The sequence below is a fragment of the Schistocerca gregaria genome, chromosome 8, assembly GCF_023897955.1.
Source record: "Schistocerca gregaria isolate iqSchGreg1 chromosome 8, iqSchGreg1.2, whole genome shotgun sequence".
Taxonomy (NCBI): Eukaryota; Metazoa; Arthropoda; class Insecta; order Orthoptera; family Acrididae; genus Schistocerca; species Schistocerca gregaria.
Genome location: NC_064927.1, coordinates 64,407,742 through 65,561,174, shown reverse-complemented (window position 1 = coordinate 65,561,174; position 1,153,433 = coordinate 64,407,742). Strand labels below are relative to the sequence as shown.

General features: G+C 43.6%; 1 protein-coding gene across 1 annotated transcript; it reads right to left on the bottom strand.

The window, feature by feature from the left end:
• Positions 1-299,454: 299,454 nt before the first annotated feature.
• LOC126284542 (uncharacterized) lies at positions 299,455-795,141 on the bottom strand. The gene is made up of 11 exons (XM_049983544.1): positions 794,960-795,141; positions 794,574-794,769; positions 741,134-741,439; positions 740,739-741,027; positions 620,561-620,768; positions 486,656-486,861; positions 379,542-379,832; positions 370,301-370,518; positions 331,191-331,464; positions 309,894-310,058; positions 299,455-301,737 (listed from the first exon to the last, which is right to left on the bottom strand). The coding sequence occupies exons 1-11, from the start codon at positions 795,139-795,141 to the stop codon at positions 301,691-301,693; spliced, it is 2,382 nt and encodes a 793-aa protein (XP_049839501.1). The 3' UTR covers positions 299,455-301,690.
• Positions 795,142-1,153,433: the final 358,292 nt, after the last annotated feature.

Here is a 1,153,433-nt window from a genome sequence, read left to right as displayed (position 1 = left end):
ACGGCGCAGCTGTGACATTTTTGATGCATAAAAAGATGTCTTTTTTTCACGAGGGTTGTCCAGAAAGTAAAGCACAGCTCTTTTTTCCAGCCGTAAACTGTGTTACGAATGTGAAACGTTATGTATGTATTATTTGAAGTCTCGTGAGTGAGCCCACCAAGTTTCCGTCACTTCCGACAAATAGTGTAGCTGCAGGACTGTTTCAAAATGGCGTCTGTAGGCGATGGAAATTACAAGCAACGTGTCGTCATTGAATTTCTCTCGGCAGAGAAAGAAACAGTGTGGAATATTCACAAATGTTTGGGCAAAGTCTGTAGGGCATCTGCTGTCAACAGAAGTACAGTTAGTCGCTGGCCACGGAGAGTGAGGTCATCAGAAGGCGTTTCGGCGGAGTTCCACGATTTGCAGCGGTCGGGGAGACCATTCACGGCTGTCACACCGGCAACACCTGACGTAGCCCGCTCGGGCTTCCACCTGATTGTGCCATTAAAGGCTGCCATTCGTGGAAAACGATGAGATGATTCACACAGTGAAGCACTGGCTCCGCCACCGGGACAAGGATTGGTACCGACAGGGCATCCACGCCCTTGTTTCGCCCTGGAGGAAGGCTTTAGAACGGGATTGAGATAACGTGCAAAAATAGGGCGTGGAGATAAAATACCATTCTGTAATTTGTGTAATTCTCATTATGTTCAATAAAGAAACGTTGAAGAAAAAATAATGCGGTGCATTACTTTCTGGGCAACCCTTGTATATCCTCTAAAATTTTATATACGTAATTGTTTTTACGTCCTGTCTATCTCTTGGCTAATAGAGAACAATGCTGTCATTATATTAATGTAACATTTACAGTACATACGGAATGTGATGGTCTTCTAAACCTATACAACGATGACCAGATTCTGACAAACGAAATATTCAAAGAAAAATCCCGTGCCCACTATTTCTTCGAAAATTTTGCGCCATCATATGAACTCGGCAGTTATCGCTATGTAGAACGGTAATAAAAGTAAATGGTTGGCTCTGTCACATTTTTTGCATTACATTTAAGTAGTGTACCCCGCTCTTACATCACGAAGTGAGGAGAAATACCGTAGCACAATGTTTCTCACACCAAAAGGAATAATAAATCCTTTCACGGATTCTTGGGGCTTTTTTTTCTGGAACAAAATTCTCAATAAGATTTCTACTCTATTTGCTTAATTTCTGTATTAATGGAAGGAATTAAAACGATGTCAGTGTCTCCTGAGAATGTACGATCTGGAATTTCCAGCAACCTCTCCGTGATCAACAATGCCTCTCAAGTAGAGTCTACTTACAGGGTTTATGGAGCATGCCTGTAACACTGTCGTATCGAGTAAACCACCTTGTCACGAAACGCTCCGCTCTTGGCTGGATCTTATCTAGGTGTCTCTTCCATTATTTCAACTCGGTCAGTGTCTGGCGTTGATGAAGAAGAATGGGCTGAACAAATGTTTTGTAAGCCACTTCTTTCTTGGCTGAAATAAATTTCTTCGAGATTCTCCCAATGAAGCTCAGCCGGGCATCAACTTTTGCAACAATTTGCATTATATGCTCATTCCATTTTAAGTCGCTCCCAGGTGTTTTACGGTACTTAAAGTTTCCAATGGTTTCTCGCCGATAGGACAGTCCAACAGTAGCACATCTCGTCGGGTGTTCATGCGAAATACATCAAATTTAGGCACGTTCAGGGTCTATTTCCAGTCCATATTCCAGGCGCTAGGCACCCTTCGTTGCTCCAACGAGTCTTTCACGATCTGGCACTGCTGTCCTTAGTACAAAGAAACTAGTTTCAGCTACCATATTTTACTCTCGAACAGGGACGCCATTATAGGATCAGAACATGAATACATATTGTTCCACACTGAAACTCTCTGGTACTTGTGAGGGGAAATCGGTATGTCCTCTGTAGATTTTCGAACTACTCTGCAGTTACTGGTAGACGCTGCTCCTTGTACACGACCATATCTGATCAGTAGCAAACATAAAATCTGAGTAAGAGACAGCAATTAATTTTTGACACTTTTATTGCTTACAACGTTTTGTCTAAACTATCTGTCACCGATTACCACTGTACAGTTATACCATCCATGACGTGCAGGTGGCTACAGAAAAGTTTCCCTTAGCAAATAATACTCTCTGACAGCCTCTTTATTTAAATTTTGGGCAAAGTTTTTCCTTGTGTTACTTGTGTATATGACGAACCCTCTCCGTTCAGAACAGACTGCTGTGTTACTTCTCAGAGAACCATTCCGTGCTTTTCACTGAAAATCGAGACACAAATGACATTCAACTTACCTGAATATACATGACAGGTCCAGACTAAAGCATAAAAGAGATGACGGTTGTCCAAAGTTGCAAGCTGTCGCTTGTTTGAATCATAAATATCTGCCTGACTGATGCTAAATGTTATTACTTTTACATAAAGAAAAGTATTCTCTTCTCAATAACCTCCAAATCGTGAGGAACATCCTTAATTTTTATATATGGATAAGTGAATTTACTCATGCCACTTTTGTTGCCTAGGCCTGTGGTTACTTTCAGAACGCAAATTAATAATCAAACTAATTAATTTAATGAGATTGAACCTTAAATTGCCGGTCTCCCTATGTACCACCACAGTAGAATAAAAACAGTTAATAATTGATGGAGTATGAATGAGAACAGTGGGGTATTTAAGTTTACAAAATTGTGACAAGTCAAAATGATTAGCAATCATTTTGTAGGTGCAACTAGCTGATAAATCTCACCAAAAAATGACAAACTAAATTTCAGAAAAGGAATATTTGCTTGGCAAAGCATACAGTGGGGTGGGAGCCATTAAAGTTCTCCCTTGAATTAATCCCTTTTACAACGCAATTTGTCTTTGTTCACACGAGCCCACTGTGAGGATCTAGTCTATTCAAATGGAATCGACTATGGCCAAGTATACCACAAGCTATGGTTCACCCGAGAACAGGGAGCTGTGAATATCATTTAACAACCCTACGGTCGTGTAGCAATACTTTACCCTTTCACCTTGATTGAGGCGGCAGCAGAAAACGGCGCGCTTTGGGCGAGGAGCGGTTCTTTGCGACAACTGTAGTGTTCTGATGCGTCCACGAAAAGTGACAAACTATGTGCTCTGGCGTTCTGATTATCAGAAAGCGGGAAACTTCGCTATCAGGTCCCTAAATTCCCGGCAGATATCACTGTGAAGTGCGTCCGTTCGCTGGTTTGGCCAAACCAATTTGACTCTCAGGCAAGACAGTGCATGCTGGAATTGTCAAATGTCAAACGGCCAACTCAGGACGAATAAGGTCACCTTTATGATACATGATACCTCTCAGATGATATGCAGTTCCACTGTTGGTACAATCGGAAACCTCACTGGCTTTTAGTCAACCACAAGATACAAACCACTAGGGGAAGACCTCAAGTTCTCCACCAGCGGATGACCAGAAGACGGTGAAAAATAATCACAATCACTTTCCACCAAGACTCGACACGGGAGCCAAATTAGCAAAAACGAAACCGCCCCCACATTGCACAAACCACTGAGCTATCCTCCACTTACTGAATATCCCCTCTTGGCTGTTCTGTTGGTCTGTTAGCCAATCCAGATACAGCACCAGGGGAAGCACGCTGGGGAAGCAAACCTCCACTTTGAATATCTTGAGAGGAGCGAATCAACGCAGTCAAATCTCTCGTGTCTGAAAAAAGGAGATTTTAGACTAGGGAGGCGTCGTTCTCACGGTAAACATGGCCATGTTTTGGCAAAAAAAAGAAAGAAAATAAAAAAGAAAAAAAACATTTACCTAGACAGGACCACCGTCTCTCATTTATGGACAGATCTAATCTTTCCAAGCCGACCATTCCCAGTTTCTGAAAGAAGGCTGTTAAGCTTCCCAGACAGTCGTGTTTTTGCCAGTCGCTAAAAAATCTTGGCGGCTTCCTGGCATCAAGAGGGAGGGATGGAGGCGGACTTACCGTCTCGCCTCCATTGACCACGTACACCAGCTGTTTCTCCCATATCATCCCAGCTTCTAACATGGGAATGCACAGAGTTTTATGACCTTCCTACAGCTTGAGCAAAAGCTCAGTTTACATCAGTCTCTCTTAAATGGCTTTCTCCACCCACTTCCCACCAACTGGCCGCCTTTGCAACAGACTGCTGCTTGGTCCAGGTAAAAATGTTTTGCAAACCTGCGCCCTTCCATCTGACCCTAAGCGGAAGGAGGAGAAGGCTTCGGCCAGAAGTCCCTCTGCAGGTACAATCCACTGAGCACTGCTTCCCAGAATGATTTACACAGCAAGTAGCCGCGTTCAGCATTTATGATGTCAAATTCTTCTCTCACCCTGTTCTCTGTCACCTCCACTGTGGCCCCTTGGTACAAGTCCTCTACATGTTATACATGCAGTTGTAAGAACATTCTGTCCACAATATCCCCATGTAAAAAAAGGCAAAAACAATATATACCACATATAGTACTGGGGAACACCGAGATCATGACCTAAAATATGAACGTTAATCTGACTGACAATATATTTAAAGTGAGAACGACATGCCATCTCTCAAAGCTGTATCACTCTTTTTTTTACTTTACAATTTTGTCCTACCATAATAATAATCTGTCTATATAATTACCTTTAATTTGGTGACAAAATTTCATTCACAACACATATAAAAACTGGGCACCCGTAAACTTTATAAAATATGATACTTTCTGTTAACTAAAATTGTAAAATTACATGCCGTTAGTTAGTTTATTATTAATTCCTAAATATTTTATCTTTTATGTACTGCTACCTACAAGGTGTTATGAAAGTTATGAATTATAGTTGTTACGTTTTAAATACCAGTGCTCTGAACATCCAAATAAGTATATCAACTGTTCCATTGATTTAGTTTCTGACATTGCTTCTAATTAAACAATTTTGTTCTTGCTGGACAAGATAACTCAGCTGCCCCTACCAATAGGTCTTATGCAACCCGCAATGCCTTCATAAACCACATGAGAGATTTTCATATTCTCTTTCTCGCTTTGTGTAAACTATTGGAACTACAGAAAAATAAACAGGACATTCTTGTAGGAAATTTAGCGTACTTAAATTTTTTTATTGTGATTCGTTTTCGCTAAACGCCATGGTTTTCGAGTTATTCAAGAAAAATCCGTTTGAAGGTCACTTTTGTACGCTCTTCTTGAGTAAATAAAAAACTACAGCCTTAAGTGGAAATGTATCCAACTACAGAATTTAACTACATTAAATTCTCTACAAAAAGGTCCTGTTCATTTTCCTTATAGGATTATTAGCTGGCGTGTAAGGAGCGAGAGAATATGAGAAACTTCCACGTGGATTTGCAGATGTTATGGGTTGCATAAAACCACAGGTAGGGGTAGCTGACTCACCTTTTGCTGTGTACATGTGGCTCTATTTATTTTGTTCACTTTTACTGTCCATATTTTCTGATGTCCAAATGCATATGCAAAAATATGTTTTCTACCTGAGGATGCATATAACTGGCTGCTGAGACTGCTGATTTTGGCAAGGTGTCAGGGCGCTTGTCGTGATTTTACGACAATCAACCCCAAAGTAATTATATAATTATGGACGCTTTTAGGCGACAATTGGATTGAATCTAGCAGCTTCTCGTAATTCATTAAAAGGACACTTTCTTGCTTCAGTTATGGTTCACACACAAGCGTCCCTATACTTAGAAATCGAGTACAGAATCTTTACAATTTTACACTTGGAATCACACGTTTTATATTCCACCTTTCTACTCTTTTTTCACTACACTCACCTCATTTTTGTACATTCAATGTCCAGAAACTCTCGCGCCCACCCTCTTTTTATTTCCTTCCTTCCACTTTCCTCCAGATGTGCGTTCCTTTCGTTTTACACTGATATTAATCCATCTGCTCCAAAAAACAGAAAATTCACTAGTACAACATTTACGAACGTTGAAATTTGAATTCAGAGAAGATAGAAAGTGTGAATTAGAAATAAAGAAAAAAAATGTAAATAAATGCCCAGGAAGAAATTCCATCTCAACGTCAATGATTGTTTCCAAAGAAAAGTGGGAAATCATCAGCACCCATCAGGGGTAAGCAAAATAATGAGAGGGGTGTGTTTGCTTTTGCTTCAAGGGCTGATTCGTACTCCGCGCCTGCTTTAAACTTCTCGTATGGTCACACACGCAAGGAGCAGGCGTCTTTACCCAGAGGGTTGTCTGGATGGAATGAAATCGAGGGGAGTCTTCAGTTTCTCCCAGGACTCAAATGAGAAAGCCAGCATTACAGGTCAGGATCTGCAAGAAAACTTTTATAAACGCTAGGACTGCGCCAAAAACTCTGAAATATTTTTTAAAGTGTGTTTCATAAAAGATCTTCGAGATGGTTATTTTACTGTGTACTACAATCAAAAGACACAGTGCAGAAGTACACCCTTGACTCACTTAACACAACGACAGTTTTCCTTTCGAGTCATGCGGTGGAAGTCTCTCTCATTCTGACTGTGTAGGCGCTGCTGTTCGTTTAGTGTAAGTAACGTGAGCGGCTTGCAGCTGTTCTATCGAATTTCCCACTCAAGCAGGAAATGTTGCGCGGCACGCGGCTGAAAACACGACAACGAAACACCAGCATCGCTTCCCTTGCTAAACCGCAATCGCCTGACTCTTCTTTTCGTGCTTCATTCGTAGTTTTCCTACAGTAGAAACTCCTCTTTGGTCGCATAGTGAAACAACGGCTAATTTTTGGGCATGCTTGTTGAATTTCAACTGTAAAGGTGAGTCCGTCTATCTGATAAATCTTCAAATCCCGCGTCTAAGCACCAGTATTAGTTCAACGTCTTTCCATGTGGAATGTTCGTTCTGACGAGAGCATCGCTTGTCCTATGAATAAAGTATGCATGTAGAATTTTTTTCAGAAGTGAGGAGTATGTTCTATTTGTTTTATAATTTTTTTCTTGTTATTTAAACACTATGATTACTAACTGGGTTCACTTAATTTTGTAATTTTCGGTTTCTAGTAACTGTTGTATTTCGTCTGTAACTAGCAGCGTGGGACATACAAGATGATTGTCACTGTAGACAGGTGCGTTCCATGCAACACTTACTGCAGTGCTACATGTGACACGCACTATCAGACTTCCCCCAAGCACAGCGTTGTAGCTGCGACAGAAAATTAGCAGAGCAGTACACACCTAGATGGTCCTTACTTTAACTGGACTTTTAAAATAACGCATTTCGTTCTTCGTAAATGACACGCATATTTTTGTTATAACAAACAAGTAAAAACTAAGCTGACATTCAGCACTTCATGCGAAGGCCTGGATCAAACGAATCAAACATTGTCGCCGAACATAAAATGCACCTACACCTCATCCGCTTGGTTTGAAAATCAGCAAGACATCTGACCTGTACCTTTTCATTTTATATGAGAATTACAGTCAAATAAGAGGATAATGAGGAGGCATAATATTACAATAATAGCTTAGAAGAACATTATAGACTTCAGTAACTGTTTGCACTGAACTTTAACTTCTTCTCTCATGTACAATTAATACGGAGTTGGTCTTCTTTTTCTTCACTTTCTGAGAGAGATTGGGAAAACTGCACACTCTGGATTTTGGAGGGGCAAGTCAATGTCCAGTGTAAAGAAAAAAGTAGGAAGCAGCAGCCAGCAGGGACTCTTAGCACTCGTGGAAGGCAGGGAAAGTAGGTTTACGACATGGCTCCAGTTTAGCGTCCAAGCAGCGCCGAGAGAACGGATTTTATCAGTGGGAGGCCAGCATTCTGCCATGTTCAGAAAAGTGCATTCAGCTCACAACCATATCATACTTTAGGAGAGACACATGAGATACAGCGAAATAAGAGCCTAGCCGCGAGCACTGTTTTTTGTTTCCGTAGTACCTTTGATGTGAAGCTAGCTGCGATTGGGAAAATGCTTCCGATGTCAGGAGGATGAACCGCAGGGAGAAGTTTTATGGAAAAGTGGGGTGCATAGAAGTGTCGTTGGAGTTTTAGCATGGTGCGTTATTCTTGGCAGGATTTTTGAGAAAGAAGCAACTACACCATTGAGGGGTTCACAAGACCCCGTCGTGTGCGACGACAACATTTACTGCTAACGGCAACAGGGGGCGGATCTGGAGGTGTTCAATGATGAGAACAGCTTGAGGCTACGGAGCTTTGCTGAAGTTCTTACTCGACGAGTAACTCACAACAGTGCCACAGAGCTAGTGGTGTTGATACAAAGAAGACTAATGGTAACGACAAAGCAAACATTGCATTATATCTACAAAAGTTGCCAAAGTTTCCATTTCATAGGAAAGTAACCCACGAAATTTCGCACAACGAGAAAGAAGTGGTAGATGACTCAGTGGAATTTGTGGTGGCGTATACACTCGACTGTGTGGAAAATGTACATGAGGAGTACAATGACGATGATATGTGCTTAGCAAATGAAGCTGATACTGAAAGAAGTGTTGAGCCATGAAGCTCATCATCCTCGTCGGATAGGGAGCCACAATTCCCGCCTCCAGTGAGGCGTAGTATAAAGGACACTCGTTCATGAAGCGGGTACTAAAGATAATTACGTGCAAGAAAGATCATCCGCTGCATAGTGAAAAAACAATTATGAACAGATTTAGAATACGTCAGCAGCAATATGACCGCATGGAGCACAAGAAAAAACTATTGATACTCAAGGGAGGACAAGGCGCACAGGTTACAAAAGCTGGTGACTGAGTCTTGGGCTCGATACAGTTCACAGTATGTACATGGCAGTGACCTACTCGTATGTAGTGCACGTCCGACTGAGTGCGGCACTGATTACAGTGATTTCGAGGGAAGCAGTGGGTGGCTGCATGACTTCAAACGGCGCTACAGAACTGGAAAACGTAAGACGAAATTTCAAACAAAGCGTCTCCTTGACGAAGCACAGAAAACTGCGGAATCGGCCCGACAATTTTTGGATGAGATAAACAAAACTTACCCCATCATTCAGTAAGGAATTGTCTTTCAGCTCCGACTAATAGAGATTTTAAGAGGAAATGCATATGAAAGGAACCCTGTAAATTACAGGTACCTGGAGAGTAGTATCAAGCTCAACTAACAAAGCCTTAGTGCATTCGTAATTCATTATATCGACTGTTAATTTGGATGGTAAATTGGCTGGAAAGTTATTTGTTGTGCTGCGAGAAGCTGGAGGTGCTCTTCCCTCTTCGATTCTTTCTCGTATGCGTGATCTTGAAAGGGCAATAGGGAATACTTATGCCACAGCAAGCAAGAGTGGGAAACTGGGCGTAAGAGAACTAAAATAATGGTATATCACTGCTTTTGGCCACCAGTTGTTCAAAATAAGTTTCTTTGTTTGATTCCTGCTCTGAGTATAAAAATTATCCAACTTAAGACCACACTACATTGCAGTTTGTACCACCTCGAATCAGCCTCTGGATGTTGGATTTTCCGTGGATATAAAACATACTATCGCACTATATGCAGTTACGCCTTAAAGGATAGCCAGTTTCACGATAAGCTCCACGACACCCATGTGATTCTGTATGCATTCTTTAACAGTGAGTACCTAGGTGAAAGCATTGCACGGTTTGTAGCTCCCAAGGAATTTGCCTTCGATCTTGACAGTGCGAAACTTTGCCATTTTTCATTCGGTGTACATAGTGCATAGTTTGTTTTGAACAACTGTTGAACGTCAACTATGTCTATTTTGTGATGTGTAACATACATCCCGTAGAAGTCTGATGTCTGTATCTCCCGTAATCTCATTTCTCTCACCCTCCTGATGCACACGGTGAGTCATTATAAGCTAATATTTTTCGTGTCATATTTGTTGACGCAACGCTTTCAAATGAGCCTTGCTAAAGATTGAACTTGGGAAGTCGCACTCGAGGGGTTCATTTTCAGAGTTCTTCAAAAATGGTTGGCAGTTATATCTTGTTTTGGTGGAAAGGAAAGAGCAGGTTGTATGACGCAGTAAGAAAATTGGGAATTCATCCGGGACGCTAAGGTGCGACAATCAGGAGAGTTCAGTGTAGATTTTGGTGATGAATGGATCGCTGTGGGTAGTCGTCTCCACTCAAGCAGCCCGCCAGGGATCCATATTTTGTGGTGTCGACAGCAAGACCCTCCTCCTGTACTTCGGTCAGACTGTCGTTACGGCAACACTCGCTACGTCCCATGCGCATAATTTACCGTGAATATTAATAGCAGTGCCACCATTTTAGAGAAACTCTTGGCCAGAATTTAGTCAGATCATTGTAGCTATCTGTCCCACATCCACCAGCGCATTAGTGATGTATGCTTTTCTCAGTCTAACACTCAGGCAGAAAGTCACTGTGTGCCATTTTAGAAAGTTATTTGCTTGTATAGGGCACGTCCGACAACCTTACAAGTAACTCAGGGAACTAGCAAGTTCATTTAGTGTAAACCATACAGCGCAGTTTTGTAATGTTAACTTAGTTTCGTCATACTTATCATGTCTGTGTTTTTAATAGAATAAATTACATTTTCATTTAAAACTTGTTTCTGTTGACACCTTTATTTAACCTTATTTTTTAATTTTATTCAATTTTTCATTTCAGGACACACAGTTAGGTCTTTAATATTTCATTGCTTTAGTTATCCGTTGGTGCACAGTAACTACGTTTCCGTGTTAAATGTGCGTCTGTCTCCTAATTAACCTACTGAATCACATTAACTATTTCAAACACACGCACGGATTGGTAGGTTCATCGAATTTTGTTTCTTTCTGGGTAGCTAGCGGCTCCAGCTCACATCTGGTTTATTGCAATCCTCTATTTACGTCTGTCAGCCTCTCCGTTCCTCTCTTGATCCTTCTAGGTCCTCAGGAATCTGAGAAAGACAAGCTGTGCCCTCTGCTATTCCCTCTGTTTCAGAAAATAGCTTGAATATCCATTCTGGTAAACCCTCTCTCACTTAATCATTCGCCTGTTTTAGTTTATGTTTCTTGATTTCAGACTTTGCCTCTAAGCGTCAAGAATTACAAAGTACATCTACGTCTGCATCTACATCTACATGGTTACTCTGCAATTCACACTTAAGTGCCTGGCAGAGGGTTCATAGAACCAGTTTCATACTACCTCCCTGCCATTCCACTCTCGAATGGCGCGTGGGAAAAAGGAACACCTAAATCTTTCCGTTCGAGCTCTTATTTCCCTTATTTTATTATGATGATCATTTCTCCCTACGTAGGTGAGTGTCAACAAAATATTTTCGCATTCGGAAGACAAATTAGATGATTTAAATTTCGTAAATAGATCTCGCCGCAAAGAACACCGCCTTTGTTTCAGTGACTGCCACCCCAACTCACGTATCATATCAGTAACACACTCACCCCTATTGCGCGAGAACACGAAACGAGCTGCCCTTCTTTGCACTTTTTCCATGTCCTCCGTCAATCCTACCTTGTAAGGATCCCACACCGCGCAGCAGTATTCCAGCACAGGACGGACTACTATAATGTAGGCTGTCTCTTTAGTGGGTTTGTCGCATCTTCTAAGTGTTCTGCCAACAAAGCGCTGTCTTTCTTTCGCCTTCCCCACAATATTATCTGTGTGGTCTTTCCAAATTAAGTGGCTCGTAATTGTAATTCCTAGGTATTTAGTCGAATTGACAGCCCTTAGATTTATGCGATTTCTCGTATACCCAAAATTTATTGGATTTCATTTAGTACCCATGTGGAAGACCTCGCAGTTTTCTTTGTTTAGTGACAATTGCCACTTTTCACACCATACAGAAATTCTCTCTAAATCATTTTGTAATTTGAACTGATCGTATGATGATTTTACTAGACTGTAAATTACAGCAATATCTACAAACATTCTAAAGGGCTGAGAGATCATTACCTAGATCATTTATGTAAATCAGAAACAGCAGAGGGCCTATGACACTACCTTGCGCAATGCCAGACATCACTTCTGTTCTACTCGATGATTTACCGTCTATCACTAAGAGCTGTGACCTCTCTGAGAGGAAATCACGAATCCAGTCACACAACTGAGACGATACTCCATATGCACTTAATTTGATAACTGTGTTTAGTAACTCCGCTTTAGAGGCACCATCATAGGTAACATTTCCATCGCTAACGCGCAGTGCGTTATTGACGGTTTTTTTTTTTTTTTTTTTTTTTTTTTTTTTTTTTTTTTTTTTTTTTTGCCACTGCTGAACTTTACATACGACCGGAATCTCTTTCCGTTTTCTAGCGTATTTTGAGACAATGTTTCATTGTGAAAACTGTTAAGAGCACCTCGCATTTAGGCCCGCACTAAATTTCGAGCTTCCGTGAAACTTAGCCAGTCCTGGGGATTTTGAGTTCTTCTGAATTTGGCATGCTTTTTGCGTTGCTCCTGCAACAGTGTTCTGGCGTGTTTTGTGTACCATGGTGGATCAGTCCCGTCTCTTATTAACTTATGCCGTATGAGTCTGCTTATTGCTGTCGATACTGTATCTCTGAATTTAAGCCATATCTGGTCTGCTGTTTTAAATAGATGTATCTTGCTTTTATTTTTAGTGGTTTTTGTTGATATGGTTTTGAGCCCCACTACAATAACCTTCTGTTCACTAATCCCTGTATCCATCATCATGCTCTCTATTTGATCAGGATTATTTGTAGCTAAGAGGTCAAGTGTGTATTCGCAACCATTTACAATTCGTTTAGGCTCATGGACTAATTGTTCAAAGTAATTCTCAGAGAAAGCATTTAGTACAATTTCGGAAGATGTTTTCTGTCTACCACCTTCATTGAACACGTATTTTCGCCAACAAATCGAGGGTAGATTAAAGTCTCCACCAATTATAACTGTATGAGTGTGGTACTTATTCAAGTTTCCTTTGAACCGTTCAGCTATTATATCATCTGAGCCGGGTGGTCGGTAGAAGGAGCCAATTATTATTTTGGTACGGTTGTTGAGTATAACGTCTACCCATAGTAATTCGCACTAACTATCTATTTCAAGTTCACTACACAATAAACTACTGCCAACACACACAAACACACCAACACCTGCTTTATTTAAGGTATCCTTTCTGAACACGGTTTTCGTCTCTGTAAAAATTTTAGCAGAATTTTTTTCCGGCTTTAGCCAGATTTCTGTTCATTTAACGATTTCAGCTTCAGTGTTTTCTATCAGCTCTTGAAGCTCTGGTACTTTTCCAACATTGCTACAAAAGTTTACCACTGCAATACCGTCAGTTGCTTGGTTGATTCTTGTCGTTTCTTTGCCCTGTACCCTTTGAGACTGGAGCCCTTTCTGATCTTTCCCGAGACTGTCTAACCTAAAATACCACCCAGTCCACGCCACACAGCCCCTGCTACCCGCAATCGGTCTTGTCGACGATGCTGCAGATGGTGAGCTCTGCCTTCACCTCGCTAGCAAGACTGGCAGTCTTCACTAACACAGACAGAGAATCTCTTCCGATCCATAGCGGCACTCGTCATTAGTGCCGCCATGAGCCACCACCTGCAGTTGACTGCACCCTGTGTACCCTTCATGGCATCCGGAAGGACCCTTTCCACATATTGGATGACTCCCCCCAGTATGCAGACGGAGTGCACATTGGCTTTCTTCCCTTTCCTTAACTGCCATATCCCTAAGGGGCTCCATCACCCGCCTAACATTGGAGGTCCCAGTGACAAGCAATCCCACCCTCTGCTCTTGTCCGGACCTCTTAGGAAGACCGGCCACTGCCGCAACAGACGAGGCCGCCCTTGCTGGCTCAGAAGAATTTTCAGCAGTGGGCAGTACCTCAAACCTGTTACGGAGGCGTAAGGGTACCGCCTTGCTGCCAGCACCAACTTTCGCCTTCCGCTCAGCGATTCGCGACCCCGCCACGGTTCGCCAATCACCGTCAGGCAAGTGACGACCGGCAGGGACTTCCGAATCCGAGAGCGCAGTGGCATCAGGGATCCCAGGCGATGCTACAGGTTCCAGAGGCACCGAAGCGCTCACCTCGGGTGTCCCAACGTCACCGCGGCCCAGGGCAACAGCCTGGAGCCTATCGACCACGCCCAACACGGCTTCCAGCTGTTTACGGACGGTGGCCAATTCACCCTTAATCCGTACACAACAGGCGCAGTCCCTATCCATCCCTAACAATTTTTTCCTCTCTTTTGTCTCACAAGCCGTTCAAAACAAACAGATGACAAACAGATGCTACAACTGTCAAATACTATAATACGCCCTAAATTTGTGAATTAAACTATGCAAGTACCCAAAAACACGGGTACTAAAACACTGCAACTCTGAAATACTATAATACGCCCGAAATTTTGTGAATTAAACTATGCAAGTACCCAAAAGCACGCAAATAAATTAAGAATTGAACTATGAAACCAATAAGTGAGCTAAGAGTATGACTTGTTGCTGGCTGATGCTTATCCAACGGCGGTAGTGAGCTCACATTCTTTCAGCAGTGCTGGACAGCTTCAATGTATTTAAAGGGCAGCATCATGAAGCCACCAAAAGCTACTTTTCAAACGGTATGCTCAGTCCCGTTTGATAAGAGCTGTCATTTCAAGGGAATTCGTAACATTTACGTCACATCGGATGTTAATCTGTCTCTCTGGTGACGAAGGATGAGTAGGAAAAGATGTCTGTTCATTATGTAATTATACTCATTTGGTCCATATCCTTTCCTGTGTACCCTTCAGAAAGATTGGGCGACTAAAATAATCTACTTTTAAAGGTCTCCGAAGAACCAGAATGGTAACCACTCCATGTCTAAGTTCTGCACACATAACAGTACAGCGGCAGTCAGGCTCTAGCATTCTGCGTGGTGTCTGTTTGTTCTACACTCCTGGAAATGGAAAAAAGAACACATTGACACCGGTGTGTCAGACCCACCATACTTGCTCCGGACACTGCGAGGGGCTGTACAAGCAATGATCACACGCACGGCACAGCGGACACACCAGGAACCGCGGTGTTGGCCGTCGAATGGCGATAGCTGTGCAGCATTTGTGCACCGCCGCCGTCAGTGTCAGCCAGTTTGCCGTGGCATACGGAGCTCCATCGCAGTCTTTAACACTGGTAGCATGCCGCGACAGCGTGGACGTGAACCGAATGTGCAGTTGACGGACTTTGAAGGAGGGCGTATAGTGGGCATGCGGGAGGCCGGGTGGACGTGCCGCCGAATTGCTCTACACGTGGGGCGTGATGTCTCCACAGTACATCGATGTTGTCGCCAGTGGTCGGCGGAAGGTGCACGTGCCCGTCGACCTGGGACCGGACCGCAGCGACGCACGGATGCACGCCAAGACCGTAGGATCCTACGCAGTGCCGTAGGGGACCGCACCGCCACTTCCCAGCAAATTAGGGACACTGTTGCTCCTGGGGTATCGGCGAGGACCGTTCGCAACCGTCTCCATGAAGCTGGGCTACGGTCCCGCACACCGTTAGGCCGTCTTCCGCTCACGCCCCAACATCGTGCAGCCCGCCTCCAGTGGTGTCGCGACAGGCGTGAATGGAGGGACGAATGGAGACGTGTCGTCTTCAGCGATGAGAGTCGCTTCTGCCTTGGTGCCAATGATGGTCGTATGCGTGTTTGGCGCCGTGCAGGTGAGCTTCACAATCAGGACTGCATACGACCGAGGCACATAGGGCCAACACCCGGCATCATGGTGTGGGGAGCGATCTCCTATACTGTCCGTACACCTCTGGTGATCGTCGAGGGGACACTGAATAGTGCACAGTACATCCAAACCGTCATCGAACCCATCGTTCTACCATTCCTAGACCGGCAAGGGAACTTGCTGTTCCAACAGGACAATGCACGTCCGCATGTATCCCGTGCCACCCAACGTGCTCTAGACGGTGTAAGTCAACTACCCTGGCCAGCAAGATCTCCGGATCTGTCCCCCATTGAGCATGTTTGGGACTGGATGAAGCGTCGTCTCACGCGGTCTGCACGTCCAGCACGAACGCTGGTCCAACTGAGGCACCAGGTGGAAATGGCATGGCAAGCCGTTCCACAGGACTACATCCAGCATCTCTACGATCGTCTCCATGGGAGAATAGCAGCCTGCATTGCTGCGAAAGGTGGATATACACTGTACTAGTGCCGACATTGTGCATGCTCTGTTGCCTGTGTCTATGTGCCTGTGGTTCTGTCAGTGTGATCATGTGATGTATCTGACCCCAGGAATGTGTCAATAAAGTTTCCCCTTCCTGGGACAATGAATTCACGGTGTTCTTATTTCAATTTCCAGGAGTGTATATTGTGTCTCCCTACCACTTTCGCGCAACTACGCTCTGAGCGTGTTTTTTAGGGAATTGATTAGTTTGAACCTGGGACCTGTTGCTGGTAAGGAGACGCCAGACCACACATGGCGTGTAGAATTCAAAAGAGTTCAGTGAGACTAGCGATGATATAACTAAATACTTAATGATTTCAGCGTCAGCTCCACTGCACTCCCTGTAAAAGAATCTTAATACTAACTACATTTTAGTGGAATGGGTTCAAGGCTTTCCTATTTTTAGTTAGCTGGTAAAATAACGTCAGAAAAGCAGTTAAGTTTACCATTGGAAATTTTATTCTACTCACAAAACATTGTTTATAAATTGCACTATTGATAAAAGGAGATGTTTTAATCCAAGATGGTAAAAACCAACCGCGTTCAACAAAAATGTGAACGAATATTCCCGGAATGGGTTTCCAAGTTCTACAATGGATCGAAGGATGACCTATGCCATATCACATTATGAAGTGATTAAGTTTCACAAGAGAGAAAACTATCAAAATGGTCTACAGTGACCCTCAATTATCTTTAATTACTTATCTAACTTGTCGTGGCTGATGTGGCTTCTCAATAACTATATAACAGAAAAATCATCGCGTTTCAGATTTTTACTTCAAGTGGCAAATGTGAACACCATGAGATTTAATTGACGATCGACACTAGTATTACGCAAAAGAGGGGGTGTAACAGATGAGACTTCTGCAGTTCTGAGTGAAGCTATATACGCTGTTATGCGGCATCCCGTGCGTTCATTACCTTGTCGGTGTTCGTCAGGGGGCGCCGGGCAGCACAGTTCCGCTCACGTCGCCGACTCGCAAGCAACTCTTCCAACTTCTCCTTACTACAGTTTACCGAAGTTGGTTCTTTAAAAAAAACTATCTGGCTGTGTTTTCATCTGACCAATCAGGGTCTCAATGTTAACCTTAAGCTCCGCCTACAAAAATTATGTCTATCCAATGAGAAACGTTATGCTTTTCGTGGTGGGGCAATGTTTTTTCTTTTTTTCAATCCATTGTATCTCAATTTAACCTGTACATCTGCAAAAAACTGAAAATCCCAATTAGTTATTTGTATCAAATTACTGTCTGGTAAAAGAATTTTAAACTCGTTATTAAGTCCCATATGAATGTTTTCTCCATATCAAGTATTCAAATATTTGCTTCCAGCAGTATTACATAAAACATATACCTCTAGTTTACTTATTTTTTAATAAATTAGAATTGCTTGCATTAACAAGCTTTTTGAATAGAGGCTCCATTTATATAGAGAAAAATTTTATTAAAATTAAAAAATTAAAAAATGGAGAACAGTGATGGCAAAAATAATATTATTCAAGCTATAGAGTTGTGTTATTAAATGAAAAAGATAAAATACTTGCAACTATACATAGTTTTAAAGAAGTAAACTGATAGAAAGAATACATTCAGAAAAAAATTTCTCATATGGAATGGGAAAACCCTTAAAAGAATTAATAGAAAACTTAATAATAATCAAAAAAGTATGCAAATATGAATATTGATGTAATAATTGTAACTTCATTCTAAAAATATTAGTTAAGAGGAAAGGGAGTATTATTTATATTTAATGAAGCCCATTTATGAAAAAAATATATTTCACTTTTCTTACTTTCTGATTCTGATTTTGGTATTTTTCATGATTCCCAAAATTATGAATTAAAGAAGAAAACTAGAGAGGAAACTGATTAAGAAAACAGAAAATACATTAAAAATAATTACTCCATTTATATAATTTTTTTAAAGAAATATCTGATACAAATTTAATTGTTACATTCAAAGATATAGTGAAAACTTTTTTTATCTCAGTATCCATATAGCGCAGTGTACACTACAGTATTTTCACCATCATCAGTGTATAATACACTTTATGTATCAAAATATATAACTGACTCTTCTAGCTTGTCTAACTTACCACACAACCTAAGCCTTGCATTTGAAACAGAGAGTACTCCTATAAAAATATTTGCACATGTGTTATTTTCTATGTAATAAATTTTATTTCATCTGAACCATAATCTCTTTAATAAAGTTGATATATATATCACCCAGCTGATCATCCAAAAGTATCTCATAAAACTGTTGTAACTGTAAAATATACTCTGTTTTACTCATATTTTGTCAATGTCGAAATTTTTCCTATAATGAATTCAGACATAACGTAGCAACAGCTCATTTCCCTGGATTTCCATTATCTTAATGTAATGCAATTCAGTACTTATTTTTTGTCTCACTGTTTTGATATATAGGTCCTTGATTCGAAATCATGAGGACTGATTTCTACTTATATTATCATAAAGTCGTTTACACAAATGTAGCTTTTATTTCTAAAATCCCTACATTCATAGATATATAAAACATTCTATTCTTTTCCCATAACTTTCCTTACTATAGAGGTTGTTCAAGTTCCCATAAAACATCTTTCATCATCATTGTGATTACATTTATTTATTTCTTCATGAACATTTGACACACAAGAGAAACAACATTTTTTCGTCTTTATCAGTCATTATGCCTCCTGGTATTACTTGATCTGCTATGATCTGATGCTTTACATTTTTTTCACCTGTACCATGTTTTAGAATGATATGTTGATCTATATATTTTTGTTGGTTGGGTAAAGACTGTTTGCACCAGTATATTTCATTTTTGTGATAACACCATCTGCTTTAGCTTTTAATTTTATTGTGATAGTTCGACCACAGTAAAAGACCCATATTGGATCCAAAAGTTCAATAATTTCATATAACAGTTCCAGTTTCATAAATGCTATCCATAGTAAATCTTTCTTCATTGTATGCTTATAACTGATTAAACACTATGTCAGTCAATGCTCTTCTCTAATTTTCTTAATCTCTCCTGCAGCTAGTTCACTGCCCCAGAAATCGTTTCTGTATTATGTTAAAGCAATTATTATTTTTGTTGACAACAAAGATTATCATTATTATTAATTCTTGTAATACATGTTTTAGTCTTTTTTCATTACATATTATTATTTTTTATCTCAACTGGCCCTAGGAACTGTTATCATCTGAATATTAACTATTATATCAGTAGACCCATCAGATGCTAATATACCTCTGATTTTATTGTACTATTGAACCGATTGTTGAGTATTATGCTTTAAATGCTGCAAAAATATTTAGTATTTTTAAATTATATCCTTTTCTGGAGTTAGTTCTCTTTTTTAGTTACTCTGACAACAGAATTGAATGCTTTCAGTGCATAATCTGTTTTTTTATTAATGGTGTATACTACTAATATTAATAGCGTTAAAGACAATTTTGTTTTCAATATTTCATGCCTTAAGCTTTTTTCAAATCTTGTTCGTCTTTCTTTAATCTCAAATAATTCTCTTTTTCCTACTGAAATAGTTTAATGCTGATTACAAATATTTGATCTAGTGTCACTATTTTTCCTGTTTTTTTTGTAGTCGAGTTTTTTTAAATATCATTACCAAATTTGTAAACATATTTTATGTTATTTACTTGGTATAGTTTTGATTACTTTTGGAATAATTAAATATGATTTTTAACTATAGCTTTTAGCTTGATTACTTTCATTGTATTCAAACTTAATGCATTATTAGTAGGGATATATAAATTATGTGAACTAATTAAATTAATTAAATAATACTTTCTCAAACTGCTGGAATTACATAAATTATTTCTTTTCTTCAAACATTACAAAGTTGAGTGACTGTAAAATATCTCAGTTTACTTCCCATTTAAAAGAGGGAAATTATTATTAGATTTGTGAAAAAGGAAAAAGTATAGGATAAATATAAGAAATACTGTACAATAATCTAATAAAATAGCAAATGTAGTGATTAATTATATTTCACTGCCAGTTAATTTTATGTGTTTGGCTGACAGAAGTTTCTTGAGGTCTTTTTCAGTTATTTGTTTTCTACATTTACACATCAGTTTTCTACATATTATATCTTTTCATTGACAAATCTTGCATCTACTTGAGACCTTTGATGTATGATGTAAGATATCTTTGATTTCTTGACAATACGACATTGTTACACACAGTTAGTTGATGGCATCATAATTTTTTATTGATGATAGTATCTTAAAACAGTCATCATCTGAAATCCGCTTTAAATGTTTCTTATGCTATTTAATTGTAATATATTTACCACTTACATAAAGCACCTTATTGTCCCTATTTTTTTATATTTGCTAACACATTCTTCACGTATATGTGAATATATATCATTTATACTTATGTGAGTGACAATTATCAATTAACATCTACAATTCATGATTTTTAATCGTTTTGACATAATCGTTACCTTAAATGTACCATAAACCATGTTAAAACTGCTGATGAAAGATCCTAAGATCAATAAAAAGTGTAAACCATGTCTTTTTACTATTGAAGGACTTAGAGTCAAAAACCGTTTAGAGAAAGAATTTAGAAAAACTGAATTTGTATTTATATTAATTAATTTTCAATACAACATTAAACAATATAAAAACATTTTAAATTTTGGAAAAAAAATATAATTACCTTTGTTGTGATAAAGGTGTTTGTGATTTAGTTGGATATTTCCTAACTGGAGAAAAATTGCACGAATCAAATAATTTACTATGTTGTTAACCAATAAATACTGAAATTTAAAAATTATATGTAAATGGACTATATCACTTTACATGAGCTTCATGTAATTGAGAGTCATGTAATTTTGTTAACAGTATAATACATTCATTTAACTGATTTTCTTCATTGTCATACATATTGGTATAGATATGAAATTAGTAGATAATGAATAGTAGTGATACAGATACATCAACAATAGAAATTTTTTATTAGTGCATGATTTGACTAAGCAACAGCAACTCATTTGTAATTTCAAAAATTCAATTAAACTAAAACATATTCTAAATAAAAAGTGTTATATTATATGGTGTCAATCCCAGATCTGGCACAGCCTAAAGACTGCAGCATTTGCTACCTCTTCAACAGCAATCTTACAAACAATGATCAGCTAGTTTTAATGATAACTGACAAAAATAATAATCTGTGGTTTAAAGATGTAGCTGAAATATTCCAAGATAAAGATAGTGACAAAGTGACTATGCAATAAGAAACCATTTTGATCGAGAAATTGAAAAAATTGCAAATATAATCCCTGACAATTCCTCAGTACTGAAGGGTCATCAATATTTAGCCATAAACAAGGTTCGTATACTTTAATTTTAGAATCACAGTAGCAACAAGCGAAAAAATTCAGAAAATGTGTTACAGAGAAAGTTTTGCCTTCAATTCGAACACACAGTGATTATAAAATAAAGGATGAGGCAAAGCAACACTATGAAGATCTAATAGATCATATAGAAAAAAAAGAATAAATTCAAATAAGTCATTTAAAAATCTGAATAAAAGATAAGGACAATTACATACAAAAATCAGATGAAAAATTTGATTTAGCTATTAAATTCTTGACACTAAAAATATAACTGAATAAATGGCTTAATATGTTGTTCCTTGAACAATTAATGAAAATTTAAGACCAATATTCTATCTTCCCCTTCAGCAATTACTTCATCAGGTTGCGGTAGTATAAAAATATGATTGAAAAGAACAAAGATTCATAATGTGCAAATTTTTATACGTAATTTCATTATGGACTAACTACTAATGCAGGTTTTCAGAAAGCCAGACCATGAAAAGATTTAAAAGAGTGTATAGATAACTAATGTAACGAAAAATTTGATGCCTACAAATTCTATGGTATTGCAAGTTATATGAGAGTTTACCCTCAAAAATTATGCTAATAAAGCAGAGTTGAGCTTCCAAAACAATTAATTAGAAAAATTTCTTAAATCAAATGGATATAAAATTAAGGGAAAGAAAATGATATGGTATGACTCAGTGAACATTTTAAATGAGGTTAACTCAAATATAAAAATTTAGTATCACACTAATTTCCTTACATCAATTCTTTTCAATAAAATTGAAACACAATTACCTCTTCATAATTAAATTTTATACAACATTCAAAACGATTTTTATATACACATGATAAACTAAACATATTAAATCCATTTGAGTCAATCATTCCAAATTTAAAATTCTCAAATGATTCTCACCTTATAAAATTCTTATTAATTTTTATATTGATAATAAAATCGAGTTTGAGTCTTATTTTGGCACACAGTTTTAATCTGCCAGGAAGTTTCATATCAGCACACATTGTGCTGCAGAGTGAAAATCTCATTCTGGATACTTTGGCTTCTTTAATAACACAGTCATCAGAATCAATACTAAAATCAGTTCTGAAATTTTTTAATTTTCGGTGACAAACTCCATTTACATATACAAAAATGTTATAGAATAGTTTTCCTTTATTTACCAAACTATTGAGTGTTTCATTAAAACCCAACAATTTCACATATACTTTATCCCGTTTCTTAATCAAAACTTTCTCAGCAGGAGAAAATTATTTTCTGGCAAGTCTTGCTCAAAAATTTCGTTTCAATTCTTCTCCATCCTCTGCTTTGAGCTTGTATGTCATTGTGTTAGAAAGAAACTAACGACTTTTCTTGACTATTTAGCAGTGAAACATTTTTCAAAACATGCTTTAAAAGTACTAATTGAAACTACTTCTCCTATTTTAGATTTTAGTTTATCATTAGATACAACTCAAGATGACTTATAATTTTTGTCATCATCTTCTACTGGATTAATTTTTATTGTTGAATTTTATTGCACTTATGAAATAGTTTTATAATTAAGCCAACACACTGATAATTTCCTTGAAGGGTGTGTCACTTCCACAGTTTTTCTTTCAGTGTTCTATTAAGTCTTCCAACAACAGATGCATTTCATTCAGTAAAAGTTGAATAATGATTACTGTTATACTACTTTGTAAGTTCATTAAATTCTTTTTCCTTGAATTCTTTACCATTATCTGTCTGTAGATTTCTTGGATTTCTTTTTCTAAACATTCTTTTTCAAATGCATCAGCTACGTTTTTACCCAATTTCCCTTTGACTGGAAAAGTCCAAGCAAATTCTGAAAAAAACATCGATTACAGTGACTACATATTTCATGACCAAGAATATTTAGTTCAATCGAAATTTTTATCTTACTTCATTTGGAGAGAAATGATATTTTATGCTTTTTTATTATTAAGAAATAAAAATAATTCAATTAAGTTACACCTAAAATAATTCATTTGTCAGCCCACAAAAAGTACGCTTATGAAATCGTTCCAGTGTGCGCTCACTTACTATTGCATTTTATGAGGTAAATGACGCTAAAAGCGTCTTTACGTAAATAGGGTCGGCTACAAATGACACTTGAATCGCAACACTACGGTTATGGTCTGATTTGTACATTACACCTTCTGTACTGTTCAATGTGCATGAATATATATGGTCGGCAGTCAATAGTTGTGGCACTGTTAGTAAGCCCACTCATCAGGGCAAAGTTGTACAGCTTCGGATGGGAAAATCAGTTTCAATTGTCCTGAGACAAAAAACACTGCATAAGAAGCAAAATGACATCGGTTTCTAATTTTCCTGCGGCCAAAAACCGCATAAAAAGTAAAATTACATTGGTTTCTAATTGTCATGCTCAGTACACTGTCAGCGTTTTCTACCACAAGTTGAAATGGAGAAACAGCACGATCTAAAACAGATTGGACGTCCCCGGGATCACGTACAGAATGCGCTGCCCAATACGTGCTTTCGGTTCTGCTACGTTCGTATTTGGACCACCGAACACAACGTATTTCAGAGAGCCTCAGAGTCAGCAGTCACATGGGTTAAGATCAGGTGATGTGGACGGGAAGTGATGGCTCATAATTCCAGTACTTCCGAAATGCTTCTGCAGCAGCTACTACACTAGCTGTGCAACGTTCAGGAGAGCCCCATATTGCATAAAAATGGTCCCAACGCATCCACGCTGTTGAAAAGGTGGGATGACGTTTGTGCTCAAAAGATTCTCACAGCGTTTCTCAGTGACTGTATAATTAATAGGACTCGCAGAACCCATGTCCTCGGAAAAATACGGACCTACGATAAACGTTGCGCGTCAACCCGCACACACAGACATCTTTGCAGAATGAAGTCGTACCGGTTGATGTGCTGGCGGATTTTCTGTTGTCCATATTCTGTTTATGGACATGTCCTTGGAGTCGAAAATGGCCTTCGACAGTCCACAAAATGTTCCATCTCCGTTCGTTGTCCACATCTATGCGAGCACGAAATTCCAGAACGAACGTTTGTCTTATTGGTAGGTCAGTATGACGCATCTCCTAAACACGGGTGATTTTGTTTGGATAGAAATGCGGGTAGTTTCATAGTATTTTATGCACCGGGCTTGCAGCCATGTGAAATGTTCGCGGTTCGCTGTTACGACACTTTTGCACACCATTGCACGACCCCCCTGCAGTCTTGTCGCCACATCGACAGATATCGAATCAACTACTTTCCTTTCTCTGACACACTGCACTTCAAACGAATCAGTCTTTTCGATTGTTGTGACTATTTTCTCCAAGCCCTTATCAGACATTGAACCAATGCCTTTTTAGCACCATTGTGTTTTTGGAACTTCTACAGAGTTGCTGGTGCTCAATCTCCATTTTTGTAAAAGAGCTTTACTAGCAGCATTCGATCCTTCGTGGAGACTCTCATGTTAAACGTCTCAGACGCAAACTGAGAAACACCCAAGTGCCGCGCGTCTATTGGTGTAAGCTTGAAGCACCATTTCTACATCAAAGTTTTGTTAGCTTTCATGATTTTTAACCCTGAGTCAACAAATGCTTTTCAAGTTTTATGTCATTCTGAGCAGTGGTCCTCTTTCTACAGCGCTGTGAAACTGTAACTTCCATTGTGGACACCACGTCCTGAAATATTTTTATGCATTACAGGAGCATCCTTCTGACGAATACAACTCTGGAATAAAACGAGAAGAACTATCTGTAGACGAGCATGATAGCACAGAACCAGTAACGCCATTAATACATTACTGGACATTAAAATTGATATACCAAGAAGAAATGCAGATGACAAACGGGTATTCATTGGACAAATATATTATACTAGACATGTGATTATATTTTCACGCAATTTGGGTGCACAGATCCTGAGACGTCAGTACCCAGAACAACCAGCTCTGGCCGTAATAAAGGCCTTGATACACCTGGGCATTGAGTCAAACAGAGCTTGGATGACGTGTTCAGGTACAGCTGCCCATGCAGCTTCAACACGATACCACAGTGCATCAAGAGTAGTGACTGGCGTATTGTGACGAGCCAGTTGCTCGGTCACCATTGATCAGATGTTTTCAATTGGTGAGAGATCTGGAGAATGTGCTGGCCAGGGGAGCAGTCGAACATTTTCTGTATCCAGAAAGGCCCGTACAGGACTTGCAACATGCAGTCGTGCATTATCCTTCTGAAATGTAGGGTTTCGCAAGGATCGAATGAAGGGTAGAGCCACGGGTCGTAACAAATCTGAAATGTAACGTCCACTGTTCAAAGTGCCGTCAATGCGAACAAGGGGTGACCGATACGTGTAACCAATGACATACCATACCATCACGCCGGGTGATACGCCAGTAGGGCGATGATAAATACACCCTTCCAATGTGAGTTCACCGCGATGTCGCCAAACACGGATGCCACCATCATGATGCTGTAAACAACTGGATTCATCCGAAAAAATGACGTTCTGCCATTCGTGCACCCAGGTTCGTCGTTGAGTACACCATCGCAGGCGCCGTCAAGTGTAACCGCAGCCATGGTCTCCGATCTGATAGTCCATCCTCCTGCAAACGTCGTCGAACTGTTCGTGCAGATGGTTGTTGTCTTTCAAACGTTCCCATCTGTTGACTCAGGAGTCGAGACGTGACTGTACGACCCGTTACAGCCGTGCGGATAAGATGCCTTTCATCTTCACTGCTAGTTATACGAGGCTGTTGGGATCCAGCACGGCGTTCCGCATTACCCTCCTGAACCCACCGATTCCATATTGTGCTAACAGTCATTGGATCTCGACCAACGCGATCAGCAATGTCGCGATAAGATAAACCGCAATCGCGATAGGCTACAATCTGACCTTTATCAAAGTCGGAAACGTGTTGGTACGCATTTCTCCTCCTTAAACGAGGCATCACAACAACGTTTCACCAGGCAACGCCGGTCAACTGCTATTTGTGTATGAGAAATCGGTTGGAAACTTTCTTCATGTCAGCACGACCTAGGTGTCGCCACCGGTGCCAACCTTGTGTGACTGCTCTAAAAAGCTTATCATTTGCATAACACAGCATCTTCTCCCTGTCGGTTAAATTTCGCGTCTGTAGCATTTCATCATCGTGGTGTAGCAATTTTAATGGCTAGTAGTGTATAAAGCTCTCTGAAAGTGTCACAGCCGTGATTGTGTTCCTCATAAACAATCCTTAACGGCTGCGGAATTCAACAAGATTCAGCATTCATAAAATGACGTTTCTCTTCTTCTTCCTCTTCTTCTTGCGTTATCGCATCTGTAGGACCGCAGGTAGCCCCTTTATTTCTTGTTATTTATTCCGACCCTCTTCTACCTCTCTCTTCTGCCCTATCACTCCTCTTCCGAAAACTTCAGTATTCTGTTGTCTTGTCTGTTACACTGGTTACTCTGTATCGTTCTAGCGTATCGGTCTCTGCCGTCGATCTGTGACATAATGGTAGATGTGTAACCTGTTTACATCTCCAGTTTTCCTTTCCTTCCACCTTGATCCCCTATCCTGACCACACCTTGGCGTGTGCAACAACGCACTTGGGTCCTGTTGTTTCCTATAATCATTTCGTAATATATTAGTGTTCATCCTGATTACATATCCGGCAAAGCCTGCCCTTTTAAGTCGGACTTCTCTCGATATTGTCCTCATTCTGGCGCAGATCTTTCCTAGGTCTCCACATCCATCGTTCAACACCTGTTTTAGTGCATAGAATTTTTCTTAGCATTTTTCTCTTTTCTTTCACTTGTTGTTCTCCACAGTTTTTTTCTTAGTGTTATCGTCTCATCCAAATTTAATGTTTAAACGCACGTGAGTGGCGTTCAAACCGTAAGGAAAGAAATTTTATTCTGAAAGCAGATTGGTTTTATACAGTATTTCAATGCACCATTTATTCCCCAAGAGAGACACAAATTTTCAAATTGTTTATGGAGCCATCGTGAACCATCCCATACTAGGAAGGGTACAACAAAAGCTGAGGCAAGAAATCCTGAAACTGGTTCAAAAATCTGTCGGAAATAATACTTTCAAAAATGGCTCTGAGCACTATGGGACTTAACTTCTGAGGTCATCAGTCCCCTAAAATCTAGAACTACTTAAACCTAACTAACCTAAGGACATCACACACATCAATGCCAGAGGCAGGATGCGAACCAACGACCGTAGCGGTAGCGCGGTGCCAGACTGCAGTGCGTAGAAACGCTCGGCCACCGTGGCAGGCTATTTTCATTGTTGCAGGTGTTTCGTGTAACAGCTGTTGGACATAACAATCGTCACTATATTTTTGTAAACATTATATTCAAAGAACAAGCAAACGATTTAAAATGAGTTCGTTATGACTGCGGTTGTATTCTGTGTGTAAATCAAGACTAAATTGTTGTATGTTGTAAACATAATAATGAACAAAACCGAGTTTTTCAACATAACCTGCTTTCAGTGCGACATCCTTATACCATTTTCCTGAGATTACGTGTCTGCCCGCATGGAACAACTCTACTGGTCGACGTCGGAGTCAGGGTCTTGCTGCATCAGTAACTCTCCCATCGGCCACGTAGTGCTTCGCGTGGAGTGCATCCTTCATTGGGTCAAACAGGTGTAAGTCGGAAGGTGCGAGAGCTAGGCTGTAGCGAGGACGAGCGGTTTTAGGTGCTTCAGTCTGGAACCGCGCGACCGCTACGGTCGCAGGTTCGAATCCTGCCCCGGGCATGGATATGTGACATGTCCATAGGTTAGTTAGGTTTAAGTAGTTCTAAGTTCTAGGAGACTGATGACCTCAGATGTTAAGTGCTCAGAGCTAATTGAACCATGTTTTGCGTGGACGAGGAACAACAAACAAATGAAGTTTTGTGAGCTCCTGTCTGGTGCACAGACTTGCTCGTAGGTGCGGACCTGCGTTTTTACGGACAAGGAGTAGTTCGTTACCTTTATTGTGGCATCGAATAGGCTGAAGTCGTTTCTTCCGTTTCGTGAGGGTACCACAATACGCGTCTGAGTTAATCGTTGCACCATATGGGAGGACAACACACAAAGTAACCCCTTTATAGCCCAGAAGACCGTCGCCATGACCTTAGTGGCTCAGAGTGCGAATTGAACTTTTTCTCTCAAGGAAAGGGAATGTAGTGCCGCGCCATGGATTGCCGTTTTTTTCTAGTTCCAAGCGATGAACCCATGTTTCATCATCACGATCAGCTTACTAAACTGAAAGCCACTCCGCACACATGACTCTTCGTTGCTCTTTATGGTCTTGTGTTAGGCGACTAGGAACCCAGCAGCCAAACACCTTTGTGTACTCCAACTGGCCCACGAGTGTGTCAGCACTACCAACACAGACGCCTAGTTGAGCAGCGAGGTATTTGGTTGTCCAGAATGAGATTTTCACTCTGCAGCGGAGTGAGCGCTCATATGAAACTTCCTGGCAGATTAAAACTGTGTGCCGGACAGAGACTCGAACTCGAGACCATTGTCTTTCGCGGGCAAGTGCTCTACCATCTGAGCTACCCAAGCACGACTCACGCCCCGTCCTAACAGCTTTACTTCCGCCAGTACCTCGTCTCCTACCTTCCAAACTATACAGAAGCTCTCCTGCGAATCTTGAAGAACTAGCACTCCTGAAAGAAAGGATATAGCGGAGACATGGCTTAGACACAGCCTGGGGGATGCTTCCAGAATAATATTTTCACTCTGCAGCGGAGTGTGCGCTGATATGAAACTTCCTGGAAGATTAAAATTTGCCTCCGAAAGGCAAAGGTCCCGAGTTCGAGTGTCGGTACGGCACACAGTTTTAATCTGCCACGAAATTTCGTACTTGGTTGTCATGCGTCGATCTTGTCCAAAGAGAGTGCCCGCACGTTCCAACATTGCGAGAGTCACAACTGTGTGCGGCCGGCTGTCACGCTGGAGATGCGACCGTGTTGCCATGATGACAGGCGTTTTACCCAACTACCGTTTTTTGTTTTGTTTTTTTTTCTGATAGGTCTCAGAAGACATTCTGCGAGTAACTATGTATATCTGCGTTGCTCTGGTCTTCCATCAAAAGAAACTCAATGACAGTTCTCTGCCTGAAATGCACCTCTGTTAGAGACGCTGTCGCAACTTCATGAAACTATAGGCGCTGAAGCAGGAATATTCCACGATGTTCCACAACAAATTACGCATTTTGTCAGCTGGCCGAGGAAAACATGCAATGCATTACTTATTGGTCGTCCCACGTATGTTTCCTGTTGTAATAAATTTCACACTCCTGTCTTTTCATTAGAGTGTAGGATGAAGTCTAGAATTCTAAAAGAGAGTGTATGGACGGTCCCGGTTTCGGCTCTGGCGGCAGCAGGCGCCTCGCGGGACCTCTCCCGCAGCCTCCAGGTTCCAGCCGGGACGCCCGCGGCCCGGTATCCTGGTAGCGCACACGGTAGCCGCCCCCGCCCCGCCCCCGCCGCCGCCGCCTCCTCCGCCCCCGCCGCCGGCGCCGCCTCCGCCGCCGCCGCCGCAGCAGCAGCAGCAGCAGCGGCAGCAGCCTCCACCGGCGGGGCCGGTCCCGGATAATTGCGGGTCCCCCACACGGTAATAACAGCGCGCGCGGGTTATTTATCCGCGCCGCCAGCGCCAGCCTGTAATTTGGCCGCTGTTTACGGGACCGCCTCCGCACGACGCTGCAGCGAAGCGCGGCGCGCGGTCCGAGCCGCTACCCGCTGCCTGCTGCCTGCTGCCTGCTGCCCGCGCGCAGTTTCGTAAGCAGGACGCCCGGGGCAGTCGCTGCCCGCGCAAAACTGAACACTGCGGCGCCGGCTGATACATGCTGTAGCGTAGGTCTTCCCCTACTTGACAAGACATCCTTTTTTTGGAAATTTTTCTTGTAAGTTCCTAAGCAACCAAACTGCTGAGGTCATCGGCCCCCAGGCTCATACCACACTAGTTAATCAAACTAACTTCCCGAAGGAGAACACACACACCGATGCCCGAAGGAGGATGCAAACCTCCGGCGGGGGGAGGGGGGGGGGGAGTCTGCGCGAACCTTGACAAGACACCTTTCCTATCTCAGTCCCAGGCAAAGCAACTGGCGAAGACTCAGCTTACTTTGTAGGTGAGGCTGGGCAGGTACCTCTGATCCCCACCAATCCTCGTGCAAAACTTCGTCAGCTTCACTCCAAACACAATGCTTAGACTCCTACCGCAACTCATACTACACCGATTACTGAAAACGTTAATACAATTTTCCACCCGTAAACTGAGTACTGTCTGGTATTGTTGCGGCTACGTGCGGTGCACAGCCGGCCAACTCGCTTCAAAACGTAGACTGAATAGAATTAAGGAACGTGTGTTCAAATGGCTCTGAGCACTATGAGACTTAACTTCTAAGGTCATCAGTCCCCTAGAACTTAGAACTACTTAAACCCAACCAACCTAAGGGCATCACACACATCCATGCCCGAGGCAGGATTCGAACCTGCGACCGTAGCGGTCTCACGGTTCCAGACTGTAGCACCTAGAACCGCACGGCCACCCCGGCCGGCAAGGAACGTGTGTATTCCGGCTTTAGACCTAAAAAATCTTGTTGAGACTGGACTGGTGCATAGTTTCCCCATGCTGCGGTGTCATTCCAGTTTCGAGTCGATATGATACGTGCTGTGACGGTTGAAGTTAAACTGTGAATTTAACAATAAGACATTTTTCGAGTGTGGATTGTGTCACCTGTTTAGCATATGACAGCTATCCTGTCTAGTTGTCAGAATAAAATACAACTTGTAACACTCCAGAGAGTATGTTCAAGACATTTTTAACCCTCACAAAGACGTTTATCGACTTAGAACTAAACTAGTGCCGATATTATCCAAACTTGTTGGCTACTATGTCTCCTCTGCGTGGCTCCATTTTTGTAAATAGCTCCCCTACTACCTCAATAGCATAGTTAACGAGTTAAAGTGTATTTGATTGCACATGTTTAGTGTAGAGTCATTTTTTTTATTCTGCAACAGTACCGCACACTGAAAACAAAAAAATGTCATTCCGGGTTTCCGTACAGAGCTTGGGGAGGTATTCGGAATTCTGATCATATTTGTTTCAGCAAACTGGCCAATAATGTTTTTGAAAAATTTAAAATTTCCCGACTAACATTGTTCCTTTCCCGAAATGTTGAACTTTGTTCAGAGAACTATAAAGTATGTGTCCCTTTGGAAGTCAGATTTTGAAGCTGGAGAAATTGAATAAGAGACTCTGACCGTTCTTTCCACCAGTCTGTCGTCATCTGCAGTGGTGTCTCCAGCGCAGAAGACGGCTCGTCGGTCGTGGGGTCTTCTTCGGTGGAGACTGCTACGCTGTCAGTTTAATCTGTGATTGCGCTTTTTGCAGGGTGCCACTTCCCTATGTTATCTCGGGGCAAGATCTGTAGCACTGACAATGATGGTAGGCGACACTGCTCCTTAGCATATCCTGTTTGATTATTATTAAGATATTCACACATTTAAGTTGTCTTTTACAGCACTCGACATAGCTTTCTTTATTCTACTCCGAAATATGATACACATGTCTAGCTCTCCTATACGCACTAGACAGAGTGGGTATTACATATTCACACCTAAGTTATGCCCGATACAGAGTAAAACATGTCCGGCTCTGAAGAACGCCCGAAACAGAGTAGCGCAGCCGAAGTACTTCGTCTCCCAGGAGCGCCAAAGCACTTCTGTTGCAATATCGTTTCGATGTTAACCCAAACAGCTCCATCAATTTATTACGATTCCACTTAGAAAGACCTAGCACGTGAATGGATGGATGGAGATGTGTCTCCTGGTCAGATGGATCATGTTTCTCCTTGGACCAGGCAAGGTGAGCGGACACAAGGTCATAGAGGCGAACGGCCGCTCGAAACGCAACGCGTCGTTGACGAAGGCCGTTGGGGGCACTACTTTGCTACGGTAGACATTCATCTCTGTGTCCATGGGGCGTGTGGTGATAATCGACAGGTGTGGACTAGGTCAACAATATCAAGAATCACCTGCACTCCTTAGCGCTCGACGCATTCCCCGAAGGGCGATGGCATCTCCCAGCACGATAACTGTCGGTGTCACAAAGCCAGAATCGTGCTACACTGCTTTGACAAGTATGATAGTAAACTGACGTTGATGTACAGGAAATGTACTCGCAGTTGCGAATATGAACTGCCCTCAGCTGTATATTAGAATGACGACAATGAAAAATCGTGCTGGATGAGCCGTGCTGGCCCCGGCTTATGCGTTGGTTTAAACCTTGACTGTAAATCTGCGTTTGGTTTCCCACAGTTATTGCGGTAATGCCGTGGTTCTTCCTCTTTCTACATGTGGCAGCAGCGGTGTGTATCGATATTCGCATCTTGTACTATCTTTGTTCTGGTGCTTATAGTTTTCGGCTAGCCAGTGGGCGGCAGTCGGTCGGTTGGCGTGGATCAGCCAGGAAATCTCCACATGGTGCAGTGGGCCGGGCCCGCTGGCGGTCTCTAAGCAGTGTCGGAGTGTGTGGAAGCTGTTCCGGTTGCTTCGAGGTTCGTGGCTCACCGACCCAGGACATCAAAGTTGAGTGGTGATTTAATTACCGAAGCCAGTCTGTTCACATTGTGCCGTTGGTTTTCATGGTTGACTGTTGGGGGTATTCCTGTGAGTAACAGCGAGTGTTCGAAGCGGCGAAAGTTTGGCCTCCATCCGGTGGAGTTTAGCTGCACTCGAACTTGTATTTCCCGCTTTATGGGAGTAGTCACCTTAAGTGCTTCGGCTATCCGTGCACGAATCACGGCTAGACCCAGACTTCCATATGTCGTCTTCCATGTGTCACACCTTAAATTACCGTGCATATCTGGTGCCACATACTTCGAAAAACATACGAAGGAATTGTCAGATCTGTGCCACACACGTTAACTGAAGTATTTGTTTTACAAAGATGGACCAACACGACATTAAGAAAGTAGTCGTAGTGTTTTGGCTCATCCGTGTATATTAACAGTCTGAGTGATGTTAAGCTCCTCCAGCAAAATTGGTCACCACGCTCATTCTGTGCACAGTTTGCGTTATTCTTTTGGCCGCCTGTGCGTTATAGGTAAAGAATAAACCTGTATTCTGTGTGCAAATTCATTAGACCGAAGGTGTTTGTAATCCTCAACAGGACAACAATGAAGATCTGCCTCGTGACGTCGCTTGCAGTCAACACGCCTAAATGATGAACGCTACCTGCAAGTTGCGACAGAACTGGACGCTGCCTTTTTGGCAGCAATTGGGAGGGCTGTGTCGACGTTGATGGTGCGTAACCGCTTCGACGCCGCTTACGGAGCATTAGGAACAATTAGAATTGTAAAACTCTACCGTACTCTATCACAACCAAGTGTAGACTATGATAGTTTTCCCAGTAGCTCTGCTCAGTCAAGGTCGTACCATGTTACCTGTACGTTAGGTGCGTTGCATAACTATCCGGCGTCACTTCATAATGAGTGCTTTCCTTACATGTGTGATAAGTGTCTTACAAGGCTCCTCTACAAACCGGAAGCGGTGAAGCGTGTAGAAACTAAGTGGAGATATAAAAACATGTATCCTATGAAACATTTCTGTACCACATGATTATCGTCGTGACTTAAAAAAGAACAATATTCATAGCAAAATTGAAATTATCAATGTTTAATTTAGGTTATATTGGAAAATTGTTGCTCTGTAACTTGAAAGAGAGTGATGCTTTAGCAAAAATAAAGATAACAATACACATTTATCGCACAGCGCTAGAAAAAGCAATTTCCTAAGAAAAAAGTAAAGTAAAAGGAAGGAAATGCAAAACAAAAGAATATCAGACATCGCTTCAGTTCTTCGTCGAACTTATATACAATATGTTTCTGCTTTTCATTAACAGCTTTCGCAAATTTATCAGTAATAATAAGGAACTATTGTCTTTGATCCTGATGAAAATCATTCTATTGAGTATAAAATAACAACAATAACTATAAGCATTTTTTAAATTTGTGCAATCTTACACATTTATTTATGTTTGTTTCAAAATGGTTCAAATGGCTCTGAGCATTTTGGGACTTAACATCTGAGGTAATCAGTCCCGTAGAACTTACAACTACTTAAACCTAACTAACCTAAGGACATCACACACATCCATGCCCGAGGCAGGATTCCAACCTGCGACCGTAGCTGTCTCGCGGTTCCAGACTGAAGCGGCTAGAACCGCTCGGCCACCCTGGCCGGCTATGTTTCTTTCCTTCCCAATGCTACCAATATTACCAAGTGTTGTTGTTTTTGTGGTCTTCATTTCAAAGACTGGATTGATGCAGCTTTCAATGCTATTATATCCTGTGCAAGCCTCTTCATCTCCAAGTAACTACTGCAACCTACGTTTTTCCGAATCTCCTTACTGTATTCATCTCATGGTCTCCCGCTGCCATTTTTGCCCTCCACGCTTCCCTCAGTATTAAACTGGTGATCCCTTGATGCCTCAGAATGTGTCCTAAAAACCGATCTCTTCTTCTAGTCAAATTGTGCCGCAAATTCCCCTTCTCCCCACTTATATTCAGTATCTCCTCATTAGTTACGTGATGTACCCATCTAATCTTCAACATTCTGTAGCACCAGATTTCAAAAGCTTCCATTTTTTTCTGATCTTGAACGGTTTGTCGTCCATGTTTCACTTCCACACATGGCTACACTCCATACAAATACTTTCAGAAAAGACTTCCTGTCACTTGAATCTATACTCTTTGTTATCAAATTTCTGTTTTTCACAAACGTTTTTCTTGCCATTGTCAGTCTACATTTTGTATTCTCTCTACTTCTACCATCATCAGTTATTCTGCTGCCTAAACTGCAAAACTCATCTACTACTTTCATTCATTTTCTGACATATTTCCTTCAGCATTTCCTGATTTAATTCGACTACATTCCATTATTCTCGTATTGTTTTTGTTGTTGTTCATTTTATATCCTCCTTTCAAGTCACTCCATTCAACTACTCTTCCAAGTCCTTTGCAGTCTGTGACAGAATTACAATGTCATCGGCAAACCTGACAATTTTTATTTCTTCTCCCTGGACTTTAATTCCTATCCCAATTCTTTCTTTTCTTTCCTTTCCCGATTGTTCAGTAAACAGGTCAAGTAACGTAGGGGACAGGCTACAACCCTACCTCACTCTTTTCTCAACCACTGCTTTCTTTTTATGCCCCTCTATTCTTTAACTGCCATCTGGTTTCCGTACAAATTGTAAATAGTCTTTCACTGCCTGTATCTTAAATTTGCCACCTTTAGAGTTTGAAAGAGAGTATTCCAGCAAACATTGTCAAAAGCTTTCTCTAAGTATACAACTGCTATAAACGTAGATTTGTCTTTCTTTAACCTAGCTTCTGTGAGGAGTCGTAGGGTTAGTATTGCCTCGCGTGTTCGTACATTTCTACGGAATACAAATTGATCTCCTCCGACTTATACCAGTTTTTCCATTCGTCAGTAAAGAAGTCATGTTAGTGTTTTGCAACTGTGATTTATTAAACTGGTAGTCTGGTAATTTTCACACCTGTCAGCACCTCCTTTCTTTGGAATTGGTATTATTATATTCTTCCTTAAATATGAGGGTATATCGCCTTTCTCATACATCTTGCTCACCAGATGGCTCTCCCAAGGGTATCAGTAGCTCTAATGGAATACTGGCTACTCTCGAGGCCTTGTTTCGAGTTAAGTCTTCCAGTGATTTGTCAAATTCTTTGCACAGTATCATATCTTCCTTCTCATCTTCATCTGCGTCCTCTTCAATTACCATAATATTGCCCTCAAGTACATCTCCCTCTACATACTCTTTCTACCTTCCTTGTATCCCTTCTTAGCTTAGGACAGGTTTCCCATCTGAATTCTTGATGTTCATACACGTGGTTCTGGTTTCTGCAAAGGTCTCTTTAATTTTCCCGTAGGCAACATCTGCCTGACCACTAGTGATAATTGGTTCTACATTTTGGTTTGTTCTCTAGCCATTCCTGCTTAGCGATTTTGCACTTCCTTTCGATCTCATTTTTGAGATATTTGTATTCCCTTTCGACTGCTTCATGTACTGCATTTTTATATTTTCTCCTTTAGTCAGTTAAATTCAGTATCTCTTGTGGTTACCAAGGATTTCAACTACCCCTCGTCTTTGTGCCTACTTTCTCCTCTGCTGCCTTCACCATTTCATCTCTCAATTCTACCCTTTCTTCTTCTAATGTATTCTTCTTTCCTGTTCTTCTCAATCATTCCCTAATGCTCCTTCTGACAGTCTGTACAATCTCTGATTCTTTCAGTATATCCATTCACATCTCTTTAAATTCCTACCTTTTTGTAAATTCTTCAGTTTCAATCTACAGTTCATAACCAATAATTTGTGGTCAGAGTCTACATCTGCCACTGGAAATATCTTACAATTTAAAACGAGGTTCCTAAATCTCTGTCTAACAATTACATAGTCAATCTGAAACCTTCTAATGTCTGTCAGACGTCCCACATTCCTTCACGATTCTTAAGCAATGTGTTAGCTATGATTAAACTGTACTCTTTGGAAAATTCTACCAGGCGGTTTCCTCTTTCATTCCTTTCCCTCAGTCCATTTTCACCTACGACTTTTTCTTCTCTTCTTTTTCCTACTATCGAATTACAGTCCCCCATGAGAATTAAATTTTCGTCTCCGTAAACTGTCTAAATAATTTCTTTTATCTCATCATACATTGCTTCAATAACTTAATCAGCTGCAGAGCTAGTTGGCATATAAACTTGTATTACTGTGGTGGGCGTGGGCTTCGTGTTTATCCTGGCTACAATAATGAGTTCACTATGCTGCCCGTAGAAGGTTATTCGCGTTTCTATTTTTTTATTCGTTATTAAACCTATGCCTGCATTACCCCTATTTAGCTTTGTATTTATAGCCATGTATTCACGTGAGCAGTGGTTCTGCTCCTCCTGCCAACGAACACTAATGGTAATCCTACCATTTACTACGTCATTAATGTACTGTACCAAAACTACCGAACTTTGTGCTGTTGGAGCGCAACTCTACGAACACTACGGTCCTTCCCCTACCGTGAGAAATACGGCCAATGGAACACTGCGCCAACAGCGTCACCTTCTCTCCACGGACGAGGGTGGGAACTCTCTGACGCCTGATGATCGTCGCCCGAGAGCCGAATACAGTTCCAAGCGCTCAATTGCAGTTCACCGGATTAGTCATGTTTCGGGCCAGTATCACGTGCGGATGTCAGGTGCCCCTCGTCGCTGTCGAGGGTCATTTGAGGAGAGTGCAGATTTGTAGCAGGATCTTCCGATCTATTCGCAATCCCTAAAGTCAACGTGCTGAGGACGGATTTGCCTTTCGAGACGATGATGCAGGAGCACCTCGCACCAACCATCCTCCAGGAAGCAGGAATAACCCGAGAGGAATGACTGGTTTCTGCTGACATGAACCCGAGTGAAAGTCACTGTGAAAACTAGAAATATTGTTTCTCGTCGCAGGAACCCTTCTCATGCACAGTATGACGTCAGGATGTCAGCAGCCGAAGAGCAGGGTGGAGCAGCACCATCTCTATCACCACGTGGAGCAGTATGCCAAGGGGGATCGCAGCATGTAGCAATGTACGGAATGAAACGACGAGATACTGAATGGAGCAGCAGGTTGACTGGGTGGGTAAGCAAAGCTGTGCATGTCCATCTCCTTTACAATTTTTTAAATGTTGTTTTACAGTACAGATACCACTTTTTTATTGCCACCTGACTAATTTAACATTTTCTGGTTCCCTTGAATGTAAGCCCACAGACAATCCCTGTTTATAAATCAGTTACACAAAAAAAAGTTTTAATTGTGAAAAGGGTAAGTAATTTACAGAAATGTTTGATAAAGCACTGAATGCAACATATTTTCAAGTTTCATTCCCGCCTAACACTATCAGTTTCCGAAATTCCCCCAAGGTAGCATGCGCGAATGAGTTATCCCAACAGTCATCATGAAGTCGCATAACGGTGCAGAGCGTCGTTAGTGTTGTTTATGGTTCCATGAACTTAAATCCGCCATTAAAGTGCAGAGACAATTCAGAACTAAATATCGCATGCCTCCACCTCAGAGACAAACTGTTATTAATTGGTGCAATCGATTCACAGAAACTTGATGTGTATCAGATAGGACGCCAGATCAGGCTCGACCATCAAACTCTGACGCAGGAATTGAACAACTTTGCAACGTCGGCAGTCTTACATTCGTTCAAAATGGTTCAAATGGCTCTGAGCACTATGGGACTCAACTGTTGTGGTCATTAGTCCCCTAGAACGTAGAACTACTTAAACCTAACTAACCTAAGGACATCACACACATCCATGCCCGAGGCAGGATTCGAACCTGCGACCGTAGCAGTCGCACCTTACATTCGTTGCCCGGATTAATGAACGAGAATTGCCAGCTTAGAATTAAATATGCCTAATGCCATATTGTGAATGGTATTACGAAAACGTCTGTCATTCAGAGCAGATTATCATTGTGAAGTTACCGCGTGTCTCTGTAGGAACGTGCCGACTCGGACTGGACGAGGTACAACAATATCCCAGCCGCCACGATCACGCGATTTAACTCTAATGGACTTCTGCACATGGGGTTACATTAAAGAGAAAGTGTTTGTTCTTCCGCTTCTGACAAACATAGATGAGCTGAGACAACGGATAACACAAGCAGCTGCCACCATATGTCAAAAGTTGCTTCAAAAGATCTGTCAGGAAACTGATTACAGGGCATTTGTCGTGTTACGAAAGGCAGCCAATTTCAACATTTATAAATAAAACTTGAAGATTTACTGCATTCAGTGCTGTGTCAAACATTTCTTTAGGTTATTTACTTTTTCCACGATTAAAGGTAACATTTACATAACTCTTTTTTGTAGAAATTCAGCGAAGATAAAATTTTTCCTATCCTGTTAGAAATGTGATCAACTGACTATATTTATTTTTTGGTCAATTTTATTTTTGTGATTTAAGAACAAAAGCTATGGTTGTACATATATCATCACGGCACCTTTGTGAGATATTAAAACTGGTGGTAAATGAATTTCCCACATCCTTTTGTGTGCTGTTATGTGTTGGCATCACACGTAAAGAAATAATGAACAGTGTGGTGTCACCGCCAGACACCACACTTGCTAGGTGGTAGCCTTTAAATCGGCCGCGGTCCGTTAGTATACGTCGGACCCGCGTGTCGCCACTATCAGTGATTGCAGACCGAGCGCCGCCACAAGGCAGGTCTAGAGAGACTTCCTAGCACTTCCCCCAGTTGTACAGCCGACTTTGCTACCGATGGTTCAATGCCTACTTACGTTCTCAATTGTCGAGACGATAGTTTAGCATAGCCTTCAGCTACGTCATTTCTTACGACCTAGCAAGGCGCCATTATAAGTTACTATTGATACTGTGAATCATGTACCGTCAAGACCGACGTTCATCATTAATGGATTAAAGTCAAGTATTCCACCACCTACGTTCGTTTTTCTAAATTCTAATTTCCTTGTCATGTTCCAGACCTCACGCCAGCCTGCGTGAGCTAAAACGCGTGCATTTCGGCCTCCTTGAGTAAATCGGTGTTGGCTCTCTTGCCAAGCACAACAAACTGTTTGTCTGTTCCTATTTTATGTTTTCTTTTACTTTTTTTAAAAGGTATTTGTTACCAATATTAAAGTTTAGTTGCCACAATGTGAAAACAATCGTTGAAATTTTATCACGCAATAAATGTATGAGCTGATACAGGTCACAAGAATGTATATTACAGAAGCGAAGCAGTGTGTTCCGGCAACAGCAGTGATCCTACGACAAACAGAAACCGATTGTTGTAGAAGTTTTCTTCACCTGGTGCAGTGTATTACCACATGATGTCTTACACAAAGGTTGAAAAACGAATTCCCAGAAGCTTTGGAATTCTCCTAAAATTGGTGTAAGTATACTTCTCAAGGACCACAAACGAGAGTTTAATTTTGTGGTAAGAATACATCCCAAGACTACTTTGGTGGTAATCATACTTCGCAAGGACCTTTAAAACACCGTTGTTTGGTGGGGCATATACTTTCCACAGTCCTGAAGGCTATATTTCACAGTAAACAGAAACTACAGCTGGTGCTGCAGAGTATCACTAGGTGCCAGGAGCGTACTGATATGGTAACACATATTCCCTTAAACGCTCCAAAGAAATACGTTTAGTGGGAAAGATATCCGCCATGGTCCGCAAAAGGGATAACTGCGGGTGGTGAAAAACTATTTGAGAGCAGTTGATAGTAACTGGCAGTTGTAATGTAGTGTCACAAAGAGTACCCATTGTGTTGTATTAGAAAATTGTGTAGCTCCTCGAAGAATGTGCCTCATCTTTTTGATGCCAATAGATTTAACGTATTTCCCTCATGAATGGTCTTTGTGAGTGGACCAGGTCGTGTCTTGATACGGAGGCATTTAAACTGGCTCTGTGACCTTAGGCAGTAAGACACCTTCCGGAATAACGAATTAGGAATTCAGTGGCTGCTAAATGAAATATGAATTACAATTAATTCTGTTTGTTCCGTTAAACTAACTGGTACAATGTTTGGCAAGAAATAATGTTGAAGTAAAACCTTGGCACATCTGATAAAAGAGTCTGTGGTAAGATTCTGTGCCGGATGCCCGTCGGTCCAACGATTTTAAATAGCGCATCTGTTTGGAGGCTGCCGCATTTGGAGTCGCTGATCTTCAGCCAGTTTCTAGGCTACCGACGGAGCACCGTCTCTGACGAAGTGTTACTGGTGGTACCCGTGGCCACATCGTTGATCTGTAGTTCTAGCACCTTTGGTTTCTGCGAGATTTGTTTCAATTATCAGTTCGATAGGAGGGTGAAACTTCCTGACAGGTTAAAACTGTGTGCCCGGCCGAGACTCGAACTCGGGACCTTTGCCTTTCGCACTTGTCCGTGAAACGCAAAGCTCCCGAGTTCAAGTCTCAGCCCGACACACAGTTTTAAGCTGCCAGGAAGTTTCATATCAGCGCACACTCCACTGCACAGTGAAAGTCTCAATCTCAACAGGAGTGTATTAAAATAGTGAGCGGCGTCGTTGACGATAAAGGCAGATACACAGTTTTTGAATGGAAACTATGGATTTATGTTGAGTTGATTGATTTCGTGTCGTGCTTCGGGTGTGCTACTGTTTTATTCAGCATCGTCGCCGTAGTTGGTGGTAGTTTTCTGTACATAAGTCGTGTTAAATTGTTTGTCCTGCCTTCCTGTTACTACAAGCTCCTTGGCTTCGTAGTTTTTGGCTAGTTTTCACTAGTAGTAGGAGTAAAATGTCTTATAGGTGAAAAGAGATGCTGTTGCGTGTTTGTCTACCAGGACTGGAATTCTATGGAAGCTCCTGGACAGCACGCGCTGTATCTTAACTACGGACTTCGTGTGGTGGCTTATGTTCACCAACAGGCGCAGAACAAAATCAGTGCTGTCTGTGTCCGCTGCCACGTGCTAGCACGGAAGTGCGGTCCACGTCAGTTGTTCCAGCAATGTCGCATGGTATTCGTGTTATTGTTTCTGTCTGACTTGAGGCTAATAGCGAACCGTGGGTCGTTAATTCTCTTTCTCTCTCTCTCTCTCTCTCTCTCTCTCTCTCTCTCTCTCTGTGCTCATTGCTATAAATGTCCTACAGATGACGTTGTACAGTCCTGTGAAGGGGTGTGATTACAGGTTTAAGCACGTGCGCTGGTCTTGCAATAGTGTATTTGCGATTCTTGCTCAGACTTGTTTTTCCGGCGCTACACGTGAGATAGAAGCGGAGGAATGCACCGTTAGTGGCAGTGACTGTGAAACTATACCTTAGCTCGTGAAATATGCCAAGAAGTGTATTGGCAGTTTGCCAATTTCCGTGTTAGCAAAGAACTGATGATTCGTAATTGGTCGTAAGGCACAATCAGTGTGGCCTTTTGACATCGGTTGTCGCTGTGAGTTTAATTAAGTACGAGTATAAGACATTTTCTTGCACCCAGTATGGGGTTGCCCCCAAATTCCGTTCGACTCCTCCCTCGGGAATGGGTGTGTATTGTCCTTACCTTAAGTTACTTTAAGTACGATTAAATGGTGTGTAAAGCTAAGGACTGATCAACTCAGCAGTTTAGTCCCATATGAACTTACCACCACCAAATTCTGAGTTATACATGGTGCACTCCCTTAGACTAGTTTACTGATTATTTGTCTGCGTAAGTGGTATCTATGCAAAACCAGCGCTGTTAAGCTGGTCTGTTTCAAAATATATCTGTCTCAAGGCTCGATAAGATATTTAAGTTATGCTGTGTGAGAAATAACTAGTTGGGCTGGCATCTAGTGCGTACTGCTGTACCACAAAGGTTGTGCATCGGGTACTCGTAGTTCTGTGTTGTGTTTTCCTATGGTGATTTCTGACCAGAAGTTCATTAGATGTTAAACGTGGTATAAATTGTTATGGTCGGTTACATCTAGTGTAATTTCTTGTGTTGGGGCAGTTCTTCCTGACGACAATAAATTGGATGCAGTTCGAAATTATTGTGTGACTGTGAAATCTTATGGGATGTAACTGCTAAGGTCATCAGTTCCTAAGCTTACACCCTGCGTAACCTAAATTATCCTAAGGACAAAGACACCCATGCCCGAGGGAGGACTCGAACCTCCGTCGGGACCAGCCGCACAGTATATGACTGCAGCGCTTAAGCTGCTCAGCTAATCCAAAGCGGCGGAGATTATTGATTTTTGACTGCTGTAAGGAGTAAACGTATTAAAGAACAGCCAAGATTTGATACTGATCATTTAACGTAAGCTTTTATTGTTAAATGATTGCAATAAACTTTTCGAGTAACGGTAAAATTTGCAGTCAGTTGTTGTGATCGCTTCTCAGTTTTGGTTATTGATAACTTGATACCAGTGTCTAAGTTTAATTTGTATTCCACAGCACTGAAGATGATCACTATGTAACCGAAAATCGATTCTGACATCAATAAAACATCAATATTACGGCCAACGCTGACCTTCCTTTTAATTTACTGAACTTCTATAAAAAAATAATTTACTGGGCCGCGCATCATCTCATGGTCGCAGCTCGATCTCACGATATCAGACTGTACGTGGAGGCTGAAGGGGCGGTACACAATGACTCTAGTCAGCGGCTGTCATATCAGCGCGAAAGCTTTCTAAGTCCCTCAGCTCATGTGCTCTGACTGTGTTGTAGGCGGTGGCAGTTGGGGTTCCTGGAGATCATGCAATTAAGGCTCTCCACCATCAATATTTGAAGACGAAGTAATTTTGAACAAAATGCTTATGGGAAGGAGAACGCGTATTTCTGCATTATGTTCTTTTCACTCTGTTCTGATTGGCTGGTTTACGGATCTTGCGAGTACCAACATGTAAAAATGTTCCTTAGAAAATGCTTGTACGCTTCCTTCAGTTTTTCTTCAGGGGGTTGATTAGTAAAATGTGTCCGACCATTGAGTGCTGAAAAACGACATCTCTTTCTCTTCCATTCTTTGTCTGTGGTCAATGAAGTGGGTTCTATGGAGCACAGTCGACTTTCTCTCTCTAACCTCCAGTTTATTTACATTAGCCAATTCTTATGTAGCGTAAACATTTACTTTTTGTGAATTCAACATTCAGTGGCATCTCACGATTTTAGAGGTGCCCCAAACTGCAGCTGTTCACACCATTTCCTAGATGTTATTTATAGCACCCCATGCATTCCAAAGAAACACAACTTTCTATGTTTTGTGTGCAATAGTGCCTTCATGTACGTTGTTAAAAACAGAGCAGCTTCCCTTTTCGCTTCTGGGCCATGGGATGGTGGCTGTTGGGCCTTATGCCGTAGGATATCGTATCTGTTGCCTGCTGTGCATCTGGCACTGATGCTTGCTTGGTACACAGAAAGAGAGTCCAGTGGGCTGCATGGCTTTGACCTGTGCCCCTCCCACCGCATGCTTCTGACAACTGCTCCGAGGGTACTTACTAACTTCGCTGCTCGCCAGAGCATTGTCACCTCACCCCAGTATCCTTTATTTCCCAGTGTCAATCTAACGGGTCTTTATGTTCTGATCTTACATGTGTTTGAGGACAGTTTTGGAGAAAAACGGTCATACAACAACGGGCGTCCCCAGACACGTCTTCGGCCTAGACTCTTTCACTGGAGTAAAATTGTCCCACTACGAATGGAGCCCTATACCAGCCAAGATGCTTCTGGAGACGTCCTTGACAGCACTGGGATATCAATGTGACTGTCGACAACTATACATCCCGACAAATAGGAGGGACAGTCTATGGTGCCATTTGTTTTCACAGTTGGACCCCGTTTTCATCCTCGACGCCCTTATAGCACAGCGATGTGTCGAAGATATTATATGTCTCGTTTTGTTTCCCTAAATGGCGACCCATCCTGGGCTTACATTTCAGCAAGATAATGCCTGCCTGCACAAGGTGAGCGTTTCTGCTGTTACTTTTCATGCTTGCCAAACCCTACCCTGACCAGCAGGGTCACTGGATCTCTTTCCAACTGAGAGCGTTTGAAGCATTATGGGCATGTCCCTCGAACCAGCACAGAATTTTGAAGGTCAAGTGCACCAATTGGACAGAACTGGGCACGATATCCCTCAGAATGACATCCAACCACTCTGCCAATCAGTGCCAAGCAGAGTAACTGCTTGCATGAGGGACAGAGGTGGACCAACGTGTTATTGACTTGCTCAGTTTGTGAAGCTCCGTATCTTGAATAACTCATACAATTTCTCTTAAATTATAATCATTTGTTTCCGTGTACATTTAAATTGCATCTATTAGTTTCCGTCCCGTTCGGATAATGCCTTCGTGTAACGTAGTTTTCTATTTTTTCTTCTTTTTTTGCCTTAGAGTGTGCTTTTTGACCGCTTACAGTCGTCATTATCTGGACTGAAAGAACGATCATGCGCGCACCCCATGCGTGATAAGGCAGCTGAATAACTCTTTCTGATGTGTTGTCCACTCCTGAGCTACTAAGGGGACCCTGCAGTTCTTATCCATACGTCATAAGTGTAGGAAGTCGTAGCCTAATGTGTCACAGTAACTTCGATTTCTCTCGCTCAGGCTTTCCACTTGAATCTGAACCACAGGCAATAATCAGTTCTGCAAACAACACTGCAGCTTGTCAGCTTTTCTGCCAGTCGCTGGAACTATCCACGTGTGGCTTCGGAGCCCACATGAGGATATCAAAATGATACCATTACCGCAGTTTATTGTGTATTCTGTAGCACTGCCCCGCTTGTTCTGCTGTCGATTGTCAACCGATGTTGAGCACACAAAAAATATAGCATGAAATTTCGAAAGTGAAAATTGGCTGTGTACCTCCAAAGGACATAATGCTTTGCCCTAATTCTTCAACTAACATCGCACAGCCCCTTTCACTGTCTCCGTAATCTACTAAAATCCAGTTCTTCTAAATGGTACCATATCAGTAACCTATTGCGTTAAGCACTCATATCCGAATCTGCTAGAAACCAGTTCTGGGTCGGGGGCCGGCCGCGGTGGTCGAGCGGTTCTGGGCGCTTCAGTCCGGAACCGCGCGACTGCTACGGTCGCAGGACCGAATCCTGCCTCGGGCAGGCATGTGTGTGATGTCCTTAGGTTAGTTAGGTTTAAGTAGTTGTAGGGGACTGGTGACCTCAGATGTTAAGTCCCATAGTGCTTAGAGCCATTTGAGCCTTGCTCGGGAGCATGAACGTAGCTTGAGGAAACAGCATGCCTACAGCGTCTGTGTAACGGAAATAACAGAGGGGAGGGCTAGGGCAAGATGTTATCGACTCAGCCATCCCTGGCGTGTACGACTCGAGCCCATCCACCGTCCCCTGCACACTGTGCCCCAGGCCTCATAAATTATAGCACAGCCTATTATTCAAGTATGAAGATATTCCGGTCCTAGCAATACCGGGAATCGTTCAACCTCTGTGACTCGTTCATATCGAAATTATTCGTCAGTGTCTTCCATTGCGTGAAGTTCAACTCACAGCTTGTTTTCAGTTCAATGCTCGCCTTAATTAAACAGTACCGAATCAATTTCTGCAGTAACAATATCCGTATCTCCGTATCTCTCGTGTGAAGTTATCAGCGTTGTAGATATCAAAATTAAATATGTAATCTCTCTCGGTACTATTTAATACGACTCTTGCAGCTTTCTGTAACAAAGTACGAGGGGATATCACATTATTATGGCAAACCAAGAAACTTTTACTGACTTCTGCACTAGAGCTGAAAGTGTCTCATATACGGGACACTATTTTCCAACATAGCCACCAAATCTGTGTAAGCAAGAGTCGGAACTTTCCAGCAAATGTTCATTTCCTCGAAGATAGGAATCCTCTCCCTGCTGACGGAGACATTTGAGAACTGCTATGTGAACACTTCCACCCTTGGAAAATCTCCTTCCCCCAGACGTTCTTTTAGCTTGCCAAAAAGATGGAAAAAACATGGTGTAAGATCTGGACTATAAGGCGGATCACCATCACACATGGCTGGACACGACACTGAATTTGGTCCATATAGTGGCGGAATTTCGCGGTGAATGTGTTTGCAAAGTATACTTTTTGTGCAGAAGAATTGTACTGTTTTGCGCACTTCAGCTTTGTAGTACTTACGAGTTCCAGCCCATTTCAGTCCCATTCCGTGATGCACTTCTTAACCGTACCGCGGCAGAATAACCCGGGATATGTGCTGTCTTCTGACAATGTGCCACTTTCGTTGTAGAATGGCCTTAGCATTGGACGACATGCATAACTTGCTTTTTGAAGTCCCTACGTATTTACTTCCATCCAGACGCTCTCGGAGAAACAATTATACTTGATACCGTTACCGATCGCATTAGTATTAATTTCAAATTCCAAAAGTTCAAATATACGCCCCAAACATCCACAACACACACAGGCGCTATCGACAGCAATACATCGAGCGAGGTGGCGCAGTGAGTAGCACACAGACTCGCATGCGGGAGAACAAAGGTTCTAATCCGTGTCCGACCATTGACATTTACGTTTTCTGTGATTTCCGTGAATCGCTCAAGGCAAATTCCTGGATGTTTCGATTGAAAGGCCATGGTCGATTTCCTTAGCCATCCTTGAAACAATCATTATTTGTGGTCAATCTCTAATGGCCTCGATTTCGACGGGACGTTAAACTTTAATTTTCTTCCCTTTCTTTGACAGCAGTAGGACACTGCCCCCATATGAAAAAGAAGCGAAGAGGGAAAGAAATATCTGGAGATCCAAAAATGATGATTCAAGACCACTGTTGACATCAGAACCTTTGAAAGAAGTCTAATTTATCTCCTATGCTCCATTATCTCTCCAGCAATTCATCAGGCACATTAATTGTAATAAATTTCAGACTGATATCGTTTCCTCTCTGAGCTAGGGACAAATACTCTGCCAGCAGCGAAAACGGCAACGCTATGAAGTCCGGTGGCTGCGTGCTATATTCGAGGTCTCCGCGACCTTACCTTTGATAAAGGTAATCCAAGATCGTTTGTTGTCGGTGCTGCCTAACGTATCTCGATTCAAATAACCACGATGTTCTCTAAATTTTAGCACTGTCAGCACCAAAACAACACGAACGGAGCTCCAGATATTGGGAATTTCATGACAAGCTGAAATTCCAAAACCACATATCAATAATGCAAATGCCCGCAGTGTCGAAGCCTTAAAACCTGGACTACGAAGTAATGGAAGATAGTAATTTGGTCTCATGCAACTTGTTTCACTCTGTTTCCAACTTCTGGCCTAGTTTATATCAAAAGAGTGTAAGATGGCAGGAGTACAATAACGATTTGGGTAGTCACACCGTGATATTCCATGGGCCGTTCGGGTACCATGCAAGGTCGCATTATTGCCATTACATGGTGCAATGTTTGATCGGAAATGATGATTCTGCGTTTCAAGGCAACAGCGCCCCTTGACATAGCTATCAATGTCTTGGGCTGCTTTTGTGGGTACGAGGATGACCTGTTGGATCTTCCCTGGCAGCCAGAGTCACCGTACCGCAGATGTCACTGAGCCTCTGTAGTCTGCTTTGGAGAGAAGGGTACATGATCGCTGTCCATCTCCAACATTTTTACTTGAGCTTGCCGTGGTATGAATGCCAACGATTCTCCATACTATATTAGGTATGGTATTATGTTGTATTTTTGGTATTTCCGTATTTCTGTCCACCCCCTGTATATAGTTTAAAACAGTGTGGCACAAAGAGAACTAACAGTAACACCTGAAAAGTCCACCAGAATGAACGCATACGTATTTCCCGATTACTTTCCGTTATGAGTCTTTTGACTGGAAACGTCGTTCAAAGACACCACCGAACTAGTCCCGTCTCAGATTTTATCTCACCACTCTGTTCACGGGAGGCAGGTCGATGACTTGGTACTTCACCGTACGTGGCGACGTCTTGCTGATGCTAGTAGCAGAATACGTGAATAAGAAGTCGCATGCAATATCGAGGGGAAGCTGAAGGCACAACTAAGACAAGTGCTGAGGAAAGGCAGTAGTGTCAAGTGGAGCAGCATCCCACCCCTCCACCCTACTCCTCCCCCACACTGGATGGCTACTCAAATGCAATAAATGAGAAAGGCAAACTCAGCCGACGTAGAAGCACGTTCGGAGACGTGTTTTGAACAGTGGAGTATCTGCGTGGAAGAGCAAGTACACACATCAAAAAAACGTTCTGTATCACCTCGGTTCCGAGAGTTCCTGTACAGAAAATTGGAACAGAAATCAACATAAACATCATTTACTCCCTTTTTATTGCTCATAAAAACCACACATTGCATGTTGTACCACCACACAGCGAGAACTTCAGAGTTAGTCGTCCAGATTGCTGACCACACCAGTATCTCTAATGCCCAGTTGCACGTCCTCTTGCATTGATACATGTCTACATTCGTCGTGGCATACTATCCACAAGTTCATCAAGGCACTGTGGGCCAGATTGTCCCACTCCTCAACGACGATTCGCCGTAGCTCCCTCACGGTGGTTGGTGGGTCACGTCGTTCATAAACAGCACTATTCAGTCTATTTCAGACACGTTCGATAGGGTTCATGTCTCGAGAACATGCTGGCCATTCTAGTCGAGCGATGTCGTTATTCTAAAGGAAGTCATTCACAAGATGTGCACGATGGGGGCGCGAACTGTCGTCCATGAGGACGAATGCCTCGTCAACAAGCTGCAGATATGGTTGCGAAACCGGTCGCAGGATGGCATACACGTATCGTACAGCAGTTATGGCGCCTTCGATGACCACCAACGGCGTGCTTCGGCCGTACATAATGCCACCCCAACCCAAAACAGCCAGGAACCTCCACCTTGCTGCACTCTTAGGGAGATACACACGATCAACAAAGAAAAACAACATCGATGGCGACTAATGAATTAATATTCTAGCAGAAGGACTAATTCTTCGTCTAAGGCGAGCACTCTGATTAAATAAACAATGACGTAGAATTCAAAAATGTAATTAATCGGAATTGTAAATTATATTACAGGCAAATTTCACGCACAACTGAATTTGTCCGCATTCAAGCCGGTTAATACAGTCCGTAAAAAAAATCCTGAGGAGTCCATTCGGCATGTTGTTGGGCCCATCTGTACCGCGCTGTATGGTCTCGTGGTTGTGAAGATGGACCTCGCCATGAACGTCGGGATTGAAATTGTGCATCATGCAGCCTACTGCGCGCAGTTTGAGTCGTAACACGACCTCCTGTGGCCGTACGAAAAGCATTATTCAACATGGTGGCGTTGCTGTCAGGACTCCTCCGAACCATAATCCGTAGGTAGCGGTCATCCACTGCAGTAGTAGCCATTGAGTGGCCTGAGATAGACATGTCATCGACAGGTCCTGTCTCTCTGTATCTCCTTCATGTCCTAACAACATCGCTTTGGTTCAATCCTAGTCGCCTGTTCCCTTGTTGAGAGCCCTTCCTGGCACATTGTAACAATGCGGACGCTATCAAACCGCGGTATTGACCGTTTAGGCTTCGTTGAACTACAGACAACACGAGCCGTGTACCTCCTTCTTGGTGGGATGACTGGAACTGATCGGCCTTCGTACCCCCTCCGTCTAATAGGCGCTGCTCATGCGTGGTTGTTTACATCTTTGGGCGGGTTTAATGATATCTCTGAACAGTCAAAGCGACTGTGTCTCTGATACAATATCCACAGTCAACGTTTGTCTTCAGGAATTCTAGAAACCGGGGTGATGCAAGACTTTTTTGATGTGTGTAGAACATCATTACGTTCGTTGGCAATAAGCGAAATTCATCTTAGAAAACCCTTAACTTCCTCCTTGAACTGGTGTGAAACATGAAAAGTCGAAGAAATGGTTAGGTACGAGAATGTGGGAAAAAATTCCGTGATCCATATCCACTCAGATGCAAAAAAAGCTCTTCTGCAGCACAATTTTCCTCTCTCCACCACAAATACTTTTTACTGAATCACTTATCCTCTCGAATTTCAGCGACTGGCCACTGGCTGCTACGCAGGTAAACCATATTAACATCCACACCTACAAAGTTACCATGAACTCAAATCGATACAGACTATCTCTACACATTTACCGCTGTTGAACGGAAAGGTAATCGATAATTGAAAGAACAGAGCAGGCAGTATCCAACAAGGCAAAAAGCTTGTTAGTAGAATGTGATTTATCTTGGTCTCTCATGTGTATCTACATCTACATCGGCATAGACATTACCCGTAAGCCATCGTACGGTGCGTGGCGAAAGGTACGTTCTACAATTATTAGTCATTTCCCTTTTTGTTCCACTTGCAAATAGAGCGAGGACAAAGTCACTGTCTATTTGCCTTCATAAGAGTCCTAATTCTCTTATGTTAGTGATCTTTATGCGAAATATGCGTTGTGGCAATAGGCTCGTTCTCCAGTCACCTTCAAATGTCTGTTAGAAAATTTTCTCAACAGTGTTTCTCCACAAGACTGTTGCCTTACCACCAGGGACCCCCATTTGTATTCACGAAGCGTATTCGCAACCCGTGCAAGTTGACCGAACGTACCGGGAATAAATGTAGCAGCTCGCCTCTGAATTGTTTCGACGTGTTCCTTTAATCCGATCTCGTGAGAACCCCATCACTTGAACCGTACTAACGAATTGACCACACTAGTGTTCTATGTGCGGTTTGCTTTACAGATGAACCACACTTTCGTAAAACTCTACCAGTATACCGAAGTCGACCATTCGCCTTCCCCACTCCAATCCTTATTTGCTCCTTGCATTCATACCGCTTTGCAACATTGCACCTACATATTTAATCGACCGGAGCGTGTCATGTAACAAATTACTAATGCCTTTATCGAACATTACGGGATCGTTTTTCCTACTCATCTGCATTAACTTTCAGTTTTCTGCATTTAGAGCTGCCATTCATTACACCAACTAGAAATTTTTTCTATCTTGTATCTTTTTTACAGTCATTCAACAATGACACCTTCCTCCACACCACACCGTTATCAGCAAATAACCACAGATTGCCGCTCACCCTGTCTGTCACAATAACAGCGGTCCCATCAGACTTCCCTGGGACACCCATCACTAAACTCCCGTCTCTGATGGACACTCGCCATCGAGGAAAACTTACTGGGAAACTATGATGTATGTTCGTACCTTCATTAATAGCCTGCAGTGGGGCACCGTACGAAACGTTTTTCGGAAATCTGGGAATGTCGAATCTGCCTTTTTTCCATCATCCATTGCCCGTTGGATTTGATGTGAGAAAAGGATAAGCTGAGTTTCACGCGAGAGCTGCTTATTAAGGTGGTGCTAATTTGTGGACTCGACCTTTTTCGTTTCATGGAAATTTACTGTACTGAAACTGAGAATATGTTAAATTATGCCGTAAACCACCGTTAGGGACACTCATGTGTTATTTTGCGGGTCTATTCTTTTAGCCGTCTTATATATAGGACTCACCTCGGATTTATCCAGTCGCTTGGGACTTTGAGCAGGTTGGAGATTCGTGGTAAATGTAAGAAGCAAATGCCGTGGAGTACTCCTTGTAAAGCCGATTGAGATTTTACATCTGGACCTGGCGATCTAGTTGTTTTCAACACTTTTAGCTGTTTCTCCACGCCAGAGGTGCCTACTACTATGCCCGTCGTACGGCAGTGTGCGCGCTAATAAAACGAGGTTATATTTATAAAATCCTTGTGTGGAAACAGTTTCTTAAACGTGGAAATTAAAACTTCGTCTTTTCTTTTACTATCTTCTACCGCCACATCAGACTGGCCAACGAGTGACTAGATAGAAGCCCAAGATCTGCTTAGCGATTTTACGTAGGACCAGAATTTTCTCGGATTCTCGGCACGACATTTTGCTAAGGTATCGCGGTGGCGGTCGTATGTTTCGCGCATCGATCTTTTTACAGAGGGACGGATCTCTAACAACTTTTGCCTGTCGTCATCTGCACGCTCTCTTTTCAACCGAAAGTGCAACAGTCATCGCTTCTTCAACATTTTTGGAATTTCATTATTAAATCAAGGTGTTTCTTTTTTTCGTTTTAAGGTGCAAAAACAACTGAGGTCGTAAGCGCCCATGTCATAGCCTTCGATAAGTAATAAGTAAAACAAGTTAAAAGCGACTATATGTTAAGCCCATTCGATGGAAGGAAAGAGAACTAAAAACGAGGACTTCTCCTTGGAGAAAGGTCCAGAAAATACGCGGTGGAGGTAGCGAAGGTCCCTAACCAAAGATTAAATGTCCTTTCGTTAAGGAAGACAGATAACTCAGGCTGCAAACATAAGCTGGAACTTAAGCAGTTAAAAAAAAGAGCATTGGGTCAGGAGACGTCCGTGGAGAACTGCAAAAGATAGCAAAGCCGTCGACTAAAAACGAGCCAGGGACACCTGTCGGTTTAATGGCTATAGCAAAGAGAACGTGTATAGAGTATATAGGATATCAGTTCTCAGGCAGGTGTCACACGCTTTCTGCAAATCAGAAAACACGGCCACAGTCTGCTATTTCATTGCATTCGTTGACAAAGTGACGAGGTGGTCAGCTACAGGACGGAGCACGCGAAATCCACATTGTGCAGTGGTTAGTACATTGCGAGACTCCAACCACGACATCAGCTGGTCATGAATCACACGTTCCATCAACTTTCAAACACATCAGGTGAAAGACATAGGACGGTACACAGAAGGAAGTTATTTGTCATTACCGGGCTTGCGTACGTGTATGCGAGACTCCAACCACGACATCAGCTGGCCATGAATCACACGTTCCATCAACTTTCAAACACATCAGGTGAAAGACATAGGACGGTACACAGAAGTAAGTTATTTGTCCTTACCGGGCTTGCGTACGTGTATGACAGTGGTTTCGCTCCAGTGACTGGCAAGGATTGCCATCTGCGCAAATGCGATTGTATCTACGAAGGAAAAAGTGCTCGCCAGCAAGAGAAAGGTGCTGAATGTGAACGCTGTCTGGTCCTGGGCTGTTAATCTGGATGGGGTGAGAGCATGGTCAAACTCCCTCACAATAAAGGCGGTATTGTGGCGTTCATTATTCTGAGAGGAGAAGGATAGCACTCGAGCCTCCTCCACTCGTTTCCGAGAAGGAGGGAGGGGTGATAGTGGATGGAGCTCGAAATCTCCCCGAACTAGTGACCCAAGATGTTGCAGATAGCTGTAGGATTCAAAAAGACATCATCTGCTGCGGTCTGGCTGCAAATCGGGGTATGAACCTTGGTCCCACAGAGCCGTCGTAGGTTGCCCCACGCGATGGAAGACAGCGTGATTCTGTAAAAAGAAACAATAAAAGAAATCAAACCAGCTATTTTGCTATCCGAAAAAATGTGACGACACTGTGCACGCAACTCTTTACAGTGAACACAGTTCGCCATTGTAGGATGACGGTTAAAAACATGAAGAGCGCGTCTCCAAGCGCGAATCGCGTCGCGGCACGTCTCGCTTCACCAAGGGACTCATGGGCAACGGCTTCGGGAATATCCGATGTCAGAATACAATGCTGATGCAGGCAGAAGTGTTTCGGAACACACCGTTCGGTTCACACCGCTTAACATCGGACTTAGCAGCAGACGACCCCTACGTGTTCCCAGCGACAATTCGTACTGTAAATAGGATCACTGAGATGGGATTGCGTGCAGGGAAAAATTAAGTTTCTTGTTACACCATGTTGTTGGTCAAGATCGGAGAGTCCGTCATCCAGGCGAATGGCTGGAGACCTGTCGTAGCTGTGGACTATGTCAACGTTCTTTCAGTTGCAGCCAGGAACACCTCCATGGTTCATACCTCGGCGAAGCTTCGTCTGGACCGATCCCAAGGCCCAAAACACTCAATTCCTGTTGAGGCCATCCACCACCAATTTTCCTCTTAACCTTCACGGGTTCCAGGACTCAGAAAGAGTGTACACTGATGGTTCGATGGTCGATGGTCACGTTGGCTTCGATTATGCTCACGCCGCACATATCGAACAGTGCTCCTTGTCGGATGGCTGTAATTTTTTCACCGTAGAGTTGGTAGCCATCTCTCGCACTCTTGAGCAAATCTACTCCGTCACAGGTGAGTCCTTCCTCATCCGTGGGGTGTCTCCTTAAGCAGAGACAAGCTCTCGACTAGGGCTTCCTTCCCCGTCATTTGGTAATGACTACCCAGGAGTCTTTTTATGCTCCCGAAAACCGAGGACATTCAGTGGCCTTTATCTGGACTCAAGAACATTACGGAATCCTGGGAAATGAACTTGCTCACAGGCTGGCCAAACAGGCTTCTGGTAAACCGTCTGTGAAGACTGGCACACCGGAGACTGATCTCCGATCGGTCTTGGGCCGTAAAATATTAGGGATCTGGAATACCGAATGGTAAACCCGAAGCACGCCAAATAAATTACGTGCTACAGAGGAGACAACGAATGTGTGGTAGTCAACCATGTGAACCACTCGCAGGGACTCCGTTACCCTTTCCCGGCCATCCTCTGCTGATTCGCGGCCATCTCCTCCGTCGCGAGAACCGACCCCAGTGTCGCTGACACTGACAGTAGTCGACATCTTGTTGGACTGCCCAATCTAGCAGCCCTGTGGCGGTCTTTCAACCTTTCTGACGCACTACCTACGATGCAGGTCGCAGTGTCTCAACTCCTGATTTAAATTTAAATTGTATTTCAGAGTGTTTTTTTTATTTTCTTGTTTTTGAGTCAATGTAGGGGTGGGAATGTGGCCTTCCCCCCCAGGCGTTCGCCCTATCTGTGTGTGTATCATAAAGTTGTTCTTAATTGAAAATGTCAGTTTACGAGCCTAATTATCGTCATTTGCGGGAGGTGTTACTGTTTTGTTCCAGTATGAAGAAAACAGCGGCTAAGTCTCCTCGAATGCTCTCAAGTACGTATGATAAGAATCCTATTAGTAGAAGAACGTGTCGTGAGTGGTTTCAACGCTTCAAGAACGATGATTTTAACGTCGTACACCGGCATAGTGGTGGAAGAGAGAATGTTTTCGAAGATAGAGAATTTGAGACATTGTTAAGTGAAGACTTGCGTCAAACTCAAGAAGAATTGGCACTATTAGTGGGAGTTACACAGCAAGCCATTTCAAAACGTCTGAAAGCTATGGGCATGATTCAGAAAGAAGGAACTTTGGTCCCCTGTGAGCTGAAACCAAGACGCGTTGAACGGCTTTTGTGCGTTTGTGAACAGTTGCTTCAGAGGGGGAAACAGAAGGAGTTCTTGCATCGCACTGTGACCGGGGACGAAAAATGGGTTCATTACGATAACCCTAAACGAAAAAAATTATGGGTATATACCACTATGCTTCCACGTCGACGGCCAAACCGAATATTCACGGCTCCAAGATCTTGCTCAGCATTTGGTGGGACCAGGGTGTACTGTGAAACAATCACAGGTGTTCGTTATCGAACGCAATTAATGCTTCAGAGCAGAGCATTGAAAGCCAAACGGCCGCAATACAGCGAGAGGCACGATAAAGCGATTTTGCAGCACGACAACGCTCAAACCCACGTTGAAAAAGAGGTCAAAACGTGCTTGGAAACGTTAAAAATGGGGAGTCCTACCCCACCCGACGTATTCTCCATTCACTGCTCCCTCTGACTCTCACCTGTTTAGACCAATGGCGCATGGCCTGGCTGACCAACACTTTCCCTCTCATGAAGAATTCACAAATTAGATCGATTCGTGGATCGCTTCAAAAGGTGAACAATTTTTTCGACACGGGATTTGTACACTGCCCAAAAGATGAGAGAAATTTGCGGGCCAGCGATGGAAAATACTTCGAATGACACATGTGTAAACAATTTGTTTCATTAAAACCTCAATGTTAGGGAAAAAACGGCGGAAGCAAAGTTATACACCTTGTAAATTCAGTGGTCTATGTGGATGCTGTATGTAAAATATGTTTGAATAGAGTTAGTAGTAAGGGAGTAATAAACTAAAACGTCATGCCTGATGTTGAAGTTTTCCTAAATGAACAGCGAAAATGTAGCAAGAACCTTCATTACTTTGTGGGAGGGGGGGGGAGGGGGGCGGCAGCGAGAAAAGGTTTTCAAATGATTGAAATTATGCGTAAAGTTCTCTCACTGTCAAATACCGGTTTGCGTAATTTGCGCACGCTAAGTTACGCTGCCTCAAAACATATACACAGTTCTTAACTTTTAATACTTGGCTTAATACGTTAAACGTGTAACGTAAGATTATACGTCTTAATCAGTAGACCATGGTAACACTTTAAAATTTTAAATTCGATCAATAATACAAATATGAATTACTGGTAATCAAATTTTTGTGGGCCCTGGCAGCTGTCAGAAGGTCAATCTGAACAAGGAACTGCGTGATCGTTTTAGTTGATTATTAATACAGACAAATGACACGTAGTAACCAGAGCACAATACCTTAGTTTTCTATCACTTATCGGACATCTTGTTTCAATATCTCCATCCGTTTTCTGCTTCCGTAACATTATTCCAGTAAAATCAATGTTGTTGTTGTTGTTGTTGTTGTTGTTGTTGTCTTCAGTCCTCATACTGGTTTGATGCCGCTCTCTATGCTACTCTATCCTGTGCAAGCTGCTTCATCTCCCAGTACCTACTGCAACCTACATCCTTCTGAATCTGCTTAGTGTATTCATCTCTTGGTCTCCCTCTACGATTTTTACCCTCCACGTTGCCCTCTAATGCTAAATTTGTGATCCCTTGGTGCCTCAAAACATGTCCTACCAAACGATCCCTTCTTCTAGTCAAGTTGTGCCACAAATTTCTCTTCTCCCCAATCCTATTCAGTACCTCCTCATTAGTTACGTGATCTACCCATCTAATCTTCAGCATTCTTCTGTAGCACCACATTTCGAAAGTTTCTATTCTCTTCTTGTCCTAACTAGTTATCGTCCATGTTTCACTTCCATACATTGCTACACTCCAAACAAATACTTTCAGAAACGACTTCCTGATACATAAATCTATATTCGATGTTAACAAATTTCTCTTCTTCAGAAACGCTTTCCTTGCCATTGCCAGTCTACATTTTATATCCTCTCTACTTCGACCATCATCAATTATTTTACTTCCTAAATAGCAAAACTCCTTTACTACTTTAAGTGTCTCATTTCCTAATTCCCTCAGCATCAACCGCTTTTATTTGACTACATTCCATTATCCTCGTTTTGCTTTTGTTTATGTTCATCTTATATCCTCTTTTCAAGACACTGTCCATTCCGTTCAACTGCTCTTCCAAGTCCTTTGCCGTCTCTCACAGAATTACAATGTCACCGGCGAACCTCAAAGTTTTTACTTCTTCTCTATGAGTTTTAATACCTAATCCAAATTTTTCTTTTGTTTCCTTTACTGCTTGCTCAATGCACAGATTGAATAACATCGGGGAGAGGCTACAACCCTGTCTCACTCCTTTCCCAACCATTGCTTCCCTTTCATGCCCCTCGACTCTAATAACTGTCATCTGGTTTCTGTACAAATTGTAAATAGCCTTTGGCTCCCTGTATTTTACCCCTGCCACCTTCAGAATTTGAAAGAGAGTATTCCAGTCAACATTGTCAAAAGCTTTCTCTAAGTCTACAAATGCTAGAAACGTAGCTTTGCCTTTACTTAATCTTTCTTCTAAGATAAGTCGTAAGGTCGGTATTACCTCACGTGTTCCAACATTTCTACGGAATCCAAACTGATCCTCCCCGAGGTCCGCATCTACCAGTTTTTCCATTCGTGTGTAAAGAATTCGCGTTAGTATTTTGCAGCTGTGACTTATTAAACTGATAGTTCGGTAATTTTCACATCTGTCAGCACCTGCTTTCTTTGGGATTGGAATTATTATATTCTTCTTGAAGTCTGAGGGTATTTCACCTGTCCCATACATCTTTCTCACCAGCTGGTAGAGTTTTGTCATGACTGGCTCTCCCAAGGCCGTCAGTAGTTCCAATGGAATGTTGTCTACTCCGGGGGCCTTGTTTCGACTCAGGCCTTTCAGTGATCTGTCAAACTCTTCACGCAGTATCTTACCTCCCATTCCGTCTTCATCTACATCCTCTTCCATTTCCATAATATTGTCCTCAAGCACATCGCCCTTGTATAAACCTTCTATATACTCCTTCCACCTTTCTGCCTTCCCTTCTTTGCTTAGAACTGGGTTGCCATCTGAGCTCTTGATATTCAAACACGTGGTTCTCTTCTCTCCAAAGGTCTCTTAATTTTCCTGTAGGCAGTATCTATCTTACCCCTAGTGAGATAAGCTTCTACATCCTGACATTTGTCCTCTAGCCATGCCTGCTTAGCCATTTTGCACATCGTGTCGATCTCATTTTTGAGACGTTTGTATTCCTTTTTGCCTGCTTCATTTACTGCATTTTTATATTTTCTCCTTTCATCAATTAAATTCAATATTTCTTCTGTTACCCAAGGATTTCTAGCAGCCTTCGTCTTTTTACCTACTTTATCATCTTCTGCCTTCACTACTTCATCCCTCAGAGCTACCCATTATTCTTCTACTGTGTTTCTTTCCCCCATTGCTGTCAATTGTTCCCTTATGCTCTCCTTGAAACTCTGTTCAACCTCTGGTTCTTTCAGCTTATCCAGATCCCATGTCCTTAAATTCCCACCTTTTTGCAGTTTCTTCAGTTTTAACCTACAGGTCATAGCCAATAGATTGTGGTCAGAGTCCACATCTGCCCCTGGAAACGTCCTACAATTTAAAACCTGATTCCTAAATCTCTGTGTTACCATTATATAATCTATCTGACATCTTTTAGTATCTCCAGGATTCTTCCATGTATACAACCTTCTTTTATGATTCTTGAACCAAGTGTGCTCTGTGCAAAAATCAATTGCAAGAGTAAAATCAAAACGGGTTCCATTATGACACTATATTCACGACCCAAAAGTACTTCATTGTTTTTTTAATGATTTGCAAGTAGTAGTATTAAAATTCGTAAAAAATACATGCTAAATAACAGCACTCAGTTTCTGGAAAGACATGACAATTTATTTATCTTAAGATAATTACTAGTTTTTCGAATAAAAGCATATAAGTTACGCACTCAGCGCAATCCGGTACCGATAAACACAAAACCATTAGATCTGTGCAAGGACCAAAAACATTCTCTCGAAAATTCAGTATTAGGCTGACAAGTTCAGAGGTTCAAAATAATAAGGCTGCACATAGTCAGTATTCAAAAATCGTATCATACTGGCAGCTCTTGCAATAATGCAAGTCCCGCCAAGGGCAGCCAAGGAGTCATACAGTCGGCGTAGAAAGGCGCGCCTCCATTGACCGAACAGTTTCTATTGGTGTTCAGACTACAGGGCCCCTCATCACGCAAGATACTTCCAGTCAGCGTTAGGTGCCGAAAAATGATTGAAAGTTCGTATACGTCATCGTAACACTCCATGTTGAAAACTATGTTGAGAACATATTGTTTTCATCATTCTTTCTAAAAGAAAGATAATGTTAACATCACTGTAAGATATAGTTTTCGCACTGAACTGAAGAAAGGTATTGAAAGAAAAGTGAGTTGGCAGTATTTAGACCATGTCTGGCCAAACTCCGCTCTGGATGTGTTCCTGCCTAGCACTCCGAACGCTACAGTGAGTGGGGCTGAGGGGCGACGAGGAACAGGAAAAGAAAAATAAGGCTGCAGCCGGACGAGACTATAGAATGGCATTCGGTTTGTCAACAGTACGATCTGTGTTAAGTTAGATTTACATTCTGAATTGGGAACATCATTGTGTCTACGCACTTGCTCAAAACAAGGAAAAGTGGAGAAATCACATGAACGGGAGCTGCATTTTGAACGCCATACAATGTGCTTAATTCACCATCGCACTATTATGAACTGGTAAATCGTTATAAATACGATATAATTAGGGAATAAACTGAGTTAAGGGAAAACACAGCAGTGACAATTTCTGTTTTGGTACACATGACCCATTATTTGTTTTCATCAAGCGTTTTAATGCAAGAGGCCTGATTTCCTAACAGATATGGCGGAGAAAATTGATACTGTAAGACAAAAGACAATGTTATGCAAAAATAAGGTTAATTTCATGACATGGAACATTTCTCTCACCTCAAGGCAAACATATTTTTTTGTTTGTAACAGGGAAATCAAATACAAATTTTCTAAGATTTAGCTCTGAAAACGCTTTCATAATTTCATAACACTTTTTATTCCCTATTTCACTCGTTGAGGGGGCTGAATTTATAAAAATTCTAAACACTTGTTTTTTATTTCTAACCAAGAAGCCAAATGTCAATTTTCTTAGATGCAGCTTCAAAGATGCTTGAATAATGCATCATTTCCATCAACATTTCATCCCCCTACGGGGCGAATTTCCAAAAACAGTATGTCGAGCCGATAAGCCAAATGCAAATTTTTCATAGATTTAATTTCTAAAAAGCGCTCGTAATGAAATGTGCCATAAGATGTTTAATCTCCTATTTGATCAGCTTAAGGGTTGAATTTCCAAAAACATCTTTTTTCACTGTGTAACCGAGATGTCAAATATGAGTTTTTTTAGATGTAGCTTTAAAATACTTAGTTATTTCTTCAACAATATTTTAGTTTCAGAAAAACTGTACCCACCCTTTCACACCCATAAGGGTTAAATTTCCAAAAATACTGAGTTTCTTTATTTGTGACGACAGCACATAACAGTTTCCCTGCTTCAGAATTGTCCTAACGGCGACGTATTAACAAAAAAAAAAAAAAAGGAAAAAAAACTATTCTATTCCAGCCCCTTAGGGATGGAATTTCGTAGAATCCCTTCTTAAACGACGCCTACAGTATCAGATCAATCAGATCAACACCTGATCCAAGCTTTCAGTTTCTAACCTTAGCGGTTGCGGCTAGTCGATGCTGAGTCAGTGAGTGAGTTAAACAGTCGGTATACTGCCTCTTACACATATCGAAGCGCCAAAGAAACTGGTATAGGCATGAGTATTCAAATACAGAGATATTTAAACAGGCAGAATACGGCGCTGCTTTCGGCAGTGTCTATATAAGACAACAAGTCTTTGACGCAGTTGTTAGAAAAATGGTTCAAATGGCTCTGAGCACTATGGGACTTAACATCTGAGGTCATCAGAGGTCAACTTAGAACTACTTAAACCTAACTAACATCACACACATCCATGCCCGAGGCAGTATTCGAACCTGCGATCATAGCGCTCGCGAGGTTCCAGACTGAAGCGCCTAGAACCGCTCGGCCACTCCGGCCGGCTGCAGTTGTTAGACCAGCTACTTCTGCTGCAATAGCAGGTTACCAAAATTTAAACGAGTTTGTACGTGGTGTTATAGTCGGCGCACGAGCGATGGGACACAGAGCATCTCCGAGGCAGCGATGAAATGAGGATTTTCCCGTACGACCGTTTTATGAGTGTACCGTGAATATCAGGAATCCGGTAAAACATCAAAAATCCGACCTCGCTGTGGCCCGAAAAAGATTCTGCAGGAACGTGACCAACGACGACTAAAAAGGATGGTCCAAGGTGACAAAAGTGCAACCCCTCCACAAATTGCTCAAGATTTCAATGCTGGGTAGCCGCGTGGTCTGGGGCGCCATGCCACAGGTTCGAGTCCTCCCTCGGGCATGGGTGTATGCGTTGTTCTTAGGGTAAGTTAGTTTAAATTAGATTAAGTAGTGTATAAGAATGGGGATCGACGACCTCAGCAGTTTGGTCCCACAGGATCTTACCGCCACCAATGATGACCCATCAACAACTGTTTGCGTGCTAATCATTGCACCCGAAGGCCCACTCGTATGCCCTTTGTGACTGCACAACACAAAGCTTTTCGCCGGGCTTGGGCCCGTCAACACCGTCATCGGACTGTTGATGACTAGGAACATGTTGCCTGGTAGGACGTTTCAAATTTTATCGAGCGGATGAACGTGTACACGTATGTGGACAACCTGATGAATCCATGGACCCTGCATGTAAGCAGGGGACTGCTGAAGGAGATTGAGGCTCTGTAACACTGTGGGGCGTATGGTATGGGATCCCAGACACGTCTAGATACGAGTATGACAGGTCACACGTATGTAAGCAACCTGTCTGATCGCCTGCATTAAATTCATGTCCATTGTGCATTGCGCAGGACATAGGCAATCCAGAATTGCTACAGAGTGGGTCCAGGAACACTGCGTTTAAACACTTCCGATGGCAACCAAACTCCCATACATGAACATTATTGAGCATAACTGGGATTTCTTGCAAAGTGCTATTCAGAAGAGATCGTCACCCCGTCCTACTCTCACGGATTCGTGGTGTCAATTCCCTCCAGAACTACTTCAGATATTCATCATCTGGATTTGCTGCTGCTGCAGTTATGCACTGTGCGGCTGGTCCCGGCGGAGGTTCGGGTCCTCCCTCGGGCATGGGCGTGTGCGTTTGTCCTTACGATAATTTAGGTTAAGTAGTGTGTAAGCTTAGGGACTGATGACCTTAGAAGTCCCATAAGATTTCACATACATTTGAATATTTTTGATTTGCTGCTCCTTGTGTTTACCGTGTTTGCAGCTGTTAAGATTGTTGGATGTAAGATCCTCCAGTTATGCATAACACCGTTCTTTTCCAAGTTCCCAAACATGTTTCAACAACTATGTGCATCATCAATGGATTTCTATTTTATTTATTTGTTGTAGAGCTTGCTGGGGAATGCTGGGGAATAGCAGGTCTTACATCCAACAATTTTAACTGCAGACACAGGAAACACAAGGAGCTGCAAATCCAAATGATGAATATCTCGTCGCCCTGCAAGACATTATGAGGCAAGCTCTACAACAAATAAATAAAAGAGAAACTCACTGATGATGGCACAGATGTGCTGAATCATGTTTGGGAACTTGGAAAAAAAAGGTGTTTTGCGTAACTGTCGGACTTTACATCCAACAACTTCAGATATTATTGAAGTCCACGCCTCGTCGTGTTGAGGCACTTCTGCGTTTTCGGGTGGGGACGGGGGGGGGGGGGGGGGGGGGGGATTCCCCGATCTTATGAATTCTTTGGATCTTCGGTGTATAACCATCAGCTATAAATGTTGCACTACGTTCCAGTCCATTCTGTTTTTCGAATGTTAGCTAACCTTACAGTTTTATATATGGACGTTCTGAAAGGTACATAGCCAAACGTAGGCTTACACTCTCATACGAAATCCATAAACAGAACGAATTATCAGAATGAAATTTTCAAAAAAATGGTTAAAATGGCTGTGAGCACTATGGAACTTAACATCAGTCCCTTAGAATTTAGAACTACTTAAACCTAACTACAATAAGGACATCACAAAGATCCGAGGCAAGATTAGAACCTGCGACCGTATCAGTCGCGCGGTGCCGGACTGAAGGGCCTAGAATCGCTCAGCCACCGTGGCCGGCTGAAATTTTCACTTTGTAGTTGAGTGTGCACCGGTATGAAATTTCTTGGTGGTTTAAAACTGTGTTCTGAACCGACACTAGAGCTCGAGACCTTTTCCTTTCGCGAGCACGTGCCCCACCAATTGAGCCACCCGATCGCGACACAAGACTCCTCCTAACGGCTCTACTGCTGCTAATTTCCAGATTAAAGTTGTGAGAACAGCCCATGAGATCGCGCTTGGGTAGCTCAGTCGTTGGAGCACCTACCCGAGAAAGGCAAAGGTCTCGAGTTAGAGTCTGGATCCGGCACACTGTTTTAAACTGCCAGGAAGTTTTAAAACGAATAATGTTTTACAGAAACATGATATTTCCTATCCTGTCACTGTTTACAATGACGCACCAGTAGTCATCACTGTGAATAATCGAAATGGCGCTAGCGTACGCCTTTGAGAGTCTGTGGCTAGAAGAGCGCTACGGCGCTGCTTCCTCTGCTGTTTCGTTCCGCGTCATTACCGTCCCGATGTAAAATCGCCGATTTGTTCAGCAGCGCCGACTGGAGGCGGTGAACGCGCGGCCCGCAAGGTGAGCCGGCCCTCAGCTGCGTGCCTGCCGCGCGTTACCAGACCGCCGCTTCGCGTCAGCCCCGCCTCGTAATCGCGGCTCGGGTCCTCGGGAAGCCGTGGTTTCGCTCGGCGACGTTGTCGTCTGCTGCTTCAAACGGGCTGAATTTCTCTCACTTACCAATTTACGTTTTCCCCGCCTATCTACATTCGATTCTGTGGAATTCATAGAACAGCACACTGTGACAGCGGGAGGAAGGTAAAACCTTTAAACCGTGGATACTACGGCTATTCCTTAGTCTCGGGAAAGAGAGCCAGAGAGAAATGTATTTTTTGTATCCCGCCTGGAAGGCGGAGCGTGGGTCTGCTCCTGTGATCTGCAAAATAGGCCGAATGAAGGAAGCGAGCAGGAGAGGTAAAGCACTTCGGCACTACATGTACATCTACATCTACATCTACATTTATACTCCGCAAGCCACCCAACGGTGTGTGGCAGAGGGCACTTTACGTGCCACTGTCATTACCTCTCTTTTCTGTTCCAGTCGCGTATGATTAGGAGGAAGAACGACTGTATGAAAACCTCCGTGCGTGCTCGAATCTCTCTAATTTTACATTCGTGATATCCTCGGGAGGTATAAGTAGGGGGAAGCAATATATTCGATACCTCATCCAGAAACGCACCCCTCGAAACCTGGACAGCAAGCTACACCGCGATGCAGAGCGCCTCTCTTGCAGAGTCTGCCAACTGAGTTTGCTAAACATCTCCGTAACGCTATCACGGTTACCAAATAACCCTGTGACGAAACGCGCCGCTCTTCTTTAGATCTTCTCTATCTGCTCCGTCAACCCGATCTGGTACGGATCGCAAACTGATGAGCAATACTCAAGTGTAGGTCGTACGATTGTTTTGTAAGCCACCTCCTTTGTTGATGGACTACATTTTACAAGGACTCTCCCAATTAATCTCAACTTGGTACCCGCCTTACCAACAAAAAATTTTATATGATCATTCCATTTCAAATCGTTCCGCACGCATACTCCCAGATATTTAACAGAAGTAACTGCTACCAGTGTTTGTTCCGCTATCATATAATCATACAATAAAGGATCCTTCTTTCTATGTATTCGCAATACATTAGATTATGCCTATGTTAAGGGTCAGTTGCCACTCCCTACACCAAGTGCCTATCCGCTGCAGATCTTCCTGCATTTCGCTACAGTTTTCTAATGCTGTATACTACAGCATCATCCGTGAGAAGCCGCATGGAACTTCGGACACTATCTACTAGGTCATTTATATACAGGGTGATTCAAAAATGCATGTAAATATTTTAAGGGTGTATTTGTGAGGTAAATATAAGACAAAAATGTTCTATACAATTTTTGCTATACTTGGCTTATTACAGAGTTATGAACAAAACATGATAATACATTCAATACAACGTAAAGTATTTACTTCCCAGAGTTCACAGTTTAATTACAGTGCATTTGGACTAAAAACGCAAACTGGTAAATAAACGTGACGTAACAAACTGAAACAATTCCTCGCGAATACTGTATTATTTAGTTCCTGTTGATTGAACTAAATCAATGCAAAATAACTAAGGAAAATACGTGAAGAATTTACAGACTGTACTGTACTGTATTTGCACAAATCTTAATGCAATGCATGTTCAAAATGCTGTCCCTGAACTTGCAGACAGACCCGTGCTCGTCGCCGCAGTGATCTCTGCACATTACACAGTCCGTTCAACTCTCCACGAATAATTTCACAACCACCTTCAATTCTTTGTTGTAGCACTTCTCTGTTCGGTACTGCAGAAGAATACACCAATGTCTTTAGTCGGCCCCATAAATAAAAGTCTAAAGGGTTCAGGTCAGGTGATCTGGCTGGCCAAGCAATTGGTCCTCCGCGACCTACCCAACGATGTGGATACGCATCATTGAGGTACGCCCTTACGTTGCGGCTGTAATGGGCAGGAGCACCATCGTGCATAAACCACAAGGTGGCTCGTGTTGCAAGAGGGACATCCTGTAACAATCCAGGCAATTCCCCCTCCAAAAATTCGCGGTAAGCGTGCCCAGTCAGCCTTGGAGGTAGAACATGAGGTCCAGGTAAGTCATTCCCCACAATACCACACCAAATGTTTATGGAGAATTGATGTTGATATCCACGCACAATTCTCGCGCCAGGATTCTCGACAGCCCACTGGTGCATATTATGCGAATTGATTACACCCGCACGAGTAAACATGGCCTCATCTGTGAATAATATCCGCCGAATGAACATTGGATCATTCAAATGACGCTCTTGTAACCACTGGCAGAATTGCTGACGGCGAGGATAGTCTGCAGGTGTCAATTCGTGCACTTTGTGCAGGTGAAATGGATGCAACTGTTGTCTCCGAAGCAGCCGCCATACAGTAGATGTGGAAGTCGTATAGCTGCACTAATTTGTCTCGTACTGATGGCTGGATCTTGGTCTACCAGGTCCAAAACATGTTCCTCGACGTTCACTGCATGCTCAAGTGGTCAACCTGAATGTGGCCCAGGACGAATGCCATACTCCCGCATACGTCTGTCCACAGATACAAACGTCTGATGACTTGGTAACCGTCGTCTTGGAAACAGCTCACTGTACCTTCGTCTTGCTGCAAGTGCGTTTCCATCTGCTGCACCATACACAAGGTGCATATCAGCATACTCACTGTTTGAGTACATCATGTGCACGAAACCTGTAGCCTTCCGACGATGAATGAACGACAGGAAGTACGTTTCCGTTACCAACAACATCAGCGCCATCTTCTGTACAGTAGGAGTAAACAGCAATTGCAAACACAAACAAACACTATTCATGCAGTTTCGAATCAACTGTTGGGAGATACGTAAGTGCATTACATACCAGAATATGGCATCCTGCTGCTTGCACTGACGTCATTTTGATACGGACATGACTTTCGTATTTTAACGATAACTCTGGAATTAAACGTTTATGGAAAAACATTTATAGAACATTTTTGTCTTATATTTACCTCACAAATACACCCTTAAAATATTTACATGCATTTCTGAATCACCCTGTATATTGTGAAAAGCAATGGTCCCATAACACTCCCCTGTGGCAAGCCAGAGGTGACTTTAACGTCTGTAGACGTCTCTCAATCGATAACAACAAGCTGTGTTCTGTTTGCTAAAAACTCTTCAATCCAGCCACACAGCTGGTCTGATATTCCGTAGGCTCTTACTTTGTTTATCAGGCGACAGTGTGGAACTGTATCGAACGCCTTGCTGAAGTCAAGGAAAATAGCATCTGCCTGGGAGCCTTTATCTAAAGTAGAAGCACATGTGTTAGACAATATTAGTAAATGACATCTTCTTAACTTAGGCTTGATGAGCACGTAGGTGCGAAGCTGTTTATGAATCAAAGCTAACAGTTACTATTAGTTAAACTATCATTGAAGTAACAAAGTCTATAATGGCTGACCCTCTATGAAGTACAAGCTATGTTGCTAGGTCGTCTGCTCTTGATCACCTGAGCAGAAAGCAGAAAGCAGAGCGGCGGTCGTTGAGCTCCACAGCGTCGGCTAGAGGGCAGTGTGGTCGGCGTAGTTCGTCCGCTCTCGTATTCTAACCTACGGTGTGGCAACGGAACTATCGACGCCACAGTATTCAGTTGTTTTCCTAAATCACCTCAGGTGTGCTTCCTGTCTGTGTGTCACGATTCCTGACAAATTGTAAGTAATGTACGACTGAACGTTACATACCATCAACAATACCATGAATTTTATGCGGTGTTGCTAGGTCGTAATGCGAAGAGAATATTTTTAAAAACTGGCATAAACTAGAATGCAGGATGGTTATAATTGAACTGTTGCTATCGGAAAAGGCTCCCATGACAATAGAGTGATCGTCGGATGATGAAGCGTTGTGGAAACATTTGTGAGAACATGCAGAAGAGAAGTAACGAGTAAATTATTCAGAGAAACATATTTTAATTTATGTTTGCGGCGGTATTATTCCTTAATTGCATACCATGTTTACTTTCCTGGTTCAAACTTTACTCAATGCAACGCAATATTGAACCAGGACAGCCTGGAAGCGCTCTAGAGATTCCGTTTCACAATCGCACGCAGCACTTTCCGAACGGTGCATCATGTAATGTCAAGATGTCCAGTAATAGCTCTTGCACAGCTAGAAGATCGCACATTGCATCCTGCATTCTTAACCAGTAACTTCTTCAAAAAATTTTAGCGCAATTCGCAGTAGGCCTCTACCAGGAGCAACTGCCAAATCATCAGTTAATTCGAACTTCAGAATCGTGTTGTTCAATCCCAGGGCGGAAAGAGGACCTCTCTGTATTCCTTTAATGCGTCGATATTCGGGAAGAGCAGCAGCACTATTACTGCTGTTTTGATAAAACAGATTTATGAGTAAACCCGTGCTCACCTTGTCCAGACCCACGTCGAGTGTCTGCATCACTTCTACGTAGTTGTGTAGCAACACGGTAAATAGTTTTCCGCCTAAAGATGCTAAAATAGCAAAAGTTTAGTTATAGCCACTCTGTATTCGGTGAAACTGTGCGTAGAAATTTCCCGAGGTATACGTTTCGATTGTTAACGACGGTAAAATGTGGTTCATTTTACCCTTATAAGAGCATGAAACAACTGCCAGAAAATCTATGAAATAACAGAAATCCAATATTTTCTATCGGCCCCAGCGACACAACATCCACGGTAGGAAAGTAAAATGAGACGGACGGAACCAAAGTAGTAACCTCTCCTTACCCCTACTTTTTTGTGCCCTTGGTCACTTTTGGAATGTTCATACTATCCACTGAAAAAGTCCTTGCATTTTATTGACGGCCATTGTGTGCTCAGCAACAACGTCAATGTCCTCCAGGATACTGAAAATGACTGGTGGAACATCTTAGCACCTCCCACGTCTACTTGGCCGATGATGTTCCACCTGATACGTTCACACACTCCTCTCGCTGGATAACTCGACTATAAAATATAGTTCACGGTTCCGAAACTTTACTGTAACGCCCCTATTGGACGAATACAGTCTACGGCCACTGACAGCAGTGTATGTCTCCACACTTTACTTCACAGCTGCAATAGACACTCCACTGGTCCCACAGCGCGACGTGATATACTATGGTAACTACATCACAGATCAGTCGTCTAGGATTTCTTGATCTAGCCGACTTATGCTTCAGCGGCGCTGCTTTTCCGGTATCGTAGGGGAACGTATTGGTACAAATAATGATGAGCCTTCCACGATTTTTTACAACACTGAGTGAGCAATGTTGTCGACCATCTGCTAAGCTGCCTCGTGGTGAAGGACTTCTCTGACATCTGCTACTCAACGCTGAGTCAGCTGTCACTGGTGAGCAATAGCCACGTCCGCATACACTTCCCAGCCAGTCTGCTCGGAAGTGCCTTCTTTCCACAGGCACATTCGTTTATTACCTTCCTTTCGACTAGGTGCAAATAAGTGGCATACTTACCGTGTACCATCACAAAATTCGTCAGCCATCTTGAGTGGAACAGGTGTTGAATTCCAAGATTATTTCTGGGAAGAAATTGTAGGTTCATGTTCCTTTATCACCGTTATCCCAGCGTTCCTGCCGTCGAAAGAATATTTGGTGTCTTACTTGTTTTCGCTTTGTGGCACTCTTATGAAGTTCAGATATTGATGGTAGCAACTGCACTTCAACCAGTACAAAGCTGTCTTCCTGCACAAAAACGCACAATAGCAGTTAAAAATAGCCTGGTTATATCCATCGTATTGTTTAAGCTGGCAGATTTCAAGGCTGGTATGGGAAGTTCTCGGCGTTGTCCAGTACTAGCTGCGTGATTTTTTTTTTTTTTTTTTTTCTCCGGGGCGTAGATAAACTTCCACCAGGCCCGTCGAAGTTGGAAGTCCTTCCGTCTTCTAGTTGGTGTTGTTACTAATCGGTACACGATGGTAAGGAGAGGTAATTACAGAGTGGTTCAGCAGCTGTTGTCAGTTACAATCAACTCAGGCAATCCCTTGAGGTGAAAACACACTGTTTATAACTTAGATTTGTTGTGAAATAGTAGCAGAAGGGCGTTCCCTACGTTTCTGTTAGCACACAGACTGTACATTTTCTCGTTTCTCGTAAAAAAAAAGAAGCAAGTCGCCTCTCGCAATGGGCAATATCGGCGATCATGTGCCGTATTACAGCGATGGCAACACTTCGTACCTTGTGTTCGACACGACAAGACTTTAAGTGAATGCAGTGGCTTTACCTGGCCGGGCTGCTGTTGGTGAGCCGGCTGAAAGATCTGTTTGTCTTTTCAGACCACAGAAGAAACAGGCACTACTTCAAAACTCTATTGCGTTTTCGCGCTTTCGCAGAAATCTCGATAGCCAAGAATCCGCAGATCCTGTTGCAAGGAAGGATCTGGGTTTTTCAGACATGTTCCTGAATTGGAGAGTCAGCTACATTGTGCATGCTGGCATCGCAAATCATTGCATCACTGCAGGATTTTCCAGAGTCACTTCTGAATCTACACTGTCTAGTAAGGCCCTGCATAGCAGTCACCAATTGACAGGATGCCTGTCCTTGTTTGTGCAACCTAAGAAATTTCTAATGGGCAGCAGCCACTTGAACCCTGTTCTTATAATACTTTGTAAGCGCATGTAATAGTTCCTCAAATTCAATATGTTCTGGGTATGATATGGGAGTTTGTCTCACGGTCTTTAATCCGTCACTCCTCACGAGACCAACAAATAAGAATGTTCCTCATTACCTCGTAAATGATGAGCTGCAATATGTGCATTGTACTGGGCTAGGTATTCATTCCTGTCTTCTCTTGTCTCGTCAGACTCAAGAGATGGCACATACATGTAGGCGGTGGGGGTGCCGGCGCTTACGCTGGTTCCGGAGTCATTTTCGTAGCCATCTGCACTTTCATGAAGTGATTCACCACTTCAAGCAGTTGGGACGTTTCTTGACTCTGAAACAGAATAAACTGAGATCAACTGCACGCTGCGAAGCAGGCAATTGTGGTATTGTAGTCAATGAAGAGATGCGAAAATCAATATAAAAAAACACACAGAAAAAAGGAGGTGCAGAAGCAGCAACTTCAGGACCGAGATCATAAACAGCACAAGCGAAGCACACAGAAAAAACAACGAGACCTGAAAACTGCTACATTTGGAAACGAAAACATCTCATCACCAGGTTTGTTCTGTACTATTTCATACACAACGGTACGGAGGTGTGGGCTACAGAGTAGTGCCGGAGCTGTCATCACAGGGAAGCTGAACAGGAGCAGAAATGATTAGCGAACATGCAAATACAGTGAACAGAACTTTTAATTAACTTGTTGCTTTCTTAAAGTATTGGAAAAAATGGTCCAGCCACTGTGACGTGCAGATGAGGCTCCCACTACTAATCCAGGAACGAACTGCTGAAGGCTGTGACTGAGACGGGGCTGCGTAGCTGCCGCCGGCTGTCCTATTACGTGCTTCCTGGACTTCAGCAAAGCTTTCGACACTGTCGACTTTGACACTCTGATTGCTAAAATAACAGGTCAAAATTTTTCTTCAAGCGCTGTGCAGTGGTTCCACTCATACCTTACATCCCGCCCGCAGTGTGTAAGGGTAGGTACTAAAAGTTCGCAGTGGAAGGATGTTGTATCAGGGATACCACTAGGATCAGTATTGGGGCCATTACTTTTCTCATTATATGTTAATGATATGTCAACTATTCTCTCCCACTGCAGATACCACCTATACGCTGATGACCTTCAATTATATCTCAGTGCAAGTCCAGCAAACCTGCACACTGCCATCGATCATGTAAATGCTGACTTACTTTCTTTATCACAATGGTCGCAGAACTTAGGTCTGAAACTAAACTCTTCCAAAACGCAAGCAGTCTTAGTCGCCCATAAAAGACTTATTACAACACAGCACAGAGAATCTCTTCCATGCTGAATATTAAATGGCACAGAAATAACCTTTTCGCCTTGTGCAAAGAACTTGGGGATAATCCTGGACCATCACTTAGACTGCACTGCACACAATACTGCAGTCTCCAAGAAAGTTTCTGCATCCCTTCATTGTCTACAGAAATATAAAAAAGTATTTCCATTCGAGCTTATTGCCCAAGGAGGAGGAAACGGCCCTTAATAGGCGGACGAACTAACAGTGATTAACGGCGTAAAGATTCAGAAGCAAGGAAAGCTGTTGCATTAAAGACATATATATTCACAGAATATGTGGCCTGTGGCTGAACAAGTGTTATGATAATATCTCTATTGGCAAAAGTTTCTGGATTAGTCTCCCATTCAGATCTCCATGAGGACACTGCAAAAGGGGAGGTGGCTACGAGAAAAAGAATGAATAATCAATGAAAGGATAACGTTCTACTAATTGGAGCATGAAATGACTAAAGCCCAGATGTGGTAAGGGAGCTATAAAATTTTCAATAGCGAAGTGTGAAGCCTCAACCTAGACAAAGTGAGTGTCAGTGAAATGAAATGAAAAGGAGTTAAGAATTATTGATCAGACAAATATAGACTAATATTAACGAAACTAAAATATAATAATGGTGATAGGTTTCCCCATGAATAGAAAGGTAGAGTTAATGTAAACCCCCCTGTGGGTCTGGGGGGTGAGAATAGGCCTGCGGCATTCCTTCCCGTCGTAAGAGGCGACTAAAAGGAGTCTCCAACATTTCGGCTTTTCTCTGGTTTGACCTTCATATTTTCCAAATTTCTGTTGATAGCGCGTGCCAATTGGGGAAGGACGCCTTACGTGGTGTCTTCGTTTGTCCATCGCCCACCAAGATCTTGCATGCTACTTATTGTCGTGTAGCGGGCTTTGCTCCCATTGTTTCTGGATTGCCTACTTCTCATCTCCTGTGTCGTCCCATCCTTTGTGCCCAGGACATTTCTGGACGAATTCGCCACCCGAAATCTAGCACAGTAGCCAGTCCATCGTGGTGGAGTTGGTGGTAGCCCCCTGACCAAACAGGGATGACACTGCTGATGACAGAAATGAGACATACCCACGTATGCCAAGGAGTAGGTGGCCATCCTCTGGGGTACCAGGACTCCTGGCCAGGTGGCCCTTGCTGAGGCTGGGTGACGCCAATGGGGAGAGCCCCTGGTCAGAGTGGGTGGCATCAGGGCGGATGACCCACAGTGAAACAGGTTAAATTGAATCAAGCTGGTGGTCGCTCGGTCCCAGCAGTCTCAAAGCGTGTCAGGAATGAGTTTGATGCTGCGACCTATGGTTTCCGATCGTTCCCTCCCTTGGGAGAAACGTAGGACGACCAGGTCTTGTGAGTCGTATTCGCCTCAATACCTAGTTTGCAGCAGTGCTAATGAAGCGACCGTTCAGGCAATGAAGCCCCAGTTTTTTGTCGACCATCTTGACGATAGTGAAGTGGCGGCGTTGTCCAAAATACGTAACGGGTCGATTTTGATCCAAACGTTCCCCAGCCCAGTCGCGGGCGTTGCCCTCCTGTGACAAGCTGGGTGATATACCTGTCTCGATTACGCCCCATAAAAGCCTTAACATGGTCCAGGGTATTATTTTTCATCGAGATCTCCGTTTGCAGCCAAATGAGGAGCTATGCGCCAACTTAGAGCAACTGGGCGTCCACTTGGTTCGGTGCTTGCATAGGGGACCCCAAGAAAAACAGGGTTGCTACTGGTGCCTCTCCTTGGCTTTTGAGGGTGTCTTGTTACCTGAAAAGGTCAAGATCATGGTTCACCATTGTGACGTGAAACCACACGTCCATCATCCTACGCGGTGATTCAAGTGCTGGAAGTTTAGCCCCATGTCATCTCGCTGTACCTCCAGTGGCACATGCAGAGATTGCGAGCGTCCTCTGCACCTGGGCGCTTCATGCGTCCCTCCTCCCACTTGTGGCAACTGTGGGAAGTACCAGTCCCCCTGCTCACCTGACTGTCCTGTTCTCCATAAGGAGCGGCGAAAAATGGAGGTAAAAACCCTGGACAGGCTCACCTATCAATATGCAAAGAGGAAATACGAACGACTTCATCCTGTTACAATGACTACATCATATGCTGTGACTGCAACTTTGTTGTCCCCATTATCGACGGTTGTCCCTTGGTTTGTTAAAACTCCAGTGGGCCCTCAGGGCTGCCCCAACTCTTCTGCTGTGTCTGTAATGGAAAACACTGCTTCTTCTGGTGCTCCCAAGGTACTTCCTTTGGGAGACCAACCCCCCACATTAACAGGGATATCAGAGCCCACCCCCCACCTTAGGTATGCCAGCCTCCTCCAGCTTTACACACGCAGAAAGGAGCCCTTGGAAAGACTACCTACTACGACATCCTCCTGCACAACAGCTGGCATTAGTCACTGGCTCAAAGTACCATGAGCGGCGGATCGAAGAGCTTCCGGCCCTTTGTCTGTCCCTGGCCCTCCTTCTGTGACTCCCTCCCAGGTTGCTCCTAAGGAGCAGCAGGTGGAAGGGCAGACGAAGAAGAAGAAGACGAAAAAGCTGGGTAGGAAGGAAGAGGTTCAGGTTGCCTCTGTGCCACCTGTTACTACCAGCTGTGTGTCTGACGACGATTTGCATATTTTGGCGTCCCCCGACGACCTCGATATAGCCTCTACCTCAGACGCAATGGTTCTCGATTCTGGCTCTCGTTCGGTGGCGGTAGAGGAACCGGCGGCATAATCTGCCTCCTCAGTCCCTTCACGTCTTGTTCAGCTGAGGTCAATGTCAGCTGTCTTTTTTGACATGCGAAAGGCGTATGATACAACATGGCGATATCACATTCTCACCGCTCTTCATGGGTGGGGTCTTAGGGGCCCACTACCGATTTTTATTCAAAATTTTCTGTCTCTTCCTTCCTTCGGCGTGCAAGTTAGTCCCTCCCATAGTCCATGCCGAGTCCAGGAGAATGGGGTCCCGCAAGGCTCTGTCTTGAGTGTCTGCTTCTTTTTAGTTGCTACCTATGGGCTAGCTGCAGCTGTGGGAAAGTCTGTATCATCTTCTTTGTATGCTGATGATTTTTGCCTGTACTACAGTTCCACTCGAACAGTTGCTGAACATCAGCTGCGCGGCACTATCTGTAAGGCACAGTCTTGGGGCGTAATGCGCGGCTTCCAGTTTTCAACCACCAAGACTTGCGTCATGCATTTCTGCTGGCGTCGCACTGTTCACCCTGAGCCACAGCTTTATCCTGATGGTGAACCTCTTGCTGTAGTGGAGGCTCAACCTTTTTTTGGGATTGGTTTTTGATGTCTGGTTGACTTGTCTCTATCATATTCAGCATCTTAAACAAATGTGCTGGCGGCATCTTAATGCTCTTCGTTGCTTGGGTCACATCAGCTGGGGCGCTGATCAGTCTACCCTTCTATGACTGTATCAGGGTTGATTCCCGTCTCGATTATGGGAGCCTGGCTTACGGTTCAGCATTGCCTTCTGCGTTTGCAGTTGCTCGACCCCATACTTCACTGTGGCATCCAACTCACAACTAGAGCTTTCCACACAAGTCTTGTAAAGAGCCTACTTGTGGAGTCTAGTGTCTCTCCACTGCAGATCCGGCGCCACCGACTACTGCCCGGTTACGCTGCACATGTTTGTAGCTTGCCGGGGCATCCAAATTATCCTCTCCTGTTCCCCAACCCAGTCGTGCATCTTGTAGAACAACAGCTCTGGTCAGGGTGCCAAATTGCGGTTCAAGTCCGGTCCTTTCTTTCTGGGCTCGAGCTTTTCCCTCTCCCACATTTCCTGCCCCATACACATATACCCTGTGGAGTGTGTTCCGCCCATGCCTTCAGCTGGATTTGGCACAAAGCCCCAAAGACTCAGTCCATCCTGCGGCCCTCCATCGACGCTTTCTTTCCATCCTTGCCGCTTTTCCCGGCTCTGCCGTCGTGCATACCGTCGGTTCGATGGTTGTTGGTCGAGTCACTGAACAACGCTCGTTGCTGGATGACTGCAGTGCTTTCACTGCAGAGCTGGTAGCTACCTCTCACGCCTTAGAGTGTATTCGCTCCTGCTCAGATGAGTCCTTCATCATCTGTAGTGACTCCCTGAGCAGTTTGCAAGTTATCGATCAGTGTTTTCCTCGCTTTCGTCTGGTGATGGTTATCCAAGAGTCGGTCCATACTCTTGCTCATTGCGGCTGCTGATTTTTGTGTGGACCCTGGGTCATGTCACCATCCTGGTTAATGAACATATTGACAGGCTGCCCAAACAGGCTATCAGTGAACTGGCCCTAGAGATTGGCCTCTCGGAATGTGATTTCCAGTCAGCATTGCGGCAGAAAGTCTTTGGTACCTGGAAAGATGAATGGCGCACCCTGCCTTCACCCAACAAAATCAGGTCATCAAGGAGACTACTGGTGTTTAGTGCTCCTCCATGCGACCCTCTCGCAAGGACTCAGTTGTTGTCTGCCGGCTACGCATTGGCCACGCCTGGCTGACGCACAGTCATTTATTGCCCTGCGAGAACTCACCTCTCTGTCGCTGTGGTTCAGCGTTGACAGTGGTCCACGTATTGTTGGACTGTCCGCTTTTAACTGCGCTCAGACAGATGTTTGCGCTGCCCGATACGCTCCCTACACTTTTAACGGATGACGCTACCATGGCAGGGATAGTTTTTAGTTTTATTAGCGCAGGGGGCTTTTACCGCTCAATCTGTGGGCTTGTGTCTTTTTTTGTGTTGACTCTGGCCTTTGGCCCACGGTTTTAGATTGAGCTTTTTAGTGTGTCTTTTGAGGTTGGCTTCTCTTTTTTCGTTTCCATGCTTGGCCAACCACTGTAAAACTGTGTGCTTTTAATTCCTCTTTTCTGGTCTTTGTCTATGTCTTTCTTGTTCTGTGTCGATTCTTGTTATCTCCGTTGCTTGTTTTCCTTCCTTATGCTTGTTTCATGGTCGTGGAAAAAGGGATCGATAGCCTTAAGACAAATTGCATTCACAGCTGAAGGTCTTATTGACAATTATCACAATCTGACCAAATCAAAAGAGATGGGCCTCAGACAGTGCTCCAAGGATCGACCTGTGAAAGTCGCTCAACTTCGAAAACGATGAGAGAAGCAGCCAAGAGTTGTATTCAGGTAACTGGATGGAAATTCAAACTAGTGACAGTGTAAACGCAGGCCAACACTCTTGCAACATCTATCTAACGTCTGATAACCAACACAACGATGGAATAACCCAGGCAAGGTGGTACCAGTGGGCAGCACTGCGTCTTCAGAATCTGGTGTTTAGAACATCCAGAAGTAGAAGGACCCACTATGACCAAATTAGTCCAAAAGAAACAAACACCCAAACCACAATTAAAGAGGCTGTCCAACTTCACGCCTTACGGACAGCAGTGCCAAGGTGAGGAAAGGCACACTGCCACGAAAATACGATAACCGCCAGGGCAGGTAACTGGGGCGTTAGCAGCCACTAGGCATAAAAATACCGATGTTTGAACTTCATCAATAAACACAAGGAATTCAATGATTAATAATAAAAGGTGGAGGATGGCTAATTATTTTCGCCAACTTTAAATACTCCTCTCATTCCTCTTCGTTTCAGCAACCCTGTGAGTAGCAATGCGTGAACTAATGACATGATCTCAAAATAGTGGAGGTTTCACTACTGGGTTAATGTTCATTTAACTCAAACGTCCTGGGTCCAGTGGAGAGCGAGGTTGTTGCCCTTGTAACTACAGCCCCTCGATCTGGCAGATCCTGCATGCCACCAGGTGTCCTGGCATGACCTCACACTGCCGGACCTTACTGCTGCTCCATCCCAACCGAACTCCCAACACACCGCGATCCGGAAAACACTTGACGCCCTTCCAAAGACAGTAACAGCGAACTAGATATCGATAACCACTGCTGTTGCCACTGGCAAATGTAGTGGCGCCAGTGAACACGAAAAGAAAACGAGACGCCACTATCCCTATCACACGATGCCAACCTGCCAACGGCACCAACGCAAGCCGCAACACAGCTGAGATATTTTATTATTTAAGGCTTATAATATTTTATGAGTGACTATATACTTAGTGCTCTCAGTATAGCAGACCTTCTGAAATTCAAACTGTGATGTGGTATGTAAATTGTTTCTACTTCATTGTGAGAGTACTCTTGAGTACATTACTTTTTCGAATATTTTGGAAAGTAAGGAAATTGGATGATAAATATTTAAGTTTTTTCCTCTCATCTTTCTTCCGTTCTCGAAAACTGACAATAGCCAGTGAACATCTGTGACTGAGGATGAAACGGCACCGTTGGACCTTCAAGGCCTGTTCGGAAAGAGTTTAGTTTTAGTTTGCACCTTTATTATGAAGAGATTTAACAGTAGCATATTTTAAGCTGTCTATAAAAATTCCCTGTGACAGTGATGCATTACAGATGTCACCAAAGACATTACTTATTAAGTAGGAACAACATTTTTGAAATTTCAACTACACCATTCGAGCTTTTGTTCTTTTTAGAATTTTTATAATCCTATTAATTTCAGCGAAGTATGCTGGTTAAAGTTTTAGTTGCTTAAAGTTTTATGAAATAACATTTTTAATACTTTTCTTGTTTATTCAACCGAACCGTTTAATCCTATTTTGATGCTACATTTAGAAAGTGATTGTTAATAGTACAAGCAGCCTTTGAATTATCAGTCGCAATAATGTAGTTTAGTTTAACTGTTACAGTATCTGGAACACCAACTGGCTGTCCTGTCTCCTGGTTCATATTATCTCATACAGTTTTACTATTATTAGCTGCATTATTAATTTCAGTCAGGACATACGTACAACTTTGGCATTTTTTTGACTTTCATTAAAATAAAAAGTATTTTTGTATTAAGAAAATAATGTGTATATTTCCGAAATAAATAGTACACAGCGCGAACAGAACACTGATTATAACTGATGGGAAAACCAGATACAAGGCAAATAACTTGGTCTCTTCAAAAGCAAGTCAGGTGCATACAAAAAATCTACAAAACTCCAGAGCTGCAACAGCTAACTAATAAAGTTTATTATGCAATATGAGATCGACATTGCTTTCATACAAGAACCATATTGTTATTAACAAAACGTAAGTGGAATTATTAGAGACTACAAGATATTTAGCGCAGGTGACTCTATGGAAAGGGCAGTAATACTGATAACCAACAAAAATATTGATTCCGTAACGATCAGCTACTTGTCGAACGAAAATGCAGTATCTGTAGAAATGGTAAAAGAAAATTTGCGATTTTTCATATTCAGCATGTGCTTAGATAGCACAAAACCCATCAAGGATGACCTGAGAAAAACTGACGAACATGATCACCTTCAATAAAGAAGTTGGTTTAGTAATTGCTATGGATAGCAATTCAAGATCTAGCATGTGGCGTGATAGAGTAATAAACTACAAAGGATAGGAGATGAAAGAATTTCTGGCTTTCTCTAATCTGCATCTACTGAACGAGGAGAATCACGGGCCAGCTTCCTAAAACAGTAACGGAAACAGCAGTATTGGTTTAACTACGGCCACCTCTCGTCTACCGCCATTGCTAAGCCACTGGACGTGTGGCGGAGAAGAGAGTTGCTCCGACCATAAGGTTATTCCCTCTAGCATAGGAGTGTGCCCAACGGCATACGCTGGATGCGTAATTCAAATTCAGAAATTTATTGTTAAGAGATGAAACCCTGAGAGACTTTGGTGGGCACCTGTTGGAAGAAGCTACGTACAAATATTTGCCAAATACGGACTTACACAATTTAAAAGAAATAGACGAGAATTTGGCAGCAAAAGTTCAAGCAGAAATAAATTCTGAAACTCTTATAATAGAATCTGAAGAAGTTCTAGATACCTCATGCAATAAAGGGTTCAAGAGAGTAAACCAGATGAAGTACAGAACTGGCACAAAATCTGTTCTCTGGTGGACACCTGAGTGAACTGAAATGCGAAAAAGAAACCAATACTTTAAGGCGAATGTATCAAAGAACAAAGGACAGAGAACACCGAAGGGAGCTAAGAAGGCAACAATATTGTAAACGGAATACAGCAAAAAAAAAAATAATCCTGGAAACAATACGGCAGCTTGATCCCAACAAATAGCCCTTGGAACATAGTCTATCGAATCGTATAGTGGAAAATCAGAAATAATACTCCCATGACAACGCTAAGGAAAAGTGATAACAAGACAGCAATGGATTTAACGGAAACTGCCACCTATATGCTCGTGCCTGAGGATGATCAAGCTCAAGACACGGAAGACCATAAACTAATAAAATCTCAAACACTATGAAAAAACGGAACGTTTGATGATGTAGCTGTGACACAGAAAAAATTTAAGGAACTAACGACGAACGTGACTGAAAACAAGACTCATGGTGAAAATGGTGTTAATAGTAACGTCCTTCATCGATTATATAGTGTTTCGCCTAACTATCTTACCGCTTTATACAACAGTTGCCTAAAGGACGGTTCCTTTCCGATATTGTGGAAAGGAATTAAAATAGTACTCATTCTCAAACCTGGTAAAGAAATAGCATGGACGTGTCCATTTTTCGTCCCATCTGCCGTCTGTATACGGAGGGAAAAGTAGTGGAAAAGGAATTAATTACCAGAATTATGCACTATGTCTTCTCTAAGTGTCTCCTAAGCAACAATCAGTATGGATTTACCCCACAGAAAGGGACAGTCGATGCATTGTTGGCTATTAAGAACTTCGCAGAGGAAATCATATCACAAGGACAGTATTATAAGGCCTGCCAGGGTGGCCGAGCGGTTCTAGGCGCTACAGTCTGGAACCGCATGACTGCTACGGCCGCAGGTTCGAATCCTGCCTTTGGCATGGCTGTGTGTGATGTCCTTAGCTTAGTTAGGTTTAAGTAGTTCTAAGTTCTAAGGGACTGATGACCTTAGCAGGTAAGTCCCATAGTGCTCAGAGCCATTTAAACCAGTATTATAAGGTCAGTATTGATGTTCAGAGAGCTTTTGACTCGACTTGGTAGCCAGTATCCTTACAGCGCTACTACAATTTGAATGTCCTAGGACCTTATGTAAGGTAGACCCAGGTTTTTGGAATATACAGTACCTGCTTAATTTCGATTGCACAGCAAACACAAAAACGACAGCGTTTGCAGAGAACTTATCGTGTTGACCAAAGCAGATACTGTCATTATTGCTGAGGAGCTCCGCAGTGGAGAAATGGAAAAAAATCGCAGCTTTGACCCAAAATGACAAAATTCGTTTTAATGAGCAGAAGTCGAAAGTAGTGCTAATAACAAGGAGAAGGCTTAAAGACGAAGCAATAGATAATATCGTTCTAAACAACAATGTTTTACAATAATTTCAACGATTAAGTTATAATTATTGATTCCAAATTTACGTTTAGTGAACATATACAATACATGACTGAAAAATGCACCAAACTTATTCGTTCTTTGTCTAAATCTGGGACTTGGCTCAGGAGCAATGAAAATAATTTAGAAAGGTTCTGTACTACCAAGATTGACATATGCAGCTCATGTTAGAAGTCACGCATTAAGAAGAAAATATAACTGTGTGAAGATTCGTGGAAGCCCGCGTTTGATCAACAAAAAAAACTGCTAAGGCTTACAGAACGATGTCTACTGATGTGTTGTGCATTCGGACCTTAATAACTGTGAATTAGGTCCTGGAACTGAGTCCCGTTACGTGCGTTTTATTACCCAACAGTGATTCGGATATTCCGCTCCACCAGAGTATCGAAAAAGGAATGCGGAGAACCGGTCGATTAAAACAGATACCGGTATTTCAGTTCTGAATAACCGGTATTTTTCGGTATTTGTTTGGTGTCCGGTAAAACTATTTTTCTACTTCTTACTAATTACCGAGTAAAGGAACAGAAATATTAATTAGCCATAGCAACAATGCTAAATTTTTCAGTTTGAAATAAACCTTTTCTTTTAAAAAAAAGGTGTATTTTTTATTTGTAGAATTTGCAGCAGTCAGGTTAACCTGGCCTGGAAAAGAACGATGTAATCGAAAACCGGTTGTTTCAGGGATAACAACCATCCTTACTATCGATATGGAAGACAGGTCAGGGATTCTGGAAATTCAGCCTCCAGCTGTATCTTGCTAGCGCAAGGGGTTCCTCCACAACGACAAACGCATTACGTGGGCACATCAGCTGACGGGTGTGTGGAGGTCGAGCTATATTGGCCGTCCAGTACGCACTTCTCGCGGAATCGGCACATTGGAATAAGAAATTACAAGGGCAGCTCTAAGAAGCCGCAACCCCTGTTTGAAACCGGGGCGTGGGGATTGTTCTTGCGTTGACGCGAAAGGTAAACTAGTACAGGGAGATTAGTATACGTTACGGGGCGACGCTGTAATTCAACGATCACTGAAGTGAGCGTAGATGTCCGGGTAGGGATGCGCGGCCACCAGGGAACCCAGGCGCAGTAAGTTATTAAATAAGATGCGTTAAGTGAAACTGCTGTTCTGTAATGGTATATTTGTGCGTTAATATTGGTGTATTCTGTACCGAATAGTCTAGATAGGTTTTTGTGACTGCACTGAATCATTGTGAATGCTCGTTAGCGACTTGAAATGGCCGTTGTCTGTGCAAGTTATGGCAAAGTACTGTGTCGTGCATTTTAAAAGTTGTTGCAAGTGGTTTAGTATTTTGGTTTTATTTGGTTTGTATTGTGAAACGATAGTGACAACCAGTCATTTAACTTTAGTATAGGACTGATTACAGTTATTTCTGGACGCAGAATAAGGGCCGTAGTTTTGTAAATAACAATTCGTTTATCCGTCGCAAATGAGTTATTCTGAGGAAGCGGTGATTTTAGACCGGATTTGTAACACTGAAGTTCACCCTTGGCAGTCTCTGTGTTGTCAGATATAGTAAAGCAAGGCATAGATACTGGCGTGAGACAGTGGATAATCATGGGGATACTTACCATTCCCCGGATTCGTGTGGATTTCTCTAAGTCGATGACGCGAAGTACGGGGGTGTAGGTTACATACGTGCCAATTGGATGAGAAAACAACTTATCCGAGTAAAATTAGTACACTGAGGAAAAGTGCTTTTTCCAGTCATTCTCATTAGTTAACTGAATGCTTCGACGCACATGGTTGATTATTATAGCGATATGTAATTATTTTTCCGCTCATTTCATCGCCATTTTTGAGGAGAGTAAAAAGACGTCAACTCAGGAAGGACACTTCAGATTATCTTGTTAGAAAAGAGAGGACCCAGGTGTTCAGCCGGCGGTCTGGGTTTACCGCAGGAGGTCTGTCGCAGCAGCTTTAGAGAAGGAACATGGCTCCCCAGCGCACTGCAGTTCGCGGAAGTGAGGTGCGGAACAAACTCTCCGCACTTTGTCCGAACATGCCAGCGGTTCTCCCCTCTGAAGACAGTCTCTCATTAAGCCACTAAAAGTCCCTAGTGTGTCACTGAGTTACAAATTCACCTCCCTGTACTCAGATCTAAGAAAGGGCCACTACCTTTCGCTCCATATTTTGCTATGCAGTCGAATGGATCTTTTCTGCCACCGTGCATCGTCCCAAAGGGATCGACCAATGAGTGTGACATCGCTACGAGCCGATACCCGATAGCCCGATACCAGCATGTTGAGATGTGTTTCGTAACCCAAGAAGAGGAATTTCTGTACGGTTCTCACAAATAAAGCGAAATTCTTGCTGGTCTCTTTGGCAACGCATGGGACTCCTCATCTCCACGTAGAGGTTTTAAAAAGTTTAAGTAGTGTTTGATAAAGTCCAGCTGGCGCTCGTGGCCCCCAGACGGTCGGAGTCAACCGTGTTCTGCCGTCACCCGGTGCTTACTGGCGGTGCCTGGCGTATGCTCGCCGAGTTCGGAGAGTTGTAAGTGACGCTCTTTTTCGCGAAAGCGTAATCCATTCTCTGAGAATCTCACAGTTTGTCAGATTTTACTATGCTACTTGTTTTGCTTGGTTGGTTGCATTTTTGTGTGAGTCCTGTACTCGTTAACTTCGCATTTCCGATCTGCACAGGTTAGGAGAGCTTCTCGGGTGTTCCCAGTGCTCATTCAAGTAATTTGGTGTCGCATAACAGTTTTAAGGAGACTTAGTAATTTCATATGAGTTTCTAGAGAGCTTTGCGCTCCGATGTTTTACTTGTTATTGTACTCATTTATGTAGGAGCGAATTCTCCACCATTTAGTGTAATTTGTGTTCAGTCATTTGCCGAATAAATATCTGTTGTATTAAGATTTCATTATAATTTCAGAACCTATCACTGCTGCACACTGTTCCCTGGTTGAGCGATCTCCACTTCCAATTTCCCTCTCCGTTATCATGGTGTTCCGTTGCAGTATGGTGCAAAACCTTCTAATCATTCAGTTTATTCGTAGATATTGTGATCAGTTGTCTAACTGATGCACAAAAAACATTATGTTCGCTACTGATAATGTTGTAAGTAAAATCGGACAGTTACCACTTTGTGCAAAGAAAGAAAAATAATGCGTTCATGTCGCCACGCCTGTATTATGTTCTTGGTTCTTGCTCCGAGAAGTTTGTATACGCTTGAGAGGACTTTGCTATGCTTTGTTTCTCTTTGTACCACAGGTCTCAGCGTCACTGACAATGCCAGTGGTCACATACTGTGTTCTACGTGAGCAGAGTAGGATAGAAAATGACTGTCCTGTAATTATGCGCAACCAATAGGGTATTTCACCTGTTTCATACATCTTGCTCACCAGATGGTAGAGTTTTGTCAGGACTGGCTCTCCCAAGGCCCTCAGTAGTTCCAATGGAATGTTGTCTACTACGGGGGTCTTGTTTCGACTCAGGTCTTTCAGTGCTCTGTCAAATTCTTCACGCAGTATCGTATCTCCCATTTCATCTTCATCTACATCCTCTTCCATTTCCATAATACTGTTCTCAAGTACATCGCCCTTGTATTGACCCTCTATATACTCCTTCCACCTTTCTGCTTCCCCTTCTTTGCTTAGAACTGGGTTTCCATCTGAGCTCTTGATATTCATACAAGTGGTTCTCTTTTCTCCAAAGGTCTCTTTCATTTTCCTGTAGCCAGTATCTATTTTACCCCTAGTGCGATAAGCCTCTACATCCTTACATTTGTCCTCTAGCCATCCCTGCTTAGCCATTTTGCATTTCCAGTCGATTTCATTTTTGAGACGTTTGTATTCCTTTTTGCCTGCTTCATTTACTGCATTTTTATATTTTCTCCTTTCATCAACTAAATTCTATATTTCTTCTGTTACCCAAGGATTTCTACTAGCCCTCGTCTTTTTACCTACTTGACCCTCTACTGCCTTCACTACTTCATCCCTCAAAACTATACATTCTTCTTCTACTGTATTTCTTTCCCCCATTCCGGTCAAATTTTCCCTTACGCTCTCCCTGAAACTCTGTACAACCTCTGGTTCTTTCAGTTTGTCCAGGCCCCATCTCCTTAATTTCCCACTTTTTTGCAGTTTCTTTTGTTCTAATCTACAGGTCATAACCAATAGATTGTGGTCAGAGTCCACATCTGCCCCTGGAAATGTCTTACAACTTAAAACGTGGTTCCTAAATCTCTGTCTTACCATTATATAATCTATTTGATACCTTTTAGTATCTCCATGGTTCTTACATGTATACAACCTTCTTTCATGATTCTTAAACCAAGTGTTAGCTATGATTAAGTAGTGCTCTGTGCAAAATTCTGCCAGGAGGCTCCCTCTTTCATTTCTTACCCCCAATCCGTATTCACTTACTACGTTTCCTTCTCTCCCTTTTCCTACACTCGAATTCCAATCACCCATGATTATTAAATTTTCGTCTCCCTTCACTATCTGAATAATTTCTTTTATTTCATCATACATTTCTTGCATTTCTTCGTCATCTGCAGAGCTAGTTAGCATATAAACTTGTACTGCTGTAGTAGGTGTGAGCTTCGCATCAGTCTTGGTCACAATAATGCGTTCACTATGCTGTTTGTAGTAGCTTACCCGGATTCCTATTTTCCTATTCATTATTAAACCTACTCCCGCATTACCACTATTTGATTTTGTATTTATAACCCTGTATTCCCATGACCAAAAGTGTTGTTCATCCTGCCACCGAACTTCACTAAATCTCACTATATCTAATTTTAACCTATCCATTTCCCTTTTTAAATTTTCTAACCTACCTGCCCGATTAAGGGATCTGACATTCCACACTCCGATCCGTAGAACGCCAGTTTTCTTTCTCGTGATAACGACGTCCTCTAGAGTAGTCCCCGCTCGGAGATCCGAATGGGGGACTATTTTACCTCCGGAATATTTTACCCAAGAGGACGCCATCATCATTTAATAATACAGTAAAGCTGCATGCCGTCGGGAAAAATTACGGCCGTAGTTTCCCCTTGCTTTTAGCCGTTCGCAGTACCAGCACAGCAAGGCCGTTTTGGTTTCATCCAGACTGTTGCCCCTGCAACTACTGAAAAGGCTGCTGGCCCTCTTCAGGAACCACAGGTTTGTCTGGCCTCTCAACAGATACCCCTCCGTTGTGGTTGTACCTACGGTACGGCGATCTGTATCGCTGAGGCACGCAAGCCTCCCCACCAACGGCAAGGTCCATGGTTCATGGAAATGGAAAGGAAAGATTTTGCGCTAAGAGATATGAAGGTGAACGAGTGCTCGTAGCTCTTAAGGCATGCATTTTCGAGTTCATGTTTACTAGATTTTTTGTTTGGAATGATCGTTCCTGTCACATCTCTGAATACTCACACTGCTAGGGGAACACCTTACATGCAGTTAGTTACCAAAATTATGTAGAAAAATAAAATAGCCATTTTCTCTCAGAGCCCGAGCACTTTTAGGACTACCCTCATTCACTAACGGTCAAAGCATCAAACCGCGTCGGTCCGTCTTTTTAACAAAATAAACCAGTGGTTTTGCATGGCATGCAACCGACAAGTCATCGATAGATTTTCAACCGTATGTGGCTACGAGTCTGGCAAAAGTCACGCACTCACAGTAAATTACCGGACGGTAGTTTGTGGGCTTGGATATGTGTGACATGGTGTTTAGCTCAAGCGAATTTGGGTCCCAAGACATCAGCACAAGTTCACTATCATCCCTCCGGGCATTGTACACGATTCGAGCTTTGCGACTCAGACATTTACGCTGCTAGAAGAGCCATTGCAGTAGGGTAAGACGTCAAGCATGAAGTGGTTCAGATGGTCCGCAGTAATATTCAGGTAGTGCACAGCAGCCGTGGTAGCTTCGATTACTACTGCAATTCCAAGCCCTTAGCCTGGGGGGTATCGGGAAACGACCATTGACCTGGTGTAAAGAGAAACGTGGTTCATCCGACCAGGCTACACGTTTCCATTGACCTATTGCCCAGTCTCGATGACCGACTGCCCACTGTGACGATGTTGTTGGGCCATCATGGAAGTATTAAGCAGTCGCCTGCGAATTTCAGCAGTTATCCCCGAACATTTGTGCTGGACCAGCATTTAACTCTATCGTCAAATCTACCACAGCACGCCACCTAGTCTACTTCACAGAGCGGGCAAGCTACCGACCTCTACGTTCTGTCCTGACGCGTCGAACATCGTCATTTCTCTGTCCCTCAACCACTTTTCATAGGTGCTAACGGCAGTAACTCTCGAACAACCAATCAGCTTGGTCGTTTCCAAGAAACTCGTTCCCAAGCACATGACCGCAGAAATATGCCCTCATCAGAGACGCTTATGTCAGTGGATTTCGGCATTTACGTCCAGTAGCGTCACTAGAATGATACAGAATTTTTCTCTGCTCTGTTCATATACAACGAATTTCCAACTGAAAAGAAGATATCCGCTGTAGTGGCGTTACATATACTTCTAGTGAGAGAGTGTGTTTGCCGAGAGTTGGTATAGTGGTGAAACGTCTCCTCTGAATGTAAAGAATGACAGTGACGTTATTTGATTTTCAAACAGCTGCGCAAAACTCAACGTACTCAGACAGTTTTATCTTTACTTATTCTGATCATCACTAAACTAACACACAATATTTTACTGTAACACGATCTGACTTTCAATAATCCCTACAAAAGAATGGCCCTGTCTAACAATAACTTATACCTTTCATGAATCACTTACCTCACAAAAATCTTCGTGACTCGAACAACTGCAATTCAGAGAGCGCCTATACCGCCAGCTAAATAAAAGTTTCTAACTACTGAAGCGACTAACTACTGATAGGCAGAGTTAGAAAATGAAACATTTTGATAGAGAACAATCCAACGTCCCAACGCTACATGCTATTCACATCCAACTGCCTAGCGCTAGACTAGCGAATATTCCAACAATGAGTCCAACCAGCCACAGACTGCACACAGCACAGTCAGTGTTCATACTGAACGCTACGTGACTTCACCAATATAAAAACCTAAACTGCCTACTTACATAAAACAGAGTACTTACAGTGGTATTCTCACAAGGGGAGGCCACTGCTCTGGAACTACTGATTTAATTCAATTTATGTATGCCTTTAGTAGCCCATTAAAACAACATAATGTGCAGTTAGTGACGTGCACTACCCTGGAAATTCCTAGAAAATTGCAAGAGAAGTTTTACTCGTCTATTATGTAAGTGATCAATCTTGACGAAGAAGCTTAGTCAAATAAATCACTGTGCTAATCTAGTTAGCGTTCGCGCATTGCAGCAGGGTCGTAGATGATGTGACAGTTCGAATCATGCTGTATTTTTTTTCATCACTAGTCACATTTAGTTTATATGCCATTTGAGAGGTAATATAATGGGTAAAGACCACAAGTGTTTTCATGCAGTTGTAGTAAATTTCATATGTTACTTGACTATATACTATTCTAATTAAATTTTAAAGATTAAGGGACAGCGCTGAAAATCTCAAGTCTAACCTCGACATTATTCATTAATATTGTAAGTCACAATGTGTCAGACCACAAGAGTGATGTACAATTACTGGTCGGATGTGCTCACGAGATCTGACGTTGCAGGATGGTATTTGTTATACAAATATGGAAAACATAAATTGAAACGCCATCTGCTACATCGAATGAACGCAGTTTTCCCGCATTTACAGGGAATGTTCAAAGTTTGTAAGGAAAAACACACCTCGCTGATATTTTGAAAAAAAATTCTTTTTTCCGATAGTATAGTTTAAAAATTGACTCTGAGCGGGAGACGAACCGTCGCGTCATACACGTTCCTCCTACTCAACTCGAACGCTAAGCAGTGGACCATCATGAACTCCAACGTGCGGTTTCTACTTGTCAGCACGAAGCCACACAATAGAAGCCACATAATAGAGGCCTACTAAACGTGTACAAAGTTTGAAGTGATCCCAATGTCGTGACCTCCCCCTGTCAGCTGTGCTTCCAGTGTTAACGGCTTCGTAACTTCTGAAGCCTTGTTTCAGCAACTCTGTTACTTTATGAATTCCTCCCGACCAGGACAAACAGCGCTTATCCAGTTTGTTCACCCAGAAGGGAATCATCCTTCAGAAATTTATCTCAGGGTGAAAAGGTGTACGGAGAGCAGTGTGTTGCACGCTGCAGAATATTCTGGTGCTGTCTGCGTTAACAGGCGGCAGGACGTGCCAAGCTGTAAGCTGACGTACGCTGTCATCACCGGCGCCCCTATTTCGACTGTGGAGGAGTTCATATGGACGAACCGTCGGATCACCACTCATTACAGTGCTGTTGTACTGTCGATAAACAAAGGTACTGCGCATCTCACAATCCAGAAGAACCTTCATTATGTTGAAGTCTGGGCACAGTGGGTGTCCAAGCGTCCTTCAGAGAAACAGAAGACGGCGAGAATGGGTGTTTGTGTGAACCGTCTGTTGAAATACACAGCTTAAGAAACTCTTTTGTTGCTCAGGCTGTGGCGTAGAATGAAACGACGTATCCCAGCTTCGACCCTGCCTCCAAACAGATGAGGACTGAGTGTCAACATCCCAGCTCCTCTCGTCCAAACAAATCCCGCTCTTCCCCAAAGGCCGAAAACATGATTCTCAATTTCTTTTTCAACGAAGAAGGACGTCTGCTCATCGACAGGCTGCCACAGAGTGCAACACTTAGCCTGACCAGTATAGTACCAGGATTCTGTGGCTCAGTCAGGGCGCAGGGGCCATTTCTCAACTGACAACGCTAGCCTAAACGAGCCCAAGAACAGCCTTGAGCTCTTACAAGCATTCTGATAGAAGGCCCTGGAAGATCCTCCAAACTGGCCGGAAATGCGCCAATTAAATAAAAAAAATGGTTCAAATCACGCTGAGAACTATGGGACTTGACTTCTGAAGTCATCAGTTCCCTATAACTGAGAACTACTTAAACCTAACTAACCTAAGGACATCACACACGTCCATGTCTGAGGCAGGATTCGAACCTGATACCGTAGCGGTCGCGCGGTTCCAGATTGAAGCACCTAGAACCTCTCGGCCACACCGGCCGGCCGCCCAATAAAACTAACATATCTTCGGCACCTTAAGACACTCTCTAAAAGTGCGGAAGACCGTGGCAAATCGATCCGTCAGCAACACAACGTATTGACACACGGAAACCATCAATCTCTGTCTACATGTTGGAATCGGTGTGCCAGTGTCAACAGCAATTATTGTGTATAGTTGTACTGGTCCACATGAATATCAATTATAAACTTCCTTTGCATATAAACGTGGCCTTTTTCATTTGCACACACGTTGTGCTTTCCTTGCTGCGACATGTGCTTGCATCTCCAAGAACTGGGAATCAAACTCGAGTTGGCAGCGAGTTATAATGTTAAAGTCCTTACATTTCCTCGATGTGCTTGTTTTTACAAACGAAAATGGTAGTTTGGGCTAAGCTTGTTACTTTCTGCGTTGCTTTTCGTGAGAAAGACGGACAGAGATTCCGCCTGGGAGCCGCCGGTGAGCGCAGCCCGGCACGCAGCCTCGTCGCCCCACGGCAACAGCAGCAGCAGCAGTAACAGCAGACGCCGGGCGGGAGCGGGCGACGGTCGGCAGTGGCTCGCGAACAGCGCTGCCCGCTGAGCCGGTAGTTAGCGGCGGCTGCGCGTACGTGGCTAATCTGAAATTACGGCGCGGCTCCGCCGGGGCCACAGCAGCAGTTGCGGAGCGGCTGCGGCAGTGGCGGGGCGCCGGCACGGCAGCGGCCGGCGGTTCTCACGCGACCGGCTGAGCCGCGCCGGCGCCCCTGCGCTTCCCGTCTCCTAGGCTGCACACGCCTCAAGCTGCGTGTGCGGGCTACCTGCACTCCACTCCCTGCTGCTTCTCTTGGTGACAAGTTGACATGGATCCTGAAGCATTCAAACGTGATGCAATTTCTGTGACGCATCGTCAACGTGAGGGTGCCAGGTTTAGAGTAAACGGGCAGTGGTACATCAGATACAAGATACTGGACTCCCAGGTGAGATTCCATGCAGTGACTGTGGTCGCGTAAGTCTCTTCGAGAGAAGTCGCCATGGAGCCTGTAGTTTTCAAACGCGATGCAATTTCTGTGACGCATCGTCAATTTGAGGGTGCCAGGGTTACAGTAAAGGGCAGTGGTGCATCGGATACAAGCTACTGGACTTCCAGGAGTGGTTCCGTGCGGTAACCGTAGCTGCGTTTCGCATATTCAAAGTGAGGGTGTGAGGGTTACAGTAAATGGGCCGTGGTGGATCAGATACATACTACTGCACTCGCAGCAGAGGTTCCATGAAAAGACAATAGACGTGTTAGCCTCTTGCACAGTAGGCGGCACGTAGTGTATAGTTTTCAGTCGATAAGCAATTTCTTTGTGACATCGGTAATGTGAAGGTGCGAGGGTTACAGTAAACAGGCAGTGGTGCATCAGATACAAATTACTGGACCTCCAAGAGAGGTTCCATGCGTTGACCACAGCCACGTTAGTCTCTTGGAGAGATGTCATCATGGAGCCTGTAGTTTCAAATTGCGATGCAATTTCTGTGTCGAATCGTCAATGTTACAACCGAGGGCTACAGTAAATGGGCAGTGATGACTCGGAGAGGACGATTTGCAGATTTTGACGTCCCCCGACGACCTCAAACTCGCCCCTACCTCAGACATAAAGTTTCTCGCCTCAGGATCTCCTTTAGTGCTGATAGGTGACCCAGCAGCGTAATTTGCCTCCTCAGTCCCTTCACACCTTTTTCCGGACAATGTCGTTCTCCAATGGGATTGCAGTGGTTTTTTCCATTACCTTGCAGAGCTCCGACAACTTAATCAGCATTCACCCTTTCTTCTGCATTACTCTCCAGAAATCTTGATTTCCGGTGATTCTAACCCCCTCCCACCATGGCTATTGGGGTTATTTATAAAAATCGCGCAGCTTATGCCAGAATATCTGTTAGAGTCTGCGTCTACAACCTTAACACTCTTTACAGCGAATGTGTACCTCTTCAAACACCTTTAGAGGCTGTCACTGTTCGGGTGTGGACGCCTTAGGCCGTTACTGTTTCCAGTCTCTATCTTCCACCAGATGATGATGTCCCACAGAATATGTTGTCTGCGCTGATAGCCCAACTGCCGCCACCTTTCCTGTTTCTGGGCGATTTTAACGCTTATAACCCTTTATGGGGTGGATTGGTGGCAACAGGCCGAGGCACTGTCGTTGAGCAAGTGTTGGCACAGCTCGACCTTTCTCGCTTAAATAATGCTGCCTCTACATGTTTCAGTGTGGCGCATGGCACGTACTCAGCCATCGACGTTTTGGTCTACAGCCCTGGCCTTCTACCCTCTGTGCAATGGAGTGTGCATGACTTGTGGGGTAGTGAACACTTTCCCATCTTTCTGTCACTTTTCTGGGCACCTCCCCAAATGGGCCTTGAATAAGGCTGACTGCGACTCGTTACCTCCATTGCTACTATTGAGCCTCTTTCTCACGACGCCATTGACGTGGTGGTTCACATGATAACCGCCGGCATAGTTTCTGCAGTGGAATCTGCAGGTCCCTGTTCCACCAGGTCCCCTCAGTGGAGGACTGTGCCTTGGTGGTCACCCGAGATCGCTGAGGCAATTAGAGATCGCAGGCGGGCCCTCCAACGTCATAAGTGGCACCCATGACCGGAACACCTCATCGCCTTTAAACAGCTCCGTGCCCTAGCCCACCGCCTTATTCACTGACGGAAGCAGGCATCCGCATCTCTCCATCGGATGTTTGGACCAAAATTAGGCGGGTCTATGGATATCAGACCACCGCCAGCGACCCTGGGCTTTCCCTGAATGGAGCAGTCTGTACTGAATCAGACATGATTGCAGAACTCTTAGCAGAACGTTTTGCTCAGAGTTACACTTCTACGAATTATCCCAGAAAGAGCAGTAGGAATGTTGGAGCATTTCATTCCATACGCACCACCCCGAATTTTACAATGCCGCATTCAATGAGTCTGAATTCCAAAGTGCCCTAACCACTTGCCACGATATGGCTCCCAGGCCGGATGACATCCACTGTCAGATGGTCAACCACCTCTCGAAGAACTGTTAGCGTCACCCCTTATAACTTTTCAACGGTATCTGGGTTGAGGGTGAGTTCCCGTCTCAGTGGCGCGAAAGCATTGTCATACCAGCGTTGATGCCTGGAAAGAACCCACTGAAGGGGGACAGCTACCGCCCTATTAGCCTCACCAATGTTCTATACAAATTGCTCGAATGCATGGTGAGCTAGAGGTTGATTTGGTTATTTGAGTCTCGGGGCCCTCTGGCTCCGTCTCAGGGTTGGTTCTGTAAGGGCCACTCAGCCACTGATAATCTTGTCTGCCTGGAGTCTGACAACTGTATGGCATTTGCCCACCGGCAGCATCTGGTTACATGCAGAAGGCATACTATACAACATGGAGACATCACATCCTCACACCACTTCATGGATGTGGTCTTAGGGTCCAGCTCCCGATTTTAATTCAAAATTTTCTGTCTGTTCCTTCCCTCCCATAGTTCCTCTCGAGTCCAAGAGAATGGGGTCCCGCAAGGTTCTGTCTTTAGTGTCTATCTCTTTTTAGTTGCTATCAATGAGCACGCTTCAGCTGTGGGAACGTCTATCTCAAGTTCCTTGTATGCTGATGACTTTTGCATGTACTATATCTCCGCTGGTATTTCAGTTACTGAAGGGCGGCTGCAGGGCGCTATGCTCAAGGTGCAGTATTGTGCCATAGTGCACAGCTTCCAGTTTTCGGCCGCCAAGACTTGTTTCATGCATTTCTGCCGACGTCGCACTGTTCACCCTGAGCCACGGCTTTATCTTGACGGCGAACCTCTTACTGTGGCGGAGACGCATCGGTTTCTGGGATTGCTTTTGGATACCCGGTTGACTTGGCTTCCACATACTCTGCAGCTTAAACAAACGTGCTGCCGGCATCTTAACGCTCTTCGTTGCTTGAGTCACACCAGCTGGGGTGCCGATCGGTCTACCCTTCTACAACTGTATCAGGCGTTGATTCAGTCCCGTCTCGATTATGGGAGCCTGGCTTACAGTTCGGCATCGCCTTCCGCATTGCGGTTGCTTGACCCCATACTTCACTATGGGGTCCGACTAGCAACTGGAGCTTTCCGCAGAAGCCCTGTAAACAGCATATTTGTGGAGGCTGGTGTCCCTCCATTGTGGATCCGGCGCCAAGAAATACCGACCGCTTATCCTGTACATGTTTGTAGCTTGTCCAGGCATCCAAATTACCGTCTCCTGTTCTCCAACTCGGTCGTCCATCTTCCCGAACGGCGGCCCCGATCAGGGTGTCCGATTGCGGTCGGCGTCCGGTCTCTTCTCTCTGTGCTTGAGTTTTTCTCTCTCCCACCCTTTTTCCAGGCCCATATACGTATAACCCCGTGGTGTGTGCCCCATCCATGCCTTCAGCTGGATTTGGCACAAGGTTCGAAAGACTCAGTCCTTCCTGAGGCCCTCCGCCGACGCTTTCTTTCCATCCTTGCCTCGTTTCCCGACTTTGCTGTAGTCTATACCGACTGATAATTGCTGGTCGAGTTGGGTATGCTTTTATTCTTGGGGAACAATCTAAACAACCTTCATTGCTGGATGGCTGCAGTGTTTTCACTGCAGAGCTTGTCGCCATCGCTCACCCCCTAGAATATATCTGTTCTTCCTCATGTTGGTCCGTTATCTGTAGTGACTCCTTGAGCGGTTTACGAGCTATCTACCAGTATTTTCCTTGTTCACGTCTGGTGATGGTTATCCAGGAGTCCATCCATAGTCTTTTCCGTTGCGGCCTCTCCATGGTTCCACTTTTCTGGTCTTTGTCTATGTCTTTCTTATCCTGTGTCGTCCCTTGTCATCTCCGATCCTTGTTTTCTTTTTCCCTTGTGGGTGCTTCATTGTCGTGAAATAAGGGACTGATGGCCTTTGTAGTCTGGTCCTTTCAGCTCCCACAAACCAACCAATAAGTTTTCAATTGCGATGGAATTTCTGTGTCGCATCGTCAGTGTTAGGATGCGAGGGTTACAGTAAACGTGCAGTGGTGCATCGGATACAAGCTACTGGATTCCCTGGAGAGGTTGCATTCGGTGACTATAGCAGCGTTAGTAGCCTGGAGAGAAGTCAGTATGGAGCCTGTTGTTTTCAACAGCGATGCAATTTCTGTGTTGCATCGTCAATGTGGGGGTGCGACGGTTACACTAAACACGTATCGGTGGATACAAGCCACTGGACTCCAAGGAGAGGTTCCATGTAGTGACTGTAGCTGTGCCAGTATGGAAGATGTACACTAGCAGAATGACTCCGACTATGTGATAGACGCCTGATCAATAGCCCAACACCCTACAAATGAGGAGACAACTCCTGTGAGCGGCATTAGCCTGTTGGAGAGAAATCGGCCTGGAGACGAGTTTTCAATCGCAATGCAATTTCTGTGTCGCATCATTAATAGGGTTTTGCCAGGGTTACAGTAAAAGTGCAGTGGGTATTGGATACAAGCTACTGGACTCCCGGGACAGGTCGCATGTGGTCACTGTAGTCCCTCCAGTACTGTAGATCGACATTAGCAGAATGACGTTGACAATATCCAAGCACCCGCTTTGAGACACAACACCTGACGGCGGCATTAGTCTCTTGGAACGAGGTCTATATTCAGCCTGTATTTTTCAATCGCTATGCAAACTCTGTGTCGCATCGACAATGTGAGTCTGTGAGGGTTACAGAAAACAGGCAGTGGTGCATCAGATACAAGCTACTGGACTCTGAGGAGAGGTTCAATGCGGTCACCGTAGCAGCCTTAGTGCCATGGAAACAAGTCATTATAGAGTCTGTAGTTCTCGATCGTAATGTAATTTCTATGATGCAACGTCGACGTAAGGGTGCGCGCGTTACAGTAAACGGGAATTAGTGGATCGGATAAAAGCTACTAGTCTCCCAGGAGAGGTTAAATGTAGTGACCGTAGCTGCTTTAGTCTCATGGAGTGAAGTCGCCCTGGAGCCTGTAGAATCCAATCGCGATGCAATTTCTCTGTGGCTTCGTCAATGTGAGGGTGCGAGGGTTACAGTAAACGGGCAGTGGTGAATTGGACAGCAGCTACTGGACTCCCAGGAAAGGCTCGAAGCGGTGATCGTAGCACCGTTCCTCTCTTGGAGAGGAGTCGGCATGTAGACTGTAGTTTTCAATCGCGATGCATTTTCTGTGTCGCATCGTTTGTGTGAGGATGCTGGGGTTACAGTAAACGGGCAGTGGCGCATCAGATACAAGCTACAGGACTCGAAGGAGTTGTTGCATACTGTGACCTTAGCGACATTAGTCACTTGAAGAGAAGTCGGCATGGAGACTGTGATTATCAAACGGCGTTGAGTGAATTTGTTAACATACGTGCAGATTGCTGGAGTCACATACGCCATGACTTCGTGGTTATTGACAAAACGCGGAAATGAATGACAGTCGACATAAAATAAACTTCCAGGAGTTAGTGCTTAAAAGGTAGTGCACGAATACGCAACTGTATCAGTAGACTGTAATTATGGACAAATTTGCACCTGTGTCATACACTCGTTCCGGTGGTATGAGATATATGCATCTATACGTTAGCAGAAAGATCAGGATAAGCAACGCAAAAATAAAACTGGACAGTCTTATGAAGACAGTTGCTGGAAAATGTGAGGTAGAGAATGATAGAGTTGAAGATATCAGCGTACTAGCAATGGTAGCAAAGGGTGCACTTAGTTTTATCCGGGTTTAACTCACCTTGTCCCGCTCTGGAAATTTACATACGATATACTATCTTAGCCGACTGTGCACTGTCACGATAATCTTTCCATGTACACACAGCACTAATGGAATGTGTAACTTTGATATTTGTATTAACTCTTCTGCGTCATTGTAATTTTATTAGATATATTATCATGACTAATACGAAATGATTCACGCTTGTTCTTCTGCTGTTTATGGAAGGTACGATGTATTCTTACGTTGTAATCAACATCGTATTGTACATTTACTGTTTTCATCCAAGAGAATAATACAAACCTTCTTGGATTTGATTATAATTAATGAGCTACCTGTAAATGTGGGATATCTCAAACTTTAGCTTTATTAATAAAATACTTAAGTAAACAATTATCTGTGAAACGTAGTTATTAAAGTAGATATTGCTTATGATCTTATCTCGTGCGAACTGCTTACTAACGAATTGTTACACCTGGATTAATTATTCGTGACATACATAAAATTTGCACTCGTTTGCTTGAAACTTGGTCCTATAGCCCATGATTATCTCTATTATTGAATATAGAGATTCGTAATAAATAAAGCTCTGATTCTAAGAGCAATAAGATTAGTAAAATAAGCAGGAAAAATTGTGAAAATAAGCAGCAAATAAGCACATATAAATACACACAAATATGACAGCTTCACATAACTTATCCTTTACTAAAGACTGTTACAGTACATAAGGAACGTCAGTTTGATCCACTCCTGGAAATGGAAAAAAGAACACATTGACACCGGTGTGTCAGACCCACCATACTTGCTCCGGACACTGCGAGAGGGCTGTACAAGCAATGATCACACGCACGGCACAGCGGACACACCAGGAACCGCGGTGTTGGCCGTCGAATGGCGCTAGCTGCGCAGCATTTGCGCACCGCCGCCGTCAGTGTCAGCCAGTTTGCCGTGGCATACGGAGCCCATCGCAGTCTTTAACACTGGTAGCATGCCGCGACAGCGTGGACGTGAACCGTATGTGTAGTTGACGGACTTTGAGCGAGGGCGTATAGTGGGCATGCGGGAGGCCGGGTGGACGTACCGCCGAATTGTTCAACACGTGGGGCGTGAGGTCTCCACAGTACATCGATGTTGTCGCCAGTGGTCGGCGGAAGGTGCACGTGCCCGTCGACCTGGGACCGGACCGCAGCGACGCACGGATGCACGCCAAGACCGTAGGATCCTACGCAGTGCCGTAGGGGCTGCACCGCCACTTCCCAGCAAATTAGGGACACTGATGCTCCTGGGGTATCGGCGAGGACCATTCGCAACCGTCTCCATGAAGCTGGGCTACGGTCCCGCACACCGTTAGGCCGTCTTCCGCTCACGCCCCAACATCGTGCAGCCCGCCTCCAGTGGTGTCGCGACAGGCGTGAATGGAGGGACGAATGGAGACGTGTCGTCTTCAACGATTATGAGTCGCTTCTGCCTTGGTGCCAATGATGGTCGTATGTGCGTTTGGCGCCGTGCAGGTGAGCGCCACAATCAGGACTGCATACGACCGAGGCACACAGGGCCAACACCCGGCATCATGGTGTGGGGAGCGATCTCCTACACTGGGTGTACACCTCTGGTGATCGTCGAGGGGACACTGAATAGTGCACGGTACATCCAAACCGTCATCGAACCCATCGTTCTATCATTCCTAGACCGGCAAGGGAACTTGCTGTTCCAACAGGACAATGCACGTCCGCATGTATCCCGTGCCACCCAACGTGCTCTAGAAGGTGTAAGTCAACTACCCTGGCCAGCAAGATCTCCGGATCTGTCCCCCATTGAGCATGTTTGGGACTGGATGAAGCGTCGTCTCACGCGGTCTGCACGTCCAGCACGAACGCTGGTCCAACTGAGGCGCCAAGTGGAAATGGCATGGCAAGCCGTTCCACAGGACTACATCCAGAATCTCTACGATCGTCTCCATGGGGGAATAGCAGCCTGCATTGCTGCGAAAGGTGGATATACACTGTACTAGTGCCGACATTGTGCATGCTCTATTGCCTGTGTCTATGTGCTTGTGGTTCTGTCAGTGTGATCATGTGATGTATCTGACCCCAGGAATGTGTCAATAAAGTTTCCCCTTCCTGGGACAATGAATTCACGGTGTCCTTATTTCAATTTCCAGGAGTGTATTTTCGTGTGTAAAACTGCTGTGTCTGTCAACGAAGAATGATTTGTACACTGAAAATTTTCTTTCTACGTCACATGACGACATTGTTGTATGTGAAAAGCACTATAGTTCCTCTTCGGTGAATTCGTCTTCAGTGTTTATTCCTTCATCAAAAAACACAGTGTTTGGTAGCCAGAATTTTTCTCTAGCAGCTGATTCAGTTCATCGAACGCAAGTATTCCAAGGAATTATTTCGAGCTTCCATCTCTTTTAAAATGCGAGATATTTTGTAGAAACAGTTATGGATATACTTTATCTTTTCGTGGGTGTCGTTTTTAGATGGTTCAAATGGCCCTAAGCACTATGGGACTTAACAACTGAGGTCATCTGTCCCCTGACTTAGAACTACTTAAACTTAACTAACCAAAGGACATCACACACATCCATGCCCGAGGCAGGAGTCAAACCTGCGACCGTAGCAGAAGCGTGGTTCCGGACTGAAGTGCCTAGAACCGCTCGGCCACAGAGGTAGGCACGTTTTCAGAAAAACATTCTTTCGCAGTAGCAACACTGACTGCATCCTCTGCATTTAGGGAATACAACAGGTTTTTCACTTCAATTAAATGTTCCACGAAGTGTGACACTGCCTTAACTACGTTTCCCATTGCGTTAAAACTGGGTGAGAATCTACGGTCAACTTTAGAACGGGTTCACATAATTTTTTAGTTGTCATTGGTGACCTGACAAACACTTTCCTCACACTAGAAACAAGACGATCCGCGTCGTTATACTGACTTCTGACAATTTCAACGATACGATGCAAACTGTGAGTAAAGAGCGTCGGATGAACTAATTTAGGGTAAAGAATTTCAGTGCAGTTCCTACTTCAACGATATGTGGGACAGAACATGGAGAAATAAGAATACACTGTCGTACTGTATTCACTGAAAAATATGGCAACAGTGGAGTGATTTATCAGTCATCATAGCCTTTACAGTTCTGTAAACCATCATCCTCTTCAATGGCTACTATTGTAACCTGTGGTCAACCTGCAAAGTCCTACTTTCCTCAAGGCAAACAAACCCCCCTCCTTTCGCTGATACCTCCTCATACTCCCCCACCTGCCCCACATCAGTGTGTAGCAAGGTCTTTGAATCCATCATCTTTCGATTCTTCCACCGCAATCTGCACCAACACTATCTGCTTCTGTTACCCAATGTGGCTCCCGACCCTCCTTCTCTGCCGATGACAAGTGCTTTAAAATCTTTTATGAGTATGCGTGTAAGGGCATACTGAAAATGAATCCTAGGGCACCGCAGCTATATGGTTTACCGAAGCTCCACAAATGAGAAGCGGCAGTTCGTCCTGTGGTATCTACAATACAAGCTCCAGTACACAAGATTGCCAAGAAAATCGACATTATCTTGAAGAAGAAACTGAACTTTAAAGGGAAATTTAGCATTAAGAACAGTTTAGATTTAGTTAACAAGTTAACAGATGTTAAGATTCCAACAAATGCAAAATTAGTCTCTTTTGATGTCCATAGTTTGTTCAAGAAGAAGAGATCGATTGGTAGGACATGTTCTGAGGCATCAAGGGATCACCAATTTAGTAATGGAGGGCAGCGTAGAGGGTAAAACTCGTAGAGAGAGACCAAGAGATGAATACACTAAACAGATTCAGAAGGTTGTAGGCTGCAGTACGTATTGGGAGATGAAGAAGCTTGCACAGGATAGAGTAGTATGGAGAGCTCCATCAAACCAGTCTCAGGACTGAAGACCACAACAACAACAGTTTGTTCACATGTATTCCAGTGAAAGACTGTGTAGATATTGTGACACAATCATTGTATTCAAAAAATGGTTCAACTGGCTCTGAGCACTATTGAGACTTAACATCTGTGGTCATCAGTCCCGTAGAACTTAGAACTACTTAAACCTAACTAACCTAAGGACATCACACACATCCATGCCCGAGGCAGGATTCGAACCTTCGACCGTAGCAGTCGTGTGGTTCCGGAATGAGCGCCTGAACCGCTAGACCATCGCAATCATTGTATTCACTAGATGTAAATCCAGAAGAGCAGATGAGCATTGTTAGTACAGTGGAATGTTATTTAAAACAAAATTGTTTCTGCTTTCAAGGGAGCTACTATCAGCAAGCAGATTGTTGGGCAATGGGCTCACCTCTATCCATCTTACTAGCTGAAATGTTCATGGACAAGTGCGAGACTGATTTTCTTAGGAGAGGACCATTGGCAAAGCATGCTGTTTATTGATACAGATATGTAGATGCTATTGTTTGTATATGGTAAGGTTCCTATAGACAACTCCATAAATCTGAGGAAAATATGAACAAGTGGCACACTAACATAAAGGTCAGCATGGAGTTGGGGGCCCATCATAAATTTCCTAGACATTAACTTAAAGATAGAGGACAGTAAACATAAATTTAAAACTTACCAAACAGATTCCTTCACTGACACTTTCATCCCGGCTTCCTCTCAAACATCCTACAACCTACAAACATGCAGTATTCCATCACATTATCCACCGTGTCCTTTCTGTCCCAAGAAGACTTTGACCAGGAACTTAACACAATTAGAACATGAACTACAAATAATGAATGTGACTCCAACACCATTGATAAAATTGTAGGTAAAAAGATGAAGAAGCAAGCTAGGTCCCTATTGTCCCCAATAACACAGACAAGGGGAAACATGAAATAACGTAGGTAACATCTTGAAGGCAGAGGGTTTCTCTGTATTTTTCTATGTCCTTCAGATATTAGGTAGTTTCTTGTTCAATGCAACAGACAAGCAACCAGCAACTACAAAAAATGGGGTTTATAAAATCGCATGCCGTGAGTGTGAGGCTTACTACATTGGACAGACAGGGAGGTCAATCTGTATTAGGCTTAAAGAACACCACAGAAGCTGGAGATTGAAGAAGCCTGATTCAGCCTTTGCAAAACATTGCTGAACAATAACAACAAATACACAATAGATGTACAAGTCCTACACACAGAAGAAAAGGGCGCCAAACTCAACCAATTAGAAATTTTAGAAATTGAAGGACAGATATGTATATCCCCACACATATTATTAAACGAGAAAACACAATTCAATCATTCACCTCTTTTAGATGAGATCAAAACCCCAGGAGAGAACCAAAACTTTGGGCCCCAGTCCATTGGAGTAAAAAAGTTCTTGCCTGATCCATAGCTTTAGTCCAGTGATTGTAATGTAACTACTGAATGTGTAATAATGTATGTAATTTGTTAAAAATGCTCCTTGATGTAACTGTACATTAAGCTATGGATTGATACCTTAAGAAGTTGAGTTGATTATCTCTGCCTTGTCATCATGTTCATCTGTACATTTTCATCTTTGGGAATCAGTAATGTACTTGAAAATGGGCTTATAACCCAAAATATAGATTGTGCAATAACATTAACAATAAAATTGTGAAACAAGGCCAAAAACAGTGTTAGTTTAGTCATTATTCTATATTGGGTACTTAAACTATATACTTCAATATTACATGAATATTATTAATTATATATTACTGCAGTCTTAATGAGTTCTGTACAATTTACTAGGTCACATACCTGCATATTCGTTTTTACAGATAATAAAATATGGGACCCACCAAAGATTATTAGGATTTATTAAAATTCTAAAATTACTATAAGTGGATGAAAACTTATAAGTTATATGAGACATATATGGTGTACACTAAGACTAACTTAAGCTTTGTGGCTCAACTAAAAGACTATCACAGTTCAGTGGTGTCACTAGCAGCCAATACTATCCTTAAATTACAACTAAATGGTAAATATAAGCCAGCTGAATAGGGAAGAATGTTGGGGTTTGGAGTGGAAAAACTGGAGTTGTAGGAGAAGTCAGTGTAAGCAGGCATGGGCAGGGGAGATGGTACATTGGTATAATTTACCATACATTATAGTATTATGGTAACAACCATTAATTTTCGTAGTGAAAAAGTCTTAAAACTTTCATCATGAGGAGATCTGACACACACACAATTTGTTATGTAAAGAAGATGGACATAGTTGTACTACATGATCATATATTGCTGTAATAAATAACTAACCGTTATTATCCAGTTTTATGTTGATGTTGTCTTAAAATTGCTGATGTGTGGAAATATGAGGCATACAGAATTTGTTATACAAAAATTTTGAATTCTTAGAATTACATGTGAATACAGTCACTTTAAAAATGGCGAATTTTTTTTTTTTTTTTTTTTTTTTTTGGTCATCAGTCTACTGACTGGTTTGATGCAGCCCGCCACGAATTCCTTTCCTGTGCTAACCTCTTCATCTCAGAGTAGCACTTGCAACCTACGTCCACAATTATTTGCTTGACGTATTCCAATCTCTGTCTTCCTCTACAGTTTTTGCCCTTTACAGCTCCCTCTAGTACCATGGAAGTCATTCCCTCATGTCTTAGCAGGTGTCCTATCATCCTGTCCCTTCTCCTTATCAGTGTTTACCACATATTCCTTTCCTCTCCGATTCCGCGTAGAACCTCCTCATTCCTTACCTTATCAGTCCACCTAATTTTCAACATTCGTCTATAGCACCACATCTCAAATGCTTCGATTCTCATCTGTTCCGGTTTTCCCACAGTCCATGCTTCACCACCATACAATGCTGTACTCCAGACGTACATCCTCAGAAATTTCTTCCTCAAAATAAGGCCGGTATTTGATATTAGTAGACTTCTCTTGTCCAGAAATGCCTTTTTTGCCATAGCGAGTGTGCTTTTGATGTCCTCCTTGCTCCGTCCGTCATTGGTTATTTTACTGCCTAGCTAGCAGAATTCCTTAACTTCATTGACGTCGTGACCATCAATCCTGATGTTAAGTTTCTCACTGTTCTCATTTCTACTACTCCTCATTACCTTCGTCTTTCTTCGATTTAGCAATGTCATCAGCGAATCGTATCATTGATATCCTTTCATCTTGTATTTTAATTCCACTCCTGAACCTTTCTTTTATTTCCATCATTGCTTCCTCGATATACAGATTGAAGAGTAGGGGCGAAAGGCTACAGCCTTGTCTTACTCCCTTCTTAATACGAGAACTTCGTTCTTGATCGTCCACTCTTATTATTCCATCTTGGTTGGTTTACATATTGTATATGACCCGTCTCTCCCTATAGCTTACCCCTACCTTTTTCAGAATCTCGAACAGCTTGCACCATTTTATATTGTCGAACGCTTTCCCCAGGTCAACAAATCCTATGAACGTGTCTTGATTTTTCTTTAGCCTTGTTTCCTTTATTAGCCGTAACGTCAGAATTGCCTCTCTCGTGCCTTTACTTTCCCTAAAGCCAAACTGATCGTCACCTAGCGCATTCTCAATTTTCTTTTCCATTCTTCTGTATATTATTCTTGTAAGCAGCTTCGTTGCATGAGCTGTTAAGCTGATTGTGCGATACTTCTCGCACTTGTCAGCTCTTGCCGACTTCGGAATTGTGTGGATGATGCTTTTCCGAAAGTCAGATGGTATGTCGCCAGACTCATATATTCTACACACCAACGTGAATAGTGGTTTTGTTGCCACTTTCCCTAATGATTTTAGAAATTCTGATGGAATGTTATCTATCCCTTCTGCCTTATTTGACCGTAAGTCCTCCAAAGCTCTTTTAAATTCCGATTCTAATACTGTATCCCCTATCTCTTGTAAATTGACTCCTGTTTCTTCTTCTATCACATCAGACAAATCTTCACCTTCATAGAGGCTTTCAATGTATTCTTTCCACCTATCTGCTCTCTCCTCTGCATTTAACAGTGGAATTCCTGTTGCACTCTTAATGTTACCACCGTTGCTTTTAATGTCACCAAAGGTTGTTTTGACTTTCCTGTATGCTGAGTCTGTCCTTCCGACAATCATATCTTTTTCGATGTCTTCACATTTTTCCTGCAGCCATTTCGTCTTAGCTTCCCTGCACTTCCTATTTATTTCATTCCTCAGCGACTTGTATTTCTGTATTCCTGATTTTCCCGGAACATGTTTGCACTTCCTCCTTTCATCAATCATCTGAAGTATTTCTTCTGTTACCCATGGTTTCTTCGCAGCTACCTTCTTTGTACCTATGTTTTCCTTCCCAACTTCTGCGATGGCCCTTATTAGAGACGTCCATTCCTCTTCAACTGTGTTGCCTTCTTCGCTATTCCTTATTGATGTATCTATAGCTCTAGAGAACTTCAAACGTATCTCGTCATTCCTTAAAACTTCCATATCCCACTTCTTAGCGTATTGATTATTCCTGACTAATGTCTTGAACTTCAGCCTACTCTTCATCACTACTATATTGTGATCTGAGTCTATGTCTGCTCCTGGGTACGCCTTACAATACAGTATCTGATTTCGGAATCTCTGTCTGACCATGATGTAATCTAATTGAAATCTTCCCGTATCTCGTGGCCTTTTCCAAGTATACCTCCTCCTCTTGTGATTCTTGAACAGGGTGTTCGCTAACACTAGTTGAAACTTGTTACAGAACTCAATTAGTCTTTCTCCTCATTCATTCCTTGTCCCAAGCCCATATTCTCCTGTAACCTTTTCTTCTACTCCTTCCCCTACAACTGCATTCCAATCGCCTATGACTAGTAGATTTTCGTCCCCCTTTACATACTGCATTACCCTTTCAATATCCTCATACACTTTCTCTATCTGTTCATCTTCAGCTTGCGACATTGGCATGTATACCTGAACTATCGTTGTCTGTGATGGTCTGCTGTTGATTCTGATTTGTACAACCCGGTCACTGAACTGTTCACAGTAACAGACCCTCTGCCCTACCTTCCTATTCATTACGAATCCTACACCTGTTGTACCATTTTCTGCTGCTGTTGATATTACCCGATACTCATCTGACCAGAAATTCTTGTCTTCCTCCCACTTCACTTCACTGACCCCTACTATATCTATATTGAGCCTTTGCATTTCCCTTTTCAGATTTTCTAGTTTCCCTACCACGTTCAAGCTTCTGACATTCCACGCCCCGACTCGTAGAAGATTATCCTTTCGTTGATTATTCAATCTTTTCTCATGGTAACCTCCCCCTTGGCAGTCCCCTGCCGGAGATCCGAATGGGGGACTATTCCGGAATCTTTTGCCAATGGAGTGATCATCATGACACTTCTTCAACTACAGGCCACATGTCCTGTGGATACACGTTACGTGTCTTTAATGCAGTGGTTTCCATTGCCTTCTGCATCCTCATGTCGTTGATCATTGCTGATTCTTCGGCCTTTAGGGGCAATTTCCCACCCCTAGGACAAGAGAGTGCCCTGAACCTCTATCCGCTCGTCCACCCTGTATGACAAGGCCGTTGGCAGACTGAGGCTGACTTCTTATGCCGGAAGTCTTCGGCCACCAATGCTGATTATTTCTCAAAATTTATGCAGTGGCGGGGATCGAACCCGGGACCGAAGACGTTTTGATAATGTATCAAAGACGCTACCCCTAGACCACAGGTTATACCTAAATGGTGAATAAGAAAGGTATTAAAATTATTAGCGCTTAATGAAGCATTAATGAAAATATTATGTGGGACATATACATACATTACAGAGATGGTACAGTATAACTAACTTTTGTGAGTATGGGTAGAGTAAGAAGGGAGGATACAGTGATTAACTTTTTAATGTACTTAACCAGATTCTGTGACATCTACACTTAAACAAATTATTAAACTACATTTTACTGTAGACATAACATAGCTACAAAAAAGCCCAGAAAGGGGAGTTATACACTCTCTTAAAAATGGAAAATATTATACTGATGAGCTCTAGATGATATCTGGAGCATACATAAGTTGTTCCATAAACGTTATTATAAATTCCAAAATAAGTATGAAAATCATCAGGGAAAGTTAAAGGAGTCTGAATCCATAAGAAAAATAATGACAGTATTAAAAGGTCCTGTAGTTCAGATGTCAGCATTTTGATGATAGGTTAGTTTAACTTTACCATGTGTCTCTGCTAGATTCCAGCATACAGTCACAAGTTCAGTATTGATATCGTTTAGATAGTATGGATCTTAAACTAGAATATATAGACTTTTTAGCCCAGTGATAAAAAAAGATGTGAAAAGGGGGATTCCAGCATACAGTCACAAGTTCAGTATTGATATCGTTTAGATAGTATGGATATTAAACTAGAATATAAAGACTTTTTAGCCCAGTGATAAAAAAAGATGTGAAAAGGAGGACCTTACAAGGGGAAGGTGAAAGGGAGGGCAAAGGGGGCACAGTGTTTAATCGTATAATATACTTAATCGCAAACAGTGACATCCCTACTTATACATATCTGTTAAATTACTTATTACTGTATACCCAGTATAGCTACAAAATATATAACACTGTAGTATATAATGTAAAAAGGGGACAATGTGTGTACACTATAAAATACCATACAGATAGCCTCACTCATAAAATCTTATGATTGATGGAAAATCATTGTAGTGACCTACAGATGCATGTTGATAGGACATACGCTGCATTAATTTCTGCATGATACATGTTGCTCAAGTACACTGAAGAAGAATAGTCATCAGTTGATTGACATCTTTACTTAACAATTTAAAATGTTTATGGGACAGATTAGACGTGCCTCAGATTTCTGCATCACTGTAAACCTGGATAATTAGGTTAGTTGTGTAATACTGAAATATATTATCATGGACATAGTGTAGTACACCAATGTGGTATCTTCTTTATGGAACAAATTGTGTGTGTTCCAGATCTTCTCTTGATGGACGTTTGAAGACGACATCAGTTTGAAAATGAATGGCTGTTCATGTAACACAGCAATGTACAGTCACGTACCTAGAGTACTATGCAAATGTACACCTCCCCCACCCCCTGTCTAATCTGCCTTCTTCTGCAACTCTGATTACCACTCTGCAAACCCCAATGTTATGTCTTAGGCAGCTGGACTACATATACCATTTAGTTGTAATTTCAGGACAGTATTACCTGATAGTGACACCAGTGAACTGTCTTTCAGCTGAACCACATAGCTTAAGTTAGTCTTAATGTACTACTTCCACAATGTGTTTTATATGACCTTTCAACAATTGATGGTAAGTTTACAGATTTAATAATACCAAGCGATCTTTGATGGACCCCATATTTCATTATATGTAAATAAAGTATACAGATATGTCATCTTGAAAATGTGTATAGAACCCATTCAGGTCTTCACATGCTTTAAGTTGTAAGACTACTTTAATATATAATTAGTAATAGTCATATAATATAGCAGAATATGATTTCGGTACATAATATATCATACTGATGACCATGTTGCAAATGTATATAGAAACTATTGTGTGTGGTTCAGTTCTTCATATCCTTTTAGAAGCAGAAGTACATTAATATGAATTTAATTGACACTCATGTAATATTGACATATGTGGTGAGGTGTATGCTATGTCTCACAGATGCACCCACTCTCAGCTACCCTCTTTCCCACTTCCCCACAAATCCTCATACTTTGCCACCAAGGGGTGGGGAGGACCCTTGCCACCTCTCACCCCTTTCACTATACCTCTGCAGAAGAGTCGTGTACTACTGTGGCGACTGAAGTGTTTTAGAAATCCGTAGAGAATATGCTTAACCATTTTTGGCTCAGGATATTTCATTTTCTGCTTTTGTTGCAGTCCTAGCATATCACCGGAGTTCGCACAGGTGTAACCTCCTTTATGTACGTCTCCATGAAGCACTGAAATACGATTTTATAATATTGCATCCACGCGATCGTTTTGGTATCAAAATTTTGTTGTTCATCTAAAAAAATTATATTACAATTTATCCAGTAATAGGCTGTTTTGAACATGTATTACATGTTAAGCATTTAGCTAAGTAAATATCCGCCTCCCCTTTCCTGGTAATACTCTGATTATGGAACGATCATGAGGCTCACAAAGTGCTGCTGCTTTGTTACTATCTCTGCCACAGTTTTGACATTTGTCAACGTCAATTGATGAACAGAAGTGATGAATGTATGTCATAGGTGTATTTCAACTGTTAAATATGCCGTACTGTGTATTAATGGTTTTCCACAGTGCACCGTGTCAGCCTTATTGTGTATCCTCGATATTTACTCATGTCTTGTAATACGGAAATGGGTCTATAAAAACAGAAATATGTTTTTTCGACAGCGACATCTCACAGACAGGTCAGATATGTTATAACATGTCAGGAATGTTTTCAAATCCGTAATAACTTCTTGTTGCTATGCCCTGCCCAGCATGACATATACTCTTTATTAATTTCAGTTCAACAGGCACTTGAGAATGACTATAAAGCTGAACTCATGATTATGTTAAATAAGTCAACAGTTAATACTCAGATGACGGAAATTTCTTTAAGAACATAATGGCGTATTTGTTTTCTGAGGAGTTACCCGTGTCGCTACATACGGACGTAACACAGAACTGCGAAACAAAGACACTGTACAATAAGCCTGAGATTTTTGTAACATATTTTACTCACATAAAAGCGGAACGTTGTGCGCTTAGAAGTTAAAACGATGCAGCATGCGCGTTAATTCCGAAGTTACATTTTAGGGCGAGACGAGAACGCGCTGTCGCCAGGAAAGAATGAAGTATTGTGCCAACAAGTGCAGTCCTGGAGAGCCCTAGAGAGGTGTCAACTGCTCTCGAACATATGAGCGAACGGCGGGGCCTTGCTGGAGCCCCGCTGAGCTTGCGCTGAAGTGGCTCGGCGCTGCTGGAAGTCTCCCCTTCTCCAGCGTCCATCCCCTGGACTGGAGCCAGCTGCCTCACTCCACTGGCTATCAACGGCTTCATATACTACAACCACTTGTTTACGTTGACATTCGTTTGGATAATAGAGGCGGCATCCAAATTTTCTCGAAATTTGAATTTTGGGGCAAATCGTTTCCTTAACACATTTCTCATACTCGTTGAAAGCTGCTTTCCATTAGAACACTCTAAACAGGGTACTAGCTGTAAAAGGCATACAGGGTGGCTGACTAGAGGGATAAGGATGTCATGTAAAACAAAACGGGAATTATATCAAAACGTTAGAAGTAGTCACCATCGAGCTACAATCCACATTACAAACAGTAATGTAAGGTGCTTAAAACTGTTATTAGGAGGGCAAAGAGTATGTGGCAAGCAAATGGAATAGTTAATTCACAGGATAAAATTGAAACCATATGGGCAGCCATTAAGGAAGTGTCTGGTGAGCAGCACAAGGTCGACGACACAAGACAGATCGGATAAGACAGATATACGAACGGTATTTAACAATCGTTTTCTGAACATTGTTGGTGAATTAAATAAAAATACTCCTCTGCGATACAGACAAGGAGGAGACTGAGTCAATAATTAAATTAGTTAAATAACTGAAGACTAAGGACTCTCATGGACATCATGAAGTATCTAGTAGAATATTAAAGTACTGTGCTGCACATGTTAGCCCTGTACGTAGTGATCATCACAAAATATTGCTTCAGAAGTTGGCCAATCATGGAGTATGGGACGTAGCTCATAACTGGTTCACCTCTTCCTCGAATAACAGAGAGCAAAAGGTGCTGAGAATCACAGTGCAAGGACCGAGTGGGGCATGGTTAAATGGAGGGGGGAGGGGGGGGGGGTTGTGGGCGGGGGTGCCCCAGCGATCAGTGTTGTGGCCACTATTACTTCTTATTTATATAAAAGATACGCTCTCTACTATTACAGGTGTTTCTAAAATATTTATATTTGCTGATTACAACGTTGGCACTGTTTCAAAGAGTACAGTGCAAGATGTAAGTTCGTGGCTTTTAGAAAATAAACTAACGCTAAATCCCAGTAAGCTTCCAACACACAAGTCCACAAAATCTGACGTTTTAATTTCACAGAATGGGCATATGATTAGTGAAACTCAACAGTTCACATTTCTAGGTGTTCAGATAGATAGTTAACTGCCGTGGAAAGCCTATGTTCAGGATATTGTTCAAAGACTTAATGCTGCCATTTTTACTAACTGAACAGTATCTTAAATGATAGTTCGATGCGAAAAGCAGTCTTATTTGTTCATTTTCATTCGCTTATGATATATGGCATTATATTTTGGGGTAGTTCTTCCCATTCTCAAAGGGCATTTTTCGCTCGGAAACCGGCGGTTCTGGACATAAGTGGTGTAATGTCATGAACCTCCTGTCGACCCCTGCTCATTAGTTTGGGTATTCTGACACTGGAGTCTCAATATATGTATATTTTCTGTCGTTTCTTGTTAACGATATCAGCTTATTCCCAAGAATTAACAGCTTTCACTCAGTTAATACTAGGCAGAAATCCAGCCTGCATTTGCATCGCACTTACTTGACTCTTATGCAGAAAGGCGTGCAGTATACTGCTGCATCCGTTTTCAAAAAGCTACCATAAGAATTCAAAAATCTTAGCAGTAATCCACGCGCTTTCAAATCCAAACTGAACAGTTGACTCACGGGTTACTCCTTATATTCTGTTGAGGAGTTCCTTGAAAAATTAAACTGATTCCTATCGTGTTTCCATGATTTTGTGGTTTTGCGAAGACACGAGTGGTAATAGGTATTGTTGACCTACAGGAAGGCATCATGGAGACGCTGAAAAACCTTGCAGACGAAACGAGACAGACGCCAACTGTCCCGAGAAAGCCTACTTTCGAAGTTTCGAAAAACAGTTTTAAGTAAAGAATTTAGGACTATACTTCATTCACTTATGTAGTAGTCCCTTAGGGACCGCGAGAACAACAAGACTAGACCAATGATGCATTTACGCCATCATTCGTGAAGAGGACGGAAAATATCCCTAAAACGTGGTAAAACCGGAGGTTCCCTCTGCCGTCCTCTCCATAGTGGTTTGCAGAGTAGGTCCGTAGATGCAGATTGAGAAGTCAACCACTCGTCAGCAGGGAGTCGTTCCACCCAGTCGGGTAGGACGTTTCAAAACGATTTACTTCCATATATTTGTATCTTGTCAGATTTTCTCCGTCGCCACAATACGCCAAGTCTCTCCCCCATTTTTGATGGTCTATCCTCCTCCTTCTGGGACCTCCACCTGGTCGTCGACTTGCACATTCCTTTCCAAATACTGGCGGTGAATTCAGTCCGGATGAATCAGTTTCAAAACACAAAAAAGTCTCGCCGTATAGTCCCCTTCTCCAAGCCAACCAACCAACCAACACGCTGCTGTTCGGAGCCCTCTAACGGTAGAGGATTGTACCTTGTGTCGACGAAGCAGGAAAGTAGGCCGAATAATATGGATGACATGCAACACATCAGCCGATATTCAGAACAGAATAAAAAAAACAGGAGGAATTACCTTTCAGCACGCCCTCGTATTTTTTTTGTTATGTACCTTGCCCTAGCACGTTTCGACACCTATGCGCCACCTTTAATGCTTTTGCTTGTATTTCTGTCACAAATATTATACAAAATTCGTGTTCAATTTGCTATTTTAGGCCTAAAACATATGCACTTTTAACCATCCGCCAGAAACTGCGTACCGCTAAATGTTAAGCTGGAATTGTACAGGTTGGGTTGCTTTTATTCGTTTTTCAGGATTTAGAGCGGGTCATCTGCAAATTAGTCAGACGAATTTGCTTAAAGAGTTATTGTTTTTTAATACTTGAATACAAACGGATCCTCACCCAAGTCGCCTTGAAGTTTGTTTTGTACTCTTAAGCCATATTCACACAGGAGGTGTTTCACATCGTGTTTGGTGCGCTCTCAGCAACGAGCTGTCACTTTACACAGGGTGAAACGTGTTCCTCATCGTGATCTGCTACAGCAGCAACCCTCTGGCTGCATTTACCGCCTGTAGGATCCGTCCTAAATCGAACATTTCCTTGATTGTCCGTATACTACCTACGTCGTTATTCCTGTATTATCCAGAAGTTAAAACTTAGGAGGTGTTTCACATCGTGATATGTGCGGCATCATCTTAACTTCCATTACAAATTCTAAGTCTGTTCAAAAATTTCCGGAACATTCGCAATTTCGAGCCAGTGGTGTGTTCGAGCGAAACGTAGTTGGCATCCCTGCACACTGCTGTGTTTAATATGTAGCTGTAGGAAGTTTCATTGTTGTATGTCTGTTAGTTATTGTTCAGTGCTGTACTGAGTAGAACGTTGTCTCGCACATTTTGCGAATTTCGAGATTGCAGAGTTAGAGGAGCAACGCGTCTGAATTAAATTTTGCGTGAAACTCAGGAAAACCTTTAAAGAGGCACGCCGAATGATATAGAAAACATACGGTATGAGTGCTTAAGTCGGACTCGGTGTTACGAATGGTTGACGTGGTTTAAAAATGGCCAAACAGAAGTTAAATTTAACTCTCGTTCACGACGACGTCCACCGACGACGCTCATGTCAGCAACATCAACGAGGTTGTGCGTACGAATCAAGGCTGACTGATCCAGAGACAGAGAAAAGTATGACACTTCTGGTGGATCATGTCATGAAATTCTGACACAGCATCTTGGAATGCATCCTGTTGGCGCCAAGTTCGTTCCACGTTTCATGTATCAAGTCGCGACGCAATCTGTGAAGAGTTTTTGGATCGCGCAAATGAGAACGAGATGTTCCTTAACAGATTCATAATTGATCATGAGACATGGGTCTATGGTTATGATGTTGAGACCAGGGTTTAGTCTTCACAATCGTTCACAAACGTTACTCAAAACCAGAAAAAAGCTCGTCAGTTTCGGTCAAATGTCAAAGGTTGTTGTTAGTTTTCTTTGATTTTGAAGCATCAGTTCGTCATGAATTCGTGTCACAGGGACAAACTGTTAAACGATGGTACTATCGGGACGTGTTGCGACGCCTGCGAAAAAATGTGAGACATCACGATAACGCACCGGCACATTCACGCCTGAAGGTGTGTGACCATTGCACAAAAAGCGAAATCACTGCGCTGCCTCATCCTCCATACTCTCCAGTCCTGGCCGCTGCGGACCTTTTTTTTATTTACAAAGTTGAAAATATCGTTGAAATGACGAAGATTTCCAGCGATGGACGAGATAAAAGAAAATTAGCAGACGGCGCTTCTAGCGATCCAGCAATAGGCCTGTTTCCGGAAGTCGAAATGGCGTTGGGAGCGGTGTATCGATTGTGGAGGAGTGTATTTCGAAGGACATCATACACAATAAGCAAAAGGTAAGCATAGGGAAATTTGGAAAAAGTTCCGGGATTTTCTGAACAGACCTCGTAGTACGATATAAATTTACAGCAGTGTTAAAGGGGGGACGTATGCGACGTTGCAATACTTTTTAGAAAAAATCTGATAAAGTCAAACGTTTTCGAGGCAATGTAACAAAATTTGGCACAGGCGTTAAGAAATGTTATATGGATATATGTGTATATTTTCATGCTTATTGAAGATACACATTTTACTGCAAGTAATGCATGCTCTCTTGTATATATCGCGAATAAAATCATTTATTTACTGCAATTATGTACGCAGTTTCGCAGACAGTAATCTTCCAGTTCTGTGGACCATAGTCCCCGATACGTTCGCAAAATTGAACAAAGCCACTCCTGAACGGAGAGCCTTCTTATAACTAATCCCTATAACATCGAATATTACAGAATATGTTTCTGTGAAATTGGTAAGAACATCCCAGAATGTTTTAGAAAACGTAAATATGACCAGAAAGTTTACGTGGAAAGCAGGACACGAATCGGCGAACTTTCACATAAAATTCCAAGCCTCCATCCAAAACACTAAATTCGAAAGTCTTTAACCAGACGACGAGCTGAATTAACCACGAATTTGTCGTTAACTGGCTGTAATTGCAACACAGCCTATATTTTCCGTAAATATTCAGTGCAACAATGCCTTGAACAGCACCCTTTCATAGTGCACAAGACATATTTTTATATGACTATTTATTTATGATAATCCACTTACTTGATAACAATAATTGGAAATTACATATAGAATTACATTATGTGGCTTTTGATGATAATATGTTTAGTTTTCTTCCTTTCTTCTATTCTGAATATTGGATTACGTTTATAAGTTCTGCCACACTATTTCTCCTTAATATTATTTCTTTCTATTACCGTATTTCTGACAGTTGGATGGCAGTGGCAGACTATATATAACTCCACATTCAGTTTTCCTACAGTTTTTTTTCTTCAGGCGTTCCGTTACTGTGACAGAGAAATAGCCTAAATTATCTTCACTAGTTCTATAGTTCTCTTTATACTTATTGCTATCAGTAAGCAAGTATACTACTACGACAATAACAGACATTACAACTGGAGGAAGTATAAAAAGTTTCTATTACTACTGCAATCATCCTGATTTTTCTGTGGTTACTGCTACTGGAAACTATGTTACTAACAGTATCAGTAACACTGACACTTGTACTACGATCACTTATGATAACGTTAGGGTCACTGACCCTTGGAGAAAAGTTAGTATAGTGGCTTGTGTGGCTTCAGCATTTCTGTTTACAGTAGTCCGAGATAGACACAGATACAGATGCATACACGATTTACTACACGCAAGCTGTAGTACAGAAAGCACCAAATAAGAAAGGCCTTTAAGCACCATCATTTAATTGTGGCAAGTTGTACCAAATCCGGCTCGTTTTCGAGAGCTCCACAGTACGCCTGCGCTTTGACTCAAGATATATTGATTGCTCGTAAAACAGACGACGGACGTTAGTAAACAATACAGCACTTTTTTCTGAAAGCAAGTTCGTTGTATTCACGATTCAAACAGACCACATTATTCACCACTCTTTTGGCTAAGAAACCCTGTTTTTCACATAATCTCCGTTCAATTCCACGGCTTAACGCGCACTTACTGGGAGGGGCTGTATACCCGCATCGTACCACTGTAATGATCAACGTCGGAGCCAGTGTCTTGCAGCATCATTAACATCTCCGTCATCCAATTACTGCTTCCCGCGGAGTGCATTCTTCGATGTGCCAAACAGATGGAAGTCAGAAGGTGCGAGATCCGGGCTGTTGGGTGCATGAGGAACAGCAGTGTAGTCAAGTGTTGTGAGACCCTCTCGTATGCTGAGATTTGTGTGAACCCTTGCATTGTCAGGGAGACAGAGAAGTTGGATTGCATGTCTGCAGCGAAGAACTCTTTTTCCTTTTTTTTTTTTCAATTTCTTGAGGGTAGCACACTTCAGAGTTGATCGTTGAACAACATGGGATAACATCAAATAGAATAACCCCTTCATAGTCGCAGAAGACCATTGCCATGTCTTTGAGCAGTTGACGGTGCAGCTTTGAATTTTTTCTTTGGAGGAGACGTAGTTTGACGCCACTCCATGGATTGCCGTTTTGTTTGCGCTTCGAAGTGATGAACCCATGTTTCACCATCTGTGACGATATTCCAAAAAATTGTCACGATCAGCCTCGTAAGGCATATCCGCACAAATGGCCCTTCTATGTTCTTTGTGGTCTTCCGTTAAGAGGCGAGGAGAGGAAACCAATAAGCACACACTTTTGAGCACCCCAACTGGTGGACGATCGTGTCTGCACTACCAACAGAGACGTCCATTTGAGCAGCGAGCTGTTTGGTTGTGATAGGTCAATCACCTCCAACAATGCAGGAGTCACAGCGGGAGGTGGGACAGGCGCCTCGAACGACAACTCACCGAGCTTTCTTTTTACTGCCAGATCTTTTCAGACATTCTATAAACACCTGCACCTGCAATACTCTGGTTTTCCGCCAAAAGAAACTCAATGATAACTCTGTGCTTGAACGCACGTCCATTGCAGACGATAGTTTAAAGACTATATATAGTGCCGCCACCAAGAACTTCAAGGAACTATAAGGAGAGAAGCGGAAATTCCCACGAGAAGTTACTGATTCTTTCAACCGAAATTGGTTCAGAATGAAATGGGATGCCTTAATTATTGACTGCGTCTGTTAGAAGCCACCAAATACGGTCTTCAGGTACAAAAGATATAATACAGTATGGCGTCTCCTGAGCTCTACTTGTGACATAGAAAGTGACGTTGCATCTCACTACCAAGAGAGAGAACCTCCCCATCGCATCCCCCTCAGATTTAGTTATATGTTGGCACAGTGGATAGGCCTGGAAAAACTGAACACAGATCAATCGAGAAAACAGGAAGAGGTTGTGTGCAACTATGAAAAAAATAAGCAAAATATACAAACTGAGTAGTCCATGCGCAAGATAGACAACATGAAGGAGAGGGTGAGCTCAGGAGCGCCGTGGTCCCGTGGTTAGCGTGAGCAGTTGCGGAACGAGACGTCCTTGGTTCAAGTCTTCCCTCGAGTGAGAAGTTTAATCATTTATTTCCAGACAATTATCAAAGTTCAGGCACACACACATAATCAACTTCGCTCTCCAAAATTCCAGGACATGTTCAGATTTGCGTGGACATGTGCAGGATTTGACGGTCTACACACGGAAAAATTTGAAAACTTTAAAAACGTACGTTTTGACAGAGCACAGGGAAAACTGTGCGACTGTGAAACTGTTGCGTTCATTTGTTGCAGTTTATGTGACAAACTCTTATGTTTTCATCACCGAAATCGGGCAAAGTAGAAGAATCTTTTTACCCATTCGCCAATTCGCCAAGTGTACAAGTTAGGTGGGTCGACAACATATTCCTGTCATGTGACGCACATGCCGTCACCAGTGTCGTATAGAATATATCAGACGTGTTTTCCTGTGGACGAATCGGTTGACCTATGACCTTGCGATCAAATGTTTTCGGTTCCCATTGGAGAGGCACATCATTTCGTCTACTAATAGCACGGTTTTGCGGTACGGTCACAAAACAGACACTATACTTATTACAGTGAACAGAGACGTCAAGGAAAGAACGGACATAACATAACTTTGCGAAAATAAAGTAAACTTTTGACTCGAGGGAAGAATTGAACCAAGGACCTCTCGTTCCGCAGCTGCTCACACTAACCATGGGACAGCGGCGCTCCTGAGCTCCCAGTATCCTTGATTTTGCCTATCTTGCGCATGGAGTACTCCGTTTGTATATTTTGCTTATTTTTTTCATAGTTCCACACAACTTCTTCCTGTTTTCTCGCTTGATCTGTGTTCAGTTTTTCTAGGCCTATCTTATAACTAAATCTGAGGGGGTTGCGATGGGGAGGCTCCCTTGTGAACACTTTCTTCACCACGAAACAAACATGTAAGGCGTCTGCTTCTGCCTTTCAAGTTTGGGAAAACTGCGCACCGGGGACTTCCACATTGTGATCTCAGAAAACTCGACCAGCGCCACGTCCTCCCCCGCTTTCACGTCGCGACACGAGACAGCCGCGTGTTTCGTGAAGCTGGCAGCGGGTCCGGCCGGCATTGAGCGGTCCCGCACTGAGGCGTGAGACCGGCGCGCCGGCAGCGGTGCCGACGGAGGCCCCCCACGGCCGCCCGGCCGTCAAAACACTTGTCGTCGCAGTAGGGCACCGGGCGCCACGCAGCGGCGTGCGTGCCGGCGAGAGCGGGCGCGAGCCCGGGCTCGTCCGCCGGCGGCGCGTAAAACAAAAGAGGACCGCAGAGCGGCCGGCGCGCCAGGAAAACAAAAATAGTCGCGGCTCGGCGGGGGGCGGCGTCCGAGGAGCCATCCATCAGCGCCGGCCGACGATAATATTATTACAGCTGGGGAACAACTGTTAATGAGTGCGGCGGCCGCGCCGGAACTTAATATGCTAATGCGGCCGAGCGGCAAGAACGGGGCCGTGAAGGGACCGGCGCGGAGAAAAAATATAAATAAATAAATAGGAGGAACTCGCGACGGGGGGAGGCGGCTTAGGAGGCTGGGCGTATCTCGGCCACAAATCAAAAGCCCCTCCCCCTCCCCTTCCGGCGCCCTCGCAGGCGGGACCCGCCCACGCAGCGCGGCGGCCGCGAATGGCTCCCATGCGACGCACAGTGGAAACAATCGCCGCTATCGCCGCCGCGTCTCCATCTGGGCGGCCAGAAAGCGCGGACGCTATCTGGCCCGCAGCGACAACAAAGCGCTCGCGTCCGGGACGGACCTCTCCCACCGCCCGGGCCGCGGCTCGTCGAGGGCGATGCGCATTGTGATGCAAATGCAAACCGGCCTCGGTACCCGGTAAAAGAAAATCTCACCCTGGGTGGGCCATGGGTGGCGAGTCGGGTGCGGCCGTACGGAAGCGCACGTTGACACACAGTCTCTCGCTGCACAGACGCGCTTTTCGATACGTCAGCCCATGACACCGACCGTAGTTTCTTCTGCAGCTTATTCCAAAACAGCGGGAAAAAAAATAGAAATGTGGTGAAATATACTGTACGTTTTGTATTGTGCGGTGTGCAAGTCTACATCTACATCTACATTTATACTCCACAAACCACCCAACGGTGTATGGCGGAGGTCACTATCATTACCTCCCTTTCTTGTTCCAGTCGCGTATGGTTCGCGGGAAGAACGACTGCTGGAAAGCCTCCATGTGCCGTCGAATCTCTCTAATTTTACATTCGTGATCTCCTTGGGAGGTATAAGTAGGGGGAAGCAATATATTCGATACCTCATCCAGAAACGCACCCTCTCGAAACCTGGACAGCAAGCTACACCGCGATGCAGAGCGCCTCTCTTGCTGAGTCTGACACTTCATTTTGCTAAACATCTCCGTAACTCTATCACGTTTACCAATAACCGTGTGACGAAACGCGCCGCTCTTCTTTGGATCTTCTGTATCTCCTCTGTCAACCCGACCTGGTACGGGGTTCCGCAGTCACTCGGGAAAGCTGCCTGCCACACTCACGAACTCTACACACAAATGATGAAACAAGCATTCTGTGCTTTGGTAAAATACGGCACAATTCTACAACATTTACGCGCTACTAAGTGATAATGCAGCTGAAGTTCCACTGACAACAAAATAAAATTCAATTAAACTCCTATAACAGAAGAGCGCCCAGCTAACTTTTCGGATTAAAAGACAAGAACATGTTTCGCGTAATGACGCCTGCATTACATTGTAAACACTTTCACAATGAGACTGCTGTTCACTGAGCTAGACTCCTCTGACGTTTTTTATTATGATGCAATCAGACCATTGTGGGAGAAAATGCTGGAGTGAGGAAAAGGTGTTTTCAAAATACCTGTTTATTCGCCCTCCGTAAATATTGGCTAGTTGAGGTTCTATTAATTTACAGTTACTTTCTTCACAAAGGTAAATATCAGCATGCTTGCAATACCAAGATTTCCTTTAATCGCCAGAGACACTGTGCCTGTGGGAAAGCGACCTGAATGCTCTCTTGAAGGCTGTAAATGTATATGTAAATCACTTTACAAAGCCTGGGCAACTCAGAAAATGCAGATGTACTGGATATCATCAAATTTTGACTTGAGCGTAGTGGAGAATTATCGGTACAGAGCAACCACAAGTTGCCAAACAGACTGAGAAATAGTGAGTCAAGCAGTGGGAAAACATCGCATATGCTGTACGTGACACTCTAATACAGCTAAAGAAGCCCTGCCGCGCAGAGTGGCCACGCTGTTAGAGGCGTCATGTCACTGATTGCGCGGCCCCTCCCGCCAGAGGTTCGACTCCTCCCTCGGGCATGGGTGGGTGTGTTGTTATTATTAGCATAGGTTAGATTAAGTAGTGTGTAAGTCTAGGGACTGATAAACTCTAAGCTGGAGAGCCGAACAGCCACCGCGTACCCGCCCAGAAGAAACTACTGACAGTCTCTCTACTCTCGCACTTACCGCAAAATCACTGTAGGAGTTGATAAAATTGTGAGGTTCGCCACAGTGACAAGTGAAAATTGCCCTCACTGTTCCTGCATGGAGGAAAAGCGTGCAGAATTTACTCCTCCAGCGCTTGTTGTGTAAGGTTGGCTGTGTCCTGGTCCGCCGGCCGCGGTGGTCTCGCGGTTCTAGGCGCGCAGTCCGGAACCGTGCGGGTGCTACGGTCGCAGGTTCGAATCCTGCCTCGGGCATGGATGTGCGTGATGTCCTTAGGTTAGTTAGGTTTAAGTAGTTCTAAGTTCTAGGGGACTAATGACCACAGCAGTTGAGTCCAATAGTGCTCAGAGCCATTTGAACCATTTGTCCTGGTTCTCGCCTTATGGTACACCTGGGCGTCAAAATGGAGCTCGATTCCCATGCTGTTTATGGAAACATAGCGATAGCTCTTTCTCTCCATTCACATCCAGGCAAACCTGTGGGTTTTTGTCCAGTTCTCATAGGTTCAAATGGTTCAAATTGCTCTGAGCACTATGGGACGTAACATCTTAGGTCATCAGTCTCCTAGAACTTAGAACTACTTAAACCTAACTATCCTAAGGACATCACAAAACACCCAGCCATCACGAGGCAGAGAAAATCCCTGACCCCGCCCGGAACCGAACCCGGGAACCCGGGCGTGGGAAGCGAGAACGCTACCGCACGACCACGAAATGCGGGCAGTTCTCATAGGAACTCACATGGCACACACGGGAAATCACTTCGCTCACTGTGCTTCGAAAGGCGCTTTTGAAGTAGTCTGGGTTAGGGGATACCCAAAGTGGCTTTCTTGCCGGCCCAGTGCCCGTATGAATGCCGAGTGGGAAGTCTCCAAGATATCCGCTGTTGTCTAACCAACGCCTAAAGTTTGCAGCTGGCACTTCTCGGCACATTCCAACAAGTGTTAAAAATACGAGCTAAAACGCCAGAATTCACAGCCCCTTGTCTTCCATTCAGAAAGTTTACGAAAATAAGACGTAAAATAATTGTATGTATTGTTGCTTAGCGATATGTGACAAACCAGTGTCATCTCAGAATTATGAACGAGAGACAAAGAACAACCATGAAAACTGGAGCAAGAATGCCCCAAGAAGATTTGGTGAGTTGCCTAACTTTTTCACCTTAACTTTCTTTCGACCCATTAAAGATACCTGTAGTCTGTTTGCACCCAGGCGAACAGTAATCAGGGTCCCATCATATGCTCATCAAGCAAACTGTAATGCATTTCATAATTTAACTGAGACACACCTATCAACACTGTTTTTTAAGAAAACCATGCAGTTTTTCCACCAGAATAGCAGCCCTCGGTGAGAGAAATTTAAAAAAAAAATGTTTCAAATGGCTCTGAGCACTATGGGACTTAACATCTGAGGGCATCAGTCCCCTAGAACTACTTAAACCTAATGAACATAAGAACATCACACACATCCATGCCCGACCGTAGCGGTCGCGCGGTTCCAGACTAAAGTGCCTAGGACCACTCGGCCACACCGGCTGGCGAGAAATTCAGTGATGTACCTTTTTGTATAACTAACTAAATACCTGATTACTGTTATTAGGAAATACGCTTAATGTGATCTCCTCAAATGGTGCGATTCCAAAATGAGGGATGTCCCGCTCACTACCCCTTAGTAGCAAGAAATTAAATTGTTTATTTTCAAATCGGTGCGTGTGAAGAGGCACTTCTATTTAGCAGTATCCAGCACAAATGCCTTACCTGACGCCGCTAGTCTTCTCCATCTGGGGGCATGCGGACTACAAGGAGGTTCCAACGATTGGGGACGACTTCAGAGAGCAATTAAGTGGTGATTGTAATGGTATTAGTGCAGATATGTCGACAGCAATGAGTTCATCAGCGTGTAGGAAGATGTTGTGAAACAATTCATTAACACTTTGATCATGGCTTTTAACAAGTTCACCAACAGAAGAAGTCTGGGGCTACTTAAAAACTTCTTCATTGACGTTTTTCACAATGACTGATTTCAGTTATTTCGTGTATTACTTCAATGTGCAATTTTTACCTGTACATAAATGATACAGCACGTGAATTGATTAGATTTTCATTTCAAATAATATATTTTATTTTCTAATTCTAACAATTTTGTCACTAGTAAACATTGCTTTAGAAGTATCACATATTCTGGTGGGTACCTGACTACTTGTTGAACGTGTACGGGGAGTCACAAATGGTATGCTGCAACTTCAATGTGTTATAGCTCGCGAACTATGAAGGGTAGTCAAATGAAACCCGAATATACACCGCAACGGGACCATGGAATTGTTTCGTTCAAAAGTAACCACTACAGGTCTTCAGACATTTATTCCACAGGGAGACCAGACGAACAATTCATGTTTCATAGGCCACAAACGGGTCCACAATTGCACTCACTGCTGCACTTCCGCGTCCGACTGAAACTGACGTCCACGCGTGTCTTTGTTCAGGTCGCCAAAGATAACACGGTGAAAGATGTTGCAATGTTTCCAAACAAATTGCTTAAGTGCAGGTTTCGTGCGATTGGCAGAGTCTGGGCGAGCATTAACGTGCAACAGGATGATTCTGTCCGACAACGTTCCTAGGTGCTTTGACTTTATGTTGCGTCGCAGTTCCTGCGAAGTGCCTTCATAGCCCTGAGCTTTGATTTGGTTCCACGCTCAATAAACTCGACGAGCAGATGGCCCCATAAGTCGAAGAAGAAGGTCGTTGCGACCTTACGTGATGCCACTAATTCGAGCCCGAGCGCAAACGGCAAAGCCAATAGTGGAAACATCCCACATCTCCCTCGCCAAAGAAAGCTGTTCACACGAGTGCTGGTAAGTTTCACTATAATGCCGACCCCCACACTGCCAATGGGATGGAGGCTAATCTGCAGCGATTTGGTTGGGAATCACTGCAACAGCCTCCGTATGATTTTAACATCTTTCGCGACCTGAAGTAAGACATGTGTGGAAGTCGGTTTCAGTCGGACGAGGAAGAGCAAGAGTGGGTGCCGATGTGGATCGATTAGCAGTCGATCACGTTCTACGAAACATGAATTGATCGACTCGTCTCCCAGTGGGATGAATAATAAAACTTTTGAATGGAACTATGATTTACTGTGACGGGTGTCCGGTTTCTATTTGACCGCCATTTATATTTAATATTTTCGCACCATGTTTGACTTATGTGACAGACAAACTCACAAAGGTTTTTTTTTGTTTTTTGTTTTTGGATGTGTTCCAATACGCATATTGTGACGCAGGAGGTGCATGACAGCCTGAAAGTGAATGTGTGGTGTTGCTCGAGTACTGACTGCACTGTAGGACCATTTTTTCCTCAGAAAAAAACAAGGAATTGATACCTGGGTAATCCGGAGCTATTTCCGTTACGGCAACTTTTTGACCACCAAGACACTGTCGTTTTCCAAGAAATTTCCCACAATGGTCTCAGATTGTGCTAGATGTTCTAGATCAGGTGTTTCCAGATAACTATATTAGGAGGTATGTTTAGTTCCGTGGCGTCCTAGGTTGCATGACATTCCACCCCTGAACCTATTTCTATGAGGGTATGTGAAGGACAGAATTTACCAAAACATGTCACCCGTACCAACAATTTAAAGAATCGAATCTTTGCTGCTACTGCGACAGATGTTGCGAATATGTCGAGCCGAGTGTGGATAGATATTGAATACAGACGGTAAGTCGTGTGTGCAGACAGAGGCACATGTTGAAACCGACTGAATGCTATAAAAATTTTGGAACATACTGTGAATATCTTAATAAGCTTAGATGTTGTAACACATCATAATTGAACCTTACCTTATGAGACGCTCTGTATATACAAATGTGTGTGACATCTTATGGGACTTAACTAAGGTCATCAGTCCCTAAGCTTACACACTATTTAGGCTAAGTTATCCTAAGGACGAACACGCACACCCATGCCCGAGGGAGGACTCGAACCTCCGCCGGGACCAGCCACACAGTCCATGACTGTAGCGCCCTAGACTGCTCGGCTAATCCCGCGCGGCACACTTTATATACAGGGTGCTTTGTAAAGTCAATACCTATTTTTAATTTGATTCCCTAGAAAGTATCATCAGCTCATGCTGGCGTGTAATTGATTAATATGAGGTTTACAATTTATGATTTTAGAGGTTATTGGAGTGGAAACCAGGAAATTGCTGGTATACTCGCAGTAGAAAACAGAGCTGAAATTAGCGCAGGGTATGAAGTTTGGCGGCCGTGGTACTAGTTCAGAGACGGTGGAGGCAAAAGCGTGGTACGAATACAAATACTTAACCCGAAAACAATAAAAAACTGTCACAAAGAATTAATGAGAGCTGCTAGTACGAAAGACGCAAGTCGATCCGGAAGACCTTCAATGTGAATGTTGTTCAGCACATCTTTCAACAGAGGTACAAATGGCTCTGAGCACTGTGGGACTTAACAGCTGAGGTCATCAGTCCCCTAGAACTTAGAACTACTTAAACGTAACTAACCTGAGGACATCACATCCATGCCCAAGGCAGGATTCGAACCTGCGACCGTTGCGTTGCGCCTAGAACCGCTCGGACACAGAGGCCGGCTTTGAACAGAGCCCTCCAAACTAGTCAACACAAGCTGCTAGGAAAAGAGGATTGTCGTCTCGCACGGTAATGACCATTTTAAAAAGTAAGCTATTCTCGGTCATTGGAAGCCACATAATGTGCAACAACCGTCCGATGAGAAATGCAATAAGAAAATAGAATTTTCAGAGAATATATTTAGTCCGTGGCATGATTATCCTGACCTGTACAACAATAACCTGTGATTTCAAGAAGCGGCATTCACCTTGGAAGTATTGTGAACCGTCAGAATTACCATTATTGCTCAAATTTGGATCCAAATGTATTCGTTCAAAAAATGCAATCAAAACCAAAGTTAACCGTCTTCACCCCAAATTACTTTTGACCTGTTAAAGACACTTGTAATCTGTTTTGAGCCAGACAAACTGCGAACAGGGTCCCACCAAGCAAACAGCACTACATTAATAACGGAGATACAGTTATCAACATTGTCTTTTAATAAAACTGTACTGCTTTTTACCGCCAGAATAACAGACCGCGTGCGGGGGGTGGCCGTGCGGTTCTAGGCGCTGCAGTCTGAAACCGCGCAACCGCTACGGTCGCAGGTTCGAATTCTGTCTCGGGCGTGGATGTGTGTGATGTCCTTAGGTTAGTTAGGTTCAAGTAGTTCTAAGATCTAGGGGACTGTTGACTTTAGAAGTTAAGTCCTATAGTGCTCAGAGCCATTTGAACCAATAACAGACCTCAATGAGACAAATTCAGTTCTATTACCCTTTTACAGAACTATTAAGTACTCTACCCTTTGTGTTAGAAATTACTGTCAGATGATATGATTCAAGCATAATGGATGTCCTTTCAATAACGTTTCAGAAGGGAGAGATTAAACCACTCCTTTCCAACCACTGTCACCTAGACTGCCCTTCTTCCTTTACGCTTACGTAATACATGAGACCTATTATGAGGTTCCAGCCTGCGTGAAGTTCATGACAGAGCGTAATACTGCTTCTTGTAAGGCCGTTACTCCAGATATCTGGACCGCAGTTCCTTACCTAATCATTTTCTGTAGCTGTGTTACCGTTCATAACGATTTAAAATAAGAAGTATTCGGTAATCGCTTCCTTTGTTCCACAAATAAGATTTTCCATTCCTTCTTTCCAGCTCATCCATCCCACAGCCCAGAAATCAAAATTCCTCTGCAGCAGCTCAGCTCAAAGTCTGACCTAATTATTTCAGATGCATTGCATCTTGTTCGGCGCGTCAATAATTAACACAGTTAAAAAGCATCGATCAGTGCATCTCAGGCGTACTGCAGACGGCCAAGTGGACACGGGTAAACTTCTCATTTTCTCATGCTACTGTTATTTCAGCACTGGTGGCTCGTCCATATCGATTCATTACCTGAGTATGTTAAGAAACGAGACAGTTTATGATGAGAAATTTCATACGAGAAGACAAATTCCATTTTAGAAACTGAGTTAAAATGGTAATTAAAGGAAAGCTTACGGAAAATTGCTTGAACATTTCCTTTTTCCCAGAACGTATAGAATATATAGCAAGCATGCGACGAAGTACATTGAAACAAAAAGCATTGTGTATAAAACAGATGCATGATCTTGCGGAACAAAAATATGGAATTAAAAAGGAATTGATAAAGAACGCGAACATAAACAGCGTGATAAACGCAATTTATGCAGAATGAAAATACTTATTCGAGTAACGCTCTGAGGAGATACAGGATTTTCTGAATTAATTTCTTCTATAGCTTCAAATCGCAGTGCGCAGAGACGGGGTTGCCCATGAGTGGTCGACCGCTTGGCGAATAGCCATAACGTCAAAGGGAAACGCATCTTCCGGTGCATTTTGCTTGTAACTATCAGCAGAAGTTTCTTAACAGTAACAGTCTGGAGTTGTGAAATGGTGACTGATTGGGTTACTCTGGAGAAACGAAATCACACGGTACTCAGTAACCGACGCCGCACAGCGAGCTCATCAGCTGTACGTCTCGAGTAGGGACCGGAGCACCGTAGGGATGGTAAAACCGACCAGTTGAAACCCGACACTGGTATTTTGGTTCTGAATAACCGGTATTTTTCGCCATTTGTTTGTTCTCGGCTATAACAGGTGTTGGTATTTATTTTTTCTTTATTAGTATTTAGTAATAACCGAATTAAAGAACAGAAAAATCAATTAGTCATAGCAGCAGTGCTAAAATTTTTCTTTTTTAATAAAACATATTTAAGAAAAGAGTTGCTTTTACAAGTAAAATTTGCATTTAAATATTCCGTTATTACAGAAAACGGGAAAATGGTCAATGCTATGTTAATTACAATGCCGACAGAAACGAGCAACAGACACGTGGCATAAGAATTGGTAGACAACAACGTCCATGTAGCCGTTTGTGGTGTAAGTGCAGTGTGCAACACTTGCTCCCACCTGGTCCGTACGGCAGTTTCTCACTGTTGTTGCCGGCATTTGTTGTATTGCAGAACGGCACCAACCACAGCCTGGAAATATTTTTACAAAGTAACATAGCAGTGAAGTAGAATGCTCCATTTACTCTCAGAAATGGCTGTGTGACGTTTTCACGAAACAGTGCAAGAGGAAGGAAATTATGGTACCACTAGTAAATTAAAAGCTTAACATCAGTTCACTCACAGTATACAGTAAAAACAGAAAACAATTGATCCGCTGCCTGTGTTCATGATAATATTGATTGTAGACACTTAAAACGAACAAATTAACGCGAAACATAGAATTCTTCAACCTGAGTTTTCACCCTTTAGCACTGACTATTCGTAGTGCCCAAATAGTGGTACTATTCCCGATTATGAGATGATTTTTGAACATAATTACCTAAAAATTAGGATCTGTAGGAAAAAACTGGAGATTTTTTCTATTATTCAACCATAAATCAATTTTGGTAAAAAGCAGCTAACGGTGGATGGCCTAACATTTCTTTTCCCTTTACTTCCAGCTTTTCAAGGGTAGTTTCGGGACTTGCTACGGGCTGTCAAATCAAACAGCTCCCAGCCGTCTAATTTCCAAACTTATTTTATTTGGCTACCAGTTTCGGCGATTTACTACGCCATCTTCAGGCCCTGACCGACGTTGAGAATGATTCCGCCTCGGCTCTGGTCAAAACACGAGCCAGTAGTCGACTCCTGGTATCTGTAGATTTCTGCTTGTTGTAGTCATCACTCCAACCATTAACTATCGGTTTCTTTTATTTCCCGATTTAACATTTTGATTCTGTGCAACTTGAAAACTGAGTGGTCAATATCCTTTTCAATTTTTGTTCGATTTGTGCGCTTATTACAGAAAATAATAGGAATAAAAACACGAAAATTGGTTATTTCAAAAATCGGTTAATTTGAGAGGTTTTAACAATCAGGTTAAACTGGGGTAAAAAAAGAAAAAAAACATATTATCGAAAACTGGTTGCCTAAGGCACCAGAGCAGAAGACCACTCAGTGTCGAACAAAGCACTGGGGTGCGACTGGCGCTGTACTCGCCACGGCACGTTTACGGAGACGAAGGCTGTCAACACGGTCCAGAGCGACGAGATTCTGCGCAAATCCCAATCAACAAGCCGCCAACTCTTGGGAAAAATTCCTCGTGCGCAGCCTTGGGCAGCTCTCTGTCGTTTGAACGATTCAGTTCCTCTTCATTGTCTGTCAAAAGTTTTAAAACTCTTCCATTCATAATTATGCCAGTGTCCGGGGGCTAGATCCTGCCACAAATTCCTCTCCTGTGCCTGTTGATGTTAACATAGCGCTTGCTCCCAGGGTCCTTGACAATTGACATGAAATGTATTAGTAATTGCGAATATGGACTACCATCAGCGGTATAATGAAACCACGACAGTGAAAATTTCTGCCGAACCGGGACTGAAACCCAGACTTCCAGTTTATAGCTCCAGACTGGTTCCAGCTGCCAGGCACTGAGGCCGAGTTGCGTTTGCGTGTGTGTATCGACAGTCTTTTTGTTGTGCCTTTCTGCGACTCATCTCCTCTACACGGTGAGTAACAACTATACTTTTCATTACATTGTTGCATTTTATTTTAGAAAATTGAGATCCATACCTGATGCTAGTACACTTCTTTTTGCGACGAATCTCTTTCATCTGTGCTGGTGTGCTTCTCATATCCTCCCTTGCTTCATAGAGTATGGTAGTTTGCCTAGTAGCTTTGCTCAGTTAAGATCGTAAACGCTGTACCTGTACGTTAGGGTTGTTGCAGAAATGTCGGGCGCAACCTCATTTCCATCGCTTTGTATGAGATCAGTGTCTTACTAGATTCCTCTGAAACTGAGTGAGGATATATGTTAAGGTTCGCTTAAGCTACGAAACATTTTTGTTATCCTGCTACCTGTTACTTAAAAATAAACCGTCTATATAGCAAAATGGAATCTGTCAATGTTTAATTCAGGTTTTATTTGAAAATAGATGATTTGTAACGTGAAACAGAGGGATGTCGTAGTAAAAATTAAAAAAAGTACAGATTTATCGTACAGCTCTAGAAAACGCAATTTCCTCGAAAGAAAAAAGACTGAAATTAAAAAAAAATACGAAAACATACCAAACATCTGCTCTTCGTCGGGCATATATGAAATATGCTTCTGATATCCGTAAACAGCTTTCACACTTATCAGTACCAACAGGAAAGTCTTGCCCCCGATCATGTTGAAGAACGTTCTATTATGTACAAATTACAAAGATAAGTATACAGATTTTTTTATGTCTCTGCATGTAAACTGTACTTGCGTCAAAGTAATTGCTTTGGTTACATAAAAGAGCAGAAGCTACGCGATCAACTAATTTTTATTACCTTCAAAACGCAATTCACATTTTATAAGGATGTAAAATACGCAATCGGGTGATACTGAATTATGAGCGTTTCTAATTATGTGCAGATGAAATAAACAAAGACGAGCTGTCGGCTCCCAGTTTCTCTCTCACCAGCCAGCGCCTAACAGCACGTCATGACACTAACATTACTAAAAACGCAAATCCTGCAGCGCCCAGTCTGAGCATCATTCATATCAAGTTGAGTACCCATGCAATAAATAGTTTTCCGTCTAGATTCGCTCAAGTAGCAAAAGTTTCATTATAACTACCTTGCAGTTTCCCACAGTTCTTACATCTGGGCCAAGAGTTGCAGTTCGTCTTTACTACTGAATAAAATTTTTGATATACTGTTGATATTACAAAATACAGGTCTGTAGTCTGTCATCCCATGTACTGACAAAATTTTGGATAACCTCGGCAAAAAGTTAAAGTCTTGCAACTTCAGTGCCATGAAAGCTTTCGAAAACTTTTCAGAAAAAAGTAATTGCTTTACTCACCACAGTGTCCTACGTTTCTAATTTCTGCCGCACAAGATCAAACACGAGTCGATAATCATTTTCATCCTCAATTAATTTGGAAACCAATATTCAGCTTCCAAAATTTACTTTCGAAGAAATGTGTAGCTTCTCCTCCATTCCCGTAAGCCCATTCATTTTTTTCACTCACAGTCATCTTTCTCCAGTTTTCGTGATGTTGACTGCCACAGCAAGCAATGCAGTTGCCACAGAGAAAGAAGCACTGTGTCAGTAACTAAACCTGTTTACAAGCCTTCGGTAGCTGCGCAGTGTCGTTGGATCACCACTTGCAAATGCTGACGCAGGATCTGCCCTTAAAATGAATAGCCAGCAACTTCTGTTTTTTAAGTTCAAAATTGGAAGTTCAGCGATCTTTAATGACGTTCTGAGTATCCTACCGTTGATGACCAGGACTCTTACAGTCTTTAACAATTTTTATATACAGGTAGTTAGTACGAACGTATCCGCAGCTTTATAGTTCTTATTTCTTCAAAAACTGAAATTTCATACAATTCAGGTTAAGTGATCATAAACTGCTTCACCCGCAGTCTTGTAGAAGAAGGCATAGAGAGGTTACAGTAGGCACAAGTGTTATTCAACTGCCAGCCGGAGTGGCCGAGCGGTTCTAAGGCGCTACAGTCTGGAGCCGCGCGACCCCTACGGTCGCAGGTTCGAATCCTGCCTCGGGCATGGATGTATGTGATGTCCTCGGGTTAGTTAGGTTTAAGTAGTTCTAAGTTCTAGGGGACTGATGACCTCAGACGTTAAGTCCCATAGAGCTCAGAGCCATTTGAACCATTTGTTATTCAACTGAACCAAAACAAACATTTTGATGCTTGTTGCTTATAACTATGAAATATGTTCTCGGCCTGAATTAAACGAACAGAGAGGTAACGCAAATGGTTCCCGGGGCTGGACTTACATACAGACCATCTGGCTTGAGGGTATAACAGACATGGCGCGAGTGTTGACCTTAGTTCATGTTTCTGTGGCTGCTGATTTTCCCGTTATATTTTGTTTATATATTACTTCTCATGAGCAGCATTTATTAAAATAAGCAGAACTGTCATACACAGTTGGGAATCACATTTCATGACAATAGGATCCATCGCGTATACTAAAATTTAGTTACTGAAATTTTTTTTATTATTTATTACGGATTCTTGCTCAGCGATATGAGTGTCACTGGTTTCAGAAAACATAAGGCAATCGAAAGTATATCGACATATCCCGGAAAATAACTGAAATTTGGCTGCAATTGGCGCTGGAAGTTTTAATTAGGTGAAATCTTTAATCATCCAAATCTTTTAAACCAGCTAAATTTAGGCTAACGAGATTGTCACTGAAAAGGGAAAAAATAGCTCTTTAATTTGAAAGTGGTCTTTCCTTCCGAATTTACCTACTAACTCGTAACATTTTTCATATGGCAAGATGTATGAATTTTAATAATTACAATAATTTTTGGTTGCCATTATTTCTGACGATACAGGTTATCTCATTGCCACCAAAACAACAAACTTAATGATCTGCGCAATAAAGCTTGGGAGGGGGGGGGGGGGTGGTGGTATTTGTTTCAACAGTCTTCATAATTGGAATAATATGTGCTTTATTTAGGACCTTTAAGATCGGAATTTTGAAAAAGTTTATACAAAATTTTGGAAATAGGAGTGCATTCAAAGTAGGATGTTGTGAGTAAACTTGTTGTGTTAGAATAGGTGACTTTCTTCTGGCACTTGATCCCTTGATGGTTTGCCCTGTGTGCGTGCATTACTGAGGTGCGCTTCTTGGTCCATCTGACCTCAGCCGAAATTTCCGTCCGCTTTAGCAGTACGTAAACGGATACGAAGCGGCACCGCCGCGACCGGGTATCGAACAGCCACCCTCGCCCCATCCCTCCACCGTTCACGACCCCGCACCCGCTGCAGCCCGCCAGGGGCCGCGACTACTGTGCGTGGGGGCGTGATGGACGGCCTCCCGAATGTCGCGCTCATTAACATGTGGCAGCCAGATTTAGGGCCCGCATCTGCTTCCATATTCATTGCGCCGGAGCGGACTGGCGCTGATTTACAGCAGCCACTGGCGCCAGCGAAAGTTGCCGCCGGCCCGTCCGCCACTAATTTTACAGCGTATCTGTATCAGCGGCGCTTTCCGGGCGCTGACTGCCGCCGCCGCCGCCGCCGCCGCTACCTGTCAGCGTATATCAGCGGTCCGCCGGCGACAGGAACCGAACCCGGAATAAAGCTAGAAGCGGCTGGGGACGGCTGGCGCAGCAGCGCCGCTGCAGTCCAAATGCTGACCAAACAGCAGCGCCATGTTTCCAGAATGAGATTTTCACTCTGCAGCAGAGTGTGCGCTGATATGAAACTTCCTGGCAGATTAAAACTGTGTGCCGGACCGAGACTCGAACTCGGAAAGTTTGGAAAGTAGGAGACGGGGTACTGGCAGAAGTAAAGCTGTGAGGACGGGGCGTGAGTCGTGCTTGGATAGCTCAGTTGGTAGAGCACATGCCCGCCAAAGGCAAAGGTCCCGAGTTTGAGTCTCGGTCCGGCACACAGTTTTAATCTGCCAGGAAGTTTCATATCAGCGCTATGTGTTGTTGGTGGCGTAAGTCCGTAGTTCTTTTCTTTTTCACATTGATACTCCGGTTGTTATGTATTTATTTATCGATTGTCAGTTTTTATTTGTAGTTCACTGTTGCTGTCCGAGTTTATATACTGCCATTTTGTCATTTGGAGATGGTGAGACGAGCTGTGGATGCTAGGATATGGAGTGCCAAGTGAGGAATCGGAACATATTGGTTGGTTGGTTGATTCGGGGAGGAGACCAAACAGCGAGGTCATCATCTGTTTCATAGGATTAGGGAAGGATGGGGAATGAAGTCGGCCGCGGCCTTTCAAACGAACCATTCCGGCATTTGCCGGAAGCGATTTAGTGAGATCAAGGAAAACCTAAGGATGCTTGGACGCGGGTATATTCTTCTGTTGGAGTTTAGTAGGAAGGTAACAGCAGCAGAGGCAGCGAGAAACATTTGTGCCGAGTATGGGGACAACGCCATTGGACAGAGCACTACAAGAAAATTGTTTAGATTTAGATAAGATATCTGTATGGTGCGAAAAGTGGCAATTGCCCCTGAATAAAGAAAAGTTCGAAGTTGTTCACATGAGTACTAAAAGAAATCAGCTAAATTTCGATTACGCGGTAAGTCGCACAAATCTGAGGGTTGTAAGTTCAACTAAATACTTAGGGATTACAATTACAAATAGCCTAAATTGGAAGGATCACATAGATAATATTGTGGGTACAGGAAACCAAAGACTGCGATTCATTGGCAGAACACTTAGAAGGCGCAACAGGTCTACAAAGGAGACTGCTTACACTGGAGTACTGCTGTGCGGTGTGGGTTCCGCATCAGGTGAGACTGACGGATGACATCGAAAAGGTACAATGAAGGGCAGCTCGTTTTGTATTATCGCGAAATAGGGGAGATAGTGTCAAGCACATGATACGTGAATTGGAGTGGCAATCATTGAAACAAAGGCGTTCTTCGTTGCGACGGGATCTACTCATGAAATTTCAATCACCAGTTTTCTTCTTCGATTGCGAAAACATTCTGTTGGCCCCCACCTACATATGTAGAAATGATCATCACGATAAAATAAGAGAAATCAGGGTTCGCACAGAAAAATTTAAGTGCTCGTTTTTCCCGCGTGCCGTTCCAGAGTCGAACGGTAGAGAGACAGCATCAAGGTGGTTTATTGAACCCTCTGTCAGGCACTTTATTGTGAATCACGTAGATGTATATGTACATGTAGATATCCTCGTTTTAAGAAGGATCTTTTTGACTTTAATGACACTCCACGTTTAATAAAATCTTCAAGGTTTCACGAATATAGTTCAAACACATTAATGCACAATGATCCGCGTCATTGTACTCGAGAACTGGCAACTGTGATAAATCATTCCACCATCGAGCGATATTTGCATGCAATGGGAAGGTTCAAAAATCGGCGCCTGGGTACCGCATGCTCTAAGCTAAAATCAGAACTGTTTGTGATAGTGTTTCCAAGCTACTGCTACGTTAGTGACAATTTGTGAACAGTGACCAAGAGAGCCACTGAAATTGAAACACTGTAACGCATCACAACGAGACTGCCACTCCAGAAGAACAAAGATGGCCACAGCATTTACGAAAAGACTATGTAACATTGAAATGTCTCTGTTGGATTCCTTTCATGTTACTTTCTTGAATATGTTGTCATTTACGGCATAAATTCCTCTTCTACATTTACTGTAATGTTTCTGACTAAGACTGAGAAGTGAAACGTGTTACTTTTACACATAAACAAGAACGATCTGTCACACTACTACACTTTAAAACACAGTTTATATGTATTTCATGTCATACAGTCTCATACGGAACCTACATCCGCTTTCGTTTATATACTGTATATGATAAGATACTGTCATCCTACTTCCCTTCTGTGTGAGAGGATGAATGAGCAAAAGTATTTCTAGTTGCATGCTTGATGGTAGCTGACTAGCCTGTCTGCTAGAGGACAGTAGGACGAACGTCGGAACAGGTAGCTACACTTTCTAAAAGCAGAGAGGTTTCTATTCTTAGTATGGTCCTGTCTGTCCCTTGTCATGTTGGTATAGGAAGCCTACCTCTCTGGTCACTTCCGTTTGTATTTGTGAGGCACCCTCAGGAAGGGACCACGGCAGTCTGTCCGCGGCGAGCGTCTGAAGTGGTAAGATCTCCAGCTAAGCGCGTGTCTGCTAAGTCCGTAGGACAATGGATTTCTTAAGTTCAACCTAACTGAAAATTTAATCACCTTTATTTCAGGTTTAGCTCTAAAATATCTAATGTTATCTTAAATTGCAACGCAGTGTATTTCGAGTGTGAAGTTCAGAATAGCTCCCAGTAGTTGCTTTGTCAATGCTTTATGAGTAAAGTGGAAGCACGTGTTGATAATCCGTAACTCTAACTAAGATCATCAATCTTAAATGCGAATGTGTGTGAGATTATAGCGTCTCGTCTTGACAATATTTTTCAATATAGCAACTTTTCTTTATGTTCAACCCACGTGGGGTGTACTATGTGAGACCAGTACCACGTGCTTATACAATTGTTTGACCTATCATGTTAATAGTAGGATGATAGTAACCAGTTCGAGGTTTTTCTTTTGTAAATTGCGTTTCGATGTAATTTATTTAATTATCAACATTGTTGTGGAGTTACACTCTTTGTGTAAACCAAGTTGACCACGTGAAGCATGTGGCGCAATGATCAAAGTAGCTCTCAGCTATTCTTTTCGGGAAGATTTTACAGAGAGTTAGTATGAATTTAGTATACCAGTGTGTGGTAATTACATGACGGCAGGATTGCGCTACGAACGTAACATCTTTGGGTGAAGATTGAATCGGTTGGTAGTGGTTAATTTCCTCTTGCATATGTTTCAACGTTCTTCGTGTGTTATTTTATGAATGCAGTGTTGTATGTAGTCTCCCAATCTTGGCTCCCTATTTGATGTGTTCCGTAAGATTACAAACTCACATTTTCACAATCCTAAATAAGGCACCAGTTTAGTTATGAATCAATATGCTCAAATTTCAATTTTGGTAAGCTAGACTGGATACCTAGTGAAACAGTTGCTCAGTAATGCAAGGTTAACTTCCGCAGACAGCTCACAGCTTTTAACCCGCTTTGTCTATCAGCACCGCTTTTATATCAAATTAAAGCAGCAACATTACAACATCAGTACGACCTTATTGTAAAGTTGTTTTTGTATTGCCATTTAGCCTGAATATGAGATTTAACCCTCGACAGATGTAGCTAAATAAATAAGCATTACAATAGTTGACAAAGTTTTTTCACTGGTAGCGGTAATTTTAAAAAACCTTTACATATTTCTTGAGACAGTCAGGGTCCAAAAATAGCCAAATAGCTTCAAATTCTAAAATCACAATAGTGCCATATGTGCATCTCTGCTTACTCGTCTCAATTGCCTCGTGAGCAACACCGACCATTCCTATCCTGTATCGTTATTGAGCAACACCGACCATTCCTATCCTGTATCGTTATTGGTGACGATAAACGATGGCTTCATGTTAACATAAGGAAAACAAAGGAGTGGTTGAGCCCAAACACACCATCAACTCTCCGTGGCAAGGCCTGCGCGGATCCACATAACATATTTCTAATGTTATGCATCTCTCGGATCGTCAACGATGTGATGTGCTATGAATTGCTTCCCCAAGGACATCGCCATCACTGCTGACATTTTTTGTAACCAACTGGTAAGTGTTGCAGACGCAGTCCAAGAACGGCGAACAGGAAGACTGCGTAAAGTGATGCTGTTCCACGATAATTCCCACTCTCATTCTGTTACATTGACGTCAGTTGGGAAGTCATTCTGCACGCACCTTATTCATCTCACATTGCGCCCTAAGATTTTTACTCTCTGTTGAACAACGTTCAAGGAAGTTTCTTTCCGGATGAAAATAGGCTCCAAACATTACTCGACGAGTTCTTGGTCTCAAAACTGCGTGATTAATACAGTCGCGGAATCAAAAACTACCCCAACATGGGCAGACTGTTATAAATAGTGAAGGAGAATATGTCATTATGACTAAAGTCCCTCTTATGGGTATTCATTAAACTTGTGGAAAAACGCTACGAACTTATGTACAAACCCATATCACCCAGTGCGTGGATTTGAGGTAGCTGTTACGTGGACAGTTTCTCTGAAACTGTCACGCAACATATTTCAGAATATTTTTGTGCTCTTTTGTAATCCCCAAATCCTCCAAAATAAATGAAAAATATACCTATTCAACGAAGCAGATAGAAATTCATTTGATGCCTTCCTGAGAGACATTCTCCATCCCTTCCAAATTAACAATGTATGTGTAGACCAGATGTGGTTTGAATTAAAAGAAATATAACCGCCGATCGGGAGGTTTATAGGAAATAAATTAACAAACGACGGTGCTGATCCTCCTTGGTACAGAAAACGGGTCAGAACATTGTTAAAGAAGCAACGAAAAAATACACGCAAAATTTAAACGGACGCAAAATCTCCAACAATGGCGATCTTTTACAGAAGATCGAAATTTAGCGCCCACTTCAATGTGAGATGCTTATAATAGTTTCCACAACGAAGTCTTGGCTCGAAACCTGACAGAAAATCCAAAGAGACTCTGGTCGTATGTGAAACATGCTAGCTGCAAGACACAATCAATGCCATCTCTGCGCAATAGCAATGGAGGTGCTATCGAAAACAGTGCTGCCAAAGCAGAGTTACTAAACACAGCCCTCCGAAAATCCTTCAACCAAAGAAGACGAAGTACATAAGTACATCTTCCAGAATTCGATTCAAGAATAGCTACCAATATGAGTAACGTAGAAGCAGATATCCTGAGAGTAGCGAAGCAACTTAAATCACTTAACACAAGCAAGTCTTCCGGTCCAGATTGTGTACCAGTTAGATTCCTTTTGGAGTATGCTGACACAGTAGCTCCATACTTAACAGTCATATACAGGGTGTTACAAAAAGGTACGGCCACACTTTCAGTAAACATTCCTCACACACAGATAAAGAAAAGATGTTATGTGGATATGTGTCCGGAAACGCTTAATTTCCATGTTAGAGCTCATTTTCCATGTTCTTCCACCTTCGCTCAATGGAGCACGTTATCATGATTTCATACGGGATACTCTACCTGTGCTGTTAGAACATGTGCCTTTACAAGTACGACACAACATGTGGTTCAGGCACGATGGAGGTCCTGCACATTTCAGTCGAAGTGTTCGTACGCTTCTCAACAACAGATTCGGTGAACGATGGATTGGTAGAGGCGGACAAATTCCATGACTTCCACGCTCTGCTGACCTCAACCCTCTTGACTTTCATTTATGGGGGGCATTTGAAAGCTCTTGTCTACGCAACCCCGGTACCAAATGTAGAGACTCTTCGTGCTCGTATTGTGGACGGCTGTGATACAATACGCCATTCTCCAAGGCTGCATCAGCGCATCAGGGATTCCATGCGACGGAGGGTGGATGCATGTATCCTCGCTGTCAGAGGACATTTTGAACATTTCCTGTAACAAAGTGTTTGAAGTAACGCTGGTACGTTCTGTTGCTGTGTGCTTCCATTCCATGATTAATATGATTTGAAGAGAAGTAATAAAATGAGCTCTAACATGGAAAGTAAGCGTTTCCGGACACATGTCCACATAACATATTTTCTTTGTTTGCATGTGAGGAATGTTTCTGAAAGTTTGGCCTTACCTTTTTGTAACACCCTGTATAACCGTTTGCTCGACGAAAGATCCAAACCCTAAGACAGGGAATTTGCACAGGTCACACTAATATACAAGAAAGGTAGTAGGAGTAACCCGCTAAATTACGAGCCCATATCATTAACTGCGATATGCAACAGGAGTTTGGAACATATATTGTGTTCGAACATTATGAATTACCTATTGACACACAGTCAACACGGATTTTAAAAAGCATCGTTTTTGTGAAACACAACTATCTCTTTACTCGTACGAAGCGTTGAGTGCAGATGACAAAGGATTTCAAATTGATTCTGTATTTCTGTATTTCCGGAGGGCTTTTGACACAGTAGCATTCAAGCGGCTTGTAGCGAAATTTCATGCTTATGACGGACCCTCTGCCAGGCACTTAAATGTGAGTTGCAGAGCATCCATGTACATGTAGACGTAGCTTAAAAATGGCTTCTGTAATGGGGGTGCGTTCCTAGGAGTGTGCTACCATTGAGTTCCTTATGGCGGAAAATCAGACCATCACACGTATTCATACGCACTTGCTGAATGTCTGTGGAGATCTGGCAGTGAACAAAAGCACGGTGAGTAGATGGCTGAGGCGTTTGTCACCATCACAACTAAGTCGCACAAACCTGTCAGACCCACGGCGAGGTGGCCGGCGACACACACCTGTAACTCCCGCAGTTTTGAAACATGCAGACACTCTCATTCGACATGATCGACGTTTCACAATTAACACCTCGCTGATCAAATTGACGTATCTGTTAGTAGTGCTGACACACGTGTACAGCCTTTGTACTCAATAGGAGTGTGCCCGCTGGGTTCCTCACAGAGTAACGAAGGACCTTCTGCGCGGAGTCGCTTGCGCTGATCGTGACAATTTTTTGTCGGACATTGTCACAGGAGATGAAACATGGGTTCATTACTTCGATACGGCAACAAAACGGCCAACCATGGAGTGGCGTCACCCGACCTCTCCTCCAAACAAAAAGTTCAAAGTTGCACCCTCAGTCGTTGCGACGGCCTTCTGGGACTTTGAAGGAGTTATTGTTTTTTATGTCCTCCCTCATGGTGGCACGATCAGCTCTGAAGTGTGCTATGCTGCCGTCAGGAATTTGAATCGCCATAAAAATACTAACGAACTTTTCCATCTCCATGACAACGCAAAGCCTCACACAAGCCTGCGAACGCGAGAGGAGCCCACAAAACTTCTTTGCACTGTTCTCCCTCATCCACCCTACAGCCGGGATCTCGCACCGTCCGACTTACATCTGTTCGGTCCAATGAGGGATGCACTTGGCGGTAAGCAGCACCTGGGTAATGGGGAAGTTACTGATGCTGTACGATGTTGGCTCCGACGTCGATCAGTAGAAGCTTACCATGCGTACATACAGCCCCTCTCAGTAAGTTGTCGTAAGGCAGTCGCATTGAACGGAAATTACGTTGAAAAATAGAGTATTGTAGCCAAAACAATGAGAAATAACATGGTGCATTGGAATGCTGAAAAAAACTAGCCTGCTTTCAGAAAAAAATGCGTTGCACTACTTATTGAACGTCCCTTGTACTTCTCAATCAGCTAGTTTGATTTCAGTATATCCTTTAGCGATCTCACTGGTGTTCAATACTATTTTCGTCTCTTCTCCCTGTAATTTAATAACTTTCCTTAGTCGCAGGTCATGTTCTTGTATTATCCATATAACTTTGTATTTATCGTGCCCATCCATTCGACATTAGAGCCCCGTACCCAAGTGTTTCATGTTACATTGTTTATCTCACCTGGTAACTCACGAATTTTACTTAGCGATAATGACTGACCTTTATAATGACTACTTGTTTCCACTGCACATTAGACGGTCCCTTCCGCATTAGTATTCATATGTGCGTGGTGTGGTAACCATATTGTCACGTTTCATTGGACCACCTCTTAATTATCATTCACGTTTCCGTGTTGTGATATTATTATTTCCTTTAATTAACTCGCATGATCAAAAAAATGGTTCAAATGGCTCTGAGCACTATGAGACTTAACTTCTAAGGTCATCAGTCCCCTATAACTCAGAACTACTTAAACCTAACTAACCTAAGGACAGCACACACATCCATGCCCGAGACAGGATGCGAATCTGCGACCGTAGCGGTCACGCGGTTCCAGACAGTAGCGCCTAGAACCGCTCGGTCACCCAGTCCGGCTTGCATGATCATATGGGGTGCCTTCCTTCTCTCTATGTCACCAGAGAGCGGACGTAAGTACTATAGGGAAGTGCAAAACAACTCATCCGACACACCATATAGCGACTGTTATATTTTAGCACCACTTGACTTTCAATATACAGGATGATTCAAAAGGTTACACACAAACTGAAGCAGCCGTCATAGAAGTTGAGAAACAACAACTTTGGAAAAGGTAGTTACGCTCCTGGAAACTATTCTGAGTCAGCAAAAGTGTTGCATTGTCAAGAACAACAAAGCGATCAATGCAGAAGCGCCTTAAGCTGAGCAAAGATAGTGTACCGTTTATCCAACAGTTGCAGAAGGCGTTAAAAGTGGCGACCACATCAAATAGTTTACGCTTGAACGACCGGATGTGAGTGGCCAACGGGCAAAATGTTTCGGCAAGCGGCCAGGTGCGCTCATGATGGTCGCTTGCCGAACTGATATACGAGTAGCTGCTGGAAGTTTGGCTCTTCACCCGTGAACTACTTCGTCATGAAGAACGTCTGGAAACGCGAAAAAAACTGGCGTAGAAATTTTTAGTGCACTCTATCAAGTACACCAGGCATCGTACGAACTTCATCAAACACTGCAAGTATCATAGTGACAAGTGATACTTCGACGGGAACTGGTGTAATGTTCTGGATGCTTTTGACATGCCCACGGACAAAAAATTAATAGGCGAGGTCGCTATGCAACTGTACCCCGCCTTCCGACCCAACGTCTGCGTCATGTGGCATGGAGTACAAGTACTGCACAGAAAAGGGTGCAGATCCAGTTGCACCCAGTCTTACGTACACAGAAGCAGTGGGTTTTCTCTGCTGTGAGCGTGTGCACTGATTGTCCTTAAGTCGTGGCATTCCAAGCTTTCACTGGGTACAAGACGATGAATACCTGTTAGAGACTTCTGGATTTTGACTCTTCTTTCATTCTTTCTATTCGTGTGAAACCTTTTGGATACTACGAAGTACTCTTTCCTTGCTGTGTGTTTTACATCTAAGTTGTCGCTCCATAACCTGGAGAAGAAGAGGCAATCCGTTCACTTTTCCTTTTACCAGGCATTTCAGTGGGAACAGAGAGAAAACAATATGTACATGAAAGTTTATTAGCAGTTTAAATGGAGTAAAAATCAGAATAAAGAACAAACCACCTTCAGTCACAAATCGTGATTACATTTCAATGCACGATTCAGTTTGAGATGTGGGAGTTCGCTCAGTCCACGTCACTTTTCAAATTTCTTGCATGCCCTAGTGTATGAATTATGTAGACTGATCAAGCATCTGCAATGAACTCCCACGGCTTGAAATGTATCGTGTGTTGAAGTAAAATCATGATTACTTACTGAAGACTTTTTTTCCTGTACGAAAGTAATACAATCGTGGAAGCAACACTGAGAGCATTCGATAAAATTAAGTGAAGAAAATAAGAATCAATTATAGATCAGATGAAATACAATTGATGATGAGAGAACTGGGTTGAGCAAAACCACTATCTTAACGAACGTTATTATCCGTTATGGAAGAAGGTTGTCTGCATGGAAGAACCCTGGAGATACGAAATGGTTTCAGATAGATTATATAATGGTAAGACAGAGATTTAGGAACCCGGGAATTAAATTGTAAGACATTTCCAGGGGCAGATGTTACTGGTTATGAACTGTAGATTAAAAGAGAAGTAACTGCAAAAAGGTGGGATTTTAATGAGATGGGACCTGGATGAACTGTGCAGAATTTCAAGGAGAGCATAAGAGAACAATTGATAGGAATGGGGGAAAGAAATACAGTAGAAGAAGAATGAGTAGCTTTGAGGGATGAAATAGTGAAGGCAGCAGAGGTTCAGGTAGGTAAAAAGACAAGGGCTAGTAGAAATCCAGGGAGCGAAAGGCTATTTACAATTTATACAGAAACCAGATGGCAGTTATAAGAGTCGAGGGACATGAAAGAGAAGCAATCTGTATATTGAACAAGCACTAAAGGAAACAAAAGAAAAGTTCGGAGTAGGTATCAAAATCCATGGAGAAGAAATAAAAACTTTGAGCTTCGCCGATGACATTGTAATTCTGTCAGAGACAGCAAAGGACTTGGAAGAGCAGTTGAACGGAATGGACAGTGTTTTGAAAGGAGGGTAAAAGATGAACATCAACAGAAGCAGAACGAGGATAATGGAATGGAATCGAATTAAGTCGAGTGCTGCTGAGGGAGTTAGATTAGGAAATGAGACACTTAAAGTGGTAAAGAAATGTTGCTATTTCGGGAGCAAAATAACTGATGATAGTCGAAGTAGAGAGGATATAAAATGTAGACTGGCAATGGAAAGAAAAGCGTTTCTGAAGAAGAAATATTTGTTAACATCGAGTATAGACATGAATGTCAAGAAGTCGTTTCTGAAAGTATTTGTATGGAGTGTAGCCATGTATGGAAATGAAACATGGACGAGAAATAGTTTAGACAAGAAGAGAATAGAAGCTTTCGAAATGTGGTGCCATAGAAGAATGCTGAAGATTACATGGGTAGATAATGTAACTAATGAGGAGGTATTGAATAGAATTGGGGAAAAGAGGATTTTGTGGCACAACGCGACGAGAAGAAGGGATCGGTTGGTAGGGATCACCAATTTAGTATTGGGTGGCAGCGTGGAGGGTAAAAATCGTAGAGGAAGACCAAGAGATGAATACATTAAGCAGATTCAGAATGATGTAGGTTGCAGTAGGTACTGGGATATGAAGAAGCTTGCACAGGATAGAGTAGCATGGAGAGCTGCATCAAACCAGTCTCAGGACTGAAGACCACAACAACAACATTATCCGTTCAGCAAAAAGTGGAAGGGACAAACTTTTTTCGTAGTTTCGTTGTGTCCAGAAGATATTTCTGAATTTCGTAGAATGTTTGTCATTTTACCCTGTATGAATGTCATACTTAAAATGTTTTGGTTGTTTTCTAACTCGTTTTTATTATGTCGCTTTCTTGTCTGCTCGTTTGGTACAAATTTTGGCAACTGCTTTTAAATTAACAGCGCGATGAGCTAGAGGCTTGAAGCTTCCAACAAAGCTCAGAACCGTATGACAATGCTGTATTAAGTCGCTTTCTTGCCTGGTGTGTGTTGGAGGGTGCTTTGTGCTCCATTGCCATTTACCCACGCCCCTATTCCAGTCGATTGTGTCTGTTGTTATGTCATCAACGTGTTTGAAATGGACTGGAAAATTCCTCACCTACATGACGAGAAAGAAGAAAATAATTATTTAAAGAAAAAGCTTTTTTAAAATAACACTTTTTTAAAACGAACTAAAAAGTATAAAATAATTTCTCCCAGCCCCATCCAGATTCCAAACCCCAGACATTTTTGGAAATCTGTGCTGGTAAATTTTTAATAGCTTTGATAATACTTGTAATATTTAAAAACAAGTAGATAATTGTATGGAGTGTAAAGAGCAACTGTCGTTGAGAAAATCACACAAGAGTTCATATAATTTCTGGAGTGAAATTGTTAGTGATTCTGCTGAACTACTTTCATTCTTCAATTGTCTGCCTCTCGCACCACACGTTTTCCGTTTTAAATTTTAGAAGTATAACTGTTGCTATTAAAAATTTACAAGCACAAATTTTCAGGAGTATCTACATGGGGTTTAGGAATCTATATGCGGCTAGGAAAAATTGCTTTATTAAGCTTATTTATTACGGATGTTTTAGAACCCACGACTATGTGCATACATATTGTGTAAAAGTGTGTGAAGCGGTGACAAGTGGCAATCACAATGGAAGCAGACGGATGGATATTAACAAAAAAAAACACCAATACTGTCGCAGTAAGTACAAATCTAACTTTTGGATCCAAATCGACAGATAAACAATATTCACGGCTATGCATTAAAATATGTGCCACCTTCTTGACACAGATCCAGCACTCAGCATTACGATTGAAACAGATATGTAACACCCAGAAAACTATCTGAAGATGAACCTGAAAACGTTCGAAAAACGTTTCATCGAATAATAAATAACTACTCAAAAAAAGTGACTGGTTGCAGTTTTACGTATTTACATAGAAATTATTTTATACTTTTTAGTCACTTTCAAATATGTGTGTGAATTCTGAAGGGACCAAGCTGCAGAGGTCATCGGTCCCTAGACTTACACACTAACTAAACTAACTTAAACTAACCTTATGCTAAGAACAGCACACACTCCCAAGCCCGAGGGAGGACTCGAACCTCCGGCGGGAGGGGCCGCGCAGTCCGTGACATGGCGCCTCTAACCACGCGGCCTCTCCTCACGACTTAGTCAGTTTAAAAAATATGTTACATAAAAAAGTTTTTCTTTAAATAATTTATTAGTTTCATTTAATTTCTATTGTTTGGGAACATGCTCTTCGGCTTATTGTAACAATGAAACCTAATTTCAGTTTCAATTGGGTGTAGCATTATAGTCAGCACTCCTTGATGTGTGAAATAAATGTTTCCAAGCGATCATTATTAGCATCAAAGGCCTGCTTCTTTTGGACACTTTCAATCTGGCCGTGGTGTCAATAAGAATGAAAAATGGAGTTGTGATATTTCTCTCTACTGTCTATTACTTTCTGTAACACAGTGACTGAAACATGAAAAGATAACAAACACTACATTTCACGGCCCTTTTCCGCGAAAAGATGTAGTCTAAATTTAATTAGCATTAATGATCAATGTTGCAATTTACAGCGTTATGTCATCTCACGTAATTGTGATCCAAAGCTGATTTAACTTTAGACTTACAAAATGATGTATATTCTTCAACTGCAAAAATTCTGCGAGTGCTGAATTTCTCTCATAACTTTTGAAAATTTGGTGGTTTTATTTTTCGATTGCAAACCACAATGAGAAAAATGGAAAAAGCTTTGTTTTAATAACATCTCAGAGGATTAAAAAATAAAGCGTCTTTTGCTGCAGACAGTTAATAGATCTTAGTGCAATTCTAGAGATTTCCGTATAAACTCGCCACTTCTTATCGAAGTGTCCGCCAGTGACAAGCATAAAGATAGCAGTGTTCCAGGTAAGGGGACTCTGGGCAGAATGGGGCAGAGAGTCACAGCGGACCTCCGCTGCTTTCTAGACTGAAGAATGCTGCAGGCCATTGTAGTCACATGCAACTATGTCTCTGAACGGAAGGGAAGGTGCGACAGGCATTTTGACTTCTTTTTCAGTGTCACCCGTAATTAAAGGTTTGTCCTCCACGTTTCCAGTACTGTTTTTATAACTTTTGGCGAATTTAAATGCAGGATAAGCCCTTAATACTTAATCGTGTGATCTTAAATCTCATGTTATTTTAAAGTGTTAGCCATTCGCTACACAATGGCTACATATTACGATCATATCCATCAGTTATTACATTCCGTAAAAGTAGAATGAGATTTTCAGTCTGCAGCGGTAACTCGGGACCTTTGCCTTTCGGGGGCACGTGCTCTACCAACCCTTTTTTTTTCTTTTTTTTCAGAAGCTCTCCTGCGGGTCCGCACAGGAGAGAGCTTCTGTAAAGTTTGGAAGGTAGGAGATGTACTGGTAGGAGTAAAGCTGTGAGGACGAGTCGTGAGTCTTGCTTGGGTAGATCAGTTGGTAGAGCATTTGTCCGCGAAAGACAAAGGTCCAGAGTTCGAGTCTCGGTCCGACACACAGTTTTAATCTGCCAGGAAGTTCCGTAAAAGTAGTTAAGCTGAAAAGCGCTCTTGGCGCAGCATGGACGGGGCATAATGGGACAGTACTCCTTTTTGATGCAATTGGATTTCAAACTATGTAATTTCTTTTTTGTTTTACATTTCTTTTCCAGATGGTGCGAATTTACGTCAGAAAGACTAATAATACTATTTGGATATTAAAAGAATCGAAATGGCAGTTTCAGCAGGTTTATCTTCTAAAATGGGAGTTGTAAAAGCATATTAGGAGTCTGACGTATCCAAATCAACGTTGGAAAGATACGTTCGCGCAGGCGAGGATAATCCTAACTACACAGCTAACAAATTAGGTTAGAAATTTAAAAATGTGTTCACTGCAGAACAGTTTTCATCGAAGCACTTTATGTGTTGGTTTCAAGGTGATGTTCTAAATAATTTCAACTTTTATGCAATGATATTACGAAAAAAAAAATGTCTTATCCAATTCTGCCACGGGGTTTGTCAGAACAGGAAATATGTCAGCGCCGTCCGGCGTGGCCGAGCGGTTCTAGGCGCTTCAGTCGCAGGTTCGAATCCTGCCTTGGGCATGCATGTGTGTGATGTCCTTAGGTTAGTTAAGTTTAAGTAGTTCTAAGTTCTAAGAGACTGATGACCTCCGCTGTTAAGTCCCATAGTGCTCAGAGACAATTGAACCATTTGAAATATGTCAGCACTTCTTTGAAAAATGTAAAAAATACACAATATGTAGTTTTAAGTGATTTTGAAGTAACGTGTTTTAGGTGATACTGCAAACTAATTTATTGTACCTTAAAGAAGCGTTTGCTGGCGCTCATTTGTTTCCCAGAAATTGTTAAACACTAAGTGCCCCGTTCCACCGTAAGTTCCCATACGCAGTGTGTTTCTATCAAATAATTAATACTTCAACAATCAGTTTGACATTTGCATCTTTTCTTTTTGTTGAAAGGTTCCTCATTTTAAAAACTTTCCTCATTTTCGCTAAAAAAATTTCTGCCTTAAAAGGATTATACCTAGCAACCTTAAACATGACACGTTTAGTGAATAAAATTGGAGATTTCACAATAAAACTCTTACTCGATTTGCATAGAGACAATCTCCACACAAGAACCTGACGGATTAAAGCCAAGTTCCTCAAACAGCAGTTCCAGCTACCGAGAAGCCATTTTGCGACATCCGACCCGGAAATCTTCACATCAGTTCTTCTGAGTTCCTAAATTGCCGGTAATATCAAGAATGGTGTTAGACGTGGCCTTCGCAGAAATATATCGCACTATTATAGACGTAATTTCCTGTACATCAGGAAGAGACGTTCTGACGTCAGTCTGTTCTCGTCCGTAGCGCGGTACGTGGAAAGCTGCCTTCTGTACAGAAGCTTCGCTATCACTGTGCGTGGCAGGCCCACATCTTTGCTAGCTGTACTGGTCCCACACAAAGTAACAAGCTCATATCACTAGAAATTACGGAGGAAGTTGAAATTACACTCGATAACTCTATTCGATAGTCTCCAGCCATCCTGATTTAGGTTTTCCGTGATTTCCCTAAATCGCTTCAGGCAAACACCGGGATGGTTCCTTTGAAAGAGCACGGCCCATTTCCTTTCCCATCCTTCCCTAACCCGAGCTTGTGCTCCATTTCTAATGACCTCGTTGTCGACGGGACGTAAAAAGACACTAACCAACCAACCTAGTCGATATTTTCGTAATGAGGTATCTGCAGGTAATAGATCACTGTGATTCGAAAGGTGTATAGGTTTATAGTTCATCAACGTGTATGCTGCTGTTTATTAATGAAGATATATCCACAACAGTAAAAAAGTTCAGTCACTTCTCTGAGGTACCTATAGAACTGGTGTAATAAGTTACTAGCCCCAGATTAGTTAACAATTCTGAACAGCAAAGAAATTTTCAGAAACTGTATCCTTGCGCTGCATGGCCAAATGGCTGAATTGATTTTTATATAGTTTTTGGGATAAAGTTCATTTTCAATGGGTTTGTGTAGTACATTTTTACATAACACCCAGAATCTCGGTTTTGGGAACGTAACTTGAAGTGAGTAGAATTCGTAGTTATGATTTTAACTTACATTAGATCACTATTAAATATCTCATACTAATGAATAATATTAGTAGGTGTAGGGAAATGTAAAGTATGGACACTTATTTATTTTATAGAGGTCATACTGAGATGATATTTCTGTGAAGAATAACACAGACTGAAACATTTAGCTTACGACCAAGCTGAAAATCAATTTTCGAGTTTTTAATACTTCTGGGAGTACTACAGGTAAATCGAAAAACAATGAAACATTTTGTTTCCGAGTACTTCGTTTACTTTCAATTTGGGACCTCCAAAATATCAAACACAAACTGCTGGGCTACCTTGATTGCACAGTGAAAGGACCGTTATCAGTCAGTTATGATGTGATGTAGCAGTGTTATTCCCACAGAAATTACGTTATAAAAAATTCAGTGATCTGAATTTTTCTTCTGAACGAAGAATTTTGAGTTTTTAACATGTGTCACATGTTTCCTTTTTTTGTTGTTGTTGTTGCTTGTGACAGAAATCTAATTTCTGAGTTGCCATGAAATTGCCCTTGACAAGTCGTTTCCTATCTCATGTTTTTTTTTTTTTTTTTTTTTAATCGAAATAATAATCTTGGAAGCCTGTTTCGTCTGTGAAACGCGAGAAAGAAACATTATACTAGCCAGTGATAGTCACGTTTGCCGACTTTTTCGCATCATTATTAAATGAACGTTGGAATGGCGTAAAAACGTGTGTTACCAGTAGTACATAGTTATGATATTTGAGGATAAATATATTCACATATACAGTTATTGCACAAGACATTAAACTGGTTAAAAGTATAATTTTTGTCTCTAAGATGATCAGATTTTGTCTCTAAGATGATCAGACCGCGAATCACACCCTGGAAAGTCAGTCGCCCCTCGCACGGGTGAACACGGTGCAGATGACAACAAAAAAGACAGGAGTAATCTTTTAGACAAACCTTGTTAAAATATTCTTCTTGGACTACATAAAATGCACTAAAATTCATAATGATTTGGTTCTTGAGTCGTTAACAGTTAATGGGAAATGAAACTTAGGGTTTAGCGTGCCGTTGACGGTAGGAGCATTAAACACGCAGCACAAGCTCGGATTAGGGAAGACAGAGGAGGGAATTCACCCTGTCCTTTTGAAGGAACTTTCCCAGAGCGCACTTGAAGTCATTTAGGCAAACCACTGAACACCTGAGTGTAGACTGCGCGAGTGATGCAGTTCTGTAGAGAGTATTTGTAACGAAGTGCAGGAAGACCTGCGTAGGATCGAAGTTTTGTGCATTGATTGGCAGTTGATGTTGAGTATAAACAAATGTAACGTATTGCGAATAAATAGATAGACGGATTATTGAATGATTACACGATTGCAGACACATCACTGAAAGCGGTCGGACACATTAAATATGTAGTTGTAAGCGTAAGGAGTTATATAAAATTGGAGGGCCGCACAAAAGTACACTAAAGAGCCAAAGAAACTGGTACACCTGCCTAATATCGTGTAGATCTTCCGCGAGCACGCAGAAGTGCCTCAGCATGACGTGGCATGGACTCGACTAATGTCTGAAGTAGTGCTGGAAGGAATTGACACCATGAATCTTGAAGGGCTGTCCATAAATCCGTAAGAGTTCGAAGGGGTGAAGATCTCTTCTAAATACCACGTTACAAGGCATCCCAGATATGCTCAATAATGTTAATGTTCGGGGAGTTTGGTGGCCGGCGGAAGTGTTTAAACTCAGAAGAGTGTTCCTGGAGCCACTCTGTAGCAATTCTGGACGTGTGGGCTGTCGCATTGTCCTGCTGGAATTGCCCAAGTCCGTTGGAATGCACAAGGGACGTGAATGAATGCAGGAGATGACATAGGATGATTACGTGTCACACGTCAGAATAGACCTATCAGGGGTCCGATATCACCCCAACTGCACACGCCCCAAACCATTACAGAGTTCCACCACCTTGAGCAGCCCCTGCTGACATGCGGGGTTCATGGATTCATGCGGTTGTCTCCTTACCCGTTCATGTCCATCCGCTTGATACAATTTGAAACGAGACTCGTCCGACTAGGCAACATGTGTCCAGTTATCAACAGTCCAATATCGGTGTTGATGGACCCAGGCGAGGCATAAAGCTCTGTGCCGTGCAGTCATCAATGGCACACGAGTGGGCCTTCCGCTCTACCACTCCGAAAGCCCATATCCATGATGTTTCGTTGAACCGTTGGCTCGCTGACACTTGTTGATGGCCCAGTATTCAAATCTGTGGCAATTTACGGAAGGGTTGGACTTCTGTCACGTTGAAGGGTTCTCTTCAGTCGTCGTTGGTCCCGTTCTAGCAGGATCGTTCTCCGGCCGTAGCTATGTCAGAGTTTTGACGTTTCACCAGATTTCTGATATGCACGGTCATGTTGGAAAATCCCCCTTTCATGGCTACATCGGAGATGTTGCGTTCCATTGTCCTTGCGTCGACTATAGCACCAAGTTCAAACTAACTTAAATCTCGCTAAGTTGCCATTGTAGCAGCAGTAGCCGATCTAAGAACCGCCCCAGGTACTTGTTGTATTATACAGGCGTTGTCGACCGTTGCGCCGTATTCTGCTTGTTTCCACATCTCTATATTTGAATACGCATGCCCTTACCAGTTCCCTTCAAATTCAAATGGCTCTGAGCACTGTGGGACTTAACATATGAGGTCATCAGTCCCCTAGAACTTAGAACTACTTAAACCTAACTAACCTAAGGATATCACACACATCCATGCCCGAGGCAGGATTCGAACCTGCGACCGTAGCGGTCTCGCGGTTCCATACTGAAGCGCCTAGAACCTCTGGGCCACAGCGGCCGACACCAGTTTCTTTGGCTTTTCAGTGTATATGCAGCAGAGATTCACTGGAAGACTCCTTAGGAAGTGTAGCCACCTTACGAAGTATGTAACTTCAGAACCCTAGTTCATCCACTACTCTAGTGTTGCTCTTGAGTCTGTGATTCGCGCCAGGTGCAACTGATAGAGTAAGTTGAGAAATCAGCACTGAAATATTATGCACCAGTCGCTGAAAATGAACGAGCGAGGTGGGGCAGTTGTTAGCACATTGGACTCGCATTCAGGAGGACGACGGTTCAATCCCGTGTCCGTGCATCCTGATTTGATTTCCCTAAATCGCTTCAGGCAAATTCGGGGATGATTCCTTTAAACGAGCACGGCTGACTTCCTTCCCCATTCTTCCTGAAACCGATGACCTCGCTGTTTGGGGTCTCTTCCACCAAATCAACCTAAGTTCTGCAAACCTTCTTCTACAGATCAGAAAAAGATGGTCGAAAATGTTTGATTTATTTACTGCGCAATATTTCGCCACTAAATCATCCCATTATTAAGTGTTTACAGCGAATACGCCATTTTTTGGCTTTTTGCGAGTGTAATGCGGCAACATGAAATGTACGAGGAAAAGATTTAATGTGTTTGACAAAGTATGTACGCTACTTGCTTTTTACTTTTGACGTTGCCTGATGGGATGTCAACTTTAAGAACTTGATACTACGACACTGCCCTTCAGGTACATGTTGTGGTAAATAAACCATTAACTGTGGTCAGCTGATGGGTAATATTCTCAGCATGTTTCGTGATATAGTTATATGACTGCTTCACAACGGATAACCTGAAGTAGAGAAAATCAAAGGAAGACGGATACGTTTCATCAGAAAGTGATTTAGTAAGAGAGGAACGGCCACGAATATGGTCATGATACTCCACTGATAGACACCACAAGGGAAGCGTTTTGCATCATAGTGTCGTTTTGCCATTAAAGCTCCGAGAGTGCACCTTTTGTAAAAGACCCAACCGATAAGCGAGGGCGCGCTGAAAAGTGATCTCAGAGAATTTTTTAATGTGATATCACTCAGAACAGCATACGTTATTAACGTTCTACATCCTTAGTACTTTACGTCTACATATTTATTTCTGAGCAGTGTTACCCTGTCAACGAACACATGTCTCTCAACGAGGGACAAGTTCGTTGATACCGTCACTGCGGAATGTCTGACTTTGCTGACGGAGTCACAATCTCGTCTCTGCTAGCACCGCTTCATTAGTATGAAAATAAAATCGTCGAATGTGTTCTTTAAGCTTTGGGAACAGAAGAAAATCGGCTGGGACCATGTCGGGACTGTTTGGAGGATGATCGGTGACCGTGAACCAAAGGCTCGGACAGTTGTAGATCTGTCAGCGCTCGTGTGTGGTGTGATACTATCACGCTGTAGAAGTGGGTGCTCCAAGTGAGGAGAAACATTCAGACTTGTACCACTGGTTCCCATAAGCAGTCGCCCGTTTCAGCTTTACCACAGACGTTGAGGTTAACACCACTGTTTCGTTTATTCCCAGCATGAACTGCCCAATGTTGCACATTACTGATCTAGATACAACCATCACCCTACATAGGCTTCACTCTTCTACGGATTTCAATTGGAGGTACGTCTTCTGCTGTTAGAAACTCGATTACAGCAAGCTATTTCTCACGTACTGACATACAGTAGTTGCGTTACAGACCATGCTATATGCTACAATTCAGAGCCCTCTAGTGAGAAACGGATGCAACTTGCTTCGGCGAAGTGGGAAAGTCGACCAAGTAATATGCACGAAATGCAGAACCACAACCTATATTGAGAACAGAATTTTTAAAAAAAATGGGAGATATTACTTTTCTGCACGCCCACGAGTTGCTTTTTCCTACGCATATTACGTGAAAATTACTTGAAGATTCGAGCTCATGCTGAACAGACCAACAACTGTTCTTCCGCGGACAGTTAGTGACAGGAACAAGTGGCTTGCGTAGTGCAGGTGGAGATGTAGATGGCTGCATGATGATTTGAACCCTAATCCCCTGGTATCCTGTCCTCCATAATCTCCCTGTCAGTAAGTTGAGAAAAGATATTAAATGAATCATTACGTAAGAGATTTCATGTGAGGTAACTTGTGTAGGTAGGTGGTGCTGCAGTGTCTCTCGACGGTGAGTCCTACGACACAACCAGTCTTATGGTCTGACTGAAAAGAGTTGTCACTTGAAACTTCAAGCATTGGAGCTGGTTTCCTCTAATCACAGCGATCAACCTCACTCGTGAACTGTTCACCTTTGCCAGACTGCCGCAACGAATCGTCACTTCACATCCAATTCCTTGTCCAGATTTCCTGGATCCGGTCCTTTTATTTCGCACTTGGTCAGATATGACAACCACACCAAAACGACGCACGCACATGGATGGTAATGAAATACGTTGTTGGCAGCAAATCCTCGTTGCTAATGAATGTATAGAGAAATGAATATAAATATGTAATGGAACGTGGTGCTGTAGTGCAGTGGGTGAATTACAGCGATAACATGCAGCAGGTCTTCTGTTCAAATCTCGACGGGTGATAATTTTTATGTTTAAATCCTTAGCGAAACGAGATTGAATATTATTTTTATTGAGTTAATTAGTGTAAATGTGATTTTTTTCTGTTACATCATAACGATAATCGTATTGACTATTTATTTACTCTTATTTTTACTGGCTATAGATCTTTTTTCGGTTGGAATGTAATTGTGCTGCTACACGCTGTAAACGAATGCCAGCCGAGAATGCTCATCAATTGGTGTCGCTTCAGTTCGTGTAGCCAATGTGAGGATAGTTTCAGATAACCAATAATAGCAAGAAATTGCCATTCACTTTTAGTGCTGGAAAGAAATTTTTCTGCCTTGCGTTTGCTCGTAGAGGTCAGCTTTAATCACCGTAAACAAGGAGAGAGTGATTAATAGTGCTGCCGCACATTGTTCACTGACACTTTCACGGATTCATGTCACATCACGAGGCTGCGTTTAGGTTAGAACGAGACTGTAAATTCTGAGGTACACTACTGGCCATTAAAATTGCTACACGAGGAAGATGACGTACTACAGGCGCGAAATTTAACCGACAGGAATAAGATGCTGTGATATGCATGTGATTAGATTTTCAGAGCATTCACACAAGGTTGGCGTCGGTGGCGACACCTACAACATGCTGCCATGATGAAAGTTTCCAACCGATTTCTCATACACAAATAGCAGTTGACCGGCGTTGCCTGGTGAAACGTTGTTGTGATGCCTCATGTAAGGAGGAGAAATGCGTACCATCACGTTTCCCACTTTGATAAAGGTCGGATTGTAGCCTATCGCGATTGTGGTATATCGTATCGCGACATTGCTGTTCGCGTTGGTCGAGATCCAATGACCGTTAGCAGAATATGGAATCGGTGGGTTGGTCTCGATCCCTGAGTCAACAGATGGGGACGTTTGCAAGACAATAATCATCTGCACGAACAGTTCGACGACGTTTGCAGCAGCATGGACTATCAGCTCAGAGACCATGGCTGACCCTTGACGCTGCATCACAGACAGGAGCGCCTGGGATGGTGTACTCGATGACGAACCTGCGTGCACGAATGGCAAAATGTCATTTTTTTTCGGATGAATGTAGGTTCTGTTTACAGCATCGTGATGGTCGCAGTATTTGGCGACATCGCAGTGAACGCACATTGGAAGCGTGTATTCGGCATCGCCATACTGGCTTATCACCAGGCGTGGTGGTATGGGGTACCATTGGTTACACGTATCGCTCACCTCTTGTTCACACTGGCGGCACTTTGAACAGTGGACGTTACATTTCAGACCCGTGTCAGTACCCTTCATTCGATCCCTGCGAAACCCTACATTTCAGCAGGATAATGCACTACCAAATGTTGCAGGTCCTGTACGGGCCTTACTGGATACAGAAAATCTTCGACTGCTGCCCTGGCCAGCACATTCTCCAGATCTCTCACCAATTGAAAACGTGTGGTCAATGGTGGTCGAGCAACTGGCTCTTCACAATACGGCAGTCATTACTCTTGATGAACTGTGGTATCGTGTTGAAGCTGCATCGGCAGCTGTACCTGTACACGCCATCCAAACTCTGTTTGACTCAATGCCCAGGTGTATCAAGGTCCTTATTACGGCTAGAGGTGGTTGTTCGTTGTACTGATTTCTCAGGATCTATGCACCCAAATTACGTGAAAATGTAATCACATGTCAGTTCTTGTATAATATATTTGTCCAATGAATACCCGTTTATCATCTGCATTTCTTCTTGGCGTAGCTGTTTTAATGGCCAGTAGTGTACTAAACATGTCGTCAGTTCAGCTGATTTTCGACACTCGTCCGTAGCACCACATCTGAAACGATACGATTCTCTTCTGTTTCGGTTTTCCCACAATCCATGTTTCACTACCATATAACGCTGTGCTACAAACGTGCGTTCTCAGAACTCTCTACCTCAAATTGATGCTTAAGTCCTTATGCTAGTGCATAATATATATCGAGAATTCTCATCCTTTTCTTTTGTCAGTCCCATTCATTTGTAAACGCTTGTAACGCTGGATCCCTAGACTGCCTCTTTTTGTGCAAACAAAGACGGGACGATTCAAAATCCTTGACATCACGGACAAATACCGAGGGGTCAACAGCGCTGACATCCCGCTTCTGCCGAACTGAAGAGAGCTGTGCAAACCAAAAGTGCCACACCGCAATACTGAATGATATGTGGTGCTGTACCGGAGACTACCGGGAAGCCACGAGCAAACTCGACACAGGCCGTGCCTCCTCCCATCCGCGGCCCTCACATTCAGCACGTGTGTGTTTGGCACGCCGTGGCCGGCCCTTTGCCGAACGATCCCCGGTACTTCAAAACAACATTAATCAAACGGTGGTTTCAGGCAGAAAGGACCGGTACTCAGAGGGTTAACCGAGCGTCAGCCGATCTGTCAAAAATGTGCAGGAGAGTGCAAGATGTAAGCCCCCGTATAATTTTAGGCGGACTAAACAAGCTATTTATACGGGGTACATAACTTTCCTCAATAAGCACGTTAGCTTCTCTTCTGTTTCCGGGTTTTATTTCGGCGCTCCCATTCAGAAATACCTGCCGAAGGGAGGTTTGTATACAAAAGAGGGCTTTTGTTTTCCTTTTTTCAGGCCGATCGCTCCATTCAGTTGGCAGAAACAATGAGCGAGATGCGCTGTTTACGGTCCGGCTGGGGACACGCCGGAATATCCCGCGGCCTGCCGCCGCCGGCCGTTGTCCGAGACGCACGCAGGCCATTCGGCGCGCCCTAATTGCCACGAGCGCGGCGGCGGGGCAGTGCCTCTGGCCGCGATTAATACGGAGCGCGTTTGGCGGCCGGCGCGTTTTTCAACGCGGAATTAGCGCGGCCCACGCGGGCGGTGCGGCAGGTGGCGTGTGACCGGCGCCGGTCACGCGGCCCAGCGCCGTGGGCGGCGGCGGCGTCGCACTGGCTGCGCCGCCGCTAACTTTATTTGCACTTCATTTTCTGCTGAAATGGGAACTGTCCCCCTGCCGGCGACAGCACAAAGGGGTGGCCGCCGACGGAGTTTCTATTATTACCCCGGCCCGCCGCTGGTCCGTTCTCCCCCGTCCTTAGCGCTCTCCCTCTGCCCTCTGTCCTCGCCGTTCGCCAACGCTTCGCCCCGCCTCACCCCACTCTGTGACGTACGTCACGCCGCTCGGGCCTGAACTCCATCAAGTGCAATCGTTTAAAAGGGAGTAAAACGTGTTTGTGGGCTAGCGCGCCGAACGGCGCCGAAAACAGCGCTGCCAGGCCGCCGTCCCAGTTCTGGTCTTCAGTACTTTCATCATTCCCTGAAGTGCAACAACACAAAATAATATTAATTCAATTTTATCCATATTTTGCAGCTTCAAAAGTGACTGTACTCAATACACTCGAGGTAGGAGTTAAAATAAGCCTTCAGTCACCATTTTTCGTGTTTTTTTCAATACACGATGCATTTCGGTCCCTGTGGGTCCATCTTCAGGTGTAATTCGTCTTAATGCACGATTTATTTATTCTCTTGAATGAGATGAAATGCATATTCCTGTCACGAAAAGGTCTGATGTTAGGTTACGAACTTCGTAAGTCACACGCGGAAAATATGTGTGAAATAGTGGAAAAGATTGAAACCTCCCCATAGAAAAATTAATGAATTACTCTGCTGGTAAACCTCTTACGTTATTTGATTTTCAAACAGCTGAGCAGAACTGAACGTACTCTGGCATTTCTCGCTGTACTTATTCTGATCAAACCTAACTGACACACAATATTGTTAGCGGAAGGCATTCTGACTTTCAATAATCGCTACAAAAGAATGGCACTGACTAACAATAACATATACCTTTCATGAATCACTTACCTCACAAAAATCTTCATTACTCGAAATACAGCAATACAGCGAGCGCCAATACTGCCAGCTATATAAAAGATTCTAACTACTGAAGGCACTAACTACTGAAAGGCATTGTCAGCAACTGAAACGTTTTGATAGGGAACAAACAATGTATTTACCTTAATAGTCTTCAAAAGTCATCATCCAGTCTTACAAATCTATTCTTTCAGATGGACACACGTCGAAATCCTCCGCTCTCAAAATTCTACCATCTCTCTCCCCACATACACCACTGCTGGCGGCTTACCGCCAACTGCGCCACGCTACGCGCTGTTCACATCCAGCTGCCCAACACTACAATAGCGAATATTCCAACAATGCCAGCCAGCCACAGTCTGCACACAGCACAGTCAGTGATTTTCATACAGAGCACTACGCGGCGTTGCCAACATAAAAACCTAAACAGCTTACTTAACAGATGAATTTTGGAAACTTACCAAATAATCAATATTCATTTTTTAAACTATTTCACATATATTTTCGCGTGTCACTTACGAAGTTCGTAACATAACATCAAACCTTTCCGTGACAGGAATTAATGAGAATTCACGAGAATAAATAAATCATGTATTAAGACGAATGACACCTGAAGATAAACCCACAGGGTCCGAAATGCATCGTGTACTGAATAAAACACGAAAACTGGTGATTGAAGGCGTTTTTTCAAATGGTTCAAATGGCTCTGACCACTATGGGACTTAACATCTACGGTCATCAGTCCCCTAGAACTTAGAACTACTTAAACCTAACTAACCTAAGGACATCACACAACACCCAGTCATCACGAGGCAGAGAAAATCCCTGAACCCGCTGGGAATCGAACACGGAAACCCAGGCGTTTTTTAATTCATACCTTGAACACAAAGCAATGTCAAACTTCAAACTACTGCAAACCTGCTCACTATTTACTTTTGCCCGATTATGTATTGATCAGTAGAGGAAGTATGGTAAAACTGGGTACCTTAACTTCTGACTCACATACAATGATCAGCGAAAACATTATGACTACTGCCGACCCAGACTTTGGATGGCGCCTAGTAGCGCTGCGGGCTGGTGACGCGGTAGCCAAAGTATGTAAGCGGAGGAGAGACGGACAATGAAAATTGTACTGAAATGCGAGAGGATGTGCAACGAATTGACGCATGGTGCAGGGAATGGCAATTCAGTCTCAATGTAGACAAGTGTAATGTGCTGCGAATACACAGAAATAAAAATACTTTACCATTTAGCTACGATATAGCTGGTCAGCACCTGGAAGCAGTAAATTCCATAAATTAGCTGGGAGTAGCCATTAGGAGTGATCTAAAATGGAATGACCATATAAAATTAATCGTCCGTAAAGCAGATGCCAGACTGAGATTCATTGGAAGAATCCTAGGGATATTCAGTCCGAAAACAAAGGAAGATGGTTACAGTACACTTGTTCGCCCACTCCTTGAATACTGCTCACCGGTGTGGGATCCTTGCCAGATAGGGTTGATAGAAGAGATAGAGGAGATCCAACGGAGAGCAGAACGCTTCGTTACAGGATCATTTAGTAACCGCGAAAGCGTTACGGGGATGATAGATAAACTCCAGTGGAAGACTTTGCGAGAGAGACGCTCAGTAGCTCGGAACGGGCTTTTGTTGAAGTTTCGGGAACATACCTTCACCGAACATACCTAGGTCAGGTGAATACAGGGTTATAAATACAAAATAAAAAAGGGGTAATGCAGGAGTAGGTTTAATAATGAATAAAACAAATAGGAATGCGGGTAAGCTACTACAAACAGCATAGTGAACGCATTATTGTGACCAAGATAGATACGAAGCCCATGCCTACTACAGCAGCACTAGTTTATATGCCAACTAGCTCTGCAGGTGATGAAGAAATTGATGAAATGTATGATGACATAAAAGAAATTATTCAGGTAGCAAAGGGAGACAAAAAGTTAATAGTCATGGGTGACTGGAATTCGAGAGTAGGAAAAGGGAGAGAAGGAAACTTAATAGGTGAATATGGATTGGGGGTAAGAAATGAAAGAGGAAACCGTCTGGTAGAATTTTGCACAGAGCATAATTTAATCATAGCTAACACTTGGTTCAAGAATCATAAAAGAAGGTTGTATACATGGAAGAATCCCGGAGATACCAAAAGGTATCAGATAGATTAAGACAGAGATTTAGGAACCAGGTTTTAAGTTGTAAGACATTTCCAGGGGCAGATGTTATTGGTTATGAACTGTAAATTAAAACTGAAGAAACTGCAAAAAGGTGAGAATTTAAGGAGATGGGACATGGACAAACTGACTAAACCAGAGGTTGTACAGAGTTTCAGGGAGAGCATAAGGGAACAATTGACAGGAATGGGGGAAAGAAATACAGTAGAAGAAGAATGGGTAGCTTTGAGGAATGCAATAGTGAAGGCAGCAGAGGATCAAGTAGGTAAAAAGACAAGGGCTAGTAGAAATCCTTGGGTAACAGAAGAGAAAAGTAGTAAGTGAAGTAGTAAAAGTAGTAAGTGAAGCAGGCAAAATGGAATATAAACGTCTCAAAAATGAGATCGACAGGAAGTGCAAAATGGCTAAGCAGGGATGGCTAGAGGACAAATGTAAGGATGTAGAGGCTTATCTCACGAGTGGTAAGATAGATACTGCCTACAGGAATATTAAAGAGGCCTTTGAAGAAAAGAGAACCACTTGCATGAATATCAAGAGCTCAGATGGAAACCCAGTTCTAAGCAAAGAAGGGAAAGCAGAAAGGTGGAGGGAGTATATAGAGGGTCCATACAGGGAAGTTGTTTTTGAGGACAATATTATGGAAATGGAAGAGGGTGTAGATGAAGATGAAATGGGAGATACGACACTGCGTAAAGAGTTTGACAGAGCACTGAAAGACCTAAATCGAAACAAGGCCCCGGGAGTAGACAACATTCCATTAGAACTACTGACAGCCTAACAAAACTCTACCATCTGGTGAGCAAGATGTATGAGACAGGCAACATTGCCTCAGACTTCAAGAAGAATATAGTAATTCCAATCCCAAAGAAAGCAGGTGTTGACAGATGTGAAAATTACCGAATTATCAGTTTAATAAGTCACATCTGCAAAATACTAACGAGAATTCTTTACAGACGAATCGAAAAACTGGTAGAAGCTGACCTCGGGGAAGATCAGTTTGGATTCCGTAGAAATGTTGGAACACGTGAGGCAATACTGACCCTACGACTTATCTTAGAAGAAAGATTAAGGAAAGGCAATCATACGTTTCTAGCATTTGTAGACTGAAAGAAAGCTTTTGACAAAGTTGACTGGAATACACTCTTTCAAATTCTGAAGGTGGCAGGGGTAAAATACAGGGAGCGAAAGGCTATTTACAATTTGTACAGAAACCAGATGGCAGTTATAAGAGTCGAGGGGCATGAAAGGGAAGCAGTGGTTGGAAAGGGAGTGAGACAGGCTTGTAGCCTCTCCCCGATGCTGTTCAATATGTATATTGAGTAAGCAGTAAGGAAAACAAAAGAAAAGTTCGGAGTAGGTTTTAAAATCTATGGGGAAGAAAATAAAACTTTGAGGTTTCGCCGATGACATTGTAATTCTGTCAGAGACAGTAAAGGACTTCGAAGAGTAGTTGAACGGAATGGACAGTGTCTTGAAAGGAGGGTATAAGATGAACATCAACAAAAGCAAAACGAGGATAATGGAATGTAGTCGAATTAAGTCGGGTGATGCTGAGGGAATTAGATTAGGAAATGAGACACTTAAAGTAGTAAACGAGTTTTGCTACATGGGAGCAAAATAACTGATGATGGTCGAAGTAGATATAAAATGTAGACTGGCAATGGCAAGGTAAGCGTTTCTGAAGAAGAGAAAATTGTTAACATCGAGTATTGATTTAAGTGTCGGGAAGTCGTTTCTGAAAGTATTTATATGGAGTGTAGCCATGTATTGAAATGAAACATGGACGATAAATAGTTTAGACAAGAAGAGAATAGAAGCTTTCGAAATGTGGTGCTACAGAATAATACTGAAGATTAGGTGGGTAGATCACATAACTAGTGAGGACGTATTGAATAGAATTGGGGAGGAGTTTGTGGCACAACTTGACTAGAAGAAGGGATCGGTTGGTAGGACATGCTCTGAGGCATCAAGGATCACCAGTTTGTACTGGAGGGTAAAAATCGTAGAGGGAGACCAAGAGATGAATACACTAAGCAGATTCAGAAGGATGTAGGCTGCAGTATGTACTGGGAGATGAAGAAGCTAGCACAGGATAGAGTAGCATGGAGAGCTGCATCAAACCAGTCACAGGACTGAAGACCACAACAACAACAACAACCTTCACCGAGGAGTATAGCAGTATATTGCTCCCTCCTATGTATATCTCACGGAGAGGCCATGAGGATACAATCAGAGAGATTAGACTCCGCAGAGACGCATACCGACAATCTTTCTTTCCACGGACAATACGAGACTGGAATAGAAGGGAGAACCGATAGAGGTACTCAAGGTGTCCTCCGCCACCCACCGTCAGCTGGCTTGCGGAGTATAGATGTAGATGTAGGTATGGGCTGCAAACAGGGAAATAAATTGAGATAAGCGAGTATGAAAAATAAGGTGTTTCAGGTGGCACATCACGGAAGAGAGGTGAACGTTGACGAGTGACACTCGATGCAGCATATCCATCGACCGTAGGGCGTTTAGTCGTGCGAACTCTGAACAACAGCTGTCGGTAGTAGTCCGCCGCCATTCCTGCATTCTCCCAAACACCGGAGGGTTTGCACCACAAGTAATCCTTCCGTTCCTGGTTCTAGTCCACGCTCCACATGCATGAACTGTGATTTTCGGAAGTTGACCTCGCTGCCAGCTGCCATCTCACGTCTGTAGCAAGCCCAGTGCAGATCGAGTCACGCCCTCATTCCAGAAGAAGAACACAGTGCTCTACATTACGGCGGCGGCCTGAGAGGCAAGGTTCTAAGGCGATTACATATAGGAGGACCGACAAGGGGCAACCTTGTCTGACAGACCTTAAGATCTTAAAATACTCTGTTCTCCCTCTGTTGCTCACCATCGCTGATATGGTGCCGTACTACAGCCGTATCACTGCGGTGTTCAGTAATGGTTGTAACGTCCCCTTCAGAAAAATTTTTAAATGGCACTGCTAGACAACCTCTACGTTATTTGATTTTCAAACAGTTGAGCAAAACTGAACGTACTCAGACATTTCTCTATTTACTTATTCTGATCAACAGTAAATTGGTACACAATAGTTTTAGCGTAACGCAATCTGACTTTCAATAATCCCTACAAAATAATGGCCCTGACTAACAATAATCTTTATTTTTCTTGAATCACTTACCTCACAAAAATCTTCGTTACTCGAACTACTACAATACAGCGAGCGCCAATACTGTGAGTTAAATAAAAGATTCTAACTACTGAAGGCACTAGCTATATATATATATATATATATATATATATATATATATATATATATATATATATATATATACTATTTCTGTCGGACACACGTCCATATCGTCCCCCCCCCCCCTCCCCTAATCCACCACTGCTGGCGACTCACCACCAACTGCACCACGCTACGTGCTGTTCACATCCAACTGCCCAACACTACAATAGTGAATATTCCAACAATGCCAACCAGCCACAGACTGCACACTGCACAGTCAGTGATTTTCATACAGAGCGCTAGCTGGCGTTACCAACATAAAAACCTAAACAGTCTACTTACATGGTGAGTCATCCATCCTGTTCATCACCGCCGCGAGGTATACATGATACATCCGACCAAAGGCTTGACCGAAATCTGTAGCAGCCAGAGACCCCCGGTGGCGGCATGCAACCGTGAGGCGACAACGTCACGACAGCCCCCCAAGGCCGTTGGGATATTACTGATGCCGCCAAGACCATGCATGTATTCGATCCGCCAGCGACGTTTTGATATGGCTTGGTTATCGGGATCATGAGCCCTTTCGTTAATTCTACAGGAACCGGGACATCTTACCGCAGGAGCTCATTAAACATGCATAACCACATCGGTGTTATAATGGCCACAAAGGCATGGTATTATTCCAACGGGAATCCGTCAGGGCCTGGTAACTTGTTGGAGGCACCCCGTGTGATCGCTTCCTCCAGCTCCTCGCATGTAATTTCAGATAAAACGTCCGTTACTACATCCCTGTGCCTGGAATGGTCCTGTCAATAATATACGATGCTAAAGGAGAGATGCTAAAGGAGAAAAAGACGAATTTAGACATAAAATTCTTACTCCTATTCACTTAGCACAAAACTCCACACCAGTACCACATGGTATCTATGACTCGTTAACATTGTGGGAAGGACTAACCAGAGTGGAGTCGTAATGAGGCACAAAGACTCTCGTCCTCGTGGACGGTGATGTGAAACCAGGCACAGTCAACCAGATTTGGTCTTTTTGTAGTTTCCCTAAATTCCTTGAAGCTTATGCTGGAATGATGAGGGACACGGCGAGTGCAATTCCTGCACTTGATCTGTCTGTAATGGCCTCGTTATCAGTGGGTCGTTAAGACCTAATCCTCCTTCGGAATATTTTGTGTAGGCGGTGCTGAACAGCTCTAAAAAAAAGTTATACGCAGCTGTACTCATTTTTATCTCGATCACCCATTTCGTCACAATGGGACCATTCGCTGGCCATCTGTACCAAAATAGAACACCTATACGACCAGAGCCTTCAGTAACTGTACTGTACATAATCTGGCATCCCGGCCCGGCGCGGTTGAATACCGGCCGGACGGTATGGACACCGACGAGGCCGGTAGGTGGCGCTGCTGCAGTTGCGGGCGTTGCGATCGCTGATGTAAGCGCCGCCTTATCCCACTGCAGCACGACCGCTCCGTCTGTTAGTTGCGATTGCTCTGCATTACCGTGTACATCTCACTACGACTTAGTATTCCATCTCGGTTTGCCCTTTGGACTTAACATTCTGCTGTGATGTCTCCGTTGTTTGTCGTTCTCTCGCGTTGTCCACCTGTTGTTCTCTGGCGACTCGCTGTTGACACTCTCTGCCACTTGGCCAGCCTCGTTGGTTCTTATTTTTTGGTAGGTTGAGATACAGCGTCACCGTTGGACGACTGTCTTACTGTCTTGGTGTAAGGATAAATTTGTTCTATCCTACATTAATGTCATTGCAATGACATCACTGGAGTGCAAGTTGGATGTTCAAGGTAGCAGGCAATATGTATCACAGCTACAAAGGTGCTGATCGAATGATGGTCGACACATATCGAGTCGTTGTATCAAGACTGACACTTAATTAGTGGCAGTAACTGCGCTATCGTTAGCTACGTTCAGAACCTGAATCCTCAATTACGGCGTGAGGAACAGAGTGGCGGTGCCACTGCCGCGTTGTCGTGGTGCCAATGTCTTGTAAGCCAGCTACAGTATTGCGCAGAGCATCCACTTTGTCGTAGAGTCGCCTTGCCTTCTCCCGAATGGACGTATTCAGAGTCACTATGTTTCTTTCAGCGTGGAAGATAACTATTCTTGTGTGGGGAGGGGCCTGCAGGCTCCACCGAAGCAACTTATTCTGCAGGCACTGGAGGGTCTCCATCTGAGAGACACTAATCGTGGTCCACGCAGTGGAGCCATAAATGAGGGAAGAGTAGACGACCATCTTGTGCCGGCCGCTGTCGCCGAGCGGTTCTAGGCGCTTCAGACCGGAACAGCGCGGTTGCTACGGTCGCAGTTTCGAATCCTGCCTCAGGCATAGATGTGTGTGATGTCCTTAGGTTGGTTAGGTTTAAGTAGTTCTAAGTTCTAGGGGACTGTTGACCTCAGATGTTAAGTCCCATAGTGCTCAGAGCCATTTTTGACCATCTGGTACAATCGGAGCTTGGGTTCTAGGTTCGGTTCGCTGCTGTTGAGCATTGGGTACAACGCTTTTATCAACTTCTTTTTTGGGTGACGTATTCTGCATGTCGATGAAGGATCAGTTTTTTATCCATCCGGACAGCTATATATTTGGTGTCTGGGAATCATGGGACCCGGACACCTGCAGTAGTGATGTTGTGGCGGAAGATTGGATGCCGTTTGGTGAAGTAGCCTGTCGTAGCTATGGCGGCATTGATGGTAATCTTGTTTGAACGATACCATGTCAATGAGCTGGTCCGTGTTGCGGGCAATCGTATAGAGCGCCATATAATCGGTATATTCCACCAGGAGGCAGTGTGGGATGACTGGAACATCACTAAAATAAATGTTAAAGAGGATGGAAGACAACACAGAGCCTTGAGGGGTACACATCGACATGTGACGCAGGCTTGAGCGTTTTCCTTGCTCTTTCGCGTTTTGAAGGTCCAAGAAAACCTCTGGCGTCCACGTGGTGGAGTTAAAGCCCTTGCTGGCATGTTCTGTGATCCTAAGAACTTGGAGTTCGGCCGACAGGTGTCAAGCGAATCCGAACTGTTCGGAATGGATTTTACCAGCCGCCGCCAAAGGCAGAGAAGCGAGGTAGAGAATTAAAGATTCTAGAACCTTTGTTACGGTATTCAGAAGGCTAATGGGTCTGTGGTTAGTAGGGACCGTAGGAGCCTTTGAGGGGTTGAGGGTGCCAAACAGTTTGGCCTGCTTCCGCTGTTGGGGAGAGGGGGAAAGGGGGGGGGGGGGAGGCCGGTTGTGAGGACAGCGGTTCAGATACTGGTAAATAAGACCAGCGGCTTGTACGGCAGCGGCCGAACTTTTCCAATTCCAGTCATTACACATACTGCCTCATAAAAGAGTTTTCATCGACTATGCATGCATTTTTTATAGTGTGAATACCACGGATACACATACAAAAGCTTTTCTAACTGTGGATTCCACAGTTCCACTAATTAACGATAATCTTTAAATGCTCCATTGTTACATAACCTACAAAAAACTAGTCACGTACTTACGTCTTCCAGTATAAACTATCAAGACGATTGCAACATGTGTTTCGTCTACTGCTGCAACTGCCCAAAGATTCTGTGTACAGGCTCCAGATATTCCAGACCTTTGACTATCGATATATTCAGACCAACAACATAACTGCAACTTCATATTGCTCTAAAATCCGATAAACCATTGCATGACATGGACTTTGCACTAACTATCCCTTCTTTACATGGTAATAATTAAATAAAATGTGCAGCCAACGTAATTATAGTACTTAAAGTTTGCAACATGTCACTTGATTAAAAAAACGAGTATGAAGTTAAAGCTATATTAACTTGCCAAAATCGGATTTATATACCACCTGAAATATTTATTCTAACGCTTGTAATCAACACCTCAAATCAGAGATCTCGAAAATCCTTTAACATTTGTTCTGCAATAATGTTGTTACGATGTATATTTTTTGTACTTTCTGATAATGTTTCTCTTCTGCGATATGATCCTTGCAGTTAATAGTTTCCAGGCACCACATTTATTTACAAAATATGACAGTATACATGTGATGCGTTACGACAGTGAAAGGAACCAGTGACCACTGCAAGTACACTACTTTGCTTATTTTATTTTTACCTTTAGATACACGTTTATTTTTTGTCAAAAGAAACCCAAATCCACGTTCTGAAACAGGGCTTTGTTTCTCCACTAGACAGTGCCACAAATTCCTCCAAAAATCGTAACACAACACACACATGCACAAACACACAAACATGTCATGCTAAGAAATATAAATTCACCTTCGAAAGTCGTCGTGGAGATAAGTAAACAGTGACTGTTAACAATAAATTTGTTGTTTGATTTAGTGTCAGTAACATTCTAACCTAAAATGTTCACATTAATAGTAATATTATCCGAATTGGCTTGTTATAATGCCGTTATACGAAAAGAATTGCAACATACAAATGCGAAAAAATCAGGTAAATGCAACATAACCATATTAAACTACATTTAATCATACATCCTCTTCAGAAGACGTCAAGGACGACCGAGAAAGCGATGGGTACCGTAACAGACAAAAAAATAAATCGTAATGCTTGAAATGAAGGTGATGATGATGAATCATACATAACTTAACTACAATCAGACTTTGAACTTGGAGAGAGCTGACAATGTCCTTATATGAGTTGAACAGTTGAAAGGTTACAAACTACACGCTTAAGTCTGTGATATTTACTATGTTTGTTGCCAGGGTTGTTTGAGGTCGCTCTAAACTGGCTTTATTTAATTTGATCTGTTTTATTGTTAAAAAACTTCACATTGTGAGAGCTTACATTCTGTCAATTTCTTCTCAATGCACAAAAAATATTTATGACGAAGTGATTCTTTTAGCTGAGTTCAGACAGACACTTAACCTTGCAGTGTGGTGATGAGGAAGCGATCATTGTACATGTGTCCCAAAAGCGATCGTTCATTTACTCAATCATCAACCGGTAAATTTCCACTAAATTATTGAACAAGAGAATGTACCATATGATGGGACGCAGGAATTAATGTTGGGATCGCATAGAGTTTATAAACAAGCCAAGTCTCATTAGCGACCATCAAAATGAGCATAACGTTAAAGGAAGTAAAATTACCATTGATGTCCTGCTGAAAGAAAATCCTAGCAATTACGAGTATTCGTTCAGGCACCAAAATAACAATCTACATAGTAACTAACACGTGATATTCGACTCAAGGTTCTATTCACGAGAAAACTGTTCACAAATACAAGATTTCACACGCCAGTTGTATATCATTGTGGTTATTATAACACTAGCAATAATTTTGTTATGGTCCTACTGCAGTTAGAGACAGTGAAGACTTAGTGCTTGGCTGAAGACCACAATAACAAAGTGCGGTTCACGAAGAAACTAGTTAAAATTACGAGGCTTCGCACGCATATCCACAGAAAATATATTAAAATCTACTCAGTCGTCGAAAAGCTAACATGACCTACAGCTTGGAGCTTTAAACTGAAGAAGGCTACTTAATAGGCGCAGTGATTTGTCCGAAAATCAAGGGAGTGGTTACCAAAGTCCTCAGCAACTTTCTTATCAAGCCGTGCGAAAATGAATGCCCTATGCAGTTGTCTCTGGCCTAACGTTTCGGCCCAGCGTGGGAGGGAGGGAAGGGAGTGTAGGGGTGCAGGTACCAACTGCCCTCCACTATGGACGCGAAAACAGTGATTCGACGACGTCATCACTTCACCCTGTTTGGTCCCAGCTTTTGAGTTGGCAGTACTGCATCAAATTATACCAGACTACCAAAGACCCTGTCACTGTTAGAGAAAAACTCTGAACTGCTCTCTTTTGCTTGTTTCCTCTTTCATACAAGATGGATGAAAAGAGGTGGGGCTGTGTAAGGACAGAACACCAATGCATAAATATAGAAAGGGGCTCATTCCTCCTCTGGAGGCTCTGTGTCGGACTGGCAGTGTACCAAATCGAGAAACACACAGAGCCAGCCCTCTAAGACGAGAGTCACGCTTATCATTAATGAAATAGTTTTAGCACAACTCTTTCACAGTGATCTCCAATGGAGAAATAATACTGAAGATTTTACACTTCATTATGCGTATTATCAGTGTGTCCTACAAAACTGCAGTTTCTTATACACACTGTTATAATTAGACATTGAAACCAGTGTCATCAAACCGCACATTTAAAAAATTTTTATATGGCAGTACTGCGACAAGTTCTTTTGAATAAAATTTAGTATATAACGAAGCAATACAGATGGCCCAAAGATGGTTAGCATAATCGATTTCCAAAATAAAAATAAGTGCAGTTGTGTATTGCATGATGCAATTGCTAATGTTGCTTTGGTTGTAGGGAATGATACAGCTAAAATATTCTGTAGGTATTTAGATCATAAGACACTAAACTGAAGCTTTTTTGGATAGGTTTTGTGTAAAGATCAACCAGGGAGTTGTAGAAGCAGCTATCACAGAATTCATGTGAAGGAATCTAGGGAAAACATGGAAAAATCTGATAGGGTTAAATAAATGAAAAGACAAATAAAAGTAAACAGCATCTGATCATCCCGTTTGTTATACAGCAGACGAGTGTTCGCTGGTCTGCTGCATGTGTAGACTTTACGCCTTTGAAAACGACTGCCAGTGTCTTTACAAAGTTCACAGTACCTGCAGATTTTCAGAACATCAGATGTTATAGGGTGGAAATGGTTCCCTTCGTGTGACGTGTCGTCAGGGAATCTCTGTCACCAGCAGACGGGCCTACTCGATCGTAGCTGTCGGCGTGCCTAGAGGCCAGAAAGCATGCGTGCCGTTAGCTTGTGGAAGTGCTTCGTACTGGAAATCCATATCTGTTTATTCGGAATATTGTAATACTGGTACAAGGAGGTCAACGTATTAACACTACTCGCCATTAAAATTGCTACACCAAGAAGAAATGCTGATGATAAACGGGTATTCATTGGACAACTATATTATACTAGAACTGACATGTGATTACATTTTCACGCAATTTGGGTGCAGAGATCCTGAGAAATCAATACAACGAACAACCACTTCTAGCCGTAATAACGGCCTTGACACGCCTGGGCATTGAGTCAAACAGAGCTTGGGCGGCGTGCACAGGTACAGCTGCCTATCCAGCTTCAACACGATACCACAGTTCATCAAGAGTAGTGACTGGCGTATTGTGACGAGCCAGTTTCTCGGCCACCATTGACCAGACGTTTTCGATTGGTGAGAGATCTGGAGAATGTGCTGGCCAGGGCAACAGTCGAACATTTTCTGTATCCAAAAAGACCCGTACAGAAACTGCAACATGCGGTCGTGCATTATTCTGCTGAAATGTAGGGTTTCGCAAGGGTCGAATGAAGTGTAGAACCACGGGTCGTAACACATCTGAAATGTAACGTCCACTTTTCAATGTACAGTCAATGCGAACAAGAGGTGACCTAAACGTGTAACCAATGGCACCCCATACCATCACGCCGGGTGATCAGCCAGTATGGCGGTGACGAATACACGCTTCCAATGTGAGTTCACCGCGATGTCCCCAAACATGGATCCGACCATCATGATACTGTAAAAAGAACTTGGATTCATTCGAAAAAAATGACGTTTTGCCATTCGTGCACCCTGGTTCGTCGTTGAGTACACCATCGCACGCGCTCCTGACTATGATGCAGTGTCAAGGGTAACCGCAGCGTTGGTCTCCGAGCTGATAGTCCATGTTGCTGCAAACGTCGTCGAACCGTTCGTGCAGATGGTTGTTGTCTTGCAAACGTCCCCATCTGTTGACTCAGGGATCGAGACGTGGCTGTACGAATCGTTGCAGCCATGCGGATAAGATGCCTGTCATCTCAACTGCTAGTGATAAGAGGCCATTGGGATCCAGCACGGCGTTCCGTATTATCCTCCTGAACCCATCGATTCCATATTCTGCTAACAGTCATTTGATCTCGACCAACGTGATCAGCAATGTCCCGATACTATAAACCGCAATCGCGATAGGCTACAATCCGATCTTTATCAAAGTCCTCCTTACACGAGGCATCACAACAACGTTTCACCAGGCAACGCAGGTCAACTACTGTTTGTGTATGAGAAATCGGTTGGAAACTTTCCTCATGTCAGCACGTTGTAGGTGTCGCCACCGGCGCCTGCATTGTGTGAATGCTTTGAAAAGCTAATCAATTGTATATAATAGCATCTTCTTCCTGTAGGTTAAATTTCGCGTCTGTAGCATGTCATCGTCGTGGTGTAGCAATTTTAATGGCTAGTAGTGTGTAATCAAGCTAACGCGAGCTCATGTTATTGTGATCTGAGGCTAGTTTACTTTGTTTTCTTTTCAAATTCACAGCACTTCATGGTAGGTGAATTCCCTTCACGTTAGTTTCGGTAAGTATCGATTAGTATCGTGCTTGCATATGGGCGTTGATAACAACTTTAGCTGGTCTCATAATTAGTTTTTTACAATGTAGAGCATTCAGTCCTTGAGCCTTCAGCTTACCTGGTCCCCCACTTAATCTGATAACCGAACCTCAGCGCCTAATTATTACGCCTTTGGATATTTCTGTGATGCCAATGCGACACAATAGACAGTATAAATGAGGTGGCAAAATTTTTCACGCTACCTTCGCTACAGAATGTTGTATACGATTTCGTACACAATGGTAAGGAGAGGTGGGCTACAGAGTGGTACGGTAACTGTTATTGTAGGAAAGCTGAACAGGGGTAGAACACAATAAGCAGAAGATTTACTTAACTTGCATTTCTCCAAGCTAAGGCAAATAATGCAGCAAGAAAGAGAGTAAAACTATCAGAATGCCGACAAGGATGAAGCTCGATATACTAAGCACGAACAACAGAGTCGTAGGGAGGAGGCTCCAAGTGCGAGTGGGTCGAGCGCCTGCTGTCGGCGACAGAGGGCGCTAGTAGTCCTGAGCCGTCGGAGTCGTGGCTCAGCAGGCACGCACCACTGGGTCCGCCAGATCCCGTACGACCGCTGTCGGCGTCAGACGGAAGCGTGCACTTCCGTTAACAACTTCGCGACACCCGTGAGGTGATATTGATACACAGTACCACATACGGCACCATTATGCAAGTTTCTAAAGTGCTTGTGAGAATTATTCCGCAATATTTCTTGCTTTTATAGCATACACACGATTCCCTTCCCATACAAATTTCGGGTGGATAGGCCGTGGTCGATGTATGAAACTCTCCCCTGACGTTCCATCTCCGACTGCGGGAGCCTTTCTACGAGGTAAAGCAGCGAACTGCAAAGAGAACTCAAGAAAGAGTTGATTATATAGTCACAGCAGGGGGAACCACTGTCTATCACGTGGCGTCAGCTATGAGACTGTCCCCGGTGATAACAGCATTCTCGATTCAAAGTAATCGATCGTCACGCTTCCGGTGCAGTGCTGACATTCAAATTTTATCCAGTTTATCATCTCCTGTTTCCTGTTAAAATTATTACGATGTTTATCAATTCCGATAGACTCTCCATACACGCACGTTTAATAATGCTCGCCCAGCTGAATTTTATTTCATGGTTACCTTCCTGGTAAACATGTTCCGATAAGGCCGATTTATCCGTGCGATTCCTCTTATGTTCAACAAGCCGTGTGTTCACACTTTTCTTCGTGGTACCGATGTAAACCTGTCCACAACTACAAGGAATTTTGTACACCCCAGGCTAGCCTAAGGATGTCGCGCATCTTTTGCCGATCTTAAATATTCTTTTATTTTCCTGGTGGGTCTTAAAATAGTTTCCAGCCCACACTTGCTTAAAACTTTACCAATGTTATCTTTGACCCTACTAATGAACGGAAGAAAAACGTTTGGCGGCTGTTGCTCGTCGTAGCTCCTGATTCTCTGCGTAGAGCGAAGTGCTCGATCTATATCCTTGCTAGAATAGCCGTTCTTCACGAAAGTTGACCTTAGGTGTTCAATCTCATCTTTTAAATAAACAGCTTCACAATTTTTGTACGCCCTGTCTACCAAGTTTTTGTTACACCTATTTTTTGTCTAGGTTGATCGTTTCAATCTTCATGCAGGTAACAAACAGTATGTGTGGTCTTTATATACACCTTATAGCCCAACTTTCCGTCACGTCATTTAATCACAAACACATCCAGAAAATTCAATTGCCCGTTACTCTCTGTCTACATAGTAAATTGGATTTTCGGATTAATGCCATTTAGATATCTCAGGAAGGCATTCAACTCCTCTGCTATGTGTGTCCATATTGCGAAAGTGTCATCGACATAGCGATCCCATCTGATTGGTCTCTTAATGTTAATCTACAGCGCGTTGTTCAAAAGTCTCCATTAACAATTTAGCCATAGCAGGACTAAAAGTCACTATTGTACTGATAGTAGTTTGAGGTGAGGCAGAGTCGAAATAATGACAAATATCACAAGGAAAAATATCCGCTATGCATGAGATGGCTTCGTTTAGCGAAATCAAGGTAAATAACGACACAATGTCAAAACCGACGAGGATATCATCCGGAACCCCGCTCATTTCTTTTAATGTGTCAGTGAAATGAGCTCAATTTTTAATATGACTGTCAGTACCACGAACATAAGGTTGCAGCAAGGAGGCAAGATGTCTAGCTACCTCGTACGTGGGACAGCCTAGAGCACTGACAAGAGGCCTCAACGGAACCTCAGGTTTATGCACTTTGGATAATCCATAGAGTATAGGTGGGTACGCTTCTGTTTTACAGTGCAGCTTCTTATGGCCGGAGGAGAATGAAGACGCTTTCACCTGTACATTGCTCATTTTTAAATTCTTCATAGTGGGATACTTTTTTTAACAGGTAAGAGGAAGGTGTTAAAATGGATAAAATTTGAATGTGAGCGTTACACCGGAAGCATGACGATCGATTACTTTCAATAGAGAATGTTGGCATTACCGGAGCCGATGCAACGTGGTGGACAGTGGCGCCCTCTGCACTGCCTATATAATCATTGCCTCCTCGAATTCTCTTTGCAGTTTGCCGCTATACCTCGGAGGATGTCTCCCGCAGTCAGAGACGAAACATCAGGGGAGAGTTTTATGCATCGACCATGGCCCATCAGCCCGCAACGTTTAAGTGAATCCTCGCTGTGAAAGGCTACACTGCATGATCATACACATGATTTTCTTCTCCACCCGTATTCCAGGAAATGTGTAAATGATTTTCAGTATGAAACAGCCATTGCAGTTGAAACTGTTGCTCAAAATTTTATGCTCTGAATTTGTAAGGCAGTTACGTTTTTTTTTTTGTTTTTTGTTTTTGTTTTTTTTTTCCTCGGTTCATTCTCCTATGGGCCTGTCCTGCAGACACGATTATCTGCTCATGGTAACAGCTTCTGCTGAGGGGCCTACAGTAGATGCACGCGCTGTTTTACAAGAAGCAGACAGCTTTCACGGCGGCGCCCTTCGCTTTAAAAGGGCCAGTGGACAGCTGGCAGGTGGAATGTGGGTTGCCCTGCGCTGCAGCGGCCCGGCCACCTGCAGGTGCGGCCGCTCTCAGCCGCCCCCGCCGCCCATGCACACGGGCGCCCGGCGCCTCCGTTGCTAATTGTCCCCGCAGCTACGCATTGCGCCCCGTGTTTGTGTTCGATCCGGAGCGCCAGATGGAAGGTAAACACGGGCTCATCACCGTTGCCCGGCAACGGCGCACCCGCGCTACGCACCACCGCGCGCCTCGGTTCGCTTCGCATCGCTTCGCGGGTCCGCATCGCCGCTGCCACCACAGACGGCAGCGGTTATGTCAGCCGCTCCTCAAGGCGGAGCTTACGTCGGAGGCACTAGTCCTACAGATACTCCATAGCAACCGACTGGTTCCCAAGCGCACTGATAAACGCGACCATTTGTTTGAAAGGGTTTCTTTGCCACGAATTCCGCTGTCTTAGGAACTATTGCCACAGATAAAACTATGCCACCTTCTAGCTAGGCTGCTTTCTTCTCACGTAATTTCGACAGGACTAGCTAGTTTAGGACTGTTGACCACGGTATTACCATCATTTTGGTTTCAAGAAAGGTAAATGCGCCAGAGACGCAGTCCTGATGTTGCGCCTGATAATGGAAGCGAGATTAAATAAGATTACAGACACGTTCATAGGAGTTGTCGATCTATAAAATGCGCTCGACAATGTAAAATGTTACAAGATGTTCGAAATTCTAAGAAAAATGGTATAAGCAATAGGGGAAGACAATATGATTAACAACCAAAATGGAATAATTAGAACAAAGTTCTGACAACGACAAGATCGTATTAAAAACGGTGTGAGACGGGAATGCTACCTATGACCTAGGAAGCAATGATTGAAATTAAACATTACATCCTCAGAAAAAGCGAGGAAGAATTGCAGGAGATACCGAATGGAAGGAACAGTCTACTGCACATACAATTTGGACTGAGAATAAACCAAAGCAAAATTAAAGTAATGAGGAATAAAGTAATGAGGAATAGCAGAACTGAAATTATTGGGGAACTTACCTTCAGAATTATGGGCTACGAAGCAGACGGGACTTCTGCTACCTTCGAGCAAAATAACTCAAGCCTGACGATGCAAGTAGGATTCAACAAGCAGAGCAACATAGGGAAGGAGAGAATTCGTGAGCAAATGAAATTTATTTACTTTCAGGACAGGTACTGAAATACAACCCCGAGGTTATCCACTGCCGGCACATGTTTAAATTATACCAAATTCGTAACACAGTCTCATAGAAAATAGTCTACACTAGCGGTTTTGTTGTCTACCAGAAGGTTCCCTTCTTCTGATCCGCTATTCACGAAAAGTTGCACATACATGGTTTCGAACGACTAAATGAATCTGCGCTGCACCGTAGTTGAGTCACCTTCCTTCATAGATATCAACTCAGGAGCCTCAGCCAATAGTACTAGGCGAAGCTGTTTAAAAGTTAGGCCAGCCGCGTTCGTTTTTCTTGGGACGAAGTTAGGGACAAACAGATAGCTGTTCCTATGAACTCCCGCCGATCCACAAGCAAACGATCTGACAGGGAAAGCTGCCGATAAAATGTGGCTATCACGATTACTATAACTTACCTCTTTCCACAAGTACGACTGATCACCAGATATGTACAGTTAAAATGTAATATCATGTCGCCCGTGACACAGATTCAGTAATCATTAAACAAGTCATTTTCTGAGAGGGGAATATTTTAGCTGAGAGTGGTGGGATATCAATGTTCAAGTGAGCCTCATCCTGCAAATTCCTAGCATTATTTCCGGCAATATATAAGGTGATGAGCCAAACCATCGTGGCCATTGCATCGTGCGACAGGGAATGCCGCGCGGTGGCTTTAGGAAAAGTTAGAAGGAAGGTCAGCGTTGGCCGTAATTTTGATCATTTATTGAGAGCAAAATCGATTTTCGATCACATATTCAGTGCTTTATCGTACAAATTACAGCTCGTAGGCACTGGTGTCAAGTTATTATCAGTAACAAAAGCTATGAAACGATCACAATATTATTGTTAGACCCCGGCGTTTAGGTGTTATTTTGGACTCCTGATCTGCTGCTTCCGGCATTTTAAGTCATCATTTGCCCAGGGCACCCTGGCGTCACTGCCCATTTGATAAACTTTTAACATCTCTCATGTATTTAAAAATAAAAAAAATTAAATTTGCTTGTCAGGTGCTGCATGTTACTCGACCTCAATATTGTTGCACATGGGAGTGAGGGTGCTTTGGTCGGCTTATCATAAGTATTTATTGTTATGTTTCATGAGGACACGCTGAAACGCTTAACTCTATATTCATAACTATTTTCAGATCATTCAGAGTGGTATGCGTTTTCCTTAGTCACCAGGTGTTTCCAGCAACGACCACGCGGGGGCCAGTGCAATAATATCGTGGTCAGATAGTACCTGCGGAAACCTAACAAGGATATGTCAGATCCATGGCTCACAGAATCTCTGTTGTACTGCGTTCCTAAGACTAGCCAACACGCCGTTTTGCAGATGATAATAATAATGTGTTTGGTTATCACAGTATGTGAATGGCTAATTCAAGAGCCAGGTCAGATTGCGATTTTGATACTCACAACTTCGCGAATTCCCTCTTCCGTCTCTGCAGAGACTAAAATCGACGACCAATCACTCATCACGAGAACAACATTCCCTATCTGATGAAACAAATTCTAAATCAAAATCTAGTAAATCGTCAGTCGAGCAAAGAGGACGTTCATAGACAATGTACGTATGTATGTGTGTTTGTGTGTGTGTGTGTTTTGTTGTTGTTGTTGTTGTTGCTGCTGCTGTGGTACAAAAGGACTACAGGAAATTTCCTTTCTGGTGCGAAATGGCGCCGGAAAACGAACTCCATATTCTCTATCAACTGTACGAATCATACATGGTAAGCATCCCATACTAACTAGCAACATCAAGGATGGATCAGACGACAGTTACATAAGATACCTTTCTTTCTGAGCGGACGACATTTCGTTCCCACTCTTCCAACGATTCCCTATCTGGAATCTACTTTTACTAATGCTGCTTTTGCAAAATAATTTCGCCTTGCTGTTAGAGCTCTCAGGACGAGTGCTGCAACGTACTTTACTGTTGCTACTATTCCAGCTGATTTATTAGGACTCGTTTTATTGAACAACAGTGAGTCTTTCCACCAATTTATCGAGCAATACTTTACAATTTTTATATTGTGATAAATAGCTAGGAGCAGTACCACATACGGTCGCAGGTTCGAATCCTGCCTCGGGCATGGATGTGTCTGATGTCCTTGGGTTAGTTAGGTTTAAGTAGTTCTAAGTTCTAGGGGACTAATGACCACAGCAGTTGAGTCCCATAGTGCTCAAAGCCACTTCAACCATTTTTGAGCACTACCACATCACTGCTACGGTCGCAGGTTCGAATCCTGCCTCGGGCATGGATGTGTGTGATGTCCTTAGGTTAGTTAGGTTTAAGTAGTTCTAAGTTCTAGGGGACTGATGACCACAGCAGTTGAGTCCCATAGTGCTCAGAGCCATTTGAACTACCACATCTCAACGCCCCACCCGTTTTACTACAGTTCGCTGTCATTTCCTGGAATTGAGAATTTGCTACTCATAACAGTATCCTCCGGTGGCAGCATCGCGGACTTGCTTCATTGCGCAACGAGGTTATTTGTGTGTATCGTGAACTGCACCTATCCTCTAGCGATGTGCTAGGGTACATTCTCCGTTAAACAGACTATTTATTCTTGTTAAGAGTTACGTGTTACGTGAAGTGCCTTCGGGAAATCTAGCAGCGCATTGTCAACATGAGTGCAGTCACTGATTTTATCACTTAGAATAAAGAGCTACTTATTGTCTCCTGAATCTCATAAACTAAAAGTATGAGCTGAATAACCGAATGATCATAAGACATAGCATACATTACGAACAAATAAATAGAAGATATACTTTCATATTCAGAATAGAGCACGCTAATATGCGTCAATTACAATTTTGTACCTCATGAACACTTTCTTACAACATACCAGCTCAGAAATAGGCGCACTTGCCGTACGTAGTGATATCTGTTACAAAGGTGTGATCGGCATAAACAGCCTACAGCGTTTTGAAGCAGTGTAGCATTATTAACGTAAAAAGTATGGTCTTAGTTGCTGAATTGCATTACCAAGTGCTATCCTAGCAGAACCAGTACTATCAAGCGGTTCCTAGACATATTCCATAGTATTCTTGCACAGAAAACACACTGACCATGGCATTCGATTGGTACGTGTGGCATAGTTTTCTAGCACAGAAAAAGTACGAAACTGACATTCAATTGATATTTCAAATTACGTATCGGCAACCAGATGAGTTTTAAGAAAATTACTACTGATGACCACAAAAAGAAAATTGTTACGAATGTCCTGTACGTACAAGAGATCAAAAGTTCGGTGTATTTCGTCCCGGGGTTCAAAGAATTATAGCACATCCACCAATATTTAAATTTTCTATAGTCTTACGAGATCCGTTGAAAAACAGAGCTTTTTATAATATTTTAATTCGGTTTACAGATGTTTAGTGGTTGTCTCTTTTATTGATCACCCCAATCTAAAGCCTAGGAAAGACAACAAAACATTCCAGTTGCCGATATTTTATTATTTAAGGCTTGTAATATTTTATGGGTGAATGTACAGATAACTTTTTCAGTCGAGTAAGCATTCTGGGTCAGGAAGTCTTTTCTGAAAGTATTTGCATGGAGTGTAGGGCATGTATGGAAGTAAACCATGGACGATAAACAGTTTAGACAAGAAGAGAGTAGAAGCTTTCGAAATGCGGTGCTCTAGAAGAATGCTGAAGATTAGGTGGGTAGAATACGTTACTAATGAGGAGGTACTGAATAGAATTGGCGAGAAGAGGAATTTGTGGCCCAACTTGACTATAAGAAGGGATCGGTTGGTAGGACATATTTTGAGGAATCAAGGGATCAACATTTAGTACTGGAAGACAGCGTGGAGGGTAAAAATTGTAGAGGGAGACAAAGAGATGAATATACTGAACAGATTCAGAAGGATGTAGGTTGCAGTAGGTACGTGCAGATGAAGGAGCTTGCACAGGATAGAACAGCATAGAGAGTTACATCAGACCAGTCTCTGGACTGAAGACCACAACAACAACAACAACAACAACCATTCTGGCATCCAAACACTGACACGTTAAATAAGGTGTTCCTACTTGAATTAAGATGTCAACAGGAGGTAGTTTAGGGGATGATTTTGGTTTTGGAAACGATAACAAACCTAAAGCGAGGTCTGGGAGATAATGATGTTTCGCAGAGGAGAGTCATAAAAATTGTGAGCGGTGAATGCTGAATTGTTGAGGCTTTCGTGGTCACTTGTTGACTTATTGCCTTTTGGTTATCGTCTCGGGATCTTCGGCCGACGTTTGTTTAATGACATTTCTGACGTTTCTGCAGCACTAGTGGCCTGTTTTGTCAATTACCACCAGAAATGGAGGTTGATTTTAGTAACTCACGTTGCACAAAATTCATTAAAACCATCAAGCAAACGTTGCCCGAAAACCCCGAGACAACAGGCAATTCACTGAAAACGCAGAGCTGAACTATGTTCGTAACAAACATGTTCTGCTTTTCCCAACACGTTTGCTCCATTAAACAACTATCAAGGTCACTTCGTGTAGTTGGAGTGAATATTGACTGTGTGAGATCAAATACGGCAGCCCAACTCACAGTTCATGACTCTACCTTGGACCGTTTACTTGCTGATTGGAAACGGCGTGGGGAAAGTGAATTACCAAATACTGCATTTGGGAACCAGTGTAGGTGGGACCCGGGCAAAGAGGCAAGTCTAAAGTGTTCCTATTTTTAAGCTGAGTAGCAGCTGATGGAGCCAACGGCCTTGCCGCAGTGGTAACACCGGTTCCCGTCAGATCACCGACGTTGAGCACTGTCGGGCTGGCCTAACACTTGGATGGGTGGCCATCCGATCTGCCTAGCCCTTGTGAGGCAAACAGAGCTACTTGACTGAGAAGTAGCGGTTCCGGTCTCGTAAACAGACATACGTCCACGAGAGCGATGTGCTGACCACATGCTCCTCCATATCGGCATCCACTGACGCTTCTGGGCTAAGGATGACAAGGCGGCCGGTCGCTACCGTTTGGTCTTCATGGCTTGTTCGGGCAGAGTTTAGTTTTAGCTGTGGACGGAAATGCATAGAAATTAGTGATTACAATCAGCAACTGCCGAATAATTTAATTACTTTTGGATCAAATCAGGTACGGTACAGAATTCAGCTTTCACAAAGTGGCAAAAATATTCACTTTACCTGAAATGAGCGGGCAAAATAGACACTTAGCTTGAAACTCATAAATGAGGGTTTAAAAACGTTTTAAGAAAGAATATTTTATGGTAAAACATAATTCGAATTAAATTCTTTACACTTTTCACAAATAAAAGCTAAAACTGTGTATCTCCCGTATAGAGTTCATAGGCCCAAAGAGAGCGTAATTGACAGTAAATCCACTGTTCTAATGTCCTTGAATTAGAAAATTTTTGTTTGCGGTACATGCATTCTCTGTACTGCTCATTGTCGTCTGCAAGAGTCCTACCAGGGTTTGTTTCTCTGCTTTTCGCAGTTTTAATTTTACAGGTGCTTACTGCTTTTCACTATGTTCTCTATCTTTATTTGCCAGTTTTAGGTTATATTTATGAGTTGCCGCTACAGTCTGGAGCCGAGCGACCGCTCCAGTCGCAGGTTCGAATCCTGCCTCGATCAAGGATGTGTGTGATGTCCTTAGGTTAGTTAGGTTTAATTAGTTCTAAGTCCTAGGCAACTGATGACCTCAGAAGTTAAGTCGTATGGTGCTCAGAGCCATTTGAACCATTTAGAGCTTCCTTCGGCCGCTGCTTCTACTTTCTCCCCCTACATAATGTGACCAGAAGACACCGCCGAGATGGCCCCTTTACATCTACATCTATATCTACATCCATACTCCGTAAGCCACCTGAAGGTGTGTTGTGGAATGTACCTTGAGTACCTCTTTCGGTTCTCCCTTCTATTCCAGTCTCTTATTGTCGGTATGCCTCTGTGTGGGCTCTAATCTCTCTGATTTTATCCTCATGGTCTCTTCGCGAGATATACGTAGGAGGGAGAAATATACTGCTTGATTCCTCGGTGAAGGTATGTTCTCGAAACTTCAACAAAAGCCCGTACCGAGGTACTGAGCGTCTCTCCTGCAGAGTCCTGCACTGGAGTTTAGCTATCATCTCCGTAACGCTTTCGCGATTACTAAATGATCCTGTAACGAAGCGCGCTGCTTTCCGTTGTATCTTCTCTATCTCTTCTATCAACCCTATCTGGTACGGAACCCACACTGCTGAGCAGTATTCAAGCAGTGGGCGAACAAGCGTACTGTAACCTACTTCCTTTGTCTTCGGATTGCATTTTATTAGGATTCTTCCAATGAATCTCAGTCTGGCATCTGCTTTACCGACGATCAACTTTATAAGATCATTCCATTTTAAATCACTCCTAATGCATACTCCCAGATAATTTGTGGAATTAACTGCTTCCAGTTGCTGACCTGCTATATTGTAGCTAAATGATAAGGGATCTTTCTTCCTATGTATTCGTAGCACATTACACTTGTCTACATTGACATTCAATTGCCATTCCCTGCACCATGCGCCAATTCGCTGCAGATCATCATGCACTTCGGTACAATTTTCCATTGTTAGAACCTCTCGATGTACCACAGCATCATCCGCATAAAGCCTCAGTGAACTTTCGATGTCATCCACAAGGTCATTTATGTATATTGTGAATATATTATCCTCACTGATGCCACTACACAAAGATGTATGCCCTCTACTGGCATTTCAGTAACCAAAGAACGATTACAGCGTCAAGATATGTCACTCTATAGAAAAGTTATATTAAAAAGACATTCGGCATGTTACATTTCCTTTTCACGATAAATCCATGCGTCAGGATAAGTAAAATCCACAAATATTATAATAACTCCGATGAATGGCACACCAAACAGGTTAGATTTCATTGGATGACTGCACGCCCAAGAGTGAACACGTTGAAACACTTCCCACGCAGTGCAAGCGAGTTACAGCCCGCAGAAGCTCTACGGCCACTTTGCCTGGATCGCCCCTAAACATGCTAAGTGTGCGTTGGAAAGAGCACCTTCCCAATTTGGCGCCCCAGTCTGGTTCGTTCTAGGCCAAAGTATGTGTTGACTCAGAGGCGGCAGGTGACTACTTTTTACCTGCGCTTAGGAACCGCGTGATGCGCCCCGGCTGCTGTCGGCGGCAGGTGGTGCGCTGTCGTGTGTGGGTGGCTCCCCTCGGCTTCTGGTTTATTGACGGGGCGGTGGGCGGCGGTCGTCGGTGACCAGCCGTGGCCGCGCGGCACGCAAATGTTAAACCGCGGGCGCGCAGACCGCAGCACGCGCCGCCATCGACCGCCGGACAGCTCGTCAAAGGTCCGACCACACCACCCCACTCCAACCCACTGCCACTTCCAAAACTGCGGCCGCGCCGCGCACGAGAACCAAGCAGCCAGCAACGAGCCGCGCCGCTCACTGGCGGACCATCACGGAGCACCGCTGGCGTTTCCTCTGCGCCTTGTACACAGCAACACGAAACTGCTCACAGCTGGGGAGCGTCTCACCCATTACTTCTTTATTACTTCCAAAACTCTCATCGGATCTCGAGACGGATGCCGTACAGTTAGCGGCATCAAACACCATCACAGCAACTTTTAAGTCGCTGGCAGGTACAACCATCACATCTGACTGGGATCAATATCCTCCGCAGTTCAGTAGACAAGGCACGGGCTACCTCTGGTGACACATAGGCCTGTTTCACCTACCTACTTAAGCTCCCGGCACACATCGTCACGTGATGTGACAGCAGCGCTCGCAGCGCATGAAGTCAAATTTACACCGTCCGTAAAGTTAATGTTTTTGGGATAACGCACTGGTTTGAACGGCACCAATCCCCCTTGACACGTCACGCCTAAAAACTGTTAATCCAAAAAAATGGCTCTGAGCACTATTGGACTTAACTTCTGAGGTCATCAGTCCCGTAGAACTTAGAACTGCTTAATCCTAACGAACCTAAGTACATCACACACATCCATGCCCGAGGTAGGATTCAAACCTGCGACCGTAGCGGTAGTGCGGTTCCAGACTGAAGCCTCTAGAACCGCTCGGCCACTCCGGCCGGCTGTTCTTCCAAATACGTGTTTTTGACAGTACTTTCCTTTTGTGTTCCCACATCTTCAGATGTCTACACTTATTTATGCAGCGTAAATATTCCTTCTTTACGTAAGACGTTTTACAACATAGATCTCAGAATCTTCCGCTGCAAAACACTGCAAAACCGTTAGTTGGTTCAAATGGCTTTGAGCACTGTGGGACTCAACTTCTCAGGTCATTAGTCCCCTAGAGCTTAGAACTACTTAAACCTAACTAACCTAAGGACATCACACAATCCATGCCCGAGGCAGGATTCGAACCTGCGACCGTAGTGGTCTCGCGGTTCCAGACGGTAGCGCGTAGAACCGCACGGCCACTCCGGCCGGCAACCCTTAGTAAAGAAACAATGTTCACGCCACGCAAATAAACGTAAACATCTGAAGTGGGATGCCAGGCATCTTGGAAGGTCACCTTCTACAAATAAACGCTTTAAAAGCAAATGGTTGGGGCTAAATTATTATGAATTACCGACAGTTGCAACAATTGAAGTATTCTGTTTTGTCCAGACGTTTGATATGTTTATTAATTCTAGTACGAGAAAGAATATAAAAACGAAATATGGCACTAAGATAGACAGTCCCAGTCTACAAGCAGTTAGATGTAACTTTGCGAATTTTGGCCAGTAGCCAGTCATTCGAGTGTTTGAAATTTACAGTATTAATGATCGCAAACGCTACTAGCAAATATTTTTTTGAAATATTTGTCCAAAAATACTTTTGATGACTCATCCATAGGTACAGGTTGTTTTTATAACATCAATTAAATTAAGCCAATGTTTCTTTGTTCATTTTAAATAGTTTAAAAGTTTAAATCGTTTGAGTTTGGCATGCACCGCATGTATTGTACAGAAGTCAAAGGGAAAAATGCAAATTTTGACTGGTCCGAGCCACGAGATGCAAACCGTAGGCAAACCGAGCGTCGGCTGAAATATCTGAAAATGCGTGCCGTGTGGACTACAGCACGAGCCCGCTCTGTCTGCGAAGAATTTCTTTCGTACGCCGGACTGGAATCAACGGCGGCCTGCCGGTTTCGAATCTGACGGTAGACTTGAGTGAATTTCAAAGTGCTTCATTAACAGGGTACTTACTATCAGTTAGATCCAAACGCCAGGAACTAAATAAAGAAAAGAGCATATTCATAAAAATCCCTATCTTTTCTTTACCGTGCCGACCGGTGGGGCCGAGCGGTTCTAGGGGCTTCAGTGTGGAAACGCGCGACCGCTACGGTCGCAGGTGCGAATCCTGCCTCGGGCATGGATGTGTGTGAGGTCCTTAGGTTAGATAGGTATAAGTAAGTCTAAGTTCTAGGGGACTGATGGCCTCGGATGTTAAGTCCCATAGTGCTCAGAGCCATTTGAGCCATTCGTTTACCTTCTTGGCAATAACGAGGTCAAGATAGCCACAATCCTCTAAAATTTATAATAAAGTGGTTTCCCGCCCACCATTTGACACTGCAGACCACCTGGGCTCAGTGAAGGACAATTTGTTGTTGCCTAAGGTGTAATTTACCTTACCAATGTCGTACAGCTTACACAATTGTACCATAAGAGTGTCTAAAAAGTTCCGACTCTGATTCTATTCCCGGCGTAAAAGTGACGTCAGTGCCACTGTGGCGCTAGCTTGAGCTAACACCCTTAAACAGTAGTGTGCATTCGACAAGTCAGTTTTGAGATAGCAGTGTGTGGCAATGGTAGTAGTGGCGTATGTCAACGTTGCTCTGTTATAAATCACAATGGAGCATTAGTCGAAGGAGGAAATTGCAATTGTTGTAATTATTGTTCGCCGTCTTTTCCGAAAGCCTGGCAACTATTTATGTGATCAGCCAGAAAGCGATGGAGAATATACTGACCATAGTTTCCAGTCTGCAAATTCACATTCTTGTCCAACCCATTCCAAGAAATGTTTCTGTTCTCTAATTGCTCAGCGGGATCAGGACTATGATTATAAATGAAGATTTCGGTTTCTTCGTCAGTATGTACTGTACTTCCTCGACTCACCGCCAGTTGGCCCAATTGAAGGAAGGTAATGTTGACTTCGGTGCTTGTGTTGACATGCGACTCATTGCTCTACTGTACTAGCATCAAGCGCATCAGTACGTAGTATCAACAGATTAGTGTTCATCACGAACGTGGTTTTGCAGTCAGTGCAATGTTTACAAATGCGGAGTTGCCCATTAGATGTATGGATTAGCACGGGGCAATAGCCATGGCGCGGTATGTTTGTATCGAGACAGAATTCCAGAACGAAGGTTTCCCGACAGGAAGACGTTCGAAGCAATTGATCGCCGTCTTAAGGAGCACGGAACATTCCAGCCTATGACTCGCGACTCGGGGAAGACCTAGAACGACGAGGACACCTGCAAAGGACGAGGCAATTCTTTGTGCAGTTGACGATAACCCTAATATCCGCGTCAGAGAAGTTGCTGCTGTACAAGGTAACGTTGACCACGTCACTGTAAGGAGAGTGCTACGGGAGAACCAGTTGTTTCCGTACCATGTACAGCGTGATTGGCCTCCACGGGTACACTTCTGCGAATGTTCATCAAAGAATGTGTCAATCCTCATTTCACCTACATCTACATCTACATGAATACTCTGCAATTCACATTTAAGTGCTTGGCAGAGGGTTCATCGAACCACAATCATACTATCTCTTTACCATTCCACTCCCGAACAGCGCGCGGGAAAAACGAACATCTAAACCTTTCTGTTCGAGCTCTGATTTCTCTTCTTTTATTTTGATGATCATTCCTACCTGTGTAGGTTGGGCTCAACAAAATATTTTCGCATTCGGAAGAGAAAGTTGGTGACTGAAATTTCGTAAATAGATCTCGCCGCGACGAAAAACGTCTTTGCTGTAATGACTTCCAGCCCAACTCGCGTATCATATCTGCCACGCTCTCTCCCCTATTACGTGATAATACAAAACGAGCTGCCCTTTTTTGCACCCTTTCTATGTCCTCCGTCAATCCCACCTGGTAAGGATCCCACACCGCGCAGCAATATTCTAACAGAGGACGAACGAGTGTAGTGTAACCTGTCTCTTTAGTGGACTTGTTGCATCTTCTAAGTGTCCTGCCAATGAAACACAACCTTTGGCTCGCGTTCTCCACAATTTTGTCTACGTGGTCTTTCCAACTGAAGTTGTTCGTATTTTTACACCCAGGTACTTAGTTGAATTGACAGCCTTGAGAATTGTACTATTTATCGAGTAATCGAATTCCAACGGATTTCTTTTGGAATTCATGTGGGACACCTCACACTTTTCGTTATTTAGCGTCAAATGCCACCTGCCACACCATACAGCAATCTTTTCTAAATCGCTTTGCAACTGATACTGGTCTTCGGATGACCTTACTAGACGGTAAATTACAGCATCATCTGCGAACAACCTAAGAGAACTGCTCAGATTGTCACCCAGGTCATTTATATAGATCAGGAACAGCAGAGGTCCCAGGACGCTTCCCTGGAGAACACCTGATATCACTTCAGTTTTACTCGGTGTTTTGCCGTCTATTTCTACGAACTGCGACCTTCCTGACAGGAAATCACGAATCCAGTCGCACAACTGAGACGATACCCCATAGGCCAGCAGCTTGATTAGAAGTCGCTTGTGAAGAACGGTGTCAAAAGCTTTCCGGAAATCTAGAAATACGGAATTAACTTGAGATCCCCTGTCGATAGCGGCCATTACTTCGTGTGAATAAAGAGCTAGCTGCGTTGCACAAGAACGATGTTTTCTGAAACCATGCTGATTACGTATCAATAGATCGGGACCTTCGAGGTGATTCATAATGTTTGAATACAGTGTATGCTCCAAAACCCTACTGCAAACCGACGTCAATGATGTAGGTCTGTAGTTCGATGGATTACTCCTACTACCCTTCTTAAACAATGGTGCGACCTGCGCAATTTTCCAATCTGTAGGTACAGATCTATCGGTGAGCGAGCGGTTGTATATGATTGCTAAGTAGGGAGCTATTGTATGAGCGTAATCTGAAAGGAACCTGATTGGTATACTATCAGGACCTGAAGACTTGCCCGTATCAAGCGATTTCAGTTGTTTCGCAACCCTTAAGGTGTCTACTTCTAAGGAACTCATGCTAGCAGCTCTTCGTGTTTCAAATTCTGGAATATTCCATTCGTCTTCCCTGGTGAAGCAATTTCGGAAAACTGCGTTCAAAAACTCCGCTTTAGCGGCACAGTCGTCGGTAACAGTACCATCGGCACTGCGCAGCGAAGGTATTGACTGCGTCTTGCCGCTTGTGTACTTTACGTACGACCAGAATTTCTTCGGATTTTCTACCAAATTTCGAGACAATGTTTCGTTGTGGAACCTATTAAAGGCATCTCGCATTGCAGTCCGCACCAAATTTCGCGCGTCTGTAAATTTTAGCCAGTCTTCAGGATTTCGCGTTCTTCTGAACTTCGCATGCTTTTTACGTGGCCTCTGCAACAGCGGTCGGGCCTGTTTTGTGTACCACGGGGATCAGTTCCATCTCTTACCAATTTATGAGGTATGAATCTTTTAATTGCTGTTGCTACTATATTTTTGAATTTGAGCCACATCTCGTCTACATTTGCATAGTCAGTTCGGAAGGAATGGAGATTGTCTCTTAGGAAGGCTTCTAGTGACACTTTATCCGCTTTTTTAAATAAAATTATTTTTCGTTTGTTTCTGGTGGACTTGGAAGAAACGGTATTGAGCCTAGCTACAATGACCTTGTGATCACTAGTCCCTGTATCAGTCATGATGCTTTCTATCAGCTCTGGATTGTTTGTGGTTAAGAGGTCAAGTGTGTTTTCGCAACCATTTACAATTCGCGTGGGGTCGTGGACTAACTGCTCGAAATAATTTTCGGAGAAAGCATTTAGGACAATCTCGGAAGACGTTTTCTGCCTACGACCGGTTTTGAACAAGTATTTTTGCCAACATATCGAGGGAAGGTTGAAGTCTCCACCAACTATAACCGTATGAATGGGGTATTTATTTGTTACGAGACTCAAACTTCCTCTTAACTGTTCAGCAACTATATCTTCGGAGTCTGGGGGTCGGTAGAAGGAGCCAATTATTAACTTAGTTCGGCTGTTAAGTATAACCTCCACCCTTACCAATTCGCACGGAGTATCTACTTCGACTTAACTACATGATAAACCACTACTGACAGACACAAACACTCCACCACTAATTCTGCCTAATCTGTCTTTCCTGAACACCGTCTGAGACTTCGTAAAAATTTCTGCAGAACTTATTTCAGGATTTAGCCAGTTTTCTGTACCTATAAAGGTTTCAGCTTCTGTGCTTTCTATTAGCGCTTGAAGCTCAGGGACTTTTCCAGCGCAACTGCAACAATTTACAACTATAATTCCGACTGTTCCTTGATCCAAGCACGTCCTGTAATTGCCAAGCACCCTTTGACATTGCAGCCCATCCCGCACTTTCCCGAGGCCTTCGAACCTAAAAAACCGCCCAGTGCAAATGGTCTCTTTACAGATGAGGCTTCATTCCACCGTGATCAAGTTGTGAATTTTCTCAATCAACATGTGTGGGCTGACGAGAATCCGCACGCAATTGTGCAATCACGTCATCAACACCGATATTCTGTGAACGTTTGGGCAGGCATTGTTGGTGATGTCTTGATTGGGCCCCATATTCTTCCACCTACGCTCAATGGAGCACGTATCATGATTTCATACGGTATAATCTACCTGTGCTGCTAGAACATGTGCCGTTACGACACAACATGTGATTCATGCACGATGGAGCTCCTGCACATATCAGTAGAAGTGTTCTTACGCTTCTCAACAACAGATTCGGTGACCGATGGATTGGTAGAGGCGGACCAATTCCATGACCTCTACGCTTTCTTGACCTCAACCCTCTTGACTTTCATTTGAAAGCTCTTGTCTACGCAACCCCGGTACCAAATGTAGAGACACTTTGTGCTCGTATTGTGGACGGCTGTGATACAATACGCCATTCTCCAGGGCTGCATCAGCGCATAAGGGATTCCATGCGACGGAGGGTGGATGCATGTATCCTCGCTAACGGAGGACATTTTGAACATTTCCTGTAACAAAGTGTTTGAAGTCACGCTGGTACGTTCTGTTGCTGTGTGTTTCCATTCCATGATTAATGTGATTTGGAGATAAATAATAAAATGAGCTCTAACATGGAAAGTAAGCGTTTCCGGACACATGTCCACGTAACATATTTTCATTCTTTGTGTGTGAGGAATGTTTCCTGAAAGTTTGGCCGTACCTTTTTGTAACACCCGGTATATAGCGCCTTCAGTTGTTCTTAAATCCGTGGATTCTGACGAGAATATCGCCTTAATCACATTGAGACTTGTACCAGTTAATTTTGACATACACTCCTGGAAACTGAAATCAGAACACCGTGAATTCATTGTCCCAGGAAGGGGAAAGTTTATTGACACATTCCTGGGGTCAGATACATCACATGATCACACTGACAGAACCACAGGCACATAGACACAGGCAACAGAGCATGCACAATGTCGGCACTAGTACAGTGTATATCCACCTTTCGCAGCAATGCAGGCTGCTATTCTCCCATGGAGACGATCGTAGAGATGCTGGATGAAGTTCTGTGGAACGGCTTGCCATGCCATTTCCATCTGGCGCCTCAGTTGGACCAGCGTTCGTGCTGGACGTGCAGACCGCGTGAGACGACGCTTCATCCAGTCCCAAACATGCTCAATGGGGGACAGATCCGGAGATCTTGCTGGCCAGGGTAGTTGACTTACACCTTCTAGAGCACGTTGGGTGGCACGGGATACATGCAGACGTGCATTGTCCTGTTGGAACAGCAAGTTCCCTTGCCGGTCTAGGAATGGTAGAACGATGGGTTCGATGACGGTTTGGATGTACCGTGCACTATTCAGTGTCCCATCGACGATCACCAGAGGTGTACGGCCAGTGTAGGAGATCGCTCCCCACACCATGATGCCGGGTGTTGGCCCTGTGTGCCTCGTTCGTATGCAGTCCTGATTGTGGCGCTCACCTGCACGGCGCCAAACACGCATACGACCATCATTGGCACCAAGGCAAAAGCGACTCTCATCGCTGAAGACGACACGTCTCCATTCGTCCCTCCATTCACGGCTGTAGCGACACCACTGGAGGCGGGCTGCACGATGTTGGGGCGTGAGCGGAAGACGGCCTAACGGTGTGCGGGACCGTAGCCCAGCTTCATGGAGACGGTTGCGAATGGTCCTCGCCGATACCCCAGGAGCAACAGTGTCCCTAATTTGCTGGGAAGTGGCGTGCGGTCCCCTACGGCACTGCGTAGGATCCTACGGTCTTGGCGTGCATCCGTGCGTCGCTGCGGTCCGGTCCCAGGTCGACGGGCACGTGTACCTTCCGCCGACCACTGGCGACAACATCGATGTACTGTGGAGACCTCACGCCCCACGTGTTGAGCAATTCGGCGGTACGTCCACCCGGCCTCCCGCATGCCCACTATACGCCCTCCCTCAAAGTCTGTCAACTGCACACACGGTTCACGTCCACGCTGTCGCGGCATGCTACCAGTGTTAAAGACTGCGATGGAGCTCCGTATGCCACGGCAAACTGGCTGACACTGACGGCGGCGGTGCACAAATGCTGCGCAGCTAGCGCCATTCGACGGCCAACACCGCGGTTCCTGGTGTGTCCGCTGTGCCGTGCGTGTGATCACTGCTTGTACAGCCCTCTCGCAGTGTCCGGAGCAAGTATGGTGGGCATGACACACCGGTGTCAATGTGTTCTTTTTTCCATTTCCAGGAGTGTATGTCTGCACATTATGGGCAGTTTCTAGCTTCCTTGCTCTATAATTTAGCGCCACTAATTTTTTTCTTAAAACGATTTATTTAGGTAAAATATTGACCAAATCGCAGGCCGGTGTGGCCGTGCGGTTCTAGACGCTACAGTCTGGAGCCGAGCGACCGCTACGGTCGCAGGTTCGTATCTTGCATCGGGCATGGGTGTGTGTGATGTTCTTAGGTTAGTTAGGTTTAATGAGTTCTAAGTTCGGAGCGTTGATGACCTCAGAAGTTAAGTCGCATAGTGTTCAGAGCCATTTGAACCTTTTCAACCCAATTTCAGCCGATGGAATAAGCGATTTAACGGATGTTCAAAATCATCGTCATCTAACTGTCTCTTTTAGTAGCGCCAGACACAGTGGAAGACGTTTGCGTTGTAAAGATCATCTCCCGCGGACGCGACGTCGGCTGTGAGTTTGCTGGCTGGCGCCGTGCGTGTTGACGTCAGTGCGTGAGGGGTGCGTGTCGGCGCTGCGTGGGAGTGTCAGTGCAAGCGCGGTCTAATGACGCGCGGAGACGGATGTGCGAACGGCCGGCTGGCGGCTGAGCCGCGCCGGGGTGTACTGCGCGGTGATTTGTGACGCCCACGCACACACACACACATATATAGCAGGAGCCGGACACAAAAACAAGCTCGAGCGCTGGGAGGCGCCAGCTGCGGCCGCCTCTCGCCTAGCCCACTCTAGTCTAGCATAGCCAAGGTGGTGGGCGTCTGCTGCTGGCGGCCAGCGGCCAAGGCGCTTGTTATTTTAAACACCGCCAGGCAGCACCTGCTGCCTCTCGCCCTAAAAGCGTGCAGGTATCATCAAGAACTAGTGCGGATGATTCCGTCCCTCAAGAAGCAACAGTAGGTACTCTGTCGTACTTCAACTCATGTCCGCTAGGCAAGAAGTAGGTACGCAACGTACTCCAATGCGTAAAGGGACCGGTATCCTGCTATACCAGCCATGTTAAGGTAATATCTTCTCTTATGTCACTGTTTACTTATTTCGTCAGTCTTCTGACTGGTCTGATGTGGCCCTCCACGAATTGCTCTCTTTTGCCAAAACTGTTCATCTCATATTACCACTTTCAACCTAGATCCTCAATTATTTGTTGTGTATATTCCATTATCTGTCTTCCGCTACAGTTTTCAGCTTCTACAGTTCCATCTAATACCATCACACTTATGCACAGATGTGTGGACACACGTACTGGCAACCTGTCCCTTCTTCTTGTCAGTGTTTACCACAGATCTCTTTCTTCCCCGATTCTGCGGAGTACCACCTCATTCCGTACCTTGTTAGTCCACCAAATTTTCAGTATTCTTCTGTAGCACCACATCTCAAATGAGTCGATACTCTTCTGGTCCGGTTTCCCCATAGTCCGTGATTCACTACCACACAATTATGTGCTCCAAACGTACATCCTCAGAAATGTTTTCCTCAAATTAAGATCTAAGTCTAATACTTGTAGACTCCTCTTGCCGAGTAATGCCAGTAATGCTGTGTTTGCCCCTTGATAGTCTACTTTTTGTGTTCTTTTTGCTTCCATTACGAAGTTTTTCTTTCTAACTTCAGTTGATACTGGTGTTTTAATTTTTTTATATATTACAAAAAAATTTTGATTCGATGTGTAAATTAATATTCCACACAAGCACTGAAAACTGTAATTCTTTATCTGTAATAGGTACTCAGAAATGTTCCGTATGTAAGTCAAACAACCACAATTCGAGGAAAATACGTCAGAAGTTGCGATGATGATGAGAAGCATTTCCTCAGTGATTGGACGGCCGTTTTTGCGTCTTTCGCCCTTTGTCTACCTGCCTCTACAAATCCTTCTCTTTCCTCTCATTATTCCTCTTCTTGTCACTGACTATGATTGACACAGAACGTATTTTCCAGAGCATGAAACATACACCGGTAATAACATTTCCTTTGTTGTGTTATAGCATCATATATTCCAAAGTGTAGGACATTAAAAAAATTCCTTCTACAGTCCTTGAAGCTTTAATGGATTATGTCCGAAGGGACCAGGCACTTGATGCAAATATGATAGGCATCGAGGGAGAGTGCATGTTTGTAATCACAGCCTACCAAAGGCCGTACTGGAAGTTATAAGGCCAGTTTTCAGGGATCTTGCAGCATGATTTAAAGAATGTCTCCACGGTCTCACACATTATCATAATTAACGTGTGACAAAGTGATAAATCCGATCCTCAGATTCATGAAGCTTTGCTGGATGTTGCCTCACACACCACTGATATGTCGCACCACACACAAGTTCACTATCGTTAGAAGCAACGTCCGCACTGTTACAAAAATGGCACTAAGCACTATGGGACTTAGTCATCGGTCCCCTAGAACTTAGAACTACTTAAACCTAACTCATCTAAGAACATCTCACACATCCATGCCCGAGACAGGATTCGAACCTGCGACAGTAGTAGCAACGCGGTTCCGGGTTGAAGCTCCTAGATCCGCTCGGCAACAGCGGCCGGCGCAATGCTACAAGAAACTATCATTATTGTGGAATGAAACTTCCTGGCAGATTAAAACTGTGTGCCGGATCGAGACTCGAAGTCGGGACATTTGCCTTTCGCGGGCAAGTGCTCTACCAATGAGCTACTCACACCCAGTGCTCACAGCATTACTTCCACCAGTACCTCGTCTCCTACTTTCCACTGACAGGCAAATTTTTTCACAGAACATTATGTGCCAAATCTGTGTCAGCATGAATTTTAGAAAAGAAACTAAAAGATATTTAGGATTAAGCTCAATATAAGATACATCATTTTAAAAAGTAAAGTGAACACTATTTCAGTACACAGAAATGGAAGTCTCTCTTTCTCTGGAGGACTTAAGGATTCAAACAATAGGGATGGTAGACCATCCTAAACAGATAAGCAATAGGCAGTCGAGCTCTTGAGAGAGGAATGTGTGCTACGCACGTGTTTATAAACTGGATATGTTTCAGGGCGTTGGTTTCGATATATTAAGACAAAGTACATAATACCAATGTTTATAGCTCACGACTGGTTATCATAGGTGCATTGTTCGTTATAGGAAGTTGTACAGATGCATTATGTAAAAAAGAAAGGAACGTTAGGATTTAATGAACCAGCCACGCATCTGCCTTGAGTGATTTCAAGAGAATAAGGAAATTCTAAGTCGGTGATGAGAGTCAGATTGTAACAGCATTCCTATCGAGAGAGAGAACAATGTTTCACCGCTGCCTTAGCCGCCTCTCATCTAGGATGTAGTGCCAGAAAAGTCGAACGGATGTTCAAGCGCTAAACGAAGCAAAACTTTCCAGCATTTAGTTCCTGTATAGATGCACGTTATTGACCTCGCTATAAGTGAAGTTCCGCCAAATAATGGCCAACAGACAAGATGAATAATACGTTTTCCGCCTATGCAGTAACGAATACTTAGACAGCGTTGTAATATGAGCGTATTGAGACTAACTTAGGCACGTTCTAAAAGATGGATATTTGGCACATTTTGCAGCGAAAGTATAGCTGTGTCCAGACATCAAAAATGTAATAACATTAATACATGCCTTTGTAACTTAATATTGAGGCAGTTATGTGTGACTCATCCGAAACTGCAATGCTGTAACAAATCTTAAGACCACTATCAAATATGGTCCCTATATAGATCGAAACCAATAGCAGCTTAATAAAGCTTTGACAGCAGCGTTTGGTGTAACTATGTAACAATGTCTTTCACGAAGTTAGAAAATCTAGAATGTTAACGAAATTGTAGAATGTTAACGAAATTTTCATTTATTGTTTTGGCGTCACAGAAACGAAACACTGTTTGGCGAGGTATTACCTTAGTTTCATGGAATATGTGCAATATAGCGTGGTTTGTGGTTTGTGGTTCTTGGTGCTATTCGCAATTCCAGTGTCGTTGATTTTAGTCAGAGTTGTGTACTTGGGCATGTGTTAAAAGAACCAACATAAATGTGAAGTGATGCTGCATCATTCTTGTATCGTATGGAAGTAGCAAGTCGAAACTGCAAGGCTGCAGCTTGCAAGAACCCGCCACTTGTATTGAACCTCCGGAAATGTCTCAGTTTAGCCAGTGGGTCCGCAGAAGAGGGTATAAGAGGCGTAAAAGTGTAACTAGACCTGTTTTTTCATTCAAGTTTTGCAAAGATTAAGACAATCCTTCCTTGTACTGTCTTGGAGAGTCGTCATGTAAGATTCTTTCTATTTGTTCTGTCGAGCAGCTATCGAAGTTTATGTCCCTCGGAGAAGCAGTAGCACCGCCGTCGAGTTCTCTGTGAAGTGCAATTCTGCTTCCTATGAATCTAAGCCATGAAGTGGGAAGCTATATACTTCGGAATGACCTTCAAAACGGATGTCAATATGATGTGTTTATTTACTTAACACCATAAACTGAAAATACCGACACAGTAATTATTAACTGAAAATTAACAACTGCCTGAGAGCAAGGTCTTACGACAGAATTAGATCGGGAGACATTCCATTGGCTACTGGTGACTATGGCACTCATGATATTTCGTAACCATTCAAACATTTTCGTTAGTTTAAACATTATTCATTTATTTATTAAGATGATCAGTTTCAAAGCATTGTAGTATTGTTCTAAGGAAATAATTATCACCTGTAGGTTTCCACTGATATCTCTACCGGAAAAAGCAACGTTTATTCACAGATATCTATTAAAAAGCTAAATTAAACTTCTCCCGATCAGGCCTTGAAGGCCTAACGGTACAGACCGGCCGCCGTGTCATCCTTAGCCCACGGGCTTCACTGGATGCGGATACGGAGGAGCATGTGGTCAGCACACAGCTCTTCCAGCCATATGTCAGTTGACGAGACCGGAAGCAAGATTACTTGCTTCGTGACAGAGTAATTATGCTTTCCGTACCCACCTCGCTACCGACGTAATAGGCGTTTTTGTCCATCCACAGCGCCTCACACAACGGTCCACTGGCAACGTCATATGGCCCACCGACTCTTAACCGGCGCGGGAACTGAAATTTCACTCCCAACGGTATGTGTTCTACAGCACCGCCTTGCTCAGTAAATACTGCTTTATACCTGCAGACATGATATGAAGTTGTGAAACTCGAAAATAATGAAATAAAATGTGGTTTAAACAGAAGGAGACCTTACAAGCTCAACACAGAACGAAATCGAAGCATTACAAGCAGTACGTTGGTTGTTCAGAGAAAAATTCTGACAAAACTGCTTCCTAATGCTTCCTAAAAAGCTGAAGACATTATTGATGTTTAAATATCTAAGATTTATATGGTTGTCACAATTTCATCCTCTTTCTTTTGGTCCTACCGCTTACAAAAACGCATTTGTAATTTTTAATGACAAAGAAACTTAACATCACAGTCACAGTTCGTTGAGTGCATCATTATGTCAAACATAGTTTACAGAAAAGGAATCTCGCACACAGAGACACACACAGAGGCACACGCTCGCAAACGTCTGAAAACTTCTCGCATTTTCCCATCAAGAGTTCAGCATTACCACATACTAAGTAAACGTGTGAAGGAATTTATTGGCTGCTTGTGCACCCGCTCCAGTTATCTTAAATGAGATCACTAGAATTTGGCAGTGGAGGCGGTCGCAATTTATAAGCACTATATATATATGCCACGGTGTCGTTCACGGCTGAGTTAATATTTATATTGCGATTCAGCTCAAATCTCGTGAAACGGTGAGATTTAATCAGGTGGTCCAATTTGCCACTGACTTCTGACCTCCGTACGGTCTCTCTTATTTATGTTAATACAGTATATTACAATGTCTGTCAACTAAGGAAACACCAGAACTGATACTCTCACACTCAATATATTTTCTTACTCCACCTAAACTTGGTAAGTGAATTATTGTTTTTATACGTTTCCTAGACGGCTGGAAGTAGCTCACTGTGTCAGTTTCGATGTTTCTCAATCTACATTTCTTAAGAGTTAGCATTAAACAGTACACAACATTTTTCTCTGAAAACTACATTGCTATTGACGGAATTATATACTGTAAGAGTTGTTCTAACACGATAACTGACAGGCGAAACGAAGGCAAGCACTGACATGTCTGTACTTCACGTCACTGCACACAAACCTGTAAATGATATTTCCCTTAAGCACTGAATGCGGAAGCAAATTAAAAATTGGTGGCTGATCAGATGACTCTAGATTCCTTCCGGCGGGAGAATCCTTTGTGTCAAACAGCTGAAAAGCTGGAAACATTCTTTCGTGTTTCATGAGTCTGCAGACTGATATCAGCAATGATGATGACATAAACATCATGGGCAGCAAAAATAGAAACACTTGTCATGAATACACAGCAAATTTGCACAATTACTTTTAGAGTGGGTGTCTGTAATGAAGTTTACCAATAATTTGCGGCATTTATATAGGAACATTCTTAAATGGGAGAATATTTGCATATCACTCCCATAATTCAATGAATTACTGTCAAAAATGTGCTAGAAATGTATACTATTTTTTTTAAACAACCTTATGTGTGCTACGAAATACACCTTCCGTTCAGATACACTCCTGTGCAACCTCACACTCCACAAAAGATAAATAGCTTCCTTTCCAAAACCATGATTTTATAAACTAACACGAAGAAGAAAAAACGTTCATTCCATTGCTACCGGCACCTACCCGTTAGCTGATCGAATGATGGTTTTTCACATCACGAGGTCAAGTAGTGACTCTGAGTATACGTTATGGGTGTTCGAAAATTTCCATTACAGACTTCTAGGACTTGTAGAGGGAAGTGAGTACATGATATTTTGAACAGGAACCCATATACAGAAACGTACCGTTTCCACTCTGCGACCATTTCAATTCAGATGTTTAAGTCATCCAGTTCTGCTTGAGGAACTGTATTAGGTGTGATGCAATAAAGCTACTAGATAAGAGTTCAGAAGGAAACATAACTAAACATCCATTTATCACTTAAGCACATTTGTTTGCATTAACACTGAAACATTACGTGGGCGGCCGGTGTGGCCGTGAGGTTCTAGGCGCTTCAGTCTGGAACCGCGTAACCGCTACGGTCGCAGGTTCGAATCCTTCCTCGGGCATCGATGTGTGTGATGTCCTTAGGTTAGTTAGGTTTAAGTAGTTCTAAGTTCTAGGGGACTGATGACCACAGATGTTAAGTCCCACAGTGTCAGAGCCATTTGCACCAAACATTACGTGTTTACATTATTCCAAAACAAAAAAGAACCTAGCATACTGTACGTACAGAACGTAATGTTTAAGTATTAATAAAAAATGTGCTTAAGGATAAATGGCTATTTCATTACGTTTTCTATCGAATTGTTACTTAACACATGTACTGCGTCACGCCTAATTCAATTCCTCAATCAGAAATGGACGAGTTAATCATCTGAACTGACGACGTCGTACAATGGAGACTGTACGTTTCCGGATACGGGCTTCTATTCAAAACATTATGTACTCACTCCCCTCTACAAGTGCTAAAAGCATTTAGTGGGAATTTCCGAACACCCTGTATATTACAAGATATAAGTAATTATACTTATTCGTATTCTGAAACACTCCGTGTAATTTGTTTCACTTGGAACGTGGGGTCATTCGTTACGTATGTTATTATAAAAGGCGATTTACAAGAAAAGATATGTCACGGTAATTACGTATTACGCGTACTAAAAACAGGTCTTCCCTAAAGTTAACGTTGATAAAAGTTCTGTTTCGTACTTGGTAACAGGTTCACGGGAAACATTAATTAGCACTCAGTGTGGCGCTGTGTTTTCTTAGGCGCGTGGCTGTCGCAGCGCGACCGGACTCAAGTTGTGTTGACACTGGCGGGCAGGTGGCGAGAGGCGGAAGCGGCCGCAGCCAGAAAGCAGCAGCCAGCAGGTGCCGGAAGTCCTGGCTGCCCGCCTGTGTGGCCGCCCGCAACTGCCACCTCCCAACGCGACCTACACATCTTCTCTGCGCCGAGCCTCCACACTTGCTATTGTGCAGTAAGAGTCTGTACCACAACCCAAGCCTCCAACAACAGATAGCCAGCGTGACGTCATGGCTGAACCTCTGTGGAACATTTGATACTAAGTTCCTTAGAGATGTATGATATTTACTTTCAGTGTCCAGAAGAAAGACACACCACTTTTCGTCTCCAGAATTACACGCTTTATGCCATTTATAAGCCGTTTACACTGAAGTGAAAAACTCGTCAGCTACCTCCTAATATCGTGTCGGATCTTCTTTTTCCCGGCTCAGTGCAGCAACTCGACGTCATATGGACTCAATAAGCGGTTGGAAATCCAGTGCAGAAATAATGAGCCATCCATAACTGCCGGTGCATCATTTTGTGTACGAACTGACCTCTCGATTATGTTCCATAAATGAGCCATGAGATTCGTGCAGAGTGACGTGGGCAGCCATATCAATCGCTCAAGCTGTCGAGAATGTTCTGCAAACCAACCGTGAGTAATTATAGTCCGGTGACATGGCGCATTTTCGTACATAAGGATTCCATTTACACTCCTGGAAATTGAAATAAGAACACCGTGAATTCATTGTCCCAGGAAGGGGAAACTTTATTGACACATTCCTGGGCTCAGATACATCACATATCACACTGACAGAACCACAGGCACATAGACACAGGCAACAGAGCATGCACAATGTCGGCACTAGTACAGTGTATATCCACCTTTCGCAGCAATGCAGGCTGCTATTCTCCCATGGAGACGATCGTAGAGATACTGGATGTAGTCCTGTGGAACGGCTTGCCATGTCATTTCCACCTGGCGCCTCACTTGGACCAGCGTTCGTGCTGGACGTGCAGACCGCGTGAGACGACGCTTCATCCAGTCCCAAACATGCTCAATGGGGGACAGATCCGGAGATCTTGCTTGCCAGGGTAGTTGACTTACACCTTCTAGAGCACGTTGGGTGGCACGGGATACATGCGGACGTGCATTGTCCTGTTGGAACAGCAAGTTCCCTTGCCGGTCTAGGAATGGTAGAACGATGGGTTCGATGACGGTTTGGATGTACCGTGCACTATTCAGTGTCCCCTCGACGATCACCAGAGGTATACGGCCAGTGTAGGAGATCGCTCCCCACACCATGATGCCGGGTGTTGGCCCTGTGTGCCTCGGTCGAACGCAGTCCTGATTGTGGCGCTCACCTGCACGGCGCCAAACACGCATACGAGCATCATTGGCACCAAGGCTGAAGCGACTCTCATCGCTGAAGACGACACGTCTCCATTCGTCCCTCCATTCACGCCTGTCGCGACACCACTGGAGGCGGGCTGCACGATGTTGGGGCGTGAGCGGAAGACGGCCTAACGGTGTGCGGGACCGTAGCCCAGCTTCATGGAGACGGTTGCGAATGGTCCTCGCCGATACTCCAGGAGCAACAGTGTCCCTAATTTGCTGGGAAGTGGCGGTGCGGTCCCCTACGGCACTGCGTAGGATCCTACGGTCTTGGCGTGCATCCGTGCGTCGCTGCGGTCCGGTCCCAGGTCGACGGGCACGTGCACCTTCCGCCGACCACTGGCGACAACATCGATGTACTGTGGAGACCTCACGCCCCACGTGTTGAGCAATTCGGCGGTACGTCCACCCGGCCTCCCGCATGCCCACTATACGTCCTCGCTCAAAGTCCGTCAACTGCACATACGGTTCACATCCTCGCTGTCGCGGCATGCTACCAGTGTTAAAGACTGCGATGGAGCGCCGTATGCCACGGCAAACTGGCTGACACTGACGGCGGCGGTGCACAAATGCTGCGCAGCTAGCGCCATTCGACGGTCAACACCGCGGTTCCTGGTGTGTCCGCTGTGCCGTGCGTGTGATCATTTGTTGTACAGCCCTCTCGCAGTGTCCGGAGCAAGTATGGTGGGTCTGACACACCGGTGTCAATGTGTTCTCTTTTCCATTTCCAGGAGTGTATGTTTGGGAACATGAAGTCCATGAATAGCTGCAAATCGTTTAAAGTAGCCGAACATAACCATTTACAGTCAGTAATCGGTTCAGAGTGAGGAGACCCAGTCCATTCCATGTAAACACAGCCCACACCATTACGGAGCCACCACCAGCTAGCACAGTCCTTGTTGACAATTTGCGTCGATGGCTTCTTCGGATCTCCGACACAGTCGAACCCTACCACCAGTTCTTGTCAATTGAAATTATCACTCATCTAGCCAGCCTACTGTTTTCTAGTCCTCTAGGGTCCAACCGATACGGTCACGAGCCCAGAAGAAGCACTCCACGCGAAGTGATGTTAGCAATGGCACTCGGGTCGGTCGTTTGCTGGCACAGCTCATTAACGACAAATTTCGATGATTTTCCTGATACGTTGTCATAAGTCCTACATGTGCTTCTGCGGTTAATTCATGTGGTGTTGGTTGTCTGTTGGCATTGACAACGCTGCGAAAAATACCGCAGGTCTCGGTTGTCAAGAGAAATCCGTCGTCCACAGCCTTATCCGTGTGGGAAGTAATGTCTGAAATTCGCCTGAGACTCTGTTTCGGAATATTGAAGTCAGTAGCGATTTCAGAAGTGAAAAGTCCCGTGCGTCTAGTTTCCAAGACCATTCCGCGATCAGAGTCTATTAACTCCCGTTGTGCGCCGGCCGAAGTGGCCGAGCGGTTCTAGGCGCTACGGTCTGGAACCGCGCGACCGCTAAGGTCGCAGGTTCGAATCCTGCCTCCGAAATGGATGTGTGTGGTGTCCTTAGGTTAGTTAGGTTTAAGTAGTTCTAAGTTCTAGTGGACTTACGACTTCAGAAGTTGAGTCCCATAGTGCTCAGAGCCATTTGAGCCAATTCCCGTTGTGCTACAATAATCACATCGGAAAGCTCTTCACATGAATCACCAGCTCCGCCAATGCACTGTCCTTTTATATCTTATGCACGCGGTACTTGTCAACGCAGACTTAACCAGCCGCCCATCGCTGGTCAGGCCCAGTTCGGTCACAGACTTCGAGAGTATCAGTTCTGAGTAACAGAAAGATGATACCTAGCCTGTGTGCTGCGACTAGTAATAGTGTGTCAAAGTAATTGTAAATAGGAGGCAAAGGAAGTACATCAAGCCACTTCATAACGAACGGTTAAGTTATGTTTCTTTTCTTTCTACAAATAAAGTGTTCTGTTAATTTGAAAGTGGCATGTACAGATTATTTTGGAATCCTGCCACTGGTCATCACAACTTCCCTCCATCCTTGTTTGTGTCAGTGCTGACACTCACAATAACTGAAACATTAACCTGGTAAGGGTTCTCCAAGTAGTGGTAGGATGGATGGTAGCCACAGCTGATTTCTTCCCTTAGAGTCAATCCCCCTTGTTTAGAAGCACTTTCACACCATAGGGAGACATGTCCGACCTCTGGCTTGACGTTCAATGGCGATGTTTAAAGGAAAAATCTTTTTCTGGATGTGTACAACTCTACATCAAGTGTTTTGGGTTTTCATTCTGCTTCTTCAGTAGTAGAAATAATATAGGGATCCTGTGAACAAAAAGCAAATATTCTATGTTGTTTTGAGCACAAAAAATTATAGTTTCTTGTCTACAGGTTTTTGAAACCCAGTCAGGTAAAATTCAATATTTAAGAAAATAAACTTACTTGGTAAAAATTAAAACTTTTCAGTTAATATTTTGTGTTGCAAATCATATGTCAAAGTCCTTTCACCACACTTGATTACATATGCAAGTGTATCATTTGGAATTTTATCATTAAAATGGCACATAATTTCATCTTTGTCTTTTGTGGACTTAAAACATTCATTCTTTGAGTCATATTTTTAACACAGATGAGATAATTTTCAATAAAATTGAATGCATTTACATGTATATCATTATTTAATTGTGTTACTCTTTTAAAAATCTTGAAAAGTGTAATAAGCTTTTAAAAATTTATTTGTTGGATCTGGGTCCTATAATTCTTCATTTCTTCCATACAGATATTTTGTAATTTAACAAGGTCAAATAAAGAAGAATCGATTAACTGATTATTTTTTCAGTTCATTTGGAAAACAACAAAAATATAGGATGGCATATCAGATTCTGCAGAATTATAATAATCAGTGATATTTAGTTCAAAATTTCTCTTCCATTTAATCATGGAATCTCTTTGGTTTGTGGTTCAAAGACAGATATGGCATTTTCGCATTTTTTAGTCTTTCGTATCCTAGATCATGCATCTATTCCTGTTCATATTTAACAACAGGATCAGAGGCTTACATTGATTCCACACAATTTTATCTTATTTTTGAAATGTATCTTTTATTTGAGCAATAGCATCATTTTTATGAGATCATCTAAGAATGAAATCTCCAGAACATGAACTCCAAGTAAAAATTCTGTTGATTGTCCTTCCCAAATTATTTCCTTAAAATCATTAAATATTCACCAAATAATTCTAATAGCTAAAGTACTTCCTTTTTACATTTTATTTTGCCATTATTAATAATATAACCTACCATAGTTAATTTGTTGGCTAGAGACAAAGATAACAGAGTAAGATTTGAGGAGGAAATAATTGGATGTTCTATTCTACATAAAACATTGTTTCCTTTTTTTAATTGTGATAACAATTTTGCTACATAACTATCAATTAATGTGTCTATAAGTCTCTGATCTTTATATTAATCTCTGTTTCTTTGTTAGAAAGTCTCAAATTATTTTCAGTTTTCTAATTCACAGGAAATGAGTAAAACTGATAATCTTCAATCACATTCATTTATAAAGGATAAAACTTATTAAGACATTTTTAAAATAACTGTTGTAGTTGCACTGTTACAGTCAATCAAATTATCGTTTTCATCCATTATAGTAATGTTTAAACTATCTTTTGCTACATTATATTCAATGTTCAATAATTTATCTGAGTAGATGTGGAAAAATGATGGTAATGTCGATAATTATATGCAGACTCACAATGGCAACGAAAGCATTTCTGAAGAACTAGTCAACATCGAGTATAGATTGTAGTGCCCGGAAGTCTTTTCTGAAAGTATTTGTATGTAGAGTAGCAATGTATGTAAGTTGAACATGGACTATCAACAGTTTAGACATGAGGAGAATAGAAGCTTTCGAAATGTGATGTTATGGAAGAATACTGAAGATTATATGGGTAGTTCGTGTAAATAATGAGGAGGTGCTGAATATATTTGGGGAGAAGAGGAATTTGTGGCACAACCTGACTAAAAGAAGGGATCAGTTGGTAGGACACATTCTGGGGCATCAAGGGATCACCAGTTTAGTATTGGAGGGAAGCGTGAAGCGTAATAATCATAGAGAGAAACCAAGGCACGAATATGCTAAACAGATTCAGAAAGATGTTGGTTGCAGTAGTTACTTAGAAATGAAGGAGTTTGCACAGAATAGAGTAGCATGGAGAGCGGCATCAAACCAGTCTCAGGTCTGAAGACCACAGCAACAACATCAGTGTAATAAATAATTTTACTTCATTTGGTTCTTAGTTAATATTTTATTCAATAAATACATCAAGAAATAGAATATTTTCATAAGCTCAAACATATTAAAAATATTGTAACAATTGGTAAATGGTAATCTTAGTTTTTAAAATATTTTTAGACAATACAACACAACTTACAATCATATTTATCATGAGTTTCTTGGAGATGATCTGTAAAATATCTTAATTTTAAAGAAATGTGTAGGATATGTTGGAGTGAAGATGAATTTGGCATTATTATGTTACACAGGACTACAAAACGTAATAAAGATAAGTTCAGAGAAAAGATTAAAAATTTCTTGAAAAAATTAGGATTGGGCAGAACATTGAACATTGAACATAAGTTATGAATAAGAATGTTGAACCTAAATGTTCATTCAATATGGACATTGAACATAAACTATATATATATATATATATATATATATATATATATATGTTTATTGTTTTTTATCTTTAATAAATGTTTACAAAATATGACTGAGATGTTAAAGAAAGAACATCGAAATAACAGCATAAAGGAACTATAAACAAAAGAGTTTAAAAAATGGGAAAATAACCAAGAACATAATATGAAAAAGATAAAAAAGAAGACCAGTCCATTATTGATGTAGTAGAACAAATCAAAAAAGGATTTGAAGAATTAGGTAATAATTTGTTAATGGCGATTGAGAAAATGGAGAAGTTCCTTATTGTCAATGACACTTAGAAGAATTTAAGATATCCCACAATCTGATAGAGAAATAAATGATTTGTTAGGGAATTATGTAGAAGAAATTAAAGATAGCAACAAAGTTAAAGACAAAGATGATAAAAAAATTTAAGTGAAAGAATGCTAGGGAAGTTACAGTTCATGGATCAAGACCTGTCAGTACTTTTACATATATTGGTAAATAGCTAGTTGATATCAGTGGAGAAAAATTAAAAGCTAGTGGAAAAGAATACAAAAGTAAGTATGGATTAATGAACCTTCTAACTGGAAAACATATTACTAAGGATAAATTAGGTGACAAATTTTATTCTGAAGATTTAAAAACTATGTTAGTATTTCATTTGACTTAAAAGGAATGTGTAATCAAAGAAATCCACAGTAAATAAAATCAAATTAATTTGATAAAAGTAATTGTTGAAGAATATTTTTCTAATTTTGATGAATGAAATCTTAATGGTTAGATACTATACCTGAAAAAAAATTGGTGAAAGTTTGGATGAATGATGACCATCAATTAGTTGACACATTATTAGTACAACAAAATAAATCTCGGGTGAACAGCCTGGTGTGATTGTAAAAAGGACACAATATTTCAGCACACCTGATGATGGCAACAATGTCGATTGCCAAAGTATTGTGTTCTTCATACAGTCACACCAGGCTGTTCACCTGAGATTTATTTCATTATGAAATATGCCTGGAGAAACTGAAGAATTGCATACTAGTAGTAATTCGTGGTGTAAAGTTAGCAGGTAATAAAAATTATTGCAATGGAAAAAATGGAATAACAAAATTATTAACAAATAAATTTAAGGATTCTATTATTAATAGTCCAAGAAGAATTTGGTATTTGATTAGATTTTTGAATAATTTTGCTTACACATTTTAGAAATCAGAACAATATGAAAAGGGATCAGTTAATACTTTAACTAATAAATTGAGTTTTGAAATATATCTTCCCAGTCACAATTATTGTAGCCTGGAACAAAACTAGAAGAAAGATTGTCTAGAGATGATCAAGGCATAAATCCTTTAGATGAAGATTGTTAAAAAATCGCGATATTGCCTATAGAGATGATAAGAATTTGGAAAAATGATGTGAAGTACATAAAGAATTTCAACTAATTGGAAAAGAAAAAATGTATGCTAAGGATTCTTCATTTCGCAAAAAATTGGTGTCAACCATAGTTAGCAGAATAGTGTACGGAAAACGCAAATTAGGAATAGGTTTTGAATTCGATGAAAATTGGTAGGTTTATAAAATTTTTATTACTTTTTTACTCTATATAAAAGAATAATTTTAGCATTGGTTGTGATTTGCTACCTAGTGACAAGACTAAACCACAAGCAATTAAAATCAAACTAAACAAAAAACTATTAAATACTATCGACAATTTTTAACTGATACTAAAAAAAGAGTGAGTTTAATTAAATGGAAAGAAGTTTCTAGATTTTAAAAAAAACATAAAAGAGGATTGTTTTCGAATTACACTAGCAACATTAGGAGTGATCGATTCATTACCTCATGGTATATTGTCCATTGTATCATCTGTTCACAGTAAGCGAAAAATTGATAAAGAATTAGAAGAAAAGTAAATGTCACATCCGATTTTATTCCGTGAATTCCATTCATCATAGTTCATAGTTACAGTCACGTTTCTACAATCGATTTCTGACTGTTGCTACTTACAGTAATAATATCAGTAATCGTAAGGAACAAACCACCTTTTCCTCTATGTCAAAATTCTCTGTTCTGACTGGGAAACTCTGCATGCCGAGTAGTTAACTTTGAGTACCAGTCTTGTTCTGGGGAGACGGTGGAGGCCATAGCAGCAGCGAAATCCCTACTTAAATATTCTCTGAAGGACGAGGGCTGATTTTTCGTTGACCTTGCCAACAGGAGGAGGGGTGGTGCCTCTGGTCATTTGGTGCGCAGGTTATTAGCCGACCAACAGTGTTCTGATGGGCGCTATTCCCGCGTCTCTAACGTTTTCCCTGAGTCAGTTAGTCAGTACGGATCTGGCTAGAACGTTAAGAATAACGAGTCATGTAGAGACTTTCTAAGAGCAAATAAAGGGCTGTTTTAGAACCAGGTCCAGGTCGAAATACTCATTGCACAGGGCTTTGTACTCAGCCCAGTGTCATCTTGGAAGGTCTGTGGAGTGGGAAGCAATGTGAACAGATACGTATCTCCTGTCATCCCAGAGGAAGCGACGCTGGTTAAATTCGTTTACTAAGTTTTTTGTCTCTCTGTGAAAGCAAGTTATGTCAAACATGTGAAGAATTCTTTTAAAAAAAGAAAATCAGTGATATCTTTTCATTGGACGTTCCTTACAAAATAGTAGATAGTATGAGGGTAGGAGTTGACATTCTGAAAATTTTCTTCACGAAGAAGCATGGGGTGGCAGACTAAAGAAGAAATTGATGAAATAGGAAAGTGACGTTCAAGGTTCCAGGAACAGCTTCGGTGGGAAACCTGATGATTCTGTGATAGGAGAATATGCATCGCATTAACAATCTCCTCATCAGTCAGTGTTTAGAGGATCATGTCTGTGATGCAAACTCTGTTCAGAACAGGGATAGGAGACACGAAGGAAAGAGAGAGACTCAGAGGAGGCGCAAGGAAGTACACACATCAGAGTTGAGCGTTTGGAGCAGCGAGAGTGGACTGAGCGCTGTCTCATGAACAGCAGTGCCAGCCACCTCCTCTGTACCCAGTCTGCAGTCCTTCACAACGGTTGTGGTGAGATTATCTGGCGCCATTGTCTGGTTACGATCGACAGAAGTTAGGTGTTTTGTGCCACTTATTTAAAATCAAGCGGTGTTCATCCATGATCAGGAGAGCAGGGGTAGTTGCCTGCTATTTTCTCTTCCCTGATCGTTACGATCCTACAATCACATTGTGTTCACCAATATCTATTTCTCATGTGGTTAATTTGTTAGGATGATAATCAGCTCTCAACCCTGATTCCTATACCAAAAATACACTCCTGGAAATGGAAAAAAGAACACATTGACACCGGTGTGTCAGACCCACCATACTTGCTCCGGACACTGCGAGAGGGCTGTACAACAAATGATCACACGCACGGCACAGCGGACACACCAGGAACCGCGGTGTTGGCCGTCGAATGGCGCTAGCTGCGCAGCATTTGTGCACCGCCGCCGTCAGTGTCAGCCAGTTTGCCGTGGCATACGGAGCTCCATCGCAGTCTTTAACACTGGTAGCATGCCGCGACAGCATGGACGTGAACCGTATGTGCACTTGACGGACTTTGAGCGAGGGTGTATAGTGGGCATGCGGGAGGCCGGGTGGACGTACCGCCGAATTGCTCAACACGTGGGGCGTGAGGTCTCCACAGTACATCGATGTTGTCGCCAGTGGTCGGCGGAAGGTGCACGTGCCCGTCGACCTGGGACCGGACCGCAGCGACGCACGGATGCACGCCAAGACCGTAGGATCCTACGCAGTGCCGTAGGGGACCGCACCGCCACTTCCCAGCAAATTAGGGACACTGTTGCTCCTGGAGTATCGGCGAGGACCATTCGCAACCGTCTTCATGAAGCTGGGCTACGGTCCCGCACACCGTTAGGCCGTCTTCCGCTCACACCCCAACATCGTGCAGCCCGCCTCCAGTGGTGTCGCGACAGGCGTGAATGGAGGGACGAATGGAGACGTGTCGTCTTCAGCGATGAGAGTCGCTTCTGCCTTGGTGCCAATGATGGTCGTATGCGTGTTTGGCGCCGTGCAGGTGAGCGCCACAATCAGGACTGCATACGACCGAGGCACACAGGGCCAACACCCGGCATCATGGTGTGGGGAGCGATCTCCTACACTGGCCGTATACCTCTGGTGATCGTCGAGGGGACACTGAATAGTGCACGGTACATCCAAACCGTCATCGAACCCATCGTTCTACCATTCCTAGACCGGCAAGGGAACTTGCTGTTCCAACAGGACAATGCACGTCCGCATGTATCCCGTGCCACCCAACGTGCTCTAGAAGGTGTAAGTCAACTACCCTGGCCAGCAAGATCTCCGGATCTGTCCCCCATTGAGCATCTTTGGGACTGGATGAAGCGTCGTCTCACGCGGTCTGCACGTCCAGCACGAACGCTGGTCCAACTGAGGCGCCAGGTGGAAATGGCATGGCAAGCCGTTCCACAGGACTACATCCAGCATCTCTACGATCGTCTCCATGGGAGAATAGCAGCCTGCATTGCTGCGAAAGGTGGATATACACTGTACTAGTGCCGACATTGTGCATGCTCTGTTGCCTGTGTCTATGTGCCTGTGGTTCTGTCAGTGTGATCATGTGATGTATCTGACCCGAGGAATGTGTCAATAAACTTTCCCCTTCCTGGGACAATGAATTCACGGTGTTCTTATTTCAATTTCCAGGAGTGTATTGCCAAGTTGATCAGTGCTAGTTCTATCGCATTTATACCACCAGAAAAAATTTTACTCTTGGAAAGACGAAGTCGATTTTGATCTGATGACGGCTTATGCCACATGGAGGATAGTAGATGCACTGATAATAGTTTCAGTGTTGTGGGCCAACAGATAACGTAGGATCATAGCAACCAGAGCGCCATCTATGTCTACCCATTAACAGAGAATGCTCACAGCCAGAAGGCTAAGTGCGGTGCTGACGTGTAAGGCAAGCAGCGAACTTGGCGCGATGATGCAGTGCTTCCTACAGCCAACTGAGCAGTTTGAAAGGGATTAAACTGTGGCCTTCCGAGTCCTTTCGGAGAACTGCCACAAAAGTTGGACGCACAGCTCCAGTTGTGCAATGATGGTGTTATCCGTGGTCACGAGTACATTCTCACAATCTTAGATGAGATTCTAGATGTCAACGGAGCACAGACGCCCCACCATGATCGTCGTATTGTAAGGGTGGCAGTGGCAGATCGTACAGCCACCACAGCGCAGATAAGAAGGATTGTGATCCCAGACGTTTCAACACGAGCAGTTGCGAACTGGTTATTGGTAGTGGGACTACGAGCACACACACCTCTATCTTTCTTCCACTCACACCACAGCATTAACGTCAATGGATCACTTGGAAGATGGAATGGCGTGCCGTGGCCTTCGGTGATGAAAGCACAAGTGGGCAACACGTAGACCTGGTGAGCGCATTTGTCTAAAATCACTGGGCCCGCACAAGGCCTTAAGGTCTGGGGTGGGATAAGCTGCAGCCCTCTTTCATTCTTGGTGTTTCTGGAGGGTGCAGCTGAATGTTGTTAGACTCATTCTTCTGCCGTTCTTGCAACAGCAGAGTGATATGTTGTTCCAAAGCGATAATGATTGCCCACACACTGCACGTGAAACTCAATGTGCTCTGCAAGACGTCACCAAGTTTCTTGGCCAGCACGATCTTCACATTTGTATTCAATCGGGCACGTGTGGGATACGATGAGGCGTGAGGTGGCTCGTGCGACTCGCCTATCAACAACTCTTACAGAACTACGTGAACAGGTCGAGTAGACGTGGAACAACGCATTCCAGGACAGTGTTTGCCATCTGTATGATCGACTGGACGCCATTCAGTGCCTGCATTGACATATGTGGAGACAACACTACGTACTTATATGGATGTTTCAGCACGGTCGATACCTGGCACCTCAGAAACACTTGTGCAGTTGATCTGTAAAACTAATCATTTTATGGGTTCCATACGCATCTTGCAACAATAAATCTTGAGCGAATTGCAAACCTCGAAAGAGATGTACTAACTTTTACCAGCACTGTATTTGCTCGATTCAAATGGTTTTTTTGCTATTTGTTTAATTAAGACCAATATCAACTCTATTATTTGACTTTCGCACACTCAGAATGATTACAGTAAACTTAGTTTCACATGGGCCAAGATTTTAAGTCTGTAGTCGGAGAATTTCTTTTCCATGCAGTATCCAATTAAAGCTCACACCCAAGACTCATTTACTAGGACCACTCCTTTAATACCAATAAACCCATTGTGCACAGTTGTTAATTCAGTATTGGGGAGCGATCTGCTCCTCAGTATTCCAGTTGATGCAGATCCTTATAGCAGCTCAAGTACTCACGTTCATAGTTCGGTTGGAGCTTCGCAACTGAATATCGGGAATACCGATATTTTGTAACACTAATAACGATATTGATACCTCTTTATTATAATGTCCATACAGCGACGATATCGAGTCATTACCTTGCAATATCGTGCTTTTATAATTCTACTTACAATGTACTTTTAGGATACACTGGATGTATGTAATGACTGTTTTTCACACATCTTGACAAACGTTATTTTCGTTTGAGTTTGTAGACTGGTATGAAGCAGCTTTACACACCAGTAGAACCTGTGCAAACGTCTTTCAGTGACCAAGTTAACTGTTGCCTGATGTGTAGAAATATACATCATCAGCGAGTTCATTTATTCGAATTCTGGGAATTATTTTCCCTCTATTACCTATACTTTAATCGGTTTAGTGTAAATAACCAGCCATAAAAAATTTCTTTGCATTAAAGTAAATGAAAATCTTGTCCCGATTCCACAGAAAACAATCAAATTTCTGTAAAAAAAATTGAGTATAAAATACCAATGAAAATGCTCAACATTGCAAGGAGTCTCACAGAACAACTTAATTGCTAATAGTTTCCCGTTTCTAAGTAATACTTTTTTTTTTCAAGTAAAAATCACTGTTATTTGATATTTCTAAAATACCAAAATTTTAAATCCGATTATCGGCAGCTTGATCTATATTACTACACGTCTGAAATGAGCCCTAGGTAATGTCTTGCAAGGGCAACAAAAATTTGCTTTTCTATATTTCATACAATTATTGACAGATTTAAAAAATTAAAAAGTAGTTGTATGTAGTAATTACGAGTTATAAACTTCTGTTGGTGGTTTGGCACAATAAGTCAGGTATTAAACTTAGAAACTGTGAAAGCTGTATGTCTAGATGTGGTGTAACACCTGGAGCACAAATTACCCAGTGTATCATTCGTACTTAACACACGAGGGGGACTTATCGACTTGCAAATTTCATTTATAATTTCAAACCTTTTCTAAACTTTTATGTTTTTGTTTTGACGTTTTAATTAGCTTGTACGTGAGTAAACCGAAACTGATAGAAGTTCAAATGGTTCAAATGGCTCTGAGCAGTATGGCACAGCAACGGAGGTAATCAGTCCCCTAGTTTAGAACTACTTAAACCTAAGTAACCTAAGGACATCACACAGATCCATGCCCGAAGCAGGATTCGAACCTGACAGAAGTACATAAATAGGACTTGCGTCTTAAGTTATAAAGTTTTTACATGCTTAACTGCAAATGTTTAACACTAACATAAGGACATCACACATATCCATGCCCGAGGCAGGATTCGAACCTGATAATGGCATCCGTCCATCCTTGAGGGATGATGGTGTAGCATGCTTGGTTCAGAGTCTGCAGCGTCTGCTGTGGCTAAAAGGTCCCACTCTAGAGTGGCAGTCCCCACTGCAGTCTGGACATGTGAAATTTGAGAGACTTCGAACGGAAGCCGCTCTGTCTCTCCGCTTTGTCCTCTTCCTGATTTGTTCCTGTGTGCGTTCGTCCTCTGGGAGCTTGACGCCGTTGCGCACAGTTACTCGCCACTTGACACGGTCATCTGCAATGCTTTCCGAGCGACTTGGATTGATTCTGGTCTCGGTCAGATCTCTCTTGCAGACATTCTGGCCTCACACCCTCCTGAAGTTCTCCGTGCAGCAGCTGTTTCGGTATCCGTTCAGGATCCATGCTCGCCTGACATGTCGATGACTCAGGAGTGCAAAGATGCTGGTTGTGCCTGCACGATGAAAGACTTCGGTGTTGGGTACTCTATCTCTCCAAGAGATCTGAAGGATCTTCCGGAGAAAGCTGAGATGGAAGCTGTTGAGCCTCTATTCATGCCTAGAAAGAGTTGTCCGTGTCTCGCAGCTATATAGAAGGATGCTTATAACACAAGCGTTGTAGACTTTTAATTTAGTTTTTGTGGTAAGCTGTCCGTTTTTCCATACTCTGTTTTTCAATCTAACCATGACAGCTGGTGCCTTTGCGATTCTGTTGGTAATTTCAGTGTCCATGGACAAGTTGCTACATATTGTGGACCCCAAGTAGGTAAAGTCATCAACTACCTGCAGAGGATTGCCATCAATGCTGTTGGATGGAAGGTTGGTAGTGCTCTGTGCCATGATCTTAGTCTTTTGAAGGCTGATGAGTGGACCAAATTTTTATGGAACAACATCGGAGGTAATCAGTCCCCTAGAACTTAGAACTACTTAAACCTAACTAACCTAAGGACATCACACATATCCGTGCCCGAGGCAGGATTCGAACCTGATAGAAGTAACATAAATAGGGCTTTGCGTCTTCAGTTATAAAAATTTTACATGCTTAACTGCAAATGTTTAACACTAACCTAAGAACACCACACATATCAATGCCCGACTCAGGATTCGAACCTGATACAATTAACATAAATGGAGTTTTGCGTCTTCAGTTATAAAGTCTTTACATGCTTAACTGAAAATGTTTAACACATTAACACATTTGTAAAGTAACTGTAGGTTAATGCTGTTTTATACGTGGGAGTTCGTTTCTTGAAGAATTGGATGTTGGGTGTTCCTAGTTATTACTAATTCAGTTTCTCGAAAAGCCGATACACTGATGCTTTAGAAACTTCGTTTCGCCTCTAAACACACGGTCGTGTGCCGTCCAATACACAGGACTGAGGTCAAGCACATCATTCGATATTGTCCGCGATTTCGCCTCACGGTATCGAGCAATGATTTGTATAAAAGAGAGGGTTAATCCGTGTTCCGGACTGGCTACAGTGTTTGCGAGGGGAGCGGCCCCTGGCCCGCCTGGGGGCTCCGTTGTGTAAGAAACAAGGCGCCGGCGGGGTGAGGCGGGCTCCGGCTGTTAACACAGGGCGGGCGCCGCGGGGGCTCGCAGGCCTGCTTTGTCCCGCTGGTCGGACCGCGGGCCGCGCAGCGGCAGTTGTGGCGCCGTCCCCGCGCTGCGGCCCACAACAGTTGGCCAGTTACTCGACAACTTCCCGTGTCGTGACGCGTGCCTCGCCGAGTCGCGGCGTGTCGCGACGTAGCGTGTGCACTCCGGGCCAGTTTTAGGCCAGGCGCACAGGCGCCTCCAAACACGTCTTCGGCCTGGAATCACTTACGAAAAGCAAGTCATCTGGTGAGCAAGATGTATGAGACAGGCGAAATTTCCTCAGACTTCAAGAAGAATATAATCATTCTAATCCCAAAGAAAGCAGGTGTCGACAGCTGTGAAAATTACCGAACTATCAGTTTAATAAGTCACAGCAGCAAAATATTAAGCCGCATTCTTGACAGACGAATGGAAAAACTGGTAGTAGCAAGCCTCGGGGAAGATCAGTTTGGACTCCGTAGAAATGTTGGAACACGGGAGGCAATACTGACCCTACGACTTATCTTAGAAGAAAGATTAAGGGGAATGCAAACCTACATTTCTAGCATTTGTAGACTTAGAGAAAGCTTTTGACAATTTTGATTGTAATCCTCTCGTTCACATTCTGAAGGTGGCAGGGGTAAAATACAGGGAGCGAAAGGCTATTTACAATTTGTACAGAAACCAGATGGCAGTTATAACGGTCGAGCAGCAAGAAAGGGAAGCAGTGGTTGGGCAGGGAGTGAGACAGGGTTTTAGCCTCTCCACGATGCTACGCAGCCTGTATATTGAGCAAGCAGTTAAGGAAACAAAAGAAAAGGTCGGGGTAGGTATTAAAATCCATGGAGAAGTAATAAAAACTTTGAGGTTCGCCGATGACATTGTAATTCTCTCAGAGACGGCAAAGGATTTGGAAGAGCGGTTGAATGGAATGGGCTGTGTCTTGAAAGAAGGGTATAAGATGAACATCAACAAAAGCAAAACGAGGATAATGGAATGTAGTCGAATTAAGTCGGGTAATGCTGAGGGAATTAGATTAGGAAATGATACACTTAAAGTAGTAAAGGAGTACTCCTATTTGGAAAGCAAAATAACTGATGATGGTCGAAGTAGAGAGGATATAAAATGTAGACTGGCAATAGCAATGTAAGCGTTTCTGAAGAAGAAAAAAATATTAAATTGAGTATAGATTTAAATGTCAGGAAGTCGTTTCTGAAAGTATTTGTATGGAGTGTAGCCATGTACGGAAGTGAAACGTGGACGAGAAATAGTTTAGACAAGAAGAGAATAGAAGCTTTCGAAATGTGAATGCTCAAGATTAGATGGGTAGATTACATAACTAATGAGGAGGTATTGAATAGAATTGGGGAGAAGAGGAGTTTGTGGCAAAACTTGACTAGAAGTAGGAATCGGTTGGTAGGACATGTTCTGAGGCAACATGGGATCGCCAATTTAATACTGGAGGGCAGCGTGGAGGGTAAAAATCGTAGAGGGAGACCAAGAGATGAATTCACTAAGCAGATTCAGAAGTATGTAGGCTGCAGTAGGTACTGGGACATGAAAAAGCTTGCACAGGATAGAGTAGCATGGAGAGCTGCATCAAACCAGTCTCAGGACTGAAGACCACCACAACAACAACAACATCTGGTCCAGACTGTATACCAATTAGGTTCCTTTTGGAGTATGCTGATGCATTATCTCCATTCTTAAAAATCATATACAACCGTTCGCTCGACGAGAGATCCGTACCCAAAGGCTGGAAAGTTGCATAGGTCACACCAATATTCAAGAAAAGTAGTATGAGTAATCCACTAAACTACTGGCCCATATCGTTAACGTCGATATGTAACAGGATTTTAGAAGATTTATTGTGTTCGAACATCGTGAATTACCTCGAAGAAAACCGTCTGTTGACACACAAACAACATGGGTTTGGAAAACATCATTCTTGTGAAACACAACTAGCTCTTTATTCACATGAAGTGTTGAGTGCTATTGACAAGGGATTTCATTTCGATTCCGTATTTCTGGATTTCCGAAAGGCTTTTGACACTGTACCACAAAAGCGGTTCGTGTTGAAATTGCGTGCTTATAGAATATGGTCTCAGTTATGTTACCGGATCTGTGATTTCCTGTCAGAGAGGTCACAGTTCGTAGTAACTGACGGAAAGTGATCTAGTAAAGTAGAAGTGGTTTCTGGCGTTCCCCTAGGTAGTGTTACAGGCCCTTTGCTGTTCCTTATCTATATAAACGATTTGGGAGACAATCCGAGCAGCCGTCTTCGGTTGTTTGCAGATATCGCTGTCATTTATCGACTAATAAAGACATCAGAAGATCAAAACAAACTGCAAAACGATTTAGGAAAAAATATCTGAATGGTACTAAAGTGGCAGTTGACCCTGAATAACGAAAAATGTGAGGTCATCCACATGAGTGCTAAAAGGGACTCGTTAAACTTCGGTTACACGGTAAATCAGTCTAATCTAAGAGGCGTAAATTCAACTAAATACCTAGGTATTACAATTACAAACAACTTAAATTGGAAGGAACACATAGAATATGTTGTGGCGAAGGCTAACCAAAGACTGTGTTTTATTGGTAGAACATTTAGAAAATGTAACAGACCTACTAAGGAGACTTCCTACACTACGCTTGTCTGTCCTGTTTTAGAATACTGCTGCGCGGTGTGGGATCCTTACCAGATAGGACTGACGCAGTACATCGAAAAAGTTCAAAGAAAGCAGTACGTTTTGTATTATCGCGAAATATGGGAGAGAGTGTTACAGAAATGATACAGGATCTGGGCTGGAAATCGTTAAAAGTATGGCGTTTTACGTTGCGACGGAATCTTCTCACGAAATTCCAATCACCAACATTCTCCTCCGAATGCGAAAAAATTTTTTTGATATCGACCTAAATTGGGAGGAACGATCATCACGCTAAAATAAGGGAAATCAGAGCTCGTACGGAAAGATATAGATGTTCATTCGTTCTGCGCGATATACGAGATTGGAATAATACAGAATTGTGAAGGTGGTTCGATTAACCCTCTGCCAGGCACTTAAATGTGATTTGCAGAGTGTCCATGTAGATGTAGAATCTCACTAACCGAAGCAGAACGGTCTTCAGTGACGAGTTCCGCTTCGAACGGAGTACCGATGACCAGCGAATAGTTCTGGAGAGTCCCCGACGGCAGGCGGGTACCAATGACACTTTCGCCCACCATACGACTACACGACCAGGAGTGACGGTCTGGGGTGCAATTTCTTTTCACAGCAGCACCCCTTAGGCTGTCATCCGTGCAACACTCATATCACAGCGGTACTCTGACGATATTCTACACCCCTTTTTGTTTGCTTCATGTCAACTCTTCCTGGGCTGACATCTGTGCAAGATAATGCCCGCCTGCACGCGTCGGAAGTTTCTATTGCTTGTGTTCGTTCTTGTTAGATCATACCTGCCCAGCAAGGTCACCAGATCTCTCCACAACTGAGAAAGTTTGTAGCATTGTGGGTAGAGCCATACGACCAGCCCGGGATTATGGCGATCTAACCCGCTAATTGCACAGAATTTGGCACAATATCCCTCACGAGGACCTCCAAAAACTCTATAATTCAATGATAATCCGAATAACTGCTTGCATAAGGGCCAGAAGTGTACCAACGCGTTATAGACTCTCTCTATTTGTGAAGCACTTTCTCTTGAACAAATCATCCAATTTTTCTGAAATTGTAAACATCTGTTTTTGTGGACTTGTACATCACATCTACCAATTTCCGTCCCATAGCGATAGTTACTTCTTGGCGCAGTTTTCTGTCTTAGAGTGTGTCATAATAACGCAACAAGTTGCTCAACTGTAAAAAATCAACCCTTGATTTCAGCTATAGTCCATAATGACAGAAACTCGGTTCTTTCTCCTTCATCGCTTGACGCAGATGTTGGTTTCAAACCTTAACACAGCAGAAATAGGGTGCCCCACGGTCTCTACATATATATGGTCTAATATTAAGACAATTCATATGGTTTCCTCATAGGTTAATTAGCGGGTCAGTGCTGAGCGCTTCACTTTCAGGTCGAGACAAAGCAGCAAACCAACAGGACAAACATGCGGATTCATCCCTTCCGGAGAAGGTAAAGACTCGACCATCATCGGGTCTAGTGTTTTTTTTGGGGGGGGGGGGGGGGATTTTCATGGTGTCGTGCTAACGGACTAAGCGGCTAACCGCCACAGGAGAATATTGTGCCGATATTTCCTGACAAGCTTACTGGAGGCGCTCAACATGAACAGTCTAGGAATGCTATCCATGAGGGTGATTTTGCTACGAGACAGCGTCGCAGTTCATTCTCCGCAAGACACAGCCTCACATGCTGCTCCTTTTCGAGGATAAAATTTTGACCACATACTGATGACGTAATACCCACGGACTCGTTCCTCTTTCGTCGGATGAAAAGGCCATTCCGTGGTAGGCATTTCTAGAGTGACGAGAAACTGGTTGTCGATGTGGAACTTGTCCGGAACACCTAAAACGCTGACTTCTACAACCAAGATTTCGCGAAGTCAACCACTTTGGAAAAAACGTCAGACTGAAGAGAAGGACGGCCACCATTACGACATTCCTTCAGTTTGGAACCGCGCGACCGTTACGGTCGCAGGTTCAAATCCTGCCTCGGATGTGTGTGATGTCCTTAGGTTAGTTAGGTTTAAGTAGTTCTAAGTTCTAGGGGACAGATGACCTCAGATGTTAAGTCCCATAGTGCTCAGGGCCATTTGAACCATTACGAAATTCCATGGTGGCAGCTTGATTTTCTTAGATGTAATAATAACAGCTTTATGATATCCCCCATATTTGTTTTACCAGGGATCTTTCGGTTGTTGACGCTACACGCGTTCTTTCTGTTGCTGGGGTCGTTTATGACCTAACAACAAGGCCTTATAAGGCACTGTGGTGTTGAAAATCACATTCAGTTTACAGTCGTGATTACTGTCTACAATAATGTCCTGCAAGCAGACTATAAATGATGAGATTGTTTAGTCGCCATAGATATGACAAAACTATCTTGCAGACATAATGCTTTTATCAAGTTTGCTAACCAGCTGTGTGTAAACACATAAACGAGTCCACTTTCATGACGAATTTTTGTGATCGTAAAATTCTTGCGATGCGTAATGCAGCGACGGTGTACAAACTTCAAGAGTATTTATCAAACGAGTTTCTGGAGAAATCAAACCAAGTTTCAGAACAGTTCTGAATGCGATTCACAGCTCGGAACTATATAAGGTTTCTCATTTTTCTACTGTCTTATTTTGTTATGGGTTGTAGAGGGTCCGTTAATAGATAAAGTTCTGATAAAGTAGACTGAAATGTACCATTTAGATATAAAATAATTTTGAAGACTGGATCATTTTCAGAGCTCCCGTCTCACGTTATGGTACGTACTGGTAGAGCTCCACAATGCATGCATCGAGACGGTCTTCCGGATCAGTGACCTACCACTTTCGTCAGACTAGAACAACAGCTGCGAGAAACTGGTACGTTGGTAACTAGGAGGGTTGGCTGTGGAGCTCCACGGACGCACACCAGGGTGTGTGGTTCGTCTGTATGGAAGCAGGCGTCGCAGATCCACCTTGTGCTCTAATCACATGGAAGGAGTTTTCCGTAGAACACACAGGACAAGGCTCATCGTCTCTTCTAAGCATGTACTGTGAAGCGAGGGATTTGAAAGTGATCCTACCGAGTTTCCTCTACAAGCCTGTATTAAGAATCGTGAAACTCCATGAACATTAAAACTGCGAGTGCTATCACAACCTGTAAGATGAAGTTCACATACATCAGCCAGCAACGAACCGGACACGATGTATTTTATTACAGTATTTTAGAAAGTACCGGTAGATTTTCTGGCAATATTTGCTACAGCTGCATATATTTCTCAGATATGTTTCACGTGAGCTAGTGCCTGTCTCGTGGACTCGACTCAGAAACGGAAAACGCTGGCGACGGCTACAGCCAAATGGATGCCATTACTGTTTTAATATGTTGTCATTTTAACTCTAGTCTGCGCGCAACCCCTCGGTACTGCGAAGAAAATGAAATTTTTCGCCGAAATTTGAAATTTATTAAGGTAACACAAAAATTAACAAGTTCCTAAGAATGCTCTTCTAGTGGGTATTCAAAAAAAAGTTGTATGACGTTTTGTGGAAATCCACTGTTCAGAAATGGGAAAGGTTGCACTGCTAAAGCATCGATCAAAGATATACTTATTGCACGTTTTATTCTTAGATTTGAGGTCGCCGTTAATGACGTGCATATAGCAATGAATAACATTTGCCGAAGCGTGTACAGATGGTCATCAGAAGTAAAATATTTGGCGTTTTGCCGATAGTGGATTTCCAAACATAATAATTGAAAAAAGAAAGTGCTTCTGTGTAGCTACATCATAGGGATTAGCACCAACGGCACAGACTTAGCCACACGCAGGGGTAAAATACGGTTATTACTGATAGCCTACCAAACATATTAAGAGTAAAACGAAATTAATCATTATAATAAAAGACTTGATTATCCTATTTGTCCCTGTGCAAAGAGGATCTCAATTTATAGTAATCCTACAGGTGGATGATATCTACCTGTTGCTGTTGTTGTTGTTGTTGTTGTTGTGGTCTTCAGTCCTGAGACTGGTTTGATGCAACTCTCCATGCTACTCTATCCTGTGCAAGCTTTTTCATCTCCCAGTACCTACTGCAGCCTACATTCTTCTGAATCTGCTTAGTGTATTCATCTCTTGGTCTCCCTCTACGATTTTTACCCTCCACGCTGCCCTCCAGTATTAAATTGGCGATCCCATGTTGCCTCAGAACATGTCCTACCAACCGATCCCTTCTTCTGGTCAAGTTATGCCACAAACTTCTCTTCTCCCCAATCCTGTGCAACACTTCCTCATTAGTTATGTGATCTACCCATCTAATCTTGAGCATTCTTCTGTAGTACCACATTTCGAAAGCTTCTATTCTCTTCTTGTCCAAACTATTTATAGTCCATGTTTCACTTCCATACATGCCTACACTCCATACAAATACCTTCAGAAATGACTTCCTAACACTTAAATCTATACTCGATGTTAACAAATTTCTCTTCTTCAGAAACGATTTCCTTGCCTTTGCCAGTCTACATTTTTATCGTCTCTACTTTGACCATAATCAGTTATTTTGCTTTCCAAATAGCAAAACTCCTTTACTACTTTAAGTGTCTCGTTTCCTAATCTAAATCCCTCAGCATTATCCGACTTAATTCGACTACATTCCATTATCCTCGTTTTGCTTTTGTTGATGTTCATCTTATATCCTCCTTTCAAGACACTATCCATTCCGTTCAACTGCTCTTCCAAGTCCTTAGCTGTCTCTGACAGAATTGCGATGTCATCGGCGAACCTCAACATTTTTATTTCTTCTCCATGGATTCTAATACCTACTCCGAATTTTTCTTTTGTTTCCTACACTGCTTGCTCAATATACAGATTGAATAACATCGGGGAGAGACTACAACCCTGTCTCGCTCCCTTCCCAACAACTGCTTCCCTTTCACGTCCCTCGACTCTTATAACCGCCATCTGGTTTCTGTACAAATTGTAAATAGCCTTTCGCTCCCTGTATTTTACCCCTGCTACCTTCAGAATTTGAAAGAGAGTATTCCAATCAACATTGTCAAAAGCTTTCTCTAAGTCTACAAATGCTAGAAACGTATGTTTGTCTTTCCTTACTCTAGCTTCTAAGCCAAGTCGTAGGGACAGTATTGCCTCACGTGTTCCAACATTTCTACGGAATCCAAACTGATCTTCCCCGAGGTCGGCTTCTACTAGTTTTTCCATTCGTCTGTTGAGAATTCGCGTTAGTATTTTGCAGCTGTGACTTATTAAACTGATAGTTCGGTAATTTTCACATCTGTCAATACCTGCTTTCTTTGGGATTGGAATTATTATATTCTTCTTGAAGTCTGAGGGTATTTCGCCTGTCTCATACATCTTGCTCACCAGATGGTAGAGTTTTGTCAGGACTGGCTCTCCCAAGGCCCTCAGTAGTTCCAATGGAATGTTGTCTACTCCGGGAGCCTTGTTTCGACTCAGGTCTTTCAGTGCTCTGTCAAACTCTTCACGCAGTATCGTATCTCCCATTTCATCTTCATCCACATCCTCTTCCATTTCCATAATATTGTCCTCAAGTACATCACCCTTGTGTAGACCCTCTATATACTCCTTCCACCTTTCTGCTTTCCCTTCTTTGCTTAGAACTGGGTTTCCACCTGAGCTCTTGATGTTCATACAAATGGTTCTCTTATCTCCAAAGATCTATTTAATTTTCCTGTTGGCAGTATCTATCTTACCCCTAGTGAGATAAGCCTCTACATCCTTACATTTGTCCTCTAGCCATCACTGCTTTGCCATTTTGCACTTCCTGTCGATCTCATTTTTGAAACGTTTGTATTCCTTTTTGCCTGCTTCATTTACTGCATTTTTATATTTTCTCCTTTCATCAATTAAATTCAATATATCTTCTGTTACCCAAGGATTTCTACTAGCCCTCGTCTTTTTACCTACTTGATTCTCGGCTGCCTTCACTACTTCATCCCTCAAAGCTACCCATTCTTCTTCTACCGTATTTCTTTCCCCCATTCCTGTCAATTGCTCCCTTATGCTGTCCCTGAAACTCTGTACAACCTCTGGTTCTTTTATTTCATCCAGGTCTTATCTCCTTAAATTCCCACCTTTTTGCAGTTTCTTTAGTTTTAATCTACAGGTCATAACCAATAGATTGTGGTCAGAGTCCACATCTGCCCCTGGAAATGTCTTACAGTTTAAAACCTTGTTCCTAAATCTCTGTCTTACCATTATATAATCTATCTGAAACCTGTCAGTATCTCCAGGCTTCTTCCATGTATACAGCCTTCTTTTATGATTCTTGAACCAAGTGTTAGCTATGATTAAGTTGTGCTCTGTGCAAAATTCTACCAGGCGGCTTCCTCTTTCATTTCTTTGCCCTAGTCCATATTCACATACTACGTTTCCTTCTCTCCCTTTTCCTACTACCGAATTCCAAATCTACCTACAAAATAAATTCACAGACCTTCCTTTAGTCAGCAGTTACCAATATTTCGACTAACGGTGGATATAAGTTAGCTTTTTCAGTTTCGGAGCAAAATGCGTTGGTGTGTACATGGTATTTGCTATAGCAGTGCGGGCCCTTGGACAGGATGCTATATATGACATTTACAGATATCTAGGCTTTCCTCGTAGACACAGAACCACATACTAGTACCAGCAAATCAATTACTAATGCAGCTCTCCAAAAGTTTGATAGTAAGTTCGATTTCAGCAATTGCTACCGAGAAATGTAATATCGCGTCAGTTGATCTGAGTACGCGATACTCGACCACAACTGACTGACCTGTAAAATCTTCTGCCTTACCCTGCTGATTACTGTCATCGGTTTTCTTCAAAGACACATTCCTGGACTATTATGATGTACCAGTAGTGCCTGCACTCACGATTCTCTGAACCATGGAACTAAGTTTTGAGAAAAGATAGGTGTCATGTATCTCAGTGTTTATGAAGTTGGATCTCTTGAACAACACTTAGGAGACAATGGTCATGGGATACCTCCCAATATCTTGTCCGACCTATTTATTTATATATTGCCAAATTATGGACCTGTCACCTGATGTTTAAAACACACACACACACACACAAATGGTTATTAGTAGAGAAATAATGTTGCTTATCCTATTTATTACTAATCCTATGTATTAGATACTTTAGGTGCCCATCCATGTACAGCATTTGTTGTTTTATTGGCTAGATTGCCAGCACCTTATGCTTACTTACTGTCACGTCTCAGCTTCCTCCTCCTGTTCCTCCTCATTGTAATTATTTTCGCTTTCACATAGGCATGTCCGTAATGTCGTGTCGGCATGTAACCTTCATGTGCTGTTTTTGAAATAATGTTTGTCACTGCTTTAAATTGTGCCCATTGTCCTTCGTCTCTTATTGTGTGTATATATCTATGTCTGTTCAAAAATGTTCAAATGTGTGTGAAATCTTATGGGATTTAACTACTAAGGTCATCAGTCCATAAGCGTACACACTACTTAACCTAAATTATCCTAAGGACAAACACACACACCCATGCCCGAGGGACGACTCGAACCTCCGCCGGAACCAGCCGCACAGTCCATGACGGGAGCCCCTTTAGACCGCTCGGCTAATCTCGCGCGGCATCTAAGTCTGTTCCTGTGTAGTGTATGTCTATTGTTCTCGTATTGCCCGCAGAAAAAGACAGTGTGTTCCGGGGAACCTTCTTCCCCGCATGTGCAGGTAGGTGTCTGCCTCAGACTCACGCGGTTTAAGTGCGTGGGATAAGGTCCGTGTCCGGTTAAGAAATGTACCATACCGCGGCTGGGATCGATATGTCTCATTCTCAACCGCTCCCTTATGTCAGGGAGAAAGTCGTGCAGTGTACGTCCCTTATCACTTGCATCCCACTCACCTTGCCACGTATCCAAACACCAACTTTTAAGGTGCTGCATCGTCTCTATCGGCACACCGGTTATTGTGTGTACCTTATCTAGTCTCCCCACCTTCAACCAGTACGTTGCAACTCTGTATTTGATCGTGATACCTATGGGGCATAATCCGAGCACCACACACAGTGCATCCGTTGAGGTGGTACCGAAGGCTGCAGATAGCCTAAGTAGGACACTTCTCTGCACTCGTCTGACGGATGCTTTGTTGGTGATCACGTTCAGTCTATGTGTCCACGTGCTAGCTGCGAAGCTGAGTACTGATTCGAAGAGCGCACAGTGCTATGTACGTATGACTGGTAGAGGTAGTGTGTACTGTTTTGAATTAAGCCTCACCAGTTTGTGTAGTATTTTTTTCTGCTTTGTCTGTTGTTAGCCTTATGTGTTCGTGGAAGTTCAATTTTTTATCTATGTGTACCCTTTTTGCCCGGCGTAGTGCACTAATTCGATTTGGCAAGGGCCCAACAAATCATTGGAAGTCCCCTGCAGAAATATTGAACAATTCCGCCTCTATAGCCTTCCACAACTGCGGAAGTCTTGTTGGTGCAGGATTATGTGCACGAACTGACCTCTCGATTTGACCCATAAATGTTCAATAGGATTCGTGTTGGGCGATCTGGGTGGCCAAACCATTCGCTCCAATTTTTCAGAATTCTCTTCAAACCAATCACGAACAGTTGTGGCCCAGTGACATGAAGCATTGTCATCCATGAAAATTCGACCTTTGCTTCAAAACATGAAGTTCATGAGTGGCTGCAAATGGTCTCCAAATAGTCGAACATCGCTATTTCCAGTGAATGATTCGTTTAGTTGGACCAGAGGACACAGTCCATTTTATGTAAACACAGCCCACACCATTATGGAGCCACGACCAACTTACACAGTGCTTTGTTGACAACTTGGGTCCATAGTTTCGTGGGGTTAGCGACACACTCGAACCTTACCATGAGCTCTAAGGTAATTAAAACCGGTACTGATGTAGCCAGATCAAGGTTTCGAGTTGTCTAGGATACATATGATATGGTCAAGAGCCCAGGAGAAGAACTGCAGACGATATCGCGCTGTTAGTGAAGGCACTCGTGTCGGTCGTCTGCTGCCATAGCCCATTAACGCCAGATTTCGCAGCACTGTCGTAACGGATACGATCGTCGTACGTCCCACATTGTCGTCTGTGGTTGTTCCACGCAGTACTGCTTGTCTGTTAGCACTGTCAACTACAGGTAAACAACGCTGCTGCAGTAGTTAAGTGAAGGCCGTCGGTCACTGCGAAGTACATCGTGAGAGCTAATATTTGAAATTTGGTATTCTTGTCACACTCTTCTCATTGTGGATCTCGGAATATTGAACCCTCTAACGATTTCCGAAATGAAATGTTCCATGCGTCCAGCTTCAACTATCATTCCGATTTCAGAATGCGTTAATACCCGGCATACATGCATAATCATGTCGGAAACCTTTTCACACGACTCACCTGAGCGCAAATCATAGCTCCGCCAACGGACTGCCCTTTTATACCTTGGGTACGTGATACTATTACTATCTGTATATTTGCGTATCGCTACTCCATGACTTTGTTACCTCAGTGAGTAAGTCGTACAACGGTGTAATTTTGCATTTACATACAGTAGTGTATTTGGATGCCAAAGAAACTGGTATAGACAGGCGTATTCAAATACAGAGGTGTGTAAACAGGCACAATACGGCCCTGTGGTCGGCAGAGACTATATAAGACAACGAGTGTCTGGCGCAGTTGTTAGATCGGTTACTGCTGCTACAATGGCAGGTTATCAAAATTTAAGTAAATTCGAATGCGGTGTTATAGTCAACACTCGAGCGGTGGGATCCAACATATCCGAGGTAGCGATGAAAAGGGGATTTACCTGTGGAACTATTCCACCAGTGTACCGTGAATATCAGGAATCCGGTAAAACATCAAATCTCCGACATCGCTGCGGCCGGAAAAAAGATTCAGCATGAACGGGACCAATGACGGCTGAAGAAAATTTCAGCGTGATAGAAGTGCTACCCTTCCACAAATTGCTGCAGATTTCAATGCTGGGCTATCAGCAAGTGGCAGTGTGTGAAGCACTCAACGAAACATCATCGGTATGGGCTTCCGGGGCCTATGGCCCACTCGTGTACCCTTGATAACTGCACGACACAAAGCTTTCACCTCGACTGGGCCTGTCAGCACCGACATAGTACTATTGATGACTGGAAACATGTTGCCTGGTCGGATGAGTCTCGTTTTAAATTGTACGAGTATGGAGACAACCTCATGAATACATGGACCCTTATGTCTGCATGGGACTGTTCAAGCTGATGGTGATTCTGTAATAATGTGGGACGTGTGCAGCTGAAGAGATATGGGACCCCTGATACGTCTAGATACGACTCTGACAGGTGACAAGTACGTAAGCATCCTGTCTGATCACCTGCATCCATTCATGTCCATTGTGCATCCCGACGGACATGGGCAATTCCAACAGGACAATGCGACATCCAAAACGTTCAGAGTTGCTACAGAGTGGCTCCAGGAACACTGTTCGGAGTTTAAACACTTCCGCTGGACACCAAACTTCCCGGACATGAACATTATTGAGTATATCTGGGATGCATTGCAACGTGCCTTTCAGAAGAAATCTCCATCTCCTCGTACTCTTACGGATATACGGACAGCCCTGCAGGATTCATCGTGTCAGTTCTCTCCAGCACTAGTTCAGACATTAATCCGAGTCCACGCCACGTCGTGTCGCGGCAGTTCTGTTTGCTCTCGGGGCCCTACACAATAATAGGCAGGTATACCAGTTACTTTGGCTCTTCAGTGTATGTTGCGAATAGAGTTAACAAAGAAGTAATAAATTAAAGCATTATCCCTGGTGATGAAGTTTTTCTTAGTGAACAGTGGAGATGTACTACATGATAAACTTTTTTGTTTCATTATTTTGTGGGGAGGAAGGGGAATGGTGTCAGCGCGAAAAAGTTTTACAAAGGACTGACTTTAAGTGTACAGTGTGTTGGAAGTAGAGAAGGCTGTCACGTTGAAGTGTTGTTGTTGTTGTGGTCTTCAGTCCTGAGACTGGTTTGATAAAGCTTTCCATGCTATTCTATCCTGTGCAGGCTTCTTCATCTCCCAGTACCTACTGCAACCTACATTCTTGTGAATCTGCTTAGTGTATTCATCTCTTGGTCTCCCTCTACGATTTTTACCCTCCACGCTGCCCTCTAATGCTAAATTTGTGATTCCTTGATGCCTCAAAACATCCCTTCTTCTAGTCAAGATGTGCCACAAACTTCTCTTCTCCCCTATCCTATTCATTAGTCACGTGATCTCTCCCTCCCCTCCCCCCCCCCCCCCCCATTTCTTCAGCATTCTTCTGTAGCACCACATTTCGAAAGCTTCTATTCTCTTCTTGTCCAAACTAGTTGTCGTCCATGTTTTACTTCCGTACATGGCTACACTCCATACAAATACTTTCAGAAATGACTTCCTGACTGTTAAATCTATACTCGATGTTAACAAATTTCTCTTCTCCAGAAACGATTTCCTTGCCATTGCCAGTCTACATTTTATATCCTCTCTACTTCAACAATCATGTTATTTTACTCCCTAAATAGCAAAACTCGTTTACTACTTTAAGTGTCTCATTTCCTAATCTAATTCCCTCAGCATCAACCGATTTAATTTGACTACATTCCATTAGCCTCGTTTTGCTTTTGTTGATGTTCATCTTATACCCTCCTTTCAAGACACTGTCCATTCCGTTTAACTGCTCTTCCAAGTCCTTTGCTGTCTCTGACGTTGAAGCTATGGATGAATATATTTTGAGTAATTTACGAACCGTGAGTAACGCTGCCTTAAAACGTATGCATTTTCTAACTTTGATACCTGACTTTATTAACTTAAGCCTTCAACGTAAGACTACACATTTTACTGAGTAGATTATGACAGCAAAAATGTGACAGACAAATTTTACTAGCCCCTGGAAGCTGTTAGATAGTCAATCAGCAACAATTTTATGGGTTTCTTCTTCTCGACATATATATAAAATATATATATATAAACTGACGTCGAGTCCTCGCGTCCATCTGTATGTCCAGGCTGGCTCAGGAACTGATGTATAGATTTTGGTTCCGTTTTGACTAAGTGGTTCACTGATTCATGAGGAGGGTTTTTATATATAATTTGTAAATCTTTTGCCGTACGTTCTCATCATTAAATACAAAAACTGCATACACAAGCTGAACATGTACATCATGCATGTTTTCACTATTTTTTTTAATTTGTGCCTCCTTCACCTACCAGCCTCCATGCATATTGAATCACACACGCGCATACACCTATGATTCATATACAATATTTACATTGCATGTGAACATGTTTACACTATGAGGTCCCATCGCTGCTATGAGATGTCAAATGGTTCAAATGGCTCTGAGCACTGTGGGACTTAACAGCTGAGGTCATCAGTCCCCTAGGACTTAGAACTACTTAAGCCTAACTAACCTAAGGACATCACACACATCCATGCCCTACGCAGGATTCGAACCTGCGACTGTAGCGGTCGCGCGGTTCCAGACTGAAGCGCCTAGAACCGCTTGGCCACTCCGGCTGGCATGAGATCTCACCAAAAACGCCAATTCATGCCTCCAGACTACTTTCCGGCCGTCAGCAGATTACATGGCGTAAGTTATATGGAGGTAATCATAGCTTGTTACTTGACGTTGTTCTCTGAAATTTATTTGTAATTCTACTCAGTGACCCGTAAACAAAACGCAAAGTGCTCTATACCATGCAAGTCCTCTGGCCGGGGATACTTAATGGTACCCATGGAAAGCCAGCCGAGTTCGCTAGTACTGCATAAAATCGTGTCTTATGAGCATGTGCAAAGTTTAACTGAGGTACAAACGTGGTAGTAATCTTTGCTTCTGGTCACAGGAGTCCGCATCGGCGGTGGGGCGTTTGGGTATAGGGATGGGGAGGGGGAGGGTAAAGAGGGGTACGTCTCCCTCTCCACCCTCACCCCCTCCTGGAACGTGAAGTATGGAGCTTCCACTCATTACAGTATTCCCATACACTTCTAAAAATGAGTGGATAACTTTCTGTTCTCCGAGATATAGTAAGTCCATTGTGTCATCTATAAAATGAAGTTCTTACAGCATGAAACGTCTTGAAACTTACCATCTCGTTCCTACTAAAACTGAGAATTTTGGAATGTTATGATATCCCTGTGGGACGGCGGGCAAAATAAAATATGCGCAGTTTACATAAGACTGAAAACTATTTTTCGATCAGCCACAGAGCGACGGAGAACATACTGACCAGTCTGCAAGTCCACATCACTCTTCGTAATTACTAAAAGAAAATGTTCGTACTTGCTATTTACTCAGTGGGCTCAAGGCCTATGACAATAAATAAAAGACTGAGAGGTAATAGAATAATATTTTCAGTTAGGAATTCACACACACAAAATATAATAATATTCCTGATAATAATAATCATGTCGCTATCAGAAACAGCACTTCTAACGGTTCAGAGGTGACTTCTACAAGACGTTCCTGACTTATCACCAAATTGAAATTTGGTACAGCTGTATTATTTCATCAATGTAATCGAGTGTTGCAGTTAGAACTTCCTATAAAAAATAGAAAGTATTATGAAGATGGACGTTTTCATTCAAAATTTGGTTTTTGAAAACTATTAGAGGTAGCTTAATAGAGTCACATAGTCAATGTTTTTATATCAAACTGAGACTACATACGAATTTTCGCCTTTCTGGATCTAATATTTAGCTCCTTCAATTTTTCGTAAAAACTCCAATTTTGACCAAAATATTGCCCAGGTCAGGTTGAGACTCGTAACTTTTGATTGTGAGATAGATTTGCACTGTCTGAACAATTTTTCGGTTTCTAGCTTCATTATTTAGTGCCATTCGTTTTTTTTCTTAAAATAATGTATATAGGAAAACATATTCATCAGATCGTTCTGAGACTTCACAATATTAAGATTAACTTACTGAAGCATGCACTGACAAAGTTTGGAAAAGTCAATTTAAATTTTAATTCCACACTTATGTTCTGATTCAATCCTTTGTATGCTAAGTATAGGCATGTTATAACGAGGTGGCGCTGTTAGTAGTGAACTGGGGTAAATCCCAGCACACTTACTCACCTCTGCACCTCTGACAGTGATGTAGCTCTAGTTCGCCACATCTCCCTCCCCCTACCCCTTTGGACAAAATTCTGTGGACAGCCATGTTCCCAGTTGGTAATATGACAGTTAGTATACAATACAGCTTTAAATCGTTACTCATCAACGATGGATCTCTCTACAAGTAGATACCTGCCTTAATTCGAACGTTTTAGGTAACTGTATCTCCAATGGTTTAAAATCGCAACTTAGGTTTCATTAAATGTAATGCAAAGTGGAATTCAAAGCTACCGTGTCGTAACTGTCTGGGTAAAGCTTAAAACTCCATTGTCTTTGCATAGGGTTGCCATACGTCGCGGATTTCGCGGTAAGTCCGCGATTTTATGCTCGAAGACGGATGTCCTGGACGAAGAGGAAAATGTCCGTGAAAGAAGTGGCTAGTAAGGAAAAAAAAAAAATTCTTTTACGCAAGTTTTTCCACTGGCCACCGATCAAGTGTTTCATAACTCCTGCAAACTTGACGATAGCCGTTGAAACCTGTGCTGATATTCCGTGTCACTTTAGAATCGCTCGGCTATTTTCAGAACAGACTGTGGAAGCAGTGCAATAATCAACTCTTTGCGATTGTTTCAGTTTTCCGATGTGGGTTTACATCGTCTCTGCTGTCGGTATCTGATATTCCTTGGTCGTGTAAAGTTAACATTCAGCTGTGCGAAGTGTACTTCTGGTGTTGTTATTGCACAGAATTTGAAATTTAAAGTGTCGAAACGGAAAGTACATTTTCGAGGAGAATATATTGATGCGTTGTCAAGTATTAAACGTGGAAGAAACGAACATGAAGCTATTTGCAAAGTTTGTGGGTAATTATAATGCATTGTAGGTAGTAACATCAAACAATGCCTATCATCTGTAGAAAGCATACAAATGAGCATTATAATTGATCAGATTACTCAATTGTACCCGTTTAAAAACCAAGTCTTCCGCAATATTGGAAAAAATATTTCACCGTGCCATCAAATTTAGTTTTCAGGGTGACCATAGAATAAAAGAGCTGTCAAAAACGTGTGTTTTGAGGCGTAAAAATATAGTAGTTGTGATACTTCTAAACACAACGCAATAGATTCTGCACGTTTACGCAATACCGTACATAATTACTGTTTGAATTATGGTAATTATGAAGATTTGGCTGATGTGCAGAAAGGTGAAAGGACATTGTGTGATTCCAGGTTTCAACCACATCTTCATAATTACTACTGTAAACTAATGATGAAGATTTAACTGAAATGCAAACCAATGGTCACTTGCACAACATATCGGTCCGTGTTTGAACCACATCTTTATAATCACCGAATTTTGTCCTTGATTTTCGTCCTTGCATTATGGTAACCCTATCTTTGTAAGTGACATAGACCGCAGAATTAATACGAAATGCTCAATTCTGAAGTTTCCAGATCTTGACCGAATGCCAGATGCGGCCTTATTACTGCTCGCATAACAATATTACTCACGTATTTGGAATTCACGGACAGGCAATATATTTAGTAAAGCAGGCAGACGCTGGAGTGATTCGTAGCCTCATAACATCATTTCTGTTGTCTGTTTGTCACCACAGCTGCCAAAGCTCGTTACCGGCGATCGAAAATATGGAAATTCCGCGGAAGGTCAGATTATGCGTGCTCAGATGGAGGACGATTTTGTTGGGGGTGGAGGGCGGGTTGTTCTCTCGCGACCGTTGCCAATAATGGCCACTTTGGCGTTAGGAAATTTCTTTTGTCCGGTAATGGTTTTTATCGAAGGAGGAAGGGCGCTCTGTGGGGGCGTGGCCTTTTTGCGACGCACATGCGCGGCCGTAACTCAATCAACGCTGCAGGCAGCGAGCCAGCCTGTTACGCCCCGAGCGAGGTACCAACTGCTCCCCGACTGTCCCCAGTCGGACCTCCCTCAAAATTGTTCACTGAAGCTGACGTGTAGTGACGAAACCACTGAGGGCGCACCGAAAACATTTCATAGACTGCTAAGTGTGAGATGTCTACATCTGCATCCCGCACCACTGTCACTTCCTCCCGTCCCCGTTTCAGTCACGAATGGTTTGCTAGGAGAACGATTCTTCGTAAACGTTCGTGTGAATTTGAATCTGTTCAGTTCTGCCTTCGTGGTCTCTCCGCGAGATGAGGAAGCAATACTTACTAGGGACATATATTGCAAAAATTTTAACAGGATACCATACCGTGATACGAATGGCCTCTCTTGAAACGTCTGCCACTGCAGATGCACTGAGCAACTCTTTGATGCTCTGCAAAAACAGACATAATGTCTTATGGGATAACAGCAATCAGTGGTTTTATAATGTTACTTAAAAACCGTCTTGATTGCAAATTTTTTATTCATATGACCGGTTTCGGTTCATTCAGAACCATCTTTAGATCTGCTATTTCAGTTACAGGAGTAACCCGTCCATATCCAGCAATTTTCACATGCTACGTCACATAAAATTGGTTGATGGTTCTGAATGAACCGAAATCGGTCAAATGAATAAAAATTTGCAATCTTTGATGCTGTCACGTACACTGAATGAATCCCTGACGAAGCGTGCTGTTCTTCTTCGGATCCTTTGTATTTCTAGTATCAGACTATCCAATATGAATACCACAATGCCGAGTAATATTCAAGTACCGTTCACCGAAGTACAAGCGAACATTTAGCCAACATATTATCAATTGCGTTACTGTACGGGTATCAGAGGATGTTTCAGTTACAGTGAATACTTTCGTTAGAAGTATCCCTTTTGTTTCTATTTTTTCCATTAGAGTTTTCAATTTCTCTTAGTTTCTTACATGATACACTTATTTCAATTTTTGTTTAAATTTCACTACTCATACTGACTTTTTTAGAAAGTTCTCTGTGAATAAATTGTCACACATTTCAATTGTTTTGATTTAATTCTGTTTCTTTAAAGCATTTCGATTATGTAAAATATTGACCTGCCATTCACAATTACATCTTTCTGTTCCTGTATTGTTGTAACGATGTTATATTCATAAATATATAAATAAATTTAGAAAAAGTACCGACTGAACAAGCATTTTTTAGCCTATCTGCTACGTCAGTGGACTACATTACTTAAAAGTTTTATTTGTCTGACTTGTACTGATTGTACTTTGATGTGTTCTCATTTTAAACTTAAACAAATAAAAGTGATTTCCTGAAACTTCTATCTGGTACAGAGCATAAAAGCCACTACCCTGTGTTATATTAAAATTAATTTCACTCTCACAGGAAAATTATGTATAATTTATATCCGAGTATGACCTTAACTTAGCAATATTCGAATGCACTTAACTTATTCTTCCAAAATATTTGGTTTTAACAAAAACGTTTTCAAATGTGTGTGAATTCCTAAGGGACAAATCTGCTGAGGTCATCGGTTTCTAGACTTACACACTACTTGAACTAACTTAAGCGAAGAACAACACACACACACACACACACACACACACACACACACACACACATACATACACACACACACACACACACACACACACACACACACACATGCCCGAGGGAAGACTCGAACCTCCGACAGGAAGGGGCCGCGCAATCCGTGACATGGCGCCTCAAACCGGGTGGCCACTCCGCGCGGCTGATTTTATCATTAAAGCGCCGATGGTGATATGCCCCAGAAGTAAAAAGCTTATTTATTAGACAGGTTAGTATGGACAACGGAAGTACTCCTTGCTCCGTCTGTCTAGCATCACGGACTCGTACAGCCACAAACGTTCGAATGGCTCTGAGCACTATGCGACATAACTTTTGAGGTCATCAGTCGCCTAGAACTTAGAACTACTTAAACCTAATTCATCTAAGGACATCACACACATCCATGCCCGAGGCAGGATTCGAACCTGCGACCGTAGCTGTCGCTCGGTTCCAGACTGTAGCGCCTAGAACCGCACGGCCACTCCGGCCGGCCACAAACGTTCCACAGGCTCTGAAGGAACAGAGTTTGTGTATGCATTGTGCACAGTTGAGTGTGACATCAGAAAGATACAACGAGAAAGGTTCGAAAAATTACACTAAGATGACAATCGTCATGAGAGAGCGATGTGCATAATACAGAAGGCATGCTACACTAATACCACGCACAGGGTACAACGTGCAGTGCATTGGCGGAGCTACCATTTGTTTTCAGGTGAGTCGTGTGAAAGGTTTTCCGACGTGATTGTGGCCGCACGACGTGTATTAACAGATTCTGAGAGCGGAATGGTTGTTGGAGCTAGACGCGTGGGACGTTCCATTTCTGAAATGGTTAGGCAATTCAATAATCCGAGAACCACAGTGTCAAGAGTGTGCCGAGAGCACCAAATTTCAGATATATTTCTTACCACCACAGACAACGCAGTGGCCGACGGCCTTCACTTAACGACCGAGAACAGCGGCGTTTGCGTAGAGTTGTCAGTGCTATCAGACAAACTACATTTCGTGTAATAACCATTTGTTAATCTCAGGACACCTTAAGTTTACCTCAAAATCCCCAGCCGGTCCTAAATGATAAATTACAGCTGAGCACGTTCCGACTTTTAACCTTCCCGCTATGCTATCAACCAGCCGCAAACCCACAAACCGCCATAACGACACATACTGATCCACAAAACATAACAGAATTTTCTATTCCTTACCAGGCAAACTTCTACAATATGATTTGTAGTACTTTTATATTGTATATTTCAACAGAGCACCATAATCAACACTGTCAATTGCATATCAAAGTTATTTACAATGCAAAACATGTTTCTTTCTCAACACAAGTAACTAGTGCTCAGTTACATAGTTCCAAACCAGTGCCACAAACCCTGCCTCACAAACTGTGACATCGTAACCAAATAACTTGTAATAAAGTAAAATTATGTATTCTAAGTATAGTGTATAATACTGTCCATTACCTACAATATTAAAAAATATGTGTCTAAAACAAAATTTGATATAATCTGCAACATTGTGTACCTTAATCATTTATTGTGATTAACGTTAGCCATTGTGTAAAGTATAATTTCAACGTTAAGCAACAAGTGAACAACACGCTGTGCAAGCGATTCTACCTTCGCCTATAATGATTCAAATGGCTATGAGAGCTATAGGACATAACTTCTGAGGTCATCAGTCCCCTAGAACTTAGAACTACTTAAACATAACTAACCTAAGGACATCACACACATCCATGCCCGAGGCAGGATTCGAACCTGCGACTGTACCGCGCCTATAATGCTTGGTTACGTAAGAAACAAAGTTCCTTCCAGGCGATAGTCAGTTGTTTCCTGAAGATGGCCTAATGAGCCGAGAACTAGTTCTAAACAAACAGAAATCAGTAGAACAAAAACAGTGCACTTGTTGTTCAACCGTAAATATGGAATTGTTCTACCTAGAAATAACGGAAGAAACGGTGAGTAAATAAAATATGGGTTTAATTTCGATTATAACAAAACGAAACGATAGAGGTGACCAATGAAGATGCTGTACCTGCGAATCACGAAGTAGTTTTTATGAGATGTGGACTGAATGCCTTTCGATACTCGTACAAGAACAAACAAGCTTTTTCTTAGCAGCTCCACAGACCGCAGCGCATTCCAGATCTTCTCTGTCATGCGACAAGTATCTGCTCATGCTCAGCTTTAGTTATATCGACAGTCTCAAGGTACCTTTGCTTCAAGAAATAGTCCATCTGCTTACACTAGCCCCTCTCCTCACGTTCGGTCTGTGGAATCGATTCGTCAGTATTTGATGTGGTTTACGAAATATATCCAGCGGTAATGTTAGGTGACTCACCATATATATATATATATATATATATATATATATATATATATATATATATATATATATATATATATGACCCCCATCTTTACAAATTTCCTTCTGACGGACACACGTCCAGATCGTCCGCTTATAGTAACCTCTCAAAACTCTGGAATCTCTTCACATCCACCACTGCTGGCGGCTCACCTCCAACTGGCCAACGATACGCGCTGTTCTCATCCAACTGCCCAACACTACACAATATTTCAATAATGCGCCCAACCAGCCACAGACTGCACACAGCACAGTCAGTGATTTTCATACAGAGCGCTACGTGGCGTTACCAACATAAAAACCTCAACAGCCCACTTACAACGCTGCGACTGATCAGCGGTCCAATCGCGATGATCCTGTGCGTACTGCAGTAGTTGGGTCAACATGGCGTCGATCGTTTGTAAAAGCATTTTTACTGCATCTTCATATTAGCCCCAAACCGACATCTACCGTGCTCTTCAGAGTAGGTGAGCCCTCGACTTCCCACTTCTGTGATCAGTCATGAACGTCCAGCATCTTGTCACCTACTCGTGCTTTCACTGTCCTTCAAGCACTTTGCACGGATGCTCACCATAGCAAGACACGAACAGTCGACCAGTTTCTCCTTGTCTAAGATGATTGTTTCCAGGTGTTGGGCCATAACGGTCTGCCGTTAGTCGAAGTCGCTGCTGTCAGTGACTTTCGCCACTCGTTGTTCTACCGTCGCTGAAACGAGTCCACATTCGTCTCTGCTCGGTTCATATACTTTCCTTGCCATGTCACATGCTCGTATTGCCACTAAATGACAGTAGCATACAAGTATAAACCATTTATCCGGCCCATTTTACACTGCCTGGCCCCCTGTAATTGACCTCAAAATGCAAGATGGCGGCAGCAACTGCTCCTCTTATATATCACGTGACAAGCCACATTCACTCTTAACCCTCTTCTCTCCCTATATCCAACCAATCACAGCGAAATATGCTCCTCTTATATATCACGTGACAAGCCACATTCACTCTTAACCCTCTTCTCGACCCTCACACTCTCCCTATATAGAACCAATCACAGCAAAATATGGAAAAAAGATGGTGGAATGAGCGCTAAATTCGCCGCTAGACAATTTAAACACCCGCCCTCCCCCTATCACCACCCAATCAAGAATTTAATATGAAGGAAATAGTCCAATTGTAATAGTGGGAAATTTAAAACACGCTGTCCCCTATCTCCTCCCAATCAAAACTTGACGGTGGTGGGGCTAGCTCAACTGTGCATTATGCCCCACATCCCCTCTCAATGTTCTATACCAAGTCATGAAGAAATATTAAAATGATCCGTCAAAATAGCGTCAAATTTAATTACTTCGCTAGAAAGTGAAAGATATGTTTTAATACGTTGGACTTCGTACACATACATACCTCTGGTATATAAAACGACCCAAAGGTCAAAGATGTGTATTATATATGGAAAATGGTGTGAACGCACACAAACACACACACACACACGTCTCTGTTTTTGGCTCTGATCACTGTGGGACTTAACATCTGAGGTCATCAGTCCCCTAGAACTTAGAACTACTTAAACCTAAGTAACCTAAGAACATCACACACATCCATGCCCGAGGCAGCATTCGAACCTGCGACAGTAGCGGTCGCCCGGTTCCAGACTGAAGCGCCTAGAACCGCTCGGCCACACCGGCCGGCTCTGTTTTCCAAACGTAAAATAATGTAGTTCTTACACATATGTGATCTCTCCTATGAAGTAGTCAAATCTTTGTGTATTTCAGATAGGTATGTAGGAAATGAGGGTTGATATGATTTCCGCTACGTAGTTGCAGCCACTTACTACTTATCAAGGTCGTCCAACTACCCACTTTTGAACAATGACACATGAACGTATTTAAAAAACTTGAGGACCTTGTGCTCCCACCAGACAACATCATCAGCACTAGTGATTCTGTTACGGGTTCAGAGTAATACGGGTTCAAAGTTATAAAAATTTTAACGGTGTTCAACCACCTTGACGTAAGATGGGCTGGCTACTCCACGATTAGCGCCGGACCAGGTAACACTGTGACTCAAGACAGACGGGCAGCACAGTCTGCAACTCTCTCTATGACAGAGGGCACACGCAGCAGGAAACAGGAAAGGACGGCCAGTGAGCAAACTAACGTGCACGCCCGTTGACCGGCGGGATGCCGCAAGGAGCAATAGACACGGATAAGGAAAACACTTATAGACCAATTTAACTAGCTCCTAAGAGAGAATTAAAGCAAGGGTGGCAGAATAACGAGGCCACAAGCGGTCAACGCTAGTAAACCGCACGACACAGAGCTACGGAGAGCTCTTTAATTACCGGTGCCTCAGGTCCAAGTAGGGGAGAATGGTTCAGGTCAATGGTAACTCCAGTCCGTGTCAACGACTATGTTGTTTTAGTAAGTCTTGTCTCAGATGAACCAGCCAGCCCGGATTGCCGCAGAGCTGAACTCCACTCCCGAACTTCACGATCGTTGAAACTGACTCTCAGACCAATTCTACTCTTAAGGGAAGTCAGTAATCCCGTCCACGTTGTATTTTTTTTGTCCCCATAACTGTAGACACTTGCAGGGCAAACACCCGATGTGATTATCGATCTTCAAAAATTTGTTTTTTTTTTTTTGTAAGTAATTCCCGTTCAGTGGCAATCAGAAACTGTTTTTCTTTTCTGTGACTGATGAACAAGTGGAAGCTTTCGAATTGAGCCCCAATCTATGATCCGAACACGTTTCGTCAGTTGGATACTAGAAACATCAGTCTGCATCCGTGGAAGACATTCCTCCCAGGAACTTGGTGCAGTATGAGCACACGTGCAGGATCCAGTATCCTGTTCCGGCCGTAAAGGTGAATTACCTGTTCTGTTTTTCAATGGATGTTTTAAATGTAGATAAAACATGTTCACTCTAATGAAATATAAGTTAGCAGCGATTATATTTCAATTGCATTTAAATCAGTCCGCAGAAAGCAAAGCGGGATATTGAATACATCAAAACCGGTTAGCAGCGATTACTTTGCAATTACATTTAAATCATTACAGTGCTACATGATTCGAGTTTAAAGTAGACATGGCGTGTGGCACAAGTGATATTCCCTTTCCAGCCACGAGTACTATGCGAGAAAAAGCACCAGTCAACTAGGTACTAATTGTTCCAATAAAGGAGGAGCGCTTTTCACTGACGTTTAAACGTAAATCATGTTCGGACCACGAAATGGTATTGTAACTGGGCCAGCACAGAGTTCATTAAAAGTATATAATAAATTCAAACACCAATAAGATATCAAGAGCGTCTTCCCTCAATGATCTATCTCACCACTAATATGAATTGTCGGCGGAAATTTTAAAAAGGCTAAATCGACATAATCAGAATGTTATTTCCTAACAGATGTTCCACAATAGGAGCATATGATGTTGAAAACGGCCCAAACGTAGTCGGCAGTGACCTTTTTGATCGCACTTTCGAGTCGAGATATTACGTAGTAGCGATCTATAGTGATAGTATGCACTTCCTAAATTCCAGTACAGCACTGAAAGTCTTCGCATAGTTAGTGTCGAAGTTAAAGGTGTGTCACGCCCAAAGAAGTTAGAATAAAACGGCAGAGTGATATGTAGCACCGTACGCTAATCCTATCATGATTAAAATATATACGTCGATGATAAACATTAAAAACTGGCAAAAAAATTGGTATTTGTTCTCGGTTTTGGTTCGAAGACTTGTTTGATGCATCCCTCCATTACATTCATTCTCGCCAACGTCTCGCTCTGAAATCTTTATCCTCAACACTTCCCAGTGCAAGGCGATCTTTGTTTAAATGAATTGTAAGCCTGGCAGGCGTCGTAGAAATTATGGTGCCCCCCAAAATAAGGAATAAAAGAATGTATGACTAAAAAGTGAGACATGAATAACAATTACTTTGATTAATTCTGAGAAAATTATTGAAAAAAAAATTACAAACAGTGACAACATTAATATAATATGGGCTTGGTATATCTGACATACGGGTTGGGGAAAATATACTGATAATCACGTAAATTAATTAATTGTAAATGTGAGGTATCCAGTGACTGTCCTAATGTTAACTGATAACAAATAGTATTACAGAAGGGATTACGTCAAACCTGTGGTTGGAGTTGAAAGCAGACTGTTCACTCAATGAGACTTCAATATAAAGCTTGAGCGATCGAAATGTTTCCCTACACATCACTTCATGGTTGCAGCTCGATCTCACCGTAGTACAGGAGGTGGAGGCTAAACTGGGTGCAAAATCACTCACTGGTGGCACTAAGGACCTCGCCAACTGCAAAATGCAAATCAGTCCAAAATATCTCTAAGTCTCTCCATACACCAGCAGTGGCAGTGACACTTGACGTTGACATCGTCAAAGACAGAGGCTCGCACGAAGCTGATGATGAAGGAGAATATAAAGCCCAGGCTGAAGTGACTTCTGATCCACTGTATACTACAAGCAGACCTCACATTGCCGCATTTTACATCTTTCACTGAATTCAGATTGGCTGACCAAAAAAATGCTCTTTAGAACACGCAATCCTCTCTCGTGCACTCACCTCTATCTGGTTAACCGGTAACTTCCGCCGTACGATTTGAAACGTCCCCTTTGAACAATTTATACATGACTGTGTTAAAACTGACATACAATATTTTTAGCGCAACGTAATCTGACTTTCAAAACTCCCTACAAAAGAATGGCCCTGACTAACATTAACCTATACGTTTCGCAAATCACTTACCTCACAAAAATCGTGGTTACTCCAACTACTGCAATACAGCGAGCGCCACTACTGCCAGCTAAATAAAAGATTCAAACTACGGAAGACACTAACTACTGATAGGGATAGTTAGCAAATGAAAGATTTTAATAGAGAACAAACAATGTATTTACCTTACTATCATAAAAAGTTATATAGCAGTTCATGACATTAAGTCTTACAAATTTCAAAACTCCGCCATTTCTCTCGCCACATCCACCACTGCTGGCGGCTCACCTCCAACTGCGCAACGCTACGCGCTGTTAACATCCAGCTGCCCAACACTACAATGGCAGACAACAATGCAAACTAGCCACAGACTGCACACAGCACAGCAAGTGATTTCTCATACTGAGCGCTACGTGGCGTTACCAATAAGAAAACCTAAACAGCCTACTTACAGATTTAACACAGAAAAACATCGCTTAACTCTCTCTCTCTCTCTCTCTCTCTCTCTCTCTCTCTGTCTTTCTGTATCTGTCTGTCTGTGTGTGTTTGTGTGTGTTTGTGTATGTGTGTATGTGTGTGTGTGTGTGTGTGTGGCCAATGAATCAGTGCTCGTTGGCACAGTTGAACTTCTTCGTCTAACCTGTAGTGTATATAAGTAAGCCAATCACTGCAATCCTTATCTCATGTAAACATTTGCTTTTTTCGAAGTCGACACATCCAGTAAGATTTCACGTCTTCGAAGGCCCAAAACTGTGGGTTCCCATTTCATTTTCGAGACGTTTCTCTGTGGTGTCCAGCACGAGCCTGAGGAAAACTCTGCTTTCTATCTTTGTGCTCTATAGTTATTTCTTTTACAACATTTCTCTCTCTCTTTCTGCGTTGTAAAATGTTGGCCGTGGGAACTCGCACCCCAGGCGGTCCATATCTGCCAGTCTGCGAAACTTTAGGAGCCCTATGGCGGCGTCACCAAGAGCTGCTGGGGTGTGCCGACTCTTATTGTCCCTTGTGGTTCATGTGCTTTTTGGACCGTTCTGAATTCTTTCCATGTTGCCTCACTTTTAAAAGGCATGCGTTTCCGAATCAAGAGTAAACGAAGAGTAAGGTTATATTAGTCAGTTATCGAAAATCACTAGTACTCCCGTTTATCATATTCCTGGGTTTCAATAGAATATTCCACTTAAATGGGTCTTTCATTACGAATTTCCATGTGTTAGATGAGTTGTTTCGTCCGCCCCCCGGTAGCTGAGTCGTTACCTCGTGATGTCTGGGTGTTGTGTGATGTCCTTAGGTTAGTTAGGTTTAAGTAGTTCTAAGTTCTGGGGACTGGTGACCATAGATGTTAAGACCCATAGTGTTCAGAGTTATTTTTGATGGCGCTTCTGGATACCTGGGAACTTCAGCATGGCGACAGACCGGGTTATACGTTTGTAACGGGACACTCGGCGAGTAAACTTGATAGAGTGTATGTGACACGAGCTCTACGGACGGCGATACTGGATGCCGAAATCTGGGCAGCGGCTTTTACGGATCATATGGCGTACGTCTGTACGGATTCACTAATGCCTCAGAAGATATGGCGGATCACTGGAAAATGAATTGTGCACGTTTACGTGACACTGAATGTCGCCGGTCGGTAGAGGCAGCCTGGGAGACCTGCGTTCGCCGCCAACGGGCATACACCTCAGTTCTCCAGTGATGGATCATATGCGCAAAACCAACGTTACGGAGAACGTTGATACGGTACGGGCAGGACAAATCGCTGTGCAACCGCACGACGGCTGATTTTTATTTTACAGCCCTGAGGGAGCTGATGACCCAACAACCATCGCCGGAAAGGCACACGGCCATGCGCAGGATAAAAGCCAAGTTATTACAGCTGACGAGACTAAGAATGGAAGGTATAAGGGTCCGGGCGAGATTGGCGGACACAGTTGCTGCCGAAACCCTCTCCATGCCCCCCGTAGTACGTGAACTCCAACGACGACGCAGGACATTGATCAGGGAACTAATCTCTGAAACTGGCCAGCAAGTTGTGAACCAGCGAGATATTGCTCATATGTTTACTGACTATTTCTGCCAGTTATATGGACCTGTACAAGTGAACCACAAGACCCTACATGATGTCATCTCGGAAATGCCAGATAGAGGACCACCATTGGATGCAGAGACTTTGATCACAGCGATAACAGAGGACGAGCTGACAGATGAAATTGCCAGGGGGGCTCCGAACAAGTCCCCAGGACAGGACGGCTTCCCAATTGAATTTTACTGCGCCTTTGCATACCTCATGGGACGGACCTGGATTCAGATGTACAGCGAACTTCTGTTACCGCAGACTGAGATACCTGCCGAATTCACGGAGGGTATCGTCATCCCAATACCCAAACCACGCGATGGCAGAAGGCCAGGAGATTATAGACCACTCACCCTCTTGAACTGCGACTAAAAGATTTTCGCGCGCATCCTTGGGGCTCGCCTGCGGTCTTCAATTTCTGATAGACTCCTCATAGATCAAACTTGCCTCGGCGGTAAGAGTAACGTACATACTGCGCTCGGTGACTATCGAGATATCATCGCATTAGCAGCGGCATTCCGAGTGCGTGGGGCACTCGTCGCTATTGACTTCGATCATGCTTTCGACAGAGTGGATCATACCTTTTTGCATGCGGTGATGGGCAGATTGGGAATCCGACAGGCCTTCATTCTAGTAATCATGCGACTGTTACACAGCGTGCGATCAAAGGTACCGGTGATGGGCGGGGTACTGACTACATTGTTATTTCAAGGTCAGTTCGTCAAGGTTGTCCCCTTTCGATATTTTTGTATGCAATGGCTTTGGAACCCTGTCTATATGGTCTCCGAAAACGGTTGGAGGGAGTGCCGTTGCACAGCTGACCTTTTATTGCCGCGCATATGCTGACGATTTGAAGCTGGTGGCAAGGACAGGCGACGAAGTACGTACGGCGTTGGCATGGATACGGCGATACGGGATGGCGGCAGGAAGCGTGCCTAATCTACAGAAATCACGCTGCATGAATGTCAGTCTAGGATTACAACCGGGGGAGGAAGGCCCGCTCATGTTAGTTGTTGTTGTTGTTGTTATTGTTGTTGTGGTCTTCAGTCCTCGACTCTTATAACCGCCATCTGATTTCTGTACAAATTGTAAATAGCCTTTCGCTCCCTGTATTTTACCCCCGTCACCTATAGAATTTGAAAGAGAGTATTCCAGTCAACTTTGTCAAAAGCTTTCTCTAAATCTACAAATGCTAGAAACGTAGGTTTGAACTTCCTTAATCTAGCTTCTAAGGTAAGTCGTAGGGTCAGTATTGCCTCACGTGTTCCAACATTTTTACGGAATCCAAACTGATCTTCCCCGAGGTCGGCTTCTACTAGTTTTTCCATTCATCTGTAAAGAATTCGCGTTAGCATTTTGTAGCTGTGACTTATTAAACTGATTGTTCGGTAATTTTCACATCTGTCAACACCTGCTTTCTTTGGGATTTGACTTATCATATTCTTCTTGAAGTCTGAGGGTATTTCGCCTGTCTCGTACATCTTGCTCACCTGATCTGGCTCTCCCAAGGCCGTCAGTAGTTCTAATGGAATGTTGTCTACTTCCGGGGCCTTGTTTCGACTCAGGTCTTTCAGTGCTCTGTCAAACTCTTCACGCAGTATCGTATCTCCCATTTCATCTTCATCTACATCCTCTTCCATTTCCATAATATTGTCCTCAAGTACATCGCCCTTGTATAGGCCCTCTATATACTCCTTCCACCTTTCTGTTTTCCCCTCTTTGCTGAGAACTGGGTTTCCATCTGAGCTCTTGATATTCGTACAAGTGGCTCTCTTTTCTCCAAAGGTCTCTTTAATTTTCCTGTAGGCTGTATTTATCTTACCCCTAGTGAGATAAGCCTCTACATGCTTACATTTGTCCTCTAGCCATCCCTGCTTAGCCATTTTGCACTTCCTGTCGATCTCATTTTTGAGACGTTTGTATTCCTTTTTGCCTGCTTCATTTACTGCATTTTTATATTTTCTCCTTTCATCAATTAAATTCAATATTTCTTCTGTTACCCAAGGATTTCTACTAGCCTTCGTCTTTTTATCTACTTGATCCTCTGCTGCCTTCACTACTTCATCCCTCAGTGCTACCCATTCTTCTTCTACTGTATTTCTTTCCCCTATTTCAGTCAATTGTTCCCTTATGCTCTCCCTGAAACTCTGTACAACCTATGGTTTAGTCAGTTTATCCAGGTCCCATCTCCTTAAATTCCCACTTTTTTGCAATTTCTTCAGTTTTACTCTACAGTTCATAGCCAATAGATTGTGGTCAGAGTCCACATCTGCCCCTGGAAATCTGATACCTTTTATTATCTCCAGGATTCTTCCATGTATACCCCTTTTGGGACTCTTGAACAGAGTTTTAGCAATGATTAAGTTATGCTCTGTGCAAAATTGTAACACATGGCTTCATCTTTGATTTCTTAGCCCCAATCCATATTCACCTACTATGTTTCCCTCTCTCCCTTTTACTACTGTCGAATTCTAGTCACCCATAATTATTAAATTTTTGTCTCCCTTCACTACCTGAATTATTTCTTTTATCTCATCATACATTTCTTCAATTTCTTCGTCAGCTGCAGAGTTAGTTGGCATATAAACTTGTACTACTGTATTAGGCATGGGCTTCGTGTCTATCTTGGCCATTATAATACGTGAAACGTCCCGTTTGAAAAATTATACAAGACTGTGCTTAAAGTGACACACAATAGTTTTTAGCGCAACGCAATCTGACTTTCAATAATCCCTACAAGAGAATGGCCCTGACTAACATTAACCTCTAGCCATCCCTGCTTTCACAAATCACTTACCTCACAAAAATCTTCGTTACTCGAACTACTGCAATACAGCGAGCGCCACTACTGCCAGCTAACTTTATAGTCATAATATATATATATATATATATATCTGTTCATGACACCAATTCTTACAAATTTCAAAACTCCGCCATCTCTCTCCCCACGTCCACCACTGCTGGCGGCTCACCTCCAACGCTACGCGCTGTTAGCATCCAGCTGCCGCTGCTCAACACTACAGTGGCAGACAACAATGCAAACCAGCCACAGACTGCACACGGCACAGCCAGTGATTTTCATACAGAGCGCTACGTGGCGGCGGCGTTACCAATAAAAAAACCTAAACAGCCTACTTACATACGTTCACTATGCTGTTTGTAGTAGCTTACCCATATTCCTATTTTCCTATTCATTATTAAACCTACTTCTGCATTACCCCTATTTGATTTTGTATTTATAACCCTGTATTCACCTGACCAGAAATCTTGTTCCTCCTGCCACCGAACTTCACTAATTCCCACTATATCTAACTTTAACCTATCCATTTCCCTTTTTAAATTTTCTAACCTACCTGCCTGATTAAGGGATCTGACATTCCACTCTCCGATCCGTAGAATGCCAGTTTTCTTTCTCCTGATAACGACGTCCTCTTGAGTAGTCCCCGCCCGGAGATCCGAATGGGGGACTATTTTACCTCCGAAATATTTTACCCAAAAGGGCACCATCATCATTTAACCATAGAGTAAATTGCATGCCCTCGGGAAAAATTACGGCTGTAGTTTCCCCTTGCTTTCAGCCGTTCGCAGTACCACAACAGCAAGGCCGTTTTGGTTAATGTTACTAGGCCAGATCAGTCAATCATCCAGACTGTTGCCCCTGCAACTACTGAAAAGGCTGCTGCCCCTCTTCAGGAACCACATGTTTGTCTAGCCTCTCAGCAGATACCCCTCCGTTGTGGTTGCACCTACGGTACGGCGATCTGTATCGTTGAGGCACGCAAGCCTCCCCACCAACGGCAAGGCCCATGGTTCATGGGGGGTCATGTTAGTTAAGACCATAAAATGTCTAGGTGTTACGTTCCACACGGATGTGCAGCGGACAGCAGCGAATAACTACCGACGCATATTGAAGCTGATGTGGACAATGGTGCTGTTACAGAAATTAAGAGCGTTGGATATGATTCAGAGGGTGACGTATGTTAACGTATACCTAGCACCGAGACTCACTCACGTAGCGCATGTCCTGCCTTTAACGCGCACAATGGCATTACGGATACAAGCAACTTATGGAACCTACGTGAGTGTGGGACACCTGTTTAAGATCCAACACACAACGCCTAAGCTACCACCTGGAGAGGGCGGACTTGGTCTAGTAAACGTCCATGAAAAGGCACGGGCGTTATTCGTCAGTACGATTTTCCGACGGTGGCGCGGTCAATATCGCAATATCTCGGGTGCGTTGGCCGATGTACTAGCGCCCACTTCAATGCTGCCCCCAGTCAATGTGGGCCATATCTCACCGAAGCTGTCACATTTGAAGTTTCTTTTTTTTTTTTTTTTTTTTTTTTTTTTTTGAGCTTAGCTATGCCAGAGATTCCTTCCGAACAACACGACTACCGACTACGCGAGATATATACCAACTCTTACTGCGCCGGTGCCCCAGGAATACCCTGGAAAAGAAGTACCCAGACAAGAGCTGGCGACAGATATGGCGCGGTATACGGAACGTTTACCTCCCAATGTCGGTACGCTCAACATGGTATGTGGTGGTATATAAGAAGTTCGCAACGAATCAACGGCGGCATGCGAATCATTTGGCAGACACTCCACTATGTTTAGGCTGCGCAACAGTGGACACTGATGAACATCGTTTAGCATGTAGTGGGACGGCTCCAGTGTGGCACTTGGCACAACAGATATTGGCGTACCTGTTACGCTCCGCCCCTCACATAGTTTCGTCAGACACCTCTTTTTCCCCCAAGATTCTTATTTCCGGTCCCAAAACCAATGCAGTGACATGGGTACGGGGAATGGTGGTGGGCTACATGTTTAACGGATCAGAAAAAGGACAAAATTGATTTTTGGCATTTTCTCCTGGATGGACACACGAAGCTGCAAGAGCATAAGAAATACTGGCAAGACTTCGCTAATTACTTGCGACTTACATTTACCGACCCGCCGGCCAGATGGGGTGGGACGGGTGAGAGATGAGATAGACGAAGAAGCCCGGATAGACATCGATCAGACTTACGGACCCTTAGTTAATTTCGAGAAGACGACCCAGTCTTACACCAACGTCTGGAGAATGAGTCGATAGATGGCTCTCTTGCTCTATCGAACGTCGGGTCGTGAGCAGGTGTCGCCCCCGACAGGAATTTCATTTCATTGCTACAGAAGCATTTTTTTTTTGTATTTGTGCTATCCGCAATGTCTTCATGTCTTTCATTTGGGCATTTTCAGTTTTATTCGTTTCCTTAATTAATTAATTTTCTAATTAGCCACTATTTGTCAACACATGGACATTGTAGACACTATTTATGTGGTAGTATAACAAAATGTATGTCAGTAAAGGTGGTAAGCCTGACATTGAAAAAAATACAAATAAAAAAAATTTTAAAAATGAAAAAAAGATGGATAGAGCGTCTGTCAAAAAAAAAGAAAGAAAAAAAGTGGTCAGCGCGACAGACTCTTAATCCTCAAGGCCCGAGTTCGATTCCCGCCTGGGTCGGAGATTTTCTCCGATCAGGGACTGGGTGTTGTGTTGTCCTAATCATCATCATTTCATCCCCACCGACGCGCAAGTCGCCGAAATGGGGTCAAATCGAAAGACCTGCACCAGACGAGCGGTCTACCCAACGGGAAGCCCTCGTCACACGACATTATTATTATTATTATTATTATGAATTATTTCTAAAAAAACCTCCGTATAACACCATCATTACCAAAGTTATGATACTTTCATGTCTCAGGATGTGTCCTACCAAACGATTCCCTCTTTCAGGAAAGCTGTGACATAAATTTGTAGTTTCTCCAGTTTGATTCAGTACCTCTTCATTTGTTGCCCCATCGACCATCTAACCTTCAACATCCTTCTATAGTTCAACATTTCAAAACTTCTTCTCTGAACCGTTTCTGCTTGTTCGACATACTAGCTGAGTAACATAAAGGATAGCCTACAACCACATCTCGCTCCCTTCCCTACTACTGGTTCCTTTACATGTCATTCGACACCTGTGACTCCTGTCTGGTTTCTACGCAAGTCAAAAATACTCTTTCTCTCCCCATATATTTTTTTCCGTGCTGCCTACAAAATATCAAATAGTGAATTCCAGTCAACATAATCCGAAGCTTTCTCTAAATCTACAGATGCTACAGATGTAAGTTTGGCTTTCGACGACCTATCTTCTAAGTTAAGATTGCACCAGTACTGCCTCGTGTCTTCCTACATTTCTGCAGAACCCAAACTGATCTTCCCCAGGGTCGACTTCCACCAGTTTTTCCATAATGGATACATCCTCTTGAGTAGCCCCCCCCCCCCCCCCCCAAACATCCGAATGTGGGACTATTTTATGATCGGAATATTTCTTGGAGGAGGATGCCATCATCATTAAGCCATATAGTAGGACTGCAGGCCATCGTCGAACAGAATAGTAGCTGCAGTTTACCCTTACTTTTAATCATTTGGAGTACCAACGCAGCAAGTTGACATTGGCTAACATTAAAAGTCCAAAGAGTCAGTCATCCAGACTTTACCCCTACAGGCACTGTAAAGTTTGCTGTTCCTCTTCAGGAATAATGGGTTAGTATGGTCCCTTCACATTTACCCATATGTTGTAGCTACACCTACGGAAAGCCTATTTGAATCGTTGAGGCTGCAAACCACCCATTTTGGCAATGTCCATGGTTCATGGGAAGGGACGGCGGAAGGCGGGGAGGGGGGAGATGGGGAGTGAAGAACACATGCGACACGGTGGTGAAACAATATTCCAATATTCACTGACATACGGAAAACTAAATTCAAAATCCGGTGCCCATTACTTTTTGGCAAGCAGGCAGAATGTTGAAGAGGTGACAATTACTTGCGTCACACACACACATACACACACACACAAATAGCGAGGACATCATTACAATTGAAAGTACAACAATATTTGTGACAGCCAAACAGTCGTAACTTATGATTACTGTAGCGGATCTCGATTTCGGTCACTGAGTGACCACCTTCCGTGCTAGAGGTAGTATGGGAAGCAATTCGAATACAGTCTCATACATTTCAACACAAAAGTACTTTTGTATACATTTTTCATACAAGTGGATAGTGCATACTAGCAGATAAAGTTGACATATTTCGAGCGTTATTAGTTATCTCACAGCTCGCCTCAGTGTCATACATGATTATGGCGCCTTCTATACAGGAATTGTGTATGTAGCTGGTTGTTTATATTATCACAAAAATCCGTTTAAGAAAATACAATTTTTTGCGTTACACAATAGAAGCAACAACAGTCAGTGATAATAAAGCAGGAAAAATTTCTTACAGTCAAAGTGATAATAATATGAACTACTTCATTTAGGTAGTTACTGATATGTACCAAAGTGTTCGGCGCCCACTGTCAATTCGGGACCCGCAACGAGCTTGTGACCTCGAACTTGTCTGCCACGCTTCGCGAACGTTCGGCTACGTCCGGGGCCAGGTGGTAAATCAGCCTGTCAAAGAAAAGACACCCAATAAAGTCCTCATTTTCGTCAAATGACATCGAGCGTGTCAGTCTATTTAAACGCGCAGCTGCGAAGTATTAACGTGGTCTCGCATATTAACTCGCTTGCTGCCGGAGAAGACCGCTGCAGTTCCTAAGACCTACAGTGTCACGTGCTGTGACGTACGGCCCGTGTTTCTCGTCTTCCTCGGAAACTGCTATTGGTATAGTATCAAAGAAGTACATCGTATATAAATGTATCTAGAAACATTGCACATTCACTGGTTTCTACAAAATTTAACAAGAGCTGTTAAAACCGCAATTTTAGATACGCCATTAAGAGCACCTAGTGGTGTTTATGTGAAATAATCAACCACTTATTGTCGTTGCATCGTTACGTGTACTACTACAGACGTAGGGTAAAAATAGATCTTGACTTAAAGTTCATTATTTCCAGTTTAATAAATAACGAACAAAATTCGGTTTGAGCTGATTAGTGAGCGTAGTGACACCTAGATGCTAAGTAGTGCAGGAGCTTATAAGGATTAAGGCTCTGAGCACTATGGGACTCAACTGCTGTGGTCATCAGTCCCCTAGAACTTAGAACTACTTAAACCTAACTAACCTAAGGACATCGCACACATCCATGCCCGAGGCAGGATTCGAACCTTCGACCGTAGCAGTCGCACGGTTCCGGACTGCGCGCCTAGAACCGCGAGAAGGATTAAGGGTCTTCACATCCAAAGTAATATTAGGGTGCATATTGTTATGGTAGTAGTTGACATTATCGATAGTAAACTATTAGGTAAATCGCTTAAATGCGTATAAATTGAATCATACAAGCACGAAAAGCACGCGTAATCACAAATAGCGTTGAAAGCGTATAGCAATAAATATGTTTCACGGTAAATCCGTGCGTCTTTGTCACTCATCTATTTTGATCGACCACTACAGATCTTCCAGTCTCTCCTAAAAATGGGAAGTTCTGGTGGATCATTGTTTATTGAGTAGCTGTTCACCGGGAGACGCTCTATGGTGAAAAATCTCGACATTCTCCATCAAATCCAAATGCACAGCATTCTCACACGGATGCGACTTACTCACGTGTAAGGACATCACGGGCACACCGTCGCCAATTAAAATGAGACGGGCGCGCAAATTTGACAAAACTGCGCTCTACAGCAGTTCTTTCCAACCTGTGGGTGAAATGAAATTTTATGATGGGCAAAAACAAAAATGTTCGATTGTGTTCCAGTCATAGAACCAAGTTTTATAAGCCGGGTTGGGGATTTTCTCTGGCCGGGGACTGGGTGTTTGTGTCGTTCGCTTCATTTCATCATCATCATCATTCGTGACATTGGCTGCATTGCAGTGTGTAAAAAAAATGGACTTGGTAAAAATTGGGACTTTGTAAAAGTGATGATGACCGCGCAGTTGAGCGCCCCACAGACCAAACATCATCATCATCACTTTCCACAAGGCTGTAATACCAATTACACAAGTCACAAATAATTATATATTAACACCTGACATCTTCACATAGTCCACCTGAGCCGTGGTAAAAATGGCTGTTTTGAAAAGCGCGCCGCAGCGCGGTGAGTGAAGCAGTCGCCCTCCGTTTCTGGCGGTGGCTCCATTGTGGCAATAGCAGCTTTGGTGTCTCCCTCTGGTGGAAAAGGGGAAAGGTAGCCTGTTCACGTGCGTTTAAGGGGCGCTATGAGCTCGCCAGTTGCTCAGTCTGGGTGAGTCTGGAGTCAGTCTGGGTGTCTCTCGTCCCCATCTGTCTGTCTCTCGTCCGAATTCGTGGCGCAGGGAGAGAACTCAACGAGTGGTCGCTGGTCGGGGGCTGAGTTCCTACATCTGAGTCTGCGCGTTAGGCCGCCAGTCTGCTCGAGTTGCTCAGGCTACGGTCATTGGCGGCTGGATCGATCGGTTGGTCGGTCACACACTGGGACACAAGATGACTTGTCCGCCGCCTTGAGCGTCGGCGCATGTGAGGTCGCCACGTGAGTCGAGTGGGCCGCGCCGTTTAGCGAGGGGTAGTGGCTTCACGGTCGACGCGAGAGCAACAGGAGTCGACCCACGACTTCGGTCTGCGAGCTGCGACGCCGTGAGACGGAAGATCGGCGCGCCTTCCTGCGTCCGTTGAAGCGGCTGGCAGCGGACGGTTCGGGACAGCGTCTTTTTTTTTTTTGGGGGGGGGGGGGGGAGGGGGGGAACGGGGTGCTGTGCCTGGTCTTCGCCAGAAAATGCAGTTTATTAGAATATAAGTGATTGGTGATATGTTGTGTGATTTTCTCGTGTTAAATTTTACTTGTTCTCTTGGTCAGTCTCTCGGCCCCAGCTTAATTGTCTGTCTCTCGTCCACATTTGTCAGGCAGTTAGTGTCTGTCTGCGGTTCGGAGCTGTCTCTGTTATGTTTGTCGGATTCGGCGTGTTAAAGAATTTATTGCTTTAGGTATAACAGCCTAATTCCTGAAATATGTTTTGATCTTGCCTATCATCTTGAAGGCGGTATCTGTGTACTGTAGAGCAAGTTCACTGGTTTGGCCTACCTGATTGCATTTCATGGGCTTTTATTTAAATGGTCATTTTAGTATATAAAGTTCCCACCCTTCCACCGTAAGACTTTTTTTAGTTGCACCTTCGGTGGCAAGGTTAATTTTTTTAATTGTTAGTGTTTTGTACCATTTCCATCACTCATACGGGATTCATAGTTTGTGTGCTTGTGTGAATTGTAAAAAATTTTAGTTTACAGTAATCTGGTTTGTTGCAGATGTGCACCAGTGTAGTCTTTCAGAGGTTGTTGTGAGCGATCGTGACTACGACCGTGTCAAAAGGGAGTGCCAAGGTTCTCAGCCCGAAAGCTCATACACTCAAAAATGTGTTTCTGCCACTGAATAAATTGTAACTTGATATTTAGTGTGTGCTTACTGCTTATAATTTTAAATCTGTTTATTAAAAAAAAGCTTTTAGGAATAAAATTCCCATTTTTTAAAAGCAATTTGACTTTGATTTCATCAGTTACTCCCTGGCAACAACTTCCACGCTCACATAGTGTGATTAAATGTGTTAATGTTCTTGATGAATCGCTAGTAAATAAAGTAAATTCTTAAGAGAAAGTTTTGAAAGTAAATTCGCGGTTCACCACCCACTACACACACACGTGTACCATCCATTGTATATGCTTAAATAGCTCATGAAAGTGCCTTCTCCGAGTTGTAGGTAATACCCGCAGTGGATCAGAAGTCGCTTCATTATTTTCTTCGCAACATTTAAACGAAGTAATTGGCAGCACAGCAACTATGTATCAGTAATGAGGTGTAGACAATATTATTATTATTACCATTGATTGTGGCAATGCTTATTCACACAGAACTGCCTGCCACTTTAGAAGTAAGGAGACCATCAGTCAAGTGATTTAGAAACAATATGTGCAGCCTTAGGGAGAGTAGTGCTGCAGAGGAAGCATGTTTTGTAACAAGTGTTTACCCTTAATGGGTTTAGCCCCCTCGGAAGATGTTGCAGGGAGCACGGTAGCACTCGCGATGCATTGAGAACTACATCATTTTGTTAAAAGAAAAAAAAAAAAAGGCGCAGCAACAAACAGCATTCAGCTTTCGACGTCAACAACGATGAGGCACTCTGAACTAAGCACAAACGACGGTGTCGCAGCAGCATCTAGGCGGCGCCTGCGCAGCCTCAAGTAGCGTAGTGGCTCCAAGTGCAAGTGGCCGTCTGGCTCTCCCATACAACGGCGACAGAGAGCGCTGGTGGTCCAGAGACGCTGGAGGGTGGCTCAGAGAGCACCTAGAAACACGTTCTACCTTACTTTTATTAAGTATGTTATTGTAAAGTCTCACTGGGTACCGCGTAGCATCGCTCTAATGGGTACCATCGACGATAACGAATTGCCAATTGCAGCACGCAGCTGAATAGCCAGGAACACCGCTTGCGCTCTATAACTGGATGCACTGCGAGGGAATCGAGTGTTTGCTTTCGGGAGTCGAGGAGATTCGAATACGATAATACCGAGGGTGTAGCACGCAGGCGGCTTGTGCGCGCAGCCGGCGACAGAAACAATTGCGCGGGATCGCGGGTCGCGTCGCCACCTGCATCCAGATGGGCCCGCCTGTCAGCCAGCCGCCTGCCGGGGTGGGACTCGGCGGAGCATGCATAATTCAGGCGCCGCGGCGTAGCGCTGCGCCCGGGCAAATCCACCGCAATTCGGCCAGGATTTGGTGCGCCCGGCCGCCCGGCCGCTCGGCGTCGGCGACAAAAACACAGGCCGGGGGAGGGTGCGCCGCCGAGGCGTGCGCGGGGAGAACTGGCCATTGTAATAGATTGTAGGGGGCGGGGAAGCGCGATAGCATCGCGCAGGTGGGCGGCCGCCTCACGTCACGAGCTCGGCCGGCCTCAGCTCTCGGGTCTGCGTCGCGGTCGCGAGGGCAGCGCCGCTGGGCAATTCGTCCTGATACGCTGCCAAAAATATCCCGAGCACCAGCAGTATGCGACCACTAGTCAGGAAGTTTTAATAATTACACTACACGCCATTAAAATTGCTACACCAAGAAGTAATGCAGATGATAAACGGGTATTCATTGGGCAAATATGTTATACTAGAACTTGGCATGTGATTACATTATCACGCAATTTGGGTCCATAGATCCTGAGAAATCAGTATCCAGAACAACCACCTCTGGCCGTAATAACGGCCTTGGTACGCCAGCATTGAGACAAACAGGGCTTGGATGGCTTGCACATGTACAGCTGCCCATGCAGCTTCAACACGATACCACAGTTCATCAAGAGTAGTGACTGGCGTATTGTGACGAGACAGTTGATCGGCCACCATTGACCACACGTTTTCAATTGGTGGGAGATCTGTAGAATGTGCTGGCCAGGGCAACAGTCGAACATTTTCTGTATCCAGAAAGGCCCGTATAGGACCTGCATCATCCTGCTGAAATGTAGGGTTTCGCAGGGCCTGAATGAAGGGTAGACCATGGGTCGTAACACATCTGAAATGTAACGTCCACGCTCAAAGTGCCGTCAACGCAAACAAGAGGTGACCGAGAAGTGTAACCAATGGCAGCCCATACCATCACGCAGGGTGATACGCCACCATGGCGATGACGAATATACGCTTCCAATGTGCGATGTCGCCAAACCACGGATGCGACCATCATGATGCTGTAAAGAGAAACTGGATTCATCCGAAAAAATAAGGTTGCCCATTCGTGCACTCAGGTTCGTCGTTGAGTACACCATCGCAGGCACTCCTGTCCCTGATGCTGCGTCAAGGGTAACCGCAGCCGTAGTCTCCGAGCTGATAATCCATGCTGCTGCAAACGTCGTCGAAGTGTTCGTGCAGATGGTTGTTGTCTTGCAAACGTCCGCATCTCTTGACTCAGGGATCGAGACGTGGCTGCACGATCCGTTACAGCTATGCGGGTAAGATGCCTGTCATGTCGACTGCTAGCGATACGAGGCCGTTGGGATCCAGCACGGCGTTCCGTATTACCCTCTTGAACCCATTGATTCCATATTCTGCTAACAGTCATTGGATCTTGACCACGGTGAGCAGCAATGTCGCGATACGATAAACCGCAATCGCGATAGGCTACAATCCGACCTTTATCAAAGTCGGAAAGTGAGGGCACGCATTTCTCCTCCTTTCACGAGGCATCACAACAACGTTTCAACAGGCAACGCAGATCAACAGCTGTTTGTGTATGAGAAATCGGTTGGAAATGTTCCTCGTGTCAGAGCATTGTAGACGTCGCCACCGGCGCCAACCTTCTGTGAATGCTCTGAAAAGCTAATCATTTGCATATCACAGCATCTTCTTCTTGTCGGTTAAATTTCGCGTCTGTAGCACATCTTCGTGGTGTGGCAATTTTAATGGCCAGTAGTGTACCTCCAAAAAATCGGCCTCGAGTCACAATACGATTATTTGCTGACTGGGTTAGAGCAGTCCTACATATCCACCCTTCTCATCGAAAAAATCAGGGTCGAACGGTAGTACTTTCTGATTGGATTGGTGATGCCTGACATATCCACCTTTCAATGCGAAATACTTTTTCCAGTGATACACTGTCTGCTAAAAAACTGGGGTAGCCCGAAAATACGGCCGGGTGTCAATGTAGCTTTGTGGACGTACTCACCATCGGCGGATGTGTAGATGAGTAAAGCTCTAATTATCTGTGACAAACAGAACGCAGAACGGTCACCACAGTACATTACTGTTTCCAGAATGAAATTTTCACTCTGCATCGGAGTGTGTGCAGATGTGTCTCATGACGTTAGAGCAAGTGGCGCAGTTGGTGGTGATACGCCAGTTGGATGGGGACGTTAAGTCCGGTGGCACTGTTGGTGCTAAAGAGAGTAATAATCTGTGTGGCGGCGTTGGGCTTCTCCTCATCATACGACACATATACATCGACGTCTACACACGTACTGCTCAAACCTCCGTATGGCGCGTGGCCCAGGATACATGTACTACCACTAGTCGTTTTCTTTCCAGTTCCACTCGCTACAGCGAGGGAAAAACAACGGTCTGTATGACTCCGTACGAGGCCTAATCTGTCTGACCTCATCTTCGTGGTCCATAGGTGAAATGTACGTTAACTATAGTATAATCGTTCTGCAGTAAGCCTCAAATGTCGATTTTCTACATTTTCTCTATAGTGCTCCTGGAAAAGAACATCGCTTTTCCTCTGGTGATTCCCATTTGAGATCCCCAAGCATCTCCGTAAGTCTTGCTTGTCGTTTGAACCTACAGGTAATAAATATAGCAGACCTCCTCTGAATTTCTGTGATGTTTTCCTTTAACGCGACCTCGTGCGAATGCGATAATGGATAGTACTGGCGTCCTAAATGCGGTCTCCTTTACAGGTAAACCAAACTTTCCTAAAATTCTCCCAATAAATCGAAGGCTACCATTCGCCTTCTCTACTAGAATCCTGACATACTCACACCATTTTATAATGTTTGCAACGTTACTCCCAGCTATTTAATTTAGGTGGCTGTGTCAAGTAGCACATTACTAATGCTCTGTTCGAACATTACGGACTTATTTTTCCTACTCATTCACAATAACCTACGTTTATCTACATCTGGAGCTAGCTGCCTACAAATTTTGTCTAAGTAATCTTGTATTTCCCTACGTCGTCCCTTACACCACAGCATCATTAGCAGACTACCACAGAGAGATTGTTGTTCAACCTATCGACCATATCGTTTATGAAACTTCCTGGTAGATTAAAACTGTATGCCGGACCGAGACTCGGACTCGGGACCTTTGCCTTTCGCGGGCAAGTGCTCTACCAACTGACCTACCCAAGCACGACTCACGAACCCCACACCTCCACAGCTTCAATTCTGCCAGTGCCTCGTTTCATATCAGCGCACACTCCGCTGCAGAGTGAAAATCTCATTCTGGAAACATCCCCCACGCTGTGGCTAAGCCATGTCTCGGCAATATCCTTTCTTTCAGTAGTGCTACTTCTACAAGGTTGGATGGAGAGCTTCTATCAAGTTTGAAAGGTAGAAGTCGAGGTACTGGCAGAACTGAAGCTGTGAAGAGGGGTCGTGAGTCGTGCTTGGGTAGCTCAGTAGGCAGAGCACTTGCCCGCGAAAGGCGAAGGTCCCGAGTTCGAGTCTCGGTGCGGCACACAGTTTTAATCTGCCGGGAAGTTTCATATCAGCGCACACTCTGCTGCAGAGTGAAAATCTCATTCCAGATCATTTATGTATACAGAAAATAACAGCGCTTCTGGCGATAGGCCGACCCTTGTTTCTGATTAAAAGTCGGGATCGAGGACAACATACTGGGATCTGTTAATGAAGGATTTCTCGAGCCAGTCGCGTAACTGAGAAAGTATTCCATATGCCTGTACGTTCGTTAATACGAATATAACGCTAGGCTCTACATGCATGCATTAGACTAATCTACAGTCCACAAATACCCATACGACGTATCACTCACTTATAGTTCAAATGGTTCAAATGGCTCTGAGCAGTATGGGACTCAATATCTGAGGTCACCAGTCCCCTAGAACTAGGAACTACGTAACCTAACTAACCTACAGACATCACACATATCCATGACTGAGGCAGGATTCGAACCTCCAACCCTGCTATCCACTTGATCTGCTGTAATCTTCTTTGCCAATACATTTCAAAAGCAAATAATCTTTTATTGTGTGACCTGTTCATTGTCAGTTTCCTCTTCCATAAAAGGTTGTACTCCAGAAAAGACTTCCGAAGACCTAAATTTGTATTCGATTTAACAAATTTCTCTTTTTAAGGAATGCTTCTCTTGCAGTTGCAAGACCGCACTTCATATACGCCTTAGTTGTGCCACCGTCAGTTACTCAGGTGAACAAATAGAAAAACACGTGCACAACTTCTAATGTCTCATTTCCTAATCTAATTCCCTCAGCATGACTTGATTTAATTCGGCTATGTTCCGTTACCTTTGTTTCCCTGTTGCTGATCTTCATCTTGCAATCACTTCCCGGGACGCTGTCCATTCTATCCAAACACTCTTCAAAGCCGTTTACCATCTGTGACAGAATTACGAAGTGCTCAGCAAACGGCTTAGTTTTAATCTGTTTTCCCTGAAGTTGAATTCCCTCTCCAAATTTCCTTCGCAGATTGCTCATTGTACAAATTGTATAAGAACAGGGACTATCTACAGCCCCATCTCGCTCCCTTGTCAACCAATGCTTCTCTTTCATGTCCTTCGCCTCTTGTAACTGTTGTCTGATTCTTGATCAAGTTATAAATAACCTTTAGCTCCCTTTATTTTTTCCTCGCCCTCTTGAGAATTTCCGTTATTATCATCTGGAAACGCTTGCAACTCACTTTTTTTTAAATAATCGCTATGATTTTTTTCAGTGAGAGTATTTGTGAATAGATCAAATGTGATACATTATTCTTGTATAACGTCGATTTCTTCCTTGTTTCTAGAATATCGCAATATAATGAAGCAAATAGCTTCGTAATGTCTTGTGACACGGAACAGTTAATAATGGAAACTTGACGTCAAAAATTTAAATTCATCTTTTCGGTATCAGTATTTCATCTTGTAGAAATAATCAGGCAAAACCGGAATTAAATTGTGCTTACACGAATTCTTATCATACAATGTGTTTTGTGTTGTAACCCAACTAACGCAACACCGTTTCGAATTCAAAATGGTTCAAATGGCTCTGAGCACTATGAGACTTAACTTATGAGCTCATCAGTCCCCTAGAACTACTTAAACCTAACTAACCTAAGGACATCACACACATCCATACTCGAGGCAGGATTCGAACCTGCGACCGTAGCGGTCGAGCGGTTCCAGACTGTAGCGCCTAGAACCGTTCGGCCACCAATGCCGGCGTTTCGAATTCAAGAACAGTATTAATTTCGCAATATTTTAAAATATCAACAAAAATGCGCTGCGGTATTTCTTTTAGTGACTAATAACATTTACAACAAATATGCATTATTGCTGCAAATTCTACAGAAATTTTTCGTGATTAAGGAATTTTCATCTCGACATAAAATCAGTCGTGTAAAGTTGTCTACTGTGGGAAACTTCCTGACAGATAAAAACTGTGTGCCGGACCGACACTCGAACTCCTGACTTTTGCCTTTTACAGGCACGTTCTCTAACAACTTTTTTTTTTTTTTTTTTAAGTGATAGATCAGGGGACAGAATGGGCAGGGGTCGTGCTTTGTAGCCTCGCCACTGTGTCTCCGTCTCCTCACAGGATAAGGGAGAGGTAGAGTACATTTATGTAATTCTTTTTTTTATTTATTTTATTTAAATGACCCAGAAAAAATCGCGTATGAAAAAGAAAGGAAAGTGACATCCTCGACACTTCACTGGGAGTAACATCCCATCCTGCGAATCTACGTAAACCTGGGACTCCTGTTCACTTCGGGGACTCAAGAAACGCGCTGCCTAGTGGCATCGGATGCTCTCGTGTGGTCCTACTGGATACAACCAATAGTCCATGCCCGATATCACGGTCGCGAGGGCACGTAGTGTCCTCCAGTCCAGCGGATTGCCCATGTTTTCTGTGAGGGGAAAAGACTGCGTCTGGGAAAAATAAAGCGTCCGTGTATCTCGGAGCCATTTCGCTTTGTCCTTGCCATCGTTATGAGAGCTCTTCGTATCGCCGGTTTTGCACATTGCAGCCACCATGAAAGAACTGTACAGTGCATCGGCAGACGGCGAGTGCAAGTCTGCCATGTTTCTTCGATCCACTGGCGACGTTCGGGATCCACCAATAAGGAATAATTAAAACTACGGCTCCGCCAGACCCGCTGCCGTGGGAGGGTTAACTTGCATAAACATGCAAGGTGGTCCGTAAAAGCTGTGTGCCAACGTTCAGCAGCCAGCACGTGATCCCTTAATCCACCAGAAACATAAATCCGATCCAGCCTCTCGCCGAGTGGCTAGTAAAAATCGTGTAGCCCTCTCGCTGCCTATGGATCTTTTCCCAAGAGTCCATTAGTCCAATGTCCCCGCAGATTGTGTGCAATGCGTAGCAGGAATTTAAATAAGAGGTTTCATTCTTCGGTGTGAGAACACAGTTAAAATCCCATCCTATCAATATACGAGCATGTCTCCCATGGAATAGGGGCGCGATCTCCTCCGAGTAGGATTGGGCGTATGCCCGTCGAGTGTCAGATCCGGAGGCTATATAGGTCTTGACAATGCGAGTGGCGTTCACGGTCATCGCCAAAGCCCGCGCCTAAGGGAGGTAATCGAGGTCACACACCTGAATCCCTCCCCGGAATAATCTCGCTGTGCCACGTCCTCCTTCTGGATTCGGCACTAGATAAGTGTTGTAACCATGCACGTCGGGAAAGGCAGCATTGCAAGTTTCTGCACCAGCAGGATTCCAAGTCATGTCCCGAAAAGTTGCATCTTTACAAGCTATCGTAAGGTTTTCCCACTTTATATGCTTGGTCCGTTGTCGTTGTCATGATCGTGTCATGTCATTGTGAACTCCGAGGGCTTTAGTCCACTATTCGTGCTCAAAGGGGAGCCCGCCAAAGGGCCGCCCTCCGTTGTGTTCGTTCTGTGGTGTGCATCCTACAAGTGAGAAGTGAGTCGTCATCAAGTGGGGGTGCCAATTCCTGTATCCCTTTGACTGATTCTGCCCAGTCGCATCGATCATCAATCCCAGAAACGCCCTCTGCTGCATTTCGATGTGGCTGTCAGGACATTGTCCCTGACACCTCCGTCGGTAGTTCCTGATCAGTCGGTGTCTGAAAGGCAGGACATCTGGTCACCATCTGAAGCGTCCTCTAAAGGCACGTGTTTCGTGTCATACATTTCTTCGACTCGAGTAACTTCCGTGTCCCCTAGGCTAGGGGAGGACGTATCACCCGATCTGTGTCGACGCTTTTTGCGACGCTTCGGCGATCGTTGTTTGCACGCCCTGCCTTCTGAAGCCGTGGGCGACGCCTCACTGTGTTCGCCGAGCGTTTGTTGGTCCGTTGCTGCCGCTACTGTCTAGACCTCCACTTCCACGCCGCGTGCTACATGTGAGGGTGCGGAAGGTTTCTCCCTTATCTGACGTGAGGTGGGTGTAGGGGCATTCTCCGTGTCATTCCTTGCTCCCGTAACTCGGTCTGCTCTTCCATCAACACGTCCGTGTCACTCTCCGAACTCGGTAACATCTCCCGGCGGGCCACCGACACGTACGTCATCGACAGTTGTGTGGGAACCTCTCGCTTTGACGCTTCTCCAAGTGGCAGTTGCATGACACGGCGTTGTATGCACTCCGAGCGGATATGTCCTTCTCCAACATAGCCAGAACATGTGCGTGGCTGGCCATCGTAAATCATAATAGTTCGCCATCCTCCAATATGTAAATACACTATTGGCCACTAAATTTGCTACACCACGACGATGACGTGCTACAGACGCGAAATTTAACCGACATGAAGAAGATGCTGTGATATGCAAATGATTAGCTTTTCAGAGCATTCACACAAGGTTGGCGCCGGTGGCGACACCTACAACGTGCTGACTTGAGGAAGGTTTCCAACCGATTTCTCATTTACAAACAGCAGTTGCCCAGCGTTGCCTGGTGAAATGTTGTTGTGATGCGTCGTGTAAGGAGGAGAAATGCGTACCATCACGTTTCCGACTTTGATAAAGGTCGGATTGTAGCCTATCGCGATTGCAGTTTATCGTATCGCGACGTTGCTGCTCGCGTTGGTGGCGATCCAATGACTGTTGGCTGCGGTTACCCTTGACGATGCATCACAGATAGGAGCGCCTGCGATGGTGTACTCAACGACGAACCTGGGTGCACGAATGGCAAAACGTCATTTTTTCGGATGAATCCAGGTTCTGTTTATAGCATCATGATGGTCGCATCCGTGTTTGGCGACATCGCGGTGAACGCACATTGGAAGAGTGTATTCGTCATCGCCATACTGGCGTATCATCCGGCGTGGCGGTATGGGGTACCATTGGTTACACGTCTCGGTCACCTTTTGTTCGCATTGACGGCACTTTGAGCCGTGGGCGTTACATTTCAGATGTGGTAAGATCTGTGGCTCTACCCATCGTTCGATCCCTGCGAAACCCTACATTTCAGCAGGATAATGCACGACCGCATGTTCCAGGTCCTGTACGGGCATTTCTGGATACAGAAAATGTTCGACTGCTGCCCTGGCTAGCACATTCTCCAGATCTCTCACCAATTGAAAACGTCTGGTCAATGGTGGCCGAGCTACTGTCTCGTCACAATGCGCCAGTCACTACTCTTGATGAACTGTGGTATCGTGTTGAAGCTGCATGGGCAGCTGCACCTGTACACGATATCCAAGCTGTGTTTGACTCTATACCCAGGCGTATCAAGGCCGTTATTACGGCCAGAGGTGGTTGTTCTCGGTACTGATTTCTCAGGATCTATGCACCCAAACTGCGTGAAAATATAATCACATGTCAGCTCTAGTATAATATATTTGTCCAATGAATATCCGTTTATCATCTGCATTACTTCTTGATGTAGCAATTTTAATGGCCAGTAGTGTACGAAGGGGTATGTTGGTTAAGGACGATCCGCATCCATCGGACGCCGTTAGCACGGGATAGGTGCTAAAACTCGCCCATCGTTCAGACGTATGACTGAGTACCATTTCATATGGGCGCAGCGATTCAATAACCAGCGATTCCGGTACCTCAAACGGCAAGTCAAAGATCCGAATGCCCCTCACACCCAAGCCTGAAGGAGCTACTGTTACGTCGCTGATATGGCCATCAAAGTGTCGAAATTTAAATCCTCTTTCAGCAGCGGCGATAGTTTTGTCATCATCGGTCATCTTGGCGTACATTGTACTGCTTACAATGGATAGGTGTATTCCAATTAGGTCTGTAGCAGGTAAATGAACTTCCCTCAAAAAACGCTCTATTTCGAAAGCCTTAGGGTCTGGCGCATTCGTTGTCAAACGTAAACTGGAGCGTAGTCTTTCTAAAATTGTGTGCCAAGGCGATCTAGTCAGACAACAAAACGCTGGAGTACCAGCGGCGTAAACAGTTCCTCTTCCACGCACGCCCGCGGCCGGGACAACAGGTCCGTGGGCTAACCAAGCACGACTCAGGCCCCGCCCTCACAGGTTTACTTCCGCCAGTACCTCGTCTCCTACCTTCCAAACTTCACAGAAGCTTTCCTGCGAAAGTTGCAGAAGTAGGCTCCTAGAAGAAACGATATTACTGAGACATGGTTTTGCCACAGCCTATGGGATGTTGAAAAGATGCAGATTTATGGACTTACCGAAAAGTAAAAGCGTAATATCCTTTAACTACAGGATTAATGAGTCACAACTAGAGCCAATCATGTAATATAAATATTTGTAATAATGTGAGACGACCAGTTCAGCCAAAGTAAACGGCACGTTACGATGGCACATAAAACACTTGTACGGGACGTACTTGAATTCTACTGAAGTGTGTGGGGGATATGTCTGGTCGACTGTAAGAGGATATCGATCCTACACAGCCGATGTGTAAATGGTCGCAGAAATACTGAAAAGTCGTAATTGTCATTTGACCAAAGACGGAGAACATATCGTGGGGGCCTATTTACAAAAATTCAAGAACCGTCTTTCAGGAGAGAACTTACGGATATTTCTCATTCTGTAGATATCTTTCAGATATTAATAGCTCACACAAAGGCGTGCATATGTGGGACAGAATGAAAACTGAGTATGCGGTCCAGTAAGATGTACCCCCTAAAGCATCTTCACAGTGATTCGCAGATTATAAGTGTAGATGAAAAAAATACTATTATTCCAACCAAGATACAGTATAGTATAATGAGTAAGGAAACATTGTCGAGAAATTATTGCTCACTATTATTTCACATGAGAGATGATACTGGATCAAGAACATTATCGAGGAAATATGGGCAGATTCGTTTCATGTCGCATCGGGAATAATTTGTTGCACGCGAATTTCGATTCGACGCGTGTTTGGCTGAACGTTTCATCTCAGAAAACTAGCGCTTAACAAAGCCTCAGGTAATCGTCTAAACATCGCTGTGCGTTCTCATGTAAGATGCATACTTTTGTATTAAATGGTTAGAAGTGTACAGCCTATCTATTGCTTCGTAGAAATACTGCTGTTTCATCATATAATCTATGGCGATGCTGTTGTAAGTTCTGTGACAGCTGGAATTACGTTCTTTGGCTGTTGTCGTATGAGAAATGAGTATTCGTTTGTTGCGTAAATACAGTTCCGAGTTGCCAGTGTCATGTAACGTCATGTGTTTGCCTTTACCGGGGTATTTTTACGAAGATAACGTGTGCAGCACGCCCAGCTGGGAACGACAGATGCTCTTTCCGTGATCTGCGAGACTGATGTGAAAAGGTAATCTCAGCTGAATTTTCTAGAACATTGCAGCACCTCTTGCAAAAATCTACATACGTTCATAAGAAATTAGTGGTCAGTTCAAATGAAAGTCACGTAACAGAGAGCTTCTTCTTTGCTAGATGTTACACTTGTGACTCTTTTTGCCTTCACCAATTGCCCGTAAAATACCCATTATTGTGGACATTAGGTCGTTTTCAACGTGCTTTGTTGTTTTTCTTAAACTTTGCAGTTGAGTTAGGCTACCATTACCGCCAAAGTTGTGTTCAACCTGAATTAAATATATAATTTGGAAAATGTTAGTAATTTAAAAAACTTCAATTTTAGCTGCATGTTGCTAAGCGTGCAGTTATATAAACTTTAACGTTTTGACTATGCGCTACAGAGTAGTTTCGCAGACGGAACGTTGAGTTGACATTTACGAGACTCTTCAAGAGTTAAACATAATTTCTTGTAGAATAGTGAAGTCACGGCACTCGATTGACATACGGAACAAACTGCACGCATTACTGGATTAGAGTCTATCCTTTATACGAGAGAAAATATTTTTCACTTTTCCTTAGTTGGACACTTCTGCAATGCTTGAACATGAGTTGTTGTGCTAAGTATATTATTACTAGTCTAATAATAGTAAACATACTTTACAGAAGCGCTAACTTTTCAAGTTTTGTGTGAAAAATATTACAGTCTAATGAAGTACGCTTGTGTATAGCAGGATTTAACACAGATGATTTTTTCGTTCGGGGTATAGCTTTAGACAAAAACTATATCTAACATGTTTCTTGTACGTCGTATATAAATCAGACTGCTATTTTTCGTTCGAAGATTACGATCGAAAGATGTTACAATCTCAGAGTTCTGTGTAAATTGCTGTTAATGGGCGACGAAAATTTTTTTTTGTTATTTTCACGTTTGGATGTAATCAGTTTAGAGCATATTCTTTCGGTTGTCAGTTGAGGTATGACCCGGTGCAACCACATTTCCGTTATATTACCATTACCTGTTACCCAATATTTGTCAAATAGTGGTCTGAAACACAATTTCTTCTTGTAGGTTCCATGAGAGCGAGTACGTATTTTGTGTACAATTTAGCAGAATTGCTTAATGTGTACATGACATTGAATGTAGTCAGATCAAAACATATCGAGATAAGCAGTTGTTTAATTGTTATATTAATTTTTACTGGCGCTGTTCTCCACTGCAGACTCTGCTCATCTGATCAGCTTTTGCGTGTCACTAACGTTAAATTTGTGGCTTTCCAGGTGTTGTGCCACCTTAATCTGAGCGGGGCAATCTATCTTGGAGTAGTATAAGGTCCGATTTTTGTGAATTTGTATTTGACAGTTCATGTGTTGTGTTTTTGAGGTAGAGACGGGAATTCAACCCATACCTGGACAGCGTGTTTGTATAGGAAATTCGTCATCTAAGTGGTGTGCTGAATGTTTTAATCTGTAATGTTAGTAATTAAGTTTCAATATGTTTCGCAAACGCGTCCGACATAATCGCAGAAACCAGATCCGTATCGTAGGGTAGTATTCAACAGAGTTCCATGAAAAATTATAAGTCAGTAGTCCAAGATCTTGGTTATTCACGTTCACTTCCACGATATTTCTACAGTATGAAAAAATGTAAAATCTGAGTCGTAACATTAAAATACTGTCAGTATTTTCCAGCCTTCGAGTAAAGTGTTCTATCAATGTAGGGCAATATCGCGCAATTGTACCTCAGGTGTCTTTCTTTTTTTTTTTCAAGTTTACCATTTTAGGATCATATAAAGTACCTGAATGGATCAATTCCCGACAAAATTCTGTAAATTTGTTTGGTATTTTTCTCCACTTCTCTGTACAGAATTTTTCTCTTTGAAAGCTCAAAATTTTGTATATAGTTTTTAAACACACTTTTGTTGTGCATATTGTCTCAGGGTGGCGATTCTTCTGGAAAACCTAGAATTCTCAGGGAATTTCAGGAATTTTATAAAATCTCAGGGAATTCTGCTTTTAACCGAGCATTGGAATTGAATTTCATTGAGTTTTATAAAACACAAATTTCAAAATCCTTAAGTGTATGAATATTATTCCATGTAAATTATCGATGTTTAAAACTGCGTTTAAACTGCTGCTTATGGCTGGTATATAGCTCAGCTGAGAGGAAAGAAAAATCGTTAATCGGCCCCTGCACCTCACTATTAATTTATCGGGAGCTTCTTGACACTTATCTTCCTCCTCACACCTGGAATTCAAGGTTTTTTTTCCAAGTTTGAGTAGCCACCCTGTTTCTTCATTTAATTCATAGCCCCATTGGTTGCTTGCTTTTAGCCGGATCTGCATTTACCTGATTTTTTGTCAAATACTTCCCTGTTGTAGAACTACTCATTTCTTCTTTATGTAAATTCGTCTGCCTCTTTTACTGCATGCCAAGTCTGTTGTGCAAATAACTTGAGCTGTGTAAAACTGGTTTGGATCGGTACCCGTACCTCTATGCATGTGCTACTCACCACACCATGACGGATCTCGAGGGACTGAGTTAGTATTTACGTCAGTAGATACCCTACTCTCGGCGCCATTACACACGGACCAGGTATTCGAGTACCTCTGTGGGCAGCCGTATAGATCGTAATGTGTACTTCATTTCTCTGTACAATTTCTTTTGTTAGGTATGTTTAAAGGTTACCACGTAGCCAGTTGACCAAGAAATAGAGGTCGGTAGAATTTTGCCTTTCCTTAATAGATTCAGCTATTGTCGTACCTTAGCATGTACTTGACATCCGCTTGTAATTAGTTAGTACCTGCAGAAAAATAATGTGGAATTTGTGGGTCCTCCCTGATGAAAACGTTGTTTGTTTTCCCCAGCCTACTTCCGCTGATAATTTCAACATCGCCAACGGACGTTTATTTAAAAAAAAAAGAGATGAACCATAAATCGATGTACAACGAAATTAGTTTTATTTTAGATATTGTTGTATGCTAACGTGCTTCATTACGGTTCGCTTTCCTCTGTCTTTCTCTTAAATTTAACATTATTACATGGTGTGTTTATCCACATAGTATGTCGTTTGTTGGCTTAGATATACTTGCCGACGTCTTTGAAAGCATAATTGTTTGTAAAATCATAATTAGTCATTCATTTATAATTGTATGTTTGCATCATTGACGTTCTAGCGCTCGCCTGCAGTGGGAACAAGTCTGATTCAGTAACGTTCAGTGGAACTGAAATTCGACTTGCAGACAGTGAGTGCCAGGACAGAACAGTTCCAGTCGACACATTGGCTGTAGAGTGATGTTATTTTTAATGTACAATTTGAAGTGGGTAAATTAAGACCAAAGCATGACGTGCTGTACAAGTCATCATTACGTCTAATAGGCCGGCCGGTGTGGCCGTGCGGTTCTAGGCGCTTCAATCTGGTACCGCGTGACCGCTACGGTCGCAGGTTCAAATCCTGCCTCGGGCATGGATTGGTGTGATGTCCTTAGGTTAGTTAGGTTTAAGTAGTTTTGCGTTCTAGGGAACTGATGACCACAGATGTTAAGTCCCATAGTGCTCAGAGCCATTTGAACGTCTAATAGTGGCACGTTACGAAACACACGGCGAGATAAAAAAGTAAGTAGTTACCGGTACAAAAACTGGAAATGACTTTAATCTCACTCCGTAACCATCCGTATTTCACGTGTTTTAGAAGAAAATCCCACTAATAAGGGTATAAACATTATTGTCATCGCTTTGGTAGTGCCATTGTTGACAGATCGTTCGTGGAAGTCACCGTCAGTGATTTAGCACGTATCAGTACACGACTTCAGCATCGATTGTTACGTAACATTTCAGATTATCAATGGCTGTGCCTCGTTACTAAACAGACGCTCGGCGTATTGCTTACGGGGAACACAATGATCCTCTTGTCAAAGATATTTTTTTAAATTAACATTTCTAACCTCAGGTCACATATGATTCCGTTTTTTAGCAAGTCAGATGATTTTTAAAAAAGGAAAGAAAAACAAGGGATTCATCGAAACTACGCTACCGAATAAAACTAACCTCTGTAGAAGACTATACGCACAGTAACGTGCAAAGCAAAATTCAAGAGACAGTGAGGCGCTATAGCAGTGTAATTGTATCTTCGTTCTGATTGTAGGAACTAAAGACTACAGTTAACTGCGTAATAATGTAAATTAGGTAACTTCAAATCGAAAACGTAAGATTGATACATTCGTAACATGATACCTAAGATAGACGTGCACTAGTGGCGCAACCTGTGAGAAATTCGGCGCCGTAATTATTAGTACCCTCTTTTTCTACATATATACTCCACTAGCTACCTGAGAGTATAAAGCAGAGGGTTCTTCTGGTACCACTCTCTTCCCTCTCCCACCCCCTTTTTTCCTGGTCCGTTCACGAATAGCTCGTGAAAAGGCTGATGGTCGGTAAGTCTCCGTATTAGTTCTTAATTTCGTCTGACTTTCTAGTTGTGGTCATTTTAAACGGATCATCTGGTGATGAGTTAGGAAGGAGTCTAAATGGATAGGGTAGTGATAACCTCTGTGACACATGAGGCTGAATTATATAAGAAAAATTACAAAATAATTGAAAAATAGAAGTTCTTTCGTTTGAGGGTCTATGCCTCTTCTCATAATTTGTATCCGTTTTTAATTTTTCTCTTATTCGTGCGATAAGCTGATGATTTATTGCCCTAATGTAAGCTGAAATTGGGTTTAATGGTACGTCGATGACAGAGGAAATAAGAAAAAATGTGATCATCTAGTTTAGTCTCATGTGGGAGAGCACCCACTTTAAGTTGCAGTAGAATCGTGTCGGCTACTTTACACTTAATAAAATTGTTCATAGCCAGTTTTTCAGGTTGCTTTAATCAATGGCAAAATGAAGATGCTGAATTTATACACTATATACGTATTCGTAAAATGTGCAGGAGGACAGAGATGGAGGACGCTACGATAGCAGAATAATTATCAGAGTCGGTGAGATGGCTCAGCAGTCGTGGTATGGGAAATGTAATCAGCTGTGTCGTTGTAGAAATTTTTCTAGCTATCACTTAAAACAAAAATCTCCATATCAGAATGGCTGGTCCTTCTCCGTCCACGACCGTCCCTGAGCTCAACAGGGCGGCAGTGATCTCATTTTGATGCTCATTTCGTTTCTTAGGAGTTGTCCATAACAAGACACTCTTTCTTACTAAGACAAACACTTGAATACCGACTATGAGCCTATTAAAAGCTGTAAGTAGGCATACTGCCAATGACAGTGGCGTCTAAATTTCTTTATTTTTCTGCACCGGACCATACAAACAGTACAATGCTGGTTTTGACTTTTTAGCAAATATTCATGATAACAGTGACAGCAAACTCATCGCTGGTGGCCGCATGTGTGCATAAATCATTTCATCACTAGACGTACACATTCCTGCCCGAAGGAAGTGTGCCTAGTCTATGTAAGTTACTACGAAGTTTACTCGTATATAACAAAAAAAACGTGTAATCTCATACATCTTTTTCAGAAAGGAATAACACTAAGGTGAACCTTCTAGACTGCATAGGGGTTTTCAACTTCAAATGTATTTGATTTGATTACGTGTCTAACGTAATATTGCGACAAATAAGGAACCAAGCAGTGACGGATAATCGGCCGTTATGTAAGTGAAATGACGTCATTTTGTACAAGTAGTTGTGTCTGATGACAGCGCAAGACCTGAGAATCTGTGTCAATAGCGGGAAGGTTCCTTACAAAATATATTTGGCCACATAAGATGTTTATTTACAATGTTTTCGTACTCCAGTTTGTTATCAATAATCTAAAATGAAAACCAAGCAAATTAGAGAACCTACACCTTGGGCTACCCGTGAATCAGATGCTCGCAATAAGCAGGTATTTTACACCATTATAGTCTGATTTTTGCTACCGCTCGTATGTTTTCCCGTTTAAGCAAGATAACCTTCCTCAGCAGCAATCGTTTCACCGGATCATGACGAAAAACCTCAAGTGAATCTTGGGAACTCCGATGAGTGAGGTTTAGCTTAGAGATACGTATATGAAGCAAAAACATAAAAAACTGAATACTTACAGTCGACTGACTTTTATTAATAAAATATTATCGTATAACATTTTGTCTGTGAACCAAGTGAAATTACAGATTTGATTTCAAAAAAGAATGTAAACTTTTCTACGGTGCCAAAAGAACAAAAAGAATTGCTCTCTTCTGGCCAGTTTCTACGTGACTATTTGTGATTCGTCCGCTAATTTCTGCATCTCATACTTTTTACCTTCACTAGCCTTTTGTATACTTCACATATTTTGTGAAGTAAAGCATAGATATACGCCTGAAAAATTAAAATATACCGAAATCATTCGTTCCCCCTTCGTACACGGTCAAGTCAATACACGCACCAATACTTCAAAGATGTATAACAATAGCTCTTTGTTTCGTGAATACATGTCGGAGCACCATTTCTCTTTAATAAACTCACTTCGAATGACGCGCAGTTACTTTTACCATACGTGGTACCTTTGGTTGAAGTGTTTTCAGGTTTTCATACTGTTATCGTATAATAAGAAACAAGGTAGAGGCACTCCCACAGTTATTTACTTCTGCGGATGATCTGTTGTTATCGCATTCACACCTGTTTATGAAACTAAACAACTATCAATGTCTATCGTAATTTGTTGGGTACTAAATTTTTATTGCTTAAGTAGTGACGTGATTTTCTTAAATATGTCTGTGATTATTAGACAACGTAGTAAAATTGATGTGACGTCAAAGGTCATGGATCTACATCTATTTTAAACAGGTATTCATTTGAAATGGGAAGTGCATTTCTGAAACCAGTGATTAAATAAGTCTGTTTGAATATGGCGTTCTTATCAAGTTTTCTCAATAATGTGAAGTTCTGAAGTGGAAGTGGAATGAAAGTCGTCGGTACAGACGTAAACGATAATGGCTGTTGGCGCTGGAATATATCTAATGCAACAGTCTTTAAGCTATTTCCGGAACATTTTTTACTACATCTTTAAAACGTTCATGTTACACTAAGGAACAGTTCTCCGTACAATATTTTGTAATTAACCATTTGACATTGAATTTCCGTCTTCTGTGTTACTTCGAGGAAATTATCACGCTGCAGTTTTCTGATTGTTTTTATCATTATTGCGCTACTTACAGCAGCACTTTTATTTCGCTGGTAGAGGTGGTAATTGAGGCGAACGAAATACTATGACGAACTGAAAGTATAATGTATCATTTCATCTGAATTAATGTAGTTACGACGAAAGATGTTAAGAGCTGTTTTAATTTCTCCACAAGGAGAAATATGTTAAAATTCGGGAGAATACAAGGCGAGTAATCGATCGTTATGATTCGAAAAGACGTAACCGTGCTTGTGTTCTATAGATCCTTTTACTACTTTATGTGATCCAGGAAATCATCCCCATAAATAATGAAAAACAAATTGTCTCATTTATAGCTTTGTTCTTTGCCGCTTCATATCGCTTCTTACTACTGCCTATAGGCATAACACTGCACGAAACGTAACGTTTTGAACGCTGCTTGAAGATCTACAAAAGTGTACGTCCTGCAGTACATTTACACTAATTTCCTATAGATATCGAGGAACCAGAGAATATTGCACCGGCAGCTAATTTGTGGTGTGAGCTGTTGAATTCTAATAATCAGAACTTCCCAATAAAAACTTTTAAAATACTGCTAGTCATCATGCAAGCGAACCGGCTTTCAATGTCTAGTTCGCCAATATTTCCCAGCTGTCGCAAGCGGCAAGTTGAGGAAGACAGAAGTTAAAAATGTCAAAATGTGTAGCAGTGGATACTTAAGCAGCTCGATTTTGTTCTACCTTGCCTGTGGGCTAGTACATACTTTTATCGCAAATTCTGCGACATTTGTGCTGTTAATAAGAGCCTCACAACTGTTTGGAAACGTAACGGTGATATACTTCAGCAAATCCCACTTCGACATTTTATTAACATTTTATTTGTGGCCTTCAGACGCGATCCACTCATCGAAACATGTTAATGTGTCTGTGAAATCCGTAATAATGTCAGCGTGCACATAGGTGACAGTAGTTCAAAAAAGTAAGTACCAAAGACGTATTGTCTCTATCATCGGCCTTTTACAACACGCAAACGACCATAATGCGCTTCCTATCTAGCCATGGCAGTCCTGAAAATTTTATCGTTACGCAAGCAATTGAGTGCGTGTTCAGACCATAGTGGTGGAGTAAGATCTCTTGAAGTGTAATCCTGAGATTTCCTAAGAATCTGTTGACGCCGGCGGAATGTCGTAGCTGTTAGCACATGCCAGCAGATTGACACGGATCCCGTAGGCAGAGATTCTGGTGTATAGATGAGTTGTGTGACGCAACGATTATGGGGGCTCTAAAGACACGACGATACTGACCGGTCAGATCATATAAAAAGTTGAACAGTGTTCGAGCTCCTACTTACACGACTTAGTATCTTGTGAATTCCGGATAAGATATTTGCATACCCTTTTCAAAATGATGGTAAGTGGTACTCTGTCAATAAACAATTAAAGCGATGAATTTAAAGATTGTAGCAGACGAACAGTTTATGACCTTATTATGTCAGCTATTGTATCGCTTTGAATGACCGAGTACTTGAGTATCCACCTCACAGTTCCTGTCGCTTCACTCAGAGGGTACCAGATTAAGTCCTGGTGGTGGAAGAACTTCCGATCACTGTATTTGTTCGACAGCTGCAGGCAATGGTGTTCTTCTGTCTGTGTAATGTTTTTCTGAGTTCCTAACTACTTAAACCTAACTAACCTAAGGAAATCACACACGTCCTTCCCAGAGGCACCGAGTACTTGAGTATCCACCTCACAGTTCCTGTCGCTTCACTCAGAGGGTACCAGATTAAGTCCTGGTGGTGGAAGAACTTCCGATCACTGTATTTGTTCGACAGCTGCAGGCAATGGTGTTCTTCTGTCTGTGTAATGTTTTTCTGAGTTCCTAACTACTTAAACCTAACTAACCTAAGGAAATCACACACGTCCTTCCCAGAGGCAGGATTCAAACCTGCGACCGTAGCAATCACGAGTTCCAGACTGAAGCGCCTAGAATCGCTCGGCCACATCGGCCGGCGATCCATCAGTCAAGTCTACGACTCTCTTTGCATCATCACGCTTCTGATTTTCGAAGTTTCAATGATCCATTTGAACGTGTTTTGCTAGTATCTACTTGCCTCCTTCCTTGACCTAGCAGAGCTGCGAAACACAGAACTTTCACGAATGGCTCCAGTTTTATGATGTGCTGTGCGTGGCCCATGAATTTAGTGACAAATTTTTTCCTGGCTAAAGACCGTAATGTACAACCAAGGGTTCCTCCCCTAAAACACTGCTTAAGTCTGCACAATTCCATATTTTGCCCTTTTGTCTTGTAATTAACAACATATTTTGTGAAAGTGGTGGCTCGCGCGCGTAGACATTTAAAAACCTTTGTATTTCAACAGGTAATAACTTCTTTATTAGCTGTTCTTGGGGATGTTCTGTGACTTTCCTACGTTATAAGAAACGTCCAGCGAGCCCTCTCCCTTCATTTATTTTCGTTTTGTTTTATAGAAAATACATACCACAGCTATACCAATATATTGCGTGGTTGGGGATCTGCTAAATATTATAGCAGTTGGTGCATCGGCAACGGCTGACTTACATCAATCTATCCAACCTGTTCCTGACATATTCATTAATTCAGCAAGAAGTGGACGCTTAAGTACATTCGTTTTGTGCATGCAAATTCCTGTTTTCTGTTGTATTTTTCATTTTGATGGCCCTTGATACTGCAAGTTCATTTAGTGACACGGATCCTTCATATCAGTTTATCTATTTAATTAACTCCATTTCCTACCATTACGCCACTTAACAGGAAAATTCGGGACCTCGTCTTCATACACACCCAAGGCAGGAGTGATGTAGTGGGGTACATTGTATTATTAAAACTTACTGAATGTGCAAATATGCTCACCGTCTCAGTCGACTTACTGGAAAACAATTAGTTGAAAATGTAATTTATCATTTCATCTGGCTTAATATAGTTACGACAAAATATGTTAAGAAGTGATTTAAAAATTTCTTCGTAAGGCGATATATGTTAAAATTTGGCCGAGTATAAAGCTAGTAATTAGTCATCGTGACCCGAAAAAAAACACAATTTCTATTACACCGTGCTTATATTCTATGCATCCTGCTTGTAACCTATTGCCACTTTATATGATGGGCAAAATCATCCCCGTAAAGAAGAAGGAAAAATAAATTGAGTCAGTTGTAGCTTTGTTCTTTACAGCTTCGTGTTGCTTCTTACTCCTACCTATAGGCAATTACAGGAGTCTAATTTGAACCACATACGTTAGCGTCATTTTCCACTGAATGGAAATACCACTCGCAGTTGTTAGACGCAGATCAACGATAGAAATACACAGGGCACTTCCAATTCCTGTTTCCCGTATTCAGAATCTATGTTCAAAACTAGCAATTCGGTCGTGAATACATTGGACGTCTGGTTTCAGCAGGTCCAGTTCGGGAGCTTATCCCACACAAGCTACAGACAATACCATTTGCACCACCCCCACACCCCCTTTATCTCAGTCATTAGTAGCTTTCCTTGCTCTCTTGGAAAGACCTTTAAAATTAATGTTAATCGAGTGATCGTGGAATGGGTCGCTTTTTCTTTAAAAATAAATACTAATTGCCGCTCCTCCGTGACAGAAATAAACTTATGAATCAATAAGTTTATGAATCTTATTCCAGTGCTAAATATCAAAAGAAGCAACAATCCATTTCTTCTTAAGATAATTGGTTCGACCTTAAAACATTTGTACTTATGGCAGAAAAAACTAGACGTATTCTGTTGTCCTAGCATCAATAAAAATGTGTTATATAAAACGTATGTTACTTTTTAGTTCAATGACAAAACTTCTTTATTGTATAATTTACAAATTATTTCACTCTCCATTTGAAAAAGTCAAAGAAAAACAAAAACTACCATACAATTTTACACTGGCGTGTTAAACACAAGACACTGTTTAAATGAGTAATTTGTATGTGACATGTGAAGAAAACTCATTAGTAATGAGCTAAATTTTAGAAAATTTGTCTTAGATGTGGTTGAAAACTTTTAAAAATGGTTACAATTTTTATGTCTGTATCTGAATAGAAAAGCACAAATCGTGTGTTGTTAATAAAGTCAAGTATATTTTCTGCATACGTTCATATGTATACTGACGTATATACTGAAATTTTTGTTGCGTTCCTTTTAGCGAAGTCTTTCGAAATAGAGTCTGACTCTACTGGCTTCGACGTATTGCAATGTCTAAAACTGACAACGCATGCAGTCATTCTCGAGACAGTGTTGACTCAGTTTCTCAATTTGAGTTTCGACAAACTGGTTTCGCCACTGTCTACAGACATAGGTACAGCCAGGAAGATTGGTCAGCTTATTAAACTCTTGGGAAAAATGTCAAAAACTGGTTTATGTAATATAAGACAATACTCTTTGTAGGGAATACCCAGCACGAAGAATAGGTGCTAAGGACAAGGAACTATAATTCATCTTTTACTTCCTTGCCATTGATGACCACAACTCCTGTCTGCATATCATGAATGTCGTTTAGAAAGCTGAAGCTCTTACTATGACTGTATAAGCTCAACTACATCTTTCACTGAGCAGATATCTGTATCGAAAATAGTGGAGAAAACATTTGTCTTAAACGATCAAGCACTTTTGCATCCGTTGTCACATAACTGCCTCTTCTGATCACATCTTCTGCAAAAACCTTCTAACACTTCATTTACATCCACAATATTCTGTAGGTATAGAGTAACTTTCAGGAACGATTTGCTGACCGCGTTGATCTTAAACACAGTATCATATCAGACCGCAGTACGATCCAGAAATGTGAATTTTGTAGCTTTCATGCGCTACCAACGGTACTGTTCATTCCAATTGCGTCTACTTTAGATTCTTCGCTAGCTTAATAAATAGCTTCATGCGCTTATTCAGAGTTCATCCATCTAGATATCTATTACGCTTTCCCAACGGGTAACTGTACTGGAAAAGGTGATATCAAGAGCCCTGCATTGTTGACCACAAAGTTTAATGAATTATCCTAACATGGAACAAAAAATGCTCTAGAGTGAAAGGTCTTTAATTCGATTCTGAAGTTGCATATTTTACGTTTTCATATCCAAACTTTACCGTATCCTTGGCCTCGCATGTTTTTCAGAGAAATTTGTCAACTTATCAACTCATTTAAGAGAATTTCGGTTAGACGTTAACCAATAGTCCTGTAACGTAATAAAGTGAAGGAAATGTTATTTGATAATTATTTCTTCATCAGGATCTGTCTGATCAAAATAAGTGAACATGACATTTGTTCTGTATGACTCACAGAAGGAGCAAAGTCTAAAATAACAGAGTATTATGCTGCTTTTCTAAGTTCATTCAAAAAATATTCTTCAATACGTGTTAATAACAGAGTTATGATTCATTTTATATTGCCTAGCAGAGATAGTGGCTACTGGTTTCATAAGAATTTACTTTTCTCATGTCCTTTTTCGACACAACATCAAACATGGCGATGTACTCTAAAAGTTTCAAGAAATTCCAGTTATTTTCTTTAAAGTGAATATCGGCTGTTCCCTGAAACACCAAATCCTGTGTCCCATGAAACTGTGTTACGAATGATAAGGCTTTTGTACGTCATACCAATATTCAACCTCAGATTTTCTTCATCAAGCGTTTTGCGTAGAGGCAATCACAATTGTAGCTATGTCCATCTTTGGTGCCGCAAAAATGGGCTACAGTGAGAAGCTTTTTGCAGTTTTCGTAACATAACTGATATACATATGTACTATGATAAATAATTTCATTTATATAGAATTTTATAATGTGTACCTTCAATTTTGATAGTAATAAAGTTTTTGTGTGCAACGTGGTGTCCCTCAGCTCAGGGCATAATTGTAATGTGAAGTCTAGGAAAGGGAAGGAAGAATTAAATTCATGAGTCAAAAATATTGCTTAACCTAGTGTCTCTATATAGCACAGACCCACATGTAAAATTTTGTTATAAACTTGGACAGTTTTATGAGTTTTGTTTTATTAACACACAATTCGGTGAGATTTATTTTTATAATTTTTTTAAAATTTTAAAACACGAAAATATTACATAATTATCTACACATCTGTTGAGCGGAATCGTGTGGAAGAAATTAAGGTCACAACACTTAAATTCAACAGAGTATCCACTAAGCAGGATAAATAGATCAAACCGTTAGACAGTTGCTAGAGGTACGAGAAAAAACAAGTAATGTACATACATACTCAGCAAGTCAACGTACGGTGCGTGGCGAAGGGTACCCCGTTCCACAACTTGTCATATCCTTTCCTGTTCCACTCGCATGTAGAGTGAGGGAATATCGACTATCTACTTGCCTCCGTATGGGCCCAAACTTTTTGAATCTTGTCTTCGTGGTCCCCATGCAAAATGTATGTTGACGGTAATAGGGTAGTTCTGCACTCAGCTTCAAATGCCGGTTCTCTAAATTTCTCCGTCTGGTCTTCGAAATGAATGTCTTCTTCCCACTAGGGGTTCCCATTTGAGCTCCCGAAGCATATCTGTAACACTTACATGCTGACGACACGACACATTTAATACAAAATTCTGAACTACTGTATACTATATTTAGAAATGTTAGTTATAATGTGAAATAAGAGTTTGCCTTTTTCAGTAAGCCATGTCCCTAATTTTTTTAATAAGAGTTGCTTTCTACAATCGTAATTGTCACACTTGTCTTTGCGGATATATGTTCTGTCGCAAATCTACCCCAAACATTAACAAGAATAACTTGTTTTCCTTTCTAATCTCTGAAGAAAACTTATGCAAAATTTAAATCTTGTACGGAGTAGTCTGCACATATCATTTATATCAACTGCAGCCCCAGCTATTTTCAAAGAAATCCACAAATACTGTTTCCCATGTGCAAACAAAGTGGCTTTGTGACTAACTCAGGTGTAATGCATATAATTGTAGTATCCACCTGCAACATTTAAGAATAAAAAGTTGCTACAAACTAATATCTGAATCACAAATTTCTCCGCTTTACGGTATACGTCTTATATGGTTTGGCGATTTTTCGTGTGGGGCTAGAAATCCTGGCATACTTTTCCAGTCTGCAGACCTTGACGTATCGGCAAGTATGTTGCGGCACTGAAGAGTTTGTGACAAAATCAAAAAAAAGCTGATTTTTTGAAACAGTATAAATGTGCCTTAGGTTAAAATTAAACCCAGTTTGTCGGAGGCTAAATCGGGAAGTATACAGTTCGAGCATATCTGTACTAAATAGGATAATACTTTATACTGAACTCAGTGCTGACTCGTAACCACACGTTGGTAATTACCTCAGAAACGACTGTTTTGCGAAACCACTTTTACCTGAACAATCGTGTTTGCTTCTATTACCGTATACTCTGAGACTGTCGGTTTTCGCTGCTAGTTCAATGCAGCCTGCATACAAATTTTGCAATTTGGCATCCCTCTGTATGGCGCCCCAAGCGGCTGCTCTGGAGTCGGGAGTCGCACTGGCCCCAAAAGTTCTATCTTCTTAATAAGGGCTTCACACACTGGAGACCACTCCGTAAAAAGTTCGCATTAGCGTGTTGTATGCAGTTTCCTTTACAGGTGGAAACGTGACTGCAATTCTCGTTGCATCGGTGATATATAGTGTTTATACAGCTCCGAGAGTATGCTCGGTAAATGTGTTCTTCGTAAAAAACATAGAACCTCATTTTAGCAAAAGGACATGTTTATCCCTGTATGTATGAAAAACCATCCTGCTGGTGCCCTTGCAAACAGTGCGGCACAATAGGCTTTTGTTTACCCTCTCCTGTACTAGTTCCTTTCCCGCAGCCTGAGAGACAGCGACTCTCTAGGATTCTAAAACGAACAAGACTGGTCACCATTGTGTGGTCCCCAGAAACCATATTTTTCCCTGATTCAGCGTAAGTCATCTCAGCTGTCACCCTACAGTCACCTGTCTCGCGCGTCATACACTCGACACTCTAGGGGCACCTTTACCTTCATTAGTCTTAAGCAACAGACTCGGCAAAGTTTACTCTGATTTACAGTGAGTTGTAACCATTTTCATTTCATCATTATTTTTCCCTCTTTCTTTGTTACGTTACATTAGTAAAGCTTCGCTTAAGATTACGAAACTAATCAGCAAGAGTCATACTTGGTTAAAGTTCGGCTTTTCAAGATTTGTAATGAATCGAGTTCCAGCGTGTCTTGGTGACCTTCCATGCAGACCAGGATCCTTCAGGTTATGCGCACCCGTTTAATTTAGTACATTGCGTACTGTTGAAGTACTGGTAATGAGAAAAGACATGTAAGCAGATTACAGCCATGTGAAAGGAAGTCCTTCAGAAGTAGTATAGGAGCAACAAGGAGAGAGAGAATGAGGAATGAAACAGCATGAGAAATATGATAGAGGAACCTTTGCAGAACAGGATAGAAACCTCAACAATAAGAGGATTCATACGAAGATATATGAAACGGAAATGGGAAGCAAACGACCAAGAAGAACAACGGACAGATCCTGAAAGGTGTAGACGAATGTATTGAAAAAAGAGGCGAGGACTGGATCAGAGTGAACACAAAAAGATGGTGGGAAAACTGCACTAGATGTCGAGACGTATCTTCTAAACAGACCCAGCATGGGACTGGAAAGAGTTCAAGATCATGATAATGAAGTACAGTTGGTCAATGAAGATTACTCCATCAGTTATTTCCTTTTTCGTGAATTCCGCCTCAAATAAAGTACCTTCGTTGTATTGATTTTGAATCTACTTGCAGTTGGCACGATTCACTAGCCTCTATTCTTGTGCGTCATAGAAATTCATATCCCCTTTTTCCGTGTGTAGTAGTGATGGCAGTGATATTTGCGGGACCGTGTTTGCTATGGAAGATGAAAACCAAGCCGTGCACGTGCGCTCGGGTCGCAAAACGTGTTCGTTGCTCGTCGATTACGGAAAGAAATTAGCTTAACATGTTCCATAACACTGTTTCTCACTTAATGATTACCTGTTGTTATATTCTTTCTGCTAATTTGATGGAATTAACAGATATGGTAATAATATTATTACGCCATTTTCTTTTCATTCTTCCCCACGTCGTCGGGATGTTACCAGCCATCAGCCAAGACAGGGTCATTGCTGTGAGCAGTTACGTTAATGAAGAGCGTTCCGGGTTCTCAAGATAGAATGCCTCGCCAATGGTTTGATTGTAGGTGTGATCGGTGTGTATGAATCATTTCTCATCTGGATGCGTCTGACCTTAACCGTGTGTTCACTCGCCCATTCTTTTAGGTTATATCCATTACGTAGATTATGCTCTGTGTATGCACACAACAGTGACATGTGTCGATATTGTGTAATACATGCTAAGTGCTTACCGGGTCGACGAGAGAGCCACCATGTGCAGCGTACACGTCACTTAAGTGACAATAAAGCTTTGTTAGTTTGAATTATTGAATCAAAATTGTTGTAATTCCGTCGATGATCATATTCTCAAGTCAATACTAATTCTAGGTCCTGCCAGTCTTTTACATTTCAATTACGTCAAGAGAAAACTGATTGAACTCAGATATTTGGCCTAGATTGGTAACAATGGGCCACAGCTCAGATATTTGGCCTAGATTGGTAACAATGGGCCACAGATCGACTCCAATTAATTCATTGTTACCTCCGCCTTCCTTTGCACGATCCTTATTCTGATATTCGGGCCTGACTGCGTTATACCACTATCCAATAGAAGGCACATGGCGTCATGCTAATGATTTTTGTGAGCTTGAACAAATTGGTCAGCCATGAATCGTGTGGAAGAAGTGATAGGTCCCCCAAGAGGTCAGAGATTAAAATTCTAATGTAGGCAGTACGATACATAGGCATCAACACAAACAAATATAAAGCAGACGCTCTTCATAATGCAGATCATTCACTTGCCTTCCTGTTACTGATTTCTCGTCTACATTTATTTCATATTGCTAGCCGATATTATTCATAAATACTTACCATATATATAATGTAGGGCGCCCAAGATTTTCTCCACTGATCTTGTAATCATGTATTATCGACGATCTTTTTCTTTGTTTGGGCATTATTCCGTGTTTATGCAGCCTTAAAAAAAGGAATATTAAAAAAGCCTGTCAAACATCTTCAACTTTTGTAGTCCTGTCTTCCTCAGTTGCGTGTAACATTACGGTAAATTGATAATTTTTACGTTTTGGACCGTCTTACTGCAACTGAAAATTGTGTTTCACTCAGTTCTAGTCAGACGTTGCAAAAACTAAAAATTATCCATTTACCGTAATAAGCCTGTCAGACTTTTGTGAAATGACTTGTCTAAAAGTATGGATTAAATCTAATAGCCAAACATTCAACACGTTTTCGAATGGTGCTGGAAATCATATACAGCAAGTGAGGTTGCAGGGACTACGCGCTCAACCAGACAACTATTCTCTAGCACTCTGTGAAGTTCCAAGATTCTAAGTGAAATATTGAACTTTAAAGTCTTAGTCGGCGCCTCATTTGCTTCTCATGATTTCGAGCGTCATTCGAAAGAGGTCCAAATATTTCATTCATGTATGTGACTTTGTACCTTAGAGAAAAATTACTTGATAAAATATTTAACAGTTTCGTTTCCATTCTATTTTTTAGAAGTTCTTTTTATTTCAATTTTTATGAATAGTTAAAATCACACCCAGTAACTTTTTAAGCGCAAAATAACTAGTCCTTGAACAGTTGAACTTTTGGCATTTTATTTACATTAGCAGGAGCCGTTCATAAAATATCACAATTTTCTCTCAAATGATCAATCAGGTTATTCTCATTAACCCAGTTTGGATGCAAGCAACTAAATACACTTTAGTGATACTAGGTCTCACGCTGGTCAGTTTGACATCCAATTTGTCCACTTCCCACTGTTTATTGGACTATGGAAATTCCTGAAGCTTGACATAAAATGACAATTTGGAAAGCGATCATATGACATAAAATGACAATCTGAAATGCGATCATATGGTGAACGTATTTTTTATTTATTCGTCTTGATCGCAAAGTTTTTTGAATATAATTACCACTTTTGACTTTGCAATAGCCATTCTCAGTATTTGTAATACAAGCAAAAGAAAATACATTACTAACTATTACATTAATGAATCAAAATCAAAGGAAAGAAATTGTAATAGAATCACGATATAATTCTCATTCTGCTGTGTGGCACTGAGTCAGAAATTGTAAAAATAATACTAACGTAAGTGCCATGCATGGTTCAACCGCTTATATATAGATGTACTTGATATATGCATAATGTACAGAAAATTATACAACATAATTAAAAAGAGTTTCACTTAAAAGTACAGTTCTCTAAGATAGGTTCATTTTCATGTAAGTAAGCAATAGAAGTTTTTATTTAACCATATCAAATATCTGTCTTTTCGCAGTTTAAAGCAGATCAAAATTTAATAAAAGTCCAATCAATAAAAATATTAGAACATATTTTGAAGAGCAGTACTTTTAAGTGAACCTCCTTTCATTTACTTTGTAGAATTTTCTGTACGTTATGTATAGGTAAACGATCTCAAGGATAGCTTTGCAACCTATGTAATTGTACCCATTTGAAGCGTGCGTAGCAATTCTGGTCCCTGTTATGTTACTTTTACATGATTAGGATTCGTCGCAGCGCACTAGGTTGAGAGATGTGTCGAGTATATATTATAATTCCTCTCCTTTGTTTTTAATCTATTAAGTTAATAGCTAGTAATATATCTTCTCTCACTTCCATTGTAGATTCTGAAGATGGCTATTGCACAGTAAAAACTGGTAAGTCTGTTCAAAAAACTTTATGATCAAAACAATTAAATAAAAATGTATGTATGAAAATGCCAACAAACTGATGACCTATTTGTCTATTTCCCACTATTCGTTTTGCAACCAAAATTCGGAGGAAGATATCCGATGTGTAATTTTTAGGGTTACATTGTAACTTTGATAAGTACCAGCATCAGTCTCACTTATGCATGTACATGCCAAAGTTATGTTGTATTATACGTCGTTATAACTATGCTGTGTGTGGATGAGTGCCTGTAAAGCACTGATGGTAGCTGCGCTGTTAGCTGAAATCCATATCTGCAATAAAATATAGATGACATTACGACCGATGCCAACCGTCTTTCTGTCGTCGATCTCACAATGCTGATGACCCTGTTTTATAAAACGTTTAAGCGTATTGAAAACATTAGAGGTCGCTTCCCATCGTTCTTTCGTTTCTCTTGTACAGTCTCCGTCCACTACAAGTTACTGGGTTCTATTTGTCAAAAATTCTTCTAATTTGTCTAGATACACGTCATGATCATGTTCTGATTATTAATTGACATGATGATACAAATTGTAAAGCCTTTCGTAAATCTAAGAGGGCGACCTCTTGCTGTTGACCAGAATACGGTGTTTGGAAGGTAGAGCGTATGGCGGGAGCCAGTCGTCTTCACGGCAGCCATTTGTCTTGATAACGTCATAATTTTGTAGTGTAAAATATGTCCCAAGATCCTGCTACGGACGGGCGTTTGGGATATTGTTTTGTAATAATGTGCTTTTGTTCTTTTGCCATTTTTATAACCTATGGACCAGCTCTCTTCCAATCACGCAGGACTGTTCACTGCACTTTGAATTTCCGATAATTTTGACCTTAGAAGCCAACTTGTAAAAATTTCTGTGTGTAACCTCCACAAAGCTGCTAAAATTTTTATTATTATACTTATTTGTTTCATAAACACAATTGCTACACGGCTGTGTTCTGAGCTAGCTGATTGTACTGCCTTACTACATGCCTGATCAGGTGACCACATACTGTCACAACAAACTGCAGAACAATGCAGACGTTAGTAGCTTCGTATCACGTTGACGACTGTAAAAGCTGTGGAGGGCAATGTGAAAAAGATCAGCTTGAGTATGTTATGGACGGACTTACCACAGAGGCTGCCTCTTGACCAGTGCCTGAGGAAGTGCACATAATGCACCAATATCGTGTTGCATTCTTCAGAGACATTTCGCGGATGCCGCGCAGTGTTAATTGCACTCGAAGAGAATAAAGTGTTTATTATCTCGTCCGTAAATGGTTGCTATCAGTTTTAAGAGCACTTCTGCGAAGTGTAGAATGCTTTTCTTGGGTCCCCGAGCAGAGAAATTTTTGAACATTCATTTGACGCTCTGGCGCTGACCAAACACATCAGTGACGAATCGCTCAACTCTTCGGAACTTCGTGAGCACTTCGGGGCCTGAAGTGTCTAGGTGCAAGGTGAACTGGAGTCAGTCTGAATATGTCACAGGGGACATCATCTAATTAGGTAAATGTTGCACCAATGCTGCTGGATCGACGATGTGGGAAAATTCAATGATCTACCCAGCAAGCGTTAACTATAAAATATTGTTTTCTAATACCCTTAACTACCATCACAACTGGACACATCCAGCGTCTATTGGAGGCTCCCGATTCAACGGGGGGAAGCAACGGTCTACGCAGTCGGTGCAAAACATTCCTTTCGTATAAGTGACGTCATCGCAGAAACTACGGTAACGCTTGAACTAATAATGTAAAAAACAGATGTGTATTCGACCAGTTCATTGTAAGCAAGCAGTGCTAGGTAGTGAAGCTGCGACTGTAGCGTGTAAACGTTGTTGTGTCACAAATCATAATGGAGCAACATCTGTGAATCTAAAGTTCAAGATATTCACCTAAATATTTTAGAAGATGGTAAATGTGTGTGCGGAGTTTATCCTGCCCCGTTGACTCCCGAACAAAAGTAACTACGTGTGGACGCACACTCCGGCGTGACTGAAATGCAAAACACGGACCATTCTCTTCGGGAAGAAATATTCATGGGTGTCGGCACTCGGTGTTATCAATACGAACCTACCACAAAAGAAGAAAGTGTAAAAATCCTCATGAAGGGTCGACGATTTGAAGACGTAGCCGACATTAAAGCCAATGTGACGCCCGTGTTGAACGACTTCCCGAAGAGGACTTTTCGGACAGTTTTTGTGAACAGTTTGTGTGAACATTTTGTGAGTAGTACTTTTGTGTTTGTGTGTGTGTCGGGGGGGGGGGAGTGTGTGTGTGTGTCTGGGAGGGAAGGGGGGGAGGAGACACTATGTTTAATACCTGTAGCATTAAAACCACCGTCTTAACGTTTTGGACTGACGGAGTTTATGGATCTGTGCGAGATGTGTTCAAAAAGAAAATGGAATTTGTTATTTCGCGTGTTGTGTTAGTCTGATTCGCGCCGTTTTTTGTTATTATATTAGTAAACACGCCTGAAAAATATGTGTACAGTGTTGACAATACCGCATATTTAGTCTGGTGTCAGCTGTCAAAAAAGTTACAAGTGTTTTGCTATAACCGGCGATTATGTATTTTATACACATATCAAAAATAGTTTTGCATCAGGCGAGTTCCCAGAACTCCTGAAGATAGACATTGACTGTGGATGTTGTATCACAGACACGGTCCCCTGAACCCGGCCAAACATGTCAACAACCATGCATGAGCAGCGCCTCTTAGACGGAGGGGGTCCGACAGCCGATCAGTTCCAGTCATTCCACCAGGAAGGAGGTACACGGCTCGTGTTGGCTGTAGTTCAACGATGCGTAGACGGTCAATATCGCGGCTCAGTCGCGTCCCCATTGTTACTTTGTGACAGGAAGGGCTCTCAACAAGGGAAGCGTCCAGGTGTCTTGGAGTGAACCAAAGCGATTTTGTTCGGACTTTGAGGAGATACAGAGAGACAGGACCTGTCGATGACACGCCTCGCTCAGGCCGCCCCAGGGCTTCTACTGCAGTGGGTGACCGCTTACTACGGATTACGGCTCGGAGGAACCCTGACAGCAACGCCACCATGTTGAATAATGCTTTTCGTGCAACCACAGGAAGTCGTGTTACGATTCAAACTGTACGCAATAGGCTGCACGAAGTGCAACTTCACTCCCGACGTCCATGCCGAGGTCCATCTGTGCAACCACGAAACCACGCAGCGCGGTAAAAATGGGCCCAGTAACATGCCGAATGAACCGCTCAGGATTGGCATCACGTTCTCCTCAAATGCCATCCTCTGACCGATAGTGCAACGATATCGGCAGCATATTGGCGACCTATTAGTCTTCATGGACGACAGTTCACGCCCCCATAGTGCACATATTGTGAATGACTTCCTTGAGCATATCGACATCACTGATTAGAGTGGCCACCATGTTTTCCAGACATGAACCCTATCGAACATACCTAGGATAGATTGAATGCTGTTTATGGACGACGTGACCCACAAACCACTCTGAGGGATCTACGCCGAATCGCCGTTGAGGAGTGGGACAATCTGGACCAACAGTGCCTTGATGAACTTGTGGATAGTATGCCGCGACGAATACAGGCAAGCGTCAATGCAAGAGGACGTGCTACTGGGTATTAGAGGTACCGGAGTGTACAACAATCTGGATCACCACCTCTGAAGGTCTCACTATATGGTAGTAAAACATGCAATGTGTGGTTTTCATGAGCCATAAAAAGGGCGGAAATGATGTTTATGTTGATCTCTATTCCAATTTTCTGTACAGGTTCCCGAGGTCTCGGAACCGAGGTGACGCAAAACCTTTTTTTGATGTATGTATAAAACGGATCAGAGACTTTGCATTAAATTTTGTTGCAAAAACGGATAAAGTGCAGCAAATTTTTAGGAATGTTAAATATTGCTTCTAGTGCATACCATGGGTTTAGGTGTGGTATAAAACGTTTCGAAGGAGTCCGTAAAGACACTGATGATGACAAGCGCTGTGGACGCCTTATCACACCATCACCGATAAAACCGTGGCAAAAGTGAAGGAAATCATTATGAACGGTCGCTGGAGGTGTTGGCATATCAGCTGGCTCATGCCGTGGAATGTTTTCTGGTATTTTGAATATGAAGCATGCGACAGCAAAATTTGTTGCAAAACTGACGAATTTCGAAGAAAAGCAACGATGAATGCAAGTTGCTGAAGAACGATGGAGAACTACTGAAACGTGTCATAGTTTGGGTTTACGGATGTGACATCAAAACCATGGCTTCATCTTTCCATTGGGACCATTCTGGATAGCCGAGACCGAAAAAAGCTCGATAAGTGCTATGAAGGCTCTATACTCGTAATGGTCATTGATTTTAACGAAATAAACCACCGTGGGCCCATGTAGCTTATTTCTGTTCCGAAAAATGAAGAAAATCTTAAGTTTTAGAAGCATATATAAGACTAAAAACGCATTACTGAGAAAGGAAAATTCAATTGGAGAGGCAGAGTTCCAGAAGTGATTCAGGTGTTGGAAAAAGCGGTGAGTGAGTGTGTAATGTCTAATGGTGACCGTTTTGAAAGGGACAACAGTCATGTAGACGAGTCAATAAAATTATTTTCAAAAGCAAAAACTACCGTTATTTGTTGAACAAATTTAGCGTGCGCGCTAACCTTCCTTATCTTGTTTCCATATTCCCTACTCGGAATATATAGTAGTAGCAGTAGGTGGTCGTGTATTCCTCGAATAGTGCCAACAACTTAGCTTGCCTTACAAAGATTCGCATTTAAATTCAGCCAACATGTGTGTAATAATGCAGGCCGTACTGTGCTGTTACATGAGCAGTATCGCGCCTCGAAATTCGCTAGATTTCTGGTATGTCAACCTCATAAGATCTCCAGGCACTGGAGTAGTACTAAAGAATTGGTCACACTAACGCCTTGTGCCCGACTTCCTTTATAGATGCATAAACGTGGCTCTTTCCTTCAAGGCTCCCAACAACTACAAATCTTTCATTGGCGTTCCCTGTTATAGATGTACGCCGTCCTTCCATTTCACATCTCTACTTAATGATGTGACTTGGGGTTCAGACATACACCAGAAATCTATTAATCGTAAGCTGTCGGGTTGTTTCTCGAGCTCCTCATTTTATAGAGGACAGTTGCCCTTCAAGTCATCCATATGGGCCCTCTCAGAAGACAGTTGGGGCACTGAGTCGTTAGCCGCCTTAGGCAGAGTATTAGGAACACCTTGACGTCATCTCTCCGTGCTACAGCGGGGGCGGCCGTCGCCCACTGTGTGTGGCGCCCCAGACTCGAGCTGAGCTGAAGCCAGCCAGCACAGGCCGCTCCCCATCTCCTGGCGGTGGCCATAAATCCCGCCTTATATCGGGAGCCATAAATAATAAGGCACTTGGTATCATTTGAAGGGGCTCGCCGTGTCCCCTCGCCCGGCTAAACACGAAACAAAACTTGGACGGCCGAATTTATTGCGGTGAATGCGTGATTTAGGGCTTAATCAACCGCACCCGGGAGCCACGTCCGTCGTATTTGTGGCCCGCGTGATTCATCGCTCGGCCGATGATGCTGACTTCAGCCTTCCGGGTGCAGCTCTCCGGCCCGGGATGTATATTTAGCCCTGCGGCGTGCATCTGTGGCCGAATTCCACCTGTACTTGCGCCACTACGTGCAGACCGGAGTGAAACGTGTGGTCGAAAATACAATCCTATCAAGGACAGTTCCCGTTCAATTCGTGGGTGAAGCGCATAGTTGCTGTCTATATACGAATCAGTTATTCTTGCGGTTTTCTACCGTCGATCGTTAAAGGGCTTTGTAAGTAGTCTCTAGCGTAAACAAGCTCCAGTTTTTTAACATCTTGCTGAAAAAACTAGTCTACTGTCGCCAACGTTAATGTCATGTAAGGACGCGAAGATAACGTAACATAAATTAGAGCTCGTACAGTGGCAGATTGACAGTCGGTTTCCCATCGCTCCATTTACGAGTGGAACGGGAAATAGAATGAAAAGAGAATGACTGCTATCAGTACAATGTACCCCCCGCCATGCATCGTACCGCGGTCTGCGGTGTATGTATGTAGGTTAAGATGTAGACTCCACCAGTTAACTTCAGCCTACGATGTACTTCATCCATGATCGTTTAATTTCACGTCGGAACACGTCGCTGTTACGCAGTTTTTGCATTATTCGAGTAGTAACTCTGGAATCCTAATGTTACAAAGTGCCTTCTGTATCTCTGTAATTATCGGATATTGTTGTGTTTATTTATTCACTTAAACCAGCTGCCAGATGTTGTCCCCCAAAAACTAGAGGTGACATGAGAATTTAGCGTCTTTTCAAGGTGGAACTCGTAAGAGATTATACTTTATAACAGGCTGATAGCTTAATGTTTTAGTTTTCTGCTATCTACATTTCGTAACAAAGTTCAGTTTTATGTGTCACCTGACAAAAAAAAATATTAATAAGAATAAATCATCAGTTGAAACTCAGGTTAAAATGTGTGGAGTCAGATTTCAAATCGTTTTATGTTTACAAAAAAATATTCAAATGTGTGTGAAATCTTATGGCACTTGACTGCTAACGTTATCAGTCCCTAAGCTTACACACTACTTAACCTAAATTATCCTAAGAACAAATACACACACACATGCCCGAGGGAGGGCTCGAACCTCCGCCGGGACCAGCCGCACAGCCCATGACTGCAGCACCCCAGACCGCTCGGCTAATCCCGAGCGGCTTATGTTTACATTTGTAGCCAACAAAACTTAAAAAATAAAAATAAAATGAATTTTGAAATGGTCCGTTTTCTTACTCATCGGTGACAGCATTTCACAAGCTTCGCATTCTTGCCAGGTTAAGTTGGACGTCCTGTATAATAATAGTAACTCCATCTTGCAGTTTGGAGTGTGGGACTGCGGCTGGTTGATCAATTTCAAAATAATATTCCAACAGCCGTTACTTTTATAACTTTACATTTAGGCTACGAGTTTGATTCCTCAGTAGAGTCATTTTCACCATGTAGCGACAGAGCAGGGTGATGCAGTGGTTAACAGATTGGACTCGCATTCGGGAGGACGACGGTTCAATCCTGCGTCCGGCCATTCTGATTTAGCTTTCCGTGATTTTCCTAAATCGCTTCAAGGGAATGCCGGGATGGTTCCTTTGAAAGGGCACAGTCTACTTTGTTCCCTATACTTCCCAAATCCGACGAGATAGATGACCTCGCTGTTTGGTCTCTAACACAAAATGATCCCTGTAACATGAATGACAAAAAGCATCCGGTGGTCCATGTACATACAGGGAACCTATATTTGCGCCTTTTTTCCGTAGATTCTTCACAAGCAGTGTGTGCTCTTCACAACAACGAATGACAATACATGTTTGTTGTTATGTTATTTTTCAAACCTGTGTACTGTCTGAAAGGCTCATTGATATGCGTTAAATCTTTATTGTGGTTTTGCACCAGAGGTTGTAACATTAGTTCGCTTACAACAATGTTATATCGAAGCACGCCTTATTTCCGATAATTTGTCAGAACGTCTTGGTAATACACTTACCTTATTTTTTTTATTTTTCAGACAGCAGTCAGTCGATAGGCTTGATACTATTCCTATCTCCCTTTATTACGTTCTAACTATTCCATTCATGTTAATTCCTTCATCTAACTTCCTTAACTATTTATTTTACGTTCTAGAAATTGTTAACATGAAAAATATGCTTTTCCCACCGGAGTTACAAAAAGTTTGAAAAGGAATACCGGAATGCACTGTCTAAAAGAAAATAATAATGGTATAATGTTTAAGGTTGTAGGGTGTAAGCTCATTAGTCTATTACAATCTGTACTTACGTTGTTGAGTAGAACTATTGGGTTGTCATCCAATATTTCTATACCTTACGGTCTGCACATAGCCGTATGCATGTATGATTCCGATGCAAATAACTCCTGGAAAATGAATTGTTGTGCATCATGCCAGAATGTTCACGTGATCTATTGAATATGGAAATAAAGTTCAGAAGACAAAGACCTCTTGCACTTGGATCCTACGCTTGTCCTCTGTGGTAACCCGTCATTCATTCACTTTTGCTCATAGATATGTAGGATGTCTGACAGCGTTCGTACGCCAGACGTATTCAAGGGATAAGTGTTACAAGCTGCGACAACAAACGTTGGCGATGTCGAGTAATACAGGTAAGCGAAAAATGCTATACTGTTTGACATACTACGTGTTCTTCGCAATCTATGACATACCCAGTGCTGGAATTACTGCACTAAAATCCTGCATCTCATGATTTTCGTCTCTGAGGAAGTGAACTAGTGTCTCGATGGGAAACCTTATGTTGATAACGATAATCTCCAGAACGCTATCATCGACTGCAGGAATAATGAGGGGCCTTGTGATACGAGGAAGCACAACTTAGGCTTGTAGTTCCGAAACAGATGTCTGTGTGGAGAAGTAGATAAAAAGATGTGTATACTGCAATGTATTACCTCTTTTTTACCTGAATTGTTTTTACTTGTTGCTGCACTGTCCTTTGTGTATTGGCTGCCCATCCAGCGCTGGCGAGTGTTTAGATACTTCATCGTGTACCTATCATCGTCAGCCGCATTATAGTTTTTGTCTCTCGTAACTGATAATACCGAAAGAGAACTGAAACGCAGAAGTTATATACAATATGTAAATAAAAGATAGCTTCAGTAGCAGAATTAATATAGCGAATGAAAGGAAATGTATAGGAAGGGTCACTGATATGTCTCAGTGAAAGAGAAGTACAGGACCAGTTAAATGGAATGAAAAGTCTAGTGAGTACATAATATAACTACACCGACAGTAAATCGAAGAAAGGCGAAAGTATTGATGAGTCACAGAAACAAAATTAGCTACAGCCGTAACAGCGGAGTTGCGAACCACAAATTAGAAGCAAAATAACATAGGGCGGATGAAGGAAGGGCGGGTTATGAAACTCACTAGCATCGGCATTTCCGGCCAGAAGCAGTGTACGAAACGTCGGTATTCAGCTAAGGCAGAAATTTCTCGTAATTTACAGGATGGTTATAATTAAACTTCCGCTACTTGAATTAGCGTAGACGAAAAGGTATTTACCCTATGGATACCCAACTTCATAGGAATGATGTTCAGACTGCAAGATTAGCTTTGTTAGTGTTGGAACGGTGACTTTGCCTTTAGGCGCCGATACTGGTACAGTGACATAGGTTGAAACACAAGCATCAGTATGTATTATATTTTCAGGCAGTCGCCTTGTATTTGGACGAGTTAATCAGGGTTTTTCTCATAAAGGTGTTTCATCAAAACAACAGCGACGGTTCTGCTGCTTACCGCGTGTATCGACGCGTTAAAGGAATGCGGGGAGGTCCACTTTCTGTATCAGGGTCGAAGAACATGATTCAGAATCATTGGCCGATCGTCCTAAAGTGCGTGACGAACACCATCACCAGATTTGATCCCCTGTGATTTGCGACTGTGGTGTTACCTTAAGGACAGAGTTTATCAGAGAGACACTAACACACGTTCGAGGTTGAAGATGAGCATAACGAAGAAGGTAGTCAACATCCGTTCTGGGATGTTTCGGGCAGCAATACTACAATCTCTAGTGCGGTTCAAGTTTGTCGTGGATGCAAACGGGTTATACGCTATGCAACGTTTGTAATCCGAAACCTAAATATGGTACGAACAATTAATGTTAGCCTCTCATGTGGAAATTAAAATGTGTTTCTTTCAATGGTTTATTCATTATTTCTCTTCCGCATGTCCCTACAATCTTTTTCCACAAAGTTTAATTGGCCTACGATCATTCGTTTTTCATTGTGGTCTCTCAAGTAATAGAGGTTTAATTAACCTCCCCCTCCCCCGGTACGTCTGGAGAACAGCATTGCACACTGCATGGAAGCGAGTCATGGACTTGGGAAAACTGGAAAAGAAGAGAAACGAAGCACTTGAGATGTGGTGATACACAGTTATGCTGAAAATGACGTGGATTGGTAGGATAAGAAATTAAGAAGTTCCCAGTAGAATCGGCGAGGAAGGAAATGTATGGAAAAGAGTGAGAGGGAGGGACAGGACGATATGACATCTGTTGACACATTAGAGAATGGCTTCCAAGGTATTAGAGACAGCTGTAGAGGGTAAAAACTGAAGGGGAAAAGAGAGATTGGATTACTTGTAACAAAATTTGAGGATGTTGTTGGGTGTTAAGTACTACTCTGAGATGAAGAAGTTAGCGTAGAAGAGGGCGGAGTGACGGGCCACACCAAACCAGTGAAAAAAAAGCACCTGTAGCAACCAGCGAAATTATTAACTACGCACAAGAGCAGGTTGGGCAGCCAGTACATGAGTGTCCAGTCCAATTTAGTGTGCACATCCACCTTTTCACTTGCAGAATACATAGTCAGAGGTGCGAGTCGTGTTCGCCTTTTGTCATTTTGTAACACATACAAGACAATCTTAATAACACTTGAGACCTAAGATTTTTCTGCTGTTGTTTGAAAACGGTCTCTGCTAGTTAAAAAAGGAAAAGGTTATTTGTGTTTCTATATACTGCAAGTGAAGTAAGAAAGTAATGTATGTAAAAACGTAAAATATTATTTGTGTTTGTATTAACTGCAAAAATAATTTATAAAGTTTCAAAAGAATTATATTTTGCTAGTGACATATGCACCTAGTCCTAACTATTGTATTGATACTGTTTTCTGTTAACAAGTAAAATCGATAACCATTTATGTAGCGTTTAAAATAACATCTGATGCTTAAAAAACGGCAGTTGGTGGGGTCACGTTCTTTGGAGAAACTAGCAGCGCACGATGAATGAGTCGAGCACTGCAAAATATCAGGATCCCGACCATATAGGGCGTGTACTGCACTGCAACTTCAACTGATCCGCTGCGCCCCATAGCTGTAGTTTGTGCGAAGGAACAAGTGGACTCCAGTGCCTGTTATAATTTATGATTTATTGCAGCTAATCGTCGTCTTAAAGTGAAGTAGTAGCTTCCAGTACCACTGTGTCAGTGCAGTTGTAAAATGTGAAATAAGACGCAGTTTTGAAAATCTCTTCAGGTTTGCTATCGGATACTAAAATCAACTAGATTGAATATTTCGGCGATCCAACTGTTCGCCATCTTCAGGTGAACGCTGCTTCTGCTGCTGATTCGCGCTGAGAACAGTTGAATCGCCGAAATATTGGATCGAGCTCATTTTTGTTACCGATAGCAAACCCGAAGAGACTTTCAAGACTTATTAGGCCGGAAAAGCACATGATGCAGTTTTACCCCAACACGCTGACTTCTGGAGGACCCTGTTCCTGGTACATAAGTGAACCACTTGTACCTGTTGAAGATAGTTTGCTTGCAAAAATGTGGTTTTTCAGTTCATGTAGGAACACCTAATATCCCAAAGAAATTGCAGTCTATTTTTTTTTTTAATTTCCAAATACAAACTTTAGTTTTCACATAATTTTTTTTACAGTAATTAGTTGTATGTGTAAATCTATCAGCTGTTTCCTGACGTGAGTGGATGGATATGCTGTTTCACCTTCATTGCTTTGTCTGTTTCTAAGTAAAAACAGTTAGTCTTGAAATAATGTTAGACAATGTTTCTGATGAAGATTCGAAAGTCAGGAATTCAATGAATTGTTGGTGACAATAATTAAATATTCTGACGGCAAATTCCTCGCCACAAATCAAAGTTCCGTGAAGTTCGAAATTAACAGAAGATCTCTGTTTCTCTAAAGTTAAAAGCGGAGATGTAGAATAACTGAGAAGTTATAGCAGCTGCTGCATAACAGAGCTTCCCGTTACCATCTTTTCGCTAGAGAAGAACAACTTACAGTTCTCACCAACTGCACTGAAATACCGTGCATTCTACAGGACTGATAATCGTGTGAATTTCAAGTAATCAAAATAACCACACAGGAAATCAGTATTACAGATATATCACCTAAACTTTCATGTCCCGTTCATATCGTTCTGTGGTGCAGTAAGCAAGCATAATTCAATATATGTCCACTGTTAGTTACATACAAAATAGAGACGCTCCAACCACTGCTGCTTGACAGAAATGCCTCACGTATGTTGATGTTCGATACTAGGGACGTTACTGTTGATGACGCGTAATGAGGCTAGTTAAATACGTATCAAAGAAGGAAGGAACATAGCAACTTGTCTGACGAAAAGTTTGTACTATCAATTTTGTTCTTGGCTGTTAGCTATCAAAATTAAGACGTTCGTAATTCGTATGTGTGTTTTCTCCAAAAATATTATGCTATCCAGTCCACTAAACGTATTATAAACCAAAGAAATAGTTCAAAACGTTCCAAAACAGATTTCTCATTTTATCAGATGGTCGCAATGGAATTTTCATCAATTTACTGTAGACAGGTTTTCTTGAGTTCTCCATTCCAAGTTGTGCAGTCGCGTTCTCCAGAAATAAAGAAAAAAATCAGATGATTGTGATAAGGAAATAATATTTTATTTTTAACATTCAACATTCGGCATGACGTTGAAATAAGTTTTAGAACATATCGAAGCTGTTGAGAGAATTTTACAAAATTAAGTGAACCAATTAGCTGCTATCTTGACGCAGTTACTTTACGGGAGGAAATGTGCACACATGCGATCATTCCGTTTTAATTGCTCTACCTCATACTTTTAAAACGTTCGAAAGTTGTGACTAAATTCTTCACAAGGATGAAGCAGACGCACTGAGTGCGCTCTTTAAGCTTCTTTTTACATCAAGTGCAGGATTGTCGTTCCAAGGGAACAGTTACGATTTGTGATTACAAAATAAAATGCAAATTGCAAACCCGATGTTGCCCATGGGTTTTGTGGTGATTTTCTGAACACGATCTCTGCATTTCGAAGGCAGACAGAATAATTTTCTGTATTATACTTTGAGTTTTCATTTCTTGACACCATGTGACAGCATCGAGTGAACAAGAGCAATCAAACGTCCAGAAAAGAAACAGTGCGGGTGGTTCATCCATACATTTATTCCCTCAACAAAACAACACGTACGCGACGCTATCTGAGGCCAGCTACATTCAAAACCTACAGAAGTAGTGATTTCTTAATTTTTTCTTCAGGTTTTAACATATTTTCTGGTATATATATATTTATATAGCGAAGTACACAGCTGTTTTATCTACAGAGGAGGACAATGCGGATTTACTTATTGTTATTTACACTGACTGTACATTAGGAAATGTGACACATATTGGGTCAAGTTAAGCATCATCGTAACACTGGCTTTGCTCTACACTTTTCGCAGAAAGCTTCCACAGTAGCGCATTGGCGCGAAACGAAACGATGCGACACGGAGAGATTATCGCATTCAACAACTTTTTTCCTCTGCTGAAGTGCGAAAAAGTCCGCAGCCTAAATATCTCAAAGCGTTAAACTCTTAACATCCGTTTATTTTTAAACACAAATCTAGTCACTTTTCCTTCCAGCATGTGCTTCATTCCACAAAGTTATTCCATTCATAGACATTAGGCAGCTTACGACAGATGCGAGTATTCGCATGAAACGCCGTCTGTTAACTGCTCGGACCCTTTACAATCGCTACATATTTAAAGTTAGCACCGTAGCGGAGCACGCTGCGCACACAGAGTTTGTATCTATCGTTTCGTCTTCGACTTTTCTCACTATTTGCCAGTCGGAAGGTGTGTGATGTCGGCTAATTGGTATGATGTGAGAATAGCTCACATCCTCACGCACAGCAACTTGCCCGACAGCGGATGCATACTGGGAAAGCTTTCGCCGGCTGTCTCTTAAATAATTATTATATTAATGAAAACAAAGTATAAACGTATTATCACTCGCTTTCTGATAAGGTTCTGGGGGGAAAAGCTCACACCGGTATATAACGGACTGCCGTTACCTTGAAAATGTCAGCACAGTGTTCATTATGTACATATACTGGAGTAACACGCAATATTAAATTTGTCGGTTACATTGTTGCAGAGATTCACCGTCATTCACAATTGAGTTCAGCACAGAAGAACTGAGAACAGCACACTTTCCCTCGGTTAGGACATCAGTCGGCGTCGAAAACTGGACAGTACCCGTCGTATCTGAAACAGGACATTTCTGCACTTGGAGTCTTCTTTGACAATCACAACATTGCAGCCATCGGATTGTTATTCACTATCTTCACCCTCCAAAATGTCACCAGCCAAAAGACAGTCTCTTTATGAGGACCACTTATGATATTTCGTAACACGGAAATTAGGATGGATTCTTCTCGGCCGGGCAGTATGTCCAACCAGTTTACACTGGCACCTGAACACATCTGGAGCACACACCGATAACTTCCTCTCTTGCACTGTCACACCAAAACTTTCCGCAGTCGCGCACTGTTAAGGGTTGCGGTTCTGGTTAAATGGCACAAATCTTGGGAAGGTCCCGTCCGTGGGGAGGGCTCAGAACAACCGCCGTCGTTCTCGCAGTGTCCCGCTGAGAATTCCCGGTGACCACTGGGTGGCGCGAGTCGGCAGTGGTGGCTGCGTAGCGCTGACCTTTCCGTCGCCGTCCTAGCTGAAGGGTGGTTGATAGGCGGGCAGGTGATGCAGGGGAGCGGAGGTGATGGCGTCCGTCTTCACGCGTGACCAGGCGTCGTCGCTGTCGTCCTTATCCTCGTTACTGACTCGTCGACGAGCGGGTATATCTGCAGGTGGCGCTATCACCACACCACCTCACTCTGCATCTGCTGCGTCTCCGAGAAACCTCCTGCAACAAAAAGAAACCAAACGTGCTGTTTCAGTCGAAACTTTTTGCGCAGACATAGAACAAATGCAATCTCCGTTACTCGCATACATCTTCAGCAAGCAATCATTCCCATGTACTCGTAACGCTGTAGTTCATTGACCATATAGCAGCGCTGTTATCTGTCGTGTAAGCTATAACTGAGCTGTCTGATCCATGGTTTATTCAGGCAAGTAGCTTCAGTAAACCCCCCCCCCCCCCATACCGTCGTCACCAGCCCTCTCCACCATCCTATCCTGTTCACCTCATGCGTGAATACTATCAGCGTTCCTCATCGCCACATCGTAGCTAATTCTCTATGGAATTTCCGCTGTTGCATCCTATTAAATACGACAAGATCTATTCGTAGAATGTATGTATTGTCTACTCTATTTAATCAAATGTTGTCCCCTTTACCAACAAGGAGCGTATTTTTACCGTACGCGTTTCACTTTGTTTCACATCATTTCAGTGACACTGAGATGTAAAAGGCTTCAAATGAGAAAGTGCAAGGGAAATAGGTGCCGAAAGGTCAATGTAGTATTCCAGCGGATAGAACTACGAAGATTTTCACAAAACGAAATTTCCCAAAAATCCCCTCCCCCATCCTCCATTCCCCTGCTAGATTCTCAGTTACTTTGATAAGATGGATAAGATTGCTGAAGGATCATCATCGTGTAATCGGAAATACTCATTTAAATCTCTTGGCTACCATGACCAAATAAAAGATTTTGTTTTATATTAATTGAGTTTCCACTACTCTGCCGTACAACCAGCTCACAAGTTACACAGAAATCTCAGTCATTTTCTCAAAAATTACAATACACATTAATCTCAACTGTAGAAATGTCTTTTCAACGTCATTACGCATACTATTATCATATACACTCTTAAGATTTGTAATACTAAGCATCAAAACCTTGTGCTCCTCAAGAAGGGACTCGATGAAAGTGAAAAAAATTTCATTGCTTCGTGTCGATAAATTCTGTTATCTGAATAAATTTAATGTATTCAGTAGTAATTTAACACCATTTAGGGAGCACTGTACCCACTAAGTCGTTTTTTCACTAACGGTGCATCTCATAAATCACAGCACATTTCAAAATTACGATTTTTGAATTCGAAAAATCATCAAAATGTGAGTACTCTATAAATGAACAAGTTTAGCTGAAACCCGAAACCATACGAACATTCTGCTGTAGAAAATACGGAGTGGTTGTCAAGAATCGAATATTTAGCGGGTCGGTATTTTTACAAGATAGTTTTCAAGCCTTGAAGCACATATAACAGAACAGCACTTCTAAAGGAAAAACTATAATACGTTGCTGAAATTACTGTTGTATTTAGCTACCAACTGAGGTGGCGCTGTGTTTGAAACACTGGGCTCGCAGTGGGGATTATGAGGCTTAGTTCCCAACTGGAGCATCAAGATTAATTTTTGCCTTGGTTTCCCGAAATCAAATACTCCGAAGCTGAGTTTTGTCACTATAAAAGGGTGCGGCCAATTTCTTTTCCCATTCAGAGTTTGTGCTTCGTCCCTAATTAATTCGCCGTCTACGGTACGTGTAACCCTAATCATTGTTTTTCCTTCGAATTAGTTACAGCAAATAAGCTAGTGATACATCTAAAAGGAAAACTATATACATTTGAATAACGATGGCCTCATTTCTTTCAGTATTCGAAAATTATATGTAGGGGAAATGATAATTAACGAAAAAAGAATACAAGAAGGGTTTCCCTTAAATAGACATTAATGAAAGGCAATCTAATGACCAGGTTAGTTCCTGAGGAGCAGCAACTTTTTTTTTATAGCTATGTGGAAATACTGCACGTTACATTTTGGAAACACAATATTTTATTAACTTAATTCTTGTTCCTGTGTTGCGTACGAAGCAACGGTGATAACATACAAGAAATCCGTGGAGTATGTCTGCTCGGCCAGTTTTAGTCGGAAGAGAAAAGTGTAATCGTAAGTTCTGTACACAACAAGAAAGGTCTGTAAGACAGTTAGTCTGATATTGACCTATCACAAGGAGGCAAAAATTTGGCATTGTTGGGTGAAAGTCACACCGTAATCGCTTCCGCAACTGAGTGAGTTTGTAACAGAATAAGTGCACTGTAGCTGTACTGAATGACATTAAGAAACGTTTTCGTTACTCATTTGCTAGAGGAGGTCATCGAAGCTTGCCATGCGTAGCATGACTTTCGACGATAGTGGTTATGTGGACGGCGAGATATGTGTCTTTGGCTAGAGACATATCAATATACAAAGAACGAACGAGAGAGTATTTCCAGACCAACTGAATAAAAAGGATGAGGCGTGAAGCACTTCGTCGACACTTGCCTCAATTAGCCAAGGATAAGGGTGGGAATATGCGGAGGCGTTGTTGGAAGAGTCATTCCGGCATCAGCGTAATGTCAGCGTAGTGTAATCTTTGGATGTGTCATTTAACCCCGATCTTCTCGGAAAGTTGTTTAACCACTGAGTCACGTAACTACTACATAATTGTTACTGATAACCCTTTAACCCTCTTCCTGTTAATGGTAGAAATGAGATAAACACCAACGATCAGACACCGCATGTTACATTTATTTCATTGTGAAGAATTAAATAACGGCTATGGTTACTTAGTAGTACGTGTGCTTTACTATCAAAAAAATAATCGTAAATTTCAAATTAACGACTTGCTTTTCTGCAAACTTTTGCTCAAATTCTTCAGATTACGTCATTTCAGGGTTTGTGTGCAAACCAATGCGCACATCACAGTATTAATAGGAGGAATCTTTTTACCGTTAATTCATTGTATTCAATTCTCGTGTGGGACTACACCTTGAACCAGGTCAAACATGCAGACCACAGAACTAAACCAAAAAAAGAATATAAAATCAGTTGTTCTTCAGTTTTTCTTAATTTTGTGATTTTCCCGTATTGTGATTTTATATAAGCAACAGAAACATACCCAAAAATTTTCAACTAGTATTTTATGTGATTTTTTTTTATATACGAAGTATTTCGCATCGTTGAATATACGAATCAATATGGTTAAGATAAACCATATAACGCTATATGTTTTCAGGAGTGGTGTTGAATTTACATAACCATAAAACCTTTTCAGACAGAAGATACTAAACGACAAGCTTTTTCGCAGGTGCCATTTTGTGTTACACTTATACGCCAGCCGGAACGTGAACCGCAAGAAATTAGGAGTGGAGTAGGTCATGTAGTGTGGCGCTACATAGTGAACAACAAGAAACACAAATGGAATGGACGAAGGGAGAAAGTGTCACACCAACGAAGGGACCATTCTGATTGGTGTCAAAATACTCCAATCTGTCCTTTGACGTTAATAATTCTTGTGGCTTTTTATATCAGTGAGAGGACTATGACGTTGATTTTTTTCAGATTACAGTGCCATTTCACAGTCCAGAACGTTTGATGAGTGCACAAACCTTAAACGTTACACGTAGAAGACAGCGCGTGCTACATAACAGGAGTGTCACATCGACTAAAATGCCAGCCGTCTCCACGAAGGTACTTGAAGCGCTGCGCCTTCATTCCTGTACAACTTCTGTCTTCGGACACAGCTAACCAGCCACCAGGAAGATAATAACTGCCTGATAAATTAAACCTGAGTTCCATTCCATGATTGCATAAAAAAATTTGCTTCCACTCCAGAATTACGCTGTTTACTATACAGGGAGTCAAAGGATAACTCCCTAGGTACAAACTCAGTCCTATTTATTAGGTAGCTAGGGAGGTATTTCGAATGCAGGGAAAGCTATAGTTGCAGACTTTGTCATCAATCGATAAACCAATATGTGTAATAAAATAAATGTTGTTATCACACATTATTGAGCAATATGATCGTACTCTATTTTCACTAACAATCGACATAAATACGAGGTATCATCACTATCTCACAGCCGAACAGCTGAAGTTTTCACATCGTTATCTAATTGCCCACGTGTAATTGTTACGGTTGGACAATATGGTGATGCGTGGCCGAATGTGTGCGCAGTAGAGGTTCCCTCGATTATAGATATTTAGTGGTAATGCGATCGTCGTGATGCTGAGAAGTCATTTCCACGTTACGAGTCTGCGTAGAAGTTAGGACACAGGCGACCTGCAAACTCCCATTAACAGCTGGAGAGAACCTTGCAGCAGTTGCAGTTGCCAGCATCAACAAAGAGGAGAATATCACAAGAAATGTACTGGTCCGTGAACTGATGTATAATGGAACCACAAATGGGCTAAAGTATTGTGAGGGTCATGATGCAGTTAATCGATCAGAACAGTGCTGTGTCGGAACGCATCAGTGTGAACGACGAAGCAACAATCCTTCCGTCTGTACAAATCAGTATATTTTATGTGGATAAATATGAATCTGAGAAACTTGGCCTTTCACTGAGGTAGTACACGACTGCCCAAATGTGAATGTCTGGTACCAGCTTTAAGCGATATGTGTGTAGAGCATTATATCTGCAAGAATATTACCATGTGCTATGCGTTGGGAGACTCCAATGTTGTTACTCGTGGCTGGATGTGGTCTAGCCACAGTGGCGTACAGACGTTCGAGAATTTTTAAGCAAGATCGACATTTACACTAATAGAGGCAATAATGTCGTTTGAACATCTCGTGTATCACTACGAAGCGATATAAATGTAGCAAATACTCAAAATCCGAAGATGAAAAATTAATATCAGAGAAATTTTGTTGGAGAGTGCTAAGAAAATGCATCAAGAATGTTAAGAAAATGGCAGGCAACACTGTAGGCTGTGCTGTTTCATTTTTAAGGTTTTTATCAACTCAACTTAACGGCTGACGTTGAAGATGAGCTGCCGCTATCATACTAGGAACTACTAGGAACGAATGATGGAATGTATTTCATGCCCGAGTTCGAACGTAGTTACAGACATACATCACGGAATGTCGGATGTAATGGATGATGATATGAGGGAATCAGTGGGAAATAGGCAAAGCGTGTAAAGGTGTCTTATACACTGCTGTGCTTTTTTTTTCAGCGAGACTAATCCACGTGTTCTACATACTGCACGCGTTTCGCTAATTGTAGTTTGAATACAACCTATTGAGTCTGCAACTACGTGAGGAACACATACGGCAGGCTGCCTGAACTTTACTGAACATTTCTAACATTTCTAGCTACCTGCCTACTCACTAGGACTGTTGACATTTTTAAAACCTTCGGGAAGCCGATACATCGATATTTTATAAAGATGTAATTACCGCATCTCGATATAATGAAGAAAGGTATCGGTGTGTCGACGAAAGAAATATCGACGTACATGCCTATATAAATATCGGCTGCACATTGTAAATATAGTGACGGTTTTAGAGCTGTGTATTCAAGAATTGACTTAATATCAGGTATTCTGTACATCAATATGCTAGCAGCTCGCCTATACCCCTTAGAGCAATAACTGAAAGGAAAAAGATGCACTTTCACGCTTGGCGATAACCACTTTGCTAAGAAAGGTAACTGCATGTTAGTGGTACAATAAAAGGTGTCCAATGGGCCCGTCGATCGGTTTCGTCACGTATCAGATTTGTCCAGAACACTTCATGTCGACTTCCCTGCTTTTACGTTTCCGCCAACACCAAGCTACCTGGCACTTGCAGTATCAAAATTTGGCGGTGAAGCTAAACGTTGCAGTTTCTGTTGGTAGCGCCGTGCGCCGATTACGTCAGCATTTCCCGTCACGCGTCTCCACCAAACACAAATACCAACATTGTCGTTTAGAATTTTGTTCATAATTTGCAGCAACAGTTACTGAAGAATGCCGATGTGAATAAGTAGATCACTAGTTGTGTTAAAAACTTTCTTTGACCCAACTAGGGTGCTATTTCTTCACACTGGAAGCCCTGTTATTCCATTCACAACGTCACCCGCACTGCAATCCAACTTCTTTTATGCCACCTATTCTTGGCTTCACACGGTCAAAGAGAAAGACTGTTGGTGATGAAAGCTCAAAAACTACTGAAACTCCTTAACACACTGAAAGTAAAACTGTGCTCTACTAGTGTTTAAAAAGAACAGCTTCAAATATTTACCGAAAATTGTGAAAAAATATAGTATAAACAGACGTGCCAACTCTCCCGATTTAAGCGGGAGACTCCCGATTTTTGCTTCTTCCTCCCGACCTCCCGACAGTGAAGACCGATCTCCCGATTTTCGGAGTAGTTTCAATACTTTCCTTACTATTTGAAAATCCTGCGCCTTCGATATATTGGCGGATGACAATGTATGGCTGCTGCTTGTCTGTGTTAACTTGCTAGATTGGTGCCGTGGCTGTCAGGAGCGGCAGCAGGCGTAGCTCGCGCTGCGTATCTACAAGGAAGTACGGAAAGCGATCGGAGACAAATGAATATCTTTCAACTAGTGCCAATTTCCTCCGTTTCTGGTAGCACCAGCGCAATCGCAAAGTTATCGTGGACAAGGAGTAGTCGATAGTTGTTCCAAGCGAAGCGATTCGCATTGTTGTGTCTAAAAGGCAGTGTTTCCAGTCAAAGATAAAGTTTTAATGTATGCAGAAGTTGCAAATTTTTCTATAATTGGCAAAGCATCTTTTTCCAGCCTTAGATTTTTCTTAAACAGATTTTCTAATATTCTGACTAGCGAAAGTGAACACTTAGATACAGAACTTGATATTCTTCACTCTCAGTTGTGTAACTTTCAGCTAGAAGAAACCAACTTGGCAGCAGAGATAATTGATGTTCAGTGGGCGTTGGTAGCTTAGAAGAAATCGGCTAATGGGGTTCTTCAATAGGATGGTGGTGGTGGTGGTTAGTGTTTAACGTCCCATCCACAACGAGGTCATTAGAGACGGAGCGCAAGCTCGGGTTAGGGAAGGATTGGGAAGGAAATCGGCCGTGCCCTTTCAAAGGAACCATCCCGGCATTTGCCTGAAACGATTTAGGGAAATCACGGAAAACCGAAATCAGGATGGCCGGAGACGGGATTGAACCGTCGTCCTCCCGAATGCGAGTCCAGTATGCTAACCACTGCGCCACCTCGCTCGGTCTCTTCAATAGGATAAACTTGCAAAGGTGGTGCTGGCTATTTTGCCAATTCCACATAGTAATGCGGAATGTGAGAGAATTTTTAGCACAGTTACAAAGACCAAAACTCATTTCAGGTCCATGCTTTCAGAAACGTCTTTGGAGAAATTTATGATAAATCAGTCCAAAAAAGGAAGTGCTTTGAGCAGAAATTTAGTTCAGAGTTTATGAAGAAGGCTAAGTCAGCTACGGGTGTGGTGAATAAGTAACTACCGTAATCAGACAAATTCAGACTGATAAACTATTCAGATTATTTGCTAAGCCTAACATGTACATCCTGTATAAAATTGATTTAAATTTGGGAAAGATGTCTTACGGATATAAGATGCCATGCAAATATGGATTGCGTTATGAAATGAAAACGTGTGATCGTTTAACAGTGATTTATTCATGCAAAACTGTGCTAATGTTAAAACAGAAATCTAATATACGTTAATATGTTTCCTCGGATCGTAATTTCGAACTGTAGTTCTCTCGAGAGTGCTTCATTTGAATGTGTGTGAGTCCAAAGAAACCTGCAGAGCTCATTATTCATATTGTTCAGCATGTTGAATGATAAATTATGCAGTCTGAAGGCTCAGGTATGTCCATTATTTAAGTGAATTGTTACAGTTACTGAATTATTGCAACTTTAATCTTGAGGGATGTGTTGTAATTCACAATAGTACACCGCTAAAATTCTACTGATTTTTCACTTTTGTAAGTTGTCATGTCTGTATGAAATAAAAATATTGGCACTCGATATTGCCATTTTGATATCGATATATCGGGATAAAATATATACGTTGATGGGAACGTCGATATATGGATGTTTGGCACTCAATATTGCCATTTTGATATCGATATGTCGGGGTAAAATATGTACAGTAATTTGAACGTCGATATATGGAGGTTTTGCATGCGATATTGCCATTTTGATATCGATGTATGGGGGTAAAATATATACACTGATGGGAACGTCGGTATATGGATGTTTGGCTCTCGATATTGACATTTTGCTATCGATATGCCAGGGTAAAACATATACATTAAGGGGAACGTCGAGACAGCCGTGGTGCTCACCCTGCGAGCTGATGAACTCGGGGCTGGCACGCTGCTGGGCGAGGATCTGGTCGGCGGGCGGCGGCGGCTGCGGCAGGAAGCCGGGCGGCGGCTCTGCGCTGAGCCCCGCGAACTCCGCGGCGAGCGGCAGGCCGGGCCCCGGGCCGCCCTGCTCCATGGGGCCGCCTGCAACACACCCGCACACGCCTGCTGAGCAACAGCCGCCTAGAACACACGGCGCGCCGCCCCGCGCTACCAACACACTGCTCACCAGCTGAACCCGAGGAACAGCTGCGGAAGCAACCGTCCGCTGTGAGACGAGAAAATATTTGCGGTTCCCTACCGAACTACAGGTGTGCGTGCAGCTCTCCTTCACAAGCACCCGACAACCACAAATGTCCTCTCGAAAAACATGGAAATCGCTTGGCGGGAGATCGGGATTACACGGAAGATGTGTAGCGCCTCCCCAGCGAAACTTGTGCGGTGTACTTAAAACGACCGTTGCTACATGTGAGCGGGCATTATCCCGTAACAGAATGATGCCGTCCGTCAACATTCCTCGGCGTTTCGACTCTGACGGCTGTCTTTCTTTCTTTTGCTACTGCCTTGATCCCTCAGGTTTAAATACGGATTTGGCATGGTGAATGTTAAGGGGTGGTCGGATGCCATTCCTGCCGCCGCCCCATACCCCCTGGGACGGAATTAGTGTACCTCAGCGGTCTGCCGGCCGTTGTGGCCGAGCGGTTCTAGGCGCTTCAGTCTGGAACCGCTTGACCACTACGGTTGCAGGTTCACCCCAGCGGTCTGCCGGCCGGTGTGGCCGAGCGGTTCTAGGCGCTTCAGTCTGGAACCGCTTGACCACTACGGTTGCAGGTTCACCCCAGCGGTCTGCCGGCCGGTGTGGCCGAGCGGTTCTAGGCGCTTCAGTCTGGAACCGCTTGACCACTACGGTTGCAGGTTCACCCCAGCGGTCTGCCGGCCGGTGTGGCCGAGCGGTTCTAGGCGCTTCAGTCTGGAACCGCTTGACCACTACGGTTGCAGGTTCACCCCAGCGGTCTGCCGGCCGGTGTGGCCGAGCGGTTCTAGGCGCTTCAGTCTGGAACCGCTTGACCACTACGGTTGCAGGTTCACCCCAGCGGTCTGCCGGCCGGTGTGGCCGAGCGGTTCTAGGCGCTTCAGTCTGGAACCGCTTGACCACTACAGTTGCAGGTTCGAATCCTGCCTCGGGCATGGGTGTGTGTGATGTCCTTAGGTTAGTTAGGTTTAAGTAGTTCTAAGTTCTAGGGGACTGATGACCTCAGAAGTTATGTCCCATACTACTCAGAGCCATCTGAACGATTTAGCCCAGCGGTCTGTGTCTAGTGTAAATCGTGAAATAGTGTGATTCTGTTTCAAACGTCTGCGAGTCGTGTAACTTAGGGCGGGACGTGGGGACCAGTGCGGTATTCACCTAGTAGGATGTGGAAAACCGTCTAAAAACCACATCGAGGCTAACCGGCACACCGGCCGACGTCGTTAATCAGTCGGGCGGTTTCGATACGGGGCCGGCGCGCGTACCCGAGCCCAGGAAGCAGCGCCCTAGCGCTCTCGGCTATCCTGGCGGATCTTTTCGACTCTGACGGCGCGCTTCAAATTTTCTGCAGTGTCGACGCGCACACATCCTCCGTAGTCACTATCTCTCTCCGTGCAATTTCTATATTATTGATGCCTTGAAGAAAGACGTTCGTGGCCATCGACTTGCTTTGGAAGAACAGGTACACACTTCGGTACAGTCGTGGTTCCGTGCTTTAAGGGACATCTTCCTTTAGCATTACTTTCCCTCAACAGTAGTTGTCGATACCAGAATTTTTTTCGAGTTTTGGACAGGTCAGTATTATCTCAGGTGTTTTTTCTGAAAAATTTTATATAATTTTATAGGCAGTATCTTATATTTCAAGCTAAAATTTATGAAAAGGAATTAATTTATTTTCGTTGTTACAATCGATATATACTAGCACTGAATGTAAAGTTAAATTTTTTTAGAAACATTTGAGTTACGAAATATTTGGCACCCTCAAAATTTTTATTGTTAATTACACAATCTAGTACTGTTTATCATGTTTATTTCTGGATTCATTTATGAAATAGTAATCGAACTTAATACAAAATTATTTGTCAAGAAAAACTGAAAAACCCTCGGAATATTGTTACCGCAGAGTGAAGTAGTAGTAAGCATGCTTCTCATGTGGTCGGTCCTATTTTTGATATTTTGGGCGAACAATGTAATTTTGGCTTTGTTAATCTGAAATTCAAAAGACTGTGTGATACAGTAAAATCTGACAAAATAAACTGACGTAAAAACAAAAATTCTGCAGTGACATTCTTAAAAATTATGTAGATCATTTCAGCCATAAGGACCTAAAATGTGGGAATCCCGGCTTCAAGAATCAGGCCCCTAGACATGAGGAACTGTGTAAGACAAGATAAGTGAACTAAAAAGTTTATTGTAAATCTTACACCTCTCGAATTTTCAGAAAATACTTTACCATAGTGGACAGTAGCGGCAACAAAAAAGTAGGGGGATTGATTATAGTACCCAATCTCAAATATTTGTCCACGAAGACATTAACCGTCATGTCCTACTGTGGCATAAATATATTAACAGTTATGGCGATTACTTTTGAAATAACAAACAGTTTGCTTCCTTTTTCTCTATCCGTCCTGTTTTCGTTTCACCGCCTTATACATTTTCGGAGCCACCCTTTATATGCAAATATAAGTGCAGATCACTGTAAGGATTATAGGTGACTATCCGTTGTCCCTTGTGTACTGCCGATGTGCTGCTTGGCAGTTGCCCACTCGCTTGTCCGTCGTGGGCTTCGGACGACGTGAACGATTGTCAAGTCAGCATCTGCGTTTAAACCAGTGAAGGGTCTGCTGAGATTTCTAAGATTACGCCTGGCTAACAGCCCATCTAAAAGTCATGTTATCAAATCTAGATGCTGTTTAGTGCACAATCAGTCATTCGTAAAGCCAAATTCGTAAGGGAAACAAACTAATGCGTGATAGCAAGTGCACCGCTTCAGTCGGTGGCCTGGAAGAGAAAAGGGTTGAAAGCAGAGACACAGAGATAAATGTGTGTGTCCAGACCAGCTTCTACGCAAGGTGTACTGCTCGTAAGAAATCTATACTGTCCTTCGTCATGCAGCACATCCTAAAGCCCTCATTGAACAACAAACGAATGAGTGAATGATCGTCTGTTAATGTGGCCTTAGTGATATACCAGGTAAGAAGCGAACACTACATTCTAACGTATATATTTCGCATTTATTTACTTCTTTGCATTCTATATTAGCATTTCTCAGTAAACTTCTCTTCAGCAACAGGCAAATGTGAATATAACGGTCGAAAGTGCGAAATTACAAGCAACTGACGACAGTCAAACATTGTCAGGAGCTATAAATTATATTACCTTCTTTTATTTTTATTTGATCATTAATTATTAGCTTGTGTCAACAAGGGGATGGTATAAGTACTACTGTCATAAACAGTAAATGGCAAGCTTAAAACGCGAAGGAAAATAACATTAGAAACCCTCAGTAAGAAGCGTCGACCCAAAATGTTGGCTGCAACTCAAACACCTGCCCAGAGAGAAAATCGATATTCCCACAGATACCTTTATCCCAAGGACTGCATTTATTCCAAAAACAGTTATTATTTAAAGCTACAAAAGGGCGAACGTTTCGCTCTTGACTCGTGGTCACCAATACTGTAGTTGTTATTTCACTACTGACGACACGAACGAGAACAACTTTTGTAAACTCGAGTGTAAATTCGTAAAGTACACGACTTGATCACAGAAAACGCTTTACACTTGGCCTAATAAGGGGATGCTTAAAAGCCTCTATTAAGACTCTGCAACAGGACGCATGTATGTGTTGAGTACCTTACACATGAATTAACCATATTCTATCCATCTGTTCGACAAGCAGGGCTGAAGGCTTTAAATGTGCTGTGTGTCCATTGTGGCGATGAAATTGAAAATGGTAGTATTCCAGACGATGAAGAGAATAGCTACGGTGAGTCACTGATATTAGGATATCAACATTTATCGGAATCACCTTGCAACAGATAGTTCAGTAATATCGGTAAGAATTACAATAATAATAATAATAATAATAATATACAAACTGCTATTGAACTGCTTTCTTTCCTAGCTCTGAATACTTAATAGGTGCTTCAGAACCTACAGAATTGCTATTTTAAGATAGAATAATTAAGAACACAAGAAATGTTCTATAATACGAAATAAATGCAACCATTGAGTTAAAAAATCATACCTTCTTTAGCGTGAATATTACACACTAAAGACTTTCTAAACATATCTCTGTTATGAACAACACAGCCCTTTAAACTCTTCGGTGCAAATGGCGACCGATCACTAACAAACTACTGTAGGCCACCGTAGATTATACTGTAGATAATAAGGGAAGACTACGCTGATTTTCGTAGTAGTCTTGGTCAGTTAAGATCGTAATCGCGTTACCTGTACCTCATGTGTGTTGTATACGTATCTGGCGGTACCTCATTTCGATCCTTTATTCCAGTATGCGATCGGTATCCTACTAGAGTCGTCTAGAAACAGGAAAAGTGAACGGTCTAGAATCTGAGTGAGAATACATAAAGGTCTGCGTAACCTAAGGAACATTTTTGTACATAGTTATCCTCCTGTCTGTTGCTAAAAAATAAACAGTATTTATTCAGCTTTTAGACGAAAATTGTCTTAGTAAGGATAAAAAACAATAGTGTCATCATATAGCGATAGAAAACGCAATTTCCTCAAACAGTGAACTCCTGCGTTTGATCACGATGAAGAACGTTCTGTTTAGTACAAAATAACAATAATAATTACACAGATTTGTTTATGTTAGTGCGTGTAAACCGTACTTGCATCAAAATTAATTGCTTTGGTTACATAAAAACGCAGAACACTATCAACTAGTTTTTGTTACTTATAAAAGGCAGTGTATATTTTTAAGGATATAAAATACACAACGGGCTAACTGCACGATGTGCGTTTCTAATTATACGCAAAACAAGCAAACAAAGAAACAAAACACAAAGAGAAGTCGTTGGTCCCTAGTTTCTCACTCACAGAGTGATACGTGTTTCTTTTGGTAACTATGTTTCTAATACTACCAGTAACCCTGCCGAACCATAGTTTTGCTAAAGAGCAGCCAACTCCAATACAATGCATTTCTACTCGCTCATAAGCTGTGCTAGCTTGTTTAGTCACAGAGAGGAACATCGAGAAAAAAAAATAACACAGTTCTGTTCATTTCTTCTAGACACAATCACGGATCATTTCTGCATTTTTTTATTTTTATTTTTTTATTTTATTTTATTTTATTTTTTTTGTTTTGTTTCACCCATACACTGTTGTAGCGACACAGAAGTATTTTTATGAGACTTTTGGCCGTTACTGAACAAGTGTTCGAGGGCTATCGCGCTCAAAGAGTTGTTCGAGATTCCGAAGTAGATTTATTCTGAGCGGATTTTTTTTCTTCTTTTTTCTCAGTTCGTCGATGGTCGAGACTTCTGTCCAGTAAAATCTGTATAAGGCAGGAACTACTGAATAAATTTGTCTGATTTCATGAAATTCTCTTCTAGTAAGTAGTGTGAACTAAATAACTGCCACGTTTCTTCTCGACAAAGATGTGTATGGATATTTGACGTGAGCGGGTGCAAAGGTAGAATGTCGTAATGACGTTGGACGCAGTCGAATAAATTACAAAAATATAAAAAAAGAAAGGAAAAATTAACAACGATGCACAGGAAGTTACCGTCCTGTCTAAATGAAATTCCCGATACAAACTTCTAGGACTTGTAGAGGGGAGTGTGTACAGAATATTTTGAACACAGAAACGTACCGTTTTCGTCCTCCGACGGTTTCAATTCAGATGTTTAAGCCATCCTCTTTTGCTTGAGAAATTGAATTACGCTTGAAGCAGTACAGTTGGTTTCTATTAACACTTAAACATTACTGTCTGTAGTACGATACGCTGGGTCCTTTTTTGTTTTGGAGTAATGTAAACAAGTAATATTTCAGTATTAAAACAAACAAATGTTATTAAGTGATAAATGGATGTTTTGATATGCTTCCTTTCGAATTGTTACCTAATAACTGTACGGCGTCACCCCTGATTGAGTTTGTCAAGCAGAAGTGGATGAGTCAAACTTCTACATTGTAACCGTCGTAGAAAAGAAATCGTACGTTTCCTGTTCTGAATATTGTGTATCCATTTCCCTCAACATGTCCTACAAGTTTGCAACTGGAATTTCCGAACCCCCTGTGTACACTTATAGAAGTGTGTTAGTGACGTATCTCTGCAGAGATTCTTTTTTCCCAATTACACTGTACGTAGCAGACATATGGAGAAATTAGCTGCATACGGAGAATATAAGTAGTTCAGAAATACAAAGGCGTGTATATACCACATCAGTCACGTTTCTAATTACAACGAAGACCACATGTCATTCTGATTTTTGTATTTTTTTTAATATTTATGATACGTGAAACCCAAAGCTCAAATGTCAGTCATCAAAACAGTTTGATGCATCTCTCAAAAATTCTCGAGAAATTTGAAGTTTTCTGTGCTCTTTATTATTTCGACAGCCGATGTGGCACTGTGGTAGAACGGTCGACTGGCGTGTGGGTGGTCTGGGTTCAGTCCTCGATCATGTACATTTTTAAACAGATTCGCTTGTTCTACGAGCATTTCCGTGAAGAGTAAAATACTTGGAAGATAAAAAACAACGTTAATTTGTATTGCTTCTTTTTTATTTAGATAATATTTATTGACAATCTTTTTTAAAAGATGGGTGATAAGAATTATATTTGCAATGAAAACTGCATTTTTATTTATGATATGTAGTTAGAAATAAGAAGACGTGCATTTTCATAAAAATTACAGTTACATGTGTGTTTAGTAGCAAATATTTGATGCATTTTATATTCAAATTACGTGGGTAATTCGAACTGAAAAGAAAAAATAAACGAAAAAAATACTGATTGAATCTTGAGCACTATCGATTTTTTTGCTATCTTTATGTATTTTACGTTTTACGGAAATGGTCGTAGAACTTACCTATTTAATTAGAAATTAGTCTAGACCAGAGCCACGCAACCTGTCGAAATGTTGTCCATCTATATGGTACTCTAAACCTCGCAGAAGTGCGAAGTCGATTTTGTCGAGAATTTTTGGGACTTGTACCTAATGTTCGGGGGCGCAGTCCCCCACTTCTTAACTTCACGTGCCGTAAATATAAGAGAATTACAAAAATCCACGTCTACTAGTTGCGCATGAGGTCTTTTTCCGGAACAGTTGACAGTAAATATGTCGAAAGTGGCCTGTTAGTACAGCGTATTGGGCAGCGCGGTAGCTTGCCTGGCGAGAGAGGGTGGACCTGATCCGAATCGAATGCGCTTGACCTCAGGAAACTGAAGCCGGCCTGAGTGTGGGGATTGCCCGTTCTCGTTGAGGCAAATTCTAGGCTGCCCCCAAATTTCTGTCTCAGAAAGTACGATACGCGAAAAGTTGAAATATGACAACATACAAAAGAAAATTATCGCGATTCGCAGAGACAACGCACACAAGACGTTCCTGTATCGGTGAGCTGAAGACTACGGTGACGGGAAGGCCATTCGGCCACAAAATTACAACAAAATAAATTTGCAAAATCTCGAGTACTGCGGACAACGTACTAGACGGGGCTAACGCCTGCAACCACACCACTCTGCAGTCGGATTTTTGTAATTTCTTACATTTATGGTATGCGAAGCTGACGACACAAAATCGATATCCCAAAACAGTTCGATGCAACTCAATAATTTTAGTGAAAATCGACTTCGAAGCTGTATATTTTGCTAGTTCAAATGCCTATATAACTTGAATCAAATGTGCTAACATGTTACTAATCACAATTTTGATGAGAAATACCCGTCTTCGAGTTTATAATTAATTATGACATGCGCAATTCCAGTTTTCATACCAAACATAACTTTTTAACTTTCGGTCATTTATAAAACACGTTTAAAAAGTTTGTAATATTTTAATTTAAAAGATGTTTATCAACAATCTTTTCTAAAATATCGATAATTACGAATTTATGGTTAGGTGTTTGTCAGTGAGCATATATTCATAAATTTTATATTTAAATGATGTAGGTATTGGAATTGAACAAAAAAAGGAAAAAGAAAAAAGCGAAAAAAAGAGCACAGCAAAATCCGAACTAGCAATCCATTGATCGGCTTATCTGATTTGGTTCCTCCAACGCTACCAGTGCTCCACGCGGGCCTCGTTTAAAACAAAAAAGAAACCATAGACGTCAGCGTGGGACCGCTGCAATCGACAATTACGAATTTATGGTAGACGCTCCCGGAGACACGCCTCCCCTACCCGCACCGCAGCCCTGATACCAGCCTAGTGTCGAACACGCGAGCGTTCAGCCCAGCTCGTGATCTCGCCTATATCAGTCAACATCATCGTCTAGGACAAACGAAGAGTTAAAGTTTTAGATGAATTTGTCCTGTTGTAAATTTCGAACGTTCTACGTCAACAATCAGTTTGTTACTTACAACGAGAGTTTCCTAGCGATGAGATAAACTTTTTAAAACAATCTAGATTAAACTCCCAGGTATCACACATGCAACATTCACCCTGGTGGGCCCTCGTTTGCGAGTAATCAATGAAAGAAAAATTCGGAGTTTTTTGTGACACTTACCAGCATTAAAAAAGACTGCAATGCGCAGGAGGTTGTGAGTTCGAAACTGATCAGAGGTAGAAGTTTTTGTTTTTTATACATCGTCATCGAAATTTCTTCAATCATTACTTTTATTAAAGTAATTGGTTTAAATTTAATTCTTTAATTCCATTCCTTTGTCACATAATTTTAATCATATCATCAAATTCTTCATTTGCTCTCATTTTTCTTCCTATCCTTCTCTCTCTGCTTGAAATCTTATTTCATGTGTTTTTAATTAATTTTATGTATTAATATTGATTTAATTTGTTTTGTTTTATTACCGATTTTTGGTCCACATTATTGCGTTTACTATATCTAGTTCTCGTTTCGCTTCAGTTTCGTTTTACTCATAAACTCGTCTTTAATTTAAATTTTAATCTACGTTATTTTCTCCATAGCGCAACGGGTAATTAGGTTACGTTTTAAATGTTTGTACAACGATTATCTTGCAGAAACGTTGCACATCTAGTAACAAAAATACATTTTTGACATAATTGCACAAATATAAAAAGACTCTTTCGTTTTTTGTTTTTTAACTGATGGACTGAAATTTTCAAACCATTGAATATTGTAATAGACAAATATAGCCACATTCGTATTCATAAATATTGCTATTGGAAAAAGAATGATACAAAGAAAAAGTGAAACAAATAAAAGAGTTTAGTCGGTGAGTAAAATGATGTGACAAAGGAATAGAGACAAAAAATGCATTTGGACCACCTAACTGACTAAAAATAATGAACCATCTAATTTCGATAACAATTTAAAAATAAAAGTTGTGCATCTGACGAGATGCCACTGATAGTGTCTTGCATGTGAAGTTTTTACATTATCCATTGCACCACACAACCAGGCTTCACAATAGCGACCTTTGTTACGGCTACTGAATATTACACAAAGTTCGGAATTGTTCTTTCGTCGCTTACTCGCAAATGACGGCCCACCAGGGTGAAAGCTGCATGTGTGATACCTGGGAACTTGACCTGTACCACCGTACAGATAGTTTCAAAATGTCGATCGCGCCGCTGGCGACCTCTCCTTGTTAGCACATCAAGTGGTGCTTCCACAGTCAGTGACAGTTGTGAGTTATACAGTGGGCACTCTACTCCTGTAGTGAAGGCAAATTTACTTAAATTAAATAAATAAATAAAATAAATATTTTCTTAAATCTTTTATTCATTTGTATCACAAAATTAACTAATATGTCATGTGTCGTAGTTTGACGAGCCCTCTGCCAGAACAATGAAGAAAACCCACAGCTATGGCCGGATGAAAGTAGTTTCATATAGTCATAACATTCCTCAAGTTGCTCGGAAATCTTCAAAGTCGGTTTTCTCGAGAATCTTTGTGAGTTGCATCGACATGCCTCGGTATATATGTGAACTTTACGTATAATAAATATAAAAAATTACAAAAGTTAGATTGACTGGTGGGCTCCTTGTAAGAAGAAAAGTGAGTTGTGCCAAAACTAGATGCCACTGTCGTCTACATACGGAACGGACAGAAAGTCAGTTTCTGTTTCTTCTGGTCTATCAGCAATTTATAAGGTAATCAGAGGCGCCCCACAAATATGTACCCCTGTCCCTTGATGAGACGTGCGCCCGCGCTGAAGTATTGAGAGCCCCCATTCCGTTAGCTGTGCACATCAAACAGGGGCAGCTCCCCGCGGCAGAGCCGGTTTGTTTACGTCGGCCGCTGACGAAATGCCCCCGAGGGGCGGGGCCGTTCCCGAGCGGCCGGCGTCCCGGCGGGCGGACGAGTCGGCCGAGTCATTGGCCGGTGCCGAGAAAGGAGACGCCACAAAAGGGAACAAAGCGAGCGCGGCAAAAACCCCGCCGGCCAAACAAGAATGAGCCGCGCGAGCAAAAAGGCGCGCGCGCATCGCTCGTTGTCAGGCAGCGGCCGGCGCCGGCTGCCATTGTCTTTTTAATAATGGGCGCCGGCGGCGTCCCGAATCGGGCGTCCCGGTCGCCGGCGACGCCGCGGCGCGCCGATACGCGGCGGCCAATAGCGCGGCGAGGGCGCCGGCCGGCGCCTGCGCCGCGCAAAAACGACGGCGCGACGTATGTCGCGGCGAGCTGCGCCGACAGACACGCGACGCGTCGCAGAAAAACACCTGCCGACGTGGCAGAGGCGTGAGGGCTGGCTGGTTGGGGACGGGACCGAGCAGCGAGGTGATCGGATTATGGAAGGTTGGGCAAGGAAGCCGCCTGTGCGAAGTTACCATCCCGGCAAGCGCGAGGGCCTCGCGGTGACAGGCGCGCAGTCCATCACTTCGGGCGGATACGAAATGAGCATCAGTGCTTCCCAAGCTTCTTGACGGCGTGTGGCCGAGAGCACTTCCCTGTTTCACTTGCGAATGGTGCGTGGGAAGAATGATTGTCAGTAAGCCTCCTTATTGACTCTAATCTCTCGAATTTTTCGCGAGAGGTAAGAGGGAGGAAGTAACATGTTATCCGACTTCTTCCGGAAAGTGCTCTCTCGAAATTTCAATACTAAACCTCGCCGTGATGCACAACGCCTCTCATGTAACGCCTGCCGCCGCAGTTTGTTGAGCATCTCTGTAACTCTCTCGCGCCAACTAAACGATCTCGTGACGAAACGCGCCGCTCTTCATTGGATCTTTTCTCTCTCTCTTTCACCAGTCCTAAGCGGTAACGACTCCAGACTGATGAACAGTACTCAAGGATTGGTCGAATAAGCTAGTTATCAGCTCCTTCGTTCGCAGACGAGTTACATTTCCTTAAGATTCTTCCTATAACTCTCACGTTAGCATCTGCTTCTCCTACTATTCACTATACGTTCTCAGTCATCTCCAGGTCCCTCTGGATAGCTTCTTTTGTATATTTGATTGTAGATATTGTTCCCATCAATATGTCATCGGTTCTGTTGTTTTAGGCTAGTGAATTTTTTTTCCTGTGTACCCACCATTCATCGACCCTGGTTCGATAATCGGTAGCCTCGTATTTTTTCACTGAACGGTAGCCGGGAACGGTGTCAGATGCCTTCTTGAAGTCTAGAAACGCGGCATCAACCTGAGTGCCGAACAGAGCCATCTGAGACTCTCACGATCTCTTTTTGCAGAATCCATATTGATTTTCACAGAGCGGATTTTCGTTCTCCAAAGACCTCTTAACTCTTGAGTGTAAAAACGGTTCTATAACTAAGCGAATAGTTTAAAGAAATCTTGAATCTAATTTCAAATAGGTACCCCAAAAATTATAATTGGTGGTGACTTAAATCTACCCTCGATATATTGGCGAAAATACGTGTTTAAAGTCAGCATTAGGCATAAAACGACGTCCGAAAAAGTACTGAATGCCTTCTCGGAACACTACTTTGAACAACTGGTTCAGGAGCCTACATATAGTGTATGTAAATAGTTGCGAAAAACCTCTTAGCAACAAATAATTCTGACCAAATAGGGAGCAAAAATGGTTCAAATGGCTCTGAGTACTATGGGACTTAACATCTGAGGTCATCAGTCCCCTAGAACTTAGAACTACTTGAACCTAACTAACCTAAGGACATCTCAAACATCCATGCCCGAGGCAGGATTCGAACCTGCGACTGTAGCAGTCGCGCGATTCCAGACTAAGCGCATAGAACCGCTCGGCCATGGAGTATAGTTTTTTTCCATCTCTCAACGATGTGAAGAGTCGCCAGAAAGAAAAGTGATTCGGATTCCACATTAAACTGTAGGTTTCCTTTCCCGTTGGATAACAGGGGTAGGTTTGGGACACGCAAGTCACCGAAGAGGCGTTCAATAGAAAGACTTGCACCAGGCCGTTGAGAAATCACTATTATCTACGTGCATAATTAAGATTGTACTGAACCCCCAGAGCCCAGATCCGGCACTTGTCCAGACCGAGAGAGGCGCCGCAGTGGTTAGACACTGGACCCGCATTCGGGAGGACGACGGTTCAATCCTGCGTCCGGCCATCCTGATTTAGGTTTCCTGTGATTTCCTTAAACCGCTCCAGGCAAATGCTGGGATAGTTCCTTTGTAAGGGCACGGCCGACTTCCTTCCATGTCCTTCCCTGATCCGATAAGACCGATGGCCTCGCTGTCTGGTCTCCTTCCCCAAACAACCCAACCCACTTATGCAGTACTTAAACAGACTTGGTATCCATCAGATCTACAGCTTTCATATATGAAGTGATTGTCGTAAACAGCAACTCGCATTGCCTGTAAGACGGTCGGCAGGCAGTAACGACGGCGACTCAGTGGTGCGTCCCCATATAAAGGCATAGGATCCCGTCCCGGACGTAGGGACCGGGCGGCCAGCGCCGGCAACAATTCTCGGCTGCAGCTGCCGACTTTCGCGGCCTGCGATGGTATCGCGCCCTGCTGACCCGTGGAGAATCGAAAGCGCCCGCTCGCTGACATCTCGGGCCACTGCGTCCTTCCTACGACCGCTGTGTGGGCGGCTAACGCACGGCGCACACCGTGAACCTAAATTGCCCTGTCAAGAGCCTCGCCGTCGAACCTTACAAATTCTCGCCGCTTCCTACGGTGGCAGTCAATTCACTGCCAGACAAACACGAGGGAAGTTAGTGTGCTGTTGTTATCAGCGAGATCGTCAGCAATAGTTTTCCCTCGCCAACTCACAGTGGAATGCCGCCCTCGCATGGACGAAGTTTGTAAGTAGGCTGTTTAGGTTTTTATGTTGGTAACGCCACGTAGCGCTCTATATGAAAATCAGTGACTGTGCTGTGTGAAGGCTGTGGTTGGTTTGCATTGTTGGAGTATACACTATTGTAGTGTTGGGCAATTGGCTGTTCACAGCGCGTAGCGTTGCGCAGTGGTGGTTGTGGGGAGAGAGATGCGGAGTTTTGAGAGCGGATGATTTGGACGTGTGTCCATCAGAGACAGTAAATTTGTAAGACTGGATTTCATGAATTGATATATATATATATATATATATATATATATATATATATATATATATATATATATATATATATATATATGCCTATCAGTAGTTAGTGCCTTCAGTAGTTTGAATCTTTTATTTAGCTGGCAGAAGTGGCGCTCGCTGTATTGCAGTAGTTCGAGTAACGAAGATTTTTGTGAGGTAAGTGATTTGTGAAAGGTATAGGTTATTGTGAGTCAGGGCCATTCTTTTGTAGGGATTATTGAAAGTCATATTGCGCTGCGCTAAAAATATTGTGTGTCAGTTTAGCGTGGATCACAATAGGTAAAGAGCGAAATGTCTGAGTACGTTCAGTTCTGCTCAGCTGTTTGAAAATCAAATAATGTAAAAGGTTTATCAGCACAGTAATTCATTAACTTTTCTAAGGGGACGTTGATGAGCCTCGTGTCAACTGATCAGAATATATTAGCGAGACAGATGACTTAATACCGTGCGAAATACAGCAGATAGTACCCACTAACGGAAGGAACACGCGCTAACTAAAACGGTCACCCGGTCCCAATGGCAGGTTTCCTGTCTGACGGCTTCCAGGGAGACAACATTTCAATTTTCAGGATCTCCTGTAATTATTCACCGAATTTAAAATTTTAAAATTCCGTCACAATTTACTCGTTAAGATCCACACCTCAAGTTAAAGGTGCCGGTCGGGGTGGTCGAGCGGTTCTAGGCGCTACAGTTTGGAACCGCGCGATCGCTACGGTCGCAGGTTCGAATCCTGCCTTGGGCATGGATGTGTGTGATGTCCTTAGGTTAGTTAGGTTTAAGTAGTTCTAAGTTCAAGGGACTGGTGACCTCAGCAGTTAAGTCCCATAGTGCTCAGAGCCATTTGATCCATTTTTTAAGTTAAAGGTAAGACAATAAGTCAGTATTAAAGGTAGAAACTGTGTATGTCTTGTGGCAAGGTAACTAGCAACGCGCATGTCATTCAGAACACATTCGTCCGTTATTATTGAAGGAAAGGTCTTAAATAACCGACTTCCAACAAATTGTTCAAAACTTATAATAAAAAATAAATACATAAAATCGCTTACTACAGCCTTTACGTGCAGGAACACTTCAGCATCAGGCATGATTTATATCTAGCTCAAGACGTGGGGTCATAAACATCGAAATGCGTCAAACACTAGCTTTTCTTAAAACGGAGCTGTTTTGTAAAAGATCATTCACTTCTTTAAACAATCGGGACTTGGAGGGCGCAGAGGCATTGTTACTGTTCTGCGTATATTACCACACAGTTAATTGCGCTGTTACAGTGAATAATGATTCTTAGCCATCCTGTATGGCTCTTGTGGTGTTCTTTCCGAAAAGACCGCTTCAGTTTGCAAACAGTCTGTACTGTCTACAAGTTATTTTTCTTGTCATATCAGAGCAGATTGTGTTGTCTTTCTCCATTTCCGTAACATCTGACACAAAACTGGGGTCTCTTCTTATGAAAAATCGTCGAACAGTGTTTGCTGCTGCTTTAGAAAGTCCTTGACGTAAGGTAACGGGAGTACATGTTCCAGTATCCTAGAGAGCTGCGTTGTCGCGATAATTTGAAACAGATTAGGGCGTAAGAGAGCCGTGGTTACTCTGCCGCTTAAAGTTGCTGTGGCGTAGAGAGATGAGGAATAAAAACACCTCACCTGTCAGATATATCTCGTTTCTGCTTGCCATTGAAATACGCACGCGTTTTGTTGTTTGTAGAGATGAGATGTTCTCATCAGGTTTTAATTACGCGCACTTGTTCGCTTTGTTTGACGTGACAAATACCGTTGAGAGCTGTAACACCTGCATCTAGTATCTGGCCTTTAATCTTAATGAGGATCGTGTCATTGCTACGAAGATGACAATTAGAACGGCTGCTCGAAGTGGTTTGCGTGAGGAGCAGTTAGCAACTCCTGCGCATCAGTACCACCAGTCAGCGGAGTCGTTTGCGTATATCCAGATCATGAGCGATCCTGTTACTAACCTCGAGTGCACCCGTCCATGCTTGTGTTTCTGTTAAGCGGACACCGTCCAATATAGCGTAACGCTTTCTGCAGAAGTGAACTAATTCTTGTTCTTCTCAAAATGAAACGCCTTTAATAATGATACGTAATTATCATCGGGAAATCAACTTAGAAGTGAAGTAAACAAACGGTTCTGCTACCAAAACTACAGTAGTTTCCGTGTTAAACATCTTAATTTACTGCCAGATCATCAGTGAATCGTACACATCACGCAGTTACGCGATTAATTTCCGTATGTGAAATGCTACCTAGGAAGGAAAAAATACAACAGTCACCGAATATACCTTTCACATGCAAGGTGAATCGAATGTGGGAAATTAAATATCTTTATTTCCAAGTGATAAACGAGTTTTGTTCATAAAAGAATGATTATATAGTTAATGCCAGTAATTACCACACCAACAAACTTGTTAAACTGATTATTTTCCACCGTAGCTATTAACTACTTTATTCCACTACAGATTCCAATCACATTATTATATACAAGTGATCAGCGTACGTCGTAATATCGTATGACATTAAATGTACGTCAGTACTTTTATAGCATGTCTCAGGTTCTACATTTGCGTATACCGTCCGTCCAAAAAGTTCCGAGATCGATTTTATTACTAGTGTGCAGGCGACGTCACAGCAGTAGCTATAGTAGTAACAACAGATATACATTGGACCAGTCAGTTGTGAACAGGCAGTGTTAAGCAGTGGACGTGCGGTCGTACTGTGTCACAGATCGCAGTAGAGCAACATCTCTAAATTAAGTGTTCAAGACATTTTCCAGAATGTGGACGCTTGCCACTACTTGACTAAAATGCAAAAAGCGGACCATTTTTTCCTGGAAAAAGTCAGCGCGGACGGTGAGACTAATCATACAGACCTACACGAAGCTACAAAGTGCTGAAATTCGTATGAAGGGACACCTCTTTTTGGAAATCTGTGGTAAGGTCTTATGGGACCAAACTGCTGAGGTCATCGGTCCCTAAGCCCACACGCTAGTTAATCTAACTTAAACTAACTTACGCCAAGGACGACACACATACCCATGACCGAGGGAAGACTCGAACCTGCGACGGGGGGGGGGGGGGGGGGGGGTGCGCGCTGATCAGAGGGTAGAGGAAGTGGTGGTAATATGGAACACTTCCTTGTTTAAATCAGAATACTGAATTTAAAATGTGGCTATCCCGTAAAAAATGTCTCCTGTTAGTTTATACGAGGGTCATTCAATAATTAAAGAGACACATGGTCAGGGGAAAAGACAGCAGGGTAAGCTTGGTACTTTTATGGCTTTAAGTTAGCATCGTTGTGATGAGCCCAGATCAGCTGATGTATCAACATTGTTTCGTTTATAACCTCAGAAATACATTTGAAGATTGTGAGTCCGCTTGAAACGTGAAACGTTCACATTAGTTGTACAACGTTCTGTTATTCGTTTTTTACTTGCTGAAGGCGAGAAACCAGTGAATATATACAGTAGAATCTCTAAAGTTTATGGTGAAGGTTTTATGAATCTTGCAAATTTTTACAAGTGGGTAGAGCAGTTCAAAAATGGTCGTGACTCAGTGATTGTCGAACACAGTTCTGGCCGACCAGTTGCCGTTTCAACTCCCTCACTTGAAAGTCGAATTGATGACATTTTTCGTGCAGACCGCCGTGTGACTGTGGAAATAATAGTTGTTAAAATTCAAGTTAGTGCCGGTACAGTTCGTAACATTATCTGTAACAAGCAGAAGTAGCGCAAAACATGTACAAGATGGGTCCCAAAGGAGTTGACGCGGCTACACAAGGAAACAAGGATGAGACTGTGCACAGAGCTAAAGGAACGTTATGAAAGAGAAGGTGAGCACTTCTTCAACAAAATTTTAACTTTTCATGCAACTTGAGTTCAGTATTATGACCCATAATCAAAAAGGCAAAGCATGGAGTGGAAGCACACAAAGTCACCCGTTAAGAGAAAGTGCTACCCCATCCTCCTAGAGATATCCATTTATTTGCTGCACTGAAGGAGGCATTACGTGGGAAGAGGTTCCAGCACAACGAGGACGTGAACAAGTATGTGAGAAATTGGTTCAAACATCAAGATAAGGAGTTCTTTGCAGCCTGAATAAAACTGCTTGTAGCTCGTTGGAACAAGTGCACATATGTTCAAGGGGATTGTGTTGAAAAGTAGAACAAGTATTGTTTTGTAAAAATAAACGCCTTTTTCTCCAGACCAATTCGTCTCTTTAATTATTGAGTGACCCTCGTATATCTATTATATAGAATCAGTAATGATGTTGCTGAAAAATGAACACGTTAAATAATTACAATAGATTTTTTAACTTGCTGTAAGTTATGAGCATTTTGAAAATAATAAAGTAACACTGCCAGTTTGGATCTTTATTAATGCAATTATCAAGTTGTATTTTGACCTCACACGGAAAAAATTCACAAATAACAGTTTTATGCGCTACGAGTAATAATTACGATTGACAATTTGAAATTCTTCACGAACCGTGTACGTCTACTCACGATAATAAACAATGAGATACTGATCTTTGCTGCCTCTTGTAGCGGAAAGAAAACATTGCGACTGTGGTAACTGAAACTGCCGCCAGATGGCATCATTAGTCTTCCAATCTACGGTGTTGCATATTACAACCCAGTTTTATGTTGCGACCACCACTGCTACCCTGTACGACTGTTGGTAATTTACCTTTCCTGCTCCATTCGCAAATGGATTAAAAGAAAAACAACTATCTGTGTCCTTCCGTATGAGCTCTAATTTCTCTTACTTTGTCTTCGCGATCCTTACCCAAAATGTACGTTGCCGACAGTGTAATCATTCTGCAGTCAGTCGGGAACATGGTCTTCCCTCCAGGGATTTCTATTTCAGTTCAACAATACACGCTTGTTGGTAGAATCTACCGGTACTATATCTAGCAGCATAATTCTGGATTGGTTCGATGTCTTGCTTTAGTCTGACCTGGTGGGGATTCCAAACACTCGATCACTATAATAGCGTAGGCTTCCGCGGCCAGAGTCAATTGCCATAAAAGTTTCCTGGGTGTGGTACCGCGTCATAATGTATAAAACTACTGCTGCTGGAGAAAAACCAACGGCCAGAAGAAGGCCGCTGAACCGTGGCCGGAACGTTGGTTTTTCTCCAGCAGCAGTAGCTGTATACACTATGACGCGGTACCACACCCAGATAACTTTTATGCCGACTCGATCAGTAATCAAGAACGTGTCGCACTAACTCATGAATGTATCACACTAGTGCACTACACGTGGATTCCTGAGTAGATGGGCTACACTTCCCTAGAATTCTCCAGATAAACCAAAGTCGAACGTCCACATCCCCTGCTACCAACTCATCAACTGCTCTTTCAATTTCATACTGCTTTGCAACGTTACGTCTAGATATTTAACCCACGTGACACTGTCAAGCAGTACACAACTTATAGTGCATTATTTGTCTAGTCTACGTTTATAAATGTAGACACGTGAACTATGGCTCCATTATTGCACAGATGTGATCAAACAAGACCAACGTGCTGTTATTCTTTTCGTGACTGTTGAAGAACATCACGACCAGACGGCCATCGGACAGTGAAGAATGTGTCTGGGGCAGCATGTCCGTCGAAAATCAGCGTTGTTGATTGGTATACCAAGTTGTGTGGTGCAATTTCATGACACTGCTTGCAAATGTCGTAACTCAGACGTTCCGAGAACTGAAGTGGGAGACGCTTGAGCACCCGCGCTATAGACCTAGTCCTTATCTCTTCCCATGCGATTATCATGCTTTCGGTCCCTTAAAAAAGGGCTTCAAGGGTCGACGACTCGAATCGGACGAGGATGTGCAACAGGTAGTTAACGGTCTTCTTCACCCAGTAGCACACGGTTTTACCAAAACCTGGTACGTCAGTGGTATGATTGCCTCAGCGTGCATCGCGATTTTTCCAGATTGGCACACAGATTCTGGACTGTAACGCCTTTGAACGGAAACTTTTTGACCGCCCCTCATCTGAGTGACGAAGCATGAAGTAGAATACCATCTTTCTGTGAAGAGCAAGGAATCGCAGTGGATGTGGAAACCTTGGAGGTCGAAGACGGACGTGCCACAATCGAGATGATAGTCGAAAATGTGAATATCAGACATGTTTCAGTTTCAAACTACTGGCATGACATTTTAAACTTGAGAAAGGTCGCAGTTTCTCACACCCCTTCAATAAGTCCGCGGAATAGAGGCATCAGCAGAAATATTACAGCAGTGTCAGGTGACTTGTTTAACCGCCTAGTCACCGTGGACTGCTTTTTGGTGCATCATTATGACCTCGAGATGAACCAACAAAACAAGCAGTAGAACATATGCACTGATCACCGCCGAATAATAGGAACACCCAACTATTATCGGTCAAGGTTATGCTGAGTGATTTTTGGAACTGCTGTGAAGGGGTACCAAGGGACCACGCTGGTAGGGGGGAAATCGTCACAGGAACATGATAAAAAAAATCTCCTGATAGGGTTATGGGAGGCTTTCAAGATGAAGCGTCGTGGGATGCAACACAAAGGTGCGGTTTTGCTCAACGCACAACGCACACATGTAGCTTCTCTGGACTGTCAGCTTGCAATATCTCTTTGTATTCGATGAATTATTCTGATACAATTCTACTCTTGAACGACGTTTACTAATTTTATATCTTCATACTCGCAGAATCCATGCGCAAAGTAGTTTCATACAATAGCTATGCCATGAGCACATAATTATTCTTTGTAGTACTCTCTCTGGTGGTTGTTAGAAAAAAGCTTCCGAGATTGTCTTCGTGCCGATTAGCCTGAGCATTGTTTGAAGAATTGTAATCTGAATATTGAGATTTATGACAAAAGATAACGGATACGAAATTGTACGATTAACTCCTTCATACAAAACGTGTGTTTTTGACACTTGAGAATTAATGATATTCATCGATATATTACATAGTTGTTAATCAGAAGGGAACTTCCGAAAGACTGGATACGAACCTGCATTTAATAATCCAAGAGCTCCTTTAATTCTTCGGGAAGTGAAACTTCATCACAGCCAAATATCCGCTTGATCTGAGGTTTCCCGACTGATTATACAACGCTCCCAAAAATTACGAGGCATTTTATTTGTACAGATTAGCAGACTGCCGCAAAGCACGAGCCTGCAGAGAAGAAGAATCATCGCCTGATTTCATTCTAACAAGTAAAATTTCTGAATCATTTTGAGTGACTGAGTTATGATTGTGTTTCCTATTATGAATGATTGATTGCTCGAACGAATTGAGAACTACATAATTACATAGATAGAAGGAAAAACACAAGCTTTTGCCCCCAGCCCCGAATTCTCTTGACATCACACCCCGTGACGTCCTCCACTTTACTCGGGTGATGATAACATTGCGGGGCAGGCATTTTCAGAGAGATGAGGAGATGTTTCCGAACGGAACGTGTCCCGAATAGCTAAAATGCTGACCTATACAAGCAAAGTTTCTGGGGAGCCACTTGTAATTGCGGGAAATGTGGCTCATTTTTGAGGAAGGACTAACTCCATCAGGAAGTTTGATAGTGACAGCCTAGAGCCTAGGTTTACTACTAGGGCTGGTGCTGACCTGGTCCGGCGAAGGGCAGCGGCTGCGCCTGGTGCGGGTGGTGGCCGGGGAAGAACTCGTGGTGGAAGCCGGCGGGCCCGCCGTAGCCGAACTCGAACTTGCCGTCGGCGGCGAAGTAGGGGAAGCCGGGCGGCGGGTCGTCGAGGCCGGCGCCCGGGCTCAGGTTCATGGGGAAGCCGCGCATCTTGCGCGAGCTGCCGAAGAACGGGCCGCGGCCCATCGACGTCAGCTGCTTCAGCCGCCGCTCCTTGCTGCGCTTGTTCTGGAACCACACCTGTCGGAACAGCCACACTCAGTGCCGGCCAGAGACGAACTCGCGGCGGGGTAGGCAGCTAACGTCAGTTTGTATAGCGCTAGCGAGGTTTCACAGTCGTCCATATATTAACATTGTTTCTGCTTTAGTAATCTACTGTCCCAAATAAAATCTTGTATAGAGGAACTGATCGTGTATAACCTTCAGCTATCTGAATATTTTTGTATTTTCATTTGTGTTAAAATGGTTCAAATGGCTCTGACCACTCCTGTGGTCATCAGTCCTCTAAAACTTAGAACTACTTAAACCTAACTAACCTAATGACATCACACAACACCCAGCCATCACGAGGCGGAGAAAATTCCTGACCCAGCCGGGAATCGAACCCGGGCGCGGGAAGCGAGAACGCTACCACACGACCACGAAATGCGGGCCCATTTGTATTAGAGATAACTTTGGTATCAATCATGATAAATAGCATGAAAGGTATAAGTGTATTGCTATATGTTAATATTCATATTGTTTTATTATTCACGTGAAATTTGAAACCTTGTCATATAGAGGAATCCAGTTATGTTCAAGCTACAGGCACATACATAGCCTCCACACTCAGTAATTGCATGTGTGAGAATCAGGTTCTAGGAGACACCATATTAAAAAAAAAAAAAAACTCGCTATTCATACTCACTTTCTTTTATTCTAGGTATAATTATATTCTTTTTATTAATTACATTAACTTTGGTAACCACTTATCTATAACAATTGATGATTTGCATGTTATCTCATACTTAAATTTAATTTTTAAATTTTGAATTTTGAATAGAGGAATCCTATTGTGTTTAAACACAGCTACCTCAATACTTCCTGAATCTAAGATTGTTTATGCAAGAATTTACCAATTCCATTATATCTTAATAATCATTATGCTCGTATATTTCATGTGAAATTCTAACATCATTTATAATCTCACATAGAGAAATCTAGCTCAGTTCAGTTTTTGGAGCACATATATAGCCTTGCACTCTCAAATTACATCAGGGACAACTCGGTTCTTGGTGGATACCATATAGTTTAGATTTCTTTTTCTTTGTTTTCTTTTGTGTATATATTTTTATATCTATTTTGTTTTACTTTATACTTAATTAATATTAGTTTTATTAATTATTTTGCATATAAACTTCACTCACTGTATCAAAGAGTGTACCAACACACAAAGCAACAGCCAGGGCAGAAACGTCACAAAAAGGTCCGCCTCCACGTGGCAGGGACGGTAACGGAATGCGGGCTTGTCAAGATAACCTAACTTGCAAGCAGCCATTATGACTAAGAGACCTAACGCTGCCTAGCTTGTCACTTGTCATAAGTAGCACACGTCTCACAATGTCGTTTACTATTCAGGGATCGAGACTAATTGTCACGATCGCCAGCAGAAGGGATGGAGATAATTGCTGCACAGACAGGCCTTGGCTGCTACAAATTCGATGCTCCGTTGCCTTGATGGATGACGGTTTCGGACATGGGTTTCCATCTGCAGTTTATTTTTCTTCAGTATACGGAAAAAGAGTGATTATTTTAGAGAATTCCAGGGGGAAAGTAAACTGTGAATGGAAACCTGTGTCCAAAACCATCATTCAACGGCACAACAATGCATTGCATTCGTAGGAGACAAGACCTGTATGCGCAGCAGCTACCTCCATCTTCTCCAGTGGTGATCGTGGCAATCAGTCGCGATCACTTAATAACAAAGAAAGTTGTGAGACGTCCGCCAGCATACAAAGTCACGTTTGCTGCTGAAGGGTGGCCTAGTGGCAGGCGCTGGCACATATAGCTTCGACGCTCTCTAGCGTCGTTGGATAATATTTCTGGCCAAATGTTCCTATATTTAATTTGTCTCTCAAGACACTCTCTACAATCGCTCGAAGTTTGTTGCAACATTTCTGGGGAACCATGTATATGAAGCTGTGTCTGTGTCCTACAGAGATATGGAACACAGGCTACATAGAAGAGTGTGAACTGCCTACGACTCAGGTGTAACATAGTTATGGTCAGACTTCACAGAGACTGTAGAAGATAGTGACTGCGTCATGCATCCGTCTGGCGTCACACAAACACTTTCCAAGTGGACATATATCCACCTAACGCTAATTTAGTTGACACATAGCTCCACATTGCTAGTCACAGATTACCTCAAGACACCACTGCTTAAAGACAGATCAATGAAAGTACACACTGATCTACAATATCTGACAAAAAAAGTGGACATCCAGAACACATGGTCGGCCATTAGGAAGGACGACGGTTCAAATCGGCGTCCGGTCACCCTGATTCAGGTTTGCCGTGACTTACCTAAATCGCTTCAGGAAAATGCCGGGTTGGTTCCATTGGAAGGGCGCGGCCGAGTTCCTTCCCCATCATCCCCTAATCCTACGGGACCGATGATGTCGCTCTTTGGCCCCTCCCCCAAACCAACCTACCAAGAGATGGTGGGGTATCAACGTAATTTCTACACTTAACACCACTGGCCTGTTTCTAAGTGATTAAAAGTGGAAACTTTTGACAGGTAGAAAGCCCACCGAAGTGGAGAAGTGTTATTCGTGTTTAGTGTTGGTACCAGGCCTCGTAGGTCCATGTCGGGCTTCAACAGTGTCAGATGCTTAGTGGTTACTGTGAAGGCCATATATGCCACGTATTCGTGTGAGATAGTGTCACCAGCACATCATCGTCAATTTGGCCAGCTGGTTGCATCGTGCAGTATCCAGATGTGGGACTTTTGGATGTGACTGTGGCCCCATCTTGCGCTGGATCGGAACATGAAGGCAAGCCTATTCGTCGCCAAGGTTCTCATCGACCACTTATGACCACAAGAAGGAAAGATTGCAGAATTGTACACCAAGCACATGCAACTCTTTCGCATCTCCGCCTGTTATGCGATAACATGCCATGGACTCTCTGCAACCTATTCGTTATGCTGCTGATTCAAGTCTAGCAGCAGCTAGACTAGGGAATTACCGTCTCATAGCTAATAGTACAAAATAGATGCCTGTGCTTTTCGTGGTGGCGTGATGTGGAATCATGGACTGTTGATACATGGTGTTGCATTGTGTTCCGCGATAAATCGCGGTTCTGCAGTACCCCTTGTGACCATCATTGGCGGATATGGCGGCGAGGTCCTCCTTCCAGTGTTTCGGAGAGGCACGGCGATGATACACTGGTGTCACTGTCTGGGGACCAAATCATGGCTGGTACTGATTGAGGAAATTATCTTCCATGCGACTTAGCAAGGTACGATTTTTTAACAGAGCGACGCTCTTCCACACATGGCATGAACTGTCTGCTTGATACTGAGGTAGACTGGTGGTCAGCAAGATCCCCAGATTAGGTAGAAGATGTGTAGGATCAGTGCACATACAAAGTATATATGGAATCAGTTACAAGATTTGTGGGCCAGCTTGTCTCAGGGGAAAATAAGACAGCTTTACAACGTCCTTCCCATCCGAATCAGTGCATAGATCCAGGTTAGAGAATGTATACATCATACAGATGGATGGCTCAAATTCCCAAGTTCTTTGTCAGTTCGACCGAATGGTGCGAGTCTTCCTATCTGACGCCTCTTCGGCGATTTGTTCGTCGATGGTGAATAACCCCACTGCACCGTGTAACAAAGCTGCGCGGCAAAGATGCCACCTTGTGACAGCAACTACTCGGTGGTAACAGGTTGTCTTCCAACCACATTTAATGTTTATCACCAAGCGTATTTGGTCAATGGAACATTATAACACACTAAATACGTGGTAACTCGAGTTCTGTGTTCGAAAGGGAACGACGCTCCGACAATCCGTGATGACTAGGCGGATGTCTCTTAGCGGTCTATACAACTGCATTCTTTGCCGTTGCCGTGTGATACCTTCCGCTTCTCGTCAACAAATTAATTTTTTGTACATACCTGTGGTCACCCAGAAGGCAAATTTCATCTTTTCCACCCACTCTTTTTATCCACTCCTAGTGTTTATATTTGTTACACATCTTTTGTATTATTCAAATTTTTCCACCTTTTGCGAGACGACTTTAGGTCTTTCCATTCCCCAGTGGTATTCACTGTCTATTTTGTAGTCTCCTTTCAGTCCCAACTTTCTGGTTAGAAACAAACAATCTCTTCTGCTCGCTGTTACAAGACACACAAAATAATGACTTAGTCCCTGCGAGATGTTTTATTTGTCTGTTCACTTAAGAGCATAGAGGCCCCTCGTGTGAAGGCTCCTTCGCTTTGTGATCTTTTGCTCGCCTTGCAGCGAATTCCCAGTGGTTTACACAGGGCAAGGGACCTGTGCCCCCTTTACTCGCGCCAGCAAAACATGCGGCAACGCGCAAATGGCGCCGCCGAATCGTCGGGACTCACAAAAGAAGCGCGCTGGCTTTTTCGCCGGGTCGCCGGCCTTGAGGTGGGGGTGGGACGGTGAGGGGGGGGGGGGGGGCGTGCCTGCGAGACGCGCCTTTGAGATGCAAAGGCGGCGGCAGTCGGCTGTTCCCACCGCAAGATTGATCGCGCCAACTTCGCGCCCTCCGCCCACGCAGGCCTTTGAGATTCGGCCCAAGGTGGTGGCGCCGGCCGCGTCCTCAAAGGGCACCCGCTCAGCGACGGCTGGAGGGCACCAAGTTTCCCTCTCGGTGGCAGTAGCTGGCAAGAAGGGAGTACGGTAAAACTCGCCGGAGAGAAAATATGCTCTTACTTAACTGATCTTCACACACATCCCTCTCCAGAAGGGAAGTTCGTATCGAACAAGAAAGGCAACGGATGTATATCGTGCATTTCAAGCTGAAACTTCGCTATTTTAATGCAATACTGACTTTGGCTTAGCCTTCATGAAGTAAATCTCTTTCGAGGATTGCGGAACCTCTATAGGGGAATTGCAGAATAAACAATATCATAAGCGTAAATTTTGGAGCACTAATATATTTCATTTACTCTTAGCCAGTCAAACACAGTAATGAGGTTCTCATGATATTCTACTGATATTTTTCCGTTAAAGAGATGCACAGTACTTTCGATATCCATTATGGTAGGCGGATCTAAAGCTGTAACGAACAATTTTTTGTTCCTCACGTCTGAGGCACGAAAGTACCAGTTGTGTTACAGTTGGAGTCTGCTGTTATTACATTATCTATCTTTATCATAACATTTTATGTTTCAACGAAATAAACTTTGATAAATGTTGACATGCATTTCCTATGTGGAGAAGTCGTTTAGAACTCCGGATCGTGATACAAAGCGAATTGGTGTTAAAAGCGGTAATTGCGGCTTCTGATGTTCTGAAGAGAGAAATACATTCTTAAATATGTTATCGTGTGGTATCTGAAATCGTGAGAGACAGCAATATATTTTTTACGCAATACTGTACATGTCATAACTCTCACATAGGAGGTAGATGAATGTGCCGTGCCTAACAGAAATATTACATAAAATCAGAACGACTCCTTGGAGCCAAAAGCAAAATGGCAGTGAGATTGAAGCGTAGTGATCTATTGAGCAGAAACAAAAAAGGAGGGAAGAGGACAGATAGACAAGATCCTTGGATTATTGTTTCACTTATTTGTTTGAGCGCGGCAGTGATCCGGGGATCTTTGGGTTAGGACGGATGTCTTCCCGTAAGATTGTGGCACATCTTGCTCCGTACAGTGAGCGCAGACCATTTGGCGTAACGTCGGCTGCTCCTTATCGATGTCACTATCGATCTAAAGACCTCATTATCAACGGGATGTCAAGTGCACGGGAAAAGTTCTGAGGAGCACTGAAGCAACATCAGCCGGTAGGGAAATTATCTCCAGTCTCTACAGCGGGTGTTGCTATGTAGTTGGAGGAAATACGTAAACAACAGTTGTCCACGGTGTGTGACGTGATTACAAAAGCTTTCTTTTCGAGTGCAGGAAATTACGTTCTTCTTTATGCAGTAGGGATGACATATTCGGCAGTATTTGTAGGTCTTATTTTATTTGCAATTAATTTCAGTGTCACAATACATCACTTTCTCGCCCCTTTAATATACCAGGTGACGTATAACAACGACTAGTCAGTATCCACAACATCACAGAGAGGGTAGAAATAATCGATTTCCCTGTGATGAATACCAGGTATCCACATAATCAACTTGTATCATAGCCTGAAGATGTACATGCCACAATTTTAGCTGTATTAATATTAATATCCTGTAGTTGTTTCTGTTTTCAATTACTTCATGACCCAGCATATTTCAAGTGATTAACTGTGTTTTCTCTCTGAATGCTGGATGCTGAGAATTACGTATCATAACTGCAGGAAGTGGGTTAGGTACCTACTCATTTAGGTGAAATGTTGTGCGTATATCTCAAGACATTTGAGGCAGAAATTTGAGCTCCCTTTCTTTGCGACTGTAAATCCAGTTTTTTTAACATCTGCTCCACGTTCCACGGTCTTGGGAACGGCGATAAGATCCCATCTAGACTAGACACGTCTGTGGGCAACTTCCGTGATATATTGCCAATGCTTGCTGTCACATTATGAAACTTCGTCGAGCTAATTTATAGATTATTTCCGGAATGGGACTTAGGTTCGTAAATGCCAATATGATTGTCTCCGTGGCACGGGTAGTAAAAGCACGTGAGGTGTGGTTATGCGCAACCGTAAGGTACAGGGTTCGAGACCCGACGGTATAACAACTGTTAACAGTTGCACTTTAATTTGTGAACAGAGGAGGGTTGTGGCGTCCAGTTAATAATCACCAACTTATGTATGTGTTTTAAGTTACATTCAGTACCTCTGAATGTTTTCACGGGGTGATGCTGTTGCTGGTAATACACGCACCACAATTAGACAATGAAAATAGGCAAGAGGCTAATACCACGTTTTCAACTCTCCATTGGTTTCATTCTACACTCACACAACCACTAACACGAAATTTCACAGCAAAAGCTCTCATTAGAGCCATATATACCGTACACTTACAGAATGGATGAGGAAGGTTAGAGTTTAACATCCTACTTACGACGATGGTATAAGTACGAATCACGATTGGAGGAGGAAATCAGTAACTTTATTTCCCCCAAAGGAACCATTCCGCCGTTTCCTTAAACGATTTAGAGAATATCCTGAAAACCTAAATCTAAATTTGGATGACCGATCAGCAGTTTGAACAATTGTCCTTCCAATTGCGACTGCGGCTGTCTTAGCGCTCCATTTAACTCGATACAGCTAGAGATACGAGACTTACATCCATATGTTAGGGGAAGTCAACAGCAAACAGCCTTTAGTACGTCCGATGAAACATTACGTGAAATTTTAAATAAACTAAAAAGGTTACTCAACTATTACAATCGAACAGGCACTGAGAGCGTGAGAGCTCTCAGAAGCACCTTTTATGGAAAAGCGAAAGGACGTCAATGCTTTAGAGATAGAAGGAACTCTGACGAGTTACATGACCGCCATTACAAATTTTAAGTCATTTATAACACAAATTGCGTGATATTCTTCTGTACTCTACAACAACGCTTGCAGTGATAACACAGAGTGACTTCAGACTAAACACACGTTGTAGTTACAAGCCGAGCACAGACACGAATTTCCTCCTCTCCAAACCAACCTACGTCGATATTGACCTCTCCAGGGCGGGCAACCCTGATGCATAGATTGCATTAAGGGAAACATTAGCATAAACAGGGTCAGTTGTGTGATCACGATACCTGCTCCTTGCAATAATACTGAGAATGTAAGCACACTTACAGACGCGTCGTCGCTGTGGAGGCTGTATCTCATATATGGTGGTGGAGGTGCCATTTGCGCCGTTGTTTGGCTTGCTTCCATCAACAACAACACCACGCGAAACCAGTAATTAGTTCCCGGGCATCGGTATGGGCAACAGTAGTCAGGTTCGTGTTGTAGCTGTTGCGCAGACTGAAACAGCAGCTTTACTAAATTTATTCTAGCGCATTCGAGAAATAGTAGACACAACACAATAAAAACCTACAACATTAAAATAGCTGAACTGAACCATGTGAGGCTACTTCTGTCTACATTTGCATCTCAACTTTCACGTGCTACTTAACCACATCTATTTCAAAATTTAGGGAATGACACAGTGCTCCTGGGAACTTTTCGTCTTCCCTGTTCTCTACATATGAGCATACGTCCAGCATTGTCTAACAATTGTCGCTAAGATGGTCCAGGTGTTATTGTGTGGTACGTATTGAAATGTCTCGCTTTTCGCTATGTACAAGGGTCCAACATGACTCCCCATGATTTGAGTGTAATTTTTGGCCTTGAATAAAAGTGTCGTTCCCGTTCGTCCCATCGCACATTTCTTTCAGCTCCCTATTGTTCTATACTGTAACAGTTCTTTCTAAGTACGGTCCAAGTTTCATCGAGCTGTGTGACACATCATGCGAAACACACTTTTTTCCTTAAGTTTCGTACATCAGTGTAGGTTGCCTCCTTACGCTTCTCACACTTACGTATATTTCTCAAAATAAATCATTGGTGTTGTACTATCCCTGTACGATTAAAATTTGCTATAGGTGTATTTTATTACGCCATTCATGTTTCCCGGGTCGTTACTAAAGTGCCTTAGAGGCCTGAATTTACACTCTAATTGGAGATAGCTAACTGCAATTATTGTTCACAGTTTGTTCAATAACGACGCCAAATTTTATGATTAAAAAGAGTTCATTTGGTTTGGTTTGTTTGGTACTCGCAGTTTTCGCCAGGTTGTTGCATTTTCGCTATTACCAACTCGTGTGCTCTTCTGTAAGGAAAATTATACCTGCTTTTTCCGGTTCATTATGTTCATATTTGCAACACGAGACACTGCAAGTGAGACCGAATGTTTATCCCTAACCCACTTCATAGTTCTCATATACATCAATATAGCTTCTTGATTTATGTACACTGTTTGTTGCAGTCAGTGCTCACATAAATTCTTTATTGGCTTTACCAGTTTCGATTGACTAGCCATTATCAACAGACAATAAAAATTTATTGGTCGATGGCTGTGCCACAGAAAGCTAGTAGTTGAACATTTCCATGAGACTGCACGTCTCTAAGAGGAAAGGACAGAAGAGAGAAGGTCCTTTCACTCCTTGCACGTTCTGAAGCAGCCATGAGCCGAGAAGTACTGCTGAGTTACAGATAATGTCTAGTTGTCTACTCAGCCGCTATCACTGTAGGTATCGAACAGTTTATGTGACTGTTGACGGCAATAAACTATATTAACAACTCGCTCGATACTGCTCTGTTCCATCAACATGACAAATAGTCGTACGAAGCAGCTTGGCGTATGAGTCGAAGCTGTTGGAAACTTGTGTTCTGTTAGAATATGTTAAGTATCTGCTCTTTGTGCCGGAAGTCGTGTCAATAAGTATGGCGGTTGTTCATATATATTAATCCTGTTTGTTTTGTTTACACTCCGTAATATAGAGAGGGTGAAGCAGAACTCTACCGACAAACATTCAGAAGTGGGCTGTGTTACGCATACGCTATGAGCTATGGCCACTTGTCCATCTTCGCTACTGTGAGAAATATCTCTTTCTCTGATCGCCCTTTGTTTTCCATTTTTTCAAAAGTGGTAGTATTACCAAAACAAGAAAAAAGTGTGCAGAAAATATGGGCTATAATGTGTATACTTGTTCGTCTTTACTACTGTGAAACACATCCTTTCTGTTGAACGAGTGCTCTTATATCTTAAGTTATGCGTTTCAGAGCCCATGTTTACTGGATATTTTTCTGTTATTTGGATTCATTACAGAGACTATAGTTACTAGAAAAAGCTTCAGCTGACGAAGCAAAAACAGAACCCTTATCTTGAGACATGCAGGGTGGTCAGAAAGAGTCTGAAAAGCTTGCAAGTGTATTCCAGGGTAGGTTGTGCTGAGAAATGATTGTCAAGAAAAAATTCGGTACGTTGCGCCGTTTACGAATTAATTAGAATTGAAGTTAGCCAATCAGGCAGTTGCACACGCATATTCAAGTGGTCTGCCCGATACGGTGTCGCCCAAGGTGTTTTTCGTTGGATTCGTCAAACCGAAGAAGAGAGCGATGGGACGGTAGTAAGGATCGAACGCGAACCGTGCAGTCTCGTGCAATATCATTTACGCGATGAAAACAACTGACACTAGTTGTATCTGGTGGACGGCTTGACTTTGCTTGCACAACGACGTGATGGGCTAACGTCAACGCTAATTTTTCTTCGCTGTTATTTCTCAGCATAACCTATCCTGCAACAAGCTTACTAGTGTTACAGACTGTTTCTGATTATGTAATGTCATTTGTGGGATTAAAAGGAAAGACAGCGTTGACCGTAATATTGATGGTTTATTGATAGCGAAATCGATTTTCAATCACGTAGTGATCATCTTCAGTGCTGTGGTGTACAAATTAAACTCATAGGCACTGGTATGAAGTTATTATCAGTAACCAAAGCTGAGAAACGATCACAGTGAGTTATTGTGATCGTTTCTCAGCTTTGGTTACTGATAATAACTTCATACCAGTGCCTATGAGTTTAATTTGTACACCACAGCACTGAAGATGATCACTATGTCATTGAAAATCGATTTCGCTGTCAATAAACCATCAATATTACGGCCAACGCTGTCCTTCCTTTTAATTTAACATGTGTGGTCGTTGTGCACACAGCACTCCATGGAGTCGCCAATGAATACAATTTGTGGGATTGCTCCACACTTAGGAATGTTCCGCCATGTTCTTTACCACGAGACATGAGTTGTAACAACATTGTTCATAAATACCTCTGGGGTTTCAAAAGACAACAGTACGGAAAGTGCAGAAAATACACACGTGTCAGAGGACACAGCATCTCTCCATGTTTGTAACTCATAGCACAGATGGTGAATATACGCACCGTTTGTGATGTAGCTAACATCAATACGTGCGTGCAATTTACTAAGGTCGCTGACTCGAAATGCTCAGGAAGGAGCGACGGCAGTCTATTTCGGAAATTCGTTTACTGGTTTGCTGATCTGCAAGCACTATCGAATTGGATGCGACAGTAGGGAACGGATAAATTGTCTAGATGTTCTGACAACCCCACCCTCTAGTGCAACTATTCCACGGCGCATATAAGGAATCGAAACTTGGAGATGTGGTCTATACACTGATATATGGCAGTTTTCTATATGTCTTGTGGTTTCCGTCTTGTGAACCCTGCAGGTAGTTCTGAATAAAGCTGTACGTCCCCATCCTGAAAACATCGAGAGGCAGCCCTCGCTTCCTCGCTGTCCCGCCAGCAGTGAGTTCTCCAGATCGCAGGCGGCTGCGTCACGCCCCGCCGCCCAGCCCGGCTTGCGGCAGCTTTCGACAATGGCGTGAAGACTCGGCTTGCGAGGCCAGCGCCAGAGGGAAACATCTCCAGATGCTATCCGCGCCTGTTTTTCACGCGCTCCGGTAATTACAATTCCGCCTGCAACCTGCTCCCCAAAGCAGTGCTTCCGCGGAGCCGCGCTCCTGTGTTTATCTGATGCGTTTCCGCGCACAGCACGTGTTACCGCCGCTTCTGGACACGTAACCTCGAACGAGGGTTCCAGATAATTCTAATGTCTTCATAGGTCCCCAGGAAGCTGCTCTGTAATCTGCAACAATTAAGCAGTAATAAGCAGGACTGCTGACGGAGGCACGACTTATCCAAGGTCATTGAGTGACTGCTGATATCAGTAAATGATGTCGAATAAACGTATGATATCCGGTAATAGTGTCGAGCATACGAATCGTTAGCACCTTAAAATTCAGTTTGTCTATAAGAAGCTGTGGTGTCGACTATCGACTGACCGCTGACTTGGTACATACCCGACTGCAAATGGCTGCTACGTGCAGTTACCTTCGTTCTGATCAACAGGAAACTTGTTGCGACGGACGTGCATTCACTGACGGCAGCAATTCCTAGCGGTTTCGAAACCGATTGTGATTGGCTAGGCATGTGTCGTATCGGCCGCCACACAGCAGCCGTCAACTCGGCGCAGCGTGCTACAACACGCGCGGCACGCAGCGAGTACCGCTGGCGCCGCTCACGATGTCAACAAACTGGCGCAAGTGAACGCGTCGTCGCGGGGTTAGCGGTAGCGCACACACCACAATCGATACGGATTACCCTGGCGGCGGTGCCCTCGCCACCAAAGTGAGCAACCGTATACGGGCGCCATCTACCAACACTCTGATTGGCCGGACCTGCGGACTTAAAGCGAGCTCCCTGAGCCCATTTAACGTTCAATCTTCGCCGATGACTGTGTTACTACCCGGCTGATGGATTCACGACGACCGAACCGTACTGTGGCCTCCCGGGCTGGAAACTTGCGACGCATCGATATCGACTGGTTGGAAGTGGTTTGGACTTGTATTCTCTACTAGTGACTCTGATTTCTCCTTGGTGCTACAGCCAGCGAAGTGTTGTGTTGTCGAACTTAAGTTTTGTTTTGAGTGACAGAAGGTCAAATAAATTTGGTTATCACGGAATATTTGTTGTGTTATAATGCGGACATAACAGCGTGACACTCACCTCCAGTCTCCGTTGTTTATGATCTTTTTACGAACACTGTTCTGACGCCGTGTCACTTGGCTGCGAATTGCGCATCGTACCTTGTAGACTCGTTGGATAGTCCACGGTGGTACACCAGCAAACTGGGCAGTTTCATTCACGCTGTTGTCTCAGGTACGTGGAAAGTAGGTAACTCATGTCTGCCATCCTTTCACGTCTCACAGTCGACCCGTCTTACCACGCTGATTACATACTACAGGCTGACACCTACACACCACTTAAGGTGAGTGGCAGAGGGTCACGTGACTGCCTGGTGCCAGTATTGTACCGCCCACAGCACTGAGTCGTTGGCTGATGTGTGACATTATGACAGGAAGATACTCAGTGGCAGGTGTGAGTTCTTTTTCATTCCTGCTGTTTTGCGGCCTGAGCAGTGGCGTGGACACGGTTCTGGTAGTTGGGCAAAACTGGAAGTCATCACCGCACAGTAACGTAATTCAGTAATATGGTGTCCCTTTCAGACCTCTCATATTTCAAACGCCGAGGGGAAACAAAATAAATAAACTACAGTAGATACAATAATGAAATTGCACTATATTCTAGAGCATCTCAAAGAATTTATTTAATAATCATAAGTACACATCTACTTGTTGTAACGACACAGGTTTGACACAGGTCGCTAAGCAACTACAGATATAATCGTTTCATATTGTATTCCCGTCAACTTTCTGAATGGCAAAGCAGGGCCTATGGATGCTATCATATTATCTCGTGTTTTCCTTAGTTCGTGGGATATGGAGAGGTGTGACACCTGCATGTCTTCGACAGTGGGTTGACAACAGCATAATTCTGATACATTCCCCAACAGAAGTTCTCGAGGCTACCAGTTGCGTGAGTAAGGCGCTTTGAGTGTCTGTTAAGCCAGAGTGCTAAAAGCGCCCTTCAAAAGCGTTCTAGCCATGAGAGGTCCTGAGAGGTTTGAGCAAAGCCCGTAGGTGGCCCAGAAGGCGGAAGCAGGAAAGCCGGGCCACAGCTGTGTTCCCATTAACAGAATGGGAAGGGAGCAGCATTTATGCGCCCAGATATCTTTCTGCCAATCATAAGGCGATGGACAGTATTCTGCCAACTTCAGTTTGTTAACAGAGTATACAACAGATGATGGATGAGAAAATTCTGCACGATTGCCCTGTTCATAGGAAGAAAGACGAAGATTTTTAGTTGCCACGGTGGCAAACCTTGCAATTTCTTCCCCTCCTCCAGTAATTTTGAGACGTGTGAGCGAGTCTAGTCTTGGTTCTCTTAGAGTGTAGAGGTGTCCATTTATGGGTGAGCACATGGCGGCTGACTGTTTGCCGTGCGTTGTAGAACTGCTGTTTGGTGCATGGCTGCAGCTTGCGCCTTGAGCGATTTTCGAGTAAACGCCACGTTTAGCATTTGCGCATATCTTTGCATTGCATAGCTCAAAATTTGTGAGGCTGTTTAGAAACTTCATCTTTTTTTATCATACTAGGGTCTAGAGTTCATGCTATCCAGTATGTACGCGTTTTATGAACTGCCTAGACTCAGGAAAGTGATTTGCGTACTAAACTGCAGTCTTCCAGAGAGCATTCATATGCCCTATGCTCAGATACAGTTTCACATTAGTTTTTGTACTAATCCCTTAATGATCCAGAGAAACCTAGAAATTGCTGGTATATTGCGATTTACGCTTTTGATGAAAGTAATTGCGGATCAATACAACCTCAGTTTGAATCATAGTGATTAATAAATAAATTAGTATTTTTCGGTACAACGTTTTTCAGTCCACTATTTCCTCCCACAACATTCTGATGAGGTGACCATTGTTTAAAAAAAAAGGTATCGTCGGTGAATTCTTGCTCATTGTATTTCAGTCTCACTGTTTCGTTTGTTGATGCCATGAAGAGAAACATATAGTTTTCTTTTAATCTTGAAAGTTTCAAATGGTTCAAATGGCTCTGAGCACTATGGGACTCAACTGCTATGGTCATCAATCCCCTAGAACTTAAAACTACTTAAACCTAACTAACCTAAGGACATTACACACATCCATGCCCGAGGCAGGATTCGTACCTGCGACCGTAGCAGCCGCACGGTTCCGGACTGCGCGCCTAGAACCGCGAGACCACCGCGGCCGGCTCTTGAAAGTAAGCTGGCTCGTTTTTAATTATATGAAGTTAGTTAAATTTTTATTTAGTCGGTAATGAAACCTCAGCTGCAGTAGTAAATAGCAACATGGATAATTAGCGACTTAACAGTTGTACGATGTGTTGGATTGTTTCTGAGTATAGAATCGCTTCCTGAGTGTATTTTCGTTCCGTCGCTACAAGAACTTTTTTTTTTTTTTCAGGCGTGTTTCGCTTTGTTGAGGTAAAGCATGATCAGTGGTCTGTAATTATTTTTTGTTAACGAAGAGGAAATCCATAGAGGCAATGTCAGGGGAAAGTGGCGTCTAGGAAATTTCGCATGTAGAAAGCTGCGAACAGTCGTTCGTTGTATCTGAGGGTATACGATCAGCTCCAATATGTGGACGTACACTGACCCATTCACTGTGTTTTGTCCAAAGAAGAATGCTGCAACATTCCAGTCGTGTTATTAGCCTACACTGGACGTTCAGTTAAAGGCATCACGAACATGTTCAGTGATGGCGGACGGACGTTGCGATTCCCAAATCCTAAGATTTAGCCACTTAAACGTTCCTGATACACGAAAGGTTGCCTCATAATAAACGCATTTCTAGGAAGCTACCATTCAGCTAAATACGCTGCAGCATATCTATAGCAAATTGTTGTCGGCTCTTTTGTCGTTCTGTATCAGATGTTGCAGAATTTGCACTGTCTAAGCATACAAACGAAGACGCATTCTACAGGAGGCAGCGTTGCTAGGGGCTCGTTACGTTGCCTAGATGCCTGCCGAATTGTCTTACGTGGGGTTCTGAGGAACGCCCGACTGATGTTCTCCATTGTCTGTTTCGATACACTACGGCGTGCACCGCCAGAGTGTTTCAGAATAGATGAATCACATTCATACAACCTACGATAATTCCTTCGCACAATTTGCTTCTAAAAACCACACTACTACTTGCGCGAGCTGCTGCAAAGTAGCTATTTTCATTTCCTGCGACCGTGTTCCGATCCGATGACAGTAACTGGCGCGTCTGACGTAGGAATTCTTTGAGATGCTTTAGCATATGGTGGATTCTGTAGTTATTTTTCCTGGGCCAATTGAAAGGTGGGAGATTTAAAAGAGTCTCCCTGTACTGTTGTCGTTACACTTGTGCTGTAAGCAGTTCCCATCATCTGTATATTTGTTGTGTCGGAACGAAGCGCCAAATCACATCAGACGGTCAAAGTGGAAATAGTATTGCCCGCAACTGGGTAAACACGGGTAATGACGCGTCCACGCAGATGCTCAGCGCGCGCCGCGCCGGCCGATAGCAAACAAACGGCGCCTGGCGACGTGAGCGGCGCCGTGCGGTGCGGGAGGGGCTTTTGTGCGGCCCTCGGCTGTGGACCGGCCGGCTGACAGAAGGTCGCCGCGGGGGGCCCCGGGGGCGTGAACGGCAGACCCCCGCTGCGGCGGCGGCCGCGGGGCGCCGCTTTGATGTGCCGGCCGGCTGCACCGAGCCTGGAGGTCAGCGATAGCCCCGGGCACACACGCCGCAGCCTGCGTCTTACCCTCAAAACTGTACGCTGCCCAAGCTGGCGGGCTGGTCTAGCACACCACTGTTGCCTCACACTGTATTGCCACCTCCAGTGCACAAAGCATTCTGTCTGCCAGTTGTCAAGTAGTAAACTTCCATGTGAGCGAAAATTTCACAAAATTCAAGAAAACAACCGTAACTGGCTCTCAGCACTGTTGGAATTAACTGCTGAGGTCATCAGTCCTCTAGAACTTAAAACTAGTTAAACCGAACTAACCTAAGGACATCACACACATCCATGCCCGAGGCAGGATTCGAACCTGCGAACGTAGCGGTCGCGCGGTTCCAGACTGCTTGGCCACACCGGCCGGCTAACAGTAACTCCAGTGTTTCTCAAATTACGAACAGATTTTCAATATGCTCAGAGAAAGCACAGATATGTATACCATATGTGAATTCCAGAATTTTAATGTGATTTTTGCAGCACATTGAGTCCCTCAGCTTCGTAGTTCTTCCAAGTTAAATTTTTTTGAAACTGCCATAAAAACGCAGTTTTCCGGCTCTTATACACTATGTGATCAAAAGTATTCGGACACCTGGCAGAAAATGACTTAAAACTTCGTGGCGCCTTCCATCGGTAATGCTGGAATTCAGTATGATGTTAGCCCACCCTTAGCCAGCTTTGGGGGAATTGTAGCCCATTCTTCAAGGAATGCTGCAGTGAGGAGAGGTATCGATATCGGTCGGTGAGGCCTGGCACGAAGTCGGCGTTCCAAAACATACCAAAGGTGTTCTATAGGATGCAGGTCAGGACTCTGTGCAGGCCAGTCCATTACAGGGATGTTATTGTCGTGTGACCACTCCGCCACATGCCGTGCTTCGTGTTGAAAGATGCAATCGCCATCCAGAATTGCTCTTCAACTGTGGGAAGCAAGAAGGTGCTTAAAATATCAATGTAGGCCTGTGCTGTGATAATTCCACGCAAAACTACAAGTGGTGCAAGCCCGCTCCATGAAAAACACGACGACACCATAACATCACCGCCTCCGAATTTTACTGTTGGCACTACACAAGTTGGCAGATGACGTTCACCGGGCATTCCCCATACCCACTCCCTGCCATCGGATCACCACATAGTGTAACGTGATTCGTCTCTCCACAAAATGTTTTTCCACTGTCCAATAGTCCAATGTTTACGCTCCTTACACCAAGCGACGCGTTGTCTGGCATTTGCCGGCGTGATGTATGGCTTATGAGCAGCCGCTCGACCATGAAATCCAAGTTTTTTCGCCTCCCACCTAACTGTCAGAGTACTTGCGGTGGATCCTGATGCAGTCTGGAATTCCTGTGTGATGGTCTGGGTAGATGTCTACCTATTACACTGTACGAGCCTCTTTAACTGTCGGCGGTTTCCATCAGTCAACAGACGAGGTCGGCCTGTATGCTTTTGTGCTGTGCGTGTCCCTCCACATTTTCACTTCACTATCACATCGTAAACAGTGAAAATCTCGTGCACAGACATATGACACAAGTGACACCCTAGCACCTGACCACGTTCCAAGTCCGTGAGTTCCGCGGACCGCCCCATTCCGTTCTCTCACGATGTCTAATGACTTCTGAGACCGCTGATATGGAGTACCTGGCAGTGAGTGGCAGCACGATGGACCTAATATGATCACACAGTGTACATCACTCAGCAACAGTGAAAATAGTGCATCGAGAGGGAAGAATAGTGCAAACGCTAAAGTATACAAACAAGTACAGTGAGACCCGATAAGCAAATCATCCACGTTTGGAGCCATTGCGCAGTCTGGAACCGTGCGACTGCCACGGTCGCAGGTTCGAATCCTGCCTCGGGCATGGACGTGTGTGATGTCCTTAGGTTGGTTAGGTTTAAGTAGTTCTTAGTTCTAGGGGACTCATGACCACAGCAGTTAAGTCCCATAGTGCTGAGAGCCATTTGTGGTTGTAAGAAAGTAACATCGTCAGAAGATGGTATCGATTTGCAAAATGATCTATATAAGATTGATGAATGGTGCAGGATCTGGTAACTAACGCTGAATGAAAATAGATGTAAGATACGGCATGTACATAAAAAAAGAAATCCACTACTGCACAGCTACAATATTGGTGGCAAACTGCTGGAAATATTGTCCACCGTAAAGTATCTAGTAGTAATATCCAGAGCGACCTTACGTGGAATGAGCATGTAAAGTAAATAATAGGAAAAGCATATTTCCTAGAAAGAATCTTACGGATATGTAAACAAGTGGCTTACGAGAAGCATATCCGACTGACCCTTGAGTATTAATTATCAGTATGGGATTCTTACGAGATTGGACTGACAGGAGAGATAGAGAAGATCCAAAATCCAGTGACGCGTTTAGTCGGAGTCGTTTAGCCGGGAATATGTTAACTTCAAACATTCTAATCTATCCAAAAACTCTAATGGTCCTCTCGAATATGTGATGCTAATTCTCGAGCCACTCATAAGTGATCGAAGGTGTCTAAAGCCCTGCAGTACCAACGAGAGTGCTATTCCCCTGCCGTGCCTAAGTTGGCAATGTTGACGAGGAAGGAGATGGTCTTTCTAGTGCTAAAATTGAGATTATTCCATATTCTTCACAGTTTATTTTTAGTTATATTGGCTCCTGAAAGTTGCCTCAAAACTGCCGTCACCAGGGGCTCTATTGCCTTATACTTCCAATGAAAATTGTAGTGGCAGATTAACCTGTGTAAGTCTTTATTTTTGTGGCGACAATGAACTTAATTACTTTACAATTACAAAAGTCAGTGAAATCCGTAAAAACAACTAAAAATAATCGACAAGTGTTTTCCTACGAGTGTGCAGTCCAAACCCGCTGTGAAGGTGGAATTTGTGCCTTGGTATGGAGCTCACGTTGAACTCGATAAGTCACTTCCAAGAACGGAAAGAGGGAACAGGGCAGCGGCATTCCGTTACCGGCATTACAGTGATCTCCACATATGCTTTCGTACTCTTCAAACCACTGTAGACATGGAGTGTGGAAACCTCATTGTACTACGTATTAGTAGTTCTTCCCGTTTCATTGGCGTATGGACCGCGGGAGAAACTACTTGCATCTGCAGTAAGTAGCTTAGTCGCCTCTTCGCTGAAAGTACATTTTAAATTCCTCCATTACTATTGGTTCTTCAAACTTTGTAAGTAGGCTTTTGTTGGGTTCCTTCTTCAAGCGTCTCCTGTTTCACATTTTTCATTTTGGTGACGTTCGTCCAACTGAAACAAATCTGTGACCATGCGTGATACCGTTCCTTGTAAACGTTTTTAAATAGTTTTGGAGCACGCTGCCTTACAAATCTAGAATTAGTTTCATTTCTGATTTGAGTCTTCGTATTTGGAACGTTGCACTCTCTAATCCCAAAATCTCTCTTCCATAGAATTCAGATGGTACTGAAAATGTGGCCCCTCTCTCTCTCTCTCTCTCTCTCTCTCTCTCTCTCTCTCTCTCTCTCTCTCTCTCTCTCTCTCTCTCTTTACTGAAACTGTTTACTGACGTCGACAACAATTTATTTTTTTCACAGGCTTTAGCATTCTCGTGCACCGAAAACATAGGCCGCTTAAAATCAGCCTATATCACAAACGGTGCTCTGGTGACGAAGAGAATTTTCTTGGATCCTTTTCTTAACCGACCCGTGTGCTTGAAAACTTTCAAAACTCTTTCAACACCTATCACACTCACTTACAAAATCCATAGTTGAACGTTAAAGCTACGAAGTATTACAGCGCCATGAGCACAGTGCGAAGATATACAGGACGTCCCAGAAACGTTGCAACAAACTTCGAAGGGGGGGGGGGGGGGGGGCTTCATTGAGGAGCAAATCGAAAATAGAAACCCGCGTCCGGAAAGGTCATCCAACGACGCTACTGAACGTCGAAGTTAAATCGCCGACGGTTGCCTCTAGGCCACCCCTTTGGCAGCAAACGTGACTTTTTACGCTGAGGGATCGCAAGCGGAACGTCTCGCAATGTTGCTTGTTATTCATTGATCGCCAGTGAAGAAGACGGAGCTAGCTGCTGCATAGAAATGCCTTGTCTTCTATAATGCGATGCTCTGTTGCCTTGGTGGAAGACGATTTCGGTGACGGGTTTCCATCCGAAGCTATTTTTCTCCTGGAACTCACTAAAACCTCCGATGATTTTCGGAATACAGGAGAAAAATTAACTGCAGATGGAAACCCGTCTCCGCAACCGTCATCCACCGAGGCAACAGAGCATCACATTTGTACGAGGGTAATCCTCAAAGTAAGGTCTGCTGTTTTTTTTATAAGTACATAGACCTGTTTATTTCTACAATGGTTTACATCAGTTTACAGCTATTTTTCGACGTAATGAGCATTTCTGTCGATGCATTTTTGTAGACGTTGCGGCAGTTTTTGTATGTCAGTGTCATACCAGCTCGTCGTCATGATGTTCAGAAAGTTATAAACCTCTTCTTTCACCTCGTCGACGGAGCTGAATCGCTTTCCGGCCAAATTTTCTTTTAACCTAGTGAACAGGGCGCCAAGTCAGGACTGTAGTGTGGGGGAGTGATCATGCTCCACTGAAACTATTGCAGGATAGCAACAGTTTGCCTAGCGATGTGTGGGCGAGCGTTGTCATGGAGAATGTGTACGCTCTTGCTCAGCATTCCTCTTCTACAGTTCTGAAATGCAGGTTTGAGTTTTTCCAGAGTCTCACAGTACCTGTTAGCTGTAATTGTGGTCCCAGCGATTCAGCTCCGACGATGAGGTGAAAGAAGAGGTTCATAACTTTCTGATAAGCATGGCGGCGAGCAGGTATGACATAGGCATACAAAAACTGCCACAACGTCTACAAAAATGCATCGACAGAAATGGTGATTCTGTCGAGAAATAGCTAAATGTTCAAGCTGTAAACTGATGTAAACCATTGTAGAAATAAACAGGACTATGTACTTATAAAATAAATAGGAGACCTTGCTTTTGGGATTACCCTCGTAGAAGACAAGGCCTGTCTACGCAGCAGCTAGCTCCGTCTTCCACTGGCGATTGTGGCTATTAGTCGCGATCACTGAATATGAAACAACAGGGCGAGACGTTCTGCCTACGGTCCGTCAGTGTAAAACGTCGCGTTTGCTGCCAAAGGGGTGACCTGGCAGGTACTGGCACCCACAACTTCGACGCTATGTTGCGTCGTTGGATGACTTTTCCGGATAGGGATTCCTGTCCTTGATTCGTTCCTCAACACATCCTCTACTACCCCTGGAAGCTTGTCGCAAAATTTGCGGGACACCCTGTGCACGCCTGACCGCAGCAGAACACGGATCGGTTCGCCCGGTTGTCCAGAGTTTGCTCATCTGCTGCGGCTGGACGGCTGTCCACTTTCGGAGTTGGTCCAGAAGTTCTCTCATCTGCGGAAAAGGCAAAGCTGAGCGGAGAGAGGTGAGAGTGACAGGACGGCGGGGTGAGCGTGTCGTGGCCGGGCCCCTCGGGAGCATTGTTTGCGGTGTCGCTGAGGGCTACCTGCGGCGGTCAGTCGGCGAGCTACCTGCGCTGATTCCCCTCTTGTTCCCAGAGGGGCGCACAAAAGGAAAGGGGCCGCGCTATCTCCACTCTGCGAGTCGAGTTTTTGTGTAGCCGCAGTCGTATTGTTGTCAGCGAACAGAACGCACAGAGGGCGCATACTTTAAAGTCCGCGATGGAAGGGGTGGGCGGGCAGAAAACACGGCGCTTGTGCACTTTCTGACCTCTGGTCTCGGCAGCTCATCATATCCCAAGTCGAAATCCTCGTTTACTTGTGCCGCCTTATAGTGCTGCGTCCCGATGACAGGGATAACGCAAGCTTTTCGAAACCTTATGCAGACACAAGACAAGAGATTTTACACGTCTCGTGTAGGCTGTGTATGACTACATTCTGGCCATTTACATTTTGTGTGACAACAGTGGCTTCGACTCTATCAAAATGAATAGTCGTGACATTATTCACATACCTATTGAAACATATTCAGTACGAAAGCTCACATATTTGGCAGTTACACAAAAATTCTACCAGATTTAAGTATGAAATAAAGAGGATTGGTCCATAAGGAACGATTTCGGTTTATATTCGACATTAACTTTGGTAACTGCATGAGATTTTATATTAGTGGACCAGCGACCAAAGATTGTGGCTGCATGTTTGAACATCTTTCTCAGCCACTGGAAGAAAGGTGTGAAGTGAAGGAAAATAACACCTGACGAACGAAGCAAGGAGGATGTAAAAAGCAGACTAGTAAGGTCAAAGAGTCTACTAGTACCAACTGCGGGCCTTAATTTGAGGAAGAAGTTTCTTGAGAATGTACGTTTCGAGCACACCATTGTGTGGAAGTGAATCATAGACTGTGGAAAAACCAGAAAAGAAGTGATCGAAACTGTTAGAGATTAGATGCTATTAAATGATATTTAAAATTACGAGAAGTCATTAGATAAGAAATTAGAATGTTGTCCGCAGAACCAGCGAGGAAATTAACTTGTGAAAAATATTGACAGGAAGGAGGAACAGGGTGATATGTTAAGATATCCGCGCATAGCTTACATGATGATACTTGAAGGAACGTTCCGAGAGAAAATTCATTACCTAATAATTCTCGTACACTTCTAGATGCGAGTGTCTTATCAACAATTCTTTCCAATATAATAAGTTTTTTGTCATCTCCAAAACTTAGTTTTTGCGGCATGGCCAGTCTCGAAACTAACCAACCAGTGTATATAAAAGTGGCAGTTTTAGAGTCTTGCCTTCTTCCCTTTCCGCTCCCGGGTAAATTTGTGCGAAGAACCGCAAGGAATACAAATACTGGAATATGTCGGACAAATAATTGAGATGAAGTTGGAAGTAAGTGCCCTGGGATGATGACGTCGGCACAGGAAAAGGATTCGTGGTAAGCTGCTTCAAACCAATCACAAGATAGATAAGAAAGAAGAAAAAAGAAAATATAGGCGTGTCTTTTTTTCGTCTAGTGTTGCAGTTGTAGGCAATACTGTTGCCTTAAAACTGTGCTCGATTATTTCTAAGAATATCTCCAGCAGGTAAGTATATTACGAAGCTGGTGTTGAATCGTTTCTTGAACGTCTAACTATTTGAAGTGGCACTTTCATCAATAGATAAACATTAATTAGCTCTCGTGGCCGGAAACAGTAAAGTTATTAATATTTACTGTCAAATTTACTACTTACCTAAAAGTGTCAGTAACAAGCTAATTCGTATCAGCAGCGGAGTATTTGATTTGGCTTTTCGACCAATCAGTCATTATAATACTAATAACCATCATCGGCCATTTTCTATCCTCTGCAGGATGGAAGTCACTTCCATGTTTGTACATGCAATACGGCCTTCCGCCTTACGCATCCTCGTTGATCCGGCATATTTTCAAATATGTGCAATCGGTCCGTCTTTTAGTAACTGAGGAAATGCCACGGAAAATTACGCCGTAAGCCATCAACGAATGGAGATGTGTCAAACATGTTTAGTCGTATTTATTTGTTTCTGAAGCTAGCAGTTATGTGGAGAGACAAGTTGCTAACCTCGCTTTCCGACAATCTCAATAATATGTGCGTTGTTGTTCATATTTTGATCAATATATACAATTAACAGCTTGGAATGTACTGCCTTATAGGGTAACTTATGTTCTACATTAATTATTTGTTCTATTTGTTACAGAACTGGGTATATCTTATTTTTTTCGTAACACCATTCCATTGGAATCATCATCCTTGCTACACAGATAGGTAGACCAGCGATTACGTTATTTACACTTGTCTAAGGGATCTAACTTTCATTGTAGGGTAACAGACCTATGTGTAGCAATACAATAATGAAAAAAGAGTCCTATCGGCTATTGGTGGATCGTTTCTACTGACGATCTGGGCAATAGCGACTGCCGTCTGCAATAACTGACCCATGCATCCGACGATAATTTTCAACATAATGGCCGCTGTCAACTCGTTTCTTAAGCGTGACAGACCATTGACTGGAATTTATGCTTGCCGACACGTCCGCCTCTCAACGTCGTAGCTTTCATTGGACGCTGTCACGTAAACTAGAGAAAAATTGTCTGATCCAACTGTTGGGTCCCCACAATAACATCACGTCGACATTCGCTCAGTTCTATCCGTTTGACCCATTCGAACAAAAGACACGTCTGTGGCATGGACGCATACTTTTTGCACCAGTTCATTCATCTTTGCATAGCATAGTGTTTTGTGGGGTATAGCTGCTTCCGGTAGCATTCCGTTGACTCATTCGAACAGAAAACAAGTCTGTGGCATGGACGCACAGTTTCTGCTCTGCTACATTCATTTCTGCGTAGGTTAAGGTCACTCAGAGTGTTTGATGGGGGAAGGTACGTCCTTTCACATTCTCAAGGTGAGGGCAAACCACCATCTGGGTAAGCAATACATTAATACTTACGTACCACAACATTTATAAATCTGGATGGAGTGCTACACTCCACCTCGGATATTCACAATCTTCTTCGTTGGTGAAACTCTCTAAATAACCTATAACTCTATGGCGCAGGTGTTGATCTTCTATTCGAGAGTATGGATTCAACTTTCCATTATGCCATTCTGATTGCAGTGTCCCATTAAGGGTAGAAATGACTAGCGGGATAAATCCGTTGAAGTACCAGGCCCTTTCCTCTTTCATTCTTTTTAATCTCCTCTAGCGCTTCGTATCTGAAGCCTCCATTGTACTTCGGCCTGTACTTATCAGCCTCTACTGCAATTTTAAGGATACATGTAAACATTGACAGCCTTGATTGCGTAAAACTGTACTATCATTTAAGAGATTGTGGGAATTTTAAATAGCTATTGGTTTAGATAGTATGACTGTACTGTTTTTCATGATTCGCTGCGTGTCTTTCAGAGGACGAGTTATTTCCATGACACTGAGTCCTGAACTACCGCCACACACCGTCAGGTGGCTTGCGGGGTATGGATGTAGATGTAGATGATTATCGTTCCATGACGACAGAGGTCCTGCTAATGCGTGCCAGTCTCAATAAACCAATCACCCCCTCGAATTAAATACTGTATTAAGCTAGGTGTGGTTATCTATTAAGAGCCACTCAGATGTGAACGATGTTAATACAGAAATATTTAAATTTGGCCAGGCTAATCGTTAAACCTGCCAATCGATTTTGTTAGCATCGTATCCTGAGAGAAAAGGATACCGTACATGTAGGCTCTCAACATTGGTGTATTTATAATCTAAGGTCTGGAAGCACTGCACTAAATATACGCTCAAGCACAGTGGCCGGACTGCAGAGGTTCTCCTGAGCTGCACAGTGCCTTACTAGGAGTTGTCCTGGGCACTCCCTCCACCTTATTTGATCCACAAAACGACTGCTCTAGCTAGCAGCTTAATTCCAAGCTCCATACTTACTTTTCACTTCTCACGAAAGTTATGATAAATGCCAGGACAGCTTTTTCACCTTACCAGAAACACCACACCAAATATTTCCATAAGTAATCTTATGCTTAGTGATATATCGGTAAAGCGTTAAAGTTTGTAGCGTTTGTATCACAAAAAAATGGCTCTGAGCACTATGGGACTTAACTTCTGAGGTCATCAGTGCCTTAGAACTTAGGTGTCCTTAGGTTAGTTAGGTTTAAGTGGTTCTGCGTTCTAGGGAACTGATGACCTTAGATGTTAAGTCCCATAGTGCTCAGATCCATTTTTGAACACTCGCCATAATTATGGTCCAGACTCACTGCCCGAACGCGTCTGTGCTCGCTGTAACGGCACATAATAGGTGCTGAAACACTTTTGGGCGAACAAGAAACAAAGGAAACATTGTGTTTCGCAGAGTGGTTAATTTTTAAAATCCAGACTATAGATAAATGTCGCACTTGCGGAAGGTTGATAGAAAACACACAAATGGCGACCATGACAGGATCACAGGAAATCGTCGAGAGATTCGTATGAAACTGACTTGGTCATAATCCGAGGTGAAAGATTTTACGCTTGTATTAAGTGATTTGTCTTGGAAATGGATACGTAATAGCTCGACCTGATGTAATCGCTGGGGAGGCGCGGGAGGGAAAAAGATGGCCTGGGCCCCTGCGGTTGAGCTCCAGGAGCCCAGAAGGCACGATAATGCCTGACCGATAGGCGGAGGGAGAGATGCGGCGTGCAGTTGGCAGGCGTCGAGGGGAGCGCCGCGCCGCCCGTGAAATAAATTGGTCATTGTGCGCCGGCCGCCTTGCCGGGACGCGACGGCTCCATCCGGATGCGGCGCGGCTGTCATTTGTCAGCGCGCTGCCCCCGCGCCCGCCCCCGCCCGCGGCTAATAACGTCATCCCTCGCCGTCAGCCCCGCCGCTGCGCCGAGCAACAGATAACGCCCCCGCGCGCCACACATGCGCTGCTGGTTCTGCCTGATAGCTTGCCCGGACCGTCAGCGACGCCCCAAACGTCCCACGTTCGACGTAATGCCCACTACGCTGACGGAAATACGAAGCGTTACTCCGTGAAAACCGTGACCGAACGCTACGTAACTGATATTACAATATTTCCATGACTGTCTGGTTGTGTTGATTAAAACTTCAAACTTGTGCGAGCTTATTTTCAGTATTTTCCGTACAGAAAAAGAGCCATTCTTACAGATGAAAACTGGTGTGTGTACGTGGTGGCTATTAGGTGTGTTGCCCGAAACTTACAGGCGGAGACCGCTACACAGCGTGTCTATAGGATTGTACGTACAGCTTGTCGCCGTCGTTTGGACTTTGGGTAGTGTCCACTGATTGACATGGGAAATAAAGTGACATGACACAGTTGACTGTGTCCAGTGACTGTTGACGACATGGTCTCAGGCAACTTTGTGGCAATTAGAGAAGCTGCAGATCCATCGTTTTTGTTTTAGTCATCAGTGTTCAGACTGATCTGATGCGATCCGCCACGAAATCTTTTCCTGTGCCAGCCGTTTTACCTCAGAGTAACACTTGCACCCCACGTCCTCAGTTATGTGCTGGATGTACTCCAGGTCTTACTCTACAGTTTTTACCCTCTACAGCTTCCTCTAGTATCATGGAAGTTATTCCCTGATGTCGTAAGAGATGTCCTACCATCCTGCCCCTTTTTCTTGGTAGTGTGTTCCAAATATTCCCTTCCGCGACGATTCCATGGAGAACCTCCTCATTCCTTACCTTGATCAGTCCACCTAATTTTCAATATTCTTCTGTAGCACCATATCTCAGATGCCTCGACTGTCTTCTTTTCTGCTTTCCCCAAAGTCAATGTTTTACTACCAAACGTACAATCTCAGAAATTTCTTCCTGGGCCTATGATAGTAATAGATTTCTCTTGATCACGAATACCCTTTTCGGCAGTGCAGGCGTGCTTATTACTCCCTCCTTGCTCCGTCCATTATGGATTATGTTGCTATCTAGGTAGGAGAATTAATTAACTTCGTCTACTTCGTGATCCCCAATCCTAATGTTCAGTTTATCACTGTTTTCATTCTCGTTCCTTTCACCTTTCTTCGATTTACTGTCAATACATGTTTTGCACTTAATTAGCCTGTTCACTCCATCCCACTTTATTAGACTGTCACTCCATTGCAACATTATGCAGTTCTTCTTCACTTTCACTGAGGATAGCATTGTTATCAGTGAATCTTATCACTGATACCCTGTCACGGTAAATTTTAATCTCACTTCTGAACGTTTCTTTTATTTGCGTCATTGCTTCCTCGATGTATAGATCGAACAGTAGGGGCGAAAGATTATATCCTTGTCTTACAAACTTTATAATCCGATCACTTCGTTTCTGATCTTTCTCTCTTATTGTTCCCTCTCGGTTCTCGTACATATTGTATATTCCCCGTCTCTCCCTAAAGCTAGCGCCATTTTTATCAGAATTTAGAACATCTTGCAGCGTTTGACGTTGTCGAACGTTTTTCCCCCGTTGACACATTCGATGGACATGTCTTGATGTTTCTTCAGGCAGAACTACCTCTCTGGTACCTTTTACCATACCCGAAGCCAAACTTATCGTCGTCTAACAAATCCTCTGTTTTATTTTGCGTTATTTTATACATTATTGATCAACTACTTCTGACGAATAAACCAACGACAACAGGTGAGCCGACCAGAGTGGCCGTGCGGTTCTAGGCGCTACAGTCTGGAACCGAGCGACCGCTACGGTCACAGGTTCGAATCCTGCCTCGGGCATGGATGTGCGTCATGTCCTTAGGTTAGTTACGGTTTAATTAGTTCTAAGTTCTAGGCGACTGATGACCTCAGAAGTTAAGTCGCATAGTGCTCAGAGCCATTTGAACCATTTGAACAACAGGTGAAACCCAAGCCGGTTTACAGGCAGTGTATCAACACGAATCGTCGAGATTTGTTGCTTGAATCTGGGTTTAGATCTCAACTGGGCATACGTCGTTTTCCACTTACGCTACACTACAGGCAATCTGGGCACTGAGTGACATCTTACGGCCCTCTTTTCTGTTTATGGTGGTCACATGTATACCAGCATGTATGACCTGATGTAAGATCGTAGCAAATAGCATTGTAGTTCCTTGAAGACTGCCGTGGAAGATTATTGGCTATGACAGCTGGTCTCATTGCTAATTGTTGAAGACAGACTGATCGCTGGCCAATGTGTGGCAAGAATAGTTCTTACTGCCATACCGTTGGCTTTCTCCAGCGTGACTCCACAGTGCAGTTCACACCAGAGATTGCTCGAGGATCGTATGGAGTCTTTACTGGCCTGCCAGACCGCTTATTCGTAGCTATAGAGCGTGCCTGTGGTAACGTTGGACAGAATGTTGGTATGAAAGTAAACATATGTTTCCGGCACATCAAGGAACTACCCAAGATGAAATACATAGCCTGTTTATTCCATGCACAACGAGTGCAGCAGCATATTCACGTTCGTAGTGATTACACTTCGTACTGCTGTTGGTGATGTGCGGAAGATCAATTACCCGATGCTGAAATGACAGATGGCCACGCCGTGATGGCGTTAGCTTGGTTGTATGAGATGTAAAAGTGGAATTTCAGCGAGCCGTGACCTGACTTTTCCTAGCAACCTGGAGCTAATGGTTTGATTTTCCCTTAATCCACATAAAATGAGCTGTAGGGGTGACTGAATATTGTGATCTGCGTTTGCTCCACTTCATCAAGAGATTTTCCCAATATCACTTCCTAGTCCTCGCTGGGGACAGGGAAGTGCTACCAGCGGAAGAAGGGGGGTACGAAATGAGACTGACCGCATTTGAGTCAAAAGCCAGCCATTCTGGTGTTCGAGTCTGACCGTATGAAAGATCTGAACATTTAAACAGTTTCTAGAATTGCTAAAAAAGATTTAGGAGCTGGGCACCACCAGTGTTGAGTGTCGGAGGTAGGCGTCTGGCGCGGAGTTTCTGTTTGACAGAATTAATGTAGAGTAAGGAATGAGGAGGTTCCCGAAGAATCGGCGAGGAAAGGAGAATACGGAAAACACTCACAAGAAGAAGAGACAGGATGATAGGGCAGGATCGGGAAAGAACCTTATAGTGCTAGAGGAAGCTGTAGATGGGAAAAACTGTAGAGAAAGAAAAGAGATTGGATACACATGGAGCAAATAATCGAGGAATTAGGTTTTAGTTGCTTCTCTGATAAAAAGATTGCTACAGGAGAGGAATTCATGGCCGGCCGCATGAAACAAATCAGAAGCCTGCGAGTGTGTTTCCGTGCACACATTTCGAACTCTAATTAGACATTTACCACTTTATACAGGAATGGTGCGTCCATGTCAGAAGCAGCAGACTCCGTGTTAAACAGTGCTGCTACCAGCTACTTTAAAACCACGGAATGGTGAGGTTTAATTAAGTTTATAATCTAGATTTGTTTCCACAGAAACTCTGAACTGTTCTGCTGTTTGCTGGCCAGTGTGGCCGAGCGGTTCTATGTGCTTCAGTCTGTAACCGCGCGACCGCTACTGTCGCAGGTTCGAATCCGGCCTCGGGTACAGATGTGTGAGACGTCCTTAGGTGAGTTAGCTTTACGTAGTACTAAGTTCTAGGGGACTGATGACCTCAAATGTTAAGTCCAATAGTGCTCAGAGCCATTTGAACCATTTTTTTATGATGTTTGTCCTTTGTGGAAATTTATGAGGCAATTGCGAAGTAGCAGATGGAGCAGAGTATTATCTGTAGCGTTTTACACTGGCCAGTTAATCAGGTGAATATCAGAATATTTCTGAATGCAGTTTGCTGCTACAAGGCATCTATCACTAAGGCTGGAGCAGTGACAACAACTTTGCGACTTCTCTTCAAGGAAACCTTGGATGCTGACTCATCTTAAGACGGTCCTGTAAGTGTAGCTGTGCCGGTTTCGATTAGTGTCCTCCGATTAACTTTTGCCATGATAATCGTTGGAGCAATATTACACGCACACCACTAGCAATACGCGGATTGCAGCTGCAGCAGCGTGTGAGACTTCACACGACACTATGTTGTCGTGGGGGATGAGCTGAAAGCGTGACGATCACTTAACTTTTTTGCGTATGGTACTGTTACAGTGCAGAATTATAGGGGTGGAGTGAGAACCATGTACTGGACTTGGGAAATTTTCGGTATGAATTAACTGAATGCTTAATTCCGTTTCGGTCATTGTAGAGTGTAAATATCAATAATATTTAGTTTTAGCTACGTTTCTGCGTGTTACACAAAATTACGGGCGAAATTTGGATTTGATCTGTTCAATTGCTTAGCTATTACGGCTTTCTTGAGAAGTATGAGTATTCCGATAATGTGGACATAGAGGACTTGCGTGAGATAACAAAATTGGACATTATACGTCAAATGGGAATCCATGCAAAGTTGATACTGATTTATGGAGTCTGTCCTTTCATTTTTATCAGTTAAGAAATGACCAGTTGAATTCAGGTTACCGTAGGCGTAATCCTCTTGTAAACTCCAAAAGACGTATCAAAACATTTGAGAAATGGACAACATGGTATATCATGAGCAGCTATCGAGGTTGTATGAACTAGCTGGTGACGTAAGCATCACAAAATAAAGTATAAAATACAGTTCAAGTAAAAAGTGTCAGAACACTTTCCGCAAAATAAGTGCTTCATTTGCCGAATGTTGACGAAAAAAAAACCGCTTCTCCGATGTTGGAGCGTTTATTAGTTGGGTCTGAGTGCGCTGCTGTTGAAATGATTTACTTATCTAGTAATGAAATCACGATTGTTCTTCAGCTACTGAACCACGTAGAGAACAGCAGTGAACTTCTGACAGGAGAATGGAGCGTAGCGACGTTCGTAGAAGCGACAGCGACAGTATCAGGAGCATGGCAAATTATTCTTGTAGTGGAAATAGCAGCATTAAACTTCTGCGCAATATCTCGAACTTCCAAGAATCCTAATAATTTAAAACGGTCGTCTTGTTCGGGTCAGTAGAATTTCGTTTTTACAAGAGTAAAAAGTGTACGCGTTATGTTTTGCTTTAGTTACGTGTTAATCTGTTCTCAGAAATCCACGTGCTCATTTTATTGACCACCCTTATTGGCCAAATCATTTACAATGCCTTACACGTCATTTGCAAGATCACTGAACGCACCAAGAAAAGCAGCGGGCCTAGAACAGTCCCCAGTTTAGACGAACCCGGTCTGACCCACACCCTCGGTTAGACGCTCCCACATCAGCTGTTGGGCGAAGCATTTCTAGCAATTTTTAGAGCAGACGGGGAGAGGCAGCAGGGTCGCGGCATTCCTGGCGCGCTGACAAACTGCTTCCTTCTTAATTTGGTCGCCGGCTGCGGCGGTTCCATTTCCTGGAGGAGCGCGCCGGCAGATTTAGTGTTATGACAGCGCCCGGGCCGGCTGATAATTACAACATTCCCGCCAGAGATTGCCGCATAGCTGTGCCCTTCCCTTCCGCGTTTCCTTTTACTCGTGCCCCGAGCCTTACGCGCCTTCTCGCCCTTCCGCTGAAGCGAGTTGGCAAAGCGCTCCGTTCGGCGGTCGACTGCTGCGGAAGCGGTTGTGCGAAGCGACAGGTAGACAGTCATCTAACCACTCCGCAATTGCCGTCTTGTACTCCGATAAGCACCTAGAGGAAGCGAGCAAAGTTTAGCGTTTAACGTCCAGTCGACGACATCGCCATTAGAGGCGAAGCCTTACTTCGGACTGGGCGAAGCTTTGAATGGAAGTCCACCTCACCTAGAGGGGACATGCCAGTATTGGTTTTGTTAATTAATGCAGATGAATAGGAAAAAGAATCCCGTAATGTTTGAATATTCCATTAGTAGTGCAGCGCTTGACACAGACACGTCGATTAAATATCTGGGCGCAACACTGCAGAGCGATATGAAATGGAACAAGCATCTAATTGCAGTTGTGGGGAAGGCGGATAGTCGTCTTTGGTTCATTGGTAGAATTTTGGGAAGATGTGGTTCACCTGTAAAGGAGACCGCTTATAAAACACTAATACGACCTTTTCTTGAGTACTGCTCGAGCGTTTGGGATCCCTATCAGGCCGGATTGAGGGAGGACATAGAAGCAATTCAGAGGCGGGCTGCTAGATTTGTTACTGTTAGGTTTGATCATCACGCGAGTGTTACGGAAATGCTTCAGGAACTCGGGTGGGAGTCTCTGGAGGAAAGGAGGCGTTCTTTTCGTGAATCGCTACTGAGGAAATTTAGAGAATCATCATTTGAGGCTGACTGCAGTACAATTTTACTGCCGCCAACTTATATTTCGCGGAAAGACCACAAGAATATGAGAGTTTAGGGCTCGTACAGCGGTATATAGGCAGTTATTTTTCTCTCGTTCTGTTTGGGAGCGGAAAAGGGAGAGAAGATGCTAGTTGTGGTACGAGGTACCATCCGCCACGCATCGTATGGTGGATTGCGGAGTATGTAGATGTAGATGTAGATGAGCTTTATTGGGAAACCAGTGAAAAATAAATCTCGATGGCTGCACAAGGAATCGTATCGCTATCTGCCATAACTGTGTCAACATCTGCAGCTCCCCGCTCGATCCGACAGCAATTGTTTCCAAAATTCATCTTTAGGTAAATGTCGACTGTTCTGTATATATTTAAATTACCTTATATCTATACACATTATAAAGTTTCTCGCTGCTTTTTTCTGTCTGAGGTAGAAGCTAATCTCAAGAACTATTATAGAGATTTTCACACGGGTTTCACTATGACATTGCTCCGAAAAACTGAAAGTGGAAGTACATAATAGTAACATAACATATTAACTACTCCGTGGAAGCGAATGAATGCGGAGGCATGTTGCCCGAGGTCTCGCAGACGGGCACAGAAAACTGTACGTCACATGGCGTGCCACCGTAATCATAGTGCCAAAAGGGGCTGGCCGCGCAACACAAGGCAGTTGAAGGAACGGGAAATGGCAGTGCCAATCAGGGAAGAGTTACCGTACATCCTAAAGCTGTTCTTCATAACAACCTGCCAGGCGACAACGTTTGGATGAGTTCAGAAAGAGAAGAATCGTCGGGAAACTGGGAGAGGGATGAAGTGCGAAGAGTGTAGCCAAGCAGTTTGTTCTTACTCACAATGCTGTTTCACGGCCCGCATCTCGTGGTCGTGCGGTAGCGTTCTCGCTTCCCACGCCCGGGTTCGATTCCCGGCGGGGTCAGGGATTTTCTCTGCCTCGTGATGGCTGGGTGTTGTGTGTTGTCCTTAGGTTAGTTAGGTTTAAGTAGTTCTAAGTTCTAGGGGACTGATGACCATAGATGTTAAGTCCCATAGTGCTCAGAGCCATCTGAACTTTTTTTTTCTCACGTGCGTGGAGAGTATTCCGAACCACAGGTGCTGCTGCCCGAATGAGAGGCGCACCAGGGACAGTTACATTGTGCGGCAGGCAAGGCGGGACCCACGTCAAAGTCAAACAGCAAGTGAAATTGCGACAACGTTTAACAGGACTGCAAGGCACGCGATCTCATGTTCCACAGTGGCCAGGCAACTGCATACAGGTGGCCTCTTTGCCCGACGACCAGAATGCAGTTTTCCGTTGCTACCCTCACGTGGGCTGCACGGTTTGCGATGACACCAAGAGCGTAGAGACGGGACCAACGAGGAGTGGGATACCTCACTCTTCTAGGATATTGATAGATTCAGTCTGAATAGTCATTACGCGGTACCCTCACGGGATCATTGTGGATCATGATCACTTTGGTGGTCCAGTGTTGTGGTGCAGAGAAGCATAATCTTGCATGGGCGTACTGACCTCCAAATCTTTGAACACGACCCACTCACCGTTATTCGTTATTGTGCCACCGTAATTCTCTCCCAAGTCCGACTTTTCAGGAGTGCATTCGGCCCTGATTTCATTTTTATGGATGACAATGCGCGTCCTCAACAAGCAGTGCAGGTGAAGCAGCTCTTGGAAGGTGAGGATATATGGTGGATGGCCACCTCACTTAAACTCCATGAAGCACGTGTGGGATACGTTGGGAAGGCGTCCACATGAACCAACGGCCGTCCAGCACTTGTCACCAGCGTTGGTGGAGGACTCGAACTCTACAATCCATACCAACCCTTTGGCCAGCGTGGGAGCACATTGCAGAGCATGCATTGCTGTCCACGGTGATCACACACCCTATTAAGAACCACACCCGCCCTTCCTGATGTCTGGGGTACTCTCATAAATACCAGTGACTTCAGTGTAATTTTTGTGTTTGAACAATAAAAGCGTCATTTCTGTTCTTCCAATTGCGTATTTCTTTCCGTTACCTTCTGTACTATAGGGTAACAGGTCTTTCTATGCAACGTCCAAAATTCATAGAGCTCTGTTACGTGGCGGTGACACATTATACTGAAGTTATTTTCGTCGTTATGGATTGCACTCCAGTGTAAATACACTAATTCACGAGGAACGTTTGTGTATATAGTCTGTCACTACTACACCAGAAATGTCGTCCGGCCATGGAAACGAAGTGCTACAAGTCAGAAATGGAGCGAGCGAGTCGCATAGTATATATATATATATATATATATAATTCACAAACATTTTAGTAAACATTTCACTCTGAAATGCATTCCTTTGTTTGCATATCCCGTTAACACAGATAATATAATTATACAACATTTTATATAAACAATACAATCCGTAACTTAGGATCCAAACCACATCGCCACGTCCAAACTTTTATACTGTTTACCACTGTCGTATCATATGAATGTTGTTGTCAAACGGGTTTAGCTTATGCTAAGAAACCAGTATATATAAGGCACGTTAAATTATATGAAGCAAATAGTAGATACACACACAATACCTTTGTTGTAGCTTCGTTTTTTACAAAAAATATGAACACGGTAAGACTTTTTTAAACGGCACACTGTATTTTTTATTCGGTAATTCATTTCCTCTCCTAAAGACCTATTCAAAAATGTATCAAGGTGTACCATTCACTGAAACACAACGTTACTAACTAATTACACAACACAACACTGACGTTGATGCTCCCAGCGCTTAGTGCAGGTACTCGGCGTAATGGAAACATGCACGTGCTGACGTTGACAGAGGACAAATGTAAACCTAAGTAGAATGCACACCCGTCATTCGTCAACCATCGTCAGTTGAAGAGTTGCGTGAGTAGAGTGTACACCAACGAAGAGAGGGTAGAAATACTACTCATTTGCGGGGAATGTAAGCAGAACAGTAATTGCAATACTGTTTTCTTATGTATGGGGACATTTTGTACAGTAGTTTAGTTCTTTTAAATACTATTGTGTAGAGTAGGCATACAGTAAAGGCTGTCCTACCTACAAACTGCATCGACATAACGTTTCTTTTATTGTTGTTATTGAAGGTAGGCGAAATGCTACGCAGGCAGCGGAACTGTACAGAGAGTGATATCCTAACAAGGACCAACCACCCGACGGATGTTTCCTCGCTTGTTGTGACACTTTCAAGAAACGGGAAGTTTCAACCCACGACAACGCAAGCGTCGTAGCACTTGCACAGACGGAGCTGCCGAAGTTACTGTTCTCGCTTCCGTTGCTATGAATCCACATGTGAGCAGAGGGCAGCTTGAATACAAGATTGGTACTCCTAAAACCAGTGTACATCGTATTCTTACACGTGACAGGTTCCAACCTAACCATGCACACCTACATCAAGAATTGTATGGGAATGATTTCCATAATCGTGTACAGTTCTGTGCACAGCAGCAAATCCTCGCCAACCAGAACTTCTTCTCCAATATATTTACCGATGAATGTTCCTTCTAAAATAAAGGACAGGACAGTGTCTGGACACTGGACCACCAAACGATCATGATCCACAATATGCGGTACCAATTCTCACCATTTGAGAGTACCGACAGAGTGACTATTCAGATTGAAGGGACATGCATTTTTGGTCCAGCGACAACCCACAATGGCTTAGACAGGTGGAACATCAGCGTCAGGGGAAGTTAACGTGTGGTATGGGATGCTTGGTACTACAATTATTGCCCCTTATTTCATCAATGGTGGTCTAAACGGCACAGCGTGTGTCAACTTCCTCAGACGAATTCTTCCTCCTCTTCTGGATTAAGTGCCGCTAACAACCAGAATGCTTATGTGGTATCAACACGATGGATGTGTAGCATATAATGCCTTGCGTGCACGTCTTGTTCTGAACCGAAGGTGTCCTGCCAGATGGATTGGTCGAGGAGGACCAGTTATCCTCTGGCAATTTTTCTTTGGAAATGCATTAAATACGTTGTCTATCGCGATATTCCAACAACTCCAGAGGACATGCAGGAACGCAACGTGCTTGCTTGTAATTCTCTTCAGCAGGCAGCACTGGAAGCAGTAAATAATTCTTTTATTCAACTAGTGCACCAGTGTTTCGGTGTCTAGGCTCACCACTTTGAGCAAAAAAACGTTCAGATGGCTCTCAGCACTATGCGACTTAACATCTGAAGTCGTCAGTCTCCCAGAACTTAGAACTACTTAAACTTAACTAACCTAAGACAATCAAACACATCCATGCCCGAGGCAGGATTCGAACCTGCGACCGTAGCGGTCACGTGGTTCAGGAGAGTCAAAGTCAATTTTGTGTTATGTTTTTACTTGATTTTCATTTTGTTTTCTGACAACTCCAGCAAGTGGGCGAGTTTGTGATCCCGGGCACAAAGAGAGTGTTGTGTTATGTAATTAATAACGTTGTCTTTCAGTGAATGATACCCTGTGATATATTTTTGAATAGGTCTTAGGAGTGGAAATGAATTACCGAATAAAAAATACAGTGTGCTGTTCATGTCTTTGTAAAAAACAAAGCTACAATGAAGGCAGTCATGCTGATCGATGACCCCCTGACAGCTAAAGAACATTTGCTTGAAACATTTTGTAATTTGCATCTGGACAAACAGTTATCACCAGTGGTCAAGACAAATGGTGCATTTCAGGACCGCTGGGTTGGAGGCCCCATACCTTGGCTTCCTCATTTCCTAGAATTTTGGTTACGGGGATATGTGATGATGTTAGTCTGCGCCACTCTAGTCAAAGATAACTAAACATTACAGAACCACGTCTGCTATGCATGCCAAAATTTGCAACAACAAACAGGATATTTCGAAGTTTATACCGAAGGGAAGAGGGAAGCATTGCCATAGACGGATCTTACGTAGAGCACTTCCCGTAACCAGTGTCATGAATGGACGTCAAGTTAAACATTTCCTATGAACAAGTGTACAGAGCTCAGAAAGTGTGCATTTACGGACCATGTTTTTTGGATATTTTTTTCTTTTGGCGGTTACTACCACCTCATAAAATAGGCGACGCTATTTTTTAACCTTCTGTGTATTGATTTGCTAGCACATGCCGAAGACGTTTGCGGATAACATTCATGTAATTATATGATGGTAATAATGAAAACACAAATTTTGGTATTGTGTAATTGTTAGTGGTGATGTTTCCATCCAAAGATAATGACTGAACTGGTTATATCAAAGGTTATATAATTTCATTTCTTAATTGTATTATATGTATTAACGGATTACCTAAACAAAGGAATTATTTTAACATTACAGCTTTAGAAGAACATTCATAAAGCTACCTATGAATTTTTGTTGAATTTTTTAGTTTAAAATGTTTAAAGAGGAGAGACAATCAATTTAAAAGCAAAGTAGATCTAATGCTCCAGTTACTGCTCTTACGGAAGGAAACATAAACACTGCTGCTGTCATTGTGAGAGAGGATCGACGAATTACCTTAAGATCACTTTCTGAAATACTGAACATTTCATTGGGTGCCACCAATACATTGGTGACAGAAAAATTACACATGACACGTGTCTGCGCGCGAAAAATCATTCGTATGTGTTTCGCTTAACAGTTTTCTTATTGCGCAACTTCACCGGGCGACATTTAGTGTCGTGATGCGCAATGGTCATAACGTTTTGGCTCATGAATGGGTATCTTTATACTAATACCGTGTTATTCTGCGATACGCTGAATGAATACAGGACGGACAAAATAAAACGGTCCCACTTAAGTTCATGCACCTTATCGTAGGCAATGCAACTTACATCATTCGCATCTGAGTCGGATAATGTAAGTTTGGTTGGCTGTGTTGAGATGCATGCGTGAATCGTTTTATTTTGACTTCCCTGCAAATTACTTGTCACACGTTTCGAGCTTACATGTGACGTCAAAGACACAGGCGACAGATAAACAAAGGGAGGCGGCGGGGTGCTTACCTGAATGACGCGCATGGGCAGGCCGGTCTCCTTGGCGAGCTGCTCGCGGATGTGCCGCGTGGGCTTGGGCGTCTGCGAGAAGGCCGTCTTCAGGATCTCGAGCTGCTTGGCCTTGATGGTGGTGCGCGGCCCGCGTCGCTTCGAGCCCGAGTTGCCGTCGTCGGGGCTTTTGTTCTCCGTCTGCGAGTCGCGCGTCTCCGGGTCGCCGTCCAGAGAGCCTGACCAACACACGCCTGCCGCTCAGACATGGCGGGTCTCTGTCCCGCAACCTGCTGTCGGGGGCCACGGCCCGGCACGGCGGGCGTGGGGCGCTACACGCTACACACTACACTAGGACAGCCAGCTCGCGCGGGGCAGCGCTCAAACGTACACTCACCAGCTGCACTGTTGTTGTTGTGGACTTCAGTCAGCTGCGCACTCGACTCTACCCTGTGCAAGCCTCTTCACCCCTTAACTGCGGCAACATACATCCGCTACTGAGTCAAGCCGTGGCTTCCAATCACTCCCAAACCGCCTATTCTGTGGGTGTCTCCTATCAATCAGTGATTTATTCTAGTCAAAGTATTTTTATTTGATTGTGTTGTACAACTATGATGAACTTTGGGAAAGACGTTTCATAACATTTTAATCCTATGTTTAAATTATTCTCCCAGGGGACTGGGTATTTATGTTGTCTTCACCATCATCATTCGTGACAGTGAGTAGGTTGGGCTGTGAAAAAGAGTTGGGACTTGGTACGGGCACTGGTAACCGCGCAGTAGAGCGCCCTACAAACCAATCATCATCATCATCTTAAATTATTCTCTGTGGGCAAGCTGTTTTGGTCAAAGACCATTATCGAGAAGGTGAACGCACAAAACTTTCACACAGAAAGGATGTTTCATAATTTTAGTAACACACTAGCAATACCAAGAGTTGGCATTAACAACATGATATGGATATATAAATAAAAAATAATAATATTTCTAAATGACGTTTGCTCATTCACTCCATGCATCTACCATTGCACGACTAAACAACAGATACAAATATTATATTTTAGATTTGCTGCTCATTTTCTAGGTATATATGCTTGCTGTTAATTCAAATTTTAAGTACTGCTTGTATTTTACTGCAGTTTTGAACATACTTTTTACGTGTCTTTTCTCTGTATACAAGACGTTTGCACTTACGGAAATCGATCGCACAGTAAAGAATAATTTAAGCAGAGGCTTATGGCGGCTCATGAAACACCGGCTCCGCGTACAGACTGATCGCCAATTACCAACAAATTGTTGCCCGCAAGGGCAGATACAACTAAGAATAAACGTATAATAATGACATAGTAAAGAAATACGAATGGTCTAATGCAAAGGTCGCTACAGCTTCGAAACAATGGATGCACCTTCCTTTACAAAGTCATTTCTAAAATCTTTTAGCGAAATTGTGCCATAAATTTCTTTTCCCTCCATTTCTATTCAGCACTTCCTCATTAGTTACCCAATCTACCCGACTATTCTTCAGCATTATCCTTTAACATCACACTTCAAAAGTGTCTATTCTCTTCTTGCCCGTACGGTTTATCGTCCGTGTTTCACTTCAGTACAAGATTCTAATCGAGCGAAACATCATCAATAAAACACATCCTAACATTCAAACGTATATTCGATGTCGATACACCTTTGTAGTCTCTGAAACTCTTTCTTATTATTGCTACTCAGTATGTTACGTCACTACTTTACCCATCTTTAGTGATATTGCTGCACAAATAGCAAAACCAAACTTGTACTTTTACTCTCTCATTTCCTAATGTAATTGCCCTTCGACTGCCTTATTTAATTCGACTACATTTCATCATTTTTGTTACAGTTTAGTAGGTATTTATTTTATAGCGTCTTTCAGTTCAACTTATCTTCAAAGTCCTTTTGCATCTGTGACATAATTGCTATGTCACCAGCAAACTTCATCCTTTTTGATTCTTCTCCCTTTTCCAATTTCTCTTTCATTTCTTCTACAGTTGGCTCGGTGTAGATGTAGAGTAACAACTAATACAGGCTGCAGCCCAGTCACATTCCCAGCTCCCGCTTCCCTTTTATAAGACCAGTCTGCTTACTGAAGATCACAACAACAACAACAACAACAACAACATAAATGCTACTTTGCAGCATTACAGACATCAAAAAACAGTTTTGTCGCCAACAAACGGTGTCGTGATTAGTATGTGGCACACTTCTTTTTAATCCTCTGACCGCCAGCTAATATTCTGGTACAAGGCATATAAGAAGATTACAGCCTGTGATCTGTGACGTTGTTGGCACGAGTTGCGTCCTGTGAAGTGACGAAACATAAGAAACACAAAAGTAAAAAAGCAGAGTCGCGCTCAGTCCGGCCGGCAGCCCTCGCCACGTCGACGTCGGAGTCTCCTGCGACGGCGTCCGACACTGGCTGCGACGTGCCTGAAACCTGCTAACACAAAAGGCGGGCGTCAGAGTTGTGAAGAAGAGGCAGACACGCAGCGAGATTCCTGCCGCGATAGCGCCGGCCAGCGGCTGCACACAGTCCGGACCCCACCCGCCGCGCCGCAGGTCGCGTGTGAGCCGCTGCGCGCCTAATCCGCTGTCACGATCCCCATTGTGCGGGGGAGGGCCCGCCGGCTGACGACTGCGCGGCGAACCGCTCTCGCACGGAAAACGCCTCGCCAGTACGTCGTGCCTTCAGCAACGCCGCCACAGCTGCAAGGGTACAGAGCGTCGCGTGCTGTACTTGGTTTTGAACTGCTGATGGGTTTACTAGACGGTTAATGGAGGCATCCTCTGCAAACAATCTGTGAGGACTGTTCAGATTGCGTCCTAAATCGTTCATATAGACCAGGAACAGCAGAGAGCCTGTAACAAATTTTACCGTGTCGTAGGCGATCAACGCAGAGCTTACCCTATCGGAAGTGACAGGAGTTCACCCTCTCCCACTTTCTTTTGCAATATGCGCCTGTTCTCCGCTCAACTGCAGCTGCAGGGCCTTTCTCCACGTCCTAGCGGCGAGCCTTCACGAACAGCAGGCAATGGTCAGTGGCTGTTGTGAGTGGCAGCGAGGGGAGCCCCCGGCAGCCGCTGCAGCCCGCGGCCGCGCCACGCGCCTTCAGCGACGCGGCGCCTGCAGCTGGCTGGGTTCAGAGGGCCGCCGGCCGCCCCCTCAGCTGACGCTCCGCTGGGAGACACAGCCACGTGTGCTTTCCCTCCCTCCTCGCCTGCGCGTCATCCAAGTGTGTTTTGGTCAACCAACTACAGTTATACATCGCTCATGTTGTCCCTAGCTGGCCCACAGTCTTTTTCTACATCAGCTTGGAGTTTAACATACTTGCAATTCCCCTCCACCCCCCCCCCCCTCCCTCCGTCAAACAGACACACTGGTGTGCAAAACTTAAGGAAGAAAATAAGTGTCTCATGATTCGCCATTGCCAAGTAACACAATTCGGTGTATACATGTAAATAACTGCTACAGTATACACTGAAGAGCCAAAGAAACTGGTACACCGGCCTAATACCGTGTAGGGCCACCGCGAGCACACAGAGGTGCCGCAACACGACGTGGCATGGACTCGACTAATGTCTGAAGTAGTGCTGGAGGGAACTGACGCCATGAATCCTGCAGGACTGTCCATAAATTCATAAGAGTGATAGGGATGGAGGTCCATTCTGAAGAGCACGTTGCAAGGCTAGATATGGACAATAACCTAGATATGGTCAATAACGTTCATGTCTGGAGAATTTGGTGCTCAATGGAAGTGTTTAAACTTAGAAGAGTGTTCCTGGAGCCACTCTGTAGCAGTTCTGGACGTGTGGGGTGCCACATTGTCCTGCTGGAATTACTCAAGTCCAACCGGATTGCACAGTGGACATGAATTAATGCAGGTGATCAGACTGGATGCTTACGCACGTGTCTTCTGTCAGAGTCGTATGTGGACGTATCAGTGGTCCCATGTCACTCCAACTGCAGAAGCCCCATATCACAGAGCGTTCACCAGCTTGAACTGTCTCCTGCTGACATGCAGTGTCCACGGAATCATGAGGTTGTATCCATACCCGTACACCTCCAGGCGCTCGATACAATTTAAAACGAGACTCGTACGACCAGGCAACATGTCTCCGGTCATCAACGTCTAGTATCGGTGTTGACGGGCCCAAGCGAAGTGCAAAGCTTTGTGTCGTGCAGTCATCAAGGGTACAAGAGTGGGCCTTGGCACAACATCTTCATTCCACAATTTTCCTCAGAGCAACTGTCCAACATCTTCAGGTGGATGAACTTTGCTGGTAGCTAAGTATTACTGACCGTAGCCACTAGCAAGATTCGACCACCTGAAAAGTCAGACAGTTGCTCCGAGAAAATATTGTGGAATTTGTACAACGTCACTCGGCAGCAAACCTTGGAGACTATTTACAACATATCTGCCGAGAAAGCTTGAAGAGTCACATGTTCAGCACTTTTCCAAACCCCGCCTGATACATGAGGGGGTGTTCTCAGCTGCGACCAGCCTCACGAATGCCGGCAAAGGAAAAGTTTCCCTCAGAGGGAGAGATTGAAGAGCGGACTCGATTGTGGCGAGTGTAATCCCGGGAAAGGGGTCAGCCGGCAATACAGTTGTCTGTGGCCCCTGTGGCGTCGCGTCGGGCCATTTGCGGCGGCGAGCTTCAAAGACGGCGGCGTACAGGCGCCCGTTGTGCGCCGGCGGGACACACGGGAGCCCGGACAGAGAGAACGGGCCCTCCCCCGCGTCTCAAAAACTCTGTGAGTTTATTCCCCGTCCGGCAGACGGGCAGGCTCGGTAAACGCTGTGGCGTGCCATTGTGAAACCGCCAACGCGTTGGACCAGTCAAAGATGGATCGGTACAAATCCACGCTTAACTCGTGGCACAACAGGTAAAGGTAGGACGATTTAAAATTTGTCTTCATTGCTTTAATTGCGAGCAGCTCCAAGGTGATGATTTGGACGTCAAGTGCTTCTACCCACACTTCAGTCTACTATCGCTCAGTGTTTCTCTGGCTTGATTGTGGACCCAACGAAATTTATTTCCCGGAATTGCTCATCTACGGTCAACGATCATGAACGTAATCATATACATCTCTTGCTCTGTCTATAGATGCATCGCGTACGAGATATACGCATGTTGCATGGCGAACATCGTTCCTTTTTGGATTACTCTCTCGGAAATGTTCCAGCGTGCTCGACAGTGTGAATGTAATAAGAATTTGCTTGCTAGATTTCATGTATAACAAATCGCTGTCATTAGGTCGATTAAAAGAAGGTGGGAAAACATAAGTCTACTTCCTTCTATCAGGTCGGCTTGCATTTACTTTGATCATTATTTAGCAAGGAAGGCTTCACATGTTGCAAGCATGTTCCTTGTTAATAATCTTAATAGTTCTAGCCAGCACATATCACAGAGCACATTGTAAATATCATATAAGGAAATAAAAATGCAACTACGTCAACAGTTAGAAAGTTGGCTGTAGCTACGTGTTATTTACGTGAGATGGCTCTTTAAAAATGCCGGACATTGAAATTGTGTGCTAAACAGGGACACGGAACACAGCACATCGTAAATTACGGTAAATGTCCTCATCTTCCTTTCCCTCCGGAACTAAAAAGGGGACCAAAATGTTTGTTGAGACATTGACAAGTTACAAATTAAAAGACAAAAATATTCTTGGAAACTTCAAAATTATCTTGAAAAATTAAAAATTACGTAACCTCGAAGTATGCGGACTAACAAACAAATGATCCACTATCCATCTTACTGTTGATAATCGATATAATGTGGACAGCAGCAACGTAAAATTAATTAAACTGTCCTACATACAGTTATAGCCTAAATATTAAAATTTGTTGCAGTGTGTGGTTTGAATCACTAAACTGTTTTTTTTTTCCTTTTTTTTCCTTGCATACAAGGACTCTTGCCTTTGCTGTGGTCTGTCAAAGTTCTGAAGCAGATTGCTGTATCTCTGGGATCTGACAGCAGGTGGCCGTGTTACCCTCATGGGAGTGAAGTGGTAGGTGTGCACTCTACAACTGTATGGAGGAGACGTAGACAGAATGGCAAAAACTAGCTGTCGTGTCTGGACTTCATCGTCAATGAAGTTTTGTCACGGTTACTATCCACAGAGTGCACATCGTGCCAACAAAGAATTGTGTTACAAGAGACGGCGTAAAACTGGTGGATCCTAAACAGCACTGATCGCAGACGAGAATCACACCTTGTCAGTGACAGTCAGGTCAAACTCAGGGAAAATGTTTGTCAAAAAATGCAGACCCACTTCAAACAGAGAACGCTACGAAGGGAGCTGCACGTAGCGCCGTTTCGTGTCTTGTACCTCGAAAAAATAGCGATTTTGCTTGTTACCCAGTGACGCAAGGCATCGAGTACAACGAAGGCACAAACAGGCATTTAACCCACAGTGTATGGTGGGTGTAGTCAACACCGACTCAAAGGAAGGCCTCGGCGCTTGTTCGTGACGTCACGTCAGCTAGGCACGGCGGACGCCAGGTCTGTTGCAGGCATACTCATAACGGTGGTGTCTCCCTGTCTGACACAGGAAAATGTGAAACTATTGGCGGTAGTTGACCAACACACATTCTTCTGAGAGATTTCTGCAATCAATTAATTGTGAAATACATTACACTTCTTAGCAATAGTGTTCTCCTGAACTTAAATTTCCACCTGTTTTAAGGATTGACATACAAAAACAACTTCATGGTCCAGCAGCAACAGAATTCGTGCTTCTTTACCTGACTTGTAAATCTGAAGAAGGACGTTTGTACTGTGTTGCTTTTACAAGAAACTGTGAACATATTGGTGCTCTTCTTTAGGTATCTTGGTTGCCTATGGGGTGAGGAGCACTGAATGTTAATGAAATATCCTGCGATTGTACACGTTGGGGGTGGGGGACAGAAGAAGAGGCAAAAGAGAGAGACTTGTTTTCTCAAATAATATTTTTTTATCTTATAAAGTTTCTCCTTTCAGTTGCAAGAGAGGAATATTTATCTTTTCTGATCTGCATGTTTAAAAAAGTTTAAGCTCAGATATATTTTCGATGTATGAAGCTATTTTGTTTCCTGTTTAGAATTCCTTTCGTTGAAAACGACTGCAATCTAATGACTGGCAATAGTTGGACATTTACACATGTAAATTAGTTCACATTTCCAGTGACGATGTCAAACGAAAATAAATAAAATACGAGTTAATTGTAAGGGGGTTGCGGTAAGTTTCGATAGCAAAATGGATCGAGTAAATATAGTTACTTGAATGTAAAATTTCCGAAGCTTGCAATGGGGCAAAGCATCTTCTCATATTGATCTACGTTTGTTTGGACAGGATTCAGTAATACAGAACTATGATCTTCATTTGTAGCTTTACGATAGTAACAAAATCTTTCATCTAAATAAAACTGCAGAATCCAAAACAATACCAAACATTTTGTCCAAAAATAAGAGATTTATAGTGATAAGCACGCCCAGGCACTTCTGCCTGCAACGGACGTGGCGTTCGCCGTGCCTAGCTGACGTGACGTCACCAAACGCGCCGAGGCCTTCCTTTGAGTCGGTGTTGGTGTAGTGCAGGCCGGAGGTGGTTCTGTGATGTTTCGTGAGGGTTTTTGTTTAGTTGGGTCCACCCGTTGAGATTACCGTCGACATAAAACAGCTTGCTTTGTTTCTTCTTTGTTTTCAGTATCCTTATCAAGCGAGTGCTGCTCTGCATCCTACAAGATGCGGACACGTGTGTCCTCATGTCAACAGTTGTGGCCATAGTACTGTACACGTACGTTCCTGGTTTGGCGAACACTCAAGCACCCTACCTCCTACCTAATGGCCCTCTTAACGACTCTATCTTAACCAGTAGAAAACGATTGGGAATATTTTGAATTGGAGGTTGTAATGTCCCCACAGAAAATACGCTCTACGACGCACCAATTAATCATATTAAATCAAACCATCCACATTCATTCACTTTGGAAAAGTTATCTGATCTGATTTTCTCGTAATATATACGGCGACAGCTCGACGACGCCAAAGTATTTTCTAGTACGTTTATTCTTTGAAATAACAGAGATGCATATATGCATTCTCCATGGTTGTTAGAGTGGTAACGAGGAGAGCTTCTGGAGTATCTGTTGAGGGATTGACGTGTTTCTGAGAGATACATATTCTGCTTTTCTTCTCGGTAAAGCGAGCCAATTAACGTTTGTGCCGCCAGGGGTTTGTTTGAAGAGAAAGAGACTGTAAAAGAAAAATAATTAAGGCGTGGAATCACCGGAGATCTGGACATGTAATGGAGATGGATTTAATACACAATTTCTTTCATAAATAAGGTTTGTGACTTTTTTGTTCTGGAGTGAATGAACGAATGAGTCTTTTCTGAATCATGTGATGATCACGTTAGCCCTGTAATTAGTGGGGAAGTTTCAGCTATGTCGAAGAGAGCCTGCAATCACTGAGTCTGTGATAAATCGTCCAAAAAGGCTTAGTACACATCTGGAATTCGCAATCTTTCGTAAAAGGAACAAATTGTCCAAACGATTGATTCTCCCGAGTGATTGCAGTGTTTAACAGTAATAATAAATGTAAAGATCTCTCACAGCAAGCCAGCCGCTGATTACCAAGACGAAGGACTCCACCAAAGATCCTATTTGGCTGATTTCACGTAATGAAATATTATATTAAAAACTATACGTAGATAAAGGAGGGAAAGAGAGAGAGCGAATGAAAATAGAGATAATATTAATAATCCTCCATTAGTCTAATTTTTCGCCTATCAGGGATCAGCCAAGAACTGGGAGGTCCTTACTTTACTGTATAGATTTATGTGTAGAGGTGAAGGGATCTTAAAGGCAACAGATACACGTCTATACAGACAAGACATTACACAGAGATAGCGGCTAGCTGCATTCATCGTCTATTCTTAGATAAAGAGACGGCAACTTATTATCCGAACATTGAAATGTTAAAAGGTGAAACGTAGCCGTATAAATGCTCCCAATTTGGTACCTCTGCGGCATCTAATTACCAGAGATGTGAAAGCATCATACCTGGAGAAATCTCTCCGAACTGAGGCTATTAATAACAAACAGTTGGGGAGCGGTGTTGCACGATACCGGCGTGATGTCGGCTAGTGTGCTCATTTGTAGCGTCGCGGGAGTCCTTAGTTTACTTCGTAAGAGGCCCGGGGCTGGGACTGCGGTCAGGCGCGCTGTCGCGGCTGCGCGGGCTCACCTTGGTCCTCGGAGTCGTCCTGGCCCGGCTTGACGTCGGCGGGCGCCACGAGCGGGCCCGGCGGCGCGCCGCCCACCAGCGGGCCCACCATGTCGTTGTTGTTGGCCTCGGGCGGCGGCTGTAGCGGCGTGTGGGGCGGCGGCTGGCCCGGGCCCCCGTGAGCGCCCGCCGCGCCGCCGCCGCCGGCTCCCGCCCCCGCCGCCCCCGCGCCCGCCTTGAGCGCCGCCGCGCCGCCCACGCCCGGCTCGCACTCCTCGTCCTCGTCCTCCGAGCCCGACCCCAGCAGCGAGTCTGCAACGCCGCAGAGGCACGTCACCTGGCTGCGTGGTTTGTACACCTTAGCAGGCGAGATTACAGTTTGCATGCTACATGACCAGTACACAATGATGACGATAATAATAGTAGTTGAATTTTCCTGGCAGATTAAAACTGTGTTTCGGACCGAGACTCGAGCTCGGGTCCTTTGCCTTTCGCGGGCAAGTGGTAGAGCACTTGCCTGCTCTCGGTCCGGCACACAGTTTTAATCTGCCAGGAAGCTTCATATCAGCGCACACTCCGCTGCAGAGTGAAAATCTCATTGTGGAATAATAGTAGTTGTCAAACTTCCTGGCAAATGAAAACCGTTTGACGGACCAGTATTCGAAACTGGAACTTTCGTCTTTCGATCCGCGATGTTGGACTCCTGGTCTGCCACACCGTTTTAATCTGCAGGAAGTTTCGTATCAGCGCACACTCAACAGAAGAATGAAAAATTCATTCTGAACTAATAACAATAATAGTAATAATAATTGCCATAGTTCATAGGTTCTACGCAGAATCGGAGAGGAAAGGAATATGTGGAAAACACTGATAAGGAAAAGGGACAGGATGATAGGACATCTGCTAAGACATGAGGGAATGACTTCCATGGTACTAGAGGGAGCTGTAGAGGGCAAAAACTGTAGAGGAAAACAGAGATTGGAATACGTCAAGCAAATAATTGAGGACGTAGGTTGCAATTGCTACTCTGAGATGAAGAGGTTAGCACAGGAAAGGAATTCGTGGCGGGCCGCATCAAACCAGTCAGTAGACTGGAAAAAAAAAAAAAAAAAAAAAAAAAAAAAAAAAAAAAAAAAAAGTTCATAACTGCATCTGGATCCTTTATCCCAATGGCATCTTCCATCGTCCAGCAACGAATCGATATCTACGACCAACAAAAACCATCCGATCGTATTAATACTCCATGTAACTCCCAGCCAACTGCACTATTGATGAAGGACAGGATACAAGACGACAGGACGAGAAACACATCAGTACCCACAGACTGTGAGTTGCCTTCAGCAATACATGGTGACCTATGTCACAACATACACTCTCCACTTCAATATGTACTGTGAGAGTGACATTTCGTCTGTCCTGTTGCCCAACAGATAAGAACAGACTACACCGCCACCGGTTTCAAATCGACTGGTATTAAGTTGAGGAGTTAGTCCTTCATAGGCATACTATGAGCTACAAGTACGTAGGTCTACGAAAGCCGAGCCGTTCATTTGTCCGATATCACAGAAATAATTGTATTATTATTATTTCATTTCCCTAGCCTCATTTTTCATTCAAGAGACTATCCGCCCCCGGTAGCTGAGTGGTCAGCGCGACAGACTGTCAATCCTACGGGCCCGGGTTCGATTCCCGGCTGGGTCGGAGATTTTCTCTGCTCAGGGACTGAGTGTTGTGTTGTCCTAACTATCATCATTTCATCCCCATCGACGATCAAGTCGCCGAAGTGGCGTCAAATCGAAGGACTAGCACCAGGCGAGCGGTCTACCCGACGGGAGGCCCTTGTCACACGCCATTCAAGAGACTCAAATGGCTCTGAGCACTATGGGACTCAACATCTGTGGTCATCAGTACCCTAGAACTTAGAACTACTTATACCTAACTAACCTAAGGACATCACACACATCCATGCCCGAGGCAGGATTCGAACCTGCGACCATAGCGGTTCCGCGGTTTCAGACTGTAGCGCCTAGAACCGCACTGCCACTCCGGCCGGCAAAATGATGGGAATGTGGACTTGGAACAACGGAGGTGTAACGAGAACCATGGCATGGAGTGGAACAGAAACATTGTTGAGAACACTGTTGTTGTTTTCGTAAATAGCACTGAAGTAAAATGCTGAGACCTTCTTTCATAAATAAGAGAATCATGAAGATGCTGTTAGGCTGTATTATAGGAGAAAAGTAGCAACTGTGTACAACAAATCCTCGCTGCCGTTTGACGATGACTGGATGACTGGCCTCAAGTTTTCGGTAATAGTAAGAAAGACAGTGCTCCGTGGAGAAGGAGAGACGAGAAGATATTAATTAAGATGAGGCGAAGGGTGTGGCAAGTGAGGATTTTGGGGAAGTGATAGAATTCGATGGATCGGAAACACAGGCGGTAGTGGCACTGACGATAAAGGTCGGAGTAATGCTTAGTAAGTTCGGAGTGTGGTAGAGTCGTGCGACCCCCATGTTCAGCCAATTAGTCGTTTCAGTTTATTCTAGGCTATTCGTCCTTTGGTTAATGGGTGCATTTTTCCATGTTTTTTCGCGAGGGATAGTCCAAGCACACTGTCAATAGTACGATTATGAACTATGAGGTAGTAGTCATGGAGGCGGAGACAACGGATGGTGTGCTCTAAAACTATTGGTTGTGTCTTAGAAGGGTTGCATCTGGTAAGATTAACGGTGGGGTTTCCGAGAGACAGATAAAGCAGATGTGGAACCAAAATGCGCGATGACGAGGGCAGTGAAGACGTTTCCGTGTTCTAAGATAGCCTGGTGTCGCTATCGTATTTCTCGCGCTCTAGGAAGAGAGGCGGCTCGCAGATAGGCTGAGGTGCCTGAAGTAGGCGCGACTGTCGGGGCGAAAGACGCGGCCTTTGTGAAGGCGAGGCGAGCGGCTGGCGGGCCATGAATATTTCATGCGGGCTGTGTGCTGCCCGCGTCTCCGCGGCTGACAGCACTCGCGGGTCGAGCGCCTGCCACGGAGCTGGAGCTGGAAGCTGCGCGATTAACATCCAGCCAGCCGCCGTCTCCGCTCCTGACAGCGGAGCGCGCGGGGTTCTTCTGAGACGAGGAGGTCTACTCTTCATCTACGTATGGACTCCGCAAGCCACGGACAGTATGTGGCGGAGCGTACAGAGGTGCCAAAATTCTCCAGGAGTGGAGTGTTGTAGCCGCATCAGCGGCGGTAGTTTCCCGACGTTATAGACCGTACGTGTCCCGTATCAAACTGTTCGTCTCAACTTGCTGCCTCACATTGGCCTACAAAAACTACAGACCATTTGTTCTAGAGAAAAAATGAATTGGACTTTTTTTGTAGGAAATTTAATACAGTGTAATTTTGTACTGCGACACGTTTTCGCTCGAGCATGCGGTTTTCGAGTTATTCGAGAAAAACGTACACAAGTGATATTTAATGTGTTCTATCTCGGAAACCATTCGGAATAGGGCATACTTCCATATGAAGTTTTTTGTTCGGAATCACTATCACCCTTCAAAGCATGTACATTTCCTCCTGACACACACACACACACACACACACACACACACACACACATACAGGGTGTTTCAAAAATGACCGGTATATTTGAAACGGCAATAAAAACTAAACGAGCAGCGATAGAAATATACCGTTTGTTGCACTATGCTTGAGACAACAGTACATTTTCAGGCGGACAAACTTTCGAAATTACAGTAGTTACAATTTTCAACAGCAGATGGCGCTGCAAGTGATGTGAAAGATATAGAAGACAACGCAGTCTGTGGGTGTGCCATTCTGTACGTCGTCTTTCCGCTGTAAGCGTGTGCTGTTCACAGCGTGCAAGTGTGCTGTGGACAACATGGTTTATTCCTTAGAACCGAGGATTTTTCTGGTGTTGGAATTCCACCGCCTAGAACACAGTGTTGTTGCACCAAGACGAAGTTTTCAACGGAGGTTTAATGTAACCAAAGTACCGAAAAGCGAAACAATAAAGGATGTGTTTGAAAAATTTTAACGGACTGGGAACGTGACGGATGAACGTGCTGGAAAGGTAGGGCGACCGCGTACAGCAACCACAGAGGGCAATGCGCAGCTAGTGCAGCAGGTGATCCAACAGCGGCCTAGGGTTTCCGTTCGCCGTGATGCAGCTGCGGTCCAAATGACGCCAACGTCCACGTATCGTCTCATGCGCCAGAGTTTACACCTCTATCCATACAAAATTCAAACGCGGCAACCCCTCAGCGCCGCTACCATTGCTTCACGAGAGACATTCGCTAACGATATAATGCACAGGATTGATGACGGCGATATGCATGTGGGCAGCATTTGGTTTACTGACGAAGCTTATTTTTACCTGGACGGCTTCGTCAATAAACAGAAATGGCGCATATGGGGAACCGAAAAGCCCCATGTTGCAGTCCCATCGTCCCTGCATCCTCAAAAAGTACTGGTCTGGGCCGCCATTTCTTCCAAAGGAATCATTGGCCCATTTTTCAGATCCGAAACGATTACTGCATCACGCTATCTGGACATTCTTCGTGAATTTGTGGCGGTACAAACTGCCTTAGACGACACTGCGAACACCTCGTGGTTTATGCAAGATGGTGCCCGGCCACATCGCACGGCCGACGTCTTTAATTTCCTGAATGAATATTTCGATGATCGTGTGATTGCTTTGGGCTATCCGAAACATACAGGAGGCGGCGTGGTTTGGCCTGCCTATTCGCCAGACATGAGCCCCTGTGATTTCTTTCTGTGGGGACACTTGAAAGACCAGGTGTACCGCCAGAATCCAGAAACAATTGAACAGCTGAAGCAGTACATCTCATCTGCATGTGAAGCCATTCCGCCAGACACGTTGTCAAAGGTTTCGGGTAATTTCATTCAGAGACTACGCCATATTATTGGTACGCATGGTGGATATGTGGAAAATATCGTACTATAGAGCTTCCCAGACCCCAGCGTCATCTGTTGTTGACAATTGTAACTACCGTAATTTCGAAAGTTTGTCTGCCTGAAAATGTACTGTTGTCCCAAGCATATTGCAACAAACGGTGTATTTCTATCGCTGCTCGTTTAGTTTGTATTGCCGTTTCAAATATACCGGTCATTTTTTAAACACAATATATATATATATATATATATATATATATATATATATATATATATATGGCTTGCTGCTAATATCAACGATTTTCTGTCCCATTCTACTGGCGTAGGGGCTGTACTCGTCCTAAGCACTCTTACGTTATTCCTTCGCAAATCGCACGATGGTGACGCCAAATACCGAGGGCCGCTTCTCTAAAATTTATCCAACTGGGTTTCACGATTACAGAATCGACTTCCATTCAATGATTTCTTTTCAGTTTGCCCAGTATCTGTACCGACCAGTTACGATGCTTACAGAGCGTCTCTGAATTTGGTGCCTGCTTCCACGCCTATTTCGTAAACACTGCAAATGCTGCAACGAAAACTACACTCTAGTATCAAGTCTGGGTCTTCACCTGATCAGTCCAATTCATACCCTTTCTTAATAATAATAATTTTGATTTTTCCATTTTCCCCGTTTTCAGGAGTGTACTTAGACTGCATATTCCTAACTTCCACGCTGTGTTCATAGACTGTGCCTTTCAGTCTATGTTGTACTGGGTTCTCTCACTTATACCCTTGCCAGTTCCATGTACAGTAATGTCGAAATTATTCTCCATTCTCTCCGTAGTTGCTGTACTTAGGGGTACTATGATGGTATTGCGGTTTTACCGGCATTCAGATTATCCTGGCCTTTCTAGCATATAGTCATTCGCAATCCATATTGGCAGCCCATGTCTCTCGCTTAGAGCTGATACTAACTGAGTAACTGCTTAGTATTATCCCGTGATCTAGGGGTAGCCGGCACGGTAGCTCACCGTGTTCGGTCAGAGGGTTACGTGCCCTCTGTAATAAAAAAACTGAATCAATCGATCAACAACGAACATAAATGGATGTCGTACGACGTCCGCCCCGAGCAGATGCAACGAAGAAAAGCGACCCAAATGAGATTAAAAAAAAAAAAGTAGCGCATTTGATTCATAATCAAAACGTCTTCGGTCCCATGTTCGATCCCCGCCACTGCCTAAATTTCGATAAATAATCAGCCTCATTCTGCCAACGGCCTTGTCAAAGAGGGCGGAGGAGCGGATAGAGGTTCAGGGCACTCTCTTGTCCTAGGGGTGGGAAATTGCCGCTAAAAGGCGAAAGAATCAGCAATGATCAACGACATGAGGATGCAGAAGGCAATGGAAACCACTGCATTAAAGACACGTAACGTGTATCCACAGGACATGTGGCCTGTAGTTGAAGAAGTGTCATGATAATCTCTCCATTGGAAAAAGATTCCGGAATAGTCCCCCATATGGATCTCCGGGAGGGGACTGCCAAGGGGGAGGTTACCATGAGAAAAAGATTGAATAATCAACGAAAGGATAATGTTCTACGAGTCGGGCGTGGAATGTCAGAAGCTTGAACGTGGTAGGAGAAGGAGGTATACTTGGAAAAGGCCGAGAGGTACGGGAAGATTTCAATTAGATTACATCATGGTCAGACAGATTCCGAAATCAGATACTGGATTGTAAGGCGTAACCAGGAGCAGATATAGACTCAGATCGCAATATAGTAGTGATGAAGAGTAGGCTGAAGTTCAAGACATTAGTCAGGAAGAATCAATACGCTAAGAAGTGGGATACGGAAGTTCTAAGGAATGACGAGATACGTTTGAAGTTCTCTAACGCTATAGATACAGCAATAAGGTATAGCGCAGTAGGCAACACAGTTGAAGAGGAATGGACGTCTCTAAAAAGGGCCATCACAGAAGTTGGGAAGGAAAACGTAGGTACAAAGAAGGTAGCTGCGAAGAAACCATGGGTAACAGAAGAAATGCTTCAGTTGATTGATGAAAGGAGGAAGTACAAACATGTTCCGGGAAAATCAGGAATACAGAAATACAAGTCGCTGAGAAATGAAATAAATAGGAAGTGCAGGGAAGCTAAGACGAAATGGCTGCAGGAAAAATGTGAAGACATCGAAAAAGATATGATTGTCGGAAGGACAGACTCAGCATACAGGAAAGTCAAAACAACCTTTGGTGACATTAAAAGCAACGGTGGTAACATTAAGAGTGCAACGGGAATTCCACTGTTAAATGCAGAGGAGAGATCGGACAGGTGGAAAGAATACATTGAAAGCCTCTATGAGGGTGAAGATTTGTCTGATGTTATAGAAGAAGAAACAGGAGTCGATTTAGAAGAGATAGGGGATCCAGTATTAGAATCGGAATTTAAAGAGCTTTAGAGGGCTTACGGTCAAATAAGGCAGAAGGGATAGATAACATTCCAGCAGATTTTCTAAAATCATTAGGGGAAGTGGCAACAAAACGACTATTCACGTTGGTGTGTAGAATATATGAGTCTGGCGACATACCATCTGACTTTCGGAAAAGCATCATCCACACAATTCCGAAGACGGCAAGAGCTGACAAGTGCGAGAATTATCGCACAATCAGCTTAATAGCTCATGCATCGAAGCTGCTTACAAGAATAATATACAGAAGAATGGAAAAGAAAATTGAAAATGCACTAGGGTACGATCAGTTTGGCTTTAGGAAAAGTAAAGGTACGAGAGAGGCAATTCTGACGTTACGGCTAATAATGGAAGCAAGGCTAAAGAAAAATCAAGACACGTTGTGGCGTCGCAACTAGTGCGAGCGCACAGTTTTCTATCAAATATTTACTGTGAAATGTAGACAGACTGTAAAGTAGCCATCAGATTAGCATATGTGCTGTAGCGGGCAGATTACCGGTGTCCGTTCGTCTGACGTCACGACCATATGGCATGTCTGTACCGTGAGAATGTAAGACCTGTGCGCTAACTAGCCGCGTGTATAACGTGGAACTTTCATCTTTAATAACTTCTAACTGAGGAACCTGAGGAAATTAAAAGTTAATATACTAGTTTCTGTTATGAATAAAAATAAGTCATACAAATTTGAGCTTTGAAACCTGCATATTTTGGAAATTAGAAAAATCTTACAGAAAACGCAAATTTCTACAATTTTCGAGTCTAAATAAATACCATTATGTATAGATCACCTTCAGTGACCATCCAACTATGAAACAAAATCACCTTCCGTGCTTTTGTATTTATTTTGAGAATTTTACTTTTAGAAATTCACCTATAACTTTGTTAAAACCATAAATGTTTTGAATTTTTGTGAACAGTTATTTTATATGAGTAGGTGAGAGTGAATGAGTGTGCCTGAGTGAATGAAAGAGGGACATTCGCCATTCTTTGCAAGTGTATAAAATCTAGGTTGGAACTCGCAAGTGTTCAGACGATGTAACCGTGGGAACAGAGTCGCCAGTGGTTCCCCATCTTAGTGAATGTCGGATGTCCAAGAGTGTATGGTATTGTACAAGCAGCCAGAACGTTCGCGAGTATTTAAATAATTTCTGGAAATAAAGTAAAGTCTAGTTTTCCTTTCGGTTTGTTAAATTATACAGTAAATTTTGTGTAACAAGAAATCATGACGTAAATGATTCAGAAGTCATGACTGGTGCGTGCTAGATTTTGGCGCGAGGCGCACCCAAAGAGTTAATTCTGATTGGCTGTGTGGTGTGTGAGCCAATGAGATGCGAGGACGGTTAGCAGACTAGGAGAGTGAGTCGCGAGTGGATGAGGAGTCGCGAAGGAACTGTGATCAAGAAGAGACATGCTTGATGTGTCCTCGCGAATAATGTGTAAAATGAAGTCATAAAACGGCTTCATCGGTTCGGTACTGTGCGATTTGAGACTGGAAGAGTCCAGTAACGCGTAGTGAGAGTTTGAGCGAGTTGTGACTTTTCGTTCCGCGAAAGACGCGAGTAACTTTAATAATTAAAAGCGTGGCGGTACTTCGTAAACTTTTACTAAGTGCTTATGGCGAGCATTAACGTTAAAAAACGAACTATTATTGAACATCGACTGCAAACGTGTATGTTAGAAAATCGTCTGTGTTGCAGTTAAGTAAATTCCGTAACTTTGAAAGCTAATTCTGGCGGGGTTTGAGTGTGGATAGAATTGTGAACTGAACTTTCTTCAAACGTAGATTAGCGGGCTGATGATCAGGCTTAAAGACAATAAAGAGCTTAAATAGAATTACCAACTTCGCGTTCTCGTTTGAGTAAACAATTACTACCATTCCAATAACTCAATTTATTTAGGAAGATTGCTCATAGATTGTATTTCAGCAAACATGTATCGCGGCCTCCGGTGAGCGGCTATTAAATTGCAGTTTCTTCAACACTGCTTTTCTGCAATTTTTCCAGTAGCTGCTATCAGGAGAGGCGAGTGCAGTAACTACCTAAGAAACGAGGTAGGTGGATTTTCTTTCAGGGAAAGGAAACTGCGCGATAAGAGCCTGACCCGTCGTTCAGTGGTGCAATCGGCCGGGAAATAAAAATAGTAAATTCCAGTGAATTTCAAAAAAAAGCAGTAGTGACAATTACCGGACAATACAGAAGTGCTCGCTATGTGTAGGAACTGTGTAGCGTACAAATTGATATCGCCACGTGAATAGGAAGGACAGTGAAAGTGTCCGTGAACTGTAATGTGTTGTACGGAACGGAAGAATTTTTCGGTGACTACGCGCCGATTGGAATAGCAGTCTACGACGGCGTCTGGCAGACGACGAGCTACGGAGACTACGCAGAGGCGACGACAGCAGTGGCAGTTGGCAGCGCTGATTCGAGCGGGGGCCCGGAAACTGGTACAGCATTGCAGTGTATGGTGAACGGACCCGCAGTTTCATCTAGCAGCAACGCAGCACGCCGAAGCACAAAGTTAAGTACAGTGCTTTTGAAAACTTTGTGTGTTTGTGGAGTCAAACTGAGAAAAATGGCTGAGTTTCAACCAAGTGACAAAAAGGCGGAACTAAGTTGTGATAGTGGGATGGAGACAGGGGAAAATGACCCCATGAATTTTAGTTTAGACGTGTCTCAACCCAATTTCAGTAGTAGTTTGACTGATTCATCCTATGTTAATTATAGTTTGGAGTCAGATCCAAATATGTCAGTGCCCAGTGAGTTACAGTTACCCATGCCGGTAGTTAATGTTAATAGGGAGATTGTATCAGCAAATGAGGGGGCGAAGGATAATGTCGCCAGTATGCTGATGAATCTATTAACTAAGATGAACGTGTTGGATTCCAATATGTCAAGTAAGATGGATTCCAGTATGTCAAAAATGGAAACTAATATGTCACAAATGGAAACTAATATGTCAAGTAAAATGGATTCAAAAATGTCTAAATTAGGATCTGATTTAAGTAATGAGATGACTAAAATGGGCGCTGATTTAGATTCCAAAATATCCGATCTCAGAGACTGTTGGAAGCAAGATTTAGCAGTGCTCAGTAGTAAAGTAAATGTTGAAATACAGCAGGTTAAACTAGAATGTACAGAAAATATTGTTCAAGTGCAAAGTGAATTGACGACACGAATCGAACAGGTTACTGAGGATCAACAGCAATTTAAATCCCATGTTGATGCAGAATTAGATAAAGTATGTGAGCACATAAAAGTGGTAGAGAATTCCAATGAAATTAATCATGCCGCCTTAGAATGTAAAGTAAATGATACCAAAATTCGGTGTGAGAAACTTGGAGAGCAAGTTGTAAATAAGGTCAATAATTTAGAGACTCACATAAGCCATTTCAGTGAAAGTGTGAATGAGCAACTTTGTGGGCATGAATGCAGACTAACCAAAGTAGAACAGTGTGTTTCTAACCATAGTGGTAGTATAATTTCCAGTGGAATAATTGAATCTACCGAGGTTGCGTATGTTACCCACAGACAGTTTTTAAAATTTGACCCAAGTAAGAACATGCACCCCAGAGAATTTTGGAACGATTTTGAAGACGTTTTGCCGAAAGTATGGAGCGATAAACAAAAGATAGGCTTTATCACTTCAAATTTGATGGGAGAGGCCAGAGTATGGGGGAATTTAGCCTCTGAAAAATACGCGAAATTGTCAGAATTTAAATTAGCGTTCTTTGAGGAATACTGGGGAAAGAGAAAGCAGATGGATGTTCTTAATCGGTTCTGGTCGGGAGAGAAGTATGACCCCAAGAGAGAGGGCATCAAACGATTTGTTCAAAGATGGGTAACAACTCTGTCCTACCTTAGTAATAAGTTAGAAACAGAACAGATCATATTAGGGGTAGAAAATAAGCTACCGTGGAACTGGAAAACTAAGATCATATCTGCGCCCCGAGATAACATTGACAAGTTCGTACAGTATTTAGAAAGGGTTGAATCCGTCCAAAAAGAAGAAGAAAACATGAGGAGGGAGCATCGCCCGCCTGCTAGGCAGAATGACAATCGCGCGGATGTAAACATTAATAGGATGGGTGTTCAGAGAGGCGGCGGATACCGTGGCAGTTCACGTGGTAGAGGAAGAACATATGTTAACAGGTTCAATGAACGCGAGCAGTATGACAGCGGCCGACAGATGTCAGGAGGTGAGGCGGTCAGCTGGAGGCATAGTGATGACGCACCGCGCTCGGAAAACCATTAATTGTCTACGAGTGTGCTGGCGATCGTAGGCAACAGCGTTTAAAGTTAAATCCGCTGGCAAAACCATTCATAAGAAAGCAGCCTGAACGACCACCTAACATAAATGTTGTTGCTACAAAATTTAGGGAGGATAACGTAAAACAGACAGAGATAGTAGCTTTAAGTCAAGTGGAGGTTAATGAACCAATTAACTGTAAGAATAATCATAAGAAGCCACTTATTGAAGAACTAAGTACTAGTTATAAGGGTAATAATCAGAAAGACATTATGCACAGTAAAACTAATGAAGAGCTGTCGGATAGGGGTGAGAACAGTAATAATGGCAGGGTTGTGACTGTGCTTGATAAGATAATTGATGTTGTAGATAGTTACGAAGAAGAGGATAGATTAGAGGAGGAGGTAGAGGTTAATGACGACGCCTTGGATAGGGTCGTAGAAAAGGAGGTTAATGAGAAAGAGGGGGAAACATTGGAAAAATGTTTTGACTTAGCAATAGTGGATAGGCTAATAGGAGCTGCCACTAGAATTGAGGGTGATAATAAGCATGAAATAAACCCTGTAAGTGTGAATGTGATTGCCACCCAAAAGACAGGCTTCGAAAGGAGAGAAATTGTGCAAGATTTATTGGAGGAAGCAGAACCCAAAATAAATAAAGAGTACTTAGGGCAACCGATAGTAGAGCTAAGAGTATTAAATGAACCAGTTAAATGTTTGATAGATACTGGATCGGAAGTCTGTGCAGTATCCCAGAACTTGGTAAATGAACTCCCTAACAGTAAACAGATTGTTAAGATGCCAGTAAGTGGCTTGAACATTGTAGTAGCAACCGGTAAGACTAAGAAGACAGTAAAACAGGAAGTGTTTCTACCCATAGCATTTAAGGAAGTAGAAATAAGACAGAACTTCTTAGTTATAAATGGACTGAGTGTAGACATATTGGTGGGGGCTGACTTTTTGAATAAATATGAAGGATGGGTGAATTTTTCTACCAATGATGTTATGGTAAAAATTAAGGGTAAACTAATTACTATACCTTTCATCGGTAAGCAGCTATGTGAGGATCCTGAGCAGAATGATTTTCCTATATATATTTGTAAAACAGAGAAATTCTTGGAGGGCTATAATGAGTACGGTGGCAAAAAAGTAGAGGATCCGTCTGAGCTTGTGAGTGTCAGAAATAGGATCGAGGAGAAATTACTAGAATTAATTGAGAGAGACGTGGCCAGGAGTGAGTAGATACCTCAGAGAGCTTTGCACTCTTTGCAGAGCTAAGTGCGTGACGAGCACTAGGTCTCGAGTCGTTTGACAATATTTCTTCCACTTTCTTTTCCGTATTGTCAACCTACCTCTTCTTTCATTCAGAACTAAAATTCTATCGTCTTTCCTTCTTCTCTATCGTAGTTTTTAAGTGATAAAGTGTTTAAGTAATGAGTAGGAAAGAACCTCAGTGCAGTATAGGTTAAGCGTAAGGAATGAGTGTAAGAGAAAATCAAAAAGGATTAAGATACCTCAGATAAGTAATAAGTCTCAGTAAAGTAAATGTTTGGCCTAAGGTGTGAGTAATGCCCTTAGAAAGGTAAAATAACTAAGAAATGTAAGAGCCTCAGAAAATATGGTGACGAACATTGAAGCTGTTTGTTAAGTAACAGAACGATATGTTAAGACGTAGCATTAAGCTAATGTTTAGGAAAGGAAATGGAGCAGTACAGCAAAACTGTCTGTTCAATGAAGTCAGAGCCTCAGGAGGTGATTTAGTGGTAAAATGAGTAAAGGTACAGTGCAACAAGGTTGACTGTCAAAGGGGTAAAGGAAGTTAAGTTAAAGGGACAGTGCAGCAGGACTGACTGTCAAATGAAGAGAAATATGTGAGAAAAGGAGAAAGAATGAGCGTAGTGTTTGGCTAGCTCGATATTAGGAAAAAGTGAGGCTACGAAGGTGAGTAAATAAAAAGCTTAATGTTGGTAACCAGAGGTGGCGTTTGTTGGTAAACAGAGGAGATGTTTGTAAACAAAAGGAAGTGAGGCTACGAATGTAAACAGAGCTGAGGCGACGTTGGTAACTCAGGAGGTGGATGTATGTTAGAAAGTATGGGTAACGAGGTTTCGCAGATTAGTAGGAAACGCTTTAACAAATACTAACCTGAGTGTGTGAAGTATGAGTATGAGAGTTGTAAATTAAACCCGAATGTGACTAGAGAAAACCTGATGTTGACAAGAAATTGAAGTAACTCCAGATATGTGAGATGAGGAAAGTACCCATGACATCGATTCCAATTTTGACCAGAGACACACAAAGCTCCCCAAGTTTGTCGTAGAGATTAGTATAAGGATTGTAGTGTTGATAAATGAATAAGTAAATATGTATTTTTCAGTGTTTAATTTATGATACAGGACTACAGGAGATTGCCTGGAGACAGAATTGTAATATTGATAATTTTGTGTATATTTTATATTGTTGTGTATTGTACAGGAACTGGAGAGTCACCAGTGCTGGCGGAGATTTATTATGTATTTGTGAACTATTTGTAGGAATTGTTTTTCTTAGTATTTCTTATGTAACCATAACTTGTTTGATTATGAGATGAAGAAGTAATTAAAGAGTAAATGTGCCACTTCGGTACTGCATTAGGAAAGTCAATTCACTTTTCACTTAAAAAAAAAAAAAAAAAAAAAAATTTTTGAAAATTGTACATACTGTAAAGTAAATTTTATCAAAAATATGAGACTTTAGAGTCAAGCAGATAGCGCCATTTATCGCTGCTGTAGGTTAAGACGTAGCAGTTAGAAAGGGAACTGAGGCCAGCTGATGTTTCAGGTGCGCCGAAGTAAACAGGTGGTAGCACGAGACTTGAAATGGACCTCCCAAGCAGGACCCGGTCGAACTACGAGTGCTATCAAAATCTTAAGTGTAAGTGGTAAAAAAGTGACGCTCACCATAGCGATAGTAGTGTTAGTGTGCGTGTGACGTACATCAAGATAGTATTTAGGTTTGTTTTCTCTTTCAGGAATTTGTAAATAGAATTTTGTAATCTGAAAAATTTTTTTTTTTGAATGATGATAAAAGTGCATGTTTAGATATAAGATGTTTTGTAGGTCGTCAGCCCTAGGTATAAGTGGATGATTGATGTACAGGAACTATAAATGTTAAATAGCTGTTTGAGTAAATCTTTAATAGAAATTTTTTTAGAAAACTAAAAGTTTGTCATGAATGAAAAAATTTAGTTTCCTTAGGAGGTGTGTGGCGTCGCAACTAGTGCGAGCGCACAGTTTTCTATCAAATATTTACTGTGAAATGTAGACAGACTGTAAAGTAGCCATCAGATTAGCATATGTGCTGTAGCGGGCAGATTACCGGTGTCCGTTCGTCTGACGTCACGACCATATGGCATGTCTGTACCGTGAGAATGTAAGACCTGTGCGCTAACTAGCCGCGTGTATAACGTGGAACTTTCATCTTTAATAACTTCTAACTGAGGAACCTGAGGAAATTAAAAGTTAATATACTAGTTTCTGTTATGAATAAAAATAAGTCATACAAATTTGAGCTTTGAAACCTGCATATTTTGGAAATTAGAAAAATCTTACAGAAAACGCAAATTTCTACAATTTTCGAGTCTAAATAAATACCATTATGTATAGATCACCTTCAGTGACCATCCAACTATGAAACAAAATCACCTTCCGTGCTTTTGTATTTATTTTGAGAATTTTACTTTTAGAAATTCACCTATAACTTTGTTAAAACCATAAATGTTTTGAATTTTTGTGAACAGTTATTTTATATGAGTAGGTGAGAGTGAATGAGTGTGCCTGAGTGAATGAAAGAGGGACATTCGCCATTCTTTGCAAGTGTATAAAATCTAGGTTGGAACTCGCAAGTGTTCAGACGATGTAACCGTGGGAACAGAGTCGCCAGTGGTTCCCCATCTTAGTGAATGTCGGATGTCCAAGAGTGTATGGTATTGTACAAGCAGCCAGAACGTTCGCGAGTATTTAAATAATTTCTGGAAATAAAGTAAAGTCTAGTTTTCCTTTCGGTTTGTTAAATTATACAGTAAATTTTGTGTAACAAGAAATCATGACGTAAATGATTCAGAAGTCATGACTGGTGCGTGCTAGATTTTGGCGCGAGGCGCACCCAAAGAGTTAATTCTGATTGGCTGTGTGGTGTGTGAGCCAATGAGATGCGAGGACGGTTAGCAGACTAGGAGAGTGAGTCGCGAGTGGATGAGGAGTCGCGAAGGAACTGTGATCAAGAAGAGACATGCTTGATGTGTCCTCGCGAATAATGTGTAAAATGAAGTCATAAAACGGCTTCATCGGTTCGGTACTGTGCGATTTGAGACTGGAAGAGTCCAGTAACGCGTAGTGAGAGTTTGAGCGAGTTGTGACTTTTCGTTCCGCGAAAGACGCGAGTAACTTTAATAATTAAAAGCGTGGCGGTACTTCGTAAACTTTTACTAAGTGCTTATGGCGAGCATTAACGTTAAAAAACGAACTATTATTGAACATCGACTGCAAACGTGTATGTTAGAAAATCGTCTGTGTTGCAGTTAAGTAAATTCCGTAACTTTGAAAGCTAATTCTGGCGGGGTTTGAGTGTGGATAGAATTGTGAACTGAACTTTCTTCAAACGTAGATTAGCGGGCTGATGATCAGGCTTAAAGACAATAAAGAGCTTAAATAGAATTACCAACTTCGCGTTCTCGTTTGAGTAAACAATTACTACCATTCCAATAACTCAATTTATTTAGGAAGATTGCTCATAGATTGTATTTCAGCAAACATGTATCGCGGCCTCCGGTGAGCGGCTATTAAATTGCAGTTTCTTCAACACTGCTTTTCTGCAATTTTTCCAGTAGCTGCTATCAGGAGAGGCGAGTGCAGTAACTACCTAAGAAACGAGGTAGGTGGATTTTCTTTCAGGGAAAGGAAACTGCGCGATAAGAGCCTGACCCGTCGCAACGTTCATAGGATTTGTCGACCTGGAAAAAGCGTTCGACAATATAAAATGGTGCAAGCTGTTCAAGATTCTGAAAAAAGTAGGGGTAAGCTATAGGGAGAGACGGGTCATATACAATATGTACAACAACAAAGAGGGAATAATAAGAGTGGACAATCAAGAACGAAGTGCTCGTATTAAGAAGAGAGTAAGACAAGGCTGTAGCCTTTCGCCCCTACTCTTCAATCTGTACATCGAGGAAGCAATGATGGTAATAAAAGAAAGGTTCAGGAGTGGAATTAAAATACAAGGTGAAAGGATATCAATGATACGATTCGCTGATGACATTGCTATCCTGAGTGAAAGTGAAGAAGAATTAAATGATCTGCTGAACGGAATGAACAGTCTAATGAGTACACAGTATGGTTTGAGAGTAAATCGGAGAAAGACGAAGGTAATGAGAAGTAGTAGAAATGAGAACAGCGAGAAACTTAACATCAGGATTGATGGTCACGAAGTCAATCACCAAAAGCTGTCTACTATCTGACAACGAGTCGCTTGGCGAGTTGAAACCAGTCATGTTAAAGAAGAAAGAACACTGAAACATCATTAAAAGCGACAGGTTGCAGACGTTTATGAAACGTCGCAGTGTTCCTCATCCGTAATGGGAAAGCTTTTATCCGTATATATTTAAACAATATCGCGTGCTGCTTAAGTTTACCACTAACCATGTTGTCGTTTACTGTTGAATTTTTTCCGTTAGTTGTGAGGATTATTTTGGGGCTCCTCAACAAGAATCTTCATTTCCTCCTCTGCGGCAAATCTTACTCAAGCACTCTTAAACACTATTTTCTCCATCTCTGTCTACACTTTTTAGAAGCTAGTCTGTCGACTGTGCACAATAGACGGAACTTGTTGATTCGTAAAGATACTGCTGAAGCTATCTGGTAGTGCACGTTCATTGATGTATGATCCAAATCACTATAACTCAATATATATCTATATTTTTTCAACGTAGCTAGAAGCACCGTGAGTTAGTATTACCACCTAAGAGCGCTGTGTATCTTATTTTTAGCAAAAATGAACCACGATTCCTACATCAGAATGCCTGCGTCTGGTGCGTTTTACTGGTTTTTCGCTTCATCTGAAGATACAAGAGATATATCACGGCTTCGAGCCGTACTTTTTTTGTGTCGTTTGTCCTCTGACGGGGTTTGATGCTAGCCTCCACGAATTCCTTTCTTATGTCAACTTCTTCATCTCAGAGCCGCAGATGCGACCTACATCCTCATTTATTTGCGAGGTGTATTCCAATTTCTGTCTTCCTCTGCAGTTTTCTCTCTATACAGCTGTCTCTAGTGCCATAGAGGTTATTACGTGATGTCGTAACAGATGTCCTTAAAATGTTCAAATGTGCGTGAAATCTTATGGGACTTAACTGCTAAGGTCATCAGTCCCATTCTTACACACTACTTGTGGTGTTGGCAGAAGAGCCAACACCGTGTTACTAGAGGAGGTCGAAATGCACGCGTTTTAGCTCACGAAGGCTGGCGTGAGGAGGGAAGAACTATGCTGACGTGAGGTCTGGAACATGACAAGGAATTAGAATTCAGAAAGCCGACGTAATTAGTTTGATACTTAACTATAATCCATTAATGATGAACGTCGCTCTTGACGGTACATGATTCACAATATCAGTATCAATAGTAACTGAATATGGCGCCTTGCTAGGTCGTAGCAAATGACGTAGCTGAAGGCTATGCTAAACTGTCGTCTCTGCAAATGAGAGCCTATGTAGTCAGTGAACCATAACTAGCAAGTCGGCTGTATAACTGGGCGAGTGCTGGGGAGTCTCCCTAGACTAACCTGCCGTGTGGCGACGCTCGGTCTGCAATCACTGATAGTGGCGACACGCGGGTCCGACGTTTACTAACGGACCGCGGCCGATTTAAAGGCTACCACCAAGCAAGTGTTGTGTCTGGCGGTGACACCACACTACTTAACCTAAATTATCCTAAGGACAAACACACATGCCCCAGGGAGGACTCGAACCTCCGCCGGGACCAGTCGCACAGTCCATGACTGCAGCGCCCAAAACCGCTTGGCTAATCCCGCGCGCTAACAGATGTCCTATCATCCTGTCCCTTCTTCTCGACAGTACTTTCCATGTATTCCTTTTCTCGCCGAATCCACGGAGAACCTCCTCATTTCTTACCTTGTCAGTTCACCTAATTTTCAACATTCATATATAGCACAACATCTCAAATGCTTTGATCCTCTCATCCTACGTTTCGCAAATGTAGGTGCGTCGGCTTGAGAGCAATTCTGATGTAGGTCTTCGGTGGTTTAGTTAAACTGATCAGTCTGATACCAGGAAGGACACGGCCGATTTCCTGCGCCATCTTTGCGGCGCTGCGCCCCTGATCGTGACGCGCCCGCGGTCGCTTAGCGCCATCCCTCTGGAGACACCAGGCCCGCTCTCTTTGCCCCCCGACCCACGGGCGCAGCAGGCGACAGGCCGTCTGTGCAAACACGCCCGCACAGTAGCCGAGAGCCGCCGGGCGGGGCGTGTAGCGAATCGCTCAGTCAACACAAGAGCCTTCCGGATCGAGAGCACTCGGCGCACAAACGCACTCGACGCCCCGGCGTCCGGCCCGAGTTAAGTCTCATTCACCAGTTTCCCTGCCCCATCCACTGCGCCCCTCGGCGCTATGAATTTTTCATTCGTTCCCTTCCTGCCCCGACAGCTGTCGGCCTCCGCCGGTCATTCGAGCGCCATGAATGGGTCAAGTCTGCACGACGCATCTGTCCCGGACCATTTCCGATATTTGTTAAACAAGGAGTTTGTGTAGAGACAGAACTGTAAAACACGCTATCCTCTCCCGTAGCAGAAAAGTCAACGCTGCTGAATGCTATGCTGAGGATCTTGCTTCGATCCCGGTTCAGCCAGGGGTTTTTCCTTTGGTGGAAGGACTGTGACAGGGTGTACTCAGTCTCATGAGGCCAAGTGAGGAACTACTTGATCAATAAGCAGCGGCTCCATGGTCAAGAGCAGTGTGCTGAGCAGATGTCATCCAAATGACACCGTTGGCTGAAGTGACACAGAGGTTGGTCGAGACTGGTTGGCCCATCTGAGCAAGAATGCGGAGCTTTGCTTGTGAAACACTTTACTGTCATAATGATGGAAGCTGAAGAAATGGATTAAAATTTATGACATGGCATTGAAATTTGTGTTAGGGAAGTCACTAGACTTGGGTAGTTCGTGCAACAATGTTAGCTGTAGTGCTGTGGTGGTGTAATGGATGGCATTCATTCCTTCATTGTAGTAGATAAAGATTAGAGTCAAATGTCTCGAAGAGAATTTAATTGTAAGATGCTATTCTCAGTTTGCAATTTCTCTTTGCGGAGACACGATCAGGTTCTCTTCATTATCGCAAATAAATTAATAGCAATCTTTTGAATTTGACAGCAGTTCGGAGACTTCTCTGTTATGACAACTAGTTTATTAAACCGGCTTATAATTTAGCTTCACCGGCGTTAGTGGACTCTCACTTCACAGCTACCCATAGCAAAACCACCCGTGATGTAAGTGGGCCCTTCGACGACAGCAACTACTAGACCGCACAGGTCCCACAGGCACGGCACTTGGAAGTACGAGTAGAACGTACAGATAACGTTGTTCCTTTGGTCACTACAGGAGCCAGAAGACTTCTATACGTAGCAGGATCAACGTGACGTATTGAGATCAGCGGTATGCTATGAAAGAGAGGTACCTATGTACAAAATTTGACTACAGGGATTACCTATGGTATACCATGAAAGACAGGCATGATCAAAGATTTGTTCGACTCACGTAAGTGTGTCTTAGAGACAATGAAGTATCTGAGCTGTCACATGATTGAAAAAAGATAGCAATATTTGATGAAGGTCTTGCCACACAAAATCTGAGGAAGGAATTGTAACTCAGTGGTCTAGACCTTTGGATAGGTGCGTCATAGGCACCGTAAGGGTGCGAGTGGACTCAAGTCGTTACTGTTCTGCATCATCGTGACCCTTATACTGTACGTCACAAGCAATGTACTAACTCCCATGCCCTTCATAACAGTTGTTACCCTTATTCGCTTGCCTGTAAGCCTTAGAATGTAGCACCGATGTTGCATTAAGTACCTCGATCCTTGGCAAATGATTCTACAGCTGCTTCCGTTGTGTAAATGGAATAGAATTCTTGACTAGTAAAAATAGAGGCGTCGGGGGCGAAATAGGACTCAAAACGAAATCCTTGGAAGTAATTAGAAACTATTTTTTATTCATGACGTGTTAACACATTGAACCAAAGAAAATTTTGAATTCTATTCTGATACGCACTACTGTAACACATAAAAAAGAGATGAGTAGACTCTCCGAAAAATCGGCGAAGAAAAGAAAACACGCGAAACATTTGCAGGTAGAAGGGACAGGATAACAGGATATCTGTCAATCATCAGGGAATAACTTTCATGCTATCAGAGGGTGCTGTAGAGGGTGAAATCTATTGGGGAAGACAGAGACTGGAATATGTCGAGCAAATAATTTTGGACGTAGGTTGTAAATGCTACTCTGAGATGAACGGATTGGCACAGGACAGCAGTTTGTGACAGGTCGCTTAAAACCTGTAAGAACATTAATGACTTTAAACATTAAAAGTCTAGAAAAAACTTTAAATAATGCTCGGAAGAGACAGAAATGTAACGTTGTGAATCCATGTTCATGACCGAGGCAGGACTCGAACCTGGCACCACCGTTTAACTGGTCTGTGGCTCTATCCAGAGACCACTGGGACCAGTGTACAACAATATTTATTCATTTTACGTCTCGTATATGGATGAACTCTGCGAAAAATTTACTGCCTGTATCCCTCCATACCGGTTTTTTCCTTTCGAATCTTATTCTTGTGGTGAATACGCGATATATACTAGTTCGGCAATGGAATTCTTTTGAATTCTGCCTGAATAACTGAACTACAAGACGTGCCCATTACAGTTTCGAAAAAAATAAATAAATTAGTATCTTGGTACTGCGGTCAAAGTGACTGAACCGACAGGTTGCAACGTGAGAGGATAGTCGGTTAGTGGAGTGTTAGCACACCTGGAGCGCGGTGTGACACCGCCGAGAGCCTGCTCCGGCGCTGATGACGCGGCCGTTGCCGGTGGCCGTCGTTAGCGCCTCGCTTCCGGGAAGGCTGACGCTGCAGGCGCGGCTCTCACATTCCGCCGGCTGCTTCTGATGCCCGAATAATGAGCACCGCCGTTCCAGCTGTCCGTGAACCGCGGTGCGAAGCTTCGCTCAGTACGGGACACAGCTGGCCGTCGCACAGTACAAAAGCACTTCATTTTGAGCACTTGCTGTGTGCGACTGTTGTAGCCCGTACCTCACGATCGTCTCTTGGGTGCTGGTAAACCGCGTCAAATGTCCCACATCCTTAACGTCGAAGTGGTACACACGGTAGAAGTTGCTAAGCCCTTCAAAGTGAAGACTGCCTGTCTCACTAACTGAAACTTACAGTGTTCCCGTTATAAGCGCCAGTCATAGCGGTCCCGTTATAAGGGCCAGTCAAATGAAAAAGAAGTGAACTGTTTGTTATTTCAAGATTAACTGGAAACACACTACTGGCCATTAAAATTGCTACACCACGAAGATGACGTGCTACAGCCTCGAAATTTAACCGACATGAAGAAGATGCTGTGATATGCAAATTGCGACATTGGTGCTCGCTTTGGTCGAGATCCAATGACTGTTAGCAGAATATGGAATCGGTGGGTTCAGGAGGGTAATACGGAACGCCGTGCTGGATCCCAACGGCCTCGTATCACTAGCAATGGAGATGACAGGCATCTTATCGGCATGGTTATAACGGATCGTTCAAGAATATCGTACAACAACGTCGATTTTTTTTCATTTGACCCAAAAGAGACAGCAGCAATTCTGTTGACGACCAAGTTATTTTGGCTACGAATTTAAACACACACAGCTCCACAATAACTGGGGATACTTATATATTGACCTTCCGTCTCAATCGTACCGCATTCCATGTGGTTCACAAATAGTGTTGGTTTTTGTCATTACTGATCATCAGATTCTGTTTAGGAGAACGAAAAGAAAAAGAGAAATGTGTCAAGAATCGAAGTACACATGTACCAGTAATATTGTGAACTATTTGTGAAATGATGCTAACAGATCGAAAGTTACAAATAATGTGATCAGTGCATTCATTACAACATAAACTACTGACAGAATGGAACACCCAGTTCAAGACCAAATGGGCGCCACTGTTTGCATCCTCTCAAAAAATGGTTCAAATGGCTCTAAGCACAATGGGACTTAACATAGAAGGTCATCAGTCCGCTAGACTTAGAACTACTTAAACCTAACCAACCTAAGGAGGTCACACACATTCATGCGAGGCAGGACTCGAACCTGTGACCGTAGTAGCAGCGCGGTTCCGGACTGAAGCGCCTAGAACCGCTCGGCCACAGCGGCCGGCTTGCATCCTGTGTTAATTTCACCAGTGCTCTCCACGTAGTTCTCTTCGAAGTGCACGTTTAGGTGCTTATTGATATGTCTTTTCCGACAGAATCCAAAACCATCTTGTCAAATTCTACTGCGCGGACAATTCTTTGCCGAGAACGACGCAGTCTCTAGTACTTTCTGTACACCGTGATAAATTTCTTCCAGTTAGAGAGGTACTTCTTGCGAGACGCTTCTCTTCCGTTCGTTATACTTGCTGGCGACTGCAAACTTCTCTTCGAAATGCATGTCTGCAAGTTCGTGTAACGAATATCGTTCGCTACTCGAGAACACCTCACGAACTGTAAGCAATGGTAAGTTTAGCCGTTGACGCATCACAGACGACTGCGTATTAATTTTCAAGGTAGTGGCATCACTGTAGGCAGTTGATTTTCAGACTAAAGAACTCACTCCGTATAGAGTCAAAGATTCATTCTGGAAACAATTCCCTTGGCTGTAGTTAAGCCATGTCTCCGCAGTATCCTTTCTTCCAGGAGTGCTAGTCCAGCAAAGGTATGCAGCAGCAAGTCTGTGGTGTTGGGAAGACGGGAGAGAGGACTGGGCGCTTGAACGAAGCGACACTTCTGCGGACGGACCATTCTGTGGAGCCTGGGGCGTTTCGCAGGTAGCCATACAGCAACACTAAGAATTTGCGTATGCGATGGTAGCACAGCGTGCTATAACTTACGACACGTGTTACTGGGAATTAATCTTAAGAGAAATGGATGTGACTAGTCACTTTGTTACGATAATTTATTCTCTGTACAAGTGTCACAGACTGGTTGGAGAAGTGCAGAGCCAGAAGTTAGGCTGTTAGGACGGGTATAGATAGATCATTCGGTGAGATAATAGCAGGCTAGAGTCCTGGACTGACACACGGTTGTGATCGGGTAGGATATTTCTAACGAGGTTGCTTGTTTATGAATGATAAGTAATATATTAAAAATATAAATTCAGCTTCAACGTTACTAAAGTATACGTAGTTGTTTTAGTTTATTTTAGTGAATTGTGAATGTGAGTATCCAAATAAATGCACAAGTCACAGCTGAAGCATTCTCAAATCGTCTTTAGCCACAGCCTGGGGGATGTTTCCAGAATGAGATTTTCACTCTGCAGTGGAGTGTGCTCTGATATGAAACTTCCTGGCAGATTAAAACTGTGTGCCGGAACGAGACTCAAGCTCGAGACCTTTGCCTTTCGCAGGGAAGTGCGAGATTCTCAGGAGAGCTTCTGTGAAGTTTGGAAGGTAGGAAACGTGGTACTGGCAGAAGTAAAGCTGTGAGGACGGGGCGTGAGTCGTGCTTGGGTAGCTCAGATAATAGAGCACTTGCTCGCAGAAGCACAGGTCCCGATTCGAGTCTCGGTCCGGCACACAGTTGTAATCTGCCAGGAAGTTTCATATCAGCGCACACTCCGCTGCAGAGTGAAAATCTCATTCTGAAGAAGAATTGGTTGAGTGTAAAATTGTTGTCGAGGACGACAGTCAACATATTCTTGCTAATAGTTGACAGTATAGCGAATAGGAAATATAGTGGACATTGCTTTGAGATCTCATTTGGAGGAAGGTTGCTGGCGGTTGTGGGCGCAGCACCGTGAACTTCGTCTCTCACTTTCGTCGGACGTTGAGCACTACCGAGAAAAGATAAACTGTAAGCCCAGAGCCGCTCGGCCGCACTTAATCCGATTGCGCCCTCCTCTCTACGTGTCTGTGCTGTCCCAGCCTCTCACGTAATGCCAAGCCGAGTGTTACATACGCGAAAACGATGACCAGAAACACGTTCTCGTGGTGCGCTGTAGAGGGCCGGTGGTTATTCTCCCACTATCCTCGAAAATCCGACCCTTAAAAGTGCATCTCCGAAGTCTAGGAGACAGGAAAAAGCGCCAGACGCTCTCACGTTTCTGAGAAGCGCCACAAAGGCGGGGATCGCCTCGCGCTGGACACACGGCACGCCACCCAGTCACCCACGCCCAGCGTGTTCTCGCCGAGCTAAAAAGGCGAAAAACGCCGGGCGCCGCGCCGCGCCGGGCCGTGTAATCACGCTGCACACCCGACTAGAGAACGGCAGGAGTGAGTGCATCTTTTCCAACGAGCGGAGGCTCTCAGCTGCGGTCTGACAGGAGTGCCCCGTGTTCGCTGCCAGCGAGTTTCCGACTGCAAACCGCCGATCGAACTCGGTAAACTTGAGCTCTGGCACTGCAACCCACGCGCCCAGTTGAACAAACTGTCCTCTTTTTCTCTCGTCCTGTAAATTCTTTGTTTCCCTCTGGAGATAAATTATGCCAGTATAGTCACGGCCTTTGGAAGAAACAGAATATATCATTTTAACCCGCCAGGTTAGCCGAGAGCGCTAATGCGTTTCTTCCTAGAATCGGGTAGGCGCGTCGGCCCCGGATCGAATCCTCCCGCCGGGTTAACGAAGCAGGTCGGTGTGCCGGCCAGCCTGGATGTGGCATTTAGGCGGTTTTCCACATCCTTCTAGGTGAATACCGGGCTGGTACCCACGTCTCACCTCAGTTACACGACTCACAGACATTTGAAACACACTCGCACTTTTCCATGATTTACACGGGACGCAGACATATGGGGTGCTCTGATTCCGTCCCGGGGGGTACGGGCTGGCGGCAGTAAGGGCATCCGGCCACCCCTTCTCATTAACATGCCAAATCCGATTTAACCACGCTAACCCCGCGCAAAACGCGGTACAGAGGCGCAAGCGATAGAAATAGAATATATCATTAAAAAAAACCAACTAAAAAGCGACTACCGGGGCAGATACTCACCCTTGCCTGGTAGGAACTACGACTAAAACGTTAAAGCATTTAAAACACGCAGAATTAAGTTTACACGATTCGCAACAGATGGTCTACGTTAGTCTTCTGCATTTATAAATGCCATTCATTTTCTATTTTTTTTAATTTGGAACTGTCTCTCGACTATGCACTCATGTTGACGGCTTGATTTGTTCTTTGAAAACCATTAGGTACGCATTCTTGCGCATAAACAGAGACGCAAGCATGCGCGCACGCACGCACGCACACACACACACACACACACACACACACACACACACACACACACACACACAAGGTAGAAAAGACCTGCTCCTTTGGCGGTATGTGCTCTAGCGTTGTCCTGAATGGAAAACTGTGGTCTTTTCATTGGTGGTTACTTCTCTTGAAAAACAGATTGCAGCTCTTTGTTTACACGCACGTCGCAAGCTATGTTTTGGTGGAAATGGTGGGATCAGAGATTCGTGAAGTAGTTATTGCACACCACTCTTCTTTTGTCGCGTCATCGATGTGCTGGCGTAAGCTGGCTCTAGTACACCATGGAGCGAACAGTTTGCAAGACAATAGATAGAGGCCAACAACAAACTTGTTGGAAACGGGCCGCCAACGCCCCCTGGGCCGCCGCTGACAGGAGGGCGAGTCTGTCCGAGTCTATTCGAGTCTGTCGCACAGAGAAGTTAGTGTCATCAGTCGCAGCCCAGCGGAAATCGCAGTAGCATGAGATTGCTGTCTTCATGTTCGGCTACAAGATACGAGCTATAGTGCAACGCGTTAAGGTTTGTAACGACCCATTACGGGTGGTAGGATTTAACACTCTTTGTTCTGTGAGATACTCAGTCTCGATTCGTGTGGCCAACTGCCCGTTTTTGTCGCAAACGCTGCTGACTGCGGGCCAGCATTCCAGTGCTTCGATGTTGAGGTTGTGGATATCTTGTAGCGCACTCCCGAAGAACGTATTGGAGCAAAGCAGGGCCATGTGGACGGCAGTTTGCTCTCAGCTCCACACCGGTCACATCGGGGACATTTCTGAAGTTCTTGTTGCAGATACGATGATTTGTACGAATTCTGTTGCTGTTGCAGCATTGTCATATGAGAAGAGAGAATCCTGGTACCTTCTGAGTTGGACCTACCACGTGTTGGTAATTCGTGAGATTTTGCTCTTACCAAAATAATGTCCAGTAATCAATAGTGTTGAACTCGTTGAGATGGTTAGCAGCTGCTATATGTGGATGTCTTGGCTTCAGTCTCAGTTGCTGACTTTTAAGGAAATACGCGGTGACACGGATGGGTTGGCATTACATTTTACCAAGTGTGACTTTATGAATGCCAAACTTCTAGTTTAGGAAGGTGCGATATCAACGCTGGCGCTGAGTTGTTCTAATAGTTCCAGTTATGGTTTACAATGCTTTGTTTAGGTGTATGTCGACAGGGTCGGTATGGCAGCTACTGATCAAGACAGGAGCACAATATACTGCAGTTGATCGTACGAGGGCTATTGTGCTGATTCTTAAAGTTTTAGCGGTAGTACCCCCACGACGTACTGGCTGGCTTCTGAATCAAGTTAGTCGTAGTTTTGATTTTTGCTGACATTTTTCCAAAATTCTGATTCACCCTCTATAGCTTATATTTATAGATATTATAAAGTCGCCGCAGCGTTTTTGTTTTTGTGTGTGAAGGAACTTGGTAAGGTTTTCACCAATATACAAAATTTATTCACGAGGAAGGTCTGTGCATATAATTTATTAACAATACACTAGACAGGACGTCCTACTGTAGATACGAGGGCATATCGAACATGAACTGGAATTCTTCTTTGTAAATTTTATTGAATCAACTAAAAGAAAAATACACGCACTTCATTTGTAAAATGACACGAACTATGCCCCTTACATGAAGTCATTAAAGATCACCTAACTCACGTTGAGCGAACAGTAGGGCTCAACAAAATGACTGACAAGGCACAATGCATCTTGTAGAGGGTATAGTATGGACGTATTGGAATAATTAATGTCGGGTGATGGTTTTAAAGTAATTCACACGACATGAGAACTTTGTGAAAATGAGCCGATTTCAAATAGCTCTGAGCACTATGGGACTTAACTTTTAAGGTCATCAGTCCCCTAGAAATTAGAACTACTTAAACCTAACTAACCTAAGGACATCACACACATCCATGCCTGAGGCAGGATTCGAACCTGCGACCGTAGCGGTCGCGCGGTTCCAAACTGTAGCGCCTTTAACCGCTTGGCCAGAGTCGATTTTCTGGACGCTAGTTTACCCCAGGGAAGTATTTAGAGTTGACCTTGGCTGGCTGGGGAACGGCGAAGGGAAGCAACAATAGGCATTTTAGTGTGGCTCAAGATCTGAGAAAGCGGTAACGTGTCGTGGCCTCCAGACGCCTTACTCGTAAGATGAGTGACAGCATGGGTGGTTGGCCCCGACTCCATGCTGGTGTACCGGTAAGCAGACGGAGAACTTGTACGCCTGTTGATAAATGTCCGTCGTCCCGTTTTCAGGGAAACATGCGAGAAAGCCACGCAAAGCTACAGTGGAACGGTCAACAGAGGCCAAAATATGCGTGTTCGTGACTATAGCAACTTGACGCTGAATTCACGGTCCGCAGAGTCCAAAGCAAGTCAGGCGAAGAGCGATAAAATGAAATACTCCGGTTTCTGATGGGAACGTAGGACCGAGGAATTTGAAGTACTCTCCTGGGAGTCGGAATTCCGGAAAAATTGTGTTTGTGCAGACGCTAAGCTTGATGGATGGCCTGGGAAGAACTAAATAGAAGAAGTTGAGAGGAAGGGAAATTTTGTGGGAATTTGTTCACTTACCAGAGCAGGCATTGGTCAGTGCTGGGAAGCGACGCATAATTAACGCGACTTGCGCTACAATTTTGCGTAAGTGATTTTTCTGGAGGGGAAACCGAGGCGAAGAGTGGACTGGGAGAAGTCCCCGTAGAGGTCTTCCGTTCCCAGCTTGCCTAGTGCGCGGACGTGGTGTTCTTGACTCAGCTTTCTTGAGAAAGAGTGAGCATCTCTGCAGTTTAGGACTTAGAAAATGAACGATTGAGCTTGGAGATAGGAAGTTTTGGTTCAACTATGTACTGAGCAAGATAGCTAGGAGTGAATAGACGAGCACAGCCTTGCAGCACCATGAGGTCGGCCGACTTCCACACAACAACGCCTCTCCACCACACTGAATTCGGTGATATTGCGCCCGCTCCGGCCAATGATTAATTTGTTGGATCACGTCGGCAAAGTTTCCACGAGGTTTTCATGGGCCGCGTATTGTAGAATTCTTCTCTCACTTCGCATTACGCCTGGATCAGTCGATAGGAATTACTTTGAGTTATCGCGCTTTACTCCACGCAAACGCAATTTATTACCACTGCCTGATAGGAGAGTCTTGTAATGTGATAATCGAAGGTCGGGAGATAAAATAAATTTGTGCTAATCGACTGCATCCGTTTTCAATCAAGTAGTTGAAATCCCTAGTAACTTTCTTAATTAATTTTAGGTTCAACATTTGCATCTGGTGCTCAATAGCTGAATATAACATCAATGTGCACCCCTTTTTAGTTAAAAGTGATCAATTCTGGATCAATTAATGTCAACACTGCCACCGCAGTTCAATCAGGAGTCACAGGGCCATATTACTTTTTATGCGTTATCCGATATTGCACTCTCTGTTGATCTGTTAGTCAATTAGTTGGGGTGAAAACTCGCCAAAACGAGCTAAGTGACGGGTGGGGTGTTACACATTTTTCTTCATAGACTCCTGACTCTGCTGTACTTTTTCTCTTTGAATAGACAACTTTTCAATGCTATCCTCGAAGAAAGAGGGGAGATGTGTGCGCAGCCACTGGCGCACGAACTCCTCTGCTACTGTGTTGGCAATAAAACTGTGTCTCCCAGCGCCCCAACGATGTGGTAGAGGCAGGTCGATGAATCTGGACTGCGAAGAGGATGTTCCAGTATTCTGCAGTGAATTTCTTCCAGTTTTTCCCTCGTTAAAGCAGCAGAATGCATTGAACAAAATCTCCGGTAGTTCGGTTCTTAAAACACTATGGTTTGAACACTTTCATGGCTTATTTCTATCGCCGAAGCAATTGCGGAAAGGTTTATTCTCCGATCTCCTGCAAGAAGATCCTGCACGGCACACAAATGTTATCTGGTACGATGCTAGTCCGTGGTCGTCTTTGGCGTACTTTTTCGCAGCTATACGTCCTGCGAAAAATGCTTTACGCCATTCGTACACTTGCATCTTCGAGAGTGTTTCTTTGCCAAACTGTGAAAGGGGCCTCCTCAAAATTTCCGCAGGTTTCGTGCCTTCTTTCGCGAGAAGACGTTTATGCGCGGGTCAACAGACTTGTGTACCTCTCGCTCGCACGTGGTCGCCTTACACGAGCGCTCGCGTCGCGCTAACAGCGGCATCACAATGCTACTCCAGCCGGGACGGCTCGCTAGTGTCCAAACTATTATGCCGAATAAATCTGGAGATCGTGACTTTCCAAAAGACTGTCCGCGAAAAACTGTAGGAGGGTCGTAGCGCAGAACGACTGGCGAGCCCAGCTCTGAAAGTCATTAATCGTGCCGGGGCCCGCAGCGCGGACAGCGGGTACGTGTTCTGTTTCGGAGACGAAGGCGAAATAATTTACGACGAGTCGGCCGGCGAGCTGCCGTTAAAGGAAGAGCGAGTCGCGCCCGCGGCCATCCCGGCCGTGATATGGCAGGCGGGCAGGGCAGCGCAGGGCCTCGCCTCGCCCGTATTTATTTGTTTTCGTTTTCGCCGGCCTTCTGCGCCGGACAGAGGTGCTCACCTGGCCGCGGCAGGAATTTTAAAAAGAACGTGTCGCCCGCCAACGGGGCGATAACATCTCTTCGTTTAGTCGCCCGGCGAGCCCCACCCGCAGAAAGCGTGCACGCACACACACACACACACACACACACACACACACACACACATGTCCGCTGTACGCTCGAAGCAGAATTAGTGTGCGCGTGACGGAGGGTGGAGGGGGTGGGGGGGGGGGGGGGGCGCTTCAGCAAGTAGCGGACGATAGGCAGCATTTGTTTATCTGCTCGGTGCGACGCTCGCGAGATTGGACGGCCGGTGGGCGTGCACTCGCGAGCAGAAGTGGTGGCCGTAGAAAACGGCCGTAATTATAACGGGGGAAGGACCCGACGCGGGTTCGCCTCGCGATGGGATCTCTGCGCGGCGCCATCAGTTTTAGCGGCTCATCTCCCTGCGGCACTAAAGCGGGGTATAAACTATTTTAAGGGCTATCCTCGCGATTTGAGCTCCCGTAAATATACGCCGAGGGCAGAAATGCCCTCCGTAGAGGCATCTGATGGCCGAGTGATGCTATTTCCGAGCATGGGCGCCGCCAACGTAAAAATAACCTGCGTGCGAGTTATTCACTCAACCTGAATACCGAATGGCTGCCATGTGGTATACGTGTAATACCAGACCCCAAGGTGTTTTTTGGAAAATTGGTACGTATGCGAGAGAAACGTTGGAGTCACCAACTGTTACAAGTGGCTGCTAGTATCATGTCAAATACACCTACTCTTCCCGCATTAGGACGTTCTGGAAGACACATATTACTTTCAAAACTTTTCTCTTTTCTTTCGGACCCTCTTATTTGTTTATTACTTTTAAATCGACTGCCTGCAGTCAATGACCAGTATAATGACTGCAATATTCAGAAAAAATGAGATTAAATCAAACTAAAATTATAAAACTTGAGCATAATGACAATTTTTCATTTAATATTAATTCTCTTCTTTATTTTGAATGTGATGGTATTGAATACCGTAATTGAGAGTTAAGCTTTCCCATTAACGAATCAGATTAAGGAATCAAAAGAGGCAACTAGTTAAAATTACTAAGTGTATTCGCCTTATAAGTATATTTACGGACTTGGCTGTTGATATAACTCATCAGACTTAAAAGTTATAAATCGTTTTGAGGTTTTCTGCAGTGTTTATTCCTGTGTTACGGTTTGACGTCCTGAGTTGTGTAGCAATCGCAATTCTAAGCGGTTATTGACTTTAGCAAGTGTTTAGTTTTCTGAACAAGTGTTTACTTTTGCTGATAATCATTCGACCTGCTGTTAAACTTGTAGTGGTGGCTGTCTCTTTCGCAGGCCGCTGTGGCCGAGCGGTTCTAGGCGCTGCTGCTACGGTCGCAGCTTCGAATCCTGCCTCGGGCATGGTTGTGTGTATGTCCTTAGGTAGTAGTTCTAAGTCTAGGGGACTGATGACCTCAGATGTTAAGTCCAATAGTGCTTAGAGCCATTTGAACCATGTTGAGCAGTCTCTCTCCTCTTGAACAGAACGAGGTGTTGTAATTTTAAGCCACTGTATCTCTAGTCGGATGGACGGTGGCTCAAATTCTCTTCTGACCATCCGGAGCTATCTCTTCGGACAGTTCATCATCTCTGCTCAGACTCTAATGACGAGTCGATGACGGGATATTAAGTCTGGTATTCAGCGGATGGGCGGAAGATTAGGGATACAAAGCATTAGTTGCGGGGTAAACAAGCGTGTTCATCTCATATAGAAGCCCTTCATAACATTCACAATATGGAAGTAATATTAAAGGGAGCTGTGATGAGGCTCTACCGGCCGTGATGCGCGGGCGGTTCTAGGCGCTACAGTCTGGAACCGGACGACAGCTGCGGTCGCAGGTTCGAATCCTGCCTCGGGCATGGATGTGTGTGATGTCCTTAGGTTAGTTAGGTTTAAGTAGTTCTAAGTCTAGAGGGACTGATGACCTCAGATGTTAAGTCCCATAGTGCTCAGAGCCATTTGAACCATTGGATATGGCTCTGGGCAACTGCTCGGCGAGTTCGCTGTCACTTAATGCCGATGTGCTTCACTATCGATTGAAACGGTGCCGACATATTTCGGTCCCTAGATAATAACGACAGATCGCTTCCTGAATTTAAAAAATTACAGTTACGTTGATAACCTACTCCATGCGGACGCACATCTGACAGCAGTGTATGTGGCCTATCTGATGTATCTTACACCTCTGTGCGTTGCTGATGCAGTTATGGCTTCCATTTTAGTGTACTTAATGTTTCATGGGAGCGTCTTTTCTGTAAGTTTATCTCAATGCTTTCAATGTGCCAAACGTGGTGGCTTCACGTATCCGATGATCTGAAGATGGCATTATAACTTGGCTGAAACAAGTAACCAGAATATGTATTAATTGCGATCTGGGCAATGAAATTTCGATTTTGGAAGCTTTTTAACATTGATGTAGAGATGGCACTCTTTCTGACAAAGGAATTAAATAAAATTGTGCTCCCTGCAGCCCATTCAGGACTGAAGCAAGGCAAAAGGGGAAAGTGGGACTGGTACAGAAAGTACACTCACCTAAAGTATGGTAGCTTCTGGAGTATAGATGTAAATGTAGATGCAGTTCACATAATTTTTCTGTTAAGTTGGAAGTGTGTTCCTCTTGTAACAAATACAGACAAATGTGATGATGGTTCATGTGCAAATAAAATGAGTCACTTTAAAAAATTAAAGCAGTGTAGATGGACGACAAACTCTGTTTTACAATATATGGCAGCGTATTTCAGTTTTTGCACGTTTTGTAGTTGCCACTCTCTTGAAGTAATAGTCCAAACAGTCTCTTAGAAAGCGTCTCGGAAATGATGGTGTTGGGCTGGAATCGTGAAATTCAAATCATCTTCGATAAAAACGGTTCAAATGGCTCTGAGCACTATGGGACTTAACTTCTGAGGTCATCAGTCCCCTAGAACTTAGAACTACTTAAACCTAACTAACCTAAGGACATCACTCACATCCATGCCCGAGGCAGGATTCGAACCTGCGACCGTTGCAGTCGCGCAGTTCCGGACTGAGCGCCTAGAACCGCGGCCGGCCCCGCAGTACAAGTCTCTTCTTTACCCCCTGCTGCACGGAGTAGCAATTGAAGGAACGGAGTAGCTGGGAGTGCGGACCGCTGAGATGCGGTGGGTGGCGCCGCCTGCCCACTTTAATTACTAATTGGCCGTCTGGCAGGGAGTAGGGGCGCGGGGGGAGGGGCCTGCTCCACTACGCTACGCATGTACGCGCGTGTGTCTACGTCTGCGTTTGCGATTGCGTTCGTGAGCCATCAGCAGGTTTTGGCGAGCGAGTTGACTGTTGACGCTGCCACTGTAGCAGCTACAGTAATACAACTACCCACTCCAGTCCCCAGTTTGGGGAAACAGCCAGTGCCGGATATCTGACGTACGGAAAACATCGCCACCGCATTCCCTACTAAATTCTCAGATTTAGCATCGGTTCGACGACGCGAGTAGCTGTTCAGACTGTCACTTAAAACAACAAGGAAAAACTCGTCTGCCACGATGTTCAGTCCCATCAGCTTGTCCGCAGTTAGGGCCATCATCTTCTCTTTTCATGACCATCTACTTATTTCGTTGTTACTTTACGACTGAGTGCCTACTTCAAACGGTTTTCAGCCAGGACTTTCCAACGAGGAGCCCTCTAGAATATGTCCCACGGCCGAGCAACAGTGTGCTATGTTCCGCGCACTAAGAACACCTGCTCTGGAGCAAAGATTACATTTAATTCTTGTTCAGGCATACTCGGCGAGAAAAAAAATATACCTTGTGTCAGGGATACTGAAGTTAAAGAGTTTCAGGAGCTAAGAAGATACACTTCTCATACAGGAGAAACATTTCCCATTCAAACTGCTTCTAGCGTGATGCAGAATAAATATTTGTGTGAGAAGGTGTGACTGTCACGTATCATGTATGGCAGCTGAGCATAATACACTAGTTTCTCCATGCAAACTACACCTACTTCCGACCACACGTTTCTTTTACTCCTTCTGCTGAGACGTGAGGTAGTACTCCTCCCAATGCCCACAAGAAAAGTAAGAACTCATTGTTTGAGGCGTACGAAACAGGTCCTTTTTTTCATCTTCCGCACCACTGCTGATCGCCCAGAAAAGACAACCGTAATAAAGGACAGTATAGATAGTTTACAACCTTTACAGCTGATAACGCTTCCAGGAATTAAAAATGTGACCGCATTTCGACAGCAATCCGTTTTAATTAGACAAGGATTTTAAAGATTTAAGGATTATACAGGGTGACTGTTATTGAACGCCGGCCGGAGGGGCCCTGCGGTTCTAGACGCTACAGTCTGGAGCCGAGCGACCGCTACGGTCTGAGGTTCGAATCCTGCCTCGGGCATGGATGTGTGTGATTTCCTTAGGTTAGTTAGGTTGAGTTAGTTCTAAGTTCCAGGCGATGATGACCTCAGAAGTTAAGTCGCATAGTGGTCAGAGCCATTTGAGCCAGTTTTTGAACTGTATGAAAACAATCGTAAATTACAAACTACGGCGTGCACACACTTTATGCAACATGTAAAGGTCACTACATATATTTGAATTTAGGTTATGACATGTTTGATATGCCTGCCATCAATGGCGATGATGTGGGGCAGACGAATAGCGAAATTCTGCATGACCCGCTGAAGTGTCGGAACATCGATGCTGAATGGTTGTTTTCAGCTCAGCGATGGTTTTGGGATTATTGCTGTACACCTTGTCTTTAATAGAGCCCCACAAAAAGGAGTCGCATGTGTTCAGATCCGGAGAATATGCTGGTCAATCGGGGCCCACGCCAGTGACATTTGGGTACCGCGGAGCCAGAGTATGGTCCCCAAAGTGCTCCTCCAGGACATCAAATACTCCCCTGCTTCAATGGGTTGAGCTCCGTCTTGCATGAACCATATCTTCTCGAAATCAGGGTCACTTTGGATAATGGGTATGAAATCATATTCCATGACCTTCACGTATCGTTCGGTAGTCAATGTGCCATCAAGGAATATTGCACACATTATTCCTTGACTGGACATCGTACCACAGTCACCCGTTGAGAATGAAGAGACTTCTCGATCGCGAAACGTAGATTCTCAGTCCCCCAATGCGCCAATTTGCTTATCGACGAACCCGTCCAAATGAAAGTGGGCTTCTTCGCTAAACCAAATAAACATGCGCATATTAACTCCCCTCATGCCCTTCGGCCAACAGAACAGTTTGAAAGTCCTAACGCAAACCGTTCAGAAGTTATGACGATTTTATTTCATACAAGTCAATAATTGTCAGTCTGTATGTATATACGTCAACCAGCTATAACGTTTATAGATTATTGAAATTATAATATCAGTTTATTTGCCACATTTTGAGAGTGCTCATCTTCAGATATTAAGGCATACTAAGCACTAAGGTACTGTTTTCGTTACTAAGAAAATCTGCTAGGTTATCGCTAGTTTTCTTGTGTCATCGGGCCCCGATCGTACGTCTCTCTGCATGGAGATGGACAATTTGTATCATTGCAAATTTTTACAAAAAAATGGTGCTCGTACATAAATATTATTCAGCGAGTTACTTCATTGTCCTCGTTATTCTACACTGCTTTCAGTATAGTTTCAGGTTTCACTGGGCTCTAAACGTGAAACTAAGTTTCACTCTATCTGCTATATGACGCGCCCAGTTTTCTTTCGCATCCATGGCCAGACCGGACTTGTGTTCTGTCTGTAAGGATCTCATCATCGACGATACGTTACCTCCGCAATCGTCTCTGATCTTATTGCTTAACATATCAAAGTCGCGGGTAGAGTTCGAAAGGCAACTTTTCAGTTGAGGGCGGCAGTTTTTAAATACGACACCAACAACAGCATGCTTGTCGCTGACACTGGATTCGGACGCTCGCTACATTCATCAGAGCACGTAATTCCCGAGGAATGGAGGATGTAGTAGAAAGAGAGAGAGAGAAATTGTTAATGTATACTTTATGGGTACTGAGGCCATTCTAATATTTAGCTTTTCTGCACAGAACTTGACGACTAAGCTAGCATTTTATACTGTTTGGTATTCTTGTGGATCACGTGACTAACTGTTTGTGATTTAAATTAAATGCGAACTTAATCGAATTTACAGAAGTTAGTTGCAAATCGTAACCACACATTCGTGCTTATCTCAATAACGGCTCATTTACTAACCGATACTTACTGACACCATTTTGCTTCTATTATCGTTTACTTTCAGCCGTATCAGTTTTAGCTATTGATTATGATGTTGTCAGTGCTGCTTTCAGTCCGAAGACTGATTGATGCAGCTCTCCACGTTAATCAGTCCTCTTCGAGTCTCTTCATCCCCACATAACTGTTTCAACCTACTCCCCTTTCAACGTGCTTATCATATTCGAGCCTCCTTGCCCACCCACGCTTTCCTCCACTACCAGATTGACGATTTCTTGTTGCCTCGCGATTTGTCTTATCAACTGATCCCTTCTTTTAGTCAGGCTGTGTCATAAATTTCTGTCTTCCCAATTCGATCGAGTGCCTCCATCTATCCACCTAATATTTATTCTGTATTCTTCTGTTGTACCGCATTTCAGAATCTTGTATTGTCTTCTTGTCTGAAATGCTTATTGTCTACGTTTCACTTACTTACATGGCTACACTCCAAAGACCTTCCGAAAAACTTCCTAACATTTCAATACATATTCGTTGTTAACACAACTTTTTTTTTCAGAAATAATTTTCTTCTTGTTGCCATCGTGCATTTTTTATCCTCCGACTTCCACCACCATCCGCTGTTTTGTTGCCAAAATATCAAGAGCGCCTACTACTAGTGGTATGTCATTTTCGTCAGCATGGCCTGATTTAATTCAACTGTACTCCATTATCATTCTTTTACTTCTGTCGACGTTCACCTTACACCTCTTATTTAAAAAAACTGTTAATTCCGCTCAAGTGATCTTCCAGTTCCTTTGCCGTCGATGATAGAATCACACTGTTATCACCAAATCTCAAAGTTTTTATCTTTTTTCCCCTGAACTGTAATTGTCTGTCCAGGTATCGAATGGGTTTCCTTGACAGCTAAGGGGTAAGCCACAACCATTTATCACTCCCTTCTTAACTACTGCATCCTATTCTCTTTGTAACTGCAGCCTGGTTTCTGTTCAAGCCGTAGATACCGTTTCGTTCCATGTACTTCGTCTCTGACACTTCAGACTTCAAGGGTATACTCGAATCAACTCTGTCAAAACTTCGTATGTATCTGCATAAACTGTAAACGTAGTTACCTTTGTTTAGTCTATCTACTAACGTAAGTGGTAAGGTCCATATGGCCTCACGTTTTCCTGCATTTTTCTGGGAGGCGAACAGTTAAAAAAAAAATGTGAAATCTTGAAATCTTATGGGACCTAACTGCTAAGGTCATCAGTCCCTAAGCTTACACACTAGTTAACCTAAATTATCCTAAGGACAAACACACACACCCATGCCCTAGGGAGGACTGGAACCTCCGCAGGGACCAGCCGCACAGTCCATGATTGCAGCGCCCAAGACCGCGCGGCGAAGGCGAACTGATCTTTCCCGAGGTGAGCCAGCCTCCACCAGTTTTTCCATTCTTCTGCAAGTAACTCATGTCAGTATTTTGCAGTAACGCCTGGTGAAACTGATAGTATGATACGTCCTTCATATATTGGAAAGACATTATATCCTTAACGTTGCTTCTATAATCGGCGATTTGAGCCTTAGACGGTCCTCTAGCACACGTGGACGCGGGATGGCGATCTCACAGCTTGGAATACTACTTTCCACTGCACTATCGAGCGTGAAGTTAAGAATCTGGCATGTCGGATTTTTGCCTAGTGCAAGGGAACGTGGCGAATGAGATGCGACATCGGTTTTACGTCACAATCAGAAACTAGGAGCTGCCGTGTTGTATGGAATTAAACATTGTATTTGGTATGTTTTCTTTATCATAGAGTAGGTGGTATGAAAATAAGCTATTTTAAAGCATCAGCAAATTGCGGACCTCTGTAAGAAAGATCGCAAATGCACGTTCTTGGTGTCGTGGGGCTTTAACCATGTAGTAGTCGGCAGTCGATCACCACAAGACGTTATGGATAATACTGGATTGCAACCCGATCAAAATGGCGACACTTAACTGGTGAGAGGCTATAAATCAGGTTCAGGGAGATATTCTTGAACACTAACGCCGTTCCCTTGGCCTTCTTCACCAAGTGTGGGGCTTAGACATCTATATTTTCAGTGAAGTGTAACAGTTCGCAGAGATACTCCCGCTTTTCTCCATGATGGCCCACAGACTCAGACAATTGTGGTGAAGACACATCTACATCTACATGACTACTCTGCAATTCACATTTAAGTGCTTGGCAGAGGGTTCATCGAACCACAATCATACTATCTCTCTACTATTCCACTCCCGAACAGCGAGCGGGAAAAACGAACACCTAAACCTTTCTGTTCGAGCTCTGATTTCTCTTATTTTATTCTGATGATCATTCCTACCTATGTAGGTTGGGCTCAACAAAATATTTTCGCATTCGGAAGAGAAAGTTGGTGACAGAAATTTCGTAGAAAGGTCTCGCCGCGACGAAAAACGTCTATGCTGTAATTACTTCCATCCCAACTCGTGTATCATATCTGCCACACTCTCTCACCTATAACGTGATAATACAAATCTTTCGAGTACGGTAGAAAGTGGCGGCGTCTTCCCGATATTAAAGTGATGGTGTCCGCCTTGTTTGTACGACGCAAGGTCTTAACACATACACAGGCGCCGTATTCCGTTCTTCCATTTATTTTCCTGTCTCCAGCCAGTCAGCCTAGCTTCTTCTGTCGATTTTGGATGGATTAACCCTAACTTAATACGAGTATTATCTGCAACAGCCGCTGTTGTTTATTATAAATAATGTGTTTGCTGCAATTCTTGTTGCAAGGTCCAACGATTGGAATGTTTCCCTAGTGGCCAAAAGTGGCTGCTGGTTTGTGTGAGAAAGTAAACTCGAGTTACACACTGCAGGTTTTTAGTGTTATGGAACTTCGTTTAGAATATGTATTGACCTACGTATCTATTGGTTTCATTGACTTATGTTCGTATCTTGCCGGTAAATGATGGTGGGAAGCTTCGAAAAAATTTCCTTTCCAATTGAAACGAAATTACGAAAATAATCTCGAATGTATGTGATGAAGTAGGTGCTACTGCGGAGTGATAGAAGTCAATGCAACATCGAGAATATGGAAGTTGTACACTCGCAAATTGATATTAGACGCTATAATGTAACTATATTTAATTAAAGATTGAATTAGGTCTTCGAATAACTGTTGTTAGTATGTGTCTCAGATAGCTGTTCAAAATCTCCTTCGCGTTTTTCCCCGCGCTTCTTCGACAGGTAACGCAGTCATTTTACGCACGTGTTATTTACGCGTGAGATGCAGTCGGGAATTGTCGCTGGAGAGCGCTGAGGTAGCCAATCACGATAAGGAGCACATTATGCTTCCTGAGATGTGGCAGATCGTTTCAGGGCGTGCACCAGCCGGCGGGCTTCTCGGGGAGAAACACGTCCCGTGTGAGGACGGCTTCACTGAGTGAGGAGAGTGGACGCGATACCCCCGGGCTGTCAGCTCCAGCGGCGCGCTGACAATCGCCTGCGACGGATCTCCGTCCTGCTGGGAGGTCCGCCTTTTGACGAGCGGCCGCAGCTACCTGCGGTTGGCCGCACAATGCTGCTGACCCGCTGCCCAAACACCGCCACCTATCGCGCCTTTCACGCGCTTCCTGCGCAGCGCCCATTTTCCGCCACAACTGCCGACGTTATCTCCGAACGCGGCACTGCGAATCTAAAACGATTTGCCGCCAACTGGCCGCCTCTTTGCACCTCGGACAAAGCGGGCGATTCAGTAGCGATCACGGCAGATCCTCTGGATGAGATGTGTCAACCGCTGTTTTCTTTTCTTTTTTTGCCTTGTACAAAACGCGACACACGTACCCACACTCACATCTACTACTGAATAAAGGTCTGAGATTGCAAACAGAACTGTTGCGTAGCGGAAGGATACGCCTATCAGAAACGAAGTTCGTACCCACAAGAAAGCTGTTACTAATCTGCCCACAATAGTTTGTTACTCGTAGGTAGAGCTAAATTCCCGCCTTTGTACGAGTTCAGTTGTTGTTTCGTCTTTACTGCAGCTTGCTAATACAAAAACGTGAATTTAGAAATCTCACCCATCTTTTCTCGTAACTGTTGTTCATAAGGTCGACGGAGGGTTCATGCGTGTAGTTATAGGACACAAGTGTCTTAGCTTTTCAGGCGGTTTACTCCCTAAACATCCAGACGTCACCCTCGAACTGTCACCTTGATTTTAGCAGTTCTCCACAAACGTATCATGGAATCTTTGCTCGAGAGTAAACGCACTCAACAAAATAGGGAGAAACAATTGGGGAGGAAATGTACACACGCTACGCAATGCTGAAATTTCAACATTCCGCTTCCACCATCAGATCCAACGCGTACGGATGACAAAAATGACAGGCATCCTGCCAATGAAAAGATACGCTAAAGACATTCCTATGCTCAGAGAAAGTGAAGACGAATTACAGGATCTGTTGCATGGAATGAACAGACTGATGAGTACTCGATTACGTACTGAGGGTAAACCGAAGAAAGACAAAAGTAAATTGTGGTAGGTACGAATTTAGCGACGAACGTACCATGAAAATTGGGGACCACAAACTAGATCAGTTAAAGAACTCCCTGGGCTGGAAGGAAAATAATACACGACTGAGGAAGCAAGGAGGACACGAAAAGCAGACTAGCTCTGGCGAAGAGGGCATTCACAGCCAAAAGAGGTCTACTAAACATGCGCTTTACTTTATGAATGACAGTATACTGTAGGAGAGCATTGTATGAAAGTGAATCATGACTCGAAACTTTTGAGACGACGTGATCAGAACAATTTAGAAGTTAACCAAGGATTGCGACAGGTGATGTGCTCTCCACTATTTTGTTTAATGTTGCCTGGGAGAGGCTAATGTGAAAAACACAAGTGGCAATCCTGGGGAAACATTGTTTAATATAGTGATGCAGGCTCTTGTGTATGCAGATGATACTGATTTGTTATCCAGGAAGAAACAACACCTGCAAGAGAAGCTTGAAATATTAGAAAGATATGGAGCGGAGATGGGGCTGACAATTAATCAGTCAAAAACAAAAGGTATAGTGAAGGAGACAGAAGCGTGACATCGAACGGGAAAGAATTTGAATGTTGTGAGAACTTTGAATATCTTGAGTCACTGGTAACTGAGAAAAATGATATGAGAGAAGAAATACCTGCACGGATTACTGCTGGTAACAGGAGCTACTTCGCACTGATTGAACTACTTAAAGCGAGAAGCCTTAGTAGGAATCTGAAGCTGACAGTGTGTCGTACAGTACTGAGACCTGTGGGGATGTGTGGTTCGGAGACGTGGACAATGGCGCAAAATGATGAGGAGTTGTTACAGAGATGGGAAAGGAAGATACTTAGGTAAAACTTCCGGGCAATGAATGATAGAGGGTTTTGACGTATCAGAAATAATGAGCTCATAGAGTTGTACAACAAACCACATGTCGTGACAGAAATAAAGAGTAATAGGATAGGTTGGTTGTGACATGTAGAAAGAATGGCGGAGAGAAAGTTTTCAAAGGTAAACCAGTTGGACGCCGTATAAGGGGCACACGAAGGACCAGATGGCCAGACAAAGTGGAGGACGACTTGAGAAGGATAGGAGAGCCAAGGCAACCATCAGAGAAGAGTGAGAAGAGATTTTCCAGGAGGCCAAGGCCCTACAAGGGCTATGGCCCCAAGAAGTAAGTTAGATGCAGAACAATGTTAAAAATTAGGTGGACTAAGAAGACATGAAATGATGTTCTCCGCTGTTGTTGTTGTCTTCAGTCCTGAGACTGGTTTGATGCAGCTCTCCATGCTACTCTATCCTGTGCAAGCTGCTTCATCTCCCAGTACCTACTGCAACCTACATCCTTCTGAATGTGCTTAGTGTACTCATCTCTCGGTCTCCCTCTACGATTTTTACCCTCCACGCTGCCCTCCAATGCTAAATTTGTGATCCCTTGATGCCTCAAAACATGTCCTACCAACCGATCCCTTCTTCTAGTCAAGTTGTGCCACAAACTTCTCTTCTCCCCAATCCTATTCAATACCTCCTCATTAGTTACGTGATCTATCCACCTTATCTTCAGTATTCTTCTGTAGCACCACATTTCGAAAGCTTCTATTCTCTTCTTGTCCAAACTAGTTATCGTCCATGTTTCACTTCCATACATGGCTACACTCCAAACAAATACTTTCAGAAACGACTTCCTGATACATAAATCTATATTCGATGTTAACAAATTTCTCTTCTTCAGAAACGCTTTCCTTGCCATTGCCAGTCTACATTTTATATCCTCTCTACTTCGACCATCATCAGTTATTTTACTTCCTAAATAGCAAAACTCCTTTACTACTTTAAGTGTCTCATTTCCTAATCTAATTCCCTCAGCATCACCCGATTTAATTTGACTACATTCCATTATCCTCGTTTTGCTTTTGTTAATGTTCATCTTATATCCTCCTTTCAAGACACTGTCCATTCCGTTCAACTGCTCTTCCAAGTCCTTTGCCGTCTCTGACAGAATTACAATGTCATCGGCGAACCTCAAAGTTTTTACTTCGTCTCCATGAATTTTAATACCTACTCCAAATTTTTCTTTTGTTTCCTTTACTGCTTGCTCAATATACAGATTGAATAACATCGGGGAGAGGCTACAACCCTGTCTCACTCCTTTCCCAACCACTGCTTCCCTTTCATGCCCCTCGACTCTTATTACTGCCATCTGGTTTCTGTACAAATTATAAATAGCCTTTCGCTCCCTGTATTTTACCCCTGCCACCTTTAGAATTTGAAAAAGAGTATTCCAGTCAACATTGTCAAAAGCTTTCTCTAAGTCTACAAATGCTAGAAACGTAGGTTTGCCTTTTCTTAATCTTTCTTCTAAGATAAGTCGTAAGGTCAGTATTGCCTCACGTGTTCCAACATTTCTACGGAATCCAAACTGATCCTCCCCGAGGTCTGCATCTACCAGTTTTTCCATTCGTCTGTAAAGAATTCGCGTTAGTATTTTGCAGCCATGGCTTATTAAACTGATAGTTCGGTAATTTTCACATCTGTCAGCACCTGCTTTCTTTGGGATTGGAATTATTATATTCTTCTTGAAGTCTGAGGGTATTTCGCCTGTCTCATACATCTTGCTCACCAGCTGGTAGAGTTTTGTCATGATTGGCTCTCCCAAGGCCGTCAGTAGTTCTAATGGAATGTTGTCTACTCCGGGGGCCTTGCTTCGACTCAGGTCTTTCAGTGCTCTGTCAAACTCTTCACGCAGTATCATATCTCCCATTTCGTCTTCATCTACATCCTCTTCTATTTCCATAATATTGTCCTCAAGTACATCGCCCTTGTATAAACCTTCTATATACTCCTTCCACCTTTCTGCCTTCCCTTCTTTGCTTAGAACTGGGCTGCCATCTGAGCTCTTGATATTCATACACGTGGTTCTCTTCTCTCCAAAGGTCTCTTTAATTTTCCTGTAGGCAGTATCTATCTTACCCCTAGTGAGATAAGCTTCTACATCCCTACATTTGTCCTCTAGCCATCCCTGTTTAGCCATTTTGCACTTCCTGTCGATCTCATTTTTGAGACGTTTGTATTCCTTTTGCCTGCTTCATTTACTGCATTTTTATATTTTCTCCTTTCATCAATTAAATTCAATATTTCTTCTGTTACCCAAGGATTTCTAGCAGCCCTCGTCTTTGTACCTACTTTATCCTCTGCTGCCTTCACTACTACATCCCTCAGAGCTACCCATTCTTCTTCTACTGTATTTCTTTCCCCTATTCCTGTCAATTGTTCCCTTATGCTCTCTCTGAAACTCTGTACAACCTCTGGTTCTTTCAGTTTATCCAGGTCCCATCTCCTTAATTTCCCACATTTTTGCAGTTTCTTCAGTTTTAATCTACAGGTCATAACCAATAGATTGTGGTCAGAGTCCACATCTGCCCCTGGAAATGTCTTACAACTTAAAACCTGGTTCCTAAATCTCTGTTTTACCATTATATAATCTATCTGATACCTTTTAGTATCTCCAGGGTTCTTCCACGTATACAACCTTCTTTCATGATTCTTAAACCAAGTGTTAGCTATGATTAAGTTGTGCTCTGTGCAAAATTCTACTAGGCGGCTTCCTCTTTCATTTCTTAGCCCCAATCCATATTCACCTACTATGTTTCCTTCTCTCCCTTTTCCTACACTCGAATTCCAGTCACCCATTACTATTAAATTTTCGTCTCCCTTCACTATCTGAATAATTTCTTTTATTTCATCGGTGCGTTGTTGTTGTTGTTGTGGTCTTCAGTCCTGAGACTGGTTTGATGCAGCTCTCCATGCTACTCTATCCTGTGCAAGCTTCTTCATCTCCCAGTACCTACTGCAACCTACATCCTTCTGAATCTGCTTAGTGTACTCATCTCTCGGTCTCCCTCTACGATTTTTACCCTCCACACTGCCCTCCAATGCTAAATTTGTGATCCCTTGATGCCTCAAAACATGTCCTACCAACCGATCCCTTCTTCTAGTCAAGTTGTGCCACAAACTTCTCTTCTCCCCAATCCTATTCAATACCTCCTCATTAGTTACGTGATCTATCCACCTTATCTTCAGTATTCTTCTGTAGCACCACATTTCGAAAGCTTCTATTCTCTTCTTGTCCAAACTAGTTATCGTCCATGTTTCACTTCCATACATGGCTACACTCCAAACAAATATTTTCAGAAATGACTTCCTGACACTTAAATCTATATTCGATGTTAACAAATTTCTCTTCTTCAGAAACGCTTTCCTTGCCATTGCCAGTCTACATTTTATATCCTCTCTACTTCGACCATCATCAGTTTTTTGCTCCCCAAATAGCAAAACTCCTTTACTACTTTAAGTGTCTCATTTCCTAATCTAATTCCCTCAGCATCACCCGATTTAATTGGACTACATTCCATTATCCTCGTTTTGCTTTTGTTAATGTTCATCTTATATCCTCCTTTCAAGACACTGTCCATTCCGTTCAACTGCTCTTCCAAGTCCTTTGCCGTCTGTGACAGAATTAGAATGTCATCGGCGAACCTCAAAGTTTTTACTTCGTCTCCATGAATTTTAATACCTACTCCAAATTTTTCTTTTGTTTCCTTTACTGCTTGCTCAATATACAGATTGAATAACATCGGGGAGAGGCTACAACCCTGTCTCACTCCTTTCCCAACCACTGCTTCCCTTTCATGCCCCTCGACTCTTATGACTGCCATCTGGTTTCTGTACAAATTGTAAATAGCCTTTCGCTCCCTGTATTTTACCCCTGCCACCTTTAGAATTTGAAAAAGAGTATTCCAGTCAACATTGTCAAAAGCTTTCTCTAAGTCTACAAATGCTAGAAACGTAGGTTTGCCTTTTCTTAATCTTTCTTCTAAGATAAGTCGTAAGGTCAGTATTGCCTCACGTGTTCCAACATTTCGACGGAATCCAAACTGATCCTCCCCGAGGTCCGCATCTATCAGTTTTTCCATTCGTCTGTAAAGAATTCGCGTTAGTATTTTGCAGCTGTGACTTATTAAACTGATAGTTCGGTAATTTTCACATCTGTCAGCACCTGCTTTCTTTGGGATTGGAATTATTATATTCTTCTTGAAGTCTGAGGGTATTTGGCCTGTCTCATACATCTTGCTCACCAGCTGGTAGAGTTTTGTCATGACTGGCTCTCCCAAGGCCGTCAGTAGTTCTAATGGAATGTTGTCTACTCCGGGGGCCTTGTTCCGACTCAGGTCTTTCAGTGCTCTGTCAAACTCTTCACGCAATATCGTATCACCCATTTCGTCTTCATCTACATCCTCTTCCATTTCCATAATATTGTCCTCAAGTACATCACCCTTGTATAAACCTTCTATATACTCCTTCCACCTTTCTGCCTTCCCTTCTTTGCTTAGAACTGGGTTGCCATCTGAGCTCTTGATATTCATACACGTGGTTCTCTTCTCTCCAAAGGTCTCTTTAATTTTCCTGTAGGCAGTATCTATCTTACCCCTAGTGAGATAAGCCTCTACATCCTTACATTTATCCTCTAGCCATCCCTGTTTAGCCATTTTGCACTTCCTCTCGATCTCATTTTTGAGACGTTTGTATTCCTTTTTGCCTGCTTCATTTACTGCATTTTTATATTTTCTCCTTTCATCAATTAAATTCAATATTTCTTCTGTTACCCAAGGATTTCTAGCAGCCCTCGTCTTTTTACCTACTTTATCCTCTGCTGCCTTCACTACTTCATCCCTCAGAGCTACCCATTCTTCTTCTACTGTATTTCTTTCCCCTATTCCTGTCAATTGTTCCCTTATGCTCTCCCTGAAACTCTGTACAACCTCTGGTTCTTTCAGTTTATCCAGGTCCCATCTCCTTAATTTCCCACATTTTTGCAGTTTCTTCAGTTTTAATCTACAGGTCATAACCAATAGATTGTGGTCAGAGTCCACATCTGCCCCTGGAAATGTCTTACAATTTAAAACCTGGTTTCTAAATCTCTGTCTTACCATTATATAATCTATCTGATACCTTTTAGTATCTCCAGGGTTCTTCCACGTATACAACCTTCTTTCATGATTCTTAAACCAAGTGTTACCTATGACTAAGTTGTGCTCTGTACAAAATTCTACTAGGCGGCTTCCTCTTTCATTTCTTAGCCCCAATCCATATTCACCTACTATGTTTCCTTCTCTCCCTTTTCCTACACTCGAATTCCAGTCACCCATTACTATTAAATTTTCGTCTCCCTTCACTATCTGAATAATTTCTTTTATTTCATCGTACATTTCTTCAATTTCTTCGGCATCTGCAGAGCTAGTTGGCATATAAACTTGTACTACTGTAGTAGGTGTGGGCTTCGTGGAAAACACCGACAAGGTGAAGGGGCAGTATGATAAAATTTCTGTTAAGAAGTCAAGGAATAACTTGCATGTTAGTACAGGGAACTGTAGAGGGTACGAACTGTAGGGAAAGCCTGAGATTGAAATACATCTAGCAAATAATTGAAGACGTTGTGTACCAGTGATATTTGAGATGTAGTGAATGACGCAGGAGAGCAATTAGTGGCGGCCGCCATGAACCAGTCACACGACTAATGACTCAAATCGAAAGCACAGGTACACAATCATTTCTCCCTCGCTCAGTATATGGATGCTATGGGACAGAAATTCGCTAGTATTGTTAGGAAGTACCTTCTCCACGCAATATACAGTGGCTTTTCCAGTGTGTGTGTGGGTGTGTGTGTGTGACTGTGTTAACATGTAAACGCAGATGGAAGTTCCTGTACTGAGTGGGAGGAAGACTGACAACTGAAACGTTCCTTCACAGTTGGGAGGCTATCAGGGTTGGGGAGTGCGTAACGCACAGTATGTCGGCTCTAGTGACAGTGACAGGGACAGAGACAGCTGACAGGGCAGAGGCAGGTCGGTGGCCTGTACGAGAGGCGCTTTGCGCAGGCGAAGTGCAATCGTGGGTGCTAGGCCGGTTGCGTAGCGGTATCCGCTTGTCGCTGCCGGCGACGGCGTGAAGTTTGGTTACCACACAGGAACACGTGGGGCAGCTAGCCGCCCAGGTATCTATGCGTCTGTGGCCTGCAAACTAGGGCGAAGTCAATGGGAGAGAACACTCGCCAATGTTTCAGTTGCTAGAGCTTTTGCCATTCCATTCACGAACGGATTATGGGATGAATGATTGCTTACACGAATCTGTGATCTGTGCGCACAGCAGTTAGTCTGATCTTGTCTTTGTGACCTCTACAGCAACAATACGCAGGGGATTCTAATACATGTCTGCATTCCTCACCTACAACTGTTTCTTGAAACTTTTTAGACAGGCTTTCACGGAATTGTGCGTCAATCTTCCAGTTTGTGCCAACTCAATGTTTCCATCATACTCGTGACACTCTTCCGTGGACCAGACGAAGCAGTGAACATTCCTCCTACTCTTATTTGTATACGCCCAGTATTATCTGTTACTCCTATTTGCTATGGGTCACAAATAGTTGAGCAATAGCCCTATTCTAAAATGGGATGCGTAATTGATTTGTGGTCCGTCTGCTTTGTAGACTAGCTCCATTTTGCCATGTCGATGAATCGATATCTGCCCTACTTGCCTGTAAATGGAGCTATTTAATCTTTCCATTTCACATACAGACAAATTGTTAGATACAGGTATTTATGTGACTTCATCGATTACAGTTGTTGTGACTCGTTGATATTGTGGGATATTACTTTTTCGTTTTGTGAAATATAAATCCCACATTTATGAACATTTAAAGCAAGTTACCAAAATTTGCGTGACTTTCAAATCCTATCTAGATCTAACTGAACGTTTGTGCAGTCTAACCGACACGATATAGCGCATGCGTCTTACTGCTTCGAATGCTTTTCGGAAGTTAATAAATACTGCATTATCTGTCTGCCTTGATCCACCACATTCAGAATATCATCTGAGAAAAGAGGTAATTGGGTTTCACGCGACAGATATTGTCGAAATTCATGCTGGTTGCCATGAAGGTGGTAATTCTGTTCGAAATACCTAAGCAAATTTATGAAGCAAACTGCTCACAGAAAACTCGTTACTTCAGTATTATTGATGTAGTTAGACCACCTTAGACAAAACGCGGAAGGTAGAACATAAGACACAAAAAAGTTATGTTCTTTCTTAATGTTCGGTAACGATAGGAAATGTCCATTAATTTATAGGAAAAAAGTGAAACATTCCGGAGCAAGTCTTTATGTCTTCTGGTTCAATAGCTATAAAAAGATATTGTAGTTTTAATAGGCAGTGGTTAACAATTGTTAAATATTTTTGAATCACATGATTGTATCTACCAGCTGTTGTGACAGACCATTCTGTAGTACACGAGCGGTTTCAATTTGACGTAAACCAGGTTACGTAATGATCCGGCATACTTAACTGAGCTGTACAGGTTTAATCGTACTTGTACATTGAAAATATCCAGTGAATTGATCGTGTTATATTTACGAACTCTTCCTCCAATTCTTCGAAGAACAATTAAATATTTAAGGATGAAAGATAAAAAAAACTGTCTTTAGTTCTCATAATATTTCTTTCGAACTGGTTTCAACTTACTGGCTCATCGTCAAGAAACAACAGACTAGCGTCCACAAGAGATTTCGATTATGACATTGGACGAATAACGCTTTCACAACTCATATCACCTATCAAATTTGTTGAATTACGCTGTTAAACTACAGTGTTTTCCAAGACGACTTTTTGAAGAACAGGGGTGTGGGGATACCGTAAATTTCGCCTCAGGCAGACCTTAAATTGGAGTACGTGACAAACACAGGAGCTTAGGAGCTTGTGCGAATTTTCTGTTGACCTTCGCTGACCAAATGGTGGCACGAGTTGATCCTCGGGAAGGGAGAGAGACTTGGACAGACAATTCCGAAGCTGTGTAGCTGTTAAGAAAACGTGCCCAGTAATGACTGCGTACCTTTTCTTCTGTTCATATTTTTACTCGCGCATATAGGGAAAGTATACAAGTCCTCATGAAGCTTACACAGTGTGTCCGGAAACAAAGCAAACAATACTGTTAAGGTAAAGAAAACACAGAAGCCACTACTGTCACGTGTGAGTGTGGCGACAATAGGCTAACTTACAGCGCCACTGAGCTGCGCACTAACACCCTCGTCAAAACTTTCCTGGCGAGAATCCTTACATTGACGGGATGTGTGAGCGTCGCCACTAAAATGCGTTGTGGAGTTTTGAAATTCCACCGTCCATTGTGAAGTGACCTTAAGAAATACGAGTCGGTGGCAGTCTCGTAACAAAAGGTTTCGTCTACCAAGAGAGCCTGCAAGCTGACAATAAATACGACATTGGCAACTGCGATACACCTGTTCTCGCCCGAACACCGAGGTAGGTTAGTACGAAGATGGGTAACCGCCAGGGAATAATCAAGTGCCGCTGGCTCAGGGAAGCACAGGTTGCCGGAGTGATATCCAATCCAAAGACTTGCGTTAGGCCGTTGATCCGTACGACATTGTTATTATTATTGTCAGTAACTGGAAATAACCAGATGACAGGCGTCACAGCAAAAGAATGTGTTTGGGGCACGTGACACATTTAATGAAAATAATGTCAGCCTATGATCCCCGCCGCTGCAGCGGAGCTGGCCGTAGGCTGCTTGGCACTCCGCGACGATGGTGCAGGTAAGCATACCTGGCTGGCGGCAGGCGCTCTGCATGCCGCCAGGCAGACAGGTACCATGTTACTTAAAATCCGCCTTGATTGCACATTTTTTTATTCATATGACCGGTTTCGGTTCATTCAGAACCATCTTCAGATCTGATATTTCAGTTACAGGAGTAACCCGACCAAATCCAGTACCTTTCACATGCTACGTAGCATGTTATGTCACACAAAGCTGCAATTGCGAAAAATCGTAAATTCACCAACTGTTCAGTGTTTCTTGTTCAACTCTAAACTCCCTGAAATGACGCCGAGAAGCATCAACAGCTTCTACGGTGATGGCAGCACATGTTTAGAAGCGAGAAGGAATGGACTTCAGAAATTTGCTTGGGAGGCAATGCTGATGCCGCCACGCCACTCATTTCTTTCCTACTCTCTACCTTCACCATTTTTCGAGACATGACGAAAGGCATCCATTTGCTAATATACTAATATGTAACGAGTGACGCATGCGCAGCTAGGTACCATTGCTGTTCCTCCAGTGGCGGAAAGAATTCTGTGAGAGAGAACCGATAAACCAATATCTCCCGTCACAAACTAGTTGCCGGTTGTAGAAATTGCTTTCGAAATGCTAGGATGACTCAGATTAAGAGTAACGGGCTCTCTCACTGACTTCCTTAGCAGATTCCTAGCCGACACATCACTAAGTCGTAAGTACAATGCGACTAAATGGAATACATCTCTGTCTGGTGCCTTCATTTTGACTTTGATAATACGCCGGATATTTTGGTGACTTCCCGCTGGGTGAACTTCCGGTATTCGGAGGAGAAAGTAGTTGGCTGATATTTCGTGAAAAGATTTCACTCTACAGGGAAACGATTTCGTTTCAATTATTGCCGCCGATTTACTGGCGATACCTGCGACACTCTCTCCGCTATTTCGTAATTGAAATTTCTCTTCCAGTACAATCCGGTAAGGATTGCATGTTGTACAGCACCTCCTACGTAATTTACGTAATCCACCTGAAATATGTGAAATACAGTTTGCGTTTAACCTTTCTTACAAGGTGTTCCAATCGTCCCTACTGCAAGCACTATATATGTTTCCAGAATGAGATTTTCACTCTGCAGCAGAGTGTACGCTGATGTGAAACTTCCTGGCAGATTAAAACTGTGTGCCCGACCGAGACTCGAACTCGGGACCTTTGCCTTTCGCGTGCAAATGCTCTACCATCTGTGCTTCGGTAGCTCAGATGGTAGAGCACTTGCCCGCGAAAGGCAAAGGTCCCGAGTTCGAGTCTCGGTCGGGCACACAGTTTCAATCTGCCAGGAAGTTTCTATATATGTGTTGTTAAATCGATGATTTCAAAATTTGTGTACTTTTACTATTTAGCAGAAATCCAACGTATTTCTCTCTTTTTTTAACTACTTCATTTACCGGGCGAGACTCATATGTTCACTCTTTCAATTATTGGTTTAAGCTGTGTCCTGCAACCATTTTCAGATCCTTAATTTGTAAATCAGCCAGCTGTCACACATGTTTTGTGGAAATGACATAATTGTCGTTTTGGAGAAGGCTGTGATTAAAAGCAATCCTTCTTCTAGTTACCGGACGACAATCACTGGTTTGCTATTACAACTATTGGTTTCTGCTGTGACGTGCAACCACGGTCAGAAGATCTCCTCAGGATGGCTCTAGATCACAGCACAAACTGATAATTGCAACAAAAAACGTGCGGTCATTGTTTAATAAGAAAAAAGAATAAAAGAAGGACTGTTTTTAATTTCGGCATTCTCAGGCCCGAAAATTATGTCGTATTTCAAAAGGAATTGTTTTAGAGCTTACGTGGAGGTTCTCGCACTTTTTATTGTTCAGGTTTAGTTGGCAACTTCCACACTATTTTGTTATCTTATCTCAATCATTTTGTAATTTGTTTTGATCACACTAGACGGGATGAGCGGGTGTTGTGTGATGTCCTTAGGTTAGTTAGGTTTAAGTAGTTTTAAGTTCTAGGGGGACTGATGACCATAGATGTTAAGTCTCATAGTGCTCAGAGCCATTTGAACCATTTGAACCACTAGACGGGAGATTTCCGCATCATCTTCAAAAGGTAAAAGAGTGCTGCTAACAGCAGTTTTATTAAAGGGGCTAACCCAGCGTGCGGTCCCAAGTGTAGGTTGCCTACCTATGGTTTGTTGGTTTGGGGTATAAAGGGAAACTACGGGTCATCAGTCCCTGCCAATCTAAGGCTTCCCCGGCCTACGAAAAATTGACTTTCAGTTTTTCAAAATTTTAACTGATATCATAATCTGTTCATTGACAGGTATACTCTTACGTTAAAAGTTCAACGTAATAAGAGAAGTAAAGTTAAAAAAATGTGTATATGTCTTGAGGTATCGTAGCTCACTGCACGCCAATTACCCGGACTATATTCATCCCTTATTTTCTCGCTTACATGCTAAGTGTCAAATACTGAGCACATTAACTCATCTGTAAAGTAATCATACGTTTGAGGCTGTCTTCTTAATCAGAGTTCGATTCTTTAAAGAATCGAGGGTGGGGTTTAATAGTGCCTTCTAAATCATGTACGTAGATCCAAAAAGGCCTAAGAGAAATATTTGGTGAATAAATCCATTTTCACTAGATGTATACCATCATTTACTGCGTCCTGTGACCGTCAGGACATCACATATCTAGGAATGCAGTTTCGAATGAGTGCGTGAGCTCCTCGTCCGGCCGCCGTGTCATAGCAATTTCTAGAACGTGCAGCAGCTAGTTGTCATTGAAGTGGCTCCTCAGTCATCAAGTACTCCGCATACCAGTACTCCCACCATCGAAAGCCGTGGTAGTATCGGGAATCGAACCCGGGTCCTCTCCACGGGCGTCATCTACGCTACTTTTAACTTTTCTGTTTCTTCGTCATTTGTCGTCATCAGTTTTCTGCGAATGTCGCATGACACCTCTCAAACCCCCCTGGTGAAAACTTCAGTCAGTGTTTTTATCACAGACTGTTACGATTCGCATGACCGAAACGCAGATCTACCGTGCCTGTAGCACTCAGCTGCAGAGGCGGACTTACATACAAAGTTTGCAGAGTGTACGCTTCCGAAGCGCAGCACAGCAGGAAAATGGAAATTGCCGCTGCCAGGGACGCGTGCTGCCCGAGGCATTGCGGTCGCCTCTCTCCCGCCTCCCCCCACCCTTCTCTAGCAACTACAGAATCCCCTCCCCCCTGGCCGGTGTATGCGCGTCGTGTCGGAAACGGAGCGCAGGGCTCATGGCGCGCTAAGCCGGCGGCGAAAGCTGAACAAACACCGGGGTGTCAGCGATCCGCAGCCGCATTGTGGGCCCGGCCTGTAACAATATTTGTGACAACAGATCGGATCCTCTTAGAGGACTGGCTCGCGAGGACACGGAGGCCCGAGTGCGTTCTGGGGGAGCGAGGGTCCGGGTAGGGACGGAGAACCGCGGGAGCGGATCGCACCCTACACCGTCGCCTCCTGCGTACCGCACCGAGCCGTGCCAAGTGGCCCGCAGCCGAGGAGGTCGCGTAACTATCCACCGTCGCAGACACAATGGTTCTCCACAGGGTGGGAGAAAACTACCTGATAATACGGTCGGGACATGCTAGGAAGCGTCGGATAGAGCAAAATTTTCCACATAAACGTGGGTCGAAACTGCACCGTTGTGGAGCTCAGAGCATAAAACAACAGCCACTCACCGATGTGCGTACGGAAGTTGGTCCGGCAAACCAGTGTATCTGGGTGTGTTTAGCAGTGCGGCTTTTTCCGACTAATCTGTTCTTCAAGGATGTCAACTTTGTAGCGGAGTTGGACGAGGCAATTTAGAGCTACTGATGTAAAAATGGGATACGAAAACAAAGAATTTTTTAAATGCAATACATATGATCAGATGTACATTAAGACTGCTGTCTGTACATTCGTAAAAACTGAAACGTTTGAATATTTGCCCGAGGCGTGCTAAAAAGTAGTGCCTTTTTAAATCTTTTTAAATACGTTATTAACATTCTTCATCTCTACATATTTATTTCTCGACGTAGCCACGGTGGCGACGAACACTTTTCTCCCATCGAGAAACCTGTTTGTTGATACCATCATTTTGTTTACGGATCCACATCACCACCTCTACTTACACCGCTTCATCACCATCAAAATGAAGTCCTTTAAGGCGTTCTTTATGTTTTTGAAAAAGATGAAAATCGAATTGGGCCAAATCGGGACTATATGGAGAACGAGCGAGAACAGCGAACCCAAGGCGTCGGATTGTTGCAGATGTAACGTCCGTGTGTGGCCTGGCATTGTCACATAGAGGATGCTCCATGTGTGGACGAACTCTTCGAATTCTAAACTCGATTACAGCTCGCTGTTTCGCAGGCTCCACGTCACACATCGCTATATTACACACTATAATTCTGGGCCCTGTAGCGGCAGAGTGCTGCAAACATGTAGACATGAGGAATAAAGATGTAAATGTTAAAAACTCTTGTTTTATGTACCAGACACCTTACTGTAGTGATTTTTCTGCAGGGTATCTTACTATCTCAGTAGATTATCGACATTTCAATAGTGTTTGCGCAGTTGATTTACTAGTCAAGATTTACACATTAAACATCACAGGAAATCCCTGTTCAACGTAGCTAGAGGTGGGTAGGCATTTAAAAATTGTCTAGTTTTGACAGTTCATCAGAAACCATTGTCTCCGTGTACTTTAAATCAGTAACAGTGGCTTTGGCCGGCCAGGGTGGCCGAGCGGTTCTAGGCGCTTCAGTCTGGAACTGCGCGACCGCTACTGTCGCAAGTATCTAACCGTGCGTCGGGCATGGATGTGTGTGATGTCCTTAGGTTAGTTATGTTTAAATAGTTCTAAGTTCTAGGTGACTGATGACCTCAGATGTTAAGTCCCATAGTGCTCAGAGACCATTTGAACCACCAGTGGCTTTTCGTGTAACAGGTGTTAGCTGTGATAAGTCAGTTTAAATGCACACCTCGCGGCATGTTATCCTGTATGATTGTGTCGTCACCTACGGTCATCGGGAAAAAGTTGCTCGATTCAACGTCCGCGAACAATCGAGATGTTTTCTCCACCCTGTGTGCTAAGAAGGAACGAGTACATATTAACGAAAGGCAATTTCGACTTCATTCTGTAGTCTTAGATTTCAGGATCGTTTTTGACACCGTTCACTGCAAGTGGCTTCTGATCATATCGAGTGATTATGAAATATCGGTTCAACTATCCGACTGGATTCGATATTTCCTACCACGTGGGTCACAGTACATAATAACGAAAGCGTAGTCATCTAGTTGACATAGTTACATCTGACGTTCCTCCAAGAGTGTGTGAGGGCCTATTTGTTGTTCTTTATCTATATGTATATGGTGTAATGAAAAATCTGAGTGGCCCTCTTAGATTGTAGATGATTCCATCACCTACGTCGACGAAAGTGAACAGAAAATCAAAAGGAATAACTAAATGATTTAGCAAGATACCCGAATGGAGTGAAAAATGGGAATTGGCACTGAACAACACCCCCACAGAGTTGGAAGGTAATTGCGTTGAATTTGTATTACAAAATAAGTCACATACATTGAGAGGTTGTCGATTGAACCCAACGTCAACAGGTTACAGCAGGGCTTCTTCGAACGATCATGTAGAAAATGTTTTAGGGACGGTGCATTAAACTCCGCGTTCCACTGGAAGGTCACTTGGAAGGTGCGATGAATCCAGTAAAGAAGCATCGTACACTATACTTGTCCATCCTTTCTTGCAGTATTCGAAACTTCATAACCATTCAGCACAGGGCACGTTGCAGAAACAAAGTTTGGTGCGCCGTGAAACGCTTCAGGCTGGACTGTTGGAAACTGTGCAACTGTGCAAAAGAAAGGAAAGGAAATGCCTTTGCCTTTAGTAAGACATAAGGCCCCGCCACACGCTTGTCATTAAGAATCAAGGGCTATATAATTTTATTTTCGATTCTATGTTTTATTACTGTTAAGTATACGATGCACAACAAGGTCATTAGACAACGAGCGTAATCCTATCCTTGTTGACTGATCAAGTGTAGCATTCGCATGAGGCTAAAAAAAAAAAAAAGGACATGGAGACAAGCTTACGGTCTGCACACCATTTGTAAGTGTATAGCATCGGGTTGCATAGAAGGTTGTGGAACGCAATCGTAATAAAAGAAGTGTATTTGTGAAATAGAGAGTTGAGTTACATTAAGAAACGTGGTTCAAGTTTAATTTACGAAATTTAGCAACGATAGATGCTTCATCCAATTGTTAATGGTGCTCCAGATGTAACATACAACATGGTAATGAAGTGTGGTCACCGCAGGAGGATTAAATCTGCGTTTCGGAACCAGTCGATGTGAAAGCATCTCTGCACGTACCTCCTGGTTACGTATCACTGGCCTTTTCTCTCTACTTTCAACAGCGGTGCAGGCTAATTCATCGATTGCAGGTACAGTGCAGGATTTACTAACAGATCAGTGAATCCATGCACTCTCCCTGTAAATTCATTTAGAAGAATAACACGAGGCTTGCTGTACACAGCTGTCTTAACGAGCATCGTTTGGACGCAACCTTTGTACTAGTTTCAGGCTAACACAATTCAGATTGTACGTATGAGTGGGTCTCTCGTAGTGAGAGATTCAACTTTCAAATTTTTCCCCTAATATGTACCTAAACCTAATATGTGCTGGTAGCATGTAAACAATCAAGAATACGTAAGTGCTATTGCCATAGGTTTTCGCAGAAAGAGTATACAATTACCATTTTTTTAAAAATAAATGATTAGGACAATTTCGAGACGTGGCAGACACAAAAAAAAACTTACGTCCCAGAGAATTTATGGTTATCCATCGTGTATGAGAATTCTGTAATAAATAGAGGCTTGTTTCTCCAGATTTTGAGGAGGGGAGGGGGGAGGAAAGCCCCGTCTCTTTCCGTCCCCCATCTCCCCGTTGCGGATCCATAACGTTCATGTTGTCCCTACATTTCAGGCAATAAAAGCGGAATGATGATAGTAAAACATTGCCGAAACAATTTTCGGCGAGAGAGGAAGATAGGAACGAATCAGATCGGGGCGGACACAGAGGCTTTATATCTTCAGGCGAAGAAGACATCGATCTGCACTGTTTTCCCCAATGTTCAACAGTATTGATCGCAATACGATTCGACAGTAATTAGATACCTGGTTTCGGTTGACCAACATCCGTCTTCAGACATGGCTTGATTTCTTGCAGGAGATTTGGGGAGGCTTGGTTAGATATAAACTACTTCCATGTCCCGCCATAAGTCATATTTTTTCTCCTCAAGCAGTAAGCAGATCGTTTCGTCAATAAAATGTTGTATTATTTCAGTATCTGTGCTGTTGTTAGTTGTGCTTAATGGAAAACTTTCAAGATGCATGTGAGGAAGACAAGCGTGAAGTGAGAGAAAATCATAATCAAGGTATTGGAACTGCCTCATATTTCATGGAGGCAGTTTATACTTCATCAAGCTTCCTCAGATTTTTGACAAGAAATGCTGAAGATGGTTGTTGGTCAATTAAAAACGGTTATTAAGTTACTGAAAGTGCGATTAACACTTCTAAAATTGTCCCGGACATTTTTTTCTGAAAGCATGGAGAAAACAGTTGTGTCTGTAAAGGTCGATATCCGTTTACAGCACGATATACGTTGAGTACTGTTCGAAATACCATTCTTCCGAAGAGAAGTGTATTTATGAGCGTTTATTGACAAAACATCCAACGACGTAAATTATCCGTTGCAATTTCAAACCTCTCTTTAATTTCTGTGCTGAGTTGTGTTCATAGTATTTCATTTGGTCCGTAGACAAGGTCCACACAATCGGCGGACCTCGAAGTCTTAATTCTACAGCGCAATATTTCGTAGTCTCTAAGATGGTGCCGCCGATAAGAGTATTCCTCTCCTCCGAGAACATTCGAAATAACTTCTACGCTCAAAGGTTGGAGTTGGAGAGTATGGTTTGGGGGGTGGAGAGGGGGGGGGGGTCTTGAGACAGGTGTTCCCAAAGAGAAAGCGTGCGGCGAGATTATCTGGGTTCGGTGGGCCATTTAAACCTCTGCCAGCCATTGGCGTGATTCATTTGGCCCGAACGACCTTTGTGAACCGCGCGCCTCGCCCTGGAGGTGCCAGCCAGCTATCTTCACCCGCATCTGGCGGTCGGCGGTGTCGCGTCGCGCCGTTATTTAGTGCGGGCCTGAAATTAGTGTCACAGCCGGAGCGGAACTAGCCGGTTAGGGGGTCTGCCAAGGCGCGGACACGGCCGGTTTCAGAACCGCCATCGTGACGCTCCTGTCCTCGCCTGCTTAAATACTGCCGCCGCCGTCCCGCCTTAAAATAACAACTTACGTTTTTAGTTTTTTCAAGAGATGGCACCCGCATTATACTGGCTCGGTCTGCGTCCGTTTCCTTTTGTATAGCACAGACGACATTTGTCGCATCAGTAATTTACGGGCTTTACTGCTCCTTCAGTTGCCAAACCTACCGATTGTGGTATATGACGGCCCACTTCAGTAACACTGTGCACGGTCTGGATCCTTTTGGGAACAAACTTCATGACATTCGCTGCTGACGGAAGCACGACGCTGACAAAAATCGGCAGACAAGTCGTAAATAGTCTTTCCTGGAGGTGAATGATTATCAAAAGTTGAACAAACAGATTCGCGGCATTACTGTTTAAGTTGGACCTCACGAAAATCGTAAAAATACCATGCAACGACGTCACTGGAGTGAAATTTACATACATTTACAACACTATTTTTTTGGAAGGTTACTCCAAAGTAACTACCCAGCCCATTTCTGATGTTACGTTATGGCAAATTTCAAAACAACAGCAAAGTCAGATCTCAGTACCGCCATCTAATTATCGTCAGCAAAAAGGCGAGCTCGTTATTAGAGCACGGTACACTCCCTATACGTCTTGCGACTGGCTTACGAAACGTAAATACAGATCTGAATCAGACGCCGCCAACTTTTGAAGTCGTCTGTCGCGTCTCTCTTTTACGTTCTCTGACATAATTTTCCTGGTGTGTTTATTTATATATTTTTCTTTCTTTTTCTTTGATTAATATTATCTCTGTTGCCTCAAATATGTAAATTTGTATGTGTGCAAGTGTTATACATGTATATTTTGTATTGTACGGTTGCTATGTCAAGACCGCCCTGTGCCAAATAAGAGGAAGAGGCAGTAAAAGCAAAGTGAAGTTGGAAGAAAAGAGGGTTGCCATGATATTTTATTGACGTAGAATGTATGAAAGGAGGAGAACGATTCGAGGACTAACAGTTACTGAGCAACATGTATAAAAGTGATGATTCCAAGCGATTAAAATTGTTCAGATTCTGCAAGCGATTTCGGAGCAGGTGTTAACTGAAGCGTGACCCATTAATGACTGAAGATTGTGGCGTCTACTGAATTTCGATGAAGAACGATGAATTACTAAACAATAATTTTCAAAATAATTTTCTGTTTAATAAAGGATCGCGCCCCCACAATTACACAAGATGTTTCACTATTCCTATTACAGGAACTATCCACGTAATAAATATTCCCACAACAGTACAGTTTGAATAATTATTCGTCTCTGGAGATAAATAAATAATCTTGAATTCCAGATAATCAGCTAGCGGCTCAGCAAGAAGCACGAAGGACAGGGTTGGAGTGGGGCAAAGTGCCAGGTGTGTGTGTGTGTGGGGGGGGGGGGGGGGGGGGGGGGAGACGCTAAGGCCTGGCGCGTCTCCTCAAGCAAATACCATCTTCATTCACAGTAGTGTCTATTTTTTTTCAAAATCTGTTCCACTCCGTCCGCTCTAGAAACCCTGAAGCCTGTGATAGGAATTATGGAACACCGTTTATATTGGTCATATCCACGAAATAACAAAATCGGCGATTGAGAGTAAAGTAAAGATATAATCCCACTGTGGAATATTGTTACACGGTGAATGTGACTGCGGTGAAAAGCAGCAAACAGTACATCAAATGTTGAAATGTGTGTGAAATCATATGGGACTTAACTGCTAAGGTCATCAGTACCTAAACTTACACACTACTTAACCTAAATTATCCTAAGGACAATACATACACCAATGCCCGAGGGAGGACTCGAACCTCCGCCGAGACCAGCAGCACAGTCCATGACTGCAGCGCCTCATACCTCTCGGCTAATCCTGCGCGGCAAACAGTACATGGACGTGCAGGAGCCGTCTTCCAGAGGCAGCCCGGAGGGAAAAAGCGCTTCCGACGCGTGTCCCAGCTACGCCAGCAATACATATTAATGAGTCGCCGGCGGCGGCGGCGGCGGCCGCGGAGGGGACACGGCGTTTATAAATTTGTAAACATTATTAGATTATAATGGAGCCGTGTTTTATTAGCATATTAGTATTATTAACGTGCCGCTAAGGGCTCCCCCGGCGGAATTACACACGCTGTTCCCGGCGCGCTAATGGTCTCTGCGGTCCGACGTCTGCCCCCGCTTCGCTCAGCGATTGGTTCCGATAGCGGGTCACGTGACCGCCGTGCACGTCACCCGAGCCTGCAGGCGCCACCGCCGAAACTATTTGACGAGTCAATATAAAACCAATGAATTCATTATGTAAATACACACAGAGGAAACAGCGTAAAGATGATCCGAACGAGCAGAACATCTAACATGATGCGATGTTTAATTTCACAGACCGACGAGAAAAATATTTTATTAGTTTTTGCTAGTGAAAATTTTAATCTCTTGGTTTTTTTCTGCACTGAATCCCTATCTGACCTTATTTTTATCCTATCACTTACAGGTTTGCCACAGTGTGTAATGTGTAATGTCCTGCAATGTTCGGATTCTGTATTACTAGTGTCCTAATTGACATAATCAAGTCGTTTGAGTATCTGGGCGCAACGCTGCGAAGCGATAGGAGGTGCAACGAACATGTGAGAACTGTGATAGGTAAGGCGAATGGTAGACTTGTCATTATTGGGAAAAATTTAGGAAAGACTTGTTCACCTGTAAAGAAGACCGCATATAGGGCGCTGGTACGACCTATTCTTGGAGTACTGCTCTAATGTTTGGGATCCGTTCCAGGGCGGGGTGAAGGAGGACATCGAAGCAATTCAGATCCGGGCTGCTAGATTTGTTACTGGTATGTTCGAACAACACGTAAGTCTCATGCAAATGCTCCAGGAACTCAAATGGAGGGAAGGCGGTGTTCTTTTCGAGAAACAGCACTGAGAAAATTTAGAGAACTGGCATTTGAAGCTGACTGCCGAACGATTCTACTGCTGCCCACATACATAGCGCACAAAGGCCACGAGAATAAAGATACGAGAAATTAGGGCTCATGCGGAGACATGCAGACAGTCGTTTTTCCCTCGCTCTGTTTGCGAGTGGAACAGGAAAGGAAATGACAAGCACTAGTATAGGGGCCGGCCGGTGTGGCTGCGCGGTTCTAGGCGCTTCAGTCTGGAACCGCGTGACCGCTACGGTCACAGGTTCCAATCCTGCCTCGGGCATCGAACTGTGTGATGTCCTTATGCTAGTTAGGTTTAAGTAGTTTCAAGTTCTAGGGCACTGATGACCACAGATGTTAAGTCCCATAGTGCTCAGAGCCATTTTTTGAACTGGTACAGTGTTCCCTCCGCCACGCACCGTACGGTGGGTTGCGGAATATCGTGTTATAAACTAGAACATTAAAAAAACATGTAATCTAAAGGAAAGGAAATTTCATTTTTCGATGAGAACAAATGTTTTATTGTGGTATAAACATGAAAACACCTCTTTATCACATGGGAATTATTCGTCCGATGGCTTATATTTCCTTGCTGCCTTACACCTGAAGCTTCTATGTAGCTTTCTCTCATAGGAACTGTCTGGCGTAGGTCTCGGAGAAGTGAGCGGCAGTAGTACCTCATCGCTTCGGTATTCCAGCAGTCCAGATACCGTCTTTCCATAAGTTCGAGTGGTTAGACACTGGACTCGCACTCGGGAGGAGGCCGGTTCAATCCCGCGTCCGGCCTTCTTGATTTAGGTTTTCCGTAATCTCCCTAAATCACTCCAGGCAAATGCCGGGATGGTTCCTCCGAAAGGGCACGGCCGTTTTCCTTCCCTAATTCTATGAGACCGATGACCTCGCTGTCTGGTCTCCTTCCCCAAACAACCCAACCCCCCCCCCCCCCCATAAGTTCGATGTCTCCATGAAAGCGTTCACCTCCTTCCTCAACGATACCACTCAAATTTAAAGAGAAAAATCAATGAGACTCTTCAAAAAGTGAATTCTGAGGCTAACGAAACAGCCTGACTTTTTTAACTTCTGCAGAATGTTGGCTAGAGAAAAAGTATACTGCGGTTTCTTTTTGAAACCTATGAACTTAGAAAGAACCTGTTTGAATGACGTGAAAACCTTTGTCTCTCACACAGCTGCCTTTTTTTCCTTTCTTCAGCACTCCAGACCATGGGAATCCCACTGAGGGATATAGGGAGTGCGTGCAGGATGTGGACCAGCCCAAATGTGGATAAGGTTGGTTCGACTACGATTTAGAAGTTTCTCTTGAAAGACCTTTACATCCTCCATACAGTCCTCATCTCTCCTCATGCGATTTCCACATTTTTGGAGACCTGAAGAAAGACATTTGTGGCCGGCGATTTGCTTGCACGAAGAGGTGCACACCTGTATACAATGATGGTTCCGTAACTAACCCCAAACATTTGCTATAAGGCAATAACCGTCTTGCAACAATTTGGCGAGTCGTATACTTTGTCAGCAGCTTCACCAAAAGAAATTTCCAGTCATCGTCCCAGTCGAGGCAAATTTGATGTTGTCTTACGATCACTGTACCGTTCCGTTTGGCCAGCGATAGATTCTTATAATCTGATGCTGCAATGTCCTTCAACACAGTTTATACTTCGGTCTAGATTTTCTTTCATTTTCCTTGTTATCACTGAGAGCAGTGATTATCACACAGGACTCGCATTCGGGAGGACAACTGTTCAAATCAGCGTCCGGCCATCTTGGTTTAAGTTTTGTGTGGCTTCCCTAAATTGTTGCCGCGCGGGGTAGCTGCGGGGTCTAGGGCGGCATGCCACGGTTCGATCGGAGGTATGGGTCCTCCCTCGGGCATGGGTGTATGTGTGTGTTTTGTCCTTAGCGTAAGTTAGTTTAAGTTACGTTAAGTAGTTTGTAAGCCTAGGGACCGATGACCTGAGCAGTTTGGTCCCATAGGAACTTACCACCACCACCTTAAATCGCTTCAGACAAATGCTGTGTTGGCTCCCTTGAAGAGAGCTCGACCGAATCCCTTTCCCATCGTAATCCGAGCTTTTCTAATGATCTCATTGTCGACGAGGTGTTTAACTCCCATCCTTCTTCGTTCGCTTTTCGTATCTGCGTACGTGTGCGACGCGTGTGATGAATTGCTGCTAGCAAAGAAATATGCATCGCGTCTGAAAAAATCCTTTACGAGATGGCTCCTATCGTCAGTCATGTCGTGTAACCAAATTTTGCTCCCCTTCGTAGAGATTTACCATCGTTATCGTTCACTTTCTTCACGTCGTGTAACCAAATTTTGTGCCACCTCGTAAAATTTACCATAGTTATTCCTGGAAAAGCCAAGTACAGGGTAAAAATCGATGTCTCTGACGCGCTGACGACATTCCGCCCTTACAGCCGGTGCGCCCGAGGAGAGTGGCGGCCTTCGTCCGTGCTGGCTGTCGATACACGGGCCTGGGTCGATGCCCCACGCTCTGTGGGAGGCGGCGTCCGCCTCGGCCATGGCGGCGCCTGCGCAGCGTCGCGACGCCGCCGTCGTCAGCCCTGGCGGCGGGCATGCGCACTGCGCAGGCGCCGCCATCTGCACGCGGCAGGCGCCGCCGGCTGCGAGGAACGCTCTACACGGTTGGCCCAAATTCTGGCTGTCTGCCACCGGGTACCGTCGTAAGATCAGCGGACAAAATTATAGTCATACTTGTAAAAGTGCACGTTGGTCGCTTTGGAGCGTAGAAAGGAGATGACATGGTCCTCCAAGTAACAGAGGGCAAACAATTACGACACACATGCCACTGAAGCAAAAGGAAAGATATATGGAATGAAAATCAGTACGGAGGGAAAAATGGTAATGGCTTTAGAAGGAAATACAAGGGTGAAGACAATGCGCAAGGCTTTAAATACCTCGGAAATATGACAGCAACTGAATGTAATGGCTGCACGGGAATTTAAACCACATGGCAATGACTAAAGAGCCATTTTGTTTGAAAAGGAGAATTTTCTGCAGCAATATTGATGAAGATTTGAGGAAAAGAGTAATAAAATGTTATGCATGGGGTGTCGTGCTGTATGGTGTTCCCGTGCGGTTCAAGGCGCTACAGTCTGGAGCCGAGCTACCGCTGCGATCGCACGTTCGAATCCTGCCTCGGGCATGAATGTGTGTGATGTCCTTAGGTTAGTTAGGTTTAATTAGTTCTAAGTTCAAGGCGGCTGATGACCTCAGACGTTAAGTCGCATAGTGCTTATAGCCATTTAAACCACTTGTATGGTGTTCAAACGTGGACAGTGAGGAAGAAAGATGGAGCAAGGCTGGACGTTTTAGAGACGTGGATATGGTGAACGATAGAATGAATAAGTTGGATGGATAGAGTGAAAAATGAAGAGGGGGAGAGGATAGACAATTAGTGAATGTAATAAAAAGAAGTAAACAGTACTGAACTGAACATGAGAAAGAAAAGGGTGAGTGTAATAAAAAAGAAGTAAACAATACTGGACTGAACATAAGAAAGAAAATGGGTACGTGCACGGGGAGGTGAGGGAGGAATAGATTTCAAATGCTGGATGATGTGATGCATGGTGTCATCAACAGCAGCATGAAGAAGAAAGCAATGGACAGCAGGAAATGGAGGTTAAAGGAGCTGCTAATATAGCAGAAAACTGACTCTCAGTAACTGGAACCAGACGGTCACATGGCTCTCCCATCGCTGGCGTAAGCTACGGCAGTGGCGTAGCGTGAATGTGGGAGTCAGTTGAGTGCAAACAGCGCACTGAGATGGCTCGACGTAGAGAAGTAACACACTGGCAGAGAGTAACTGTTGGGGTAACGCATGTTGCCTCCCGGCTCGGGACCTTCGACCGACGTTTGTTGAATAATTTTTCAGATGTTTCGCCAATACGAGTGGCTAGCGTCCTGTAAGATTCATCCTCCGTTGCTGGTTGGAGGACATTTCTATTCCCCATCCTGGCTGTATGCAACCACTGACATTTATCTCACTACCCGCGGATTCCGACTGTTTTCCATTTTCAAGAAGTACTGCTATACTCGCCAATTTACACCGTCAACAGTTGTGTGTGTTTTCAAATGTATATCTATCATTTTAATACTAACCCGTGTTATAGTAAACGCGAGCGCGAACGACGTTACATATTCACTATCGCTTTAAAATAACATTACTGTTCGCTCGTGTTGACTACTGCAACGGTTACGTATTAAAATGAAGATATAATTGGTATATATTCACAGCGACTGACACTGATAATTTACTAAGGAAGGAAGGAAGATAAGAATTTGTCTCGTCGACAGCTTGGTTATTAGAGACGGAGCACAAGCTCGGATTACGAAAGGATGTGAAAGGAAATCGGTCGTGCCCTTCTCGAAGGAACCATCCCGGCGTTTGCCTGGAGTGATTTAGGGAATTCGAGAAAAACCTAACTCAGGATGCCCGGAAGCGAATTTGAACCGCCGTCCTCCCGAAAATTCAGGAGTACAGTATTGGAATATGCACTTGAAAATGGCAAGTCGAAATAAACTAATAGCGCTATAAATGGCAGTGTAACAACTACGTTGGCAAATGGAAATGTCCAAGAATTTTTGGGTGTAGCACACGACGTGACAAATCTTATTCCTTTCCTGGTGAGGGACTTACCGTAAGAAGAAATTATGTGTACATCCCACGATGTATCTCGCGAAAACGCCATCGTGTAAATGTAACTAAGAGTGCGAAGTCCCAAAGAGAGCGCAGCTTGTGTTTCTGACAGTTGACCCAACTGATCAGCTCGTCACTGATGTAGTTGTGTTCAGAGCGGTGTCAGAAACCTAAGGTAGGAGTTGTGTGAAACAGGTAACAATCACTTTGCAGCTTCATTGATGTAGTACTGGTACTGTTGCAAAAATTATACACGGAAAACACGAGCAATAGCCTTTAATACTTAACTGTTTTGTGAAAGGCTGACTTACAACCTACCATACTCCATCCACATGTTTTGCAAACGTGACGTGTGTTGCATCTGTTGACTTCGCTTGAAATCATTGTTTCTGTACAAAAGAGGGCGCTTATAACCTCCACAAAGAGTATGTGTATTCTCTGTATGGTTGGTTAGCTGATTTGGGGGAGGGGACAAACAGCGTGGTCATCGGTCCCATCGGATTAGGGGAAGATGAGGAAGGAAGTTGGCGGTGCCATTTCATAGGAACCATTCCAGCGTTTGCCTGGAGCGATTTAGGGAAATCATGGAAAACGTAAACCAGGAAGGCCGGACACGGGTTTGAACAGCCGTCCTCCAGAATGCGAGTCAAGTGTGCTAACCACAGTGCTCGGTCTCTCAAATTTGCAAATTTGTACCTCTCGAGCGCGTTGTGGAGTCCGAAGGGTAAGTTTTGTTTTGGATGACTTCAAATTAAAGTACGAAAATAGGACAGGAAGCTCATGTAAACTGAAGAACTGCTCAATGAGGGCAGACAACGAATTGAAAATGGAGAAAACAAACAAACGTAGCCGCTGCTCTTGGTACGAAGGGGTCTACCTTAAGGAAAATAGTGAAAGCTGTGAGTAGAGGACATAGATTGTGACGTTTTTTTCTTTTTTTAGGGGACCGGACCCAGTGTATAAAGTGAGAGCGATGGTGGCACGAACAGTACTCTTCATTTGAGGGTAATATTGCGTTCGTTTGTGACGTTTGCTAAATGAGTACTCTTTAGGTATGTTTCTCGTACTCTTAGGCGCATATGAACGTTTTCCATATTTGTGGAAAATTCAATGAAAGTATTATCTCTCTGATGCTGTAGTTTTCTAAACATGCAGATTTGGTGTTAATAATATAAACCAAAAATGATTTTGTTTTCCTGTTGATAATAAGCCAGACATTACGGTTATTCCTTAACTGCACACACTTACGTAGGATTCCCCTTTTAGGTATGGTGACTAGGCAGATTAGAGCGCACATGGAGACATACAAAAAATACCGCTTCCCGCCCGCCATTCGCGAGTGGAACTGCACAAGGCACCCTCCGCCAATCAGCATAAGCTTGCTTGCGGTATGATAAAACAGGTGGTAGGGACAGAGCATCGAGTGACATTATACTGAGTGCACTATTCGAAAATTACCTCGAGCAATTAAACAGAGAACCGACTCGTGGAGGTAACATCTTGGCCCTACTGATAACAAACAGACCCGAACTTTTCGACTCTGTATGTGCAGAACAGGGAATCTGATCATAAGGCCGTTCAGCATCCCTGAATATGGAAGTAAATAGGAATATAAAAAAAAGGGAGGAAGGTTTATCTGTTTAGCAAGAGTAATAGGAGGCAGATTTCAGACTACCTAACAGATCAAAACGAAAATTTCTGTTCCGACACTGACAATGTTGTGTGTTTATGGAAAAAATTCAAGGGAATCGTAAAATGCGTTTTAGACAGGTACGTGCCGAGTAAAACTGTGAGGGGCGGGAAAAACCCACCGTGGTTCAACAATAAAGTTAGGTTCAAATGGCTCTGAGCAGTATGGGACTTAACATCTATGGTCATCAGTCCCCTAGAACTTAGAACTACTTAAACCTAACTAACCTAAGGACATCACACAACACCCAGTCATCACGAGGCAGAGAAAATCCCTGACCCCGCTGGGAATCGAACCCGGGAACCGGGATGCGGGAAGAGAGAACGCTACAATAAAGTTAGGAAACTACTGCGAAAGCAAAGAGAGCTTCACTGCAAATTTAAACGCAGGCAAATCTCTCAGACGAACATAAGCTAAACGATGTCCAAGATGGTGCAAGGAGGGCTATGAGGGAAGCGTTCAGTGAATTCGAAAGTAAAATTCTATGTACCGACTTGACAGAAAATCCTAGGAAGTTCTTGTCTTACGTTAAATCAGTAAGCGAATCGAAATAGCATATCCAGACACTCTGGAATAATAATGGGATTGAAACAGACGATGACACGCGTAAGGCTGAAATACTAAACACCTTTTTCCAAAGCTGTTTTACAGAGGAAGACCGCACTGCAGATCCTACTCTAAATCCTCGCACGAACGAAAAAATGGCTGACATCGAAATAACTGTCCAAGGAATAGAAAAGCAACTGAAATCACTCAAAAGAGGAAAGTCCACTGGACCTGACGGGATACCAGTTCGATTCTACACAAAGTACGCGAAAGAACTTGCCCCCTTCTAACAGCCATGTACCGCAAGTCTCTAGAGGAACGGAAGGTTCCAAATGAATGGAAAAGAGCAGAGGTAGTTCCAGTTTTCAAGAAGGGTCGTCGAGCAGATGCGCAAAACTATATCTCTGACGTCAATCTGTTGTAGAATTTTAGAACATGTTTTTTGCTCGCGTATCATGTCATTTCTGGAAACCTATCATATCATTTCTGGAAACCCAGAATCTACTCTGTAGGAATCAACATGGATTCCGGAAACAGCGATCGTGTGAGACCGAACTCACTTTATTTGTTTATGGGACCCAGAAAAAATTAGATATAGGCTCCCAGGTAGATGCTATTTTCCTTGACTTACGGAAGGCGTTCGATACAGTTCCGCACTGCCGCCTGATAAACAAAGTAAGAGCATACGGAATATCAGACCAGCTGTGTGGCTGGATTGAAGAGTTTTTAGTAAACAGGACACAGCATGTTGTTCTCAATGGAGAGACGCCTCCAGACGTTGAAGTAACCTCTGGCGTGCAACAGGGGAGTATTATGGGGCCATTGCTTTTCACAGTATATATATTGACATAGTAGATAGTGTCGGAAGTTCCATGCGGCTTTTCGCGCATGATGCTATAGTATACAGAGCAGTTGCAGCATCAGAAAATTACAGCGAAATGCAGGAAGATCTGCAGCGGATAGGCACTTGGTGCAGGGAGTGCCAACTGACCCTTAACGTAGGCAAATGTAATGTATTGCGAATAAATAAAAAGTAGAATCCTTTATTGTACGATTATATGATAACGGAACAAACACTGGTAGCAGTTACTTCTGTAAAATATCTGGGAGTATGCGTGCGGAACGATTTGAAGTGGAATGACCATACAAAAAGGTTGAGATTCATTGGGAGAGTCCCCAGAAAATGTAATCCATCAACAAAGGAGATGGCTTACAAAACACTCGTTCGACGTGTACTTGAGTATTGCTCATGAGTGTGGGATCCGTACCAGGTCTGGTTCACGGAGGAGATAGGGAAGATCCAAAGAAGAGCGGAGCGTTTCATCACAAGGTTATTTGGTAAGCGTGATAGCGTTAAGGAGATGTTTAGCAAACTCAAGTGGCAGACTCTGCAAGAGAGGCGCTCTGCATCGCGGTGTAGCTTGCTATCCAGGTTTCGAGAGGGCACGTTTCTGGATAAGGTATCGAATATATTGCTTCCCCCTACTTATACTTCCCGAGGAGATCACGAATGTAAAATTAGAGAGATTCGAGCGCGCACGGAGGCTTTTCAGCAGTCGTTCTTCCTGCGAACCATACGCGACTGGAACAGGAAAGGGAGGTAAAGTGCCCTCCGCCACACACCGTTGGGTGGCTTGTGGAGTATAAATGTAGATGTAGACTTAAACCTGAGGCAGTAACCAGGAGTCGAAGCCCTCCGCGGCAGCCAGCGATGACACTGACCGTTAGGCTACAGAAAGATTGTGTGTTGCATCAGAAGGGAGGAGGGTTGTCAGAAGCAGGCCGTCGCTACAGATGTGATCCAGGGGCAGCGCCAGCAAGTAGCGGGTAGCGCGCCAGACAGTACCGGGGCGGGCAGCGGCCGTGTTGACACGGTCGGCGGAGCGGCGCGGCCGGCCATCCGTGACACGCGGCGACGCCCCCGCCGCTGTGCGCTGTGTGCTTGTAGTGTGTCGTTGTGCACCGTGTGGTCGGCTCCCTCACTCTCCTCTCCTCCGCTGCGCTCGCTCTACCAGGTGGGCGCCACACCGCCTCCTGTCTTCTTCGACATCACAACCAGCCTGCCGCTCGCGTCTGACGTATTAGATTACGGCACGATCTAGCCAGTAAAGACTACTTTAGTTCATTAAAAATTATTAAGCCTATACAATCCAGATTTCCACCTTCACAGAAATCCATTTTTCCTCCCTTCTTCACTTTGACGTCTTTACAGTACGCTTCATTGGTTTCTTCCTCGTTAGCCTGAAAAGGGTAGTTGTAGACCGTCGCAGAAGTAACTTCGGGCAAATCCCAGGAAAGCGTACTGCCACCCGTGCTGTTCACGGCGTGCATTAATGACCTGTCTTATAGTATAACTAGGAATGGCAGACTTGTTGCAGATGAATGTAATGAAATAGTATACGGTCCAGCCACTCACCTGAACCGCGTGAGTCTCATTCAGACAGTAGATACACCAACAAGCGACAAACGTCGGCAAGCCCCTGCATTTCAGCAACACTGACTGGTAACTACCAGCTGCTACTAGAGCCGACCAACAGGCCGCAGCAGGGACACCGACGAGCTCGCCCACTGACGCACAAACAATCCGCCAACATTACCTCACACTGTGCAACAGACATATGACCTATCGGACACAAAAACGATAATAAACCTAACTGTTGCAGGTTGCTGACGCTGAACGAGGACTCTACACCGGCACCCAGCGCCAGCCTCCGAGCAACACAACCGCACTACGTCAAAGGTATCGACATTCATGATACCCACTACTGACAAAGCCTACCCTTGCACGACCTGTCGCAGACAGCAAGACATCCGTTGCTACTCTTACTGCCCGACCTAACTTTCGCAGAGGCTTCTTTCCCTTGGCTCTTGCCTTGGCACTTTTTTTCCTCTGCCCTTCAAACCGCTACCCTTCGTTCAACTTCGACCCAATCTATCTCCAGATAAGCGCGTATTAATAGTTAACCTTAACCAGACGTACGCAAACATCGCAGTACGCACATCCTGCGACACCTCACCTTAGTGAAAGCTAACATCTATGCAGAGATGGCAGTAGACCTATTGAGATGGCCATCATGCCGGTGTGAGCGTGGAGGGGCTCCACCTCTATTTAAAAAAAATCAGACAGCTACCTCTATATGTGCGGAGACGGGATCTCCTGAAAATACAGTCCTATTCTTAAGGAATGTCAGACAAATCAGGGAGACAGTACAAGCAGACAGCGTTTATATAGAGCGCCAACAATACGATGCGCTATGAAACGAAACAGAATGGACACCAGACTATTAAATACACTAACAGACAAGATTTCAAAGGCAGCGCACGAAGAACAGCTACGCTCACAAACCTACAGAAGACAAAATACGAGGGTTGGAACTTAAATAGTGGCAACTATTTATTCACAACCGATACAAAAGAGTTACTTGTTTGCACCTGTTACTGTTCTTCAAAGTAGACACCAGCGTTGTGTAGAACCCGTTGCCAGCGATGTGGAAGGCGTAGTATACCTTTAGCAGAGCCTGTTATGTTGATGGTGCGAATGGAGAGCTCTACTACCTGTCGAACTTGTGGAACAGTTCTGAAGCGAAAGCCATCGTACAGTATTACTGTTCGTTTCTGAAGCATCGCCTGCGACCAGCTTTGCGAAAGAAGCGGCCACACTTTCTGCGCAACCCACCCATCATTTTGCACGCCAATGCTTGGGCGCATACAGCGCAAGTTGTGGCTGCTCCGTTCGGTCAGTGGGACTGGGAAATACTCTGCCATCCACCATAGTCCCCGAACTTAAGTCCTTGTGATTTAGAAGTGTTGCAAGTGTTGGCGACTCGCTTTCTATGTTCAGAAATCTAAAATTGCGCACTTCACAAAAAGAAAAACGTAGCACCCTGTAACTACAGTAACACTGAGTCATAATTTATTCATTTCATATAAATACCTGGATCCAACAGTTTGTAGCGAAGTGAAATGGAATGATCGCACAATTTCAGATGCAGATAAAGGAGACTCGTTGGTAGGATGCTAGTAAAACGCAGTCAGTATTCTAAATAATGTATCCTAGAAAATTGCTCAACAATGTGGGACCAGTTTGCACGTAGAACTATCGGAAGGTACTGAATGTGTAAAAGCACAACGGTGATGCTGAAGGTCGTATACTGAAAGCCGCTTGAAGATTCCACCATGTCTAATAAAGAAATTTCAAGGACGAGCATTAAACAGGAATTTACTGTGAAGATGAGGCTAGGCTAATTACGGTGCGCACAGAGGCGTTTAAGCATTCTTTCGAGAATGGAACAGAAAAAACCCTAATATTTGCTGACATTACAAGTACCCTCTGGCATCTATTTCAGATATAGATGTAGATGTAAGCCACGCGAATTACAGGGTGAACCAAAACTCTATCTACTAAATTTCGAACGCTCTTCGAGGATATTTTCTGAGTTATTTTGCTACTAGGGAACCGTGGCATCCGGTGACTTATTACACACTAACCGAATCTCGTTTGATTTCTTAGTACATTTATCTTCGTATCTGCATTGAATTGAAAACATCCACACTCCAGTGAAAATGTCGACTGCATGTGCTGTGTGTCCCGTTTGGAAGCAAACTTCTTCAGTTAACCAGTTCACTCATGTCTCACTCTTAGCCCTAAAGCTGACATTGAGTACTGCTCTATTCCGTCTCGAGTTTACTTTTTTAGCAGTATTAGTTGCACGCCAACACTAATATACAGGAGGCATGGTTAGATTTACCGGTCAAGAGTTAGATTTGTGTATGGATTCACTGAATGCAACGGAAGACCTCCACAGCGACTCTTTGCTGAGCTGATGAACGGAACTAGACTGTTTTCGCGTCAGCTGTGGCCCATACACTGAGGTAAAAAAACTAATGGGATAGCGATATGCACATATATATGTGGCTGTAGTGTCGCGTAGACACTGAAGGGCAGTGCAATGGAGGAGCTGTCACTTGCACTCAGGTTACGCGTGTGAAACCGTGTCCGACGCGACTACGGCCACACGACGGGAATTATCAGACTTTGAACACCGAATGGTAGTTGGAGCTAGACGCATGAGATATTCCATTTCGACAATCGTAAGGGGACTCAATATTCCGAGATCCACTGTGTCAGTGATAAGTATATCAAATTTCACGGCCACCACTTAACGATCACGAAGAGCGGCGTTTCGTAGAGTTGTCATCGGTAACCGACAAGCAACACTGAGTGAAATAACCGTAGAAATCAATGTGGGACGTGCAATGAACGTATCCGTTTGGACAGTGCAGCGTAATTTGACGACCGACGTTACTCAGCAGCACGTCGGCGAGCATCATTTCTCCTGGGCTCATGACCGTGTCGCTAGAATTATAGACGACTGAAAAACTGTTGCCAGTCAGTTTGTAAGAGATAATGACAGGATTCGAGTTTGACGCTGAACCCACGAAACTATGGACCCAAGTTGTCAACAAGGCATTGTGGAAGATAGTGGTGGGTCAATAATTGTGTGGGCTGTGTTTGCATGGAATGCATTGGGCCTGCTGGTCGTACTGAACAGATCATTCACTGGAAAAGGTTACGTTCAGCTATTTGGAGCCATTCATGGGCTTCATATTCCCAAACAAGGTCGCAACGCCACAATTGTTTGGAACTCGTTTGAAGAACATTCTGGACAATTCGAGCGAATGATTTGGCCACCCAGATCGGTCGACACGAACCCCATCGAACATTTATATTATATGATCGAGAGATCAGTTCGTTCACGAAATTCAGCGCCGGCGGCTCTTTCGCAATTATGGGCGATTATAGAGGCAGCACGGCTTAATATCTATGCAGGGCACTTACAACGACTTGGTGATTCGTTGCCACGGCGTGTTGCTGCACTGTAGGAAAATTTGAACGGGTCTGCTCGAGATAGCACGTCTAGGTCGCTCCAATCTGTTTACGATCATTGCTCACACTGGTTAGCGGATGTGTCAGTGTCACGAAATACTAAAATAAGATTGAAGGTAGAATTTAATGTTGCCTCGGCGACGTCATGGGTGAGGAAGAAAATGGGTATGGCCATTTCGTAGCAACCGAGCCGACATTCACCGTAAAGTATTAACGGGCTCTGAGAAACTCGCAAAGCCAGACGGGTCGAGGGGATGAGAACCCCATTCCTGCCGACTGCAGTGGAGAGGCTCGGCGAGCGCGCAGCCGGTGTTCCCGGAGGGCGGCACGCCGGCCAGTCACAACAGCGCGCGCCATTGTCCGCCCACACAGGGACTGCTTTCACAGCCTGCAACGAGTGAAAAACTCACAAAATCAGCTGTGGCGCCAGAGAAGACACTCCTGCTACGGTGCGTTGTGCGTACGTAGTACTAAGAGCAGTACGGGTTGAGGACACCGGGCACTTTCGTGTTTCTCATTCTTCGGAGATTCTGTATCAGCTACATTCGTAGTTAGGAATAGAATGTACAGTAAACGGGAGATATTTTTTTCAGTATTCAAAAATGGCTCTGAGCACTATGGGACTGTACATCTGAGGTCATCAGTCCCCTAGAACTTAGAACTACTTAAACGTAACTAACCTAAGGACATCACACACACCCATGCCCGAGGCAGGATTCGAACCTGCGACCGTGGTGGTCGCGCGGTTCGAGACTGAAACGCTTAGAACCGCTCGGCCACACTGGCCGGCTCTTCAGTATTATGTTTCTTCATCGACTGTTTGAATTCCGATATTCGCCTACTGATGTATCTGTCATCGTGTCGTTACTTTTCTTATGCGAAACATACGCTGGGATTGTTAGTAGCTCATAGTCTATAAGCAGATACGTAGCCTAACATATTTTCGGTTTCATCCATCTTTGTAAAAGAGATCATTAAAATTTAAATATCGTTTCTTATCCAGAATGAGATTTTCACTTTGCAGCGGAGTGTGCGCTGATATGAAACTTCCTGGCAGATTAAAACTGTGTGCCGGACCGAGACTCGAACTCCGGACCTTTGCATTTCGCGGGCAAGTGCTCTACCAACTTTTTTTATTTTTGTCTAAAATCTCATTTTTTTCGTTTTCGTCCTTTGTATCTGGTCGGACGTCGCAAGACACCCATTTCAGTTCATCGTTGATCCATTAACTCAGTTTTTTTTTTATTATAGAGGGCAGCTAACCCTCTGACCGTACACGCTGAGTTACCGTGACGGCTAAAGCAGCGTGCAGCTGACACGGAAGCACGTTACCTAGGAGCTAGCAAATAGGTGGTTTTTTTCCTGTGTGTGCAAAATTTGTGCTGCGGGCGGGGTGTCGGACTCGGGTCTCCTTGCTTGCTCGGTAGAAATGCTGACCATTACACTACCGATTGTCACTCCAACTGAGCTACCCAAGCACGACTCACGCCCCGTCCTCACGGCTTCACTTCTGCCAGTACCTCGTCACCTACCTTCCAAACTTTACAGAAGCTCTCCTTCGCAGGAGTAGTGTACCGTGCGCCGTGCGCCGCACGGTGGCTTGCGACATACGCGTGTAAGAGTACATGTAGAAGTGGCGTCAAGTACACAGACGCGGCGCTGTTTACAAGGAAGTCAAGATTTATTTGCGGCAGCCTATGAAACGGGGAGAGCTCTGCTGGGGTCCAGCCCGGGTGGCCGGCCACAGTAGCGGCGGAAGTGGGTGGGCGGCGCCGCCCAAGGCCGCGGCCGCTGCCTCACTGCATAGCCGGCGCCGCCCATGCCCAGCTCTGTATCGGCCACATGTCATTTAGTGTGCCGGTAATGTTGAACAAGGACAGGAATCACAGAACGGTAGCGCATGTAAATTGTTGACTAAGATATTGTTTTGGAAACTCTGTCGGTGTGGAAGGGTAGCTACTCCTGCGCTACTAACCAGACGCTACTGATTTAACACTGTCGAATCAGCAGAAACAGTTCGTAAGCTTAGCTCTTAGGTGTAGGGCATCCGGATAGTGTCCACATTGCAGGAAGAGGGAAGAAATTTTTGAAGCTTCTGCGAGTTTAGGGACAGTTCCGAACTGAAGCTTCGCTGGTGTTTTGCGGATGGATGCACACGTCATACGAAGGAAGGTAGGGAAGGTCTCCCATGGATGTAAGAGATTGAAGGGTGGTTGATCAAGCTGGTACAGGACTCAGTGAAAACCGGGGCTCAGGCTCTCGGCAGAGAGAAAGTAAGCAACGCAGTCACAGGACTTGAGAGCTGTCACTCGGAGACGAGCAACAGCACTGAGGGATGTCGAGACAGGATGATTGGGCGTCGACCGAGTGTTCCAGTTATGTACTACACGTGCTTGGTTAGGGAAGTGACACTTTATTTTGCTGCCTAGCTGTAGCTGCAAGAAACTACCAACTAGTAGCACTTTTCTCCCATTCCCAAGCAAGTACAGGTTTGCCTATCCCTTGTACCTTAAACAAAATTCTCGCACGTCGTTAGGAGAGGTTAATATTATGCACGGAGGAAGAAAATCTTTTCCAATTTGGTGCACGCCTTCTATCAGACAATACGATTATGCAATGGCTACGATGTACTATTATATTCTACGTTCGGATAGCACGTAAACTCTATTAAAATTCAGTCAGTACGTCTAAGTTGAATGAGTTGCTGAAATAAAATCAGTTATTAGAATAAGAATCTAGCTCTGATAAGAACACACCATTCTCTTTTGCAATTCATCGCAAAGAAAATTAAAATAAGATTGGCAGGTAATATTATACTAATTTTGATATTATTTATAACCCATGCCGAATCGCACGTTTAAAGACCTCGATTGCCTTCGCGATATACTAACGAAACGTAAATCATCTCAAACGAGTTATCCCGCAAGCCATCCGTTAAAGCAATTTCCGCAGCTAGTAATTACGCACACTACTATGGCTGCTTTGGCTCCAGGAGAAAAGTAGGTCTTTCCACAACGCGGAAGAAAGTTTCCACGAACAGCTGTCCCTCCTCCCGCCGTAGGAAGCAGCCGGTGGTTAAGAGAACAGTACGTACCTGTCCGAAAGCCGCAGCCGCAGCCGCCGCCTCTAATGAAGTGTCTAGATAGAACATACAAATTAGCGTTTTTAATTAATGCGGCTAATTAGCGGCGTGCCGTGTCAGTAAGAGTGACAGATAGAAATCGCGCGCCTGCCCTAACGAACTGCGCCGCTGAGAGCCTTATAATCGCCAGCATCGTGGCAGTCGCTCGCCTTCTCCAGCTGGCCTCTCTGTGCAGTTACATAACGAAGAGCTGATACGCGTACACACATTCCACGGCGGTAGTCATCAGACCGCTCTGGTGGGAGCGGAGGAAAGGAAGGAAGATTGGGTTTAACGTCGCGTCAACATCGATGCCGTCAGAGACGGAGCACAAGCTCGGATTGTGTCAAGGATGGGGACGAAAATCGGCCGTGCTCTGCCAAAGGAACCATACCGGCATTTGTCTGGAGTGGCTTGGGGAAATCACGGGGAACCTAAATGAGGATCGCCGAAGGCGGGTTTGAATCGTGGTCCTCCTGAATGCAAGTCCAGCGTGCTAAGAGCTGCGCCACCTCGCTCCGTGTGCTGAGAGCGGCTGGTGGCAGTCGCATGCACTAGCTGGACATTAACGAAGGCACTCTCTCGTGAAACAAAGGTGCGCTCTGCAACTGTCTCCTGCGCTGACTGGCCTTTATTGGAATTTTATTGCCCGTATGATGATATTGTCCATAAACACGCGCCGACACCCGTTATTGTGCGATTACACTATTGGAGAGCAATCACTCAAAGCAGTCACGTCTTTTATATATCTGGGACAATGTGTGCGGAGCGATTAACAGCAAAAAGACCAATTAAAATTCAGCGAGAATTCCAGGCGTGAGAAGGAAGATGGTGTCGAGAAGCTCCTGATAAATTAAGGAAAATTAATGGCGAGCGGGAAGGGACAGCATACCACAACAGTGACTTCTTTCTTCTCAGCTGAGCTGTAGAAACCGTCAGCAGTAATTTAACCGCAGTTTTTAAACATAGATAATTTATACGGAATAATATTCATATAACTGCCACACTTGCAAATATGAAGTATTTTAATATTACTGATTTACAAAACTCAATAAAATTCAAGTAGAATGCTAGGTCAAAAACGCAGAATTCCCCGAAATTCCTGAAATTCCCTAAGAAATCCAGATTGTCCTCGTTTTCCGGAAGAATCGCGACCCTCACTGAGAGTGATTCGAAGAATCCTCAGGACGTGTACTCCATCCACGAAGGGGGCAGTGCGCAAAACCCTAATTCGACCGATACTTCAGTACCGCTCATTACTCTGGGATCCGTGCCAGATCGGATTGACAGAGAAAATAAAGAAGTTCCAAAGAAGAGCAGCGCGGTTCGTCAGAGTTTCGTTTAGTAAATGCGAAAATGTCACACATGTCAAATTAGGGGTCCTAATTCCATACCTCTCCCTAATTTCGTACCCCTAGGAATTTCCGGATTCCACAGTTGGTAACTAATAATTCGCTGTGTGCGCATTATCGTGTTGAGAGATGCTGTTGTGTGCAGCACGTTTAACTTATGTATGCGAGGGAATACATTTTTTTTGTAACTCTGAGGTCAATTGATGCAGCACTCAAATTAACAGCCGGCTATTCCTAGTGTGAGCACCGATTTGTGCTCAACTATTGGGTTGTATTTCAGTTGTGTTTCATAGCTTCGGACGTGTACTGGCTACTGTATAGAGTTCGGCGTATAGTCCTGTTAGTGTAGCACCTGTTGCAATAAATCTTGGGAGGTTAGTACTTTCATCACTCCCGCACTTTTTAATCTCTTCCAGGAGACGAAATTTGGCCTTTTTATTAATATTTGATTGCATTTGCTACCTGTAAAGATACTTTCTTCAGTGAGAAACCGCAATCGGAGATTAATGCATTGGTTGTACGAATAGCTTCTTTTGATGTCAGGAAACGTGCTCTTCATCTACACAGACATCCATTCATGATACTCATTTGTGGCCTTCGCGCACGACTGCTACGGTCGCAGGTTCGAAACCTGTCTCGGGCATGGATGTGTGTGATGTCCTTAGGTTAGTTAGGTTTAATTAGTTCTGAGCTCTTGGGGACTGATGACCTCAGATGTTAAGTTCCATAGTGCTCAGAGCCATTGAACCATTTTTTGGCCTTCAAGTGGTTTCGAATAATGAAAATGTTCGATAATATTACACCACAAAAGTACATGTACATTAACTGGGAGTGTTGAGAATTTTTAGGGGGGACGAAATTACGAACACTTTCTTTTATATTTCTGGTTTTTCAGCGTTAATGTGTATATCAAATACTAACAATTTAATGGGTGAATAAATTCGGAAATATAAATACCTATAGTCTGTCTTTTCCATGATATATGTTTTCCACAATATACATGTCGTAACCTACTAAGGTGACGAATTTTGGACTCCCTATCTTACTCGTGCAACTCCAGCGGGAGATACTACAAGAGTGAAAATCGCCAGAGTGTACATTGTGAGAAGAGTGACCAGTGTACTACTTCCTCCTATGTACCCTGCCGGAAATATATCCAAAAATCAAGAAATAACTAATAATGTAGAGTAGCAAAATTGTCTAGGCAACATTTTCAAGTTATTAACGTTGTAAGGTTGCAGGTTAACGTAAGCGCGAGAAACGCCATTGAAAATGTGAAATTCTCGTACATTAACGACTGATGTAGCCGGCCGCGGTGGCCGAGCGGTTCTAGGCGCTACAGTCTGCAACCGCGCGACCTCTACGGTCGCAGGGTCGAATCCTGCCTCGGGCATGGATGTGTGTGATATCCTTAGGTTAGTTAGGTTTGAAGAAGTTCTAAGTTCTGATGACTTTAGAAGTTACGTCTCATAGTGCTCAGAACCATTTGAACAATTTTTTGAATGACTGATGTAACCGCCAGAATACAAGAATGCAAATGTGCAAACATAGTGTTGTACAGTAGCCAGATGTCTATTTGTGGGATGGAGGTCCGTGCCTCTTGCACTCGGTCTGTCAGTACAGGTACGGTAACATTGCTCGTGGATGACGCTGGAGTTGGTGTCCGATGATGTCCAACACGTGCTCGATTGGAGACAGATCTGACGATCGGGCAGGCCAAAGCAACATGTCGACACTCTGTAGAGCTGTTGGGTTACAACAGTGGTAAGGGGACGAGCGTTATCCTGCTGGAAAACACCTACTTGAATGCTGTTCATGAGTGGCAGCGCAACAGGTCGGATAACCAGATTGACGAACAAATTTGCAATCAGGGTGTGTGGGATAACGGTGTGAGTTATCCAGCTCACGTACGAAACCGCACCCCAGACCATTACTTCAGGCGTGGGGCCGAGCGGGATGGCTCAGTGGTTAGCACACTGGATTCGCATTCGGGAGGACGACAATTCAAACCCGTGTCCAACCATCCAGATTCAGGTTTTCCGTGGTCCACGCAAATGCAGAGAGGACTCCTTTGAGAGGGCACGGCCGATGTCCTTCCCTATCCTTGACACAATCCGATGACTTCGGTATCAACGGGACGTTAAACCCAATCTTCCTTCCTTTTACCAGGTGCGGTGTATCTGGGCCGCAGATAGGTTGACTGCAGCCGCTAACCTCGCCTCTTTCTAACCAAGACACGGCAATTACTGGCACTGAGGCAGAACCAGCTTTCATCAGAAAAGACAACAGACCTCCAGCCTGCCCTCCAATGAGCTCTCGCTTGACGTCACTGAAGTCGCAGACGGCGGTGGTTTGGGAGGAGTGGAATGCACAGAACGTCTATCTCGCAGCTGACCTTGAAGTAATCGATTTGTAACAGTTCGCCATACACGGAACACGATCCCTCCGCCGCGCTGAGTGGCCGCGCTGTTTGAGGCGCCATGTCACGGATTGCGATGCCGCTCCTGCCGGAGGTGTGTGTGTTGTTCTTAGCGTAAGTTAAAGTACTGTGTAAGTGTAGGGACCGATGTCCTCAGCAGTTTGGTCCCTTAGCAATTACACACAGTTGAACAGCCTTCCTCTCGGTAGTGCTACGTAGCCGTCCGGAGCCCGGTCTTCTTCTAAACGAACAATCTCTTGATCACTGCTGTCAGCAAAATCACAGAAGGAACATCCGGATTCACGTAGTCCTATTACACGATTTACACGACCTGGTAGGGTGTTTTGTCACCTTAAAGGCATTCTTGACTAATATCAACTCACTGCTCAAAGGTAACTAACGCTCACAACCGGTACAGAGTGAATTTGAAGCAAATCTGATTCCCGTAGTGACGGTTCTAGGACCACTCTTATGAGAAAGGTGTGGAATTTGAGCAGACGTCACCTTCCAGATATACCGGGTGATCAAAGAGTTAGTATAAATTTGAAAACTCAATAAATCATGGAATACAGAGGTACAAATTGACACACATGCTTGGCATGACATGGGGTTTTATTAGAACCAAAAAAATACAAAAGTTCAAAAAATGTCCGACAGGTGGCGCTTCATCAGATCAGAATAGTAATAATTAGCAAAACAAAGTAAGATAAAGCAAAGATGATCTTCTTTACAGTAAATGCTCAATATGTCCACCTTCATTCCTCAACAATAGCTGTAGTCGAGGAATAATGTTGTGAACAGCACTGTCAAGCAGGTCCAGAGTTATGGTGAGGCATTGGCGTCGGATGTCGTCTTTCAGCATCACTAGACATGTCAGTCGATCACGATACACTTGCGACTTCAGGTAACCCCAAAGGCAATAATCGCACGGACTGAGGTCTAGGGACCTGGGAGGCCAAGCATGATGAAAGTGGCGGCTGAGCACACGATCATCACCAAACGACGCGCGCAAGAGATCTTTCACGCGTCTAGCAAATGGGTGGAGCGCCATCCTGCATAAACATCTTACGTTCCAGCAGGTGTTTATCAGCCAGGCTGGGGATGATGCGATTCTGTAACATATCGGCGTACCTCTCACCCGTCACGGTACCAGTTACAAAACCAGAATCACACATTTCCTCGAAAATACAAGGCTCGATACCGGTAGATGTGGTAAATCCAACCAATACCGTGATTTTCTCGTCGTGCAGTGGAGTTTCCACGACAGTTCTAAGATTTTCGGTAGCTCCAATTCTGCAGTTGTGGGCGTTGACAGACCCTCGGAGGGTGAAATGAGCTTCGTCGATCACAACACGTTACTCAACCAATCGCCATATTTTTTTTTGTTCTAATAAAACCCCATGTCATTCCAAGCATGTGTGTCAATTTTTACCTCTCTATCTACATTATTCCGTAGTTTATTAAGTGTTCAAATTTGTACTGACTTTTTGATCACCCTGTAGAATCACGCCTGCCAACTTTCGTTTCTGTCGCACAACTCCTTCTTGCTGGTAGGATTTTTTTTTCCCGTTAGTGTATATTTCTCGAAAAGACCGTGAAGGTAAAATTACAGAGAGTTGACCCCACACCGAGGCTTTCTAGTAGTTCTTCCCGCAGACCATTCGCGAGTTTCACGGGAAAAGGAGAGTGAGAGTGGTACATGAAGTGCCCTCCGCCACACACTATAATGCCCGTTGCGGGTGTAGATTGTCGTCCTTCAAGCATTCCTGCTTTCAGCTGTGTGGTCAGCCCCGTCTGCGAGCAGTCGCGTCGTGTTGCTAGGAGCTGAGCCAGATCGGACAGTGTATTATTCGCTGTGCCAACCAGTCGCTCTGTGGTCGGCAAAACGCAACATGCTTTAACAGCGAGCTGTCACGTCCGCACACACTAGCACTCCGTGCAAGAGCGGTGGAACGCGCCGGTATTCACGTGTGACAAGTAGGATGTAAAATTGGTGTCACGCTTTCTCTCTGCATACACATCCCTCTCTGGTCTCGTTTTGCCCTTTTTTCGGCGGGTGGACAGCGGCTAGGTACGGCTGTGTATTTGTTGCGGCAACCGAATTAACGCGAAAGTTGACTGGCATTTTCGTTTGGGGCGACGCTGGCGACGCCCCTCGGCGGACAGGTGGCACTACCGGCGCGTCACGTAATTAGCGCCGCTGACAGCGGGCGCCCTAATAGTTAATTAAATCAAAACACGCCAGGCGCGCTCTTTCAAACTTTGATTCGCCGTCGCGCGCACCGACCGCAGCATTATATTCCGCGCAATTGTCATCGCCGAGTTATGTTATAAAGGTAAATAAATAATGAGGTAATTACGGTTAGCGAGACGCGCTAAAGAATCGTAACATGAAGATAATTTAAAATAATAAAGCTTTGTATTGCGTATTGCTTTGAAATTTGCGCAAATAATTGTTATTACAGTGGCAAGTTTTACGGCAGTTCTGCGGTTTTGTGTTTCGCCGTTAATGAGCGAATGTGCGGCGAGGTGGAGCTTGTGTTATTGTTTGATGTTTTCCGATCTGTATTTCATCAAATTATGAAACCGTATCGACGTTCATAGAAATCACTGCCGTTACACGTTTTGGGGGGGAGGACGCTTGTGCCCCACACCCCTTCTGCCAAAAATCAAATTGCATATTTGCCGTTTCTGTATGTTTGATGAACTGCAATCTTTTAAAGAATTTCAGATCTAAATTTATAGCATTTGAAAATAAGAAAATTAACATTATCGACCTTCACAGACTTCTTCAAAATTTCGATGTTGCCAAGGATAAAATACAGGCAGTGAAAGGTTATTCACCACTTGTACGAAAACCAGACAGCAATTGTAGGAGTCGAAGGGCATGATAGGGAAACAGTAATTGAGAAGGGAGTAAGTCAGTGTCATTGACTATCCCTGATGCTATTCAAACAGCACAGAGAACGCAGTAATGAAAAGCAAGCGGAAATTTTTAATTAACGTTCGGGAAGACGAAATAAAAACTTTAAAATTTTCGATGACGTAATTCTGATAGAGCGGGCAAACGACTAGGACAATCAGCTGAAAGCAATGTCATGGGAATTACACCAGGTGACGCTGAGAGTAGCAGCTATGTGGGCAGCAAAGTAACTGACGATGGCAATGCAGATTAGCGTCTTATTCTAATTCAGTGCGAATGCTACATGACGAGTAATCTCATTCTATAGGTCATCTGCTTTTCGAAAGCATTTGTCTGGAGTGAAGTGATAGGCGGTACAGAGAAGAAGAGAGCAGCAGCTTTTGTATTCTGGCCGGCCGAAGTGGCCGAGCGATTCTAGGCGATTCAGTCTGGAACCGCGTGACCGCTACGGTCGCAGGTTCGAATCCTGCTTGGGGCATGGATGTGTGTGATGTCCTTAGGTTAGTTAGGTTTAAGTACTTCTAAGTTTTAGGGGACCAATGACCTCAGACGTTAAGTCCCATAGTGCTCAGAGCCATTTGAACCAATCTTTTTTTATTATTATTTTTAATTTTTTTTTAAATTGTGAAGCTACAGGCGAGGCGCGAGAAGTGTATACCCAATGAACAGGTACTGACTTGCACGCGGAGAAAACAAATTTATGCCAGAACTAAAAAAAAAAGGCAGCTTCATCCAATATATCTGGAGACATCAACGAATAGTTAATTTGATAATGAAGGGTAACTGGGCAGAGTGTGGCAGAGTAAATGTCGTAGGGAGACCACGCCTTGAAAACAGTCATGAGGCTCAAATGGATGTATGTTGCAGTAGCTACGCAGAGATCTCCATCAGAACAGCCTTTGGACCGAGAAGTGCAGGAAATTTGCAGATAAGAGTGGCATTGTTTCATTCGCGTTGGCAGATTGATGGGCGGAAGACTCTGGTTCGATTACCAGTGCTGCCAGGAATTTTACCATGCTGGGAGGACTGAAATGTTGTGCATTCCTCGCGATACGAAATGAGTAGCTATTTGCGCGAGAAGTAGCGTTTCCAAGGTCTGGAAAGCCGAAAGCAAAAATGGTTGGGAATGTGTTGTGCTGATCTCATGCTCCTTCACTGTTGATAAAACATCTATACTTCGATTCTTTTCCCGAAAAGTTTTGACATGTATCGTCGATATTCCTTTTCCCGATATATCGATATCGATATGGCAATAACGAGTGCCTATATTTTTCGATTGTATAATATTTTTTAGCAATTTTCAGTGCATATTTGAAATTGTACTAGAACATAATTTCACTTTCACTGTGTGAAGAAGTCTTACTAGTTTTTGAGCTTTCACCACGTCCTGTCTTTCTCTTTGATTGAGTGAAGCAAGTACAAAGAAGAATCCCGAGTGCGCTGTGGGGTGACGGTGTGAATGAAAAAGCAAGATTTCATATGTGTAGAAATAGCACACCAGTTGAGTTAAAAAACAACTTTTAACACAACTAGTGTGCTGTTTCTTCACATCGAAATTCTTCAAAAACAGATAAGATTGATCTTTGTCGTTTGTGGAGACGTGTGAGGGGAAATGCTGACGTAGTCGGTGCTCGGGGCTAGTGGCAGAACTTGCAACGTTTCGCTTCACCACACCGTTTTGACACTACAACTGCTAGGTCGCTGGCGATGGCAGAAACTAAAAAACAGGAAAGTCGACGTGAAGTGTTCCGGACAAATTCGATATGTGACGAAACCGAGTGACGGACCCATTGGGCACCTTTTATTGTGCCACGGACATGCAGTTACCTTTGTTGGCAAAGTGGTTTTCACCAAGTGTGAACATGCATAGTTTTCCTAGCAGTGTGCTAGATCGTTGATGTACAGAATATCTAATAATAAATCAATATTTAAATATACAGCTCCGAAACCGGCAGTATATTTACAATGTGAAGTCGCTATTTTTATAGGCTCGTAATTCGATATTTTTCCATCGATGTATCTATATATCGATACATTCTTGTGATACAATGTGTGCCGATAATGATACTTTTTAAATATGGACATATCGGATTTCCGATATTTTTAAAAATATCAACCTACTCTACACTGCAGCCGAATCACGCCATAGAACAGAAGATGAGGGCCGGTCGGTTCTGAATAACCCGTCAGAGGTCGAGCTCAGAGTTAGCCTTTTTCCAGTTGCACTCACTCGGCTGGACTACCGCGGGTCTGTGCGTTCGGAACACTGTCCTATAAGCGAGATGAACAGCGATGATATGGTGTTTGGGTCAACCAGTGGCAGGCTAGAGACAGCCATATGCATCAGGAGGTGGGCTGGAGTTGATGAATGTTGCCCGTAGCAGTGGAGGAGATTTCGCGAAGAGGAAAATATTCGTTAACACCGGCATGCTCTAGATCGGTGCCTTGCTTCAGCAGCCCAAAGGCGGTGAACCTGCTCCGGCGAAAGACCTCGCTGCAGTCACGCGACCCCCTTGTTCGCAACGTGCCGTGCGACCGGTGCATGTGGTGTGCCGGCCACTGTGCGAACAATGTGTCATTGCCCTCCCACAGGGAGGGGTCACGGGTCAGACTGGAGACTGACCGTCTGTCAGACACGAGTGGTATGGAAGGGGTTGCGCCAGCGTTCTCATCTTCGACATCTTTTTAGAAACAGATAGGTCTCTCTATTTTGCCTTTTATGGGTACAGTGGAGAAAATTCCTTTTTATGGTCACTGAAAAAATTTGTTATGTCTCATCAACTAAGAACTTCCGAGCCATCATGCACGTTCAAATATCGGGGAATGCAGTGCCACGAAGACTGGGCCAGGCGTGGAAGAAGGGGCCACCAACTCTTAACCTACAACTTGCTGTTGTTGTGCCGAAACAAGAAAAACCTTCTACAAGGACGTATATTTTTTAAAAATGGGACCGAGCTGAAAATATTCTCATTTTGATTCCAGCACTTACGTGCAGTGTGCATTTTTTATTAACTGCGGCGTTAAAATGAGACAGTTGGTTAATCTTAGTTTTGGTATTTAATATACTTTAGAGCTGAGGTACGCCCGGAATGGCGGAAGATATCATCAGCGTCAGAAACGTATTCTAGGGCCCAGTCACGACTTTTATGCTGGTAAATTAATATTTCAAGGGCATTTTTATTTCAGTTCCCTAATACCTACGGCTCACTTTCTTCAAACTATATAAAAACTTAAACTTACATGTCGGGTTGCATTCCTTATTCAAACTTTTTTTCGAAAATGGAGGCGCCACACCATCAGGGATACAGAACGTTAAGAGCTGACGTCACCAATATGACACTATTAGTTTCATCTTCATAAAAGTTACGTTTGTGTTTTAATCAGAATAACACAACAAGGCTACTACCTCTCCATCATAAAACGCGATGTAAATGATGAATAAAGACAAAAGTATCACACATGTACAGAGACTATCTCGTTGTGCGGAATTACTAGTAAATAGTCACCACAGATCGTTAACGATGTCCATATGGCGCGTGAACACCAGAAGGACGCGTTACCGTAGGCCATGTTGAATGAACTGCTAAACAGAAGCGGAGAGCCTTGTACCTCCCGTACTGCCACGCAGTTGCATCACACCCAATACTGAGATTTTGTATGCCACCGGTAGAGAAACACCTTACACGATAAGCGCTTGTCGTGGTAAATTACATGTTTTCCTATTTAGCATGTAATCGTATAACAGCGTTACGTACTGTGACACATTTTAAAGCTCACATTATCGCCGTGCCAAAAGTTGTCACGTGGCTGATTCTCTAACTCAAAGATTTAGTGAAGAGTGTTAGCACGAAACTATTGTGAGGGTTTTTAAGCACCAGGTGAAATTAGAGTGGTACTGACATAATCAGACAGCCATTATCTCCGCTCGCCATTCTGAAGCAAAATGCGTACGTAGACTGTCTACAAACTGCCTCAATGAAACGTTGTGCTTGTTTAGAAATTTTTCTCATCATTTTTTGTAAGAAGGAACGGAGGAAGAATAGAGTTCAAGGTACCGTCGACAGCGTGGAACTCAGAGACGGGGCACAGGAAGCGAAACGAAGAGGATCGGTCGTACCGTTTGGAAGGACCTTTCCCAATATTTGACGTAACCAATTCCGGGAAACCGCAAAAAGTTCAAGTGTGGATGGTGAGATGGTGATTTGAAGTGGTGTCCTCTCGAACACGAGTCCATTGTACTTTCACTGGGCCATCTACCTCGGGCTTGTAGACATAGATACAACGCTGCATTCTTTCTGGTGGTCGAGGGTGATGTATTGGGTTAACTTTACATTGCTGTATAACGTGTAATCACGTAGTTTATTGAGTAAATTATTGTCTTTTGAGAGATGATCTGGGGTATTTGCCCAGGGAAATTGATGTTCTCGGACAGTTTAAGGTATTACGTGAGTACCAAATGGTATTTGCCACCTAAGAGGGCGTCTCCGCCACACCATCACTATTGCAGGCGTCCAGGTGCCACGGTCTCCTACTACCAAATACCTAGGTGTCCAGATGGATAAGAAACTGCTCTTCCATCGCCGTGCACAATATGTAACCCAAAGAGGATTCAAGCTGCTAAAAGTGTGGTACCCAGCATTCAACAGCAGGGAACTGAACGTCGACAGCAAGCTCCGGCTGCACCAGATGGTTGTCCACCATTCCCTCACCCATGACTCCACTACGTGGGCTACGATTAGTGCCTCCGGAGTGCAAACCCTCCAGTGCCTGCAGAATAAGGTGCTGCATGCCCCTCCCCTCACGAGGATAGTTACCCTCCACGAGGAAACGGGCATGGCCACTCTCAAATGGTTCAAATGGCTCTGAGCACTATGGGACTTGACATCTATGGTCATCAGTCCCCTAGAACTTAGAACTACTTAAACCTAACTAACCTAAGGACATCACACAACACCCAGTCATCACGAGGCAGAGAAAATCCCTGACCCCGCCGGGAATCGAACACGGGAACCCGGCCGCGGGTCGCGAGAACGCTACCGCACGACCACGAGCTGCGGACGCCACTTTCAAGACGTCCATGCGAGAGAAGGTAAGGCGTCTCTATGCCAAAGTAGAAGCTCTACACGACACGGTCGCTGGCCTACAAAACCTTGGCACCACAAGTCCCCGGTACTGGCACCGACTCCCTGTTCCGCTCACTGTTGTTGAGCACTCCGATTTCGACCTTGGCTAACGATAGCCCTGTTACGGCCACTCAAACCGTTACTGTAGACTTGACCACACGATGTGTGATGACCATCGTTAACCATTAATGTTGGTACGTATTATAGTAGTTGTTACCTCCTGCCTGCAATCTGAACTTCAACTGTCGGAGGGTGGTATGGAACTTAACGTCCCACCGCTACACCTTCAACGTGCACTCCAGTGATATCTTTGGAATGACTCATTATCGAATGGAACAGGAACGCGATGAGTTTGGATAAGTCTTTCACACCGAGGCAGGGCAATTTTGCAGCTCCTGAAAGTGTTAGCAGTACTGACTACACAGACGTGAAAAGAGGGAGAGACGGGAGAGGTGGAGGTGGAGGGGGCGTGTGGGGGTGGATACGTACTGGAGCGAAATGGCAGCGTGGCGCGGTGTCAGAGCCAGGAGCATCGGACAACCCCGCGTCGCGTCAGCGGCAGAGGATTTTGCGGATGCGGTGGATACGGCCGGATATTTTCAGGGGCTGGGTATCTATGCAGGCCCTTCACGCGCGAAGCCCTTCTCTCCAAAGGGAACAACGCGACGCAGCGGCGAGGTGTGACGGCAAAAGCGATCCCATCGCCCGGTCCGCACCTCCTTTCCGGGCCGAAACGAAATCTGAACGCAAAACAAAAACCGTGTGAGCCAGGGCAAAAAAAAAAAAAGAACTCACGCTGGTCTGTGTACACACGATCACACCATGCGCACACCTCGCGTTTCTCTTCTTTTTTTCCCATTGTGAAAGCGTGGAACACCTGCTAGGCTGCGCCGCCGCTGGCGTCAGCTGGAGACCGAATTGCGACCCAGAGGAGGAGCACAACCCGACAGGGTCCTGTGTTTTTTCCGCCGCCTTCATCCTTTCCTGTCCGAGCCGTGCCAATTTTTATTTTACACAGTTTTTATTTATTAGGCGATATATATATTTTTTGTTTTCTGTTTTTTTTTTTTTTTGGTAGCTCTACTCCCGCTGTGGCGGCACAGCAGCAGCAGGTTTCAGGGGCGGTCGTCCGATCCTCTCTATTCGCCAGCCGGGGTGTAAAGAGGGAGAGAGAGAGAGAGAGAGAGAGAGAGAGAGAGCAATGTGTGGTGTGTAGGTGAGTGGGTGGTTAGACGAGTGTGTTGGTGGCCGTTTTTGTCGGGCGGTGCTGCTGCTGCTGCTAGGTGTGTGTGTGCGCGCCTGCGTCTGTGTGAATGTGGTGGCTGGAATGAGGTTTGGGCTGGGATGGAGTTCCGGCCGGGAGGGAAGCGCCGTGCGCCGTGGGCTGGGGTGGGCCGCGCTGATATAGCGCGGGATGGCGCTGGCAGCGGGGGATGGAGCGAAGCTTCCAAACTCAATTTTCGAGCAACAAAGGGAGAGAGGGGCCCCGCGCGGTGGAAGGGGAGGCGGGATAGCCGCGCCGCTTTTGTTTTCGCGTGATCGGCTGCGCGGGGGCGGGGGCGGGGGCGGCTGGAAAATGGGGAATAAAACCGCAGGCCGCGGGGACAGCGCCTGCGTCCTGATGAGGGCGGCGCGGTGCGCTGCCGAAACGCCACCCACCAACTTCTGCCGCCACCGGCCTGCGCCTACTGAGAGCAACACTTTGGAATCTAGCCCACATCTATACACTGAAAATCACCGTGGACTGCGTGGCGGTGTGTACTTTCCATTCTACTACTTATTTTCGCACCTTTCAGTTCCATTCACATATGGATTACTGGCAGACGATTGCTTAAATGCCTCTGTGCGTGCAGTAATTGCTCTACGCTCGTAAGGATGCAGAGTTTCGTGACTGTAACGCTCAATAAAATGTTATCGGGCAACCATTCGCGCCAAGTTTGGACCAAGTACTCCTTGGCCATTGCCGAGCTTATGCGCTGCTGGTTCACATCTGTATAGTCAAGTTGCCGGCTCTGACGTCACTGATGACCGCAGTATCGCCATAGAGGATACTTGAAAAGTAACTCATATTCCTGCAGGACGTAGTACTCGTGAAAACTAAATAAAAAAATTCCCATAGTGATTTGCCCAGAAACCATTAGCTTTTCGCATACAGGCCAATCTGTCTTCACATTTCCATCTGTCTATTACGTAGAGGTAGACAATATAGGCAGTGCTCCATCCTGACGCATCCTTCAGTCTTTCTTTGGAGTTAATCTCACAGTCTTTCAAATAAACCAGGCTCAATTCGGATTCCGTTTCATGCACTGGTCCTACGCCCCTATAGAGTTTGCACTTTGGTGCTGCGCCCCTATAGCGTCTGCACGTTGTGGATGGGTCCTCGTATGTCCACATAGCGGAAAATCCAACGGATTCAGGTCAGGTGAAGGGGTAAGCCGTGTTACCGGACCTCCTCGACCAAGCAATCGTCCATGAAACGTTGCGGGTGTGACGCTGTCGCACGATCCGTGGAAAATTGGTGGTCCTTTGTGCATAAATAAAGGTCTTCCTGTAAGGGTAAGGTTTTCCCAGTACCGCTGTTAATTCACTAGGCAGAAATCGGTGATACATAGCACATGTTAATCTGTAGGTAAAGCGTTTGATGCTAAAAGAGTCTGTAGCCAACAGTCCTTAATCACACATTGACACTGAACCGATCCTCTGATGACTCACTTCCATGACTGCTCGAGGTTTTGCATCTGCGCTGATTTGCTTTCAACATGGTTCAAATGGCTCTGAGCACTATGGGACTTAACATCTGTGGTCATCAGTCCCCTAGAACTTAGAACTACTTAAACCTAACTAACCTAAGGACATCACACACATCAATGCCCGAGGCAGGATTCGATCGTGCGACCGTAGCAGTCCCGCGGTTCCGGACTGAGCGCCTAGAACCGCGAGACCACCGCGGCCGGCGCTGATTTGCGTATTGCGGTAATTTGCTATACCAGAATCGTGTGTCCATCACCGAATACTACATATTACTCGTTGCAAAACAGCCAGTAGCTCAACAGGTATTGATTTCCAGACTTACAATTATGGGAAGTTTTCTTCTCGTTTTGACCAGTACTAACTCCGGCCGGAATATATGAGACTTTTTTAAAACACCCTGTATGTGGCCATAAGTTGCTTTGTCGTGTTGTTAATGACTGTGCTTAAAACGTTTTCATTGGGCTATCGCAGCTGAAGTGGCATCTAACTTTGATTTTCCGCCAGTCAACATTTTGCAGTATCTCCGTGGCAATATGGCAATACGCATTCGGTAAAACGAAATCCTGACTACACTTGCTTCCTTTCTGTGCCCACGTTCAGCATGGCCTGTTTATCCTATTTAGCAGAACAGATGACCAGTTTCGTAGGGACGCAAACGTAAGTTGCATGTATGCAGCCTCCTTTGTAGACTGACTACATTCATCTAGGATCGTACAGGCACCACAAGTCTAACACCAGCTTTACCGACAATTGAGCCTGTGTTACTGTTCCACTTCATACCCTTAAAATTGTTGTATTTGTATGAGTTGTCAATTCCAGTTATGACCGATGAATGTAGTCTGTTTTTCGTTTTGAGAAGAGGTTTTACACTATTAAACTTTTAAAGCGATTTTTCCGCTTCCGATGTCTTATCGTGAACATAAAGGATCCCACCACGCTTCCCTGGAGCACGCCCGAAGCTACTTGTGCATCTGTTGATGACACTGCATCCTGGATAACGTGCTACTTCCTCAGTTCTGTAGCCTCTGGAAGAGTTTGGATGATAGCTAAGGGAGCGACCAGTATCTACATTCAGCAGTATGACATGCTTACAGCGAAAGTGCATCCACTGGAAAGATTGGTATCATTAATTAATCGATGTTCATAGTTCGTTGTGAATTGAATTATTAGAAATAAATACACGAACCAGTCTGTTTTGTACATCAAAGTCGAGTTGGGACTTTCACTTATCGTCAGTCGGTTTAATACATCCATGAAGACATATGTGTATTGCACTTAGTTGTAGTATAAATAAAGCTTAGGTGATGTATTTCTTGAAGTAAAGGCTCCTACCTATTTTGCTATTTCAAAGAAGATACACGGTCAGAGTTAGCCTCTGTGCACTGTACGGAACCTAACTTTACCATCGCGATCTATATATGAACGATTATAGTGGCTAACGAGTACTTTTGGATCCCAGACTGTAAACTAGATCTACAGATTTCCATTTCAGTCTTGCTGAAGGGATAACTGGCTGAAACTTGCCAGAAACATCGCAGCGGGAATTTGTAAGATCGTTCCGCACAGTATGCGTCCAACTCTCTCATGGGCTCATTCTGCGGTGTATGTGTTGTTCTCGGGAAGAATACCAAAAGTCACGGTGTACCAGGCCATAGTTAGCTGCCTGGACTAAATGCCATAACGTTATCTTTTTATCAGCCGAAAGTTTTCCGAACATTACGACGTAATTAATAGCAATAGAGAACCAACTAGGACGCAGCACTAACCGCAATGTGCAAGTGGTAGAAGATCTTTTTTTCTGTACTTTTTTTGGTTTTTGGGGAGGAAGTGAGGGGGGTGTGAGCGCTGTGCACAGATGGATAGTCCCACAGGGTGCAATAGAACGGAGACTGCCGTTTCGGCAATTCTAGTTTCCTAAAACCGAGTGTTGTGATACTTCGGTATGTTTCTTAAAGTGGAAATAAACTACTGTTGCAAACTAATGTATTTGTTTTTGTAGGGCTGTTTCAACTCTGGTACTTTTTCAGAACGCTATATTCACTTTTTTTATTGCGAGATCCGAGGGGGTTCCAAAGTAAAGTGGGTACCACTAACTGTTCATAGTTTCAAGTCCAGTGGTGGGGGCCTGAAGTACTTCTGAATGCTGCCAGAAGTCATCATACTACACTGAAATTGTGTAAGAGTCGTGGAATTGCTTTAATGACGATCACTAACTTCGTTTTGACCAGTGAAAAATGCATCCCAGCCACAGAGGTTTAGAATATTCACGCAGGTGTTTTCTTTATCGACGTCTATTAGACCTTTCGGACGACAGAGGATAATCTTTTAACTTACCAAGCGAAAGAGGAGAAACAGGATTCGAAGTTGTGACGAAGTGCCGCATACTCCGTGGCAACACTATGAAAGATCGCTCCTAAAATGCCGCATCTGAGTCCTTCAGTTTTATTTCAGCGTTCTTAAATTCGTACTGCGCCTCTGAGTGTTTACATCTTATGGCCTGAATTGGAACTGTGGCAATATTTCTAATATATGTTTAGTTTAAAACACTATAAAGCAAATTTCAAGACACAATACAAGATTAGAGTCGAAGCTTCTGGTGGACCATTCGAACATACGGCCGTGGACGAAAGTGTGTCGGCACTGACGACATTGGCCCACTTTCCCTTGCTTAGGGACATTTCGATTTTGGGATTCAGGTCGCGGTCTTACGCATACTGTATGGGCTAACGTTCCGTCTCCTGTTGCCAACAGTTTGGAAGCACATTCGAATCGAACCGAATGCTTTGAACACTTTGCTGCATCAGACGGTACAATAAACGGCGGAGAACCTATACCTATAACCTCAGAATATCTGTCGTAACACTATACGAAGCGTTAGGCAGAAAGATATGACTAAGATCGCAGCCTGGAAACCAAAAACCAGAAATCAACAATGGTGTATCAGTATTGGAACACGTCATTGAACGACGACATTTACTTGAGAGGATGAGCCTGTGTCACAGTGAGAGTAAACGAAATGGAGATGAGTCTTGTACACCAGCCCTGGATGACGTGCAAGTATCAGGAGCCACGGCATGACATTTGAAAGCAGCGTCTAGCCCTCCTCAGTATTACAATAACAGAGTAGCTCGCTGAATACGTGTTAACAATGCAAGAAACGAATGTATGTAAATGTTAATAAAAGACAGAATGACACAGCACTCAAGGTTCACTATTTCTCATGATGCACTCCGCTGCGCAGGACAGTCGCCCACTGTTCATGAAAGGGCAAAATATGTGGAACCACAACTGTCTCGCATGTGGTAATAGACACTGAACTGCAGCTAGGAAGAATTAAAGAAGGTGATTAAGTATAGTTGGGGAATGATTGTTCATATAAGAGGGAAAACGAAATACATGCTGGTTTCGTAAAAGATAATAATGTTTGAGAAATGAATTAGGAAGAACGTAAAATGTAAGCTGAAATTCATGCATTTCACCCATTGAAATACTTGCATCTTGCAACTGTATATACACTACATATCCAACACAATACTAACAAGTATAAGACTCGTGTACAAGGCTGGCAGAGCACATCTATTTCAGAAAGTGGTCGTCAAAACGGTAAGAAATGTCGTTATACTCCCGTATGTTAATCTCTGCACGATCACACTAGTAAGGAAGATAGTCCAAACATAACCACAGTAAATTTTTTGCGAGTATATGAGACTATCCTATACAGAGGTTACGCGCGTCACAGACGTTATAAAATGTTTCTAGATTTCTCTGTACCATTTTTCTTCATTGCCAGCATATTGCTGACGAAAGAGATGCACGGCGGCGAATTGTGCGGAAAAAAGTTGAGTGTTAGGAAACGATGTGAATACTGATTGTTTCAGTTATTAAGTTGTAAGGGCATTGCGCCTTTGTTTATGACTATCGTTCAGCTACAGTGACCACGAACGATGAAAAACAGAATGGCTGTGTGGTGTGCGTACTGTAAGACCTTCAGTACACACACCATCAGATTATTTGATTTTTCGCTCTAACGAAGTAGGCGAGTGTCAGCAATATGTTTCGTGGTCTTATCGTGGCGTGTTTATCTTCTGCCGTTAGGTCAGACGACAGAAATGCCACTTGCACGCTTACAGTAGCACATTGATGGTGACCAACTTTAAACAGAACTTGATTAATTTTTACACACATTTATTTAAATAATAACAAGCATAAAAATAACTTAACTTGGTTCTGAATGCTATTTACAATTGACGATCTGAAGTTCCTTTGGTATTGGTACGTTAATCTTATTCTCACATATATCTCTGATACTTGATAAAAGTGTCTTATTGGGCGCAGACTAAAACTTGATTATAGACTGGTACAGACACATGTAGACTGACTAATCGGAGGTCTGTACACTCGTTATAATACATCGCGCGTTCATGTATCACTACGCGAGTGTGATCCGCGAGGAGAAAAGGTTCTACGTAAGCAGCAACCTCATTGGCTGCGTTACATATTGACACGTGGATGGGCGGAAGCAGAATTCGGTCCGTCTCTATGGCAGCGCGATCTCGTAGTGCGGACACGGACGAGCGCTGCGCCTGCGCTGTTGTGCTTAGCGGGGCGCGCTCTAGTGGGAAAGTTTTGTACACGCTGACTACGCGGAACTACACTCCTGGAAATTGAAATAAGAACACCGTGAATTCATTGTCCCAGGAAGGGGAAACTTTATTGACACATTCCTGGGGTCAGATACATCACACGATCACACTGACAGAACCACAGGCACATAGACACAGGCAACAGAGCATGCACAATGTCGGCACTAGTACAGTGTATATCCACCTTTTGCAGCAATGCAGGCTGCTATTCTCCCATGGAGACGATCGTAGAGATGCTGGATGTAGTCCTGTGGAACGGCTTGCCATGCCATTTCCACCTGGCGCCTCAGTTGGACCAGCGTTCGTGCTGGACGTGCAGACCGCGTGAGACGACGCTTCATCCAGTCCCAAACATGCTCAATGGGGGACAGATCCGGAGATCTTGCTGGCCAGGGTAGTTGACTTACACCTTCTAGAGCACGTTGGGTGGCACGGGATACATGCGGACGTGCATTGTCCTGTTGGAACAGCAAGTTCCCTTGCCGGTCTAGGAATGGTAGAACGATGGGTTCGATGACGGTTTGGATGTACCGTGCACTATTCAGTGTCCCCTCGACGATCACCAGAGGTGTACGGCCAATGTAGGAGATCGCTCCCCACACCATGATGCCGGGTGTTGGCCCTGTGTGCCTCGGTCGTATGCAGTCCTGATTGTGGCGCTCACCTGCACGGCGCCAAACACGCATACGACCATCATTGGCACCAAGGCAGAAGCGACTCTCATCGCTGAAGACGACACGTCTCCATTCGTCCCTCCATTCACGCCTGTCGCGACACCACTGGAGGCGGGCTGCACGATGTTGGGGCGTGAGCGGAAGACGGCCTAACGGTGTGCGGGACCGTAGCCCAGCTTCATGGAGACGGTTGCGAATGGTCCTCGCCGATACCCCAGGAGCAACAGTGTCCCTAATTTGCTGGGAAGTGGCGGTGCGGTCCCCTACGACACTGCGTAAGATCCTACGGTCTTGGCGTGCATCCGTGCGTCGCTGCGGTCCGGTCCCAGGTCGACCGGCACGTGCACCTTCCGTTGACCACTGGCGACAACATCGATGTACTGTGGAGACCTCACGCCCCACGTGTTGAGCAATTCGGCGGTACGTCCACCCGGCCTCCCGCATGCCCACTATACGCCCTCGCTCAAAGTCCGTCAACTGCACATACGGTTCACGTCCACGCTGTCGCGGCATGCTACCAGTGTTAAAGACTGCGACATTGTCAATAAACTTGATACGGGGAGAAACGAAATCAAGACTTGGTGAAAAAGAATGCCTGAAGTGATAAGAACGACAGCCGTCCCCTATCTTCGAGGGCTCCGTGATGTCATATTTGCCGGTGTGAACGATACGGTCGCAGGTTCGAATGCCGCCTCGGTCATGGATGTGTGTAATGTCCTTAGGTTAGTTAGGTTTAAGTAGTTCTAAGTTCTAGGGGACTGATGACCTCAGATGTTAAGTCCCATAGTGCTCAGAGCTATTGGAACCAATTATTTTATGTCATCTTTCAACAGGATAACGCAAGACTACATGTAGCCTATGCTGTCAGATGTGGCAGCTCTGTCAGCTAAATTTCGCACCCTGCACAGCCCCACATCATGATCGTGATCTTCCTACCATACTGCGTACAGAAACTAAATAAAATTTCGTTATCCGCTCGCTATACTTTCTGGTGTTGCAATCCTAATGACCGAGAGAGTAGCTACAGAGGTAGCTTCTCGTGTGCACACGCGCCCCAGCGTCGTGTCTATAGCACGCGAAACTTGTCCCCAGCGCCGAGGGCGGCGAGTTTCGCCACTTGCGCCCCTGCGGCTAGGGGCCGGCCAATGGCAGCGCGGCGCGGCGCCGCCCCACCCCTAATTGACACGCAAATTAACCGCTCCGCGTTTTCTAAACGGCCCGAAGCCTCCCCTTATAAGCGACGCGCAGAGCCCGGGGCGCGCGGCGCCGCCGGCGACCTTTCAGAAGTTGTCGCGCCTCCCCTTTAACCCCTGCCTTGCCGCCCTTTTTCTATCTCAGACCCGTTTTATTTTTTTCCACCCCGCCGGCGTAACAGCTGTAACGTGATTTCCTATGATGAATTTCAAATCGAATAACAGCGTCAGGGAGGCGCGTTTCTGCGCCGGCGCGGAGACACGCGGGGACGGCGCCGCCGGCTTTTATTCCATTTCCCGCCGGGACGGCGCGCGATTCAATCAGAGGATGAGACCCGCGCGATACGCCGACTCATTCCCTACTCCTCTCTCTCTCTCTCTCTCTCTCTCTTACTCTTCCATTTACTGCTGCTCAATTCTGCAAGAGGTACTCCTAAACCTTCGCTATCACCGTACTGGACGCTGCACAGCAATGTATGACGCTCTTGTCGTGTAAAAGGACTTCCGTATACTTACAAGTCCGAACGTACTGCAAGGAAATTTCTCTTTAGGTGGTGTGGTTCACATTGTCATTTTCGCCGGCCGGGGTGGCCGCGCAGTTCTAGGCGCTACAGTCTGCAACTGTGCGATCGCTACGGTCGCAGGTTCGAATCCTGCCTCGGCCATGGATGTGTGTGATGTCCTTATGTTAGTTAGGTTTAAGTAGTTCTAAGTTCTAGGTCACTGATGGCCGCAGCAGTTAAGTCCCATAGTGCCCAGAGCCATTTGGACCATTTTTGTCATTTTCAGCCAGGTGTACGGATACGTTTGATCACATAGTGTAGCTAAATGTGTCGACTGCTTTTACTGTCACATTACATATTGCATTACCTTGCCAGGTTTTTCTCTCAAACGACAGGTGGCAATAGTAACAGTGGAGAGTTTATAAACCGTGTTGAGAAATACAGTGCACCCGTTGTCGTAATGCGGAAGCGAAGCGACGTTCGAAAGGGCGTGATCATTTGCTTTCGGGAGAAATGCGGAATCATGCTGACTGATGTTCATTGGTGCCGAAGGCTGGAATTTGCGCGCCAATAGCGGTTCTAGACATAGCTAATGAGGAAGTATTGAATAGGACTCGGGAGAAGAGAAGTTTGTGGCACAACTTGACTAGAAGAAGGGATCGATTGGTAGGACATGTTCTGAGGCATCAAGGGATCACCAGTTTAGCATTGGAGGGCAGCGTGGAGGGTAAAAATCGTATAGGGAGACCAAGAGATGAATACACTAAGCAGATTCAGAAGGATGTAGGTTGCAGTAGGTACTGGGAGATGAAGAAGCTTGCACAGGATAGAGTAGCATGGAGAGCTGCATCAAACCAGTCTCAGGACTGAAGACCACAACAAAAACAACAGCGGTTTCAGACGTCCACTGAACGGTGACAGGTTGCTATTTCAGATGAATCACGTTTTATGCTCTATCTGACACATGGCCGCTGGCGTCTATAGCATGGAACGTCTGAAAGCAACTATGGAGGGAGCGTTGTGGTCTGGGGAAATGTTCTCGTGACATTCCACGGGTGATATCGTCATTTAGGAGGGCATAGTGGATCAGCACAAGTATGCATCCATCCTTGGAGAACATGCCCAGCTCTACATAAAGTTGGCTATTCCTCGGTACGATGGCAAGTGTAAGCAAGACAATACAATGTGCCACATAGCTCATAGTGTGAGTTCGTGGTTCGAAGAGGACCCTGGCAATCAAATTCTCCGGATTTAAACCCCGTCGAAAATCTATGAATCCACCTCAGTTGGGCTGTTCACGCCATAGATACTCAAGCGAGAAACCCTGCACTAGCTGCACATCCCAGTCGGTACGTTCCAGACTCTCACTGACTCACTTCCTGCACGTGTTGCAGAGGTCCGCGCTGCAAAAGGTGAGTATTCAGGCTTTTGACAGGTGGTCGCATTAATATGATTGGACTGTACGTATTGTTATGTCTTCTAAATGTACCAGGCTGAAGTTCGGAGTGACACATCTCGTGGCAGTGAAGAGAACTACCAGCTGGACTTCTACAGAGTCTGGCGGAAAAGCAGTAAGTAAACAGGTGCTGCAATACCGACTCATGATCGGAATACATTTCGTCCCAGGACTATTGGACAGTACTCAGCGATAAGTCAGGAATGATCATTCAAGCGAAAAGGACTAGTAAACGTGGGTTGTAGAATACCTACCTTAATAGCTATAAGCTCTTGTTCATCTTCGCTATGGTGAAACACAAACACATCTCTTCTACTGAACAAATGCACATAGCTCTTAATGTATGCATTTTAAAGCCCATGTTTACTAGTCTTCCATGCTTGGAATGATTGTTCCTATCATATCCCTGACCATTCCTCCTGGGAAACGCTTTGTATACGTGCCTATATATGTACTATGAAATACAGTCACCCTTCCCATTTTTGTGTTTGTATGTCAAGGCTAATCTCAGCAGCTACTGTAGAGATTTTTTTTATGTGCTTCACTGTTAGATAGAATGATCCACTAAGAAGATTTGTGTACATAACTTATTACGGCTACGCCAGACAAACCTGGCTGTAGATAATGCTGCCTGTGCGAAGCCACTTCGCTGGTTTCCTTGTTCATTAGCTTAAGTATTTCCTGCTTGCCTGAGCATCACCTGATTTAACTGGCTTGTGTTACACATATGATTAACTCACAGTGAAGTGCATAGGCTGCTACAACAAATGAAGAATATGCAATAACTTTATGGTTCTACTTAACTAAGACAAGACATAAACTGGTTTGCACTTGTCTTGCTGCTGTGAGTAATCGCCTGTGCTCCGCCCTACGTAATTCTTTACCATCGAGACTCTTAGTGACACAATAAAAATCTACGAGGCAGAAAACAGATTTTTTTAATAATTAATTACTATTGGTCATAATTCTCACGATCCCATATGTTGTCGACAAAAACAGTTATTTGAGTGAAACATGTTTGGATGGATGAGGTAGCGCAAGAAGAATGATGGGTGCAGTTACATTTGAATGAGCCCGCTGGACGTTTCGGCTGCAGCTGCGGCGGCCCCATCAGGAGCGTGACCCCGGCGGGCCATAAAGCGCGGCCCCGGGCCCGGCCCCGCCCACCGCCCCGCCCACAACGCCCCCGCACCCGCATATTCGGCAGGCCGCGCCGGCTTTTATAGCCACGGAACTCTGACTCACATTCTTCACGCTTCGCTCGGAATTTCCTCTCCTCCTGACCGCAGCGCCGCGGACGGCTCCTTGAAAACAAAAGCAGTAAACTAGCCCTCCCCACACCCCCACCTGCAGCGATGACTGAACGCGCGCGTAATGGTCTTCTCCCCTTTATTTTCTTTCTTTTCTGTTCTCTACTTTCGTTGAGCTCTTGTGATGAGGGGTAGTCAACAAACAGTACGCGGCCTGAGTACTTAGATCCGAGGGTGCACAAGGATTCAAGGATTTAATTACTTCCGGACATTAGAGTTAATTACTGGTTTACCCACTTTGCAGACCATCTTTCCTGCTCTCGTTGTCCGTCTAGTGTCTTGGACTTCTGGCGCAGTCGTGGTGAAGATTTCAAACCTTCATTCATTGACTGTGTGTGTGCGTGTGAATGTAACTGCAGAGAGCCTCAGCGTGTGTTCGCGCAATGGCAGAACTGTTCACATACACTTGCGAAAATTGTAAATACTTCAAAGGAAATTAAATCAGTTTAAACAACTAGATGTATCGTTGTCTTGTGGAAAATGCACGCAACGGTCTTCTGTCGTCAAGAGTATATGGCCTAGCTGCCACAGGAAAATATATTAGTTTTTTTTACTTTGATCTAAATATGATTTTGCTTTGTGATAGCTCTCTTTTTGCATTAGACTTTACTTTAAGAGTTAATAAGTTATGTTTTGAGAACTTTTGTCTTGTAAAAAACGCAGTTTGTTTCATCACCGTTACATGTTTCGGTGATATCTCACCGTCTTCAGTGGGTTTAATTTATTTTTTCTATCGAACTATGAATGTAACTCTGGTCATTAAATTAAAAGAGTCATTATATCACAAAGTATCAAAAATGTATACCTTAGTACAATTAGTACAGATAATTACATAAACGAAGTACAAAATAATCCAAACACTAATAGTTTCATTAAAGGTCTAAAAAGACACAGTAGTTTAGAGAAATGTCTGAGGACATTTTGTGTTCAGAACTCAATTATACTCCAGATGACTGTGAGTAGGCTGTGTAGGTTTTTATGTTGGTAACGCCATGTAGCGCTCTATATGACTGTGCTGTGTGCAGTCTGTGGCTGGTTTGTATTGTTGGAATTTGCTATTGTAGGGCAGTTGGCTGTTAACAACGCGTAGCAGTTGAGCCCCCAAGCAGTGGTGGATGTGGTGAGAGAAATGGCAGAATTTTGAGAGCGGACGATCTGGACGTGTGTCCATCAGAAAGAGTAAATTTGTAATATTGGATATCAAGAACACACACACACACACACACACACACACACACACACACACACATATATATATATATATATATATATATATATATATATATATATATATATATATATGACTTATATATATATATGACTTTGGAACATTATTAATGTAAATACATTGCTTGTTCTCTATCAAAATCTTTCATTTGCTGATTATGCCTATCAGTAGTTAGTGCCTTCAGTACTTGGAATCTTTTATTTAGCTGGCAGTAGTTGGAGTAACGAAGGTTTTTGTGAGGTAAGTGATTCATGAAAGGTATAAGTTATTGTTAGTTAGGGACATGCTTTTGTAGGGACTTTTGAAAGTCAGATTGTGTTGCGCTAAAAATATTGTGTGTTAGTTTTGCGTTGATCAGAATAGGTAAAGAGCGAAATGTCTGAGTACGTTCAGTTCTGCTCAGCTGCTTGAAAATCATTTAATGTAGGAGGTTTACCAGCACAGTAATTCATTAATTTTTCTAAGGGGACGTTTCAAGATTAGTAAAGCATGTGCTAATAAAGCGTATACTTTTGTTAACGCTTTTAACATATTGTCCACAGTTCCAAAAATACATATATTCTCATGTAACATTTACCTACTGAAGCCAGGAAACAACATCAAAACATGTAAGTATGAGGAAAAGATAATAATGTTTAAAAAATAATTTTTGGTGTGGTTCTTTGCGTGCATGTAATTTATCACTTGTTGCTGTACGACCATCACGGAAGATCGGTTGCTCTAGTCGGGAAGATTCTGTTATATCCTATGCAATAGTTATTTACTGCAGTAGGTTTTTACTGAACGCAACGCAGTTGGCAATAGGCAAAAAACAGGTAGTGTCCATGTGTATTTGCTCCGATTTTACAACAGGAAAACAGATAGAATGTTGGTACATAGTTACTCGGCTGCTTTTATATCGAGTGTCTATGAAGTCAAATATCCTGGAAGATGGTTCTTCAATAATACATTTTATTTTACCTATACCGTCATAAAACTTTTTTGACTACTCTCATAGCTGTTTGATTAGAACTTTTGAGTCTCCTAAAATAGATACAGTTCTTGCCTGGAATGGAGGAAGGTCAATTCAGTTGTTTTACATTGATAAAATACTACCGATTTCCTGGAAAGAGACCAAGGAAATAGGATGACTGAAAGTATGTACGGCAACTATAATCCATTGACTTCATTCAGAGCAGGATAATCCCACTGCTTAGACAAAAGTAATATGAGTATCCAGTCCGGGATCGGTCGTGGAAGTTAACGACAACTGTTAACTTACAGGAACAGATGTTTTTCTGTAGGAACATTTTGTGTACGAACGAGCTGGTCAGCAAGTTGAATGTTATGACTGCCCACGTTCTGTCAAAAGCATGAACATGTGCAGGAGCATTATAACTATATTTTTTCGAGACTGCGTCATTAGAGACGGAAGGCAGATATATTAGATTCCAAGAGAAGGCTGGAAACAAACTAAGCAGTGTCTCTTGGTGGAGTTATGTTCCGAAACACTGGAAACTTTTCCAGACTGCTGAAAGGTCATATTATTCTGAAGATCCACACTATATAATAAAAACTTGTTACGCTGTGTCTGACGTTGCACGGTGAATAACACAGTGGAGCCTAGCTCTGAGTGTCCGCACACATACACACCGGATGACTCGTCGTACTCAGGTTGGTAATGTATGGTTTTTAGCTCTAGTAGACAAGTTCTACATCTACGTGATTACTCTGACACTAAAAATTAAGTGTCTGGCAGAGAACACAGTCGACTAAGGTATGCAGTGCACGTTAGAACTGCTAAATAAGTTATAAAGTGGAGGAAGGCATAGTCCGTCAGTGAACTGAAGAGGGAGCGGACGATTGCTCACTCTCTCTTCACAGCTACGTCACAATAAGCACACACTGGCTTCTTCCGAATGTTTTCTGGGGCTTAAGCTGCACGGTTTTAAATGAGTGGCAGACACGCCTGCGAGAGATTATTTTCCATTAAAAATGTACTAACAATTTTATGAAATACAGAATAAGCACATCTGCAGAATCTACACAAATCACAGCCGCTCTGCACTGTTGGACGGGAAACTGATTCTTATCCATCCTGTGCGGCAGTTAAGGCATTCTTCCAGAAAAGGCCACTACCCTGTCGCAACCGCTATTCATTCTTCTGTTTAACGCCGCGCGGAATGGCCGCGCTGTTTGAAGCGCGATGTCACGGATTGCTCGGCCCCTCCCGCCGGAGGTTCGAGTCTACCCTCGGGTGAGTGTGTTGTTCTTAGCGTAAGTTAGTTTAAGTAGTGTGTAAGTCTAGGGACCGATGACCTCTGCAGTTTGGTCCCTTAGGAAGTCGCACACTTTTGAACGTTTTTTCTGTTTATCGAAAGACTATAACAGCATTCCAGTGGCAGCAGGGCCATGGTTATGAAGTATGCGCCGTTCAAAATAACCCTCATAATGTGGCCACCATAACGTATCTTTATGTGAAAACTAGCATCAGAAGTGTAGCAATAGTGTTAGTGATAATTATTAATGAGTCATTTATAGATAGAACATTCCCGTCACTTTAATATCAAAAGTGATTTTCAGAATTTTGTAAAAGTACCACCCGCTTGATTTCGTAATTGATGAGATGACGTTTCAGGGTACCCTGATCACTTGCAGGTGTAACACCCTAGGACCCTTGTTACACGTCATTCTCTGTCCATCCACCTAATTAAACAAGTTGAAGGGGTAGGGTAGTACAATACTGGTCGCATAAAAAATACTAACAGTGGCAGTACACAAATAAAAAACGAAAAAATATTCATATTTACTACGAAGTGCAACTGCTGAGCAGGGTGAAGGTTCAGTTGAAGAAACGGAGGTTGTGCAAATGGAGCTGTAGGGCAAATTATGCAGATACTGTTGCAGGGTTGCAGCACTGTTGTACTTTTTATCTTGAATTATGATCATCTTTGTACTATAGCACTCTCTTCCGCTTCTTTTATTACACCTATAGATTTAAAGATGACTTCAACAAAGGTCCAAACCGATTGCGTAACTTACATCCTGCTAAACACGAAACCAGTGTTATACATCGTTCAGTATAATGGATTTGAACTTTTTATTTCCGTGCCTTCAAAAGATAGCAATATATGTAAAATAAAAGTTCTTTTTCTCTTCATAGCTAGCTCTGAAGCACACGAAAACGCAACATCTGAAGAATTTTATATCCAAATGTGCCAAACATTTCTGGAGAAAGCGGAAGGCAGTCAGTTCGATCCAGCTATTTGAACTTGTGGCGGTTTCTGCCAGACCGGAGTAAGCTAGAGTGTCCTCCGCTGAGCAGTGCTACGACCAGAGTAGGGGACGGTGACTCACCCTGGTGCGTCTTGCCCGACATGTAGTCGTCCTTGCAGATGAACTTGTTGTCATCGAGCACGTAGAGCTCCTCGCCGGTGGACAGCTGCTTGCGGCACACCATGCAGGTGAAGCAGTTGAGGTGGAAGACCTTGTCGCGCGCCTTGCGCACCAGGTCCTGCGGCGAGATGCCCTGCGCGCAGCCGCCGCACTTGGTGCCGTAGCGCCTGCAACACACACGCCGCGCTGCCGACACTCACAACAGAAAAGGTGCTTGCACTAGACTCCGGCTTAGCCTCGGTTTCGTGCTCGCACCGACACAAGTTTAACATTGTCGCAGGTGGAAGCCCGGAGCTGTGAATGCAGACGCAAACAGTAAGCCTCGAGCCACGCAGTCACCATAACCTAAGGAGAAATCTGATATAGCGACGTTCCAAACACAATAAGAACCAATCAGCGAGGTCATAGGTCCCATCGAATTAGCGAAGGACAGGGAAGGAAGTCGGTCCTACCCTTTTAAAGGAACCATCTTGGCATTTGCCTGAAGCGATTTAGAGAAATCACAGAAAACATAAATCAGGATGGCCCGACACTGCGTTGAACGGCAGTCCTCCCGAATGCGAGTCCAATATGCTAACCACTGCGCCACCTCGCTCGGTTTTATATATTTTATTTTCCTCTCAGTTCTCACTACTTTTTTCACTGTACAGCATTTTGCAAGCATGTCGCTACCCTTACAGCCTATGTTACTTTTCGCTCTCATGGCTGAGTCTTTACACTGTAGCTACTGATAACAGTTAACAGATAATTTGCATGGACCACGGAAAAACTAAATCGGGATGGCCTGACCCAGATTTGAACCGTCGTCCTCGCGAATGCGAGTCCAGCGTGCTAACCACTGCGCCACCTCACTCGGTAATGCTTACGTTGCATTCGGTAGTGGATCAGATGTTGAAGTGTAGAATGTGCACCCAAAATGGTCAGCCTAAACTGGCAGGAGTAATACACTTAGCGGTGCAGTTACGTCCGTGCAGTAAACTTCAGGTAATAATTTACGTGACGTGTCTGGGGGAAGACTGTCAGACGCTGAGAAAAAACAACACACTTGAGTCGGTACGTATTAAGAAACCAAAGCACTTATACCCCTAGCACTCTGTAGATCTCTCACTAACTGCAAGCCAGCTCAAAGGTTTGAGAAAAGCAGTTGATAGGACAGCTCCAACAGGAGTTATGCCAAATAGTCCACTGTGCTGTTCAGTTCAATTTTCCCATTGATGGTAACTACATTTTGCTTTTCAGTCTTTAGTAGGGAGTTTTCAGCCAATTACCAGTAGATCTGTTAATGGAGCAGAGGGGAGTCCCAACAGGATACATTTGAGACATGGTTTCAATCCTGTCTTTCAGCCATGGGAAACCTCCCGAATACTTTGGTCAGAGTTGCAGTATGACAACTATTTCTAATTTAATTCTCGGAAACTATGCTTAACACGAATATTTCGAATCTTAGTGCCGCCATCGGTTGTAGGCGATACTACACTCGTCGACGGCTGTGGAGTCCAGGAGTGGCCCTTCTATCCACAGGCAACTACCGGAGGTGGAGGCTGCGACACGCTCTGATAGTGGAGCTTACGGCAGTGTCAGCAGTCTCTCACTGGATGTTCAGCACTCTGGCAACCTTCATACAGCCTATTTCAGAGTGGTCGGACGATCACTTCTGATACAAGTCTGGTTCCTCAACATCCGCGATATCTTCTCACTTGGTGAGAGTTCGCGTTTTCAGTCTGGAGCAACAAGAGCTCTTTGCTTGCGGTGCCTCTGTCACCAGTAGATAGAATGGGTAGACGGCGACACATTATGGAGGTCATACGAGATGGAGAGCCAGCTCAGGAGGACAGGGTTGACCTCTAGATAAATGGCATATTTCACACTAAAACAAATGCAATGTCTCGAAAACTTTATTACTATTGCTGGGTCCATGCGCGACCGTATAAATACCCATTATGTCCTTTGTACTCGATACGAATCCTACCAGGTAAATATTGGCCGTTACCGTTACACCGGAGGCAGCCCTGAGAACACAAATTCGTCGAGATCTAAACACTTCCTGTTTATAGAGGGAGGTGGTTAGATATTCTAAGACCGTTCTCTGGTGAGGTGGTTCAAGTTTCCTCGGGATAGGATGTGGAGAACGGTTAGGTGTAAGGTTGAGAGAGTGTACTGGTAGTCACGGATGAAGCGGCCGGGTGGTCGGTGCTAGATTTATGGGAAGTGATGGAAATCGGGAGGTTAGTGTGGATGGAGCAGTAAGCGTTCTCCAGCAGGCCGGCCTCTGGACACACCTCAGCTGACTCCGCCCACTTTGGCTGGCCACAGGCGGTTATGGGTGTCGCAGTCTCGTAAAACCCGGTGGTACTTTCCGCATTGGGAAGCCGTGTGCAGAATCTGACCGCCTGCCGTTAGCCGCCGACCGCGTTCACACTCGTACGTCTAGATCAGCGCCTTGCGGCCAGGGTTCGACCATAGGCCTCTTGCGGGGCATCCGTATCATGTAGCACGCGAACCATGAATTTACCACCAGGAGAATAACTGCTGCGAGAGGTGTATCGGCTGCAAGATTCATTTATTCCTCATCTTACCGTGCCCTTCTCCTTGTAACTCGTTATGCAGATGAAAGTTGATTCATTTAATTGTGGATTCCTAGCATGTATATGCAACTTCACCTTAGAAACTTCGGCGATTGGTGTAGTCAGTGGCATCTCTAGATCAATCCTACTAAAACCAACGCGATAGTTATAGGAGAAAGCCCCACAGTTCGTCGACACATAGATGACTATCTAACTGTTCACTTGTGTCCCAGCCACCCCAAAAAATCAGTAGAATAAGCAGGACGAACATTAAGATTTCGCACCCACTAAATAATCAAAACAGAACTGGCAACTTTAAACACTCAAAATAGTTCCGTGTTACTATTCCACAGCCAAAATTCATCTGTGGCATCTATCCCTCTTGTTAACCGTATCATTCATCTCCCATCCCTTCTAAGATGAAGGTAGCTAACCACTTTCTTCCTCCCTATTGACAACCTTATTCACCTTCGGATACCCACGTCCCACGTACTAGATCTTTAACCCATACATCACCACATTCATTTCATGTGATATTCCTTCAATACTATCCAAATTCTTCACCCACGGCTACAGAAGCCCTCTCCATAATTATACTCAACAGTTATAGAACAGTGCATATCATCATCATAATTACCTACATGTCAACATCAGTCTTTCACAGCATATATATTTACGAACGTATGTAAATTATCTTTTAAAATACCTGAAGATCAGCACCTACAGAACCGCTATCCTCTACTTAAAAGAAGAAATGTAAAACCATTAATGAAGAGAGAATTTATATACATTATACTGCAATAATTAGACGAGAACAATATTTATGAGTATTTAATACGATATGAACAATCAGTTTTGAAGTACAGATACAAGCAGCCGAAAAAATGAGACTTCATGTTCAACATCTCAAATTGTGTTAACGGAGAACCTGCAGAACCAGAAAGAGCAGATCAGTGAATAAGGTTTCTTGTATATTGTGTTGCCTTTAACGAGGCAATAAACGTAAATACACGTACAACGTAACAGTGACTCGATACTCATCGTCGAAATACAAGTGGGCAAGCTTCTGTTGCCTGCCAGATACAAATCAATAATTTTTTTAGAGAAATTGTTAAAAATGATATGTACTTCAATCAACGAGAGTCATATGAACACGGTAAACAGTCTCAGTTAAGGTAGGTTACGATTACTTCAATTCCTTTAATATTACAAGTGGTTTTACGTGAATATGGCTCTGAGCACTATGGGACTTAACTTCTGAGGTCATCAGTCCCCTAGAACTTAGAACTACGTCAACCTAACTAACCTAAGGACATCACACACATTCATGCCCGAGGCAGCATTAAACCTGCGACCGTAGCAGTCGCCCGGTTCCAGACTGTAGCGCCTAGAACCGCTCGGCCACCCCGGCCGGCATGTGAATATGATTTTCCAGATTATTTCTTTGTTTTTCTCTCGTTCGTATAATTGTAATAATTGCGTCTCACAACCATCTTGCGTTACTGACAATAAAAGGAAACTCAAAGTTCATTGTATCCGTGTTAGACGCATTTCTTTCGAGCAGTGAATGAAAGCGGCCGAAAACCCCAACCAAAGTGCGTTTGTTTACATAGCCAAGAGACAAAAGTGTGCACAAATACTCGAGGCCTTTCACAGGACATGGATTGCGTTAAATTGAATGACGGCTGTAAAGCTGAAAGAGCTTAAAAAAAAAAAAGGAAAAACGAGAGTATAAAAAGTTGTGTGTGGGGAGGGGGAGGGGTGCTGGGGGATGTGGAATTCACGAGGGTACGTATTTATAAACGTGGAAACTAATATAAAAACGACGCGGCTCCAATAGCGGGACCCTCCTTCCCATAAATGTCGGCGTTTGATGGATGCGGCTGAAAGGCTGCCGGCCAGATAAGTTGGCTGTTGGCTCTTTGAGGGGCCGATCAGCCGGCGCTTCTGTTCCGCCGGCAGCTCCACTGCTAAACGCTGCCCCATGGCATCACACGGCTAGCGCATCCGGTGCTCTGCACCAGCAACGTTTCAACGTTTCTGCTTTTCGTGCCTCCTCCGCTTGCGTTCGTGAAGCAATACACATCTACATCTATACTCAGCGAACCATGTTACGGTGAGTGGTGGAGGGTACTTCGAGTACCACTGGCACTTCTCTATTTTCCTGTTCCAGTCGCTAATGGTCTGTTGGATGAAAGATTCTGGTTAAACCTTCGTGTGAGCTCGAATCTTATGCTGCGCGAAGGAGAGAGTAATCTATTGATTGATTTTTCTAGAAAAGTACACGCTCGGGACTTTAAGAGCAAACCGCATCGCGATGTGGTAACGTCTATTACTGGAGTTGAACGAGCATATCCGTGACAAAACGCGCTGCTCTGCTTTTGGCCATGTCTATTTTCTCTACGAATCCTTTCTGGTACGGAACCCTGACTGACGAGCAATATTCAAGTACTGGTCAAACTAGGGTTTCGTAAATTGCCTTCTTCCTGAGGATTTCTTGCAGTCAGTCTCGGTCTGACCGGAAAAGGGATTATAAAGAGTTGGCTGGAGGAGCGGGGGACAAACTCCAATTGGAGTTGAGGCGGTAGAAATATCTCAGGGCGAGATACAGCTTTCAGTATGGAATTATGAGAAATGTATGCTAATAAACGATGTACCAAAGAACGCAACAGCTACTACTACATGAATCTGATAGACGTAAACGCAAGACAAGTGCCAGATACAAGAATAGCTGTCGCATGAAAAACACGAGTGGCAGCTGCCATTAAATACGCCATTAGTTGCGCGGTCTCAGTGTGGGCGCAGTGGAAAATGTACAGACTTTTTTTTTAACGTTGGTGAGGCATACTGTCCACAGTGTAATCGATTTTATAAATTCAAATTCCTTTTGCCTTCTGCAGTATAATATTCGTTTATATATAAAAACAGAAGCCGTCTTAAGCATCACCATTAAACTTCAGTCTGAGGAAGCAGTATACATAATAGAATTAACAAGGGTCATTAACAGTGTAACCAGCCTCAATCTAAGGTAAGATTATCGTAGTTTCTTCTGTCAAATTTAGTGATTCCTCTCATCTGGTCATAGTCCAGATCGTGCACTTTTACTTTAGTTATGAAAAATCGGCGCATATCAACGTTAAAATTGTTTATTTTTCATACTTGATTTTTCGGAAGCTAAACGCTGTTGAAACTTCACCGTTGATCTGGCAGGAACATGAGTCTTGCCTTATAATAACAGGACAAACGAGCAGCTAAAAAACGAGATGCCTTTAACTTGAAAACGAACATCTGGAATGTAAATAAATATAGTGAAGCAAGAAAAAGGCGTCTGAATTTATAAAAAGAATATTTATATAATTACTATCGAAAACCGGCGGCATCAACAAATTTGTATGAGTAAATATTCTTTAATAAACCCATAAATTTGCTGTTGTTATGATGATGAAGTGAACTTTTGGTAACGATGAGTCGCAAAAACGTTGAATGACCACCTAGAAGTAAATTATAAATAAATTATGATCCACGAAATGTTATGAGAGTTTTATCAATCATCTGTGTAAGCTGGACATGAGAGTACTAAGTGTAACTCCCCTTAACTCCTTTACCTACAAGAGTAACTAGCTGTATACATCAGCTGTGTATGTTGATATAACAGAATAAAAACACACCAACAAAATGCCCGACCGCATGTTGCCAGTGTCGTTTCGAATACGCTGCAGAGGTTCCGCTAGGAAGTCCTGACATCCTCCATACAGACCCAACATATCCACAATGGATTTCCATACATTTGGAACACTGATGATAGACACACAGGGCGCTTAGGACGATGAGGCTCGTGTCCAGATACAATCATGGCTCCACAAACAACCCCAAACACGTTTCCGTGAATGCACTGCTAAATGTGTTAACAGGCGATTACTTTATCTCCATCTCGTTTTCATTTGACTATTTGAATGGCCCTTACACAGGCAAATACATTAAAAGGAAAAAGCACTAACAGGGCGGCTGAAGTGCGCCCGTAATGTTACCGGCATCAACAACGGGTAACATATCCGACATAGTGTTAAACTATTTAGCGACAGTATTTCATCAGCTGTAGGGGCCAGATCGGGAAAGTGTGTTAGTGAGGAGGCCGAGTTTCGAGTGGTCACAACGCAACGAGCCGCGCTGTGGCGTGGCTCCGTCCCGCTGCCGCCGCCGCCGCCACCCACGCAGCCACCTGGAGACACGGGTCGGCGCTTATCTACGCGCCTAGCCCCCGCCCAGTAGGCAGTCGCCAGCCTCATTTGTCTGCCGCTGACTGAGCTGCCGGGCTGCATCGCGCAGAAAGAGTACGTCACGAGCTCTCCGAAAAAAGAAAAAACAAACAAAGCGCGCACGCGCCAACGGAGACACCGTACTTCATTTATTCGATTATTTACACTGCTTGACAAAAAAAGTGAAGCAGGTGGAAGACACAGTCGGATGTCAGCGCAACTTCGTGCCCGTACGCGTCATTGGCGGATACGTACATGATTGGAGCAGCAGTTCTCTGTCATATGTAGAATGGCTACGAGCGACCGTTAAGAGATTTCCGTGTTCAGTTTTGTTACCAGGCCTGGTAGTCTTTATAACGGACGTGAACAGTTTCAGTTGTTGAGTGATCAGTGTGAAGGCCGCGTACTCGTATGAGAGAGCGTCATCAGCACGTGATAGGGACTGAAAGGGTCCTCACTGTGGGTCTGTACTTTGCCAGCTGGTCGATTAGTGCTGTATCCTGATTTGTGGGACAGTCGAATGTGGCACTAGCCGGCTGTTGGACTGTACATTAGGGCTGTTGGTAAAATAGCGATGTATTCATACTATTGCAAATATATCGGTGTGCAACGACGTAATTTTCTTTCCCGGTATATCGATATTCATGCAGCAATTCCGAGTTCCGATTCTTTTATTTTGCATTTTTTTTCGCGATTTTGGGTAAATATTTGAAACTGTTGTAGAACATAATTTCCCTGTCACTGTGTGAAGGTCTTACTACTTTCTGAGCGTTCATCACGTCCAGTTTTTCTCTTTGACTGTGTAAAGCACGCATAGGTGGCACAGAGAAGTCCGATTGCACTGGGGAGGCGATGTCAAAGAATAGTACACCAGTTGCGTTAAAAAATTTTTTTTAAGGCAAATAGTGCGCTGTTTCTTCACATAACCACTCTTCAAAAAAAGTGGCTGAAAATTATGAACAATGATCTAAATGACAAGACTGGTCTTTGCAGTGGGCGGAAACGTGTGATGGGAAATGCTGACGCTGCTAACACAAACTGCACTGTTTAACTTCACCACGCAATTTTGACACCACAGCTGCTACGTTGCTGGCGTTTACTGAAACGCTGCAAGAGGGAAGTCGACATGAAGTGTTATCGCTAAGCGTGAACTTGTGTCGTCTTTCTTTCAATTGTTGGTGTAAGGGGGACAAGAAGGCTGCTACCTTCTTGATATACAGAATATATAATAATAAATCAATACTGAAATACGAGGTATACAGCCCTAAAATTGGCAGTATATTTACAACGCCAGCTGATATTTTTACAGGCCGCTATGTCGATAATTTTGCAGTCGATGTATCTATACGATTTTACAATGTACCACAGCCTATAATGATGTTCTTCTAAATATCGATATATATTGGATTCCCAATATTTTTAAAAATATCTGCCTTCGTACTGCATGGCAACGTGAGGCGAGGCATATTCGTCTTTCAAGTTTCGGTCGAACACGTCACCTGAGAACAGATAATGGAAATACGGTAACATTCTGGGTCATCACACACATCACCGGTCGGAGACTAGCAGCAGCCGGACAGGGGAGTAACTGTCCAGTGAGTAGGCTGCCGTCAACACCGCAACACAAAAGGGCTGCATTTGGTGTGGTGCCGCGGCCGGGAAGCATGGGCGCTGACGAATGCCATCGCGTCGTGTTGAGTAGCGAATCAGGCTCCTGCACTACTCCACACGAACATCGTCAGCGAGTATGGCGCCGACATTATGAGAGCTGCCATTCTTTCATTATTTTGGAGAGACACAGCCGTGCTCTTGGAAGCCATCGGGTATGGTACCAGGTCACGCCTTACAGTAACTGACGAAATACTGACGCCAAAACCTGCGTCCAAATGTTTTACCTCTCGGAATAACATCACTTAGTCTTTCAACCTGAAAAGTTTATTTTCGTTTCCGTCTCCTGTCCTGGATGCTACACCTTCTTTTGTCAGGCGGTGTATTTGTGCATCTGTTTGTCTTCTAAAATGCCATAAGGCCGTCATTTGCGTAAAAAAACAGGCATTATTCATAGTTTATCAACTATGGATAATAGTGGAACGAGCAGTAGAGGTAGCAACTTGTAGCAGCAGACCAAGACAACAATATCCAAAGGCTTCTACAGAGTGAACGAAGATCGCACCCACGAACTTTCACGTTTGGTAGTATGGCACAAAACAAGAAAAAAAAGTCGAGTAAACATGGGATCTACAATGCGTACCTTAAGAGCTATGAGAACTTGCTCATCTTCGATAGAGTCAAACAAATTTCTTCCATTGAAAAAGTGCTTGCTCAGTAGTAGAAATTTGTTTCACTGTATGGAAAATGAACAAGTGCAATTTTTGCGATGGAGTTCTGGTTCACCCTTTAGAGGATGTTGGGTCTAGCGGTTACATGGAGGTGAGAAAATAAGCACAAAGAAGGAAACCAGTGGAAAAATTGATGAAGATAGAAACCATGGCGCATGTCGTGTAATCTATATGTATCACAATAAGTCTAATTTTTGTATAGAATCAGTCATGTAGAAAGAGTAACGATAGTAATACCTGTAGACAATATAATTATAATTTATGATTGCTTGTAAGCTGGAGAATAGTTGAGGCAAGTATTTTAGACTGTGCTGTGCCGGTGCAATGCGTCAGACGGAAGAGATTGTGGAGGAGGAAGATGGAAAAGAAGAAAAGAAATGTTGGATTATTGATAAAGATAGAGAAAAAAAGATAAATAAAAACGCAAGGAAAGATGAAAAGTTTTGGATGAAAATAAAATGAGGATTTGTCTTGCTACTGGGAAAAGAGAACAGACCATTGTGTTAACTTCTACATAGAGAAACTATTGGATATGACAGTCAGAAGTGCATAAACCCTTTCATTAAAATGGTCTGTAGGGGTTTCTTGTTCCAGAGGTGAAATGCACGAACAGTGTCAGGTTTCGAGTTGTTTCTTGCGAACTATCTTCGTCATCTGTGACAACAATATGAGACTCAAACATATCCTGAAAACATTAAATGTATTCACAATTGAGAATAATGTCAACCATCCGCTGTATAATGGAATGACGACATCGAAAATTTGTGCCGGACTATGACTCGAACCCGGATTTCTCGCTTATCGCGAGCGGTCGCCTTATCATTCGGCTATCAGTGCACGCCCCAAGGCCAGACCTAAACATCCGTATGTCGCCAACCATGCGTCTACGACCTGACTCGTACATCCATTACATATATTCCCGTACTGGTCAGACATCTGTTTCAAGAACTGATAGATGAGCGTCAACGTAAGTAAATGCAAGATGTTTCCCATAAGTGGGAGAAAATATCTATAACTGTCCAATTAAACAGTTGGTTACAAGTCCTGTAAGCAGTATCTAGAGCAAAGTACATGACTGCCCACCCTGAGTGATCTGAAGTTCAAGAACCGCCTCGGAGCGGTTGTAGGAACGACAGATTTCAGAGACTTACGGGAAGACTTGGAAGGAAACTGTAATTTTCACAAGAATCAGGTAGTTCACAAAGTAAGTGTTGTTCTGATTCTTGTGTATTACCCATCCGCGGCCCGCATCTCGTGGTCGTGCGGTTGCGTTCTCGCTTCCCACGCCCGGGTTCCCGGGTTCGATTCCCGGTGGGGTCAGGGATTTTCTCTGCCTCGTGATGGCTGGGTGTTGCGTGATGTCCTTAGGTTAGTTAGGATTAAGTAGTTCTATGTTCTAGGGGCTGATGACCATAGATGTTAAGTCCCATAGTGCTCAGAGTCATTTGAACCTTTTTTTTTTTTAACATCCTCGTGAAGTTGCCGCAGTGGCAGAGCGATCCATGCTCTGACGAATCTCGATACTTTCTTCATCATGCCGATGGGAGGACGCGAATCCATCGTCTTCCAGGGTAACAGCCCCTTGACACCTATACTGCATGACGAAGACAAGCTGGCGGCGGCTCCATTGCGCTCTGGGGATCATTTACGTGGGAATCCGTGGGTCCAGTGGAACTCGTCCAAGGCACCACGACGGCCAAGGAGTATCGTACACTGGTTGTAGACCACGTACATCCCTTCATGACGACCATGTGTCCCGAAGGCAGTTGCATTTTTCAACAAGATAATGCGCCATGTCACAAGGCTAGGAGTGTGGCGGAGTGGTTCGAGGAACACAGTGGTGAGTTCCAGCTGATGTGCTGGCCCCAGATCGCCAGATAGGAGCCCGACTGAACAAGTCTGCGATGTGATTGAAAGTGGCGTCGTAGTTCATCGCTCCCTTCCCGTAATTTGCAGGAATTAGGTGACCTGTGTATGTAGATGTTGTGTCAACTCCTTCCAACGGCCTGCAAAGGCGTCGTTGCTTCCGTGCCACGATGCGTCGCCGCTGCTATTCCGTGCCCAAGGTGAACATACCGGCTATTAGGTGAGTCGTCATTATGTTGTGGCTGATCAGTGTGTATCGCTCATAGCGTGTAACACCGCAAATTTCCCTGTTCTTGAGTGCGAGGAAGGCGTCTTGCACGACGCTTAGTAGGTGACTGGTTATCGACTGTTGCTGGCAGCATCCGAGTTGTTGCCGTGGTAGTATTTTGCTTTGCCCGTCTCTAGCAGCTGGATGTGTCGTGTAAGACGGGTCGTCTCGAAGCCCTGCTTGTGCACAGGTGTGTGCGTGTTTGGTGGGGACCTCTACGGAGACGCGACTCCTCAGCACACTGCCCCCCCCTTCCCCTCTCCCTCCTCGGCTGCCGGTGCATAACCAAAGAGGCCTTTGTGTGCGCCGCCTCGACCGCAGCGTCCAGCATCCACGCCGCGCTTTTACGACTGTCGGCGCCGAGGAACGCGGGCCGAGCAGACGCATCGCGGACGAGACGCGTCCGTCCCGACAAGGTAACAAATAAAGCGCCGCGCTTGTCTCACCTCTCCATTATCCTCCCACAACGTTTGTCTAACACCGCGTGCGCTTCCTAACGCGTCACGGGCTACGACAGAATTCGTGACTCGGAGAAAGCTTAAGATTCCTGAGCCGACTTTACGAGCAGATATTCCTTCTTGTTCCCTCGCGGGGAGATTTATCTTCCACGAGGAATCGTACGACGCTAGGACTGTGAAACCGCGCCGATGTCGCAGCCTCTAAAGCAGAACGTAGTTGGTTCGAGTGGGACAGTTGAAAAAACTCTGTCGTCAAAGTTTAGCTGACACCGGAGTTGCCGCTCACTCGATTTTACGACGATAAATTTCACCGAATGTTGCGCCGGTTTCTTCTGACTTGCCCGCGAGATTCATTCCTACTCTCATTTGTACTGCGAAGGGTACTGGCAAATGGTATGCGCAAAGAAATAGGTAAAGCCCGAAGTCCTCTAAATTTTCTGTCTAGTTCATTGTACCAGATGTCTGTTGTACGAATTAATATGGTTGTTAACTCATATAGGAACAGGAAATTTCTGATGGATTACCGCATCGGCTGTTTGTCTAAATCTACATTTACACTGTGAAAACCACTTTGAAGTGCATGGCAGAGAGCCTATTTTACCACTAAAATACGTCTAGCACACGACTCGCATATAAGACCTCATGCGAGCCAGTGGAACACCATAGATGAGTGATTGTAGGCTACTCAACGCAACGAGTGGCTCTCTCCGGCTGGATGGTCACCCATCCAAGTGCCGGCCACCCCCGACAGTGCTTAACTTCGGTGATCTCACGGGAACCGCCGTATCCACTGCGGCAAGGCCGTTGCCTATGCTTAAAGATGGATAATAAGTAATTACGTTTTGGCTGGCCGTGTCAACTAACACGGGCTAAGCCTAAACGAAATAACTGAAAATTGTCCTGTGGCGAAGATAGGTAGCATTTAGAAACCTATTGCAAACGCTTGTAGTGGGATGTCGTTTGGGGAGGTTGCGACGGCTTCTCCTCTGGGGAGGACAGGATACGGAGCGCGTGCCTGGCTGTCGCCGCAGCTAGCCTGAGTAATGCGGCCGGACGGTATCGCGTCGCGTCTCCGACGTTATTAGCAGGTCTGGCGTCAGAAGAAGGCGCTACTGTGGCGGCGGAGCGCCGCTTTTTCCGAGCCGGCGCGGCCCTGCCCTTCCCAGAAGGTCGGCCGTCTTTGTCGCCGCCGCATCGGCGCGCTGCCTGACGGATGGCGCGCAATTAAGCACGGCCACGGTGGCGAGCCGGCCTAATCTCGCGGACACGGGCCGTCCGTCACTCGGCGCAAGAAGCGCGCGATACCCATCCGAATACCACGCCTTATTAATACGCCGCGGCCACAAGAACTGCCGCGCAGGGCCGGCTGCCGATGCAGCTCGATTGGGCGCCCTTCCAGGAGCGGCCGGGCCGACGCTGGAGCGCTGGACGGCGCCGATAAGGCGCCGCCTCCTCGAAATAGGCGCGATTCCTGGAAAGGGACACACGCCCGCCTCTCTTTGTGCGCTCGCTCTGTTCGTCGCCTCCGCTGGTCGCCACACTGCAGCACGATGGAAAGAGTAAAAAGAAGACTTTAGTCGCAGAGATAAGTAACAAGTGTGCAGGGCGGAGGGGAAGCATAAAGTGTTTCCCGTTTACAACTGCGGCCGCAGGGGGGGGGGGGGGGGGGCAAGATGTGTGTGTGTAGAGGGAGGAGGGGGGGGGGGCGAGCGGGAAGAGGTGGAGCGACCGAGAAAACAGGACTGCGAGAAGCTGGACAGGCGGGAGTCAGGTGAATGTCGTGGCCGGCGGGTAGCCAGAACTGCCCAGACCACCCACCGTGGCGGGCATTAGCGACCGATTTCCTGGAATACAAAGCGAGGAGCTACCACCGCAGACAAGTGAGGCGTGGGTAATGGTGGCGCAAGGCGAGCAGCTGCCGGAGATATTAATTGTTCTTTCGTGCTTTTTGCTAACAGGGGCATTCCATTCAGATGCATGGAAAGAGCTCCACAAATCTCTCGTTTTTCGTCACGGGTCCGAGTCCACAAACACACCCACACACACGCGAAATGACTTCAACGTGAAGCATAAACCACGCGAATGCCAAAAAGAGGGCAACAGAACGTGATGCGACCATTGGCAGTTGACCCTCAATAGTGAACAAACAATTGTAACGTATTGCACTGAGCAGACCCGTTGTTATTTGAGTACACGGTTGCCGAAAAACTCGCGGAAACGATTTTTCCACAAGTATACTAAGAGAACAAGTAATGAAACTTAGAAAAGGGCTTTTAAACAATTTTGGGGGACTTAAACTTTTAAATATGGCCAGGAAAGTGGGGAAATGACAGTGGTACACGAATATCATTTCTCTCTGTCACACGTTGTAAGGCGGCTTGCAGAGTATACTGTAGATTTACAGTGTACAACACACACACACACATGGATTTCAATCAATAATATCTCGACATATCATTTGAACTGGTTGAAGTTTTTCTTGTCGCTATCTATGCTCCACACCTCTGAGAGTATTGCGTACCGAACGATTTGAAGTGGAACGTACACTTCAAACAAATCGTATGAATGTTAGGTGCCAGACTGAGAAGATTCATTGGAAGAATGCTCAGGAAGCGTAATTCGCATACGACGAGGTAGCTTACGAAGCCCTCATTCGGCTGATACTTGACCATTGTTTCTCAGGCAGAAACCTTTGACTGCCGGACCTGACTGAAGAAATAGACAGGATGTCTGGCCGTGAGTCGTTTATTAAGTGTCTAAGCGTCACGAAGACTCTCATCGAAATTCATTGGCAGACGGTACAAGAGAGATCTTGTGCATCGCAGTGACGTTTACTGGCAAAACTCCGACGCCGTACGTTTCTACAGTTGTGAACCAAACTATTGCTTCATCCTATATACAACCCGGAAAAAATAATCAAGATAGTACTAGAGAGATTCGGGCTCACGCAATAGCTTACAAACAGCAATTCCTCCTGCGAACCATTCTCCGCTGGAACAGGAAAGTGGGGAATTGAAAGTGATACACGAATATCATTGCTCTCCGTCACACGCCGCAAGGCGGATTGCAGAGTATACTGTAGATTTACAGACGACAACACACAGACATGGATTTCAATCAATAATATCTAAAAAATAATCCCACACTTTGTTGGCTCACGGCAGCCTGGACAGAAGCGTACCGCACAATAATTATTTCAAATCTTTTGAAACTTCCTAAGAGTGGGATAAACACCTTAGATGACAAGGTGGAGATCTTAAAATGAAGCACTCCATGTTCACTAGGAGTTTAAGGGCGTACGCTGCGATTGGTTAGCCGGGGAGAGGGATATTATGCATTCCTTACGGTCGTAGTTTGTGGTTATGAACAAAGGAGATCAGGGGATATAGCTCTGGAGACGGGGTTAGGTGCTGGGGTGGATGGTAGGAAGCGGAAAGGCAGTTGGAGATTGGAGTCTGGTTTCTGGAATGCACACAGAATAACGTGACTGGTAGACAAGTCGGCAAGTTAGGCTATCAGGAGAGTGGGCCAACACCATATTGAATTTCAGCATTACCGATGGAGGAGGCCACGAACTTGTAAGTGATTTTGAGCCAGGTGTCCGGATACTTTCGATCACACAGAGTACCAGGCAGCTTCGCACTGTACGTAGCAGCTGATAGCAGGTGGTAGTAGCCGCGCATGTGGTGTAACCTTCTCGGGGAGAATCTCCAATATATCTCAAGGGCTTTCTTCAGAATGGGAACATACATGGCCCTCTTTCCACCGTTAAAAATAATTTCAAGATGTTAGCTACAATTTGTACGCAGCAAACTATGTCCTAAAACTGGCCAGTGACTACATTTTTCAATGCTAACTATTCTGGCCGCTGGTCGCGGTGTTGTACTTTACTTCGAAGTATCACAATAGCTGTGAACCATAACGAAAAGAAAACAGGTTCACTATAATGCTGCAATGTGTGGCTATACGATGCGTGAAAATAATATATTTTTTACAGACTAGTTTCTTCAAAATCGTATGGGGAAACACTGCATAGCGGAGAACATGCGCGAATCCCAAAACAGTGGTTTTTATTTTTTTTGCGCGAAAAGTTAAAGTTGTACTAAGAAACTAATTACAGAAATGGATGTAGCTTTGCTTCATCTACGTAAAACAATTTTTAAAGGCAACGAAATTTCGTTCCCCTGACATCGTGCATTACGTTTTGCGTGAAGCGACCTGCACCTCTCTGGTTGCGGGTACCCAGATGGAGGGAGAAGCTTGACACACCTGGTCATAGAAGAATGATAAATGCTCCATTAATGCTGAAGCTCCATCTTGAAGGGATAAATTTGATCATGTTGTAATTAAAATTTTTCTTATCTTTGGATATGGTGTCTTTAGGGATGGCAGAATCAGAGTTGCTTCCGTTGATAAATATGGGGACAGATTTCTTTGTTGGGAAGAAAGAATTCGTAGAACTATCGTTACGAGAGGCTTGGAGTGCGCTTAGGTGTAGTGTTGGTGGGATGTGCGGTGAGAGCACACCAGAATTGGAAGCTACAGCGGAAACAATGGGGTTGTCGGAGTGAAGGTCCTGATAGTGTAGTATCCTACTAATTAACAAACTCTGTCGAACCAACCGTACCGACCGACCGGCGTGTCATCCTCAGTCCACAGGCGTCACTGGACGGGGATATGCAGGGACATGTCGTCCCGTACACCGCTCTCCTCACCGGCGTCCGCTTTCGTGAGCGGGCGAAGGGCTGAGAATTTCGTTAGATGATGAAGGGTCCAGTTAGGAGGAAAGGGGAAGGTAAACGAACGTGGAAGGCAAGGTAGAGTGCACGGCGTTCAAGGGCTTCGAGGGACTGACCGAAAATCGATGGAGCGGATACACAAGCGATAGAGGTTAGGTCGGAACAAGGCTTTTGCAGGTAAGGATGAAGAGAGGCACTGTCCTGTCGTATTATAGGCGGCTAACGACGAGAAGGAGCGGCTCGATATGGAAAAACGGGGCTATATTCTGCTGGCACCGTCCCGTTGCCGTAAAATGCTTTAACGTCTCAGCTGGCCCGCTGCACGCCGTATACTGCGTGTTTAACGAGAGCACGGACCTCTGGCGGGAATGGTCGCTGCTGCCCAGACTGGTCGCGTCCGGAGGCTGCGGTAATAGCACGCGACGTTTACCAGCTATTAGGCCTGCTGAACACGCACACCGCAGACTCGCTATTCAGCAGATATGCAAATCTGACGTAGAGCACGAAGGAATGTACCGCGTCGACTGTCAGGTTCGTGAAGTTATGTTACACTTTTGACATGTCTTGCCTGTACAGAGGGCACATTGCTTTTACGGTTTTGCCTCGTGTAATCCTGTATGTATAAAGACGATCAAAAAGTTTCCGTTTGAGAGCGATGCTGCAACGGGTAGGCTACTCAGCGTGACTCCGATGCGGGTATATCAGCACCGACGTATAGGCATGAGACTAGTGTGGCCTTAGACCGGAAACATTGTGATCACCTATTACACTACATCACGCTCACCCAGTAACGACACTTTCATCGTCTGCAGCCAAACGTACCGCGAGTAAATGGAAAACAACACACACCGTTCATATTACGTCGCCTGCAGGGGTGTGCAGTTATTTGCAGCGCAATACAGGAACAAAGTTAACTAGGTATATGACGCCAAAGGTTCCTCATACGTACATCTACAGCTGTCTCCTGCAAGCCATGTTATGGTGGTTGGCGGAGGGTATCTCTGCTACCAGTAAGATTTCCCTTCCCTTCCTTGTCCCGTTCGTGAATGACTGGTGGGAAGACCGACAGCAGGAAAGCCTCCGTTTGAGATCTGATTTCCCTGAGTTTTCTGTGGTCGTAATATGTGGAAGAAAGTAATAAGTTAACCAAAGCTTCTCGGAACGCACAGTCTCGGCATTTGAGTGGTAAACCTCTCCTTGTTGCACGGTAGCTCCCTTGCTGTTCGTTCAACATCTACATAACGCTCCCTTGACACGACTATTAAATTTTGGTCTCCCTGCACTATGTGAATAATTTCTTTTATCTCATCGTACATTTCTTCAATCTCTTCGTCATCTGCGGAGCTAGTTGGCCTATAAACTTCCACTGCTGTGGTAGGCGTGGGCTTCGTGTCTATCTTGGCCAGTTTGTAGTAGTTTTTATTACATTCACGTAATTTTCTTTTTTTTTTGCAAATTCTATTTTTCTTCAGTTATTTGCTTCAAATGTATTACTTTTATTTTTTTTTAAATCCTTTGCCAAGTCATTTTAACCACTATATTAACTTTCTTACTTGTTGTCATATTGTCTTACTGTCATTCTGTTTTCATTTGGTATCTTTGTCCATATGGTTATAACTCTTTTTATTTATATATTGGGATATTTAATCATTTAAAAATATTGATCAAATGACTAAAAAACCAAATAGTTACTAGTATTTATACTGAGTGTACAACAGTCAAAAATATTTATTTTTGGTTGCGGGATGAACATCTTTTTGCGCCACGCAACCATTTGAACACAAAGTTGCTTTCGCAGTACGCACAAATTATGAAAGCTATCTTTCTACATTCACTTAGTTTCATCAGCAAATTCCTCCATTCTTTCATCATGTCCTTTCTTTGTTGATGAATTTGCGTTGTCGGACATTTTAATTTCTGCACACTCACAAAACAAATGTAAGACGAAAACGCAAAAAATAAACAAAATAGAACTGATTTATGATCGGTAACTACAAATCCACCAATGTTTTTGAGCCCAGTGGAGAAATTTGAACAAATAAGAAAGTTAATGCAATGATTAGAATGACTTGGCAAAGTATCAGAAAATTTAGAGTAATCAGATTCGAATCCGCCATCTTCAGTTTCGCAGGCTGTTACGCTATCTCTCTGTCTCTCTCTCTTTTATAAATCTCATTTTGTTCGTTATTGTTTGTTGGATTTGTTTGGGGGCGGACGTCCCATAACAACCGTTCGAGTTCATCATTGATCCATTCACTTAGTTTTTGTTGTTGTTGTTGTTGTTGTTGTTACAGAAGGCGGCTAGCCCTCCGACCGAACACGCTGAACTACCGTGCCGGCTATTATACAATGATTGCTATTCATTACGCTACGGTGGCAGTAGAAAAATCTGGTGTTATTTTGATGCTCTAGCGGAACAAGCTAAATTCTTGTCGTCTTTTAGTCGTAATCGACAGCCCACCAGGATGAACGGTTTCAGGGTGTGATTCCTGTGTTCTTAATCTATACCACTGTATAAATGGTTGCAGGAAGTCGATTGTACCACTGGGGATGTCTCCTTGTTAGTAAGGGAGCTGGGATGTAACAGATGCCAACCACAGAAGCAGGCACTTCATTAGTGTTGTGCGTGTTCTCACCAAGACTTGTTCAGCAGCTTAATTCGAACGGATTTCAGCCTACAAAATCTAACGATTTTTTGGTGTTTTTTAGAGGCGCCTAATTAATACATTAGGAATTAATCGTGTATGGGTATAGCGAAATTTGCTGTCGGGATATGGGCACCGAGTTCCGTATAATCACACGACGGAACGATCACCTCCACGAGCGTCTGTGACATCGATCTAGGCGATATGGTAGCAGAATACACTGGGAAAGAGCGTGCTCTTTGGGTAGCTCCTATTATATTATCATATCAACTGAGCGTTCCCCGGTGCACACTTTGTTGATGCTGCGAATTTCTTTGCCTGCCGGGACTCAGACCTGCCTACTTCCGACTAGCCGAGCCATCAGGTACAGCTTTGTGGGTGCAGCGGGAAGCAGAGCTCTGTCCGGCGTGCCTCGTACAGCTGCCTAGCTTCTCGGAGTCACCAGGAATAGATCGCGGCAGCGCGACGCTGCCACGCCAATTGAATTTCCCAGAACCTGGCAAGCTGTCGCGAACCGGAGGAAACCGTGTCAAACTGATGTCCACGTTTCCGTTGACAAACCCCCAACAACATTGGAAAACCACGCTCACCAATGAGAATGATTTGTAATGGGTCAACATGATTCGTTTGTTGGTATAGATACGTATACGTAGGCCGGCCGCGGTGGCCGTGCGGTTCTGGCGCTGCAGTCCGGAACCGCGGGCCTTCTACGGTCGCAGGTTCGCATCCTGCCTCGGGCATGGGTGTGTGTGATGTCCTTAGCTTAGTTAGGTTTAAGTAGTTCTAAGTTCTAGGAGACTTATGACCTAAGATGTTGAGTCCCATAGTGCTCAGAGCCATTTGAACCATTTTTTTTTTTTTTTACGTATACGTAGCGGGGGAATCGTCGTCATCACCACCACCATTTTGCTGTCTCTGGATCACGGGCTCCAGGGTTCGATTCCCGAACGGGTTGTTAATTTTCTTCTGCCCGGAGACTGGGTCCTCTTCATTTCATCATCACCATCATCATCATCATCATCATTTGTGATTGTGACTACATTGGACTGTGTAAAAAACGGACTGTGTAAAAATTGGGACTTCGTACGGACGCTGAGGGCCGCGCAGTTGAGCACCTCACAAACCAAACATCGTCACCACGATTAGCAGCAGCATCAGTAGCACTGTCAGCTGTTAGCAGCACTGAGCATTTTCCTGTTTTGCGACTCCTTTACTCAGTAGCTAATAACAACAGTTCACCCGTTGATAAAACTTATTTGTGTAAGCGTTTGCGGCATAGTACACCATCTGAATCATGGTTTAAGACGTGGTATCGCGTCACACCATTTCAGTCTTAACATTGGTTCTCGATAATGAATTCATGTGACACAGAGCAATGTGTTAAGTCCTTTTACTTGATGTCCTGATCTTTTCTATGCCAGAAACACGTAAATAAATAAATTTTAACAACAGGTGAATTGCTTTTTATTAATGATTAAGTAAAGCGGTGAGAAATACGTGGTCAGTATTTCTAATAGGGGTTCACGGCTTCACTTAGACCCGCGACGCAGTGTTGAAATCGTCAATACTCCTTTCCCACTAATCAAAGAGCCGACTGGACTGGATAGCGAGCACCGCGAGGTCCCTGTGCCCGGTCCAACTGGTTTGTAGGATCTCCTGAATAAACAAAACAGGATAACAGTCTGATGTGAAAAGGAAGGGGGATACACACAGAAAGTCCACAAATTTCTATCGGAACATGTGGATTTTATTGCCCTTCATAAGACCTCGCCTAGTATGGCTCGTAGTTAACAAACACTTCCTGTGGCTGGATGATGTCTCAGCGTTGTGACTACAGACCGCTGTCCACTGAGCAAGAGTTTGCTTACTCAGTCGCTGCCGGATCACAGCTGAGTCCTTACCACCCACGCACAGGAAACGCGATTACCAACTGTTTCAGTCTTCCGTAGCAAAATAACAACTTTGTTGGCCACTGAGAAGCACTCACTCCCGGCTTCATACACGCACTGCTTTCAAACCCTGCGCTCCGCCCCACGGTACCCGCAACTCCGTCCTATCCTCGTCAGGGTTGGCAGGTGAATCTCGATTTGGCGAGTTCCAGAACCGCTCCACGAAATTATTTTAATATGATGACCTTTCGTCCAATCAACCTTCAGAACAGAATGTAGACCATTTCCTTCTAATCTTGTTAGTACTTGTTGTAAGCTGCAGCTTCCCGTCGCCACTTTCGGAACTTCTTTCCCAGAGCGTGTTAGGGAACGCCGACCATCTTCTGAACTTCCTTGTCTTCGGAAATAGCACGCTGGCCCAGATCGGACACTGGTTGATGGCCCAGCATTGAAATCTGCAGAAAGGTTGCACTTCTGTCACGTTGAACGACTCTCTTCAGTCGTCGTTGCTCCCGTTCCTGCAAGAATCTTTTTCCGGCGGCAGGGATGTCGGAGATTTGACGTTTTATCGGATTCCTGATATTCACGGTACACTTGTGAAATGGTCGTACGGGAATATCCCCACGTCATCAGTACGTCGGAGATGCAGTATTCCATCGCTCGTGCGCCGACTATAACACCACGTTCAAATCACCTGAATCTTGTTAACCTGTCAGTGTAGCAGCAGCAACCGATCCAACAACTGCGCCTGTCCCTTGTTGTCTTATGTAGGCGTTGCCGACCGCAGCGCCGTATTCTGTCTCAACACATCTCTGTATTTGAATACGCATGCCTGTACCAGTTTCTTTCGCGCTTCAGTGTACATGCTTTATTACAGTATTTGTATTACTACAAGTACTAACAAATTTTAACACAAAGAATATGTATACACTTCGTTATTACATCTTGGTGTAGCTGTAGCTGTGCTGCGAATACCAAACAGACGAGTGAACACCAGAATGAACACCACTTGATAATAAGGTATATATGTATTCTTCGTGTTAATATTTCTGTCAATAATTATACACTCTTGGAAATGGAAAAAAGAACACATTGACACCGGTGTGTCAGACCCACCATACTTGCTCCGGACACTGCGAGAGGGCTGTACAAGCAATGATCACACGCACGGCACAGCGGACACACCAGGAACCGCGGTGTTGGCCGTCGAATGGCGCTAGCTGCGCAGCATTTGTGCTCCGCCGCCGTCAGTATCAGCCAGTTTGCCGTGGCATACGGAGCTCCATCGCAGTCTTTAACACTGGTAGCATGCCGCGACAGCGTGGACGTGAACCGTATGTGCAGTTGACGGACTTTGAGCGAGGGCGTATAGTGGGCATGCGGGAGGCCGGGTGGACGTACCGCCGAATTGCTCAACACGTGGGGCGTGAGGTCTCCACAGTACATCGATGTTGTCGCCAGTGGTCGGCGGAAGGTGCACGTGCCCGTCGACCTGGGACCGGACCGCAGCGACGCACGGATGCACGCCAAGACCGTAGGATCCTACGCAGTGCCGTAGGGGACCGCACCGCCACTTCCCAACAAATTAGGGACACTGTTGCTCCTGGGGTATCGGCGAGGACCATTCGCAACCGTCTCCTTGAAGCTCGGCTAGCCGCACACCGTTAGGCCGTCTTCCGCTCACGCCCCAACATCGTGCAGCCCACCTCCAGTGGTGTCGCGACAGGCGTGAATGGAGGGACGAATGGAGACGTGTCGTCTTCAGCGATGAGAGTCGCTTCTGCCTTGGTGCCAATGATGGTCGTATGCGTGTTTGGCGCCGTGCAGGTGAGCGCCACAATCAGGACTGCATACGACCGAGGCACACAGGGCCAACACCCGGCATCATGGTGTGGGGAGCGATCTCCTACACTGGCCGAACACCTCTGGTGATCGTCGAGGGGACACTGAATAGTGCACGGTACATCCAAACCGTCATCGAACCCATCGTTCTACCATTCCTAGACCGGCAAGGGAACTTGCTGTTCCAACAGGACAATGCACGTCCGCATGTATCCCGAGCCACCCAACGTGCTCTAGAAGGTGTAAGTCAACTACCCTGGCCAGCAAGATCTCCGGATCTGTCCCCCATTGAGCATGTTTGGGACTGGATGAAGCGTCGTCTCACGCGGTCTGCACGTCCAGCACGAACGCTGGTCCAACTGAGGCGCCAGGTGCAAATGGCATGGCAAGCCGTTCCACAGGACTACATCCAGCATCGCTACGATCGTCTCCATGGGAGAATAGCAGCCTGCATTGCTTCGAAGGGTGGATATATACTGTACTAGTGCCGACATTGTGCATGCTCTGTTGCCTGTGTCTATGTGCCTGTGGTTCTGTCAGTGTGATCATGTGATGTATCTGACCCCAGGAATGTGTCAATAAAGTTTCCCCTTCCTGGGACAATGAATTCACGGTGTTCTTATTTCAATTTCCAGGAGTGTAGTAATGTTAATACTATAATCTAAAAAAAGCTGATAAATATCGTAATGCATAAATTCTTTGCATGCAGTTCAACAAATAATGAATAAAACCTGCTGAAGATGGAGAACCATCTTCAAAACATGTGTGGGTGATCAAACAAGAAAAATTGTGTTTCCTCAAGCAGAACCGTGTTTTCTCATTACGTGTATGTAATAGATCACTTTGCGTGCTTGCGTGAGTGAGTGAGTGTGTGTGTGTGTGTGTGTGTGTGTGTGTGTGTGTGTGTTTGTTTATTTATTTAAAAGATGGTTTGTTAACTGCCAAGGGCATCATTGCTCACAGGACGGCTCTAGATATGTGAATTTACCTGTGTCACTTTCGGTTTGACTAGCTGCAGTGCGTGGTGCTAACTGGAGGTACTCATTAGTCTCATAAGAGAGTGAGCGGACAGGGTGCAGTGGGAGGTCAGCAGCGCCAGTGGCGTCGCCGGAGGCCACCGCAGCGTGTGCGTGGCGGAGCGCCGCACCGACTGCCATGACGTGGCGCCGCGCCGGCAGACGGCGGATTTTTGCGTGGGCAGGCGGCATGAAGCGCCGCGCGCTAATTAGGCCCCTCAATTAGGCGACGTTGTCGCACCTGACGCTCGGTTTCAATTAGCGGTCGCCTCTCGCCGTGCTCCGACCTCTGTGCGAAGCCGGCCTTCCTGCTCTGCGTCGTTCCCGCCAGTCTGTAAATACTTCCTTTCGCGCATGTTGTACGGTGACCCATCTCACTTTTCAGGTTACCGTCCTTTGTGAAAGTATTGGTTTGGAACGGTGCCGTGTATGGAGTTTATATGTGAACTTTCAACAGCGCTCACGAGAGAAGACTGTAAGCTTTCGAAATGTGGTGTTACATAGGAGTATTGACGATTAGGTAAGACATCGAATAAGTAATGACGAAGGGACAAGAGAGTATCGTCACAATACTTGACTAAATGAAGGGAGAAGTGTGATATGACACACCCTGAGGCGTCGAGGAATAGTAAATTTGGTAAAGGAGGGAGGCGTTTGTATGTTTGAGGGGGGAGGGGTAAAGGTTGTAGAGACAGTCCGAAGGTCGAGTGCAATAAACAGGATGAGTTGGAGGCAGGCTGCAGTTCCGATCTGAAGAGGACGGCACAGGGTGGCGAGCTGTGCAACACCAGTCTTGAGACTGCAGACTACACTAACAGGCATGTTCTTCTAGCAGGCAGGTACCCACCGATCTAGGTTAACGCACTACACTCGTGTTCGGCGGCATCGACATTCCATTCCTCGTTTAACCATTCACATTAAGGTATTCCGTGGTATCCTTAATTGTCTTCAGACAAATGTGAATACAGCGGTTCATTTGGTATCATTGTGCTAATCAAAGCGAAGAACGACGCGTACTGATTACGGTCGGTCGACGGCACGGTCATTAGTGTCTGTATTACGTCACCAATGACCCCTCTTCCGCCTCTCCGTCTTCTGTGCGTACCCAAGACATGGAACAGTAACACAACGGATCCCGTCTAAAACTCTGAGGTATCATCGTCGCGAACATCGAGGATTAAACCATCGTATTGGTAAAGCAGAGACTGAACAAGGCCTGGAGACTTTTAACAGTCGAGAAATTATTGCTTATCAGACATTTCAGATTTGTGAGGTGTACAACAGAGATACGGGTAAATTTTATTTTATGCTCGCAGTGCCTTTGGTTCTTAGTCCGAGGAATCATCACTAAATAAATTAGTCAGGGTCTGTGTCTGAATAGGTTATAGGAGCTCTTAATTGCAGGAAGATTAAAGTTTTTGGTGATGTCGCACAATATGTTACTCGGTTTCTCTTTTAGTGGCCACCGGCCGATGTGGCCATGCTAGGTGCTACAGTCTAGAACCGCGCTACAGTCTAGAACCTCGCTGGTTCGAATCCTGCCTCGGGCATGGATGTGTGTGATGTCCTTAGGTTAGTTAGGTTTAAGTAGTTCGAAGTTGTACCGGACTGATGACCTCAGAAGTTAAGTCCCATAGCGCTCAGAGCCATTTGAACCATTTTTTTTTAGTGGCCAACCAATCTTCTTTGTTTTGGTTTATAGTTCAGCACTGAGCATTGTATTGACTTCCTTGCATTCTTGTTACACACTCTTCCCATGTTTCCTTGAATTTCCCTATTTCTACATTCAGATTTAATATGCTCCTTTCCCGACATCTTGATTCCTCTTCCTATCAAGCAAAATACAACCACCTATTGTAAATGTCCAAAATTCACATCCATACGTTGGTGCTGACATTACTTTATATAGTTAAATCATGTGTCTCTTCGCTACTTTTAAACTGACACTTGTTTGCCCACAGGGATAGTGGAATGGCTGATGCTTTCAACTGACATCTTCCTGTGATATGCAGCTATAGGGTGGTTATAACTAAATTCTCGCTATTTGCGCCAGTATAGAGGGAAAATTATTAAGTTGCTACATAAGTTCGTACATTTTTGTTTTGCATTTTGGAATTCCGGTTGATATTGGTCTAATTATCCTTTGTCACGTTTATTTGTAGCTTACTGTTCCTATATACATTATCAGTTTGTCATTTGGAGATAGTGAGTGGAGCAGTGTACGCAATAAAATGGAGTGCTAGGTGGAGAAATCCGAATATTTCCACATATTTTTGTTTGAGTTCAGTGGAGGGTTGACAGCATCGGAGATTGCCAGAAGCAATTGCGTCGTGTATGACGATAATCCTGTTGAACAGAACACGACAAGACAATGCCTCCTTCGTTTTAAGAAGGATCGTTTTCACATTATTTACTCTCCACGTCCAAGGATCCCTTACAGGTCTGATGAAGATCGTTTAAACGCACTAATCCACAATTATCCTCGTCAGTGTACTCGAGAACTGGGAAATGTGATGGATTGTCATCGTTCTACCATCATGCGACATTTTCATGCCATGGTAAAGATTTTAAAAAATGGTTCAGTTGGCTTTGAGCACTATGGGACTTAACTGCTGAAGTCATCAGTCCCCTAGAACTTTACGTAAACCTAACTAACCTAAGGACATCACACACATCCCTGCCCAAGGCAGGATTCGAACCTGCGACCGTAGCGGTTGCGCGATTCCAGACTGTAGCGCCTAGAACCGCTCGGCCGGTAAAGATTCAAATATCGTATGTGTGGGTACCGCATGCTCTGGCCCAAAACCACAAAAATCAGCGGGTGGCCATATTTGCATCTCTGTTTGCTCGTCATCAATTGGCTCGTGAACGAGACTGACAATTGCTTTCCTGAGCCGTTACTGGTGACGAAAAATTGTGTCTTTAGGCTAACATAAGGAAAAGAAAGGAATTGTTAAGACCAAACAAAGCACCAACTCCCTGTAGACAGACCTGCGCGTATCCACAGAAGATAATGTTAAACAACTGGTGGAACAGAGACGGTGTGGCGTACTACGAAGCACCTTCCCAAGATATACCGTCACTGCTGACATTTATTGTCAACAACTGAGACACTTTGGAGGCGCAGTCCAAGAACAACGATCAGAAAGACCGCGTGAAGTAATGCTGCTCCACGATAACACCCGCCCAGATTCTGCTAGACAGAGAAACAACACTGTTCAGAAGTTTGTTTGGGAAGTCATTCCACAGTCACCTTGTTCACACAACCTTGCGTCCTTAAGATTTTCACCTTTCCCGCTCTCTATCGAACAACGTTCAAGGAACTTCCTTTCCGGATGAAAATGTGCTCCGAACATGGCTCGACGAGTTGTTGGTCTAAAAACCACGTGATTTCTATAGTCACGGAATCTAGAAGTTACCACAGATTTGGCAGACCGTTGCATAAAGTGAAGGAGAGAATATATTGTATCGTGCATCTGTTGCGTAAGTTAAACTGATGGAAAAACGTTACAAGCTTAGGCATCAACCTAATATTTACCACATGGGTACCCAACTTTATAGGAATGATGCTGCTTTTCGCGAGTATCGATGCATTAAGCGATGACGGAGAGGTCCTCTTTTCGCAGCGGGGCTTAAGAACATGATTCGAAAGTTCGAATTAATTGACAATTCGATAGAGGTCAGCTGTAAATTGCGCCACAAATTGTTAAAGAAGTTACTGCTGCCGTATCTGAGAATACTGGACGCAGTTTGCGACTTTCAGGGACTGCACGAGCTGTGTCACGACAGCTCAACACTTTATGGTCCATCATTGTTTCGCGCAGCAGTAGAAACAATCTGCTGCCGTTCCAGGCTGATGTGGATGCAGATGGTCGTCACATAGAGCAACGTTGGTAACCTGGAACGTAAACACGGTACGCAGTTATCAAATGTTACTCTGTCGTGTGTAAATTTAAATGTATTTCTTTGAATGGTTTCTTCGTTATTTCTCTTCCGCTTGTGGTGACAAATGTTACCACAAAGTTTCATTGGCCTACGATCACGAGTTTCTAATGGGCTCAAGTAGCGAAAGTACTAACTTGCTCTACTCTTTCTTTATTAATAACTATTTTGACGTTAACAGATTTACATCCTGTAAATACCGTCACCTTTCCTCTGAACTATAATATCCTCAGTTACATTTATCTGTCGACAAAAGATCGTAAGAACATAGTTCTCACTACCAAAATGTTAACGTCTAACGCTGTCGATAGCCCAAGATGTTACCACGTAAACGGCTGTTGGACAGTGGTGTGTAATAATATACACACCTCAAAAAAAGTTTTGCATCACCTCGGTTCTGACAGTTCCGGAAACTATACAGAAAAATGGAGTAGAGATCACCATAAACATTATTTTCGCCTTTTTTATTGGTCATGAAAACCAAACATTGCTTGTTGTAACGCCTTACAGCGAAGCCTTCAGATATGGTGGTTCATATCTAATACCCACGTCCTCTTGCATTGGTACATGGCTGTATGCGTCGTGGCATACTATTCACAAGTTCATCAAGACACTGTTTGTCCGGATTGACCCACTGCTCAACGGCGATTCGATAGGGTTCATGTCTCGAGAACATGCTGGCCACTCTAGTAGAGCGATGTCGTTATCCTGAAGGTAACCATTCATAAGATGTGCACGATGGGGCTGCGAATTGTCGTCCGTGAAGAAAAATGCCTCGCCCATATCCTGCCGATATGGGTGCAGTATCGGTCGGAGGATGGCGTTCGGGTATTGTACAGCCGCTACGGCGCCTTCCATGACCACCAGCGGCGTACGTCGCCGCAAATAATGCCACCCTAAAACAGCAGGGAACCTGCACCTTGCTGCACTCGCTGGACAGTATGTCTAGGGCGTTCAGCCTGACCTGGTTGCTTCGAAACACGTTTCCGACGATTGTCTGGTTGAAAACATACGCGACACTCATCGGTGAAGAGAACGTGATGCCAATCCTGAGCGGTCCATCCGGCATGCATGGTGTCGTGATTGCAAAGATGGACCTCGCCATGGACGTCGATAGTGAAGTTGCACATCATGCAGTCTACTGCGCACAGTTTGAGTCGTAACACGACGTCCTGTGGCTGCACGAAATGCATTATTCAACATGATGGCGTTGCTCTTAGGGGTCCTCCGAGACATAATCCGTAGGTAGCGGTCATCCACTGCAGTAGTAGCCCTAGGGCGTCCTGAGCGAGGCATGTCATCGACAGTTCCTGTGTCTCTGTACCTCCTCCATGTCCGAATAACGTCACTTTGCTTCACTACGCGACGCCAGGACACTTCCCTTGCTGAGAGCCCTTCCTGGCACCAAGTAACAATGCGGACTCGGTCGAACCGCGGTATTGACCGCCTAGGCATGGTTCACATACAACACGAGCCGTGTACCTCCTTCCTGGTGGAATGACTGCAATGGATCGGCTATCGTACCCCCTCCGTCCAATAGGCGCTACTCATGCATGGTTGTTTACATCTTTGGTTGGTTTTAGTGGCATCTCTGAACAGTTAAAGAGACTGTGTCTGTGATACGTTTGTCTTCAGTTCTGGGAACCGGCCTGATCCAAGACTTTTTTTGATGTGTGTAGATCGGTGAAGTTTCTGAGGCCATGGCAGTACAGAGAGAGCATTAGACGAATTGGTTATTCGGTCCAGTTGTTGTTCGATGTAGGTCTTCTGTTTGTTGAGCATGGCGTTGCCGCGGAGCGCCGCCGTCAGAGAGACTTTTTGCGTCATCTCCGGCCTCCAGCGCCGATGAACACGTTTGGCGGTGGGCGTTTGTTGCTTCACGCGGGAATCGAAGGCCCCCGCCGTTATTGAGTAGCCTGACAAGGCGCGCCGTAAAGCACCAGCCAGTTCCGCATTGCGGGCGCCGCGCTATCTGAACGCAAAAAAGCCAGACCGCCGGCGCACCGCCGCACCGCGCCGCGCCGTCGTAAAATGCAGGTTGCTGCCAGCGGTAATAGTCATCTTTATATCCGCCGCGAGAGGAGACAGAGAAAGACTGGGGAAGGGGGGAGGAAGACTGGATAGTGCGGTAGAGTGGAGTAGCAGAGGAGAGGAGACAGAGTGAGATGAGATGAGCCGAGAGTAGGGTAAAGTAAAGTAGAGTGTAGCAACTACAGTAGGAGAGAAATTAGAGAGTACAGTACAGTATAGGACTTGAGATCAGAGTGGAGTAGAGCAGAGCAAAGCAGAGTAGAATAAATCAACTAGACTGAATAGAACAGAGTGAGTAGAGTAGAGTAGACTGGACTAGACTAGACTAGACGGCAGAAGAGCATAGGAGATATGAAGTGCCGGTCTCTGTGGCCGAGCGGTTCTAAGCGCTTCAGTCCGGAACCGCACTGTTGCTACTGTGGCAGTTTCGAATCCTGCCTCAGGCATGGATGTGTGTGATGTTCTTAGGGCCATTTTGAAATTAGCGATAAAGTTAAATTGGAGACCAAGAAGTTGATGGAATGGAAGAATTCTTCTGCCTTAGGGGAAATATAAGACAAGACGTACTGAACAAGGAGGACAAAAAGCAGAGTAGCTTTGGCAAAGAGGGCATACCCGGCCAAAGAAAAGCCTGCTAATATCAAACGTAGCCCTTCATTTGATGACGAAATGTCTGAGAATGTACATATAGAGGACATCATTGTAAGGTACTGAATCATGGATGGTGGGAAAACCGGAAAATAAGAAACTCCGAGCGTTTGATGTGAGGTGTTAAAGGAATATGTCGACATTTAGGTGAAAAATAAGATAACAAATGAGTTGGTTCCCTGCAGAATCAGGAAGGAAAGGAACATGTGAATAACATTGAACAACTGTAGAAGGTAAAAACAGGAGGGGAAGTCAAAGGATGGAATGTATCCAACAAATAAATATGACCCGATATCGTGTAGGGACTCAGAGAGCACGCAGAAGTGCCACAACACGACGTGGCATGGACTCGTCTAATGTCTGAAGTAGTGGTGGAGGAAACAGACACTATGAACCCTGCAGGGCTGTCCATAAATCCTTAAGAGTACGAGGGAGTGGAGATCTCTTTCTGAACAGCACGTTGCGAGGCATCCCAGATTTACTCAGTAATGTTCATGTCTTGGGAGTTTGGTGACTAGCGGTGTTTAAACTCAGAAGAGTGTTCCTGGAGCCTCACTGTAGCAATTCTGGATGTGTGGGGTGTTGCATTCTCCTGCTGGAATTGCCCAAGTCTGTCGGAATGCACAATGGACATGAATGGATGCAGGTGATCAGACAGGATGCTTGCGTACGTGCTCCCTGTCAGAGTGGTATCTGGACGTATCAGGCGTCCCATATCACTCCATTTGCAGACGCTCCACATCATTACAGAGCCTTCACCAGCTGGAACAGTCTCCTGCTGAGATGCAGAATCCATGGATTCTTGAGGTTGTCTCTGTAGCAGTACACGTCCGTCCGCTTGATACAATTTGAGACGAGACTCGACCGACCAAGTAACGTGTTTCCAGTCATCAACAGGCCAGTGTCGATGTTGACAGGCCCAGGAGCAGCGTAAAGCTTTATGTCGTGCAGTCATCAAGGGTACACGAGTGGGCCTTCAGCTCCGAAAGCCTTTATCGATGATGTTTCATTGAATAGTACGCACGCTGACACATGCTGATGGCCCATCATTGAAATCTGCAGCAATTTACGGAAAGGTTCCATTTCTGTCACCTTGAAAAATGTCTCTAAGCACTATGGGACTTAACTGCTGACGTCATCAGTCCCCTAGAACTTAGAACTACTTAAACCTGGAACCGCTCTGCCACTCCGGCCGGCTGTCACCTTGAAGGATTCTTTTCAGTCGACGTGGGTCCCGTTCTTGCAGGATCTTCTTCCGGCTGCAGCGATATCGGAGATATGATGTGTTTTAACGGATTCGTTATATCCGCGGCACACTCGTGAAATGGTCGTAAGGGAAAATCTCCACTTCAGCGGGACCTCGACGACACCGTATCTCATCGCTCTTGCGCCGACTATAACACCACGTTCAAACTCACTTAAATCTCGGTAACCTGCCATTGTAGCAGCAGTAATCGATCTAACAACTGCACCAGACAGTTGTCTTATGTAGGCGTTGCCGACTGCAGCGCCGTATTCTGCCCGTTTACATATCTCTGAATACACATGCTGTGGTGTCACCGCCACACACCACACTTGCTAGGTGGTAGCCTTTAAATCGGCCGCGGTCCGATAGTATATGTCGGACCCGCGTGTCGCCGCTATCAGTAATTGCAGACCGAGCGCCGCCACACGGCAGGTCTGGTTTAGAGAGACTCCCAGCGCTCGCCCCAGTTGTACAGGCGACTTTGCTAACGATGGTTCACTGTCTACATACGTCCTCATTTGCAGAGACGACAGTTTAGCATAGCCTTCAGCTACGTCATTTGCTACGACCTAGCAAGGCGCCATATTCAGTTACTATAATCTGAACAGATAATATTGTGAATCATGTACCATCAAGAGCGACGTTCATCATTAATGGATTAAGGATAAGTATCAAACTAATTACGTCCGCTTTCTGAATTGTAATTCCTTGTCATGTTCCAGACTTCAACGTCAGTATAGTTCTTCCCTCCTCACGCAAGCCTGCCGGAGCTAAAACACGTGCATTTTGGCCTCCACTAGTAACACTGTGTTGGCTCCTCAGACAACACAACACATACCTTCACCAGTTAGTTTGGCGATTCAGTGTGCTACCTTCGCAAGAAGAGGTAGGCACAGAGAGGAATTCGTAGCAGGCCGCATCAAACCAGTGAGACAGAGGTGTGTACAATGTCTTAGAACGGCAGATATCAACGAGTGGTGTCGTCGAGACTACGAAATTTGGAAACGTATGTGCCTACGGGCTGGAATTTGGCTGACTTGCGTGTCTAACTAGTCAGAAAACTGAAACTTTCTGGCGGATTAAAACTGTGTGCCGGACGGAGACTCGAACTCGGGACCTTTGCCTTTCGCGGGCGAGTGCTCTACCAACTGAGCTACCCAAGCACGACTCATGCCACGTCCTCACAGCTTTACTTCTGTCAGTATCTCGTCTCCTACCTTCCAAACTTTACAGAAGCTCTCCTGCGAACCCTGCAGAACTAGCACTCGTGAAAGAAAGGGTATTGGGGAGATATGGCTTAGCCACAGCCTGGGAAATGTTTCCAGAATGAGATTTTCACTCTGCAGCGGAGCGTGCAGTGATATGAAATTTCCTGGCAGATTAAAACTGTGGCAAAGGTCACGAGTTCGAGACTCGGTCCTGCACACGGTTTTAATCTGCCAGGAAGTTTCACGTCAGCGCACACTCTGCTGCAGAGTGGAAATCTCATTCTGGAAATAGAAGACATGGTGGTGCTGTGGCAACTGTCCACCTTCGGACACGCGAGGCGAGAAGGCTGGTTGGCTGTGGCGGCGACAGCGCCAGGGCGAGATAAGCAGGCCGCGCAGCCAGAGCGGCCAGGAAGCGGAGACGCGCTCAATTTGAAGGGTAGGGTCGGGCTGCCGCGACCTCGACGAATCCTTGGCGACGCTCCGCTGGCTACGGCGCGTCGCCCGCCGCTTGCCGCTGCCTCTGCTGCCCCTGCTGCTGCTGCTGATGCCACCGGCCGCCGTCTCACACTAAACCACTCTGCCATCTCAACTCCTCCACCAGAAAGCATCACCATTCGACACGTTTCAGTACGTCTGTTGTTTGTTGTTCTTGTCTTGCCGCCGTTACCAGATTACCTACTCCTCCATGTCTCAGACTACGCCGTTTAAACATAGCCCTCGTTTTAGCCACATTGTACCATAAATTTGCTTCCTCTTAGATCTGATTCAAACCCTCATAATTAGTTACTGGAGCTTTTTTTGGAAACAGTTTAGAAATAACTTTCCCAACACTTCCACTGATATCAGTGTGAATAACAACCAGTGATAATTTTTTCGCTTTTGCCCGCCTGCATTTTACATCTACATCTACATGTGCAGTCATAGACTGTGCGGCTGATCCCGGCAGAGGTTCGAGTCCTCCCTCGGGCAAATATTCCAACAATGCAAACCAGCCACAGACTGCACACAGCACACCAGTGATTTTCATACAGAGCGCTACGTGGCGTTACTAACATAAAAACCTAAACAGCCTACTTACGCTACTAGTCCTTTTCTTTTCCAGTTCCACTCGCTACAGCGAGGGAAAAACAACGGTCTGTATGACTCCGTACGAGGCCTAATCTGTCTAACCTTATCTTCGTGGTCCACACGTGAAATGTACGTTGGCTGCAGTAGAATCGTTCTCCAGTAAGCCTCAAATGTGGATTTTCTAAATTTTCTCAATAGTGCTCCTCGCAAAGAACATCGCTTTTCCTCCAGTGATTCCCATTTGAGATCCACAAACATCTCCGTAACTCTCTCTTGTTGTTTGAACCTACCGGCAACAAATATAGCAGACCGCCTATTAATCTCTGCGATGTTTTCCTGGTGCGGATGCAATAATGGATGGCACTGGCGTCCTATATGGGGTCTCCTTTACAGGTTAACCAAACTTTCCTAAAATTCTCCCAATAAACCAAAGTCGACCATTCGCCTTCTCTACTAGAATCCTGACATACTCATACACCTACATCTACATGGATACTCTGCAAATCACATTTAAGTGCGTGGCAGATGGTTCATCGAACAACCTTCACAATTCTCTATTATTCCAATCTCGTATAGCGCGCGGAAAGAATGAGCACCTATATCTTTCCGTACGAACTCTGATTTCCCTTATGTTATAGTGGTGTCAACAAAATATTTTCACATTCGGAGGAGAAAGTTGGTGATTGGAATTTTGTGAGAAGATTCCGTCACAACGAAAAACGCCTTTCTTTTAGTGATTTCCAGCCCAAGTCCTGTATCATTTCTGTGACACTCTCCCGTATTTCGAGATAATACAAAGCGTGCTGCCCTTCTTTCCAACTTCTTCGATTTACTCCGTCAGTCCTACCTGGTAAGGATCCCACATCGTGCAGCAGTATTCTAAAAGAGGACGTACAAGCGTAGTGTAGGCAGTCTCCTTAGTAGGTCTGTTACATTTTCTAAGTGTCCTGCCAATAAAACGCAGCCTTTGGTTAGCCTTGCCCACAACATGTGTTCCTTCCAATTTAAGTTGTTCGTAATTGTAATACATAGGTATTTAGTTGAATTTACGGCTTTTAGATTAGACTGATTTATCGTGTAACCGAAGTTTGAGTTCCTTTTAGTACTCGTGTGAATGACCTCACACTCTTCGTTGTTTACGGCCAACTGCCACTTTTCGCACCATTCAGATATTTTTTCTAAATCGTTTTGCAGTTTGTTTTGATCTTCTGATGAATTTATTAGACGATAAACGACAGCGTCATCTGCAAACATGCGAAGACGGCTGCTCAGATTGTCTCCCAAATCGTTTATACAGATAAGGAACAGCAAAGGCCCTTTAACAGTGCCTTGGGGAACGCCTGAAAACATTTCTGTTTCACTCGATGACTTTCCGTCACTTACTACGAACTGTGACCTCTCTGACAGGAAATCGCAAATCTAGTCACATAACTGAGACGATATTCCATAACCACGCAATTTTACTACGAGCCGCTTATGTGGTACAGTGTCAAAAACGTTCCGGAAATCCATGAATACGGAAGAGATATTCTCTCTACCTCAGTCATTTCATTGCCCAAACAGCAAAACTCTTCTATTACTTTTAGTGTCTCAATTCTCCTCGCATTTTAATCCCCTTTCAAATTTCTCTTTTTAGCTGCTAGCCCAGTAAACCAGATTGAAGAACATCAGGGGTAGGCTACAACGCTGTCTCGCTAACTTGTCAACTACTTCCTTCCTCTTACGCTCTTCGGTTATTGTACTGCTGTCTGATTTCTGGGCAAGCTGTAGACAAACTTTCGCTCCCTGGTATGTTCAGAACTTCTAAAAGGGTATTCCTGTACACTTTCTTTACCGGGTCTTCAAATGCTATAAAGTAGATGTGCCTTTTTCAGTCGATCATACCCACCTCAGGAGGGTGTGCCCCTCCTTCCGCCGTTCGTTCTCTCCGGACTGCAGCACGGCTGCCGCTGACGAAATGCATTGTTTGAGTGAACAGCGTTGAGTCTCTCGAGTCCTGCCAGAGTGTGGACACGAGACGCCATGTCGCGATAAAACACATTGAAGTGGGTATTACACAGTTTGTTGACAACGGAGAGACCAAGTGATGTCGAGAGTGATTTACGCAGAACGTATCTTACATTATTTCATATAACTAGATAAATTGTTTTTGGAAATAGACTGTATGAAACGTAGAACTGTGATTTTAACAGCGTGCATAATCTTAGCGACTGTTATTTCATGTAACGACAGTTCCAGAGTGTCGTGAAGCACGCTTGAACAGTTGTTTTCAATACCTTCACATCAGTAATTGTATATAACCGTAATAATGTAATTGTAATAGTATTGGTTAGGCCTAGCGCTCATATTCAAAAACGAACACGAAGAGCGGATGTAACCTCTGCTACCACTTTAGTCCGACTGTAGAAATTTAATCACCTTGTGATAACTATTTCCTAATGCAAAGATAACGACCTTCTAAACACATTTGCCAACCACGAAATCGATGACGTATTTTTATATCATATTATTGTTTTCTGCCATTACCAATTTTGAACATTGTGTAGTATCAGATGGCTGCATTCCAGCTACAGAGCGAACTATTACTCAATGTCACAGTGATCTACGGTTAGAAACGATTTTAAATTAAGACCAACTCGATATGAGAATGAATATAAATAATAAATTTAAAAAATGCACTGACAAATGCATTGTCGTAGAAAAAATTGGTATACTTTTTAAGTAAATAAGCCACAAATTTAGGAAGATATTTGTTTGTTTTGTCCTTTTATGTTAATTTCAACTTCGAGTCGTTCTAAACTTAAAATCGTTTTCCACTTTTGACAACAGTGGCACCACAAACGTTCAACAGCTGATTCACAGTTTGTCCTCTGTGTGCAGTGCAGCTGTCTGATGATGAAGAAGGCGTTCTAAACCCGTAATGGGAAGTAATTATAATAGGTTTTGAAAATTCACCCATCAATTTAGCAGTTGGTAGGTGTTGTAGACTGGTATCCTACCATACAGCGTTGTTACGTTCAGTATATTACCTACTGATAAGATAAGTTCAATGACATATTTGCGTCTTACCAGATGTCGCTTCAATGCAACATTTCGAACGCTGCTTCTCAGGATATATTGACGAGTTGGAAACTCCTCGAACTGTTCCGTCGAAATGATATTTATTGTTGCTTGTTTAAGAATCCCAGAGCTTAATGTTTCTGAAATTCACTCATAAAATTTCTATTTACATGAAAAACGGCCTGTTGGTCATTGCCCTTCTTTGATTCATCGATTGGTCCTTACGTGTTTTTGGCCACGTTACATCTGTATCACGATCGAACGCGTTATGTCTTCCTATATCTTGAAATTCTCTCCGCCCAGAGTAACATTTTCAGTGTTTATTCGCTTACGACAACTACAGCATTAAGGAAGGTGGACACAGTCAATGACCACAAACAATTGCCTAGGAAAACAATGAAAAGACTCACGTGAAGTCCTCCGCTAGTTATTCCTCTACACGGTGCGCTCATTAGATACCGTTGTCGCCCAGATTGTCTTACAAAGAAGAACAGAGCTCCAAGATCTGCAGCGAGGCCGCATTTAGCGACCAACATTGTAGCTCGTCTTACGAAAGAGATCTATTTCAGAAGCCGACAATGAGGCTAAGTATACATGCACCGGTTTCGCCCAGCGACCCTCAGAATTAGATCCACTGCTTTGGATGCCCACGACATCGTTTCTGAACAGAAACGGGGAATTCAGCTTCGCCAGTAAGCTACGACGTGTGTACTGAAGAAAAATGTCTTCAGACACGAGCTTTACTACTTGTTGCTACTAACCTCCTTGTAACGCAGTTGAGTGATTGCTAGCGACGTATCGATAAAAATCTGTAAATAAAAGATGCGTTGTAAGATAATGTCAGAATCTTCATCTGCTTCATTCAGATCCAGGTATAGACATCATTTCGCTGCAGGACCTCCCGGTTTTTCCATATTGCGCCTCAGAGACAGCGGAAGGCGGAGGTGGAAAGCCCAGAAGGCCAGAGGCTCACCTCGCGGAGATATCTAGGCTATTGGTGATCAGTGGTGAGGCATTGTTGAAGAAATCTCCACAACATTTAGGCACGCTGCAGGGAATCTATGTCTCGGTGGGCGGCGAGGATCTTGAAGTAGGAACACGAAGATCGTTTCACACTCGTTACACCAATATTGCTTTCAGTAAGCCTTTCCGGACAAGGTTAATGAGGAGCTGGGAGACAGGTTGAAAGGAATCGACGATGTTCTTAGCACAGAATATGACTGAAGCACAAACGATGCAAATATGAGAGTGAAGAAGAGCAGATGAAAGGACAATACGACTCACTCATGTATGGACGTAATAGTTGTGGAGCAGATCAAAGAATTGTATAAAATCTTCTCAAAATTGTACTGTGCAGCCTTCATAGCATCGAAGTGGCAGGGTTAAAATACAAAGTGTTGAGAATTGCATCTATATTACTACACAGCTAAAAAAAGTCACACGGTCTCAGACGCAGGGGGTCTATCTGACAGCTTCCAGGGGCATCAAAAATTTTATTTTCAGTATTTTATACAATTATTGGCCGAATTTAAAAATTTGTCTGATCTACTCATTGCGAGCAATAATCTTACGTTAAACGTTTAACACAGTAAGTCCAGTACTCAAGTTAGAAACTGGTACATGTCTCGAGGTTATGGCGCGCAAATTACCCAGACTATATTCACTTAAGTAAGCGAAAATTGGTCCACCTAGCGATTACCAACAAACTTTAAACATAATTTCGAACTTCTTAGAAACTTTTTTCCCCTGACAACCCCCACAAAATAATGAGAGGAAAGAAGCTATAGCTTACTACACTTTTGCCGTTCATGCAGTAAAACTTCAGCAGTTATAAAGTTTTAATTTATCCCGTCTTTACTGCTAATTCTACTCGCACTATATTTGCAGACAGTATCCAAATATACCACTGAATGTACCTGCGAAATTATATCATTGTACGACAAATAGTTCAGGAGATATGACGTCATAAACATTGAGGTTCGTGAAAAACTAGCGTTTTATACATGGCAATTCGATTATTTAAACTAGCACAGTGGCAGGTTTACGTGATAAGCTTGGGCTAAGTCACAGCGTTGCTTCGTTTCACAAAATTGCTGACGTGAAGTTCGTTATAATTACACACGAATGCCCACTCTAAATAAACCAACAGGAAGTTACCAGTTCGGTATGCTACACCGATCAAATGACCATTTAGCGTTCTCCTTGCAGCTACCAACATATACTTCACACAGAACTGCGATACTCATTATGTCGATACTTTGCAGATGATAATATTGGAAGACACAGACAAGTTTTAGTGGACCGAATGTTGTTTGGAACACAGAACTACGTAAGCGAGCAGGGTCCTGTTGGATTTATTGTGCAATACGCTTCCTTCACTTTCTCAACTAGACTACCCAGACAGATAAAACTAGACTTTACCAACTAATAATTCTCCCGCATGTGAATTCATTATAAGTGGAGGAGTAAAATCCCTTGTACGTTAGCTGCCTCAGAAGCCAGCAGTAAAAATGTCATTGTTTCTCAAAAATAATAGTAGATTATGGGATATCGCCGTGAATGCAGATTTTATTGATAATCATTCAAAGGTTCAATTTTAAATACCACAAAGATATACCACCAACATGTAGATCATGCGTTTCTGATTTCATACTAAGATATCGGCTGAAGAATGGAAATATAAAATTACCTGCTTGTTTTAAGGACGATCACCAGGTCGGTTTATTCAAAGGGCGCCAAAGGTAGAGACGTGAATGGCAGGCAGAAGACCCTTCTGTTCTCCCATCATTCAGAAACTCCCGATCTACCTGAGCCCATTATCATAATGACAGCCCTCGTACTGGACGTTAATACATTCTGGCGCAGCCATCTAACCCAGACAGGAGAAAAAAAGTATGATTAACTTCTGAATTAAAGACTAGATTAACGGCTACAGGTGTCGATCCCACCTAGGTTGTTTTAAAATTCTGTTCAGTTTTAACTGTGCCCCTCCTGCTTAACCAGAAAAAAACTGATAATTCCGCCAGATCCATGAAACGGCGTCTTTTATCAACGACGTGAAATCGTTCACAAAAGGCAGGCAAGACGTGAAATGTTGAGACTATAGCCGACAAGGCTGTCATCGTTTTATAGCACGGCGAATGTGCGAAATTCGCTCTTCTTAAGTGGCGCGAAAAGGCATAAGGTGTCTCTATCGTCGATCAGGTGAATTCTGTATTTGTTGATATTTAATTTTGGAACACGCTGCAGCACCATAGAAAGAATCAACAAGCGCTTACGAAACACGGTAATATGTGCACGATGAGATGCGCGACAATACTGAAAAGTTACTGTCGTAGAGACATTAAACTCGATGACATCACCAACCGCTCTGCATCTTTTGAGCTCTCGGAGATGTAACAGTAAACCACATCCTGGGGCACGATGCTTGTCTTGTAGCGTGTGACTCGGGAGTTGGGTGGCCATTTGCACGAGGCCTTTCCGCTTATCAAACGAATGCGTGACAAAATGTGCTGCTCTTCTTTGGACTTTCTGTATTTTCTCTATCAGTCCTACCTGGTGCAGGTCCCAGTCTGATGAGAAATACTCGACTATCGGCTGAATTAGGGTCTTGTTTGCGCTCATCAAACGAACCCACGACGAAACGTGCTGCTCTTCTTTGGACATTCTCTTTGTCAACTCTACCCTTACAACCAAAATATGAAATTAAATACGCAAAGAGAAGAAATCTTACTCCGTCCACTGTTCTCTGCTTCTGTCTGAAAGCGATAAGTGGCTGATTCTCCTACTGACTATAATTTTTTGAAAATTGCTTAAAAATCATGTTATAATCGAGGATAATACCAATATTTGGGCTTTACGATTAGTCAGTGCTAACGAGTGAAAAATTAGTTTGTTTTTCACGCTAATTCTTCCATTTTCAAAAGCTGCAAGCAGATAAAGACATATTATGTAGACACAGGCAAGAGATCAGCTTCTTTCTATTTTTCGTGTAAACCATGAATGAATTGTCAAGCTCTACGTTTTCTCCTTACTCGGGTTCGCAAGTCGTGCAAATCGAGCATTATACTTCATTTACAGCGCAAGTCGTAAAACGCTTCCAGACTAGGGGTGGTGCCCTTCTGTTATACACGTAATGTCCAACTGCGAGAAATTTCAACATACGAGGTGCATTCAAGTTCTAAGGCCTCCGATTTTTTTTCTCCGGACTGGAAAGAGATAGAAACATGCGCATTGTTTTAAAATGAGGCCTCGTTCATTGTCAATACGTCCCAGAGATGGCAGTACCGCACGGCAGATGGAATTTTACCGCCAGCGGCGAGAATGAGAACTGTTTTAAATACTTAAAATGGCGACGTTTTCCTTACTTGAACAGCGTGCAATCATTCGTCTTCTGAATTTGCGTGGTGTTAAACCAATTGAAATTCATCGACAGTTGAAGGAGACATGTGGTGATGGAGTTATGCATGTGTCGAAAGTGCGTTCGTGGGTGCGACAGTTTAATGAAGTCAGAACAACGTGTGACAACAAACCGAAACAACCTCGGGCTCGCACAAGCCGGTCTGATGACACGATCGAGAAAGTGGAGAGAATTGTTTTGGGGGATCGCCGAATGACTGTTGAACAGATCGCCTCCAGAGTTGGCATTTCTGTGGGTTCTGTGCACACAATCCTTCATGACGACCTGAAAATGCGAAAAGTGTCATCCAGGTGTGTGCCACGATGCTGACGGACGACCACACGGCTGCCCGTGTGGCATGTTGCCAAGCAATGTTGACGCGCAACGACAACATGAATGGAACTTTCTTTTCGTCGATTGTGAAAATGGATGAGACGTGGATGCCATTTTTCAATCCAGAAACAAAGCGCCAGTCAGTTCAATGGAAGCACACAGATTCACCGCCACCAAAAAAATTTCGGTTAACAGCCAGTGCTGAAAAAATGATGGTGTCCATGTTCCTGGGACAGCGAGGGCGTAATCCTTACCCATTGCGATCCATAGGGCACTACGGTAACAGGTGCATCCTACGAAAATGTTTTGAAGAACAAATTCCTTCCTGCCCTGCAACAAAAACGCCCGGGAAGGGCTGCGCGTGTGCTGTTTCACCAAGACAACGCACCCGCACATCGAGCAAACGCTACGCAACAGTTTCTTTGTGATAACAACTTTGAAGTGATTCCTCATGCTCCCTACACACCTGACCTGGCTTCTAGTGACTTTTGGCTTTTTCCAACAATGAAAGACACTCTCTGTAGCCGCACATTCACCAGCCGTGCTGCTATTGCCTCAGCGATTTTCCAGTGGTCAAAACAGACAGCTGCCATGGAATCATGCCGTCAGCGTTGTGAAAAATGTGTAGGCCTGCAGGGCGATTACGTCGAGAAGTAACGCCAGTTTCATCGATTTCGGGTGAGAGGTTAATTAGAAAATAAATCGGAGGCCTTAGAACTTGGATGCACCTCGTATATCAGGTGGGGCAAATCTCACACACCGCTAGTACATGTGTACCAGTAGGCCACGCCACATGGCAACAGATACATTATTGTTTCAACAAAGCTGTACCAATTTTATGCCATGTGTTTCGTGCATTACTCGCTTTTCCCATTTTCAATAATATCTCAGTATTTCAAAGCAACAGAAATTTAAGAAATAGAAAATATTGGTATTTTTTAATATGATTATTTAAAACGAAAAGTTTGAACATTGCTGCTATGGCTAATTGATACACTGGTCAATCAGAACATTATGACTGACCTACTGTCGATACAAACCCACCCAGGCGATAGCAGCCTCACCTGGCGAGGAGTGACTGCTAGTCAGACGCACGCACGGTGCATGCAGTATGGGAGAGCGTGCTCCCCGTGTGTGGAATGCGGAACGCGCGGTCTATCTGAGTTTGATCTAGGGTAGATTATGATGGCCCGGAGGCACGGCATCAGCATTTCGGAAACTGGACGACCTGATGGATGTTCGAGGAGTGCTGTGGTGAGCGTCACGTGGGGAAACGGAGGTGAAACATTACAGATGTCGCACGTCGTAGGTCGGGCAGACTGGTGAAACAGGACAGGCGGCGAACTGTGATGGGACTAATATCAGACTTCAATGTTGGGCGGAGTACAAGTCTGTCTGAACACGCAGTGCGCAGAACACTAAACATGGACCTCCGTGCCGACGATCTATGCATGTGCCAATGTTAACGACACATCGGCAACTACGACTAAAGTGCGCACGTAACCATTGCCACTGAACGTTGGGGCAGTGGCAGGAGTCTGATGAATCGTTATACCTTCTTCAACATGCGCATGGGAGGGCGCGAATCTGTCTCCTTCCAGGGGAACAGCTCCTTAACTGCTTCACTGCGGACGGAGACGAACTGGCGCCGTTTCTATTATGCTCTGGGGAATATTCCCGTAGTCATGCATGGTTCCAAAGGAGATTGTGCAAGGTATCGTGACGGCCAAGGAGTATCGACACCGTTTGGAGACCACGTACACTCCTTCATGACGATCGTGCTTCCTGACGCCTGTGGCACGTTTCAGCTCATCGCCATGTCACAAGGAAAGGAGTGGTTCGAGGAATACAGTGGCGACTCCCAGTTGGTGTGCTGCCGCCCCCCCCCCCTCCCCAATCGAACACATCTGGGATGTGATTCAACGTGGTGGCAGAGCACATCGGCACCCTCGCCGAATTAGGTGATGTGTGTGTGCAGATGTGGTGCCAGCTCCCTCCCTCCAGCGAACAACCAACGCCTTACTGCTTCCATGCCACGACAAGTCCCCACTGTTATCCGTGCCAAAGGTGAACATACCGGCTATTAGGTGGGTGGTCATAATGTTCTGGCTGACGAACGTACAAACAGCACGTAAATGCATAGGCGCTAAGATAACATCGACTGTTTGTTTTCCAGCGGAAGCGTTAGAGCGGAAAGACCACATCGCAGCGAAAAAGAGTGTTTCGGTGCGGTGTCAGGCCGTCATGGCGAGTAATCGAGAGGAGCTCCCGGAAGCGCGGGAGGCGAAGCGGCGAGGGTCGGTAATTGAATCTCGGCCCAGCTGAGCTCGCGACGCCGCCGCCGCAGGCCCATTAGCCGTGTCCCATTACTCGCCGCCGGCCGGGAATGAAAAGAGAGAGTCAAACAGGCCTTTGCGAGCGATTAGGCGGGTCGCTTGTCTGGAGAGGCAGCTGCGCTGGCAATTCGCACGAGGCTCCCAGCCTGCGGGGTGGGGCAGGGCGCCGACAAGGGAGCCGCCCCCGCCAGGGGCAGGGTCGCAAACAGCCCGGGCCAATATCGTGTGTTGTGTTCACCTCAGCGTTGGGGTAAACTACCAGTTAGAACCTATACTGGTACTTTAGTTCTCAATTACCGATTTTTTTCAGTTTTGTTTGGTCTCGGTTGCAACAGTTGATTTTTCTCCATTTTTGCTAAAAACTGGGTAAAAAAAGCTAAATACACTCATTAGTTAGAACATTTGACCACCTACATAACATGATGCATTATGGCATGGAAGCAATGAGACCTCTCGGTAGGTCGCTGGAAGGAGTTGGCGCCACATCTGCACACACAAGTCTCCTAATTCCCGAAAATGCAGCGGAGAGCGGCGATGATCTCTGACGCCACTTTCAACCACATCCCAGACGTGTTCAATGTGGTTCAAATCTGGCGAATTGGGGGGCGAGCACAACTGGAATTCGTCATTGTGTTGATCGAATCACTCCATCACGTTCCTGGCCTTGTGATATGGCGCATTATCTTGTTGAAAAACGTCACTGCCGTCAGGAAACATGATTGTCATGAAGGGGTGTACATCGTCTGCAATCAGTGTACGACACTCCCTGGCCGTCCAGGTGCCTTACACGAGCTCCACTGGTCCCACGGACGCCCACGTGAATGTTCCCCAAAACGTAATGGAGCCGGCGCGCCTGTTTTCCTCCGTCCCGCAGTACAGGCGTCAAAGAGCTGTTCCCCTGAAAGACGAGTTACTCGCGCGCTCCGACCGGCATGTTGAAGAAGGTATCGGGAATCATCAGGCCATGCAACGCTCTGCCACTGCGCCAACGTCCGGTGTCGATATTCACGTGCCGATTTCAGTGGTAGTTGGCGGTGGCGCGGTGTTAAACTGCCACAAGCATGGGTCGTCGGCTGTGGAGGACCATCGTTAGGAGTGTTCCGTGTACTGTGTGTACTGCCCAGCATTAATGTCTGATGTTAATTCCGTCATAGTTCATCTCCTGTCAGGAAGTCGTTTCTGAAAGTATTTGTATGGAGTGTAGCCATGTATGGAAGGGATGATAAATAGTTTGGACAAGAAGAGAATAGAAGCTTTCGAAATGTGGTGCTACACAAGAATGCTGAAGTTTAGATGGTAGATCACATAACTAATGAGGACGTGTTGAATTGAATTGGGGAGGAGTTTGTGGTACAACTTGACAAGAAGAAGGTAGGACATGTTCTGAGGCATGAAGAGATCACCAATTTCGCATTGTAGGGCAGCGTGGAGGATAAAAATCGTAGAGGGAGACCAAGAGCTGATTAAACTAAGCAGATTCAGAAGGATATGGGTTGCAGTAAGTACTGGGAGAAGAAGAAGCTTGCACAGGATAACATGGAGAGCTGCATTGGGCTGAAGACCACAACAACAACACAACTAGTTTGCTACCGGCCGTCTGTGTGTGGTTATTGTAGGCTGACGTAAAGCATAGGCGATGGTCAGTAGTTGGCGTCGGAGGCCTGTAATAGCAACTGGCTACGCGTTTCACGTAACTGCCGGCCGAGCGGTCCCGTTGCTCCGTCTTGCTGCGCTCCTTGCTGGCGAGCGGGCGCAGTGAACGACCCCGCGGAAGCCGGCGCCGAGTAATTGCAGCGGGTGACGGGCGCCGCCGTGGGCAGCTGCCGTGTGAGCGGCGCCTGCGAGCCCGACACCGGTGGCTCCGCGGCAGCCAGGTACGTAGCTGGGCAGCGCGCGCCGCGCAGCCACGAGAAAAAAGGCGACGCGACGCGGCGCGGGAAAAAGACGAGACGGGCCGGGGGACCGGACAGCGGCGGCCGGCGGGCCGCGGCTGCCGCTTTGTACCGGACAATACGCTGGCGGGCTGTGCCACCTGGCCCTTCTCCACAACACCACTACGCGATCGCCAACGTACAAGTAGCGAATTCTATTACTCCGCGGAAGGAACGCCGATGTTATTTGACACGGCGCGGGACACTGGTGCAGAATGGCCAATTTAACACGTTTGCTCCGTGTGTAGCATTCGATCGCTGATTTTCTGTTTTCTGTTCCCCTGGGACCTCTGCTGTTCCTGATCTATATAAATGACCTGGGTGACAATCTGAGCAGTTCTCTTAGGTTGTTCGCAGGTGATGCTGTAATTTACCGTCTAGTAAGGTCATCCGAAGACCAGTATCAGTTGCAAAGCGATTTAGAAAAGATTGATCTATGGTGTGGCAGGTGGCAGTTGACGCTAAATAACGAAAAGTGTGAGGTGATCCACATGAGTTCCAAAAGAAATCCGTTGGAATTCGATTACTCGATAAATAGTACAATTTTCAAGGTTGTCAATTCAACTAAGTAGCTGGGTGTTAAAATTACGAACAACTTCAGTTGGAAAGACCACATAGATAATATTGTGTGGTAGGCGAGCCAAAGGTTGCGTTTCATTGGCAGGACACTGCACTCGTTCGTCCTCTGTTAGAATATTGCTGCGCGGTGTGCGATCCTTACCAGGTGGGATTGACGGAGGACATCGAAAGGGTGCAAAAAAGGGCAGCTCGTTCTGTATTATCACGTATATGGGGAGAGAGTGTGGCACATATGATACGCGAGTTGGGATGGAAGTCATTAAAGCAAAGACATTTCTCGTCGCGGTGAGATCAATTTACGAAATTTCAGTAACCAACTTTCTCTTCCGAATGCAAAAATATTTTATTGAGCCCAACCTACATAGGTAGGAATGATCATCAAAATAAAATAAGAGAAATCAGAGATCGAACAGAAAGGTTTAGGTGTTCGTTTTCCCGCCCGCTGTTCGGGAGTGTAATGGTAGGGAGATAGTAAAATTGTGGTTCGATGAACCCTCTGCCAAGCACTGAAATGTGAATTGCAGAGTAATCATGTAAATGTAGATGAAGCAGTTTTGTGTAATTTTTTGTATTTCTGGTACGTAACGTTCAGAACTCGAGTGTACCTCTCCCGAAGCAGTTCGATGCAATTCTCAAAAATTGTCGAGAAAATCGTCTCTGAAGTTTTCGGACCACGTTTAATGTGCTAAAAAAGGGGCAGTTTTACCAGTATAGTGCGTGGATGGTAGAGAGCTTGCCCACTGAGTGGGAGGCTTCGGTTCGAGTTCAGTCATAATGATTTTTTTTTAAACAACGGTGCGTGTTCTGTAAGTTCAAAAGATAGAAGAAAATTTAATTTGTAGCTTCTTAACCCTACAGTTTTAATTACGATCTTTTATAAAATATCGATAATTAAGAACTTTTGTTTGCAACGAAAACGTAATTTTTCTGTGCAATATACAATAAGAAGTAAGAATACGTACGTTTTTCGTATAAATGACAGTTAGGTGTATTATTTGGTAAGTATTTGATAAGTTTTACACTTAAATGACGTAGGTATTTGAAATGAATAGCAAAACAAATGAAAGAAAGATTGAAGCGAGACTCGATTTTGAAATTGCCAGTCTCGTACGCTGGAATCGAACATAGGCCCTCCACGCAGCGTACAAGTGCTCTAACACACAGCCATATTGCTTGTAGAAAAATAATCAACCTTATTTTAATATTTCAAGCATGGTCGGAATTTTTGAGTTTCGTCGAACTGCTTTGAGAGGGGTATATTTGAGTTCTGAACTTCACGTACCATAAATATAAAAAAAAAACTACAAAAATCCTATTGGCGGGCAGTCCTCTTGTTAGCCTATGTTGTAAAAGCAACGCCAGGCACTAACCGTTTGATGCTCTAATACACTTACGGGCCAAAACATTATGACCCCTGCCTATCTCGAGGCTAAATGCCGCATGCTGGCTTTTCTCGGCACGTGTCATGCTAAGGAAAGTATATAATTTGATCAGATACGACTGAGGGATCATTCTAATCACGATACGGACCGCAAATGAGGAAATTCACTGACATGCGCGACTTTCTCAAACGGCAGATGATTACTACCATGTGCCCGGTAACGAACGTTTCGAAAACGTCGAAACTGGTAATCTGTTTGCGTGCTACTGTCGTTAGCGTCCGCAGGAAGTGGCTGAAAGACGGTAAAACCACGAGTAGGCGACAAAGGTGCTGGACGTCCACGTCTTATCACAGAACGTGGAGGTTAGAGGCTTGCCTGCTCTTTAAAGTGGGAACAATGCTGGAGGAAGGTACTTGTTTCGGAGCACTCGTTCAGCGTATATATTTTTGGACGTGGAGCTGCGTAGCGGAGGACCCTTTCGACCAAACGACGACGTCAGTTACGGCTGCAGTGGGCACAGTAGCATTGCGACCGGACCGTGGATAAATGAAAACGCGTCGCTGGTCGGATAATTGGCGACCCTTCTTAGACTATCTCGATTGTTGTGTCCGGATACAGCGTTGACCGCTCAAAACTCATACCATAGACGCAATGCAGCTCGGGGGACGTTCCATAGGATAGGCTACGTGTTGTTGTGGACCGCCTGCATCGCTTCATGCTTGATGTATTTCGTGAAGACTATGGCGTCTTCCATCACGATAAACGTCTTTGCCACGGGATCAGAATCGTGCTGCACTGATCTGAAGAGCAGGATAGTGAGCTCACGTTCATTCCTTGGTCACAAAATTCACGTGATCAAAACTCGATGGAACACATCTGGGACGCTATGGGACGCCCGGCGCCGCATCGCATACCACCGACCTGTAATTCAAGGGAACTGAATGACGTGTGTAGACACATGGTATAATATACCTTCAGAAATCTTTCAAGAGCCTCCTCCCATGCACGCAACGTAGAATAGCTTCCGTATTGCGCGCTAGATGTGGACCATCACGCAACTAAAAGTAGTCGTAATGTTTTGACTCATTACAGAATTTCCTCGATGTCGAAAGTTCAGTTTTTTGCGAAAATACGCCAAGTATTGACTAATTATCAAGGACTGTATGCCTCTACCAGTTTCCTCATGGCCGGCAAATGCGACTGCAAAAAATGTATTTCGTCTCCAGGAGTCGGACTGGCCGCCTTCGGGTCGGGCACGACCATTCAGTTGTTAATTACTTTTGTTCCATTCCTTCCGCATTAGTGACATTTTACCGTATGAACGGAGAATCTGCTTCAGTGCTATTGTGAATGGCAATTAATCGTCCCCTCGTTCGGCACTTCCAGCCCTCTTAAAATCTCAGGTCGGGCAGCAAGTTCTTTAGGTGTTTACGAGAATTTTTTCCTGGGCCCTCAGACCGCAGTCAGCATAAAACTTCCACTCGTGGCCGCTTGGTTTGATAGCGAGATGGAATTTTTCCTGTCGTGTTTAGTTGCGTACAGTTTATCTTTATTTTAATTTATATTATTTATGTTATCTAATGTACGTTAATTTGTATTTAGGTAAATGATCTACATGTGTAAAAATATTTCCATTCCATTGTGGAAGTGTGATACAGCAACTGGTTTTAAATTATTTCAGAAGAAAACAGACTTCGCTGCTAAGTTATTTAATATCAATAACGCGTTTTATCCTTTTAGGACATCAGCAGATTGTATTAGAAAGAATGGGCATGGTCGTGTCTTGTAAGACTACGCAGGTAAAATAAACTAAACGCAGTAGATACTTCCTTAAAGGTAGCTGGATATGTAACCTATCCGTTCCGTCACAAAGCCATATAAAATAGAAAACGGGTGCAAAAGTAACTTGGTATGTAAGCCAATCGCCATAAAAACGTATAAAATGGAAAATGGACCTAGTTAAAAGAAAGTAATACTGCCAGTGCATCATCTAGAAGGTACAAGAATTTCCTCGACTATCGCATATTATGTTAAGCACAACAGATTACTCCGCCGTATGACATCCAACAGCGGCTAGATCATATGGACGGTTACGTCTCTGCTGGCAGACTTAAAATCTCTGCTAGATGTGACCACATGCAAGCCAGGAAAACTGAAAATGATGCGGTGGTTCTAGGAACTATTAATAAAAATTTACATCAGAAGAGACGCTAATTCCACTGGCTGATAAGGGCAATAAATCGGTCCTCTTTTATCGGAAAGAATACATCGCTAAAACACTGCCGGTTTTTGAGGAAAACAGCATGCAGCAAACAGATTGATTCCTCTTAAACAAACGCGAAGGAGCTCAAAACTTGTATAGACGGTTGTCCCAGTATTTTTTATCCTGACCTTATACCAAACATGAAGGTGATCGATCCCGAGACACCGGCCCTTCGTACCCAAATTAAGATTCAAAAGCCTGGCTTCCCGACACGTCCGATAATGAATTGTACATGGAATGCAGGTTCAAAAATGGCTGTGAGCACTATGGGACTCAACTGTTGTGGTCATCAGTCCCCTAGAACATAGAACTACTTAAACCTAACTAACCTAAGGACATCACACACACCCATGCCCGAGGCAGGATTCGAACCTGCGACCGTAGCAGCAGCGCGGCTCCGGAATGCAGGTGAACCAGCCTCTAGAAATAAGCTACAGTTATTACGAGAAATTTTTCTATGAAGTAAATTTTTGCGATCTCCGATAGAAAAGAGTTGGTTCAAATTCTAGACTGCAAAACTTTCCCACCTGATAGTAGTTTGTTCTGCTTGGACATTAAAAATTTGTACACAAGCGTACCACTGGACGAAAGTCCTGGTAATATAAGAAAATTTCCTCATCATCGGCATCTGAGCACGGACGAGATAGAGGAAGTAATCACCTTACTTAGGCTACTTACGTCCTACAATTGCTTACCTTTCAACGATCAGTATTACATAAAAATGATGGTCCGGCCATGGGCCATGTGTATCTCGCCGATATTTTTGTCGATCATCTAGAGTGTAAATATTTCACATTATGTGCAGTAATACGTACGCGGCTAGTGAACTTCACACCCAGTTTCGAGATCGAAACCATTTTAAAGGGATCTGAAAATTTTGCTGTTGCGGAAAACTAATATACCTACGACACTTTCCCGGGAATAAAATACTTCGAATCGCCCCAGTTTCGATCAAAATATCATTGTATTGTTCAACCTGGGTATGAGAGTATAGTCTCTGAAAATGCGTCCTGGAATGAAATAAAAAGTGTGGCCGACACATATCATTGTGTTATTTTTACTTTTATCAGCTACTATTACGCTGTTGTTGTTGTTGTTGCCTTCAGTTCTGAGACTGGTTTGATGCAGCTCTCCATGCTACTGTATCCTGTGCAAGTTGCTTCATCTCCCAGTACCTACTGCAACTTACATCCTTTTGAATCTGCTTAGTGTATTCATCTCTTGATCTCCCTATACGATTTTTACCCCCCACGCTGCCCTCCAATACTAAATTGGTGATCCCTTGATCTCTCAGAACATGTCCTGCCAACTGATCCCTTATTCTTGTCAAGTTGTGCCACAAACTCCTCTTCTCCCCAATTGTATTCAGTACCTCCTCATTACTTTTGTGATCTACCCATCGAAGCTTTAGCATGGTAGATTATTTTTGAACCAGTAATAAACGAATTAACGGCATGTGATATTTGAATTTTTATTAGCAGAAACTACCATATTTCGTATGGCCTACACGTGCGCAATGCTGCATATTTCCATGAATTTTATATGTCGGTTGTCAATGCACTTTTGCAATCAGAGTAACGGTAAGTAGCGAAGAAAACGAGGTAACCTGGAGGAAACATACTCGTGCGTTACTGAATCGCTGATCTTTGAAGGATAGTGATCCCACTGTGAGTGGAGCTTTCTTAATGCACTAAATGACGTAAACCGTTGGAGGTTGGGGAGGGACGCAACACAGGCCAGTGTAATAAGTCGGCTGCCCACAGAACTTTAGGACATAAGGACTCCGCCGAACGTGTGATGGCGCCATTGAGCCTCGCGGTCTAAAAGCAAGAGTTTGAATTATTTACTTCAGCACGGTAAATAACGGAGTGAAAACTGGTGTTTCAACGTAAATCGGTCTTTTCGCAGCCTGGTGCCGGGCGGTCTACCTGCTGCGTGGCGTCAGGGCAGTATTTGGGACAGCTGCGGCTGCGGCCGCGTTAATAAACAACGCGCGCGCGGCATGTGCTGGGGGGACGGGAACCCCGCTCCCGAAAAACGAAAAAGTACTCTCGTTTAAAGGGATCCTGCGCGTCCGCGGGCTGTATAATTAATGCCAATTAACGCAGTCCGTAAAAAATGGACAAGCGGGCTGACCTCTCCAGCGGGAGGCAGGCGGCTCGTAATGGACGCCGCCGCGACCTTGCGGGCGTGGCGCCACCCCCCCCCCCCCCCCCACCTGCCCCTCCCTTTTCCCGATCTTCCTCTTCGCCATCGACAGGGTATTGGGCGAGTTTGTATGCGCTGCCACGTGCTGTGGGCGGCGAACGGCGAGCTGCCTGACAAAAAAAGAGTGAAACACACGGAAGGGGAGAAGAGCAAATGGTACTTCATGGGTTTGGAGAAAAAGTGATGTTATTTACGTGATTACAATATCGAGTGAAATTGACGACGAACTTGGCAGTACCAGCCTACTTATCATATGACGTTGCACCCCCTCTGGCGTGTAAGCACCCACTGATTCGATTGGGAAGGGTGCTGTTGCATCCTCTCCTGAAACGAAGTACCTCACAACCTGCTCTGCATATAAAGGGCATGCTTGTCAGTTCGCGTAACATGAAAATGAAAATAAAAAAATTCCGAAATATATATTTGCTTAGAAATAGGTAGAGCAAAGTTACTCTCTCTCTCTCTCTAGTCGAGACACCTGTATTGCATAAGGGCCAGAGTTGGAGCAATGAGTTACTGATTTGCTCAATTTGTGAACTTTATCTAGAATAAATCATCCAGATTTTCTGAAATTATACGCCGGCCGGAGTGGGTGAGCGGTTCTAGGCGCTACAGTCTGGAACCGCGCGACCCCCTATGGCCACAGGTTCGAATCCTGCCTCGGGCATGGCTGTGTGTGATGTTCTTAGGTTAATTAGGTTTAAGTAGTTTTAAGTTCTAGGGGACTGATGACCAAAGCAGTTAAGTCCCATAGTGTTCACAGCCATTTTTTTCTGAAATTATAATCGTTTGTTTGTATGTACATCACATTTGCTGATTTTCGTTCCATTCGGATACGTCCTCCGCGGTGCATCGTTATTTGGTGTCGGAAATGTCCGAAAGAACAGACGCCACACATTCATATAGTTTGATAGGCCTAGCTTGGCAATGGATCCACCTTCTTCAGTGCGGATGCACAAATACGTTCGACTTCCTGTGGGAATCTCGAAAGAGCGAATGTGAAGGAAATGGACGGGGCTGTGGGTGCTCGTTGGCAGTAAGGATCGCCCGTCAGGCGAGCAGAGATAGTCCGTGCAGTTGCGATAACGCTGTGTCCCGGATGGTGCAGTGGTTACTGCACCTGTCTAGTAAAATGAAATGAAATGTCGTGTGACGAGGGCCTCCCATCGGGTAGACCGTTCGCCTGGTGCAAGTCTTTCGATTTGACGCCACTTCGGCGACTTGCGCGTCGATGGGGATGAATTGATGATGATTAGGACAACACAACACCGAGTCCCTGCGTGGAAAAAATCTCCGACGCAGCCGGGAATCGAACACAGGCCCTTTGGATTGACAATCTGTCGCACTTACCACTCAACTACCGGGGCGGACACCTGCCTTGTAAGCAGGAGATGCTTTGGTTTCCGCCCCTGCCTAATAAACAGGAGATCCCGGGTTCGAATCATGGACCGGTACACATTTTCACTGGTCGCCGCCGATTCCGCGTAATGTCCCAATACAGCTGATAGCAGTGACTCCTATCCTTTCCTTTCTTCCCCTCTCCACCTTCAATTTACATATAATCTATAATAACTGCAGATTCTGCGTGGTGTCTTTTCTTTGGTACATCTCCGAAGGAAGAGCTCTTTCATAAAATAATTAATAAGGTAATGGTCAGTATAGTTGCTTTCCAAACAGTTGATCTGGATTGGATTACCGGCCACAGTAGTCGGCAGTAAGAGTATTTTAAAACTTTCCGCCCTTGTCTAATAAACAGGAGATCCCGGGTTCGAATCCTGGACCGGTACACATTTTCACTGGTCGCCGCCGATTCCGCGTAATGTCCCAATGCAGCTGATAGCAGTGACCCCTATCCTTTTCTTTCTTCCCCTCTCCACCTTCAATTTACATATAATGTATAATAACTGCAGATTCTGCGTGGTGTCTTTTCTTTCGTACATCTCCGAAGGAAGAGCTCATTCATATAATAATTAATAAGGTAATGGTCAGTATAGTTGCTTTCCAAACAGTTGATCTGGATTCGATTACCGGCCACAGTAGTCGGCAGTAAGAGTATTTTAAAACTTTGTATACTGTGTCGAAGTTATTATTTGGGGGAATCATCATTATCTATCTGGATTTTAGTGATTTCGGAGTCATACGTGAAACCTTATTGATGCTGTATTCAGAACAGGAGCGCACATATATAACTTTTTCATGTGGACGTCAATTTCTGGTGGAAACGTTGCTTGGGAGAGAGAGTATCGAATAAATTTTGTACGTTTCATGCTAACCATGCTATTTCGCAGGTCCGTCAACTGTTTTAGTTAGGGGAACCTCACAAGTCTCGGTATATGTTTTCGCTTTGTTATCATCATTTCCATTATTTATTGGGAATTACCCTAGGTGAAGAGAACCAAATGGATTACACCGCAGCAAATGTGCTCACGAGTAAGGGTCCTCTGTGTCCATCGCAACGCCACCTTTCCTGGGCCGATCTTAATATGAGGAAACCTGAAAACCTAACACTGCCACAATATTCGGTTTTGACTTCCTGCGCATATCGTCCTACCCCCATGAACCATGGACCATGCCATTGGTGGGGAGGCTTGCGTGCCTCAGCGATACAGATGGCCGTACCGTACGTTCAACCACAACGGAGGGGTATCTGTTGAGAGGCCAGACAAACATGTGGTTCCCGAAGAGGGGCAGCAGCCTTTTCAGTAGTTGCAGGGGCATCAGTCTGGATGATTGACTGATCTGGCCTTGCAACAATAACCAAAACAGCCTTGCTGTGCTGGTACTGCGAACGGCTGAAAGCAAGGGGAAACTACAGCCGTAATTTTTCCCGAGGGCATGCAGCTTTACTGTATGATTAAATGATGATGGCGTCCTCTTTGGTAAAATATTCCGGAGGTAAAATAGTCCCCCATTCGGATCTCCGGGCGGGGACTACTCAAGAGTACGTCGTTATCAGGAGAAAGAAAATTGGCGTTCTACGGATCGGAGCGTGGAATGTCAGATCCCTTAATCGGGCAGGTAGGTTAGAAAATTTAAAAAGGGAAATGGATAGGTTAAAGTTAGATATAGTGGGAATTAGTGAAGTTCGGTGGCAGGAGGAACAAGACTTTTGGTCAGGTGAATGCAGGGTTATAAATACAAAATCAAATAGGGGTAATGCAGGAATAGGTTTAATAATGAATAAAAAAAGAGGAATGCGGGTAAGCTACTACCAACAGCACAGTGAACGCATTGTTGTGGTCAAGATAGACACGAAGCCCACGCCTACTACAATAGTACAAGTTCATATGCCAACTAGCTCTGCAGAAATTGATGAAATTATTCAGGTAGTCAAGGGAGACGAAAATTTAATAGTCATGGGTGATTGGAATTCGAGAGTAGGAAAAGGGAGAGAGGGAAACATAGTGGGTGAATATGGATTGGGGGAGAGAAATGAAAGAGAAAGCCGTCTGGTTAAATTTTGCAAAGACCATAACTTAATCATAGCTAACACTTGGTTCAAGAATCATAAAAGAAGGTTGTATGCATGGAAGAATCCTGGAGATACTCGCAGGTATCAGATAGATTATATAATGGTAAGACAGAGATTTAGGTTCAAATGGTTCAAAGGGCTCTGAGCACTATGGGACTCAATTGCTGTGGTCATTAGTTCCCTAGAACTTTGAACTACTTAAACCTAACTAACCTAAGGACATCACAAACATCCATGCCCGAGGCAGGATTCGAACCTGCGACCGTAGCAGTCGCACGGTTCCGGACTGCGCGCCTAGACCCGCGAGACCACCGCGGCCGGCAGAGATTTAGGAGATTTAAATTTTAAGACATTTCCACGGGCAGATGTGGACTCTGACCACAATCTATTGGTTATGAACTGTAGATTAAAACTGAAGAAACTGAAAAAAGGTGGGAGTTTAAGGAGATGGGACCTGGATAAACTGAAAGAACCAGAGGTTGTACAGAGTTTCAGGGAGAGCATAAGGGAAAAAAATTGACAGGGATGGGGGAAAGAAATACAGTAGAAGAAGAATGGGTAGCTCTGAGGGATGAAGTAGTGAAGGCAGGAGAGGATCAAGTAGGTAAGAAGACTAGGCCTAGTAGAAATCCTTGGGTAATAAAAGAAATATTGAATTTAATTGATGAAAGGAGAAAATATAAAAACGCAGTAAATGAAGCAGGCGAAAGGGAATACAAATCTCTCAAAAATGAGGTCGACAGGAAGTGCAAAATGGCTAAGCAGGGATGGCTAGAGGACAAATGTAAAGATGCAGAGTCTTATCTCACTACGGGTAAGATAGATACTGCCTACAGGAAAATTAAAGAGACATTTGGAGAAAAGAGACCCACTTGCATGAATATCAAGAGCTCAGATGGAAACCCAGTTCTAAGCAAAGAAGGGAAAGCTGAAAGGTGGGAGGAGTATGTAAACGGTCAATACAAGGGCGGTGTACTTGAGGACAATATTATGGAAATGGAAGAAGATGTAGATGAAGATGAAATGGGAGATACGATACTGCGTGAAGAGTTTGACAGAGCACTGAAAGACCTGAGTCGAAACAAGGCCCCGGGAGTAGACAACATCCCATTGGAACTACTGACGGCCTTGGGAGAGTCAGTCCTGACAAAACTCTACCATCTGGTGAGCAAAATGTATGAGGCAGGTGAAATACCCTCATACTTCAAGAAGAATATAGTAAATCCAATCCCAAAGAAAGCAGGTGTTGACAGAAGTGAAAATTACCGAACAGTCAGTTTAATAAGTCACAGCTGCAAAATACTAACGCGAATTCTTTACAGACGAATGGAAAAACTAGTAGAAGCCGATCTCGGCGAAGATCAGTTTGGATTCCGAAGAAATGTTGGATCACGTGAGGCAATACTGACCCTACGACTTATCTTAGAAAATAGATTAAGAAAAGGCAAACCTACATTTCTAGCATTTGTAGGCAGAGAAAGCTTTTGACAATGTTGACTGGAATACTCTCTTTCAAATTCTGAAGGGGCCAAGGGTAAAATACAGGGAGCGAAAGGCTATTTACAATTTGTACAGAAACCAGATGGCAGTTATAAGAGTCGAGGGACATGAAAGGGAAGCAGTGGTTGGGAAGGGAGTGAGACAGGGTTGTAGCCTGTCCGCGATGTTATTCAATCTGTATATTGAGCAAGCAGTAAAGGAAACAAAAGACAAATTCGGAGTAGGTATTAAAGTCCATGGAGAAGAAATAAGAACGTTGAGGTTCGCCGATGACATTGTAACTCTGTCAGAGACAGCAAAGGACTTGGAAGAGCAGTTGAAAGGAAGGATATGAGATGAACATCAACGAAAGCAAAACGAGGATAATGGAATGTAGTCGAATTAAGTCGGGTGATGCTGAGGGAATTAGATTAGGAAATGAGACACTTAAAGTAGTAAAGGAGTTTTGCTATTTGGGGAGAAAAATAACTGATGATGGTCGAAGTAGAGAGGCTATAAAATGTAGACTGGCAATGGCAAAGAAAGAGTTTCTGAAGAAGAGAAATTTGTTAACATCAAGTATAGATTTAAGTGTCAGGAAGTCGTTTCTGAAAGTATTTGTGTGGATTGTAGCCATGTATGGAAGTGAAACATGGACGATAAATAGTTTAGACAAGAAGAGAATAGAAGCTTTCGAAATGTGGCGCTACAGAAGAATGCTGAAGATTAGATGGGTAGATCACATAAATAATGAGGAGGTATTGAATAGAATTGGGGTGAAGAGGAGTTTGTGGCAGAACTTGACAAGAAGAAGGGATCGGTTGGTATGACATGTTCTGAGGCTTCAAGGGATCACAAATTTAGCATGGGAGGGCAGCGTGGAGGGTAAAAATTGCAGAGGGAGACCAAGAGATGAATACATTAAGCAGTTTCAGAAGGATGTAGGTTGCAGTAAGTACTGGGAGATGAAGAAGCTTGCACAAGATAGAGCAGCATGGAGAGCTGCATCAAACCAGTCTCAGGACTGAAGACCACAACAACAACAACAACAACAACGCATATCGTGTACTGGCTCAGAACTATGCATTACAAGGTTTCATGTATTTTTTCGAGTTTTTCAAATTGACAAGTATTTATCAGTTGTGAGAATGTAGCCACTAAAACTGCGAATGTTAGTGTGCTTCTGCAACGTAAAGGCTACTTGCCGAGGTGAGAGACGGCTCCTCGGCTACTGTCCTACCCCGCTCCAGAGCTGACGTCAAATAGGAGGCGGAGCTGAACTCCACTCAGATGGAGCGCGTTCCATAATGCAGCAACGGAATGGTAAATGACTCTCCGAGTCTCTTCTGTTTAAAAGTCTGCGCTCTTTAGTTAAGCTTCAACAATAAATATATAATGGGCTTTAACAACTCCCTGTAGAAATATCGCGTACAAAGGGAGGAAAGTTCTTTTCCTTAGGGCTGGAATTAATATTTCAAGAGCGACGTAAGAAGCCATTTTCGTTCTAATTTTTACGAAACCTTCCCCCGAAACTCGCATTTACAGGTATACAGGGGTGTAATAAGCGCTACTTGGTCCCAGCGCTTCCATTAACGCTCATAAATCTTAAAACAATTTGCTCCCAACTTAATGCGTCTATCCGAATTTTCAAGTAAGAAGTACGCATTTCATTTTCTCTCTGAAAGTTTGTGCTTGTGGTCTACACTGCGACCAACCTATCTAGCAGCGCGAGACTGATGGCATAAGCTGTATAAGTTACTGATAACGTCAATAATACGTTATCGGTAACCATCTCAATTAATTCTGTCTGAAGACTGGAAAACAGCCGGTAAACGGGGAAAAATACAATGAAAAATAATAAGAATGCATTGCACACGGATGCATGCAAGGATTCGCCAGTAAAATGGAAAACAGGAGGGCCTCTTTAAGAATCTTTACTAAGCCTGGTTACAACATGAAGAATGTTATAGCACCTATAGAAGGACGTTACCCTGTATTTCATTCAGTCCTTACACTTCGTTAGTATGATTAAAAACTAAGTTGTTTTAGATTGTACGCTTGCACAGTACTGGCCAAGGTTTCATAGCACATTGCCGAAATACGACAGGACTCAACGCGTTTCTTTTTTCCCTCGTTAATGCTTCGTAAAGTGAATTGACACCATTTCAGTTTTGAAATTGACGGTACACATTTACTAAAGTACAATTCGATATAATTAAATAGTAGCCGTTGCAGCATTATTTCTCAGTCAAGAGTAATTTTTCTGTTTATGATTTTTAAGTAATTTGCAAAAATAACACATCATAAGAGATGTCTGTCATCATACTTTTTCACTTTTGAATCAGTAAGCTACAGTAAATAGAAATGGGTCATAACGACGTTAATTAAAGTTGTTCTCTTTATATTTTTTTGTTAAACGTAAAAATGAAATGTATGTAATTATTTGAAATGTTCAAAGTTTATTTGAAAGGACAAAAACTATTATTTATCTCTTCTCGTTTATACTCTGCTGAATGACATAAGTAAATTCACTGACAGAAGCATATTTAAAGCAATATATTCACAATTTAGAATGTAAGCAAAGATTTCAACAGCATTCATTCGAGAAATCTGCATAGCGATATCAAAAAGTAAAGTGGAAAGGTCACTGTGTTTTAACATTTAAATTGAAGAATCAGAAAAAAACATACGTGTACTTTAACTAAATTTTATTTTAATATTTGTTAAATATTTCAAACGTTTTTTCTGTCACGTAGACGAACTTATATGAGTTCATACAAAGCGCGCGAAAACGTCGTTTGTTTCTTTCTTTGTTTTCATGCGGTTCACTAGTATAGCTCATGGTGTGCAGATGTTTCGAAAACGTCATTTGTTTTTGGCAAATTCTTTGTAAACAGTTCTTTTGCAATTGAAGCTGGTTTAAGAACGGGTTACGGATAAAAACGTGGTAATAAATTGTGAGATTAAGAACAACAATGTTTGAGTCGGTCATTTAAAAGGACTCGGAAGTGAATCTTAGTACTTCTGAAGACAAACTCACTGCCTAGACGGTTTCTACCAATGAAAGATAAGTAATTCAAAGAGTTGAATGTGACACACTTACTGTCAATAATCTTTCTCTCATTCAACATTAGTGTTAATCTCTATGACTGCACAGAAAGGTTTAACAGTGTGGGGACCGTCACAGACACGACACAAGGGCAAGGCGCCAAGTAGAGTCACACGTTCATAAATACTACAGAATTAAATCAGTCTTCATCTTACCAGTACTTTCGTCACGGAATATGTGGAAACTGTTAATGTGAGTTCACCGGAAAGAATGCAAATTTCACACCCGCCCGAGCACCAATTTTCCGCATGTCACATTTTACCAGTGTGCCCAGGTTACGACGTCCGATATGTGTGATGAGGGGTGGCCGCCCAACCCCACCACTTCTGGACGTGATAACATTGGTTTTGCCTCATGCTGAAGACACTGACGTCACCATTACTGGAACACCCAACAAGTCGTGCAGATTCTACACACGGACAATACGTTCGCTGGCACTACAAGCACCAGGCGTGTGTTTGACTAGCAGTCCTTCCTCAGCATGTGGTGCTGCTGTCGCTGAAAGGGCTTACCTCGATAGTAGGTCGTGGTCATAATGTCTGGCTGGTCAATGTACACACACACACACACACACACACACTCACACACACTCACAAACACACACAAGTACACATATTTTTGTTTGTATGGGTTTCAGTAGCACTAGTCAATAAAATAAATAAACGAGCTCAGATTGTGGAGGAGAACAGCTGGTACAAAACGAAACTCTGAACTCTGGCCGAACAACGTCGGGAGGCCTAGCTGTACCGACCGACCACCTTGTCGTCCTAGCCGATAGGCGTAATCAGACGCAGATATGAAGGCCCCGGGAGTAGACAACGTTCCATTAGAACTAGTGACAGCCTCGGGAGAGCCAGTCCTGACAAAACTCTACCATGTGGTGATCAAGATGTATGACACAGGCGAAATACCCTCAGACTTCAAGAAGAATATAATAATTCCAATTCCAAAGAAAGCAGGTGTTGCCACACGCGAAAATTAGCGATCTATCAGTTCAATAAGTCAGAGCTGCAAAATACTACCGCGAATTCTTTACAGACGAATGGAAAAACTGATAGAAGCCGACCTCGGGGAAGATCAGTTTGGATTCCGAAGAAATGTTGGATCACGTGAGGCAATACTGACCCTACGACTTATCTTTGAAGAAAGATTAAGGAAAGGCAAACCTACGTTTCTAGCATTTGTAGACTTAGAGAAAGCTTTTGACAATGTTGACTGGAATACTCTCTTTCAAATTCTGAAGGTGGCAGGGGTAAAATACAAGGAGTGAAAGGCTATTTACAATTTGTACAGTAACCAGATGCCAGTTATAAGAGTCGAGGGACATGAAAGGGAAGCACTGGTTGGGAAGGGAGTGAGACAGGGGTGTAGCCTATCCCCGACGCTATTCAATCAGTATATTGAACAAACAGTAATGGAACACAAAAAGAAAAATACGGAATAGGTATTAAAATCCATGGAGAAGAAATAAAAACTTTAATGTTCGCCGATGACATTGTAATTCTGTCAGAGACAGCAAAGGACTTGGAAGAGCAGTTGAACGGAATGGACAGTGTCTTGAAAGGAGGATATAAGATGAACATCAACAAAAGCAAAACGAGGATAATAGTATGTAGTCGAATTAAGTCGGGTGATGCTGAGGGAATTAGATTAGGAAATGAGACACTTAAAGCAGTGAAGGCGTTTTGCTATTTGGCGAGCAAAATAACTGATGATGGTCGAAGTAGAGAGGATATAAAATGTAGACTGGCAATGGCAAGGAAAGCGTTTCTGAAGAAGAAAAAATTGTTAACATTGAGTATAGATTTAAATGTCAGGAAGTCGTTTCTGAAAGTATTTGTATGGAGTGTAGCCATGTACGGAAGTGAAACGTGGACGAGAAATAGTTTAGACAAGAAGAGAATAGAAGCTTTCGAAATGTGGTGCTACAGAAGAATGCTTAAGATTAGATGGGTAGATTACATGACTAATGAGGAGGTATTGAAGTTGCAGCAAGTGCTGGGATTTGAAAAGGCTTGCACAGGATAGAGTAGCATGGAGAGCTGCATCAAACCAGTCTCAGGACTGAAGACCGCAACAACAATATGAAGGGGCATGTTGTCAGCACACCACTCTGCGGTACGCCTTCAGCCTTCGTGGCCGTACTTTTTACAGCCACCAACGAAAAGCTCGTACAGCCGCAAAGGGTAGCTATGAACATCGCCGCAGTTTGTATCTTTGTGGGTTGTATTGATCAGTTCCTGAGGAAACTGATAGAGTGCCTTCCTCACCGAATTGCGTATGTCGTCGGGCCTGGAGTCAACGTGGGACAGCATCAATCTGATGTGTCCGGCATGATAGGTCGCCAGCACGGACTAGGCTACCAGAGGGGCGGCGCTCCTTTGAAGTATCCGAGGTGGCGTTGCGCAACCGCGGGCGCAGCCGTGCCCAGCCCGGCCCAGATGAGGGGCGCTCGTTACGTGGAGAGTTACGAGTGGCTCGGCTGCGTCTCTAATGGGCAGCGGCGCGCACAGCAGAGCGGGCACCGGCTGGCGAGCCAGGCACCCCGCTGCATCTTTACTGCCCGGGGCCCCGGCGGGCCGAGGTCACGACTCTCGCGTCTACACGGCCACGGACCGCTGACTTGCGAGTAGCGACCGGCCACTTCCCAATGCACAGGCCTACTGTACGTGCCGAGTGTTCCCCCAGCTGTAACCGGTTCGCCAACGAACAAGTGGGCCTGTACCTTTTTAATTACAAGGGGCGATCAATAAGTTTCCGTTTGAGGGCGTTACTGCAGCATATACAGGGTGTTACAAAAAGGTACGGCCAAACTTTCAGGAAACATTCCTCATACACATATAAAGAAAAGATATGTGGACATGTGTCCGGAAAAGCTTACTTTCCATGTTAGAGTTCATTTTAGTTTCGTCTGTATGTACTGTACTTCCTCGATTCACCGCCAGTTGGCCCAATTGAAGGAAGCTAATGTTGACTTCGGTGCTTGTGTTGACATGTGACTCATTGCTCTACAGTACTAGCATCGAGCACATCAGTACGTAGCATCAACAGGTTAGTGTTCATCACGAACGTGGTTTTGCAGTCAGTGCAATGTTTACAAATGCGGAGTTGGCAGATGCCCATTTGATGTATGGATTATCACGGGGCAATAGCCGTGGCGCGGTACGTTTGTATCGAGACAGATTTCCAAAACGAAGGTGTCCCGACAGGAAGGCGTTCGAAGCAATTGATCGGGTCTTAGAGAGCACGGAACATTCCAGCCTATGACTCGTGACTGGGGAAGACCTAGAAAGACGAGGGCACCTGCAATGGACGAGGCAATTCTTCGTGCAGTTTACGATAACCCTAATGTCAGCGTCAGAGAACTTGCTGCTGTACAAGGTAACGTTGACCACGTCACTGTATGGAGAGTGCTACGGGAGAACCAGTTGTTTCCGTACCATGTACAACGTGTGCAGGCACTGTCAGCAGCTGATTGGCCTCCACGGGTACACTTCTGCGAATGGTTCATCCGACAATGTGTCAATCCTAATTTCAGTGCAAATGTTCTCTTTACGGATGAGGCTTCATTCCGACGTGATCAAATTTCTAAATTTTCACAATCAAAATGTGTAGGCTGACGAGAACCCGCACGCAATTGTGCAATCACGTCATCAACACAGATTTTCTGTGAACGTTTGGGCAAGCATTGTTGGTGATGTCTTGATTGGTCCCCATGTTCTTCCACTTACGCTCAATGGAGCACGTTATCATGATTTCATACGGGATACTCTACCTGTGCTGCTAGAACATGTGCCTTTACAAGTACGACACAACATGTGGTTCATGCACGATGGAGCTCCTGCACATTTCAGTCGAAGTGTTCGCACGCTTCTCAACAACAGATTCGGTGACCGATGGATTGGTAGAGGCGGAGCAATTCCGTAACCTCCACGCTCTCCTGACCTCAGCCCTCTTGACTTTCATTTATGGGGGCATTTGAAAGCTCTTGTCTACGCAACCCCAGTACCAAATGTAGAGACTCTTCGTGCTCGTATTGTGGACGGCTGTGATACGATACGCCATTCTCCAGGGCTGCATCAGCGCATCAGGGATTCCATGCGACGTGGGTGCATGCATGTATCCTCGCTAACGGAGGACATTTTCAAAATTTCCTGTAACAAAGTGTTTGAAGTCACGCTGGTACGTTCTGTTGCTGTATGTTTCCATTCCATGATTAATGTGATTTGAAGAGAAGTAATAAAATGAGCTTCAACATGGAAAGTAAGCGTTTCCGGACACATGTCCACATAACATCTTTTCTTTATTTGTGCGTGAGAAATGTTTCCTGGAAGTTTGGCCGTACCTTTTTGTAAGATCCTGTATACAATATATCCCGAGTCCGATGACGGTATATAAGCACCGACATGCATTCGTGCATTCGGGTCTGTCTTTCCGACCTGCGTGCAGTAAATGCATAAATGCCTACTGTTGTGACATTATTACCAAATGCGTCGAAAAACCTCCAACATGCTGTTACTCTTCTCGTCGCTGCCGCGGGACGAACACCGGTAGATATCCGTCGGACTATGAAGAATATGAATGTGGCAGCGTGTCTGTCGAAAACGACCTTTGTGAAGTGATGCGGGAGTTTCGTGCTTGACACGATTTGACCCAAGACGCCAGTCGATCTGGGAGGCCAGCCTCTCCTTTACGGACAACAACAAGCGGCAAGCTGATGATGCCCTGTAGTGTAGCCATGCCCCCACGAGACGACTCGGGAGAGCGTTTTGGGGGGTGCTGCGACAGGTCTTCGCCAGAAATCGCAGTTTATAAAAAGTTAGTGATTCTAGATATGTTGTTTCATTTACTTGTTAAATTCTACCTGTTTTCTCGGTCTCTCGTCCCCAGCTTGCTCGTCTGTCAGCCGTACGTTAATAGCTGCCTCTGTCATGTTTGTCGGGTTCAGTGTGTGTGTGTGTGTGTGTGTGTGTGTGTGTGAAATCTTATGGGACTTATAAACTAAGGTCATCAGTCCCTAAGCTTGCACACTACTTAACCTAAATTATCCTAAGGACAAACACACACACACATGCCTGAGGGAGGACTCGAACCTCTGCCGGCACCAGCCGCACAGTCCATGACTGCAGCGCCTAAGACCGCTCGGCTAATCCCGCGCGGCTCGGATTCAATGTTAACGAATTTATTGCTTGAAGTGTAACGGCAGAATTCCTGAAATATGTTTTTATCTTGCCTATCATCTTGAGACACGCTATATGTGTAATGTAGACCATGTTTGGCCAAACTAGTATATTTTATGTAAGACTGCATTTCATGGGTTTTTATTTAAATTGTCATTTTAGTACATAAAGTTGCCACCCTTGCACCGTAAGACCTTTTTTTAAAAAAAATCAAGTTGCACCTTCGATGACTAGTTAATCTTTTAATGTCAGTGCTTTGTACCATTTCCATACCTCCAACGGGGCGCATAGTTTGTGTGCTTGTGTGAGTTGTTAAAATTTTTAGTTTAAAGTAATCTGTTGTGTTGCAGATTTGCACCAGTGTAGTCTTTCAGAGGTTATTGTGAGCGATCGTGACTACGGGCGTGTGAAAAGGGAGCGATAAGGTTCTTAGCCCGAAAGATCATATTGTCAATAATTTGTACTTTCTGCGGCTGAATAAATTGTAACTTGATATTTAGAGGGTGCTTTCTGATTATAATTTTAAATCTGTTTTTTAAAGGCTTTTAGGAAAATAATTTCAATTTTTTGAAAGAAATTTGACTTGTTTTCATCAGTTACCCACTGCCAACTACTTCCACGCTCACATACTGTGATTAAATGTGTTAATGTTCTTGATGATTCGCTAGTAAATTAAGTAAATTCTTACGAAAAAGTTTTGAAAGTAAATTCACGGTTCAATAGCCAACGGTTCATGTGAACAGAAACTAAACTCAGTGGGAGCCAATTACGGGTTGTATTGTTGCTAATCAAACACTTCCCATCGAAACCTTTGCCCCTGCAGAGTGTGGGCGAAAATTCTCATGAAGAAGGAAATGCATGACAGTCATCTTAAGTGGGCTGAATAGCTTCAGGCGAAATCTCTCACCAGACCCTCACACTTGGCAGGAGAGACTTTTTTCCAGGTATCCTTATGTGTCTAATGTGCGTTCAAAACTGAAAAGAGCGACATGACGCTATCGACGGGCGTACCAAAAACACTGCCTAATACATCTACAGAAAGTTTCATCGGATTTTCACTGTCGTTTCCATTTTGCGATCGATGGGACATTACTTTCCTCCGGCTGGTGTGGCCGAGCGGTTCTAGGCGCTACAGTCTGGAACCGCGCGACGACTACTGTCGCGGGTTCGAATCCTGCCTCGGGCATAGTTGTGTGTGATGTCCTTAGGTTAGTTAGGTTTATGTAGTTCTAAGTTCTAGGGGACTGATGACCTCAGAAGTTACGTCCCATAGTGCTCAGAGACATATGATCCATTTGAGCCTTACTTTCCGCATAGCCCTCGCATGTGTTTTCTTTATTTGTCATTGCATGTATTATGTTGGATTGTGATTGATGCGATCACATTTCATCCACCGACCTCTCTTCATACCAACAAGTCCAAATCACACCTGAACCAATCGTGCTTGAAGGCCAGGGATCGATGGACCATCGTTCCCTTTCAGGCAACTCGAGAACACGTTATTAACATGGGAGCAGTAGCCGCCTTTCACCCTCGAATTACGAAATTTGGAGCGCGGGGAGGAATAGTAACGGTTGTTTCGCCATCGTCGTTTAAGCTCGGGATTTGCAACTCTCCGCGGGGAATGCGGTGAGTGGGCAGTTTGCACGTGAGTAATAGAAGCAGGGGGCGCAAAGTGGCGCCCAGGGAGCGCGCTAATGCCTCGCGGACAGCGGCGCCGTCGCCATGAGTAATGCTCGTTTTAATACGGCGGGGGTCGCCTGCCCTGGTCACCGCCGCCACCTGACCCGGGGTCGGCAGCCGCCTCGCAGCTTCATTACTCACTGCGTGCTGGAACTGGACAGGGGGCGGGGACCACCCTCTGCGCTGGTAACGCCTGCGGGAAGTTACAGCTGATGTGTATAGAAAATGACATCTCGACCGCGGGAGGAATACACTGCCTGACAAGAAAAGTGAAGAGCCCGGAAGAGAAGGGGGGAACGAAATTACGAGAATACGTCACGTTATTTCAGCCAAATTTACAAAGGATTTGTCAGTACAATCTCACTTACCAACACCTTCTGTGGCCTGTTTGCGTGCTCTATTTACGTTGTGAAGCGTGTCGCAGAGCGACTGTATCCTCTGCTGTGGCAAGTTGACCCACAATTGATGTAACTGCACTTTGATATCCTCTGAACGTTGTAAGGAGCCTCTTACGTGAGGAAGACAGTTTTACCAGTTTTAATAAATTATTGTCTCTCGTTGATGTATTCACGATAGTTAGGAAGTGCTGTAGACCGTAGCCGACCATGAGTCGGAGAGCATTTCCCACGCTGGCTGGCTAGGTGACGACGCGACCATATGTCGAGCATAGTGGGGTGGGGCTCGGCGCTGGACCGTAGCAACCAGCGTCAGCCTGGGAAATATACGTGGCGGGAAGTACCGCCATCTTGGCACCAGAGTCACCGATTTTGTTCAGGCCTTGTTCCCCAATGACAGTATACGTCGATATGACTTTGCGGTCTAAATGCAATCACGTATTGAGGACGATGATGGTTATCGCAGAAGAATTGCCTTTTCCGACGAAGCAACCTTTTTTGTCAGTGGAGTAGTGAATCGCCATAATGTGCGCATTTGGGGTTCACAACCCCTTGGTGAGGTCATGGAGTGCACCAGAGGCAGTCCGAAGGTGAATGTTTGGTGCGCTCTATTGCACAATCGAATTACCGGGCCATTCTTCTTCGCTGAGGCTACCATCACATATGCAGTGTATCTGGACATGTTGCAACTCTATACTGTTCCTCAGCTGCTCCAGTATCTCCCCGATGTCTTGTTTCAGCAAGACGGTGCACCGCCTCACTGGGATTTGGACGTCCGTGCTTATCTCGATATGACCTTCCCTGGGCGATGGATTGGTCGTGATGTGTACCAGATCTTGAAACCCTGCGGCAACAGTTAACCACAGTCATTGAATCGATCCCTCCAGTGATCTCGGCTAATGTGTGGAAGGAAACTGCATATCGCCTAGATATGCTACGTTCTACCAAGGGTGCTCATGTGGAAGTTTACTGATGTGTGTGAAAAAACTTTGATAGTTTGTAAACAATTAGACACCAGTGTCATATTTGTATCTTACTTCTAGCCTGAGTTACCAGTTTATGTAGTCAGGGAAAGACTTTTCGGACACCCTGTAGTACTGCAGACCTGCAATTCAGCATTATTATTTAACGCAGCAATAACGTTAACGTAGTTGGTGCTTGATTGCAAATTCCACCGAAAGGGTCTAGCGGACTCGTCGGTACCGGCCGACTGCCGTGTCATCCTCTACCAGTGGCGTCATTGGATGGGGTACGAAGGTGCCTGGCGTCAGAACGTCACTCTCCTGGCTGTTGTTAGTTTTCGTGACCTGGAGCCACTATTTCTTGGTCAAGTAGCTCCTCAGTTAGCATCACAAGGCCGAGCGCTCGTCGTTTCACTCCTACTGCCAGGGAAAAATCCCTAACGGTACAGGGAATCGAACCCATATCCTCCGCGTGGCAGTCAGCCTAGCTGACCACTCACCTAGGCAGGCGGACTGTTAGATGTTCACATAGTCGCCTCGTTTTCAGGGCCAAATCCACAAAAACAAGAAATAAATATATTGTAACAAATAAGCCCTCGGTCACAAATATTAAGTGAAAATTGACCTGGTTTCGACGCTACTGTGAGCGTCGTCTTCAGAATGAGACATATTTGTTACAATATAATTCTGATACGGTCACTGAACCTTAGTAGCTATGTTCAAAGTTATAAATTAATAAATAATTTAGCACTTGACCTGTTAGTTGTCATATAGACCAAATGGTAAAAGGGACATTCGGATATCGAGGCAAACTTGGCAACAAGTAAGTCTGTGCCCATATAATACACGATTCTCGCACTCCTCGAAAGATTAAGAAAAAGGATGCAGATGCAGGCGACGGGTGCTCAGCCGAACTGGGATGGCAGTGGAGCGGGTGACGGCCGCCTGGTTTCGGCAGGTGCGATGGTCGCCGCAGCTGCCGCGCCGTGATGACGTCGCACCTAGACCACCGGCCACAGCTTCTACCTCTGCCCACCCAGCGCCTCCGACGCTCTCCAGCGACACAGCGTGTTGCGGATGACGCATACAGCTAGTGGATCATTGCTGGTTCTCGTTGTGGCCTACCTCAAATGATCTACGATCCGACCGCAGAGCAGAACGCCTATACCGCGCAAGCCACATTACGATGCGTGGCCGAGGGTACTTCTGGTACCTCTATATTTTCATCTTTACCTGTTCCATTCTCGAATTACGCATGGGAACATCGACTTCTAAAAACGACCGTTTGAGCTCCAGTTTGGCTGATTTTCTTGTTGCGATCACTTCGCTAGACATATGTGCGAGGAAGTAATGTTTTGCCCGACTCTTGCTGCCAGCCGGAGTGGCCTTGCGGTTCTAGGCGCTACAGTCTGGAAACGAGCGACCGCTACGGTCTCAGGTTCGAATCCTGCCTCGGGCATGGATGTGTGTGAGGACATGGATGTGTGTGATGTCCTTAGGTTAGTTAGGTTTAATTAGTTCTATGTTGTAGGAGACTGATGACCTCAGAAGTTAAGTCCCATAGTGCTCAGAGCCATTTGAACCATTTTGACTCTTGCTGGAACCCGCTCTTTCGCATTACAGTAGTATACTTCTATGTGACGCACAACGCCTCTCTTGCAGCGTCTGCTACTGTAGTTTGTTGAGCACCTCAGCAGTAATCTCACACTTATGAAACGTATCGGGGACAAAGCCGCTGATTTTCTTTTCACTGTATTTGCTAAGGGCCGCAGACTGATGAACAGTAGTCAATAATCGATCTTGTAAGTATTTTGTAAGCTGTATCTTCCTTAAAGTTCTTCCGGTACTTGTCTGCCTGGTGTTTCCTCTTGTTACAGCTAGCTATATGCGATCAGTTTGGACGTCTCTCTAGACAGTTGCTTTTAGGTATTTTACGGTCCTCTTTGTTTTCACTGATTCATCGTGACAGCATAATCAGAGAGTAATGATTCTCTTCCCCTGTTTTCGTGCAATACTTTTTTATTTATTTACATTCAGAATCAACAACCAGTCCTACACCAACAAGCTATTCTCCGCAGATCTTCCCGCGTTTAACGGCAGTCTATTGGCGCTGCAATCTTCGGATGTACTTTAGCCTTATGAGGACTCCGATGTTACACACTAGGTCGTACAATCTGACCCTTTGTTGTAGAACTCAACGAAATATGTCTCTCGATTTCGTCCCCTTATGGAAAACGTCTGAGTCTTATCTGGTAGGGAGCTCACAAAATTGGTCCGTTCCTCGGTAAGCTCGTATTCTGTTCAGCGTAAGATCACAATTCGGAGATAAGGCCTTCGATATGTGGGTTTAGCTGAACTGATATCAGCGGAATCTGATAAGCAGCTGTGGATGGCGGCAGGCGGACGAGGTCCTCAGCTCCGAATCTGTATGGAGTACGTTGTGAATGACTAGCAGCCGTGGTGCACCCAGACCCTTCCCAGTTCCCGGTGGGTGAGGGCATAAGCTGTGTCCACTCCTCGCTTTCAAAGCGCCTCAGTGTACAATGGTTCCCCTTGCTGGTCATTCTGTGGAATAAGCCTGGCGCCTGCGCTTTTAATCGATGTCAGTCAGCAGGAATGATTCTGACACTGTGCCGCCAGACACCATCGTGAGTTCTGTGATCTATTTCGAACCGACTGTTCTTAGAAAGAAACTCAGTTGCAGCTAACTAGGAATTACGTACAAAGCGATGGCAGACATTACGCTCTGAGGTTGCATCTCAGGCATTAAAGATTCTGTGTCCCTGCATATTTTTCCCACACTGTCGCCGCGCGCCGGGCTCCCCACGTCGGAGGTTCGAGTCCTCTCTCGGGCATTGGTATGTGTGTTGTCCATATCGTAAGTTAGATTAAGTAGTGTATAGGCTTAGGGACCGATGGTCTCAGCAGTTTGATCCCATAAGACTTAACCACAAATTTACCATTTCCTACGCTGTCAGCTTTGTCGGGGTATAATGCTGGAAACAAGGGTGTCGTAATTTCGAGGATCTGAAAGATTCTATACAGGTTTATAACTTAGTGTTTAGCATTTTTAATGTAGTTCCAAGCTCGTCATCAACTTCAAAGAACTGGTTTGTCTTCGACAACTGGGAACCAACGGCCCGCCGCCGATGGCACCATCAGCTTCAGTTGTCATTCTTAACAGCCTAATCTAAAGCGGTGGCATTCAAAGTTTTTCCGTGTGTTGAACATCTACATCTACATCTACATGATTGCTCTGCAATTCACATTTAAGTGCTTGGCAGAGGGTTCATCGAACCACGATCATACTATCTCTCTACCACTCCACTCCCGAACAGCGCGCGGGAAAAACGAACACCTAAACCTTTCTGTTCGAGCTCTGATTTTCTTATTTTATTTTGATTATTATTCCTACCTATGTAGGTTGGGCTCAACAAAATATTTTCACATTTGGAAGAGACAGTTGTGACTGAAATTTAGTAAATAGATCTCGCCGCGACGGAAAACGCCTTTGCTTTAATGACTTCCATCCCGACTCGCGTGTCATATTTGCCACACTCTTTCGCCTATTACGTGATAATACAAAACGAGCTGCCCTTTTTTGCACCCTTTCGTTGTCCTCCGTCAATCCCACCTGGTAAGGATCCCACACCGCGCAGCAATATTCTAACAGAGGACGGACGAGTGTAGTGTAAACTGTCTCTTTAGTGGACTTGTTGCATCTTCTAAGTGTCCTGCCAATGAAACGCAACCTTCGGCTCGCCTTCCCCACAATATTATCTATGTGGTCTTTCCAGCTGAAGTTGTTAGTAATTTTAACACCCAGGTACTTAGCTGAATTGATAGACTTCAGAATTGTACTATTTATCGAGTAATCGAATTGCAACGGATTTCTTTTGGAACTCATGTGGATCACCTCAAGATGAAGAGAGAGGATTGCTTTCCAGTTATCGAATGAACATTTTCCGAAAAGTGTTTGCGTAAGCAGTAGTGACGTGCCACACATGTCGTCACCCCGCCTCAGAATCAAAGATACGAGGATTTTGTGTGCTGTTAGTACGCGTAAGAGAAAAAGTTTTGCGCGCCGAGTGATGTGTCTGTGAGGCACTGTGGGGTCGCCTCTCCAGCTCTTCCGCGTGACACGCGCACGAAGAGGCAGAAGTGGGGACTCAGTCCAGCAGCACCGTGACAAATGACGGGCGACCGGCCGCCCCCGCGGCGCTCTGACTTCATTAATCATGCGGCGGTGACCGCGCAGACTGCAGAGCCGAAGCGGCCATCAACAAGTGGCTGAGCGTCGCGGGACGGGAGCAACGTGTCACAGCGGCCAGAGAGGCCCGCTGTTCAGGCGCCGCGCTACTGCACGGGATGGACGGATACAGTCTGGAACTCTCGGAAGGGTGTTGCAAGAGTAGGCTGTACTGAGAAATAATAGTTGAAAAGTCCGCAGCTCGCGGTCGTGGGGTAGCGTTCTCGTTTCCCGGCGGGGTCAGGGATTTTCTCTGCCTCGTGATGACTGGGTGTTGTGTGATGTCCTTAGGTTAGTTAGGTTTAAGTAGTTCTAAGTTCTAGGGGACTGATGACCGTAGATGTTAAGTCCCATAGTGCTCAGAGCCATTTGAACCAATTGTTGAAAAAATAATCTCAAACTCAAGCGATGCACCAGATACGATTAGTGTCAGCTGTTCTTACAGCGTAAGTGAGAGCGCGTTCCTTACTACCGTCCCACGTCCAATTTGTATATCGCTGCCTTGTTCGGTTTCAGAAAAAGCAAATAACACGTGTAGTGCACCTTCTCCGCCGAGCCGCTTGAATTTGGTGCGAAACGGCCTGATTTACTAATGCTAATTAATGCGGATAAGGCGCAAAGTGTCGATTTTTCCCTTAATCATCAGTTCTTAGCACAGAAGATCCTGCAACACACTTACAAGCTCTTCAGACTCCTTCTGACCACCCTGTGATTTTACATGGTTGCTCCGAAGTCATTTAAGGCGAATTCTGAGATAATCCCTCCGCTGGAGTTGAGGGAGATTATAATTCAGCGATTACAAAGTTGTCAGTTATTAACGCATTGAAATCTGCTTGCGTCGAATGGTGTAGATGATGATAGTTTTAGAACTGTATGAAACAAGTATATGCTTCAGCCTTGAATATGTGCAGTTAGTGTGTGCACTAGTAGCGCACAGGGTGTGTTGGTTCTGACCGCTCATTTCGATGTTGAAATAATTAGTTGTTAAGGGATCGTAATAGGGATATTTCCCTAGCTTTCCACTAAAGAACTGCTCGTGGATGGAACTCGGGTTGCCACCTTTATCTACAACATTTATCTTCTTGTATCTTCTTTTTAAAATGAAAATGGATTAAAATACTCTGAAACCAATTTCGTTGAGCTTCTTGTATTATTTTTTCCTCTTGGTCCAGTGTTATTGTTTTCATGACTTCAATCTGTGATAGAGGGTCTATAGATGCTGTGCGGAAAACGCTTCACTGAATACTTTATTTCAGCAACTTGCCACGTTTGATATAACTTGCGAAGGCAAAACTCTATGACCATTTGTTTAACAGCGTCGTGGTTCAGCTTTGGAAGGCAATTCAGCGGCGATTCTGCGTGGCACGGATTCTACAGGTCCTTACTAGGTTTCCAGAGGCTTGCAGGTAAACAGTACGTAGCTGTTTAGGCTTCATTAGTGACTGATTATCACTGTTTCACTATCTACAGATGAAAACACACTCATCTACTAATCTTCTGTTCTCTGGACCGTGGAGACATCAGCTTTCTTCTCCTACGGCAGGTGTTTCTATGCCTCGGGTTAATGGCTTAATTAAAGAAGGGAACAGGGGGAAAGCTGAAGACCAGTAGCAGTGAACTGACCACAAATCAAATATATTGACGAGAAAAATACGATAAATCGTAGTCGTACCACAAAGAATGGTACTTTGCCATCCCACAGTTCGGGGTTATATGACGGGTTGTCTCTTTCCTGTACGACAGGATAAATTCACGTGGAAGACATCGCAAACAAATTAGAAAGAACGATAACTTGTAGAGTCCCTACAGAGGATGGTAATGGGAAAAACTGAGGTGAATTCTGGGAGATGAGAATCAGAAGGGAAAGTTGTTAGTCATGAGATGTCACATAATACCAACAGGTAAACAGGAGCAGCACCACGAACCTTACCTTGTTAGAGTCGTAATGCTGTTTTATCGAGGCACAATTAACGTAACTGACTGAGGATGGCGATCGAAGTTAAGACCGGCGTCCTACGCTGTAACATCTTAATGCCTCCAAAGTGATGGGAGGCAGCAAATGTACAATCAAATGGCGGGAAATCCCGCAAGGTTACTAATAACGAAGTGAAACCGACCAAGAAGTGCAACGGAATAGAGCCTGGAGATCGTCTCTGTAAACACCAGTGAGCGTCCTGCAGTAGAAATAAGTCAGTGTAACTAACTCGACTAGAATCTGCCAGCAAAATGGCTCTTGGTGGTTTTCTCTTAGCCCCGTGGCGCTTATGTTGGGGAATATATGGTGGCACCAGTTCTCCTAACGCGGGCGGAGCTGGCGTCCTTATGTGTAGAGGTGGTTACGGCTTTAAAAAATATGTGTGAATTTCTAAGGGAACAAACTGCTGAGATCATCGGTCCCTAAGCTAACACACTGCTTAAAGTAACACGTTAATAACGACACACACACCCATGCCCGAGGGAGGACTCGAACCACCAGTGGGAGGGGACGTAATCCGTCACATCGCGCGTTAAACCGCGCGGTCGCTCTGGGTGGCGCTGAGGCTTTAATTTGAAAGTAATGGCCCCTTACTTCTACTGATATCCGTCATCTTGTGAACGTTATGAATTAACTGATTGGTGAACATAAAAGTTATTCCGCCGCCATTCGATGGTGGTTTTTTTTTTTTTTTTTTTTTTTTTTTTTTTTTTTTTTTTTTTTTTTTGGCGAGGACCTCCCGTCGGGTAGACCGTTCGCCTGGTGCAAGTCTTTCGATTTGACGCCACTTCGGCGACTTGCGCGTCGATGGGGATGAAATAATGAAGATTAGGACAACACAACACCCGGGCCCTTTGGATTGACAGTCTGTCGCGCTGACCACGCAGCTACCGGAGACCTTGAGTTGTCTGGGGAAAATTGCTCCAAATGCATAAATTAACTGATTTAATCGATCATTAATTAATTGAGTGGTAGGCCTGTAGGTACCACTATTGAACTTGTGATTGCTGAAGCAGTTCGATTGCACAATTGGTGGGATGATTTTTAATTAAACTTTCTTTCTTCGTAAGGGACTCAACTGGACAGGTGTTGAGGCTTCTTCTCGAGTCCTCGTACGTCTCAGAAACGTTTCCGGGTTACAAGTGGTCCTAACAAGTGTGCTGCGTCGGCCCGGCGCTGCCCACTGTTGGCAGCGACGGCGCGGAAACAAAGTCCAGGTTCTGGAGAGGGTGGGCCTGTAGCGTGAGAAAGCGCCGGCCCGGTGGGGTCCCTTTGTGGGACCAAACACGCCGGAACATCGTAAAGGAGCCGAAAACAATTCCGCCTCCGCGTCGGACGGCAAAGAATACAAAGGGAGATGCGCCCTTCCACTTTTATCTCCGCGGGCCCAGCGGGCATGGCAGCGGATTCGCAAATCCAGTAGTTAAAAAAAAGAGGGAGAGAGAGAGAGAGAGAGAAAAAAAAGAAAAGTCGATGCCCGGGCCGAGTAATTAAAATGGAGGACGCTGTTTGTGCAGAGCGGGCCGGGCCGCGTTTCCTGTGACGTTGAGTTGATGGACCCGCAGGAGGAAAAAGGACCAAGTCGCGGGGACGGATAAAGGCTGGAGCGTCGCCGCTACCAGATGGTAATGGCCCCGGCGAGCCGAGCCGTAAATTACTGTTATTCCCTATTTATTTAAGTCGGCCGGCTACCGTAATGTTTATTACTTTACTCGAACGTCGGTGCCACTGCGGCGGCCGCCTTAACGACGTTCTGGGAGGTAACACCTGCTCCCGACATTTGGAACGGACTTTGCACCCCCCCCCCCCCTCTCCTGTGACTCCCAGGACACAAGAACGCCAGCGCCACCCCTCGCCGTTGCTTCGCCAGTGTAGTATCTGAATGAAGTCTCGCTCCAAAACGTACAGTCAAGTAGCGCAAAATCCGTAAGTCCATGACACTGACACAACTGCTAATGGCTGAAACAGAAATTACACTCGTCCCATACACTGAAAAGCCAAAGAAACAGGTGCACCTCTCGCGAGCACACTGGAGGGAACTGACGCCATGAATCTTGCAGGGCTGACCATAAATCCGCAAGAGTACGAGGGGGTGGAAATCTCTGCTGAACAGCACGTTCAGATATGCTCAATAATGTTCGTGTCTGGGGAGTTTGCTGTCCGGCGGAAGTGTTTAAACTCAGAAGAGTATTCCTGGAGTCACTCTGTAGCAATTCTGGACGTGTGGGGTGTCGCATTGTCCTGCTGGAATCGTCCAAAAGCGTCCTAATGCGCAATGGGCACGAATGGATGCCGGTGATCAGACAGGATGCTTACGTACGTGTCACCTGTCGTATCTAGGCGTTTCAGGGGTCCCATATCACTCCTACTGCACACACCCCATTCCATTACAGAGATTCTAACAGCTTAAACGCCCCCTGCTGACATGGAGGGTCCATGGATTCCTGAGGTTCTCTGCATACCCGTACACGTCCATCCGCTCGTTACAATTTGAAACGGGACTCGTCCGACCAGGCAAAATATTTCAAGTCGTCAACAGTCCAATGTCGATGATGACGGTCCCAGGCGAGGCTTAAAGTTTTGTGCCGCGCAGTCATTAAGGGTATAGCATGGCTGTGACTATTAGAATGAAATGAAATGAAATAATAAACCCAAGGAACGTAGTTGAGCGTGTGTGCAACACAGCGACCCGGGATTAATTCCCGACACTGCCAGAATTTCTTCCTCGGTGTGAGGACACTGAACGTCGTCCCTCCAATTAGACGAATTAGTGAATTAAGTGATTAAATGAGTAGCAGTGACGCCAGCGACTGGCGGGAGATTGGTCCACGTCCGTACGTCACGACGCCAAGGACGGAGCGTGGCATTGTGTGGGCCTAATCCCGCGGCTTTTTTTTATTTTTTTTTTTTTTTACGCTTACAAAAATGCGAGCTCGACCTCGTCGTCGACCGAACGTTTCACCGCATCCGCCACACAGCTGTCTGTGTTGTTTATTTTGTTTCGTCCTCGAAATGGAGACCGGAGGAGGCGCAAGAGGTGTTGTTGATAGCTGGGGGGTCGTAGCGGGGACGCTAGAGGCGCCACGGGAGTGCTCCGCAGCAGGTACCCCGCGCGCTCCCGCGTGGGGCGCCTTCGGAGTAGGGCCGGCTATTAGGAGTTGGGCCGAGTGCTAATTTTTGCGGCAGTTTGCGGCAAGTTTGAGCTGCGAGGGCGACCCTCCCCGAGGCGTGCTCGCCAACTGCGGCCATCCCGGCCGGCGGCGCGGCCGGAAGACCGGCCGGGGAGCCGGCGGCCATCTGCATAATTCTCAGATCAATATTAGCCGGCGCGGCACTCATGAAATATGTATCGGGCCGGCCGGCGCCCGGTCGGACGCCCACGCGGCCCGCCGGGCGCGAGTTACGACGTCCAGCTACTTGCGACAGTCCGCTTTCTAGCGCACGGCTAGCAGTTACGCACAACTCGCTGCGCCCACTGGGGACGAAATATTAGCAACCCCCTTTAAAAGAGCACGCCGGTCACCTTGCAACGTACAACTGGTACCACGCGCTCGCGTAACCATGCACGGCTGACGTAAACGGCGGCACCGAAGTAGTGTTTACGTCACAGCCGGTAGTACGGACTCAGTACAATAACAAGGGTCCACGTGAAGACGCGACAGAACGGCAGGAAAGAGCTATCGTGTTCGGACGTGTCCCTGCTCACGCAGTGTACGAGGAAAGGCCAGCTTTATCGAATGTACAGTTGGACTACAGGAACTGAGATTAGGAGCAAAGTTTGTTTTCAACACCTCCACAGAAGAAATTTACCAGAATATCCGCAATTCAAGAAATCATGTTAACTAGTTCATAACATAGCTTAATTAACGTATACAGACAAGTCAAGGTATGTTTGAAAGTAATAGTTTTGCATCTCGGGAAATTGTCATTTACCTTCACGTAATAAAGCTGAATCCATAATTTTTGACGCGGTGTTCATTGATTGCAGTCTTACATTGGGTTTTGAAGACCGAACCTTCAGCAACTTACGGGCGATAACTTAAGTCAGTACAAGTAAGACGTTCAAATAGCGTAAATGTCAGATATCCCCTGTCTCGCCGTTTAACGTCTAAGGGTATGAAGATGAAATTGGTGTAATCTTACTTCATCGTAATTGTCACTTCACCACATATTAAAGAGGACAGATGTATCTGATGGCAGAAGTATTAGTGCCACAAGTAATGAGCGCTTAACAGTAGCCGGCCGGTGTGACCAAGCGGTTCTAGGCGCTTCAGTCTGGAACTACGAGACAGCTACGGTCGTCGGTTCGAATCCTGCCTCGGGCATGGGTGTGTGTTAGTTAGGTTTAAGTAGTTCTAAGTTCTAGGGGACTGACGACCTCAGATGTTAAGTCCCATAGCGCTCAGAGCTTAACAGTAGTGGATTTGCGCATGATAGTATCTAGATTGGCAGTTTTGTGTCCAGTTATGAAAAGCATTGCCTCCATCTCCATTGTTTGTCATTCTCGTAATACTTCGATACTGTTGTGGATTTTCCATCGCAAGCTCTACAATGAGATTCTTGCACGCTTCAAAATACATACATGACATGTCGTGTGACGAGGGCCTCCCGTCGGGAAGATCGTTCGCCTGGTGCAAGTTATTCGAGTTGACGCCACTTCGGCGACTTGCGTGTCGATGGGGATGAAATGATGGTGATGAGGACAACACAACACCCAGTACCTGAGCGGAGAAAATTTCCGACCCAGTCGGGAATCGAACCCTGGCCGGTAGGCATGACATTCCGTCGCGCTGACCACTCAGCTGCCAGGGTCGGACGCTTCAAAATCATCCCGCCATGTAACCCTCTCTCTTATCCAATACGAACACGGTCGCTTACGCTTATTCTTTGTCACAAAATGTATTAAACGTGCAGCTGCAGACCGACGCTCTTCCATGGAAATTTCTTCCTTCACGTGCAAAACTACGACTGAGAGACTGACCTCTCAGCTCTAACAGACACACTCACCCTTCTGTGCGCAAACGATTCCGACATCTGCTCTCGTAAGACTCTAAGACACTTACAGAAAGTAATCGCAAGGAAGTATCAGACTAACTATAAGCGAAAATTCGCTCCTAGTGTAAATAATACCGCGAGTACTGTCTCAGAGTACCAAACTGCATGAGAGGAAAAACTCTCATGTGAATCCCAGCCGTAAACGCCATGGACCGGAGACAAGTGTCACGGCTTGTTAATGACAGTCCGTTTCAAACCTGACAGGTATTGTTGCAGTCAATGAATGCTCGTCCATCTCAAATTTGAGCTCAATTAGTGGGGGAGAAATTGACATTTGAAATACATTTACATTACCCAGGATGACATATCGTACTGAAGTTAGTGCCGGCTCTTAATCACACATTCATATTTATCTCGCTTACGGCTTGTTTACGGAGCCATGTCTAGGTTTTGGCTAACGTTTTTGCTTCTGTCCCTGTTTTTCAGGCTCTCTTGGTCAACAGAGTGAAAATCAAATGTTCCTGGCAGATTAAAACTGTGTCCCGGCCCGAGACTCGAACTCAGGACCGTTGTCTTTCGCGGGCAAGTACTCTACCATCTGAGTCATTCTCCGGGTGAATCTTGTTTCACACTGTATGCAGTCTATAGCCATTACGTCCAATATGTGAAAAATAGCTGCGATTCGGTGATGATTTTTAGAGCCATTTCGTGATATTCCATGGGAACCATGGTTGCTCTGCCAGGTCGCAATACTGCCAAGGTGTATGTCAACATTTTGGGTGATCAGGTCCGTCGCACGGAACAACGTTCGTTCCCCAATAGTGATGTTGCGTTCCAAGAAGGCAGGGCCCCTGTTCACACAAATCGCATCGTCCAGGAATGGTTTTGTGAGGGCGATGACCAATTGCCGCGTCTCACTCGGCGACCACAGTCACCAGGTCTATTGCTCAACCTTTTTGGTCTACTTTGGAGAGAAGGGTGTGTCATTACTATCCATCTCTATCACTGTTACTTGAACTTGTCACTATATTGCATGGATAATGGTATAAGATTCCTGAAAACTATATAGGACTTGTATTTATCCATTCCGAGAAGAGTGGAAGAAGTTTTGAATGCCAACGGTTTTCCTGTACCATATAACGCATCGTAATGTGTTGTTTTTCTGGTATGTCCTTCTTTGTGCCCGCGCCCCCGTGTATCTGGAGCGAAGCACTGCATACAACTGAATCTTGGACTATTGGAGAACCGGAAGCATATGAAATGTGGTACTATAGAAGGTGGGATGGCAAGAAAAATTCTTCGCAGAATCGCCGAGGAGAAGAACGTGAGTGAAACATTGACAAAATAAGGAGCACGATAAGAGGACGTAGGGTAAAACATGAAGGATAGCTCGTATGGTACTTGATGGAGTTCTATAGCTTGAACGGAGAAGAAATCCATGAAATAGCAGAGGACGTTAAGGTGCAAATGCTAGCCTCAGATGAAGAGGTTAGAGCAGGAGAGGAATTCGTGGCGGGCCGCATGAAAGCAGTCAAAGGAATGATGGAAAAAAATGTAGAAATGTTTTCTGTTTTTGGGTAGGAGAGGTCTTGTTCGATGACCCGTTCCCCACGTCTTGGTCCACGAAGAACCCGATCTACTGCTTGTCGAGGAGGCGGCGCACCGCACAGACTGTGTGGCAACGTGTTAAGAATTCGGCGGGCCCACCCGGTGAGCCGTGCAGACACGGCCGTTGACAGCGGGCCGCGCATCCGGCAAGGAGCGCCCGCCGTGACGTCAGTGCACGGCGCGCCGCGCTGACCCCTCGCAGCGCACACTATTTCAGCCACAGACTCTTCCCAGGCATCTGACACGCGGATTCTGGCCGCGTGGGACGGAATGGTGAGCTGTGTGGAGGAGGGGGGGGGGGGGGGAGTGTAGTGCTACGGTCGGAAATACCACAGCCGCGCCGACCGGTGTGGCCGAGCGGTTCTAGGCGCTTCGGTCTGGCACCGCGCGACCGCTACGGTTCGAATCCTGCCTCTGGCAGGGATGTGTGTGATGTCCTTAGGTTATTTAGGTTTAAGTTGTTCTAATTTCTACGGGATTAATGACCTCAGATGTTACGAACCGTAGTGCTCAGAGCCATTTGAACCATTCTTGAACCACAGCCGCTTCCGTGAGGTCAAACGCAAAACTACTGCTCCAACATCGGCAGCTGACACTGTAACGCTTTATCGGACGCAAGCAAACACATTGCAACAGAAGTCGGAATGGTCCAGACCAGAGGAGAAAGCGCTACGGTGTGAGGAATCCTTTCGTGGCATATCCTGGATTATCTATGCATCTATTCTTGAGAACCATTTCGATCCCTACATGCAATTTGTTTCTCCGCGGCACAACGGCATCTACCAGCAGGGCAGAGCAACATGTCACACGGCTAGCACTGTACGCGCATGGCTGGACGAGCAACAGGTACTCCCTTTGAACTAAACTGCCCCAATTTAAAAACCAATCGTGCATCTGGGGGATCACCGCGAACGCTCTGTTCGCACCATGGATCATGATCCGAGAAACCTGGCGCAGCTATACACGTACCTGGAGTCGGCATGGCTTTACATCCTTGTCTGTACCTCCCAGAACCTCAGTGACTCTCTTTCAACACGTCTCGCAGCAATACACGAAGCAAAAGACGGTTGTTTAGGCTATCGGCAGGTGGCTACATTAATGTGACTGGACAGTGTGAAAATGAAAAGAATACGTTTTACCATGGAACTCTCCATGAAGGACGGTGCTATAGTGTCTGACCCATTTGCGACAGGATGGGTGACAAAAGGTAAAAGATACTGGAAAGGAAATGTAATAACAGAAAACGAATGGAGGAGAATAGAGAGACAGAGGCGCGGACAAGTTACGATAGAGGCTGCAAATTACGGGGCCAGTGGGAGACGCTAATGCCGTCTACCTTGAGGCGAAGTCACAATACAAGAGAGGCGAACTCGGCCTACACCCTTGTGCCATGAGGCAAAATGAAATCACAAGAGAGAGAGAGATTAACGATCGCTTCTCTGCTGGCAGCCATGTGGCGTCCATCCCTGATCACCATATCGGTTACTTCAGGAATTCGTTGCGTCTTGTTGATGGCTCTGTACTGCCCTTGGTATTTGATCCACGAGTTCGGCACTCACGTAGCGGCACGTGTACTTATCTCAAACGACTGGTTGTGGAGAGCAAAATGTTAACGAGAAACGAAATTACTGGTTTGTAGGGGTCTACGTTGGGACTGACAGGCTAGGGTTGTACATCGAAATCATTTCAGGCGAATGCCGAAATTCTTTCCTCGTCCTTGTCCAGTGCGATCTTGTCCTGGGCTATTAGTGACCACGATATTAAGGAATCGATCCCATATTCGGCACTGAGCAATTTCAGGAAACGATAGAAAGCGCAAGTGATAGTGCCTGGAGTGAGATTTTGTACCCAGCTTCTTCCGAATAGGAGTTCACAGGGCTGACCTTTGTCACAATACAGATCTACATCTCTCAGATGACCTTTGCACGGACGAAGATGGCATATTCCGACAACACTAATCGGTATGGGAAACATCTCCTCCGAGGTAGAGAGCTGCTCTTGAGGCTAATGCATTGCCTCGGTAATGTACGGACATGACCGAAGCAACATATTAAAATTCCCTTATAGTCGAGAACGTGTTTCCAAAGAAACATTTGCAATAAGGACTACTAACATTCATGAAGATACAGCTCAAGAAAATCAAGAACATAAACTGCTTGAATACAGCACACATTTTTGTTCAGTATATGCCTCAAAATAAAGCGAACACTGAAGCACCGGTGATCGTGCAACGAAGTCCTCAAAGACAGCGAAGAAGTGAACGACACCATTGCTCTGATCGGCTGGCCTCGTGATGACCAGGTAGATGTTTCATTTAGGACACAAATATCACGCCACGCTATCTTTAGGTACGGCTCATAAAACATGATCTTACGCTTGAATCATTCATAATTCTCAGAATATCTACTCTCGACAGACCCTACAGGACATGAACTGCATTCGTCTGGGCCGGTGCTATGCGGGCAGCATACGTGTTGCCTCGCAGGGGCTAGTGGCCGCACGAGGTATTAAAGCATACGCCAGCCAGGATGCTGCAAGGCGACATAAGGTACAGATGGAGAGAAGGTGACTGATGTCTGCGACCACTGAATGAAACTGTTGTCAAGTTGGTGCAAGTGATTACGGAAATGTGGGTCTTAAAACGTTACAGTTAATCGTGGAATCCTCTGTCACAATGGAAATGCTTCCCTGTGCCTAAATAATCCAACAGACAGTGGCCGTGTGACAGGGTATTTTGAAAGCGCGTAGAATAGTTGAAACAACCTTCTACAGTTTAGGATTATTCTGGTGAACGGACAAAAGGGGAAGTGCATCCTTTGTACTGATAGAATCTGTAGAACCAACGACAAGTGAATGAGACTATGTCTACAGCTGTGATGAATTGTTTAAACGATTTAATGCCGCCTGCAGCTGTCATTTTTCTTCTTCATTCGTTGTACGATTATACCATATTGGTCCCAGATCGTTATCAAGCTTTCTATCGCACCGAAAATTCACTGTATTAATGAACAGTTAAAAGTTAAACATAAGAACAAGTAACATCCTAAGATGTGGTAGGATTGATACAAACATACTTAACCAAAAAAAAAAAAAAATCATCGATGGTATATTATGCCAGATAACCCTCTGCAACTAATTATATTTATATAGCATTCACCGTTATTGTTCTTATGTGCGCATATGTCGTAGTTGTCATTAAACTAGTATCACTAACACAGTTAGTGAGGGTGCACGTCACAGTTTCTAAAATTACATTATTTCACATACCACCGCAGTCAACATACAGTTTACGGAGCCACAGTGCTTAATACGACGCTGAGGCTACGAAAAGGCTGTTGTAAATATCTTATGCTACTGCAAACCCAGACACACAAAGACTATGTACTCGAGGTGTTTTCTTTCGTGTGGAGGTAAGAGTTATAAGATAGGTTACATTATTAAAATATTCAAAGTCTATAATTTACGAATCGAGTAACTAAAATTCAAAAAATTGTTCTCTCGTAGTGTTATATTTTTTTTAAAGGAAGGTAGTGCTAATAGTTGGGTAACTGATAAGAGGCTTACAGTGGTAATGTAGTGGAATAAAATAATCATTAGGATAGTTGTAGTGTTCGAATAGAATGTTTGTAACTGCCATGTAGACTCGATTGTTGTACGCACTTCCAAATATACACAAAAACGCGAGTTGCATGGCCTGTTTTAGCTTTACAGATATGCTCTAATTGTGAAGACCGAATAAATTAAAAAAAAGTCCGAACTTGCGAAAAGTAATAATTTTCTATTTCTGTAATAGTCACTGCCCAACGTTAGGCGTTAACATGCAGGTACTGGACATTAAAATAGTGAATACGATGGCATTGGACTTTAAGCACAGCGAACACCATCTAACGCTTATTTAACACTGTGAAAGCACGTTGCGCAACCCTTGATAGCAAAATAGGCAAAGCGTGGTGGCGTATTGGCTAAAGAACGCATTCTTGGCGGGCGTGGTACAGATTTACGACCAACTATCGATATTTACGTTTTCCGTCATTTCCCTAAATATCGGGACTGATGCTGTTAAAATGACAAACTTGAGTTGCTTTACCATCCTTGACGTATCCGAGGTATGCACACCTCTAATGATCACATCGTCAACGAAACTCTGAAGCCTCAGCTGCCTCCATTTCTTCCTGCTCTTTCGTCGTTGTTATTTGGTTTTTGAAACTCTAGCTGCAGAAATGTTTGCAGAAATATTTACGTGAATTAAATTCCTTCTGTTTATGCGAACCACAAAATCTTTTTGCATTACTTTCCTTATCCAAAGATGTTGCGACGAATTTATGCCGTCATCAGTGGCATCTTATTGATGTCTCAAAATGTAACAAGTTTTCAATTTTTTTCATTCAGAAATTTTTTTGTAACACAATTTTTTTGGGACCTCTATAAAAAAAGGACACACTGATGTCGGCACAAATAGGTGAAACATGTTTGTGTAAGAAAAGTAACATAAGAAGATTTTTTAGTTGGCCGGAACCTGAGTTCTAAATTATTGCAATAACATTCTGCTGAAAACAAAAACTTTCGAAACATTCACTACACGACAGATACTTATGATTGATGACGATATGGATAAACAATAAGTGTCGAGTGAGTGACTAATAAAATGCGGCGTGTGGTCGATGAGGTCACACTTAACGAACTAGCTGTCGTGATGGAGATGCTAATGGGTTGTCACTGGCTACCTGTACCATACTAATGACGAATGTAATACACCGGCCATAATATAATTGGTCTTGTGCATGACGGATAAGATGGAAAGACTGGCCTATTTACGCCTGGGAAATCCAATAAGAAGCGACGGCCCACGGGGGAACATGTTCCAGACGAAACATGAATGATATACAAGTCGAATCCCTTCGGTACTTCAAGAAACAAGTTGAGAGATAGCAGAAATAAATTCAGTTCTCCAACTGACTGAGACAGTGATGGGCAACTAGGCGTACAATTAAGCATTTAATGCGTTTTTCGTGCGTCTTTGTTCTAACAAAAATCTATTTCTTTAGTATATACGAGTCATTGTACTACATACGTATTTCTTAAAAATTTACATATCTTTACATTAGTGAACATGGTAGAGAAGGAAGCAGTGAGACTCTTCATATGATCCAGCTTGATGGACGAGTCCACTCTTTGCACCAAATTTCGACGAATTACTTAACTATCTTCACCAGCAGTACACAACAAAGATTATGGTCGATATCACCGAGGGAATTTGGGTACAGGCAGCAGCACAGTGCAAACAACACCCCCACGGTCTGGTTGCAGTATTTACAGCGAAATCGGGTGAAAACATCACTCGCATAGCCTGACGAAGGCGACAGGAGCAGGCGCCGAAATATTGTACAGTAAAGTATCTTCCAGCGTCGCAGGTTTTTGCAGCGGAAGACTAATTTTAAATTGAGGCTCCTGTCCAACATGACAGAAAAAAAAAACATATTACATCACGCTAGCTTGTAAGTATACCGTGACGTGGACCCATCATTATTTATGTAAGTGGCGAAAGAAATCAGGCACGAAATAAACGCCACGATGAAATTACAGAGCCACTACCAGAATTGACTGGAACAGCTGTCAATAGTGAGAGAAACAGTGGTCTCTGAGATGCATATATCAGCGAATGCAGGTCCTTGTTTGCTATTTATGAACACAATCCCAAGCCTCGTAGCTGTCGGAATGGCTCGTGCCATTTCTGGTTCTGTAGTAAAACTTAGCGGTATAGTGTTTTTGCATCCAGCACTGCTACACGTCTGTTTTACGCCTCTTCTGATATTTCTGTAGTAATTCAGTGACGAGTCCTAGAGAGGCGCCACGCCTCCCCCTGTAAGTAGTGGTCCCTGCCTTTCAAACTGCAGTTATCTGCAGTCATAAGCTCATTACAGCTGTCATCAAAACTGTGTTAGCGCTGGCAGGCCCATCTAGGGGAGTCAAGTAGAGGGAGGTTATATCTGACTGTTTTCCCTGATCTCTCCGCATGCTCTTTTTATGGTCCACACTAGCATTCTTAAATTCGTCGACGGAAACCAGCCGTTGTAGCTCTGTGCAAGCCATTTCCTGCAATCCTGTAGAAGGGCCTTCAGGCAACACATTATTTTACGAAAGACCACATTGGAGAGCACAAAATCATGAACACTCGTTGATCCTAGATTACTATCAGTTACTATACTGACGACAGCATAACATTTGTTAGTATTTCTCACACGCTTTGCCGTAATTGTGGCCTGTAGGACGTCGTTTACTTCTAGCCATTCACCTTCATTAGTTTCTCTTAAGAATGGCACTACACAGCATACAGAAGTTCAGATTCAGTTTCTCTCCCATTCGCTGATAATTGCAGAACGCAGTGAGCTACATGCTGAGGATGCTATTTGAAGAATAAAACAAGTTGGGTTTAAAAATAAATAAATTAATTTATTTCTGTCCTATACGATATCAAAATGAAGTAGCCGCCACATACTGTTTATATTGCTGTTTGCATTAACTGCGTAATTTCATATAACAAGTGCACTCAACTAATGAATGTTACGTCATTGGGATGCCATATATAACACAAATCAGCAAAATTTCCACATGCGTGTTTCAGACATGCTCACTTGACAATGAAGGGTCTTGGTCAACAGCTAGAGCCGTGATGATGAAGCTGTACTTCGAAACGTAACTCAACTGAAACGACAGTAGATGGATTTTATTGTTAGTTTTCTAATTGAGTACAATTCAAACATCCGCACATAAAAAACCAAAGTTATGGCATTTAGATGATGTCCTCCGATTGGAGCGAAGTAGTCGTTTAGAGTAGAGTGTAGCAATTGAGCCTGTTAACAAATTATTTTGTCTTGCTTCTGATATTACTTATATTTCAAACTATGATGTGAAAGCTGCAGAAATGGCTTTATCTACGTGACACACTGAAATAGCGTTTCAAGAGTAGCAAAACAGACAAATCGTGTAAATTGTATCAAGTTCTGGCAGTAAAATCGTTGTTGTTTGGATGTGAACGTTGTATCTTTACTAAATGAAATATGTAAAAGATAGAAACTGCAGAGATAATATTTCTGTAAGCTGTAACTGGCTATACATTTCGTGATAGAAACGAAGATATTGCGAAAGAGTGAAACACATTTAATGTTAGTGAATAAATAGTGAAGTAAAGGGAAACATAGGAAGATCATATAACAAGAATGCAAGAAACCAGAACACCAAAGCTACTGCAGAAGCACGACTCAAGGTAAAGGTGGACAGATGCATGCAGTTGATGACAGAACAGATGAGAGACACGTTAATCGTTGGTATTGATGAAGTCGCTAAGATGTTTAAGACGACTTACGCTACTATACGTAAAAGTACTGAACACACGTATTTGGGTGCACAATTAACACGTAGTAGTGCACTCCCATTTATTTTAACATCACATGAGAAATAAATTTACGGATCACAGTTTTAGCTTTCACTGTCGAGACAGGAGCTTTGCTTTCGAATGTGAAGAATATTAAAAGCGAATTCTTTATTGTGTGTTATACATACGAAAAATTTGCCCATGCCCGTGTTGACTGCCCTAGAATTCGAATTCAGCGTAACTCGTGACTGCACTTGTTGAAAACTGTGAAACATTTCTTTGGTGAGTTCTATGCCATATAAGGAACGTTTTAACCCTTTAGTAGTTCTAAAGTGATCACGTTAGATTTCTGCTGCAAAGAGTAAAATTTACTGTGAATAATGTTGCACTATGATACACACTAAGCGTATGTTGTTAGATACGCAATAATAAGAAATGTGTTGTGTTTCCTATCATTTTCGTTCTTTTTCAACACGGGAATTAGATATGTTTGCGGCACTTGTTTTTTTCTATTACACGCAGACGTAAGTTAAAATATTTACAAAAGGAAACCCGTAAACAAACGAAAGTACGCGTATAGGATTCGACCACATTTAAACACAGTGGATTGCCAAGTGCATCGGCATACGAAAACCTGCTCTCCACGCGAACGTTGAAAAAAATAAACTTTTTTCTATTTCGGATATCAACTATTTGACGAGAACCTGACGTCGTTAGGGGAAAAGTTTTAGTGGTTCGCATGGAGCACATTATTATGTTGGCACTTACAGACGCAACTGTACAGCTATGTGAGACACAGACTAGACTAGTGGCAGCTTTAAAGCAGACACTGAGGCAGGAACGAATCCGTGACATCCGCATTACAGCCCTTAGATGCCGTGTTTCGGCGTACCAAAGACAGAGAGACGAGACCGCGTACACAACTATATAAAAAGTCATTTATACCTTTGCCACATACGGGACTAACCAGGGAAGGGAGCTACTAGGCGTCGAATAAACGACTCCCGTCATCCAGCGTACAGTCACTAACGAATTATTGCTTCGAAAAATTACAGTTACGTAACTAATATTTTTACGTTTGGACTTCTGCGGCGGGCCACCCTAGGAACCGGCACAAAAGCCGCAACGCACTGGTAAAATGCCATAATGTGTGGTAATCGCTTTTCTGCGTCTGAGAGGGAACAACGCTTTGACAGTCCTTACTGAGTGTACGGAGACAATGCACTGCCATGCGACACAATGGTTAGCACGCGCAGTCGCTTGCAATGTGGTGAAACAAGTCTGACTGAATGACAAAGAACGAAGTGTCGAATCACCTCTCTGTAGAAAATAAGAAGTGGGAAGTGAAATGAAGTAGAGGGGAGTCCCTGTCGCTGCGTAGCAGCTAGAATTTCCTATATATCACACTTCTGTGTGTGTGTTACTCCCAGAGTTCCACAGCTCTGGTGTAGATATACTGGATCTTACAAAAAGATACGGCCAAACTTTCAGGAAACATTCCTCACACACAAATAAAGAAAATATGTTATGTGGACATGTGTCCGGAAACACTTAATTTCCATGTTAGAAGTCATTTTAGTTTCGTCAGTATGTACTGTACTTCCTCGATTCACTGCCATGATTTCATACGGGATACTCTACCTGTGCTGCTAGAACATGGCCTTTACAAGTACGACGCAACATGTGGTTCATGCACAATGGAGCTCCTGCACATTTCAGTCGAAGTGTTCGTACGCATCTCAACAACAGATTCGGTGACCGATGAATTGGTAGAGGTGGACCAATTCCATGGCCTCCACGCTCCACTGACCTCAACCCTCTTGACTTTCATACATGGGGACATTTGAAAGCTCTTGTCTACCCATCCCCGGTACCAAATGTAGAGACTCTTCGTGCTCGTATTGTGGACGGCTGTGATACAATACTCCATTCTCCAGGGCTGCATCAGCGCATCAGGGATTCTATGCGACGGAGGGTGGCTGCATGTATCCTCGCTAACGGAGGACATTTTGAACATTTCCTGTAACAAAGTGTTTGAAGTCACGCTGGTACGTTCTGTTGCTGTATGTTTCCATTCCGTGATTAATGTGATTTGAAGTAATAAAATGACCTCTACCATGGAAAGTAAGCGTTTCCGCACTCATGTCCGCATAACATATTTTATTTCTTTGTGTGTGAGGAACGTTTCCTGAAAGTCTGGCCGTACCTTTTTGTCTCACCCTGTAGACATCACATTTATGAAATTGATTGTCTCGTTCGCCGTCTTTTCCTCGTTTCTGTAGCCAAGAGTGCCTCTACATGGACGCGCACATTTCGAAATGAAGTGCAATAATATTCTTTCGCCGCTTAGATTACATGGCTTGGCAGGACAGCGCTGTTTCCGTAAGGAAGAAGAAGCAAGGCCAAGAGACTAGGGGCAGAGGTAGACGTGGCGCGGTCGTACGGGATATTTCACAACTCGGTGGACAGTGCCGGCAACAGCTCGGCAATACGCCGCCAAATTCACGCAGCAGCCTGTTCCACCGAGACTATGGTCCGATCGTACCGCTATATTGCCGCATATTGCAGCAATATTACGACAAAGTTGAGGGAAACGCTGCCACAAATGACGGCCGCTGGCCGGTCGCGGGCTGCGGCGACCTCGCAGCGCGGTCACCGGCCGCCGGCGCCGCTTTGGCCGGCGACGCCAGCGGCGGACGGCCGCACCTGCACGGCCGCTGCCACGCGCGCGCGCCGTCCAGTGGCTTCGCGAAACCTTGGAAAACTGAGCAACTCGCTCTGTAACACAGTCTGTAGTAGCGATCTTCAGTGCGACCCGAGTCCAGTATTCCCGCGGCCCGCGGATCTCAGCTATATTTTGCAAGTCCACACCTCGTGGTCTAGTGGCTGCCGGCACGGTAGCTGAGCGTGCTCGGTCAGGGTTAATTGCTCTCCGTAATAAAAACCGACTGGATGGATCTACGATGTTATGGGTCCTTTCCTCCATCGACTCCTTTCCCGCCTCTCCCCCCCTTCGATTTTCCTCTCCTTCCCCCCTTTTTTTCCCATCATCTGCCCAGTTTCCTCCCACCTGCTCTCGCCTGTGGTCTGTCACATTTGCAAATTTAGTGCAGTGTTCCAGTGAATGTTGTGTTATTCGTCTTCCTCGTGTTGCGAACAGAAACCATGCTGTCGCTGGGTGTAAATTTTATGTCTTTTGCGAACAGAAACCAGACTGTCGCTGTGTTTTTTTAATTGTCTGTCTATTGTTTTACCTGTCTGCTTCGTATGTATTTTATTAGCATCATCATCCCTTTGTTCTATGTTTTAAGTTCCACGATTTTTTCGCCATGTTACCCTTTAAGTCTCCGATTTTATCGCCTGTTTTTATTATTTATTCTTTTCCTCTTTTTAACAAAGTCTGTAGGCTGAAGAGCGGCATACTAAGCTGCTGCCAGCCTGCCACCTTGGGGAGGGGGATCGAAATTCAATAAAGGGAAAAAAATCTGCGATGAACCTGAACAGGTGTCGCTGCCTCTGGATCACGGGGTCCCGGGTTTGATTCCTGGCCGGGTTGAGGATTATTCTTTGCCCGGGGACTGGGTGTTCGAGTTGTCCTCATCATTTCATCATCATTCGTGCAACTGGCGCGATTCGACGGTATGAGAACTGGGGCTTTGTACGGGGGCTGATAACCGCGCAGTTGAGCGCCCCTTAAACCAAACATCATCATCATATTTTACAACAATAGCTAGCTGACAAACCCGGCCCTGCTCGACTGTTCATTTTGCGAATTTCTTGTTCGAATCGAAAACAGAAAATTAACTGTGTTTGTAGTGCTATATAAAAAGAATTTCGTTTTGCCGTACTCCTGAAAACGCCCTCAAAATTATGAACTATTCCCACAAAGATATACGTAGAATGTAGAAAAGTGTAAGTACAGACTCTCTAACATCTCTTCATAGCTCTATAGCCACAAATGCAGCCATTAGTAAGTGAAAAAATGATGAAATTTCATACGTAAAAAAAATTATTTTGCTATGTTTTCGAACTTCCACGGCAATGAGTGTGAATCCTGAATCCTTCCTGGTGATGCTGACAAAGTTTTATGAATTTTTTTGTAAAAGTATAGACAGTGGAAATTAAAATGTCCTGTGATGCTTCTCCTGCTCCAAGTCGGCCCGTTTGACGTCCTACCCCCCTTAAGATGACTCGATTGTGAGTCTATTAAAACTTCATTCTAGAGCCGGCATTTTTTCACCTATCTAAGAGTTTATGGCCTCGTACTCTTGAACTATGTGTCGTACAATGACATGTATAGGGCACGTTCAGCGACATATGTGCGTACTGTCTACAAAATGTGATAAAGAAGTAATAAAGTCTAACGTCATGCACAATATGGCAGTTTTTTGCGTATCTTCGTGTTTATGACGTCATTCCTCCTCAACTATGATACATGGTCCTTACCCCAAAGCGATTGTTGCCTGACAGTAAAAGGTATGTGCACGAAGTTTGGTTGAAATCAGTGCAGTGGTTTAGGTGCAGATTTGGAACATAGGCCTACGTACACATACATCCATTCTTATAATATGTACGGCCATACATTTTGCAACTAACAACCGCTTCAGAAAATGCCAGTGTAAGCTAAGGGCTCTTTAGCGTTGTAATTTTCCCACTCAGTAACGTACTAAAATAGTCACAGTCACTACTATTTTAAGATGTGCTTAATTTTAATTGACGGTTGTGAATTCAGTCGTGAGATAAGTAAAGTTGGCCTCTTACCTCGGAGGCAGAGGGGTAACTAGCGTAACCATTGCGAGGTTAGATGATGTGGGAGGGAGGAAAGTTTTATTGTTTGTCTTCCAGTGCTGACATCTCACTGGGCAGCACGACTTATACCGATCAGCTGCTATGGTATACATTTTGACACGGCTGTAACATGGATTCATCAATGTGCTTTAGAGAGAGCTGGTAATTTTCAAACGCGGTTCATATTTATAGCCAGGAATATGGAACTAAATTAAGACTGTTATAATACAACGCAAACACCAGAAGAATAAAATATTCACAACATTTAGTAGACATTAATTTTATGACCGTGTCTCATAATGCACAATGATTTTAAATATGAGTAGAGTTACTGTTATTAACCAGTCAATAATTTGGTCACGCGGACAACGCAACAGTACTTCGTCAGGCAACTACAGTGTCACAACTTTCGGGTCTCTGAGAGTGGTAGCAATGTCAAACACACCACCGTCCACACGAAATGTTCCCGAATGATGACCACCTTTATCGATCAGTAGTTGAGAGCCGGCGGTCAACTTTTCGTGTCGTCGTGGTCTCACAACACACAGGTTATGCAGGTAGCCAATAAGTGCATAAGCCGTCCGAGGTGACGCTCCACAACGTCAGAAAAATGTTTTGTCGGCCACTTGTCTATAATGCAGCTTTCCGCAGTTTCATTCTTCCGATCAAAGTCGTACGTAATCCTCGGTTATCTGCCTCAAGAACACAGATCCTTGCTTGTTGAGACTTAGCATGTCACTTGCAACACCCGATATGATTTATTTGAAGATGCTTTCATCACAAATCGCATGGTAATGTGAAACTTTCCACACCATGTAGCACACAAAACTATGTTTGGAAAAATAAGAAAACCGAAAATTACACCGGCGATTGTGTGTCTAATTTTCTTAGGTGAAGTGAAAGCGTTTCTCGTAATTTATGACAACGTAAGAAGAAATGCAGAAATATTGTTGACAGGCAATACATAAGATGACATCCACTGAATATGTCTTTGATACAGAAGGTGAAATTAAAATAATAACCTTGCAGCATGAAAAAGATGTTTTATTTGCAAACTAATATTTATATAGTTCCAGCGTAAAGGGCCACACCAATATGCTTGTCAAAGATGCCCCATGTTTGTAAATTAGGGCCGCGCTGGGTGGCCGTGCGGTTTGAGGCGCCATGTCACGGACTGTGCGGCCCCTCCCGTCGGAGGGTCGAGGACTCCCCCGGGCATGGATGTGTGTGTTGTCCTTAGTGTAAGTTAGTATAAGTTTAGGTAGTGTGTAAGTCTAGGGAGCAATGAACTCATCAGTTCGATCCCTTAGGAATTTACACACCTTTGAACTTCCAGCTGTACAGGACACAAACCACATATTATGTTTTTACTGAAATTGTCTTCAGCACACAAAATATAACAACGGCGAAGTTGATCGGGTTGACGAAAATGCAATAACTATTGTTAACGTGCGTGAAAGTAAGAAATGATCAAATAAATGAACAAGCAATCGTTAACAGTCGAGACGTACTCACCATGGCTGTGAATCATTACACTGTAACAAGCCGGAGGCGTATATCGCCTTTCAGATCCCAGATAATTTCAGTGACTGAAATGTCCGTATGGCACATTCGGCCGGGAGTCTCGTCTGGACTGCCATGTGCTCGTGTTTTATATTTGACGCCACTTCGACGACTTGCGCTTCGATGGAAATGAAATGATGATGGGGACAACAAGCACATCCAGCCTTTTCAGTAAAAATATTTAGGTAAGGTCTGGACTATTTTAGCACATTTGTATGATCTTCTGTTGGAAAGAATCGACAAAGTAATCACTGTATTAAATATAATTAGGGGAGCGTGCAAAACAAATTAAAATGAAGCAGACATTGTAGGGATGAAATCAGTTGGATTCGATAGTTTATTCCTGCAATAACTATGGAAACTTGTCGACACATACCTTTAGGGACGGGTGCGTTAATAACCACTGCCTGATTTGCGAACATGAGTCATCTTTGTAAGTATATTTATGTGGCGATTTTCGTCGAAAACCAAAGGCCTTTTTCTTGCTGCAGTGTTTGCTATTTAATTTGGCAAATACGTTTCTTCTCCTGTATGAAACGCGTCCTGGGTGAATTTTTATTTTTCCCGTCAAAAATATTTCTGTGTTTCCTCTCTCGTTATCACAAGTTAATAGGAACGCTTTCACGTCACTTAAGAAAATTAGACACATATCCGTGTCTTCTTTTTCCCACATGATATGTTGTGAAGCACTTAGCCGGTAACAAATTTGATAACACGAGACGTATGACGATGTATTATTTTGCATATGTAGTCAAGACAAATAAGTAGTGAAGTGCTTCCCAGCATGTAGCACATGGAACACAAAGCCGCGAAAAACAGCAAAACAGGAATTCCAACCCGAATTTGTGTCCTCTTCTCCAAACGGAACTGAAAGTGCGTCTCTTAACATATGCTCACGTGAGACGAAAGTTAGAAATTTTCAGAACAAGCAAAAATAAATAAACAAATGAAAAGAAAATTAAATTAACATGCCTTTCACAACAAAGGTGAATCGCATCAGGAAAACTGATTAGTAATACTGAAACAAGAAAAGGAAGTTTAATTTATATACGAATAGGGATGATTGAGTATGTATTTCAAATATTTCATGTCACCAATAAAAATTTAACGTGCACTCAAACAAACGGTTTTAATTACCACGACGTGTTTCGAGTAGTTAACATTTTCAAGCGACTTTACATATATATACACTTTTTAAGTTACAGTTAGCAGGTAGATTTGCATTCGAAAAGCATTTAAGCAGAATTTGGATTTGTGTTTCATACTGAGCCTACAAATTGTTTAACAGGTATCACTATCACAGAAGTTAATGTTATACATTACAGCAGTTAACTCAGCAACTTTTCAACCTGTAGCATATTTAATATTTGAGTTAATATTCTGGTGCACAAATACCAAAATTTCCGTTTCACGCCTGTTTCTCGTCACAAATTTAGCATCGGAACCGTAGCCTCTCACATAAAGGCGAGCAATCCATTCCTACGAATAGCTTGTAACAAAATAAATACGTTCGGAAATGCATGCAGAAACGTTTATTCCTCATTTCCGAGCTAAAAGCTCGACATTATAACAGAGTAACTTAAAGTGTAAATTTTAGAGGATTTTAGTATCATTGTCTTCGTGAGGAGTGCCACAGCCGTATATGTGTTGAAAGGCATTATAAAGTTTCTACATAGGCTGTTGCTTATGCACTTTGTTAAACCTCGCACACTTGGCTAGCTCCCTCTTTTTGCCATTTGTTGCAGTATTGTCTGACTATTAAGGAGCTAACATAACAGTTCCGACAGCGCCTACTGCACCTGAAAATCGTCTGTAAGATTGAAACTCGGCTATTGTGTGGGTTTTAATAAGGTAAATAGTTGGAAATATTATAGTGTCTGTGTGCGATGCTAACAGTCAGCTACAAACAGGCCATTAATGTAGAAATCTCTTATCAGAAATGTCAGATTTGTCGGTAAATGAGTGAACCATTTGATATACTCCGTCTGTATCGAACATCTTGTATCAACAGTGCGTAGATGAATAGATAACAACGTTGTCAAAGAAAACCAGCACAATACAGCCACGTATAAATCAAAACAATAAACTATTAAATAAATGGATAGTCGTAATCAAAATAGATGATTTTAGGAATGAACTGACGTTATGTATAAAGATATTTTACGAAATACGTGCCTTGAGAGGGACAATAAGAGGCCAGAAAATATTTCTTTTTCTGTACTAAGTGACGACATATCTCAGCTCAGGCGTACAAGCTGCGTTCTTCAGCGAAGCTCGCTGCGCGCGATGACCTCGCTGGAGTTGCCATAAAGACAGCCGATGTTTGCACGGAATGGCTCCCGGCATCCTGTATCTCGTCTCGTTACCTCAGCGCATTAAATGTCAGCTTGGCGGTTAGTTTTTCACAACCTTAAGATTTGTTCTCGAATGTAATACAATGTCCATTTCTGACAATACTTTCTTGCATAAAAAATGACAAGTCATTCCGTTTCTTTTTTAAAAAAATATATAGATAGATTACTAAAAAGAATAGAGATTATATGCATGTGTGAAGGGTTCAGAACAGAATTAGATGGAGCACTACACGGTATCAGACGAAAGACTTGCAGTGGAGAAAAAAAGGTTTTCAACATAAATGGATACAACTAATTCAAATTATTCGTGTATCTTCTGCATGCTCCACATAGCAAATGTATTAGGTTGGTGCGTGGGCTTGTAGTCTTTTGTGTTTTGCATGTTGATATTCCAGTTGTTATGGATTTATTTATCGATTGTCATTTTTTATTTGTAGTTCATGATATTTGAGTTTACACATTGTCATTTCGTCATTTTGACATAGTGGGTGAAGCTGTGGGTGCTAGAAAATGGAGTGGCAAGTGGAGAAACGGGAACATTTCCGGCGTATTCTTCTGTTTGAGTTCAGAAGAGGAGTGACATTTGCGCCATGTATGGTGATAATGCCACTGGACACGGCACGTGAAGAAAATGGTTTCCTCGATTTAAGGTGGATCGTTGTGAGATTAGTGACTCTTCACTTTAAGTAAGATCTCTGGGGTTTGATGATCGTTTGAGCGCATTAATTCACCGTGATCCAAGTGAGTGTACTCGAGAACTGGCAAATGTAATGTTCTGAGACCATTCTACCATCGTGCGATATTTGCATGCTAGGGGGGAGGATCAAAAAGTCCAGTGTAGGGATACAACATGCGCTGTTCACCCTATCTTGCTCACTTCCACTGACACTATTTCCGCTCTCTGTCGGGCAACCTTCAAGAAACTTCTTTTCCTGATGAAAATGCCCTACGAATACGGCTCGGCGAGTTCTTCGAATCAAAAGCACGCGATTCCTACAGTCGCTGAATCGAAAAGTTACCTCAAAATTGACAGACCCTTGTAAATAGTTAAGGAGAATATATTATTGATGACTAAAGTCTCTTTTATGTGAGTCAGTTGCTTTTGTTTAACGTACGGGAAAACGCTACGAACTTGTGCACCAGCCCAGTGGACCACGACGTTAGAAAATAAGCCAGTGTTACAACGTAACGTGAGCGTTAGCCTGCGACATCCATGATTCTTCATCTCCGCATAACCACTGCTACACGAATCCACTTGAACCTGCTTACTGTACTCAGTTCTTCGCCTCCCTTTACAACTTTCGACCTCCACAACCACACACACAAAGTTCCGCTAACCACTAAACTGACAGTAACAGACGATTCCTTGATGACTCGTGGAGTTTCCCACCAACCGACCCTTTGTTTTAGTTAAGTTGTGCCATAAATTTCTTACTTTCCTAGTGCAATTCGATACCTCGTAGTTTATTCGATCCAGTCTTCAGCATCCTCTTGTAGCGTAACATTTCAAAAGTTTCTATTCTCTTCGTGCGTGATCTGTTTTTGGTGCACGTTTCACTTCCGTACAAGGCCACACATCAGAAAAATACTTCAGCAAAACACTTCGTAAAATTCAAATTTACGGAGTCTGCGTTTTATATCGTCTATGGATCGACCACCGGTAGCTATTTTGACGCTTAAAGAGCAAATCTCTGCTTTTTTGCGTCTCATTTCCTAATCTAACTCCGTCGCCATCGCTTGATTTAATTCGACGACGTTGGATAACCTAATTTTGCTTCTGTTGACGTTCATCTTTTCAAGACACTGTCCCTTCCGTTCGAATGCTCTTCCAAATCCCCCCTTCCCCCTCTCTCCGCTTCTGTGTGTTCTCGAAATGAATACATTTTAAAATTACATAATAATATAAAAATCTGAATTCTGCAGTGAACACATAGTGCGTAATGGGACGGTCAGTCTGTTGTAGAAATAATTCACAAGCCAAGATCGCTTAAATACTGTTTACTGGATAACCGGTTTCAACACACTGAAGGTGCCATCATTGGATCTGAATGTAGCTTAACATTTATAAATCATGTTAAATGTTAATCTACATTCGGATCCGATGATGGCACCTTTAGTGTGTTGAAACCGGTTATCCAGTAAACAGTATTTAAGTGATCTTGGCTTTTGAATTATTTCTAAAAATCTGAATGTTAATGAATTTTCTTAAATATAGACCATTATATGAAACCGTAAGCTTAAAAAGCTGTGCTTTCAATATTCTCAGAGAACCTACGTCAGTTTTCCTGCCACGAGGAATGAAGATTTACAAAATACGTCAAAGAAAATGACTGCGAGCCCATGTAATCTAGTAAGACCGGATGTGACATAGGATAGCTAGAAATAGTGAGGAAACTTGGCTTCCGCACTGATTAGAGTTCACAAGGAACCTCAAAGGCGGATGGTAATAAACCTATCACTGCGCGACTTCTTCTGCAGCAAAGAAAGCTGTTAAGCTCAAGCTTACAGCACAAAATGACGGCTCATTGCCTCTGCAGGTTGGATGTCGGCTGCGAGATGTGTAATAATTTCAGCAATTACGCGAGACAAAAGCCTCGGTTAACAGTTGCACGAACGGACTGCAATCTCCTTGGCAACGCATTCGTACTGTACAATATGGTAGGAGCGGAAGTCAGAGGACTAGGGAGAAATTTACGGATGTACCGGACAAACTAGAGTGAGCCCACAGTTACGATTTGACGTCACAGTGTGAAAACCAATCTTACTTTCAAGTAGTCTATTTATTCACGTTTCTGTGCGTAATGTGCCTATGGCGCGTCAGACTAATGCATGCTGCATTAATTACTACATCGTAGTTTGATACTACTACACACGTCTGTATTGCTGCTTAGCTTGAATACAACTAACAGGATGCACTACTGACATAAAATTGACCTCTGATAGTTATGTTGAGTATTTGTTTTTATTTTAGTTCATACCCGAAAGATAATAAACGAACATGTATTGAAAACCAATCAACTGTAATTATTGTTTACTTGCATAACAACATTATGAAATTATGTATCGTCGCATGCCCAAGTATTAGCAGCGGATAGTTGTTCAGGGGTTCTCGTAAGTTAAACGGGTTGTTTGTGAAATTTCTGTAACAATTATGTGTGGTTAGCTACTGCTGGTATAAGTCACGTAATTTACGTGTGATTTATATCCTTTTAAATTATACGAATTTTATTGGAAATTAATTATTCTCGATAGAATATTGTTTATTTAATGAGTAGTTCAGCTTCCTCTGCAGACACTTCCCGTTTTGAAAGACTAAGTTTCTTCGTACGTCTTTGTCTTGTGTTGTCCAACCGAGAGTGTTTTTCGGACCACCACTTCGTCGTGCGCGCCCTGTTGCTATGGTTCAGGTGGCTCCGAGCACTATGGGACTCAACTGCTGTGGTCATGAGTCCCCTAGAACTTAGAACTACTCAAACCTAAGGACATCACACACACAAATGCCCGAGGCAGGATTCGAACCTGCGACGGTAGCGGTCGCGCGGTTCTAGACTGTAGCGCCTAGAACCGCTCGGCCACTACGGCCGGCGCTATAGTTCACTACATCCGTCATACTCCTACTACCAGCGTGTACTTACCTAAAGACCTTAATAATTCCTCAAAGCACATAAATTTTCCTTAATTATTGTAAAAGAGTTTCAGAGTTGACGTCAAGGTTTTCCTACAGCACCCACTGAAGTCTGGTTAGGATTTGTTGAAAAGGAAAGAAGGTGGAAAAGTGGGAAATGTGTTGTAATATCGCCTAGATGTACAAACTAATGGAAAGTAAATGTGTTTGACCCTGCTTCCTCCACCGGACTGAGAGGGAACAACTTTGGCGAACAGACTCACAAAACGCAGATATATATATTTGTGTGGGTGATGCTGGCAGCGCGGACTACAGTTGCGTCAGAGAAAGTGTCGGCAGCTCTTACGTAAGCGACCTTCGGCGCTGCAGCTGGGATAAGCGCAGGAGGCCACGCGATCCGAAGCGAAGCCACCGCACTGCCGGGCAACGCTTGTCTCGTCTCGCTCCTTGCAGCCCTTCCCCTACATTTTACACGGCTGAGTTTTTGTTTAGTCAGATGTCCTAATCGTGGTACCTGCCATCAAACTTCACATACATCCATACTTTATAGAACCCATTTCAGGTTCCGCGTGCCCACATTCGGCTGTTGCTTTCTGTTTCGTATGTCCTTCTTGAGGCTAATGTGATTCCTGACACTACGGAAGTTTATTGGTAGACTAAAGCAGGGTGCGATGTTCGATTGCGCTGATGCGTCATTTTAGTTACACAAACCGCTTCTGCACCTTTTACTCACTGCTGCTGGGTGCAAATTACGCTCATTACAGAATGGAAGACGCGTTAAAAAAATGTTGCAAATTCATGCAGCAGACAGTATTGCTCAGAACTAGAAAAAATGTCTAACACTTACATGTCCAGTCTTTATCTGTACCGCGTACAGTCTCCAAGCCATTAGGCTACAAGAGCACCAATCCAGCTAAGACGGAGCGCTGCTGACCCGCAGTTGACGACAAAAATTTTGTTTAGGGATGAGGCAAGATTCGCACAAAGTGTGATAATAAATTACCGCAATAATGGCGTATGGGTACATGCAAACACTTGAGCGATCGTAGAAGCAAGTCATCAGATTTTCTTTTATGTCTGTGTGTGAGCAGGAATCGTGTGGCAGACTCGGATGGCACATTAACATGAATATGGCAATGCACACTTTCTTGGCGAAATTCACTGATGAAATCTTCTCGGGATATCAGCCGAGTTAGTCGAAGGCGAAGTCGCCTGGAGATGACGAGTAGTAAACTCTTCAAAACTTATGACACGACGCCATGATAAACCGAGATTTATTTCATAAACAAATTAATAGGTGTTGTTTATCATCAGATACTGGAGAACGATGCCTAGCAGAAAGGCAATAGACGTGGACATGCACGATGGGTCACTACCTCATTTTCCATGCCTTATACGACAGTACCTAACTCAGAGGCTTGATGAGCGATTCGATTGTCAAGGAAGCCCAGTTGCATGGCTTCCCCCTTCATGTTCTGTTTGTCTCTTGTAAATAACGAAATTTTCCGCCTGGATTGATGCTAAATGTATTTCTTCACAATCACAGTTTCTGCCAATTAATCCATTCTTAAGCGACAGCTGGCTGTGAAATGCCTCAATGCATAATTGTTACAACAGAAGACAGTCCTAGTGTCAACCATGTCTGCATCTTCCACATGCATGATATGACAGGAGTCTTCATAATTTATACAGAGTGTAACGGGTAAAGAGTAGATATTTCTATTGGTGAACGAGGGCGATGCGTAATTTCCCCCGGGCAGTAGGTCAGCTGTTTAAGTGTGACGAGTGTGGCAACGACGGTTATTCCATCCCGACAGGCGTAGTCCACTTAGTGGCGCAGTTATAAACCGCGTAGAAAACATTCGTTAGTAAATTATGTGATGTGTTTGTGGGAAGACTATACGACACAGAGAAAAACAATCAACACACTGATATGTGTACATATTAAGGTACCACATATAAACGTATCTGCGCTTATACATGTTACACCTATAAAATCTAACAATTCCTATTGATTTTACTTTATCTGAACTAGTAATTTTCGCTATGCGAGCACCAAGTGTGACTTCCGATAGCAAATATTGCACGACGTGCTACGTTATATAAATGACGAACACTCCTGATTATGTACATGGAATATGTAAACATGACTGCTACGTTGACAGTGTCCTCTAAGAACGTACGATTATTTATTGATGCAGTTCATAGCGATCTGTCACTTGAGGATGACATAACTGACCGAAATCGCAGTAGTGGTGAATTATTACATTTAATAACAGCCCAGGAGGAGAACGTAGTCAGGTTTGAAATATTGCGGGGCTATGGACGTATGTAAACTGACGTTAACTTGTTAGATTTCTGGTTATGGGGACGTTTAAAAGGACTGATATATTCCTCATTCGTCGTGGTCAGATTTCGAGAGTGGTGATCTCATCATACATACGTGCAGCATCTGACGATGGCGGGTAATTCTCCGAAATACAACGCAGAAAAGTTAAACCGTCGTTCAGATAAAGTGGTAAACGCAACTGCACCAGAGTCATTCAATTTATAATGCCCCACAATTTTTTGTCTGAACACATTTATTCTGCGGGCTTACACCAGCGTCGTGTAGGAGCAAGTGTCTCATTTGGGTAAAAGTTCTTGTCCAGTACTTGTATCCGTGTTTTCACTACATGAATAACACTCCCATCACCTTCAAAGTCATTTCTGACGATCGGCGGTAGAAAGGTATCTCCGTTGCTCTCAAACTGCCCCAAAAGTTCAGATGAAATGGCGTTTCTTTGGTATTTGTGATCTGCTGTGGGCGTTCGCAAAGCACTTTTTGAGCACACCTTCGAATATCCAGAAATCTCAAGCACAATCACTTCCTGGTAGCCGTAGGGTCAGCTGTAGAATTGTGACGCGCCGATCTGCACGAAAAATGTCATCCGCGCGATTCACCATGCCTGGAGAAGTGGCTGTGACGTGGCAGATCATGGAGCTCAGATTCTGCACTTCCTTGCGCTGTAACTACCTATACCTGCCTTTATCAACTGCATCGTTATCATATATTGCACAAAAATGCTTATGGACGTTAACTACGGCTTCTTTTCCCGAAACCAACAATTCAGTTACAGCACGTTGCTTATAACGAGTATTTGCGTAGACACCATGTTGATTGTTCACTACGACTCTACCATCAGTAGGAATTGACCGATATTTCGCACACGTGCAGAAGAAACATGAAATTTGAAGCATCTAAAAGGACTTTACAAGTTAGAAACCCTGCAAAGATAAAGTTGCTTTTAGAGTGATAATGTTATTTAACCCTCGAGGCGGTTTGAGATTGTTTGAGACATAGCGGCCCAAAATAAAATACGTTACCACAGAAACACTACTAGTTGCAACTTGAATTGTTTATTGCCTGTCACGTTCATCAACCGCGTACTAACATTTGCTGGACTGTCGTTCTAGTAATTATGTCAAAAGATGAAGTCGTTTTTTTCATCAGTTCCAACATCTGTTTCTGCTATCTGCACGAATGACATGAACATCACAAGCGCCGCGGAGTGTAGAAAGGAAGCCCGCTGTGATTGTGCACAGTGGAAATGTGCCAGTAGCAGAATATCCCAAGGATACAGCTGTCGTTCAATGTCTTAAATTAAAGCAAACTGGTTGTAAGGCACATGACAGTAGGGGAAGGGGAGGAGCGGGGGCGGCGAGGTCTGAAGCCACGCCACAAATTAGCTAATGACAACGATACAACAGGTTGCTTGAGAGTTTTTCTTCTTTTTCTTTTAGCTTAAGCTTACTCGGGTGTCGACAGCAAGCGAGACATGTACAGGGATAGCAAGGATCACATAGTAAACACTCGCACACTCACTTTTCGAGAAAGGCTGACATCCGCCACTCGAAAGGAAAAAAAGGACGAGGTCGGCAAACGGAACAGTATTCAGTACTTTGTCTTCTTTCGTAGAATAGTGGAACAGCATTCCGCGAACACACCTTCTGAAGGTGGTACATGCAAAAGCAGCGTTGTAGTTTTCCAAATAGCCAGAATAGGCATACACAAATGGTCACTACAACTGCAAATTCATGTTCTAGTCAATACAGCGGAATGCTGCGAAACGCGAGCATTCAAATTCTCGCCTGGTCATTCTGATTTTGGCTTTTCTTGGCGTCTATAAAGTAATTCCGGTGAAAGCAAAGATATATACTTAACGTTTTGTTGGCCACACTCAGAAGTACTATAAAGAAATAATATTAAGTTACTTAAATTACATTGTCATGTTAGCAATTTTACATGTATTTTTTAAATATACTGTATGTTGTCTGTAGGCGTCATTGCACGTAAAAAGCACGTAGGTCCTACCATATGAAATACTACAGTGTTGTTCCTCCAGCTGGAAGAAAGGTAGTATTTCCAAGTATTTCATATGAAATATCTTATAGCAGTTGTCTTTTTTCCAAAGCACAGAAAAATTCCACATTTTCCGAATTACAGTCTAATATCACCGAGAACAAAGCCCGCATCTTCCTTTTGACCCACACCTTTGCCACTGGACATAACTGTCATATCGCACATCATTCACTGGTACGGAAGATTCTGTTTTTCTCCTCCTTCCGGACTGGGTAATCCCAGCGATGGCCTGGCAGATTTCATCTTCTCTGAAAACGTCGGTCCATTACAATGTCCCAAGTGAGAACTTGCTAACTCGTTCGTATGTTACCTCACCTTCAAGACTTCCTACTCCCGTTTATAAGCAGATTTCGGGGCACAAGATGAAATAGCGCCGCAAAAGCGAAAGAGACTGCTGCATCGGTACTGGCGTTGCAATGGTTTATACGGTCTCGAGAAATCAATTTTTTTTTAAGTCTTAAGAATATGTGATAAAAAGGAGGATCGTTTTCGACTTCGATCGAAATCTCTTTCTCTTTAAAGCTATTGTAACATTCTTGGTCGAAGAAAATATCGCTATAGGTGTTGTTCTTGTTTACCAGATATCTCAAGTATATGATATCGATAAAAATGAGACGAAAACACTGTTATGGCGACAATTTATCACAGAAATTTGATGAATCACAATTCGCAGCATGATTACTGTTCTGAAAGTTGGTGTAAATGGAAAAAATCTGAGAAGAACGGGACACTGGTTACTTTCACCCGTAAGATATCACTGAGGCGTGAAGTCATTGAAGCTATTGCTGACATGTTCGAACATCAGACTGACGACAGTTTGATGGGGAGATGCCTTGGAGCCTGTACGCAGAACAGCAACGAGGCACTGAATCCATTAATTTGGACTTAAGCTCCAAAACACATGTTTCCGAGTGTAAAAGACATCGAAATTGCTAACAATAGAGCGTGTGTCATTTTTAACGACGGGTTTAAGGGCATCCTCCATAATACGAAAGTAATGGCAGTCGCTACCGGCACCACGGCCTGCTCATTCTCAACGAAAAGGGGCGAGAAACACCCCAAGGGCGAAATCCATCTCGAGCGTTCGTTGTGCTGATCGTTACAGAACAACGTGGTTGTTAGAATCGTGGCTAGACAGACTCGCGGTTTAGAAGATGAGAAGAAGAGGAAGCTGCACTGTATGGCCCAGGAATTGCAGATTAATGGTAAGTTGAAAAATTTTATAAAGTTTTACACACAGAACTCGAGCTAGAAAGAGTGTTTTCCAAACTGGTTCGCATGATAAAAAAGTAGTACTTGGTAAAATTGAATGCCGTTTTGGATGTAATAAAATAGACACTTGTAATTCTGGCGTGAACCTCAAAGAAATAAATTTTTCGTAAAGTTTGTTACCTATTTACCTTTAAAGATCTATCTGTATATACTCTTTCAAGCGGCCATCAATTTGCAGTATTTCAGGAAATGTGATTTGTGCGGGTCACGCCATAGAGAATTTAATTATGATGATGTACATATGGTTGATTTTGATTGCAGTCCTATACTTCACACTCAATCACACGAACCGTTTATTTGCGCAGTCCGCGCATAGGAATTTGGGCGCCATTTTGTGCTGTATAGGCTCATCGATTTACCAGCCACAAATTGTTTGCGTAGTATTTAAGATATGTACTTTTGTTTGTTGATAAAGATATGTATGAAAATATAAGGCACGTACTTTTTGTCTTAAGAAATATTTCTATGAAAATTTAATTTCTTGCAGAAAAAATGCTGAACACGTAAGGTAGGACGGTATGCAGAGTATCCAGAAACTTTGCATCAGAGAGAACAGAATACTGCTGGATAAGAGAGTTGAAACGTTGCTTGGAATCTTGATTGCCCATCCAAGGACGAATCTTGGAACGGGTCACAGGAAACAGTGAGGAATATTACGTTGCTTGAGAGCAACAGCACCCAGTAAAACGTTAAATAATGCTTTCGCCAGCATCATTCTTCATTCTGATCCAATTAACGTCGCTCTGTGACTCTACACAACGCTCAGTTACCTCTTGTTCGTCCGACTGCGTACAACTCCTACTCTCATCAGTGGTAGGACGGGTCACATGAATGTTGCGTAAGTGACTTACTTTGCAGACCGATTACATTTCGCTAGAATTTTATCAAAGTCTCGAAGCCTGCCAACTGCTTTATCTGTGAGTTAGCCTATGTGACGATTCCATTTTCATATCCCTACATATTTACTTATATAAGTTGACCTGTTCCAAATGTGACTCATCGGTATTGTTAGAGGGTACTACGTTTCCTCACTGGTGGTCACTTTAAAATCTTATCCAGATCTAACTGAACGTCCGCTCTGCTTTTTTCAGGGAGTACTTCATTACAGATTACTCCATCATCTACGAAAAGTCTGAAGTTGCTGTTAATATCTCCTGTAAGGTCATTAATAACAACAACAGCAAGGGTTGCAACGCAATTCCCTGGGGCACATTAAAAGCCCCTCTCCGACCAAGAAAACGTGCTGCGTTCTCTCTGCTGTGAAGTCCTCAACCAAGTCACATATTTCACTTCCTGTCTCTCACGATCACTCTTTCGGTAGAAACTGTAGGCGTGATTACTAAGTCCTATACTCTGGACATTCTCGGTGTAGTATCAAAAATTCGAGTTCACTTCTTTGACTACTTCAGCGAGTGTCTCCCGTAGGGATAGTTAGGTGAATATTTACATTGTTGTTTCAACAGATATTTGCAATTTAGGTTTTGTATCGTGTGACAGGAGTCATTCCAAATAAACAGTTCTCATTACATATTTCAAGAGACGCCCAATATCAACATGTAAGCGTCGGTTTGTTTTCCATTACAAACAAAATTATTTTTAAATCGAAACTTGACGTGTCCATTCGATAGAGTGGTCACAAACTCGTTTAGACCGATATTCGTTTTATCGATATACATTAAGAGGGACAGTAAAACACAAAGAATAAAGAGCAGTCCAGCAGCGCCTAAGTAGCGTTGCACGCTGGGCGGCAGCAGTCAGCGAGTTTTGCTGTTTCTGTTAATGCATGACGATAAAACGAAAGTATCGCCAGAGTAATCTGGGACCACTCTATCGACTGGGTACCTGAAATTTCGCTTTGAAAATGATTTTGTTCTGACGCTTTTAGTCGCCAATGGACGTGATGTGCAGTGTTTCTTGGGCGTACGCAGCTGCAGAATGCAAAAACGAAACTACAAATATCTGCTCTTAGGCGAGACACGCGGTATAGCGTCATCTGATTCAATAACGGCTCTACCGGGTAGTTGACCAATGTGACAGTTTCACAGTTTTCGAAGTTACTAAATTTTTTACCCATCGTGTGAAAATACTTTATGTTGCGATTACACATGTTCAAGGACAGATGCTATTGAGTTCGTAAAGTGAGAACTTAGTCCAATTTGTTGAATTCGTTCACCTATGACGATACGAGGGTTGGAACTTAAATAGTGGAAACTATTTAATCACAACCGATACAAAACAGTTACATGTTTGCACCTCCTACTATAATTCAAAGTTGTGTTCTACAGCGTTGTGTAGAATCCGTTGTCGGCGACGTGGAAGACATACTATACTGGTAGCAAAGCCTGTTCTGTTGATGGTGACAATGGAGCAGTCTACTGCGTGTCGAATCTCTGGAACAGTTCTGAAGCGAATGCCACGAAGCGGTTCCTTTATCTTCAGAATCAAATCAAAGTCACATGGACTTAAGTCCGGGGAGTATGGTGGATGGTAAAGTACTTCCCAGTCCCATCGACCGAACAGAGTAGTCACAGCTGTATGCGCCCGCGCATTGTCGTGCAAAATGATGGGTGGGTTGCTTAGAAAGTGTCGCCGCTTCTTTCGCAAAGCTGGTCGTCGGTGATGCTCCAAAAGCAACAGTAATACTGTGCATTGACGGTCTACCGTGGATGAACGTAATGCGTTAGGATAACCCCATCACAGTCGTACACGAGAATCGCCATAACCGCTCCATCCACACCATAAACAGAACAGGCTCTGTTAACGGTATACTACGCCTTCCACATAGCTGGCAATGGGTTCTACACAACGCTAGTGACAACTTTGAAGGACAGTAACAGGTGCAAACATGTAACTATTTTGTATCGGTTGTGAATAAATGGCTGCCACTGTTTAAGTTACAACCCTCGTATATATCTCTTCGAGGTTATTCTAATGACCGTATCTTGAATGTGAGAAAAAGAAGGAAAGAAAATTAGAGTTAACCGCCTCGTCGACGTATCCCCGATTGAGGAAGGATTTGGAAGGCAATTCGATGTGCCCTCTTCAGAGGAACCATCGTGGCGTTAGACTTTAACGAGTTATGGAAAATATATAAATCAGGATGGCCAGGTGGGTATGTGAGACAGTACCCAATCCAACAACTTACCGCTGCTTCAGCCATCGCCACTGGCTATGGCGTGGTCGTAGAACACGTTCCAACATTCGTCTGCACTTTTTATTATTTTCTTGTTATACTCCTTTTAAATTGTGTTCTTCCGAATCTTTGCTCTAGAGACTACGAAGGTCGTGAAACTTTACTAAGAATAGCTACAATTAGTTATTATTATGTAGCATTACAATTGCTAGGTGTTTTCCTATCGAGAATCACCAATGAACTGCCTGGAAACAGATACCCGTACAGTGCCTCACCCTTTACGTGTTCTCGGTTATTACTCCGATCCGATAGCGCATCGACGTTCGCTTCACTTCGTTTCGTGATCAGTATGAGATGAGTACTAATGAAAATGCTTCATCGAGAGCAGGGAAGTACCTCTTGCTAAAACATCGTTCACCCTTGGCTCCTAACAGCAGTGAGAGAGTTCCACTGCGCGAGTTCGGGCGTTGGAGCCAGATACGTGAACTGCCGATGGCAGAACGGACGTGAACAGCGGCAACTGATGAGGCGGCCCCTTACCGCGAGAACCCTTTTCGGCAGGTGTTTATGTGTGTGTGTCTGTGTTTTGAGGTGAAAGGCTCGGCGCGAGATAACGGTACGCGGCGGCCGGCTTTGTCGTCGCATAACAATTAGGCAGGCGTTAGCAGCGGCCAGTGGATCCGCAAGGCCAATGTCTCGGCGCGCCGTGTCAACGCTCCGCCCCAGGGAGAGGACAGAGGACGGCCCCAGGGTCGCCGGTGGCAGGCAGCGCGGCCACGCCCGCCTCTCCCCCGCAGGTGCATAGCCGTGGAGCCACGCACCTGCTGACGTCACCGAGTGCAATTCATAGCTACGTGCGCACTCAGCTGAGCCAGCTTACATTGCGTGGCAGACGATACTTCTCCAAATATTAGCGTCAGTTTTGTCGCATTCCCATCTACCTCTACCATAAATAGACAGAAACGGTCAGCCGGTCAGCCAATCGCTGTTGCTCGTTACCTAACAGCTTCCAGTGTGAACACTAGTTTGATTTTCAGTATTTCATATAACAATTTTTGGATGCAGTGTAACTCGCGGCACGCATGTTACCCAGACTATATCCATCCACTACTTGAGAATGAGATCGTTTAGCGTCTTGCAACCGATGTTAAAAAATATATCGGCTCAACTACTTGTTTATAGTGTTAAACACTAAGACTGACGCGTTTCGGAAGTCGAGCGTCCATCACCAGAATAACAAAAAGCAAAAGAGCCTGTTAAAACTGGCTAAAATGGAACATGCACCAGGCACAATAAAACTGATAATAAAATTAAAACATCGTGGCTACTTCCCTTGTTGCAGCCGTCTCTTCCAAGGTGCATCTCCACATAGTCGTCAAAATATAGAAACTCTAAAATGGTGTCGCCTATGGTGTTCAACATCTAACCACATGGCTCTCTCCTCTATCGTCGTAAACCGCCTGTGCGTCTTCGTTGATACCGCACACCATGTAGCCAAACACGACAGTGTGTTCTGATTATCCACTGAATGAACGGCTAACTGGTAATACAGATAACTTTTTCAAACATCTCACTGGTTTCTTTTAGTAACTACATTTTTAGCAATTGACAGGATACCATCATTTCATGAGGTCCTTGGAACATGTATACGTTATCTGTTTGTATAGACATCTCTGTGACTTCCTTGTTTACTTGTGCGTGAGCTCACTCGCGTTTCAGTGTCGTGTTTGGCTACGTGGTGTGTGGTATCAACGAAGACGCACAGTCGGTTTACGACGATAGAGGAGAGAGCCATGTGGTTAGATGTTGAACGCCATAGACGACACCATTTAAAGTTTTTTATATTTTGACGACTATGTGGATATGCACCATGGCTGCAACAAGGGAAATAGCCACGATGTTTTAATGTTATTATCAATTTTATTGTGCCTGGTGCATGTTCCATTTTAGTTTCAACAGGTTCTTTTACTTTTTATTATTCTGATGATGGAAGCTTGACTTCCGAAACGCGTCTATCTTAGTGTTCTACACTATAAACAAGTGCTTGAGCCGATATATTTTTTAACATTGACATTCACAACCACGACCTCTCATCCAGTATGGATAAAATCAAAGACTTGCAACCGACTTTATACAAAGTTCCAAAACCTTTTAGAAAGTTTTCTCGCTCGTATCGTCAATAAAATAAAGAAAGGAAAAAAGTTAATTGCTTACTACAGTTTCGCTGTTGAAGTAGTAAAACTTCAGCGTAAGGAAAGGCGTTTGAATGTATTATGTACTTCATTATTACTAATTCTACCGGCAATACATTTTGCATACTGTGTCCACATATACCACTGCTTTTGTTTCTGTGGTTATTAATGAGTGGGTTGTAAAAGAAGTGGCTTACTCGATCACGTCTAATAAATTACTTGTAAAAGTGGTCGCGTTGCCAGTATGTTTTCAAGTGGCTGTAGCGCGGAAACGATACGTTTCCGGACATGGGTTGCAGTTCAAAATATTATCTACTGTCCTCTACGAGATCTATAAAGCGAACTTTAGAGCACCAGAAATATATGATGATGCTGAATGATCGCTTCATTGCAGATGCACACCAACCTCGAACTCCTACGAGAACCTGTGAGATGCCGCGAGTAATGAGGCTAATGAGCAGGGTTCACTGCATCAGTAGCGTGTGGTATAAGTCGAGAACTTGCGTCTGACGGGAAGCATGCTAGGGCAGTCCGAGCAGTTGCAGTGATCACTGTGTTAGAATGGCATAGTGATCAGCACATCTGCCTAGTAACCAGAAGACTCGGGCTCGAATCCTGGTCCGGCACAAATTTGGACTTGCCCCATTCATATACTTTTGTTCACTGCCAGATAATTTATTTAATTCCTTTATGTCTTGAACTGTATATATGCCAGTGTACGGCACACGGTATGCGTGTATCTCTTCAGTAGAGAAAATACATATGGTACTACTCGCAAGGAAATAGTATGGGCTTTTAGCGCCGCAAATTGCAAAGCTCTTTCTCTCTCAGATTGACTGGACATCTTCCCTTTCTAGGAGAGAGAGAGAGAGAGAGAGAGAGAGAGGGAGAGAGAGAGAGAGAGAGAGGGAGAGAGCCGTTCTCTATGTCCCCACGTAACGATCTCATTAGCATCATCACACACTCTTTCGCTACCGGAGACACCGTGAATAGCTTGAGGATCTAAGCCACGACATACGTGCGCGGTCTAGTGTTCGGAAATATTAAGACACCACTTCCTAGCATTCGAACCTGCTATTTTCGACTCGAGCACCATCACAATCTCTGGTGTACTGTATTTGAAAAGTGGAAAAATGCGCTTTTACACAGATGGTCATAATGTTTTGGCTCCTCTGTATATATAGATAATGGAACGAGATAGGCTGTTATCATCCATAACAATGGAATAAAAATCTGTCAATCGCATGGATCGCGTGGAAATGAGGCTTGTATGTTTTTCAGGAACGACGTGTAAGGTATAGGGAAAGTGATGCTGAAAAGCGATGTGAAGGGTCGCAGGAACTTGTGACAACGTTTTCCGCGTCATCAGGATACAGAACCGCTATCCGTATTTATACTTTCTTCTGACAAAGCGAACGACGGAATGTTAGCCTCGAAACATTTACGACAGAACAAGTGCGTCATTCTTCTTGCGTGCTGATCTTGCTCGAAGTTGCTGTCATCGAGATGTTATCGAATTGAGGTTATAGATTCCCAGATGAAGTAAAAGATGTGTGAATTCGTAAGGGACTGCTGAGGTCATCAGTCCCTAGACTTACACACTACTTAAACTAACTTATGCTAAGAACAACATGTACACCCTTGCCCGAGGGATGATTCGAACCACCGGCGGGAGGGGACGCGCTATCAGTGACAAGGCGCCTCAAACCGGGCAGCCACTCTTCGTGGCCGTAGTGACTTCATACACAAGCGTAGGACGAGACCTCATTTCGTGAGATGTAGAAGAATGAACAGACAGTGAAACCCATGTCAAACAGTAGACTCTAGAGGACCGTAGGAAGAAACGTTGTTCCAAAATTTGTGTCGTGAAAGCTGACGAGGCGGTGGCATCGAGAGCTTGCAGATCATAGAAGCGAAAGCGCCTGATTGTTTATAAATACATATTTTTATTTAGAAAGCACAGTTTCCGCGATGAGAATCGCCACGGATTGATGCCCGTTAATGGCCCAGAGAATCCCATGCCGTGACCGGCACGCAGTAAAGTGATAATGACGGTGTTCAGCGACGGCGAGAATAATGTCGGTCGTCCGGCCTTATGCGGCAGTAAATCAGCAGCTTATAGTCGCCGGCGTACTCAACGGCTGCCAAGGGCACGGGTCCCTACAGCGACGCAGTCGGCGAAGGGCGACGCGGAAGATCGCTATTTGCGCTCTCACAGCAGCACGCCGCCACCACAGCGTCGCCGCCCTCGTCCGTCGCGGCTCCAGCACTGTTTAACGACCTGTCGACGTCGAGGTCATTAGAGACGGAATAAGCGTCGAAATTATAGTGCCGCGCGGGATTAGCCTAGCGGTCTTGGGCGCTGCAGTCATGGACTGTGCGGCTGGTCCCGGCGGAGGTTAGAGACCTCCTTCGGGCATGGGTGTGTGTGTTTGTCCTTAGGATAGTTTAGGTTAAGTAGTGTGTAAGCTTAGGGACTGATGACCTTAGCAGTTAAGTCCCATAAGATTTCACACACATTTTTTCTCTGCGAAGTCTTTGGCCAGTAAGGCAATATCATCATCAAATCTCAAGTTGGTAAGCCTTCTTCCATTGATTCTAATTCCCTTACCTTCCCAGCTCAGCTTTGACGTAGCCATTTCCAATACAGCAGAGAACAGTTTTGGGGAGATGGGATCGCCTTGCTTGACATCCCTCACGATGCGGAATTCTTGAGTTGATTCGGCGATGTTAACATAAGCTGAAGAATTCTCGTAGAGTTTCCTGAGCACTTTTTGAGAATTTCCACGTCGGTCAGAGCTGGAGGCGGCTAGTCGGCGGCTGCAGCAGAAAGACGCCGCCCCCGCACGGAGGCGCTCACCATCGCCTCAGCCTGCGCCTTCGCCGCCGGTCGCTGCAGAGAACTCGTGTCGGCCCCGGCCGCTGTAATTGAATCGTCGATCCCCCGGGGGGCTCGGCGCGCCTTAAAAATTCATTTCCGGCGGCGCGGGATCATCCCGCCTAAAGCGCGCCAAAATGCGCGCTACGTGACGCCGACGCTGGCGCCGGCGCCGCCTCCCGGGACCGCCCCACGAATTGAAATGAGATGCAGCCGCGGCGGCGACGGGTGGCATTACGGGCCCCCGCCGTCCCGCGAGGAATGCCGACGTCCGATTCTCCATTTCTACTCATTGCGTGGCTCATCTTCGAATTTCGCACCGCAGATGGTACTAATTTTAAGATACGTCATTACTTTGGATCAAAAAGACTTGCCACCAAGACATTTCTGCACATCACTGAGAGCCGATTTCAGTCTGCTAACAAGTTTCAGCTCAGCACGCACTCCCCTCCACAGTGGTAATGAATCAGTCACTTAATGTTTTAAGTAGCCTGTTTAGGTTTTTATGTTGGTAACGCCATGTAGCGCTCTATATGAAAATCACTGTGCTGCGTGCAGTCTGTGGTTGGTTTTGCGTTGTTGGAATTCCTTATTGTAGTGTTCGGCAGTTGACTGTTAACAGCGGGTAGCGTTGCGCAGTTGGAGGTGAGCCGCCAGCAATGGTGAATGTGGGGAGAGAGATGGCGGAGTTTTGAGAGCGGATGATCTGGACGTGTGTCCATCAGAGACAGTAAATTTGTAAGACTGGATGTCATGAACTGATATATATATATATATATGAACGCTATTAAGGTAAATAAATTGTTTGTTCTCTATCAAAATCTTTCATTTGCGAACTATGCCTATCAGTAGTTAGTGCCTTCAGTAGTTTGAATCTTTTATTCAGCTGGCAGTATTGGCACACGCTGTATTTGCAGTAGTTTGAGCAACGAAGATTTTTGTGAGGTAAGTGATTGATGAAAGGTATAGGTTATTGTTAGTCAGGGCCATTCTTTTGTAGGGATTTTTCAAAGTCAGGTTGCGTTGCGCTAAAAGTATTATGTCAGTTTAGTGTTGATCAGAATAGGTAATGAGCGAAATTTCTGAGTACGTTCAGTTCTGCTCAGCTGTTTGAAAATCAAATAATGTAAGAGATTTATCAGCATAGTAATTCATAAATTTTTCTAAAGGGACGTTTCAATGTACTTGTGTACAATCCTTCGTGTTATGGCACTGTTATCGTGAGCGGATGCTGGTTTAACATACACTGTGTGATCAAAAGAGCGTGAAGATTATTGAGGGTATAATTTATACAGTCGTCCAGGGTGTTTCAGATAAGGTGTTTTTATCGGCGAGTAACAAATTAATAAGTCAAAGGAATATTTGTTAAAATCGGTAGACATAAGGAATATCATTCCTTACAAGTTCGGAAGCCGTTTACAAAGTCTATTGAGGTGCTCATCACGAAAATGGACACTCGTTTGAACTCTTCACTTAAATGAACATTCCGCAGTCAGAATATCTATCTGAGCACAATCAGTTACGAAACCTACTGACAGATTAGAAATAGGTGCAGCACTGGAACTTCGTTTAACGGCGAACCGTCCTAAAAAAATGGCTCCAGGCATTAGGGGGGGGACTTAACATCGGAGGTCATCAGCCCCCTAGAACTACTTAAACCTAAGGACATCACACACATCCATGCTCCAGGCAGGATTCGAACCTGCGACCGTAGCAGCAGCGCGGTTCCAAACTGAAGCGCCTAGAACCGGAAACTGTCCTACCCGAGCACGACTCACGACCTGTCCACACAGCTTTACTTGCAGCAGTACCTCATCTCTTGCCTTCCCAACTTCACAAAAGTTCTGCTGCGTATCTTGCGAGACTACCGCTTTGCCCGCGGGAGACAAACGTGCCAGGTTCGAGTTCCGGTCGGGCTCGCAATTTCCGTTTGCCAGGAAGTTTGAAATCAGCGCGCACTGTGCTGAAATTGATATAAATTTGACGTAAATTGGTTTGCACAAAGTAAGTTCAATGTATTGGCTACACCATTGAGGAAAATAATGTTGTAATTAAAAGATTATAAGTATTTGCTATACAGAGTATACAAAGCGGAGGATACCCAAGATCGAAGTACCCGGAGCAACGTCTAGAAGTGATAGTGTAGAGCACTAGCGTACTATCCACTGCGATGTTCCGAGTGTATTGTTATGTTGGAGAGAAATCTCTTTATTGAAGAATGTTTCAGCGAAAACAATAGGTGCTGTAACTTTCTGGAAAATTACAGAATAATCTGTTTTGATAACTTCACAGGACTAGTACGTTTCGTGCATACACTGAAGAACCAAAACATTATGACCACCGCGAGGTTGAATGCCTGCTGGCGGTGTTGCGGGTACGTGATGCAGTAAGGAGAGAATGGTAGCGGAAGAGAGACGAATGGGCGGTCACTGTAGCGAAGCTAAGGACCATGAATGCGGAAGACCATTGACACAAGCGGCTTTGACTAAGGGCGAATTGTTACGGGAATCTCTGAAACGGCGAAGCTGGTCGCCTGTTAGCGTACAACTGTCGTGATCGCCTATGGAAAATGGGTGAAGGACGATGGATTAACGAGTAGGCCTCTGATCTGGACGTACATGTCTCATCACAAAACTTAAGAGGTCGAAGGCTCCCCCACTTTGTAATCCAGGATAGGCAGCAATCTGTGGCAGATATGACGACAGAGTGCAGTGTTATTGCAGGCTCCAGTGTTTCGCAGCACACCTTTCAAAGGCTATTGTTGAATATGGAACTCCACGTCACACTGCCACTACATGTTGTTGTGTTGGCCCAACGGCACAGCATCACTGCGTTTTCACCGTCTATCAACAGAAGCGTGTCGCCTGTCAAATGAATCGCATTTCTTGTTTTACCAGATCGATGGTTGTGTCCTTACAAGGCACTGCGACAGAGGTACAGGGTGGTGAGAACATAATTATACTATGGCTTACGTTGAGTTGGACTTCCATGGGTTCTGTGGTGCTAATCGAAGTTACCATAACAACAGTGAACTGTGTGAGCATTATTGCGGACCACCTGCATCGCAGGCTTGAAGTCTCTCCCTATGGCGGTGACATCTTCCAGCAGGATAACTGTCCGTGTTGCAAGATCAGAATCGTGCTGCAGTGGCTTGAGGGGCGTTATAGTGAACTCACATTGGTGTCTTGACCAGCAAATTGCCTGATCTTTCCCCACTTGATCACATATCGGGCCCCAGCTGTGAGCCCGCAAACCACCAACCTGTAATTTGAGGGAATTACTTGACCTGTGCATAAGACCTAGTAGATAGTGTCGCAAGTTCCATGCTGCTTTTCGCGGATGATGCTGTAGTACACAGAGAAGTTGCAGCATTAGAAAATTGCAGCGAAATGCAGGAAGATCTGCAGCGGATAGGCACTTGGTGCAGGGAGTGATAACTGACCCTTAACAGAGACAAATGTAATGTATTGCAAATACATAGAAAGAAGGATCCTTTATTGTATGATTATATGATAGCGGAACAAACACTGGTAGCAGTTACTTCTGTAAAATATCGGGGAGTATGCGTGCGGAACGATTTGAAGTAGAATGATCATATAAAATTGTTGATAAGGCGGATGCCAGGTTGAGTTTCATTGGGAGAGTCCTTAGAAAATGTAGTCCATCAATAAAGGAGGAGGCTTACAAAACACTCGTTCGACGTATACTTGAGTAGTGCTCATCAGTGTGGGATTCGTACCAGGTCGGGCTGACAGAGGAGACAGAGAAGATCCAAAGAGGAGCGGCGCGGTTCGTCACAGGGTTATTTGGTAAGCGTGATAGCGTTACGGAGATGTTTAGCAAACTCGCAGAATGTGCATGAGAGGCGCTCTGCATCGCGGTGTAGCTTGCTGTCCAGGTTTCGAGAGGGTACGTTTCTGGATGAGGTATCGAATATATTGCTTCCCCCTGCTTATACCTCCCCAGGAGATCACGAATGTAAAATTAGAGAGATTCGGGCGCACACGAAGGCTTTCCGGCAGTCGTTCTTCCCACGAACCATACGCGACTGGAACAGAAAAGGGAGGTAATGACAGTGGCACGTAAAGTGCCCTCCGCCACACACCGTTGGGTGGCTTGCGGAGTATAAATGTAGATGTAGATCTAGAAGACATCCGGTGCCACATACTTCTGGAATGCTTGTAGAACTCATGACAGGCAGAATCTTTTGTGTACTCTATTTGAAAAATGGAATAACACGCTATTAAAAACAGGTGGTCATTATGTTTTGGCTCATCGGTGTATACTGGGCTTAGTAAATTTTCCTTTCACTTGTTATTTTGTGAGTTGCAGAGGAAAACACCTCACTTGAAACGCCCCGTATATGTTCTAGTCTAATTCCATTCGCGATCTAGCAGTTTCAAATATCTCGGCCATTTTACGTTGTCGAACTCTTCCGCTAGGTCGACTAACCCCGCGGAAGTGGCCGGGAGTAACGAGACGGTAATGAGCCAGGGCGAGTGGCGCAAGGCGTAACGCCCGCGGTGGGCCCGGGCGCCTTTAGGAGGCGACACGGTGTGGAGTCGCGCCTCGAGCGCGGCAAGAAACTGAAACTGAAACTGAAGCCACTGCGGGGACCACCGCGACGCCGTGCCCTTTTTCTGGCGGAGGCGACGATGAGGGAGCGTGCGGAACGAGCACTGAGACTGCCGGGAAACCTAGGTGGCAACCGGCAGCTAGGCTAGCCGGGGTGTTTTTACCGCGGGGGCGGAAGCCCCGTGATTGGGGCATGTATCAGCTGCCACTGCTGCCAACGCGCCCGCGTAAAAATACTCCTCGCCGCAGTAAAAAGCACTCCGCGCGCCCCTCCCAGCCAAATTGGATGGGCCTGGCGCCCCGCCCGCGCCTCCCGTCCCCTCCCATTAGCTGCTCCGCTGGATCGCTACTCGACGCCTAATTTACAGATATAAATGTTTTCTAAATGTCCGCCCGTCGGCGCCCACTATTTCGTCGGCGCGGAGCGCTCTGCTAGCTTCTTCGACGCACGGCGGACGTCAATCCGAGCCGGCGTTTTCCATTCGTCGCCTCCAAGCAACCGCCACAGCACGTGTCGCAAACACTAAAGCGGCGCTTCCGGTGAGCGCCCGTCCTCGGAGGTGGGTCGTTCGCGAACGAACAGCTCCACAGGGGAGGTACACTAAAGTGAAAAGACGGTCCGAGCAACCACTTCTAAAGAATGGTCGTTCACCATTCACTCGGCCGCGGGCGATCCTCTTCCCGGGAACGGTCGTCAGCTGTTCACTTGGGCCGGTCTCGTTCCCGCCTCGGTCTCGTTCTTTTGGTGTAGTTCCTCAGTCTTGTTGCTCCGTTCCTCGTTCCAACCTTGGTGTCGTTCGGTCGGTTTCGTTCTTTTTGTGTAGTCACACTTTCTTCGTTGCATTTCAACTTCCAAAAAAGTTACGTTCTACGCAATACAAACATATTTTTCAAGCAACAAAAAGATAAATGTACTTTTATCTTCGTCGTTTTGATAAACCCTAGAACTCATAAGAAAGATCCCTTATCATTAACTACAGTATAGCAGGTCGGCAACTGGAAGCAGTTAATTCCATCTCGGAGTAGGCATTAGGAGTGATTTAAATTGGAATGATCATATAAAGTTGATCGTCGGTAAAGCAGATGCCAGACTGAGATTCATTGGAAGAATCCTAAGGAAATGCAATTCGAAAACAAAGGAAGTAGGTTACAGTACGCTTGTTCGCCCACTGCTTGAATACTGCTCAGCAGTGTGGGATCCGTACCAGATAGGGTTGATAGAAGAGATAGAGAAGGTCCAACGGAGAGCAGCCCGCTTCGTTACAGGATCATTTAGTAATCGCGAAAGCGTTACGGAGATGATAGATAACCTCCAGTGGAAGACTCTGCAGGAGAGGCGCTCAGTAGCTCGGTACGGGCTTTTGTTGAAGTTTCGAGAACATACCTTCACCAAGGAGTCAAGCAGTATATTGCTCCCACCTACGTATATCTCGCGAAGAGACCCTGAGGATGAAATCAGAGGCATACCGACAATCCTTCTTTCCACGAACAATACGAGACTGGAATAGATGGGGGAGAACTGGTAGAGGTACTCAAGGTATCCTCCACCACACACGGTCAGGTGGCTTGCGGAGTATGGATGTAGATGTAGATCACAAGGAACATTTTTTATTATCCAGAACGAGCAGTCATTGCTTCTTGTTGATTTATTAGTTTGGTTGTTTTTTTAGTTGTACTTCCTAGTGTGGTTTCTCTCCATAAAAAATGATTTCGGCGCAGTGAGTAGAGTGGAAGCGGTGCCTCTCTATCCGAATAATCGTAAAATGGCATAAAATCGTATTTACTTTTTATCTCAAAAAATGGTATTCAGAAGCAACTTCTTAACGAAATACCTTTTGCTTTCAGCCTAATTTTTAATAACTGCTTGTTGCATTAACTTCAATAATACAGCCTATAAACCTACTGTGTACTAAGCGCGTGAGCCAAATATGACGAGAAAAATCGCATTTTATTTTACGATTACTCATAGTTCCATAGTTCAACAAACTTTTTTGTGTTTTTTTTCCTCTCTTTGCAACTTTACGAGAATACTCAGACACAATCAAATATATATATAGCGCCTGCTCCTCTTTCTTTGTGTAAACTATTTATTACAGTGCTCCTTGCGCAGCTTGTCTCATCGGGATAATTTAAAACTTCTAGTGAATAACTAAGTGTAGAATGTTGATAACATCTTCATTTGCATTGGACTGTGAAGAATCTGTTTTAAGGAACTTGTCACTCAAATGAAATCTTTTAAAATATCCTCTTGTTTTATTAGAAACGAACTGTTCAACCACATCAGTTACACCTTTTCGGAATTGATTGATACCTACTTGAACCCTTATAGATTTTCGTCTGTTTGTTCTGTTTAACGATGCAGTGTAGTGACTGTTTTCATTTTTTATTTAGAGAGATAAGGTAGCGGAAAAGGGGACAGGAACCGTAAATTGTGTTTTAGTTTTTGTAAAGGCACACGTGGGATGTCACTATTGGCGACCTTATATTGTCAAATGCTTGGTCTTCTGAAGCGGCATAGAGCTATGCTTCAAAGAAAAATACTGGTAGACTAAAATACAAATAGAACTTGCGGTTTTAATTCAACTCCACCACTGTTGACTTTTCCAATACATCAATGGCTTTCACAATTCCCCCTGAATGATGGACTCCCTTGGAGTACGGAAAGGTACTCCATGAGATGGCTCTTCGCCAAGAGAATTTTCAGTTAATTAAAAAACTATCAATATACTCATATCATATATCTTACGCCTGCAAGATAAATAGAAGACATCTTTTTCCACAATTTTTTGAATGTAAAACACACGCACATCTAAAAGTGATCACATTGTGACAGAAACTAAAACTTTAATTAGAAAGCCATTCAGTGCGAGTTTCACGTATACTTTTTTCCTTCCCGTTGCCTCGGTAAGTTAAATGACCGTAAGGTGCTTGAAATTATCGGTACTGAACAAGTAGTGAAGGTTTTTTTCCTTTTATTTCCAAATGCATTTGTCTGTTAAATTTATATTTTAAGTACATTACAACGTATTCACTGAATTGCTGAATTTCATATTTCTTTCATTTTCGTTTGTTAATGACTACCCAGTTAATGATGATCCAGTAGTTTTCTTTCTAAAGTAGCTGATGCTTGATTCCATGCCTGAAGCTTGGGACCTCTTTCATCAGACTGATAAAAAAAAGAGAGGAAGAAGCTCTTGTTTCTTTTCACTTATGCAGTTACGACGATCTCCCAGCATTTGATTCGTAACAATTGTTGGTTGTTGCTTATCAGTTGGCATTTGTTCTTTAACAAGTGTCAGTTGTTCCTTAGCAACTGTCAACCAGTGCACTAACGGTTTACTTACTTTTTTCCACACATGTCGTTCTCTTTTGACTCTCCCTTATATTTTGCGGGCCAGTTTGGTTTCGGACACCTCGCGGCAGGGATTCCAGCAGGCAGTGAGCGACATGATTAAACAGGAAGGGTGGGGGTTTTCCGGCGGGGTCGGGCACTGTGGGGGAGGAGCAGCGGCTCTTTCCAGGAGGCGGCGGCGCACGCGAGGCGCGGGTCAAGGATGTGCGCTGCTGCGGGCCGGTAGCTGTTTCAAGCTGTGTCCGCGGCTGCAACGTTCTGTTGGAAAGAGCAAACTCCCGAGTTTTACGCGGTTCCCGCTAGTTAGCAGCAGTGTGTACCCACTTCTGTTCTAGTAAAAATGGTATCGGGACAACAGTAAGCGTTTTTTGCTCAAAGTTTTGCTCAGCGCGGGTCAGTAATAACTGTTCAGCGTGACTTTCGTACTAGTAATGGTGTGGATCCGCCTCCAGCACAGAGCATTAGACGATGGCACGGACAATTCCGAGGAACAGGTTGTTTGTGTAAAGGGAAACCGCCGGGCCGTCCAGAATGTCTGACACAGACGTCGAAAGCATCCGCCATAGTTTCACAAGGGGTCTGCAGAAATCCGTTCGCCGTGTAGCTCGACAGCTCAACATGCCCTTGACGTCCACATGAAACCATACCAAATACAGCTATTGCAATCTCTTCGTGAAAGTGACAAACAACAAGGTGTTTAACTTCCTGGCAGATTAAAACAGTGTGCCGGACCGAGGCTCGAGCGGGCACATGCCCGCGAAAGGCAAAGGTCCCGATTTCGAGTCTCGGTCCGGCACACTGTTTTAATCTGCCAGGAAGTTTCATATCAGCGCACACTCCGCTGTGGAGTGAAAATCTCATTCTGGGAACATCCCCCAGGTTGTGGCTAAGCCATGACTCCACAATATACTTTCTTTCAGGAGTGCTAGTTCTGCAAGGTTCGCAGGGGAGCTTCTGTAAAGTTTGGAAGGTAGGAGACGGGGTACTGGCGGAAGTAAATCTGTGAGGACGGGGCGTGAGTCGTGCTTGGGTAGCTCATATGGTAGAGCGCTTGCCTGCGAAAGGCAAAGGTCCCGAGTTCGAGTCTCGGTCCGGCACACAGTTTTAATCTGCCAGGGAGTTTCATATCAGCACACACTCCGCTGCAGAGTGAAAATCTCATTCTACTAGGTGTGGAGTTCTTCGCAAGATGGAGGATGACAGTTTTCTTCCACGCTTAGTGTTTAGTGACGAGGCAACATTCAATTTAAATGGGAAGGTGAACCGTCATAATGTGATAATATGAGGTACGGAACAACAACATTAAGTTGTTCAATATGAGACGAATTCTGGAAAATTTTGCGTGTTTTGTCCAGTTTCACGGTAAAAGGTGTATGGTACATTTTTCTTTGGCGAGAACACTGTTACAGGAAACACATATCTCGATATGTTTCCCACAGTCGGAGACTGATTCGGACGACTTCATTTACCAACAGGATGCTGCACCGCCACACTGACATCTCGAAGTACGGGACTGTTTAAATCAAAGTCCGGGCCATGTGATGGGTGATCGAACACGTTGCAGGGGCGCCTTCGTTGCACCTGCAGTGCGCGGAGAATTGTGACGATTCGTGCGGAAGGGAACGCATGACAGCCACCTAATGTGAGACGCACGAGATCATGCGAAACCTCTCAGCGGACGACCCTGTTGCTGTAGACATCTTTACGTGTTCACTGTGCAATCAGACCTGGAAAGTGCGACATGATGTGATACACGGGCACGGCAACTCATCTGCACCGTGCTTCACCGTACTTTCACTGTGGTTTTAATTACCCAGACGATCGGAGGTTGAAAAAATAGCCTTCGTTGCAATAAATACATTCTTAGTTTGCTAAGACACCATCGAAAATTGAAATAAAAGATCTTCGTACTATCCGTTAGATATATGTGGGCACAAGAAAGAAGTCGCAGGAAGTAAGGATAGCACACTGTAGGGAATAGAGAAGACGACAAAGAAGTGTAGAAATGAATGACTACTCTAGAGTGGAAGTGGTGAAGATGAACGTAATAGTTTGTCTCTCTCATTAATCGAGGAGAACACCTTCCCTTCACGCCATCAAGCCTCATTTAAGCCGCATTTCATTCATGTCCGTTCGTCGGCGGCAGGAAACACTCGACTGAACCGACTATCTCACAAAGATCAGTCTGTCGGGGGGAAAAAATTATCCTTTGTAGCGCTGCAGCTGGCGCCAACTTCTTGGCGCCGGTGCCAGACGACTGCTGTCTGTCTGACGGAATTTGTAAGGGGAGGAACGACAAAATGAAGGCCGCGAAATTCGAATTCATTGCGTGCAAGGGAGAGAGAGAGAGAGAGAGAGAGAGAGGAGAGACACGGGCAAGTACTGTGGACTCCCACGACGCCTAGGCACGCAGGCGGGAGCGAAAGGGCGGAACGCCCCCCATGCAGCACCCCGTCTGCTGTCGCCAGGTCGCGGAGGAGATGAGCGCGGAGGGGAGGGGCGGGTGGAAGGCATCCGCGGGGATTCCCGGGGGCGGCGCCGTATGCCGCGATTGTTGCGCCGCGCATGCGCGCCGCAGCCGCGGGCCTTTGTGCGGACCACCCATCGGCGCGCCGTATTGTGTGCGCACATTCCTGCGGTCGCGCGCCTGTCCGCAACAAACAAAACACCCGCCGTGGCGCCGCCGCCGGCATGCGCGCCTCACGCCCTCTGCCGTGGGAACTCGCTACTCGCCACGGCTACGTGTTACTACCTTGCGGCTGAAAGCCCACTTTGTAGCTAATATCGGGGTCTATATGTGCGGGTAACCGCGATAAAGCTTCATTTGTGGTTAAAAATTAAAAATAAAGTATCGCTATTTACATGCTATACTCCGCAACAGGGCGCAGGAGCAAGTGTTCCGTATGCAAGACCAAGCTTTCCAGCGCTCATCCCTGCCTACCAGCAGGTAGAAGCCCCAAGCCACGCAGTCCGGGTAGTAAATATTCATATTGTTTTATTTTTCAGGTGAAATTTGAAACCTTATTTACAATGTCATATACAGGAATCTAGTTATGTTCAATCTACAGGCACATACATAGTCTCCACACACAGGAATTGCATTTGTGAGAATTAGGTTTTAGGAGACACCATATTTTTTTTTTACTAAGTATTTATGCTCATTTTTTATTCTAAGTATAATTATATTCTTTTTATTAATTGTATTTGGTAACCACTTACCTCTAACAATTGATGATTTGTATGTTATCTCCTAATGCGAACATTTTTAGTTTAGGCTTTACTGTGACTGTTACTGACATTAAATGAAACAACAAGTTTACTGTTACCAGTGACCGTTTTATTTTTTCCACGACACGTTTCGAAGGTTTAAACCTCCATCATCGGGTGGATTTATATTAGTTAGTATTACATATGTGTGTGTGGCAGTGCCACAAGTTCCTCCAAAATCGTAACACAACACACACACATATGTAACACTAACTAATGTAAATTCACCCGATGATAGAGGTTTAAACCTTCGAAACGCGTCGTGGAAAAAATGAAACGGTGACTGGTAACAGTAAACTTGTTGTTTCATTTAATGTTATCTCATACTTAAAATTAGTTTTAAATTTTGTATAGAGGAATCCTATTATGTTTAAACATGGCTACCCGAATAATTCCTGTATCTAAGATTGTTTATGTAAGAATTTACCAATACCGTTATATATTAATATTCATTAAGCTCTTACGTTTCATATAAAATTCTAACATCATTTATAATCTCACATAGAGAAATCTAGCTCAGTTCATTTTTTTGAGCACATGTATAGCCTTGCACTCTCAAATTGCATCAGGGACAACTCGGTTCTTGGTGGATACCATATAGTTTAGATTTCTTGTTCTTTGTTTTCTTTTGTGTATATATTTTTATATCTATTTTGTTTTACTTTATATTTAATTAATATTAGTTTTATTAATTATTTTGCATATAAACTTCACTCACTGTATCAAAGAGTGTACCAACGCACAGAGCAACAGCCAGGGCAGAAACGTCACAAAAAGGTCCGCCTCCACGTGGCAGGGACGGTAACGGAATAGGGCTTGTCAAGATAACCTAACTTGCAAGCTGCCATTATGCCTAAGAGACCTAACGCTGCCTGGCTTGTCACTTGTCATAAGTAGCACACGGCCCACCTTAGTAACCCAGGTGGTGGGCTACTCTGTAGTTTGTGGGTTAAGGCTTCAGTCTCTACGGGAGATTGCTTCCTAGTGAACCCGTTCCCCGATGCAATTACAGTTACTATATGCACACACCTCCTCAAGGTTCCTGTTAGCACGTATTGTAGCTTAAAACCTAAGACTGCACCAAGGACAATCCTCGTGTCTCCTCAGATTATTATGTGGCTTGACGGCTACTGGAGTGCAGAATTCATAGCTCTGTGACAGAATGTGCCGCTCTGTTATGCCCACATACACTGCAACCATGTTATGTGTCGGGAATCGGTGATGGAATTTGTGCTCCAAAATATTACACTGGCTACTTTCCGCAGTTTCGCAAGGGCAGAACGAGAAGCGACAGAGAAAACACTAAAGATACATTATCGGCACGATACTGTAAAAGTTCGTATTGTGTGCGGATCAGCGCCTGAAAGCACACCCGCATCAAGGATTTGGCATTATTTGCGATGACTAGAGTGACAACTAATAAAACCAAAGACACAGATAAGTACCTGGTCAGAAGGTTCGCCGAACTATTTTAACACTATTTCTCTACAGTTCCTCTGTCGAACAGTGCACGGGAAAAACGAAGTCGTGAATCTCTCTGTGCGAGCGCTGATTTCCCTCGTTTTATTGTTATGATGATTCCTCCTTTGTAGGCGAAGAAAATATGTTCGCGTTCGGGGAAGAAAGTTGGAGATTGAAATATCATCAAAATACAGAAACTACAACACGCGTATCATACCTGTCACCCTCTCACCCTAAACAAAACGATTTGCCCTCCCCTGAACATTTTCAGTGTCATTCGACAATCAATATCTGATATGTATCCCATACCGCACAGCAAGACGCTATCAGACGACGGAAAGCGTCACTTCAATAGACCTGTTGCATTTTCTGAGTGCTCTGCCAATAAATGCTGTTTTTTATTTGGCTTCCCCACAACGTTATCAATGTGACCGTTCCACTTTAAATTGTTCGTTATTGTTATCCCGAGATATTTAGTTGACAGCCTTCAGATTTGGAAATTCGTGGTAAGGTCTTATAGGACCAAACTACTGAGGTCATCGATCCCTAAGCTTGCACACTACCTAATCTAACTTAAACTGACTTACGCGAAGGACGACACACACATCCACGCCCGAGGCACGACGCGAACCTCCGACGGGGGGAGACGTGGGGACCGTGACAGGACGCCTTGGACCGCGCGGCTACCCGCGTGGCCCTACAGATTTGTCTGATTTATTGTGTGACAGCAATTTAACGGATCCCGTTTGGCACTCGCCTGGAGGACTTCACGCTTTTCATTATTTAGGGCCAATTGCCACTTTTCGCACCATACAGATATTTTGCCTACAGCAGTTTGCAATCGGTTTGTACTTCTAATGACTTTACTAGACAGTAAGTGACAGCATCATATGCAAACCGTGTAAAATGGCTGTTCAAATTGCCTCCTATTGTTTATATAGATTAGGAACAGCAGAGTGCCTATAACACTCGGGGAACGCCAGATATCACTTCCGTTTTTCTCGACGACTTAGTACGAACTGTGTCACGTCTGACAGGAAATCACGAAGCTAGTCTCACAAATGAGGCGATACTTCACAGACACGTAGTTTCATTGGAAGTCGTTTGTGAGGAACAGTGACAAATGCCTTCTGGAAATCTAAAAGTGTGGAATGGATTTGACATCCCCTGCCGATATCACTCATTTACTTCGTGAGAATAAAGAGCTAGTTGTGTTACGCGAGGACGATGTTTTCTGAGTCCGTGCTTTGTTCCAACAGACGGCTTTCTCCGAAGTATCTGATAATCCGCGAACACAGTATACAGGGTGTTACAAAAAGGTACGGCCAAACTTTCAGGAAACATTCCTCACACACATATAAAGAAAAGATGTTATGTGGACATGTGTCCGGAAACGCTTAATTTCCATGTTAGAGCTCACTTTAGTTTCGTCAGTCTGTACTGTACTTCATCGATTCACCGCCAGTGGGCCCAATTGAAGGAAGGTAATGTTGACTTTGGCGCTTGTGTTGACATGCGACTCATTGCTCTACAGTACTAGCATCAAGCTACTGCACATTTCAGTCGAAGTGTTCGTACGCTTCTCAGTAACAGATTCGGTGACCGACAGATTGGTAGAGACGGACCAATTCCATGGCCTCCACGCTCTCCTGACCTCAACCCTCTTGACTTTCATTTATGGGGGCATTTGAAAGTTCTTGTCTACGCAACCCCGGTACCAAATGTAGAGACTCTTCGTGCTCGTATTGTGGACGGCTGTGATACAATACGCCATTCTCCAGGGCTGCATCAGCGCATCAGGGATTCCATGCGACGGAGGGTGGATGCATTTATCCTCGCTAACGGAGGAGATTTTGAACATTTCCTGTAGCAAAGTGTTTGAAGTCACGGTGGTACGTTCTGTTGCTGTGTGCTTCCATTCCATGATTAATGTGATTTGAAGAGAAGTAATAAAATGAGCTCTAACATGGAAAGTAAGCGGTTCTGGACACATGCCCACACAGCATATTTTCTTTGTTTCAGTGTGCCGGCCGCGGTGGTCTAGCGGTTCTAGGCGCTCAGTCCGGAACCGCGCGACTGCTACGGTCGCAGGTTCGAATCCTGTCTCGGGCATGGATGTGTGTGATGTCCTTAGGTTAGTAAGGTTTAAGTTGTTCTAAGTTCTAGGGGACTGATGACCACAGATGTTAAGCCCCATAGTGCTCAGAGCCATGTGAACCATTTTTTTTTCTTTGTGTGTGAGGAATGTTTCCTGAAAGTTTGGCCGTACCTTAGATGTGCGAAAATTCTACTGTAAATCGACGTCAGTGACATGGATCTGTATTTCAGCGGATAAGGTTCTGCTGGAAATTCGAGGGAATAATGTAACAGATAAAAAAGTCCAGAAGCTGACCAGCGCACACTTTTGCCACCCCCTTTTCTGGCCGCGTGTGCTCCAGACAGGTACTACGGCACATTAGGAGCTGGCGCACAGTAGCTGAGGCAGCGCAGGGTCGATAGCCGGCCAGCATCGGCCAGCCTCCCAGCGCCCAATAGCCGCGGGCCCGCAGCCTGGCGCCGCCGCGCGGCGCCACCGTCGCTGCCGCTGCCGCTGCCGCTGGCGCCACACAATTGAAGCGTCGGGCCGCGCCTGGCATTTGCAGCAGGCCAACCGTGAGCTATTGCCGCGATGCGCCGCTCCCACGGAGGCACACAATGCCTCCGGCAATTAGCCGACTCCCCAAAGCACGTCCCCCTCGTCTTCTTCGACAATATTCTCTAATAGATGCCAACTTGTCGGCTGCCGCCCTGTTCGAAGAAGGCAGCCACTTTCTGCCACCAGGTAAGAGTAGGCCGCGGCGTTCAAAATGCTGGACAAAGGTTCGATTTCATAGCCATTGCTCCGTGCTAAACTATCCGACTGACTGGCGGACCACCAATGGCGTTTATGCGGTAACATTACTCCGCGTGTAGTGGCGCTGTTGTTCCTCTATATTTTGAGTGATCTGCAGGTAAATACTGAACGTGTGTAATTATAAGCCGGCCGGTGTGGCCGTGCGGCTCTAGGCGCTTCAGTATGGAACCGCGTGACGGCTACGGTCGCAGGTTCGAATCCTGCCCCGGGCATGGATGTGTGTGATGTCATTAGGTTAGTTAGGTTTAAGTAGTCCTAAGTTCTAGGGGACTGATGACCACAGATGTTAAGTCCCATAGTGCTCAGTGCCATTTGGACCCGTTTATTTGTAATTATCACTCACACAAAAACACATACATACATAGATGGTGTAACGAGTATAAGTGCAGGTACTTCTGTATGGTATTCTGAACAATATTACGTCTGAATTTACGTAATTACCAGACTAACAATTAAAGCTACTACAAATCATATGTTTTCAGGTTAGTTAGTGCCTGTAAAGTAGAGGTAGCAAGAGCAACCCGTTAACGTCTATTTTATCCTGGACAAGAGATCAGGTGCTGAAGAGTGGGCAGGTGGACGCAGAATGTGTGGTCTATACCGACAGGTGTAGACCACTTACAATTAGTAGTGGAGTTATGACGGTGCAGGAAACATCAGGCAGTAAATTATCTGACGTGTTTGTGAGAAGACTGTTCGACCCAGAGAAGAAACAACCAAGACACTGATGGGTGTACATATTTAAGTACTACATATCAACAATTGTGCATTTGTTGTACAAATGACAGTTCCTCTGACGACGTGCCATGCGTCCTTTGTGTGTTACAGGTTGTGTGGTTGACGCAGCGTACTGCAAGCAGAAAATTTATCTGATGTTCTTGTTGGGAACAAGACGAGATGGTGTTTCTGTACGGCCAAGCACATGGAAACTGTCGAGAGGCAGCATAGCTGTACCAGAAGACGAACCCTCTCAGATACTAACCACATCACTCAACATTTTAAGCCCTTTTTGGGCTTTTATGTGATAATGGGTCCTTTCAGACAAGCGAACGTGCAGGGAGTCGGCGGACTGCGCTTACACCAGATTTGGAGGACCGCGTTCTGAGACGATACCTAGTACAGGCTCCAGGCAAGTGGCCCGCTAACACGATGCAAGCCAAATTATGATAATGTGTATCCCACATCACAACCGCCACTATCGCTATCACCTCAGTCCCATGGGGGCCACTTTGAACATCTGTTGTGACGTGAATGGGATGTAGCTCTGCACTGTTTTGTTCTCTTTGCATGTACCGCCCATATCCCGACACAAGTTCATAGGACCTTTTTTCCTCCATTTCGAGACAAGAATCGGTCCCTGTAATTAAGGGGTTTTATACATAGGATACCTAAAAGAAACGTAGCTAATTTTCTGGTAGGCACAGCTTTTGTAGTACCGTGTTTCACAGCTAAGAACACAGAGGGCGTACATTCCACAGCCAGTAAGCCTAGTTCAGTCGCTGAAGAAGGTCAGGGCTAGTTTCAACAGAGTTAATAGTGACAACTGTTTTATGCTGTTGTGGTTTTTGCAGTGGCTGATTTTCGTCAGGAGCGTGCGCTGCTGAAGTACCGGTTACTCTTCGTGTTTTACTGTCCTTGCTAATACACATCGACGAAACGAATATCGCACTAGACGAATTTGGAACCGCTCTATCGAAGGTGTACGTGAAATTCAGCTTTAAAATCACGTTCTTTTTTCGGAGAAAAAAGCGTAGCTTTCTTTCGATACGATAGACGTTGTGAGTAGTATTTGTTTGGGCTAATGCCTGCTAGACATCGCGAAAGCAAATATTTCGCGAAACACCAGAGAAAATGCGCCTGACGACTCTTAGGAGGGAAAACCGGTGTACTACAAAGGTATGTTTACGCGTAATCAGCAGAGATAAGTCTTAGATAAATACCATATGTACGAAAGAGAAATGTATCATAGAATTTCATTGTGTACTCTGCACAGAAAATAATGTATGTGACTTTCTGAACAGGTGGACTACAAGACTACCGTAACTAGAACTTTTTTCTAAGCCCGCCATTATCCCTATATAAAAATCGACCATTAGCTAAAAATTTCGCGTGTTTTTATATATTACTGTAAAAACTGCAGAATGCTTAAGCTCCTTACTGATCGAAAGCAACACGAGTAAGTGGCATAGCACACGGAGAACGCTATTGAAAATTGGAATCATTTCCCGAAACTCATCATTCAAATTATAAATAAAAATAAAAATAGTAAATGGTAGTAGAAAAGGTTTTATAAACAAATAATTTGTTCTTACAGTCGCTTTTTTAGTGACGCTTAAAATCAAAATTGGTACTCTTCTCGCGTAAACGATTAAAAATAGGTCCAGTCCCCCAGTAACCAACCAACGCTTTTGGGACGTTTCTCGTCGTCCTTAAGTGAAGCCAAAACTAGAAATTACCTGTCAGATATTCCCCCTACCCACTACTAGCCTACTTGGATGTTTTGCTGAATAGAACGAAAAACTAGATAATGTGACGTGACACAGTGCATGGACTCACACTTCTAATATCGCTCTGCGTATGCAATGCACAGTAATTAGTGGAACGTTCGAGTATAGAGTAAATGCGAGGCGTGTTTTTAACCATTTGGCCAGGTCTTAAATTACTCAGCGCCATCGGGCATGCTCTATAGAATGTCTCTCGAGCAGAAATTCCACAGCAGTAGAAACAAAACGGAGGAGTGAGACTTCCTGGCAGGTTAATACTGCGTGCCGGAATGGGACTCTAAGCCGCAGCCTTACCTTTCGCTGGTCGTGGTTGGTGGCTGCATAGCTCAGCCAATAAGACCGTTGCCCACGACAAGTTAAGGTCCCGGGTTCGAGTTCCGGCCAGGCACACAGTTTTTATTTGGCAATAACTTTCGAAGCAGCCAACAGTCCACTGCAGAATGAATGATACAGTACAAAATAGAGGGGCGTTTACATCGTCCAGTGACTGTCAGTGCAGTGAAATGTTGTCATTCGGACGATTTGTGATGATCGCGTTCCCCGTTGCAGCCGAGACAATGTAAGTATTGAGAGAATGAGAGTGGGAATGAGAAATGGTCGCTGGCTCACCTGTAGAAGTCGTTCCTGCAGAAGAGCTTGCCCTCGCGGCTGAAGCACTTGTCGGTGAGGTTGCCGTGGCAGTCGAAGCAGCGCACGCACTCGGCGTGCCACGTGCGCTCCAGCACGTTGAGCAGGAACTTGTCCAGGATGGGCTTGTCGCAGCCCGCGCACGCTACCAGCATACTGGCGGGGAGCAGCGCGGCGGGGTGCGGCCGGCCTGCCAACACACACGTCGCCACCGTCGTCAGAACATCTTCGAGACGTGGGGCTACGATTTTGTCTTTTCTGAGGTTGTTAGGGACTGCCTAGTTGTTTCATATAGGAGGAGAGTGTGGAGAAGAAATGCTTTCCCAAAATTTGTTTAGTGTATGGGAAGCGTGGTATTAGTTTCGTACATATGTGTCACAAATTCCAGATTTTATTAGGTGGGGAGCAGTGTCAGGGTGTGGATGGGCTAGTAACTCTATTGTCATCATCAACATCGTTAGCATCATCATCAACAACAATACAGCGATGTTCCCGCACTAATAACATGCGACCACAGTCGTCATCATCATCATCGTCATCACCACCACCACCACCATCATCATCATCGTTATCATCATCAAGACATCTGTCCTGGCTTTATTTGACAGTAGCCATGTGGCGCGACACTGCAGTCAGTTGTTGAATATAGCGGTTGTGCTTCACACGTCCACGATGTAAGGGCGCCGGCCAGGGTGGTCGAGCGGTTCTAGGCGCGTCAGTCTCGAACCGCGCGACCGCTACGGTCGCAGGTTCGAATCTTGTCTCGGGCATGCATGTGTGTGATGTCCTTCGGTTAGTTGTGTTTAAGTAGTTCTAAGTTCTAGGGGACTGATGACCTGAGATGTTAAGCCCCATAGTGCTCAGAGCCATTTCAACTATTTGATTTAAGGGCAACGAAGTGTGATTCGTCTTCTGCGGAGCACGCGAAGAACTCGTATCAAAATCCAGAGGGAAATATAGCTCACGAATGGGGAAAAGTGTCTCGTTTTGAGACGTGTGATGATGATGATGATGATGATGATGATGATAATGATGAGGAGGAGGTGTAAGTTCGCATGAGGTCCCGCGGAGACCTGCATGATAATGAGCGTTCGAGGTATCCGTGTTCGGTTCCCTGAGGACCCGTGAACGACCTCGCAAACACTCCCATACAGAATTCCAAGACCCCGGGAAATATCCTTGAGGTGCACACACCTATCCATTTCCACCATTGCGTTTATGTTGCCGTCTATCAGCGACGAACGCTGCCTCCTAGATCGCTTATTGCCATGCAAATGTTTTTGGGAGTCACACCTCACCTTCCTTCTCCTCCCCTCACATTCAAGCAGAGACACTATTCCCCATACGTGAACTGCATTTTCCTGTGTATTTAGTTGTTCCATAGAAAACGAATCAGACTTTGTTGCTCGTAGGCCTTGGACGTGTGCAACACATCTGCCATCTCCAGCAACTGACGGCAGATAAGACCGGGCTGGTCCAAGAAAGGTCCTGTCCTGGGAATCGATTTCTTGTTCAAAAGTGTGTGTGAAACCTTGTGGGACTTAACTGCTAAGGTTATCAGTCCCTAAGCTTACACACTACTTATCCTAAATTATCCTAAGGACAAACACATACACCCATGCCCGAGGGAGGACTCGAACCTCCGCTGGGACCAGCCTCACAGTCCATGACTGCAGCGCCTTAGACCGCACGGCTATCCCGCGCGGCTCGATTTCTTGACTTCGAATTACAGCCACAGTTTGGGTAAAAAAGTAGAGGCAAGGACTTTTTGACTCACCGTCGTACAGTGGTGCTCTGTGAGAGATACTGCCACACCTGCCCATTAACTAAGAACATCATTGTCATAATCGTCTTTTTGTTTGATAGCGTGTACTTCTTATGGTGCAACTCGTTTTTTGACAACGTTACTCAGCTCTGTTGGTGGTCAAGTAACACATGATAAAAGATCCATCCGTTACACCAGGGGCGGTAAACGTTTTTTACCTATCGCTCAATTCTCTGTCTTCGTTAATCATAAATTTTTCTAGCCGCCCAGAGGTTCTACAATAATGGTGATTTATAAAGTAGGGAACTTACTTTACTATATAAAATTTATAAAGTACAGGCACGGCAAATTAAAGCAAATAATAATATCTTACCAAATACCTTGAGTCAGAATTTTATGAAAACCTTATTAAAAGTTTATTTATTTATTTATTTTTGTTTTTTCAAAGTCGAACAACCTACTGGCCATCACGAACTTTAGAACGCCCCTAGCGGGTGGTAGGGACCAGCTTGACTACAATACCGCGGCGTTACACTAACTGCACACTGATCAAATGTCCATAAATTTTTAGATTATTAAAATTTTACTGCGTTATAAAGAACTTCCAACGTAATGTGCTAATCTAGATTGAATAGTACTTTGATCTTGTGCTGCGCAGTGTAACAAGCTGCAAGAATTCAGAGTTCGACGTTCCGTTTCTTCAATTTTTGTTTATTGTTGGGCTTCAAATAAATTAAAATTATCCTCAACATCTATGTTGATTTGAACACTATTGTACTGTACGATACATCGTAAAACTCGAAGTGGTCTGTCCTTAGATTCCTACGACTTCATCACTGGCTCACCCAGCTTTTGGACTGGAATACATATCGTTTAATCTTGAATACGAACCACTGTGCAGCTAGGCAGTTTAATATTAGAGGCAAACTACTTGAAGAGAGCACTCCGTCTTCAGGCCGCAAGGGGCCCATCGGGACCATCCGACCGCCGTGTCATCCCAAGTTGAGGATGCGGATAGGAGGGGCGTGTGGTCAGCACACCGCTCTCCCGGTCGTTATGACGGTTTTATTTGATCGGAGCCGCTACTATTCGGTCGAGTAGCTCCTCAATTGTCATCGCGAGGCTGAGTGCACAGCGAAAATTGGCAACAACGCATGGCGGCTGAATGGTAACTTAACTTCGGTGATCTCACGGGAACCGGTGTATCCACTGCGGCAAGGCCGTTGCCACTTGAAGAGAGAATGGTACGGTATTGTTGACTGGAAAACCGTCTAATCGGAAACTGTTTTCATGTTCCAGACACAGTGGCCCCTACCCTCGCGGTGTACGCTCAAGAGAAAAAACATTATGATGTTTGGAAGGTAGGAGACGAGGTACTGGCGGCATTAAGGCTGTGAGGACGGGGCGTGAGTCATGCTTGGGTAGCTCAGTTAGTAGAGCACTTGTCCGCGTAAGGCAAAGGACCCGAGTTCGAGTCTCGGCCCGACACACAGTTTTAATCTGTCAGGAAGTTTCATTATGACCACTTGCTTAATGGCTTGTTTGTCCATCTTTGGAACGAAATACAGGCTCTGATATCAGGGATCCGACAGTTTTTTTTGTAGATTTGTGGAGGTATGTGGCGTTTTCTACGCACAGGTCATGTAATTTGCGTACACTACGGACAGCTGATTTGCGTACGTGGTGATGACGCCCAGTAGCGACCCAAATGGGTTCCATAGAGTTTATGTCGAATTTGGTCGGCGAGACATCAACGTGAATCGAACAACTGTAGCATGGTTCTGGCTCCAAGACACGAACAATTAACTTATATCGCTGAAAGATGGCATCGCCGTCGTGGAAGACGTCAAACAAGAAGGGATGCAGATGGTTCGCAGTTGTCAGCATGTCTTCGATTACTACTACAGGTCCCATGCTAGTGCAGGAGAGTGTCTCCTACAGCATAGTACTGCTCCCATAGTATGTGTCAGGGCGACGTGCACGTTTTGAGAAGGTACTCACTTCGATGATGGCGTTAGTGCAGCCGGCCAGAGTCCTAGTATAGAAAAATTCCGATTGTCCCGTTTTCACTGCAGTCGTAACTGACGATGTCGTTGGGTCAACATATGAACACGTAGTGTGGCCTGCTGCGGAGCTCCATATTCAACTATGTACGACGAACGGTCTGCTCCTGAAACACTTGCGGGTGCACCAGGATTTTGCTCTTCCGGCAGAGATGCCACAGATCCACCATCTATCCTACTTTACCGAGCCTCCGAACCGCTCGTTCTGTGAAGAGTCGTGGACGACCTACCATTGAGGGCCTAATGGTAGTTTCGCTGCCCTTCTACCTCTTTGCACAGATGCTCACATTCGACCAGGTTCGCCGTTTTCGAGATACTCGTTCACATACTCTGTGTAATAGTTATCTGCCCTTCGTCACAGTCGGTTATCTCAATGTATTTCCCCATTTGCAGCCGATATCTTCGCTAGGATGATTCCATGGCTATTCCACCTACATACTTTTGCGACCGTGTCACCTGTCCGCATCGCCACCAGCCTCGCGGTGGGCAGTGGTCATAATGTTTTGGCTTATAACTGTACGAAGATTGTGTCTTGAGCGTATCTCTTCAGTGTAGGGGACTGTAATGGGCGTGTGTGTGTTGTGCGGTGTCTTATTTGCGTTGTACGATGGTGAGAGAAGGGAGAGGGTAAAACATAGTGCCAGAAAATAGCCTATTCCTCTCGAATAAGAGCAAGGGGCTGTCGGACATAACGCCCCAGTGCGACGATGGGAACACCATCAACACTGCTCTACGGCCCTCACTCCCTAAGACACTGCGCAAAGGTCCAAAATTTCATCCACTTCGTGAGCAGAAATTCTGGTTTTGATGAACTGTACGTCAACACCTGGCCTCCCCAAGCCGACCAAATACTACCACTGAATATTTTTTCCACCACCGAGATTCGAACAGGTGACCTACGAATCGAGCGTCACCGAACGAGCGTAAGTTTACCACCTTTTTTTTGCAGACAAGTGCTCTACCACTTTTTTTTTTAGCCGTGATAGTTTTGTGTGTCCATCTTGCAAGTATTTCCAGTAATCCAGGACGTTCAGTAAGTTCGTACGTGTGTCTCTATAGATGTGATGGACCGTCATACCTGTGATCCACGCCACTGCGTTCGTCGTATGACGCGGAAAATACGTTTCCTCTGGGAAAAAATACTATGTCAGAACAGACTGCTGTACAGATAGTGCGCCGCATGAACGCTATTATCTGTCTTGCGAGAGTCCAGACAGCCAGTGTCTCGCCGCAGACCAGCCGATGGTCGTCCGTATCCAGCACGCCGCATTGCTGACACAAGTGCGATTCCGCCAAGTGTATTGCGTACTTTTTATCATTCGTAGGGTATTTTCGGTTCATGACAATGTATCATGTTGATCTGACTGTTGTAGGTAGGTGGGGGTGGTGGACCGTGCGCCACACCACGTGCCAATTAACAGCTGTATGTTTCCGTTGCACCCTATTCTGGGCGATCTGTCGAAGAAGCAGATGGTACACGTCCTTCGATGTCGATTGTTGGGTCGTCGGTAAACGCTCTCGAACGTAACTGTGTTCCACGATGAACGTGCGCACATACGTTGAATGGGGCTTTATATGGCCGAAACTGAAAATTAAACTTTTCACTCGAGGGAAGACTTGAACCAAGGACCTCTCGTTCCGCAGCTGCTCATAGCAACCGCGGGACCACGGCGCTCCTGACCTCGACTACATAGGCTTCTAGAAGTGGAAGAGTGGTGATAAAATAGTCTGTCGACTGATCGGGGATTCAACGTATTATTCTCTTTTTGTGACCGACATCAGAAACATTTACCGCAGTCCAGGTTTCGAACACCGTAGCACGGGCAGCGTGCAGCGCAGTTTCGGCCGGCGAGAATCCCGTGCGTCGGTATTAGGTTGCAGCTAAGTTGGTAGCGAGCTGCCAAGGAGCTGAGTGATGGCCGCCGCGGCAGAGGTTGCTGGCAGACGCGGCGTGTGATGGATGAGGCGGCCGTGCTAGCCGCGTCACCGCCGGCTGCCGAAAATCTCGACGTAGAGGAATGACGGCTTTCCCGCTGGCCCCGTGCGCCACCTCCCGTGATTGCCGCATCACAGCCCCGGCGCCACCGCCGCCGATCCGCTGGACGATTCATTTCCATCTGGCTCCCTGTGACAGGCTGACGCTTGCTATTTGTACTCGCGCCTGACAAGCTACCACACGCTAACGAGGACATTCTCGTGAGTCGCTGGACAATACTTCGACGCGCGTTCGTACAGTGGTAGTACCAATGAGGAAATGACGATTCGTTTCGTGTCCTTCGATTTCTATACAGATAGAAAAAAACGAACGGTTTTGCTCGAAGATGACACGCACCACAAGAAAAGAAGTAAGTGCTTTTGTTATGGGCACTGAAGCTGTTTCCATACTAAGTTTACACTTAGCTGTGTTGGTTGTTTACATTGTATGCAGTTGATTTTGAAGCCGTTTACGGCTTTACCTTCAGGCAGTCAGGCTCACAAGGACAGGGTGGCATCGGCTGTTCGATAACACCTACACCGTGGTGTGAGCTAGAGTCCTATGTCTCATGGGCCCCAGTTACCACACCTTGCAGTCATTCACTCTGATGGGCCCTCGTTTGGCAGTAATCTATAAAACAGAATTTCACAATTTCTTGCGTGTGACTACAGCAATGACGTTATCAATCAATTCGAAATTGCGAGAGTCTTTCTTTTAATTCCACCACGGTGTGATACCTGGGACGCAGGGGCTTCAAAAAGTCAGTCACACATTCACACCGCTGGGGACCTTTTCGTTCTCTTGTCGAAATGAAATTCACCCACAAGTATAAATTATTGCTGCATTCTTCAAAGTAGTAGTGAAGTTCATCTTTAGATGAAATTTCATTCGACTTCACTGTCAGATAAAGTAAACAACTAATGTTAGTTTGATAATAGCGAGAAATGTGCAAGAGTAAGAGAAACTGTGGCCGTTGGTAAGGGTAACATCCAAAGCCAATGCTTTCCTCAGGCGTAGACGAAAGTTCAAATAAGTTCACACTTTTCATTATGGTTCAAATGGTTCAAGTGGCTCTGAGCACTATGGGACTTAACTGCTGAAGTCATCAGTCTCCTAGAAGTTAGAACTACTTAAACCTAACTAACCTAAGGACCTCACACACATCCATGCCCGAGGCAGGATTTGAACGTCGACCGTAGCGGTCGCGCGGTTCCAGACTGGAGCGCCTAGAACCTGCACGGCCACTGCGGCCGGCTTTTCAGTGTGATGTATTGCGAGTTTCGATTCTTCTTTCTTTGGAAAAATCCATTCTAACAATTTACTTCTCCCGCTATCATCCCGGTGACATGGATCGACGCACTCCCAACGTACCATATAGGTAGATAGTACCTACGCCAACAAAATGCTGGCACCGAGACTGGAGAAGCGGTCTTGCACTAGTGAGGAGTATCACGGAAAATGACAAAACGCATTTATTCCTGACACAGGTTGTGGGTTTCTCCCGCTGGATCCATGACAACGGCATCGCGCTGCGGCAACGTCCGCAGCCCTTGCGGAACGAGTGGGAAATGGAGAATGGTGTCGCGCCCTGCCGGCAGTTTCCGGAAGCCGAGTCTGTGGAGCGTGCTTTCGTCTGGCGATGCTATCTGGCGCGCCTACCGCCGGTCGCGCCGCTGCTCACCCGGAACCCAGATAGCCCTGCCTGTACCTCAGGGAGGGTACGCTGGCCGGGCACCTCCACCAACAGCAGCAGGCCTCACCCGGAACCCAGATAGCCCTGCCTGTACCTCAGGGAGGGTACGCTGGCCGGGCACCTCCACCAGCAGCAGCAGGCCTCACCGAGTAGCCTCACAAGTGCAGCACGCTCTCCAGCAAGACTGACAGTGGGACGACACGAGTGTTTCATCTGGAATGTGCTCCTCTTTGATTTACCACATTTAATTTTTTTTTCCTGTTCCGTTATACTATGAAGACTTCTTTTATTTAGAACTGAAATTGTTGGATAAAACCTATCTTGTTAACAAAATGAATCCTCAGTAAAGGGCTAAAAAGAATGACAACTGAGTTGATAGAATTCTACTCTTGTAATGGCGAGGACGCTGGTCCGATTCTTGATGAAAGTAATTTTTTCCAATTTTTGATTTCAGTTCATTGTCAAATATGAAACTCGAAAATTAGTTAACAAATATTTGCATGAATTACAATTTTTTTAATTTGAATAGCAGTTTATCTCTCTCTCTCTCTCTCTCTCTCTCTCTCTCTCTCTCTCTCTGTCTGTCTGTCTTGTGACGAATTCAATGGGGCTAGCCTAGGATTCCTCTCTTGTGTCAACCCCTCCATCTCAGACTGGCACTTGTTTCACACATCTTGCTCACCAGATGGTAGAGTTTCGTCAGGACTGGCTCTCCCAAGGCCGTCAGTAGTTCTACTGGAATGTTGTCTACTCCCGGGGCCTTGTTTCGACTCAGGTCTTTCAGTGCTCTGTCAAACTCTTCACGCAGTATTATATCTCCCATTTCATCTTCATCTACATCCTCTTCCATTTCCATAATATTGTCGTCAAGTACGTTGCCCTTGTATACTCCTTCCACCTTTCTGCTTTCCCTCTTTTGTCGTACAGTAAAATTCCCAATTCATCGCTACCTCGGAGGTGCTGGTTCCCATCGCTCGTGCGCCGACTATAACACCTCATTCAAACTCATTTACATCTTGATACGCTGCCATTGTAGCAGCAGTAACCGAATTAACAATTTGCGTCTGACACATATAGACGTTGCCGACCGCAGCACCCTATTACATATTTGAATGCGCAGTTGCTTTGGCGCTTCAGTGTGTATACGTAACTAAATGGCAACGAGAAGCTGTATTGAAGGTTTTCTGGAAGTCAGGAAATAGTGTTAGCGCGCACTGCGCAGGGTACTCCCTTCTTGATCTCTCGAAGCAACGTCCGTGCCTTGGTCGACTGTGATATATCGGGGCCACCTCCCTTCTCCTTCGCGTAACTGCTGAGATGTCCACGTGAAGCGGAGTGGACCCCATTCCTATCCTCCTACCGAGGATATCCTTGGCAGTGTCACGAATCGAAACCGGGTCCCTCGCGTGACAGCTCCGAAGTTGGAACAATAGCCGAGTTGCCCAACGTGATTTAGCGCTGTGAGTGGCGAGGAGGCGCGAGGGAGGTCGTTAGTAGCGAGTAAAAGGCTGAAAGCGAAGGATTCCGTCCACACGAACACGACGTAGTTCCCGCCGTCGGCTGCGCCGCGGCCGTGAGTATTTGCTGACGGGAGTATCTGCGGACGGAGGTAGCGTAACGACGCTAACGCCACTAACTCATGGCGGGCAGGCCTCAGAGCGCAGGCCTCTGGGCTTCGTTAACGGCGTGTGTCGCGACCCAGGCAGCGGCAGGGCGCGCGGTAGCGCCCTGCAGGTAGGCGCCCGTAGCGCTCTGGAAGTGGTGTGCGGGCGAGGAAGCGGCTGCCCGGGTGAGGGGTGGTGTGTACCCCACGACGGTCCAGCCGGTAGCTTACATCCTGCCGCGTCTGTGTGCAGCAAGCCCTCGGCGGTGCGCGGAGAACAGTCAGCGGTGATTCTCGCGTTAGTTACACTTGGCTGAGGTGCTGAACCACTGTACTGTTGAATGAGATTTTCACTCTGCAGCGGAGTGTGCGCTGATATGAAACTTCCTGGCAGATTAAAACTGTGTGCCAGACCGAGACTCGAACTCGGGACCTTTGCCTTTCGCGGGCAAGTGCTCTACCAAATGAGCTACCCAAGCACGCCTCACGCCCCGTCCTCACAGCTTTAACTCTGCCAGTACCCAGTCTCGTAGCTTCCAAACTTTGCAGAAGTCGCGAGTTCGAGTCTCGGTCCGGCACACAGTTTTAATCTGCCAGGAAGTTTCGCTGTAGTGTTCATTACGGGTGGCTTGAACGCTAGGGTGGAAAACTTAAGGGTGAAAGTAACCCAAAATGATGTGTGGCTGCCAAATAACATAAAAAAATGGTTCAAATGCCTCTGAGCACTATGGGACATCATCTGAGGTCATCAGTCCCCTAAAACTTAGAACTACTTAAACCTAACTAACCTAAGGACATCACACACAGCCATGCCCGAGGCAGGATTCGAACCTGCAACCGTAGCGGTCGCACGGTTCCAGAGTGAAGCGCCTAGAACCGCTCGGCCACCCCACCCGGCCCAAATAACATAACTCTATTGGACTTGTACGGTGTAATACGGAAATCAGGTGAAAGAAATACGCAGTGTGACGAACAAAAAAGACGTTTTTATTCAAAGCCAATAATTAAATGGAAGCCACCGCGATTCATGGTCCCGTGGCGGCGTGTGACCACTAAGGACAACATTGTAGCTCTGCAACTTCTCGCAAGTGGTCCACAAGTTTGTTAAGAGGGCGTTTCATATCTCCAGCAGCACGATTCACAATTGCTGGATTATCGTGGACGTGCTGCAGTATGTTTTACAAACGCTCCCGACAGCTGCTCGATGGGGGAACTGGGACTCCAATCCATTCGCCGAATATTTCTCGTTACAGGATCTCCTCCACATGCGCTCTTCGATGCCGTCACGCATTGTCGTCCATAAAAATGAAGTGAGGACTGAATGCACCCCTGAAAAGGCGCACGTGAGGAGGGAGTACGGTGTCGCAATAACTTTGACCTGATCGTACCGTGTTCGAAAATTTGAGGGCCAGTGTGCCCATGCAAGACTATGCCTCCGCACAACTTATCTACTCGACCAACAAAGCTATCATGTGACACAATACTGGACGCACCATCACATGGCGAGATATGGCGACACGTAATCCACCGAGGAACATTGGCGAATATGAACGCTTGGGAGGACAAGGTGTTACGGTGTGGTGACCGGAGTGGCCGAGCGGTTCTAGGCGCTATATTCAGGAACCGTGCGACCGCTACAGTCGCAGATTCAAATCCCACCTCGGCCATGGATGTGTGTGATGTTCTCAGGTTAGTTACGTTTAAGTAGTTCTAAGTTCTAGGGGACTGATGACCTCAGAAGTTAAGTTCCGCAGTGCTCAGAACCATTTTGCTATGGTGTGGGGATATACAATGTTGTTGTGATACTGTACGCCCTCTTGATGTGCCTCTTTTCAGTGGCCTGCTCGACCATTTCTGTGGATGACAATGCGCGACCGCATCGGAAAGCACAGGTGAGCTCTTGAAACGACAGGATATTCGGCGAAAGGCGTGCCTTGGTCGTTGCCTCGACATAAATCTCACCCAGCACATGTGGCATGCGCTGAGGAGACGTATCGCAAAACGTTCAGTGTGTCAATGAGCGACCAGCAGTTGTCAACTCATCGTAGAGGACCGAAACGCTCTACCGCAAGAACTCCTTACCAACGACTTGACCAGTGTGGGACCACCTTACTGACCATGCACTGCCTGCGTGGCGAGCAGTCGCCCCGTTAGAAACCATACCCAATGGACCACCATGAATCGCGTAGAGTTCTAATTATTGCCTTAAATAGCGGTATAATTTCAGTTCGTCAGGTGGTGTATTTCTTTCACTTACCTTCTGTACTATAGTGTAGCAGGTTTTGCTATGTACGATCAAAGTGTCACAGAGTTATGTCACTTGGCAGGGACACATCAGGGGAACCCCAGCGTAGCCAGTCAGCAGGTTAGACAACGGCTTGGGGTGAGGCGTGGGACAGAGGCAGGGGCGCCAGCTGTCCCCGTCCATCTCTGCAGATATCGCCTCCTTACTTGCACACGACCGTAGCCGCCCGTCAACACTGTGCGAACTTTTCCGCTGCTTCCGTGCCAGTATGGCACCGTCAGTTTATGGGCTGGAATCGCCTGTACGGCGGTATTTTGAGCGGATAATCTACGACAAGTACTCATAAAGTTTTAATTGTCGATTAGAAGAAAGTTATTAGTTTTTTATTTGATTGTTCTTTTGTTTTGTTTTGTCTACCGTCGAGGCACACATTAACATCCGGACGCTACGGTACCGTTAGAGGAGCCGAGATAAAATGTCACGCTCCTTTGATGAAGCAGAGTATTGCGCCGTATTCGTTTCCCGTGTATGGGCACGGATAGCACTGCAATGCGATCTGAGCTAATGGAAGTGTACGACAACAATGCACACTGCTTACGCAATAGAGTTTCAGTGACGAAGAATGAAGTGGCAGACCATCTGTCTGCGGAGGAAAAGTCGAGGCGTTAGTGCTGCAAAACCGTCGTATATCAATCGAGGTGATAGTGAAAAAATAGAAATCACTCGTGGGTCTGTTTTCAACATCTTGCAAGACATTTTGAACACGACAAAGATCGCCATCACTTGAGCTGCACAATTCCCCATGCAGATTCAAACAGCCCACCGATGTGAAGCAGGACTGTAAAATTTACAGGTATGCCGGGCCAACGTGGAGAACTTCCATAGTCGCCAAATCACTCAGGATGATTACTGCACGGGATTAGCCGAGCGGTCACGGGCGCTGCAGTCATGGACTGTGCGGCTGGTCCCGGCGGAGGTTCGAGTCCTCCCTCGGGCATGGGTGTGTGTGTTTGTCCTTAGGACGGTTTAGGTTAAGTAGTGTGTAAGCTTAGGGACTGATGATCTTAGCAGTTGAGTCCCATAAGGTTTCACACACATTTGAAATAAGGATGATTGCTCCGTGTGTCACTACGGCCCAGAAGCAAAGCAACAAAGCAAGCAGTGAAAACATGTGGATTCACTGTTGTACAAAAAGCACACAACCGTTATCCGGCAAAAGCACGCTGAGTGTTCTTTCGGACAGCCAAGGTGCTGTGCTAACAGATTAGGCTGGTCGGGGCAAACTGTCACGGGACGGCACTACAGAAATCTCCTCACTAGAGGCTGCAGTGCCGAAGCGTCGGGCGAAGCGTCCGAGGGGGTGTTTGACTTACAAGGCATCGCCCCAGTTTTGCTCCTCAGGACACAGCAAACATCCTGCCTCTTTTAAATCTGGAGTATGTGAACCTAACTCTTTAACTCTCCTACAAAGATCTACTGGGAAAGAGCATCTTTAGCACCTCATCTGCAGAATTCGCACAATACTTGACACGCGCTATCAAAGAAAACTGCTAACCTGGTGCTATGAGCAATGTAGCACCCTTGGTTCCGGTAGGAATGACATTAAAACCAGAGCACGCCCAGTTGAAACAGACTGCTGTGTCCCTTGCCTCGTCTGACCGTAGGGCGGCTGACCATCATTTGAGCACTCCACACTGGTTTCTAGTTATCGCGGAGAGAGCCGCACAAAACAGATTTCAATCTATTTTATTTATATAACTGCGCGCTTTCAAAGAGAAATGGCATTTGCAGTGTGTTGTAGTATGTTAGACACGATCACCCACCGCCAGTGGCCAAGAGCCTTAAAGCGCCCGCTCCCGGGGAGGCGCACAGGGCTTGGCTGTGGTTTCTAGGCCATTTCCCATATATGACTAGGCGAATATTGGGCTGGTACCCACTTCCCGCCTTAGTTACACTATCTGCAAGCATTTCAAACCTTCACACACTTGCACATGAGGCAACAATGTGCGCAGACAGAAGTACTACACTGTTTCCGTACTGTGGTGAGGGGTGGGGGAGGGGGGGGAGGGAGAGGGGAAGAGTGGTGATCTCAGGAAAGGTTTGTGGCCCACTCATTGCCACTAGCAATGCCGAATCCGAAAAAACCAGCCAAACCTGTGGAGACACGGTATAAGGCAAGTAAGAAGCTGAGTAAGTTATAATGAGGCGTATCTATGTTTCAGCCCCTCCAAACACAAGCATACCTTTTCTATTTCGAAGAACGAAAGCAATTGTGTTGTGGGAAAGAACAGTACGAGTTAGCTGCAGTCTAGATACATGGCGACGGAAGCGTATGTGGAGATAATGTCGAAGTTCGCGGTCGTGAGCTTTGTATGTGGCGCGAGCGCTTACCGTGATAGCAGCAGAAGCGAAACCTGTATCTGGCAAAACTGCTAAAAACCGCTGCGCGACCGATTCTGCGGCTAGTGGCGGCGGCGGCGGCTGTTTTTAGATTAAGTCGGTCGGTCGTGAGGCATTGTTCTTCGCCACTGGCGGTTTCTTTTGTTTTCTTCCCGCCGAGACGGCGCTAACAAGATCAAGACCGCCAGATTTCAAAGCCAAGCGTGGCGGTCGCCATGGGAGCTAATGACCGTTCGTATGTGTTCAGCCAACGCGGACGCCATCCGATGCGCGTTCAGACAGCTGTGAAGATCTGTTTGGAGAACAGCGAGGGGGACAGTACATTCTGTACAGAAATGTATCAAAGGTCGTCCGGGTCTTTCACTGGACGATATATGGCCGAAGAATTATGACAGGAACAGCGACCGTTGTACCCACCGGGCCGGCCGGTGTGGCCGAGCGGTTCTAGGCGCTTCAGTCTGGAACCACGCGGCCGCTACGGTCGCAGGTTCGAAACCCGCCTCGGGCATGGATGTGTGTGATGTCCTTAGGTTAGTTAGGTTTAAGTAGTTCTAAGTTCTAGGGGACTGATGACCTCATATGTTAATCTCATAGTGCTCAGAGCCAGTTGAACCATTTTTTTACCTACCGGAGACATTGGTATTGCCGTGTGGCACTCATTTTCTGCCTCTCAGACCATTTCCGCGCAACACATTTGTGCGTTTGTGCTAATTAAAAGTACAAGAATAGTCATTGTAGGGATAGGTGGTTTTTTTGAAAACAGAAATCAAGAAAGTGTTAAAGTCGTTCTCTTGTTTATGACACACACGAAAAGATATTATTTAATTAATGTCACTATAGATACACGTCGCCTGTCTCTCGCTCCCAGCATTGAAGCCCACATGCAACGTAATGGAAATTGGTAGAATATGACAGTGATGCCACGCAGAAACCCATTCAAAAATTGAGGATGATTCAAGGGATGATTGTTGGATATCACAAGAAGTGAGAGGAAGACATGCAAATGGAAACGAAGATAAGACATAATTAAAATTGCAATGAAAACGCATTAGAGACGGGCAGGACACGAAGCAAAGCGAAAGAACTGTGTTATGGATTCCAAGAGATCTGAAACTGAGAACAGAATAAGAAATGTGAGAAGACGACATTAGAGATCACGTTGAGCCTCATGAGTGCGGGTAGCTAAAGAGTATAACGCATTGAAAAGTGTATATGAGGTTTTGATCCAAAAGCATATATCAAAACACTAATGATGATGACGATGAAAACTGTTGGGTATGGTGAAAAGTTTTTTTCCTAGTTCTAGCCAATTCCATTCTGCAACTGATCTAGTGGTCCGTCCATAATATCCTTTCACACCGTATAAGTATAAGAATCTTCGTTTTAGTGTAACTGTTCAGTATGTGATAATTACGGCGAGTCGCTGTGACTGTTGACTACGGTGGTTCGACTCTGAGGTTTAACCCTTCACCATATATATCTTGACACTTTTTGCCACATTAGAATTGTGTGCTGGGTCGGGAATCGATCCCGGAACCTTATCTTTCTTTATCGACTGAGATATACGGGCAGTTTTAGTCTGCCAGAAAGTTTCAAAACAGAATAAATACTCAGTCCGGAACGGTTCCCTAGACTATCTCTAAGCCATTTGTCGTCAGTATCCTTTCTTCCGGGAGTGCTACTCCTGCAAGATATACAGAACTTCTGTGAAGTTTTGTAGGTAGAGACGAGGTACCGGCGGATGTAAAGCTGTGATAAGCGCCCTCAGTCGCGGCTAGATAACTCAATTGCTAGAGCTCTTTGCCCACGAAAGGTAAAGTCTTCAACAAAAAAATCCTAGGTTCGAGTCCCGACTAGGCGCACAGTTTTAATCTACCAGGAAGTTTCAAATCAGCGCATACTGTGCGGAAAAGTGAAACATTCATTTGGAATAAATATCGTATTCGTCCCCATGGAGATGGTACGTGGTCAATAGCGTTTACTGCCCTCGCTTCGCAAGACGTTACGGCGATGTTGCGGTTACACTTTACACATCTTACTATCAGTGAATGTATACAGCCCCCTATTGCGTCTTAATGAAAGAATTCCGGCGATGGGAATAACTTCCGTTCGCTGTATTCGTAGCAGGTACCTCGGAATGCACCACTACTATTCACTGACCTCGCACCAGCATTTGGAGAGGATAATTTTCATAGCCTGCTCCCGACATGCAAACGGAAGTAGACTACAGTCAGTGCGGTTTGGTATGTATGAAATCCATCTCATGGCAATATAACGCTTGAAAGCTTTTATTCAGTTCGTATTTCTATTTTCGGCGTTTACCAAGTTAAAAAAAACGTGTGTATTACGGAAGAAGTAGAATGCTAGGCAGTCCCACACGTTATTGTATACATGATGACTTAGCAAAAAAATAAAATTAATATCCATCTTTCTGTACTGAAAAAAAAAAACACTCCCACCCACGCACACACACAGTTTTTTAAATGAAAATCTACGGTTGGACGAAGCTGAACTGATGAAATGCTAGTGTAAACATGTCGAGCAATATTGTGGACAGTTTGCTAATATTTTCAGGTTTTATATTATTTTACGCCGACCGCGGTAGCCTCGCGGTTCTAGGCGCTGCAGTCTGGAACCGCGCGACTGCTACGATCGCAGGTGCGAATCCTGCCTCGGGCATGGATGTGTGTGCTGTCCTTAGGTTAGTTAGGTTTAAGTAGTTCTAAGTTCTAGGGGACTGATGACCTCAGATTTCAAGTCCCATAGTGCTCAGAGCCATTTGAACCATATATTCGTTTACTTCGTCTTCTAGTTACTTTGATATGAGCGCTTTGTTCACATTTATAATCGTAAGCTCGTAATTAAGTTAACCAAAAGTTGAAAATGAAACTAAACAATGTGGACTTCTTCGATTTCTTCCTTCTGTCAGACATGGGAGACGTTCCTAACACCTGGAATGTGCTAAGGGCACCGTCCACAAAGACCTCCTACGTCATCATTCTTGCAGAAGCATGACCTTCCGAAGATGGCCACACATCTGTTGCAGACGCCATACTCGAACACTACCAAACATTTGGACCCGAAGGAGATCTGACATCCACGGCCTGGATGAAACTTTATGTAGACTTTATGGATCCGCTGCGGAAACTTAACGAAGATACTTTCATTCAGACAACAGCATCTTCGTAGATGAACACGGGACGACTAATCGCTCTGGTTTAGAATGTGAACGTCCGTAACTCCCATCCGTGAGGAACGCACGGATTACTTCACTTGTGGAAACGTTGTCGTGCTGATACCCGTAACTCGAATAGTGCACATCTAAGTAATGGCCTCATCAAACATTTGGGCAAGATCTTAAGCGTGTTTTACATGGGGTACTTTAATCTCTGACATAAAAGCTTTACACACTTTAGCCTTCAATAAACCTCTGATTCGTTTGTATTACTGTTACGCAAGAGAGAAATCGGTAGGTGGAAACAGGAAGCTAACATTGAAAGAGAGGTAATATTTTTTTGTCTTGATACTTGCTTAACTTCAGCATTGGAAAAGTAATGAAAATAATCAAAGTGAAAACTGTAATTCTGAGGGATTGACGTTGCAACAAAATACCTGATGTTAAAAACGGCAGCAGAAATAAAACTTAGGCCTAAATTGTACGAAAGTTGAATTGTTCCAGTGGTATAGCCACAATGAACAACAATAATTGTAGTTCGGAGTTATAAAATGTGTGCCGATAGGAGTGCATCTTTTTATAAGGAGAAGACAACTAACTGTTATAGTAAACAAACCATTGAGTAGTAAAAAGCAAAACACATTTTAAAGATATTCTTCTATTCTACTGAAAAGTGCTCCTGCGCATAATCGACTGAGGCGTTTAGAGACGATAGCATTGTTGATTATTTAACGATCTCCAAAAGAGCAAAAAGAAATATTTTAAAACTTGAAAAGGAATCTCGCTGCCACATGGTCATAGATACAAAAAAAACCTTGTTGGCTATAGCCTTGTAACAGTCGCTTTAGGAGGAAACCAGCTGAATAAGGAAATCAGAAAGGCAAAATACCTAATGACTGCAATAGGCCAAAATTATCAAAAACATTGATGAGCACCAGAGAAACATGGGATCATCGATAACATAAAAAAAGAAGGAAAAAGTTGTGCTCCTGTTGTTACACAGCCTCGGATTTTATTACTTCGTGTTTCTTCATCAAGTATGTTCAAGATACTAACCGTAATTAAAGTTTCTCTTATGGCCGGAAGTTCAGTCTTTTGACTTCTCGTATATTGTCGCCTTTTTAATTTTCAGTAACCGTTCTCCAGGAGGTACCCAGTTTTCAACTACAATACGTGGTCTACACGTTCGGGAATTATAGTGTTTCTCTAGTTTCGTTTCGCTTTACCATTGTGAAGCGAACTGATGACTCACTCACGGAATGAGCGTTTGTGATGCGTGAACACTAGCGTTCACTCTGTACTTTAGAAGCCGACGCGAGAAATAAATCGGGGACCCACAAGGCATGCGCGCTAAATTAAATGACTCTTGTTTGCGAGCATCAGACAAACAGCGTGCAACGACCGCAATTTGATGGAACTGTTGGTCCGGCTTACGCAACAGTGAAAGCACGTAACACCGAAAGAGAACGCAATGCGCCATTCGCCAGCATTTTGACGTATGTATAAAACAAAATAAACGACACATTATACGGAACGTGAAACCGCGTAACCACTGTTTGGGGTGCAAATAAACACATTCCCGAGAAAAAGCCACATTTAACTGATATACGGATATGAGGATGGAGTACGGTGGCTATAGGATTTCAAATGCAGAACTTTCTGTTATTAACGACGAGCGTTATATATTTTATAGGCTGCGGAGGTCATAATATCTCGTCTCTTTGAACGATTATTACAGCCACTAAATATAGGTAACGGGATGTCTTGGAACTAACTTGATGTGTGTGGAGAAATGTGTTGACATATCAAGTGCATGATTTCTATAGACCAGCATGTTAGACAGTGATGTGCTGAAATTTATTGTGCTCCTTACACCTTGGTGGACACGCTGAACACGTCAGGAAAAAAAATTACTATGAACACGTCAGGAAAAAAATTACTACCTCTCTACGGAAGTAGATCGAATTCTCGACTTTCTCCATAAACTGTAGAGCGACATATCATTGGCAGTACAAACGCTGAAACATCCGAATCAACTGCGCCATTTTTTTTCAGCTGGAGTCGGAAACATGGACCAGAAATTTTGAACAGCTTTCTGTAAGGAGTCAGCTGAAATCGACATCGATCTCGTGTTCTCGTGTGTAAGCAGGTACTATAGACGAAACATTAAATCTCCGAACTGATAGAGAAAACAGTCACTCTCGCCAATCAAGTAGTCACCTTGAAGAACAATAAAACTCTTCACATTCAACCTGTATGTCAACATTCTTATTGTGGTGTCAGAAATAAAAAAAATCTGGCAAAAGTAAAATGCAGTCACACATTCAACAGTAAAATCATTAAACAACATTCGTACAGGGTCATGATCAGGTACAACTCTCGTGAGTACGACAGCGAACGAATATTATTTAACTGTATTAATTCATTTGTTGAGTGTATTGATGTACTTTACTGCTGACTGTATTTTCAGTGAAGCAGGATGGTTTTTATCTTATTTCTAACGTTGTAGTATAAGTATTTCCAAATAATTTCATGGTAACTGATGATGACTGATTGATACTGGTAGTTCAATAATGTTACTTCTCCAGCTGATCTTTTTACAAATATTTAGGATCTGTGTGGCACCAGTTGTATAAAATATGTGTAACAGAGGCCTCAGATTCGCCTTGGAAGACAGGTCAGTGATTAACGTTCCGTCGATGTGGATATCGTCAGGGACAGAGCAAGAGACAGTGGTGAACTAGTGAACCGAAAATCGGTCGCTTTGAAGGAAGTGTCCCGACAATTGTCAGAAACGGTTCACAAAAGTCGGCCGAACAAGAAGTTAATAATAATTGTCGCACAGGGACTTGCATCTGACTCTTCTGCGCCAACCACAACCACCCCACTATATAGGTCCTAAGGCTGTGGTGAATCAGGATTCAGAGATAAGTTGATAGTGTCTTTCCTTTTAAGAATCGGCCCAAAGAGCGTAAAATTGTCCTTAGAAACATAGAAAAAGGAAGGAAGATTCTGGCAAATCATCTTCGTTGCAAGAGATGTCAGTGCTACATTCGTGTAATACTACCTTTAACCCGCAATATATTTATCATTTTATAATTGACTTACATCGGTATATTCCATCCAATCTTTTGAGACAGACCTTTTAAAAATAGCCCCAAAAGTAGTTCATTCTGTAACAGTTCATTCTGTAACATGAGTGTTCATCACACAAGTGCAGACTACTTCTTCTGTACTTCAAGCATTAGACATTCGCCTGTTACGACACCCATCTTTTTTTCTCTCTTTTTTCACACTTCTTCGGCGTAGCGGATTACAATTTCTTACATCTGTAAGGCAGTCTTCCACTGTTGATTGTGTCGAGATGATCTCTCCATTTTCTTCTGCTGCCTTCAATTTTCTTTCTTACGTGCAATACTTTTAATTCGTTCTTAATGTCGCTGCTTCTTATTCTCTGGTACGACCTTTCAGAGCAGCAATACATCACGTTCCAGGTGACTGGTACTTACTTTCTTGTCCTCTGTAAACGCCTCACTTCGACAGAATAGTGCGCGGACGGTCGTAACTTTGTAAAAACTTCACTCGTCTAATTTTCTGTGTCTTGTTTGTAAAGCACCTTTTTTTTTATTCCGCATAGCTTTCCGAATTTTGCTACATTGTGACATACATGTTTCGCATAATCATTCGTGATACCACATCCTAGATAATTAAAATTGCTCACCTGGTAACTAGTATTTTTGGTGTTATGGGGTCTTTTATCGCACCGCACATCTAGTTTATATGGCATTTGCGCTTGTGCAGTAATTTAACCGTAAAAGTACCCTGTGCCTACTGATCAGTAAATTACAAACATTGCTAGCACAAGGTTACCATAAATGATTGAAGCGATTTCATAAATTCACTGTAGTTACATTTATTTACATATTGTCACATAATTCAAAACCCATACAGAAATGTTCACAAAGTTTTGTATTGTCACAGCCGCACTTCAGATTTCTGCCGCGAGAGCGCAACAGTGAGCATTAGGCTAGAGGGTGACGAGCACCGAGTAAGCGTTACAGGACACCTGTGTCTCGACATGTTGGAAAATTGGCTCGTGCCCTATCTGGAGACCGAAAATGTGGACGTCGTCAGTATGGTGCCCCACCTCACTTCCATTATGTTTTTCAGTTCTTAAACAGGAAATCGAGAAACCAATAGATCGGTCGTGGTGGGGTTGATGATCAGGAATTCATGCCATGTCCTCTGCGCTCTCCCGACCTAACTTCATGCAATTTTGTGTGTGTGTGTGGGGGGGGGGGGGCTACGTGTGTTTACCCTCTTCCTTACCAAAAAGCCTCCCAGAAGTGCGAGCTTGCGTAAACAGTGCTTTTGAACAGATTGATAGGGACATGCTGCGCCGAACGTGGGAAGTTCTTAATTGTCAAGTTGATGTCTGCAGAACCGTAAAAAAAAAAAAAAATTGTGAATTCGCTTCATTTATAATGATAACAACCATTTATAAAGCACACTTTGTCACATGTGGTGAAAGAGATAAAAATTCCTTTCCGCTACGTGTGACATAGGGTCGAAAGAATCTCGTTAGAAGTACATTTCACCGAGGACTAGAGAGCTGTATTTCCTCTTCCAGAGCGAACAGAGTGAGTGAGGCACACACATACACACACAGAGAGGGAGAAAGAGATCTACAAGAGGCCAGTGCGCCAGCTATTCTTTGCAGCGCGCTTCGTGTAATTCAGGCGATCGCAGTTCTTTCTCTCTGCGGCACTCATTTCGCCCCTCGCGAGTGAAAGCGGATAGCCCCGTATAAATCAGCTGGTCGGCGCCATACGTGATGGTGGCCCTCCTCCTTCCATCTCTTCCGGACCGGGACAGCGGTAGGGAGGGCGGGGGTGATGTTGAGAGAGAGAGAGAGAGAGAGAGAGAGAGAGAGAGAGAGAGAGAGAGAGAGAGAAATTCCGTCCTCCCCGTTCTTATGCTGGCCGCTTGGCGGGGGCATTTGTTGCCGTAACTCGACAGTGAAATAAAACTCCGAAGAACCAATTAGCGGGAAACAGTGGAGTTTTTGTAATTGGCCGCCGCTAAGACCAGTGAAATATTCGGGCGTAAATCTCGGAGAACGCAGCGGTTTTAATTAGAGGCCGGTGGGGGCAGCGAGTTTATCTTCGGGGCTCGCCGGCTGACCGGCCGACCGGGCCGTTCTGGGAGACAAACGGCGCCGGTTAAGATTTTTCGCACCTAAACGTCTCCTCCCAGGAGGTAAACGTCTCGGGCAGTCACTTCGAGAGAGCTCGTTCGCCGAAGCTTCGGAGAACCTTGTCTTCGTGACGTTCGTACCTTCGTAGTCACCACCGCGGAACACGTCAAGAATGGAAGTCGAAAACGTTCTGCCATTTTTTTCACAAAACCCATTCCCAGTTCTTTGTTTTCCTGGTAATCTGTCACCGCTCCCTAGACTTGATCCACGTGCCAACCACGGTGAAAGTCTTTTAAGGGGAGTAGAACGTCGAACGGGCCGACTTGGAGCAAGAGAGGCACCACAGGACATTTTATTTTCTACTGTCTATACTTTTACAAAGAAATTCATAAAACTTTGTCAGCATGACGAGGAAGGATTCAGGATTCACACTCATAGCAGTGGAAGTGCAAAAACATAACAAAATAAATTTTTTTTTTGGATATGAAATTTCATCATTTTTTTTCACTTTCTGTTGGCTGCATTTGTTGGTATAGGTACATTGTTCTTCACAAGTAAGAGAGATTCTTTGATGAATTTTGCACAGCATAAAAGCCATACAGGTGTATGAAACTCTAGAGTTTTCCAAATCTATTAAAAACTGTGCTAAAAATTGAGATAATTAACTACAAAATTTGATTTTTTTTTCTAAACATAAAGTTTAAAACGTAAAAGCTCATTCATTTTTTCATAAATTAAATACATTCTTGAGTTTCAGACACCTGTAAGTATGGTTTGTATGCTGTGCAAAATTCATCGAACAGTCTCTCTTACTTATGAAGAAAAGTGTACCTATAGCAACAAATGCAGCCAATAGTAAGTGAAAAAATGATGAAATTTCAGATGAAAAAAAAAATATTTTGTTATGTTTTTGAACTTCCGCTGCTACGAGTGTGAATCCTGAATCCTTCCTGGTCATGCTGACAAAGTTTTACGAATTGACTTGTAAAAGTATAGACAGTGGAAATCAAAATGTCCTGTGGTGCCTCTCCTGCTCCAAGTCTGCCCGTTTGACGTCCTACCCCCCTTAAACAAGCGTTAGTAGACGGCGCGTGATCTTTGTGTCAACCTGTCTTTCCCTTTGCAGTTAAAAAATGTAGATGATATGAGAAGTTAAGAACCTGATATGTTTCTGTCCTTGTGCTATCGCAAACAAAATGTAGTGCCTCAGTGTTAGTGGATCCCTGAATAAATACACGGTCAAGTTACATTAATGTGACCAGCGCCTATGATCGACGTCAACGTGCAATTACGACTCCCAGACGGCAGATGGCAGCAGTAGCAGTGGAGGACACACAAACCGCGTCGGAGGGACGCGGGAAACAGTGCAGCCGTAGTGGTATTGCGGAAACATACGGCCAATACAGCGTCCTCATGGGTTTTCGGGCCAAAAATGGAGGCATTTCCGAAACTGCTACGATTGTAGGCTGTTCGCGTGCCGCAGTGATTAAATTATGCCGTGCATAGCAACATGGCGCCGGCACAACTGCCGTGCATCATTGGCCGTAGATGAGAAAGGTGAACCACGGCTGAAGAGATGTGTACGGGCGAATAGACGTGCAACAGCTGAGCCACCGACCGACCAGAAGGATCAACGGGCTACCAACAGTGTCTCCTCAACAACCATGCAGCGAATGTTCCTGCGTATCGGCCTCTGCAGCACTTGCCTAGTTTATGCATCCATGCTTATAGCTCTTCATCGTCGGTGAAGGCTGGAAACTGAATGGCGACAGCTGGCATTTCGAGATGAATCACGTTTTATTCTCCATTGGACAAATGACCAGCAAATACGATCCTGCAACAGACGTTGTATGGATCCAAGCCGGAGGAGGTAGCGTTATGGTCTGGGGAATGCTTTCGTGGCATTTCCTGGGTGATCCCGTCGTTGTGGAAGGCAACGTATGCATTTTTCCTTTGGTATCCTGTTGGTACCCTGTCTATCCCTACATGCAGTTTTTTCATCTTCTTTTTTCTCGGCACAATGTCATCTACCGGCGGGACAACGCAAGTTGTCACACAACTCGCAGTACACGTGCGTGCTTCAAAGAGCAGCAGGATGTGTCTACCGCACTCCCCTGACTACCCAATCGAGAATATGTGGGGCCACCTGGATTGGGCTGTTTGCTCCATGGACCCTCAGCCGAGAAAGCTAACGGCACTGGAGTCTTCCCTGTTGGTACCTTCCAGAACTCCATTGCCTCTCTTCCTACACGTTGGAGGAGGTGGTTATTCAGGCTTTTGGGAAATGATCACATTAATATAACTGGACCGCGTACTTCCTTCACTATTTCATTTTTGGGACCGCGACTGTGCACAGAATACAAGTTGAGTCTTGCAGATAAGAAAACAACAACCAGCCACTGTCAATAGGGCTATTTTTTTTTACACACATTGCGCTGTTATCGGATTTCAGCCGACAGGTTCATCCTCAAAAGACTGTTAACGTTTACATTACATTTCTTGTTGTTTACGTTAATTGTTGAAAGAAACAGCCAACAGCTAACATAAACAACAACAAACGTAATATAAACATAAACAGCCGTCTGAAGCTGAACCTGTGGTTCGAAACCGATAACGAAGATATTTGTGTAAATAAATTGCATTATTAACAAAGGATGGTTGCTGTCTTCTGCTTTGCAAGAATCAGCCTGAGAAAACTTGTCATTTCACGCAGATTGGTTGTTTTGCCGGTAGTCCGTCGCGTCTTCGCAACTCGATATTTCGATATGGTAACTGGGCGTCCTGATCAGGGCCGAACGCTGTGGCCGAGCGGTTCTAGGCGCTTCAGTCCGGAAGCGCACTGCTGCTACGTCCGCAGGTTCGAATCTTGCCTCGGACATGGATATGTGTGATGCCCTTAGGTTGGTTAGGTTTAAGTAGTTGTAAGTCTAGGGGACTGATGACCTCAGATGTTAAGTCCCAAAGTGCTTAGAGACATTTGAACCATTTTTGATCTTCATCAGGTGTTTCCTGTGATTCTCAGGACATGCCTGAAGGAGCCGCCGAGTTGACTTTTTTTTGTGACGCTGCGAGTAGCATAATTCTGTGGTATGTGAATATCTTCAAAATTTTCTGGATGCAAATCAGTTATTTACAACCAGAGATACATTTATTTTTCATTCTCCTCACAAATGTGAGACTTACTACTTACAACGTTTTACGTGGCCCTATCACTTCAGGCCTTTTTTTTTCTCACATCGATGTTACCATATCGACCGCAGTCGTATGTATTCGTCATCCACTTCGCTGTTTTTCCTTTCGGGTTTCCTGGTACCTCTCCGTCTCCCACCCAATAGACATTTTAGTCATAGTTTCCTCATAAGTCACGTATGCTTTAATCTTTCCATATTACTATTGATTAAAAATTCGAGGAAGTTAAATAATTTGATACATTTAGAATTCTCGAAAAGAAGTATGGCTTGTAACGAAATACGAGTAAAATTCAAAATACACAAAAATCACGAGGAGCAATAATAGAAGACATATAGAGAAGTGCTCACACTAAAAGTCGTTCGAGGTAGAACCATACCATTTTTTCTCTACTGCCCAATCAGTACATCGATAAAGAAATGAGTGACATAAAAGAAACATTTTGGAGTAGGTTTAAAATTCATGGTGACAAGATATCAATGATAAGGTCCGCTGATGAGACTGTTATCCTTGCCGGAAGTGACGAGAACTGCAGGTACCCTTGTCTCAGGATGCCCTTGTCTCCTATGAACACTAGCCGTCGACGACAACGTACTGGCTTGTATTACTTAATAAATCCCCTAGCAACTCAAATATCTGGAGAATTATTCCATATGTTCTTACCTTCGTTACCCATCTGCAGTGGGGCACCGTGTCAAATTCTTTTCGGAATCTAGATATATGGAATCTACCCCATCATATCATGTGAGAACAGGGCAAGCTGAGTTTCGCACGAAGTTTTTTGGTCGCAAGGAAATTTGTTGTATTCGAACTCAGAATATGTTCAAGAATGCTGCAGCAAATCGATGTGAAGGATATTGGTCCGTAATTTTACAGGTCCGTTCTTTCGCCCTTCTCATGTTAAAGAGTCATCTGCGCCTTTTTCTAGTCGCTTGAGATTTCGTGCAGGGGAAGAGATTCGTGATAAATGCAAGCCAAGTAAGGGGCCAGTCCCGCAAAGTACTCTTTGTAAAACTGAACTAGGATTCCATCTGGACCTGGCGACCAGCATGTTTTCAACTCTTACACTTATTTCTCTACGCCAGGGATGCCTGTTACTGTGTCGTCAATACGGAACTCGGTGCGATGGTCAAATGATGGTGCATTTGTACGACTGTCGTGTGTGAACGATTCCTTAAACGTGAAATTTAAAACATCTGCTTTCGTTTTGCTGTCTTCGCATAGCGATTTTACATAGGACCAGAATTTTCTCGAGTTTTCTTTTGCAGTAACACAAATAAAAAATAAAGTATAAGCTTAATATTAGAATATGGGATCACGTAGTAGACGAAGCGAAATAATTTCTACTACCATGGGGCGAAACAACACATGACGGACGAAGCAAAGAGGATATAAGAAGCAGACCAGCACAGGCAAAAAGGGTGTTCCACTTGTATCCACTATAGGCCGTAATTTGAGAAAAAAATTTATGAGAACGCAGTTCTGGAGCGCAGTGGATAATGGACTGTGGACAAAACCAAGAAATAAAGGCAATCGAAGCGCTTGAGATGTGAAGTCACAGAAGGACGCCTAAAATTAAATGAACTGATGAAATAGGCTATGAGTTTCCCGCAGAATCATGGAGGAAAGGGATGTGTCGAAACACTGACTTGAAGAAAGGACACGATGATAAGACATGTGTTAAGGCATGAGGGAATAACTTGCTTCCTACTAGAAGGAGCTGCAGAATTCAAAACTGCAGAGGAAGGAAGGGATTAAATTGTACCCAATACATAACTGAGGATGTTCGGTGTAAATCTTACCAACTGGCATAAGAAGGTTGGCGGAAGAGAGAGAGTCGTGGCGGCCATGTAAAAGAAGTCAACCAGACACACGACTCAAAAAAATAAAATAATAAAATGAAAAATGTCAATGGAATTCAGCTTTCAGTTCTAACGGGAAGTGCTCGTTTTTTCGTACGTCTTTTCCAGTCTGTCGACTGTGCTACTGAAGTTTGCAGTTAAAATCTCGAACGACTTTTTTTTCCCAAGTGACATAACAATAAATTTTCGTGTCCATGTAGTATCATCCACGTCTTGTTCTCTCCAGTTTATCATTCAGAACTTTGCTACAACTAAGTCACCCTAAAATATTTCCCAGGTGGATGTTAGGGTCTGAGAAGTGCAGGGAAAAACAGTGTATGCCGTCAATGAATTATTTTCGTAGCCTCTCAATTACTGATGTGCGTCGACTTGAATCCGAAGAAAATGCTCCGATCTTACTGTGAAACTAACGCCGACTACTCGCTCCCTTCAGCTAAAGGCAGTAGATTTCGTTTAGGATAAATCTATGAACCACATGTATAACTAAACATGCAGTAACATGACACCTCGCTTTGATCTTAGTTTCTGCTTTTTCACGTCTTACGCTCAGAATAAAGAAGAAGGAAATGACACACGAGACACTTGTGTAACATTCAAATGGTTCAAATGGCTCTGAGCGCTATAGGACTTAACATCTTAGGTCATCAGTCCCCTAGAACTTAGAACTACTTAAACCTAACTAACCTAAGGACATCACACACATGCATGCCCGAGGCAGGATTCGAACCTGCGGTCGCGCGGTTCCAGACTGAAGCGCCTAGAACCGCTTGGCCACCAGCAGCCGGCTGTGTAACATTCTGTAATATTTATTATTTATTTTGCGTGCCAGGTGTCTGAAGATAGCGTAATATCAGAAAAGTAGCTTGTAAAATAAGTAACAAATATCGTTGAATATTTCAGCAGTGTCGCGTGTATTTTCATTCATAATGTATAAAACATTTTACCAAGAACCGACGGAACAGTCAGTTAATACAATAAGGAAATGAATTTATTGTTATATTTTCCATAATACACTTCGTTGAGCTCTGTGACTGTTATTAAGGGAGACTGCAACCGGCTGTAGATACTTTTAAAAAAATATTTATTTCATGGCCTTGACCATTTTCGTCTCATTGTGATGGTCATAATAACCCGAAACTGGATATGAAATGAACACAGGACGGTCAGAAACAATGTGAAATGCTTATAAGTGTGTTGCAGGGGAGGTTGTGCTGAGAAATAACTGTAGAAAATAGTTAGATATGTTGCTAAGTTTCCAAGTTATTTAGTATTGAAATTACCCAATCAGGTCGCTACGCGCCCAAATTCAAGTAGCCTGACAATTTGTGCCAATTGTTCTCACGGCATAATGATAGCGCACGAGACTTTGAATCGGGTTCATTCCTCACTACCGACCTATGTCAATTTTTGCACCGCTCTCTTTTTAGGTTTGAGGAAACCGATCGAAGAACGCTATTTGGGATACCGTCTGTGGCGAGCCGTTTGAATTTGTGAGCGCAAAGGCCTGATTGGCTAGCTTCAATGCTAATTAACGAGGAAATGGCTCAACGGATCTAACTTGTTCTTAACCATTATTTTTGAGCAGTATCTATCCTGCAACACCCTTGAAGCGTTTCACCCTGTTTCTGACCAACCTGTGTGTGTATATGACTTGGGAGGAATCAGTGTTGTTGCTGATGTGTAAAGAAGGAAGTCTTTAGAGTAAAAGCAAAAATTTCATTTGTTACCCAGCTGACAACCACAAAAGATTGGCTTTTCTTTTTCTTTCTTTTTTGTGTTGAATGAGATGGTCTCGTTGTCTTCATGCAACTCTTAGTCTGACTTAAAATTGAAAGTAAAATTACGTGCCGTTGCCTTATTCTGGTCCCACTTTGAAATGTTCTTATCTTCCTCGTGTTTTTGTTATGCCGTTACCTTAAGCGATGAGTATATGACTTATATGTAACTCGTGACCCGACCCGGCGTAGCACTTACTGTCTACTTGTCTAGCAGAACGGTAGAACGTTATATACAGAAACCTTCCACGTGAGTCAATTTATTAGTGAAAGCTGCGTGAGAATCCTTTCAGTAGTGTCTGAAATTAGCCTTCACATACAGACAGGAAAACTTGAATCTGACTGCTGCTATTGACAGTGAGCGAAGTGTTCGGGAGGGACTGTTCAAATCGCCGTCTAGGCGCTAGCTTTTCCTTGATTTTCCCGAGTGTAATAAGATGAATTGTAGGACGCTTTCTTTGCACACGTCACGACCGATTTCTTTGCAGACCTTTCTTCAGTCTTCTACTATGTCTCGTTGTCAACAGAACGATGAATCCCATTCTTTCTGCTTTTAATACTGTTGGCGAATCGCAACAAAATCCTGTGTTTATATTATTTGTTCAGGGGCACTTGTCAGAAATTATTCAGAGACTGGCAATGGTTCAGTACTGAAACGGAGGGTTGTAAATTTCTAGATTAATCATGTTGCAAGACGCGGAAGCTGCTGAACACAGTATGTAGTAATACTGTTCCACTATGAATGCGGACGGAGATGCTCAGGGGTAGCCGACAACGCACATGTTGGTATTACGAGTACACTCGCACTTTGCTCGAGGTTAACATTCTGTCTGCGAGGGTACTGCGTTCTGTAGAAGACAAAACGGCGTCGCCAAGACCAGGGGCGGATCTTCGGTCCCAAAACGGCGTCGGCTGCAATGTGCAAACTGACAATGGGCTCATAAAGAGCTATTTATGGAGCATTGTCTCTTTCGGAACGGAAATGCGCACAGTCTGCAGCACAAAAGAAGAAGAATGCTGCATAAAGAGAAGCGAGCCCTGAAGTTTCCGACAGACACAACTTCGGCTACTGTGCGGCGGACTGCGTTACTTTCTTTCATGTGTCCGAAATATTGCCCACTGATTAACAAATGCTTATGAACTGATCTTTGGTTATCATCAAAACATCAGAGATATCTAAACTGCATAGAACCATCATATTTGAAGAAGCGCAAAAGTCGGCGGCGTAAGAGTTTGAAGGAAATAACGTAGTAGTCATTAGAACTGCATGTCGGGTGTGTAGACTGCGTTGAGGTGGCAGGTTCTTACGGCGCTGAACTTGCACTTCTATGCCCGGGGTTCACATCCCTGTGCACTTGGAACACTACTGCGAAATAGAGGGAAATGATGCATGATTGCCCCGTAACGCCTGAAACATTTCCAAACATTTCTGAATATCGCTTACGATAATGCAGCGACTGGAGCTGTTTCTTCAACTAAACGAATATTGATATCACAGAGCCTGTGTCAGTTTTTGCTGGACAGGTACCCACTGCAAAGGGGTGGAACAGGGGGCTCTACGCATCAAAAGCTCAGGTGCTGACACTGGAAATACTCGAGTATAGCGTCCGCTTGCCTCTGGATCCGTGAGGAGAACTGGACGTGGAGCATCCTGCCCCTGACATTATTTTAGATCACCCTAAAACTGCCGTGGTACCTGTCTCTTCCTCCATATGTTAAGTGTAATAAAGGTAAATTTTTTTCTCTATTCATTTTTTCCTTATACAATATTGTTCTTTACATATCCTCTCTTCCTTAATTTTTTATTGTTATTGATAGTCTCTTACTTTATTATCACTTTCTATGAAATATTTAGGTGGAAATCAGTTTAAATGAGTAGTTTTATGGGACTGATTAGTGATGGTAGTTGTCAGGCGAAACAACGGCGCAGGTTCACTCACTGCGGGACCGGTTGTCTGCTGGCAGGGAATGACGACATCTATACTACTGTATAAACACAAGACGTTGTTCACAGCTGTTCCCAAAAATCTAGAAAAGTTCTCGACAGATTTACTTCAAATTTTTACTTGATACAGTAGTGCACAGGTTTTCTGTGAAATCGGAGACAAGAAAGAAAATGCTACGCTGTGCTGTCCTGTGCTTTCTCGCAGTAAGTTTTAATTTCGACAGCAGTTGATACAAGACATTACACAAATTTTTTCCCCAAATATTGGGTTTGTGCATAGGTTTCCAGTATTTTCCGTAAGTTTAATAAACAAAACTGATACACATAACAGAGACTTTAGTCATTAATAATTTATTCGCCTGCAACAGTCTGCCAACGCTGAGCTAGCTTTTCGATTTCGCGACTGTAGAAACCACGTGGTTTTGAGGTGAAGAACTGGTAGAGCCATGTTCAGAGGGCATTTCAATCTGAAAGGGAAGTTTCTTTGAGGGCGCAAGATCAGATGTATAAGATGGGTGCCGAATGACTTCCCAGCCTAGCTCCTGTATAGTGTCTTTTGTCAGTCTAGCAGAAGGCAGGAGGGCGTTGTCATAGAGTAACATGACTTCACGCAAACTTCCCGGTCCTTGTTCTTGGATTGCGTCTGCAAGACATCTCAGTTGTTGACAATAAATGTGAGCAGTGATGGTTACACGTCGGGGAAGCAATTCGTAGTAAACCACGCGGTCGCTGTCTCACCAGATGCACAACATTATGTTTATTGGATGCGCGTAGGTCTTTGTACAGCGAGTTGATGTTTGGTTTGGGCTCAACAAGTCCTTTCTTTTCGTTATGTTAGCATAAAGACACCATTTCTCGTCACAACACAGAATAGAAATGGTCGGTGTTGTTCGTGAGTGAATGATGAGAAGGAAGGAGAGATGCTGCTGATTTGTGTGATTTTGATTTAGAGCGTGCGGTACCCATACATCCTATTTTTGAACACATTTGTCGCTTTTCGAGTATTCTGATGTGGACTGTTGTGGATTAACGCGTTTAAACCACGAAGGTCTTCGTGAACGTGGAGAGTCAGTTAATGTCAAAACGATCTTCCTTAAAACGAGAGAAGCGTTTTCTTGCCAACATGCCAACATTCAAAACAAAAACGCTACGAACGTATGCACCAACCTAATATATCCTTTCTGCTTGTATATAGTTGTAAACAAAAATTGTGCACGCAACAATGTGCCTTTTTGATTCCCTACTCGCAGTCGATTTCAACATTTACCTTATTGCCTTATGATTAGAACGTAAGATAAATCGTCCATAACTTGCTTAACCCTACCCGTCTGCAGATTAAAACTATGTGAAATACTATCGTTGAAGCTACCATCCTCACAGATCTATCAACTGTAGAGGTCTCTCTCATAACCAGTATACCAGTGATCTCAACTGAGATAATTTTAAGCAACTTTCGTTTCCAATCAAGGTTTCGTTTGCAATAACAAAAAACAAGGCTGCAGGTCAGAATTAGACGGAAAGAAGACATGAACATTTGGGGAGGGAGGTGGGGTGGGAATGGACAGCAGGAGGAGAAAGGAGGGGATGGGCAGATAGTGGGGGGGGGGGAAGGTGATGGACAGTGAATGGAGGGGGGGGGGGAGGATGTGGAGAGAGTAGGACGGGGGATGAAAGGAGAGTAGGACGTATATTCATTTCCCAGAAATATTTAGCAATTGCGTAGCATTGCGAGGTTAGCTAGTAAGTGTATACGAGGTACTTTGAGAAATAACGACAGATGCGTATATATTTTTGAGTAACTTATTTCAAAATAGTAGTATAAAGAAACAACCCATTTAATTAATTACGTGATGTACCATTGATATTACATAAAAATTATCAAAAGCTGCTTCGGTGAATCCAATAATGGAGAGAAAAAGAAAGACGGACCGAGAGAGGTAAGTGTCATTAATGTCAGATCAGTAGTACCTGGTAAAGCACTGTGGAGTGTACGGCATTGTTCGACGTAATGAGCTTTCTTCTCGCTCCATTTACGCTTGGAAGAATGGCTGTTTGTAAGTCTCTGTAAGCGCTGTAATTGACCTAATGTTCTCTTCGTTCCCCCCTATGGGAGCTGTTTGTAAATCCTTAGATTCTTCACTTAATATTGTGTCTTGAAACTTGGTAAGCTTTCGCGGGACGGTTGACGTGTTATCTTGAAACGTCAGTCAGTTCAGTATACGCGTAACTGTTTGTTGATTTGAAAGTTTAATAGTTCGATTCCATATATGCGCCAAGACATTTTTTGCCCTCCATGAAATTCCCAGTTTATAAATAGTGCATGTGAGTAGTATAGTTTGTATGAGCCAAATTCCTCCTAAATGCTTACGCTGCCTCACGTTGGTATGACGTTATCATTTCCCGGTTCGTCCTGCTCGCTACTGTGAAACCCACAGCCAGTTTCAGATATTCAGTGAAGGGGGCTTTGTCCACCCTACAGACAGTACCCCTAATCCTCCTAAACGGATTTCAAGGGCTAGTAATCGTCCCTTCTTGTCCCGTGTTTCCCGACGTTGTGGAAACAACGGTAGTTAGGTCTTGTCAGAATGAAACGGGAGCTGAATTCTGCACCTTAAGGGTCTGAATGTAAAATAATGGCATGGATTCCTTTTGTAGAAGGCTAATTCCGAAATCGGCCTGCCGTCCACGCGTATTGTAGAAGTGGGGGGGGGGAGATCGTATTGTTGTAGTGTGTTTTTGAAGTCGCTATTAAATGGTCCTTCATGAGCAAGCTCTTGAGTAGCAAAATGCGTTCCCCTGTAGATGTAGATTTCTTCTGAAGTCGCTTTCTGTATTGAGGACGAAAGTCACTGTTTAGCGAGTGTGCACCCGTTCAGCAGTCGCGAAGCCAAATAATTAACTCGACGGCGGTGTTTGTTGAAGGAGACGGATTTGTCGAGATTTAACAGAAAGCTATAAATTTTAACAGTTTCCATCGAAGTTTGAAGGGATGCCGCTAGCAGCGAACTGGAGACTGTGTGCAATCTTCAGTCCACTGAAGGAACTTTGGAATATTTGGTTGAGAGCAGCTCTGCATCTACATGGATACTCTGCAAATCACACTTAAGTGCCTGGCAGAGGTTTCCTCAAACCGCCTTTACAACAATTCCCCATTATTCCACTCTCGAACAGCGCGCGGAAAGAACGAACACCTATACGTTTCCGTGCTTGTTCCGATTTCCCTTATTTTATTACGATGATTGTTTCTCCCTTTGTACGTCGGCGTCAATAAAATACTTCTGCATTGGGAGGAGAAAGTTGGTAATTAAAATTTCGTGAAAAGATTCCGCCGCAGCGAAGAACATAGACTCTACTATCATTGCTAGTTCCCGACTTATTCTAAGACAGACGGCTAAGACCATAGATGACGTAGTCCGCACGCGCCCCGTCTCTGCCGTGTTAAGATTTGAAGCCGCACTGTAAATTACGTGACGAAGGCAAAAAAGCCGAGGGAAGATTAGAGTTTAACGTCCCGTCGATGGCGCGGGTATTATGGACGAACGGCCAGCTCGGATTAAGAAAGGATGAGGTAGGGAAATCCGCAGTGACTTTCCAAAGGAACCATTTCGGTATTTGAGTGGAGCGATTTAGGAAAATCACGGAAAACCGGGTTTTGAACCATGACATCTAAATTTATCCATAGTGTCCGATTTTTACACGAAATAAGCGTTTGTGTTTTATGACTTTCGCTTACTACAGTAGATAGAGATATCGAAACAGTATAAGAAGCACAATATCTTCGGAGACTTAGGTTAAAGGGAAAATTCTTGTAGTGAATTAAATGTTAACATTCTGCAGTCTCAAAATCTTCCTCATTCGTCGAGGTTTAGCCATGAGGACTAAGATACTTCCTATCTTTATTGTTCGCACAATTTTTTGTGTTCTCGGATTTATCTTTTGATGAAATGTTACGAGCGCATGCAGAAAAGTAATGCAGCCGATATTTTTTTAAATAAAAACTCTTGATTCTTTTTAAATAAAACAAACATTATTAAGATTGTACACGTTTAATCTTCATGTCTCGATATTTGCAGCCCTCTCCCACTAGAAGGCACCTTATTGTAGAATGCAACATGGCGGTGTGTAACGTAACTATGTCGGTAGCTCATAAACAGCGTGTAGTAATCGTGTTTCGAATTCGAAGATTTCGTCCACTCGAGGAATTCCCTTTCCTTCAGCACGAGAATGCCAGATCACACACAGTTACATCTCCTGCTGCCGCGGTAGCAGGTTCGAATCCTGCCTCGGGCATGGCTGCGTGTGATGTCCTTATGTTACTTAGGTTTAAGTAGTTCTAAGTCTAGCGGACTGATAACCTCAGAAGTCCCATAGTGCTTAGAGCCATTCGAACCATTTTGAACAACATGTGCAACAATCCGACGCCTTGGGTTCACTGTCATCGATCATCTTCCATACAATCCCAACATGGATCCATCCAATTTTCACCTTCGAGGGTTTAAGTTTGATAGTGCTGAAGCTGCGCAAGTAGAGGTGATGTTGCGACTCCGTCAACCAATGTCGGCCATTCTACTGTCACGGTATGGATAAAATGGCCTCTCGATGGGAGACTATGGTGAGAAATAAATATATAGACATCAATGACAAAAATGTAGAATCCTACATGAAAAATTGAGGCAACGAAAAGCTGCACGCGATTTTACACTTGTAATAAAGAAACCCTTACTGAAAGTAATATAGTAATAGTAATTGAACAGAAATCGTCTGCAAATTTAAGGCGTCACAAGACTGCGGATCGAGATGTTGATTCAATAGACTTCATGGGCGTTCTATGCCACCTATGCTCTGAGAAAGATGGTCCTGCATAATCTCTGCAGCATATTTATTTATTTCATTTATTTCAGTAACAGTACAGAGTAACCCACTGCGTTGAAATGTAAGGTGGGTCGGATGCTTCTGAATCTAATGGCAAAGAGTTCTCATTGTTACAGTCTTATTCTGCAGCATAGCAGGTACAATTAATAAAATATTCCGGGCAGTTATGCCGCGGTGGAACGGATTTCACTTTAAAACCCGTTGTTTCGTCTCCATCTGCGGACATATTCAAGGGGGATCGTAGCTCTGTTGAATGTCCGATTCACACCCTGGCTCCGTACTGACTCCCGTGTGAATCGAACAGTCAACAAAGCTATGATTCCCCTTGAAAATGATGTCCTCCGCAGATGGGGAGGAAACGTCGGGTTTTAAAGTGAAATCCCTTCAATCACGGCATAATTGAACGGAATATTTTATTACTTCTGACAGTCCCGGCCTTGTAAATTTACATTTTACAGCATAGCAGGCTGTTGTTGTTGTGGTCTTCAGTCCTGAGACTGGTTTGATGCAACTCTCCATGTTACCCTATCCTGTGCAAGCTTCTTCATTTCCCAGTACTTGCTGCAATCTACATCCTTCTGAATCTGCTTAGTGTATTCATCTCTTGGTCTCCCTCTGCGATTTTTACCATCCACGCTGCCGTCCACTGCTAAATTTGTGATCCCTTGATGCCTCAGAACATGTCCTACTAACCGGTCCCTTCTTTTTGTCACGTTGTGCCACAAACTCCTCTTCTCCCCAATTCTATTCAATACCTCATCATTAGTTATGTGATCTACCCATATAACCTTCAGCATTCTTCTGTAGCACCACATTTCAGAAGCTTCTATTCTCTTCTTGTCCATACTATTTATCGTCCATGTTTCACTTCCATACATGGCTACACTCCATACAAATACTTTCAGAAATGACTTCCTGACACTTACTCGATGTTAAAAAATTTCTCTTCTTCAGAAACGTTTTCTTTGCCATTGCCAGTCTACATTTTATATCCTCTCTACTTCGACCATCACCAGTTATTTTGCTACCCAAATAGCAAAATTCCTTTACTACTTTAAGCATCTCATTTCCTAATATAATTACCTCAGCACCACCCTACTTAATTCGACTACATTCCATTATCCTCGTTTTGCTTTTGTTGATGTTCATCTTATACCCTCCTTTCAAGACACTATCCATTCCATTCAACTGCTCTTCCAAGTACTTTGCTGTCTGTGATAGAATTACAATGTCATCGGCGAACCTCAAAGTTTTTATTTCTTCGCCATGGATTTTTCTTTTGTTTCCTTTACTGCTTGCTCAATATACAGATTGAATAACATCGGGGAGAGGCTACAACCCCGTCTCACTCCCTTTCCAACCACTACTTCTCTTTCATGCCCCTCGACTCTTATAACTGCCATCTGGTTTCTGTACAAATTGAAAATAGCCTATCGCTCCCTGTATTTCACCCCTGCCACCTTTAGAATTTGAAAGAGGGTATTCCAGTCAACATTGACAAAAGCTTTCTCTAAGTCACAAATGCTAGAAATGTAAGTCTGCCTTTCCTTAATCTTTCTTCTAAGATAAGTCGTTAGGTCTGTATAGCTTCACGTGTTGCAATATTTCTACGGAATCCAAACTGATCTTCCTCGAGGTCGGCTTCTACCAGTTTTTCCATTCGTCTGTAAAGAATTCGCGTTAGTATTTTGCAGCTGTAACTTATTAAACTGATTGTTCGGTAATTTTCACATCTGTCAACACCTGCTTTCTTTGGGATTTAAATTATTATTTTCTTCCTGAAGTCTGAGGGTATATCACCTGTCTCATACATCTTGCTCACCAGATGTTAGAGTTTCGTCAGGACTGGCTTTCCCAAGGCCGTCAGTAGTTCTACTGAAATGTTGTCTACTCCCGGGGCCTTGTTCCGACTCAGGTCTTTCAGTGCTCTGTCAAACTCTTCACGCAGTATCGTATCTCCCATTTCGTCTTCATTTACATCCTCTTCCATTTCCATAATATTGTCCTCAAGTACATCGCCCTTGTATAGACCCTCTATACACTCCTTCCATCTCGCAGGTAGCACTCAGCCACCTTGGTGCCGTGGTCTAAACAGAGCACGTGACGAGGGAATCTCAGTACAGGAATAATGCGACAGGGACCCAGTAGTACACTGTGATGCCACGAGCACGCAGGCAAGTCCTTGGTATAAAAGAGGCCTAAGACTGCCTGCGGTCACCGCTGAGACTTAGGTGCGACGCCACGGAAGCGGCGAGGTACGGCCGTTTCAGTGGGAAGGAGCAAAGCAGTGGAAAAGACCCCACGCCAGGTACACGTGTGCGACGTCGGCAGACGGGGTACTCCCTGAGGAAACGACGACCGCTGTGCGTGCTGCGTGTTGCGTGCGGTTAGCGTCTGGCCAGGCCGCATCAAAGGGGGCCGACGCCGACAACGACGCCGACGCTTTTCGCAAACACTCGTCGCGACAGCGCGGGTCAGCCAGACAGCACGACAGCTTTATATCCGGCGCTGCCGCAGACCGCAGGCCTCTGACGCACCGCCCTGCTGCAGCGGCGGCAGCCTACACGGAGCGACCTGCCCTGTAAGTCCACACCCGTGGGGTGCCCAAAACAAAAACGCCCACAAAAAATATTCCGAGCACTGTGAAGGTAGGCAACCCGACTTACGTCTGGAACAGGTGGTGTATTGCGGGTTGCCTACCTGGCGCTTGAAAAGATTCATCCGATTTGGCACGTCTATATTTCTGAAACTAGTAAACATATACGAAGAATTTTGTTTTTTTGAGGAACGTGAAACGCAAACAGTTTTTTTTTTCATATCTTTTCAGAAGTGTTCAATATGCTCCCCTTGAGATGCACGACATTTGTCAGTGCTGTATCCAAATTGTATGTCCTTAGTTACAGCTTCCACAGCTGCTGTTATGCGATGTCTCAGTTGTTGGTATCGGATGCACATAATCAGAATCTTTTTGAAACCGCATAAGAAATAATCACATACAGTCAGGTCTGGTGACCTTTGGATGCCAGTAATATAAGGCTGAATCATTTGCTCCAGTGCAACAGATCCATGGCTCAGTAACACTTTGATTTAAAAATTCCCACTCTTCCAAATGCTGCTACCTAGAAGGAATCATGTAAAATTCGAGAGTTTGCTCTTTCCGACAGTACGTTTTTCACGCACATATATCAGATAACGAAATAGATATGATTTCTTTTTAAATCGGATGATTCTTTTTGGTAAACCTCGAATTTTTCGGCCGTTTTATTTTGATCACTACGCACACACATACTGTGCAGACCACTCTGCATTGCGTAGAGGAGGGACTTCCTGTTGAACCATTTGTAAGATACACTTCGTATTACCGGTCGCATACGGAACGTTGGAAGAATCTCAAAAACCTGCATGTGGACTGTGTTATCTCCTTGGTCACTGACAGGACGACAGGTAAGAGTATAAAGAATGTATCAGAATTAGCTGACCCGTGCATATAATTCACAGTCTATCCTGACTGATCAGTCATCTACAGATAATATAACGATGCAGGATAAATAAATGCAAGCGTCTTTGGCAATCATTGAAGCCTCCTCTCAAATTATGAGATCGGGATCACAGAGAAGTTGTGCATCTTCGGCGTGCGTGTAAATCGATGAAACCATGTGTTGCATATGAGTACAGGTAGTTTGAAAATCAAATATGATGGGCGTCCCCCTGGTGGGAGATTGGCAGCAGTGCTTGTCCATGCAGATGTTAAAACAACTTTATATTCATCTCGTAAAATGTGACACCAAGTGTCGTAGACAAATGTTTGCTCGAGCCTTCCAATCAGGCAACGAAGTAACGGCGTTTTCTGAAGTATTGACATCGACGTGTAAGACGGAAATAAGGGGTAAACTGCGCTTCCTTAAACAATCTAAATAACTGCCACAGCTATCGTACGTGTCAGTTAAAGCAGACTGTCAATAGGTGGCACCTTATACATTGTTTTTATAAAAAAAATTTCAAAATAGAGTTTCATAGATGTTTGTGTTTTTAGTCATTAGTATGGTGAACTTAATCTCGAAAAAGTTACCTCAACCCTTAATTTTCATTAAGTAATACGGGAGGTACGACGTACCGAAAAAAACCACGTTGACAAATAATAGACCTTTGTAAGCACATTGACATTGCATAAGTATTAGTTTTTGCCTGTTCTTGTTTTTCAGCATCTTCATGATGCTCTCCTGTCTCCTTTGAGTCACATAAAAACATGTGACCATTCGTAGCGTCCTTTTTTATACGTGTTCAATACCCCCTCCCCCCTGTAAGTCCTCTTCGGTGCTGGTTCCACACAACTGAGCAACATTCTAGGATGTGTCGCAAGAATATTTGTAACAATATCCTTTGTAGGTTGCATTTCCCTAGTATGCTAGCAATGAATCGAAGTCTGCTACTTGCTTTACTTGCAGCTGAGCCTGCACCCTCTCCAAACCGTTGTACTCGGATACTTGTGTGAGTCAACCAATCCAACTGCAACTCGTACTCACTAAAATTGTAGTCATAGTGTACTACGTGTCTTTTATTTTACATTACTGGAGGTTTCAAGAAAATGGCCTCTATTCACACAGCTTTGAAATCTTATCAAGGTGTTACTGTATTTTGTGTCGCTTTTTTCAGATAAATCCAATCTGAGGTTCCTGTTAATACTGTCTGCCAGAGCAACTGCGTACAAGATCGACAACAACGATCTTAACACACTTCGCTTGCCACGATTGCAGTTAAAATCAACATCTGTCGATGACTCTCCATCTAAGATAAGATTCTGCGTCTTCCCTAGCAAGAGATCCGTTCTAGTCACAAATTTTGATTGACAATCGTACTGTCGTCAATAAACTTTGATGCCGTATCAAATGCTTTTCAGAAGTCAAGAAGATGTCATCCACTTGAATGCCTCGAACAATAGCTTTCAGGATGTGATATTATGAAAGAAAGAAGTACAAAAATATTTCGTGAAATTCAGGAAAACAGAAATGGAAGTCACTTAGGAATGAGGTAAATAGGAAGTGCAGGGAAGCTAAGGCTAAATGGCTCCATGAAAAATGGAAAAAGAAATGACTATTGGAAGGACTCACTCTGCATATAGAAAAGTCAAAGCAATCTTCGGTGAAATTAAAAGGAAAGGAAAGAGCGGGTAGATGGAAAGAGTGCATTCAGGCCCTCTGTGACTGGGAAGACTTATCTGACGAAGTGATAGAGAAAGAAGCAGGTGTCAGTACAGTATAGGGGATCCAGTATTAGAATCAGAATTTAGAAGAGCTTTGGAAAACTTAAAATCAAATAAGGCAGAAGGGTAGATAACATTTCATCGGAATTTCTAAAATCAGTGGGGAAAGTGGCAACAAAACTCTTGTTCACATTGGTAGAGACTGGCAATAAACCTCCAGACTTTCTTAAAAACATCATCCACACAGTTCCCAAGCCTGAAAGAGCCGACAAGTGCGAGAATTGCGGCACAATCAGATTAATAGCTCATGCATCCAAGTTGCTGACAAGAATAACAAACAGAAGAATGGAAAAGAAAATTGGGGATCTGTTAGATGACGATGAGTTTGGCTTTAGGAAAGATAAAGGCACCACTGAGGCAATTTTATAATAACTTTTGATAATGGAAGCAAGTCTCAGGACACATTCATGGGATTTGTCGACCTGTGAAAAGCGCTCGACAATATAAAATTATGCAAGATATTCGAAATTCCGAGGAAAATATGTGTGAGCTATAGGGAAAGGCGGGTAATACACAACATGTACAGAAACCAAGACGGAACAATGAGCGTGGACTGCACGGATTAACGTAGATGTAACCTTTCGCCCCTACTGTTCAATATACACATCGAAGAAGCAAGGACGGAAATAAGTATTTGTCGGGAAAAACGATAGGAGTCGATGTTTTATAAAACAGTGATAATACCAAATTATCCAAACGAAAGAGAATTTTGCGTAAAACAAACGGAAGATCAACAACAAACACGTCTATAGTCTTCTGATTGTTGTGAGAGTGTACTGGAAGAAAGATAGATACGAAAACAAACATGCGTATTTTTTAACTGTAAAAATGAGATACACCAGATGTGTTCAACTTGAAGAGAAGGTAAAACAAAATAAGAGTGCAAAGAGTTGAATACCATCAATCAAAAAGCTACCAACTACCAACAAAAATGAAAAGAACGCCTTGACCTGCGCGAGGACTTGAGAGTACTTGTGATAGTGTAATCTTATAGACCCCAGGGGCACGGAAGCACTGTACGACCGACAAAGAGGTGAACAGAAATTGGAGCAGGTCAAAAGTCCGCTCTTTGAACTGAAAAGCAGTAGATAAAAGTCTGCTGTTTAGATACCGATAGGTACCCCGCTAAAGGATAATGGCCCCAGAGCACGGTTTTGCCAGAGTTACAGTTCCACACGAGATGTTTAGACGAAGGCACAAATCGTCCGACTCGACTGTATCATCGAACTAAACTACTTAAACCTAACTAACCTAAGGACATCACACACATCCATACCGGAGGCAGGATTTGAACCTGCGACCGTAGCGGTCGCGCGGTTCCAGACTGAAGCGCCTAAAACCGCTCGGTCACTCAGTCCGGCCATTACTGAAAACATCTGTGGCTCATAGGGCCGTTAGTGTCACAAGAAATGCATCTGTGGCTCTCTCTGACTGCGCTGTTGTATACAGGGACATGACAAAATGCTGAGAAACTTCCATATAATTATCACGAGATGAAAACACTGACATCTGACTCTAAATATAATTAAAGATAATGTAGTGCACAGAGATTTTTGAAAAGACTCGGTTCCATGTGACTGCACAAGTCATTGGAAACGGCATCAGCTGTCAGATATCTGTAAGAAGTGAATTAAGGCGGAATGAGGAAGCCAGATCCGGGACTGAGATTTGTCGAGTTCCCATGTGTTAAACCGATGTAGATCGCTTAGTCGTCGGTTTCGTACCTTTACGTGTTAATTAAAGAGGCAGGGAATATTCGGTACAGCGTTATCCAGTAAGCGTGAGAGTATCACTGAAATACTCAACAAACTCCAGTCAGAAACCGAAAAGAAAGGTGTGAGCACTCCGTAAGCCCAAGTGCTCATAAGGGACAATATCCCCGTACAGCTAGATATCTGATGTGTCGCTTCGTGCCGTCCAGAGACTACGTCGTGTTTAGAAATGTTGCTTTTTTTTAAATAGCTGACAGGAAAAGATTGCGATGGTCCATTTATTAATGAGCTTTTTAGACAGTACATACCAATCGTAATTGCAATATATCCCGATAAGACAAATCATTATGACCATCTCGTTAATATTAGTTCGTACACCGTTGGAAAGCTATAACAGAAACTATTTTGGATTTGAGAAATTGTTGCTATGCGTCCAGAGGTATGTGATTACATATGTCTACGCACAGGTCACCCAAGTCCCATAAATTACGGGCGGGGATTTGTGGGCACGCAGCTGGCACCCGATAGCGTCCCAGATATGCTCCATTGGGTTCACACCTCGCTCGCTTGTTGGCCAAAACATCAACGTGAATTCAGTATCATCCTCCTCAAATCAATGTAATAAGATTCTGACCTAGTTACCCTGCTGGAAGATGGCACTGGTGTGGGGGAAGAACGTGAAGCGATGAAGTGGTCCTTAGTGATATTCACGTAGTCCACACTTGTGACCGTGCCTATAATTACTACCACAGTCCTCAAGGGTGCCAGATGAATGTCCTCTATAGACTAGCACTGCCTCCACAATTGCACGATACACGTTTGGAGCGCCCTTCGCCTGTATGATAACGTATTCGGACCCAACCATCGACCTAGTGTAGCAAGAAGCGTGATTCGTCCGACAAGGCGAACCGTTTCCACTAACCGCCGGTCCAGTCCCGAAGATCCCCACGCACCCGGCAGCAACAATCTGACGTCAAAGTCGGTTATGTCAGTGGATTTCCCCATTTGTGGCTCGTATCGTTGCCCGAACGATTCTCCATTCATCTCTCTTCCGTTTCAGTACTTTCCTTACTGTGTTACATGCCTGCATCCCCACCAAATGGTATTCAGTCTGGCAGTAGTCATAATCTGTACATCTCACGCATACACTATGAGGATTAACGTTTGAAGTAATTTGGCTGCATGCAGGGTGGTGGCGGAAACACGACATTTGTGTGCCATGTACCTTTTGCCACACAGCATTCGGCGTCTTGCTGATTTCACATCTAGTGGTTTAGGAATAAAACTGGTAAGCAGTTACATATCCGGTTTTCATTTCTGATACCTCAAGTTTATACTTAAGCCATTGACTTACAGAGGGTGGTACACTTACTGACAATATATCTTCCCGGATACCATAATCAGGTACTATAGTGAGGAAGGAAAAAGGTTATGGTTCACAGTGTTACTCCACCACATTGCTCGATAGATTGCGAAGTGCCAAACGTAGACACGTTTGTTGGATTGTGGGGGAGGAGGGAAGAAGAAGATGTCATCATCTGACTGTTTTGATACAGCGCACCATAACTTCCTATTCTGAGTCAGTCTCTTCATCTCTAAGAGAAGCAGTTACATCCATTGTCCTCGACTATTTGTTGGATATATTCAAGCGTCTTCTTCTACATTTTGTAGCCTCTACAGCCTTCCACTAAAACGGCGTTTCAGTTCTCGATGGTTATTAAATGTTCATATCCCTTTACATAGTGAGTTTCCCGTTCGGTGGCCTCATACACTCACTCTCTTTTTGTGGAGTCACCACGTGTACCTCGACTTTTGTTGGTGGCCACGGTTTTTCTGTCTGTTCTGGTGAGAATGATTGTACCACTGAACTGTTCACAAAAACTCACTTTCTGGTCTATCTTCCTATTGCAGTGAATCCTACTTCTGTTATACCACTTTCTGCTGCTGTTGATGTTGCTGGTTCATTTCACCAGAAGTTCTTATCCTCTTTCTATTTCTCTTCACTGACTCCGACTGCGCCTAGATTGAGCTTTCGCATTTTCCTTTTCTGATTTTCTAGCTACATTACAACATTCAGACTTCTGCCGTTCGACGCTCGGACTGGTAAAATGTTACAACCCCGTCAATTGTTCCATGACAGTGCCGAAGTAAGGCTCCGTAGAAGGACGCAGTTACCTGTTTTCGAACTTCGTACTACGTTATCTATTAACCGTGCCTAGCACGCACTCGGCTCCAATTCCTCCCTTCTGAAGAAGAGCGTATCTGGAGTGCACCGACGAAAAGTAGTACGGTATAGCAACACGGAAGACAGGAGCCTGATAAAAGGTGTGTTGTTTTTGGTCTTGCGTATTGGATACTCTTTGGCAATAAACACTGAACACGCACGCGTACGAGACGCAGCTGTGGGATGTTTTCTGATGCGGCGAGGAAATGTTTTGTGTTGGGCGCACCGCGCCGGTGGCATACGTGCAGATTCCACGAAGCACTTCCTGCCTTATCTCGACACAGAGTTCGTTAAACTCTGAGAGGCGGAGCAAGTCATATGTACATTCGGACACGCATATGCAATTACGATTGGTACGTACTGTGAAAAATGCTTTTCTTGTCAGTTATTTAAGAAAGCAACATTTCTAAACATCGCGTGGGCTCTGGATGGCACGAAGCGACACATCAGATATCCAGCTGTAAGGGGCTATTGGATTTAGTTCCAAACTAAGAGCAAAGAATTAAACTGTCTGAGAAGTCAAAAATTCTCTTTCTGGGTCCTCCAAAGCGGGATTACACGCATACTTTTTGAAAAACAAAGCTTCCTTCCCTGTTATCCTTGTAATTCGCGGTACAAAGGCGCATTAAATACGACAACAGGGAAGAAAAAAGAAGTAATATTAACTTTTTATTCAAGAAATTGCTCACTTCTGATGTGAGAGACTCTAGTTGCGCACACATACAAAAAAGCAGATCTTATGTTGACATTCATAACAGTGGTAAAATTTCGCTATATTTACAGGCCTGTAGCGCAGTTCTTTAGGGAACACTTACGGTTAGCGACTTCCAGAACAAAAAATGCGTGTATGTAATAAAGCATGGATTATTACGTTATAAAATAGAAGCTGTCGTCACGTCCATCCAGCTTCGCGCCAACAGCAAACGTGATAGTGCCTTGCTATTTACCCTTCTGAAGTCAATTATTTCAAAATGATAATTTCATCTCTTATTGTCTCGTCCATTTTTGAATCGTGCTGAAGTCAGTTGGAATAAAATATTCTGCGCGCATTGCACTCACAGTCGTTTGGTGCAGAGGAACGAGTGCAAACAATTTGTGAGCATTAATTAATATAATCTTGACGTGTTTTGCGCCGCATTTGTTGTGCCGCGGTGGACGAGCGGTTCTAGGCTCTTCAGTCCGGAACCGCGCGACTGGTACGGTCGCAGGATCGAATCCTGCCTCGGGTGTGGATGTGTGTGATGTCCTTAGGTTAGTTAGGTTTAGGTAGTTCTAAATTCTAGGGGATTGATGACCTGAGAAGTTAAGTCCCATAGTGCTCAGAGCCATTTGAACCATTTTCGAAACAGTCAACTCTTGAAGAAGTTCTGGGAAGATGAGAAGAAAATTATTTTGCCATAGTCATAGATTAAAGCGGTCTGTAATTGGTCTTTAGTAACTAAAAGAATTTGATAATTTGTTTACATCAGCGCTTAGTACATCGCATAGGCAAACCTTAACATAAATACATCCTCTGTAAAGCCATGTCCAAATATTTGAGAATTACCTGTGTCAAGCGGTCTTTTTGGAGAATTATAATAGCAACAAATTGCGGCCGTGGTGTTCCAGGAGGTAGGGCACTTGACTCCAGCCCTCGAGGACCCGGTTTCAGTCACAGTTAGGGGTTGTGACTCTCTCTCGTCCCAGTCCCTCCTGGACGGCCTCAGACTCACTCAACCTGCCACAAAATACAGTAAGTACTGGGAGTGTTTCGTGGGGATAAAAGGCCGTTGGGCTCTGCACCATACCCCTCCTTGTGTCCCGGGGAAGAAAGGCTATACTGTACGGTGACGACCTTGTGCCACAGACTTTGACTTTACTTCACCTTCTAATAGCAACAAAGTGTCGCAGCTGCTTAATGTATACGGTACAAGTATAGTCGATGCATGCGCTCTCCATTATCAGTATTTTACTCGGATCTAAGATTGTGGACGCAGATTTGCAGATTACTGTTACACGGGGGTATAAATGGAGGGAACGCTGCATCTACGCTCCAGAAAGTCAATCCTTCTCCAATTTTTTCTCAGTGGAGCGTCCTTTCTTTTGAGACCTGCCTTCCCTAGATTTGCTGTACTTTTTGTTCCACCAGTCGAACCGGCTCTGAGTTCTCGTCAGCAGCAGCGAATGGGCGCCTTCTCCTCGCGGCAATGTTTCCCACAGCCAGTCCGGTCGCAGACCAACTCGCGTATGCTAACTCTCAGGAACGCGACTGAAAAGTATCCTCTGTCAAATGAAGCTTGGAATATTTTACACTTATTTGCCATCGTCGAGACTCTTAGTTCTCACTATACTGTAATCTCAAAACTTAGCTTAAAATTTGAAATTAATATAAATGTAAAATATAAATATTTCCAGTACAATATTGTTTGGCCCCATGATACCCCACTGGATCTGCGGTTAGGCCATATCTGAATCATTGGCTACCCACAAGAGGTCACCGCCGTTGACGCAATCGTGAAGCGCCGTGTTCGCACCGGGTAGCTGCACTGTGTGATTAAAAGTATCCGGACAGATGGCTGAAAATGACTTACAAGTTCGTGGCGCCCTCCATCCGTAATGCTGCAATTCAATATGGTGTTGGCCCAGCCTTAGTTTTGATGACAGCCTTCACTCTCGGCAGACAAACGTTCAATCAGCTGCTGGAAGGTTTCTTGGAGAATGGCAGCTCATTCTTCACGGACCGTTGCACTGAGGAGTGGTATCCACGTCGGTTGGTGAGTCCTGGCACGAAGTCGGCGTTCCAAAACATCCCATAGGTGTCTGTAGGATTCAGGCCAGGACTCTGTGCAGGCCGTCCATTACAGGGATGTTATTATTTTGTAACCACTTCGGTACAGGCCGCGTATTGTGTTGAAAGATGTAAGCGCCATCCCCGAATTGCTCTTCAACAGTGGGAAGCAAGGAGGTGCTTAAAACATCAATGTAGACCTGTGCTGTGATAATGCCACGCAAAACAACAAGGGGTGCAAGCCCCCTCCATGAAAACACCACCACACCATAACACCACCACCTCCGAATTTTACTGTTGGCACTACACACGCTGGCCGATGACATTCACCGGGTATTCGCCATACCCATACTCTGCCATCGGATCGACACTTAGTGTACCGTGATTCATCACTCCACACAACGTTTCCCACTGTTGAGTTTTCTAATGTTTACGATCCTTACACCAAGAGAGACATCGTTTGGCATTTACCGGCGTGGTGTGTGGCGTATGAGCAGCCGCTCGACCATGAAATACAAGTTTTCTCACCTCCCGCCTAACTGTCACAGTACTTGCAGTGGATCCTGATGCAGTCTGGAATTCCTGTGTGATGGTCTGGATGGATGTCTGCCTATTACACACTACGACCCTCTTCAACCGTCGGCGGTCTCTTGTCAGTCAACAGATGAGGTCTGCTTGTGCTGTACGTGTCGCTTCAAGTTTCCACTTTACTATCACATAGGAAACAGTGGACCTAGGGATGTTCAGGAGTGCGGAAATCTCGCGTGCAGACGAATGACACAAGTAACACACGATCACCTGACCACGTTCGAAGTCCGTGAGTTCCGCGGAGCTCCCCGTTCTGCTCTCTCACGATGTTTACTGACTACTCAGGTCCCCTATATGGAGTACCTGGCAGTAGGTGGCAGCACAATGCACCTAATACGAAAAACGTATGTTCTTGAGGGCGTCCGTATACTTTTGATCACATAGTGTAAGTCGGTCTTAGAACGACGCGCGTCGCGATGCGTGTCGGGCTGTGTTTAGTAGCCGGCCCGGCGTTACGGACGATACGAGACGGGGCGGGGCGCGGCCAGATTGGGTGGCTATTTCGACAGCCACCCCCGCGCCCTTTGCGAGCCCTTAACGACCCCGGCCGCCGCCGACGCCGACGCCGCCTCCGTGACGGGCGGCCGCCATAGCGGCGCCTCGCACGCCGCACTGCCGGAAGGCCGGCGACGCCAAGATGGCGGCCAGCGATCCGTCGCCCAAAGCCGGCGGCGTTTGCTCCGGCCGTATCCGCTTCCGCGTCCGTTCTCTCGCCCCTCACATACGACCAGCTTCCGACTTGGCCCTATATCTTAGCGTGCAGCGCTCTAGCGTTCGACACAGGCCACAACAGGATCGAATCTGCGCAGAGGAGAAACAGCCGTTGGACTAATTGTGTGTGCTTATTACACAGTTTTCCACGACAGTCAAACGTGTTTGCTCAAGAGCCAATATTGTCTTTGTGAAGCAGCACCTCGGGTCGTGCATGTTACTATCTTGTTATTAATTGGTAACCGACATAAATTAGTAGGGTGTGAGCGTCCAATACACTAGATACAGTAAGGGTGCGATGAGTTAACTGCCAGTCCCCAAGTACTGGTCGTTAAAAGTCGGTGACGTTTGGAATACTTCTACTCTGCCTTTTTTTGTTTCAGACCTTCAGCGACCCCACATTTGTGACCCTGTAGTCGCCTGTCGAATTTTTCTTGTGTTGGCAGTGAGAACGTATGATAAATTGATTAATAAAAGCAATTGTACTTGTATTTACATCCATTACGCAATCTGAGACACGATCACAAATGTTTAATACAAATTTTGACTGTCACTTTCTTCTACACCTTCAGTTGTGTTACACCAATCTTAATTTAATTTAATGTTATTTCCGATTAATACAGGGTAACAATCATTGAAGTATATGGGAAAAAACGTAAATTACTCGTAGTTACAAACTACGGCGCGCATTTTATTCAACATGCAAACGTCACTACAGATATTCGGATATAGATTACGACATATTCAATATGTCTGCCATCATGGACGATGATGTGGCACAGACGAAGAGCAAAATTCTTCTCGACTCTCTGAAGTGTCGTAACACTGATGCTGTCGATAACTTCCTGAATGGCTGTTTTCAGGTCAGCAATGGTTTTGGGGATATTGCCGTAACCTTGTTTTTAATATAGTTCTCCAAAAGGGAATCGCATACGTCCAGACCCGGAGAACATGGCGGCCAATCGGGGCCTATGCCAGCGGCGTCTGCGCTCCCTAGCACCCGAATGCGGTCCCCAAAGTGTTCCTGCAGGACATCAAATACTCTCCGGCTTCGATGGGTCGAGCTCCGTCTTTCATAAACCACATCTTGTCGAAATCGGGATCACTTTGGATACTGGTGATGACAAAATCTTCGCGTGTCGTCCGGTAATCACCGTGCCATTATGGAATATCGCACCGATTATTCGCTGGCGCTACATTGCACACCACTTGGTCACCTGTTGAGGGTGAACAAACATCTCGATCGCGAAATGAGGATTCTGTTTCCCAAACTCTCCAGCTTCGCTTATTGACGAACCCCTACTAATGTCCAGCATGCCCCGTGGCCAGCTGTACAGCTGGAACGTCCGAAAGCAAACCGTTTAGAAGTTATGACGATTTTATTTCATATACACTCCCGGAAATGGAAAAAGGAACACATTGACACCGGTGTGTCAGACCAACCATACCTGCTCCGGACACTGCGAGAGGGCTGTACAAGCAATGATCACACGCACGGCACAGCGGACACACCAGGAACCGCGGTGTTGGCCGTCGAATGGCGCTAGCTGCGCAGCATTTGTGCACCGCCGCCGTCAGTGTCAGCCAGTTTGCCGTGGCATACGGAGCTCCATCGCAGTCTTTAACACTGGTAGCATGCCGCGACAGCGTGGACGTGAACCGTATGTGCAGTTGACGGACTTTGAAGGGGGCGTATAGTGGGCATGCGGGAGGCCGGGTGGAAGTTCCGCCGAATTGCTCAACACGTGGGGCGTGAGGTCTCCACAGTACATCGATGTTGTCGCCAGTGGTCGGCGGAAGGTGCACGTGCCCGTCGACCTGGGACCGGACCGCAGCGACGCACGGATGCACGCCAAGACCGTAGGATCCTACGCAGTGCCGTAGGGGACCGCACCGCCACTTCCCAGCAAATTAGGGACACTGTTGCTCCTGGGGTATCGGCGAGGACCATTCGCAACCGTCTCCATGAAGCTGGGCTACGGTCCCGCACACCGTTAGGCCGTCTTCCGCTCACGCCCCAACATCGTGCAGCCCTCCTCCCGTAGTGTCGCGACAGGCGTGAATGGAGGGACGAATGGAGACGCGTCGTCTTCAGCGGTGAGAGGCGCTTCTGCCTTGGTGCCAATGATGGTCGTATGTGTGTTTGGCGCCGTGCAGGTGAGCGCCACAATCAGGATTGCATACGACCGAGGCACACAGGGCCAACACCCGGCATCATGGTGTGGGGAGCGATATCCTACACTGGCCGTACACCTCTGGTGATCGTCGAGGGGACACTGAATAGTGCACTGTACATCCAAACCGTCATCGAACCCATCGTTCTACCATTCCTAGACCGGCAAGGGAACTTGCTGTTCCAACAGGACAATGTACGTCCGCATGTATCCCGTGCCACCCAACGTGCTCTAGAAGGTGCAAGTCAACTACCCTGGCCAGCAAGATCTCCGGATCTGTCCCCCATTGAGCATGTTTGGGACTGGATGAAGCGTCGTCTCACGCGGTCTGCACGTCCAGCACGAACGCTGGTCCAACTGAGGCGCCAGGTGGAAATGGCATGGCAAGCCGTTCCACAGGACTACATCCAGCATCTCTACGATCGTCTCCATGGGAGAATAGCAGCCTGCATTGCTGCGAAAGGTGGATATACACTGTACTAATGCCGACATTGTGCATGCTCTGTTGCCTGTGTCTATGTGCCTGTGGTTCTGTCAGTGTGATCATGTGATGTATCTGACCCCAGGAATGTGTCAATAAAGTTTCCCCTTCCTGGGACAATGAATTCACGGTGTTCTTATTTCAATTTCCAGGAGTGTAGTTCAATAATTGTCACCCTGTGTGTACGGCATTTGAATATTACCGTCTCCATAGTGCACATTTGCGAATCCATGTTAATTCCGTGTCAAAATATATCCCACAGCAGCTAATCGCTACAAGACGCTCACGCCCATGCGTTGTCAGTGCTGGGAGACAAGCAATAAAGTATTCCCCCTCTCAAATCTCCTAACCACGGAGTGACAGTGGTACGTAACCCTCTGCCATAGAGGTAAGCGGTCAGTTTTACTTAGCTCACGTACGAATTCACCAGAGTCAATTAAAATCTTGAAATATTATTGTCTCTGTATGTTTTTTGCTTGTTACTGAGCGGCAAATCTGCACTCCTAAGAAACTCTTAACGCTAGTTGACGTTCTGGCATTCGGCTGTTAGTTGCTAAAGCATATTATGATAAAATGCCACTGAGAACCGCGGGTTGCACGTACGCTTGGTTCTGACCACTGGTTTACGCACATAATGGCCTGAGGCCTTACTTCCACCTAACAAAATTCGCTACACAGACATCTAGAAATACAACAGTGGAATAATTTCTGCTTTGGTGCCTTCTCTTTCTCACTGAAGAAGTGTCCAGGAACGGATCGTCAGGTACGATTTGGCAGTTTCTGGAACAGCTTATGGCACCAGAAACGTAAATCGTGAGCGTGGTTTGAGAAGCAACAAACTACTAGAAATATTGGATTATATGCAGGAAATAGCTCCCGAGAGCGACGTGACAATTGCGGAACAAAAAATTTGTTTCCGAAATTCCTACATTACCGAATTATAAAATTTTGGGGGAAAGCTGCCTCTCCAGATGATGTTTACAACAGAGACGTTGTTTCGTTTACCAAAGCAGATGGAACTCGATTCTGCGAATTTATTTCTTTTTGAACAATAGCTTCATACTAAGTAATCATACATAACCTCTCGCTCGTCGAAAGAGGTACATATATAGTTGATAGGACAGACCCTAATAAAAATTACTTACAAACTTCTGTCCACGGTGTTACTGAACAGACTGAAACCACAATTGGATACAAAGATAGGTAAATACCAAGCAGAGTTCAGAAAGGGAAGATCCTGTATTGAATAAATTTGGAGCCTGTGAACACTCTTGAAGGTGAGGCTGGCGAACAACACTGTAGTTACATTTATGAACTTTAAGAAGGCCTATGACTCCATTGACAGGCAGACTCTTTCAGACACAATAGAAGAATACGGAATAGAGAGAAAAACTAGGGCACTGATAGAAAAGACGATCGCAGACACCATTTCCAAAATAAAATTTATGGTATAAATATCAGAGCCATTCGAGATATGTGCAGGGTTCAGAGAAGGAGATGGTCTCTCACCACTTCTTTTTAACGTAGTTCTGAACAGAATTATCAATCAGTGGAAAGAAAAAGTAAAAGGAATTCATTTAGGAAGAACACGTGCACACAAGACAATCATAAAATGCTTAGCATTTGCAAATGACTTGGCAGCACTCAGCAACGACCGAGAAGAATCGCAAGAAGTCCTGGAATATTGACATGAAGTCACTGCTAAAGCGGGGTTACAGATATCATAAAGACAATACACAAGGCATGCACACAAAATACGGATTGGTTAACAGAATGGAAAAATTCAAGTATCTTGGAGAATACATGCAAATAAGGGGATCAAACAAGGCATCCAAAACAGAACGGACAGATAAACTTCAGAAAGGGTATAAACTTACATGGACGCACTGCAGTAAAAGAAACACCTTAAGACAGACGAAACTCAGGCACTACAATACAGTTGTACTACCAGAAGCCCTCTATGCATCATAAACGACCACAATCGGGGTATCAGGCATAACAGACACTAAAAAGTAGAACATAAAATCCCTTGTAAAATTTTTGGAGCAGTACATTGAGATGGTGTATGGATAAAGAGGCCAACCAAAGAACTATACAAACAGACTCACAGACATAATCAAAAACCGCCGACTAACATTCTTAGGGCCCGTGCACAGAATAAACAACACCAGACTCACAAAGAGAATCTTTTATGTAGTCAACAGCTCAAACAAAAAAGCAAGTGGTTCCGTGAAATGAAAAAAGACCTAAAACAAAAAGGAATATATAAAGAAATGATAAATGGAAGAGAAAATTTCAGAAACAAAATTATGAACACGAAATTTGAAGTAAAAGAAAGGAAGAGGCCAGGGAAAATACGGACAGAACAAAGTAAATACGAACACAGTCAAAGAATGAAGAGGTTTTGGAAAGAAAAAAAAAAGAAGAGAACGTGGAAAAAGGAAAAAATTGAATAATCATGTAACATTCAAGTTCAGTCATTGTCTCAAGAGCAAAAATGATATATATAACGTACGTGCATGTAAACAGTACTTGCGTCAAAAGTTGTTGTTATTTTGTGCTCAACAGGACATTCTTCATCATGATCAAACGAAAGAGTTTCTCGTTATTATTGATAAATGCAGAAGTTACTTGTGAGTAACAGCGATTTGTGATATAGTTTTGTTTTGCAGTTTTTTTATTTTACCTTTCCGCTGAGGATATTGTGCTTTCTAGGTATATATGATAAATCTGTATTGTTTTATTTGTATATACTACTACATCCCTCTGTTTCACGTTACACATCAACAGTTTTCGAACAAAACCTGAATAAAAGTTGATAATTTCAGTTTTGCTATACACCCTGTTTACTTTTCAGTAACAGACAGGTGGATAACAATGTAGAACAAAAATGTTCCCTAGGTTACGCAGCCCAGACCTTTATATATCCTCGCTCAGATTCTCGACGGTTCGCGGCTTCTGGTTTTTAGGGGAAACTAGTAAGACTCTGATCTCACACATTAACGAAGGTGTCGTTTTGAGGCAATGCCTGATAGCTATGCAGCACATGTAGCATACAGATAACGCAGGTACGACTTCAATTGACCAAAACTACTAGGGAAACTACACTTACTTATGATAACCTACGGTAGTTTTATAACTCTGTTCCCCATCAATTAATACTGTGACCTTTTTGGCAGGAAATCACGAGTCCAGTCGCACGACTGGGTCGTTACCCACGGACACTAATCTCATTAGAAACCACTTGTAACGAATGGTTTGAAAGTGCTTATAGAAACTGTAATTGTGGAATCAATTTGAGATAAACTGTCGAAAGCACTTGCTACTTCACACGAATAAAGAGCGGGTTGTGTTTCACAAGAACGAATATTTCTGAATCTTGCAGGCTGTGCGTCAATAGATCGTTATCTGCAATGGAAGTCGATAATCGTGAGTGCCAAGTGATGTTGGCTCCACGGCGCGCACGCTGCGTTTCTGCCGGGCATTACTTCTGTCGTTAATCTGCGGCGACGCGCAGCAACGCGTGGGAACCGACTCCGCAGGAGCGCCGGCAAACTCCGCGGACGGCTTAGCGCACTTTTGAGGCAGCGAAAACAAACTTCCGCAGCCGCGGTGCGAACTTGATAAAGGCGAGTTAATTTAAAGTTTGGACTCGGCGGCGCTGGCGGCGGTTTGTGAAGGCGGCAGGCAGGCCGCCCCGCTGCGATAAGCCATCTGCGGAGATTTCTGCAACTTGGCCCGCCGGGTAATCAGTGCGGAGTATCACTTCTCGATTAGGCGTCAGCTATGCGGAATCGCGCCCCTCGTCCTTCACTGTCGCTTTTCTGGTCGCTGGATCGCTGTGGACGTGTCGAACTTACACGTCAATTTTTCTGGCGTTGTTATCTTCCCTTACACGAGGTCAGTCGTGTAAGACGTAACGCCTATTGCATTTCTCGAGCAGTTCGAGACACAAGTTTTCGGAAAATTATAGTAGGAGAGTGTACACTATTTGTGTTGTGTGGGTGTCGGCCGGAGTGGCCGAGCGGTTCTAGGCGCTGCAGTCTGGAACCGCACGACCGCTACGTCGCAGGTTCGAATCCTGCCTCGGACATGGATGTGTGTGATGTCCTTAGGTTAGTTAGGTTTAACTAGTTACAAGTTCTAGGGGACTGTTGACCTGAGAAGTTAAGTCCCATAGTGCTCAGAGCCATTTGGTGGTGGTGGTGGTGTTTAGTGTTTAACGTCGACAACGAGGTCATTAGAGACGGAGCGCAAGCTCGGTTAGGGAAGGATTGGGAAGGAAATCGGCCGTGCCCTTTCAAAGGAACCATCCCGGCATTTGCCTGAAACGATTTAGGGAAATCACGGAAAACCTAAACCAGGATGGCCGGAGACGGGATTGAACCGTCGTCCTCCCGAATGCGAGTCCAGTGTGCTAACCACTGCGCCACCTCGCTCGGTCGGAGCCATTTGAACATTTTATTTTTTTTTTTGTGTCCGGGTAATACTCGTAACTCGTATATTAACTGCAAAATAGAAGCAAATATGTATTTTTAAATGGTACGGTGTACTTGTCGAATGGCACTACAACGATCTTAAGAGGACGATCACAGCTAATACGTTATGACCACTGCCCACTGCGACGTTGGATCCCACCTGGTGGCGTTGCGGGCTGAAAGTTGGGAAATTCTTTGAGATAAACGGCTGTGACAAAGTACAGATTATTATTACGCAGAACCTGTGAACGAGTATCTCGAAAACGGCGAAGCTAGTGGAATGTTCACGTGCTACTGTCGTGAGGATATACGGGAAGAGTTAGAAGGACAGTGGAACTACTATTAGACCATTAGTGGTTGATCGTCCACGGCTCTTCACAGGCCTGCCTTCTCGGTAAAGTGGGATAGATGGTGATCTGTGGCATCTCTGCTGAGAGAGCGCAATGCTGGTGCACCTACAAGTGTTTCGGAGCACACCGTTCATCGTACAATTTGAATATGGAGCTCCCCAGCAGACTATCCCTACCGGTTCGCATATTGACCCAACGACATCGTCAGTTGGATTAGAGTGGTCATGGGACCACCGCGATTCGACCGTCGATCAATGGAAACGTGTCGGTTCTTCGGGCGATTCACATTCTTTGTTACACTAGGTCCATGATCGTCTCCACAAACGCCGTCACCGACGTGAACTGTGATTCGAAACGTGGAGCGCGTCAAGGATGCAGGCTGGTGGGAGCAGTATTATGCTACGAGAGACAGTCTCCTGCACTTGCATGGTAGTATCGAAGACTGGAAGATGCAAACGACCTGCATCCCTTCATGCTTGATGTCTTCCCCGGCGGTGATGTCATCTTTCAGCAGTGTAATTGTCCGTGTCTCGGGACCAGAATCGTACTGCAGTGGTTTGGGGAGCATAATAGTAAACTCATGTTGACGTCTCGACGGCCAAATTCGCCTGATGTACTGCAAATCGTGAGGAACCTTCCAGTGGTCGCTATCGGGCGCCTTCAGAGCGTACGCAAATTAGCGGGCCGTTGTTTACGCGAATTACATGACATACCTCCACAAGAGTGCCAACAAACTGTCGGATCCCTTGAACAGGCAAGGTACGAATAATCGGCTGTTGTGTCAAACTTCTTCGTTGTATGCAGCAGGAAGACAAGGATGCGTTCTCGTGGTAAAACGTACTTCCTCTTGCTACGATTCTTGTAATTGAAGCTATCGGGTGGGAAAATAAAAACTGCCTGACGCGGGGAACTGACACTTGTTGAGGAGAACTGCCCATCGCAGAAAACGCTGGAAACCAGATCTCCACTGTGCAAGCACATCTCCCGCAAGTTCTGTACCGCGTACTTCGCTGCGTCATTATATCTGAACGACTGAGAGGAACAGGTGTGTTTAGTGACCAACTGGACGAAACGCAGATATGATGCTCACGTTACAGTGGCGCATGTTTACTGTCGGCTGTTAACGCGAAGCCCAACTCGTGAAACATGCGCAGAGGTATTTGCACAGCTGTTTAACGCTGGAAGTGTTTTGGGGAAACGTCCAGCCAAGTTACCTTGGTGGTAAACTGGCACAAAATGGGCGCTATAGCGAGTAAAAGCCTTAACTACGCGGAAAGACCTCGAACGCGAGAAAACAGTGATAGAATTTTATTTTATTTTCCGCGTCAGTTTCATTTTCCCACATTTTACATACTAACTTGCAGTGTATGACAGGGTGCTTACGAAAACTATTTGATGTTTGAATAGGTACTCGTGTTTGACATAACAGCTTTTGTGAAAACGAGGAAACAATGGAAAGGCTTGGCACAACGGCCGAGTCTGCCGTAAGATTTTCACCGGTCGATGTTTAACTGCAATAGTTGAAACTCGGATATTTTTGCCGAAAGTTTAACACCAACAGTAGCAAAATGTACTCGCCTTTTCAAGCGCTTTCGAATGTCTTTAAAGAAGCATATCGTTCCATCTTGCTTTATACAAAAGTTACAGGTCTCTCTTCCTAACTATCATGTGCAGGAAACCTAATACTGAACCATTCAAGAAATAAAGGCGCATTACGTGTTATGCGACTCGCCGCGAATAATAGCATAATCCACAAACAGCGTCGCCCTGTTTACGCCGATGACCATGTCATGTGTGTCTCGAAGTTGTGCAGCAGCACCCTCAAAGTACGTCCGCACATCTGATGTTTCCTGTCAGTGACAGTCGATATGTCGATTTCTGCCTTTTACCAAATCCTTAGTACAGTCATAGACGTGGTCCGTAATTCCGTAACATTACGCAAATGGGACAAAAATGTAGCTATTTATATAAAAAATCGACAAAAGCGGTCTTTATGTTAAACTCTTAATTCGTTTCTGCGATCTTCAATTATTTTGGCATATGTAACGCCATTGTTCTCTTTGCGTTCATACTGAGGAAGGAATTAAAGTCCCAAATAGTTTCCTTAAGCCCAATCTAAGAATCCTAAACACATCACGATTATCAAATGTATGTTTTAGTGGCTGATTTTGAAATTACTTTTTTTAACAACTACAATAACTCGATATTAAACACAAATAGCTGCAACCGATCTTAGAAGTCTGAAACATCATGTTTGAGCTTTATTCACCATGAAAAATGCATTTCTGCTGCAATTGGTCCATCTTCAAATGAACTCAAAACGTCGATAAAATATTTGTTGTATGGACGGAAGAACACAGGAAGACATGGCTGTAGTAACAGAAGGAAAACAAACAACGCTTACTTAAAATATTTATGGGCTACTTTCTCCGTAAACAACTCTTAAGATTTGATGAATTTGTTATAATAATCTTACGCGGAATGTGCACAAAATAAAATAGACAGGGGTCTCCATCAAGTATGGCTGCTAACCTCAGTTCTTTCTATTGTGATCTACATTAAAATGAAGGAAAAAGTGCCTATACATTTTGAAACAGATGACTAGCAAACTAATTCGGACTGGCCAGAAAATGATAGAACACAGATATAAAATTTAAAATGTCACGAGTATCTGAAATAGTTTTCAATCAGTAACACTAGTTGATAATGATTTACGTATGGGTAGTGACATTAATTCGGCTTCATGAAATGCCTACAAAAATTTCTGTGTCTGTACGGCACAGTCACGGCACAATCGGATGGAAGTTTCGTCAGAGGCAAGAGAAGAGACTTCAACTATACAACGTTACGGCAACATCAGCACAGTGTTTTGTATCAACGGAGCACAGGGCGTTCAGAAAAGCTTCCTGTGCAAAATATCTGATGATACACAACTTTAGAGAAAAAGCTGTAACTAAATAAGGATGAAATTACAAATTAATATCAATGAAATAATAAAAAATACAACAAATGGTAAAACATATGTTAAGAATGAAAAAAAAACAAAAAAACTGGTGAAGTATAGGTCTGTCCAATAAATGAGGAAGAACAGGCGGATGGATAAGAAGTGTGGGTGTGGTCTAACCACTATCGATAAAAAACGACGATATATCATGTTTTAATTAAAAGGCCTTAAAATCAGAAAGAGCTCAAAAAACATGAAGAAAGTAAATTTACAGGTCAACGCGCTGTCAACATCGTGAATATTACAGACTAAGTAAGATCCCATGTGGGTGACTGGAGAGCAGGAAAAAAGTCACTCTGCTTCTCGTCTCACGCAGACAGCTGGACTGGAAAAGTGTAAAAGGAATGTTGCCCTGTCTTTCTGTTGATGTCGTTTAGGGAAAATAAAACGGGAAAGTTACAATTGGTTTTTTTTTTTTTTTTTTTTTTTTTTTTTTTTTTTTTTTTTTTTTTTTCAGGACTGCTCTCAAGAGGAATATTTGTCAAACCATTTCAGTTGCACTTACAGTGTTGGAATTTTAAGCGATAATCATTTGTACATATTGTGGCACTCAATTTCCAGCTCAGTTTCTTGTACCACAACGAGAATTATGCTTCATGTGGTACTGAAGTAATGAAAAACAAACAAATGCTACTTTTGTGGTATCATTCAACACACGGACGTACATAAATTTGAGTACAGTAGAGAATACACTTCGCTGTACAAACACAGCAGTGGATGTATCAAAAAATATATTTGTAGTTTTTATTAAAACTAAAAATATCACTCTGCAGGGCACCATTCATTGAAAACACATAGGATACACGTCCACAAAAAACACTGTCTTGCTTGTTTTACCTGCATCCTTCTTGACTATCATTTCAGTTGGTACTTTAGTGCTTTCAGTGTCCCCTTTTAGGGCTGTGTTTGATTTTGGTTCTTGTAAATGTTGACCGTTCCTAAATTTCATATGAATCTTTGCATTTCAAAATTAATCGATCGGTTTTAATCTCAGAAGGGTGTTTGTTATTGCCATTTCTTCACGACGCAGTTCGAACCCATCTGCTGTAATGCGTCCATCATTGAGAAATATTTTGCTTAGACTATTTTGTAGCAACTCAACAACGCTTCAATGCAACTAACACGATATTGAACGTGTTGTTCGTCACGCACTGTAATGTGTCTTGTGGAACATGCCTGTGGACAGAGATGTAAAACTCCGATATTTACTTTAAGCTTACAAAATTTGGGTCAATAAACTCAAAATAGCTACTTAATATTGCTTATTATTCTAAATTCTGCTCGTGTAATTGTATTTGTTCCGTCTTTCGTTGCTCTTAACGCACCAAAACCGTCGTACCCTAACTGACATAATGATATTATTGACAAATATAATTCCATAGCTGATTCATTTGCTCACGAGACCGTATGAAAAAAAGGGACGTGAGTAGAATAACACTGATTGTCACAAAATGAATACCAAGGCTGCGTCCAGTTTAATGCAGAATAATGTTAAAGTAGATGAACAGCATCCATTGGCAATGTTAAAAAAAGGACGAGCTCCTCTTCCAGGCCCTGAAGGCCCAAGGGATGTCTACCGTCCGCCGCGGATGCAGTGTGCAGTGCCACACGGATGCAGTGTGAAAAAGCACGTGGTCACCACATCGCTCTCCCGGCTGTTTTTTCCGACTTTATCAGAGCGTGGAGCCGCTGCATCTTATTCAAGTAACTCCTCAGTTGACATCAAGAGGCTGAGCGCACCCAGTACCAGTCTTCCCACCACCGAAAAGTCCCCGGTTGTACCGGGAATCGAACCGGGCTCTTTCACATTGCAACTATCTACGCTGACCTCTCAGATCTTTGTCAGACGTATAGGTGCCGCTAAATAGGTGAACTGGTTAAATCATTTACTGGTCACTACCGTTACTGATAATCTTCAGATAGCTGTGGTGTAACTGAGATTGTCTAGAGCAGAAAAACGAACGAATCGACCTCACATCGTGTTTGAAGGAGAGCAGGTAGCATACAAGAGATCTTACAATGCAAAGACACACAACAGCGTGTCAGGCATGATGGTTAAATGACTGTACAAGATTTCCACGGCGATACGTCCTTTCACGCTAAAAGTTTTCGTTCCTTCTATGCTACGGGGTTAAATGGAGAGCATTTTTTTTAAGATGAAAACGTTTTACCACCTTATGCGACATAGTCACATCGAAAGTGTGACAACGTTTATTAAGGAAGTTTTTGTATTTCGTCATTCACTTGTGCTCTATCGACTTTAGGCTGTTACGAAGAGCCTCAACAATTAAAGCTCCATCAGGGCCGTCAAGTGTAGACGGAGGTTCGATCCTTGATGCTGACTGTGCGCAAGCGAACGACGAAATAAAGAAACATTCCCTTAAGATATTTTAGACAACCGAAGGTGGCAAAGTGCATTTAACCTTCAAAAAGAAGATCTTTGCACAGGAAAATTATCGGATAGATTGAAGAGTCACAGGGTGTGTAATGTTTACATGGGGCCTTTCATTTTTGCACTGTCTGCTCATGTTCAGATTTGGTACTTATTTGCAAATGTTGCCTCACTTCATACTTTAACTGAAAAATTGTGTGGCTATAAGTAGATAATTCAATGAAAAGCACCTCTCACAGTGTGTTCGTGTTACAGTGCAACGAGATGCGCCGAGCTTCGGAAGAAAAACCAGAACTACTTCACTGAAACCTGAGACTAGAAACGTAGAATCAGTAAAATCTCCCATAAATCAGAAAATGAATTTTATTGGAGTGTGAATGAATCCTTGAACTGTATTTATAGGCCTAACTTAATTACCCCTGCAGTGCATAAACTTCAGGTCTCGTTACGATGAAGCAGGGAAGAGGATTTGTCTCACGAACTATAAAATATTTCATCAATTTACACTCTGCTAGATGTCGCACACTCTCATTCACCGTACGACGACACTTATGCCCAACATGCTGTTTAGTGAAAAAACAGCTACTTATATCCGTGTTTACGACTGACACGATAGCACCTCCCTTCTTCCGTTCCCTCCCTTTTTCATTCGCGTCTCAACTACTGGATATTGCATTATCTGTGATTTTCCTTTTCGCGTAACATCCACGGAATTTACACACACACAAAATTTACTGTCCGAAAGAAAGTTAACAAAAACAGCCATACGACATCGCTGTTAAGTCCTCTCCGTTACGCTCATAATCCCGGTTACATTGAGACGACTCGTGACGTTTAGTCGCACGAAATGTAAAATTCCGTCAGTAAGGAAGGTGCTCTTGTACAAGGTTTCTCAAACTCGGTTTCGGGACCACTCTGAGGGTAACAATAACCTTTTTTGTTCGTCGAGTAATAACATGAAAAACAACTGTTTTTTTTGTAATTTCTAATTTTATCAGTTGCTTTCAGTATTAACATTATTTATTGTACAGCAAACGACGAAGAACCGAAAGCTCTCGCTGGTTACCGATATTTCACACATTTTATTGTAAACAGTTTCAGACATCCGTAGTTATAAACACTGAAACTCGTTTGTTGTGATGTTCGACCATTCTGTTACCTCCCGCCTTTCAACTACTGGCATATGGCGGACTCCTATGAGGTCAATAGTCGCGGACGAGCTGTGTCGAAGTGTATGGCAGCTGTATGCGATCCGTTATTAACAGCTCGTGACCTGTGGTGCTGAGTGATCTAGCAAGCAGCTCAGCTTCAATCCAGTGTTTACCACACGATATATGGAATCCTGTATAACGTAGTCCAGTGTTTCTACCGTGCTTCGGCGTGCAAAACCAGTTACTGTTGAGCATATCATAAATGATCATTTGATGCAGTTGGAAAACAAAAACGCTCACCGACATAAATATCGTTAAAATGTCAATAAGAATTTGCAGTGTCAGTCGTGCGACTTAAATCACAAACTCGATTTTCAGGGAAATATTTCAGCAGTTTTTAACTTGGTGTTCAGACAGAATTTGCCATGCTGTCGCATTAAATGACGACACTTCTTCTGTCGTAAGCTGCCACTTACGTCTTTGAGTCGTCAGTTTCAACATCGGTGGCCATTAAACCAAAAAGTCGCTCAAGTGTACAGAACATCGAGAATGCGATGAAGTCACTAGTGACGAACATACGTTGGGATATATTCTGACACAAAAGGCAGTCACATCCGTATCGCTAAGTTTATGTTTTAGTAAGATACCCTTTGATACATTAATACTGTACGTCACAAATCAGTTTTGTGCTTCGAAAATTTTATTACGTCTGTTTTTTGCTTCATTGTAGTGTTACGTGCCTCAGTCGGTGAAACCGGAACCTTACAGCAGCACTTCGTTTTTAAGAACCCATTTTTGTCAGAATTAGATAGACGTATGAAGTCCAGGTGTATGTCACATACTGAGGTCTACGGTCCGTTGAAGATGTCAAAAATTTAAGTTTCTAAGTAAACGTAATGAAACCATTGGGCCATTTATGGCGCGTATTTTGGTGTCTTGCCAGTATCGATACTGAGAACAGGCAAAAATCGTCGAAATTCTCCCCTCCCAGTATGGACCAGTTATCTGTATACTTAATTAAGTTTGTACGGAAATCTCGGTGCCCGTTTTCGGATTTTTATTGTCAGAGTTTTAACCCGCTGTTTTAATCATACTTCTTTAACGATTGATTTGTCCCATTCAAGTATTCTTAGCATGTAACAATTAACTAGGTCAGCGTTTGAAGAATTCTGGTCATTAGAATAGAATTCATGCAGAAAATTAACGCGTAGAAACTGTTATCGTGACTGCTCATGTACGCTGTTTGTACTGATAACATTTGTAACGGGGAGTGGCGGTGGCGAAGAAACATGCCCGTATTAAGGGGCCTGAGAAGCGCTGTCTGGTACGTGGGCTCTACGTCTCTCCCGCTATTGAAAGAGAGACTCCCGAAATTAAAACAGATCGCCGGCGGCAGTCGGCTACTCAAACAGCGGCCACAATGTCTGGGTGACAAACGCCGCGTTGCGCGCGCAGCCCGGCACAGCGTTCGCTTCCGCTGTTGATTGTAATTAGCGGCCCATTATCTGTTCTCCGCAATTATTTCGTGACGGCGGACGCCTCGTGACAAATTCTCCGCCTAATGGGAGCCGACGGCAGTCTCAATTACAATCGCGGCAGCCACATTAATCTCCGTTCGCTCCTCTCAGCTCAACACAATTTCTTCAAACGAGCGCCACACATTTCCCATTTCAGAACTAATCTCCAAGTACTACAAGAAGACAGCTATACCCCATGCGAACTCAGTCGTCAATTACAACGAACCAACTTGACCTTGTCCCGCTAACATAAATTCTCACGAAACTGGCCTGATTAAAAGCGTAGCAGCTATTCAAGCTCAAAGCTCAACAGCACGAGATCACCTGAATCTGAATTTTTTTTTTTTTTTTTTTTTTTTTTTTTTTTTTTTTTTTTGCAGTGAAATGAAGCCTCTGTGCATTGTAGCAGATTTATCGCCAAGGGGAAAGGCATTGCAGAAGAGAGCGTTACTGCTGCTTCAGTGTGTTGTAAAGTCCTGTGGGCAAGAACGTGTTATTCAGTAGGTGGCCGGCGAACATTTTCTGTTTGCCCGATGGACAGGAGCAGTAAGTCCGAGAAATAATTACCTCAGAAAATTACCTGCATTATATCTGACTGGAACATTGCCGAGCGTTACGTTGAAATATTCCTGATTCGCGTACATAGAAATTAGGACGATGATGTAGCGTTCAGCACGCCGAAGACCACCGTTCTCGGCGTCAATATGCGAATAACGCCACCAACTCTCATTTTGCACAAACTACCCAAGATATCGAAACCAACTCTTCCACACATCATAGTACGATCAGGAACTAATAGTTTCTGCATGACTAACATTCGCAATTTTTTATTAGCCTATTTAAGCAGTTAGACTTTAAAAAACAATGTTTACTTTTGAAACTGGAAAAAAAGGAATACAATGATAAATCTCTGTTCAGCGTCAACAGTAAAGTTATTGCTGAAGACTGTGAATCAATGTGCTGAATTCCAGCATTTCTATCACTGGCAAATTTTCGACCTCACGTATAGTACAGATCCCAGCTTTTTGCGAAACCTCTTCTGGCGAACTCTCGCTTCTGCTATGCCAGAATATTTATTTCTCATATAGCCGGCCGGTGTGACCGAGCAGTTCTAGGCACTTCAGTCTGGAACCACGAGACCGTTACGGTCGCAAGTTCGAATCCTGCCTCGGACACGGGTGTGTGTGATGTCCTTAGGTTAGTTAGGTTTAAGTAGTTCTAAGTTCTAGGGGACTGATGACCTCTGATGTCAAGTCCCATAGCGCTCAGAGCCATTTGAACCATTTGTTTCTCATAAGATGTCTAGTGCCGTTTTCAGAGTTTCCACTATATAGTTACCCCAGATGTTTACCCGAGAGCCTATAATCCGTTTTTTTTTAAAGTTAATGGTTTGTGGAACATCAGGGACCTGCACATTATTTTGCAACATAATTCGTGATTACTTTGTAGGTCAGACTACATCGATGATGATATTGCCGGTAAAATCGTCTTGCGGAGTGAATGTAAAATCTGAGCTATTTTCTCTTTGATAATATAAAGCGTGTACTCAGGACGCTACATTCAAAATTTGTGTGTGACCCATTTTTGCGTAATTGTTATGGTTCTTTATTAGTTAATTCTAAAAAAGACACCCAAGTAATTCAGACACAAACTACAGCCGTTTGGCTTAGTCCGTGTCAAACAAGTTCAATGAGATGTTTCTCAGTTGAAAACCCGTGGTAAGGGAGGAAGATTGAAGTCTCGTCGACAATGGGATCATTAGGGACGGAGCATAAGCTCGCATTAGGGAACGACGGGAACGGAAATCGGCCGTGGTCTTTCAAAGGATCCATCCCGACATTGGCCTAGTGCGTTTTAGAAAAATATGGAAAACTTAAGTGTGGACGCACGGAGGGGGATTTGAACCTTCGTCCTCCTGCTTGCTAGTTCAATGCGCTATCACTGTGCACCTTGCTCGGCAAAATCCGTGGGGTAAATTCATAATAGCAGCTTTTCAGAGCGGCTAGAAACAATTTTACTTTAACAGTCGCGAACTTCGATCAATGATCATAAACACGGTGTGAGAGAAGTTATGACTGACACCGAGTTATATCATTATCCGCTGTGTAAAATCTGAATGAAACTGAGCAATTCTATCTGTAACTAAGCGAGAGAAAAATGATTGTTGCTATACTTCCGTGTCGGTCCTAACTTCTCTTTCGCCGTCTTTGCGATCGTTGATCGAAATGCGCGACTGAAACAGTAAAATTTCTGCAGTTTCTCTGGAACACTGTTCCTGTAACTCTACCCCACGGCTCTTCAACAGAAGAACATAGATCGTTTTTACAAAAAAGTGCGATTTGGCGTCTTTAAAATCGATTAAGCAAACAGTTATGACCTCTGCAGTTCGTCTCTGAACCACACGGGTGTTCTTTAGATTTAGCTAGCAAAGAACAGGAAGCATTACTCAAAACTGGGTGGTACAATTATTTTGTGTGTAGAGTTGTGTGTGTGTGTGTGTGTGTGTGTGTGTGTGTGTGTGTGTGTGTGTGTCTACAAATTTCGGATATGCACACTAATTACTTTTTTCTGAAGTTATTTGGGGTATCGACGTGCATGTGCGTGGTTTCTTTCTTTTTTTTTTTTTTGTCATCCCAAATTGATGTGCATACTGTGTTCAAAATTACGTTACGATTGACACGGTAGCTGCGCAGGTGAAGGCGCTGAGCGCAATATAGTTGCCACATCTTGTGTAGTATTAACGTTCATTCAACTCGCTGAAATTCGCAAACTATTTAATCTACATAGATGGAACTGACGTCACTGTATTCTGCAAGTTCTGAACTATGTTTCAGTTTCAGTTTTATTTAAGTCTCCAATTTTTAATCAGATTTACACAGAGTTTACATATTTCCTGACGACATTAGCGTGGTGGTCATACGTTGTGCTTCACTACTAATAACGGATCGCTAGGGTTATCAGCCACACGGTTATATCTTCTCTCTCCATCAGTAGCTCGCGGCCTGAGGAGTGTCCACAATGAAAACCCAGTTCGTTCAGAACTATAAATAGCGAAATGCGACTGCCTTGAAGGAGGCCCGATTCCTTAAGGGCGATGATCTGTCGAACGTCGGGTGTTCCTTTCTGCAATGTAATCATAAACGTGGCGACGCACCGCATCCTCACCAAATCAATCTGTTTTCGTAGTCACCGTATGGCGTTTTCCGAAGAGATACTACCTACAAAGTATTTGTAGCTTTCTCTGCGTTCTCGACCAATTCCTTGCTGTTGTCGCAACAGTGGTTTATTTACTTTCATAGCTGGTTGTTTTCTCACCTTCTTAATGCCCATAGCGGTCCTCCATTCCCTTTTTTTTCTCTAAATTAGGCATGTAACGGGCAAAGTATTTCCTCAACTGACGTTTTGTATTAGTCTGTTGACCAAGATAGTTAAGTGGAACGTTTGCACACATAACATATGACGGACGTGCTTGTGGTATTGTCCAGTATCACATAATAAACGGCATAACAAGATAATATTAACTACCGCGATCGTAAAAAAATACACTACTGGCCATTAAAATTGCTACACCATGAAGATGACGTGCTACAGACGCGAAATTTAACCGACAGGAAGAAGATGCAGTGATACGTAAATGATTAGCTTTTCAGAGCATTCACACAAGGTTGGCGCGCGGTGAAGACACCTACAACGTGCTGACATGTGGGAAATTTCCAACAGATTTCTCACACACAGACAGCAGTTGACCAGCGTTGTCTGGTGAAACGTTGTTGCGGTGCCTCGTGTATGCAGGAGAAATGCGTATCATCACGTTTCCGACTTTGATAAAGGTCGGATAGTAGAGTATCGCGATTGTGGTTTATCGTATCGCGACATTGCTGCTCGAGTTGGTCGAGATCCAATGACTGTTAGCAGAAATGGAATCGGTGGGTTCAGGAGGGTAATACGGAACGCCGCGCTGAATACCAACGGCCTCGTATCACTCGCAGTCGAGATGACTAGCATCTTATCCGGATGGCTGTAACGGATCGTGCAGCCACGTCTCGATACCTGAGTCGACAGACGGGGACGTTTGCAAGACAACAACCATCTGCACGAACAGTTCGACAACCTTTGCAGCAGCATGGACTATCAGCTCGGAGACGATGGCTGCGGTTACCCTTGACGCTGCACCACAGACAGGTGCGCCTGCGATGGTGTACTCGACGACGAACCTGGGCGTACGAATGGCAAAACGTTATTTTTTCGGATGAATCCAGGTTCTGTTTATAGCATCATGATGGTCGCATCCGTATTTAGCGACATCGCAGTGAACACACATTGGAAGCGTGTATTCGTCTTTGCCATACCGGCGTATCAGCCATCGTGAAGGTATGAGGTGCTATTGGTTACACGTCTCGGTCACCTCTTGTTTGCATTGACGGCACTTTGAACAGTGGACGTTACGTTTCAGATGTGGCTCTACCCTTCATTCGATACCTGCGAAACGCTACATTTCAGCAGGATAATGCACGAAGCGTGTTGCAGGTCCTGTAAGGGCCTTTCTGGATACAGAAAATGTTCGACTGGTGCCCTGGCCAGCGCATTCTCCAGATCTGTCACCATTTGAAGGCGTCTGGTCAATGGAGGCCGAGCAACTGGCTCGTCACAATACGCCAATTACTACTCTTGATGAACTGTGGTATCATTTATCATCTACATTTCTTCCTGATGTAGCAATTTTAATGGCCAGTAGTGTAAAAGAAAATCACATCACGAAATGAACGATCGTCCAACTGCAGGTGGATGCTGGCAATTCTACAGCAGGGCTCTTCGGATTGGCTGGATTCGTGCCATGCCTTCCTCGACAGTCTGCCCCCACTGCTTCCTACCCACCTATCAATCGTGAAGTAGATTTGAACAGAGTATGATCAAATCGATAATTCCATTTCCTGCAGTTCTATCATCGTCATTAGTTCTTTGGCAAGTATAAATCCCTAAGTCACGACACTTGTTTAGAACAAGCAGGCCAGTCATCAACATGTAGCGCAGAAAAAGTGTTCCTTATCACGCCTCCATACTGCAGAGCAGGTCATCTCCCTCGAGCCCGTCCGTCAGTTCCCGTGCACGGTGAGCGCGCGAGAGGCGCAGTGCCGGCTTCTTCGGCCCACGCCCCTCCCCGCGCGCGCAGGTGCGGCGGCCGTGTCGCCGGATTGGACACGGGCGTCTGGCCCGCGACGCGGCGCCTCGCCGGCCTTCCAGAAATTTCACAGTGGCGCGCCGCCCCCCACCCCACCCCAGTCCCTGGCCCTGCCACGCGGCGACTGACAGGTCGGCACGATATCGCCGCTTCCCTCTCTCCACTGACACGACGCGGGCGCACCGGCGGAATGCGGTGTCGGGTGTGGCGCGGTGGGCTACCATTCTAGAAGGGCGCTACGCGGAGGAGCTAACGTAACTTTTGGTACTTTTACCATCTCTTGGAGTCCGCGTCGTAAATTCTGATTGCACCAGCAGCAAGTCTGTAGAAGCGTGCACAGACAAAGGGCACGCACATTCCAGTCACATTGACGTGACCACTGCCTGTGTTCGACGTCAGCGTACAGTAACAACTGGCAGACGGCAGGACCAGCAGTGGAGGATATATAAACCGTGTCCGGGGGGGGGGGGGGGGGAGGAGGTGAACCGAAGAAGCCATCTTAGCCTTCAACCAAAGAGAATACAGCGGCATTGTCCTGCTTGATGTCACCCGCGCATTTGATAGCGTGTGGCATCAGGGACCGCTGCACAGCATGTTTGGCTATGGCATACCAACAGCATACATTCAGCTGCTAAGAAGTTACCTCACTGGCAGGACATTCCAGTTCAGACTGGACGGTGCACTGTCTACGGAACGACCTGTTGAAGCAGGAGTACCGCAGGGTTCTGTAATGGGCCCCACCCTTTAGTCTACACTGCAGATATGCCAGAGACGCCACGCTGACGATAGAGCACCCATCACGAGGAGTCGACGACCAGACACCCTCCGCAGAAGACTGCAAGAAGCCTGCTCAGACCTAGAAAGCTGGGCAACGAAGAAGAGAATTGGTTTGAACGCCACCAAAAGCCAAGCTCTGCTGCTCACTAAAAGACGCCGTCCGGTGATACCTAATGTACAGCTCTTCGGCACCAACATTCAGTGGACTGACTCTGCAAAGTATCTGTGAGTCATACTTGATAAAGGACTCACCTGGAAGAAACACATAGACGCAGCCTGGCGGAAATCGTCTCAGAGACTGGGTCAACTACATCCACTCATCAACGACAACTCGATGCTCCCTCCAACAGACGGACTGCATCTCTTCAGAACGTGTGTACGGCCAATAATGGACGACGCATGTACAGTCTGGGGAAATGCAGCAAAACACACATTGACCGATTGTAGAAGCTGCAAAACCAGGCTCTCAGAAGGATTTATCATGTGCCACGATATTTCCCGGCCAAATATCTCCATGAAGCAGCGGAGGAACCACTAGCATCGACAGAACAGAGTTCGCGGAATCTACGACTAGACTGTCTGACAACCCACTTCTCAACCAACCCGGACAAACCAATGACGACCGGGACCGCCACAAACGGCCAGTGGCACTTCTCCACCATTAAAGAGAGGAATCCACCAGAAGAGCCAATTGTAAAGACGCATAAACACTAGAAGCACTTGACGACAAAACCCATGAATCAGTAGGCGAAACTTCTAATGGGTTAATACTACACGGCAACTGAGCAATTTATCTGACGTCCAAAAGCGCAGCAAGTGTGGAATCATTTCCGAAACGGCTAAGATTTTAAGCTGTGGTCAAAGTATACTGTGCATTGTAAAATGGCGCTATCCAAAGCCGGCGCTGAGACAACTGTGGCCCACCATGGGCCGTAGATCATAGGGACGAACAACGGCTGTGGAGATGTGTAGGGGTGAATAGACGTGCAACTGTCTAACAACTGACTGCCTAGATGAACTTGTGCTGGCCTACGCTGGCGACAGCACACCATGCGGCTTAAAGATTACGAGAGAACCGATAGGAGCCAACGGCAAGAGTCGCTGGGAACACGCCGCCAACGCCCTCTCACCGGCCAGTATTTAGGATCGCCGCCGCACAGCGGAGGGCCAGTTTAGCCAGTTAGTTCGAGCTTGTGGCGTCAGTTAGTTCGCGTCCGTACACAATGGATTTCCAGCGTGCCACCGAGATTAGCCGAAGACTTGGCCTCTAGCGCAGACACAGGCAGCACATAGAAACCTTATACTGAATATAGCGGACTTTGCACTTCACCAGCAGTGAACCTGACTATACAGGAGAGCTTATATCACAGCACATGGAAACATGAGTAGCTCTTTGTTTATTAATAAACAGCCCAGTTATTAGTTGCATGCAGTTTGTGTTCTAGAACGAGGATACCTGCCACCAACCAAAGTCCTCTCCTTGCTCCCCATGGTACAGCTACTTAGAGACAACAAGACCACATAAAAAAAAATAACCGGCCACCAACAGTGTCCCCTTTCACCGAACGTTGCTGCGTACGGACCTCTGCAGCAGGCGCCTGGTTGGTTTTTTCACCTTTTCAGACGAATCACACTTTATACTCAGTCGCACATATGGTAGTTGACGTGTACGGCGTGGAACGCCTGAAAGCAGACACCGTGCAGTCAATAGGGAACGCTATGTTCTGGGGAATGTTTTTGTTGCATTTCCGAGGTGATTCTCGTTATCTTGGAAGGCGCAACGGATCAATACAAGTGTGTACCTATCCTTAGGGACCATGTCCACCCTTAAATACTGTTTATTTTTTCTCGGCACGACAGCTTCTACCAGTGGAACGTGTTACAGCTCGCACCGCAGTTGCGTGGTTCGAAGAGCACCAGGATGAGTTCACGATGCCCTTCTCGCCAGCAGACTCCACGGATTTAAACCCACTCGAGAAACTATGGCTGGCCGGGACGGCGTTTCTAGGCGCTACAGTATGGAACCGCGCGACCGCTACGGTCGCAGGTTCGAATCCTGCCTCGGGCATGGATGTGTGTGACGTCCTTAGGTTAGTTAAGTTTAAGTAGTTCTAAGTCCCATAGTGCTCAGAGCCATTTGAACCGTTTTGAGAATCTATCGGACCACATGGATCGAGCTGTTCGTGACATGGATCGTCAACCGAGAAACCTAGTGCAGCTGACCACGGCAATGGAGTTGACATGGCTCCACATCGCTGTCGATACCTTCTAGAACTTCCCTGACTCGCACGTCTCACGCTGTAAAAGATGGTTATTCAGACTTTTGACCGGTGGTCACTTCAATGTGCTGGACAATGAAGAACGCAGGGTAACGCTACGGTGAAAGTAATATATAGAGTGGTTCTATATAAATTACAATAAAATTGATGGAGGAGGTGAAAATGAGAAAGGGGAATGGTTCTGTGGCAATAATTTGACAGAGCACTGAAAGACCTAAGTGGAAAACAGACTCCTGGAACAGACAATATTCTCTCTGAGTTACTGAGAGCCAGCCATTACAAAATTAATTCATACAGTGCGCAAGATTTATCAGGCAGACTTATCAGGAGTCGCGCAATAATTCGAATTGCAAAGAAGCTGAGTGCTGTCTGCTGTGAATACTATGGAACCATCTGTTCAATCCGTCATGGTTGCAGAATATTGACATGGTTTACTTACAGATGAGTTGAAAAACTGGTAGAAGCCGAACACGGAGAACACCAGTTTGGGTTCAGGAACACCCGAGGCAATACTGACCGTATGTCTTACTTTAGTTTGCGAGGAATGGCAAACCTACATTTAGCGCTTTTGTAGATTTAGCGAAACCTTTTGACTATTCTCTTTGGAAATGTCAAAGTAGTAAGGGTAAAACACAGAGAGCGAAAGGTTATTTACACCTTGTACTGAAACCGGACTGCAGTTACAAGAGTCGGGCCTAAGGACTTGAACAAGAAGCCGTACTTGAGAAGGAAGTGAGAGAGGGTTCTAGCCGTCCACGATGTCATCGAAATTGTAGACTGCGCGAGCTGCAAAGGAAACCAAGGAGAAATTTGGAAAGGGGATTGACGTTCATGGGAAAGAAATAAGAACATTACCATTTGCCGACATTACATTACCATCTGTCAGAGGCGACAGAAGACAGTTGAGTGGAATGCATAATATCTTCAAAAGAGGTTTATAAGGTGAACGTCAACAAAACAAGGGTAATGGAATGTAACTTGCATATCCTGAGACAGCATAGCTCACAGCGGGCCAGTTATCCAGGCTATATTCATCCGCTAACTGAGAATGAGAGGAGTTAGCGACAAAACTGTAGACATAATTTCAAACTTTCCAGAAACTTTTTCTCGCTGACTCCACAAAATAATGAAAGGAACAAAGCTTAGTGCTTACTACATTTTCTCGGTTCATGTGGTAAAACTGCAGCATCAAGCGTGAGGTTTTAACGTGTTAATGCTGTATTATATTAGCAGAATATTTTCCAGACGCAATCCTCGTGTACACTGACTGAAGTTGTAAAATTTTATCAGTGTACGGGAGATATGACGTTCTAAACATAGGAATTCGATTCTTCAAACAGGTGGGCGGAGGTGATGATTCACTGGTGAGACCAGAATCTGAACCTCGGTTCACTTTCTAACTGCAGTAGTCGTGGCAGATTTCGCGATTGCTTTTATTTTTTGGGGTGGGGGTGGAGGGGATGTCATGGAAAGAGGTGAGTGTAGCGTTGTGGCAGACGGAGGACTGAGACGTTACACCGACTCGCTGCTGCCGGGCGCTGCGGCGTGACGCAGCCGGCCGCCATCTTGGACGCCTCGGCGATGGGGACACGAGGCCTGCTCGAGCCGCGAACGGCCGATAAAGGCGACCGTCGCCGATAGCGCTGGTTTTTACGGCGGGAGGTGCCCCGCCGGTTTTTAAAAAGCTCTTCAGGCGGTCGACAATGGCAGGAAATTTGTCAACGAGCGCGCCGTTTAGTAGCTGTGTAATGAAGGGCTGGTCGCCTTCACCAGCGCCGTAAAACTCCGCGGACTGCTCGGACGACGATAAGGATGGGCATTCGTCCGCGACCGAGGTCTGCGGGCGTGCGATGCGATTCCAGATACGCCGGTTGTGCGGGAGGAGCCGTCAGCTCTCCGTCTCGCAACTCAGCGACGTGCGCGCTCCGCTCCTGCGTCCCTACTGCAGCACACCCGGGGCAGCCACTGTACCCCCGGGAACGCCCGCCCGTGTTCACTCAGGGGCGACCGATAACCACGTAACTGCGTGTCAGGTCTGCTTTTGCCACTGCCGGGTCAGCTGGAATCTCATTTTACCAAGCGGCCTCAACAGAATAATAAATCAAACAACATAACATAAAGTCGTCGGGTCCTGAACGCGTACTAGTTCGACCCCATGGGGCGATATTTCTTCTAGCGAAGACAATTTCGTCACCTGGAAATTTTATATTTTTTTCGACTCTCCGGTGAAGATAACTAGATCAGAGAAGCCGATATATTTGTTTGTAAACACCTATTAGGGAACTGCTTCTTATGATAATCTTTCTTGAGGAGGCTTTACGTGTGTTTAGAATTTGACGGGCAAAATTTTCTCCTTTCATCGGCGGCTTCACTTCGGTCGTTGTGTGGTATCACAACGACCGAAGTGAAACCTTGTGTGACATGTCAAAAAAGTAAGTATAATTTGACTTACATGAACATGAACTAGACCCCTATGTTTCGTTGAAGTATGGAATTTGAAGGAAGACAACTTCCCAACCGAGATCGTATTAAATGGCTCTGAGCACTATGGGACTTAACATCTGAGGTCACCAGTCCCCTAGAACTTAGAAATAATTTAAACTATCTAACCTAAGGACACTACAAAGATTTATGCGCGAGGCAGGATTCGAACTTGCGACCGTAGCGGTCGCGCGGTTCCTGACTAAAGCGCCTAGAACCGATCGGCCACACCGAGATCGTATTAATAAAACCTTTATTTATCATGGTCGGTCTCGATAAAACAAAAACAGTGTACCAGTTACACATTTTTTAGGCTGCACTATTAACGACATATTGTATTTTTGCACTTACCGTTTTACCTCTATATGCTTACGTCTACTCTTGCTGTTTCTAGAAAATGTTGCAACTCTAGCACGTTACAAAAATTTTATAAGTAAATATCAGTTACCACATTTCATTAAAATTACGTATTTATACGAGATGTTGACGATGACATGAATACACAAGCGATCTCTAGTGGTACAAAATGTCAACATGTTCTCTAGTAACTTTCGCCGCGTGTCAGTACAGCGGCGGTATTGCATTATCGATGTACCCTGTGACCTCTAATAAGGCATAGATGCATTTGAAGAAACATATACTAGTTTTATCTTCGATATGCCGGTGCTTCTTACATCAACTATTTGGCTTATTAAGATTTGGGACACATATATACCACTAATTTGGTAACTGCATTAACCTTTACCAGCATATGTTCATTAATAATTCGCTCTATGTATTATATTTTTGATAATAGATGCTATTTTTCGTAATTTAATATTTACACGTTATGTTCACAATTCACAGATGAGATAACGGCCGGCCGGTGCGGCCGAGCGGTTCTAGGCGTTTCAGTCTGGATCCGCGCGACCACTGTGTCGGCCATGGATGTGTGTGATGTCCTTATGTTAGTTAGGTTTAAGTAGTTTTAAGTTATAGGGGGCTGATGACCTCAGATGTTAAGTCCCATAGTGCTCAGAGTCTTCTGAAACATTTTTTGAGATAATGGAAAATTAAGGTTTTACAATTGCGATGTTGAACGAGAAGTTGTCTTCCTTCAAGTTGAATGTTCACCCCTTTCTACTCAATATTAGCAAGTTAAATACAGCATCGAACGTTTACATCTGATTTTCTTAAAATTATTTTTGCACGTGCATAGGGACAAATTCTTTGCTTGAAAAGAATCATAAGGCTGAAATTACAATCGTGGTGTCTGACGATCAAAGGGAAGGAAGGCTGTCAAGGAAAAAATAATATATATCTCTCTCTCTCTCTCGCTCTCGCTCTCGCTCTGCGTGTGTGCGCGAGTGTGTGTGTGTGTGTGTGTGTGTGTGTGTGTGTGTGTGTGTGTGTGTGTGTGTGAAAGTGTTGATCAGACAGGAACGTATTGAGATCTGACGAAAGACGTAAACCGGCTGACGTAATACAAATAATCTTTATGTGAAATGGGTGGTTCAACAGATTCCAGCGTGGCTCCTGCACAAGATGTCTAGTTCGCAAATCTGCACTCAACAACCTGTAGAAAACTTTCCACGTTACACTTTACAGTACAGCGAAATCTGAGGAAATGCCTGCGGGGTCCTGTAACCATGAAATGACGGTTCCCCATAATTGCTCTATCAAGTCATCATACATGAACATACTGATAACCATCGGAAATTTGGCTGGTCCAGTAGGGTACCTTCTATTTGATCGAGACTTCTGTTCCAAGTTCTAAAGCAAAAATTTTTATCGGGGTAACGTCTGTGTCTTATAAAACGTAGTCTTGCAGCCGGATGCATAAATAATCAAAGATGTAGTTTGCAGTTACTGCAAAAGCTATATTGTGAGTGTTCGGGAAGTAGCCACCATCAGCACGTCCTCAGTCTCCCATACATACCTAATCGCCCTTCCTAAAGCACGGGTTACTGTTATTCGCTTGCATGGAAAACTTTGTGACCTTCGTTTAAGTCTCGGATAGCCTTCCGTTAATTTCAAATATAAGATGAATGAGGAATTTGTTGAGTAGTTAGCGTCGAAGTTTTGGGAAGAGCTGCATAAATGTTTTTCGATTTGTTTGTACATTCAAGTTTAACGAGTTGAACTGTCGTAATCGCCAGGATGAAACTAAAATCGTATACGACGCATCCGCCTACTGGGATGCCGTGAATAACATCAGAATGAGCCTTTAACCGAGACAGCGATTGTACCATTAGTGGTCCACGGAACGGGCGTTCACTGGCGAAAGACTGTAGAGCTCAGCTAGGGCTGATTCACTGAACGTCAGTGGAACGACATGGAACCGAATGACAGGCAACGTACCGTCAAATGGCAGTATGTTCGTACTAGAAGCGTCATTACAGGGTCTCTTCTCTTAGCCCAGTGGAACTGCGGAAGTAAGGGTGACAGGTACCATCCATGATGCAAAAAGTACCGCGATTAAGGAGCCAGGTATGATAAAGTTCATTACTGTCCAAAGCAAACATCATAACGGATGCTCTTCACAAACTTTGTGTTATAAGCTTCCGATAAGTGAAACAGTAGGAAAAGTCATTCACACTCTTCAGAACACCGGCATGTGTTTGCTAGAGAAAATATATACATACGAAAATCATCAAAGAATATTTAGAAAACAATGAATAGTCTTTATACCTTATCAGCAGGTTTTTTCCAAGTACCGTATAATGTCAAAACTAACTATATTTTTCTCCTCCAATACAGTTGATTTTTTACCTGTTAAAAAGGCTATTTAATGAAAGTTATTTCCGCACTTTATATTCTTATTTGTACACAGTCTAAGCTTTTTCTTTGTCAAGTTATTGTAAAACATCACTTTGGGCTTTCAGAAATCTGACTTTTCCTTTGGAAGGGCCCTCGTGGAGAAGATATCCTTGTTGTTGACGCCCCTTTCCATTTGCGGACGACGTGTGCGAATACCGCCGTTTGAATCGCACTGTGGGATGTTTTGATGTGTCGTTCCGTTCCGTCAAGTGCTAATCGACTTTTATCCATCGACATTGCTTCATGCAACGCAGAACAGATATTGTCTCCGGTAGCGCACAGAATTTCCGTGGCTTCGTGACGTCTCCATGGCTTAAATCGCCCAGCTACATACGGAAGTACCACGCAGACTGTTAGGTCGACGACGATAGAGGAAGTCTCTGAAAGCTTAAGTTTACAAACAAATCCGATGCAGCAAGCCAACCGGAAGACATTCATCCAAGAATGTGACGACCACAAACTGCGTTCGCGTTCTTCGGGGAACCGGGTAGCTTACAGGTACTGTGCATTCGTTGTAATAAGAAACTGAGGAATAAAAGAATAACACTTAAGGCCAACTTGACCTTTCAGCTGAAGCCGTGAGTAGTTAAAGGGAAAGCGACTGTAACAGCAATGTACCTGCTTCTCCTGAGAGGTGCTATTCTGATTACACATCGTACTGCAGTAAGGACTCGCCGACTTAGTATGCTTTGATCTGCTGTTCCGCAAATCATGAGCACACTAGCGCTAATGGGTTCTCCTCCATATTGCCTGAATCAATAGCAGGACACCCCTTAGTAACAGCCCTCCAGATCTGTCTGTGGAGCACTGTCAGTTCTGCCACACATACCATTTGATTTCTGCTACTCGGAATCGGCGGTTAGGTACTTGCTACAATATCCCGACCGGCTACACTCACCGGCTCAAACGAGGGTGCACCATACAGCTGATCAAGTTATACATGACATAGTGAGAGGGTTTGGCCAGGAGTGGACTTCAGACGCACCAGCAGTCGAATCACCAGCCGATCACACACAGGCCGATAAAGGTCAGACTGGGCAGTACTTTTCTAAAGAATAACATCATAACCCGTCCGGTGCGCCGTCACAATAAATTTAATGCGAAGCCGTGAAGTCCCCCCTGAAGTCTACTGCATTACATCACGAGGTCCTTCACACTTCCCATACAAATCACAAACGAACTGCAAACCAAATGTTTGTTTTGAATAGTCTCTTGTACGAATGCAGAAATAATAACTGTCAAACGAGATTACTGTTGAAAACAAGTGTAGAAATGCACTGATACGCCAAAATATTATGACCAGTGCCCATAGCGACTTCAGATGCCGCATGGTGGCATTGCGGACAAGTGACGCATTAACAAAAGTATGTAAGCGGAGCAGACGCTAACTGGAGATAACCCCACCGAAGATATGGGCTGCAAATGAGAAAACCCTTTAAGCGACTTGGACAAAGAACGCATTATTATTACGTAGAGCCTGTCAACGAATATTTCGAAAACGGCGAAGATGGTCAAATGTTCACCTGCTGCTGTAGTCAGCATCTACGGAACGTGGCAGAAAGGCAATAAAACTACCACTAGACTCTGAATGGATGGACGTCCAGGACTCTTCACAGAACGTGGGGTTCGGAGGCTTGTTTGCTCTGTAAAGTAGAATAGATGGTGATCTGTGGCATCTCTGCCGAAAGAGCAGAATGCACCCATGAGTATTTCGGAGCACACCGTTCATTGTAGATTGTCGCTCGTGGAGCTCCGCAACAGACCACCCCTCCCTGTTGACATGTTGACCCGATGACATCATCAATTACGGCTGCAGTGGGCATGGGACCATCACGATTACAGCTGCGAACCACCTGCAATCCTTCACGCTTAGTGTCTCCTCCGACGGCGGTATCATCTTTCACCAGTTTAGTGGAGCCAGAACCGTGCTGCAGTGGGCTGGTGAGCATTATAGTGAACTCACGTTGACGCCTCGGCGTCCAAATTCACCTGACGCAAATACTATGGAACCCGTCTGAGGCGCTATCTGGAGCCGCAACCCCGCACGCAAATCAGCGGCGTGTTATTTACGTGAATTACATGACTTGCGCATGGACTTCCAATACCACATACCGCCACAAACCTGCAAACAAACTGTGGGATCCCTGATACGCAGAGTCAGCAATGAATTTCGTCTCAAAGACGGACTAACAAGATATTAATCAGGTGGTCATAATGTTTTGGCTCGTCAGTGAATTTTCAGCGTACTTATCAATAGCATCAAAAACAAAACATATGAGCATTAAAAAAACAACAACAACAAAGTATGTAACCTACGAGTAGAAAATTGTAATAAAGAAAGTATTCAAAAGAAATTATAAATACCAGATTAAAATGCACATATGGCGCATTTGAGGTGAATCCAGTATATGACGTAACTGCAGTTTTTATTTCCGTGTAGGACTAGCGTAAGACCAACGCAGGAAATCTACTATTTCCACACGGTTCCAAAATTACAGCCTATTTATGTAATGGCACGCGTTGTAAAACGTGTAACGAATGTCCAGAATTCCAGCTGTCCAGTCAGGAACATCAGCAATGCCGGACAACTGCATTCTCTCGGCTGACTGTCGTGTTAATCCCGAAGCAGTGTCTTTCGCATCGGTGATTCCCTCCTGCAGCAATGGCGACACTCGAATGACTTGATCGTCCATACACTCGACCTACTGAGAGGAATCACAAAGAAATACGCGTTTGTTTCATCAAAAAATCGCAGTTTAATGAAGTCGAAACGAATCCTACTGTATTTAATCGCAGTGAAAGCAAACAAATTCAGAGTGTCAGCCAATGCCACATGAAAACGGAATGGTGCTGTGATGAAAATCTGCAGGGTCTGTTTCGCAAATCACAGCAATGTCCCGTGTAGCTGGATTCACTCGCTTAAGGGAGATGGAAGGTGCCTTACAAGAAATCTGGCGACGAATAACAAGAGAATCAAATTCACGATCCTGATGTTCCTTTGGCGTAGCGAAACGATTATAAAGCGTGAAAAGAAAAAAAAGCAGCAGTCAGAGCTAAAGAACAAACAAACATTCTTCGATTAGGTATGGATGCGTTGAGTGTTATTGTAAATGCCAGTGTTGCAGATAATACCCGTTTATTATCACTAATTCAAGAGTGGAGGAAAACTTATGTAACAGTTGATGCAATCTCTGGTGCTTGCAGTGCTAAGTGCTTTAGTTCCCTGTAAGACGCAAAGGGCTAAACATTATGTTTGGAAACACTGCCAACATCTGGAACTCCCCGCAAACTTCACAAAATTTTATACGTTGCTTAGCAGAAACTAAAGTCAAAACTATTTATAATATTTTCTTTTTTCCTCAAAATTTTCGCAACGCTAACTTCAGTCGTTGCCTCTTGCAGTACAAGTCCAATCAGGAAAAAAACATTTTCCGCTGTTAAATAGTTACCTCAGCAATTACCATTTCTTTTTCTGGTAGCGTATGGCTGTTCTATCTCACCATTTTCCTAACGATCGAGATGGTGAAGTACTAAGACAATAACTTGGCATTTTACGTCATCTGACCATCCACATGTAAGTTTAGCCCGGTTTCCTTAACCCGTTTAAGGCCGACGTTGGGATGGTTCCTTCGAAAAGAACGTGGCTGATTTCCTTCCTCATTCATCCCCTATTCGAGCTTGTACTCCGTCTCTAACGACCAACTCGTCGATAGGACATTAAACTCTAATCTTTCCTCCTACTTCCATTTAAGTGGTTGAACTCGGAGAAATTAATAGCAGTTGATAAAGTGGCTCGGAATTGCGTAATAAAATATTACCCCAAGTAGTTCTGAAAATCGGCTATTAATCACTTCAGAAGTATAACATTTAAAACGTTTCCTGTCACAACGACATTTCTAACAGAGACTGTTCATACTTAAATGACCGAATTACTTTCGTGAATATGACATAGAATATAGTTTCTTCTAAGATATTTCCTTTCGTATTCTCTACGAAATATCTGAACAAGCAGGGGGATGGTACTAAGAAACTGACATGTCAATTAATTTTGACAAATAGACCTATACTGCAACTTCGTAACTGTACATGGTATTTTTGTGCTGTGTAGCTCTTATAGGTGGGACAGATCTTATGCTTACCCGTTATAAGTGCCAACGCAATATGACCGTAGCGACAATTACCGAATAAAGTTGTATTGTGCAAAGTTGTATTATGTTTATCAGTACTACTTGTCAACACAGTACGAGATGTGTACATCGCAAATTGACTGACGTCGAAAAACGTCGCGGAGACTACGACTTGGTGATGTCAGTCCAATGCAAAGCAGAGTCGGCAGCTATCACGGTCGCAGGGCACATTTAGGGGGGGGGGGGGGGGGGGGGGGAAAGGGAAGGGCTATTGAAATTCGAGGTTCCGTCGACAGCGGGTCATTGGTTCGGATTCAAGTTCAGATCTGACAAATGTAGAGAAGGAGGTCATCTCCTCGAAGGAACCAATCCGGCATTGACCTTCGAGAGAAACGATTGAAAATCAAAATGAGTAGGCAGGAATTTGAAGGCCGCGCTACCCAAATGCGAGTCCGTTGTTTTACGGATGAATCTGCGTAAACTTCAATCGATTAAAAAAAGAAGGGCTTCGCAGATGGATTCCACCAGTATCCTTTACATTGAAGGCAACGTAGGTACTCGGTGTTTTACGATACCTTTCACTGATGTTGTGACGCGCCTCGAAGCGATGAAGTGCCAAAACTAAGAAATACACGCGTCAAAGCGTTTCAAGAATTCAAACTAACTGCGTTAAATCGTGAGGCGGTTATCACACCGAGGAAAGCGAGAACCTAGGTTCCGCTTGGAATAAGACCATATCTAGCAAGGCGTTGAGGTATTCAAGGTATCTTCGGGATACTTACGCTCTCTTAAATAAATTTGCATTACCATTTGCAGTAATACGTGTGCAAGCTCGATACCGATGTATTAGCAATTGTCTGTAAGTGATGTTTTGTCCCCATAATCCAAAACGTTGCTGTGCTTTTCTGACGACATCTTGAGACTGAAGAATTTTGTGATTCAGCTCTCAATGCAAATGCGACTCTCTTGATTGGTGAATAACCATTTCAATCTACATTACCGGTCAAATATTTTGGATCAACTGTGATTAAAACATAAATTTCGTTTTGAATATTCCATCCTATCCCATTCTGACAATAAAACAAGTATAAACACATAAACACCAAGCACCTCTGTTGTGTATTCAACTAGTTCTCCTAGAGGGCCGCTGATGAGTGTTCACAGCAGCACCGACCTTTATCTAAGACGGTTCCATTCGAATAGGCCTCATTCCTTTAGCCATCTATGTAGTAAGCAGAACGTTGTACGGATTTAACAGTGATTTTGTGTACCTAACCAAGCTCATATCATATTACCTCCTAATGGGACGGGAGAAAGGGAATGGAATGGAAAAAGGAGCTGTAATTGTAGCTCTACATCAGAAAGGCTATTCTGGTACGATACCAGCAATAATTCTAGTAGGACAACGGCAACAGAAATTGGAGTAGCTCAATCTACAGTTGTGTACGTTGCAGGGCTTCAAGCAAACGGCCGGCCGGGGTTGCCGAGCGGTTCTAGGCGCTACAGCTTGGAACCGCGCGACCGCTACGGTCGCTAGTTCGTATCCTGCCTCGGGCATGGGTGTGTTTGATGTCCTTAGGTTAGTTAGGTTTTAGTAGTTCTACGTTCTAGGGGACTGATGACCTCAGAAGTTAAGTCCTATAGTGCTCAGAGCCATTTGAACCATTTTTCAAGCAAACCGATGCCAGTGCAGGTGTTTCTCGATCTGGAACACCCTAAGTAACGTCATACGGGGAAGATTGGTTTACATGTGTACAGAGTAAACGTCAGAAAACTCGTACTGCACCTGAAATTCGCGTAGAAGGTAAACGGTTTGCGACCAGCTTCAATCTCGGTCTCAACAGTGCAACATCCTCTCCGCGAGCAAGGTTTAAAGGGGTACATGGCAGCCAAAAACTCTTACTAAGCAAACAAAATAAGGCGAAACGATCTTAGTGGGTTGCAGCAATATAAAAACTGAAGTGTCCAGCGATGGTCCGACGTGTTACTCGCGGTCCACTCTAGGTTTGAAGTATTTGGAAGCCATTGTCGAATGTTTGTTCGTCGTCTTTGTCGAGAACTGTTGAAGAGGCAGTGTGTGACGCCAACGGTGAAGCATGGTGGAGACACGGTCATGGCGTGGCAAATGTTTGCTGGTGGCAATGTTAATGATCTAGTGAGAGTTACTGGAAGATTAAAGAAGGAAGGATATCCCAGGATACTGATCAACAATGCTGTTCCATCTGGCAATAAATTTATTAGTCGTGGATTTGTTCTACAGCAGGACAATGATGCTGTGCTTGTAAACTGTGCAGATGGCATGTCAATAGAAAAGAGGATAGTGGGGAACTGACGAATACGATTTGGACAAGTCATTTACCTGACAAATCCAGTCGAACTCTTATGGCATGCACTTTATAGGGTGGTTAGAAAAATGAGGTCATCTAATGCTGGAGATCTATGGAACAATTTTTAGACGTTTTGGGATGCAGTGTTTCCAAATCAGTACAAAATCTTATCTCCAGAATGCCAGGAGTTTGTGCAGCTGTTCTGGGGCCAAGGGTGGATACTTTGAAGACGATAAGACCTAAACCATATTTTATGGTACTTAATGACAGAGAGACAAAATATTTATTATGCTGGTCTATTTAGTTTATATGATGTTTTTGTAGATTCAAATAAAGTAAATAGCGTTCTCCATGGGTGGTCGAAAACTTTCGATCGATGGCGTGTATCAACTTGAAAACTGTTTACAGTAGCCAGCCACGATTCCTGTTTAAAATTATATAATGAAACAGATAAAAAATTCACCGATGGTCTGTACGGTCAGTCTGTAAATCACAGATCAGTAGGCGCAAAGAATTTTTGAAGCTGGTCTTTTGGATGAGCGTTGTTACCATGTGTGTGATAGTTGCTAATGTTATGGAATTAAACGACTTTTTGGACCATTCACAAAGCATCCGTTGACTATCTTTAGCGATTCAAGTATATTATAAAAGGATAACGAATAATATTGCATTTAGAGAGACTGCTGAATGAAAGTGGTATTACTCCTCAGAGGAGGATGATCTACATCTACATGTGATTGCTCTGCAGTTCGCACTTACGTGCTTGGCAGAGGGTTCTTCGAACTATGTTCAGACTATTTATCTATCTCACCAGTACGTATCAGCGCGTAGAAAAAATGAGCACTTAAATGATTCTCGTAGAAACGGCACCAAGCAAGCATGACCATTCTTTTTTCTTTTAGCTAGCTTTCGCGTCAGGATCATCGTCAGATGATATGTGTTCTTGCCATCAGTCTGAAAACAGATTTGATGCAGCTCGCCAAGTGTAGTCCATCCTGTGCCAATGAATAACTGCTGCAGCGTATATCGATTTCAAAGTACTTACTGTACTCTCTGTGCAGTTTTAAACCCCTGCCCCATGCTAACACCCCTTACCAAATCGACCTCCGATACCTCAGAATGTGTCCTACCAACTGAGAGTGTTCTTTTAGTCAGATTTTATCACAAATTTAATTCCTCCCCATTTCGATTCGGCTACCACATCCAGTCAATCTGATCTTCAGCATTCTTCTAAAGCTTAACATTTCAACATTTTTAAAAAAGTATTTTATTCTAAGTTGCTTCGATGTCAACGACACAGAAGGAAAACACGAGGAAAAAAGTCTTATTCTTTGAACTCGATTCGTTGTACTCTGTCTGGCAGCGGAGGCAAATAGGAGAATAACGCTGTGCTGCGTTACCTAGTGTGCAGTCTGCTGCCGCTATGAGAGCAGTAACACACGACGCAGGCAGGACTACACAGGACTACAGCGACGAGCAAAAGGACTAGAGAGCGTTGGTGCAGGCCGAATTTTCATTCCGCGATGCGCCGGTGCGGGAGTAAATGAAACAACGAGAGAGGAGAGAGAGAGAGAGAGAGAGAGAGAGAGAGAGAGAGAGAGAGAGAGAGAGAGGAAGCGGCACACACGCGCATAGACAGAAATACGATACTCGGCGGTTTAATAATAAAAAGAGAATGAGAAACAGAGAGAGACGTACGGAATATCTGCGGGGAAAATTAAAAAAAAAATGGCGAACCCGGACCGGGCCGTAGCGTAGCGTAGCGAGCACAGGGCGGTCGGCGCGCCGCGATTCGGGACAGCGACTGCAAAAATTTCGGCGTTAATCAGCGCGACGGCAGCGGCCGCCTGTCCGCCCCCGGGGGCGGCGCGGGGGCGGGGGCGGCAAAGCCTCGCCAGCTGAAAAATTGGAAAACTAATGAGCGGCGGCCGCTGCCGGCACACCGATAATTACTGCAGGCCCGCGGGCGCTCCGCCCGAAAAACTCAGACAGCGCAACAAAAAAACTAAATAAACAAACGAATAAATAAATAATATCACGAAAATGACGGCTGCGGCAGCCTTCCGACCGTGTACCCACGCGCGTACAAGTTACCCATCCGTTACTTGTCTACTGTTTACTATGTGGGGCACGCAGTAATCCGTCGAGGTTCCCCGATTACGTCGATCGCTCGATTTGCTCTTTGCAACTTCACCTGAAAACTACATACTTCATCAGGTACTGAAATCTTTGATTTTTCTGTTCGTGCGGCGAAATACGATAGCGGAACCCGTGGCAGATATACGATAGCGGAACCTATGGCACATACTCGCGGCGAAACGTGAAGGAGCAACATGAACACATATGTGTGCGAATGTGCTTACCCGCGGATATCTACTGTAAAATTAATTTCGCGGGTTAAAACATGCAACGATGAGCATATTCGCTGGTGCATATGCGGGTAACCTCCATAACAATTACTACGCGGTTAAAAGTTAAAGAGCAGTGTCAATACTCCGATTTTCGTGCGACTTTGTTTTACAAGCAATCGATAATGACCATTATTATGGATTGGCATTATTAGTTGCCGTTCAGAACGGAATGCTGCAATGTTGACCTGACCTAAACGCGCAATACGATGGGACGCCAGATGTGTTGAGAAGTTTCTTTTTTTTCTTTTTTTTTTTAACAATCGCAAACCGTGAGTGTACTTAAATCACTTGCCAACAGAGCACAGGCAGTTTGCTTGAAGATAGTTTGCCTAAAGAGATGGACCATCTAGAATCGAGAGTGAAAAGATGGGGGATCTAGTATTATAATCAGAATATAAAATAGCTCTGGGCGACTTAAGATCAAATAAGGTACTAAAGATATACAACATTTCGTCAGATTTTCTTAAGTCATTTACAGAAGTAGCAACAAAACGATTGTTCACGTTGGTGAGTAGAATGTATAAAACTGGCAGTTTACCATGAGACTTTTGCAAAAATATCATCCACACAATTCCAAAGATACCACGAGGCGACGAGTCCCAGAATTTTCGCACAATAAGCTCAACAGTTCATCCATCCAAGTTGCTGACAAGAACAGAAGAATGGAAAAGAAAATTTACGATCTGTTAGATGACGATCAGTTTGACTTTTGGAAGTGTTGGAAGCAAGGCTGATGAAAATTAAACACACGTCCACAGGATTTGCGACCTGGGAAAAGGTGTAATCTTAGGGAAACATGGCTAAGACGGAGCAATAACACTGCAAGACCACGAGCGAAGCGCTCAGATTAAAAAGGCTCTAAGCGAGGGAAGTGGTTTTCCGGCAACAATGTTCAGTCTATACATCTGAGAAGCAATGACGAAAGTAAAAGCTAGAGTCAAGAGTGGGATTAAAATACAAGTTTAAGTATATTAATGATAAGATTCGCTGATGACGTTGCTATCCTCAGAGAAAGTGAAAAAGTATTAACAAGTTCTTTTAAATGAAGTGAATAGTCCATTGAGTACAGAATATGGATTGAGAGTAAATCTATGAAAGACGAAAGTTATGAGAAGCAGCAGAAATGAGAACATCGAAAAACTTAACTTCGGAATTGGGGATCACGAAGTACACAAAGTTAAGGATTTCTGCTACCTAGGCAGCAAAATAACGCACGATGGACGGAGCAAGGAGGACATAAAGAACAGACTAACACTGGCAAAAATGGCATTTCTGGCCAAGAGAAGTCTACTAGTAACAAACACAGGCCTTAATTTGAGGCAGAAATGTCTGAAAACGTACGTCTGGACCACAGAATTGTACAGTAGTGAAACATCGTCTGTGGGAAACCCCCAACAGAAGAGAATCGAACCATCTGAGATGTATTGCCACAGGCGAATGTTGAAAATTATGTGGACTGATAATAGTTATGAGGACATTTTCCGCAGAATTGGCGAGAAAATGGGACCGGCTGATATGACGTCTGTTGAGACAACAGGGGATAAATTGCATGGTACTAGAGGGTGCTGTAGAGGATAAAAACTGTAGAAGAAAGACATTGGAATACTTGCAGTAAATAATTGAGGACTTAGATTTCAATTACTACTGTGAGATGAAATGGTTCGCACAGGAGAGGTATTCGTGGGGGATTGCATCAAGTCAGTCAAAGGGCTGATGACTCAAAAAAAAAGTCAATTACAACCAAGAATCAGGAAATAGAAAAAGAAAAGACACGCCATCAAAATCCCTAGCGGTTTTTTCTGTTGTTGGCAATATTTCGTTTAAGATAGCAAGAATCCTTTTTAAATTTCAGGTGAATGTGATTTTTCCGTCCCGAGTATGGCATGGCCTACACAGCGCAGACCACGCACACCGTTGAAGAACGCTATACCCTATGTCAACGCTGCGCTCGCATATTTTCTACCCGCCAAGTCTGCTATCGCCAAACATTTCACCTGCACCGCACATTCAGTGGAGTATGATGAAAGAAAAATTTTGACCATAGTAACATTTTTTTAGTACTTCATTGTTAAAGAATCTTTTTTTTTACTTGCATGTGTGGATGAACAGGCATTAGTGACGATCAATACTCGTCCCAAATCAATTCGAAATAACTTCACCGATTGCGAACACATAGATGTACTACCTACGACATATACAGTTGCTTTCTCTCAAAACTACTGTTCGTTAGCTTTGGTACAGTGCATACATAAATGACATAGTAAATTGTAGGATTAGCGGTACTGTTGCTTTTTCACATAATTACAGCCGAACATTGTTCAGTGTTAGTTCAAATGGCTCTGAGCACTATTGGACTTAACATCTGAGGTCATCGGTCCCCTAGAACGTAGAACTTAGAACTACTTAAACCTAACTAACCTAAGGTCATCACACACATCCGTGCCCGAGGCAGGATTCGAACCTGCGACCGCAGCAGGTGCGCGGTTGTCCGGCGCCTAGAACCCCTTGGCCACCGCGGCCGGCCGTCAGTGTTAGTCCACTGTGTGTTTTATATACTTACAAAATATAAATTGCATTTGATAAGTAATAAAAACAAGTTGATTGCGTAACTTCTGAATTGACATGAACAACCAAAAAATAATAATGTAATTACTGTGTTTATTTTGCACTCCGTAGAACGCTCTCTATCATGATCAAAGGTAAGGGATTCCTGTAAATATTGATAAGTGCGAAAGTTGTTTATGAATAACAAGAACATGTTTTATATAAACTCGACGAAGTATCGAAGCGATGTTTGATTTTTTGTTTGTTTTGCTTTTTCTAAATTTTGTCTTTTTCTGAGGAAATTGCCTTTTTCTAGCACTGTATGATAAATCTGTATGTTTTTTTTTAAATTTTTACTACAGCATCCATCTGTTGCACATCACACACTATTTTTTTCGAGTAAAACCTGATTAAAATGAGATAACTGGAGTTTCGCTACAAATACGGTTTATTTTTGAGTAACAGACAGATTGGTAGCTCCGTAGAAGAAAAATGTTTCGCATGATACGGGGCCCTTTTTTATATCTGCACTCACTTTCTTGACGGTTCAACGCTTCCATTTTCTAAGGGCGTGTGGTAATACACTGATCCTATACGCAAAAAGCGATCAAAATGAGGTAGTGCCCGACAGGTGTGCAACACACCTGACTCACAGGTAACGAGGTTACGATCCTAACTGGTCAAGGCTGCTAGCAAAACTATTCTAGTCTACAGATACTTACGATAATCTACTGTAGCCTACGTATGTTTTGCAACTGTAGTGACATATGATAATTTGTGCCTGACCAGGACACGAACATGGCCTGATGGTGACCGACAAGTGCCTAGTCGAAATGTAGTGGATTGTACTTAAAGAACACTGGCTGCAAGTCTGAAATTACTTTGAACAGTTAGAGTCGTTGTTGACAGTTTCTGCGGCTAAAGATGACGCTCTGTCCGATTTTCCGCACGGTTACACTCACTTCCTGCCTCCGTCGCACCAGCTATTTTTCCTCTATTTAATATCCACATCGAATTTCAAAATAAATAAATATATAACTCCATGTGGATGAAGCACGGCTGTGCGGGTGCCGGAACGCAAGCTTCCCGAATGTGAAAAGATTCGAGTCCTCATCCGCCATCAGAGTGGGTACTGAGACTCTAACTTCCTCAGATTGACGAATTTCTTCTGAAGGACGATTGTATCCCAGGAGTGCCACTCTTCACAGTGTTTTTTCTGGTTTAGCGGGCCAAAACAATGGATCTGTGCCCCCAGGCTGTCATCGTATTACATTGTATCCATGAGCTCTCCTGTATTACACCAAAAGAATTTTGCGATCGTTCCATCTTTCCTAAGACGATGCCTCTGTCAATATATCCTCTTCTCCTCTCCGTCCGCTCAAAAGAACCTTAGAAGTGGCGCGGAACCGAGACATACTTTCAAACAGTCTGCTGCCTTTACGAAGGTGAAAATGTGCTCACAGCCTTCTCCATGTTATGCCCCATCTCAACACGTACAAGTACCTAAACTTCACTTAGTATCTTAAACAGATTTACATGCAGTTTCCATTGACTTGCTTACTAGGACAGTATCACATTGTGACAAATTCGCTCACTAATTTCGTAATATATACGAATTGGATAACACAGATGATAAGGAGGAGACCCAACATTGGAAAAAGTCCAGACAGATTTAGGATATAGGGCTATCGTCTCTCGTAGTTTGACAGAGTATACAGCTGTAACCTATATTTATTGTTTCATCTTTAATTACCTGAGGAATCACTGTCGGATACAGCACAAAAATATACGTATTCCACCTGAACATTCGTCTATTCAGGTGCACGACAGACGAAGAAAATTACATGTGTGGTAAGTTCTGAATGCTTAGAACACTTAAGCTTTTCAGCAATGAAGTGCGGAAAGTCTAATCTCTTCAGCAAAATCTAGATGACGGCAAATACAACGTTGTTATAAGGGTATAGTTCATGTAGACATCGCCACAAAATGAGGGTATCCACAAAATGAGGGTATCGATAATGCCACAGGGGATTAGTACGCACGATCTGGCTATTTCCGAAATAAGTAAAAGAACATAAAGCAGACTGCCGTTTATTCGTCTACATCAGTGTTATCCCCCTTCAAAGAAGTCTCCATTAGATTTAACGCAATCGCGCTACCGCATTTTTCAATCCTCAAAACACTTCAGGAATTTGTCTTTGGAATTTCCCTGATCATTGTTTGTAGAAGCACAGCCATTTAAATTTTTCTTTATTTTTGGGAACAGAAAAACTCGCATTGGACTGTGTCGAGCTGGGGCATCGTTACAGTATTGTTTCCGGCTAAAAATTCACGAATGAGCAACGAAGTGCGAGGAGATGCGTAATCGTCATGCAGAAGCCATGAATTGTTTCGCCACAGTGGTCTCGCGGTTCTAGGCGCGCAGTTCGGAACCGTGCGACTGCTACGGTCGCAGGTTCGAATCCTTCCTCGGGCATGGATGTGTGTGACGTCCTTAGGTTGGTTAGGTTTAAGTAGTTCTAAGTTCTAGGGGACTGATGACCACAGATATTAAGTCCCATAGTGCTCAGAGCCAATCCGGGCGTAGTTTTTTTTCCGGGTTGTTTCACGTAAACAGCGTTGAACTTGTAAATAAGACTCCTTGTGACGATCACAGCTTGTTGCTAGCGCTCATGGTGCACTGTGGCATTAAAATCAGAGAACACAGTGAGGATAACCTTCACATCTGGCCCAACTTATCAACGTTTTTCGGTCTTGGAAACGCAGAATACTTCCACTGGGAGGATTCTTGCTTTACTCATAACAGTCTCGCCGAAAATTGATCCCTAAAAATAGACTTGGTACCCGTAAATCCATGTTTCATCAAATGTTACCACACGTTTAATAGTTCTGCACCGTGGCTGACACCAAGTAGCGACTCTGGAGGTACTTGCTATTAGCCGCTGTTGACAGTCGAAATTTAACAATTTCTGAACAATTTTTTCTGTCGCACGTTTCGCATGCAAAACATCCGAAAAATTGCAAGTTATAAGTCAGTTGATATGCCAGCAATATCAGCGGCTCCTCTGCAGTTCGGCGATTGTTCTTGATCGTTTCTTTGGCTCTGAGCACTATGCGACTTAACTTCTGAGGTCATCAGTCGCCTACAACTTAGAACTAATGAAACCTAACCAACCTAAGGACATCACACACATCCATGCCCGAGGCAGGATTCGAACCTGCGACCGTAGCGGTCACGCGGTTCAAGACTGAAGCGCCTAGAACCGCACGGCCACAACGGCCGGCCGATCGTTTCTTTCACTTATACCACGATTTCATCGGTTTATGACATATGGAACTTGTAGAAGGCAGTGAGTAGATGATATTTTGAGCTGGAACCCATGTTCAGAAACGTACTATTTGAAGACAATTTGGTTACGCGGCAATTTTTAGGAGTAATTTATTAGGCGTGACCCAGTACATCACTTGTTTTACAATGCCACTCATTAATAACCAAATAAATTGCTCTGTGCTCGTTGGCGGGTTCTTTTCAATGTGATGCATTTCAGCCTCTTCCTCTTCGCGTGTTCGGCAACTCCTTTTAGCACCTCCTACATGCCTGCCTTTCCGGAAGACGTTGCGTAACTGTGGTGAAAAGGGTATGCGATGGAGTCATGTTGTGGATAACGATCTTTATAAAGGTGACGAGCGGCTGTTCCATTACCGTGAGCTTCACCATACCAAAGGTTCGGGTCGATGTATTCTGCAAATGTACACTCAACCATGTTGCTCTAACACTCACAGACAACGTGAATGAGGATCGAACCGGGTCAGAGAGTAGGATAGACGTCGGCCAATCCGACGTAAGTACCCCCCACTGTGACTACCCTGTTGCATAGCTGTATAGCAAACACTTTTTCAAACGGCTGTACTGTACTGTATAGGTCATAAAATTAAGACAAGTTCTCTTATCCATTTTTATTCAAAATAATCGCCGATACTACGAAAATTCATGTAACCTCCTCTATAGTTGACAACAGGCTACATATCCGATACGGCCAACATTGTGCGCATACATGTTTACCCGGGCAACAACGAGGAAGTCCTGCGAATAAGGGTATTACAACACACGACATTACGAAATTCCCGTCACTGTTCGAACACAGCTTGCATGCTAGCAAAGTGATGTTCCCAGCCGCTGACACACGTCAACCACTAACCTAATTAATTGCAGGCGGTTGAGGAGACGCGGAGAGATGGAGAAGTGTAGTGAGCTAGCGAGGTAGTTCGTGCCCCATCAGTGGCGGCGAAGACAATGGTTCGTTTAGCGTCCGCTGATTTCTGGAGCACATTCGCGCCTATCTTTACTGTCGCGCAGGGGGCTATCGAGGCGCGACTTATGACGCTTTTAAAATACCATTGCCGGGACAAATGAAGAGCCCCTATCCGCACTTGACTCTGAACGCAAACGGCATCGCCATTCTACTGCTAAGGTAAAAAAAAGCAATAACAGCGCCAACGGGATTACGTCCTGCAGCTAATCTACGACGGCTAATCGGAGAAAATGGTTTCCGGTGAAAGCACGACGAATTAATCGTGACTCGTGTTCCTAGCAGGAAAACGTTTTAAGTATATCGGGTATAATATGAGATGATCACACATTGTATGTTGCGTTTCAGAAGTGTGAGACTATTTCAGTGAGCTATCGCAGCAATATTTTCTGTAGCTAATGTCTTGCGTTTACAGGTGCTTTTTGTACTGCTCGTTTTGACCGTTTGTAATATATTTCTGTAACACCAAACTGTTTGGCTCCTAAACCAACTCTTAGCATTGTTATTGTGTAAATTTTCAACTTTCTGTTTCTATAGATTCTCGTCAATCTAATATCTATCAAGATGCATAGTGTTAAGACTATTCGGAAACTTTAGCAACACACTCTGTCTTGTTGTTGTTTTATCTCAATATCATACACGATGACACTTCCAACTTGCAAATACAGTATTTCTTCCACCGTTTTCAAATTTCTTCCCTGTTTTTTTAACTTTTCGACCAAATTTATGGCCGTGTTTTGGTAGGTAGGAAATGTGCGTCTACGGCCCCTTTGATCCATTTTTTTAACAGCAAAATTTCGCTCTACCTCCCATATCTCTTCGATTTTCATTTGGATTGTTATCTAACTAAATTTTGAAATTCTACGTTTGTTTGACATTTTGACAACAGAGAGTGTGCAATAGATGATACGTTATTAGAGCAGAAAATTAACATGTGCAGCTTCAGAAACGTACCTGTTTCGCTGGTAGTCTATCTTGTAATGGCGAATTTCTTGATGGGGCACTCATACGAAAAGCGAAAAAGGTGAAAAAATCTACTTGGGTATCTTCACAGTATCTTGAGTGACGGGCAGTATGTCGAATCACACTATTCGTTTTCTATTTGCAGTCAGACGCTCTAAAAATTCGTAGAGACATCCGATGAGATATACTAAAACTCATAATTTACGAGTGGCTAGGAGAGTAGCTACTGTCTCCGAAAACCGTTTGCGTTGTCTTGGTAACTTATAACGATAAGTCACGAGCTGTTTAAGCAGACCAGCGGTGCAGTGTGATAAAGAAAGGGAACAGTTACTTAAACCACGGTGGTGTTCAGAACTTGAGAACTGTATGTGGAATATAACGTTTCCCAGTCCAGAGTAACACAAACTGTAAACTGCGAACTAAAATGAGCCATTGGCTGGCTGATCGGCACATTTATCTGGAAGCCGCGCCGCGTTTTGTAAGCAGGAAGTGGTATGGCCAGTATTACATCATTAGTTTATCTTGAGCATTGCAAAACGTACCCCGACTGATAATGCCAGTAAGTGGTGCAATAGTAACTTTTAAATTCTCTCTATTGCCTGTTGAAGCATCAAATAATTTCAGGAATAACTGTTATTTCGTACGTCTGATCATTTCTCTTGGAAAAGAGATATGTTCTACTGTTGTTAGTGATAAGCATGTTCGTTGTTTGTGACACGAAGTAAGGAATTATATACTCCGAAAGAAAAGTCGTTTGTGCAGAATATTTCTCTGCGTCCTTAATCCTTGATTTATTCCGCCACTAAGTGGTAACTATAGTTGCACGCTTCCGGTCACCACGAGTCTGTCCCTAGCACGGAGAGATTTTCCTGAGAAATTTTGTCTCCTGCTGTACTTCTTGTTTACACCTTTTCGGTGACTTATCGTCTGTTCCAACAATGTTCTATTCAATCCCGTATTCTTGTACGCCGATTGTCGTGGCTACAAGTTCCGTTTCACCATTAATGCTCCTCATAGGCCCATACATATTTAATTTTGATTGCCTTATAGGGGAGTTGGTTTAGTGTGTCATTTAAGTTAAAACATTTCATAACACGGCAGTTGTAAGCCGAAATAATATGTTCACAACTCTAAAAATACAGCCATCGAGTTTAAGTGCGCCTGGAACGATATAAAAATTGTGCGGAAACTCTGTAACGGCCAAATTTCAGGAATGGAATGGCGTGCTTGCCCATTTGCTAAACGGCTGCTCGTTAGCTCCAGTACGGAGTTTGAAAACGCCGTCAAGTTGAGCTACAAGTGAGTGTACCTCATCAGCTTTAAACTTAGCTTCCACGTAAAGTACGTTTCGCAGTTTTAAAGCGAAAATGTATGCGCCGACACCGTTGCACCCATTTACGGCTAGCAGATTGTGACTTTATAACCTCTGACGTTAAGTGTTGAAACTCTGAGCATACACTCGTAAACAAAATTGCAAATATAAACATAAAATTGCCGGCCGCGGTGGTCTCGCGGTTCTAGGCGCGCAGTCCGGAACCGTGCGACTGCTACGGTCGCAGGTTCGAATCCTGCCTCGGGCATGGATGTGTGTGATGTCCTTAGGTTAGTTAGGTTTAAGTAGTTCTAAGTTCTAGGGGACTAATGACCAAAGCAGTTGAGTCCCATAGTGCTCAGAGCCATAAACATAAAATTAAAGGGAGTAATACAATATTGAAATTTATTGCTCTCAAAACCTTCTTCCCTACAAGTACTTTTTAGTTACCATCTTCGCTTCCTAAATAATAAATCTCGAGAATTAGCCGTGTTATTGACGCAGCCTTTCACAGCTGTCGTAGCTACCTCTCGCATGCAATGTGTCTTTGTCACTTCACGAGTAGTGTGCCCGCTGTGCTACGGGCATTCATTTCTGCATCGGGGCTTTCGCCGGCACGTGAGCGTACATTTTCTTCCTTCCGTCGCTTCGGTGAACCATTTGCAGCCAGGCAGCTCTCTCGTGTGGAGAACCCGTGGAATTGCTGCCGTCGCCGCAGCCGTAACAAGTCGAGACTGCCCGAATGTTGGCGCCAGACAGTACTTACGGTGCCCGTTCGGCACTTTCGTTTCTCCTTCGAAACACGCTCATACAAAAATAAAGAAAATAACTTTTATCCTAGTTATGAATGCGCACTTTGGGTGATTTACGATCTGTCGTGTTGACTCCATTCGCCTCTTACTCCAAATGACACATAAAAATACGACCATAAAGGGGCAAGCAGGTCTGGCCAGCGCAGAGCGTTGTCTGACGTTGCTGCGTGTAGTTATCGCCTTTCCACCCCTTCACCAAGCTTAGGACACTTCAGCGTACGAAGCTCACTGGCATTTCCTGTGTTACTGTCAAAATCATTTCGATTCGCTTGCTCCTCGCAGGAAAAAAATGAAAACTTACAACAACTACTGAGAAAAGTGGACATTGTGTCACCACGAGGTCTGGATGACAGATAAATAAATTGAAGGCGGTAGTGATAAAAATTTGTACAAATCAGCCTTCCAAAAAAATCAGAAGAAATATTGATATACAAAGTCAAAGAATAGTCTTAGCCAGGAAGCAAGACTATGCAAGATGAAAGATGCGAAGTAGACGGCAGAAGCAGATCTACATCTTACATGACTGTAATTAACAATTAAGTGCCTGGCAGAAGCTTCATCTAACCACCTTCAAGGTATTTTTCTACCGTTCCACTCTTGAACAGCGCGCGCGAGAAACGACCTTTCGTGAGTGTTCTGGTTTCTCTTATTTTATTATGATGATCGTTTCTCCCTGTGTAGGTGGGTACCAACAAAATGTTTCCACACTGTAAGGAGAAAGTTGGTGACTGTAATCCCACGAGAAGATCCAGCCGCAACGAAAAACGCTTTTGTGTTAATGACTGCCACCCCAATTGGCATCTCATATCCATGGCATTCTCTCTCCTATTTCACAATACAAAATGGGCTGCTCTTCCTTCACCATTTTCGATGTTCTCCGACAGTCCTATCTGCTGCGGGTGACACACAGCATGGCAATATTCCAAAAGAGGACGGACTAGCGTAATTTAAGCACTCTATTGCGTTTTTTTAACTATTCTGCCAATAAATCGCAGTATTTGGTTTGCTTCCCCGTAATACTGTCTATGTTATCGCTCCAATTTAAGTTATTCGTATGACGGGACACTGTATGCAGAAATTTTTCAACAGTTTGCTAACATGAAATATCGATGCAGGTCCAAGGAATTTTTTTATGCAGCAAAGTATTGTATATGAACATTTCACCTAAATACCACTGGGTGCCTTTAAATTTCATTTGTGTCAGTTATACATGGAATCAGACACAACTGAGACAATCCAGAGCCTGTTTTATGCAATGCTGGCTGTCAATTAAAACTACCTTTTCGGTTGTCATTACGAACAAAGTCCTTTTGAAAGCCAGTGTTTATGTTCTAAATGAATAGAGCGCCCTGAAATTGTTCTGGAACACTTTTCGTTTCAGGTATATTTATTGACAGTGGAACGGAAACATTTCCAACAGCGACACATTCCCCTTTGTGTGTGAGAACCCTGTCGATAAATAACACCTGAAGTGAATGTTGCACATCATTACCGCGAATGCACTCAGTCGACTGCGAACATAAAATTACACTTTTTTTCTTTTGGAAGGACATCATCTTCCCGCCGTTAATTATAATGTCTTTTTTGTTCGGATTGCGATGGACATCTCTGCACTCAAGCAGTTTTGCAACATATAACCACAACTATTTAATGTCTCAATGGTAAATGTGACATTGTAGACAATACATGTCTTTCAAGATATTCACTCCGACTGTCGATTGCAAGGAGCACAAATTAATAAATTTAAACATTTTCACCGTAGCGAGAAACGAAACATGTATTGTTGTCGATACCGGAGGTCGCATGGAACAACCCATAAACCGGAGGGGAACATCCCTCCTTGTTAAAATGAATATGATATACATTACAACTTTTTCGTACTCTTAAAGGGATGTATATATGTAAAATAGTGTCAGGCACGAACTCGATGTCTTCTGAGATCTGTTGAATTCTTAACCAAAAAGAAAAATGGGAAACTAGAAAATAGGTGCGTTCTAGGTGTGACAGGCTGCGATGTCCTTCCATTATTGAAGCAAGAAAGGAACGTTCGACTCGTATTGAGGGGATTCAATAATCCAGTACGTATTGTCCACGCAGAGAAAAGCGAGTCAGGTCATTATGAATTGGGACCCATTAAATACAAGACAATAGTATTTGTCTTCTACCGGCACGTTCTCGCATTGTGGATTTGGTCTGAAGATTTGTCTTTGGTATGTCTGTGTCTGATGCAAAATGGATATGCATTTTAATCACTCCTAGTGACCTTAGAAGCATTATCACAGGTGTTTTGACAAGGAGTACATTCATCCATCGATTTCCTTCAACAATTTGCAGCGCCACGCAGCCGACATCGCTGTTTCGAGAGTAAAATATTTTGTTCCCCCGTTAGATAACGCATCAAAACTCGTACGCGCCGTAGCACTGGTCGACGTCGATAGTCGTAGAAGTCGGATGGATGGACGGTGGTTGGATGGATGGATGGATGGATGGATGGACGGAGAGGGTTGTATGGGCGCACGACGGCAAGGTCTTCAGCGCCCGCTCAGTAACAGATTGAGACGGGCGTCAAGAAAAGACTCCGAACAGTAAGATAAAACAGAACGTAAAACACAGGTAACAAGCTTGGAAAAATATGTGCCTACCCACACCGAAGCGTGAGACGAAGCGTGCCTCCAGCAGTAAAACATGGACAACACAGGAAGAAAGTGGTAGAGGGAGCTAAAACAATATAGCCGTGTCTGTTACAGTAGGGGCGGTAACGACGGCGTACCCCACCACACCGTCAAGGAAGGAGTTGCTGGGAATACGGACCTGGCATTCATAAAGCGACATTACCGATATTTGCCTGGGAACAACCACGGCGAAAATTCTAGGTTTCTAACCGGGAACAATACGGAAACCCGTGAGATGCAACGAACAAAACAATTATTATTTGCAGACAAGGCAAGCTGTATTCCTTCGTTTCTCACATCGCTGAAAAGCACACAGTCTACAAAGGAAACTCATTAGAAGCTACTAACTACTTATGCCAATTGCCTCGCTGCTGGACTGCCGAAGGATCTTACGGTGTTACAAACGAACCTACGAACTTGCTGTTCGTCACAGAAAAAGAAAAGTCGCCTAACTAAAAAAAAAGAAAAAAAAAGAGGAGAAACATTTCATTTCTTTCGCTTCCATCCTTTCGCGGTAAGCGTTCAAATGTGATGACCACAGGTGTCGCCTAGAGAGTTGCTATCAAATCCGGCTAAAGAGTAAACTTGTACAGAGGTGTGTAAACTCTTGGTGGCACTGCTACGCATAGAAGCGTAGCATTATAGAAAGTGTCTGGCAAAGCGAAGGGAACAGAACGCATGGCACTGTCTGCAGGCTGGTGTCACCGTAAACAACACTAATAAGCCCAGCGAGCTGTCGGCGATAGGAGTTGGTGAGGCTCGAGTCTGGGTAGGGACGTCTAACGTCGCATTGACTGCTCTAGGCCTCGTAATAAACGGGCTAAAGGTTAGCTCCACTGTCACTATGCCAGCTGGAGATTGGTTGAAGCGGATGTAGGTTTTTGAGTGCTAAAATGTTTCCAAGCCCATATAAAACCATGTTTCGATCCAGGGTCCCAAGAACTTACGCCATTCACGCGTACTCTCATAGTTATCCCTATCTGTGTAAATCTTCGTGTAACAAACAAACGTAGAGCTAAAGCACTTGGCGATATATAGGCATATGATATAACTGAACTATCATGAGCTTGGTAAGTCATGGGTACATTATACTAATACACATCATTTTCAGGAGAATGGATCGCCTAGTAAAAGTCAACCTTGGACAATATCAGTTTGTATTCCGGAGAAACTGATAAATACACGAAGTAATTACACCTCTACGGCACATTATAGTAAAAGGAAGGTTGAAGAAAAGCAAACCAAGATGAACGGACTGGAGGTATGAATTAAAAAACGCCTTCAGTCACAACTTTTCGCGTCTTATTAAGTACACGATATATTTCGGACCCTGTGGGACCATCATCAGGTGTAATTTGTCTTAAAACATGTATTATTTCTTCTCTTGAATAAGGTGAAATGCATATTCCTGTCACGAAATGGTTTAATGTTAGGTTAAAAATTTCGTAAACCAAACGCGGAAAATATATGCGAAATAGTGGAAAAGATGAACAGTGTAAACTTACCACATAATCCAAGAAAAGTGTCTTAAACATTTTAGCACCAGCAAACATTCTTTTCTCTGTCGTTTTTGTACATGTCACTTCATTCATGTCACGAAAACGACGGAGAAAAGAATGTTTGTTTGCTGGTGCTAAAAAGTTAAAAACTCTTTTCTTGGATTATGTGATAAGTTAACACTACATTTTTTCCACTATTTTGCGCATATTTTCCGCGTTTGACTTACGAAATTAATGACCTACCATCAAACCATTTTGTGACAGGAATATGCATTTCACCTCATTCAAAGAGAAGAAATAATGCATGTTTTAAGACAAATTACACCTGATGATGGACCCACAGGGTCCGAAATGAATCGTATATTTAATTAATAAAACACAATAAGTTGTGACTGAAGGCGTTTTTTAATTCATACCTCCAGTGTATTGAATACAGTCACGTTGGAAGCTCCGAAATATGGATAAAATTAAGATATATGGAATGTTTTTATTTATTTAAAAGGAACTTCTGGCAGTATTGTCTGGGATACACTCTTTGAAATTTTGAATTGACCCGGGGTAAAACACAGGGACAGAAAATTATCTGCGACATGTACGCTACCTTTTACGCTGTCACAAGGGAGGCAAGATTCGAGAAGAGAGTCAGGGGGGCCTTAAAACTTACCCGTCGTTTCAATCATTCTGTGCCTACAGTAAGACGAAAACTAAGGTGAATTTTTGACAAAGAATTGAAGATAACGAAGAAGGAATTAAGTTCTGCTGACGACATTGAAACTCTGCAAGAAAAACGGAGGTCTTTGAGGAGCAGTTGAACAGAACGGATGGAGTCTTGGAAGCAGATTATAAGATGCACAACAACAAAACTCAAACGAGGGAAGTGGAATACTGTAGAATTACGTCGTATGCACTGAGGGAATGACACTGCGAAGTGTAGGAGTAGTAGGTAGAGATTTTTTTTTTCAGGAAAATAACTGACGATGGCGAAAGTAAACGGGTCATAAAATGAAGATAACAACAACAACAACGTTTCTGAGAAATATATTTGTTTAAAACATAATTGAAGTATAACTGTTATAGCGTGTCTTCTGGAAACTGGTGTGTGAAGTTAAGGCTTATTGGGGATTCAAATATGGACGACGAAGAGTTCAGACAAAAGAAGCGTAAAAGTTATTTAAATGTCATGTTATAGAAAAATGTGAAGAAGAGTTACTGCATAGAAGTCGTGAGAAAATATCTTTATGACACACCTTGACCAAGAGACGAGATAGCACCAGGAGATATTTTGAGGCATGAAGCAGTTGTTAATTAGTGAATGAGGAAATTATAGAGGAACATCAATGTTTACTACAGTAAGCAGGCACAAGTGGAGATGTATCTTTCAATAGCTATGCCACAATTAGGAGACATGCACAGGATAGACAAACGTGGAAAACTGCAACTGACCTGTCTTCGGACTGAAGGCCACCACAAAAACAACAACAACAACAACAACAATATACGTCTGTGATATGAACTACAAGGACAAATACAGACATGCATTCACCCTCATGCAGAAGACGCACTGAAACTATCGGTATAATATACTTTGCCATTAGTGAGAATGATTCACAAGTCGAATCTAAAAATGGTTGCTTTTGGGGAAGGTAAACCACATCATCTCAACGTACAACGTTCTCATTTTATTCATACCTTCATTTATTAGTCCATTCACTTTCTTAGTACAACATTTCTAATTCTTTTCTAGCTCATTTTATTACGTTTTAAGCATTTATTTTGTTTTTGTCACTGTTACAGGTGGACCGTTTCTTATTACAAAACACAACTTGAAACGAGTAATATTATAGCTAGTTCGCTAACTTGCTGACAGTTAAGTTGTGTCATATACGTTTATCACAAGTATGATCACTTCTTAGACTTCAGGTGAAGCATATACCACTGTTATTCTAATGTTATATCAAGTCTCGATGTTTATAACGTTACACCTTATTTTCTATCCTACTATTAATAGAACTTTTTAAATAACTACTAAACCCTTTTTCAGTGTCTAACCTAGTACAGAACGCACACGACATATTTTTTGCAAATTTATCGAAATATTACGTGTCTGTTATCGTACTAGACGCATATCACAGTATTATATAAAAATCGCGGAATTTATGAAGACACGAACAAATCGAAAAATACGCGGACCAATGAGACTACGCAACGCAGAATTGCAACATGCAAGGACAACCAGTGCGAACTTTCAAATTAGCTGCGACAGAGACTTGATTTAACGGCGACAGGGATTTGACTTCACGGATTCACATACTCTTAGCGTAACATGACGGAACGACAAGAATGAAATAAGTTCCATCTGTCGCCCATTCAGAATCAGGACGTGTCAACGGAATGTCGAAGACAAGCATATATGTTTAAAGAGCCACAAATTGTTTTATTAAAATCGTTGGGTGCATTTAAACGTTTTGTTCCCTATCTTAAGGTCTTTCTGTCTACATTTCCTTTACATCATATGAATGATTTTGTTTTAGAATTACGGCACCGGACTCTTAGAACTTTTTGGCGCAGTGCAACATTACTGTATTTTTCAACTACCCGTTATTCAAAGCAGAATCATCTGTATGTTTATCTGTAAATTATCCGGCAAATGTGTCTGACGCCTTGCTTACAGATCTTAGTCTGAATGAATAACTAGCTTGACTGCATGGGAATGCTACATACTGATTTCTTTATTGGTCGTCTTTTATTCAGTCCCTACTTTCTTATGTTCTTTTAAACTTTCAATACATAAGTTATTTTCAAGACCTGAGCTCATAAAACACATTTTCAAGGTTCATAATGTTCAGTACAGGGTAAAACGAGAAACAGATGACATTATTACGAGTCAAACCAGATAATAGCCTAGCATAGCAGTGTCGCGGTGTTTTTGCGCTAAATGCAGTTACACTCGTTTAGTAGTTTCCAATTTGTGCATTCACTTCGTAGTTCTTCTGATGCTCGTATTCTTTTTCTGTGAGGTTTAACATATGAATAGGTCACTTTCTAGAGGACTGATCAGTAGCTTGTGACTAGAATAGGGACATTGTTTGTCTTCGTTAACGGAAGAAGACCGATGTTTAGGGATAAAGCAATTTTGAGAAAATACAGGAATTTAAATGAGTCCTTCGTGACCGAGACTTAAGTCCTACACAAGTTTAATGCGAACCCGCTTCTTTCTGACAGCGTAAACTGGCTCGATGTGACCTCTGGGGTGAAGGAAGATTATTGATTTAACGCCCGGTCGATACGGAAGAGGTCCAAATGAAGTGAAAGGCTAGGTTGGACCAAAAATTATTGCACACATGCATGCCCATCGCAGCAATAGCGTCAGGTAAAGGTGTGAAGTCCTCCATATGCGGAGAAAAAAGATGGTTAAATTTCAGTTAGACGATAAATCACACAAATTTAACGGTTCTCGGTTCAACTAATACACTACATGAATCAGCCTTCTGGAGCATTGCTACGCGGTATGGGATCGGTACCAGATAAGAGTACTTTGACAAAGTTCAAAGAGCGGAAATAGGGGAAAGAGTGTCACGGATGTGATACGCGAGACGGGGTGACAATCATTAAAACAAAGGCGTTTTCCTATATATATACATATATATGATCACTTTTGAACATTATTAAGGTAAATACATTGTTTGTTCTCTATCAAAATTTTTCGTTTGCTAACTATGCCTATCAGTAGTTATCCCTTCAGTAGTTAGAATCCTTTATTTAGCTGGCAGTATTGACGCTCGCTGTATTGCAGTAGATGGAGTAACGAAGATTTTTGTGAGGTGATTCATGAAAGGTATAGGTTATTGTTAGTGAGGGCCATTCCTTTGTAGGGATTATTAAAAGTCAGATTGCGTTGCGCTAAAAATATCGTGTGTCAGTTTAGTGTTGATCAGAATAAGTAAAGAGAGAAATGTCTAGGCGCGTTCAGTTTTGCTCAGCTGTTTGAAAATCAAATAACCTAAGAGGTTTTCCAGCACTGTAATTTTTAATTTTTTCTAAGGGGATTCAACCTCTAAGCACGGACAACGCAGTGACCGACGGCCTACGCAGCGGCGTTTGTGTAGAGTTGTCAGTGCTGACAAGCGACACTGCGTGAAACAACGGCAGAAGGCAATGTGGGGATATACGACGAACACATCCAGTGCGGCCATATTTGGCGTTAATGGGCTATGGCAGCAGGCAACCGACGCGAGTTCTTTGGCTAAAAGCACGACATCGCCCACAGCGCATCGCCCGCAACGCCTCTCCTGGGACAGTGACCATATCGGTTGGATCCTAGACGCTGCCCTGGTCAGATGAGTGTTCATTTCAGTTGATAGCTGCTGACGGAAGGGTTCGAGTGTGGCGCAGAACCCAAGGAGCCATGGGACCAAGTTGTCAACGAGGCACTCTGCAAGCTGGTGGTAGCTCCATAGAGCTCCGGGGTGGGTCGTCTGGGCCAGCTGGAAATGGTTGTGTTCGGCTGCTTGGAGACAATTCATTTACTTCATAATCTGAAACAACGATGGAATTCTTATGGATGACAATGCGCCACGTCATCGGTCCATAGATGCTCGCGATCGGTTTGAAGACAACTCTGGACAATTCTAACGAATGATTCGACCACACATATCGCTCGAATTGATCCTGTCGAGCATTTATGAGATGTAATCGAGAGGTTAATTCGGTCACAAAATCCTGCACCGGCAACACTTTCGAAATTTTGCAGGCAGCATGGTTCAATATTTCTTCAGCGGATTTCCAACGACATGTTGAGTCTCTTCCGCGTCGATTTTTCGCTCTACGCCGTGGAAAAGGAGGTCCGACACGATATAACGGCTTTTTTCACCTAAGTGTATGAGGGAGGTGCCACTCTCGTGAATAACAAACCATTGCCAGAGCTCTGAGTTCGTACAGAAGCGTCTCGGAATCCCGGTGGGGTATCTTGTGCAGTTCAAACGCTGCTCGGGCTGCCTGAACGGCACGAGCTAACAGCTGCTGCAGTGTGGAGTGCGCGGTTCTGCGCAGGCGTCGCGGCGAATGTAAACACACGGGTATTACCCGAGCAGGGTAATCGACTGTACCTCTTCCGTGGCACAGCGGCAAGTTGGAGTTCACTGCGGTCGGCCGATGCGGGCAGCGCCGTCGCGGGCGGCTTTAAAGGTCAGAAGTGGCGCTGGCGAGGCGGACACAGGGACAGGTGTGAAGTTGGAGCTCCGTGGCCGGCCCTGGGCACGGCGAGCACGCCGCTGCACGGCTTTCTCTCGGCGCGTGCGTTTGCCGCCCACGCGCAGGCGAGCTGCGACTAGGCAGTGAGACAAGGCCCAAAGACTTGGACAAAATGTAATGAACGCTCGCTCTAAGTGTGGCTAAATGCAACAATACGACCGCAAAGAAGACAGAAGCCGATGGCATCTGTTGAAACCTCGCGCTAATGGGGGAGGGGGGGATATTACATTGCTGTTAAACCATCGTAAATTTTACTACTGCAATCTTTTATTCAATGGAAGTGATAATTTATAACTTATACAATTCCCCTTTGGTGGATGGAATGGGACGGCGACTGGTCCAAGACTTGAGGAGAATAGGTACGAATAGCCGTAACTTTATTTAAAAAATTATTTAGCACTAGTTCCGGAGGATCATTGTCGTTAGAAGTGTGAATGGCCGCGTCTACCGAGAAAAAGTCCACGAAAATCAGTTGTATACAATAATCACTACAGCAATACAAACGACTTAGATGACACCTAGTTTCGTGTATAGTGGCCTGAAGATTGTGCCAATGCGACAGAATCTGATAGCTAAATAGAGTTATTAAATGAAATTACCGGTTCTAGGCACTTCAGTCTGGAAGCGCGCGACCGCTAAGATCGCAGGTTTGAATCCTGCCTGGGGCATGGATGTGTGTGATGTCCTTAGTTAAGTATTTCTAAATTCTAGGGGACTGATGACCTCAGAAGTTAAGTCCCATAGTGCTCAGACCCATTTGAACCATTGGAACCAAAATGCTCCAAGGACAAAGTGAGCGGATATTTCTCCTGTAAGGTTGTCGTAGATTCTGTTGCAACTGATCGAGTGAAGTTCTTCAAGCAAATCACCGAGTGTGTTAGTGTCAAAATCAGACTCAGTATCATCCATATGAGCTAATTTGAGTTTAAAAATTCTAAGATTAGAACTAAAGACGGCCAGTGTGATATAAACTACTCCAAAAAAGCTGCGACTGCTAGATACTCCACAATATGACAAATTCTAGTCGATAAAAGAAATGCACCTGCCATTAAAAACAGGCACGGTATTACTAAACATTCATAATATTTACAAGAGCAACAGTGTCGGCAAACCGCTGGAGCCAGGTGATAAATAATTAAATCGTTATTAATAACGTGTGTCATGGAGGTACTCCGAAGTACGTGTTCCCAAATTGTCCAGATTGGCGGGAACAGCGAAGAGATACCAAGTGGAATCGTTAAGAGGGTTTAGTAATTTATTGTGAAGCCTCACTTCACACCAAAGCAAACGCAAGCGAACGTGCAAAAAGATACGCGGGAGTGAGCAAACGCTGTTCTGTCCTGTTCGGTTCACATTCGCTTTTACCGAACCGTAAAATCAAGATGCGTTCCCTCCGTTTCAATGCTTGCAGTACAGAAAAATTTCGTCTGGTGTCTTGTCTACTTCAGATTTTTTCTCCGCTCGGCAATGGAGTCTGTGTTGTCCTTACGTTCGTATCGTCGTAACTCACAAGAAAATCGTCTCCAGTACACTGTCCTATCGTCTCTCCATTATTGAGATGGCTGAAACCCAATAAATTCAAATTAAAAGAAAAAATACTTCTGTTGTTCAGAAGAGTTGCGGGAACGGTAGAATGGTGTGATGAGATTTATTGTTGCTGTGTAGAGATGTAATGTTGCCTTATAGGTGTCTATGGGATCCAAGAGATGCACGACACATATGCCGAAGGAAAAGGAATATGGCTGGCAGAATTGCTGAAACACTCTAAGGTAAACTTTCTTTTGAAGCATAAGTTGACATATAACTTATTTTTGAGAAGGAAATAAATTTATGTCTTTTATTTTTGTGTTGGGAGAAAATTTAAAATAGAGCATTTCGGTGTAGACACCCTGTACAGTGTTGTATCCGGGGTGGTAATTACTAGCGCTAAAAAAGAAGAACGCAGCGTTAATTCGCTGTGGTCGTTCACAGATACAAACAAATGGTAGTGTAATATGGGGATTCGTCTGCGAACGCGCATTCGCTTCCGTTCGCTCCGGTGTATAGGGGCTTTTTAAGATCATTGGAGAACATATTGAGTAGACCTACGTCAAATGTTGAGGGTACTACTCGAGAAATATAGTGAAATGCAGAACGTGAATGGAATGCTTCCATTTGCTGAAAGGGTTATCAGAAAATGCATTACTTAAAAAGGACATTGTACACAAGACGCTAATGTGCGCAGTTCTAGAGCTTTATTCCAGTATTTGGATTCTCTATCCTGTAGGCATAAAACAGACATCGAACGAATTCACTGACGTGCTGATAGGATCGTAACAGGTCTGTGTAGCCATACGGAAGTGGAAAAGAAATGTTCGGGGAACTTAATTGAGAATTCTTAGAATAAAGACGATATAGTTCTCGCGGAACTACCTTGTATAAATTTAGGGATCGTGCGATCATCCTTCCGCAGCCAACGTATACCTCGTGAAGGGGCGATGGGAATGAGATGAGAGAGATCAGGGTGTGTACAGTGGGATACAGAGAGCCGTTATCCCTCCCTAGATCTGCTAATCGAAAAGGACGGGAACGGCTGATACTGCTGCGAGATCTCCTATGACACGACGTATGCACTACCTACAGAGCATATATGACGGTGTAGAGGTGATGTACCCTTGCAGATCTCCCTTGGAATTTTTTAAGTCGGGTGAATACAGTGGATGAAACAGTTTGCCTACACAGCATATATAGAGGTGAACAGGTGATGTACCCTTGCAGACTTTTTTTTGGAATTTTTTTAACTCGGGTGGATACAGTGGTTGGAACATTTACTGATGACGTCCTCACTGTATCGTCTGTTAACTCCAGATCAAAGCCGGAGCAGAGAGTGTATGACGCATTCGTGCAATCATAGGAGTGGTGCGCGAGTAACAAATTTATATATACATGAAGTCCTCATTGTAGCGTCTGTTATATTAATATATATATATATATATATATATATATATATATATATATATATATATATATTAATTTGTTACTCGCGCACCACTCCTATGATTGCACAAATGCGTCATACACTCTCTGCTCCGGCTTTGATCTGGAGCACAGAAACTACAGCTGCACAGAAACTACATACCCGCCGTTTGAGTGTAAGCTCTGCTCTGTTAACGTCCATGACAGTTCAATGAAAATAAATATTCTGTGCAATGAGACAAGGGGACGACAGTTCACATACATTATTTAAGTTCGTCTTACGTAAGTTTGGTAGGGAATGTACTGAAATTAATGCACAAAGAATTCAACTGCAGGGGTAAACATTACTAGAATTGCCGGCTCATATAGCATAGCATTAAGAAGTAGTTGTAAAGCATAATTAATCAGAATGATGAAAAATTATTACAAAACCACTGAGAAAACACGATTATGTGTGAACCAAGGAAAGACAGAATATCTGGTCATAAGTAAAACACTTCGAAGTGATTTATCTTTGACTTTCTTCAATACAGTTGGTCGCTTGAAGTACTTAGGTAATCTTTTTGGTAAATAAATGTAAATGTCGTGTGACTAGGGTCTCCCGCCGGGTAGACCGTTCACCGGGTGCGAGTCTTTCGATTTGACGCCACTTCGGCGATTTGTTCGTCGAAGAGGATGAAATGATGATGATTAGGACAACACAACATCCAGTCCCTGAGTAGAGAAAATTTCCAACCCAACCGGGAATCGAACCCGGGCCCTTAGGATTGCCATTCTGTCGCGCTGACCACCACTCAGTTACCGCGGGCAGACAGTCTTTTTAGTGAAGGCAACCGAACGGATATGCAAATAGATACCGTCTAGCAGTAGATAACAACGCACTTTTAGTTGCATAAGCATCGCACGGGAAAGATCATTTAGTACTAAATTCAAAATTTGCTCGTTTCAGTTACCTGTTATACGGATAACATTACGCAGATGTGAAGCATTAATGTTTAGAAGGAAATATGAAGGAAAACTCTTAACATTCGAAAGGAAAACTGACGAAAGCAATACGGAATGGAGGATAAGAAAACAAGTAAGAATTAAGACAGCTGTACAAACACTGAAACATCGTCGAAATTCTAATGAAGAGAAGGCAGACCTGGGCTGGTCAGATAGCAAGAATGGCGGAGAATAGACTGCCTAGAGAAGAATGCTGCGGGACAATAGTTGGAACGAGTGGAGGAAGAGGAAGACCCTTGAATTAGGAGGCGAGCTAACATGCGGGAGAACAGAACTAGGATGAATATCAACACTAAACTGACAAAAAAGATATAAAGAAGTGGAAGAGAATCGAACGACAGGCATATGGTCGATAAGACCCTTGCCACATGAAACGCGAAGCGTGTGTGTCGCGTCGTCATCGTTCAGTACAGCTGGAATTACTGTTACACGAGTCTACTGGGGCAAGTATCTCCGAAACTTTCAGCACCACACCGACTGCAGAGCTGTCTGCGACTCTTGGACTGCGCCCACACGATAAAACCGTGAGATATGTGGAAGCGTCGAGACCGCTTGAGCAGCGCCTGTGAAATTACGGGTTTCAGAGTAACGGCTAAAGGCATCCTAAAGCTAAGGGTAGCGTGAGTGGGACGAACATTCAAGAGTTCGTTTCATATTCCCTGATATCAGGTGAAGACAACGTCTGAAACACCTTAACCCGACTCAGGGCACACTGCATTCGCAATGTCTGTTTTGTTTTTCAGGATAAATTTCAGTCATCAGTTGCAAATAAATTTTATTATGCTTTACTGGCTTCGACAAATTAGTCATCTTCCGATGCCTACAACATTAGGGACATTATAAATCCCCATTTATATATTTATAATTATTTTTAATATCCATAATTATTAATATCCATAATTATATATATTAAAATTGGTCGAAACCGGTGAAGCGTGATAAAATTAATTTGCAGCTGATAACTGAAATTCATCCTGAAAAAATAGAGCTACAGTTGCTGAAAACTACTGCCATGAATAAAATAATAAATGTTTAGTTTAAAATTGAGAAACGGCTCTCGGAAATGTATTCACTTATGGCATATGTTAGCGAACAGGTCACTTCACAAGGTTTTGTACCCATAACCTTCTAAGAGTCCCACAACTATAGCCGTAATGGACACAACTGCATGCAGAGTTTCAAGAATGGAGCTTCGCTACTTTCTTGTCTGACATCTCTCCAGCCATAAATGTTGGTTTGTATGTAAATATTGTCAGTACGTTTTTGCTTTTTTTGTACAGCAGCGAGCAGAATGGAATTTTGATAACCTGCACGGACTTGACGGTGACTAGAGCTGTGCCGAGACACGAAACAGCCGGATACCGACTATATTATATAGCGTACTACTACGCTGTCGCTAAAACTCTGTTTGGGATGCACGACAAGTGGCACAACATACGAAGTCTTTCCGAGATAGTGATGAAGCCTTAAAAGAGACCGACATGACACCTTGAAAGAATGTTGCATATAAAAAAAGAGACCGTTTCACATATGCGACTCAGTTTCTTATCATTAGTCAGTGTGTTTATACGAATTAAATTTAGTTCTGTTTTATTACACCCTCAGTTTTTCGTCAGACTTTTTCTTGCCACAAACAACTTTATGCTTCCAATTTGTAAAATAATGGGTTGTAATAAATGGACACTCGGGTGTTAAACTATCTGCATTAGAGACTTGGTGAAATAGCAATAAATAATTGTGGCGGCCTGGCCAGTAATTCGCTACGCCTGTTGCAGAATCTGTACTAGTAGTTTACTTAGTAGCATATCCAGTATATGGACTAATACTTTACTGAGTAGGCAGCAACTATCATTTCGCAGTATGACAACTGCCAGCCACTACTGCTATCATTTTTGCGTGACGTGTTTCAAAGACCAACGTCAATTTGTGTAATCTATGGGATACCGATGCCAGTACAGTCTGTCACAAATCTGATATATGTAGTCGCTTCCTGTCAACAACTTAGTATCTAGGTGGTTGTTCGATTATCAATAACTGGGGCAGTGATAGTGCCACAGGTAGTTTAATTCCGAATTCTGTCATAATCTTACAGTTCTGTGGACGCGATTTTTCCGTGTACGACTCTGTTAACGTGGTATTGCCCGGCTATAGGGAACAAAAAAGAAATGAAATTATAGTGTGTTTTTTTCTTACGGGAGGGAGAAACGTTGTCAGCTTAATGCACTGCAGGTCGACATGTCAACGGATATGGCTCCGAAAAGGTGCGCGTCAACTGTGATATAACACAACCCGATTCAGCTGCCAACAGTGTTTCCAGCATAAAATCAACTATGCGGAAAACAGTGTGGCATTTGTACACGTCTGTAACACAGCTTCTCAATGGTTGCACTACAAAATAACAGCCTTCCTATCTCTTACGCAGTAGAATAAGAAAAATTGTTAGCTAGCGTTAACTGAATCACAGTTAACTGTAGCAGATCTCGAGACAAGGGGTTAACAAAGGAGGTACAGTGCCCAAATCTGAGACGAAAGTACAGATACAAATTCCAAACGTCTCGAGGCTGCGTAAACGTTCGTTATTAATAGCAAAAATTCTAAGATTGAAATCATCTACACGAACATATGTTCTGCTGCAGACACTCAGTCTGAAAACATTTGAATTATTACCTCTATACTAATATATTCCTTTATTTTGGAAATGATGTATTAGGAACAAAGACAACAAGAAATACACTTATTCGCTACAGTCTGCAAGATGTACCCAGCGTCCCGGACAATCAGACAAAAGGTGAATCCTAAAAATTTTTTGTAAAGAGAACCTCTATTGCTGAAAGATATTAGAGAGCAACCGACGGTCGAGGAAAAACTGGCGTCGTTGACGATTTCATTGATTTATAATACGGGACTAAAAGTAAGAATTTTCCTCTGAATATACAAATACAGAAATTATAATATTAATTCAGTCGAAAGTAGAATTTTTAGCCTTTTGACTTCACACAACGTAAGCAGACACAATCAATAGGACTTAGGTTTTCGAGTAGAAAAAATGGACATAATGGACATTTTTGTATTGACACGATATTGCGGAGCTAATCCATGGCATGATGTGGAGAAAGGAGGTAGTTACCAGACATGGAGTACGTATTGATAGTACACTCATTTGGTAGGTTTCGGTCGTGTAAAAGCGCACTCAGTAGCCCAAAGCAGCTTAGCAATGCTCTCTTCTGAAATAGCTTCCTTTCTTTCCGATCGCCTCTGAAACTGATCGATAAAGAATTAACTGTGGCAGTTTTACAAAAAATGTAGCTCAGAACGGCATATAGTTGGATTTGTGAGACCCTGACTCCAAAAACTTTTTGTTTTCGGAAGTATTCCCACAAGGAAAAAAACAAAACGCATGGAGAATACTGTATGAAGAGACAATGATTTTATCCCAGTAAACGTGGATCTGAAATGAACATGCGAAGTATAAAACGAAGATGCAGTGAAAGGAGTAGGCGAGGGAAGTTGTCTACAAGATACCCTTGCTAGTAAAACCGGGTGGTAAGTAGGACATGTTCTAAGGCATGCAGAGTTGCTTAACCTAGCTGTGAATTGTAGAGTAAAAGAGAATAAATTTGTAGAAAGAGCAGAGCGAAATACCTGAGGAAACGGTTGACAGCTGTTGCTGTCTGCGCGGTGCGATCTTGTCGCGACCTTCTGTTACCTCCGAGGAATATTACGTCTCATTGTTTCCTACTTTTGTTACCTGGCGAGCTTGTAATTAATGCTTAACATGTCTGTTCCTAGTCAGAATAATATTTCGGTCGAAATGATACCGAAAATGGCATTTAACTATAGCTCACCAAGCAAAAATATCAATTGTGGAGTCCACGCGCGCACTGTAAATGCATAAATAAATTGAGTCACGCCATAATATCCCCATTGCCTGTTCGAACGAGAAACTGGTGAAAATATTCCTGTACAAAGTTCAACCGGGCACAGTTGAAATGAATCTACTTACCCCATCCCTTAAAGGTAACGAGCCACTTCCTAGATGTATAGCACATCTGCAGTAACGTAATCTGTATAAATAGGCAATCGGAAAAAATCTTCATTATAAAAAAAAACCGAACAAGTGTTAGTTGGATTCGTGCTTTGAGTGTTTCGTAAAAACTTAATTATGTTTACCGATAGTTCGTTTATAACTTTTGATATGTAAGTTCGGCGAGTATCAAACTATGTTAGATAAAGGACCGTATCTTTTGACTGCATCGACTTAGAAGCTTTAATCTTTTATGTCACAAAGGGACCGTAAACCTTATTTTGACATAAATTTCAACTTGGGTCCCCTACCTGCTCCTGAGGAAAAAGTGTCTTAACAGACGGAGAGACGGGCGGACAACAAACCGAGTCTATAAAAGTTCCGTTTTCACCGATTAGAGTGATGTAGCGCCCACTCTGAGAATGGTATCCGTGACAAGGAAGGGGCGCCATTATTTGTATATTCGGTACGGCATTATTACATGCCTACTGTTTAGCTCCTTGTGCTACTGCTGAATGGTTAATCAAGTATTGTCAGAATATATGAAATTGTGACTGGCAGTTGTTTGTCAACTGCACAGAGGTCGTTAAACGGAACATTGACGGTAATGCGACACATGACCACAAAACAATTCCTCATAAATGTCTTGAAATGTTCCAATAAGGCTACTTGAATTGAAATGGTGAACCACATTGCAAACAATTGTGACACTCGTCGACTGAATTCAAAAGGTTATTGCATCCTCAAACGGTCTTCAGTATTTGAAGTTTCTTGAATATTACGTTTTTTTATTCAAAATATGAACATCATTTTTGAGTATAAATTATTTATTATTGTAATTATTTGTGTGAGTACCAGTTATATACTGACGTATATTAAAGATGCTTGTACATTTGTAAACCCAAGTGGAAAAGTCATGACAATGGCATGTCTCGATCATCGTTTAAAAATTGCTGGACTCACGCGAATGTAATGATTCAGTCATAGAATATCCGCTTCCCTTCATAATAGTGTAATTAGCTGTTACTGTTTAGGGAACTTTCACTTTTGAGTAACTAACGGAGAAAATAACATTTTGCACCTAAAGCATAGAAACGGAAGTAGAGCGATAAATTACTGTTTTTTTTTTTAAAGAAATCCTTGTAAACAAAAAGCAGTGTAGATCACAAAAAGTGTTACATACCACATGAGAAAGCAATGAGCACATATGAAATTCGTGTCAGATTGCTGCCTAGAAGCACATAAGTATTAATATAGAACCATGTTTTCCTATCACAAAAGTTTGCTTTTCGCGAATGAGCGGAGTTAAACAAGACTTGACGATTCTTAACGATGTTAATACGTGAACCGCTACACACTTTCGATTCTCTTTTTCAAAGGGAGTAGACTCTATGATGTGGCAGAGTGTTGCGATTTTCACCTAAACTGGACAGGAAAATCACTATTCTGTTAGGCTATGGCGCACAAAGGTAGCATGCGGTGTTGCGACGTATGAAGCTGTTAATACAAACTTCAAATGCTCTTTTTCTAACCAGAGTGCAGTGTGTTATTTGGTTGTGCTGCTTGATTAAAATGGAAAAACATAATTTACTTTCCAATGTTTGTCCGTATCGAGTAGGCTTACAGTCATGCCCTAGTAGATGAATTGTGTTAAAATTGCTTTGGTGTTAGACAGCGGTTTTCAGGATGATCTATGAATGAAAGCTGTCAAACTCACCAACAGTTGAATTTCTTGTGAACATGTTTAGTCGTTTTTTGCTTGCAAGTGAAGGGAACCTTTCATGTCTCTTCCGAGCAACTGCCTGTTTGTTGTCTGTTTAAACGCGTGCTTAAGTCTTGGCAAGTTTTGGTCTAAGAAGTTATTTAAACTATTTACAGTGCACTCGCATGCTAACAGGGAAGAAGAACGTGCATTAAATAAAATAATTCTGATTTAGATACATTATTTGCGTGGACAATAAACTGCGTAATGCTTCTGCTCACTAGAAACTCCTTCAGGAGCTTCATACTTGTGTATTTCAGAACGGAAATCCTAAAGGAAGAAGACTGTCGGTGCTTTGGTTCGATGGGACTTTAACCGGACAGTTTTTTTTTTTAAATAATGCGCATTTGTCTCATTACTACAGAGACATATGCTGCAGTACATTTTATTTTTCTATAACATTTAACACTCTCTCTGGACGGGCAGCTAACCAAGCCTACCTAGTATCTTTAACATTTTTTAGATAGCCTACAAAATCTGGATGTATAGCACAACATTAAAAAAATGTATTTCTAAAAGCCAGATCATATTAATGAAATATAATTTTAACTCAAAAACGCCCATTACATCGAACATAGCATACTGTAACAGATCCTACATTGCTGTTACCAAATGCTTTAAACCGAATATTATTGTCACAACATGCCCAGAAGTCCATAATGTCACTGAATGTTGTAAATATAAATGATCTGTTAGAAACTTCGTTTTACCACCGAAACTTCTGCTTATGAGTACATAGTTAAAAAGTTTCGTACTGTTCAGTGGCTTTCCAGGTTTGGTTGGAGTAAATACGGTGGATGGTACATCTCTCATGTAACACCTTTTTTGCACTTCATCGATGAAAATTCCGAATAAAAGAAAAGCGCTCATGTAAAATGAAAGCATGAGATCGTCTTTAGTTGAGTGCACAGTGTTGTTAGGAATGCTTACCTAAGATTTCTCACTGAAATGATCAGCGTGCCACAAACTGACAGTGAAAATAGAATGTAAGATAAATATTCAAGGAGAAAGCAATTCAAATAGAGGCAGTCCTCATGCAGTATAATAGCTCTACAGAACTCTGAGAAAATTGGTCAGTTAATTATTCTTTCCATGAATAAGGACAATTATAACACACTTAGTTTTTTGTTTATAGACATTTTAAAATTTCAAAACTTTGTAAGGGGATCAGAAATGTATTTATATTCTTTAAGAAATGCTTTCAGTAACGGAACATTATATCTCCGAAAAATACACAGCCGTAGTAAGTAATAGAGGCCACTTATCGTACGAAATAAATGAAACATTAAAGAATGATCGAACTTGGGAAACTTGGAACTGATCGTTGGACATATTTCTTAGTGGATCTGGGGGTAATAGCTACTCAATAACTGAAGAACTGACAGTTTGACTTTCATGGTTTGACGTCTGCATCTATTTTAATGTTGTAGTAACGCTATGAACTTTTTTTCGCGTCTGACATATAAGTTTGTGTACACCCTAGATACCCATATCTTATCTTTATTAAATTATGTGGGTGTTCCATCCATTCTCACTCAATATTTTCATAGTTGCCACTTGATAAACTACACTGTCGTACGTCTACATCTGAGAACCGATTGTAAGGCCGCTTCATGCACAAACGTTTACCGATGGTGTGTTCAGAAGTGTCTAGGTTGAAATACTGTCGACATGTTCCTGGAGTACGCCGATACTACTTGTTTTCTCAAACGGAAAAAAGTAAATAAAATGGTTCTCCTAACGGTTTGGAAACTAACCGGAAAGTTACAGACAGAGAATACCTACTAGCTGCAAGAGTCCACGCTGTTCTAAGAAGCATTAGGTTCTTAAATAACATACGTTCTTCATCAAATATATTAAAAAAGTTTTGGCTTGACTCATTATAGGAGTAAAAATAAACGTCTTTTCCCAATAAGAACTAGTTACGCAGAAAGACGACATATATTCCTCGGTAAAAATACAAGAAAGTATGTATAAATTACGGCAAAGGTAAATTTAAGCATTTTCTTAGTCTAGCTACAGCACGAAATCAAGGTGTCTCGTTAGGTCTTCTTAAATTATTACTAGATTTTTAACTCCAACGTATTAACGTTTAGCGTAAACAAAACTTGGCAACCAACTTGCTGAGGTTTCATTTATATAACTTCTTATTTGTCGGTATTATTAACGCAAAAAAAGAAATGTCTGTTTGAATCTTTTCTGAGTGCAATGTTTCGCTATATTATCGATTGTCTATACTTGCCTAGGGTAGCTAAATGCATACTATAAATGTCAGAGCCCATTTAAGCAACTTTCGCAATTTACGTATCGGCACTGTATTCATCCGATTATTTCTATATACGATTAAGTGCCTGTAAATAATTGTATTCCCTACTTCTGTAGTTTAGTCACACGCGACACACAGACCTATATGCATTTCTAGTAGTGAAACGAAAAGTTTACCACGTGCCTCCAATCTTCCACGAAAGCCAAAAGGATCGTAGGCCTTCGTAGAACTTCATCAGCTGCTCGTTTACAACATATCGAGTGAACAAATGACGGCCTAACATGTTGAAAGGATACAAGGAAACAATTTAATAATTTGTAAGCGAGCTGGGAAGTTCCTAGATAAATATCTAGCGTATTTTTTGGGGAGCATTAGCGTACAGAGCAGTGAAAAAATATATGTATTTTTTTCTGCGCCGTTCTAACGTTCACAAATTTACCCGAAGATAAATTCTACTCAATACGTCGTCAATGAAAAAACTTAGAAACTTCACTCGCATTTATAACACACGTACAAACAACGCGCCATATATAAACCAACATTTACGGAAATCGCTTAAAACTTCTTTCCTGACAAGCTGTTGTGAAATTGGTGGGCGTCACAGGGGGCGAATAATTCACTTGCGAATGTATATTTAATAGCTAGAATTTTACCTGGATATCGCACATATGCGAGTCAAAGTCACTTGCTAACGATTATCGGACGCGCGCGCACACACACACACACACACACACACACACAGAGAGAGAGAGAGAGAGAGAGAGAGAGACACACACACACACACACACACACACACACACACACACACACACACACATTTACAACTAGCATTCCCCTAAGTACATAACAGACATCAGTGCATCGGCGTTTCCAGATATTACGGTAAAAAAATTTACAAAATCGTCCCAAACTTCACGTTGTTAATAGTAGAATGTTAGACCTAAACTGAGGAAGCGGAGTTGTGCTTCGTCACTTTCGCACCTATTGATATTAACGTCTGCATGACCGTCTTCTTTTCATAAATACTAAGGCACAGTCATTCCCAGTGTGGAGAAATGTCTGGCTCCCACAATCAACATGATCTGTTAAGCGTTATCGTCGCTGCAACAATCATACGCAACGCGTAAGGTCACGAAATTTGTTACGAAATTGCTACGAGCAATTTTGATCGGCGCATTCTTAAGACAACAGTGAAGTTAGAAATGCAATCGAGAGATTAGGAGACCGAAGGCATGCGCGACCAGCTGATTTCCTAAAGACTTCTCAGAATGCTAGTCATGGCAATAATGATCAAAATGTATATACGGAAGTATAAATTCTCACCTAACGCGACACGTCACACGGAACTATTGTAATGAACATTTTAATGTACTTTCAGGATAGGAGAAGGTAGCAAATTCAGTAACCTGGTGTCTGAAATCGTTGAAACATAACACACATGTGTGTTTAGTAAGGTGTTAACAGAATTTATCAACCAAAGCAGTTGTGGAGGCCCAAGTATTGGTCCTTGTGGGTCACACTTGTGTCGTAATATCTTGTATAAGCTTACAGCACCTATGTTTGGGACAGCACATTGGAACGGGTTAGGGAATGGATGCGAAACCACTGTTCAGAGGGCACGTTTGTTTTTGACGATGCTGACAGTATTTATGTACCGTAGTGGGGAAAATAGTGGAGGGCCAATTATTAGTCCCTGCGGGGACACGCATGCCCCTGCCGTACGCAACAGTACGGGAGAAATAGCGGCAGGGGCCACGTGTTTACCTACACTGGGACGTGTCAGGGCATGCATGCGGAGCCACGTGTGTGACGTGGGGGGTGGGGCTGACGTTACGCACCTATGTTGTGGGCGGCGGTGAGGGCGCAGCAGCCGGCGGCCGGGGCCGCATGTGCCGGACCGGGGCCCGGCGCGTGGGGCGGCGTGTGGTGCTGGTGGTGGTGGTGCGCGTGGCCGTGGGCGTGGTGCGGGTGGTGGTGCGCGTGGTGCAGGCCCAGGAAGGCGGCGGCGGGGGCGGCGGCGGCTGCGGCGGCGGCGGCGGCGGCGGCGGTGGTCGCCACGACGCCAGCGGCGGCTGTGGGGGCGGGAGCGTGCCGGCGCCTCGAGGCGGCCGAGGGGCCCGGCCCGGCCTGCGCCAGCGGCAGCGGCGGCGTCGGCGTCGGCGTCGGCGTCGTCTTGGCTGCTGCGCGGCGAGCGGCTAGCAGCTGCAGCGCGCCCGCATCGGGCTGCACGCGCTTCGCCCGGCACGAGGTTCACATTCACCGCGCGCACGTGTCCGCACTGTTCACACTCGTCCCTCTCCTTGCGGTCCTGTCCCTCGCCGCTCGATCCGGAGTCGTCGGCTGCGGAAGCGGAGCTGTGTCCGTCACGACAGCGGCGCTGTCGCGTCCACGGGGCGTTCGCTCGTGGCGGGGGCGGCAGACACGCGGTCGCGCTCGGCGATCCCCGGCTGCTGCTGCTGTGGCTGCTATTGGTGGGGCTGGCGCGGTGCGTCGTGCGCGGTGCGTGTGTCGCTCGCCACGGCCTGCGCCTCGGAACTGCCTGCCGACCCGCAGACCCACGACTCACGCATTGTTGCCTCCCACCACTGCGGGGCGGGGGGACCGCAGCGGGAGGGGGGCAGAGTCACGTGACGCGCGCGCGGTTGGCGCTGCCGGCGGTCCGGGCCGCCCGCGGAGGGAGCGCTCCGCGCACGCGCCGCCCACGGTCGCCATGGCAACGGCACTGCTCGCGCGCCCATTGGTCGCAGTGGGCGGAGCTGCCGGTCGATACCGGCGGCCGCGGGTTCCCCTCTCCGGGCGGACACGAGTAGTGGGACAGTGGCCCGACGCGGTCGACACGCGGCCACTCTGCCGGCAGGAGTCCGCCGCGGGACGCCGCAGCTGCAGCTGCCAGCCCGGTGATCGCTCTGGGTCCGGCCGCCGCCTCCTCTCGGCCGCCGCCGCCGTCGTCGCCGCCGCCGCCGCCAACGCCCCACACGCCTACCCCCGGCGCCGCGACGCGTGGGCTTCTTTTTCCCTCCCTGCCTAGCCGTCCTTTTTTTCTTCTCCTCCTCGTCCGTCTTCTTTTGCCCCCGCCCGCCAGGCTGGGGGGCGGGCTCTGCGCCCCGCTGCCCCCACCTCCACCCCTCGCGACCGGCTCTCGCGCGTCAATATTTATAACTTGACGCCGGCGACGCCGCCGAGTCGCGCGCTGCACAAGTTTCCATTTACGTGACCGCCGTCCGGCTGCTCGGCGATTCCTTTTTTTGTTCGCCTCCTTTCCCTCGCTGTTTCATCTACATGCAAAACACGAGGTGTGTCTCAAAATATGTAAGGATTACTTTTTGGAAATAATTTTATTTATTCGCCTACATCGTCGGTACCTCCTTAAAAATAGTTCCCACCAGATGTTATACACTTATCACAGCGTTTTTTCCAATGCCGGAAACACTTCTGCAACTCGTAAGGTAGCTACTTTTACAGCTCCCCCGAGTATCACTGCACGGATCTAGTTTTACAAACGAGCCTAGCAAGGAATAGGTTCGGCGAATTGTGAGGATAAGTAAAACTGCATGTCTGGACCAAACACTGGCTTGTTTTGCCCTGTGTTTAGCGCCGCGGGCAAGTACGAGTAGCTGGTAGGCTGAGCCATTCGCTAGCTATCGTTGCAAACTGTCGTACTGTTCGGGCGGAGTGCACCAATCTCAGTCAGAAAGCGCGATAAGCGATGCCCTGTGATCGCGGCGCAAATTAACCGCGTTTAAAATATGTCTGCCATGCACCATCGTTATTCACCAGTCAGCAAATCGTCATCAAATTTAAATGCGAAAATTTTAGTTTAGACGCTACCGTGACTGTTATTGACATTAAGTGAAACAACAAGTTTACTGTTACCAGTCACTGTTTAGTTATCTCCACAACGCGTTTCAAAGGTTTAAACCTCCATCATCAGGTGGATTTAGATTTATAAGTATGCCATTTGTGTGTGTGTGTCTGTGTGTGTTGTGTTACGATGTGTAGACAGCGCCCCAAGTTCCTCAAAAAGATCGTAAAACACACACACACACACACACACACACACACACACACACACACACACACTCACTCCCACACACACACACACACACACACACACACGAATGTCATATCAACAAATGTAAATCGAACTAAACGTGTCGTTTAGATAAATAAAATGGATCTGAGCACTATAGGACTGAACATGTGAGGTCATCAGTCCCCTAGAACTACTTAAACCTAACTAACCTAAGGATATCACACACAGCCATGCCCGAGGCAGGATTCGAACCTGCGACCGTAACAGTCGCGCGGTTCCAAGCTGAAGCGCCTAGAACCGTTCGGCCACAGCGGCCGGCGGAGATAAACAGTGACTCGTAACAGTAAAATGTTGTTACATTTAAAATCGTGATCAGCCAAGCGTGCATCTCATCCCGGTTAACTCGTCGTGCTGTAGTAGGAGATCCCTGGAGACGCAAAGATGTTAGTAGACATGTGAATCTGCACACGGCCGCCTACATAGCTAAGTACGTAAGGTTTGTAGACAACCGCTGGTGAATTACGTTACCGTCACAAGTTCAACATGCAGAAGTGTGTTTACACTTCGCTACTAGTCCGTCCGTTTACGTTTAGCGAAATGGAAAACACAAGAAGAACAACAAATTTTACGAAGTACGAGATGGATATAGACCTTTTCGATTTGGTCAGTGTGAAAGCATCAGTACCTGAAAATGAAAGAACTAACGGATGCAATACAAAAGAAGGAATGCACGGAATATCGTTACGATCTTTTTTTTTTTCGTTCAATTCGAATCCTGCGTCATTTAAATATAAAATTAATTAGACTTATGCTAATTACTGCATCTAATGGTAATTTTTATGAAAATGCAGGTCTTCTTATTTGTAACTATAGACTTCTCACAAAAATGCAGTTTGGGTCGCAAACAAAAATTCTTAATTAGCGACCTTATATAAAAGATTATTGATCAAGATTCTGTAAGTTAAAAAACCACAAAGTAATTTCTTGTCTTTTTGTACGTTACGCTCCATACAACATGCAGCATGTACCTTTGTTTAAAAATTTGAATCCACCCAGAATCGAATTCGGACCCCTCTAGCAAGGCGCAAGCACTGCACCACAGAGCCACACTGCTTGTCGAAAAATTAATCCACGTTATTTTAGAATGTTAAATGTGGTCGGTAAACTTAGAAGTGGATTTTACGAGAATTTTGAAACCTTTGTCGAACCGGTTTGGGAGAGGTATTTCACTTACGACGTTCACGTACGATAAATACAAAAAATTACAAAAGTACCATTGTTCTGTGGCCCCCTTGTTAGAGAAAAACAGGCAGTGTGGTGACATATGGAGGCGAGACTTAATTCTACTCCTGGTAGATTTGATTCATAAATTAATATCTTGAGTCTGTCTCGGTACATCGAAACGCGCCGCTTTCTTTATATCGTACGCTTAGAAACCAAGTCATCTCGGGAAAACCAGGTCTGAGCCGTCGTTTAACGTTGGTAGAGGTCGATGCAACACAATTTTGCTTTGAACAGGCATAATTGTGGAGTTTACCGCGGTGCAATTGTAATCGAGATTGGTGCACTCGGCCGTTCGCCGTTGAAATTATTCGTCTGCGCATAATTAAAAAAAAAAAAAAAAAATCTGATAAAGTGGTTGAAATGATCCAACGTGTAACTAAATTGCTGCTCGCGTAGTTTAGCTAACGGTTGCAACAGAGCAGATTACTGATATAATAATAACCGCCCATTGTCAGTGTGAACCAGACGCCGTTGGCAGAGCACGACCGATGACATCGGCCGACAGCCTGGTCACGGTTCGTCAGTGTTTGCCGCGTCCAGGATTGGAATCTCTTCTCCCGAGGAGGATAGAGTATATTCTAACCTATATCTACCTTGGAAAGAACGTGGCGAGTACTGCACGTTTTACTAATATATGAAATGAAGAGAGAAACATTCTGTTACGTACTATACTCGACACATTCTTGGTGGCAGTGTAAAGCAACATTACAGACACTCTGCACAGTTTCAGATAGATTAAAAGAAACAGTGATAGATCATTTAACATTCAGTGCCTTTCATTCAGCATATGTGTCGAAGACGAACGTAAGTTTTAGAATAAGATGCACTGAAAAGTGGAAACTCATACGTCACATTTGCAAAACACTTCACGTGACAGAACCACCACTTTCCTGGCACAGAAACCCCAGTAAGAAGTAACAACAATTCCTGAACAACTAGTGCCCACCTTTTTAACAAAAAAAAAAAAAAATAAAAAACGAACACTAAAGTGGCACTAACCATTTAAAATCCACATACGCCACTGTTCTCACTTCAAAACATAATTTGTTGAGGTTCTAAGCTAGGTCAAAAATTTCCGATACAGATTTTGTCTGTGTTGCAGATAATATGCAGCAAACTACAGACATGAGATTGAAACGGCTAGAGAGCCACAGAACATAGAGAATGTAGTGTAAGATACCAGAGCCGGCCAGGGTGGCAGAGCGGTTCTAGGCGCTACATTCTGGAACCGCGCGACCGCTACGGGGCCACAGATTATTTACATTACTGTCGAATTTTTAAGTCGTTCGAAATTAGTGGTTGCCAGTACAAAAACAATTTCAGTCCACAGTTTTGGACACATAACTTGTTAACACACAGTGTGATCAGAAACAATCTAAAATGCTTGCAAAAGTGTTGCAAAGTAGATTGTCCACAAATAGTTGTTAAGAAAAAAAGGTCGATGGGTTGCACCGTTCCCTGGCTAATTAGCATTGAATTTAGCCAATCAGGCCGTTGCGCGACAAATCCAAGCGACCCGCCCGTAGACGGTGTCGTCAAAGCTGTTCATCGTGTGGTGTCCTAAAACAGGACAAGAGGACAGAAGAAAAAGTGGACGTGGAACGGCAGTAAGGACCGACTCCGAGCCAAAGTGTGAGCAGTCTCGTGCGCCATCAGTTACGCTGAGAGAACAGCTGACACTGTATCTCGCGGGCCGTTTGAATTGGCGCGCGCAACCGCCTGATTGTCCGTCCCCGGTACCTGCGTGGTCAGCACGACATAATGTCAATCCTAAGGGCCCGGGTTCGATTCCCGGCTGGGTCCGCTCAGGGGCTGGATGTTCTGTTGTCCTATTCCTCATCGTTTCATCCCCATCGATGAGCAAGTCGCCCAAGTGGCGTCAAATCGAAAGACTTGCACGCGGCGAAAGCTCTACCCGACGGAAGGCCCTAGTCACTCGACCGCCTGATTGGCGAAGTTCAGTGCCAATTAGCTCGGAAACGGCGCAACCTACGGAATTGTGTTCCTAACAGATATTCCTCAGCACAGCCTACCTTTTACCCTGCAATATCCTTACAAGACTTGGAAGAGCAGCTGAACGGAATGGAAAGTGTCTTGAAAGGAGAGTACAAGATGAACATCAACAAAAGCAAAACGAGGATAATGGAATATAGGCGAATTACGTCGGGTGATGCTCAGGGAATTAGATTAGGAAATGAGACACTTAAAGTAGTAAAGGAGTTTTGCTATTTGGGGAGCGTTTCTGAAGAAGAGAAATTTGTTAACATCGGGTATTGATTTAAGTGTCAGGAAGTCATTTCTGAAAGTATTTGCATGGAGCGCAGCCATGTATGGAACGTGGACAATAAATAGTTTGCACAAGATAGAATAGAAGCTTTCGAAATGTAGTGCTACAGAAGAATGCTGAAGATTAGATGGGTAGATCACATAACTAATGAGGAAGTATTGAGTAGGATTGGGGAGACGTTTGTGGCACAACTTGACTAGAAGAAGGGACAGTTTGGTACATGTTCTGAGGCATCAAGGGATCACCAATTTAGTATTGGAGATGCAGTGTGGGGGGTAAATATCGTAGAGGGAGACCAAGAGATGAATACATTAAGCAGATTCAGAAGGATGTAGGTTGCAGTAGGTACTGGGAGATGAAGAAGCCTGCACAGAATAGAGTAGCATGGAGAGCTGCATCAAACGAGCCTCAGGACTGAAGACCACAACAACAACATCCTTACAAGATTTTCAGACTATTTCTGACCACCCTGTATAGACTTAAGGGCATTTCAAATAAAACGCGACTGATTGAAAATAGCTAATTAAACGTTTTATTGTGGCAAACGTAATCTCCATAACTTTTAATACATATATCCCACCGGTCAACGTCTTCATGGAACAATGTTTGCAATTGCCTGCGGAACCATCATGGCACAGAGGTCTGCACCTCTTCGTCCGAAGCGGGACTCGCATATTGCCAAGATTGTTTTGAGTGCAATGCAGAAGTTTCGATGGAAAGCCGTTACACACCTTCCATATAGTATCGGAGCACTGAAGAAAAATGATTGTGGATGTCAATTTCCTCTCCAATGAAGAGGTGCACGCCTAGGTATAATCGTGGTTTCGGAGGAAACCGAAATCCTTTTCCCGAGAAGACATTGACTGTCTTGTCTCACAGTGGGATAAATGTATTAACTGTCATGACGATTACTTTTGCAATAATAAACACTTTTCCTTGCTTTCCCATCAGTGTCGTTTTCTTTTAACTGTCACTTATATTTCTCATTCCCAAAACGCCACAAACTCCATATTTCTTCTACTAGACTCCTCCACGTTTTGAGTGCGAGAGCGTCTGCTAATTCGACCGAAGAAAAAAAAACTAATTTGAATTCCACAGCTCGGACGTTGAGATTCGGTTGCACTTCCTGCGCACTCTGCTTTGAAAATATCGGCAGTTTTCGGCCGATGTAGGTCATCGGCGGAATACGCCGACGTCGTTGCTGCTGTGACCGGAACCTAAGACAGTTATATTTAGTTTCCCGATTCCACGTGTATTTTACTTCAGGGGAAAGAACAGGTCTACGAGACAGTTCAACGACAGGAATTTTATAAACTCGGTGTTTGGCACAACTTTCAACTCTCTCAGCGACGCATTTTTAGTCTCACCCATGCTTGTAAAACGACGACCTTTTAAGGTTTTCTATATTTTTGAGAATAGGAAGAAAGGACAATGTCTTTAATTTTTTAAGCAGGAAAATGTCACATGGCGCCATGTCTGGAGAATATGGAGGCTGCGACATCATTAAAGTGTTGTTTATTGTCAACAACTCACCAACAAGCAACGAAGTGTGAGCTGTTGTTTTGCCACAGACCCTGGCATCTTCTTCGGGTTGTTTCATGCAGACGGAATTAAACTTGTAAACAGTACTCCTTATTTATCGTGCGACCTTGTGGCTCTCCAGGTGAACTATGCCGTTAAAACTGAAGAACGCAATGAGAATAATCTTCATATTTGACCGGACTTGGCAATTTATTTTATTTTATTTTTTATTTTTTAGTTCTTGGTGATCAAGAATGCTTCCAATGGGAGAACTGAGGCTTAGTTTCTACGTCATATCCGTAAACTTATGAATCGTAAGCTGTTACTAGACCTTTCAGTAGTTGTGGATCGTCGTCGACTTCATCTAGCAACTCCTGAGAAACATGCATTCGACGCTGTTTTTATTCAAAATTCGACAACTATATGCAACAAAATGACTCCGGAGGCGCGAGGCGCGACGTAATCGACAAACCCCATCATATTTCAGCCAATTTGCCCGAAATATTTAACACAAAAACCATTCTTGTAAATCAGTCCCTCTATTAGCGGTTCTTGAGATTAGCCTTCATATACAGACAAAAAAAATAAAAAATAAATAAAATAAAAAATAAAAAAATAAAAAAAATTAAAAAAGTGCGGCGAGGGACTCGAATTTACATGTACAGACAGTACAAATACACAGGTAACTTTTCTGATTACTAACAACAGACTACCGTCGGTACGGCTAACAGTATACAGATATTTTTAACACAAATTAACTGACACAAAAGAACAAAAAATCGCCTAAATCGTACTAACATAACACGCAAAATAACAAAATTCACTTTGTTTTTTTGAACACAGCTCGTGTATATGTATTCCAGAGTTAATACAAATATGTACTCTACCGATCACTATGAAGTGCCACCGACTTACATAGGGAGAAACTATCACCACGACAAAATAAGGGAAATCAGAGCTCGTACGGAAAGATATAGGTATTCTTTCTTTCCGCGCGCTATACGAGATTGGAATAATAGTGAATTGTGAAGGTGGTTCGATGAACCTTCTGCCAGGCACTTGAATGTGACTTGCAGAGTATCCATGCAGACGTAGATGTAGATGTAGAAGTGGGCCACAGGGCTTACTTAGCTTTTAAGTTACATACTGCGCCATACGCAATACAACATTCAGCACAATTTGTATCTTACCTGCTTCGGCCACTGTTTGCACTGCCCGAGCTCCAGTGACAAAATTTCGAGGCTTGTTCAAGGATATTTTGTCGGTACAGTAAGATCCCGGTCACCTGCGTTAGTGTGGAGACGAAAACTGCTGTTCGCTGTACTTAAAAAAAAGTATACGTCACATTCTAAGTCTACTGCATTACTTTACGCGTTACTCGCCCGAGGCTGACAATTAGATGGTAGCTCGCTGACAATATCTCGCCATGGATCGGGAAAAAGGGGGGAGGGGCGGTAGGGGTGATGAGAGACAAAGTACCGTCCGCCACCAACCATAAGGCGGCTCGCGGATTGTAGATGCAGATGTTGATGTACACTGTACTCTGTTTCACTTGCTCTTGGTTCAGTTTTCGGAAAATATCGTATAATTATCTTCTATTTTTGTTCTCTGTTTACTTATTTCGTGAGGATGGTTTCCATTTTCTGGGTTATCAGACACATAGGTATAGTAAGACGAATGTTCTTCTGCATATTCGAACAACAGATCCACGCCTTTCAGTGCCTCGGTATGCGAGCCGGCGGCTTTCCCGAACGCCCACTCTTCGTTCTCTTCCTGAACACTTTCTTCATTACATCCGCCTCACTTAGCTGCTCGAATACCGGTTCATAGGCATCGAGTAGCAGCACCAAATTCCTTACTGGTGTAACCTTCAAATGCATCTTCAGTGGTGGGAGTTGCACCGTCTTGCGGCGGTGTAACGTGAGTCAAATGCATAGTAGTGCGCTTCGAATTATAACAGAATACTTCAGCCATCGTTTTTTTTTTTTTTGCTTTCTCCAAAATTGTGGAAATATGAACTGGTAATCCGCAAACAGGTCTTCGGTGACTCGTTACAGAGTAAAAGTGATACTATGATTTATTTCGTTTGTAACCCTGTTACATTTGTTTCCATGAAATATCTTCAAAAACGTCATATAGCCTGACAAATACAAGCACCGAACCGTTAAAAAAATAAAAAAATTAAAATTAAAATTAAAAAAATAAAAAGCTGTAGTGCAACAGCCATCGTGCGAAACACGTACGCTGTGACGCGTATGCCGTCGCTGTGGGACTAGCTCATCATCGCATTCAGCGAACCCATGGACGAGGTGCATATCGGCCAGCTATTCATCATTAAACTTGTTCCTAAAGCTGTGTATCACTATTAACGTACAGACCTGTTAACCATATAGGTCCTGTCCTGAATACCTGGTAGCGACTTTTCATGCGATGGCCCTTACTTTCCATGACAATCGAAGTCTTATGTGTAGTTCCAGTACCTGAAACGTTATGATTCGATGAAGCTTCACGGCTACTATAATGGTAGTCCAGGTTCAAATCCTGCCCTTGCATTTTTTTCCTATTTCATCATACACAGTATGTTTAAAAAGTATAACTCATGTAAAATTATCCAAAAATTGTCGTTTTAGCCGTTGTGGTTGGCCGGAGAGCCAACACAGGGTTACTAAAGGAGGCCGAAATGCACGCATTTTAGCTCACGCAGGGTGGCGTGAGGTCTGGAACGTGACAAGGGAATTAGAATTGAGAAAAACGGACGTAGCTGGTGGAATACTTAACTTTAATCCATTAATGACGAACGTTGCTCTTGACGATGCATGGTTTACAATATCAATAGTACTGATAATGGCGCCTTGCTAGGTACTAGCAAATCACGTAGCTGAAGGCTATGCTAACTATCGTCTCGGCAAATGAGAGCGTAGAAATCAATGAACCATCGCTAGCAAAGTCGGCTGTACAACTGGGGCGAGTGTTAGGAAGTCTCTCTAGACCTGCCATGTGGCGGCGCTCGGCCTGCAATCACTGATAGTGGCGACACGCGGGTCCGACTTATACTACCGGACCGCGGCCGATTTAAAGGCTACCACCTAGCAAGTGTGGTGTCTGGCGGTGACACCACATTAGCCACTGTAATTAAGTTAACAAATCAATCATTACAGCAAATATTCTTCCGTTTGTTACGCAAAAGATTGCGTCTATTAAATTATCCGCAGCGATTATTTGTCTTTCGACCAGCATATCTTGTATTGCGCTGGATATTGCAGCTCCAGTTGCAATGCCATTGCCGGCTGGGATGGCCGAGCGGGTCTAGGGGCTACAGTCTGGAACCACGCGACGGCTACGGTCGCAGGTTCGAATCCTGCCTCGCGCATGGATGTGTGTGATGTCCTTATGTTAGTTATGTTTAAGTAGTTCTGATGACCTCAGATGTTAAGTCCCATAGTGCTCAGAGCCATTTGAACCATTTTTCTTTCCAATGCCATTAGCGAAAACCGCACTCGGAGTTGTAAGTAGGGCCAAACCGTGAAACTATCTTTCGATGTATCTGGTAGCGTTAACGAGTGGGTCAGTCGGTTGCTGGTCACACTCCTCGGCTTCTGAAAGATCGTCTTGTGGCCATCCTCCGGTAGAGACAATTGCTTCTTCCATTCCAGTGTGCTCTTTTGACACTCACTGCCCTGACGATGCATTGCGAAAATCTGATGCTGGTGACAAATACCCACTTCTGGTTTACATGGCCTGGTAATTCCGTGAAGTCTATGAGGAAGAAGGTACAACAAGAGTCGAGGTCACATTTAGAAACAACGCAAAGCGCACATCGTCCACATAATTGGAATTTTAACCACGAACTGCAAGCGAAATTCACGTATAAAGAAAGACTGTTGTAATGATTGGATTATTAATGAAATTACTACGGTGAGAAAGACTATTTCTGAAAAGTTTTGCATGACATATGATATCCTTTTAGAAAATGAGACACTTAAAGTAGTAAAGGAGTTTTGCTATTTGGGGAGCAAATAACTGATGATGGTCGAAGTAGAGAGGATATAAAATGTAGACTGGCAATGGCAAGGAAAGCGTTTCTGAAGAAGAGAAATTTGTTAACATCGAGTATAGATTTAAGTGTCAGGAAGTCGTTTCTGAAAGTATTTGTTTGGGGTGTAGCCATGTGGAAGTGAAACGTGGACGATAAATAGTTTGGAGAACAAGAGAATAGAAGCCTTTGAAAAGTGGTGCTACAGAAGAATGCTGAAGATTAGATGGGTAGATAACGTAACTAATGAGGAAGTATTGAATAGGATTGGGGAGAAAGGGAGTTTGTGGGACAACTTGACAAGAAGAAGGGATCGGTTGGTAGGACATGTGATGAGGCATCAAGGGATGACCAATTTAGTATTGGAGGGCAGCGTGGAGGGTAAAAATCGTAGAGGGAGACCAAGAGATGAATACACTAAACAGATTCAGAAGGATCTTGGCTGCAGTACGTATTGGGAGATGAAGAAGCTTGCACAGGATAGAGTAACATGGAGAGCTGCATCAAACCAGTCTCAGGACTGAAGACCACAACAACAACAACATGATATCCTTTACGATGAAGTAAAAGAATACACGGACAGGATTTGATCGTGGACCGCCAGTGTGTCAGCCGTGTGATAGCTGCTCCAGTATGCCTGGTGACAGAGACAGCATTAACATAACAGGTACAGAAGTTAAACATAAAATTCTAATGTAGTTTTTTGCAGAAACAGTGGGCCATCGCATGAAAAGCCTCTAACCAGGTACTCAGGACAAGTCCCTCAACAGTGCACCGAGAACTCATCAAAATCCGTGATTAACAGGTCTGGTGGTGCCGTCTAAGACAAACCCGAGCGATACTGAATTCAAGACTGAGGGCCAAGGGAAGAGCGCGCATTATATCTGTCAACGGCAGGTACTCTGCGGATAAGGAGGACTTTGTTTCTGCTGGTAGTTTCAGTGAAATACAGGTACGAAGGTGAACAAAGTATCAAAACGAACGGAATGCAACTATTCTGTAACGAGCGACCGGGGACCAAGGTTTACTTACACCAAAATAATCAGAAGATATTCCCTGAACGAACTCTGATATTTTGACCGTGTTGTTAGAGTTCATTCTGTATTAAACTGTTTTTTTTTTTTTTGTTTAGTAAGGCGTAACTAGATTTGATTTTCTCAGAGAATGACATTTTCAGAAGATGTAGAAATGTTCAGTATCGCAGTTGAATTTAAGGTAACGGGAATATTGTTACATTTAACCAAAGGGACTTAAAAGTAATAGTCATTCCAGTACAAGAATAAAATACTTTTTTGCTTCTCCGTTTTTCAAAACTACAGCTAACTTAAACGTCTCATTTTCGTTTTGACTTGAAAAAAAAAAAAAAAAAAAAAAAAAAAAAAAAAAAAAAAAAAAAAGGGAAACTCCCCTGGGTGTTAGACTGACCACTACATGGCTTTTCTAGTCGTGGTTCTGTTGACTCTGGTATGCCTTTGACTTCTTCAGATCCTTTAATAGACTTGCCCAGTTGAAAGTGTATTTTGAAGCACGGAGCAGCTCGGAGCTCTACGCATGAATAAACCATTGTCAGAGGTGAAAGAAGCAATAAGAGACGGAAAAAATCCCGATATCAAACCTTGGATAGACCACTGAGAGCAACCGGGCCTCCTCCATATATTTATATACTCCCCATCGCATTTATTTTTGTATAACCACTGCTGTGGAGGTAATAAGCCCCTACTGCCCCTAATAGTCGGGGGGGGGGGGGGGGGGAGAGTGAGAAGCTCTCCCATGTAAAAACAACCAGTAACGACCGATATTAGTATCGAATCCCTTGTGTCGCGTGTCGCTAGGCTCAATGGTGGCAGTATCGATTGGGGCGGGATTTAGATAAAAAGAGGTGACATGAAAGCATTACTTAGGAACCCCTGGTGCAGTTATATTTGGTGTATAAATACTGCTGCTGTAAGATATCCCTACTAACCTTAACGGTAGTGGTGATGGTAATGCAGACCTGAAGGCAGGTGAAACATGTGTTTCCCCAGATCAACAGGAAGGCATGAAGCAGTGCTGCAATCTCAAAGAATGTTTCACGAACTCAACTAGCACATTTGTTTCTGGGGTACTGTTCGTAAGTTGAAATAAATGTTCTTCAGAATTTCGCAATTTTTCATTTAGGCACTTCAGTCTGGAACCGCGCGACCGCTACGGTCGCAGCTTCGAATGCTGCATCAAGCATGGATGTGTGTGCTGTCCTTAAGTTAGTTATGTTTAAGTAAGCGCTATCGGGTGGAGAAATGTAGGGTCCCCCTGAATAGGTCAGGCGTGCGCTACACGCCGGAAGCGGCTACGAGGGTAGCGGAGTACGTGTGGAGTGCACATGGGTTTTTTTTAGGTTAGAGAATTCCCTCCCTAGGCCCGACAAGAGGCCTCCTGAGACGCGGCTAGGCAGGAGCAGGCAAAATGCAATAGGGAATAACAATATTATCTATAGAAAGGTCCCAGAACTGCTCTCATTAATAAACGGTCACAACGCCCATATAGTACTAGGGACAGAAAGTTGGCTGAAACCACATGTAAACATTAATGAAATCCTAAACTCAGATTGGAATGTATACCGCAGAGACAGGCTGGACAGTGAAGGGGGAGGCGTGTTTATAGCGATAATAAGTGCAATAGTATCGAAGGAAATTGACGGAGATTCGAATTGTGAAATGATTTGGGCGAAGGTCACGGTTAAAGCAGGCTCAGACATGGTAATTGGATGTCCCTATAGGCCCCTGGGATCAGCAGCTGTTGTGGCTCAGCACCTGAAGAATAATTTGGAAAATATTTCGAGTAGATTTCCCCACCATGTTATAGTTCTGGGTGGAGATTTTAATTTGCCGGATATAGATTGGGAGACTCAAACGTTCATAATGGGTGGCAGGGACAAAGAATCCAATGAAATTTTTTAAGTGCTTTATCTGAAAACTACCTTGAGCAGTTAAACAGAGAACCGACTCGTGGCGATAACATATTAGACCTTCTGGTGACAAACAGACCCGAACTATTTGAATCAGTTAATGCAGAACAGGGAATCAGCGATCATAAAGCGGTTACTGCATCGATGATTTCAGCCGTAAATAGAAATATTAAAGAAGGTAGGAAGATTTTTCTGTTTAGCAAAAGTGACAAAAAGCAGATTACAGAGTACCTGACGGCTTAACACAAAAGTTTTGTCTCAAGTACAGATAGTGTTGAGGATCAGTGGACAAAGTTCAAAACCATCATACAATATGCGTTAGATGAGTATGTGCCAAGCAAGATCGTAAGAGATGGAAAAGAGCCACCGTGGTACAACAACCGAGTTAGAAAACTGCTGCGGAAGCAAAGGGAACTTCACAGCAAACATAAACATAGCCAAAGCTTTGCAGACAAACAAAAATTACGCGAAGCGAAATGTAGTGTGAGGAGGGCTATGCGAGAGGCTTTCAATGAATTTGAAACTAAAGTTATATGCACTGACTTGGCAGAAAATCCTAAGAAATTTTGGTCCTATGTCAAAGCGGTAGGTGGATCAAAACAAAATGTCCAGACACTTTGTGACCAAAATGGTACTGAAACAGAAGATGACAGACTAAAGGCCGAAATACTAAATGTCTTCTTCCAAAGCTCTTTCACAGAGGAAGACTGCACTGTGCTTCCTTCTCTAGATTGTCGCACAGTTGACAAAATGGTACATATCGAAATAGACGACAGAGGGATAGAGAAACAATTAAAATCGCTCAAAAGAGGAAAGGCCGCTGGTCCTGATGGGATACCAGTTCGATTTTACACAGAGTACGCGAAGGAACTTACCCCCCTTCTTGCAGCGGTGTACCGTAGGTCTCTAGAAGAGCGAAGCGTTCCAAAGGATTGGAAAAGGGCACAGGTCATCCCCGTTTTCAAGAAGGGACGTCGAACAGATGTGCAGAACTATAGACCTATATCTCTAACGTCGATCAGTTGTAGAATTTTGGAACACGTATTATGTTCGAGTATAATGTCTTTTCTGGAGACTAGAAATCTACTCTGTAGGAATCAGCATGGGTTTCGAAAAAGACGGTCGTGTGAAACCTAGCTCGCGCTATTCGTCCACGAAGACGCAGAGGGCCTTAGACACGGGTTCACAGGTGGATGCCGTGTTTCTTGACTTCCGAAGGCGTTTGACACAGTTCCCCACAGTCGTTTAATGAACAAAGTAAGAACATACGGACTATCAGATCAATTGTGTGATTGGATTGAGGAGTTCCTAGATAACAGAACGCAGCATGTCATTCTCAATGGAGAGGAGTCTTCCGAACTGAGAGTGATTTCAGGTGTGCCGCAGGGGAGTGCCATAGGACCGTTGCTATTCACAATATACATAAATGACCTGGTGGATGACATCGGAAGTTCACTGAGGCTTTTTGCAGATGATGCTGTGGTGTATCGAGAGGTTGCAACATTGGAAAATTGTACTGAAATGCAGGAGGATCTGCAGCGAATTGACATATGGTGCACGGAATGGCAACTGAATCTCAATGTAGACAAGTGTAATGTGATGCGAATACATAGAAAGATAGGTCCCTTATCATTTAGCTACAAAATAGCAGGTCAGCAACTGGAAGCAGTTAATTCCATAAATTATCTGGGAGTACGCATTAGGAGTGATTTAAAATGGAATGATCATATAAAGTTGATCGTCGGTAAAGCAGATGCCAAACTGAGATTCATTGGAAGAATCCTAAGGAAATGCAATCCGACAACAAAGGAAGTAGGTTACAGTACGCTTTTTCGCCCACTGCTTGAATACTGCTCAGCAGTGTGGGATCCGCACCAGATAGGGTTGATAGAAGAGATAGAGAAGATCCAACGGAAAGCAGCGCGCTTCGTTACAGGATCATTTAGTAATCGCGAAAGCGTTACGGAGATGATAGATAAACTCCAGTGGAAGACTCTGCAGGAGAGACGCTCAGTAGCTCTGTACGGGCTTTTGTTAAAGTTTCGAGAACATACCTTCACCGAAGAGTCAAGCAGTATATTGCTCCCTCCTACGTATATCTCGCGAAGAGACCATGAGGATAAAATCAGAGAGATTACAGCCCACACAGAAGCATACCGACAATCCTTCTTTCCACGTACAATACGAGAGTGGAATAGAAGGGAGAACCGGTAGAGGTACTCAGGGTACCCTCCGCCACACACCGTCAGGTGGCTTGCGGAGTATGGATGTAGATGTAGAGTAGATGTAGTTCTAAGTTCTAGGGGACTGATGACCTCAGATGTTAAGTCCCATAGTGCTCAGAGCCATTTGAACCATTTGATTCATTTACACTCACACTTTTACCATAAACAAAAAGATACTAACCAAAAGAAAGAATGTTAGGAAATGTAAAGAAATGGGATGAAATACTTTCTCTGTTATTAATTTATAAAGTGTCTGTTCTTTTGTTACACCTAAAACGTTGACCCATTCTCCACGACTTTTTGAGTGCTTCTTACCGATACAGGCTTACAAGTTTCCTCAGGATTCAGTTCAAACTGCAGGGAGAAATACGCATCAGATACAGATGCACAGTATCTGTACAAATAATATCCTCGTGGCGCCTAAAGAATCGTAGGCTGCTATACCGACCAGCCTGTGTGTGGTTTTTAGGCGGTTTCCCTAGTTCGTTTAGGCGAATGCTAGGCTAGGTCCTAAATTCCCCCTCATAATCCGGCCGGGGTGGCCGAGCAGTTCTAGGCGCTTCAGTCTTGAGCCGCGCGACCACTACGGTCGCAGGTTCGAATCCTGCCTCAGGCATGGACGTGTGTGGTGTCCTTAGGTTAGTTAGGTTTTAGTAGTTCTAAGTTCTAGGAGACTGATGACCTCAGATGTTGTCCCATAGAGCTCTGAGCCATTTGAACCCCTTCAGCAGATACGATACACAAACAGTTAAAATACGATTACATGCAGAACACAGTTTGCACGATTCACAAGACGGATGGGGGCACGACTTCGGCTGCCTTCACGACTGTGTCGTCAGGAAGAGCATCCGGCCACAAGATTAAATGATACAGGAAAATTTCCTAAATTCTGAAGAAAAAGACGCCGTACTAGATGGGATATAAGCTATGGGAAAGAAACAGAGAAACTTGAAATACGCAGTGATTGACAGAAAAAGTGAAGCGGCTACAAGTGAAGGAGGCAACGAAATGAAACTTCTCTGAGAGGATATGTGATGTTATTTCAGCGATGACGAAGTCGTGGCAAAGGTACGAAGATATGGTCACTACGAGGCCTCTTACCAGTATAGCGTTGCAGCTCCTCTGTTTTCGATTGGGAAGGGTGTCGTAAAGCAGTTGTGTGCTCACTGAGGCAAGCCGGCCCACAGCACCAGTAACTGGTCCTTGTCATCTTGGATACTGCCAATGGGACAGAGATGGCGTGCGGGATGGTCCTGGGGACAGATCTTGGGATCTTGCTGGCTACAGGAGTACTTCGACATCAAACACACAATTCAAAAGTGATTTCTGGCGTTCCGCAAGGTGGTGTTATAGGCCCTTTGCTGTCCCTTATCTATATGAACGATTTGGGAGAACATCTCAGCAGCCGTCTTAGGTTGGTTGTTTTGCAGATGACGCTGTCGTTAATCGACTAATAAAGTCATCAGAAGATCAAAACACATTGCAAAACGATTTAGGACAGATATCTGTATGGTGCGAAAATTGGAAAGTGACCCTAAATAACGAAAAGTGTGACGTCATCCACATGAGTACTAAAAGTAATCCGTTAAACTTCAGTTACACGATAAATCAGTCAAATCTAAAGACCGTAAATTCAGCTAAATACCTAGGAATTACTATTACGAACAACTTCATTGTTGTGGGGAAGGCTACCCAAAGACTGCGTTTTATTGGCAGCACACTTAGAAAATGTAACAAATCTACTAAGGAGACTGCCTACATTACGCTTGCCCGTCCTCTTTTACAAATCTGCCCACGCTTCCCAGTCGCGGCATCACTCCAGATGCATCAGTCTGTGTTGCGTTGTTAAAGGCAGCCTACGCTAAAGGGACTGTAATCCCCTATTTAGCTGCTGATAGTCTTCGACCAACAGTGTGAGGTGACAGAATGTTGCTGGGAGTCCATTACTTGTTCTCAGATTTCAGGCGCAGATGTAAATGTATTACGATGTGCTTCTTGCACACTGCACTGACCCCCTCTTGTGTTGGTCAGACCTTGTCGATCGGAACATTGTCGACAAGTATGCCTGCTCTCACAATCGGAAGGAGTCCAACATTGGGCCACTGTTACTGCTGAATGCCTCACAAAATTTCGATGCCACACTATTCGACCAGCTTGCCAAATGGAGACCCACAATGATGCCCGTTTCGAGCTTTGTCAGCTGCTGATAACGCTGTCTCACACGAATATGCGACGTCTCTGAGTCCTTCACAGTGATCACTCAACGCTTGAAGCTGTGCAGGCTCGATATACAACATTTAAGGCTCGATAAAAACACTAATTATGAAAAACATTAATGCAATGCACAGAGAATGGCAAGTCTGTTTATTTACATACCCACCGAAGGTGTCTACCTGTACAAAATAACATTGACGTCCAACCATAAACGAAGCTCGTGCCCAGGGGCAGGCGAAGTTCTCAGGCGAAGGAAGAAATAAAGTGTTGCCAGGTGTTTCTCTTTCGGTATCATGTAGGTTTTCATCTGGAATGTAACTGGAACTTTCTTATGGCTACTTACAAGTCACCATTTGTCTTGCAAAATATTAAAAACATTTCATATCTCGAGGTCTGGGCTTCTACAAACTATCACATGGGCGCCCTTGCCGACCATCTCTTCTCTTTGTTTCAGTTTTTCTTTCGGCCAATGGATGTGCTGCAGTATGCCTGATGGCACAACAGGTACTGGAGTTGAACATAAAATTTTGATGTAGATCTTTGCAGAAACCATGGGCCATCGCATGAAAAGCTTTAAACCAGGTACTCAGGACAAGTCCCTCAACAATGTACCGAGGACTCATCAAAATCCGTGAATTAAAATTTTAGGTAGTGGAGGAAGTATTACCTTCAATTCGAAAACATGACCCACAAGAACAAACTAAAATTTACACAAAGAAATTCAAGATTTAGAAAGTGACAAAGAAATGAGTGTGTGTGCTAAAGAAAAGTGGAGAAGAAATCCAAAAGTTAAAAAGAAATGAAGAATTGCTTGTAGCCCAAATGATCCATATGCAACCACACAACTGAAAATACTGATTTGAGAAATAAGGCGTAACCTGAAGGCTGCTTCAGAAGCTGCTTGTTTCTTATTATATGAGTATTTGGTAGTGGCTTTGATAGTGACATATCGTTACTAGGTGATTAGATGTCAAAGAAGAAAGCTGCAAACACCAATGCACTTTTAGACAAACATCCAAATTGTGAATAAATAATGAGAATACAATATAATACAAACTCTATTAATGAAGAATTGAATCAGAAAATTAATTTTTACAGAAGTTATATGTCATTTATTACTGGATATACTGAGCAACGACTTTTACAAGATTCAAGAAATCTTTTATAAAACTGTTTTATTTTCATTTAACGAACCATTATGCAAATTATACAAATTCTAACTATTTAACACATACTCACAAAACTTTCTCAGGAAGATATAGATAAGGATATTTTGTTTTCTCATGCAAATTTCGATTTCTTTTTTTGCCCATCAAATTCATTTAATTTGTATGTGATTAGATTAGAATGAATAAGATCTTCAATTTAAAAAAAATCTGTTGACCGATTAGCTGCGTATACTCTTTGAATAAATCCTGTAAGTTTAATAATAGTAAATTAAGCTCCTATTTTAAGCTTTGTCTCAGCTGAAGCAGACTTTAGTCTACAGTTTGCTTTATCATTAGATACAATGACAGCTGGTTTATAATTTCGTCACTAACTCCTGCTGACTTCATTTTTGTTGTTGATTGTTTTGCGTTATTGTATTTGTCAAACAATTTTTTAACTCGTTCAGTCCATTTATAATTAACATGAAGATCAAATTTTTCAAGGTCCATATAAATGACACTGATGTATGCAGCTCCCATCTGGAGATATGCAGTTCATACACACGTGCAGTGCCTGCAGGTCATACCCATCATTAGCAACGTTCCACGCTACAGTCGCACCTCGAATCTTATCAAAGAATAGCGCCTTAAAACCCTCTAAGTATTTCATAATCTTGCCGCGCGACTGTACAGAAACTCGAGACACTCTAACAATACTTTCATCCTCACTCTGGGGAACTGTGATCACGACCATAGGTGTAAGCGTATGCGACTAGACACTGCTAACTATGGCATAACTACAGGTGGCGACCTAACACACACTCGCAAGTTCAACATCAATAAGTTCCTGCATATCAGCAATACTGACTGGATATGCCAGCTGCCATCACAGCTGACCAACAGACGACAACAGGGAAGCCAATAAAATTCGCACACTACCACACAAACAAACCATCAATACTGTACTACACTGTGCATTCGGTATATGACCTTTAGACACCAACCAATGATACAAAGCCGTTTGTTACAGGTAACTGATGCTGGTCGAGAAGTCGACGCTGGTATCCACCTGCATCCTCCGAGTAACAATGCCTCAAAATCGTAAAAGGTATCTGCCTGCATTATACCCACCACTAACTTACCTAAACCTGGCATAATCTCTCACAATCAGCAAGTAATCTACTACTGCTCTTACTACCCAACACGACAGTCACGGACGTTTTTCTCCTTGGCTCTTGCCTTGACACCTTTTTTCCTCTGGCGTTCAAACTGCTACAATTCGATCAACTTTCGATGCAATCTATCTCCAGATGAGCGCATATTAGTGGTTTATCATAACCAGACGTACACAAAATCGTGGTAGCCACATCCTGTGGAGCCTTTACTTAGTGAAAACTAACCATTATGCAAACTGGCATTGTGGGCGTGGTGTGACTCCAGCCTTTTTTAAAAAAATCTTTTCTTTAAGTATTCTATTGAATCTTTGAACAACAGATGCTTATAATACAATAAAAGTTGAATAATGATTGATATTATATTCTTCCATAAATTCTTGAAAAATTTTATTGCTGAATTCTTTACCATAGTATGTTTGTAAATTTCTTGGACAACTTTGCTTTAGTTTTTTTTCAGAAGTTTCTGAAATATTTTTCTAGTTTCATCTTTAACCAGAATAGCCCAATCATATATTGGAAAAACATCAATTATAATTAACAAATATTTATAGCATTTATTTATTTTTGAAGTTTCTTTTAATTTACCAGAATCCATCAACACTAGATCAGTGAGACATAAATCATCTATACTGAATGAAAGAACATGTATTGTTTTAAAATTTTTTGTCTTTGGTTTATGTAATTCAGTAATAATTTCTTATCAAATATTCAGACAGCGACGGCTGAAGCAGTCTTAAGACTGTGTCCGATCACCTACAATGTTTACTAACAAATTTATTCTTTTTAGTTTAACATATTGCTCAAAGTCCTTCAATTCTTTGTTTTCCATTTTTTGTTGTTGTTCCATCTGGATGATGTATGTCAGTAAATTTTTTACATTTTGGGCACCAAATATGATCAGCTGAAAGGAGATTAAGGTTATTCATTTAACTAAGATTAAATTTCACCAAATAAAATTATTTTTACAGCTACTGATAGAGCAAGCTGGTCTTTTATATCCTCATCAGATAGTTTGAAGGAAATGTTTTAACTTTCTGTTACATATGGTGTACGATTTACTATCAGTGTAACTATGAAATCATCATAAGTTCGCTGCTTCTAGTTATTTTTTCCATTGAGAACGATTTTTTCAGAATAAGTGTGTAATCCAGAGTATATGATGCTCCACTATTTTTTGTCTTCAATGAAAAATCAAATACTTTTTTATCAAATACCTTTCTCCCTAACAAGTTAATCTCATATAATGTATAACTAATGTTAGTTATCGTTTTATTTACCTCTTTGTTATACCATTCTGTGATAACATCATAAGTTCCATTCCTTTTATTAAAACCTATAATAAGCTGGTATAACTATTATTTGTGATAAGACTTTTGGTTCTTCTTTCTCGACATATTTACTGAGCTATGTTAGAATTCTTGTGTATTTAGGTTTTGTAACAAGATTGTTTTGTTGCAGGCTAAGGTACTGACTAGATTAAGCATAGCCGAGGCAAAATATGCTTTAGCTGAGACATTTGTTTGGTAACTGCATCATAACCAATTACAGAAAATTTCATATCTGCAACTCTTATACCTTTAAAATCAAAGCAACTTTCAGATGCTTTAAAAATGTTACTTAATTCACATTGAAGTTACTTAATTGCATTCTCTATTTTCACTTCTACTAATGACTGAAAATTTTTAATTTTTGATTTTAATTTGGCACTCATATTATAAACATCACTTAGATAATGTTGAAGTATTTAATTAATTGGTTTATTTTTGAATTTATTTATTTTGTAATATTCAGCTGACAAATCTTCAGTTTCTATTTTTATTCTAAGTTTATTGGCTCATTGATCTTGCTACAGCAGTTGCTGCCTTTAAAACGCACCTTAGTTCCAAAAGAATCCTCTTATCAATTTCAAAGCATCATTAAACTTGAGACATCAGTGACTTGCTTTAGACTGCATCTAATAATTATTTGGTGTTAGTTTTAAAACAAATGTACACAGAAGACCACAAATTATCTCATTAAAATTTTGTATTCATTGTCTATTATAGTACAACCCACTTTAACCTATTCTTCAGGAATATTTCGTCCAGATGAACCATTTACAAAATTTTAATCTTTATTCTTATAATAAGAGGTCCAATGTATGCCAACATTATCAAATGTATCTCACTTTTCTAGTCCAGATTCATATTCTCTCGAATTATTAGGTAACTAATCAGTCATAAAGACACTGTGAAATTGTTTAATATTAAATTTTTGTTGCAAGTTTTGTATATCAAAATTAAAGTATTAGTATACATATTGATTATTCCAGTTCCTTTCTCCTCCACTGTTAAGTTATGTCTTTTTTGTTCTTCTAATTCTGCATTACATTTTTCTTGTCTAATGGCTTTTTCAATAGCACCTGCTCCACCAGCTAGTGATCCAATACTTGATAGGTATGTTAATGCTGCCAGAAGTAAAGGAAGAAAACCACCTTTGTATTTTGTTAGTCCTGAACCCACTTTCTTTTTGTTAGATATTCAATTAATTTTTCACAACAGGAATACCTAGTGTTATGAGTAAATTCCCATCAGATTTTGTACCACCCTGACAGGCTCATAAACATTGTTTCTATCTCCTTTCTTTACTGTGCATCATTTAAAAAATTATGTTTTATGTAATTGAGCATTATTGAGTTTAATTTTCATTGATTTTGGTTTAGTTTTGCCACTAGTTAGCAAAGTATAATCAATAGTAAAGTTATTACCTTATACAGATAAAATTTTTATAGAGATTAATATTTTTCTAAACCCCATTCATTATCAGCAGTTTCAATACCAATGACAGCTGAAGAAGTCATCGCTGTGCACATTCGTAATTTTCGTTTTCCATACATTATTCCTCTAACTGCTGAATTGGCTAATTTTTCTCCAATTTATGCACCAGAAGTGTGCATTCTTTCCTCTATAGAAAAATGAAGTTCTTTATTGGCTTGACGTCTAGATTATAAATCTGGTCCCTATAGGCTATATCTTGTTGCACACATGCTTCATCTAATGGATTAATAGTTCGATTTCCTCTAGCTAATCGTTCATCTAGTTTGCTCCCCAAACCTCAAAACCAAAAGGCAGGTAGATGCATTAGAAAAGCTAATGTATTAATTAATATCATAACCAAACATGGACCTTGCCGTTGGTGGGGAGACTTGCGTGCCTCAGTGATACAGATGGCCGTACAGTAGGTGCAACCACAATGGAGGGGTATCTGTTGAGAGGCCAGACAAGCATGTGGTTCCTGAAGAGGGGCAGCAGCCTTTTCAGTAGTTGCAGGTGCAACAGTCTGGATGATTGACTGATCTGGCCTTGCAACATTAACCAAAATGGCCTTGCTGTGATGGTACTGCGAACGGCTGAAAGCAAGGGGAAACTACAGCCGTAATTTTTCCCGAGGACATGCAGCTTTACTGTATGATTAAATGATGATGGCGTTTTCTTGGGTAAAATATGCTGAGGGTAAAATAGTCCCCCATTCGGATCTGCGGGCGGGGACAACTCAGGAGGACGTCGTTATCAGGAGAAATAAAACTGGCGTTCTACGGATTGGAGTGTGGAATGTCAGATCCCTTAATCGGGCAGGGAAAATGGGAAATGGATAAGTTAAAGTTAGATATAGTGGGAATTAGTGAAATTCAGTGGCAGGAATACGTGAATACAGGGTTATAAATACAAAATCAATTAGGGGTAAAGCAGGAGTAGGTTTAATAATGAATAAAAAAATAGGAGTGCGGGTAAGCTACTACAAACAGCATAGTGAACGAATTATTGTGGCCAAGATAGACACAAAGCCCAATGCCTACTACAGTAGTACAATTTTATATGCCAACTAGCTCTGCAGATGACGAAGAAATTGAAGAAATGTATGATGAGATAAAAGAAATTATTCAGGTAGTTAAGGGAGACGAAAATTTAATAGTCATCGGTGACTGGAATTCGTCAGTAGGAAAAGGGAGAGAAGGAAACATAGTAGGTGATTATGGATTGGGGCTAAGAAATGAAAGAGGAAGCGGTGATTATGGATTGGGGCTAAGAAATGAAACAGGTAGAATTTTGCACAGAGCATAACTTAATCATAGCTAACACTTGGTTTAAGAATCATAAAAGAAGGTTGTATACTTGGAAGAATCCTGGAGATACTAAAAGGTATCAGATAGATTATATAATGGTAAGACAGAGATTTAGGAACCAGGTTTTAAATTGTAAGACATTTCCAGGGGCAGATGTGGACTCTGACCACAATCTATTGGTTATGACCTTTAGATTAAAACTGAAGAAACTGCAAAAAGGTGGGAATTTAAAAGGAGATGGAATCTGGATAAGCTGAAAGAACCAGAGGTTGTACAGAGTTTCAAGGAGAGCATAAAGGAACAATTGACAGGAATGGAGGAAAGAAACACAGTAGAAGAAGAATGGCCAGCTCTGAGGGATGAAGTAGTGAAGGCAGCAGAGGATCAAGTAGGTAAAAAGACGAGGGCTGCTAGAAATTCTTGGGTAACAGAAGAAATGTTGAATTTAACTGATGAAAGGAGGAAATATGAAAATGCAGTAAATGAAGCAGGCAAAAAGGAATACGAACGTCTCGTAAATGAGATCGACAGGAAGTGCAAAATGGCTAAGCAGGGAGCGGACAAATGTAAGGATGTAGAAGCTTATCTGACTAGGGGTAAGATAGATACTGCCTACAGGAAAATTATAGAGACCTTTGAAGAGAAGAGAACCATGTGTATGAATATCAAGAGCTCAGATGGCAACCCAGTTCTAAGCAATGAAGGGAAGGCAGAAAGGTGGAAGGAGTATACAGAGCGTTTATACAAGGGCGATGTACTTGAGGTCAATATTATGGAAGTGGAAGAGGATGTAGATGAAGACGAAATGGGAGATAAGACTGCGTGAAGAGTTTGACAGAGCACTGAAAGACCTCAGTGGAAACAAGGCCCCGGGAGTAGACAACATTCCATTAGAACTACTGACGGCCTTGGAAGAGCCAGTCATAACAAAACTCTACCAGCTGGTGAGCAAGATGTACGAGACAGGCGAAATACCCTCAGACTTCAAGAAGAATATAATAATTCCAATCCCAAAGAAAGCAGGTGCTGACAGATGTAAAAATTACCGAACTATCAGCTTAATAAGTCACAGCTGCAAAATATTAACGCGAATTCTTTAAAGAAGAATGGAAAAACTGGTAGATGCGGACCTCGGGGAAGATCAGTTTGGATTCCGTAGAAACGTTGGAACACGTGAGGCAATACTGACCTTACGACTTATTTTAGAAGAAAGATTAAGAAAAGGCTAACCTACGTTTCTAGCATTTGTGTACTTTGAGAAAGCTTTTGACAGTGTTGACTGGAATACTCTCTTTCAAATTCTGAAGGTGGCAGGGGTAAAATACAGGGAGCCAAAGGCTATTTACAATTTGTACAGAAACCAGATGGCAGTCATAAGAGTCGAGGGGTATGAAAGGGATGCCGTGGTTGGGAAAGGAGTGAGACAGGGTTGTAGCCTCTCCCCGGTGTTATTCAATCTGTAAATTGAGCAAGCAGTAAAGGAAACAAAAGAAAAATTCGGAGTAGGTATTAAAATTCATGGAGAAGAAGTAAAAACTTTGAGGGTTCGCCGATGACATTGTAATTCTGTCAGAGACAGCAAAGGACTTGTAAGAGCAGTTGAACGGAATGGATAGTGTCTCGAAAAGAGGATATAAGTTGAACATCAACAAAAGCAAAACGAGGATAATGGAATGTAGTCAAATTAAATCGGGTGATGTTGAGGGAATTAGATTAGGAAATGAGACACTTAAAGTAGTAAAGGAGTTTTGCTATTTAGGAAGTAAAATAACTGATGATGGTCGAAGTAGAGAGGATATAAAATGTAGACTGGCAATGGCAAGGAAAGCGTTTCTGAAGAAGAGAAATTTGTTAACATCGAATATAGATTTATGTATCAGGAAGTCGTTTTTGAAAGTATTTGTATGGAGTGTAGCCATGTATGGAAGTGAAACATGGACTATAACTAGTTTGGACAAGAAGAGAATAGTAGCTTTCGAAATGTGGTGCTACAGAAGAATGCTGAAGATAAGGTGGAAAGATCACGTAACTAATGAGGAGGTATTGAATAGGATTGGGGGGAAGAGAAGTTTGTGGCACAACTTGACCAGAAGAAGGGATCGGTTGGTAGGACATGTTCTGAGGCATCAAGGGATCACCAATTTAGTATTGGAGGGCTGTGTGGAGGGTAAAAATTGTAGAGGGAGACCAAGAGATGAATACACTAAGCAGATTCAGAAGGATGTAGGTTGCAGTAGGTACTGGGAGATGAAGATGCTTGCACAGGATAGAGCAGTATGGAGAGCTGCATCAAACCAGTCTCAGGACTGAAGACAACAACAACAACAACAACAACAACAATATGATAACCAATCATTTCCCATATTTTTCATTTTTCCAAACTGTGTGTGGCAAGTTACTCAAAATTCTGGTCAGATATAGTTTTCCTTTTGGAATATTGATACTGCACACACTAAATTTATTCATTAAAATTTGTGTTTTTCTAACATTTTAATTATAATTCTTATTTCCACCTAATTTTTCACCATGAATTACTACTAATCTATCGATTCATTTAACGATATTCAATTGGTTTTATGAATACTTCTTTGTTTCGCCTTCATCTAGTTTTTTATCTACTTCTGAATAATCTGTGTTTGACTGTAATCATATTAATTTTTGGAAGTGATTAATAACAATATTTGTTATAAAACTGTTGTATTTAATACCTGTACTTTATTTTACTTGGATTCTTTTAAGAATGTAATAGACCTGATTGAAATAATAAATGAGCATACTTTGCTTAATCAACACCATCAATCTTTTCATCTACATCATCTGTAGTAATGTGTTTCTTAGTTAACAGATTCATTATTCCATCTGTATCCTCAAATTCCTTTCCATTGATCTTCAACATGTCTTTGCCAAATCTTACTGGTTATTGCCAATATATTTAAAGCTATCTGCAGGTCTTAACCCAGAAACTCGTTTCTTCACTTTGGTTGATACACTTTACATTATTTCACTTTTATTTATTTGTCAAATGTACCTTCTTTTATTTTCGCAACAGCATCCTGAGCTGGAGCTATCTTCATTTTTGTCTTTCACCTCTTCTTCATATTTACTCAACACATTCTGAGATTAACATTAATATTTGTGATCAGAGGGTACATCCTAACTATACTCAATTGTACGTGAGCTTTAGGATTGGTAAAGCTGATGGATCAGATTACACAACATATGAAGGGAAAATACAATAAAAATTATTGAAACCATTTGATTTTGCAACTATAAAGCAAGGAAATAATATTCTATCTAGACTTGAACATTCTTTTATTTCATCATCAATTTCCTTACGTTTAACTTCATCTTGTGCAGATAGATTAAGTGTGGAAGAGCCTATTCTTAATAAGGTTAAGAAAAATAAGGTGCCTTAGCCATACGGATACTTTTTGATTTTTTAGGGATGACAAAAAATTTTGTGGTAGGGGGATCTTACTATAATTTTTATTTGGAGTTTAAGTGCAGAAGATTGTATTCAGCAATGGGATCATTACACTGTTGCTGGAATTTAAATAAAATATTCATCACCAAATGAAGGGAAAATTATAGTACAATTTATTTAAATTCATATGCATATTATTAAATATGAACTGAATTACAATCTTGGACAATGAGAAAATATAATGAGAAATCCTAAATTTCCTGTGTCTTTTTATGAACTTCAAGCAATTGAGACAGCAGGATTAAGTGGGAAGAAAAATTTTGTGCCTGATGTTATGAATTAGTATAATTCAGTAGACTTTGATATGCCTTATTTTTGTTGAGTTTCAAGCCAATCGAAATGAATCAGTTGACTGATTCTTCATTATATGATTATGTTAAACTTCAGAATATTTATATTAAAAATGGAAGGAATGAAATATTTCCTCCAGAAATGTGGCATTTGGATCCATTAACTGATTATCTCAAGGCATATGCTGCATTTCATGATTTTAAACTAGTTACACAATTCGATGTAGATATAAGTCAATTTAATTTCATAACTGTCCTAGCTATGTGATTAATGTGACTTGTAGAAATAATATTGTTACTGTTCAGAAGACTGCTATGAAATTATATGCAATATTCAATGATAGAGTACCAATACAAAACAAAGAGTAAAAAAAGAGGTTCTTTATTCGTTTGGAATGGTTGTTCTTTTTAGGGACTATAAAGAAATTTTATAGGAAGTGGATCTTACTGTAATTGTTTATGGAAAGAAGAATCCCACATTTGATGCACCAAACAGATCATTAACTGAGAATTTTTTAAATTGAAAAAGTATCTAATGATATCAAATTTTATTCATTATTATTTTTCTGAATAGCACTCTTTATATAGGTTATGTTAGAACTTGAATTTTTAAAACCTGTTAATAATTAGCTGAGAAATAAGCAAAAATCGATCTATTGAACTGTCAGGTGGCAGCTGTTGGGTAAATTTTCTACCTCTACCAGGTCTCTTAGCTGAGTGTGCTGGGTGTGGCTGACAAGGATATCTAACCATACATTTCGCTTCACTCTGCCTCCTTATCATCATCTCGTCCACACAGTGGCCCTCTCTTTGTCAGGAGTTATATTCACCATACTGGCACACAAGGAAGTGTTTTAAATTCTGATTAGTAGTCGTCATCAGTGTAGCAAAATTTAATATGAGGTTTCTAAGCATATTTTGATATGTCTTAACCGATATTAATGGTTTAAACTTCAAGTTACTACCAGTTAAGTGGTTTACTATCGTTGTTGTAATGGTTAAAATTCAGTTTAAAATGTTAACATGTACCACATATTTCAAGCAACACAGTGTTTATAAACAATTTTTTCCTTGTTTTTTGAATCGTGGTTCACAATTTAAACGTCGAACTTATGTTATTTAAGTCGTTACTATCGTTTTGAATGTGTGCTGCTTGAGATATAAATGAAATGAAAGCAACATTTTTTGTCTTCTGCAGATTGCCCAGTGCCAAGGAGAATGGAATGAGATCATGAAATGATTCCCAGGAACATTTTTTGGTTTAAATACTGTTTGAGATATGAATGAAATTAAATCGTTTTGAATGTGTGCTGCTTGAGATATAAATGAAATGAAAGCAACATTTTTGTCTTCTGCAGATTGCCCAGTGCCAAGGAGAATGGAATGAGATCATGAAATGATTCCCAGGAACATTTTTTGGTTTAAATACTGTTTGAGATATGAATGAAATTAAAGTAACATTTTTTGTCTTCTGAAGGTAGTCCAGTGCCAAGGTGAGTGGGTTGAAATCATGAAATGAAATGATTCCTAAGGACATTTTTTGGTTCTAATCCTGCTGAAATACTAAGCATTCTTTAAGAGTCGTGGGCAATGTAACCCAAGATTTGTCCATATGAGACAGAGAATTCTGCTGAAAGAAAAACAGTGTTCCGAGTAGTAGTATTTCAACTAAAATATTTATTCATCATGTTAAACTTTTCTCTAATGATTTTAATTATTCGAAGAAGAATGTACCAGGAATGAAAAAAATTGAAAAAATTATATTGAATTTCATAGCCTGTAATATTTTAAAATTAATTCTGCTCTCAAAATTTATGTGAATTTTTATGTAGTAGTAGTAGCAGCAGCAGTAGTAGTAAGTGGGCACGCTCAGCACAGTTGGCATGTTCTCACAGCACATCTTTTTTTGATGAATCAATTAAATTAATTTTATTTATGAAAATTAAATGACAACTATAAATTTATGGAAATTAAAATAGAATTAAGTAAGAATCAAAATAAAATTAATAAATTAATTCATATTAAAATAAAATTAATTTAAATAATTCGCCTAAAAAAGGGTGTGCAATAAAAACTTGCCAACTGCTCTGGACATATCCACTTACTACTAGTTGGAAACCAGTTGACAGTTTTGATATTTTTACAACCATTGTTCCTATGTCATGTTGCATGGTTACAACTTTCCATGTTGACACATCATACAGTCCGCATTGATACACTGGAAAGTTAGACAAACTCGTTTTCTGGTTGTTGAAGAACACGTCTAAATGCGGTTGCTCCTGTCTTCCATTCTGTAATATCTCCACGTCGATTGATGTACCTGTGCTGATTCCATACAGCAGCCATCTGGCAATTACTCGTACATAGCACTTCACTGGCAGCGATGGGAAGATCACATAACTGCCAGGCAGCAGTTCTACAGTGCTCCAAAACCACCTTAGGCTCAATTCACACAGAAATGGCGTGGAGCGGACGTCTGGCGGCGGTGAGTCGGGTTTGTGGCCTGTGAGGGACGTTATCAATTCACACTGAAGTGGCGCTGTCACAGAGACGTGGGATGGTCATGCTACCAATGCATCAGAATATATCGTCTTCGTAATACGAAGATATTGTTGCACTGGATCTTTTTAACTAGTAAAAGTAGTAAGCAGTAATTTTAAATAGTAAATGTTGAGCAGTGTTCCGTTATAGTTGAAGGAAAGGTAAGAATTATGAGGCATTCGACGTAGTGAAACACCTTCACCTTACCCGAAAGGTTCCCAGAACATATCGAAAGTGTTTCTACACTCCTGGAAATTGAAATAAGAACACCGTGAATTCATTGTCCCAGGAAGGGGAAACTTTATTGACACATTCCTGGGGTCAGATACATCACATGATCACACTGACAGAACCACAGGCACATAGACACAGGCAACAGGGCATGCACAATATCGGCACTAGTACAGTGTATATCCACCTTTCGCAGCAATGCAGGCTGCTATTCTCCCATGGAGACTATCGTAGAGATGCTGAATGTAGTCCTGTGGAACGGCTTGCCATGCCATTTCCACCTGGCGCCTCAGTTGGACCAGCGTTCGTGCTGGAGGTGCAGACCGCGTGAGACGACGCTTCATCCAGTCCCAAACATGCTCAATGGGGGACAGATCCAGAGATCTTGCTGGCCAGGGTAGTTGACTTACACCTTCTAGAGCACGTTGGGTGGCACGGGATACATGCGGACGTGCATTGTCCTGTTGGAACAGCAAGTTCCCATGCCGGTCTAGGAATGGTAGAACGATGGGTTCGATGACGGTTTGGATGTACCGTGCACTATTCAGTGTCCCCTCGACGATCACCAGAGGTGTATGGCCAGTGTAGGAGATCGCTCCCCACACCATGACGCCGGGTGTTGGCCCTGTGTGCCTCGGTCGTATGCAGTCCTGATTGTGGCGCTCACCTGCACGGCGCCAAACACGCATACGACCATCATTGGCACCAAGGCAGAAGCGACTCTCATCGCTGAAGACGACACGTCTCCATTCGTCCCTCCATTCATGCCTGTCGCGACACCACTGGAGGCGGGCTGCACGATGTTGGGGCGTGAGCGGAAGACGGCCTAACGGTGTGCAGGACCGTAGCCCAGCTTCATGGAGACGGTTGAGAATGGTCCTCGCCGATACCCCAGGAGCAACAGTGTCCCTAATTTGCTGGGAAGTGGCGGTGCGGTCCCCTACGGCACTGCGTAGGATCCTACGGTCTTGGCGTGCATCCGTGCGTCGCTGCGGTCCGGCCCCAGGACGACGGGCACGTGCACCTTCCGCCGACCACTGGCGACAACATCGATGTACTGAGGAGACCTCACGCCCCACGTGTTGAGCAATTCGGCGGTACGTCCACCCGGCCTCCCGCATGCCCACTATACGCCCTCGCTCAAAGTCCGTCAACTGCACATACGTTTCACGTCCACGCTGTCGCGGCATGCTACCAGTGTTAAAGACTGCGATGGAGCCCCGTATGCCACGGCAAACTGGCTGACACTGACGGCGGCGGTGCACAAATGCTGCGCAGCTAGCGCCATTCGACGGCCAACACCGCGGTTCCTGGTGTGTCCGCTGTGCCGTGCGTGTGGTCATTGCTTGTACAGCCCTCTCGCAGTGTCCGGAGCAAGTATGGTGGGTCTGGCACACCGGTGTCAATGTGTTCTTTTTTCCATTTCCAGGAGTGTATATACCGTTAAACGAAGTGAAGGACAGCATGCAGACAAAAGCGAAGTAACAGGAATTACGATCAAAACATTCCGATCTTTCATATGATTTTCGTTTGAGTGTAAGTCAAAATATTGCTGACTTTGTAGGAGATGTTCGAAATATCAGAACACATTTTCAAAATATAATCATCCGTAAACATTTCACTCCTCTAGACCACAAATTCCTCGTGACAGGCCATCGTTTCCAACCATGTGATAGGGATTTTGTTTTTATAGAGAGGAACAAACTATCCTTTCACCCAGGCAACCGGATTCCAGTCATTGCCGACGCAAAGGACAAGGGATTCCTTCTGTGCAAAATGGAATCAGAGGGTTTCAGGGATTTTAACGCACTAGACCACGGATTGCACAGAGGATCATTCAAAATGACTGAGTATTGTCTGTCAACACATTCCACCTGAAAACGCTACTGCAGAAATGGAAAGAAAATGACATAACGTCAGGCAACAGTGGATTTCTCAAAGCATTGCAAAGAAGCCGACAGGTGCTGCAAAAATAAATCTTCCGCTAGATAAGTTAGTTTCCCGTATGTTGTGTGATAGAATTCCGCCAGTAAAAGGTGCCAAGAAGAAAGAGTTACGTGACGTGTAACAGTACCTCATAGCTCAGACACAGAAATTATGTGAACAAGTACAAAGTGAATTTTGGATTTTCACGTCTGAATGGCAAAATCCATTGATTGAGGACTTAAAAATGTGATGCTGGCTGTACATGTTTAGTGTAAATGCAATAGGATTAGTGTTAATTTCTTTCGGTACCTTCTGCTGCTTCTTGTGCAGATTTGTGTTGCAGTAAACATTGTGTGTTTTACACTGTGTTGTACTTTTCTCAAAACAAGGTTTCTGCAATAAGTAAGGAAGAGAAGCCAGAGTGTTTTATCTCGCACAGAATGCCTGCACCATGGAGCCCAAATCGGTGATCATAAAATAAGAAAGTATAAATCCGCGCGGAGTGGCCATGCGGTTTGAGGCGTCACGTCACGAATTGCGCGGCCACTCCCTCCGGAGATTCAAGTCCTCCCTCGGACATGGGTGTGTGTGTTGACCTTAGCGTAAGTTAGTTTAAGGGGAGTTGGAACGCCCTATTCCGACAATGTTAAATGTAGTGACTTGGCTTCCCTGTATTTCAGGAACCACTGTACTCATTGACTTGAACTTTCACAGGACGCTAAACTGTATGTTCTGAGTCTATTGGCCTACAATAATTGCATTTCAGCCATTACTTTCGGAGATACAATTTTTTAATTACACAATTAAATTTTTGTGTATTTTTTGTATGTTATCCCAAATAATTGTAATTATACGTAACATTAAGGTCTTTTTTTAGTACAGTAGATTCAGGATATGTATGTTATTACTCCCTGAAATTTGAATACTCTACTCGAAGTGGTTTCAGAGGTTTAGGGGAAAATGCAACAGAAAATGTAAATTTTCAGGAGCAGCTTCAAAAGTTTTAAAAGACTGTAACTCAATATAAGCTTATTTATTTACATTTTTAGTCACTCAGAAGCACCCTGCACCATACTGTATATCAGCATCTTTTTCCATGTTTTTTCCTCTTTACTTCTTTCTGGATTCCTTAGTGTCCAACTATGATACATACTCTGTTTTATCAATACAAGCCTTCTCTGATACAATTTCTTTCCAGGATTAATTCTCATATGCTGTAACACTTTCACACTACCAATGATGCCATCATTAAAAGCAATAACGGCATCACTGACCCCCCCCCCCCCCACCCCTCCAGTTTAGTGTGTTCATTCCAACACAAACATTTTTTTGTAAGCGAGTGCACATAAGATTATAGAACGACTCATTCGGATTTTGAGTCTGACCATGCAAACACTTCCTCAGTAATTCAGGATTTGCCAGTTCTCGGTAAACTGGTTTTATGATATCCGTGACTGCTGCTGGGATGGAATGTTTATCGCTGTATGTACTGTTTGAGTACTGGGCATTGCGGTAAATGCACCATGAATACGGTCCAGGAAGGCAAAGGTGGTGTACTGGTTTGTCATCAGTCGACAGTCTGTGGAAGAAGGTAGCCCATAGTGCCTGCTTCATTTTCAACAAATCCTCAGTATTATTTCTAATGGCCATCCTATTATACTGCTGTAATTCATCAATCATTTTCTCTGTCAGCCTGCCTCTTATGGTTTTACCATCAGAAAGTTCCCTGTCTCTAAAACTTTGTTTGAACTTCCTCAGCCTGGTGCCCAATCTGTTTTGGACATGACAAATGCAAACACATAATATATATATATATATATATATATATATATATATTTGAACATTTGGTAAGCGTAAAGCATGCACAATATTGATTACTTTACTTATATCAGTAGCAAAATGCCATTTCACAACCATTACTCGCTGGAACATACGTCACTGTAGCCAAGAAAAGTTGGCGTATACAATATACAGGGTGATTACAAAAAAAATATTGCTAACTGACATGGCACATCGGGTATACAACAAGGATGAGTAATCACAAGGGAATCGGGCTTCGTGAAGGTCATCCAGGATTACTAAATCGCGTTGCAGTTGTTTAGTGACATAATATAAACTGACGTCCACTACAGGAAATGCAGAAAGTTTCGTCCAGATGCAACGAGACACGCCTGAAAGCCACAGTGCACTGAACGGCGCATGCTATCAAAGATACCCGGTGTATCTCGAAGACATCCTGCTGCTGCGGCAATCCTGCCCACTAGGTCCTCTGGTGATGTAACAAGTGTTTGATGCACAAACCCATTCGGATACGCCAAGAGGAAAAAATCGACTGGCGACAGAACGAGTGATAATGGTGGCATGCGACTGGCCCACCACGACCAATCCAGCGGCCGGGAAAGGTTGGCTGCGGATGTGTCTCAACTGTCCACTGAAATTGGCACGGACTCCGTCGTGCCAAAACCGAGTTGGGTTGGGTTGTTTGGGGGACTAGACCAGAAAGCGAGGTCACCAGTCTTATCGGATTAGGGAAGGAAGGGCAAGGACGTCGGCCGTGCTCTTTCAAAGGAACCATCCCGGCATTTACCTGGAGCGATTTAGGGAAATTACTGAAAACCTAAATCAGAATGGCCGGACGCGGAATTGAACCGTTGTCCTCGCGAATGCGAGTCCAGTGTGTTAGCCACTGCGCCACCTCGCTCGGTGCCAAAATCGAATGCGGCGACGAACAGACAAGGAACATCATTCAGCATGTTCGGCAGAACCTCTCGCAGGAATACGAGATAACTGCGTCCATCAAGTTGGTCCGGGAGAATGAAAGGCCCAATTAAACAATGTCTGATGATGCCAGACCAAACGTGACCGTAACACCCTCTCGTAGCGTTTTCGACTCCCGGTTCCTGTGTTATTACTGATGCTTGCTGCATCTCCCATGAGCCATATCAGTTTGTAAACATTTTTTTTATCACCCCGTATATGGTTAAGTCCGGCGCTAGATTTGCGATTGTCGATCTGTGGTTTTAAAATGAAAATAACGGTTAATGCATTGAAACTCCCTGGTAGATTAAAACTGTGTGTCGGACCGAGATCCCGACTCGGGATCTTTGACTTTCGCGGACAAGTGCTCTCCCAACTGAGCTACCCAAGCACGACCCGTCTTCACTGCTACAATTCTGCCAGTACCTCGTCTCCCATCTTCCAAACTTCGCAGAAGCTCTTCCTGCGAACCTTGGAGAACTAGTAGTCCTGGAAGAAAGGATATTGCAGAGACATGGCTTAGCCACAGCCTGCGGGATGTTTCCAGAGTGAGATTTTCACTCTGCAGTGGAGTGTGCGCTGATATGAAACTTCGTGGCAGATTAAAACTGTGTGCCGGACTGAGACTCGAACTCGGGACCTTTGCCTTTTGAGGGCAAGCCCTCTACCAACTGAGAACAGTTCGTGAGTCATGCTTGGGTAGCTCAGTTGGTAGAGCACTTACCCGCGAAAGGTAGAGGTCCCGAGTTAGCGTCACAGTCGGGTATACAGTTTTAATCTGCCAGGAAGTTTTATATCAGCCCACACTCCGCTGCAGCATAAAAATATTATTCTGGGTTAAGTTAAAATCTGATTGTAACCGAATACATAAACCACATACGAAAGAGAATCACGAGCCACTAATCTGCATAGCGTGCGGCCATAACGTAGAGCGTAGCACGTCATAGCTCACTGTGGACAAAGGTCAAAATCTGTCATTCATTTATACCTGGTATTGGAAAGTGGTATCGGTCTCCTTCCACCGTTAAAAACAAGTTAGTTAACACACACACACACACACACACACACACACACACATACACACACACAAACGCACACGTCTTCATCTGCAAATGAAACCAGTTCACTATCAAGCTGTGACGCCAGACTATAAGAATCCGAAAAAATATTTTTTGCCGAATAGTTTCATCAAGAGCAAATGAGAGAGACTGATTGCAGAGAACATCCACGAATCCAAAACCAGACTTAATTTTTTTTATGCCAACAGTGAATGTTTTACTGAGCTACTAACTACAGAAGCGAATGTAGCTTTGCTTCGTGTGCGTAAAACGATGTTTTTTAGGCACATTGGATGACTTCAAATTTATGAAAACAACGTCTGCTCCAAGAGTCGCGCCGGTGCGCTACCGATGACTAGAAACAGACGTGGCGCGGACGAGGAAGCGACGCGTCTCCGCCACACCGCCTCTGGCACACTGCTTCATTAATATGGAGGGGACTTGAAACAACGACCCCTTCCCCTCCCCCATCCTCACCCGTCCAAACGTCCGTGCCACATCACTTTTGTGTGAAATGGCACTTATGGCAGTTATTTAGTGACATAATATAAACTGTTAGCCACTGCAAGGTAAGCAATAATATTTTCATCTCGTTCCGGTACGTAGCTAATCTATTTTGCACTGATTTCGAATAATACATATTCAAAGGTGTAAGTTTGTTTGGATCTGGATTCCTGCATTCACACAGTGTCCACCTGAAGAACCATCAGACTCAAGATTCATGATCACTTGGGACGAACTGATCCAAGTGAGCATCAGTGGCATCTTTTGACTCGCCGAAGATCAATCATTGATAACTAACGTCAGCATCTGTAAAAGTCCTGTTGCATCAATAAAGTGTTCAAATGTGTGTGAAGTCTTATGGGACTTAACTGCTAAGGTCATCAGTCCCTAAGCTTACACACTACGTAACCTAAATTATCCTAAGGGCAAACACACGCACTCGTGGCCGAGGGAGGACTCGAACCTCCGCTGGGACCAGCCGCACAGTCCATGACTGCAGCGCCTCAGCCGGCCGGAGTGGCCGAGCGGTTCTAGGCGCTACATTCTGGAACTGCGCAACCGCTACGGTTGCAGATTCGAATCCTGCTTCGGGCATGGATGTGTGTGATGTCCTTAGGTTAGTTAGATTCAAGTAGTTCTAAGTTCTAGGGGACTGATTTTTTTTGCAGCGCCTTAGACCGCTCCGCTAATCCCGCGCGGCCTCTTGCATCATTTTCGCGAAGCTGTTCTGCTGTAAAACATTATTCCCTTGTGTCTGGCATTGCAGTAAAATAAAAACCAGTGGCAAGCATTTCCGAAACGGCTAAATTTGTAAACTGTTCTCGTCCCGCTGTGGTTAAACTATACCGTGCATGGCAAATTGACGGTATCTAAAGTCGGCCCCGAGGCAACTGCGGTGCAGCACGGGCTATAAATGGCAGGAGTGCAGGGCGGTTGTGGAGATGTGTGCGGGCGATTAGACGTGCAGTTGTTTGGCAACTGACCACCCAGGTTAACCGAGCGGCTACCAACAGCGTCTCCTCGACGACTGTTCAGCGAACGTTGCTGCGTCTGGTCCTTTGCAGCAGGCGGCTGGTTCACGCACTGATGCTAACTGCTGTTCGCCGGACACGAAGGTTGGAATCCGCACACCAATAGCGCAACTGGACGCCCACTGAGCAGTGGTAAGTGGCCTCTTCAGGTCAACTGAGAGGTATGTTACATTGGACAGACGGCTGTTGTCACGTACAGCGTGAAACGTGTGAAAGCAAACACCCTGCAATAATCGTCGGTAGGGTCCAGGTCAGAAAATATAGTCTGCGGAATGTTTTCGTGGGTCTCCCTGGGTGGTTTCCTCATTGTTGAAGGCAAAATGGATCAGCACAGCAGCTATTCTGGGGGACCACGTCCACCCCCACATGCAGTTTGTTTTCTCACATAAAGATGGTATCTACCAGCAGGACAATGCAACCTCTCACACAACTCGCATTGTACGTACGTGGTTCGATGAGCACCAGTGTGAGTTTACCGTGCTCCCCTGGCCACCAAACTCTTCGGATTTGAACCTGATTGAGGGTCTGTTGGACCACCTCAATCGGGCTATACACGCTATGGAGAAATGTAGCGCAGCTGGTCACAGCACTGGAATTGGGGAGTCTCTACATCCCTGTCGGTACCTTCCACAACCTCACTGACTCTCTTGCTGCACGTCTTGCAGCAGTGTTGTTTGCGTACTGTGAGACCTTCGGTACACACACCATCAGATTATTTGACTTGTCGCTGTAGCGAAGTCGGCGAGTGTCAGCAATATGTCTCGTGGTCTTATCGTGGCGTGTTTATCTTCTGCCGTTAGGTCAGACGATAGAAATGCCACTCGCACGCTTACAGTAGCAGATTGATGGTGACCAACTTTAAACAGAACTTGATTAATTTTCACACACATTTATTAAAATAATAACAAGCATAAAAATTACTTAATTTGGTTCTGGATGCTATTTACAATTGACAATCTGAAGTTCCTTTGGTATTAGTACGTTAATCTTATTCTCACATATGTCTCTGATACTTGATAAAAGTGTCTATACATTTATCTTCATGGCTACGTACAGGAATACGGTAATCTTATTAAGCGCAGACTGAAACTTGACTATAGACTGGTACAGACAAATGTAGAACTAGTGCAGACTGGTACAGACTGGTGCAGACAAATGCAGACTGACTAATCAGAGGTCTGTACACTCGTTATAATACCTCGCGCGTTCATGTATTACTGCGAAAGTGTGATCCGCGAGGAGAAAAGGTTCTACGTTAGCAGCAATCTCATTGGCTGCGTTACATATTAATACGTTGATCGGCGGAAGCAGAATTTGGTCCGTCCCGACGGCAGCGCCATCTCGTAGTGCGGAGACGGACGAGCGCTGCGCCTGCGCTGTTGTGTTTAGCGGGGCGCGCTGTAGTGGGAAAGTTGTGTATGCGCTGACTACGCGGAACTATGTACACAACAAGCAGTCTGTCGTTAGTCAGTCTTTCGACAAGTGGTCACATTAACATAACTGGACAGTGTAAGATTAGTGCGAGATTCAACGACTCTTCACATTTACCGAGAGATAAACAAGGTGAAAATTTTAAGCTGACGAACCAGAATAACTCGAAAAATAAGCTTCACACGTAAAAATGTGTAGAATCCAAAGTTTATTATTTTCCAGGGGAACAACTGCTGATGCCTCCCCCCCCCCCCCCCCCCGAGATCCCTTGGGGGTGGGGCGGAAGTCAAGTTTAAAATTTAAAATGGGAACCCCCATTTTTTATTGCAGAATCAGATTCTACCTAAAAACTACGTTCATTTTGTCGTAAACATTTGTTTTTTTTCTGGGTAGTTGGCGCTGTAATTTAACAAAATCCATGTTCTAATTGTTGCGTGGAAAATAGTTAAGGATGAAAAAAAAATTATTTCGCTACTTCATATATTTTGATTCGCTACAACTAAAACTCTCCCCTCTCACCATAGGGTGGGGTTTCAGAGAGAGGAATTAGAGTTTAACAAAACTTATTCAAATCTGCGGAAAAAAATTAATATTTTGGTCAACATTTGTGAAACTCTAATTCCTCTCTCTCAAACCCCTCCCTATGGGGAGAGAGGGAGAGTTTTAGTTTTAGGGAATCAAAATTTACGAAGTAAATAATTATTTTTTATCTATACGTAACCATTTTCCACGCGAAAATGAGAACATGGATTCTCTTCAATTACAGCGCCAACTACCCAGAATCGTAACAAATGTTTAACACAAAAATTACGTAGTTTTTAATGAAGAATCTGATTCTGCAATAAAAAATGGGGGTTCCCATTTGAAATTTTAAACTTGACTCCCGCCCCACACCCAGGGGGCGGGTTAATTTTAGCACCAGCAGATAGGGGTAATGCAGGAGTGGGTTTAATAATGAATAAAAAAATAGGAGTGCGGGTAACCTACTACAAACAGCATAGTGAACGCATTATTGTGGTCAAGATAGACACAAACCCCACGCCTACTACAGTAGTACAAGTTTATATGCCAACTAGCTCTGCAGATGATGAAGAAATTGAGGAAATGTATGATGAGATAAAAGAAATTATTCAGGTAGTGAACGGAGACGAAAATTTAATAGTCATGGGTGACTGGAATTCGGCAGTAGGAAAAGGGAGAGAAGGCAACATAGTGGGTGAATATGATTTGGGGCTAAGAAATGAAAGAGGAAGCCGTCTGGTAGAATTTTGCGCAGAGCATAGCTTAGTCATAGCTAACACTTGGTTTAAGAATCATAAAAGAAGGTTGTATACATGGAAGAATTCTGGAGATACTAAAAGGTATCAGATAGATTATATAATGGTAAGACAGAGATTTAGGAACCAGGTTTTAAATTGTAGGACATTTCCTGGGGCAGATGTGGACTCTGACCACAATCTATTGGTTATGACCTGTAGATTAAAACTGAAGAAACTGCAAAAAGGTGGGAATTTAAGGAGACGGGATCTGGATAAGCTGAAAGAACCAGAGGTTGTACAGAGTTTCAAGGAGAGCATAAGGGAACAATTGACAGGAATGGAGGAAAGAAACACAGTAGAAGAAGAATGGGTAGCTCTGAGGGATGAAGTAGTGAAGGCAGCAGAAGACCAAGTAGGTATAAAGACGAGGACTGCTAGAAATCCTTAGGTAACAGAAGAAATATTGAATTTAACTGATGAAAGGAGGAAATATAAAAATGCAGTAAATGAAGCAGTCAAAAAGGAATACGAACGTCTCATAAATGAGATCGACAGGAAGTGCAAAATGGCCAAGCAGGGATGGCTAGAGGACAAATGTAAGGATGTAGAAGCTTATCTCACTAGGGGTAAAATAGATACTGCCTACAGGAAAGTTAAAGAGACCTTTGGAGAGAAGACAACCACTTGTATGAATATCAAGAACTCAGATGGCAACCCAGTTCTAAGCAAAGAAGGGAAGGCAGAAAGGTGGAAGGAGTATATAGAGCGTTTATACGAGGGCGATGTACTTGAGGACAATATTATGGAAATGGAAGAGGATGTAGATGAAGACGAAATGGGAGATAAGACTGCGTGAAGAGTTTGACAGAGCACTGAAAGACCTGAGTCGAAACAAGGCCCCGGGAGTAGACAACATTCCATTAGAACTACTGACGGCCTTAGGATAGCCAGTCATGACAATACTTTACCAGCTGGTGAGCAAGATGTATGAGATAGGCGAAGTACCCTCAGATTTCAAGAAGCATATAATAATTCCAATCCCAAAGAAAGCAGGTGCTGACAGATGTGAAAATTACCGAACAGCTGCAAAATACTAACGCGAATTCTTTGCAGACGAATGGAAAAACTGGTAGATGCGGACCCCGGGGAGGATCAGTTTGGATTCCGTAGAAATGTTGGAATCCGTGTGGCAATACTGACCTTACGACTTATTTTAGAAGAAAGATTAAGGAAAGGCAAACCTACGTTTCTAGCATTTGTAGACTTAGAGAAAGCTTTCGACAATATGACTGGAATACTCTGTTTCAAATTTTAAAGGTGGCAGGGGTAAAATACAGGGAGCGAAAGGCTATTTTCAATTTGTACAGAAACCAGTTGGCAGTTATAAGAGTCGAGGGACATGAAAGGGAAGCAGTGGCTGGGAAGGGAGTGAGACAGGGTTGTAGCCTCTCCCCGATGTTATTCGATCTGTATATTGAGCAAGCAGTACAGGAAACAAAAGAAAAATTCGGAGTAGGTATTAAAATTCATGGAGAAGAAGTAAAAACTTTGAGGTTCGCCGATAACATTGTAATTCTGTCAGAGACAGCAAAGGACCTGGAAGAGCAGATGAACGGAATGGACAGTGTCTTGAAAGGAGGATATAAGATGAACATCAACAAAAGCAAAACGAGGATAATGGAATGTAGTCAAATTAAATCGGGTGATACTGAGGGAATTAGCTTAGGAAATGAGACACTTAAAGTAGTAAAGGAGTTTTGTTATTTGGGGAGCAAAATAACTGATGATGGTCGAAGTAGAGAGGATATAAAATGTAGACTGGCAATGACAAGGAAAGCGTTTCTGAAGAAGAGAAATTTGTTAACATTGAATATAGATTTATGTATCAGGAAGTCGTTTTTGAAAGTATATGTATTGAGTGTAGCCTTGTATGGAAGTGAAACATGGACTATAACTAGTATGGACAAGAAGAGAATAGAAGCTTTCGAAATGTGGTGCTACAGAAGAATGCTGAAGATAAGGTGGATAGATCACGTAACTAATGAGGAGGTATTGAATAGGATTGGGGAGAAGAGAAGTTTGTGGCACAACTTGACTGGAAGAAGGGGTCAGTTGGTAGGACATGTCCTGAGGTATGAAGGGATCACAAATTTAGCATTGGAGGGCAGCGTGGAGGGTAAAAATCGTAGAGGGAGACCAAGAGAGGAATACACTAAGCAGATTCAGAAGGATGTCGCTTGCAGTAGGTACTGGGAGATGAAGAAGCTAGCACAGGACAGAGTAGCATGGAGGGCTGCATCAAACCACTCTCAGGACTGAAGACAACAACAGCAGATGTCCCCCTGGAAAATAATCAATTTTGGATACTACACATTTCTCATGTGAAGCTTATTTTTCGAGTTATTCTGGTTTGTCAACTTAAAATTAACACACCGTATATTAAAAAATAAAAAGTCCTTGCCTTCCCAGAGAACCCATCAGCATGGCGAACAATTACGGGAAGTTAAGATTTTCGTCATATCTCGGAGGAGATGCTCCAGCTCCACATCGCACGGTTTCATTCATTAAACCTTTGTTTGTGGCTGGATTGCGCTAACAGGGTGTTTCATCGAAGTGACTCTCGGAGGATAACACTGTGTGACTGAAGTAACACTTTACTGTGCAAAGCGACCTCATCGTACTCTCTCCACTGTGCATAATTCGAGACCTTAATATCGCTGTAAGTATTGTATGAGCCACGGCGCAATTCCGCGTAAACGCGCGCTCAGCACGTTTTGGTGTGTAGTGTATTGGTTTTCGACGTCGTATGGGCGGACGATTTACTCACAGTGCTACACCAAAAGTGTGGAAATTGCTGTGCAACGAGAGCAAACACCTTAAAATAATGGCAAAAAAAGTGGAACCGAGGCTAATGATACTCATTCCAATAATCTGCGTGAATAGCTGCTGTTCAAAGATGCGATAATCGAGCAGTTTCCCACCAAGCGCTCGTATTTTCCTCGCCGCCTTTAAAAAACGGTGAGCCCGTAGCAATGTTTGTTGTTGTTGTGGTTAGCGTGCAGAACTAAGGATAATGACAAAAAACCTCTAGGTAATAGAGAATAAATAAAATTTAACAAATTGGAGAGAATATTAGGCAAATTTTACCGTCACAATAATTTTTCGTTCATCTCGGCACTTAATTATACTATGCATATGCAGTTGGAGAATGTAATACTTCTGGCTTATTCAGCCATCATATTAGGCTCCAGGAAGCTATTCCCAGGGCAGTGGAGATTCAAGAAGCATAGAGATGACGCAATGTGGGATGAGGTACCGGTGACAGATTTGGTACCATTCCCGTGAGAAAGGCCGCCTGCATGATGCTGCTGCTGTGTGATTGACTGCTGTTTTCGACGGTAGGGCGCCAAAACGTTAAACTATATTTGCTATTACTAATTAAACCTGTCATCCAAATTTCTTCATTTTTTTAAATAAACGGCTCTCAACAGCCAGCTATCAATCAGTCATTTCAAAATTATTAAATTAAAATTATTAATAAAACAAAAGACTGAAGATATTACTGCCGATGCACTTCGGTGGCGTTCGGATCACGCCTTGCTGGCTTGGCGCGCGAAGTGTCTCGGGGAGTCCGGCTCTCCAGTTCTGACCGTTCCAGTAGACAGACATGTTGTCTGTTATAGCAGTATTTGTTTCATGCAGTTTTATTTACTACAGTTCCGACCGTCGCTAGGTACAGACATGTTGTCTGTAATAGTAGTATTTGATTCATATAATTTTATTCTCCAGTTCTTACGGTTCCAGCAGAAAGACATGTTGTCTGTGGCAGGATGTATTTCATGTTATTTTAGACAGATATAATCACTGTGGAAAGATATGTTCAATACGTTGTGATCAAGAATAGTTTCTCGTGTGTATATCAATAAAAACCCGAGTGGCATCCCAAATGAGTTATAATTTAGTCGTAGCAGCACTTCCTTGCGAAGTTAATGTCAGCCTCAAGAAAAAGAATCCACGACCTGCGTGCTTTCTACGCTAGGGACATCATCATCACGAAGACAGCAGGTTAGTGAAGTGTACAAGAACTTATGTATTCCACACAGGGCAGTGGAAACAACTAGGCACCTCACGTGTACTGCATGCACAGTACAAATGTGCTCAGTGACGCGTCATCTGCAGTAATGCAGAGGAGGTAAAGAAGGATTAAAGTATTAACACTACCTCACTTTTATTCCTTTTTTCTTGCCGTAAGTAGACAGTAATTTTACTGACAGTTTGGTTTTACATTAATTTACTTAAGAGCAGTGTTGACACACAAGTCGTGGTGCTCACTGCTGGCCGTCGTGATGCCATGAAGCGTTCATCCTGGACGGTTAGCAGCTTCTCTTAGAGCCTGCTGAAGAGGTATGCCAGAGATCACCTTGATTTGGTCAGTCCACTTGTTTGCTGCTCTTCTCCTCGGTCTGTTACCCTCGATCTTTCCTTCCGTAATTATTTTCTCTAGGTCTTACCCATTTTTTCTCACTATATTGCCAAGGAACTGGAGAATTTTTTGGTTGACACGAGGAGAAAGGCGCGTGGAGATAATGAGCTGCTTAATTATGCACACATTTGTTCTTCTGTCAGTCCATTTTATGCGCAGCGTCCTATGCCAACACCAAAGCTCAAATACATCGATACTCTGCTTGTCTCTGGCTTTAAGGGTCCATGTCTCATAATCAAAAAACAAGACGGGAAACACGAGTCTTTCAACAGACCGTACCTCTGTGGTGTTCGTTATTTTTTTGTTCTGCCAGATCCTGGTGAGCTGCTTCATAGCCACCCACTGTTGCCTAATCCGTCTTCTTATCTCATCTTCACAGCTTACTGTGTAAAAGATGGTTGATCCAAAATGGAAGAAAGAATGAACTACTTCCAGTTTCTTTACCCGACTGGTGAACTGAAACTGTACTCCTCGATCAGTTATTGTGAGTCTGGACTTGGTGAGATTGAGGTCCAATCCATAAGGGAGGCTAATGTCTTTTACCTTTGTTAACTGCTCAGCAAGTTCAACTTCGCTGCTGGTAAAAGCACGGTGTCAGCAGAAAATCGGAAGTTTTTCGTAGTTGTAACACCAGGTGAGGTGCCTTTAATCCAACCAACACAAAAGTGGTAACTGATCTTAAATTAAAAGAAAACAAACCATCGTTATCCAGTTCAGTCGCTGTTTTCGTTAAATTCTTATAGCGCGCGATTTTACAAAACTGTTGCCTCATGGCAAAGAGATATCAGTTCAGACTGTTCACTCAAAAGAGCAAATTTGTGTGTATTTATTTAATTAGACTTTCAGGGGTGAAAATAAACACCTTAAATCGACAAACACATATATAAAAAGGTTTTTACAAGGATAGGTGAAGCATACCTGTAAGACAATGCACAGTGAGACTTTAAAGAAGCAAGTCACTTTCTGAAAATTGTATTTTCTTTTTTAAGTTCGAAACAAGTAACAGTAGAATTTTTATTTATTTAAAGTCAAGCTGTCGCTGTTTGTAGCTTGCCAGTGAATATATTCTGTACTGCATACCAATCGTGGTTATCAAGAAGCGTCGTGTCTTAATAAAATACCGCCAAACTAAACCTAGCCATTTTCTGTTAACGCCACAGAACTCATCACAGGCTACACAGATCGCAAATAAATATTTTAAGGGATAGTGCTGCTTGAAATGAGAACCCGTAGGCGCATAGACTCAGTGAGGAAATATGTATTCGTACATAATTTTGTTACGAGATCCGTTTCAAATCTGAAAAAACACAAACACACACGCGCGCATACAAAGACGTGCGCACACACGAACATGCTCGCGCTTGTTGTTAACTGTAGTGTACAAGACTTTGAATATTGTATCGCTCCTTGCCCAGTGACAAAAGAATAAATTTTATTTTCACTTTTAACCTAACTTCTAAACATTTTACATTCTCTGCGCTAATATGGTGATCGCAAATAAGCGCTGTAAGCAAATTTCCTGTTATGATGTTTTCGCACAATAGCCAAAGAATTACACCTCTGTACCTCAGAGTATTCTACATTCGCATGTCTTGTGACAACACAGTTGCTACCTGTTGAGAAAATGTAACATGCTCTCCATCGAGACTAAGTGATAATCTGATTATCTTCTCATATTTTTCTTTATTTCTTTAAAAAAATGGTCCAAATGGCTATAAGCACTATGGGACTTAAGATCTGAGGTCATCAGTCCCCTAGACTAAGTCTAGGGGACTTCTTAAACCTAACTAAGCTAAGGACACCACACACATCCATGCCCGGGCAGGATTCGAACTTGCGACCGTAGCAGTCGCGCGGTTCTGAACTGACGCGCCTAGGACGGCTCGCCCACAGCGGCCGTCGCCTCCTCAATGACCATGCAGCAAACGTTGTTGCGTATTGTTCCACCGCAGCAGGTAAATGGTTCATGCTTCCATGCAGACGGCTGTTCATCTACGACGCAGGCTGGATTTTGCACATCAGTACCGCATCTCGACGTCCACTGAGTGGTGACAGGTGACGTTTTCAGACGAATCACAGATGGTCTCTGCCGCTCCACGGCCAAACGTAGGAGTAACCCGTTTCCCGAACCGGCATAAATATACCGAGTACGGTCCATGCTCTGTAAGGTAATTCACCAGTCTCCTACTTCATTTGCAGTACTTTGATTGCAAACGTTACCTAATGTATGGCAGCAATCGAAAGGTCCTCCTCCGAGATTCCTCTGCTTCCCAACACTCTTGCCCAAACTCTTCCCCCCGCTTCTTGAATGTTATCTTATCCCCAACTTGAACCCCCATAATTTCAGTGTCTCCTCGATTTTCCTCTTTTTGAACCAATACGGTGCACTTATTCTGTTAAGGAGACGGCAAAGCCACATTAGCACCGATGAAGCACCACTCGTAGACGTCCTACATGCCTCAGCGGTATGTATTCCGTTGCACTCTCCTCACAGCTATGTCAGGCTTAGCGTTCGTGAGCCTGTGCGCGCAGGCACCAGAACCGGAACCCACAATAGACGTCGGTATACTGTTTTGGTGTAGTTTAATTATGTTCAAAATGTTCAAATGTGTTTGAATTCCTAAGGGACCAAACTGCTAAAGTCATCGGTCCCTAGACTTATACACTACTTAAACGAACGTATGCCGAGAACAGCACACACACCCATGCGCGAGGGAGGACTCTAACCTCCGGCGGTACCAGCCGCACAATCCGTGACGTGGCGCCCCAGACCGCGCAGCTAATTAAGTCTGGAGGTAGACGAAAACTTGTAAGATGGCTATTTTTGATGATGCTATTGTATGTATTATATTGGTAGAGGAAAATGATACATTTGAAGTATTGTTGTCAGAGAAAGAGTTGTTAGGCAACAGTACATATGTCTGCGATGGCAGCACTGTGGAGTCGTAGAATCTTTGACAGTCCGTAGTGGATAGCTGCTGTGTGCAGCAGGCGAAATTTGTTCTGTGTACAGCTTTATCTATGAACGCACTTTTGGAACTGTGTGAGTTGCAGATTTATTAAGAGGAGGAATGATGATTCAGAATAATAGTTGGATAGTATACGAACATAAAAAAGTGTTTTGAAATGAAGAACACGGTATTATTTGATGAGGTAAAAGGTTTATTTTTATTTTTGTAGTTTTGTATTGTCAGTTGACTTAATTCTCATTACAGTCGAATTTTTGATAATTATTCTATTGATTGATCTTCTGAGTACCATGGGAGTTATTAGAGTAAATGAATTTTAATATTAGACTCTGTACTTGTTCTCTTTGATGAGTTCCTTCCTAACTGAAATTTCAGTATTTAAAGGTTGAGTCATGTGTGTTCATTGACATTCTGTGTCAAGATATCAGCCCAATTTCCCTGGACCAACTGTATTTAGTTTTTAGCAGTATTTTTTTAGCTTTTGCGGAGTCTTGCCATGTAGCTGTTTCTGCCAGTACTTCATCTTGCAGGTGAGATTCACAATACGTGATCCTTTCGTTTCCTTTGCACAATGTAGGTTCTGTCAGTTTCTTTATTTTACCATGGTCATATGTCAATCCAGATTTTTCGTGTGTTTCAGGTTATATTCTTATACAATTCGGCATTAAACTTCGTTTTTTTATTCAATTACGGTTTGCCGACAGCTCTGACCGAGCGGTTGTAGGCGCTTCAGTCCGGAACTGCGCTACCGCTAAGGTCCCAGATTCGAGTCCTGCCTCGGGCATGGATGTGCGTGATGTAGCTAGGTTTAAGTAGTTCTAAGTTCTAGGGGACTGGTGACCTCAGATGTTAAGTCCCATAGTGCTCACAGCCATTTGAACCAATTACTGTTTTTTACCAGTTCGTACTGACCAAGTGTACTGAGCGTGAAATTATTGGTTTACTTATTTATTTGCTTACGAATGAGATCGGATTCCACACACACAGCATTCTTTGACTCAGCAGCACATTCACGTTGTCTGTTCACATTCCCAGGTTTGTATTTGCGATAACACACGCACAAGTAAAGGTGAGTTACTTACAACATCTCATGTCCAGTACCAATCAGATTCTGTAATCCCTCCGCCCAAGCGTTGTGGAAATTGCGTACGAAGGCGTCAGCAGCTTTGACCGGACCGGAGCAGTTTGCGACTGCAGGACGCGGTGAACCCGGGCGCGGGTGGTGGAGGCGGAATGCCTGTCCGCCGGCGGCGCTCCCTTCTTATTTGTCGGCGAGGCGCTGCCGCTGTCGGGGAGGCGGCGCTTGTCGCCGCCACCTGAAGAGTGACGGAGCCAGATTCATTATCGCCGGCATCGGCGCCATAGCAGGGAAGGCTACGCCACAATGCGGCGCCAGCCTCGTGCGCCGACAATGGACGCCGGCGCCGCAATCACCGCCGGGAAAGGAAGGCGGGGGCGGCGGGCCGCGCTTTGTGGCCGGCCGGGGGCGGCGCGGCTGCTGCGTGCGGCGGCCCGATAGCGCGCGCACACACTCCGCCGGCGCTGATTAACTCCGGCGCCACGAGTGGCTGTGGGCTGTGGGCTGTGGGCCGTAGGCTGCTCTCGAGACGTAATCGACGGCGGCTGCTGCCCCCCGAGGCCCGCCCTCCTGCCTCTGCAGCCGAGGGAACGAAAACAGCGGACGGTCCTCCGCGCCCCTGCAGCAGACGCTTGCAGGCATCTCGCGTCTACTGCACAATTTCTGCTCGTCTCTGTCACAGACTGTCCACTCACTTGAAAAACTCCAGCAGCATCAGGTCCTCGTTTCCTTTGACTTGGAAGGACAGAATGTTATTATTGTTGTGTAAAGAATGGGATAGACGGAGGCAAAGGTGCGCACTTAGTACTTTCCTATTCCTCACTTCTGCTTTCCTAGTTCATGCTAATGAAAACTGTATGGGATCATGCTTTACACGATACATACACTGAAGAGCTAAAGAATCTTTTACGCCTGCCCAATATCGTGGAGAGCCCCCGCGAGCACGCCGGAGTGCCGCAACACGACGTGGCATGGACTAGACTAACGTCAAAAGAGGCGCTAAAGGGAAGTGACACCATGAATTCTGCAAGGCTATCCATAAATCCGTAAGAGTGCAAAAGGGTGGAGATCTCTTCTGAACTGCACGTTGCGAGGTATCATATATGTTCTCAACAATGTTCATGTCTGGGGAGTTTGGTGTTTAAACTCAGAAGAGTGTCCCATATCACTCCAACTGCGCGCGCCCCAAATCATTACAGAGCCTCCACCAGCTTGAACAGACCCCTGCTGGCATGTAGGGTCCATCGATTCATGAGGTAGTCTCCGTACCTGTGCTCGTCCATCCACTCATTACAATTTGAAACGAGGTTCGTCCGACCAGGCAACATGTTTCCAGTCATCAACAGTCCAATGTCGGTGTTGGCAGCCCAGGCGAGGCGTAAAGCTTCGTGTCGCGCAGTCACCAAGGATACGCGAGTGAGCCTTCGGCTCCGTAACCCCATGTCGGTGATGTTTCGTTGAATGACACTTGTTGATGGCCCAGCACTGAAATCTGCAGCAATTTGCGGAAGGGTTCCACTTCTGTCACGTTGAAAGATACTCTTCAGTCGTCATTGGTTCTGTTCTTGCAGGACCTTTCTCCGGCTGCAGCGATGTCGGAGATCTGATGTTTTACCGGATTCCTAATATTGATGGTACACTCGTGAAATGGTCGTACGGGAAAATCTCACTTCCTGGCTCTGTCCCATCGCTTGTAAACTCACTTAAATCTTGAAAACATGCCATTGTAGCAGCAATAACCGACTTAACAAATGCAGTAGACACCTGTTGTCTTATATAGGCGTTGCTGACCACAGCGCGATCTTCTGCCTGTTTACAGATCTCTCTATTTGAATACACATGCCTATACTAGTTTCCTTGGCGCTTCAGTATAAGTTCAAGCTGGTTTGTATGACGTGTTCAGGTTACAGAGCGAGGTGACAAAAGTAATGGGATACCTCTAATATCGTGTCGGACTTCCTTTTGCCCGGCGTAGTGGGGCAACGCGGCGTGGCAAGGACCCAACAAGTCGTTGCATGTCCTCTGCAGAGATATTGAGCCATGTAGCGGTCCATAATAGCAAAATTAGAGCCGGTGCAGGATTTTGTCCACGAACAGACCTCTTGATTTTATTCCATAAACCTCATTTATGTCGGACGGTCTGTTTAGCCAAATCATTCCGTGCAACTGTCCAGAATATTCTTCAAACTAATCGCGAACAATTGTGGCGCAGGGAGATGCCACATTGTCATCCATAAAAATTCCACCGTTCTATGAGAATATGAAGTCCATGAATGGCTGCAAGAGGCCTCAAAATTGCTGAACCCAACCCTTCCGGTCAATGATTGGTTATTTGATGTAGAGGACCCAGTCAATTCCATGTAAAACCCAATCCACACCTTTATGGAGCCACCAGCAGTTTGCACAGTGCATTGTTGACAACTTGGGTTCATGGCTTCGTGTCGTCTGCGCCATACTCGAACCCTACTATCAGCTCTTACCAACTGGAATCGGTACTCCTCTGACCAGGCGACGGTTATGCAGTCCTCTAGGATTAACCAACATGTCACGAGACCTCGGAGAGGAGATGCGGGCGATGTCGTGCTGTTAGCAAAGGCACTCTCGTCGGTCGTTTGGTGCTATAGCCCATTAACGCCAAATTTCTCCGCACTGCTCTAACAGATACATTCGTCGTGCGTCCACGTTGATTTCTGTGGTTATTTCATGCAGATTTGCTTGTTTGTTAGCACTGACAACTCTACGCAACGACGCTGTTCTCGGTTGTTATGCAAAGGCCGTCGACCTCTGCGTTGTTCGTGGTGAGAGGAATGCCTTCTCTGAATATTGAATTCCCTAACGATTTCCGAAATGGAATGTCCGTGCTGTTGCTCCCGCTACGATTTCACGTTCAGAATCTGTTAATTCCCGACGTGCGGTCATAATCCGTCGGAAGCCTTTTCACATGAATCACCTAAGTACAAATGACAGCTCCGCTATTGCTCTGCCCTTTCATACCTGTAAATGTGCATATAGCTATTCCATGATCTTCGTCACTTCAATGTATTTAACAAAATGTTAGAAACGAACAAACTGAATCTCTGCCCCAGACCTGGGGTAAGCATTATGGTGCAAAATTCCACACAGCAACAATTATTATAATTGAGGCGTTGAGATCAAAAAGGGGATATGTCACTTAACTGATGTTCTGAGATATAATGAAGAACTGTGTAATTCTAAATAACGTTACTCCCAAACCTTATAGTTAGTCCTACAGACTCGTGAGGAAGAATGCGATGTTATACCAACAATCTGTAATCTTAGGATGAAGACAACTAATAGAAAATGGTTACACAAAATGACTGACATATCCCAATTCGATTTAAACAACAGTCATTGTACTGAAATATTGACTTGGGACAGTGTCTCCACTTGGCGTTTTGATATGCCATGGAGTGCAATAAAAGCTTTCTTGCACGCCATAGTTTCCTTGAGGCCAACTTTAACCTGAAGATACAAGTGAATTAGTATCATAAAACAAAAATCTACATGATCTTAATACTGTACACTATTAAATACATGTCTTAACTATTTCGCCTTAAAGATTTTACAAACCGTGGATCAAAGATATTCATAATTCGGGAACGAAATGGTTAATAAAATAATATTACAGTTGTGATGCCAGTTACCTTATAGTAATAGTTTGCTGTCCTTCCACGATTGGTATTGGCATTTGGGCGTGGTCTCCTTGCTTCTGGAAAGAAGGGAAGAATGTGAGCACTCAAGTACACATCCTGTCCATCTTTGTTGGGCGTGTTGTTGAATTCTGTCCACAGTAGTCCCTTCTTAGCAAATGACAACTTCTCAAAACATTTACGCCGGCATCTGTGAACAGATATTAGCGTATACTCGGCGAATGACATATTTACAACTAAATTGTATGTTTAAACTTTGCGTCCATGAAAGGATTTTATATTCACATTTTAGTACAATGTTTCTACACAACTTGCCTCTGCTACAGAACATTACATTAAGTACAGAGAATTCGAACAATGAACATTGTATGACTATTTACCTGCAATCTGCACCTGTTTCCCTCCTAGGAACACTGATTCCTCTCCAGTTGGCACGCTCCAAACCCTTGACCCTCTTTTCTTTAATCACATTCCTCTTCCGGAATTCGGGGCGCCTTTTCTTCCTTCTAAATTCATATAAATCTTCTTCTGACTCGTCTAACACTTCCGTCACCGAAGCCATTTGGAAATCTCGCAGCTAATTACTGCAAACCGCTACAGTGCTGCCCTCATGCCTCACGTTCTTTCTTGCAATATAGGGTCTGTATGAGAAGTCCTCTTTCTGCAGGGAAAAATCACTGAACAAATCCAATTTTAGAACCAACAGTTGCGGAATCGTGTGAAAATACCAACTACAGTAATAACTCATATACCCCAAAAATGATGATCAGTTCCGTTTCTGATCTCAACGCCTCAATTATAACGGGATTAAGAAAAATGAGAGTATTTGTCAGTTACTGCCATTATTAGTAAATGGTTCAAATGGCTCTGAGAACTATGGGACTTAACAACTGATGTCATCAGTCCCCTAGAACTTAGAACTGCTTAAACCTAACTAACCTAAGGACATCACACACATCCATGCCCGAGGCATGGTAGAGCACTTGCCCGCGAAAGACAAAGGTCCCGAATTCGAGTCTCTGTGCGGCACACAGTTTTAATCTGCCAGGAAGTTTCAGACCGTAGAACAGATTTGCTACAGTGCTCCGTCAATTCAGTTTCCTCTGTTTCAGAAAATACTTCCTTGAAATGCCCCAAAGACGCCACTCCATAGCCTGCTTCAAGTGTTTTACTTAACGTGGCTTTATTACATCCTAGCCTTCTAGCTGCGTTTCTAATGGAAATCCATTTTCTATAGGTTTCTTAAACTCCTCCAACGTTTTATAAGAAAAAAGGCGTGGAGGACGTATTTCTCTTTTAGTTTTTGTAACATGAAATTGAACTATTCTTGTTAACACTGAATACGTCGACGTGCAATACTGAACTATAAATTAAGGTCCATTAAATTTGTTAAATAAGCCTACGCGTTCAGTATTAAAACCGAAGAAAGAAAAGACAAACGCTTTGGAGCAAAGGTATGCCTGTGGACAGTTTTTACAACTAGCTATTTTTCTCGTGGCGTTTAATTTGGAACTTCTGGTATCAATCACCGTATGTAATAACCTGTTAAAGTAGGAACTAATCTTACAGCATGAGTTAGGTTATGTACAACATAATTATCAATTACATAATAAATAGTTAGATCGAAAGTGGCAAAAAAAGTAACTTATATCTCTAAAGCTTCTAAGCGCAAACCACTAACCCAACACATCTGACTCTTCCTTCATAAAAGCTCTCAGCTGAAGATACAGAGCTGCTACACTACACTCACAACTAGAAAAACAGTAGATTTGGATCTCTGCCGCATGCGCATCTTTGGCCACGCCATCCCTAAGAAAAAATGATTAGTAAACATTATAAAACAGCATCTGCAGTCGAGGAAGTGTTTAGAATAAGACGGGTGTCCTGTTAAGTGGGATGCCATAAGGTTGTGCTCTAGGTTCGTGGCTTTCCTTGATACACGAGAAGCGACAAGAAAATAATGACACAGACATTCTTCCTCCATAGGGTGGCAACCTGCAGCTTTGTGTCATAGGCAGTGAGTGTCTTTGGCTTTTCCTCACTAAAACTGCAAGAGGCGTGCACCAACAACGTTTCAGTCTGGAGCAACAACTTGAAGACTGACGTTCTGTGTTTAGTCCACGACACAACAATGGACTCTAGAAATAAAGCGCAGAGGCAGGCTATCTGTTTCCGTATGAAACTCGGCGGCAATGCCGCAGTAACATATGGGAAGCTTCCGTGCGAGCTGATCAAAGATTAACCGTGAAAATGATTCCAGAAGAACTGAACGATAACCAAGAATCAGGTAAGGGGAAAAAATGCGCCAAAATGATTCCCAAAAGCGTCAGCGGAGGACTGTGGCTATTGATCTGTTGGAACAAATGGAATTCAGCCCAGTATTACGGAACCAAGCTATCACAGGAGATAAACGGTGACAATCCATTGTGATCCCTAGATGAAACGTCATAGTTTGCAATGGTGTTCGAATGAATCGCCTTTTGTGTGTTTTTACAACTTCATCCTGCATCACAACAATACACCGCTCCATACTGCACCGTCTGTCGGACTGTTTCTGACCGCAAAGTCAATAATAGTGCTACTGTAACCTCCCTATTCGCCCGACGTGGCAGCGTGTGATTTTTTTTTATCCTCAAAAGTGAAGTCAGTCATTAGAGAACATTATTTTGCAACAGTACAAGACATCCAAATAGCTGTAACGAAAGATTTTGCAGATATACCGGAAGATGAGTGCCTGAGCTGCTACCAACAATGGAAATGCCGACGGAGCAAGTGTGTGCAAGAAGGGAGTTACTTTGAAGGCGATGCCAGTGTAGGTGGTTGAAATGTAAGGTAGGGTGTTTTTTATAACTAGCGTCGTTAATTTATTTGTCGCACATCGTATGCTTTGATTGACTATTCTATGTACAAATGAAAGGGGCAATTGTAGGACAATGAAACAAGCAAATAATCGCAATTAACACAGGTCCAGAAACCGTTAGTTTTACGACATTTTATGACTGAGTACTTGAACACCTGATAACAGAGACCAGATGATCCAAATTGCAGAGTGGCTTTTGCACGGCTGCTCATCGATGCTCATACAATTTGTGGAATCCCAGGCGTGTTCTAAGGCAAATATGCATTCCCGTGGCACATCCACACTATCGGTGCGGGTGGAACACACCTGAACTTTATATATCCCCATAAACATGAACAGGTTGGTGAACCACGTCGAAGACACGTATTCCCAAACAGCCACATGAATGTACCACGTGATCATCCACATTCTTGCACCATAAGGAACATCATCCAAAAAGTCGATTAGTCTGTGTTGCAAGAAATGAAGATATGCACGACCAGCATGTCGGCCAAGTAGGAAATGTGCCCAATCGAGCTAACCATTGGTTTCCAGACCTATTTTTATTGGATTTATTTCCTTATTACATTGTCCTCTATTTAGCCCTTTTGTTTTTACCTACAATGTGTATATACCGACGACCCGCCATTACACGTCACCCTCAAAAATTTTTCTCTTTCCTGACGACACAAATGTTATTGATATGAAACTTAATATGTACGGGCGAACAGACCTGCAACTATTGAGCAGCTGACCGTCCAGATGAACCAAGGAGCTCCCAGCAGTGTCTCCTCCACTGCCGTTCAGCGAACGTTGCTACGTGTGGGCCTCAACAGCTTGCGCATGGTTCGTGCACCAATGCTGACCGCTTTACATCGGCGCCGAAGACTGGAATTCGCACGCCAGTACCGCAAACGGACGTCTACTGAGTGGGGGCAGGTGGCCTTTTCCAGATGAATTACGTTTCATGCTCCATCGGACAGAAAGCAAATACCCTGCAACAATCGTCGGAAGTGTCCAGGTCGGAAGAGGGAACGTCATGGTCTGGGACATGTTTTCGTGGCATTCTCTGTGTGATCTCATCATCCTTGGGGATCATGAAATCGTTTTCCTCAGCTCATGGCTGCACATCCCTGCCGGTATCTTCCAGAACCTCACTCACACTCCTCCTGCACGTTTTGCAACGGTCTGCACTGCAAAAAGTTGTTATTCAACATTTTGACCGGTAGTTATATTAATGGAAAAGATGATCTGAAAGCGAAATTTCGCATTCCCAGGGTGGTCAGCCAGTGAAGTCCACCATTTTCATATCTCAGTACTGAGAGTAGATAGAAGGCTGTCATTGGAATATCACGTTCAAGGTGTCGTGCAATAACTACACTCCTGGAAATGGAAAAAAGAACACATTGACACCGGTGTGTCGGACCCACCATACTTGCTCCGGACACTGCGAGAGGGCTGTACAAGCAATGATCACATGCACGGCACAGCGGACACACCAGGAACCGCGGTGTTGGCCGTCGAATGGCGCTAGCTGCGCAGCATTTGTGCACCGCCGCCGTCAGTGTCAGCCAGTTTGCCGTGTCATACGGAGCTCCATCGCAGTCTTTAACACTGGTAGCATGCCGCGACAGCGTGGACGTGAACCGTATGTGCAGTTGACGGACTTTGAGCGAGGGCGTATAGTGGGCATGCGGGAGGCCGGGTGGACGTACCGCCGAATTGCTCAACACGTGGGGCGTGAGGTCTCCACAGTACATCGATGTTGTCGCCAGTGGTCGGCGGAAGGTGCACGTGCCCGTCGACCTGGGACCGGACCGCAGCGACGCACAGATGCACGCCAAGACCGTAGGATCCTACGCAGTGCCGTAGGGAACCGCACCGCCACTTCCCAGCAAATTAGGTACACTGTTGCTCCTGGGGTATCGGCGAGGACCATTCGCAACCGTCTCCGTGAAGCTGGGCTACGGTCCCGCACACCGTTAGGCAGTCTTCCGCTCACGCCCCAACATCGTACAGCCCGCCTCCAGTGGTGTTGCGACAGGCGTGAATGGAGGGACGAAAGGAGACGTGTCGTCTTCAGCGATGAGAGTCGCTTCTGCCTTGGTGCCAATGATGGTCGTATGCGTGTTTGGCGCCGTGCAGGTGAGCGCCACAATCAGGACTGTATACGACCGAGACACACAGGGCCAACACCCGGCATCATGGTGTGGGGAGCGATCTCCTACACTGGCCGTACACCTCTGGTGATCGTCGAGGGGACACTGAATAGTGCACGGTACATCCAAACCGTAATCGAACCCATCGTTCTACCATTCCTAGACCGGCAAGGGAACTTGCTGTTCCAACAGGACAATACACGTCCGCATGTATCCCGTGCCACCCAACGTGCTCTAGAAGGTGTAAGTCAACTATCCTGGCCAGCAAGATCTCCGGATCTGTCCCACATTGAGCACGTTTGGGGCTGGAAGAAGTGTCGTCTCACGCGGTCTGCACGTCCAGCACGAACGCTGGTCCAACTGAGGCGCCAGGTGGAAATGGCATGGCAAGCCGTTCCACAGGACTACATTCAGCATCTACGATCGTCTCCATGGGAGAATAGCAGCCTGCATTGCTGCGAAAGGTGGATATACACTGTACTAGTGCCGACATTGTGCATGCTCTGTTGCCTATGTCTATGTGCCTGTGGTTCTGTCAGTGTGATCATGTGATGTATATGACCCCAGGAATGTGTCAATAAAGTTTCCCCTTCCTGGAACAATGAATTCACGGTGTTCTTATTTCAATTTCCAGGAGTGTAAAAGTCGCTGCCTTCAGTTGAAAAAGGATCTCCAGCTCTCTGAGACTGTGGAACACGAAGAAATTTTGCATTCTTTCTCGCAATTATATGTTTTTTTCTACATTGCAGCCCAGTCAGCAATCGTGATAATCTAATACATAAGAAACTGTAAGCCTCGATTGAGGTAATGAAAGCAACCTTTACCTCGCTTTCAGCACAAGTAATTGAGACTTCTTCAGAAGATGAACCTGATTCTATAATATGAGTAAGAGGGCATGGTCTAGAAATAAAACTAAAACAGCCTGAATAGGTTTAGTCACATTTTACAGCATTTTTAAAATGTCACTACGCCTATTCAGGCTGTTTTAGTTTTATTTCTACACCATGACCTCATAGACATATTATAGAATCAAGTTTATCATCTGAAGAAGGCTCAGTTAATTGGGCTGAAACCTACAGTAGGTAAAGGTTGGTTTCATTGCCGCAATCGAGGCTGATCGTTTCTTATATATTATGTGGTATGTGTATTTTGGGGAAGCTGTCCTTTTTTCTCAATCTGCATTTTGACTACCAGGCCCGGTCATCTTATTACTTTGTACAGGCCGCAGTGTTCCCGACGTCTTAGCCAGTATCCACAGCCCCCCGCCACCCCACCTCCCCCCTCACTAACTGCACAGTAAAACTGTCCTACGCAGTTGAGGCCACAGGCATTATTGCCCCGTTGCAGCAAGACGAGGAGATAGAGCTGCGTGGAGTTCTTTCGTCTGCTCTCTGATACTATCTTTATTTTCTTACAGCAATTATAATTATTTATTACGGAATAATACATGAATTTGGAAGTAGGAAATTATAATTTATGGCATGTTCTTAGAAGAGCACTAAAGTATAGGAAGGAGTAGATATAGATGTCCCACCACCATCACTTCCTTGGAAGAGGACTTGGCGTCCAGCATACCCCTCTGGCGTTACCTATGTCTGAACATCACTCCTCGACATAACTCAATTTGTTCAGTCAATGCGGATATAATCTAATATATATTGGTGTTTTTTGTTGCTGTGTGTGTTTACGTTTGTTAGCTTACAAAAAACAACTACTATTAGGTTAGTAAGTAAACAAATTTTGCTGGCCGTTGCGGCCGAGCGGTTCTAGGCGCTTCAGTCCGGAACCGCGCTGCTGCTACGATCGCAGGTTCGAATCCTGCCTCGGGCATGGATGTGTGTGATGTCCTTAGGTGAGTTAGGTTTAAATAGTTCTAAATCTAGGGGACTGATGACCTCAGATGTTAAGTCCCATAGTACACAGAGCCATTTGAACCATAGTCTCCGTGGGTTGTTTGGGGGAAGAGACCAAACAGCGAGGTCATCCGTCTTATCGGATTAGCGAAGGATGGCGAAGGAAGTTGCCAGTGCCCTTTCAAAGGAACCATCCCCGCACTTGCGTGGAGGGATTTAGGGAAACCACGGAAAACCTAAATCAGGATGGTCGGACGCGGGAAACATTATCTCCGTTTAGTGCGACGGCCTTATGCCACCTTATTGGGACGACTGATAGGCCCGCATAGTACCATTCTAGTGGTGGACGCCGGAGCCAATGTCTTGCTGCATCAATAACCTCTGCACCACCCACGTACTGCTTCCCACGCAGTGGATCCTCCGTTGGGTCAAACAGATGGAAGTCGGATGGTGTGAGATATGGGATGTGGCGTGGGTGAGCAAGAAAAGTCCAGTGACGTTTTGTGAGCTCCTCTCGGATGCGCAGACTTGTGTGAGGCCACGTGTTGTCATGGAGAAGAAGGAGTCAGTTTGCATTTTTGTGGCGACGAGCAAGCTACAGCAGTTTCCTCAGTTTCCCCGAGGGATAGTACAGCACACTTCAGGGTTGATCGTTGCGCCAAGAGCTGTTTGATGGTGATCTGTCGATCACCTGGAATGAGAGTGTCCGCACGTTCCAGCATTGCATGAGTCACAGCTGTGCGCGGCCTCCAGGATGTCCCACAACAAATTCCGCATTAATTTAACCTGAATTGGCCCAGATAAAATGCGTTGCATTACTTATTGAACGCCCCTGGTACATTCGTATTATTATATTTACAATGGTGTATTATAGAATAATATCTATCCACTGACTATTCTAATTACTTATATTTTTCGTTACATTCTCGGATAGTGAGATATTAATTGTAATATTTGACCGATGTCTGTGTTAATTGCTGTGTATGTTTTGCGTTTCGTGTGGTTTTTGCCCACGTTGTGCCAGTGTTGATGGGCTGTTGTAAATGCACTTCACACCAAAATAGTGTGTGGAAAAATCTTCCAATAATGCAGATTCCCTTGCCAACAAATGTTGAAACGTGCCCGCCCGGCTAGCCGGCGGGCTGACGCGCTGCTTCCCGAGCGGGGAGGCGTGCCGGTCCCCGGCACGAATCCGCCCGGCCGGTTAGTGACGAGGTCCGGTGTGCCGCCCGGTCTGTGGATGCTTTCCAAGGAAGTTTTCCATCTGCCTCGGTGAATGCCTCCTTATTCCGCCTCAGTTACACTATGTCGACGATTGCTGCGCAAACACTGTCTCCGCGTACGTGTTACTGTACCGCACAAACATTTGGGGTTGCACTCGTCTGGTATGAGACGTTCCCCGGGGGGAGGGAGGGGGGCGTGCACTTGGGGCCGAACCGCACAATAGCCCTGGGTTCGGTGTGGGGCGTCAGTGAGGTGGGTGGACTGGTGTGGCCTGTTGTGGGCCTGTGAACCACTGAGGGCTACGGCGGAACGAAGCCTCTCTGTCGTTTCTAGGTACCCGGTTCAATACACACACAAATATTGAAACACTAATGACTCAAGGCAACGGTGAAATTAACAGTTTAATACGACGTTATCTCTGAAAGATGTAATAAACCGCAAATTTTAAAATGTGTTGGGGAATTGAGCCGAGTGCGTCATAGAAATGCTGCGATATTTGAGCAAGCATAAAGATGCCAACAGGTCAGCTTGCTGAAGCTTTGCATCTCTTTACGATGTCATTCGGCTCTATAATCAAGAATACTTCAGTATCTTCAGGTCACACATAAATCTCTAACTAATCAAATACTGACTTTTGTGAATTTATGTATGTGTAAAACAGCTGTATATTTCAACTGTAACTGTATTGACTAACCTTAATGAGCAATTGCAATGACTGTATTGTTACCAGCAAGAAGACAATAAAATTAAATTAAGAAAAAAGTTAATGCAACGAATTAGCACTGAAGAGAATAACTTAGAAGTATACGGAAAGTAAGGAGACAACTGAAATTGTTGTAGAACACAGCGAATGCTATGCTACAAGAATGTGAAATTGAACAGTACAGTATACATCAGGAAGTTAAAATGGACGATGAGAATGTTTAGTAAATGCGCTGGTGAGCCAACACGTTAAAAACGTTTTGGTCCACCTTCGGAACGCAATATAACAGTGATTTTGAGTAGCATGGATGCAACGAGTTCTTGATAGGTTTCCGGTTGTATGTGCCACCAGACGTGTACACACAGGCCACGAAATTCCCGCAAATTACTGTCTGGCGGTTGTGGACGCTGACGCTTGATAGCGTCACAGATGCGATCCATCGGTTTCAGATTAGGCAAATCTGGTGGCTGCTGATGAAAATCAGTTCATTATTATGCTCCAGAAGCTCTGCGGTACGATTCCGGCCTTTGTGACACGTACAGCTATGCTGCTGGAAGAAGCGATCGCCGTCGGGGAAGGCCGAGATGTGAAAGGATGCAAATGACCGACAATAATTTTGACGCTATCCACAGGTGTCAGTCCTTCACTTACTGCTTCAGATCCCGTGGAAGCCTCGGTGAATGTGCCCCATAGCATAATACTGCGCCCACGAGTCCGCATCCGTGCACGTGTGAAGCTCGGTGGTCCAATGCTCAACGGATTCATAATTGTTGGTGTTCTTGGCGACATCTGAACACGTAAAGGAACGCTACTGCGGAACGGGGTACACTATGTGGTGAGCTCCGAAACACATTTGCCTGGTCCAGAATTGTGCTCTGTCGTCGTATCTGCCAAAGAGCGTGGCCTACCTTGCTGTAAAGAGCATGCTTTGGGGACGTAGATGTCCAGTATCTTGACGGCTCCTTGCGGTGTCACCATATTCCAAAGATGCTGACGACAGTAGAACACAAACGACCGACCAGGCTCCGTCAGGCCATAGGAACCCGTCCTGTGTCAAAGCCGCTTATTTCCCACTCGCAGCCCACATCGTCACTAGGCTGTCTAGCGATTCCTCTCTGTTTAGCCTATATATTTTCCTTGCCATATATCGTACCCACAACGCTACCAGGTGGCGTTCAGTCTCGCAGTTTCGGTTCGCCGGTGTAAGTTTCGTGATTAGCAGAACGAAACGTTACTAGTGGTCAGCGGCCAGTAACCTGAGAACAGCACACGGTGTAACAATGACACAAGCGATGCCCAGCAAAACTAACATGATTATTGTAGAAATCATTACGAATGTAGTAGCTACAGTACGTACATACATTACGTATTAGAACCGTAACGGAACTGTAGCAGTTGTAGCACACAATGCCCAAGAATATCCGTAGGGAGTGCCATCACTGAGTGATGCGGTTACATTCTCTACTGAGTTTCTCATCAACATGTGAAGAAGAATTAGAATGGGAGGTGGCTGTACAGAACGAGCAGGTCTGCGTCACACAGAGCGAGGTCTTCGCCTGTGGACAGCTGGGCAGCCTCAGCAGTGGAAGTCTTCTGATACTCACTCTTTCCTACGACACCGATGAGCCAAAATATTACGACCACCTGTTTAATAGTGTGCTGTTCCACTTTTCAAACACATTCCAACGGTGATTCTGCTTGGCACAGATTCTGCAAGTCCTTGGCAGGATTCCAGAAGTATGTGGCACCAGTAGTCTACGCACAGGTCAAACAATTCCCGCAAATTACGGGATGGCGGTTTACCACCTGTAGGTGATAGCCGATATGTGTTCCAATGAGAACAGATCAGACAAATTTCTTGGCAAACACGTGAATGTGAGTTCACTAAAATGGCCCTGAAATTACTGTATCAAGAGTCTAGCCTTGCAACACAGGCAGTTATCCTGTTGGAAGATGTCATCGCCATAGAAGGGTACTTCAAGCATGAAGCGTTGCAGGTGGTCCGCAGTAATGTTCACTGCTGTCATGATGCCTTTGATAACCACCACAGCATCCCATGGAAAATCATCTCGTTTTACCCCATAGCATAATTCTAACCCTCGGTGCAGCCATTCGCCTGGGTGATGGCGTGAAAGGACCTAACCATCGACCTGGTGTAACAAAAAATGCGATTCATTCGAGAAGCGACATGTTTCTGTTGATTCGCGGTGAAAATTTAGCGATGCTGTGCCCACTACAATCATAACTGACGATGCCGTTGGATCAACACAGGGACACTGGGGGTTGTGAGATGTGATTCACAAATGGCCTATGAACGGTGAGCTCCGAAACAGTTGTGCCTGCGCCAGTTTTGTACTCTGCCGTCAGATCCGCCACAGATCGCTGTCTGTCCTGAATTACATAGTGGGGGATCCTCAGTTTTATGATTAGACGTGGTCGTCTAATACCATGAGGCCTACTCGTTACTTCACCATCCTTCGACTACTTTTCATACGTGCTCACGAGAGTAGTACGCCAAGAGGCGACCAGCTTCACCGTTTCAGATATTCTCGTTTCCAGTCGCAGCACCACAACCAGCGGCCTTTATCAGACTCTCTTATATCAGTGGATTTCCCCATTTACAGCCCTATCTTCGCTATAATGGCTGTCCATTCGTCTCTCTTCCGCTTACGTTATTTCCTTACTGCGTCACGTGACCGCAACACCACCAGGAGACATTCAGCCTCGCAGTGGGCAGTGTTCATAATGCTTTGGATCATCAGTGTATATTTTTCTCTTTCTAAGTACAAACAGTGGTAATTCTAAGAAATTACACTCCTTCTTTCTTAATCTGCGTAAGTGTGAAATGCTGCTATGAGACGTAACCAGAAAGGTTGGATATCTGCTAACGGTCGACCTCGTCTCCTTGTGGCTAAACGGAAGCACACGTCTTGGGTTCGATTCTGGGGAGGTAGGGCCAAGCCACTGACACTGTCTGCCCCCTCTCCAGTCCGCGCCCCTCCCTCTAAAGCACCCACAAGTACAAATTGCCATCACACTGATTTTCAACGTACCACAAATGCGTACAGTTTTGATAGCAATAACAATGAAATACATTTGCTGGCAAACACTTTCGCTTCCCCGCAGTGCCAGAGGCGCAGGAGGTGGGGAAAGTAGGACCTCATACAACGACCACCTGGATGCAGACATCCGGACATACTGTTCGCATGCAGGGATGCAGGGGACGGGGTTGCAGATACACTCGGCTTGGCTGAGAACAGACACCTCGCGAAGAGCCTAGCGGACGAAGAGAAACGTGCCGATAATTCGTGGACACATGCAGACACTTAGGCAGAGCGTATACATAAAAGCGTCAAGAATGCACAGCCAGAGGCACGTGAAACTCTTGACTTGCTGGGCAGTTTTGGCCTGAGTTGAAAGCGAGAAACGTGCTACTAATTCATGGACCCTTGCAGGCACTGAGACGGAGCACAGACAAAAAAGCCCATAGAACGCACATAGGGAGCCGGGTGAAATTATGGAAATCTGGAATCAGAACTCAGGCAGTTTCAAAAGAAATGTTTGCCGTACGGTAACAAGATTTCCTATCAATCGCGAACGCCAGTAGATTCTTAGAACACAAACGTAAGACTGTCCAGACCTCACGCACACACGGCCGTTATAAAGAACTATTGCATGGTTGCTTTCACAGCGTCTAAGAAATGCGCAATACACTGGAACATTGTGCTGGACTAACACTGGGAACACCTTCGATAGTGAACGCATGAGAAAAGCATCAGTTCCTGAATCACACACCAGACCATATAAGCTAGAAGATTTTCTCCCTGCAATGGGAGGAGTTGTCACGAAATGGCAGTCATTAGTGGGCGGCGTTGCAAATTTAGTCCCCAATGACACGCCGAGAGGAGAAAAAATTTGAGAAGTCTGTGAGCAAAGCAGAGTCATGAGAAGGGAAGAGAAAGTTGGTGAGATAGTGCGAAAGCAGGAGGACATGGAGGCTGTTTCACCTATCGGTTACTTAGTCTGCTGAGTTTGATTCTCATCCTTAATCCTATTCGAATCTTCGTCTCACTTTGTTACTTATTCTTTTCCTGTTTCATGTTAAATGGACAAATCATTATTGTGCAGTGCTTGGGAATGCAGCACTGCTATGATCTCCTACGCAACTCACGGCGAGCAGTCAGTGTGGTGACCCTTCATGAATCTCGCCGTAAATCCGTGCAGCACGGATGACAGCCGCCGACTCGACACCGCACAGCTCCGAGGCGACGCGCCATCTCGGCCCATAGTCTTCCGCCACCATCACCACACGACACGACAAAGAGTGAGACGATTCATTCCCTCCTCCTCGTTCTTAATAACTGAGCCGTGACAATACCCAGTCAGATTGGCCCGGAGGTTTGGTAATCAAAGCAAATTTTTCATGTTTTAATCCTCTAACTGATCTGTTCCATCAGCATATCAGTCCCTTAATCTCATAACCTTTTGCTAATGGATTATGATCGTAGTAGTTAATTTCTGGCTCCCTAGGTGGGGCGATCTCATTAGTAATCTGCTTGACATTTAGAGATGAGAGTGTCTAGTTCACTACAGTATATTAAATATTATTATTATTATCATTATTATTATTATTATTATTATTATTAGAATCTGACCAATTCAGGACGACACGAAACAGCTAATTTGTGACATTATTTTCCTTTTTCGCTTCACAATACTTGTCATTCATGCTTTTATTGTTTTCTTTCTTCTGGCTATGTACTCTACTTTCTGCTTTTGCTTCTTATGAAAATCCCTAGACTTTCCTTATTTTTTCTTACTTTGAGTCCTTTTTTGGTGCACCTTTATTGTTGGTAATTTATACGGTTTATTCAAACGAAATTTGTAGGCCAGTGTTTTCTGCTACCCCTTGGTAGCTACGATGATGTACTAAACAGAGATGTTATCAAATTATTATTGTTGTTATTATTATTGTGACTGAGAGACTGAGTACTGCTAGGCTCAAGTGGTTTGGAAATGTGAAGAGACTGAAGGATAACTACTTACCAAACCGTACTAGGGTTGAAATGTGGAGCTGAAAAGACTAATAAGACGATTCAAAAAAAGATGGCTGGATCAAATTAAGAAAGCTCTGGAGATCAGAGGAGAAAGTTGGGAAACAACATGAAGACAAAATGGAGGCAAACTGTTCATAAACATCCTGCCCAGCCCCACTGGAAGGAGACAAAGACGATGATTATAATTAAATCTTTTAACATAATAATAATAATAATTTGTTTCCATCAGTATCTGGTACATCGCTGTGGCATGATGTCCAAGAAATTTTTATCAGGCAAATCTAACATCTGGAAAGTATTCTTCCCAAAAGTTTGAGAAGTACACGTAGCAAGAAATTGATTTTAAGAACTATAGTAGCAAAACCTCTTGCAACTTTCACGACGTCATACTCAACATAAACTGTGTGTACTGACCATTACCAGTATTCCACTCAAGACTGCGGCTGTTCACAAAGGTCTGTAGACCGTGGCTATTCGAGCTTGTAAGGTAGGCAGATGCTAAAATTTGGAAGATCAGTCTTTTTGATTGTTATTTTCTTAGTAGCCTCCCGTGAATCGCCGGTCCTCCTTGCGGACGTACGAACTGTGTCGGATTTGGCGTTGTTGCAGGCACAGTCAGCCCGTTATGTGCACTTTTCCTGGCTAGAATTATGCTCGTCAAGCTGCGAATCCATATACGTGGGCAGGCTTTCACGCGACCAAATGAGAAGTACCGCCGGCCGCAGTGGCCGAGCGGTTCTAGGCGCTACAGTATGGAACCGCGCGACCGCTACGGTCGCAGGTTCGAATCCTGCCTCGGGCATGGATGTGTGTGATGTCATAGGTTAGGTTTAAGTAGTTCTAAGTTCTAGGGGACTGATGACCTCAGATGTTAAGTCCCATAGTGTTCAGAGCCATTTGAACCATTTGAGAAGTACCCAGAGAACATAGCTCGTAATTTATTGCAATTATAAACACTTCGGCGAGTCCTTCGCAAGCCATCGGGCCTGGCCATTTGCAGCATTTTCGCGCCGGGTCGTTTTGCTGCCTGGTAACGATTCCACCACCGCCATTGATACAATGTTGCGTCGTTACCGTCTTGCCATGCGTTGACTTTAAGCCTATGACAATTTGCAACTCGGCTGTGGCATCAGCCACGTGCCTTATGGGCGGTAAGTGGGTCACTATACCCCGAAATTCAGAAGCGTCGCGGTATTCCGTCCGCACCGCAACATTACATTCTGTTGACACAGGCCGCACATACCTCAATCAGTTGCTCGACCTCGTTACTAAATGCCGAGATCTCTACGAGGAGCTTAGCTTCGGTGTTGCTTTTCTGCTTTACAAATGGACACTAGGCAATACTACTGAGATACGATATGACTACTTTTTTAAAATAAACATTTGTTTTTTATAAATGATGGAAGCACACAAACTGGCGTAGTAGTTAGTTTGCAGTCATCAGTTATAGAAACGTTGATGTGAGAAATGGTAAACAGGCTGTATACAATTGGCATACAGAATTCCGTACTGGTTGTGGTTATGTCAGGATGAATTTCGTGACGGTGGTGAGACAGGCACCGAAGGCATTTTTTTTTTAGGGTCCTGTACCTCTGTCGGTAAAAACTGAACCCTTATACGATCACTTTGTAGTCCATCCATCTGTCTGCTCGACAGTTAAAAACCTCTTCTCTCAGAAACAGGCGGAGAAATTTGTTTTACATACTTAATACTCGAAACTCATTTGTCAAAACCTATAGAGCACTTCCCTTGGCCTAGGATCATGACATTAAACGAGAAGCAATGTAAAAGAGAAAAATTGTAAAAGTGTAAATTGCTCATTATATAACACGAAAAACATATTTATTGTTATTAGCTGTCTGGCTGTCTGACAGTCAGACTGTTAATACCACTTCTTCTCATGATTGGGTAGACGTATCCAGTTGAAATTTGTATTGCATACTAACGTCGACAGATCCTTTGCTGTGTAATAAACGTAAGCTTCTAAGTCAATGCAGTCGAAAGATGCGGCCATTTGTGTCACATATTTTGATCCTTGCCAACCCACAAGCAAGAGCTGTAGGGTACTTGCCGTTAACATAGCAATTAGCAATTAGCTGCTATGGTATGAACTTAAAACTGGAGTACCGTGGATTCATGGCTGCGTACTGTAGAGACGATCATCTCCAGATGACAAACACATTGCGACCAACAGCAGTGCATGCACTGTAACGTCGTAATTTGCCGTCTGCTGTGATGTAAGTAACCAGTTCAGATCCACCCACCATTAGTTACTTGATTAGTGTTTACTATTTAAGGAAAGTTCTTGAAATCTCTTACGCATCGAGTTTCTGCAGTCTATAATATCTGTAGAAGTAGAAGCACTCTCCGTGCAGGAGGTCAGTTACGTACTGCCTGATTCGTTGGTATTAGTAATAAACGCCCTTTTAGTGGTAAGTATTGTACTCCATTGACGACCCTTCATTTGGATCTGAACTTGATTGTGAATTCGAACTGACAATATTTGTAGCAAACAATATGAAATAAAATTAAGACTATTATAATAAAAGCAACGAGTAGAAGAAAAATGACTTTATAAACATCTGTGAACGTGTCCTATGCTGTATAGTGCATTTAAATACAACTACAATTACTTTTATTAATCAGTTACTCACCCGCTCACACAGACACGTAAAAACACTTCCACATGCAATTAAAATGTCATAGCTTAGGGTTTGCAGAGGGTGGCAGCAATATCAAATAGGGAACAGTCGAAAAAAGTGTTCCAAAATGTGACGACTTTTAATTAACAGTAGTCGCTGCCAACTTACTATAGCTTGTCAAAAAAATGGTTCAAATGGCTCTGAGCACTATGGGACTAACAACTGAGGTCATCATTCCCCTAGAACTTAGAACAACTTAAACCTAACTAACCTAAGGACATCACACACATCCATTCCCGAGGCAGGATTCGAACCTGCGACCGTAGTGTATAGCTTGTCTATTGGGGGTCTCATAACATACTAATTTACGCAAGTTACCAGTTAATAATAAGATCGGTACATATGGGGCCCCAGGTGCTACCTGGATGTTGCGCAAAAACGTTTGGCGACCACTGCTCTAAACAATCGGACAGTTAACTACGGATAGTATACAATAATTTACTTACAAGCCTTTATCGATGGAATCACAAAAACAACCAAATCATCTCATGTTCTTCATCATGAAAATGCTAGCTGTTAACGCAGAACGTGAAAAAGTTAATTATTTGGCGGAGAGAAACCTATAAGCGACGTCCTGTACCTCGTATTCACCTGTATTTATTTTTGTTCCATTACGTGAAACAGAACTGCATGGAGAGCAGTTTTAATCACCTCAACAAGCTGTTGAATCCTTCCAAAACCATCTTTTGATGTCCCAGCATCAAAGAGGAAACAGTTTCCATAATTAGTACAAACGCACGCAATAGAGCACAAATTTGTAATGTCAATATTTTGATAAATAGTGGAACAATTTGTACCAAATGATTTTCCTTCATTGTTTTTTTTAAACTTTAAAAGCGAAAAGCGCTACTCCTACAGTTATCGCAATTACCTCATCTGTAAAGTGGCAGTTTAATTCGAATGTGGCCAGCGGCTAGCGACTCAATTGTCTGAGATCGCAATCAAAAACAACTTCGCCAACACAGTAAAAGGAAGATATCGCTTCAAACGAATCATGTATAGGGCACGGGTGTAGTGTACCGCTCCAGCCAACATGAACTGACGTCATTCCAAGAGCGTGCACAGTTCGTGACGACCCACTAGAGTGCTACAGCCATGCACTGCACCCCTTTTAAACTGCAGCTCCAAAAATGATAGGTAATAACGATATTTTACTTTCTGTATGTATTATTTATAGTAGGAAGGATATGTGGCTAAATTTGTTATGGTTCAAATGGCTCTGGGCGCTATGGGAGTTATTCTGAGGTCATCAGTCCCCTGGAACTTAGAACTACTTAAACCTAAACTTCTAAGGACATCACACACATCCATGCCCGAGGCAGGTTTCGAACCTGCGACCGTAGCGGTCGCGCGGTTCCAGACTGAAGCGCCTAGAACCGCTCTGCCACCCCGGCCGGCTAAATTTGTGATGTACAGGGTGTAACAGGTAGAAGTCTACATACTTTTATATGTAGTGCCTTAATATGTGGTTGTTTTTCCTATGTATGAAGCAGTCTTCCCACAAATCCTTCACAAGCTTTACGATCTGATGTTTTCTGCACAGCAATAACTCCACCAAAAAGTAGACTACGGCAGATGACCTGCTGCCCATTGAAAATAAACATTAATGGCTTGCTCTTGCCACGTAGACGCTGAGGTACTAACCAACCTAAAAACATGTAATAGTTACTATTAGTTCGCAAATAACATAAATATTGACGTAATGTTATTCAGTTCTCTCTGTGTACTAACCAACCTAAAAACATGTAATAGTTATTATTAATTCGCAAATAACATAAATATTGACGTAATGTTATTCAGTACACTCTTCTCTGCTATCAGTAGAAATATCTGCACTTTGCCCTTTACGGCCTGTATAGATTCCGCAATTTAGTACACAGAGCTGCCAGTTGTGACGGCAACATGAGCTCTTTCCGGCTGGGTAAGGAACCAAACTGAGCTTCGATGGCATAGAATTATGTCACTCCGAGATGCTTCAACTCAGTCCCATAATCGTAGTGGCTGTGAATGGGGACATACCTGTCTTTCAGCAAACCGTTTTTGATGAGAGAAAACATTGTGACCACTTGCTTAAGAACTCAATGGTTCACTTTTCGACCGCAATACCGCTGCATCTCTAATTGGCATGGCTGCAACATTTCCTTGATAGGTTTCTGGAGACATATGGCACAATAAATCTCCGTAGAAGTGACGCAGTTCCAGTAAATTACGGGCTGATGGCTTCTGGATGGTGAACTGCCACCCGATACTGTTCAAGATGAGTTGTATCTGGTTCAGATCAGCCGAATTTGGTGGCTAAGACATAGTTTGCTAGAACCGCTGTAGCACAATTCTGCCACTGTCACAAGGACAGTTATCCTGCTGGAAGATGCCACCACCGTCATCGGAGACATTAAGCACCAAAGGACGCATGTGGTCAGCAGCTGTCGTGGTGGCTCCAGTTACGACCACAGCTCTCGTGGGAGCCAAGGTGAATGTCCCCCATAGCGTAGTACCGACCACACCCGCCAGCCCCCGTGGTGCAGTTGCATGTTTCGAGGAACCGTTCGCCTGTTTAAGGGTAGACCAGACACTGCCACCGACATGGTCTAAAAATGAACATGGTTCATCCGACTAGGCGACACATATCCATTATCATGCGGTCCAATGTCTACGATTCCGTAACTAGGTCATTGGGGTAGTAAAGTCTGCTGCGGTTTCCCGTGATGAAAAATATACGCTGAAACACTTGTGCTTTCAGCAGCACTGTACTCTGTCATCAGACTTGCCGCGGATAGCCGCTTTTCCCGCTTCGCAGTGCGGCGAAGCTTCCACTGTTGACGCGCTTTTTACGAGGGTAATCCCAAAACTAAGGTGTCCTATTTTTTTTTATAAATACATAGACCTATTTATTTCTGGTGGTTTACATCAGTTTACAGCTTGAAAATTTAGCTATTTTTCGACAAAATCACCATGTGTGGAAGATTTGCTGTGCCCATGTCATACCAGCTCGCCACCTTGCTGTTCAGAATCTTATGAACCTCTTCTTTCACCTTGTCTTCGGAGCTGAATCGCTTTCCGGCCAAATGTTCTTTTAACCTAGGGAACAGGTGATAGTCACTGGATGCCAAGTCAGGACTATAGGGTGGGTGGGTTCAACTGAAACTGCTGCAGGAGAGTAACGGTCTGCCAAGCGATATGTGGGCTAGGGTTGTCATGTGTACGCCCTTGTTCAGCATTCCTCTTCTCCGGTTCTGAATTGCCCGTTTTAGTTTTTTCAACGTCTCACAGTATCTGTCAGTGTTAATTGTGGTCCCAGTGGGAGTAAAGTCCACCAACAATACCCCTTCCCGATCCCAAAAAACCGTTGTCGTGACTTTACCGGCAAACTATGTTTGTTTGAATTTCCGCAGCTTTGTCGTAGAAGGATGCCGCCACTGGCGTGATTGTTGCTTGGTCTCAGGTGTAAAGTGGTATGCCCAGGTTTGGTCACCCGTCACAAATGAATCATGAAAGTTGTCCTGTTCGACTGCAAGGCGGTGAAGAAATGCGCGGGAAGCATCAACTCGTTGCCGCATGTCTTCCTCAGTCAGCATACGTGGCACCCATCTTGCGCACATCTTCCGGTAGTTCAATGTTTCCGTTAAAATTCTGTGAGCGGTGCTTAGGGGGACCTCAGGAACCAACGTGCAGGGATCATCTACATCTACATCTACATCCATACTCCGCAAGCCACCTGACGGTGTGTGGCGGAGGGTACCCTGAGTACCTCTATCGGTTCTCCCTTCTATTCCAGTCTCGTATTGCACGTGGAGAGAAAGATTGTCGGTATGCTTCTGTGTGGGCTCTAATCTCTCTGATTTTATCCTCATGGTCTCTTCGCGAGATATACGTAGGAGGGAGCAATATACTGCTTGACTCTTCGGTGAAGGTATGTTCTCGAAACTTTAACAAAAGCCCGTACAGGGCTACTGAGCGTCTCTCCTGCAGAGTCTTCCACTGGAGTTTATCTATCATCTCCGTAACGCTTTCGAAATTACTAAATGATCCTGTAACGAAGCGCGCTGCTCTCCGCTGGATCTTCTCTATCTCTTCTATCAACCCTACCTGGTGCGGATCCCACACTGCTGAGCAGTATTCAAGCATTGGGCGAACAAGCGTACTGTAACCTACTTCCTTTGTTGTCGGATTGCATTTCCTTAGGATTCTTCCAATGAATCTCAGTCTGGCATCTGCTTTACCGACGATCAACTTTATATGATCATTCCATTTTAAATCACTCCTAATGAGTACTCCCAGATAATTTATGGAATTAACTGCTTCCAGTTGCTGACCTGCTATTTTGTAGCTAAATGATAAGGGACCTATCTTTCTATGTATTCGCATCACATTACACTTGTCTACATTGAGATTCAATTGCCATTCCGTGCACCATGCGTCAATTCGCTGCAGATCCTCCTGCATTTCAGTACAATTTTCCATTGTTGCAACCTCTCGATACACCACAGCATAATCTGCAAAAAGCCTCAGTGAACTTCCGATGTCATCCACCAGGTCATTTATGTATATTGTGAATAGCAACGGTCCTATCATCCAGGGTGATCTGCCGATCTTCACGCATGCTTTGCTCTACCTTCAACATTGTCTCCTCTGAAATTGACAGTCTCCCACTCCTTTGCTCGTCATGAATTTCGGTCCGACCAGCTGCAAACTCTCTACACCACTTACGAACATTTATGACATCCGTGCACGACACACCATGGACTTCGGTCAATTGGCGATGGATTTCAATCGGCGCAGTGCCCTTTGCGTTCAAAAACCGAATAACTGCGCGCAATTCGCACTTGGGGGTAACATCCAACGGGAGCTCCATTCTCAGCGACTGCCAAGCCAAGACTGAGCGCCTCACCGAGGCGTGCGCATGTTTACACACAGTGTGTGAAGCACTCTTCATGACAATGTGACCAACTGCCACATAAACAGAGTTCTGTACTTATAAAAAAAAAAGGAGGCCCTACTTTTGGGATTACCTTCATCATTTGTGTTTCAAGGGGAGCCGCAACAATGATCGCTGTGGTGACAGTGGTATTCAAGACGTCATAACATTGTCTGTATGGATACTTGGCTTGCTGCAAGTAATACCAGTTCATTAATTAGGGTATTGACGTTACTGTACTATCCTTCACCGCCGCGGGAACAATATTTCTTCCGTTTCCTATATTCTGATATGTGTAGATCACAATTGTCTTAAAAAAAGTTTTCTAGGGTTCATTGTATTTATATTGCTTATGGTGACAGCTGGCCAAAACCTGGTGTCAATCAATATAAAAAATAATAACAAAGAGAATCGCAACTATGAAACAGTTGCGATTTTGCGCAGAACGAAGTTTCATGATACGCGCAGCGTGTTGTCATACAACATTTCGTTGTTCTTCGCTTTATGTTTTAACTTCAGTTTGCAGGTGTTACACACGAGAAAATAATCACACATGTCTAGCGCTCTTACCCTGAAAGATTTTCTGCACTCAAACTTTAATCACTCTTGAGCACCTCATCTCCTAGGTAGCATTTCAGGGCAGCATCTAACAGTAAAATGAAACATTTATTCCAATGTTTCTATTGCCATATGCAGCTGATAGTATTCAATAAAAAGAGCACTAGGAGAACAGCATCTACTGGGAACGATGACAGTACAATCTAAATGTTTCGTGCTACTATTAAGCAACTTCTGTCCACATTAACAGATATAAACTCCAGTACCAACTAAAAAGCTACTTAACTACAAACAACATACTACATGAACCCCAATCCGGCTTCCACAAACATTGTGCGCATCATACGCCCAATAAAGCAAAAGACCACTTGAAGTAGCCATGTACAGACAAGACGTGACTATTGCCTGCGATAGATTACTTGTGAAGCGGTCTTGATTTCTCTCCGGCTGCAGTGCAATAGCGTCTCTCGCCCATGCCACCCAGCCAACATTCCGCCATGTCTGGTCCCAAAAAGGCGCAATGGGGACTGGTAATAGCAGCCGTCCTCCAGGATTTGGTATCATGCCAGATACTCATTTCAGTTTATATCAGTGACTTGTCATCAGTTTTTCGCTGTTGCGAATACCACATGTATGCTGATGATGATCTTCAGTTTTATTTACCTAGGTACAGAACCAATCAACTTCAAAAGACTTATTGAGAATGTCTGTACTGATCAGTGTGAGTTATCAAAACGGTTCAAGCTCAGTTCACCCAAAACCCAGGTTGGCTATTTAGGATCATTTACCGAAACCTGCCTATTATATTTTATCTTACATGGGAGAAACATAAATTTCCTTCCGTAAGTCTAGAAGTAAATATATATGAACAGTTACAGTGGGCTAACACGCAGCGAAAATATTCAGGGAGGCATTTTCAACTCTCCATGACGTACAAAAATATAAACATCCCTTCGCATTTGATCTGAGAAGGAAACTAGCACAAATACTTGTACTACCTATCGATGATTACAGCGACGATATCGTGCACGGTCTGTTTGAGGAACGTCTGGAGTTGGTGATGAACGTCCGTGTACGATATATCTGTGACGTTCGACTCTTCGATCGTGTTCCTGATCACATGCAGACATGACCAGAGGTTTCCATACACTGTCTCCTCCACTGTTTGTCAACGTACACAGTCTCTCATATCTCTCCTCGACCTTGAAAAGATAATCGGTGACTTACTTGTGAAACAGTAATGTTTACCGTTGTTCTGTTTGCACACTTTAGCGTATTACAAACTGAACTTTTTCAGAACAATTCATAAGATCGCTCATTTGTAGATCCCTAATACTGTCACTATTGTGGTAATTACCAATAACAGCAGTCAAATGAAAACAGAAGACCTGCCACAACGGGACTATGGGATGGGTCAATTGACAAGTAGTTACCACACGCGTTAAAACATTTATCCCGCTAGGAAACGAGACGAATAATTCGTTTTTCGTAGAAAGCGATCAGCCAACGACGGATCCACAACCCCTCTCACTCTTGCACTTCCTGGTCCGACTCAAACCGACGTTCACGCATGTTGTTCATCAGATCGCCGAAGATATGACAGTCACACTTTGAAAGAGCCGGGCTGTACGGAGAACGTCGCAGTGTTTCCAAAGAGGATCGCTGAAGTGGCAGTTTGGGGACGGGTGTTACCGTGCACAGAATACTTCTGTCCCTCAGCTGACAGCCCAAGGGCAAACGTCAAAGAAATTTATTACTGTTCACACGAGTTCCGGTAAGGATATTATAGCCTTCTTCTTCGACTGCAGATGTCCACTACTCGTCGAGTTCCTCGAGCGTGGAACCACAATGAATGCGCGGAGCTATGTAGACACTTTGCATAAACTGGGATGCGCCGTAAAGTCAGAACGCCCAAGAGTGCTGCCGGCCTGAATCATCTTGTAGCACGCTAATGCTCGACCCCACAGTGGCAGTCGGACGAAGGCTACACCGATTTGGTTGAGAAACACAGTAACATCCTCCGTACAGTCCGGATCATTCATCATAAAAGTTTCACGTCTTTGGCGACCTAGAAAGACATGCGTGGGCGTCGCTTTTAGTCGGACGAGGAACTGCAAGGGTGGGTGCAGTTGTGGATTCGTCAGTGAGATAAATATTGTAACCCGTGTGGCGATTACTTATGAATGGAACCATTCCGTGGTCCCACTGTGGTGGATGTTCGGTTTTCATTTGACCATCTTACTGTATCGCCATTGCAAGGATACTTCAAAAAGTAAGTTACACGTTATGTTGGGAGGTCAAGTAACTTTCGTTGGATGCTGAACTACACTTCAAAGTGACACAGATACTTGATACTATTTTTCAAAATAGTCATCAAATCTCTGTAAACAACAGTCGCAATATTCTATCACTTGTTCACTTCTTCGAGGACAGAAATCCGCTCCTTGATCATGGAGCCATTCGAGAACCGCTGAACGTCCTCGTGGTTTGGAAACCTCTTTCCCCTCAGACGTTCCTTCAGCCTGCCGAAAAGAGGGAAACCACATCGTCCAAGATCTGGACTACCTGATCAGCATCAGTCACATGTCGCCCTTGCTCGAATTGTTGGATGCATTGCGCTGCGGCTGGACGTAACATTGCGTTTGGTACACTCACTGCCACAATTTTTCGGTGAATGTAGGAACAGTTCAGACTTTTTGCCCTCAAGATTCGTGATGTTTTGCGTACCTCAGCTTTCGAGTAGGTTCCCATTTGCCGCGCCATTTCACTCGCGCACTGTCATGAAACGCTCTGCAGTAGAATCTTGTCTGCAACAAAAGCAGAACGTCAGCTCCCTTTTGAAACTGCGCTCCTCTTGTTGCGCAATTGATTTACAGTAGGACGACATGTGCAACTTACTTTCTGCTGCTGTATTCTTCATGATGGTGTGGCAAGTATAATGTTTATGAACATCCACGCATAGGGATGCCAAATGTAGCAGGTCTGCACGTGCTCATATTGCTTCCTCACGCAAGCGATGACGAGTGTCTATTGGCTGTTTCCCCAAAAGATGCAAATTGTACCCTTCTTTCGCGATGCGGTTGATTCCTGAATGTACACTACTGGCCATTAAAATTGCTACACCAAGAAGAAATGCAGACGATAAACGAGTATTCATTGGACAAATACATTATACTACACTCTGGAAATGGAAAAAGGAACACATTGACACCGATGTGTCAGACCCACCATACTTGCTCCGGACACTGCGAGAGGGCTGTACAAGCAATGATCACACGCACGGCACAGCGGACACACCAGGAACCGCGGTGTTGGCCGTCGAATGGCGCTAGCTGCGCAGCATTTGTGCACCGCCGTCGTCAGTGTCAGCCAGTTTGCCGTGGCATACGGAGCTCCATCGCAGTCTTTAACACTGGTAGCATGCCGCGACAGCGTGGACGTGAACCGTATGTGCAGTTGACGGAATTTGAGCGAGGGCGTATAGTGGACATGCGGGAGGCCGGGTGGACGTACCGCCGAATTGCTCAACACGTGGGGCGTGAGGTCTCCTCAGTACATCGATGTTGTCGCCAGTGGTCGGCGGAAGGTGCACGTGCCCGTCGACCTGGGACCGGACCGCAGCGACGCACGGATGCACGCCAAGACCGTAGGATCCTACGCAGTGCCGTAGGGGACCGCACCGCCACTTCCCAGCAAATTAGGGACACTGTTGCTCCTGGGGTATCGGCGAGGACCATTCACAACCGTCTCCATGAAGCTAGGCTACGGTCCCGCACACCGTTAGGCCGTCTTCCGCTCACGCCCCAACATCGTGCAGCCCGCCTCCAGTGGTGTCGCGACAGGCGTGAATGGAGGGACGAATGGAGACGTGTCGTCTTCAGCGATGAGAGTCGCTTCTGCCTTGGTGCCAATAATGGTCGTATGCGTGTTTGGCGTCGTGCAGGTGAGCGCCCCAATCAGGACTGCATACGACCGAGGCACACAGGGCCAACACCCGGCATCATGGTGTGGGGGGCGATCTCCTACACTGGCCGTACACCTCTGGTGATCGTCGAGGAGACACTGAATAGTGCACGGTACATCCAAACCGTCATCGAACCCATCGTTCTACCATTCCTAGACCGGCAAGGGAACTTGCTGTTCCAACAGGACAATGCACGTCCGCATGTATCCCGTGCCACCCAACGTGCTCTAGAAGGTGTAAGTCAACTACCCTGGCCAGCAAGATCTCCAGATCTGTCCCCCATTGAGCATGTTTGGGACTGGATGAAGCGTCGTCTCACGCGGTCTGCACGTCCAGCACGAACGCTGGTCCAACTGAGGCGCCAGGTGGAAATGGCATGGCAAGCCGTTCCACACGATTACATCCAGCATCTCTACAATCGTCTCCATGGAAGAATAGCAGCCTGCATTGTTGCGAAAGGTGGATATACACTGTACTAGTGCTGACATTGTGCATGCTCTGTTGCCTGTGTCTATGTGCCTGTGGTTCTGTCAGTGTGTTCATGTGATGTATCTGACCCCAGGAATGTGTCAATAAAGTTTCCCCTTCCTGGGACAATGAATTCACGGTGTTCTTATTTCAATTTCCAGGAGTGTAGATTTGACATGTGATTACATTTTCACGCAACTGGGTGCATAGATCCTGAGAAATCAGTACCCAGAACAACCACCTTTGGCCGTAATACCGGCCTTGATACACCTGGGCATTGAGTCAAACAGAGCTTGTGTGGCGTGTGCAGGTACAGCTGCCTATCCAGCTTCAAGACGATACCACAGTTCATCAAGAGTAGTGACTGGCGTATTGTGACGAGACACTTGCTTGGCCACCATTGACCAGACGTTTTCAAATGGTGAGAGATCTGGAGAATGTGCTGGCCAGGGCAGCAGTCGAACATTTTCTGTATCCAGAAAGGCCCGTACAGGACCTGCAACATGCGGTCGTGCATTATCCTGCTGAAATGTAGGGTTTCGCAGGGATCGAATAAAGTGTAGAGCCACGGGTCGTAACACATCTGAAATGTAACGTCCACTGTTCACAGAGCCGTCATTGCGAACAAGAGGTGACCGAGACGTGTAACCAATGGCACCCCACACCATCACGCCGGATGATACGCCAGTATGGCGATGACGAATACACGCTTCCAATGTGCGTCCACCGCGATGATGCGACCATCATGATGCTGTAAACAGAACCTGGATTCATCCGAAAAAATGACGTTTTGCTATTTGTGCACGCAGGTTCGTCATCGAGTACACCATTGCAGGCGCTCCTGTCTGTGATGCAGCGTCAAGGGTAACCGCAGCACTGGTCCCCGAGCTGATAGTCCAGGATGCTGCAAACGCCGTCGAACTGTTCGTGCAGATGGTTGTTGTCTTGCGAACGTCCCAGTCTGTTGACTCAGGGATCGGACGTGGCTGCACGATCCGTTACAGCCATGCGGATAAGATGCTTGTCACCTAGACTGCTAGTGATACGAGGCCGTTGAGATCCAGCACGGCGTTCCGTATTTCCCTCCTGAACCCACCGATTCCATATTCTGCTAACAGCCATTGGATCTTGACCAACGCGAGCAGCAATGTCGCGATACGATAAACCGCAATCGCGATAGGCTACAATCCGATATTTATCAAAGCCGGAAACGTGATGGTACGCATTTCTCCTCCTTACACGAGGCATCGCAACAACATTTCAGCAGGCAATGCCTGTCAACTGCTGTTTGTGTATGAGAAATCAGTTGGAAACTTTCCTCATGTCAGCTCGTTGTAGGTGTCGGCACCGGCCCCAACCTTGTGTGAATGCTCTGAAAAGCTAATCATTTGCATATCACAGCATCTTCTTCCTGTCGGTTAAATTTCGCGTCTGTAGCACGTCATCTTCGTGGTGTAGCGATTTTAATGGCCAGTAGTGTAATACTTTCCGCCAAGACGTTTTGCCTAGTGCAACATACACGGTAGATTTCTGGATATCACATTCCCTCCCATTTCTCATAGCGCTTTTTGAGGTATCTTTCTTAGCTCTTGTCTTTTAAATATGACTCGCAGTCGTCGTGTCGATTGGTTTCACCTCCTCTGGCCGCAGACCTAACGCGCATTCAATTAATAGTGCATATTAGTGTGGCAAAATCGGAAAATGTCAACACTTCTAAAAATGAGAATTGCAAAATGATGGGACGCTGCTTGATATTCTTTTATTGATAGAATCACAAAATAAAGTAAACAATTCCGACAGCCAGTCTGCTATTAATTTTCATACCAAAATTTCCGGATGCTAATAATTATTTCCCACAGATAATACTTCAGGTGATTTGAAGATCAGCAGAGCTGAGGTGAAATTCGCACCAATTCTTCCGTCTATACGTGAAATTGCGCTTCACACACCGACTCACGTGTTGTTAACATGATAGTGTAAGTCATCCGTGAAATTTTCTATAAATTGTTAGCATTCACACGAGACCACACTTCATACCTGGATTCACGTGTTGTTTCTACGGTCCCTTGTAACTACACTTCTTCTGAGCTAGGTTGGGAATTTGGCGCCTGCCAGTTCACTGCGATCGGTTGATCATTTCAACCAATAATTATCAGCAGTAACTGAAATTTGCACGACTGATCCCGTCGGGGGTTCGAGTGTGTGTGTTTGTCCTTGGAGTTATTTAGGTTAAGTAGTGTGTAAGCTTAGGGACTGATGACCTCAGCAGTTAAGTGCCATAAGATATCACACACATTTGAACATTTTTTTGATATTTGCAATTAGTTTCCGAGACTGAAGTGAGTTACTGAAGTTATTCTCAACAAGTTATCAGCGCAGGTGTCGTCAGAATCGTGGTTGGAACTGTATGTTAGCATTCGAACAATAATGGAAAATCATGAAAGGTACTCTCCCAGGCACCAAACCTCCCAGGTGAATCCACGATATCACTATGAGTTCCAGCACTACGAGGCTAGTGCCCAACGCACCGTTCTAACGCTCTTAGACCATCTGTCGCTTTGCGTTACGGGTACATCCGACCCCTGATGACGCACGCAGCTCCTGTCTGGGGATACGCTGCGCCTACACGCCTGCGCTGTCTGCAGCTCATACAAAACAAAGTACTCAAAATCATAAGCAATGCTGCACGATACACACGCATCACGGACCTTCACCGGGAATAACGAATTGAGACTCTCAAGGAGATAAGGAGATAATCCTATACAGAAACTCCAGACATTCGCAGAACCCGTTTATCCTGAATCTGGGGAACTATGACCACAACCATAGATGGAAACATAAAAGACCAAAAGACATACTTCTAAGGACATACCATCTATGGCCAAGCATACGCAAACATAACGGTACAGGCGAGCCCCTGCTAATTAGACGCCATTACTGGGACTTTTTTTTTTTTTCATCAGTCTACTGACTGCTGACTGGTTTGATGCGGCCCGCCACGAGTTCCTTTCCTGTGCTAACCTCTTCATCTCAGAGTAGCACTTGCAACCTACGTCCTCAATTATTTGCTTGACGTATTCCAATCTCTGTCTTCCTCTACAGTTTTTGCTCTCTACAGCTCCCTCTAGTACCATGGAAGTCATTCCCTTATGTCTTAGCAGATGTCCTATCATCCTGTCTCTTCTCCTTATCAGTGTTTTCCACATATTCCTTTCCTCTCCGGTTCTGCGTAGAACCTCCTCATTCTTTACCTTATCAATTCACCTAATTTTCAACATTCGTCTATAGCACCACATCTCAAATGCTTCGATTCTCTTCTGTTCCGGTTTTCCCACAGTCCATGTTTCACTACCATCCAATGCTGTACTCATTACGCACATCCTCAGAAATTTCTTCCTCAAATTAAGGCCGGTATTTGATATTAACAGACTTCTCTTGGCCAGAAATGCCTTTTTTGCCGTAGCGAGTCTGCTTTTGATGTCTTCCTTGCTCCGTCCGTCATTGGTTATTTTACTGCCTAGGTAGCAGAATTCCATAACTTCATTGACTTCGTGACCATCAATCCTGATGTTAAGTTTCTCGCTGTTCTCATTTCTACTACTTCTCATTACCTTCGTCTTTCTCCGATTTACTCTCAAACCATACTGTGTACTCATTAGACTGTTCATTCCGTTCAGCAGATCATTTAATTCTTCTTCACTTTCACTCAGGATAGCAATGTCATCAGCGAATCGTATCATTGATATCCTTTCACCTTGTATTTTAATTCCACTCCTGAACCTTTCTTTTATTTCCATCATTGCTTCCTCGATGTACAGATTGAAGAGTAGGGGCGAAAGGCTACAGCCTTGTCTTACACCCTTCTTAATACGAGCACTTCGTTCTTGATCGTCCACTCTTATTATTCCCTCTTGGTTGTTGTACATATTGTATATGACCCGTCTCTCCCTCTAGCTTACCCCTACTTTTTTCAGAAACTTGAACAGCTTGCACCATTTTATATTGTCGAATGCTTTTTGCAGGTCGACAAATCCTATGAACGTGTCTTGATTTTTCTTTAGCCTTGCTTTCATTATTAGCCGTAACGTCAGAATTGCCTCTCCCGTGCCTTTACTTTTCCTAAAGCCAAACTGATCGTCACCTAGCGCATTATAAATTTTCGTTTCCATTCTTCTGTATATTATTCTTGTAAGCAGCTTCGATGCATGAGCGGCTAAGCTGATTGTGCGATAATTCTCGCACTTGTCAGCTCTTGCCGTCTTCGGAATTGTGTGGATGATGCTTTTCCGAAAGTCGGATGGTATGTCGCCAGACTCATATATTCTACACACTAACGTGAATAGTCGTTTTGTTGCCACTTCCCCTAATGATTTTAGAAATTCTGATGGAATGTTATCTAACCCTTCTGCCTTATTTGACCGTAAGTCCTCCAAAACTCTTTTAAATTCCGATTCTTATACTGGATCCCCTATCTCTTCTAAATCGACTCCTGTTTCTTCTTCTATCACATCAGACAAATCTTCACCCTCATACAGGCTTTCAATGTGTTCTTTCCACCTATCTGCTCTCTCCTCTGCATTTAACAGTGGAATTCCCGTTGCACTCTTAATGTTGCCACCGTTGCTTTTAATGTCACCAAAGGTTGTTTTGACTTTCCTGTATGCTGAGTCTGTCCTTCTGACAGTCATATCTTTTTCGATGTCTTCACATTTTTCCTGCAGCCATTTCGTCTTAGTTTCCCTGCACTTCCTATTTATTTCATTCCTCAGTGACTTGTATTTCTGTATTCCTGATTTTCCCGGAACATGTTTTTACTTCCTCCTTTCATCAAACAACTGAAGTATTTCTTCTGTTACCCATGGTTTCTTCGCAGCTACCTTCTTTGTACCTATGTTTTGCTTCCCAACTTCTGTGATGGCCCTTTTTAGAGACGTACATTCCTCTTCAACTGTGTTGCCTACTGCGCTATTCCTTAATGCTGTATCTACAGCGTTAGAGAACTTCAGACGTATCTCGTCATTCTTTAGAACTTCCGTGTCCCACTTCTTTGCGTATTGATTCTTCCTAACTAATGTCTTGAACTTCAGCCTGCTCTTCATCACTACTATATTGTGATCTGAGTCTATATCTGCTCCTGGGTACGCCTTACAATCCAGTATCTGATTTCGGAATCTTTGTCTGACCATGATGTAATCTAATTGAAATCTTCCCGTATCTCCCGGCCTTTTCCAAGTATACCTCCTCCTCTTGTGATTCTTGAACAGGGTTTTCGTTATTACTAGGTGAAACTTGTTACAGAACTCAATTAGTCTTTCTCCTCTTTCATTCCTTGTCCCAAGCCCATATTCTCCTGTAACTTTTTCTTCTACTCCTTCCCCTACAACTGCATTCCAGTCGCCCATGACTATTAGATTTTCGTCCCCCTTTACATACTGCATTACCCTTTCAATATCCTCATACACTTTCTCTATCTGTTCATCTTCAGCTTGCGACGTCGGCATGTATACCTGAACTATCGTTGTCGTTGTTGGTCTGCTGCCGATTCTGATTGGAACAACCCGGTCACTGAACTGTTCACAGTAACACACCTACTGCCCTACCTTCCTATTCATAACGAATCCTACACCTGTTATACTATTTTCTGCTGCTGTTGATATTACCCGATACTCATCTGACCAGAAATCCTTGTATTCCTTCCACTTCACTTCACTGACCCCTACTATATCTAGCTTCCATTAGTACCATTTAAGCCAACCCCTGTTGTCTTAGCAGATGTCCTATCATCCTGTCCCTTCTCCTTATCAGTGTTTCCCACATATTCCTGTCCACTCCGATTCTGCGCAGAACCGCCTCTTTCCTTACCCTACCAGTCCTCCTAATTTTCAGCATTCGTCTGTAACACTACAACTCAAATGCTTCGATTCTCTTCTGTTCCGGTTTTCCCACAATCTTTGTTTTACTGCCATATAATGCTGTGCTACAGACATATATTCTCAGAAATTTCTTCCTCAAATTAAGCCTATGTTTGATACTAGTAGACTTCCCTTGTCCAGGAATTCCCGTTTTGCCAGAATTAGTCTGCTTTTGGTATCCTTCTTGCTCCGTCCGTCATTGCTTATTTTGCTGCCTAGGGAGCAGAATTCCTTAACTTCATCTACTTCGTTAACATCAATCCTGATGTTAAGTTTCTCGCTGTTTTCATTTCTGCTACTTCCTATTACTTTCTTCGATTTACTCTCAATCCATATTCTGTACTCGTTAGACTGTCCATTCCATTCAGCAGATCATGTAATTATTCTTCACTTTCACTCAGGATAGTAATGTCATCAGCACCTCATGTCAATGATACACTTTCAACTTGAATTTTAATTCTACTCCTGAACCCTTCTTTTATTTCATCATTGCTTCTTTCATGTACAGATTGAGCAGTAGGGACGAAAGGCTACATCTCTTTCTTACACCCTTTTTAATGGGAACATTTCGTTCTCTGTCTTTCATCCTTATTGTTCCCTCTTGGTTCTTGTCTCTTAGTATAGTTTGCCCCTAATTTTCTTAGAGTTTCGAACATCTTGCACCATTTTACACTGTCGAACGCTTTTTGTAGGTCGACAAGTCCTATGAATTTTTCTTTAGTCTTGCTTCCATTATCAACAGCAATGTCAGAATTGCCTCTCTGGTACCTTTACCTTTCCTAAAGCCAAACAGATCCTCAACTAACACATCCTCAATTTTCTTTTTCATTCCTCTGTATATTACTCTCGCGAGCAACGTAGGAAGAAATGATCATCATAATAAAGTAAGAGAAATCAGAACTGGCACGGAAAGATTTAAGTGTTCGTTTTTTTCACGCGCTCTTCGAGAGTACAAAGATAGAGAAGTGGCTTCAAGGTGGTTCGATGACCCTCTGACAAGCACCTAATTGTGAACGGCAGAGTAATTATGTAGATGTAGGCGTAGACGAAAATGTTAGTTGGAGACTTCCACGACTTCCACCCAACAACTCTCTCTCCCTGCCTCTCTCTCGTTCTGTGTGTGTGTGTGTCAGAGGCGGTGTTTTGGGGGGGGGGGGGGGCGATCTCAATGAATAACTCATTAGCATGATTACCACATTAAGGGCTGTATTGCTTACTCGACTAGACGGCGCCCCATGTGGCAGTCTCATCCACATACTTTCGTATTCACTGCAAAGACATCAGCGTCTAGGGCCCCTCATTGTTACTTTTCAGTGATTAGCCTCCGGAGTAAGCAATATTTTTGCAAACATTATCAGCGATCTTTAAAATTAAAATTTAAAGATTAAAAACAGTCTTAATCGCAACTTTTTATTTTTTATTGGAGTGACCGGTTTCGATTCTATTTAAGAAGCATCTTCAGTCTCCAGAACGGTGGGTGCACTCCTCGGAGATGGAATACAGAGAAAGCTTTCCTCTACATTCTGACACACTGAAGGCGGAATGACTTCTCGTCTGTCAGGGGGTTGGCAGGATTTTGGATTGATTCTTCTGGTGCATAACCGATGCTTTGTTCAGCGCCGTAGTCATGGATACGCCTAATTTCTCGGCAGTGATATCTAGCTGGCATGACCGATAGATTTCCTTCAAGCACGATGTAATTTTTCTGAAATTATGAGCATTGTTGTTTATTGCGAAGTGTGATTAGTTCCAACAGTTTTCAAGTCACAGTATATCTGCTTGTTACAGGGCCTGTTTATGGAATTTTTGAGTCCCCTGCGAAGTATCTTTTTGTGGAATATAATTTTGTTTCCACTTTGTATGCTTTTCGTGGAGTGTGAATGATTATTATAGATGTGTATGTGTGTGTGTGTGTGTGTGTGTGTGTGTGTGTGTATTTGCAACTGAAATGGTTTCGGTGAAATTCATTTTAAATCTATGTACAAACGGGCCACGAATTTATTAATACTAGTTTACGAACAACTTCGCATAGTAAGCCCGTGCGAAGTCACACGTAAGTTAGTACTTGTTGGTAAAAACGTAATCACTTGTTTTATATGGAGCGTAGCGTGATAACTTCGAGTTGCAAGAACACCGGGTAGCATAGATTTCACAATATCTCAGTTCATCATCTTTTTTTTGAAATGTAAACAGACGGTGCTACTGTGCCGCCTAGGTCACCAGTTGGCTTTGGCGTGTTAAATATAAACAATTGCCCATTAAAATATGCACAAAAATAGCAGAAATAAATACCAAAACAAGAAAAATGTGCACTAAAAATATACTAATATGCACTTAAAATGAACGACCCTGCACCTAAAACAAACACTAAATAAAACTGGAAAGACAGGAAGCTAAAATTTTTTTAGGTATATCTGACTTTACAGTAATATTGAACGAATTCTGAACTGAGTTTAGTTGAGTTTTTTGCAATAAATTACTAAATATTTTTCAAAATATTTCAAAAAAGTCGAAATAGTTCTCACATTCGGAAAAATCTCTCCTGCGTCACATTATGATACGAAATAGGACTTCATTGTTGCAATATCGCTTGCAAAATAATCCTCGAAAACTACGTCCAGTGTCATAACGCACGACATAATATTTTCCTTTCACTCACAGAGGTAACAGGAAGCAAGTGTATAACGATTGTGAAATGTACTAAAAAATGTTCAAATGTCTGTGAATTCCTAAGGGACCAAACTGCTTAGGTCATCGGTCCCTAGACTTACACACTACTTAAACTAACTTACACTACGAACAACACACACACACCCATGCCCGAGGGAGGACTCGAACCTCCGGCGAGAGGGGCCGTGAAATGTACTAAAAAGCTTTCTTACAGTAAGTCATATAAAGTGAGGGAATAAGAAGGTACTACAGATATTGCAGCGTGTGTAACGACTGAGCGTTTCAGCGTAATTTTTACTTTTTAAGAGGCAATAGCGCCTGGTTCAATGCTGGGTTTCCAGATTGCGTGAAACGTAGATCTGGTTTTACATTCAAAAAAAGAAGCCGGTGAGAGCTGTCACAGAAATTAACTGTATTTATAAACATTTTTAAATTTTGTTTTTGTGATCCTTTATCACTGATGACCACACCTTAGTACGTAACAGTTCACAATAGTTACCAGCGAAGCCCGGCTGATTCCTGGTAACAATAATTTTTTCATAATGCGGGGCCACAGTCATAATATATTTCTTTAAAGTCGGTACCGCCATTAGACTGTTGTTTATTTACGGTGTTACATTTACACTTACATTTACATTCACACTTGATACGCATGATTTCGGCTTCAAAGTGCCGAATGAAATCAGTCAAGATAGTGTACTCAGCAACGAAGCACAGCAGGAGGCTCTGCCAGAAATATCGACTCTTAGACAATGTGTCTAATAGTGTATTTTAATACGACAGTATGCTATCTTAGGTAATTTATAACACTTGAAACACTTTATAATGGCACTTTGAAGCCGAAATCATGATTGTGTAAGAGTAAATGTAACACTGTAAATAAGCAACTGTCTAATGGCGGTAGTGACTTTAAAGTCCTAGTAATAAGTTTTATATACACCCCGATAACCAATCAGGATTAAGCAGATAATTTAATGGATCCCGTCTAACGGTAAATAAAACGGGGAAAAGCCTACTAAACTGTAAAAACATTATTTTAAAAATTAGTTACTAAATCTTCACTGTTCTTCCTTTGTGAGCAGAGAACTGTGGTCTCATCAGTTTCTCCATGTCGAGCGAATGTGCAATCTGTCTTTCCATAGCCATTACGGCAAGACCTTTTAGCCGCTCGCTGCTCGTTGATGATCTGAGATAGTCTTTAATGATCTTTAACTTTGAAAAGCTACGTTCTGCAGAAGATACAGAAACTGGCATACTCAAAAATATTCTTATCACAGTTGTTATATTTGTGGAAACGTCTTGCAATTAATTTCGAAGATGTACTGAAGTACGTCGAAACAAGTGTTCGCAGTTTGTGGAAGCATATGGTTAAAAGTTCCATTTCGTTTGCAAGATCCTACTAATTTATGTCTCCTGAATGAGTTTCAGGGTGTGTCAAAGCTTCTGCAAGACTCTACAGGTAATGTCGCGATCACACTTCTTTGTTGCCAAGTTCTTAATGTCGAAAACGACACTTAACACGCCACAGCAGTGTCAGAGCTGCTGAAACCTTTCCTCCAAAGACATAATAGTCGTGCCTGCCACAACACATACACCTAAGCGATTCTCTTCCCCTGCAATGGATTTGTCCTTACTGTCACAAGAAAACTGCCTTTTGGTAGTAGCGGATCTGGATTCTGCTAACTCAACATCATTTCCTAAAGATGCAACAAATTCTTATGCTTTTTCCTTAGCCTTTTCGAAACCATTGGCTCTTTATTCTTCAATAACACTAAATTTTGATTTTATTAATTGTACTGTAGTCTCTAATTGTGTATGTTCTTGCTGAAATGCTGCATTGACTCTGTTGACATGGCAAAGGACATTATGTCGAACCACAGCACACAAAGGAAACTTAACTTTTGAGGTTTCTTTCAAGTGAGTAGATACTTCTCTGAAACACATTGGATCATTTTTGCATGTGTCCTTTAACTCTGTAAATGCAGGTCTCGTGTTGTTAAGCTCAGATCTTACACCCCGAACACTTTCAATCCCCGCCTCCGTTCTTGTATCACACAGTGTTTTTAGAGTCGGTGTTACGTGATTCTTGACTGCATCCCAGCGCTTCACAGAGGCAGGAAATACTGTGAACAAACTTTGTACTTCGCAGAAAAAGAAAATATAGCGCAATTATAGATAATTTAACTGGACCACTAACAATCAAGCTCCGGATGAGAACACAGCGAGGGAAATAAAGAGCTTCTTGATATTCTTCGACTATACGGGCTCGAGTAACACTCTTCATGTCCTTCATGTTGCTTCCGTTGCAAGGTTGTCCCCTACAATCTGCAAGTTATGCCAAGGTTATCTACACTGAAGCTCCAAGGACACTGGTAGAGGCGTACGTATTCAAATACAGGGATATGTAAACAGGCAGAATACGGCGCTGCGATCGGCAACGTCTATATAAGACAAGTGTCTGGCGCAGTTGCTAGATCGGTTACTGCTGCTAGAATAGTAGGTTATCAACATTTCAAGTGAGTGTTATAGTCGGCGCACGACCGATGGGACACAGCATCTCAGAGGTAGTGATGAAGTGGGGAGAACCATTTCACGAGTGTACCGTGAATATGTAAGAACGAGACCAACGACGACTGAAGAGAATCGTTCAACGTGACGGAGGTGCATCCCCTTCGCAAATTGCTGCAGATTTCAATGCTGGGCCATCAACAAGTGTCAGCGTGCGAACCATTCAACGAAACATCATCGATATGGGCTTTCGGAGGCGAAGACCCACTCGTGTCCCCTTGATGACTGCACATACAAAGCTTAACGTCCCGCCTGGGCCCGACAACACCGGCACTGAAGTGTTGATGACTGGAAACATTGTCAGGTCGGACGAGTTTCACTCCATATTGTATCGAGAGGATGGACTTGTACGGATGTGGAGACAACCTCGTGAATCCATGGACCCTGCATGTCAGTAGGGGACCGTTAAAGCTGGTAGAGGCTCTGTAATGGTTTGGGACGTGTGAAGTTGGAGTCATATGGGACCCCTGATACGTCTAGATACGACTCTGTCAGGTGTAACGTACGTAAGCATCCTGTCTGATCACCTGCATCCAGTTTTGTCCATTGCGAATTCAGGTTGTTAAGTCCATCAGGATAATGCGACACCCCACACGTCTAGAATTGCTGCAGAGTGTCTTCAGGAACACTCTTGTCAGTTTAAACACTTACGCTGGCGCTAAACTCCGCAAACATGAACATTATTGAGCATATCTGGGACGCCTTGCATCGTGCTGTTCAGAAGAGACCGCACACTCTCGGCGGATTTGTGGACAGGCCTGCAGGATTCATGGTGTCAATTCCCCCCAACATTACTTCAGACGTTAGTCGAGTCCTTGCTACGTCGTGTTATGCTACGTCGTGTTGCGACACTTCTGCGTGCTGGGGGGGGGGGGGGGGGGGAGGCTTCACGATATTAGGCAAGTGTAACAGTTTCTTTGGCTCTTCAGTGTAGTATCTGAAGTAACAATTCTCTAAGACCTTTCCCAGTAGTGTCACCCGCTTGAATACATATATCGATCGCCACTCTTAAAACAACGCTTACTTGTTCCTTGTGACTTAAATCTGGTGCATAGTCCAATATTTTAGAATAATATTTATTTCTGGGTGTGGTGTTCTTTCTGATTCATATAGTCTCATCAGTAGTTATGGTAATGATTTTATTTTTTATGTTCTTACTTAAGTAAGTAATAAACTTTCCAGGTTTAGCCACACGTTTGTTATGATCATTTAATACAAGATCAAACTTGGCTCTTAATTGTACGTGTCCTAAAAAGTTTCCATTAGCTGAATTTCCTAGTGTTACATGGTCGCCTCTTAATGGAAGATGGAAGAAGGAAATATGCTATGGAAAATAACCTAACAAAACCTATCTCCACCACTTTTCTTCCTGACAAATTTGATCTTCAGTTACCTGATCAATTAAGTCTCTGCGGAAGGTCTTTTCACTTGCACATTTCAGTAATATGTTGGCGGGCTTAAAAGGTAAGAGATTTACGTATGTGATTCGCTTTTTCTGAATTGGTTAGGGCGATTGCTGGGATGGTTCCTTTCAAAACACAACACGAATATCCGATGTTACAGAAAACCATCCAAAGAGCCATTTAAGCCTCAGATAAGCATATAAAATATTGTCAGACATTCGAATATGTCAATTTGATACAATATCTAAGTGAATGACATAGAAAGACATAGAAATTAATAAAGAAGTTCTGGTTAGAAGCCAAGTAGAAAGCTCATGAGTACATGAGATTCAAGTGTACTTAATAGCCTGACTCTTTAATTGGTAGGAATAATTTTTGTTAACATTGAAGCCACTAATTAGCTAAATTCTCTAATGACAACCAATGTTCACTAGAATTTACATGTGCCTCTTATTCTCTTCGCATTGTATGCTTTATTTCATCAAAGTTTGAGCATAATAGGTCAGCAATGTAAAATCCTTGCAACATCATTTGTGATTAAAGAGAAATTTCGCAGTCCTTTATTACAAATGTAAACATATACTGATTTTCATCCCTAACAATCATGTTGAGCTACATGGCCAATATTAAATGAAGGCATATTTCATTTGTAGCTGCAATTTATTCTAGAAAAATGACACAACTTATATTTTGCTTATAAATCAATAAAATATAATTCGCGTTGTTAATTTCCGTATGTTTTCTTGTTTCACGGTTCTAAATTGTGTATTTGACAAATTACCCATACATACGCCTCAGGAAGTAATGTAAGTAAATTACGCTGTTCATGGTTTTTCTCGGTGTATTAATTTTATTGATTGTTACTAGAAGTATAAATAGACGTGCAACAGCACTTTCGTTACGCAGATTGTAGCTTGTTTTCAGAGAGTCAAGGTGTAATCAGTTTGTAAAATTAATAGTTCATTGCTGCACACCACCCTTACGCAGTAATAAGAGACTTCATTGTAATTCCTGAACTTTTATTGATGATTTCTACGATGTGGCAATATTGCTGCAGTTTCTTACAGAAACATATTAAAGACAGCAGGACATCAGCAGCAAAGCAGATATCAAGACCTAAAAGTTGAGTGTTAAATTCTTCCGCCGAGTTTACATCGCCCAAGTACTTTATTGACATTTTTATTCTCATTAGCTTTAGTCTAAATTTTTCGGTACAAGCCCGTAGTGTCCTGTAGGCCTACGTCATTTTTATTATTCATTTTTGATGAGAATACTCAATGAGATTTGAAAGTGAACTATTTAGCCGTTGTAAATAATTATATTTATTCACATTCCCAACAGGGATGATGACGGAGCACAATTTTCTGAAGGTCTTGTAAGGTAGATGAGGTCCAAATGTAACTAGGATCAGAATTTTACTATTCACTGACATTTTACTGTCATATACGGAACTGAAATAAAACATGATCATATTCAGTCTGTTTTGTTTGTTTAAGAAACGACTCCATCTATTCGTTATTTTAACGTTCGTTTGCTGTTCTTTCTTTTGGATTTTTGGGCACAGAAAATTTGTGTTCCTTGGGAATTTTTTACTGCGAAACTTGTAATGAGCAGTTATATTTCCTCGAGTGAGTCTAGCTGACACTGCTTGACATTTGTGCTTCAGATTTATTTTTCCGTTTGCTCATTCTCCTCTGCAGAGGTTCCCCCTTCTTTGTTTCGTAAACCGTGTATAGACCTGTCTGCGTTGCGTGTCTTCCTTCGATTTACGGCGCTGTCCATTCATCTGAAAATACTTGCAGTGTCTGTGGCCTGTGTGGGCGAGGCGATCCGTACATGCGAGTCATCTTGTAAGAAAAGCCTGATGAAACTTTTGTATGTAAAGGGAGTGGCGTAATACTTCAGTTGCTGTCTTTGAGCACTCGACAAAGCACATTAAAAGCTGCATGACTTACGAGAAGCATCTTAAAAGTATATTATGATACGACCAACAACGAGGTGCAGGGACGTTCATTGGGCATGTGAATATGCACTTCTCATTAATTTTTTTATTAGTGCCGCCATTATTGACTTTCGGTCACAACGCGAAGTGCCATGACATGTTCTACAATGTCGGGTCTCTTTGACTCAACTCATTTTTTACGCGCAGTGTGTCATTTTCAACATTTTGGGAAACAATCGTTTTTGAATATGTATTTCTTCCCCTCCATCTGCCACTCATGCAGGCGCGTATTTGTCGCTCTCTGGTCATACCGACCCTTAGGTGTAGAGCGAGGGTTAAGACGGTGTATACAAAAAGCTGCCCAAGTAAAATGACACATTAAAGATTTAAAAGTAGTGCAAAGCTAGGCAACTTGCTTTGAATTTTCGTTTCAGTAAATACCGAAAAGTGGTATCACACGGCAACAAAACTGCTCATGGTCTAGGGGCGGTACCGCTGTTACTGCTCCCAACTTTCCGCCGTTTCCCTCTTAATACGGGCCTGAGATTGTTGTTGCCAAGCCGGCAGTGTCCGCAGTGCAACATAATAGACGTCGTATGCAGGATGGCTAGGAGTCGGATACGTGTATCCTCACTCAGCCCTTCCTGAAGTAAGTTTCTCGGTTGATGTATCTTGTAGTGCTGAGTCCTGCATTCCTGATGGGGTCGAAGGCCCGGAAACGATTGTTGAGGTCTTTAGTGTTTGTCCTAGTATTCCTCCCGCTGTTGAGGGAGCTCCTCCGGAACCACGTAAGGAGGAGAACGTCTTAGAGCCTTGTGGTGATCCAATGATTCAACAGCAGCAAATTAAAGCGACCCTAAATTTCACTTTCCCCCTGAGGTCACCCATCCGGGTGACGTTGGAAGGATGTACTGTTGTCTCTCCATTGCAAACGATTGATGGCCAGAAAATACCACCTGTCGATCCAGACGTTGTCAAGTCTGACCCTCTCCTGTGCGTCGATCTGAACTGCGTGGATCCCATCCTGTGGAGTGGTCCTCCGCGGCTCCGCTTTTGCCTTCTGCTTTGGTTAATGTTCAAGAACCGCCTATATCCCTGAATGCCGAGGCTATGCTGCCTGGGCGTTGTTACAAACAGCCAGTCCAGGCTGAGGGTTCGGTGGCTCTTGAAAAGGAAAAACATAAAGATGTCAGAGGCGGATGTGCCAGCTCCGCAGCGTTTGATTCGTCGGTGGACTCAGCAATGGACCCTGACACATACTGGTGAGGTCATTAAGTTGTTCAGCAGATGGAATTCTGTTTATTATTTTTAGATTATGCTTCGCTGCGTCATTTTGCCTATGATTCCTGCGCGCATGTCGTATTCCTACAAGAACTACAATTTATTCGCTTTTCTCTGTCTCATTTTGCACCGTGTTTAACGTGGCTCCCGAATATTCCAAGGGGTGCCTTTTTTTTTTTTTTTTTTTTTTTTAAAAAAAAGCTGTGGACAATAGGAAGTACTTTTCTTTACCTGGCCATGATTCTCCTTTATGCACCAATCGGTACCACCGGACGCACTTAGAATCGTTTCCGATTTTATAAGAAAGAGTTGGTTCATTTGTTACAGAAAAGTCAGCAGACTATTTTGATAGGTGGTAATTCTAACTGTGTGTTGCGTCCTGTAGATCAATCTCCCAATTTCAGTTTTTGCAGGGAATTGTAAAATGGTGGATTTGTAAATATCCGGGTATTGTCAAATTAACATTTCTACCACCACTTCTAGCGGTAGACTAGACAGATTTTATTTATCTTTTACGATAAGTGACGGGATTTTGGCTGTCGATGCCATCCCCACCAACTTCACGAGCCACTGTTTAGAGGCTGCTGCCTTCAATCACTCGTGACAATCGGTGAAATTGTTTCGATCGCTTTGGATGTAGAATGTGGTGCACTTTGGGGATATATCACTAGATGTGGTGATTCGGGGATATATTACTAGATGCGGTGATCTGGTAAGTTTGCGACTGTAGTCTCCATTCATCTGTACGAAATGCCTCCGTTTTGGAATGGTGGGTGAGATCCCTTGCTACACCCGCAGGACACGATAGGTAGTTTAATTTGTGGAAGGGGGCCAAAATGAGTGGCTGTCAGTTGCACTCGAACATACTGTTTTATTCATTTGACAAACATTACAAGAGTAAAGAAAACATTAAAAACATAGCAAGTCAAACATTAATTTTAGAACTTAATTTCCCGCTAAAAGCGCTATTCAGTCTCACGCCTTAAGGGCAAAACAACTTTAATTTAAAACCGGCTGAAGGCCAATCAATTAAGACTCAAAAACAAGAATTTGAATTATAAAAGACAGAAGCCCTTATCTTAAAACATTTCTCTAAATTAGGCTCAAAGCTCAAACAATCTCACGCCTTAAGGGCAAAACAATTTAATTTAAAATCGGCTAGAAGCCATACATAAACAAACAAGAAGGACACATAAGAAAATACAGTACATCAAACGGCGCTCAGAAATTTCCAAGGGTCGGCCTATATTCAAATACTAACGCTCGCTCAGGTGAGACAGGCAGTCGGCCGCACAATTCTCAATCCGACGGCAACCCAACCGACAGACAGTCAACGGACCAAATGACAGGATAACTACCGTCACAAAAAATAAAAACACCTACAGCCGTCCTTAGGATTTTATTTTATTTTGTCGCTACCAGTTTCAACGCTTCTTTGCGTCATCTTCAGGCTGAAGCGTCGAAACTGGTAGTGACAAAATAAAATAAAATCTTAACGACGGCTGTAGGTGTTTTTATTTTTTGTCACGATAGTAAGTGGCTGTCGTCCCAGAGACGTCCTGCTAAACGGATGGACATACAAAAGGATAACTACCGGTCCACGCGGCCAGCACACAACAGGGAGTTCAATGGAACAAGGCAGAAGGTGTCGGCGCCCACAACGAATTACACATTCAGCTGTCAAACTACACGTCGTGCTGGACAGCTACAACACGACGAGGAAAATACACTGCCTGAATTTATGTCAACGGCCAGGGCAGGTAACCGGAACGTTTACGGCCACAAGGCAGAAGATTCCGCTTGTGCACTTCAATTAAAGAAATAATCAAGTGAAGTTAAACGCCACAGGAGGGCGGCTAGAATTTCGGCAACTTGAAAACACACATTGTTGCTCGCGGGAATGTCCGAACAGCCCACAGCGAAATTCAAATGACACAATGTGAAGAGTTGGGGCTGGCTGGTAGATTAAGTAAGGACATTCGTATTCGCGACCGGTGAGCCACGGACCTCGTAGCAGTGGGAACAGCTCCTCACACTCCGACCGCCAGTGGACGCCACCAGCGGACCCAGCAAAACTACGCGCCACGGAGAAAAAATAGTTCAAATGCCTCTGAGCACTATGGGACTTAACTTCTGAGGTCATCAGTCCCCTAGAACCTAGAACTACTTAAACCTAACCAACCTAAGGACATCACATACATCCATGCCCGAGGCAGGATTCGAACCTGCGACCTTGGCGGTCGCGCGGTTCCAGACATTAGCACCTAGAACCGCTCGGCCACTTCGGCCGGCGCGCCACGGAGACTTCCTCGCTGGTACTGGCCATGCCCGGAAACGATGAAAGCATCAAATATACATCGGCCGATGGGACGACCAACTAGCGATCGTCCCGCTCCAACCTCCCTCCGTCGGCAGTTCATGTGTGTCGCCATTGGTCTGTTCCCGACTTCACTGCTGCTGCGTCCCGACTGCACTGCTGGTCCGTCTCCAACTGACTGCCAGACACACGACCACCGGGAAATACTATCGGACGCTCCAGAGATGGCACGACAGTGCACTTATCGATAGGCGCTGCTACTGCCGCTCACGGGCAAGTCATGCAGGAAGTCAGTGACGCCAGTAAATAGAATAAGAAAACGAGGTGGCAGTACCGTAATAGATGAGAAACAATAAATGGCATGAACGCGAGCCGTGCACGGCTCAGAGGGTTCAACTGGTAAAGCTGGCACGGCTGAAGCAGCGTCAAATGAAAGAGTTAAGGATGCAATCCAAACCATGTCCCTTGGTAGTGGATGAACTGACAGTTCATATCATCTGATTAGACGTCAGACCCCTCGTCAACTGCGTGTATCATGTCTTTCAAGCCGAGGAAGGCGAAGTTGTGACGTCCCAGAAAGACGTCTTACCTGCTGTACATCAATTCTGTGTTGGGCTGTGTGAAGTACTCCTTGCTGTCGATGTGGAGCCATGCCCAATCGTCTGTTATATGCTTTCTTGGGTATGTAAACACAAATTCAAGCAAATCACATTAATCGTTTTATTAGAATAAAGTAAATTGACAATACTTAACTTTGGGTCGCAGGCAAATGGCGACACGCAAATAATCAGTGTCCTTCGCCTCATACAATGTCCACACACGTAATTCGAACAGGTTCATATGTATCACTAACCGCAGCCCTTCTAGTGCCTCTCTTCTAGTGCGTGGCTTCTAGTCCGGGTCTGCTAGTGCTCGTCTTCTACTGGCAGGAGCTGCGCTTATATTCTCTTCGGATACAGGCCGCTTCTGTCATGTTGGGGTCCTAGTAGGTGTACTATTGGCTGACATCGTCTCACAGCCTTCCCTGCGGTTACGTTCTTAATCTTCGTGACGGCACTTGTCATTACTACAGAACAGTCGATATGCCATCCGATTTGTTTTTCGGTATCTGGGTCGTAGACGTACACCCGCCCAAAGTTCTGCATTTTAGATGGTTTTCAATGTGACAATGTCTGTGACTTTTTTGTCAGATCGCCTCATCCTAAGTCTCTGGAGACGGATTGTCTGCCTGAGGAGTATTACGTGCGGTTTTGGCTTTTGTTGGGTACTACTTTTACATTGTTTTGAACGAGATGTTGAGGAGAAGGGGAGGTTAGTGTCCCACTTTCTTAACGTTGGAAAAATTGTGTTAATTACTAAATTTTCTGGTCAGGCACCAACTGATAAATTTCGGCGTATTAACTTATTAAATTTTTACTATAAGATTGTAACGAGGGCCGTTAGCAGCCACCTGTCTGCGTTGCTGACCATAAAAGCTGTATCCACAAATAATCAACACCAATATGAGTACGTGCTAAAAAATAATGTCTCCGAATTTTTCATGTGAAAATTCGTAACCTCTTTATAATTTTTTTTAACATTCTACATCTTTACTGTTCATGCCCACATATCTCAACATAGTCACTCTGGTTACGAACACAAGTCTCCCAACGACAGACGTGTTTGTTGCTACCGTCATTATGTTTGATTTTGTTGACGGAGACATACCCTCACCTCTGCGTGCACCGCTTCCTCATTATCAAAGTGAAGTCGTAGAAGGTGTTCTATAACCTTTGTAAACAGATGAAAATCAGACTGTATGTAGGACTGAACCGTGGTAAAATTTTGCTGTTTTGAAAAGCGCGCCGCATCTCGTAGTGTAAAGGAGTCGCCTTCCGTTTCTGGCGGTGGCGCCGCTGTGGCAATCGCAACTTTGGTGTCTCCCTCTGGTGGGAAAGGGGAAACGTTGCCTGTTCGCGTGCATTTAAGGGGCGCTATGAGCTTCGCAGAGGGCAGTCTGTCAGTCTCGGCGAGTCGGTGAGTTGGTCGGCCGGTTCAGTGTGGGGCAGTCAGTTTCTGTCTGTCGGCTGGAGTGCTAGTTTGTGTTAGGCCGCCAGTCTGCTCGAGTTTGTTCAGGCAATGGACATTGGCGGTTGGATCGATCGGTTGGTCGGTCGCGCACTGAGACACAACATGACTTGTTCGTCTTGAGCGTCGGCGCATGTGAGGTCGCCGTGGCAGTCAGTGGGCCGCACCGTATAGCGAGGGGTGGTGGCTTCGCGGTCGACACGAGGGCAACAGGAGTCAACCCACGACATAGGTTTGGCCGGCGCGAGCTGCGACGCCGTGGGACGGAAGATCGGCGCGCCTTCCTGCGTCCGTTGCAGCGGCTGGCAGCGGGCGGTTCGGGAGAGCGTTTTGGAGGGTGCTGTGCCAGGTCTTCGCCAGACATCGTCGTTTATTAGAAGTGATTGCTGATATGTTGTTTCATTTACTTGTTAAGTTGTACTTGTTTTCTTGGCCAGTCTCTCGTCCCCAGCTTACTCGTCTGTCTCCCGCCCGCATTTGTCAGGCAGTTAGTGTCTGTCTGTCTGTCTGTCGGTCTGCCGTACGTTAATAGCTGCCACTGTCATGTTTGGCGGATTCGGTGTTAACGAAGTTATAGAATTAAGGTGTAAATGCCGTATTACTGAAATATTTTTTTATCTTGCCGATCGTCTTGCGAGGCGGTATACAGGGTGATACAAAAAGGTACGGCCAAACTTTCAGGAAACATTCCTCACACACAAAGAAAGAAAATATGTGTAAGGTGTCAGGCAAATCCAACACCTTACATGAAAACCCTGACATGATAAGCAAATCCAGTAGTATGTCACATAGCTCCGAATAAATCGTGACATTAAATTAACCAAAGTAATACGAGTAACGAGTGAGCAAATGGAATACCACAGACTAACACAAGAATGCCTAAATGCATGTCGTACCTTCCCACCGTGAGGCAGACGCCGTTCCGAGGGGAGAAACGAGGACAGAAGCCGAGAGCAGAACGGTGGGGAGGGGCTGGGCACCCACGCCGCGAGCCTACCTGTACAACTATACAACCCGCACGTTTTAGCGTCAGGCTTTTTCGCGTCTCAGGTATGTCAAGGACAACCCCCAGCCCATGTTAAAAGCTAGAGCCCTCCAGAAAAGCAGTATAGATCTTACGATAACACAAAAAGGGCCACTACCACCCGCCAGTTTTAGCGTGAGACTTTTTCGCGTGTCTGTTACATTAGGATCACTCCCCAGCCCATGTTAAAAGATAGAGCCCTCCAGAAGAGCAGTATAGATCTCACGATAACGCTAAAAGGACCACACTAGCTGCAGGTTTTAGCGTGAGACTTTTTAGCGTCTCTGTTACGTTGCAAACTTTAAAAACATTGCCCCACCACGAAAAGTATAACGTTTCCCATTGGATAGACAGAATTTTTGTAGGCGGAGCGTAAGGTTAACATTGAGACCCTGATTGGTCAGATGAAAACACAGCCAGATAGCTTTTTTAAACTAACTTCGGTAAATTGTAGTAAGGAGAAGTTCGAGAGTTGGTTCCGAGACGGCGAGCTGGACGGCTGGTGCGCCGGCCGCTGTCGCCCTGACGCTGCTTAGACACCGACAAGGTAATGAACGCACGCGATGCCGCATTTTTGAGCGCATAAGGCTTCACTCAGAACTGCAGAAGACTCATCTGTTACACCCCTTTTTTGCGTAATACTAATGTCGATTGTTAATTAAAACTCATGGTGTTCACATTTGCCACTTGAAGAAAAGATCTGAAACGCGATGATTTTTCTTTTATATAGTTATTGAGAAGCCACATAAGCCACTGTAATTTACGACAAGTTAGATAAGTTATTAAAGATAATTGAGGGTCACTGTAGACCATTTTTATAGTTTTCTCTTTTGTGAAACTTAAATTAAACCTAGATTATAGATGTGATATGGCATAGGTCATCCTTCGATCGATTGTAGAACTTGGAAACCCATTTAGGGAATATTCGTTTACATTTTTGTTGAACGCTGTTGGTTTTTACCATCCTGTATTAAAACATTTCCTTTTATCAATAGTGCAATTTATAAACGATGTTTTGTGATTAGAATAAGTTTCCAATGGTAAACTTAACTGCTTTTTCGACGTTATTTTACCAGCTAACTAAAAATAGGAAAGCCTTGAACCCTTTCCACTATATTTAGTTAGAATTAAGATTCTTTTACAGGGAGTGCAGTGGAGCTGACGCTGAGATCATTTAGTATTTGGTTATATCATCGCTAGTCTCACTGAACTCTTCTGAATTCTACATGTCATGTGTGGTCTGGCGTCTCCTTTCCAGCAGCAGGTCCCAGGTTCAAACTAGTCAATTCCCTAAAAAACACGCTCAGAGCGTCGTTGCGCGAAAGTGGTAGGGAGACACGATATAGTACAATCAGACACCACTATGAATGTTTAAATATGCGGACATGTGTCCGGAAACGCTTACTTTCCATGTTAGAGCTCATTTTATTACTTGTCTTCAAATCACATTAATCATGGAATGGAAACACACAGCAAGAGAACGTACCAGCGTGACTTCAAACACTTTGTTACAGGAAATGTTCAAAATGTCCTCCGTTAGCGAGGATACATGCATCCACCCTCCGTCGCATGGAATCCCTGATGCGCTCATGCAGCCCTGGAGAATGGCGTATTGTATCACAGCCGTCCACAATCCGAGCACGAAGAGTCTCTACATTTGGTACCGCGGTTGCGTAGACAAGAGCTTTCAAATGCCCCCATAAATGAAAGTCAAGAGGCTCGAGGTCAGGAGAGCGTGGAGGCCATGGAATTGGTCCGCCTCTACCAATCCATCGGTCACCGAACCTGTTGTTGAGAAGCGTACGAACACTTCGACTGAAATGTGCAGGAGCTCCATCGTGCATGAACCACATGTTGTGTCGTATTTGTAAACGCACATGTTCTAGCAGCACAGGTAGAGTATCCCGTATGAAATCATGATAACGTGCTCCATTGAGCGTAGGTCGAAGAACATGGGGCCTAATCAAGACATCACTAACAATGCCTGCCCAAACAACGAGTCGCATGTCAACACAAGCACTGAAGTCAACATTACCTTCCTTCAATTGGGCCAACTGGAAGGAAGTACAGTACATACTGACGACACTAAAATGAGGTCTAACACGGAAATTAAGCGTTTCCGGACTCATGTCCACATAACATATTTTTTTTAATTTGCGTGTGAGGAATGTTTCCTGAAAGTTTGGCCGTACGTTTTTGTAACACCCTGTATGTGTAATGTAGATCATGTTGTACATTTTATGTAAATCTGAATTTCATGGGTTTTATTTGAATAGTCATTTTTATAAAGTTGCCACGCTTCCACCGTAAGAGTCCTTTTAAAAAACAAATAGCACTTTCAGTGGCAAATAATTTCTTAGTGTGAGTATCTGTACCATTTCCATCCCTCTTTCGGGGTGAATAGTTGATGTGTTTGTGTGAGTTGTTAAAATTTTTAGTTTGAAGTAATTTGGTGTGTTTCAGATTTGCACCAGTTTAGTCTTTCAGAGGTTGTTGTGAGCGGTCTTCACTACGGCCGTGTTGAAAGGGAGCGGCAAGCTTTTCAGCACGAAGGCTCAATATTGTTCTTTCTGCTTCTAAATAAAATTGTAACTTGATATTTCGAGGGTGCATTTCTGTTTATAAATTTTAAATCTGTTTTTGAAAAGGCTTTCTGAATAAAATTCACATTTGTTAATGGTAATTCCATTTTCATCAGTTACTCCCTGGCAACTACTTCCACGCTCACCTAGTGTGATTAAGTGTGTTAATGTTCTGGGCGAATCGCTAGTAAAAAAAAAAAAAATCCTTAAGAAAAGATTTTGAAACTAAATTAACTGTTCAAGGACCATCAATGCCAGCCAACCCAAAGCGTAGGATTGTCGCGGATGTCGCAGGGAATGTTTGTGGTCTGGCGTTGCCATGCTAAATGAGCGAAGCCCCATATGTGGACGAGCTCTTCGAATTGGCAACTCGATTACATCACGCCGACTAAGTTACGTTACACACAGCAACGTTACACGTTACAATTCACAGCCCTCTAACGACAGAAAGTTGCAACTAGCGTCAGCAAAGCAGGAATGTCGACCGAGTAGTATTCGTGACATCTGATACCTCAAAATTTGGAGACGTTACCTTTTCAGCACGCTCTCGTACAGCCACTGATTCAGATCTCCCGGCTTCCCCTTTTATCCCGACGCCTTAGGCCTGGGCCTTCCTGGCTTTAGCGTAAATTCTTCCTGCATAGGATGCAGAGCATGTCCGTCTAAAGGCATCGACTACTTCGCTGTGTCGGAAGGAAAAGCACCTGCACAAAGTGCTTATTTTTTATTGCGAACGGCACGGGGCCGCAATTAGGAGGCTAACCGCGCTGTGTGTTCCCGTCGTGGTGCCGAGATCGGATAATAGACGATCAGGGGGCACGCAGTGAGCGGTGTTTTTAATTTGTGGGGTGTCGGGTGGCGGCTCTTAACCAGCTCTGCCCTGACGCGGGCCCTTTACGACTTCCGGTGCGTGGGCGGCGGGCTGTGGGTTGAGGCTCCTGGACGGACCGCTCCATAGTGCTGCATCCACTGCCGCACCGCGTCTCATTCCGGTCGGCCGCCTCAGTGTAGACACTCGAGCTGCTTCAGCATCGCTCCCCTCGAGCCGTTTAATGGAGCTCGGAAATTAGAAGCACTGGCTACCTGCCAAATAAGGGGTTTAGCTTCGCTCAGTACTTCCAAGTGCAGCTCGTGGCGCGCTCACCACTCCCCGTGGTAAAAAGAGGCGATGGGGTGCTACCCTTCTGCTGTCCGTAAATGCGTCATCATTCTAGTGGGCTGCCATGTGAATGGATTGGCCGATCATATTGAAAATTTGTGTATATAAGATTACCATTGTAACTGAATGAACGTGATGCAACAACACTGACGGGAAAAAGCAGCACACCTAATTACAGCATACGCCGCCTGGAGGGGATAGTAGATGTAATGATAATGTGATACGAGTAATACTCAATAATTCACTTGATGTGTGTGTCTGTGTTGAGGTGTAATGATAATGGTTTCAACGTCGTCCGCCAACAAACAGTGTAGTTGCATAGCTACCAGACTATCATCTGGATCTGCTCTTTAATAGGGAATGTTCACTACCAGAGGGCTCAGTGTGGAGCAAACGTGTGGAGCGAGCAGACAACCACGCCACAGACATGCACTCGTACTTCCTACAGTCAACTGGGCGAGTTTCAGAAGGGTCAAACTGTAACCTTCCGAGTGGCAGAATGGTCCTTTCGGAGAACTGCCACACACGTTGAACGTGCTGCATAAGTTGCGCAACCTGTAGTTTCACATCTGTAGACGGGCTTCTTGATGTCTACAAAGCATAGACGCTTTCCAGGACCGTCGCACTGTTAGGACAGCAGTGGCAGATCGTACAGCTGCCACAGCACATAAGAGGGCTTGTGAACCCGGACCTGCCAATGCGAACTGCTTATTAGCAAAGGGACTACTGTCACGCACATCTCTAACCCATCTTCCACTCACGCCACTGCGTCGACGCAGACAGCTCCACTGGTGCTGTCAGACGATCACTTGGAAGATGGAATTGAGCGCTGTGGTCTTCAGCAATGAAAGCAGATTCTGCCAGCACGAAAGGGATGATTATTTGGATGTACGCCGTAAACCTTGTGAGCGCTGTCCTGTAGAGTGCTTTCTTCCAAGATACACTTGCGCCAGCCCAGGCCTTATGGTCTGGGATGGGGTAGCTAACCAGCGCTTGGTACATGACGAATATTGTTAGACCCTTTCTTGCAATGGGAATGTAATGTATTGTTGCAACAATATAACGCTCGTTCACACACCGCCCGTGCAACTCAACGTGGTGTGCAACACGTGCAGCAACTTCCTTGACCTGCACGGTTTCCCATCTTGTCTCCAATCGAGCATCAGAGATGATGGGACGAAATGTGACTCGTGCGCTCGTCAGACAACTCTAACAGGTGGAGCAGGGAGCCTACGAAGGCTACACCACGTAGTAATATGCGTATTGCAGCATGAGCGATAAATGGTACCTCAGAACCGTCTGTGCTACTGATCTGTATATGTACCTGATGTACCCCATATGCAGTGCTGCAACAAAAATCTTGAGAGTGTTGGAAACCTCTGACAGGGTGTACTGTTTTTGTGGCAATGTAACTTTTCAATTCAGATTAAATTTGCTAATCTAGGATAGAACTGTCTACCCTCTGTGTGAACATCAACACAGGCGTGTAAATTACTTTCTGTGTGTTTGATACCAGTTACTCTAAACTGCATCTGACTATCTGTATATGAGATTGGATATAAAGAATGATTATCAATAATACTCAGAACTGCATAGTCATGGAACATTCACACACAATGGCTAACTGTTATGTATTTAAAAAAATCCTTCTCCTGAATTTATATGAAATTTGCAATGAATACTGTTTCTGGTTTCGTGTTCGTCCCCATAGTCACTGCCGAGATATAAAGAGATATAAATCATCTAGAATGTTAGTAGTATCTTTACTATGTAGCTTTAAGAATATTCACTTAAACGTACGGTGGCATTACTTGTAAGCACTCCATCATAATTTTTCGCATGAACTGACAATATAATGTGCATTGTACGAATGTGTCTTCTTCTGCATATCATTTCAGTGCACAAGAACCGCCTGTGTTTTGCGTTCGGTGAGAGTTCGGCGTCACGCGTGATTAGTCGAGCGGTCTAAGGCGCTGCAGTCATGGACTGTGCGGCTGGTCTCGGCGGAGGTTCTAGTCCTCCCTCGGGCATGGCTGTGTGTGTTTGTCCTTAGGATATCTTAGGTTAAGTAGTGTGCATGCTTAGGGACTGATAATCTTAGCAGTTGTCCCATAAGATTTGGCACACATTTTGAGAGTTCGGTCGTTAGTTGACTCTTATTGTCGCCATAGAACCAGCACAGTTCACAAATTAGTATCGTATAATCTGTAAAAATTGTTTTTCAATTCATATAAATGAATCAGATCGTAACACCTGTTCTGTCAGTGTTAATAACAAAATCCTTGTCGTAGTTTGCTATGAGGGCTCGAGTATGGATTCTGAAGTTTGCTTCTGGGTCAAGGACATTCTGCAGCGAAGTTCTCTCGCTCTCGGATACTAATCTAGTGAATTTTCTGTGACAAATCCGATGTCTTCGTTTGACGAACAGGACCACTGAGTCAGAAGCTTAAACATTCAAATCAGGAAATAAGCTAGCAGCACCAAGGGCGCGCTGCACGTTCTCATCGGCATTTGCTGATTACATTTTCGAGCTTCTATGAAACGATCATAGGTCCATTAATCAGTTGTTCGCTAGACTGACGCTGTCCACTTTCCTCTATTTCTCTTCGTTCGAAATCGTCTGATGAAGATAACCCGCCTTCTTAAGTTTCTTCAAACATACACACCTTCTTCTTCATCAAATGGTTCAAATGGCTCTCAGCGCTATGGGACTTAACATCTAAGGTCATCAGTCCCCTAGACTTAGAACTGCTTAAACCTCACTAAACTAAGGACATCACACACACCCATGCCCGAGGCAGGATTCGAACCTGCGACTGTAGCAGAAGCGCGGTTCCGGACTGAATCTTCTTCATCGATGTCTTGTTGACGAATTAGTTTGTCTTGTGCCACGAGTTATTACTCCTCTAGCATTTCGAAAATCTTGCGAAATATTTGTTCTTCAGTTCCAAGTGTTCTAGTATTATTGCTGCAGAAGCTTTCAAAGCGATGAGATTGTTTTGGAGAAGGAGCTACCGTTTTTAATAGCACTTTCGAAACTTCACTGCAAAGCGATTCGGCTTCACAATCAGGCCTACTTTCTCTTGCTGTCGAAGTACGAGGCACATCACTACGTTTAGCTCGTAAAATCAGATATCTGGAAGCTCTGACATGAAACTGCTTCTGGGCTAACATACGAATAAAGTATTCTCCAGGTTTGTGAACGCTGCTTTCTTTCTCCCCCCACTGACTGAAAGTTGTTAGTGCAAATGCAGCTGTTTATGATGGTTCATTACTAGCTGCGGGATTACGAAGAAATTACCTAGGAAATAGATAGAGATAGGATGGTGGGGGAGGGGGGGGGGAGAAGGAGGTTATGAACAGAGAGAGGGCAGGAGGAAGTGATGAACAAAGAGAGTGGTTGTAAGATACCTTTATTTGCAGATAAGAGCGCATTTTATTTTATTTTGAGTTTTGGTATTTCCCATACGTGAAGTGGAAGTATCAGCGCCGGAGTACGTACGGAGTAGTGGCGGACGTACACAATGCTTTAATGGTACGCTAACTTAGGATGATGATTTCTGTCGCATGCTGCTCACTGTTACATGCTGGTGTGTGCTGAAACCGCAGATAGTATGCTTTTCTCAGTCGATGGAGAGTACGTGCTAGAGATAGTTGAAATGTATCTTTTGCTTCCAGAGCTTTCTTGTGAATTGCGGCGGATAACGATTCATTTTGTTCGTAAGAGATGATAAAAGCTATAAAACCAAAGAGAAAGCGGATATGGACACGAAGTGGATACTTTGACGCCAGAAAGTGGGAACATCGGTTGGGCTAATTAGAGAACTGTAACTTGAGGACGCCTGTTCCTTCAAAATCAGAATTACTGCAGAAGGTCGTCCTTATCATACAAAAGCAAGACACAAACATGAGACCAGCATTACCAGCACAACTGAAGCTCGAGGTGGTGTTACGATATTTAGCTGCAGGAGAAAGTCTTAAGTCTCATGAAGCTCTATACCGGTTGCCTGTTACCACCATTAGCAGAATTCTATCTAAAGTATTTGATGCTATAAACTATGCACTGGAAGACTTCATAAAAGTAAATACACCATTTCTTTCATAAGCGACGTATTTATTTCGTATAGTTTAATATAATATTAATATAATAATACAATTTTAATATAATGAATCATTGTGACAATGTTAATAACATTTTAACGTAGAGCAAGAGACAAAGTGCACCTGCGAGGTGGTGCAGTGGTTAGCACACTGGCATTCTGGAGGACGACGGTTCAATCCCGCGTCCGCCCATCCTGATTTAGATTTTCCGTGATTTCCGTAAATCGCTCCAGGCAAATGCCAGGATGGTTCCTTTGTAAGGGCACGGCCGGCTTCCTTCCCCGTCCGTCCCTAATCCACTGAGACCGATGACCTCGCAGTCTGGTCTCTTCCCCCAAACAACCCAACCCCAACTCAACTACCGAACCGAGACAATGTGTAAGACAGGACGGATAGTGCAATTTTTTCATAAAGTGTTGCGTACCACAATAACAATATTAATGAGAACTTCATCAGTGTTTAAGTTTAGGACCATTTACTATTGGAGGGAAAAACAAAGATTATTTTAAAATTAAATTCAAAATCTGTTTAACGTCCTCTAATAACGTCGTGTTCAAACACACTTATAAATGCATATTTTAAAATGCATAAATAATCGAATGAGTATTCATTTCATCGATATTTAAATCATGTTTGACGTGGCTCTTAACAACACCTGAGCCCTTTAAAAGAAGTAGTCAAACTGGATTTCAGTTCACAAGCGTATTTCTTATCGCTTCACACAGTATGATCCCTTTGAAAAAAATGTTCCTGTGCCCCGTTCGTATTTTCATCGTGGAACGTCTGCACTGATAAACTTGGTGCACGTGAAACGGCACGTTTCCTCTTGTCGATTATATTGGTTCATAGTTGCTCCCTGTTGGCAAGGTACCAAAAGCAATTCTTCGGTCAGATGTTTCACCTGTTCGTTTCAAAGAAGACACTGTATTTCTACCGGTAACCGTATTGCACTAGAAATAGGTAAGTTTCTTAAATGAGCTACTACGCTGTTCCCAAATGACTAAAATCCAGCATCCGTAACTTACAAAAGGTCATTTATTTGTCTCATTTTACCCAGAATTTTATCGACCTTTTGCAATGATTTCACTTTCTTCTCTTTCTGGGGGTTGTCGGGAGGTGTAATGACAGACAGTTCTTTTGACTGAGAGGATGTAGATTGAAAGTGTGCAGATGACGATTCATCGAATCCAAGATGCTCTTGTTGGTGTTGGAGACAGTATTGTCTGTATTCTGTGTCTGAAAAGAAACAAACAGACAGAAGAATGTATTTCACATTCTTGTTTCAGGTGCTAGATAATCAAGAAGAACGGAAGGACACTCAACATGGATTCAAGCCCAAACGACTATTTCCTGGATGCGTCTCATGAAACCGTTTGCTAAAACTACTCAACAAGTTGAGAAAAATGTCTTTAATTACCGCCTTTCCGGAGCACGAACGATGGTGGAAAGTACATTTGGCATATTAACCATGAAGTTTAGAGTCTATAAAAAACCAATACTCACTAAACTTGGAACAGAAGAAAAAATCGTGAAGGCAACGTGTGCATTGCATAATGGTTGCGCAAAACAGATTCAGACTACATTACAACAAGGATTACAGATGGCAGTGTTGAAGTTATGGACTTGCAGTTAATCGCAGAGAAAATCGTGAGCAAGACATCATTACGTGACAGCGAGTGAATAATTATTGTGGTCGGGCTAAATGGTAAAGGGAACACCATGTAAACTACTTTAATGGTACTCCCACAAACATGGATGAGTTTTGTGTTTTGCTATAAACTCAATAGTTTCTCTGTCTTTCCACCTGAAGGACAAGGCTTTTGCAACTTGTGTAATCAAAACTTTCAAAGACGAGTGCGACTGGAGTCAGTGCGAGTTCCAATTCTGGTGTGAGCTACAAGCTCCCCCCACCCCCCACCCCCCTCACAACAACTGACACCTCCCTCCCTTCTCCGCTAACTCGTGCTGCAATATCAGATGGCTTACGAGCAGACAGCATGCCGCTTAGCACAGCAAGGAGCGTGCTGTTTCCCGTGTACATTTTAGGGCATGCTGTCTGCTCGTGCTATGCAAAAGGACAGTGTATGGCCATCTGGCGTTTTCAGAGCCAGTGGGATGAGGTGCCCCTGCAGAAATCGTTGACATCACCAAAGAGATACGTAGGAAAAGTACGTTTATTCTGTTATTAATAAATATTTCCTAGCGAAGTTACCTTTGGCCACTCAGACATTAAGAGGAATCTACGAGTCATAAATAGGTTCTTACAATGCCAAGAAACGTTGACATTAATAACTTTGGCATACCTGGAGGTATACGATGTTATTGGAACTGTACCTACTGTTCGCTCAAGTTACAGAATGTGCGCCATAGTCGGCAGCCGTCGACAGAATGCCTTTCGATCTAACCATGCGGTAGAGCATGCTCTCGTACCGTTAATAGTTAGCTTACAATCAATGTGACCAAGTTCATTTTACAGTGTTCCTTACATAAACGGACCATAATGGCATGACGTGTAAAATTATTTGCACAAATTTTCTTCCCGCTCCATTACGCGAAACGTAGGCAGTAACAGATACAAAAAATTTCTACGCCGCAGCTCACTAAGACATTTCAAGCACGGACTGCCTTCATTATTGCAAAACTCAGGTGGGAAAGCGTCGTTAGTTACACTGTACGCCCCTTATTCCACTATCTACGTACTCGCCGACTAATTTGAGACATTTCTGGAGGTTTAGCACGAGTGAGGGCTTTTTGCAAGGTGAAGAGGAGATGCACAGAGAGAGAGGGCGGAACGAGATTAGGACGTGTATCCAGTTTCCAGACATACACTATGTGATCAAAAGTATCCGGACACCACCAAAACATACAATTTTCATATTACGTGCATTGTGCTGCCACCTACTGCCAGGTACTCCATATCAGCGACTTAAGTAATCATGAGACATCGTGAGAGAGCAGAACGAGGCGCTACGCGGATCTCACGAACTAGGATCTTGGTCAAGTGACTGGGTGTCACTTCTGTCATAAGTCTGTACGCCAGTTTTCCACACTCCTAAACATCCCTAGATCCACTTTCACGATGTGATAGTGAAGCGGAAACGTGAAGGCACATGTACAGCACAAAAACGTACGGGCCGGCGTCGTCTGTTGACTGACAGAGACCGCCAACAATTGAAGAGGGTCGTAATGTGTAATAGGCAGACATATATCCAGACCATCACACAGGAATTCCAAATTGCACCAGGATCCACTGCAAGCACTACGACAGTTAGGGGGGAGGTGACAAAACTTGGATTTGACGGTCGAATGGCAGCTCATTAAGCCACACATCACGCCGGTAACTGCGAAACGACACCTCGGTTGGTGTAAGGAGCGTGAACATTGGACGATTGAAAAGTGGAAAAACGTTGTGTGGAGTGACAAATCACAGTACACATTGTGGGGATCCGATGGCAGGATGTGGGTATGGCGGATGCCCAGTGAACGTCGACTGCTAGGGTGTGTAGTGTCAACAGTAAAATTCGGAGGTGCTGTGTTATGATGTGGTCGTGTTTTTCATGGAGGGGGCTTGCATTCCCTGTTCTTTTGCGTGGCACTATCACAGCACAGGCCTACATTGATGTTTTAAGCATCTTCTTGCTTCCCACTGTTAAAGAGCAATTCGGGGATGTCGATTGCATCTTTCAATACGATTGAGCACCTGTTCATAATACACAGCCTGTGGCGGAGTGGTTACACTACAATAACATCTCTGTAATGGACTGGCCTGCACAGAGTTCTGACCTGATTCCTATGGAGAACCTTGGGATGTTTCGGAACGTTAACTTCTTGCCAGGCCTCACCGACCGACATTGATATCTCTCCTCAGTGCAGCACTCCGAGAAGAATGGACTGCCATTCCCCAAGAAACCTTCCAGCATCTGATTGAACGTATGCCTGCGAGAGTGGAAGCTGTCATCAAGGCTATGGGTGGGCCAACACCATATTGAATTCCAGCATTACCAATGGATGGCACCACCAGGTTGTAAGTCATTTTCAGCCAGGTGTCCGGATATAGTGTATGTAGCAATTGCGAAGCATTGCCGGGGTTGCTGTCATCAGACATAATAGACGCTTCTTGAACAGGATATCAGAAGGGTTGCAGGACGTGGTACAATTTAATCGCAATATGTGTAACATAAACAGTGGTCAGAATAGTTTTGAAACGTAGAATACACATTAAAAAACATGGAGGACACATATAAAAATTATCAAAATAGAAACATGTTTTCACAATGGTATTGCAGTAAGTCGGTGATATATCTAATCCTTCTGTGCTGAAAGACTTGTTTGGCGAAGATGTGGATGTCATGACTCCTTCAGATGGTTGAAGCGTTCTGTTGGCGCCAGATACCGTTCCTCGGAAATCGCTGTGGAAGGTGGGCTTCGATATGTAAGCCTAAGACATGTAGTAGAGGCCTTGATTTATGCATTACACTAACGTTCGGTGGCTGCTGATTGTTAGTTAAAGAAAAGCAGCGGCCAGCCACTTTAATTTCAGCTTTATTTGCTGTCTACATCAACACTCCGCAAGCTACTTGACGGTCGGTGTCTGAGGGTACTTTCGATACCACTAACTGATACTCTCTTCCCTGTCAAATTTGCGAATGAAGCATGGGAAGAATGATTGTCGGTAAACCTCTGTAGTGGCTTTAATTTCTTGACTTTTGGGTCATTACGCGAGACGGATGTGGGCGGAAGTAATATGTTTTCCGACTCTTCCAAGAAAGTACTCTCTCGGAATTTCAGTACTGAGCCTGTTCGTGATCCACAGTGCCTCTCTCACCTGTTGCCACTGGAGTTTGTTCAGCATCTCTTGCCGACTAATCGCGGCGCTCTTCATTGGAAGTTCTTTATCTCTTCTATTGGTCTTACCTGGTAATGGTTCCGTTACAGAGGCGCAGTAACCTAGAATCGATCTTACAATTGCTTTGTAAGCCACTTCTTTCGTGACTGAATTATATTTCCATAATTTTCTTCCTATGAATCTATCTGGCATTTGCTTTTCCCACTGTTTGTTTTGTGTAGTCATTTCACTTAAGGTAACTCGGTTGGTTACTCCTAGATGTTTCACGATATTTAGTGTGGCTGTACGGTAGTTGATTTCTTCTCCTATGTATGCGCAGTATGCTACATATATCACCGTTCAGGGTCAGCCGCCAGTCCGTGCACCTTTCATCAGTCCGCTGCAAGACATTCTCACTCTCGTCATCTGCCAACAATCTTAAAGAGCCTCCGACTCTTTCTACTAGATCAATTATGTGCTCGAACATTGTAAACGAAAAGCATCCTACCATAGTTCCTTGGGGTACACCAGAAATTAGCCTTACATCTGTCGATTTTGTTCTAAGAGCAACGTACTGAGATTTGTCTGCAAGGAAGCCATCATTACAGTCACAAATTTAGTCCGATACTCAGTAAGCTCGTATTATAAGCTGAGCGCCGTTGTTTAAGGCGCTATGAATCTCTGACTAGGGAATCCATATTGATTTTTTATACAATAGATTTTCGTTCTCCGAAGGCGTCACAGTACGTGAGTGGAGAACATGCCCACAATTCTGCAGTAGACTGACGTTCGCGATATAAGCGTGTGACTATTGGGCCGTCGAGCAGCTGTCGAGCCCAACGAGATCTGCGAGCGGCTCTCCGACCCAGAGAAAACTTGAGCAACATGTGCAACGGACGACCGGTGTGGCCGAGCGGTTTTAGGCGCTTCAGTCCGGAACCGCGCTGCTGCTGCTACGGTCGCAGGTATGAATCCTGCCTCCGGCATGGATGTGTGAGATGTCCTTAGGTTAGTTAGGTTTAAGTAGTTCTAAGTCTAGCGGACTGATGACCTCAGATGTTAAGTCCGCCGGCCGCTGGTGGCCGAGCGGTTCTGGCGCTACAGTCTGGAACCGCGCGACAGCTACGGCCGCAGGTTCGAATCCTGCCTCGGGCATGGATGTGTGTGTTGTCCTTAGGTTAGTTAGGTTTAAGTAGCTCTAAGTTCTAAGGGACTGATGACCTCAGCAGTTGAGTCCCATAGTGCTCAGAGCCACTTGAACCATTTTTTGTTAAGTCCTATAGTGCTTACAAGGGAACCTCCCCATCGCACCCCGGTCAGATTTAGTTGGCAGAGTGGATAGGCCTTGACAAACTAAACACAGATCGATCGAGAAAACAGGAAGAAGTTGTGTGGAACTATGAAAAAATAAACAAAATATACAAACTGAGTAGTACATGCGCAAGATAGGCAACATCAAGCAGATCTGTGGGCCCAGGAGCACCGTCATCCAGTGGTTAGCTTGAGCAGCTGCAGAACGAGAGGTCCTTGGTTCAAATCTGCCCTCGAATAAAAAGTTTAATTTTTATTCTTATGTTTTCATCACTTTTTTGGGAGTGATTATCACATCCACAAGAAAACCTAAATCGGACAAGGTAGAAGAATCTTTTTACCCATTCGCCAAGTGAACAAGTTATATGGGTCGACAACATATTCCTGTCATGTGAGACATATGCCGTCGCCAGTGTCGTATAGAATACATCAGACGTGTTTTCCTGTGGAGGAATCGGTTGACCTATGACCTTGCGATCAAATCTTTTCGGTTGCCATTCGAAAGCCACGTCCTTTCGTCTACTGATCGCACGGTTTTGCGGTGCGGAATCAAAACACAGACACTAAACTTCAGTGAACAGAGACGTCAATGAAGGAACGGACAGATCATAAATTTGCGAAAATAAACTTTTTACTGCAGGGAAGACTTGAACCAAGCACCTCTCGTTCCGCAGCTGCTCACGCTAACCGCGGGACCACGGCACTCCTGAGCTCAGATTATCCTAGATGTTACCTATCTTGCGCATGCACTACTCAGTTCGTATATTTTGCTTATTTTTTCATAGTTCCACACAACTTCTTCCTGTTTTCTCTGTTGATCCGTGTTCAGTTTTTCAAGGCGCATCCACTGTGCCAACTTGTAACTAAATCTGAGGGGTGTGCGATGGGGAGGTTCCCTTGTTAGAGCCATTTGAACCATTTTTGTAGGTGAAACGTGCGAGACACAGGAAGAGTGGAATTGTCTGTAGAGCAGAAAGGAAGTAGCAGAGCCGTAGCGAGAGGGGCTGGGTGGGAGTCGGTCTATCATGCCCCAAGAGCCCCTTCCTGTTCTCCAAGACAAAAAAGATTTTCCAGAAAATATTTTATTATTACAACACGTGTAGTGTCGTATCCCGGGCGTGGAGGAGGGGGGAGGGCGCCATCAATGCGTTGTGCTCGGGCGCGAGTTATGTTCGCTGCGCCATTGGGACTTAGCCGCTAAAGTGAGAGGAATCAACACGGTGCAGCGTGGAATCAAATTAGCAGCCAGTGCCCTTGGCCTGCGGAGTGCTGTCCAAATTTTTGCTCGTTGCCGCGACGCCTCTGAATCGAGGAGGGCTCACGGCTGTGGATGCGACGCGCTGCCTTCCGATGTGTGCGTTACCGAGCCTGGAAGGAAGGGGGCAGTGAAGATTACGCACGAGGGTAGCTGATGGTCAGTGGTGTACTTCGCTAGCGAGAGACCGACGTATCGGCGGCTGTCTGGAGTCTCAAACTGGTAAGGATGTTTTGTTGGAGCGGTGCACTGAGCAACAGTGGTACATGTTAGGCGATGTTGAAGTGCGTATTGAATGTGTCTAACGCACCGTGTTGAAGGGTGTTTTGCTGGAGCAAAGCGCCGAACGATGATCAAGCATGCTAGGCGGCGTTGCACTGAATAATTCAGTCTGGTTAAGCTATCGTGCTTTGTGATGTTGTGAGTCTGAAGCGCTTCTTAACAACACTTGTGCAGGTAGTTCGTTTCTTGAAGGTCGTACTGCTGAACTGCTTCTTTCTGGCGACCCTATTTAATTTCATTGCGTTTGGTTGTCATGCGTGACAAGTTTTGCTCTGTTGGATATAGTAGACTACTGTGAGATTTTTTACGTATGTGTGGTTATCTTTTGTTACAGGTCCTACCTTGTTGGACAAAGTAAATTATTGTTGAACTATTCTGAGGCACATTAACATTAAGAGAATTTCATATATTTCTTTCTGTCACGTGTAACTGTCTCCATGCTGTTGGAAGTAATGATCTACTATAACACTGTTGAGTGACGCCTTTAGAGCTAAGCCTTATTATAAGATATTTTAGTTATTTTTGAATTACGGTGACAGTTGGGTAAATAATAGCTGTACAGAACTAGCCACATATAGTAACTATATTGTAAACCCGCATCTATGGCTCACATCACTAAGGGAAAAATTTGGCTTCTGTCGATTCATTTTATTAATGTATTTGTGTAAGGATCTCTATTTGAAGGTGGGTTAAGAGTCTTCGATTTTATAAATGGAACTTAAATTCTGTTCTGGGAAAGATCAGTTATATGCCTGGTTTCTAAAACTTCGTGAAAATAAAAATATTTCCGTGGGAACGAAGCATAATTCACTACTGTTTGGTTCAGTTACTGTGTTGTCAATTCAACCTGATTAGTAGCTCAGTTGAGAAAGATCAATTGATCATAGTACTACTTGATCTTATTTAGGCTATCTATGCAGTTTTTTAAGATTCGCAAATGCTTAGTAGAGCGGAGTGTTAATTTTATCAGTTGTGAATAAATTTTGGCATCCGAAATTATTGTTCATGTCGAAAAACCCAGCATTCAACGCACCCGCGCTTTGCCACTTGCTGTCCCAATTATGTGATTCCGCCCGACGACCCAGCTAGAAAACTGGAAAGGCCAGCCTTCTCTTCTCAGTCGCCAGGAACCCTTCGCCACAACAGCAACCTACCATAAACTACTGCTAGAAGGGGAGGCAGTTGTTTCGAATGATATCTGTACAATGTTAGCAGGTGTCTCATCTGAACCAGATGCCTTTCCGCTGCCAAGCGATTGTATTTATATTCCGCAATCACTTATCTCAGTGACTGTCATTTCGGCATTTCAGATGACTCAAACGATGGACCATATTACAATTGTCCGCAGTTAATGAATTTTGGAGGAGCGGGATTCAGTATTTCAGCCTTCTGCATGTTATCTTCCGTTTTGGTGCCATTGTGGAGACTGAGTGACTGAATAGATGATTTCGAACCTCTTACTGATTCTACGGCCGGCCGCGGTGGCCGAGCGGTTCTAGGCGGGAGTCCACAGCCTGCCTTTGGCAGGGCAACAGAGCGGACGCGTACGTGTTGACTGCGTGCGGCGCGCGAGCTCGCCTTGTTTACATCCTGACGGCCGTTGCTTAAGTGCCGGCTTACCTTGTACGATCCATGGCGAACCGTTACCGTAAATCAACACTCCGATTTACTTTCTGCAACGATTATGCCCGACCCAAAACATTCGAGGTGGAGCGTTTTCTGCGAGAGGAAGATCCCGGCGACCGATATTATCGGCATACATTTGTCCATCGTGAGCAGCACGGTCTATGTGAAAATCATTAACGACGCGGCGTGCGAACGCATACTACGTGAGACCAAACAGGGGCTCCGCTTCTATCACGCTGATGGCCATGTGGGGGAGGTTACTGTCGACCACGCAGGCTTAGGTATGCGAACGATACGCAGTTTCGAATTGTCATTCGATCTTCCTGCTGAGGTCGTCGTCGCGGCACTTCGCCTATACGGCACAGTCCACGGGCACACTGCGGAGAAGTGGACACAGTTCCGGACGTATCCTGTCCTAAAAGGGGTCCGACAGGTCACCATTGATCTCCGAAGCCACGTCCCGTCCTACTTACAGATCGGCGGATGCCGTGCAATAATTATATACGACGGCCAGCCTCGGACCTGTTCCGGGTGCGGCAAAGAAGGCCACCTTAGATCCGAGTGCCTACAACGGCGTATTACGCAACTTCCAGATGCCGAAGAACTACCCACGTCGCAACCTACAGTGCTACCGGTGACCTATGCCGCTGCTCTAGCTTCTCCTACCGCTTTGCAACGTCGCCCGGTCACCACAAACGACGCCGCCAACGAGCCCACCAGACACCGACGGAGGGCGCCTCGGACGACCCGCCGCCTCGGCCGGCCATCGACGCCGCTCCGAAGATGCCGGCGAAACCAGACGCTGGCCCTGACCTCGGAAACACGATGGAGATCGACTCGCTCATCGTTCCTACAGCGGCCTTTCTGCCAGAACGACGCGACTCCCTTCCGTCGTCGGACACAGAGGGTCGCACAAGGAAACAACGTTCTCCGAAACGACGCAAGCGAAGACGTCGTACCGTTTCCGGCCAAGAGGAGACGTTAAGTCGAGGAGGACGTAACCGTCGACCAGCACGAGGCCTCAGAACCCGCTACTGCTGACGAAGCCGTAACGAGCGCGGAGACATCTATCGGTGTGCCTGCGCCCCGTGCTGAACTAAATCATGAACGTACCACAGGCGACACTACACCATGCACCATTACAACATCTTCTGCAGACAAAATGGACGATACACCAGTTTCCGCTTCCACGGCGTGGCACGAGGAGGAGGTCCAGGAGCAGGACCCGTTACGGGGCCCCGCGCCGTCACGGCCGCACCACTGATCGTACTCTCCCCGGGGTCCCCTGCGGGCCAGCGGGACGACGTTCCGCTGCGACGCCCACAGGCCTACCGGATAGCAACCATCAACACCAACAACATCCGTTCCAGGGTGAAAACCCGCCTTATGCAGGAGATGTTCTGGGCTTCGGATACTGATTTCGCCCTTCTACAGGAAGTTCACTTGGCTAGTCTCCCGGATATCAATGGCTATACCGCCCACGCCTCCGCGAGTGATCCTATGGGCCGCGGAGTGGCCATCTACGTCCGCCACGGGATTTCTGTGACCGATGTCGCCTTCCTCCCATCAGCTCGGGCCATGGCACTCACTGCCATCGGGACACGCATCATGAATGTCTACGCTCCCTCAGGCACCGACCGACGACATGAAAGAGCCCAGTTTTATTCCACGCGGATTTAAAAATTCCATCCATGCATGATATAGTGTCCGACAAACGAAGGCGTCGTCGCAGATCATCAGCACTCTGACCACGCCTTATGGAACGCAGGTGACCACTCAGAATGACATCGTCCACGCATTCTTCGAGCACTACCGTCGTACTTGTAGAAGACGCTGAAACTGCAGCATCCATTTTGCATTACGTCACGCGCACCCTCCCCCACACGGAGGCGGATACTTTGACAGTGGCGGTCACGCTAGACGAAGTCAACAACGCAATTGCCAAGCGTGCAGTCAAAAGATCGCCCGGCATTAACGGCTTACCGATTGAGTTTTACCGTACCTTTGGGGACCTCATGGCACCACGGTGGACGACTGTGTATGAAGAACTGATGACATCTGACCAAGCAATCCCACCCGCCTTTGCTGAGGGCATCATTATACCAGTCCACAAACCAGCCCGTGGTTCAATGGTCACGAATTGCAGACCGCTCACCCTACTCAATGCCGATTACAAGATTTTCGCGCGATTACTGGCAATGCGGCTCCAAACTACACTCCCTCATCCTCTCGCCAGAGCAAACGACGCCTGGCGGACAGGTTAACATACAGACTGCCACAGGGGAATGCCGCGACTTAATTGCGATAGGGGCGGTCTGCATACTCCGTCAGCGGTCATCGCTATAGACTTCGACAGCGCCTTCGATAATGTGCGTCATCGTTTCCTGTTTCCGGTGGCAGCCCGAGTGGGCATCCCCCCTCCGCTTCTCGACGTCATCCGGCGTCTTTGCGACAGTGCCAGTTCACGTGTCCAAGTCAGTGGACGATCAGCAGGGCCGGTACCTATCTGCCGTTCTATACGACAGGTGTGCCCCCTCTCTACCATCCTGTATGCCATTGCCCTTGAGCCCCTTATTGGTGGCTTGACGACCGAGCTCTCTGTTCTCACCCTACGCCAACACACTTTTCACTGCCGGGCATATGCTGATGACCTCCTCCTCCTCATTCGCTCCGGCTCTGAGATTCGGGAAGTTCTCGAATTGATTACCCGTTATGGGGCTGCTGCTGGCAGTGCCATGAATGTCGCCAAATCTTCTGTAATGCACATTGGACGAGGCCTCCAGGAGGGTGAAGTGGCACCCCTGCCGCTTGTGCGGACTTTCCGGTACCTGGGCATTACCTTTACCCCCACGGTCACATGCACAGCGACAACGAATTTCCGTCGCCTGTTACACGTCATCCACAACGACGTCCGCCAGAACCTCTTGCGCCGCCAGGACACACTTCAACGGGTTGAGTTTATTAATCTTTATGTGGCATCAAAATTGGTTCACATCGCGCAAGTTCTCCTACTGCCAACTGTAATTGGGCGCAACCTTCAGGCGGCTTTTGGGTATTATCTCACGGCTGGTTCAATGTTTAAAGTCCGTTATGAGACACTTACCCTGCCCTCACGGTATGGTGGCAGCGGGATCGTCAATGTCCGTATGCGAGCTGCAGCCTTGTACATGAGTCCCATGAGAAAACAGTGGGTGGGCCAGGGTACATCTCTAACACACAGCTTGCTTGAGGTCCTCCTACATGCTTCCACCTCACCACCGGTGTCTGTCGGCCATATCGTGGCTTATTTGTCCCATATTTCGACTTTTTTCGTCGACTACAGTTACATACATACGTCTCCCAGATACACGCCCACCTAGGACTAAGGATTTTTACAGCCCGTTGCTGCGCTGTGTTCCCCGTAATGTGATGGAGACCAAACATCCCTCCATCCAGTGGCCCATAGTGTGGACTACCGTCCACCAGCCCTTCCTCCCTACGAACGTGCGGGCACTGTGGTATCACATAGTCAACAAGAAATTTGCCACGAAGCAGCGCCTGCACAACATTGGCTTGTCTGAATCCCCTCTTTGTCTCCTTTGCCAGCAACTGGACACTGATGAACACCGTATGACATGCGCCTCATCGCAAGATGTATGGTGCTTCGTGCAGCAAATCATTGCCTGCTATCTCCGGGTGCCACCAGACACAATCGAACCACGAATGTTTCTATACCCGGAGGACCGACATTTTCCCGCCGCCAAATGTCATGCTATTACATGGGTCAAAGGGTGGGCGGTCGCTTATCTCTTTCATGACGGACGAAAATCTCGCCTCGACTTCTGGACCTATATACGAACAGCCCATGCAGCTCTCGAAAACACGCCACGTTACAGAACATTATTTGCTAACTATCTTCGAGCGGTCTTTGTTGGGGGTGCCTGGCTCAGAAGGCACCCACCCCTCCTCCCCCGGCGGTGTCTGAGTTTCAACCACCTACGATCTATTCTACTTCTACCTCCGCGGATGGGAGAGGGCGTCGCAGATTGCGCGGGTTTTATTTCTTTTTGCTTTTCCTTTTTCCCTTCTTTTTCTTTAACCAGAATTTATATTTCTTTTCTCTTACGCCTAAGTGTTCCTATAATTTCATGATATTAGTGAATCTTACAAAAACACATGCAAATAGGTCTCGCGGTTCTAGGCGCGCAGTCTGGAGCTTTGCGACTGCTACGGTCGCAGGTTCGAATCTTGCCTCGGACATGGATGTGTGTGATGTCCTTAGGTTAGTTAGGTTTAAGTAGTTCTACGTTCTAGCGGACTGATGACCACAGCAGTTGAGTCCCATAGTGCTCAGAGCCATTTGAACCACATGCAAATAAATAAATTACAACGCCTTCCACTACTGTTGAGTCCTGTCTCCCATTTCCCTAAGCACCACAGGCTCGGTGGTGAGGAGGACACTGTGGCCAGGCTTCGAGTTCCGACCCCTGCCCACTTTGCCCCCCGAGCCGAAACCGGTCCACTACAATAAAAAAATAAAAGAAAACGGTTCTAGGCGGGAGTCCGCAACCGCGCGACTGCTACGTTCGCAGGTTAGAATCCTGCTTCGGGCATGGATGTGTGTGATGTCCTTAGGTTAGTTAGGTTTAAGTAGTTCTAGTGGACCGATGACCTCAGGTGATAAGTCCCATAGTGCTCAGAGCCATTTGAACCCCTTAGGTTTTCAGGCAGATCATTTGGCGGACTTACTTTCTGAGTTACTGAATGCTTTCCTCATTCCTGTCCTTACACTCGTTTCGGTTGCTCGCCCATCCTCACTTGCCATAATACAGTTATTTTCATCATTATTATGTTTATGATGACTGCAGCTCGATTTATAACACTGGAGCTGTCCTTTATTTCGTGTTTATGAAATCATTTTTTCATGCTTAGGTCACTTTCATGTCGGAGAGCGTGTAAGCAGCTTTTCCTCTTAGGAATCACCTCTCCGATGCCTGTCAATTTTTTTTCTTACCGTCCACAACTCACGTCCATATGTCATGGGTGGTGCTGACACCATTTCGTAGAATTTAAGAAGAGTTTTCTTTGGTACCTTGAGTCTGAGGATTCTTTAGATTTTTCCATTAACGCAATTAAATCATTCTTTTGCATGTTAATTTCTATTATGAATGAGATGATATTTGCTAAGAAGTTGAACGAGTTCATAAATATACAGGGTCACTCCCTGATGATCTTACAAACATTCAGGGATGATTGAGAAGGGTAAATGCATCAGTTTGAGGGGTCCATGGTCTGGAAACGATAGAGTCGACAGTAGTAAGCGAAATTGGTTGTGATTCATATGATAGTGGATTACATGTGACAGCAACGTTATTGCCAATATTGTATGGCAACCAACTTTCAGATATGGTAGTATGGACTAAAGTAAGGAAGAAAGTCTGGTAAACGTGGGCTCTATTACGCATGCCTTGTGCTTGTTAACTAGAAGATATTTGTGTCGCAGTGGCGAAGATGAAGCTATTGAAGGTATACATTTTAGAGCCCACATCCGTTGCATTTTTTTCCTTGTTTTGGTCAATTCTTCCGAAAGTTGCCTTCCTGAGAGTCATAATTACAATGGTACCTGAAAACACGTTTCACTGTCAGAGCTGTCACAATGATTTCCAACTCTAACTTTCGACTAGCTCGTTTCCGAACCATGCCTCGTAACTTCACCTTCCTCCACTATCCCTGAAAGTTTGTGACGTCTTCACGGAATCGTCCTCTGTGTATACATCTAACCTGAAACAAAAAGAGTAATTGTAATTAATTTTTCGGCTGTTGAGCTACGCAGCAAAGACGTCAAGTTATTGCAATTATTTGCAAATGAAAATACCACGCTATTACTAATTACTAGAGTTGCGTTCTACCAACACTATGGTTCTGTAATTCTGGTTGGTTGGCTGATATGGGGGAAGGGACCAAACAGCGAGGTCATCGGTCCCATCGTATTAGGGAAGTATGGGGAAGGAAGTCGGCCGTTTCAGAGCAACCATCCCGGCATTTGCCTGAAGCGATTTAGGGAAATCACGGAAATCTTCAATCAGGATGGCAGGACGCGGATCTGAACCATCGTCTTCCCGAATGCGAGTCCAGTGTGCGAACCACTGCGCCGCCTCGTTCGGTGGTGGTTATGGTGCAGTACATAAATGGTAGGAAATGATGTAATAAATTGTAGGACTGAGAGTACTGTTGGTAACGTTGGCAGGGAAAGAAACATAAAGAGGATCTGCGAGAGACAAATTGGGAGCCGACCACTTGTCTTTGATTGTTGTTCGTTTGTTTTGAATATCGCTGAGTGTTAGCCCATTGTGTATTTTATATCATTACAAACTGTACTTTGCATTTTATAAGTAATAAAAATTAGTAACTTCTGAGGTTTTACGTAAGCAAGAAATTGCTTTTAATGCAAGTACAGTTTACAAGCATTGAAACGTCCCCTTAGAAAAATTATACAGGACTGGTCTATATGAAACGTCCCCTTTGAACAATTATACAAGGCTGTGCTTAAGCTGACACACAATATTTTTAGCGCAACGCAATCTGACTTCCAAAAATCCCTACAAAAGAATGGCCCTGACTAACATTAACCTATACGTTTCACAAATCACTTACCTCACAAAAATCTTCGTTACTCAAGCTACTGCAATACAGCGAGCGCCACTACTGACAGCTAAATAAAAGATTCAAACTACTGAAGGCACTAACTACTGATAGGCATAGTTAGCAAATGAAAGATTTTAATACAGAACAAACAATGTATTTACCTTAATAGTCATAATATATATATATCAGTTCGTGACACCAATTCTTACAAATTTAAAAACTCCGCCATCTCTCTCCCCACGTCCACCACTGCTGGCGACTCACCTCCAACTGCGCAACGTTACGCGCTGTTAGCATCCAGCCGCCCAACACTACAATGGCGAGTATTACAACAATGCCAACCAGCCACTGACTCCACACAGGACAGCCAGTCATTTTCATACAGAGCGCTACGTGGCGGCGGCGTTACCAATAAAAAAAACCTAAACAGCCTACTTACAGCATAAACATACAAAAATCTGTATAGTTACGGTTTTTGTTTAATACTCAGTAGAGACGCGATGTTTGATATGTTTGTGCTTAGCCTTTTTTTAAAAATAAATTCTCCTATTTTTGTGCAAATTGCATTTCTAGCGCTACATGATAAATCTATTTTTTTAAATATTTGCTAAGTCGTTCCTCTGTTTCACGTTACAAATCAACAATTTTCGAATAAAATCTGTATTAACCATTGACAGTTTCGATTCCGCTTTAAGAACTGTTTATTTTTGAATAAGAGACGAGAGGATAACTACGCACAACGGAAATTTCTCATAGGGTTATGCGTGCCTCTATATATCCTCACTCATTTTGTAGAAAGTTCACCATTTTCGGTTTCTGGGGTAATCTAGTAAGAGAAAAGTCTCAGATGCAAACAAAGTGATCGAAATGACGTAACGCCAGATAGATATACAACACACCTAACACTCAAGTAATGCGGTTACGATCTCAACTGGCCGAGGAAATTAGGACCACTACCATAGCCTACGCTTTCTTATGATAGTTTACAGTAGCCTACGGTAGTTTTACAATTATTTTAATGACCAATCTATTTATGTTTACTAGATTAGAATTATATATGCCCTTATTAAAGGACACCTCATAACGCTTACTGTTCACACAATGTCTTGACCATTTCCTAATCACCGGCACTACTGCCCTCCATTCACACCTCATCATCACACGTACATTCCGTCCCAGTGACGCCCTCTCTTCTGTTAATAGAACAGTGTCGCCAGCGTACTGTGGGACTTGCCCGCCTCCCACCTGCTGAGCTATGTCGTCAGTGTGAACGGGATGTCGGGCCTAGGAGCCTACGGAGCTGGAAGCTCAGGCAGTGTGTCAGACGGATCAGGCGGCCCGCGTCACGAGGCAGCGGCCGTGAGCCGTCCCGGACGCGAACACTTGTCGCTCGCCTGAGTCATAAGCCGCGGCCGCAGGTGGGCCCTAAGCCGCAGCTGGCTGCACTCGGCACACTCGCGGAGGCGACGGCCACGGCCCGGAGCACAGGTCTGCTGACACGGACACGGCGGCGCGGTGGGTCGCATCCAGAGGATTCTCATCTTGCATTCAAACATCACCTGTTGTAATATTTCTCGCTTAGTCAGCCATCATATTAGGCTCCAAGAAGCTGTTCACAGAGCAGTGGAGATGCAAAAAGTATATAGATGACGAAATGTGGTGTTAGGTACCTGTGACAGATTCAGTACCATTGTAAGTAGGCTGTTTAACGCCTGGTAGCGCTCTGTATGAAAATCACTGGCTGTGCTGTGTGCAGTCTGTGGCTAGTATGCATTGTTGTCTACCATTGTAGTGTTGGGCAGTTGGCTGTTAACAGCTCGTAGCGTTGCACAGTTGGAGGTGAGCCGGCAGCAGTGGTGGATGTGGGGAGAGAGATGGCGGAGTTTTGAAATTTGTAAGACTGCATGTCATGAACTGCTATATACATTATGACTTTTGAACACTATTGAGGTAAATACATTGTTTGTTCTCTATGAAAATCTTTCATTTGCTAACTATGCCAGTGCCTTCAGTAGTTTGAATCTTTTATTTAGCTGGGAGTAGTGGCGCTCGCTGTATAGCAGTAGTTCGAGTAACAAAGATTTTTGTGAGGTAAGCGATTTGTGAAACGTATAGGTGTATTAGCCAGGGCCATTTTTTTTGTAGAGAGTTTTGAAAGTCAGATTGCGTTGCGCAAAAAATATTGTGTGTCAGTTTAAGCACAGTCTTGTACAACTTTTCTAAGGGGACGTTTCATATGTCGACCCTCAGCCGAGGATACCTCTGGAATCTTCTGATGTTTTCTTGTAGTTTGTACAATTAGTGCAGTCTTTCTTTATTGCTAGTGCGTAATTGTAGAGAGAATTTCCTTTGTAGTTGTAGTTTTTCATTCTTGTACAGCAAAACAGTTGTGGCATGCATGTAGATTTGCACCAAATATTTCGCAGCTGCACTTGCAATTAAGGAGATATTATTTTCAGTGCTATGTTAATGTGTTTTCTTATTTTGCTCTTCAAATTGTTCTTTTCTGTGTTGTCCTGTGAAATATTGTAACAATAATGGCGTCTGAAAAACGTAATACTAGGCTCCAAAGTAAACTGGGAAATGACAGTGAAGACGAAAGCAATGTGTTAGCGCCACCGTGTAATGAATTAACTAATGTTCAAAGTAGTAATTTGGTAATTGTGCATAAGGAAATGGAGCGGGCTGCAAATAATGGTGTAGGCGGTGAAACAATTAGTGAACAGGGAAGCATTATCGATCGATCGGTCGGCAACAGCTCGCCTCAGGAATCCGAAATGACAGGACACAATCTTGTAAATATTGTAGATTCAGGTTTTGCGTCCTCGCCGTTTTCGCAAATAAGTCAAGCCACATTTTCTGCTTTTCAAAATGTGAATATTGCCGGTTAAAATGAATTGCCGAATAGCACTCAGGAACATGTTTCAGACACCAGTGCATTGTTATTACAATTAATGCAACAAATGGGACAAAAGTTAGACACAATGGAACAAAATCTTCAAAAGTTAGACACAATGGAACAACACCAGAGACAAACACAGCAACAGTTAGACACAATCAGAGACAAACACAGCAAAAGCTTCAAAAGTTAGACATAATGGAACAAAATCAGAGACAAACACAGCAAACGCTTCAAAAGTTAGACACCACAATTGAACAAACACGTGAAGATTTCACTACTGAGTTACATAACATTGAATCGAAATGTCAGAAAGTCTGTAATGATGTAAAAACACAAATTTGTGAGCATTTTCAACCTATTTTTTCCCGGCATGAAAATGCATTACAGAATCATGAAGCAGTCATAAAAGAACTGTAAACCATTGTTCATGAAAATCATGAGACGTTGCAATCTAAAATTGACTCAGTTGCATCTACCGATTCGGTTACGCATCTTGCAAAAACTCAGGAAAACTTAAAGGACACAGTAGATACGATTTCAACACAAAAGGACACTCTGAAACTTGGTTCAGAAAAACACACTGTGGAAATAAGTACACTATCGGAGAAAGTAGCCGAACTTTCTGATCAGTTCACTATATTATCTGCAAGAGTACATGATGATCTGAATGACACAAGACCTGTAGCCATCACGACACAGAAGAGTTTGAACAAATTAAGAAATTCAAACAAAATCAGAATCAAATTAATACGCAACACAAAAGAGAAATCCGGGAAGTACAAGATCAGTTGGCACAAGTAATGCAAAAATTACATATTTCAGAGGACACCCGCGCTCCAACACGGGAAGAGGGACTTAGAAATATGTAAATAGCCACAAAATAATAACACAGGGCATTTCGGAAATTATGAAAGAAATTGGCAAGGTACACCGAATTTTGAGATGGAACCGCCGAAACGACGTAACAATGACCGACATGCTGTTTATTACTACACGTAAATTCAAAACATTTAAGAATTCCAGCAACGACATTCATCCACAAGCGTGGCTTCATCAATTCTCTCATTCTTTTCCTCCCTACTGGTCATTAGAGCACAGATTATAATTTATGTGTGGCTACTTAGAGAATGAACCAGCTGAAAGAATGCGATCGGTCATTCACGATTGTCACAGTGAAGGAGAATTTTATCATGCCTTCCTCTCAGCATATTGGTCCCAAGCTACACAAGACCGAGTAAAACATAGCATCATAATGATGAAACATTTCGAACAATCTGAATTTTCCAATCTTGTGAAATATTTTGAAGACATGTTGCACAAGAATCAGTACCTGTCAAACCCTTACAGCCCCTCAGAACTCATCCGCATTTGCTTAATCAAATTACCGGAACATTTACGACATACTATTTTGGCAGGACGTTGCAAAGACGACATTGAAGCTTTTCAGGGACTCTTACAAGAATTGGAAATCGACACTGACAATCGCGGGACGCGAAAACAGGAACACAACAATTATAGGTCACATCCGTCACAATTCCGTGACGACAGAAACAATAACTGGACACGACAAGGCTATTCTCACAACACAAATCGTGACCAAAAGAGACACCACCCGTAGACAACCGTTGGCACAGTAGTAAGAGTTACAGAGAAAGATGGCCTTTCCGTAGTAATGAATATAACAGATACAATCATAGAAACAGACAATATGGCAACCAAAACTATTATTATCACGGGAGACAGAATAACTTCAGAAGCAACGGTCCACCGTGCACTGATAATTCAGGGAGAAATTCTTCACCACTTAACCGACAAGAAAGAAACTACAGGAACTACCGACATGACGACAGACGATATAATCGTAACGACAGACTTGAATTGCATCAGGACTGGCGAGATTCAAACAGAACAGGGCACTCTCGACAAGGTGAATTTGTAGAAGTTAGGTCCGCTGATCCTAATAACAAAGAGACAGACAATGACTCGCACCGCAGGCAACCACGTGCACCGGCTGGCTGGGAGAAATATAACAGAGCTAATCTTGAGAAAAATTCCAGTATTCTTTACCGATGTATACCGCATGATAATTACGTTCAACTTGAAACTCTGAGTACTGTGAAGAGTAAAGGATTGCATCACATTTCGCATGTAAAACCGTTTATTGACAGATAATCTGCTTTTTAACTTAATCTTTACCATAAAACGTTTCACTTCACGCTACTAGTACAATTTGCCACACTTAGAAACTGTTAACATGCAACTATGTTTTAAAATTAACTATCCAATCTAGAACCTAGGGAACATATTTAGACAGTAATTACGAATTCAGTGTTATAGTGAACAGACGACACAGTGTTACTGTGTGTGTACATAATTGCTTGTTAGTTGTACGATTACGTAACGACTATAAGGCTTACATACTTAGAACATATACTGGTACTGCTAATGAGATTTTAATGCAACATTTTGGTTTACTTGAAAATACATTCTTGATGTAAAGTACTTTCTGTGAGATACCAGATGACACAGTGGTTAGTTTATGTGGCAGCTACACGATTTTATCACGACGCAACTAATGAGTGACAATTTACAATGTTGCTTTTGCGGTGTTTCTGTTTTATATCTGCACAGTTTTTCTGAATTATTCTGGAAAGTAAAACGTTATAGTAGTAACTTTTGTGGTATAGCTACAATGAGACAGCCTTTTCCGTAGCACAACAATACGTTACAGTACAGAACTTTCTTCATCACCGCAATAAGCATAATAACAGCATAATAACTACGATATCTATACGCAAAGCATTTCAATTTTGTTTATCATGAGGTAAGTACATTGACGTCTGCAGAACTTAGCTTTCGGAGGACGATAACTACGACACTTCCACAGAATTATCTTACAGCAAGACGCACATTTAGCGCTACAGGACACGCATTTGAGTGATTAATTTTTCAAGTTTTTGATTACAAAGAAAGTTTTCCGAGATACATTTCTTTCCATTGCTGTAATCTGGAACACGTGAGGGTATAATTACATTACTCCTCAGGGGGGTACACGCTTACTTTGTGTATAATGTGTTTGGCAAACACAAGGAGCCCTAGAGAATATGGTATTTGCTTATACAACTTTACACATCGGTACCATATTTCTCTAACACAGAATTACACACCTATCTGATCATTTAACTGAGAGAGACAAATATTTATTTTACTACATCAGTGACAGATGTTTACGTAATTACACAGTTGGATAACTTCACACTTATGAAATTGTATTTTGTCTGTACTTTGTGAAATGTTCATATTTTTTTGGAACCATTGTGATACTATGAGAACTTTGAATGATGTATTTGGTATGGGATCATGATTTTTAACGTACGTTTGAGGTAGATGACACTTTTGACATGAGCACAGAATGTTTTTAGGTTTTGAAATTATTGGAGGAAGCTACGACGATTTTGAGAATTTGACTGAGGTGTTATGACGTTATTATTACGATGACTATGTGTATTATGCTGTTGCGGTATGTTTATGATCAATAAGCTGATGCTATATGAGCTATTTGATTATGCTACATATCTGTTATGATGAAATATTGAAGAAGTGTCGACGAATAAGGTAAAGAATAATGAGTAGTGGTTAGGGCCTCTGGTTTGTGAAAAAGGTGGTTGGAAAGCAATAATCGTACTTTAAGAGTTATGAAATGTATGTAAATGCGTGAATGTATTACAATGCTGACGGAACTTTTTTGGACACTGTCATATCAATAGGATTTTGTTTCTACAGATTTGTAACGCAAATTCTTGACCTGTGAAATTTTTTATGAGACTGCCCCTGTAGCAGAAAGTGGTGTCGTAAATATTTCGGTAAGAGGGTTAAGTGACCACCTTCACGTAATGCGTCGTGGGCACCCAGCTGTGCGACAGCCACCTGGAAACAAGCCATTAGTGTGAGCCTTTCAGAGGCACAGGTGAAAACAAAAAGAGGTCATTATCCTCGCTATTGACATTCCTTTGTAGAAAGCATCGCAAATACGGCACGCTCAAACTTGAGAACACATGATTATACTGTGGAGCTCTTAATTTATGATATTTACTAAAATTTCTAATGAAATGATGAGAAACATTTCACATCTATTGTCTTTCTAGATGAGAGAATTTTTTTGCCTTTGGAGACGCCATTTGCCTAGTGAATGATGTTTCATGTGTTGCTTTATGTATATATTTGCTCATTTTGTTTAATGTTTAGTTTCTTGCTGCACTGCAGCATTGGTTAAAATAAAATTTAATACATGTACTAATATAACTATTTTCTGTCTACAGACCCAGTAAAGAATAATTTTATGATGTACTTTCATAATAAAGGAGCAACACAAATAGACATTTCCTCTCACAGGAATTGTCTAATTAATTTTTTTCACAACTTGGTAACTTTCTTTTTGTGATGCATCACTCTAGTGTTAAGATGTGATATAGGTATTAAACATGGCCATTTTTACTGTAATATTTTTTCTGCTTGAACTTTGTCGTGTTTAGATATAAGTTATTGCATTTGCTGCTGCTTGCTTTGACAATTTCCATTTTTGTCATTGCTGTTTGTGTTAATTGTTTTGTGCTACTGCATTGCCTTGTCCTTTAGTTCAGCATCTGAGCTCAGTAGATTTAAGTTAGCTTAAGAGGGAGTAGACTATATGAGAAAACGAGTTGTGATGAAATGGAAGAAATGCATTGAGAAGTTATACGAAAAATGGACAGAAAGCAGGTATAGGTAGGATTTTCTTGGAAATAAATGATGAGGTAAGATACTGGAAAATAACTAATGAGGCAAGAAATATGTGAATATATAAATATAGAAAGCATGCTTGGATAGGATTTTCTTTGGTGGAAAAAAATGTTGAAATAAGATGAAAGATCTATGGAATGAAGTTTTGGGTTGGACTGCAGTACCAAATGTTACACTGAAAACAAACCCTGCCCTTTCCTCTTGTGTTATCCCACTATGTGTTTGCGTACCCTTGGGTATTTGTGTTCTTCCTGTCTTTATGTGTTTATTTGATGAGAGTTACATTGTAGAATTTTTCTGATAATATGTTATTTACTTTGTAAAGATGTTTAGACATTATTTATCTGTTCTGTTTTGTTGCTCATATGTGAAGTTGATGTTTCAAATGTTATTCTGATCTTTATTTATGTACTTATGTCATAATTCTTGTAACACTGATATGCATGTTAATTTCTATTCTTTTGTAAAGCCTGTTTTACTACAAAGGTTATCTGTATTATTATGTTTTAATGGTGTATTTTGTACCTTTGTTATTGCATTCTTATGTTATAAAATTGTAATTGACACCAGTTCATCAAATTATGTAACTTTTAAGTTACATTTCACTCACACGTTTCTGTTGGTCATAGTATATGGACAATATGTTAGAAGTAGGGACTGATAGTGTTTGCACGTGTGTTGATAATTCAACAAGGGACTGGTTAACAGCATTGCTGGTTCTAAGGATATTCCAAAAAGTTTTGTGAGTACACAAGTGGTGGTTTATGGACGTGTTATATTCTCTGCAAGACTCTTTGATGGTGATTGTGAACCTGCATAGTATCAACAGATGGCTGCTGGCCGTCTCTACCAGGACTACAATGGGTCTGCATCTTTGATGATCCACCAATACCACTATTTCTACAAGGACTGCACTGGGTCTGCACCTCTGGTGGCCCACCAATACCATAATCTCTACCAGGAATACAGTGGGTCTACTCTGTGATGACCTACCTACCAATACTCTTCAAAACTTCGACTGACTCTGCGGTGGGTTTCCTCTGTTGTGGCCCCTTTACCTGTCTGCATGTCAAGAGCCTTTCTATTGGAAGGACAATACTACTTCTGCAAGACTGCATGGAAATCCACTACTTCCATGTGCATTTTCTTTTACTGCTCAGACATTGAGAAAAACTCTGCTATTTTACTGTGATGAACTATCAGGACTGCCTTTATGGACTGTGAGAAAATTTTAGCTTTTGACCAACATTGTATCAATAACTGTGCGCATTTGATTTCTTTGTTATTGTAATTATAATTATGAAAAAAATTTTCAAATCTGTATTGGTCAGTGCCAAAAACAATTTGTAAAATTTTTTGTGGGGAGCATGGGAGCTATGTAAGTAGGCGTTTAACGCCTGGTAGCGCTCTGTATGAAAATCGCTGGCTGTGCTGTGTGCAGTGTGTGGCAGGTTTGCACTGTTGTCTGCCGTTGTAGTGTTGGGCAGCGGCAGCTGGCTGTTAGCGGCGCGTAGCGTTGCGCAGTTGGAGGTGAGCCGGCAGCAGTGGTGGACGTGGGGAGAGAGATGGCGGAGTTTTGAAATTTGTAAGACTGGATGTCATGAACTGCTATATACATTATGACTTTTGAACACTATTGAGGTAAATACATTGTTTGTTCTCTATGAAAATCTTTCATTTGCTAACTATGCCAGTGCCTTCAGTAGTTTGAATCTTTTATTTAGCTGGGAGTAGTGGTGCTCGCTGTATAGCAATAGTTCGAGTAACCAAGATTTTTGTGAGGTAAGCGATTTGTGAAACGTATAGGTTAATGTTAGTCAGAGCCATTTTTTTGTAGGGAGTTTTGAAAGTCAGATTGCGTTGCGCTAAAAATATTGTGTGCCAGTTTAAGCAAAGTCATGTATAATTTTTATAAGGGGACGTTTCACTATTCCCGTGAGAAAGACCGCCTGCATAATGCTACTGCCCTGTGATCGGCTGCTGTGTTCGGAGCAAGGGCGCCAAAACGTTGATGTATAGTTACTATTATTAGTTAAACTACTCACTTTTTAATATAAATATCTTTCAACAGCTGACTATCAATCAGTCATTTTATAATTATTAAAAACAATTTAATTCAAAAGCAAAAGACTGACGAAATTCCAGACGAAGCACTTCGGAAGCATTCGAGTCACGCCTTTCTTGGTATGGCGCGCGAAGTGTTTGGGGCTGTTCGTCACTCTGGATTACGCAGTCGAGAAGAACAGACATGTTGTATGCCGTAGTAAATGTTTCGAATTTTTAATTAAGTTCCTGTTCGTCACTCTGGTTTAGGCAGTCGAGAAGAACAGACATGTTGTCTGTCGTAGGATGTGTTTCCAACTTTTATTTAAGTTCCTGTTCGTCACTCTGGATTAGGCAGACGAGAAGAGCAGACATGTTGTCTGTCGCAGGATGTGTTTGCCAGTATTCAGTTTAAAAAAATGGCTCTGAGCACTATGGGACTTAACTTCTGAGGTTATCAGTCCTCTAGAACTTAGAACTTCTTAAACATAACTAACTTTAGGACATCATACACATCCATGCCCGAGGTAGGATTCGAACCTGCGACCGTAGCAGTCGCGCGGTTCCAGACTGTAGCGCCTAGAACCGCTCGGCCAGTATTCAGTATTAAAAGATTCACTTCGGTAGTCATGAGGCACAGACACGTGCCACAGATAGTGTAAATATACATTTTCGTAAACATTGTGTTTGATCATGTACTTCGCTGTATCAGAAGGTGTTGCATTAAGATCACGTAGTCTTCTCGTGTGCCTATATTAAAATACGCGAGTGGCATCCCAAATAAGTGATACATTATTTCAGAACAGAACCTCGCTAAAAGTCAGTTTCAGCCTCAAGATACAGGACCTACGGCCTGCGTGCTGCTTTCTGCGCCGGGGACATGAATTTGAAGACAGCAGGTTAGTGAACTGCAACAGAACCTTCGTATTCCACACAGTGCAGTGGAAACAACTAAGCGCCTCACGTGTACGGCACGCACAGAAAAAATATGCTCAGTAACACATCATCTGCAGTAATGTAGAGGAGGTAAAGGAGGATGATCGTTATTAATACCAATAATCAATGCATTCTTCCTTTCTTGCCGTACTGTACACAAATACTGTAGCACCATTCTTGGCGAAACCACAGTAAAGCTGAAGGGAAAGCTCCGGGTTGTGCCCCTAGATGGATGAGATGGACCAGAGATCAGTAGGGAATCATGTTGGGAAACCCACTGACAAGTCAATTTCATAAAGGGAATATTGTTATCGCCCAGTACCTGGGAACTACCACTTCGGAACGGCAAAACTGACCGACTGTTCGCGGGTTGTCGGCCAGTGTGGCCATGCAGTTCTAGGAGCTACTTGGCCGGCCGGGGTGGCCGAGCGGTTCTAGGCGCTACAGTCTGGAACCGCGTGACCGTTACGGTCGCAGGGTCGAATCCTGCCTCGGGCATGGATGTGTGTGATGTCCTTAGGTTAGTTAGGTTTAAGTAGTTCTAAGTTCTAGGAGACTGATGACCTCAGATGTTGAGTCCCATAGTGCTCAGAGACATTTGAACCATTATTGATCGCGGGTTGCCCTCGTGAGAATCTATGCAAAGTGACTGGAGGACGGTGAAACGACAAGTGGGCGACGAGGTGTTTTACGTTCACACTTTCCAACAAAACAAGGAGGTTGGGAGCTGTCCGCTTTGTAAAGCAGGATAGGCGCGATTAGTAGCACATCTGACGAGAGAGCACATTGCTGGTGCAAGCATGGGTGGTTTGGAGAACACCGTCCACTGCACATTGTTGAACACAGGATCCGTTGCAGATGACCCTTACGTGTTTCCATGTTGATCCAACGACATCGTCGATCACGATTGCAGTAGGCATGGGATCATCAAGGTTGGAATGTGGATCGATGGAAACATGTTGCTTGGTCAGATGAGTAACGTCTCTTGTTGCACCAAGTCGATATCAGTATCCAGGGAAACGGCTGTTCGAAACTTGCACTGTTCCTCGGACGCTCACAGCTGGTGACACTATTGTCTTATGTTACACATTCACCTGACCTTCCATGGACCACACTGTAATAATCGAAGCCACCGTGGCAGCTGTGGGCTGCGTGGACATTATTGTGTACCATCCGCGTTCCTTTGTGCATTATGTCTTCCTCGATGGAGGTGGTGTCTTTTATCAGGATAACTGTCCGTACCACAAGGTGAGAACAGTGCTACAGTGGTTTGAGAAGCGTGATGTCTTGACCACCAAATCGGTCTGACATGAAGCTGTTGGAACACATCTGGGGCATCATCAGACAACAGTTCTGAGCCGTGGTAAAAAAACTGCTGTTTTGAAGAGCGCTGTGGACTGCGTGGACATTATTGTGTACCATCCGCGTTCCTTCGTGCATTATGTCTTCCTCGATGGAGGTGGTGTCTTTTATCAGGATAACTCTGTACCACAAGGTGAGAACTGTGCTACAGTGCTTTGAGAAGCGTGATGTCTTGACCACCAAATCGGTCTGACGTGAAGCCGTTGGAACACATCTGGGACATCATCGGACGACAGTTCTGAGCCGAGGTGAAAAACTGCTGTTTTGAAGAGCGCGCCGCAGCACGTTGTGTGAAGCAGCCGCACTCTGTTTCTGGCGGCGGCGCCGCTGTGGTAATCGCAGCTTTGGTGTCTCCCTCTGACGGGAAAGAGGAAAGGTTGCCCGTTCACTTTCATTTAAGGGGCGCTATGAGCTAGCCAGTCATTCGACGGTTGGATTCCCTCACTTCTTCATCGAGGACTAGCACTGCCTGGGCTACTCTCAGGGTGCATCTTCGACGTGGAAGAGCCCCACCATTTCATGGTCGTGTCGTCTGCTCGCCGTTACTACTGCTCGCTGTCCGGTCCGCCTGCCGGTGCTCGCCGCCGCCGTTCGGTCGCTGGCTCCTGCCGCCGCCTGGTCGCCGCCTGCCGCCGCACCGCCGCCACCGCTCGGTCGCCGCCTGCCGGTGCTCGCCGCCGCCGCCGTCGCCGCCGTCTGCCGCCGCCGCCGCCCTTCTCGCGCGCCGCCACCATGTTCCAACCCACCACCTCTCCCTCCGCTGCTCCAACCACCATCACATGGAGCTCATCCTCCACCCCCCTTCCCATCCTTCCTTCTCTCCCTGTCTACCCAACCCCTGCGCCACTTTCGGCTGTAACCACCCTCCCCTATCACTGTCGCCCCATCGACAGCTACTGACTTTCGGCTGCTCCCTGCACCGCCTCCGATGGGCTCCAAGCCAGCACGGATTTCGGCTCGATGTCCCACTGTCTCTGAGACACCCATGCCCACTCATACTGCGTCATCCGCCGCTCAGGGTGGTCCTGCCCCCGCCATCTCCCCCTGCAACCCACCCCCCAGCCCACTCTCCACCCAGTCGTGAACATGAAACCTTCATAGTGCCCGAATGTTGACCCTTCCCCTGAAATCTCCTCCAAAAACAAACCCTATCCCCATGACCACCCCATGAAGGCGACCCCGGTCCCCACCCCCGCCACGCCTGCCGCCCACACCTTTGTCATCTCCAATCCTAACCCTCAATTCCTTGATGCCCGTTCCCACACCCTCGCCATCTGGAAATACTACCCCAATGCCCCCATCTCCCTTCTGATTCCTCGCAAGGACTTGGTCCTCATTAAATCCCCCAATGCTTCGTTCCACACCGATCTACTTTCCCACATCCCCTGTATCCAATTTGGCCAATGTGCAACCCTCACCCCCTACCACAGCCTGTTCTCTCCTTGTCAGCCTCAACCTCCCTGATGTCCGCCAACCTTCACCGCTGTGATCACAAAGCTTAGCCCCGTGACCACTGAGGCTGAGGTGTTGGCGGAACTCGACTCCCAGCCCGACATTGAACTCCGCTCAGCCCGTCGCATCTTCAATGATGCCAGGCCGACTTTTCTCATGCGGATATTCACCAAATCCTCCTCCTCCATTGACTGCTTCCTCACCGAGGGAGCCCTCATCTACAATCGCCATCATAAGGTGGACCCCTCAAGTTCCTCAGTCCAATCCTACTGCTGCCATGGCTGTCTCACATACAACGACCACGTATCTCTGCCTGCAAGAACCCTCCTACTTGTCCCAGCTTCACACTTCCTCAAGAATTGCCCCAACCTGACCTCTCCCCCCTCCTGAAACACTTGCAACGAACCACATCATACCTACTCCTCAAAGTGCAAAGCGAACCTCCTCCAGTCACTCCTGAGCTCACCATCCCTGCCCGTCCTGTTGATGACCCCATCCACCCCAACAATTGGCTCTGCCCTCCACCTACTGCCGTTTCATCACCATAGTGCTCCAAAACATCCACCCTTTCCAGCGCTCCCACACCCTTTCCAAAATCGCCCTCGCTGCCCATTCCATCTTCCATCTTACCACCTATGCCACATACTTCCACAACCAGGCCCACTTCACTTCACCCCCCTCACCACCCTCCTTTAACTCTCCCCTCCCATGGTACTACAACCCTACCGTATCCTGTACCACAACATTCGCTCCCTGCCCACCCACAAACTCCTCTTCCTCCACACCCTCCTAAATGAAACCTTCCTTCAACCAAGTATCTCCATCTCCATGGCTCCTTACACCCTTCACCGCACTGATAACCCGTACCCTCTGGCATGTGACGAAGTTGCTATAGTCCCCCTCAAGCACCTCCCTGTCTGGCCCCAACCTCTCCTTAACAATCCTGCTGGGCATCTCACCCTCAGCCTCCTCTTCCCCACCCTTACCATCACCTGTGCACCATTTATGTCCACCCTCGCACACCTATCCCATACGATTTCCTGGTCCACATTGACCACACTTTTTCCACCTATATGATTGCTGCCGACCTCAGTATCCACAGCCGTGATCCTGCCGACCTCCAGCGGTGGCATCAGTTTCTCACCACCCTCCAGGGAGACCCGGTTCCCCTGCCTCAGCACACCCGACCTGAATCCAACACCACTCCCGATGTGGTCCTTGCCTCTCCCAACCTCCTAGGGCACATCACCGCAGATGTCCTTGACCTTACTGGCAGTGATCATACTCCTGTTCTCCTCACTAATGGTCGCCATCCCCGCAACGCTCCTCGCCCTGACGTCCCTCCTAAACTTGTCGATGATTACTCCCATGCCAACTGGGATGCCCACCGGGACTCCATTCACACCCAGGTCGCCGGCCACGACCTTATCCTCCTATCTCCTGATGACATGTCCCGCACTGCTGCCTTCCTGCACCAGACCTTGTCTGACGCCGTCGCCACCCATGTCCCCACCAAAGCCATCCACCCTCACCGACCCACCCTGCCTCCACAGGCCGTCCTCCTCCTTTGAGAGTCCTTCCACCTCTACCGCTCTTTTCTCCGAACTCGTGACCGGGATACACTTACCCGCCACCGGCATTTACCGTGACACATCTGCAACCTACTTACAGCAAAGAAACGCCGTGCCTGGCGCCAGACATGTACACAACTCAACACCACACTCCCCATAAACTCTTGCAAGTATTGGTCTGTTTTCCACCGCCTTACTGGGAACCGCCCCGCCCCCCTGTACCCTCTCCTCCTTAATGACTGTCCCTTTCCTGACAACCTCAGTAAGGCCAACCACTTTGCCTCTCACCTCTCCGATGTTTTTTCCATTCCAGATGATCCCCACTTTCATTATTCCCTCTTCCCTGACGTCATGGACCGTACGAATACCTCTGTTCCTCCCCTTGCTCCTAGCTTCCAGTACTTGGGCCACACACCACCATCTGAACTTAACACTCCCATCACTACACAGGACATCAGCCTCACACTCCGCACTAAATGCAACACTGTTCCCGGCCACTGCCCTCCCTCCTTCCTTTCACTCCTTGCCACCCTCTACAACGTCATCCTTGCCACTGGCTTCTATCCCGACCTGTGGAAAACCTCCTGTATCCTGATGTTATCCAAACCCAACAAGCCTCCATCTGATGCCTCTTCCTATCGTCCTATCTCTCTCACATCGTTGTTCAGCAAGCTCTTGGAATCGGTGGATTCCTGGCGCATCCATCACCACCTCCGCCAAAAGCACCTCCTCTCCAACACCCAATATGGCTTTCGACCCTTCTCTGCTGATGACCAACTCCTCTGCCTCACTCATCTCCTCTCCCTCCAGCTTAACTCCCGTCTCTGCGAAATTTTTGTCATGCATTCCGCCTCGCCTTCCGTATACGCCTCCCGTCCCACACGCGGATCCTCGATGATCTCATTCCTTTCCCCCATCTGCTCCTATTCGTCGAACATATACATATCCTGTACACCTCCCGCTGCCTTGAACCCCCTCACCCCCTCACCTCTCCTCTCCCATCCCCGTCCCCTGCCACATCTTCACAGTTGTATCCCCCCTGCCCTCCATCTCTACACCCTACATCTCCTTTCCCAAGGTGGCTTTCATCAACTCCCCCTCCCGGATGATGCCCTCTCTCCCTCCATTTATCCCTCCTATCAACTCTGGTCCTCACTCCCCCTCCTTTTCTCTGTCCTTTTCCCATGCTCCCTCTCCCCCTTCCATCCTCTTTTTTCCCCGCCTCCCCTCCCTATGCCCCCTTTGTACTCCTCAGCTGCCTCGGAGCCGGTTTTGGATAGCGCCGTTCTGTCAAGCACAGTATACTTTAAGCACGGCAGTACACAAGCAGTTTACAAGCTTAGCCATTTCGGAAATGCTTCTACCCTTGGCCCGAAAGCAAGTGATTATGCACTTTTGAACTTCAGATAAATCGCTCCATTTCCATCTTACAACAAATACACCGTTTTCCTTATGCACCCGACATGCTTTATACGTCTTCCACTGATGGTGCTGCCACCTGCCGAGTGGTTATTGTATTTGACGTTGGACATAAGCGGCGATAACTGGGCTGTTTATCTGACATCAATTTCTGCGGATTAAAAGCAATATTATAAGACGATGACTCATAATGACCAGCTGTAATTTCCACGTCGTAGACCTAACGGCCTGATGCCTTTTAATCTGACGCCGCATGGGCGACTTATGTGTCTCTGAGCCAACGGCACCCGGTGTCCCCAGGGACTCACCCACCCTTCTACTAACCTGGCACAAAGTCGATTAACTTTGGTGTTTGGGCGAGGACCGATGTATCCAACGTAGCAAGTGATGCTGGCATAATCAAGTGAACACACAGGAGAACACTTTTGGTAAAGGTACTCGTTTACAACATTGAATAAATTAATAACCTTTGAAAGCCCTGGTGAGTACTTGCTCACTTTACTCTATCTGCGCTACATACACTAAACTGCAATACAATGAAGGTGGCAAGAAACAAACGTGAAGCTCTCACGAAGTGTTCGGTATGCCTGAAAATGCGGATGATGAGTATTTCACCATACCCGTAGGTATGAGTGACGCTGTTTAAATTCTATAAGTAAGGATAGCGGGTTTCTGATTAAAAATCGCATTCAAATTCTGTTTGTTTGTCAGAAGATCGTGTTATGCCTTGTGTAAGAAGGATAAACGCCTAACACCCCATACCGGAATCAACACCTGCCGATTGGTGGCCTATCGAAACCAGTTTGTAGTGCCTCGATATCACCGGTTGAGTTGGTATTGTTCTCACGATTGAGATGAGACTATGTAATCGGTGCGTTCAGGAGGGTCATATTCAAGACCATCTAAGCTCTCCCTGCCCCCCCTCCCTCCTTCCCGCAGCTAGCGCGCGATAGGACATTCTAGTTTTCTTGCCTGTGCAGGATTCTCCGACGAGATGGATTGAGGCGGAAAATTGACCAGTTTGCAGCAAAACAGGGGTCCACAAGGACAGTGCGACTGCACTACTGCCAGCACGGTGAACACTGGAGCAGCTTCCGTTAGTGCGGTAACAGAGAGGGCAGGGACAACAGTTTTGCGCCCATCGAGAACACTCAGCCCAAGAGTGGCCTCGTGCCGTCACCTATCTGCGTACAGCATTATGATGGATGCATCCGTCCGTGGCTGCTCTGAGGAGAAAGAAAATAGCTACATTGCTTTCGTCATCGTCACGATGGCCCAGGACCCGACGTGACGGTATGGCGAACTATTGGGTGCATAATGCTGTCAGTAGTTTGGGCGGCAGCTGTAACATTTCTGTCGTGTTAAGGCTAGTGTTTCTGCGTATCTTCCCAGTCTCCATCTAAATGACCGTGCGATCTCGTGGCCAAAGTAGTTGGCTCCCCTCAGGACGGTGGGTGGGTTGCGAGACAAAATAATAGAAATGGGAGAGCACACGCTCTGAGTAATTATTCCGTGCGCTTATAGGCGCTTCAGTCCGGAACCGCGCTGCTGTTACGGTCGCAGGTTCGAATCCTGCCTCGGGCATAGATGTGTGTGATATCCTTAGGTTAGTTAAAGTAGTTCTAAGTCTAGGGCACTGATGACCTCAGCTGTTAAATTCCATAGTGCTTAGAACCATTTGAACAATTTTTGAGAAATTATTATAATATACTTAGTATCAGAAAAATGACTCCTTGATGAATTCCAGATAAAAGACCTGGTCAATGCAGCAATTCACAGAGGAGGCATAAACAAAAGTCTCGAAGCCAAGCCTTTAGGTTTTGCCCTGGCCAGCAAGTTCTCCCTCGTTATGGATTGCTCAGAGACTGCCGCACCACGACACATCATTGTCTAACAACGGAAATTTCCCACCACTCCTCTCAGATATAGTGGTTCGATAGGCCAGTCAGTAGCGGGTCAGAAACTAAACACATCTCAAGCATAAAAATAGCAAGAAGGTGTAGTAAACTGTGAAAAAAGAAGCAAAATAGAAACAGTGAACGGTCCAAGCTCAAGATGCACGGTAATAAGTGCATTTGAATAGCAACGCCGTCGTGATTATGTGGACACGGTATTGGACTGTGAAGGAGGAGGTCTGGATGCAAATGTCTCTCATGTCCCATTTTTGTCGCCACAAAATTATGAACTGTCTGGTCGTCGACTTGCCTTTTCGTTTTATACAAATTTGTGTCTGCGTCGTGGTATAACGTCCGTTTCTAACAGCGAAGTGTAAGGTAGGGATCTCCAGACCTACTTCTCTCCTATTTGTTCTTCACAAGTGTTACATGTGACTCCTGCCCTTCGTTTTGGAAGTTGTGACTATCGGATTGCTTTGTTGTAACATAGACCACCCCGTTTATTTGTTGTTTGCATTTTTGTAAGATGTCTATGCGGCAACTCGCCTGCTCTCACTTTTCATCACATTTACTTGGGACGGTAATACATTTTTACTACATGACTGATATTCTGTAAGCTATGTATTGCCAAGACTACAGAGTGAGAACAAATGCGTCAATGAGTGGATGGACAGTTCATAAGTTGGTGAAAAAAATAAAATAAGAAAGGGGCACGACAGAGGTTTGAACAGGTATCCCGGGGTCGTAGGCTGACACCGTAATAACTGCCTTAATACGCCTGGGCATTGAGTCAAGCAGAGCTTGGATGGCGCGTACAGGTACAGCTGCCCATGCAGCTTCAACACGATACCACAGTTCATCAGAGTAGTGACTGGCGTATTGTGACGAGCCAGTTGCTCGGCCACCATTGACCAGACGTCTTCAATTGGTGAGAGATATGGAGAATGTGCTGGCCACAGCAGCAGTCGAACATTTTCTGTATTCAGAAAGGCCCATACAGCACCTGCAATATGCGGTAGTGCATTATCCTGCTGAAACGTAGGGTTTCACAGGGATCAAATGAAGGGTTGAGCCACGGGTCGTAACACATCTGAAATGTAACGTCCACTGTTCAAAGTACCATCAATTGAAACAACAGGTGACCGAGACGTGTAACCAATGGCACCCAATACCATCACGCCGGGTGATACGCCAGTATGGCGATCACGAATACACGCTTCCAATGTGCGTTCACCGCGATGTCGCCAAACAGGGGTGCGACCATGATGATGCTGAAAACACAACCTCGATTCATCCGAAAAAATGACGTTTTGCCATTCGTGCTCACAGGTTCGTCGTTGAGTACACCATCACAGGCGCTCCTGTCTGATGCACCGTCAAAGGTAACCGCAGCCATGGTGTACAAGCTGATAGTCCATGCTGCTGCAAACGTCGTCGAACTGTTGGTGCAGTTGGTTGTTGTCTTGCAAACGTCCCCATATGTTGACTCAGGGATCGAGACGTGGCTGCACGATCTGTTACAGCCATGCGGATAAGATGCCTGTCAACTCGACTGCTAGTGATAGCAGGCCGTTGGGATCCAGCTTGGCGTTTTGTATTACGCTCCTGAATCCACCGATTCCATATTCTGCTATTGGATCTCGACCAACGCGAGCAGCAATGTCGCAATACGATAAACGGAAATCGCGATAGGCTACAATCCGATCTTTATCAAAGTCGGAAACGTGGTGGTGCGCATTTCTCCTCCTTACACGAAGCATCACGAAAACGTTTCCCCAGGCAACGCCGGTCAACCGCTGTTTGTGTATGAGAAATCGGTTGGAAACTTTCCTCATGTCAGCACGTTGTAGGTGTCGCCACCGGCGCTAACCTTGTGTGACTGCTCTGAAAAGCTAATCATTTGGATATCACAGCATCTTCTTCCTGTCGGTTAAATTTCACTTCTGTAGCACGTTATCTTCGTGGTGTAGCAATTTTAATGGCCAGTAGTGTACTTTCATGTGCCATCCGAGCTGAGCTGGGCTCGCTGTCCAACCTGGTTAGAGAAACTGTTGCTGCCAGGGAGATATCGGGTGTGTGCTCCCTGTATAAATCCAAAATGACCATCAAATTGCGTGATCACCCTACCGTGCACGCACGGAAAATAAAATATTCGTTATTTGTGTCCTTCCTCGTCTTGCGGCGTATTTGTCTGTGAAAGCATCACGTGGGAGGTCAGAGACGGGGCAGTAAACGCATGGAGGAGGCCCTGAACGGCGAGGCAGAGTGACAGCCTGTGGGTTGAGGTGCGCTCGTGACTCGTAAACACGGCCGGGGCCGGCTGGACGCGCCGCAAGGAGCACGGCCGACGTTTACTGCCGGGGCGACGCTGACGGACGGCCGAGCGCCGGCTCGCAGATGTCGACTGCCGAAGACCCGCTCACTGGCAGCCGACGAGACAATCAGCGACGGCGGCGGCGGCACAAAGGCGCGCTCCAGGGGAGAGCGGCTCGCGCCATGACACGGCAGTACGCCCGCAGTCCCATGCCATTCCGTCATCAGGCCTGGACCGCTCATATTGCCTCATAATGATGGACCCATCCTGCTCTCCCACTTTCAAGCGTCCGCTGAGAACGTTTTCGGGATGACATGACTTCGCCAGCGCAAGAAGCTGTCCTTTTTCCTAACGAGTCAGCGTCACAGTAAGCTGTGGCAATATTGTAGGTGAATTATTTGCACGTACTCCTCAGTGGAACAGTTATGTGCCGTAGGGTTATAACACTGCCCACCGCGAGCATAGGACATAGCAAGGAACGTAGGCTGTGAGCCATTGAAATTGCTACACCACGAAGATGACGTGCTACAGACACGAAATTTAACCGACAGGAAGAAGATGCTGTGATATGCAAATGATTAGCTTTTCAGAGCAATTACATAAGGTTGGCGCCGGTGGCGACACCTATAACGTGCTGATGTGAGGAAAGTTTCCTACCCATTTCTCATACACAAACAGCAGTTGACCGACTTTGATAAAGGTAGCCTATCGCGGTTGGGGTGTATTGTATCACGACATTGCTGCTCGCATTCGTCGAGATCCAGTGACTGTCAGCAGAATATGGAATCGGTGGATTCAGGAGGGTAATAAACGGAACGCCGTGCTTACTCCCAACGGCCTCGTATCACTAGCAGTCGAGATGACAGGCATCTTATTCGCGTGGATGTAACGGATCGTGCAGCCACAAAAAATGTGGCCTCCGCCGGGACCAGCCGCACAGTCCATGACTGCAGCGACCAAGACCGCTCTGCTACTCCCGTGTAGCCACGTCTCGATCCCTGAGTCAACAGATGGGGACGTTTGCAAGGAAACAACCATTTGCACGAACAGTTCGTCGACGTTTGCAGCAGCATGGAGCATCACAGACAGGATCATATGTGATGGTGTACTCAACGACGAACCTGGGTGCACGAATGGCAGGCAATACGTCATTTTTTCGGATGAATCTAGGTTCTGCTTACAGCATCATGAGGGTCACATCCGTGTTTGGTGACATCAAGGTGAACGCACATTGGATGCGTGTATTCGTCATCGCCATACTGGCGTATCACCAGGAGTTATGGTTCCGGGTGCCATTGGTTACATGTGTCGGTCACCTTTTGTTCGCAATGACGGCTCTTTGAACAGTAGACGTTACATTTCAGATGTGTTAACGACCCGTGGCTCTACACTTTATTCGATCCCTGCGAAATCCTACATTTCAGCAGGATAATGCACGACCGCATGTTGCAGGTCCTGTACGGGCCTTTCTGGATACAGAAAATGTTCGACTGCTGCCCTGGCCAGCACGTCTCCAGATCTCTCACCATTTGAAAACGTTTGGTCAATGTTGGCCGAGCAAGTGGCTCGTCACAATACGCCAGTCACTACTCTTGATGAACTGTGGTATCGTGTTGAAGCTGCATGGGCAGCTGTACCTGTACACGCCATCCAAGCTCAGTTTGACTCAATGCCCAGGCGTATGAAGGCCATTATTACGGCCAGAGGTGGTTGTTCTGGACACTGATTTCTCAGGATCTATGCAGCAAAATTGCGTGAAAATGTATGTCAGTTCTAGTATAATATATTTGTCCAATGCGCACCCGTTTATCATCTGCATTTCTTCTTGGTGTAGCAATTTTAATGGCCAGTATTGTATGTAAGCGGAGAAGAGACGAATGGGAAATGATAATAGCGACGATACGGGCCCTAAATGGGGATATGCACTGATGGAAGAGACTGACAAACTGCAGGTTGTTATGCGCTGCTTCCTGGCAACTAGCTCCTCGGAGACGTCGAGGGTGGGCGACAGACTGCTTGCTGCAGTCGTCAGCGTTTGTGGGAAGTGGCCGAAGGAGTAGCAGACAAGGAGTAGGAGACACGGTGCTGGACGTCCAGCTCTAGTAATGTTTGTGGCTTTGCAGCAGTCATATTCGACTACAAGAAGCTCTTTTTAGAGCAGTTGATAAGGCATAGTCAGCAAAAGAAACATTTTTATAGAGAACTAACAATGTATTTACCTTAATAATGTTCAAAAGTCATAATATATGTGTATATATATCAGTTCATAACATCCAGATGGTTTGTCCTGCATTGCTATCGTGAGAAACACCGCCTACATTGTGGTTCTCCTCCGCGATTGGCTGCTGCGTTCGGAAGTTGCGCGCCAAAATGGTAATATTCTATTATTACTATTTGAAAAATAAAAAGCATATTTAATTCAATTTCAAATTAAAGCATTTCTCAATAGCGTGCTATCATTTGAAACGTCCCCTTTTGAAAAATATAAATGACTGTGCTGATAAAGCTCTTACGTGATTTGATTTTCCAACAGCTGAGCGAAACTCAATGTACTCAGACACTTCTCTCTTTACTTATTCTGATCAACACAAAACTGACACACAATATTTTTTTTTTAGCGCAACACAATCTGACTTTCAATAATCCCTACAAAAGAATGGCCCTGACTAACAATAACCTATACCTTACATGAATCACTTACCTCACAAAAATCTTCGTTACTCGATCTACTGCAATACAGCGAGCGCCAATACTGCCAGCTAAATAAAAGATTCTAAATACCGATAGGCATAGTCAGTAAATGAAAGATTTTTACAGAGTACTAACAATGTATTTACATTAATAATGTTCAAAAGTCATAATATATGTGTATATATATCAGTTCATGATATCCAGTAATATATGTGTAAATATATCAGTTCATGACATCCAGTCTTACAAATTTCCTTTTTCTGACGGACACACGTCCAGATCGTCCGCTGTCAAAATTCCGCCATCTCTCTCCCCACATCCACCACTGCTGGCGGCTCACCTCCAACTGCCCATCGCTACGTGCTGTTCACATCCAACTGCCCAACACTACAATAGCGAATATTCCAGAAATGCCAACCAGCCACAGACTGCACATAGCACAGTCAGTGATTTTCATACAGAGCGCGACGTGGTGTTACCAACATAAAAACGTAAACAGCCTACTTACACATTCCATTATTTCACAAGTATTAATAACCAGGAGAATAATGACCAACCGCGAAAAAGGCAGACGAAGCACTTCGGTGATATTCGAATCGAGCCTAGCTTGGATGGCGGGAGAAGTCGCTCGGCTGTAAGATCAGAGCTGGTTCTACCGTGATACAGGGTTTGTCGTTACAATACAATGAACATAATTAGCTCAAATATACACATATATGGAATACAGAAATATTATTTTACTAGGACAATCAGCGCCCAGTGTAAAGTTTCAAATAGAATAATCTGCCTGTGAGGGCTCTGGCGCACTCTTGTGCAATGGCACTCGACACAGAGGTAGGCAGCTTGATCCTGGATATGGAAGAAAGTTTCACCACTATTATTTGTCCAACAACAGAGGAGAAGTGAGGCCGCACAGTAGCTAATAGTAAGACTTTGCACCAACGTCCTAAGTTAAATCCGAACCTCTTCACAGTGCCTTATGGGATAAATATTGATTATGATTAGTTTGCCAGAAGGCGACATGAAGCTCTTCGATCCCCTTGGTGCTATCATAGACGTGCAGATTAAGAGCTGAAACTTCCTTTTTAGCCTCTACTACCTCTCATAATCATTTAAAAGAAACTCGATACTGCGCTACACAAACCCATTACAGTCGACTACACTTCATTGTCTTTCGCACATGCAGTTGATCATTTCCACAAGATCCCGGTAGGTAATATGAAATGAAAGCTCTACATGTGCATATCCTAAATGTTACTAAATGAAATACTGGTCACTCAGAATCCAATTATTTTATCGAAAACCCTTCAATTGCCATAATCACATTGCAGCAGGTGCATGCTAGCTTGAACTGAGACGAAAATTTAACTGCGTTATTAGCTCAGACTCTAAAATTTTGCCGAATGCTGTCTCCTGCATCTCACCACGCTAAAAGCTAAATATGGCTTCGACGGAAACCGTGTACCATTAACAAACACATATAGATAATTACAACAAGGAAGGTTACATTTATAATTTTTGTTTTGTGATCGACGTATGATAAAGTTGAGATATTGTAATCGGACTGTAAGGAAGACCGTGTGAACTGAGGGCCCAAATAACCAACTGAACAAATTACTAACATAATTAGCAGATCACGTAAAGCTCTTAGCAACGCGTATTAGCTGGCAGGATGGCAGTTAACTAAAACAGTCGCTAAAGGAACCCAGAGGCGATGAAGCGGCGTGAATAGGAAAAGAAACCAAAATGGGTCAAGATGAAATCTCGGTAAAACAGATCACACGGTCCGAGTAGAACTATGCTGAACGCCTTGCTGCGCCGCAAAATATGTCCTTCGCGCGGCTGAGTAAAACAAAGTCATTGCGCTGAGGTGCTGCAAGATTTATACTGACAAAAGTCATGGGATATTTCGTAGTGTCGTTTCGGACTTCTTTTTGCTCGGCGTAGTGCAGTAACTCGACGTGGCACGATCTCAAGTCATTGGATGTCCGCTACAGAAATATTGAGCCATATTGCCTCTGTAACCGCCCATAATTGCGAAAGTGTTGCCGATGTAGGATTTTCTGTACGAATTAATCCATCGATTATGATCTACAAATTGTAGATAGGATTCATGTCGGGCGATCTGGACGGCCAAATCATTCGCTCAGATGCCCAGAGTGTTCTTCAAACCAATCGCAAACAGTTGTGGCCCGGTGACATGGAGCATTGTCGAGCACAAAAAGTCCATCGTCCTTTGGGAACACGAAGACCATGAATGGCTGAAAATGCTCTTCAAGAGGCCTAACATAACCATTTCCAGTCAGCGACCAGTCCAATTAAGACCTGAGGGCCCAGTCCATTTTCTGTAAACGCAGCCCACACCATTACGGAGCCACCACCAGCATCCACAGTGGCTTCTTGACAACCTGGGTCCGTACCTTCCGCACTGAAACCCCACCATCAGCTCTTACCAATGAAATCTGACCTTGTTTGACCAAACCGCTGTTCTCCAGTCGTCTAGGGGGCAACTGATATGGTCACGAGGCCAAGGCAGGCGCTGAAGGTGATGTCGTGCTGCTAGAAAGTGCGGTAGCGACGGTCGTCTGCTGCCACAGTACACAAACGCCTACTTCCACCGCACTGTCCTAACGGATACGTTCGTCGTGCGGTTATTTCTCTCAGCGATGCTTGTCTGTTAGCACTGACAACTCTAGGCAAACGCCGCTGCTCTCGGTCATTAAGTGAAGGCCGTCGGCAGTAGCGTTTCCGGTGGTGAGAGGTAATGCCTGGAATCTTGTATTTTCAGCACTTCTTGACACTGTGGATCAGGGAATATTGTACGCTAATGACCATTAAAATGGCTACACCGCGAATATGACGGGCTACTAACGCGAAATTTAACCGACAGGAAGAAGATGCTCTGATATGCAAATGATTAGCTTTTCAGAGCATTCACACAAGGTTGGCGCCGGTGGCGTCACCTACAACATGCTGAGATGAGGAAAGTTTCCAACCGATTATTCATACTCAAACAGCAGTTGACCGCCGTTGCCAGGTGAAACGTTGTTGCGAGGCCTCGTGTAATGAGGAGAAATGCGTGTATTCGTCATCGCCATGCTAGCGTATCAACCGGCGTGATGGTATCGGGTGCCATTGGTTACACGTCTCGGTCACCTCTTGTTTGCATTGACGGCGCTTTGAACGTTACATTTCAGACATGATACGACCCGTGCCTCCACCTTTCATTCGATCCCTGAGAGACCCTCCATTTCAACAGGATAATGCACGATCGCATGTTGCAGGTCCTGTACGAGCCTTTCTGGATACAGAAAATGTTCGACTGCTGCCCTGACCAGCACATTCTCCAGATCTCTCACGAACTGAAAACGTCCAGTCAATGGTGGCCGAGCAACTGGCTAGTCACAATACGCCAGTCACTACTCTAGGTATCGTGGTATCGTATTGAAGCTGGATGGGCAGCTGTACCTGTACATGCCATCCAAGCTCTGTGACTCAATGCCCAGGCGTATCAAGACCGTTATTACGGCCAGTGGCGGTTGTTTTGGGTACTGATATCTCAGGATCTATGCACCCAAACTGCGTGAAAATGTAATCACATGTCAGTTCTAGTGGAATATATTTGTCGAATGAATACCCGTTTGTCATCTGCATTTCTTCTTGGTGTTGAAATTTTAATGGCCAGTAGTGTATTTTCTAAAGATTTCCGAAATGGAACATTCCATGTGTCTAGCTCCAACTACTACTCCTCGGCCATGATCACGTCGTAAACCTTTTCACATTGATCTCGTGAGTACAAATGACAGCTCCTCCAATGTACTGCCGTTTTACACCTTGTATGCTGTCATCTGTATATGCGCATACCGCTATCCCACAACTTTAGTTCAAATGGTTCAAACTGTTCTGAGCACTATGGGACTTAACTTTCGAGGTCATCAGTCCCCTAGAAGTTATAACTACTTAAACCTAACTAACCTAAGGACGTCACACACATCCATGTCCCAAGGAGGATTCGAACCTGGGACCGTAGAGGTCGCGTGGTTCCAGACTGAAGAGCCTAGAACCACTCGGCCACTGCGGCCAGCCCATGACTTTCGTCACCTCAGTGCAAGAGAAGCAGGTCGGGCAGCCAAGAAAGTTACGCGGTACGGCATGGTGATGAACTGCTGCTCTGCCACTGACACAGTTACTTGATGCCGTCGCCAAGCGAAGCGCTCAGAGGCTCGGAAATATCGATACAGCAGGTAGACGGACCGTCCATGGCGCTGATGGCTCGGTGACATCACCGCCAGTCCGACGTTCTGCAGTGACTTGAGTGCAAGACACTAGTGTTGTAGTAAAACGGCCTGGTGCCAGGCCCATAAAATATTCCTCACTTTTTACTAACATTCAGCTCTGAGTTGAGACATATGACGGTCAGCACCTTCGCATCTATGGATCTAAGAGATCCGTGGGTCTACGTATCTTCTCTTGTGGGCATGGGTGTTGCTAGCCGCTAGTTCGTGGTGCATCCGAAGCTGGTGACTTGGTGCTCTGCAACCGGTGGGTATCTCGGTGGCTGTGGCTCATGACAAGGGCGTGCAGCGTACGGACAAACTACTTCTCACCTGCACTGTTCGTGTGGGCAGAATATGGCATTGGGGACAGCTTCTCCTGCATGCGGTCTATGTGGTGTTCATGCTCACCGGGCCGTGTGGGTGCCGGAGCGAATCGGCTCTGTGGGGTCTGGTGCTGACGCCACTGCTTCCTCTGGTGCCGCCCCGCCTACAGCGTCGAGCCATCTGCTGGTTAGCGCTTACTTCATAAAGTGAGCACTGCAGACACTCTGAACGTGCTGGCACCTGGAGCAATGTCATGTTCACTGATGTGCTCTGAACAATACTATTACGTGGCGGTTCTTGTCCAAACTGACAGCTAACCTGTTTTTACACTGAAGTGCCAAAGAAACTGGTACACCTGCCTGCCTAATATAAAGTAGGGCCCCCACGAGCAAGCAGAAGTGCCGAAACACGACGTGGCATGCACTCGAATAATGGCTGATGTAACGCTGGAGGGCAGTGACATAATGAATCCTGAAGGGCTGTCCATAAATCCGTAAGAGTACGAGGGGGTGGAGATCTCTTCTGAACAGCACATTGCAGGGCATCCCAGATGTACTCAATAATGTTCATGTCTGGCGAGCCTGGTGGCCAGCGGAACTATTCCAACTCAGAAGAGTGTTCCTGCAGCCACTCTGTAATAATTCTGGACTTGAGGGGGGGGGGGGGGGGTGTCGCATTTTACTGCTTGAATTTCCAACGTCTGTCAGAATGTGTAATGGACATGATCAGACCGGGTGCTTATGTACGAGTCGCCTGTCAGAGTCGTATCTAGACGTATCAGGGGTCCCACATAACTCCAACTGCACCCGCCCCACACCATTACAGAGCCTCCACCAGCTTGAACAGTCGTGCCCTGCTGGCATGCATGGTCTATGGATTCATGAGATTGTCTCCATACCCGTTTACGTCCATCCGCTCGATACAATTTGAAACGAGACTCGTCCGTCCAGTCATCAACAGTCTAGTGAAGGTGTTGGTGGGCTCAGGCGAGGCGTAAACGGTCTAAGGCGCTGCAGTCATGGACTGTGCGGCTGATCCCGGCGGAGGTTCGAGTCCTCCCCCGGGCATGGGTGTGTGTGTTTGTCCTTAGGATAATTTAGGTTAAGTAGTGTGTAAGCTTAGGAACTGATGACCTTAGCAGTTAAGTCCCATAAAAATTTACGCACATTATAACATTTCGAGGCGTAAAGCTTTGCGTCGTGCAGTCATCAACGATATACGAGTGGGCCTTCGGCTCCGAAAGCCCATATCGTTGAATGGTAATTCTAAAAGAGGTCAGTTATTGAACAGAGAGCAAAGGTGAGGAAGCATTTTGTTTCTGATGTTGTTTATGAACACTATAGCAACAGCTCGCAAGAAGTAACCATTTAAAATTGTTTAGACAGAAGGCAGTTATTTTCTGGATTTTGAGCAAGCAGCTGGATTCGTCATTAACATAAATAATTACAGGCTCTGCCTCCTGGATTAAAAACAACACACCTGGGTAATCAGATAAAAGAAGACATTTGGTTAAATAGAGGGATGGCAAATTATGAGTGTTGAAAAAGAGTGGTGAAGTGAAGAATTCAAAACGATTACATTCAGTGAACTGAATAGTGCAAAAAGATTGTATTCAGGGCAGAAAAGAGACCTCAAGGGTCTTACTAGAATACCTACCAGAGATACACAAACAATTTTTCAGAGAATTGTGCCGAGACTGAACGGTAAAACGATTACTAGATGCAGAGACATCATAAAACTTATTTTTTGGGTTAGCCGGTTTAGCATTTCAGCGGGAATTTGTTCAGTAAAGTCAGTGTTTACATAGGATTTTGGATCATATCAAGTGATAACTTGCTTTGCTGAGGATGCAAGTGTTAATGTGGAAATAGAGCATATTTATGTTCACGTTATTTCAATAAAGTTTATTCTGAATAAACTAGAACGTACATTTTTCGTAGTTAGTTTGGCGCCCTACAAATTGGGGAAATGTTTAGTGGCAGTTCGGTTAGGCCAAAATTATGAAATTTATTATATAATGTCTTGAGACATTTAGTGGGCAAACCTGTTAAGCCCGTCTAAATTTTAATGTTTGTCAAACATAACGCAACAAAATTTTTTATGATGTGCATGGAGTACGAATGAAAGAAAAAAGAAATAAAAAATCACATCCATTGCTAGAACAATGATAAGCGAAGGCAGTTTACGCTTATCATAGTCCTGGAGGGGGGGATGTAACACCTACAGCGCGTCTCGGTGTTGAAAAAAGAAAAATAGCTCCCAAATTAGCTCCCATGTCCTTAAAATATCAAGTCACAAAATGACCCAAGTCCCTCGACAAGTAGTAATTACGAATAATAAATAAAAAACAAATAGAGGGAAATATCTAGTATAGAAAGCAAAAAGAAAAGAAAAGGAAAATTTAATTATAAATTTTAGAAACATGGGAAGGAGGAAAAACAGTAGAAAATATTAGTTATTCCAATAAATAAGAAAGTCAATATTATAGTCATAGAACGTAGGTTTGGGACACCAAAGATAGTGTTTATTAAAGTATAAATAGCCATACGTTGTAATTACGATACTCCAGTCTCTAGTCTGTTCTAATTCGGAAGTTTTTTAGGACGTACAGCTTTAGAGAACAACAAATGGGTCTTTATCAAACGGGGATCAAGAATAGATCGTGACGAGATTGTTTTTGAGGATTGTCAATTCAAGACTTTGATTTGGATATTTATCAGATTAATGGAATGTAGTCGAATTAAGTCGGGTGATGCTGAGAGAATGAGATTAGGAAATGAGGCACTTAAAGTAGTAAAGGAGTTTTGTTATTTGGGGAGCAAAATAACTGATGATGGTCGAAGTAGAGAGGATATAAAATGTAGACTGGCAATGGCAAGGAAAGCGTTTCTGAAGAAGAAAAATTTGTTAACATCGAGTATAGATTTAAGTGTCAGGAACTCATTTCTGAAAGTATTTGTATAGAGTGTAGCCATGTATGGAAGTGAATCATGGACGATAAATAGTTTGTAAAAGAAGAGAATAGAAGCTTTCGAAATGTGGTGCTACAGAAGAATGCTGAAGATTAGATGGGTAAATCACATAACTAATGAGGAAGTATTGAATAGGATTGGGGAGAAGAGAAGTTTGTGGCACAACTTGACCAGAAGAAGGCATCGGTTGGTAGGACATGTTCTGAGGCTTCAAGGGATCACCAATTTAGTATTGGAGGGCGGCGTGGAGGGTAAAAATCATAGAGGGAGACCAAGAGATGAATATACTAAGCAGATTCAGAAAGATGTAGGTTGCAGTAAGTACTGGGAGACGAAGAAGCTTACACAGGATAGAGTAGCATAGAGAGCTACATCAAACCAGTGTCAGGACTGAAGACCACAACAACAACAAGGTTATGTGATCTACGCGAAGAACAAACTAGCGATTCGTAACTAAAACAATTGAACGAAAGGTTAAAGTATCGTCGTCTGTAAACATTGGTAGTAAAGCTAATAAAGATTTTTTCTTTCAGAGTTGGGAAGACTATACGTGTAGTGACCCACGTTTAACATTGGGTTTTAAAAGTAATCAAAAAGATACTTAGCCGGGATAATATTAAATAAAAGTAAAACCCTATTACATGGTAACCCTTTACACTGCTGTGACTCTCTTCGGACTAGTCATGTGCTTCATGATATTCCCTCCCTCCCCCCCCCCCCCCCCTCCAAACAAAAGGCATAACGTGATGAGGTCCGGCAGACCTTGTCCTGTATTCAGTAGTACTCTTCTTTGTATATGGCTCGGGTGCAACTGTCTTGAACCTCGGCCTAGACGGGAGGAGTCTCTGCCCCTGCTGCCTGCTCCCGCGACCCTTCCGCCTCCTCCGCCCCCAGGCTGCAGGTCGCCCCTCCTGCCCCCACCTCGTCACCCCCTAGCTCCCACACCCCCGCTCCCGCCAGATGTAATGAGCGGAGCTGCGCGGAACTGGCGACTGGCTAATTGGCCCTTGATGGCGTTACCGGCCAACAGCTCGTAATTACTTGTTCTGTTCCGTTGCCACGTGGTGGGTTCTCGCCACACCCTGCAGGACGCCAGAGGAGAATGTCGTTCCGCCAGCATGGGCAATACGTGACGACATGCCACACTACAGCGTCCCAGCAACAATATACTGACAATGCCAACTGATGATTGCGATCTCTCTTTGTCATCTGCCTTGTAGTGTAACGTAAGACAGCTTATAGTACATTTAAAATATATTCGTGCTTAAGGATACTGTCGTAGCATTTCGTGGAGACTCATATGCACAGCGTCCTGTATCACTGCGAAACAAAATTGCAGGCCTGTATTGCTGATCACCGCCTGTTATAGGGACCTAGAGTGTATATATAAGGTCGGTCATTATGATGTTCCTGGCAGAAAACTGATTTTCTCAAACACTTACCACATATTCGGGAGGAACCATCCGGGTGAAACACTGGTTGCTTTATTCACCCACGTCATCGTGGAAATAGTAGATACAGGTGGGTAGGCTTCATGTTCATAGACTTACAGAAAGCGTTCTACACTGTGCCACATCATTGATTACTAATCAAGGTATGAGTGTACGGACTGTCACCGCAAATATGTTACTGGTTCGAGGAATCCATATTGTTGTTGTTGTTGTGGTCTTCAGTCCTGAGACTGGTTTGATGCAGCTGTCCATGCTACTCTATCCTGTGCAAGATTCTTCATCTCCCAGTACCTACTGCAACCTACATCTTTCTGAATCTGCCTAGTGTAGTCATCTCTTGGTCTCCCTCTGTGATTTTTACCCTCCACGCTACCCTCCAATACTAAATTGGTGATCTCTTGATGCCTCAGAACATGTCCTACCAACCGATCCCATCTTCTAGTCAAGTTGTGCCACAAACTTCTCTTCTCCCCAATCCTATTCAATACTTCCTCATTAGTTATGTGATCTACCCACCCAATCTTCAGCATTCTTTTGTAGCACCACATTTCGAAAGCTTCTATTCTCTTCTTGTCCAAACTATTAAACGTCCATGTTTCACTTCCATACATGGCTACACTTCATACAAACACTTTCAGAAAAGACTTCCTGACACTTCATCTATACTCGATGTTAACAAATTTTTCTTCTTCAGAAACGCTTTCCTTGCCATTGCCAGTCTACATTTTATATCCTCTCTACTTCGACCATCATCAGTTATTTTTCTCCCCAAATAGCAAAACTCCTTTGCCACTTTAAGTGTCTCATTTCCTAATCTAATACCCTCAACATCACCCGACTTAATTCGACTACATTCCATTATCCTCGTTTTGCTTTTGTTGATGTTCATCTTATATACTCCTCTCAAGACACTGTCCATTCCATTCAACTGCTCTTCCAAGTCCTTTGCTGTCTCTGACAGAATTACAATGTCATCGGCGAACCTCTAAGTTTTTATTTCTTCTCCATGGATTCTAATACCTACTCCGAATTTTTCTTTTGTTTCCTTCACTGCCTGCTCAATATACAGATTGAATAACATCGGAGAGAGTCTACAACCCTGTCTTACTCCCTTCCCAACCACTGCTTCCCTTTCATGTCCCTCAACTCTTATAACTGCCATCTGGTTTCTGTACAAATTGTAAATAGTCTTTCACTCCCTGTATTTTACCCCTGCCACCTTCAGAATTTGAAAGAGAGTATTCCAGTCAACATTGTCAAAAGCTTTCTCTAAGTCTACAAATGCTAGAAACGTAGGTTTGCCTTTCCTTAATCTTTCTTCTAAGATAAGTAGTAAGGTCAGTATTGCCTCACGTGTTCCAGTATTTCTACGGAATCCAAACTGATCTTCCCCGAGGTCGGCTTCTACTGGTTTTTCCATTCGTCTGTAAAGAATTCGTGTTAGTATTTTGCAACTATTGCTTATTGAACTGATTGTTCGGTAATTTTCACATCTGTCAACACCTGCTTTCTTTGGGATTGGAATTATTATATTCTTTTGAAGTCTGAGGGTATTTCGCCTGTTTCATATATCTTGCTCACCAGATGGTAGAGTTTTGTCAGGACTGGCTCTGCCAAGGCCGTCAGTAGTTCCAACGGAATGTTGTCTACTCAGGTCTTTCAGTGCTCCCGCAAACTCTTCACGCAGTATCGTACCTCCCATTTCATCTTCATCTACACCCTCTTCCATTTCCATAATATTGTCCTCAAGTACGTCGCCCTTGTATAGACCCTCTATATACTCCTTCCACCTTTCTGCTTTCTCTTCTTTGCTTAGAACTGGGTTTCTATCTGAGCTCTTGATGTTCATACGAGTGGTTCTCTTATCTCCTAAGGTCTCTTTAATTTTCCTGTAGGCAGTATCTGTCTTAACCCTAGTGAAATAAGCCTCTACATCCTTACATTTGTCCTCTAGCCATCCCTGCTTAGCCATTTTGCACTTCCTGTCGATCTCATTTTTGAGACGTTTGTATTCTTTTTTGCCTGCTTCATTTATTGCATTTTTATATTTTCTCCTTTCATTAATTAAATTCAATATTTCTTCTGTTACCCAAGGATTTCTACTAGCCCTCGTCTTTTTACCTACTTGATCCTCTGCTGCCTTCACTACTTCATCCCTCAAAGCTACCCATTCTTCTTCTACTGTGTTTCTTTCCCCCATTTCTGTCAATTGTTCCCTTATGCTCTCCCTGAAACTCTGTACAACCTCTGGTTCTTTCAGTTTATCCAGGTCCCATCTCCTTAAACTCCCACCTTTTTGGAGTTTCTTCAGTTTTAATCTACAGGTCATTACCAATAGATTGTCAGAGTCCACATCTGCCTCTGGGAATGTATTACAATTTATAACCTGGTTCCTAAAACTCTGTCTTACTATTATATAATAAATCTGATACCTTTTAGTATCTCCAGGGTTCTTCCATGTATACAACCTTCTTTCATGATTCTTAAACCAAGTGTTAGCTATGATTGAGTTGTGCTCTGTGCAAAATTCTACCAGGCGGCTTCCTCTTTCATTTGTTAGCCCCAATCCATATCCACCTACTACGTTTCCTTGCAGGTTTGTTTTTCAATTGGCCAAACGCTTCTGTAAAGCGCATCGTCTTAACGAACGAGTCTCGAGAATCAGCAGGGCGTGAGTTGTCATAGGCGTCGTATGAGAGTAAATCACCCTTACGATTGTTTATAGAAATTGCAGTCTCACATCTTCTTCCCCGCGTGACGCTATATCTACGGGTGAAATTAAAATTTTTGTTCATGTTTGTTTCTTATAACTGATATAGAGTTCTACATTTTTCATACATGTCCTGAGTGTTTTATTCATCATACTTTTTATTTTTTCTTTAATGAACACGTTTTCGGTTTGCAATCAAGTAGTTTATTTCGGAAGATAAATGGTTTTGTGCTTATAAATGTTAATTATCTGAATTGGAATAAAACTGAAAGCTCGTTATGAATGTCTAGTAACTATTCAATAGGTCAGGAAGTATTGTCCCTTCGGAAAGTGACTGATAGTGCATAACACACAAGTTAAGAGTCGGGCGCGAGACAATGAATTGTACGATTTGGTACGCTCGCGATGGAAAAGGCGTTGTCGAGACTTTTCACTGCGGAGTGATTGTGGTTGTTTATCACACCTTTTGACGGTGCCTATATTGGCCACAAGTATTTTGCTTTGTGTAATAGTTTAGAATGAGACACATAGGTGATGATGATCGTATATGTCGATTTCGGTAATAAAAGTGAAATAAAAGTTTTACGACCGAAGATTGTTTAAGATTTTACAATGTGTCGCTGCGTTGCTCTTGGTGATAATGTCACATTTCAATAAATAGTTGTTCCCTGCTGAGGAGTTGCTTCAAAATTAGCAATTACCAGTAAAGTCTACCGAATTTAATTTCGTAAAAAATAATTAAATTCGGTGACAAATAAAAGCGCTAAAGATATTTTGTGCTGCACTGCACTGAGCAGCGACTTACGAGGGAAATACGATTGCGGCGTTACGCTATTGTTGCTAAGCGGCATTGTTTAAGCAGATTAAGACACCCTGCTGAACCTCGCAGGACAGGAATGGCAGTTTAAATTGTGGAAATGGTCCAGAATAAGGGGCTGTCAGTTTCACTCGAACATACAACTTTATTATTTGATCAAACATTACAAGAGGCCAAGAAATTGTTTTTTCTTTAAACACAGCTTTAATCCTGGGACTTAATTACCACCTGAAAGCCACTATAATTTAATAATGAATTTAAAAGTCAAGCCTTATCTTACAAAAGTACTTTATTTAGGCTGGACTGCCAAAGAAACGCGGATTTTCAGAGCAAACAATTTGAATTAAAAATCGGCTGAAAGCCCAACACTTAAAATTAAACTACATTAAATTTTTTTAAATGCCTAATTCCTTACGTGAACCAGTTCTTTGAATTAGGGTGAAGGCTTTATGAGCAAAGCAACTCAAAATCAAAATCGACTGAAGGCCCAACACTTAAAATTTAACAACATTAAAATTTTTAAAATGCCAAATACCTTACGTGAACCAGTTCTATGAACTAAGGTGAACGCCTTATGAGCAAAACAACTCAAACTCAAAATCGTCTGAAGGCTTAACACTTAAAATTCAACAACATTAAAATTTTTGAAATGCCAAATTCCCTACGTGAACCAGTTATTTGAACTACGGTGAAGGCTTTACTAGCAAAACAACTTAAACTCAAAATCGGCTGGAGGCCCAACACTTCAAATTCAACAACATTAATATTTTTCAAATGCCAAAGTCCTTACGTGAACCAGTACTTTGAACTAAGGTGAATGCTTTGTGAGCAAAACAACTCAAACTCAAAATCGGCTGAAGGCACAACACTTAAAATTCAACATAATTAAAAATTGTAAAATGCCAAATTACTTACATTAACCAGTTCTTTGAACTAGGGTGAAGGCTTTATGAGCAAAACAAATCGAACTCAAAATCGGCTGAAGGCCTAACACTTAAAATTCAACAACATTAAAATTTTGAAAATGCCAAATTCCTTACGTGAACCAGGTCTATGAACTAGGGTGAAGGTTTTATGAGCAAAACAACTCAAATTCAAAATCGGCTGAAGGCCCAACACTTAAAATTCAACAACATTAAAATTTTCAAAATGCCAACTTCCTTACGTGAACCAGTTCTTTGAACTAGGGTGAAAGGTTTATGAGCAAAACAACTCAAACTCAAAATGGGCTGAAGGCTCAACAATTAAAATTCAACATCATTAAAATTTTTGAAATGCCAAATTCCTTACGTGAACCAGTTCTTTGAACTAGGGTGAAAGGTTTATGAGCAAAACAACTCAAATTCAAAATCGGCTGAAGGCCCAACACTTAAAATTCAACAACATTAAAATTTTTGAAATGACAAACTCCTTACGTGAACCAGTTCTTTGAATTAGGGTGAAGGCTTTGTGAGCAAAACAACTCGAACTCAAAATCGGCTGAAAACACAACACTTAAAATTCAACAACATTAAAATTTTTAAAATGCCAAATTCCTTACATGAACCAGTTCTTTGAACTAGGGTGAAGGCTTTATGAGCAAAACAACTCAAATTCAAAATCGGGTGAAGGCCTAACACTTCAAATTCAACAACATTAACATTTTTAAATTGCCAAATTCCTTATGTTAACCAGTTCATTGAACTAGGGTGAAGACTTTATGAGCAATACAACTCATACTCAAAATCGGCTGAAGGCCTAACACATAAATTCAACAATATTAAAATTATTAAAACGCCAAATTCCTTACGTGAACCAGTTCTTTGAACTAGGGTGAAAGGTTTATGAGCAAAACAACTCAAACATAAAATCAGCTGAAAGCCCAACACTTAAAATTCAACAACATTAAAATTTTTGAAGTGACAAATTCCTCACGTGAACCAGTTTTTTGAAAAAGGGCGATGGCTTTATGAGCGAAACATCTCAAACTCAAAATCGGCTGAAGGACCAACACTTGAAACTCAACAACATTAAAATTACTAAAATGCCAAGTACCTTACGTGAAACAGTTCTTTGAACTAGGGCGAAGGCTTTATGTGCAAATTAACTCAAGCTCAAAATCAGCTGAAGGCCCAACACTTAAAATTCAACAACATTAAAATTTGTAAAATGCCAAATTCCTTACGTGAACCAGTTCTTTGAACTAGGGTGAAGGATTTATGAGCAAAACAACTCAAACTCAAAATCGGCTGTAGGCAAAGCACTTAAAATTTAACAACATTAAAATTATTAAAATGCCAAATTCCTTATGGGAACCAGTTCTATTAACTAGGGTGAAGGCTTTATGAGCAAAACAACTCAAGCTCAAAATCGGCTTAAGGCCCAACACTTAAAATTTAACAACATTAAAATTTTTAAAATGCCAAATTCCTTAAATGAGTCAGTTATTTGAACTAGGGTGAATGCTTTATGAGCAAAACAACGTAATTCAAAATCGGCTGAAGGCCTAACACTTCAAATTCAACAACATAAAAATTTTAAATGCCAAATTCCTTATGTGAACCAGTTCTTTGAACTAGGGTGAAAGGTTTATGAGCAAAACAACTCAAACTCAAAATTGGCTGAAGGCTCAACACTTAAAATACAACATCATTAAAATTTTTGAAATGCCTAATTTCTTACGTGAACCAGTTCTTTGAACTAGGGTGAAGGCTTTATGAGCAAAAGAACTCACACTCAAAATCAGCTGATGGCCCAACACCTAAAACTCAACAACATTAAAATTTTTGAAATGGCAAGTTCCTTACGTGAAACAGTTCTTTGACCTAGGGCGAAGGCTTCATGAGCAAAACAACTCAAGCTCAAAATCGGCTGAAGGCCCAACACTTAAAATTTAACAACATTAAAAATTTTATAATGCCAAATTCCTTACGTGAACCAGTTCTTTCAACTAGGGTGAAGGCTTTATGAGCAAAACTACTCAAACACAAAATCGGCTGAAAGCACAGCACTTAGAATTTAACAACATTAAAATTATTAAAATGCCAAATTCCTTGTGGGAACCAGTTCTATTAACTAGGGTGAAGGCTTTGTCAGCAAAACAACTGCAAAATAGGCTGAAGGATAAACACTTAAAATTCAACAATATTAAAATTTTTAAAATGCCAAATTCCTTACGTTAACCAGTTCATTGAACTAGGGTGAAGACTTTATGAGCAATACAACTCAAACTCAAAATCGGCTTAAGGCCTAACACATAAATTCAACAATATTCAAATTATTAAAATGCCAAATTCCTTACGTGAACTAGTTCTTTGAACTAGGGTGAAGGCTTTATGAGCAAAACATCTCAAACTCATAATTGTCTGAAGGCCCAACTCTTAAAGTTAAACCACATTAATTTTTTTGAAATGCCAAATTCCTTACGTGAACGAGTTATTTAAACTTGGGTGAAAGTTTTATGAGCAAAACAACTCAAACTCAAAATCGGCTGAAGGCCCAACACTTAAAATTCAAAAACATTAACATTTTTGAAATGCCAAATTCGTTATGTGAACCAGTTCTTTGAACTAGGGCGAAGGCTTTATGAGAAAACAACTCAAACTCAAAATCGGCTGAAGGCCCAACACTTATAATTCGACGACATTAAAATTTTTAAAATGCCAAATTCCTTACGGGAACCAGTTCTTTGAAATAGGGTGAAGCCTTTATGAGCAAAACAACTCAAACTCGAAATCGGCTGAAGGTCCAACACATAAAATTCGACAACATTGAAATTTTTACAATGCCAAATTCCTTACGTGAAACAGTTCTTTGAACTAGGGTGTAGGCTTTATGAGCAAAAGAACTCAGACTCAAAATCAGCTGATGGCCCAACACCTAAAACTCAACAACATTAAAATTTTTGAAATGCCAAGTTCCTTACGTGAAACAGTTCTTTGAGCTAGGGCGAAGGCTTTAAGAGCAAAACAACTCAAGCTCAAAATTGGCTGAAGGCCAACACTTAAAATTTAACAACATTAAAATTTTTAAAATGCCAAATTCCTTACGTGAACCAGTTCTTTGAACTAGGGTGAAGGCTTTATGAGCAAAACAACTCAAACTCAAAATCGGCTGAAAGCACAGCACTTAAAATTTAACAATATTAAAATTATTAAAATGCCAAATTCCTTATGGGAACCTGTTCTATTATCTAGGGTGAAGGTTTTATGAGCAAAACAACTCAAACTTAAAATCGGCTGAAGGCCTAACACTTAAAATTCAACAACATTAAAATTTTTAAAATGCCAAATTCCTTACGTGAACCACTTCTTTGAACTAGGGTGAAGGTTTTATCAGCAAAACAACTGCAATTCAAAATAGGCTGAAGGACAAACACTTAAAATTCAACAATATTAAAATTTTTAAAATGCCAAATTCCTTACGTTAACCAGTTCATTGAACTGGGGTGAAGACTTTATGAGCAATACAACTCAAACTCAAAATCGGCAGAAGGCCTAACACATAAATTCAACAAAATTAAAATTATTAAAATGCCAAATTCCTTACATGAACCAGTTCTTTTAACTAGGGTGAAAGGTTTATGAGAAAAACAACTCAAACACAAAATCGGCTGAAAGCCCAATACTTTAAATTCAACAACATTAAAATTTTTGAAGTGACAAATTCCTAACGTGCACCAATTTTTTGAAATAGGGCGATGGCTTTATGAGCAAAACATCTCAAACTCAAAATCGGCTGAAGGACCGACACATAAAACTCAACAACATTAAAATTATTAAAATGCCAAGTACCTTACGTGAAACAGTTCTTTGAACTAGGGTGAAGGCTTTATGAGCAAAACCACTTAAGCTCAAAATTGGCTGAAAGCCCAACACTTAATATTTAACAAAATTAAAATTTTTAAAATGCCAAATTCCTTACGTGAAACAGTTCTATTAACTAGGTTGAAGGCTTTATGAGCAAAAGAACTCACACTCAAAATCAGCTGATGGCCCAACACCTAAAACTCAAAAACATTAAAATTTTTGAAATGCCAAGTTCCTTACGTGAAACAGTTCTTTGACCTAGGGCGAAGGCTTTATGAGCAAAACAACTCAAGCTCAAAATCGCCTTAAGGCCCAACACTTAAAATTTAACAACATTAAAATTTTTAAAATGCCAAATTACTTACGTGAACCAGTTCTTTGAACTAGGGTGAAGGCTATAGAGCAAAACAACTCAAACTAAAAATAGGCTGAAAGCACAGCACTTAAAATTTAATAACATTAAAATTATTAAAATGCCAAATTCCTTATGGGAACCAGTTCTATTAACTAGGGTGAAGGCTTTATGAGCAAAACAACTCAAACTCAAAATCGGCTGAAGGCCTAACACTTAAAATTCAACAACATTAAAATTTTTAAAATGCCAAATTCCTTACGTGAACCACTTCTTTGAACTAGGGTGAAGGCTTTAACAGGAAAACAACTGCAATTCAAAATAGGCTGAAGGACAAACACTTAAAATTCAACAACATTAAATTTTTTGAAATGCCAAATTCCTTACATGAGTCAGTTATTTGAACTAGGGTGAATGCTTTATGAGCAAAACAACTTAATTCAAAATCGGCTGAAGGCACAACACTTCAAATTCAACAACATAAAAATTTTAAATGCTAAATTCCTTATGTGAACCAGTTCTTTGAACTAGGGTGAAGGATTTATGAGCAAAACAACTCAAACTCAAAATCGTCTGAAGGCCTTACACTTAAAATTCATCAACATTAAAATTTTTAAAATGCCAAATTCCTTATGTGAACTAGTTCTTTGAACTAGGGTGAAGGCTTTATGAGCAAAACAACTCAAACTCATAATCGTATGAAGGCCCAACTCTTAAAGTTAAACAACATTAATTTTTTTGAAATGCCAAATTCCTTACGTGAACCAGTTATTTAAACTTGGGTGAAAGGTTTATGAGCAAAACAACTCAACCTCAAAATCGGCTGAAGGCCCAACACTTAAAATTCTACGACATTAAAATTTTTAAAACGCCAAATTCCTTACGTTAACCAGTTCATTGAACTAGGGTGAAGACTTTATGAGCAATACAACTCAAACTCAAAATCGGCTGAAGGCCTAACACATAAATTCAACAATATTAAAATTATTAAAATGCCAAATTCCTTAAGTGAACCAGTTCTTTGAACTAGGGTGAAAGGTTTATGAGCAAAACAACTCAAACACAAAATCGGCTGAACGCCCAACACTTAAAATTCAACAACATTAAAATTTTTGAAGTGACAAATTCCTCACGTGAACCAGTTTTTTGAAATAGGGCGATGGCTTTATGAGCAAAACATCTCAAACTCAAAATCTGCTGAAGGACCAACACTTAAAACTCAACAACATTAAAATAATTAAAATGCCAAATTCCTTACGTGAAACAGTTCTATTAACTAGGTTGAAGGCTTTATGAGCAAAAGAACTCACACTCAAAATCAGCCGATGGCCCAACACCTAAAACTCAACAAGATTAAAATTTTTGAAATGCCAAGTTCCTTACGTGAAACAGTTCTTTGACCTAGCTCGAAGGCTTTATGAGCAAAACAACTCAAGCTCAAAATCGGCTTAAGGCCCGACACTTAAACTTTAACAACATTAAAATTTTTGAAGTGCTAAATTCTTCACGTGAACCAGTTTTTTGAAATAGGGCGATGGCTTTATGAGCAAAACATCTCAAACTCAAAATCGGCTGAAGGACCAACACTTAAAACTCAACAACATTAAAATTATTAAAACGCCAAGTACCTTACGTGAAACGGTTCTTTGAACTAGGGCGAAGGCTTTATGAGCAAAACAACTCAAGCTGAAAATCGGCTGAAAGCCCAACACTAAAAATTTAACAAAATTAAAATTTTTAAAATGCCAAATTCCTTACGTGAAACAGTTCTATTAACTAGGGTGAAGGCTTTATGAGCAAAACAACTCAAACTCAAAATCGGCTAAAAGCACAGCACTTAAAATTTAACAACATTAAAATTATTAAAATGCCAAATTCCTTATGGGAAGCAGTTCTATTAACTAGGGTGAAGGATTTATGAGCAAAACAACTCAAACTCAAAATCAGCTGAAGGCCCAACACCTAAAATTCAACAACATTAAAATTTTTATAATGCCAAATTCCTTACGTGAACCAGTTCTTTGAACTAGGGTGAAGGCTTTATGAGCAAAACAACTCAATCTCAAAATCGGCAGAAGTCCCAACACTTAAAATTCAACAACATTAAATTTTTTGAAATGCCAAATTCCTTACATGAGTCAGTTATTTGAAGTAGGGTGAATGCTTTATGAGCAAAACAACTAAATTCAAAATCGGCTGAAGGCACAACACTTCAAATTCAACAACATAAAAATTTTAAATGCTAAATTCCTTATGTGAACCAGTTCTTTGAATTAGGGTGCTGGCTTTATGAGCAAAACAACTCAAATTCAAAATCGGCTGATGGCCTAACACTTAAAATTCATCAACATTAAAATTTTTGAAATGCCAAGTTCCTTACGTGAAACAGTTCTTTGACCTAGGGCGAAGGCTTTATGAGCAAAACAACTCAAGCTCAAAATCGGCTTAAGGCCCAACACTTAAAATTTAACAACATTAAAATTTTTAAAATGCGAATTTCATTACGTGAACCAGTTCTTTGAACTAGGGTGAAGGCTTTATGAGCAAAACAACTCAAACTCAAAATTGGCTGAAAGCACAGTACTTAAAATTTAACAACATAAAAATTATTAAAATGCCAAATTCCTTATGGGAACCAGTTCTATTAACTAGGGTGAAGGCTTTATGAGCAAAACAACTCAAACTCAGCAAAACAACTGCAATGCAAAATAGGCTGAAGGACAAACACTTAAAATTCAAAAATATTAAAATTTTTAAAATGCCAAATTCCTTACGTTAACCAGTTCATTGAACTAGGGTGAAGACTTTATGAGCAATACTACTCAAACTCAAAATCGGCTGAAGGCCTAACACATAAATTCAACAATATTAAAATTATTAAAATGCCAAATTCCTTATGTGAACCAGTTCTTTGAACTAGGGTGAAAGGTTTATGAGCATAACAACTCAAACACAAAATCGGCTGAAAGCCCATGCTTAAAATTGAATAACATTAAAATTTTTGAAGTGACAAATTCCTCACGTGAACCAGTTTTTTTAAATAGGGCGATGGCTTTATGAGCAAAACATCTCAAACTCAAAATCGGCTGAAGGACCAACACTTAAAACTCAACAACATTAAAATTATTAAAATGCCAAGTACATTACGTGAAACAGTTCTTTGAACTAGGGCGAAGGCTTTATGAGCAAAACAACTCAAGCTCAAAATCGGCTGAAAGCCCAACACTTAAAATTTAACAAAATTAAAATTTTTAAAATGCCAAATTCCTTACGTGAAACAGTTCTATTAACTAGGGTGAAGGCTTTATGAGCAAAACAACTCAAACTCAAAATCGGCTGAAGGCCCAACACTTAAAATTCAACAACATTAAAATTTTTAAAATGCCAAATTCCTTACGTGAACCAGTTCTTTGAACTAGGGTGAAGGCTTTATGAGCAAAACAACTCAAACTCAAAATTGGCTGAAGTCTCAACACTTAAAATTCAACAACATTAAATTTTTTGAAATGCCAAATTCCTTACATGAGTCAGTTATTTGAACTAGGGTGAATGCTTTATGAGCAAAACAACTTAATTCAAAATCGGCTGAAGACCCAACACTTCAAATTCAACAACGTAAAAATTTTAAATGCCAAATTCCTTACGTGAACCAGTTGTTTGAACTAGGGTGCTGGCTTTATGAGCAAAACAACTCAAATTCAAAATCGGCTGATGGCCTAACACTTAAAATTCATCAACATTAAAATTTTTAAAATGCCAAATTCCTTATGTGAACTAGTACTTTGAACTAGGATGAAGACTTTATGAGCAAAACAACTCAAAGTCATAATCGTCTGAAAGCCCAACTCTTAAAGTTAAACAACATTAATTTTTTTGAAATGCCAAATTCCTTACGTGAACCAGTTATTTAAACTTGGGTGAAAGTCTTATGAGCAAAACATCTCAAACTCAAAATCGGCTGATGGTTTAACACTTAAAATACATCAACATTAAAATTATTAAAATGCCAAATTCCTTACGTGAACTAGTTCTTTGAACTAGGGTGAAGGCTTTATGAGCAAAACAACTCAAACTCATAATCGTCTGAAGGCCCAACTCTTAAAGTTAAACAACATTAATTTTTTTGAAATGCCAAATTCCTTACGTGAACCAGTTATCTAAACTTGGGTGAAAGGTTTATGAGCAAAACAACTCAAACTCAAAATTGGCTGAAGGCCCAACACTTAAAATTCTACGACATTAAAATTTTTAAAATGCCAAATTCCTTACGGGAACCAGTTCTTTGAAATAGGGTGAAGGCTTAATGAGCAAAAGAACTCATACACAGAATTGGCTGAAGGCCCAACACTTAAAATTCAACAACATTAAAATTATTAAAATGCCAAATTCCTTACGTGTACCAGTTCTTTGAAAACTAGGGTGGAAGGTTTATGAGCAAAACAACTCAAACTCAAATCGGCTGAAGGCCCAACACTTAAAAATCATCAACATTAAAATTTTTAAAATGCCAAATTCCTTACGTGAACCACTTCTTTTGACTAGGGTGAAGGCTTTATGAGCAAAACTACTCAAACTCAAAATCGGCTGAAGGCCCAACACTTAAAATTCAACAACATTAAATTTTTTGAAATGCCAAATTCCTTACATGAGTCAGTTATTTGAAGTAGGGTGAATGCTTTATGAGCAAAACAACTAAATTCAAAATCGGCTGAAGGCACAACACTTCAAATTCAACAACATAAAAATTTTAAATGCTAAATTCCTTATGTGAACCAGTTCTTTGAACTAGGGTGCTGGCTTTATGAGCAAAACAACTCAAATTCAAAATCGGCTGATGGCCTAACACTTAAAATTCATCAACATTAAAATTTTTGAAATGCCAAGTTCCTTACGTGAAACAGTTCTTTGACCTAGGGCGAAGGCTTTATGAGCAAAACAACTCAAGCTCAAAATCGGCTTAAGGCCCAACACTTAAAATTTAACAACATTAAAATTTTTAAAATGCGAATTTCATTACGTGAACCAGTTCTTTGAACTAGGGTGAAGGCTTTATGAGCAAAACAACTCAAACTCAAAATCGGCTGAAAGCACAGTACTTAAAATTTAACAACATAAAAATTATTAAAATGCCAAATTCCTTATGGGAACCAGTTCTATTAACTAGGGTGAAGGCTTTATGAGCAAAACAACTCAAACTCAGCAAAACAACTGCAATGCAAAATAGGCTGAAGGACAAACACTTAAAATTCAAAAATATTAAAATTTTTAAAATGCCAAATTCCTTACGTTAACCAGTTCATTGAACTAGGGTGAAGACTTTATGAGCAATACTACTCAAACTCAAAATCGGCTGAAGGCCTAACACATAAATTCAACAATATTAAAATTATTAAAATGCCAAATTCCTTATGTGAACCAGTTCTTTGAACTAGGGTGAAAGGTTTATGAGCATAACAACTCAAACACAAAATCGGCTGAAAGCCCATGCTTAAAATTGAATAACATTAAAATTTTTGAAGTGACAAATTCCTCACGTGAACCAGTTTTTTTAAATAGGGCGATGGCTTTATGAGCAAAACATCTCAAACTCAAAATCGGCTGAAGGACCAACACTTAAAACTCAACAACATTAAAATTATTAAAATGCCAAGTACATTACGTGAAACAGTTCTTTGAACTAGGGCGAAGGCTTTATGAGCAAAACAACTCAAGCTCAAAATCGGCTGAAAGCCCAACACTTAAAACTTAACAAAATTAAAATTTTTAAAATGCCAAATTCCTTACGTGAAACAGTTCTATTAACTAGGGTGAAGGCTTTATGAGCAAAACAACTCAAACTCAAAATCGGCTGAAGGCCCAACACTTAAAATTCAACAACATTAAAATTTTTAAAATGCCAAATTCCTTACGTGAACCAGTTCTTTGAACTAGGGTGAAGGCTTTATGAGCAAAACAACTCAAACTCAAAATTGGCTGAAGTCTCAACACTTAAAATTCAACAACATTAAATTTTTTGAAATGCCAAATTCCTTACATGAGTCAGTTATTTGAACTAGGGTGAATGCTTTATGAGCAAAACAACTTAATTCAAAATCGGCTGAAGACCCAACACTTCAAATTCAACAACGTAAAAATTTTAAATGCCAAATTCCTTACGTGAACCAGTTGTTTGAACTAGGGTGCTGGCTTTATGAGCAAAACAACTCAAATTCAAAATCGGCTGATGGCCTAACACTTAAAATTCATCAACATTAAAAATTTTAAAATGCCAAATTCCTTATGTGAACTAGTACTTTGAACTAGGATGAAGACTTTATGAGCAAAACAACTCAAAGTCATAATCGTCTGAAAGCCCAACTCTTAAAGTTACACAACATTAATTTTTTTGAAATGCCAAATTCCTTACGTGAACCAGTTATTTAAACTTGGGTGAAAGTCTTATGAGCAAAACATCTCAAACTCAAAATCGGCTGATGGTTTAACACTTAAAATACATCAACATTAAAATTATTAAAATGCCAAATTCCTTACGTGAACTAGTTCTTTGAACTAGGGTGAAGGCTTTATGAGCACAACAACTCAAACTCATAATCGTCTGAAGGCCCAACTCTTAAAGTTAAACAACATTAATTTTTTTGAAATGCCAAATTCCTTACGTGAACCAGTTATCTAAACTTGGGTGAAAGGTTTATGAGCAAAACAACTCAAACTCAAAATTGGCTGAAGGCCCAACACTTAAAATTCAACAACATCAACATTTTTGAAATGCCAAATTCGTTACGTGAACCAGTTCTTTGAACTAGGGCGAAGGCTTTATGAGCAAAACAACTCAAACTCAAAATCGGCTGAAGGCCCAACACTTAAAATTCTACGACATTAAAATTTTTAAAATGCCAAATTCCTTACGGGAACCAGTTCTTTGAAATAGGGTGAAGGCTTAATGAGCAAAAGAACTCATACACAGAATTGGCTGAAGGCCCAACACTTAAAATTCAACAACATTAAAATTATTAAAATGCCAAATTCCTTACGTGTACCAGTTCTTTGAAAACTAGGGTGGAAGGTTTATGAGCAAAACAACTCAAACTCAAATCGGCTGAAGGCCCAACACTTAAAAATCATCAACATTAAAATTTTTAAAATGCCAAATTCCTTACGTGAACCACTTCTTTTGACTAGGGTGAAGGCTTTATGAGCAAAACTACTCAAACTCAAAATCGGCTGAAGGCCCAACACTTAAAATTCAACAACATTAATAGCTTTAAAAAGTCTAAGGTCTTACGTGAAGCAGTTCTTTAAATTAAGCAGAAGGCCTAATGAATCTTACGCCCTAAGGGCAAAACAACCATAATTTTTAAAAAATTCGGCTACGAGCCATACAAGTACAAACAACAAGAACAAATAAAAAAAAGGTAGTACACCCAAGGGCGCTCAGGTGATCGACGGTCGGCCTCGAATTGAAACACTAACGCTCGCTTAGGTGAGACAGGCAGTCGGGCCAACCATTCTCAATCCGACGGCAACCCAACCGACAGACAGTCAACAGACCAATGTTCAAGATCAGTTCCGCTCCACATTTAAACCAAAACTGAAACAATGGTAATGCGGAGACTGGAACAACAACCAGAACGGATCACAGACAACCCATAAGCGGTGGACGACCCAAATACACGTCGTCTAATCAGACGACCGACCAAAGGCCAAGCTAGGTCTTTGCCACTCAAATGTGTGTGTCGGCAATCGTCGGGAAAGTGATGGCTGCCCTGTCATTCCTCGCAACCGACCAGTTGAGAGCCAGTACGGCGACAACATTTAAATTAACTAGTCAGTCAAAATCACACAAACTGCACACACTTTCACTATCACCGACCAAATACACGTCGTCCGACAAGACGACCGACCGACGGTCAACCAAAGTCGTCCCCACTCACATCATATGTGTCGGCAATCATCGGCGAGTGATGGCGTACCCGCCCCCCTGGTGCTGCATGCGCCACTGGTGCTGCGACGCGACTGCTCGGAGACAGCACAAAAATAACTGGGTCCATATCACAGGCTACACACAATTTCACAAACACGTGCGCGAAGAGCGCGACCAATACTAAAAGTAGTGGCTGTGCAATCACCAGGACGAACCACGAGTTGAGACACACATCGCCAACCCATAAGCGATCGGCGAGCAAATACGCTTCGTCCAGTAAGACGACCACCCGACGATCTAAGACCGTCCCCTCTGAAGCCATGTGTGCCGGCATCGGTCGGGCGAGTCATGGCTATCCGAACTTCACTGCCGTTCCAACCCGACCGCACTTCTGCCACGTCCCAACTGTCCGACTGTCAGATCGCAACTCCACTGCTGGCTCGTTCCAGCTCACTGCACGACACACGACGACCGGGAAGTAATACCAGTCAGCAATTTAATACGACAGAGGTTATATCGATAAGCGCTGATGCTGCCGCTTGCGGGCAGGCAAAGCAGCAAGTCAGTGACACCAGTAATTGACATTAGCATAACAAGGTGACAGAACAATAAAATCATGGTGTAAGTAATAGATGGCACGAACACGAGCCACGCACGGCTCACAGATTAACTGAACATAAATAAATATAAGGTATGTCGCTTGAATATATTAAATGATCTATTACTGTTCGATTACTATATTGGTGAAAAATCACAGAAAACAGTAAGAACCGTGAAATACGTAAGAGAACCGCCTGTAGCGACCCAAAGTGATTGAGTGACCGAGCGGTTCTAGGCACTTCAGTCTGCAACCGCGCGACCGCTACGGTCGCAGGTTCGAATCCTGCCTCGGACATGGATGTGTGTGCTGTCCTTAGGTTAGTTAGGTTTAAGTAGTTCTAAGTTTTAGGAGACTGATGACCTGAGAAGTTAAGTCCCATAATGGTCAGAGCCATTTTGAACCTAAAGTGCTTGGACCACATGAAACAGACGCTAGAAAAATCAGTTGCCGGGCTGGGATTCATTCGGAGAATCTTAAGGAAATGTAATTTATTCACGACAGGATTTCTCTTGCAGAAAAGCTGAAACACCTATTCTTGAGTGTCAGGCACCAGTCTGGGACAGCTTCAAGGTTGGATTAATGAAAGGGATAGAGACGTTCACGTTTAGTCACAGAATCGTTGAAGCGACGGGAGAACATTACGGTCAGGCGGTGTGGCCAAGCCGTTCTAGGCGCTTCAGTCTGGAACCGCGCGACCACTACGGTCGCAGATTGAATCCTGCTTCGGACATGGATGTGTGTGATGTCCTTAGGTTAGTGAGGTTTAAGCAGTTCTAAGTCTAGGGGACTGATGACCTTAGATGTAAAGTCCCATAGTGCTCAGAGCCATTTGAACCATTTGAGAGCATTACAGAGATGCTCAATAAATTCAAATGGCAAACGCTACAAGAGAGCCACCATGTAAGTCGCAATGGATAATTGTTGGAATTTCGATAGCGTACGTCCGCAGAAGATTGCTTCCTCCCACATATTTTTCGCGGCATGACAACTATGAGAAAATCAGAGAAATCAGAGCTGGTGTGGTAGTCTGTCGGCAGTATTGCTACCCACCCACCATTCTGGAATGGGACAGGGAGGGAGGTAAATGGTAGTGGTAGGTGTAGTACCCTGCGCCACACACCGTGAGGTGGCTTCCGGAACATAGAAGTAGTTGTGGATTGAAAATACAATGTTTTCTAGTTTTTATATTTGTGTTAGTATGAACGGTGAGTAGTTATAGAGACACGATTGTGAGAATGGAAGACTCCTGTGTCGCAGTTATCGTCCACTCTATTTTTTGGAACTGGTGTTTAAATCAGTATGATTTCGACAGCATTGCCTGGACATACGATGTTGTGACTTGCGTTGACTTTTTAAAAGTGTCACGTACCCTTGCGTTTTGGTTGCGCCGTCCTTAGTTTGATGGTGATACCGTGATGACATTACAAACTGTCAGGAATGGTGGAAAAGAATAAATGTATCAATTTGAGGCAAGGAACCCTGATTCGGCAAAGACCGAGTCGAAAGGTGAAATCGAAAGTCGTTTTTATACCTCTGTTAGTGGAAAACATGTACCGCTGCTAGTGTTGCTAAGATTGCAAGATAGATAATCCGAACGAGCATTTAGGCGTAGAGTTTGGGACAGCAACCAAACTAATCCGATGCAGATAGCGTACTGTATACTGACATGACCTGGCGTACAGTGTCTGTAGTGCGGGAGACTGCGGCCTGTGTTTAAAAGCTGAAGTACTGTTGACGATCAGCCGTTACCAAATGGAGCTGCACACCGTAACGGGACTTACAGGCGCAATCAAATGGAAGCAATAGAGAAACTGTAAGATTGTAAAGGGCCAGATAGCCGCGTACAAGACATCCGTCTCAGGGCATGTTTCCGAGACTGTTCCAAAGATAAAGTGAAAAGGGACAGTTGGTGCCACAGTACAACGACCCAGAAGGACGGCGAACTACACGGGGTCCTGTCATAGAAGATGCTGTTCTTGCCCAAGTGGATGAGACATCTGCACTCAGCACTTGATCAGTTGCAGATGAAATAAATGTTTCTTTGAGTACTGGGTGGTGAGTATTACTGTAAATAAATCTACGCTGTTATCGACCATAAAAAGTGCATGCTTTGACTCGTGCTGGCTTCAGAGGCGGATTGCTAAATAGTTGCAGTAGTCATGTTTGGACTGATGAGAACCTTAGGCTACAGTTTTGAAGAGCCATCAACACGAAAAATCTGCAAACTTTCGATAGGCTCAGGCAGTGATGAGATACTATGTCAATTTCCCTTCCTGTCCTCTAAAATGCACCACTGTGCACAGTGTTTATCAAGGACATACTACCCAGATTCCTGGAACTATTTCACTTGTCATTGGTTCACGGACTTGGTTCCAACATGATAGAATCCCCCTCAGTTTGAAGTGAGGAATCGTGAACACCTGGATCGTGTATTCCCTGAAAACCTGAAAGCTATATAGGATGAGGAGGTCTTGTTATGTGGCCAGCACATTCATGTGATCTCACACCACTTGATTTCTTCTTGAGGAGCGATGAGAAATGTCTTGTGTAAGAGACACCTGTCGAGACTGAACAGTATGTCCTGCCAACAACTGTCACTGCCTGCGACAAATTCAGACGCCATTGGGGATATCAGAACGGGTACACAACAGAACTTTGTGCCACGATACCGTGCCTTCAGTCAGGCTGGGAGATGCCATTTCGAACGACATCGACTTACGTGCTCCGTTACCAATCCATCCACAAAAGGAATTATTTGAGGATACTGTGGAAAGCAGGAGTGCTATACGTCATGATCTTGAGTTTGTAAACTGCGGAAGGCTAAGATGAAGCTTGAGTAGATTTTCGCTTATACCTTTCGACTCGATTGTTTCCTGACTGCGATTCTTTATCGCAAATTGATACATTGGCCCTTCTCCGTCGTCCCTGAAAGTATGTAACATTATGACGGAGTCAGTATCAGTGTCGTCTAAACTTACATGTATTGATTTGCTTACGTAAGGTTGCCTGTGTCTCATTCGCACAGTGGTACCTGCAACCAGTTTGATAGTGACTCAATTAAACTCTGTCGCTGCTCTATAGAAATACTTTTTGACGCACCTTTTCTATCGTCGGCCCGCAAGAGGTCGGCTCGCCACAGGTGTACTTCAGAACTGTTCCCTATAATATTTTTATATTTACTTTTTGAGTTATTCAGACAGTGCGGACGTTACAGGCAGTAAGAATGTCAAAGTACTGCAAAATCGGTTCCAGATATTTCGAAAAGAGCTGTCCACATCACTGTAGAGAAACTTCTAAAAGTCCTCACACGACTGGCATCTTCAGAAAAGCTCTGTAAGTAAACATAACCGTAACTCCGTCCACAGGTCCCGATGGACTTAGCGGTATCGGCCTATCATCGTGTCATTCTCCGCCAATGGCGTTATTGCATGCGGTACGGATGGGTGTGGGGTCAGCGCAGTTGTCAGTTCTCGTAAACTGCAGCCGCCTCTGCTGTGTCAGGTGGCTCCTCAGCTGGTATCACGAGGCCGGGAGTATCCCGGTCCAGTCCTACCACAAAGGAAAACTTACCTGGCAGTATCGGGACTCGAACCCAGGTCCATCGTACGGAAGTCAGTTTCTCTTATCATTTTGCTACGCAGGTCTGTAAGTGGTAGCAGGAAAAAAAATAGTGAGAATGCCTACATTCCGCTCCTGATTGACTGAGAGATCTGAATGGTAAAAAATTTTGTGGTGCATTTGCGGAGCTGGAGAAATAGTTGTCGGCCGGCAGTCCTTGTGGGGTGTAGAAGTCTCATGCCCTCTGGGGCGCAGATAGCGTTTTCGACGGGACTTCAGAAGTCGGTTGAGTGTGAGCTCTCATTATCGACCGAGTTCGTTCTAGCAGTATGGGAAACTGAGAGAATCCGGAAGTTCGTTCGCCGAAACTGAATTTTTGGTTGAGTCATCTGGGTTTCTAGGCGGCCGTGGAGAATCTCCACAGGCAGAGACCTCAAATTATGTCGTGGAACCAAGCAGGTAGCTATACGGCGGTGTTGAGTGAATGAGACAGCCTTGGCGAGGCCTTCGGTGACACTAATAAATTTTATTTTTTCTGTGGAACTTTGATGGTGAACTATGTGTCAGCCTTTTCCCTATTAAATTTGAAGTGTGTCTGTGTATTGCTGTTGTATAGTTCATCGACAGAAGTTGCTGGAAACAAGTTGGAGGAGCTTTATAACCTTCTATCCATGAACGTAGTTATGTCAAGTGGTTAGAGCTTGGAAAGTATCTGGAGGTGGTTGGATTCCTACGGAGATTTTAATCGTAGACCCTGGAGTAGTGAGACGTTTAACTCTGCCTCGCAGCCAAAGCGAGACTGTCGATCCTTAAGTAGATTGTTCTTACATGTTTAGCACTGCGGAGAATTATTCCGAATCCGCTAATGAAAGTTTCCAATGAAATCTTTAGAGCAGAACGACGATTACTTTACCTTGCACTCCGCACGCCACGGAAGCTCCAAGCTTCGGACGTAAGCAGCGTTCCAAACTTACATACTGATTAGTGGTTATGTTAAAGTACCACGTCAGATCTTTTTTGTCTACTTGTGCTTATAGCATAAAGTGTGATTATTCCGAGTTTTAACCCTATGAAAGCCGTAAATGTGTAATAAAAAATTGACAACTGACACAAATACATAGCATGTGGGTGAGTACGCAGTACCGGAGTCCTCTTTGTCATCGTTGTTTTCGATGTCATAATGGACATGATGTGTCTGCACAGAGAGCTTTGATTCGTCTGCTGATTTTGTAAGGTGTCAGGCATATCCAACAACTTCCATGAAAACCCCGACATGATAAGCAAATCCAGTAGTATGTCACATAGCTGCGAATAAATCGTGACATTAAATTAACCAAAGTAATACGAGCAACGAGTGAGCAAATGGAATACATGCCTAAATGCATGTCATACCTTCCCACCGTGAGACAGACGCAGTTCCGAGGGGAGAAACGAGAACAGAAGCCGAGAGCAGAACCGTGTTAAGCTAGAAGGCCCTACGATAAGGGACGGACATCCACGTCTCCAGCTAACCGCCAAGACCACCCCCCAGCCCATCTTAAAAGCTAGAGCCCTCCAGAAGAACAGTATAGATCTTACGATAACACTAAAAGATCCTCACCAGCTGCAAGGTTTTGCATGAGACTTTTTCACGCCTCTGTTACGTTGCAGACTTTAAAAACATTGCCCCACCACGAAGAGTATAACGTTTCTCATTGGATTGACAGAATTTTTGTAGGCGGAGCTTAAGGTTAACATTGAGACTCTGATTGGTCAGATGAAAACACAGCCAGATAGTTTTTTTTAAAACCAACGTCGGTAAATTGCAGTAAGGAGAAGTTAGGAGAGAGTTGCTTCTGAGACAGCGAGGTGCGTGGAGCTGTGCCGACCGACGCCCCCTGACACAGCCTAACCAACGACAAGGTAATGAACGCACGCAACGTCGCATAACAGTGCATAAAGCTTCACTCAGAACTGCAGAAGTCTCATCTGTTACACCCCCGTTTTGCGTAATACTAGTGTCGATCGTCAATTAAAGCTCACGGTATTCACATTTGCCACTTGAAGTAAAAATCTGAAACGCGATGATTTTTCTGTTATATAATTATTGAGAAGCCACACCAGCCACTGTAATTTACGACAAGTTAGATAAGTAATTAAAGATAATTGAGGGTCACTGTAGACCATTTTGATAGTTTTCTCTTTTGTGAAATTTAATTTAAACCTAGATTATAGATGTGATATGGCATAGGTCATCCTTCGATCCATTGTAGAACTTGGAAACCCATTCAGGGAATATTCGTTCACATTTTTGTTGAACACAGTTGGTTTTTATCATCCTGTATTAAAACATTTCCTTTTATCAATAGTGCAATTTATAAACAATGAGCCGGCCAGTGTGGCCGTACGGTTCTAGGCACTTCAGTCTGGAACCGCGTGACCGCTACGGTCATGGATGTGTGTGATGTCTTTAGGTTAGTTAGGTTTAAGTAGTTCTAAGTTCTAGGGGACTGATGACCACAGATGTTAAGTCTCATAGTTCTCAGAGCCATATGAACCATATGAACAATGTTTTGTGAGTAGAATAAAATGCCAATGGTAAACTTAACTGCTTTTTCGACGTTATTTTACCAGCTAACTAAAAATAGGAAAGCCTTGAACCCCTTCCACTAAATTTAGTTAGTATTAAGATTTTTTTACAGGGAGTGCAGTGGAGCTGACCCTGAAATCATTAAGTATTTGGTTATATCATTGCTAGTCTCACTGAACTCTTCGGAACTCTACATGTAATGTGTGGTCTGGCGTCTCCTTACCAGCAACTGGTCCCAGGTTCAAACTAGTCAATTCCCTAAAAACACACTCAGAGCGTCGTTGCGCGAAAGTGGTAGGGAGACACGACATAGAACAACAGACACCACGCAAAATGTTAGAATTTAACATGAAACCAAAATTTCTTAGGATTTTGTGTAAGGGAAAAGTAAAATCGTACCATATTAATGGCTGGGAGATCCCTAAGGTCAGATTCAGCCTCGTAATTGGAAAGGATTTTCCAACCATTTGCGCGCACAGTGCCAGCTTTCCTTCGCGAATCACGAGCTGTGCGTGGAAGCGTATCTGTTAAGTGTAGGTGGACAAAAAGTTATATTTCGAATTTGTTTTTGTCAGAAAGGGATATCCGACGATACCACACTCGACATTGCACACTACCCCGTGCGTGGGTGGCGCGAGACAACTTTGAAATCCACAATGGTAACCCTCGTTACTTGCAGATTACGATTCTACGGGAAAATCTACACAATTTTTGTTTGAATCATTTTGTTCGTTTGACCACAGATGAAGCTGTAATCTGAGAAATAATGGCCCTTGAATATCCAGTGACACGTGGGACCAACATGTGCGTGCTTTGAGGATAGGACAGGCCAGTATTTCATAACTTCTAATTATAAACCCCATTTGCAACGTTGTATTCCACATATCAAGCGGGGGCCTACTCGACGTACCACCGTGGCCGTGCAGCGACCTATGACGTATCACAACAGATAGTAAGGATACTGCGACCGGATCTCACATATCGTGCAGACGTAGAAGAGGTAGCGGCTCTAAACATTACAGTACTTGCGTACTGGTTATTGCCTGCTCACTTCCTGTCATTTGAGGAACAGACGTGCAAGTGCAGAAGGAATGTTGCAACAACAGAAGAAACAATTAAATGGTAGTAGTAGTAGTAGTAGTAGTAGTGTAATGAAATGGTTCAAATGGGTCTGAGCACTATGGGACTAAACATCTGTGGTCATCAGTCCCCTAGAACTTAGAACTACTTAAACCTAACTAACCTAAGGACATCACACACATCCATACCCGAGGCAGGATTCGAACCTGCGACCGTAGCGGTCGCGCAGTTCCAGACTGAAGCGCCTAGAACCGCTCGGCAGTAGTGTAATGGCAATGACTTAAGGAGAATGTACGAGAAATATTAAGGCTGCTGTTGCCTTGTATGCCGAGCGTTTTCCAGGGAGAGCTCGCTCTCTTTCGTTCATTTATGCGGTTGTGAACGCCTTTATTGGTGAGCGTAGAGACCGGAAAAAGGAACGAAGCACAGGCATACAGGAGAAGCTAATGAAACAGCTGAACTACCGCCAGTGCACCGCAAGCGACGGATAAGCGCCCGGCAATCACACCATGATTATGGTTTGTCAGCAAGTAGTATTGTCGCAGTACTGCATCATCATAAGTATCACCAATGTGTCATATCATCAAGAATTTAATGGCCCTCATTTCCATAACCCGGTAATGTTTTGTGAATGGTCACGTCAACAAATTCAAACGACCCCCACGTTCTCTGCCGAGGTGCTAATTTCCGATGAGTCTGCATTCACAAACCATGGTATCGTTCACCAGCATAAGATGTATTGTTGAGGCGTAGACAAGCCCCAACGCTTACGGCAAGTTGATCATCTCCGACCTTGATCGGTTAATGTGTGGTGTGTCATAATGCGGAACAAACTTGCTTGTCCGCATTTTATCGACGGTACATTGAATGGACGCAAATATCGGAACGTTTTTGAATGGGAACTACTAGTACTATGGCAGGATGCTGCCCTGGACGTTCGACGACGTATCTAGTTTTAGGATGAAAGTTGCCCAGCGCACTACGCAATTATGAAATTACCGTGACCATACGTTACCTTCGTAGGAAACAGAAGCCTCAGTGAAAAAAAAGCATAAAGATCCGAAACGGACCGGGATCCTCCTATCCAAGAAGCCCAGGGAGACCACATGGAAGGGGGTTAGTATCGGACGATAGAAGAGGACTGGAGGAAAAAGAAATCGATCATAGGCGGCTAAAACGCAGACGCAAACAGAGAGATTTTGATTACTAGTCAAAGATGCTACCCCTATACCACAGGTACGGGTATAAACGGCTGCCTGATGTGTGAATCGACGCAGACCTTAGCTATTAGTAAATCAGACTACCAACAGACACGTTTTAAATTTGTGCCGGACATGATTTGTAGGATTCCAGCGATATTAGAACCCAGAGCAACAGAGTGAGCAGTGACAGCAATGTGATTAAGTATAATTTCGTATGGCTTAATCGCTCGATGCAGATTTCTCAAATGCACTGCATTTTGGCGAGTTGCGTGATCTTTATCAACGCTAGTTATCGAACCGGGCTAAGGAGACTACAGTTTAACGTGGAATCCGAACCAGGTGTCGTTACTGGGGACTCCTCACATCTTTTGAGAGGTTGTAAATGTTCGTGGTCCGGCGCGGTTTGAATCCCTCTATCTCTCAGTTTCCAGGCACTCGCATTACTTGCACACCACCAGGCTAGACAGCAATGTGACGCATCATTATGAGACACCAGAGTTCGCTTCCGCGTCTCTGGACGAGCGCCTGTGCAGGTAAACGCGGTGCACAGAGAGGGGGTACAGCAGGTACTGGCAGGAGTTAGAGGTACTGGGCGCCGATACGTGCTGCAGGCAGCAGCAGCCGCCGCCGTATTTTCGGTCAGTAACGAGTAGCGGCGTGGGAGCGCCTCCCGCGGTCATAAATCCCGGCCACCTGTAATTCGGCGTGACCCGCCGTGGAGGTCATGCGCCGTAATTATAGACCCCGCGCGGCAGCCAATATCCCGCCACACGGCGATCAACAAACCGCCGCTACCGCAGCCGCTGCACAGCCACCCCCTCAGGGGTTGCGGCGTATGGCGTCCCTCCAATCCGCTCCACTCCTTTCCTTTCTACTCCTCTCCATCTCCTAGCCACTGAGCGTGCGCTGAGCGTCGCCGCAACGTGAGCGTCCAACGCAAGGTGACCTTACATCCACTGCCCCAGGAGGGGCTACTGTGTTTCTCTCTGGTTTAAGATACAAAGGAATTACAGACATTAGCTGAAACTTCCTGGAAGATTAAAACTGTGTGCCGGACCGAGACTCGAACTCGGGACCTTGCCTTTCGCTGACAAGGGCTCTACCAACTGAACTACCCAAGCACGACTCACGCCCCGTCCTCACAGCTTTACTTCTGCCAGTACCCCGTCTCCTACCTTCCAAACTTTACAGAAGCTCTCCTGCGAACCTTGCAGAACTAGCTCTCCTGAAAGAAAGGATCTTGCGGAGGCATGACTTAACCACAGCCTGGGGGATGTTTCCAGAATGAGATTTTCATTCTGCAGCGTGTGAGCCAATATGAAACTTCCTGACAGATTGAAACTATGTGCCAGACCGAGACTCGAACTCGGGAAGTTTTATATCAGCGCACACTCCGCTGCACAATGAAAATCTCATTCTGCAAACATTCCCCAGGCTGTGGCCAAGCCATGTCTCCGCAATATCCTTTCTTTCAGGAGTGTTAGTTCTACAAGGTTCGCAGGAGAGCTTCTGTAACGTCTGGAAGATAGGAGACGAGGTACTGGCGGAATTACAGCTGTGAGCATGGGTCGTACGTCGTGCTAGGGTAGTTCAGATAGTAGAGCACCTGGCCGCGAAAGGCAATAGTCCCGAGTTCGAGTCTCGGTCCGGCACACAGTTTCAATCTGGCAGGAAGTTTCATATTAGCGCACACTCCGCTGCAGAGTGAAAATCTCGTTCTGGAGACTTTACTGCCAGTGAGCACTGGTTTATATCAATGGAGGAAGTTGAAAATTAGTGCCACACCGGGATTCGTACCTCCTGTGTACTAAGTAGGTAGGCTGACCATTACACCATCCGGACACAGGGATCACCACAATCGCACAGACTACCCTAGCACGCCTCCTGTAAGACCCAACCTCAACTTATGCCACACACTGCTGATGAAGTAAATGCCACCGCTCATTAGACTGATTACTCGCAGTATATCGCCGATCTCCGCAAGAGTTCCACTATGTCCTAAGAACAGACGCCACATATACACTCTAATAAAGGCGATGACAGCCAATGATCCGTTCGGTGCAGATGCACACCAAACTCAAACTTTTACGGGAACTGGTGTGTGTGTGAGTGTGTGTGTGTGTGTGTGTGTGTGTGTGTGTGTGACTAGGGCCTTCCGTCGGGCAGACCGTTCGCCTGTTGCAAGTCTTTCGATTTGACGCCACTTCGGCGACTTGCGCGTCGATGGGGATGAAATGATGATGATTAGGACAACACAACACCCAGTCCCTGAGTGGAAAAAATCTCCGACCCAGCCGGGAATCGAACCCGAGCCCTTAGGATTGACATTCTGTCGCGCTAACCACTTTTTTTTCATTTTTTTTTATTTTTTTCTTTTTTTTTCTTTTTTTTTGTGCCGGACCGAGACTCGAACTCGGGACCTTTGCCTTTCGCGGGCAAGTGCTCTACCAACTTTTTTTTTGTTTTTTTTTTATATTTTGTATTTTTTTTATGGAAATGCGATGACAAAGCCACAAAACTGAAGTTGTACTAAGGCACTTATGCAAATAACATGTACAGAAATATGTCAATGAATACTTAAAGACAATGGTGTTTCTACACACACTAATTATTAAGCTCAACAAAAATATAATCACAGCCTACAATGCTTATTTCACAAACTACTAACTACATTTTTTTTTTTTTTTTTGATAATGCATTAAAAAAAAAAAGGCAGCCATGCGCAAAAAGTTGCCAATAAAGTGAACTAAAAAGGGCCATCTTGCTCGCCGCGGTCACATTGCTAGGCGGGCGGCCAGGAACGGGCGGTCGTCATTGCATTGGACATCACCAGCCACCAATCGTTGGAGCGCCCGGGGCCGCTGCACACAGTCAGAGACTGTTTCTGTTACCATAGGGGAATCGTGGAAAGATCACATCTACAAGTTAATGTCTTCTCACACCCGGCACACCCCAGCTGGGTGGTGGGTCCATGAATGACGAACCCAAATAGTTCGCAAAAAGGTTCCGGTAATCCTGTCTGTTCGTTAAGACCAGAAACTCGTCGATCATATAGTACCATAAATCGAGGACGTCTTTGTCTCCATCGCGGTATATGTAGTGTATCGCCATTCCTCGTACCCAATTAACCGCATTCATCCGGGTCATAAGGAAATAGACAGCGTCGGGATGAAAGAGTTCTTGGGGTAAAATCGAAACGTAGGGGCGGCGGAGCAGGAAAGCCAGGATCTGGCGGATCAGTTTCCAGCACTCACGCGCGGGGCCACAGTTCAGTCTATGTTCGTCCGTGTCTAACGTCGTGCAACGGGGGCACACAGGGTCGTCAATTAGGTGAATGGCATGCAGCCGTTGTCGGGTTGGAAGTTTCTCGTTAACGACCACATACCACGTCGATCGCACGAAAGTAGACAGGAACGGCGCGTGGATGGCTCGCCATACTCGTGGCCAGTCGACCGTAGGGTGGCGCCGTACAATGTCGTTATCCGGAGTCCAGTGCTGGAGAGCACTATAATAAGTCTTCGCTGTCGGATTCCGTGTCTCCGATATAACCCGCAACACATAGCTATGCTCGACGAAAAACGTTCTAATGTGTGACAGCAAGGGCGATAAATGTCCAACTGGTACCGGTGGGTACAGCGTACGTGGGGCCACTTCTTCAATCAGTAGGCCGGGGAGACTGGCTGTTGGTGAAAGCCAGAGTCGCCTCATGGAACGGAGATACAGTGCCAGCGCTCTGTGCTTGACGTGAGTGAGTCCAACACCGCCTTTGTCGAAGGGTAAAGTAAGCGTAACAAAACGGATCTTGAAAACAACACCATCGTTCACCACGTGTCCAAACACTGCCTGTATCCTGGAAGCCATCGTGTCCGTTATCGGCAGTACATGGGCGTAATGGTTAAGGTGAGAAGCCATGTACACATTAACGTATTGGGCGCGTTGCAAAATGTTCAATGATCTGAATTTATTGAGACGAGCCTCTAAACGGAGTCGTCGTAAGACCATACGATACGTAAAGGCCGCCGTGCGTTGTATTTGTCGATGGAGTGATATCCCTAAACACTTGAGCATCGGGACCTTTGTCAGAGGTACAGCCAGACCTGCAGGCATTCCTCGTCCTACCTCCATGTAGCGTGATTTCCGAAGGTTGAGCACACTGCCTGCCACCGCCCCATACTGGTGGAGCCAGGAAAACGCCGTGTGTATTTCGTCACCAGACCGTGCTAAGAACATCACATCGTCGGCGTATGCACCACATCGAAAGGTTACGGAACGGAGGGTAAGTCCTTCTAAGCGTCGCCGTAGTCCGTGAAGAGCTGGTTCGAGGGCAACGGCGAAGAGCATGGCAGAAAGAGGACAACCCTGCCGGACGGACCTGTTGACACGGACGGGGGCGGACCGACAGCCGTTGATCATAATCCTCGTGACAGCCCCATGGATCAATCGAAGCACAACAGACGTCGTCAGACGCGGGACACCGATGTGTTCCATATAACAGTACGCAGGAAACCATGGTTAACGCGGTCGAAAGCATGGTCGAAGTCCAGCGCAACAAGAGCGCCTTGGAGGCGGCAAGTTTGCATGAGCGCCACCACGTCTCTATAGGTGCTTAAAGTCGTAAACACATTAGTGTCACCCCCGAGGCAGGTTTGATCAGTGTGAATGGCCGCCATTACCGCAGGTTTGAGCCTCTCACGGAGCATGCGTGTCAACAGCTTATAGTCAGTGTTTAGCATTGTCAACGGGCGAAAATCAAGAGGGCGACGGCCTCCGCCGGGTTTGGGCACAGGGATCAAGAGACCCTCAGTAAAGTCAGATGGTACCTGAAAATCGGCGTCCAGGAGTTCACTGTACATCCTGACCCACATTGGGCCCATGAGATCAAAGAACCGCTTGTAAAATTCAAGAGGGAGGCCGTCAGGGCCAGGCGTTTTGTTGGGAGAGCCACGCAACAGAGCCTCTCGCAGTTCTTCCAAAGTCACCGCCGACAAGAGCGTAGCATCATCTTGTAGGTTCCGAGAGACTGGTAGGTCAGATAGGACTTCCCTGACCCCTACATTCATGTGGGACTCCCTCTCGTAAAGAAGTTTATATGACTGTGTGAACGCTCGGACGATATCCATTTGTGCGTCAACGCGTCGCCCGTCCTCCGTCTCAACCTCGGTAATGAGCTGCCTCTTGCGTCTTCGGCGTTCTTGAATGATATGGTGGAGGGAAGGTCGTTCACCACGAACATCATCAGTCGTCCTCGCTCGCACCCGCACACCTGCAAGACGTACGGCGTTGATACGAAGCAATTGTGCCTTGACGCGTTGTACTGCTGATTGTCGCTCTGGCGACGGCGGTTGTACAGCCAGTTCGCGGAGCGCAGTATAGTAAAAATCAGTAGTCGCAGTATACCAGCGCGCTCGGTCGCGTCCATAGCTGACTAATGTTCGGCACAGTGCGGGTTTTGCACACCGTAAACACCATTGAAGTACAGAACGGTAGGCGGGTAAACGCCGTTGGCAATTGCTCCATGTGGACTCGACTGCGCGTCTGCAATGTATCTCATCAAGAAGGGCCACATTGAGGCGCCACGGACCCCTGCTTCGGCGGACGCGCTGGCGGGGAAGGGTGAGAGTACACACATATGCGAGGTGATCCGTGAACGCTGCCGGCCACATCTCAGCGTCGACAACGGCCGATCGTAGGCCGCGGGTGACGTAGACTCGATCCAAACGGCTCGCGGAGTGACTAGTAAAGTAGGTGTGTGCTCGACGGTCGCCGTGTTGGATGATCCAGGTGTCCAACAAGGCCAAGTCCTGTACAAGTGCCTGGAGTGCCGGGCAAGTGGTATAGTGTGGCTCCTGGTCGGATGGGCGGAGCACACAATTAAAATCGCCGCCTACTACCAAGTGGTCGGTATTGCCCTGGAAGAGCGGGGCTATATCTTCGGCAAAAAAGGTGCGCCGTTCTCTCCTTTTGCCGGTGCCTGAAGGAGCATATAAGTTCACCAGACGTACTGTACCAATCGTGAGTGCGACCCCCCGGGCCGACGGTAAATAGGAGACATCAGTGGCCATTATCCCTTCCCGCAGTAGAATCGCCGTACCTCCGCCGCCCACATATGCAGGCATAGTGTGGGCGTCATATCCGTAGGCATCGAGACAGAGTCCTGATCGGACTTCTTGAAGGAAAACAACGTCCAGATCCGCAGCGCGTAACGTATCCTTCAGCATACGGGTCTTGACATCAGATGTAATGCCATTGACGTTGATCGTGGCGAGGCGGTATGCCTGGTCCATCAAGTCTCGGGAGGTGACCATGGTATGACAGGAGGGCAGTAGTCGTGACGTGGAGCGCCGGTCTTGCGAAGTGCTAGGCAGCGACGAGAGGTGCTCATGCCGTCCTAGGCGTCTGTCGCCGGCCGCGTAGACGCTGCCATCGGCATCGGTGCAACGTCTTGGTTCTGAAACGCATCGTGCAACTCCATCTCCTGCGCCCAGTCGCCCAGGGACGTTGACACCACTGGATCTCGAGAGGCAGACGGAGACAAGGGTGCATCCCCGGTGTCGGAGCTGCGGTGATCTCCCGCATCCCCATGTGGTCCAGACCCAGCGGTAGTGGGAGAAGACGTCGAACCGTGTGAGACGGTAGGGTCGCCTGTGTCGGCGCGGTGGAGCGGTTGAGGCACCTCGTCATCCAGCGGTGTCGCCTCGGGCTGTTCTACGTCGTCGGTTGTCTTGCGCCGCTTCTTATGACGCTTGGGTGATTTCTGCTTACGCTGCCGCGCCTCTGTTTCCGACGTAGGGCAAGGGGAGGACGCTGCATCCTGTGCTTCAACTTCCATCGCACCGTCGGCGAGCCGTTGTGACGGTGCGCCAGGGTCCGACGAAAGGACATCAGTAGCATCAGCACTGAAAGACGCTTGGGGCTCCGTGGAAGCTACTGCAGGGTCCTCCAAAGCTCGCACCAATACAGTGGGGTCGTCATATACAGCTGGCGTCTCCCGTCTCGCCGCCGCAACATACGTAATCGGTAGAGAGGTCGGTGTCGAGGGACGAATCTGGTCGGTCGAGGGTGTCTGCGCGAGACGGCGTTGCAGGCATTCGGTACGCATGTGTCCCGTCTGGCCACAACCGGAGCAGGTTCTCGGCTGACCGTCGTAAATAATTATTGCCCTGCAACCAGCGATCGTGAGATACGAAGGAATATGGCGATGCAGATCAATACGGACTTGTCGCACCCCGTTAAGGACAGGGTAGGTGTCGAAGGTCTTCCATTTTTCGGCCGTGTGGCCGAGAACTGTTCCATAGGGTCGAAGAGCAAGGGTGACCAAATCCGCTGGAACTTCAAAAGGGAGCTCAAACACGCGCACATTTTGGATTCCCAATCCAGTACGTTCAAGCGTCACCACACCCACGTTTCCGTCTGAGTGGCAGAACCGATAACCTGCCGTCGAGCGTCTGAGAAGTTTGTCACATGCTTCGTCGTCAGTGAACTTAAGATATACGACGCTGGAGACAATAGATAAGTGGATACCGATCAGCTCGTTAGGATCAACATGTACCACATCGCGTAAAAAACGCTCTACTTCGTGGGCCTTGGGTCTAGAATACGTAGTGTCGAACTGCAGCTTGATCGTGGCTTTCCGATACGAAAGAGCCATCGTGTGTCAGGAACGTGACGGCTATACGTAACACTAGCGCGCCGGCGCGGTAAACAACAACACACCCGGAAACGCGACACGGAGCGGCCGGGACGTACCGCACCGCTCCACAGCCAAAGGCCGACTGACGTCCACTCAGCTACCGGGGGCGGACACGGGAACTGGTGAAGTGCCGCGAATAATGAGGCTATTAGCAATGGCATTACAGCAGTAGTGTTTGTTGTAAGCTGAGATTTTGGTTTTGACGTGAGACGTACTTGCGTTGTCTGTGCGGCTGAGGCGATCGCTGTGTCTAGATGGCATAGTGGTCAGCACATCTGCTTAGTATACGCCGGCACTGTAGCTCAGCGTGCTCGGTCAAAGGATTAGCTATCCTCTGTAATAAAAAACTGAGTGAACGTGAAACGTCCCCTTAGAAAAAATTATACAACACTGTGCTTAAACTGAAACACAATATTTTTGGGGCAACGCAATCTGACTTTCAAAAATCCCTACAAAAGAATGGCCCTGACTAGCATTAACCTATACGTTTCACAAATCACTTACCTCACAAAAATCTTCGTTACTCAAGCTACTGCAATGCAGCAAGCACCACTACGGCCAGCTAAATAAAAGATTCAAACTACTGAAGGCACTAACTACTGATAGGCATAGTTAGCGAATGAAAGATTTTAATAGAGAACAAACAATGTATTTACCTCACTAGTCATAATATATATAGCAGTTCATGACACCAATTCTTACAAATTTCAAAACTCCGCCATCTCTCTCCCCACGTCCACCACTGCTGACGGCTCACCTCCAACTGCGCAACGCTACGCGCTGTTAGCATCCAGCTGCCGCAGCTCAACACTACAATGGCAGACAACAATGCAAACTAAACACAGACTGCGCACAACACAGCCAGTGATTTTCATACAGAGCGCTACGTGGCGGCGGCGTTACCAATAAAAAATCCTAAACAGCCTACTTACATAGCCCCCATGCTCCCCACAAAAAAATTTACAAATTGTTTTGGGCAGTGGCCAAAACAGATTTGAAAATTTTTTTTCATAATTACAATAACAAAGAATAGTTTGCATTGTTGTCTGCCATTGCAGTGTTGAGCTGCGGCAGCTGGATGCTAACAGGGCGTAGCGTTGCGCAGTCGGAGGTGAGCCGTCAGCAGTGGTGGACGTGGGGAGAGAGATGGCGGAGTTTTGAAATTTGTAAGAATTGGTGTCATGAACTGATATATATATATATTATGACTATTAAGGTAAATACATTGTTTGTACTCTATTAAAATCTTTCATTCGCTAACTATGCCTACCAGTAGTTAGTGCCTTCAATAGTTTGAATCTTTTATTTAGCTGGCAGTAGTGGTGCTCGCTGTATTGCAGTAGCTTGAGTAACGAAGATTTTTGTGAGGTAAGTGATTTGTGAAACGTATAGGTTAATGCTAGTCAGGGCCATTCTTTTGTAGGGATTTTTGAAAGTCAGACTGCGTTGCGCCAAAAATATTGTGTTTCAGTTTAAGCACAGTGTTGTATAATTTTTTCTAAGGGGACGTTTCAAACATATCTACAAAGAACCTGAATGGCTGTCATCGGAAGTGCGCCCCCAACAAATTCAACGAAGAATATAGAGCAAAATAAGATCTAAAAAACACAAAAAAAGTGAGCAGACGACCTTTGTTCGAACTGCGGTCCAACAAAAATTTTCGCTGTGCCCCATTGCTACTAATCAGTGCTCAATCGCAGCTAGTATCTTTATTTACTTTATTTACTGTAGCTGCAGGACTAAAATCGATGTCTGTTCTTTTCGGACATGCCTAAAAACACAGAGAACAGGTACATCATCAAGGTGATCTGTTTGTTGCCACCACACGCTCCCGTAGCCGAGGTTACTAAGACACGCCTGTTAGACAGCGCTCGATTCGGCGATAACCGGTTCGAATCCTAACAATGGAACAAATATTCACCGCTGTTGAGCGCACTGGACAAAAGAAGTCAGTGACCCCAGGAAACAATATACTAATATCATGTCGCACCGACACTAGCATTTAATACAATAAGGCGTTGGTATGTTAAAGTTCTTTGATGCAATTAATTCAATTAACATAATAAAAGCGTACCAAGCATTTCTAGAACGTAAGAATCCGTTATGATTTTCTATTGGGATTTCCATTTACTGACATATAAACTGCAGTAGGTTGACTTCTACGTGTGTGTTCTACACTCCTGGAAATTGAAATAAGAACACCGTGAATTCATTGTCCTAGGACGGAGAAACTTTATTGACACGTTCCTGGGGTCAGATACATCACATGATCACACTGACAGAACCACAGGCACATAGACACAGGCAACAGAGCATGCACAATATCGGCACTAGTACAGTGTATATCCACCTTTCGCAGCAATGCAGGCTGCTATTCTCCCATGGAGACGATCGTAGAGATGCTGGATGTAGTCCTGTGGAACGGCTTGCCATGCCATTTCCACCTGGCGCCTCAGTTGGACCAGCGTTCGTGCTGGACGTGCAGACCGCGTGAGACGACGCTTCATCCAGTCCCAAACATGCTCAATGGGGGACAGATCCGGAGATCTTGCTGGCCAGGGTAGTTGACTTACACCTTCTAGAGCACGTTGGGTGGCACGGGATACATGCGGACGTGCATTGTCCAGTTGGAACAGCAAGTTCCCTTACCGGTCTAGCAATGGTAGAACGATGGGTTCGATGACGGTTTGAATGTACCGTGCACTATTCAGTGTCCCCTCGACGATCACCAGAGGTGTACGGTCAGTGTAGGAGATCGATCCCCACACCATGATGCCGGGTGTTGGCCCTGTGTTCCTCAGTCGCATGCAGTCCTGATTGTGGCTCTCACCTGCACGGCGCCAAACACGCATACGACCATCATTGGCACCAAGGCAGAAGCGACTCTCATCGCTGAAGACGACACGTCTCCATTCGTCCCTCCATTCACGCCTGTCGCGACACCACTGGAGGCGGGCTGCACGATGTTGGGGTGTGAGCGGAAGACGGCCTAACGGTGTGCGGCACCGTAGCCCAGCTTCATGGAGACGGTTGCGAATGGTCCTCGCCGATACCCCAGGAGCAACAGTGTCCCTAATTTGCTGGGAAGTGGCGGTGCGGTCCCCTACGGCACTGCGTAGGATCCTACGGTCTTGGCGTGCATCCGTGCGTCGCTGCAGTCCGGTCCCAGGTCGACGGGCACGTGCACCTTCCGCCGTCCACTGGCGACAACAGCGATGTATTATGGAGACCTCACGCCCCACGTGTTGAAGAATTCGGCGGTACGTCTACCCGGCCTTCCGCATGCCCACTATACGCCCTCGCTCAAAGTCCGTCAACTGCACATACGGTTCACGTCCACGCTGTCGCGGCATGCTACCAGTGTTAAAGACTGCGATGGAGCTCCGTATGCCACCGTAAACTGGCTGACACTGACGGCGGCGGTGCACAAATGCTGTGCAGCTAGTGCCATTCGACGGCCAACACCGCGGTTCCTGGTGTGTCCGCTGTGCCGTGCGTGTGATCATTGCTTGTACAGCCCTCTCGCAGTGTCCGGAGCAAGTATGGTGGGTCTGACACACCGGTGTCAATGTGTTCTTTTTTCCATTTCCAGGAGTGTATTTCTGCTGTTTCTTCTGTATTGCTGCCGTCACTGCTTATGTCTTGTGCGTGTGCTCCACTTTTAGGCGTCCTTTGATGTTCAGGAAGAATGAATTCTTTGTCTTCCAACGCCAAGTAAACTATAATATTGTCTGCATAACTAGAGGTAAGATGGCAGATCTCTGTTGATATATTTGCTTATCTTCGCGAAAGTAGCTGCGTTTATTGTTAACTTCTATGCATTCGTCCTTGTACAATATCGTTGCATGCAAAGTAAATTTTCGAATCAGCGCTCACATTTCGCTAACAGCCAAACACAAAGATGTGCACACGAATGAGGATTTGTAAGTATTCTTCTCATCATTAATATTTATCCTCAAATAGTTCAGTACGTCTCTGCTTCCATCCCTCGTTGTCCATGGTTGTCGAAAACTGCTAGGAAACAAAAAAGTAGACAAAACTGTTTGATTTGAGAGCTCTTAGCGATGATACAATTGTTTCTCATGTTCTTATTTCAAATCTTGAAAAACTGACATCATTTTCTCCCTTTACAACTTCTTCCAGGAAAGGTGCACTCCACAATTCTATTCACCTTTATTGATTTGCCTAAGATGCATTTCATCCGAAAATGATCGGACGTACCATTTCCGTTAAAAGTGGTCTGTACCTCAGGCTCGCATCGCTACGAGCCGCGCGGGGTAGCTGCGCGGTTAGAGGGGCCTTGCCACTGTTCGCGTAGCTCCCCCTGTTGTTGGTTCCAGTCCTCCCTCGAGCGTGTGTGTGTGTGTGTGTGTGTGTGTTGTCCTTAGCGTAAGTTAGTTTAAGTTAGATCAAGTAGTGTGTAAGCTTAGGAAGCAATGACTTCAGCAGTCTGGTCCTGGTCTGCTTGCATTTCGACGTACTCTTAGCATACATCAAGTGCACACAAAAATTTGATGCGATTCAACAGTCCAACTGGTCTTTTCACACCCTTTATATATCCATTCGCCATGACCTTGTCGTAATCCGTTGGCATGGGAAAGAAAATGTTCAAATGTGTGTGAAATCTTAACTGGTTATGTCATCAGTCCCTAAGCTTACAAACTACTTAACCTAAATTATTCTAAGGACAAACACACACAGCCATGCCCGAGGGAGGACTCGAACCTCCGCCGGGACCAGCCGCACATTCCATGACTGCAGCGCCCCAGACCGCTGGGCTAATCCCGCGAGGCAGTTGTAATGGCAGCTACGTGACATTCAATAAATGACGAGCGCCAATACATAGTACAATGAAGATTTGCCTGATCGTCAGAGTACATTGGACCGGCCGGGTCGCAACGGCAAACCCAGTTTGTTGTCAAGGATTACTCACGCAGGACTGTGACGTACCGTGTTCAGATACACAGCGGTCGCTGGTTCACTGTCCGTGTCTGGGGTGAGAGGGGAGAGGGTGTTTTTTTTTTTCGGAGTTTGGAGACCGATAGCCGACGACTGGACGTACCGTGTTCAGGTACACATGGGTCGCTGGTTCACTGTCCGCGTCTGGGGTGAGAGGGGAGAGGGTGTTTTTTTTTTCGGAGTTTGGAGACCGATAGCCGACGACTGGACGTTCCTTCTCTTGGGAGCTCGGAGTGTGCCTCCTGCACCACCTGCTGTAGGGTCGCGGATGCTAGGTCCTGGTATGCAAGCATATATCCGAGGCATACTATACCTAACAAGTTTCCGGCTTTTGTCACTCTGTCATAAATTGCATGCAACGTGTCACACTCTATTGGATTACGATCATATTAGAAGTACATTCATAACGATAGAGACTTCCTACCTTGGTAATCATGTACTAAACATGGTCCAACACACCGAAGGAGGATTTGAACGAAATAAGATAATTTTCGCGGCCTTCATCACCTGACAACAGCATATGACACAGTCAGCTACCGAAAGCTGCTGATTAGACTGTACTATCTGATGGAAGACCATGATTGGTTGGCAGCATTTTCCACTGCACGCGCTTCTTAGTCAGTCCCTTCAGCAAGAGACAGAATACTAGCTTAACAGAGGGAAACGTCCCAGCGCCAGCACTTTACAAAATGGTTCAAATGGTTCTGAGCACTATGGGACTTAACATCTGTGTCATCAGTCCCCTAGTACTTAGAACTATATAAACCTAACTAACCTGAGGACATCAACACATCCATGCCGGAGGCAGGATTCGAACCTGCGACATTAGCGGTCACGCATTTCCAGACTGAAGCGCCTAGAACAGCTCCGCCACCATAGTCGGCAGCACTTTACAATATTTACAGAAATGACCAGCCAGTGCCAAACGACACCAGACAGGTGTATACGCTGACGCGCTTTTCATAAGTAAAAGAGAAACTGAAGCAGGCTTTGGACACATTCTATCTCTATTAACAGATTTACCTGAAGCTAAGACCGCCATGGCTCAGGTCTGCGCTTCCCACGTGAACAACAGAGAAGTACTGCGAGGAGAGCAACTCTAGCACTGCTCACAGCCAAAGTACCTGTTCGCTACCTTTAAACAGCGTAGCATCAAACCAGCCCCTAGATCTGTGCCAGGAGTGAGATTATCACATCACTGACGAGTAGGACGTGGGGTACCGATCCTCGTCTGGTGCAGGCATTAGTTATGGCACTGAGTGTGTCTGCTGCCGAGTACGGGTCACCCATGCGGAGCTCCACGGCACATGTGAGGACGCTGACACTGCAGTAAACGGGTAACAGGTAGACTGATTTACGTGGAAGACTTGTATACTTAATTTATTACTATGAAGTTAGAGAAGTCGTCCGGCTGTAGATTCTTAGATACCATCCGAAGCCAGGGCAGGTCACTAGTTACATTAAGTCATGTAAAGTTACTTTAAAAGTTTAGCACAACTCACGTTTTAAAGTTAGAAGCTATGTGTATGTCTGGAGGCAGTGTAACTCATGGCAAGCAAACTACCCAGACTATATTCATGCATTAGCTGAGATCGAGGGCACACAACTATTTTCAACAAATTTTATGTGGCAGTTCGATTATTTAAATAAATAGTCTGAGATGGTTACCGGTAACAATCAACAGTCTGGGTGTGCTCGCTGTTATCGGGTTCCACCTCCGCATCTGTATCCGTAGTGTAGCGTGCATGCTACAGATAGCATCTCTGCAGAGGAAAGAAGAAGCGACATTCTGGAGACGATAACTTACCACCTGTAAGTCTTTCTCCTCGGCAGGGACTTCTGTCTCGTCATGTAAATCTATGTTCGATACTGTTGCCACAATAGTTGCGCGAGGTAACACGCATTTTTCCATTCACAATTGTTGCTACGTAGCAGTGCCTTTGGTGCAGCAAGTCATCATCTAGATGTGGCTCTGTTACTTCCCTGGCATTTCGGTATCTTCACATCGATAAACAACGTTTTTTCCTGTCCTCCGCAGGGTGCGCTCACTTTCAGTCGAATGTACGTCGACTCGGAATGGTATACTTGTGTCGCTAATCGGTTTGCGCATTACCTAAGCGGCACTGACATTCCTTTGGTCTGCAGTCATAATCATTATGACCGAATCGGATTTCTCTTTTGGTACATAGATCTGAGCGTAGTTAGCTGATACGAAATCCAAACCTTCGTAGCGTTCCTCTCTGCTCCTTTTCACTTGCACGTTGGTCTCATATTCATCTTGCCCTATCACGAAGTTTATCACTTCTCCGTAATTGCGCACCTGGTTGCCATTTAACCATTTAATGGTGCCGCTGATTCTCAACTAATTGCATCAAATCAGAGAAATTTGAGCCCCTATATCAACTAGATATAGGACATTTTGTCCACGGTAAATTAACAATCAGACCTTCCGAACTATCATTCGTGGAGTTGGCAGTAACTACTCATTCTTGGGGGTGGATGCAGTTATGGCCCTTCCGTCCCTCTGCCGTTTAACGTACTCTTTCCATTCCTTTCTCTACAGTTCTGCGCTATGTGGCCTTACCTTCCACAAACGAAACTTCGACTCTACTATCTACGAGTATTTGTAGCCTGTTCTCCATTCCGGTGATAATTGGGCCACGAGAAAACTTCGAACACACATTTGGTTTGCAGGCCATTTGAGGTCTCCGTAATGTTTCCACAAATCGAACTATTGGTTGTTTGACTTCTTCAAACGTCTCACAACGTGCTAATCTGACTGCACGACCGATTCAACCTATACTCTCAAAAACGTATGTAATGGCCTTCGTACTGCTTCAAACAATTTTACGTATCATTCTCACTGAGCTCACACGTGTTGGCGTCAACTTTCCTAACAGGATCATCAATATGCTCAGCAGATCCTCCGTCCACTATACACATGCTGACGAGTATTTTCTTGCCGTGTTCTTCCTCTTGTACCCTTACACCAGTGTCTGCTTAGAAACGTAGAAGGTAGCTACTCGACTGCACGTGATATCGTCGGCCGCGGTGGCCGAGCGGTTCTTGGTGCTTCAGTCCGGAACCGCGCGACTGCTACGGTCACAGGTTCGAATCCTCCCTCGGGCATGTATGTTCAAATGGCTCAAATGGCTCTGAGCACTATGGTCATCAGTCCCCTAGAACTTAGAACTACTTAAACCTAACTAACCTAAGGACATCACACAACACCCAGTCATCACGAGGCAGAGAAAATACCTGACCGCGCCGGGAATCGAACACGGGCGTGGGAAGCGAGAACGCTACCGCACTACCACGAGCTGCGGACCAGCATGAATGTGTGTGATGTCCTTAGGTTAGTTAGGTTTAAGTAGTTCTAATACAGTCGTTTTGGGATAGAAATCCCTGTTTCTATTTGTGGAGAAAAAGAAGAGCATATAATAATAGATTGTCCCGAAAAGATCGACAGGATCACTACGAGCCATGGGACAGAAAGGCTTTCTCTACGTTACCAATCTTTCAGGCAGAACAAACGTGAGGGTGTGTAAACTTACGAGGAGCATTCAGCAGGATAATGCATTACGTTTTTGTCACCCAATTTTGGTTGAAGAAGTGCGGAATTTGTAGGGGAACACAGTGGCATATTTTCGCTGCAGCCGCTCCACTTTCATGAAGTTCCGAAAGATGGCGGCGCTGTACGTAGCCTTCGAAAAGACGTCTTCAACTGAGGTGCGTTCTGAACACAGAGATTTCACAGAATTTCCTCTAGCAGAGAATCGGAGCATCTCAGATATACATAGGCGCTCGCGGAGTGTCTACGGAGACCTACAGTGAACAAAAGCACAGTGAGCCGTTGGGCGAGGCATCTGTCATCATTTTGCAACAAAGTTTAACGACATTGTCACATGTGGTTATCCGACGGTTCTTCCATACGAGCTCTTCTACAGCCGGCATCGCGGTGCAGGGTTGTGTCAATGAGCGTCGGCCTGTCATAACGCAAGTACCACAAAAATATTGTGCACTTCTTTCATCCTGGGATAAATTTGTGAAAAATGATCCCCTTCTGCGTGAACAAATTGGATAACCGCTTTCTGTGTCAGTCGGGAGGAATTCATACTACGAGACAACTCTCCAGAAACGAGGAAACTCCTCCGAAGTCGTTGACACCGTTTGCGTAGCTGGAAATAGCACCACGCAGTCTCTCGGAGAACACATTCACCCACTTGGATTACATACGATGCCTCTATAGCGAAGGTCTCCTTTTCAATAGGTGCAAAACGCAAGGTTCCCTTAAGCTAAATAAACACTGTAGTAAAAACGTAACGAATTGAGGCTGTTGGTAAGAACAGTTTATACTTAAATTTTCAAGCTAAAGTGTACACAAAATCTCGCTGCTTAGTCAGCCAGTCAGAACACACTTTATAAGCAAGTAGAGATTAGTTGAGGTCGACATATGTACATTCAAGAAATTGACTATCAAAGATTACGAATACCAAAAAGCAGGCAAGGCGTGGTGTTTATTTGATCGCTTGTTACGTCTGAAAACCGATGGCTAGCTGACGAAAGACATTCATGGCCGTCGATTCCAAAAGGCCGAAGAGGTACACTAATGGGTATTATCACGGTTCCATAGGCAAACATATTTCCATGAAGACATTGTGTCGTAACTGCCGCTTGCTTCAAGTCTGCTGTGCAGCGAACTTCAAATGGTTCAAATGGCTCTGAGCACTATGGGACTCAACATCTTAGGTCATAAGTCCCCTAGAACTTAGAACTACTTAAACCTAACTAACCTAAGGACATCACACACACCCATGCCCGAGGCAGGATTCGAACCTGCGACCGTAGCAGCCCCGCGGTTCCCGACTGCAGCGCCAGAACCGCACGGCCACCGCGGCCGGCTGCAGCGAACTACCTTCATTTAAGTATTAACTGTATTTTTCTTACTTGTGTGTTTTCCGTGTGTTTTTGCTTTCTCGAAGCTTTAATTGTCGAGTACTAGTAATAGTGTTCCGCAGATTTCGTGTTTGTTTTGAATACAGTCAGAGAGAGTCCCTTTAGTCAGCCACAGTGCCAGTAGTGCTAGTGTTTGTTTTGAATACAGTCCACAGACAGGTAGTGCTATTTTAGTTGTTTTCTACAAGAAGTGGCTAGCAATCACAATTTAGTCAATGATCAGCCGCCTTTAATGAATTAGCAGCCTAGTTAAAAGTTGATTAACTCACTACAGTAAATTGATTCCTTAGGATGGATAGGATGTGTGACTGCTGTGTACGGACGCAGGAGGAGCTGGCCACTGTTCGCGAACAGCTGAGCGTGTTGATGGCCGCGGTCAGCCGTCTTCAGGTTGCTGCCTCGGAGTGTAGCGGCAGTGGGGAGTCTGGTGCGTCGCAATGTAGACCCCAGCTGTTACATGCTTCACCCACTGTCCCTGCTGTCGAGACATCTTCGCGGGTACCGGGCGCGGTTGGGCCACCCTCCCCCCAAGGGGAGTGGCGGGTTCAGCGGCGTTCGCGGCGCACGAGGCGGAGGGTCAATGTGGAGGCTGGCCGTGTGGCATCGCCCGCTCTGCCTGTGGGTGGACATGTGGCCGCTCCTTCAGCAAGGACCGAGCAGGCACACGGGGGGAGGGGTTTATTAGTTATTGGGAGCTCCAACGCTAGGCGGGTGATGGAGCCCCTTAGGGAAATAGCGGAAAGGCCGGGGAAGAAGGCCAGTGTTAACTCTGTCTGCTTGCCGGGGGGTCTCATCCGAGATGTGGAGGAGTCCCTGTCGGCGGCGATAGAGAGCACTGGGTGCACCCGACTGCAAATTGTTGCTCATGTCGGCACCAATGACTCCTGCCGTCTGGGTTCAGATGTCATCCTCAGTTCGTACAGGCGGTTGGCGGAGTTGGTGAAGGCGGAAAGTCTCGCTCGCGGAGTGGAATCAGAGCTAACTATTTGTAGTATTGTTCCCAGAACCGATCGCGGTCCTCTGGTTTGGAGCCGAGTGGAAGGCTTAAACCAGAGGCTCAGACGATTCTGCGGAGAGCTGGGGGTGCAAATTTCTTGACTTCCGCTATCGCATGGAGAAATGCAGGGTTCCCCTGAATAGGTCAGGCGTGCACTACACGCCGGAAGCGGCTACAAGTGTAGCGGAGTACGTGTGGAGAGCACATGGCGGTTTTTTAGGTTAGAGAACGCGGCAAGGTAGGAGTAGGCAAAATGCAACAGGGAATAACAATATTAATGTGCTAATAGTAAACTGCAGGAGCGTCTATAGAAAGGTCCCAGAACTGTTCTCATTAATAAACGGTCACAACGCCCATATAGTACTAGGGACAGAAAGTTGGCTGAAACCAGACGTAAACAGTAATGAAATCCTAAACTCAGATTGGAATGTATACCGTAGAGACAGGCTGGACAGTGAAAGGGGAGGCGCGTTTATAGTGATAAGAAGTGCAATAGTATCGAAGGAAATTGACGGAGATCCGAAATGTGGAATAATTTGGCTGTTAAAACAGGTTCAGACATGGTAACTGGATGTCTCTATAGGTTCCCTGTCTCAGCAGCTCTTGTGGCTGAACACCTGAAGGATAATTTGGAAAATTATATAGTTCTGGGTGGAGATTTTAATTTGTCGAATATAGACTGGGAGACTCAAACGTTCATAACGGGTGGCAGGGACAAAGAATCCAATGAAATATTTTTAAGTGCTTTATCTGAAAACTACCTTGAGCAGTTAAACAGAGAACCGACTCGTGGCGATAACACATTAGACCTTCTGGTGACAAACAGATCCGAACTATTTGAAACAGTTAACGCAGAACAGGGATCAGCGATCATAAAGCGGTTATGGCATCGATGATTTCAGCCGTAAATAGAAATATTAAAAAAGGTAGGAAGATTTTTCTGTTTAGCAAAAGTGACAAAAAGCAGATTACAGAGTACCTGACGGCTCAACACAAAAGTTTTGTCTCAAGTACAGATAGTGTTGAGGATCAGTGGACAAAGTTCAAAACCATCGTACAATATGCGTTACATGAGTATGTGCCAAGCAAGATCGTAAGAGACGGAAAAGAGCCACCGCGGTACAACAACCGAGTTAGGAAACTGCTGCGGAAGCAAAGGGAACTTCACAGCAAACATAAACATAGCCAAAGCGTTACAGACAAACAAAAATCACGCGAAGCGAAATGTAGTGTGAGTAGGGCTATGCGAGAGCAATGAATTCGAAAGTAAAGTTCTATGTACTGACTTGGCAGAAAATCCTAAGAAATGTTTGTCTTTTGTCAAAGCAGTAGGTGGATCAAAACAAAATGTCCAGACACTCTGTGACCAAAATGGTACTGAAACAGAGGATGACAGACTAAAGTCCGAAATACTAAATGTCTTTTTCCAAAGCTGTTTCACAGAGGAAGACTGCACTGTAGTTCCTTCACTAGATTGTCGTACAGATGACAAAATGGTAGATATAGAAATAGGCGACAGAGGGATAGAGAAACAATTAAAATCGCTCAAAAGAGGAGAGGCTGCTGGACCTGATGGGATACCAGTTCGATTTTACACAGAGTACGCGAAGGAACTTGCCCCCTTCTTGCAGCGGTGTACCGTAGATCTCTAGAAGAGCGTAGCGTTACAAAGGATTGAAAAGGGGCACAGGTCATCCCCGTTTTCAAGAACAGACATTGAACAGATGTGCAGAACTATAGACCTATACCGCTAACGTCGATCAGTTGTAGAATTTTGGAACACCTATTATGTTCGAGTATAATGACTTTTCTGGAGACTAGAAATCTACACTGTATGAGTCAGCATGGGTTTCGAAAACGACGGTCTTGTGAAACCCACCTCGCGCTATTCGTCCACGAGAGTCAGAGAGCCACAGACACGGGTTCACAGGTAGATGCCGTGTTTCTTGACTTCCGCAAGGCGTCCGATACAGTTCCCCACAGTCGTTTAATGAACAAAGTAAGAGTATATGGACTATCAGATCAATTGTGTGATTGGATCGAAGAGTTCCTAGATAACAGAACGCAGCATGTCATTCTCAATGGAGATTAGTCTTCCGAAGTAAGAGTGATTTAAGGTGTGCCGCAGGGGAGTGTCATAAGACCGTTGCTATTCACAATATACACTCCTGGAAATGGAAAAAAGAACACATTGACACCGGTGTGTCAGACCCACCATACTTGCTCCGGACACTGCGAGAGGGCTGTACAAGCAATGATCACACGCACGGCACAGCGGACACACCAGGAACCGCGGTGTTGGCCGTCGAATGGCACTAGCTGCGCAGCATTTGTGCACCGCCGCCGTCAGTGTCAGCCAGTTTACCGTGGCATACGGAGCTCCATCGCAGTCTTTAACACTGGTAGCATGCCGCGACAGCGTGGACGTGAACCGTATGTGCAGTTGACGAACTTTGAGCGAGGGCGTATAGTGGGCATTCGGGAGGCCGGGTGGACGTACCGCCGAATTGCTCAACACGTGGGGCGTGAGGTCTCCACAGTACATCGATGTTGTCGCCAGTGGTCGGCGGAAGGTGCACGTGCCCGTCGAGCTGGGACCGGACCGCAGCGATGCATGGATGCACGCCAAGACGTAGGATCCTACGCAGTGCCGTAGGGGACCGCACCGCCACTTCCCAGCAAATTAGGGATACTGTTGCTCCTGGGGTATCGGCGAGGACTATTCTCAACCGTCTCCATGAAGCTGGGCTACGATGCCGCACACCGTTAGGCCGTCTTCCGCTCACGCCTCAACATCGTGCAGCCCGCCTCCAGTGGTGTCGCGACAGGCGTGAATGGAGGGACTAATGGAGACGTGTCGTCTTCAGCGATGAGAGTCGCTTCTGCCTTGGTGCCAATGATGGTCGTATGCGTGTTTGGCGCCGTGCAGATGAGCGCCACAATCAGGACTGCATACGACCGAGGCACACAGGGCCAACACCCGGCATCATGGTGTGGGGAGCTATCTCCTACACTGGCCGTACACCTCTGGTGATCGTCGAGGGGACACTGAATAGTGCACGGTACATTCAAACCGTCATCGAACCCATCGTTCTACCATTCCTAGACCGGCAAGGGAACTTGCTGTTCCAACAGGACAATGCACGTCCGCATGTATCCCGTGCCACCCAACGTGCTCTAGAAGGTGTAAGTCAACTACCCTGGCCAGCAAGATCTCCGGATCTGTCCCCCATTGAGCATGTTTGGGACTGGATGAAGCGTCGTCTCACGCGGTCTGCACGTCCAGCACGAACGCTGGTCCAAATGAGGCGCCAGGTGGAAATGGCATGGCAAGCCGTTCCACAGGACTACATCCAGCATCTCTACGATCGTCTCCATGGGAGAATAGCAGCCTGCATTGCTGCGAAAGGTGGATATACACTGTACTAGTGCCGACATTGTGCATGCTCTGTTGCCTGTGGTTCTGTCAGTGTGATCATGTGATGTATTTGACCCCAGGAATGTGTCAATAAAGTTTCCCCTTCCTGGGACAATGAATTCACGGTGTTCTTATTTCAATTTCCAGGAGTGTACATAAATGACCTTGTGGATGACATCGGAAGTTCACTGAGGCTTTTTGCAGATGATGCTGTGGTGTATCGAGAAGTTGCAACAATGAAAAATTGTACAGAAATGCAGGAGGATCTGCAGCGAATTTGACGCATGGTGCAGGGAATGGCAATTGAATCTCAATGTAGACAAGTGTAGTGTGCTGCGAATACATAGAAAGATAGATCCCTTATCATTTAGCTACAAAATAGCAGGTCAGCAACTGGAAGAAGTTAATTCCATAAATTATCTGGGAATGGTCATATAAAGTTGATCGTCGGTAAAGCAGATGCCAGACTGAGATTCATTTTAAGAATCCTAAGGAAATGCAATTCGAAAACAAAGGAAGTAGGTTTCAGTACTCTTGTTCTCCCATTGCTTGAATACTGCTCAGCAGTGTGGGATCCGTACCAGATAGGGTTGACAGGAGAGATAGAGAAGATCCAACGGAGTGCAGCACGCTTCGTTACAGGATCATTTAGTAACCGCGAAAGCGTTACAGGGATGATAGATAAACTCCAGTGGAAGACTCTGCAGGAGAGACGCTCAGTAGCTCGGTTCGGGCTTTTGTCAAAGTTTCGAGAACATACCTTCACCGAAGATTCAAGCAGTATATTGCTCCCTCCTACGTATATCTCGCGAAGAGACCATGAGGATAAAATCAGAGAGATTAGAGCCCACACAGAAGCATACCGACAATCCTTCTTTCCACGAACAATACGAGACTAGAATAGAAGGGAGAACCGATAGAGGTACTCAGGGTACCCTCCGCCACACACCGTCAGGTGGCTTGCGGAGTATGGATGTAGATGTAGAGTGCCCTTTCTCTCAGTTGGATAAATGTATTAACAATTATGGCACTGAATTTCGAAATAACAAACAGGTTAGTTACTTTTTTTCCATCTTGTGGGTGTTTATGCCACATCTTTGCCCACGTATATTACATTTTTGTTGCTGTGTTTTAATGCACAGTATAGGAAGATTTTGTAACTGGAGGCTAGCAGGTAGGTAGGATCACAAGGCAGTCTCTTCAAACATCGCGCCAGATGGTCTCACAGCTCGAGAACGAGCAAGATCCGTCTCGTACGGGAGCCCACCTACAACTGTGGGCGTCAAGAAGCGAACCTTTTATTTTTTTGTATTTGCTGTTTAAATGTTAGAATCCAGTTCCAACAGTACTGATGACGCTACTTGCACTGAGAACTTGTTAATAATAATTTAAATATCACTCAGTTCATCAGGAAACGCTAATGACAAGTTTTATTTACTGTTAGCGCTTATTGATGGAAAGAACAGAGCAACCACAAGCACGGCCTGAGAGCGCAGGCACCAAACTGCTAAGGACAGCTCACGATTAGTCTGCGGTCGGTTTCCGAGAAAGTAATATGTGAATCTGTGTACAACATCTCAGTTCATGTAGGCTGTACAAGGAACAGTTTGCTGAAAAAATTTTCTCGGATGACGTACGAGAGAGATGTATTAATGCGAGGCAGTCAGCGATCGGTTTTCGGGGTGGCAATACGCGAACTAGTATGTGAAATGCAGCTCCGCATAAAGACAGAATTAACTGTTAAAGTTGCCTCGGGAAACATTATTTGTTTTATCTCATACGGATTGTAAAATCCTGTGAAGCATTTTGTGACTTTTGCGGAGCTCGAGAATTAATTACCGGGAATATTTTTGCTAATTTTAGCGATAGACTGGCTCTAGAAATCTTTATACTAATTTTGCGATTGGGCAAATACAAGAAAATTAGTTGGCATCCTAACATTTTACGATTCTCATTACGATAAGCATTCAAACCTGACAGTTGCACATTGTCATTTGCTGCTTATTGCACAAGCGTTAGAGCTCGCGACCGACGGGGAAGAAACCAGTTGGGACAACGTCTAAGCAAACTGGCTACAGTTCAGTTACGAGAAGTGGAGGGGGGAGGGGGAAGGGGAAGGACGCACTCTACTTTCGTGTGTAAATCACACGCAGAATCACTGTGCGTCCCCGTGCACAAATTGTGACAGACAGACGATATTTCGAACATTCCCTCCCTCATCTGCTGTGGTAGTGCTCAACCAGACTGGTTTTCCTTGTCGGAGGTTCGTCTGTAGACTTGTCCCTTTACTCTGCCACTACTGGTCCAAGTTATCGTATAGCTCTCGGGCTTCGTTCTCCTTCCATACTGTTATCTACAGGCCTCGCTCGTGTCTGCAGTGGTGCCTGTTCGCCACGATTACACTTTATTTAGTCATCATCAGCTACAAGGTATCGAAGTCCTCTATTACTCTAATTATCTTTTAAAACTTGCGTACCAGTCCTTACTATCTTACTATATTTTCAATTTGGAAATATACCTACATTACGTTATCTGGTGCACTGATTTCCCAACTCATACTTGTTCGTTGTCCGGTTCTGTACACACAGAACATGGCCCATGTCCGGTAAAGCGGCACACCAGTCCTCTACTCGACTCAAAATGTGTTATTTGAAGTATTCAGCCGGAACATTGTGACCATCTATCTAAGAGCCGGTATGTCCACCTTTCGCACGCATAACAGCGGTGAGGCATTGTGGCATGGAAACAATGAGGGCCACTGCAGGGATGTGCCAGCACATCGCACACATAAATCACTTAGTTCCCGTAAATACCAGGGAGGGGGACGATGAACTCTAACGCCATGTTTCTATCACATCCCAGATGTGTTCGATCGAGTTCAGATCTGGCGAGTTGTTGAGGGGAAGGGGGTGGGGGTTGTTCAGCACATCAGCTCGACGGTTCAAATGGCTCTGAGCATTATGGGACTTAACAACTGAGGTCATCAGTTCCCTAGTCTTATTACTACTTGAACCTAACTAACCTAAGGACTTCACACACATCCATGCCAGAGGCAGGATTCGAACCTGCGACCGTAGCAGTCGCGCGGTTCCGGACTGAAGCGCCTAGAATCACTCGGCCACAGCGATCGGTAATCAATTGGAACTCGCCACTGTGTTGCTCGAACCACACCATCACGCTCCTGGCCTCTTGACATGGCGCATTATCTCCTTGAAAAATGCCGCCCCCGTCGGGAAACATCATTGTCGTGAACCAGCGTACGATACCCCTACGTCGTTATGAAGCCTTTCACTAACTCCACTGGACCGATGGGTGCCCAAGTCAATATGTCCCAGAGCATAATGGAGCAACCGTCAGCTCGTCTCCGTCACGCAGAACAAGTATTAAGGAGCTCCTTCTAGGGAAGACGACAGATTCGCGCCCTCCCATCGGCATGATGAAGGTATCGGGATTCATCAGGCCATGCAACACTCTGCTATCGTGCCGATGGTCACGAGCCCATTTCAGTCGTAGTTGCCGATGACGTGGTGTTGACATCGGCACATACACGGGTCGTCGGCTGCGAGGACCAGCGTTGGGAGTGTTCGGTGCACTTTGTGTTCAGACACACTTGTACTCTGCCCAGCATTAAAGTCTGCCCTATTTTATCAGTCTGCCAAGTTTACGACGTTCGACATTTATAATGAGGGGTGTCTACCCAACTCCACAACGTCTGCACACTATCCTTGGCTTCTCCACGTGTTGAAGACTCTTACCATAACAGTCCTTGGACACGCTACAAGTTGTGCACTTTCAGAAATGTTCGTGCCGAGCCCCCAGGCCGTCACACGCTGTCCTTAGTGAAACTCGGATAGATCGCGTGCCTTTCCCATTCTACACGTGGACAGCACGCTCACTGATACTAAATTCATCCTGCGTGTGTCTGACTAGCAGTCATTGTTCACCAGGCGACGCTGCTGTCGCTCGAATGGGAATATCAGTAGTTGGTTGGTGGTAATTACGTTCAGTGTATATGTGTACGTTGATGTAAAATTCCATTAGAAATATCCATGCTCATCTTCGGTTCAGTCCCAACACACTGTGGGCATTTTCGTACGGTGACTAAGGATCCCGCCATCGTCATGACGCAGGCGGGCTGAGCTGTTAATCCGTTGGCACCTGTCGAGCAGCTGTCCAGTCGCGTGACGCTCGGCTGACTCACTGGCAGCGTTGTGGCCACAGAAACACCAGGACACAACATCGACACCTCGTCATCAGCTTGATGGCTTGTCGTTCGATTGAATACGGAGCATCTTAATCATCGAACAATATGGTGAAGGGTGAAAAGAGGAACCAAATACAGAGAATATCAGCTGTGCCGATTTCGTGTGTGTGTGTTTTAGTGTGGGTGGATGTGTGTATGGCTGTGCGGTTGCCGTATATATAGGATGGAACAAAATTATACCAACATACATCGAGCTGTCTTGAGGAACAAATTGAGGATAAGAAACCTTATCCGGAAAAATCATCCAATGATACTGCGGAGTGTCAAAGTTATAGCGTATACCGCTTACGTTCGGCACCAAAAGCGAGCTTGTTCGGTGACCGTCAAAAAGCGGAGCTTGCTACAAATTGTATGAGCAAACGAATGGTGTCAGTATAGGAAAGGGTCATGAATTAAGCCAACAGGCGTCATCAAACTGGGAACTAATTACATGCAGTGTCCTACAAGGTGCAGTCTGAGGCCCCTTAATTCTTCTTATATATATTAATGAGCTTCCTTTAAAAATATTTTACATGTCATTTGCCGGCCGCTGTGTCCGAGCGGTTCTAGGCGCTTCAGTCCGGAATCGTGCTGCTGTTACGGTCACAGGTTCGAACCCTGCTTTGGGCATGGGTGTGTGTGATGTTCTTAGGTTAATTAGGTTTAAGTAGTTCTAAGTCTAGGGGACTGATCCTCAGATGTTAAGTCCCATAGTGTTTAGAGCCATTTGAACCATTTATATGTCATGTTTGTTTTATTAGAACACTAGCGACCCGGCCCAACTTCGCAGGGGTATATGAATAAATTGCAGATAAAAGTTTTCATATGACTTACGGGATGTAGGCAGCGGATGGCAGGGAGGTTGTTCGGAAGCATGTGTTCCACACTGGCGTTTGGAGTGACATCTGATGGCAATGATGGGGCCACATTGTAATTTAGTAATTTGTGTATGACCATTGTAAATGCTGTATACGAACCGAGTGTGTGTGTGTGTGTATGTGTGTGTGTGTGTATGTGTGTGTGTGTGTGACTCAATATGTCTCGGGCAAGATGCAAAGTCGCCACTCGACTAATAAATCTGACGTCAGCATCACAGGGCTGAAGCCGGCAACACCCTGCAATCATGGTCATGGGTTCACGCTTTCTTTCCCTTGTGGCTGTTCTTTAAACGCTAGCTGCACGTGGTTCTGAACATTCTCTCTCCTTTCCCCTTTACCACCTACAAAGATGGTATTCACCTCATCTTCATCAGTCTAATTTCTGTGTATGCTGTAGACATGAAACCTTAGTTTGATTTTTATCAATTCCTAAACTTACTGTTCTTCCATTTTTTATGAGTTTTCCACAAAAAAACATCTAATGGAATGTATTTGGACACCACAAAGTAATACGAAACTGACCTCTAGCTGTTACGAAAGGCTTATACGCCAGGAAGAAAGAAGTATAGCAGTGGAGAAGCAGTAAGCGCAGAATGAGTTGATCAGGAGAGCTAAGTGAGTCAGTACATTTACCAGCCACTATATTTCACATGAGTAACAAATCCAGCAGGGACATTTCAACACATCTACAGCTGCCCAGGCCTTTTGTTAGTGATGTGCTTGTGACGTGGAAAAGCGAAGGACCACTCACGGCTTAACCTAGACCAGGCTGACAACATATACTAAGGGACAGGGAACATCGAGCATTGCGGAAGGTGGTTATACAAAACTGCGTAAAACAAGAGGAAGGAAACGCTCTCGATTTTCATTAATGCTACCAGCACTCCAACTAGCAATTTGGAGTTAAAAACGACGCGATAGAATGGTTGGACAGCTCTTCATAAGCCAAATATATCTGTAGCCGATGTTACGCGTCGCTTGGGGTGGTATAAGGAGGCGATTACTGGAAACGAGTGATCTAGAGTGGTGAATCGCCCGATAACCTGCAGCAAGTCCATGGAAGGGTTTGAGTTTGATGAATGTGTGGAGAACATTACCTGCCATCATGTGTAGCGCCAACAGTGAATTACGGAGGTGGTGCTACGTTATAGGCGTATTTTCGTGATTGGAGTGTGGTCCTGTCCACTTGAGATAACGATAAACGCTGAAGAATGTGAACAAATTTTACAGCATTAGGAGACAATGATGGTTCGTCTCAATAAGACAGCACAACCAGTCTAAAAGGAACATGTCTGAGGCAATAATTTGTGGATAACAACATTCCTGGAGTGGACTGGTCTACTCAGAATCCCGATCTGACCCTAACCTCTGTAAAGGCACGTACGCCCTGGGCAAACGAAGGCCAACGAACGACGGAGTCTGGACTCGGCCGAACTGTGGTCGCGCCATTGCATCGGTGTTCAGCTTCTCATCCACAGCAAACGAAGGCCCTGAGGCCAAGGAATTTGGACATGTGGAATCGCAGTTGGTTCTGACATCTGTTTTCTTGTTCACAGTGAAACCTTCCCGTCTAATATTGGATGAACGTTTGCTTGCTGACTGAACGCTGCGTCTCTTAAAATCTTTTAACTGCTGCTCTGTCAAGACTACCTGCTGATTATTACAACGAAACATAAAATGTGTTGTCGCCGTGACCCTCAGTCGTTACCTGAAATTATTAAGACTGATTCTTACCTTTAATTATTTATACTGGATCGCCATCTGACTGCTACAGCAAACTGTGGAATGAATATACTTACTTCTCTTTAACATAATTATAAGCTGCTGGTGGAGTTTCATAATACTTTGTGACTGGAATTCTTTAAGTTGAAGTTAATTTAGATTTGATAAAAGCTGAAGCTCAGTTTAGACTTTTCTTTTACGATAACAATAAATTCCGTAAAGCATTTACGTGAATGATTTTGGGATAGAAAATTCTTAATGCATTTAATCTGGTAGAAGTTAACTATATTCTGAGAACGATCTTGACAAACAATTACAAGGGGCATAGTTCTTTACAAAAATTCTTAAAAAGTAGCGTTGCGCTACATACCTAATTTTCCATCAAAATTACATAACTATATTCTGAGAACGATCTTGACAAACAATTACAAGGGGCATAGTTCTTTACAAAAATTCTTAAAAACTAGCATTGTGCTACATATAGCGAGTGGCTGGCGAGCACACCGCTTCTTTCAAACTGTTAATTCATACCTCGCTTACAGCGACCTCCTCTCATGTCTCGCTAGCTACGACTGCCTCGTCTCACATCTTACTCGCAACTGCTCGCTTCCAACGCTCAATGCTACAAAAGTGCGGTCTCGCCGCCAACAATGGTTTTTGGTGCAGACAATCCCTGCTACCATTACAGATGTATTACTGCGCGCTGTTTCCCGCTCTTTCTCAAAATGTATCTATGCGCGGTTTCCCGCTCTTTCTCAATAATACACAATGCAATTTAATTAACAAAACAATTTAAATAAGAAACAGTTCAGATAATTACATGCTAAAACAGTTTAAATACGCCTATTACATAATTACAACATAGCGCATGTCACTTTCTAATAGTTGAGTTATTTCCCTCCAAGCGTCTAGTATTTTCAGTTTGTTTTTGTAATCGTACTTCGTAGGGACCAATAAACATCCCCGTTTACGAGAAATCTCTATCAGCTTCACTGCTCTCTCCATATCCCACTCTACACTCTAGTATTTGGTATATTTAAACACAAGAAATACGCATTTTTAGCTAGAGCAGACATTTTCTGCAGGGGAAACAGCGACTCTTTGAAATTAAATTATTCAGGACAGCCGCAATCCGCACTCAGTTTGTTTTATGGACTAGTTTTACTATTTAAATTAACAGCTAACTGCTATATTTTAAACTGTAAATTCGAGAGTTTCTGTAAAGAACGGATCTCGTCAGTAAAATATACTAAGTATAGGTTGTAGCTGTCCTGTAAAACGTAGATACACACCCGTTCTAGAGACATAAAAAATCGCTTCTGAACCAACGAAAATTCTACCCGATGTCCACACTAGCAGAGGGGGTCGCAACGCCAGCCAACCGCCAAAGTTTTGGTTTTAATGCCAGCAGACCGAACCGCAACAAAGGCCATCCGCTTCATTGGCTCTGATTTTCCGCCCGTATACACTGAGCAAATCTCGGCCAATGAAGCGGTTGGAAGTCGTCCGTTGGCCACGTTGGTATGGTGTGCACGCGCCTTTGACACATTTCGACAAACAAAGCGGTTGGCTGTCGTTCGTTGATCTTCGCTGGTCTAGTGTGTACCCGCTTTTAATAGGGTCCCCCAACATTGACGTTCCTAACCGCACGATTTGAGATGAGTCACACAGTTCTACGCGCGAGAATGTCCGTGTGAACTGTTGGTTTCGCTGTTCAAGAAGAATCAGCTACCATTCCTCCAGACATTCCATCGTCGGAGGTAAAAATTAATTAAGCAACTGAAAATATTCACAAAGGTAATGCGTTACTTGCTTGTTCAAGGTGATTATGACGAGGACGTCATTTCTAGTAGGAGAAATGTTGCATTGTGCAGTACACAAAAAAAAAAAAAATATGTATGTTTTGGACCGGGTTTCTTTGCGACTGGTACCACACCACCATCATGTTGTTAAATCGGTGGTACATATGATGATTTGGTATCATAGCTACAATAATTCCGTATAGTTGAACGGCCTCGTGCAAGTCTTTTAGTTGGACGCCATGCGTGACCCTAACCCAACCCCAGTAACCCTCCTACGGAAACGTGACCTGCTGTTTGATGTGGAACCTGAACAACGTGTCTTTCCTGGAGAATCTTCAAATCACTGATATGTGAATGCTAGGTTGAAGGCAGACTGAAATATTCTGTATTCCGATCGGGATTCCATACCGAGACGTCGCGGACTCTAGGTACGCGGTTTGCCACTAGACAACAAGGCACGGAAATGAAAGTAGAGGTAGTCAAGTTAAAAAATCATAAAATTGTGATAACGTTATTATGAAGACGCTATGTGAAGCTTAATGTTTACTATACGGGATACTTTCCTTTACATATAAACAAGTCGTCTGGTGAAGGGAATCATTTTAGTCCACTTACATTTTACAAAGAAGGGAAGGCAGAAAGGTGGAAGGAGTATATAGAAGGTTTATACAAGGGTGATGTACTTGAGGACAATATTATGGAAATGGAAGAGGATGTAGATGAAGACGAAATGGGAGATACGATACTGCGTGAAGAGTTTGACAGAGCACTGAAAGACCTGAGTCGAAACAAGGCCCCCGGAGTAGACAACATTCCATTAGAACTACTGACGGCCTTGGGAGAGCCAGTCCTGACTACACTCTTCCATCTGGTGAGCAAGATGTATGAGACAGGCGAAATACCCTCAGACTTCAAGAAGAATATAATAATTCCAATCCCAAAGAAAGCAGGTGCTGACAGATGTGAAAACTACCGAACTATCAGTTTAATAAGCCACGGCTGCAAAATACTAACGCGAATTCTTTACAGACGAATGGAAAAACTGGTAGATGCAGACCTCGGGGAGGATCAGTTTGGATTCCGTCGAAATGTTGGAACACGTGAGGCAATACTGACCTTACGACTTATCTTAGAAGAAAGATTAAGAAAAGGCAAACCTACGTTTCTAGCATTTGTAGACTTAGAGAAAGCTTTTGACAATGTTGACTGGAATACTCTTTTTCAAATTCTAAAGGGGGCAGGGGTAAAATACAGGGAGCGAAAGGCTATTTATAATTTGTACAGAAACCAGATGGCAGTCATAAGAGTCGAGGGGCATGAAAGGGAAGCAGTGGTTGGGAAAGGAGTGAGACAGGGTTGTAGCCTCTCCCCGATGTTATTCAATCTGTATATTGAGCAAGCAGTAAAGGAAACAAAAGAAAAATTTGGAGTAGGTATTAAAATTCATGGAGACGAAGTAAAAACTTTGAGGTTCGCCGATGACATTGTAATTCTGTCAGAGACGGCAAAGGACTTGGAAGAGCAGTTGAACGGAATGGACAGTGTCTTGAAAGGAGGATATAAGATGAACATTAACAAAAGCAAAACGAGGATAATGGAATGTAGTCAAATTAAATCGGGTGATGTTGAGGGAATTAGATTAGGAAATGAGACACTTAAAGTAGTAAAGGAGTTTTGCTATTTAGGAAGTAAAATAACTGATGATGGTCGAAGTAGAGAGGATATAAAATGTAGACTGGCAATGGCAAGGAAAGCGTTTCTGAAGAAGAGAAATTTGTTAACATCGAATATAGATTTATGTATCAGGAAGTCGTTTCTGAAAGTATTTGTTTGGAGTGTAGCCATGTATGGAAGTGAAACATGGACGATAACTAGTTTGGACAAGAAGAGAATAGAAGCTTTCGAAATGTGGTGCTACAGAAGAATACTGAAGATAAGGTGGATAGATCACGTAACTAATGAGGAGGTATTGAATAGGATTGGGGAGAAGAGACGTTTGTGGCACAACTTGACTAGAAGAAGGGATCGGTTGGTAGGACATGTTTTGAGGCATCAAGGGATCACAAATTTAGCATTGGAGGGCAGCGTGGAGGGTAAAAATCGTAGAGGGAGACCGAGAGATGAGTACACTAAGCAGATTCAGAAGGATGTAGGTTGCAGTAGGTACTGGGAGATGAAGCAGCTTGCACAGGATAGAGTAGCATGGAGAGCTGCATCAAACCAGTCTCAGGACTGAAGACAACAACAACAACAACATTTTTCTCCATTTAGCTTTCCTTCTTTTTATGATTTTGGGTTATACAGATGTTTTCTGTGTAATTTGATAAAGTTTTTGGAAAGGAAACACATATGGATAGGCTTTCAATATTTTTTTGGGTCCAACGTGCGACATGTTCCCATATTTTTATGGGTTCAACCCATGACATACTTTTGAAATTATGTTAATAGTTTAGTAAACTACTAAATTTGATTTATTCAGTTGCGTTTTTCACTATACACTTCAGAAACAATGTAGTTCCTTGTTATTGTTACATTTTTATTGCTTCATACAATGAAAAAAATACTGACTCAGAATCTGAGCACTTTCACCTGACACTTCATCGAAATTTAAAAGTTAACTTGAGTCCCCTCTCTATACTGAAATATCTTCCAATAGTAGAAATACTGTTTACTTCATATCTGTTTGAGATGTCCATCGTTACTGTTCCATATTTTTTTTTAAAAAAAAGAGAGTAAACCACCATTTGAATGTGTATTGGTATATTTATCATCTATATTGTCTACATAAATATTGTAATATACAGTCAAATGGTTGGTCTACTCTTTTAAAAAAATATTGCATGTCTGTGACTCAACACCATCAAAAACTTGTTACGTAACTGTTTTTCAATGAATGCAACAGTTTATCAAAGATAAATGGCAAAAGAACGTTAACAATAACTGATTTGCTTTTGGTTCAAGCAGACTAAGATTTTGGCTCATATAATTTTTAACCAGTTTAGATGTGCAGACAAATGACTTGAAACTGAGTTCGTGTCTAGCGGTGTGGTATGTAAATATAGCCTCTTTAGCAGCACACTCCAGATCATTGTTATTCCCATCTTTGGTTTTAGACAAATCTTTTACGTTTAGTGAAACAGTAGTATTAATAGCCTTCCTGCGTTTACCTGTTTTCACGTGACCTTTAATATCACTCTTTTCTTGGTGTGGAACAGTATATTCTCCAGTAGAGGGCGTACAATAAACATGTTCATTTTTACTGTCATTATACAATTTCAAAAGATTATATTCTAATCGCAGATTAATATTAAACAGACTCCTTTGCCAATTGTTGATCAGTAAGACAAAAAACGAATAGATATAAAATGATAAAAACGTATAGCCGAGTTTTTACACACCCGAAAACAACATCAACAGTTGCCCCTGTTGTTTTGCCAAATGGCTAACACTGAGTGAAAACTTGAAGCAGAATGGCAGTCCCGGTAGCCACGTCAGAACTTCATCGAAGGTCTGCACGATTAAAAATGCGATTTCAAAGACAAAGTTCTAAAATTGAAGAAAAAAACCCTCGCCAGGCCTAAATTTCTCAAATCACGGACATTTCTGCAGCCCTGGAGAGCACTAAAGAATCATGATTGTGGGGGCTAATCCAAAAAGAAAAGTTCAAATGTGTGTGAATTCCTAAGGGATCAAACTGCTGAGGTCATTGGCCCTAGGCTTACACATTACTTAAACTGAGTTATGCTGAGAACAACAGGCACACCCATTCCCGAGGGAGGACTCGAACCTCCGGCGTGATATGACACCTCAAACGAAGCGGCCATTCAGCACGGCTGGCTAATCCCAGATTTATGGTGTGTCTACATATGGACCCTTGAGCATGTTTTATTCCTTTGGATAGCAGTAACCTTTTTTCCTTCCTCACACAGTTTCCGATTGGCATCAGTCAGTGTAAATGTGTGAGTGACTGAGTTTCAAATAATACGGGTGTAGGAGAGAAGATTTCTTTTCTCTCGTGTAAACTAGTGACAGCATTTTAGAGCACCTCCAGAGAACTCTGGCAAAGTGCAATGAAGCGCCAAAGAAACTGGTATAGGCTTACGTATTCAAATGCAGAGATATGTAAATAGGTAAAATACGGCGCTGCGGTCCTCTATGCCTTTATAAGACACTAAGTGTCTGGCGCAGTTGTTAGATCAGTTACTGCTGCTATAATGGCAGGTTATCAAAATTTAAGTGAGTTTGAGCGTAGTGTTATAGTCGTCGCACGAGCGATGGGACAGCGTCTCAGAAGTAGCGAGGAAGTGGGGATTTTCCCGTACAATCATTACATACAGGGACCATCATGTATCCGGTAAAATATCAAATTTTCGACACCGCTGTGGTTGGAAAAAGATCCTGCAAGAACGGGACCAACGACGCCTGAAGAGAATCGTTCAACGTGACAGATGTGCAACCCTTCCGGAAATCGCTGCAGATTTCAATGCTGGGCCACCAACAGGTGTCAACATGCGAACCATTCAGCGAAACATTCTCGTGTACCCTTGATAACTGCACGACACAAAGCTTTACGCCTCGTCTGTGCCCATCAACACCGACAGTGAATTTTGGCGACTGGAAACATGTTGACTGGTTGGACGAGTCTCGTTTCAAATGACATCGAGCGGATGGACGTGTACGGGTATGGAGACAACCTCATGAATCCATGGACCCTGCATGTCAGCAAGGGACTGTTGGCGATGGTGGAGGCTCTGTAATGGTGTGAGGCGTGTGCAGTTGGAGTGATGTGGAACCCATTGTACGTCTATGTACGACTCTGACACGTACGTAAACATCCTCCGTGACCACCTGGACCCTTTCATGTTCTATGTGAATTCAGACAGACTTGGTCAATTCCCACAGGATAATGGGAGACCCTGCACTTTCAGAATTGCTACAGAGTGGCCCCAAGAACACCCTTCTGAGTTTAAACACTTAAATACGTAAACTCCTCGGACATGAACATTACTGGGCGTATCTGGGATGCCTTGCAACGTGCTACTGTTGTTAACCCCTCGTAGTCTTACGGCTTTATGGACAGCTCTGCAGGATTCATGGTGTTAATTCCCTCCAGAACTACTTCACACATTAGTCGTGTCAATGCCACGTCGTGTTGCGGCACTTCTGCTTGCTCGCAGGGGCCCCACATGACATTAGGCAGGTGTACCAGTTTCTTGCCCTCTTCATTATAATTACCCCTCGATTCTGAGCTTACCACCGTACAATTCATCTGAGGATTGCATACATCCTGCTGAAAAAAAGAAAAGAAGCTGGTCAGCAACGGCTGTTGGCCTGCATATTCCTAACGTAATCTGGGTTCTCCCGCAGCGCTGAGGGTACGAGTTTATTCCCCAGAGCATGTTTTGAGATGATTTCAGTTGAATTAATTAGGTTTAGTAGTTATCTTCTGTTAGGGTATCATTTATCTATATTTCAATTTTGCATCTGAATATGAAATTTATTTTATTCGCGGTGTAATTCCTCTGTATTAACTGTTAAATGAGCGACCTTAGCATTGCCCTTAGTTCTGGTTGGACACAGCCACGCGCCTTCAGCATTTCTGCCTGTTAACTTTAATCTCTTTGCGCCTGTCTAAAAACGAATACCTTTGAACTCGCGAGCGTTATATTTCGTCGAATCTGTGTATTGCTGACTAAACTTTCGCGTCATGCGAATGCCACATGTTTGCGGGAAAGATGATTGAAGATTACGTTCCGTATATTTATATATCAAATTCCCATCACATCAAAGCATACCTGGAGGGAAAGTCAGTGTTAGTTGCAGAATAATTCTGTCATTTGTAAAATAGCGTCCGGCTGTTGCGACTACTTGAGAATCTATAGTATGAGTCTATAAGACCAGATAGTTGGGAGCCTATTTCAATCTATAGTATGAATCTACTGCTACTACCTTACTGAATTCTCCATTGGACCTACTGCTGAATCTATGTAATGAATGTACTACTGCAGCAGCAACCAATAGTCATGCATGAAATATATTCACAGTTGCAAATATGGTCAACCATCAGCTGCATAATAATAATAATAATAGTGTCGTGTGACTAGGGCCTCCCGTCGAGTAGACCGTCCGCCGGGTGCAAGTCTTTCGATTTGACGCCACTTCGGCTACCTGCGCGTCGATGGGGATGAAATGATGATGATTAGGACAACACCCAGTCCATGAACGGATAAAATCTCCGACCCAGCCAGGAATCGAAGCCGGACCGTTAGGATCGGCATTCTGTCGCGCTGACCAATTTTTTTCTTTTTTATCACTTTGTTCGATGTAGTTATGTGCTTTTGATCTGGGCGGACGTTACAAGACATTCGTTGAAGTTGATCGTTGATTGCTTGACTCAGTTTTTTTTTTATTACAGAGACCACGCAGCCCTCAGACCGAACACGCTGAGCTACCGTGCCAGCGACCACTCAATTACCGGGGGCGGACGGCTGCATAATGGAATTACGACAACGAGAATCTGTGCCGGAGCGCCACTCAAGCCCGAACAGGCTCACCGCGCACGGCTCGCAGCCAGATCTGAACTTCTGCATGTCGTCAACCACTACATGTCGTACATAATTGTAACAACCAATAGTAATTTACCAACTCAACCACATCGACCACACATCTTTGAAAACTACTATAGCGCACGTTTCTACAGAAACACTCTTATAATTTATTGCGGCGTAAGGCTGCAGTCGTGCCACTGTGGTTTAGGCAGCATTCACATGAATGCTTTAGTCATCAAGCTGATCTAAACGAATCCGGAACATTGTTGTACTTCAGCTCTTACTCTCAACTGACGGAAGTTGTGTATCAGATACCTGCGAAAGAAACCGCTTATCTACCAACAGTCGCAAAGCCTTCGTGTGGACTGTAGTGTTAGCCATGAAAACAGACCTTTCTATCGTGACCTTCCACAAACTTGCCCAACAAATAGCCTTCCAACAGAGATGTGTTGTTGAAGGAAACAGACCGCATCCACATAGCAATTAAACTCACTACATGTCTTCCGTGATACTTCCGAACAGGTGAACTGCGCTTTATCCTCCATCGCAAACCTGTGACGCTTGTCGTTGCTCATCTAGTATTTAGCAAGACAATAATTTCATCGTCGTGGGGATACAATCTCCTGCGGGGGTTATAATTCTCGTTAACGTGTACTTCCAATGTGGAGACAACAATGAACACTTACATCACTTGACTAGAGTAGCCACGGCGTTGCGGGAGCGAAAAATAGTCATAACAGCTAATATAATTGCAAAAAAAACCCTATGGTACAGTGGAACATAAGGGGAAAATGGTGGAGAAGTGGAAGAGACGATCATGACTCTACGACTTTTGGTGGCTATCTAGCCTGGCAATCCTCCCACCTATGCGATGGGAGGGGGGCAAGGTACCAGCGTCGATGTGACTTTAGTCAAGCCGAATGCCGTAAGCGTGTTGTAAAATTGGAAAGTAGAAGACAATGCCACCACAAGTGACCACAATCTCATTACCTTCACTTTAGGAGACATAGAGTTCCACTGGGCCATGGGGGTGTTAGGTGCAAATGAACTACAAAACAGCAGATTGGGAGCACCTAGCGACTGAGTGCGACATTCCTCCATTGCCAGAAGGTGACGTACATCAGGACCTTGACTTAGACAAGAGGGCTGAGGGACTGGTGAGTGCAGTAGCCGCAGCGGTGAAGGCAGCCGTACCAACTAGGACAAGGGCCATGGTGGCCTCTCCGTCACCATGGCCAGCTGAACTGGAGGAATGGCGTCAGTCAGTCAGAAGGCTCAGGAGGCACTACCAGCGCAGTTTTATCTATTGGGAAAAGCAAAGATGGTTGTTGCTATACCGAAAGAAAATCAAAACGAACTTCGGGCGGCCAGGATACAAAGTTGGGAAAGTTTTGAACTGAATCAATTAGCTTTGGACCCATGGGGAGTACCCTATAAACTAGTTAGGGAAAAGATCCGCTCCCCCAATGATCAGGCGTGGGAATGGAATGACGGAATCCTAGCAGGAGACTGCCGAGGTCCTCCTCCGGTCCCTGCTGCCTGATGACGATATGTATGGGGACACTGAAGATCAGCACAGATTACGGAACGAAGATCTCGACAGGCACGCAAATGACGGGGCAGAGGTGGTTGCCCACATCAAATCTCTAAAGATAGGGAAAGCCCCCGGCCAGACGGCAGTATGGCGGATGTGGTGCAGTTCTTACCCCCCAGGTGGTAGCTCCACTTACCCACCTATTCAATAAATGCCTCAGGCAGGAAAGTATCCCGAAAATCTGGAAAGTCACTATCGTGGTAATTATTAAGAAAGGCCCTGATAAAGACCCAGCTGACGCTAAGTCCTATAGACCCATCTGCTTATTAGATTGGAAAACTCCTAGAGAAATTACTAGCTGACCGACTGCCTGCACACCGAGTGCTGTGCGGCATGACCAGCAGGCAGTTCGGCTTCAGGCCTGGGTGATGGGCAACTGATGCAATCGCCCTGGCGGCTGCGGTCTGCGGCTCAGACCCGTACAAGTACTTTGTTGAATCATGGTCGACATCAGTGGCGCCTTTGACAACCTGTGGTGGCCTGCGCTCTTCTCCTTGCGTTAGAAAGAGTGTACAGGGCCGCTATATGGTTGCCTGAGGAGCTATTGTGAGGATCGGGAGGTCTGGCTATCATAACCTAGCGGTAAAGTTGGAAAACCTTAACTAACGGATGTCCCCAGTGTTCCGTATTAGGTCCCCTATTGTGGGACATCCACATGGAACCACTTCTGGACAACCTGCAACAGAGTGAAGAGGTGCTAGATGTGATAGCCTACGCTGATGACCTCCTCCTGTTGGTTAGCGGCCGGAGTCGCAAAGACTTTGAGCCGAAAATACAGAGCGCCATGGAAAAATTGCAACTGTGGTGCCAAAATAAAGATGTCAATTTCGTCAACAAAATCAACTTACCTTCTGCTAAAAGGACAGTGAGAAATCCTACTGTGAGAATTGAGGGCTCACGAGTCCTTAGGCGACGTGGGACACGCTACTTGGGAATTATCATCGATGAAAGGTGGAACTTCGGAAGGCACATTGAATCCGTGACCCAAAGAGCATTTACAAGCACTGAATAACCTCATCTCTATAAATCATAAAAAGATTTCACCTTCTCCTCACCTGACCGAGCGAAGTGGCGCAGTAGTTAGCATACTGAACTCGCATTCGGGAGAACGACGGTTCAACCCCGCGTCCGGCCATCCTGATTTAGGTTTTCCGTGATTTCCCTAAGTCTCTCCAGGAAATGCCGGGATGGTTCCTTTGAAAGGGCACGGCCGACATCCTTCCCCGCCCTTCCCTAATCCGATGAGACCGATGACCTCGCAGTGTGGTCTCCTCCTTCACAACAACTTCAACCAACGAACCGCTCACCTGATAAAATTGTACGACAACAGAATACTAACGTCAATAGTGGGTTACGGCTTGGGAGTCTGGGCACACAGTCTCACGAGGGTGGTGCCCGCCACTACAGTGAGAAGAGTACAGAGAAACATGTTGTTAAGGTCTGTGGATGCTTACATGACATCTCCAGGAGGGCCCTATTAGTGATAACGGGGCTCTGTCCTCTGGACATCAAAATCAGAGAACAATCCGCATGGTATTGGACTATGAAAGGTGATGGTATGAAAATAGAAGACTTTTGGGAGTTCGGGTTAGAGACGCTCTAGCAAGTAGCGAGGATTTTGCTTTGGGACGCCTAGCAGTCACGTCGTTTGGGAAGTCTGGCGGACAGCACAGGCGCCCTGCGAGGCAGCAGGAAGAGCACATAAAAAGGGGCTGTTTAGCCGAGTGACGGCGCCGTAACAAATATCGCCGGCATGGAACCTGTCACGTTGCTGGGAAGCCGTTGGTGTATTTCGCTTCCTGCATGTCTCCCGGCACCGGGATCTGCGGCGGCTGGCTTCGTCGAACAAGAAAGAGGGTGAGGGCCTTGATTGTGCTGTAAATTGTGGCCGGAATCGACTACTGAGTTCAGTGCTTTTGACTTCATTTTCTTGGCCGGTCGTTGCTACTCCTACTGAGTCTGCCTTCCAGTGTACACTCCTGGAAATGGAAAAAAGAACACATTGACACCGGTGTGTCAGACCCACCATACTTGCTCCGGACACTGCGAGAGGGCTGTACATGATCACACGCACGGCACACCGGACACACCAGGAACCGCGGTGTTGGCCGTCGAATGGCGCTAGCTACGCAGCATTTGTGCACCGCCGCCGTCAGTGTCAGCCAGTTTGCCGTGGCATACAGAGCTCCATAGCAGTCTTTAACACTGGTAGCATGCCGCGACAGCGTGGACGTGAACCGTGTGTGCAGTTGACGGACTTTGAGCGAGGGCGTATAGTGGGCATGCGGGAGGCCGGGTGGACGTACCGCCGAATTGCTGAACACGTGGGGCGTGAGGTCTCCACAGTACATCGATGTTATTGCCAGTGGTCGGCGGAAGGTGCACGTGCCCGTCGACCTGGGACCGGACCGCAGCGACTCACAGATGCACGCCAAGACCGTAGGATCCTACGCAGTGCCGTAGGGGACCGCACCGCCACTTCCCAGCAAATTAGGGACACTGTTGCTCCTGGGGTATCGGCGAGGACCATTCGCAACCGTCTCCATGAAGCTGGGCTACGGTCCCGCACACCGTTAGGCCGTCTTCCGCTCACGCCCCAACATCGTGCAGCCCGCCTCCAGTGGTGTCGCGACAGGCGTGAATGGAGGGACGAATGGAGGCGTGTCGTCTTCAGCGATGAGAGTCGCTTCTGCCTTGGTGCCAATGATGGTCGTATGCGTGTTTGGCGCCGTGCAGGTGAGCGCTACAATCAAGACTGCATACGACCGAGGCACACAGGGCCAACACTCGGCATCATGGTGTGAGGAGCGATCTCCTACACTGGCCGTACACCTCTGGTGATCGTCGAGGGGACACTGAATAGTGCACGGTACATCCAAACCGTCATCGAACCCATCGTTCTACCATTCGTAGACCGGCAAGGGAACTTGCTGTTCCAACAGGACAATGCACGTCCGCATGTATCCCGTGCCACCCAACGTGCTCTAGAAGGTGTAAGTCAACTACCCTGGCCAGCAAGATCTCCGGATCTGTCCCCCATTGAGCATGTTTGGGACTGGATGAAGCGTCGTCTCACGCGGTCTGCACGTCCAGCACGAACGCTGGTCCAACTGAGGCGCCAGGTGGAAATGGCATGGCAAGCCGTTCCACAGGACTACATCCAGCATCTCTACGATCGTCTCTATGGGAGAATAGGAGCCTGCATTGCTGCAAAAGGTGGATATACACTGTACTAGTGCCGACATTGTGCATGCTCTGTTGCCTGTGTCTATGTACCTGTGGTTCTGTCAGTGTGATCATGTGATGTATCTGACCCCAGGAATGTGTCAATAAAGTTTCCCCTTCCTGGGACAATGAATTCACGGTGTTCTTATTTCAATTTCCAGGAGTGTATTAATTTGAACTTGCTTAGTACGCAAGGTCCTAGTGAGAGCTGTATGTGATATGATGATTAACATTTATTAGGCCGGGAGTGCTGTCACATTCTGTTGGTTGATTGCTGCTGTCAGTGTTAACCGCCATAGTTTGGCTGGTCCTTGTCTAAGTGACATCTGGTCATATATATATGTATATAATCCTGACAGATTACCATGTGAGGTGAGAGATCTCTATATCCAAAAGACCTGCAGGACGTCCTGTACTGAGGTTCAAGGACTCATGTAAACGAGATATGGAGAGCTTTGGAATCGACAGAAACAGATGGGAGGCACGGGCTAGCATGAGACCAGAGTGGCGTGCCGATATATCATCTGGAATGTCGAAGCATGATGTAGGCTTATTAGACGGATTAAGGCAGAAAAAGCTTCGCTATTCTACCACTGCTCCTGCCTAAGCAGCCAGACAATTGCGTCTAGAGATGCCGTGCTGCCATTGGCTTGACAAGTCATATGAAAAAATAGAACCCATAAACACACACTGCAACGATCATCTACCAAGATGTCGTGGCCAATATATATTGGACACGATGACGGAGTTAAGCTGGCCAATTGCTATAGATATACATGGATAAAATCGTCCCTTGATATATTTTGCTGCTAATTGCAATAACATTACTGTTACGTTTCTGCCTGCCGCTGTGGTCGAGCGGTTCTAGGTGCTTAAGTCTGGAACCGCGCGACCGCTAGTGTCGCAGCTTCGAATCCTGCCTCGGGCATGTATGCGTGTGATGTCCTTAGGTTAGGTTTAAGTAGTTGTAAGCCTAGTCCTTAGTGTGTGGAGCGTGCAGTCTATGCCACAAGTGGTTCTTTGATATTTTGTAAGCGTTGTCGTACCACCATTGAGGTTACATGAACACGAACTTGGATCTGTACCTTCAACATGCTCCATGAGTATACTGTGAACACTCTCGTCTTCCAAGACAACAGTAATCGTGTTCACTAGATGCGGCCCCTGTTTGACGAACAAAAACTTAATCTCACAGAAGTTGTTTGGAAATTTGTGGTAAGTTCCTATGGGACCAAACTGCTAAGGGCGTCGGTCCCTAGGCTTACACACTACTTAATCTAACTTAAAGTAACTTACGCTAACGACAACACACAAACTCATGCCCGAGGGACGAGTCGAACCTCCGACGGGGGTAGCCGCGAGAGCAGTGGCTAGGCGCCCTAGACCGCACGGTTACCCCGAACGGCCACAGGAGTTGTCCGGGGTTATCCGGGACATCAGGTGAAGCGTCATAAGCAACGACGCCGCAATTTATAGCGCTATGGGGTTTAATAATCTATAAGTGTCTTCACCTGTATATGTCATACCTGAAGAAACAGGCAGACTCTCTTCCTGGCTGAAAAAAAAAATCATATATATTAGCGGCTTTACTTACTGTCCGGTGTTTGACCTGCTTGCGTGGTGTATTTGAAGAACTGAAGCGTATAACCTATACTTGTTTTAAGAATCTAACAACGATTATTCCTATCTTAACTTTGTTTATTTTTAAAGTTGTTGGCTCTTTGCACTGTAAGGTGTTAAATTATGTGCGCCTAGCAGGAGAATATATTTTCTGCTCCTGACTATCACAGTCTCACACTGAGATTTCACAGTAACCTAGTTTCTCCGTCATTTTCTTTTGATCTAGGTGGACGTTCTGCGATGGATGTTAATTCCAGCATTTTCCCGCTTCTCGGTGACACTGGAAACGTCTCTGATGGGAAGATGAACGTAAGTTCACTTGCGTAATTTCAGGTTTATAGGTGGTGGCTTCTGGAAAGCACTGTTTAGAACCGACCACTGGAACCCTTCTTGTGAAACTTGACGAAGCAGCTTTGAATAGAACGGGTAAGCAACGAATGGGGGCAGAGTTTACAGTAGCAGTAATTGTCCTCATAGCCTCAGTAAGACAAAAACCTATTTTCGTTGCTTGTGTGCTGTTTTCCTGTGCAGGTGCATAATCTTCGGCAGCTGAGTACACGAGCGAAATTACAGCTGTTAAGCTAAAGGACAGCAAACACTCTAGAGTAACAATACAGCACGTCACACATGGTTGCAGAGTTCACTTTTTGGAAGGCAAGGGGTTTGTCAATGCTTTATTGTTCCCTCCCCTGTAAACGTAAATTGCGGTCACCACCACTTTAATGTCTCGCAGACGATTGGGATTTTAATAATAATAGCAACAATACAATATTTAGATTACTTTAATAAACAAATAATAATAATAATAATAACCTGGTTAATTACTGTAACATACATCATTCGTTTGTACCAGTGCTTAGAACATCGCTTTCGCATAACTTATAAGAAATTGCAAATTAGGCTAACAGAGTAATTGAAAAATCAAAATTTGAGAAGTACATGTGAATTGGGATTGACCTGAGAACAGACTCTCACAACTTTGATAATGCCATAATATACGCAATATAAATTCGAAGTGTGCGCTAACCACTATTAGTGACTCCTTTCTCACCACTGTAAAGATAGGTCTCCAGACTGTGGTTATGGAGCGTCTAAGTGAGGAGAATACTGATAGTTTCATTCGTTTCCGTTTACGGTAGAGAAGTCTTCTTCCTTCGTTTTTTCTTAAAAAGCAAAAAAACAGTATGGTTACATACAGCTGTATAAATCACTTTATTACACTACCAGTTTCAGTCATAAACAGACCATTTTCAGGTTCCACATTCAACGAAGAACGAAAATAAGGCACGATGTCCAGTTACAAAACAGCCGTAATTTTAATAATCACGATTTGTAACCTATTGAAAACTTATATTCTGGCATCGTAATCAGACATATGACAATTCGGAATCCCTGGAACAGAAACCAACGTCTCAGTTCAACCATAGATCAGGAGCACATGTTGCATACAATAAATGTGTGGTGAAGTGCATGGCAGCACTGAAGCTGCCTGTGGTCTTCAGCCAAGAAGACTGCATCAAAGATGATAAATTAGTAGGGAGAGCTACAATGTCAGTCTAAATAGCGCTCTATAATTTTTACTACAGTTACCAATTCGACATACGGTTTCTATCGATGACTTAATTACAAAATGGAAAAACGTGAGAGCCTGGAGAAATCATTACATCAACATAATGGTTGTACATGCAGTTTCCTCAAAGTCAAACAAATATTTTGCATAACATTATATAAAAACATAAAAAATTCAGAAGACTAAACAGACATCATAGTCAGCCAACTAAGGACCTTTTATAAACAGTCTACGTGTTGGACAAGACATACACCACTCGTATCTATAATTCTATGGGCACGACGGGTGTTTGACGAAAAAAATTTCATTACCGATGCACAGCCAACGTTCGAACTACTGTAGAAATCAGAAATCTGCGAGTAGTGGGTTAACGGGCGGGTGTCATTTCGGTTCTGCGGGCGAGAAGTTGGGAATCTGGCTGTGACGGAAAGCATCTCCGGATGTCCGATGCTGCTAACGCAACCGTTCTAATAAAGCAGGGCGTCTGGTTTCGAGTCGCAGTCCAACAAAAATTTTCAGCTCTCGCCCATGCTCTGCCCTGATGCTCCCTGCGCCTGCAAGTCATTATTTCCTACCTATCTCTTTCGCATCTCGTTTCCTTACCATTCTTTTCACACCAGTTATTCAAGAAACTTTGGCACCGTTTCCCGTATTTAAAGTACAAGTAATCCAGAAGGTATAAGGTTCATAGCAATGAAACCAAATCTGCCATCACTAATTGAAACTCTAGTCTTCATTTCGGTAAGAAAAACATACATGTCCTATTTTAAAAAGACCTAATTTTATGTTGAAAACAATGTATGTTTGATTGTAGGGAGTGTGCATTCCTGCTCGTTGCGTGAGCCGCTGACATAGGTACATCCCTGGCGAGTTGCGTTTTTCAGATTTTGTTTCATTTCGGAAATATATGAGGTGGCAAAGTTATGTGTGACGCCCTGCTTATGTATATCCATTTTCATAAGATGTATAGATGCTGGGTGTATTTGCAGTGGCCTGTCGTAGCTGCCTCACCATGTATATACCCACATCCAAAAAAGTTTTGCATCAATCCGATTCCAAGAACTCCTAAAGGTCGACGTTGACTGTGGATATTGTATCACAGACACAGTCCCTTTGACTGTTCAGAGATGTCACTAAACTGGGGTGGCCGAGCCGTTCTGGGCGCTACAGTCTGGAACGTCGCGACCGCTACGGTCGCAGGTTCCAATCCTGCCTCGGGCATGGATGTGTGTGATGTCCTTAGGTTAGTTAGGTTTAACTAGTTCTAAGTTTTAGGGGACTGATGACCTCAGAAGTTAAGTCTCATAGTGATCAGAGCCATTTGAACCATTTTTGAAACCCGCCCAAACAAGTAAACAACTATGCATGAGCAGCGCCTGTTAGACGGAGGGGGTCCGACAGCCGATCCGTTCCAGCCATTCCACCAGAAAGGAGGTACACGGCTATGCCTAGACGGTGAATACCGCGGTTCGATCGTGTTACTTTGTGCCAGGAAGGGCTCTCAACAAGGGAGGTGTGCAGGCGTCTCGGAGTGAAACAAAGTGATCTTGTTCGGACATGGAGAAGATACAGAGAGACAGCGACTGTCGATGACATGCCTCGCTCAGTCCACCCATGGGTTACTACTGCAGTGGATGACCCCTACCTACGGATTATGGCTCGGAGAAACATTTAAATAAACGCCACCATGTTTGAGCAATGCTTTTCGTGTAGCCACAGGACGTCGTGTTACGACTCAAACTGTGCTCAATAGGCTGCATGATGCACAATTTCACTCCCGACGTCCATGGCGAGGTTCACCTTTGCAACCACGACACGATAGATGGGCCCACAAATATGCCGAATGCACCGCTCAGGATTGGCAAAACGTTCTCTTCACCGATGAGCGTTGCTTATGCCTTCAACCAGACAATCGTGGGAGATGTGTTTGGAGGCAACCCCGTCAAGCTGAACGCCTTACACACACTGTCCAGCGAGTGCAGCAAGGTGGAGGTTCCTTGCTGTTTTGGGGTGGCATTATGTGGGACCGACGTAAGCCGCTGGTGGTCATGGAAGGCACCCTAACGGCTGTACGATACGTGAATGCCATCCTTCGACCGATAGTGCAACCATATCGGCTGCATATTGGCGAGGCATTTGTCTTCATGGGAGACAGCTGACTTCCCCATCGTGCACGTCTTGTGAAAGACTTCCTTCAGGATAACGACATCGCTCGACTAGAGTGGCCACACATGAACCCTATCGAACATGCCTCGGATAGATTGAAAAGGTCTGTTTATGGACAACGTGACTCACCAACCAGTCTGAGGGATCTATGTCGAATCACCGTTGAGGAGTGGCATAAACTGGACCAACAGTGCCTTGATGAACTTGTGGATAGTATGCCAGAACGAATACAGCCATGGATCAATGGAAGAGGACGTGCTGCTGCGTATTAGGGGTACTGGTTTTGAAACGTTCAATTAGAAAAATTGTACATGACTGTGCTTAAACTGACACACAATTTTTTTTAGCGCAACGCAATCTGACTTACAATAATCCCTACAAAAGAATGGACCTGTTTAACATTAGCCTATACCTTTCACAAATCGCTTACGTCACAAAAATCTTCGTTACTCGAACTACTGCAATACAGCGAGCGCCACTACTGCCAGCTAAATAAAAGATTCAAACTACTGAAGTCACTAACTATTGATAGGCATAGTTAGCAAATGAAATATTTTGATAGAGGACAAACAATGTATTTACCTTAATAGTCATAATATATATAGCAGTTCATGACATCCATTCTTACAAATTTCAAAACTCCGCCATCTCTCTCCCCACGTCCACCACTGCTGGTGGCTCACGTCCAACTGCGCAACGCTACGCGCCGCTAAAGGCCAGCTGCTGCTGCCCAACACTACAATGGCAGACAACAATGCAAACCAGCCACACACTGCACACAGCACAGCCAGTGATTTTCATACAGAGCGCTACGTGGCGTTACCTGTAAGAAAACCTAAACAGCCTACTTACATAGCCCCCATGCTCCCCACAAAAAATTTTACGAATTGATTTGGGCAGTGGCCAATACAGATTTGAAAAAATTTTTCATAATTACTGTAAGAAATATATCAAATGCACACACTTATTAATACAATGTTGGTCAAAAGCTAAAATGTTCTCACAGTTCCATAAAGACAGTCATAATCATTCATCACAGTAAAATTACACTGTTTTTTTTTTTTTTTTTTTTTTTTTTTTTTTGCAAGTCTGAGTAGTAAAAGAGAATGCACACGGAAGTAGCGGATTTCTAAGCAGTCTTGAAGAATTAGTGTTGTCCTTCCAATGGGAAGACAGTGCTGACAGGTAATGGGCCACAACAGAGCAAACCCACAGCAGAGTCAGTCGAAGTTTTGAATAATATTGGTAGGTAGGTCGCCACAGAGTAGACCCACTGTAGTCCTGGTAGAGAGTATGGTAGTGGTGGGTCATCACAGGTGCAGACCCACTGCAGTCCCTGCAGAAATAATGGTATTGGTGGGTCATCAAAGGTGCTGACCCACTGTAATCCTTGTAGAGACGGCCAGCAGCCTACTGTTGCGACTGTACAGGTGCACAATCACGATCTAAGAGTCTTGTGGACAATATAGCAAGTCCATAAACCACCAATTGTGCACTCACAATTTTTTTTGGAAATGTCCTTAGAATGAGCAATGTTGTTAACCAGTCCCTTGCTGAATTATTAACACACGTGCAAACACTAACAGTCCCTACTTCTCACATATTGTCCATATACTATGACCAACAGAAATGTGTGCAGTGAGATGTAACTTACAAATTACTTCATTTGATCAATTGGTGTCAATTACAACTTTATAACATAAGAATACAATAACAAAGGTAAAAAATACATCATTAAAGAACATAACAATACAGATAACATTTGTAGTAATAGGGCCTTTACAAAACAATCGAAATAACAAATACATCAGTGTTACAAAAATTATGACATAAGAACATACATAAAAGATCAGAATAACTTTTGAAACACCAACTTCACACATGAGCATTAGAACAAAACAGAATAAATTATATGTAAACATCTTTACTAAGTAAATAACATGTTATTATTGCAAATTATATTTGAGGATAACAATATTCCTCATCATAGTGAATGTAGCTTAGTATTAGAAGAGAAAAAAATTCTATGAAACAGTACACAGAGACAGGAAGAAAATAAATACACCAGGGTACACAAACACATAGTGGGATAACACAAAAGAAAAGGACAGGGTTTGTTTTCAGGGTAACATTTGGTACTGCAGTCCAACCCAAAACTTCATTCCATAGATCGTCCCCCTTATTTCAACATTTGCTCCAGCCAAAAAAAAAATCCTGTCCAAGCATACTTTCTGTATTCTGTTCACATCCTCTTTCAAAAATAGTTTTTCTCCACTGTACACTACTTTTTTGGCCATACCATTTTCTTATAGCTTCTCAATGATTTTCTTCCAATTTATCGTAGTTAGTTTCTTATATAGTCCACCCCCTCTTAAGCTAACTTAAACCTACTGAGCTCAAATGCTAAACTAAGATACGAGGCAATGCAGCAGCACAAAACAATTAATACAAACAGCAATGACAAAAAAATGCAAGTAAGCAAAGCAAGCAGCAATAAATGTAATAACTTATACCTAAACATGACAAACCAACAAGCAGAAAAAATAGTACACTAAAGACAACAATGCTGATAAGGGAAATGTATATTCACATCTTAATGTCTATATAATTAAAGTGGTGCCAAAAAATTACCCTTCCTGTGAAGGGAAGTCTTTTTGTGCTCCTTCGTTTTTTTAAGTACATCCTAAAGTTATTATTTACTGGACCTGTAGGCATAAAATATCTATATTAGTTCATCCATTAAATTTTATTGTAACCAATGCTGCACTGCAGCTAGAAACTAGATATTAAACAAAATAGACAAAGCAAGGCGTGAAACGTCATTCGCTAGCCATAAGTCATTTCATAATGCAGTAAACAATCTTCCAACTAGCAAGACAATAGACATGAAATGTTTCTCATCATTTCATTTCAATAAATATCATAAATTAAGAACTTCAAAGTGTAATCATATGTTTTCTAGTTTGAGCGTGTCGTATTTGCGACGCTTTCTACAAAGAAATGTCAATAGCGAGGATAATGGCCCATTTTTTTTTCTTGTGCCTCAGAAAGGCACACACTAATGGCTTGTTTCCAGGTGGCTGTCGCGCAGCAGGGTGCCCACGACGCATTACGTGCAGGTGGTCACTTAACTTTCTTACCGAAATATTTACGACACCAGTTTCCGCTACAGTGACAGTCTCATATAAAAATATTTTCACAGGTTGAGAATTTGCGTTACAAATGTGTAGAAAATAAAATCCTATAAATATAACAGGGTCCAAAAAATTTTCGTCGGCGTTGTGATACATTTACACATATACATACATTTCATAATTCTTAAAGTATGATTCCTGGTTTCCAACATCCTTTTTCACAAACCAGAGTCCCTAACCACTACTCACTAACCCTTACCTTATTACACATATACATATTCGTCGACACTTTTTCAATATTTCACCATAATAAATACGTAGCATTACCAAATTCCTCATATAGCATCAGCTTATTGATCATAAACATACTGCAACAGCATAATACACATAGTCATCGTAATAATAACATCATAACACCTCAGTCAACTCTCAAAATCGTCGTAGCTTCCTTCAATAATTTCAAAACCAAAAATATTCTCTGCTCATGTCAAAAGCTTCATCAACCTCAAACGTACTTTAAAAATCATGATACCATACCAAATACATCATTCAAAGCTCTCATAGTATCACAATGGTTCCGAAAAAATATGAACAGTTCACAAAGTACAGACGAAATAGAATTTCATAAGTTTGAAGTTATCCAACTGTGTAATTACGTAAACATCTGTCACTGATGTAGTAAAATAAATGTTTGTTTCTCCCAGTTAAATGATCAGATAGCTGTGTAATTAATGTGTTAGAGAAATATGCTACCGATGTTTAAAGTTGTATAAGCATATACCATATTAGCTAGGGCTCCTTGTGCTTGCCAAACACATCGAACACAAAGTAGGCGTGTACTCCCCTGAGGATTATTGTAATTATATCCTCAGGTGTTACAGATTACAGCAATGGAATGAAATGTATCACGGAAAACCTTTGTATCATTGTACTTCAAATATCTTTAAAATAAATGTTCTAAGTACAAAATTAATCACTCAAATATGTGTACTGTAGCGCTAAACTGTGCGTATTGTTGTGAAATAATCTCTGTGGAAGTTTCGTAGTTATCGTCCTCCGAAAGCTAAGTTCTGCAGAAGTAAATGTACTTACCTCATGATAAACAAAAGTGAAATGCTTTGCGTATAGATATCGTAGTTACTACGCTTATTGCTGTGATGAAGTAAGTACTGTACTACAACGTATTGTTGTGCTACAGAAAAGGCTGTCTCATTGTAGCTATACCACAAAGTTACTACTAAAACATGTTTTCCTTTCCAGAAGAATTCAGAAAAACTGTGCAGATATAAAACAGATACACTGAAAAAGCACAATGTAAATTGTGTCACACATTAGTAGTTTCGTGATATAATCGTGTAGCTATCAAAGAAACCAAATGCTAAGTCATCTTTAACCTCACAGAAAGTACTTCAAATAAAGAATGTCTTTTCAACTAAACCAAAATGTTGCATTAAAATCTCATTAACAGTATATGTTCTAAGTATGTAAGCCTTATAGTCGTTACGTAATCGTGCAACTAACAAGCAAGAATTTACAAATAACAACACTGTGTCGTCTGTTCACTATAACAATGCATTCGTAATTTCTGTTTAAAAATGTTCTCTAGGTTCTAGACTGGATAGTTACCTTCAAAACATTGTTGCATGTTAACAGTTTCTCAGTGTCACAAAGCATGCTAGAAATGTGAAGTGAAATGTTTTATGGCAAAGACAAACTTAAAAAGCAGATTATCTCTTAATAAACGGTTTTACATGTAAAATATGGTGTAAATCTTTACTCTTCCTAGTACGCAGACTGTCAACTGAAAAGCAATTATCATGTGGTTACGTCGGTAAGGAACACTGGAATTTTTCTCTGAGCCAGCCGGCGCACGCGGCTGCCTGCGGTGCGAGTCATTGTTTCTTTGTTGGCACGCGTCGTTATTGGGATTAGGAGACCTAACTTTTACAAATTCACCTAGCCGAGAGGGCACTGCTCTGTTTGAATCCCGCCAGTTCTGATGCAATTCAGGTCTGTCGTTACGATCATATCGTCTGTCGTCATGTCGGTAATTTCTGTAATTAATTTCTTGTCGGTCATGTGGTGGAGAATTTCTCCCTGAATTATTAGTGCACGGTGGACCGTTGCTTCTGAAGTTATTCTGTCTCCCGTGATAATAATAGTTCTGGTTGCCATATTGTCTGTTTCTATGATTGACTCTGTTGTACTCATTATTACGGAAATGCGACCTTTCTATGTAACTATTACTCTGCCAGTGGTTGTTATGTGGGTGGTGTCTGTTTTCGTCACTATTTATATTGTAAGAATAGCCTTGTCGTGTCCAGTTATTATTTCTTTCATCGCGGAATTGCGACGGATGTGACCTGTAATTGTTGTGTTCCTGTTTTCGCGTTCCGCGATTGTCAGTGTCAATTTCTAATTCTTATAAGATCCCTGAAAAGCTTCAATGTCGTCTTTGCAACGTCCTGCCAAAATAATATGTCGTAAATGTTCAGGCAATTTGATTAAGCAAATGCGGATGAGTTCTGAGGGGCTGTACGGGTTTGAAAGATACTGATTCTTATGTAACATGTCTTCAAAATATTTCACAAGAGTGGAAAATTCAAATTGTTCGAAATGTTTCATCATAATGATGCTATGTATTACTCGGTATTGTGTAGCTTGAGACCAATATGCTGAGAGGAAGGAATGATAAAATTCTCCTTCACTGTGACAACCGCGAATGACCGATCACATTCTTACAGCTGGATCATTCTCTAAGTAGCCACACATAAATTCTAATCTGTGCTCCAATGACCAGTTAGGAGGAAAACAATGAGAGAATTGATGGAGCCATGCTTGTGGATGAATGTCGTCGCCAGAATTCTTAAATGTTTTGAATTTACGTGTAGTAATGAACAGCTTATAGTCAAAATCATCATGTCGGCGAGTCGCATGTCGGTCATTGTTACATCGTTTCGGCGGTTCCATCTCAAAATTCAATGCGCCTTTCCAATTTCTTTCATAATTTCCGAAGTGTCCTGTGTTATTATTTTGTAGTTGTTCTGCATTTCTATGTCCCTCTTCCCATATTGGATCGCGAGTGTCCTCTGAAATATGTAATTCTTGTATTACTTGAGCCAACTGATCTTGTACTTCCCGCATTTCTCTTTCGTACTGTGTGTTGATTTGATTTTGATTCTGTTTGAATTTTCTAATTTGTTCATACTCTTCAGTGTCAGTGAAGGCTACAGGTTTTGTGTCATTCAGATCATCATCTACCTTTGTAGATAAGTTAGTGAACTGATCTGAAAGTTCGGCTACTTTATCCGATAGTGAAATTATTTCCTTTGTGTGTTTTTCTGAACCAAGTTTCAGAGTGTCCATTTGTGTTGAAATCGTATCTACTGTGTTCTTTAAGTTTTCATGAGTTTTTGCCAGTTGCGTAACCGGATCAGTAGATGCAACTGAGTCAATTTTAGCTTGCAAGGTCTCATGATTTTCATGAACAATAGTTTGCAGTTCTTTTATGGCTGCTTCGTGATTCTGTAATGCATTTTCATGCCGCGAAAAAATAGGTTGAAAATGCTCACAAATTTCTGTTTTTACGTCATTACAGACTTTTTGACATTTCGATTCAATGTTATGTAACTCAGTAGTTAAATCTTCACGTGTTTGTTCAATTGTGGTGTCTAACTTCCGAAGATTTTGTTCCATTGTGTCTAACTTTTGAAGCTTTTGTCCCATTTGTTGCATTAATTGTAGTAACAATGCACTGGAGTCTGAAACATGTTCCTGAGTGCCATTCGGCAATGCATTTGAACCGGCAATATTCGCATTTTGAAAAGCAGAAAATGTGTCTTGACTTATTTGCGAAAACGGCGAGAACGCAAAACCTGAATCTACAGTATTTGCAAGATTGTGTCCTGTCATTTCGGATTCCTGAGGCAAGCTGTTGCCGACCGATAGATCGATAATGCTTCCCTGTTCACTAATTGTTTCACTGCCTACACCATTATTTGCAGCCCGCTCCACTTCCTTATGCACAATTACCAAATTACTACTTTGAACATTAGTTAATTCATTACATGGTGGCGCTAACACACTGCTTTCGTCTTCACTGTCATTTCTCAGTTTACTTTGGATCCTAGTATTACGTTTTTCACACGTCATTATTGTCACAATATTTCACACGATAACACAGAGAAGAACAATTTGAAGAGCAAATATAAGAAAACACATTAACGTAGTACTGAAAATAATATCTAGTTAATTGCAAGCGCAGATGCAAAATACTTGGTGCAAATCTACATGTGTGCCACACCTGTTTTACTGTACAACAATGAAAGACTGCAACTACAAAGGAGATTCTCTCTACAATTACGCGCTAGCAATAAACAAAATCTACACTAATTACACAAACTACAAGAAAAAATCAGAAGATTGCAGTGAGGTATCCTTGGCTAAGGGTCGACATATGAAACGTTCCCTTAGAACAATTTATACACGACTGTGCTTAAGCTGACACCCAATATTTTTAGCGCAACGCAATCTGACTTTCAATAATCCCTACAAAAGAATGGCCCTGCCTAACATTAACCTATACTTTTCACAAATCACTTACGTCACAAAAATCTTCGTTATTCGAACTACTGCAATACAGCGAGCGCCACTACTGCCAGCTAAATAAAAGATTCAAACTACGAAAGTCACTAACTACTGATAGGCACAGTTAGCAAATGAAAGATTTTAATAGAGAACAAACAATGTATTTACCTTAATAGTCATAATTCATGACATCAATTCTTACAAATTTCAAAACTCCGCCATCTCTCTCCCCACGTCCACCGCTGCTGGTGGCTCACCTCCAACTGCGCAACGCTACGCGCCGCTAAAAGCCAACTGCCGCTGCCCAACACTACAATGGCAGACAACAATGCAAACCAGCCACACACTGCACACAGCACAGCCAGCGATTTTCATACAGAGCGCTACGTGGCGTTACCTATAAGAAAACCTAAACAGCTTACTTACAGTTTGTACAGCAATCTGAACCACCACCTCTTAAGGTCTCGGCTGTATGGTGGTACAACATGCAATGTGTGGTTTTCATGAGCGATAAAAAGGGCGGAAAAGATGTTTATGTTCATCTCTGTTCCAATTTTCTGTACAGCTTCTGGAACTCCCAGGACCGAGATGATGCGAAACATTTTTTATGTGTGTTTATAGATACACAAAGTTAAACATGGTAATCGTTAAATATTCCTTGTGGAAGCTAATGTGGATATTATTGTTTTCAGAAGTACGCATCTGGCATTTCATATAACGAAATGCACCGAATCGGGATTTCCCGAATTCGATTTAATTTATAATTTCATAATTGTAACAGTTTTAAATTATGTATCGTAGAGGCTGAACTAGAAGTCGAAAGTTCGAGCAAGGTCTGAAATTGAACATGAACAATCGAACGCATTGGCTGAAAGTGAGTACATCTGAACGAAGAACGATGGAGGTGGAAGGAGTAACGAGTGAAAGCCCGCAAAAGGAAACAGATCGAACGAGAACAGGGCGGGAGAGAGACCCGAAGAGTTCAGTGAGCCACCGTTCCTTAGAAGTCGTTACCCGGTCCTTTCGTTCGGTTTAGTCAACCTTACTTTGGAGTCTTTCACAACCGAACGACTCGCCACTAGAAGGCTTTTTCTTCTTTTTTTTGGGGGGGGGGGGGGGGGGTGGCATCAGTCTTCTGACTGGTTTCATGCGGCCCGCCACGAATTCCTCTCTTGTGCCAACCTCTCCATCTAGCACTTGCTACCTACGTACTCAATTCTTTGCTGTATGTATTCTCTACAGCTCCCACTGGTACCATTGAAATCATTCCCTGGAGTCTTAACAGATGTGCTATTAACATTTCCCCTCTCCTTGTCAGTGTTTTCCACATATTCTTTCCTCTCCGATTCTGTGCATAACCTCCTCATTGCTTACCTTATCAGTCCACCTAATTTTCAACATTCACCTGTAGCATCACGTCTCAAATGCTTCTATTCTCTTCTGTTTCGGTTTTCCCACAGTCTGTGTTTAACTACCATACAATGCTGTACTCCAGACGTACATTCTCAGAAATTTCTTCCTCACATTAAAGCCTATGTTTGATACTAGTAAATTTCTCTTGGTCAGGAATGCCCTTTTTGCCAGGGCTCCTCTGTCTTCGATGTCCTCCTTGGTCCGTCTGTCATTGACTATTTTACTGCCTAGGTAGCAGAATTCCTTACCTTCATTTACTTAGTGACCATCAATCTTGATGCTAAGCTTCTCGCTGTTCTCATTTCTGATAGTTTTCATTACTTTCGTCTTTCTTCAATTTACTCTCACTCCATATTCTATACTCATTATATTGTTCATTCCATTCAGCATATCACGTAATTCTTCTTCACTTTCACTCAGGATAGCAATATCATCAGCGAATCGTATCATTGACATCATTTCGCCTTCAATTTTAATTCCACTGCCGAAGCTTTCTTATATTTCCATCATTGCTTCCTCGATGTACAGATTGAACAGTAGGGGGTAAAGACTACATCCCTGTCTTACACCCTTTTTAATTAGCAGGATTTCGTTGTTGATCATCCACTCTTATTATTCCATCTTGGATCTTGTTCATATTGTATATTACCCATCTCTCACTATAGCTTACCCCTATTTTTCTCCGAATTTCGAACACCTTGCACCAATTTACGTTGTCGTACGCTTTTCCCGGTCGACAAATCCTGTGTACGTATCCTGATTTTTCTTTAGTTTTGGTACCATTGTCAACCGCAACGTCAGAATTGCCTCTCTAGTGGCTTTACTTGTCTAAAGCCAAACTGATCGTCATTTACCTCAGCTTCAGTTTTCTTTCCCAGCCTGCTTTATATTATTCTTGTTAGAAACTTGTATGCAGGAGCTGTTCAGCTGATTGTGCGATAATTCTCTCACGTCTCACCTCTTGCCGCCTTCGGGATTGTGTGGATGATATTTTTCCGAAAGTCAGATGGTATGTCTCCGGACTCATACATTCTACACACAAACGTGTTTCCACTTCTCCCAATGATTTTAGAAACCCTGATGGAATGTTATCTATTGCTTCTCCCTTCTTTCATTCTAAGTCTTCCAAAACTCTCCTAAATTCTGATTTTAATGCTGGATCCTCTGACTCTTCTAAGTCTCCTCTTTCTTCTACCACATCTGACAAATCTTCTCCCTCATAGAGGCCTTCAATGTACTCTTTCCACCTGTCCGCTCTCACCATTTCACAGAGGAATTCCCGTTGCGCTCTTTAATGTTAACATCCTTACTTTTTGTGTCACGTAAGGTTGTTTTGACTTTCGTATATGCTGTCAGTCCCTCCGACAATCATTTCTTTTTCGATTTCGTCACATTTTTCATGCAGCCATTTCGTCTCAGCTTCCCTGCACATCCCATGGTATCTCCGCGGTTAACTACTTTGTAACTATGCATTTTTTCTGTGACTGCCCTTCTTAGAGATCATTCCTCTTCAACTGTACTGCCTACTGAGCTCTTCTATACTACTGTATCGCTATCCCTTTGTACTTCTGTATCCCACATTTTCACGTATTGATTCTTCGTGACTAATCTCTTGAACTTCAGTTTACTCTTCATCACTACTGCATTGTGATCTGAGTCTATATCTGTCCATAGGTACGCCTTACGGTCCAGTATCTGATTTCTGAATCTCTGCCTGACCATGATTTAATCTATCTGAAATCTTCCCATATCACCCTACCTTCTCCAACTAGACCTCATCCTATTGTGATTCTTGGAGACTGATGTTGTTGTTGTGGTCTTCAGTCCTGAGACTGGTTTGATGCAGCTCTCCATAGTACTCTATCCTGTGCAAGCTTCTTCATCTGACAGTACCTACTGCAACCTACATCCTTCTGAATCTGTTTAGTGTATTCATCTCTTGGTCTCCTTCTACGATTTTTACCCTTTACGCTTCCCTCCAATACTAAATTGGTAATCTCTTGATGCCTGAGTACATGTCCTACCAACCGATCCCTTCTTCTAGTCAAGTTGTGCCACAAACTTCTCTTCTCCCCAATCATATTCAATACCTCCTCATTAGTTATATGATCTACCTATTCCAAAAGTTGCCCCTCAGTCTACAAGATCCGGGCGGTCGCAGAGGGTGGGTTTACTGGTAGTTGGGAGCTCCAACGTCAGGCGCGTAATGGGGCCCCTTAGGGATATGGCAGCAAGAGAGGGACTCATTCCAGATGTGGAAAGGGTCCTTCCGGATGCCATGAAGGGTACATGGTGCACCCATCTGCAGGTGGTCGCTCATGTCGCCACCAATGATGTGTGTCGCTATGGATCGGAGAAAATCCGCTCTGGCTTCCGGCGGTGATTTGGCGAAGACTGCCAGTCTCGCTAGCGGGATGAAAGCAGAGCTCACCATCTGCAGCATCGTCGGCAGGACTGACTGCGGACCTTTGGTACAGAGCTGAGTGGAGGGTCTGAATCAGAGGCTGAGACGGTTCTGCGACCATGTGGGCTGCAGATTCCTCGACTTGCGCCATAGGGTGGTGGGGTTTCGGGTTCCGCTGGATAGGTCAGGAGTCCACTACACGCAGCAAGCCGCTACACGGGTAGCAGGGGTTGTGTGGCGTGGGCTGGGCGGTTTTTTTAGGTTAGATGGCCTCGGACATGTACAGAAAGGGCAACAGCCTCAACGGGTGCGGGGCAAAGTCAGGACATGCGGGGACCAAGCAGCAATCGGTATTGTAATTGTAAACTGTCGAAGCTGCGTTGGTAAAGTACCGGAACTTCAAGCGCTGATAGAAAGCACAGAAGCTGAAATCGTTATAGGTACAGAAAGCTGGCTGAAGCCAGAGATAAATACTGCCGAAATTTTTACAAAGGTACAGAAGGTGTTTAGAAACGATAGATTGCATGCAACCGGTGGTGGAGTGTTTGTCGCTGTTAGTAGTAGCTTATCCTGTAGTGAAGTACAAGTGGATAGTTCCTGTGAATTATTATTGGTGGAGGTTACACTCAGCAACCGAACTAGGTTAATAATTGGCTCCTTTTACCGACCTCGCGACTCAGCAGCATTAGTGGCAGAACAACTGAGAGAAAATTTGGAATACATTTCACATAAATTTTCTCAGCATGTTATAGTCTTAGGTGGAGATTTCAATTTACCAGATATAGACTGGGACACTCAGATGTTTAGGATGGGTGGTAGGGACAGAGCATCAAGTGACATTATATTGAGTGCACTATCCGAAAATTACCTCGAGCAATTAAATAGAGAACCGACTCGTGGAGATAACATCTTGGACCTACTGATAACAAACAGACCCGAAATTTTCGACTCTGTATGTGCAGAACAGGGAATCAGTTATCATAAGGCCGTTGCAGCATCCCTGAATATGGAAGTTAATAGGAATATTAAAAAAAAGGGAGGAAGGTTTATCTGTTTAGCAAGAGTAATAGAAGGCAGATTTCAGACTACCTAACAGATCAAATGGAAAATTTCTGTTCCGACACTGACAATGTTGAGTGTTTATGGAAAAAGTTCAACGCAATCGTAAAATGCGTTTTAGACAGGTACGTGCAGAGTAAAACTGTGAGGGACGGGAAAAACCCACCGTGGTACAACAACAAAGTTAGGAAACTACTGCGAAAGCAAAGAAAGCTTCACTCCGAGTTTAAACACAGCCAAAACCTCTCAGACAAACAGAAGCTAAACGATGTCAAAGTTAGCTTAAGGAGGGCTATGCATGAATCGTTCAGTGAATTCGAAAGTAAAATTCTATGTACCGACTTGACAGAAAATCCTAGGAAGTTCTGGTCTTACGTTGAAGCAGTAAGTGGCTCGAAACAGCATATCCAGACACTCCGGGATGATGATGGCATTGAAACAGAGGATGACACGCGTAAAGCTGAAATACCAAATTCCTTTTTCCAAAGCTGTTTCACAGAGGGAGACCGCACGCAGTTCCTTCTCTATATCCTCGCACAAACGAAAAAATGCCTGACATCGAAATACGTGTCCAAGGAATGGAAAAGCAACTGGAATCACTCAACAGAGGAAAGTCCACTGGACCTGACGGGATACCAATTCGATTCTACACAGAGTACGCGAAAGAACTTGCCCCCCTTCTAACAGCCGTGTACCGCAAGTCTCTAGAGGAACGGAAGGTTCCAAATGATTGGAAAAGAGCACAAGTAGTCCCAGATTTCAAGAAGGGTCGTCGAGCAGATGCGCAAAACTATAGACCTATATCTCTGACGTCGATCTGTTGTAGAATTTTAGAACATGTTTTTTGCTCGAGTATCATGTCGTTTTTGGAAACCCAGAATCTACTCTGTAGGAATCAACATGGATTCCGGAAACAGAAATCGTGTGAGACACAACTCGCTTTATTTGTGCATGAGATCCAGAAAATATTAGTTACTGGTCCCCAGGTAGATGCTATTTTTCTTGACTTCCGGAAGGCTTTTGATACAGTTCCGCACTGTATCCTGAGAAATAAAGTAATAGCCTACGGAATATCAGACCAGCTGTGTGGCTGGATTGAAGAGTTTTTAGCAAACAGAACACAGCATGTTGTTATCAATGGAGAGACGTCTACACACGATAAAGTAACCTCTGGCGTGCCACAGGGGAGTGTTATGGGACCATAATGTCGGAAGTTCCATGCGGCTTTTCGCGGATGATGCTGTAGTATACAGAGAAGTTGCAGCATTAGAAAATTTGTAGCGAAATGCAGGAAGATCTGCAGCTGATAGGCACTTGGTGCAGGGAGTGGAAACTGACACTTAACATAGACAAATGTAATGTATTGCGAATACATAGAAAGAAGGATTCTTTATTGTGTGATTATATGATAGCGGAACAAACACTGGTAGCAGTTACTTCTGTAAAATATCTGGGAGTATGCGTGCGGAACGATCTGAAGTGGAATGATCATATAAAATTAATTGTTGGTAAGGCGGGTACCAGGTTGAGATTCATTGGGAGAGTCCTTAGAAAATGTAGTCCATCAACAAAGGAGGTGGCTTACAAAACACTCGTTCGACCTATACTTGAGTATTGCTCATCAGTGTGGGATCCGTATCAGATCGGGTTGACGGAGGAGATAGAGAAGATCCAAAGAAGAGCGGCGGGTTTCGTCACAGGGTTATTTGGTAACCGTGATAGCGTTCCGGAGATGTTTAACAAACTCAAGTGGCAAACTCTGCAAGAGAGGCGCTCTGCATCGCGGTGTAGCTTGCTCGCCAGGTTTCGAGAGGGTGCGTTTCTGGATGAGGTATCGAATATATTGCTTCCCCCTACTTATACCTCCCGAGGAGATCACGAATGTAAAATTAGAGAGATTAGAGCGCACACGGAGGCTTTCAGACAGTCGTTCTTCCCGCGAACCACACGAGACTGGAACAGGAAAGAGAGGTAATGACAGTGGCACGTAAAGTGCCCTCCGCCACACACCGTTGGGTGGCTTGCGGAGTATAAATGTAGATGTAGATATAGATGTAATCTTCAGCATTCTTCTGTAGCACCACATTTCGAAAGCTTCTATTCTATTCTTGTCCAAACTATTTATCGTCCATGTTTTGCTTTAATACATGGCTACGCTCGATACAAATATGTATGTTAACAAATTTCTCTTCTTCAGAAACGCTTTCCTTGCTATTGCCAGTCTACATTTTATATCCTCTCTACTTCGACCATCATCAGTTATTTTGCTCCCCAAATAGCAAAACTCCTTTACTACTTTAAGTGTCTCATTTCCTAATCTAATTCCCTCAGCATCACCCGACTCAATTCGACTACATTCCATTATCTTCGTTTGGCTTTTGTTGATGTTCATCTTATATTCTCCTTCAAAGACACTGTCCATTCCGTTCAACTGCTCTTCCAAGTCCTTTGCTGTCTCTGACAAAATTACAGTGTCATCGGCGAACCTCAAAGTTTTTATTTCTTCTCCATGGACTGTAATACCTACTCCGAATTTTTCTTTTGTTTCCTTCATTGCTTGCTCAATATACAAATTGAATAATGTCGGGGACAGGCTACAACCCTGTCTCACACCCTTCCCAACCACTGCTTCCCTTTCATGCCCCTCGACTCTTATAACTGCCATTTGGTTTCTGTACAAATTGTAAATAGTCTTTCGCTCCCTGTATTTTATCCCTGCCACCTTCAGAATTTGAAAGAGAGTATTCCAGTCAACATTGTCAAAAGCTTTCTCTAAGTCTACAAATGCTAGAAACGTAGGTTTGCCTTTTCTTAATCTAGCTTCTAAAATAAGTCGTAGGGTCAGTATTGCCTCACGTGTTCCCATATTTCTACGGAATTCAAACTGATCTTCCCCAAGGTCGGCTTCTACTAGTTTTTCCATTCGTCTGTAAAGAATTCGCGTTAGTATTTTGCAGCCGTGACTTATTAAACTGATAGTTCTGTAATTTTCACATCTGTCAACGCCTGCTTTCTTTGGGATTGGAATTATTATATTCTTCTTGAAGTCTGATGGAATTTCACCTGTCTCATACATCTTGCTCACCAGATGGTAGAGTTTTGTCAGGACTGGCTCTCCCAAGGCTGTCAGTAGTTCTTATGGAATGTTGTCTACTCCCGGGGCCTTGTTTCGACTTAGGTCTTTCAGTGTTCTATCGAACTCTTCACGCAGTATTATATCTCCCATTTCACGCTCATCTACATCCTCTTCCATAACATTGCCCTCAAGTACATCGCCCTCATATAGACCCTCTATATACTCCTTCCACCTTTCTGATTTCCCTTCTTTGCTTAGAACTGGGTTTCCATCTGAGCTATTGATATTCATACAAGTGGCTCTCTTTTCTCCAAAGGTCTCTTTAATTTTCCTGTAGGCAGTATCTGTCTTACCCCTCGTGAGATAAGCCTCTACATCCTTACATTTGTCCTCTAGCCATCCCTGCTTAGCCATTTTGCATTTTATGAGACGTTTGTATTCCTTTTTGCCTGCTTCATTTACTGCATTTTTATGTTATTTACTGCATTTTTATGTTTTCTCCTTTCGTCAATTAAATTCAATATTTCTTCTGTCACCCAAGGATTTCTAGTAGCCTCGTCTTTTTGCCTACTTGATCCTCTGTTGCCTTCACTACTTCATCTCTCAGAGCTACCCATTTTTCTTCTACTGTATTTCTTTCCCGCATTCCTGTCAATTGTTCCCTTATGCTCTCCCTGAAACTCTGTACAACCTCTGGTTTAGTCAGTTTTTCCAGGTCCCATCTCCTTAAATTCCCGGAGACTATCTGGCATTATGTCGACAGGTCGCCATGGAACCCTGCTCCAAAGCAGTAGCGCAGCCGGTCAAGTTGACGTTCTGCCTCGCCGGAGTGTTGCCGAGAGCTGCTCCGCGGTCATCCGCGTGGTGACCCAGCGCTCACTTTGTCCCCGTCTCTTTAGAGAGCGCAGACACGCAGCCCGGCCGTGACGGGACTTTGTGGTGGCGGTGTGCCAGCCAGAGTGGTGGGCGTCCCCGGCATACACAAGCAGGCGAGCCGCCGCCGTAACGCATGGCCCTGCGTGTGGGCGGGCCCGGCAATTTGGTGGTAGCCACCCCCCACCCCTCACCCTCCCACGTCTATGCCCGTAGCTGACCCAGCTCCCCCCCCCCCCCCCCCCCACCACCACCCCACGCCCCCCGCTTATTATTCGGCTCACCCGAAAGACGGGCGCGCCGCGCGGCCGGGAATGATAGCTTCACGGCTGTTCCCGGCTCATTTTAATGCCGTTTAATTAGACGTTCGGCGGAGCCCGCGGCCTTATCTCTATTCCCGTCCCGCCATTAAGCTCCCCGCTCCTACGTGGCCGGCCCCGTCCCGTCGCACTGTTCCTTTTCTTCGCTTTGCGCCGCCGTCGCCGGCTACGGACGTCTCCCATTAGCGGTATGCTACCGGTCGCGTCCGGACGGAACGGCTGCTTCGGACGTAGCCGCGTCGTGCAGTGGCTACTGTGCCAGAGTAATATCTCCTGTGATCTCTCCACAGGACGTTGTCCGCACTCGATAAACACACTGGTACTCTCAAATTACAGCAAAGTACGACGCGGGCACCTTTACGGTATCTCCAGTACTCACACATGACGAGTTACTTCACAGATAGTGCGCAGCTCGTGGTCGTGCGGTAGCGTACTCGCTTCCCGCGACCGGGTTCCCGGTTCGATTCCCGGAGCGGTCTGGGATTTTCTCTGCCTCGTGATGACTGGGTGTTGTGTGAGGTCCTTAGGTTAGTTAGGTTTAAGTAGTTCTAAGTTCTAGGGGACTGATGACCATAGATGTTAAGTCCCTTGGTGCTCAGAGTCATTTGAACAATTTTTTTTACTTCACAAATAACAAACTAATTATGTAAGTCTGCAGGCTTTCGTGGCCATTGTCACTGAAGATCATCTGGGTTATTAGGCCGCGTCATGTCTCTTCTGAAATGTTCGACGTTTCGACCCATATGCTGGGATCTTCCTCAGTATCTTTTGGTGTCCACTACTGCTACACTACTGGTCATTAAAATTGCTACACCACGAAGATGACGTGCTATAGACGCGAAATATAACCGATAGGAAGAAGATGCTGTGATATGCAAATGATTAGCTTTTCAGAACATTCACACAAGGTTGGCGCCGATGGCGACACCTACAACGTGCTGACATGAGGAAAGTTTCCAACCGATTTCTCATACACAAACAGCAGTTGACCGACGTTGCCTGGTGAAACGTTGTTGTGATGTGTAAGGAGGAGTAATGCGTACCATCACGTATCCGACTTTGATAAAGGTCGGATTGTAGCCTATCGTATCGCGACATTGCTGCACGCGATGGTCTAGATCCAATGACTGTTAGCAGAATATGGAATCGGTGGGTTCAGGGCAATACGGAACTCCGTACTGGATCCCAACGGCCTCGTATCACTAGCAGTCGAGATGACAGGCATCTTATCCGCATGGCTGTAACGGATCGTGCAGCCACGTCTCGATCTCTGCGTCAGCAGATGGGGACGTTTGCAAGACAACAACCATCTGCATGAACAGTTCGACGACGTTTGCAGCAGCATGGACTATCAGCTCGGAGACCATGGTTGCGGTTACCCTTGACGCTACATCACAGACAGGAGCGCCGGCGAACCTGGGTGCACGAATGGCAAAACGTCATTATTTCGGATGAATCCAGGTTCTGTTTACAGCATCATGATGGTCGCATTCGTGTTTGGTGACACCGCGGTGAGCGGATGTTGGAAGCGTGTATTCGTCACCGTCATACTGGCGTATCACCCGGCGTGATGGTATGCGGTGCCATTGGTTACACGTCTCGGTCACCTCTTGTTCGCAATGGCGGCTCTTTAAACAGTGCACGTTACCTTTCCAGATGTGTTACGACCCGTGGCTCTACACTTTACTCGATCCCTGCGGACCCTACATTTCAGCAGGATAATGCACGACCGCATGTTGCAGGTCCTGTACGGGCCTTTCTGGATACAGAAAATGTTCGACTGCTGACATGGCCAGCACATTCTCCAGATCTTTCACCAATTGAAAACGTCTGGTCAATGGTGGCCGAGCAACTGGCTCGTCACAATACGCCAGTCACCACTCTTGAAGAACTGTGGTATCGTGTAATGGCTGCGGTAGTTTGTGTTGTATTTGGTTTACAAGAAAAGTGAAGATTTGCATGAAATATTTGTGTATTTTTCGTAAGAAGCCTGCTACTAAGGTACGGAACATAATTTCATACTTATCTGTTAAATATAATTAAGATATATTTAAGTACTCTTTGACATCACTGTAATTGCCATTCAATTAATTGCTTAGCTCACAGCATGACAAAGTCACAAAATGGCATTGCTGCCGAAATCGCGCCACAGCTGATTTGCCTAAAAACCATCCGTGCGATTTAGGAATTTTTATTGGTGCGATTTGAGAACATTAGTAATGAAAGTTCAGATGGCTCTGAGGACTATGGGACTTAACATCTGAGGTCATCAGTCCCCTAGAACTTAGAACTACTTATACCTAACTAACCTAAGGACATCACACACATCCATGCCCGAGGCAGGATTCGAACCTGCGACCGTAGCGGTCTCGCGGTTCCGGACTGAAGAGCCTGAACTGCTCGGCCACACCGGCCGGCAGTAATGAAAGTCATTTATGCTAAATCTTTTAATACATATATGGAGTCTAATATTACCAAACTAAGAAAAATAACTTCGCGGTGATCGTGAAAGTTGACGTTTCATAACAGGTATTACTTTTTCTCCTTCTTCGTTGCAGATTTCTATTACGGTGACTGGGAGGAAATACGGGAAGTGGTCTCCAAAAAGTATGACATTTGCATTGGAGGATTTTAAAGAAGGGAAAAAAACTGAATGAATATTGCAGAAAATGTGAAATACCAAACTAAAAGGTTTCTAAGACATATTCGAGTTGACGTTATACGGGGAGTCAATCGTGGCCACAATCGGCCAGTGAATGGGTGACAAACAGCATTACCACTTTCAGCTGAGGAGGTACTTCGTAATGTCATTCTAGAGTTCGAAGAGAACCTGTTCGGTCTTACGATAACTGACGTGAAGAAATTAGCTTTTCAAATACGAGGCTAATGCCCATCTTGACAATCCATTCAGTAAAGGGAAAAAATGGCTGGTAAGAAATGGTTCTACCCCTTTGTGAAACGTCATCCGACACTAACTTTACGAGAGCCTGAAAATGTATCTATTGCCAGGGCTAGAGGTTTTAATGAAGAAAATGTTAACAAGTTTTTTGATATTCTGGAAAAAATTGTAGACAAGAATAAATTAAATTCACTGACCATTTTCAATGTTGACGAATCGGGTTTCTCAACTGTACAATAGATGTATCCTAAGATATTGGCACAGAAGGGGAAAAATCAAGTTGTTAGTGTTTGTAGTGCCGAAAGAGGAACTAACACTACAACTGTGTGCTGTACAAGTGCTAGTGGTAATTGTGTAAGCTTAGGGACTGATGACCTTAGCAGTTAAGTCCCATGAGATTTCACACACATTTGAACATTTATGCCTAGGCTGTATCCTTCCCTGAAAACTGATGCTCCACCAGGAGCTCTTGTGAAAATTTAAGTCATTGGTTATATTAATAACGAGCTCTTTATTAAATGGCTGGAGCATTTTATTGCTTATGTCCAACCATCGGCAGAGAAAAAGGTTCTTCCTGTGTTGGATGGACACTCGACACTCTCCAAGGATCTTGAAGCTATAAAACTTGCAAAGTCGCGTGGTGTTTTACAACTTCCGGGGCTCACTACACACCTTTTGCAGCCGCTGTATGTGACAATTTTCAAGCCGTTGCAAACCTATTATGATCAACCACTCTGCAAATGGCTGCGAGCCAGTGAGCCTCCTGTGACTTAGTTTGAGGTTTGTTCTCTGCTTTCCGAAGTGTACATCCGAGCAGCGACCTTGAGCAATGCATTGAATTTCAGAGCCACTGGAATCTGGCTCATAGACAGAAGTGTCTCTTCCGATGCTGACTTTGTTGCAGCCATTACCCATTCACAGAAAATCTACCCTCTTCTCAATGACACTGGTGAGAATGGGCATCAAGAAGCTGAAGAAGGCCTCTCCAACGCAGCAAATGCAAAGGTATCGCAACCACTTCGAATTAGCCCTTCCGGAAGTCTTGCTGTGACCGTCCATGAAATAAGTCCTTTGTCGAAACCGGTTACCAAACAAGGAAAAAGACTAAAGAAGCCTGCTCAGGAAGCTGAACTGTTGACTTCAAGCCCGTATAAGAATACAGTCCAAGATATTAAAGACAAAAATCACTTCATGTTGCAAAGAAAGGGTTGAAATCAAATGATGGTCTCAAACCCTCGAAAGGAAGAAGCAGAAAGAAGCAGAGAATCAACGAAAATACCACTGGTTCATCGTCATCATCTCTCGAAAGCATTCAGGTTGAAATTGATGTAGATGACTGGTTTTACTTCATTTGTGAAGAAAGTGTGGTGGAGGATACGGTGCAATGGTCAATCTGCAGAAAATGGGCTCATGAAACCTGTGCTGGTGTTTTAAAACATGAAATGACTTTTCAGTGTGAGGTTTGTATATAAGATAAACTGTACCTGAACAATGATAAATTTATTTTTTTCAATATCAACAAAGCATTATTACGAATATTTTAAAGGCTGTTTGTGTGATATATTTAGTGACATAAATAATTATATGGTGTATACCCTTGAATTTAAAACAAATTTTCAACCAAAAATCGCAAAATAGCAGGAACAGGTGCGATTTTGGCACCCTGTGGTGCAATTTAGGAAACCACTAGCGTAAATGGCACCATTTGCAGAGTTGTACAAAATGGTCAAAAATAAATAGTGTATATTGTAGCAAAAATTTCTTTAAAATACTTTTTGTTCCCAAAACACAAGTTTTCATTTATATTTATTCATATAACAGAAATAGAACATTTTAAGTCTTCTACAGCAGTTTTTATGAAAAGTGGTGTGATTTTGGCTACTTTACCCTACAGCTGAGACGACTGGCTAGAGATTATGATCCCACAGACGACGCTCGGCTACAGTGTGCAAAACGTAACGTGTGAACGACGTACTGCTCGCTTGCGGCATGAGGCTCGGCCTGTCTTGACTCTGCTTGACACGTCTCGGCTTTGTTCGGTCCTTCTCGGTACAGTTCGACATTTCATTCAGCAGTGCCAGGTGATCCTTCCCTGCAGCACTTGGTGTCGCTTCTTTCTTCAGTTCATCGGAATCGTGTGTGAGAGCTGTTAATCTGCTGCAATATTGTTCGTGCATATAGCAAGTTCACATATTCACTCGCTGTTTGCGAGATGTGTTTGAAAAAGAAATCGCTTTGTAGTAGAGGCAACTACTGACAAGGGTCACTATCTGTTTCTCTAAGTTCGCAGACATTAAAGAAAATGCGAATTCTGAACAGTCCATTGAGGCGTTGAAAGAATGAATAGGTTTCTAAGCGCTTAGGACAATGCCAAACTTATATCTGTTTTCTGAGGTTTTTTTCAGAGCTTTTGCCATTTCTATTGAAAGCAACCAGTAGCAGGTGGCATTGGAGGTGTGTCAGGTGGTTGCCTACCTGCAGGCGTCTTGGCCTACTTGGCAAGTTTTCTCTATAAAGGCACATTTTTAAAATCCCCATTGAATGTGGGCAGGTGCTTCAGAGGGCTTTGCAGAACTGGTGGCTCTGGCGGGGACCATTTTCCATCTCATCCAAGCCTGTGTCAGTGTCACACTCCTCTGTAGACACGCCACAGGGTAGTGTGAAACAGGAGCACAGAAAGGGCATAATCGCCCTTTGCGGCTTCACATCACGTTCAAATTTTGTCGAATGGTTTTGGACGGTCGCTAGTGGTTCCATTCTGTACATCAGACAAAAACTGTGGTCTCACAGCACACCAAACGGGTGAAATCACATTGAATGGATTGCTAGGCCACGTTGTGCTCAGAGAAGGGTTGAAACGTCAGGCAGATGTCAGCAGTATCAAAAACTATCAAGAAAGTGTTCGTGTTGCTCATGGCACTGCAAACTGTCGTTTTCGTCCGCCAAATGTGTGGGAATCAATGTCCGGAGGAAAGGTGTTGCTCTTTATTTCACCCCCTGGGGCCTTTGCGTGTGGATTCAGAGCAGCGATGTGTCTGAAATGTTTTCCTCGGCTACCCATAGGAACGTCGCGGGACTTCAACGCTCTGCGTCGCCGTTATGATCTCAATCGAAAGGTAAAAAAAAAGGGGGTGAAACGTGACTGAGTGGGGCTGTGACGTCCTGTCATTCGTGTGGCACGCCCACTGTGAAGGTGGACAGAATTGTGGTAAAATTTGGTCTCAAAGTCATTAAGCCACTTTACTCGTCACATGAATTTCTGAGCTCTGGCCTATTTCCACAACTTGTTGTTTGGTGCGTCGTTGAGCCCCAGGTTGACGTCACAGAGCGCGGGACTTCTGCACCATTACAGAGGAAGGCTGTAGGCACCTCTGAGCCAAGTTTCAAATTTATGCGGAAGACAATGTCGAGGTTTGGAAAAAGTGATCCTTTAATTTTGACCGAGCGAGGTGGCGCTGTGGTTAGACACTGGACTCGCATTCGGGAGGACGACGGTTCAATACCGCGTCCGGCCATCCTGATTTAGGTTACCCGTGATTTCCCTAAATCGCTCCAGGCAAATGCCGGGATGGTTCCTTTCAAAGGGCACGGCCGACTTCCTTCCCCGTCCTTCCATAATCCATGAAACCGATGACCTCGCTGTCTGGCCTCCTTCCCCGAAACAACCAACCAACCTTTAATTTTGTTGCCGAATGTACCTTTCGGATATCGCCCCTAGTGAAACAAATGAAAAGGTCTCTGGACAAGTACATTCCAAATGGTTGATGGGGTCTACAAAGATACAACGCATTCGTATTTCGCCTTTTGTAATAATTTTTTTTAGAAAAATGTAGGGTTGGTTTTTTAATTGCATTCTATGCCTTTTTTGCGTTTATCAATGGTCTCGACCATATGTGTATGCACTCATATTTAAGCCATTAAAATCGTTCTTAACAACCCACCCTATATTTGCCCTTACTCAAAAAGACAAAGTCTCGTACACGAACGCACTGGTCGTTCGACAGAGAACTCTTTTCTTAATAACTTTCCGTATAAGTACATAGTCGCACATGTATTATAAATCGTCTTCTTAGGTTCATTCCTAAATACTGATTGTTTCACAAATCATATTGTCGTAGAAGAAGCTGAATAGCGCAGTCACCGTCGTGTAGTGGTTATGATACTAGAATCTTGCATGGAGGGTCGTGAGTTCAAAACTTACCTGAACGGTAAAATTTTAATTTTTATATTCGGTTCGAGTACATTCTAGAAGTATCCACAAATGTCAAGAATCATTCTACTGGAATGTTCTGTAACTGTATACATACCTTATGTGTTCTGGCCGGAGGCAGTTCGCTCCGCGCTCTTGTAAGTGCAAGTGCTGAATAAACCTTCATTAAGTGAAGTTAGAGTTCGTCATTCATCTACTTACACCTTCCTCTACGTGACAGTATAACAGGCTTCCAAGGTTTTTAGATGAGTCTTAGTGGAAAAAGATTTGAAGCGTGTACCCATCTCCGGAAATGTCAGTTTGGATGTCACACGAGTTTAAAAAGTAGTCTCCCTTTGAAATGTCCCGCTTCTCTGTACGGTATGTACTGGTAGAGCTGCACAACTCATGTAGCGGGAAAGTTTTCCGGTTCACCTCGGTGTATTTCCGGCCTGCTATAACTAGGAGGCTTGACTGTGGTGTTCCACGGACGCACACTGCGGTTTGCGAACGTGTGTATGAAAGCATGAGTGGCAGATACACCTACTGCAAGAAATATGATGGTCGCCACATGGAGAACATAGGTGAGGGCTCATTGTCTCCGCTGCATCCGTATATAAAACATACGTTACTGGCCATTAAAATTGCTACATCAAGAAGAAATGCAGGTGATAAACGGGTACTCATTGGACAAATATATTATACTAGAAATGACACGTGATTACATTTTGATGCAATTTCGGGGCATAGATCCTGAGAAATCAGTACCCAGAACGACCCATGCTCTGGTATCACAGTTCATCAAGAGTAGTGACTGGCGTATTGTGACAAACCAGTTCCTCGGCCACCATTGACCGGAGGTTTCCAATTGGTGAGAGATCTGGAGAAACTGCTGGCCAAGGCAGCAGTCGAACATTTTCTGTATCCAGAAAGGCCCTATGGGACCTGCAACCTGCGGTAGTGCATTATCCTACTCATATGTAGGGTTTCGCAGGGATCGAATGAAGGGTACAGCCAAGGGTCGTAACACATCTGAAATGTAACGTCCTCTGTTCAAAGTGCCGTCAATGCGAACAGGAGGCGACCGAGACGATTCACCAATGGCACCCCATACCATCACGCCCGGTGATGCGCCAGTAGGGCGATGACGAATGCACGCTTCCAATGTGCGTTCACTGCGTTGTCGCCAAACACGGATGCGACCATCATGATGCTGTAAACAGAACCTGGATTCATCGGAAAAAATGACTCAGGTTCGTCGTTGAGTACACCATCCCAGGCGCTCCTGTCTGTGATGCAGCGTCAAGGGTAACCGCAGCCATGGTCTCCGAGCTGATGGTCCATGCTGCTGCAAACGTCTTCGAACTGTTCGTGCAGATGGTTGTTGTCTTGGAAAAGTCCCCATCTGTTGACTCAGGGATCGAGACGTGGCTGCACGATCCCTTGCAGCCATGCGGATAAGATGCCTGTCGCCGCGCGGGATTAGCCGAGCGGTCTCGGGCGCTAACAGTCATAGACTGTGCGGCTGGTCCCGGCGGAGGTTCGAGTCCTCCCTCGGGCATGGGTGTTTGTCCTTGGGATGATTTAGGTTAAGTAGTGTGTAAGCTTAGGGAGTGATGACCTTAACAGTTAAGTCCCATAAGATTTCACACACATCTACATGACTACTCTGCAATTCACATTTAAGTGCTTGGCAGAGGGTTCATCGAACCACAATCATACTATCTCTCTACAATTCCACTCTCGAACAGCGAGCGGGAAAGACGAACACCTAAACCTTTCTGTTCGAGCTCTGATTTCTCTTATTTTATTTTGATGATCATTCCTACCTATGTAGGTTGGGCTCAACAAAATATTTTCGCATTCGGAAGAGAAAGTTGGTGACTGAAATTTCGTAAAAAGGTCTCGCCGCGACGAAAAACGTCTATGCTGTAATGACTTCCATCCCAACTCGTGTATCATATCTGCCACACTCTCTCCCCTATAACGCGATAATACAAAACGAGCTGCCCTTTTTTGTACCCTTTCGATGTCCTCCGTCAATCCCACCTGGTAAGGATCCCACACCGCGCAGCAATATTCTAACAGAGGACGAACGAGTGTAGTGTAAGCTGTCTCTTTAGTGGACTTGTTGCATCTTCTAAGTGTCCTGCCAATGAAACGCAACCTTTGACTCGCCTTTCCGACAATATTATCTATGTGGTCCTTCCAACTGAAGTTGTTCGTAATTTTAACACCCAGGTACTTAGTTGAATTGACAGCCTTGAGAATTGTACTATTTATCGAGTAATCGAATTCCAACGGATTTCTTTTGGAACTCATGTGGATCATCTCACACTTTTCGTTATTTAGCGTCAGCTGCCACCTGACACACCATACAGCAATCTTTTCTAAATCGCTTTGCAGCTGATACTGGTCTTCGGATGACCTTACTAGACGGTAAATTACAGCATCATCTGCGAACAGTCTAAGAGAACTGCTCAGATTGTCACCCAGGTCATTTATATAGATCAGGAACAGTAGAGGTCCCAGGACGATTCCCTGGGGAACACCCGATATCACTTCAGTTTTACTCGATGATTTGCCGTAAATTACTACGAACTGCGACCTTCCTGACAGGAAATCACGAATCCAGTCACACAACTGAGACGATACCCCATAGCTCCGCAGCTTGATTAGAAGTCGCTTGTGAGGAACGGTGTCAAAAGCTTTCCGGAAATCTAGAAATACGGAATCAACTTGAGATCCCCTGTCGATAGCGGCCATTACTTCGTGCGAATAAAGAGCTAGCTGCGTTGCACAAGAGCGATGTTGAACATTTTTTTTAAAGATGCCTGTCATCTCGACTGCTAGTGATACGAGGCCGTTGTGATCCAGCACGGCCGTCTTTATTACCCTCCTGAACCCACCGATTCCAGATTCTGCTAACAGTCATTGGATCTCGACCAACGCGAGCATCAATATCGCGATACGATAAACCGCAATCGCGGTAGGCTACAATCCGACCTTTATCAAAGTCGGAAACGTGATGGTACGCATTTCTCTTCCTTACACGTGGCATCAAAACAACGTTTTACCAGGCAACGTCGGTCAACTGCTGTTTGTGTATGAGAAATCGGTTGGAAACTTTCTTCATGTCAGCACCTTGTAAGTGTCGCCACCGGCGCCAACCTTACGTAAATGCTCTGAAAAGCTAATCATTTGCATATTACAGCATCTTCTTCCTGTCGGTTAAATTTAGTGTCTGTAGCACGTCATCTTCGTGTTGTAGCAATTTTAATGGTTAGTAGTGTAGTAGACAGTTCCAGTGCAAAGCGTATAAAGATACGCTGCATTTTCTAATAAATGTAGAGCAAAGACGAAATGTAAGGGACAGTCTAATGAAAACGAGACTGACCGAAGGAAGGAAGTAAACTGTTTATTATTTCAAATGTAATCGCCGTATCTGTCAACACATTTATCCCACTGTGACACAAGAGGGTAGTGCTGCCATACAAAAATGTTTGCTGTTACCCCTGTAACCACGGTTATACCCAGGCGTGCGGCTCTACTTCGACGGCCACGAATGTTTTCCTTCAGGGCTCCGAAAATATGGAAATCGCTTTGGGAGAGGTCGGGACTGTATGGAGGATGTATAAGGGTGTCGCAGCGAAACTTCGACTGCGGACTCGAAAAAAACTTGACAACATGAGGGAACGGGATTAAAAAAAAAAATGGGTCTGAGCACTATGGGACTCAACTGTTGTGGTCATTAGTCCCCTAGAACTTGGAACTACTTAAACCTAACTAACCCAAGGACGTCACACACATCCATGCCCGAGGCAGGATTCGAACCTGCGACCGTAGCAGTCTCACGGTTCCGGACTGCGCGCCTAGAACCGCGAGACCACCGCGGCCGGCCCGGGATAAAAGACGCGTGGCAAACGTACAAGTCGTTTCGCTTCAGTGTTTGCACAGTCTGAATTTTGTAAGCTTGGAAACAAAGTCCTTCACGCACTGTGCTCTCTCTTGAAGGGTAGTCATTGCTGGTAATTTTTGACACCCCAAACAAAACAAAAATACACTCCTGGAAATTGAAATAAGAACACCGTGAATTCATTGTACCACGAAGGGGAAACTTTATTGACACATTCCTGGGGTCAGATACATCACATGATCACACTGACAGAACCACAGGCACATAGACACAGGCAACAGAGCATGCACAATGTCGGCACTAGTACAGTGTATATCCACCTTTCGCAGCAATGCAGGCTGCTATTCTCCCATGGAGACGATCGTAGAGATGCTGGATGTAGTCCTATGGAACGGCTTGCCATGCTATTTCCACCTGGCGCCTCAGTTGGACCAGCGTTCGTGCTGGACGTGCAGACGGCGTGAGACGACGCTTCATCCAGTCCCAAACATCTCAATTGGGGACAGATCCGGAGATCTTGCTGGCCAGGGTAGTTGACTTACACCTTCTAGAGCACGTTGGGTGGCACGGGATACATTCGGACGTGCATTGTCCTGTAGGAACTGCAACTTTCCTTGCCGGTCTAGGAATGGTAGAACGATGGGTTCGATGACGGTTTGGATGTACCATGCACTATTCAGTGTCCCCTCGACGATCACCAGAGGTGTACGGCCAGTGTAGGAGATCGCTCCCCACACCATGATGCCGGGTGTTGGCCCTGTGTGCCTCGGTCGTATGCAGTCCTGATTGTGGCGCTCACCTGCACGGCGCCAAACACGCATTCGACCATCACTGGCACCAAGGCAGAAGCGACTCTCATCGCTGAAGACGACACGTCTCCATTCGTCCCTCCATTCACGCCTGTCGCGACACCACTGGAGGCGGGCTGCACGATGTTGGGGCGTGAGCGGAAGACGGCCTAACGGTGTGCGGGACCGTAGCCCAGCTTCATGGAGACGGTTGCGAATGGTCCTCGCCGATACCCCAGGAGCAACAGTGTCCCTAATTTGCTGGGAAGTGGCGGTGCGGTCCCCTACGGAACTGCGTAGGATCCTACGGTCTTGGCGTGCATCCGTGCGTCGCTGCGGTCCGGTCCCAGGTCGACGGGCACGTGCACCTTCCGCCGACCACTGGCGACAACATCGATGTACTGAGGAGACCTCACGCCCCACGTGTTGAGCAATTCGGCGGTACGTCCACCCGCATGCCCACTACACGCCCTCGCTTAAAGTCCGTCAACTGCACATACGGTTCACGTCCACGCTGTCGCGGCATGCTACCAGTGTTAAAAACTGCGATGGAGCTCCGTATGCCACGGCAAACTGGTTGACACTGACGGCGGCGGTGCACAAATGCTGCGCAGCTAGCGCCATTCGACGGCCAACACCGCGGTTCCTGGTGTGTCCGCTGTGCCGTGCGTGTGATCATTGCTTGTACAGCCCTCTCGCAGTGTCCAGAGCAAGTATGGTGGGTCTGACACACCGGTGTCAATGTGTTCTTTTTTCCATTTCCAGGAGTGTAATTGTTTAGAAAAAATGTACACACAACCTTATGAGATGCTTCATAAAATGCCACAAATGTCAGATACTTATTTCTTATAGTTCCTTTTTTCTTAGAGTTTATAAATCAGGTACATTTCGTGTGGATACCCTGTACAACAATAAAACAGCTATTTCAACAAAAAAAGAATCAAATGGCTCTGAGCACTATGGGACTTATTTGCTGAGGTCATAAGTCCTCTAGAACTTAAAAATACTTAACCTAACTAATTTAAGGACATCACATACATCCATGCCCGAGGCCGGATCCGAACCTGCGACCGTAGCAGTTACTCGGTTCCAGGTGTAGCGCCTAGAACCGCTTGGCCACACCGGCCGGCAATAGATTGAAAGCTGCGACGTATTTGCAGGGATAGATGTCGATTCCTATCATAAAGTGTTTTTTATGAAATACAGGTTAAATGGTTGACTGAAACAGGACAAAGGAATGCAATAGAAGATGAAAGAGTAGCTTTGAGTGATAGAACAGCGAGGGCAACAAAAGATCAGATAGGTAAAAGAAAAGACCCAGTAGAAACCCTTGGATAACACACGAAATGCTGAATTTAATTGACGACACGAGAAAATGTAGTACTCCAGCAAATGAAATAGACAGAAAGAAATACAAACTTCTAAAAGATGAGATTCAGAGAAAGTGAAATACTGGAAAGCAGGTTTGGCCAGAGCAGGAATGCGCAGCTGTAAAAACATGCATGACTGTGGGAGAGATAGATGTCACCTACAGGGAAATTAAAGAAATTTACGTAGAAAAGCGAAACAGCTGCGTGAACACTAAGATTTAAAACGGGAAGGCGGTACTGGGCAAAGAACAGAAGGTTGAAGAGCGGAAGGAATATTAGAAGTGCTACGCAAGGGAAACTTTTTTCCCCAAAGAATATGGTGAGCGCATCACAGTGTGGTGGTTCTTTTACGCAAATTATTACCAAGGCATGGTAGTTTGTAGTGACCCACACGGTTTCCCAATTTCAACTAAACGCCAGAGGTCGGTTCCGGTATTTGTCCTATTAACAAAGGGAAACATCCGGCAAATCTAGAGTGGAACCGTGTGACTGGAACTATTTTTGATATACTTCTGAGACAGTTTGTCCACACTTCTACATCCACAGCTTCAACCACTCTATTCAAATAACAGTGAAGTACGAGGCACAAGGTACTTTCCACTGTGTCACTAAGTCTCATCTCGTGCTCGCGGTCACTGCGGGAGAGGTACGTAGAGGTCTGCAGAATAGTCTTGCAGTCCTCACTTTAAAAAACCTCTTGAAACATTTTAATTAGGCTTCCGCCGGATAGCTTGAGTCTATCTTGAACCGTCTGCCAGTTCGACTTTTTCAGCATCTCCGCCACAATCTCCCACGGACCAAAGAAAGCCTGTGACCATTTGTGCTGTGCCCCCCTGTTTATTTTAGTCGCAATTACATAATATGTTGACAATCATAACCGCTTTGTCATACATTTGCCATCTTCAGATTCTGTTGGATAGGTGAACGACTCCATTTGGAAACTGTCAATGTATGGACTATGATTTAATCATATAAATACATGAATCATTCTGTTTCGTACACCGAATATTGTTCTTTCCTCACGTTCTTCTATTGTAATCATATATTCTACGAATACTCGTGATATGCTACTATCTGCTTACGGTTCAGCGTGTTTGTTTATTTTCTTCTAGTACTCTTGGTGTGGCCGGCCGGAGTGGTCGAGCGGTTCTAGGCAGCTACAGTCCGGAACCGCGTGACCGCTACGGTCGCAGGTTCGAATCCTGCCTCGGGCATGGATGTGTTTGATGTCCTTAGATTAGTTAGATTTAAGTAGTTCTAAGTTCTAGGGGACTCATGACGTCAGAAGTTAAGTCCCATAGTGCTCAGAGCCATTTGACCCATTTCTGAACTCTTGGTGTAAATTGTTGTTCGTTGGAACTGCGAAGCCCATGAAATGTGTGCTTCGGCTACATTTATGCAATAGCACTGTGCCACGACGATTCACTCATGGCATAATTTGCCTCTGGTCATTTCCTAGTACGCTCTGGGTTGTGTATGTGAAACGTGGCTGTTTATCAGCGGAAAATTAGTGGTATTTCAGTGCAGCACTCTGGTGCAGTACAAAATTTTTGCATCTGAGTCATGCACGATGTGACGTATTGTCCCAGCCATGGTTAAATAATTTTCTGATTACCTTGCACCTGCTGCGACTTTCTTCTTGGCTGAGGTTGGTTGGTTCAAATGGCTCTGAGCACTATGAGACTTAACTTCTGAGGTCATCAGTCCCCTAGAACTTAGAACTATTTAAACCTAACTAACCTAAGGACATCACACACACCCGTGCCCGAGGCAGGATTCGAACCTGCGACCGCAGTGGTCGCGCGGTTCCAGACTGTAGCGCCTAGAACCGCTCGGCCACCCCGGCCGGCTGGCTGAGGTGCAAAGGTGCTGAATACCTGTGCCACCTATCTGTTGTAGTAGTGCAGTCCGTTCTGCTACTGTGTTGATTCTACTTGATCGGCGTATTTCGATCAATGCTTCTTTTTCATCAGCCAATTCCAAAATAATTTCTTCTATGAAACTTCCTGGCAGATTAAAACTGTGTGCCCGACCGAAAGTCGATCTTGGGACCTTTGTCTTCCTCGGGCAAGTGCTCTATAGATTGAGCTACCCAAGCATGACTCAGATCTCGTGCGCAAAGTCTTACTGTCGCCAGTTCCTCGTCTCTTGCATTCCAAACTTCACTGAAGTTTCTTCTCTGTTTCTGCATACCATTGGGAGGTATCATTATAGTTCTTACAAACTTGGAGCTAGCTCCCTTCATATTCCAGTCAATAACGTTATCAAGAAATCGGTTATGTATCCAACCATTTCTTCTTTCTAAGAAGATCTGGTTTTTTATACTATCGTTGGTTAATTTAGGATCATATGATAAAAAGGTGGGCAGCTAAAAACAACCAGTTATGTATCATTAACAATCCTTAAGTATATTATTACCACATACAAGTATTGTCGGCATAACAGCTGTTTAGGCACATAAGTACGTAAGTATGGACATCTGCGAACACCAATAACACAGCAAGAGCACTGTCATTAACGATGTCTATTGACCTGGCTGTAAATTGACAATGTGATATTTAAGAAAAACCTACGTGTATTCGCGGGTGGACAAGGCGCAATTTCTACGATAATTGCTTACTGCGCTATTAAAGAAAGGGGCACTTTAGCTTGCGTACGTCATAATAACATACTACTTATGACAAGTGGCTGTTTGTCGCCCCTCATTTTAGTGTTTTAGGATTAGCCCACTGGTCTTATAAATCAACGGAACAGTAATACTTTACTTTCAACTCTTTTCTTTAAATCAGGGACTCAGTTTAGACTTCGTCTCTGCTCCCAACAAAAATCAAGCGCACATTATAGTGCGTGGTGTCATTCAACCAAGGCCATTACTGTTTTTTATTCTTTAGGTTTTTGAGGGTGTGTCCACTGGCTTTATAAATCAACTGAGCAACGTTCTTTTACTTCCACCTACTTGCTTAAATCGGACTCTGTTTAAACGCTGCGCCATCTCCCAGTAAATATCCAGCACACGCTACAGTGCTGTGCTATTCAGAGGAAGCCATTATTCTTTTCTATTCTTTAGTCTTTTGGTTACGTTCTGAAACACACTGCTAGTCTCAGCATCTTCAGTGTATTACAACTCCAGTTACTGGTATCCCCATAACTTCATGCAGTCTCTGGAACAACCGGTAGGTGAACAATGCCCCATTATATCAACTCTTATAGCGAGAGTGCAGCAACACATCGCCCAATCCTTGTAATACCTCTTGGTATAGTACGTTCGCTAAACTATAACATCTTCCTGCAGCCCTACTGTGCTTCCAGATTCTTTTTCTCTGGTAGGCACGTTTAGGTTCCATACAACGCTGTTACGTAGGTATGGAGTTCTCTTAACTTATTCCTCGGTTTCATTTCAGTGCTAAATGATGAACACCTGTATTAAAGAGCTGAATATTCCAAAACTATGGTGGCAGGCGAGAGTGGTGGCTTTACTAAAACCTGGCAAGAAGATAAAGGATCCCAAAAGTTACCGACCAGCGTCACTTCTATGCCATCTCTATAAGATACTGGAGCGGATGATTCTCAAGCGGGTGGCAGAGACTATAGATGGAAAGCTCATAAAGGAACAAGCCGCTTTCAGACCAGGAAGATCTGGTTGTGGGCAAATACTTAATCTGACGAAAAAAAATTAATAACTGGAGCAGCTTTCATAGATCTTGATGGTGCATACGACACGGTAAACCACAGAAAGCTATTGCACAAATTATATCACGTCACAGGGGACTGTAGGTTGACGATGGTTATTGGTAGTCTTCTGCAGAATCGAAGATGTTATGTCTCTCTAAATGGTAAGAACAGTAGAAGAATGGCTTACCACAAGGAAGTGTACTTTCTCCCATCCTTTACAATGTGTACACTAATTACCAACCTATACCTCAAGATGCAAGACTGTTCGTATATGCTGATGACACAGCTGTGGTGTTCCAGGGGTCCAATTTTGATGCAACATCTGGAAATCTCTTTAGAGCGCTTGAAGAACTCAATACTACGACGCCAGTCACCTCAAGCCAAACCCTGACAAAACCCAGGTATGTGCTTTCCATCTGCGCAATAGATATGCTGGAGTTGAGCTCGACGTTACATGGCAAGGTAAGAAGTTAAAGCACTGTCCAACACCTAAATACCTTGGGGTAGTACTTGACAGAACGCTTTTCTTCAAGCAGCACTGCCAAAACACCAACGCTAAAGTCTGCTCCAGGAATAACATTATCCGCAGGCTAACAAACTATGAATAGGGAGCTCAACCAGCAGTACTGAGAACATCAGCACTTGCTCTGTGTGTTTCTGCAGCAGACTATGCAGCGCCAGTATGGGAAGCATCTGCACATGCTAAACAGGTTTATGTAAGTATAAGTGAGACAATACGAATTGTTACAGGCTGTATCAGACCCACACCAACGGGTAATTTGTACCTACTTGTTGGAATTGTCCCATCCAAGATCAGAAGGCAGGTGGCAGCAGACGCTGAGAGAACAAAGAAAGAAACAGATTCTCGACACCCACTGAATGGGCACGTCACTCAGGCTCGGAGGCTTAAGTCTAGAAATAGCTGTATTGCGAGAACCAAGATCCTTGACGGTTCACAGGAAGATAATAGAGTCTGTAAATGGGAGAATGAACAAACTGCACTGCAGATAATACCAAAAGAGCAAATGGCACCTGGAAACAAACTTCCTTATACAGTGTGGAGAACACTAAATAGGCTGAGGGCTGGTGTACCCAGATGCAAAACTAATCTGTGCACGTGGGGACTGCTGACTAACGATGACGATGTTCTTTGCGGATTTGGAGAGGTACAAGACGAGGCACATCTGATCATGTGCCGACTACTGCCGGAGCCCTGCAGTTTTAGTGACCTGCTACAATCCAACGAGAAAGCCGTAGCGGTGGCTAACTATTGGAAAAATAAAATTTGATCTGGACACGGAAAAGTAAAGTAAATTTCAGTGCTTTGCACTGGAGAGTTTACTTGCTGTAAGTTACTCTATCACCTGTGCCAATCTGCACCTTACATATTATCAGCTACTGCCTCGTTTTGTAAATTTGATTACCACAAGGCAGAATTCTTTCACGTTCTCTGTTCTGCTTCCTAAAGTATTCCTCTCTCGTTTCTTCTACACTCGTTTCTTTTGTTTCTGTTTCGCGTGCCCCAAGAGTCATGTCTGTCACACAGAAAGGTATGAGGAAAGCGGGACGTGATTACGAAGCTAATATTTAATTATTGGCCGGCCGAAGTGGCCGAGCGTTTCTAGGCGCTTCAGTCTGGAACGTACATAAATGCTAACTTAGTGAAAGAAGCAACGAATTTCGAAGTCTTACCCGACCAATTCGTTAGACTTCGTTTCAAATGGGCTACATTTGCGCATTATTATTAAAATTAAAAAGTAATTGTATTCTAGTCATTTACTCTTCTTTATTTCTAATAGAAATTAGTATAATACACCTTATTCCCAGCATTAAATAGTTATAGTTAACACAAAATTTGATTTAGTGAGCAGCACTGTGCCTTGCCAATAAGACAGAGCAACAAATACAAAATATCTGCAAAATAATTCAAAACAGCGGTCTTTCCAAGATTACTCGCACTTTAGACATTGAATTTCGTCTTCAGTTGGTGGATTGTTGTATTTTTCATTACAGCACTGACAATGAAAAGTTTGTCCATTTCCTGTGCGTACTTAGTTTTGCGTTGCTTTCTTTTTGTTTGCTTGTTCATAGTGGAGCGGCAGCATTTCGAATACTGCCCTCTGTCCTGTTTCTGACTTTTTCCTTTACTTTACTTTTTCTGACGGCTTTTGTTTTTGGAAAGGGAATTATTACTCTTGGGTCCTCTTTGTAGTCCTTTGTAGATTTCTGTGAACTTTGGCTCTAGGGAGATCCAGCTTCAATTGTAGATGTAACATATGAGGGATGGGAATATGCGACGACCTGTTGGATAAATCCACCGTATCTTGAACACACTCATTGCCTCCGTCATTTACCCGTCCTTTAATGAGCAATTCCGAACAATCCAGCCATAATTCTGGCTGAATTACATACCCAGCGTGGTTAATGAGTCACTGTCTGCTTTCTTGCGAATAAAATGTAAGTAGGCTGTTTAAGTATTTTTATTGGTAACGCCAACACCACGTAGCGCTCTGTATGAAAAATCACTGGCTGTGCCGTGTGCAGTCTGTGGCTAGTTTGCATTGTTGTCTGCCATTGTAGTGTTGGGCAGCGGCAGCTGGATGCTAACAGTGCGTAGCGTTGCGCAGTTGGAGGTGAGCCGCCAGCAGTGGTGGACGTGGGGAGAGAGATGGCGGAGTTTTAAAATTTGTAAGAAATGGTGTCACGAACTGATTTATATATTATGACTATTAAGGTAAATACATTGTCTGTTCTGTATTAAAATCTTTCATTTGCTAACTATGCCTGTCAGTAGTTAGTGCCTTCAGTAGTTTGAATATTTTATTTAGCTGGCAGTAGTGGTGCTCACTGTATTGCAGTAGCTCGAGTAACGAAGATTTTTGCGAGGTAAGTGATTTGTGAAAGGTATAGGTTAATGTTAGTCAGGGCCATTCTTTTGTAGGGATTTTTGATAGTCAGATTGCGTTGCGCCAAAAGTTATTGTGTGTCAGTTTAAGCACAGTCGTGTATAAATTGTTCTAAGGGGACGTTTCAAAAAGTCCAAGAACACCTTGAAACACCAGAGACCTAGTGGAAGCATTTTGTGGCTGCTGTGTGGAGGAGAGGTAAGCGCGAGAATACTGTGATTCCTGGAACAAAGGATGGCTTCCAGAATCATATCTGACGGGCGAGTGATAGCTCGAAATTAAAGAAATTGATTTCTCTTCAGTTGGCTGTGTAACACAGTTCTGAAAAAATGGTTCAAATGGCTCTGAGCACTATGCGACTTAACTTCTGAGGTCGTCAGTCGCGTAGAACTTATAACTAATTAAACCTAACTAACCTAAGGTCATCACACACATCCATGTCCGAGGCAGGATTAGAACCTGCGACCGTAGCGGTCGCTCGGCTCCAGACTGTAGCGCCTAGAACAGCACGGCCCCTCCGGACGGCTACAGTTCTGAGTTGATGGGGTCTATTGTCCGTATACAGCATAAGAGACAGCATACTTCACTCCTTCATCCTTCTCCGAAGACAAATTACTCCCCGAGAGTTGTAATTACCATTAGCTTCCATTCAATATACAACCTATATCTGTAACTAGACCAATTTCGCTTATGTGTTTCTTGTGAGAAGTTGCAACCTCCTTCGGAGTTTTGTTCAGAACAGGTGTAATCTCCCACAGTAGTACAGGTATAGCGACTCTTCCACATTTTGACCTTGTCACTGGGATTTGTCTGCACGCAGGAGGAGTGACGTCGTCAGTGACGCCGTCACTCTTATCAGTGACATCATCATTCTTATCATTGGTAACCCGCACACACTTTCTCTACCCCTATACCCTTCCTTGTCTCCAAACAATGACAGCACAGTATTAAAAATGAAACGGCCAGTCGAAGAATTCAAGATGGCAGACTTACCCAATTGAATTAGTGGGAAACTAAAAACCCTCTCCCCTTCCCCTCCCCTCTTCAGTCCCCACTTCCTCAAAAAATCCTAAATGGGAGAGTTAGTTAATTGTTCTTAATACCTGACCGTACTCTTCTTACCTTCAACCAACAACAGGAGAGTCTAAAAAATGAAACAGTCAATCAAAAATGCTAGATGAGGAATAAAGCTCAATTATGTTTTATATCATCCCACACCTCCTCCCACTCCTCTTCGCGAACAATCAATGTGTAGTATTAGACTGATGGGTAAAATTGATACCTACCTATATTATTTCTGTGATTTTCATGTAAAGTTGCGTAAAAGCACACCGCATAAAATCAGGCTAGGTTAGTGTTGTTTAACGTCCCGTCGACAGCGAGGTCATTAGAGACGGTGCACAAGCTCGGGTTAGGGAAGGATGGGGAAGGAAATCGGCCGTGCCCTTTCAAAGGAACCATCCCGGCATTTGCCTGAAATGATTTAGGGAAATCACGGAAAACCTAAATCAGGATGGCCGGAGACGGGATTGAACCGTCGTCCTCCCGAATGCGAGTCCAGTGTGCTAACCACTGCGCCACCTCGCTCGGTGTCATAAAATCAGAACCTAGATGTTCAGCGCCCACTAAAATGAAAGGCGATTACGTGGTAGCCCCATATTGGCTTTTCTCAAAAGTATCTGAACGACCTGGACTGTTTTTCAAAAGGTAGACCACATACTTAAGAAGTATATTAACTACATCCCACTTGAGTTTCAAAAGTTGGCGGAATCACCGCCCGATGTCGATGCTAACACGAGGTACCTGTGAACAATTACACTGATGGAAAACAAATCGCAGTACCAAAAAATAATTAATGTAAAGTAATGAAATTTCCGGAATATATTTTCTAGGTAACGTACTTAATTAATTAACCTTGCAAAATCACAGGGTAATGTAAACACGAGATAAGTATTGCAAGTGTGGACTGCTGGTACGTTAACAACGGGTGCAACCGCCAGAATGTTGAATGCAAGCATGCATAGTGCACGCATTATGTTGTACAGGTACCGGATATCAGTTTACAGCGTGGAGTTCCATGCCTGTTGCACCTGGTCAGTCAGTAGAGGGACGCTTAATGCTGGTCGTGGATGGCCGTGGAGTTTTTTTCGGATAATGTTCCATATGTATTGGATTGGAGACAGATCTGCTGACCGATCAGGCCGAGGCAACATGTCGACACTCTGTAGTGTGTGTTGTGTTACAACAGCTGTGTGTGGCTGTCCAGAGCCAGCTCTTCTTCCTCTGACAACCGCTGCCAGTAATCATTGTAAGTTGGCTGCCTCTGTGTTGGCAGCGCTGTGTAGCGCTTTGCATTGGATCTCTGACTGCGCCTTCTCTGGGGCTGGTTGGACTCGTTGTTGGAAGTTAGTCGCCAGCAGTGATGGAAGTACTGTTGGGCAGTTGGAGATGAACAGCCAGCAGTGGTGGATGTTAGATGTGAGAAGTTATCGTTGATGGAGGGCAGAGGTCTGAAGTGTTAGCGTAGGCTAACGATCTGTACATGTTCGACTTGGAGACTGAATATTATTCATGATTATATACCTTCGTACTAGATGTCAATGACGATTTATATTTGTGTCTGAACTGGATGTCACATTATTAAGGTAAAAAAATACATTAATTGGTTTGCAACAAAATCTTTCCTTTGCTAACCACATGCCTGCTAGTAGTTAGTGGCTTCAGTAGTTAGAATCTTTTATTTAGCTGGCAGTATTGACGCTCGCTGTATTGCAGTAGTTCGCGTAATGAAAATTTTTGTGAGATAAGTGCTTAATGAAATGTATAGGTTATTGCTAGGATTCCTTTTTAGTCAGATACATTATTTTTAGCTAATTTGGTAGCAGTCAGATCGCGTTAGCGTTGTATATTGAGAGTAATTAATGAATACGAAAAGTTGTCTGTTTGCCAGGGCAAATTCAGGAGGTCAGTGTTGTAAGGATAAAGACTAGCAAAGTGACACATTCAATTTCACTCAGCAGTTTAAGCAAATATTTTTATTAAGGAGCTTCATCATGTACAGTGGCTATATTCGTGCAAAGACTTTCTGTAATATCGAAGAAGGGACATCCAGCTTTTTGTAGCCTTATTGAGGTGGCATCTTTCTCGCCTTTAAAGGCGTTCTTGAGTTCATTAACTCACCATGTCCAGTCTCAGAGATGACTAGCGCTCATGATCCTTACACTGTATATTTAAAGCAAACATGACTTGCACCGTCCTAGTGGTGCTTCTAACCCATTCTTATGCTACTGGAACGAAATATGAATAAACATCATCTTTCATATTTAGAAACAAGCATAACAACTTTCGTTTATGTCACACAACTCCTTCTTCGTGTTGCGATTTGTCAGTGCATGTGACGTGTATGTGCTGTAGGTGGAGATGTATGATGCGGTGTAATATATTGATTATTCCTTGCTACTGTAGTGTTATCTTGAAGCTGTGAGAAAGAAGGACAAGCGCTCCAAGACGCGGAGGCAGAGACGATGCTGTGGGCAGACGAAACTAGGAGAGATATCGTTACATGAAGTAAACAGTAAGGGGAGACACTCCTAGACGCGGCCCCGGAGCGTTAGTTACTCTTCAAGGAATTAACATGTAACTTCATATGTCGTCTAGGCGCTGTGGTAGGTTGCCACCGCAGAACTTTGTAATCAACAGGCACGTATTAGTGTATAAAGCGAACTTGATACCAGCCCTGAAAACAGCAACTTCGGTAGGCTCACAGGCGTTAGAATGAGAGCGAAAATGCCAAAAAAAAAAAAACTGTTGACCAAGCAGTCCCTACTACGGGGAACCGGAGGGGCGGGGCTAAATGACGTATAACAATAATTTTGCAAGCCTTATTTGGCAGAGGAGTTACTTTTAGCTTTCAGCTGAACAATGTTGATATCAAATACGGACTTAGTGCAACTGCATTAACATCCCCGCCTTAGGAGCAGTAGAGGGAACCTATCTAAACCGTGACTGGCAAGCGTCTGCAAGAGACCTGCGGGATTGGCTGGGTGGTTTTATATGGGAAAAACAGTGCCCCCAAGCGACTCATTAAAACTCCTAGATGCCTGATTTTGGTGGAGTTCTCAGTCAGAGGATCTGGGCTCCGAATCCGCGTCCGTCAACTCCAGCTCCGCGTAAGTCTGTTCCCTCACTTGGAGTGCCTCAGTGAACAGTTCACATTCAGGATGTTTTCTTTGCAACTAAGTTGTTGCTTTAATATGCTGCTAGTGTTTGCTACTGTGGTTAGCATCCACTCCTGGAACTTCTGCACTGGTTTCTTTTCTAACAGTGTCATTCATGCTTTTTCTAACCCTAGAACTAAGCTCCAGTGTATTAGTTAGTCCTGTCTGGAATAAACAACTATTTCAAAACCCTGTTTGTCTGATGATATGCTCCACCATCCACAACGAGTTCTTTACCAAGTCTCACCACCTCCATTTCTAGTAAATGCCTGTACCGGTGTTGGCTCAGATAGAAGAAAACAATCAAATGCTTTCACTGTGAATTGTCGTCCTGTCTTCTGCTCCGTACCGCTCGGTAGATCAGACTGACCAGTACCCCTTTTCTCTCTCTTCCACCTATGTCAAGACACGACAGCGGACGTGCCTCTGTTGTTGTTCCTGTGTAGTTGTAGGGAAGTACTTCGTAAAGAAAGCTATGAAACCAAATGAGATTCATGCTGATTTTCAGAACACATTGGGAGATTCTGCCCCCGCATATTAACTGTTGTCAAGTGGACAAATAAGTTTAAATGTGGTTGAGTCAGCTTAGATAAGGATCTGCATACTGGTCAGCCAAGATATGCCACAACCACTGAAATTATTGCAAAACCTGCATAAAGTGGTCGTGGAGGATTGCGATGGAAAGTGCAAAAATTTATGAAGGCGTTCAGATGACATCTGAACGAGAACAGCACATTTGAACAGTGCAAACTGAGTATGATAAAATTATCTGCTACATTGGTGCCGTGATTTTTAATGTCGGGTCATGAACGTATCAGGATGTAAATGTCCAAGCAGTGTTTAACCATTTGCGCCAGTTCGTGATCACTTGAGTGCATTACTATATCCCAGATACAAAACAACAGTCCAAGCGATGGAAAGACGTTTATTTGTCACCACAGCCACCACTAAAGAAAGTAAAAGCAATATGGTTGGCCAGAAAGGTCATATCGTCAGGTTTCAGAGATGGAAAGGAATTCTGTAAGTAGGTTATCTTCCCGCTGGTCAGACAATTATGACAACGTACTAAGTTAACCTCCTAGACCAACTGCAACAAAAGTACTCAGAAACAGGCGAGGGTGGGAAGGAATAAATTTATCTTTCATCAAGACAACGCGCATCGACACACAAGTGTCGTTGTCATGGCAAACATACGTGAACTAAGATACGAATTGTTGCCACACCAGCATTATTCGCCTCTATCAGACTTCCATCTCTTCTCCAAACCCAAAATTATCCTCAGTGGATGGACGTTCTCCTCAAATGAACTGCCACCCGAAGTTGGTGGGTATTTTGCAGGCATGGAGGAATCCATGCTTCGACATGGTAACGTCACTGTACCAACTTAGTATACAGAGAAACTGCATTAAAAAAATAAAAAAGTGTCACTGAGTTGAACTGTTTCATTTTCTTCCCCTCCGAGAACTTTTCAAACTCCCCTCGTAAAATGTCTAAAGCGTTCTCAACTGCGTTTACATTACTGACTTCAAGAAAGTCATTTATGGACTGGCTCAACAGTCACAGCTGTAATTTTCGTCTGAAACTATATATCACTTGGTTTGAAATGCTGGAATCAGTTGATAACATAATCTCCATAAATAAAAATCAACATTTTTCGTCCAATGTAACTAATAAATTAGTAAGTACATAGTTGTTGAACATGAGTTGTACTTTATATACTATTCTACTAACCAAAACAAGCAGGGAAAAAACCAGTTGCTGATTTATGCCCCAGTTGCTCACTGTCACCAACAGATATTTGCACTACCCGAAACCAGGAAGTATCGCATTAGAGTTCTCGGCTACCCTGGCGGGTCATACCTGCCAAAGAAGTGATTTACTTTAAATACTGCTCAGAAAAATTTCTAAAAAGGGGAAATAAAGTCAACTATTTGTTTAAGCTCCTGTTGCATGCCTTCACCAACACACCATCCAAAGTTCGACCAGAATACCATGGTTGGTATCAGTCGCAAACGAGTCTCAAATTAATTGTGTTCCACTTCTGTGATGCTTGTTAGATGTCGCAATATTTTAAAATGTCTACAACAATGCGTCAGTAATGCAAGAAAGTGTAATATTTACGTTAGAACACTATCTAAATATTAAAGATGCACTCAGTCTGATGATATGCTCCACCATCAGCTAACTTTTTCATCAACAATTTAAGAGGGGGGCGAAGATCAGTACAAAAAATACCGATGCCAATTATTACAAATGATTCAATAAAATTCTGTAATTGGAACTATGGCTCTTTAAATCTATAATCAAGTAAATCAACGTCTAATGAAAGATCACCAAGCACGACGCGAATTTAGGATGGAATAAAGTGTTATATCTCTTAGAGTTCAGGAAGAAAGGCTATGTTTTATTATGATGTCACTCAAACCGCAGAATGAGTGCTTTGTTTATACACAGACATGAGAAGACCAGAGATGGAGACAGAGATTTCAGAACCACAAAAACGATGTCATAGCTAATATATCAAAAATGAAGAAGTTCGATATATAGGTTGAACAACTTCGTAGGGAGCGACCTGTCATTGATGAATAGGAAATCTTCTGTGGCAAAGATTGCTTGGTGATTTCATTTTATTTCACAATGACCGGTTTCGAAAGAATATTGCCTTTCATGATCAGATCTACAACGTACCAAAAGTAAGCCAGAACAAAGAGAATTTATTAACGTGTACGAACCAATGTAGCAGTGATAAAAAGTACACAAGCATTAGCTACTTTCCTTCTGAAAATTCTTGTCATTATGCACACGTGATACCAGTACAATGAGATCACATTCAACTCATAGGAATCGACGCCACATTGTCTTCTCAAACGTATACAAAAGCACTTACAAAATATCCACTGTGCTAGCTGCGTTCGCAGGAGTGGGTGTGAAGTTATAGAAAGTGCAGTCACCGTCCAAGCAAATCACAGGAAATACTGCGTGGGCACACAGCCTACGGCAAGAGATGGGCGTATTTATGCACACATCAATATTTGACATTCATACAGAAATATACTGGAGCAACATTAATTGACATTCTTATAAAAACTACACCGAAAAATCATTCAGGATATACCATATGATGCGCCGAGTGTTTGATATCTTCGCTGATACTAATTCAAGGCACATACTGCCAGCTCTAATGTGAATAGGTAGAGCATACATTGGATGCTAGTACTGTATATCATGATTCGCATGCCACAGCGTGGATAAAATAAAAAAAAGTTATGATCTCACAAACAAGAAGTCCACATGTACAGCAAGACCCTTCCTTACAGGTGAAACAACCAGATCACCAGAGATTAGTTTGGGTCATAACGATCACATTCATTAAAATTTACATTTACAAAAAAAATTAAAAAAATATTTTTCGCACAATCACAAACGTTTATACAATTTTTACAAACAGTTTTTAACTCTTTCATACACTTTCCAAAAATCTGTAAAAATTACTAAGATTTAAAACAAATAGGGCCACACAGATACGCAAAGAAACTTTTCGGAAATATAATGCAGTATACATTAAAGGGATAGGCTGGCTCGGTGCTATGTATCATCAAGATGTAGGCACACAAGGAGGGGGGAAATGGTGGGGAAAAGAGGGAAGGATAGAGATGTTAAAGGGACAGTATCATAAGACTTCTTCAAAAATGGTAAAGAAATCATTGTCCATTGATTTCAATTGGTCATTCAGTACATTTTGACTTTGCTTTTTCAGATATTTATAAACTTTCTTGTTGTCCAAAATATTCAGTGTTTCGTCTGGGCGGCCTATGCAAGCTTTTCATGTTACAACGTGTGTTGTAAATTTTATGATTGAATTGACGAGAGTACTCTCCGAAAGTGTTTTTATTGTGCTGACCTGTACCTTCTCGAAAGCGGGAAAAGACTGACCTATCGGTCTAGCCTGCATAAAAGCCTTAACATCCTCTACTATATAGTTCATACACTCCGGACTTGCAACAACACGTCATATCATGAACCAAACGAAATGTATGAGTCTAAACTGCGTCATCGAATATGCAAACGTTACCATATACAGCTGTGTTCCAATTATGTCGTAGCTTTGTTTGTAATTTATTTACTGTATTACACAAAACTTATATTTGTTGTACCAAAATTCTTTTCTATCGTATCATAGGAACATACTTTACTTTTGGTTTAGGATTTTTTGTACCCATTTTCTTAGTCTATATTTAACTTTACTGTATAATACATCAACTAAAGCTTGGTTATACCCACTCCTGTTGAAATTGTACTTCAAGGTTGCAATGTCATTATTAACAGCTACTCGATCCAGGGAAAGATTGACAAGCCTAAGTAACAAGAAATAAAAATAAGCCTTTTTGTATCATGCTCGATGAGAGGAGTTGGCATTGATAACCATATCTGTAGTGATTGGCTTGCGAAAAATGTTAGATGTGTGTTTACTATAAGCAGTGTTTATAATCAAATCCACGTAATTAATACCATTTTTGTTTTCGTGGTCAACAGTAAGCTGCATGTCTTTATAATAATAAGTTTGTTGTTGCCAAATAGCCATACAAGTTTGAAGTACAATGATAATAATAAAAGAAATTAGAAATTTTACATACTGTAATTTTCATAATCACTTATTGACCGTGTCCTTTTGGTGGAGAGATCTATATGGTAACGTATGCATATTTGATGACACAGTTTACGCTCACACATTTCGCTTCGTTCATGATATGACTTGTTGTTGTAAATAACGTGGTGGAAACTATATGGACTGCCGTTCTGGTGATCACGTGTCTCATTTCCAGTTTTCCTATGTCCATTTTCGGTCAATCATGGCGCCTGTGCTGTAAAATTGTGGGGGTATGTCTTCCCTTTTTTCCTTCAAACTTTTAAGTAGACTGTTTGTCCTTAGGTCTTCACTGAGTAAGGGTTCCCACGCCAGCAGGCATACAAATCTGGATCGGGTTGTCTTGTACATTCTTATTGCTTTTTTTTATACAGGTCGCCTTCGATTTTTCTAGTCTCATTAGGTTTTTCACTGTAAGATGTGGTCCGATAATTCCTATGCCGTACGTCCATATTGGGAAGATTTTGGCTCCGCGTAGTGCCATTTCTGTCTCTAGTCTAAGGGGTTTGATGTATTGTATTTCATGGATTGCCATTGTTGCTTGCATTGTGACATGTTTTGTGAAACATTTTGCAGGTCTTTGTATTGTGACCCCTAGGTACTTGAACTCTGGTACAATCTTCAGTTTTCTCTCCCGTATGAAGATCTCACCTGATACATGTGCTGTTCCTCCATTTCTGAGTACCATCATTTCTGTTTTCGCCACATTTATTTCAAAGTAGTGTTCGACGCACCAATTTTCCATATCGTTTATCACCTGTTGTAACTTTGCAATGTCCTTTGCGCCTCTTACAATATCGTCAGCATATGCATATGCATATGAGATTACACCCTCCCTTTGGGGTATTCATACAATTTCTCCCACTGCATGGATAAATAACAGAGGACTCAGTGGGTCTCCCTGTAGTACTCCGTTTGATTGGTATATCGGTTCAGTTCCGATAGGGAGATGCTGTCTGAGATCCTCATTTCGTTCCAATGCAGTACTGCGCTTATGATTCGTGTCCATATGTTGTTTTCTCCTAAGGTTTCCTCTACTTTTGTGGTTATTAATTTCCTGTTTATAAATTCAGAGGCTTTTGTGAAGTCTATAAATACCACATAGGACTCTGCCTTCGAGGGCTTCCCATATGCTCTTTAGCAGGAGTTCTATTGGAGTCAGTTGATCTTTCCTGAGTCCTATCTGGCTTTCGTGGAGGTGTTCGTCGATTGTTTTCTTTTTTCCTTCTGTTATCAGTTTTGTGAACACTTAAAGAGGTAAGTTTTCTAGGGCTAAATCTCCTTATTTGCTAAGGTCCTTGAGGTCTCCTTTCCTTTTATAATGGAGTTTACTATTGACTGTCTCCACTGTTCAGGAATGGAGGCTGTTTCTATGCACTTATTGTAGAGTTTTGTCCACATTGGTGTTAGTATTTGGGCAGTACCTTTTAAGTATTTTCTATTAAGTCTGTCAGGCCCTGCAAGTCATTATGAGTAGATTAAGATCACTTATGTAATTGTGGATGTCATTTACATCACATTTAATTAAAACAATCACATCATCAATTCATCACCTCTAGTACACAGCCTTTTCTGTATGTATATGTCTGTTAAAAAAACTTTTATTTCTAAATTATTAACAAAGATGTCGCCCGAATTGGTGGCCACGTTTAAGTAATGTGAGACGTACGAGCATGAATGTATGTACACAGCACGCTGGGTTGGAGAAAATGTAGGTAAGGTCGGTAGAGTGGGAAGGTAGGAGGAGGGGGAAAGAGGGCGTTGCTTCCCTGTAATTAGCATGATGACATCAGCGATAAGACTCATGACATCACTGATGTAGCTGGCCCTGCCCGTCCGTGTAGGAAACAGAAATGCAAATACGAAAGTGTGCCAGGGTCGCCATACCTATACTACTTCCAATTCCTACATACTGAATTTACGAATTCTAGATTTCTTCTAGTTTCAAATCAACGAAAAAATTCGGTATGATAATGCACAGGGTAATATGACACCACGTACCATTTTACGCCAGTTGCAATGCGTAAACTTGTACTGTCCTACGCGACTACAGCTTTTGTATGCGCATGGAAACGGTTTATAGGAATTTCAATGTGATAATGCATCACAATAATGCCAATGTGCTACATGGTGGGAACTGATGATATAAATTTAAACTTCATTGGGTTATTATTGTCTGAGATATATCTTATTTTCGTAACACAAAATTTTATTTGAAAATCGTGTAAAACTGTTCTTGCAGCATTGTGTAACAATCAGAACCGGGATAGCAACCGAACTATGGCAACAAAGAGTCATCCACAGGAACTGTGCTCAGGACAGTAACCAACTACTCGAGGGTCAAAACTGGCATACAGGCGTTGAGCAGTCCTGCTTGTCGAGTAGGTTTTTCCCACTCTACTGTCTTTCTATTAATACCTAGAACAGTATGGGATCTCTGCCTCGTGATGACTGGGTGTTGTGTGATGTCTTTAGGTTAGTTAGGTTTAAGTAGTTCTACGTTCTAGGGGACTGATGGCCATAGATAAGTCCCATAGTGCTCAGAGCCATTTGAACCAACAGTACGGGATCACTGCGTGAAACTAGCAAGAACAGTGGAAAACACAAAAGACGATGAATCCTACAGACCGATCCTGTTGTTCAGCTGTGCACACGGAAGATTGGAACAGATGAGTACGTATAAGTTGCAGTGGCGTCTGGAAAAGACAGACATTCTTTCGCCGTACAAGTTTGTGTTTAGAAGAGGAATGGGCACAAATTAAGTAATAAAGCTTTTAACAACCGACTTTCACAAATACGAAAGCAAAAATAAATACCTGTTGACAACTTTCACGGATTTAATAAATGCCTACGGTCATGTGTCTCTGCCGAATTATGGTCTGCCCAAAAGATACGCTCAAAATTTGCAACAGGTATTATCACATTGACAAATCAACGTCAGAAATGGCCTATAAGTAGTCAAACCACACTCGACGAGTGTTGGTTTCGTGCAAGAACATATTTGCTCCCTATTGCTTTTCACAGTACGTACTCGAGATAAACATTATTGAATGAAGGAAGGGGGCTACCACTAAGATCTTGAAATTTGCTGACAATCTAGGCATCTATATAACTGGAGAGACATTTAACTGGTACATCCATTCTTGCAGTAGGCATAAATGTGCAGCCTTTTATCAGGATAGGTTCAATAGCTGATAGCGATCTTACCTCACGATCGTGGGGAACGGCCTTCCGGCACCCGTGCCTCTCAGGTAATCGTGGAAGGTATATTCAAGGTCATAACGTAATCTGAAACCGCCTCAAATGTCACCCACAGATCTCGGACAAATTGCATGAATAAGAAATAGAGGTCATCTACTCGCAAGCCGATCCTCGTACAGATGATAATTTAAGATGGACCACCCTCTTCCTCTCCCCAGCCCTTTTTTTACTAGAGAGAGTTTGTGACGTTATATGAGGCAAGAATTGTTACAAGGTAATGATGTCGTGGTACATTCAACAAAATTGTGGTAATTATCATCATAATTTATCATATGAGAAATTTTGACATTAGAGTATGTAACTCTGAGATGGGTGAAACACTTTAATTTAATGACGTCATGGTGTATTTTGCAAAATGGCAGGAAATATTCCTATAATTTGTGGTGCAGGACCCTTTAACATTACACTGTGTGCTGCAGTACTTCTGAATTACTGATAATTAATGATGTCATCCCACTCTCTGTAAGCCCTTCATCATATGACGACCTAATATTGCTACTTAAAATTTGTTGCATTTTTTACCGATACTCTCCAACTATTCATGTTTCTTTTCTAAGTTTTATCCAATCGCGTGATCTTACATGCTTAACAACTGCTACAACTCATTATTTCAACAAAATATATCGATGTCGTATGTTAAACAATAAACAGAGCGTGATATGTTTAACAAATATGCTCCTACCCTTTGTTTAACAGTACAGGCACTGCAACAGATACATACCAGGTCTATAAAGAAATCACTCCTGGAATTATTCCTGTGTTAAAAAACAATGACGTCACTTGGAGGACGCCTAAGAGAAGCTGGACACTGCGAGATTAACGTACACTTTTCATAACGATGGGAACAAAATCCACTCACAACACAGTGCTAAATTTACACCGTAAAACCCTGACCTCCACTTGCACAGGACAGACAAGCACTGTATTTAAAACAAACTAAAAAGAATGCGCATCGGAGACGTACATTTAATCATATCCGCAGTTCATTCGGATCTCGTCAAGCAGGCCGCCGCCCTGTGCAAGCGCTGTCCCCGGAGACCCGCCTGCCTGAACCTGCCGACACCCTCGTACCTCGCGGATACGTCGTGACACCGTCTAGCCCAGGGAGCTCCATCCCGCCCACAACGGTACTTGCAACAGACATCACGTGCTGGCAGGATTGTTCACACCCGATATATAATGCTACTGGAGAGAGGCGTAGAGAGACAGAGAGAGAATTGTCAGAGTCTACGTAGCACCTTAAACAGCCAGTGGTCAAGATAATAAATTAACGCACTCGGCTACCATAAGACCAACAGGCAGTCTCCTGTCGCTGGTGAAGTACCCAGCCAGCACAAAATGCCGCCAGCCTTGAAAAAGTTTCTAAAGCATTTTTACTGCATAAGATTATTTCCAGTAATGAGTCGTTATTAAAATCTTTACATGACAAGCGAGTTTTCATCCACCAGTCCATCAGTGTACTACTCCTTAGTTATTTTTCTATAACGAGTTGCACAACCACGAAATTGGTGGATCGTATTATTGCCAAATGTATCAAAGAAACAGTACACCTTCTTCTCCCTCGTGGAAGAAATATGTATAAACCGTGTAAGTATTCTTGTCGCTTTTACGTCCACATACATTAAGTTATTAGTGTTTATCTCGTTAACACTCGTTGATTTAAACTTTACCCATCCCCACAGACGTGTAATTTTGCGGTCACCTTGTAAGTAGGCTGTTTACGTTTTTATGTTGGTAATGACACGTAGCGCTCTGTAAAGTGGGCTGTTTAGGTTTTTATGTTGGTAACGCCACGTTAGTGAATATGCTGTGTCCAGTCTGTGACTGGTTGGCACTATTGGGATATTCGCTATTGTAGTGTTGGGCAGTTGGATGTGAACAGCGCGTAGCGTTGTGCAGTTGGAGGTGAACCGCCAGCAGTGCTGGAGAGAGATGGCAGAGTTTCAAGGCGGACGATCTGGACGTGTGTCCGTCAGAAAAAGGAAATTTGTAAAACTGGATGTCATGAACTGATATATATATTACGACTTTTGAACACTATTAAGGTAAATAAATTGTTTGTCCTCCATCAAACTCTTTCATTTTCTAAGTATGCCTATCAGTAGTTAATGCCTTATGTAAGTAGAATCTTTTATTTAGCTGGCAGTATTGGCGCTCGCTGTATTGCAGTAGTTTGAGTAACGAAGATTTTTGCGAGTTAAGTGATTCATGAAAGGTATAGGTTACTGTTAGGCAGGGTCATTCGTTTGTAGGGATTATTGAAAGTCAGGTTGCGTTGCGCTAAAAATATTGTGTGACAGTTTAGTGATGATCAGATTAAGTAAAGAGAAAACTGTCTGAGTACGTTGAGTTTCGCTCAGCTGTTTGAAAATCGAATAACGTAAGAGGTTTTCCAGCACAGTCATTTATAAATTTTTCTAAGGGGATGTCACAACCTACTGTTCGGTGTACAGGCGGTTTCAGCTATGCCACAGTGTTGGGAATATTGACAACTTGTCACTTTTATTTCGTGGGGATGCCATGCTGTCGAGATTAAACCATTTATTAAGATAATTATATGCATCTGAGTGCGTACATGGGCTGATGGATTCGCCCATACCATCCTCCAATATAAATATGTGTTTTGGTATCTGTCTGAAACTTTTTTTCTGCGGTAGTTTGACCGTATTTATTAGAATCGGTGGGTAAGACTGGTGCAACTTAACACTTTTCAAGGTCATTGTATTGAGGTGCTCAGTCCTTTGAAGTATATTCAGTTTCCTTGTATGATTCGCTATCAGAGCACCTCTTACCTTTATACCTGTTTTTCGTCATTAACGTCAGATGGGTCGTATATATGTCTTCCTCGGTGTATTTGCGCTTTGAGAACCATTTGGCTTTCATTTGGTTGCTGTGAATCTTTGGTAGCAGAACATCCGTTGTTGGTTGTGCAGACCTGAAACGCTGTAACACACTCCATAGATGCTGATGGCATTCCTCTAAGTCGACATTCAGTGGACCTATTGTTTACGTCTGATGATACCTAAGAAGAACGATGTATCTCTTAAGGTAGAAATTCTGTCTATTACGTTCTTGCTCGGTACGCTACATGTCTGTTATGACCCGAGAGGATGTCTGGAAAGGCTTGTTTTAATCTTGCTGCTATGACACGAGACATGACCTCCGATCCTGCGCATAACAACGTTATGGCCTGAAATCAGTATTCCTTTGTTGTTTCTTTTTCTTTGGAACGAATAGGATTATCCCGACGTCTTTTCCAGAGTGTAAGCGTCCACCACGTAATTTCTCTCTAGCTACCTCAGTGAACTCTTTCCTGATGGTCCGTCACAAATTTTCATAAAATTCAAATGTCTGCTCCAGGGTTCCTGTATTCTGGCATGATTTTTATTATGTCTTCTTCGGATATCAGTTCTGACAAAGTAAGAGTGTGACAGGTATATTGCAACGGCTATGATGTTTGACTGTCAGCGGATGGCTCTGCTCCTCGCAGCCTCTGGAAATTATCTTTTATCCTCTCACGAGTAATACGTATATTCTTACCCGTCTACAGGCAGGATATTACCTATATTTTTCTTTTTCCATGTTTTCGTTCTCTTGTAATGTGGTAAACGTTCAACAGCCCTTCTGGTAAGTGTCCATAGTCCTTACATGTGAAGATTTTCTCTTCTAATTCGCTTGCTGCAGCTCTAAAATGTTTTGTGTATTTCTTTGTGAATGCATGAGTCGATTTCTTTTCGGGTATCCCTAAATCCAGGACAGGATTCAGGGGTATATCCGCCCATGTTAGGTCCAGAGTATCGTCCAGATGTGGATCCACCCTGCGTTCTGTCTGAGGTAGCTTCTTGAAGTGGTAGCGCACACTTTAGATCCAGGGTAGCGCTCAGAGGTCTTCCAGAGATGGATCCACCCACATTCCATCCTTGGTAGTGTATGGAGGTGGATTCAACAGCGTAAAGACTGTGGTGTAAAGTCCGGAGGCCCCCATGATAAACTGACATATGCATACATAAGAAATAGGGCAGTGGGGCTACATGTGTTTACAGTAGAATACAACCGGTTCCTTGAAGATTATTATCTCCATTTGTATTGAAGCTCTGATAGTTGCAGTTGATCAGTATTACGTACATCGTTTCTATGCTTGGCTTTGACAGTTAGCATTGTGTGTTGTTGTAAGATTTTTCCCTGGCTCACATTAGGAGAAAGAAGAGACATGCTTGTAAATTCTCTCTGACTAAGGGGGGAATCCAAATTACTGTTGGAAGCTAAAGCTATAACTTGTATATTTACACACAGAATTTTGGAAAAAACGTGGTGTATATGAAACAATATGGGAAATATTGAAAAAGTATGAAAAATATGGAAAAGATCTGAATACTAAATGGGAATACAAGATATCTTTATTTTATACGGAGGGAGTAACCAAAATTTGCAGCATAAACTATAGGACTTAAATGTAAGCTCTAAAGACAGGAGAAGGATGACCTCACATATGTATGATTTATTAGTGGAAAGACAAGACATTCTAGAGACTTGTGTCAAGATGAAACTGCCCTACTCCTGTGCACATAGGTCATATTGCATCAGCAATAGCTATATGGGAACAAAATTGTAGCAGGAAAATGCTGAAAGCCGTTTTGAGGAAATATAAACAACCTATATGGTTCAAATGGCTCTGAGCACTATGGGACTAAACATCTATGGTCATCAGTCCCCTAGAACTTAGAACTACTTAAACCTAACTAACCTAAGGACAACACACAACACCCAGCCATCACGAGGCAGAGAAAATCCCTGACCCCGCCGAGAATCGAACCCGGGAACACGGGCGCGGGAAGCGAGAACGCTACCGCACGACCACGAGATGCAGGCTAAACAACCTATAGCTAGGTCATTTAAAGTGGAGTTAGCCGACATTAAACTGAATGTTCCAACGGGTAAAGTTCCTGGACTATTGTAGCAGTTTCGTGGATATAATGCAAGCTGGGATTTTTAACAAAATGGAGCCGTGTCCTTACCTAATATGATAGCACCACTTCTGTGTGTAAGAGAAAGAGTACCTGGGAAGCTGTAATGTTATTCACAGTTCATGTGTGTGTTTCAGTGTGTATAATTATTGGCTTTCGCATTTAGCATCGTATGTTGATGGAATTGTTTTTTTAGTATGGTATTTTGGAAAAAGAGGAGCAAGTGCTGTTGCAGACACTTGTGTAGATTCTCCTAGAATTGTAAGGGGTTCCAAATTACTGTTGGATGATAAAGAAACTTTGTAGGATAAACAATATTTACACACAGAATGTAGGAAGAACATGGAAAAATATAAAACATTTAAAAGTTTCAAAATACAACAAACATAGAAACAATACGAAACATCTGGTACCCGCTGCTTCCTGGACTCGGGTAAGCTCGCTGGCCCCGGATCGAATCCGCCCGTCGGATTGACGACGAGTGCCGGTGCGCCAGCTAGCCTGGATGTGATTTTTAGGCGGTTTTCCACATCCCACTATGTGAATATTGGGCTGGTCCCCATGAGCCTTCTCAGTTACACTCATAGACATTTGAAAACTTTGCAAAAACAGACATAATGTGTGAAGGGGTACCACAATCATTGGTTATACAATGTTACTCATAATACATCTTGATTGCAAAAGTGTTTATTCACATGACCGGTTTCGGTTCCTCTAGAACCGTCTTCAGATCTGCAATTTCGGTTACAGGAGTGACCCGTCCACATACAGCAACCTTCACACGCTGCGTCACATTCATTCACGTAAGTAAAGAACTGTGTTGATGATAACCGCATTGTAGTTGCTTTCCTTTTAGGCTACCAACCCGTGGAAGGATAAAACGCATCCCTAAGTGGTATGAAGATGTGCAGAAGTTATAGCGCAGCTGGTAAGGGGTAGGTTATAAATCAAAAGATATATTACATTACCACAAGTGGTAGTCATAGGCTCAAATCAAATCATACAAAAGAAGGTTACCATCCCTCTAACCAGCTGGGTTGCAATGACTACACAATTTGTGTCTTCATTCATCTTCATTACTTAGATTAGCAACTAGTAATACTGTTCAGCGTTTGCTTATTAGTTTACCTGAAGCTTCAGGCATGAGGAACGTAGAATATAAGCTGGTTTTTTAGATATTCGGCATAATTTCCATTACTTTAGAGATACACATTTTAGCCTATAAAGGTGATCAAAGATACAGTCTGCATGAATACCACCTATATCACATCACCGTCGGTTAGGTCAGGGCTGCCAGCGTTGAATAGTCACAGCAACCTAGTGACATTGTCTGCCTGGCAGGCAGTGAGTGCCTCATGATGTCCTATGGTTTTAATGTTTGAAAATTAGCACAGGTCAACAAGTACACCCTTGCTAGTAAGTGGAATTGGTCGAGGATTAGCATTAAAATGCTACTATACGAACACATAAAAGTTAACTCGTGCACAGGTATGCCTGCCAGACCAAGATGACCTGTTTAGTCTATTTCTTGCAAACTATGTAGAAATCTGTGTTTGGCATCCAATTCCATTGTTGTGCTGGAGGACTGGCTAATTTTCGTAAGCGAACGGCATTTAGAACACAGGATGGATGTACATGCCACAGAAGATTAGTTATTTTTGATGGAACATTGTTAATGGTTACTGGGAGTACCACACAGCAGTATACTCAAAAAAGGACCATAAATGTGGACCATTTCATGGTGAAAATCTAATACGCGTTCGAAACCATTGCTCTGCTGAAGTACATGTTCTCTACAAGCAAATTGCGTTTAAAAATCTAGACGGGCTGTATATCCGTAGAACACTGTAGTTTCAACAGTACATTTGACAATTTTTGGAAGCAGTACCAAACAGCATTACTCTACTAGAAATGGGACTGACAGGTGTATTTGTAGACTATATGAAAACCTAAGTTACACATCTGATTTCATTGCTCTGTTGGAGTACTGGCTATTCGTCACAACCAATTGCATTTCAAAATCAATATGGGATGAATGTTCAATAAAAAAAGTAACGTTAGGCCAAATGACGATAGGATGTAGAACATTGATTTATTAATATCTTTTAACTCGTTAACACCACGTGGAAGTATATAACAGGAAAGACCGAATAAGCATTTAAAAAAATCAAAAACAAAATTTTAGATAATGCATGAAAGTGAGATAGAAGAGAAGATCATCGTCTGCAAGAATTATGAAAGTCTGCCAGATGAGGATTAAAAAAAAAACGGTTCGAATGGCTCTGAGCACTATGGGACTTAACATCTTAGGTCATCAGTCCCCTAGAACTTAGAACTACTTAAACCTAAGTAACCTAAGGACATCACACAACACCCAGCCATCACGAGGCAGAGAAAATCCCTGACCCCGCCGGGAATCGAACCCGGGAACCCGGGCGTGGGAAGCGAGAACGCTACCGCACGACCACGAAATGCGGGCAGTGGAGGATTCACCACCTTACAAGAAAACGAAAACAATGTAAACGCAGACATGTAGATAACATCCTGTCTGTAGATGGGTAAGAATATGTTACCCGGGAGGGATAAAAAAACAACCGTATCTGATGACTGTCAAGCAGCATAGCCATTACAAGATAGTAACTGTATCTGTCACACGAAAGTAATACTACTTTATCAAAACTAATATCCGAAGAAGAAACACAAGACTTAAAAATTATGACACAACACAGATACCCTGGTGTAGGTAATAGGCCTATGAATTTCATAAAACTTGCTACCCGATCACCAGGAAAGAGTTCACTGAGATAGCTAGGAAGAAAAAACGTGGTGGACTCTAGTACCCTGAGAAAGATATCGGAATAATCATACAAAAAAGAATCCACAAAGAATAACTGATTTCAGGTCGATAACATTGTTACCTATTTGCTGCCTGTTATGTTGACGTATCTCTACGATCTGTTGCAAAAAGTCGAAAAGGTGTAATTTCCGCAGATATGACTCCTTTTTGCTTCTGGTAAAAAGCGTCCAAGATATGAAGTACGTAAGTTTCACTACTATTACTTGGATATGGATGTAATAAGAGACACTATACTAAGTACATGTGGACATCACATGTCCACTGGATGCTAGAAACAGTCAAAAAGCAGTCACAAATGTTTTAGTTGCCTCGCCGTGATGAGAAAAAGCATTTCAATTCTTGCATGCACATTATCAGCATTAATAAACTAATATTACAACAGACTACACGAATGAAAAAATGGTCGCTATTATTACGAAAGTAGGTATATCCTAAAAGAGTGTAGTGATTAGATGTATTCAATTTGTTGAAATTTACTGCTGACAAAGGCATATCTACCTTCATGACAATGTTTTTCGAACTCCAGCTCACAAGGCACACATGGCTAGCTTGTGCATTAATGAAGCGCGCTTTACCCTCCGCCGCTGACAATGCTCTGACCATTGTGTTGTGCAACAGTTCAATTGTTTATATTTCTCAGCGGCAACTACTTTATTCCCGTCATACACCGTCAGTATGGTAAGCCGTAAGTGAGTAACCAGCATCTGCCATATGCCTATCATTCCGTCTGAAGGAACGCTCATGATTATTTTAATACTGCTCAGATCAAGAAAGGAATTAAATCCCTTGGTAGGTTTCCATTCCACTCGCCCAGTGTTAAAAATACGATGGGTTACGAAGATTCAAGAAAAACTCTAACAGAAATAGCAATTTATTTTTGTGTGAGCTGTTAACCTTTCCTTATTCGAAGGAGCAACACCATTTACGACTAACGGTCACATCCTTCTTGTTGGCAGGTTTCATTGTTCTTCCTTTGCCAAAACACAGTATAATTTGCACGTACTCAGCTACCACATTAAACATGTAATTGGCAATTACAGAGCTCAAGAGCTTACGAGAAACCTTATGGTTTGCAGTAACATAACGAGAACAAATTTCATGTTAATTTTCGTACTAGCAAACTCTTGTTTCGCTATCTGTCGATAACACTTAAAAAATACAGTCACTGGAGTGAAAAAAATAAAACGGGAAATACTGATATATCGCCATAAATACACTTCTGGAAATTGAAATAAGAACACCGTGAATTCATTGTCCCAGGAAGGGGAAACTTTATTGACACATTCCTGGGGTCAGATACATCACATGATCACACTGACAGAACCACAGGCACATAGACACAGGCAACAGAGCATGCACAATGTCGGCACTAGTACAGTGTATATCCACCTTTCGCAGCAATGCAGGCTGCTATTCTCCCATGGAGACGATCGTAGAGATGCTGGATGTAGTCCTGTGGAACGGCTTGCCATGCCATTTCCACCTGGCACCTCAATTGGACCAGCGTTCGTGCTGGACGTGCAGACCGCGTGAGACGACGCTTCATCCAGTCCCAAACATGCTCAATGGGGGACAGATCCGGAGATCTTGCTGGCCAGGGTAGTTGACTTACACCTTATAGAGCACGTTGGGTGGCACGGGATACATGCGGACGTGCATTGACCTGTTGGAACAGCAAGTTCCCTTGCCGGTCTAGAAATGGTAGAACGATGGGTTCGATGACGGTTTGGATGTACCGCGCACTATTCAGTGTCCCCTCGACGATCACCAGAGGTGTACGGCCAGTGTAGGAGATCGCTCCCCACACCATGATGCCGGGTGTTAGCCCTGTGTGCCTCGGTCGTATGCAGTCCTGATTGTGGCGCTCACCTGCACGGCGCCAAACACGCATACGACCATATTTGGCACCAAGGCAGAAGCGACTCTCATCGCTGAAGACGACACGTCTCCATTCGTCCCTCCATTCACGCCTGTCGCGACACCACTGGAGGCGGGCTGCACGATGTTGGGGCGTGAGCGGAAGACGGCCTAACGGTGTGCGGGACCGTAGCGCAGCTTCATGGAGACGGTTGCGAATGGTCCTCGCCGATACCCCAGGAGCAACAGTGTCCCTAATTTGCTGCGAAGTGGCGGTGCGGTCCCCTACGGCACTGCGTAGGATCCTACGGTCTTGGCGTGCATCCGTGCGTCGCTGCGGTCCGGTCCCAGGTCGACGGGCACTTGCACCTTCCGCCGACCACTGGCGACAACGTCGATGTACTGTGGAGACCTCACGCCCCACGTGTTGAGCAATTCGGCGGTACGTCCACCCGGCCTCCCGCATGCCCACTATACGCCCTCGCTCAAAGTCAGTCAACTGCACATACGGTTCACGTCCACGCTGTCGCGGCATGCTACCAGTGTTAAAGACTGCGATGGAGCTCCACGGCAAACTGGCTGACACTGACGGCGGCGGTGCACAAATGCTGAGCAGTTAGCGCCATTCGACGGCCAACACAGCGGTTCCTGGTGTGTCCGCTGTGCCGTGCGTGTGATCATTGCTTGTACAGCCCTCTCGCAGTGTCCGGAGCAAGTACGGGGGGTCTGACACACCGGTGTCAATGTGTTCTTCTTTCCATTTCCAGTAGTGTAATAAAGTTCCGTGTGTTTACAAATTGGAAAATTAGTCTCCTCCTTGAGTGCTATCATTCGCCAAACTTTCGTTTCGATGTCTCAAGCGGCTTAGGAGATATTAGAGGGGTTGCGAGTATTTCATTCTCGCGGGCGTGAGATCGGAAGTGAGCACGCTACATAGGATCCATTTTCTCGAGATCAGAGGCAGATAGAGACCTCTAAACAAAAATTCAACATCTTATCTAAATTTCATATGCAGCAACATATGGTGTAATACGCACCAAACGCAAAATAATAGCGACCCCTACTTTTCATTTCAAACTTTTCGAATTTTGCGTGGTTTCTTATAAAATGTCTATACCACAAGAAGTAAGACCATTAGCGATGGACACTTCGTCACGAAGCTGACATACAACGCTACAAGCAAGGTAAAAATGAAATATTTTTGCTGAATAGTTTCTGTAAATTCGTTTGAGAAAGATTTCCGTCAGCGCTGAACGTCGTCAACAGGCGCGTGCAAATACGTGTGCGGTTGTCTGTATGCGTTGGACCCGCGTGACACGTGAGCGTCGCGCTGTAGTGCCCTGTCGCGTCTCAAGTGCTGTACGCGTCTCAATTTGCGTTCAGCCTAAGGTACTAAATAGAGACTGAGTATTCTCTCTCTCCCTTTATCTCCAGTAGCATTATATGTCGGGTGCGAACGATTCTACCAGCACGTGATGTCGGTTGCAAATACCGTTACGGGCGAGATGTACGAGTAGTTCTCTGGGCTAGACAGCGTCACGACGTATACGCAAGGTGCAGATGCGCCTGCTGTCTCAGATAGGCACGGCTCTGGTGGCAGCGAGCCGTCGCATGTTGTAACAGTAACATACATATGGAAAAGAGCAATAAATACCCTAGAACACTTGCGGGTACTACCTGGGGAGAAGACCACAATGTGACTCTAAGCATTTACTGAGCGTTTATCCCTAATTCCACTATGCATGCATCTCCTATAGGTCTGCAGGCTCGTCCACTATATTTAATCTGGACAGAGTACAGTATATCTGTGTCGGTGAGAGGAAATCTACACCTACAAGTGTTCTGTTATGGACGGCGTTAGAAGCACCACCTCTGACAGCACTGTCTGTTATCGAAGTTCCTACTGAAACACAGCCAGTTTACGAGGTGGTTGGTTATGCAGAATACTCTAACAGTGGCTATCGACAACTTTGCAGGATGCTGTTACAGCAACAAATAGGCGCCAACATCCGTTCTAGATTACTTTATGACAAGAACTCCAGCACAAAGTGATGCGCACTACACCTTTACCGTGTTACGACAGTTGTTACCACATATATTTCGCACAAATCGGAGTAAAAAATCTAAACGATACCTGTCATATTCCTACAGAGCATATCAAGGCAGTACTGCAAGTCTTATGACATAAAAGAGACGCCAAATCCTATATCCGGACGGGGCGGTGAACGCAAATGGTATTGGATGTGCATTCATTGACCAGCCAACACAAGCTTGGACAAGCTATAAATTACTTATTGAAAATATCTACACTACTGGCCATTAAAATTGCAACACCACGAAGATGACATGCTACAGACGCGAAATTTAAGCGATAGGAAGAAGATGCTGTGATATGCCAATGATTAGCTTTACAGAGCATTTACACAAAGTTGGCGCCGGTGGCGTCATCTACAACGTGCTGACATGACGAAAGTTTCCAACAGATTTCTCATACACAAACAGTAGTTGACCGGCGTTGCCTGGTGAAACGTTGTTGTGATGCCTCGTGTAAGGAGGAGAAATGCGTACCATCACGTTTGCGACTTTGATAAACGGATTGTAGCCTATCCCGATTGCAGTTTATCATATCGCGACATTGCTGCTCGCATTGGTCGAGATCCAGTGACTGTTAGCAGAATCTGGAATCGGTTGGTTCAGGAGGGTAATACGGAACGCCGTGCTGGATCCCAACGGCCTCGTATCACTGGCAGTCCAGATGACAGGCATCTTATCCGCATGGCTGTAACGGATCGTGCAGCCACATGTCGATCCCTGAGTCAACAGATGGGAACGTTTGCAAGACAACAACCATCTGCATGAACAGTTCTACAACGTTTTCAGAAGCATGGACTATCAGCTCGGATACCACGGCTGCTGTTACCCTTGACGCTGCATTACAGACAGGAGCGCCTGCGATGGTGTACTCAACGACGAACCTGGGTGCTCGAATGGCAAAACGTCATTTTTTCGGATGAATCCAAGTTCAGTTTACAGTATCATAATGGTCGCATCCGTGTTTGGTGACACCGCTGTGAACGGACATTGGAAGCGTGTATTCGTCACCGCCATACTGGCGTATCACCCGGCGTGATGGTATGGGGTGCCATTGGTTACACGTCGCGGTCACCTCTTGTTCACATTGACGGCACTTTTAACAGTGGACATTACATTTCAGATGTGTTACAACCCGTGACTCTACCCTTCTTTCGATCTCTGCGAAACCCTACATTTCAGAAGGATAATGCACGACCGCATGTCGCAGGTCCCTTTACGGCCTTTCTGGATACAGAAAACGTTCGACTGCTGACCTGGCCAGCACATTCTCCAGATCTCCCACCAGTTGAAAACGTCTCGTCAATGGTGGCCGAGCAACTGGCTCATCACAATACGCCAGTCGCTACTCTTGATGAACTGTGGTATCGTGCTGAAGCTGCATGGGCAGCTGTACCTGTACACTCCATCCAAGCTCTGTTTGTCTCAATGCCGAGGCGTATCAAGGCCGTTATTACGGCAAAAGGTGGTTGTTCTGGGTACTGATTTCTCAGGATCTATGCACCCAAATTGCGTGAAAATGTAATCAGATGACAGTTCTAGTATAATTTATTTGTCCAATGAATACCCGTTTGTCATCCGGATTTCTTCTTGGTCTAGCAGTTTTAATGACCAGTAGGGTATTATGACGGCAGAGCTAGTAGCCATTTTCGAAGCATTTAAATCCGAAGGTAACTGTATCGATGAATAATTATTTTATTAATAGACTACCGAGAAGCAGTCATGATCTTCAAAAACCATTTCCACAGCGACACAACAAACCAATCGTTTATAAAATTGTACAGCAAGTCAAGGGGCTACAAAATCTACAGATAATGTCACATTAATGCGGGTCCAAGGCCATAGTAGCATCCCCCAAAACGAACAGCCCGACCGGCTGGCTAAACAAGACGCAGCTTCATGAATGCCGAATCATCCAATGGTACTGAATGCATGCAGACCACAAGCAAACGCCATAGAGGGACGATGTGAATGAGATGGGGCAAGAGTTAACTACAAGGCGTTATAGAGCGCTACACCCTGTGATGCGAAAACGTGTTGGTGTATGTAGCAAGTGGGCCGGGAGGATTTCACAAAACCATTGCCCGAATGATATTCAATCACGGTCGAAACATTTACATTGCCTGACACTGTTCGACATCCCTCTTCGTATTAGAATGTCCTCAAAAGAGAGACAGGACAGATCGGACTAAATTAGCTGAGTGCTGTGAGCTGCAAGCGCTCCACTGCCTTACCACTCTTTTGGGAACAACAGGTGTGAAGGTGTATAAACTCGTATACGCAGCTCTCAAGCAATTTGGGATCTCTATATTACCAGCCAGCCAGGCAGATCCTGTGAATACAACAAGTTTTGTTTATTTTGTTTTCTTTAAACCAGAGGAAAGCAGCAACACAAGATCCCACCCAAAAGCGGCCACTACAAGCGAACGGAGCCACGTCATGAGACAAAGAAATGGCTCTGAGCACTATGGGACTTAACATCTGAGGTTATCAGTCCCCCAGAACTTAGAACTACTTAAACCTAACTAACCTAAGAGGCAGGATTCGACCCTGCGACCGTAGCGGTCGCGCGGTTCCAGACTGAAGCGCCTAGAATCGCACTGCCAATGCGGCCGGCATGGGAGAAATCGGACACGTAAAGTACAGTCCGTACATTTTCTGAAAATAATACTCTTATTGTTGTAATTGAATTTAATTTTTGTGCGTAGATAAGCGTATTATATAAGTGCAAATTTTATAAAAAATGGTACAGCAGTTACTCTAGACGGATTTAAATTTTGTACATAGGTAATAGTCAAAACTGAAAATTTATACGAATGAATAAATTATTATTGGCTGCATGCTCATAAAACAAAAATCTAAGAAATTAAAAAAAGTCTTCCTAGCTATTAATTACTGATGTAACTAGGCAGGAGTCAAGAGACATAAGTTTTTATAAAGGGAAAAAATATTTAGTTAACATTTGTAATCGTCATGACTAAAATTACATAAACTTATGAAACTGCAATATTGATAGTTAAAACATTTTTGTTAAAAGCTTTTTTATCTTTTGAAAGGCCATCCAGCATCATAGCTAGAAAAGCATTTTCATTTGAGAATATAAGCATTACCATTACACTCATAATGACGTAAATTAAAGACGGAAATGAACCGAATTGCACGACAATTACAGAACGTGAATTAGGATAGAACGTAATAACAGCGAAACAAACTAGACTTATATGCAAACAATCATCTGACATAGTAAACCAAAACTCAATTGTTTCTGACGATTCTAAAATTTTTAGAGATATAAGCTTACTGTAAGAGCTCAGTAACTCCACAGAGACAACAACCGATAGACAAGCTGCATTGTTCTGTTGAAATATTCTGATATCAATAACGTTAACAACTAAATTAAAAATAAAAAGAGTTACCGTATCAAGAGAAAACAGATTATGAATCAAAACATTTCAGCGCGCGAAACATGGGCAGTTACTTGTGGGGGTGATCCACATTTACAATAAAGGATAATTCCTCCGACTGTAAAATTGGGTTTATATGGAAAACAAAAGTGTAATAAATAAAATCTGATTTTCTACCTATACAAAGCTCTGCCAATTTCGCGTTACTCAGAAAGCAAACATTTCGCTTTAATGAACTGCAAAAAGTTACGAGCCAGAGACATGGGACAGAAGAAACGAAAAAATGGATTATTCCATTAATTTTAAAAATGAAATAAATCGAACAAAGTGGCTTCGGTTTTTTCTTCTTGCGAATTTAACAGCTGTCACATTTTGCCTAGCAGTGCTTGCTTGGCCGCTCGCGGAATTTCAGACACGGCTACCGCGGAGAAAGAAGCAGTTAAATTTGTGAGCCACTCTCCAGTCTGTAACAGTAACTTTAGGTGCTACATAGTTAGATAGGCCACATGAAAAAGAAAGTTCACCGCAACTGGATTAATCTCTCTCACTAAAACTCTGCAGAAAATTATGCAATTATTCCTATAGTAACACATATATCAATCAGGCAGCTCGATGGCTAACAAGATTTGCTTAACAGCCGTTTACGTGTTGGATAATGTGAATTAAAATCTCCCCTGCAACTCCAAATAAACCCAGAAGTTTTGCAAGTCCTGTGAGCACGGCAGCAACCATTCACGGTATCACAGTGATAGAGAGTGTAAAAATTTAAATTAGCAACATCGAATTTACGTTTCGTAAGTTAAGATATAAAGTTTTTCCAATGGCTGTCGATTATACGCCAGTCTTGTGCAGACGGCAAAACATGAAACGCACTTCTGTTTTAAGCACAGATCCATTATTTCCTTCTTTTATAATGTACAAGACATCATATTTGCGGAGACAAAAAATGGCTCTGAGCACTATGGGACTTAACATCTGTGGTCATCAGTCCCCTAGAACTTAGAACGACTTAAACCTAACTAACCTAAGGACATCACACAACATCCAGCCATCACGAGGCAGAGACAGGATCCGAACCTGCGACCGTAGCAGTCGCGCGGTTCCGGACTCAGCGCCATAACCGCGAGACCACAGCGGCCGGCCTTGCGAAGACACACCTTCCGTTCGCGTACATTACAGAAACTGTTCTTACGTCGTTGCCATCACCGGGAGAAGCATACTGAACTCATTTTGTCTCGAATAGAACATCTTCCACTTATTGTTCGCTTCCAATGCCTTAACCCCCTGTCGTAACAACCTCGTACCGTGTTCCTCGAAGTACTCCATCACTCTCCTGACCTTGTGACATGGCGAATTACCTTGATGAAAAATGCTGCTGCTGTCGGGAAACATAAAGGGTTGCACGTGGTCTGCAAACAGTGCACGATACTCCATGGCCGTAATGGTGCTTTGCACGACCTCCACTGGTCGTATGGATACCCCGGGGCACAATGGAGCCGCCGCCAGCTTGCCTCAGTTCAGGCGTCAAAGAACTATTCTCCCGAAAGATGACGGATTCGTGCCCTCCCATCGGTATCGGGATTCATCAGACCATCAACGCTCTGCCACTGTGCAATCGCCTGGAGCCGATGGTCACGTGCCCACTTCAGTCGTAGTTGCCGATGTCGTGGCACATGCGTGGTCGTCGGCTGCGGAGGCCCATAGTTAGGAGTGTTCAGATACATTTGTACTCTGCCCAGCATTAAAGTCTGGCGTCTTTTATCAGTCTGCCCAGCCTATGACGTCCGACATTTGTAATGAGCGGTGGCCGTCCAAGCCCACGACGCGACGTCTGGACGTGGTTTCACCTTCGTTTCGCCACAGCATTCCTCAGACTTCCGACAAGTCATGCAGTTTCCGAAGCACTCGTGCCGAGCCTCTGGGGCAACACAGTTCGCCCTCGGTCCAACTCAGATAGATGGGGCGCCTTCCCATTCTACACGGACAGCGAGCTCACTGACATTACACGTACCGCGCATGTGTCTTAATGTCAGCCATTCCTCACCAGGTGGCGCTGCTATAGCCTGAAAGGATTTATATCGATAGTGGGTGTGGTATCGATAGCTGCCATGCCACAACGTAGGTCCGCTCTGCTAGATTGGCACTACGACAGACGCCGACGACAGCGCCCTCTAGCTGGTGCTGTCGAGGTCTACGAACTCTGCGACTGCTGGAGCCCATTTGATCAGGTGCAGACAGCCAGGACACTTCGCTTCAGCATCGCATCTACGTACAAAGTTATGTACTCGTTTATCACCTTGTTTTTGCACCAGTGAACCATTTTCTTGCAGTACTGACTTGTATTACCTTTTTCCCGTTCCTACCCACCCGCCGCCTCCCAGGCGGGATACAAAAGTAGTTCGGTGGTCATAATGTTCTGGCTGATCAGCGTATTTTATATTCACTAACCTATTTATTCTCATATCGATCTATAGTTTGAACAGAAAATGCGTAGGCTCATACCCTGGTAGATGAGATGTGAACGACGATTCTATTCTTTATTGATGTTTTATCACTTCGCCAGTCATCCTGGGGCCAGGCTGGTCGCGGTTCGTTGCTCTCCTGTGCAACGAATTTATAAAGGAGGAAGAAAGGGCGTGTCTCTGCTGGCCATAAAGCCTGCAAAACTAAGGAAGATATGACATAATGCAGTATTACATGTTGTGCTTATAACAGTACAATGGGAAGAATACATGAAACGTGTTTCGACAATTTTGTTTATTCTGCAGTTCGTGATGTAATGTTGTTATTTTAAACTACTAGGCTAAGGAGGCGAACTTCCTGTCGGTGCAACAGTTTGTGAAACGTACAGGCTAATACAACAGTCCAACAGCACGTGCAATTTATGGTCTTGCGTTATGTTGTTAAAAGATGTCATGGAGGAGTCAAAAATAGCGCCTTAACAAGACAGGAAGATAACGTCTGCCATAAAAATTATCGTATGAACTGGAGTTAATCGTGCCATGTACCCGTATTACCTTAGTACCCCATACCGTCACACCAGGTGCTGGACCCATATGAAGATGACGAACGAAATTGTAGCTTCCGCAGACGTCTGTTGTGACATTGGACGAACGTCGGGACCCGTCTGGAAAGCCTGGAGGCTGCCACTCCTGTGTCCATTGCTGCGTCGGGCGCACGTCTTCCCGCTGCCGCGTCAAGGGAAGCCGCAACAAAGGTGGCCGTGCTGGGAGTCCGCGGCGCTCCAGACGTCGCCAGGTCTGTCCGTCTGGAAACTTGGGGTGCTGTCGGCAAGCCCATTGCCTCATTCAGCGTACAAGACGCAATTTTATGATCCTGCAGGGCTGAGTGAACAATACCTCTGTCCTCTCTGTGGAACTGTTGAGACCTTTCTCTTCCTCGTATGTACAGAGTGATCACAAAGTCCGATTACTCTCAGTCTCGTTTACACATATTTACAGAATGCTCCATTGTATTAAGGTGGGAAGATGGCAGAGGAAGCTCTGAGATAGTGTGACTTCTATTATTTGTTATTTACTAGCTGAGCTATTAGTCCATCTCCTACTTCCTCTTCTCTCTATACATTTCTTCCTCTCCCTTCTAATTCCATCTTCTACTCACTCCCTCGTTGTCTGTCTCCTCCCCCTCTCTCTGTTCGTCTCCTCCTACTCTCTTCCCTCTCACTGTCCATTTGCTCCTCTCCCCTCTCTGTCCATTTCCCCCTCCCCCTCTCTGTCCATCTCCTATTCCTCCCTATCTCTGTCCATCTCCTTCCCCTTAGTTGTCTATCTTCTCCTCTCCCCTCTCTGTCCATTTCCCCCTCCCCCTCTCTGTCCATCTCCTATTCCTCCCTATCTCTGTCCATCTCCTTCCCCTTAGTTGTCTATCTTCTCCTCCACCTCTCTCCACGTCACTGCCTTCATTCCATTTCTGCGTGCTCGCAGTTTCTTTGGCTTTTCATTGTATGTGTACCAAATGTAGCTGATATAATTCCAGTGGTTTAGGATAAGATATTTACCATGTACACACATATCAAATATATTTCACATGTTTTTAACATGTTTCACACTTGTTTGTACACATATTTTACCCGTATCTATAGCGAATTTTGCCCTCTAGTTTCATTTTCATACTGCTTGATGTTTATGACGTATCTCGGGAACTACTTGCTGCACAATGATATAAATGTACATCTAGTGGTATATGTGGCCACTGTCTGCTAAACGTGTTTCGAATAGAGTTAGTAACAAAGAAGTAATGAATTCCAATTTCATGCACAATGCGACAGTTTTTCACGCATCTCACTGTTTATGACGTCGAATTTCCTGAACTATGAGTCGTACAATAACATAATTTTGCCGGTACATTCAGTGGTACATGTGAATACTGACTGAAAAATGTATCGCTAATAGAGTCAGTAATAAAGAAGAGCAAATGAAAATATCGTGCTTCATTCGGCAGTCTTACTGCATGATCAGCGAAGATGTACTAAAACTCTTTCCGTTTCAGGATTTTGTGATGGTTGTCAGCGAAAAAAGCTTCATAAAAGTTTGGAATTATGTATAAAGCTTGTTCAGTTTCACTAAGCGCTCTCATTCTCAAATCCTGAATGGCTGAAGTACGGCTATCCGCTCGTCGTGTGCTACATTGTTTTTTCACCGCACCCTAGTCCTATGATAGATAAGTGAGTGCAACGAATTGACGCATGGTGCAGGGAGTGGCAACTGAACCTCAATGTAGACAAGAGTAATGTGCTGCGAATACATAGGAAGAAAGATCCTTTATCATTTAGCCACAATATAGCAAGTCAGGAAATGGAAGCAGTTAATACCATAAATTTTCTTGGAGTAGGCATTAGGAGTGATTTAAAATGAAATGACCATATAAAATTAATCATCGGTAAATCAGGTGTCAGACTGAGATTCATAGGAAGAATCCTAAGGAAATGCAGTCCGAAAACAAAGGAAGTTCTAAACATTCATGGTGGTGTCTGTTTGTTCTATATCGTGTCTCCCTACCACTTTCGCACAACGACGCTCTGAGCGTGTTTTTTAGGGAATTAACTAGTTTGAACCTGGGACCTGCTGCTGGTAAGGAGACGCCAGACCACACAAGCCATGTAGAATTCAGAAGAGTTCAGTGAGACTAGCGATGATATAACCAAATACTAAATGATCTCAGCGTCAGCTCCACTGCACTCCCTGTAAAAGAATCTTAAAACTAAATATAGTGGAAAGGGTTCAAGGCTTTCCTATTTTTAGTTAGCTGGTAAAATAACGTCGAAAAAGCAGTTAAGTTTACCATTGGAAATTTATTCTAATCACAAAACATCGTTTATAAATTGCACTATTGATAAAAGGAAATGATTTAATACAGGATGGTAAAAACCAACAGCGTTCAACAAAAATGTGAACGAATATTCCCTAAATGGGTTTCCAAGTTCTACAATCGATCGAAGGATGACCTATGCCATATCACATCTATAATCTAGGTTTAAATTAAGTTTCACAAAAGATAAAACTATCAAAAATGGTCTACAGTGACCCTCAATTATCTTTAATTACTTATTTAACTTGTCGTAAATTACAGTGGCTGATGTGACGTCTCAATAACTATAGAAAAGAAAAATCATCGCGTTTCAGATCTGTTCTTCAAGTGGCAAATGTGAACACCATAATTTTAATTAACGATCACCATTAGTATTACGCAAAAAGGGGGTGTAACAAATGAGACTTCTGCAGCTCTGAGTGAAGCCTTCTGCGCTCAAAAATGCGGCATCGCGTGCGTTCATTACCTTGTCGGTGTTAAGCAGCGTCAGGGCGACAGCAGCCGGCGCAGCAGCCATCCAGCTCGCCGTCTCGGAACCAACTCTCAACTTCTCCTTACTACAATTTACCGAAGTTAGTTTAAAAAAGCTATCTGGCTGTGTTTTCATCTGACCAATCAGGGTCTCAATGTTAACCTTACGCTCCGCCTAAAAAAATTCTGTCTATCCAATGGGAAACGTTATACTTTTCGTGGTGGGGCAATGTTTTTAAAGTTTGCAACGTAACAGAGACGCTAAAAAGTCTCACGCTAAAACCTGCAGCTAGTGTGGTCCTTTTAGCGTTATCGTGAGATCTATACTGCTCTTCTGGAGATCTCTATCTTTTAACATGGGCTGGGGAGTGATCCTAATGTAACAGACACGCGAAAAAGTCTCACGCTAAAACTTGCTGGTGGTAGTGGCCCTTTTTGTGTTATCGTAAGATCTATACTGCTTTTCTGGAGGGCTCTAGCTTTTAACATGGGCTGGGGGTTGTCCTTGACATACCTGAGACGCGAAAAAGCCTGACGCTAAAACGTGCGGGTTGTATAGTTGTACAGGTAGGCTCGCAGCGTGGGTGCCCAGCCCCTCTCTTTCCTAGCTTAACACGGTTCTGCTCTCGGCTTCTGTCCTCGTTTCTCCCCTCGGAACTGCGTCTGCCTCACGGTGGGGAGGTACGACATGCATTTAGGCATTCTTGTGTTAGTCTGTGGTATTCCATTTGCTCACTCGTTACTCGTATTACTTTGGTTAATTTAATGTCACGATTTATTCGGAGCTATGTGACATACTACTGGATTTGCTTATCATGTCAGGGTTTTCATGTAAGGTGTTGGATTTGCCTGACACCTTACAAAGTAGGTTACAGTACACTTGTTCGCCCACTGCTTGAATACTGCTCACCGGAGTGGGATCTGTACCAGATACGGTTGATAGAAGATGTAAAGAAGATCCAACGGAGAGCAGAGCGCCTCGTTACAGGATCATTTAGTAATAGCGAAAGCGTTATGGAGATGATAGATAAACTCCAGTGGAAGACTCTGCAAGAGAGACGATCAGTAGCTCGGTACGAGCTTTTGTTGAAGTTTCGAGAACATACCTTCACCGAGGAGTCCAGCAGTATATTGCTCCCTCCTACGTATATTTCGCGAAGAGACCATGAGGATAAAATCAGAGGGATTAGAGCCCACACAGAGGCATACCGACAATCTTTCTTTCCACGAACAATACGAGACCGGAACAGAAGGGTGAACCAATAGAGGTACTCAAGGTACCCTCCGCCACACACCGTCAGGTGGCTTGCGGAGTATGGATGTAGATGTAGATGTAGACTCCTACCCCCACAGCGACCACTCCCAGAGTTTTGACAGGTAGGTGGTTCTTAACCACCTTCAGCGATGATTTCCAAGCAGTAACTCATACGTGAACCAAATTTGGTTGAAATCGGTCCAGTAGTTTAGGAGGAACATACATACTACATACATACGTACATCCATTTTTGTACAATACTGGATTCCGTTCATAACGGTTCTTAACCACCTTCAGCGATGATTTCCAAGCAGTAACTCATACGTGAACCAAATTTGGTTGCAATCGGTCCAGTAGTTTAGGAGGAACATACATACTACATACATACGTACATCCATTTTTGTACAATACTGGATCCGTTCATAACGGAGTCAAGATTCTCTTCTATCTACGATCGGAAATTCTCCTCAACGTTTCTGGGGTGAATGTTGAACAGCAGCCTCAAGTTCGTCATATGTCTCGTGACGTGTGGCAACAACCCTCTGTTTAATGAGCCCCATAACGCCTTATCGCAAGATTACAGATGAGCAGTTCGGGATGACCATTCCAAAGAATAAGGAAATGGGCAGAAGAGCCACTTCTAAATCATGTATTACGAAGTGCACCACTGAGATCTTCTGTAACGGCAATAGCATATTGGGCTGGTGCTCCATTCTGCTGGTACCCCAAACGACCAAAGTTGCAGGTGCGGAATAAACCAATTACGTAACATGGTGAGATACGCATTGTGATTCACAGCGTTGCCAAAGAAATATAAACTGCCAACTGGGTTACAGACATTGCAGTCCAGATCATGACATGTGATGGGTTCCGTTCAAGTTCGTCATCAAACTGTGTTTTTGTTTTTTTTCTTCTTTTTTGTACTGCAGAAATAGATTTTTCTCGGCTTTGCGCAGCGATGAATTCCACACTCTCCACGAAAACACTTTCGCCATTGAATCAAAAGTTTAAAAATACATCGAGCTTTCGTGCACAAGCCTGATGATTTTTTTGCATATTATTATCACTCAGTCTTGCAGAGACGAAGGTTTGAACCCCTTTAAGTTTAAGTAATTCATATCTTTTTGAAACCTCGAATATGGAACACCCAGTTCCTGTTAGCGCTTGCGGGTGAACTTTTTCGGCGAATTTCGACAAACGCTGCAGCCACCACACACGTTTCCAGCCATGTTTGTGGTCGGCCTCAGCGGGGTTTATCTTTAATCAGCCAGCGGCGAAGAGCTTTTTCTCCCACCTTAACACTGTTGGTTTTGGTTGGGAAGGTTTCTGAAACCTTACAGTGAAATGATACTGAATATCTCTCATTGAGTTTCCTGCGTGGGATCGTTCGTGATCCCACTTACACCATGGAGGAACAGATGGTAGTGACCATCTGTTCCTCCATAGAGTAAGTGGACTCATCAGCCACGATTTAGGCCTAACCGTATATCAGCATCTGCAACAATAAGAAACCGCTATTCGTTAACATCTATGTAATACGTAGGCGGCAATGACACTTTCTGATCACCCTGCTTATTGTCTTGACAGTCATGTGGCAGACGTTTCTTCACTTACGTGCCGCTCACAATGAGACGATACGATATGCGATACATGTTGAATAAAAGTTGCGCGAAGCTCGCCGTTGTGACACTGGTGTTACCACTGGGTTGATGAGATATACTATACGGTGACAGATGTACTAGCCATACATCAACCAACATCACAGCACGAATCGCGTTTCAATTGCAGTACATGACCTCCTCTGAAAAGGACGTTATCCTGGCTTAACATTATTTAAAGCTCAAAAAAACTGAAAAGGAGAATTAACTACTGGGTGCACCCATACAAAGCTATAACTGTCAAACACTGTTGGTCCGTGGTTTCTCGCTTCTCCAGACGGTTTCCACTTTTTGGAGCAGCTACTGCCAGCTACTCTGACAAAGCAGGGCACAAATTCCCTACTTGATATTTCTCCTGCTGAGAAGCTGCCTGTTACAATATGATTAGCTGGTGAAAGTGTGCGAATGACGTTAAAAGTACCACCACGAGAAGTTTTTTTTTTTTTTTTTTTTTTTTTTTTTTTTTTTTTTTTTTTTGTCACAGACTCATGATGATAAGAAAGTCCCGTTGACTCGCTGGTTTCAGCAAGCTGCGCGCTCAAATGTTACCGGAATTTGCCTTTCACTTCTCTTTTACACCTGTACACCTGTCAGAAAGTTTCTGAGGTCGGGGAGCATAGATTGAAAAAACTTTCAGTTGGCATGATCAGGTGATGCTCCCAGTGTCTTCCCATTCCAGTAAGTTTCTCATTTCCACTTTTGTCTTGTATCAGTGAATGATACACAGCCGCTTTCCACTACAAATCCTACTCGACGTTCAGATTGAAAAGGAACATAGTGGTCTCAGTCAATTAAGTTTATAAGTAATTAAATCAATTAAGATTACATTGAATCTCTGGGATATTATCTCCCTGACTAGCATTTGGTCAATTCAAAAAAAAAATTTTCGTATTAAGAACAAATAAAATATTAAGAGGCAGAAGCTATGTAACCAAATCAGATAGTACTGAGAAAGAAAAACTAAAAAGTTGCGTGGGTAGCACAAGTAATGTTACAAACACAACTTAGAAATTATTTAACATTTATTCACAAATAAAATCACATAATGAATTCAATAACGATCAATAATGATAACTAGATGAATGCCTGATACTCTTTCTGTAACACAGCAGCTATGTCAAATAACTCTATCTTAGAACATGGGAGCAGTCTGAGTTTGGTAAAAGGAAGGATTCGTCCAATCAACATGCACGCACACTTTCACCCCCACATTACACACGCAGAAAGAAGGGAACATAAATTTATACACGACATTAAAACACGATTGGCCAGAGAAACGTTAGCGTTACTCATCAACCGCATCGTGTAAAAATTCTACATTACGGAGGTACGAAGAATACGTAAATACATACGATAAAAGCAAATTTTCATAGGATTCGAAATTCGAGTTGAACAACAAGCTTTAATGAATAGTAACATCGAGTTGAAGGCTCTCCATCTGCTGGAGAGACATGTGGTTTCATTCAGATAACCAAGACCAGTTAACATCGAAATCACGAAAGTTATCTGAATAAAGTAAAATTATACACACACAGAAGCTTGTAGGAAGAAGTCACAGAAAGAAAAGATGCTTTTTGCAGAGCTGAAGGCCCCAACGTACCGTATGGGAAGAAGTAACTACTACCAACTCACATGCTACAAGAAACCTGAAGCTCGCAAAATGAATTTAAAACTGAAACATGAAAAAAGAATTCTAACATGACAAACCGAAAACAAGGAACACATTCAAGCATAAAGGACTCACAGTAACTGAAACTAGACATAGGTTGGACAAAGCACCCTCCTGGTGCTAAGTGTCGGCAGGACAAGGACTAACGTGAAATATTAATCAGCAAGGACGAACTTCCTACCTGAAACAGATGCTGCTGCATGATTTACCATGGTTATACTTCGAAGGAACGTGTTAGCATCTCAAACTCATCCAGTTCCTTGTTCATTGCAACTACTTAACTTATATTAATCACCTGATGAAGATCTAGTGAACAATGCCATTGTACTCTGCTGGGCGGCGGTTTCATGTAGAAGCGCAAATTGCCAGGGAAACTGCCTGTACCTACCTATACAATAGCTGCTGACTAGTGCCTCTTCGCTGCTCCACTATATAGGTACGTGAAAGTATTCATCTTTTCCCTTTCGTGGCCGCTGCCGTCAATTTCAATATGTTTGCCGCAACATTCAGAGCCTGCAGTCTTTCTTTTCGTTTAATTTCGAGGTCCACGCATTTACGATCTAAGATAAATAAATGCATTTAACTGTAATAATTTTTATCCAGGCCACGGGGGATGATTGCACTGAAAATGTAGGTGCCTCTATCCCGTTCGTATGTTATCATACATTTGAGAGTGTACACGCGTAACTCTATTTAAGACTCATTTCCTACACAGTATTAACGCTCTGTTTATTTATTTTTTTTTACCACTCATTGGCGAATGTACGTGCCCTCTTGTTTGATATAGTCAGTCGGTTGTATTCTTTAATAACATTATTTGTAATATTGAGTGACTTAATTTCCACAATTGATCTTTGCCGCTACGGTCGCAGGTTCGAATCCTGCCTCGGGCATGGATGTGTTTGATGTCCTTAGGTTAGTTATGTTTAGGTAGTTGTAAGTTCTAGGGGACTGATGACCACAGCAGTTAAGTCCCATAGTGCTCAGAGCCATTTGAACCATTTTTTTTTTATCTTTGCCTGTGGCGCAACAGTGCTTCACGCGCAATATTTATTACGCAACATCCACAATAACTATTGTTTCAAAATTTCGACGACCGACTGAATAAAGATTTTTCTAACAATAACAATAGAAAAACATATTAATATAAGAGGACGCGTTACAATGCCTTCAGATATGTGAACTGCAAGATATTAGTTAAGAAGATATAGTATCTGAATATTAAAATGCCACGGTGGCTGTCTTCTGAAACACTCTACTGGTGATCCGTCTCTCCAGAATCGACAGACGCACTAACTAGCGGTGTTACGAGATACAGAAAGGGTGAAGACAGCCCATCGGAGCCAGCGTAACTGCTCACAAAGAGACATTTCATTGGCAGAAAACGAGAAAGACACCTGTGCACTCCAGGTGTCAGTCAACTGCCGCGGCAATAGCCTCTCCAGTAAATCTCACTTATTTTCTCGAGCATAGAAAGTGATATTGCTATCTTTCCACTATTAAAAAGTTTCGATATGTTACCTGTATTTCGTATGCAGCAGTACATGACCTATGCGCGCCAAACGTAAACTGGCCAGTGAAAACACACTTCACTGCAAACTTTTCCAAATACACACATCAAAAAAAGTGTATCACCCCGATTCCCAGAACTCCTGAAGATAGACTCTGACTGTGTATATTGTATCACAGACAGTCCCTTTGACTGTTCAGAGATGTCACTAAACCCGCCCAAAGATGTAAACAACCATGCATGAGCAGCGCCTATTAGACGGAGGGGGTCCGACAGCCGATTAGTTCCAGTCATTCTACCAGGAAGGAGGTACACGGCTCGTGTTGTCTGTAGTTCAACCATGCCTAGACGGTCAATACCGCTGTACGATCGCGTCCGCATTGTTACTTTGTGCCAGGAAGGGCACTCAGCAAGGGAAGTATCCAGACGTCTCGGAGTGAACCAAAGCGATGTTGTTCGGTCATGGAGGAGACACAGCGATACAGGAGGTATTTGTGTACGGGTTTTGTAATGGAAACCATGCTGGTGCTTGTGGAGAATACGGTGGACAATTTCTGCACTGGAGAGTATCGGATTCAAGAGTTTTCAATGAACTGTGAGATACTGGTGTGGTCTCCAGCAGTCGTATGTCATCTGAACTCGCAAATGAACAGTGTCTGTATGAAATAGAAGACATTATTCAGTTGGTACACCATTGTGTGAGTGTTCAACTTATACAGCGGACCTTACGAACGCACGGCCTCTGTCATTAGGGCTACAATTTACAAAGGATTCAACAACTGAGGGAAGGAGATGAAGGCAGACGATTGTAATTTTGTCGTTTCCTAATTGCAAATCGTTGAGTATTCTCATTAGTACTGTTTAATAATGAAACAACTTGAAGTGGCGACGTTAATATCCAGCGTACCGTCCAACTGAAGCCTCCAGCCTCAGCGGAGATATATTTCAAGTACGCTTCTCTGTAAATCTGTGGTGTAATATGATAGACAATCAGTCGTCTGGGCCTGTTATGTAACCGCATCGTCCCACATGCTTCGATTATCTAGGCTTCCTTGAAACTCAAGACTGTAAATGTGTCGTGGAAATGTTCAGAATAATGGACGCACATGTGCTTCAGAGCAGATGAAGTATGTTTCAGGGTTATTGCAAGGGTTTCCTTTGTCTACAAGGACGTGTATGTTTTTCCAGCATGAGGAAGCACATACATGAGCTGTTCGTCAGGGGATCATACGTCACTTAAAGTTAACATTCCTTGATAGATGAATCGCCAACATAACGTTCCCGAAAGATGAATCGCCAGAAACAGTCATGTTTCTTGGCTGCGAAGGTCTGCGAACACTACACCTTTAGGTTTTTGCCTTTGGGTATGGATGAAAGGCGAAGTTCACAAAGAAAAAGTAAACCCAAGATAGATATTCTTGAAAATGTGCTTTCGTAATAGATGGGTTAAACGTGGCATATAAAGGGCGTGAACAGTGCATATGTCGACTGATCACTGGGCAGCACGTAGAGATGCGGTGTAATTGTGTGAGACAGCGTTATCAGACCCTGAGACATTGTGAAAGGAGGCTCACTGCAGGTCTCCATTTAGCCGGTCGGTCGTATCGTGCAATATCCAGATCTGCGGGCTATTCGGATGTGACAGTGTCCGAAACGTTCTGCTGCATGTGGACGTGAGTGCGGGCATATTCGTTACCTGGGTTACGACCGACCACGTCTGTTCGCCACAACGGAGGAGTGTTCTAATGTGCACCGAGCACATCGTGACGCCTCTGCTCCTGCGCCTACCAGCCGAGAACGTGTCTGGACTCCTTGCAACGTTCTGTGTCATCCCGCACAGCTGGTCAGAGGGGTACAAGCAGCAGGACTCGGGAACTACCGTCCCCTGCCTAGGTTGCCACTAACGACACGAGTCAAACGGCTAGGTTTGGTGTGGTGCCATTAACGGGACCTATCACGAGGTCCAAGAACAGTGTTTCAGAGAGGCACAGCGGTGTTACCCCTGGTCTCATACTGTGAGGAACCATCGGACTCGACTTGAGGCCATGACTGGTAGTGACTGAGGTAACTCTGACGGCTCAACATTACACCGCCGACATTTTGCGTCGTCATGTGCTACTCTCATGCGTGGTGCCATTTTCCAACAGTACAACGTTCGTCTAGGCATGGCACGTTTTTATCCAGGCGGTATACCCCTACCATCACCACAAGAAGAGATTCATACGAATATCCTCAAACTAAAAAATAACAGAGAATCGTGAGAAAACGTTGTCACGGCAGAACTGCTGAAAAATCTTGGACCAAGTTTCCTCAGACACCTTACACAAATCGTGACAGAGATTTGGCAGACACAAAGACTTCCCGAAGACTGAAGATGTGCCCTAATTCACCACTGCACAAAAAAGGCGACAAAACTAATTTAAAATAACTATCGAGGAATTTCCCTTCTTCAAGTTTTACATACAAGATTGTGTTAGCAGGCCTGCTCCACAGAGTTCGGGAGTAACTCGATAGCGAAACTAACGAATAAAAAGTCCAGTTTCCGCACTGATCGGGGTTGTACAGAAAAACACTCAATTTAAAAAAACGCTATTGAAATACAAAGCGCTCAGGAACAGCCCGATCATATGTTCCTTTTTGGACTTCAAGAAGGCGTTCGGTTCTATCGATCGGTAATCCCTTTTTATCATCCTCGAGGAACAGCGACTCGACCCAAAAACCCTAAATTTCAACAAACACTCGCCAACACACCTTCCAAAGAAAAATTTGTGGGTAGGGTGTCAGAACTATTCCCGGTCAATATCGGTGTTCGGCGTGGCAACGGTCTGTCTTCTATCCTCTTTCATCTGGTTTTGGGCAAAATCATGCCAGTGTAAAACAGAACTTAAAAACCAAAACTACAGGAAAACCGTACGACTTGGAAGACCTAGGAATGGCGTCAAAATTTCTTGACTGACCTTCACAGATGATCTGGAAATACCAGCAGAAGACAGCAACAATGGGTAGAGACTTCCAAGGAATGCGCCCAAAACGTTGACCTACAAATATTCTCCCAAAAAACCAAGTACATCTGCACAAAACATATCAGTCAAAAAAAATCACAAAATACGGACAAATAGAGAGAGTTCCGTATGTCAAGTATTTAGGCAGAATCAGTAAACCTACAGGAAGAAACAAAATGGCACAGAAAATTCCGATGCAAAAACGTAGGAGAATTATCCGTGAAATGTATAACATCTACAGCAAAAAATTTACGATCATACACACGAAAATCAGGCGCTATATCACAGTTACCAGGCCTGAAGTCTTCTACACAAGTAGAGGAAAGCTTAATTCTCGACCGAAGGCTGATCTGGAAGATATCCTAAAACAAGAACGCAAAATTCTAAAACTCGACTTCGAAAGAACAGCGAATGGATACGGACTCATGTTTCAAAAAACTATCGAATCTCGTAGCAGACATCAGTAAACGAGGACTGAAATGTTATGGATCTATAGACTCCCAATAACGAGACTCACTCACAAAATTGAGACGTACCTAGAACTAAAAACCGTACCCTGAGTCCAGCAGGCCAATAATAATTTAGAAAGGACTCTCGTAACTCCATCAGACAATTTCAAAAGAAACCAATGTAGACAAAAAATTAGCTCTTCGGAAGTGCTACCGGAGAATGAAGTCACTACCAAACCAGGGACGAAGTGAAGAAAGAAAACGAATCGGCGGAGAAAAAATTATAATTGCGTAGACACTCTGAGAATTGAAGCGTAATAACTCTGAATGTTCTCATAGGGTCCCCTCAAGCCTAGTAATAATAATAATAATAATAATAATAATAATAATAATAATAATAATAATAGCAGTAGTAGTAATAGGAATACCTCCTCGCTCCGTCCGTCATTGGTTATTTTACTGTTCATTCCGTTCAGCAGATCATTTAATTCTTCTTCACTTTCACTCCGGATAGCAATGTAATCAGCGAATCGTATCATTGATATCCTTTCACCTTGTATTTTAATTCCACTCTTGAACCTTTCTTTTATTTCCATCATTGCTTCCTCGATGTACAGATTGAAGAGTAGGGGCGAAAGGCTACAGCCTTGTCTTACACCCTTTTTAATACGAGCACTTCGTTCTTGATCGCCCACGCTTATTATTCCCTCTTGGTTGTTGCACATATTGTATATGACCCGTCTCTCCCTATAGCTTATCCCTACTTTTTTCAGAATCTCGATCAGCTTGCACCATTTTATATCGTCGAACGCTTTTTCCAGGTCGACAAATCCTATGAACGTGTCTTGATTTTTCTTTAGCCTTGCTTCCATTATTAGCCGTAACATCAGAACTGCCTCTCTCGTGCCTTTACTTTTCCTAAACCCAAACTGATCGTCACCTAGCGCATTCTAAATTTTCTTTTCCATTCTTCTGTATATTATTCTTGTAAGCAGCTTCGATGCATGAGCTGTTAAGCTGATTGTGCGATAATTCTCGCACTTGTCAGCTCTTGCCGTCTTCAGAATTGTGTGGATGATGCTTTTCCGAAAGTCAGATGGTATGTCGCCAGACTCATATATTCTACACACCAACGTGAATAATCGTTTTGTTGCCACTTCCCCTAATGATTTTAGAAATTCTGATGGAATGTTATCCATCCCTTCTGCCTTATTTGACCGTAAGTCCTCCAAAGCTCTTTTAAATTCCGATTCTAATACTGGATCCCCAATCTCTTCTAAATCGACTCCTGTTTCTTCTTCTATCACATCAGACAAATCTTCACTCTCATAGAGGCTTTGAATCTATTCTTTCTACCTATCTGCTCTCTCCTCTGCATTTAATAGTGGAATTCCCGTTGCACTCTTAATGTTACCACCGTTGCTTTTAATGTCACCAAACGTTGTTTTGACGTTTCTGTATGCTGAGTCTGTCCTTCCGACAATCATATCTTTTTCGATGTCTTCACATTTTTCCTGCACTTCCTATTTATTTCATTCCTCAGCGACTTGTATTTCTGTATTCCTGATTTTCCCGGAACATGTTTGTACTTCCTCCTTTCATCAATCAACTGAAGTATTTCTTCTGTTACCCATGGTTTCTTTGCAGCTACCTTCTTTCTACCTATATTTTCCTTCCCAACTTCTGTGATGGCCCTTTTTAGAGATGTCCATTCCTCTTCAACTGTGCTACCTACTGCACTATTTCTTATTGCTGTATCTATAGCGTTAGAGAACTTCAAATGTATCTCGTTATTCCTTAGAACTTCCGTATCGCACTTCTTAGCGTATTGATTCTTCCTGACTAATGTCTTGAACTCCAGCCTACTCTTCATCACTACTATATTGTGATCTGCTCCTGGGTACGCCTTACAATCCAGTATCTGATTTCGGAATCTCTGTCTAACCATGATGTAATCTAATTGAAATCTTCCCGTATCTCCCGGCCTTTTCCAAGTATACCTCCTCCTCTTGTGATTCTTGAACAGGGTATTCGCTATCACTAGCTGAAACTTATTACAGAACTCAATTAGTCTTTCTCCTCTTTCATTCCTTGTCCCAAGCCCATATTCTCCTGTAACGTTTTCTTCTATAGACAAGTATTTAGACATTGTCTTACAATCTGGTAGATTATAGGAATAATACATCTAAAAGTGAATGAGAATATTTGGCTTCATGTCAGGCATGTATGTTAATGATGATCATTTTATACTTCATAATACAAACTATAATGAAAACTTGTGAACTTAAGGAATTTTTTTCATAAGGTATTAAGTCATACTTTCATAACATATGGTGCTAAATAATCCATTATGTAAAATATGTTGCAGTAGTCTTTAGGAATGTTTGTAAGGGCTGTCGTTTCTTATATAACTACAGCCAATCCCAGGGATATATTCCAATATACACCCCAATTAAAATCTGCATTGTACTGCCACGAGTTCTTACCACATCGTAATAATGAAACCTGAAGTCATCGTTCTTAACTGTTAATGATAGCCCATATATGGACTTAATTCTCTAATTTTATGACTTAAGATTTAACTTAGACATTTCAGATGCTTACTCTTTGTACTTGTAACATCCATGTATATTGAGATTATAACCCAGACCTCTTTCTAGCTGCCGTGTCTCACACGTACCTAGACACTTTAAGATCCTGAAATTGTTAACGCGTGTGGCTTTCGTCGTGGGCCATAACATTCTGAACTTTACCATCAATTAACAACGATGAATTCAGGTTACGTTATCACGCTACTATCAGAACGTGCGACAGCACAATGCGTATTTTAATTAGGTTGTACACTTGAGTGTGTTCCACAGATTGGTTGTACTTGTATGACAACCGACAAACACTGTGAATAGTCCTAAATACTACATTCACATATTTTAATAATGGATTTCTTAGCGCCATATGTTGTGAATTTAATTGTTAATACCTTATGTCGTGAAAACAGTTCCTAATATTTACTACCTTCCATGATACAATTTATTGTGTCATGGACATTATTAACATACATGTCTGACGTTATGTCAAATTTTCTCGTATTCTTTTCGATATGTTATTGCTATAATCTACCTATCCTGCAGAACTGTGTCTAAATACTTTTTCGAAAATTTACTAATATGAAAAATGGTTTTTTTACTATTTAGGAAAGAAGACATTACATATGAAAAAGAGCCGTGAGCATTCCGAAGAGCAACAAAATCGCGCTGGATGGAAAGAAATAATAAAAAACGGTTCGTTTCAGCGTAGTGCCATATGTAAAATGATGAAAGAAACCCAGTCCAACAATTATTAATACGTTGTAATAGCTCCATTATCTATATGAAGGAAGATTACTGACAGTAGAACCAACTGATATATATATAACTTCTGCACAATTTCAGTGCAATAATGTGTTAGTGTAAATATGTGTGTGTGTGTGTGTGTAAGTACAATCTAACTTCTGCACCATTTCAGTGCAGTAATGTGTTCATTGTTAAGAAGTCTTATAGTAGTTCTATTACATGTCTATCACCTTATAAATAAAAAACTTTTTGTTTTAAATTCAGTGCATTAGTGTTTGTAAAATGATTCTTTCGTATAGCGTTCATTAAAAAAATGACTATCATTCCACTTGGAACCCGTGGAAGGTACATTGGCTTATTTGTTTCAGTGGTAAATATTTGTCATGTATTATTGTTTTTCTGACATGTTCTACAATCTGGAGGACCTCCTCACTACGGATCAATTGGAATGAAAGTAAATCTAATCTAATCTAATATAGTCAAGGTGGATATTCAAAACTGGGAGTGTAACATAGCATGTTAGGGAAATAAATGATTGTCAAATAAAGAAAAAAACTGGAAGCAACAAACATGAATCGCTGTATGAATTGGGATAGCATTGGTGAACAACTTTTGACTAAAAAGAAAAAATAGCCAAGTAGCCTCCCATTCAGCCGCAGACCCGGAGGAAAGGGGTTGCCCTGACATCTAGCGGCGTTGTATTGAGTCTTGCATGTTGAGAGTTCGAGGAGCGGAGAGCAGATAGCGCTTCGTACCAGCTTTGCCACTGCATTTGTGCCTGACTCTTTACATTCTTAAAGTTCCGTTGCACTTGGCGTTTGACGGTCTTTATAATAGGGATGGCGGTTATCGCTAAAACAACCGGTTTTCGGTTATATAAGTTTCTTCAACGCCAGTTTAACCTGATTGTTAAAACAGCTCAAAATAACTGATTTCAAAAATAACCGATCTTCGTTTTCCTTTTCTATTATTTCCTGTAATAAATGTAGATACTACAAGATCTACGGTTAACAGTTGTTGTAACTCGGACCTTGAACCGTACAAGGTCGACTACCTTTGAAAGTCAAACATGGAAGCGAATCTTTTAATAACAATCCAGCGCCTGACAGTAGCGAAGGAAGACCGCACTCGGAAACGGTGAGCAGTCACTTGAAACAGAACTTAGATGAGTCGAAGAATCTGAAAATACACGAGACTGACAAAATATCAAAATTTAAACTCGAGACAAGACGCAGGAACTACATAGCAATACACGACATACATTCCATCGTACAACTAGGAAAACTCAACATTTTGACAGATGAAATGGATTGCAAAGAGATTCTAATAAGTAAGCTTCAAGAAATAACTACTCTGAACGGGATTTGTGGCCAACCTCAAAAGAATTTAATGCACAAGAGAATTTTAATCACTCTCTCCCTAGCTATTAAGCTGAGAATGAAATATACACAACAGTAAATACTCACGCCCCAACTAATGACTAAAATAATAAGAAAGGACACCGAGAAAATGTGGGTGGATTTTGGGAGCTTTTAGATCAAATTACAACAAACATGAATAAAAGTAACACCAAAATTTTGATTGGAGATTTTAATGCCCAGTCACAAAGGAAAAAGTGATGTATAGACATAATAGGGAAATGGCCAGCGCAGAGAACGACAAACAGGAATGGCATGAGACTGACTGAAAAAAAGGAGAATGGCGACTGTATCATGTATGTATGGATAAAAATTACCACAGGGAAATCTACAATGTGAAAGTTTTGAGAGAGACGCATACTTTAGCATATCATTATACGAGAAAATTTAAATTCATCCCATTGACAAAGAAAAAAATCCTACCTCGAAAAGAAGAGAACCTAGCACCCTCATAAATTGATAAATACCAAGGAATACAAAGAACAAACATATAACATAAAAATAACAGTTGTTATATAGAAAATAGTTCCCAACTGAAACAAATATCTGAACGAGAACTTCAAGGAAAAATCACCAGTGGTGGAACGCAGAGCTTCGTAAAGAAGTGTTGGACACCAAGCTGGGTTAAGGTATCAGACTCACAAAACAGAAGAAGCACACTTGGAACTCACAAAACAAGACAGGTAACCAAAAAAATAATGAGAAGGGTTAAACGCCCAATACCAAAAAGGTATAGATACTTCTAATGATACAGCGAGAAAACAAACTAAGGGATTACTAAAGTATTTAGCAAAGAATTACAAAAATATTACCCTCCAATATTAATGTCAAAAGATGAAAGTAATAATTTGGCCCATAGCAATATAAAAAATATATAGAAATTTTAGCAGAAACAGATAAGCATAGATACCTCTTTTGAAACACGAGCTGAAAATATAAACCCACCTACAATCCATTAAGTCTACGAAGCTATGAAACAGGTCAAAAACTACAAAGGAGGTGGAGAAGCTTAATCAAGTGCGGCACCTTGGAAATACACAGCAGAACCAGTGATGTAACATTACACCAATGCATAATGAAACTGTGAAACTTAAGAGAACTACTGTAACACTGGGCTACAGCTATGATCCATCAGTTCACTAGAAGGGAAATAGGTTAAATCCAGACAAGTACAGAGGAATTTCCCTTTTGGATATACACTGCTGGAAATTGAAATAAGAACACCGTGAATTCATTGTCCCAGGAAGGGGAAACTTTATTGACACATTCCTGGGGTCAGATACATCACATGATCACACTGACAGAACCACAGGCACATAGACACAGGCAACAGAGCATGCACAATGTCGGCACTAGTACAGTGTATATCCACCTTTCGCAGCAATGCAGGCTGCTATTCTCCCATGGAGACGATCGTAGAGATGCTGGATGTAGTCCTGTGGAACGGCTTGCCATGCTATTTCCACCTGGCGCCTCAGTTGGACCAGCGTTCGTGCTGGACGTGCAGACCGCGTGAGACGACGCTTCATCCAGTCCCAAACATGCTCAATGGGGGATCCGGAGATCTGGCTGGCCAGGGTAGTTGACTTACACCTTCTAGAGCACGTTGGGTGGCACGGGATACATGCGGACGTGCATTGTCCTGTTGGAACAGCAAGTTCCCTTGCCGGTCTAGGAATGGTAGAACGATGGGTTCGATGACGGTTTGGATGTACCGTGCACTATTCAGTGTCCCCTCGACGATCACCAGAGGTGTACGGCCAGTGTAGGAGATCGCTCCCCACACCATGATGCCGGGTGTTGGCCCTGTGTGCCTCGGTCGTATGCAGTCCTGATTGTGGCGCTCACCTGCACGGCGCCAAACACGCATACGACCATCATTGGCACCAAGGCAGAAGCGACTCTCATCGCTGAAGACGACACGTCTCCATTCGTCCCTCCATTCACGCCTGTCGCGACACCACTGGAGGCGGGCTGCACGATGTTGGGGCGTGAGCGGAAGACGGCCTAACGGTATGCGGGACCGTAGCCCAGCTTCATGGAGACGGTTGCGAATGGTCCTCGCCGATACCCCAGGAGCAACAGTGTCCCTAATTTGCTGGGAAGTGGCGGTGCGGTCTCCTACGGCACTGCGTAGGATCCTACGGTCTTGGCGTGCATCCGTGCGTCGTGGCGGTCCGGTCCCAGGTCGACGGGCACGTGCACCTCCCGCCGACCACTGGCGACAACATCGATGTACTGTGGAGACCTCACGCCCCACGTGTGGAGCAATTCGGCGGTACGTCCACCCGGCCTCCCGCATGCCCACTATACGCCCTCGCTCTCAAAGTCCGTCAACTGCACATACGGTTCACGTCCACGCTGTCGCGGCATGCTACCAGTGTTAAAGACTGCGATGGAGCTCCGTATGCCACGGCAAACTGGCTGACACTGACGGCGGCGGTGCACAAATGCTGCGCAGCTAGCGCCATTCGACGGCCAACACCGCGGTTCCTGGTGTGTCCGCTGTGCCGTGCGTGTGATCATTGCTTGTACAGCCCTCTCGCAGTGTCCGGAGCAAGTATGGTGGGTCTGACACACCGGTGTCAATGTATTCTTTTTTCCATTTCCAGGAGTGTATGTACTATCGTTGTAAGGATCAACTTGAACTGGAACTAAGAAAAAAACCAACGAGAATTTAAGCCCCGAAGAAGCTTCCCAGAACATATAATCAGTTCAAAACTGCTAAAGGATTACTATAAAAGAATACAAAAGCGACAAGTCATGTTCTTTGTAGACTTGAAGAAATTTCATGATTGTATCCACAGATCTTCTGTAATGACGATACTAATGAATTTACTGTGCGAGGTGAAACACTCGCATTTGGGAGTCTCCACGAGTCCGGCTATCCTGATTTAGGTTTTCTACATCTACATCTACATCTACATCCGTACTCCGCAAGCCACCTGACGGTGTGTGGCGGAGGGTACCCTGAGTACCTCTATCGGTTCTCCCTTCTATTCCAGTCTCGTATTGTACGTGGAAAGAAGGATTGTCGGTATGCTTCTGTGTGGGCTCTAATCTCTCTGATTTTATCCTCATGGTCTCTTCGCGAGACATACGTAGGAGGGAGCAATATACTGCTTGACTCTTCGGTGAAGGTATGTTCTCGAAACTTTAACAAAAGCCCGTACCGAGCTACTGAGCGTCTCTCCTGCAGAGTCTTCCACTGGAGTTTATCTATCATCTCCGTAACGCTTTCGCAATTACTAAATGATCCTGTAACGAAGCGCGCTGCTCTCCGTTGGATCTTCTCTATCTCTTCTATCAACCCTACCTGGTGCGGATCCCACACTGCTGAGCAGTATTCAAGCATTGGGCGAACAAGCGTACTGTAACCTACTTCCTTTGTTGTCGGATTGCATTTCCTTAGGATTCTTCCAATGAATCTCAGTCTGGCATCTGCTTTACCGACGATCAACTTTATATGATCATTCCATTTTAAATCACTCCTAATGCGTACTCCCAGATAATTTATGGAATTAACTGCTTCCAGTTGCTGACCTGCTATTTTGTAGCTAAATGATAAGGGACCTATCTTTCTATGTATTCGCATCACATTACACTTCGCTACATTGAGATTCAATTGCCATTCCGTGCACCATGCGTCAATTCGCTGCAGATCCTCCTTCCGTGATTTCCCTAAATCGTCCGGGCAAATGCCGCGATGGTTTCTTTGAAAGGGCACTGTCGACTTCCTTCCCCGTCCTTCCCTAGTCCTATGAGACCGATGACCTCGCTGTCTGGTCTCCTCTTCCAAAAACAACACCACTAAGGAATTTCGGACTCCACCCCAAATTAATAAAAAAATAAAAATGAACTCTAACACACGCCAAGTAAAGTTCAGAGGAGAAATATCTGAGCCGTTCACGATTAAAACGCTCTTAAGGAAGGACGATGGTTTATCGAATTGCTTTTCATTTGTGGTCTGGATTGCGGTGATGAGGGAAAGGTACGAGGAGAATCCCAAAATCATAAGAACTGGAACCAAGAAAGATCAAATAAACTTAAAGTGCTTGGGATTCGCTGGTGACTTAGTGTTACTAGCTAATAACTTTCAAGAACCAGAAATCAAATACAAAGCTTACAAAATGTAGTACAAAAAATATACCTCGAGATACCACTAAAAAGTGTGAGGTAATGGTAGCAGGGCGACCAGAAATCAACCACATAACAGTAAATAACAGGAAAGGAAGGCTAGTGAAACAGTTTAAATACTTAGAAGAAATTACAACATACAACTTGGACGAGAAACTTGCCTGGTAAGAAAAAACTAACAAAACAATAAAACCTCAAAAATTAACATTGTCTACATGCAATGAAAAATGTCTGTCAACCAGAACTAAATTAAAACACTGCAAGACGGTGGTTCATACAGAGGTGACATATGGAACAAAATAAACACAACCGTAAATATAGAAAGAAGAATAGCTAGAACATGGCGTAACTAAGAAACATCAAAAAGATGGCCAGTGGCTGATAGCGCCAAATGAAGTGGTCTACGGGGAACTGGAGCACGTTACAGATACTATACAGAAGAAAAGGATCTCTTTTTTTGGGCACATCGTGAGGACACCAAAACTAGATTACCAAGAAAAATTAAATAGCAGTCTTAGAACGTGAAGCAAGGGAAGATGGATAACGGAAATCACGGAGAATATGAAACAATTAGAATTAAACCTAGACAATTTTCATGACCATACAGAAAATTTAGAGAAACAGACGAACGTAAAAATAAGATTTAAACCAAAAATATATGTGCGATAAATAGGGTATTTACAGATGGGGAACGACAAAAAAAAATCAGAACGAATTAAAAGGTATTGGAAAATTAGTAAAGAAAACTTATTGATGAAGACGCTCAGAAAATGATTGACTGAATTGGTCCAATGAGGCTCTAAAAGTAGAAGAACCAGGAGAAACGTAGCAATCGAACAAAGATTGAGAAAATTTACTCTCTCAGTATCAAGATACAGTACGTAGAACAGCCGAATAAAAGAAAACTTAATCTGTCCACCGTTCGCTCCTTTTCTCGAAAAGTGGGAAGTGGTTACAGGCTACTAGAAAATCTCCAGTATTCCTATTAATTCTAATTTTTTGAAACTCTGCTCAAAAGTCATGTTGTAGTTGAGAATCATATCACTATTTGGGCATTACCAATAGTCAGTGCCTAAGGGGTTAAAAATTGAGGTAGAACAATTCTCTTTTTCGTGTTCATTTGTCCGTTTTCGGGGCTTTTAGTTGATAAAGGCATATTATGTACACACAAGCAGCAGATCAGTTACGTTGTACTTTCATTGTAAACTATGAATGAGTTGTTAAGTTTCAAGTTTTCTCCTTATATGACATTGCAAGTTCGTTGTGGATTTCCCCCCCCCCCCATTATTTGTAATATTTTAAAGCAAATGTAGCATTGTACTGAGAGTGCACCTCATAAAATATTTCCAAACTGGAGTTTGTGCCTTTCTGTAACATAACTGATGTCTGACAACAACAGCGAGAAATTATGCTATAGACCAGATGGGGCAGGCCTTGCCCACTGCACGTGCACCATCTAATAGACATGCCACGTGGTAACAAGTACGTTATAGTCTCAGAAATGCTGTAGCACTTCTTAAAGCATGAGTTTGTTGCTCGTTTCTGTCGGCATTCTTATTAAGACGGTACTCTTCGATTCCCCATTTTCTGTAATAATGCAGTACTTCAAAGCAATGGAAACATCACGAATGGAAATTAACTCATTCCCTTTTTTTTTAAAGATTTATTTAAAAACGAAAAATTATAGCGGTGCTCGTATGCTAATTGATGCCTCGGTTTTTTACCAAGTTGTTAGTAAGAACTAGTAAACACCAAACCTAGACCAAACAAATACCGAAAAATACCAGTTGTTTGGGACTAAAAGACCGGTACCGATTTTAACAGGTCGGTTTTTCCCATTCTGCATCTACATCTACATCCATACTCCGCAAGCCACCTGACGATGTGTGGCGGAGGGTACCCTGAGTACCTCTATCGGTTCTCCCTTCTATTCCAGTCTCGTATTATTCGTGGAAAGAAGGATTGTCGGTATGCTTATGTGTGGGCTCTAATCTCTCTGATTTTATCCTCATGGTCTCTTTGCGAGATATACGTAGGAGGGAGCAATATACTGCTTGACTCTTCGGTGAAGGTATGTTCTCGAAACTTTAACAAAAGCCCGTACCGAGCTACTGAGCGTCTCTCCTGCAGAGTCTTCCACTGGAGTTTATCTATCATCTCCGTAACGCTTTCGCGATTACTAAATGATCCTGTAACGAAGCGCGCTGCTCTCCGTTGGATCTTCTCTATCTCTTCTATCAACCCTATCTGGTACGGATCCCACACTGCTGAGCAGTATTCAAGCAGTGGGCGAACAAGCGTACTGTAACCTACTTCCTTTGTTTTCGGATTGCATTTCCTTAGGATTCTTCCAATGAATCTCAGTCTGGCATCAGCTTTACCGACGATCAACTTAATATGATCATTCCATTTTAAATCACTCCGAATGTGTACTCCCAGATAATTTATGGAATTAACTGCTTCCAGTTGCTGACCTGCTATTTTGTAGCTAAATGATAAGGGATCTATCTTTCTATATATTCGCAGCACATTACACTTGTCTACATTGAGATTCAATTGCCATTCCCTGCACCATGCGTCAATCCGTTGCAGATCCTCCTGCATTTCAGTACAATTTTTCATTGTTGCAACCTCTCGATACACCACAGCATCATCTGCAAAAGCCTCAGTGAACTTCAGATGTCATCCACCAGGTCATTTATGTATTATGAATAGCAACGGTCCTATGACACTCCCCTGCGGCACACCTGAAATCACTCTTACTTCGGAAGACTTTTCTCCATTGAGAATGACATGCTGCGTTCTGTTATCTAGGAACTCCTCAATCCAATCACACAATTGGTCTGATAGTCCGTATGCTCTTACTTTGTTCATTAAACGACTGTGGGGAACTGTGTCAAACGCCTTGCAGAAGTCAAGAAACACAGCATCTACCTGTGAACCCGTGTCTATGGCCCTCTGAGTCTCGTGGACGAATAGCGCGAGCTGGGTTTCACACGACCGTCTCTTTCGAAATCCATGCTGATTCCTACAGAGTAGATTTCTAGTCTCCAGAAAAGTCATTATATTCGAACATAATACGTGTTCCAAAATTCTACAACTGATCGACGTTAGAGATATAGGTCTATAGTTCTGCACATCTGTTCGACGTCCCTTCTTGAAAACGGGGATGACCTGTTTCCTTCTCCAATCCTTTGGAACGCTTCGCTCTTCTAGAGATCTACGGTACATACATACATACATTCATACCTCATAACTGCAGTAACACGCTGACATTTGAGCTAGGTGCACACTGGCGATTGTCCGATGCGCGATTTGTTTGTAGCAAAAAAGAAACACTGTATCTGGGAGAAGAATGCGCGGTACCGGCAATCAGAAAGCAGTGGCGATCGGCCCTATTTGACTAGTGGCGCGACAGTCGCAGCTGTTGAGTGAATTACACGCAGTGGCATGGGCCCGCGCTCATTGGTGACGCTGTTACTCAGTCGCTCTCGCATTGTGTTGCAGACACACATGACTATACAAGAGTTGCGCTACAGATGGCACTGTCAGTTCGGTTCATAAAGATTTATTGCATAAAAAGAATGTAGGATAAATGCCTACAAGAGGAAGTTAAAAGAATAGGGGGACCGTAATTTGAAAGTGGAACTATGGGGACACGTGTGCTGCGACGCCTGCCTGGACCAGAAAAGAATAACAAACTTATTTCTAATTTCACTAGTTGTATTCGTTCATATAGACATCGCCATTACCCAATTTAAATTTAGTCATTTTGTCAATTTAAATTTGGCAAGGTGTTGCCCTTTGTGGAGTCACAAAGTAGTTTGCAAAATAATCCGTTATCTGTGACTTTCTGGCAGATTAAAACTGTGCTGCGCACTGAGACTCGAACTCGGGATCTTCGCTTTTCGAGAGAAAGTGCCAGGAGTGCTAGTCTTGCAAGGTTCGCAGAAGAGCGTCTGTGAAGTTTGGAAGGTAGGAGACCAGATACTGGGGGAAGTAAAGCTGTGAGGACTGGTCGTGAGTCGTGCATGGGTAGCTCAGTAGGTGGAACATTGACTCGCGGAAGGATAAAGTCCTGAGTTCGAGTCTTTTTAATCTGTGGGGAAGCACACTCCGCTGCAGAGTGAAAATTTCATTCTGATCGTTATCTCTACCATCTGGTGAGCAGGATGTATCAGACAGGCGAAATACCCTCAGACTTCAAGAAGAATATAATAATTCCAATCCCAAAGAAAGCAGGTGTTGACAGATGTGAAAATTACCGAACAATCAGTTTAATAAGCCACAGCTACAAAATACTAACACGAGTTCTTTACAGACGAATGGAAAAACTAGTAGAAACCAACCTCGTGGAAGATCAGTTTGGATTCCGTAGAAATACTGGAACACTTGAGGTAATACTGATCTTACGACTTATCTTAGAAGAAATATTAAGGAAAGGCAAACCTACGTTTCTAGCATTTGTAGACTTAGAGAAAGCTTTTGACAGTGTTGAATGGAATACTCTCTTTCAAATTCTAAAGGTGGCAGGGGTAAAATACAGGGAGCGAAAGGCTATTTACAATTTGTACAGAAACCAGATGGCAGTTATAAGAGTCGAGGAACATGAAAGGGAAGCAGTGGTTGGGAAGGGACTAAGAGGGGGTTGTAGCCTCTCCCCGATGTTATTCAATCTGTATATTGAGCAGGCAGTAAAGGAAACAAAAGAAAAATTCAGAGTAGGTAATAAAATGCATGGAGAAGAAATAAAAACTTTGAGGTTCGCCGATGACATTATAATTCTGTCAGAGACAACAAAGGACTTGGAAGAGCAGTTGAATGGAATGGAAAGTGCCTTGAGAGGAGTATATAACATGAACATCAACAAAAGCAAAACGAGGATAATGGAATGTAGTCGAATTAAGTCGGGTGTTGCAGAGGGAATTAGATTAGAAAATGAGACACTTAAAGTAGTAAAGGAGTTTTGCTATTTGGGGAGCAAAATAACTGATGATGGTCGAAGTAGAGAGGATATAAAATGTAGACTGGCATTGGCAAGGAAAGCGTTTCTGAAGAAGAGAAATTTGTTAACATCGAATATAGATTTAAGTGTCAGGAAGTCTTTTCTGAAAGTGTTTGTATGAAGTGTAGCCATGTATGGAAGTGAAACGTGGACGATAAATAATTTGGACAAGAAGAGAATAGAAGCTTTCGATATGTGGTGCTACGGAAGAATGCTGAAGATTAGATGGGCAGATCACATAACTAATCAGGAAATATTGAATAGGATTGGGGAGAAGAGAAGTATGTGGCACAAGTTGACTAGAAGAAGGGATCGGTTGGTAGGACATGTTCTGAGACATCAAGGTATCACCAATTTGGTATTGGAGGGCAACGTGGAGGGTAAAAATCGTAGAGGGAGACCAAGAGATGAATACACTAAGCAGATTCAGAAAGATGTAGGTTGCAGTAGGTACTGGGAGATGAAGACGCTTGCACAGGATAGAGTGGCATGGAGAGCTGCATCAAACCAGTCTCAGGACTGAGGACCACAACAACACATTATTTGATACTGTTTCAATATTACACACAAGATCCTTTACTATCATGCTGGTGTTATCAGCAAACATAAATATTTTTGAATCATCTGTAACACTAGAAGGCATATCATTTATATAAATAAGAAACAGCACTTGCCCGAGCACCGACCCTTGGGGAACGCCCTACTTAATAGTGCCCTATTGAGACTGAACACCACTCTCAATATTGCGGAGAATTACCTTCTGCTTTCTGTTCTTAAAGAAAGAGGCGAACCAATTGTAAGCTACTCCCCTTACTCCATTATGGTCCAACTTCTGCAGTAATATTTTGTGGTCAACACAGTCAAAAGTCTTCGTTAAATCAAAGAAAACACCTAGCGTTCGCAACCTTTTATTTAATCCGTCCGAAACCTCACAGAGAAAAGATAATATAGCATTTTCAGTTGTTAAACCATTTCTAAAACCAAACTGAACATTTGACAGCAAATTATGTGAATTTAAATGCTCCACTAACCTTGTATATACAACCTTCTCGATAACTTTAGCAAACACCGATGGCATAGAAATAGGTCTAAAATTGTCAACATTATTAATTTCCCCCCATTTTTATAAAGTGGCTCCACTACCGAGTACTTTAATCGATCAGGAAACCGACCACTCCTAAAGGAAAAGTTACAGATATGGCTAAGTACTGGGCTAACATACATAAAACAATACTTCAGTATTCTGCTAGATACCCCGTCATATCCATGAGAGTTCTTGGTCTTTAGTGATTTAATTATTAACTCAATCTCCCTCTTTCAGTATCATGGAGAAGCATTTCAGGTAACAGTCTCGGAACACTTTTTTCTAAGAGCGCTATATGATTCCCTGTTGGGACTAGGTTTCTATTTAGTTCACCTGCTAGATTCAGAAAGTGATTATTAAATACTGTACATATATGCGACGTATCAGTAACACGGACATTCCCACTACGCACTAATTCTATATCCTCGACCTGTCTCTGCAGACCAGCCACTTTCTTTACGGCTGACCATATGGTTTTAATTTTATCCTGAGACTTAGCTATTCTATCTGCATACCACATACTTATTGCCTTTGTAATAACATTTTTAAGCACCTTACAATACTCTTTGTAATGGGCTGCTGCATTTTGATTTTCACTGTTTCTAATGTTTTGACATAACTGCCACTTTATTCTACAACATATTCGTATCCCTCTAGTCAGCCACCCAGGCTGCCTGTTTGTGCTAGTACCCTGCTTTGAACGTTCTAACGGAAAGAAACTTTCAAAGAGCACGAGAAAAGCCTTGAGAAAAGCATTATATTTATCGACTACTGTATCAGCGCTATAAACATCTTGCCACTCTTGTTCCTTTATAAGATTTACAAAGGTCTCTACAGCAACTAGATCAGCTTTCCTAAACAGCTGATTATATTTAACACGTGTTGCAGCACAAAAATCTTTTAGATTTAAAATTTGTGCATCATGATCTGAAAGGCCATTCACCTTTTTGCTAACAGAATGCCCTTCTAGTAATGATGAATGAACAAAAATGTTGTCTATGGTTGTTCTACTGTTCCCTTGCACTCTCGTTGGAAGAATACAGTTCGCATAATGTTATGTGAATTAAGGAGGTCTACCAGCATCCTCTTCCTTGCACAATCACTTATACAATTAATACTGAAGTCACCACATATAACTAACTTTTTGTATTTCCCATAAAGTGAACCAAGGACCTCCTCTATCCTTAGCAAAAATGTGGTGAAATCGGAGTCTGGGGATCTATAAATAACAACAGTTAGAAGTTTAGCTCCGTTAAATTTAACCACACCTCCACAACATTCAAACACCTTTTCAGTGCAGTACTTTGAAACGTCAATTGACTCAAATGGGATGCCGTTTTTCACATACATTGCTACTCCCCCACACCGCAAAGATCTCCTCGAAAAGCTGCCAGCCAACCTGTATCCTGGTAAAGGAAGCCTCTGAATTGCGACGGGTCAGGCTCTTATCGCGCAGTTTCCTTTCCCTGAAAGAGAATCCACCTACCTCGTTTCTTAGGTAGTTGCTGCACTCGCCTCTCCTGATAGCAGCTACTGGAAAAATTGCAGAAAAGCAGTGTTGAAGAAACTGCAATTTAATAGCCGCTCACCGGAGGCCGCGATACATGTTTGCTGAAATACAATCTATGAGCAATCTTCCTAAATAAATTGAGTTATTGGAATGGTAGTAATTGTTTACTCAAACGAGAACGCGAAGTTGGTAATTCTATTTAAGCTCTTTATTGTCTTTAAGCCTGATCATCAGCCCGCTAATCTACGTTTGAAGAAAGTTCAGTTCACAATTCTATCCACACTCAAACCCCGCCAGAATTAGCTTTCAAAGTTACGGAATTTACTTAACTGCAACACAGACGATTTTCTAACATACACGTTTGCAGTCGATGTTCAATAATAGTTCGTTTTTTAACGTTAATGCTCGCCATAAGCACTTAGTAAAAGTTTACGAAGTACCGCCACGCTTTTAATTATAAAGTTACTCGCGTCTTTCGCGGAACGAAAAGTCACAACTCGCTCAAACTCACACTACGCGTTACTGGACTCTTCCAGTCTCAAATCGCACAGTACCGAACCGATGAAGCCGTTTTATGACTTCATTTTACACATTATTCGCGAGGACACATCAAGCATGTCTCTTCTCGATCACAGTTCCTTCGCGACTCCTCATCCACTCGCGACTCACTCTCCTAGTCTGCTAACCGTCCTCGCATCTCATTGGCTCACACATCACACAGCCAATCAGAATTAACTCTTTGGGTGCGCCTCGCGCCAAAATCTAGCACGCACCAGTCATGACTTCTGAATCATTTACGTCATGATTTCTTGTTACACAAAATTTACTGTATAATTTAACAAACCGAAAGGAAAACTAGACTTTACTTTATTTCCAGAAATTATTTAAATACTCGCGAACGTTCTGGCTGCTTGTACAATACCATACACTCTTGGACATCCGACATTCACTAAGATGGGGAACCACTGGCGACTCTGTTCCCACGGTTACATCGTCTGAACACTTGCGAGTTCCAACCTAGATTTTATACACTTGCAAAGAATGGCGAATGTCCCTCTTTCATTCACTCAGGCACACTCATTCACTCTCACCTACTCATATAAAATAACTGTTCACAAAAATTCAAAACATTTATGGTTTTAACAAAGTTATAGGTGAATTTCTAAAAGTAAAATTCTCAAAATAAATACAAAAGCACGGAAGGTGATTTTGTTTCATAGTTGGATGGTCACTGAAGGTGATCTATACATAATGGTATTTATTTAGACTCGAAAATTGTAGAAATTTGCGTTTTCTGTAAGATTTTTCTAATTTCCAAAATATGCAGGTTTCAAAGCTCAAATTTGGATGACTTATTTTTATTCATAACAGAAACTAGTATATTAACTTTTAATTTCCTCAGGTTCCTCAGTTAGAAGTTATTAAAGATGAAAGTTCCACGTTATACACGCGGCTAGTTAGCGCACAGGTCTTACATTCTCACGGTACAGACATGCCATATGGTCGTGACGTCAGACGAACGGACACCGGTAATCTGCCCGCTACAGCACATATGCTAATCTGATGGCTACTTTACAGTCTGTCTACATTTCACAGTAAATATTTGATAGAAAACTGTGCGCTCGCACTAGTTGCGACGCCACACACCTCCTGAGGAAACTAAATTTTTTCATTCATGACAAACTTTTAGTTTTCTAAAAAAATTTCTATTAAAGATTTACTCAAACAGCTATTTAACATTTATAGTTCCTGTACATCAATCATCCACTTATACCTAGGGCTGACGACCTACAAAACATCTTATATCTAAACATGCACTTTTATCATCATTCAAAAAAAATTTTTCAGATTACAAAATTCTATTTACAAATTCCTGAAAGAGAAAACAAACCTAAATACTATCTTGATGTACGTCACACGCACACTAACACTACTATCGCTATGGTGAGCGTCACTTTTTTTTTACCACTTACACTTAAGATTTTGATAGCACTCGTAGTTCGACCGGGTCCTGCTTGGGAGGTCCATTTCAAGTCTCGTGCTACCACCTCTGTTTACTTCGGCGCACCTGAAACATCAGCTGGCCTCAGTTCCCTTTCTAACTGCTACGTCTTAACCTACAGCAGCGATAAATGGCGCTATCTGCTTGACTCTAAAGTCTCATATTTTTGATAAAATTTACTTTACAGTATGTACAATTTTCAAAATTTTTTTTTTTTTTTTTTTTTTTTTTTAAGTGAAAAGTGAATTGACTTTCCTAATGCAGTACCGAAGTGGCACATTTACTCTTTAATTACTTCTTCATCTCATAATCAAACAAGTTATGGTTACATAAGAAATACTAAGAAAAACAATTCCTACAAATAGTTCACAAATACATAATAAATCTCCGCCAGCACTGGTGACTCTCCAGTTCCTGTACAATACACAACAATATAAAATATACACAAAATTATCAATATTACAATTCTGTCTCCAGGCAATCTCCTGTAGTCCTGTATCATAAATTAAACACTGAAAAATACATATTTACTTATTCATTTATCAACACTACAATCCTTATACTAATCTCTACGACAAACTTGGGGAGCTTTGTGTGTCTCTGGTCAAAAATGGAATCGATGTCATGGGTACTTTCCTCATCTCACATATCTGGAGTTACTTCAATTTCTTGTCAACATCAGGTTTTCTCTAGTCACATTCGGGTTTAATTTACAACTCTCATACTCATACTTCACACACTCAGGTTAGTATTTGTTAAAGCGTTTCCTACTAATCTGCGAAACCTCGTTACCCATACTTTCTAACATACATCCACCTCCTGAGTTACCAACGTCGCCTCAGCTCTGTTTACATTCGTAGCCTCACTTCCTTTTGTTTACAAACATCTCCTCTGTTTACCAACAAACGCCACCTCTGGTTACCAACATTAAGCTTTTTATTTACTCACCTTCGTAGCCTCACTTTTTCCTAATATCGAGCTAGCCAAACACTATGCTCATTCTTTCTCCTTTTCTCACATATTTCTCTTCATTTGACAGTCAGTCCTGCTGCACTGTCCCTTTAACTTAACTTCCTTTACCCCTTTGACAGTCAACCTTGTTGCACTGTACCTTTACTCATTTTACCACTAAATCACCTCCTGAGGCTCTGACTTCATTGAACAGACAGTTTTGCTGTACTGCTCCATTTCCTTTCCTAAACATTAGCTTAATGCTACGTCTTAACATATCGTTCTGTTACTTAACAAACAGCTTCAATGTTCGTCACCATATTTTCTGAGGCTCTTACATTTCTTAGTTATTTTACCTTTCTAAGGGCATTACTCACACCTTAGGCCAAACATTTACTTTACTGAGACTTATTACTTATCTGAGGTATCTTAATCCTTTTTGATTTTCTCTTACACTCATTCCTTACGCTTAACCTATACTGCACTGAGGTTCTTTCCTACTCATTACTTAAACACTTTATCACTTAAAAACTACGATAGAGAAGAAGGAAAGACGATAGAATTTTAGTTCTGAATGAAAGAAGAGGTAGGTTGACAATACGGAAAAGAAAGTGGAAGAAATATTGTCAAACGACTCGAGACCTAGTGCTCGTCACGCACTTAGCTCTGCAAAGAGTGCAAAGCTCTCTGAGGTATCTACTCACTCCTGGCCACGTCTCTCTTTTGAACATATCTTTTCAAATCCACAATGTTCCTAAGCCCTAACACCTTATGTGATTTCACAAACTCCAATCTATAAGCATTTGGGTGAGGCTTCTCTGTTTTACAAATACATATAGGAAAATCATTCTGCTCAGGATCCTCACATAGCTGCTTACCGATGAAAGGTATAGTAATTAGTTTACCCTTAATTTTTACCATAACATCATTGGTAGAAAAATTCACCCATCCTTCATATTTATTCAAAAAGTCAGCCCCCACCAATATGTCTACACTCAGTCCATTTATAACTAAGAAGTTCTGTCTTATTTCTACTTCCTTAAATGCTATGGGTAGAAACACTTCCTGTTTTACTGTCTTCTTAGTCTTACCGGTTGCTACTATAATGTTCAAGCCACTTACTGGCATCTTAACAATCTGTTTACTGTTAGGGAGTTCATTTACCAAGTTCTGGGATACTGCACAGACTTCCGATCCAGTATCTATCAAACATTTAACTGGTTCATTTAATACTCTTAGCTCTACTATCGGTTGCCCTAAGTACTCTTTATTTATTTTGGGTTCTGCTTCCTCCAATAAATCTTGCACAATTTCTCTCCTTTCGAAGCCTGTCTTTTGGGTGGCAATCACATTCACACTTACAGGGTTTATTTCATGCTTATTATCCCCCTCAATTCTAGTGGCAGCTCCTATTAGCCTATCCACTATTGCTAAGTCAAAACATTTTTCCAATGTTTCCCCCTCTTTCTCATTAACCTCCTTTTCTACGACCCTATCCAAGGCGTCGTCATTAACCTCTACCTCCTCCTCTAATCTATCCTCTTCTTCGTAACTATCTACAACATCAATTATCTTATCAAGCACAGTCACAACCCTGCCATTATTACTGTTCTCACCCCTATCCGACAGCTCTTCATTAGTTTTACTATGCATAATGTCTTTCTGATTATTACCCTTATAACTAGTACTTAGTTCTTCAATAAGTGGCTTCTTATGATTATTCTTACAGTTAATTGGTTCATTAACCTCCACTTGACTTAAAGCTACTATCTCTGTCTGTTTTACGTTGTCCTCCCTAAATTTTGTAGCAACAACATTTATGTTAGGTGGTCGTTCAGGCTGCTTTCTTATGAATGGTTTTGCCAGCGGATTTAACTTTAAACGCTGTTGCCTACGATCGCCAGCACACTCGTAGACAATTAATGGTTTTCCGAGCGCGGTGCGTCATCACTATGCCTCCAGCTGACCGCCTCACCTCCTGACATCTGTCGGCCGCTGTCATACTGCTCGCGTTCATTGAACCTGTTAACATATGTTCTTCCTCTACCACGTGAACTGCCACGGTATCCGCCGCCTCTCTGAACACCCATCCTATTAATGTTTACATCCGCGCGATTGTCATTCTGCCTAGCAGGCGGGCGATGCTCCCTCCTCATGTTTTCTTCTTCTTTTTGGACGGATTCAACCCTTTCTAAATACTGTACGAACTTGTCAATGTTATCTCGGGGCGCAGATATGATCTTAGTTTTCCAGTTCCACGGTAGCTTATTTTCTACCCCTAATATGATCTGTTCTGTTTCTAACTTATTACTAAGGTAGGACAGAGTTGTTACCCACCTTTGAACAAATCGTTTGATGCCCTCTCTCTTGGGGTCATACTTCTCTCCCGACCAGAACCGATTAAGAACATCCATCTGCTTTCTCTTTCCCCAGTATTCCTCAAAGAACGCTAATTTAAATTCTGACAATTTCGCGTATTTTTCAGAGGCTAAATTCCCCCATACTCTGGCCTCTCCCATCAAATTTGAAGTGATAAAGCCTATCTTTTGTTTATCGCTCCATACTTTCGGCAAAACGTCTTCAAAATCGTTCCAAAATTCTCTGGGGTGCATGTTCTTACTTGGGTCAAATTTTAAAAACTGTCTGTGGGTAACATACGCAACCTCGGTAGATTCAATTATTCCACTGGAAATTATACTACCACTATGGTTAGAAACACACTGTTCTACTTTGGTTAGTCTGCATTCATGCCCACAAAGTTGCTCATTCACACTTTCACTGAAATGGCTTATGTGAGTCTCTAAATTATTGACCTTATTTACAACTTGCTCTCCAAGTTTCTCACACCGAATTTTGGTATCATTTACTCTACATTCTAAGGCGGCATGATTAATTTCATTGGAATTCTCTACCACTTTTATGTGCTCACATACTTTATCTAATTCTGCATCAACATGGGATTTAAATTGCTGTTGATCCTCAGTAACCTGTTCGATTCGTGTCGTCAATTCACTTTGCACTTGAACAATATTTTCTGTACATTCTAGTTTAACCTGCTGTATTTCAACATTTACTTTACTACTGAGCACTGCTAAATCTTGCTTCCAACAGTCTCTGAGATCGGATATTTTGGAATCTAAATCAGCGCCCATTTTAGTCATCTCATTACTTAAATCAGATCCTAATTTAGACATTTTTGAATCCATTTTACTTGACATATTAGTTTCCATTTGTGACATATTAGTTTCCAATTTTGATATACTGGAATCCATCTTACTTGACATATTGGAATCCAACACGTTCATCTTAGTTAATAGATTCATCAGCATACTGGCGACATTATCCTTCGCCCCCTCATTTGCTGATACAATGTCCCTATTAACATTAACTACCGGCATGGGTAACTGTAACTCACTGGGCACTGACATATTTGGATCTGACTCCAAACTATAATTAACATAGGATGAATCAGTCAAACTACTACTGAAATTGGGTTGAGACACGTCTAAACTAAAATTCATGGGGTCATTTTCCCCTGTCTCCATCCCACTATCACAACTTAGTTCCGCCTTTTTGTCACTTGGTTGAAACTCAGCCATTTTTCTCAGTTTGACTCCACAAACACACAAAGTTTTCAAAAGCACTGTACTTAACTTTGTGCTTCGGCGTGCTGCGTTGCTGCTAGATGAAACTGCGGGTCCGTTCACCATACACTGCAATGCTGTACCAGTTTCCGGGCCCCCGCTCGAATCAGCGCTGCCAACTGCCACTGCTGTCGTCGCCTCTGCGTAGTCTCCGTAGCTCGTCGTCTGCCAGACGCCGTCGTAGACTGCTATTCCAATCGGCGCGTAGTCACCGAAAAATTCTTCCGTTCCGTACAACACATTACAGTTCACGGACACTTTCACTGTCCTTCCTATTCACGTGGCGATATCAATTTGTACGCTACACAGTTCCTACACATAGCGAGCACTTCTGTATTGTCCGGTAATTGTCACTACTGCTTTTTTTGAAATTCACTGGAATTTACTATTTTTATTTCCCGGGCCGATGCACCACTTGCGACGGGTCAGGCTCTTATCGCGCAGTTTCCTTTCCCTGAAAGAGAATCCACCTACCTCGTTTCTTAGGTAGTTGCTGCACTCGCCTCTCCTGATAGCAGCTACTGGAAAAATTGCAGAAAAGCAGTGTTGAAGAAACTGCAATTTAATAGCCGCTCACCGGAGGCCGCGATACATGTTTGCTGAAATACAATCTATGAGCAATCTTCCTAAATAAATTGAGTTATTGGAATGGTAGTAATTGTTTACTCAAACGAGAACGCGAAGTTGGTAATTCTATTTAAGCTCTTTATTGTCTTTAAGCCTGATCATCAGCCCGCTAATCTACGTTTGAAGAAAGTTCAGTTCACAATTCTATCCACACTCAAACCCCGCCAGAATTAGCTTTCAAAGTTACGGAATTTACTTAACTGCAACACAGACGATTTTCTAACATACACGTTTGCAGTCGATGTTCAATAATAGTTCGTTTTTTAACGTTAATGCTCGCCATAAGCACTTAGTAAAAGTTTACGAAGTACCGCCACGCTTTTAATTATAAAGTTACTCGCGTCTTTCGCGGAACGAAAAGTCACAACTCGCTCAAACTCACACTACGCGTTACTGGACTCTTCCAGTCTCAAATCGCACAGTACCGAACCGATGAAGCCGTTTTATGACTTCATTTTACACATTATTCGCGAGGACACATCAAGCATGTCTCTTCTCGATCACAGTTCCTTCGCGACTCCTCATCCACTCGCGACTCACTCTCCTAGTCTGCTAACCGTCCTCGCATCTCATTGGCTCACACATCACACAGCCAATCAGAATTAACTCTTTGGGTGCGCCTCGCGCCAAAATCTAGCACGCACCAGTCATGACTTCTGAATCATTTACGTCATGATTTCTTGTTACACAAAATTTACTGTATAATTTAACAAACCGAAAGGAAAACTAGACTTTACTTTATTTCCAGAAATTATTTAAATACTCGCGAACGTTCTGGCTGCTTGTACAATACCATACACTCTTGGACATCCGACATTCACTAAGATGGGGAACCACTGGCGACTCTGTTCCCACGGTTACATCGTCTGAACACTTGCGAGTTCCAACCTAGATTTTATACACTTGCAAAGAATGGCGAATGTCCCTCTTTCATTCACTCAGGCACACTCATTCACTCTCACCTACTCATATAAAATAACTGTTCACAAAAATTCAAAACATTTATGGTTTTAACAAAGTTATAGGTGAATTTCTAAAAGTAAAATTCTCAAAATAAATACAAAAGCACGGAAGGTGATTTTGTTTCATAGTTGGATGGTCACTGAAGGTGATCTATACATAATGGTATTTATTTAGACTCGAAAATTGTAGAAATTTGCGTTTTCTGTAAGATTTTTCTAATTTCCAAAATATGCAGGTTTCAAAGCTCAAATTTGGATGACTTATTTTTATTCATAACAGAAACTAGTATATTAACTTTTAATTTCCTCAGGTTCCTCAGTTAGAAGTTATTAAAGATGAAAGTTCCACGTTATACACGCGGCTAGTTAGCGCACAGGTCTTACATTCTCACGGTACAGACATGCCATATGGTCGTGACGTCAGACGAACGGACACCGGTAATCTGCCCGCTACAGCACATATGCTAATCTGATGGCTACTTTACAGTCTGTCTACATTTCACAGTAAATATTTGATAGAAAACTGTGCGCTCGCACTAGTTGCGACGCCACAACCGCAAAGATCTCCTCGAAAAGCTGCCAGCCAACCTGTATCCTGGTAAAGGAAGCCTCTGAATTATCTCCTTATTTAAGAAGTGTTCAGATATACCAATAATTTCAGTCAGCATCTATAAGCAGTTCACTAACTTTATCTCTAATACCTTGTATATTTTGATGAAATGTACTAATTCCCTCATCACTCTGATACCTAAGCTTTGTCAAAAGTGGTTCCTTTGTTAGAGAGACTTCCCTTAAGCAGGAATACCTATCATCTGACTACAATCTAAAAAAGGTGCAGCTCTAACACCCACTACTGCAGGAATTTTCCCATGAGTGATCCCACCACCCCCACCTATGCTGTCACCTATAAGCTTTGCCAACCTCCCCTTCCCATACCTGTTGAGGTGCAGGCCATGTCTAGTGAAACCCGTCCTGCTGATAGACTCCACCGACACCGCTGAAATGTGACCCATGCTTTCTGTCATCAGCGCACCCCCAAGTCTCATGTTATTACGCCTGACGGCTGTATTAAGATGAAGCCTATCGTGACGCTGAAACTGTTGCACGAAATGCACATTCATGTTGCCAGTCTGAGTGGCTATCTTTTCCAGGTCACCATTATGCAGAATACTGCACGCATTAATGATTATGTCTGAAAAATCGATATTCTCCACTCGCTGTGCAAAATTCCAAAAGTACATTCCGTCAACATTCCATATTCAAGCGCGACAAGGTAAAAACATGCTGTTTCATTGTCCGGCTTTTCTTAGAATAAGGCGGTACAGTATGTCTAGACTGTGCAAATGCTTCGTATACTATAAAATTAAGAGGATGAACTTCTCCTTCATCGCCATGAGGTGATTTTTGTGGAGTTGGAATGTTTAACTAATTACCTTACAGTCTTTGACAGAAGCTGGATTTCTTGAATATATTGGTACTTTGGAATCCCCACTGTCAAGTTATGAGCCTGCTTCTATCACAGTGAGACAATAGTCAGCGTCCAATTCACCCAAAAATACTGTCGAAAAAAAAAAATTCTCGTAATTATAAAACTCTGTTTAATTGTTTTGAAGTTTCTCCTTTCTTACATGTTTTCCACCCACAGCACCAATACAATTTGGAAAGTTAGTTCTGTCTAAAAACTATTTGGCAATAATCATCCAGTCATCTTTAGCTTTTGGTGGCACCTGAAGAGGCTGCAGACATTTACACAACTGATCGCATGTATCCTTCACAACGCTACTTCCAGTTGCGAGGTGTCTGGAAGAAATAACATTCAGTAACACTATACGAATATGAGGCTACATGCTCACAACAAAGTATACGCAGTGCTAATTTCATTCATGGCAGGCAAAGAAATTTAAAAAAAAGTGAAAGAACTGAAGGACTGTTTCGCGAGAGAGCTGACATCACAGAAGCAGTCTCCGTCTAACGAGGTTGCAAGAAAACGGCGAAAAATATCTGTACTGCGATGCGATGTTATTTCTGCTCCCTCAAATGGAAGACGGACTGACCGTCACAAACCCTGAAATTCCGGCAGATAGCAGACGTAGCAAGGAAGGGTATTCGCCCCCAGGTTGCTTTCACAAAACAACAACAACGATGGAGCACAGGACACAAAAGTAAGACATCTTACTAAAAGAGAAGCCACGAATGTTATTTCATTCGAAGAACCTCTCATAACAATGCTAAAAGAGAAACAAAACGAAGCCATTAACGAAGGCAAACATTTTACTTTAATGTTAGCCTTCTCACTGGTGAAGTTAAGCCAAGAATAAAAGTGTTACGTAAAAGTAGAAATTCTGAACGTAATGGTGCATGCCAGATATCATCAGCTTCCACCAATTTTTCCACAGCATTCGAACATGCGTCATAGCAACACCACTCAAGGAATTTACTTTCCAGCAACTTCAGTCGTCTAGAGATATTCTTCAAATGTCCTACATGGAAAGGAACCTCCACAAACTGTGTTCCTGTGTCCTTCTCATAATAACCTCAACAAGAACACAGAAACTTGTGAGCGCAACCTGGTTTTCTAGTTTTCACAGGAAACAAGTTCGTCAGTTTCGACTTGTAGTAGTCATTTTCTTGATGTGGCTGATCAATAATGTAGAAGGGCAATAAAACCTGTTGAATGAAGTGATGTGTTCTTACCTCAAGGTCAGTGATAAGCGCTCCTCAGCTGGTGCAGTCTTCCTCCAAACCGTGTCTTGTCTGATTATTTTCGGCCCTATTTCTTGAAGTAGTGCTTCAAAACTATTCTTACTCTTGCCATAGTATTGATAGAATTTATTTGGGTGATTTTGTAACTGCTCACGTAATTGTAACACTAGCCTTTAACCTGTCTCTCACATACAGTTGGATGCACCCCATATAGATATTTGCGTTGTTTTCTGGCCCTGCTTCGAAGTAAAAGCGCCACCAAACAAGCTGTTTCTATGAAATCCATGGCGGTACTAAGTGTTCTTTCGATTTACCTGTCGCTGTGTGCCCGCCGTAACGTACTTCCGCAACAGCGACTAGCCTCAGGTTCTCTGAATCTTCAAAACTAACATAGTTTAATCTTATAATTTTATCTGTCGTAATGAGAGTTAAAACTAGATGTGCAGAAATCAAAACTGGAAAACAGGAGCATGCTTATTGACATAGTAGCCGGAAACAAAAAATAAGAAAGTGCGTATTAGATCGACCAAAAGCCTAATAGAAACATGAAAATTTCTTACGAATTGAGATGAAGCCTCAACTAGTTACTTTTGAGAACATACTTTTATTTTTCAGTGGCTGTCACCAGAATACTTAAAGGCATAACAATGCTTTCAGGTATCTTAAAACATTTTAAATATTTCGTTTTACATACACAGGCTTATCTGTCTAGCAAGAGTAATAGAAGGCAGATTTCAGACTACCTAACAGATCAAAACGAAAATTTCTGTTCCGACACTGACAATGTTGAGTGTTTATGGAAAAACTTTAAGGCAATTGTAAAATGCGTTTTAGACAGGTACGTTCCGAGTAAAACTGTGAGGGACGGGAAAAACAGACCGTGGTTCAACAACGAAGTTAGAAAACTACTGCAAAAGCAAAGAGAGCTTCACTCCAAGTTTAAAGGCAGCCAAAACCTCTGAGACAAACAGAACCTAAACGATGTCAAAGTTAGCGTAAGGAGGCCTTGCGTGAAGCGTTCAGTGAATTCGAAAGTAAAATTCTATGTACCGACTTGACAGATAATTCTAGGAAGTTCTGGTCTTACGTTAAATCAGTAAGTGGCTCGAAACAGCATATCCAGACATTCCGGGATGGTGATGGCATTGAAACAGAGGATGACACGCGTAAAGCTGAAATACTGAACACCTTTTTCCAAAGCTGTTTCACAGGGGAAGACCGCACTGCAGGTCCTTCTCTAAATCCTCGCACAAACGAAAAAATGGCTGACATCGAAATAAGTGTCCAAGGAATAGAAAAGCAACTGGAATCACTCAACAGAGGAAAGTCCGACCTAACAGCCGTGTACGGCAAGTCTCTAGAGGAACGAAAGGTTCCAAATGATTGGAAAAAAACTAACGTAGTCCCAGTTTTCAAGAAGGGTCGTCGAGCACTTGCGCAAAACTATAGGCCTACATCTCTGACATCCATCTGTTGTAGAATTTTAGAACACGTCTTTTGCTCGCGTATCATGTCATTTCTGGAAACCCAGAATCTACTCTGTAGGAATCAACATGGATTCCGGAAACAGAGATCGTGTGAGACCCAACTCGCTTTATTAGTTACAGGCTCCCAGGTAGATGCTGTTTTCGATACAGTTCCGCATTGTCGCCTGATAAACAAAGTAAGAGCCTACGGAATATCAGACCAGCTGTGTGGCTGGATCGAAGAGTTTTTAGCAAACAGAACACGGCATGTTGTTATCAATGGAGAGACGTCTACAGACGTTAATGTAACCTCTGGCGTGCCACAGGTGAGTGTTATGGGACCATTGCTTTTCCAAATATACATAAATGACCTAATAGATAATGTCGGAATCTCCATGTGGCGTTTCGAGGATGATGCTGTAGTATACAGAGAAGTTGCAGCATTAGAAAATTGTAGCAAAATGCAGCAAGATCTGCAGCGGATAGGCACTTGGTGCAGGGAGTGGCAACTGACCCTTAACATAGACAAATGTAATGTATTGCGAATAAATCGAAAGAAGGATCCTTTACTTTGTAAATTATCTGGGAGTATGCGTGCGGAACGATGTATAGTGGAATGATCATATAAAATTAATTGTTGGTAAGGCGGGTACCAGGTTGAGATTCATTGGGAGAGTCCTTAGAAAATGTAGTCCATCAACAAAGGAGGTGGCTTACAAAACACTCGTTCGACCTATACTTGAGTATTGCTCATCAGTGTGGGATCCGTACCAGATCGGGTTGACGGAGGAGATAGAGAAGATCCAAAGAAGAGCTGCGCGTTTCGTCACAAGGTTATTTGGTAACCGTGGTAGCGTTACGTAGATGTTTAGTAAACTCAAGTGGCGGACTCTGTAAGAGAGGCACTATGCATCGTAGTGTAGCTTGCTCGCCAGGTTTCGAGAGGGGGCGTTTCTGGATGAGGTATCGAATATATTGCTTCCCCCTACTTATACCTCCCGAGGATATCACGAATGTAAAATTAGAGAGATTCGAGCGCGCACGGAGGCTTTCAGACAGTCGTTCTTCCCGCGAACCATACGCGACTGGAACAGAAAAGGGAGGTAATGACAGTGGCACGTAATGTGCCCTCCGCCACACACCTCTGGGTGGCTTGCTTAGTATAAATGTAGACGTAGATGTAGTAGATGTTTGTGTGATATACGTAAATTGTTTCTCTTAACGGCGTTCAGCGGCGAAACCTATTGTAAAGGAAAATACACCGTCTAGAGAAGATAATCTGGCTATATGAACACCTTGTTCATTCGTTCGTTAATCACTTTTTAGAGTTAAAAGAAAATTTTTTCTCGGTGTACATCATGAATGAAAGCCAAGGAATAAAGACGCCAAGTAAATTGATAATCTCACAAAATACGTACCGTTACTCGAAACAATATATTGTCACGTAGAAGAAGGTGTAATTAGATGAATGACGAACACTAATTTCAATTAACGAAGCTTTATTCAGCACTTGCACATACAAGAGCGCGGAGCGAACTTCCTCAGGCCAGAACATATGCGGTGTACAGGGTGGTCCATTGATAGTGTCCGGGCCAAATATCTCACGAAATAAGCATCAACGAAAAACCTACAAAGAACGAAACTCGTCTAGCTTGAAGGGGGAAACCAGCTGGCGCTATGGTTGGCCCGCTACATGGCGCTGCCATAGGCAACTGCGTTTTTTAAAATAGGAACCCCCCTTTTTATTACATATTCGTTTAGTAGGTAAAGAACTACCAATGTTTTAGTTCGACCTCTTTTTCGTTTTGTGATAGATGGCACTGTAAGAGTCACAAACGTATAAGTACGTGGTATCACGTAACATTCCGCCAGTGCGGACGGTATTTGCTTCGTGATACATTACCCTTGTTTAAATGGAACGTTTATCAATTGCGGAAAACGTCGATATCGTGTTGATGTATGGCTATTGTGATCAAATACCTAACGGGTCTGTGCAATGTATGCTGCTCAGTGTCCTGGAAAACATCATCCAAGTGTCCGGACCTTTCGCCGGATAGTTACGTCATTTAAGGAAACAGCCACATGTGAAACGTCAACCACGACCTGCAACAAATGATGATGCTCAAGTAGGTGTTTTAGCTGCTGTCGCGGCTAATCCGCACATCAGTAGCAGACAAATCGCGTGAGAATCAGTAATCTCAAAGACGTCGATGTTGAGGATGCGACATCAACAACGATTGCACCCGTGCCATATTTCTATGCACCAGGAATTGCATGGCGACGACTTTGAACGTCGTGTACAGTTCGGCCTCTGACCACAAGAGAAATTACGGGACGATGACAGATGTTTTTGCACGCGTTATATTTAGCGACGAAGCGTCATTCACCAACAGCGGTAACGTAAACCGGCATAATATGCACTACTGGGCAACGGAAAATCCACGATGGCTGCGACAAGTGGAACATCAGCAACCTTGGCGGGTTAATGAATGGTGCGGCATTATGGGAGGAAGGATAATTGCCCCAATTTTATCGATGGCAATCGAAATCGTGCAATGTATTCTGATTTCTTACGTAATGTTCTACCGATGTTACTTCAAGATGTTTCACTACATGACAGAATGGCGATGTACTTCCAACACGATGGATGTCCGGCAGATAGGTCGCGTGCGGTTGAAGCGGTATTGAATAGCATATTTCATGACAGGAGGATTCGTCGTCGAAGCACCATTCAATGCCCCGTACGTTCAACGAATCTGACGTCCCCGAATTTCTTTCTGTGGGGAAAGTTGAAGGATATTTGCTATCGTGATCCACCGACAACGCCTGCAACATGCGTTAGCGCATTGTCAGTACATGTGCTAACATTACGGAAGGCGAAATACTCGCTGTTGAGAGGAATGTCGTTACACGTACTGCCAAATGCATAAAGGTTGACGGACATCATTTTGAGCATTTATTGCGTTAATGTGGTATTTACAGGTAATCACGCTGCGACAGCCTGCGTTCTCAAAATGATAAGTTCACAAAGATAGATGTATCACACGGGAACAACAGGAATAATATGTTCAAACGTACCTAGGTTCTGTATTTTAATTTAAAAAACCTTCCTGTTACCAACTGTTCGTCTAAAATGGTGAGCCATATGTTTGTGACTATTACAGCGCCATCTATGACATAGCGAAAAATGTGTTCCACCTAAAACATTCATATTTCTTTACGTACAACACGAATATGTAATAAAAATGAGGGGGGTCCTATTTAAAAAACGCAGTTGACATCCGTTTGACATATGGCATCGCCATCTATCGCGCCAACCATAGCGCCATCTGGTTTCCTCCTTCAAGCTATATAAGTTCCGTTCTTTGTAGTTTTTTCGTTTGACGTTTATTTCGTGAGATATTTGGACCGCCCTGTATGTGCAGCTACAGAACATTCCAGTACAATGATTCTTGCCATTTGTGGATACTTCTAAAATGTACTAGAACCGAATATAAAAATTAAAATTCTATAGTCCACGTGAGTTTTGAATGCACGACCCTTCATGCAACAGTGTAGTATCATAACCATTAAACCACTGTGCTACTCGTCTTTTTCTGCGACAGTATTGCTGGTAGAGCCCAGATAATCCTGAAATATATTTAATTTTTTATATATTTTTTTACATTTGTTTTTTCAAACAGAGGAGTCAAATTTTACAACAATTACACTTACAGTCTAGTCACAATAGGTCTTCCTTCTAAAAAACATGGCAAGATAATATGAATTATTTTCAAACAATGTTACAGTATTCTAGAATTTTGTACATAAAGACGGAAAAAATGACAAATGAAGAGCTAAATCACGCTTGAGATGATTAGTGATGGTTTTCTTTTTGCACATTCTGCATTTCTGTCTACTGGTAAGTCGCAAACATAATTTTCTTTCCCAACATAACATGATTCGGTTGTATTTAGTTTGAAACGTCGTCATCTTCTTTGGAAAATTCTCTTATATCCTTCAATTACGACTGTAGCAATACGGCCCCTAAATGTGAGATGATCCATTGGCCCATCCTGTACAGATTCCAAACATTCCGTTCAGCAACATCGATTAGTCTTTTCCTCTTATTGATGTCCTGCAGAAGGACAGGTTTTGATCTCCGCATACTGTTCCACTCATATGATCATTAAATGCTTGGCACTGTTTACGCTGAGGCAATGACATTATTTCTTTCTTCTCTCTGGAGGATTAATCAACATGTCGACTTATTTCGAAGCATATCTTTGTAACACATACGTTTGGACTTTTACCAGAATTTTTATCTCAGCAGGATTCATTTTTTCCTCTATTCTCCTTCTTGAATTATTCAGGTGGAGACAAAATGCAGCTTTCAGGTATTCTGACCCTACGGTTTGTCCCAGACGCTTCATGCCTCTCTTCTTGAGGTCTTATAGAAGTTGAATGACGGTAAACAGGGTGTCAAAGGAACATCTGTATGGAAAACTTTATAGCAGCTGATCGACAAATGTACATATAACTCCAGACCCCAAACCCTTGCTCCCTTTCTCGCTGCAAGTTCCAATTCCCTGATAAGATCCCAGCCGTATTAGATGTCTATCGCTGGTACCTCCACACCAGAACTTATATCCATATCAAATCATTTTTCCTGAAATATGTACCATTATGAATACACCTGAAATTATTTGAACGTTATGTAAGTTCTTAAAATGAATTATTTACTTTTTATAAAGTGTTTGAATCCGTATCGTCCAGAATACGGCACCATTGACTCATCAATTGAGTGGTGGCGCCCGTGCCGTGCAAGTCTCATGAATCTCTCAGTGAGCGTGGATAACAATCTACCGATTTTTGCAAATCTGTCATTTGGATCCAGTTTATCATTGATGCAAACATGAAGACTCTTCGTGGTGAAATCCAACTGGTCCCCCCGATGTGGCGTCGAAGACAAGTTCATTACGGCTGTCGTCTCGCAATCTCCTCCTTTTCCCTGCATACTGACTGGGATAGGTAACCATCAGGCTAATAACCTCTTCATCAAAAAATTGTTCAAAGTGTTCTCACCGAGCGAGGTGGCGCAGTGGTTAGCACACTGGACGCGCATTCGGGAGGAATACGTTTCAAAGCCGCGTCCGGCCGTCCACATTTAGGTTTTCCATGATTTCCCTAAGCCGCCCCAGGCATATGCCTGGATGGTTCCTTCGAAAGGACATGGCCACTTTCCTTCTCCATCCCTCCATAATCCGAACTTGTGCTCCGTCTCTAATGTCCTTGATATCGATGGGACGTTAAACCAAATCCTCCGTCCTTCTCTCCTTAGAGTATTCTAAATGATTCATTCCAGGTTTTTTTTAAGTACAGTATTCGTTAGAAACCCAATCCTCTTTTCTTCTCGGAGTATTCTATAGAACTCATACCAGGTTTGTTTAGATACAGTACTCGTTAGAGGCCGTTCTACGGTTGATTTAGTAATGCAGTCTTTTATCCTGTCACAACTCTCTTCTCTCTTAGAATTGCATTTTGAAACAGAACCATATTTTACATTTTTTTGAGGAAGGAGAGTACTGATTGAGTTCTCTGATGATTATTATCAACATCATTTTTGTTGTTACTGCACACTGAAGATGTACCAGGTTCTTATTTATCCTCAAAAGAATTTGTTTCCATTGGTGAATCTTGAATCAAAGCCTGAACCTGTGGGTCAATAATAAAAATGTCGCACTTGGTTAACTTGCAGGTAAGTTATCGATACAAGGATTATCCTCAGTAGCTTAATCATCATCAGTAATGTCACCTGTGTTATTCAGAGGAGAAGTTAGGCCCACATCCACATTTATTTGAAATCATCATTGCTGTACTGCGTTTAATGTAGTTCCTTTAGTGTAATTCTTTTCGTACAAATAAATAGGAAAGACGTCACATAATCCTACCATGCTTCTGGGAGGTAGCTTAGAACTAAGACCATAGATACTGCCTATGAATTGTAGTAGATAAACATTTTTAAAATATATGCAATATTAAACATGAAAATAATACAAATAATAAATATTTCTAATATAATTTACTCACTCATACAAAACTATATCTGTCAGTTCATTCACTTCTGCAAAAGAGTGATTTTCAATGCAGACGACTGTGGCACGTGCATGATTCCGTTTAGCAAAACTGTGCCAACTATGGAATTCAAATTTACGTTTCTTTGTTCGAAAAATGTTCCACAAATCCAACAGTATTAGTTATTTTTATTATTATACTCACGTGCATGCAACCTTCTAGAAGGATCACAGGGACAACTGGGCTAATCTAAAACAATAGCGATACCGTTGTAGAATACACTCACACAATCTTGCGATGCTAAAGATAAAGCAAAATTTGTATAACCTTTTACATTTCTTCGAGATGTTTAAGAAAGTATAGGAGATATGGAGAACATCACGAGTATATTTTATGTAACGGTACTCGGAGAACAGAAAGCTGAAAATCTGTGCAAGAACACGAGGGGATAACTAATGAGGGTATGTGTGACAATCCGTAAAGCAGAACTATGCGGGAGATGCCAACAATAAATTGTGAAAGTTTTGCAAAATTTATGAAAGCTTTTTATTTAGACCAACCAAAATACTGATGTCTGTTGGTTCGTAGATTGCGTGGAAAAAGTAACTGTGGATGTCGTCGTTTTTTTAATAGCTACACACTCCCTGAAGAAAAGTGTCAGGAGACCCATGTGTTGTGTGGAATGACCACCAGGTTTCACGAGAGGCGGATGTAAAAGGAGGCGGGAGGACTGCGTTGTCAATACGGAGTTCCACAAGACTCCGTCCTTGGCCCAATACTCTACACCCTCTACACTGCGCACATACCACGGATGGAAAGGGTGCACCTAGCGCTCTACCTACTCTGCTGATGATAGGGCGCTGTACACCAGAAGCATGAATGCATCTCTGCTTCAGCGACGAATGCAGGCAGCAGCTAACATACTTAGTCAGTGGGCGCGAAGGTGGCGCCTTAGCTTCAATGGGGCTAAGACTCGAGCCCTACTCATCACAAAGAAGCACATCCCAGCCGACCTCCCGCAGATCAACATCAGGGGAACCGCTGTACCCTGGGGCACTACAGCCAAGTACCTGCGTGTGACGCTGGACAGAGGACTAACGTGGCGACAGCATGTCGACACCGTCGTCAGAAAGGTCAGGGGTAGAATGACTCAACTATACCTCTTCCTAAATCCGTCGACTGCGCTTCCACCCGAATTGGGTGTTGCGCTTTATATCACACCTATACGCCCGTTCTTCGACTACGCCGCTGTGACAATGCTGCAGCGACCCACGTCGGACGACTAGAACGGCTACTGATCCGGATCCTTCGGCAGGCACCTGCGTCGGAACTTCCCGTCGGCCGACGTCAATCAGGTCTCACTCATACCTACTGTCCGTGATAGGTGTCACCAGGATGCACGGATCTTCTACGAGAAGTCCGCTCAGTTCACAACTCCGCTCCTCCGAGCACTAGATCACTGGGTACAGCGACTTAACACAACGCGATGGCCCCACCTGCTTCGCGACCAATAAGTCGCAAGTGCGTCAGGAACACACCGTCCAGCTGACTGAAAGGACTTCATCATGAATTCAGGGCAACGTAGGAACACTCGCCACCTTGGAGGAATAGCTCTCCCTCTTGGCCTCTATCGAACAACAGGGGCCCATGTGCCTCTGTCACGCAACAGCAGCAGCAGCAGCAGGCGTTGTCAGTAGAGGAGGAGCAGTCATGGGTCAGTCGGGAGAATTCAGTGACCTCCAACGTCCACTACTCATTGTATGTCACCTCAGTAAAAAATCCATCAGGGACATTACAAACCCTCCAAATCTCCCCTACCCATTTGAGTTTTTATAGATGTGATTCCCAAATGCAAACGCGAGGAAACAAGCACACCTAAATTACGAACAGGCAGAGCTCAGGTACTGACGAAATGTAGGGATCACCTCTGAGCTCCAAAGTCCTACCAGCAGCCCAGCTAGCACAGTGACTGTTCGTAGGCAGTTAAATAGAATCGAGTACAGTGGTCGAACAGCTGCCCCTGAGGCACACATTTCTGTAGCCAGTGCTGGGCGATACTTGGGGTAAACAGCGACGGCACTGGACAGTGGATGAAGGGCAGCGAGTAATTTGGAGTGACGAATCACGCTGCACTCTGGCGTAATCCCAGAGTTTGGCGAATTACGGCAGAATGCTACTTGACGACATGTGCAGTGCCAGCTTTGAAGTACGGAGGAGGTACTGTCACGGCATGGGGGTGTTTGTCATGGTTAGAGCGGGGTCTGCTCACTGCGCTTAAGAAAACGCTAAATGCAGAATGGTATAAATGCGTTTTACAGCACTCTGTACTGCTTACAGAAGAGGAACAATTTGGTAACGCTGATTGTCTGTATCAGCATAACAAGGAACCCGCCATAAAACAATATCTGTGAGGCAGTGGTCTGTGGACACTAACATTCCACAAATGGCAATCCTGCCATGAGTCTGAACCTGAATCCAATGGGACATCTTTGGGATGAGTTAGAACGTCGGCTTCGCTCCAGACCCCAGCCTCCAGACGACTGCCTTCTCCCGTTTCGGCTCTTGAGGAGCAATGACCTGACGTTCCTGCACAGACGTGCAGACGCCTCACTGAAAGTGTCCCCAGCACAGTTCAAGCCGCCATGAAGGCGAAAGGTGGACACACGCCATATTAACAGGTGTCTGGATACTTTTGACCGGACAGCGTATTGTCGAAACCGGTGTGTGGAGAAACTGAGAGAGTTGATGTATGGTGAAGGTCACCTTTCGACAGAACTGCTGTGGTAAAACACAAACCAACTGTCCATCAGGTGAGTGATGAAAAGAACGAGGAGGCGGCCAATCCTACGGCCTTTCTGCTTTGCACAGGTTGCATTTCCCACAGAATGGTCGCATTCTACGCGAATTAAGTGTGGAGTATGTTTTTCGACCATCATTTAAGGTTAGGGGCTTTTTAGCGTCTGTAAAGTATGATCTTAGTTTGTCATACATTGATCGGAGCATCAGGACCATGGATGACCAGTGTATTCGGCATAGCGTCACACCCACTTACAACAGCCGAGCGCATCTGCGACTGCTGAACACAGCCATGTTACCAGTCATTATAAGGTACTTAACAACACGGAGATGCGGGTATGCAATTCCAGCTATTGGGGAAGTGCTATTAACCAAGCAGATAAGATTAAATTAACAAGCGACTTACAAATATATACGGGGGTGTTCGCTTAAATTGGGCTTGGGAACCTACTCTCTCCCTGGCGAAATAAGAGAGGGGCAAAGGTAAAGGTACTTGCGCAACAGATGGTAATTAACATTCACTACACTAACTTCTGACATCGGTCATCTTTGGTTAGTGGTCATGCCGCGTTCGTTGTTGATCTGTGTAGTGTAGGTGTGACTAAAAGTACACACAGGGCTAGAGTACAAATCAAATTTTCAGGTCCCTAAGGCAGAACTTCTCCATTGTTCCACCAGGCGGCACATACGTCATCTCCTCAAGTCTACTCTGGAACCTCGTGACAGCGAATGCTTACAGCTGTTACGACCCGAGGTGGGACTGTGTCGCCATCAGGAGGTGGAGTGAAGAGGGGAGGTGAGTGATCCTGTGCAGCGCTCTGGCGCTCATAAAACACCATTCAATGAACAATATTTTTCTGGCGAGAGTGTACAATCACTCCATTTTCTTCCCGGCGCCTCTAGTAGCAACCGTGCTGCTTGAAAGTGCGAGGTGGTGCATCAGTGTCCAGCGAGGAAATCGCTGAGCGCAGGCTCTGGCGTTGCCTGTAGTCAGTGCTGTGGCTCATGGGAGGGCGCAGCCGCCATACACGTCTGTCTGAGTCTCCAGCGCTCTTGATGAGTGAAGCTACACTTAGGACTGTTATCGGCATACTGCATACCATTGTAGTCGGTTGTCGAGATGGCTTAAGGCGGAAGACTCAAAAGCAACACGAAAGACAGCCCGAGTGGTAACCCCAGCGTACATCGTACGAGACAGAACTTGTCGTGCCCCAGTATTGGCGACACTGGCACCCAGCGCCCAAGTTGAACAGCTTGCAGATGGGCAGATTAGTTCTTCATCCACGGAAGACTCGCCTGGACTCCACCCTCAGTTAGGGTGATTGGCTGGACCGCAGCTTGCAGATCAGAAGTCAGCTACGTGGCTGGACGGCTGTGGACTTGTAACAAAGGACTTCCAGTTGGTGGTAGCTTATAGACACTTGTTGACACCAGAGCATCCTGCAGCTTAATGGAACTGGTCTTCCATAGGTATCTCTAATACAGATGGAATGGCCTCTCTCTGAGAATGAGCTGTACTGGGGGAGGAGGTTCTATAGTAGGCGATAACGTGATCCCCTGTACTCTGGTGACTGAATGTGATGTCGTGTCCTGAGCCTATCAGCGCTCCTGCTGTTCTGGTGTTTAACTTCAGGATTCCAAAAAGTTTCTTTATGCAACGTCCTGCTGTTCTAGTGTTTAACTTCAGGATTCCAAAAAGTTTCTTTATGCAACGTTTGCATCCTGAAAGACTTTACTATGATATTTGGCCCTCAGGTGCTCATAATTCGTTTGGTGGGTTCGGCCTTGATAACCCTGGGGGTCCTGAACTGAGGAATGCTAAGCGCCGCCCATCCTCTGTCATCATATGCTCTGGGCATGCTTCAACGAACATCGTGCCAACGTTGCATGTTACAGGGAATGAGGTTCTTCACTAGACCGCCCAGATCGCGAGGATGCTAAAAATCTCTGTAAAAACCCTTCAATCTCCAGGTGTGCTGCGCGCCAATGAGATGCATGGCTGTGGAGATGGAGCAGACGTTAGCAGGCAACCGCTGGGCATCCTGCCGCATCTCAGTTGTTTAAGGCTTACCTAAGAATGTGGGTCTCTGTGAAGATGGACTCTTTATTTTCCCAGTTGCTCGTGGGAAAGGATGGGATGCTAATAGGTACTGACAACCAATCACATAAGAGGGCTCATGTAGACAGTCCTCCATACTTGGGGATTACACATAGTCTTTCAGTCTCGAGTAAAAGAACACAGGGTGTTTGCCAGAATATATAGTTAAATGGACAAAGGGCAGTGAAGAGGTGTAGAGGGCATTGCTGGATCGTTAAAATGTGTGAATCGCTTGCGAAATTGGACCCTGTTGGTAGAAACGTATAATTCCTAACATGAGAAGAACGTCCAGGAAGCTCAGATCCTCAGGAAGTATGCAATAGAAAGTGAACTGCGCAACACCTTGAAGTACAGCAAAGCTTTGAGACTTGCGTGGGTAGGGTTGACGGTCAACAAGAGGAACTGAAAGCTGATTGGTCTCAGGAAGGCATTATTGAAGAGCAAAAGATTATGAAGAGGGTGGATGGCTGCCTTGTCAAATCAAATTCTGTTATACCTAAATTTAACAGCACCAGACTTCCAGAGCATGTCAAGGCACGATTCCTTTGCTTAAGGAAGCGTCCTGGGACCTCTGCTGTTCCTGATCTATATAAATGACCTCCGTGACAATCTGAGCAGTTCTCTTAGGTTGTTCGCAGATGATGCAGTAATTTACCATCTAGTAAGGTCATCAGAAGACCAGTATCAGTTGCAAAGCGATTTAGAAAAGATTGCTGTATGGTGTGGCAGGTGGCAGTTGACGCTAAATAACGAAAAGTGTGACGTGATCCACATGAGTTCCGTTTTTCATCGCGGCGAGATCTATTTACAAAATTTCAGTCACCAACTTTCTCTTCCGAATGCGAAAATATTTTGTTGAGCCCAGCCTACATAGGGAGGAATGATCATCAAAATAAAATAAGAGAAATCAGAGCTCGAACAGAAAGGTTTAGGTGTTCGTTTTTCCCGGGCGCTTTTCGGCAGTGGAATGGTAGAGAGATAGTATGATTGTGGTTCGATGAACCCTCTGCCAAGCACTTAAATGCGAATTGGAGAGTAATCATGTACATGTAGATGCAGATGAAGCGTATGGACTTATTTCCCAAACCTAATGAGTTGTTTTAAATGTCAGCCTCTGGGTACATCAGTCTTGATTGTAAGGGGGAATCCACTTGTACAAACGTGGTAAAGCTGCTCACGACAGAGTTGATTGTTCCTCTTCTCCAAAGTGTGTCAATTGCTCTGGTGATCAGCCTATCTGGAGTAGGGACTGCAGTGTCTTCCTTGAAGAATGTAAGATCCAGAAGAAAAAAACGACAAGGCGCGTCCCGTATTGCGAAGCCAAAAAAGATATACAAGACCATGCAGGTGACCACGTTCACTACCTCCTTTGCTTCTGTGCTCAAGCAGCAGAGTCCCGGAATCCAATTGTGCGGCTGCTAGTGTCGGCACTATTACCTACAATTGTCAACGTGCTTGCGCTACTGCACTTACTGCGAAGCCTGTTCCTCCCCCCATAACTTCAGAAAAAGCTGTGTTTGCTGACATTATCGTACTCTTCGGCCCCTCCTACCAAATATCCAGTCTTGTCCACCGACCAGTACTGTCAATATCACTTCCGCAGTTGGGCCCTGAGGCCCCCTCAAACAAAAAAATTGGAGTTGAAGGCAAAGAATCACCCACTGATGGAGAGGCGAAGCACACAGTCCAACAACGTGGACGTCAGCCTCTCTAACATCTCTTTCGAATCTTCTTCAGAGGCAGTAGACTTTGATGCTGGACAGAGGCACTCATGTGGCCCCATAATTGAGCCTCCACTTATTGTGGGCACCTACCCAGTAGACAGTTAGGATGAAGGCGCTAGCCCCATGATAGATGGCTCCCTTTCTACTGTGGAAGGACACATGTTAAGGAACTGAAACTCCTTGCACAGGAACGCCCACTGTGTTTTTGTTTGCAGGAAACACATTTTAAAGTTTCTGATGCCCTGCCCTGCACGGCTGTATGTTATATTGCAAAGATGACCTCGCTGTGGAAAGGGCTAAGGAAGGAGTCGTTGTATTTGTTAATAACATGTACCACTCTTCTGCTCTCCCCTTGGCTAATGACTTGCAAGCAGTTGCTGCTGAAGTACTGGCGAAGGATCACTGTTTGCTTTCTGTATCTACCTCTGTATCTATCTCTGCAAGATACATTAGCTTATGAGCCTCTCACAGATCTGATGAAACAACTCCCCTGAGCATTTCTCCTACTGGGAGACTTCAATGCCCACCATGTCTCGTGGGGCTCGAATTCTAATTGCCTTCAGGATTGGGCTTAGGAAAGCCTCCTGATATCTCACGAACTGTGCATCCTCAATATAGGTACTCACATTTTTGTGCTGCTACTGGGTCATTCTCAGCCATCGGTCTCTCTTCCTGCTCTCCAGTCCCGGCAGACTGTGTTTAGTGGAAGTCATTGACGACATTCATTCCAATGACACCTTCGCATTCACCTACTGAATGGACCATTACCTGAAGTCACCAAAATGGATGGTCCGCATGGTGACTGGATGCTCTTCAGCCCGCTGTTAGAGTCCAGGAATGGAGGGACCACATTACATGAGTGATCCATCATACCACTGACTTCTACATCCCAAAGTCCTCAGGTCATCTTCGAAGGCCACCTATACCTTGGGGAATGGTGAGTGCCACTCAGTAATCCAGGCCAGGCATGTGGCTCTTTGGAGGATTAAGAACAGCAGAGAACCTCACAGCATTTGGGCTCGTGAGAGTCAAGGCTCAACACGTAATTAACGAGAGCATGAAAAGGTCGTGGCAACCGTTCCTGGACTCTGTCAACTGTTCCACTTGTTCCACAAAAGTATCAGGAGGATTTCTGGTAAACAATGTTGTAAACCAATAGCAGCAGTGCTGAGACAGGGTTTTTCCTGACAATGCCCGAAGACATCACTCAGATGATGGCAGAGCATGTTGCAAAAATTACTGCCAATGTCAGCTAGGATCCGGCGTTTCGCTGCTGCCGCGTGACTTTAGAGAAGGGCAAGTTGGACTTCACATCCAACAATTCTGAGCCTTGCAACTACCCTTTCTCCATGAGAGACCTGGAATTGGCACTGTCTGAGACTGTTGATATTGCACCCAGTCACGACCATTTGCAGTACTGCATTCTTCTGCTTCTGCATGTGCTTCTGCTTCTCTTGTGCCCTGGATTCGCATCGATGCTGATGCTTCTTCCAAAAGATGCACCCATATGAAGTTGATTTTTTACTTTTCAGACAATGACCTTAGAGGTATCTCTTGGAACTGTTCAGTCCAAATCTTTGGACGCAAACTGTTTGATCAGTCTGGGAATAGCGCGTGCTTCTGTACCGAAAAAAAAGTTCCCAAAGTTCAACTTCTTCAAATTCTTGGGATGCCTACAGATACTGTTGTTTGCACATTCGCAGATGATTGTACTAAATAAGGCAGAATTTGTCGGTTTAGTGACACGACTCCTTCTCTTCCTTTAGCCGACTTTCTTCGCTCATTAACGTTGCTCTGATTCTCTTCCTACTACCCCAAACACTGTTACATTCTCTCTCCTTGAATAATTCCGCCAGCGCTTCTCAATTACGACAGTTGATACCAGCCTGTATTTCCTTAAATTGGAATAACATTTTTATTTCCTCCCCATCATCCGAACCCCCTGTTACGGTTCTATCCGACCCTCATTATTATAAAGCGACAACTGCTCTACTTTTTCTTCACTTGTGTTACGTCATTCGTTACTTCATACTTCGACTCTGTAATAATATCTATGTCTTTGCGCAATTCATCTGTTCCGTCCTTCACTTCCTGAGATAATGCTCCATACCTTATTGTCATAAATACCCACTAGATCCTCAGTTATTTGCTTCACCTTATTTTCAGATATGCTGATCTCTTCCTTGTTCTTTTTGTCCAGTTCTACAAACTTTCGTCAAACCCTCGTGGGTGACCCGCTAGCTGCAGCTCTGTTATCTCGAAAAGATCTTTATTTTCCTTGAATTGTTCTTCTATCTTGTTGAAACGTGCCTTATTCTTCTCCTCTTGCTGCTTACTGATTGACACATGTGCGGCGAAATTTTATTACGTCTTTCTGAAAAACTCTTTTGTCTTTTTGTAGCACTCATCTGCCCCTTTCTGCTGTTCTTCTGACCTTTTGTTTATCCTGCCATGCTGCTTCTTATTTTCCATCACAATTAGTAAGGATTGAAGATCAAAAGCCGACTGTCACATGGAAGTTCACACACAGCCTGCACACTCATTCTCACCTCCTTCTGTCCATCAGCTGTGGAGCTCTCCGCTGCCTGGGGCATTATCACATTATCCTCCAACAACGACTCAGCTTCGGGTTGTTTCTGGTTAATCTGCATACAATTTAATTCAACAATTGTCCCAGTTGACCCATGGAAATTACTATTATCACTTTCTCTAACTCCATTACTCTGGGAACTGTCTTGTCTGAATTCCATAGTATGCTCATGGTATACAGTTACAGATGGATTAGCTACGTCCCTATTTGCCTCAATCATCCTTTCCAAACTATGTGCACGAGTATACTCAGAAACTAATACAAATGAGACACTTCTAACCAGTTACAAAATTCCTAACCTAGATGAGTCACAAAGCACAATAAAAGCTACTAAAAAAACATAAACACCTCAAATGTATCCCCCGAAAGTGTCTTGTCGAAACTCAAGATGACTGACTCTACCCACCTACCTTCTTCCTATAAAAGAAGCTCGAATTAGCATAGCTCATACAGCTTGTATCTAGTTTAAATGCTTGAAGTTGTTTATAATTTAGTGTTGTTCGTATATGCTTTTTTGGTTAAAAATGATCTATGAACAAATCCTTGGAAAAGCAGGCGACAAATTCTTATATATTGACCTATAAAATGACTGGGAAAATCAGAGGATCGCAGGATTTCAAGAATATATTCTGGATAGAGGTCGCAAGATCCCTAATTTAGTGGCTCCTAAAGCGACTGTGAATATCAAAGACAAGCAGAGGTCGGAAAGGTCCTGCTCAATGGTTGGCATCAAAAACACACAATGAACCAAGAATATAGACATATAATAAGTGAACAAGGGATTGCAAATATGAACTATAGTCTCGCCATGGGTGGGTGGATATATAAATGTGTAATTTGAAACTATATTATGAATACAGCCAATAATTGTGAAAAAGATTAAAGACAAGTTCCCGGAAAAGTACGAATGAACACCAAGACTCTAGCCTAAACACATGACGAGTACAACTAGGTGGCTGTGAAAATTAGGTCTGTGAAATGAAACCCAGATGCAAATTAACTAACTTTGTACATCCCTTGTCTCGATGCCTGCAATAACAGGGCATGCTTACCACTCTTCAGCCGTGTGGGTATAGAAGACTGTTTCAACACTGGCTTAAAATTCTGTGTTAAGCTTTGCATCTTTACTTTGCTCTAAGTCGGAGGCATCTCGTTCCCAGATCCAGCGTCCTGCCTCAGGCCCTGGATCAAGTGTCATCTGTGACGCCCCCAAAGCGAGTATGTTGTCATTTCATGAGTCTTAGCTGCTTATGCCAGCATGGGAGTCGCACTGGCCAATTACAGCACACCAATTATGATTCTGTAAACAAGTTTAACAGTTTCCTACTCTTTTAGATTTTTTCATGGTTAACCAATAAGGTGATGTGCACTACATGGCAGATTTTCAGTCATGGCTAACCAAAAGCTCTGCATCAATGCATGCATAGGAACTCAGGACTTGTACCAAAATAATTAGCTTGAGCCAACCAGAGAAGCCATTATTTATTTATTTACTTACATATTTTACGCCGACATTGGAGCACTTTATTCAATCCATATACATTTAAGTCTTAATACTAGTTGTAGGCTTTCCTCTTCTGCTCCCCAAACTTCTTCATCCTTTCCGACCTGCCTGCCCTTTCTTCATCAGTTATGGTGTACTTCTTGCGTGTAAATGTCTTTAGTTTAAATCTCGTATCACTGTGTTTCAGGATCTTCTTCTCTTCTCTGCCTTCAATTTGTTGAATTGTCAAGCCTAACTCGTCTAAATCATCTTGAACTTCTTGAATCAGTTGTTCCTGGTCTTAGTTTCCAAGCTTACTTTCCAAAAGTGGGTAAACAGTGGTTTCAGTAGCCTGGTTTCTGGTAGTCTTGATATGTGGCAGAAAAAAGCAACCCTCCCTTTCCGCATTGTGTCAGTAATTTACTCAGTTTCTTGGTATACAAATTCGTTTGGTAACAGTCGTCACTGTATCTCTACTTGGTAGTTTTTGTTTGTAATTGTTCTAAGGATTCTTCTGTCTCCCTTCTGTACTTTGTCTGTGGTTGATTTGGTGTTCATCTTGAACAGTGTATCACTAGCATAGGTTGCTTCAGATTTAATAGCAGAGTGGTAGTGTCTGAATTTTGCATTCATCGAGAGACATTTCTTCTTGTTTGTTTCAGTTTAGTTGTTCTGCTTGCTACTGACATTCTCTCGTTTGAATTCAAACTTATAACCTCCACAAGATATTTGAATTTATTTACAATTTTAATTTGTTAGTTATTATTCTGTGTAATGGTTGGTGTTTCAATCTTGAAGGAGGGCATCATTTCTGTCATTTTTAAACTATATCCGAAGTCAGACTTCTGCTGATATTTATTCGAGTTCTTCAATTTGGTGTTTAGCCTCTTCCACGCTATCTGCGAGCGGCGTTAGATCATCAGCAAAGGCGAGGTAATTGAGTTTGATATTTCTGCCAATCTTGATGTTTGGTTGGCATTTCTTATTCCACTCTCGCATGACTTTCTCCAGTGCACAGTTAAATAGTAGTGGTGAGAGACAATCTCTCTGTCGAAGTCCCGTCCGGATTTCAAATGATTCAGATAGATAGCTTCTGAGTTTAACTTTTGATTTAGTATTCTTACAGATGATGGGTAGCTTTGAGGGATGAAGTAGTGAAGGCAGCAGAGGATCAAGTGGGTAAAAAGACGAGGGCTAGCAGAAATCCTTGGGTAACAGAAGAAATATTGAATTTAATTGATGAAAGGAGAAAATATAAAAATGCAGTAAATTAAGCAGGCAAAAAGGAATACAAACGTCTCAAAAATGAGATCGACAGGAAGTGCAAAATGGCTAAGCAGACAAGGCTAGAGGAAAAATGTAAGGATGTAGAGGTTTGTCTCACCAGGGGTAAGATAGATACTGCCTACAGGAAAATTAAAGAGACCTTTGGAGATAAGAGAACCACTTGTATAAACATCAAGAGCTTAGATGGAAACTCAGTTCTAAGCAAAGAAGAGAAAGCAGAAAGGTGGAAGGAGTATATAGAGGGTCTATACAAGGGCGATGCACTTGAAGACAATATTATGGAAATGGAAGAGGATGTAGATGAAGATGAAATGGGAGATATGATATTGCGTAAAGAGTTTGACAGAGCACTGGAAGACCTGAGTCGAAACAAGGACCCGGAGTTGACAACATTCCATTGGAACTAATGACGGCCTTGGGAGAGCCAGTCCTGACAAAACTCTACCATCTGGTGAGCAAGATGTTTGAAGCAGGCGAAATATCCTTAGACTTCAAGAAGAATATAATAATTCCAATCCCAAAGAAAGCAGGTGTTGACAGATGTGAAAATTACCGAACAATCAGTTTAATAAGCCACAGCTGCAAAATACTAACACGAATTCTTTACAGACAAATGGAAAAACTAGTAGTAGCCGACCTCCGGGAAGATCAGTTTGGATTCCGTAGAAATGTTGGAACACGTGAGGCAATACTGACCCTATGACTTATCTTAGAAGAAAGATTAAGGAAAGGCAAACCTACATTTCTAGCATTTGTAGACTTAGAGAAAGCTTTTGACAATGTTGACTGGAATACTCTCAAATTCTAAAGGTGGCAGGGGTAAAATACAGGGAGCGAAAGTCTATTTACAATTTGTACAGAAACCATATGGCAGTTATAAAAGTCGAGGGACATGAAAGGGAAGCAGTGGTCGTGAAGGGAGTAAGACAGGGTTGTAGCCTCTCCCCGATGTTATTCAATCTGTATATTGAGCAAGCAGTAAGGGAACCAAAAGAAAAATTCGGAGTAGGTATTAAAATTCACGGAGAAGAAATAAAAACTTTGAGGTTCGCCGATGACATGGTAATTCTGTCAGAGACAGAAAAGGACTTGGAAGACCAGTTGAATGGAATGGACAGTGTCTTGAAAAGAGGATATAAGATGAACATCAACAAAAGCAAAACGAGGATAATGGAATGTAGACGAAGTAAGTCGGGTGATGGTGAGGGAATTAGATTAGGAAATGAGACACTTGAAGTAGTAAAGGAGTTTTGCTATTTGGGAAGCAAAATAACTGATGATGGTCGAAGTAGAGAGGATATCAAATGTAAACTGGCAATGGCAAGGAAAGCGTTTCTGAAGAAGAGAAATTTGTTAACATCGAGTATAGATTTAAGTGTGAGGAAGTCATTTCTGAAAATATTTGTATGGAGTGTAGCCATGTATGGAAGTGAAACATGGACGATAAATAGTTTGGACAAAAAGAGAATAGAAGCTTTCGAAATGTGGTGCTACAGAAGAATGCTGAAGATTAGATGGGTAGATCACATAACTAATGAGGAAGTATTGAATAGGATTGGGGAGAAGAGAAGTTTGTGGCACAGCTAGACCAGAAGAAGGGATCGGTTGGTAGGACATGTTCTGAGGCATCAAGGTGTCACCAATTTGGTATTGTAGGGCAGCGTGGAGGGTAAAAATCGTATAGGGAGACCAAGAGATGAATACACTAAGCAGATTCAGAAGGATGTTAGTTGCAGTAGGTACTGGGAGATGAAGAAGCTTGCACAGGATAGAGTGGCATGGAGAGCTGCATCAAACCAGTCTCAGGACTGAAGACCGCAACAACAACAACGGATGATTTACGAGTTTCAGGTGCAACCCAAATTCCACGAAGTTTTAAGTGATGGCCCACGATGGATACTGTCATATGCTTTCTTGAAGTCAATAAAAGTGGTGACCAGCTTTTTGTTTCTCACTCTTTGATGTTTCATGATCCACTTAAGACTGATAATTTGAACTGGACAGCTTCTTCTAGGTCGAAGTCCTCCTTGATATTCTCCAAGTTCTTGCTCAAGTTGTTTCTGAATTCTTGTAAAGATAATTCTAGATAATATCTTATATGTGACATCAAGCAGCGAAATCCCGCGATAGTTGTTTGGATCCGATGTATCACCCTCTTTGTGTATTGGGTGGCTTATAGCTGTTTTCCACTCTTCTGGCATTTTTTCAGAATTCCAGATGTCCACTATGTGCTTATTGAGGTTCTAAAGTGTTTGTTTATTTGCATTCTTCCACAGCCCTGCGACCAGTTGATTCTCACCTGCTGTTTTGTAATTCTTGAGCCACCTAGTTGCTTCGATCACTTCACTGAGATCTGGTGGCGTAATCGTCTTTGGATGTGTTTTGTTTTTTGGATATGGTTCAAAGTATAGGTATTCTTTTGGTTCCTCAACATTTAGTAATTCTTTGAAGTGATCAGCTAGAATGTTGGCATTGTCTTGATTATTGTGCGCTAGGTTCCCAATTTTGATTGATATTTTCTGAATGTCCTATAATAGTCCCTTGTTGTTGTTGTTGTTGTTGTCTTCAGTCCTGAGACTGGTTTGATGCACCTCTCCATGCTACTCTATCCTGTGCAAGCTGTTTCATCTCCCAGTACCTACTGCAACCTACATCCTTTTGAATCTGCTTAGTGTACTCATCTCTCGGTCTCCCTCTACGATTTTTACCCTCCACACTGCCCTCCAACGCTAAGTTTGTGATCCCTTGATGCCTCAAAACATGTCCTACCAACCGATCCCTTCTTCTAGTCAAGTTGTGCCACAAACTTCTCTTCTCCCCAATCCTATTCAATACCTCCTCATTAGTTACGTGATCTATCCACCTTATCTTCAGTATTCTTCTGTAGCACCACATTTCGAAAGCTTCTATTCTCTTCTTGTCCAAACTAGTTATGGTCCATGTTTCACTTCCATACATGGCTACACTCCAAACAAATACTTTCAGAAACGACTTCCTGATACATAAATCTATATTCGATGTTAACAAATTTCTCTTCTTCAGAAATGCTTTCCTTGCCATTGCCAGTTTACATTTTATATCCTCTCTACTTCGACCATCATCAGTTATTTTACTTCCTAAATAGCAAAACTCCTTTACTACTTTGTCTCATTTCCTAATCTAATTCCCTCAGCATCACCCGATTTAATTTGAGTACATTCCATTATATTCGCTTTGCTTTTGTTGATGTTCATCTTATATCCTCCTTTCAAGACACTGTCCATTCCGTTCAACTGCTCTTCCAGATCCTTTGCTGTCTCTGATAGAATTACAATGTCATCGGCGAACCTCAAAGTTTTTACTTCTTCTCCATGAATTTTAATACCTACTCCGAATTTTTCTTTTGGTTCCTTTACTGCTTGCTCAATATACAGATTGAATAACATCGTGGAGAGGCTACAACCCTGTCTCACTCCTTTCCCAACCACTGCTTCCCTTTCATGCCCCTCGACTTTTATGACTGCCATCTGGTTTCTGTACAAATTGTAAATAGCCTTTCGCTCCCTGTATTTTACCCCTGCCACCTTTAGAATTTGAAAAAGAGTATTCCAGTCAACATTGTCAAAAGTTTTCTCTAAGTCTACAAATGCTAGAAACGTAGGTTTGCCTTTTCTTAATCTTTCTTCTAAGATAAGTCGTAAGGTCAGTATTGCCTCACGTGTTCCAACATTTCGACGGAATCCAAACTGATCCTCCCCGAGGTCCGCATCTACCTGTTTTTCCATTCGTCTGTAAAGAATTCGCGTTAGTATTTTGCAGCTGTGACTTATTAAACTGATAGTTCTGTAATTTTCACATCTGTCAACGCCTGCTTTCTTTGGGATTGGAATTATTATATTCTTCTTGAAGTCTGAGGGTATTTCACCGGTCTCATACATCTTGCTCACCAGATGGTAGAGTTTTGTCAGGACTGGCTCTCCCAAGGCTGTCAGTAGTTCTGATGGAATGTTGTCTACTCCCGGGGCCTTGTTTCGACTTAGGTCTTTCAGTGTTCTATCGAACTCTTCACGCAGTATTATATCTCCCATTTCACGCTCATCTACATCCTCTTCCATTTCCATAATATTGTCCTCTGGTACATCACCCTTGTATAAACCTTCTATATACTCCTTCCACATTTCTGCCTTCCCTTCTTTGCTTAGAACTGGGTTGCCATCTGAGCTCTTGATATTCATACACGTGGTTCTCTTCTCTCCAAAGGTCTCTTTAATTTTCCTGTAGGCAGTATCTATCTTACCCCTAGTGAGATAAGCTTCTACATCCTTACATTTGTCCTCTAGCCATCCCTGTTTAGCCATTTTGCACTTCCTGTCGATCTCAGTTTTGAGACGTCTGTATTCCTTTTTGCCTGCTTCATTTACTGCATTTTTATATTTTCTCCTTTCATCAATTAAATTCAATATTTCTTCTGTTACCCAAGGATTTCTAGCAGCCCTCGTCTTTTTACCTACTTTATCCTCTGCTGCCTTCACTACTTCATCCCTCAGAGCTACCCATTCTTCTTCTACTGTATTTCTTTCCCCTATTCCTGTCAATTGTCCCCTTATGCTCTCCCTGAAACTCTGTACAACCTCTGTTTCTTTCAGTTTATCCAGGTCCCATCTCCTTAATTTCCCACATTTTTGCAGTTTCTTCAGTTTTAATCTACAGGTCATAACCAATAGATTGTGGTCCGAGTCCACATCTGCCCCTGGAAATGTCTTACAACTTAAAACCTGGTTCCTAAATCTCTGTCTTACCATTATATAATCTATTTGATACCTTTTAGTATCTCCAGGGTTCTTCCACGTATACAACCTTCTTTCATGCTTCTTAAACCAAGTGTTAGCTATGATTAAGTTGTGCTCCGTGCAAAATTCTACTAGGCGGCTTCCTCTTTCATTTCTTAGCCCCAATCCATATTCACCTACTACGTTTCCTTCTCTCCCTTTTCCTACACTCGAATTCCACTCACCCATTACTATTAAATTTTCGTCTCCCTTCACTATCTGAACAATTTCTTTTATTTCATCGTACTTTTCTTCAATTTCTTCATCATCTGCAGAGCTAGTTGGCATATAAACTTGTACTACTGTAGTAGGTGTGGGCTTCGTATCTATCTTGGCCACAATAATGCGTTCACTATGCTGTTTGTAGTAGCTTACCCGCATTCCTATTTTCCTATTCATTATCAAACCTACTCCTGCAACACCCCTATTTGATTTTGTGTTTATAACCCTGTAGTCACCTGACCAGAAGTCTTGTTCCTCCTGCCACCGAACTTCACTAATTCCCACTATATCTAACTCGGGATCTGACATTCCACGCTCCGATCCGTAGAACGCCAGTTTTCTTTCTCCTGATAACGACATCCTCCTGAGTAGTCCCCGCCCGGAGATCCGAATGGGGGACTATTTTACCTCCGGAATATTTTACCCAAGAGGATGCCATCATCATTTAATCATACAGTAAAGCTGCATGTCCTCGGGAAAAATTACGGCTGTAGTTTCCCCTTGCTTTCAGCCGTTCGCAGTACCAGCACAGCAAGGCCGTTTTGGTTAATGTTGCAAGGCCAGATCAGTCAATCATCCAGACTGTTACCCCTGCAACTACTGAAAAGGCTGCTGCCCATCTTCAGGAACCACACGTTTGTCTGGCCTCTCAACAGATACCCCTCCGTTGTGGTTGCACCTACGGTACCGCCATCTGTATCGCTGAGGCACGCAAGCCTCCCCACCAACGGCAAGGTCCATGGTTCATGGGGGGGGTCCCTTGTTGTATGTTGTTTGAATGGTTCCTCTATGAAGTTTCGGGTTTCTTTTTTATGGTCTCTTTTGATTCTTCTGATTTCCCTGGCCGTTTGTTTTCTGGCAATGGTTAGCTCTTCTCGAGGTTTTCCAGTTTTCTTTTGCTGGGCGTTCAGCCATGCTTTGTGCCTTTTCTGTATTGCTTTATCACATTCTTCATTCCACTAGGCATATTTCTTTCTTCTTCTGACAGGGGCAATATCTTCGGCAGTGGTTTTCAGTTTATCAACAATCGTGCCCAGTTCGTCGCTTGGAAGTGTTTTGGATCTCTCTGAGTACATCACATTGCTTATGTAATAGCTGGGGTCTTATTTTCTCCTCCTAGTCGATTTTGATGGTTTGTTTTCCTTTCTTGGTGTTAACTTCATTTTTATCTTTGAAATGTAATGATCTGAATCGACGACCATCCCAAGAAGGACTTCAGATTCTTAGCTAAAAAGGATTCCTTTCCACTTTCCACAGGATGCAGTTTTCACCTCTGCTCTTTACCTGTACCTGAAATGGCTTTCAGCACCAAACAGCTGTACGACTTTGTCCCCCGAAGTTAACTACTCTTCTGTGAGCCAGCTAAAAGCCCCAAGACTGCCGAAATAAGTCTCCGTCACTGTATGAAACGTCCCCTTAGAAAAATTATACATAACTGTGCTTAAACTGACATATATTATTTTTAGCGCAACGCAATCTGACTTTCAAACATCCCTACAAAAGAATGGCCCTGACTAACATTAACCTATACGTTTCACATATCACTTACCTCACAAAAATTTTGGTTACTCGAACTACTGCAATACAGTGAGCACCACTACTGCCAGCTAAATAAAAGATTCAAACTACGGAAGGCACTAACTACTGATAGGTATAGTTAGCAAATGAAAGATTTTAATAGAAAACAAACAATGTATTTGCCTTAATAGTCATAATATATATAGCAGTTCATGACATCCATTCTTACAAATTTCAAAACTCCGCCATCTCTCTCCCCACATCCACCACTGCTGGCGGCTCACCTCCAATCGCGCAACGCTACGCGCTGTTAACATCCATCTGCCGCTGCCCAACACTACAACGGCAGACAACAATGCAAACCAGCCACAGACTGCACACAGCACAGCCAGTGATTTTCATACAGAGCGCTATGTGTCGTTACCAATAAAAAAAACTAAACAACCTACTTACAACTGTATCAAGAGGAAAGGAGAAATGGAGATAACTGGCAATGCATTTAATGGCAGCAATGAATATTGCATGCCGTTTTCATGTCATGATTTGACTTAACTGAGGGCTGATACCTACATATTACATTATAAAATAGATTATGGAACAGTTTGGGGATAAACTGCCATGAAAAAAACTAATTCCGTCTTTGTGAGTGCTAAATTTACACAATGAATAACGTAACGTATTGCCATCTTTCACAAATATTGTAAGTCACAGGTCAACTAGTGTCTGAAAGTTTGCTAGTTTAAATCTTTACTTAATGACTCGAAGCAAAAATTTTCAGATTTCCTTTAATCTGCAGAGCGTATCATTATTCCCGTCTGAAAACACCCTGTACGAATATTCAATCTGATCTGAATAAGATTTCAAAGTGGTGACCGACATTTGTATCTTGCTTTCCATGTTCATAAATACAAACATTTGTACTTGATTACAATAATTGTGATTTACAAATGGAAATTGTCAACTTATACAACTACCTGAGTGTAACAATTTGCAGGGAATCATCACATAGGCTCAGTCATTCATAAAGCTCATAATGGACTTCAGTCCATTTTTGCTATACTAGGAAAATTATAATCAGACTAAAAAGGAGATTGCTTACAAAACAATCTTGCAATCCATGCTTGAGTAATGATGAATTGCGTGGGGGCCATCCAAGTAGAACTCACAGGGTATACTGCACGTCTACAAAGAAGGTCAATACAAATGGTCTCATGTTTGTTGGCTCAGGGAGAGCGTCATTATTATAATAGTGGTTGTGTTTTCTTTTTAATATTTATCGTTTTCTCCAGCTGTGTTGTTTTGATTTATTTTCTGCCGCTGTTCAACTGTATCAAGTATCTTCCTGCGACATTTGCAACCGTATTTAGTGCTATAAATGTGTATGGTGTTGTTTCCACCGTCACTGAAGGTGCTGTCGCTGGCCAGTCACATGAGTTGTTCGCGTGTTATCGCTGGCTGACCGCAGTAGAAGGAGGCGCTACTCGCAAATGTCTTGCTGGGCTGAGTTGTTTTTTTGTGTACGAGTTTTGTGTTAGTGATCCACTGTCCGATGATGTGCATTAGGGCGTTAGGACAGTCTTTCTACACGAAGTGGACATTCGATTACGGTAGGTCATTATCAGCAATTCCCTTGGCTATTTTAGATGTGAGTGTTTTGTGAAAGTGAGAGAATTGTTTTACGTTTTTGCACAGAAAAACTTCTAGATTGCTTAATATATTTATTAATTATTACGTTTCGGCTACTAATGTCAGATCAAGAAACAGGTTTCGTAAAACGAGGTTCAGTGGCCGTTGCAATGAAACTTCTGACTAAGCTTAATGTTCCCAACTAAGTCTTTTCGACAGAGCACCGTTTAGTTGGGATGAATGGGAAGGATGTAGACAGCATCAAAAAATTCAACGGACACCAAGGAGCAGTTATCACAAAGACAACAGAAGTGGCGCGATCGTAATCCTGTACGACGAAAAAAATATACGCTAGGCATAAGAATTTCTCAGAGCTAACCTGTACACAGAAATAAAGAAAATAATAATATGATACATTTGAGACAGAAAAAAAGAAGAAGGTTGAAGTGATTAATTTGTTTTAAAGGTAAACGTTCCAATTTGGCTTAGGTTACATTGCAACTGACACTGAACGTTCTTTTATGTGCGTCAACGTTTGATCTGAAGGTGGTAGTAACCGGAACGTAATATATAAAGAAATACATTAAGCATTCTAGACGGCTTTATTAACAAAAATTCACAAATATCGCAGGCTCATGTGCGGAATTAATTTTTTTCTAATTAAAATTGTTTCGAATCTTTAATCGGCAGCGGAGAATATTATTTAGGAGTGAGATACAGGGATTTTTTGGAGTTTCGTTGTGAAACCCCTAAACGAAGACAAAGTTTTCAAACATAATTTACAAAACAATACGAAAGTGTTTATTATACAGCCGGTCGGAGTGGCCGAACCGTTCTAAGCTCTTCAGTCTGGAACCGCGCGACCGCTACGGTCGCAGGTTCGAATCCTGCCTCGGGCATGGTTGTGTGTGACGTCGTTAGGTTAGTTAGGTTTAAGTAGTTCTAAGTTCTAGGAGACTGATGACCTCAGATGTTAAGTTCCATAGTACTCAGAGCCATTTGAGCCATTTTTTGTAGTACACTAGGCGTGGATCCAAGAGGAGGATGACAGGTGTCCTGAGGACCCCAACTCCCTGCCCTGCATGCAAAAATTTATTGAAAACATTTTGAATTGCTACACATATCAATTTACAAACGTTATAGCCAACTTATGCAGAATAGTGCAGCGCAGATCAATTTACAAATGTTTTAGCGAACTTTTGCACAATAATGCAGTACGGAAACAAAAGCTATCGGTGATGGCAAGAAATTCCACTTTGTGGTTGCTTACCCGAGGGACAGCCTAGGTGGGTTAGCTTGCGGCCCGAACGGCTACAGAAAACATTACAGCCAGCCAAAGACAGGCACCCACACTCAGGCTGGTCTTATCCTCTGTCAACAACGGATCAGATCTGTTAGTTGCTGCAAGGAAGTTGAAAAAGGCGGACACATGGGGAACGATCTACCACGAAGCAAATAATGTTGAGATTGACCTTCGCCAAACGTAGACTGAAAGAAGCAGCAGTCTGCACAATCGCCCAGCCATAGCGTGCTAACCTACATTCACAGTGGTAGTGCTGAATGAAATACTTATATAGGTTGGTGCACATTTCGATTTTTCACTGACTGAAAAAAAATTTACCTATAAGACATCATTGGATGTCAATGTAGCTTCCTTATACGTATTCACCATCACTGCGTATATAACTGGTGAAGACTAGAACGGCCCCCTGAGAACATTAGTGTTCATTGTGTTTAGTGTTGTCACTTGGCCTACTAGGGTAAATAAGCGAGCGTGAACACCGTCAGATGTTGAGTGACCACAGTGAATGACACGGAAATGACATGTACACGTGTGAGACTGCGTTATCAGCACTTGGCTGTTTCAAAGGGCCACATGGCGGATCATCGTTTGGTGCACTGATCGAATCGTGCAACATAATGACTTGTGGGGCATTCTGATGTGAAAGCAGCCCGATGCTGTGGGGCACGTGATTGTGAGGGCAGGCAGACTCGTCGTCAAGGCTCGGTTGACCACGTCTGACCACCGCAGGGGAGCATTGCCGTACTGTGCAGCAGGCACATCGCAACCCTTTCACATCGACGCTTTTCATGCGAAAACAAATAATGGACCCCCAGCAACATTTTCTGTCATCCAACAATACGCACCATTGTTCGTGCGCTAACAACAGCCGGACTAGGGAATTATCGTCCAGTGCATAGGTTGTTAACGTAACAAGACAAACGGCTGCCTTATCAGTGGTGATGTGACCAGGAATGGCTCATGAATGGCGTCGCATTGGGTTGAGTGATGAATCGTGGCTCTTCGCTGCACTGGGTAACCGCCGTCAGCGAGTACTGCGGCAACCTGGGGGGAGGTGTCATTCTTACAATGTTTTGGAGACGAACAGCATGTGGAGTCAACCGGTATGACTTCATGTCGCCGGCCGGAGTGGCCGAGAGGTTCTGGGCGCTAGTCTGGAACCGCGCGACCGCTACGTTCGCAGGTTCGAATCCTGCCTCGGGCGTGGATGTGTGTGATGTCCTTAGATTAGTTAGGTTTAAGTAGTTCTAAGTTCTAGGCGACTGATGACCTCAGCAGTTAGTTCCAGTGCTCAGAGCCATTTGAACCATTTTGAACTTCAGATCACGGCTGGAAGTGGTCGAGGAAACTCTAGCGCCATAAAGGCATGCGTGGACACCCTGAATCGTCATGCTCATGCGGCAGTATTATGCTGCCATTTTTCAACAGGACAACGGTTGTCCACACATGGCACGTGTCTCTATTAACTCATGTACTCTCTGAGGTGCTCACTTGCTCCCCATAGAAGGTGTGTGGGACAAGCTCGGAAGTCATCTCAGTCCCAGTGCTAGTATCTGGGATATCAAAGACCAGTTACAACAATTGTTGGCCAGCTTGTCTCAAAAGGGATACAGTGTCGCTGTTGTACGTCGCAGACAAGGCTGGACATGGCAAGGGAGGCGAAGCTAAGAGGAAGTCAAGATCTCGCCTTCTCGCCGTCCTACTGGAGCATCTGGACTATGAAGTGCGATGCGGAAAGAAGAGCGAGAAGAAGACGAAGACGCAGCAGTGCTGCAAAAGTCGACAGCTTGGCCATGCAGCAAAGTCCTGCAGCAGCACGGTCGCGTTCATGAAGTGTGCAAAGGCACATCATACACGCAACTGCAATAAGCCGCGAGACGCTGCTCCGAAGTGCGTCAACTGCGGTGGCGCACACGCTCCAAACCATCGTCGGTGCAGCTACATAAAGAATTTGAGCAAGCAGAAGCAGAATAAGAAGACTGAGGCCGCCAAACCTGAAGAAGTGGCCCAACAAGACAAGGCGGCCGTACCGCCCCCCTATCCGAGAAGGGGAATAGGGCCGCGCCGCCGCGAAGAAGACGACGATAGCTTCCGTGAATCGTTACAGGAAGTCACGGACGAAGCCGTTGCCACGCTTAAATCCGCCATGGCGGAGAAGAGGGAGTCCCTGAGGGCGGAATTGGAAGAGGCGCGCCGTCAGGTGTGGCAACTGACGCAGACTTTGACCCTTGCCACTTGCAAAGAAGAGGCGCCGACCCCCATTAGGAAGGGGGTAGATGCGGAAACTCAGGCAACCGCCTCTGGCCGACGCGGAAACGCCGGTTGCTGCAGAGGTTGTCGAGGTAGTGGAGGAGGTGTTACAGCAGCCGGAAGAAGAGGACGACGAAGAGGCAGCTCAAGTCCCTGCTGTCACTGCTATGGTCCGAGAGGAGGCTGCCAAACATGGCAAACACAGCCATCTGCCACTGCCGGATAACGCACGAGTGGCTAGGCTGTTGATGGACATGCTAGCGGATCGCTGCGAGATGGTAAATATCCATACCTCTACCATCCATACCCCTTCACCCCTCTCGATGTTCCCAAACTGCCTCTACCGTACCAACCGCATGACTTTGGTTGGGCAGCTGCAAACCTGTACAACATCATCTCTAAAAAAGACCTTTACTTTTTACTCTACATGTGGCATGGGCCTTATCGACCATACGCCTGCTCTATGAGCCTCTTCCACTTCTGCCTGTCCAATGCGCTGTTTGTCCATTTGCTGTTGCTGTGCATCCTCATTGTGTCCTCCCGAATGTCATCCCGCCATCTGATTCTGTGTCTCCCTCTTCTTCTCGTTCCTTCTATTGTTCTGCTGAATGCCATTCTAGGTAGTCTATTCTCTGTCATTCTTGCTATATGGCCTGCCTAATTCAACCTTCTCCTCTTGAGCACTTCGACGATGTTACGCACCTCTTAATTCTTCATTTCTTCTTATCCTCCATTCCATGTTATTTCCGTCGTACACAGATCCAAAAACTTTCCTTAGTACTTTTCTTTCGAATATTAACAGTTTTTCATCATCTTTCTTTCTAAATAATAATGTTTACAGCCATATAACTTCACAAGAATAATGGTCGATTGATGTAAGCGGATTTTGATGTTACTGCGAAGTCGACCAAAATAGTTGACTGTTCTGCATGGCGGCTAAATCTCAGCAGTAGAACCACTCGGTGTTGCTCACCGGAAAACCTCCCCAACAGCAAACGACCGAAGCGAACCACCACAACATGAATAGACGTGGCTTGGGTAGTTGAAACCACTACTCAACTTTGACGTCCTGGGTCAGTGAACCACGAAGCTCGAGCGATCGGACAGCTCCACACACGCTCCGACGCTGCGCAGACATCGCCAGCAGACCCAGCCGACTGTGTAATGTTGTTGCATTAATTTGATGTGAAAGCGGTGCTGATAGACTATAAAAGCGGGTTAAAAGCTGTGAACTATCTGAGGAAGTTAACCTTGCATTACTGAGCAACTGTTTCACCAGGTATCCAGTCTAGCTTAACAAATTTCCAACCAGACTAACATTAATTATAATCTTTTAATAGTCATACGAAAACCGGTGATACATATATAAAAAATTTAAATAAAAAGAAATAAATCATATATATTTGGAAATTTATTTTAACATTGATCATTGAAATTTCAGCATGTTAAACTTGAGTCATAACTAAGCTGGTGCCTTATTTAGGATTGTGAAAATGTGAGTTTGTAATCTTACGGAACACATCAAATATGGAGCCAAGATTGGGAGACTGCATACAACACTACATTCATAAAATAACACACGAAGAACGTTGAAACATATGCAAGAGGAAATTAACCACAACCAACTGATTCAATTTTCACCCAAAGAAGTTACGTTCGTAGCGCAATCCTGTCCGTCATGTAATTACCACACACTGGTATACTAAATTCATACTAACTCTCTGTGAAATCTTCCCGAAAAGATAAGCTGAGAGCTACTTTGATGATTACACCACATGCTTCACGTGGTCAACTTGGTTTATACAAAGAGTGTAACTCCACAATAATTTTGATAATGAGACTGTGTGACATGAATTACATATAAACTGTGTTTTTAAGTGTAGTAGTGTGCCAGATCGTTCTTGTTTATGTGTAAAAGTAACACGTTTCACTGCTCAGTCTCCTCCCAGATAGTCAGAAACACCACAGTAAATTTAGAAGAGGATTTTATGCCGTAAATGACAACAGATTTCAGAAATTAACATGAAAGGAATCCAACAGATGCCTTTCATAACCCCAACGCTCAGGGAAAAGACTGTGCAGGGAATTTTCTGGCCATGCTAGGACATTCCCAAGCAGGCTTCTCACACCCAACTTAAACCAAAATGTAAATAAAAGGCAAAAGATCACCAGCTACTTGCTAAAGCACAATAATTTCAACCCATCTTTAGAATCTACCAATTTCAAAGAGAAAAATAAACAATCTGTGACGCCTATTTAAAAGATAGTGTAGACCTAATTCGGCCAGCAAGTAAAAACAATGGTTCCTGTATCATTAATATGAAAACAATTTCTGGTTGTTACCCTTGTGTGGAGTTCACCAGTATTTGCTCATTTCAAGAGCCAACTTATCACAGGAAAATTTATGACTGTTTATCAACAAGTAAAATTTATGAAAATAGCAAAGGTGCCACAGCAATTAAAAAACATGAAAATAATATCAGTATTTTAAAGCATAACATTGCAATGCACAATCCGCAAAGGGAAAAAAAAGATAAGAGAAAAAACACGTTTTACAATGTGGTTACAGCAAAAAAATTCTATATCTTCTAAAACTAATAATTTGTACAATTAAAATAACTTTGTGGCACTAATTTAATGAATCTACTATATTTCAGTTAGTTAGCAAGCAATGATCACTGTGTCATTATACTGAAACTACAATTAATTATGTGATTGTTACCCTTATGGGATTCCTCACTATAAATATGCCCCATGCAAAGGCTAATCGATCACAGTCCAATGAGAATGAATAGCTATCTGACTGATAAACGAAGCAATGCCACAGGAATGAATTTACGAAACAAAATACAAATCTAATACAACACACAAAAACAAACATTGAGAAATAAAACAGCTCTGAAAGTACAGTAGTCAACGTCTAAAAACAAAAACACCAATAAATATAACACCTACGAAATACAAGAGTCAAACTCTAAAAAAAAATAGAACACCTGCAAAATACAAGAGTCAGTCTAATAAACACCAATAAATCGAACACCTGCAAAACACACACAGTAGTTCCACTGTTCCAAGGAACAATATAACGGGGGGGTTCTTCGCCGCAGCTGTCAGTAGGAATTTTTTTTGTCCATCTGTTGCGTGCAATCCCGTCGTCTCTGCCCTCTCATGAAGTTTCTCTTGGTGGCCCGAGTCATGTACATCTCGATTTGGTTCCGTGTTTGTTTTGTCAATTTCGTGCGGTATCCTCGTTTGACACGCCAGGTTGATATTCCTGGGCAAGGATGACACTTAATGGCTCTTCTTTGTGCCACCCTTAGCTGCCAGTGAACATCGAACTCTGATTTACTGTCGCTTGACAGTGGGCATCCGTCAGGAAATGTTGATAGGCGTCGTTGAAGTCTGCCATTTTCTCTGGACACTACCTATCAAAAGGCTCCACGCCCCTTTATCCCCTGTCTTCTGTCGTTTCGCCGCGCCCGTCTCGCCACGGTCGCGTGCGTGTGGTGCGTTGCCAGCAGATGGATTTCCGCTCGGTGGACCGCTCGCCCATCTCAGGTCATCGCCTCCACGAAGGGTCGCACTGGTGCGGCCGGCCATTAGCTCCAGGTGCAAGGGAAAGTGTTTGCCGCGTCCCTTCTTTTGTTGTCGACCGCGCTGCCGAAGTGGCCCGGTTGACAGAGTGTCCTGCTGGGAAACCCGCCCGTTTACAACTAGTCCGGGGGCTCCCGCTGTTTCGTAAGAGTTTAGCCGGTTCGCTTTCACGTTCTCAACTGCATTCACAGAAATTGTTCATCATAGTTATGTGATTACAAAATGTCATACATAATACCACTTAGTATTGTCCTTCACAATTTTTAAGAATGAAAGTGAGACAATTTTTTTTAATAAAAAAGTTAGATGAATCGGTAATATAAAGATAAAAGTTAAATGACTTGACAATATAAAAAAATAAAAGTGAAATGCTTTGACAGTATAAAACTATAAATTAAATGACCTGACAATTTAATATCTAAATCCACATCACTAATGTGGTTCACTTACGTTTTAATAAATCAAATGTTACTTATTAATTCACTGAAATGAATAGGATTATGCCTTGTGCAAGTATGTTATTTACACACACACATGCACACCTGTTGTCTATTCTACAAACTAACTACCCATAAACATGCATTACTCAAAATTTTACTTCAATCCACTACTAGTTAATCCAGCAAGCTACTTCAATGCTACTTCAACACAGTGTTTATACCACTACAACATTGTTCTAATTCATCGTCTTCTTGACGCTCGCGGCATATGTCTTGTCACATGATAAATATGGAGAAACTTTCCTTAAACAAACACAGTAAAAAGAACAATGGTTATTTACACTCCAAAACATTTATACCAGTTGACACATCTGATAAGAGACTCGCAATTATACATTTATCATACTCATATATTCACACATAAAACAGCAAGACAATTTCATCTAAAATTACGTTATCACAAGAATTAATAACACAGATGACTCTGAAAAGGGTAAAGATATTTTCATTATACAGGTTATACTACATTTTCTTACCCATTTTGCTCCCATTTCGTTCATTCTTTAAGTTACCTTTCGCTTTCAAATCAGTTATTTCGCCTGTGGTGGTTATTCTGGATTCATTTCTCATGAATGGCAAAATTTTGGTCTCCTCTATTCTGTAAAACAGTTTCACCTTAACATATCGAACTTACAACAGACACAAAAGATCCGAATCCTCCTGTAGTTTAAATGACAAACGTTTTGCTTCCTCCTTATTACATTAAATCAAGCTTTCCTTCGGTTCCATAATCAAAATTATTTAATCTTCCTCTGCCTCCAAGAGGGAAATTTCCTCAGTACAAATTATATAGGCTGCAGTGCATCCCGCACCAGCGAAAACAATAAGCTGTAATGCTCACAGCATCAGCAAAACACATAAACGTCGCTTTTCTAGGGCAAGTATTAACGCAGAATAATTTTTCAGACTCTGGCTCAACATCAATCAAGACTACAGATCCATATTTCTGTTCCATTCTCCATTTGCTGAAATAACTGCTATTATTTGACTACCACAATAATATTTCAGGGCCACGTAAATTACACAAACCACAATTCTTCTTTCACCTTGAAGGGAATCAATATACTGACGAAATCCACAGACAGCACTTTACATACTCAGCTATAAAGAACAACAAAAAATATACCATCAATATTAACATTTTAGCGCATATTGGGAAGCCATTGGTTAAACAATCGTATTATCGCAACCTGTTTTCAAGATTCCAAACTTACTCCTTCCTTTCTCAGAGCTCTCATATCTTAAAATATTCATACAGCACGCGTACTATAGTAAGAGATCCTCATTTATACTGACAGATATAGAATAGTAATAGATAGATAGTAGCACTGAAAGCAGAAAATCGGAAACAAGGCTACTAAAAGCTGGGGACCTGGGTTAGCCAAACCCATAATACCCACAGATCGGATATTCCCCTGGGTTTTGCATTAATTCAACATAGATCTTGCTTCTCTCACGAGCGACTCTTTTCAATTTACACCAAAAAACCATAAACAGCATTTCACTCGTTCACAAAGAAACCTTTTATCTTCACATTTGAACCAACCTAAATCCTAATTGCACAAGGAAAGAAAAAAAACTAAAAACATCACTTTAATCAATCACATAGAAACATATTTATCATTATTTTTACCAACATATTATTAAAAATGCATACGTCACAAATTTAAACTAATCAATTCTTTCTCCTCTCTACTTCTCACTGTCCTTTCTACTCATTTGCCAGATCGCTCATTTGTTCCGATTGGGCGCCTTCTGCGCTGACCGTTTTTCATTGCCGGTTTTGTTCATTTCCATTTGCTGGATTATGTCTAAGGGTTAGCCGGACGAATTTCAACATCATGAGGTGCTCCTCCTACAGTCCTATTCCCACCGTATTCATCGTAGTATCGATTCTGGTTGCCGCACCTGTAGCGTTCACGATCTTGTCCACCTCCTCGATCATTTCCGTTGTTCCACCTGTGTTCGCGACTGTCACCCCAGTTTCTATACGGCCGGTCCCGATTATTGTTCCGTTCGCGTCGCGACGACCAGTCAGGCCGTTGATTAGTACTACGGCCACGACTGCGATCGCGCTGCTTTGCCCCGTAATAACTTTGTGCCTGATTAGGCGGGCATTCTGCTGTATTATATTCCAACTCTTGGAGAAGGGTCTTAAACGTTTCCACTTCCTCTTTTCATCGTCCTGCAAGAATGACGTGGCACAAGTGCATCGGCAATTTGGTGATGCATATCCTAATTAGTTCCGCAGGCCCGTATGGGTCGTATAGAAATTGATTTGCCTGCAGCATGTGGTCGAATAGGCGTGCTGGGCTGCCGAAACCAGACTGGTTCAAATTTGGCAGCATAATTATGCCATGCTTGACCCTATCTTGTGCCGCTTCCGACCAATAGCCGGAGAGAAAGGCTTGTCGAAACTCACGAGTGGAGTTGCAGTGACGCGCTGCCGACCTCATGCGAATTGCCGGTTCGCCTTCCAAATAGCCACACATATATTCTATCTTATGTGAACTTGCCCAGTCGGGGGGAAGACAGAACTAAAACTGCTCGAGCGATGCTCGTGGATGTATTCCTTTTTGCGAATTTCTAAATATCTCAAACTTTCTCACCGTAAGGAAATGTTTGAAAACAATTCCCCGCATTTCCCCCGGCGAGGCCCTTGAATGTTTCTATTTTTCTCATGTCTGCCCCTCAAAATACATTCAAAATCTCCCTCGTGGCTGGAGTCCCTCTCTGCACTGTGCGTACAGCTATTTTTAGTGCTATTGGCGAGTTCGGAATCACACCCCATGCGGCTTTGCAGATGGGCAACGCGTTCTTGTAATTCGCCTGTTACAGCTTTGTGCCGCCTGTTCACTTCGAACTGTCCGTTCTGAAATCTAAGAAGTGAACGCACTTCTTCGGTCTCTACGATCGCTACCGGTGTAGTATTGTTATCGCTCTCCGTCACCTTTATCGTGCCTACGATGTCCGCTAATGCCGCAATCTTATCATGTATTTGTCTGTTGTCCTCCGCCCCAGTCTGCTTCAATTGTTCTACCTGCTGTTCGAGTGCGTGAATCGATTGACTGTTGTCCGCTACCGTGTTGCTAATCGACGCGGGACAAAGCGTTTCCGCCTCCTGGGCCCTCGAGAGTACCTGCTGGTGTTCTCTTTGGCATTGTTCTCACAGCGCTTGGAAATTCCTAAGTAGCTGTTCTTCGCTCTCTTTCGATTCCGCATCGCGACTCCGCTTGCCCTGTTCTAAGGCTTGCAGACGGTCATCGATTTGTTCAAATGTACGGCCTAATTCTTTCATAATATCACTTTTTATTTCACTTGCCAGGTTGTTTATTGTTTGTGAGATATCATCGGACACTCTCTGCATCGACTTGTCGACTTTATGTGTCTGCTGGATTAGTTTTTCGTCTATTTGTTCTCCTAGCTCGCGGATCGATTTTTCAGATTCCTCCCGTCATTTGTTCGCCTAGCTCTCGGATCGATTTTTCAGATTTCTGCGTCATTTGTTCGCCTAGCTCTCGGATCGATTTCTCTGATTTCTATGCGTTTTCTTTATTTTGTTGCAATAAGGCTTTCATGAGTTCTGCCAAGTCAATTTGGTTAGTAGGAGGCAAATTAATTTCTGGCTCTGCTGTGAGCCCGTTCGTCCTATTTTGCATTTCGTCTGAAGTATTCCCCATTGCATTTTCGGAACCGTCCGACGCGTTAATATTCGAAATCAAATTATCCCTTTGGTCCATGTTGCTTAAGTTGTTGGACCGCCCACTTTTAGCTTGGTTACGTGTCTGCATTAGTTCAATTTATACCCGGTACGCAACACACTAATCACAATAAATGTATCCCCCAAAAATTACGACAGTTACACGAAAGTTACCCAACCTAGTACGCACTTTTTCAGACGCAAAACAAATTTTTATCTTTGATCGAAACAGTGCAATTTATAAGCGAGAAAAAAAACACACACATATAAAACACACAAATATAGAAAACAAAACAACAAGACAAACAACACAACGCCGCTCAACAACGCCGTGAATCATTTGAAAGTCTGCTCAGAAACAACGCAGAAGTTGTTTGAGCTCTGCAGGGGAAAAAATTAAGGTTATACAACACTCGCAATCTAACGTTTCAGAGATTCCAGAGTCTAGCGGAATCACAGAACAGGGTCGCCATGTGTAACGTTGTAGAATTAATTTGTTATGAAAGCAGTGCTGATAGACAATAAAAGCGGGTTAAAAGCTGTGAGCTATCAGAGGAAGTTAACCTTGCATTACTGAGCAACTGTTTCACCAGGTATCCAGTCTCGCTTAACAAATTTCCAACCAGACTAACATTAATTATAATCTTTTAATAGTCATACGAAAACCGGTGATACATATATAAAAAGAGAATTTAAATAAAAAGAAATAAATCAGTTTAGATTTGGAAATTTATTTTAACATTGATCATTGAAATTTCAGCATGTTAAACTTGAGTCATAACTAAGCTGGTGCCTTATTTAGGATTGTGAAAATGTGAGTTTGTAATCTTACGGAACACATCAAATATGGAGCCAAGATTGGGAGACTGCATTATGACCACCTGCGTATATTCATAAAATAACACACGAAGAACGTTGAAACATATGCAAGAGGAAATTAACCACAACCAACCGATTCAGTTCTCACCCAAAGAAGTTACGTTCGTAGCGCAATCCTGTCCGTCATGTAATTACCACACACTGGTATACTAAATTCATACTAACTCTCTGTGAAATCTTCCCGGAAAGAATAGCTGAGGGCTACTTTGATGATTACACCACATGCTTCACGTGGTCAACTTGGTTTACACAAAGAGTGTAACTCCACAATAATTTTGATAATTAAAATAAATTAGATCGAAAAGCAATTTACAAAAGAAAAACCTCGTACTGGTTACTATCGCCTTACTATTAACCTGATGGGTCAAACAATTGTATAAGCACGTGGTACTGGTCTCACAAAGTACACCCCACGTGGGTTGAACATAAAGAAAAGTTGCTATATTGAAAAATATTGTTAAGACGACACGTTATAATCTCACGCACATTCGCATTTAAGATCGATGATCTTAGTTAGAGTTTCTGGTCAACACGTGGTTCCACTTTACTCACAAAGTAGTGACAAAGCAACTACTGGAAGATATTCTGAAGTTGACACTCGAAATACATTGCGTTGCAATTTAAGATAACATTAGATATTTTAGAGTTAAAACCTGAAATAAAGGTGATTAAATTTTCACTTAGGCTGAACTTAAGAAATCCATTGTCCTGCGGACTTAGCAGACACGCTCTTAGCCGGAGACCTTACCACTTCAGACGCTCGCCGCGGACCGACTGACCTGCGGGGCTCCTACCAAGGGTGCTTCCATATACAAAACGGAAGTGACCAGAGGGGCAACTTCCTATACCAACATGACAAGGGACGGATAGAACCATACTAAGGATAAAAACCTCTTTGTTTTTAGAAAGCGTAGCTACCTGTTCCGACGTTGGTCCTACTGTTCTCTAGCAGACAGGCTTGTCTGCTACCATCCAGCATGCAACTAGAAATACATTTGCTCATTCTTCCTCTCACATAGAAGGGAAGGGGGATGACAGTATCTTGTCATATACAGTATATAAAAGAAAGCAGATGTAGGTTCCGTATGAGACTGTGTAACATGAATTACATACAAACTGGGTTTTAAAGTGTAGTAGTGTGACAGATTGTTCTTGTTTATGTGTAAAAGTAACACGTTTCACTGCTCAGTCTCCTCCCAGATAGTCAGAAACACCACAGTAAATTTAGAAGAGGAATTTATGCCGTAAATGGCAACAGATTTCAGAAATTAACATGAAAAGAATCCAACAGATTCCTTTCAACTGCACTGCGCGGAGAACTTCTCTCGTCCTCGACAACCAACCGACTCACTCCAGACTCGCTTGCCGGAAACTACAGGGTGAAAAGTAATTAAACCGACAAACTCTGGGAGGTTGTAGGGGACATCAAAACAAATATTTTTCCCTGATGTCATTTTTTCCTATGAGGACTATTTAAACCAGTAGAGGAAGATTTCTCTGGCGGCAAATCAATTAAACCAACAAACACTTCTCCATTTTTTTTTATGACCAAGAGATGACAGATTAACATAACCCAGTTTCAGTTACAGTAGATTTTCAAACGTTCCTCCATTGACACGTAAACAAATGTTACGCCGTCGGATCATGTTCTGTATGACACGGGCAAAAACCCCAGGAGTATCCTGAATTGTTCCTGGTGCTGCTACTATCCGGGCAACCAGATCCTCTTCTGATGCAACAGGAGTTGCGTAAACAAGGTTGCGCGTCTCTCCCCACACAAAAAAGTCCAGAGGGGAAATATCTAGGGATCGAGCAGGCCATGGTACAGGACCACATCTGCCAATCCACGTTTCTGGAAACCGCCTGTCCAGGAATCGACGCACACGACGACTGAAATGTGCCGGCGCCCCGTCATTTTGGAACCACATGCGTTGTCAAGTAGGGAGCGGGACGTCTTCCAGCAATTCTGGTAATGCCCTGGCGAGAAAATTGTGACAGTGCCTGCCATTTAATGGCCTAGGTATCAGATACTGCCCAATTAAACAGTCCCCAGCAACACCGACCCACACATTAACGAAGAACCGCAGTGATGAGCGCTAGTAACTGTGGCATGTGGGTTATCCCCACTCCAAACATGCGAATTGTGAATGTTGAAGACTCCATCACGCCCGAACGTTGCTTCATAGGCAAACAACACAGAGGATGGAAATGTAGGATGCATTTCACACTGTTCCAGGTACCACTGCGAAAGCTGTGCTCTGGGTGGATAATCAACTGGTTCCAGGTTGTGCTGTATGTGAAATGGACGTAACAATTTCTCTCTAAGGACTGTTCTTCCATTCGTCTGATTCGTCCCCATTTTACGTGCAGTTTTATGAATGTTGATTGAAGGCACACGCTCCGCATGTTGCAAGGCAGCTTCCTCAAACTGCAGAGTTCTTACCGTGCGACGGCGTCTCTGTCCAGGTAATCTGCTAAATAACCCGGTCTCACACAGCAAAGGTCGTATGATGCGGGATACGGCGATTAGGATATTGTTGCTGATAAACCCGCTGTGTAGCTCGTCCGTTGTGGTGCGCTACGTAGTACGCACCAACCATATCAGTGTACTCACTCCAGGTGTATCGCTCCACTAGCAAACAGAGACAACGCACCACTACACTGGTGGACAGCAGTTGCCTACAACTGAAGAGCGTAATACGGCATCCAACAACTGAAGAGCGTAATACGGCCTTCACCGGTTTAAATAATCCTCATAGGAAAAAATGACATTAGGGAAAAATATTTATTTTGATGTCCCCTACAACCTCCCAGAGTTTGTCGTTTTAAATACTTTTCACCCAGTATATGCACCAAACCAAAGATGGTACACGCCGCAAAGATCGATACACATCACTGCTGCCACACGTAGAAGGAAGAAGAACAACGACGTAACCGCGGCAATGGCGGGAAACCAAACACAGATAGACAGCGAAGTTCACGAAAGCGCATAGCTGTGAGAGAGCACGGCTCACTGTCATAAGAGTAAGTCAGAAGAAAGAAAGCAGGCAATTCATTCATCACTCAGAAACGTCCAGGGCCACCATCGTTGCCGTCTGCGCACGCGTGAAAAGACTCCACAGTTCCCGGCACAGGACACCGTGAACGCTACTTACGTCCAGCTGTGAGTGCTTGTCCACGCATGCTTAAGACGCCCCGATAAGTTTGGACGCCGCTTCGAAAACGTTATCAGTCGTGTCTTGCGGCTGTGAAGACAGACACTACCACCGTCTGAAGATGTCGAGCGAGCGTTTCGATGAAATATTGTGGAATTTGTACAAAGTTATCCGTCGGCAAACCGTAGAAGTGTACTTGCTATTGTAAAACATTTTACACTGATGAGTCTAAACATTATGACCACCTGCGTTGTAATTAAATATATTACTTTGTAATTAAATATATTACTCATTCTGCATGTCAGAGATTCGACAATTTGTTGGCAGGTTTGAGGAGGTATGTGGCATCAGCCCGATAGTGCCTCATGTGGGTTTCGTAGGATTTACATCAGCCGTATTTGGTCGCTGAGACATCAACCTGAGACTGGTTTGATGCAGCTCTCCATGCTACCCTATCCTGTGCAAGCTTCTTCATCTCCCAGTGCTTACTGCAACCTACATCCTTCTGAATCTGCGTAGCGTATTCATCTCTTGGTCTCCCTCTACGATTTTTACCCTCCACGCTGCCCTCCAATGCTAAATTTGTGATCCCTTGATGCCTCAGAACATGTCCTACCAACCGGTCCCTTCTTCTTGTCAAGTTGTGGCACAAACTCCTCTTCTCCCCAATTCTAGTCAATACTTCCTCATTAGTTATGTGAATTACCCATCCACAACAATCTCCTGTAGCACCACATATCGAAAGCTTCTATTCTCTTCTTGTCCAAACTACTTATCGTCCATGTTTCACTTCCATACATGGCTACACTCCATACAAATACTTTCAGAAACGACTTCCTGACACTTAAATCTATACTCGATATTAAAAAATTTCTCTTCTTCAGAAACGCTTTCCTTGCCATTGCCAGTTTACATTTTATATCCTCTCTACTTGGACCATCATCAGTTATTTTGCTCCCCAAATAGCAAGACTCCTTTACTCATTTCCTAATCTAATTACCTCAGCATCACCCGACTTAATTCGACTACATTCCATTATGCTCGTTTTGCTTTTCTTGATGTTCATCATATATCCTCCTTTCAAGACACTGTACATTCCGTTCAACTGCTCTTCCAAGTCCTTTGCTGTTTCTGACAGAATTACAATGTCATCCGCGAACCTCACCTCACTATAATGCTCCTCAAACCGCTGTAGCATCGTTCTGACTTCGAGACACGAACAATTATACTGCTGAAAGATGACATCGCAGTCACTGAAGACATCAAGGATGAAGGGGTGCAAGTGGTTCCCAACTGTCACCGTGTCATCGATTACTACCACAAGTCCCGTGCAAGCTCAGGAGAATGTCTCCCATAGCGCAATACTGCTGCCACCAGCCTTCGTTCGTGGCGCGCTGCAGGTTTCGAGCCGCCGTTCACCTCGATGACGGCGTGTGTAGACACGACTAGTCATCTAGTGTAGCAAAAATGTAGTTTACTCGAAGAGCCGACAGGTTTCCATTGATCTGTGGACGATTGCCGATAGTCCCGTGCCCACTGAAGCCATAAGTGACAATGTCGTTGCGTCAACATGTGAACACGTAAGGGGTGTCTGCTGCGTAGCTTCATGTTGAACGATGTACGATGAACGGTGTGTTCCAGCATTGTGCTCTTTCAGCAAAGATGCGACAAATCCCCATCTATTCTATTTTTCAGCGCAGACAAGCGTCTGAACCGATCATTCTAGGAGCAGTCACGGACGTCCGTTTTAGCGCCTAGTGGTAGCTTCGCTGTCCTATATCTTTCCATAGATGCTCGCGACAGTAGTACGTGACTATTCGATCAGCTTCGCCATTTTCGAGATACTCGCTCACAGGCTGTGAATGGTAATAACCTCCCCTTTCTTTGATTTCCCCTTTTGCAACCCGTATCTTGGCTAGGTGATACCCGCCCGTCTATCCTACGCTTACGTACTTTTGTTACCGCGTTACGTGCCCGCAATGCCACCAGACGGTATCCAACGTCACGGTGTGCAGTTGTCTTAACGTTTTGTGCTATAGGTGTATACGCTTTATTGTTACTATAACTAAAAACGTAAAACAACTTTGAACATGGCTGATGTTTTCAGCAACCGTATACACAAACTTGAAAAATATGTAAAAATGTGCCAACCTGCTGCATAGATTTTCTTTATACCTTGACCAGGTTTTATCACCTCTAAGGGTGACTTCATCAGAAGGCAAGGTAATTACATAAAATGAATATGTCAGATTAAATATCTTATCTAATAAAAGTTTACATTAACGTAAACGAGTGTAAAACAAATAGTACTTACATGAAGAACATATCGTCAAAGATGTACAGTGATTTAAGAGCTGAGCTGCTCAAGTCATACGTCAAAATGTAAGACATAATGTTCTTCAAAAAGTCAAACATTAAAATATAAGTAACACCGCTTGTGGCGCGCCCTACATTACCTTTACTTGGTGGCGTGACTAGTTGCCACAGTCAGTCTCCTCACATCACACCGGTGTTACTTTTGTTTTAATGTTTGACATTTTTAAGAACATTATGTCTTCTATTTTAATATATGACTTGAGCAACTCAGCTCTTAAATCACTGTACGTCTTTGACAATATGTTCTTCATTTAGGTACTATTTGTTTTACACTCGTTTACGTTAATGTAAACTTTTATTAGATAAGATATTTAATCTGACATATTCATGGACTCCATCTCCACCCAGGTCGAAAGCCACCCTCTTACCTATCGCCCTCCTGACGACATCGTCCACGCCTCGTCCTTCCTTCAGAAGGCTATTACTGACGCCGTGGAGGCCCATGTCCCTACTAGAACCATCCACCCACACCGTCCCACTCTCCCTCCGCGGGCTGTCCTCTCCTCCGTGAATGCCGCCGCCTCTATCGCTCCTTCCTGCGCACTCGAGACAGGGATACATTCCAACGCCACCGGCAAATACAGCGACATGTACGGAACCTTATTGCAGCAACGAAACGCCGAGACTGGCGCCAGACCTGCACACGACTCAACGCCACCCTCCCTATCAACTCCTCCAAGTACTGGTCCGCCTTCCATCACCTTACTGGTTCCCTTTCCACTCCCCACTACGCCCTTCTCCATAACGATCGCTCCCTTCCCGACAACCTCAGTAAGGCCAACCACTTCGCTTCCCACCTTTCCGAGGTCCTCTCCATCCCCGATGATCCCCACTTTGATTATTCTCTTTTCCCCACCGTCAAGGAACGTGCCGATACCTCGGTCGCTCCACTTGCTCCTAGTCTCCAGTACTTGGGGCAGTTGCCCCACTCCGACATAAATGCTCCCATCACAGCACACGACATTAAACTTATCCTCCAGTCCAAACGCAACACGGCCCCTGGTCATGACTGTGTCACCTACCGTCACCTTCGAGAAAGCCCCTATTCCTCCTTGACTGTCATCGCCCATATCTATAATGTCATCCTCTCTACTGACCTGTGGAAGACCTCCCACGTCCTCTTATTCCTCAAACCCAACAAACCCCCTTCTGCTGCCTCTTCCTATCGTCCCATCTGCCTCACCTCCTTCAGTAAGGTCTTTGAATCCATCCTCTCCCACCGTATCCATCAGCACCTTGCTCAACACCACCTCCTCCCCCTTACCCAGTGTGGCTTCCGACCCTCCTTCTCTGCTGAAGACAACTCCTCAACTTTGTTCACCTTCTGTCCCTCCAGCTCAACTCCCGTCGCTCCGCCATTTTTGTCTCCCTTGACCTCCAAAATGCCTGTGACCGTGTATGGCATCCCGGTCTCCTCTTTAAACTCCAAACCTACGCCCCACCTATCAATTTTGTCCATCTGATCGCTTCCTTCCTCTCGCACCGTCCTTCCTATGTCACCTTCCACAACACCAACTCCCGTATCTTTTATCCCACGGCTGGCGTCCCCCAGGGTTCTGTCCTCTCCCCTCTCCTTTATCTCTTGTATACAGATACACCGGTCCACCTTCTCCAGTATGCTGATGACACCGCCTTCCTGGCTCTCTATCCTACCCTTCAACGGTCTCAACGTACCCTCCAAACCCACCTTAACCAGTTCACCACTTGGTGTAACCAGTGGTTCCTCCATCTCAACCCCTCCAAAACCCAGGCAATCATCATAGGCCGCACCACTTACTCCTTTCGCCTCCGTGATTTCTACCTCACCCTTTCTGGTCGTCCTATCCAGCTCACCCCCACACTGAAATACCTCGGCCTCACCCTCGACTGACACCTCACTCGGATCCCTCATCTCCAGACCGTCCAGCAGAAAGCCCATTCCCGCCTCCGCCTTCTGAAACTCCTGTCTGGCCGGACATTGGGATTGCATCCTTCTAGCATCCTCCACACCTACAAATCCCTCATCCATCCTATCCTTTGTTATGCCAGCATTGCCTGGATATCCTCCCCCACCCGCTTTTACAAGGCCCTCCAAATCCTTGAACGCCATGTGCTCTGCCTTGCTTTCCATATCTGCCTTCCTTCCCCCACACGGCTCCTGTATGAACTGATCCCCTTCCCCCACCTCCTCCTGTTCTTCCAACATCTCCGCATCCTTTACATCGACCGCAGGCTTGATCCCCTCACCCTCTGGTTTCCTCCTTCCTCTCCACCCCCCGCCCCTTGCCGCGCCTCTATCGCTGTATCCCTCCCTCTCTCCACCTCCACACCCTCCATCTCCTTTATCAAGGCAATTTCCAACGCCTCCCCCTCCTGCATGATGAACTTTGCCGTGACATCTACCCTTCCTTCCAACTATGACCTGGCCTTGTCCCCCCCCCCCCCCCCACTCCACAGAGCCCCCTTTTTCCTCTTCCCTCCTTCTCCCAGAGCGGATTTTCCTCCATCCCCCCTTCCCAGAGACCCTGCACCCCATGCTTTCCTCTTTCCTTCCCACATCCCTGCCTACCTGGCCCTCTTCAGCGCGCCCCCCGCTCATCTCCCCCATCTCTTCCCCTCTCTCCCTTCTTCAGATCTCCCTCATCTCCTAGCACCTGGCCGATCCTCTGTTTTGATCATCATCAGTGTTGTGTTTAGTGCTGTTTCTCCTGTGCGTCAAGAGGTGTGATTTTAATTGTGTACTGCCTTGAGGATCGCCGTCAGTGTTACGTGATGTGCTACGCCATCCGTCGATGCTTTTATGCTCCAGTCATACTGTGCCTTGTGTTCTTTTAATCGTCGCAGTGTGTGGCTTTTTGTGTGTGCTACTTTTAAACAGTTTTTTTATCTCCTTTTTACAGTCACCCGGTTTTTTTCTCTATTGCCTTCCATGATGTTCCCCCTTTTTTATATCTATGTTCGCCATATTCTCTCCTTTGTTATTTTTAAATGTCTTCTATTGTTTGTTCTATGTCTTTCGGCTGAAGAGCAGCGCATATGCTGCTGCCAGCCTGCCCCGATTGGGAATTGAAATACAATAAAGAAAAAAAAAACACATTCATTTTAGGTAATTACCTTGCCTTCTGATGAAGTCACCCTTAGAGGTGTCGAAACCTGGTCTAGGTATATAGAAAACCTATGCAACCGGTTGGCAAATTTTTACATATTTTTCAAAAAAAAACGTAAAAATTTCTGGCATGTTGAAACCTGGAGTAATTGCGCAAGATGGCCGTGGGAGGGAGTACCTGTGTGAATTTGGTTAAGCTACAGTGGGAAAGCCCTGCATACTGAGAGCATCCAAACTGTGGAAGTTGTTTAGTGATCACTGTCAAACCCCCTCCCCCCAGCAGAGATCCAGAAGTTGTAACATATTCTGAAAATCACCATCAGTGACGAACAGCAAAATACTGTGTAAGAGGTTTCACTACAATACTCCCCTCCCCCCCCTCCCCCCCCCCCTCCCCCCCCCCCCCCCACACACACGCCGAAACAGGGATGTGGAAGTTGGAACATATTTTGAAAATCACCATCAATCGCGAACAAACTGTGATCTCCACAGGGCCCGAACCCTGGATCCGCACATGTTCTATTCTGCCATCAAAAACATTGCCACAATAAATATTTTGACAGTTTACAGTAATCTGTTGCGTGCGGCATCAGTCACACGACTGGCGTGTGTGGGTAACTTCTAACTTTTGGTAGCTTTCTGTACGTCGGTAAAGTGAGCTGCAGGAGCAGAAGAAGCTGCACTGGCAGAGCAGGGGAGAGGATGGCGGCCACGGACACAGAGGGGGGCAGGAAGCGGGAAGCGGAGCCACGTGTGGCCGCTAATGAGCTGCTAATTACACGCGCCCCCCGCCTCCGCAGCCTGGTGTGTGCTGCGAGGAGCGCCGCCTCCCGCCTCCCAGAAATGTGCCGCCGCCGCCAGCCCGTGATTAACGACCGGGGCGCTCTGCCCTTCTGCCGTTCCCCATCTCCGAGGGCGCCGCTGCAACCGACCTAACACCGCCACAGACACATCATTACACCAATCTCTCGTAACAAGTACGATACACGTAGCAAATGAGCGCGAAAGTTTTAAAAAGTAGTTTTCTGGACGTCTCAGAGTCTAAAAAGAAAGTAGAAGCTCACATTTTCTGACCACTTAATAGCCATCAGCCATCACCCGACTGACATTCTCAGTCCATACGTAGTACAGGATGAACTAGAAATCCACTGACAAATTTTCAGAGGCTGTTCAGCTGAGCGCTCTGAGTAACTTGGTTTCAGGGACCCACAGCCTCCGACTCCTCGTTACAGAGTAATAATGTTATTATGATTTATTCGGTTTGTTACGAAGTCATCCTACTGTGAAACTGCCTTGTCACCAGAAAGAACTCTGTATGTGGAAAAACCAAAACGTGCGACACACAGCACGGTGTAACGCAACAACCCTCAGGTGCAAAACAAGTGTCGTTTTGTTGCTCTTCCATTGCGTTCAGTGAACCCATATTCGATAAGCCTACCAGTCAGCTCTTCATGAGCAAACCTACCCACAGTAAAGATGTGTATCGCTGTTAAGGCTCAACTAACACCGCCAAAAACAGGTCTGACCATAGTCGACCCCCGCGACCCTAGCCGAGTGTGCTCAGCAGTCCGGCTTTCCCCACCACTGCACTATTCCGAGCAGGCTTGTGGCTCAAATGGCTCTGAGCGCTATGGGACTTAACGCAGGTTTGTGAGTGAGATGGCTATTCATGAAATGGCAAAAGTCCTGTGCTACCTCCTAAAATTAAGTCGGACCTCCTTTTGCTCGCAGTAGTGCACCAGCTTGTCACGGCATGGACTCAACAGCTCGTTGGAAGTCCCCCACAGAAATATTGACCCGTGCTACCTCTGCCGCCTTCCATAACTGCGAAAGAAGTGCCTGTACAGGGTTTTGATCATGAACTGACCTCTAGATTATGTCCCATCAACGTTCAATAGGATCCATGTCGGGCGATCTGGGTGTCGAAATCATTCACTCAAACTGTCCAGAACGTCCTTCAAACCAATCGAGAATAATTGTTGGCCGGCGACATGGCACATAAATTCCATTGTTGCTTGGCAACATGAAGTCCACGAATGGCTGAAAATGGCCTCGAAGTAGTCGAACATAACCATTTCCAGTCAATCGTCGGTTCAGTTGGAACAGAGGTCCCAGTCCTTTCCATCTAAAAACAGCCCACACCATTATGGAACCACCTCCACCATACCAGTGCCCTGTTGACAGCTTGTGCCTGCACCACATTCGAACCATATCATCAGCTTTTACCAACTTGAATCGGAGCTCATCTGACCAGGCCACGGTTTTCCTGTCGTTTAAGGTACAAACCATATCGCCATGGACCAGGGAGAAGCACTGCAGGTAATGTGTTTGCTGTTAGCAAAGGTCCTCGCATCGGTCATCTGTTGCCATAGCCTGTAAACGCCAAATTTCGCTGCACTGTCATAACGCATACGTTCGTCGTACTTCCCACGCTGATTCCTGCCGTTATTTCGCACAATGTTGCTTGTCTGACAACTGCACGCAAACATCGCTGCTCTCGGTCGTTAAGTGAAGGCTCTCTGGGGTGAGAGGTAATGCCTGAAATTTAGCATTCTCAGCACACTTTTGACGCGGAGGATCTCAGAATACTGAATACTCCAACGATTTCCTAAAAGAAATTTGTCATGTATCTAGCTCCAACTATCATTCTGTATTCAAAGACTATTAATTCGTGCTGCCATAATCACGTTAGACGCCTTTTCACATAAACCACCTGAGTGCAGATGATAGCTGCACCAATGCACTGCCCTTTTATACCTTGTGTATGCAATACTACCACCGCCATCTCTATAAGTACATACCGTTATCCCATGATTTTAGTCACCCTAATGCATTTCAGCACACTTTTATACAAGGATTTTGTTACGCCTGTGTTTGTGTGTGTGTGTGTGTGTGTGTGTATCTGTATGTGCGTGTTTTTGCAACTTTTGATTTTTCTGGCAAGGCAATAACTTTTATTACTTGATTAAATAAGTACTCGTAGATAGCGCTGATGCAGTGATCTGAACAATGAAAAACTTAACACACAGGCATTTAACACTAACTATTGATGTTTGTAAATTTATACACAAAATTTGATTTTAGAATCAATACACTTAACAAAAATAAATGTTCGTCGTATGTATGTATGTATCTATCTTCCACATCTCACCTTAACCCACTGGACCGATTTCAACCAAGCTTGGGACGCGTATCAGTTAGTCTGGAAACACCCACCTACCTATGAAACGGTCTGGTTGGGGATGAAAGAGCAGTGTGATGCGCGACACGCGAATGTCCATACCTTATTCAGCAAATATTTGAGAATAAGAACTTTACACATAGAAGAATAAGAACTTTACACATAGTTTCTAAACTTAAAAAAAATTTCTCGCTGACAACCCCTGTAAAATAATGAAAGGAAAACATTTTAGTACTTGCTGCTAATTTCGGTGTTCATGCAGTAAAACTGCCGCACGAAGCATAAAGTTTTAATCGATTACTTCTTTATTACTAACTGTATTCCCGACACATTTTGCAGACATTATTCACACATACTAATGACGACACCTCCAGAATTACATCATTGTAAGATATATGGTTCAAGAGATGCGACGTCGTAAACATTGAGCTGCATGAAAATGAAATTGCAGGGAGAAATTCGCTAGAGATACAGGTAAATACGAGGGTCGCTCAATAAGAAATGCCCCACATGTTTCTTCTCAGAACATATTTATTGTTAAGAGTCAGATGGGTTGAGGGTGCGCTCGGCATCGCGGTCATCAGCGCCAACAGGAAATCTCATGGGTGGGGACGAAGGCTGTCCCCACATGCAGAGCAGGTTAATAGCGTACTAAAGTCCGTCGCCCTTCCCCACCAGTTGAAGGATGATACCTGATAGTTCACAGAATTTCACCACTTAAGAGTCAGAATTTGGAGACAATATACATCAACATGTCCATGTCCTATTTTTCTATGTAGTCTCAATCAAGTTCTATGGCCGTACGCCAAAATTGTGGAAGAGCATGTATTCCCTGTTGGTAAAAGCTCTTGTCCTGTAGGCGTAGCCATGTTTTCACTGCATGACTGACATTCTCGTCATCTTCAAAGTGTGTTCCCCGTAGACAATCTTTAAGTGGCCCAAACAGATGGAAGTCCGAGGGCGGATGAGGTAATGGTGTCCAACTCAATTTGGCAATGTGTTCCCGGGTTCTCCGAGGGTCTCGATCATTGCAGACGCTCTTTCAATACTGACAGACAACTGTAGAGCCCATTGTAGAGTTGCGATGCGACGGTAGGCACGAATAATGGGATCCGCAGGGTTCAGCATGCCTAGAGCAGTGGCTGTGACAGGACGTACCGAGCGTAGCTGACCATCAAGCTCTGGTCCTGCATTTCCTGAGGCTGTAACTTTCTTTACCCATCGCCCAACTGTACTCCTATCAACTGCAGCACCGCCATACACTGCACACAAACGTTTATAGACGTTCGCCTCGGTTTCTTTTTCTGCACGCAAGAATTCAATAACAGCACGCTGCTTGTAACGTGAGTCGTATGTAGACGCCTTTTTGACGCTGTACTACGGCTCTGCCATGTGCCAGAACGGTTCGAAACTTCACCGGCGCACAGAACAAACATCAAATTGTGAAGCACCAACAAGGACGTTTGTCTATGTATATTAATGGCTTTTTTTAAACAAATGTGGGGCATTACTTATTGAACGACCCTCTTATGTGTAAACGCTTGAAATTTGTTACATATATGTGAAATATATTTTACATGTGCGTACACGGACAAACCAACAGGTAAGCCCCTGGAATGATTTCAATCAACTTTGGCACACATATTAGTTACGATCCGTTAAGAAATACTTTGGGCGTCGGGGTGATAGCGTAGAGAGAGAGAAGGGGGAGGAACGAGATGGACAGGCTCTAGCATTCTGCGTGGTTTCTGTTTGTTCTAAGTCGTGTCTCCCTACCACTTTCGCGCAACGACGCTCTGAGCTTGTTTTTTAGGGAATTGACTAGTTTGAACCTGAGACCTGTTGCTGGTAAGGAGACGCCAGACCACACATGACATGTAGAGTTCAGAAGAGTTCACTGAGACTAGCGATGATATAACCAAATACTTAATGATTTCAGCGTCAGCTCCACTGCACTCCCTGTAAAAGAATCTTAATACTAACTAAATTTAGTGGAAAGGGTTCAAGGCTTTCTTATTTTTAGTTAGCTGGTAAAATAACGTCGAAAAAGCAGTTAAATTTACCATTGGAAATTTTATTCTACTCACAAAACATCGTTTATAAATTGCACTTTGATAAAAGGAAATGTTTTAATACAGGATGGTAAAAACCAACTGCGTTCAACAAAAATGTGAACGAATATTCCCTGAATTGGTTTCCAAGTTCTACAATGGATCGAAGGATGACCTATGCCATATCACATCTATAATCTAGGTTTAATTTAAGTTTCACAAAAGAGAAAACTATCAAAATGGTCTACAGTGACCCTGAATTATCTTTAATTACTTATTTAACTTGTCGTAAATTACAGTGGCTGATGTGGCTTCTCAATAACTATATAAAAGAAAAATCATCGCGTTTCAGATCTTTTCTTCAAGTGGCAAATGTGAACACCATGAGTTTTAATTAACGATCGACACTAGTATTACGTAAAAAAGGGCTGTAATAGATGAGACTTCTGCAGTTCTGAGTGAAGCTTTATGCGCTCAAAAATGCGGCATCGCGTGCGTTCATTACCTTGTCGGTGTTTAGGCAGCGTCAGGGCGACAGCGGGCGGCGCACCAGCCATCCAGCTTGCCGTCTCGGAACTAACTCTCCTCTAACTTCTCCTTACTACAATTTACCGAAGTTAGTTTAAAAAAACTATCTGGCTATGTTTTCATCTGACCAATCAGGGTCTCAATGTTAACCTTAAGCTCCGCCTACAAAAATTCTGTCTATCCAATGAGAAACGTTATACTTTTCGTGGTGGGGCAATGTTTTTAAAGTTTGCAACGTAACAGAGACGCTAAAAAGTCTCACGCTAAAACCTGCAGCTAGTGTGGTCCTTTTAGCGTTATCGTAAGATCTATACTGTTCTTCTGGAGGGCTCTATCTTTTTACATGGGCTGGGGGGTGGTCCTTGACGTACCTGAGACGCGAAAAAGTCTCACGCTAAAACTTGCGGGTGGTAGTGGCCCCTTTTGTTAGCTGGAGACGTGGGTGTCCGTCCCTTATCGTAGGGCCTTCTAGCTTAACACGGTTCAGCTCTCGGCTTCTGTCCTCGTTTCTCCCCTCGGAACTGCGTCTGCCTCACGGTGGGAAGGTACGACATGCATTTAGGCATTCTTGTGTTAGTCTGTGGTATTCCATTTGCTCACTCGTTACTCGTATTACTTTGGTTAATTTAATGTCACGATTTATTCGGAGCTATGTGACATACTAGTAGATTTGCTTATTATGTCAGGGTTTTCATGGAAGATGTTGGATTTGCCTGACACCTTACAGTTTTCTGCCTCTAGTTGAAACAGCGTGTTCCACAACAGTTCGGAGTATCTCGGGGATCACGTTCAGAATATGTTGTGCAATGAGTGCCTTCAGTTCAACTACGTTCGTAATTGGAGCAATGAATCAAACACATTACAGACAACCCCACAGCCAGAAGTCACACGGATTAAGATCAGTTTATCTGGACCGCCATATTGTAAAGAAATGACAGCTGATAATTCTAGGAATTCCGAAATGCCCATGTGTAACTGTGGAAAAGCGCCATCTTGCATAAAAATGATCCTACCTACACATTCACTCTGTTGAAGGTTGAATGACTTTGATATGCGGACTACTCTCATAGCGTTTACCAGTGACGGTACAGGTAAAAGGACCGTCAACTCACGCCATACACTCACCTTTGCTGAATGAAGTAGTAGCGGTTGATGTGCGAGTGGATTTTCCTTTGCCCATATGGTGCAGTTCTGCATATTGACATGTCCTTGTAGATTGAAATGGGCTTCGTCTGAACACTTCCATTCCAGCAATCAATTCCAGGGCGAATCCAGAATGAGATTTTCATTCTGTAGATCAATATGCGCTGATATGAAACTTTCTGGCAGATTAAAATTGTGTGTCAGACTGAGACTCGAACTCTGGACGTTTGCCTTTCGCGGGAAAGTTCTCTACCATCTGAGCTACCGAAGCACGACTCACGCCCCGTCCTCACAGCTTTACTTTTGCCAGTACCTCGTCTCCTACCTTCCATATTTTACAGAAACTCTCCTGCGAACCTTGCAGAAATACCACTGCAGAAAGAAAGGATATTGCGGAGACATGGTTTAGCTCTGCCAGGAAGTTTCATATCAGCGCACACTCCGCTGCAGAGTAAAAGATCATTCTGAAGACACCCCCCCAGGCTGTGGCTAAACCAGGTCTCCGCAATATCCTTTCTTTCAGGAATGCTAGTTCTGCAAGGCTCAGAGGAGAGCTTCTGTTAAGTTTGGAAGTTAGGATACGAGGTACTGGCAGAAGTAAATCTGTGAGGACGGGGCGTGAGTCGTGCTTGGGTAGCTCATATGGTAGAGCACTTTCCCGCGCAAGGCAAAGGTCCCGAGTTCGAGTCTCGGTCCGGCACACAGTTTTAATCTGCCAGGAAGTTCCAGGGCGAATGTTTGTCTTGCTGGCACGTCAAAGGATTAAATCCTGAACATGGCTGACTTTGTACGGTATCAATGCAGGATTTTATGCACTGCAGTCGCAGGCATGTCCAACGTCGGGGCAATTCCCCGTGGACTGCATGTTTGCACACCACCGCTTGACCCGTCCTGCAAAGCTGTGCCACACCTTCGACAGACGTCGGATCAACTGCTTCCACCCTCTGCCACATTGCACTTCAGAAGAATCCGTCTTTACAAATTTTGTACTCATTTTTTACAGACCCTTAGCAGACATCGAGCGAATGCTGTTTTTCATAGCCCTGAGTGCCCGGATCTTCTGCGGGACTATTGGCTCACCGCCACCGTCCTCCGTGGAGGTAGTAAGGTTGGGCGTCTCGAACGCAGAACAGGGAACAACAGTGTGCCGCGCGCTGTTGACGTGCATATTCTGACGCTCACAGCGCCATATATTGCTCAAATTTCCGTTAATTTTTTTCCATGATGTTTCCACTTGCATCAATAATAAGCTGTTCAAATTTGACTTCATTCTGCGCAGTGGTTCTCTTCCAACGTTGTTCTGAATTGGGAACTTTAATCATGAACACCATATACAGGGTGGTTCATTGATAGTGACCGGGCCAAATATCTCACGAAATAAGCATCAAACGAAGAAACTACAAAGAACGAAACTCGTCTAGCTTGAATGGGGAAAAGCAAAAAAAAAATGGTTCAAATGGCTCTGAGCACTATGGGACTCAACTGCTGTGGTTATCAGTCCCCTAGAACTTAGAACTACTTAAACCTAACTAACCTAAGGACATCACACACATCCATGCCCGAGGCAGGATTCGAACCTGCGACCGTAGCAGTCGCACGGTTCCGGACTGCGCGCCTAGAACCGCGAGACCACCGCGGCCGGCCTGGGGAAAAGCAGATGGCGCTATGGTTGGCCCGCTAGATGGCGCTGCCATAGGTCAAACGGATATCAACTGCGTCTTTTTAAAAAGGAACCCCCATTTTTGTTGCCTATTCGTGTAGTACGTAAAGAAATACGAATGTTTTAGTTGGACAACTTCTTTCGCTTTGAAATAGATGGCACTGCAATATTCACTAACATATAAGTACGTGGTATCACGCAACATTCCGCCAGTGCGGAAGGTATTTGCTTCGTGATACATTACCCTTGTTAAAATGGAACCTTTACTAATTGCGGAAAACGTCGATATCGTGTTTATGTATGGCTATTATGATCAAATGCCTAAAGGGCGTGAGCTACGTATGCTGCTCGGTATCCAGGAAAACATCATCCAAGGGTCCGGACCGTTCGCCGGATAGTTACGTTATTTAAGGAAACAGGAAGTGTTCAGCCACATGTGAAACGTCAACCACGACCTGCAACAAATGATGATTTCCAGGTAGGTGTTTTAGTTGCTGTCGCGGTTACTCCGCACATCAGTAGCAGACAAATTGCGCGAGAATTGGGTGTTAAGAATGCTAAATCAACATCGATTGCACCCGTGCCATATTTCTATGCACCAGGAATTGCATGGCGACGACTTTGAACGTCGTGTACAGTTCCGCCACTGGGCACAAGAGAAATTACGGGACGAAGACAGATTTTTTGCATTCGTTCTATTTAGCGACGAAGCGTCATTCACCAACAGCGGTAACGTAAACCGGCACAATATGCACTACTGGGCAACGGAAAATCCACGATGGCTGAGACAAGTGGAGCATCAGCGACCTTGGCGGGTTAATGTTTGGTGCGGCATTATGGGAGGAAGGATAATTGGCCTCCATTTTATCGATGGCAATCCAAATGGTGCAATGTATGCTGATTTACTACGCTAACGTTCTACCAATGTTACTGGAAGATGTTTCACTACGTGACAGAATGGCGATGTACTTCCAACATGTTGGATGTCCGGCACATAGGTCGCGTGCGGTTGAAGCGGTACTAAACAGCATATTTCATGACAGGTGGATTGGTCGTCGGATCACTTTCTGTGGGGAAAATGGAAGGATATTTGCCATCGTGATCCACCGACAACGCCTGACAACATGCGTCAGCGCATTGTCAATGAATGTCTGTACATTACGGAAGGCGAAATACTCGCTGTTGAGAGGAATGTCGTCACACGTATTGCCAAATGCAATGAGGTTGACGGACATCATTTTGAGCATTTATTGCATTAATGTGGTATTTACAGGTAATCACGTTGTGACAGCCTGCGTTCTCAAAATGATAAGTTCACAAAGATACATGTATCACACTGGAACAACAGAAATAAAATGTTCAAACGTACCTGCGTTCTGTATTTTAATTTTAAAAACCTACCTGTTACCAACTGTTCGTCTAAAATTGTGAGCCCTATGTTTGTGACTATTACAGCGCCATCTATCACAAAGCCAAAAAAGTGGTCCAACTAAAACATTCATCTTTCTTTACGTACTGCATGAATATGTAATAAAATGGGGGTTCCTTTTTAAAAATACGCAGTTGATATCCGTTTGACATATGGCATCGCCATCTATCGGGCCAACCATAGCGCCATCTGGTCTCCCCCTTCAAGCTAGACGAGTTTCGCTCTTTGTAGTTTTTTCGTTTGATGCTTATTTCGTGAGATATTTGGACTGGTCACGATCAATGGACCAGGCCTAGAGGAGCTGACCGACGGACGGTCCTCCTTTGGCATGTGGTGTCGCGAGGATGCCGTGTGCAGTGGCATGGGATCAACGCACTGCTCTCCTGGCTGTTGTCGGCTGTCCGTACCTAGCAAAATCCACTTGTCCTTTTACATGCCTTTAAACATTCTGTTATGTGCCTCTTGCAATATGCTGATGACACCGCATTCCTCGCCCTCGCTCCTAGCCTCCAATGGTCCCAACGCCTGCTCCAGAATCACCTTGACCTTTTTGCTGCATGGTGTAATCAGTGGCTCCTGAAAATCAATCCTTCCAAGACCAAGGCAATCATCATAGGTCGTATCACTCGCTCCTTCTGGCTCCTGGATTTTCCCTTACTGTCTGCGCCTGTCCTGTCCGCCTCACCCCCACCCTCACCTACCTTGGCCTCACCATTGACCGTCACCTCACCTGGATCCCTCATCTCCGCTCCATCCAATCCAAAGCCCACAACCACCTCCGACTCCTCAAACTCGTCCCTGGCCGGACATGGGGGTTGCACCCCTCTACCATCCTCCACACCTACAAATCCTTAATCCATCCCATCCTCTGCTATGCCAGTCCTGCCTGGATATCTGCCCCCCCCTCTCCCCACATTCTGTAAGTCCCTTCAGATCCTTGAGCGTCATGCACTCCGCCTCGCCTTCCGTATACGCCTCCCATCCCCCACGCGGATCCTCTATGATCTCATTCCTTTCCCCCATCTACTCCTATTCCTCGAACATATCCGCATCCTCTACACCTCCCGCCGCCTTGAACCCCCTCACCCCCTGGTTGCTCCTCTCCTCTCCCATCCCCGCCCCCTGCCATGTCTTCACTGTTGTATCTCCCATACCCTCCATCTCTACACCCTACATCTCCTTTCCCAAGGTGGCTTATATCAACTGCCCCTCCCAGATGATGCCCTCTCTCCCTCTATTTATCCATCCTATCAACCCCCTCCTTTCCTCCTTCCTTTCTCTGGGCTCCCTCTTCCTCCCCCCTATGTTTTCTTCCCGCCTAAACTCTCCCTATCTCGCTTCTCACCCTCCCCCCTGAGTCTTTTTGTATTCCCCTCCTCTGCCTTCCCCACTCCCTGGCACGTCTGCTCGCCGCCTCCCACCCCTCTTATGAATCCTCATCCTCCATTGGCTACTTTCCCCCTCCCCTTCACTTTTCCTCTCGTTCCCCTCTTTTTTCCCGTCATCTGTCCAGTCGCCCCCCCCCTCCCCCCCCCCCCCAGCTGTGGTATGTCATATTTGTTCCAACTTTTTAGTGCAGTGTTTGAGTGAGTGTTCCGTGTTGTGCGTCTTTCCACATTGTTGCGAACAGAAATCATACTGTCGCTGGGTGTGCATTTTATATCTCTTGCGAACAGAAACCAGACTGTCGCTGTGTTTTTTAATTGTCTGTCTATTATTTTTCTGCTTCATGTGTATTTTATTAGCATCATCAACCCTGTGTTTTATGTCTTAAGTTCCAGAATTTTCTGTCATTTTACCTTTAAGTCACAGATTTTATTGCCAACTGTTATTTTTTTATTATCTTCATCTTTTTAAACCAAATTCTGTAGGCTGAAGAGCGGCGTAATAAGCGGCTGCCAGCCCCCCCCCCCCCCCCTTCAGGGGGAATCAAAACTCAATAAAGGAAAAAAAATCTGTTATGTGACGAGATTATACAAGGTGTCCCATGAGGAACGGTCCATATGCATGATAATGGTAGCAAGAAGAAGAAGCAAAAAGAAGGAAGAAGCAAAAAGGTCTAGTAAACAAGGGCTCTAAAATGGATACCTAGGAGCTATGAGCAATTGTTGGGTACAAGAGATGTTTCACAGTAGCGAAGATGAACACGTGATCATAGATCTTAAGGTATACACTTTAGATGCCATATTTACCGATCAATTTTTTCCTGATTTTGTCCGTAATACCTCCTGCCAAAATATCGAAGGCAAAGAGCTTGCAGCAGAAGAGATTTGTTTCCACAGTATCGAAGATGAAGAAGTGGCCATAGCTGTTAAATTATACGTTTTAAAGCCCATGTTTTCTGGGCTCTTTTGCTTCGAATGATGGTACCTGTGACATCTCTGAATATTGACACCCTCCTGGTACACCCGTATAAGCTTACTATTAAGTAATATAGTTTGGTTGCTTATTTAAACCAGTTTCGTAGAACAGTAGATGTGAGTTTTAGTCCATTTTAAGCGATATGGACAGTTGTAATTGTTGTGTTGATTAAACTGAAATGCCAGAGATTCGACAATAACTTTCGTTGTTTTCGATTATTATTTATAAATTAGCTCTTAGCCTTGCTATAGCTGTCGTTCCCAATCCAGTCCTCTACACTTAATTAATTATATCCAGCTCAGATTGCTGCAGGCGTTTCTGGGTTACGCTGAAATATTAGCTCCCACCCACAAACATAATATATATAATTGTATGTATATAATTATCGGTCATCTGACATCCAGTGCTGGATAAAAGCCGCCTGTTGTTTTTTTTTTTCATGTATTATATTATTCAGCTTTAGGCATACATGATGCCTCTGAATAATTTCTAGCGTCATCAACCCACCTTACACTGGATATTCGTCTGGTTTTTCCTTATATCTTCGAATCTACCAAAACGCTTCCTTGGTCCACATGTTACACAATCGCTTAGTTACACCAATTCCCCGTCCACTTTACGTCTTCCGCTCCGATCTGTTTTCCCTTGTCCTCTACTTATTCGCAACGCGCATCTATCTGCTGATCACTCAAAACCAGTAAGTTTTTGGATGTTTTTCACATTAGACGTCCTCATTTCACTGCCATAAGTCAGACATGATATAGCGAAACGTTTTCTTTTGAGACGCAATGAAAGTTCACTTTTGAAAACCCTGTTTAATTTACGCAAAACGCCTCAGAAAATTCATTTAGTTTCTAACCATCTAGTTACTTTCTTCAAAAGCCCTGAATACAAAAATTCATCTTCTACTACTTCCTTGTACTATTCTTTTTGCAGTAGGTCAGTTGTGCGTTACTTGAGCACTTTTTCTTCTGTCGAATGCGACCAACTATGTTATACGTACAATAATTTTTTGTGATTTCAGTTTGAGGACATTTCTCTTGGAGAATATCAGCGGTCTTGACAAAATATTTTAATATTGAATTGAAAACAGTCTTGATCGAGATGAAATATTTATTGGCAATAGTAATCAGTTTCAGCCAAAATGTGAGCATTTACAGCCCATATTACACAGAAATATAAGTATAGAATGGATGGATAACAATAGTAAAATTTAAAATACATCAAATGTAACCAAATTTAAAAGAAAGAAATTACATTCACGATGGCAGGTGGCAGCGGTGAATGGAACAGGTATCGTGAATCCATAATCTTAAACTTCTGAATAGAGTAATCGAGTTGTTGCTCGAGTACACGATGCTCTGCCCACCGCGTACTGCATTTCATTAGCAGTAACCAGTCACGTATACGAAAAGTAAAACTGTTATTGCGGTAATGCGTACATTTTATTGCCAGTCACTGTCGGGGCTCTGAAAGCGTCTTCCACTGGACTGTGCACATCGATACTTTTTTGCAAGTTCCCACAGATGGCAGTCTACGTTCTCACATCCGATTATCATTGGGTGTGTCTGCTGTATATAACGTTACTGTATTAAGACGAAATAGCTACGCTATACTGTTCTCCTCCGCAACCTGCCATCATGGGTATAACTTTTAACTTTTATTATAGTTTTTGTACTTTATTTTTTACTATTATGATAAACTGCCTCTCTAAATCCTATCTATGGTTTCATTTCAGTGTAATATGGTCTGCAGATGCCCACATTTTGACCAAAAAAGGTTGCCGTTGACAGTAAATATTTCATTGTGTTCAAGAGTATTTTTAATTCAACTTGTTATTCCGTATTGTAGTGAGGTAGCATTTTTCTTACTTCCCAATAGTTTTCCATTCGTTCAGACTACTGTTTCTTCTGTTCTTCGATGAACATTCTTATGTGCTTCCTGTTTCCTTTCTGTTGAAATCCCTCAAATTTGTTAATTAGTTTTCTAAAGCTTTTTCCTGTTTTGGATTTGTTCTCCAGAATTACTGATTTTTGCTAGCTCTTTTTTAGTTTCATAGATCGAACTATTTTTGTTCTTTCAGATGTTGAAGCATTGGGATATTGTTTAGTCTGCTTTTATCGATTCTTTGTGTATGTCCAATGACAACGGCACTCTTTTCCTGAATTGTATCTGACAGTTTTTGGAGTTTCCTATAGAACTATTTGTTTCTTCTTAGGATATATTTCCCAATTTCATGTTTTCGGTCTATAGTGTTTTCAAGTTTTTTTCTCTTTATTTCCTCTAATTTGAATCAATCAATGCATTGCGCTGCATCCAGAATATAATGCTTCAGTTTTGTGTTTAAGGAGACCGATGTTTTTGTCTTAGTGTAGACCTCCTAGCACCGGTCTCGGTAACTTCCATAAAGCCGGGAGAGCGGTGTGCTGATCACATGCCCCTCTATATCCGCATCCAGTGATGTATATGAGCTGAGGATGACACGGCGGCCGGTCAGTAGCCTCCATGGCCTTGTAATGTTGTTGCTTTAATTTGTTATGTGAAAGCGGTGCTGATATTCATGACCATAAAAGTGGGATAAAAGCTGTGAGCTATCTGAGAAAGTTAACCTTGCATTACTGCGCAACTGTTTCACCAGGTATCCAGTCTAGCTTACCAAATTCCCAACCAGACTAACATTAATTATAATCTTTTAATAGTCATACGAAAACCGGTGATATATATAAAAAAGAGAATTTAAATAAAAAGAAATAAATCAGTTTATATTTGGAAATTTATTTTAACATTGATCCTTGAAAATTCAGCATATTAAACTTGAGTCATAACTAAGCTGGTGCCTTATTTAGGATTGTAAAAATGTGAGTTTGTAATCTTACGGAACACATCAAATAGGGAGCCAAGATTGGGAGACTGCATACAACACTACATTCATAAAACAACACACGAAGAACATTGAAACATATGCAAGAGGAAGTTAACCACAACCAACCGATTCAATTTTCACCTAAAGAAGTTACATTCGTAGCGCAATCCTGTCCGTCATGTAATTACCACACACTGGTATACTAAATTCACTCTCTGTGAAATCTTCCCGAAAAGAATAGCTGAGAGCTACTTTGATGATTACACCACATGCTTCACGTGGTTAACTTGGTTTACACAAAGAGTGTAACTCCACAATAATTTTGGTAATTAAAATAAATTAGATCGAAAAGCAATTTACAAAAGAAAAACCTCGAACTGGTTACTATCGTCTTACTATTAACCTGATGGGTCAAACAATTGTGTAAGCACGTGGTATTGGTCTCACGAAGTACACCCCACGTGGGTTGAACATAAAGAAAAGATGCTATATTGAAAAATATTGTTAAGGCGAGACGTTATAATCTCACGCACATTCGAATTTAAGATTGATGATCTTAGTTAGAGTTACTGATCAACACGTGGTTCCACTTTACTCACAAAGTAGTGACAAAGCAACTACTGGAAGATATTCTGAAGTTGACACTCGAAATACACTGCGTTGCAATTTAAGATAACATTTAGAGCTAAACCTGAAATAAAGTTGCTTAAATTTTCAGTTAGGCTGAACTTAAGAAATCCATTGTCCTACGGACTTAGCAGACACGCGCTTAGCCGGAGATCTTACCACTTCAGACGCTCGCCACGGACAGACTGACCTGCGCTCCTACCGAGCGTGCTTCCCGATACAAAACGGAAGTGACCAGAGGGGCAGCTTCCTGTACCAACATGACAAGGGACGGACAGAACCATACTAAGGATAGAAACCTCTTTGCTTTTAGAAAGCATAGCTACCTGTTCCGACGTTGGTCCTACTGTTCTCTAGCAGACAGGCTTGTCTGCTACCCTCAAGCATGCAACTAGAAATACATTTGCTCATTCATCCTCTCACACAGAAGGGAAGGGGGATGACAGTATCTTATCATATACAGTACATAAAAGAAAGCGGATGTAGGTTCCGTATGAGACCGTGTGACATGAATTGCATATAAACCGTGTTTTAAAGTGTAGTAGTGTGACAGATCGTTCTTGTTTATGTAAAAGCAACACGTTCCACTACTCAGTCTCCTCGCAGATAGCCAGAAATGCCACAGTAAATTTAGAAGAGGAATTTATGCCGTAAATGACAACAGATTTAAGAAATTAACATGAAAGGAATCCAACAGAGACCTTTCAGCCTTTTCGGGAGGAGCGTTTTTAGACCTCCTAGCAAAGCTGGCATGCAGATCGTGCTCTGAAGTCACCAGTTTCTTTATGTGGTCCATGTGTTTGAATAATTTCTTCGAGATATTTCATTTTTTTAAATTCGTTGACTTTTTCAGTCTTTTTCAATTGATTTCGGAGTATGAGATGCTATACACTTCGTTTCGGATGTAGATCATTTCAGTGCTGTTTTCTCAGCAAGTTTTGGGAGAATATTTATCTGAATCATGAACTAGATTTATGTTAGTATCGAAGATCGCTAGGTTATATGCGAAAGAACGACAGTTAGTTTGGCTTCTTCGTGTTTGGATATTTGTTTTGCTTCATGATTTGTTCCAGCCTCTTGTATGCCGAATTGTCTTTTCCAAGGCGCAGTTAAAGAACACAAGTGTTAGTCAATACCCACGGTCATCAAAACTGGAACATTATGAAGGTGGAACATCAAACGTTAAATTGGCGTGCAGTACATGCTTGAATGCACAAATGACCGGTATTTCAGCACATTAGCACAAAATACGTAGGAGTACTACCGGCCGGTGTAGCCACGGTTCTAGGGGTTTCAGTCTGGAACCATGCGACCGCTACGGTCGCAGGTTAGAATCCTGCCTCAGCCATGGATGTGTGTGATGTCCTTAGGTTAGTTAGGGTTAAGTAGTTCTAAGTTCAAGGGGATTGATGACCTAAGATGTTGAGTCCCATAGTGCTCAGAGCCATTTTTGAACGTAGTACTGCTGTCGATATTTTGTACGCAACTAAAGGCAATGCAGCGGATTTCTCACTCAGAAATTACCTATTTGATGTTGGTTGTTTGTGAAAAGTTCGCATAAGAAGGGCAAACGTTGAAATATGAGAGGCAAATTAACATGCTAGTTTCATTGAGAATTAATTTGTATCTATAGTTGGAGGATGATATCGGCCCGGGCTGCGAAGTGAATGTCTTTATTTAAAAATATAGAATTGTGGTGACTAATCCCTGAGCTCTTGTGGCCTCATTTCCTTTTATTTAACTTGGTGCTGGACTCACTTCTTTCTGGATGATATTGAGTGTGTGGGAAGGCACAATACGTTGGATTTGAGATGGGATGGGCAGAAATCCAGCCAAGAAAAGGTTGGCTTGAGAGAGCAGGCCGGTGCCTCAAGTGTTGAGTTGGAAAAATTGAGGGCATCAGGGCCCATCCAGGGGCATCAGGTGTCGTATTTTTACTGCCTTGCCCTGCTCAGCCGAGAGGCCGAGATGGGGCCCCAGTGACGTCATTGGCAGCAAGATGTTTTTCGGAGGGCCTTTGGACATAGCTATCTGATGCTTAATTAATAATCAGCACTAGCGGCCGAAGACTTCCGGCATAAGAAGTCATTCTCATTCTGCCAATACTTTGTCAAAGAGGGTTGAGGAGCGCATAGAGGTTCAAGGCACTCTCTTGTCCTACGGGAGGGAAACTGCCCCTAAAGGTCGAAGGATCACCAATCATCAACGGCATGGGAATGCAGATGGCAATAGAAGCCACTGCATTAAAGACACATAATGTGTATCCACAGGAGACGTGGCCTGTAATTGAAAAAGTGTTATGATGATCTCTCCTTTCGGATCTCCGGGAGCGGACTGCGAAGGGGAAGGAGACCATGAGAAAAAGATTGAATAACCAACGAGAGGATGAAGCTCTATGAGTCGAGGCGTGGAATGTCAGAAGCTTGAACGTGGTAGGGAAGCTGGAAAATCTGAAACGAGAACTGCTTAGGCTCAATCTAGATTCAACACGGGTCAGTAAAGTGAAATGGAAAAAAGACAAGAATTTATGGTCAGATGAATGTAGGGTAATATCAACAGCAGCGGAAAATTGTATAACGGGAGTAGGATTCTTTCTGAAAAGGAAGGTAGGGCAGAGAGTGTGTTACAGAATCGACAGTAAACCAACACTGACAACGATAGTTCATGTATACACTATATGATCAAAAGTATGCGGACACCTGGCTGAAAATTACAAGTTCGTTGCCCCCTCCATCGGTAATGCTGGAATTCAATATGGTGTTGGCCCTCCCTTAGCCTTGATGACAGCTTCCACTCTCGCAGGCATATATTCAGACAGGTGCTGGAAGGTTTCTTGGGGAATGGCATCCCATTCTTCAAGGGGTGCTCCACTGAGGAGAGAGATCGATGTCGGTCGGTGAGGCCTGGCACCAAGTCGGCGTTTCAAAACATGCCAGACGTGTTCTATAGGATTCAGGTCAGGACTCTGTGCAGGCCAATCCATTACAGGGATGTTATTGACGTGTAACCACTCCGCCACTGGCAGTTCATTGTGAACAGTTGCTCGATCGTGTTTAAAGATGCAATCGCAATCCCCGAATTTGTTCTTCAACAAGGGGAACCAAGAAGGTGCTTAAAACATCAATGTTTGCCTGTGCTGTGGCAGTGCCAAGCAAAACAACAAGGGATGCAAGGACCCTCCGTGAAAAACACGATCACACCATAACACCACCGCCTCCAAATTTTTCTATTGGCAGATGACGTTCAGCGGGCATTCGCCATACCCACACCCTGCCATCGTATCGCCACATTGTGTACCGTGATTTGTCACTCCACACAACGTTTTTCCACTGTTCAGTCGTCCAATGTTTACGCTCCTTACACCAAGCGAGGCGTCGTCTGGCATTTACCGGCGTGATGTGTGGCTTACGAGTTGCTGCTCGACCATAAAATCCAAGTTTTGTCACCTCCCGCCTATCTGTCAAAGTACTTGCAGTGGATCCTGATGCAGTTTGGAAATTATGTGTGTTGGTCTGGCTAGATGCCTGCCTATTACACATTACGACGCTCTTCAACTGTCGGCAGTCTCTATCAGTCAAAAGGCAAGGACGGCCTGTGCGCTTTTGTGCTGTACGTGTCCCTTCATGTTTCCCTTCACTGTCACATCGGGAACAGAGGACGTAGCGGTGTTTAGGAGTGTGGAAATCTCACGTGCAGGCGTATGACACAGTTGATACCCGTCGCTGATAATGGAGTATCTAGTAGTAGGTGGCAGCAAAATGTATCTAATACGAGAAAAGGATGTTTTTGGAGGTGACCGGATACTTTTGATCACATAGTGTACATGCCGACGTCCGACGTCGCAAGCTGAAGATGAAGTCATTGAGAAAGTATATGAGGATACTGAAAGAGTAGTGCATACGTAAAGGGAAATGAGAATCTAATAGTCATGGGGAACTGGAATGCAGTTGTAGGGGAAGGAGTAGAAGAAAAGGTTACAGGAGAATATGGGCTTGTTACAAGGTATGAGAGAGGATAAAGACTAATTGAATTCTGTAATAAATTATAGTTAGTAATAGCGAATATTCTGTTGAAGAATCAGAAGAGGAGAAGGTATACTAGGAAAAGGCCGGGTGATACGGGAAGATTTCATTTAGAATACATCATGGTCGGACAGAGATGAAATCATACTGGACTGTTAGGCGTACGCAGGAGCAGATATAGACTGAGATCATAATGTAGTAGTGATGAAGAGTAGGCTGAAGTTTAATAGATTACTCAGGAAGAATCAATACGCAAAGAAGTGGGATAGTAAGGAATGACGAGATTCACTTGAAGTTCTTTAAGGCCATAGGGAATAGCCCAGTAGGTAGTACAGTTGAAGTACAGTCGAAGTAGAGTGGACGTCTCTAAGAAGGGCAGTCACAGAAGTTGGAAAGAAAAGTATAGGTACACAGAAGGTAACTCCGAAGAAACCGTGAGTAACAGAAGAAATATTTCAGTTAATCAATGAAAGAAGAAAGCATAAAAATGATACGGAAAAACAGGAATAGAGAAACAGAAGTCACTGAGAAATGAAATAAATTGGAAGTGCGGGGAAGCGAAACGAAATGGCTGCATGAGAAATGTGAAGAAAACGAAAAAGAAATTGTCGGAAGGACTGACTCACCACATAGTAAAGTCAAAACAACCTTAGATAAAATTAAACGCAAATATGGTAACATAAGAGTGCAACGGGAATTCCACAATGCAGAAAGAGAGCGGATAGGTGGAAAGAGCACATTGAAGGTCTCTATGAAGTGGAAGATCTGTGTGATGTGGTAGAAGAAGAAACAGTAGCCGACTTAGAAGAGGTGAGAATCCAATATTAGAATTTAAAAGAGCTTTGGGACACTTACGACCAAATAAGGCAGGAAGTATGATAACAATCCATCAGAATTTCTAAAATCCCTGGTGGGAAGTGGCAACAAAACGACAGTTCACGTTGGTGTGTAAAATGTATGAGTCTGAGTTTAGAAAAAAATATTATCCACATAATTCCGAAGACTGCAAGAGCTGTCAAAGTGGTGAATTATCGCACAATCAGCTTAACAGCTCGTGCATCCAAGTTGCTGACAATAATAACATACAGAAGAATGGAAAAGAAAATTTAAGATGTCTTAGAAGATGATCAGTTCGCTTTTAGGAAAAGTAAAGGCACCAGAGAGGGAATTTTAAGTTGCGGTTGATAATGGAAGGAAGGCAACAGAAAATTAAAGACACGTACAGAGAATTCGTCGACCTGTAAAAACCGGTCGACAATATAAAATGGTTCAAGATGTTCGAAATTCTGAGAAAGGTAGGAGTAAGCTGCAGGGAAAGACGGGTGACATACAATATGCACAAAAGCCAGGAGGAAATAATAAAAGTGGAAGACCAAGAATGAAGTGCTCGGATAAAAAATTGTGTAAGACAAGGATGTAGCCTTTCGCCCCTACTGTTCAATCTTTACATCGAAGAAGCAATTATGCAATTAAAAGAAAGGTGCAGGAATGGGATTAAAATTAAAGGTGAGAGGATAACAATGATAAAATTCAGTGCTACCCTCAGTGGAAGTGAAGGAGAATTACATGATCTGCTGAATGGAATGAGCAGTCCAATGACTACAAAGTATCGAGTGAGAGTAAATCGAAGATAGACGAAAGTAAGAGAAGTGGCAGAAATGAGAACAGCGACAAACTTAACATCAAGATTGATTGTCACGAAGTAGATAAAGTTTACGAATTCTGCTACCGAGACAGCAAACTAATCAGTGACGAACGGAGCAAGGAGGACGTGACAAGCAGGCTAACACTAGCACAAAGAGCATTCCTGGCCAAGAGAAGTCTACTGTGCTCAAACATAGTCCTTAGTTCGAGGGAGAAATTCCTGAGAATGTAAGTTTCGAGTGCAGCATTGTGTGGTACTGAAAAATGGACCGTGGGAAAACGGAACAGAAGAAAATCGAAGCATTTGAGGTGTCGTGCTACAGACGAATGTTGAAAACTAGGCGGAGTGATAGGGTAAGGAATGAGGGAGGTTGTGCTCAGAATCGGAGAGGAATGGAATACATGGAAAACACAAGGAGAAAGGACAGGATGATAGGAATTCTGTTAACACATTAGGGAATGACTTCCATGGTACTAGAGGTAGCTGTAGAGGGCGAAAACTGTAGAGGAAGACAGTGACTGGAATACCTCCAGCGGATAATTGAGGACGTAGGATGCAAGTGCTACTCTGAGATGAAAAGGTGGGCAGAGGAGAGGAATTCGTGGCTGGCCACATCAAACCAGTCAGCAGACTGATGACTCAAAAATTAAAAAAAAAACGCTTTTGGGAAGAAAACACGGCCTGCAGAAAATAACGCCCTAGCCTCGTGAGCTGGTCTCGATATTTCAGAGGACCTCTGATAGTAGGCTAGTTGCTTCTCACGAAAGCGTGACATTGGCATATTAGTCAGCGATGGAGGCGCTGTCGAATCGTCCCGTTTTTGGTAGTCGTAGGCATTTTGTGACGCAACTGACATCAAATCACAACACCTTACTTTTAGCAGCACTTCGCATAGAGAAAGAGCCTCGCTGTTGTACCGCTGTGTTAGGCATTTTTTGCTGATGGTGGGCTGGCATTGTTCGGCGGAAAAAGGTAGCAGTGCCTTAGAAGCCTTCTTAGGGAGACACGGAAGAGTACCGCATTTAGATTTGTTATGTGGACACGCAGCTGTGCACATCTTTTGCATGTCAGCTGCGAATGTGGGAGATGGAGCAGGGTGGCAGCAATAGAGGCGCGCCCTCGTCTTCAATCGGGAGGCATCCGCATGGCAGCAGCTTTCACGAAGCTGGTGGTGTACAACTGCAGTGGCAGCACCAGTGTCGCAGGGCGTCCTTGGTCCGCCCTTGTGGCACTCTGTACGGTTACCTGTCGTAGGTTCACCCTTTGCGTGTTGGATGTGTGAGTTTTCCAATTAGTCACCAAGTTTACAGTCACTGTTTATCTAATGGAGTTATAAGCTTTGCGACTGATTTTATGATCGACCTTTCTTTGTCGTCCAGTCGAGTAACATTGCTAATCAAACATGCAAATTAGAATTTCTAGAATTTGTGTATGGTAAGTGTACTCCCACACGGCCACACAAATGAAGAGCTTAAGACTGAGGTCTGGATGTGTTACAAAGCGCACGATAATTCGAAAACTGCTGTTATTGCGAGCGGTTTCTGTAATACTGAATTTGTTAAACAAAATTTTGGAAAAAAATGGGTAGTTCCATCTCTCAGTGAAATATTTACTTAAAAGTGTCTCAGAGCATTTCATAAAATGTATGATTATACGAGTACATAGGTTAGTTGTGACGACAAGACGACAAGCCACAATGTTAATGGAGAAGAATTTCCTTTTAAGGCCACTGTGGACTGCACAACACTAGTAAATTCCGTAGTTTTGACAGAATTTTTACCTGTATTGGCCTGTCATGCTATTTCTTATAAGTGGGGCTGTATCAAGCCACTGCGTACGTGGTTGGCGATGCCAGGTGACCGACCAAATCTGTTCAGTTCTTATTAGAAAATGTTACATGAGGTAACAAAAATTATCTGCAAAAATCTCTCTTGGGGATTCTCGCTCCAGTTAAGGCGAGTCCTTTGATGCCAATGTTAAATTTCCTAAGATTTCTCTTGAACTGTTATACCTGTAACATTGAAATTTTAGCAGCTGTTTCCAGTAGTATTGGTAGCTCGCTAAACTAGAATCAATGTTTTGTTTTCGTTTGTATAATATTTATGAATGTTTTTACCCTTACGCCATTTTTTATTGGAGAAAATTTGGCATGAATATCCCTTATTCAGAGAAGAAGACAGTCCTTGTCATGATTCTTGTTCACGGTACCTTTTAATTATTTTATAGCACTTCTGGCAATCTGAATGCCATTGCTGTACAGATTTGTGTGATAAAGGTACGTAAAATATTGGAGCTATCAGATGCTGGAAAATGATATGAAAGTAATTTATTATGAAAATTCGCAAATGACTATTATTGTCTAAAGTGTCCAGCAGATTAATGTAGATCATCTGCTGCTTATTCAGTTTCTCATAGCCGCTTTCTTCTTGCCGCCCTTGCTTTCTTCGTATTAAAATCAGCTACATACTGAGTCTTGCTTACTTGCACTATGTACGGAAGCTTAAGACCTTTGATGCTGTTAACACCACGAACACCATCAAGCCTTTTCATGACCTTTAAACTACCCAGATAATTATCATCAAGTGCAATAACAGGACTCACTGACCCCCATCTGGTTTTTTATCGCTTCAAATGCATTCTTAGACACATGACGCCATGTGAGATGGTTCTAGGTACAACTATGAAGACAATGTCTCAGATGATCAGGATGCCCCAAGTCTCTATACCAGGTGTACCGGTATGAAATGAGCGTTTCTTTGTGAAAATGAAACAATAATTTTGAATTGAAAAGTAAAAACATTTTATTCAAAGTACTGACCATTGCTTTCTATAGATTTTGGCCACCTTCCTGGTAATTTGTGGACACCACGCCAATAGAATTGTTCGTCTTTTGAAGCAAACCAATCAGATACTCAATTTTCGACTTCTTCGTAGGATTCTAAGTGTTCCTCAGCCAATGCGTATCCTATTGATGAAAACAAATGGTAGTCGGAAGGGGCCAGGTCCGGTGAATACGGCAGTTGCGGTAGCAGCTACCAGCCAAGTGTTTTGATTGTATCCTGAACCAATTTTGCTTTGTGTGCAGGTGCATTGTCATGTAAAAAAATTACTTTGCCATGTCTTCTGGGCCATTATGGTCTTTTTTCGATCAATGCATAGTCAAAATTGATCATTTGTTGTCTGTAGCAATTAGTATTTGTATTTACAGTTTCACCGGGTTTTAGAAGCTCATGATACACCACAGCTTTCTGATCCCAGCAAACACAGAACATTGTCTTTTTGCCGAATCGATCTGGTTTTGCCGTCGATGTTGATGGTTGTCCCAAATTAACCCATGATTTTTTCTGTTTAGGATTCTTAAAATAAATGCATTTTTCATCGCCAGTAACAATTCGATGCAAAATTGATTTTCTTTCATGTCTTTGAAGCAAAGTTTGACAAATGGTTTTTCGGTTATCCAACTGTCTTTCATTCAGTTCACGTGGCACCCATTTTTCACACTTTTTGATCTTTCCCATAGCTTTCAAACGGTCAGAAATTGTTTGTTGTGCAACATTTAGCATTTCTGCCACTTGCTTCTGTCTCAAAGTATCATCTTCATCCAATAGGGTTTGCAATTCGGCATCTTCGAACTTTTTTGGTGGTCTTCCACATTCTTCATTTCTTACATCAAGATCATTATTTCTGAATCGTTGAAACCATCTTTTGCATGTTGCTTCTGATAGAGCATGATCACCATACGCCTCGACAAGCATTCGATGCGACTCTGCAACACTTTTTTTCAAATAAAAACAAAAAATTAATGCTTTCCGCAAATCATCACTTTCTGGTAGAAAATTTGACATTGTCAACACGATGAAAACATATGATGTTGTTTGTTCCATGACTTGATGTATACTAAATATCTTTGACAGATGTCATACCAACCAAACAAACAAAAATTGGGGCTCGTTCACAAGAAATGTTCCATATCGACACATTTGTATCTTAACGTTTATTTCATACCGGTACACCTGGTATACTGGCTTACTTGCTTCCATAACAGCCATTGCGATAGAATTTTTACGGCGATAAGGAATCTTAGTAGACTGTTATTATTATTATTATCTTTCTCAGACGTTATGTCTGGTTAAAAATAAAAAAATGACATTGCATTTAGGACCTTTCGGGTAATTGAACATGTATCAATAATTACAGATTTCTGTAGTTATATATATATATATATATATATATATATATATATATATATATATATATATATATATATATGTTTGGAAGTAGCTGTATTGCGTTGATGTACTGGTGGATATTGTGTGGTATGGCTCCTGTAGTTGATAGTATAATTGGTATAATGTCAACTTTATCCTGATGCCACATGTCCTTGACTTCCTCAGCCAGTTGGATGTATTTTTCAATTTTTTCTCCTGTTTTCTTATGTATATTTGTTGTATTGGGTATGGATATTTCGATTAGTTGTGTTAATTTCTTCTTTTTATTGGTGAGTATGATGTCAGGTTTGTTATGTGCTGTTGTTTTATCTGTTATAATGGTTCTGTTCCAGTATAATTTGTATTCACCATTCTCCAGTACATTTTGTGGTGCATACTTGTATGTGGGAACGTGTTGTTTTATTAGTTTATGTTGTATGGCAAGTTGTTGATGTATTATTTTTGCTGCATTGTCATGTCTTCTGGTGTATTCTGTATTTGCTAGTATTGTACATCCACTTCTGATGTGATATACTGTTTCTATTTGTTGTTTGCAAAGTCTGCATTTATCTGTTGTGGTATTGGGATCTTTAATAATATGCTTGCTGTAATATCTGGCGTTTATTGTTTGATCCTGCACTGCAATCATGAATCCTTCTGTCTCACTGTATATATTGCCTTTTCTTAGCCATGTGTTGGATGCGTCTTGATCGATGTGTGGCTGTGTTAGATGATACGGGTGTTTGCCATGTAGTGTTTTCTTTTTCCAATTTACTTTCTTCGTATCTGTTGATGTTATGTGATCTAAAGGGTTGTAGAAGTGGTTATGAAACTGCAGTGGTGTAGCCGATGTATTTATATGAGTGATTGCTTTGTGTATTTTCCTAGTTTCTGCTCGTTCTAGAGAGAATTTTCTTAAATTGTCTACCTGTCCATAATGCAGGTTTTTTTATGTCGATTATTATTATTATTGTCCGCTCCCGGTAGCTGAGTGGTCTGTGCGACAGACTGTCAATCATAAGGTCCCGGTGTTCGATTCTCAGCTGAGTAGGAGATTTTCTCGGCTCCGGGACTGGCTGTTGTGTTGTCCTAATCATCACCATTTCATCCCCATCGACGCGCAAGTCGCCGAAGTGGCGTCAACTCGAAAAGACTTGCACCAGGCGAGCGGTCTACCCGACGGGAGGCCCTCGTCACTCGCTATTGTATTGTATTATTGTTATTGAGACATGTCTATACTGC

Excerpts from the sequence above, each read along its gene's own strand:
- LOC126284542 (XM_049983544.1), bottom strand. The coding sequence starts at position 795,141 with ATGGCTTCGGTGACGGAAGTGTTAGACGAGTCAGAAGAAGATTTATAT. Across the intron at positions 620,769-740,738 it reads CACCGCCGCCCACAACATAG|GCCGGCCGCACCCCGCCGCG; the intron begins GTGCGTAACGTC and ends GTGTGTTGGCAG. Across the intron at positions 379,833-486,655 it reads GTCGGGCAAGACGCACCAGG|ACTCGCTGCTGGGGTCGGGC; the intron begins GTGAGTCACCGT and ends GCGGCGTTGCAG.